Source organism: Galleria mellonella, unplaced genomic scaffold, assembly GCF_026898425.1.
Source record: "Galleria mellonella isolate WM207_F2 unplaced genomic scaffold, CSIRO_AGI_GalMel_v1 utg146, whole genome shotgun sequence".
NCBI lineage: Eukaryota > Metazoa > Arthropoda > Insecta > Lepidoptera > Pyralidae > Galleria > Galleria mellonella.
The window spans coordinates 2,707,066-3,741,051 of record NW_026441999.1 but is presented as its reverse complement, the minus strand read 5'-3'; the positions used below and the strand labels follow the sequence as shown (position 1 = coordinate 3,741,051).

The 1,033,986-nt window shown below is 34.6% G+C and overlaps 17 protein-coding genes across 77 annotated transcripts; 11 read left to right on the top strand and 6 right to left on the bottom strand.

Annotated features, from left to right (window-relative positions):
- The first annotated feature begins 25,143 nt into the window (after positions 1-25,143).
- Positions 25,144-40,696, top strand: LOC113511390 (proton-coupled amino acid transporter-like protein pathetic). Its single transcript, XM_052891813.1, has 16 exons — positions 25,144-25,194; positions 25,429-25,572; positions 25,917-25,973; positions 26,416-26,466; positions 27,070-27,108; positions 27,258-27,406; positions 28,025-28,169; positions 28,803-28,933; positions 29,327-29,416; positions 29,952-30,085; positions 31,574-31,771; positions 36,082-36,187; positions 36,931-37,044; positions 37,470-37,569; positions 38,345-38,439; positions 39,796-40,696. Exons 2-16 carry the CDS (start codon positions 25,555-25,557, stop codon positions 39,875-39,877), a joined length of 1,509 nt encoding a protein of 502 aa, XP_052747773.1. The 5' UTR covers positions 25,144-25,194; positions 25,429-25,554; the 3' UTR covers positions 39,878-40,696.
- Positions 40,697-53,553: 12,857 nt separating this feature from the next.
- On the top strand, positions 53,554-56,414 carry LOC128200046 (uncharacterized). The gene is made up of 2 exons (XM_052892029.1): positions 53,554-55,972; positions 56,170-56,414. The coding sequence occupies exons 1-2, from the start codon at positions 53,554-53,556 to the stop codon at positions 56,412-56,414; spliced, it is 2,664 nt and encodes an 887-aa protein (XP_052747989.1).
- A 2,226-nt stretch (positions 56,415-58,640) lies between these two features.
- Positions 58,641-77,347, top strand: LOC113514646 (proton-coupled amino acid transporter-like protein pathetic). Its single transcript, XM_052891807.1, has 9 exons — positions 58,641-58,743; positions 64,072-64,226; positions 64,774-64,918; positions 66,031-66,161; positions 72,529-72,764; positions 73,214-73,411; positions 74,095-74,200; positions 75,058-75,274; positions 77,077-77,347. The coding sequence occupies exons 1-9, from the start codon at positions 58,726-58,728 to the stop codon at positions 77,269-77,271; spliced, it is 1,401 nt and encodes a 466-aa protein (XP_052747767.1). The 5' UTR covers positions 58,641-58,725; the 3' UTR covers positions 77,272-77,347.
- A 1,806-nt stretch (positions 77,348-79,153) lies between these two features.
- Positions 79,154-89,953, bottom strand: LOC113523200 (proton-coupled amino acid transporter-like protein pathetic). Its single transcript, XM_031908348.2, has 10 exons — positions 89,835-89,953; positions 88,317-88,432; positions 87,357-87,501; positions 86,848-86,978; positions 86,168-86,295; positions 85,288-85,404; positions 83,808-84,005; positions 81,732-81,837; positions 80,698-80,914; positions 79,154-79,707 (listed from the first exon to the last, which is right to left on the bottom strand). The coding sequence occupies exons 1-10, from the start codon at positions 89,835-89,837 to the stop codon at positions 79,510-79,512; spliced, it is 1,359 nt and encodes a 452-aa protein (XP_031764208.1). The 5' UTR covers positions 89,838-89,953; the 3' UTR covers positions 79,154-79,509.
- A 972-nt stretch (positions 89,954-90,925) lies between these two features.
- Positions 90,926-94,582, top strand: LOC116412846 (clumping factor A-like). Of its 2 annotated transcripts, none has more exons than XM_052891809.1 (3): positions 90,926-91,074; positions 91,882-92,629; positions 94,043-94,582. In XM_052891809.1, exons 1-3 carry the CDS (start codon positions 91,012-91,014, stop codon positions 94,522-94,524), a joined length of 1,293 nt encoding a protein of 430 aa, XP_052747769.1. In that variant the 5' UTR covers positions 90,926-91,011; the 3' UTR covers positions 94,525-94,582. The 2 variants fall into 2 exon arrangements, with proteins under 2 accessions (XP_052747769.1, XP_052747770.1); XM_052891810.1 differs by having other exon boundaries at positions 94,047-94,177.
- A 1,079-nt stretch (positions 94,583-95,661) lies between these two features.
- On the top strand, positions 95,662-101,228 carry LOC113523251 (zinc finger matrin-type protein 5). Of its 2 annotated transcripts, XM_026909142.3 has the most exons (4): positions 95,663-95,907; positions 96,974-97,108; positions 98,019-98,297; positions 100,491-101,228. In XM_026909142.3, the coding sequence occupies exons 1-3, from the start codon at positions 95,781-95,783 to the stop codon at positions 98,276-98,278; spliced, it is 522 nt and encodes a 173-aa protein (XP_026764943.2). In that variant the 5' UTR covers positions 95,663-95,780; the 3' UTR covers positions 98,279-98,297; positions 100,491-101,228. The 2 variants fall into 2 exon arrangements, with proteins under 2 accessions (XP_052747772.1, XP_026764943.2); XM_052891812.1 differs by lacking the exon at positions 100,491-101,228 and having other exon boundaries at positions 95,662-95,907; positions 98,019-98,302.
- Positions 101,229-101,353: 125 nt separating this feature from the next.
- LOC116412835 (uncharacterized) lies at positions 101,354-105,205 on the bottom strand. Of its 4 annotated transcripts, none has more exons than XM_031908354.2 (8): positions 105,095-105,204; positions 104,322-104,537; positions 103,649-103,786; positions 103,041-103,091; positions 102,443-102,553; positions 102,261-102,341; positions 102,105-102,137; positions 101,354-101,707 (listed from the first exon to the last, which is right to left on the bottom strand). In XM_031908354.2, the coding sequence occupies exons 1-8, from the start codon at positions 105,185-105,187 to the stop codon at positions 101,606-101,608; spliced, it is 825 nt and encodes a 274-aa protein (XP_031764214.1). In that variant the 5' UTR covers positions 105,188-105,204; the 3' UTR covers positions 101,354-101,605. The 4 variants fall into 4 exon arrangements, with proteins under 4 accessions (XP_031764214.1, XP_052747771.1, XP_031764220.1 ...); XM_052891811.1 differs by lacking the exon at positions 105,095-105,204 and adding an exon at positions 104,864-105,062; XM_031908360.2 differs by lacking the exon at positions 103,649-103,786 and having other exon boundaries at positions 105,095-105,205.
- A 2,312-nt stretch (positions 105,206-107,517) lies between these two features.
- Positions 107,518-125,024, top strand: LOC113523249 (uncharacterized). Of its 2 annotated transcripts, XM_026909139.3 has the most exons (11): positions 107,518-107,805; positions 109,458-109,605; positions 112,978-114,116; positions 114,601-114,769; positions 115,666-115,838; positions 116,145-116,371; positions 116,573-116,641; positions 118,198-118,362; positions 119,205-119,331; positions 121,026-121,115; positions 121,512-125,024. In XM_026909139.3, exons 1-11 carry the CDS (start codon positions 107,731-107,733, stop codon positions 122,100-122,102), a joined length of 2,973 nt encoding a protein of 990 aa, XP_026764940.1. In that variant the 5' UTR covers positions 107,518-107,730; the 3' UTR covers positions 122,103-125,024. The 2 variants fall into 2 exon arrangements, with proteins under 2 accessions (XP_026764940.1, XP_026764941.1); XM_026909140.3 differs by lacking the exon at positions 116,573-116,641.
- Positions 125,025-126,513: 1,489 nt separating this feature from the next.
- Positions 126,514-274,593, top strand: LOC113523215 (ryanodine receptor). Of its 50 annotated transcripts, none has more exons than XM_052891770.1 (116): positions 126,514-126,770; positions 163,447-163,561; positions 172,441-172,590; positions 173,506-173,559; positions 173,854-173,868; positions 177,921-177,998; positions 178,237-178,355; positions 178,904-178,973; positions 179,669-179,868; positions 180,433-180,615; positions 181,515-181,686; positions 182,108-182,277; positions 183,402-183,526; positions 184,023-184,226; positions 184,610-184,779; positions 184,990-185,180; positions 185,368-185,508; positions 185,810-185,973; positions 186,358-186,499; positions 187,011-187,221; positions 187,547-187,624; positions 187,716-187,846; positions 188,227-188,317; positions 188,575-188,724; positions 189,721-189,874; positions 190,164-190,291; positions 190,695-190,775; positions 193,962-194,061; positions 195,783-195,900; positions 196,313-196,393; positions 196,967-197,079; positions 197,830-197,941; positions 198,579-198,715; positions 199,363-199,491; positions 200,150-200,261; positions 200,527-200,665; positions 200,981-201,055; positions 202,695-202,840; positions 203,271-203,414; positions 204,174-204,348; positions 205,080-205,277; positions 206,745-206,850; positions 207,273-207,384; positions 207,967-208,107; positions 208,748-208,885; positions 209,842-209,994; positions 210,722-210,837; positions 212,461-212,635; positions 213,504-213,607; positions 214,184-214,317; positions 214,880-214,969; positions 215,610-215,734; positions 216,046-216,228; positions 216,669-216,716; positions 217,990-218,107; positions 218,572-218,786; positions 218,909-219,056; positions 219,491-219,685; positions 220,345-220,476; positions 220,783-220,912; positions 221,308-221,456; positions 222,074-222,222; positions 222,586-222,748; positions 223,281-223,473; positions 223,675-223,752; positions 224,763-224,886; positions 225,483-225,576; positions 226,135-226,272; positions 227,128-227,145; positions 228,301-228,457; positions 229,001-229,326; positions 230,381-230,413; positions 232,276-232,430; positions 233,061-233,238; positions 233,765-233,900; positions 236,010-236,134; positions 236,651-236,771; positions 237,791-237,980; positions 238,580-238,829; positions 240,103-240,247; positions 241,243-241,355; positions 242,059-242,130; positions 243,779-243,937; positions 244,785-245,012; positions 245,325-245,437; positions 246,640-246,733; positions 247,072-247,200; positions 248,057-248,191; positions 248,341-248,361; positions 248,478-248,657; positions 249,540-249,660; positions 250,091-250,201; positions 250,648-250,775; positions 251,459-251,589; positions 252,156-252,316; positions 253,293-253,494; positions 253,927-254,088; positions 254,546-254,702; positions 255,776-255,978; positions 256,495-256,698; positions 259,314-259,432; positions 262,545-262,644; positions 263,446-263,577; positions 264,395-264,488; positions 265,484-265,504; positions 266,638-266,793; positions 267,315-267,411; positions 268,006-268,157; positions 268,697-268,827; positions 269,543-269,701; positions 270,032-270,239; positions 270,881-271,012; positions 271,634-271,790; positions 272,435-272,544; positions 273,179-273,281; positions 273,712-274,593. In XM_052891770.1, the coding sequence occupies exons 2-116, from the start codon at positions 163,505-163,507 to the stop codon at positions 273,813-273,815; spliced, it is 15,492 nt and encodes a 5,163-aa protein (XP_052747730.1). In that variant the 5' UTR covers positions 126,514-126,770; positions 163,447-163,504; the 3' UTR covers positions 273,816-274,593. The 50 variants fall into 50 exon arrangements, with proteins under 50 accessions (XP_052747730.1, XP_052747731.1, XP_052747738.1 ...); XM_052891771.1 differs by lacking the exons at positions 227,128-227,145; positions 245,325-245,437 and adding exons at positions 226,967-226,987; positions 246,211-246,320; XM_052891778.1 differs by lacking the exon at positions 227,128-227,145 and adding an exon at positions 226,967-226,987 and having other exon boundaries at positions 259,314-259,399.
- Positions 274,594-277,287: 2,694 nt separating this feature from the next.
- LOC113523241 (Golgi pH regulator) lies at positions 277,288-288,512 on the bottom strand. 2 transcript variants are annotated; one of them, XM_026909129.3, is made up of 9 exons: positions 288,359-288,512; positions 287,304-287,467; positions 286,683-286,789; positions 285,983-286,086; positions 284,219-284,340; positions 282,269-282,492; positions 281,579-281,760; positions 279,653-279,838; positions 277,288-278,950 (listed from the first exon to the last, which is right to left on the bottom strand). In XM_026909129.3, the coding sequence occupies exons 1-9, from the start codon at positions 288,398-288,400 to the stop codon at positions 278,690-278,692; spliced, it is 1,392 nt and encodes a 463-aa protein (XP_026764930.2). In that variant the 5' UTR covers positions 288,401-288,512; the 3' UTR covers positions 277,288-278,689. The 2 variants fall into 2 exon arrangements, with proteins under 2 accessions (XP_026764930.2, XP_052747768.1); XM_052891808.1 differs by lacking the exon at positions 288,359-288,512 and adding an exon at positions 288,017-288,102.
- A 1,083-nt stretch (positions 288,513-289,595) lies between these two features.
- On the bottom strand, positions 289,596-292,267 carry LOC113523234 (zinc finger protein 814-like). Of its 2 annotated transcripts, none has more exons than XM_026909117.3 (3): positions 291,954-292,267; positions 291,686-291,865; positions 289,596-291,066 (listed from the first exon to the last, which is right to left on the bottom strand). In XM_026909117.3, exons 2-3 carry the CDS (start codon positions 291,863-291,865, stop codon positions 289,660-289,662), a joined length of 1,587 nt encoding a protein of 528 aa, XP_026764918.2. In that variant the 5' UTR covers positions 291,954-292,267; the 3' UTR covers positions 289,596-289,659. The 2 variants fall into 2 exon arrangements, with proteins under 2 accessions (XP_026764918.2, XP_026764919.2); XM_026909118.3 differs by having other exon boundaries at positions 292,015-292,267.
- A 240-nt stretch (positions 292,268-292,507) lies between these two features.
- LOC113523217 (glycerol kinase) lies at positions 292,508-345,284 on the top strand. 3 transcript variants are annotated; one of them, XM_026909099.3, is made up of 14 exons: positions 307,656-307,815; positions 326,799-326,878; positions 327,570-327,726; positions 328,401-328,502; positions 329,668-329,885; positions 330,174-330,283; positions 333,237-333,342; positions 333,580-333,772; positions 334,691-334,868; positions 335,635-335,715; positions 336,312-336,436; positions 336,806-336,943; positions 338,137-338,223; positions 341,114-345,284. In XM_026909099.3, exons 1-14 carry the CDS (start codon positions 307,803-307,805, stop codon positions 341,209-341,211), a joined length of 1,686 nt encoding a protein of 561 aa, XP_026764900.1. In that variant the 5' UTR covers positions 307,656-307,802; the 3' UTR covers positions 341,212-345,284. The 3 variants fall into 3 exon arrangements, with proteins under 3 accessions (XP_026764899.1, XP_026764900.1, XP_026764898.1); XM_026909098.3 differs by lacking the exons at positions 307,656-307,815; positions 341,114-345,284 and adding an exon at positions 292,508-292,692 and having other exon boundaries at positions 338,137-340,286; XM_026909097.3 differs by lacking the exon at positions 341,114-345,284 and having other exon boundaries at positions 338,137-340,286.
- On the bottom strand, positions 309,120-313,325 carry LOC128200003 (uncharacterized). The gene is made up of 2 exons (XM_052891806.1): positions 311,780-313,325; positions 309,120-311,255 (listed from the first exon to the last, which is right to left on the bottom strand). The coding sequence occupies exon 2, from the start codon at positions 311,248-311,250 to the stop codon at positions 309,379-309,381; it is 1,872 nt and encodes a 623-aa protein (XP_052747766.1). The 5' UTR covers positions 311,251-311,255; positions 311,780-313,325; the 3' UTR covers positions 309,120-309,378.
- A 1,675-nt stretch (positions 345,285-346,959) lies between the features above and the next one.
- LOC113521123 (uncharacterized) lies at positions 346,960-349,174 on the top strand. The gene is made up of 2 exons (XM_026906556.3): positions 346,960-348,335; positions 348,817-349,174. The coding sequence occupies exons 1-2, from the start codon at positions 347,211-347,213 to the stop codon at positions 348,904-348,906; spliced, it is 1,215 nt and encodes a 404-aa protein (XP_026762357.2). The 5' UTR covers positions 346,960-347,210; the 3' UTR covers positions 348,907-349,174.
- Positions 349,175-512,008: 162,834 nt separating this feature from the next.
- Positions 512,009-1,029,634, top strand: LOC116412753 (B-cell receptor CD22-like). 2 transcript variants are annotated; one of them, XM_052891826.1, is made up of 24 exons: positions 512,009-512,337; positions 652,431-652,453; positions 690,974-691,006; positions 774,907-775,129; positions 934,093-934,225; positions 946,567-946,677; positions 956,393-956,478; positions 961,888-962,001; positions 970,775-970,896; positions 972,153-972,210; positions 993,125-993,276; positions 1,003,086-1,003,230; positions 1,004,979-1,005,109; positions 1,005,694-1,005,847; positions 1,007,504-1,007,598; positions 1,014,654-1,014,747; positions 1,015,799-1,015,912; positions 1,017,335-1,017,447; positions 1,017,894-1,018,077; positions 1,020,440-1,020,568; positions 1,021,418-1,021,507; positions 1,022,008-1,022,405; positions 1,023,211-1,023,493; positions 1,025,489-1,029,634. In XM_052891826.1, the coding sequence occupies exons 4-24, from the start codon at positions 775,030-775,032 to the stop codon at positions 1,025,587-1,025,589; spliced, it is 2,907 nt and encodes a 968-aa protein (XP_052747786.1). In that variant the 5' UTR covers positions 512,009-512,337; positions 652,431-652,453; positions 690,974-691,006; positions 774,907-775,029; the 3' UTR covers positions 1,025,590-1,029,634. The 2 variants fall into 2 exon arrangements, with proteins under 2 accessions (XP_052747786.1, XP_052747785.1); XM_052891825.1 differs by lacking the exon at positions 652,431-652,453.
- Positions 791,381-792,995, top strand: LOC128200006 (uncharacterized). The gene has a single exon (XM_052891828.1). The coding sequence runs from the start codon at positions 791,593-791,595 to the stop codon at positions 792,343-792,345; it is 753 nt and encodes a 250-aa protein (XP_052747788.1). The 5' UTR covers positions 791,381-791,592; the 3' UTR covers positions 792,346-792,995.
- Positions 947,665-951,869, bottom strand: LOC128200005 (uncharacterized). Its single transcript, XM_052891827.1, has 2 exons — positions 950,323-951,869; positions 947,665-949,798 (listed from the first exon to the last, which is right to left on the bottom strand). The coding sequence occupies exon 2, from the start codon at positions 949,791-949,793 to the stop codon at positions 947,922-947,924; it is 1,872 nt and encodes a 623-aa protein (XP_052747787.1). The 5' UTR covers positions 949,794-949,798; positions 950,323-951,869; the 3' UTR covers positions 947,665-947,921.
- Positions 1,029,635-1,033,986: the final 4,352 nt, after the last annotated feature.

Genomic DNA, 1,033,986 nt, shown 5'->3' with positions numbered 1-1,033,986 from the left:
AATATATTGATCACTGTGGAATTGTTAAGCTCTATTACTAATAATCTCTTTTTACCCTACCACGTTAGGTAATAAGGCAAGAAATAGATATATATATATATATATATATATATATATATATATATATATATATATATATATATATATATATATATATATATATATATATATATATATATATATATATATATATATATAAAATCCATAGTACATATCCATACAACCATACTCATTAATTTTTGTATTTATAATAGTTGTAGAATCAGTAAGGGTATTTTATTTACAACCGACATCAAAAAAGAAGAAGGTTCTAAAATCGGTGATATTTTTTTAAGTTTATTGACTTATATCTCCGTCAGTTTTAAACCAGTTAGGACTTTTTTTCACTAAACGACTTTCAGATTAGTGCTAATAGATATTATCAAAATCCATTAAGTACTTTAGTTTTTAAATCTAAATAATTGGTATTAACTGGTACTTTTTTATGAAACACAATCTTAAATTATAATAACATAGATAGATTAGATACATGAGAACTTCCGCCGCCATTTTCCATTAAGTGTAATGATAAGACGCAAAATGACAGCCTGATATGAATGAAAGTGTCAAAGTGCAGATGTTTGTTCTTAGTTACTGTCATCGTCTGAATTTAATTAATCTCAAAGTGATTACTGCCTTATATTACTCGTAATGTAATTTGCCGTGTGGTCCCGGCATAGAATCGGCCACCCCCTCCTTTCCCGTAAATATTGTAAGAGGCAAATAAGGGATTGGCAGCAGCGTGGTAAAAACATCACCAAAGTCTAATTGCGGTTGCCAATCCCCAAATAAGAGGTGACTTATGTTCAACAGTAATAGTTAACAGCTGATATGATGATGATGGTCACTTGTAATAATATATCAGTTCGGTAACTCCAGGTAAACTTTTCCTCACTGGAATAATCATAACAGCCGGCAATTTATTTGCTTAGTAAAATTTTAATGGTAGTTTAACGTGACACATAAATACAGACGAATAAATAAAAAAGATGTTGCACTTCTTTTATCCCATGAGATAAAAAGTAGTATAAATTGTTCTTTATTCTAATATCTATTATATATTTATTAAAGCTCAAGATGATTTAAATTTATTATACTAGTTACATTACGCAGCTTCATTCATGCCCTTCAATACATAAAGTATTCTACGTATTAAGTTAGGATATAACCTATTCGTGTAAACCAAATTTTATTTCAATCCATTCAATAGATTTTTGCGTGAAACAGTAAGTAAAGTAAGTAAATAAGTAAGTAAATATTTATACAAACATCCTAACAAACTTTAACATTTACAATAAATAAATAATTGATGCCTATTAATTCCTCTCTTGCCGTATCTAGGAAATGTAGATAAAGCTTTATTTGAGACTATGCGTTTTTGCGCAATATTTATACCAATAATATAAAAAGGAAAGTTTTATTTTATTTATTTATTTACTATCTATTGCATCACTTAAATAATAATACAAAGATATATTACACTTATGGAATACAAAAGGCAGTCTTATCTAAAGTAATCTCTTCCAGACAACCTTTAGGTAGAAAGAAAGAAATAAAATTATTATTTATTTGTAATTAAACTACTCAACTACTCAAGTAATTTTACAATTTTTATTTTACCTATATAAATCTATATAATCAGCAAATAACATAGGCTATTTACTTTATTATTACTGTACACACTAATAATATGAGTATATACAGAAATACGGCAGTAGAAAGCAAATGTAGAAATGTTAAGCGGAAAGACTATAATATTATTTTCGAATTATCTATCTAAATGTGCGAAACCGGAGTCCGGATTAATTAAATTAAATTAATTAATTAAATTCATCATTATCATCATTTCAGCCATTATCAGCCATTAATTTAATTATTCGTTATATATTACGAACATCGATAGATACACTGTCCCATCACTATCCTACACACTAATTCCGTACATGCCGCTCCTGCAGTGAAACTTCCATACAAAGATAGTTAATTTTTTAGCAAACGGCTTTTATTCGTTATAAGTGCTGAATAAAGCATAATAGAGTTCCATATTATACTCATTAATGTTAAAGCGAAGTTGTGTATTGTTTTTATTTTACTAGTATATCATTATCATCATCATCTCAGCCATTATCTGTCCACTGCTGGATACAGTGAATTTACAGGGTACAAAAGAATAACACCTGAGTTCTTAGGAATAACAACGCGTGTGGGGTATATTAATAATGTATACACATTAATTTAAACTGATGATTATAATATACATACATAAGTGTGAAGTAGAATATATACAACTAGATAAATAAAAGATGCTGACTAGCTACTACTGTTGTAATGAGTCCATAAGAACCAGGAACATGGACTTTACTGAACATCAATTTATTTGGAAGCTCTCGTATACCTTCAGACAGTGCATTCCAAGTCGTGAAGCTTAGATGGTGAAGGAATTTGACATCAAAACAGACTTGTAAATTAGTGTGAGAAGAGTAACAGAATTATTGGAACCATAGAGAGACTTTGTACAAAAGTCGATTGCTTGGGTACCTCTGTCCCATTCGTGTTTCTACCGTGAAGCAGTTGTGTTTGCATGGCTGTGTTTCGGTTTGAAGGATGGAATATGGCATGAATTTACAGGGTGTTCAGGAATGGCAACGCATGGGGGGTATTATGGGCGAAAGAGTATACTCTGTTATATCCATGGTACTGCTCAGGTCTATAGGCGACGATTACCACTTTCCATCAGGTGGGCCGTCAGCTTGTTTTCCATTCTAAGTAGTATAAAAAGAAAAGAAGATTGAGCTATACGAATATTCGTTATTCGGCTTCAAACGTCACAAAATTCTAATGAAAACCTAATTTTGTTATGGTGGCATTTCACTGTCTTAATGCCATTAAACTAATATGATCCAAAATCTTATTGAAGTCGGCCGATTATAAATAGAAAAAAACATATAGGAAAAAATATCCTAACAGGAAAATGTAAGAAAATAACGTGTTATCATAAAATCTCGGTTGGGGAAGTAAAAGATCCGAAACGAACGTAAAAGGTACGTGTAAGGTAATTTTTGTTCATATTGTAGCAAGTATTTTACTTATATTTATTTAGATATATCCATCTTTTAGAGAGAGTTATAAAAAAAAAACTATCTAGAAATTTAAAAGAGTAACTGTTAAGTTTCTTGCGGGCTCTTCTCAACGGATAATAACTTTCCAAACCCCGTAACAGATTTAAAAAAAATGACGATTTAAAAGTGCCTGTAACCAAAGGGAGACTGTACAAAAGTCGATTGCTTGGGTACCTCTGTCGCATTCCTGTTTCAACCGTAAAGCAGTTGTGTCTGCATGGCTGTGTTTCGGATTGAAGGGTGGGATATGACGTGAATTTACAGGGTACAGAGAAATAACACCTAAGTCCTCAAGAATGGCAACTCATGGGGAGTATCATGAGCGAAATAGTATACCGTTATATCCATGGTACTGCTCATATCTATAGGCGACGGTTACCACTTTCCATCAGGTGGGCCGTCAACTTGTTTGCCATTCTAAGTTGTATAAAAAAAACCAAGTCTGTTTGAATAAAGATGATTTGAATTACTGGCTCATATCAGCCGTTAACTGTCCACTGCTGAACCTACCTTTCCCTATTGGGGGATTTTGCCAGCAGTTGCCATGCTTGGTAGGCGAAATTAACAACCGCAGTTATACTTTGATAATATTTAAAGACGCTGCTGCCCATCTCGCAACCATCAAATTCCCTTAGTGGCCTTTTTACAGGAAAAGAAGAGTTAACCCATTCTAATCCGAAACTACATGACTGTTACTGATCAGTCAAGTAGAACATTTAAAGATTGAATACTATTATTATTAGTAGACGTTCTACTACTTTCCATATTAATCTATTTCCAACCGTTATTCAGTCCACGCACTAGTGCGACACGTGTTTCACTTCTAAACGAAGCATCTTTAGGCAAATTAATAGATCGCTGCTCGGAAGTAATATTGTCTTCCACAAAATAGTAACTAGTTTATTAAAATATTTATTTCTATTACATAATTGTAAACTGAAGGCGTGTTTCGTATCAAAGTCAACTTAAACTAATTGACATTTTGGAAATGAAATTTCAAGCACTCATTTCCGACGCCGTAGCGAAGAAAATAAAAATACTTATTAAACAAACTCTTTTGCAATAAATATAGATCAAGAATATCCAAAACTATGCCATATTTGGAAACCATAGAACAAGTAGTTGTTGACATATAATGACCGACAGACGGACAAAAAATTCGCACCAAAAGAAAACCCTAAAAAATCGATTAGAAATAGTTAATAATCATTCAAATATTGTCAAATTGGCCAATTACACTAAAATACAACTCAAATGATAATCTACTTCTTTTTTGAAGTTGGTAAATTCAAAGCAGTTCCAGTAAACAGAACCCCTAAAATGATCAAGTGTAGTAAAGTCCGTTCGCTCACCATACTTAGGCAATTTCCCCTACCGACAATATCCCCGACCGATCCACTCGGAAAGTAACATAAATCTAACTTAACCTGCTTTAACTTACCTCTAGTACAACTTGCGTCCAACTTAATTCTAACTTTAACTAGGTACACGGGTATAATACAATTTTAAGAGGTCCTGATGTATTTTTATTTGAGGATAAACGAATAAAACTACTTATTATTCAACTCACGTAAAAACAATAGCAATTGAGAAATGTAAAGAATATTGAGCTTTTACTTTTTTTTGTGGTTCATTTAAGTACTAAGAGGAAAAATCAAGAATTCCAAAATTGCCTGTAAAAATTTCTCAATCTATTAACATATTCAACTGGGAGGAAAGGGTTGTTAGTAATGGAGACTGAGAATCCCATTGCTAGCAGTATACCTAACCAGGTCGACCTCCTCGCGGTTTTCCCTGGAAACTATCATGGTTAATACCTGATGAATTCATCAGGATGGGCTAACTGGCCTGTTTTCATTCTCATCTATCACCCCTCACTGGTGCTCCGCCAGCATATCCCATTAGCGCAGGCGGGGTTACCATACCATTTTCACCCATAAAAAAAACCTATTTAACTTGACACAATTATTAATCAAATCAAACAATAACTAAACGTAAGTTAAAACTTTAGTTATATATTTATATTATATTTTGCCGTGTGGTCCCGGAATAGAATAAGCCACCCCTCCCTTTTCTGTCGGTATCGTAAGAGGTGACTAAGGAAACTTAATGCTCGAGGAATAGGTAGCAGTGTATCTCTTAAAAAACATCACCAAAGACTAATTGTGTTTGCCAACCCCTCTGCTAAGCGTTGCAAGTACTGGCCAAACCATCCTTTATGGGGAGGCCTATGTTCAATAATGGACAATTAATGGCTGATAATGGCTGATATTGGCTGATATGATATAAGACAATATTAAAAATAACAATTTAAAATTATCGACTTGGAAAAATATATATTTTTTTTAAACATTTTCTATTTTTATCATAACAGAAACATTCATTCTCTATACAATCTTTAGAATTTTACATTAGTAAATGTTAGACATATATTCTGAACAATATTTTCAAAGCCATAAGGACATCCCATTCATTGGAATGCCACAATTTTATTCACCCAACCTTCGGCCTCTTGCCAATATCTCAAATATTGCATCTCTTAAGAAATTATATCTTTAACAGAAAACGTATAGGCCTTCACTATGATAGGATGACCAATACTGAAATTTCATTTCAGGATATATATTCACGTATATCTGTGTATATGGCCTCCTTTTTCTTTCCCATGAGTGTCGTAAGAGGCAGCTAAGAGAAGGGAAGGCGAGAGATGGGCAGCATCTTCAAAATCTAACTGCGGTTGCCAAGCGTGGCAACTACTGGTACCCCTCTCCCTTTAAAGGGATTTTTTTTTATTTATTTATTTTATTCACCGTTATTATACAGCTATTCTTGAGATGATGTATTTAAAATACACACAGGTATAATAATATCAGCCATTAACTGTCCACTGCTGAACATAGGCCTTTTCTTTGAGAGGTTTTCTAGAAATTTCCACGCTTGGCAGGCGAATTTGCAATATTAGTTAATTTTGATGAGGGGCGCTGCTGTTCATCCCTCGTCCAGTCTTACGACACCCACAGGATAGAAAGGAGTGGCCTATTCCACGCCGGGATCACAAATATATCAATCGTAGTAAGAAATACCAAAATCGTTTATTACATATATTTTAACTTAATAGCCACAAAAAAACTGACTAATTGACAACCAACTTCTTTTGAAAGTTGTTTAATAATAAAGGTTTACTTCTCGTATACCAAACGTATGGCAACCCTACACTTACACGACGTAACAAGAGTGAAATTCAATTTAGGAGGCTTTGAGCAACCTCGCCTTTCAGCGCATTCACCAAGCTGGCCATTTATTTATTTCCGCACCGATAAATTATCGCATTATATTCGGAATGAATGAAAAGCTCTAATAAAAACGCTACGGCAGACCGTGAAATATTAATCTATCTTTATATTAAAGTATGCAGAATTGTTTTCTTGTTTGCGACTTGGGTTCGTTCGTTTAGACGATTTGCCTTCGTTATTATTTATTTATTCATTAGTACAAATGTGTGTACATGGCGGACTTAATGCTGAAAGCATTCTCTCCCAGTCAACCGTAGGGAAGTGTCAGAATACTCGAATGCGGTACTACTAATTATTGATATACATACATACTAAAATTACATATATAAACGAATAAATATATATGAATAACAAATATACTTACACATACATGACATATACTATATTATACACGAAATTGAAAATAATATAAAGTACTGCTCGGATAAAGTAAAAAAGTGAGCGTGAACGTTTTTTTTTTAAAGACGGTTTAGTCGGTATTCTCTTAATGGCATCAGGAAGCGCGTTCCAGAGTCGTGAAGAATGTAGGAGAAAAGAGTTTGAAGCGTAACCAGTACGGTGAGAGGGGAAAGATAATTGGAGAGTATTACTGGAACGAAGGTTACGATCGTGAGTTTCAAAAAGATACTGGAATTATTTATTATAACCTATCTATCGTTCACTATGGAATATTAAATAGAGGAGGGACTTAATAATCGTCACATATATCATTTTTAAGGAGAAAAATTGCAAATTCTACCATATTGGCTTAACTTTTTGTGGCAGGCATACATATATACTCGTGCTAGACGTCAAATGTTATTTGCCGTGCCTAAGGCCAAAACAAATTTGCTCCATCACACACCTTTCATTAGAGAACTTGTTTTATTAAACAATATTTCGAAGAGAGGTACTAGTCTCTTTATATGTTCTTTGACATAATTCACAAGGGCTGGATTGTTTACCATTTGTTATTGTAAAATCTAACCATTGTTGTTTGTGTGTACCATGTCGAATTGGGATGTGTCCTGTAAGAATATGGAGACAAGGAAATAAAATAAATAAATCATGTTTCCCTTATACTTCGTCACAAATTATGATCCTACATCACTTGTATCCAGCGATTCTCTGCAACCCTCTCGAGATAATCACGCCTCTCCTATTCTCTCGCGAGGAATCGCCACTACTCTTTTTCATACAGATATGTCAGCCACAAATATTTCTTCGGCAATAGGTTAATATGTTACTTGAACTATATTGTTCATTGCCACTTCGACTTGGAGACTTTACGGACTACCTTCAGATTTTATTACGCAATGAAATTCCTAGCATAGCCCTCTCCTTAGTTCACTGAGTGATTAGGAGTATCCCTATACAATTAATAAATAACGAAAGATGAATCTTTAAAGTTTAACTTTAATATTATAAATGTAAAAGTGAATTTACTCTGTTTGTTTTATTACCTCTTGATTTGCTAACGGGATAACCAATCACTATGTAATTTGGTATACACTTACTATTCATACATAGGCTGGAGAAAAACATAGGCTACTTTTTATGCCGATCTGTGAACATATCCCGGTCATACGAATGAAATCGCGCGTAAAAGTTAGTTATCTACTTTGTGGTCCCAGCATATAGAATGGGCCATCTCTTTGTTTATCCATGGCTGTCGTAAGAGCAATTAAAGGAATTTAATGGTAGAGGAATAGGCAGGTACTGCCCCTCTCAAAACATCACCAAAGTCCAACTGTGGTAGCCAAATCACATGCCAAGCGTTGCAACTACTGGAAAACCCCCCTTATGCTGTACTATCCTTATATAAGACTGTTGATAAGCAGTCGACAGATAACGGCTATTGTGTGTATGTATATAAATATTAAAATGTATAATAGTTTATAAATAGTTGTTTACATGTCTGTGTTTCGGTTTGAAGGGTGGGATATGGCAGTTAATTTACAGGGTACAGAGGAATTACACCTTAGTCCTCAGGAATGGCAACGCATGGGGGGTATCATGGACGAAACAGTATACTTTGTTATGCCCATGGTACTGCTAATATTTATAGGCAACAGTTACCACTTTCCATCAGGTGGGCCGTCAGCATGTTTGCCACTCTAAGTTTCATAAAAAAATTCCAAACCGCAGTGTAAAGGCGAGACGCTGCGAACGTATACGAACACTCATCGAATAAAACTTCCGGAAAAATCAAAACAATTATTAGAATCGACAAACATAGTTTATTAAATTGTCATTATCTAGTTATATCTCCTTACTAATATTGTAAATATGAAAGCGAATTTGTTTGTTACCTCTTAGCGCCTTACGGTTTGAACCGATTATCATGAAATTCATTTTGGGTTCCGATCGGTTAATACTACGCTCCGAACAGTAATCTATTAATTTGCTTGAAGACACCTCCTTTAAAGATGAAACACGTGTTGCAAAACGTCCGTGGCCGAAATGGTAATGGGAGATTGATGGCTACATAATAGGAGAGGTTGTAGAACTTATGGTAATAATAATACTAATTACTTTTCAAGTGTTGACAGTCGCACACATACTAGTGGTAGCGGAATTAAACAAAATAATTCTAATCAAATAAGTAATGATATCGTCACCTTTATGGTAAACTTACGAAACTGAAAAAGATACATTTTACAGAGGAACGTTTTGAAACATTAGAATGCAAATAACTTTTGACAGAAGACTAATGTAAAAGATTATGCTAACATTTTAGTTTTAAAATCTTGTTTTTTATTGAATGCGCTTAATTAATTATTATTATATTATAAATATCAGAAATAAATGAATACTCGTTACTTTGCACCTTCATACATGAGAGTTCCTAGGTATTGAGTTATACAACAGCAAATCTACGAAAGTGGCAGTTTCGTAAGTTGCCAAAGAAAATAATTTATTTTAATATCTGGCAAACTAACGAAAGTGCCACTTTCGTAAATATACCAAGGTATAAATCACGTATTTTGGAGAGAACTTCAGTTTAAATAACAACATTATAGCAATCATTCATGTAAAATAACTAAATTAGGATTGAAAAATTGATAAAATAATTATTGAAATTTTCAAATTAAAGTGTTTATTATAGAAAATACTATAAAAATATGCTAAGTAAGTTTACTTACTTTGCATAATCACAAATATATGGAGATTCGAGCTACTCGATTTCTTTAACCGTTAGAGATAAAAATTTGAAAATAAACCACAATAAGTAGGTATATGCAAAATGTAGATTTTTAAAGAAATGTCAAATTTGAAAAAACTACAGATTCGTAAATTTGCCATAGAGGTGACGACAAGTAATTCCGTAAAATCTCATCATACACTGACTATATGAGATGGGAAAGACGTTGACTAGTCTCGGTCAAGAGACATATCCCAGTCACCAAGCAAATAATTTATAAATAATATGTTTATCTGCTTATAAAGCAGATCGGACACTAAATCTCGGAAGTAGACAGCAATTACAGGAAGACCGCCTACGACATCAGTAACAAAACTTGAAAAGCAAACGGCCTGTTCCCACTGAATATTTTATGACGACTGTAAATCTAGTGGAATCGTAAATTTTGCAAGCGCCCTCCGCGACCCGGCGAAAAGGGTAGACCTTTCTCCCACGAAATGGATATTAGCGTTAACAGCCCATACTATGGTTAATCGGCGTTAAGTCGTAAAACCGGGTTTAACTGTAGATCGGCAATTCTTCTTTATTAATACCACTACAGTTTTCGTTCGTTCGTCTCCTTCCTGACACTTCTACGTGACTCCTAAATGTATAAATCTGTATTTTTTATAGCTATCGTCAATCGCTAATTCAGAATTAGTTTCGGTAATTCGCAACGCAATCTGTAGGGTTTATTTTTCCTGTTGGTTTCATATTAATTTTGTGGCTATCGAAGATGCCATTTGTCTTTTCTTGGAACAATTACTGCTATTTGTAGACAAGACCAGTATCATGGGTTTCTTAAAATTCACTAGCATTTTGATAATTATTATTGCAACTACTAGGGTTTAATCCCGTATTATTTTCACAAATTAATTTTACAGAATTGGATGTTATTTTACGAAAGTCCATATTAATAGTTAGTTGGTTAGAATGATTTTATTAAATTTAAAACAATTCCAATCAACTAACTATAAATTAATTGATACTATCAGTTTGACTGTTTTGTTTTTAAATGAAATCCTTAGATTAAATAAATTTCAAATAAAATAGTAGGGGCTTCATGAGCATGGCAAAGGAACGGTTAAGGTAGTGCGGTTTTGGGTCATTTAAAATTCCAATATTAGACATTTGATAGCTAAATGTGTATCACTGCCACATTATTCTTCTATAGAGAGTAAAAAAAAATTATAAATACACATTATACTACAATAATATGTATTTATACGACGTGTTACACATAATCCTTAATCATCAGTCAACAACTTAATGCAGTTCTTCCCTCGCCCTCTCTTAGTTGCATCTTACAACACCCACGAGAAAGGAAGGGGTGGCCTATATGCCGGCTGTTCTATGCCGGAACCACACGAGACCAGCCTACTAGCCATACAATAACTAAGCAATACACTGTTTACGGCTATAATCCTGGGTTATATCTAAAAAAAAATAGTCCAATTAAGTTTTTTTTTTTAAATTAATTGAAAAAATGTTTATCCATTATCAAACTCCAGCTCAGTAATGGTGGACGCACTAAGTGTTCCCCAAACATTGGAGTGAAGCGCGCAATAAACTTCCATCTAAATAAACTTTTCATTTATTTATACAAACGGAAAGTTTATTTTGAATTTTAAACGGATTCGTATCCAATCCGCTTTTATGAATAGGAAAATAAATGCGACTTCCTTTTTTGTTATTACCAATAGTAATGTTTCTATCTGTCAATTACATCGTTATCGTTATATCAACCTTTAAATGCCCACTGCAGAACATAAGTATCCCCCTTTGGGGATCAGTTGCCAGTAGTTGCCAACAATTTGACGAATCACTTAGCTTTGCCACTTTCGTGATATAAAAAGAAAATTTGTTTTCATGTATTAAAATATCTTTCTGTACGTACACTCAATACATAGGTACAATGAGGAACACGTCGTCTATTTTCTGTTCACGCTATGTTTGTTTTGTTGCAATTCTGTTTGCACAGTCCGGTCGTTCCAATGCCAGTGTACTAGTCATATTAGGGTTCCGCATAGCGATAAAATATTCCTTTTAACTTATAAAAGTCACATTATTTGACGTGAAAACTTAAAAAGAAATTAATACCAAGAAACCACAATATCTCTGTCCCACTCATGTTTCTACCGCTAAGTATCTGTACTTTCATGACTATCTGTTTCAATGATTTTTTTTTAAAACACAGGGGCCAAACAAGCATGCAGCTCACTTGGTGGTAAGTGACTACCGCCGCATATGATCACCCACAACACTAAAGGCATTGCAGGTGTGCTGCCGGCCTTTGATATGGCCAATATTTCAGGAATTAAAACACATATCGGTACCGTAGACATCTCCGGAATCAATTCTTAGGTACCATTCTCTTAATTTAATATTTAGGGGAAGAAGAGATTGTTAGTAACGGAAACTAGGAGTCCAACAGTACCCTAATATGTAATGCCCTAACATTACGCTATGTAATACCCTACCGGATCGACCTTCACGTGGTTGTCCCTGGAAACCATCGTAGTTAATTTTGATGAATTCGTCACGATGGGCAAACTGACCTGCTTTCATCCTCACCTAGCATCCCTCATAGGGCCCTGCCAGCGTATACCGATGGCGGATAGAGATTGTATGAAGATTGCCTCTTACGACACCCGCGGGAAAATGAAGGGATGGGAAATTAAATTTTAATTCATTGATTTTAATATATCTTTTTACGCATTGCATACTTTAAAATTTTGTTTAACAAAAAAAAAATAACAATATAACCGAATTGAGAACCTCTTCCTTTTTACAGTCGGTTGAAAATAGAAGTTTATGTTTTTTTATCATTAATTGATGAATTTCATAAAAGGGTAAACTCCGTCAACTGCAAAAATAATTATCAAAATAATTTCAATATTATGTGACAAATATAAAAAATTGTACGGAACTAATAATTTATAAGTCGACACACACTTGACTGTATTTTTTTGTTTTCACATTGAGTTCGTTAGTACAGAGTATGCTACTAGTATTGCCTTTTACATCTCAGGAGCATAAATTTAAAAGATAGCGATATATTGTATTCGACTTTCGAAATCACATAAACAATCTGACTGGGGGGTTACTATAACAGCCTAACATGGGGGGAAAAGAATTATTAATAATGAGATTTAACAACCTCATTGCTAGCAATTCATTCCATCACGTCAACCTCCACGCGGTACTCCCTGAAAACCATAGTGGTTAATTCTTGTTCAATTGGTCACTATGGGCCAACTGACCTGCCTTCATCCTCACCTGTCATCCTTCACTGGTGCCCCGCCAGTGTATACCGATAGAGCAGGCGGAGTTACCATTGTGTTTCTACCGTGAAGCTGTTGTGTTTGCATGGCTGTGTTTCGGTTTGAAGGGTGAGATATGGCGTGAATTTACTGGGTACAGAGGAATAACACCTGAGTCCTCAGGGATGGCAACGCATAGGGGGTATCATGGGCGAAACAATATACTCTGTTATGCCCATGGTACTGCTCATGTCTATAGGTGACGGTTACCACTTTCCATCAGGTGGGCCGTCAGCTTGTTTGCCATTCTAAGTTGTATATAAAAAAGAAATCTTCACCCATTAAAAAAAATTACAACGTGGTCACTTAATAACTTCACTTCCTTATCTTCACTTTATTTGCTCATCTAAGTTATCACCTCTGTGATTTTTGGTATACTTTGTTAAATAGCTTTTTATAATGAGAAATCCCATTACCTAGGACGTCATGTTTTCTGCTGAAAACAGCGCTACGAACGCTGCAGCAATATGAAAGAAAATAGGAAAGAAAGCCTTATTGATAACGGTGACGGAAGATTATTCCAGCAGAACGTAGCGAAGTAACGGAAAGCTATATTCTGCGAGACACACCCACACACTTGCACTTGTCTATCATTTGGGCAAAAATCCATGAATTCTTTTTATATTATTCTTTTGCCCTTTAATTTTGTATCCATATATTCGTTTTCATTTGTATATTTCAATTTTCACTTGTAATTTCTTTTTTTTTACAACGCAGTGGGCTAACGAGCATGCGGCTCACCTGATGGTAGGTGACTACCGCCGCCCATGATCATCCACAACACCAGCGGCATTGCAGGTGCGCTGCCGGCCTTTTAAAAAGGAATATACTCTTTTCTTAAAGGTTATGTTGTCGCATCGGTTCGGAAATACTGCTGCTGGAAATTGATTCCAAAGAATGGTTGTGCGTGGTAGAAAGTGCCTTGAAAAACGCACAGTGGAAGACCGCCACTCGTCCAGATAAAATTGCTACAATGACCGTGTAGTCGTCTCCACATAGAATAGGCCACCCCTTCCTTTTCCGTGGGTGTCGTAACGTCCCTCTTAAAACATCTCCAAAGCCTAACTTCGGTTGCCAATCCGTCTGCCAAGGGTGGCAACTACTGACAAACCCCGCCCCTCAAGGGAGAGGCTTATGTTCAATAGTAGACAGGTAAAGGCTGATACGATGACGATGATGATTGCTAGACTTAATTTTTTATTTATGTAACTGTAGTCGCATGATTCTATTCATATATCTATAAGAATGATTACTCTAAAAGCTATTGTTGATGTTGATCCTAATTGACAACTAAATGGATACTTACTTATATAGAAGTCAAATGTAAAGGCGTTCTCAAAACAAATTATCTCCGGTCTTGTTTGGAAACTTCCTGCCAGCTTTAAACTTGGGTGGAGTCCCACTGCCAGCGTAACTAGGTCAAAACACTCATGAGCGGGCGATCATTTTTAAACTTACAAGTATGTTTTGGAAAGTTATTAACCGCACGTGTTTCAGTTAACGAAAAATGTTGGTAGAAAAGAATCACAAGACTTTTGTTACAATGAAAGTTAAAACCATTATCTGTAAATTTTCTTAATTAAAACACAGTTCGTTGTTTACTATTTCTTGCGTCAATAAATATATCAAGTACTCTTTGTGGTAACTTAAAATATGGACTATTTATGTATTAAATTTATTTCAAATTTGTTAAGGTATTTAAGTGTGATTGAGTAACAAACTTACAAACTCATTTCATTCAATTTTTGGACAAATTTTCAAGTGGAACTTTTATGTGGGTATAATTTTAGGCTATATTTCTATCGAATTTAACAAAAGTACTTAGTTTTTATTGAAATTGTCACTGAAATACATTCTACACAAAATTAATAATAAATAAAAAAATTGAATCAATTGATTTTTTTATTTATACTGCTGTTTAATATCAACAGACTGTCTTCTAGTTGGGTCTACCTTTGGTTTGTTTACAGTTACATTAACTTCTATTAAAACAGAGCATAATTTGAGAATACCTATATTCTATAAGTATAAAAAATAAAAATAAATAAGATTCTATAAGTATGTTTACACTTGACTGACCCGACTTGACGTATACCGTTAGCGCAGACGGGGTTACCATTTTATTAAAAAAAATTGTTCTCTTAATAATGAAGATTGGCTACCAGCTCACGGAATCGATCCTTGTTTATTTATTATTATAAAAATAATAAGTACATTAAAAGTAATACATAAGACGGTCTTACCGGTAAAACTCTTCCAAACAACGTTTGGATTGAGGACATTGAGTAAAAATACAAATGGTAGATAACTAAAGACTATTAAATAAGTACTAAAATATACACATATAAATAAACATATACATAAACATACACATACTTAATAACATACATACAACAGGAAAAAATAAAGGAGGAAAATAATGAGGAAAATGACGTAGCTTATAACATGGATATAATAACACTTATTTAGTAAAACACAATTATACAAACTAAACATAAAAATAAACAAGTACAATAATAGCTAAATTTTCAATTCTCCGCTGTTATTCGGCCCGCACCCTTTTTGCCGCACACTCTGTCAACCATAATTACTGTTATAGTAATTACTACAGTTTGAAACTCCAGTATAGGATGGCTTCAACAACTTATAGCTTGAACAGCTGTGTTCACTATTATGTCAAAATACTTTATAGACGAGTAACAAACTTTGATAGTACAGTTATTAGTACTATTGCTCGTACGAGGATGGTGCCCTCTGGTGGTAATAGTTTTTAAACCGCTCGCGTTGTAATAGCCTGCTTAGTTTTATATACATATATAAATATAAATATTATATAAATAAAAATGAAGAGAATTACCAACTCCTACCCAACACTACATTTTTTTTTAATGGGTGTTAATGGAATGGTAACCCCACCCGCGCTATCGGTATACACCGGCGGGGCACCAGTGAAGGATGATAGGTAAGGATGAAAAGGCAGGACAGTCGGCCCATCGTGTCGAATTCAATAAGAATTGTTCACGATGGTTTCCAGGGGGAACCACGTGGAGGTCGACCTAATAGGGCATATTGCTAGCAATGGAACTATCAAACTCCTTTGCTAACAATCCCTTCCCCCCCCCCCAACACTACCATTAGGGGGAAAGAGATTGTATTAACAATCTGTATGGAGTTTAATAACCCCATTGCTAGCGATGTACCCTATCAGGTTGACGTGGTTAATTCTTGAATTCATCATGATGAGCTAACTGACCCAATTTCATCATCACCTATCATCTCTCACTGGTGCCACACCAGTGTATATCGATAGCGCAGGCGGTGTCACCATTTTATTTTCACCCATTAAAAAATAAAACACCGCCATGATGCTATCCACCTAAGCAATGATTTCAGAGATCCAGAGATAATCGAGCCTAACTAAAAAGAGCGAATTTAAAAACTGTTAAATTCCCATAGTTAGTAATATATATATTTTTGCAACTTAGAATGTCAAACATACTGACCGCCTACCTGATGGAAAATGGTAACCGTCGTCTATAGACATGAACAGTACTATGGATATAACAGAGTATACTGTTTCGCCCATGACACCCCCAAGCGTAGCCATTCCTGAAGACTCAGGAATGACTACGCATACGCATACGCAAATAATCCTCTGTACCCTGTAAGTTCGCTGCTTTATTCTACCCTTCAAACTGAAACACAGCCATACAAACACAACTGTTTCACAGTAGAAACACGAATAGGACAGAGGTGCCCAAGCAAACAACTTTTGTATAAAGTGTCCCTCTGGTAAATACATAAATTATCTGTGCTTTTTTAATAAGGTATACTATCTTGACACCCCTAATCCACAGTCAAGCAATGTCGACAAAAAGCCTGCATATTTCGTCGACGGAGAAAATTTCCTTTTATACAAACCGTATACCCGCTTGCAAAACAAGTGTGCGTTGTAGCATGCAATTTCAGGGGTTTTATTATGGCCGAAATAAAATTTATGGAGATGATTGTCTATGGAAGCGTAGGAAGATGAAATAAAAATATAAAGGAATTTAAATTTAGAATAAGTATTTAATTTTAGGGAAACGTAAGACAATGTAGGCAGAGGACCTACTAATTTCAATTTACAATATTTAATAAATCAGTTATTACGCAATATTATATTATTAATTTTTACCCATGACTTGACCCGTGATAGGAATATATTGATTGAGATAAAAACTAGCCTATGGCCTTTTCCATCCTAAATTGGTATATATCAAATTTTATTATGACTGGCTATTTATTATGAATCGCTGAATAGCGATGTAACAAATAAATAATCTTATTTTAACATTTTTAGTATCGATCTTATATTGCAATAAGTAATATAATATAATTATAATATATATATATATATATATATATATATATATATATAATTTAAAATTATATATTATAGTATAAGTTATTCTAATAAACATGGCCAAAGTCATAGGATACAGCTAGTTTGAATACAAGTAACTATACATATTGTCCCGCTATTCCGACTGTTGAAATATGGAGTGCACTAAAATATAGGAGTTATCTCGGCCGCAAACTGTGACGTATGGAAACAGCACTTCTCTTAAACATGCTCTTGGGAGTTCAGCCACGGATTATAGAAGCGTACCTATTCTTATTGTGTAATAAACAAACATACTCACTTTCACATTTATAATATTAGTAAGGATATTACATTACGTTACCTTACATTACATTATGTTGCATTACATTACGTTACTTCACATTACATTGTATTATATTATATTACATTATATTATATAATATATTAAATTGAATCTTACATATTGTCTTAATAAACAGCTTTATTTTAATATAACTCGCACTACATCTCTCTCTTCAGTCGTACACTCTTGACAGAGTAGTCGTGGTTTTTATGATGATAGTGGATTGTTGATGAAGCCCTCCTTCGCGATTGAGGTCCTCGCAAAACATCTCCATCTACTTCTGACCACCTCCGAGCAAGAGCATTCCACAATAGACTGCTCACTGTACATATTGTCCCGCTGTTGTTATTGTCCGACAAATATTATATTATTACCCGTAAAATATTCACTTGGAAATTTAACCACGGTTTATAGAAGCATACCTATCCTTATTATCTAATAAACAAACTCACTTTTACATTTAAAATATATTGCATTACAATAAATAAATTACATCACATTACGTTACATTACATTATATTCCATTATATTATAATACATTAGTCTACTCGTGACTATGGCTTATGTAACCTGGTCGAAACGTCGAGTTAACTCAGGTAAATAATCATGGTTTACCTAACAAATCGCGTTATTTTTCTTCTTTCACCTTCTTTAAAATGCAAAACGAAATTATAAAAGGTAATATAATACTATCATATTAACAGGACTGCCACAGCAAGCGTGGCAACTGGCAAAATTACTCTTGTAAGGGAGGCTATGTTCAGAGCGGACAGTTAACGGCCAATATGGATGGATATAGATTAACAGGGTTGACACCATCCATCATCACGGAGTAGCGGCCATTTTGAAAATATTAAAAGACTATTGCATATTGTATTGCATATTGTATGTAAAAAAAGTCCACATATCCATTCGAACCGTGTTGTGAACAGTGACCTTTAACTACCTCAGTGCAACAATCGCACAGCGACTGTATGTTTTTTTTTTATTGGATGAAAATGGTATGGTAACCCCGCCTGTGCTAACGGGATACGCTGGCGGAGCACCAGTGAAGGCTGATCGATGAGAATGAAAATTGGCCAGTTAGCCCATCATGATGAATTCATCTGGAATTAATCATGATAATTTCCAGGGGAAACCGCGAGGAGGTCGACCTGGTTGGGTATATTGCTAGCAATGGGATTCTTAGTCTCCATTACTATCAATCCCTTTCCCCCCAGCGACTGTATGTTTAGTTATATTATAAATTAAATAAAAACAAAAAGAACACATCCAATTGTTTTCTCTATTCGTAGATTTTAACCCGTTCATGGTTAATGTCATGAAGTTACGTTTCAGTAACAGCCACGTCGCCGGTGTATTCTGACCACAAATAATACATAATACGGACCATTCTGTTGTTAGTATGGGGGTTATTAGAACGGGGGACGCTAGTCCCCAGTATTAAAAATGGGATTATTGCTATAACATACACTTCATATATAATAAAAAAAAATCGACATACGCGGGCTAAACCGCGGGATACGACTAGTATTATAAATGTAAAAAATAATTTAAGATAATTTTTTTAAATTGGCGAGTAGTTTTATTTCTTTTTTATAGATATAGTAATAATTTATCATAATTTTTATCTTTATTCTCTTGTATTATACAACTTTAAAAAAAAAACACACACACACTAACAAAAATATTACCATTGTGTGGGTTATAATTCATCGAAGAAACTAGGAAAAGAAGAGACTGGAAGGATCGTGTATTGTCTGTTACTTCACATTCATATATAAACCAGTCGGATTTGAAAAATAGTTATTGCATTCGATAGCTCATTTTTTGTGGAATCAAGAAGATTATTTATTTGTAAAACATGCGTATAAATACATGTAGATGTTAACAATATAATTTAGTTTGACATGTTTAGCCTGTAAGGCATACATAAAGTTAATATAGTTAATAGAGGAAAGTTATAGAATGTTCAAGATCACGATACTACTACGAACGAAGCCGCGAGACACAGCTAGTGTTATGTTCGTTAATAATCTATACTCGAAAAGTAGTTCCTTCTTTTTTTAAAAAATAAATTACAATAATTTCCTTCCAGTTGTTTTAATTAAATTCTTTTATACATTTTATCTCAGTATTTTATCAAAGCAAAAATAACTCGTTTCCATCATCCGTTTTTATATCAAAGAAAATAAAATGAATCATTTCCTTTACAACATTTTAACGAGATTCTTGTACGATCTCAACCCGGACTGTATACATATCCACCCCTAAATATAAACCCCATGTGAATTAAACACCACCGAATCTGGGTAGATACGTTGCATCTCTATGCATCTTTCATTAAATATATCAAGGGAAATGCTTTGAGGAATTGTTAGGATTGATACCTGCTGCTAATTTTCACTATCATACAATCCGCCACAAACTAAAGTTCCATCCCAAATTTACTGGGTACAGGGGAATAACGCCTGAGTCCTCAGGAATGGCAACGCATGGGGGGTATCATGGGCAAAACAGTATACTCTGTTATGTCCATGGTACTGCTCATGTCTATTGGCGACGGTTACCACTTTCAATCAGGTGGGCCGTCAGCTTGTTTGCCATTCTAAGTTGTATAAAAAAAAATTCCAACTATCTGGATGAGTGGCGGTACTCCATCGTGCGTTTTCAAGGCATTTTCTTTCACGCGCAACCACGATTTGATATTACCAGCAGCCGTAATTTCGAACCGTTATGACATTGTAACTTTCAAGAGAAGAGCATATTCCTTTTTAAAAGGTCGCCAGCACACCTGCAATGGATTTGGTGTTGTGGATGCTCATGGGCGGCGATAGTCACTTACCATCATGTAAACCGCATGCTCATTTGCCCCCTGTGTTATATAAAAAGATCGTATTATGCATCTATATTGCTGATTACCGTATGGTCTCACCAAAGAATAGGCCACCGCATCCTTTCCCGTGGATGTCGTAAGAAGCGAGTCGCTTCAAGCGACTAAGGCCCTTCCTTAAGGCCGGGCGAGGGATGGACAGCAGCGTCCCTCTTAAAACATCTCCAAGGCCTAACTGCAGTTACCAATCCGCCTGCCAAGCGCCTGGCTATCACTGGCAAAACTCCCCAAGGGGGAAGCTTATGTCCAGCAGTGGACAGTTAAGGCTGATATGATGATTATAATGACTATGTATTTATGTTGTCAATCTTTATATTTTTGCTTCTTAGTTTATGTCAACTTCTAATCTGTCAATGTCACTTGTCATTCAATGTCATTTTGCCAATTGGTGGGCAGTCGTTGTGTCGTTCTTTCTAGAATCATGTAAAAGCTAAAAACAATGAATTAAATCTTTGTGTAGAAATCAAATAAATAGTATAGAAATTTTAATATACCAGACTTTTTATATACCAGAAGAGAACAGTTAACGACAGTTCACACTCGATTGTCCCTGCTTATCCCGCAAGGAACTTAGCATGAAGACAGATTGATAACAAATTAAATGCGGTTCATCCACGATATCATAGCGAAGAATTAAATACATCTCCATACAATTGCATAGGTACATTTTGCTCTTCTACTATATGGTAACGGTAAAATCAGACGATATCATATCGTGTTACGATAAATTTATAAGAGCGCTCATTGTGGAATAATTCATTCTGCTCGGACGATTTTAAATACGGCAATACCGCGGAGTTTATGTAGATTCCAATTATTTGCCTCGAATTTCGCATAAACGAGTACTCTGTTTACATTTCACCAACATCACGTGTATAGATATTTACATTAGCCGTTATTATTGTAGGGAATGAAAGTAAATATGATATATTTATTGCCTATTAAGATATATTTTTAACAAGCTCAAAAAAGAAATTGAATTTACTATGGGTGTGCTTTGGAGAGTTGTTGGAGTTGGAGAGTTCATCATCAACATATCAACAGTTAACTTTCTACTACTGAAATAAATGGTAAAGGCAGTGCCAGAGGAAGACTGTCTACAAAAGTCGATTGCTTGGGTATCTCTGTCCCATTCGTGTTTCAACCGTGAAGCAGTTATATTTGCATGGCTGTGTTTCAGTTTAAAGGGTGGGATATGGCGTGAATTTACTGGGTATAGAGGAATAACACCCGAGTCCTCAGGAATGGCAACGCCAGGGGGGGTGTCATCGGCGAAACAATATACTCTGTCATATCCATGGTACTGCTCATGTCTATAGGCGACGGTTACCACTTTCCATTAGGTGGGCCGTCAGCTTGTTTGCCATTCTACGTAGTGTAAAAAAAACCACATCGATTAAATAAAAATTGCCATAATAGTGGGTATGAATCTTAAAGGTTTCTCACTAAAAGAGAGAAAGCAGGGTAGCCTAATATTCCCACGTTGGCTAGTTAAATTACATACTAAATGAACATACTCTGTAATTTTACAGCCATATTCTTCAAACCGAAACAATGGCATGATTAGTACATAGAGATACCCATTCAAATTACTTTTATATAAAATCTTTGGCTTTTTTTATCAAACTTTAGCTTTATCACGAGGCTGTGCTCGTGTAATTCAATACATAAAATATCATCATAACCATACAGACATTCACATTTATTATACTAATGGCATGCTCGGTGACATATAAATATGTCCGGTATCGTTTAGCAGTTTTTACCATAATGTAACCTTTACAGTCGCCAAATGTTAGGAACCAAACTATACCATATCTACCATTCAATTGTCCATCCATTTAATTGTCCACTACTGAACATTGGTTTCCCTCTATTTGGGGGATAAACAAATGAACAGTACTATGTAAATCACAGAATACGTTGTGATACCGAAATAAGCCCTAATGGGTTGTCATACCTATCTGATAATTAAGAATTTACACATCCGTGCCCTTTAATTTTATTGCCATGTAACAAGCACTATTCAAACGAAATCATGCAAGTACAGTTTACTTCATGGAAGAAACTCGTGTGGAGCAAAGGTACCACAAACATGTAGACGACTTTTGTACAAAATCTTTTATTAAGTTTTCATTCATTTACAAATTTCTTTTTATTCCTTTTCTTTCTCCATTTTTATATACACACTGTCAAACTGCTAAACTTAGGTCTCTTCCATAGACTAACATAAGAAACGGTCCGAAGTCACTTATATCCACTAACTACCTTTGCACGGGCCTTCTGACATCTCGATCTGAGGGCCGATCGTAGAACTTGCTTCAATGGTTCCAGATTGGAGCCATGTTCATCTGATCGAGACTAGAAAATTACACAATAACATGCAAATAAAGAGGGGAAAGGGATTGTTAGTAATGGAGACTGAGAATCCCATTGCTAGCAATATACCCAACCTCCTCGCGGTTCCCCCTGGAAAATATCATGGTTGATTCCTAATGAATTCGGCATGATGGGCTAACTGGCCTGTTTTCATTCTCATCTTCACTGGTGCTCCGCCAGCGTATCTCGTTAGTGCAGGCGGGGTGACCATACCATTTTCCCCCATCCAAAAAAAAGGAGGTAACTAAGGGAGTGTGAGAGATGGGCAGCAGCGTCTCTCTTAAAACATCTCCAAAACAACGTCTAGCAAACTCAAAAACAAAAACAAAAGGCTTATATTCAGCAGTGGATAGTTGACGGCTGAAAAGAAAGAAGTAAGATCAATCTAGGTCCTAAACTTATTCATGCATTATCAAATATATTTTCAAATATTTCTTTAAAGGCATTATTTATAAATATTAAAACTATTCGCTTCAAAGTCTTATATAGGAAATCTAAAATGTCGCTAAGTTAAATCCGGAAATCGATGGCATTTTAAAGGTGCTTTCAAAGGCATTCCAACGATGAGTATTTCACGGAATTTTGCTACAGAAACTACCGGCGGAGTAACGATTTATACAATATTTTACATAAGCTCCATATCCAATATGGATATAACATTATATTTATCTAACAAAAAAATATACAACTTCATAAGCATGGTTCGTATATGTATTTATTTATTTATTAAACTTTATCACGCCTAGAAAGTGTAAATAGCAGATTTATCACCATATTTTTTAATACAACTTAGAATGGCAAACAAGCTGACGGTCCATCATAAGCAGTACCATGGACATAACAGAGTATACTGTTTCGTCCATAATACCCCCCATTCGTTGCAATTCCTGAGGACTCAGGTGTTATTCCACCGTACCCTATAAATTCACGCCATATCCCACCCTTTAAACCGAAACACAGCCATGCAAACACAACTGATTCACGGTTAAAACACGAATGGGACAGAGGTACCCAAGCAATCGACTTTTGTACAAAGTCTCCCTCTGGTACTTTCTCCGTTCAAAATACTATTATCATATCAGTTGGTAACTGTCCACTGCTGATCATAAACCTTATCCATAAGGGAAGTTTTTGTTGGTGATATTTGAAGAGGGACGTTGCTGCCCATCCCTCGACCATTCAGTTCTCTTGGTCGCTTCTTACAGCATCCGCAAGATATCGAAAAGTGACCCATTTTATGCCGAGACCACATGGCACAGTACAGTACATATAAATGTATGAAATTTAATTTTAGATTAACTTTCCACTAACATAATATCATTTTATAAACAAAACTCAATAAATTCCACAATTTTAATTAAATCTCACCCAAATTAAATTCATTGCAATAATGTACAGGATGTTTTTAAAAGCAATTAATAATTAATTGTTGGATTTGATTAAAATCAAGCATGCGGTGTTTACCTGTGATATATGGTATGGGTTGAGTAAAAAACATTTTTCGAGTAAACACAAACAAAGGGAAAAGTTCAAAATGGTGCCTACAATATCTCAGCTCAAGATTACTGTACATCTACTTATTTGGGTAGTAAGTAAACTATACATATAACTAGCTTTTACACGCGACTTCATCTACATGTCTGATATATATTCACTGACTGAGATATAAATAGGTTATGTCCTTTTCTAGTACTGTACCTGTGTACCAAGTTTCATAGTGATTGGGCACCAAGATTCATAGGCATGGGCACCAAGTTTCATAGTGATTGGGCACCAAGAAGGAAAAGAATTGTTAATAATGGAGCCTAATAGCCTCATTGCTAGCAATATACTCTATCAGGTATAATTAAAATATGTTTTCCTTAAAAAAATACTCCTTAAAATATTCATATTACATGTGATTTTATGATACCAGATTATACAATGGGAATATCCTTCACTATTGCAACGGCCATAGTTCCTATGTTTTTATTATTTTACGCTTTTACTTTTTACACTCAACTTTTTAAATATATTTTATTTCTTACTGTTATATTTCACTTATTTTACGGTCGTGAAGGCAAAATAGCCATAACCTGTGATTTTATTGTCTAGTATCATAAAACTACACATTAAAGGATTTTACCATGCAGATCTTTAATCTATGGATTTTACGAAACAATTCTATTATCTATTTTCTCTATAAAAAAACTAATGTTTGACAATGTCAGTTAATTATTACACAACTTAGAATCGCTTATTACATATTTCTGTAATATTATAATTAATATAAAATGGTATGTTAGAAGACATAATATGAAAATAGTAAACTTATTATAGATATAAACAATTACCAGTAATAATCACATTTAATTTATTATAATAAAGACTAGGCTAAAATATCAATTTTTTTTTTATAAATTTAAATAGCTAAAGATAAAAAATTTCCTTAAGATCACTGCCAGCTGGTAGGATACCTAGGAGACTTGCTGCATTTGAAAATAAATTTATTACGTATTTATACATTTCAGAACATAAATAAGAACTAATAGAAAACAAGAAGTTAAAATTTCTTTATTATATAATTTCCTTCGTCATATCATTTGAATATCTTATTTATATTTAACTAAACTTACTGAGTAAAAATTTATCTAACAATGTCAGCACCAGAAAAGGTAAATATTTACATTTATAATAACCATTTGGTAAATGTGATAATTTTTAAGTTTAAATAGGTATTTGTTATTATTTTTATTAACTCAGATATGGATTATTTCTCACTTAATTAGTTCATGATATTTTTGCTGGTCATTGACAAATATCATGGGCAAATGGACCTTGCCACGCCTGAATTGTCTTAGCTGTCTTGTGTCCACTCCAGGATGCAAAGCTTGGCCCCAATATGTCTGAGAGTGCGCTTTTTTTAAGGAGTCAGAGAGTCAGGCTCTCCCTGAATAATAATCTTAAATATACCAATGCCTTCTGAGCATTCCTATTAAATCTAATTTGTAATTTTTAGAATAATGAAGAGACGAATGAAAATAAAAACCAGAGCACTCTGGAACCAGCTCAAGAAGTGAGACAATAAGTTATCTTTACTAGTTTCATTAGAGGTTTTTTTCTGCAATTAAATTAATTCATTAATTCTGCATTTATTCATCCAACCTTAAACTGTCCATTGCTGTATAGAGGCCTCTCTAATAAGAAGATTTTGCCAATAGTAGCCACGCTTGGCAGGCGGGTTGACAACCGCAGTTAGGATTTTAGTGATATTTTAAGAGAAACAATACTACCCAGTCCATTGTTCCCTTAGTCGCCTCTTACGACAACCACGGAAAAGGAAGAGACAATTAAATTACCTGCTAATAATTTGTTCTGTATTTCTACTGAGACTTTCATAAGTTAAAAAAGGCTTCAAATATGTGCAGCAAAATTTTACTTTATCTTTCGATCTGAAATTATTAACAAACTTAATGAAAGTTTTTATTTCGATCCAAAATACAGATTATAATTTTCAGGATAATACAGAAGCTAATGAATACCGAAACAATCTTGATAAAGTTCAAAGAGTAAGTGAATATACTCGTATGGACTTAGATGTAATTAACTAATTATTACTTTAATCTACCGCCAATTTGAAACCACTTATCTTTGCATCCCTTTAATGTCCTACTGCTGGGAATACGTCTATTCCCTTTAGAAGAAAATAATTACAGCCCACTGTTTCAAAACTGGCCAGGCGACTTGTTACAGGGTTTTATTTCGGAAATTCCTTCTCTTTTATTTTTATATTATGCAATGTTTCCTTAGTCAACTCTTAAGTATTTTTAAAGCCTAAAAATGAATAAATAAAAGGTCAAGTAATGGAGTGGTAACTCTACCTGCACTATAGGTATACACTGGCGAAGCAAAAATGAAGGATAATGGGTGAGGTTAAAAGCAGGTCAATTGGTCATCAGGACGAATTTAACGAAGAACTAACCACGATGTTTTCCCGAGGCGGTGCTAAGGTACATGACTGTCAATGCGGTTATTTGTTCCCGTTATTAATAATCCCTTCTCAATAATAATAGAAAAAAAGATAAAAGAACGGTAACACATTGTATCCTTACACTGACACCATACGGAATAATGGTGGTTGCGTGGCACTTAATATAGTTTTTATGGTCCAGGATAATCCTGCGGATACAACAGTATACGACAACGACAATGTAAGTAAAATTGGTACCTGTGTTTCATTATGCTATAACTTTTATTGGTCTCAGAACTTACAAAGTTACAACCATTTGAAAACTTCCCGGAAAGTTTCTATGATTTCCTTGTTATAAATACAAACTTGTAATTGTTTGTTTGCTTTTAGTACGATGTTGCTTCTGTGTACACATTGAAAGGGGAATTATCACAATACATCGACAGAAGTGAAAGTTCACTGTACCATGAATATTACCCAGGAATTGAATCTGTACAATATAATTACATACTTGAAAGGCAAAATCCGTATTCGACTAAGTGAGTTCTGGATGGATAATAATAATCGCTAGCCCGAAAGATTTGAAGTGGTCTGGATCAGCTGCAAAAACTAAAGACTATCAACTAGTGGGGAAGAATTTTATTTGCATATTCCGGCCCATAGCGGTTTGCAACAGTTAATTTTAAACTTTCGCGTCATTTACACATATTTTAAATACTGTCGTGATCACGACGTGGTGCAATTCATGTCAAAATGTCGTCAACAAAGAAGTAAATATGTAGGTACTGTTTACCTGCAAAGGTTAAAAAGAAATTTTCCATCGCGTCAAGCCCTGATTGTGTATTTAAAATATGTTTAAACAACGAAAGCAGTAACTGTTGCCTATTGACATGAATTGTACGATCCCGTGTATTGCCATTTCTGAAAACTAAAATAAAACTCCGTAATCTGTAATTTCACTATGATATCCCGTCTTTCTAACCAAAACTCAATGATATATAAGAAACTTCTTAGTGCCTAAAATATGAGTGAATTAGAGATCCAAGATAACTCGAATACAAAGTCTCGCTCTTATATTACATATGACACTGAACTTTAATATTTCTTTTTTATTTAATTTTTGTAATATATTTACTAAAGCTTTAATAACATTGCAGTTTTCTAGAGTCTATGAGTCATCTAATCAAAAGCTGCTTAGGTGCTGGTATCCTGGGCATGCATGAAGGTTTTATGTATGCTGGAATTTGGACGTCCTTAGTCACAGTTTTCATTCTTGGATTATTTATACCTTATAGCATGCTAGTAAGTATCCATAATATTGATATCTAAAATAAAAAAAAGATTTTCATTACCATAATAATGTACTAAAATACCATTGCTGAACATAAATCTCTTCCATGAGAATGTCTTCAGGTGATTTTATCAAAAAGCACTCATTATTAGATAATGGCAGCCTTAATTAATCAGCAGCCAAAAGAAAAATTAACAAATAAAATTATTTTGCCTTCACTTCTTCCTCAAACTTCGTCATACGATTCACGTTAAATTACTCGCTTAATATATAACATGTGAATGATGTGGGTTGTATTGTAAAAAAGTTGCAGATAACTCAGGACTATTCCTTATAACTGTGGAGGAAGCCTATATTCAGGAATAAACTATAAACAGCTGAAATAATGATTATGAATATAAAGTATGTCCATCAGATGTATAGTCCATCAGGTGGACCGTCAGCTTGTTTACCATTCTAAGTTGCTGATTAATTGATTAGATTTGTTTAATTCCGCTACTATTAGTATGCGGTCGACTGCTAACACTCGAAGTCTGACTATTATTATTACCAGAAGTTCTACAACCTTCTATGTTAGCCATCAGTCTCCGACTGCTATTAAGTCCACGCAACGTCAACTAACCGATGATAAATATTTAAATCAGATGTTGGTGACTTGTGCTCAAAAGATGTACGTAAAAATTCGTGTACCAAAACTTACATATGCTGATTTAGCTGAGGCAGCTATAGCTACTGGACCACTTAAACCTTGCAGGCGACTTAGCAAAACGTTCAGGTCTTAATTCTTAACTAACTAAATAAGTTTAACTGTAACCTATATTTATAATATTTTAGAATAAATTTAAAATCCTTAGAAACATTTTTAGAAAGTATTCACTAGTGTAACAAATCATTTTTCCTTAATTTTTTTTTTTTTAGTCTTTTATTTTAAGCACATTTCATTTAAGTCAAGTTAGTATTTGAAACCTAAAAAACTACCAATATAGGTTACTATCTATAACTAAACTGAAAAACTACGAGTAATTTTAACCAGTCAAGGAATTTTCAACTGAGTTAACACTAATTTTATTTTATTCATAAATAAATTCGTAACATAAATTTTGAAATTTATATTTAAATCATAAAATATTTATTACCTAATTTATATTACAAAGTCTTACCTCCTCAGGTATATAGTGGATTTTTGCCTTTTCTTGCAATTATGTGGAACTTGTTGCATTTATGAAATCATGATAGCCGATACTCTTAAACAGGTAATGTTTCTGTCTGGTAATATTTTGTAACTAGCTCTTCGCCCGCTACTTCGTACACGTTAATTTCTGGAGTAGAATAAGCAATTACATATATCAATTCTAGATGGCGTATCAAAATAAACATAACTGTGAAAATCGCATTCAATTTGGTGCAATAGTTTTTGCATGATAGTAGAATAAATGTACAGATAGAAAGAAAAGCAAAATTTCTATAAATACTTGTTTTAGATTCTACTGCTCTTATACTTCTCAAATCGCATTTTCTTAAATATATTCCATGTACAAGCAACGTCTACTTACAACTTTATTATATTAGTAACATGTGTATACCAAATTTCATAGTGTTTAATTAATTCATTAAGACACCAAGAGGTAATAAACAACCATACTCACTTCCAAATCGGTAAGGATTTTTTTTATAAAAATGACAGTACAATTATCTCTGATATCATCTGACCTCTTGAACATCGACACGTAAAAGAGGATTACATAAATTTTATTGTAATATCTAAATTTGTTTTAGGTACTAGAAGCTACAAGTGAGACAGCATCGAAACAAAATTTTTCATTAAGAATTTACATCGTCATATCCATGATACCCCTACTGGTTTTAACTTTAATTAGGAGTTTGAAATATTTGGCACCGTTTGCTTTGGTCGCTGATTTGTTTGTTGGTAAAATATTATTGTTTATTATTAAAGGAATTCTAGCAGAACGCTTGCATACTTAGATTTTGAAATAATGTATTCAAATAAAATGGGTCGAAAACCAGTGGCTGGAAAGACCGAGGTCGTATGCCCGTGTGCCCTTACTCTAAAATTGGATCTAAGGACAGATAACTAGAAAACAACCCAAACACAATATGAGACAATACTTAGAATGGCCAACAAGGTGAGAGTCTAACTGATAGAAAATTATAATCACCTGTCAACCCTACATAGGTTTCATGAATAAAGCGTGTGGTAAGGCTGCGACCTACACCTAGAGAGTCTTTATAAATTATACCCGTGTGCTACAGACTAGCTTGTTTGAGTAACGCATCACGATTGCCCTTTTAATATTCATATTCGGGGGAAAGGGATTGTTAGTAATGGAGAGTGAGAATCCCATTTACCAGAGGGAGACTGTGTACAAAAGTCGATGGCTTGGATACCTCTGTCCCATTCGTGTTTCCCCCTGGAAACTATCATGATTAATTCCTGATGAATTACCTCCTCGCGGTTCCCCCTGGAAACTATCATGATTAATTCCTGATGAATTCATCATGATGGACTAACTGGCCTGTTTTCATTCTCATCTATCACCCTTCACTGGTGCTCCGCCAGCGTATCCCGTTAGCGCGGACGGGGCCCATTCGTGTTTCAACCGTGAAGCAGTTGTGTTTGCATGACTGTGTTTCGGTTTGAAGGGTGGGATATGGCGTGAATTTACTGGGTACAGAGGAATAACACCTGAGTCCTCAGGAATGGCAACGCATGGGGGGTATCATGGGCGAAACAGTATACTCTGTTATGTCCATGGTACTGCTCATGTCTATAGGCGACGGTTACCACTTTCCATCAGGTGGGCCGTCAGCTTGTTTGCCATTCTAAGTTTTATAAAAAAAAAAAAATTTTCACCCATAAAAAAAATTCGTATTCAACAATAGGTTTAGTTTTTGATCATGAACATCAGAGAATAAATTATGATGCCCATGGTATGTCTCATGTATTGCCATTCCTGAGGACTATGATGTTATACCTCCGTACTCTGTAATTTCACTACAAAAAGTTCTTTTTCTTCTTCAACTATACACTTCAACAATCATGCAAGCACAAATGCTTCATGACAACTACACGAATGGAACTGAAGTACCTAAGCGGATAACTTTTGTACAAAGTCTTCCTCGACATCATTCCTCGATATCAGCCCTTAACTTTCATTGCTGAATATAGGCCTCCCATAGAAGATTTTGCCAATAATTGCCATGCTTGACAAGTAGGTTAGCAACCGCAGTTAGACTTTAATGATGTTTTAAGAGGGGCACTGCTATCTATTTCTCGACCATTAAGTTCCCATAGTCGCCTCTTACAACGTCCACGTGAAAGGAAGAGGTGCTCCATTCTATGCCGGAACCATACGATGTTTACATTATTATTATCTGTTTATTATTATATTTTCAGCGGTATGCATAATAACGACTATGTACTACAGTATAGCAGTTGCAAGTGACATAAGAGATCGACCAGCTTGGAAAAATTTTCACGGTTTGATCGAATTTTGCGGAGTTTGTATTTACAGCATGGATGGAATACCAATAGTACTGGCGGTGGAAAATAATATGAACACACCTCAGTACATTAAGCATGTTATATTGTACGGTAAGTTATTCGTTTAATTCCACTAATAACTGATAATTTAATATAATAATAATAAAAACTACAAAACAATAATGGATTTCTACCGAGGCAAAATCAATATTGATAATCTTTCAGATAAAAAGGGAATTTTCCAAATCAGCTTACATATGACACAGTTTTGAGGTAACGAACATAATAAACTTTACCAGAGGGAGACTTTGTACAAAAGTCGATTGCTTGCGTACCTTTGTCCCATTCGTGTTTCAACCGTGAAGCAGTTGTGTTTGCATGGCTGTGTTTCGGTTTGAAGGGTGGGATATGGCGTGAATTTACAGGGTACAGATGAATAACACCTGAGTCCTCAGGAATGGCAACGCAGAGGGGGTATCATGGGCAAAACAGTATACTCTGTTATGTCAATGGTACTGCTCATGTCTATAGGCGACGGTTACCACTTTCCATCAGGTGGACCGTCAGCTTGTTTGACATTATAAGTTATATAAAAAAAAACTATACACAAACAAATTGACAACCTCTTTTTTTTAATCGGTTGAAAATCACGTCTATTAGTTATAAAAGGTATGTGATTCCGGCATAAAATGGTCCACCCTTTCCTCTCTCGTGGGTGTCGTAAGAAGCAACTAAAAGAGATTAATGGTAGAGGATTGGTCCTTCTTTAAACATTATCAAAGCCTAATTATGGTTACCAAATCGTCTGCCTAACTACTAGCAAACCCTCCCAAAAGGGGGAAGCCTATGTCCAGAAGTGGATAGTTAACAGCTGATATGGTATGGACTTAGATTATATAGATAGAGCATCGAATCTCAAGAATGGATCGACTTTTTGTCAAGTTAACTGACCCGTTTTTTATCAGTGTTCTATCTACTTACGCACATAATGTACCTTGACGTATCTATAATTAATTATTTAATAAATATAATGAGTTTTCACGCAAAAAGATGCAAAAAATATAAACCAAAATAAATATTGAAGTTATAAAAGAAACGCTCATAACTATTTGTCACACAAAATTGAACTAAAATTTTGCATTGCACTTCTATGGAGACACTCTATCTATATGGGGGGAGAAGGGATTGTTAATAATGCGGATTATCAGTTCCATTGCTAATAATATACCCTAACAGGTCGACCTCCCCGTGGTCTCCCCTGGAAACCATCGTGCTAAATTCCAAGTGTATTCATCACGATGGGCTAACTGACCTGCCTTTTTTTCCTCATCTATTACTGGTGCCCCGCCAGCGTGTACTATTAGCACAGGCGGGGTTACCATTCCATTATCATCCATTAAAAAAAACTATCTATATAATCTAGGGGTATAATATGGTTCTATTATTATGTACATGATTTATCGACCTTATTTTTAGAGATATAAGATCTCAAATATATATCTATATAACAATAGTGTCTAGCTTGTAAGGCGCAAATAATTTTTCGTCCGTCTAATTTAACATGAATGAAAAATCTGTCTAGACAGATTTTCTGTCAAAAGTCTGTCGTGGAATATTTTTATAAGGTTGTTATTTTTAAGCTAACATAAATGGATTCCGTCTTTAGGGTTCCGTAGATATCTGACTGCAATTTCGGTGTGTGAAAATAGATTCTATTTTTTACACTCAGTATTGTTTATTTTTAAAAGATTTCCTAAAAGTTCTTCATTCATTTACATTTATTACGTGTTATTTGAATCAATGCTAAAACGATTATAATAATGATTTTTGATTAAAAAAAAAATTTTTTAGTATAAGTTTTATTTATCATGACTAAAGTTCAATATTTTCAACCAACTTCAAAAAAATGAGGTTCTATTTTTTATGTTATTCGATGGTATTTTTTATGTTTATTACTTCATAACTCCGCCATTTCTAAACCGATTTGAAAAGTTATTTTTTTTTAACGGAATGGATATACATATTTATAGATTAGTCTTATAGATATTTTATCAAAATCGGTTCAGTAATTTAAGTTTTAGCTCTAACCAACAGATTTTGTTACAATTGATTGTTTTTTTTTGTATGATACAATCTTTAATCCATCATCATATCAGCCTTTTAACTGTCCTCTGCTGAACATAAGCCTCCCCCTTGGGGTGTTTTGCCAGTAGTTGCCATACTTGGCGGACGGATTAGCAACCGCAGTTAGACTTTGGAGATGTTTTAAGAGGGACGTGCCGCCCACTCCTCGCCTTCCCTTAATCGTCTCTAACGATACCCACGGGCAAGAACAGGGTGGCCTATTCTATGCCAGAACCAACGACCAATCATTAATTATTATGTATTAAAATATTAAATTATATAACGTACACTGTTATTTTGATAAAAATATAAAGAGAAAAATAAATTACAGATATTCATTGGAAGATAAATATTTACTTTAAATTTGTAATTTAGATGTATTAATAAAATTCGTTTATTCGCTGTCTGTGGCCCTGCATAGAATGGGCCACCCTTTCCTATCCCGTGGGAGTCGTAAGAGGTGACTAAAGGAGGGCGAGGGATAAGCAGCAGCGTCCTTTTTAATACATCTCCAAAGTCAAACTGCGGTTGCCAACTCGCTTGCCAAGTGTGGCCACTACTGTCAAAAGTATGGTTTATGTTCAGCAGTGGACAGTCAACGGCTGAAATATTAATAATTATAATAATTTACATTTATTAATAAACATTGCCACAGGGAGACTTTGTACAAAAGTCGATTGCTTGGGTACCACTGTCCCATTCGTGTTTCTACCGTGAAGCAGTTGTGTTTGCATGGCTGTGTTTCGGTTTGAAGGGTTGGATGTGGCGTGAATTTACAGGGTACGGAGGAATAACACCTGAGTCCTCAGGAATGGCAACGCATGGGGGGTATCATGGGCGAAACAGTGTACTCAGTTATGTCCATGGTACTGCTCATGTCTATAGGCGACGGTTACCACTTTCCATCAGGTGGGCCGTCAGCTTGTTTGCCATTCTAAGTTGTATAAAAAAAAACATTATATACAAATAAATCGCTTTGATATAAGTACGGAACTCTCATAATAAATGCTCTATACGCTCTTGGCCAGTTTTACTATTTAGATCAGTCAACCTCATTTTATTTTTCTATTTAAAGTATAACAGACGTACTTTCTGGTTTAAAATATTCATATTTATTTTAAACATCAAATAGCTTAAACCAAAACTAGACCAATGGGTCTAGTTTTGTTTAAGAATATGAGAAATATTGTATATTGTAAAAGGGGTTCTTAAGTAGAGACCACGTACATGCAAGTATGGTATAGGACGAACACCCACTACCTAGACAATTAATGATAGAGGGATGAATAGCAACATACCTCTTAAAACGTCACCAAAGTCTAACTGCGGTTTTCGACCCGCCTACCAGGGGGGAAAGAGATTGTTAGTAATGGAGACTGAGAATCCCATTGCTCATTTGCCATTGCAGCAATATACCCGACCAGGTCGACCTCCTCGCGGTTCTCCCTGGAAACTATCATGGTTAATTCCTGATGGATTCATCATGATAAACTAACTGGCCTGTTTTCATTCTCATCTATCACCCTTCACTGGTGCTCCGCCTGCGTATCCCGTTAGCGCAGGCGGGGTTACTATTTTCACCCTTCAAAAAAAAATCCGCCTACCAAGCGTGGTGACGATACGGTGGCACAAGTTCCCTTATAGGCAAGACCTATGTTCACTTGTGGACAGTTAACGGTGAATCCAAAAAACCACTGCTACAAAAACATCCAACTTTGATTGTGACAAAACCAGTTAAATTGATCTGAAAATTAAACTACTAAACCGATTATGATACAATTTCTATGAAACCAATTTAAAAGTATATCCTTCCTTTCAGATAAAAAAAAATAATTATCCAAATTGGTTCACACCTGACGGAGGTATACGGTAACAAACAAAAAAAAAATAAAAAAAACTATATATAGCCGAATTGAGAATCTCCTTCTTTTTGAAGAAGAAAGTGATCTGATGAGTATATTGCTAATACTGCTAGCAATGGGATGCCTGTCTCCAATATTTCTGAATCCTCCCTCTCTCTGAATTTTTTTTTTCATCAACGAAAACCAAATGGTAGCCCCGCTTGCATTATCGGTGTATGCTGGCAGGGTACCATTGAAGGACGATAGGTGAGGATAAAGCAGCTGGATAGTTGGCCCATCGTGATAAATTCAATAATAATTAACAATGATGGTTTCCAGGGAAAACCGCGTGGAGGTCGACCTGATAAGGTATATTGCTAGCAATGGGACACTAGTCCCCGTTACTAACAACCTCTCCTCTTTGTAAATAGTAAAATAATTATGTTTCACTTTCAGGCATGACAATTGTGGTTATCGCTGTAACAATTACAGGATTCTTTGGATACTGGGCGTGGGGGGAGTCATGTCGTACCCCCATAACTACCCACATGCCAATGGAAATGTACGTAAAGATCACCATCTTTACCCATCCATAAAAATACCTATAAAACTACTCACAGTACCTAGTTTAGTTAGTCAACATGATAGAACATTGACACTGATATAATGTAGATAGATGAGAATGAAAACAGGCCAGTTAGCCCATCATGATGAATTCATCAGGAATTAACCATGATAGTTTCCAGGGGGAACCGCGAGGAGGTCGACCTGGTTGGGTATATTGCTAGCAATAGGATTCTCAGTCTTCATTACTAACAATCCCTTTCCCCCCAATCAGTGTATTTGATACTTACATAATATATATTTAAATGCACAACTACGCCGTCATTATAGACTCTCTCCTTTTTTGTACGCCAATCTACAGGACAATTTGAAAATCTGCTATTTTTAAGGATATATCCCTCTATTTTTCATAGCATCTATGTAGTTCCAAAATTTGTTAATATTGAATACTGTTAATCATTATCATATCATATCATTCATTAACTGTCCACTGCTGAAAAGGGCCTCCCCTATAAAGAGAGTTTTGCCATTAGTTGCCACGATTGGCGAACGGATTGACAATCACGGTTATGTTTTGGTGATGTTTTAAGACGGATACTGCTGCTTATCCTTCGACCATTAAGTTCCCTTGGTCGCTTCTTACGAAAGTCACCGCAAAGACAAGGGTTCTGCCATTCTATGCTAGGATTACACAGCAGAGTATGTCCAAGTATTTACCGACACATATATAATTTATTGCAGGCTTCCAATCATACTTAGATTTTTACTGGTAGGAATGTTGGCTGTGACTTTTGCTGTGCAATTCTGGGTTCCATTTCGAACAGTATGGCATTACATTGGAAAGAACTGCCTAAGGTAATTAATGCTCTTTTCCACTTAGATTTTTCTAGAAGAGAACTCTTACAGAGTTAAGCTGTTGTACGTCTTTATTCAGAATTCATTATAGCATGTTCAAGGGTAAAAAATCGAATTATATATAACAAATAAATACTATATTAATATGTATCTTTATTTTATGAATGTTTATATGTACGTAATTTATTATATTATACTAAAATATAAATAATTTTACTTTAAAACCGCCATCAAATATCTCTGCACATTCTAAAGGTTGACTGGTAGAGAACTTCAGTAACATTAAGGTCGCCTTTTGTACTCCATTTTATTGATCATTAAAGTTGAAATAAATAAATAAATATCTAAATAACATATATTCACAGATAGTGCAGTGAAACATTGCTGTATTATTATAATGTAAATGTCATTCCTTCTTATTCTAGGAAACGTGCCTGTTGGGAGAGATTTTATAGATTGTTGCAAGTAGTTGCAATCACAGCTGTTGCTCTAATATTTCCAAATATGATTAAACTAATGATTTTTGTAAGTATCAGATCTTAGAAACAAATCAATCCTCGTAAGATATATATCTTCAGCTCTTATATATATATACTGACTGGAACTGGGTTAACTGGAACTGAAGCTCTCTTCAGAGATAAGTCCACCCTTGCTCACAACAATTATAAATACATTACTTTATATGTAACTTACAAGTGCAATAAAGATATATGTATATATTGTTTATTTCACTTGAAAAAAAGATACAGCGATTAGTTTAACAACTTGTTGGCAAGTGTAAAAAATAATAATAATAAGAGAAGAAGTTTTGTTATGTTAAAGTTTTTCAAGAAAGAATGTTCTTAAAAGTTATTTTTTTATACCACGAAGGTGGCAAACAAGCTGTATATAAGCGGTCACTATAGGTCATGAACCCCTGTAACACTAAAGATGATATCCCTGTAGAAACCCCAACACACCCTTTTTGAGGAATCCCATCTGTAGTCTTGAAGAAACTACGACAAGGAGCTCGTTCCACAACCTGAATGTTCGCGAGACAAAACTTTTCTAAAACCGCACCATACGCAAAATGTCTTTATATTTTTAATCCTTCCAAAAAAAATCTAGTTCTCAATTTATCTGATTTTTTTTATGTCTTTATTACGAAGTTACATCGTTATTTCTGAACCGATTTCCACGATTCTTTTTGCAATCGATAAAATGTACTTCCGTTGGTTCCATTTTAATTTTGATTTCTTCTTTCTAATTTTGATTTGATTCTAACTATCATGTTTACCTTAAAAAGTGCATATTGTTTCAGATGGGTGATTTCTTTCTGGCGTTCATCACTTTTATATTTCCAGCGCTTATAAACATAAATGTGACTTGGAACGAACACAAACCTAGGACTATTAGGTATAATAAACTTTTTTTTTATTGTTAAGAAGCCAAATTAGGCTACCGTCGTCCATGAACACCTGTAACACAACAGGAGTTACTTGTAAAATTATTTTAAAATTATTTATTATTTTGCACTTGTAAATTGCATATAATATAATGCATTTATAAATGTCGTGAGCAAGGGTGGACTTATCTCTGACAGAGATCTCTTCCAGTCAACCCAATACAGTGAGAAAGCATGTCGTTAGCGGGCAGCTGAAGTGCTACAACTATTAATATTTAAAAGTACGTAAACAAATATACAGTTAAATAAAACATTAAAATATATAATAAAACATTACATATATAAATATTCTATAAATACATATAATACCTACTTATATAATAAATGTTACATATCACAGAAGGAGGGAAATATTAGTAATAGAGATGAACAGGAATATACCCCATCAGGTCGATCTCCTCGCAGTCTCGCGACTGGTTTTTGTACACAACACAAAATAAGTGTTTTGCTCTTTTGAGGGCAAAGCAATAAACTGAGCTGTGACCATTTTGTGTTACTGTGGCACACGCACGAAATAAAAAATTATGTTACTTCTTTTATGTATTTTCCTTTTTTTTTGTATATATATTCTTTTATTTAATTTTTTTGTATCTATTTGTGTACTATAAGTAGTGCAAATTAGTTATTTATTTATTTTTATTAATTATTTATTTACTGTTTCGCTCATGATACCCCCTATGCGTTGCCATTCCTGAGGAACCCAGTAAATTCACGCCATATCCCACCCTTCAAACCGAAACATAGCCATGCAAACTGCTATATTTATATATATATATATATATATATATATATATATATATATATATATATATATATATATATATATATATATATATATATAGCTTATACAATGAAAATACTTTTTTAGCTCTTTATACTTATTAAGATTTATTATTATATAACTCGCTGTGGTCTCAGCATAGAATTTCCCTTCCTTTCCAATGGGTGTCATAAGAGGCGACTAAGGGAGGGCGAGGGAGGGCGAGGGATGTCGACCTCCACGTGGTTCCCCCTGGAAACCATCGTGAACAATTCTTGCTGAACTCGTCACGATAAGCTGACTGACCTACTTCATCCTCACCTACCATCCTTCACTGGTGCGCCGCCAGTGTTAACCGTTAGCGCGGGTGGGGTTACCATTTCATTATCATCCATTAAAAAAAAAATCTATTCTGCATCCTTAATTTTACGTACAGCTATTTAAATTTTACCCTGTTTTTTTCTTATCACATAGGGGGCAAACAAGCATGCGACTCACCTGATGGTACCTGTAAATTGACTAACTTCTTTATATTTTATTTTTCCAGATGGAGTTGCATAAAGGATGTGGCCATAATACTGTTTGGTGTTGTTTTGTGTGTCGGCTCATTATATTCATTATTTGATTAAATTGGACTCCATTAAATGATAACACTGCATGTTTTATGGTATGGTGTAGATGGCAGGTCTCTAAATCTATAAAAAAAAATGCAACATACGATTTTTTTATTATTATTACATCACTCTGAGAAAATGGGGGGAAAGGGATTGTTAGTAATGGAGACTAAGAATTTCATTGCTAGCAATATACCTAACCACCTCCACGTGGTTCCCCCTGGAAACTATCATGGTTAATTCCTGATGAATTCATCATGACAGGCTAACTGGCCTGTTTTCACTTTCATCGATCACCCTTCATTGGTGTTCCGCCAGTGTATCCCGTTAGCGCTGACGGGGTTGCCGTTGCATTTTCACCTATCAATAAAAAACTTTTTTTTTTATACAACTTAGAATGGTAAGCAAACTGACGGCCCACCTGACGAAAAGTGGTAACTGTCGCCTATAGACATGAGCAGTACCATGAACATAACTGAGTATACTGTTTCGCCCATGATATTTATTGGGTACCTCTGTCCCATTCTTGTTTCTACCGTGAAGCAGTTGTGTTTGTGGCTGGCTGTGTTTCGGTTTGAAGGATGGGATATGGCGTGAATTTACAGGGTACAGAGGAATAACATCTGAATCCTCAAGAATGGCAACGTATGGGGGATATCATGGGCGAAACAGTATACTCTGTAATGTCCATAGTACTGCTTATGTCTATAAGTGCCGGTTACCACTTTCCAACTGGTGGGCCGTCAGCTTGTTTTCCATTATAAGTTGCATAAAAATATACCTCCTCCTTTTTAAGTCGGTTAAAAAATAAAAAGAAATTAGAGTAGTCTGTCACTGTACCATCCTACTCGTATAATGCTCCGAGTGTAGAATCATGATTTATTTTTTTAATCTAAAATGTAAATATAAAATTATTTTAAATATAATAAACAAGTTCACTTATTTCAATTCTGTTTTACTTGTAATTCTACTACGTACTATTATTATAAATGAAATTTTATGGAAATGTATGTATGGATGTTTGTTACTCTTTCAAACAAAAACTACTTAACACAACTTAAAAAAATACCATACAGATAGGTTATATTTAATTTAACATATAGCATACTCTGTATACAGATTCACGTAGACAAAGCCGCAGAATACAGCTAGTTTAGTTTACGTGTGATTTTTTTCACAAAATGAGCAACTCTACAAAATACAATAATGGTATTTTGTTATTATATCAGTAATAGGTCTTACGAAGTACTAAAGTGTATAGATAGAGTAATGATTCCATATTATTTATAAGATATAGCATGTTCAATTTATATCTAATTTTTACACAGATATTGTTATTTAATAATAGTAACATAGTATCGTAGATATACATAATCATAGATGACGCAAGTGCTTTTTTTTTTTTTTTTTTTTCTTTTTTTGTGGCGTTCACCCCGATATTAGGGTATTTTGCCAAGAACAAAACGGGGAAACGATAATAGTAATAAAAATACCTAACACAAACGAATTTAGAAAGGATAAGGATTAGGTCTAGGATATTTATAGGATATGAAACATATACTTGTACATATGAGAATATACTTATAAATATATAGGAAAAGCAATTGATGCAACTATAAATGTATTCATGTAATATAACTAAATCTTAATATTGTTATCATATATATATGAAGATAGTATTTTATAGATAATAGGATCATTGGAAGAAAGTAGAGTAAGAATAGAAGTTGGGAATGGAACACGGATGGATCGGAGATGATTAAAAAGGGAGGTGTGGTCAAATTTAGAACATGAGAAGAATATATGATTCAAGTCCGCCACTTCAGCACCGCAATTACACGACGAACTTTGTACAATACCAAGCTTGTATAAATGAGAAGGTGTGCATACGTGACCTAGACGCATACGAGTTATAATAGTTGTTGCGGTCTTTCCAAGCTTTAATTTACAAAACCATGGTTTGAAAGGAATATCGGGTTGTATAAGGCGATAAAATCTTCCTTTTATTGTACTTGTTTTTTTCCCAATATTCCTTCCAGGCATACCTTAAATATATTTTTGGGAGACAAGCTAGGTCGCTACAGTAATTATGATACGGATACATATCACCACAAGTTACAGCCTCTCTTGCAATAAGGTCAGCTTTGTCATTGCCGCTAATACCACTGTGTCCTGGTAACCAGGCAAAAGAAACGGAATAACCTCTCAACATGCAAAGATAAAGACTTTGTCTTATGTCACAAATAATGGGATAAACTGGTTTTGATTTAAACGGATATTTGGCTAGAGCTTGCAAAGAGCTCATAGAGTCAGTGAAAACTATTGCCTTATGTAATTTCATTAAAAGTATATATTCTACAGCTTTTAAAATACCATAACATTCCCCGGTAAAAACTGAAGACTCCGGTGGAAGTTTAATTTTTTGAACGATATTAAATTGTGAATGAAACACACCCACACCTACACAACCGCTATTGTCTGGTTTTGATGCATCAGTAAAGATGTAGTGCCATTCATTCCATTCAATGTCAGTTATAAACATAAATTTGGCATTCAATTCTGAATCATTTTTTAATAACCCAAAATCATATTTAATATTAGGAGATAAAACTAAAGATTGATATGAGCATTTATAAATGGGAAAACAGGACGATGTAAAAGTGGGAGATTCTATGGATTTATATTTTTCATAACTTTGTATTAAACATGGAGGTTTTTTATGTTTCCAATAAGATGAAGACGAAATAAAGATATGTAGTTGAGATAACTTTTGAATAAGCGGATGATCAGATAATTGTAAACAACGAAAAAAGAAGCGATCAGATAGATATTGTCTTCTTAAAACCAAAGGTGGATCACCGACTTCGAGCTGTAAAGCATTGATTGGACTTGATTTCATTGCTCCAGAGATAATCCTCAAGGCCTTTGATTGAATTAAATCCAATTTCTTAAAAGCAAATGAACTTCCTGGAGCTAACAAAAAAGTTCCATAATCAATGACACTCCTTATAAGACCATTATAAGCAAGTTTTAGTGAAACGGGATGTGCTCCCCACCAAACTCCAGCAAGGCACCTAAGAATGTTGAGGTTACGCTCACATTTCGTAGAAATATAATTACAGTGGGACAGACCTGTTAATTTATTATCTAGCACGATACCTAAAAATTTAATTTCAGTCTTTATAGGAATGTATGAGTTATCATAAAGCACCTTAATTTGTTGCGGTGATCTCATTCTTGAAAACAAAACTACACTACTCTTGGTTACAGAAAGATTAAGACCATTTGCATCTAACCACGTTTTTAACAAATCTAATGAATCAGATAATTTGGCAGAAGCAGATTCTATGGACTTCGCAATAAAATATAATAAAAGATCATCAGCATATTGTAAAATTTTGACGGATTTATCAAGGAATAATTCTAGATCGTATGTGTATATGTTAAATAAGATTGGACTGAGAACAGATCCTTGTGGAAGGCCTTTCCATACTGTTCTAGATAATTTGGTATCTTCATCTAAATTCATATATATTGTTCTTTCTGATAAAATATTAAAAATGAAATTAGAAAGCATTACCGGTACATTTAGAGCTTGTAATTTAGTTTTTAAAATAGAAATTATTACATTATCATAGGCAGAATTTATATCTAAAAAGGCTGAGAGGATTGACAAATTTTGTGAGAAAGCTATATGAATATCTGAAATAAGAATGCTCACATTATCTAAGGTGCTCTTACCTTTCCTAAAACCAAACTGGTTCGGGGATAGTAAGTTATTACTTTCTAAAAACCATTCTAGACGGTTTTTCACTAAATGTTCAGCTAGCTTTAGTAAGACAGAGGAAAGTGCAACAGGACGGTATGAAGATGGTTCAGAAGGTGGTTTATGAGGCTTTAGAAATGGTATAATAATCTGAGACTTCCATGAAGTAGGTATATTTCCCGAAATAATTATGGAATTAATTATATTTAAAAAGTAAATTAATGTCGCATCGCTAGCATTTTTAAAAAAGGAATACGGTATACCGTCTTCTCCCGGTGCAGAGTCTTTAATAGAAGCTAGAACACCTTTAAGTTCTACTAGAGTAAAAGGAGAGTCAAGTTCGAATAATTCGTCAGAGACGGATAGAGAAATATTGTAAAGGCATTCCGGCACATAACTAGGAGCAAGACGATCTAAAAATTTATTCGCTAAAGTTAAATCGAGTGCAGAACGTGATGTATGATCACTAAAGGCAGATCTGAATCTTTTAATATTATTCCAAACGACTGATGAATTAACTTCTGGACAGATAGAAGAACAAAATCTTCTCCAGCCTTCTAATTTCTTTTTTTTCAGTAGTTTTCGAGTAGAACGTGAAACTGCGGTGTAAATTTCAAAATTTTCTGGTGTCATGTAATTATTATAATTTTTTTCAGCCTCTTTACGATTTTTAATTGCTTCCGTACAATCTTTGTCCCACCAAGGTGGCGAGGGAATTTTCCCTGAAGCACTATTTTTAACAGGAAATAATAAATCAGCAACCTCCTTCATATTTATCATCAAGTCATTACAACATTGATGTTCATTTCCATGGTAAACAATAGGTAACTCCGATATTTTATTATCTAAATATTGTTTGTAAATATTCCAGTCTACATTTGATAAATTATATTTAAGCCGAGGACCACTCTTTCGACTTGAGGGAATGGAAATTGGAAAAGAAAGAATGAGGGGAAAGTGATCGCTTCCGAAAGTAGAGGAATGAGGATACCACGACAGTGAAGAAGCTAAATCAGAAGAACATATTGAAATGTCAGGAGCACTAAACCCTTCATTCGGTGCAGTTCTACGTGTTGGTACATCTGAGTTAATAATACATAAGTTGTAAGTGTCAATTATCGTCAGGAGTTTTCCACCATAAAAATTAGAAGTAGAACTGCCCCACGATTGGTGTTGAGCATTAAAATCGCCCATTACGAGAAAAGGTTTAGGTAAAATTGAAAATAATTGTTCTAGTTGTGAATATATTTGGCATGTAGGATCAGGAATATATAAAGTAACAAAACAGATACCATTTATAATTATAGCAGCTGCATTAATGCCGCTATATACAGGAAGCGAAAAAGAAGAAAAAGGAAGGGAGTTTTTGACCAATATGGCAACACCGCCATATCCGTCAGCTCTATCATCACGGAGACTTGTAAAGCCTGAAATCCTAAAAGGATATCCTGGCTTTAACCAAGTCTCTTGGAGAGCTATTATAAAAGGATTATATTTATTAATCAAATAAAATAAGTCTGATTTCTTGTTTGTTATGCTACGACAGTTCCACTGAATTATTAGGACTTTGTAATCCATTGTGAGAAGTTAATAATTGAGAAAATACATTGTAAATGGCATCGTTGGACGGTGGTAAAGTTGTTTGTATCATTTTCGATTGCGATAACACTTTAATAAGCATGAGAATAATATCAAAGATGGATTGATTATTGTCAATATTATTTGATGATAATGCACAACCATTAGAGGGAGCAGGAATATTATATTCCTTAACTATGGCTTCATGGGCAGAACGATCATATCCTTGTTGTGCTTTTTGAGGAGAGCGTGGTTTAAGTGTAACTGTTTTTTTATGTGATGATTGAATATGTGGTAATGATGATTTCTCTTTGAGGAAAGAAGATTGAAAATGAGATTTATTGACGGAGATGATGATGTTAATACATCTGAATATAGTTTAGAAGTGGGAGGATGAAATTTTGATGCTTCAGCATAAGAAACACAACTGTGGGCCATTGTTTCTTTAATGGCTTTCTGACGTGCATATTCAGGACATTTCTTACTAATTGCTGAATGAGAACCATTACACAAGATACAAGAAACATTTTCCTCATCTACTTCACATTTATCACCTGTATGATTTTGCCTGCATTTATAACACCGAGGATTTGAACGACACTGCATCTTGACATGTCCGAACCTACAGCAGTTATAGCATTGGATAGTGGGGTAAATGTACAAATCTACAGTTAATGATGTGTAAAACATAAATACTCTTTTTGGTAATATTTGTCCATCAAAAGTAATAACAATGGTTTCAGTATTAATAAAACTTGGTTGTCCTTCATTAATGGTCTTTTTCTTAATTCTTCTGGTTTTTAGAATTCTCCCACAACCTATAGGTACTGATATATTTTGGATTACTTCCTCTTCTGTCCAATCTTTAGGAATACCCCTCACAATTCCCATACGGGTTACATGGAAAGAAGGTATAAATGCCTTAAAATTATGTGTTTCTAAGTGACTATTATTTAAAAATGCATTTGCATTTTCAAAATTTGAGAAAGAAAGCGATAAACGGTTTCTTCCTATTCTTTTGAGGCTACCATTCACTATATTATTTATCTTATTAGTGTGTAAAAAGCGACCAAATGCAATAGGATGTAATGTAGTGTTATCATTAGGATGTGTTTCATTTTTTTGTACATGAACGACATAAGGAGCTACATCCTCGGCATTGTACAAAGTTCTGCTTAAAGTACTGGGTGGAGAAGCAGGTTTAACAGACTCGGTATTATTTACAACTGGTATTGATACTAGAGTTTGATTCTCATCCTCAATACATTGACAATCACTATCTTTAATTTTAGATTCGAGACCTTTGGTGTGCCTCCTTCGTTTTTTATTGCAATGTTTGCAAATGCGACGTTCGCCACGTACTCGCTTACGTTTAGAACTTGCAACGCTAGAACCATCTGTGTCCATACTAGATTCACCCAATATATCAAAACTATTATTAAATGGGATAGTTATATTTGCAGACACCTGGGGGGTTGTCCCCCAGGGTCTATAGGTGGATCCATAATGTCTAATTAATATAGGTAATTTACTTACCAATATTTACAGCAACAAACACTATTACTACAAAATATACAATTATATATACAATCTAATACACAATATATAAATAAGACTAATCCTTATATAATTAAAAATAAAATTAATTTAAAGAAGATCAAAAAACACTCCCGCTTTTTTAAACGTTTCCCGCGCTTTTTTTTTTCGACGCAAGTGCTTCAACATTATCACGTTATTACATTGTATGATATTACAAAAGTTATTGATGTCAATTAAAAAAATCTGCACGGATGCACTTGGTAGGGTCGTGTTTTAACATACTGACTCACCTTAAATGATTACGAATACAATTCTCCATCAATATGATCTTTTATATTTAAGAACTAGATGGCGCTGTTTAAAATTTTATTCGTCTGTCATCAATTTAAAAGCGTTGATAACTTCAGCTGTCTATCAATTTTCTAAAATAATAATTTTCAATATTTCAGGTCGATTATTTAAAAAATGCACTGCCTACAAACTAAAACATTAACAATAGGATGCAGCGTGTACATAAATCTACCACTAAAAACTTTGCACCTACTTCATTGTTTACTTTAGAATTTTTCAGATACTTTTAATTTGCTATCAAAACTCAGATTCTCATCCGTATTTGATACCTATGTTTACAAACGATAGGATTTATTTTCATGTTAAGACCTTGTCTCATTTTCCATTTCTTTGTGTAGCATAATGTTGATAAGCAAATTCAAATAATTTTTATCTAATATTGAAATATTTCATCGTTCCTTTACATATTGTTTGTGCTTACTTTCTGTTTTTTTTTTTTACGTTAAAAAATATATTATCGCTTAATAATACGTAAACAGATATATATATTCTGCCTACCCTAATGGGAGACAGGCGTGACAGATATGTATGTATGTATGTAATACGTAAACAGATAAAAAAATTCCACGATCCAATTTACTATTCAAAGTAACAGCAATTATCATTATTGCTCGAACTTTCCTGGAAGGGATTTCGAAACTAAACATTATCTGGCTGAGAGCTAAGAAATTGAAGTATTTTATACAAATTAACTACAACAAATCTTGTTGTAATTTATCGTCATCATGTCAGCAGAAAACTGTCCACTGCTGGACATAAGCCTCCTCCATAAGGAGGGTTTAGCAATAGTTTCCATGCTTGGCAGGCAGGATTGTAACCGCAGTTATACTGTTGTAATGTTTTAGAAGGGGTAGTTGCTCATCCCTCGATCATTAACTTCCTTTAATCACCTCTAACGAGACTCATGGAAAAGGAAGGTGGCATATTATTGTAATTACTTTGTATAAAAGTCTTCTATATGTATATCTCTGTCCCACTCATATCTCTGTTACCATGCAGCTATGCTTGCATGACTGAAAGTTCAGATATGATAGTGAAATACAAGAAGATATGACAGAGGATGGAGACATAATGAAAGACAGAAATGGTAGTACGTGAAAAGAACCAAACATTTTAAGGAAACCACCTCTTAAAGATATTTAAAGATATATCAAGTATTTGTATGTCAAAGTTTAGTTTAGTAAGTCCAGTTCTCCCACTGCACAACTATCTCTAACCTATCACTGGCTCATACATTATTATCAAACGCAAATATGTAAATTATTATCAAAGTCACCACATCCAAAGTTATCCTTCCGAACGCCTGTGCTTCGCCGGTGTAACCACAGGCAAGGACGATTTGACAAGTCAATGACACCCCTTTAGTGCTAAACTTGTTTTGCTTTAACAGGCGTAAGTTTCGTTGTTTGCTCACAAGTAATTAAACAGTTATGAGGAACAGCACAGATCAGGAACAGCGGCCAAAGGTCTTAAACGGAGGAAATACCCTCATACCTTTAGTGCTATGATTTGCATCAAGGGTCTAAATAAATATCTAAATTTGTGCAGCCAATGTCTTTTTTTCATCAAGGAAAAGATTACAAAAAAATCACGTACATGGATACTGTTATGTCTATCATCGTCATCATATTTGCCTTTAACTGTCCACTGCTGAACATAAGCCTCCCCCTTGGGGGGTTTTGCCAGTAGTTGCCACGCTTGACAGGCGGATTGGCTACCGCAATTAGGTTTTAGAGATGTTTTAAGAGGGACGCTGCTGCCCATCCCTCGCCCTCCCTTAGTCGGCTCTTACGACACCCAAAGGAAAGGAAGGGGTGGCCTATTCTATGCCGGGACCACATGGCCAACTGCTAACTGCTATGTCTATAAAGACTATTAATTTTCAACGAATATAAAATTACCGTACAAAGCATGTACTTTTTTTAGTAAACGTGTATGTATGTACAATTTTACTACAGAAAGACTTTATACAATAATTGTATGTATGACTACATACATATTGCTTCACTTGTACTTCGGCTACCAAGCACCTGTGCTTATATAGTTGTGTTTCGATTTGAAGGGCAGTAAAATATGGCAGTAAATTACAGAGTACGGTGGCATAACACCATAGTCCTCATGAATAGTTAAAATGACTTTGTTTGTGTAAATTGTAGCCTGTATCACCCGAACTATAATAAGGAATCGATTGACATCATTTCATGAAAATTGTATGAAACGTACGTAAATACACACATACATAAGCAGCTAACAATTCCAAGGTCCTACTATTTCTCCCTTTAAGAACTTTTATCCTGTGCGCTATCTACCTTTCTCTTTCCTTCAATTACCTTTTGTCTTTTTTTTTCTCATTGTCTTCTTCTACTCAAAGGTTGGCTAGAAGAGATTGCTTAAGAATAAGGCCACTTTTTGTATCATTTCACATTTAATTTTTATGGTGGAGTAAAAACTGACAATCACTCATAGTACTGTTTATGTATATAGACAGGTGACGGTTACCACTTTCCATCAGGTACCTACCTGATGAAACTTTACCAGAGGAAGACTTTGGACAAAAGTCGATTGCTTGGGTACCTCTGTCCCATTCGTGTTTCAACCGTGAAGCAGTTGTGTTTGCATGGCTGTGTTTCGGTTTAAAGAGTGGAATATGGCGTGAATTTACAGGGTACAAAGGAATAACATCTGAGTCCTCAGGAATGGCAACGCATGGGGGGTATCATGGGCGAAACAGTATACTCTGTTATGTCCATGAAACCGCTCATATCTATAGGCGACAGTTACCACTTTCCATCAGGTGGGCCGACAGCTTGTTTGCCATTCTAAGTTGTATAAAAAAAAATAGGCAGGTGACGGTTACCAATTTCCATCAGGTACCCACCTGATCTATCAGGTGGATCGTCAGCTTGTTTGCTATTTTAAGTTGCATAAAAAAAACATTACGCTCCTTACGATATCTATTTAAATTAAAGTCTATGGTTCGATAGCATCAATTCTTCCAATTGCACCCACCAATTGTTTACGTGAGTCGTTCAACTCAACAACACCTACCAATTAAAATGAAGGTTACACTTGTTCTCTTATTTTTATTTATTAAAACTTGCTTAGTACTTGTAAACTTTTATTTCTAATACAATTTTTAACATTATATTTTATATTATATTATTGTATATTATTCATTTATATTCTTTCCAAAAAAAAAAAGAAACGGTCCTCAATTATAGGAGGGAAAGGGATTGTTAGTAATGGAGATTGAAAATCCCATTGCTAGCAATATACCCAACCAGGTCGACCTCCTCGCGGTTGCCCCAGGAAACTATCATGGTTCATTCCTGATGAATTCATCATGATGGGCTAACTGGCCTGTTTTCATTCTCATCTATCCCTCTTCACTGGTGCTCTGCCAGCGTATCCCGTTAGCGCAGGCGGGGTTACTAATGGTAATTAATGTAAATAATGTAATGTAATTAAAGTAATTGCCATTGTGGACCGATTTTAATAACTAATTTTCAGCAAAGCGACCACCTTAATTATAATTAGTAAAAGCAATTCACCACAACGATAGCAATCAACGACAACGCACACATAATAGCCCTGGTATTGCAGGCGTTCATAGGCTACGGTAACAGCTTACCATCAGGTGGGCCATATACTTGTTTGCCACCTCAGTGGTATAAAAAAAATCAACTAACGTCTCCGACCACCCCATCACGGATTACAATCGTGAATATACCTACTTAGAGTTATTTTTTTTATCAACTGCCGTGCGTACAATGTACCAGACACAAGTACATCGTAAATATTCAAATTAAACGCGTTTCGACGGTAGTTGTTTCCTTATTCGTACTCGACGAGGAAACATCTTGTACTTAATAACGTTACTTATTTTATCGTATATTATTATATTTTATGTTCTAAAGGAATTCCCAAAGAGGTCGATGTAATATGAGGAAAATTATTAAATAATACAAAATTGTTTGTATCATATATTTTTTTATATTATACAAATAGGTACACAAGATAACTTTTTATGCAATTTAGAATGGCAAACAAGCTGACGGCCCACCTGATGGAAAGTGGTAACCGTCGCCTATAGACATGAGCAGTACCATGGACATAACAGAGTATACTGTTTGGTCTACGATACCCCCATACATTACCATTCCAGGGACTCAGGTGTTATTCCTCTGTACCATGTAAATTCACTGCCATATTCCACCCTTCAAACCGAAACATAGCCATGCAAACACAACTGTTTCACAGTTGAAACAGAAATGGGACAGAGGTGGCCAAGCAAACGATTTTTGTACAGTCTCCCTTTGGTATTTAGCCTCCTATTGCTACCCACTGGGCCCATTTTTTCCTACCAGGTTAAAAACTGTCTTATCTTTCAAATTGGAGTTATCATCACCATATCTACTTTTTAAACATAAGCCTTCCCCGTAAGTGGAGTTTTGTTAGTAGTTGATATGCTTCGTAGACAGGTTTTTTTTTCATTGATGAAAATGGAATGGTAACCCCACCCGCGCCGTATGTATACCGATACACCGGAGGGGCTCCAGTGAAAGATGATAAATGAGGATGAAGTAGGTCAGTAAGCCCATCGTGACGAATTCAATAAGAATTTTTGACGATGGTTTCCAGGGGGAACCACGTGGAGGTGGACCTAATAGGGCATATTGCTAACAATGGGGCTGTCAAACTCCATTGCTAACAATCCCTTTCCCCTCTGGTAGACAGGTTGGCAATCGTAGTTAGGTGGGCCGTCAGCTTATTTGTACAACATTCTAAGTTGCATAAAGAAACAACGTTAGTCGTGTCATATAGTTTTGATGTAAATATCATCGAAACAGGCAATGCTTCAATTTGCCACCACAATCAGATTGGTTCTACGATAAATTGGTGCTATTGATAGGCTATAATTTATGGCAGGGTCGACGAGTACGATCTACAAGTTGAATGAAGGTCTACATTCAAAGTAGATAACGATACAGATCTATCTATCTATCTATCTATATATATATATATATATATATATATATATATATATATATATATATATATATATATATATATATATATACGATATGATTTTAGTTTCAATCACTCGACTCCCGAATAAAAATAGATAAAGTTTTTCAATTGTATGAAGGTATAGTTCCTATATTTGCGTAAAGATTTTTATATGCATTTATATATATATATATATATATATATATATATATATATATACCGCGGTCTTGCCGGTGTGAATAAGTGTATATTTTTACCTGTACTAAGTTTTTTTTTTTGCTGGGTGAAAATGGTATGGGAGGTCGACCTGGTTGGGTATATTGCTAGCAATAGGATTCTCAGTCTCCATTACTAACAATCCCTTTCTCCCCTCCTGTACTAAGCTAGGATGTACCTACCCATGTATCAAATTTCATTCAAATCTGCTCAGTGATTTTTACGTGAAGAAGTAACAAATATCTATATGGCCATCGATTCTTGCAAAATATCACTTTTATAATATCAATAGAGTTCATTTTAGATTACTGCAATGTTATTGCATGTCAGTGCATCTTTTGTCATGATTGAGGTCATTGCTTCGTACAGAGCAACAGCTCTTTATCTAAGGCTTTAGTAACTTGTCATCCTCGACATTCTATAATGCGTGCAGTCTAGGTATTTATCCAAGAGCAAAGAATTACATACCAGAGGGAGACTTTGTACAAAAGTCGATTGCTTGGGTACCTCTGTCCCATTCGTGTTTCTACCGTGAAGCAGTTGTGTTTGCATGGCTGTGTTTCAATTTAAAGGAGGGGATATGGCATGAATTTACTGGGTACAGAGGATTAATACCTGAGTCCTCAGGAATGGCAACGCACGGGTGAAACAGTATGAGTGTGTACTGTTATGTCCATGGTACTGCTCATGTCTATAGGCATACAGTTACCACTTTCCATCAGGTGGGCCGTCAGCTTGATTGCCATTCTAAGTCGTATAAAAAAATCTATAATGCGTGCAGTATAGGTATTTATCCAAGAGCAAAGAATTACATAGAAATAATGATAAAATAAAAACTGTAAATCATACGGTTGCCTCCTTTCTTCTTATGCAGTTATAATTAGTAAAAAGCGACGAAAGATACACCATCAGTTGGTATTTTTCTCAATTCATAGCAGGCTAGTGTATGTTTGATACGTCAATTATTTGTCAATAACAAATGTTACATTACTAGATTATACATTCGACACAGTTTATGTTGAGGTTTTATTTAAATTATTTTTAAAGATAGAATTTATTATTTTTTCTTGTTATGTCAATTGAGTATTTTGTTTATTAGAGAAACGTCATTACCTTTTAAAACATCTATTTTTGTACTAGGGAACAATATTATATATCTTTATTCAGTCTCTTATATTTTTATTGTTTTATCCAACGAACCCTTCACATACTGGCGACCGTGCAGATAAATATGGATAGAGCAAAGGCGGAGAGGATATTAGCTCGTCGCAAATTTACATTATGTGCTCAAAAACTGGAAAAGCTTTTGGATAGTTGCGACGAATTTATTCCAGCCGAGTTTGAAAAACTGAATAAGTTGTTTGAAGACCTCACTCTAGTACAAAATAAAGTTGTAAGTGTTTGGCTCGACGATGACAGTCGTGATGAAGAGACATTCGACAAAGATATTGTAGAAGCGGATGTCTACGAATCACGTTATTATATGTTGAAACAAAAGGCAAGTAAAACTTTTATTTCTTCTGCAAAATCTACTGTTAAAGAAATGGAGGCAGAGCAGTTGTCGTTGAGAACCAATGGTAACCGACACTTTAAACTACCCAGGTTGGAGTTACCCAGATATAATGGTGAGATAAAAACGTGGTTAAAATTCTGGTCTCAGTTCAAAAAGATACATATGGATGACCAGATTGATGATGATGACAAATTTCACTATCTGCTCCAATGCATGGAAGTAGGGTCGGTAGCTAGAGAATTTTTAGAAAGTTTCCCACCATCAGGTGAGAATTATAGTATTGCTATAGAGCAACTTAAATATCGATTTGCGAAAGACGAAATGATAATAGAATACTATGTGAGGGAATTACTCAATCTTGTTCTGGCGCAAGCTAAAGGTGTACAGAAGGGATCAATTCGTAGATTATATGATTCTCTGACGACACAAATATTAGCACTAGAATCTATGGGAGTAACCCAAGAAAAATATTCCGCATTTTTATTGCCGTTAGTAGAATCTGCTTTACCAGAAGAGACGTTGAAGGCGTGGATCAGATCTCAGGCAAATGATAGAGGTAATGAAAAATTTAGTCCATTATCTAGACTATTGAATTTTGTCAAGTCGGAAGTCGAGTCAGAAGAAAGAATACGTTTATCTCGCTTCAAAGGTTTAGATAACTATTGTAGACAAGATTTTAATATATCTTCTGCTGCATGTTTAAACACGACGTATAAAGATACTAAGAAAAGATTAGGTGAAGGTAACCAATACGATCGTAAGGAAAAAACTTGTATTTGGTGCGATAGACTGTCACATACTAGCTCAGAATGTGCTAGTGCAATTGGTAAAAATTTAGAAGAGCGAAAAGAATTTTTAAAATCGAAGAATGCTTGTTATATATGTCTTAACATTGGACATTCTGCCAAGCGATGTAGGAAGTATCCTAAATGCGTCATCTGCACCAAAAGACATTTTCCATTAATGTGCAGTGATATAAAAAAGTCGATTGCAGGCACTACCATTGCTAGTACGTCACAAGAATCTCAGTCGGTACTAAATCAGAGTGATATTTCAAATAATAAAACAGTTTTATTACAAACTCTGAGAGTAAAAATCTGCAATGGAGATGAGAATATCACAGTAAGAGTTCTTCTGGATAGTGGTGCCCAACAGACATTTGTTACTAAAGATGTTGCTTCTAGACTAAAATTAAAAGCATGTGGTATGAAAGAAATGAGTCAAAATTTGTTTGGTGGAGCTACGACACAGAAAAAAATGTACAGAATTTATAATTTAAATGTCAGAAGTTTAGATGACACATATGAATGTTATGTTAGAGCATACGAACAAAATATAATATGTGGTGATATACCCCATATTAAAAAGGGCAGTAATATTTTGTCTATATTAAATGATAAAGGTGTTGTTGTTACAGATTCTATAGATGATGTTTCTAAAATAGATTTACTAATTGGTTCTGATTTTCTAGGTACCCTGTTAACTGGACGATCAGTACGTGTAGATGACTATCTTTTTGCAACAGAAACTAAACTTGGTTGGACTGTACAAGGGCCCGCGGTTAGTGTGTATTGCTCTTCAGAATCTGTAAGTGTTCTGACTTGTTCATATACTATAGAGGACTTTTGGAATTTAGAAACGTTAGACATAAAAGATAATGCACAAGAGAAAAGTCTCATCAAACGCGAAGAAGAGATAGATAATTTTTTCAAGGATACTATACAAATTAATGAGGATTTTCTTCTAGCTTTAAGAAGGTTTTTAGCTAGAAGAGGTGCAGTTAAGTTAATTTATAGTGATAATGGGACAAACTTTAGAGGTGCTACCCATATTATAAATGAGATTAATTGGCAAGAGATTTCTTCTCAGACCCTTACTCAGAAAATCGAATGGCGTTTCATGCCACCTTCTGCACCGTGGTGGGGAGGGTTTTGGGAGAGAATGGTGAGGACTGTCAAAGACATTTTATGCAGAATACTTGGGAAAGCATCACAAAGTTATTGTGATCTCAATACAATCTTATGTGGGATAGAAAATATGATCAATTCGAGGACATTGACATATATAGCGGAAAGTTCAGGAAGTTTAATAACCTTGACACCCGCAACGTTCCTAAAAGTCGATGAAAATAACCTAAGTCAGTTGAATGGCAATATCTTAGCATCTCGGTGGCGATATATAAAAAAAATTAAGTGGCGATTTAAAACAGTATTTTCGAATGAATATTTATCACTCTGATTCAAAGGGGATGTAAAGATAAGAATTAGACATATAAAATTGGAGATGTTATTTTGGTCGGATATGATAATATTAAACGTTTATATTGGTCATTAGGAGTAATTTTAAATATATATCCGGATATTGATGGATGTCCAAAAGTTGCTAAATTAAAAACTCCTAAGAGCGAGTGTATAAGGCCTATACAGCGGTTGTATGCGTTAGAGGTTGAACCAGGCGAATTTGCAGAAATTAAGAGCAATACACACAGTGTCGATACTATAAGTAAAATTTCTGAGCAATTGCCTCGTGTCACACGCACTGGTCGTTTAGTCAAAATACCTAACCGTCTGGATTTGTGATGTTGTGAGACTTGTAATGTTATATGAAATGTAGTTTTTGTATGTTTGTCTGTCTTGCGATATCATCGCAAGGGGGGGAGTATGTTGAGGTTTTATTTAAATTATTTTTAAAGATAGAATTTATTATTTTTTCTTGTTATGTCAATTGAGTATTTTGTTTATTAGAGAAACGTCATTACCTTTTAAAACATCTATTTTTGTACTAGGGAACAATATTATATATCTTTATTCAGTCTCTTATATTTTTATTGTTTTATCCAACGAACCCTTCACAGTTTATGTAGAAAGTATGCGAGCAGGTTGTGCCTGAATTTGGTAGGGTTATATTGCCGTATAAGATTATCTATGTAAATTCTTGTTCTTAGACATTTATCATACAATACCATCCTGTAGGTATACCTTTTTTTTATACAACTTAGAATGACAAACAAGCTGAGGGCCCACCTGATGGAAAGTGGTAACCGTCGCCTATAGACATGAGCAGTACCATGGACATAACAGAGTATACTGTTTCGCCCATGATACCCCCCATGCGTTGCCATTCCTAAGGACTCAGATGTTATTCCTCTGTACCCAGTAAATTCACACCTATAGGTACAATGTTTTCTTGAAAAAGTAATATAGTTTTTATTGCTTTTTAAAGATAACAATATGACGTGGACACTAAAATACTGTTTAATTATACCGTTAATTTACTTTGTTTCACTTTTACTAAATCATCTAAACAGTTGTGTTTTATCAGCTTGATGAGATTCAGTATTATGATTTATTTGAACAACGATAAATATATTTATTTATACATTTCGGTACAGTCAGACCGAATTTTTCAGCTAATTTGACTAACATTATATACTAGTTTTGCACGAAATGTCGCTTGAACGGCGTATTTTTAATTTTTCCATAAAAATAAGAACTTTAACCAAGTAAATATATATATATATATATATATATATATATATATATATATATATATATATATATATATATATATATATATATATATATGTATACATGATTATGGTTTTTTTATTTATTTATTCATTAATAAATGTATGTATGTATGTATGTGTACAAAGCGAACTTAATTCTAAAGGTATTACCTACCTATATATCTACCAGTCAACCTTAGGGAAGTGTCAGAATACTCTAATATGGTACTAGTAATAATTGATATATAGACATACTAAAATTTATATATATAAATAATTAAATATATATAAATAACAAATATACTTATGTTTATTGTTTTATTGTTTATTAATCTAATTATTTGTTTGTCTCATAGACTTTCACCACAGTAAATATAAAAATTTTGAATTGCTAATAATGGGAATTAGTCTAATCCGTATTGCTTGCAATACATCCTGTCAGGTCGACCTCCACGCTGTCTCTCCTGGAAGCCATGGTTTTTAAATCATTCATCATAATAGGCTGATTGACCTGACTTCATAATCATCATACTATATTCCACTGATGCCCAGTCATTGTATAACATAAGCAAAAGTAGAAAAAGAATCATCAAAATCCATTCAGCAATATCTTTCAACCTAATTTTAGTTTCAAAAAGGAAAGATTTGATGTTTTTATTTGTAATGAATTAACTCAAGATAAGAGTATCTAATACAATTTTAAGAATTCTTTCATCTATTAAAACCTGTATTATTAACGAGTAATATTATTTATAAATTATTTTTTTTTTTGTAAATAAAATATAGTCCCAATATTTTATTTACAAAAAATAAATAAATTGTTAATCCCATTAATAATTGCGACTAGATATCCCTATGAAACTAGAACGGATTGCTAGTTATGTATACATACTATTACAATATGTAAAAATTATAATACATGTATATATGTATGTATGCAAACGTGCATATAAAAGATGCCCGTGTGGTCCCGGCATAGAATAAGCTATCCCTTCCTTTTCCGTGGACATCGTAAAAAGCGACTAAAGGATGAGAGATGGACAGCAGCGTCCCTTTACAACATCTCCAAAGCCTACTGCAGTTTCCAACCCGCCTGCCAAACATGGCAACTGTTAAAACCCCCCAAGAGGGAGGCTTATGTTCAGCAATGGACAGTTAAGAGCTGGTATGATGATGATGCAGGCAAAGTTCTTTGATGAAGACCGTAATAGTGAATTGAAATTGAAGTTATACATCCAATTGATATTTTTATGAATTTTGTCGCGAACTGTACACCAATTTTACAAGGGCATTGAGAACAGACACGTAAGATGCGAGTTAATTGATATTAAGTGAAACATCTGTGCAAAGTGGTTGTGTTTCATACAGGATTGCTTAGCAAAATGGAGATGAACAACCGTGTGAGTGCAATTTTTTTTAACTACCAACAACTACCTTCAGTCCGCGTGAATAATCGTAAAATATGTATAAACTCTGCGTAATTTTTTAGACTTTCGCAAATATAAACGTTTTTTTTTTTATATTACATATTGTTAGAATTATTTTGTATTGTATCAGCCATTAACTGCATACTATTAAACATAGCCTCTCCCAAAATGGGGGTTTTGCCAGTAGTCGCCACGCTTGGCAAGCGGGTTGGCAACCGCAGTTTGGCTTTTGATGATACTTTAAGAGGGATGATGTTGCCCATCCCTCGACTATAAGCTCTCTTAGTCACCTCTTACGACACCCACGGGAAAGGAAGGGATGGCCTATTCTATGCCGGAACCTAAACAGCGACAGGTTTTTTTATGCAACTTAGAATGGCAAACAAGCTGACGGCCCACTTGATACTGTTTCGCCCATGATACCCCCATGCGTTGCCATTCCTGAGGACTCAGGTGTTATTCCTCTTTACCCAGTAAATTCACGTCATATCCCACCGTTCAAACCGAAACACAGCCATGCAAACACAGCTGCTTCACGGTTGAAACACGAATGGGACAGAGGTACCCAAGCAATCGACTTTTGTCCAAAGTCTCCCTCTGATATATAAGGTTTTTCCTTGCATTATATATTTGATTTAGTACTTACATTTGTCACTTTGTTATATAACTTCTACTCGATAGAGATAGAGTTATTTATTTACTCGTCATAACGAAAAAAATGTTAGTGTTTACACGGCTGTGTTTCAGTTTGTAGGATAGGTAGCATATAGCAGTGAAATTACAGGCTACGGAGGCATAGTACTTTAATCCTCAGGATTGGAGAATCAATATATTATAGTATATTATCCCGTTACTTGCTTTTTTTATGCAACTTAAAATGACAAATAAGTTGACGACCTACCTGATCCTGATACCTGGGGGCCTACCATGAAATGAAATTCCGAATTTTCGCGCTCAATTTCGTGTTTTTGTTCGTACCTAAATCGACCCAGTAAATGGAGCTTAACGTTTCATTCATCATAAATCCTATCCTAATAGTCCAGAGGAACGATATTTTAATATTTTTAATAATTTTAAACAGCATGTATTATGTAATTTTAACATCAAATTTCTATTACGTTCGTCCCCGAAATTTCGGAAAATATTTCGTGGTAGGCCCTCTGATTACATTATAGTATTTTTCGTAGGGAAATTTAAGTTTTTAAAAATAATATGAAGGCTGTGTTACTCGCTAATAATGGAGCTTTCTATAGGTGAAAGAATTTTTTAAATTGGTCGATTTGTTTTTGAGTTTATCCACTACAAATAAACATGGACGAAACAGTATACTCTGTTATGTTCATGGTACTGCTTATGTCTATAGGCGACGGCTACCATCAGCTTATTTATAAATAAATATAAATATATACGGACAAATCACACAGATTGAGCTAGCCCCAAAGTTAGTTCGAGACTTGTGTTATGGGATACTATATTTATAATAGATACATATATAGATAAACATCCAAGACCCAGGCCAATCAGGAAAAGATCGTTTTCCATCATGACCTGGCCGGGGATCGAACCCGGGGCCTCCACGTCGCAGGCAGGCGTGTAGACTGCTGCGCCACGGAGGACGACATTTATCATTTTAAATTGCATATAAAAAAAAACATACAATCAAAACTTTTTATAATATTAGTTTTGTAACAATTTATTGTTGCAACCTTTTTTCGTATTCTTAATATGAATTATTTTAATAGATTTGGTTGAAATTTTAAATTGATATCTTATCGAAAGAATAGAATAAAACATATTCTGTTATGGGATCCATAATAAAAAAAAGGTCAAGGTCAATAACACTGTAGCTTTACATATACGATGAAAAGTATTGTATATGCTTTCACGTTTGTTTACATCGTCGCAGACATTGCTTAATTGAATTATCAAAATGTATACTTGTTTGTTGTTTGTATTATGCATTTTTAAGTGTATTTTTTTTCAGCAGTGCAAAATATTTACCGTATGTCATATTATGACATTTAAGATAAAGTGTAAATTATTATCTCTTATCTATTTATAATTGATTGTTAGTTACGTAAAAATTAACATAAACCGTTTCTTGTTATTCATTTATCAAATAAATAAAACTGCCATAATGCGGTCGATACTTGGGTGGCATTTTATTAAATTTGCCGCCAAAATTAAAATTTCTATTTGATATTACAGCGAAATCTTTATTATATGGACCTATATGAACTAATTTTCTAATAATTTAAGTAAAAATTATTATGATTTTGGTATATGATAGTACACGATGATGATGACTATTTCATTATCATCATGTCAGCTGACTGCTGCTGAGCATAGACCTCCCCATAGATTGCCATAAGGAACGGTCCTAAGCTACCTGCATCCACTAATCCTTGCAATGCGTTTGAGATCGTCACTCCAGTTAGTGAGGGCTTGTCGTACACTTCAATTTTTTTAAATGGATGATTATGAAATGGTAACCACACCTGCGCTATCGGTATACACTGGCGGGGCACCAGTGAGAGATGATAGGTGAGGGTGAAGCAGGTCAGTTAGCTCACCGTGACGAATCTAACAATAAATCAATCACGATGGTTTCCAGGTGGAACCACAAGGAATCGACCTGACAGGGTATATTGCTTGCAATGGGGCTACTAATCCCTATTACTAACAATTCCTTCTTCCCCCCGTACACTGCGTTTATCCATAAGGGGTCGCCACTCAAGACCTTTCTCAACAATAAAACAGTAATTTTACGAAATTCTCAAATTAAAATATTAGTTTAAATTGTTTCTTGTAAATATATATATTCATTAATTCAAATTTAGAGAAATGGCGCCCCATATTTGGCCCCAATGTCAACTGTCACTGGCACTATATTACAACGCATAGAGTACCTATAACAGCTGACATTCACGTTAAATATATTTCAATTGATACTCATAATTTATAACACACTCCAATAAAAACAATAATCAAAAGCGCCTCTTCGAATGTCTCTCTCATTTTATTTTCGTCGCTTTAGGTACGTATGTACCCACCATTGCGAAAATTACACTCAGTGCATCTTTTTAACTTATAAGAAATTAAAAAAATGCATTGAGTTCCATCGCCTGGCCACCAGTGAACATAGGCCTTTCCAATAAGTAGGATTTTGCCTGTAGTTGCCATGATTGGTGAGCGAGTTCTCAACCGCAGTTAGACTTTAGTGATGTTTTCAGAGGGACGCTGCTATCCATTTCTTGACCATTAAGTTCCCTTAGTTGCCTTTTTTTATGCAACTTATAATGACAAACAAGCTGACAGCCCACCTGATTGAAAGTGGTAACCGTCGCCTATAAACATGAGCAGTACCATTGACATAACAGAATATACTGTTTCGTCTATGATACCCCCGTGCGTTGCTATTTCTGAGAACTCAGATGTTATTCCTCTATACCCTGTAAATTCACTGCCATATCCCACCCTTCAAACCGAAACACAGCCATGCAAACAGAGGACCATGGACAGAGGTGCCCAAGCAAACGACTTTTGTACAAAGTCCGTCTTTTATGACACCCATGGGAAAGGAAGGGGTGGCCCATTCTATGCCAAAACTACCATTCATAGATGGAGCAAACCTTTTCTCTTCATCTTAATACTTAGGAATAAAATTTACATTAACATTTAGATTTTTTGATTACACACATTAAGTTTTTTTTTCATACAACTTAGAATGGCAAACAAGCTGATGGAAAGTGGTAAACGTCGCCTATAAACATAAGCAGTACCATTGACATAACAGAGTATACTGTTTCGCCCATGATACCTCCCATGCGTTGCCATTCCTTAGGACTCATTATACATTTTTTTTGTCTTTCTAATCTGATTTTGGAAATTTGGAAATATGTATTGCATTTATCAAAATAAGTTATTATTATCATGAAGTTAAACATCAATATAACGATGATTGGAACCATTCGTTGTCTATTTAACATAAAATAGGGTAATTTAAATTTACGTATAATTCACTAACTGATAGTAATTAAATGAATTGGGCCATGCCATGTTCACTATGATTAAATAACCGTACAGTTTAGGTAATTACTATATACTTATATGAATTAAAACGTCAGTTGAATGTAAAATAAAATATACTACACATTGAGAACTATGGCTAATTGGAATAATAACTATTCATTTAAGAAATTTAAATGAAACCCATCGGTTACTTTCTCGTGATGAAATTACAAATGTAACGTATTTATTAACTTTCGCATTGGCATGCGTTTAAAAAATTAAAAATTACTAACACTTGAGAAAATATCTAGTCATTTTTTTCTTTACAAATTCAATTCATTATAATATATGTATGTGTATATATCTGTATATATGATTGTATCTATATAATAGTGCGCCACCTATCCTTTGTCTTTTTCTCAATGTCCTCTACCCAAAGGTTGTCTGGAAGAGATTGCTTAGCGATAAGGCCGCCTTTTGTATCATTTCTCGTTAATATTTACTGTAATTGTTATTTCTCTTTTTACTTGGTGCAATAAAGTGTAAATAAATAAATTCAGTTCAATTTATTTATTATATTCTACAATATTATTTTGAATGATCTTAATAATTAATAAAGTATATAATTAATAAACTTACGAGTAGCAGGCAAACGAGCATGCGGCTCACCTGATGGCAAATGATTACTGCAACATCAGAGAAGGTGCAGCTATTTTGCTGGCCTTTAAGAAAAAAATATGATCCATACTTGAAGAATTCAATATCGTATTTATTAAGAAATACTGCTGCTGGGAATTCATCTTCTTTGGTACCTCAGTTCTACATGTACTTCTGCTGCGGCACCAATACTTGCACGGCTGTTCGATATAAAAAATGAGATATGACAGTTAAATGATCATGTACGGGGCACAACGTCTCAGGTTAGCAACATAGAAATGGTAACGTTTGAGGGAACCATAAGTTTCACAGTTTTTTTCGATACCATCATCAAGTATACCATCAGCTTGTAACCATTGCATGTTATATAAAGAAAGAAGGGTTTTGCCCGTAGCCGGCACACTTGGCAGGCGAGTTGGAAACCGCAGTTAGACTTTGGTGATGTTTTAAAAGGGACACTACTGTCCATCCCTCGAACTTAATGGTCGAGAAATGGCGGTTCTCCTAGTCGTTCCTTGCGACTCATACGAAAAAGGATGGGGTGGTTTATTTTTTACCAAGACCACACGGCAATCTTATATTATCTAAGAATAGTATCATTGTTCTCGTATCATTTTTTTTTATTATCAACAGAACTGTACACAAACTCAAGTGGAAACAGAAGGACAAAGCATAAAGCCTCCGCCACAACCACCGCCAGAAGGAAACATCCAGAAGAAGTTTGTTCATTACTCAGAGAAGGAACCGTACGATTTCGTAGCTGAACGATGCGTACCGAAGCCTACCAAGTGAATAAAATAATTCTATTATTTTTTAGTACGTAGCCTAATTGGACAATAAACAAAATTTAGGAAAGAACAATGTACAAAGAATTTACATAATGAAAAAATAAGTTATTGTTCTCAAGTCATCATCATCATCATCTCAGCCATTATCCGTCCACTGCTGGACATAAGCCTCCCCCATAGACTGCCATAAAGAACGGTTCTAAGACACTTGCATCCATTGAGTCCGTGCGATGCATTTGACTTTCTGTATTCATTTCATATATTTATTTGATTATAGAATTTTTTAAATGAATTACAAATGAAATAAATTATATTTAACTTACTTCAAAAAAGGAGAAGGTTCTATGTTCCACTGTATACTTTTTTTTTTGTATCTCCAACGATTTTCTCAACAACTGTGGACCGATTTTAACAATTATTTTTTTTTATTCGAAAAAGTATACTCTTGAGGTACTTCCATCATTATATGATAAGATCCTAGAGAAGTCGAGGGCAACCCTCAAATTTTATAGGCACATTTATGATATTTCATATATTTTACTTTCAGTGTTCTAGAATCCATTGGCCATCTCATAAAAGGTTGCCTTGGAGGTGGGATCCTGGGCATACACGAGGCGTACATGAAGGGCGGTTTGTGGACCTCTTTAATATTGACTATCGTCTTTGGATTCTACATCACATATTGTGTGTATGTAAGTATATGATGTGGTTCCCCTTTTTTACTACTAGTACTATTATTTTACTACTTATTACTCTATTACTCGGGTCAGGTCATCGTCATTATAATAAACATTTTATTTCACTAGCAGAGCCCTGAATGTTTCTAATTTTTAGTAATCAATTGGAAACATTCAAAAATATTCAATTGTTTTTCGTCACCCAAATTCCAAAACGTATAGGTTCACTAACACACTAACACTAGGTTTCGAGTGTTATCTATTAGTTTGCCTGAAGATGCCGCGTTTAGAGAAGAAACACGTGTCTTAAAAAATGGACAGAATAGCAATCGGAGATTGATTACTACTCGTAATATGGAAGGCTCTAGAACTTCTGCTAATAATAATAACAGTGAATCTTCGAGTGTTGGCAGTCACACACATACTAATGGTATTGGAATTTACAAAAATAATTCTATTAAAGTAATCAGTGATATGGAACACCTATATCAATAATATATCTAAAGTTACAAACGCTCTTAGTGTCCTACTAGCGAGCACAGATTTCTCTATGTAACCTGAGGATATCAACCAACTGTTAGCACTCTAGTCATTTCAGTTGGTGTTTAATTTCAGAAATCTTTTCTTCGATTAAAAAAACAAATCTGAACAAATTTGTCATATTAATTTACTTAATACAACGTCTTAAAAGAAAAAATAAACAGTACTTGTTCCCATACGGTTTATATTATTACTAACTCTCTATAAAGCAATCTATGATATCCTTTTCTATGGTGAAAACTGTGTTTATTGATTTATTTACTCTTTACTGCTCCACTTAACTTGCATAATACACAAATGCAGTACAAAAGGCGGTCTTATTGCTAAAGCAATCTTTTCCAGATAACCTATGAGTAGAGGAAAAAAGAAAAAGGCGGTAGCTATTTGACGCAATAAATATATAAAACTATTGAAACTAAAATTACTCGTGTAAAAAAAAAAGATATATGCAAAATTATTCATACAAATGAATACCATACATACATTATGCCAAATCTCATGAAGATTACTTAAGCCGTTAAAAGTACCAAAGTGCAGCAAACTCTCTTACACGTTTATAATATTAATAAGGATGTAAAAATTTCCAGATTCTAGTAAAGTCAGCACAAGTGCTATACAAAAGGCTACACTTAACAGAGATGTCGTATCCAGACGTCGCTGAAGCCTCGTTGGAAATTGGACCATTCCCTAGTTTAAAGAAATACAGCAAATTGTTTAGGTAAGGTATTGTAAAAAAAAAAAATATTAATGTTTTATATTATTGGTAATATGAATTACGTGGACCTATGTATTGTATAAATGGTAGCTAATAGAAAGTGATTACAGTCTCTGGATATAAATATGATTATTTAATAGCATTCATATTAGAGAATATATTCTAATAATAGTACGTATTATTATTTTTTTTTATTTATTTATTTATTTATTCATTCTGATTCGATACATACAGCACGATTCAAGTATACACATAGATCTCACACAACGTGATGGCTTAACAACTAGAACATATTAAATCTTAAGATCAGACCAGAAAAATAAAGAAAGTACACTAGTTATTCTGTGAAACAAATAAATGACAATCGCCACCCACCAATGTTAGTTTTTTACATCAAAATAGACAGTACAAAAATGAAATGAAATGTATCTACTTTGTAACATCAACGCCAAGTAACGTGAGGGTAGTTTAGGCAACGAAAATGTTTTATGATTATGAACATATTTTATGTTTATCGTACCTACTCATAAAGATTCTATTTTATATAATGCAAAGGTAATAATAATATTTTTTTATTATACGTATGTACGTACATATATTATGTAGGTACACTAATGCCTATTATTTAACCAAAGTATTAGAGACATCATTTTGTTTATTTCTCCGATCCTTTCCCATAGTTTAAATGAAACTTAAATTTAAATTCTTCGACACTAACTAATTTCAAGTTTATATGAATTTAGATTTATACAAAGTGCTGAGGATTTTCTTCTACCCGCCGTATTAGTAGAAATACTGTATCACGGTCAAGTATGAATCCATGTTTGTGACAAGAAATGTAAACAACCAAAGACAATTTCATCCGTAAAAGTTCAAAAGTGAGTTAATGCTTGATTGCAATAAGGTACAATATTGTATACACTGTAAACAAAGCGAGCTGCATTTTTAGAACATAGTAAATGCGCAACTTTAAGATAATTCATTGTTAGAATTGTGTACATAACTTTATACGGATATGTATATATAATCAAATGCGCATGTATACATAATCGTCACAGTATCCTTTTTATGAATTTGGACTATTTAATTGTTTTTAAGTATACATTATTTTATTTATGACTAATAACTTAACAAAACTATAATATATAACTATAACCAAATAACCAAAACAAAACTATAAGAGACAAACAATTAATAAAGATTAAATATAGACATGCATGATTGTGTTCAAGATTTATATGTACATATTATGTAAAAAATGCGTGTGTGCGCACGCACGTGCATGCGTGTTATGTATGTATGTGTGTGTGTGTGTGTGTGTGTGTGTGTGTGTGTGTGTGTGTGTGTGTGTGTGTGTGTGTGTGTGTGTGTGTGTGTGTGTGTGTGCGTGTATGTGTGTGAATGTGTGTGTGTGTATGTGTGTATGTATGTTTATTCATACTCTCATTAGATTTTCGGTAGCATTATTATCCGTTTCCAATAAATAATTATCAACTATTTTTTTACACAAATACGTAGAATACTTATATATTTCAACACATGCTGATACTCTGTTGTATACATATGGCCCCAAAAAACTTATGAAATTTTGAGCAAATCTAGTCTTAAAACCAGGAACATAGTATATTTTATCTTTTCTTCTCTTTAATGTTTTTACGTCAGTTGGTAATCTGTGTTGGAACACAATTAAATATTTTATGTACAATTTACGAACTGATAATATTTTTAGTTCTTCGTATAATTTATGTGTAGGATACATTATTGGCTTAAAAGTCATAGTCTTTAAAACAGCCCTATGAGCCCTCTCTAATGAAGTTATAAGGTATTTAAAACAGCCTCCCCATATACGAATACAGTATAAGATGATAGATTGGCACAATGAATTATATATAACTTTTAATAAGTTTAAGTCACAGACATTTCTAATGTTTTTGAAAATGTATATTTGCTTACGTACTCGTTTTGTCAATAAATAAATATGTTCCTTCCATGACAAATTTTGGTCAAGAATTAAACCAAGATATCGTATGGAATTTGCCTTATTAAGACGATAACAATTACATATATTAACGGTATCTCTACAATGGTGTACCTTAATAACTATGGAGTCATTAAGAGGTTGAGTGTTATTTTTTATACTAAATGTCATAAATTTGGTTTTTTCTTTGTTTAATGTTAGTAGGTTGTTATTTAACCACTTTATTATTATGTTAAAAATTTTATCAGCGTCTCTGCCTACTTTTATCCAATTTTCACCAGATATCATAACAGCAGTATCGTCTGCGAATGTAGTGATTTCAACATTCGGTGAAGTTAATCGACACAGGTCGTCAATGTATACAAGAAATAATGTAGGTCCTAAGACACTGCCCTGTGGTATGCCATAGGTGTTCTGTTCTTCTTTACTAATGTAATTATCTATTTTAACCGCTTGCTTTCTATCTTGTAAATAATTTTTAAAAAGTTGTAAAGGGATACCTCTTATACCTTTATTTTCAAGTTTTTGGAGAAGTATTGGTATCGAAACCGTATCAAATGCTTTCTTGATGTCTAGAAATATGCCTAAGCATTTTTTATTAGCGTCTAGGTTTGACGACACATATGTTGTAACACGCTGTACTGCATCAACTGTGGATCTCTCTGATCGAAATCCATATTGATTAGAAGAAAGTAAATTTTGTTTTTCTAAATAGTTTATAAGTCTGTTATTAATTATTTTTTCTATAATTTTAGACAAGCTTGGCAGTAATGAGATTGGACGAAAGTTAGAAATACAATCACTGTCTCCTGATTTATATATAGGAATAATAATCGACTTTTTTAATGCATTAGGGAAAACGCCGCTGGAAAAACATAAATTACAAATTATTGTAATAGGAGTTGTAAGTATCGAACAAGCACCTTTTAGAAAAGATGTGGGAATACCATCCCATCCCGTTGAAGAGTTGTTAATCGTCCTAATGTAATATTTTTTACTTCCGTCTCATCTGTTGGTAATAACATAAATGAATTACCAGCCGTGGGTGTGGTATTTTTTAATTTGGAAGCTAATTCATTCTCATTGCAGTTGGTTTCGTCAAGTACATTCTTAGCTAAATTAGCTCCAATATTCGCAAAATATGTATTAATAAAGTTTAACGAAATTTGGGGACTAGATTTTAGATTGATCAATTCAGATGAGTTATTTTTAATTTTATCCAGATAGCAGAGATTTTTAATTATGTGCCATTGCTTTTTGAGGTTATTATTATATTTATATAATTGTTGTCTATAATATAGTTGTTTTTGTTTTTTTAAGAGGTTATTGCATGTATTTCGATATCTACTATAAGTTATTTTGAGAATCATATTATCAGGGTCTTTTTTTAATTTTTGTTGTAAATTATTACGATTTCGTATGCATCGTATCAACCCTGGAGTTATCCAGGGTTTAATAATTCTTTTCTTCCTAGATATTTTGTAAACTGTAGTGTGCTTCTCGAAAGCCTTATTTATTTCTGAAATAAAAATATTTGTAGCCATATTTACATCGTCAGTCAAAATTTGTTGCCAATCAATGAATTGCAACTCTTTAATTGCTTCTTCATAGTTTACTTTAGTAATTGTAGGTATTTTATTCTTTCTTGAAATTTGTGTTTTTTGTAATGTTGTTAATATACTACAATGGTCAGTTATTGAGGTATTACAAACCATTGTGGTTACTGAGTTTATCGTTTTCACAAAACAGTGATCTAAGCAATTTTTATCACGAGTAGGTAGCACGTGTGATGGAAGCAAACCATGAGATGCAAGTAGGTCCAAATAATCAGCTGTTTTAGTGCTGTTATTTTCGGGTTTTATATCAATATTTATATCGCCTAAGAGTAATATATTTGCATGTTGTTTTAATTTTGTGAGGACTTTATCCAGTGACTTCAAGAAATTTTCAGTATTTTGATAGGATGGAGGTCTATATACACAAATAATAGCAAAATTATTTTGGAGTGTGAGTATTAGACAGTTTGCATCTACTATATCTGTAGATTCGCTTACTTTAACAATTAAGTCGTCTTTAACGAAAGCAACTACACCATCATTCTGATTTAAATGGTTTTGTGTAAAATATGAGCTATAGGTCGGAATTTTTGGTATAATAGAATCTTTGTTCAACCAACACTCAGTTAGAATAATTATATCTTGTTGAAAGTTAATACGATCTAGTAAAACAGTAAGATTATCAAAATTTTTATTGATGCTACGTATATTTTGTGTAAAAATATTAAGAGCGTTTTCAGAAATGGGCAAAGACGTACCATAGAGCTTCTCTTCATCAACAATCATTGCACTTCCGACATTGACACTGGAGTCAATGTCATCTAATACCTCTAGTGTATTATTCATTATATTTAAAGTCAATAATGCAGTATTTAATGAACATAAGGAAGTACAATATTGAATCTTCAGATAAGCATTGGATGAGAGCTTTACTTGTGTGTGGTATATAAATGTAAATAAAATGTGGATATAATATGTACGTATGTAAATGTAATGTAAGTGAACTAGTTTGTGTATGAGTATATGTTAAAATGTAAGCAACAACACATGCAGTATCCATAAAAAATAATCTGAAATTAACAAAGTAAAGTATAAAATAAAAATAAATGTAACAGTATATAGTATTATGATTAAGAATATCAGAGCATAGTCAATTTTGTAAGCCTGGTAAATCCATTTTTAATGCCTCAATTTGGGTTAACATTTTGACATGTATGGTAGGAGTATTATCAGATTTTTTGATAAATACCTTACCATGTTTTATCCAGCAAAAATTATGCTACAAATCATCTATTTTCTAAGCCTACACTGTGTAACATTTTTACCGTGTTGTCCCGGCATAGTATGAGCCATCTCTTATTTTCCTGTGGGTGTCGTAAGAGGCGACTAAAAGAATATTTTTTTTTTTTATTTTTATTTATTCATTAGTACAAATATGTCTACATGGCGGACTTAATGCTAAAAGCATTCTCTCCCAGTCAACCATAGGGAAGTGTCAGAATACTCGAATGCGGTACTAGTAATTATTGATATACATACATACTAAAATTACATATATAAACGAATAAATATATATGAATAACAAATATACTTACACATATATGACATATATAATACACGAATTTAGGAATAATATAAAGCACTTACAGCTCGGATAAAGATAAAAAGTGAGCGTGAACGCTTTTTTTGAAAGACGATTTCGTCGGTAGTCTCTTAATGGCATCAGAAAGCGCGTTCCAGAGTCGTGAAGAATGTAGGAGAAATGAGTTTGAAGCGTAACAAGTACGGTGAGAGGGGAAAGATAGTTGGAGAGTATTATATAGTATTATATAATATTATAGTCGGAGGATAAGCAGCAGCATTCCTTTTAAAACGTAAAGCCTAACTGCGCTTGCTGACCTGCCTGCCAAACGTGCAACTACTGGCAAAACCTCCCTAGAGGAGGCCTATATTCAGCAGTGGATAATTAACAGCTGATACTGTGATGATGATACTGCCTCACATTACTGGGCAAAGTCTCTTACGTCTCCAAATGTCTCTATTTAAAGCTTGGTCGGACCATGTTTTTCTTTTTTTTTTTTTATACAACTTAGAATGGCAAACAAGCTGACGGCCCACCTGATGGAAAGTGGTAACCGTCGCCTATAGACATGAGCAGTACCATGGACGTAACAGAGTATACTGTTTCGCCCATGATACCCCCCATGCGTTGTCATTCCTGAGGAATCAGATGTTATTCCTCTATACCCTGTAAATTCACTGCCCACCCTTCAAACCGAAACACAGCCATGCAAACACAACTGCTTCACGGTTGAAACACGAATGGGACAGAGGTATTCAAGCAATCGACTTTTATACAAAGTCTCCCTCTGGTGAAATCTTCCATCTTAAATCAATCGGTCATCAAAAATCTTCAGACTTCTACAACGCCAGTATAAATTGGTCAGTAAAGAAAGTTAAAAGTGTTTTTAAAACTGACTGACAAATTGAACTTGTAACATACTGTGTAATCTTTGAATCAAGAATTGTAAGCTACATTCCATTCTTGACTATGTTGCTATGACGATGGTGATGATGATGACTACTTTTTAATTTAAAATAATGAAATTTCTAAATAGTATAAAATAAAATCTAAATCTGTTTGGTTTCCCGTTACCTTTTCTAAACTACACAACAAATTTCGATATATAAATTTGAATACATTTAAATTTACAAATATATAAATAAATATAATAGAAAAATATTTAAATGATATTGTAAATCAAAATTCATTATATAGTTTATTATTTAATAATTTAGTAGTAATAAATTGCAATGAATTTTATGTTCTCTTCAGATATGCTGTTGATTTAATAATATGCATTGACCTATTCGGAGCCTGTTGCGTCTACCAAATCATTATAGCGAAAACCATCAAGCAGGTCATAGAAGATGCATATGGAATGACTCCTGGAGATTTGGATCAGTTAAGACTTTATATTTTAGCACTACTGGTTCCAGTCTTACTATTATGCATGATCACAACGTTGAAGTATTTGGCACCATTTACTTTGATAGCTGATGTATTTATTGGTAAATATTTCTTTTTAAATAATTTAGAAAAGGTAAAGCAAGATATTGAGTTATCTTATGTTACGGATAATTTTATAAAAGGTTTTAAAGAAAATATAGAAGAAGATAAATTAAAAGAGGATAAAATAATTAAATGAGTTTAATTTAAAAAATGGCTAAAGGGTAATATAGTGCAGTCTAGGATATATTCTAAGATTTTCAGATCTAATAAGTCAGTTTCCTATAACTGAGGCAACTTTAAAACAGGAAAGAAGATTTTTTAACAAGCAGATAGTCCAATTTATGAAAAGTGATAACCGTCGCCTAATGTAAAAAGAATTTTGTAAAATTAATTCAGATTCTATTTTCTAAAGTTTTATCCCAAAAAGAGCAGTATCCGTCAAGTTAAAAACTAATAGCATAATATATTTTTTATGGTGCAAATAATAAAATAAATGAATAATTTCCAGTGGCTTGCGTAGTTGCAACTGTAATATACTCTATGGAGGTTGCACCGCCCCTATCTGAAGTACCGTCTTGGAAGGATGGTTTCGGATTCTTCGAGTTTTGTGGTATAGCGATATTCAGTATGGAAGGTATAGGTGTTTCGCTCCCAATTGAAAACAACATGAAAGACCCCATGAAATTTCCACTTGTGCTTTGTATTGGTGAGTACGCCTTTTTAAAATGACAATTTCATCTAAAACACATTTTAACAGAGTGATACGAATAGTCATCAGCAAAAATTTTGCAGCCAAGCATTTTGCTTGTTGTCAGGCTTTTAATATTATGACAACGTAATTATTAGTTGTTTATAATCAAACAAATGTTAAACTTGAAGGAATTGTATAAAAAAAAGCTGCAATGGAAATTGCATCTACAACTTAGATACTACTAATATTTGTAAATAAAAAGTTAGGGTTTAAATCCTAGTATTTTTTATTGTATTTCAAAAAGAAGAAGTTTCTGAATTACTCTGTATCATTTTCTTATATGTTACATCACACTATATATCCAGATAATATTTTTTACATTATTATTTTCGCAACTTATGTTCATTTTTTTAACATTATCCGTATATTATAATATTGATAGTAATATTATGAACTTAGTATGTTTGTCGTTTCCGAGAAAACTTCTGAATGAAGTCGAAGCAATTGCCATTATATACATGTATATACACGTATATAATATATATAGACATTTACATTTTCTGCATCGAGTAACTGTGTTAAGCTATCGTTTATGACTATTTGCTTAAGAACTTCGATTATCTATCCTCCGGAAAATATTTGAGAGTAGGTATTGATAAGAGCGTTAGTTATAATATTATCACTATTTTTCATTTCAGGTATGACTATCGTAGTATCTTTTCTAATACTTGTAGGATTCTTTGGATATTGGGGTTTTGGAGAGAGCAGCATATCTCCTGTTACGTTGAATTTTCCCACAGAAACGTAAGTTACTTATAGGATTTACAATCAACTATTCCATAGTTGTCTACAATAGTACATAGTTGTGTGAGTATGGTAGTATAAAATGGGTGTGTGACAAAAAGAATAAAAATGAGAAAAATATAATCAAAATACAAAGCAATAAGCAGAATTTTAAGAAACATGTGGATACCAGCTTTGTAAATCAATATTGTAAAAGTGAGTTCATAATGTCGATGTACAAATAATATATACATAAACAAACAAATATGTGCTGAAGTTGATGACGTGGGTACGATCCTCACAAAATACAGACTTGTGACTATGTCTGTTTGTATTGATCTGGGTATTCTAGGGATTTTTGATTGGCAATTTTTAAATAATTTTGAGTGACGTAAAAAGTACTAAATATTTTTTAACAATAAATACTACAGTTCAGACATAATCTTACTCCGATATGAACAATAAATTTTACTAGTCGCTTTTCACGACATCTTAGAAATTAAGAATTATAGTCTGATTTATTCAAACTTCATGAAATAGGAACCAAGTTTTGTTGAAATTATCAAAAAATATCGAAAAATACTCTCTATTAATTAATCTATTTTTTATTTAAACTAACCACTTGCTTTTACCTGCGAGATCATCTTCATAACCGTTCACTGACAAGATTAAAAAGTAACCTATGCCCTTTTAATTTCAAAATGATTGATTAACCCGCTAAAACGCTAAGATCAAACAAAGAAACCCAATCAATTTTTCATTCTCATTTTCATTAAATTCTATTGAAACAAACTTGTACACACAGTAATACTTCTCCACTCAATTATTAATTGGAGAAGTTTATACTCACCTGATGTAATATTATTTCTTTTCTCCAGATTTCCTACTGTCTTGAAATGCCTAATGGCTGTAATGATCTTCGTGACATTCGCTCTCAATTTCTGGGCTCCATTCAACTTGGTTTGGCACTATATGTCCAAAAAACATAATCCTGCAAAATACTGGATATGGGAGAGGGTCTACCGAGCCACGTTCATCATTGTCATCACCAGTATCGCCATTGCATTCCCCAATATTGGCAATTTAATGGGACTGGTATGTATAATTAAATCCCTTAGTTTAATAATACTTGTCACGTTTAAAATGTATTTTTTTATACCACGAAGATGGCAAATAAATATACAGCCCGTCTAACTGTAAAAGGTCACTGTAGCCTGTAGATACCTGCAACACTAAGAGTGTCATGTGCACCGACCCTAAAGAGACCTTAATACACCCTTTTTGAGGAACCAGATACGGTAGTCTTTAACCAGATAAGGTTCAGCCCAGAAACTCTCGGTAGGGTGCTCATTCCGCAGCCTAAGCGTTTGCGGTAGGAAACTCCTTTGAAATCACATTGTACCCGACTATTTAGGTTCTAGCGTGTGAGAATAAATTCCTTATCGATGGTGAGCGATGCGATGATAAAAAGTGAAGGTGGGTATTTATTTCGAACTGTTGAAATCCGCAATCCCCTAAAGAAACTTGCCGAACTTACAGACGTTGAGTTGTCCAATTTACGCTTTCTTTTCCTAAATATCCTCAATACCGTCATTACGAATATTATGAACAAGTACAGTTTACTCTGCAATTAAATAATTAAATTTTGTGTACCACAAAAAACAGACTTCAGTTGTGACAAATCCAGTTATTTTGGTCTAAAAACTAAACCAAAGAACCAATTTTGATAAAATTTCTATGAGACCAATCTGTAAGTATATTCTTTTAGTTAAAAAAAATCCATGTCCGTTCAGAACTGACCATGTTATGAGGTAACAAACATACAAAAAAATTAAACCGATTTGAAAACCTTCTTTTTTTAAAGTTGATTTTGATTAATCGAAAAAGATTGTCCTGTCAAAATACGAATCGTTTTTAACAAAAATATAACCAGTATCAATTAGCATAATGCAATGATTGTAACGATATCCAAAAATCCAAATCTGTTCAAGAATTTAGGAGTTATGGTTGAATAAAGAAACTCACATACATGAACCCTAAAAATATGATCTTTCTTTATCAGGAATTGTGTAAAAATACGAGTAAAAATATATATGTTAGTCAAATGAAAAATTTTATCATGTTAATTTTAATTTGAGGTTAATTGCATGAATGAATTTTACGTACATTAATATCCACTTAAAATCATACTTTCATACGGTTTTTTTTTGTTTATTAATTAGATCGCCTATTATACTAATTACATTTTGATATTTTGTTTACAAAGGAAAAATTGCATGATACAAAAGTTACTTTAACTTCTTTTTTAATATTTTTTATACAACTGAGAATCCCTCAATTTGTAGCAAAAAAGTTAAGTGTAAATTATTTGTTAGATTTCTAATACATTTTAATATGTTCAGAGGAAGACTCTGTACAAAAGTCATTTGGTTGGGCACCTCTGTCCCATTCGTGTTTTTACCGTGAAGCAGTTGTGTTTGCATGGCTGTGTTTCGGTTGGAAGGGTGGGATATGGCAGTGAATTTACAGGGTACAGAGGAATAACACCTGAGTTTCCAGGAATGGCAACGCATGGGGGGTATCATGGGCGAAACAGTATACTCTGTTATGTCCATGGTACTGCTCATGTGTATAGGCGACGGTTACCACTTTCCATCAGGTGGTCTGTTAGCTTGTTTGCCATTCTAAGTTGTATAAAAAAATATAATTAGCCATACCAGTAGATACAAGTACTTTCAGATCAGTCTCAAAAAAATTCGTCAAAATATGTTTTTTAACCAAAATAACTGGTTTTGATGGGATTATTTTTTTTTTCTTCTGTAGCAACCTCTACTTGTTTCTCATAAACTATTTTTAGTCTTTCTCCTTTTTAATTTTCAATGATATATTTTTTACAGCTGGGTGCGTTCTGTCTATCCAATATGGGCTTCATATTTCCCGCCATCATCGAAGTCCTCGTTATATGGGAAAGTCCAGGATTGGGAAGGTTCAAATGGCGACTGTACAAGAATATTTTAGTCATGATAATAGGCGTTTTATTATTTATAGCTGGTACTTATTCTAATCTTAAAGGATTAGTGAGCAATATATAATAAATTAAAAAAAAAAGTTTTACCGTTTTTGTTATTAACACTTCCCTAAGATTGATTAAAATTTATTTAAAAAATTTTTACCTCTAGTTTTTTTCATAAAGTTTTTTTTTACAACACAGGAGGCAGACGAGCATGCGGCTCACCTGATGGTAAGTGACTACCGCCGCCCATAAGCACCCACAACACCAGCGGCATTGCAGGTGTGCTGCCGGCCTTTTAAAAAGGAATATACTCTTTTCTTGAAGGTTAGGTTGTCGTATCGGTTCGGAAATACTGCTGCTGAAAGTTGATTCCAAAGAATGGTTGTGCGTGGAAGAAAGTGCCTTGAAATAACCCATGCGAAGTAGTGGCAAGTACTCAGACCAGGCCAGTATTCAGATATCTAATGAGATCTAAATTGATCATTATCATCATACTGAAAATAGGCCTCCCCAAAAAGGGGGTTAAATTGATCACTCATGATAATTTTTCATCATAGAGAAGGAAGGGATTGTTAGTAATAAATGGTAATCCATTACTAAAAATATACCCTGTCAAATCGACTTCCTCGCGGTCCCCTCTAGAAACCCATCGTGGTTTTTTTAATGGGTGATAATGGAATGGTACCCCGCCTGCGCTATCAGTATACTCGTATACTAGCGGGTCACCAGTGATAAATGACGATGAAAGCAGGTCAGTTTTTTTTTATACAACTTAGAATGGCAAACAAGCATACGGCCCCACCTGTTGGTAAGCAGTTACCGTAGCTTATAAACGCCTGCAATACCAGGAGCATAAAGTACGCATTGCCGATCCTGAAGAAACCTCTTTACCTCTCATTAAATTAATAATTAAGAATTTATAACGCAAAATCCAATTTTTGGGTAAATAAATAAAATATTTTGCTAATATAAAACTATATTAATATAGAAATTTCATTTTGCTATGCTACTTTGTCACGCTATTTGAGTGTTATCGGTATTTATTTATAAATGCCACTAGCTTTTTCCCACTACTTCGAACGCGTGGATTTCGTATGTAGGAAAATCAATAAAATACACACTATAGTTCACATGACGTAACACGAAAACATTTTAAAAAATTGTTTAAAGTTTAAAAATTTATTGAGTGGAAATGTCATTCAAATTTCACAAAAAAAAATTTAAAAATAAAAACTTCATTCTTCTCGGAATAATTTTTGCGTGATGCCAGAACAAACATGCAGACAAACGAAAGTTATAAAAATTCTTGTTTTAACATCTATTGCTCTTCGTATACATATTTCTTTAACATTGCCCATACGCTGATATCGTCTAGTCATAATTTATTATATTAATAATATTGCCGTGTGGTCCCAGCATAGAATAGACCATGCTTTTCTTTCCCGTGGGTGTTATAAGAGGCGACTAAGGGAGGGCGAGAGATAGGCAGCAGCGTCCGTCTTAAAACATCACCAAAATCTAACTGCGGTTGCTATTCCGCCTACCAAGTGTAGCATTTGTTTTATACCACGAAGATGGAAAACAAGTATACAGCCCGTCTGATGGTAAACGGTTACTGTAGCCTATGGACGCCTGCAACACTAAGGACGTGCGCGTTGCCAATCTTTCGAATCGAAGAAACCTTTATGTATCCTCTTTGAAAATACTGTAGTCTGTACTAGCAAACCCCAAGGAAGAGACTTATGATAACACCCAAAACACCCAGGAAAGGAAGGGATGGCCCATTCTATGCTGAAACTTTTAAACAGTTAAAGAGAAAGATTCAAACAATTAATTTTTATTAAAAAGCCAATTTTATTATCAAAATATAAAAAAAAATCTAGATATTCACAGTAAGTAACTATTATGAAATATTTAATTTACATTCAAAACCATTTTCTTAGGACATAAAATAAAAAAAATATATATCAAAAACAGATTTATTTTATTCATTATTTTTATTTGAGAGAATTGCAAACAAGTTTACGGACCACTTGAAATTGATAACCATCGCCCCTTAGAAATGAACAGCACTGTAAATGTTACAGAAGATACTGTAAAACTAACAGCCTAACCCACACTTCTTTTAATTTTCCAATAGGATGTACTAGAGTACATAAAATCTTAAAAGATTTTATTCATACAATTGACACTCCTATAAAAATTATGTAGATTTCCCATGAAAATTCCCAATGAGAAGGAAGTGTACGCTGACAAAGCCGCGATATATAACTAGTATTGAAATACACGTTCATACATTTCATATACGTTCTCCTAGTTATACAAATACCAACATCAGCTCACTCATATTGACGATGGAACCACATATTAAAATAAAAATACCGATGAATATTAAAATCAGCGCTCTCCATAATCTCCATTTATATTTGCCTAATCCAGGCCTGTCCCAAATTACGAGTAAATTGATTAAATTTGGCCAAATGAATGCCATGTTCGATAAACAGAAGGCGCCGAGCTGTAAAAATTATGTTACATTTTACTAATATAATAAATCTTGGCGTCCCCGCAGGCAAACGCAGTGTAGGACGACCCTCCACTAGAAAGGGGAAGGGATTATTAATAATGCAGATTACGTAGGTACAGTTAGCTACAGGTAGTCCCCCTAGAAATAATCGTTCTGAATTCCAGGTGCATTCACACACACATTGTACAAAGTAAACTAACTGACAAGCAACAGCCCTTCTGATGGAAAACGGTCACTATAGCCTATGCTGATGCCTGCAACACTATGGGTGTCACATGCGCATTTCTGATCCTGGTCGCTAGTAATAATGAGGCTAGCAAATCCCCACCTGGTACTAATAATCCACATTATGGCGACTACAAAGTTTTTTTTTTATTCTTTTTCGCCGATTTTGATTATTACTTTTGAAATCCTTTTTTTATACAACTTAGAATGGCAACCAAGCTGACGACCCACCTGATGAAAAGTGGTAACCGTCGCCTATAGACATAAGCAGTACCATGAACATAACAGAGTATACTGTTTCGCCCATGATACCACCCCATGCGTTGCCATTCCTAAGGACTCAGGTGTTATTCCTCTACACCCTGTAAATTCACGCCATATCCCACCCTTCAAACCTAAACACAGCCATGCAAACATAACTGCTTTACGGTTGAAACACGAATGGGACAGAGGTACAAGCAAACGACTTTTGTACAAAGTCTCCCTCCCTCTATCATATCATCATATCAGCCTTTAATTGTCCACTATTGGACATAAGCCTCCCTCATGGGGAATTTTGCCAGTAGTCGCCATGCTTGCCAGGCGGATAAACAACCGTAGTTATGCTTTAGAGATGTTTTAAGAGAGACTGCCGCTATCCATCCCTCGCCCTCCCTTAATCGCCTCTTACGACACCCACGAGAATAAGAAGGGTGGCTTATTCTATGCTGGGATCACACAGCCAAGATTTACACATAAAAAACATAATTTACTTACGAATCCCATCAGCGCATTAATATTTGGGAATATTATAGCGACAACTGAAATCAAAATCACGAATAAAATCCTATAAAACAATTCCCATTGAATTATCTTAAGCTGGTTGTGCTTTGGTTTGATGTAGTGAAAACATAGGTTGAAGGGTACCCAAAAATTGATAGCATGGGTCACGTATATCATCAATGCTATAGCACCTTTAAGAATCATAGGCCAACTGTAACAAAAAAAAATAGATTTATCTATGTATTTGTTGCAGTTTGTAGGAACAATCTCTGGAAATATTAAATCTCCGAAATTCCCAAATTTCTTTAATTTGTAATATCATTATTCCAGCCGTTAATTGTCCATTGCTGAACGTAAATCTTTCCCATAAAGAGAGTTTTGCCTGGAATTGCCACGCTTGGCACGCGGGTTGAAAACCAGTTAAGCTTTGGTGATAATTCAAGATGGACGCTGCTGCATATCCCTCGACCATTAAGTTCTTTTTTTTTATGCAACTTAGAATGGCAAACAAGCTGACGGCCCACCTAATGGAAAGTGACGACAGTCGCTTATAGACATGAGCAGTACCATGAACATAACAGAATACACTGTTTCGCCCATGACCCCCCCCCCCCTCATGCGTTGCCATTCCTGAGGACTCAGGTGTTATTTCTCTGTACCCTGTAAATTCACTGCTATATTCAAACCGAAACACAGCCATGCAAACACAACTGTTTCAATGTAGAACCATGAATTAAACAGAGATGCTCAAGCAATCAACTATTGTACAAAGTCGCTCTCTGGTAAAATCTCTACTGCTGAACATAACTCTTCCTTATAAGGGGAGTTTTGCCCGTAGTTGGCATGCTTAGCTTACAAGTTGGCTACTGCAATTAGGCTTTTAGTGATGTTTTAAGAGAGACGCTGGTAAACATTTCTCTTTCATTAAGTTCCCTTAGTCATTTCTTATAATACCCACGGAAATACAAGAGGTGATCTATTTAATGCCTACACCACACAGCAGAGTGAGATAATATAATTATACTAACGTTGTCATAGGAAAGTTAACTGTTAAAGGTGCATCGCTCTTTTCCAAAAACGCAACATAACCAAAGAATGATACCAAAAATGTGCACGAAACAATGAAAATCATACCTAAAAAATATAAAAGTCTTGTTATTTGATTAAATTGATATTATTTACTTTGGCTACCATTACGTATTCTAACTTCGGATACCGTTAGTATGTGTGTACTGCAAGAGACTGCCATTTTTTTCACGCACATTTTGCGAAACGTGTTTCACCCATAAACGAGTCACCTTCTGTCAAATTATTAGAGTGCTAACCGTTCGGCACCCAAAGTAGCATAAAACTTTGGAAGATGCCTCGTTTAGAAATGAAACATGTCGCAAAACGTGCGTTGACAAAATGGTAGTCGGAGATTGATGGCTAATATGCAAGACTCTGTAACTTACGATAGTAATAGTGGTCAGTCTTCAAGTGTTGGCAGCCATGCACATACTAATGGTAGCGGAATTAAACAGAATAATTCTAATCAAATAACCAGTGATATGGACTTCCGCAAAATAACACCTAGTTCAGTAAAATATAAAGATCTTATTTCAAGAAAATTTTCTGCCATTTTGTACTTTATAGTTCACATTATACAGTTGACATTGCATTGTAGCATTATCTTTAAAATTTGAAAAATTGTAAGTGCATTCCAAGTGATAGAGAAGGTTATAGAGTGCAAAGTTGCAGAGAAATTTTATAGAACAGGTCATTGTTCTTTATACTCATAAAGAATAAGATATCATCTGCATCATGTCAAAGATTGCTACCATATTGCACACCTCTTTTATTTTTATTTTGTGGTCTATTTTTTTTTTTTCTTAAAGAAGCTAGTCAAAGTGATCACGCCCCACCTGATAGTATGCACGTAATGTAGTCCAAAGGTGAGGGTTACCGTCACAGCGATTTTTGGATAACGATCGTTATTTTGGAAGTCTACAAATACATCTCCTCACGCCCCGCTTAATTTCAGCAGCATGAGTCCATACTATACCACATCAGCCATTAGCTGTCCACTGCTGAACATAGGCCTCCCCATGAGGGGGAATTTTACCAAGTTGCGACGCTTGGGAAGCGACAGTGCTGTCGTGACCACGATATGATGCAATCCACGTCGGCAATAAAGAAGCAGGTATGTAAATACTATTTACCTGCAAAATTTTTCATCGCATTAAGTTTTTTTTTTATACAACTTAGAATGGCAAACAAACTGACGATCCACCTGATGGAAAGTGGTAACCGCCGCCTATAGACATGAGCAGTATTATGGACATAACAGAGTATACTGTTTCGCCCATGATACCCCCCATGTGTTGCCATTCCTGAGGACTCGGGTGTTATTTCTCTGTACCCAGTAAATTCACGCCATATCCCACCCTTCAAACCGAAACACAGCCATGCAAACACAACTGCATCACTGTTGAAACACGAATGGGACAGAGGTACCCAAGCAATTGATTTTTGTACAAAGTCTCCCTCTGGTAAGTCTCGATAGTGTGTTTAAAATATGTGTAAACAACGCAAAAGTTTAAAATAAACTATGTGATCAATACTGTCTTCTTGTGATAAGTTCTCCAGAGACAATTAACTACATTTCAATTACACTGATTGTAAGGACTAAATCATTCAATTGCAGTTTTTTTGCAAATAAAAAGTTGTTCACGTAACAACAGCTTCAATTTTTTCATCGCACTAATGACCAGTTGAACAATGCAAAGCATGACATCTATTTTACTAATAATAGCACATTTTTTGATACAACATTGTAATTTATTTTAAAGATACCCTATTTTAGTAATATAAAACATATTGTTTACTGAATCTTGTACTATTGTAATATAGCAAAACTACACGAAAACATGTATCTAATTGAAGGCATTGGTGTCTAAGATACAGGCTAGGCCTAGTTTAGACACTAATGTGCGAGGCATAATGTTACATTTTATACATACATATTTCTTTGAAATTTCTGTAAGCCCATGACTGAATATTTTTATGTGCAATAAATCTTTTATCTTATATTTTTGGTTGCTTAAAAAAAAAAAAGAACTTACCAATAATCAAAGCAAACGTGAATTTCTTTGGCTCCTTCATATTATTTTCTATTGGGATCACAATTCCTGCACAGGACATAGTGAACACACTCATGCCTATGAATTCAAAGAAACTCCACACTGTCGTTACGGGTACCAAATTTGAGAATGATGGATTGAAATGTAACGCGTAATGTACTGCCATTCCAATAGCGAACACTGTATAATTGTGAAAAAAAAAATTAAGAATAAAACCTTATAAAAGATACATCATCATCATCATCATATATCATCATCAACCATAAACTGTTCACTGCTGAACATAAGCCTTCCCCAGAAGGACAGTTTTGCCAATAGTTAGCACTTATTGAGATGATGTTTTAGTGATGTTTTAACATAAGAGGGACGCTGCTACCCTCTTCCATTAAGTTCCCTTAGTCGCTTTTTACGACACCCACGAGAAAAGAAGGAGTGGACTACACCGGGACTACACGGTGAAAGCACACTTTAAAAGAAAAGTCTGGAAACCTAGATTGGTTTCCAGACTTCCACGGTTGATATTTATGCTGTCATTCCCATGTTCACGAGAAGCAATAATACGCCAAAGCTGCTATCTCATCTCTAAGACAATGGAAATGTATCTATCAATAGATTGTTTGCCATTTGTCTAATAGCGTTAGGCTGTGTAAAGTAAACAGAAATAGCCAAATTATGGAAATAATTAGATTATAATAATATGGGAATCAATAGACATAGTAGCAGGGAAAGACTCCTCTCGCTTTATTTTCATAATTTTCTGATATCGTTCTTTACTAGTTTTTACGCACGACTTCATCGGCGTGACCGAGATATGTTAACTGACCTATGTATAAAGTAGCCTATCTCTTTCTCCATCTCATATACTACGTGTATATCATATTTCATAGTGATTTATTAAGCCGCTAAGGCGCTATAAGGTGACAAATACATTTCCACATTTGTTATATTGATAAAAATTATAAATGTAATAATAAAATTTTACATAATAGTGCATTAGGAGAGTATGAGCCTATTAATGACGGGCAGGCGGCTTGGTATATGGTTTTATTTCTAGATCTCCCATGCTTGTACTGGTAGATATATTATGCTTTGTTCTCTTAATCAGGTCTTTAGATGACTTGGAAAAAAGACATACTGTATTATCTCCATCACTGATGATGAATATGGATTAACTAGCTATTACCCGCGACCTCGTCGCTGTGACCAGGACATGTTAATTGGCTATCTCAAAGTACCTACCTGTATTCCAAATTTCATGACTTGACCTTAGCCGTCAAAGCACCAATAACAGACGAATGAACAAACTCACATCACGTTTATATTGTTAATAAGTATTGTCATTTAGTTTTCTATTGTTATGTTTTATGATTCCTATTGTTGATGCAACGAATTCTTTTTCTTATTTTCAATAATTTTAATAATAAAATTAGCTTTTTAACTAACAAATAGAAATTAAACTTACATATAACGACATTGGCTGCTGCAGAAACAGGCGCCAACCATTTCAAATGTGTAACTAAACAGATCAGTATAATTGGTACAATTATTGCTGCCAAATACACCCGAAGGCTTGGATAACCTTAAAGATGTTGTTACTTTTTTAGAGACATGAGCACTAATGACGTTATGGTAATTTATTGATATATTTTAATATACGTATATAAGAATCCCTTATCATGATGTTGGTTCACGCTAACCTCCGAAAGTGGTTAAAGGATTTTAGTTAATTTTTTAAACATTTGTTGTTTACTTCAGCTTAAGAGATAGAATAGTTTAATCGTTAAGTATCCTAGGGGACATAAGAGCATTTTTTTATACAACTTAGAATGGCAAACAAGCTGACGGCCCACCTGATGGAAAGTGGTAACCGTCGCCTATAGACATGAGCCAGATCAGGTAGCATTACATAAGAAATAAATGCTGTTTTTCACAAACGTACTTCACTTGAAAACTGTTTTTCATTTTTTTAAATATGTAGTTTATCTTTCATTCTTATATGCTAACCATTATGATCATATTTTAAATAGTTCCTTTCTAGGCAAAAAAATACTAATGGCCCACCTGAAGAAAAGTGGCAGCCGTCGCCTACAAAATGAACACACACCACCACGGGCGTTGTAGAATACACTATGATGCCACTGGAATTCCTAATGCGTTGCCATTTCTGAGAACTACGAAGTAATGCCTTCATCTCTTGCAATTTCACCGCCACTTACCATCCTTCAAACCATGAAAGCTGCTTCGAGTCAGAAACAGGAATAGGGAATCCATTTTTAAAGTCATACGCACCTTTTGTGTAAAGGTCTCTCTGATCTTTCTATAAAAAAGTAAATACAGCTTACCTGATAAACCTTCCAAAGATGTCTCTTGAGTATTTTCTACGAGTTGTTTAATTGATTTTGCAATAATCAGCTGGTAGCAGGCACATGACCCAAATAAATCGAGACATATAATCCCATCTATCGTATACCTGTTCAACAAATAAGATCATATTTTATATTTCCTAATAAAACCAGAAAAAAGTTTAAAAACTTGTATTATTATAACAGTGCATGTGTTAATACTATAATAACAAACTAAAATTGGACTCTAATACTAATGTCATCATCGTCATCGTCATCTCAGCCAATATCCGTCTACAGCTGAAAATAAGTCTCCCCCATAGATTGCCATAAAGAACGGTCCAGAGCCACCTGCATCCACTGACTCCCTGCAATGCATTTAAAGTCGTCAGCCCATCTAGTAGTGGAATAGGGGGGAAGGGATTGTTATTAATGGAGACTAAGGGCACCATTGCTAGCAATATGCCCAACTAGATAAAACTCTACGTGGTCTCCCCTGGAAACCATCGTGCTGAATTGGATCACGATGGGTTAATTATCTTTTTATCCTCACCTCTCATCCCTCACTAGTGCCCCACCAGTGTACACCGCAGGCGGGGTTATAATTCCATCATCACCTCTTAAAATAAGTGGTGGAACACTCTTATACTTTCGTAAATTAGTTAATGATAAATATTGACCTGAATACTTTCGAATACTTCGCAACTTTTGGGTTTGAAAAACAAGCCACAGCTGCTTCTCCTACATCAGGATATGACATAGAAGGTATTCTGGTTCGCCTATATAAAATTTGTGCAGAGTGAACTAAAATCTGAAAAATTGTTTATGTAATCCAGGTATTAATTAATTCAAATCTGGAAGGGTCTTATTATTTCCTGCCATTTGCTGTACAGGTCATGGATCCATGGGGCCCAGTTGTGTTTTTATCAGATGATCGCAACGCGCCTTATCGAGGTTACTAGTGACCCAAGAGCTGGTAAATATTTTGTGCAAAAGATAAGTTTGCAATCCGAAGAGGTAATGCTATCAGTATCTTGTGTATCTTAGGAGACTATTTATAATTAATTGTTAGTGTTAAAAAAATTGTATAAGTTTAAATTATTATATGATGGTAAAATTAAGGTCCGATATATTTAGTTTTTATAAGTGGTTAAGGAAACAAACTTGAAAAAAATATTAAAGTACTCACGTATAAGCAATACGTCATGTAAAAACCACATATTATGTTAAAAGGTATAGCGATGGCAATACCAGCTTTCATATAAGCAACATGACCACCAAGAATTCCACCTCCTAAAGCACCTTTGATCATATGGGCTACAGATCCAATGACTCTACAAAAAAAATCAAGAAGTGTAATATTACTGAAACTTAAAGTTATTGAAATCATATTTGTGTGATTCCGGGAAGATCATTTTACTTTGGCCGTGTGGTCCCGATATAGGATAGGTCGCCCCTTTTTTCCCGTAGGTATCGTAAAAGGCAACTGAGGTAACTAAATGTTCGAGGGATGGGCAGCAGCGTTCCTCTTAAATTATCACTAAATCCTAAACTGCGGTTGCAAACCCGCCTGCCAAGCATGACTACTACTGGCAAAACCCTCAAAGTGAAGGCTAATGTTTAGCATTGAATAGTTAACAACTTTATCGTCTTCTCCACATAGTCTGAAACAATGTCGCTTCCAGTCATTTGTAGGCTTAGATCTTTATACAACGGTGGCACTTTTTCAATAGGAAGAGCAGTTTTCATCAATAGACAAAGTGATTCGAGAAGAAGGTCTTTATGTAGGTGTCGTTTAATATTGTTTTGTTACCCGATATATTACCCGGAAGATTAAGACTGTCCCTGGTTAAATACGGATAGAGCAGAATAATGGTTAATATCGAAATATGAAGGTGACTTGGCCGTATGGTCCTGGCATAGAATAGGACATCCCTTCCTCTCACATGGGTGCCGAAAGAAGCAACATAGGAAGGGTGACGGAAGGACAGCAGCATCCCTCTTAAAACATCTCTAAAGCCTAACTGCGGTTGCCAATACGCCTGCCCAGCGTGGCAACTACTGGCAAAACCCTCCAAGGGAGAGGCTTATGTTCAGCAGAAGACTGATATGATGGTGATAATGTAACATGATGATGAAATACACTCACCCACTCGGCTTAGGAACATCTCTGAACTGTGCATAGTCAAATGCATCTTCTTCTTGCTGATTTTGTGCTAATGCTCTAAAATTGCCACTTCCTCCCTCTGCCGGTTTAAGACCAGCCTAAAAAATTACAGAAAATTTAAGCTCTCTCTGTACCAAAAATTTGTACCTAGCTAATTGTTAGATTGTTAATAAAAAAGTTTAGCGACTACTACAACTACTAACAATGGACCCCATCAGAACGACCTTTACGTGCCCCAGAAAACCATCATAGTGATTTTTTTAATTCCATGTGAATTCGTTATAACGACCTAACCATAAGCGTATGGAGGAAAGTGATTGTTAGTAATATGGACTACCAATCCCATTGCTAGCAATATATCTTTTTTTTTAAAGAGAAACTTTGGAATTCCTTGTGTATTCTTCACGATGGGCCTAGTTAACTTAAATAATTATCTTAACTCTTCTATTTTAACTTATCATTCCTCACTGATGCTCCGTCAGCTAGCGATACTGTTACCGCATGCGGGGTTACCATTCCATTATCATCCATTAACAAAAACAATATGTGTATTTAAGCGAAGACCGAGATGACCTATTAACCATAAAACAGGATTACTTAGTAATACTTCTTCGACCACCACGGTATGTTCTATATTTGCTTGTTAATCATCATAATATCAGTTTTTAACTATCCACTGCTAAAGATAGGTCTCCTCTTATTGGGAGGTTTTGCCAATAGTTGACACGCTTGGCAGGTGGGTTGGCAACCGCAGTTAAGCTTCGTGATGTTCCGTGACGTGACGCTCCTGCCCATCTCTTGACCATCATTCCCTTAGTCGTCTCTTATGACACCCACGGGAAATCAGGGGAAATGAAGGGGTGTCTTCTTCTATGCCAGGACCACACTGCAGATGGGTTTACTATTCGTTGTTATTAAAAAAAAATGTTGAGTATAAAACCATACCAGGTATTATCATTAATCCATGGAAATTAGGCTTTTCAACCGAATTAAAAAAGAGATGTTTCACAATTAGCCGAATTGTTACTTTTTGTAAATTAATAGAAAAACTAAATAAAATTTTCTTTTTCCTTATTACAAAAAGATTTTTTGTGTCTTACTAAGAATTTTTTATCTTAGGTTTCCATTTTTCAAACATAATACTAAACTACCAGAACAGTGGGGAGAGGGATAGTCAGTAAAAGGGATTAATGACTTCACAGCTGGCAATATGCCCTAACATATTAATTTTCACGTGCTCACCTTTGGAAACCGTCGTGATTAATCTCTGGCGAATTAGTCATGATAAGGTGTTTTCATTTTCATCTATCCATCTCCACAGGTGCTTTGCCAGTATATACCGACAGCATCGGCAGGGTTACCATCCCATTTCCAACCAAATAGAACTATGTAACTATATCAAAATATGTAAACTAAGAAAACGTGAAGAAAAAATCTACCCAAAACATAATGAAAGACACAGAATGACTTTGGAACAACATATTATTACATTCAACATACCATTTCAATTCATACAAGTACAGAAATATAACAAATAATTTTTAATATAGACATTATAATAAAATACATATATAAAAAAATAGAATATTTTCTTAAATCTAGAAGTCAAACATTCTAAATCTTTTCTGACATTTTCAACTGACAATAAAAGAAGACATCTTTCGCTCTATAATAGATAAGGAGAATTTCATTAAAAGGTTTTCTTTATATTATATATTAATTATTCCGTTAATGTATATTTGTTAACAACCAATTAAAGTTATCGTTGCCCTCTGTTGGACACTGGTCTTCCTTTATAAGAGAACTACATAACCTATTATACTACGATGGCCAGATAGCTTGTAGCTTTAATTTTAAATTCCCTTCTTACAATGACCAAGAATTTGAAAGAGAGTAGTAATATTATTGTATTTTTATTTGATCGCCACACTGGCATCTTTTAACTAAACCAAATTTTAATGCAGCCGTAGATTCCTTGCCGTATGATCCCGAAATAGAATGGAGCAATCCTTTCTTTTTCGTAAAAGGAGACAAAGGGAATTTAATGGTTGATAAATGGCAGCGTCGATCCCTCTTAAAATATCACCAAAGTCTAATTGCGGTTGCCAACCCGCCTGCCAAGCGTGGCAACTACTAGCAATACCCCCAAGGGAGATTCCTATGTTCAGCAGTGATCAGATAGCTGACATGATGATGATGATGATGATTAATAGATCCCTAATCCATTAACTTACCAAACTTTTCCCCATTTTTTAAAAGAGAAACTTCGACAGACTTTTATATGTTTAATAAATAATCAACATTATAAATAATACACCTGATCATATAAGCAAATCAGTTGCTTAAACAACCCTTCATTAGGCATGCTCCCAGTTCAAATAATGGACATAAGAAACAAAGGGTTATGATAGAATTAGATCGTTAACATCAGCGATAAGGCATTCCTATAGTCCACTGTCAAACACGGCAAACAAGCGTAAACATTAATCAGCATAAAAACAGTGTGAGTGAAATATGAATTCTTAACGCGTACCGTACGATACCTAAGTATTTTATAATCGATTTCACGGCAAACCAATCTAAACGAGACCTTTTAGTTGACGCATTTAGTTCTTTTGTTTAAACTATTGAAGTAACACTAATAATTCTGAACAATTATATTATAATACCTTTAACCATGAACAAGTTCATTTATCTTATTTTTGCTCTGCTATGTATTGTAAAATTGACTAAAAGTGATGTGAGTGTACATTTTCAATTAAAAATCAGTCATTGATAGATCATTATTAAAATAAATAAGCATTACTAGATAAATAGTAATGATAATAAATTTCAATAACAAGAATGTGGTCTATACTGTACCTAATTGCGTTAAAACAATAAGCTCGTTTGCTAATACAAAATAAATCACCCACTATTAAAAGATAATAATAATAATCACCAACTTGGTGATGATAATGCTTACGAAATAGACACAACAAATAATATGAAAAAAAAAAATAACAAAATAAGTACAGTAAATGGTTTTTTTATGGGTGATAATAGACTGGTAACCCCGCCTTCGCTATTGGTATACGCTGACGAGGTACTAATAAACTAAAGGTTATAACAGCCTGTAGTACTCTTTGCAAATCCTATTCAGTACAATGCTCTTTAGAAATGTAAAATTTTTACGTGTGGTCCTGGCATAGAATAGGCCACCCCTTCCTTTTCCGTGGGTGTCATATTGGGGCAACTAAGGGAAAGCGAGAGATGGGTATCAACGTCCCTCTTAAAACATCTCCAACGCCTAATTGCAGTTGCTAATCCGCCTACCAAGCGTGGCAACAACTGCCAAAATCCCCCCAAGGGTGAGGCTTATGTTCAGCAGTGGACAGTTAAAGGCTGATATCATGTCCGATGATGATGATGACTATATTTTCATACTGTTTTTATTATGAGGAAATAACACCACTCCATTATTTAAAAAAAAACTGCAGCGAGTAGCATGATATTGTTTAGTTTAAGTGTAAAATGTTATAAATAACGTGATCGAATTAATTCATAGGAAGAAGGAGAAGAACGAATTGCCAAAGAACAAACTGACGAATTTAGTAAAACAAGTTCAAATGTTGCTGCGTCTCTGGATTCCATTACGGATGTTTTAAGTGATAGTGAATTTTTGGCAAAATCAGATAATGACAGAGATGCATCACGCACAGAAAGATCGGCAGTGAATGATGATAATGTAAAAAAAGCAACCGAAAAATTTGCAGACGAGGAATTAAAAACAAGTGGTGCTGTTGATGATTTATATAACAAAGAAAGCAAAAATGATAATGAGATGGAATCGAAAAATGACAATGAACGATCAGGTGACGATTCATCTGTTTCCAAATTAGATGATAATTCCGAGTCTAGAAATGCCGTAAAAATGGATGAAAATCCTGATAATGAATCTAAAGCAGATGATAGTTTGGATAATGTGCAAAAATCTGATGAACCGATAGACGTTTTGAACAAAAGTGATAAACAAGAAGAATCCAGTCTTGATAACAATGATTCACCCATACTTCGTGAGGGAATTTCAGCTCCAGAAAACTTAGTAAGAGAATTTACTTCAGAAGATACTATACAATTAGACAAACCAGATACCAGTCTATTAAATTTTGAAGGTACAAGAAGAATGTTAAACCCTGTTGTAGACGAAGCTGCTAAATCAGCTGTAAAAACTGCAGTAAATGTGGAACAATATGTGAAATCCGTAGCAGAGCCCGATTATATCTCAAGAACTATTAGTAATGTTAATGATTTTGGTATGACTACATACTTTTGCTTAAATTTCATCAATAAGTTTTATTACCTTATCTTCTTAGCATCTTAGACAGAGGGAGACTTTGTACAAAAGTCAATTGCATGGGTACCTCTGTCCCATTCGTGTTTCAACCGTGAAGCAGTTGTGTTTGCATAGCTGTGTTTCGGTTTGAAGGGTGGGATATGGCGTGAATTTACTGGGTACAGAGGAATAACATCTGAGTCCTCAGGAATGGCAACGCAGGGGGGTATCATGGGCGAAACAGTATACTCTGTTATGTCCATGGTACTGCTCATGTCTATAGGCGACGGTTACCACTTTCCATCAGGTGGGCCGTCAGCTTGTTTGCCATTCTAAGTTGTATAAAAAAAAAAAAAAAAAAAAAAAAAAAAAATCTTAGATTTTTTATGACACTTAGAATGGCGAACAAGCTGAGAGCTCACCTAATATAAAGTGGTAACCATTGCCTATAGACTTTAACAGTACTATTATGCCCATAGTACCCATCATACGTTGCCACTCCTGAGTAAGATGTTATGCATCCATGCTCCATGCATGTCATATTTTATTGGCCTTGACCTTCAGCTGCTTTGTACTAGAAATACTAGTGGGATAGAGGAACCCATGCAAACGACGTTTATACCTAGTTATAAAAAATAACAATAGTCTTAGATAAAGTAATTCTTACCGCTAGGAATTAATTAAATTAATTTCACATTCATTACTTTTTAGTAATAAAAAAAAAGTTTAATGCTCTTCCTGCTTCTGTGTTTACATAGATATGAAATCTAGGACTTATAAAATCGATAAAGAATAAATGGTTTTTTTTTCATGTTTTTTTTTTCAATAGGTGATAATAGAATGGTAACCCCGCCTGCTTATCAGTATACGCTGGTGGGGCACTAGTAAAGTATGATGGGTAAAGAATGCAGGTCAGTTGGACCATCATGACGAATTTTTTAAAAAAATTACTAAGATGATTTCTAGTGAGAACTACGTGGAGGTCGATCTGATAGGATGTATTGCTAGCAATTGGCCTATTAGATTCTCATTACTAATAATCCCTTTACCCACCCATATCACCAAGTTAAGCAATATCAACGCATTATAGGTATCAAGCATAAATAATAATAATAATATAATTGCGCAGTAAGCGCACAAAAGAGAAATATACAAGGAGTATTTGTACAGAATGTGCAAATACAAAAGGCGGTCTTATCGCTAAAAGCAATGTCTTACAGACAGCTTGGGAGAAATAGTAAAAAAATACAAAAAGAAAGGTATAGGGCGCAAGTCAGGGAAAACAGTAAACTAATAAAAAACCGACTAGAAATAAAAAGAAAATATCTATAAAAGTATTTTCCAACTCTTTCCAACATCAGTAATTTCAATTATCTTTTAATTTTTGTTTCAGACAGTCGCCGCAACTATGCAGGTGAAGTAGATACCCCGCACATATACCATACACGACTACTACCTGAAACACTTAATTATCCTGTACAGCATTTTCCTAAAACTGTAACACCTGTTATTGTACAGAAAATTTCCGAGAAAGATATTTTTAGTGCTTTAGATGCAAATTCAAGAAAACTATTAGAAACACCAATGAATGGTCTAAGTAAAGATGTAAGTTCGACTGAGGAAATAATTGGAGCTGATGATCTGATGCATAATGCTTATCCTTATGCATCTATGTCGACAAGGAGTGGTCATTATCCTCAAGTTAATATAAAACCTCAGTTACCATATAGTAATCCAAATGCAAATATATTCAGACCTAGTAATCAACATCAAATTCCTTATTATTCGGATTTTTACAAACCGTTCAATTCAAATTATTTTAGTCTTGGTCTCGGACAGTCTAATACCAATAGATTTATTCACTCCGTAACATAATAAACCAAATAATAATTTAGTATTAAAAATATTTGTAAGTAATAAATATTTTAATAAATTAATTGTAATTATTACTTTCCTTTGATTTTCAAATGAATCGTCCTCAACAATCAATGGAGAGAGCTTTTTTTTAATAGGTGATAATGGTATGGTACACCCGCGCTGTCGGTATACACCGGCGGGGCACCAGTGAATGATGACAGCTCACCTGTCATCATTCACTGGTAGTATTCACATGAAGTAGGTCAGTTAACCTATCGTGACGAATTCAACAAGAATTATTCACGATGTTTTCCAGGGGGAATCACGTGGAGGTCGACCTAATAGGGTATATTGTTAGCAATGGGGCTATCAAGCTCCATTGCTAACAATCCCTTTCCCCCAATGGAGAGAGTTATGCTCGTAGGCTCTTTGCGTGATAGAATCCGAAACGAGGATATCTACAATAAAACCAAAGTAACCGACATAGGCCGCAGGATAAGCAAGCCAAATTGTCAATAGGTTGGTCACATAACTTGAAGTACCGACAACCGATGGGAAAATTCTTAGCGTGTTAACGATTTAACGGTATACACTAAAAACCAAAGATTTTAGCTAAAAACCGTTTAAAAAGAATATTACGAATAGTAGATCAGTTGTGAGACACCAATTCTATAGAAGTTATATTTAAAATTAAAACTTTAATTTGAAATCACAGCAAATTTTTTTTTATGGGTGAAAATGGAATGGTAACCCTGCCTGCGCTAACGGGATACGCTGGCGGAGCACCAGTGAAGGGTGATAGATGAGAATGAAAACAGGTCAGTTAGCCTATCATAATGAATTCATCAGGAATTAACCATGATAGTTTCCAGAGGGAACCGCGAGGAGGTCGACCTGGTTGGGTATATTGCTAGCAATGGGATTCTCAGTCTCCGTTACTAACAATCCCTTTCCCCCCCAAAATTTTTATTATAAGGACCAATATAAACTTATGATTCTCCAAAAAAAAAAAACAGAAATTACGCGAAATTATCAAAATAAAACAGGTTAAGACATATGTTTAAAAAATAGCTCTTCAGAATCTGTCTAATACCTCAATCTCAATCAAATGCATGAAACCTGCAGTTGTCAATGTCAAAACTGTCATTAATTTTTTTCACTTTGACATTCAGGCTTAGCACTTTATTTTATTTTTCTCTGTTTAGTCTGTAGTTTTTCATATTTATCTTTTATATTTTTTAAACATTAGTTTAAAAATATAAAATATATCAATAATGGGTAAAAGATATCATTGTAATTACTGCGACAAAACTATGGTAGCTGCTCCAGCTATCGTGAAAACACACAACAAAGGGGTTGTTCATCAAAAATTAGTCCAGGAACACTATCAACAATTCAAAGGTAGGTCGATAAGTTTATTATTGAAACCACAAAAGTGGAGACCAGGGCGAAATCTACTTTAATTATGGATACTGAAACACAATAATATTATGTACGTAATTAAGTATTATAGTTAAGTAACTTTTATCTCCAACTTTCTTCTGTGTGACTGCTAATATGTACATTAACCGGAATAAAAACTAGCGTATATCCTTCTTCCCATATATAGTTCATAAAATGGATTGTTGAGCTACTAAGAAATGAAATCTTGTGTAAGATGATTAATAATATATTATGCCAACTTCAAATAAAGGCAAGAAGAAGATGACTGTTCTTAAGCATTTATTATTCATTTTTCATTTAGAAGTTGTGTATTTTAATAAATAACAATTGGGTGTATATTTAGTAAATGTGGAGCTATATAAACCTGCACTGTAATAAGTATCTCTTTTTTCTGCTCATTTGAAATATCCAGATGCATAGTTTTAAGAATTTTAATATACTTATATCAATATATGATAAGACATACATATGGGAACAACTTAAATACCTCACATTTTTAGCATTGTCATTAAAAACAAATGCTTTTTGACTTTATATCATCATGAACAAGACATAATACTAATATTACCATTGTCTATAGATATGAATAACACTATGGATATCAAAATAAACTGTTATATCTATGGTACCTCTCCAGTGGTGAATGTACAGATTTGTCGCTAGTAGACTATTTTGCCATCCCTACGAACCTCTACAATTTATTACCCTAATTTACAATTATATTAATTACAATTATTTAGTCAATGAAACTGTAACTTTTAGCCTCAAATTTGCTTCCCCTAAAATCTGCCATCCTAGGTTCCTACACAGCCTGCTGGTATATCCACCATTGTACCTCTCATACATTACAATTCTTGATTATAAAGGTCTTCTATAACTTCTAATTATTTTCTTTAATGAAGAATTTTTTAATTTTTTTTTCATTAACATGGAATAAAACCTACATCATATTAAAATTGTCATCCAAATATATAAAATCAATAATCATACAAAATTAATAAGCATAATATTAAATCAATTTCAGATCCTGAAACTATATTAGCTGAAGAAAAGACAAAAAAGCCATGCCTTAGATTTACCAAAGGAGAGTGCAAATTTGGTGGTATATGTAGATACTCTCACTATACGAAGGAACAAATAGAATCATTAAAAGAATATGGTAAGTAACATTATCAGACCAAATGAATTATCATCACATCACACTTTCCACAATGTAACATATCGATACCATACCCTGAAATTTCACTATCATATACCATTCTTCAGTAAGAAACATAGCAATGCAAATACATTTACTTACTAGTAGAAACATGACTGGGATAGAGTTTTTTTTTTGGTGGATGAAAATGGAATGGCAACCCCGCCTTTACTAATGGGATACGCTGGCGGAGCACCAGTGAAGGGTGATAGATGAGAATGAAAACAGGCCAGTTAGCTCATCATGATGAATTCATCAGGAATTAACCATGATAGTTTCCAGGGGGAACCACGAGGAGGTCGACCTGGTTGGGTATATTGCTAGCAATGGGATTTTTAGTCTCCATTACTAACAATCCCTTTCATAACTGGGATAGAGTTACCTGAGCAGACAAATTAATACCTAGTGTCTCTCTCTTTTTGTACTAAATAAAGGAGATGGATTGAATTCAACAGGTATTTTGTGTGTAGGTTTTCATACATTTAAAATATTTTCTCTTTTAAAACTATTATAGCTATATGATTCATTTTGTTAATAAAAAAGAATGTTAAGTACCTTATTTTGATATTTAAAAGATGGAAATGAATGCAATTATTTAGGTAAACTAGGTATATAATTTACCTGAGTGACCTTGACATTTCGACCAGGTTACATAAGACATGGTCATGAGTAAACTCATGTAACTATTAATTCTTGTCTCTTATAAACAATGCAATGCCAAAGTTTAAATATTAATAATTTATTTCGTACAAAATTTTTAAAATAATATCCTATCATATATTCAATATGTAATATATTAATTGATTTGAGTAACTAATTTAAAAAAAATGTTACATTAATGTTTAAAATCTGAAACATAATTTCATTGTAGTTGCTGCCAAACAGAGGAACAAAACACAAATCCACCAACCATCATTTGAGGATCTATATCAAAAACTACAAGATGAGAAATCGAACAAACCTCTGTCTGATGAAGGTAACACCATACTCTACGACAACAATGGTGTTACACATATACTGCCTTGGACATACAATAATGACTTTGATACTTATGGTGATAATTTACCACCTAGTCTTCGAAGATTTAAGATTGAAGACTTTGTAAATGCCAATGTTACTGAATGGGGATAAATAAAATGGCCTTTAAAAGGTAAATATTTTATTTTTTATTTTAAAATAGTCTGGCTGATACTGCTTGATCATGTATGCAGCTCATTAATGTAATGAAAAAAAGTTTTTACAGTACAATTTAGAAGTAGTTTGTCTTAGTCTCCCTTAAAGTAGGTACTATGTACCTGCAGTCCCACACAGTAATATTCTTTATCTATGTCTACAATCTTCTTGTCCATTTAAACCAGGTAGGTTTATATGATGCAGATGTATATTTTGGAAGTTCATACTGTAATGATGGATAATTTATAAATCTGAACTGTGGAGACACCTCGTAGCGTATAGTTTCTATCTAAAAAAAAATTTATTCTTAATACGTAGTTTAAATTCAATTCAATTTGTTACTGAAATATTTATTTGCCATTTGAAATCAAACTCCTTTCCACAGCCTTAGTATTTTTTACATGATGGCATGATCTAATAATTGTTGTGTGGTCCCAGCATAGAATACCACCCCTTCCTTTCCCATGGGTATCATAAGAACCGACTAAACAAAACTTAATGGTAGTGGGAAGCAACATTCCTCTTAAAACATCACCAACAGCCTAACTGCAGTTGCCAGTCCCGCCAGCGTATACCGATAGCGCAGGCGGGGTTAACATTCCATTAACATCCATTAAAAACTGCAGTTGCCAACGCCAAGTCCGGCAACTACTGGCATAAACCCATTTATGAGGGAGGCCTATGTTTAGCAGTGGACAGTTAATGGTTGATATGATGATGAGGGGATGATAATGAAATGGTGCTGGCGAGACACCAGGAAGTGATAATAGGTAAGAATAAAGTCAGATCAGTTGAGCCAGCGAAACCAGGAATGAACCACTATGGTTTCCAGGGGAACGTGGGTTCAACCTTATAAGGTATATTGCTAGCAATGAGGCTTTAGACCCTCTTTTCCTCCACATTATTTGTGTCGAAGTATCATTTCAAATTAGTGTGTTATACAACAATGACAGTTATTGTTCAATGATTAAGTTCAACCTAATGCAGTGGGGGAAGGGATTGTTGGCAACGTAGCCTGTCGAACGACTCTAAAGTCACAAATGTTAACCTCGCCACCTTTGAATGATGATTGGCGATGATGAAGTGAGGTCGAATCTTGGTGACATATTTACCAAAAATTAATCACAAAGTTTACTAAAGTTACCTAATAGGTTATTATATAATCCTATAATAAATATTAATAAAATTAAATTACTAATAAAATAAAATTGCAAGTAGACGACGTCTGTACGAATACATGGGAGATATTTAACAAAATTTATTTTAAGAAAATTTGTCTGTCTGTCTGTCTGTATGTTTGTTTCGGCATCACTTTCATGTTTGTGTTGCTGAAGGTCCAACTTAAAACTGGTATATGTTTTATCTTGATACGACGCTTAAACGGTCGTCTATTTAATTAAATTTCTAACTTCTGATATCCACGCGTAAGAAGTAATGAGCAAAAAGTAATAAATTATAAAAGTAATAAATTACCTGATTTATACATAAGTTTGAAATTAACAATAGTACAATTGATAAAGGAGTGACATAAAATAGACAAATAATTGGCATTCTTTATTATACAGATCGCAAAATATATAAATAAATGTATTTAATAAATGGTGATGATAATTTTCTATGAGAATTACCAGTTTTTTTTTTATATTTTTTTTTTCTATAAACAGGAGTGTTTTTACGGCTTTTTTATGTGATTATAATGTGATATATTATTTTACCTATATTAAATGAAAATATTTCATTAAACCCGTGAAGTGTTTTCCGAAACGTTTACTGTTTACAATAATTCTACTCTTTTATCAGGCACATAAAATGGTTTATATACTTACCAATCTCGTTATTTTTAATGCGCTTGACGAATTTTTATTTTTACTTCCATACAACCATCAAATAAACATTTTATAATAAACTAAATAAGGTGCCTATTTTTTATTAAGAATATCCACATTAATTTTAAAATAACGCTATTGTATATAAATAACGTTTTAACTGTGACAGAGGGATGGACAACCCCTCGATTATTAAATTCTCTTAGTCACCTATTACGACACCCACGGGAAAGAAAGGGTTGGCCCATCCTATGCGGGACCGCTTGGCAAAAAACACGGGTTGTGAATACTTAATAGCCATGATTCGATGATTATAAAATTATTTGCCTATATTTTTTTTACAGATTATGTTATTGTCATCAGAAATACATGGAAAATATATCAATGGTATAAAAAGAGAAAATTCAGTCTATCAGTCTCCTAAGTATATTATTGTTTTATCTCAAAAACAAAATAATTATGATTTACATAATATAAACAAAGAAATGTATACTGAAATTAATCCAGATTCCAATATGGCTAATCTTAACGAATTAAACAATAAAGGAATTTTTAGATTTGATATTAAAAAGGACAGGGCGGAAAGAGAAAAAGCCAAACTGGTAAAATCACAGCATGAACGTAAAATGAAAGAGATAACAGAATTTATGAAAGATCATTTATTAACTACAAATTATTTTTATAATGAAATAAAGAGAATTAAAAGCTCACGACAATTAAAAGATGATTTAAGAGAAATGATTAGTTATCTTGAAATCCCTACGAATAAGGATGTCAAAGATGGAGTATTGAAATGCTTTAAAAATTTCAAAGCATGAAAAAGAAACCAATAGATGTTTGGAGACATAAAACTAATAATTTAATAATAAATGTAATCAAAGATCCGTAAAATTACGGCTTCATTAATTAACTATCTATTAATACAATTTATGGGAAATAGTCAAGAATAAGGCAAGCCAAACAAGCAAGTTTCTGGCGTAGTATGAACATTATTATAGTTCAAGAGCCTAATTCTCATTATTTACAAATAGGTATCAATGGAGTCCTATTAATGTAAATAAATACATTTGTTTTTTTTTTTATCTTTATTTTTATTTCCAATATCATTTCCAAATATTGCTTTCATTAATAAGTCTAATCCAAATAATCTTCTTTCAAATTTACTTCTCACTAAGGTTCAAATAAAGCATATTCTATCTTATCGTGAAATAGTGTTCAGATAATTTAACCGTAGTCTACTACTCTCTCTCTCTCTCTCTCTCTCTCTCTTCGAGTCTTCGCTCTCAGATTTGGATTCAATATCCTAATTTAGGGATAGGATAGAGATATGGGTATTGGATCTTTCATGAATATACCTAAACGTACTCCTATCCACCTTCTTAGAGTCAACATTCTCACCTCCGGAAATGAAAAAATTAAACCTTTCGTTTAAACAACATTAAAGTTTTTTTTTTTATCGTTACTCATTAATTACATAAAGAAGTTTCGGCGAGTACCGCTTGAGAACAGATACCAACTGATAAAGCTTCGATCCTGGCATTATCTTGGTTTTAACGGATTTCTGAAAATTGTGAAACAAAAATCAGAAAAAAATGATCTTACATCTGGAACCGAAATTCAATGCTACATATAGTAATCAACGTCGTAGCAATTTAGCGACTAGGTACAGATCTATAATGCTATGGAACTGCTGCATCGAGCTTCTAAATTAACTTGGACTAATTGATGAGTTCGTACACAGCTTTGAATTTCCGAAATATGTACAACTAAATCTCCAGTTGTCATAATTAAAAGCATCGTACCTTTCTTTTAGGAATACCTTCAACTACTACTCGTGTAAGATTGTCTTAAATAATGCTAAAAAATCTGCTAGTCCATGGAAATTGTTTTATAATAATTCTATACATTGTTGAAAAGGATAGACAAAACCATTTATAAATTATTTATTGAATACTTACCAACACAAGAGACGAATCAATCGTATCTTGTCCCTATAATTTACAAATGTAAAGTTAAAATACTTAAAATTTCGTACAGATTTTCTCTCAATTTCCCAAATTTCGTAAATGGTTAAATCGTATACGACTGGATATGTGGCAACTATTAAAACTCACCGAATTTCTATGTTTCCCTCTGTAGTTTCTCAGTACTTCTTTCGGATTAACGTCTTCAACCAAAACTGAGTTCCAGTATTTCTAAAATTAAACTATTTTCTTTAGATTTCTAGACTTATACTTATTGTAACATCTATACACCATATTTCTTGTAAATAAATAAATAAAATGTCAATTCTTACGCCGGTTCTCAGTAGATCTTTCTTGAACAATTCGTCTGTTGGGTTGACAGGTTTCTCTGCCTCTAGTTGAGCAGATTCCTTTGCTATCGCCATTACTACCTCAGGTGGTGCCTGTGCCAAACGTTTAATTAAGAACTTTAAGATTTACATTTTAAGACAAAGATACATTTATTTGCAAACATGTGTGTAAAGAGATACTAGTTATTCATTGATGAATTTGATATAAATCTAAAATGTTTTGTTAACACAAGCATACAAACTATTCTTCCAAAGATAAATTCGATTACTTTTTATTTATTCCTAGTGATTCCGCTGAATAAACTATATAGGAACTAAAAATTTCAAACTTCGATTCTATCCCGATAATAATTTAAAAAACAAACCGATATTTTATAACACAAAATTATCTAAACTCTATTTATTTATTATAATTTATTGTATACAGTAATAATACATAAAAAATATAGCAGTTTAAAGCAAATATACAAAGGCGAGTTTTACTCTAGAAGAGTTCAAGATAGGTACTTAGAATGGCAAACAAGCTGAAGACACGCACGATAGAAAGTGGCAATTAAACTAGAAGAAGAGTAGCACTTACTTTTTTGGGTAACAGTCTACTGTCTTCATGATTGTCACTCTTTTGGAATACCTAATAAAAGAATCATCGATTAAAATAACTAAGAATAAAACGTAGTTTTTACACAACTAGAAATAGTAAATTATCGGACGGCTCTTTATAATATAAGAGCGCAAACAATCATGCGGCTCACCTGATGGTAAGTAATAACTGCTGCCTATAAGCATCCGTAACACCGAATAAATTGGTTTTTAGGAAAGAATATGCTCTTCTCACTCTCTTATCTGTTCAGAACAGTCTCACTTTCTTATCTGTTCAGAATACCTGAATAATATGAAGGTCACCAAGCGTACGAAATCGCGAGCACGAGGTATGTTAGATAACAAACACTGCAGTTCCATTGTTGGCATTGTACCCTTTGGCATTGTCAGGTTGATCTCTATACGGTTCACTCCGCAAACCAGTAAATTTGAATAATCCAGCTGACCTGATATCTTCATGTCGGTCACTCCTCACTGATGGTAAATATCTAAAAGTTCCATTTCCACTTTCATCCAATAAGAAAATTAGTAGGTTGCTACCTATATACATAGACGATAGATATTAGAGAACTAATATGACTGACTTACTTCAGCGTACGGATATTGAGGGACAAATCGTCTTCCAAAATCTTTGTAATGTGTTGGGTGATAATAATGACGGTTGGTGTTCAATAAGACGGTTTGATCTGCTACCTCTTTTTCCATTCCATACTGAGGATCTTTTTTCTATTAAGAATAATCACGGAAAGAGTTAACGTCTAATTACTTAATTGTGTTCAACGAAGTATTTTTTTTTTATACAACTTAGAATGGCAAACAAGCTGACGGCCAACTGAGGACTCGGGTGTTATTCCTCTGTACCCAGTAAATTCACGCCATGTTCCACCCTTTAAACCGAAACACAGCCATGCAAACACAACTGCTTCACGATTGAACCTGAGTCCTCAGGAATGGCAACGCATGGGGCGTATCATGGGCGAAACAGTGTACTCTGTTATGTCCATGGTACTGCTCATGTCTATAGGCGACGGTTACCACTTTCCATCAGGTGGGCCGTTACCTTGTTTACCATTCTAAGTTGTATAAAAAAAATATGAATTTTAACATTTAAAGTCATTAAATTTAATGTCAAGCATTGTTCGACTGAGTAACTGTCACATTAAAAACTTTTTTAACAACCAGTTATGTTCACGTGAATTAGAAGAAAATGTAGGTGTCATGTTCTAATTTAGGATGCCTTCTACCTTCTGATCAAAAGTACCTTTTTCATACATTCTGATGATTTTTTACAGCTATACCCTTCTTTACTTTCAACGCCGTCATCTTCTTTATTATATATTATATCTTCTTCATTATTTTCTTTATCCTCTCCTTTCTCAGTATCCTCTTGCTCCGTTGTTAAGTCTTTAATATCCGCATTGTATTCACCTGAGTCTTTTCTTATTTCTCTTTCTATTGATGCTGAGGATGAACAACGCTACAAAGACGGTAAATAAGTAATGTTTACATTAGTTTTTCTTTTTTTTAATTAACAAGGATAGATCTAATTTTTTTGAGTGGCGATCCCGTGCAGGCCAACGTAGAGTAGGACGATTCTAAATGAAGTAACGACCTTGTTACCATTTCATTATCATCCATTATAAAACGAAACTTATAAATTACAAATGCACCCCTATTTCATGCCTATCATAGATTGTCTAGCATAAACTTGATTTTAAAAAATGAAACTAATACGGCTACATTATCGGTATGCCCTAGCGGGGTACAATAAGGGATGGTAGATAAGCAGTGGCGTAACTATACCATTTGGGGCCTGTGGCAAATTCTTTTGATGAGGCTACTTGTAAATTGCTAGCAACGGGGCCGTTAGACCCCGCTGTTGATAAATGCATCACTAGTGAATTGACTAGACTATTTCGCCGACTTTTATTTCGAAATATTTTTAAAGAATTTTTTTTAAGATTAAAAAAATAAATAACTCGTCTATCGACTTGTAGATATTAAGAAATAATAAAACTAATCTTACACACATACCGCGAATAAAATATGTTGTAAACAAAAAAGAAAAATGACAATATAAAACTTCATGTTGTCATGCTGAACTATAGAAGTAGTTCTCCGAAACATCAAAAATCAATAAAAAAGTAAATACTTACATACGTAATTATATTTGCAATTTTAATCAGAATTAGTGATGGGATTTGTAACTTTATGTTTTCTTCAATAACGAACGGTATTTACCTATTTATGTTTACATGTATCTACGTATATACGTACGTAATAAGACTGAAACTAGGAAGGAAAAGAGATTGTTAGTAATGGAGACTGAGAATCCCATTGCTAGCAATATACCCAACCAGGTCGACCTCCTCGCGGTTCCCCCTGAAAACTATCATGGTTAATTCCTGATGAATTCATCATGATAGGCTGACTGGCCTGTTTTCATTCTCATCTATCACCCTTCACTGGTGCTCCGCCAGCGTATACCGTTAGCGCAGGACATACCATTTTCAACCATAAAAAGACTGAAACTATGTAAATAGTTTTTAATGGGTGAAAATGAAATGGTAACCCCGCCTGCGCTAACGATATACGTTTATGGGGCACCAGGGTGGGATGATAGGTGGGGATTAATACAAGTCAATTGGCTTATCGTAACGAATTCGACAATAATTATCCACGATGGTTTTCAAGGGAAACCGTGTGGAGGTCGACCTGATAAAGTATATTGCTAGCAATGGAGCCCGATTACTAACAATCCCTTTCCCCGGAACTATGTAGATACCTTATACATATATTACAAATCAGCAAATTTATTCGATGGGAAAGAAAATGACCGATTGACATGGCGATACCATATAGGCACTGTATTAAGACTCTACTCTAATTGTAGTTTTGAAGCTGATACACTCATAAATAAATAGTCTAGAATCAATGTCCTATCGATTGCAAAAGGAATCATCGAAATCGGATATAAAAAATTAGCTACTTATTTTTAAAGTCGGTTAATATTTATTAGAAAACTTAGATGAAGCTTGGCTTCGCTTTATTTTAATGGATGACAAAGAAATCAAGAATTTATTATTAATGGATTGCAATCAGAATCATCGAAATCGGTGTAGCTGTGTGTCATAGACAATGTTCATCTCTTATATATATGATTTTTTTATATCTATCAGCAACTATTCAGTGTTGCCAGTATTATATTACCTAGTTACATTCCTTGTTTACACTGCAGTAGGTAATTACTTTTTAAATCTTTGTGCACCCGATACTTAGTCTATTTTGAAGTGCCATCTCTCTAAACCTCATAACCTATTATTTTAATTTCATAGACCTGATGGTATATGATAATGACCTGATGATTTATGACAAAACAAAATTTATAATAATTAGTCCTTACTACTTCAGAAATTTGGTCCATATTGATCTATTACTATAAAGATTTCACTGTACTTACGAAATAAAACTTTAATTTTAGAAATAGGTAATAAATGCTGTCTCAGAGTCAACTACAATGATTAAACAGATTAAACTTACGACTGAGTAGGTACCTGTCTAATAACTTATATTTGTAAATGATATGGTAATACCAAAGATAATGCCTACCCAAAGATTTTAGTACCTATCTAACTACTTAATGACAACTAAAAAATAATTGTCTGTAAAAAAAAAAAAGCAGTTGCTTAATAATCGAGTTTTAATCGATTCAAATAATTGAATTAATAGTAAATCGATTGTATGATTTAAACCGATTTATATTATAGTTTTACGTAATTTAAACGAATATAATCCTACAATTATTACAGTACTACGTCTTTTTATTATCAATAGCTAGTTTAAAACATTACAAGCGATTTATTTTATTAGGTATTACAATTAATATTATTCTATCACTTGTTAGCAATTAATTTCACGATGAAGTCTTAACACGACACAATTACAGATAAATAGCACTTACATATCATGTGGATTAATAAAATCATGTTTTTATTTGTGAAAACCTGTAATTGGCTTTTGTCTTTACACTTTTTTTTATAAAAATTTTTAGTTATTGGTTTTTCTTAAATAAAAAATAAAATAAATATCTAATTTTTATCATCGACGTTATGTTTACCTTTTAATCAATTTATAATCGATTAATACATTATTATTATTTTTTAAACAGATTACACAATATATACCGATTATGTAATGAATATTTTTATTAAAATAAAATGATATTGGTCAAATCACGGTATTGATTATATGGATTACATAATGAATTTAACTATTAAAAAGAAATAATATTAGTCAACTAAGACTGTTGATTATTAATATTCTTTTATTCTAGCGCATATTTTGACAATATTCTGAGTGAACACAAAGATGACATGGTCCTTGAATATGATCAACGGATACGATTAATAATCGATACAAAACGAGTTATACAACACTAATTTAATTTGACAGCTCGAACATTTTAGTCAGCTGAAAAATGCATTTATGACTTTGTATTAAAATTAATACAAACAAATAAATTCTTCGTCTATTATTTACAAGTATTCATATTAAATATTATCATTGCAAAGAACTAAACATATACCATTTGGATGTGAATACGTTTAGTTTCTCCCGCGTCTCATTGTGTTGTTGTTTTGTTTATTTAATTTGAATAAAACTATCAAATAATGTTTGGGAGGCCCCGATGCAGAGAGTGGACTCCTCTTGCGACTCAACAACTTCGTTTACGGAGTCTCATACAGGTACGGAATCATTAAAACTTAATATAAAATAAAAAGTATGCATTGGAAGATTTACCAACAAACGCCTACACATTCCAAATGAGTTTCACAATATTTAGCTTATTTATGTGACAACACTAATGAAAATATTCAAATAATAATAATTATAATGACTTTGGCATTTTTGGATAATTACATTTTGGTAATTTTAACATTTCAGTGTTCAACTATGTTAATCTGAAAAAACAAAATCTTACCCCACGTTTTACGTCGCCTCTGCCAGTTTTGTTATAGCTTTTGTAACAGCTTTTTAAGAGTTTACCCTTTTAATATTGATGTTAGACAATGTCATATTTATCTGTCGAGTTTCAAAAACAATTTAAAATATTTTCCAAAAAATCTTAATTTATTATTAAGGATATATGTTCCATCATTTTTGTCAACTTTTTTTTTTTTATTATGCATCGCTGCTTGTCAGCATATACATGAATGCAAAGGTTCTAGATCTTTTAACTCAACACACACTAAGGAAGGTTTGTTATTAAACAAAAAAATAACTAACAAAATATCTACATATTATAAAACAAAGTTGTGTCCTGCCATCTGTATACTTAGATCTTATAAACTACACAACAGATTTTAATGTGATTTTCATTAATTGATAGAGTGATTCAATAATAAGGTTTCTTACATATAGATAGATAGATACTCTTTAATGTTTCCTCCAAAAGATTACAATAGTAAACTTATTATAAATATAAACAATTACGAGAAATAATTACAATGAGAAAACAATGGGCGACCTTATCGCTAAGAGCGATCTCTTCCAGGCAACCTTTGGATGGAGAGGAGTAATTATAAACAATTTGGTGGGAGGCATAATGAAAACTTTTGTCAGTTCTAAATATGGGAGACGTAATACATATAATAGTATAAATATTATCCCTACTCATTATTATATTTATATACATACACACACATACACATTTACAATTAAATTAAATTACAATTCCTACCACAGAATAAGCCACCACTTTTTTTCCCCGTGGGTATTGTATGAGGTGACTAATAGAGCTTAATTATTGAAGAATGGACAGCAGTGTCCCTCTTCAACATCAACAAAATCTAACTGCGATTACCAATCCACCTGCCAAGCGTGGCAACTACTAGACAAAACCTGACATTTATTTATTTATTTTTTTTTTTTTTTTATTTAGGGGGAAGGCTTATGTTCAACAGTGAATGATTAAGGGCTGATATGATGATGAAGTAGAATTTGGAAAACTATTTAAGTACATATACTAAGGTTAAGTTTTATTAAGTACATATATATTACATACAAGTACATATATATTTAGTATTAAGTACATATACATAAACTACGTAAGGTTATTGATCACTCTGCACTTATAACACATTGTTTCTGCATTGTACCCGTGCAAAGCTGGGGCCGCTTGCTAGTATTATATAATGTAAAAAATATTAAACTTTTATTTTATTAATAGATTACACAAACTAAATTTTGATAAATTCTTATCTTAGTGCATTTTTTTTAGTATGTCTCAGGCAAGAGATCTCTTTCAGAAGTAAGCTTGCTAAGAGCTAGAACCATTCCACAGTCCCTTTCTTTTTTTATAAATGTAATGAAGTATATAACACTTAAACATTCTCAGATTGTCGGTTACAACATCAGACCACCTGAGTGGTCCTTGAACCAGTGCAGTTTCTACTTGACCCTGCATCACACCACCATGTCCGCACCATTCTACACGAGTGAGAAAATATCCTCGCCACATCCTAAATGGAAGGAGATTGATTCAGGTACTATTACTTTTCTTTAACTATATTATAAATGAAAAATTTTTTCAGTATATAAGAACATTCATATATGATATAATTCTTTCATGCAAAAATTATAAATAGATTTGCACAAAATTTGGTACATGACTAGGTTTTTTTTAATGGGTGATAATGGAATGGTAACCCCACCCGCGCTATTGGTATACACTGGTGGGGCACCAGTGAGGGATGACAGATGAGGATGAAGCAGATCAGTTAGCCCATCGTGATAAATTCAACAAGAATTGATCACAATGGTTTCCAGGGGGAACCACGTGGAGGTCGACCTGATAGGGCATATTGCTAGCAATGTCGAACTCCATTGCTAACAATCCCTTTCCCCCTACATAACTAGGTTATATTCTAACTTAGAACATAGTATACTTTATATAGTGATTAATGCAAGTGAAACAACAGGATACAGCTAGTTGCTTAGCAAGGATAAGCATTTATGTTAAAAAAAGTCGATACTCACCTTATGAACTCATTACAACAGTAGTAGCTAGTCATCATCTTTTATATATTTATCTAGTTGTATAAATTATTACCACCACCAATCCGTCCTGAACACTCCTGTCAAGTTCAGTCCAGGATTCTCGACCTACCTTTGTATAGAACACATTTTATGGGCAACTCTTTCTCGTATCGAGCTGCCCAATTATGGAACAAACTCCCTTCCCACATACAAGAGAGCCCTTCAATTACCTCTTTCAAGAAAAGGTTGAAGTTACATTTTCTTTCGTTTGAGTCATAATCTTAATTTATTTATTTTTATAATTGAACTGTCAAACCTTAAAATCATTTAACTAAATTTCTATTGTAGCACTACCTAATATACTAATATTCATTTATTTCTACATCCATTGTATAAGTAGGTAGGTATTATATTTATTTATAGTATATGTATTTATGTAATATTTTATTATGTATGTTAATATTTTATTTAACTATATTTATTTATGTACTCTAAATATTAATAGTTGTAGCACTTCAGCTACCCGCTAACAACATGTTTTCTAACTGCATTGGGTTGACTGGAAGAGATTTCTGTCAGAGATAAGTCCACCCTTGCTCACAATATTTATAAATGCATTAACTATGTAATTTACAAGTGCAATAAAGAATATATATATATATATATATTCCTATATACAGTGAGCGCTCCGCATATAAACAACTTTTCCCAAGAGATTGGTTCAAATTAAATGCTTATATAGAGTGTTCACTGTAGATATAACAGAGGAATAACACCTGAGTCCTCAGGAATGGCAACGCATGGCGGGTATCATGGGCGAAACAGTATACTCTATTATGTTCATGATACTGCTCATGTCTATAGGCGACGGTTATCGCTTTCTATCAGATGGGCTGTCAGCTTGTTTGCCATTCTAAGTAGTATAAAAAAAGAGATAAATAAATTCATTCAAATTCATTGATTCATATATATATATATATATATATATATATATATATATATATATATATATATATATATATATATATATATATATATATATACATACTTTTGTATATTTTATTATAGGATATGTATATATATTATAATCATTATTTTATGTTATTTATATATACATTATTTGTTATTATCTTTACTTATCCTCATAATGAAGTACCATGATTCACTGTTCATGCCAAAGGTTGACTGGTAGAGAATGCTACTAGCATTAAGTCCGCTTTTTGTACCGCATTTTATTTGGTCAATAAAGTTATTTAAATGAATAAAATAAATATTTGATGCATTATATCTGTCGGCAGTCTGCTCAAATAAATGGTATAAATGTATACAGTCAACATTGAAACTTAATGATTGATCTTGCATTTGTGGTTGGAAATGATAAATGCTGACAAGACTTTTAAAATTTAAGATTTTTTTTTTTATTTATTAATTTGTAGATTCTTAATATGAATGAACGTAGGTTTCCCACATATAGGGAGTTTTGCCAGTAGTTGCCTCGCTTGGCACTTAGGTTGTAACCACAGTTAGGCTTTGGTAATATTTTAAGAGAAACACTGCCCATCCTTCGACAATTAAGTTCGCTAAGTCTCCTCTTATGACACTTACTGGAATAGAAGGGGTGGCCCATTCCATGCCGGGACCACACGGAAATTTATAGTATTACTATGGATCCATTATTGTTTATTTCGATTCAGCATAAAGACTTAAATAAATAAAACGTATCAGTGGCCTCTGATGTTTAAATTTAAACATCAGAGGGCGCCATTCAACGAATATATGTAGCACAAACAAAACTTTGGCCTTACTCTATCTTAGAAAAGTATTTCATCATCATCATCATCATATCAGCCTTTAACTGTCCACTGCTAAACATGAGTATCTCTCTTGGGGGGTTTTGCCTGTAGTTGCCACGCTTGGCAGACGGATTGGCAACCGCAGCTAGGCTTTGGAGATGTTTTAAGAGGCATGCTGCTGCTTATTCCTCGCCCTTCCTTAATCGCCTCGTACGACACCCACGGGAAAGGAAAGGGTGGCCTATTCTATGCTGGAACCACACGGGATAGAAAAAGAAAAGTATTTAATCAATCAATAATATTGAAAATTGTTTGTCCCATAATCATCATTTTAGCCATTATATGTCCACTGCTGGACATAGGCCTTCCCCATAGACTGCAATAAGGAACGGTCCTGAGCCACCTGCTCCCACTGATTCCCTGCAATGCATTTGAAATCGTCACTCCGTCTCATAGTAATAACTTTTAATTCGCGTTTATTAATATTGTACCTAAACATTTTAATTAGGTACAATGTCTCAAATTCTCAATGTCTTGGTTGAATATGGGTGAATTATCAATCAATTCACGTGACCTGGTGCCGGGTAAATGAATCATTGATAATAAAGTTGACTTACGTTATATGTGTCAATCATTATCAAATGGCGGTGTGGCGCATCGAACTAATTAAGTTATCGCATCATTAGCGTATTTCTAAACTGGTTTCGTATCATTTCTTTGTGATGTTGTCACTTAGTAGTCGTGTTTGGTTGTGTTTCGGTTTGAAGGGTGGGATATGGCAGTGAATTTACTGGGTACAGATGAATAATACCTGAGTGCTCAGAAATGGCAACGTATGGGGGGTATTATGGGCGAAACAGTATATTCTGTTATGTCCGTGGTACTGCTCATGTCTATAGGCGACGATTACCACTTTCTAATTCTAGTGGAATTCGTCACAATGGGCTACCTGCTGACCTGCATTCATCGTCACCTATTATCTGTCACTGGTGCTCCGCCAACATATACCGATAACGCGGACGGGGTTTCCATTCCATTATCACCTATTAAAAAAAAACACGTTCCGATACCTATTATTTTTTGCAGAGATAACACATCGTATGGCGTCCACTAACATAGTTATTCGGATATGGTGTCATCAGTCTCACACATCCAAGGTTAATAGCGAAAAACCACAAGACACTATCATACAAACGTGGGGGGTATATTTCAGTGGCCTAAGATATTTAGGGGCCAACTTAACTTTAAATTTTACATCCGATTGTTTCAAAAGTAACACTTTAGTATTTCAAATGCACGGTGGATATTTCTGTTCATATAAAAGTCTCAAATTAGACGTTATACCGCCTGAGAACGAGTTAGAACAAGGGTCCCTATCTTCAGACTCTTCTGGCAGGACGAATCTGTCAAAGATAACGTTAGAACCGAAATTTATACAGAATCATAAGGTAGTAAAAGAGACAAGGTCTGTGTCTCCTAGTATATTTTCAAGGAAGCACGAAAAAGAATATTCTAAAAGTAACAGTCCAGTTGAGAAGGGTTTCAAGCAGAATTTTTTAAAATTAAAATCTTCTGCCAGTTTAAATATAAGTCAAAGAGAATCTTACACAGAGAGAGAGTGTGATTTTGATAGAGACAGTGATGAAAGGATAAAGGATGATCCTAATTATATATATGAACATTCACCGGACAGTATGGATGTAAAGGAGTTTACGACGAGCGGTTTAAACTGTTTTGGTATATCCAAAACGTCATCGCAAGAAGATTTATCAGGCAGCAAGATCGATTTGAGCGAGATTGCTGAAAACTATGATCTAAGGAATGAAACGGTCGGCGTACCAAAGTACAGGTATCTGGCGATAAATTTCTTAAAATCCGAAATAAGGCCGAGTTACAATGCTACGAAACTACAAAAGTTGCATTTACTTCAGTATTCTATAAAGAAGAGACAAGAGGCTGTGCAAGAAGTAAAAGAGAGGATATATAGTAAATCCGCTGTAACAAACGACAGTTGGCCGAAATTTGATGAGTTTGATGTGAAAACCAAGCTAAAAAGTAGATCTCTAAGAAATTTGTTCTCTCCCGATGAAGATGACGTAGAAAACGGACAGTATTCCTCACATAGTGATATAAGTTTAAAAAATGGTAGAATAAAAGAAGAGAAGCCGGTAAGGCCCAATGGGCCACGTCTCGCTTTAAAATTGAATGATCTCCTTTCATTTAAGGTATGTATAAATATCGTATTATTCTAAATAAGTTTTAATTTGTGAAGTTTTACAAGCGAGTTTCAAAAGAATTTATTGTACCTATGTAAAGTGATTATATTGTCAAATCGATAGACTTTACTCCCTTGTTGTTTCCATAAATTTGAGAGTTGCATTTTATTTTTCTTGTAAGACTTTGTATACAAACATGGTATTCCACGTTTGAAATTTAAATATTTTTAATGTGTCTACGAAATATCTAGTCATTCATTAGTGTTTTACCATGATCGATGCCATTTTTTGCGCAGCAAAATGTATTTGTTCAGAGTTTTATACAACAAGGGTCTACAAAAGTTATATGTATCCATAACATAAATTATGAAAGTGGATGAAGCAAAAGATGTGGGTAAATTTAGAGACTTAGCACGCAGTGCTCTGTACCTACTTCGGAACAGACTTGGCGTAAAGATATTTTTTTTAAACTAGAACTTACAACTTTTTTCAGGCAAAACCTTCACCCTTCCAAAGGGCGGAACACGTGAGACTCACAAAACAATTAGAAATATTAAGGTTCAAGCGGATTATACTCTCCGATGAAAGAGATAGCAAGCTAGCTAATATAAGAAGACTGAAAGAGAGACATGCTAAACTTTTAGAAGAAAATCAAGATATTGGTGAGTTACCATTTCAATATTAGCGTGAATTAAGTAATTATTTTACAGAGCTAGGTGTTATTTTATGGCAGTCAATATTACTGGTTAGTCGATTAAAATATTTTGTTTAGTTCGTGCTACTATCAACATTTAAGAATTTACTACTAGAACATTATTATTAGCAGAAATTCTACGACCTTATTAATTCTAATCGACTAGCTAATGAAATAATTGTACATTTAAACCACTATCATTATATTTTAAATGTATAAGTATAAATATTGTTGGTGATACTTAATAAAATCAATAACAAAGTTGAATGACATTTAGTGCATAAATAATAGATTATGTATATAGAATACATACATTGATGCTCGTTTCCACTTTGGGTGTTTCTGGAAGAGAACTCTTTTTGACTTAATCTCGTCTTTGTACATTAGCTTATCTCTGTCATATTTGTTATATATTATTAGTGTATACAATAGCTTTATGTACTAACTAGTATTTGCCCATGACTTCGTCTTCTTGACCTTTTTTTATGCAACTTAGAATAGCAAACAAGCTGACGACCCACCTGATGGGAAGTAGTAACCGTCGCCTATAAATATGAACAGAACCATGGACATAACAGAGTATACTGTTTCGCCCATAATACCCCCGATGCGTTGCCATTCCTAAGAACTCAGTTGTTATTCCTCTGTGCCTGGTAAATTCACTGCCATATCCAACCCTTCAAACCGAAATACAGGAATTGACTGGAATATATTCACTGACTATTATAAAAGTTGACTACTATGTGTATAACTCATGGCCATTGATCGAGTTCTTGAGGCATCGAGACAAAACTAAATACACTTTTATAGGATTCACGCGAATTAAATTAGTGTTGAAATAAAGAAAGTGGATCTTAATTCCAGGTTTGGAACTAATGCAGAATTATCACACGCTGTCTCGATGGAACGAGTCGATGAAAGAAACCCGTCAATCCTGCGCAGCCATGCGGGACCTGGCGGCTAGGTCGCATGCTGCATTACTCAGTCAGAGGCATCAGCTTTTACTCCAGTTGCATCAGATATTCTATATACAGCAAGTGAGTAGCAATGGTTTTTATGTGACAGTGTATTCTTTTGTTGTGATGGATACATCAGGAATTAAACATGATGGCTTCCAGTAGGAACCGTGTGGAGGTCGACTAAATGAACTTAATCATCGAGGGATGGGCAACAGCATCCCTATTAAATCATCACCCAAAACGGTTGCCAATCCGCCTGCCTAGAATGGCAACTACTTGCAAAATCCCCCTCTATGGGTTAAGCCTATGTTCAGTTAGACAGTTAATGGCTGATATTGATGATTATGATGTAATCAGTGAATTTATTATATTAACATTTCACAGAAAGACACCTCTGTCTGGACGATATGTGGCGTTCGACTTCCCATTTGCGGTGACGAAAACCCCAGTCGGGCATCGAACCCAGTAAGCGACTCAGTAGCAGCCGGATTCGTCGCTCAAGCAACGTGCCTCGCTGCATCCTTCCTGAATCAGCCTCTTCGGTACAAGATCACCTTGCTGGGATCTGCAAGCAAGATTTTAGACATTACCCCAGAATTACCTAACCCTAAGTAAGTTTCTCGTTTTAATAAATGAAGTTTTATATTTGTTTCTCAGCAACGTATCTAGCTGCCTCTTTTCTGAATCGGTTTCTTCAGTACAAGATCACCTTGCTGGGACTGCAAGCCAGATTTTAGACATTACCTGAGAATTAATTGATCCCAAATAAGATTTCTAATTTTAATAAATAAAGTTATGTATCTGTCTCTCAGCAACATGTATAGCTGCCTCCTTCCTGAATCAGCCTCTTCATTACAAGATCACCTTACTGGAATCTGCAAGTAAGATTTTAGACATTACCCCAGGGCGACCTCATTTTGTTTTCGGACGGAAATTCAGTTTGTCTCTTTGCGAGATGTCTTCTTCCTGTAGCAATCTCTTCGTTATTCGATTATCTTACTGTGATCTGCAAATAAGATTTTGAACCCCAGAGCTGAGTTATTCGAAATTTACTGACTTCAAAACAGAATTGCCTGATTAGGCAATTCTGTTTTGAAGTTATGATTATAAGTAAGTTTTCTAACTTCAAACGTCTTGCCTTGCCTAGTTGTTACCTTCCTAAAGGAGGTATAAGACTACTTGCTGGCATAAGCAAACAAGATTTTGGACATTACCTTGGTATTACTTAATTCTAAGTAATTATTCATATCTCTGCAATTACCTATCTGTATACAAAATTTTATTCGAATCGTGTCAGCTGTTTGAGCGTGATTGATCGACAAACATGTAAACATCTTTACATGATATCAATGACATGCATATTAGAGTAATTCTTTTTGTTGTAATTATCGCATTTGACTTTATTTACAACAAAGGCGCGTTCATTGCAAACAATTTACTGATAACAATATTTATCTTCATTTAATAATAACAATAGTACATTATTGCAGCGGCCAGCAACTGAGGCATTGATGGACAAACGTGTAAATGTGGGCCGAGGCGTAGTCGAGGCACACATACGTGAGTCCATCAATGCCTAGTTGTGGCCAAGGCTTGTATAGTACTTTTCTCAAACAATGCCCGGATATCAAAAACACAATTTTATTTTTTAAGTTCAATGACGAATAACGAACAGTAATAATTTTTCACGCGCCATAATGTTCCTTTGTTTTTTTTTTTATTGTATATATTATTTATATTTGCAAGCCTGTTCGAAATTTAAATAAAATCTTTTATTAGTTACCTTCTTGGTAGCCATGTTTCGAAGTAAAAGGTCATTCTATTTTTAAATTACAGGACAGATATGAGTTTACACAGTAATTTATCTGGCCGCAAAACACGACAGATACGGAATTTTCATACAACTTTTGCCGGACGCTGTCCGCATATATCTGGCCAGTACGGCAATTTTGATTTATCTCTAAGAAAATTGTCAAAATAATGCTCACATTTCCAAGCATGTTTGAGAAAAGTATTAAACTACAGTATGAGGTTCTTTAAAAAGGGTATATTAAGGTTTCTTCGGGGTCGGTAACGTGCACGAGACACCGCTAGTATTGGAGGTGTCCATAAGCTACAATGACCGTTTACCAAACGGGTTGTATGCTTGTTTTCCACTTTTGTGGTATATAAAAAAAGTATTAATAATTAAATTGCCATATGGTTCCGACATAGAATGGCCCACCTTCCTTTTCCGTGGATGTCGTAAGAGGCGACTTAGGGTACGTAATGGCCGAGAGATAGATATCAGCATCCCTCTGGAAACATCACCAAAGCTTAACTATAGTTTCCAACACGTCTGCCAATCACGCCAACTATTGGCAACGTCCACCTATTTATATAATAAATGTTAAATTCATATACTACCTACTATTATTACATTTCTTTTTTTTTTTAGTATACCCCTCTTCACTCGAGGTGGTGATACCACACTGTTCCCTTACGCGATGTTTCTTCTCAACAAATGTATTGCCCAACTGCTCTGGGGTCGAGGGCTACCCGTCCCCGACATGCGACCGACTCTCAAGAACCTGGAGAGATTGCTCACTACGCCTAACAATCTGTAAGTATTGTTGATACAGTATTTTGAACCATAAACTGTAGTGGTTAGAACACATATTGGAATAAAGTCATCTACCTATAATCCATATTTATTTATTTATTCTTACCACACTTAGCGATCATCAAGTAGGTGTAGTTATTAAATAGGTATTTTAAACTTTAAATTGTAGAGGTTAGAATGCATATTTATTTAATTATTCATTTTATACTGTATAAAATTCATACATAATTCATTTCACAAAACATATACCTATTTCATTACTTCAATTAGAATGCTTTATGTCCATTTGTCCGTGGTTTCTTTATTTTTATTATAAGGTATTGTGGTTGGAAATAAAAAAAAAATACCGTTTTCTTTTAATAGTTTAGGAACCAATACTTTATGTCAACATATTTTATACGTTTTTACGCATATTACAAAGCATAACTGCAGTTGCTAAACCGTCTACCAAACATGGCATCGCCTGCCAATAATCCTTATGAAGGGCGGCTTATGTTCAACAATGGACTAATATGATCATCGTCATGATGATATTAAACTTCAAAAATATATACAATCCATTGATATAAAATACTATTGTATTATTTTATTATATCAGCCGTTAACTGCCCACAGCTGAACATAGACCTTTCCCATAAAGGAAGGCAGCAGTTGCCACGCTTGGCAGGCAGATTGGCAACTGTCACTCTATGCGGAGACAACTAGACATTCGATTAGATATTAATCTATAGCTTGTTATTATTATATAGTAGAAAATAGTTGAAGCTATATTTATCTTAGACCATCTTTTCTCGCGGGCTAAAGCTAGTGAATAACAAGCAAAACTCGACCATTTGACGTAGGTCGGACACGTCAAAGTTGTTTGGCACGTACAAGTGGCGGGCGGACGGGCAGTGTCCGCGGACGCAATCTCTACGGAGCTTGGTAGCTTCGGATCGCGGGAAGTATCGGCAATTCAACAGGTTCAAGGTATGTTCTAGAAACATTAACTATATTATTACCCACTTATTCATAAAAACTAAAACGTTCTACAAACCTACCAGAGGATGTCTTTATACAAAAGCCGTTTGCTTGGGCACCTCTGGTCCCATTCGTGTTTCAATCGCGAAGCAGTTGTGTTTGCATGACTGTATTTCGGTTTGAAGGGTGGGATATGGCAGTGAATTTACAGGGTACAGAGGTATAACACCTGAGTCCTCAGGAATGGCAACGCATGGGGGGTATCATGGGCGAAACAGTATACTCTGTTATGTCCATGGTACTGCTCATGAGCAGTATACTGTCTAACTGTCGCCTATAGACATGTCTATAGGCGACAGTTACCACTTTCCATCAGGTGGACCATCACCTTGTTTGCCATTCTAAGTTGCCTAAAAGAAAAAACCTATTTTAACTATTAGTGCTTTGTTACTGTCTGTCAAATTGAGAAATTAGTGCAATAGAAAAGGACAAAACACTTCAATGACTAAAATACGTTTATTTTAGGTTTGATGTTTGTATGAATAAGGGGGTAGTTATATAAAATATTATTATTCAAAAGTGATAATTATTTTGAGGACCTCGATAGTGTAATCGTTTAGGATATAACTTCATCTTCCGTAGTTGCAAGTTTGATTACCGCACAATACATATACAAGGGTATACCAAGTGCAACCTTAATAGTAGTTCCTTGAGGAAAATCTTTCTAATTTATGAATATGGTATTCATAAATCTAAGCAGTGATTTACGCAATATTATATGCTACAACATGTCTTAGTCTTATTTTAATATTCAATTAACCATAATTTATTCTTATTGGCCAGGATCTCGGTTTCTTATAGTTTATGATCTAGTAAAAAATGTAACTAGGATTGTCTTTGATTCAATCTCTTTTCCGTACAGCGCTTGATCAAGCTATCTCTACGAATGTATTTCAGTTATTCAGTAAACTATAAAGATATCATTAATTTAATATAGTTCAATTTAGAATATTTGGCAGTGTGTTCACAAGAAGTAAATCAGAAAGCGAATTCAGTAATTTTCAGTTTCATCTACCAAGCCATCAAAACTAAGTGTGGATCAAATATTATTTAAGTGGACAGTAATTTTCTCAAGGAATTAAATCGATATTTAAAAAGAAATCTATACAAACGCGGTCATGTGATCGATTTAGAACGAGAGGTGGAAAAAGAATTTTTAGATTTTGACTATTATTTTTATGTCAAATTGTTAGTTTTATTAATACTATCTTTGAATGTTGACTTGCTACTATTCCAGCATTTGTGTTCATGTTTCTTTGTATTGGTGTAATCTGGGTGCTTTTTATACACAATAAATATTATATTAAAAACAAAGCATTTAGGCGTGCCAATCACTGCCCATTGTTGCATATCTACCTTGCTTCTTCTAATGCTGATTATGCTGTTGTGTACATATTTTATGCAATTAAATATTCCTTTGTGAGCATCAATATAGGAGTTTTCATTCACTCATTCGCTCAGTCAGGTGTCAGTCATCAATTTCACTGTCATTGTCGATGTCATACCCCATCCTTCAAACCAAAACTCGGCTATGTAAGCACAGTTGTCTATCAGCAGAAACATGATTCGTAGGTACCCGAGCAGACGTCTTTTGTACAAAGTCTCCATCTGGTGGTTGTTATAATATTTCATTTGATTAACAGGATGCAGTGGACGGACAGTCACCACACTCTGCTATGAACCTCAAAAGACACCGGCAATCTAGAAGTGTTGGCAGTTACAACGATGATCAAGTAAGTATCTAATAGCTATTACGCTACAAAATTCTGAGGGACATAAATCCCTCGACCATTTAGTTCCATTAGTCGCCCCCTTACAATGCCCACGGGAAGGGAAGGAGTAGTCTGCTCTGTGTCGGGACCATACGGCCGAAGGCACGGTCAATCTCCGACCGCTTTTCAGTCCACGCAGGTTTTGCGACACATGTTTCACAAAGCGTCGTCAGTTTAGAGGAATTCAACTTTCGCATAAAACACCTAATTCAGTAATATTTGCCTAATAGTAATGTTCAAAACTGCGAAATCAATATGAGTACTTAAGGCGGACTCATGCTGATGATTTTGTAATCTTTACTGTCTCAGTGATGTTGTTGTTTTCCAAATAATATATTTTGACTTTATTTTTTATAGGAAATGCCGGCTTTAGACGCATCGACAACTTCAATAATGGGCAGCGAATCCAATATATACAACTTGAAATTAATAGAAAGCAATTCTAGTGAAAATCTTCCACCTTTGAAAAGCCATAATTCCGACTCTGAAATACTGAGATTACTTACTGAAGATAGAAATGATGTGAACACTGAAAACAAAGTAATTTTCACTTTAGGTGATGACACATCACTAGTTAATATAGAAAGTGAAAAGCTACTGCGAATATCAACGAACAACGACGACGAAATAACCTGTTCGACGTGTTTAGACGAAAATGTAAAAAGGATATGTTCCGAAATAGAAAACTTTTGCTCCACAAACACAGAAGTGGAGAAACGGGAAACGAAAGATCTACATGAAGGTTTCGACGTTGTCAGACATATAGAAGCTATGAACGAAGACATTGCCAAGTATATAGAACAAAAGAGCAATGATGTAGAACCTATTGATGTGACATGTGAAACTTGTGCGGATAAAGACGTGTGTGATATAGCTTGTGCCAAAAATGTCACAGAAGTGATTGTGATACCGAGCGCTGAAGCTATTTTAGATACATTGATGAAGTAAATGAAACGAGTGAAAATAAAACAGACAGTTAATAATATTTGTATGGTTATGCTAATTTATCTAAATTCATACTTGAAGCTTAGCTGTTTGATTTGTATGCCAATTGTAAAATTTTAAAGTATGTTTTTCTATGTGTTATGATATCGAGATTGATCTTTTTGATTTTTAATCAATTTCGTCAAAGGACTTTTTGTTTGACTGTATATTATGCGGTATCTTAGCTAATTCTGAACTCATTGCAACGTTTATCCTGTATTGGTCATATACTAATTTTATCAATAAAAGTTTTTTTTTTTTTTTTAAACCAAATCTGCCCAATAAATTATGTTTAAATCTCATTTGTAATAAGATTTGCATTACATATAGGTGTATTCAAATTAAAAATTCTCAGCCATTAATCTGTTGATGTAATGATACAAAATTGTTTATATGTCTTTTAGGTCGTTTATTTGTTTTGTATTACATTACAGAAATAGGTGACTGCAGAATTATTTTATGTTTGAACCTAATAAAAATGTATTAGTTTTTATTGTTTTATATTAATTGTTTCTCTTGTAATTATTGTCTCGCAAAAAAGCGCCTTCTTCATATTATTTCTTATAAAAGTATTAATTGCCATCAATATTTTATTTAAATATAAAAAAAAAAAACAAAACTCATATTCGTGATATTAATATTTTTTTAACTGGTAATATTTTCTCTAAATAAAAGCAATAAAACCTACATTTACTGATACAACGATTATTATAAAAATATAGAAAATAGTAAACATATTTTAATGAAAAAATACATTTATTCGGTTTGATTTTTTAAATAATTAAACATAGCATTTGTAACTGGACTAAAAATAGAATTAGACGATGTAAATTTTAATCAAATAAATATAATTTATCGTGTTAATTTTTAAAACACATTTCGGGTGGCATATACAATAATACGCTTAAGCTAGTAAGTAATTTTATATGTAATATATACCTTACATTTATGAATTACTTGTAAATCTGCAAAAGAAATATTGAATCAAACTAAAATATCAGATTTGGTACAATCAGGCTAGTCCGTGACTTTAATCGTAAGTTACCCCACAAGGTATGCCTTACTGAGATAATTTCTATGCACTAATCCAGGATAACAGCCTATCTGTTCATCAAATTTCATACAAATATTTATATCTCTATATACATAAGATATAGATTAACATGCTCTTACTTTTTAATTCTTCATAAACATTTACAATTCTGTTACATATAAAATTAAACGTTTAATTTTTGGAAAGGGACAAAAAAATATAATCCATCTGTTAAGTGGTCGTAACATTAATAATGCTACTCTAAAAAATCTAACTCAAATTTCACTAGTATATTATACTAGAGTCCAATTTACATTTTACATTCATTAGTAAATTTGTAAATAAATATATAATAAAAACTTTAATCGTCCCTCTTAAAATATTACCAAAGGCTAATTGCATCTGCCAACCCGCCTGCTAAACGTTGCAACTACTGGTAAAACTCCCCTTTTGGGGAAGGCCTATGTTCAGCAGTGGACAGTTATTAGCTGATATGATATGAAGATGATCTGTAATAAGTATGATCGATGTAAACACTATTAGCATGCTTTTGATATTCAAAAGTCATTTTACTTGCAATTTCAAAAGGTTTGATGAAATGTGAATTTAAGTGAAGTAAAGTAGGTTGAAATAAACCCGAAATCATTACAGAATAGCATAGCAATGTCTCATATATACGTATTTCAGAACCTTAATTTTTCATATTCGTTTCTAATTGAACTATTATGATATTGGACAATATTAAAATGAGCATACATTCAATATTTACTTTACTGATTGCTGACCATCAAATATCATATAACATATAACATCAATCATTGTAAACCTATTGGTAAATTGATAAATTATAGCAATTAAATATGCAAAGTCTCTTCATTTAAGAGTTTCCTCTTGTCGGTGCAACTAATTAATGCATTCTCTCCCAGCCAATTCTATCCCAGGCCATATCTTTGACTTCCCTATACGACATGACACCTAGAATATGTAATATAAATTAAAAAATTGTCTAATTTGTTGGCTAGATTGTTTTTGTTCTAAGGATCACTACACCAACACATTTCGCATCTGTGATGGAATATAGTGGCCTTTTAAAGCTGCCACTCAGTTATTTTACTGTTAGTTTATAGAAAATATTATTTTAATTGCACCTATTGAGATTTTATCCACAACCCTTAGATTGTAATGGTATTTAATACAACAAATCAACATCATAGAAGGTATAAGATCACATTTTTTACGTTTCTGTTTTTTTTATTTATTCAATATGTTCTCTTTAATAATATTTTATGTATTATTATTGAGTATTTGAGTGAGATAATAATGTTTGTTTATTTACTTTACATATTGTTCTTGTTATTTTGTATTAAATTCATCTGTCTATACACATATGTTTTATAATTTATCACTGATTTGCCTTGTTACGTGTATTGATTAATATTTATTGAGTGCATTATTTAAAAAATGTATTAAAGATTTTACATAAGCATTTGACAATGTAGCAATTCCCTTGCATATGACTTTAGTATATAATAATTGTTTATAAAACAAACCGTAATCACTATGATGTTTAATCTCTAATTAAAATTTGATGAAAACGTATTTTTCACTCAGCTTTATTTTAATTGTTATTAATTACTAATGGAGTCCCTCAGGGCGCGATTATAAGACCACAAAATGTATTTGTAAATTCGATAAAAATTGTTAAATTAACATTTTGGCATATACCTGCCAATGTATTTAATGTAAATTGTTATTTGTAGTCGGAACATTTTATGTTGCATAAAACTCGTAATAATCCGTTGTTAAGTATATAAATAAATAAAATAAAATATTTATTTAATACCCTTGAAGAAGTTATTTAAATGAATTCATTCACATCCCTATGTGTTATGACCAACTAAGAGAATTATGAAATTATATATAATTATAACAATGCAAAGAACTTTTGGAGGAGGGTAGACGTCAGGCATGCGGCCGATCGTAAAGCTTAAAGCCAAATTCGTGTGAAATTTATAAAATCATATTACGTCAACCACGAATAATTGGAATATAAGATCTAAGCAAGATGATGATTATTATAAACCGTCTGGAGATGAAATAAATGTACAATATGGCATTTAAAATAAATAAATAAATTACTCCTTTTCATCTACTAGTTATCATAGAATTGCAGGAAATTTTAATATTTATTTTAGTTTCACATCTTTCTTTGAGGAAAATGTTTACTTTTACATTGGATCTATATTCACGCTATGTCCCGGTGCCAAGTGATATTATTTTAATATACTAAAACATTTAATTAATCTGCCATGTGGTCTCTGCATAGAATGGACCGACCACCTTCGTTTGCCGTGGATGTCGTAACAGGCAATTAATAGAATTGATTGGTCGAGGAATGCGCAACAGCGTTCCTCTTTATACATTAATAAAGACATACTGCAGTTGTCAACCCGCCTGCCAAGCGTGGCAATTACCTACTGGCAAAACCCGCCTTATAGGGGAGGCCTGTATTCAACAGTGGAAAGTTAACGGCCGATATGATGTTGATAAATGGAAACGTTTAATTATATACCTTTTTTTTCTATACCACTGAGGTGGCAAACAAGCATACGGCCCACCTGCCTATGAATGCCTGCAATACCAGGAATATTACACGCGCGTTGCCGACCCCTAAAAAACCTCTTTTTTACATTTGAAAACGTACTTTTTTACAACTACCCTCCCTTACGATTTAATTATAGGCAGTTTATTAATTTATGAATATACATGTATATACATGTAGCACCTGTATTTAAGTATAAATTGTTTGCTATTCATAATCAAATATCGTAGAACACCGCGTCACAACCGTTCTATTAATGGACTTCACTAGAATAAACGAAAAGATTTGTTCAAATAATCGAAACAATGCTACTCTACCGATGAAACGTTATTTTCAGTCGCAGCTAATATCTAAACTTGAATTAGATACATAACGTAATAATTAATTCAATGATCAATGATTAAAATAAAAATAAGTTTCTTTTTGTAATTCAAAATATTAACGATATATATAATTTGAGATTTTATTTATATGATACTTATTATATAAAAATATAGGGCGATGACTTTCAATTACGGAAGCAATTAGAACGATCAAGCATTTCGCCCGGGTACCGTAGTGTATTTATTTCACAGACAACATATAAACCGCTAACAACTATAAATTGAGCTCCAACTGGGTTGAAACGCAATATTTGCTATTCATTAAATTTTAAAATTGGAAGGTCTACTCATAATGGTTTGTGTTCTTGCCCAGCGAATGTATAAATAGCGAAAGGCCGGTACGCGTGCGCGAACGTTCCCAATTCTAAATTCAAGTCCGGCGCCCGAGCAGCCCGGACAGATTTGAAAATCGAACTCGGATTTTCAAATTCCGAATCCCCGATTCCGACTGGAAAGGCCGCCGATTAATTTAAAAAATTGTTAAAGAAAAAAAGTGTTTCGCTCGTTGTGAGTCTGGACGTTTAATTTTGTGATTCCCGAGTGTTATGTGAAAATGTGTGAACAGTGCGTTCAACGTTGATCGAAGGATGTTTATGCGATAGTAATCGCATGTGGTGAGTACATTTATTCTTATTTTATATTTTACACATTACTAAATTAAAGTTAATGTCAACGTGTTAAGAATCATTTTCGTCGAATACCTAAAATTGTTCTCGAATTTTCGAAATGAGCCTGCTTACATTGTTAATGCTAAAGTTATGTAACAAATCATTAATGCATAACTGCTATTTATCACAATAACAAGACAAATATTGGTCAAATGCCGGTATTTACAGTTTAAATAGGTATGCCCATATTTCTCTATAATTGGTAAGTAGGTGGGTAAATAACAATAGAGTACAGTAACCCTATTCTATTTAATTAACCTACGATGTCTCACTGCTGAGCAAAGGTTTCCATCACCTCCTTTAAAAAAAATTTATTATGCAGCACGTCAGTCCCTTTTAAATGCAGTGCCCTGTGCACTACAGTACAGATGAGGGAAAGGAATGCTAGTATTGCGGATTAACAGTCCCATTGTTAGCAATATACCCTGTTAGGTCGGCCTCCACATGGTTCCCCCTGAAAATCATCGTGCTGAATTCCAAGTGTATTCATCACGGTGTGCTAACAGAGTTGCCTTTTCATCCTCACCTATCACTCCTCGCTGGTTCCCCGCCAAACGTATCCCGTTAGCGCAGGCGGGGTCACCATTCCATTATCATCCATTAAAAAAAGGTTGCATCTAGGTGATCACATGATCCGGCCGGCCTCAGCGACGCGATCTTTACCAACCAATATATTACATAACCACATATCACAATAATCCTAACAAAATAAAACTTATTAAGTTAATTAACTAACTTACGTAAGGGTATTTAACTCCTTTGTTTGATCCTATGAATTATCACAAACATTTCGCAATGGGCCAAAATATCGCGTGGTATAAAAAATAGAGACAAAACGAGAATCTCCTCCCTACAGAAGTTTCTTAATTTTGCTAGCAAACAAATAATTATGGTGAAAGTCCTAGTCATCCTGCCCGTTAGACTAACTAGAACAAATGATCTATCGGTAAATGTCAGCACATGTACGAGAGAGAACACGACACTGGGTATTACTGTTTCCTTCTAATTCGTGCATGCGGTAGAGAAAACGTATTTATCGATGGATTCATTTGCTCCTTATCTATACGAGTTGTTACGATACTTAGAACAGCAAAAAAGCTAATGGTTAACCTGATGGGAAGTTTTTTTTTATACGACTTAGAATGGCAAACAAGCTGACGGCCCACTTGATGGAAAGTGGTAACCGTCGCCTATAGTCGTGAGTACCATGGACATAACAGAGTATACTGATTCGCCCATGATACCCCCCATGCGTTGCCATTCCTGAGGACTCAGGTATTATTCCTCTGTACCCTGTAAAGTCACGCTATATCCCACCCTTCAAACCGAAACACAGCCATGCAAACACAATTGCTTCATGGGTGAAACACGAATGGGACAGAGGTACCCAAGCAAACGATTTTTGTACAAACTGGTAACCGTCGTCTGTAGATATGAATAACATCTTATTTGTAACCACCATTCCTGAGAACTACAATCGTATCCTTCTTCACTTGCTGAACTGATGTGTTAAAATCCTTGATTCGCAGTCAAGAGTTGTCCAACTAATTTATCACTACCTTTTCTTTTTATCTACACATATTAAATAAAAAAAAATCTATTACACGACTAGCTTTTACAAGCAATTGCGTACTCGTCCATTTTGGAAGTTAAATAACCACTTTTAGATGGCGTACCAAGACAAAATATACAGCAGATTTTTAATTAGGGCTTCAGGATTACATCTGTGATTATTATGTCTAGCGTCATGGGTGCTCCGCATGCACACCTTACGTGGGAGCTAGAGGCCCCAAACATCCCACGGAGGGGGAAGGGATTGTTAGCAATATGAACTACCAGTCCCATTGCTAGCAATATACCCTGGCAGGTCGACCTCCATGTGATTCTCCCTGGAAACTATCGTGCTGAATTTCACGAATCATCACGATAGGTTAACTGACCTGCCTTTTCATTCTCACCTATCATCCTTCACTGGTGCCCTGCCAGCGTATACCGATAGCGCGGGCGGCATTACCATTCCATTATCACCCGTAAAAAAAAACTGGCCTGCTTTTTAATTTTCGGCTGTCATCCCATATTGGTGTCCCGCCAGCGTATACCATTAGCGCAGGCGGGTTTGCCATTTCATTATCATCTATTAAAAAAAACGTCCCGCGGAGTCGGCGCCACTGTGTATTCCCATCTTGAACAACCTTCAAACTAACTTTGACATTTCAATGATAATTTTACGAAATTATTTGCACGGTCGGTGTTCAGTTCGCAATTATTATTCTACTAGCTTTTACCCGCGAGTCTGTTCGCGTGACGGGAATTGTTCGGTCCTTGTCATTCTCTAAATGCTTTATATTTTGTGACAAGTGATTAAATCGTTAAAACGTTAAGAGGTAACAACAAATTCACTTACGAAATTTGTACAGATGAATGGATAGACATTAATTACTCTTTCATGCAAAAATTACATAAGAAATTCGAATGAATTTTGCCACACGGGAAGAGTGTCTATATATACAATATATTCAGCATATAGGAAACTTTATGAAAGGAATTGTTAGTAATGCAGACTACCGGTCTCATTGCTAGCAATATACCCTGTCGGATCGACCTCCATGTGGTCCCCCCTTGGTACCCTTGTGCTGAATCTCAGGTGTATTCACGATGGGCTAACTGACCTATTTTCATTCTCACCTATCATCCCTCACTGGTGCCCCGCCAGTGTATACTGTTAACACAGGCGGTGTTGCCATTCCATTATCCAATTCCATAAAAAAAAATTCCCGATCATGCGAATGAAGTCGCGTATTAGAAGCTAGTCTATCTGTAAATATAAAAAGACTGACTCATAGACTCTCTGAATTATCAACGTACACTTTAAACAGCTGGAGTTAGAATAGAAATATGTTGGGAATAGCTGATTTTATGTTATAACGGAACGCATCCGCTAACATTTCCTGAAATTTCCACACGCGAGGTAAATATTATGTAAGTACGTATATTGTTTTGTTTTGTAAAACAATAAGCAATCGTGCACACACACACACACACTGATGTGTAGAATCACGTGTTTTATATACATTTACTTCATAAAAAAGAAGCTTGAACCGTCACACTATAATTTAAGATAGTTATACAAAATAAAAATTGTAGTAAAACTAGGTCTTGTTTTTTATAATCTAAACTGACCCATTTTGATAAAATTTTTATGGGACCAATTTGAAATTGTATCCTGTCAGATAAAAAATAAATTTTCCATATCGGTTTATGAATGATGAAGTTTTGAGGTAACAAACATAAAAAAATACAACCGTTTAATTAAAAACTTTTTTTTTAATCGATTTAAAGATAGAAACAAAAAAGTTAGCTTTAACCGTAGCTAACATACAATACAAAATTGGGTAAAACTTCAAAAAGAAAATCAAACAAATTGAGAATTTGGAAATTGTTTAAAAAATATTTTGAAACCTATATGGAAGTAAACTCTATCAATAACAATATATCGTCATAGTCGTAGAATACTGACGGATCTATATATGTAATATTTTTCCGATCCGTCAGTATTTTACGACTATGACGATATGTATAAATATATATGTATATTAAATATATAAACTAAATAAGGCGTCTTTTAATTCATAATTCATTATTATAATATGTAGACATTAAATAAAGAAAGTAAACAGCCTGTTTAACATACCATTTGTGGTATAAAAAAAAGTCACTATAGCCAATGGACACCTGCAACACCAGGGGTATCACGTACGTCTTACCAGACCTGAAGAAACCTTAATACACCCTTCTCGTAGAACCCCATACTGTAGTCTCTAGGGAAATCTGCGACAGGGGAGTTACTCTGAAACCGCACAGTACGCGATCATTCAGTTTAAGGGGTAATATAAAAACGTGACGCCATGAAAAGTCAAAAGTTCGGTTTATAGCTACGTTTTTGTTACTGTTTCATTGTTCATTTGTTCGTGAGTGTAGTTATTGATCAGTCATATATAATTATATGCGTCACATTATTATACTTGACCCAGTAAGATGCAGTGCCAAATATGCAATATATTATTTTGATACATACACTATCCATTTAGATTGCTACTGATCGAGTACTTTATTTGAAACTTTATAACTATTTGAATATATATATATATATATATATATATATATATATATATATATATATATATATATATATATATCAGGGGGGAAAGGGATTATTAGTAATGGAGACTAAAAATACCATTGCTAGCAATATACCCAACCAGGTCTACCTCCTCGTGGTTCCCCCTGGAAACGATCATGGTTAATTCCTGATAAATTCATCATGATGGGCTAACTGGCCTGTTTTCATTCTCACCGATCACCCTTCACTGGTGCTCCGCCAGCATATCCCGTTAGCGCAGGCGGCGTTACCATACCATTTTCACCCATCAAAAAAAAATATATATATATATATATATATATATATATCAAGAACTATTAGAAACTTGATAAAAATTAGAATTTCTATTATATTATATAGATATAAATACAATTACATAGGTTATTTGATTACAATTATTTTTGTTTAATTCCGCTACCATTAGTATGCCAACACTCGAATATTTACCACCACTATTACTAGCAGAAGTTTCACAACATTAAATATTAGCCATCAATCTCCGACCGCTATTTCGTTCGCGCACGTTTTGCGACACGTGTTTCACCTCTAAACATGGCATCTTCAGGCAAATTATTAGATCGCTACTCGGAGCCTAATGTTAACGCGAGCGTATGAGCGTTCAGCATCCAAACGACGAAACTGAGTACAACATATTCAGCTTAAAATTCGATGTCTATATTTATTTATATCTCCAAAATGGTGAAAAAATCATACGACTCGCCTGATAGTAAGCGATTACCACAGTCGAGACTCAAAAGCATTCAATAATAATATCCGGATAATCAAAAATACGGATAATTGAATATACAAGGAAAAGAAACTTTTGTACACATTTTAGGTTATAGAAAGATAAGTGTTTATTCGAAACAACATAAACCAACTAAAACAAATGTTTATTAATAAATAAAATTAGACATACATTTTCATACTTACGATTGTACCTACATATTTTATACAGATTTATTTGATCGTTCGGTTGACAGTCCGGATAATCGCAAATCCGTGTAACTGACATCCGTAAATTCAGTCTCTATTCGCTATATTAGATTATATATCTATATTATATTAGACAAGACAAGACAAGATTATTTTTTTTATAAGTACCCGTAACCAAATAGGCGACGTGCTGAAGAAGCGCCAAATTTAAAGTACCCGTAACCGGCGAGCGTGTATGAAAAGATTGATGAATATGGAAGAAGCGAAAGAGGTTTGTTTGAATCGAAGCATTTGGCGTTCCATTGTTTCTGCCTACCCTAATGGGAGACAGGCATGACAGATATGTATGTATGTATGCATTATATTACTTAGTTATATTAGTGACTGTCACTATATTTTTTTTTAATGGGTCATAATGGAATAGTAACCCTACCTGCGCTATCGGTATACGGTGGCGGGGCACCAGTGAGGGTTGACAGGTGAATAGAATAGAATAGAATAGAATAGAAATCATTTATTCAAATAAACTTACATTGAAGCACTTTTGAAAAGTCATTACATTTTTTTTAATTTACCGCTCGTTCGGAAAGCTGTCTCATCACAAGAAGAACGAGCAAGAAACTTGCGTGATGCTCTTTTAAATAATTTTATTATTATTTTACATTTTTAAGTTTAATTGTGTGAATACAAACCACCAATTAGCACTAATTCAATTAAATACTCAAAAAGAAAAAAAAAATTGAATACATAACCAACTGGTTAAACAATTAATAAGAGGAAATCAGTCATAGTGATTAGAGCAGACCAGTCCCTACAAGCAGCACCCGTTCACGAGTATGACGGATGAGCCAGCCATCACTGCGCTCGACCATATTTTAGGGAGCCCAATGACCCGGCCCACCACGCCGCCACAAGTCTGGACATTTTAGTGAGCATGACTACTCAAAACACTAGACCACGTCAAAGCTACTCACAATTGCCATCTGATAGTTATAGTATTCACATTTTACATAAGAATGCATGCGGCAATTAATACAAAAAACCGCTACGCTTTCATATTTCTAAAATTAATCAATTAAATCAAGAAAGCAATGAGAAAATAAAATTATGAGGTCAGTTAACCCATCGTAACGAATTCCACTAGAATTAACCACGACGGTTTTCAGGGGGAACCGTTTGGAGGTCGACATGATATGGTGTATTGTTAGCAAAGATACCTAAAAGATACGTAATTTGTGCTAGGAATTTAATATACTTTTTTTTGTGCTAACGATTATTTTGCTAATTCTTTGCCGATTTTGATTATTCCTTTTGCATCGATATTTCTAGTAATAATAATTCCTTTTGTAAATATTGAATTGAAGCAGCTTTCTTTTTTTTACAGTAAAATCTTATTTGTTGCGAAATAAAATCTATTCGTTGACACAATTTCGCGTTTAAAATTCAAGTAGTTTAAATTAATGTGTCTACGGAACATTTAAACGTTACCCGCTGCATTTTATTTGTTTTAAAATATGAATATGAGGCAATAAAAATCAGACATGTGGGTACTGTTTATCTGTAATCGCATCATATACACGTATATGTTAAATACCGACCGAGAATATCATTTTTTTTATGCAACTTAGAATAGTAAACAAGCTGACGGCTCACCTGATGGATATGTGTACACAACGCGAAAGTTTAAAATTTACTACGAATAAGTATGAAATAAATTACTAGTCAATGTTATTTTTTTTTTACAATTATAATTAAATAATGAGCCCTAGAATCGCAATTGAACTTTTTTTTTTAACCATAATAACTATTTTGATTTAAACACTAAACTCTATAACCAATTTTAACTAAATTTCTATGAGACCAATTCGTAAGTATTTATTTATACTTTATTGTACATAAAAAGTTACAAACATATATTTTATATTAAATAAAGATGTACAACAGGCGAGCTTAACTCTGTAAGAGTTCTCTTCCAGCAAACCCTGAGTGGAAAGGACTATTCATTACGTTAGGCAGTTCTTTCCAATGTAATGCCATACTGTTCGAAATGGAACCCAGAATTGCACAGCAAAAGTTACAGCCAACATTCCTATCAGTAAAAATCTAAGTATGATTGGAGCCCTGCAATAAATTATATATTTATAGAAAAATATTTGATTTAATTACCAGTGGGCAAGGGGGGAAAGGGATCGTTAGTAATGGAGACTAAGAATCCCATTGCTAGCAATATACCCAACCAGGTCGATCTCCTCGCGGTTCTCCCTGAAAACCATCATGGTTAATACCTGATGAATTCATCATGATGGGCTAATTGACCTGTTTTCATTCTCATCCATCACCCTTCACTGGTGCTCCGCCAGTGTATCCTGTTAGCGCAGGCGGGGTTACTATACCATTTTCACCCATCAAAAAAAAATTACCAGCGGGCAGTGTGTTGTTCCTATTAAGAAATAATTACACATATCCTTTCAGATAAAAAATTAATTTTCCGTATCGGATTAGAACTGATTATTCTAAGTCGAATACCATAGTCATTATTTAACAAACACAAAAAAAATATATAACCGAATTGAAAATCTCCTTCTTTTTGAAGTCAGTTAAAAATAATTGTTTTTAGCGAAGTACTCATAAAAACAACAAATTTTCAAGAGATATTTTATATTTTTTATAAGCTAAGACATTTGTATAAGTAATAGAATATAATTAAACTAATTTAAACTGGATTAAGCTACCGTTGGTTTATTACAAAATAAACAGACACTGTTTAAAAATAAATCGATAACAATGAAAATTGCTGTATACAATATACTGACCCTTACTTAATTAAAGTGATTAAGCAAAACCCAATGAGATGATATGAAGTCGAAACACCGAACGAAAAACTGGCAATACCGCTTTTAATCTGAAAGCTTTGTTTTATTGCCTGCAGTTCAGCTTTCAGTTTTCAGTCGTCTGCGGTATTCGGCCGCAAATGGACGTACTGTGTGTTGTGAGGTGTTGAATATTTTTCAGTTTTATTTTTTATATACACTGCGCACGTGTGCCGACGTCGCTGCATTAGTGTGAGTGATATTTAGTGATGTGCGAGTGATTTGTTGCGTCTATTGAAGGCAGCGATGTATTCGAAGGTTTGTTTTGTTTATATACCATATTATTAAAAATTAAAAATATTTTTAATACTAAAGTCTTTGTTAAACGCTTGATTCCAGTAGCATTTTGTGGAACAACAAATCCTTTGTTTCCACAACACTAGATGCGTCCCGCGACTTTGCTCGCGTAAATATGATTCACTGTTCACCCCAAAGGTTGAATGGTAGAGAATGTTACTAATATTAAGCCCGCCTTCTGTGCCATATTTTCATTTGGTTAATAAAACTATTTAAATAAATAAATGTGATAATCCAAGACAAGATTAACCTATTTCAGTAACAGACATCTGAACATATAATTGTCCAAATTTTTTTATAAATTTACAGATTTATAATATTATTAAGATTTTATATAGATAAGTAATAAACCTATATTACAGTTGTAAGTATTTACTAATTAAATTAACAATAACATTTACTGTTCATTGCAAGAGAGAAAAAATAAAATAAAAAATAGCAAAATATGCGTGAGTAAATGGCAGTTGGAGATTGATGGCTAATATGGAAGGTTGTAGAGCTTCTGGTAGTAATAGTGGTAGCCAATCTTCGTGTGATGGCATTCACACATATATTATAAGTAATTTAAACAAAATAATTCTAATCAAATGTTCCAGAAAAAATAAGACTAGACCAAGCCACAACGAACGATTCTAAGCCATCTGTATCTACTGACTCTCTGTGACACATTCGAGGTCGTCGCTCCATTTATTGGGGGGGTTATCCTAACTGCCTTTACCTGTACAAGGCCGATACTCGATACTCTTTCTTCTCTGTTAATTATCGATTCTTCATACTGACTACCATTTAGCTTCTTCTTCGGATTATATCTATCGGTTACTTTGATTCAGCGTCACATTTCTCACACACAGTTCTCATATTTAGGCTTTGGAGATGTTTTAAGAGGGACGCTGCTGCCCATCCCTTGCCATCCCTTAGTCGGCTCTTACGACACCCACGGGAAAGAAAAGGGGTAGCCTATACTATGCCGGGATATCATGATATGATGACCGGGATCATGGTCAAAGTAATACAAAGCGTAAAATTGTATTTCTATGAATTAAATTTGAATTAATGAAATGACCATAAATATGATACTCGCTTAAATTGTGTAAGTATTACAAGTACATAGTGAGTATGTACATATATTAAAAACTAGCCGTATCCCGTGGCTTTACCCACGTGAATCTATATATAAATGATCCCATATGCTAAATTAAGATACGAACTATTCGTATAACAAATTTAATTTAAATCTGTTTAGTAGTTTTTGCGTGAAAGAGTAACAAACATCCATCCGTCCATTGTTACAAACTTTCACAATTATAATATTAATAGGATACTGCAAAGTGTATTAAAAATACTGCAAAGCATCATGCATAAATTAAACGAGTTCCAATATTACCTGGCTGCAGTAGTTACCTATATTTATTATTAGAGTACTTGCATTGTTGCATCGCTGCAAATAAATGGCGCGAAAATTAAATTCACTGAAAGAAACTTGAAATTTTTAATAATAACCAATTTTGTATTTAAGTTTTTAACCGTTTGGCTTTGTAACAATTGTCGTGCATCTAGCGTTTCATTCAAATGGGCAATCCTTACTAATATTATAAATCTGAAAGTGTGTTTGTTTGTTACTATATATGGTATACACGTACTCTATATGGGATGGAGAAAGATACAGCCTACCATTTATCCCGGTTAGTAAATATATCCCGAAATTTGGTAGCGTTTTTATTAGATATACTTATTGTACCAAATAGCTACCGCCTTTTTCTTTTCTCCTCTACCCAAGGTTGTGTGGAAAAGATTGCTTTAGCGATAAGACTGCCTTTTGAACTACATATGTGTAATATATATATATATATATATATATATATATATATATATATATATATATATATATATATATATATATATATGTTTGTATATTGTTTTTGTATTATTCTTTGAGTTGTGCTGTAAAGAGTAAATAAATAAAAGTTTAAAATTTTTCGATTACTGTTAATAATAAACTTGAAAACCTTTTTAATCAATGAAACCTAATAAATTATTGCTAGGCACATACTTGTAACAGTTACACCTAACAACACCTTGCCACAATAATTTATTAGTTTAACTAGTGTTTATAGACCGCCTTAGTCCATTATTGTGATAGAACATGGTAGAATGACATTACCTGTTATTATATAGCCGAGTACTAACATGTTGAATTAAACTAATTCGAATATTGACCCGAATAGTAGTAGTCACGTAATCGAGTATCTACTCTATACATAATTCGGATATACGACATTCGACATATTTCGAGTTTTTGCAATACTCGAAATATACAATAATAAATATTGAATTTATGATAAGTTTTTATGTATCTGTCTCATTATATTATTAATATTTTGTTTTTTTTTTTTATTTAATACTTAAGGAAAATTATATATATGTTTATAGTTTGCGACTATTGTTCAGTGCTTACGTCGACAATATACCCCGACCGGGGGGATAAAGAGATTGTTGGTAATAGGGATTAGCAACCCCATTATAAGCAATACCCTCACAGGTCGACCTCCTTGCGTTTCTCCCTGGAAACCATCATGATTGATTCATTAGCGAATTTGTCACGATGGGCTAACCTGCTTCATCTTCACTTATCATCCCTCACTGGTGCCCCGTCGATGTATACCGATAGCGCAGGCGGATAAAAAATACATTTTTTTTAATGAATGATAATTAAATGGGAACCCCATTTAATTATCATTCATTAAAAAAAATGTATACCCCGACTTCGGTGTACTGCCGCTTGTAAACCACAGTGATTAATTCCAGATAATTCCTCAAAATGGACCAACTGGTCGTTCTCACCAACCATCACTTACTGGTGCCTCACCAGCGTATTCTTATATTTCAGGCGAGGCTACTATTCCATCATCAAGCATAAAAACGTACAGAATACGGATACATGATATTCGAATAGCAGTTTCGAGTATTGACAGTACTCGAATACTAATCGCGTGATTACAATAAGTTTGATTGTTTCTGTTTTATTATTTTATTGTGATTTTCTTTAGTTATATATCGATAGAAAATTGTTATATTACTGAACATTTATTATTATCATTAAAATTAAGCTTCAGAAATTAATTGATAAAGTACCCGTAAAGTAATCGGATATATTGCTAGAATACTCATACAAGTACTCGAATACTAATGTAAAAGCATTATACCCTGCCAGGTCGACCTCCACGCGGTTCCCCCTGAAAACCATCGTGCTGAGTTCCAGCTGTATTCATCACGATGGGCTGACTGACCTGCTTTTTTCATTATTCACCTATCATCCCTCACTGGTGCTCCGTTAGCGTATACCGTTAGCGCAGGCGGGGTTACCATTCCATTAATCATGCATTAAAAAAAAATATTAATGTAAGTAATCGAATACTCGTACAAGTACCTATTCGATTATTTAATTCGATTCGATTATTCGATAGTCTGAGCTCTTAAACTGCAATAAGTACTAAATTACTCAAATATCAAAAACGCCGCCTCGGCACATCATTATATCTACAAGTCGACGCCCTTTAATCAGCCTATAATTAAGCCTGATTAGTCGACATTCTAATAAGATTTAAATGACGTTATTTCCTATTCATACACGAGTAGCATGAGGGTTCGCTGTTCATGAATACTTGTAATACAAGAGGGATAATTGCTAGTGCGTAGCTGGCCTTTTATAAAACTGCAATTCAATAAGCATTGTCTACATTGTTTTTAAATCAAATGTTCATTCTTATAATACTATATATATATATATATATATATACATATATATATATATATATATATATATATATATATATATATATATATATATATATATATATATATATATGATGCTAAAATTACATGATACATACCGTTTAAAACTAAGCTCTATTTACAGGATCGATTTCGGTACGAACAAAAACACGAAATTGAGGCCGAAAATTGGGATTTTAATTTCATGGTAGACCCCTAGATACTTACATTTGCTTGGTAGTGTATCGATTTAAAGGTGGAGTATGACAGTGAAATTACAGGATGCAAAGGCTTATTATTATCCTGATCCTCAAAGGAATACGTATAAGTATCACAGTGTATACCTGATACTTTTATTACACTGCAACTGATTTTCATTATTTATTGATTTAAACTTTTTGAATAAAGCAACAGCTGAGTTTCCTTCCTGTTCTTCTTGACTGAAATTGTTTCCAAATGGGCGGTTATAAAAAAATGACTATTCAAAAATGCTTAAATCTAATAGAATATATATAGAATAAAAATATTTTTTCTTTCTTTTAATGTTTCTAGGCGACTGTTATCATTTTCCATCAGATCGGTCATCAGTTTGTTTGATGTTCTAAGTATTCTAAAAAAACTGTCGTGATGCAGTATTTTTAAGCGACTTCAAAAAAGTTTTTCTATTTGGTTCTATTTTTTTATTTGTCGCCTCAGTCTCCTCCGTCCGTCCGTCTCTTATAATCCAACTTGAAAAATCTTTTTTTAACCCTTCTTTGCATACTGGTGGAAATTTCGATCATAACATTGAATGCCTAAAACTTATATAAAAGACCAAGTTCACTTTAAGTTATGTCTGGATAATTTCTTAATGTCCATTACAGAAAAAAAACATAGCTGTCAAATTTATTGTTTTAACCATTTTTCCTTCAATTTTAAACATGAATTATATCACTTTGATTATATGACTTTGATTTCACCAAAAAAAATCATGCATAAAAGGGTTAAGCTAAAATAAAATATACATTCAGACTGGTTCCATAGAAATTCTATCAAAAGAGGTTAAGTTTTTTTTGTTAAACAAAATCTAAATGTGACCTACAAGACTTGAGATAATAAATTCATTACATTCGATTGAAATTCCATAAATAGTATATTACGTTTGTGACACGACATAAACGAAGGTGTATTTAGACATACAATCGATGGAAATATCTTCTATAAGTAATTGAGTTCAAATATGTATTGATTTATTCATTTATATTTAAGAACTGCGCTCTTGTCAATATATCTCTTGCCACTTACAACGATTTTCAGCGAGTCTCTTAACTTCTTGATACGGCATGACGACATCTACTTTTTCCTTCATCTGCCTGATGTAACTGTGCCTTGTTTTTTAGAATGGCAAATAAGCTGACGGCCCACCTGATGGAAAGTGGTAACCGTCACCTATAGACATGAGCAGTACCATGGACATAACAGTACACACACATACTGTTTCGCCCATGATACCCCCCATGCGTTACCATTCCTGAGGACTCAGGTGTTATTCCTCTGTACCCCATAAATTCACGCCATATCCCACCCTTCAAACCGAAACACAACCATGCAAACACAACTGCTTCAAGGTAGAAACACGAATGAGACAGAGGTACCCAAGCAATCGACTTTTGTACAAAGTCTCCCTTTGTTCATGATTTTAAGCTGAGACAAATGTACCCGTAAATGAACGATATAACCTACTATTATCATACTGGTCAGACGGCTTGGTATACCTCTGAGTTTTTTCGCACTCGAATATATATTTTGTTTTTTTTTTTGAATGTGATAAAAATGCAATTGTAAACCTGCTTACGCTAGTATATATATATATATATATATATATATATATATATATATATATATATATATATATATATATATATATATATATATATATATATATATATGTATTTATCATTTTTATTGTCAGTTGTCTAATTATTATATTATATACACATTATACAAGCTCTGCTTTGTTTTGGACGCTAGATGACGCTTTATAGTACGTCAAGCGGTACAAGTACATATTTCTAGTTATTTATTAATTGAATTAATCCAACCGCTTAATATTTTTTCATGCTCTACATATTCATGTGCTAACAAACACCATAATATTATAGAATAAACTATGGTGAGGGCCAACGTACAAGGACACTCTATAATAGTGCCTAAGTCACTAGTAAAATGAATTATATAGTACAAGCACTTAATTAACTTTCCCATTTTCTAACAGAAGTACGTGCGAACGTTACATTTTATATTGAAAGCAGAATCTGCTGAAGTAACAAGTCGAAATTCCCACTGTTATCTAATATATAAAATTCTCGTGTCGCGGTGTTTGTTACCAAACTCCTCCGAAACGGCTTTACCGATATTTATGAAATTTTGTGTGCATATTGGGTAGGTCTGAGAATCGGCCAACATCTATTTTTCATACCCCTTAATGATAAGGGTGACCCACCTCTAAATATATATTTTTTTTATTATTTCGACAATTTTTTTTTTATTTTTACTTTACTATGATTTAGCATTGAAAAATATACACAACTTCAAATTTTCACGCTTTTACAATCAACCCCTGTTTTTTAATCGCGATTATATATAAAAAAACTTTGCCCGTAGTCTTATCATTATATTAAATAGCCTATAACCTTCAAGAATTAAGCGAATAAATAAGAAAAGAATGTTTCAATCGGACTGGTAGTTTCAAAGACATCATCATCATCATCATCATACCAGCCCTCAACTGTCCACTGCTAAACGTAAGCTCGCCCTTAGGGTATTTTGCCTGTTGTTTTTTTATGATGGGTGATAATGGAATAGTAACTCCACCCGCGCTATCGGTATACACCGGCGGGGCACCAGTGAAGGATGATAGGTGAGGATGAAGTAGGTCAGGATAAAGCAGGTCAGTTAGCCCATCGTGACGAATTCAACAAGAATTGTTCACGATGGTTTCCAGGGGGAACCTGACCCACTCGTGTTTGCTTCATAAAACTGAACTGTGTTTGCATGACACCATCTTGAGAAAAAAGGAAAGTGAAATTACAGGCTTCGGAAGCATAACATCTTACTCCTCCGAAAAAGCAATGCTGGTGTCACAGTGTAGTCTGTGACGGTCATGGTAATGTTTGTCTACTAGTATAGACGACAGTTATTATTTTCTATCAGAGTGGCCGTCAGTTTGTTTGTCATTCCAAGTTCTAAAAAAAGCTTACCGAGGTTTATAAGTCCTTCCTAAATTGTATACCTATATGTAAAATTATAGATTAATTTAACTACTTGTTAGCAAGGATGAGTTTATTAATAATCAGTCTAAATGAGACAGTTATAAATTCTATTGTTAAAAGTTTCGTAAGTACGCATTATATTTAACTGCAAGACTAGCTATTGTAACGGGGACAGACAACCCATTTCGCTGTTCGTTAAAAATAACCTTTTCTGAATGAGACGTAGTAACATTTATAGTTCTGCAGGTACCGGGGCTCGTGTAGTTACAGTGAGATATATTCGGTTAAAACTGATTCGTTACAGAATAGAATAGAAATAATCTTTATTCAAATAGACTTTGTTCACAAGCTCTTTAACTGTCTTTAACAATTTTGAAAATAAGCCCACGTCACTCTTTCTATGGGTAAAAGAATTTTTGAAAATGGAAAACTAGTTTTTTATTTTATCCATTACAAATAAACCTTAATATATATATATATATATATATATATATATATATATATATATATATATATATATATATATATATATATATATATATATATATATAGAGCATCGAGTCTCAAAAATCGAGTCTCAACTTTTTGTCAACTAATTATCAAATTAGCTAACTCTTTTTTTTTAATCAGTTTTCTATATACTTCTGCACACATTGTATCCTGACGTATTATTTAATAAATAAAATTAATATTTACACATGAAAAATGTTGACTCGCTTTTCTTGAAACATTTGTATGGAAAACGCTTTATCTATATAATCTAAGAAATAAACATACAAAATAATAAATATTTTCTCTTTATAATATTAGTTTAGATAATAAAATTTGTACTTGTCAATATTAATATTGTGTATTATTATTATTGTAAAAAGATATTATAAAAAGATACTTGTGACAGGGATTGAAAAGGTATGTGATGATTTAAAATTTATTAGGAGAAACTCTACAGTAGCAACGGAAGGTGCCGTAATAACATGACCTTAATTTATCAGTGACAATCAATGACAGTTCGGTGACTGATGTAAGTTGACAATTGACATTGACATTACAACCCTTTTCAATACTAAACTACTAAGAACAAGGAATTACATAGAAGGAATGATAAAATAAAAACTGTCAATCATATAGTTTTTTTTTTTAATGGGTGATAATGAAATGGTAACCCCACCCGCGCTATCGGTTTACACCGGCGGGGTACCAGTGAAGGATGATAGGTGAGGATAAAGCAGGTCAGTTAGCCCATCGTGACGAATTCAACAAGAATTGTTCACGATGATTTCCAGGGGGAACCACGTGGAGGTGGACCTAATAGGGCATATTGCTAGCAATGGGGCTGTCGAACTCCATTGCTAACAATCCCTTTCCCCCCTCAATCATATAGTTGGATCCTTTCTTTTTATGCAAATAAAATTAGTAAAAAAATAACGAATGATACACCCTCGGTTGCTATTTTTCTCAATTCATAGCAGGCTTGTGTATAGAAAATGTTTGATATATCAAATATTTGACAATAACAAATTTTACATTACTAGATTTTATATTCGACACCGTTTATGTTGAAAGTATGCAAGCAGGGTGTATCTAAATTTGGTAGGATTATACGGCCATATAACGTTTTCTATACACTATCCTGCTATGAATTGTCAATTTTATCACTTCTTCTATGTAATTCCTTGTTCTTATCTAAACTGTCATCAATTTAATTTGAACTATAGGAGAAAAGAAAGAACATAAATATATATTGAATCATTTTAAATAACTTTGTGATCTCCAAGAGTTCAATAAAACATATTGCTAAGCAATTTGTCTTGGTAAAAACATTACTAGTCATAAAAGCTTTCTCAGAGTGAGTAAGTACAGTGTTTTGCTGAAACGAATTGTTGTATAACAAATGCGAAGAGCTACACTTTTATCGCCTCTATTCGTGTACAGCGAGAATGCATTGCAAGCGACTTTATAAAATTTGCAAGACCATTAAATATTCAGATGAAATAAACCCTTTAAAAGTTAGCTATTGAGAAAATCAAGGGAATTATGATATGAAACATGAAACGTGTACAGAAATTTTATTAAAATCGATTCAGTAGTTTAGTTTTTAAATGAAAATAATTGGTTTAGCCACTGGTTTTTTTTTTTTGGAATAAAATCTTAAAGTTATTAGATTTAGATCACAGAAAAACCTATAAGTATAAAGCTATGGTATTTATAGTAATCTATATTCAATATTTATGCATATGAATTTCATTTGTAATTGTGCATACATACTTTTTTTTATTATTAATTGTTATCCGCAAAAGAACCAAAATAACCGACATAACCCGAAGGATAAACAAGCTGAAGTGACAATGGCCTGGTCACATAGCTCGAAGAACCGAAAACCGATGGGGAAGAAAGATTCTTGAGTGGCGACCGCGTACAGGCAAACGCAGTGTAGAACGACACCCCAACAGATAGAGTGACGAACTGAAATGCATTGCAGGGAGTCAGTGGATGTAGGTGGTAAGAACGGTCCTTCTTTATGGCAGTCTATGGGGGAATTTTAAGTCCAACAGCGGACGAATAATGGCTGAAATGATGGTGATAGCTTTTTGAGTTACCACAAACAAATTGGGGCTAGATTTAAAACAATTTATGGGACGTAGATAATCAGTGTACGGAACTCTCCGCGCGAGTTTAGCTCGCACTTGTCTGATTTCTTATTTTAGCAGTCGCTTGACAAAAGTTTTATGTCTAGTAATATTTCTACCAAGTCAAATGTTTGGTCATATATTTTGTCCAACTGTTGTAGCTCTCAAGGTTATCTACAAACAGAAATTATGTAACATATATTAATGTACTATTTCTTCTTCGATTTTTCAAACAGACTACTAGAATATTCTGTACCAAAAACTCCATATTTAAAATCAATTTATTTGTAAAAATTAATCACCGTAATAAAAAAAAAAACCATTACATTGTATTCTAAAATCTTTATTGTACATACTTCAAAGAGGATTTGATTTACAATACCTTCAAAATCAGTTGGCATTTGGATTAAACATACCTACATATTAAAGATGGTTAATATATGTATATCAAAATATTACCGGTAACATGTATTCATATGTTAACCCAATAACAGATATATTAACTATCGATTATCCAATATATAATATATTATTTTTATACAACTTATAATGGTAAACAAGCTGGCGGCTCATCTGATAGATAGTGGTAACCGTCACCTATAGATATGAGCAGTATCATGGACATAACAGAGTATACTGTTTCGCTCATGATACCCCCCATGCGTTGCCATTTTTGAGGACTCAGGTGTTGTTCCTTTGTACCCTGTAAATTCACTGCCATATCACATCTTTCAAACCGAAACACAGCCATGCGAACACAACTGTTTCACAGTAGAAACACGAATGGGACAGAGGTACCCAACCAATCGACTTTTGTACAAAGTCTCCCTCTGGTAAAAGTCTCTATTATCTCTAATGTTAATAATACTAACGTAATTTAAAGTTACAAAAAAACAAATTACAAAAATTGGAATGACAAACAAGTTGACAGCCCATGTAATGGAAAATGGTAAACGTCGCCTGTAGACATGAACTTTAGGTATTCACGTAGACCTGCTTTATATTGAACGCTGTTAACTTACAACATGACAGTAATATGCTGGATGAACTGTGTGGCTGTCAGTTCAGAGCTTTGGGGTACTCCAGCACTAAAGGGCGTAGTGATTTTTTGTAATGAGTGATAATGAAATGGTAATCCCACCCGCGCTATCGGTATACACTGGCGGGGCACCAGTGAAGGATGATAGGTGAAAATAAGGTAGGTCAATTAGCCCATCGTAACGAATTCAACAAGTTTTGTTCACGATGGTTTCCAGGGTGAACCACGTGCAGGTCGACCTGATAGGGCATATTGCTAGCAATGGGGCTGTCGAACTCCATTGCTAACAATCCCTTTCCCTCCTAACGGGCGTAGTATCGGAGTATACGCCATATATACTGATGCTGATGCTAAGTCCTAACGAATAACTAAATACCCACATGTATGAACACACGGGAGGACCACATGATAGAAGCTTCCATAGAAGTGGCCCATATAGTATATATATCCATTCGAAAAACTATATCTAAGCTAATTTCAAACCCTTAGTATGCGTGTGACTGTCAACACTCGAAGATTGTCCACCACCATTACTAACAGAGATTCTATGTTCTATATTAACCCTCAATCTTCGACTGTCATTTCGTCCATGCACGTTTTGTTACGCTTGTTTCACCTCTAAACGAGATACCTTCAGGCAAATTAATAGATCGCTATTCGGAGTCTAGTGCTAACCGTTCGGCACCTAAACTGTGAATGCTAATAATTTTCTTTTGAAATCGGTTAAAAACAACACAAACAGCACTAATTAAGGACACGAGGTATCTAGAAAATAAAATAAACATTTAAACAAATTAGAGCCATTTAATTTTCCGCCTTGAAATTAAGGGCGTAAGATTCCAAGTTCGCCGACAATAAGGATCGTGTCGTCGAATACGGGTCAAATTAATTATCTACCCAGCCCGTTTCGCCTTAATGGTGTGTCTATTGTTAACAGGGTATATAAACTATACCTGTATGATCATATGTCCTAATATCATAAATCATGACGGTTTCCGTATCTCAGTTTTGTTTTTTTTTTTTTGATTGACGTGGAATGGTGACCCATCCTGCGCTATCGTTATATGCTAGATACCCTGCTGGTACTCCACCAATGACAGATGGGTGGGGATGAAAAGACAGGTCAGTTAGCTACCATGAATTCGCTAGGAATTAAGCACAATGATTTCTAGGGAACCGCGAGAAAATCAACTTGCCAGAGTATATTGCTAGCAATGGGATTATTGACCTCCATTACTAACAATCCCTTTCCTCTCCGCATATCTTAGTTGTAAAAACGTTACTTTACGTCTTCGGATATGCTCACTTTCGAGCTAAAAGAAGGAGATTCTCAATTGGGTTATATATTTTTTATTTTTGTCAGTTTTAAACTAAATTGGGTTTTTTTTTTTTTGTTTATCCGAAAAAAATATTAGTTCCATAGAAATTTTATTATTAAAATCGGTTCAGTAGTAAACTACTTTTTAGTTTTTAATAATTGATTTTGTTACATTTAAAATCTGTTTTTTTTATGAGACACAACATACAATTTTAAGTAGATGATATCTGTGTAAGGAAGATATTAAAAATAAGAAATAATATGACGGGTCTTAATAACAATTAGAATAACAGAAGCGTAAACAATATTTTATTTTTATTTTATCGGTCTCTCTATCTGTATACTTGCTCCAGCAACCCCAAATCTACTGCACCGAATTGAATATAATTTTTACAGTTATATTTCTAAAGGTCTAATTTAAAATTAAGTATATATTTTATCTTGTTACAACATCTAGAAGTAGTTGGATTGCATTGCATTAGAGTACATTGGATTTTCTACTTCTGAAATCCACGCATACATAGTAGCGACCACAGAGCTAGTAACATACTATATGTAACTATGTAACACACTAAAGAAATAAAGTATATAAGTAAACGACTTGTAGTTCTAAAGACACAAGAAATAACCACAGCAGTACCTACATACCAGGGGTGGCCAACCGGTCGATCGCGACATTAGTCCTTTAGACTTTAGACTTTTAGACTATTAGTCCAGTCGATCGTGACAAGGCAACAAATATTTTGCTAATCTAACGGAAGATGCTCAGACGCAATACTCACACTAATATAAATAAGTAGTTACTAGAAATAAATTTCAGTTTCACATTTTCCCTCTTAATAAAAAGAAATACTACAATACTACATAATTATGTACTGTATTATATTGTTTCATTTGAGATTTCAAGATGTATATAATTGGTAGATCGCACAGGGTTTTGTCAGTACACAGTAGATCTTAGGTCTAGTCAAGTTGGCCACGCTTGCTATATACCTACTATATATTAGTTGTATAAATGAGTAAAATTCAAATACAAGTTGCATACAGCATAATAGTGCACCTGGTACCTGCCATAATACCGACCTGCAATCTCTATATGAACGTTTTTGTATGCAAATTGCTTCGCTACCGAGTGACTGCATTATGTTAGTGGGTGAAAGGTCAACCGAAAAATAATGTTTAAATACTTCTATATGTACAACCGCAATACTTAATTCTGATTATGTAAATACTAAATTGGATTTGCAGGAAAAATATTACTATACAATTTTTTACCCACAATTTGAACACCAGAGGGAGACTTTGTATACCAGAGGGAGACTTTGTACACCAGAGGGAGACTTTGTACAAAAGTCGATTGCTTGGGCACCTCTGTCCCATTCGTGTTTCAACCGTGAAGCAGTTGTGTTTGCATGGCTGCGTTTCGGTTTGAAGGGTGGGATATGGCGTGAATTTACAGGGTATAGAGGAATAACACCTGAGTCCTCAGGAATGGCAATGCACGGGGGCTATCATGGGTGAAACAGTATGTGTGTGTACTGTTATGTCCATGGTACTGCTCATGTCTATAGGTGACCGTTACCACTCTCCATCAGGTGGGCCGTCAGCTTGTTTGCCATTCTAAGTTGTATAAAAAAAAATATTTGTTTTGATCGGAATATATTGACTGAACGAGGTAAAAAATAGCTTTTGTATTTTTTTATGTAAAGTACTCCATACCATACCAAATTTCGTGACATATACTTACAGATAACAATCAGATAAATACAGCTGAACATTTATAACTAGCTTTTACCCACAACTTCGTACACATAAATTTTGGAAATATAATAGTTAACCATCCTTAAATGGTGTATGAAGATAAACAAATGTGGAATTTGCATTTAGTATTATTTTTTTATATTTGTTTATTTTTATATTAAGTGCAGTAGTTTTTGCGTGATACTGGCTGGATACAAATATCATCAACATTTCAGCCGTTATCTGTCCACTGCTAATCATGGGCCTTCTCTATAGACTGTCATAAGGAACGACCCTGAGCTATTTGCATCCACTGGCTGGATTTTGTACTCTGGTTCTATACTCAAATAGACATGGTAGCCTTATTGTTCACACATTTCAACCTTTCGATATACCTATAGTCAATTTGATACCGCTGAAGAAATTGCAGTACCGCCCATGTTTCGACCGAAGCAAGGCTTAATTATAATCAACAAACGCCAATGTTAGTAGCAGATAATACTCTTTGGTCTTCAGTATAATATTCCGTAGCATATATATGTGGTCTATGGTGATAAAACCCTTTCGGAAGCCAACTTGTTCGGGTAGCTAGAAGATTTCGATTTTCAAGACGATTGATCAGGACTGTCGAAAACAGAACAAACATACAAACAAATAAGAATAAATAACCAGGATAGTCACACGAGTTAACCGGGTGGAGGCCGATCTACTAGGCTATATTGTTAGCAATGGAACTGTTAAACTGCATTACTAACAACCCCTTTCTCCTCAATACAGACGTATCGAGAGCACCCATCTTTGTCTTCCTGAAAGGGGAATAAAAAATTCACTTATAAGTGTTATATCTTCTTAAATGTAAACAGCAAATCACCGCAATATATCCAGTTTTCTCACAAGAAACACCGACACAAACGCAGCAATCTCATATAAATTTAATACAATGGCGTATTCTGCCACATCGCGTATTCTGATCACGTTGAATCAACGAAAATGAACATTCCTAGGGATTTTATATCTATTTCATATATCAGATAAATAAATACATTCTAATAATAAAATTGTGGGCATTTTTATCTATTTACATGACTACAATAATTAATCTATTTATCTATACTCTGTTACTAACTATATATAACACATAGGATCTATGAAATGATGGTAGAAGGCAGAGGGAAACACAAAAAATCCTGATGGGTCGACGTGCCATTTACCAGAGGGAGACTTTGCACAAAAGTCATTAACTTACCTAGGGTAACTACTACTAACTAGGGTACCTCTGTCCAATTCGTGTTCCAACCGTAAATTTGTGTTTGCATGGCTGTGTTTCGGTTTGAAGGGTGGGATATGGCGTGAATTTACAGGGTACAGAGGAATAACACCTGAGTCCTCAGGAATGGTAACGCATGGAGGGTGTCATGGACGAAACAGTATACTCTGTTATTTCCATGGTACTGCTTATGTCTATAGGCGAATGTCACCACTTTCCATCAGTTTCTTTGTTGCAGTCGCATTTATTATTGGATCATGCTGTGTGCACATGTTGTGGCAAGTTTACCTGATCAATACATTATGTACTTGCATGTTATAATTTAAGTTTATATTTGTAAACTTCTGTTATGTGCGCCTAATAAATAAAATAAAATAAAGTTGGGCCGTCAGCTTGTTTGCCATTCTAAGTTGTATAAAAAAAAACGTGCAACGACTTAGCTGACCCCATATGCCAATATAAGATACTAACTATATAGCTACTAATTATTTATCATATTATTTTTGCACCATATATGTTATGCTTTATATATTTTTATATGCTTTCTCCTTTCAGCTTTTAAAGGTTGACTAGAAAAATCCCCTTTTTCCACCTATGTACATTTTTTTTATAATGTAATATCTATATTAAAAGTTAATATACAAAAGCGTATAAATAAATAAGATAGGAGAAAAATCATTTGTGATTGACTATCATACTATAATTTTTAATGGAAATGAAAAATGCTGTTATTAGTGTTTTATATTTGGCGTAATCAAAAAGGAAAATTTATTTTCTAATCGTTTAACGTACTCGTAAAAAAGTATAATAATTAAAGATTGTTTCCGCCAAAAAAAAAACTGACTTCATGTGTGTCAAAACTAAATATTTTGATTTAAAAACTGATTTTGATAAAAATTTCTATTGCTCCAATCTGTAAATACAACTTTTCAGGTAAAAGTATTTTCCATAAAAAAAATATCTGAATTGAGGACTTCTTTTCCTTAATTCGGTTGTTTTTTTAAAGTCAATTGAAAAGTATAATTCCGCAATTATTTCTTTTTTTCAATCTAATGTGTCTACAAAACATGTCATCATTCATCATTGTTTCATCATTGTATTAGCTCTTTTTGTACAGTAATATGGTTCAGTCCAGTCCAGTCCCCAACAGAGAAAGCCGTTGAGAAATTTAAACCCTTTGTTTGTCTGTGTTATCGCATCTTCCAAACAGTTGAATAACTTATAAGAATCTCGGATTTATTACTTTCCGAGCAATTTCAGTGAAGATTAACTTTTCAAGGATTGTAAAAAGTATTATTAGTAGGATTGTAAAAATAGGATTTAATAATCTACAATTGTATTTTAACCACTGTTTTAACAATTATAAACAAGGGAGTTAGAAGATAATATTTTTCTTCTTAATTACGCCGAATATAAATTTTAATAATGGTATATTTGTAATATATATTGATAGTAAATCACAAATGATTTTTCAAAATTTCCGATTTTGATAATACTTTTTTGTCATCGATATAGTTTACGGGGCGTGTTGATTTGATATTTTAAAATCGCTACTCTATTAAAAACATATTTAATTATTTTACCTGTAGGTACTACAAGTGTACACTTAGGGTCTTTTTTTGTTTTTTTTTTTGATGGGTGAAAATGGTATGGTAACCCCGCCAGTGCTAACGGGATACGCTGGCGGAACACCAGTGTAAATAGATGAGAATGAAAACAGGTCAGTTAGCCCATCATGATGAATTCATCAGGAATTAACCATGACAGTTTCCAGGGAGAACCGCGAGGAGGTCGACCTGGTTGGGTATATTGCTAGCAATAGGATTCTCAGTCCCCATTACTAACAATCTCTTTCCCCCCAACACTTAGGGTCTGTTTCGATAGTAATTAATGAAAATATAAACAAATGAATATAATATGGGTCGCTAGTTATCTGAAAAAAAAAAAACAATTTCCGAGATTAAATCTATTTATTTCCTTATATACAATATTGCTTCGGTAGGTCGCTATGAGTAGATAACATAGCTTTAGTGTGTACACAATTTTATCTCAAACCACAAGTCAATCACCCCTGTCGTGTTATAGGGGTGCTCTATCGGCTATATAACAGCCTATCTTCGTACCGAGGGTGGGGGTAAGCCGAGACCATTTTTTTCCAATACATCGTTCATCGTTTATGACTTTTTTATACCACAAAAGTGTCAAACAAAAATAAACCAGAGGGAGACTTTGTACAAAAGTCGATTGCTTGGGTATCTCTGTCCCATTCGTGTTTCAACCGTGAAGCAGCTGTGTTTGCATGGCTGTGTTTCGGTTTGAAGGGTGGGATATGGCGTGAATTTACTGGGTACAGAGGAATAACACCTGGGTCCTCAGGAATGGCAACGCATGGGGGGTATCATGGGCGAAACAGTATACTCTGTTATGTCCATGATACTGCACGTATCTATAGGCGACGGTTAACACTTTCCATCAGCTGGACGGTCAGCTTGTTTGCCATTCTAAGTTATATAAAAAAAAAACATAGTTTCAGAATTTCATTTAAAATATTTACTTGATAAAATTCAAATAGGTATCTATTATCGTTTTTAGTTAAACTTTTTTAAGAGATATGAAATAAAAAATAAGCAAACAGCCCACCTGATGGAAAGTGGTAACCGTCGTCTGTAGGTACATATGAAATAGTGTAATGCCATGGTATGGCCCATTCGTTACCATTCCTGAGTAGTAAGGTTTGATCTCTTGAAAGTGAAACATAGCCATATTGCTTCACGGCAGATACACAAGGGGAATAGCCGTACGCATTTTAAACTGACATCGTGTAAGGGGAGGAATTCATAGTAATGAGAACTAGCCCTCGTATTGTTTACAAAATACCCTATTTTTTTAATGAATGCTAATGAAATGGTAAACCCGCCTGCGCTAACTGTATACGCTGATGAAGCACCAGTGAGGGATGATAGGCGAGAATGAAAAGGCAAGTCAGTTAGCCCATCGTGATGAATACACCTAGAATTCAGCACGATGACTGCCAAGGGGACCACGTGGAGATCGACCTGATAGGGTATATTGCTAGTAATGTGACTGGTAGTTCGCATTACTTAATACCGCTCCCCCCCCCCCCTCAATAAACCCCATTAGATAGATAGATAGATAGATAAACACTTTATTTGAGCCATTTAACACACGTAAATTAATGAATAAAATGATACAATTTGATTATTTACATTTTTTCAAATATAAAACAACATATAAAACATAAAATGAATATTGGAGATATGTTTTCACCAAGTGTGTCGCAGTGACCCAAAAAGGCTACAGCTCAGTGATACTTTTGCTTAAAAGCAAAGCACTGATTTTCAGCTGCAACCTGAAGCAAGGCTACACGGACGCGTGCAACAAACCCAGAGTGTAACCTGTGTAACCAATTTAATAGCAAAAGGTAAAATTATATTATATAGATACATACTTATATAGATGATGCATAAATAATATAATATAATATATTTCATTAATTAATTAAACATAATATTTTTCATTACGTCAACATCCACGCGGTCTCCCTGGGTATTATCGCGATAACATCCTGGTGAATTTGTCACGTTTGCTATTTCACCCATAAAATCTCATTGGTTCCCCTCCAACGTATACAATAGTAAAAAAAAATTGATAGAATTGACACGTACTGTGTCAATTCTGTGTCAATTTCTGTGATAATTTTGACAAACTTTGTTATATTTTCATTAAATTTTATTGAAATAGACTTTAATAAGATGCCTTTTACCGTATGGTCCCGGCATAGAAAGACCATTTCATTCTACCAAGAAATTCTAAGTCGTATAAAATAAAAAAATAAAAAATCCTAAAAATGTTGTTTATGATTTTGATTTCATTACAAAATAAAAAATAGGTAGATATCTATATAAAAAAAAGTCGTAATGTCGTGATATTCTGTTGTAGAATACATGAACAGTATAATAAAGCTGGTTTATAGCTTATTAGAAATACTGCAGGGAATTCTATTGGCCATTGATTTTTTGCTGACGTAAACTTATATATGATATAAATTGGTATTTATTCATTGGGTTTATTTTCAACTATTAGCTAAAATGCTATTGGCCGTGTGGTCCCGGCATAGAATAGGCCACCCCTTCCTATCCTGTGGGTGTCGTAAGAACTGACTAAAAGCGAGGGATGGGCAACAGCGTCCCTCTTAAAACATCTCCAAAGCCTGACTGCGGTTGCCAATCCGCCTGCCAAGCGTGGCAACTACTGGCAAAATCCCTCAAGGGGATGCTTATGTTCAGCAGTGGACAGTTAAAGGCTGATATGATGATGATTAGCTAAAATATAATCAAAATCTTGAAAGTGTTATGCGAAGACCAAAAATGGGAAGTGATAATTCACTTTTGAATCTTAGGCGATTATTAGCCATTCCATATTTATTATCAATAAAATAAACAAATTACACGTAATGTATTTAAAATGTATTGAATATATATGAATGTGTATTCGCCGTAATCGGGTAAAGAACTAATTTATTCTTAATTTACTTAAGAAAAAACTATGTTAAGCAATAAAATTTCATTGACATTTAGTTCCAAACACCAAAGCCAACTCTAAATTAGTAAATTGATAAATTACTTGATATCAAATACTACCTTTCTTTGCAACCATAAATCTTTAGAAAAACACAGGTTTCTATGTAAGCAAGTGTCTTACTCTGAATAAATGAATACATTTATTTTGACCTCATCTATCTTAATCATTTTTAGATTAATGGAAAATCAACTCATTACGACCAATACCCAAAGGTGTATGTATATATATAGGCGACTAGGCGACGGTTACCACTTTCCATTAGGTGGGCCGTTAGCTTGTTTGCCGTTCTAAGTTGCATAAAAAAATAACTAATAACTCTATTTGAAAGTTTCAGAAAAAGATTTTAAATCCTTCCGCGGCACAATTTATTCCACGAGGTGTACTAAAATAAATAAAACAAATTTATGTACACTAGGTTAAGTATTGAGGAAAACACGGCAATGTCTTTTTCACGGGAAAAACTCGCTTTTCGTTTCATTTTATAGCGGAAACGTGATTTGGGACTCGGCTCTGGCTAAAACATCGACACGTACAGACATCTCGTTCCGGTTAGTATATTATATATATGTAATCAGATGCTACGGAATTTGTAGCTGAGGTTTGTTTATTGACTGTCTGTCTGTTGCAGATCTTGTGAAAGCCAACAAGTAAAGACTTTGCAAAGAAAATTAACATTGACTTAAATTAAAATCACTATTATATAAATCTAATAAAATAACTAGATGTTTTATAAACATTCTTACCAATCCTTACATAAATATGTGAAATTGTGTGTATTTATATGTGTATGTTTATGTATTTTGTATGTAAGTTATGAGTATATATATTACAGGTTTTTGTATTACTTGTTATTGTTATTGTACCTTTATGTGTATATTTCAATCTGTATTTATGTTACTGTATTTCGTTTTAATTATTCACTTGTCATTGTATATTTTTATTTATGGTGCAATAAACAGTTTAATAAATAAATCAATGTGTTTGTTTGTTACCTTATAGCACGGTAATGGCTTAACCAGTCGTTATGAAATTTGGTATACACATACTATATGAGACGGAGAAGAATATAAGCTACTTTTTATCCCTGTCAGTCGGACAAAATTTGTTGTTTTATAAGTTTTGCATCATTTTAATGCGTAAAAACTCATTTTATTTATTAAATAATTATATATAGATACGTCAAGATACATTATGTATATGTATGTATTATATACAAGATATGTTATATAGGACGCTGATAAAAAAATGAGTCAGCTAATTTGACAATTAGCTGACAAAAAGATTACCCATTTTTGAGACTGGATGCTCTATCTATTTAATCTAAGAATAGATGATATTGCCAGACAATTTGTGATATACTAATCTAATTCCTACGTTCTTAAAGAATCCTTTTAATATCAAGGACGCATCTTAGTAGATGTATTGGCATTTCTACACTTATATAAAAAGGAAATATTTTCTTCATGTATCTACATTTATATACTGTAGGTACGAGTATATGTATATGAAGTGCCTCATGGAGATAGGGTAAAGTGGACCTCTCGCGTACAATTCAATGTCAAGGCTCGACAAGGGTAAACAATATACTGTAGTGTCTTAGCATGTAGGTATATACCCAAGTTCCGTTAAGTTTGATAAATATGAATTTATAAAAATACTATATTTCGTTGTTATTTTATTGTTAACTAACAGTTATTGTAAAATATTAATCAAAAATCCTACTATTTTGTACATATGAATTTACAAAAAAGTAGAAAAATTAACGACATAGACCTTCTTCTACATGACACCTGTACTGCTCAGTTTACTTCCACTTATCAGGCTATTTCTCTGCTCAATTCTTTGATTGCTCAGCAGCCAGATATTGATATATTTAATGACAAAATAGATGTATTTTTAAAATGTTGTTCAAAATTTTTAAGTTTGTAAAATAAACCCATGGCTCACTACACGTTTTGGGATACTGTACGTGTGGTGAGTAATTTATAAATAAATAAATATCAAGATAAAGTATATACCAGTTTTTAAATTAGGTCTTCAGAAACACAATAATTTAAACCGCATCTAATTTAGAACTTTATTTTTGTGTGATGCCGAAACAAAGATACAGACAGACAAAAGAAAACTTGACTATTAATAAAAACTTGAAAATTTTTCTTTAATATCTTGTATAGATATCGTCTTGTTACAATTTCATTATATTCGTAAGATTTTTTTTTACAGTAAATCATTTTAAGGAGAGAAAACAGATAATACCATACTTCTAGCTAATCTAGGAAATGTCATGGAAAAAAGCGACGACCTCTCCGCGATTTGCCCTGGAAGCCATCGTGATTAATTCTTGTTGAATTCGTCACTATGTCCAACTGACTTACTTTCATCATCACCTATTATCTCTGGGGAGGAAAGTGATTGTTAGTAATAAGGAGGTTAGTTCCCGTATACCTTATTAGCTCGACCTCCACGCGGTTCCCATTGGAAACTATCGTGATTAATTTATCATTGTATTCGTCTCGATGGGTTAACTGACCTGTCTTTTTATCCTCACCTATCACCTCTCACTGGTACCCCGCCAGTGTATACGAATAGCGCAGGCGGAATTAGTATTCCATTTTCACCCAGTAGAAAAAGACCTATCGGTAAACCACTATATATATAAAGATTATAGTCGTGAATATAATAATTAAACCAAAATTCCATTTAAATAATTAACACCAACCTGTTAATTTAGATTAAACGCTTTTCCGGGGTTTATAATTACTAAACGCTGTACAACGGTGTAGTATGTGAATTATTCAGAGGATTTCGCCAGAAAACTAGGTCATGGTTACGCTTACGCTAAAGCGCTAACTTTAATATATTACTGTACTGCAACGTTGTCATAAACTTGAAACTTCATTGAGGGCCTCGAGCGCAATGAGTATATAATATAATAAGTATCTAAGATTCTCCTAACAAGTTCCCAAGATAAAGATTAATGACATATCAAGTAGATGCGCCGCAAATAAGAAAGCAACTACAATCTAGTTGTTTTATATTTACTTATTTATTTTATTCATTAGTACATATATGTGTACATATACAGATAAGTTCGCCTTTCCTAACATTGTTATTAACTTATTGTTGTTACTGTATGTTTTAGTGCAAGAAAGAATATTATATATATATATATATATATATATATATATATATATATATATATATATATATATATATATATATATATATGTATGTATGTATGTATACTTACACATATATAAGATATACTATATTGTACACGAAGATGAGAATAATAGATACTACTTACTGCTCGGATAAAGCGAAAAGTGATCATAAACGTTGTTTTTTTAAAGACAATTTAGTCGGGAGTCTCTTGATGGTTTTTTGTTCCCCTTTTTTTACAGGAGGGCCGTCAGCTTGTTTGCCCTTCTAAGTTATATAGTTATAAAAAATATATAAAAATCTGTATATACGCTAGAATCTTAAACTGTTTTTTTTTAAAAACAGCTATCTAAATAATCTTAATGCTAGATACAAATTTAAAATTTCTGTTCCAAAGTATCATTTAAAAAATGTTAATATGTCTTTTATGGGAATGGGTATTAAATGTTATAATAAGATACCGAAGGATATTTTGGATCTTCCTTTTAATAAGTTTAAAACTGTTATTAAAAGACACTTAATGAACAAAGCCTATTACAATCTAAACGATTACTTGAATGACAAATGTGCGTCGTGATAGTCGATCATGATAGTGGTCGTTAAAACCATGTAATTTTAGACAGTACATTTAAATAAATTCACATAATGTTAACAGAGATTTAAAAGAGTCATTTTCGAGTTTCTTGTGGTCTCTTCTTAACAAATTCAACAGAACAACCTTCCAAACTCTGCAATAGATTAAAAAAAAATGACGATTTAAAAGTGCTTGTAAACAAGTCTATTTAAATAAAGATGATTTGAATTTGAATTAAAGAAACAATCTTTACGAAAATTATCAGAGGGAATTTCCAGTCTCAAAATGAAATTAAAAAGATAACACAAAAGATGGCTAGATGGCATGAAAAGGACTACAGGTCCATTGTGGCACGAGTTGTCAAAAGACAGCGAAAAATGTATAAAGCTGGAACTCCTTTGTGTTAACGTTGACACTGAGCTTGATGTGCTAGAATATTAATAATTACTTTATGTTTTTGAAAATAATCTTATTTAGGGGCATTATAAAGTTATGTACTCTTCACTAATATTACAAATGTTAAAGTGGGTTTGTTTAGCGCCTTAACAATTTAACAAATCACTATGAAATTTGGTATACACGTACTTTTTTTTTACACAACTTAAAATGGCAAAGTGGTAACCGTCGCTATAGACATAGGTAGTACCATGGACATTAGAGAATATACTGTTTGGCCCATGATATCCCCCTTGCGTTGCCATTCCTAAGGACTCAGGTGTTATTCGTTTGTACCCAGTAAATTCACGCCATATCCCACCCTTCAAACAGAAACACAGCTATGCAAACATATATATATATATATATATATATATATATATATATATATATATATATATATATATATATATATATATATATATATAGGATCGAGAAGGACATAGACTACTTTTATCTCGGTCACGCGGACAAAGCCATTGGTAAAAGTTAGTCGCAATTATCTATCAATAATCAAAAATAGTTCAATAATTTTCATTCTTTCCGAATTATTATTTAAAAATGTCTAGCGAACTAAAAGGTTAATCGTGTAATCATATTATTATTAAGCTATCATTGAAGTTTTAATTCTGTTGACAAAAATGTATTTGAAAAATTCCGAAGCAAAATTATTATATCCGTATAGTTCTACGACTTAGTTCTATCACATTACAGGCAGTAGAACAAAACAGACTTTTTGTCCGTTTACTTCTACTATTTGCAGTATGATTTTAATGGAAATAAACGAAAGAAAAATTCCATTTTTTGTTTGTTTTTATATTTTACTTAATACATGATTTATGTTTAATTCTATTTTGCAATTATGTAATTGAATTTTGATCCCACTACTTGAATAGAACTATTTCGTCAAAAGAGTTTAAGACGTTAAGATAAAATTGTTTAGGCTTTTATTGCATTGTTTAGGTGTAAAGTTTTTAGTGGTAGATTTATATACAGTATTTTAATATAATAATTAATGGTTTAACTTACGTGTAATTAGGTCGAAAAAGCTTGACTAGTTTTAGAATCAATTCGTGATACTTAGTCATGAGCGACTGTGATGCGAGCACAGGCCTGACACAGTCGCATCCGAAACTTTTTCGATCTAATTACACGTAAGATAAACCGCTAGTTATTGTATTAAAATATATATGATTACGAAACTTTTAATATTAAAATATATACAGATATTCAATGATTAACGTTTCAGTTCGCCAGCAGAGTATTTCTTAAATAATCAATCGGGAACAATGAAAAATTGTTTTGATAAATTGACAGATATACGCGACGTTGCCACACTCCGGTAAGCTTAAGTTACCAACGCTCCTAAAATCTTGTCCAGTGTTATATACAACAGTCCATGAATATAATATAAATATTTTATATATCCTCCTTGAATATTAACATTAGAGAGTTTGATTTGGTTTCGCTGAATTTTAGGTAGCTTGTAAATAATATTTACATCACAAATTACTTTTTTACAAAAATTATTTGGAGAGGGAGGAAAGGGATTGTTAGCAATGGAGTTTAACAGCCCCATTGCTAGCAATATGCCTTATTAGGTCGACCTCCACGTGGTTCCCCCTCAAACCATCGTGAACAATTCTTGTTGAATTTGTCACGATGGGCTGACTATCCAACTTCATCCTCACCTATCATCCTTCACTGGTGCGCCGCCGGTGTATACCGATAGCGCGGGTGGGGCTACTATTCCATTATCATCCATTAAAAAAAATATTGGAGAGAACTAGGATTATTATACGGTACGGTTAGATACAATAGTTTTTAGTGATACCTGATCATAGATAAAATATTTGATAACTGAATTAAAACCGGGAAAATAGTTTTTAGTAATATTAAATCATAGATAAAGGATTTGATAATGGAATCAAAACATTTGGCATTCCATTATTTCTATCTATCCTAATGGGGGAAAGACGTGACAAAATATATGCATTTTTATATTTAAAAAAAATTGAACTATAAACATTAAAATAATTACCAAATCCATAGTAATAATCCAACCATTATCAACTCACTAACAAACAGTATTTAAATTTTATTTCTTTGCAAGTAAAAGCGTTCCCCTGGTTTTGGTGGTTAGAATAAATTTGTATCAACTCTTTACAACGTGTAAACGCGTGGACGCTCCATTGTTATGAATAATTTTCTCATTTCTATTACCCGTTGACTTTTACTGTTGAAAATGCTGAAAAGTACAATGAACTCTAGCTATATTGTAATATTTTGTTGTTTTATATTGTATTTATATATATATAAATATATATATATATATATATATATATATATATATATATACATACACACACACCACACACACACACATGTATGTGTGTGTATGGTATATTATCAGGTTAACCTTCACGCGGTTGCCTCTGGAAACCATTGTGATTAAATCTTAATGAATTCGTCACAATGGGCCAACTGATCTGGTTTTATCCTCAACTATCATCTCTCACTGATGCCCCGCCAGCGTATACCGATAGCGCAGACGAGATTAGGCCATTTTCATCCATAAAAAACCTAATCTCATCATTATTGCTAACTCGCCAGATGGAGTTACCATTCCATAGACATCCCATTAAAAAATTGCATGCATACTTTATTTGGAATGAAGAAGGGCATTGATCGATTTCGTACCTCGATTAATCACTCGTATTGTAAGCAGACAAAGTCACAGCTGAAAACTAGTTGTACGTATCTGAGGTATGACGGGTCGGTAGCAGATACGGAACCGGAGTTTCCGCAAAAGTTAAACATGAAAGGAATAAGGGTGAAATGGTTCCTACCTAAATTCCGTGGAGCAATGTTTTATTTGGGCGTGACCTTCATGGATATTAAGTCACGCAAGTTGTACAATCTGATTTGTTAATTAATATATGTATATGTTTGAATCGAAGCATTTGGCGTTCCATTGTTTCTGCCTACCCTAATGGGCAGGCGTGACAGATATGTATGTATGTATGTACGTATGTATGTATGTATATGTATATAATTATTGTTGCCTGTCAGTAATTCCAGTAGATTGTTTTCCTTTAAATAAGTAATAAACAAATGACACTAGACATATAATATTACACAGCGCTTTTTTACTCATAATTGAAACTGTTTTGTTTATTTATTTTATGTTATTTGTAAAAAAAGGCGGACTTAATGCTAGTAGTATTCCCTACCAACTTTTGCGATGAACAGTCACAAAACCATTAATTCCCTTCCTTTCCCGTGGGTCTCATATGCAGCGTTCCTCTTAAAATATTATCAAAGCCTAACTGCGGTTGCCAATCCGGTTACCAAGTGTGGCAACTACTGGCAAACCCGCCTTCACACCTTATGGAGGAGGTCCATGTTCAGCAGTGAACAGCCAATATGGAATATAGGGGGGAAAGGGATTGTTAGTAATGGAGACTAAAATTCCATTGCTAGCAATATACCCAACCAGGTCGACCTCCTCTTGGTTCCCCTCTGGAAACTATCATGGTTAATTCCTGATGAATTCATCATGATGGGCTGACTGGCCTGTTTTCATTCTCATCGATCACCCCTCACTGGTGCTCCGCCAGCGTATCCCGTTAGCGCAGGCGGGGTTACCATTCCATTTTTATCCACCAAAAAAAAATATGGAATATAAGGTATCAACAAACTAATAACACATTTCTGTAACCTAAAAATTTAGAGAGCTAGATATATTTTCACTAAATTCAGATGTTATTATTCATACCTGTAGCACGACGGGACGGGTCCAGATACTGGGAATTCCTGCAAAACTTTAATATGAAAGGAATACGGGTGAAAGGGCACCTACCTAAATTCCGTGGAACAAAGTTTTATTAGAGTGTGACCTTCAAAAGTATTGTATCACGCAACTCATACAATTTAGTTTGGTATGTCTAATTGCTACTGGCAGTCTTTAGTTTTTATTTCTATTAAAAAGCAAAGAATGGCAGAAAAACATCGTGATCTTGTGGTATATTATCCTGCCTTATAAACTCGGAAGGGTAGTGTTTGTGAGCAATGGGGATTGTAGTCCCATTGCTAATAATATACCTGGTCAGGTCCACCTCCACAGTTTTCCCGCTGGAAACCGTTGTTTAAATGTTAATGTGGATGATATTAATTATGGTTTTTTTTTATACAACTTAGAATGGCAAACAAGCTGACGGCCCACCTGATGGAAAGTGGTAACCGTCGCCTGTAGACATGAGCAGTACCATAGACATAACAGAGTATACTATTTCTCCCATGATACCCCCCATGCATTGCCATTCCTGAGAACTCAGGTGTTATTCCTCTGTACTCAGTAAATTCACGCCATATCCCACCATTCAAACCAAAACACAGCAATACAAACACAACTGCTTCACGGTTGAAAAACGTTAATTTTAATGTGGTAAATATATGTAAGATATTGTTGTTGTAACGGTTACCGTTTCCCATTAAATAAGCCATCAACTTATTTCCCACTGCAAATTTTAATTAATAACCGATGTACTGATCTACTCTCTGTATTGTTACAGTTATGCATTTCAAGAGGCGCAAATACAATTTGATAGACTGACGGTGTAACAATTCAAAATGGCTGAAGCTGAGGGAGGAGCGAGCGAGCAGGATGATGTTTCATTCTTACGAACGGTAAGTGCTTTTTTAATATAAACCATAAAATTTGTTAATACAGTATTATATATAATACTTAGTTTGGTCATTTGGAGAGGATGGATGAAAGAAGAATTACGAAAGATATTTATTTATGGAGCAAGAATGAATGGAGATGTCGGTAGGGGCCGCCCTAGATGGATGTATGTTGACCAAATAGGCGACGTGCTGAAGAAGGGCGAAATTAAAAGTACCCGTAACCGGCGAGCGTGTATGAAAAGATTGATAAATGTGGAGGAAGCGAAAGAGGTTTGTTTGAATCGAAGCATTTGGCGTTCCATTGTTTCTGCCTACCCTAATGGGAGACAGGCGTGACAGATATGTATGTACTATAAATAACAATAATACAAAATAAATAATTGACCATTTGCTAATTGAACCAGTAATCAGCTATTTTTAATATATCTTAACTTTTCATAAATTAATATACAAATTAAACACAGGGACCCTGAAAATGGTAAACATTGTACTACTTTTAAACAATCATAAAAAAGCAAAACTGTTTCGAACTCAAATCGTATCGAGTTTTTATTTGTAGAAATAACTAACTACAACATAATTTAATTTTAGGTTAAACTGATTACATTTTCACGGTATACTCGTATCTTTTTTACTATACCACAACTTTAATTTTACTAAAACTCTTTCAAAACTTGTCTGGATTAAATAATGAAATTAACATTTGAAAGAAATAACGAATTCTCACGAGAAAAAGTAACAAAGCGAGCTATTTTTCCACCTACTTCAAAAAGAAGGAGTTTCTTGATTCGATTATATTTATCTATGTTTGTTGTTTTTACGTTTATTGTTGTTTTATCAGTCGTTAACTACTCTCTGCTGCTAAACATAGCCTCCATAAGGGGGATTTTGCGTGTACTTGCCACGTTTAGCAAGCGGGTTGGCAACCGCAGTTTGGCTTTTGGCGATGTATTAATAGAGACGCTGCTGCCCATCCCTCCACCATAAGCTCCTTTAGTCCCCTACCAATGTCCTTAGTTTTTGTCGATTACCTTATAACTCCGGCAGTTCCAAACCGATTTGAAATTTTTTTTTTATTTGAAAGGGTATACTTACAGATTGGTTCCATGGAAATTTTATCAAAAAAGTTTTAGTAGTTTAATTATTTCTATCTGTTCTCCTTTAACCAAAGGTTGTCTGTAAGAGATTGCTCTAGCGATAAGACCGCCTTTTGTACCTTTATGTGTATATTTCAATCTGTATTTATGTTACTGTATTTCACTTGAATTATTCACTTGTCATTGTATATTTTTATTTATGGTGCAATAAAGAGTTAAATAAATAAATAAATATTAGATCAAAATAACCGGTTTTGCTACAAGTGATGTCGGTAATTTTTATTAATTATTGAGCTTAATAATAATTAGAACGTACTTCTATCATTCGTATTTTAAATTGTTAAATCTCATTATTAACGGTCCCATCTCTCCGCTGATTCCTTCAAAACTTTATCCACCTTCGTACCGACAGGCCGGTGACTCATTTCCGATTCCCGTGCCGGCACTTGGCAGACGGATAGTCTGCAGACCGGCCGTGTTATTTATATATTCCAACCATAAGCTATTCATATGTGAACACATCTATCTATACTTATTATAAATCTGTAGAGAGGTCAATTCTGTACATGAAATATATTTCCAAAATAACTATCAGGGGGTGATAAGTGATCGATACTGATACCAAAAATACAATCAGTAAAATTTTTGTCTGTCTGTCTGTATGTTCGTTATAGAAACAAAAACTACTCGATGGATTTTAACAAAACTTGGTACAATTATTCTTCATACTCCTGGGCAGGTTATAGTAAACTTTTTATCACGCTATGATCAATAGGAGCAGAGCAGTCAAGGGAAATGTTGGGAAAACGGGAGAAGTTACTCCATTTTTAAGCTTCCGTCGCGTGTGCAGCCATAATGGCCGCTTTTTAAAATGTAAAAATGTCCCGTGCGACGCCGGGACAGGCCGCTAGTCAAGTAATAAAAGTTTTGATATTCCGCCAACAGAACTTTCTCTACGAGCAATGAATATTTTACGTTATCTTAATTGAAACTGGCTATAACAATTATGAAAAAATAAGTGGTGTGAAGTACAGGCCATATATATTATTTATAGCTATATATTATTATTTACCAAATTCGAAATTGACACGCATATCTATTGTTTCCTTTTGGCTTGCCTTTACGGCCCTAGTCTTCTAAGTTCCTTTGACTATTATACATATATTTCCAATTTCCAGTCCTGGTTTCCTTTGTCGCCCACTAGTGGATAAGAATATCGAATAGCCCGACATAGAATGGGCCATCCCTTCCTTTTCAATAGGTGTCGTGAGAGACGACTAATAGAATTTAATGGTCGAGGGATGAGCAGCAGTGTCCTTCTTAAAACATTGCCAAAACCTAACTGCAGTTGCCAACTCGCTTACTAGCGTAACGACTACTGGCAAAACCCCTCTTCATGGGGGAGGCCTATGTTCAGCAATGGACAGTTCATGACTGATATGTTGACGATGATTTGATGAATTAGATTTTTTTTATGGGTGAAAATGGTATGGTAACCCCGCCTGCGCTAACGGGATACGCTGGCGGGACACCAGTGAAGGGTGATAGATGAGAATGAAAACAGGCCAGTTAGCCCATCATGATGAATTCATCAAGAATTAACCATGGTCGTTTCCAGGGGGATCCGCGAGGAGGTCGACCTGGTTGGGTATATTGCTAGCAATGAGATTCTCAGTCTCAATTACTAACAATCCCTTTCCCCCCTGATGAATTAGATTTGATCGATATGTTTTAATACAATGACAGCTATATTACTGTTGAAGACATACAATTTAAGAGCATATCTTTTGTCCAACTTTGCTAAACAGGATATTAATATCAGTACTTATTATTTGAGAACGAAATGTAAAGTGCCACACACAAGCCCAAGTGGTTTAATTGATACTAAAAATTCTTGGTTTTTTTTTGTATGTATTTGCATGATGATTAAATAAATAAATACATGAAATAGGATTAATCTTTATTCGCCTAAAGCACGGGGTAGCTGACTTGGCTAGACCCAAGATCTAGTGTTTACGAACGAAACCTTGTGCCAATTACATACTTCTTGAAATCTCAAATGAATCAACATAGTTCAGTACAGAATTATATAGTATTTTTTATTTTATTAAGAGTGAAAATATAAAACTGAAAATTATTCTTAGTAACTACTTATTTATATTTTTTTTATACAACTTAGAATGGCAAACAAGCTGACGGCCCACCTGATGGAAAGTGGTAACCGTCGCCTATAGACATGAGCAGTACCATGGACATAACAGAGTATACTGTTTCGCACACGATACCCCTCATGCGTTGCCATTCCTGAGGACTCAGATGTTATTCATACAGGGTACACCTGTAAATTCACGCCATATCCCACTTTCCGAACCGAAACACAGCCATACAAACACAACTGCTTCACGGTTGAAACACGAATGGGACAGAGGTACCCAAGCAAACGACTTTTGTACAAAGTCTCCCTCTGGAACTGAAAATTATTCTTAGTAACTACTTATTTATGTTAGTGTGAGCATTGCGTCCGAGCATCTTCCGCTAGATTTGCAAATAATTTTTTGCCTTGCCACGATCGACTGGACTAATAGTCGCGATCGACCGGTTGGCCACCCCTAGTCTAGATAGTGAATCAACATTGTGTAAAATCAGCAGTAATTTGTAATTTAACATTTGCATAAACGATTCATTAAACTCACTATTAGAACCATTATAACCCTATTAAATGAAATAGTCAGTTTTCTATAAAACTGCTGTAATGAAAAGCTTTTACCACCTGAATGCCGCCGGTAATTGGACGCTGGGCTCACTTGTTGGTGGTTAGGGTTGCTGCCAAATCTTTTTTTTTTATGGAACATGAAATAGTAAACAAGTTGACGTCCCAAAAATATTGACGGCACAAAATAAAATTCTAAACAATTATCCGGTGATACGGACGTCCACAAAATAATAGAGTTCAATTAAATATGTATAAATTATTGCCACTTTAAATTTATTATCATTTATTAAAAATGATAATTTTTAAAAGCAATAATTTTCTTTTCCAAATACCAGTAATATACTACACAGCGCCATCTAGTGTCAAACTAAGCAGAGCTTAATAGAACAATAGGGTTTTTTTTTAATGGGTGAAAATGGAATGGTAACCACGCTCGCGCTATCGGTATACACCGACGAGGCACCAGTGAAAGATGATAGGTGAGAATGAATGCAGGTCAGTTGGCCTACCATGATTCATTCGACACGAATTAAACATGATGGTTTCCAGGGAGAACCGCCGGCCGTCGGCCTGGTTGTGTATATTGCTAGCGATGGGATTCTTAGTCCCCATTATTAACAATGCCTTTCCCCGAACAATAGGGTTTATACGAGTATACATTTATTATTAGGATTACTATGACAAACGCACGAAAGGAAAAAAATATATTACTTCTTTCATGTATTTTGCTTTTCTTGTATATGTATTCTTTTATCTCTTTTTTTTTCTTGTGTATCTATGTTTGTTATTATTTGTGTGCGGTAAATAATGCAAAAAAATTATGTATCTACTTATCTAGCAAATATTGAAGTGTATGTAAATTTTTAGAAAATCCCTACAAATCAACGATATATACATAACTTGTCGTTATTGACAGCCCTATGTTATAAAAAAGGACATTAAAGATTGAATAGAGGAGGTGGCGTGAGAATGGAAAGCGAAAGGCTTTATGCATTAAGGGCCTGCCCACACCAAATACAATTCCGGATGTACTTTCTGCCCCTCAAAATAGAACAGAGGAACGTTTAATAGAATAGTCAAAACGAAACAAATCAATTCAAAAGTATTCATTCATACATCATCAACATCATGTCAGCCGCTACCTGTCCATTGCTATGTTCAGCCTCCCTAGTAAAGGGGCGTTTGCCAGTAGTTGCCATGTTTGGCGGGCGGGTTGGCTACCACAGTTAGGCTTTGTTGATGTTTTAAAAAGGACGCTACTGCCTAATCCTCGACCATTTAGTTGTCATGTATAATTGTATAATATAATAAAGAAAACTCTTTATAATTATATAACAGAAGTTTAACATCCTTCTTTTATATATATATATATGTGTGTGTGTTCAATATAATTTCTCTCCACAAGCATACCATTTACTCGTATCTATAATCTAACCATTTATTATTAGACGGGCTGTCTAATGATAAATGATTATTGTAGTCTATGAATGCTTGCACCTAGAACTATCCTATAAGTATCCTATCTTTTAAGTACATAATAGAAATTAAATAAAATTACATGATTTAATGTCTTCCAAAAAAGAATTAACTCCAATAGCGACATTATTTACACACAAACTTTCTTATTTTTCATTTTTTTTCATAGGATTTATATTTAAATAGGGTATAGGATAGAGATAAAATTTATATCTAGAGGATAGTCCAAGGGATAGCTGCACACGAAAATAAAAAATACTCGAATTGAGAATCTATATCTTTTTGAAGTCATTATGTAATACTTTAAGATTGTGTTTTACAAAAAAATCCAACTTCAATTGTGGTACAACTAGTTATTTTGTTTTTAAATCTAAACTACTGGACCGATTTTGATAAAATTTCAAAAGGAACTAATCTGTAAGGGACTAATCTCCTTTGAGATAAAAATAAATCCGAATCCATTTATAGCTGACCGAGTTAAGAGGTAACAAACATAATTGTGTTTCCATGGCTGTGTTTCGGTTTGGAGGGTGGGATATGGCAGTGAATTTACAGATTACGGATACAGAGGAATAACACCTGGGTCCTCAGGAATGGCAACGCATGGGGGGTATCATGGGCGAAATAAAATACTCTGTTATGTCAATGGTATTGCTCATGTCTATAGGCGACGGTTACCATTTTCCATCAGGTGGACTGTATGCTTGTTTGCCATTCTAAGTTAAACAAAAAAAAAATTAAGAACCTCATAATGAAATCTTTTTGAAAACGGTTGACAAAAATACCTATCGCCGTACCTGCTCAAGGTACCGTGACAAGCTGTTTTCAAACATCTGCTTGCTAATAGCTTCCTAATATTAGATTCCCACATAATATTTTACGTCACGCCTAAATTCGGATCGAGTAAATAACAAACTATATCTAAAGCACGTATACACTTTTTTAATAGATAAAAATGATGTGGTGACCACACCTGAGCTATAGATTTATGTTTCTTTATTAAATGGATAATAATGGAATGGTAACTCAGGCAGAGTTTATCATCATCATCATCATCATCATCATCATACCAGAGGTAGACTTTGTACAAAAGTCATTTGCTTGGGCATCTCTGTTCCATTCGTGTTTTTACTGTGAAGCAGTAGTGTTTGCATGGCTGTTTCGCTTTGAAGAATGGGATATGGTAGTAAATTTACAAGGTACAGAGGAATAACACCTGATTCCTTAGGAGTCACAACGTATGGGGAGTATCATGGGTGAAACAGTATACTCTGTTATGTCCATGATACTGCTCATGTCTATAGGCGACGATTACCACTTACCATCAGGTGGGCCGTCAGCTTGTTTGCCATTCTAAATTGCATAAACAAAATCAGCCTTTAACAGTCCACTGCTAAACATAAGCCTCTCCTTTAGCGGTTTTACCAATAGTTGCCATGCTTGGTAGACGGATTGCCAACCGCAGTAATATTTCTAGGGAAAACCGCGTGCAGGTCGACCTCAATAGAATAGGTTATATTACTAGCAATGACGGTGTTAGATCCCATTACTAACAATTCGTTTCCCCTCGATGAGGAATATTAATGATATCAATATGACACCATAGTCAATGATATCAGGTCAGTTAAGCCATCATGACGAATTAAACAGAAATTAACCACGACGGTTTTCAAATAGGGAAGGAGGCACGTGGAAGTTGATTTGACTGTAAGGGGTAGAGTAAGCGTCACAATGTATTCTGTGATGTTCATGTTGCAATAGGTGTCTGTAGGCGACGGTTATCATTTTACTTAATAATATTCGTACCTTGAACCTTGTACCTTGAATACCAGGGAACTCTTCAAGGTTTGGTACTATGAATAAGCAGATTTAGCAATAGATGTCACTTTTACAGTTTACAAAGTCCAAACAAATTATACGATATACACAAACGAACACACAATATCACTCACAGTTTAAATGACACAATATTTACAACTACTACCAATTTTTTATTTCGTATCTAACGACAGTAAACAACAGTTTGCTAGGCAACACTCACAATACGTATCTATCACACCGCATGATATTCTCAGCTAAGAACAAGGAATTACATAGAAAGAATAATAAAATAAAAACTGAAAATCATATGCTTGTCTCCTTTCTTCTTATGCAAATATAATTAGTACAAAGAGGACGGAAGATAGATATATCTTCCTCTGATGATAATCAGTTGCTATTTTTCTCAATTCATAGCAGGCTGGTGTATAAAAAATGTGTATGTACAATTTTTGTTCATTTACATTATTACATTATATATTCGACACAGTTTATGTAGAAAGTATGCAAGCAAGTTGTATTTGAATTTGGTAGGGTTATACGGCCGTATAACATTTTCTATACCTATGTATTTCCTTGTTCTTAGATTCTTAAAATAACCAAAAAGTTCTGACAATTTTTCGTCACGTTAGCTGTCAGTATGTTTGTCTTTAACGTTCATTTAAAAAATATTATGCATGTATGTGCGCATTTTTACTGTCAAAATTTCAATTTCGACTTGCATTTTCATAAATACAATGAGCAACCACGCAAACACATTAATAAATTATGGCTGTTTGGTCTCGGCTGAGAAGTGACCACCCCTTCCTTTCCCGTGGATGTCGTAAAAGGTGACTAAGGGAATGCGAGGAATGGGCAGCAGCGTTCCTCTTAAAACACCATCAAAGCCTAACTGTGGTTGCCAGTCCGCCTACCAAGCGTGGCAACTACTGATAACCTGTTTATTACTGTTCATGTCTATAGGCGACGGTTACCACTTTCTATCAGGTGGGCCGTCAGCTTGATTGCCATTCTAAGTTGTATAAAAAAATACTTTGAGTTACATTATTATAATTTTCATAGGGATCCCAATTTTTTTTTTTTTTGAAAATGATTGTACTGATATTATTATCTCTGATGATATAAGTTATCAATATATATCCAAAGACGAAAGAATTTTTAAAATTGGATCAGTAGTGGTTTAGAGATAAGTTCGCCTTTGCTAACTTTGTTATTAACTTGTTGTTATTACTGTATATTTTAGTGCATTAAAGTATATATACTAATAGTTTTTAACATTATCTATTATAAATAAATATTATAATATTTTCTCTCTTACTACACTGGGTTCGCTGGAAGAGATCTCTTTTAGAGATAAGTCCAACTTGCTAAAAAATTGTTAAACTAATCGCTGTATTCTTATTTCAAGTGCAATAAAGAATATATACTCGTATATGCACATACAAATAATCAAATCTTTAGGGGGGAAAGGGATTGTTAGTAATGGAGACTGTGAATCCCATTGCTAGCAATATACACAACCAGGTCGACCTCCTCGCGGTTTCCCCTGGAAACTATGATGGTTAATTCCTGATGAATTCATCATGATGGGCTACCTAGCCTGTTTTCATTCTCATCTATCACCCTTCACTGGTGCTCCGCCAGCGTATCCCGTTAGCGCAGGCGGGGCTACCATACCATTTTCACCCATCAAAAAAAAATCAAATCTTTATAATATTCGTATAGATAATGAAGTTTCCCTCCTCATCCCTGTTTTTTTTTTTACATTTTCGCAGGAAGACATGGTGTGTCTCTCGTGCACAGCGACGGGAGAGCGTGTCTGTCTGGCTGCTGAGGGTTTTGGTAACCGGCACTGTTTCCTAGAGAACATCGCGGACAAGAATATACCACCAGATCTATCGCAATGCGTGTTCGTTATTGAACAGGTTAGTACATGAGATTTTTTATACAATACCTACTTGTATAACAATTAGTTCGTTACCCTAAGGTTGTTTTAAAAAAACTGCTTTCAGAAATAGGACCGCCTTTCTTTACTTATACAATTGTATCGTTACATTTATTAATTGTCTTGCTTATTCCCTATATTGTATAATGCAAATAAAGTATATACAATTTTTTATTCAATTTAACATCTTGTTACTAATAGGGTGAGGGTTGTTTAATGAATGATAATGAAATGGTAACCCCGCCTGCGCTAAATATGTACGCTGGCGGGTCACTAATAAAAAATGATAGGTGAGGATAAAAGCAGGCGAGTTAGCCCATCGTGACGAATTGCACAAAAAATTTCTATCATACAAACCTTGTTTTGGCAATCAAAAATTTAACATAAAGTAGGTAAAAATAGCCAAATAGGTACAGCTGTTCTGTAGTGATGCGCTTACATACATTATATAAATTATACTTCATATAAATAATCCAGAGGGAGACTTTGTACAAAAGTCGATTGCTTGGGTACCTCTGTCCCATTCGTGTTTCAAGCGTAAAGCAGTTGTGTTTGCATGGCTGTGTTTCGGTTTGAAGGGTGGGATATGGCGAGAATTTACAGGGTACAGAGGAATAACACCAGAGTCCTCAGGAATGGCAACACAACGGGGGTGTCATGGGCGAAACAGTATACCCTGTTATGTCCATGGTACTGCTCATGTCTATAGGCGACGGTTACCACTTTCCATCAGGTTGGCCGTCAGCTTATTTGCCGTTCTAAGTTGTATAAAAAAAATAAGTAGTCTACATTAATTCTTAAAGAAATTAATAAAAAAAAAATTAATTCATAAACCATGAAAAAGTTTAATAGATCGATAATATTAAAATGCTTTAATTGTTTTATCATTTTACAGGCGCTGTCAGTGAGAGCCCTCCAGGAGTTGGTGACCGCAGCGGGCTCAGAAACTGTAAGTATACGTTGACGTCTACAAAATGTAAATCAATATTTCTTATACGTTATCTGTATAATTAACAGTCAATACCTTTCCTTGAATTATTAAGTATATCTTGTTCATCAATAATCTTCAAAAACAACTAAACATACACTATAAAATTTTATAATAATTTTGGTTTTAATTAAAAAAGATTTTAAAGATCAAATCTCAAAGTTGATTTAATGAATTGTGTTTAACAAACTTTTTTTCTCATATTTGTGAATAATTACCCATAATAAGTATTGCTGTCGTGTTTCAATTTTACAGGGCAAAGAAAACTTAGTAAGTATAATCATGGTTGAACGGTAATGCATGTACATTCATTGGGATTTATCGATTTGATCATCAACATTTTGTTTTCAAAATTTTATCAAAAATACAAATCCAGGCTGATGCCTTCACTTGGCAAAAATCCAAGGTTGACCCTATAATTACATATTGTATGGCAAACACGCGTAAATTATACGAAGTTGATAACCACTGGGACTAAATATTTGGGCTAGATGACAATTTAATTGTAGTGCTCTGCCAAATATGTATGAGGTTCATTGATTCTGTGACCTGAATTTCTAAAAGGTTTGCCTTGTATGACATGGATATCAACATAATGATAATTATGTTTTATATTACAATCTATACTTATAAATACTAAACTTATACAAGATCTTTATCAGACAAGTTTTAAAAATCAGATATTTCCTAATGTAACTTGGGCCCCCAAAAACGCCACCGTGTAACGGCAGCGAGTAATTCCCCTTTCCGGTCGTCCTCCCCGCGCGCGTCGCCCTCCCGTGCGCTACCGTTAGCTTTTTTTTTGGACAATAGTGGAATGGTTACCCCGCCTGCGCTATCGGTATACGCTGGCGGGGCACCATAGGTGAGGATGAAGCAGGTCAGTTAGCCCATCGTGACGAATTTCACAATTATTAACCACGATGGTTTCCAGGGGGAACCACGTGGAGGTCGACCTGATAGGGTATATTGTTAGATCCCATTAAAAACAAGCCCTTTCCCCTGCTACCGTTTAGTTTAGCAGCGCCGACGCCGCTAGGCAGTCATCGACTGGCACTCAGATTGTCTCTATGCGACGCACTAGCTCGCGCAAATGGAATTCAAAATGTAACTCCGTTTCGATAGTAAACGTATGTTGCATAAATTATGGTGTTTCCATTCGATGCTCACACACTATACTAACGTTGTTTATATAATCAAATTTTCATACCAAATCTAGAATAAAATTAAACTATTAATTTAAGATTTTACTGTACAATAAAAAGTTACAAATAAAGAAATATCGCTGTAGGTACATGCTTATGAGCGTAACTTAAGACCTAACATCTAGTTCGAAAATAAGCAGAGCTTGTACTATATGTGTTAGACAAATAATACTTAGGAACAGCCTTTGCATTTAAACTTTGTAGGCCCCTAGGCTATATAGGTTGTACGGGGCCCCATTTTACTTATAAAATAGATTATTATATATATCAAAATTTTACTTGAGAATTACATATTAAATTTCTATTATTAAATTTTTAGTCATTTTAGCAGTACTTATATAGCAATTGAAATGGAATTGATAACATGAAAATAGAAAGAATTATTGATATTTTCAATATTGTTTATTAAATTACACATACAATGGCTAAGGGGGATCCCCAGTCATGGCAACATTATAATAATAAGATTTTAGCACACATTGATTGATATAAAATTGAATTCCCACTTTTCCATTTACGTTATTTTATTTATTTAAATTTTAACGCACAATGTATATGTACATATATGGACAACAATTTTAACTAATTTTCTAACATAATCTGCCTATTTGTGGCAAGAGTGCATATGTGGTGGGGGATTCTTTGTGGTAGAGACTTCAAGAGCATGTAGCCTGTGCTTAAATGGAGCGCAGCTTGAACATAGGCCAATATAAATATTTTTATTGTACGTAGATCAAAACTGTTGTCAGTAGATGACAAATGACTATTATGTTACTTTAAGCTCCTGATATGGCTAATATATTAAAACCCTTAATAATATCCTTGACTAGCTGACCCGATAAACGTTACACTGCTATATTAACATTTTTTCCTGGATAGGGGCACCCTAATTACGTACCGGTATAAAATATACTTTACGACTTATTTTGCAAACCTATCGAATATACATAAAAAATTTCGTAAAAATCAGTCGATCCGTTTCGGAATAGTTCTACCATAAATATCGTAACACGAGTTCTTTTTATGTAAAAGATTTACAAAAATCTATGCAAACTATACCGTATCCATTGTAAGCATTAAGCTATAAGTGCTAATCTTTTATAATTCGCATACCTAATAATAATTAAAATGACTGTGCCATACCCAATGGCCATAAAATGGTCATCTTTGGATTTTTGTCAAAATAAACAAATATCTAACGAAATAACGAAACTTACCCACCAGTACCATTGTCTTTTTCTCTTACTAAATTCGCATTGAATGGTATTCTACGAAATTTTATTGTGTACGCTTGCCTATTATTAGTTTAGCGTTTATTTGGTACAAACTAACTATAAAATATATATTTATATAAATGTATACAGGTTGAAATTAAAATTGATTGCATCTTTTTAAGGTAGTGTTCTACCTTTATCCCCATATTCATAAAAACTAATATCTTCTACAAACATATTTTAAGTATTACACTGTATTATCGGTTTCTTTCAAATTATGAATATAGCACAAGAAAAAGAGATAAATAGTTCAATAGCTAAAATAGTTTTATGAAAGATATGACGTTTTTATGAATAAAAACTTTAAATGTAAGTTAATGTACGTAGATTGGCAATGTAAAAGAAAAAAAAAAACATAACACATATGTATATGAGACTTTAAAATTGCATATTTTTTACGTAATCACGAAGTAAACATTTGTCTTTAAAAGCAATATTATAGAATCATTAAAAATATTTTGTACAAGAATCTATAGAAAAAAAATAATCTAATCTAATCCCAATAAAGCTATGAATGTACACCAATTGAAAAATTAAAACAGATATGTGATTTTTTTGCTATTTTTGCAACATTAATTCTGTATGAATTCAAAACTGTAACACGCATATATTTACAAAACCTGCACACTAGTGTAAATATTTTCTTAGTGTATATATTTACGATTGCATTGCCAGACTGTCAATACGTGAATAAGTTAAAGTTTACATTAAAAAAAAAAACATGAGCCAAAAAGCAAATTATTTTTTGGTTTCCCATATCTACAAATTTCGGCGGCAAATTAAACTGTTAAATTAGTAGTTTTAGATGCCCGTTTTTTTTAAAAAGGTCAATTCCACTGGTAAAATACCCCTTAAAATATGCGCTTATGATTTTGAATTCAACCTGTATTATCGCATAAATAATTTGTCACCAAGTAATAAGTACCTGCAATTTAAATTGTCTAAACAAATTAGTCTTCATGCCTCTTGCCTTATTTGAGTAAGGGCATTTGTTAATTTATTTAGCTAAGATTAATTTGATTTTTAAAACCAAACGCGCCTATGATTTGTTAAAAGGCTGGCAACACTAGCAGTTAAAACTAATTGTGTTGCAAGTGTTCATGACGGCAACGGCAACCACTTTTCGTCAGATGGAGACCGTCAGTTCCTTTGCTTCCCTAACAATTAAAAAATTTAAATCAAAATAAAGAATATCTTAGATAGTAGTTAACTATTAGGAAAAATCTAGCTACAGTAACCGATTACTATCAGACGGGCTGTATGCTTGTTTACTACCTTTTCATCTTTTGCCAATAAATATTAGGCATAACCCTTCGTTTAATCAATTTATTCTTATAGGTAAGTGTAAGTTTTTTTTTATGGATGATAATGGAATAGTAATTCCGCCTGCGCTACCGGTATACGCTGGTGGAGCATCAGTGATAAATTATAGGTGAGGATGAAAGCAAGTTAGTTACCTCATCGTAACAAACTCCACAAGGATCAATCACGATAGTTTCTAGGAGTAACCGCATAGAAGTCGACCTGATAGGGTATATTGCTAGCATTAGGACTTTTAGACACCATTACTAAAAATCCCTTCTGAATATGTTAAATAAAAAATAATAAAATAGTAGTAAAATAAAAAAAAATATAGTTTTATATTTTTTATGGAAATTTATTTCTATATTTGTATATACTATACAATGAATATCTGTTGTTATTTTCTTGCCCAATGTCACTGTTTTAAAATAAACATTCACAGAACTAATAAATAAAAGGCGGGAAAGATTTTTTTTTTTATTATTTTAACCTAGATTGAGAATAAGACTTGCACATTTTGAGTTATAATTTTTTTTTTCAGGGTAAAGGAACGGGTTCCGGACATAGAACATTGCTTTACGGCAATGCTATACTTTTACGACATCTCAACAGTGATATGGTGAGAATATTTTTTTTTTTATAATTAAGTACCTTTGTGTCATAGTAAAAACAATATCTAATAAATAGATATCTGTCTATACATAAGTAAATCACTTTCCTTTTTCCCACCAACAAACTACAATACGAATTGTCATGTAATCGTTCGGGATATGCCAAAAGCGTTGGACAACTGGTTGTTCTTTAAACTGTAAGTATATTACACATTAATAAAATTAATAGAGTTCAAATGTCCACAGTATCTGGCATGTCTGTCAACGTCGTCGTCGCAGGACAAACTAGCCTTCGATGTCGGTCTGCAAGAGCATTCGCAGGGTGAAGCCTGTTGGTGGACCCTGCATCCAGCTAGCAAACAGAGGTAGGTCTTTCTCCCTTCCAATATTCTTTCTTTCTCCCTCGTGCCATTTCTTCCACTGTATTGTTATTCTTGTATGGTATTATTCCCCCATACTCTGTAATTTCACTACCATATACCCTTCAAACTGTTACCGACATAGCCTGAAGGATAAACAAGCTAAAGTGGCAATGGGCTGGGTACATAGCTCGAAGAACCGACAATCGATCGATGTAGAAGAAAAGTTCTTGAGTGGCGACCACGTATGGACTAACGCAGTGCAGGTCGACTCCCCTTTACTACATGGAGGGACAACCAAAAATGCATTGCAGAGAGTCAGTGGATGCAGGTGGCTCAGAACCGTTCTTGATGACAGTCTATGAGGGAGGCCTATGTTCAGCAATGGAAGAATAATGGCTGAGATGATGATACCCTTCAAACCTAAATCCACGCAAGAACAGCTGCTTCAGGACAGAAACATGAGCGGAACAGAGACATCCAGACAATTTTTATTGTTAGCCTCTTTTGGATAAAAATGTATATTATTTAATCCTTATTAATGTCTTATACAGATCCGAGGGTGAGAAAGTTCGTGTTGGTGATGACTTGATTCTGGTGTCCGTTGCAACTGAGCGTTATCTGGTAAGAACATGTTTTTTTTTCCCTATATGATAAAACTCTTTTTACAGGGCTTTGTCTAGGAAGGGATTTAGTCAAGCAAATACCCAAAACATGAAGACGACAAGGCTGACAATATTGTCAGATGTCATATATCATTTTTCCACAAACTCTCAGGCCATAGAAAAGAGCTGTTTGACAAGATATTCTGTATAGATTACAGTGTGAGATTCTTTGAAAATCGAGTATTCAAATTTCTTTAAGATCGATAATACCAAGCTGAGCATGATGTTACAGGTGATTACTGTATATCATCAAACAGGCTTTATCATTGTTTGCGTCACGTATATGGTATAAAAAACGGCAAAATCTTTAGACTAGACCATGTTCCTATTAAGATAATTTCATGAATTAAAAAAAACAGCTTCTTAGATATTACATAATAAAAAAAATCCCGTGACACTGTATACATAAACCAATACGTAAATTTTGTCGAATGTATATAATTGGTTCCAATTTGAAAGAACAAATAAGTGGCATTATAATTCAGATCTTGCACCCGGCCGAAAGCGGGGTACATCTCTAATTTTTTTTAATTTATTTAACGTACAATGAAATTCTTTGTATATTTGGCGTAGTCAATACCCAACGATCTTCTCTACCAGTCAGCCATTGGACAAAAGGAGAAATACATAAGTATTATATACATTTTTTTTCAGCACACAACAAAAGAAAACGAGGTATCAATCGTGAACGCATCGTTCCACGTCACACACTGGTCCGTACAACCGTACGGTACCGGTATATCGCGTATGAAATACGTGGGCTACGTGTTCGGCGGTGACGTGTTGAGATTCTTCCACGGCGGTGACGAGTGTCTCACTATACCGAGCACGTGGACGAAGGAAGGAGGCCAGAAGTGAGTATACGCATGATCATCACATCAATTCATTTATCAATTGTACTAGAATGGTCTCTCGCCATTTAAATCAGCAGAAATGATATAAATTTGCACAAAAAAGTGCGTTGTAGCATGCCACTTTAGAAATCTTATCACAAATAAGTTAAACTTGCGACAGACACGTGTTCAATACATGTTTAGATGTTGTACTACAAAAGTGTGTTCAACATCTATTTTTGACTAAACAAAAGAAAGTCTGTCTTATTAAACATATAAGGCATTTAAAGTGTAAAAACTCTGGTACATAAAATAACAAAAATACACTGACTAAATAATATTCAGACACTTAGACAGAATTTTGTTAAACTCTGTTTAGATAGACAAGGTTTTAAATAATCTTTGTTATAAGAGCGTAAGGATTATATTATGTATCGATAGATCTATTTTCATTACCGCACACATGAGAAAGAGCAAAACACAAAATGTTACTGTCTCGACTACGTATCTATCGCCAGATTCATTCTCCTTTTATGTAGAAGATCTTTGTTATTTCAAATGCTATTATTGATGATCATTCCGCAGCATCGTGGTCTATGAGGGAGGATCAGTGATGTCGCAGGCGCGGTCGCTGTGGCGTCTGGAGTTGGCACGCACTAAGTGGGCCGGTGGCTTCATTAACTGGTACCATCCCATGAGGATCAGGCACATCACTACCGGCAGATACTTGGGAGTGAATGACCAGAACGAACTATATTTAGTTAGCAGGTTAGTTAATGCTTTATGATATTCAATAGCAACTATCACATGATTATTATTTTTTACAACACAGGGGGCAAACGAGCATGTGGCTCACCTGATGGTAAGTGGCTACCGCCGCATATGATCACCCACAACACCAGCGGCATTACATGTGTGCTACTGGCCTTTTAAACAGGAATATGCTCTTTTCTTGAAGTTTATGTTGTCATATCGGTTCGGAAATACTGCTGCTGGAAGTTGATTCTAAATCGTGGTTGTACGTCAAAGAAATTGCCTAGAAAAACGCACGATGGAAGACCGCCACTCGTTATTTATCCCGCGTTAATTATGAACGTTAATAGTAACTATCTATGTAATATCTATGTACCAAATTTCAAATCCATTCAGCCATTTGGGCATAATTGAATAAGAAATACTCAACCATCCAAAAATCTTTGTTACATTTATAATTAAAATGTAGATAGATTCAGCCGTTAACTGTCCACTGTTGAACATAGCCATCCCCCTTGGGGGGGTTTGCCAGTACTTGGCAGGCAGATTGGTAACCGCGGTGAGACTTTGATGATATATTAAAAGGAACGCTGCTACTCATCTCTCAACCTTTAAATTCCCTTAGTTTCCTTTTACGATAGCTACGGGAAAGGAAAGGGTGGCCTATTCTATGTCGGGACTACACAGCTTGTAGAATGTATAATATGTTCCATTGCCATAAGTATCCTTTTAGTTCAATGTAGAATTATTATATCTGGAACAGAGAGCTAAGAATTTAAAATGTTTTTTACTGGTCCCATTCACACAAGAGCCATTCAAGGATTGATTGCTCATATTTAAATGTTTGAAGCTGATATTTAATATTGACACGGTATTTTATTTTAAGTATTTTAATTTGACATAAATTAAAACAGAGAAGAGGCCACTACAGCGTCCTGTGCCTTCTGTCTCCGCCAAGAAAAAGATGATCAGAAAGTGGTGCTCGAAGACAAAGATCTAGAAGTGATCGGTGCTCCGATCATCAAGTATGGTGACTCCACTGTCATCGTACAGCATTCTGAAACAGGCCTGTGGCTGTCTTACAAGGTAATTTATAACATGAAATCGTGAACAAAAAGAAATCATGACTCCCGTTTATACAGGGTGAAATCGAGGTCGTCAACCGTCTTAAGAATCTACACGTAGAATATCTTAAGACAGAAATTTTCAGAATAAAAAAAATTGTAAACGATAAAGAATAAAAATTCCTACACTAACTAAACAGCTAGATATGATGTGTTAGGATGGCAGGCACAACATTTTGGCGTTCTTCAGTCCACTGTTTCTTTGGTGAAAACGTACTGTTTCACTGATGGAACATCCCCATAAATATACAAATAATTTGTATGTCACCCAGTGCATCTGTAACTTATTTTAGAATTTACAAGGCTGCTTCTTAACCTTTGCGTTAACGTTTAACGTTCACAAACGTTAACATTCTCACAAAGGACTGTATTTTTTCTTCTAGTCGTACGAGACTAAGAAGAAAGGCGTAGGTAAAGTAGAAGAGAAACAAGCGATATTACACGAGGAAGGCAAAATGGACGACGGCCTAGATTTCTCCAGGTCTCAAGAAGAGGAATCTAGAACTGCTAGAGTTATTAGAAAATGTTCGTCGTTGTTTACTAAATTTATTAAGTAAGTACAGATTAAATTAATACTTATGTGTTTTAGATGATTTCCTCAAAAAGTGCTTAGACGTAAGTTTTTTCATGTCTTTATTGATCCATATATGTAATTAAAAGAAATTATTATCTATGACACATCGTTCAGTATCTTTTAAAGTTTAGCAGTATCTTTTTAGTTTATGATTGATTACGATGTGTAGGATCTCGTTAATGAAGATTTTTCGCTAAGGTATAATGGAATGGTAACCCCGTTTGCGGTAACAGTGTGTGCTGGCGGAAGGAGACCACCAGAAGGAGACTTTGTACAAAAGTCGATTGCTTGGGTACCTCTGTCCCACTCGTGTTTCAACCGTGAAGCAGTTGTGTTTGCATGGCTGTGTTTCGGTTTGAAGGGTGGGATATGGCGTGAATTTACTGGGTACAGAGGAATAACACCTGAGTCCTCAGGAATGGCAACGCATGGGGAGTATCATTGGCGAAACAGTATACTCTGTTATGTCCATGGTACTGCTCATGTCTATAGGCGACGGTTACCACTTTCCATCAGGTGGGCCGTCAGCTTGTTTGCCATTCTAAGTTGTATAAAAAAAAAAAACATCAGTGAGCGATGACAGATGAAAACGAAAAAAGTGGGTCAGTTAACTCATCGTGATGGATTATTCTAGAATTAATCATGATGGTTTTTAAAGAGAACCGTGAAGAAGTCGACCTGACAGGGTATATTGTTAGCAATATGGAAGCTAGTCTCCATTATTAATTATCCCTTTCTCCTTCACCGTTCAGTGAAATACATAAGCTTTTCACTACCTCAAAATATAATTATTTTTAAAGTTCGACAAGTAATGTTGTTCATTAAATTTCTTCCTGTTTCTAATTAATATGGTATTGCAATAGATTTTGAGATCTATTTCAATCTCTGGTCAATATTAAAAATTAATTCATAAAAAAAATATTCATAAAAACTAAAACCTCCAACAAATCTATTTTAACTATTACAGTGTCTTGTCACTTTCAAGCTGGGAATTTAGCGTAAAAGTAAAAATAAAACATTTCCATAACTAAAATAGTTTAAAAATTTTATGAATAAGGGGATTAGTGTACTATATTAGTATTAATTTTAATAATTACCAACAGTGGCCTTGAAACTCTCCAAGAGAACAGACGTCACTCGATGTTCTTCGCTTCAGTCAACCTCGGGGAAATGGTCATGTGCCTTGAAGATCTGATCAACTACTTCGCCCAACCTGATGAGGATATGGGTAAGTGTAAAAAATATCTCATAGAGAACTAATTCTTTATAATCGAAGGAAGAATTTATATAAGGAATAGGTACTCCTGTCACTATTTCTACCGTCTAGCAGCTCGTTTACATGTTGTTCCAGTTTTTAGGGTGATATAATTATAATAATAAACTACCTATACTGTAATTCAAGATCTTCATAAAAGGCCACCCTCAATTAGACCATATGGCTATGACTATGACTTTGGTATGACTTCTGTGACAAAAAAATTAAGTAGGAGTACTGAAAATTTTATCTAAATTTATGTATACGCATAAATAAATACACATAAATAGAATACACATTCTATTTTATTTTAAAAGCATGCATGTTCGTTTGTCATTCTTATGGATAGAAAAAAATATGTGTAACTTGTCCTATGATTGTCATTTTAGTGTAATAATACAGAAAATAGTTTAAGTACTGTAAAGAAAATGATATAATCATTTACATCTGTTATTTTATTCTTCAACAGAACACGAAGAGAAACAGAACAAATTTCGAGCGCTTCGCAATCGTCAAGATCTTTTCCAAGAAGAAGGCATCCTTAACCTAATTTTGGAGGCAATTGACAAAATCAACGTCATCACATCCCAAGGATTCCTCGCTGGATTCCTGGCTGGAGACGAATCTGGACAGAGTTGGGATATGATATCAGGATATTTGTATCAGTTGCTGGGTAAGGAAAATCACTCTGTAAAATGTTACCTGCTAAATTCGACATGGCGAGAACACATATAATCTTCCATAGATTTTATTTTGTTACATGAACTTTCACCATGCTTGCGCATTATCAGAAATATAAAATCGAATGTCTTAAATAATAATATTGAATTATCAGTCACGCTATTGTTAGGATACAAACAAAAACTCATGGTTTTGACCACATACCAGTTATGCGATATTAAATAAGAGTTTCATTCAATTCAATGCGTTACGTTTCTACAGAAATTTTCCCCTCTCCTTCTTTATTCTTTTCCTTTTATCATCTATAAAAGCATAGAATTTATTAAGAATATTAAAATTACAGAAGTCTTAACCATGTCTTAATCAACATTTCAGCTGCCATCATTAAAGGCAACCATACGAACTGTGCCCAATTTGCCAACTCTAATCGCTTGAACTGGCTATTTTCAAGACTCGGCTCGCAGGCATCAGGCGAGGGTACAGGCATGTTGGATGTGTTGCATTGCGTGCTCATCGACTCACCAGAAGCTCTGAACATGATGAGGGTATGTGATTTCATATTTCAATGAAACAAAATATAGTTATTCTGAGACAGTCAGAATTATTTCGTCTATTGCCATTGTGGTTAACATAGTATTCAAATTTGATTTGTGATCTCGCTGAGTTTATTAAAATCACTGCTATGTTTTATTGCCATTCTGGTGATATCATAAGAGATGATTAGAAATATAAGTTTCCTTTTTTACCTTTTACAGGACGAGCACATCAAAGTTATTATATCTTTACTCGAGAAACACGGTCGCGATCCTAAAGTTTTGGACGTGTTATGTTCATTGTGCGTCGGTAACGGCGTCGCCGTAAGATCCTCACAGAACAATATCTGCGACTACCTTCTGCCCGGGAAGAACTTGTTGTTGCAAACTCAACTTGTTGATCATGTGTCTAGGTAAAAATAAATTGTTTTATTCTATTAGGTTTATTTAATGAATGGTGTCCAATAAAAAAGACTGATAGATTTAACAAAAATTGGCATACATTTAACTACGATGGGTTTTATATGATATTTGTGTTTATTGAGAGAATTCATTATTATTCATTTAACAAATAACATATACTTATTACTTCTATTACAGCGTTCGTCCAAACATCTTTGTGGGTCGTGTGGAAGGATCAGCAGTTTATCAGAAATGGTACTTTGAGGTGACCATGGACCACATAGAGAAGACCACACATATGATGCCACATCTCAGAATTGGATGGGCTAACACTACTGGGTGAGTACATGCCAAATTCCATTTTTCTGCACTACTCGTGTTTCTGCTGTAAAGCAGCTGTATTTTTTGCATAGCTGTGTTTCAGGCAGAATGCCTGTTCAGATATAGCAGTGAAATTACAGGTTACGAAGATATAACACCTTAGATCTTAGAAATGGCGATGTATGTGGTGCTATTCATGTCGATAGGTGACGATTTCCATTCTCAATCAATTAATTTGTTATTTCAAGTTGTATAACAAATACCTCTCACTACCGTTCTTTTTTTTTATTTTTAAAAATTAATTCCGGTGATCCCCTAGGTACGTACCATATCCGGGTGGCGGTGAGAAGTGGGGCGGTAATGGTGTCGGCGACGACCTGTACTCGTTCGGTTTCGACGGCGCCTTCCTGTGGGCCGGCGGCCGCCGCACGCCCGTACGAGCTGCTGGTGCGCTGCACGAAGAGGAGCCCTATATACGGAAAGGTAACATAACCAAATAGGCAGGTTATAACATTGAAATTACAGGGCACGGAGCTTTAACACCTTGGTACTCATACTCGTACTTGGTAATAGTAGCGCTTGAAGAATAGGATATGCGTCACAGTGTATTTTGTAATATCCATGGTGATTTTAATGTTCATAGACAACAGTTGTCAATTTGCATCGAATGGGCTATTAGCATGTTGGTCATTCCAAATTATATAAAGAATTTCCTTCCACAAACACTGAAGTGTATTTTCCCTTATTCTGTTTTTCAATCCTTTATTTGACTAAATTTTTCTAGTTCAAGATCTACCGTATATTTAACTTTTTTTGTGGTAAGATTCTTTCTATTGTATTAAATCCCTAAACTAAAATTTTCTTCAGGTGACGTCATCGGCTGCGCCTTAGATTTGACTGTGCCAATTATCAACTTTATGTTCAACGGTGTAAGAGTCACCGGCTCATTCACAAATTTCAATTTGGAGGGAATGTTCTTCCCAGTCATCAGTTGTTCTAGTAAACTTAGGTAAGTAAAGTACTATGTTTTATAAATAAAATATTTCCAACTTAAAAAAAAAAACAATGTACTAAATGATTGATTATATATTTTTAAGCGCCTTCGAAAATAATGAGGTTGTAAATTCTATTATACTCTTATATGTATATCGCGTGATATTTTCGTTAACTTTAAACCGATTTTGTTGATTCTTATTAAATTACGCATGGGGGGTATAATGGGTGAATACTCTGTTATGTCCATGATACTGCTCATGTCTATAGGCGACGGTTACCACTTCTCATCAGGTGGGTCGTCAGCTTGTTTGCCATTCTAAAGATTATAAAACAAAAGGTTTACTCTCGTAAAATAGTGTGGGGTAACACTATTTTTTGTAGAACAAAATTTTAAGTAATTTTTTTTATAATGGAACAAAAATTGATAAAAAAAAACGATAAAAAGTAGTAACCATCGCCTATAGATATAAACAGTACCATAATACATTTTACGAAGAAATTAATCATTTTCTTTCCCACACTAGTTGCCGCTTTCTCCTGGGCGGTGAACATGGTCGTCTCAGATACGCAGCACCTGAAGGTTACTCCCCACTAGTGGAGAGTCTTCTTCCGCAGCAAATCCTTAATTTGGAGCCATGCTTCTATTTTGGTAATTTGGCCAAGCGAGCGTTGGCTGGCCCACCGCTAGTACAAGATGATACCGCGTTTGTACCTACGCCAGTGGATACTCTATCTGTAAGGATTTTTTTATTATAACATGAACTACAACTATAATACTGTTACCAATATATTAAAATTACATTGTTTTATATAGAAAATTAACAAATATTTTCCACTTTTTAGTAAATCGATTCTAAAGAGAAATTTTATCTAAAAACTATAAGCTATATATAATAATGATATAAAGTAGTTCATTACAGGGAGACTGTAGAAGTTCAATGTCCAACAGTATATTTAATGGCTGAAATTATGATAATAACAATAATTGAAATATTATTTTAAATTTTAAAAGAAAGAGCCTTTTTAAAAAATACATGTATAAAAATCTTGATAATTTCAGATAACATTACCCACCTACGTTGAACAAATCAGGGATAAATTAGCCGAAAATATCCATGAAATGTGGGCAATGAACAAGGTGAGCTATTATAACTATTATATATTCTATATTAATCAAAAACCAACTAAATATAGTAATTAGTACTCATTATATGGACTTCATTTATTAGATCGAAGCTGGTTGGATGTACGGTGATCAACGCGAAGACCTTCACAAGATACATCCATGTCTTGTACCGTTCGATCGTCTACCGCCAGCGGAAAAGAGATACGATATCCAACTGGCTGTTCAAACTCTCAAGTATGTAATTAAATATCTTATCAAAAACATAAAATGTAAAAAATGGCAAGTCTCGCAATATCATTCTTCCACTACAAAAAGTTGTGAGATCTCATGTAAAACCAAGTCATTAGTTTCTATGACAGCATTTATTCGTAATGTTATAAATTGTTATCTAAATAATTACCTATTAACATTTATGGTTACCGTATCAATATTAGATATCTTTATTTCTATAATAATTATAATTACTTGGCAATTGCATGTTAATATGTTCTACTAATAAAATACTGTAGTAATAGATTTTGTATCAGGTTACTCTTTTATAGTTATGACACCTACGTACATCTACACGTACCTATATATGTCTATAAATAACTATACAAAACATTTATTTCCAGAACCATTCTTGCACTTGGGTACTACATCAGTTTAGACAAGCCACCAGCACGTATCCGTAACGTGCGCCTTCCAAACGAACCATTTATGCAGGTTAGCAATAATGATTACAAAAAATATCATCGATTTATATTTGGCTATCATTTTAACACTCTATAATATACATGTTAATATAATTTTAACTAATATTATTTACTTTTAAATGTCGCATGGATATAATAAACTATAAATAATAACATAAATTATAAGTAATGTAAATATTTTCATAATATTATTACATAATTGGTAATTGATGATATCCTGTCTTGAGATCCATGTTGTCATATTTGATTCTTCTTCTAATTTTTCAGTCCAACGGTTATAAACCAGCACCATTAGATCTGAGTGCTGTCACCCTAACACCAAAAATGGATGAGCTTGTCGATCAGCTCGCTGAGAACACACACAATCTTTGGGCTCGAGAGCGTATACAACAAGGATGGACTTACGGTCTTAATGAGGTAGGCATATAAGAACAATAGTTAAATTATTTTACAATTTGATTATCGTAAAACAAGTTGTTATCTATATGCACGTCATATCCTGTCGGTATAATTATTATTATGCCTAAAATATCTCCAAAACCTATATATTTTCTTATTTATCAAAAATTCATGTATTGTATTTTTCTTTCTTGTTTTTTTAACCACTCTAGTTCTTATAATATACAATATCATAATTTCAGTTTATATATTTTTTGCATTACATAAATAGAGCTAACTATATTAGTATTTATGTATATATTAGTTCTGCTATGTATTTATAATTATTAATATTATTTTGTGTAGTAAGCAGAAAGATCTTATTGCAATATATCTCATTTTATTAATTTGTGCATTATTTGTGTAACATTCCTTTATATTTTTAGAATTCTTCCTCGAACTATCACAATAGCAGATCCAACTGCTGTGACTCTCACACTTAGTATCAAATTGGTATTATTAGGTGTGAGGGTCACAGCAAGTTGTGTCTGCAGAAATAATTCAACTACAAGAAAGAAGATGGTTTCATGGCTACTACAGTTATTTTTATTTTGTTTCTTGGTACTATGTTTTCTATTTTCTTTTGTTTTATCTGATTTTTATATTTGTTCAGTTGGTATTATATAATAGTGTGAACCAAAAGACTTATCTATAGTTTTAATATTGTAATACAACTTCAAAATTATTGACGGAATTTTGACACATAAATAATAATTATATACGTATTGTAAATAAAAAAAAATATTACAATATTAAACGAGCATACAATATACTTTATGAGACACGATACAGTAACGGTAAACGGTTATCGTAGCCTATAGACGTCCACAACACCAGCGTTTTTACATTTACATTGCTGAAATTGATATAACTTTTTTTACTGATCTGTGAATATAACAATAATTCTAATAGTATTCAGATAAAATAATTTCCCTGAATGTTCTCCTTATTGTTATAAATTTAATATAATTTTAGGATCCCGATATGCACCGCTCACCTCACTTAGTCCCATATGCCAAAGTAGACGAAGCAATCAAGAAAGCCAATCGCGATACCGCTTCAGAGACCGTACGAACTCTCCTCGTATATGGTTACAATCTAGACCCACCTACAGGGGAGCAGCATGAAGGTAGGTGGCGATATCTTGTAACAACCTAATTAAAGTTTAACGTATCCCCCTGATTTCGAAGCACAAAACAACTGACAACAATTTAAAATTATTCAAGTATATAAAAGTTATTAAGTTGTTTATTACTATAGAATTAACATTACTTAGTTCGACTAGATGACGATATCTAATATGTAAAGTGGTATTTTACTTTTATTTGCGAATTATAAGAATTATTAAATCTATGAATCTTCATACTTATATATCATATTAAATGAAAGTAACTTTCAATCTCGAATTCTTTTTACAGCTTTGCTGGCAGAAGCCTCGAAACAAAAGCAAGCCGATTTTAGAACTTACAGAGCTGAGAAAAATTATGCGGTCAGCTCTGGAAAATGGTACTTCGAGTTTGAGATTTTAACTGCTGGACCTATGAGAGTAAGTGTAAAGATGTTACACAAGACTTCAATTTATTGTAATAGATATATTATTTTCTGAAGATAATCTGTTGGATTATTTTTCTTTACACCTCTTTATTTTGAAGAAGTTCAGAATATTAACCATTCGTCACTATATTGGCTATTGCTGTTACAGATCGCTCCCATCAAAATTATTATTTTTATTTTTAAGTAACCCATTCCACTTAAATAGAATTATAAATCAGTGATTTCCGTTAATAATAGCTCAAAACCTCAAAATGAATGTTATACCTAATATTACAAAATTTAATGTTAATTCCTACAACTTACTCATGACAGAATTCAACATTATCGCAACAACAAAATTGTTAGAGCATACAGGTTTTTTGTTAGAAAAATCCGACTTTATTATTATTTTCTAGGTGGGTTGGGCACATGCTGATATGCCGCCTGGTATGATGCTGGGGCAAGACGAGAATTCCTGGGCATTCGACGGTTACAATGTAAGTATTGCTTCGTTAGAATAAATTTTAAAAATAAATACATTACTTGTAACAAAACTCTTAGTAACTTGTTTGCAATTGGTAAACATACTGTATTAATATAGTCTCTTATACATAAAAAAACATGAAGAACTATGAGCAACTTTAAAATATCAGTGAAGTTGTTCAGTTACGTAAACGACTATTATCACGGTTATTTCTGTCGAAGACCCAATTCTGCTGTCATTTTAATAATTATATTTACACATATCAAATGTGTAAAACTATCTTATAGATAATAACATCATTTTACACATTTGATATATTATGTTACACATTCGGTATATACAACTACTCTACTGACATTAAAATGGTATCAATCAATTTTTTCAATCAGTAGAATTGGGACCACAGATCAAGAATAGTACCTGCGGGGTTGGGCTCTTTTATTGACAAGTCGTCAGGCTTAATTACAAAATTATCCTAAAAATATTTACATTATATATTATATAATAAAATAATTATATTTATGTAAAATTTTAATAATATAAAGAAAAATATTGACTATATAAAATTAATTTTAATATCAATACAGTGCCTAAAAGTGCACGGTGGATCGAGCGACAATTTTGGACAACAATTCAAAGTGGGCGACATAGTGGGATGCTTCCTAGATGTTTGCGACATGACAATTAGTGAGTTACCACAACCAAGGACCACTGGGATGGTCACCTGATGTAATTTCTTATAAAAAAAAATATATACTGTAGCATTAATACTAAATGTATAAATGAAAGGTACCACTTTGCAAAAACTATAGATACCTATAAATATTAATAAATAATAGATATTGTTTAACTACTTGCTGACGTACGAGATTGAACCGAAATTTGTTAAACATTTTTATATATTTTTTTAAGTTTGGTGACATTACAATGTTATGGTACCATGGATCATTAAATTGATCCTATGAGGAAGACGGAAGTTCTTAATAACACATGACTCATGTGTTTGAGCTCGATTGATTTATCTTTATGGGTTCCCTTATTTTAGATGGTTTCCTGGGATAAATAATAATGATTCAATGAATGAGTATACTTTATTTGCAGTTGTTTACGTCTCAGTTTAGGTTTATTTTATAATATTTTTTTTTTTACTTTCATCTTATTTTACATAATCCTAATCAGGAAATTACATCAGTGAGACAACAACCCGGTCCATATGTGTACTTTAGTATTTGTGGTTTACACGTGGTAACATACTACCCAATTTGTAATAAAAATGTAATACATAACGCATCCTGTCCTATTTTGTAATACCCACTTGATATACGTGTATCTACTTTGTGTATAACTGTTCCAATCACTATATATGAATAGATAGTATCTGTATTTGACAAATGTATATGTGAGTACTGATTTATGTGTAACGTCACTACGTACTCGTACTCAAGATTATATACAGGGTGGAAGGCACAGGTTGAGCAAAACGAAAACAGCAGATACAGATTAATGGCCTGAATCAGATGGCAGATTATTTTCCCATTAAAAATGCACCACAACTATATAATTAACAATTCTTAGTTTTGACGTCGCGCAATGTATTTGAAATTTTACGATACACACGACGCGTGATATCTACAGCGCGTGGTCAATGGAGCTTCTTCGTTAGTAGTTTTCGTACGCTTGTGTTGTTGACCTTACACAGCTGATTCCGCTTGTCGCGGTAGGATTTTAATACGAATTTCACTATAAAATATTATTGTTTCTGTATATTATAACATAATTTCATAGATTACAGGATTTTAAATGAAAAAAAAATATATAGAGAAAATATTTAAAATTTTCCGGAAAGAATTTTTACTGGTTTTCAGTTCAAAATAATCGTGTGAATTCATTGTTTTAATTTTACCAACCTGTCCCTTACACTCTGTATATTAAATTAATATAAACAATGTAAACCTAACAAAGTACTTTTATATATTTTTATTACTATTATATTAAAAATAGTTATATTGTTAAACACCAAATACATAGTCAGTATTCACATTGCCATTAGTATTTGTGTAGTTTATTAGTAATTACATCTATTTTCTATGATATAAAAAGTTGAACATTACAAAAGTCGTTACTAGCAACTATTGGTACTTAGTGACACTTTAAATTAAGGATAAAACTTATTTCTTCTTTTCATTCTATAAATTTATTATTTCAATTATTGTTAATATTAATAATGTCTTAATTAACCTTTAGTGTGTACTTTCAAAATATTTTATAAAATAGTATGTAACGCTTAAATAACAAAATTGTCATGAACTTAGTTAATCACTTCTTTATTCGTATTAAATACGTGTCTTCAATAGCCTTACAAAAAAAAAGTTAAACCTGTGATAAATAGGTGTTCAAATAAATTTATACACGTTTTACTGCAAAAGCACGTGTATAATTTGTTTTCGTCTAAAACGAAACGAAAAAAGAAACACTTTGTTTTTAAAAATTAATAGCGTTAAAAATAAGAAATTTTATTATTATAAATATTTAAACAAACTTACAAATGTATTATATTAATTACATTAATTACAATGCCTAAACAATATTCAATCACTTAGACAGAATTATGTTTGTTAGTCACTGTTTATTTTAACCATAGGGTCGATTTTGTGACACTATATCTCTGATATATGTCATAGCTTCACGAAATTACTGTTACAAAATTGGTGTAAACATTTAATTTTCTTATTAATTTTCCAGTTAATATTGTTGATTATCAATCTCAGAAATAAGAGATTTAGTTTAGAGATATGCCCAACAAAATGCAAATCGAGTTAATATTTTCATTTTAATACTTGTTACAATCAACGAGGTATTATTATAATTTATAATGCTTTAAAAGTAAAACCGGATAGGTTAGTATGTATAATTGAAATAATTAATTTGTAGAAGAGTTGTTTTGTCCTTAATTATATTAAGAAAACCAATGTAAAACCTTTGTAAAGCAATAAGACACCTTAGTAACACCTTAGTCGTCGCAAATGGCAACACGTGAGGGGATATTGTCTGTATCACAGTATTCTATACTGTCCATGGTACTATTAATGCATATAGGCAACGGTTACCACTTTCCATCAGATGGGCTGTCAGCTTGTTTGCCATATTTAGTTGCATAAAAAAAGTTATATCTTGAAACGACTTTTACCGACTTTTCAAGGAGGAAAAAGTGTTCAGCGGTAGCACAGAGTCATTCGGCAAGCAATGGGCGGTCGGTGACGTTGTCGGAGTATTCCTTGATCTGATCGATAAGACGATAAGTAAATATCAATCGATTACTGATTGAAGCTTGTGCTGGTAATAGAAATTTGGCAGGAACATTATCTAAAAGAATACTAATACAATTTTTTTTTTTCAAAACTTGTATAAAATATGTATTGAAATTGTAATTTTATATTTTTTTGTTGTCCTCTTTTTTTATGAAATATAAAATTCTAAAAATTTATACGTAATATTTGACGAGAAATAACTAGAAAAAGTGTAACTAAAAGTTTATATTACTAATTATGTAACTTTTATTTATTACTTTTATATTACTATTTTTATACTATTTAATTTATAATTAAAATTATATATGTATACTTACTTAGATACTTAAAATTTTATTGTTTTAAATAATGCGGTATTAACTGAAATTTACTCTTAGTGAAAAGGAAGTTTTAAGGCAAGCGTACTCTAAGACTTGCCCAGTATGTAAATTATTGTGTAATTTTATAATTTATATATAACTGTATATAATATATCCATTAGGTTTCGATTTATTCTTGTACGGAAATGTTCCTGCCATACCGCTAAAAGCATATCAAAAATTAAAGACTAGCAAATTCATTACGAACATCTTTGCTTTTGAATCTAATACAGCCACCGCATCGCTTTGCTTGATTTCCGAAGTTTTGCACTAAATTCACATACGTATTTTGGACCTAATTTAGACATTATGGGGTTTCACATTTAATATAAACTGTTTCAGTCGCATTATTATTGAATGAGTTTGTATTCGCGCCAAAACATTCTTTTTTTTTTTATTCTATTTTAAATTGTGTTTAATTTTTTTTCATTTATATGGCATCTACAAAAAGTTATTTTGCCAGTTGCCCTGTTTAATTGATTATTCGTACAATCAGGTATCCTGAAACAATTTGTTCTTATTATATGATTTGATTTTTAATTTACTTTTTAATTTTAATTCGTTTATGGACTTTGTATAATTACATATATCAATTATAGAGAGATATTATTAAATAATGCGGTAATCTTTTAAAAATTGATCAGGATTCCTGAATTTAATGATTTATGTAATCATCGATCATAATCTTCATCAATTTTTTATATAAGTTAACACGCGATTGAAATAGTTTTGTTATATCACTTGATTAAATAAATAGTTATAAAATTATACTAGCATAGCATGAGTAGGTAAAGAAAGGTAGAAAAATCACAGAACTATAAAAAATATATACGATTACATATGAGTAATATGTTGCAGTTTTTAGTTAGTTATATAATAGATACATATACATGACGTCATTAAAGTACAGAACTAAAACACTGTATTTTCAATACCCGTTTCAACTAAAAGTATCGCTTCTTGCTTATGTTTGTTACTAACATACTAATTCAATACTAAAGTGTATGTTATAATATACTCATTAGCTTGTATGCTTTCAGAGAAATATTAATTATTTATTATTTATTTCATTACAATTGTAATTCGTTAAGACAATTTTTATATTTCACAGGTATTTACTCCACCTCCCAATTAATGGTAGATTAATTTTTATTGCAAATTTTTTAAATATTCATTTTATGTATTTTATGGAAAAATAAATAGATATTTACATTTAGAATTAGTAATACATTAATTTTTTATTGATATAATTATGTTCAAATTTTTAATCCAATGTACACTTTATGATTCCAATTTTTTTTTAATTTTCATATGCCATAACCTGCCAGAGTTTAATCTTTTTTCGCATACCAGGTTTTTCGTTGAATGGTGAATTGCTGATGGATGCTCTGGGTGGTGAGACCACATTCGCTGATGTACAAGGGGACAACTTTGTACCGGCTTGCACTCTTGGCGTAGGACAGAAAGCCAGGTAAGTCATACAACAAAGAATGGGGCAATTTTTACTTTAATTAATAAAGAGTCGCAGATGAGGTACAGTTTGATCGCAGACAGAATCACCTCCCACTATTTTTTTTTTTCAAATTAAACAGTAATTATTCTCTGGTAAAACATTTCAAAAACTATAAATATGAACGAATTTTATTTTATTTTATTGGCACATAAAACAGATCACAACCTTAAAAAACTTTAATAATTGTTACATTTGTGATTCGGCTAGGTTATAATCCAATCACATTATGTGCACAGCTTGAGTAATTCGTGAAAAGCAAACGCATGAATGAATGAATGAACAATACAAGGGGAACAACAAAAGAATAATTCTTTATTGTTCCCCTCAAAGAATGATACACAGAAAATAATATGTCTACTGTTATTTTCAGGCTCACTTATGGTCAAGATGTGAATACACTGAAATATTTCACTACATGTGGTCTTCAAGAGGGTTATGAGCCTTTCTGTGTGTAAGTATTATTATGTAATATAAATAAACTTATCCATATACTATTAAATATTGATTTATAAACCGTAATGATTGATGAATTTTATTTAACCGATACCAAAAAACTTAGTATATAAATTTTTGACCCATTCGAATTTTAGTATGCTCAACTAAATGAGTTTTAATTTATGTACACCACCACAGCCACAAATGCTTCCGATTAACTTATTAGTATTAGAGCGTATTATGGTAAGCTATTTATATATTTAAATTTTATTTATTAATTACACTGTGTAATTACACTATGTATTGTGCAGTTCGAGTATGACTGGAATTCCACAATAACAAATCGTTGAACTGTTATTGTGAAGTTCGAGTCATACTCGAACTTATTTTAAAGAAATATAAGAACAAATTTAGGAATATTATGAAATAAACAAATACTGATTTTTATGTAAGTATAATGATATAAAATTAATAAACATAGATATATACAGTAACAGCCATGAGCATAGATTAGTACTCAAGGATACATTTGTCAAATATATCTATTTAATGTATTATTCACTTGTAAAAAAGAAATATTTCTGAATAGAAACATGAAGAGAGATGTTACCCATTGGTATACCAAGGACCAGCCCATATTCGAGAATACAGATGAAATGGCTGACACCAGAATTGACGTTACTAGAATACCAGCTGGCTCAGGTCAGTCCTATTTTCTTATCATTATAATCATCTTCATAAGCGGTTCATCTTCATAATCTTTCATCAGCCGTTAACTGGCCATTGCTGAATATAAGCCTTCCTCATAAGAAGAGTGTTGCCAGTAGTTGTCACGCTTGACAGGTGGATTGGCAACCGCAGTCAGGCTTAAGAGATGTTTTAAGAAAGACGCTGTTGCCTATCCCTCGTCCTTCCTTAGTCGGTTCTTACAACACCCACAGGATAGAAAGAGGCAGCCTATTCTATCTATTTAATGCCGGGAACACACGACCAGTGGCTATTTTCTTATATTACAATCCAATTCGTCAAAAAGCAAGTGGCCAAAGTTACCAGGAACATACTTAGCATTAGAAGTTCATAGTGTTCCTGTAATATCCATAGTACTATTCTATATTTTCCATTTGTTACATGCCTTTAGATTGTTTGCCAATCAAAATTGCATTTTCATAATAAATTGATTATAATAAAGCTTTCCATGATATTTTTTCTTCATCCTATAACCAGGAAACGTAGTGTGAAAAACACTGATGAGCCGATATAATGCAACCAACTGTTCATGGGCCAACATGGTCCATGAATGCGATCAACTCTTTTCGATCGATCGCTTATTCACGAACTATGCTGTCTCTATGTTTGCTCAAGCCTGTTTCACATGTCATAATATTTTAAAAATATTAAAAGATATTAACAGTTTTTTTTATATACACAAAATGTACACAAAATTTGTTACAGATACTCCACCTTGTCTAAAAATCTCACACAATACATTTGAAACTATGGAGAAGGCTAATTGGGAGTTCCTAAGATTGTCCCTTCCAGTTATTTGCCATTCACAATTTATCGAGTAAGTATTGAGGTATTATTTAATATTTTTAGCTTTAAAACTCAACTTCTTTGTATTGCTGTGTCCACATAGAACAAATTTAATAAAACAAATAATAATTTAGTCAATTTTCGTTAGGAAATCTGTTGATTATGCTCCAATTTTTCGCGATGATTGATCATCGATGATTTGCTATTAGGTTTTCGTACTGTTGCATTTTGTTGTTGTAAATATTTCTAACTATTTAAATTTGTGATCATTAGTCATTTATTAAAAAAAAAAACAATGTACACTTTGTCTGAAATTGTGTGATTTTAGAAAAAAGCATTAAATTAAATATTAAAAATATTGTAATAATTATATTTTTAATGAGTCTGTAATGATTGGTTTATGATGCACGATGATTAGTTCATAGTTCACAATGATCGACTATTTAGTATTTGTTTGTCAAATATAGACATGATTTTAACGTTAATTTTTAGTCTGAAGAGCCTGCTTCCCAAAATGCAACTTTAAACTATTGCAATGAACTTTTTAAATTGTTTACGATCTAGGTGTTTTGGTTTGTCTCCAGTTAGTAAACTAGTTTTAAACAGCTTGAGTACCATGTAATTACTATTTTTGAGTGACAATTTCAAAATCTTTATTTCTGCAATAGTGAGACAGAGAAAGCTCGTCGCTGGGTAGAGATCAAAGAGAGGCAACAGATCCTAATGAAGGAAGCTACCGAAGCTCAGATGCCGGCACACATCGATCAGATCATGAGGAGTGGTTTTACCATGAATGATATCAAAGGTAAAAGTCCAATACGTTGCTATTTTATTACATTTTACACCACTTCACTAGTGGCAAATAACACTAGTGCGATAAAGTTATCAGTTTCATACAACTTGTTTTCTATAAGGCATAAGGCTTTATGCCTTATACAAGCCTTATTTTTATAATATTTATAAAAAGTTCCTATTAGGAGGTTATGATTTTCCATCATCATTATATCAGCGGCTATTCTATTTCTAAATACAATAGTTCACATCTGTAGTCGACCGGCACGAATATTTGGTTGGTATCTTCAACTTAAAAAAAAATGATTTATGATAACTTTTTTATGTAAAACTAAAAGGTTATTTTACAATTGTAACTCACTGATTCTTTTATACGAATGTATTGAATACACATGTTTTTTTTTTTTTTAAATCCCTATCTAACCTTTCCAAGCACAGTTTAAAAAACTTTTTCCAACCAGTCGTCAGACGGGCACGTCTAGACCGAGTGATACGTCCCGAATCGTCATATAATCATTCAGGACATGCTATAAGCTTTGGACGACTGGTTATTCCTTACACTGTGTTCCCAATTATTTGAAACCCTTTTTATTTTGCTACGCCAATACTGACGCCCGACCATATGCTTATTATTTATTTTTGATCCCCACAAAACCAAAGGCCTTCACTACGACGAGAACCAAGAAGAAGTAAGCAGTTCGAAGTTGAAGCGGCAACCGTCCAGGCCGCCTCGGAAGGGTTCCGTGACTAGAGGAGTTACAATACAGAATTACAATTTGCAACCAGCAGGTGTATTGATGCGTTTTTGGCTTAATATCATTGCCATTTCGTCTTCGCATTGTCGTTTTCGATTTTTATATTTGTACTCTTTGTAGACAGAGAGCTGACATTCAAATGAGGTAGGGCTATATGTACTTACATAGAAAGGAATAGATAAATGTATATATAACTAATTATATCATGTCATTTTATCGAACAACGTTTTTCCTAAACCGTAAAAAAAACTGTATCAAATATAATATATATTATTATTTATAATACATATTTGGAGACGTCAAATTGTAAAAATATTATCTATACATCATGCAATAACATTAGTTACTAAACTTAATACATATTCTAACTTATTTCAGTATAACTAACAAAAAAATAATATATACTTACATACACAACAGATTTATCATTAGTATAGGAAAAAAATAATCATGAAATAAGATTATTATGGCTATATATACTACAAATTGATCTAAAAAATTACCTCAGTCATTTAAAAAAAAAACATATTATCATGAAAAAAAAATTAAAGCCAATGTCAGTTTCACGTCTGTTAACTATATTATCTCAAATAATTGCCTACTCTACATTCTAACTTTCCTTTTCCGCGCTATCTAACTTTAAATTTAACCTATCTCTTTTGATTATAAGATACATATTTGTAAATTTCCAGGTCAAGTTAATGGTATGCACCGTTCTACTAGTGAAGCGGAGATGGCTAAGTACGAATTGGGTGTACAAAGCACTGAGGACAAAAAAGATAAACGAGGACGGTCACCATTCAAGTAAGTAAATTCAGATGTAACTACAATATATAGATAGTTCTATATATTAATCCACCTTTAATAAGCAGGGGTCTAATATGCAAAATGCTTGCATGTTGAAGTATTGCAAAAATATACGTTTTTTTTTTTATTAAATCTAAAAATAAAGCTTCATAAGTAAGCACATGCCGTTGATTGGTAAAGAACTTCTTTTGTTAAGTCCACGAAATATACATACAATTATACTGCGCATTCATGTTTAAGTACATAAATAAATATGATCCAGGTTCTTCAAGAGTAGACGCGGTGAAAGTGGTGACAGATCGAAATCACGAAAGTCCAAAACACCAGATCCGTTCAGTGATACTGAGGTCTCGCCAGAAAGAGGTCTCCGTAGACCTAACCCTCAAATTAGGGTCTCTCAAGTAAGTAATAACATTTTGTAAAGTTTTGTGAGAGAATCTACACTGACATGGTTTACTTAATCAAATCATGCAACACTCTATTTGATTTCCTTTGATTTTTATTATAAAGTGTTTTTTTTTTTTATCTGCTTCAGAAAAAAATAATTGGAAATATGTTTCCCTTTTACCGTATTTTTTTTTTGCATTCTTTGCCTATTCCTATATTAATAACTAAAAATACATGCATGAAATATTTTGAGATTTTTTTTTTGTTTCTATAATTTAATAATGAAACCCAATTTCCATTTAAGTTTTGTTTGATTTCTTCACCCAAAGGCGAATCAAAAGTATAACAACATGCTACCCAGGACTAGCAAGGCCAATCTGTATGGAAGCGATGGTGGTCTAAATGTAAGTTTGAAGAAAATACAGTCGAATATACTAAATAATTTAAATGTATGGAAAAAATATGTATGTAACGGCAAAGTTATCAATACTCTTTGATTTCTTTAATAAAAAAAAATTAACTATTTATGTTGTGAGATCTTAGACTATAAAAGTGTAGAAAGTATAAGTAAGTCGTAGTGTAAACGTAAGCTATAGATAGAAGTGTCTAAATTTTAAATAGCTTCTGCTGTATTAAAAATACTATATTTCTAATATAGCATATATATACATACTATATTTAATTATTTATTTAAAAAAGAAAAATATATATCTTATTAAAATATGTTTGTATAAAAACAGTATATATCTCTTCTTTCTCAATTTAATATATACTATAAATATATTTGGCCATAAATCTATATATAAACTTAAAATATATAGACAGATGTGAATCTTTTGACTTTACTAATTAGAATGCTTTTTTTATCCTTATTTTGTTTTAATTTCTTTACTAACCCATCTATTTATATTATAGTGTTATTCTTGTATATATAAAAATATGTGTCGTAGTTTAATGCTTTATAATTTTTAATGAACGTAAATAGATTAGTAACTTCGCTTCGCAATTGTTTGGTGAACAAAGAAATGGTGAGCGATGATAGATAAGAAACTAAATAAATAGATAGATAGATACCCTTTATTGTTTCCTCCAAAAAATTGGATTGAAAAACTTATTATAGATATAAACAATTACAAGTAACAATCACAGTGAAAAATGAACTAGACGGAGTATTTTTTTTTATTGGGTGATAATGCAATGGTAACCCCACCCGCGCTATTGGTATACACCGGCGGGGCACCAGTGAAGGATGGTAGGTGAGCATAAAGCAGGTCAGTTAACCCATCGTGACGAATTCAGCAAGAATTGTTCACGATGGTTTCCAGGGGTACCACGGGGAGGCCGACCTGGTAAGGTGTATTGCTAGCAATGGGTTCATTAGACCTCACTACTAACAATCCCTTTCTCCCCAAACGGAGTACTTGACAGGGTACCGGTGTGGAGAGAGTAAGAAGTCACGACAGTAGGTCATTTGTGATGAATTCACTAAAAATTAAGTGATCAGGTTTAATTTCTCTTCCATCAGGGTTATCAAGGACACCTGACTGGCTAACTCGTTCAAATCTGAACACAATATGCATGCATTGTTTCTTTATAACAATAAGTTCCGATTGGTATTTCTTTTAATGAGTGAAGATATAATGGTAACATTGCCTGCGCTACACTGGCGGGGCACCAGTGACAGATGAATGAAGATCAGTGACCAATTGAACAAGAATTAACGACTATGGTTTCCATAGGGAACCGCGTGGAGGTCGACTTGATAGCGTGTATTGCTAACAATGAGTTCCAATTGATATTAGTTATACAGCTACTACCATATTATTATTGGAACTAGATTTTATCCAAGCCAACCCAATTTGTAAGTAACCAAGCCTGGCAACTACTGATATTGGCAAACCCTCCCAAATAGGGGGAGGTCTATGTTCATTAATGATCAGTTAACGGATGATATGAATATTATCCAATGACTTAACTTCTAAAAACTTTACCATACAATAAAATATTTTAATACATAACGAGAAAAACATGTTTTTATTTCAGACTAACCTCACAATGGCGACTCCTACGCAAGATCGTAAGCAGATGACGACTAGCGCCCTCTCTGCTGCGACTACAGAAACAGTTGGCAATGAAATCTTTGATGCTGAATGTCTAAAATTAATCAATGAATACTTTTATGGTGTCAGGTAAGTTTAAGTCGTAAAAATGGCATAAGAGAGAGACAGAGAGAAGAATGGAGAAGGAGTTTAACTTATTTTATTTTTTTGTAACATCTCAACTGGATTGCATTTCGTTTTAAAAATTATGACTGTAAAATTATTTACGCAACTCAAAATTTTCATGTTTAGTTGAATAGTTATTCCCAGGGGAGGGAAACGCACTAATGATGCCTTAAAGGCATCATTAGTGCGTTTACTATCGTAACCGGTTACTATCAGATTGGTCTTAAGCTCTTTGCTAAATTGTTTAAAAATTATAATCATATCAGTCTTTAACTGTCCACTGATGAACATAATCCCCCCCCCCCCCTGCCCCCTTGGGAGGGTTTACTAGTAGTTGCCACGATTACGATATTACCGTATATTATGTAATCAATATCTTGGATTTGATTTCAAGAATATTCCCCGGTCAAGATCCAACTCACATTTACATCGGCTGGGTGACGACACAGTACCACCTCCATTCAAAGGACTTCAACCAAGGCAAGGTGATGAAGTCATCGGTCATCATCACTGATGATTACGACAGAGTTGTCGAGAGGTAACATTTAGATATCACTATTTTTTTCAACCTTAACTAATATTGGAAAGAAATAAGATTTAATTTTTTTGTACGTTCATTTCTTTATTTATAATGGATATATTAAGTATTCCATACTAATTGACTAACTTTAAACATGGGCTGATTTTATTTCCATAGAAAACTATGCGAAACTGGGGTGGGTCGAATTCACCTAAATTAATTTTCATTTTTAAATGATTGTTAGATAAACTATAAGAGTTATATTGAAATATTTATTAAATGTCTTTATAAATACGGGAAATTAATGAATTCATATTGTTTTTGTCGTTTCCGTCAATTGTTCCGACTTCATCTGGAAGCTTCCTCAGGGGGCGTTTAACGCTTTGCATCACAGCGTCTTGTCTCGCATTATTTATTAATTTAACAAAAATTAACATAAGCTTTTAAAATAATACTTATTGAAAACGAATCCAGGCCCTCTAGACAAGTGACTAGCGAATTCGTCGATGGAATCGACATTGCTAGCGAATCCGTAAGTTGGAATGAGTCATCCGGCGTTGCTATCTCATTCTATTTCATGGACTCGCTAGCGATATCAATTCCATCGACAAATTCATTTGCCATTTGTCTAGAGGCCCTGATCTAAATATGCTTAATGTTATTCTCGTCTAAGCTACCAAATTTTAACTCTCTATAAAATCTATACAAAAAATACGTAGTAAATTGGTAAATGAATACAGCGTTTATAAGCAATTACTTTTTTTTATTTTATTGTAGTGTAAACCGCCAATCCTGTTATATGGTGCGAGCTGACGAATTGTACAACGAAGTAATGGCTGAGGCGACAGGCAAGGGTGCTTCCCAGGGCATGTTCATAGGTTGCTCAGTTGACACCTCCACCGGCACCGTCTCGTTTACCTGCGAGGGAAAGGACACCAGCATCAGGTTCAAGGTGATTTGTATTCTATTTCAATGTAAAAAGGTCTAATATTATAGTTTTCCTAAACATTGCAACAGCCCAGTCATAGCTTTTTCATTTCGTGTTTGGTACATTTTAAAATTGTTAAGTGACTTCATGACAAGAGGGCAAAAGAGGAAGGGGAAGATCGAAGAATAACTACATGGGACAGATAAAAGAAACACTAGCTGTCATGTCGTATAGGGTGGTAAAAGATAATGATATGGCAACAAAGATATGGCATGGGATAGATATGGGATGGCATACGTCTCGGAGAATGTAAGAACATCATCCAATAGACTGCATCGAAGACTTTCATATTCATAACTTTGGTAATTCTTTTGTGCAGTTTACTAGGCTTATTAATAATATGGATGGTAATTAGATCTTCTCTAATTGTATAATTGTTACTTAGTATACATTGACGCTTATCTGTGAGAGCTGTATACACCTTTAATTGATGTGGTCATATGGCCTTAAGCTTGGTAGTGAGGAGTGAGATGTTTTTGTTCAAGTAAACTTAGATTTAAACATTTTTTAATAGTAGTTTTTAAATTTTTACTTACTTATATCATTGTACATTGTCTGCTTAATTGTTGTGAGCATACTGTTGGTGTGTCTTTTATAAATAAATAAATAACATAAACCATTGATATCAAAACCCACTACTTCACGGAATTAGTACTTAATTATTACCAAGTAATAAAATTCAGTAATTTTTACAGATGGAACCGGAAACAAAACTATTTCCGGCCATATTCGTGGAAGCAACATCCAAGGAGATCCTCCAAATTGAACTCGGAAGATCGAGCACTAGTTTACCTCTCAGTGCAGCCGTGTTGCCAACTAGTGACAAACACGTCATACCGCAGTTCCCGCCAAGGTTGAAGATTCAATGCCTCAAACCTCACCAATGGGCCAGAGTAAGTAACTTGCAGACACTATAAATAAATAAATAATTTTTATTCAAGTACATTTAATAATAAGCATTATGAACTTATTGGACAGACCAGTCCCTAGAAGCATCCGTTCACGAGTATGACGGATGAGCTAGCCATCGTTGTGTTCAACCATATTATAGGGAGCCCAATGACCCGGCCCACAAAGCCACCACCAATGTGGACACACTAAAATCGAATTAAACATATAATTTACTAAATGGTAATTAATTCATTTAGGTCAAATATAATTTGTAACATTATCTCGATGTGTCAACCAGGTTATACCAGCCTCGGTGACGAGCTGACTTTTTTAAAGGGAAACCCTAATGATGGCATTAACTCCCATCTTCTAAAAGCCAAATTATTTGTGTGTAACCCATAAGAAGCTAGATATTTTTATGTTACTCAAAATGTCTTATACTAGAGTCATTACGTCAGTGCTTTAAAGACTCAAATATCCTCACAGTTACTTCACAATACATTTATGAAAATATTATGTATACACGGAAGAACTTAGCGAGTTTTAAAAAACTCAAAGACTGTACAAGTAGAAACTTACGCAATATAAATAAGCTTATTTTACCTAAATGCCGTCTGCACAAAATCAGTAATTCATTCTATGGTAATTGCATAAGATTTTATAATAAACTGCCGGAATCTGCATTAAATCTGACAGAGAGGCAATTCAAATCTTATATTAAACAATTTTTATGTAAGAAAGCCTATTACAGGATAGACGAATTTATAGATGACAACATATCAAGTAAATAATTAGTTTATTAGCATACAACGTTATAATTTTTTTTTTTCATTGCTTTCTTGATTTAATTGATTAATTTTAGAAATATGAAAGCGTAGCGGTTTTTTGTATTAATTGCCGCATGCATTCTTATGTAAAATGTGAATACTATAACTATCAGATGGCAATTGTGAGTAGCTTTGACGTGGTCTAGTGTTTTGAGTAGTCATGCTCACTAAAATGTCCAGACTTGTGGCGGCGTGGTGGGCCGGGTCATTGGGCTCCCTAAAATATGGTCGAGCGCAGTGATGGCTGGCTCATCCGTCATACTCGTGAACGGGTGCTGCTTGTAGGGACTGGTCTGCTCTAATCACTATGACTGATTTCCTCTTATTAATTGTTTAACCAGTTGGTTATGTATTCAATTTTTTTTTCTTTTTGAGTATTTAATTGAATTAGTGCTAATTGGTGGTTTGTATTCACACAATTAAACTTAAAAATGTAAAATAATAATAAAATTATTTAAAAGAGCATCACGCAAGTTTCTTGCTCGTTCTTCTTGTGATGAGACAGCTTTCCGAACGAGCGGTAAATTAAAAAAAATGTAATGACTTTTCAAAAGTGCTTCAATGTAAGTTTATTTGAATAAATGATTTCTATTCTATTCTATTCTATTCTTAATTGTCAATTCAAATGTCTGTCTTTTTCAGGTACCAAATCAATCCCTCCAAGTGCATGCTCTGAAATTATCAGACATCCGCGGTTGGTCAATGCTATGTGAAGATGCTATATCTATGCTAGCCTTACATATACCAGGTATGAAAATGATAATATATATAATCCTTAAAACATTACCATAGGGAGACTTTGTACAAAAATCGTTTGCTTGGTTGCCTCTGTCCCATTCGGGTTTTAAACCGTGAAACAGTTGTTTGCATGGCTGTGTTTCGGTTTGAAGGGTGAGAAATGGGAGTAAATTCATAGAGTATAGAGGTATAATACTTCAATCCTCAGAAAAGGTAACGCATGGGGGTATCATGGGTGAAACAGTATATTCTATTATGTCCATGGGCGACGCCATGTCTATAGGCGACGATTACCAATTTCCATCAGGTGGGCCGTCAGCTTGATTGCCATTCTAAGTTGTATAAAAAAATCTGATAACTTTTTACTAGGTCTCCACCTGGTAGATCTCTTACTGGATCTTGTAGTTTTACGGCAATAACTAACGTTTCCAGAGGAGGACCGTTGCATAGATATCTTGGAACTGATCGAAATGGACAAGTTATTGAGTTTCCACTCGCATACACTCACGCTGTACGCTGCTCTCTGCTACCAGAGTAATTACAGGTAAAAAATATATATTTTTTAGTTATATATGTATAACAACCTCGTCCTAAAGCTTTTAGATGTAAGGGGTGATATGTTCTGTATGAAAAAAGCATGCTTAGCTATATTATAAATGGACTATTTATAGTTCACGTTAATGAATGGGAAAATCCTAAAGACTAAACCAAGATGGCCAACTTGACTAGACGCAAGATCTACTGTTTACTGACGAAATCCTATACCAGTCATATACTTCTTGAAATCTCAAATGAAACAACATATTTCACATATTTATGTAGTACAATACTACTACTACTACCAGTATTTTTTATTTTATTAAGAGGGAAAACATAAAACTGAAAATTATTTTTATATTATAAACATATTATATTTTTCGCCTTGCCACGATCGACTCGACTAATAGTCGCGATCGACCTGTTGGCCACTCCTGCTCTAAACCATATATTATATCATAATAAAAATATTTCTTGATACGCCATCAAAAAGAAATATACCACTATTTCATTGGTTGTCCTACGTCTGAGAATCATGCATACTTGCTCGAATTAGCGAACAAAATGTAATTGTTAATGTAATTTTTAGGGCTGCTCACGCATTATGCCAGCACGTGGATCAGAAACAACTACTGTACGCAATCCAGTCTCAGTATATGTCAGGTCCGTTACGACAGGGCTTCTATGATCTCCTCATCGCTCTACACTTGGAGTCTCACGCCACCACAATGTAAGTATTTTATCCTCGCTATCATCGTATTATTGGTATCATCTCTATAAAAGAAAAGGTGGCACCAGACTTTAAAAGAAGGTTATATTTTAATAATTTAAGAGTGTGAACCATTATCAAAATTTCAACCATTATCCATCCACTGTTAGACATAGGCGTTGCCTATAGACTATCATAAGGAACGGTTTTGAGCCACCTGCATTCACTGAATATTTGCAATGCATTTGAGGATGTCGCTCCCATTTAGAGGGGGTCCTACAACATTGCATTACGGCGCGCACGGGCGTACGGGGTCGTCATTCAAGAATCTTTCTTCCCCATGCATTGTCGGTTCTTTGACGAAGAGTGTGATTCTAATTTTGAAATAACAAAATGATAGCTTTATAGAATCACAGCAATCTATGCTACTTGGGGCAAAATTGTGTAGTCATCAGTAGTGTTAAATTATTCCAGAAAAAACCAGAGCAAAAATGTCACAAGTTGCCTTGAGACAACTTACCATCAGCCTTTCTTACCTCTCACATAGGTTAAAATGAAAAAAAATTTATTACTTGTAAAAAATAAAATGAAGTATTAAGATTCTCAAGTATAACTGTCAGTGATTTAGTAAAACAAATAGCACATGATCTACTTTTTACAGGGAAACATGCAAGAACGAGTTTGTAATCCCCCTGGGGCCAGAACTGAAGGCTCTATACGAAGATCCAGAGATGGGGCATTCTCTGCGCTCATTGCAGACTGAGAGTGTCCGTCCGCAGATGAAGATGACTGATATCACGTTAGTAAACTTTCATCACAATTTTTATAGTTTTCAAAGACTCGGCACATACATGCCTGATTATCTTCAAAAAAGGGATAAAGATGTTTCTTTAGGATTAGCATCGGGCGTAATAACCTCTGATATTGCAAGCGTTCATAGACTACGGTTACCGCTTACCATTAGGTGGACTATATGCTAGTTTGCCACCTCATTGGTATAAAAAAAAACATGCCTTGGCATTCGCAGAAGTACGTATATCTGCAATATTAGCTTGCTTTCCACAAACTGTGCTTCGGAATCACGAAAGAAATACTGTTAAAATTGTAAGGTCTCGTTCATTCGATCGCTTCATGATAGGTTTTATGATGAAAAAAACGTCACTCTGTCTATGAGCGTCACTTCAGTGTCTCTTGAACTGGCATACATGCATATGTGTAATGAAAGTAAATAAAGCATTATTATGTATTTTATGTCAGAGATCTTTGATGCTCATTAGTTATATTTAATGAACAATAATAGAATGGTAACACCGCCTGCTCTAACGGTATACGCTGGCGAAACACCAGTGAGGGATGACAGGTGAGAATGAAAAAGGCAGGTCAGTTAGTCCACCGTGATTAAGACACTTGGAATTCAGCACAATGATTTCCATGACCTGACAGGGTATATTGCTCGCAATAAACCTTAGTCTCTATTACTGCATTACAAGAGTAGTCATGATGATTGATGATGATGATATTGTAGAATCGAGCTAGTTATTTATGATTTTCGTAATAATTTGCAAGACAGCTAAATTAGGTCGCTTAAAATATTATAATAAACTTTTTAAACCATAGCTTCCGATATAAGAGACAGACTTAACCCACAAGAGGGATAACAAATCAGGTTTTTTATACTCTTATCATGTCTTAAATAAACTAAGTGAAAAGAAGATAGATGAAGATACATAAATGATTTTAAGTTTTTAATTACAGAGACAGCATAAATGACATTAGCAACCTCTACTCCCCCTACTTCCCGTTGGAGGTAGTGAGGGAGTTTGTAATGCAGGCATTGGCCGAAGCTGTGGAGACCAATCAAGTCCATAACAGAGATCCAGTGGGAGGCAGCAATGAGAACTTGTTCCTGTAAGCACCATTATAAGATCTATCTTATAATTGTCCATTCCCAATTATATTTAAGTATACTGGAGTATGGCCGTCTGGTCTCAGCATAGAATGGGCCCCCACTCTCTTTCTTGTGAGTATCGTAAGAGGCGATTTTATGATAGAGGGATGGACAGCAGCGTCCCTCTTAAAACAATTCTAAAAGTCTAACTGGGGTGCTAACCCGCCTGCCAAATTTGGCAACTACTGGCAAAACTCACCTTGTGAGAACGGCTTATGTTCAGCAGTGAACAGTTAAAGGCTGATATAATTATGATGATACTGGACAATACTGTGTTACATTTTATGTATGAACATACTACTACTACGTACTACATACTCCTTATTGTTCTCACCAAATGATTAGGTAGAATATTTATTATACTTGTTCTAGAATTATTGAAACTGCCCTACTTGTGTTTTTGTCGTGAAACAATGGTTTTTGCATAGCTATATTGGTTTTGAAGCTGGTATATATTCCAGGGTACGTAAATATCAATCAGTCACTCATCTCACTCACTCAGTCCTCAAATATAGCAACACAACGAAACTAAAAGCATCATCGTGTATTCTATGAAGTCCATGGTGCGGTTCTTGTTTATAGGCGACAGCTGCCACTTTTCATCAGGTGAACCGTCTGCTTATTTGCCATTCGGAATTGCATAAAGAATGTATAAGTACTTAGTATACAACACATGTATTGTTTCAGACCTCTTATAAAACTGGTGGATCGTTTACTACTAGTGGGCATGATGCGAGACGAAGACGTGGAGAAACTCCTCATTATGATTAATCCTGAGACCTGGGACCCTACCTTTGACAAAGGTTTTTACTATTTATTTACAACTAAATATAAATTCCCCAGAGATTACAGCATGCCATCAAAAAGGGCGTATTAAGGTTTCTTAAGAGTCTGAAATGTGCGCGTGACCATGACGTGATCTATGGTGTTACCAGCGTCCATAGACTACAGTAACCCTGTTCACCATCAGACGGGCCGTATGATTGTTTGCTACCATAGTAGTATAAAAAAAACTAGCTGAGAATGTCCTGGCTCAGTGGTGTACTATGCAGATATATAGAGAGGAATTGGAATTTTTACCTTTAGCTAGCAATATTCTCCACCATAAATTGATACACCACGCAATCTTTATGCATAAAAAATATCCCTATATAAAGACCTCAGGGTCTGTCGTATGATCCCGGCATAGAACAGGTTACCCCTTTATTTCCCGTGGGTGTCGTAATAGGCGACTAAGGGAACTCAAAGGTTAAGAGATAGACAGCAACTTCTCTCTTAAAACCAAAAACCAAACTGCAGTTTCCAATTTGACTACACTACTAGCAAAATCCCTCCAATGATAAATTACAATAAGGAATGCTCCCATTCCTTATGGCAGTCTATGGAGGCAGCATATGTTCAGCAGTGGACAGATAACGGCTGATATGATAATGACAATGGTAATGATATGGTAGATTTCAGAGTAGGACTTCATAATATACAGCAATATTTTGTAGTTACAATATCTATATATCGGCTCGTTAACGATTATATTCTCTTTTCATTTAAGAGTTTCCTCTTGTCAGTGCAACTAATTCATGCATCTTCTTCCAGCCAGTTCTATCTCAGGCCATATCCTTGACTTCCCTATACGACATGACACCTAGTGTTTCTTTTATCTCTCCCATTTCTCGGTCTTTCTCTTCCTCTTTTGCTCGGTTATATTAAATGTAGGTTTTTTAATGGGTGATACTAGAATGGTAACCTCGTCCGCGCTATCGGTATACGCTGGCAAGGCACCAATGAGAGATGATTGGTGACTATGAAAGCAAATCCGTTAGCCCATCATGACGAATTCCACCAGAATTAAACACGATGATTTCCTGGGGGAACCGCTTGGAGGTCGACCTGATAAGGTGTATTGCTAGCAATAGGTCAGTTAGGCCCAATTACTAATAATCCCTGTCTCACCTAAATGAATAATCCGATCAAAATGACTGGTATGTCGGTATTGAAATAGATGATGACCTTTTTCTTGACACATCAATATTTAAAGTAATTCAATATATAGATATCGAAGCGGTACCAGTTTGAAGGATGGGATATGGCAATGAAATTACAGTCTACAAAGGCATAACACCTTACTTCTCAGGAATGGCAACGCTTGAAGTGTATCGTGGACGATACAGTATGCTCTATTATGTCCATGGTGCTGTTAATGTCAATAGGCCACTTTCCATCAGGTGGAATTCATATCAAATAAATTTTCGTCAATTTATTTAATACATAAAATCCACTACATGAATGGAGATCAGCTTGAGATCTACCTGCCATATTTAGGCATTTATATTTCATACAAACTGTGCCTTCCTCCCTCCACCCCCTATCAGATGGGCCATAATTTTGTTTGTCATTCTATATTACATAAAAGAAATTAAAACTTACAGAAGGAAAAGATGAAAACAGGAAAGGTCTGCTCCACATGAAAATGGCCGAAGGGGCGAAGCTCCAGATGTGCTACTTACTTCAACACCTGAACGACATACAACTGCGGCACAGAGTGGAATCCATCATTGCATTTGCTCATGACTTCGTTGGTGACTTACAGACTGATCAGTTGAGGTATGTTTACTGAAGGCCATTGCCGTCATACCCGGGAACGGGTGATATATGTGGAATTATGTTTTTTTAATAGGTGGTAATGATACCCCGCCTGAGCTATCGGTATACACTGGCGGGTCACCAGTAGGACATGATAGGTGAGGATGCAAGTAGATCAGTTAGCCCATCCTGACGAATTCAAATAGAATTAACTACGACGGTTTTCAGGGGGAACCACGTGGAGGTCGACCTGAGAGGATATATTGCTAGTATTGGGGCAATTTCTAACAATCCTTTCCCCCTAGTGGTATTACGTTGAGGTTGTATGATTTGTATGAGTTGTATTTTTCATTTTCATTTTCATTTATATAATGATAATTATTCCATCATTAAATACTTTAAATACGTCACCAGAGGGAGATTTTGTACAAAAGTCGTTTATTGGGTACCTCTGTCCCATTCGTATTTCAACCGTAAAGCAGTTGTGTGTGCATGGCTGTGTTTCGGTTTGAAGGGTGGGAATGGCGTGAATTTACAGGGTACAGAGGAATAACACCTGAGTCCTCAGGAATGGCAACGCATGGTGGGTATCATGGGCGAAACAGTATACTCTGTCATGTCCAAGGTACTGCTCATATCTATAAGCGACGGTTACCACTTTCCATCAGTTGGGCCGTCAGCTTGTTTGCCATTCTAAGTTATATAAAAACAACTTTAAACAGAAGTAAATAAATGAAATTCAGCAGCGTTCCAAAATTTTGTAAAACCCCACAAGGGGGAGACCTATGTTCAACAGTGGACAGTTAACGACTGATATCATCATCATCAAATGAATTATTTAATGTGTTTGTCAAATTGTATGATGCCATTAAACCTCAATTCATTTCAGACGTTACACAGAGATCAAGCAATCCGACTTACCAAGTGCAGTCGCAGCCAAAAAGACGAGGGAGTTCCGTTGTCCGCCACGGGAGCAGATGAACGCTATACTCAGTAAGCGACTCTATTCTTTTATTTTCAACCGAGTTCAAAAAGAAATTTAATTATATGTGTGTAAGAAATCATAAACAAATCACAATTTGTTTTTGATTGATTAAAAATTTAAAATAAGAAAAAGAATAGTATAAGTACCGACTTCGCTCTAAAAGGTAATTATTGTCACTAATAAATATTATTTAATGGTTTAAGTAATCGGGAATTATATTCCACAAAAAAAACTACTTCAATCATGGCAAAATAATTTATTTTAATTTATCAGAACTAATTTTGATAGAATTTCTATGAGATAAGTTTGAAACTATTTTTTTTTTAGATAAAAAAAGAATTTTTCAAATTTGTTTAAACTAGCAGAGATATGAAGTATAGCGAACATAAAAAATATCACCGAATTAAGGAGCTACTCCTTTTTTTTAAGTTTATTGAAAATATTGCATACGGCATGATATTATACGATTTTATGGGAAGTGACAATTTGAAATGAAAAACAAATACCGACGTCATTGTAACATTCATAATTACTGGTATTACTTTAATTAAAAAAAAAACTATAAAACATATTATTTGCACCAGGTTTTAAGCATTTGGAAGAGGAGGACAAAGAGAACTGTCCATGCGGTGAAGAGCTGATCACACAGATGATGGAATTCCACGAGAGCCTCATGGCACATGTCTCTCTCAGCGCACTACAGGAGCCAGAACCTACGGTTAGTTGCCTAGGGTTGCCACACTGAATTAAAGATCAATTTCAATAAATCGGAATTAAAAGTTGACTAGAGAAAGAAGTATTTTTTATTTAGATGACATAAATAAACGCACGAATTATGCGTGAATGATGCACAAATAATTGATGCCCACAGCCACTTTCTACCATCGTACGGCTCGCTATCGACAGGGAGTTCATCCTCATGTCCTACAGCCTCAGTGGTTGCGTACTGCATGGTTTCAGAGATGTTTCCTCCTACGAACACTCAGATTGTGGAATGAGCTCCTTGCTGAGGTTTTCCCAAGAGACTACAGCATGGGGTTCTTCAAAAGGGAGGTAAAGAGGTTTCTTCAGGGTCGGCAACGCACGCGTAATACCTTTGATATTGCAGGTGTTCTTAGGCTACGGTAACCACTTACCATCAGGTGGGCCGTATGCTTGTTTGCCACCTCAGTGGTATAAAAAAAAAACGAAATACATATAGTTGCACTATCTGTTTAATTTTAATTCGTGATTGAATAGTTATCCCGGAATTATTCTTACAAAATATATTTTATGTACAGGAGTCCACAGAACCAGAAGCAAAACCGGGAGCGATTGGAAAATTGTACAATATCATAAATACTGTTAAAGAGCTAGAGGAAGAACCCAAAGTAAGTAACAACCTCCTTCCTTCCTTAATAAAATATGTTCCATTACTAAACAAAAGTCTTGCCCCTATCTATAATATTTTTGATGTCATAGATACCTCGTACAAATATTCTCTTATTTAATCAAGTCCAATACCAATAGCTAGGATATATATTTGAGTATAAGTTGATTGAGCTATCTGTACTCTATATCTTTTGAAGGTAAGCAAAGAGAATCGAATACTAATGTCATCTATCCTTACCTACGAGTATGTTTCTCGCTTTATTTACTTTTTTAAACTTATCTCATGGATGTATTCCGGATGCGAAGACATTCAAACAGACAAAAATTGGGACTTTCAACCACCCAATTTTGCTTTATGTATCTTTTTTTTTTACTACTTACAAAGGTAAACCTTCCTGATAGAATAAAACAACAATTGTCAGATTTACAGTATCACATGCTATCCACATTAAACGTCATATTAAAAAATTAAAAATTAAAATTGCTACTGTTAAATTTAAGATTGCTGTAGGTTTCTAGTTCTTAAAATCAAAACAAAATCGCAGCCATTATGTCTTTATTTCACTATTTGTACCAAACAACACATTTGAATTTTAAAAGTCTACTATCAGTAAATGCTCTTTAACCTTTAATCTTTAGGCTATAGAAGAACCACCTAAAAAAACACCAGAGGAGAAGTTCCGTAAAGTCCTGATCCAAACCATCGTGAATTGGGCGGAGGAATCGCAAATCGAAACGCCCAAATTGGTCAGAGAGATGTTCAGGTATGAATTAAATTAAATTTATTTAAACAACAACGTTATCGATAATAGTACATCACAAGTGGCCTTATGGGTTGCCCTTCATAAAGACTAGAGTATGCTTATTAAAATACAAACAAATTATTGATTGACATTGATGATGATGATTGATTGATTGATAGCCATATCACTCATACCACTTTTCAAACAAGAACACGGCCACGCAAAGACTTGTAATGCAACTACTTGGGGGCAAGAATTCTCAACTATAAAAATATTCCTCTATAACTGTTATTGAAAGCGCTAATGATATTATTATAAAAAAAATCTTCCAGTCTTCTTGTCCGGCAATACGATGCTGTTGGAGAACTAATCAGAGCTCTAGAGAAGACATATGTCATCAATGCGAAGACAAAACAAGACGTCGCCGAAATGTGGGTGGGGTTGAGCCAGATTCGAGCATTACTACCGGTGCAGATGAGTCAAGAGGAAGAGGAATTAATGAGAAAGAGGCTCTGGTAATTGTTTATTGTTTCTATGCTGATCCAAATGGTAAACAAGCTATCAGCCTGTTTAAAAATTATTGTTACTTGCTTTTTCCTTCGAAGGATACGTAAAGCTATCATCCGATAAGCTACGATAGATAGACAGATACTCTAAACACCAGAGTGCACCACTTTAACATAATGATAATCTGATACAAGAATGGCTTAGACCATAATGTGCCATCCATAGTATTCAATTCATATTATACTTCTTTTGACAACTTCACCGCAGAAAAGTGTAAGACGATAATATCTACATACATAAATCGTACATACTCGGTGACTGTCTGTGTAAATATCATTAGTATTTGTCTTTGGTTTCTAATATACGTGTACCTATCTTTTATTTGATTCGTAAGTTTCTCAATATTGGTAAATTTTATTGTCTCTAAAATTAATATCTTCTTCTCCAGGAAACTTGTGAACAACCATACCTTCTTCCAACATCCTGATTTGATACGGTAAGTGCGTTTGTAATATATCTTTAGTTTTAACTAGCGACTCGCCCCTGCTTCACACGACTGCGCATCACATCACATTAGAAACTTCTAAAATTATCAGTGTTTCTCTACTATACGAGGTCTGTCCGGAAAGTTCGTATAAAAGTGTTCTGGAATGCGAGAAAGAGGAGTGGGGAGGCCAGGTAAGCGCAGGACCCCTTCCTTATGTCCCTAACAATGCTTCAGTTCTGGTCTGACCGCCGTGCGGTGCGAACTGGCTTGTCACGCCATCTGTGAAGTTACCTCTTAACGAAACCCCGTCGGCATGGAGCCCGCTTCCGTTGAAGAGCAGCGCGTCGTAATCAAGTTTCTCTCGAAACTCGGCAAGAATGGCCGTGAAATTTTTGCCGATCTAATTCGATAAGACATCCGGGGAACCACGAACAAAAAAATCAAGAAAATCCCGCTCAAATGTCAAGACAATGTTGATTGTTTTTTTCGATGTTCGGGGGATTGTCCATCAAGAATTCGTCCCTCCAGGCCAGACAGTTGATGGAAAATTCTACGTCGATGTACTCAGACGCCTCAAAGCTCGTGTGGCACGAGTTCGTCCAGAATTGGCGCGAGAGGGGCGTTGGATTCTTCACCACGACAATGCCCCTGCCCACACCTCTCTTGTTGTCCGTGAGTTTTTGAGTAAAAATTCCATTACGGTGACCGAACACCCCCCTATTCGCCGGATTTGGCCCCGTGTGACTTCTTCTTGTTCCCAAAAACCAAATTGGTACTTCGGGGGCGGCATTTGGGGGACATAAATGAGATAAAAAAAGCTACGACGGGGCAGCTGAGAAACCTACAACCAGAGGACTTTCAAGGAGCCTTCTCACAGTGGAAACGGCGTTGGCACAAGTGCATTATGTCACAGGGGGAGTACTTTGAAGGGGATAAAATTGATTTACCTGAATAATTGTAAAATAAAATTTTTAAAAAACTTTTATACGTACTTTCCGGACAAACCTCGTATTATACATATAAACTTTCCTCTTGAACTACTCTATCTTTTAAAAATCCGCGTCAAAATCCGTTACGTAGATTTAAAGATGTAAGCATACATAGGGACATATATACGGGAAGTGACTTCGTTTTATACTATGTAGTTATAAATAAATATATAACATAAAAACCAGAAGTAACCAATACACCTACCTAATAAATAACAGTTGCTATTTTAAATATACCTAATCATTTGTATCAAAGATACCTAATTAACAATCTTTGAACATTTGATCTGCAGAGTTCTACGAGTCCACGAGAACGTAATGGCTGTGATGATGAACACACTGGGACGTCGCGCGCAGGCGCAGTCTGATGCTGCACCGGCCTCGCCTCCCACGCCTGAAGATAAGGAGAAGGTATACAGGACCCTTGATAGCCTTCCCCCATAGATATCCCTCATAGCTAACCAATCTACCAATAGGTACGTTTTCATTACCGCACGCATTTTTCATCAGATGTTCCGGTCTTTTTTCTCATACGAGTCTTAATATGTGAACAGAGAAATGACTTCTCATGTTTTCGAACTCTTGTTGTTGATGTGAAGCAGTTACGCTTGCATAACTCTTTTGATTTGAATGGTGGAATATGGTAATAAAATTACAAAGTATGAAGGGATAATACCATACTTCTTATAAATGAAGCATGACGAATTACATGCGCATCACGTATTTTTTGTGTTGTCCATGATATTGTTCATATCTAAAAGCGATGGTTTTATTGCCATCACGTGATGTCCAGCCACTTGTTTATTTTTTTAAATTGCATAAAAAACCCTCTTTTGCAGGTAGGTAACTAATTATGTATTTTCTCGCACCTACAGGATACATCTCATGAGATGGTGGTAGCTTGCTGTCGCTTCCTCTGTTACTTCTGCCGCACAGGCAGACAGAACCAGAAGGCTATGTTCGACCATTTCGACTTCCTTCTAGAAAACTCGAACATTCTTCTGTCCCGACCCTCGCTGCGAGGCTCCACGCCTCTAGACGTGGCTTACTCCAGTCTTATGGAGAACACTGAGCTGGCTTTAGCTTTAAGGTATGCTTTACAAAGATCCTCCAAGAAATTAATAACAATTCCTTGCTTAATTGTAAGAGTTGAAGTACAAAGGTAACAGGATTAACAAGTAATATTTGAAAACGATTTATTTGGATTTACAGAGAACATTATTTGGAAAAGATCGCGGTATACCTCTCTCGCTGTGGGCTGCAAAGTAATTCCGAACTGGTGGAGAAGGGTTATCCTGATCTTGGTTGGGACCCCGTGGAAGGAGAACGCTATCTTGACTTCTTGCGGTTCTGCGTATGGGTACGTGTTTTTCACTTCACTACATTTCATTGTCGTTTTTTATTGATGAAAATGGAGTGGTGACTCTACTAGTACTATTATTATTACACTTTTTTTTTATCGTGGGGAAATGCATCACGCAGATCCATATGCCCCAGGGGAGGTATATGGGTCCTGCCGGACTCCTACCGGCTAAAACCACCACGGCATCCCTCGCCGCGCCATAATGTTGAGGACCCGGATTCGCTTTCGAAGTCCACCGAGCCATTATTATATACATTGGCAGGAAAACATAAAAAGACGATAAGTTAGGAAAAAGGCTGGTTATTCGGGCCCACAAGGTGCATTCACTAAGAATTAACTACTATAATTTCCAGGGCGGATCGCAACTTGACCTGCAATGGTGGTCCATAATCTACATAATTAATATTCTTCCCCTAATTTCGCTATATTAGGTCAACGGTGAAAGTGTGGAAGAGAACGCCAACTTAGTGATCCGTCTGCTGATCCGGCGGCCGGAATGTCTCGGTCCAGCTCTGAGAGGCGAAGGCGAGGGCCTATTGAAGGCGATCGTAGATGCTAACAAGATGAGTGAGAGGATCGCCGATAGACGAAAACTGAGAGAGATGGAACAAGAAGGAGATGTTAATGTGAGTATTTTCTGAGAATACATAATAAAGTTGAGTACCTTTGAAGAAGTTTACATTATCAAAAATCATGAGCTTCAAAGGTATTAGACACTTTAAATTTGCTAGGCAGGCCATAAATATGCAATGCAATTTAGTCATTTTTATAATGATTATCCCCACTTTGTTACGTCAGTACAAGTAAATAGTTGAACGGATTTCAAGGAAATTTTAAAACCGATAAAAAACTTTTTGTATAATGTATGTTTTATTAGAATTAGATAAAAAATAAAAAGTTTATCAAATTTGTATATAGAAAGAGAATGAGAGAATAATAGTACCATATAACTTAAGTGAATCATAACATACAGCTTGAGCGCATACTTTTTATGAAGTTTCGTAGAATTAAGTGTAGGTTATCAGAAATTAAGGAGATCGGAGGCATAATTAGTGCATATAAATTGCATTGCAGTAAATAATAATGATTATTGATGTCTTTAAGCCTGGTTGGTGCCCTCCCTAGAATTATCTAGCGCGAGTAAAGTTTTAAACTATGCACAAAAATATATCTAAAAAAATACATGCGTCTTTTTTTAAGGAGTCCGGACGCTCCAAAAATACTCTTAAATACGCTAGAAATAAAGATCATAAAATACAAGTAATATTCCCTAATTTACTTTCAGTTCAGCCACCCACTGCCCGAATCAGATGACGATGAAGATTATATAGATACAGGTGCAGCAATACTCAATTTCTACTGTACCCTTGTAGATCTGCTTGGAAGATGTGCCCCTGATGCTGGTGTTATTGCTCTGGTAAGTATACAGAAAGTGGCTATCAAAGGAATATAAAATTGCTTATAAAGTAACGGGAGAAGCGAAACTATGAAACATATTCTATCGTAAATATTACACTGATTCCAGGACAGACAGATAACTCAACTTTTGAATATCTGCTACAAACAATTATAATATCTTCTATCACACAGGTCAATCATCTTTTTTATTCTCTATCCTTCTTCTTTTCCTCCTGTATCCATCTACTTTATTATTTATAATTTCAATGTACTCATGCCAAGTCTACCACTATTCATGTTCTTCATAATATTAATTTATCACCAGGGTAAAAATGAGTCGCTCAGAGCTCGAGCCATCCTGCGTTCTCTGGTACCTCTAGAAGATCTCCAAGGTGTACTCAGCTTGAGATTTACTCTCAATAATCCGGCTGCCGGAGAAGAAAGACCTAAATCAGGTAACAATAATAAATAGTAAGACTTATAAAATTATTCCTCTGTAGCATATCTGCTAATTTTAATAAATAGATTATATATGCAACTTAAAATGACAAACAAACTGACCAATTAATAAAAAGTCATGCAAGCAAAAAAGCCATGCAAGCGAGAACCCAGAATCTACATCTACTTCATGGCAGAAATACAAAACGACTTTAGTTCAAAGTCTTACTCTGCTAAACAAGTTGAAATCAATAAGAAATATTGAGTATACTAATACAACTCGTTCAGTTTTGGAATGCTTAAAATTTCATATCGTTTTTTGACTCACATTTCTTTGGAAAAAGTATTCTTCCTTTGAATATAGTCGTTATATCTACTTCACCTGTATAACTAAAGATATCGATATCCCCAGATATGCCATCTGGTCTCATTCCGGGTCACAAGCAAAGTGTGGGCTTATTTTTGGAGCGTGTATACGGCATCGAGACACAGGAGCTGTTCTACAGACTACTAGAAGAGGCTTTCTTGCCGGATTTAAGAGCTGCCACGATGTTAGATAGGGTGAGTATAACCTAGGTGCTATGTGAGGTCTAAAGCTATATGTGATCAAAAGAGAATGTTAGCGAGTACGATTTATAAAGTTATTGGTGCATTAGATTGGGAATTATTACACTGTAAGTAGGTATATAGATGGAAACATTGTCTATTACATTCATAAATACTCAAGTTCTGAAATACCCATGTCATATAAACTGAAAAATGATCGAGTCGATTGTTTGTAAACTACAAAATAATCCAATTCTTTATCCCAATGACCGCACTTTCAAACTGGAGGTAGCATTAGCACAAAGACTAATAGATTGATTGATCTACTTCATGGTCCTATTTATTCTTAACAACATATTGTCCATTCCAATGATTTTTGCTGTTTTAGTGTTCCTGATAGAAAGAAGTTATAGGCCCAGTTTTACTTAAATTGTTTCTTCTTCTGCACTGATATATTTCACCTTGTTCTCTTTGTCATCACTTACGACATTCTTAAAATTAAAAGGATTAGTATTGTACTCTTACTCCATCACGACACGGTCAGGCAGATCCATGATCTTTTAACATTCAAGTATTTCAAACGCTTGATCGTCAAAAGTCTCACAATCTTTAACTACAAGCTGCACTTCCAGAACGATGGCTGCGAGTCAGACATGGCTCTTTCAATGAACCGGTACATCGGCAACTCGATCTTGCCCCTTCTAATCAAGCACGCCAACTTCTACAACGAAGCGGAGAATTATGCTAGCTTGTTGGATGCCACCCTACACACCGTCTATAGGTAATTTAAATAATATTGTAATTCTATAACATAATAATATCTGGAACAACAAACCTCTTAATATAGTCTCAAAACCCAGAATTGTCATTTCTCGTCTTAGATCAAAAAATTACAGTCAACAGTTACATACTTTGATAGCATTTTATCTATTATTTCTAAAATTATAATTGTAAAAGTGAATTTGTTTGTTTGGTTCTTAATTACCTCTTGCTGGCGTTATAACTACTCAATCGTCTTGAATTTAAACATTCCAAATATTTTTTTATTCGTGACTTTTTGAGCTCATTGTTAACTCTCGACATCCCATTACATTATCTTATGCATAAGTCGAAATAATTACTAAATTAAAGAATTTACATTCAGGTTATCAAAGAACCGAATGCTAACCAAAGGTCAACGTGAAGCAGTCTCCGATTTCCTCGTAGCACTCACATCAGCAATGCAGCCGTCCATGTTGCTCAAACTCCTGAGAAAACTCACAGTGGATGTCTCCAGACTGTCTGAGTATACCACTGTCGCTTTGAGGGTGAGTTAGCCTTCGAAGTAGACAACTGCTTCGAACCAACCTAACGAAACTATGGAGAACCCTACTTTAAAAAAAATGGCTTCCGTAGGAGCCAGTAGAATTCGAATCCACATCTCTCTACTATCCGGGTCTAATACATTCCCAGTTACATCATGAAAAGAATACTATCAGTTGGTAAATTATCATTAATATTTTCCTTACATTTGATTTTAAAGTAGGATCGATCTAAACTAGCTTTTTTGTTTAGTTTGCTAGCTGATTCCTTATAACTTCTTTTATAAACTGATGATCCTAGCGACAAAAATTACTGCGCAGGACTAATCGAAGAACTATTTATTTTTCTTATTTAAAGGATTTTACTGCCATATTGGTCTGACATTAATTTTATGTTAATATTTTTCAAAAAAGTATTTGTAAAACAAAACCAATCTAGTATCAACTACACTACTACTAGTACAAACTATCTTGTTATACTTTGATATGTCAGCCACGAATGCAGTTACTTTTTTATGAAGCAAAATGTACTTCACAGTTGCTGACGTTACATTACGAGCGTTGCGCGAAGTACTACGGCAGCACAGGCGGCCAGGGTCTGTACGGTGCGTCATCAGACGAGGAGAAGCGTCTCACAATGATGCTGTTCTCGAACATCTTTGACTCCCTCAGCAAGATGGACTACGAGCCTGAACTTTTTGGAAAAGCACTGCCGTGTCTTATCGCCATAGGTACGTATACTATTTATCATCATTCTGCTGTAAACATAAAAATTTGTAAAGATGTACGATAGGTTTTTTTTTCCTTTTAAATAACTTAGAAAATATGGTATAAAAGGTGGACTTAATGCTAGTAGCATTTTCTACCAGTCAGCCTGATCTGAAAGAAGAAACAGATTTGAGTTTACTTGTGACATCAATTCTATTTTACAGGTTGCGCATTACCGCCTGATTACTCCCTCTCCAAGAACTATGACGACGAGTTCTACGGTAAAGAGACTCAATCCACTGGTAAGCATTAGCATTTTACTTTGTACAAAAGTCGATTGCTTTAGTACCTCTGTCCCATTCATGTTTCTACCGTGAATCAGTTGTGTTTGCAAGGCTGTGTTTCAGTTTAAAGGGTGGGATATGGCGTGAATTTACTGGGTACAGAGGAATAACACATGAGTTCTCAGGAATGGCAACGCATGGGAGGTATCATGGGCGAAACAGTATACTCTGTTATGTACATGGTACTGCTCATGTCTATAGGCGACGGTTACCACTTTCCATCAGGTGGACCATCGGTTTGTTTGCCATTCTAAGTTGTCTAAAAAAATTACATTTCTAATATATACCACAACATATAATAATACTTGTTAACAACGTTGTAATTTGTTATTGTTATGACAAATGTAATTATTAATTTTACTTGACTACATTGGACATGTACCTATATTCGTCTAAATTAATTGGTTTAATTTAAATTTATCTTTTCTTTAATCTTTATAATCGCCAATATTAGTGCTACTATATATCCTTATTTAATTAACACATTAATATTTGCATGTCTACAATTTCAAGGTAATAAAACAAATGCCAAAAAGTTCTGTTAATACGGCCTTTATTATGTCTGTTCAAAGCAAATAAATTTTTAAGTTAATTTAATTTCAATACTTAGTTCTCTGTGATAATAGATAATGGAATGGTAACGCTAACGGGGCGCCAGTAAGGTATTATAGGTAAGGATGAAGTCAGGCCAGTTGGCCAATGATAAAGTATTTAACAATTAACCACGTTAGTTTTCTCGCGAAACCGCATGGAGTTTAACTTGACAGGGTATATCCCGATAGTAAAAGGGCTGATAGATTCCATTATTAACGATTCCTTATTCCTTATTATAATAGGGTACTAGCTGTTAGATTAAATGAACTCGGATTACATGGTTCATCGTTACGAATTAAAAAAGAGTGATGATTATATATTTAACTGCATCATCACAAGTGACTGTATATTTAGTTTAAAATATCCAATAACAGGTGGCCCAGACAACCCACAATACGACCCGCAACCAATCAACACGTCATCGGTCGCCCTGAACAATGACCTCAATACCATCGTCCAAAAGTTCTCTGAACATTACCACGACGCGTGGGCGTCCAGGTAAGTAATGGTCTACTTTTTATATCCAATATTCTTGATAAATATGGTCAATAAGGAATAAATAATAAATCCCTACAATTGAAAGTCTTATATAAATTGAAAAATTAACATGCCAACAACTCGATGCAGTAGGATTCGAACCCACATCCGTCACGAAAAAATAGATTGCTAACAGACTGTTAGCAAATCTTTAAACCATCTTTTTAGAAATCATTGCGAAATTTTTTTTTACAAATAATCATCTTGTGATATCGTCATCTTATCAGCCGTTAACTTCCCACTGCTGAACATAGGCCTCCCCTAAAAAGGATTTTGCCAGTAGTTGCCACACTTGACAGACGGGTTAGCCACCACAATTAGGTTTTGGTGAAGTTTTAAGAGGGATGATGCTGCACATCCCTCGACCACTATGTTCTCTTAGACGCCTCCTACAACACTCACGGGAAAGGAAGGGATGGCCTATTCTATGCCGAAACCATACGGCAATGGCGACCTTATGGCATACTTTATTATTATTTAGAGAGAGGGAAAGTGAGAGTTCTTTTGAAAATAGGTGTATTATTGAGAACAACTCTTATAATTGCATTACGTTTCAGAAAAATCGAGAATGGCTGGGTATATGGCGAGTCTTGGTCGGACAGTCAAAAGTCCCATCCGCGTCTGAAGCCATACAACATGCTCAACGATTATGTAAGTGGTTTTTAGGAGGCAGAATAGCCTCTGCTCTTCCTAAGGAAGGTTGACGTCAGGCAGGCAGCCGGTTGTAACAACAAAAGCTAAATTCTTGTTTAATATCAATAAAATCATATTACGCAGATCACAAATAATTGGTATATAAAAGCTGGAAGGTGATGATAAAACGTTTGGAGATGGAAATATACAATGTATTATTTGTGGAAATATACAATAGTTGCCACGCTTTACAGGTTAATTGGCAACCGCAGTTAGGCTATTGGTGATGTTTTAAGAGGGGCGTTGCTTCCCATCCCTCGTTCATTAAGTTCCCTTTTTCGCCTTTTACGATTCCCATCAGAAAGGAAGAGTTACCCCATTCTATGCCAAGACCGCACTGCAATTGACACGACTGTAAATTACAGTTACCACTTTATATCTGTTGAGCTTGTTTGTTTACCAACTTGTGTAAATAAATCTCTTCCAATAGAAAGTAATAAATCTCTTCTCGTACATAAATATAGAATATATGCTCTTCTTCTATTCCTATTAAAGAATGTTTTCCCGTGTGAACAGGAGAAAGAGCGCTACAAGGAACCAGTTCGAGAGTCACTGAAAGCTCTGCTGGCCATTGGCTGGTCGGTGGAACATTCAGAGGTGGATATTCCCACCACTAATCGCAGCTCCATGCGAAGGCAGTCGAAATCTGGAGGCGTACGTATCTATTCTCCTTTACATCACATATACACACACACGTAGGTACACTCGCATACAAAGACTCACGCACACAAACTTCGTTTGGAATATTTCACAAGAAGCATTGGAAATATTTATGTAATATCTATATAATATCGTAGGTCAAACCTGCTATTTGTCATTCCACATAGACTGCTACAAAATAGCTTTAAATGACAAATAGCTGCATTCAAATTATTTGTGAGTCATCGCTGCGCTCGGTTAACCGACTTTACTGTACTAGTCATAAAAAAAAAATACATATTTCACATTCAATAATAAATAAGCAATGAAAGTGATATAGGTGTTGTTACGTATGAAAATCACAGCCTGTAATTTTGTCACAATGATAATACAAAATAAAGTGTTTTTTTTTTCTTAGTGAAATAAAAATGAACTGCCGTTCGGAATTAATTACATAAAAAATATCTTGAGATATACTTGATAGTTTTTTATGAATCTTATAATAGCAAAAAAGTTGACAGCCGAATTGGTTTTTTCAGTTTTTTCTGTGATCTCTATGATGCCGTATGGGACACCATAAAGATCAAAACTATGTTGTCCATGGTATCATGATATAATGATGTATTTATACCAAAAAAAAACCACAACTATCATTGTCTAAATTAGAACTGTTCCATTCACATACAGTTTATAAATTCCACGCAAACAGGACGCAGATTCCGAGAAACCGGTATCCCTTAGCTCATTGTATTACACTGCACTTTTTTGTATGCGCATGTGCACCTATTCATGCACTCTACCCCATACACCCACCGAGTATTGAATGTGTTAAATTGTAATGTTATTTTCATATCCCTGCACCCGTACCAGCGACCTCCCGATGTTGTGGTAAGTTTTTTAATAATGGCAACACTCATACCAATAATTTACTATATAACAATTCGATAGGGTTGCCAGATCGGGTATTTTTTTCTGCAACATGGAAAACAAGCAGACGAAAATTTTGAAAATTCGGATAAATGATTTTTTTTAAAAAGAAGAAGAAGTTACTTCTACTTCGTCGTTCACTTAGGCATGATAAAGCAAATTAAAATACGAAACAGATGTTGGTTATTGGATAAAAATGCTCTATATCGATTATGAGAACAAAAAATTTTGTTAAAAAATTGCATCTGGCAACCCTGCAAATTTAATTTAATATATTATACTACTAATAATAAAACCTTAATAATATGTGACGTCATTTTAATTAAAAAATTCCAATCTGCTACCTTGTATTCTCCTCCTTATGATATGTAGAGCATCCCCCGTTGTGACTCTTAGATTTATCTTGTATTATAATTTTTCCTTACATTTTTTTATAAATATTACTTGGTCTGTGTATAAAACTTTGTGTACTCATATTATCTTTACTACGTAACCACGTGTTTTATGTTGTCCTTGATTAATTAATGAATAAGTTTCCTTCTATCTATACTCAGACATTTGAGGAATGTTAATTTTTGATACACTTTTGTAGGAACAGTATGTTAATATACATATATATATATATATATATATATATATATATATATATATATATATATATATATGTATATTCAATTCGATTGTTTTTTTTATGTTTGTTACCTCATAACTCCGTCAGTTCTAGACCGATTTGGAAAATTCTTTTTTATCTGAAATAATATACTTACAGTTTAGTTCAATATAAATTTTATAAAAAATCAGTTCCGTAGTTTAGTTTTTAGATTATAATTACTGGTTTCGTCTAAAATTGAAGTCTGTCTCTTATTTGTGACACACGATATTTAATTATTCTGTAAATGTAAAAGAATATATTATAAACTAATTAAATCTAAACGCAACTAATATAACTAATGTAAATACGCTTACTTACCTTTTGTAAGAGGGAAGGAGTAATATTTAAATAAATTATAGTAGCTAATTGATCTCGTTGCATTTTTTTTATATCTTTTATGAAAACAAACTTGAAAAATTTTGTCAAACTTATTCCATATTTAATACGGAACCCTATACCCACAGACCGACTCTGCAACCCCGTTCAACTACAACCCACACCCCGTGGATATGACCAACTTGACGCTGTCAAGAGAAATGCAAAACATGGCAGAGAGGTTGGCGGAAAACGCCCATGATATTTGGGCGAAGAAGAAGAAGGAAGAACTTGTTACTAATGGAGGTAAGGACATTGACAATTATCAAATAAGTCATTTATTTCCTATTTCCTTCCTACACATTTTATATGTTTTTTTTTAAATATTGATATATATATTTTTAATGAAGAATATGCCTATATTTTACTTTTTAAACGACTTAAAAAAGGATGTTCTCGATTAGGTTGTATTTTTCTGTTTGTTACCTCATAACTTCGTCAGTTGTAAACCGATTTTGATAATTCTTTTTTTTATCTAAAAGAATATAGTTACTAGTTGGTCCCATAAAAATTTTATCAAAATCGGTTCAGTAGTTTAGTTTTTAAATTAGAATAACTGGTTTTGTCACAATTGAAGTCTGTTTTCTTGCGAAACACAATCTTAATTATATAGTAGTTCATTTAAACAGACTTTATCATCATCATATCTAACCTTAACCGTCCACTGGTGAACATAAGCCTCCCCCTTGCGGGGTTTTGCCAGTAGTTGCCACTCTTGGCAGGCGGATTGCCAACCGCAGTCAACACCATACATATTATTTATTTATATGTAATTACCGTTCTTTGTAGGTGGTATCCACCCACAACTAGTACCATACGACCTACTCACCGACAAAGAGAAGAAGAAGGACCGCGAACGATCTCAGGAGTTCCTCAAATATCTCCAATACCAAGGATACAAACTCCACAGGCCCAGTAAAGCTACACAGAGTGATACAGAGCAGACCACTACCGGTGTAGCAATAGAGCTCAGATTCGCTTACTCGTTACTGGAGAAATTGATACAGTACATAGACAGGGCAACTATCAACATGAAACTGTTGAAGCCATCGACGACATTCAGCAGACGTACTAGCTTCAAGACTAGTACGAGAGACATTAAGTTCTTCTCTAAGGTGAGTTTTAGAATTTTTCATTACTTAGTAATAGTAATAAATACTATTAGGTATCTTTCACAGTGCCATCTAGTCCAAAATTAAGTAGAACTTGTACTGTGGGTACTAGACAATTGATAGACATGAATATGTTTGTATTATACGGGAATCGATCCCGCCATCAACAAAAGGATAAACTACTATTCCACTACAGTCCTCATTAATAAAGTTAATATTCAGTTTTGTCTGTTAACTAATGAGATATGAATCAATATTGTTTAACTACATTTTTAACCCATTTATCTATAAAAACGTCAAACCCCTCATAAATCTATTTTAGCTATTGAACTGTTAATATTGAAAAATTAAAATTGGAAATAATTTTATTAATTAATTTAGTTTGTCTAAATTTCCAATTTCACTAAATTCCCAAGTTGAAAGATAGTGACAAAATATTTAAAATAGATTTATAAGGTTTTAGATTTTATGAATAAGGGGGTAAATGAGTAAACAGAATTTACTTATTTATACAGGTGAAATCGAAACTATTAGCAGACTTTTAAAAGATAGTTCTATCAATGAAACTGTACATTCTACCCAATAAAATTTTCTACTATGGCCCTAAGTTTTTTTAGTTTTTTATTACTTTTTTCCTCGTATTTCTTTGGGAGAAAAGTACTTCCATTGATAAGAATCTGTCCTTCAAAAATACAAAATTTAGAGATTTTGATTTCATACAGTATTATGTATTTCACTTATTATATAAAACCTAAAAACTACAGATAAAAAAATATAATACTTGCATTTTTAATATACTTATAAACTATATTAATATACTAAAAAGATTTGATTGTTTGTTTTTAATAGATAAACTCAAAAACTATAAAGCCGATTTTAAAAATTCTTTCACCTGTACAGATTACTAATTTATATATATTTAACGAATTATAATTAAAATAGATTATCAGCGAATTACATACACTACATAATATTTTTGAAAATTCTATCTGCCCATGCGAAGCCAGGCTGGATCGCTAGTTTTAAATATTTATGTGTTTTCTTATAATGTTGCAAGCAAAACAAGTCGGAACTAAAATATTTCAAGAAGGTACCTGCTCACTGGATAGCTTTACTGCCTGAAAGTCATAGTCAATGTCGTATACATTACATAAAAAATAAAAAAAAAAACTAAAAATGGATAAATACAAAATTGTTTTGTTTCATTATCTTGAGCATTTTTAAGGTTCAATAAACTTTTACAGTCTCATTATAAATAAGAAAATTATTTAAATAAATATTTAGAGTAATATAAACATACCTAGAAGAAATTATATCAGGAAATAAATTCCTATCTGCTGAGACGATATCGACGTAATTTGTGTAGACTATAGTAGACATAAAGATACTTAATAATTTTCCAAACTAGAATACCTTATACTCGTATCTTGATACTTAGACAAGTGGCAATCGATTCTATCAATAGATACGTAGTCGATACCACGTGTAGAATGAAAATCATGATGGAACAAGACAGCAACAATCAGCGTCTTATTCTTTTTCACGTGCTTGCGTTAACTGAAATATATGTATATCTCTGATCAATACTTCTGATTATTCTTCGAATTCCTTTGTACTAATTTTTTTTTTTTTAGTTTTAATTATCATTCAAATACATATAAAAAAAACTTAAGAATTTTATGTTCTTAAAAAATAAGTAGTGACATTAATATTCTGTTGTCTATGAAGGCTAGACAGAAAATATACCCTTAGTTTAAATTTTATGTTTTTAACAGTATTACTGTACTTTATTTTTTATTTATTTATTTATTCATTAGTACAAATATGTGTACTAATGAAAAATAATAAAATAATAATAATAATAAAAAAAATACTTTATTACTAGGATTGCAGATTTTGTAAAATTATTGATCTATTATTAAATAGATGTTCATATCTTTAAAATTCATTCTCATCGACTAATTTACGTATGCATTATTGAACCCTAAAATGTGCCTAGATATTAAATTTATGTTCTATAAAAAACTTAGCATCTAGCTAGATGTACAACCAAATCGACAAACACTGCTTGAATACCAAAAAATCTGTATGTTCATTTAGAATAAGAAATAAAGAAACTGAATGGAGGAGAACATTGCTTATGCATATGTGGCTTTTTGCTGTATAGATTCACACATAAATTATATACAAATATGAGTCTAAAATGAAACGCAGAAAATATAGGTTGAAAGTTGCTTACACCTTTACTTAATTATTAATTATTAAATTAAAATTTTTAATTTGTACAGTACAAATTGTACTCCACTATTTGTAATGCACCATTTATATGTACGGTCGTTCATATAATCGGTGCATTTACCTAATACATATAATCCACCTCGACAATAGATAGTATTCATCCATAAAAAAACTCTTTGAAAAAAATCATCCACGAATAACATTGACATAGTGTTGCCTCATAATCGAATTAACTATTATAGATAGTGCTCATTTACAAAAATTTAAATATCGAAATTATCTATCGATTTACTCTTAATTTAATCCAATTAACCTACAGTGTCGATATTATATTTTATAACCGATTACGTACAAGTATTAAATTTTTGGGGCACAATTCTAGTTATTGATTAATAGTCGAAATCTAACAATCATGAGGCAACACTATTTTACACAATATAGGAGGCAACGCATGTACATATGATACCATAAACTCGCAAAATACGTCTGCATGTACTTAGACATCGAAGTAATTGCCATCCGCTATTTGAAACGTCCTTTTAGTACCAAAACCAATATCAGTCTAAGAAACGCTATGCCCAGATCCACAGACACATTTAAAATAAATGTTCTTATTTCAAATTAGTGCCTAATTATGTACAGCATGCTATCATATTTGCATCGTCAACCTGAAATATACCATATACTGTCACCTTAACATTCATTTTGCTCCAGGTGGTCCTACCTCTAATGGAAAAGTATTTCTCAACGCATCGCAACTACTTCATAGCTGTTGCAACGGCAACTAATAATGTCGGTGCGGCCAGTTTGAAGGAAAAGGAAATGGTTGCAGCCCTGTTCTGCAAGTTGGCTAGCTTGCTACGGTCAAGGTATTTGCTAGCCATAGATCGTTAATAACTAGATTTAAAAACACTTTCATCATCATCATCATCATGATATCAGCCATTATCTGTCTACTGAACATAAGCCTCCCCCATAAACTACCATACGTAGCGTCTCTCTTAAAACATAATCAAACCTTAACTGCGACTCCTGCCAAGCGTGGCAAATACTGGCAAAACTCCTCTTATGAAGAAGGCCTATGTTCAGCAGTGGACAGTTAACGGCTGATAGAATAACTACATGTAATTTTAATTAGTATATTATAATAAAAAATAAAAATAATGGACCATAGCGTACCAAGATGTTACAAAGACTGATTCTAACAATAAATCTAAGGAAAGAACGTGATTATTAAAACAGCACTTACCTACATGAGCACTTGTTAAATATTTCATTGAAGTCTATTTTTTTGGATATAAATTATGAATTTGCTCGTCTTTTTTTGTACCACAATGGTGCCAAAAAAAAAACATAGATAGTAATTTAGCTACCATATTTGCATTCTTAAAATCGACCACCAAGCGAGTACACTGCTTGATGATATAAAATGTAAATAGTCTCTCACTTGTTTATTAAAATGACATATTATTCTAACAATAATATTATTATGTTCTTAGATTAGCTGCCTTCGGCCCTGATGTGCGGATTACCGTCCGCTGTCTCCAAGTACTGGTGAAGGGCATTGACGCCAAATCTCTGGTCAAGAACTGTCCCGAATTCATCAGGACCTCCATGCTAACTTTTTTCAATAACGTTGCTGATGATCTTGGTCATACCATCCTTAACTTACAAGAGGTAAGATACTTTTATATCTTTGTAGATTAAAAAAAAATGTCTTATAAAAAACGACCTTTACGATCGTGTAATATACACAAAAATTTAAATTTAAATTAGAACCTTCTTCTTGAGACATTTTTCTATTTTTTTCATTTCATTTCATGTGCAAAGCTTTGGAGTGGAATTCTCTCTTAGCCCCCAATTTTCCAGAACTTTACAGTTTAAACCTCTATAAATATGGCAGCTTCAACTTCAATTTTAATCACTTATTATCTAATTAGGTGGAGTTCTGTAGTAAATTACTTTAAAAGTAAAAATACTTCTTAATACCATGTCTATTTAGAACGTTTTATCTAAAATACAGACAAACAAACGCATCCTTCCTACGTCTGATGATAAACAGTTACTTAGTCTATGACTGCTCATAACACCACACTCATTACTGATCCTAAAAAAAACCTTAATACATTCTTTTTGAAGAACCTTATGCTGTAGTCTCTAGGGAAAATTTCTTCTTTAGTCCTAATTGTAATTTTTTGACCAGGGCAAATACGCGCATCTCAGAGGCACTCACTTGAAAACATCTACATCGCTCGGCTATATCAATGGAGTACTCCTACCCGTACTGACTGCTATGTTCGACCACTTAGCCAACTGCGAGTATGGAGCTGATCTACTATGTGAGTATATTTTTTGTTAGGTATACGTCTTTTCGTCAGTCTGCAATACCGGTATTGAGGGACCAAGGTAAACTTGATGGTCCAGGATAAACTTTTTCGTGCCAAATTTTATCAACCTATATGCTGGTGCAGAAGCCTCAGATGGTTTCTTTGCTTAATAAGGTCCCGAGTTCAATTTCTAATTATGGAATTGGAAAACGAAGTTTTCTAAATTAGCTCAGATTTGAACGTTTTGTATTATGGCCCCAAATATTCTTTACTTAGTTTCTCATAATACAGGTTGTCCTAAGCTTCAGGCAATTTATTGTTATTTTTTTACACTCCATTTCCATTGTCCATTTATTTGCTAACTGAATCAATACTTGATGTTATATTATGACGATTGTTTAAACCGCCAAAAGTTATTGAACTTACATACTATGTACTGCTTTGTCCTTTTCATTAAGATCCGTAACAATATTATTTTATCTATACAATAACATCACTGGCATTCTATCTAAAAGTCAATGACTTTACATTACAATCACAGCTAAAAAAACAAAAACTTCTTTGACTTTTTAAATAAAGTCTTTATGTTTATATTTATACGATCACGTTCTTCAAAAAACCAATCTACAAAATTATACTGTTTGTTTTAAAAATATTATGGGGCATTCAGAAACATTTGTCGAATGAGTACATATTTCATCGAGTAACATTCCAACACGACTAAATTCTTATTCTAACATTAATGAAATAATCCGTTATCCTGGTAAAGTGTTCAATTATTTGATAGGAAGACGCTGTCATCACTCTATCCACTATTGCTCGAACTGCTAGAGCTAGATTTGGAACTAGAACCAGATTTAGAACTGAAACTATGTTTTTTTCCATTCTTTGATTTATACGCTAGTTTACATTGCTTTTTACAATATTTCCGATAGTTCTTTTTCCTTTCTGAAAATAAAAACGATGATGGTTACTTATTTATTACTATTTAATTAATTATTTTGATTAATTACTATAATGACAGAAAATAAAATTAAATTAAACAGGGCAAAGCTTTTCTGGGTCAGCTAGTTTATATTTAAAATTCTTATTCTCTAATATCTACATCTACACAAACAATAGAACAAATATAAATTTAACCACGCCTTTATTGCAGTCATAAATGTTGCAGGTACTTTCATACGCAAATTTGCATGCGTTATTACATTTTATTGCTGATGCCTTTTGACAAGTACGTTCATAGCGATCTCTAAGTATGTTCACTTTGAAATCATCTTTATTATTTATTGTTTGATTTCTTAAAGAGTTCGGCTGCAAATAAACATACTATGACTAATATTTTAAAAAATATCATTATCTTCCTACCTTGATTACAATTATTATTTGGGATCGACGTAACTTGTTTTTCTCTTCCATTCTCCATTCTATTCCCAGTCATTTCCGCATTCACTCTTATTTCGGCCATATAAGTTTCACACAGTCTTTCACACAGTCTGTCCATGTCTTTTTAGGTCTTCCTTTGCCTTTGTAGCCATCCACATTAATAGTTTGATACCTTTCTTAAAACATGTTTCTCATTTCGTGTCTATATTTAATAAAAAAAGGCTTCATTAATAACCTAAATTACTCAAGTTTTAAAATTACAACCTACCCATTTATTTATTTATATATCCCGAAACAGGGTAACACATTTTAAAATTTGATGTTAGAGCTTGTTATATAAGTTAGTACATTTAGCAAATAATACTTACAAAACCTGAGATCTCAGGTTTGTTTTGTCTGAGGTTTGCTGGTGGGAACCGCGTGGAAATCGCCTTGATAGAGTATATTGCTAACAGTAGGGCTACTTTTTTTTTTTTTATAATGGATTGGTAACCCCGCCTGCGCTATCGATATACACTGACGGGGCACCAATGATAGCAATGGGGACTAACCTCCCCATTACTAACTATCCCTTCCCCTCAGTGGGGCTATTAGACCCTCTCAATCCCTTCCTGCTATCAATGACTTTGATCCTCCTACAAATATCTTCATTTCAGATCTTGTTTACAAAGTAATTCTAAGCACAAAATATAGCTTTACAAAAATATTGAAATCTTTGAAAATGTTCTGTTATTTCAGTGGACGAAATTCAAGTGGCATCATACAAAATGCTTGGCTCTTTGTACGCTCTCGGTACAGACGCGTCGCTCACACACGACAGGAAGTACCTTAAGACAGAAATAGAGAGGAACAAACCGGCGTTGGTAAGCTCTTGATTTATTTAAACTTATAATCTAATTATAAGTTAATATATAATAAATTTCACATAGATGTGTTTTATGGTTTATAAACAACAGGAATTAACACTATTATTTAGGTAAACTATAATTGTTTACCTGAATTAGTGTGGTCTCGGCATAGAATGGACCACCGCTTCCTTCCCCGTGGTTGTCGTAAAGGCAACTAAGGGAGCTTATGGTGATGGGATAAGCAGCAACGTCCTTAAAACATCTTTAAAGCCTAACTGCGATTGCCAACCCGCCTGTCGAGCATAACAACTACTGGCAAAAACCCCCCTTATTGGTAAAGCTAATGTTCAGCAGTAAACAGTTAACGGCTGAAATGAAAAAAAGAAAATGACAATATCCCTATTTCCAATATCCAGTTTTGGCACCAACCTTATTGAGCTACCTTTTTACGCAACAGTGTCTTCGGATTTTAGATATTTAATGTTCATTTTGATTCTAACTGTACAACTTGTATTATTTATTCATTACCAGGGTTCATGCTTGGGCGCATTCAGCTCGACGTTCCCAGTTGCGTTCCTGGAGCCGCACCTCAATAAACACAACCAGTTCTCACTGCTCAACCGCATCGCAGACCATTCCCTCGAGGCCCAAGGTGAGGAAACCAATCGTTTTAGCATTTATTGTATCCAGATCTCCTCAAAAATTCATATCACTAAAGACATGAATTTTGTCGATTTCTGCAGCTTATAACCTAAATTATAATTTATTATTTTATCCATATGTAGATATATATGTCCATTAATGACTTAAATGTGATCGAAATCGAAGGATTTCTTTTACTACTATGGTGGCAATTAAACATATATCCAATCGTTAGAATAGCCTATGGCCTCCTACAACATATTGATATTACAAACACATTATAAATGGTGTAATCAAAATTTACTTATTTCTCTCGTTATCCTGATTATTCTTTTAAGGGTAAGATTATTATAAGCTGCAGAAGTTGTTAACCCCACTGAAGACATGAACAGCATCATAGCATCACAGAATACACTGTATTCCCCAATACACCATTCATGTGTTGTGTTGTTCATGTAGAGAACGACGGTGTTACACCTCCGTACTTTATAATTTGACTACCACGTCTCATCCTTCAATTTCGGACACAGCTATGCAAGCATAACTGTTTCATAGCAGAAACACGAGTAGGACAGAATTATTAAAGCAGACGACTTTTGCACAAAGTCTCCCTCTAGTGATTCTTGACTAACCAAACGTCAATCGTTGGTTATTTGGTTAGAATGATTTTGTTTAATTCCGCTACCATTGGTGTGTATGTGAGCGCCGTAATCAAAGATTTATAACCACTATTACTACCAGAAGTTCCACAACCTTCCATATTACCGAAGATGATTCGTTTCGAAGTGAAACATGTGTCGCAAAACATGCATGATCAAAATCAGTCGAAAATTGGTAGCTAACATAGAATTTTGTTAAACTTCTAATAGTAATAATGATGATCAATCTTGGAATGTTGGCGGTCAGACATATACTAATGGTAGCGGAGTTAAACAAAATAATTCTAATGAAAAACTATTGATATGGAGTTCCGCAACATAACATCTAGTTCATTAAAACATTTATAAACGTCAATTCTTATACCCATAGACATAATGGCGAAAATGGAACAATCAATGCCGACACTAGAGACGATACTGAGCGAAGTGGATCAATTCGTGGAGTCAGATAAGACTTACAACGAAGCACCGCATATAATAGATGTGGTGCTTCCGTTACTATGTTCGTATCTTCCGTTCTGGTGGGCGCAGGGACCTGACAACGTTACGCCTACCGCTGGGTAATTTTTTATTAATTTATTTAAATTTTAATGCACAGTAAAATTCTATGTGTATACATTTGGCAGACTTAGCACCAGACGGTGTTTTCTATCAAATTTTTTTTATTTCTCATCAAACCGTTCACGAAACAAGTTAATTCTTTTTAAGCCCAATTAACCTTCATAGGTTTATACTTTCAGAGTGAACCTATAAAATACTTTCAATAGTTTCGAGTTTAAATAAAAGTAGCTAGTTTGGTCTTGATTAAAGTGTTTTTTTTTTTTTGTGGAATCTAAACAGTGTGGTCCCGGCATAGAATAGGCCACGTCTTCATTTCCTATGGGTGTCACAAGAGGTGACTAAGGAAACTTAATCGTAAAGGAATGGGCAGCAGCATCCTTCCCTTTAAAACATGTTCTCCTTAAAACATCTCTAAAAGCCTAACTGCGGTTGCCAACTCGCCTGCCAAACGTGCCAGCTACTGACAAAACTCCCTTTATGGGGAAGGCTTAGCAGTGAACAGTAACGGCTGAAATGATGATCTACAATTTCATTAACGACCCTATTTCCAATTATTAATTAGATAATGTGTTATATTCTGAACTATCTTCTAAACCAGGAACCACGTGACAATGGTGACAGCTGAGCACATGAACCAACTACTAAAGAACGTACTGAAACTGATCAAGAAGAACATAGGCAACGAGAGTGCACCATGGATGACTCGTATTGCCACTTACACTCAGCAAATCATCATCAATAGCTCAGAGGAACTGCTCAGGGACTCCTTCCTGCCATTGGCGGAGAGAGTCAGGAAAAGGACAGATAACATGTTCCACAAGGAGGAGAGCTTGAGGGGATTCATCAAAGTGAGTATTTTTTTTATAGAACACAGGGGGCAAACGAGCATGTGGCTCACCTGTTGGTCAGTGACTACCACCGCCCATGAGCACTCACTACTCGTACACCAGAGGCAAGGGTGCTGTTGATCTTTTAAAACAAAATATGCTGTTTTCTTGAAGGTTACCATCATATCGGTTCGGAAATACTTCTTTAGTATTTTATAGAACAAAAATTGTTGGATACGCTAGCATACTCGTAACACCATAGTCCTAAGGAATGATAACGCATGAAGGGTATCAAATATTGCATGAGCGTTAAAGTATATATCCTATAATGTCCACAATACCTCTTTTTCTATAAGATAGGCCATCAGCTTGTTTGTCATTCTCATTCATTGTTGCATAAAAAGTTGAGATTTTCAACAAATTAATAAATATTATTATTAAAAAGGTAGTATTTTTGCAATGAATGATAATATAAGGCCAAGGAATTGTTAGTAAATAGTAATGACTAGTAATAGTAGGGTTGTCATTCCATTTTCACTCATCAAAAAAATCTCCGTCTACGCTATCGGAATGCATTGGAATAGAGATGAGGTTGAATTCAAGTCATTTTTTTCTGGGTGAAAATGGAATGGTAACCCCGCCCGCGCTAACGGGATACGCTGGCGGAGCACCAGTGAAGGGTGATAGATGAGAATGAAAACAGGCCAGTTAGCCCATCATGATGAATTCATCAGGATAGATTCCTTGATAGTTTCCAGGGGAAACCACGAAGAGGTCGACCTGGTTGGGTATATTGCTAGCAATGGGATTCTCAGTCTCCATTACTAACAATCCCTTTCCCCCGAATTCAGGTCATTTGGTGACTATAACCATCATGATGAATTCGTTAAGAATTAACCACGATGGTTTCCGCGTAGAGATCGATCTGATATTACTGGCAATGGGATTTCTAGTCTCTGTTACTAACAAAAGTAGCGATAAAAGCTAGAGATTTACTACCAATAAATGAATAGTACTATACTATTCATTGTATTATGGTATTACTAAATTATATTTCAAGAAAGGTTCTTGAGTGATGGTCCCCATTATAGTGACGACCTCAAATGCATTGCAGAGAGTCAGTGGATACAGGTGGCTCAAGACAATTCCTTATGTAAGTCTATGGGAGAGACCTATGTCCAGAACTGGACAGACAATGGCTGAATTATATTTCATTCTATCTTATGGACTTATTATCGATTCCTTATTATTGTTTTAATGAAATATTTTCTAATCAATTCGTATTATTCTTTAGTCTTCAACTGACGACACTTCGCAAGTTGAATCGCAGATTCAGGAGGATTGGCAACTCTTAGTGAGAGACATTTACTCCTTCTATCCGCTCCTGATCAAATATGTGGACTTGCAGAGGAACCATTGGCTCAGGAATAATGTTCCAGGTTTGTATAGAATAGCAACAATATATATCATATTTATATGAATTAGCGACTTGCCCCGACTTTTCACAGGTAGGTATCTATCTATTTAAGAGCTGCGCTCTTGTCGGTGGCGCTCTTGCCACTCACTACGATTTTCAGCGAGTCTCTTCACCTCTTGATACGACACGACACCAACTACTTCCTTAATCTGCCTGATGTAACTATGTCTCGGTCTCCCTCTTCCCCTCCTTCCTTCAGGTAGGTAGGTAAAAATATAAGCTGACAAATTATATAAAAATAGAGCCCATGTTAGTCGCTGACAAGCTTTCTACAGGTTAAAAAATTTCTAAAATCGATCGAATAGTTTTTTAATCTATCTATTACAAACAAAATATCTAATCTATCCCCTTTATTAGTCTATTAAGAATGCTATACAGTATTAAGTCCATCTTTAATATCAACTTAATTCTTTAAAAACTTAAAAGCTTGTAACAATAGATGGATCGTTGTTTATTACTCTTTCACGCAAAATGAATTGAACGGATTTGAATGAAATGTGTTACATGGATAAGTTATATCCTAACTTTTATATATTGATTCATGCGCGACTCCAAATGTTTGAACGTAGGTATTTATTTTATATACCAATAAGCGTATCTACAAATAGATTTTGTGTCACAAAAAGCAGCTACCTTAGCAGCAGTTCAGTAAAAAAACTATAGTTACAGTAGTAACAAAATTAATATGAGCACTAACATTAAAATAATCTATTAAAAAAAAATCAAATAATGTTAATATTTAATTGGTATCATAATCTCATAGGTAACTTGATGCCGAATGCGAAATTATTAGTCGCACATGCAGTTAGGATCTACTACACAATATATAAGGACAAAAATAACATAAATAAAAATACAAAAATTAAAATAAAATTTAACTAACTTCTTCAACAGATTTTACCTGTGTATATCAACATATAATGTCTAATGTTTACAATATCAAAACTCTTTTTTCAGAGGCCGAAGAATTATATAACCACGTAGCAGAAATATTCAACATCTGGTCAAAGAGTCAATACTTCCTCAAAGAAGAGCAGAACTTCATATCGGCCAATGAAATCGACAACATGGTGAGATTTCTAACATTTTTAAAACGTAAACATTATTATTCACAAATAGCGCCATCTATTAGTAAATTATTAAAACAAATTTCAGTGATCGATAGAAGATAGAAAACCTGTAGACAAAATGAAATATGCATGACTATTTCATTCAGTTACTTCATACTAGTATAGTATATTATCTGTGATCATATATGTTATATGTTACATAAGGGCATTACAAATAACAGAAATGAATTTAACATGTATGATACCTTTATGATAGTAATAGTATTCTCAGCGGCTAAATTAACGATAAGTTAAATAAATGATTTTGCATACACTATAAAGATAGTATTATTATATAATTCTATATCTAATTATACATATATCTATACAGATTTTAAAACTAAATTAATCTTTTACTTTCTTTTTTTTTTGTTGTAAGCTTAATATAAAATTCATAGGTTATATTATAACCTATAAAACCTTAAGATAATAAAATTAATAATTTAAAATGTGCCTTTTTTAGTATAAAATTTATTTAGTGCTAATTAGGTCTTAACTGAACTAAATTCATTCTTGTTATTTGATTTCTGTATTACGAAATATAAAATGTGTTAAAACTGAATGAAACTTGTCGATAATAAACCCACACGCTCCGATATATTTTGTTTGCCTACCTTCATTTGTTATTTTGTGTCTCACTCTATCATATCCATGTCGAAACTAGGTGCTGATTATGCCAACAGCAACAAGAAGAGTGACTACAGTCACTGATGGGGCACCACAAGGAGGCGGCAAGGTATAGTAATATAGCATTCCATAGGTTTTTTCATAGATTATTAATAATATACAGGTTGAAATCAAAATCGTTAACAATACATAAAATTAACAATCTACCATACCATATCAGCCGTTAACTGTCCACTGCTGAACATAGGCCTCTCCCTATTAAAGGGTTTTGCTAGTAGTTTCCACGCTTGGCCGGTAGGTTAACAACTGCAGCTAAACCTTAGTGATGTTTAAAGAGAGACGCTGCTGCCCATCCCTAAACTATTCAGTTCCCTTAGTCGCCTCTTATGACACCCACGGGAAAAGAAGGTGTAGTCTATTCTATTCCGGAACCATGCAGCAACGGATATAGAACATATCAGGGTACAAATTTTTGTTAATCAAAAATTCGAAAACGATAAAAATTAGTTTAGTCTCCCATACAAGAGTTTCTTTGGTGGAAATGTTCAGTTTTGTTGGTAGAACACTTCCTTCAAAGGATCCTAAACATTTCGATTTCACCCTGTATACTGAGAGGCTTCACTCATTAAACTATAATTTTATTATGTAACTTCAACATATTATAACATATGTGGTAATGTTGTACCTAAAACAAGTCCAAAACAATACAATATCCAATCCGGCCTTCTAGATAAGTGGCAAGCGAATTCGTCGATACAATCGACATCGCTGGCGTATCCATGAGATAGAATGAGATAGCAACGTCGAGTGCCTCAATCCAATTCATGAACTTGCTTTCGATAACGAATCCATCGATGAATCCGATTGCCACTTGTCTAGGGAAACTGCAATAGTTACGCTAAATGCTTTTTGGTTTGCTTCCTATAATAGCTATCCTAAAGATCATATTGTCATATATTCAAATGATAGCATTCAACCGCCTGTTTTATATCTACCATCATGAAAGGAAAAAATAAACTCATGTATAACAGCAATTTTATACGTATTAATATAAAATTAACAGCTAATTACCCAGATGCAACGAAATTGGCAAATTCAACACAAACTAAAATAAAAATAAATGTATATAAAATAATAAATTTATATAATGTATGTAAACCGCATATTTACAAGAATACTAACATATCCCAGGTAGGAATTATTCGTCGTATTGACGTTAATATTGTGTAAAATGATTGTGTGAAAGACGATATGACCAGAATGGGAGTGAATGCGGAAATGACTGGGAATAGAAGAGAATGGAAGAGGAAAACATATTGCGCCGACCCCAAATAATAATTGGCATAAAGGTTGGAAGATGATGATTGACGTCAATATTCAGTCACCGACTCTAAAATGATTTAAAACTGACATCTTATTTAAGTCACAGACGTCACGTACCTGGGATTAGGTGTTTCATATACTGATAAAGTTTTTTTTTTTTTCTAATTTATATTTTTTTTTTGATATAAACTTATAAATATATGTTATATTTTAAACTATGATGAACGTAAAACTCAAGGCTGCCACTTTGAATACATTCGAATCACATATATTACTGAATATAAAATTATTAGATTCAAATATCTATAATGTCAATACAATTAGTATTGTTTTCTGTTATCCATAAAATTAAAACACACGAACGCAGTTCTCTTTTCGATGCTCTAAATAAACATAGCTACTCTCTTTATTAACATATACCTTGAACACAACAGAAAAAGAAGAAGCATCGCGATAAGAAACGTGACAAAGACAAGGAAGTCCAAGCATCCCTGATGGTAGCCTGTCTGAAGAGGTTGCTGCCAGTTGGTCTTAATCTATTTGCGGGCAGAGAACAGGAATTGGTGCAACATTGTAAAGACAGATTCCTCAAGGTAAGAAAGGTTACTTCTAGTCTATTCTCTATTATAGACGCGCCTGATGTCAAACAGCAATTACAGATCGGTTACAACACCAGAAGCATCATTAGCATTATGTTGTAGGCCATATTAGAAAAGAACTTGAACTGTAATACTCAGTAATTCAATTCCCATATATATTATCCTTAAAACTTAAACACAGCAAACAAGCAAATTGTTTCGTAGTAGAATTAGGAAGTACAGAAATAGAAGAAGAAGATTATTTTACTTAATCTATTGAAATAGATCTTAACGAAAATATAAATAAACCCATAATTATGTGCGACTATGATAATTTTCTGAAGACCAATAATAGTACAAATCAATTATTGATTCAATGTTTCAATTTGTTACTAATATCATTTAAACAGTGTTTTTATTATAATTTCAACAAAACTTTTCATTAAGTTCTGTCTGTTTATCAACCCTGATCCTGGGACTAGTTTAGTCGATTTGATACATAAACTACATTCGATAACTACAAAAATTTTTAACTTTTTCCTAAACTTTATAAATTAGTTTCAAATATTTATCAACCGACTTCAAAAAGATGAAGGTTCTCAATTTTCTTGTCTTTTTTTATATTTATTATCTCATACCTCAGTCAGTTATAAGCGGATTTAGAATTATTTTTATCTGAAAGAATATAAATACTTGCAAATTACTTCCATAGAAATTTTATCAAAATCATATCAAGTTTAGGTTCTAAATCATAATACCAGTGTTTGACACAACTGAAATCAGTTTTTTCTGAAACACCTTCTTAACACATATTTTATTACACTCACAAACCGAAGAAAAATCTTATATTTTGTTTTTGTAGAAAATGTCTGAGCAAGACGTATCGGAATTTGCCAAAACGCAACTAACACTCCCGGACAAAATAGACCCAGCGGATGAGATGTCCTGGCAACATTACTTATACAGCAAACTTGGCTCCAAAAGTAAAACAAACATTACCGTAGAAACTGCTGAGAACAAAGCCAAGATCATTGATGATACCGTGGAGAGGATTGTCGCAATGAGCAAAGTGCTGTTTGGACTACATATGGTAAGTTATATATTATATATATCAAATCTATGTTCGAATACCGATGAGTGAAACTTATATATGACTTATTAATTTGTTTAAAAATTTCCATTGTCCATAAAAAAAGATAATAGAAGGAACAGTCAATAGACTTTTTCACCAGTACGAAGCTAGGCTGGATCGCTAGTGTTCAAATATTAACTTCAATTTAAAGTCACAAGTTACACTAATGACGCAAGTCGTCAGAAACTATATCAGTGTTTGGACTTAGTATTAAAAGTTAATTAAAAAAAATTGCAACAAAATTATTTGTCTATTTATTTGTAACCATAGATCGACCATCCTCAACAAATGAGTAAAAACGTATACCGTTCCGTGGTGTCGATTCAACGAAAACGAGCTGTTATTGCCTGCTTTAGGCAGACCTCCATCCACTCTCTGCCAAGGTTCAAATGATTATGTGTTGTGTTCCGTTTGATATAAGAGTGATTTTGTTGTGTGGCACTAACATCGTATACTAAGTCCTTAATTTTTTTTACATTATTAAAGATGCGTTTTAGAATTTGCATATAACTTTGCTATTATAGAAACTTAACATGACAATAAATTCATTATATACTCATATTAACCTTATAACATAGACTGAAGTCAATATAAACAGTTTGGAATAGCATTACATAAGGATGCTATAGACCAGTATTTCCCAACCTTTTTTGTGCCATGCCCCACTTAAACATTTCTAAAATTTTTATTCCCCCATACATAATTTTTCCAGACAAAGTTTACTTGACGACTCTAGTCGCCCAGTTGATATTTTGATAACGTCAAATGAAATTATACCTAATAAATATTTACAGCATTTTTTTAATTCACTTTTTTTTGTTTTATTTGGTACTCGTAGCATTGCATTTAAATTGCCCGGAGCAAGAGAGTTAAAATCGCTTCGAGTCCATTTTTTAATTGCCCCCCTAAACTATCAAATTGCCCCCCCCCCCCCTGTGGGGCGTGAGACCCACGTTGGGAAACACCGCAATAGACTGTGTTATTTAGTAGACATAACTAAACCTAAATATAACAGAATGTAATCGATTTCTTTTATAATATCTTGATAGACATCATTTTGAGATTTACTCTGAGTAAATCATTCAACTAACTCGCGTTATTGTTGTACACTTAATATGAACATTGCAATACTCGCATGCTGCACTGGACTAATTAGGCAACTAAACCGAAACAACGCTCAACTAACTGGAAGCGAGTACTGTGCGCCGCTAGGAAACGTGCAGCCATAGCTTGCTTGAGAAGTACACATCTGTATAAAGTGAGCAGGTAATCCTATTACGTATCTCTACTATTCATAGGTTTAGGATATAAAATGTGTGCCCGAACTCTAGTAATAGTACTCTTCAACTAACATTGTATCAAAGTAAGTTAGAAGATAAGTCACTTACACTTAATAAATATCGAATTTTTCTTCCACTTTTCTCTATTTTAATCTGTTTTCTTCTGTTCTTTATACTCTATTCCTCTTCCTTTTTCTTCTCTTTCTTTTTTGCTTCCTTCCCTCATATTTCTTTGAAAGTATTTGAACAACAAGAGAGTAGAATATTCGGCTAAACATTGATAATAACTACATTGTTGCTTGCAGGCATCGTGCATGTAATATATTTGCACGAACATATTACGAGCTTTGGTTGGAAGAAGAAAACATCGGCCAAGAAGTCATGATAGAAGATTTAACGGTAAACACACATACATTTTTATGTGTTGTTATAATTATATATCAATTGCCAAACATAAGTTGTCACCAAAAAATTTATTGTTTTTTCTTTATTTTTAATAAGATTACAGATTTCGTCTAAGGATGTTCCAACTATAGCATCAAACTCGAATAACAAAAAGTTGAAATTAATTGGTTTAAAAAAAAATCTTGCAAATCTTATATAAGTTGAGCACCTTAAGAGCATCGTTAGAACGGAACAAGAGTAAATCTCTTCCTCCTCAAAATTTCCTCTGAATACCAGAGGAAATTTTTTTCATCAGTTATAACTAGTACTAATCCAATCAATTGTGATTTCAGCAATCATTCGAAGATGCAGAGTTGAAGAAGAGCGACGTGGTAGAAGAGGAAGGCAAGCCTGATCCCCTCACACAGCTCGTCACCACATTCTGCAGAGGCGCCATGACCGAACGTTCTGGTGCTTTACAGGTAACTGTACACCTATTGCTATATTCTAATATTAGGAACCATTTAAGAAAGTGAACTGTTTACTACTAAAAATGGCGGCGTGGTTGGCCGAGTCATTGAGTCCCCTAAAATATAGTAAAGCGCAATCATAGCTGGCCCATTCGTCGAGCTCGTGAATAGATGCTGTGTGTTGGAACTATTCTGCTCATGTTTGCTTGTTTATTTTCTATTTACACATATAAATAGAACTTAATGCTAATTATAGTTACAGTACATTTGTATGACAAATGTAAAATTATCTTGTGCATGGTAATTTGAAAAGAGTAACTGTTGAGATTCTTGCAGGTTATTCTCAGCAAATAACAACATTTAGAACCCTGCAGTAAAATCATAAAAAAAATTATGGTTTAGAGAGCTTGTAAACAAGTATATTTGAATAATGATTTCTATTCTATAATGCGACACCTGATATTAAATGTTTCTAACCCGCTTTTGGACAGAAACCCCGGACGATAGCTTTACATATCCTCCGAAACATGCAGCAAACGACAATCGTTTGTAAATAGTCCCAATATAAATTTGATAACTTCAGAAGTTGTTCAGAACTCCATTGTTTTTGCCTACCCTAATGGGAGACAGGCGTGACAGATATGTATGTATGTATGTATGTTTAGGACTCGATCTTTGGATTAATAAATCGTACTCCAGCGTATCCAATTGTACTGCCCCTGCCTATGTGAAAGGATACAGAGGATCTACCAAAACCTTCTTTAGCTTCTAATGTCAAATGAGTTTCTTTTGGTGTGCAAGCACTGTTTCTCCTGTTTTACTCGACTAACTTGTAGATTTTCTCATGTATTTTTTTTTTGTTTTTTAGGAAGATCCTCTTTACATGTCATATGCGCATATAATAGCTAAATCGTGTGGTGAAGAAGAGGAAGAAGGTGGTGACGAAGAAGAAGAAGGGGGTGGAGAAGCTGAAGGTGAAGAAGAAGGGCGTGCTAGTATACACGTAAGTTTCAATCCGTTTCAAGACAATTTTGATTGACATCTTATATACATAATTATTATTCTTTCTTTAAAAAAATAATTTTTAATAATTTTCTAATGAAATTTACATACCTTAATAATAAACCTCTTTCTGAAATATATTACAAGCAGAAAACAATGGAAACATTTATGGTGAGTATACTTACGCAAATAAATTTATAAAAGTAATAAAACACAATCATTAAGCGTCTTCCAATAGAGGGACCTCTTTTAAAAGAGTTCATAAATTTTCGTCATAAACTTTGCAGGAACAAGAAATGGAGAAACAGAAGCTTCTCTTCCATCAATCTCGGCTGGCCGATCGTGGCGTGGCTGAAATGGTGTTACTGCACATATCAGCGTCCAAGGGTGTGCCCAGTGATATGGTGATGAAGACATTACAGCTCGGCATCTCTATACTGAGGGGAGGCAATATCGAGATACAGATGGTATGTAAATGACTGTAAATGTAAACATTGATAAAGAGCAGTAGAGCATCATGAATGGTAAAAAAAAATAAGGTGTTGATCCACCTGATTTTATTATTTTAAAAAGTTGATGTATGGATGGAATGGTGAATGATGCCTCTATCTATCTATCTATCCTATTTAAGAGCTGCGCTCTTGTCGGTGGAGCTCTTGCCTCTCTCTGTGATCTCTAAATGGGTGATAATGGTATGGTAACCCCGTCTGTACTATCGGTATACAATGGCGGGGCACCAGTGATAGATGACTAATGAGGATGAAAGCAGGTCAATTAGCCCATCCTGACGAATTCAACTAGAATTAGCCACAATGGTTTCCAGGGGGAACCACGTGGAGGTCAACCTGACAGGGTATATTGCTATTTGGCCCCATTACTAACAATCCCTTTCAGCCCATTGAGATAGTTTGGCGGAGTACCAATGGAGGATAGATGAGGATGAACGCAGGTCAATTGCTCCATCGTAAAGAATTTATCAAAAATTGTTTCCAGTAATAATAACTTGTTCGTAATTGAGTATATTGTTTATAATAGAATCGCTACTCCCCGCTACTAATAATTCCTTTTCCCCTCTTCTCTTTGTCCAACCAAACTACGACCATACTACAATCAACTCTTCAAACCAAAATACAGCCATATATACATGATTACTTAATGAAAAAAAAGTATGTTTGCAGTAAGTTTTTAGTTTTATAATAATCCTACTATTATTATTAATGATTTTTTTTTTTTATATTTGAATGTTTGTTTCTCAACCACATGGAATTTGGTACACTTTAAACACTAATTCAGGAAGGCAAAATAGTACGTATTAATTTATTATATATTTTTCATCTATTCTTCATCAGGGCATGCTGAACCATCTAAAGGACAAGAAGGACGTGGGCTTCTTCACGTCGATTGCTGGTCTCATGAACTCTTGCTCTGTCCTCGACCTTGATGCTTTCGAAAGAAATACCAAGGCTGAAGGTAAGTACTGAAGAACGAAAGACTAAAACTTGAGATTATATATATATTGTCGTTTAAGTTGCAACTTCGCGAAAGTCAAAATTTGACAATCTATAGAAGAGCAAAAAACTGAACAAAATCTGAATTTCTAGTTCTATTGTATTTTTATTAATAAATTTCAATAAAGTTAATTATTTAAAATCAATATTACTGGTTAGTTCAGATGATCAGCGCTACTCTTACCATCGAATAAAATAAAAACATAAAAACTCCAAAGAAGTATGCAATATTGAAACTTCAAAACGATATTCCCAAATGATAAAGAAGCTTGATTTACGAGACTGAAGATTTTGAGTAATAATATCAATCGATTATTGATTTATAAATGAATATTTGTTTGTCCACTCGTGGGATATCGATATGCCGTTACTTTATTTATTATTTACTTCAGGTCTGGGCGTGGGACTGGAAGGCGCCGCCGGTGAAAAGAACATGCACGACGCGGAATTCACATGCGCATTATTCAGATTCATCCAACTCACTTGTGAAGGCCACAACTTGGGTAACATCACAATATGTGAACAGAATTTTGCTCTGCAAAGATGCACATTTTGCTCAGCTTGTACTATACTTATAAACGATATTACATTTCTTAGACACGTTACATTGACAATATATATTTTAATTTAAAACCACTAACAACCGTTTCGTTATTTCTATTTAAAATCCAAACTGCAGAACCGTTTTTTTTTTTAATCTGTAGAACTAATTTGTAAATATATCCTATCAGATAAAAAAAAATCTTCCAAATCGGTTTACAAATGACGAAGTTCTGAGGTAACAAACAAATTGGGAATGTCCTTTTTTTAAGTTGGTTAAAAAGTACAGGCGAATGGGACAGATTGTAACTCGTTGACTCGTCTACAATGGTACTCGTAGACGACTTTTGTAAAATATCGACCTTTTTATTTTATAGAAATATAATTCTGTTAAAATTTCTTTATACAGAATGGCAGAACTACCTTCGTACACAAGCTGGTAACACGACGACAGTCAACGTGGTCATCTGTACTGTCGACTACCTGCTGCGTCTCCAGGAGTCCATTATGGACTTCTACTGGCATTATTCCAGCAAGGTGAGTGTTATAAATGATAATGTAGTGCTAACCTTGCCTAAGCTATTGATAGAAACTAGCGGAAAACAATAAGCTATGATAAATAGAAATGAAGTCATGATATTTAAAGTCATGTCAATGAATTCACCAGAATTAACCTCGATGGCTTCCAAGATGGAGGTCGGGCTATCAGGATATATTGCTAATAAAGGGGCTGGTACTTTATAATGCACAAAATACTATTATTACTAATTTAAAAGACATACCAGTTTTAAAAACTAATTTAAATTTTAAATATTTTAAATTCATCATCGTCATCATCATATCATAGGCCTCCTTCTTGGGGAATTTTACCAATAGTTGGCACGCTTGGTAAGCGGTTTGGCAATCACAGTTAGGCCTTGATGATGATCCAAGATGGTCGCTGCTGCTTATCGTTTGACTATTAAATTCCCTTAGTCACCTCTTTCGTCACCAATGGGAAAAAAAAGGATGGTCCATTCTGACCAATAGTGATTCTATGAAATCACACAGCTAACAAATTTAATTATAATCCATTTATTATTATAAATTTGTAGAATATATTATTAGAAACTATCGATTAATAATCGATTAATAATCGATACATAAAGATTATTGCTACCACTGTCTCTCGCGTCCTCCTCATTCATCAATCCATAACAATTTTGTTTTTTTCATTTCAGGAGCTGATCGACCCGGCTGGCAAGGCGAATTTCTTCAAAGCTATCGGCGTGGCTTCACAGGTGTTCAACACCCTCACTGAGGTCATCCAGGGGCCCTGTACCCAGAACCAGCAAGCTCTCGCTCACTCCAGGTACATTTGCTCATTAAATCTTAATCCTATATAAAATTTCCATGTCATGATGTTCATCCACGCTAATCTTCAAAACTAATCAGTCGATTTTAACATTATTAATATTTTTTGCTCCAATTTGAGAAATAGTTTCAACTTAAACAACGTTAGTCGGGTCAACTAATATATCTTTTTTAGGATACTTAATATACAAAATAAGCTAGTGACCGACCTGATGAAGAGTGGTAACTTCTGCATATAGACATAAGCAACACCTTCAAGGTAACTGTAATCACAGAAAATATGTGATCTTCTGATACCCATGATACCCTCATATATTGCCATTCTTGAGGACTATGGTGTTACGCCTCTGTACACTATAAAATACGAGTATATAGCTAAATAGAAAAATCTATATGCAATCAAGGACGGAGAGTTTAAGTACAAATCAGCACCGTGGATATACAGAGTATTCTGTTATATCTACGGTGCTGTTCATATCTATAAATGACTGTTACCATTTCCCATCAGATGAGCCATCAGTTTATATGACATTCCAAGTTGCATAAAAAAATAAAACCTTCCAGATTGTGGGACGCAGTAGGCGGTTTTCTGTTCCTGTTCTCCCACATGCAGGACAAGCTATCGAAGCACTCCTCGCAAGTGGACTTGCTCAAAGAACTCCTCAACCTCCAGAAGGACATGATCACCATGATGCTGTCCATGCTTGAAGGAAACGTCGTGAATGGTATAATAGTTTTCAAACAACTTCATACTAACATCCTACTTCAAGTAGACGTATCTTCTTGGTAGATGAGGATATTAACCTACCTCATTAGACTAACAGCGCACTTTTATAACAAGTTTTCTTTTTCTTTTGCTGGTATATGGTGCTATGTCCTATGTCACCAGTTAGTATATCACTACTAATAAAGAAGAAAAGGGGAAAGGGATTATTAGTAATGCGGACTACCAGTTCCATTGCTAGCAAGACCTCCCCGTGGTCCCCCCTGGAAACCATCATGCTAAATTCCAGGTGTATTCATCACAGTGGGCTGACTGACCTGCCCTTTCATTCTCACCTATCATCCCTCACTGGTACTTTACCAGCGTATACCAATAGTGCAGGCAGTGTTACCATTCTATTATCATTCATAAAAAAAAAACCATTTCATTAAAATCTTTGTATGCAGTATTTTACCGAAATAAACTTCCCTCCTTAAATGGAGTCAATATGGAGCCTATATGGAGTAAAATCTCTGATTGTCACAGTAACCAATTAATTGTCTTACTCATAAGAGTACTAAGAGGGGAGGAGGAAGTGGCCTCTGGAGATTTGCGAGCGAAACTTTGAACTATCCGTAAAGACATGTCTAAGAAACCTTTATTTGAAACTATAAGAAACCTTTATTTGGGGGCTATAAAACAATCTTTTATATGCTAATGGGGGGCCATAAGTAGGAACTTATATATACGTAGGGTATGGGATTGTTAGAAATGGGAACTCTATTTCTCATTATTGACAATATACCTACCCAATCAAATCGACAGCTACATTACTAATTGTGGATGAAATTTCTGTAATAAGTAAACTAACCTGACTACACCCTCATATCATTTTCTACTGGTGACCTACATCTTTAGCATAGGAGGACAAACTGATGTTAATTCCTTCTGTATAAGAAGAACTTATGGCCTTATATCAAACATTAATTCCTTTACAGGCACAATCGGTAAACAGATGGTGGATACGCTGGTGGAATCTGCATCCAATGTGGAGCTGATCCTCAAATACTTCGACATGTTCCTCAAACTCAAGGACCTGACCTCCAGTGCCAGCTTCCAGGAGATAGACGCCAACAACGACGGTTGGGTGCTGCCCAAAGACTTCAAGGAGAAGATGGAACAGCAGAAGAGTTATACACCGTAAGTTTATATTAATTTATTATAACTTCAAGGTACCCGAAATCATTACCATACTTTCAAAATTGTACTCTACCAGGGAAGTGATTTTTTAATATGATATTTTTAAAATAATGTTAATAGAATATTACCGAAGAAAGATTTTGTACAAAAGTCGTCGGCATGGCTACCTCTTTTCCAACCGTGCTTCTATCATCAAGCAGCTATGTTTTCATGGTTGTATATCAATTTGATGGGTGGGAAAGTTAGCAAAATTTTAAGGTACAGAAATATAACTTATTCTTTAAAAATAGCAAAGGATGAGGAGTTCCACAGGTATTACAGTGTATTCTATGATTTTTGTGGTGCAGGCTATGATTACCACTTTATTATATAAATTATTGCGGAAATTATCATTGCGAAAAAAAACTAATTATAATAAATTGAACATTACAGCGAAGAGATAGAGTTCCTGTTGGCTTGTTGCGAGACAAACCACGACGGCAAACTGGACTACATCGGGTTCTGCGACCGTTTTCACGAGCCCGCCAAAGAGATCGGCTTCAATCTTGCCGTCCTACTTACCAACCTTTCAGAACATATGCCCAATGAACCTCGGTTAGTGGATTCACGCTAAACCATAAGCATAATCTTTGTCCTTTACTACTGATGAAATTAAAATGTTAGCCCCTCGCTGGATGAGGTGAGTTGGTTCCTTGAAACAAATTACCCAAAAAAATAATCGCAATACTTATAGTAGGACTTTGTGGAGGACACTGGCAGGGTATATAGTTACAAGGAGCTGCAAATTAGCTGGATAAACAATATTAAGCAAAATAACCCAAATTCAACCATTTTCCACATTAACGTCTATCTATTTATACAGCACCACGTGAAAATGACTTGTATGGATGAATGGATTGCAATTAAATTTTATTATCAAATAGACACTATTTTGATCACCACTCAGATTTAGTGTTACTCAGCTTCTAGTCAAATTGCCCATCAATTATAGTACCTATAAAGAAAAATATCACAGTGTATAAATAATAAAATCTGCATTCCACGTGGTCAGGTTGGCTCGTTTCCTCGAAACGGCCGGCTCCGTGCTCAATTACTTCGAACCATTCCTCGGCCGCATTGAGATCATGGGCGGCTCGAAACGCATCGAGCGGGTCTACTTCGAGATCAAGGAGTCCAACATTGAACAGTGGGAGAAGCCTCAAATCAAGGTACTGCTATCTTTTTTTGACTATCATTAACGCCCACTAATGCCTGAATGAAGACGGAGACGCACGCCCCGAAAAAAATAAAGAGAATATTAAGTTTCTATTACCATGGTGGCCAGTTATCTTGGAATACCTTCAATTTTCCTTCTTTAAGACTCTAGTGCTATTTACTGTACTAGGAGAACAAAGCATGATCCTATTATCTTAGTTTATTCTCCTAATCATTATATTATTACTTAATCACTACACTGAGTTATTAACCGACTGCATACCACGGAATGCGTGCTTAACCGACTGCGTTCCTCAGAATGCGCTTGCACAACCTGGTTGATTATGCAACGTTTCGCAGAGAATGCGCAAATACACAACTGCAATCCGTAGAATGCACATGTAACCGACGTCATTCCGCAAAAAATACGCACATAACCAATTGCATTCTATAGAACCGTTTAATAGATCAGATTAACAAAACACAAAGTTGCTATACAAATATATCATCATCATCAGAGGGAGACTTTGTACAAAAGTCGATTGCTTGGGTACCTCTGTCCCATTCGTGTTTCAACCGTGAAGCAGTTATGTTTGCATGGCTGTGTTTCGGTTTGAAGGGTGGAATATGGCGTGAATTTACTGGGTACAGAGGAATAACACCTGAGTCCTCAGGAATGGCAACACATGGGGGGTATCATGAGCGAAACAGTATACTCTGTTATGTCCATGGTACTGCTCATGTCTATAGGCGACGGTTACCACTTTCTATCAGGTGGGCCGTCAGCTTGAATGCCATTCTAAGTTGTATAAAAAAAAATATTTCGACCGTTAACTACCCACTGTTGAATATAAGTCTTTTCCATAAGGGGAGTTTTTTCAGTAGTTGCCACGCTGGCAGGCAGGTTGGCAACCGCAGTTAGGCTTTTACCATTAAATTTCCTTAATCACCTCTTACGACATCCACAAGAAAGGAAGCAGTGGTCTATTCTATGCCGGGACCACACGGGCATATTTGCAAACCAATACACACAATTTTATTTATATCATGCATTTAAAGTATTTAATAACCAGCATAACTATTTCAGGAATCGAAACGCGCATTCTTCTACAGTATCGTAACAGAAGGTGGCGATAAAGAGAAGTTGGAAGCGTTCGTGAACTTCTGCGAGGACGCCATCTTTGAAATGACCCATGCATCCAGCCTCATGGCCGCTTCCGAAGAGTCTGCTGGGGGACCCAAGAATAGAGAGGCCAGCTACATGTACATGGGAGATGATGATGATGAAAGGTGATGAAAACTTTAGACAGTAGTCTAGTAGCCATAATATAAGATCGACTTAGTAATACGTCCAGTAATATTAACAAGTCAAATAAAACAGTTTTATCTTTTTATCAAAGCTAACGGTTCACAGATAGTCATTCATTGTCATTCTTGATCCTGAGGACTGTACTGTTATGCCTCTATGCCCTGTATTTCCAGCCACATCCCACCTTTCAAACCGAAACGATCAAGCAAGTACAGCTCATACAGGGACAGGGGTACCCGAGTAAACGACTTTGTACCAAATATCTCCCTGTCATCATATCATTATCATACCAGCCTTTAACTGTCCATTGCTGAACATAAGCTTCCCCCTCAGGGGGTGTTGCCAATAGTTGCTACGCTTGGCAGGCGGTTTGGCAACCGCAATTAGGTCTTATTTAAGTAGGACGCTGCTGTCCCTCTCTCGCCCTCTATTAGTAGCCTTTTATGACCCCCACAGATAAGATTGATCACTATTCTATCAATACCGATTTCTTTCAGAGCTGGCAAAGACCCCTTCCGACGTGGCCTCCAATCGGTAAAGGATGGATTCGCCACAGCATTCTCGTCTTTATCGCCTTCAAACATAAAGGCTAAAATCGCCGATCTACACCAAATGCCTCCAGCGGAACTGGCCGTTGGTTTCTTTAAAATGTTCTTCTACATGTTCTACTATTTGGGATACGGTGCGTTGGTCGTCATTAGGTGAGTTTCAACTTTATTACGTGCGTGTAAAATGCTTTTTCGATTGGGATTATTTTTGTATTATTGTTGTTCTAGTTATTAGATATCGATATTTTGGAATTACTAATGGGTTCGAGACCCATGATATTATGTATATGTAAATAATTAGGTGTTCTTGCAGTATTTCTACCTGTTGAATAAGTGTATATTATTTTTTCAATGATGGTGTAACTTTCAAAGCACGAGTATGTAATTTCGAGTAAGTTTGAACTGTATTAACGCTATAAATGGCAACAAGTTTCAAATTAAAAATTAATGAACAATATAATAAAAAAAAAAATAGTACAATTCTAAATCTAAAAGTACCTAAACATTTACTCATAGAACTGTTTATATTAATTAATATCGTGAAACAAGTTTAATTAAATAAAAATAACTGAACTCTTTTTCTGAACCGCAGAACCATCAAAGCATGCCCACACATATTTATGCTTTATATCATAATTTAATAAACTTTTACTTCACCATAAAAAATACAGAAATAATCGTCAAATATAACATGAATAGAAATCTTATATTGCTTATCTGTACAATTGATAAGAAATACTTGTATCTTATTAAATGATTTTATTTATTTCACGCAACATAACGTTGGTGCACAGTCATTGGTAATGGCATCAATATACAATATATTTCATGTCATCGATGTATTTTAATTTTATTATAGAATTGTTATTGTGACGTCTTTTATTTTTGTTAGGTCTCTACTAATATTTGTTTATTTAATTTGTATCCACTTACGATGTTTACCGGTATTATATAACAATTCCGGGACTATCAGTATTAGGCTCGGATCCAATGGACAGAACCTCTAGACAAGTGGCAAGCGAATCCATCGATAGACTTGACATCACTAGCGAGTCCGTAAGTTGGAATAAGACATCCGACATTACTATCTCATTCTATCTCACTCTATCTCACGAATTCGCTAAGGATGTCGATTCCATTGATGAATTTGTTTGCCACTTGTCTAAATGATCAGGTTAGGCCGCGCTACAATAGTTGGCACGGATCTACTCGTATGAGTTGGTTGTTGTAAAAATAAATTATTCAAATATCCTTAAAAGTAAAAGAAGTCATTTGACAACTGACATATTGTTTGTTATATTTCTCTATATTGTGCTAAATATTAAACAAAAATAATTAAGATTGTGCTCCACAAGAAAACTGACATTTAATTGTATTAAATTTTTTTTTAAAGACAGTAATTTAACGAGTTTAGAATCGATAATGAAAAAAATATAGCCTCGATGCTTTCTTGTCGTAGCGCGGCCTTGCCTATTACAAATTGAGGTCGTAGGACTTGAGCTTTATATAATAGACTATCTTTAGCCAGTTGGCTTATAGTTAGCTAAAAGCTAAAGTCATTGCACCCCTTTTGTTTCTAAAAAGCTCTTATAGTATTTTTATTATTTATATTAATAATATAAAAAAAAAAAACAAAATGAAAAAAGTTACAAAAAAACTAAGTTTTACATTTATTTGGATTGATGACACGTGTTATTTCAATTAGAAATACTCATTATATTTGAATATAATTTTATATATAGTAATATCCTAATTGGTATTAGAAAAAAAGAATATTTTTTCTACTCTTTCACTTTTTCTATCTACTGGACACTTTTTCTTTATACTGTAAATAATTTGTGTAAGTAATAGATTTCTACTTGGCCCAATCAATAGGAAATCTAAACGAACTATAAAAAATAGGTTTAGATTCGGCGAATAAAAAATTTATGCGAGCACGTTATGTAATAATATTATATACACATGAAAAACAGATTAATTTACTATCTTCTCCCTTGTAAAGTTACTCAAAAATCTGATAAGGGTTAAAGATTAGGTGCCCACACATATATGTACTTCAAAAACAAATATTAATTTTCATATAAAATTGTACATCTTAAGCCCAAGTGGAATGCTATTGCATACACAATATTTTCTTCCTCCTTACTACTATAACTATTCTATCTTTAACATTTAAACAATTTTGCACTCTTATATTAGCTAGGAGCCACATAGAAAAGTAAATCGAATATTAAACTTAATAATATATAACTATTTATGTATAAATGGTATTGTCCAAAATTTCATAAGCATACTTTGTTTTTTAATTGCAAAAATAACCTGATTGACATTTTTTATAATAATCAAGCATTCTCAATAAAATACATATAAGTCTAAAGCTAAACGTAACACAATCTGGCTCTCTAGACAAGTGGCAAGCGAATCCATCGATGGAATCGACGTCGCTAACAAGTCCGTGAGATAGAATGAGATAGCAACGTCGGATGTATCATTCCGACTCATGGACTCGCTTCTGATACCGGTTCCATCGATGGATTCGCTTGCCACTTGTCTAGAGGGGCTGCGTCGTTACGAGCGTTTACCATACCATACCATACCATAACGGTAACAATATTAATGCCTCTATTTCATTAGTAATTACCACCATGACAATTTTTTTTTATTAATATTCTTTATTTTTTAATCTGGTCATTTTTACAATTAAAATGCAATGTAGGCTTACTTTTACAATACAATCAATAATATATTTACAAATATTTCTTGTAAAGGTACATATTTGGCGTGCTCCTTGGGTTGATGAGGGGTCCTCAGACGGAGGAGGTGCCTCCGGAACCAACTGAGGAAGAGAAAATCGGTCAGTTGAAGCACAAGTTGCTCGCAAGTCAAAGTAAGGCACAATACACGCACAGGTACCGACGTGTGAAGCTTCGGCTGTTGCGTTTGGTCACTGGACTTTAGTATTTATTTATTTGAAATTTAGTATTTGGAAAAAATACGTTTCATTTGGAAAATTACTTCTTTCATCAAGAATTGTTTACTTGATGATGTAAATAAATTAATGCTCCATATAAATAATATAACTTTTAATATCAAATATGACCATTTAATATTATAATGTTTTAGAAATTTTACCACAACACATTAACTCATTTTTGATTTTAAATATTTTCGAATTTCACCTAAAATAGTAGCAATAAAAACCCTTTTAAAAATCTATTTAATTAAAGCAAAAAAAAATATCTAGGTGCTTTACTGAAATTCTAAGAGCTTATAAAAAATAATATCCATCTAACCTAGTTATTTGTTTAGAATTATTTTGTTTAATTCCGCTACCATTAGTATGTGTGTGGCTGCCAACGCTTGCAGATTGATCACCACTGTAGTAATAGTGATTGTCAATCTTCTAGTGTTCCAGAAGTTCCACAACCTTCCATATTAGCCCTCAATCTCCGGCTATCTATCAAATAACCAGTGATATGTACTTTCTTAAGAGAACACCTATTTCAGTATAATACCTACCTAACCTATTGTTTACAAAAAAAATAGAATATCTTCAAATTATTTTTATACATATATCTGTCAATACCATGGAAAGCCTAGAATACTCCCACGAACGCTCAGGTTATGAAATGAGTTCTCTGTCGAGTTTTTTCCAAGAGACTACAGCATGGGGTTCTTAAAGAGATATCTTCAGGGTCGGTAACGCAAGCGTTCATAGGCTACGGTAACCGCTTACCATTAGGTGGGCTGTATGCTTGTTTGCCACCGCAGTAGTATAAAAAAATACACGACGCCATCCATAACACCACTAATGAATTACCAATTTTTCACATATAAAAGCTAAGTTTAGATATTGTAGGTATTGTAACAATTTACAACAAATATTTCTTGGAAATAATCATAATGTAAAAATATCGTACGAAAGAAAGTCCATAAAGTGATCAAACGCAAACACATCATCAACAAAAACTAAACCGCCAAACGCAGGTTTAACAATGTAACATTTAATGTTAATTTTCCAAATTACTGTAAGTGAAGTGTAACACATCGTGTAACATTCGTAACGCTGTCGTAACATAAATCTGCTTTTGGATGTTAATACTGCAGGTAACATTAAGAGGCTGGCCTTGCTCAAAATTTTAATATCGTGATATCTTATTAAATTCTGTGGTTCTTCGTTTATTTATTAATTTGGTGTAGAAATCTAAGTTAATGTTGACTAGTATTCTCTCCAGTACAAAAAAACAGAAAATTAAACATTTTTATTTTTATTAATTTTACTTAATTTGGACGGTATGATTTGAATCTGATATCATTATCGGAATTTGATATAATATTTATAAATTTAAGAGGAATTTTGGAATTACTAGCATAATATAATTTTAATTTAAATTTAATTTTAGAGAAAATCATAGTATACCTAATCGTAACATTTTTAAAATTTGTAAATTATATTTTAATATTCTTTTATGATTAAAAAAACATTGTAATCAGAGGAATTTAGCCTACATCTTCTACGTCGTATCGGCTCAATATCCATTACATGCATAAGTATTTTCATTTAAAGTTTATTATTTATGGCATATTATAGTTTTTAAAAATATTCTCTTATTGGTACATAAATATAGTATTAATTAAAACTTACGCATTGCTTAAATGATTCTAATAATTCAATTATTGAGCAGGCCAACTTATGAAACGGGTTTTTCTAAATTAATTTCAGACTGGATTATGCTCCAGATATTCACTATTTTGGTTCTTATTACACAGTGTTTAGAAGTTCTAAATCAAGTATGATTGTTTAGTTCATAAAAAAAACTACAAGATTTAATATGACGTAACGACGTTACTATTTTTAACAAGGGCGGCCTCTTAAGCTATTTACACATTCACACTTACTTGACAATTTCGATCAAGTAACTCAGTCATATGTGCAAACAGCTTTAATTTCCAATCGACTACACACTAAAATACATAAAAATCTGTGTTGTTATGTATGCATAACGATGTCAAAATAATTTTGTATGTACATAATTATAATATGTCCTGTCGATGTCATGTCTTAATGTTCTATGTGTAATAACAAATTATTTGATAAAATTGCCTTCCTCATATACAAATATTATATGTATTGCCCTTGTAAAAAAGATATACAGTAATTATTAGGTTAGAGTGGGCTTATAAAGAGATCTCTTGCAGCTAATCTAATGCAGTGCCTATAATATTACCTAAATAGAATCGTAATTTTCATCTCAAAATAATCTGCCTACTCAATATAGGACCTGCAGTGAATATATAGTTTCTATAACAATAACTATTAATGGGCCAAATAACTTTCTGCTCACTGGTCAACATCAACGATTTCAAAAGATTCAAATGATCATGAGTTTGGATATTTATCGGAATATCATATTCTTAATATGAATTTCCGATAAAATATGATTAAATTGTGTATTCTATGATTACCCTACTGATCTATGGTCAGAATCTATTCTTTACTAAAAAATGAATAATCGAAATTGTAGTACAGTACCAAGGGCAGATCCAGCTTTAGCGCCAGGAGGGGGTTACATAGTCGTGGTCAAGTCAAGAACTTATAATTTAATTTTGATAACAATATATATAAATAAAATCATTATGTTCAATTAGTGGTCCTGGAACCAGCTCAGCGGGGGAGGGGGGGGGGGGGATCCTGGATCCGCCATTGTACAGTACCTACCTAAGGATAGACATATTCTCTATCTGCTATTAATCGGATTATTATAGATATATTTATTTATATAGATGGAACTCATAAGAAACATTTTCCAAGTAACACCTGTATAGAGGATATATTTAAATGACTATATCAAAATTTTTATGAATGTCGCCATTATAAAAGGCACCTATTTTCAAAATTAAAAGTTTTTAAGACCAGTGGTTTAGATTTTATGTACCTCAATTAATCAGAATAAGTTTTATTACTGCACAAATTTTGAGTTGTTTTTTTATGAATATAGGTCCAACAAGACATCTGCCAGCATTACCACCGGCCGATGATACAGGACAAATGCAAGTTCAAGCGTTTGGTCTCGATATCACTAAAGAAGACAACGGCCAGTAAGTGTCATTTGGAAATATTGCTTCTTTTTATATATTGAAACTAGTAATCAATGTAATTAATCTAGTTGAAAGTAAATCGTGCTTCCAATTTCCATAACATAAGGAAGTTAAAATTTTACCTTTTCCGTTATGTGTCTGTTAAATAATTCGTTCGCTACCTATTAATTATTTTACAATCTTTTAAAAAATCAGTAAAGAATCTTTCCTTGTCGTTTTATGTCTGTTAAGTAAATCGATAGCTGTCTAATAATTTATCATTGTTAAAAAATCAATGACGAACCTATCTGTATTGAATTGTGTTTGTGACAAACTCAGTTTAACACAATCTAAGTTCGTAGCGAACTGAACAAATTAACTAACAAATTAAATAATAGGTTTTCTTTTAACGGATGATAATGAAACGGTAAACTCACCGGTATACACTGGTGGGGCACCAGTAAGCGATAATAGGTGAAGAAAAATAGGTTAGGTAGCCCATCGCGACAAATTTACCAATAAATCAATCACGGTGGTTTGCAGGGGGAACCGCGAGGAGGTCGAACTTATAGAGCAATATAACTGAGCAATATTGCTTAATATTGAGCAATATTGCTAGTAATAAAGTTGCCAATCCCTATTACTAACAATCCCTTTTGCCCTCTAAATAATAGGTTATGTGCTTACTTTAGAGAAATGGCGACTTGTAATCGGTTTTCTTGTTTAGATGATGTTGAGTCCTTACCTAATAAGAATTAAAAAAATATTAAAACTAATCAATCTCTCTTTGATGTACTTAACTGGAAACTCAATTCTGATCAGGATCCAAGTGAAACCGCACGAGTCTCCCAGTACGTCTACACCGTCATCGGGTGAAGAAGCGGATGTGTCGCTCGATGAAGGAGTCGAGCACACTGAGGAGCAACGACCGCCTTCGCTCATCGACTTACTGGGGTTTGTATCTTAAATACTCTTAGACGTCAATAAGACGTCACTTTTAGGTCACGACCTAAAAATGACTAAGAATAGTAACGTAATTTAAAGTTGCAAATATCTTACTGGAGTTTGTATATTAAATATTCCCAGACCATTTTAGAGTCGTTAAAACATTATTTTTAGTTATTTTCAATCGGTAGCTGAAAATGGCGTTTTTTTAGAGTTTTAGATATCGCTTTTTTTTTTTGTTATAAATTGTGATGGAATTGTAACCCCACCTATGTTATCGGCATACACTGACGAAGTACAAATGAAAGAAAATAGACGAGGATAAAGTGAGATCATTTAGCTCGTCTGACCTAACATCATCCTCACCTAAATCTCTGATTAGATCACCTAAATTCTCAACTAAATCTGTACCAGTACTCGGGTATACCTGATATTATACTTGAAGGGCTTCCGCTAAAAATCAATGCATTAAGTGCACATCGTCATGACTCTGCATTCTGCCAAATGGACTACACTTTCTTTATATCAATTCTAAATTGTAACGGCATTAGAATTATATTATATTAGAATCTTATGAATATATTATATATATCTTATAATATATATTAAATATACATAGTTTGGTATCTAAATTACATAAAAAAAATCATACTGCTACGTATTTCATGGCAAACAAGTATACAGCCCACCTGATGGTAAGCGGTTACCGTAACCTATGAATACATGCAATACTAAAGGCATTACGGGCGCATTGCCTACCCTAAAGAAACCTCTTTATTCCGTAAAATAATGTTTAAAATAATAATTTTTTTTCCTACTAATATAGTGGTGAACAAGCTAAGAAACAGGCGCAAGAAAGGATGGAAGCACAAGCAGCGCAACAGGCTGCCATGTCGGCCATAGAAGCGGAGAGCAAAAAGGTATTCTCATATACTTATATATATAGGTATAGGTACATATGTATAGGTAACTTTTGTTTAATTGGTGAAAATGAAATGGTAACCTCACCTGTGCTATTGGTATATGCTGGCGGGGCACCAGTGTGAGTTGATACATGAAAATCAAAGCATGTCAGTTAGTTCATCGTGACAAATTCCACAAGAATTAACTTCAACGATAAATATTTTACAGATGTTATCTTGCGGAAGTCCATATCACTGGTTATTTCATAAGAATTATTTTGTTTAATTCCGCTACCAATAGTATGTGTGTGTTGGCAGTCACACACATACCTACTAATGGTAGCGAAATTAAACAAAATAATTCTAATCAAATAACCAATCACAACGGTTTCCAGAGAAAACTGTGTAGAGGTCGATTTCATAGGATATATTGCTAGCAATGAAGATGTTAGGCTCCATTGTTAACTATCCCTTTTTCTCGTATTTAAGTTAGTGGACACCAAGAATTTAATGAACTGTTTGTTTGCCATTTCGGACTTGAATTCAGCCGGATTTTTTCTTCGATGTGAATGCAAGAAATGTATGTAAGAATACAGGCCTTTTGTCCTTCAGTTCTCTCTGCCTATCCTTTATTTTTACTGAGTACTATTTTCACGTAAGGCCATTGTTTTAGGTAAAAATAGATTTGTCAATCAAATTTTTATCACTTTATTTTTATCTCACATTAATATATACATGAATGTATTCAGCTTAAATATTATTTTTATGCCAATTTTCATTATTATGCCACCTAAAGTTTTATAATTTTATATGCAAATTTTATTTAAATTGTGAATAGTATATACGTTTATAACTATAAAAAAAATTATTCAAACAATTTGACAAGGTTTCATATATATATATATATATATATATATATATATTACTAGTTTAAGCTTAAAAATATTTATCAAACGAGCATAGAAATTTAATCACAATTTAGTAAGCTTCATTCATAATTCATGTTAACGCAGCGAGGATATTGTCGAAAGAAAGTAAGTCATTGTTGTTTTTCATATAAGCATTTGTGTTATATATATATATATATTTTTTTTCATTATAAAACTAATAATCAGGCATATGACTCAACTAATGATAAACAGGTTACCATAACTATAAAAACTTTGGATATTGACATAACATTAGATGGTATCTCTCAAAAATCTCGGTGCGGAATATTTTATTTACATGCCGTGAGGTCCCGACGTAGAATGGGCCAACCTTTCCTTTCTCGTGGTTGTCATAAGAGGGGACTAAGGGAACTTAATGACAGAGGCTAAGGAGACTTAATGGCTCTTGAAATATCATCATCATCAGCATATCAGCCGTTTACTATCCACTGTTGAACATAGGTCTCCACCTGTTGGGGGATTTTGCAAATAGTCGCCAAGCTTGGTAGGCGAGTGGTGGAGATCCTTTTGGGAAAAACCTATATTCAGCAGCAGACAGTTACTGGCTGATATGATAATGATAACACGATAATCTTTTACATAGTTACGATCTGATAGTCTACCTGATTGAAAGTAATAACTCGCCTACAAATATGGGCAGCACAATAAATATCTTAAAGTCTTAGATCATATAGATAGAGCATCGAACCTCAAAAACGGGTTAACTTTTGTCAGTTAATACTCAAATTAGCTAACTAGTTTTTTTTTTAGTATTCTATATATTTACGCATAAAATGTATAATATAATAAAATTAGATACAATTAGCTGACTTGTTTTATTTTTTATTAATGTTTTATATACTTACGCACACAATGTATCTTAATATATCTATATTTAATTACTTAATAAATAAAATTAATTTTTATGCATTAATAATTTGCAGAATTTATAAGACAAAATAAATACAGAAGTTATAAAGAAATCATTCATAACTATTGATCACGCAAAATTGTATGAAGTAGTTGATCCGTTTTTCTCGAAGCATTTCTATGAAGACACTATCTATATAATCTAAACTTGTACTACAACCGTTACTTACTTACTTACCGTTACCGTTTCACTCATTATACTCTTCATACATTGCCATTCCTAAGAACTAAGGTGTTATTATTCCTTACCCTGTAATGTTACTACCATATCCCATCCTTTAAGAGTACCTGACTATTTTTGTTTATAGGCGGTGCAAGGACCAGCCCCATCGGCCTTATCCCAGGTCGATTTCTCGCAGTACACTCGCCGCGCTGTTTCCTTCCTCGCACGCAACTTCTACAACCTGAAGTACGTCGCTCTTGTTCTGGCCTTCTGCATCAACTTCGTGCTGCTGTTCTATAAGGTAAGTCAGTATGTATACCTAATCATACTTTATTGCTGAGTTCATGTGTTTTTTTTTTTATTATTTATTAACATCAGCTAAAATATCCTAGAAAGTTTTTTTAGATGGTTTACGACTGTTCTTTAGGCCGCCTAAGAGCAAGGGTCTTATTCAGTAGAGAACAATTAATGGCTGAAATATGAATGATGATATAATTTTACCTACTGTTTTATATTGTATATTTCTAACACAATTTGTTATAAAGAATGTGCTCAAGTCAAACATAGTTACCAATTGCGTAAATTTTGTCTTAATACCAGTTAAAATGAAAATTTCTGCTTGAATTTAAAAAAATTAAAAGAAAATTAAACAAAAATCTTTATGTTTTAACTAGGATCTTGATGAAAAACGGTATTTCTATAATTACTACGCGTTTATATCTTAAAATACGAAATCCTAAAAATATCCATTATTGAATGAATGCAATTTTACGTCAACGTTATATATATTTGACCATACTCTACTGAAGCAATTTTTTGCAGGTATCGACCCTGGACGCCGAAGAAGGCGGTGAAGGATCCGGTCTGGCCGACATCATTGCTGGTTCAGGATCAGGACAAGGCTCTGGCAGTGGTGATGGTAAACATTTAACAAAAATAATTGTCTGTAGCTTATACAGGAAAATGGGCTACAACCCTCTAGAAGGGAAATGGACCTGTGATTATTGAAAGACACCTGAAAGATATAATCATTGGATGTAATTTTTATTTATGATAAATTGATTACTGTATTCTTTTGGAGGGAACAATAATGAGTCAATCTGCATTAGTTGAGCGATGTTGAGAAAAGTATATATCCTAAAATCCATAGGACATTTAGTAAAATGGATCTGTTTTCTAATCATTTCGATAAGAACGTTTTTACTATCTTTACCGTTAATATGTTTTCTGCGCTTATTGATGGATGTAAGAAAATTGTAGCAAAATAATGATGTTCGTTTAACTATGAAGCAACAATGCGCGCATTGTTGTTCGATTTAATCGGTAGTCCAAGTAAACAGGTAGATAAGTTGTTAGTGTAAACATTCACACAAGAGGTATGACCCCAAAAATATACATAACGCATTCACTGCTGCATGACACAAATATAGGAAAGACTACACAAAACATATTGGTGATTAAGACCAATTGCCCAATTTCAGATGTAGTTATAAAGAAACGAAATGTTTCCCAGGTGGTAGCGGTGAATCAGGAGAGGATGACGATGGTCTAGAAGTGGTACATATAGACGAAGACTTCTTCTACATGGAACACGTGATCAAAGCAGCCGCTGTACTCCACTCAATCGTTTCCCTCGCTATACTCATTGGATACTACCATCTGAAGGTTAGTCGTTTTTACACATTGGATGTAAACTTTGCTAATTCATCCTCAGAGGGTACTTGATTAACGGTAAAAGAATCCTGTGTAAAGTAAGGTACATAGATTATTCGACCGGTATATTCATTAACCATTTTTAATCCAAATTCCTTCAGCCCTTTAGTAACAGAGTAAGCAGTAAGAAGTATTAAATAACTTGCCGTATGATCCGGGAATAGAATAGGCCACACCTTCCTTTCCGTAAACGTTATAAAAGGCGTTTACGGGAACTTAATAGTCGAAGCACGGGCAGCAGAGTCCCTCTTTAAATATTACCAAAGCCAGTGACGTACCAAAGCCAAAAACAGTGGACAGTTAACGGCTGATATAATAATGATGAAACAACAAATATTAATTAATTAAAAAAAAAAATACTTTAAAGAAAATGTTTCATTTCATCTTTGAAGAACACTGTGTCGTGATCTCTAGATCTAGATCTCTAGGTTAAGGATTTAATAGTTATTTTATCACAAGTTTCCTCACAATAAAAACCAACACAATTACAGGTGCCACTAGCGATCTTCAAACGCGAAAAGGAAATTGCTCGCAAACTGGAATTTGATGGTCTGTACATCGCTGAACAACCAGAAGACGACGATCTAAAGAGTCACTGGGACAAACTCGTCATATCTGCTAAGTTAGTAAAGTTATATTTGGTGGATTAATTAGCAATGTGCACTGTAAACTCAAACATCCAAATATATTTACAAATTTCTTTCTTTCTTTCTTTATTCTTTATTGTACACAAAAGGTTATTAAAATGTAAAAACAAACATAATAGTGCACAAAGGCGAGCTTATCTCCAATAGAGATTTCTTCCAGAAAACCCAATATGAGAAAACTGACAGTTCATTAGTAGTTAGTCATACATGTGTACCAATCGACTTAAATGTTATAGTAAAAATAAATAAAATAAAATGTCTTTATAATTGAAAAGACCAATAGGTGTAAATAAATAAATAAAAATATATATAAGTAAATACATATAAATAGATAGATATATATTATATATAATACACAAACATAATAAGTACGTACATCAGCATTGTGAGAGGTAATAATTCTTCAGACGTGATTTGAATTTCCACATTTAAATAAACAAGATGTCGATACTAGATATTTTCACACTTGGCGGAATTTGAGAGTCATATGTAAAAGTGAGAAGAGAACATTTTTAGAGTTTAAATGTTCGATTATTTGTCATTTTCGTAAACCTGAATACATATATTCATATCGTGCGGGAATCGAACCCCTATCAGGAGATACGACAGTGTGTTGAACAGTTACAATGTCACCGTCATCACTCACCCATATTTGCTGTAATTATATTAATTGTAAAATTTTCATTTCAGATCTTTCCCCGTAAACTATTGGGACAAGTTCGTGAAGAAAAAGGTCCGTGCCAAATACTCAGAGACGTATGACTTTGACAGTATATCCAACATGTTGGGCATGGAGAAGACTTCATTCTCCGCGCAAGAGGAAGAAGGGAATAAAGGACTTTTTCACTAGTAAGTACTTTTTCGTACAGCTTGTATTTTTTTAATGGATTAATATGAAATGGTAACTCGCCTGCGCTGTCGATATACGGGATGGAAGCAAGTCAGTTAGCCCATTATGACAAATTCATCAATAATTAACCGCGAAGGTTTTCAGGGGAACCGCGTAGAAATCGACCTGTTGGGGTATATTGCTAGCAATGGGGCTGTTAGGTCGTATTACTAATAATAATAGGCGACTGTTACCACTTCCCATCAGGTGGACTCCATTTTGTTTGCTATTCAAAGCACCATGAAGAATACATAGTCTCGAGAGCCTAATCCTAAATCCATCTTCTCCAGCATCATCAACATCGACTGGCGGTACCAGGTGTGGAAGGCAGGTGTGACGATCACGGACAACTCGTTCCTGTACTCGCTGTGGTACTTTTCATTCTCGGTGATGGGCAACTTCAATAACTTCTTCTTCGCCGCGCACTTGCTCGACGTCGCCGTTGGCTTCAAGACGCTACGTACCATCCTGCAGTCTGTCACACACAACGGGAAGCAGGTATGCTTAATTTATAACAGAAATCTGTTTGTATTGCACACTAGGTGTATACCCCGGCTATGCCTGTCATATTATGGTATTGAATACCCGATAACCATCCTAAAGATATGAGCTCACAAATGCAAAAAGATTTTTTTAAATTCTTTATTAGAATACTAGCTCAAAAGAATGCTAACGTACAGGTAATTAATTCGAATAGAAACTATATATCAGGGGGGGGTGGCCAACCGGACGATCGCGACTATTAGTATCGAATCCAGTCGTGGCAAGGCAAAAAATGTAATAATTTGCGAATCTAGCGGAAGATGCTCGGACGCAATGCTTACACTAATATAAATAAGTAGTTACTAAGAATAATTTTCAGTTTTATGTTTTCCCTCTTAATAGAAAAAAAAAAAAATACTACAATATTACACAACTGTGTACTGAACTATGTAGTTTCATTTGAGATTTCAAGAAGAATCTAATTGATAGATCGCACAGGGTTTCGTCAGTAAACAGTAGATCTTGGGTCTAGTCAAGTTGGCCACCCCTGGTCTATACCAATCGACGAAGTTCGTAGTAGAAAACCCCCGAAATTTCAACCAAAATTTTAGATTCCTACCTTCAGAACACTATATGACCTTGCGTTTCATTTCCAGCTGGTTTTAACAGTGATGCTGCTGACTATCATCGTATATATCTACACGGTGATCGCGTTCAACTTCTTCCGCAAGTTCTACGTGCAAGAAGAAGATGACGAGGTCAACAGGAACTGCCACGATATGCTCACGGTAAGCAAGGCATATGAACACTAGAACAAGCGTAATGGCCCTACGTAGATAAGGGACATTTTGCCTGTTAACCACTTAATGCGAGGGTTTTGTCTGTGACGTCAACTGGTGCACTGGCGCACGCACTAAATTCGAACGAGCATACAATAAATATACACTAAGCTCTATGAAATACAAACGGGCGAGAAGGTATCGCTCCAGATGAAAATATAAACATAATATTTATAAGTGGCGAGAGGTACTCGGGATAGCGCAAATCGGAACACATTTGATCCGCGAGAAAATCTCGTTCGAAATACTTAAGTGGTTAATAAAATTTTCCTTTACTCGCTTTTACCAGTGACTTCGTTCACATAATTGGGATATGTTCACTGAATGGAATAAAAGATAACCTGTGCATTAAAAAGTTGCAGAATTTATAAGACAAAATAAATATAGAAGTTATGAAGAAATTATTCATAACCATGTATCACGCAAAATTGTATGAAAAAGTTGACCCGCTTTTTTGGAAGTATTTGTATAGGGACACTCTTATCTATATAATCAATACAATTTAAATTTTTTTTTTGTTCATTTTTGGTGTGTTTATGTAATAATAAAAAAATAACTGTTATTTCGTAGTGCTTCGTATTCAACCTGTACAAAGGGGTAAGAGCGGGTGGCGGTATCGGTGATGAGCTGGAACCACCGGACGGTGATGACTCCGAGGTGTACCGCATCATTTTCGACATCTCCTTCTTCTTCTTCATCATCGTCATCCTGCTTGCTATCCTGCAGGGTGAGTACTGATTGTGATGGAGTGTATGAACCAATAGTAATAAAAGACAAAATTACTGTAACTAGTGTATGATGATCCTTCACTAGAAAATTGCTAGTAATGGGGGCAACTAACCCCGTTGCTAGCAATATACCCTGTCAGATCAACCTCCACGCGGTTCCTTCTGGAAACCATCAGGATTAATATTTGGTGCAGTGATTTATATAATCGTTTCTTTAGTTGCAAATGTTGCAGTAAATATTCGATGCTTGTTCGAAGTAATATATTTATTTATGAGAGATAGAAATTGTCAAAAACAGTGGTAAATTGCACGTGCAGTGTAACAATCAGATAGTCCAAGTTCGTCCTTGAAGTGTACAAATAAACCTTTTTCTAAAATAATATAGCAAAGAAAATTTTTTTTCAAGACAAGTATCAATGTAAGGCCTATTGATTAAAAAAAATTAAACTTATTTCAGAATGAAGATTTTATACACAAAATGAAAACCTAAATTGAACCTTTTCCTATTTGAAATCGCTTAAAAAGACACCACCAGGAAAAACTCTTTCGGTTAAATATGATTCAGCAAAATTTTTAAAATTATTTAAATATAGGTACCTGTAAAAATCGGAATATCTTCAATAAATGGTGATGATTGCCACAGGTTTGATCATCGACGCGTTCGGTGAACTCCGTGATCAACTGGAGTCTGTGAAGGAGGACATGGAGTCCAACTGCTTTATATGTGGCATCAATAAAGACTACTTTGATAAGGTAATTATATTAATATTACTAGACATATTACACAACGCCATCTAGTCACAAAGTAGACCTTTTACTGTGGACACTAGACAACTGATAGATAAGTATAGTTTTTTTTTTTTTTAATATTTCATTTTAAGCAATACAATTCTTGAATAAAATTATTTGTATAGTGTTGGAAATCATATAGGTATATTTACAACCAATTGTAGTAGTGGTAGCTGCGCTCTACCGAAGCATTTTCAAGTTTCAATGCAAATTATAGTTTTAAATTATTTTTATACAGAAGACATCAGACCCATTAAACGGCCAAAGAAATAACGCGAGGATCGTTGTCCCCAAAGATTGTCAAATCCAATCTTGACCTTTTCTTTTCTTTACAGTGATAGACATAATTTTAGACGTGTTCAGTGTATGATGTTCGTGCTCATGGGCAGAAAGGTAGATTAGGTTAAGTTTGATGAAAGGCACAAAAATGATCCTATTTTTATAAAATCCTCACATTTACCAACTCTCATTGGTAAATCCTAAGATTTGCTGGTAAAACTTAAGATTTACCAATGTACTGGCTTTTACAGTAACATTATACATCTCACACTAGGCTCTTAGAAAACATTTCGATTTAATTTAAACATTCCATTTGCAGGTACCCCACGGGTTCGATACGCACGTGCAGAGAGAGCACAATTTAGCGAACTACATGTTCTTTTTGATGCATCTCATCAATAAACCGGACACGGAGTATACAGGTACGATGCAGAATCTTATATTTTGGGTCTTCGTTACTCAATCATGTCATAACAGATGTACGGATTAAATGTTTGACACCTACATTGATCATACTGTAAATTTGAACATTGAGTAATTTTTAACCTAACTTGCGTGGAAAAATTTATAGAGTAGAGCTAATATAAGCTAAATTGTTTAACGTATAATACGTAAAACAAGAGTCAACTAAAATATCTAATAAACCCATCTAGGATTACAATTATATAGTAACAACTTTCCAGTCAAGAAATCAAAACATTAACCCTATTTTTAGGGAATGTTTTTCCTTGTAAACACTGAATAAATTGTTGCAAATATTTAAATAAAATTAACCATATCGGTTCAGCCAATTTCATTATTCAATTATTACCTGGCAGATATTTTCCTATTCGATTTTTTTTTCTATTACAGGTCAAGAGACGTTCGTATGGAATATGTACACACAGAGGTGCTGGGACTTCTTCCCTGTTGGTGACTGCTTTAGAAAACAATACGAGGACGTGATGGGAGAATAAATGTACATTGCATACCTAAGAAAAAAGAGCCAAATTGTATTTTGAAATCTATTTGTATGTAAATAAGATCTCAAATGAAATATTATTTCAAATATATGAAAAATTTTTAGGCAAATATTTGATAACTTCTATTTATCTAATCAGAAAATGACCTTAACCAAGGACACATAAAAATTTCACTATTCGAAATGTTAATAGAATTTTTTGATATTACCACTCTGTATGAATAAAAATACAAGCAGTAGGTACAATTCAAATAACTAGAAATGTAAAGAGTTGAAAACACCGTGCAATATTTAACGTAATTACATTTCTGTATTCTATTGTATTTTGCCATATATTATTTAAAACATAGTACAATTGTTTCAAATTTCAAATAAAAAATATATGTATTGCTCAAAAGTATAATACCAAAATTAGTTTACACACTCGTATGTGACAAAAATAAAACAGAAATAGCCAATAATGTTTTATTATTAAAAACATATTAATTCAGACAGGTTTTAAACTGAAGTTAATTTTTTTTTTATTTTAGTACAATTTTTGCACGCGAGTGTAATATAGGCCAACTATGGAAAATTTATTACACGACTTTGATTATCTTTTTTTTTTTGTAAAAATCTATATTAGAAACTTAATCGGTTGGGTCACAGATGTAGTGTTTACATAGTTTTATAAAGTGTTTTATTTTTTACGCATAAAGGATATATTTACACATAGACATATGGATATCCTTACATTGTACCTTTTTTGTGTAATATTTTGTAAAAAAAAAAGGCTATAAAAGCGTTGACAATATAAACAAAAGAAATAAAAGAGATGTATCGATATAGTTTTAGTGGTATATCTTTATTATTTTATTTACAAAACATACTGAACTATATTTTGATTCATATTCATATCTATGTGTAAATAATGTTATGTGTAAAAAAATAGAACCAATATAATTATAAAACTATGTAAACGTGTCAAAATATTTTTAAATAATAAATATAAAAATAAATGTGAACTAAGTTCAGAATATTTTGAACACTGATTTTATATCATTGTTTGAAACTTCATGAACAGAACTACTTTTAAAATCTAATAACTAATAGCATTTAAGTTTCGTACTTAAATAATTATTAGTTTAATAAAAAAAAAAACAAATTTATTAAACATATAAATATATATAAACGACGACTATCAAATATTTTTCCTATAATTAAATAAATAATTATACATAATTAAAAATTAAGGTGGCCTTTCCAAGTAAACTTTTCTATTTTAATTATTACGATATAGTTTATGTAAGATAATATAAATTGTTAATTAAATCTATTTAATTTATTAAGCACCTTTTATTCATTAATATTCCCTTTGTTGTTTTTGGATTAAAACTAATGTATAGAGGCCGGAGTCTCTTAATAACAGGGACTAATGACCTTTATTCTAACAATATACCTTTCACACGATCCCCTGGAAGATTTTTATAGTAGATGATGATGGAATGGCAACCTCGCCTGCGCTATCGGTAAACACTGGCAGGGTTACCAGTTAGTAATAATAGGTGAGAATAAAAAGACAGGTCAGTTAGCCCATCGTAATTAATACATCTGTGCGGGAAAGGGATTGTTAGTAATGGAGACTGAGAATCCAATTGCTAGCAATATACCCAACCAGGTCGACCTCCTCGCGGTTTCCCCTGGAAACTATCATGGTTAATTCCTGATGAATTCATTATGATAAAAAACGTAAAAATAAAACGAATTAATATTTATTTACAATTTATTTGCCGTTATAAAAAAATATATACATAATTTTAAAGTTTTACCCAACTGTTGATTGCATGGAATGTACGCTGAACATGACAACTTTATAATAAAAATTGAAATTCGAAATGACAATTTCATACTCTTTTAAACATCATGGTAGAAAAGTTTAAACTTTAAAACCCTCCTAATAGATGGGCGTGATTCTACTGTTTAAGAGTTTCCTCTTGTTGGTGCAACTAATGCATCTTCTTCCAGCCACCTCTATCCCAGGCCATATCTTTGACCTCCCTATACGACATGACACCTAGTGTTTCCTGTTAAGAATCATCTACTGTTAAGTAACATCAATATAATTTTAACACTTAAATTTCCAATACTTAGCTAATGCTGAAAACTGTTAATAAATACAGTATATTTATGTACAGGGGGTATATAAATAAAAAAAAATAATGTAAGTTCATGTACCTCTTTAACGTAGCTTATCAGTAGATTTTACTAAGTGAAGGATCATAATATTAATAATTTATATTTCGTACATTTTGGTCCATTAATAGTCCAGTAATAACTTATGACAAGTGTGTTATAAACTATACTAACTATTGGTAGCCATCTTTTTTTAGACAAACAAGCATACAGCCCACCTGAAGTGCTCGAAACATTGTTTTGCCAGTAAAAACAAAATTTTCCAAAATATGTCAATAAAAATCTTATTGCGTAGTTAACATTTTAATTCGTTCTAGAGCATTTTTTAAACAAACATTAATAAATATTGAAAACCGTTTATTTTTAGAAATATATTTTGATATTACGATCTCTTAACTAGAACTGATCACTATAGCACTAGACAAAAAGCCAGTCACATGAACTTTAACAAAGTAACAATTGAATCAACTAAGAGTAAATACCATATTTTAGGGTTCATCACAAACAATCAACTTGTCAAAGAGACGAAGATGCCTTTTGGGTGACTAGTATGTGTTATTACATTATCATACATATATAATTGCATCCACCAATTTATTAAGTAGTCATACACTATGAAACTCAAAATATTTTTTCTACTTCTTTTTATGCAACTTTGAATGGCATACAAGCTGACGGCCCACCTGATGGAAAGTGGTAACCATCGCCTATAGACATGAGCAGTACCATAGACATAACAGAGTATACTGTTTCGCCAATGATGCCTATGACATGCGTTGCCATTCCTGAGGACTCAGTTATTTCTCTGTACCCTGTAAAGTCACTGTCATATCCCACCCTTCAAACCTAAACACAGCTATGCGTTTGCATGGCTGTGTTTAGGTTTGAAGGCTGTGTTTACAGCTGTTTCACGGTTGAAACACGAATGAAACAGAGGTGCCCAAGCAAACGACTTTTGTACGAAGTCTCCCTCTGGTAAAATTGTCAATGTTCTTGAGGACTTGAAAGAATTGTCGAAATATATCTATTTTTTTTAATCTATTACTGTTTTAGTATTCCTAAATGCAGAAATAGGCATTAAAATAAGTTCAAATATATATATATATATATATATATATATATATATATATATATATATATATATATATATATATATATATATATATGTATGTATGTATGTATATATATACGGTATGTATGTATGTATATATATATATATATATATATATATATATATATATATATATATATATATGTATGTATGTATGTATATATATATATATATATATATATATATATATATATATATATATATATAGTATCTCGTAATAAATACAAGTATAATTTTAATAATATTTTTTTTTTATTTCGGACTTTTTTGATCCATTAAATATTTATAATAACAATATTAATTTTGTTGATATTTATGTGCAACTCTATAGATATGATAATGTAATAATTCCCTTTAGTATATTTATAAAATTTACAACTAAATCAGTTTCCTCATTAATTAATACATAATGATCATCAGTCTTTTTAAAAGCTAACAATCCTTAGGCGCTCATTAGACAATCATTTTTAAATTATTACAAAAAGAGTTTTTTAATTTGCTTGTTTTTTTTTTTGTTTTTACATAATATCTATGACGAGAAGGTCAAAAATTGAAATAAAATATAACAAGCAAACCAAGCAATAATCAATACAATTTGTAAAAACATACAAAAAATATTTTGAAAGTATTCAGTATCAATTGTAGATTATGTATATACATACATATATAAGTGCCAACTGAGTATTACTCAGGTGGCACTTAAAATGACTAAAAAATTACGTTTCTATAAAGTCTGGGTATTGACAATATTTTTTTTTTTTTGTAATTGATAGAATCCTTCTTTCATATTGGTCACGATTCAGGTTTCTGTTCTTTACGAGTACACAACTGCCCAAAAAATTTGTGTATGTGATTTTCTATTTCACCATAACTTCTAAATGCCTGAACAGATTTGAATGTACGGAGTGTCGTTGGAATCCTTATATCATCCCGAATAACACTGCCTGTATTTCTATTGAAAATATTTTCTTTTTTGGCAAGACTGTCGTGCTTTCTAATTTGCGGAGCAAAATGTATCTACTTGTTTGCGGATCAAATTCTTGAATTATAACAGATTTGCCAACTGCTTGCAACATGAATATAATGACTCGTGACAGTCTAATGAACGCCTTATCGCTTACAAAACGTTAAAATAAAATTAACTTATGCAACATTATTTTTAATACAAGTTTTCAATATTTTAAAACTAAACTAACATAATTAGAGTCGCTTTTTCTAGTAATCCAAACTCCCCAACCAATTTTTTGCAAATACAGTAAATATAACTCGAACTTACGCGATATATAAGACTAATTGATAATCGCGTAAGTCCAATTCTCGTAAATCGGAGTATATTTGCTCACACACTTCTGTGATCTCCTAACTGTGCGTCGATTTCCATACAATATGCATATTAACTCGACTATTGTATGATCAGTAGATGCATAGATTATTATTAATAAATTTGAAAAATGCGTAATTACGAGTTCGCGTAAGTCAGGATAAGTTCGCGTAAGTCGATATATATATATAATGTACAGACAGACCAATCTTACATTTTTATTATATAATATATAAATAAATCAATACAGATCGCAGTCAAAACATCAACTGACCGACGGCTGTTTGTGCGCTAAGTACAATGTGAAGATACTGGTCAAGGCACTCACAAGGAATATCACGTCGAACCACCGGTGATAGAAGTTAAACTGCAGATCACCGAGCACCTGGGTGATGATGATGCGGTACTCCGGGGGCATGTTCATGCGCATCAGCAGCACAGACGAACAGAAGTACATACCCATGATCTGGGCGAGGATCAGCACGATGATGTTCGATGATTTCGATGATGATATCTTGTTGAAGAACTGTAAGTAAAATGTTTCTTTTCATTTTTTTAATTTTGTATTAATTTTGCATTTCATTTAAATTTGTACGGACTGCTCATGTCTATAGGCGACGGTTACCACTTTCCATCAGGTGGGCCGTCAGCTTGTTTGCTATTCTAAGTTGTATAAAAAAAAATGACATTAAATGTAATTCTAGAAAGAGGTTGGAGTTTAAATAAAAGTAACAACTTTTTCTTTTGTATTTCTAAGCAAAATTTTATTTGTCACTAGAATTAACAAAGAGAAACGTACGGAAGCCATAATGGAAGACACAGATAAAAAACACCGTGTTCATTACAGATTAAACTTATACATAGATAAATTACTTATTATTTTCTAACAATTACTTTTCTAAACAACATGGCAACAAGATATAATATACAAAACTGTATAACTGAATACATTAAAAAGCATCTTTCTCTCTCTCTCTCTCTCTCTCTCCCTTTCTTATTCTAAAAATGGTAAACTATGCATGCATGCTATAATTCAGTTTGAAGGCAGTAAAATTACAGGCTATGGAAGTATTGTTATGGTACCATACCCACCTTATTCCTCAAGTATGGCAACACTTGAGACGTAGCAATTGGAATCACAGATGGGGATCTTTTCAGACTAGATATTCAAAGACTCACCAATACTAGTTCAGCAACCAAACAAATTTAATAATATAAAAATTCTTGCCTTGGTAAGCGTGAGCAGCAATCCCCTAATACTGGTTAGTACAATGCAGCCGACCAGTATGAAGGAGACGTGCTGCGACCAGAAGCCCACGTCGATACGCCAGCCAAGCCAGTGCACCACCAGCTCTAGACCTCGGGTCACGGGGTCCTTCTTGCCCACGCGGTCAAACACTATGTTTATTGTTGACTGAAATATTATATATTTCAAATTAAAATAAATAAATAAATGAATGAATGAAAACTCTTATTCGTTCCCATCAAAAAATTATACATATTTGAAAGATTAACAATATGTACACAAAAAAATATAAAAAAAAAACTTAACTGCATTTAAGCAGAATTATAAGAAGCTATGTCGTGTGTTCCCGGCATAAAATAGGTCATCCCTTTCTTTTCCATGGGTATCCTAAAAGGGGACTAAGAGACTTTACTGGTTGAGGGTGGGCAGCAGCATCCATCTTAAAATATCCCCAAAGCCTAAACTGCGGTTGCTACCAAGCATGGTAACGACTGGGAAAGCCACCCAATGGAGAAGCTTATGTTCAACAGTGGACAGTTAACGCCTGATATCAACATCATCAAGAAAAAGAGACAACAATGACTTTTTTTTAATGGTTTGAAATTAGAATGGCAAACCCTATGACTCAGGTCCATTGTGACGAATTCGTCTCGTCAGAATTTTATCACGAACCATTTTATCTAGAACGACCGCGTGTAAATCGACATGATAGGGTATATTACTAATAATGTGGGTATTAGTCCCTATGGAGTCATTAGTATGCCACAGTTCCTAACTTAGAGGTTTTTCCCCCCTAAATATAGGAGGTAAATAAGTGGGATGGGATTTTTTTGGGATTTTATTTTTTAGAGGTATTTATCAGGGGTGTTCTTCTCTAGAAATCTGTCCGATTCTAGAATAAGGGCATACGGGTATGCAACCCTGGCCTCCCGAGCCGCTGCAGTGTCCCAGTCCTTTCCGCAACTGCAGTATCCCCCCCCCCCCCCCATTTCCTTTCCCACATAAATCTCTTATTCCTCTCATTCACCAATTTCCTTTACGCATTTCCAACGTTCTCTTCCTTTGTTCCTCAATCCTTTCCTCCATACCGTAGGTGGCGGAAACCACCAACAAATGTATTCCCAAAGAGGGTTGATGTCAGGCAGGTGGCCGATCATAAAACTAAAAACCCAAATCTTTTTGTAATATGGATAAAATCATATTACGCCGACCCCAAATGATTGGAATAAGGGTATGAAGATGATGATGATTAAGAAAAATAAATATGTAAAAGTATAAGTCCCGAGACGATTCCAAACTAGCCAATCATATTTATTTGTTAACCTAGACACTTAGTGACATCTAGTACAAATATATTACAACTACTCTGCGGTGACCTACTCTGTAGTTGTTTTTTTTAATTGTACCTACACTTATTGAAAATACATATGTACGTTGGTTATTTACCTGTTTTTTAAGATTATTTGGAGTCTGATGTGGGTATGAATATGATTACACATATACATAATAAGCATACTCTATTTTTTTTTAATTTATTGCTAAGTATAATTTCGAAGAAAATATATCAAAATTTTGAATTTAATAAAAATTTTATGGAACCAATCTTTAAATATGTCAGATAAAAGAAGAATTTTCCAAACTGGTTGTTAACAGACAGAGTTTTTTTATTGAATGCATGGTAACCCCACATGCGTAAGCGCACCTGGAATTCAGCACGATGGTTTCCAGGGGGGACCACGTGGAGGTCGACCTGACAGGGTATATTGCTAGCAATGGGACTGGATTTGCATCACTAACAATCTCTTCTCCCCATTAACTGACGGAGTTGTGAAGTAACAAACATAAAAAATATATCCCAAATGAGAATCTACTTTTTGAAATCGGTTAAAAAAAAAACAAAATACTTACAATAAATATCTTCCATATGCAATACAGGGAGAAAAAGTAGCCGAGGAAGTTGAAGTATTTCCCCTGGAAGGTTTTGGACCACTCTATCTTCTCCCTCATGGTCCGGGCGTCGTGAGCCTCCAAGAATAATTGGCGACTCAGCTCTTCTAAGCCGGATATTTCTTGCCGGAGTTGATTTATATCTGAAAGGGGATTACATGTAACAATATGAATGAACGAATGAATGAAAACTCTTTATCGTTCCCCTCGAAGAATATACAGTATAATATATTTCGTAAAATACTAGTTTTATGAAAGAAATTATGCTAGTTATTCCATTTTACACTAGTTTTGTTGTATTGTTGTGTTGTTCTAACTATCTACTGCTGGGGGAAAGTTAAGAGAAAAGGAAAGGGATTGTTAGTAATGGAGACTGAGAATCCTATTGCTAGCAATATACCCAACCAGGTCGATCACTTCGCGGTTCCCCCTGAAAATAAAAAAAAAAACTGTCTACTGCTGAACATGGTCTCCCACATAAGGGGAGTTTTGCCAGTAGTTGCCACGCTTGACAAGCGAATTGGCTTAAAATAATATATATATATATATATATATATATATATATATATATATATATATATATATATATATATATATATATATATATATATAAAGTATCTTAATTCAAATAAAAAACAATTAAACACTAACTCTCTGATCCACTTAACGGATTAGCGATACTGCCAACACTGGACAAAATATTCGTCCAAAAACCCCTATTCTTCACGTTCGATTGGTCCAGCATGCTGTATTGCTGTCTGCCTCCCACACTGTTGGCTTCTGCTAATGCTATCCTTTTCTTCTTCACCAATATCATGTCCATTGTTTGAAGCAATTTCTTCTCAATCGACAACACATCTGATTGTGTCACTGGTCTATAACAAACAAATTCTTATTACAATAATCATCATATCGGCACCGCCGGTTCGCACCTGTACTGCTCAGTTTGCTCCCACTTATCAGGCTATTTCTCTGCTCAATTCTCTGATTGCTCAGCAGCCAGATGTCGACATATTTAATGACAAAATAAATATATTTTTAAAATGTTGTGTACAAAATTTGTGAGTTTGTAAAATAAACCTATGGCTCACTACACATTTTGGGAGACTGTAAGTGTGGTGAGTAATTTTCAAATAAATAAATATTAACCGTTATCTATCCACTGGTGAATATAAGCCTCCCCCATAGACTGCCATTGCCATTGGGGAGGTTATTGCCAGTAGTTGCCACGCTTGGCAGGCGGTTTGGCAATCGCAGTTAGGCTTTTAGCAATGTTTGAAAAAGGAACACTGCTGCCCATCCCTCGACTGTTAACCTCCCTTAGTCGCCTGTTACAACACTCATGGGACAGGAAATGGTGACCCATTCTATGCCGGGACCTACACGACGAAATTATAATACTAATTTAACTGATATTTTAATGAAAGCGTCATCCAAATTGGTGCAGCCGTTTAAGTGTATTTAAATAATAAATATGGAAATACATTTTATAAACTTTACGTTTATAACATAAATAAAATATAAGTATGAAATATAAATAATAAATATAAGTGTACAATGAGCTCTCTGCCGAGATATTCCCTAGAGACTACAGTATGAGATTCATAAAAGTGTGTATGAACACTTTGCTGACCCGTGACGAGTAAACTCGTCATTGCACTAGCGTGTAGGTACGTCCTCCCACCACCACGCACGCACCCACGCACGCACACACGCACGCACGCACACAAACTATTGCAAATTATATATATTTCTATTAAAATTATATCTATCCAGTCACTGTAAAAGGAATATAAAATTTATAAAATTATAATAAATTATATGTGCTTAATAGGTTCCTTAGTTACAGGCTCGACCAATATGGGGACCATAGTCAAGCAATTCTATAACTTAATGTTTTGAATAAAGACAGATTATTATAGATTATAGAATTAAACGGCGAATGTTTCTATTCAAACAAGCCTTTAATATAAAATACTAATATATCTTTCTATCTATCTATCCGTGCGAAGCCGGGGCGGATAGCTGGTTCATAATAATATATAGTTATACTTAGAACATGAACCTAAATCTATCTTAATAGAATAAAATTATATCTGGCGTTATCTATGCATGAAAGATACTTTAAAAAAAATCGATGTAACAGTAAAACTCGTATAGGAGCGACTGAAGTCTATATCTTTTAGAAATTTTGTCTATCTATCTGTTTTTTTTTTTATTCTTTATTGTACACAAAACATACTGGTAATTACAATTCATTATAAACATAATGTACAAAGGCGAGCTTATCTCTAATAAGAGACTTCTTCCAACAAAACCTTTTCATGTTAATGTGTTATTTTATAAATAAAAATAGGCAGTCATACGATCTACATATACTGTACAAACGCATAAGTATCTGTTTGTATGTGTGCTTGTTTTGACATAACGCGAAAACCACTGCACCAAATTGAATGCGGTTTTTATTATTGTATTTTTGAAGGTTTAACATAAAAACTGATGTATATTTCATCTCGGCACGCCATCTAAAAGTGGACAGTTACATTTGTTTTTTTTGCTTCTGAAAAATTACGTACGAATTGTGGGCAAAAAGCTTGTTACCTTATAAATATAGCCATAGATGTGTACGGATAGTTGACAGCACCAAAACCAGAGAGTAAGGCCATCACGGTCACTCCTATAACGCCTATACGAGACACGCCCTGCTCTATTGAAAATATTCCCTGTGGAAAAAAATTGATTTGAAGGATGGAAAAGACAAAATTGTGTTCGCCACAGATCGAAACTTGATCAAGTGAAGTTTCAATTTCAGACACATATGGGATATGGCAATTAAATTACAGGGTACATGAGCATAATATCATACTCCTCAGAAATGGCAACACATTAGACATATCATGGGCGAAACAGTATACTCTGTTATGTCCATGGTACTGCTCATGTCTATAGGCAACGGTTGCCACTTTCCATCAGGTGGACCATCAGCTTGTTTGCTATTCTAAGCTGTAAAAAAATTGCATACATAAAAAAGAATGGACGTAAATTTACAACAAAACTAAAGTTATATAGAAAACATTAGAAATAGGCAACCTTACAAAGCAACATCTAAAGAAAGAAATTTTGTAATCAACTCTATTTTTATCAGATACTTTCATCATTTCATATCACCCGTTAACTGTCCACTGCTGAACATACGCCCCCTACCCCATTATTGGGGAGTTGTCATAAGCAACTTAGTAAACAAGCTGACGGCCCACCTGATGGAAAATGGTAACCGTTGCCTATAGACATGAGCAGTACCATGGCAACAACAGAGTATACTGTTTCTCCCATAATACATAATGCATTGCCATTTCTGAGGCTTCAGGTGTTATTCCTCTGTACCCTGTAAATTCACTTACTTATCCCACCTTTCACTCTTCTTTACTTCCACCCATGGTTGGTAGGCAGATTAGCAACCACAATTAGGCTTTAATGATGTTTTACGAAGGGCCCTGCTGCCTATTCCTCGATAATTTAGTTCCCTTAGTCACCTCTTACGACACGTACCGGAAAATAAGAGGTAGCCCAATCTATACCGGGACCATATTGCAATAATCAATCAAACAGATAATTTAATCAATAGTAAATCTAATTAGAGAAAAATTTTAATTGAAAATTAATTATTCTCTCCTGCATTTTTTTTTATACAACTTAGAATGGCAAACAAGCTGACGGTCCACCTGATGGAAAGTGGTAACCGTCGCCTATAGACATGAGCAGTACCATGGACATAACAGAGTATACTGTTTCGCCCATGACACCCCCCATGCGTTGCCATTCCTGAGGACTCAGGTGTTATTTCTCTGTACCCTGTAAATTCACGCCATATCCCACCCTTCAAACCGAAACACAGCCATGCAAAACACAACTGCTTCACGGTTGAAACACGAATGGGACAGAGGTACCCAAGCAATCGACTTTTGTACAAAGTCTCCCTCCATCAGACACATTATCCCATAATAGTTTTATGAAGACTCAATAGAATAAAATAAATATTTATTATGAGCTGTACATTATAATTATTCGTAAGATGTTATTAACGTCTTAAAGGAAACTGACACAGCCTACACATACATCGGGCATACAATACAATTAGTTACATAACATTAATTATTTTACAATCATACAATAAAATCGTCAATAAAGTTGAAAATAGACTAAAGCATGTCAATTAACAGTAAAAAAACTTAATCATGGTCTCCATTAATGATCATCAGAAGAACCAGAATATATTAATTAAATTATTTATAAAATTAATAACATTTTTTTTTTTTTGTAAAATATTCTATTTTTAAATTAAATTTTTACTCATAATTCACTCACCTGTTTAGGACTTAATATAGGAAATGGATCACCAATCTTCCAAAAGAAATATAAATATATAAACCAAACAAACATTGTTAACGGCCTTATTGCGTTCTGTGATACTGGAAAAATAATATTTTAAATATATAAGAATCCCTCTTCTATACTAATATTATAAAGAGAAAAGTTTTGACAGTTTGACTACTGAATGTTAAATTATTTTCATTTATAGAAAGCTGCATTTATCATTGAATAAAGTATTAAAATATGAAAATTTAACAACCATGTAATTTTATACATAGTACATTTAAGTAAATACACATAATATTAACAGAGAATTAAAAGAGTAACTGTTGAGTTTCTTGTGGGCAATTTTCAACAGATTTATATAACCTTCCGAACCCTGCAGTAGATAAAAAAGACGATTTAAAAGTGCTATTTGAATAAAAATTATTTAAATTTAAATAGGCTATATATTATTTTTGAAATTTCTATACATCCATGTGAAGTCGGATCAGATCACTAGTATATTATAAATGTGAAAGCAAGCTCAATTGTTTTATTGAATTAATATATAAATGTAGAAATAAGCATATAATTTGAGAGAGCATTACAAAACTGTTTGTTCCACCACTGTTTATTCCTTACACTGTGTAAATTACAATTTATAATTATAAAACAAATTACAAAAGTAAAAATTGCAACACTTATAACTTACCAAATCTTACATTACTGATGCAAAAGTATGCTATATAAAACGGTATGAGAGCTATCACCATGAAAAGAAGTGAGTACAGTCCCAGGTTCCAGTGGAAGTATCTAGAGCTGGAAATAAATAAATCATGTGCTATTAGGCAGCTTGTACACAGATATAACCTGTAATATTCAACTTTTGGTTTAAAAAAACAACAGCCGAATATCTTCCCCATTCTTCTCAGTAAATGTAAATTGTATTATTCTAAATTGGATGAATCATAAAAAAAAATACTATTTAAAAATACTTGAAATTAAGTTCTGTGAATAAAAAATATTTTTATACCATTTTTATTTTCCATAAAGGTTCATAGCCATATAGCCATATTCATAGTAATTTAAAAATATTTACAAACATTTAGATTTCAAAGCCTTAAAAAAAATAAAAAGAACTGAACTGAACTGAACCTACATGACTTCTCTCATCTTCTCTTAGCCAATAATTTTTATTTACTGATTCAAACAATACAATCCAAGGGAATTAAAATAACAATTATTATAACAATAATAATCTTAGCTAGAATTTAGAAAATTTAAGCAACTCGAAAAATATGTAGGTACTGCCTTATAATAAACAAAATTATACCTTGTATCCAAATAGCCGATGATCTCGAATATGATCAGTTCAAACATGGTACAGCTGAGGGCAAATGTCACGGAGAATATCAGCTGAACAAGAGTGTGGTGAACCTCATAATCACGGAACAGCTGTTTCACAAAGAATATCCAACCACCCACGAAGAAAAATATCTGGAATTTTATTATTTCTTTTACAAAACAACCATAGTTATGGCCCTAAATAAGGAATTCTTAATTTAAATAATAGTAATAATTTCATATAAGATAAATCAGCTTTTTTTACATCATATCAACACATTTTACAAGAAAATAACAAGCAATTAAGGGATTAATTTATCTATGGAAACCACAGGGTGTCAGTTCAACTTACATTTGTCAAATATTTAACAATGAATCATAAGATCTTATGATTTCTATTACCACATTTAAATACTTTAATATCAGAAACAAAACATATGTTTTTTTTTTAATATATGAAGCTATTGATAAAATATTGCCAAGTGCCCCTTTTTTACTATCTAGGTGTATTAAGTTCAAATAAAATATATTAATTTTAAAAAGAGTAGCAATAAAGGATAAAAATGAAGCTATCTCAATTGGCCCATAGTGATAAATTTATCAGTAATAAACCACAACAAATTCCATAAGAGATTCCACATGGATGTCCAACTCGGACAGCTAATAATTAGCTAGCTTTGTTACTAACAAAGAAGTACCAACTTTCATTACAAATAATTCCCCCGCACCTCCACTTTGTCAGTAATGAAAAATAAAATCCAATGTATCATCTTAGAACAACCCACTGATCATCCAACCCTGTTTTTATTCTTATACAGCAAAGGACAATCCAGCATACAGCCTGCCTTATGGAAAGGAATTATAGTGAATACATTATCAAAGAAATTATGTATGCATTCATTGCCTACATTAAACGCTCTAATACTAAATGCTCCGGTAACCATATCGCCAGAAAGCTAATTATCAGTATTAATTGGAAGTGATTTTAGCACAGTTGTCTTACCATTCGGTAATTTATAACCTGCACATATAATTTTTACTTACTTGGGATATAAGAATTATGGAAGTATCTTCCAGAAACGTCATATTGCATTTTTAATTTGATAGATTCATATAAATCAGATATTGTTTTATAATTTTATAAAAAGAAATTGTAAATATTATTTCAATTTTTTAAGTTACCTACATCTGTCACTGTATATACAGTGAAATGACAGTGACAATTGACAGCTATAGCCAGTGCAACACTCATCACTGTTAACATTACCAACGAAATGCCATACACGATCATACTATTCCTTATCGCATATGAATTAAATCCCAATATCTAGGTAGTAAACCGATTTGAAACATCAATAATGAAATAATTTAAGTAAGGTTTACACTCGTTTAACCTATATTAGCAAAAAAAATACAACTGTAATCATAACAAAATTAGCACGATCCATTTCACATTTTCAATATTTTTTTATACAACTTATAATGGCAGACAAGCTAATAGCCTGATGGAAAGAGGTACATTAAAAATAGCTTTTATTAGTTTTTGCCAAACAAAATATAAAAATATATTAAACTTCAATAAAATCTCATATATCAGATTTATTGCTGGCCTATACCTGTTCCAGAGCATATATATATAAATATATATTGTATTAAGACTCCTTTTTCTGCACTTAACTTCTCATTTGAACCGAAGAATAGAGATGAAATAATCTTTTGTAATGGTCACCAGTATGTCGCCCCTTTTAAAAAGACATATCCTATTATCGCGCGTAGTTGAAAGCTGTGTTTAGAGCCTGGAGTGAACCAAGCCCTTTTTTACACCTATGGCCTGTGATATCCAATGGATCTGCTAGATTTGAAATCATGATTTGAAGTTTCGATTCGGCAGAATTTAAGAGTAAATAGTAATTATATAACAACTACAAATAAAGGAACAAAGAATATTTTTATAGAACTTGAAACAAGAAGCTGAATGGTCTCCAACAACCGTATAAATGACAGAACACACGTAACACTTTGGAAACCTATGGTACTCCCCTCATGCAGTCGTCATTCCTGAGCATTAGTGTTATAGGTGCGCTTGGACAGGTAACCTCTAATTTTGCAGATAAAAGAAATAAATAAAATTTTAAAACTATATATACATAGCATATATTATTTACAAATCCATCATTATACATTAATATTCATAGTCTTAATATTATTTATTTGCATGATTGGTCTACAATATTGGGGTAGTAGTGAGTGATAATAGTTAAAAAATATTTAAGTCAGCTGGTGCATCATAATGATATCATATATTGTAATAAAGGACAAAACATCAACATTATTTACTTATATTCTTACTTTATGCCTGATATATGTATCATATAATCTTTCTTCTCATTTGATACAAGGTATATTTCTTCATCAGAGGGCATATGAGTGTCAAAGTCATTGTCAAAAACAGCTGGAAGCAGCTGGCGCGTCTGATAATCCTCTTGGTTTAAAAAAGATTTCACATCATTATCTCTTAATTGCTTTTCCTCCTGAAATTGATGAATATTTGTTGGTGCATTTTTCTCACCTTTGAAATGAGACTGCCTATGCTTCTGCAAGTAGTTTGTAGAGTTAAATTTACTCTGACATATGTCACATTGTATGGTGGCACCTCTGTGTTGTCGTTTTACATGCTCAGCTCGACGTGATGCAGACAGGAACCTAGCGTCACATTCTGGACATTCATATGGCTTCTCCCCTGTATGTATACGTGTATGATACAAGAGTGATTCCTTTGTAACAAAGTTTCTATTGCATATATTACAATTAAATTTCTTTTCTCGAGTATGTTTGACTATATGAGCCTTCAGTCTGCTCTGTGCCCAAAACTTCTTTTTACACCATTTACATTCATGCCCCTTATAATTACCATGCTCAAACTGTATATGAACACGTAATGAGACTTTCTGTGTGTATTTCTTGTTGCAATAATCACATGTAAACTTTGCTTCTGATGGAGAAGCCCTAGTTTTGCTACCACACACATTAAACTCTATGTGCTTTTTAAATGTATTTTTGCTTTTGTATATCCTGCCACAGTCCTGGCACACGAATCTCAAATGGTGACCCATTTCATGTATTCGTAATGTGTTCCGATTGTGAAATGTCTTACCACACTCACTGCAGACAATACTACAATGACTCTCCTCTTTGTGAGCATGTAAATATGATAATGACCCATATTTTCTTGGGCATTCTGTGCATTTGAATACTTTCGGAGCATGAACTCTTATATAATGGCTTCGTAATTTCCAAATTCCAGGATAAACTTTTAGACATTCCTTACATTTTATAGTTTCCTGGTCATTTTTATCATAAATCATATCTGAAGTTGGGATTGCAAATTGAGATTTTTCTTTTTTTGTTCTAACATCTTTTTTTATGCTTTGAGGACATAGTTCCAATTCTGACTTGTCTTCATTATTAAGCAATGACTGGTATCTTCGTAAAGCTGCACTTGTATTACATACTGGTCTTTTATTGTCATAATGTTGGTTATTAACAAATGTTTCTGTGTTTACAGACACAAAAAGTGTTTTACAATTTACTTGATCTTCAATTGTATCATCGATATTTTCTTTTAAACTACTTAGTACCTTACAGAGTAACTCTGAGTTTTTTTTGCTGAGTTTCATAAATGTATAGCTGTTGATTGCAGACTGTGTGCATTTAGTACACAGTGCTTCAAATGTGGAAATATAGCTAAGTACCTGAAACATATATAGAATACATTTTTTATTTATCCTCCACAAAATACTCAGTAATGACAATAACATTTTGGTATCTCAATTCATATATACAAAATTGGCCTATTTTTGGCAAAGATTTTATATTAGAAGACAATCTAGAGGTGTAATTAAAAGGTTTGTTATGTTCTTATTCTTTATACAACTTAGACACAGAAAAAATCTGATTGTGCCTATATTTCACATCCTTATGGCCAATAATGTAATCGGTCATAAGGATGTGATGGGAATAAGGACAGTGGATATCATTAGTGTAAAAGTGAGTTTGTATATTTGTATGTTATCTTATAGCACCTTAACAGCTTAAACAAATACTATCAAATTTGATATATACTATATGAGATGGAGATTTTTATGTGTGTTTGTGAATTTGTATACCTCGATAGATGAGGTTGATCATAGAGGACTTATCTTGTTTTATCATCCATTGTTATGTACCATCCATTGTTATGTACCTATGTATCACAAAATAAATGAAATGAAATGGAGAAGGGGCTAGTCTACTTTTTATACTGGACAGTAAGCATATCCTGGTCACGCGAACGATATTGCGGGTAAAAGGTAGACAATAAATATTACTTACTTCATTGCCTAAAACGGTTAAAAGTACATCAGACATTAATAGATTGTTCTGAGTCTGATTGACATTAATTATAACCTCGTTGTCAGGAGAAATTGCTTTATCATTTATAGTTTCAAAGCATAAGCAACAAAAATCACTGCTCCTTGATAATATTTTTCTTAGTACATGATTTAACGTCATCTGTAAAATAATAAAATATATTAACTAGTAAGCATATGAAAATGTAAGCTTTAGATTGTTTTAAGAAAACTTATCTATCAGTTATCACCTTAATTAGCCTTTTCACAAAATGAAGAAATAAAATGACCAAAATATATGTATACAAATACCTTAGATTATTTACACAGATTAGAGAGACTATGTTTAATAAAAAAATATATAAAAAAAGTTGGAACCACAGAACACTTTAGAAACTCGAGTGTAAAAAAAAGGTCAACTTTTAGTCAGCTAAACGTCAAATTTGCTGACACCACAGATTAGAGTGACCAGTGGCTGACACACTTAGGAATATGGAATTTTTGCTGACACAAATTTTTTTAATAATAACTTATATTCTGAAATCTTTGATGAAAACCTATAAAAACGCACGTTTTTCTGTGTTGCAAGTAATTATTTAAAAATATCCCAAATTTTTTAATTAGAATTGGGAAGAATTTTTTACGGCTTAGAAAAGTATCACGTAATATAACGTAGTTATTATTTCTTAATCTATGGTCGTAGCAATAACTTTATGTGTTATCTGTCTATATAATATTGACATTTTGTGTGTCATGCAAAACTGCAATAATTGACAGTGACATTTGACAATGCAGTGCATTCTGCATGCGTGCATGAGTGTAATTAAAATGAAACTAAATATATGACTGAAATTGAATATTAGTGTACTTTGACTGAACCTTAAGTTTTATTTTCATTTTTCGAACTGTATATAGATATCTACTTTACAAGTTTTTTTTTGTGAGTGCTTTGAGTTCTATACTTTAGTACCTTAAAAAAGAAACTATAAGGTAAGCCAATAATTCATCATTTTCTTATTTATTTAACATTAGAAATATAATGTTGTGAGAATTTCGACGTCTTTTCGATTATTAAATTAACTAATTATTGTTTCATTATAATGATTTACATAATTAAAAATTATCAGCGATTTCATCACGCAAATGCCTCATTATTCAGTAGGATAGCGGTGTTAATAAATTAATAAGTAGGTACCTACTTATATGTAAGAACACAGTTACTAAATTACTTCATTTGGTACCATAACCTAAAACAATAAATTGATAAACCACATCTAATATATTTTTTTTTTTTGCAAAGGGGTCTTGTGGCCCCATTATTAACAATCTATTTTGTCAATTCGACATTCACACGGTCACTCCTCGAAATCATAATGGTTAATTTGTAGTCATGATGTACCAAGTAATCTGGCTTTATTCTCATCTCACTGCTATCCTGCCAGCATATACCAATAAAAAAAAATAACAATAAATTTTAATTCAACGAGAATTATTAACTTTATTGCATTGTAGCTATGACCCTTTATTAGGCTAAGCTTGACTCATAAAAGGAAATACTTAATAAAAATATATAGATATATGTACTTTCTTAATAATATTCAACTGTACTTATTTCATATGTACATATACTGTCATAATTTTTTTCTTTTTTTAATTTAAATTTAGTAATAATAAATAGATTAAAATAAACCCCTTTTGGAATACCTTTAGTGAAGTACTTAACAATTTGAAACACTATTGTATATTCAGCATCATAATATTCTAAAAATAAATATTATGAAATTTTTTTAATGACCTATGAAGATTCTCGTTCATAATCCTATATTTAGTTTAGTTTATACATAATTTGACACATGGATTCTCGAAATTCTTGAACAGATATCAAGAGTATTGTTGGCTCTCATTTATTTCTTCTTACTTTGTATTTAAGGCAAAGGAAAAAACATCTTACTGATATAACAAAATCATAATTAAACAATATTAGTACATTAAATATATTTAAAAAAAAAAAGAGAGGGTCTTAATAAGCCTAATAGATATCAAAACAAATTACCAATATGGATGCAATTTTAAATTTGTGTTTCTGAAGGTGTAATTTAAATAATAAGAGTTTTCCAATTTCCAAAATTATTTTTTAGCCTTTTGTTTTTATATGCGACATAAGAAAAAGCTAAAAAAAATTAAAGGGCAGGAATTAATGTGATCATTTAGGTTAAATATCCGTAATAATATTATGAATGTGAAAGTATTGTTTGTTTGTTACTTCTTTAATGCCATGAAGATTTAACCAATCATTAATATAGTATGTGTTAATATACTATATGCAATGTAAAAGGGCATAGACTATTTATTCCTGTCCATTAACTGATCCCAATCATGTGGACAAAGTCACAGGTAGAAGCTAGTAAAATGATAAATCATGCAAAGGGAAGTTACTTAAGATAATATATGATCATAATATCTACTCAATTCAGATTGATCAATCAACATTATAATATGAAGATCAAAGGTCAATGTCCCTTTTATCTGCAGTGTCCATGAATTATTGTTTACATATATAGTCCAATGTATAATATGTCATTAGTACATACAATATCAGTTTAAAATAATGCTAATAATGAGTTAGTTAGCTGTATAACAATTTTTTATACAACTTAGAATGACAACAAGCTAATACATATATACGAATAGTATACTATTGTATTGCTTCTGCTTCATGACTATAACAAAAAATGTTAATATTACTATTCCTACACTACTATATTTAACAATTAAATAAACAAACAAATTGAGAGCCCATGGGATGGAAAGTGGTAACCGTTGTCTATAGACATGAACAGTATCATGTATGTACATGTTATGTAACAGAGTATACTGTATCATTCATGATACCCTTTGTGTGTTGCCATTCCTGAGTACAAAGGTGTAAATCCCCCGTATCCTTTAATTTCATTGCCATATTCCGTCCTTTAAACTGAAACACAGCTATGCAAACCCTGATTCATGACAGTAACACAAATGGGAATCAGGGCCCTGATGTTGCAGTTGTCCATAAATTACAGTAGTTAATCATTAAACATTAGGCAGTTTGTGTGCTTGTTTGCCACCTTCATGGTATAAAAATAGAGTATAGTAGAGTTGTAATAACAGGTCAAGATCACAGAAAAAAAAAGCAAAATTGAAAAGAGTAAATAATGAAATTTTTTGTTTATTTGTAATAGATAAACTTAAAGAACATGTAACTGTTTTTAAAAATTCTTTCATATGTATACATTAGCAGCGAGTAACATGAACTATATTTTATTTAAAAAAAAATATGCTTCACACTGTCAGAGTTGCTAGTCATATATATATATATATATATATATATATATAGATAGATAGATATGTGGGAGGAAGGGATTATTAGTAATGCGGACTACAAGTTCCATTGCTAGTAAAAAGCTTTCAGGTCGATCTCCACATAGTCCCCACTGAAAACCATTGTGCTTAATCCCAGATGTATTTATCACGATAGGCTTACTGACCTGTCTTTTCATTCTCACTTATCATCCCTCACTGGTGGCCAGCGTATACCATTAGCGCGGGTGGTTTGCCATTCCATTATCATCCATTAAAATATATATATATATATGTTTACATCAATATATACACCTTTGTAAATAATAACGTTTCTTATGTACTAACCCAGTTTAAGTTCGTAGTATTTTAATAACAATAACATGTTGTTGTGTTCATTAAATGGTAAATAATATTATGAATTGTCACAAGACTTGGCTATTGAATTGGCACTCATATATATATGTATGCATATATGTGTATTATTTAATAAATAAACCTGTAAATGTAAGTACAAAATCTGAGTATTCGACTGATTTATCAAACAACAAAAACCTTACTCTCCTATTCATGAAAAGGTCAAACTTCTCATAAACCTATTTTTAGCTACTGAACTGTTTTGTTTCTTTCTCTCTCTCTATTGTGTTTTTTTTTAATCGATGATAATGGAATAGCGAGCCCGCCTGCACAGGGGGGAAAGGGATTGTTAGTAGTGGAAACTGAGAATCCTATTGCTAGCAATATACCCAACCAGGTCGACCTCCTCGCGGTTCCCCCTGGAAACTATCATGGTTAATGATGAATTCACCATGATGAGCTAACTGGCCTGTTTTCATTCTCATCTGTCACCCTTCACTGGTGCTCCGCCAGCGTATCCCGTTAGCGCAGGCAGGGTTACCATTCCATTTTCACCCATCAATAAAAAAAAAGCCCGCCCGCACTAACAGTGTACACTGGCGGGGCACCAGTGAGGAATGATAAATGAAGATGACGCATGTCAGTTAGCCCATCGTAACGAATTCACTAATTAATCGATCACGACGGTTTCCAGAAGGAACCGCGAGGAGGTCGACCTGATAGGGTATATTGCTAGTAATAGGGTTGCTAATCCCCATTTCTAACAATCCCTTTCCTCTCTCTCTATTGTGCTAAATTCCTAGTTTGAAAATGGCAAAACAGTGTAATGTTAAAATGTGTTTGTAGAAAGGTTTTAGTTTATATAAATAAGGGATTTACTGTTTATAAGTTTAGAGTATTTAAATTTTGCATATAATTATGGTTTTATATTTCTTCAGTCATGTTTAATGAAAAAGAAAAACAAGACATGCTACGTCTTTTTTTAAACCAGTCAAGTTGTATGCATAATTATTTAGAATCCGAAACGGGTAATATTTAACGCAACTTGAATGGTAAACAAAATGATGGTATCTCTCTTATGGAGTGTTTATTTTTAATGGATTAAAATAGTACCTATACTCTAACTGCAAATGGTAATAATGTAGAATGGTGTCAATGTAGAGAATCAAATGGTCTATCGTGCAAATTCATTAGTAATTAACCACCCTGTCAGGTCGTCCTCCACGTGGTTCCCCCTGGAAACCATCTAATTCTAGTTGCATTCATCAGGATGGGCTAACTGACCTGCTTTCATCGTCATTAGTCATCTATCACTGATGCCCCACCAGTATATACCGATAGCGCAGAAGGGATTATATATATATATATATATATATATATATATATATATATATATATATATATATATATATATATATATATATATATATATATATATATATGTTTGTATTACTCTATTTATTTGTGTTTACATTATACATGTATGCATTTCCGAATCTTTTTAAATAACATACTTCTATCTTGTTATTTAGTACCTATGGTGTAAGCTCTTTCTAGTTTTAGACTAGATGGCGTTGTGTGACATGCCAAAGAATATTTATTTATTCGGTTTATGGGCGTAAAGGTACCACGCCCACATAAATAACTCATAAGATATATAAATCTTAGATATATTTATATGTTATGCACTGGTCGTTGTGCCAAAAGTTTTAATGACCGTCACTATTTGTATTTTAATATTATGACTGCAATTTATTATTGCAACGTGTGATCGGTGAATCAGATCATTTGACAAATTATGTTTAGGGATACCGACGTATATCATGCTGTATTTTGAGGACTTCCCGATTCGTTTCCTTTTTTTTTTGTATGTTACGCGATTACGTAGTCAAAATTGGTCTGACTTTTTGAAACTGTTACGCGATTGCGTCGTCAAAATTGGTCTGAATTTTTTGAAATTATGTTACGCGATTACGACGCTATAATTGGTCTGAATTTTTTGAAATTATGTTACGCGATTACGACGCTATAATTGGTCTGAATTTTTTGAAATTATGTTAAGCGATTACGACGCTAATAATTGTCCGATTTTTTTGAGACTGTTACGCGATTACGTCGCTAAAATTGGTCTGAAATTTTATGAGACTGTGTTACGCAATTACGTCGCTAAAATTGGCCTGACTTACGAATCATATAAAAAACGACGTAATCATATAAAACAATCCGTATTATGATTACGTCGTCAAAATTAGTCTGACTTTTTTAAAATGGGTTACGCGATTACGTTGCTAAAATTGGGTTAATTTTTTTGAGACTGTGTTACTCAATTGCGTCGTCAAAATGAGTCTAACTTTTTTTGGGACTATTTTACACGATTCGCCAAAATTGGTCTGAATTTTTTAAAATTGTGTTACGTGATTACGTTGACAAAATTGGTATGACTTTTATTTAAGACTGTGTCACTCAATTGCGTCGTCAAAATTGTCTGACTTTTTTGCGACTGTTATGCAATTGCGTCGCCAAGTTTGAACCTATTTTAACAATTATTTTTACAATAGTTAGAATTTGCTTCCGTGATAGTCTCATATTAATTTTGTGGCAATTGAAGTGGTGGTATATCATTGGAAAACAAAATTACTTGTTAATTGAAGCCTTTTGAAATTAATTCTGCAATTCAAATTCAAATATTTTTAAGCTAATGTTTCTACGAAACACGTGGGAACACCCAATTGTTTATTAATGTGTTATCATAGTGACATGGATATTGTGTCGCTGTTTTTTTTTTTCCTTTTTTTAATACAAAATGTATTTTTTTTTTGTTTAGTTATAATAAATTGCATTAATATTTTGTTTAGTTATAATAACTTGTATAAAAAAAATGTAGACAATGGCAACTCCGTTAATTTATGCTCCATAGAGCAAAAGTTTGTCCTTCATTTTGTCACCTCGAAAATTATATAGAAATTATTATCAAAATTATATAGAATTGGGGCTTTAGTTTGTATATTTATGAAGGGTATTGTTGTGATTAGGTATAGATTGCACTCCAGATATCCTTCATACAAGTCCGTAAACAATTGATAAATGTGTTTCAAGTGAATTCGTGAACATATTGATAAAATGGTAAGATTGGAGGTGTGGTTGCGGAGGTGTGTATCGATTACATTTTCCGAAAAAAATCTCAATTTTATATTGTTGTATTGGTTACAAAAATACAACAATGTTAGAAAAAAACACACCAACCTTCAAGAAAAGAGCATCATCATCATCATATCAGCCTTTAACTGACCATTGCTGATCATAAGAATAAGGGGAAACCCTTAGGAGGGGTTTCCCAGTATTTGTCACGATTGACAGGCGAATTGGCAACCGTAGTTAGGCTTTGAAGATATTTTAAGAGGGACGCTGCTGCCTATCCCTCGCTCTCCCTTAGTCGCCTCTTACGACACCCACGGGCAAGGAAGGGGTGGCCTATCCTATGCTGGGACCACACGGCAAGAAAAGAGCATATTTCTGCTTAAAAAGCCGGCAATATACCTACAATTTTGACTTATGTTGTGGGTGTTCATGAGCGGCGGTAGTCACTATCAGGTGAACCGTATCCTCGTCTGCCCCATAATACTATGGCACTTTCTTCCACGCCCAACCACTCTTTGGAATGAACTTCCAGCAGCAGTATTTCCGAACCGATACGACAACATAACCTTCAAGAAAAGAGCATATTCCTGTTTAAAAGGCCGGTAGCACACCTGCAATGCCGTTGGTGTTGTGGGCGATCATGGGCGGCGGTGTTCACTTACCATCAGGTCGCATGCTCGTTTGCCGTATGTGTTATAAAAAAAAATATATAAATAAATACGAATACTCAGAGCTCGTCTTTTTCTTTATTACGATAATTTGTTGTAGTAGCATAACATGATACCCACGATTCTAATTTCGCTTAGTCTTTCTGTAATTGGCGCAACGCATCATAAGGGATCATAACACAAATTTCGCAATGTCGATGTTTTGCAGTGACCACAACGTATTGTGAATTATTTTTTTTTTTATACGACTTAGAATGGCAAACAAGCTGACGGCTCACCTTATGGAAAGTAGTAACCGTCGCATATAGACATGAGCAGTATCATGTACATAACAGAGTATACTGTTTCGCCCATGATACCCCCCATGCGTTGCCATTCATTATTTTTCGCCCAATGAGCGTTTTTGATAATTTTTAGCGTAGCATAATTTAGTGTTAATATTACTTTGACTGTTATATAAAGAAACCGTTAAATATAAATATACCACTAAAACTTTACACTTCACATTTTGTTTTGGAATTTTTGAAATACATTTTGGCCATCATAATCAAAATTTTTAGTAACAATTTAATAATAATATTATTGTAGGGGTTACGTTTTAGATCGTTAGCTTAAGAACTTTTTTAATAATCAGTTATAATTATAGAAAATTGTTGAATTGTTTTTGAGAATTAACAAGTAATTGCGTCGTTGCCACACTTCAATAAGCTAATGTTACGATCAAGGGATGACTAATAAATAGGTATATGTATATATTTTAGTTACAATATATGGTATACTGGACCAACAACGTGGATTTACGTGAATTGACAGGGTACAGAGGAATAACATCTGAGTCCTTAGGAATGGCAACGCATGGGGGATATCGTAGGTGAAACAGTATACTCTGTTATGTCCATGGTACGGCTCATGTCTATAGGCGACGGTCACCTTTTTCCATCAGGTGGGCCGTCAGCTTGTTTGCCATTCCAAGTTGTATAAAAAAAAAGAATATGTTAAAAGACTGTTATCCAAAAAATAATAATGGATAATAGACTTTTAACATATTCGAAAATAGATATCCGACCGATATGGGTGATATCGAATGATGACCGTTTTTCCGCCGTCAATGTCCACAGGAACCCAATATATAGATATCGGATCGATATCCATATTACTCATGCCCGTTATGAACGTTCATAAAGCCTATCAGCGTGTCAATGTAGTTCTTATTATTTATTGAACGACGGGAGTGTAGCGTCTATCTTGATGTTTATTCTAATAGTAGGGATCGCAAAGTCTAGACAATAGGTAGTATTTCAAGCAGTCGTTTGATAAATTAGCTACTTATATGTATTATCGTTATCCGTGTATACATTTTACACAAGTCATTACACTTAGTCGCGATAATCATCGTAAATCAGTAGTTATGTTACATACTTTCATGCTTTAGTCAAGATTGATAAGTGTCACTATGTATCTTTGTACGATTTCCTATTAAGTATGTAAAAACTCCAGCTTTATAGTTCCGGCATAGAATGGGCCGCCTTGTTCCTTTCCCATGAGTCTTGTAAATGGCCGAGGGATGGGCAGCAGCGTTCCTCTTAAAACATCACACAAGCCTAACTGCGGTTGCCAATCCGTCTGCCAAGCGTGGCAACTACTAGCGAAACCCTCCTCATGGAAGAGGCCTATGTTCAGCAGTGGACAGTTCAGGTCGACCTCCATACATGAAATTTTTTCTAAGGGGCCCCTTAGTGCCCCGCCAGACTAGCTCAATAATTCAGGCAAGGTTACCAATCTATTTTAATGCATTAAATAAATATCAGTACTTAAAAAAGTATAAATAAATACAGTTTTAAATATACATAGGATAGTTGATTGCTCTAGATGGCATTTGCATATAATACTGGTTTGCTCCCTTTTAATTAAAGTTGCTCTCCCCGTCCGAAATTAATCTGATGTCAATTGCTAGGGCTTCTGACAAATTGGATATGTAGTTTAATGGAAAATTTATTTACTAGATACTGAACACGATAGACTTTGTGATATTTAAAAAGATAAGTCATAATTTATAAAAAAAAATCTTAATTTAAGAAAAATAATCATATATATTTTTCGTTTCTATGGCCAATTATTATCAATAATAACTTGTACGCACTCACACAAGTTATTGTTTTTGGCGTTGCGGGCAAATTTTCCAATGTTTTTGTCTCTAAAAATCTAAATCAGATTTATACGAATATTTATAAAAATCGGTCCATCGATTTTAGAGTGATTCACTTACTGACGAACTGTCCACTGTTAAACATAGGCTTTTCCCATAGGGTGGGGGGGGGGGGTTACCAGTAGTTGTCATGCTTGGCAGGCGGGTTGTCAACCGAAATTAAACTTTGGTGCTGTTTTAAGAGGGTCGCTGCTACCTATCCATCGACCATTAGGATTCCATAGTCACGACGTCCAAGGGAAGGGAACGGGTGGTCCATTCTATGAGGGGATTATACGGCTATAATATAATAGTAAATATGAAAATGATATTCCATTAATAAATTATCGAGTGAAGTAGTTTAACCGAGACACACTTTGTTTTTATGTAGGTATATCGACGTACTCGTGTAATTGATATCTCCATCTATATCTGTGATCTCTTTGGCACTGATGAATAGGCTTGTCAACCGTTCTTCATAATTCTATTCTATGTAACGTTTCCTACTTTATTTTTAGATAGAAGAAATTTTGTGTCTCTTGTACAACACACAAACGTGTTGGCAACTACAGCTTGAATTTGGTGATGCTTTAAGAGAGACGCAGCTGCCTATCCCTTAACTTTTAAGTTCCCTTTGGAATTCTATATCGGGATTACACGGCGAGTACAGTGAAAACCTTAGCGGATGTCACATTTTCATGGGCCACCTCTTCCTTTTTTGTGGGTGTCGTGAGAGGCGATTAAGGAAATTGAATGGTCGATGGATGGGCAGCAGTTGCCCTCTTAAAACATCACCAAAATCTAACTGTCAAGATTGGCAACTACTGGCAAATCCCCCTTATGGAGGAAGCCTATGTTCAGCATTCAGCTGATGTAATGAATATGTACTTGAAAAACGAACGAGGGAATTATTGTTTCGGTGGTTTTGAATTTTACCCGACTGTCAAAAATGAAGAATATTTTTTTCACTTCATTGCGATGCTTATCATTTATTATCTCTCTCTTTAACAAATAAATAATGAGTCAATTCATCGAGACACGTGCCATCTCATTCAAGACTAGCTCTATTTATATACAGTTTTAACCTTTTGTATGGTACTATGATTACTTTTAGCCGACTATTAGAGATTAGTATTGTTTAATTCGTCGCACATTGGTGTCAGTTTTAGTAGTGAATGAATTTTAATAGTAAATAACGAGTTTAATTTTAGTAATTTACCAAGTGAATTATGAAGAATTTAACCGTTCTCTGGAGGAAGCTGATTGACGCTGTCCATAAAATTGGTAAAGTGCTCTGATTGGTAGTTTCCAACTGGTGTATTTACTGCTACATAGTTGGATGTGGACCGAGCATCCTAATATTGATGCCAGCCCTAACTCACTGATGTTTTCGATTCCATATTTGAATAATTTCAAATGTGATCGTCACTTGTTTTGTGCTCCGGGAGGCACGTACAGTCGTCATCTGACAAGGCGCGTCAGTGACCTTCGTGTATAAATAATTAGTCTACGAAATTCGTGACATTAGAGGGCGCCATCCTCAAACGAATTGTAGTACTGTATAACCGTCCCGTGTTGGGGGGAAAGGGATTGTTAGTAATGGAGACTGAGAATCCCATTGCTAGCAATATACCCAACCGGGTCGACCTCCTCGCGGGTCTCCCTGGAAACTATCATGGTTAATTCCTGATGAATTCATCATGATGGGCTAACTGGCTTGTTTTCATTCTCATCTATCACCCTTCACTGGTGCTCCGCAAGCGTATACCGTTAGCGCAGACGGGGTTACCTTACCATTTTCACCCATAAAAAAACATGTCTGATTCCACAGCTTCGCCCTTGTAAATTATGATAAAAATCTTATAGTTATTTTGGAAATATATTTCATGTACAGAATTGACCTCTCTACAGATTTATTACAAGTATAGATAATAATAACAACTTAAACTTAACTTAAAACACTGCAATATGCTTGTAATAAGTAAATGTTTTTGTTTATCGCTTGACAAGTTAATTGGCAATTAAGTAATGCAAACACACACGAGTACAAACTTTGATAGGACTTTGATTTGACTTCGAGCGCCTTCTCGGCTTACGATATTTGAATGGTTTATTTTTAACTTGTTGACATTTCCGCATAGTGAATAAAATTGTCATCATCAGCCTTTAACTGTTCACTGTTGGGGGGGGGGGGGTTGTTAGTAATGCGAACTACCAGTCCCGTTGCTAGCAATACACTCCGTCAAGTCGACCTCCACGTGGTCCGCCCTGGAAATCATCATGCTGAATTCCACGTGTATTTATCACGATAGGCTAACTGACCTGCTCTTTCATTTCACTTATCATCCCTCACTGGTGTCCCGCCGGTGTATGCCGGCGGCGCGGGCGGGGTTGCCATTCCATTATCGTCCATTAAAAAAAAAATTCCTATTGCTGAATATAAACTTCCTCCTTGTGGGGTTTTGCCATTAGTTACCACGCTTGGCAGGCGGATTGGCAACCGTAGTAAGGCTTTGCAGATGTTTTAAGAGGGACGCTGCTGCCCATCCCTCGCCCTCTATTAGTCGATTCTTACGACACCCACAGGAAAGGAAAGGGTGGTCTATTCTATGCCGGGACCACACGGTCAAAATAATAAATAAATTTGTTTTAAAGCAATAAATTTGTTTTAAAGAAAAAAAGTATTATTTTTTTATCAAAAAGTAAAATAAAAACAAGAATAAAATTGAAAGAAAAGAAATAGTTGTTTATGAATTTTGCTTTTTTTTTCCTTTAATAATAAATATAGTAAATAATAGTTTTTGCTCAAGCATAAATACGGCGCAGACTTAAAGTAATTGCATACATTTACTAACTCGACCTTCGACCTTTATTAGGTCATCCGTACGTCTCTTGTGAGGAAGGTCCTCACGCTTAACGCTTTACTCTGTTCTTAACGTTAAATACTCATAGTTTATATAATTTATTTATTTATTTACACATACACATTACACATACATATATACATAGAGCATATGCCTTTTTAAAAGGCCGGCAGCACACCTGCAATGCCGTAGGTGTTGTGGGTGAGCATGGGCGGCGGTAGTCACTTACCATCAGGTGAGCCGCATGCTCGTTTGCCCCCTGTGTTGTAAAAAAAAATACACTAAAGAAACTTTTCATTTAAATAATCTCATTAATTAAATACAATCGCCCTTTAAGAAAAATAATATAAATTATACATATTACATATAAAAAAACAACATAATAATGAAGATTATACAATTATATAAAAACATTACTATTTTACATTTACATAAACTAGTTTAAGTCTAGATAATTCTACTAATCTCCTACTACTATTATAAATGTGAAAGTGTATGTGTGTGTCTGTGTATCCTTCCTTTCTTGTAAGTGTTGTAAGAGGCGACTAAGAGAACTTAAGTAGAAGAATAGGCAACAGCGTCCCTCTTAAAACATCCCTAACAGCTTTACCGTGATTTAAAACCTGCCTGCCAAGCGTGGCAATAGTAGTTGCAAAACTCCCCTTATAAGGATGGCTTTTGTTCGTCAGTGAACGGTTATCGGTTGAAATGAATGAATCAGGGATGTAGACAGCCATAAAAAATCCCATGGGAAACATAAGATAAGCATATCTCCTACATTTATATAATTTGCTATATTTAAAAAAAAATGTACCTATAAGCTTAATTAGTACTCATACATTTTCCTCCTATAAATTTGTCTATGCCCTTTGATCTTTATTATCTTAGAACAAACGTGATTGTGGGCAATTGGCTTATGTAAAGAGGTAATTAGATTATTTATATATAATATGTAACACTATATATGTATATATATATATATATATATATATATATATATATATATATATATATATATATATATATATATATATATATATATATTATTGCACTTGAACAAAAGATACAGCGTTTAGTTTAACAACTTGTTAGCAAGTATGACATTTGTATAATAATACTAGCTAACTCAGCAAACGTTGTTTTACCACATACATTATTTCGAGAACTATACATGAAAATTTATCGTACTACAATTATTATATTCGATTGCCATCTTGCAATCCTATTGCGGCATATAAAAATCGCGATTAAAAAACAGTTGATCGTAAAAGCGTGAAAATTGGAATTTGTATGTATTTTTCAATGCTAAATCATAATAAAATAAAAATAAAAAAAAATTACAAAAAATAAAAATATTTAAGAGTAGCTCGCCCTTATCATTGAGGGGTATGAAAAATAGATTTTGACCGATTCTCAGACCTACTTGATATTCACACAAAATTTCATAAAAATCGGTAAAGCCGTTTCGGAGGAGTTTGGTAACAAAAACCGCGACACAAGAATTTTATATATTAGATAAGGGGGATAGTATTTGGGATGGAGAAATCATAAAATCGCGCGTAGGATCTAGTTCTATATAAATTATCCCTAGTAAAATGTACCCCTAAAATTTAAAATCGATTCATAGATTGTAACTTTTTATTTTTTTCTATTTTTTATTGGAGCTGTATAAAACTGCTCCACTTTGCACAGTATGCATTCTTGTTTGCTTTATTTTTGTAAATTTCCGTCTGTGATTTTGTTTAGAATATATATATTCTAAACTGAAACTTATAATCATCGTGTGTATTATGTTTCAATTAATTTTTTCAATTTATTGCTATAAAAAATATATTTTTTTTATACAACTTAGAATGGCAAACAAGCTGACGGCCCACCTGATGGAAAGTGGTAACCGTCGCCTATAGACATGAGCAGTACCATGGACATAACAGAGTATACTGTTTTGCCCATGATACCCCCCATGCGTTGCCATTCCTGAGGACTCAGGTGTTATTCCTCTGTACTCTGTAAATTCACGCTATATCCCACCCTTCAAACCGAAACACAGCCATGCAAACACAACGGCTTCACGGTTGAAACACTAATGGGACAGAGGTACCCAAGCAAACGACTTTTGTACAAAGTCTCCCTCTGGTAAATAAACTTTAAAAATTAATAATGCTTTGGACGACAAAACTAGTCAAGTTTTCAATTGACTTCAAAAAGAAGATTCTTATTTGGGTTGTATTTTTTTTTTATGTTTGTTACTTCACAACTCCGTCAGTTATAAACCGATTTGGAAAATTGATTTTTTTTTTTATCTGAAAGGATATACTTACATATTAGTCTTATAGAAATTTTATTTAAATCGATACAGCAGGTGCATTTTTGGTTTTTAATGGATGAAAATGGAATGGTAACCCCGCCCGCGCTATCGGTATACACCGACGAGGTACCAGTGGAAGATGATAGGTGAGAATGAATGCAGGTCAGTTGGCCCACCATGATGAATTCGACAAGAATTAAACAAGATGGTTTCCAAGGGGAATCGCGTGGAGGTCGACCCGAGAGGGTATATTGCTAGTAATGGGGCTATTAGACCCCATTACTAACAATCCCTTTCTAGAGATTTTTAGTAATTTTCTTTGAACTAGGGTTGTCACGTGCGCGTTTTCGACTCTGAAGTAACCTTAATATATCATTTTTGAAATATATTAAAACAGCAATAATAACTATTTGACGAAACTATAAATACCATAATGTTAGTATTACTAGTCTTATAATGGGTTGGTACAATTTTACTATCAAAATATAATCAATGAATGATTATGGTAATGACGTAATGTACGATAGTGGCAATGCTAGTTGAAGCGAACAACATAATTAAGACATAACTCCATGGTGATAATAATGGTTATCATAATATGATGGGAACAGAACGCCTTGATTCACATTTTAAGATCTGTTATAATTTAAGATTGTGTTCCACAAAAAAAACCGACTTCATTTGTGGCACAATTATTTTGATTTCAAAACTTTCTCTGTAAGTTAAAAAAAAAGAATTTTATAAATTGATTTACAACTGACGGAGTTATGAAAAAAAATACAACAGAATTGAAAACCTCCTTCTTTTTTAACTAAGTTGAAAATCGTATATTTTCATGTTTTTTTTTTCCTTATTAAATTGGATTAGGAACTTCACCTATGCTATTGGTTCATGGTATTTTGAATGCTTATTTTTTTAATTATCTACTATTTGGGGTCCCTCAGTAAAAGTCATATCTTTTTTTATATACTTTCTTCTTTACACAGTTTTGAATGTTCGGTCAAACTTTCATTGCGCTAACTGTAGCGAGGTATGAACAATAATACCATTTCCACGTCACACAGTTTCAACACTGATAACGCGATCGACTCTGAACCGGCCAGTGCCGCGCCTCCGCCAGTACAACTGTTTGTTTACGCGCGTAAGCGCGCCTCGCGTAGTTTGAATTTCGAATTAGACTAACTTTATTTTAAGAAGCCAGTGTTTCGATTAATAAAAAAAGTTTTTAATCACCATTTACCATGGATAGTGACGGTAATTTTTTTTTATTAATATTTTTAATTTAATTTAATAAATTGATTTCCTTTATTTGATTGGTATGTGGCTTATAGATTTTTTATAGCGACTCGTCTTTGTAATTTAATGATCTATTAGTAAGATCAAGTTTTAATAATTTTTGAACCATTATTATTAATGAGTTTAGACTTGATTTGAGAAGTTATTTCGAAATAGTATGGAGTAGTTCCCGTTACTTATAATCCCTTCTCTCCCCTCCCCTAAATGGTTTAACGCGTTATGAAATTAACACCTACATAATCCACATTATCAATATAAAGAGATAATAACTAAAACCTTGGTTAGATTAAGGAAAATTTTTCTCAATAAATACAAAACTGGTTTTTTAAGTACCTGTGCAGTGAATCTTAAGAGTGCATCTTACATTTTAAGATTTTATTGTACACTAGGGATCCGGTGCGGCTTCGCACGAATAGATAGAATTTTTGAAAATAATATGTTAGCCTATGTTACTCGCTGATAATTTAGCTTTGTATAGATGAAAATATTTTTAAAATCACTTTTTTAAGTTTTAAAATGAGTGGTTTTTGAGTTTATCCATTACAAACAAACAAACAAATTTTTCTTCTTTATTACCCATAAATATTTATTCATAAAAACTAAAACCTACAAACCTGTTGGGTGATAATGCAATGGTAACCCTGCCTGTGCTAATAGTATGTGGTAGCGGGGTACACGTAAATTATGATAAGTGAGGATGAAAGCAGATCAGTTGGCCCATAGCGATGAATTCATAAAAAATAGTTAAGATAGTTCCCAGGGGGAACAGCGTGGAGGGTATATTGTTACCTGACAAAGTATAGTCTTGGCGTCATTACCAACAAACCCATTCTCCCCCTTGAGGAGGTTGGTCTGACATAGTATACTGCTATCGATGGCGTTACTAAACCCCATTACTGGACATTACCTTGCACACCAATTACAGGATATTGTTCCGCAAAGAAAAGCGACAGTTTCAATCGTCATATATTTTATAATCAACCTTTATATTTTTTTATACAACTTAGAATGGCAAACAAGCTGACGGCCCACCTGATGGAAAGTGGTAACTGTCGCCTATAGATATGAGCAGTACCATGGACTTAACAGAGTATACTGTTTCGCCCATGATACCCCCCATGCGTTGTCATTCCTAAGGACTCAGATGTTATTCCTTTGTACCCAGTAAATTCACGCCATATCCCACCCTTCAAATCGAAATACAGCCATGCAAATACAACTGCTTTACGGTTAAAACACGAATGGGACAGAGGCACCCAAGTAGAGATGGGCAATCCACCTGGGTGGGTTTAAAGTCTGGTGGGTAAAAACCGGGTGTTTTGGGTTTATTGGGTTTAAACCCCATAAACACCCAAATTTTTGGGTGTTTATGATTTTGTACTTCATCATCGTCATCTCAGCCGCAAGACGTCCACTATACTGGACATAGACAATATTATTATGCAGCCTACAGAATAAAAAACTTTTAATTTGATTTTGAGTTTATTAAGAAAGAGATGAAAGTAAAATGTAAAACTACAGTCAATCACTGTCAGATTCAGAGTTATTACAAGCGATGAATTGTATAGGTTCGATAGGCTCTATTTCGTCTAAACTGTTATGTTCATTTACTTGCTCAATGAAAGCTTCTAAGGTATTTTCTTCATTAAACTGAATGTCCTCGCATTCAGCTTTATGTTTAAGATTCCAGTTATAACAAATGAATGAAATTTTTTCAGTTCTTTCAGTTGTAAGTCGATTTCTTTTGTTATTATGTATGTAGCCTTGGATACTAAAGGAACGCTCAGTGGCTGCCGAAGTACAGGGAGCTGATAGAATACGAATCGCTACTTTGCTTAACTCAGTGGAACCACAAATACCTTTCCACCATATTAGGGGCTCAATGCTATCTAATGAGCTCCATACAAATCCTCTGGCCCAAAAGTTTTCTTTAGCTTTATAACACGCCAAATCTGCCATTACATTTGACAAACTTAAGTGTTGGCTTAAATTGTAGATAAACTCCATACCCTTAAGTTCTTCCTCTTGAGTAAGTTCGACTCCTAGAGTCCTGGGGTCTAGAATATATGCTGCAAAATGTATTGGCCTCATTGCCATATTGCATCTTGAAGATACTGATGTTAGAATCTGCTGTTTGCTTTCTTCGCTCAATGTCGAAATCTCATTTAATGCAAAACGTATCTTAGCTTGTACATCTCTAAATGTAATGTATGTGCGATGCAAACGATTCTGGTCGCTCTCTAAGTAAAATATGCTTTCAGTGACTGGTTCCAAAATACTTATACATTCCCCTGTCTTCGTCCAGAAATCATCACTTAGAATTAAATCTTTAATATCTCTTGAAATTACCACATCTTCTCTAACTGTTAATATTTGCAAAGCTATCTTATTTGCTTTCAAACTTTTTAACGAAGTAACATGACTTCCCCATCTTGTAGCACAAGGCAATTTTAGTGTTTGTGTAGAATCTTCACCCTGCCTTGATTTTATCAACAAGGAACTTAATCGTTGACTCCTTTTAACAGTTTTTATTATATTTATGGCTTGCATAATAAACACAGTTACTTCTTGTATCTTTACAATATCTTGGCACAACAAGTTAAGGATATGTGCACAGCAACCGAGAGGAACAACATGTGGATATTTGAGTTTTGTTAATTCGAATGCCTTTTGTATATTTCTAGCGTTATCGCCAATAAGTACAAGAAACTTATTTGCTCCATACACTTTCATTACTTTTTCAACTTCTTGGCTAAGGTATTCACTAGTGTGAGGATTACTTTCTGTATTCAAACTTTTAACGTATGCAGGTTGAGGTTTTGATATAAGAAAGTTTATTATTCCTTCATTTCTTAAATTAGACCAGCCATCGCACTGAAGGTGTAAGTAACTACAAGCATTTAGTTCCTCATTTAACTCAAAACGCATTTCTCTATATATTTTATCTAAGTATTTTGTCGCTAAAGCTTTACGTGAAGGTATTTTAAATTTTGGTTGCAATTTTTCGAAAAATTGTATCCATAAAGGATGTTGCACCATCGATAATGGCGTCCCTGTTACAAATATAGCTCTCGCTAATTCTGTTTTTATATGATCATCGGTGTCTTGAAACTCAGCATTTATTGTAGTGTTAGCAGACGACGAGGGGCTTATAAAAGAATCATTTGTCTCTATCTCTGACAGTCCAGACATTTTGGTTTTGGACGAGCTATCTTTTATAAGTTTCATAGAGTCTTTTAATGTTTCTGGAGATTTTGGACAAGTGATAAGATGTTGAAGCATTTTGGCAGCATTACTGAATTTGTAGACCTTATTACAAAGCTTGCAAGAAACAGACTTGTTTGGTAAAGTACGGTAGTGCTCCCATATGCGTAAATCTTTAGGTCTCCCCATTGAACCTAAAAAAATGAACGATGATTAGTTGGTCTGACGAAAATTCAACAATAGAGTGCCTATTTTTTTACAATGATTATTTCTTGTTATTTACAATAAATTTATTAAAAAAATAATAAAATAAATACAAAAAACCTTTGTAAAATTACATCTCCTCGGAGGATTAAACGCAGACGCTAGTTTATTATCGTATTGTTCTGTATTTTTCTCAGCAACTTCTTTAATTCGATTAGGTACTTACGCATATTATGTTAAAAATAAATATCTAGTACACATCTTAGGCTATCCACCATTATTATCCAATGACGACTCTCAGCTAACTATGCACTATCATCCAAAATAAACGTGTATGGAAAATTTTATCCCAGTCGGTTGAGGATTGAGGATAATTGCATCAACATACGAACATACCTACATACTTTTATTTACATAACGCAAGCTAAATAAAAGCTTGTAATAATACATCTAATTTTAAGTTAAAATTGTTAAGTGATCATGATATAATTGTATCATTCAAAAATCCACTTACCTTTAATTATTTCTTGTTAAGTATAAATATTATTTCAAATCTGCTCCCTTAATATGCACTTTTTTACTGCTTTTCCTACCTAACACGTTACCAGGAAGTCACGTTACCAGAGTCAGAGTAATAGTGAACACGTTTGACAGTGATTGTCGTCGCCTCATATTCAGCGTCGACGAATAGGGGAATCCCCAGTCATAATGTATTGCATGCGTGGCGGTCTTACTTCAAATCCATAAACAAAGAGATAATTACAGAACTCGATACTAGATGGCGCTGTTTTTGTTTGAAGAAAGTTTGCGGGCTAAAATACATAGAATTTCATCAATGACTTCCACAAAGAACAACATTTCTGTTTTTTCTAAGTCCGTATCTCTTCCGTATATTTCATAAGATATAAGCTTGGGCTACATTGTTATGCAACGTGATTTTGTCGCTGTCTTGCTAGCAGGGTTGACAGATATACGATTTAAATCGTACTCATACTATTATTTGTCTATTTTTTAATGTACGATCGTAAAGATTATGATCGTAATTCGCACAAAAACATACGACTTTTTGGTTACCTGGCAACATTTTTATTATGAAACGAACATGCTCACATCATCAGTCACATGCAACAATTTATTGGGGATTTCCCCTTCACATCTGGCAGTCCTGCTTGCTAGAATATAGGTAAGTCAGCCACAGTTACTGACGATCGATATTTAAAGGGTATTGTTTTTGTGCTAAATATTTCATAAAAACGTTATTTAATACTTTGTGGATTATTAATTTAGTTGATAATCACTGGAAGTAAAATGGATGCTAATTTGAGAGATCAAGATCTTCGTATAAAACAGTTAATAAAAGAAAATCTACGTAAGTACTCTTTTTATACCTAGGTAGGTAAGGTATAATAAACACAAAAGGTACTTAGATCGCGTGTGTTCGAAGCATTTATTCTAATAAATTTAATTTAAAATTGTAGAAAGAAAAAAATGTCTGCCAAGCCGTAGCCGAAGCCGATCTCCAAATATATTTGGCGATAGTGAGACCCAGTGTCCAGATGATTTACCCAGCGTCGTCGCAACAAAGAAAAAAACGAGGATAAAGTAAAAGAAAATTTACTGAAAGAAGAAACAAACTGTTCTAAATGCTTAATTTATGGAGAAGAGGATAAAAGAAATGAGTATTTCGGACTGTTAGTGGCTCAAGAATTTAAATATATACGGCCATGTGTGCGAACGAGGTGTTATGAAGAAATTTTAAAGTATCTACGGGAAGCAAAAGGCCAACATGTTGATCAACTGCAACATGAAAACACTGAAAATTAATTACTTTCATTTTATTATATATAGATTTTTAAAATTTCCTGAAATATTATTAGTTAACGTTTTATTTAATATTGTAGAATTGATCAATACAATTTATAAAAATAATTTATTGGTATTACTTACATATTTTCAAAAAAATACGTAAAAACCTATTTTTTTGGGTGATTATGGGAGTTTATGGGTGTTTATTGGGTTTTTACCAAAGCACCGGGTTTAAACCCGGTGCTTTGCCCATCTGTACACCCAAGCAATCGACTTTTGTACAAAGTCTACCTCTGGTAATATATAATATATATACGTTTTCTTCGGAATAAACCTTCAGAAACACTTCCTTATAAGGATCTAGTGATTTCAAGTTTACCCTGTATTCATAGATTATTAAACGTATAGCCGTATAGCATCACAACTTGGCTTATCTTTATTTTTTATAAATGTTTATACCTGCAGTAAATAGATAAAAACATAACTATGCTTTAATCTTTATAATAAGAATTAAAACAGTTAAATTTTCCACGTATACGACATGTAGTAAAACTTTATTATTTTACTTGGTACAATATAGATTAATCTCGATCAAATGTCACCAATGAGGATGTTTTAAGGAGAGACTTTTTTTTAATTCTTTTTTTTTTTATTTTAAATTCTTTTTTTAAATTTTGTAAATCCTGTATCCAGCAATGCACCTTTCCTCACTGTTCCTCCTAGAATTCATTGCGATGGATTTATTGGTGAATACGTCACGATGGGCCAACTGACCTGCTAATGACCCTCACCTATTGGGGGAAGGAATTGTTTGTAATACGGAGTCCCATTGTTAGCAATATACCCCGTCAGGTCGACCTTCACATGGTTCCCCTGGACACCATTGTGCTGAATTTCAGGTGTATTTATCACGATATGCTAACTGACCTGCCTTTTCATTTTCATCTATCATCCCTTACTGGAGCACAGCCAGCGTACATCGTTAACGCTGGCGGGGTTACTATTCCATTATCATTACTTTTTTTTATACAACTTAGAATGGCAAACAAGCTGACGGCCCACCTGATGGAATGTGGTGACCGTCGCCTATAGACATGAGCAGCGCCATGGACATAACAGAGTATACTGTTTCGCCCATGATACCCCCATGCGTTGCCATTCCTAAGGACTCCGGTGTTATTCCTCTGTACCCAGTAAATTCACTGCCATATCGCACCCTACAAACCGAAACACAGCCATGCTAACACAACTGCTTTACGGTTGAAACACGGATAGGACAGAGGTACCCAAACAACTTATGTACAAAGTCTCCGTCTGGTTACCTCTGGTTCCCTCACTTAAAATAAAAATTCTCATCTATAATCACTCACTGGTGCCCCACCAGTGTATATCGATAGCGCAGGCGGAGAGCGGAACAGAGGGGGGGGGGGAGACTTAATAGACCAATCTCGAAATGGATATGCCAAGATTCTTTAAATAATAAATTTTACTGTACTGGGCTGGTTTGAAGAGATCTCTTTCAGAGATAAGTCCACCGTTGGTCACAAAATATATAAATATAATACCTATGTATTTTATAAATGTAACAAGGAACAAGTATATTAAATAACTCAAGTATAAAAAACTAGATTGTAGGCACATTGTCTCGCAAATCAATGTCGTCTCAAGTACTCTAGTCAGCCCTATTTACGTACTCCCCCTTTTATGATTGCAAGTGATTTACCAGTTTGTGTCTATTGAGGACAATTTTCCTTAAAGGAACCAAGGTTTTTGTCATTATCTCAAGTTGATAATACGGTGTGCCGTGTCTACGACTTTGTATAATCTATAGATTATTCTTATTAATATTTTAAATGTGTGTTACATATGAATGAGTGTAATAATATATGTGTGTAGATATTATATATGGGTCGGCAGCACGCGCCTAACATCTCTGGTGTTACAGGCTACGGTAGGTCTGTACTAGGTACTGTCCATAGGCTACGGTAACCCCGTTTACCATCAGACTGGCCGTATGCTTGTTTGCTACCATAGTAGTATAGAATATATTTGTTTATTTATTTAAACTTGTGGTCGCCCCGTGGTCATAATTTGACCATAATATAATAATAATAATAAATGAATTATGGTTATGTTTGACATTCAGTAAGACTATAGACAAATAATATTAATCTATTTTCAATTTGACCACAGACTAACAATAAACAAAAGTGTATATATGCGTGTGTGTGTCAAATACAAGGTAGTGAGTGTAGTTTTTTTTATTGATTTAATTGATATGCATAAATAAAAAAAAAATGCAAAACTGTTCTCCTCTATATAAACTATAAGTATGCGAAATTTCATACTCCTCACACAAAGTACAAAGTTTTTGTTTCTGTTTTTGTTGTTGTGTTTTTGTTTGTGTATTAATAAAATATATAGATAACTTTATTGACCAAAAGAAGATATGGTACAAACGGCGGACTTAATGGCAGCAGCATTCTTTACCAGTCAACCTTTGAGTTGAACAGTGAATCACGAACGCGGTACTTCATTATTGGAATAGGTAAAGAAAATAACTAATAAACACCAGAGGGAGACTTTGTACAAACGTCGATTGCTTGGATACCTAGATAGATAGATAAACACTTTATTTGAGCCATTTAACACACGTAAATTAATGAATAAAATGATACAATTTGATTATTTACATTTTTTCAAATATAAAACAACATATAAAACATCCTCTGTCCCATTCGTGTTTCAACCGTGAAGCAGTTGTGTTTGCATGGCTGTGTTTCATTTTGAAGGGTGGGATATTGCGTGAATTTACAGGGTACAGAGGAATAACAGCTGAGTCCTCAGGAATGGCAACGCATGGGGGGTATCATGGGCGAAACAGTATACTCTGTTATGTCCATGGTACCGCTCATGTCTATAGGCGACGGTTACCACTTTCCATCAGGTGGGCCGTCAGCTTGTTTGCTATTCTAAGTTGTATATAAAATAGTATAATGATGTATATTTATATACAATTATTAATCTAATACATAGTATATATTTATTCCCATATATCGTCTTAACGGTTTAACCGATTACTATGAATTTTGGTATACACGTAGGTACTCTATGGCATGGAGAAAGAGATAAGCTACTTTTTATCCCGGTCAGTAAACGTAACCTAATCATTCAATTTGAAATGGTCACGTAAACGTGACCATTTCAAATTAAAAACTATAGAGATTTTTTTTTTTTTTTGGGGAAAATGGTGAGTTTTATAATTTCATAAGTAATTTATTAATGACAGAGTCAAAAAGTATATTCATATTACGATTAGGTATGCTCTTTGGGGTAAGTCATTCACGTTCACGATTAACCATCACTGAATTTCAGCACGTCACACCCTGACTGTCGCGCCTTGTAAAGATTTATTGTCTAGACGAGTTAGTTAGTAAATTACATAGTTAACATTATTTTCCACGAAAAAAAATAGACTCCAATTAAGACAAAACCAGTTATTTTTATTTAAAAATTACTAAACCTATTTTGATAAATAAGTATTTACATAAACATTATATCTCATAATGCTTATCGTTGTTTTAATTTATGTATATGTATGTATATATATGTATATATTTCATATGTATTAGTTTATCCATATATATTAAAAGTAATGTTTATGTATTATATGTGCATTTCTTATCTGTATATTATATTTATATTGTGTCTTACCTTAATGTGTTACTATAATTGTCACATATTTTTTCACCACATCTGCCCTTCATACGCTTTCTGTTTTTACCCAATGGTTAGCTGGTAGAGAATGCCATATGGCATTAAACTCGCCATTTGTACAAAATTTTATTGTGCAATAAAGAATAAATAAATAAATAAACCTTATTAACTCCCCACTAGATGGAGTGACGACCTGAAATGCATTGCATTGTCAGTGGATGCAAGTGGCTCAGGATCGTTTTTTATGGCAGTCTATGGGGGAGGCTTATGTCTAGTATTGGACGGATAATGGCTGAGATGATGTTGATGATGATGATGATACCTATTTTGATAAAATTTCTATCAGATTGTTCCAATATGTAAGTCATCTTTAATCTTTCAGTTAAATAAACTATTTTCTAAACTTTAAAAAAAAAATTACAACTGATTTAATTATGAGGTGACAAACATAAAAAAATACAAACGAATTGAGAACCTCTTATTTTTGAAGTTGGTTAAAAATATCCACATTATATTAACCGCTTTGTATTTACATTGTTATTTAACTACTTGGCAGTCGTGTAACCTTGTTGCAAATTATTTGTGCTGACACGTTCGTTTAGCATCAAATCGTCAAACAAAATGGCAGCCGGCGATACAATCGCTCAAGTCATCTTGTTGGCGTGCCATTAAAACATAATTTCAGATTATTCAGAATTCGACAAACACCTGACTGAAAGTGATGGCTATCGCCTATAAACATGGACAGTATTTTATTTTTTATTCAACTTAGAAGGGCAAACAAACTGACGGCCCACCTGATGGAAAGTGGTAACCGTCGCCTATAAACACGAGCAGTACCATGGACTTAACAGAGTATACTGTTCATGATACCCCCCGTGCCTCCAGTCAAACTGTTTATAATTACTCTTCTCCATCCAAAGGTTGCTTGAAAGAAATCGCTCTTAGCGAGAAGGCCGCCCATTGTTTTCTCAGTGTAATATTTTCTTGTAATTGTTTGTATTTATAATAAGTTTACTATTGTAACCTTAGGGAGGAAACAATAAAGAGTGGGGGAAAAGGGATTGTTAGTAATGGAGACTAAGAATCCCACTGCTAGCAATATATCCAACCAGGTCGACCTCCTCGCGGTTCCCCCTGGAAACTATCATGATTAATTCCTGATGAATTCATCATGATGGGCTAACTAGCCTGTTTTCATCCTCATCGATCACCCTTCACTGGTGCCCCGCCAGCGTATCCCATTAGCGCAGGCGGGGTTACCACTCCATTTTTATCCAATAAAAAAAAAAAAACAATAAAGAGTATCTATCTATCTATATTTTTAGTACTTTATGAAATTAGGTCATAATTAAAATAAATAGTGGAAGGAATTACTATGTATTGAGGATTGATTGATAACAAGTTGCTAATCACAGCTTATTCCACATGTATCTTATGACAGTTTACGTAACGTGCTATTAATAACTAGTAGATTATTGGTTCTGTGCAACTGACTCGTGTAGGGTTTACTTTCAAAGACTAGCAACATACTGTGGCTTTAATCGCGTTGTTAGGTTTTTTTTTTTTATACAACTTAGACATTTATACGAATCAGAGGATAGTATGAAACAACGATTAATTACAAGAAAGATGGTGTTACAAAAGGTTATTATACCCAAATTTAACATAATACAACATTGTCCACGAAACCAAGCGGTGGTGTTATTTAATAAGCTGCCTTGAGGAATTAAAGTCACTGAATGATTTAAATATCTTTAGGACAAAATTGAAGTCATTACTGTTAGAAAGGTGTCTGTGTATAGTTATAGAGTTTATGAGAAGTGACTGTAATATTTTTTTATGCTTAATTTAAAATTATTGTATCTACTATGACATTCAAATACAAAATTTTGTTTATGAATAAATAAAATAAATAAAAAAATATATATATCGATTATACAAAATGGAAATATTGCAAAGTAAAAACAACCCGTGACCCAAATGCGAATAAGTGGTTAGTAAAACCAGTTTTACGAATACGTAAAAACCCTATCTTTGTAAGTCACTGTTGCCCGCCCTTTCATTTTCCTGTTAGGTGTCCTGTATGAATGTGTGCGTTGACGTTATTGCATGCGATAGAGTGAGCAATAGTCTGAAATAACCTCCTTCTTTTTTAAGTCGGTTGAAAAGAATACAATTTTTTTTTATTTTATTTTCTATATATTTTCTATCTACAAAAAAAAGGGAAGATTTGTATTTTTGTGTATGTATGATGTATGTTTGTAATGAATAAACTCAAAAACTACTTTGCTGATTTCAAAAATTTCAAAGATGAATTTGACTACTACGAACTATTCAAAAGGCAGATGCGTTTTTATATGTCTATCTCTCTCTAACGCATTGGCAATGTCATAAATACAACGAGCAACACACTATGTGAATTATGCATTCCATCTATTCTGTTCCGAAATCTTTGTCCTTACCTATTCATTTTTCCGATCAAATCTGGAATCACATTGGGGGTAGATGGCTACAGAATGAGTCTGTAGTCCAACTATGCGTCGAGCAGATCGACTTCCGCTTAGATCACAAATAAATCTCCACCAGTCGCGTACTACTCAATCAGCCGTGATCTCCGCGTAACATCCAGTGAAGCATCAGCAAAATCAAAAAAGTTTTGGCTAATTTAGAGTAAAACAAGAACGCATATAAAAAGACCTACGCTCGGGGATGAAGTGAACCAGGTTTGTCCTTCGCCCTTCTTTTTACCCAACAAACTGTACTCGTTTCATCTGCCTTACAACTGGTAATCTTAATATACTTATTCGCCGTACAAAAATAATACATTTAATATAACCTACCCAGTCACAGGTCAAAGATTAGTGATAAAACAATATGGAACTTGTAAGGTCACTAGAGTAACTAAATCCACTGTATTGTTCTGGGTCAGAAATTATATTGACTTGTATTTAAGACACTGATAACGCCATGTGTAAATATGAATGTGAGTTTGTTTATTTGTTACACTATAACGCCTTAATAACTCGACCGTTAGGTATACCCGTTCTATATGGGATGGAGAAGGATATTAACTGCTTTTTACCCCGATCGGTAAACATATCTAGGTTACTCGGACGAAGTCGCGGGTAAAAGCTCGTATTCCATACATACTGTTTTTTTTAATGGGTGATAATGGAATGGTAACCCCGCCCGCGCTATCGGTATACCGATAGCGCGGTCGACCTGGTTGGGTATATTGCTAGCAATGGAATTCTCAGTCTCCATTACTAACAATCCCTCTCCCCCCGCGCGGGCGGGGTTACCATTCCGTTGTATACACCGCCGGGGCACCAGTGAAGGATGATAGATGAGGATGAAGCAGGTTAGTTAGCCTGTTGTGACGAATTCAACAAGAATTATTCACGACGGTTTCCAGAGGGAACCACGTGGAGGACGACCTGATAGAGTGTATTGCTAGCAATGGGTTCATTAGACCCCATTAACTATCCCTTTCCCCCCATACATACTGGTTGGAATTAATGTGAATATAGTCTGTTTTAAGAGAACTTAATACAAATATAAACAAACGAATAACATAAAAATAAGACAGTCTGCTGATAGCCGATAAGTAGTCAAAGTCAATTAATTGGTTGAATGTTTTGATTTGTTGCTAATTATCGTTTAAAGAGTGCTTCTGTGATAATTTCAATAACATTTGGTTACTTGTTTCAACCGACTTCATTAAAGTTGTATTATTTTTTATGATTGGAATTGGAACGATGACGATTTGGATTTTTTTATCTGAAAGGATGTACTTACATATTGGTCCCACAGAAATTTTATAATAATCGGTTCTATAATTTAGTTTTTAAATTAAAATAACTGGTTTAATCTACGGTTGAAGTCGGTCTTTTTTGTGTAATATTATAAGATATATATGTAATGGGAATTTTATGAACTTATTATGTTTGTCGTTTCCTATAGCTGTTTTGACTTCATTTGGAAATCTTCAGGATAAGCACAATGCTTACCTACATCACAGCGTGTCGCCTCGCGCTTATTACAGTAGAATCTCGATTATCCGAACATCGATTAACCGAATATTCGATTATCCGGACTTATTCTTCACGGCCCTAATTACTAATTTAAAAATGGTATTATGTAGTAATTGAGTAAATAGGTATTATGTAATCTATTACCTTTATAGTTCGTATTACATACAAAATATTAACATTTTATTAGATATTATGTGATTTGAAATCGAAGTCGTGTATCCAGATTTTCGATTATATGGAATACCGTATATGATGTCGTATCATCATAACCTTCAAGAAAAGAGCATATTTCTTTTTAAAAGGCCGATAGCACACCTGCAATGCCTCTGGTGCTGCGAGTGATCATGAGCGACGGTAGTCGCTTACCATCAGGTGAGCCATATGCTCGTTTTCCCTCTGTCTTATAAAAAAAAATAACCCTAGTTTTATTTGATTCGTATAATCGAGATGTAGAATTTAAACGATCGCAACGCGCCTCATCGAGGTCACTGGTGACCCAAGAGCTGGTAGCTACTTTGCCCAAAAGATAAGTTTGGCAATCCAAAGAGATAATGCTGCTAGTATCTTGGGTACGCTGCCTCGGTGTGGTGCGTTGGGAGATTACTTATAATTAGTATTTAAATTGTATAATAACTTTAATTTATTGATGTATTTATTGTACATATAATTAAATAACTGCAGTAATTGTATTCCAGTTGAACTATGAAGAGATTTACAATTATACAAATCAATGTATCTTAAATTATGTCAGTCAATGTTAACGTGTATGTTTGATTATTCAATGATAAATATTTACACAGTTCGTAACACTGTTTTGTTGTCACAGTATTTTTTATTACAATGTACCATAGCCGTAGCACGCAAAGATGAACTGAAATTTTTTTTTTTTTATTATCAATGAATGTTTATTGTCTTATTTTTAACAGCGTTATGTGTTTTATGGACGAGACATTAAATTTTGAGATAAAAATAATTAATGATTAAAAATTTTATTGGTGTATGACAAAAAACGATTACAATGTTATATAAAAGTTATCTGAACGTAGTAACTGTATGTTACTGTGAAGATATTGTTTTATAAGCATAAGCATCATCATCATCACATCAGCTTTTAACTGTCCATTGCTGAACATAAGCCTCCCCTTGGGGGATTTTACCAGTAGTTACCACGCTTAGCAGGCGGATTGGCAATCGCAGTTAGACTTTACAGATGTTTTAAGATACGCTGCTGCCCATCCCTCGCCCTCCCTTAGTCGATTCTTACGACACCCACGGGAAAGGAAGGGGTGGCCTATTCTATGCCGGGACCACACGGCAGACTCATAGGAATACAACTATAATATTAACAAAATTAATATAAGACCAATATGAAATAAACTAAGGTTGCAAAAAGTACCGCGTAGAATGCAAATAAATAGAAATAAATAAAATCAGACGGTCTGTATGCTTGTTTGCCATCTTAGTGGTATAACAAAATAAATAAAGAAATAAAATTAACTCGATCTAGATTCGATCCTGGGATCTCTTTTTAAACGACTTTCATAACAAGGTTTTATTCGTTTTGAAATAAGAATAGTAAAGTATTAATATCTACATACAATATCTAATACAATTTTCTGTCCACAACTTCGTACGCGTAGAGTTTAGAAGTAGATAGATTTTTCTAGATGACTTGATCGATACATTTCTAAATGGTGTAAAACATACACCAATTTTTCTGAAGATCTAATATTCAGGAATACAACTGTGGAAGCCGCATCCCGTTATGTAGTAATTGTTGTCCAGTATTCCAGAACAAACATATACACAGATACACAAAAATCCAAAAAATGATTGTATATATTGCTCTAATAAACTCTCTTAATCTCTTGTCTCCTATGTACAAATTACGTTAAGTAAATATTGTATTAAAGTAGGTGTTATTTTGCGGAAATCCATATCACTGGCTACTCGATTAGAGTTAATACTAATTGTAGCGGAATTAATCAAAATAATTCTTATTTTTGTTTAATTCCGCTACGATTAGTATTAAATGAGAATTATTTTGTTTAATTCCGCTAAATTGACTATCATTAAGTAAATAGTTACAGTTATTTTAATCCTAGCAAGATTATTTTTATCGTAGCTTGTATTCGTCGTTAGAATGAAAACAAAAAATTGTTCTAATATCTACGTCTTAATTATGATATGACAAAACTCAAGGTGTCCGCGGTTCTAGATTAGATTTACTATGTTTACGAATTACCTATTTCTCTCACGGATTTACGATAAACGGCCTCTGTTATCTTTTAACACAAGTATAATTATTCTAGTAATAACTATATGGAAAATTACTTTTTAAGTTTGTTGGTAATTAAAATACCGGCTAACATTTCTGTAATATAATATGTGGTATCTATCCTGATGCCAAGTCTATATCAGAATAGATAAATAAATAAATGGAGAGATTAAAATAATTGTTTTAATTTTGATTTATTCCCTATTGTGCACAAATATAATGATAAAAACATTTAATTTTAAACGTAATGTACAAAAGAGAGCTTATTTATAACTAGCGGCCTGTCCCGGCTACGCGCGGGTGGACATTTTTACATTAAAAAAAATAGCCATTAAGGCTGCACACGCGACGGAAGCTTAAAAATGGAGTAACTTTTCCCGTTTTCCCAACATTTCCCTTCACTGCTCTGCTCCTATTGATCGTAGCGTGATGAAAAGTAGACTGTAACCTGCCCAGGAGTATGAAGAATAATTGTTATTTCAAAATATTTTATCACAATTCCTTCACTATTTCTAGCATTAGATTATGGAATTCATTGCCTGTTGTCATTAGAAGTACAAAATCCATTGATGCTTTCAAACGACAAGTGAAAGATTACTTTCTCTCTATCTGATTGGTTCTTCATTTGATATATTGACATCCTTTATTTATGTATTATACAATTATTTACATTTGTTCTAGTAATAGGTACATATTTAATATATATGTATAGGATTATATATTATATTTAGTAAATAATTTATTTTTAAATTTAATGAAGGTATTATAATTATATTTCTTAATGTTTTACGCTGTTAACTTTCTTAATTATTCATTATCATACGTACCTGTACAACAATTAGTCCGTTACCCTAAGGTTGTCTTGAAAAGATTGCTCTCAGCAATAAGACCGCCTTACTGTACTTATACAACTGTATCGTTACATTTATTAATTGTCTTGCTTAATGCCTATAATACAAATAAAGTATATTTACTAGAGGGAGACCTTGTACAAAATTCGTTTGCTTGGTTACCTCTGTCCCATTCAGATGTCCCAGACATGAGCAATACCATGGACATAACAGAGTATACTGTTTCGCCCATGATACCCCCTTGGTAATGTGAATTACCAAACCCATTACTAGCAATATATTCAATCAGGTCGACTTCCACGTGGTCCCCCTGGAAACCATTATGCTGCATTTCAGATGTATTCATCACGATGGGCTAACTGACCTGCCTTTTCATTCTCACCCATCATTCCTCACTGGTGCCCTGCCAGCGTATACCGATAACGCAGGCGGGGTTTTTTTTATACAACTTAGAATGACAAACAAGCTGACGGCCCACCTGATGGAAAGTGGTAACCGTCGCCTATAGACATGAGCAGTGCCATGGACATAACAGAGTATACTGTTTCGCCCATGATACCCCCCATGCGTTGCCATTCCTAAGGACTCCGGTGTTATTCCTCTGTACCCTGTAAATCCACGCCATATCCCACCCTTTAAATCGAAACACAGCCATGCAAACACAACTGCTTTACGGTAGAAATACGAATGGGACAGAGGTACCCAAGGAAACGACTTTTGTACAAAGTCTTCCTCTGGTAAATGGGATGTATCGTTAGTAAAGTGTAAATGTAATATGATTCGTAAAGTAATCATTTTACCCTTCCCTGCTCTTACACTACCGCTCGAGTTCATATAGCAACAGAATACGGATTGTAAAAATTGACAGTATCATCCAATTATGTAATACAAAGTGTGGGCAAGGTTCAAACGCTGACATTTCCTGATAACATTGTATTGTTTTAATTATTTCCATAATTATTTACCTTTTTTATGTGTTTTAGGTAATATCGTTAACGGATATATTTTTTTTTATTTGAGATAAATGTCAAGAGTTTTCACAATTTGATATATTTAAGATTATTTTTCAAAGTCAGATGAAGGGTATTTCTCATGGTAGGTCCACCATGAAATGTTTTCCGTCCGAACGAAACACAAGTTTGATGTGAAAATTACATAATACATATTGTTTAAAAATGTTAATATATCTTTCCTTTGAACTATTGTGGTATGATTTATAACGAACGAAATAAAATAATATAAGCTCCATTTATTGAATCGATTTCGATATGAACAATAAAACACAAATCGGAATTTCACTTCATTGTAGACCCCCTTAAAAGGCCACACCGGTCTTAGCTTATAATTGGAAGCTCCCCCCCCCCCCCCCCCCCCCCCCCCCCCCCTAAATAGGCCTACATATAATCTTTATAACTACTAGTAGTGAGAGTAGTACTCTCTTGTTTTAAAGAGTTTCTAGACGAGTATAACGAAGATGGAAGCTGTAAGCTTTTGTCGTTACTCGACCCCATATTTCATTGGGGAAAAATTTATTTATTCTTTATTGTACACAAAAAATTACAACATATAATATATATAAAATAAAGATGTACAACAGGCGAGCTTAACTCTGTAAGAGTTCTCTTCCAGCAAACCCTGAGTGGAAAGGAGCATTAATTACTAGCGGGCAGTGTGCGTAAAGGAAACACTAGGCGTTATGTCGTATAGGGAGATAAAGGATATGGCCTGGGATAGAGCTGGCTGGAGGAAGATGCATGGATTAGTTGCACCGACAAGAGGAAACTCTTAAATGAAAAAAAAAAAAGTATGCGTATAATATACGTAAATATGTTAGTTCTGCTGTCAGAATACTGTCTTAACGAGATGTTAATGCTTTTAGTCTGATCCTGTGCATCTATTTCATATCAGCCGTTAATTGTCCATTGCTGAACATAGATCTCCCCCAAAAGGGGAGTGTTGCCAAGAGTTGCCATGTTTATGCGCTTACGCACGCTGCGGCCCTTTCCTTGACCATCAAGTCCCTTAGTTGCATCTGACGAAACCCACAGCAGATGAAGGGAACTTTTCCATATACTTTTGCGCAAAAGACAAAATATTTCGCAAATATCTCCCATGTACAGACATGGTCTTGTTAAATTTTATTATATTGATAACAATGTGGTGAAATATCTATGTGTGCTGTCGCTGTGTTCGAAATATAATATTTTTAATTGTTTTCTAAACATATAACGTATCTTTTTGTTTATACCACTGAAGTGGCAAACAAGTATACGGCCCACCTGATAGTAAGCGGTTACCATAGCCTATGAACGCCTGCAATACCAAGGGCATTAATAACGTATCGTCCACCAGAGGGAGACTTTGTACAAAAGTCGTTTGCTTGGGTACCTCTGTCCCATTCGTGTTTCAACCGTAAAGCAGTTGTGTTTGCATGGCTGTGTTTCCGTTTGAAGGGACTAACCCTTTTGAAAATATGTTTTAGTGAATATACCGTGAATTTACAGGGTACAGAGGATTAACACCTGAGTCCTCAGGAATGGCAACACATGGGGGGCGAAACAATATACTCTGTTATGTCCATGGTACTGTTCATGTCTATAGGCGACGGTTACCACTTTCCATCAGGTGGGGCGTCAACTTGTTTGCCATTCTAAGTTGTATAAAAAAAAATCTTTTAAAAAGATTTACTTTTATGTCATTAATTATTTATTTTGTTCCTGTACATATTATTAATCTTTATAATCTATATCTTTTTTATGGGAACAGTAGTTTTCATTCATTCACTCATTATCTGATAATTTATAATATATAGTAGATATAATAAACTGTTATGATTTGTTTCAGACGAGATGCCAGTCAAGGACGGCACCAAGAAGTCACTTGTTGGTGTCATAGACGACGGTACAAAGACTGTTAGATTTGTGGTGAGTACATGAGCTGCTAATTTTTGTTTTATGTAAAACTTAGAATGGCAAACACGCTGACGGCCCACCTGATGGGAAGTGGTAACCGTCGCCTATAGACATAAACAGTGCCATGGACATAACAGAATATACTGTTTATAAGTGAACTAATCAGAAAGTATTATAGTCTCTGTCCCTCCTATATTACTGTCAGAACAGCTGTATTTCTATGCATACGTATTTTGTTATCGTCATCATCAAATCAGCGATTAACTGTCCACTGCTGAATATAGGCCTTTTTTTTATACGACTTAGAATGGCAAACAAGCTGACGGCCCACCTGCTGGAAAGTTTTCTGTTACGTCTTGACCAGACAATTTTAATTATTCCTCTCCATCCTAAGGTTTTCTGGAAGAGATCGAAGAGAGAAAGGCCGCCCATTGTTGCCTCTTTATGTTACTTTTATCTAATTAAGTTTATGTAATTAATTATTCATTTTTTATGTACATATTACATACATATATATCTGTCACGACTGTCTCCCATTAGGGTAGGCAGAAACAATGGAACGCCAAATTCATTCACTCGTTCATAAGTTTGTCGCATGTTCCAACAATATTTGCCTTCTATTTACGATAGTTTTCTTTTTTATTGGACAGGAAAACTTGTTGGACAGTAATATAAAAAAGTATTAGTTGGATATTTGTTACAGATATACGAAGCGGAAAGGTCAGAAGAATTGGCCGCGTACCAGCTAGACAAGACAGAAGTACAACCCCAGGAGGGATGGTCAGAGCAGGATCCACAGGAAATCATTCACCACATCAGAATATGCGCCGAAAACGCCATAGGAAAATTACCAGAATTAGGTGAGATAGATTATAATGAACTAAAAAGTATAGGAAAGAGACAATCTCTTTTGTTTGTTAGAAAAAATATAGATTTTTGTCGAAGAACCCTCAGCCATTTCAGTCTATGGCGCTCACAAGTTTTTTTTTTTATACAGTGAGCTGCTTTCAAGGAATAATTAAAAAAAAGATCTATTAACATTGTCTTGACATGTAATAATAGTCTGTAAGTTTTGACCGACTTTAAAAAAGGGAGAGCTTCTCAATTAAATTTTCAGAACTACTACGTATAAACTAATTTGAAAATGTCTTTTTTATCCGAAAAGATATACTTTCAGTTTCGTACCATAGAAATTTTATCACAATCGATTCAATAGTTTAGTTTTTAAATCGAAATAATAATATAATATAAATAATAATAATTATTATTATTATTAATTAATTATTATAATAATTATTATTATTTTGTCACAATTGAAGTAATTGTTTACTGAACAAAATCTTTTTTATTGTAAATTATTTATTTATTAATACTTAATTGCGCACAAAGCTTACATTGTTACAATTTTTTGGATAATTAATGAATAATTACTTTATTACTCAATTGTCTCTTTTCATAAATAGTAATTCTCATATATAATAAATAGATCGTGAGAACTTTGGTTATTTAACAAATATATTCTTTTTTTTTTTAGGTTACACAAAAGATGACATTATCACTTTAGGAATAACAAATCAAAGAGAGACAACAATAGCATGGGACAAGATTACGGGCCAACCATTGCATCCTGCTATAGGTAAACTGTTTTCACCTTACTTCCTACACATCATCATCATCATCATCATCACATCAGCCGTTAACTGTTCATTGCTAAACATAGTCATAAGGAGGGTTTTGCCATTACTTGTCATAATTGACAGGCAGATTGGCAACGACAATTAGGGTTTTGGTGATGTTTCAAGAGAAACGCTGTTGTTCATCCCTCTACCTTTAAATTCTCTTAGTCGCCTCCTACGACACCCACGGGCAAGGAAGGGGTGGTCCATTCTATGCTTTTTTTTTAATTGATGATAATGGAATGGTAACCCCGCCATGCGCTCTCGGTATACGCTGACGGGGCACCAGTGATAGATGATAGGTGACGATGAAAGCAGGTTAGTTAGCCTATCGTGACGAATTCCACAACGATGGTTTCCAGGGGGACCGCTTGGAGGTCGACCTGACAGGGTGTGTTGCTAACAATGAATCAATTAGACCCCATTACTAATATATAATATTACATATATACTAATATATATATATATATATATATATATATATATATATATATATATATATATATATATATATATATATATATATATATATATATATATATTAGTATATATGTAATATTATATGGTTATAGGTTATAGCAGGTTATAGTATACTACTAGTACATACTTTTCATCACGCTACGATCAATAGGAGCAGAACAGTAAAGGGAAATGTTAAAAATGTCCACCCGTGCGACGCCGGGACGGGCCGCTAGTACTGTAATATATTTAATGTTTGGTGTTCCTATGGATAAATAAATAAATACAAATATTCATATTGTATGGGGATCGAACCCGCAACCTTCGGAAAGTAACACTGTTCCAATGAAACACTTTTTTATCAGTTTATTACACGCGTCCGTCTAGCAAACAGGATGCTAACTTCAAGCTGCAACTGAAAATCAGTGGTTTGCTTTTAAGCAAAACTCATTGAGCTAGGCTACAGCCTATTTGGGTCACTGTGACACACATGGCGAAAACATATTTTCGTATTTTATCTTTTGATTTATATTTAAAAATAGTGTAATTAATTTGATTGTATGAACTCATTTGTTAATTTACGTGTGTCATAAAAAGGCTCAAATAAAGTGTTTATCTATCTATCTTTCTTAAGTAAATTTAACGAAATAAATGATTTTTCTACAGCGTGGAACGATATACGAACAAGTACTACAGTGGACGCGATATTAGCAAAAGTGCCAGACAGGAATAAGAATTACTTGAAACACATTAGCGGTCTTCCAATCAGCCCGTACTTCAGTGCGCTAAAGATGAAATGGCTGAAGGACAACGTGAAGGCGGTGAAGAAGGCCAGCAAAGAGAGGAAGCTGCTGTTCGGAACCGTGGACTCTTGGATAGTTTGGGTAAGTGGGATATAGGACCAGCTTACCAGAGGGATAATGTACAAAAGTCGTCTTTTGTAAATAAATAAATAAATATTTATTTATTCATAGGAAAACCAGGGCTACACTAGAGCAAAAAGATACAGTTTAGGATCACAAAATAAGCCACTAATAGGTTTTCACAAGTAGCAACAATATAGATACAAGGCGCTGTACACAAAGCAACAAAAATAGGAGTTAACAAAAAATATGCTACGTATCGTTGGTATCATATAAACTTTACCAAATAAAAAAATCTGTTGTTTTTAGACGTTAACCGGCGGACCAAACGGCGGTCTTCACATAACGGACGTCACAAATGCATCTCGAACGTTGCTCATGAATTTAGATACATTAAATTGGGACCCCATGCTGTGCCGGTAAGCTTTGATTTTTGTTTATTTTATTTATTTATTTATTCATTAGTACAAATATCTGTACATGGCGGACTTAATGCTAAAAGCATTCTCTCCCAGTCAACCATAGGGAAGTGTCAGAATACTCGAATGCGGTACTATTAATTATTGATATACATACATACTAAAATTACATATATAAACGATGATATATATCATGTATACTACTATATTATACGAGGTCTGTCCGGAAAGTTCGTATAAAAGTGTTCTGGAATGTGAGAAAGAGGAGTGGGGAGGCCAGGTAAGCGCAGGACCCCTTCCTTATGTCCCTAACAATGCTTCAGTTCTGGTCTGACCGCCGTGCGGTGCGAACTGGCTTGTCACGCCATCTGTGAAGTTACCTCTTAACGAAACCCCGTCGGCATGGAGCCCGCTTCCGTTGAAGAGCAGCGCGTCGTAATCAAGTTTCTCTCGAAACTCGGCAAGAATGGCCGTGAAAGCAAAGAGTGGAAGACATCCGGGGAACCACGAACAAAAAAATCAAGAAAATCCCGCTCAAATGTCAAGACAATGTTGATTGTTTTTTTCGATGTTCGGGGGATTGTCCATCAAGAATTCGTCCCTCCAGGCCAGACAGTTGATGGAAAATTCTACGTCGATGTGCTCAGACGCCTCAAAGCTCGTGTGGCACGAGTTCGTCCAGAATTGGCGCGAGAGGGGCGTTGGATTCTTCACCACGACAATGCCCCTGCCCACACCTCTCTTGTTGTCCGTGAGTTTTTGAGTAAAAATTCCATTACGGTGACCGAACACCCCCTATTCGCCGGATTTGGCCCCGTGTGACTTCTTCTTGTTCCCAAAAACCAAATTGGTACTTCGGGGGCGGCATTTGGGGGACATAAATGAGATAAAAAAAGCTACGACGGGGCAGCTGAGAAACCTACAACCAGAGGACTTTCAAGGAGCCTTCTCACAGTGGAAACGGCGTTGGCACAAGTGCATTATGTCACAGGGGGAGTACTTTGAAGGGGATAAAATTGATTTACCTGAATAATTGTAAAATAAAATTTTTAAAAAACTTTTATACGTACTTTCCGGACAAACCTCGTACACGAATTTGGGAATAATATAAAGCACTGCTCGGATAAAGATAAAAAGTGAGCGTGAACGCTTTTTTTGAAAGACGGTTTAGTCGGTAGTCTCTTAATGGCATCAGGAAGCGCGTTCATCATTTCCGCCGTTAACTGTCCACCGCTGGACATAAACCTTCCCCTAAAAAGGAAGTTTTCCATAGTTGCCACGCTTTACAGGCGGATTAGCAATCGCAGTTAGGCCTTTGGGGATGTTTTAAGAAGGACGTCGCTGCCCTTCCTCGACATTAAGTTCCCTTAGTCGCCTCTTACGACACTCACGGGAAAGGAAGGGGTGTTTTTATTTATGCGTGAAAATGGCATGGTTACCCCGCCTGCGCTATCGATATACAATAGCGGGGTACCAGTGAGCGGTGATAGGTGAGGATGAAAAGGCAGGTCAGTTAGCCTATTGTGACGAATTCAATGATAAATTGGTCACGATAGTTTCCAGGGGAAACCGCGTGGAGGTCGACTTGATAGGGTATATTGATAGCAATGGGGACTAAACTCCCCATTACTAACAATCCCTTCCCCTCGGAAAGGAAGGTGTGGCCCCTTCCATGCCGGGACCGACACGGCGATAATTATATAGATTTTGGATAGTAAAATGGTCGTATGAATAATAAAATTAATTAAATGTATTTACGGAGACGTCACTGTTACAAATAGACAAACTATCTCTCTAATTTGCTTTGACGTTTACTATGTGTGATTTATCTAGATTTATTTAGTATATTTATGTTTATGTATTATTATTTATATTATATATGTATGCTTATGTATTGTAATGTTATTTTTATATTTAGAATATTTTGCATTTTGTTTGACTCCTTTTATGTATTTACTGTGTCTGACTTGCGCCATCTACCTTTCTCTCTATACTTATCCATTCTTTATGCCAGGTTGTCTGTAAGAGATTGCTTCTAGCGATAAGGCCGCCTTTTGTATATGCACATTCTGTATAAATACTCCTTGTATACATTTATATTGTGCGCAATAAAGAGTTTATTATTATTATTATTAATAAACAACCTGCACCCTGTCGTCTTAGACATATTATGGGTAGCTATACGTTTACGAACTTATTTTGGGGACCTCGTTTACTACAGTTCATTATATTATATATTAGTCAATAAAACAATCGTGGATTGAATTTATGTCATAAATATTGTTTGCACTTTGAACTGAAACATTAAATTACGTATCGAATTTGTATTTGTAAATAAATATTTAACAGACTGATCTAAAAAGAATTGCGAAGTTTCTCGAACTGATCGAATGATGACGCTTACTTTAAAACAAAAACCATTAACTGTTTAGATTGTCTTCTCTTATTAAGTGCCTCATATCAGCTTTTTTAAATATTCCTTATATACTTGTACAGACATAGTCTAGTTGCAATTAGTTGCTATCACTATTAAAAATGAGATGTATGGATTGATGGATATTCGTTACTCTTTCACGCAAAAACTACTAAACGAATTTTAGTGGTATTTGAACGAAGTTGTACGTACACGAATAGTATATATCCTAATTTAGAACATGGGATACTTTTTTTTGTGGATAATAATGAAATGGTAATTCCGCCTGCACTATCGGTATACACTGGCGGGGCACAAGTGAGGGATGATTGCTGAGGATGAAAAGTAGATCAATTAGCCCATCGTGACGAATTCAATGGTAAATTAGTCACGACAGTCGACCTGATAAGGTATATTGATATCGATGGGGAGTAACCTCCCCATTACTAACAATCCCTTCCCCCAACGTGAGATACTTTATACTAGTTTAATTATAATAGAAATATAATATTAATATAAAATTTTTAACTACATTTCCAGGTTATTCAGTATACATCCAGACTCGCTACCGAACATATACAGCAGTTCAGAAATATATGGGGTCGTCAAAGATGGTTCCGTGTTGGATGGTATACGAATATCAGGTGTAAGTATGTGTATCTTTTGGGTGAAATCTCCTCAGAGAGTAGTATTAGAACTGCCTGCAAGTGGAACATGTTTTGAAAGTGTAACACAATTACTTCTTCCTGTGCAATATAGGCTAAGACTTAAGCCACATGACCAGCATGTCACTCCATCCTCCGTTTATGAGGAAATTCCTCCCCAATAGTGGGACATTATAATCCGCAGTGAAAATGACAAATGTATGCGATCTCATTTACAGATACTAGGCAATCAGCAAGCGGCGCTGGTTGGTCAGAACTGCCTGCAAGCGGGGCAGGCCAAGAACACGTACCGCAGTGGTTGTTTTCTGCTGTGCAACACGGGCTCCCGTCGGGTACAGTCCACCCATGGTCTCCTTACCACCGTGGCTTACCAGCTAGGACCAGATACGCCCGCTGTATATGCGCTTGAAGGTATTTATTTACTACTTTTAACACCTAACTTCATCCGCGTAACCGAAATATGTTTACTGACCAAGATAAAAAGTTGCCTATGTCCTTCTCCATCCCATTTGTTTATTATATATTTATAAAACACTTACATGGTGATTCAGTCGACCTTGGGGGGGGGGGGGGGGGGGGGGGCAAGGGATTGTTAGTAATGTGAAAATGTTCTATTTATACGTATTGTTGAATAGAGAATAAATAAACGAATACGAGCAGACTAAGAAGCATCCGTTCATGAGTATGACGGATGAGCCAGTCATCGTTTAACTTAATCATATTTTAGAGAACTCAACGACCTACTTGATCATACATACATACATACATATCTGTCACACCTGTCTCCCATTAGGGTAGGCAGAAACAATGGAACGCCAAATGCTTCGATTCAAACAAACCTCTTTCGCTTCTTCCACATTCATCAATCTTGTCATACACGCTCGTCGGTTACGGGTACTTTTAATTTGGCCCTTCTTAAGCACGTCGCCTATTTGGTCGACATACGTCCGTCTAGGGCGGCCCCTACCGACATCTCCATTCATTCTTGTTCGATAAATCTCTTTCGTAATTCTTCTTTCATCCATCCTCTCCAAATGACCAAACCAACGCAACATTCCTTTTTCGATTTTTGTCACTACATCGTCTTTCAGTCCACACTTCTCTCTAATCACACTGTTTCTTACTCTATCTTTTAAAGTAATACCACACATACTTCTCAAAGCTCTCATTTGTACAGCATTTATCTTACTTTCATGCTTCTTCTGCCATACCCACGATTCGCTTCCATACATGAGTGTACTTGATCACGCTGCCACTAATCAGGCCCTTACCTATATATAACAATTTGCAAAGAAGTTCGTTTATCTAATCTATTTATCACTCTTCCAGGCTCGATAGCAGTCGCTGGTGGTGCCATGAAGTTCCTCAGGGACAATTTGAAGCTAATTAAGGATGTAGTAAAGGATACGGAGCAAATAGCGGGGCAAGTGTTCTCGACTGGTGATGTGTACTTCGTCCCGGCGTTCAGTGGCTTATACGCGCCGTATTGGAGGAAAGACGCGAGGGGGTAAGTTTATTTATTCACCCATTTTTTTTATGCAACTTAGAATGGCAAACAAGCTGACGGCTCATCTGATGGAAAGTGGTAACCGTCGTCTATAGACATGAGCAGTACCATGGACATAACAGAGTATACTGTTTCACCCATGATACCCCCCATGCGTTGCCATTCCTGAGGACTCTGGTGTTATTTCTCTGTGCCCTGTAAATTCTCGCCATATCCCACCCTTCAAACCGAAACACAGCCATGCAAACACAACTGCTTCACGGTAGAAACACGAATGGGACAGAGGTACCCAAGCAATCGACTTTTGTACAAAGTCTCCCTCTGGTAAACATGAGCAGTACCATGGACATAACAGAGTATACTGTTTCGCACCATGATACCCCCCATTCGTTGTCATTCCTGAGGACTCAGGTGTTATTCCTCTATATGTATAAATCAATATAACTGGTTTTGCCAAGATTGATATCGTTTCTTTTCTGTGGAACACAATCATATATACTAGTATATATATACTAGACATCTTTTATTTTGTTTAACCCACAGATAAAACTGAACTAATCTTTTCTTATATATAATTAATAATATGCCTTTATCGGTCAACGGTGGGTTATACAAAATGAATCCTATTACGATTCGCATAAAGCTGATTTTTAATCCACAAATCAAAGATATAAAAGAATTATTTTTAAGATCTCCTTCATAATATTATAAACAATCATGATATAAATTGAACGGTATTTATGTATAATTTTTCGTTTTTCCCCAGAATTATCTGCGGTTTGACAGCGTTCACAACGAAGAATCACATCATTAGAGCTGCTTTGGAGGCCGTATGTTTTCAGACGAGGTGAGTTTACGGTATTAAACCGATTAATTACGGTATTATCGTCATGAACCGCTTCATAATAAATACCGCACTTACCCGCTTATTCATAAGTACTTAAATCTCTTTACAAATCTATTGTAACTGTTACATTGTTTTGTCACTTTCAAATTTACCAGAGGGAGACTTTGTACAAAAGTCGATTGCTTAGGTACCTCTGTCCCATTCGTGTTTCTACCGTGAAGTAGTTGTGTTTGCATGGCTGTGTTTCGGTTTGAAGGGTGGGATATGGCGAGAATTTACAGGGTACAGAGGAATAACACCAGAGTCCTCAGGAATGGCAACACAACGGGGGTGTCATGGGCGAAACAGTATACTCTATTATGTCCATGGTACTGCTCATGTCTATAGGCGACGGTTACCACTTTCCATCAGGTTGGCCATCAGCTTGATTGCCATTCTAAGTTATATAAAAAAAAATTGTGATAACTAAAAATATAAGTCATTGTAGAATACAGTTATTATTATTATTACAATCGTGAACTGTCCACTGCTGGACATAAGTTATAATACAATAGACTGGAATATAGTTTGGTAATAAAAAAATATTTATTCCACAGAGATATATTAGAAGCGATGAACAAAGACTGCGGGATGCCACTATCGAAGCTCCACGTGGACGGCAAAATGACGTCCAACAATTTACTAATGCAGTTGCAGGCCGACCTCATCGGTATACCAGTCTGTGAGTAATTTTATTAATATTTGATAATTTTTTTTACAACACAGGGGGCATACGAGTATGCGGCCTACCTGATGGTAAGTGACTACCGCCGCCCATGGTCACCCACAACACCTACGGCATTACAGGTGTATTTATTATTTATTTATTTACTCATTTATATCTACGATGCTATATAACATTCGGATAAAGAAATAATGACCTCAGTGGAATCGTAACCCCGTCTACGCTACAAGTTTACGCTGAATGGCATAACCCAGAACACACATTCACGAGGCAATTAAGAAAGGTTCATTTCTTAAATTGATTTGACTACGAATTAAACCCGATTCGTAGTTTTCCAGTTGATCATTTTCCCCTTCTGCTATATAGTGCGCGCCCATTCGTGGGACATGTCGGCGCTGGGCGCCGCCGTGGCGGCAGGGGGCGCTGTGGGCGTGTGGGCCGTGCAGAGGTGGCGCCGCCACCACACGCCTGCCGACACGTTCCTGCCCACCACCACTGATGACGGTAAGTTGTCCCAACCTTCCTACCACCGTTTGCAATAGTTAATTTATAGCATAGTTTCTCAACCATACCATTATACTTTGCCAATATGTTTTTTCTAAAGTTTCCCATTCATTTTACTTGTCATTTATCGCGAATTTCCCACAATTATATTTAAACCTTAGATTATTAGATAGAGTAAGTAGTAGTAAGTTTTTTTTTTTTTGTACAACTTAGAATGGCAAACAAGCTGACGGTCCACCTAATGTAAAGTGGTAACCGTCGTCTATAGACATGAGCAGTACCATGGACATAACAGAGTATACTGTTTCACCCATGATACCCCCCATGCGTTGCCATTCCTGAGGACTCAGGTGTTATTCCTCTGTACTCAGTAAATTCACGCCATATCCCACCTTTCAAACCGTAACACAGCCATGCAAACACAACTACTTCACGGTTACAAAAGTGAAACAGTTGAAATGTCAAAATTTTGTCAGCTAGTAGCTGACGCCATTTTTTTTAATTACAACAACCACGCTTTTTCAGTGTTGCGAGTAGTTGGATTAAAAATTACCCAAAACAGATAGTTTTTTTTTATTTGATAGTTATATTTTTTTTTCTGATATAATATACATACATACGTATGTATTATTTATAAATTAATGTACATACATATATTAGTTAAAGTGACAGCATTTTTAATTATTTAAGAACGAAAACATATTTTATATTTATATTTATACAAAAATAAGTTAAAAGTCATTACAAATCATGCACCGTTTATCTTGTTCTTTCAAATATATTCCTAAGAATATTTTATCGTTTTTATTTTGCAATTTAATTTTACAATATAATTTCTCCCGTATACTAAATAATAAATGTACATTATGGCAACCCTACTCACGCACATAGATAAAACATCGACCTTTTTTTGGCGAAGCATTTATATAGAGATACTCTGTCTATATAATCTAAGATCAAATTTGTAATATTATATTAATATTTATTATTTTTTCGTGTAATATGTGTTACACGTAATACTTTATTAATTTTCTCTGGGTCTTCTATTGCCCCCCTGAAAGTCTCAAATATAGTGTAAAGGGTATTCATATCTGTAGATGGTAGTTTAAAGTTTCCAAATACTATTTTACTAAACTTATTAAGACTTATTGTCTCTTTTAAAACTTACCTCTTAATTTAAAATGACATTTCAGATCGCGACGCGCGGTACACGAAATGGAAAATGGCCGTGCAACGCTCCCTAGGATGGGCGACGACTAAAAAATCTATCACGATGACAGGTCAGAACAAAAGAAATAGCATTATACAGCTTCCGAATCATAGCTTTGATAATATAACAGATAGGAAAAACTCGATCAACGATGAACAGACCATAGAGCAAGATAGTAGAAAGAACTCCCTCATAACTCATGTCATAGACAATCCAGTAAGTGTAGACGGAGAGATAAATGCGTACGAAGAACTACTTAAATACGCAGCGAGGAAATTCTCAATCCTAATCCCCTTTAGAACGCCTAAACACGAACATACCATATTGGATGACATAGATTACTTTATGAATAAAAAGGAATGTGACTATGGTATGTGTCAATGTTGTCCTATAGAGAAAAAGTTGCAAACAAATTGGCAATCCATAGAGGATATTATAGAGAACGATCCAGAGATAATATTCGATAGTGACAATAATCCTATTGTCGTTGAACGGGTCAGAAGTCATCTGTGATATTTAATAGTAAAAATTTAATATTTAAGCAGGTTATAAATAAAAAAAAATTTATTGAATATCATTAATACCAATGTTTAAAAATTATAATAAGGACAGAATAATAAAAAAGGTAAAATTAGATAATAATAAGGTGGAGCAAACTAAATACAAAATAAAAATTTTGCAGTTAGTTACTTTTGCAATTAGGCAGTTAGTTATGAATTAACTATTCGGCCAATAACTTAATATATACCAAAATATATAAGGTAAAATTGAAACTATAGAAAGGGGAAAAATATAATATTAATTCAATTATAAATATAGAGAAATAGAACAGCTTTCCTCAAAGTTGGGTGTAAATGAAAATAAATTCCAAACTTTGTAATGGTTTCGGAACGTTTCAAAAATTATTTTCGTGAATTAACACACAGATATGGATGAAATGTTGCAATTGCAACGTCTTTTGTATAATTTTTATCTCTAAATTTGTGTCGAAAAAGTTTAAGGAATAGACAAAAACAGCGTCAGAGCAGGCGGTAAATTCTGGAGGGTTTCATTCGGGAGAGGGCTTGTATAACTTAAAAAATATGTAAACGGGAACACAAATTAATTAGTCCGTTTCTATGACTGTGTTTTAACCAAGGTTGCCAGATGCAAATTTAAATTTTTACCCAAACATCAAAAATATTAGTTCCTAATCAGAAAAAAGGCTATTCCTTCTGTTTCTACTTTTAGTTTACCTACCCGCTCCTTATTTCATTCTCTGTTGTGCTACCTTCATTTATAGTGTATTTATATACTATAAAATATAAATACAGTAAAAATTACTATACAATTTATAAGTACCAAGACTATCCAAAAAACTGCCAAAATGTCTCCAAACCCATTCCTCCAAGAATTTAATTTCTCCAAAATTTCGCAAAATGGAATTTTTTACCCAAAATTGTGAAAAAAAATACTCAAGCAACGTTGGTTTTGACCCATGTATAGGATTGTTGTACCCTTTTCGTTATACCTTATTTATAATAAAAATTTTACATACTTGTGTACTTAAACATTTTTTATGAGAAGGAATGCTAATTACTGGTGTTGCCTATTTCAAAAACTATTTCAACAAGAATTTAAAAAATATTCTTTCGACTACTTCGGTAATCGGTCCATTTAATTGTTATATGGGCATAAAAGAAAAAAAAAAATATTTCAAATAAAAAAAATAGTAGAAACAATGTTTATAAAATCAAATAGACTTAATTAATTTTATAAAATTTAAATACAAATAGATTTATTACTCGCATCCTAAACTATAATTTATTTCTTATTTCTAGGTAGGAAATATAAAAAAATATATTACATGAATATAACCTCAAGGAGGTTCAAAACTTAATAATAAAACCAATGGATTATCAAAATAAAACGTACATATATTAATTTAAATTATATGTAGTTTAGAGATTATGTTTTTATAGCTAGTATTGTTGATCTGAAAATTTAATTATATTTTGATATAAGATTAAAAATATTTATACATTATTCAATTATTTGTATAAGTAGGATATTATTACTGTATTCGGTTTTTACTAACAAATATCTTAAGTTCTTATTAACATCTATCAAATAAATGTATTATTTTTTCCTCTACTGGGTTTTTCATTTCCACTCCTTGCATGAGATTTTTTTAATTATTTTTTTACTGGGAACTCATTGGACCTTTTTATTAATATTTTTCTTAATACTTATATGGGTTTTGCATTTTAAATTTGAAACTAGAATATATGTTACTTTTTATTTTCCACTCGTTTCGAAATTTAAATTCGTCCTAGATTTAAGAAGAAAAAACTTAGTATGGTGCCAGTGTTTTCAGATGTTCATTTGTAAAAAAAAATTGTTCTGTTTTAAAGAAAAGACGAGAAAATATATTTTTAAATATATTAGTTCGTTTACACTACACATATCGACATACTCAATCTCATTTCACATTTCATAACTTACGATTCAGTCATTTTTACACAAGCTTAGCAATATAAACATATGCTGTTTATAAAATAAATTTAAGGGCTATAAATTTGTTAGTCACTTGTACTGGCTGCCAAAAATTACAGATATATAACAATGCAAGTAACACGCTTACAAGCTTGTATCTATTTTTTTAATATATTATCGTCCACATATATACATATTACACAGGTAACTAGAATTTTTTATTTTAATTTGTATTGAAATTAATGTGTGAAGAAATAATACCTAATAATAATTACTAAATAAATAACGTATTTCTAAAATTTTACAGTTGTGCTCTTTTCTATTTCAAACTTTGTATTTATTTTGCAGTACAGATAAGTTTTGATTCAATTTTTTATTATTTAATTAGAACTAAAAAAAGTAATAAATGTATGTCTTGTGCTTGTCTAGCTGATTTGATAACCTTTACTATTTTTTTTAACTATTTTTTTATTTATTTTTTTCAGAGGAAAGATACAGACTTCTTGCATCGATACCAGCGACGTTATACATCATAGGCAGCTTTACAATGCTAGTCGTATCAACTATGCTCAACAACAGGTGAAAAACGAAATGCAACTTAATTGTTTATTAGATAATGTTCATTTTTAAATAATTGCAATCAAATGTTTTTTTTTTTCGACATTTCAAATTAATAAGTTTGACATGACATCAATTTGTGTAGATAGACTTGTGTAGGTAGACTTTACGAAACCAATGATAAAAATCAAGTCGCTAGCAAACGAGCTGCATAAGCAATTTCTTTTTTATAGTTAAATTGCTTTTTAATTGCCATTTAAAAGTGATTAGCTGTATAAGAGAGTTATAAAAGTTGTATAATATAGTTGTTATGCTATTTGCGTACAAGAATATTCTAAAAAAATTTAAAACCAAATAAAAATACAATATTAAATTTAGACTGCTAATAGATCGAGCGCCAAAGTGTTTAGTAAATTTATTTAAATGATTAAAAGCATGAGTATTTATTTGGTCAATATACAATTACATTTTTTAAATCTATCTATTTATTAAAGATCATATTCTTAGCGCAGATTATATATTTTAGTACCATAAAGTACCAAAGTGACATATAGTCTCTGTTCTTAGCATTACACTGTAAGTAATTCAATCGTTAACAGCCAAAGAATAAATATAATGTAAGTAAAAATTAAATATTAAATGTTATAAGATTGACAAATAAATGTAACACATTAATCATCACAATTTGTATAATAATTGATGTTCATACAAACAATTTTAAAATATACACAAATCACTTCCCTTATCGACTTTAGAAAATTGCATTTTAGCTTCGAAAGAAAATTAGATATACTTTTTTAAGCTATTAGGCATGGGTAATATCTGTACAATATCTATATATTGGATATTCCACTGGATATTGACGGCGGAAAAATGGTAAACATTCATTTCGACATCGCTCTTAAAATCCATATTTATGTTCATTCCGACTGGGTGCCTCATTTTGATATATATTGGAGAACAGCTATTTATTTTAAATCCGTTGTTGAATCAATATATAGATATTATTACTACAATATATAATAATATATATAATATAGATACCGCTGTACCCATTTACCATTACCATTACCATTGTTACCCATTCCTATTAAGAATACTTATTTTGACAACTAATATGTCACAATATGGCGAGTGGTCATTCCTATTCTTATTTTGTTTGTGTTGTGCAATAAAGAATCGTATATATAAGGTCTTAAATCATGAAAATTTACAAAATATAGTGATTTTTTACAATTTTTTTTTTTAATGTGAATACACAATATTAGACCGTAATACGTTATCAATAAAAACAATAACAAATATTTGCTTATATTATTTCATAAAAGATGTGCCGAGTTTATTTTTTAAATATTTCAATTTTTTTTTTTTTTATGTATAAAAACAGTGTGTAGATTCTTAAACAAATATTGTATGATTGTAATTGAAGTCAAAAAGACTAGATAGTTAATAAATAATGGCATAGATTGGTTGGAAAATGGTTGAAAATGTTGACAGAGTTCAAAATGGATAACTGGAATTAAGGTTTTAAAAAATGGAATTGGTAAGATTTTGGAATACTGAGAAAAAAGATTTATGCATAAACACTGGTATTATTATAAGTACATTTAAATTAATTTGAAACCGTGACAATGATTGAAAAAATTAGTTTTGGAATTGGAAAATTGATAATTTAAAATGGAAGATTTGGAATTGGATTTTGACAAATTAAGGATGATCGAAAAAATTGAACGTTTGTGTAAGCCATTGCTGAAAGTAGAATAATTAAGGAGAAAATGTAATATTTTATGTATACCATTAGATTATATAGATAGAGCATCGAGTCTCAAAAACGGGTTTGTCAGATAATTGTCAAATTAGCCGACTCTTTTTTTCATCAGTATTCTATATACTTACGCATAAAATGTATCTTGACGTATTATTTAATAAATAAAATTAATGTTTACGCATTAAAAAGATATAGAATTTATAAGACAAAATAACAATATAAAAGTTGTAAAGGAATCACCCATAACTTTTTATCACGCAAATTTGTATGAAACAATTGACTGGTTTTTCTTGAAGTATGTTATATCTATGGAGACACTATATCTATATAATCTAAATGTGTACCTTATAAAAGATTCCCATGAAGTAATTCCACTGTCTGTCAACCTGTTATAATTAGTAAAACCTCAACTAGATGAGTGGCAAACAAACCTGTCGATAGAATCGTTATCGCTACCTAATCCGTGAGATAGAACGAGATGGTGACGTTTGGTGTCTCGTTTTTTGCCACACATACACTAACAGAAACTATTTTATCGATAGTTCGTTTGTCTACAGAAATTGGACTTTAATCGTGTACAAAACTCCCATGTTAGATTTATTACAATGAATTTATGTGTTCTATATTGAGAGACAAAAAGTACGCTGCATAGTTCATTAGTGAGTAAGGATCTTATTTGTAGTATATAAGTTAATGGTTTTATTATATATATATGTTATATATCCAATTATATTTGTTCTTTTATATATTGCTCGTCATTCCTATTAATATATAAAATAATGAGTATAATTTGAGTTCATTCAATTTAGAATACCAAAACACTTCCATTTTTTATTACGATTTGTTGTACTTACCAATTGTTGTTGTATTGTAATTGTTTTTATATAGGTTTTTTAATATTATAGGTTGTAATAAATTAGGCTCTGTGTAAACGATACATGAATTATTATTCGGATGATGTTGCAACATTTTTAGTCAATTTAATTCGTTAAATGTTTCAATATACTTGTTTTGAAAATATAATAAAATTTTATGGAAATTATCACAGAAACACTCTCTAAATGTTTATAATTAATAATTTTAAATAACAAATCGAAACATACAGTCGTTAAATCGATTTTAATTTGTACTACTATTGAACATCAGCATACCATATCCATCATTATCATCATCATCATCATCATCATCATCATATCAGCTTTTAACTGTCCACTGCTGAACATAAGCTCCTCCCCCCCCATGGGTGGTTTTGCCAGTAGTTGCACCGCTTGACTGGTGGTTTGGCAACCGCAGTTAGGCTTTAGAGATGTTCGAAGAGGATCGCTGCTGTCCATCCCTCGCCCTTCCTTAGTCGCCTCTTACGACACCTACGGAAAAGGAAGGGATGGTCTATTCTGTGCCGGGATCATACAGATACTGTCAAGTCGGATAATTGCAAAACTAATGTTAAGAAAGTTCTATTAAAACAAACTATGTACACGATATTCCGTGCATTGTAGCACGATGCGAATGACAGCTCATACTTTGACAGCTTTTAGAGTAATATTCTAAAAGAACTATGCGTATTGAGTGACATTTCATGAATCGATCTATGGCCGCATTTACACTTGTAAATAGGCATAGGTAACATGGATACCGATCCGATATCTATATATTGGGTTACTCTGGAAATAGATGGCGGAAAAAAGGTTCATATCAATCTGATATTTATTTCCGAATTTGTTAAAAGTCCGTTAAATATTGGATAATATTAGTCTTTTTGAATAACAGACTTTTAACATATTTATTACTGGACCAGTATATATATATATATTGTAACAAAAATATTTAGAAATTGCTGCACATTACCCATCCCTACTTGTAAATTTGTTTGCCTGCTAATAACTGAGAGGCTCTGGTCATATACGCCTATGCCTGTAAGTGAAAATGTGGCCTAATGACATATGTTTCACTTTGTATACTTACCTAAACTTTTTTTTTTAAGATACGTTATTAGCTCAAGCAACAACTAAAAAATTATTACCCACCGACGGCACACATAAGCATTTCACATTGTCACACTATCAAATAATTTAAAAAAAGAATGATTATAACAATAAAAATAAATAAGATGGCCAGTGTTTGTTATTTGCGAAGTTAATGTAAATTCAATTCCGTTAATGTAAATTCCTTATACAGAAATGTTCGTATAATAAATTTTTGTAATGTATTTTGTTGCATGGATTCCCTGAACACATTTAAATATATACATGCCATTCATCGCAGTAGCCAACGATATTATAAAATTGACGATTTGTTACGTAGATACTAAATATATTTGTTGGGTTTTTTTTTTATTGTTTTATTTTTATATCCATTTATTACTGTAATGAGGATATCCGCAAATATAACCAAATTCACCGACATAGTCCGAAGGATAAGCAGGCTAAAGTGACAGTGGCCTGGTATGTGACTAGGCCACAGCTCTAAGTACCGACAACCGACGGTGAAGAAATGTTCTTGAAGGGGGCCCCGTACGAGCAAACGCAGTGTAGGACGACCCCCTACTAGATGGAGTGACAAATTTAAATGCATTTAAGTCAATGGTTACAAGTGGCTCAGATCCGTCTTTTATGGCAGTCTATGGGGGAGGCCTATGTTTCCTACTTGAGCTATTTAGTCAACAACTTTTCTTTTTTTTATGGAAATAAATTGTTTAAAAACAAAAAAGAATAAAATAATATTAGATATAATTATGATTAGTCAGATTAAAGGAACAAAATTATTATCAAATTTAGCCCTGTATACCTTCAAAACTATGATTTTCTATATTACATTGTAGTAATACTACCTCCATTATATTGTTTCGAATATTTATTGCCCTTGTCATTTATCAACAGTTATTATTTCTGCTCCTTATTTAATCACTTCTCACTCGTTCTCTCATTTTATTATTAATTCCTTTTCCTATTTCCATTTTCCTTTACTTCTTTATTTAATATCCCGACTCATTTCCTTATTTTAATAGCATAATGAGCAACAACCTCTACCAATTTGAATAAAAATAACAAAAACATTAGGGGCTATGTTATAATATTGAAGAAAAAGCGATATTCTGGTAGGGTCTCGAGCCTGTGAACTGGAACGTAAGTAATAATAGATAAACTACGAGAAAATCAAATTTAAAAGAGTAACTGCCGAGTTTCTTGCCAGTTCTTCTTAGCAGGAAATTGATTTTTAGGTTTTTCATAAAGTGGAATAGTGGAATGGCCTATCGGAATTCGCTGGCGTAGTGAGAAATGTCAGATGCGGATGCATCTGACATTTCTCAATGGCAGGCTTTTTTTATGGTAACCCCGCTTGTGTTAACGGTATAAGCTGGCGGGGCACCAGTGAGGAATAATTGGAGAGAATGAAAAGACAGGTCAGTTAGCCCATCGTGATGAATATATCTGGAATTCAGAACGATAGTTTCCAGAGGGAATCACGAGGAGGTCGACCTGACAGGGTATATTGCTAGCAATTGGGCTGGTAGCTCCCATTATTAACAATCCCTTCCCCCCATGAAAACGGGCTAGTTAGCTTACCTTGATGAATTCAACTAGAATTAATCACGATGATTTCCAAGGAACCGTGGGGAGGTCGATCTGATGGGGTATATTCTCTCTGAGTTTAAGATTTTATTAATTAACACACATAAGTTGCAAAAAATGAATATGATATTAATTTTGAAATCTAGAGTAAAAGGATTAATATCAAATATAGTGACAAAATCATGTTGATAAAGTAATAGAATCCAGAACTATTTTATTCACAGAATTTTGGTCTGTTTATCTATATGTTTGTTTCGAAATTACGCAAGAACTATTGCAGCAAAATGATATGGTTTTTATAGTTGTGTACCTGAAGGTTTAACTTAAAATCTGGTGTATATTTTATTACATATTTTAAAAGATTCCATATGAAGTTTGTTTTCGTCTGCTGAGATTAAAAGTATTTATCCAAAGCCGTAAAAGTTGCCTATTCAAAAAAGTTTGCAGCTACTGTCAAAGTCACGAGATGTTATTTTATCTGAATATAAACAAAATTTAAAATTAAAAAAATTATAAGTTCTTTCCAATATCTACAAAGTGATTATCGTCTGATAAAAAGTATAAACTAAATTTAAAACCGGTCAGTGGATAGGCTTATAGGTGACTCTAGAATTATGTTTCCGCTGATTATTATATAAAAATTAATTCTTATATTATTTATTTATTTTTTCTATTGAAACTAAAATGAGTGATATAAAAAGTTTACCTGTAGAGACATTCATAGAAATACTTATAAATACGGATGGTATCACAGTTGGTAAGTGTCGGAGAGTTTGTAAGGAATGGAAAGAAGTTATTGACGAGAACGACTTGATTTGGCAAGAAATCTGTCGAAAGGAATGTAAATATTCCTCCAGAATTGCTAAAAAGAAAGCAGGCAACGATTGCAACTGGTATCATGTGTATAAAAATCTCAGAATGTGGTCTCACGTTACATCTTATCAAAGAAATGTGAGGGAGTTTTATAATTTTTCTTTGCATGACAAGACTCATGCATTGCCAGTTGATTACAATATATTACCATTGAAAGATACTAGAGGTGTCGTTCTATATGATATGAGTACTTTAAAGTATATACCGGTATCAGTTCCTGAGAGAAGTTGTCTGAAAATTGAAAATAACAATTTTGTGACCATCATACTATTAAAGTCAGGCTTATTTTTGCAAAGGACTGTGCAAAATGACGAACAGATGAGCGAGGCATTTTTTAAAGCCGACAATTTCGTCCTAGCATATGACATTTTGTATTTTTTTAATAATAGAGATGTGTATAGATGTGATTTGAGAATAAATAATTTGTCCTCACATTTAATATTACATTGTGACTATGATATCAAAGCTATGCAATATGATAATGGTACATTGCATTTGTTTACTGACTGCGGAAGGATTGTTAATTTTGGAAAAGATAAGAAAGTGACTGTAAAGTCTATAGACTGTCCACCTGAGTGGGTGAAACAAATAAAACATGTATCTGTGATAAATGACAAGAACTTTGTTTGCTATTCACGAAATCTGTTTAAAATCGAGACAAATAAATACCAACATTTATATTTGGATTTCCCTCTGATTACGGCATTGTTTTTTTATGCTGATATAGTTTTAATAGGCACAAGGGCTGGGGAAATACTGCTATATCGTTTGGCAAGTCAAAAAAGAGCAATCAAACCTATTTTTGAAGAGATAGCTGTGTTGCCAGATGGGAAATTTGCTGTTCAGTTAGATGTGTGTGAGAGAAAGACAGGACCAGTTATAGTGGTGGCAACATTCTTTGAAATAATGCTTATAGAAATTGATTTCTTTTCACATGTAAGTTTTTACATTATATATTTACTTATGATTTTGAAATGAACCAACGCTGGCACTATTAATAGTTTTGTTTTGTTTTAATACCATTATTAAGAATCCCACTTCTTGAAATTCACTAATGTATGTTTTATTTGTAACTAAGTTTTATAAGCAACTTTTCTTGCTGTCTAGTATACATGATAAACAGTGGCTACTTTGCATGCATATGTGGGATGTAGAAGGAGCCTCTTTTGTATGCCCAATACTATGTGATGCCGAATTTAATAATGATTAATAATGATAGTAAGGGATGTAAATGTAAATGATGGGGTAAAAATATTTGGAATACAACAATAAAGGCTTCATATTATCTTGGTAACTCAAACAAAGTTGAGGATAAAGAGTCAATATTGGATTTATATATATAATCTAGTTGCCCAATTGCAATTAACTTTCATGTGTATCTGTGTTTGTTATTAATCTATATCTTTTTTTTTTTCAGGAGAAACAAGGGAAAATATCTTTTGGCTCAGATAAATTATGTATGTATAAAAGATTATCAAGATTAAAAGACAGACTGAATGTGAATTAAGTCATAGATGAAATATTTTTATTATTTTGAAGCCAAAAATTTTATTCTCATTTAAAAAAAAAATATTTTAACAATTATTTATTTATTGTTTAAGTAGATTAACATGAAATATTATTATTGTTTTTTTTTTTTGTAGTTTAACATAATATTTGTACATAAATTAATTGTAAAATATTAATTTATTTAAAAATTAAGTATAATTTAAAATGGTTATGTAATAGTATGTTGATGTTGTAAATGTTGATAAAAAATAAATAAAATGATAAATTGTTTTTAGTTTTTATATGAAATTGTAACTTAGTATCAATTTAAATCAAAATTTGAATACTAATGTGAACAACATAACATGATGTCTTGCAAATTACTTCTTTTATGAATGAAATATAGGAAATATTTTTTCAATTGCAATGAAAATTGAGAAATTAATATAAAACCAACACGGGACTGAATTCTGCTGATTTCATGATGAAATTTGATTCAGAATTCGTGAAGACAACACGTAATATAGGCGTAAAAAGAAACAAGTAAAATTAATAAGTAAAATTGACAAGGCGTCAAAGTAATTTAATTATTGCTTCATGCAACCAAAAAGTTTTTTGCCCTACCATAAACTTGAATTTACCAGACGAAGTAATTAACAAATTTATTTTCAATACAGTTTTAGTGTATTAAACTAGTATCACTAGATGGCGTTATATAAAATTTGAAACTCGATATGTTTATGTAAAGGTTAAAAATAATAGTTTATTAAGCTACTATTATGACATTGCATAACACCCCATTAGTCCGAAGGACGTGGCAATCAATATTTTTGACTCCCGACAGCTCTACGCATTTTATGCTAGTGCCTAGGGATGTGACATCGTTCCGAAAACATCGATGTTAAAAAATATCCTTAATAAAAACGATGTATTAATATTTTAATTTTTTTTTTTCACCATTACTCGTCTTAAAACATGGTTAGAGAAATTTTAATGAACATAAAGTAGGTAACTAGATTCACATATTCAATCAAGTGTTTTAGCTATAACTACGTCTTAAAATACGTATAGTAAACAGTTTAGAATTATACATGCATGTGTGTTACTTTTGTATCCCTAGTAGCGCCAGGAATTGCAATAATATGAAATTAAATGGATATAATAACAACATCTTATAATAAATAACAAATATATATTATTTCGCGGATTACAATTTATAAAATTACGATTACGTTTATAAAAAGTATTAAATTAATAATAATGTAACTATCCGCCGTCTACATATAATTCAATGTGACGGTTATGCACATGGTACCCCTTATGAGGTTACCATGCCTGAAGAGGAACCAGAGGGAGACTTTGTACAAAAGTCGATTGCTTGCGATTGCTGTCCCATTCGTGTTTCAACCGTGAAGCAGTTGTGTTTGCATGCTGTGTTTCGGTTTGAAGGGTGGGATATGGCGTGAATTTACTGGGTACAGAGGAATAACACCTGAGTCCTCAGGAATGGCAACGCATGGGAGGTATCATGGGCGAAACAGTATACTCTGTTATGTCCATGGTACTGCTCATGTCTATAGGCGACGGTTACCACTTTCCATCAGGTGGGCCGTCAGCTTGTTTGCCATTCTAAGTTGTATAAAAAAAAAAGACTAAGGTCCTGTAATTACACTACTTTCCTATTAGCCACTTATGCAAGTAATCCTTTAGACTAAAGCAAAGCTAAAATGAAGAATTATTTTTAGCAGTCCATGTATGTTTCTATTTATATATTTAAACTATTATACTTACCATTCAAATCTCAGTCCTATAGCTAGCAATATATCTTGTCAGGTCGACCTCCACATGGTTCTCCCTGGAAACTATCGTGCCTTTTCATTCTCACCTGTCAACCCTCACTGGTAGCGTATATCCTTAGCGCAGGTGGGATTGCCATTCCATTATCATCCATTAAAAAACCCATTCAGCTTTGGGAGAAAAGGGAATGGAAATTAGCCGCCTTATTGCTAGCAATAGCTATCAGGTTAACATTCATGCGGTTACCCCTAGAAACCATCTTGGTTAATTATTTATGAATTCGTTGCTAAATGCCAACTGACCTGCTTTCATCCTCACCTATCATCATTTACTGGTGCCCCGCAAACTTATAGCAAAAGCGCAATATATAATTCCATTATCACCCATTAAAAAAAGTCATTTAACTTGCAATTTCAGCTAAGAAAAATCTGGCAAGAAACACAGCTGATGTTCTTTTTTTGAATTACTTCGAATATCGAATACGGGATCCGAGATTCTGAAAGGTATTAAATTAAATGAAGCACGCGAAGCTTTGAACTTTCTAGACTAGTTTGAAGTAAGTATCTACTTATTCCTACATAGCCCCAAGCACAATCCTTTAAGGAACCAGAGATTTTCCTGTTTGCTAGTACAGACATCGAGTGTCTTTTTTTATTTCATGCTATTACCGACAGAAAATAAATCCGACTTTTTTATTATGTTTAATAATATTATTAATAATATAAAAGTACTCACGAATGTAATCCTAAACAGGATAGTCAGAGCCATTTGTCGACTGTTACCGTTGTAGTGCACGTAACAATAGGTCCATCCCAGAATTGTATGGTGTAGACATGAGTAATATGGTAACCAATCCAATATTTATACATTGGGCTTCTCTGGACATCGATTTGCGGAAAAAAAGGCCATCACCCATTTCGTTATCGTCCATGTCGATCGGATATCTACTTTAAAATACGTTAAAAGTTTGTTATCTATTATTTTTGGATAACAAACTTTTAACATATTCGTTATTGGGCTAATATATATGAGTAGATATTCGCGACAACGTTCGGCATTCTCTCCGACTCTATGGCCGCAATACAGACAGTAATAAATCCTGGAACTTTCCACCCATTAGCAGTAGAATTTCGAAAAAAGCATAAAATTGTAACAAAAGAACAAAATAAAATAATAAAATTGTATTGAATTGATCACATGCTGGGTGGGAAGGAAATGAGAGAGCCCCGTCTCATTTGTCAAGCGTTTGATTAGAGATCAAACGATTGAGGAGTGGGACGAGAGGTATCGGTCGGGGGGGGACGGCTTCTGGAACCAAAATGTTTTTACCAGATGTAATGAGCGCGTACAGGATTGTCGGTAAAACTCAAGCAAACATATACACAGCACAATTACTCACGGGACACGGTGGGTTCGCTGCGTATTTACACCGTTTTCGGTGTCGGGAGGACCCGTCGTGCCCTTGTGATCATACACAACCAGAGAGCAATTAAACATATAATATCAGAATGTCCTCGTTTCGGGGAAATGCGAAGGAAATTGGAAGTAGAAATTGAAATAAAACCAGACGAGGAAGAGTATATAGGAATAATGGCTAATAATAAGAAGCGTAAGCTATTCCTAGAATATAGTATAAAAATAGTAAATAGAAATTATGTTAGTAAATAAGTTATATTAAATAAGTATACTGAGTATACTCAGGCAATATAAATGTTAATGTTATCAACTAGAAATAAGGAAATAGCAATAAATAAAATGTAATAAGTCAGTCGAATATCAACAAAATAATAGAAAATAAATAGTACCCAAAAATCCTGAAATCCTACCTAAATCTGAAAGGTACATGTAAGAAAAAGTATGTATGAATGTCAAAATCCTGGAAATCAATATCAGGGTATATATGTATTTAAATATATATATATATATATATAAATATTATAACTAAAATACGTATGTATATATTGCTATATATTATATTACTCACTCCTTGTACGGTGCTCAGTCCCGGATGTGACCGAAGCATCGCAAAGATATCTCTGATAATACATATAATATGTGCATTTTTAAGAGACCAGATTACCTTTGGAAGTTAATATTAGATACATTGACGTATGTCAATGTATCTAATACTGTCGTTGTTGGATTTCGTTCTTGAGGACTATGGGGCTACATCTCCATATCCTGTAATTTTGCTGCTTTAACTCCCACTCTATGAACCGAAATACTCTCATAAAAACAGCCGTGTAGCAACAAAAATACGAGTAAGACAGACGTACCTGAATAGATAGGGAAGTTTTGTAGATACATAGTTTTTTTTTAACACAGGGGGCAAACGAGCATGCGGCTCACCTGATGGTAAGTATATGATAGATTATTTATTCACCATTGTTGTACCAGCTGTTAACTGTCCAATGCTGAACATAGCTTCCTCATAAGGGGGGTTCTGTCAGTATTTGCCACGCTTTGCAAGCGGGTTGGCAACCGCCATTAGGTTTTGGAGATGTTTTAAGAGGGACGCTGTTGCATATACCGCGCCCATTTATTTACTATTATAAGCAAATTCATGAATTATCATGAATTTTTAAGCAAAACAAAGTTTGTAGATGGTTTTATGTTACTCTATTGGTGAAAAGGCAACCACCTCATTAAGCTGCGGAGTACCCGTAGCGCTGATTTTCTGCTGGTAATTGGTGCAATTTCCCATTTGGTAAAATACGTAGATAGTAACTGAATATTGGTGTGCATTCGATTAAAATAACTAATGCAGCAACGTCAGTAACTGTCGCCCAGTAGCATTTATCAAACTGAAGTAAAATCCATTCGTTTTGTTAGAAAGATATTGTATTGAATTTTCGAATCCAAATTCCAACATTGGCTAGGTTTGGGGATTTTCTATTTTCTAAGGTGATCGAGATTGAAAATATTCATGACAAGGTTGGATAAGGCAATCCAGAAATGTATTTAATAGGATTTCAACTGTATTAAAAAATATGGACAGTCTTAATTCATTTGTAGGTATTTTTTTTATGTTATCTCATAACTTGTAAACTTATAAACATTTAGATTTTTTTTCAACCGACATCAAAAAAAAGGTGATTCTCAATTCACTTATTTTTTTTTTTGATGGATGATAATGGTATGGTAACCCCGCCTGCGCTAACGGTATACGCTTGCGGAGCACCAGTGAAGGGTGATAGATGAGAATGAAAACAGGCCAGTTAACCCATCATGAAGAATTCATCAGGAATTAACCATGATAGTTTCCAGGGAGAACCGCGAAGATGTCGACCTGGTTACGTATATTGCTAGCAGTGGGATTCTCAGTCTTTATTACTAACAATCCCTTTCCCCCAATTCACTTATAGTTTTTTTATGTTTGTTAACTCATAACTCCGTCAGTTCTAAACCGTTTTGGATTTTTTTTAGCCAAAAAGATATATACTATGCGCCGCAGTGGACAATTAACGGATGCTATGAATGTATGCATGAAAATACCCAAGCAAGTTACACAAAATGCTTTCAAACAAAATTCTGATACAACACCACAAAAAAACCATGTCAGCCGCGACAAAATTAATTGTTTTGAATTATAAATTACTGAGACAATTTTGATTGAATCCTTTCAGATAATAATTAAAGTTTTTTCAATTTCAAGTTTCCAGTCATTTTGAATTGAAAACTATACTACCTATTTATATTGCCATTAATATTTACATATTTAAAAATGAAACGTTTACAATGGAATATATTGAAATAGTTAAAGGTAAATTGAAATAGGGCAGGGTACCTAGGAGACTTGCTGCATTTCCACGCTGAATAGCAACGGAAATGCGTTGACCAAAGTATAGGCCAGCCTTCTGGTCGCCAAAGGTTTCTACCAGTCGGCGTGAAATCTCTTTGAAAAGATTCATGGCCTCGGGGCCCCACGGACCCAGAGTTTCAACTCCAAACGCCACAAATATATATGCATTTCCAACGGATGAATATTTACTAAACTACTGAATCGATTTCAATAAAATTTCTATGGCACCAATTTGTAAGTACCTACATATTTTCATTCAGAGTGCAAAAAGCTAGTAGTATTTAAAAACGAAACTTTTAAGTAATTACTAGCTACTCACTGACTCATTAGTGTTGCAATTTGTAGCTCGCGCAATATTCTCTTCAGGTACATATCTATGGGACCGGGAGACAAACGGACATACACATAAATACGTAAAGAAATACATTAGCTGCATGTCAAGAGTGCTGAATAGTTCATGCACACCACTCTTATAGTCTGGCCGTGTTTCAGTGTTTGGCACAGTTTATAAGCGCTAGCGGGTAACCTCATCAAAACAGCAAGCTATTACTGCTCGTGTGACGGTGTCGCCCTCTAGTGTCATGAGTTACTACGAAACGTTCGCGAGCTACGGAGACCACTTACCATCAGGCTGAACCTACACATCATATAAAACTCGTTAGATAAAAATCTAGGAAATGTTTCCAGAAAATTGAACGAAGATGGGGTACGGCAGTAGTTAGTCTCAGGGAAGGAAGGAAATGCAAGGATTTAGCGGTCTCGTAACTAGTAATAGGTATATTTTGTCAGATTGAACTCTTCATGGCCCCCTCTAGAAAGCTTCATGGTTAATTCTTAGTAATTTTTTTACTAATAGCTAACTAACCAGAATTCATCAACACTTAACACTTGTCATGGGTATTTTGTCAACATATACGCAAATTCAAATAAAAAAATACCTGTCCCATCAAAATGATCACACACACTTTATGAAAATAGATCTAGTAATAACTAGAGATGATGCAAGAATTATAATGATACCTGACACACCCAAATCGTGAGAAAGGGATTGTTAGTAATAGGGATATAATAACTCTATTCCTAGTTATCTACCCTATCAGGTCGACCTTCACGCGGTGCCCCCTGGAAACCATCGTGATTAATTTATTATTGAATTCGTTACAATGGGCCAACTGACCTGCATCACCCTCATCTATCATCTTTCACTGGTGTCCCGCCAGCGTATATCAATAGCACAAACGAGGTTTACATTCAATTACAACTTAATAAATAAATAAAGCTTATCTCTTATAAATTGCGCCATATCGTTGTGGCTATGTGCCGCCACGTACCGTCGCTTCTCCGACACGCGTGTTTACATCATGAGCCGAGTAAAGAAAGCTCAAACACTCCGACGCGTTTTGAGTGTGTTTTTACGTGTTTTTCACTGCTGTTCCTGCGCTGTTGTCCATTACCCATAGAATGTCGACACTACACTTAAATTCTTATTTGAAGTTAAGCTTAATTTGTAATTCATATTTTTATCTAATAACCATGGATTTTAGTATAATAAAGTAAAATTTAATATTCTCATAAAATAGATATAACATTGGATAGGATTAGGTGAAAGTTTAGCACAAATAACCTTGAATATAACGTTGACTTATAAGGAATAGCTCGACAGGTTCCAGTGAGCCAGCAAGATGATCCGATGATAATATTTGTTGAGCTGTTGAATAGTAAAAATAGTATACATAATAAGGTTTGTATATAAATGAACAAAAACATACTTAACTTTGATTGACTAGGCAAGGACCAAATAAAAATGTGTCAGCCCACTGAATGAACAAACTGCATTCATCATTTAGGATTTATAGAATTTTTCACATAAGATTTTATAGATTACTAGCTTTTTACCTGCAACTCCGTTTGCGTAAAGTTTTTTTTTTACACAACTTAGAATGGCAAACAACCTGACGGCCCACCTGATGGAAAGTGGTAACCGTCGCCTGTTGACATGAGCAGTAACATGGACATAACAGAGTATACTGTTTCGCCCATGACACCCCCCATGCGTTGCCATTCCTGAGGACTCAGGTGTTATTCCTCTGTACCCTGTAAATTCACTACCATATCCCACCCTTCAAACCGAAACACAACCATGCAAACACAACTGCTTCACGGTAGAAACACGAATGTGATGTTTTTACTGACCGCAATAAAAGTAGCTTATAACATTTTTGATTCCATATAGTACATGTATGTAATATTTCATAATAATTGGTTAAATCGCACTATCAAACTCACTTTTACATTTATAATATTAGTAAGGATGATATGTTTTTTTTTAATTCCCCAAACTTGGCACTGAAACTTGTTTGCTATATTATTACTAGACTAATTTATTTGAGAAGATACTGTTAAAAAATTATAATTTGTATTTATGAAGAATAATAAATTATCTAGCCCAATGTCATATAAGACAGTTTATATTTTATATTTGCCTATATAACATTAAAAAATACAAACACAAAGTACAAAGATACATTCTGGAGAGCAATTTGAATACTCATGTTCACATACAACTTCGTCAACGGGCAAGTGTGACTTTTGACAACATAAATTCTAAGACGAGACATTAAGTTTGTATTTAAAGTTTAAATTAATTTGTTGGCTTGAAAACAACGTGTCGACAATTGTGGAAAACATAACATCTGCAATTAGAGATCGCGCGTCGTTATGGCCGCGAGTGTACCTGTTTCACAAAGGTGCTCACACTATTGTATTGCAATCTATATATAAACACTGCGTATCCATAGCCACAATTTTTTTATAGTGTCTCTCTAATTGTTAAACTGCTCATGTTTGCTTATTTATTTTCTATTTAATAATACGTATAAATTTAATTACAATCACAGTATCCATGCAAATGTAGAATTATCTTATACATAATAATAAAAAGAGTAGCTGTTGAGTTTCTTACGGGGTTTTCTTAGCAGATAATAATATCCTGAACCTAGTTGTACAATCATAAAAATTGACGATTTAAAAGAGCCTGTAAACAAGTCTATATGGATAGAGATTATTTCTATTCTATTATATTGACTAGTAGTGGTTGGCTGTCATTTCGCTCACTTCTTGTATCTATGAGAAGTAATAGTTCTTTCCTTTTAAAAACGAAACTAGAATATATTTTAGATACTAAAAGATTTATTTTTCAACAAATAAAACTATTTAGGTACAAGTATTCGCCCTTATAAATATGAATTCCAAATTTTACTAATCTCTAGCATCGACTGCTAACAAATTTCATTCATGTCTTATCAGTTTCAGCCTTAGCCGGCGTTTCAGGCTCAAGTCACACTAAATTGGTTAAGACCAACGCCCATTCAGATGAAACTATTTATTTTTATATTTAGATAAAATTTAAAATGTTATGCAATAATAATTACTAGCCGCTGCTATGCCGGCCGTTGTCATTTTACTGTGTTTTGAGTGTACATTGTGTCGACAGATGTGGAAAACACAACATCTGCAATTAGGGACCGCGCGTCGTTATGGCCGCAAGTGTACCTGCTTCACTTAGGTGCTCACACTATTGTATTGTTAACTAAACATAAGCGGTGTACACATCTAAGCCACGTCTACGAGATGAGATTTTTCTTATAGTGGCCTTTAAGCTAGTGAAGGTTGACTACCAGCTTACAGAATATACGTGACGTTTTCAACTTTTTTATGATAATGTAAAAATAAAAGTATTTTAAATATTACAATTTCTTTTACGACATATTTATTTATTTTAACTTTAATGTACAGTTTAACTATGTACATATGGCGGACTTAACACCGGACGGTGTTTTCTACCAGTCAACTATTGGGCAAATAGACAAATTTGTGCATTATTGAATAGAGGGAACATAAAATCATACTTAATATATTCATATATTATAAACATACAATTAGGCTAATATAAACATATACATAATACATAAAATAAATAAATATATTATATAATAAGTACATACATAAATAAATACAATAATTTTATTGTTCTTAATTTCAAGAAGAAAATAAAATCTATTACAAAGTAATGTAACTGGGAGAAAGGGGTTTTTAGTACCATTACTAATAACCCCTGTCTTCTAAGATCTCAGTAGTGGTCTAATAGCCTCATTGCTAGTAAGTAATATACCCTATCAGATCGACCTTCATGCGGTTCTCCCTGGAAACCATTGTGGTTTAATACTTATAGAATTCGTCACGATGGACCAACTAACCTAACTTTATCCTCACCTGTCATCCCTCACTGGTGTTCACTGGATATCACTCCATTTCCATTCATTAAAAAAAAGGCAATTTAACAATGTAACGTGCTATGGAAGTGCGCGCGGGATTAGTGGAGTATCTACACTTTATTACACATCAGCTGCTTTCAAGTTCTCAGCAAATGAAAAAAGATTTTAGCTTAAGAAAAATCAACTTCAATCGTGACAAAATCAGTTGTTTTGATCTAAAAACTAAACCACTAAACCGATTTGATGACTGAAACAGCTTTTTTTAGTATAACAATAATTGTGTTCCATAAAAAACAACTATTTGATTTGTGGTAAAACCTGGTATTAAAAATTAAACTACTGAACAATTTTTGATAGAATTTCTATGGGATCAATCTGTAAGTATATCCTTTCAGATAAAAAAAGAATTTTCCAAATCGGTTTACAACTGACGGAATTGAGGGAAAGTGAATCGTGAATAATTCTTGTTGAATTCGTCATGTACCTCTCTCACTGGTGCCCCGCCGGCGTATACCAATAGCGCAGACGGGGTTACCATTCCATTATCACCTATTTAAAAAAAAAATTGACGGAGTTATAAAGTAACAAACATTGAAAAAAAATACGACCGACTTGAGAATCGCCTTCTTTTTGAAGTCAGTTGTAAAGTATTTCTCTTACATCTACAGTCTCAAAATTCTAAGCGCCTGAACTTCGTAGTCAAACAACACCGTGACTAGAAAAATAGCTGGAGAAAGATGGGAATTGACAAAAAGCAAAAACAATAGTTCAAACTAGACGTAGGCTGAGGGCTGTGTTTATAACTTGACAGATGACATAAAATCATCTGGAAGTGTCATTTCAAGACCGCAACTTGATTTTTAAAAGCAGTCTTGTTATAAGAACGAAAAGAAATAATAAAAAATTATGTCCCACAAAAAAACCAACTTCAATTGTGAAAAAACCGGTTCTTTTGATTTAAAGACTATACAACTACATACAACGGATTTTAATAAAAATAACATGGAACCAAACTGCAAATATATCCTTTTAGAAAAAAAAAAATTCAAATCGGTTTAAAACTGACGGAGTTATGAGCTAACAAACATAAAAAAATACAACCGGCTTAAAAACATCCTTCTTTCTAAAGTCGATTGAAAATGTTCCGAAAATACCTACAATATATTTGTATTGGGGGGAAAGGGTTTGTTAGTAATGGAGACTGAGAATCCCATTGCTAGCAATATACACAACCAGGTCGACATCCTCCCGGTTCCCTCTGGAAACTATCATGGTTAATTCCTGATAAATTCAACATGATGGGCTAACTGGCCTGTTTTCATTCTCATCTATTTACACTGGTGTTCCGCCAGCGTATCCCGTTAGCGCAGGCGGGGTTACCGTACCATTTTCACGCATCAAAAAAAAGTATTTGTAAAAAAATGTTGTTTATATAAGTATATGTGAAGATATCCCGCATTGCATCCTATTCTGAGACTTATCTAACCTATCTACTTATTTTTATTTACTTATTTAAGGCAAACATACAATTTTAAAAACACATAAAAAAAAAATAACACAACACTATTATTGAAAATTAAAGCATTAAAGCAAACACACCGATTCCGAAAAAACAAGTCGTAATGAAATTAATTAACCTTTTTGAATATCGAAGTACCAAGATTATAATTAAATAACTATAAAATAGGTATATTTATAGTTATTTAATAAAATAGGTATATTTCAATTTGATAATTTCACCAAATTTATTTATTTACTCTTTCATGGATCGTTATAAAATTTTATAATATTTTTTACTTAAATCTACTACCTACTAGAAATTTTATTTATATTGGTCCCTAATTAAAAGTATAATTTTAGAGATATGAGTAGGTATTGAACTTTAGTGGAATGGAGTTGCCATTGTCAAAGAATTGTAAAGGAATGGAGATGTAATAATGGATCGGATTAGTATCATCTCCAGATTTTATATTAGATGCGTTTGGAATATTTTTTTTATTTTATATGATATATCTTGCGCCAAATAGCTACCGTATTTTTTCTTTTCTCCTCTTTATATTAAATATTATTATTGATTAATAAAATTAATAATATTTATTATAATTAATAAAATATTATTAATAATTATTTGTATAGAAAAATTATCTACACCTCCAGAGGGAGACTTTGTACAAAAGTCCTATTCTTGTTTCAACCGTAAAGCAGTTGTGTTTGCATGGCTGTGTTTCGGTTTGAAGGGTGGGAAATGGCGTGAATTTACTGGGTACGGAGGAATAACACCTGAGTCCTCAGGAATGGCAACGCATGTGGGGTATCATGGGCGAAACAGTATACTCTGTTATGTCCATGGTACTGCTCATGTCTATAGGCGACGGTTACCACTTTCGATCAAGTGGGCCGTCAGCTTGTTTGCTATTCTAAGTTGTATAAAAAAAATGCTATCTGAAACATCAGTTTGTATGTTGTTTAAATATATCCAAAGAAATGAATGATATCGTTGCATAATTTTTTATTATTGTTACAAAATATTTACAAAATCTTATTAAACTATAAAAATTAACAAAAGATCGTCATTGTCGTTTCCATCAAACAATGTATCTGTGTTCTTAGAAAGGTACCAAATATACGTAACTAGGGTTGCCAATTCAAAACTGGTATAAAAAGTGCGGCCATTTTAAAAAGAAAGATTATAAAAATAAAAATAAGTCGAAAACCTTGCTGCAAATTGCTATGTCTTAATGGATACATATAACATTATATACATTATACATTTTCAAAATTATCTCAACGATAAATTGAAATGAATAAGTAATTATTTTGGTTTGTAAAATGAACGATAGATATACAATTGACATGCAAAAAGGACTATTATGCGTAAAGGACTTAGTTCACCATCTGGCAACCCTATCTGTGAGCCACTCAGTTGCACACGTACAGTTACTTCGCTTTGGAACTACCATAAACAAGACACTCGCGTCTGTGAGATGTCTGCTCTGCTTAATTACTCTATGAATGGGTCTAGTAAGTTCGAAAGAAAAGATACTCAGTACATAGAGCTTATGTTAAGATTCATTATGGAATATGACAAAGTTGCAATTATCTGTCAATTTTCAAAGGGAATTGATCATTTATCAATGTATATATTACTATATACATATATATTACTACCTTTTTATTCTCACCTATCATCATTCACGGGTGCCCCACCAGCGTATACAGTTTTTTTTTGATGGGTGAAAATGGTAACCGAACCGAACGTAGCGATGGTAACGTAACCGAAATAACTCGTTTTTTTTTTAATAAATGATAATGAAATGGTAACCCCGCCTGCGCTATCGGGATACACTGGCGGGGTGCCAGTGAAGGTTGATAGATGAGAATGAAAACAGGCCAGTTAGCCCATCACGATGAATTCATCAGGAATTAACCATGATAGTTTCCAGGGAGAACCGCGAGGAGGTCGACCTGGTTGGGTATATTGCTAGCAATGGGATTCTCAGTCTCCATTACTAACAATCCCTTTCCCCCCAAACACGATCGGGACTTAACGCGATGAAAAAAACTTTGCATGTATTATATTTAAATTAATATCATATTTAGTGTTATATATAATATATTGTATTTATTTAGCATTACATTTTTTTTATTTTATTTTAAGACCCGATTGTGTATTTAAAATAAGTGTAAACAATGCAAAAGTATAAAATTAACTAATATTTCAATGTAATTCAATAGGGCTACTAAAGTTTTAAAAGCAGCAATTAGATGGCGTTGCACAAAAATAAAACACGATATCGTTGTAAGATATATAAAATTGACATTAAATCATTGTTTTTTTTGTTCTAAGTGAAGAAAAGAAGAATTACCGTACGTGTTTTCCGGTTATAATTTTATGAACTAAACAAATTTTTGTATTCCCGCCAAGATAATAGAATGCCATCTTGTCGGGAAATAAATTGTTTAACTTTCAAATATTCATTCAACTATAATATTTAAAGTGTAGCTAATAACTCATTAGCGAATTAACTAAAATCACAAAACATCTCTGTGTGATGTTTGCAGATGATGCGACCATTTTTATTACAGATAATAGCAGTAACAATGACGTGTTTGAAAATGAAATAAATGAAACATTACAAACAATGGTTAAGTGGCTCAGAACAATTAACCTTAAAATAAATTTTAAGAAAACAAAATTTATTCGGTTAATAAAAAATAATTTGTAATATCGGTTTCTAACTGTAGGAGTTAAGAGGTGACGAAAATTAAAAAAAAAAATAGCTGAATTGAGAATCTCCTTTGATGTCGGTTAAAAATAACTAGAGAGCATTATAACTTAGTGGTATATTAATACAGACTTATAGATTACAAAGGCCGTGAGTTCGATACCGAAAACTGCGTGAGAAAACAGCATTATGAAACCAAATTATTGTTTTCTGTCCGTGTCTCTCAAATATTACGTTCGTGAGCATGGTTTGCTTATTTTATTTTTAACTGACTCAAAAAAAGGAGGGTATTCAATTGGGTTGCACTTTTTTATGTTTGTTATTGTTTCAGAACTCTGTCATTTATAAAAGGATTTAGATTTGAATGGTTATTTTCATAGAAATTTCATCAAAATCGATATAGTACTTTGGGTTATTAATCTAAATAACTAGTTCATGTTGTAATTATGCCTTGCTCTGTTTAGCCGTGACTGAAGTCGAGGTATTTTTTTTGGAAGCAAAATCTACATTGTTTTAAACAAAGATTTTCAATTCTATTATTTATATATACGTACATACTGCTGTGTAGGTCCCGTCTTAGAATAAGCCACCGCTTTCTTTCCCGTGGATGTCATAAGAAGCAACTAAGGGACCTTATGGTGGTACCAGAGGGAGACTTTGTACAAGCGTCGATTGCTTGGGTACCTCTGTCCCATTCGTGTTTCAACCGTGAAGCAGTTGTGTTTGCATGGCTGTGTTTCGATTTGAAGGGTGGGATATGGCGTGAATTTACTGGGTACAGAGGGATAACACCTCAGTCCTCAGGAATGGCAACGCATGGGGGGTATCATGGGCGAAACAGTATACTCTGTTATGTCCATGGCACTGCTCATGTCTATAGGCGACGGTTACCACTTTCCATCAGATGGGTTGTCAACTTGTTTGCCATTCTAAGTTGTATAATAAAAAAAATACCCAGCAGCGTCCCTCTTAAAACATCACCAAATGCCAAACTGCATTTGTCAATTTGCCTGCCAAGTGTAGTATCTACTGGCATAACACACATCTTACGGCCATGAGGCTATGTTAAACAGTGGACAGCTGATATAATATGTCACGTGACGGGTGAAAGGGATTGTGAGTAATGTGGACTAATGTAGCTCCATTGCTCGTAAGCCCTGTCAGGTCGACCTCCACGCGTCGTATGTTCCCTGGAACTATTGTGATTAATACTTCTTGAATTCGACACAATGGGCTAACTGACCTGCTTTTATCCTTATCTATCATCTCCCACTGGTGTCCCGCCGGTGTATACCGATAGCGCAGGCGGGGTTACCATGCCATTTTCACCCATAAAAAAACATATCACGTGATATCTTCTCCAGTTCTTCATTTGATTATATTTTGATTATTGTTTTTTTTTTGTAATCTGTAGAGTTCAATAAAGTTTTTTTTTTTATAAATTAATTTTTTGCGTAAATGATGCGGAATAGCACACAAATAATAAAAGAAAAAAAAAACATTACGAATTGGTAACTTGTTTTGAAAGTTGTTTAAAACAATACAACAGATTTCCTTGTTAAATCGCTCAACCCCTTCAAAGAAGTTCTTTATGAAGATTCAAAATTGGATTACAGCGATTTTTAATTAGTTGTAAATTTGTTTAAAACTTGCCGCTGCCATTCTTTCCCTACAGAAGTAGGTATATTACCTATCTATCTTTTATGATGGTCAAATGTTAATCTTAAATAAAGTTTGTTTAATTTCAAATGTTTCTATTTTAGTTTATAATATCGGGTGGGCAATTATGGTCCGATGCAATAGAATGTCGCCGTGTGGTCCCGGCATTGAATTTTTTTTATACAACTTAGAATGGCAAACAAGCTGACGGCCCACCTGATGGAAAGTGGTAACCGTCGCCTATAGATATGCGCATAACAGAGTATACTGTTTCGCCCATGACACCCCCCATGCGTTGCCATTCCTGAGGACTCAGGTGTTTATTCCTCTGTACCCTGTAAATTCACGCCATACTCCGAATACGCCAGCTTTTCTTTTCCCATGGGTGTAGTATATTAATATGTCATCATTTAACAATCATACATTTTTTCTAAATATGCGTTACAGTAAATCTACCTGTCTTTATGCCAGAGCTTCTTAAATTTTTTACAGTCACGAATTCAACTTTCACAATTTAAACAATTTCACAGAGCCCTCTCAAAAACATTTTAGTTAGTCCCTAAAATTTATAAAAATAAAAAAGGACCGAGGACGATGCATCTCGTCGAGTTTACTACACAATTTCCTAATAAATATTAATACAGTTAACTGATGTATTGCGGACCCCTGACACACATACTGCGGACCTCTAAGGGGTCCGCGGACCCCACTTTAAGAAACCCTGCTTTAAGTGATATTCAATAACACGTAATACTGTGTATAGGGATATATATATATATATATATATATATATATATATATATATAGTAACTATGTGCGAGCACGTAGACGGCACTTATTCGATGTTCCATTAAGAAGAACAGAATTGGTTAAGCAAGCTCCCCTATCTCTTGCATTGAAACTACTCAATGATATTTTGAGTCAGTATCCGCAATTGGATGTATTTTCCTCCAACTTGCTGCTGAGTTTCGTCGAGTGACCACAGAGTATTTGTGTTCAGACGTTTTTTGTTTGAGTTAAATCTTTATATATAGGGATTCATTTTTATTTATAAGTATAGACAGATTACATTATTAATAAAAACATATATTTCTTAGCCGCTTCTACTATTTATTGGGAATTAAAGTAATGGGTAGCATAATTATTTATTACGAAGAATGTATCAAATCGGTTTGATGTATAGTTTATTTAAAAACAAACGTTTGATATTTAACTAATGCTTTATATAGGTTTATATAGGCTTTATATAGGTTTATATAGGCTTTATATAGGTTTATATAGGCTTTATATAGCAACGATGTCATAATTTCATCCATAATTCTTTCACTGCTGGACATAAGCCTCCCCCATAGACTGCCATAAAGAACGGTCCTGAGCACTAACTCCACTAACTCCCTCCAATGCATTTCAGGTCATCACTCCATCTAGTGGATGGTCGTCCTAGACTACGTTTGCCCGTACGCAGTCGCCACTCAAGAAGCTTTCTTCCCCATCGGTTGACTCTGCGAGCTATGTGACCGGTCCATTAACACTTCAGCTTGCTTACCCTTCTTATAGGAACGATATGCAGTTTGTTAAAATAAAATATAATAGTGCCAGGCGTTAACAATAGCTTTGGTAGTAATCTACTAAAATATCATAATGGGAATTTTATGGAAAAACCTATGATATCCAGCGGTTGGCCGTAATATGTTTTGGAAGAAAAATAAACGTTATTGGCACTAGATTCAAATATTTGTAAATTAGTCTTTTTTGTATCTATTTATTTTTTATGGACTTGTAATGTTTTTTTTTTATGGGTGATAATGGAATGGTAACCTCTCCTGGGCGATAGCGCCGGTGTAAACTGATAAGTTTACACCGGCGGGGCACCAGTGAGAGATGATAGATGAAAATGAAAGTAGGTCAGTTAGCCCATGTTGGTTAATTCCACAAGAATTAATTACGACGGTTTCCAGGAGGAACCGCCTGGAGATCGACCTCGTATTGCTAGCAATGGACTTTTACACCCTGTTATTAACAATCCCTTTCCCCTCTGACAGACAGACGAGGTTGCCATTCCGTTTCTTTTATTAATTATCTATTTAGTGAGTCAAAATGTTTATAATTACTCTTCTGCATCCAAAGGTTGTTTGGAAAAGATCGCTCTTAGAGATAAGGCTGACCATTGTTTTCTCAATGTAATCTTTTCTTGTAATTGTTTGTATTTTTTTTTTTTATAATTTTACTAATATAATTTATTGTAGAAAATAATAAATAGTATCTATCTATCTGATATTAAGACCATTATTCCTATTATTTAATAAATATTAAGCTTTTAAGTTATTAATTTTCAATATGGTACTTTATCAAGATTTAACTCTAGCGCTCCGGTGCTTGAGCTGGGACTCCTAAAACCCTATGACCTGTTGTCATGCCCTTGCCCTCGGGTTAAGACGGATCCGTTTAGATATTAATTCATTAGACAGCCCGATCCTTTATTAGACAGAAGTCGCACCATGGACAATCGGATTTTTCCCTCGGAAGGGAAACGTGTCAAATAAAACACATCTTAGAATGCCACGGAGATAAGAAGACATTGTTTTCAATGGAGTTCCACGATACGAATACATTTATTTATTTATTTACACTGAACAAACTTTTCACTTAAATAATATCATTCATTAGATACAATCTCTTTTTAAGAAAATAATATAAAATATATATATTACCAGAGGGAGACTTTGTACAAAAGTCGATTGCTTGGCTACCTCTGTCCCATTCGTGTTTCAACCGTGAAGCAGTTGTGTTTGCATGGCTGTGTTTCGGTTTGAAGGGTGGGATATGGCGTGAATTTACTGGGTACGGAGGAATAACACCTGAGTCCTCAGGAATGGCAACGCATGGGGGGTATCATGAGCGAAACAGTATAATCTGTTATGTCCATGGTACCGCTCATGTCTATAGGCGACGGTTATCACTTTCCATCAGGTGGGCCGTCAGCTTGTTTGCCATTCTAAGTTATATAAAAAAAAATTACATATAACAAAATAACATAGACATTAATATTACACAATTATATAATAATTATATTATTTTATTTTGAAATTAGAATAAAAAAAGATAAATATATAAAAAAAAATGCATGATGAACTCATAATAATGTGTATAAATTTACACTATCGAGACTTTACGCGATGACAAAAATTTGCAGGCAAATAGTACCTATAAATCTAGCTTTTTTTATTGCCAATATTAATTTTTAGCAATTGTTTTTATCGCATCGAGTCCCAATAGCGTATTTAAAAATATATGTTGACAACTAACTAATATTAATGCCGTTTAGAAACTATAGAATCTGTATATTCCTATTATTTACTTTAATTATTATGTAATGGTAAACATTGACCATCTAATGTAAAGTGGAACTGTACCATAGACATGCGATATTCATGGTATCACAAAAATTGGTTCAAAAATGTCTAATTTTGAGACTGCCCGTTAAATTACATAGACTATTGTTACTAACATAGTTTTATTTCTGTTACTAAACAAAATAGATCGTGTTATCTGAAAACAAAAAAAAAAAACATTTGAATTTGGAATTTGTTAAGCTGCCAAGTTACGATGGCTCTTTAGAATTTTTTGTCGCTATTCGAAATGGACAGTATTTTAAAAGGAAAAAAATAGTTTTATATCGGAACTTTTTTGAAATTCTGTGTGGCATAAAAAACACAGTACAGTACAGGTAGTGTACACACAAACAAAGTTGCAGGAATAAATATTTTTATAAATAAAAATCATATGTCACCATTTTCAAAAAAGCTTTGAAGAGAGCGTGAACTATATTTGTACAGTAAAAATACTGATTATACAAAATTTATGTATTTGCATATATGTATTAAATAGTCATAGACCTTTTACCAGAGGGAGGCTTGGTACAAATCTAATTTGCTTGGGCACCTCTGTTCCATTCGTGTTTCTACCGTGAAGCAGTTGTGTTTGTATGGCTGTGTTTCGGTTTGTAGGGTGCGATATGGCAGTGAATTTACTGGGTACAGAGGAATAACACCTGAGTAAAGACTCAAGAGGAATGAATTCCTAAAGAAATTTCCTAAAGAGGAATGGCAACGCATGGCGGGTATCATGGGCGAAAGAGTATACTCTGTTATGTCCCTGGTACTGCTCATGTCTATAGACGACGGTAAAAAAAGCTAATATGTACATAGAGCGATCGACTATTTTAGAGTATGGACACCATTCTATCAATCAATCACTGGACTTCTGGCTTTCCTGGTGTCCCTTTAGTGTTTCAATCGTAAAGCAGTTGTGTTTGTATGGCTGTGTATTGGCTTGTATGTTTGGTTTGAAGAGTGAGATATGGCGTGAATTTACTGGGTTTTTTTTTTATACCACTGAGGTGGCAAACAAGCATACGGCCCACCTGATGGTAAGCGGTTACCGTAGCCTATAAACGCCTGCAATACCAGAGGTATTACGCGCGCGTTGCCGACCCTGAAGAAACCTCTTTACCCCCCTTTTGAAGAGCCCCATGCTGTAGTCTCTCGGAAAAACCTCGGCAGGGAGCTCATTCCATAACCTGAGTGTTCGTGGGAGAAAGCATCTCTGAAACCGCGTTGTACGCGACCATTTAGGCTGTAAGGTATGAGGGTGAACTCCCTGTCGATGGCGAGCCGTACGATGATAGAAAGTGGCCGTAGGCATCATATTGAATAATTCCTCTGAGCACAATCCGTTGTATAAGCGGTAGAACACGCAGAGTGAGGCAAAATCTCTCCTAAGACTTAAGGGTTCGATACCGCTTGCAAGCATGGGATCATCGACAATTCTCATAGCTCGTCGTTGCACTGAGTCGAAGGGTTCAAGCTGGTATCTACGTGCTCCCGCCCATAAGTGACAGCAATACTCCATATGGGGCCGGATTTGCGATTTGTAAAGCATTAATCGCTGATCCGGCGTGAAGTAATGCTTCGCTCTATTGAGCACACCGAGTTTTTTGGATGCCAGCTTCACCTTATCTTCGAGGTCGCCACGGAACTGTACGTCACTAGAGATGTCGACACCAAGGATTTAGAAATGTTAAGAGACGTGCCTTGGAACTGTGGGGCCACAGCAAATGGGGTTTTCTTAGCGGTGAACGCGCAAGCTTGTGTCTTAGAGAGGTTAAATTGGACCAAGTTTTGGGCACGGAGGAATAAAACCTGAGTCCTCAGGAATGGCAACGTCTGGGGGCGTTGCCATTCCTGAGGCGTTTCCTGGGCGTTGCCATTCATGGGCGAAACAGTATACTCTGTTATGTCCATGGTACTGCTCATGTCTATAGGCGACGGTTAGCCATCAGGTGGGCCGTCAGCTTGTTTGCCATTCTAAGTTGTATAAAAAAAATAAAAAAAAAAGGTGGCGCCTTTAGTTGAAAATAAATATATATTTTTAAAAATACATTCTGTTGCTAGCAACCAACTTTGTAGAAATTCTTTTATATAAATATATTGTTAATTAATATATATTTTAATGTACTGTGTTCTTCTCCAACTTGAGAAATAAGATAGTCCCCAGCAGAAAATGTGGACCCGGTAGGTGGCGGTAGGGGGCAAAATTTACCGGTTGAGCCTAGTTAAATAAATATAATATTATACGCTCCATTTATTCCGAGATCGTTGTACTCGTATTAGATAGCGGGTGGTACGGGTTGAAAAGGGTGCTAGAAATGGCTGATTAGAGAAAGAATCTTTTTCCAACGATATATTGCCTTTATTTTTCTTTTTTTATTATACCCTCTTAACGTATATTTGACTTTTATTGTACGCATATTTAAGTGAAATAAATACAGTTGGTATGCGAATTGTCGCGATGGTTGGAACTTGGTGGAACTATGTACACACTCTACTATAATTGTTTATATACACTTGACCAATTTCGCCGTTTGCCCAGATAGCGAAGTGACATCTCCGATTCAAATAAGACCTCAGTTTTAAGTCATTTTAGAGTCGGTGAATGAAAATCGAGGTCAATATGACGGATAGTTGGTACCTAGGTAAGGAATTGTCAACACCGTAATAAATATAAACTGTTCTTTGAAAATACCTTAAATAGTAAAAGCCCTTCGATGTCTAATGATGGTGGTGTAAATGGAATTATCACCGTTTATTAATCATCATCATATCAGCCGTTGACTGTCCACTGCTGAATTGGCCTTCCTCTTAAGGGGGGGGGGGGGAGAGGAATAATGGGTGATAATAGAATGGTAACCCCGCCTGCGCTAACGGTATACGCTGGCGGGGCACCAATGATAGATGATAGGCGACGATGAAAGCAGGTCAGTTAGCCCATCGTGACGAATTCCACAAGAATTAACCACGATGATTTCCAAGGGGAACCGCGTGGGGGTCGACCTGACAGGGTGTATTGCTAGAAATGGGTTAATTAGAGCCCATTACTAACAATCCCTTTCCAACAACAGAGAGGGTTTGCTAACATAACTAAAACCTAACTGCGGTTGCCAATCCGCCTGCCAAGCGCGGCAACTACTGAAAAAACACCCCAATAGGGGTAGGCCTATATTCAACAATGAACAAATAACGATAGATATGAATAAATAAAAATATAGCTTTCGCAGTTCCCTAGCTGAGAATTTTTTAAATAATCATTAATCAAAAAAAACAAATGAACAATTTTCAATGTTGGTAAACATTGAAAATTGTTCATTTGTTTTTCGGAAAATTGACAGATAATTTTTATGTTGGCACACTTTGATAAGCGAAAGTTATGAACGCTCTCAATTATCCATTGTAGAGTGTGTCTGATTTGAACCTGAATTAATTAATACACAAGCTGAACTTGTAAAGTCAAAAGTTTGCGGACACTGTTACAATTCTGAAGTTGCTTGCTCTTAACTCGGTAGACTGTTATATTTATCCAGTCACCATATATACTTGAAAGATTTTAAGTAGACGCCATTTTGTTGTTCGTTGTATCTTAATTGTAAAGTTCTAAAGTACTAGAGTATGATTTCGTACAAAATTAGTCTGTATGAATACTTTTGTCCCACTTCTGTTGTTGCTGTGAGGTAGCTGTGTATTTTTTTATTTTTTTTATACCATTGAGGTTGCAAACAAGCATACGGCCCTCCTGATGGTAAGCGGTTACCGTAATTTATTAACACCTGCAATCCCTATAATACGTTGCTGACCCTGAAGAAACTTCCTTACTCCCCTTTTAATGGGGGGAAAGGGATTGTTAGTAATGGAGATTGAGAATCTCATTACTAGCAATATACCCAACCAGGTCGACCTCCTCGCGGTTCCCCCTGGAAACTATCATGATTAATTTCTGATGAATTCATCATGATAGGCTAACTGGCCTGTTTTCATCCTCACCGATCACCCTTCACTGGTGATTTGTAGCACTATTTCTGAAATGATATAGTTAGAATGTTTTGGCTCAGCATATGAAATTTCACTTGTGAATTGTGAAATATTCCAAGTCTAGCCACAAAGCAGCTATTTACAAGACTGTCACACAAATATATGTTTTAAAAAGTTGACTCTCATTAAATAAACTTCTGTGTTAAACTGTCGCGACTGTAGGTACGTATCACGAGAACAAAATTGAGAAATGTAATCATAAAATGTCAGAAAAGTATAGACTATAGAGTACATTATAATAATAACTGGGACGAAATACATCGTATTTATTCTAAGTACTTTTCTTTGTACAGTTTCTATATTAGGTTCTCAAAGTAGCTTTTTTAATGGATGACAATGGAATGGTAACCCCGCATGTGCTATAACACTGGCACTAGAGCACTAGTGAGGGATGAGAGGTGAGGATAAAAGCAGGTCGGTCGGTCTTTCTAAGAATTAACCACGATGGTTTCCAGGGGGAGTGGAGTTTCCGCGTGGAGTTTGGTTTACTAGGGTATATTTATAGCAATGGGGCTGTTGAAACCCATTGTTAAGAGTAACTTCCTTTCCGATGATGGAATGGTAACATTGTGTGCATTATTGATATACGTTGGCGAAGCACTAGTGAGGTTTAATGGGTGAGGACGAAAGCAGGTCAGTTGGCCCATCGTGATGAATTTGCTGGGAATTATCTGCGATGATATTCGAGGCATTGCATCGAGGTATACCTGTCAGAGTATATTGCTTTGAAGATTGACGGCGACGCTAACATCCATTACTAACAATTCTTTTTTTCCCTAAAGCGGAATAAAATTCTTTTGGACTTCCACGATTTATGTGGTTTTTTTTTATGGATGATAATGGAATGGTAAATCCCGCCTGCGCTAACGGTATACGCTGGCGGGGCATCAGTGAGGAATGATAGGTGAGAATGAAAAAGCAGGTCTGTTAGGCCTCCGTAACGAAAACACATGGAATTCAGCACAATGGTTTCCAGGGGGAACCACGTGGAAAGCGATATGAGAAGGTATATTGCTAGTAATTGACTAGTTATCAGAATTACTAATAATGCCTTCCCCCCACGACTTATATGTTAACCCCCAATCTAACCTTGAAAACGATAGGTGATAAGAGTCGGGAAATACGAACATCAAGAAAAAAAATACTTTCCTTGGCTGTTATTTATTACCATTTGTAAGTTTTTTTTTTTTTTTTTATATACAACTTAGAATGGCAAACAAGCAGGCGGCAAAAAAAAAAAACAAAAAGACAAGCAAAAGTGTTAACCGTCATCTATAGACATGAGCAGTACCATGCACATAACAGAATATACTGTTTCGCCCATGATACCCCCCATGCGTTGCCACTCCTGAGGACTCAGGTGTTATTCCTCTGTACCCAGTAAATTCACGCCATATCCCGCCCTTCAAACCGAAACACAGCCATGCAAACTGCTTCACGGTTGAAACACGAATGGCGCAGAGGTACCCAAGCAATCGACTTTTGTACAAAGTCTCCCTCTGGTGTGTTTTTTGTTGTTTTTATAGTATTTTAAAAAAGTAAAAACAGTGATGCACCTATAATGGTCTACCATTTATTATCATAGATATTACAGAATGTGTCTATTCGCTGTGAAATTTTATTAAATCAAACTAGCTTTATAAATTAGTTGATATAAAATATTAAGCCTAAAAGTTTGGGAAGCCCTGACTACATACTTAGATTATTGTTAATGGAAATTGAAAGAAAACATTTTTTATATTAGAAAAATATGTGAATTGTAAATGAGAGACAAATTACATTCTTTTTATCCGACTACACAAAAAGGAGGGTTATGTTTTTTAACGGTATGTATGTATGTATGTTTTTGAATTTGCTTTTAAATATCATTATCATATTAGCCATTAATTGTCAATAGGCTTCTCCTTATTGGGAGGTTTTATGAGTAGATGCTACGTTTGGCAAGCGGATTGACAAACGCAGTTAGGCTTTGATGATGTTTTAAAGGGACGCTGCTACCTATCCCTCAACTATTAAACTTCATTAGTCGCCTCTTACGCCACCCACGGGAAAGGAAGGGGTGGCTTATTCTACGCCGGGACCACACGGCATATATTTATTTTACTCATTGCTACAATTAAGTATGAAATCCCTAACTCCCGAGGTAGTTATGATAAACCTATATTTCAGGAGTCAGTGCCCTCTTCTATATGTTGTTGTATTATATATACAGTACGGTATAGATATACCGTGTGGTCCCGGCGTAGAATACACCACCCCTTCCTATCCTGTGGGTGTTTTAAAAGGCGACTAAGGAAGGCGAAGGATGGGCTGCAGCGTACCGCTTAAAACATTTCCAAAGCGATTGTCAATCCGTCTGTTCAGCATGGCAACATGGCAAAAACCCCCAAGGGGGAGGCTTATGTTCAGCAGTGGACAGTTAAAGGCTGATATCATGACGACAGATATAGATAGAATCAACTATAGAATTCATGAAAACATGTACATTTACCAGTGGAAGACTTTGTACAAAAGTCGATTGCCTGGGTACCTCTGTCCCATTCGTGTTTCTACCGTGAAACGCGGTGTTTTTTTTTGATGGGTGAAAATGGTATGGTAACCCCGCCTGCGCTAACGGGATACACTGGCGGAGCACCAGTGAAGGGTGATAGATGAGAATGAAAACAGGCCAGTTAGCCTATCATGATGAATTCCTCATTAATTAACCATGATAGTTTCCAGGGGGAACCGCGAGGAGGTCGACCTGGTTGGGTATATTGCTAGCAATGGGATTCTGTCTCCATCACTAACAATCCCCCCGAAACAGTGGTGTTTGCATGGCTGTGTTTCGGTTTAAAGGGTGGGATATGGCGTGAATTTACTGGGTACAGAGGAATAACATCTGAGTCCTCAGGAATGGCAACGTATGGAGGGTATCATAAGCGCAACAGTATTCTCTGTTATGTCCATGGTATTGCTCATGTCTATAGGCGACGGTTACCACTTTCCATCAGGTGGGCCATCAGCTTGTTTGCCATTCTAAGTAGTATAAAAAAATTTAGTAATAAAAATAATTTAAAACTTTTTATATGGAATTAAAACCAAACTACGAAGCTTTTACATTTCTACACTGAATAGCATAAAATGTAAGTACCCGCAGAAAAAAAAAAGTAAGTACATCCTTTGAACCGCTAATTAGCTGCTCCTGAATATCACAGCTATAGTTGTTCGTTCACAGTTCAAGAGAGCTGAAGGGAGTCCTAGTATTTTTGGGTCCGGGTCAGCTTAAAGAGTGTGGTACAAGTAATAAACGCACAGATACTAGTATTTTATTTCTTTTAGCGATTCTCAAAAAGAGGCGGTTCATAATTCGTTTGTATTTTTAAGTGATTTATAAAAGTACGAAGTCGCGGGAAATAACTAGTACTGTGTCATTAAAGTCGTTCACTCTATACATATCTATAGCGACTGTAATGAAATTTTGTAAATATGTATTGCTTCAATTAAACTCAATTTCTTACTTCAAATAACACACAGTGGAACCAGTAGGGGGCGGTTGGATGTAAAATAATGTTTGTCAAGTTTGATATATAGTAAAGTCATTGTCAAGATAAGTTCATCATACCAACATTATATCAACCGATAACTGTCCACTGCTGAACATTGGCTACCCTTACCCTCATAAAGAGGAGTATTACCAGAAGTTGCCACCTCGGGCAGGCAGGTTAGCAACTGCAGTTAGGATTTGATACTATTTTCAAAACGACACTGTTGTCCATCCCTCGATTATTAAGTTTCTTTAGTTGCCTTTTACGACAACCACTGGAAAGGAAGGGATAGCCAATTCTATGCCGGGACCATATGACACCAATATATCATAAGTATATAATAGTATCAATATATGTATATTTTTTATAATTATTACAATGTCATGTTGCATGTTACAATGCTATGTTGCATGTTACAACACGTCAAGGATTTAAAATATTTTTTCTACAAACAAATTGTACATTTTAAAAGATTTTGGCATCGAAAATATCGTTAAGTTTTACGCACGCCCATAACCGGTCATAAATTAACAATGCACGAGAAATAAAAGCATAGTACCTACGCGTTAAGATACTAATTGGCTCAACTCCTTTGGCACGTACCACGGAAAATTTTATGAAAATATAAAAACGAAACTTATTAGAGTGCTTGTACATTGGGAGAGAAACGTAGCTCTATCTGTGACTTTATGTCATGGATATAAAATAAATATTCATACTTTAGATTCCCTTACAATTTTTCTCGATATTCGATTATACCATACCATATCAGTCATTAACTGTCCACTGCTGAATATATGCCTTCCCTTATTGGGGAGGTTTTGCCAGTAGTTGCCACGATTAGCAGGCAAGTTGGCAACCGCAGTTAGGGGTTGGTGATGTTTCAAAAGGATCGCTGCTGCCTATTCCTCAAACATTAAGTTCCTTTAGTCGTCTCTTACGACACCAACTAGAAGGGGGGAAAGTGACTGTTAGTAATGGAGACTGAGAATCCCATTGCTAGCAATATACCCAACCAGGTCGACCTCCTCGCGGTTCTCCCTGGAAACTATCATGGTTAATTCCTGATGAATTCATCATGATGGACTAACTGGCCTGTTTTCATTCTCATCTATCACCCTTCACTGGTGCTCCGCCAGCATATCCCGTTAGCGCAGGCGGGGCTACCATACCATTTTCACTCATAAAAAAACAACAACGAGAAAGGAAGGAAACAATTTGATAATACTTGAATTTAAATAAATAAAGTTAAAAACTGTGTAATTTATACATCAAGTAATATTAGTAATTTCGTCCGCATAACCGCATTTGTTATATATTGATTGTCTAACATAAAAAATAGATATGTCCGTTTCCGTCCCAAATAAAATGTATATATTAAATTTGAACCATTTAAAATGCCTAAAAGCTATTAGTAAATAAACAAACAAACTTACTATCACTTTTATAACAATAAGTATAAGTATATTATTAATTAATTATTTTCGTTGCGGCATTTTAGTTTCTGAATATGCATCTTGGATATTTTGTACATCGATGTTTTTATATAATTAATTTTGTTTCCAACACTTCAAAGTACTTAAATAGTGGAATTAAATTCTTTATAAATATTTAACTACGCCATTTTTTAATCTTAGCCTCTGTGCGGTGACAGAGCATATCATAACTTCTTTTATCTCACTCTCATAAAATGCAAATATCAACCGCGTAAAAACATTATTCTTTTAAAGAAAAATTTATTTAAAAATATAAATGATGAAAATAGGAAATTGTAAAATATTTTTTAGAAAAATATATTTGATTTGATTTAGATTGAATTTGCAATTTTTATTTACAGAGCAAAAATTGCTTATTGTGAACTTAGATTACATATATAAAGTGTCTCCATACGATTTGTTTCCAAAAAACAGATCAAGTTTTTATCTACGTGTGCGTAAATCGGGTTACCAGTATACATATGTATGTAATGTAGCTGAGTAATAGAAAATATGTTTACGTTTTTAACTCTTTATAATATAAATTTAAATAATATATGTAATATATCAATGAATTTAAAGGCAATATCGATGTGATCTGGGAAATTCTTTATCCAATAACTTGCTACACTGAAAAGAAGCGGGTTTTGTTATGATTTAAAAGAAAAAAAAAAACTTATCAGCCAGATGTCAATTTAGCTTAGCTTTTGATACTTAATGGTCTATATATATATATATATATATATATATATATATATATATATATATATATATATATATATATATATATATATATATATATATATATCTTATATATAAAATTCTCGTGTCACGGTGTTTGTTACCAAACTCCTCCGAAACGACTTTACCGATATTTATGAAATTTTGTGTGCATATTGGGTAGGTCTGAGAATAGACCAACATCTATTTTTCATACCCGTCAATGATGAGGGTGACCCACCCCAAAATTATTTTTTTTATTTTTTTTGTCAATTTTTTTATTTTTATTTTATTATAATTTAGCATTAAAACATACATACAACTTTAAATTTTCATCGTTTTACGATCAACCCCTGTATTTTAATTGTGATTTTTATATTTCGCAATAAGTGGTAAAACAACGTTTACGGGGTCAGCTAGTATACATATTATATATATATATATATATATATATATATATATATATATATATATATATATATATATATATATATATATATATATATATATTGTAAACTAAAAATCTATTTCTAGATAGGAATCCATGATTCTAATTTCATATATTTTGCAAAACATATAACTGTTCTTTGTTACGTTACTCTTATTTTTACTAATATTTTAAACATTCAAGTTTGTTTCATACCTTATAGCGTTTTAATAGTTTTACCAATCAATATGAAATTTGGAATACACATACTATACGGGATGGAAAAAGATATGCTACTATTTATTGTCTCGATTAGTGAACATATCCTGGTAACGCAGACGAAGTCGCGGGTAAAAGCTAGTATAGTGGATAATTTAATTGGAAATTCAATACAAATATGTAACACGATTATAATTATAACGTGTTAATTGCCCCACATTGTAGTTCTACTGTCTAATGACGTCACACGTGTCTGTATTCCTGCGTCGAGAGTGGTGCATTCAGGGAACCTTTTGCGGATTAAGCAAATGAAATTTAAAGAGGCCATCTCAAGTTATTTCAACACATATGGCGTTTGACATTGTAGCAGCTTCATTCAGCGCTCTTTTATAATTTAAATTTTTGAGAACGTTCATACCTTAGACAGAGTGTATCCATACAAATGCATCGAGAAAAGCGGGTCAACTTTTTCTTACAATTTTGCGTGATAAATAGTTATGAATGATTCCTTTATAACTTCTATATTTATTTTCTCTTATAAATTCTGCACTTTTTTTAATACGCTAAAACTCATTTTATTTATTAACTAATTAAATATGGATATGTCAAGATATATTGTGGCTTCAGTGTATAAAATATTAATAAAAAAAAACGAGTCAGCTAATTTCACTAGCTGACAAAAAGTTAACCTGTTTTTGAAGCTCGATGCTTTATCTATATAGTCTAAGGTTTATACCAGATTCATATAAAAGTTTACTGATTGAAGTATGGAAACGTAAGAATTATGTGTTAATTTTTTTTTTAATTGTTGATTACTTTTTAAACTGGTTTAAATCGGTTCATGCAGAGAACAATTAATTCATGGATTTAATCAATTTATAACCTCATGATGTATTAATAAACATTTAAACAATCATACAAATTTTTGTGTATATTATTTCGTGATATTATGGTTATTTTTTTTTTATAAAGCAATTTTTTTAATTTTTTTATCAACTTCAAACAAGTAGACGCAGTAAATCAACAAAAATCCAACTGCTGTTGAACAAATAATACAGCGGTTTTTTTTTTTCTGTATAAAGTAAAAATTCTGTTCGTTGCGAACCGAAAACTATTTGCGGACACGAGTCCGCGTTCTAAATTCGAATTGCGTTTATCGGTGCAGTTTAAAATAAGAATAGTGAGATAGTAAATACTAGCTGTATCTCGCGGCATTGCCTGCGTGCATCAGTATATAAAATACTCAATATTCTTAAGTTAGGGTATAACCAATCATCATCATCATCTCAGCCATTATCTGTTCACTGCTGAATATAAGCTTCCTCCATAGGCTGCCATAAGGAACGGTCCTGAGAGATAGATAGATAGAAAAATAATTTATTTGCATTACTTACAGCACACAAACAGCAACAGACACAAATGCAAAGTGAAAAAGACAAAAAAAAAGATACATGTACAAAAAATTAAAAAAAAAAACAAAAACAAAATCAGAATGCATAAAATTAGTAACAATTTTTTTTCTTCATGCGTGTGCCACAGTAATACAAAATGGCCACAACTCAGCTTTTTGCTTTGCCCTAGAAAGAGCAAAACACTGATATTCTATTGTGGCCAAAAGTGAGCCGCCGAATACCAAATGAGACACCTGCATCCACTGACTTCTTGCAATGCATTTGAGGTCGTCACTTCAATTAGTGAGGGGTCGTGCTACACTGCCTTTGCTCGTACTAGGTCGCCACTCAAAATCCTTTCTTCCATATAGGAATATAGGAGGACATAGGTTATAACCAATTTGTGTAATAAATTTCATTTCATCAAACATCCATCTATCCATCCATCCTTAAAACTTTCGTATTTTTTTTATGCAACTTAGAATGGCTAACAAGCTGACGGCCCACCTGATGGAAAGTGGTGGAAACCGTCGCCTATAGACATGAGCAGTACCTTGGACATAACATATAGTCGAATTGATCCTGACATTTTCAAGTTTTGAGCTTAGCAACATATTCAGTGAAATATTTTTTATCATCATCGTATCATATCAGTCGCTTACTGTCCACTGCTGAACATAGGCCACCACCATAAGTGAGGGGGGGGGGTGCCAGTAGCTGTTTAGCAGGCGAGTGGGCAACCGCAGTAAGGATTTTAGTGATATATTAAGAGGAACGCTGCTGCTCATGCCTCGACCATTAAGTTCCCTTAGTCGCCTCTTACAGCCACGGGAAAAGAAGGGGTGGCCCCGTTCTATGCAGGGGCTTAAAAATAAGGAATTACATAGAAGGAATGATACAATAAAAACTGTAAATCATATGGTTGCCTCCTTTCTTCTTATGCAAATATAATTAGTAAAAAGAGGACGAAAGATACACCATTAGTTGCTATTCTTCTCAATTCATAGCAGGCTGGTGTAGAAAAAATGTGTATGTAAAATTTTTGTTTATATTGATATGTCAATTATTTGTCAATAACAAATTTTACATTACTAAAATATATATTCAGCACAGTTTATGTAGAAAGTATGTAAGCAGGTTGTATCTGAATTTGGTAGGATTATACGGCCAATAAAACTAAGTGGCATATCTTGATGAATTTTACTTCTACGGACTAGTCAAAAGGCAGATGTGTTTTTATATATCTATCTCTCTCTAACGCATTGGCAATGTCATAAATAAAAAGAGCAACACACTATGTGAATTATGCATTTCATCTATTCTATTCCGAAATATCTTTATTTATATAGAATTATTAGATATTAACGTTGGTAAACAAAAATACATAACCTAAAATTTCCTTTTCAGGTAAAACCGTTTAAAAAATATTCTATGTATGCAGGCAACATTATAATACTATACAATATTTGGAATTCTCGAGGAGTCAGGCCTCTAGTGTGTGAGTAGGTCTACCCATACATAACTACACATATTTATTTATGTTTGGGCAGTTTCGGCAAGCTTTTACCCTAATTACAGTAGCAAATATGTGTAACGAAGCAACCTTACCGCGTCTCCCGATGTATTATGTGATTAACCATTTGCTTTCATGTTTTGTGGCTCGGTAAGAGTTGCTAGATTAATTTCGGTGTTGCCTGTTACCATACGGATAGTGTTATATCGCACATCCTTTATTCTTGTTGTATTAATTTATTTTTGCAATTAATATGTTAATATTTAGTTGGTAGCGTTTGAATGCTATTAATCTTTACTAAATGTTAAAGTGTGTTTATCTACTTTTAGTTTACATAAACTATATGAGATGGAGAAGGAAATAGGCTTCTTATTCCGGTCAGTATTTATAATCCGGTTAGGCGGATGAATTCGCGGATAAAAGCTTAATGTAATAATTGCGAATTTTGTAAACATATTTGTATGTTTGTTACTCAACAACGTTTTAATGTTTTAATAGTTTAATTAATTTTAATAAAATTTTGTGCACTGGTAAGTCATATTCTGACTTAATACATTGATTAATGCGAGCAATATCATGGTAAATAGTTAATAATTTATAAAATATATTTATTAAATTTTGATATTTTTATCGGTCGTCGTATCGCAGGTTTAATCGTTGCACAATACAAGTATTTGTATTCAAAAGTACTCGTATGTCTATATAAATCAGTATGGGCGTTATCTATTGTAATCTAAATGTACCTATTTAAAAAACACACACATACACACACACACACACACACACACACACACACACACACACACACACGCACGCACGCACGCACACGCACACACACACACACACACACACACACACACACACACACACACACACACACACGCACGCACGCACGCACACACGCACGCACTCGCACACACACACACACACACATACACACACACACACACACACACACACACACACACACACACACACACACACACACACACACACACACACACACACACACACACACACACACACACACGCATACACGCACGCACATGCAAGCACTCACGCACAATACTTATATATATATAGATATAGATGTCTAGTGAAACCACAGTACAAACTTTGCATAGTTTAGAACTAGATGGTCCTATGTAACTTGACCAGAGGTGTTAACATTATTACATAGAGAGTGAATTTTTTTTTATGCAACTTAGAATCAAACTATATACGGTATACAAATAGTCAAACAAGCTGACGGCCCACATGATGGAAAGCGGTAACCATCGCCTATAGATATGAGCAGTATGAAAGCTAAGTAACTGGTATCTTTTATAAGACAACGTTCTATTAAAGATATTGAACCTTGTTACGAAATTGGGTCGAAAAATGAATAATTTTTGAGCCTCCTATATCTACTAAAACGGCCAGCTGTCAAGTTAGAATACGGAACGCTCAAGTTGTCAAGTTAGAATACGGAAGGCCGAAAATTATTTGTCATTTTGCGACCCATGTTTCTATGGTAAAATTTCATTAATAGAATAATATTTTGAAAGATACTGATCGTTTCTATTTTGTAATGTACTTACCTTCTTTATTTGTCATTCTGAGTTGTTTTTGATAAAAAAAAAAACTCGTGTAATGAGAGACACAAAATTGTTTAAAAAACCTCTATATTTTTAAGTGACATTGAAACTCCCCCTTAAGGGAAAGATTTATGTTCAGTAGTGAACAGTTAACGGTTGGTATGATGATGATGATGATGATGAAAGTGCCTTGTGTGTGCTATGTATGTATTTATATGTGTATGTTTATGTATTTTGTATGTATGATATATATATATATATATATATATATATATATATATATATATATATATATATATATATATATAGTAAGTATTTTAATAAATTATATGTATTTGATATTATTGTGCATTACAGGTTTTTGTATTTTATGCACGAAAAAATATTAATTCACTCTTGCGCCACCTGCCCACTTCTATCTGTTCTTCTTTAACCAAAGGTTGTCTGTAAGAGATAGTCCTAGCGCTAAGACCGCCCTTTGTACCTTTATGTATATATTTAAATCTGTATTTATATTACTGTATTTCACTTGAATTATTCACTTGTCATTGTATATTTTTATTTATGGTGCAATAAAGAGTTAAATAAATAAATTCAGTTTTTTTAAATAGATGATGTGGTAACTTCGCCTTCGATATCGATATAGGCTGGCGGAACACCAGTGAGGGATGATAGGTAAGAATGAAAGCACAGTCAGTTCATAGTGATGAATTCATCAGGAATTCTAGGGAAAACTGCATGGAGGTCAGATATATTGCTGCAATGGGGCCACGAGTCTCCATTACTGAGAATGAGCTCCCTGCTGAGGTTTTCCCAAAAGACTACAGCATGGGATTCTTCAAAAGGGGGGTGAAGAGGTTTCTTCAGGGTCGGCAACGCACGCGTAATACCTCTGGTATTGCAGACGTTCATAGGCTACGGTAACCGCTTACCATCAGGTGGGCCGTATGCTTGTTTGCCACCTCAGTGGTATAAAAAAATTACTAAAATTTATTCAAATTACATGGTATTTCAGTTTCTTTTAATTGCAAATTGTATAATTTTTTCTATGGTTAATTAAGCTGTTATGAACAGCTGTTAGGCCTGTGTCGTTTTGCACTATCCAAAGTTATCTTTATGTTTATTTTTATTTTATTATTGTTGTATCAGCTATTAACTGTCCACTGCTGAACATAGGCCATCCCCATAAAGGAGTATTTTGGTAAAAGTTGCCACGCTTGGTAGGAGAATTGGCAATCGCAGTTAGACTTTTGGTCATTTTTTAAGAGGGATGCTTCTGGCCATTCCTTGATCATTAAGTTTGCTTAGTCGCCTCTTAAACAAAGGTTTTCTCAAACATGTTGTTGCAATGCTTTGCTTGCGTCAAGGGGTGATCCTCTTCTAAATACGTCTATGGGTACGATAGGTCTGATATCCTATAATACGTATAATAAATGAGAAATTTTGTAAGGATGGATATATGCACGGATATGAATGAAATTTAGTACATACATAGGCCATATCCTAATTTAGCACATAGGATATGTACTGATTTAGGCTGCCGTGGATTTACTCGTAATATCCTTAAATTAAAAGTCTCTGTCCCACTCGCACCTGATATAATTTGTTTAGAGGGCAAATGTCAAAATAAATTTCAACTTTTTAATTACAGAGTAATAAACTTGAAAACTGTCCGAGTACAGATAAACTTTTCTTTTGGAATCACGATGAATCTCAGATATAATTAGCTGCGGTTGAGGAGTGACTTTTTTTTTTATAAGTTAATATAACGAGCTTCAACTTTTAATTATTTTTGTTCGTGTTTCTCGGTCCATATTGCGAAATGGTTGCAGTGAAGTACTTGGAGACTTCTTAGTTCTGGATCGTTCGAATTTATTAGATTGTACGGACACTTTGAGCTTATGTATTGGGCCAACATAGGCCATAATGTAATGTATATTACAATATTTAGAATAGAATAGAAGAAATAATACATAGTTACAACAGAAAATACAGAAATATTTAAATTAAAATCATCTTTATTTAAATAAACTTGTTTACAAGCACTTTTAAATCGTAAATTTTTTAATCTACTGCAGGGTTCAAAAGGTTGTTATCTGAAAGAGCTCGCAAGAAACTCAACAGATACCCTTTTAAATCTCTGTTAATATTATGCGTATGTAATTAATCGTTTCGTATTAGGTAGGTATACCAGAGGGAGACTGTACAAAAGTCGATTGCTTGGGTACCTCTGTCCCGTTCGTGTTTCAACCGTGAAGCAATTGTGTTTGCATGGCTGTGTTTCAGTTTGAAGGGTGGGATATAGCGTGAATTTACTAGGTACAGAGGAATAACACCTGAGTCCTCAGGAATGGCAACGCATGGGGGGTATCATGGGCGAAACAGTATACTCTGTTATGTCCATGATACTGTTCATGTCTATAGACGACGGTTACCACTTTCCATCAGGTGGGCCGTCAGCTTGTTTGCCATTCTAAGTTGTATAAAAAAAATGTAAAAGGAACTGGCTCAGTTAATGCAGTGAGTGCCCCAGTGCAATGTGTACAGCTGCACAATACTAGTTTTCAGCCAGTCCCTCTCTTAACAAAATATTTGTATAATTGTTCTCAATTACGCTGTAACGATTGAATGAAATTTGGTACATTCTTTGTATATTAATCATATACTAGATTAACAAAATGGAATGAATTTTTTTATCATAAATCACGCGGAAAAAGCTACGAGATTTATGGTAAAAAGCGAGCGGCTATAGAAAATTTTATGTATGGCGGTAGTCTATAAACTATAGACGTAGTATAACGTATTCACATACTGACATACTGGCAATGCAATCATAAAAACGAGACAAGAAAAATATTACACAAGTGTGCGGGTTTTATAAATGTATGTGTTATAGGTATAAATTTGTATGGAATTTAAGTTGCAAAAATGGCAAAAGATTATCACGTATTTTTGTTTTAATTTGTGTACATTCAGAACTTTATTTGGGTTAAATTAGACATATTTTTCTATCAATTAATTATTTATTAATTGTATTTTTTTTATACAACTTAGAATAGCAAACAAGCTGACGGCCCATCTGATGGAAAGTGGTAACCGTTGCCTATAGACATGAGCAGTACCATGAACATAACAAAGTATACTGTTTCGCCCATGATACCCCCCATGCGTTGCCATTCCTGAGGACTCAGGTGTTATTCCTCTGTACCCTGTAAATTCACGCCATATCCCACCCTTCAAACAGAAACACAGCCATGCAGACATGAAATATTAAAAGAGTAATTACGTAAAACATGTGCACGTTTGTAGTCTTTTTAATTTACCTTATAAAGCATACTCAATTCTAACTAACTACATTCATTTAAAATCAATTCCCTTTCAAAACATAAAAATAATTAAAACTTTGTTCATACTCCCGCCAAATCAGCTTCGAGCTTATATTATGTAGGTATACAACCTCCTTATCTATCCTGCTCTAACATACCTATATTTTAATATGCTTTTTCTATTTTACATTGCCAATCTGTACTTTATAATCTAAGATATAAACATTGTTATTTATTTTGACAAGAAACATTGGGCTAACGTCTACTGGGGCCTTTATGAAAAAAGGTCCATGCCCAACAGTGGGATATCAATGTGGTTGTTATAATGATGGTCATTAATACGTCCTAACCTCAATGACAATTTAAGTTAACGTAAAACAATGTTAGCAAGTAACGAGATCTCTTCAGTGGAACATTTCCCTAACGTGACAATAAATAAGTATTGTTATCATTATTTCTGGCACTAAGGCGCCCATTCACGGGGCTTATCTCGTTCTAACAAAATCTTATACGACTATTAGCGTAAAGTGTATTGGGGTCGGTAGAAATGAGGTTGGATGTGGCATTCGGGGTGAATAGGCACTCCCTTCGTTTGTATTGCGCGGATGAAATTTACGCAATGTTGTTAGGGATTTTTTTTTTTAATTTCTTTCAATGCAGAAATAATAAAAGAAGAATAGGATGCGTAATTATGTCTTTTTTGCAGTAAATATAAGCAAATATTTTTTTATATATTTTACATATTGGGTTCTGGTTAAACGATTACAATTATTTTAAGTACACTGTCGGGACTTAACGGGTCATGATCATAACATGGTGCAATCCACGTCGAAACGTCGACAATAAAAAGACTGATATGTAGATGCTATTTACCTGCAAAAAAATCTCATTACGTTAAATACCGATAGTATATGTAACATAGATGTAAACAACACAAAAAATTTAAAGATTGACTACTATTATTATTAGTAAATAAAATATATATATATATATATATATATATATATATATATATATACCGACTTCAATTATGACAAAGCAAGTTATTATGACTTCACAATTAAACTACAAAATCGATTAAGTTAAAAAAAATCCGACCAAATAAACAACCGAATAGAGAAACTCCTCCTTTTTTAAATTGGTTGAAAAATTTCATTGTCCAGTGTCGACAACTATGTATATATAGGTTTTCTCTGGACATTGATGACGGGAAAAGGTTTTTTTTTATACAATTTAGAATGGCAAACAAACTAACGGCCCACCTAATGGAAAGTGGTAATCGTCACCTATAGACATGAGCAGTACCATGCACATAACAGAGTATACTGTTTCACCTATGATACCCCCCTATGCGTTGCCATTCCTGAGGACTCAGGTGTTATTCCTCTGTACCCAGTAAATTCACGCTATATCCCACCCTTCAAACCGAAACACAGCCATGCAAACACAACTGCTTCACGGTAGAAACACGAATGGGACAGAGGTACCCAAGTAATCGACTTTTGTACAAAGTCCCCTTCGGGTTAGAATTGTAATAATCCTAAACAAAAACAAAAAAATAAAATAGAAAACCTCCTTTTTTTTACAACACGGGGGGCATGAGACGAGCATGCGGCTCACCTGATGGTAAGTGACTACCGCCGCCTATAATCACTCACAACACCAGCGGCATTGCAGGTGTGCTACCGGCCTTTTAAAAAGTAATATACTCTTTTCTTGAAGGTTATGTTATCGTATCGGTTCGGAAATACTGCTGCTGGAAGTTGATTCCAAAGAGTGGTTGTGCATGGAAGAAAGTGCCTTGAAAAACGCACTGTGGAAGACCGCCACTCGTCCAGATGATTGGGTTGAAACTTTATTCTTCGTGGCGGGTTGTACGGTGGTGAAAATCAGTAGTAGGTATCAATCCGAACAATTCCTCAGAACACTCCCCATGATAAATTCGGTAGAAGATGCACAGACATGCACGTTATATTACTAAATGACGTTTAGGGGTGATTAAAAAATTCGTGCGTTTTTCAAGTGCCTTGCATTTTTGAAACCGGTTGAAAACGTTTCTCTATCTAGTGTCGATAACGATTGTAACAATCCTATTGATCAATTGATATTATTACTCTTATTGGAAACAATTTTAAATGTCTACATAAAGTTTGTCTTTTGAAGCAAATTAAAAATGAATCGAGACCTTTCGAACATATACACTTTTACAAAAGTTTTATTTTATTCTAAATTATTATTATCAACTGAAACTAAGGCGGCTCCTACATAAATAATAGACAATACTTCTATAATAGAAACTGTCCCACGCAACTCGCAAAGTATGTGTTTATTGAACTTTGAATACTAGAATGTCATACTTTAATACAGCTAAAAGTGTGCATTTTTTTTTTGATGGGTGAAAATGGTATGGTAACCCCGCCTGCGCTAACGGGATACGCTGGCGGAGCACCAGTGAAGGGTGATAGATTAAAATGAAAACAGGCCAGTTAGCCCGTCATGATGAATTCATCAGGAATTAATCATGATAGTTTCCAGGGAGAACCGCGAGGAGGTCGACATGGTTGGGTATATTGCTAGCAATAGGATTCTCAGTCTCCATTACTAACAATCCCTTTCCCCCCAAAAGTGTGCATTTGAGTGGAATGTATTTATTGAAGCAATTAGTCCTTGAATATATTACAAGTATACAATATATTTCAAGTAGATTTTGTTGCTCAAAATAATAATACCAACATCAATCGTGGCAAACATCTGTGATTTTGTGTTTTAAAACTCAACTACTAGTGCTAAAGTTTTTATAGGAAAGTAATTCCCTAAAAATAAAAGTTTTAAAGCAAATCGGTTTATGAATGACGTAGTTCTGTAGTAAAAATAATAAAAAAAAAATACAAATAAATTGAGAATCTTCTCCTTTTTCGAAGTCAGTTGAAAAGGTGTAGAGATGTTATCTACATAGTAAAGAGGTCATGACCCTGATATTGACCTTTAAAGCCCTTTGAACTTCACTTTGAATTGGTAATACCTGCCTTATCTGAACCGCGTGTGATACTCTATACACCCTTCACCATAGACTTACAGATAGATAGATGACGCAATCACCTCTGATTTTATGAGAATTAAACTAGATTATTTATTATTCCTTTCAAAATGTCATAGTAATAATCATAGCAAAATAAAAAGTAATAAAGAAACAAGAAAACATCACACAGAGAAAACAATAGACGGCTTTATTGCTAACAGCGATCTTTTCCATCTAACCTTTTGATGGAGAGGAGTAAATATGAACACCTAAACTTTTATAGCAAAATACAAATTCCTTCTATAGAAAAAAAAAAAACAAAAACATCATTTCAAACACATTTTTTATGCAAGCGAGCTAACGACCCTGATAGAAAGTGGCAATTAGCAACCGGTGCCAATATACATTAGCAGCACCATGAGTGTCACAAAATAGACTAAAATGTTCATGGCGACGTGCTGAAGAAGGGCCAAATTAAAAGTACCCGTAACCGGCGAGCGTGTATGAAAAGATTGATGAATGTGGAAGAAGCGAAAGAGGTTTGTTTGAATCAAAGCATTTGGCGTTCCATTGTTTCTGCCCACACTAATGGGAGGCAGGCGTGACAGATATGTATGTATGTTCATAGCAGCTCTCATACGTTGCTACTACTGGAGATTGAGGTTTTATGCCTTCATACTCTATAATTTCACTGCCATATCCCAACTTTTAAATTGAAACATCCCAACGCAAACAAAGTATAAACAAAACTTGGTAATAAAAACACCAATAAGTGTTTTTTTTTTATTTGATGAGTGAAAATGGTAAGGTAACTCCGCCTATCCGCTAACGGGATACGCTGGCGGAGCACCGGTGGAGGGTAATCGATGAGAATGAAAACAGGCCAGGCCAGTTTGCCCATCATGATGAATTCATAAGGAATTGACCATGATAGTTTCCATGGAGAATCAAGAGGAGGTCGACCTCGCTGGGTATATTGTTAGCATTGGGATACTTAGTCTCCATTACTAAAAATCCCTTTCCCCTTAATAGTCAACACCAATAAGTGTTTGAAGTGTAGTAAATGAATATTTTTGTATATTATATAGTTTTTTTTTTTATATAAACTTAATTTAGAAACTTAGAATCGTTAGCCACAAGTCGTTTACTTACAGTGAAATAATTCCGTGGGAACATATTTTAGGGCCAAAAACTGACATCCTCATATGATATCAACCTTTAACTGGCCACTGCTGAACATCAACGGACGCTGAGGGACCCCTTGAGGGGTTTTGCCAGTAGTTGTCACGCGTGGCAGGGGAATTGGCAACCCCAGATAAGCTTTGAAGATGTTTTAAGAGGGACGCTACTGCCCATCCTTTGCCTTCTCTTAGTCGTCTCTTACGACACCCACGGGAAAGGAAGGGGTGGCTTATTCTATGCTGGGACCACACGGCCATTAAACTGATTTGCAAAGTACATATACTTGCGATATCTAGTTAAATTCACATCTGTGATTTCTGTTCAGTGAGAGATAGCTGCATATAATTTACATAGATAAGGCATTATGTATATCGTGGAATAGACTTCAATAAGTAGGTATATTTTACCAAACTTTTATATAGACGAAGTTGCTAAACTAGTCGTTTGTATGTTATAATATTGAAAACAAAAACTTTAGAATGAACCTTTTGAAAACTTTAGAATTTTTAAGTGAAAATCACAGTGTGTGATATCTGTGATTCAATTTCACTTATGAAATAACAGTGATAATACAAAAATAATATCACCATCTGATAATTAAATAAACCAGCAATTATTTCTAAGCCTACTCTGGTGTATGTATGTTTCCTGAAATTATTATTACACGGCGCTTTTAACACCTTTTGTCATTAATAATTTATATTCCTCGAAGGGATATAGTTGGAGAAAATTTGCCTATATCTATTTCCGTATCGTTATTTACCATATTGTTCATGCCCCAAACTTGTACAACTTTAGACAGAGCCGAAACTTTTCTATAGTGATGGACCCTTTCTATAACAGTTCTTGCACGCGGTTGCTACTTTGATAAATTATTCGTATCTTTCTAAACATATATACAGATAGGTATGTGTTTACGTGGTGTTATGCCTCTATATTCCATAATTTAATTGCCATGTCCCGTTCTCTAAAGCGAAATATAGCCATACAAACATAGTGCTTCGCGGTAGAAATTCGTTTTGATAGAAACAATATTACGTAAAATTTTCAGTACACGCACAAAATATAGTTTGTTTTGATTGAATCTCGTAAAAAATAATGGAATACCTACCCGGTGGATACTATCTTGAAAAATGTGCACATTTGTTTATCATTAACGTCCGCATTGACACTCGTTGGTGTACGCCACCATTTTGTTTTGGCGGGAAGCCACGCCATCGCCAATCGTCATTTTACTTTTTTTTACTTTTTAAAAGGCAGCGACCGCGCGGTAATTGACAGAAGCGAGTTCGATTTGCGAGCAAACTTTTTGCTCATATTTTTCGTAATTCATACTGGATTAAATTTAAAATGGCAACCGGAAAGTGAGTTTATTTATGATCAGATTAAAGATACCGGGATGGCGCTCGTTAGTAGTTGCCTGTATGAGATGTGACAGTTATTATTTTTTAATTGGGAATTCGAGGATATTTTGAGTCAATGTTGCATCTTGATACACAAAGCTTATCGTACAAATGAAATGACTTCATTAGTAAAAGCACTTAGTAGGTCGTTAAAAATTATTATAAACTGCACAGAGTAATTTATTTTTTAAAATATCACAAGAAACAGAGACTTCAGTGGTCACAAAATTAATACTGACTAATCATATTAATTATTCTTTTTAAAATAAATTGTTCTTATTTTGAAATAAGCAATACCAATAATCAGAGAGTTGTTTCGTAGATACATTAGATTTAAAATATAATTATTACGTGCATTATTGAAAACATTTCAATTTCCATAAAGTTTATATTAGACTAATATATGAGAGTAAACCCAATTGATTTAAAAAAGAATTATCGAATATATGGCGTCACATAAACATAAAAAAGAGATAGTGGATGCCACAAAAAGCCATAAAAATACTTCAACGAGGTTAACATCTAAAGATACTGATGAAGAGAGTCTCAGTAAAATTCATACATCTTGTCACTTTTAGGGGTTCATACCCATCTTAAGAACAGAACCCGTATAATTTTTATTAAGTGCTATACACATTTCTATGCAAATAAATAGCTTCAGAAACAGTGTATAAATCAACTTACACCTTACTCTTATATCCTCAAACCCTTATTATATGGAGAAAACAAGTGTTCTCTGCCCTGGGAAGGGTCTCGAACTCTCGACCCGAAGTGGGCCGGGGCGTTTGACAATGTTGAAAATATTTCGTTGTTGTTGTCCCTTTTTGTAGGGCCGTCTTAAGAACGTTTGTAACTTTAGCTTCACAAGGTGAGACAATGTCACAATTACTTGTCAATTTTTGTAAACAATTGAAGAATTTACAATATTTCAAATAAAATTAAATTCTCTATTTGCATTAAATACGGGTTATTATATTAGTTATATAACAGGTTATTATAATACATGTTTTTACTAACATTAACATAATTGTATATGTATATACATATATATATATATATACACACACACATATATATATATATATATATATATATATATATATATATATATATATATATATATATATATATATATATATATATATATACACTTAAAAAAGTCACTTATACAAAATATCTACAGTTTATCATCCAGAAATTGTATATACGAGTATAATACTATAATCGACCTAGTCAATGAGTAGTAGTAATATTTCTGACCGATTACTTAAAAAGTGATATAGCTATAAAATAGAACGTTTTATTGGAAAATTAGTTTAATATTATACCTTTCAAAAAAGAATTCGTAGTTATATCAAACTGACTCGTCTGTAACTGTTTATATACAACAATTTTCAATTTTTTCACCGCATAATTACATTTATGTTTTGCCAAAGGTTGACTGGGAGACAATGCTATAGTATCAAGTCCACCTTTTGTACCAGACTTTTTTATAATGTGGCCAATAAAGAGTGAATAAATAATAGTTTTTTTTTTTATTTACAGAATGTGCTGAAGTTGCCATTTTTCTTTGAAGAGCAAAATTTTAATTGTTGCGAAGCAAAATCTTATCATTTATCGGTATTGTTTTATTGGTGTTGAAATAAGAATAAGGACTATTGTTCTTTGTCACGATTAGAGTGTTTGTGTGTATTTTTGTGAAACAAAATCTATTAAACGTTTGTTGACACAAACGTTCTAGATAATATTCTAATTCAAATAGACTTGTTTACAAGCATTTTTAAATCGTCATTTTTGAAAATGTATTGCAGGCTTTGGAAGGTTGTTATCTGGTGAAAAGAGCCCGCAAGAAACGTGGATTTTGAAAATAGTTGCCACGCTTGGTTCGATTTGGATTCGGGCGGGTTGGATCGATTTTGACAGAAATTCAGATAAAAAAAGAATTTTCCAAATCGGTTTACAACTGACAGAGTTATGAGGTAACAAACATACAAAATACAGCCGAATTGGAAATCACTTTCTCTTTGAAGTCAATTGAAAATATAAAATAACTAAAAAAACGAATGCGACAAGTTCGCGTATTGCGATTTCATTAAGAGAATAATTAATTCGGAGCACAATAGACAAGCTGAGAGGTTACATCGGTAACCGAAGGTACTAATTGTATTAAATCCGGGGCATTGCACGAGTAATTTTAAACTTGTTAGACATCTCGATTGTTCATAAAGTTAGAGCAATTTGAATTTAACAGAGCAATTTGCGGTTGCGCACAGAGCATCTCTAAAAACATAATGTAATATAATTCCTTTCCCGTGGGTGTTATAAGAGGCGACTAAGGGAAGTTAATCGTCGAAGGATGGACAGCAAAATCGTCCCCCTAAAAACAACACCAAAGCCTAACTTATTGTGGCACACGCGATTTTAATCAGATTGGTTTTATTAAATAATGTCAGGGACTTCCACGCGGAGGTCGACCTTATTATATTGGTAGATATATTGCTAGCAATGGGGTCATTAGTCCTTATCGTTAATTATCCCTTTCCCTGGAAGACCTGTTGAACATAGGTCTTCCGGAGACGATGGATGGGTTGTAATGATGATGGTGATGATTGCGATGAAGAAAATCATGATGATGATGAAGACGGGACGAAAACTCCTCTAACTAGGTCTAACTCCACTTTTATTTAAGTAAAAAAATATTTATGATAATTGTGATAGAATAATAAATAGTAATTTTACCAGAAGGAGACTTTGTACAAAAGTCGATTGCTTAGGTACCTCTGTCCCATTCGTGTTTCAACCGTGAAGCAGTTGTGTTTGCATGGCTGTGTTTCGGTTTGAAAGGTGGGATATGGCGTGAATTTACTGGGTACAGAGGAATAACACCTGAGTCTTCAGAAATGGCAACGCATGGGAGGTATCATGGGCGAAATTATACTCTGTTATGTCCATGGTACTGCTCATGTTTATAGGCGACGGTTACCACTTTCCATTAGGTGGGCCGTCAGCTTGTTTGCCATTTTAAGTTGTATAAAAAAATAATAATAAGAAATAACCTATTCTTTTTAAACGACTACCCAAAAAAATAGGGTAACGTTTTCAGGGTCCATATATGCATGTGAGTTCCTTTATTCAACCATAACTTCTGAATGCCTGAACAGATTTTGATGTGTAGGGTATCATTAGAACCCTTAAATCATCCCGAATCTTACTGGACATAAATTGAATTGAAAAAATTCAATATGGCGGCTGTATCGCGCCATTTTTTAGCAGGATAGTCCTAGGGTTTCTTTTTTAATTATAAAAGTCTATGTTTAGACCAAACAGGGTTAAATATCGACCACCCATCCTATCTTTAATGTTTCCTATACAACCAGCATATCTTATTATACGTGGCACGTTATAGCCTGATGAGTTAACCAGAGATAATAAGATGCCGTTCATATCTGTAGATTCGATCTTAATATTAAAATTTCTGAACGCACACTGAATATTAAATACTAACCCTCGAGTTTGTTATGTGTTTTGAAGTGTTTACGAATAATTAGCAATTGCTGTTGTTGACTCGGCGATCGTAAATGTATATATACATATACACCAGAACACAAAGTGTACTGTGTCGTCCATTATACACTTCATGTGTTGCCATTCCTATGGATTAAGGTATTACGTTGTTATATGTAATTTAAAATGGCAAACAAGCTGACTGACCACTTGATGGTTATAACCGTCGTCTATAGACATGAATGGCGTCATGATCATAATAAAATACTGTGTCGTCCATTGTACTGCTCATACGTTTTCTCTCCCGAGGGTAAAGACTTTATATTTCCATACTCTCAGCTTTTGGTTGCAAATACAGCCATGCACGTACAACAAATACGGGTGGGACAAATGTACCCATACACACGACTTTAATATAGATTTCCTATATTTATTCAGTACTCAGCCCACACATTATGGAACCCAATTAATTTGATAAATTACCGAGAACATAAAATTATTTGTGGTAAATAGGAGTCAATAAATGGGCATACAACGAATTACAAATAACATTTAATGTAAACAATACAATTCACAGTAGTAAAATATCATTATTCAACGATATAAAAAAGCACTTCAATTTTGAACTTTATGCCGAAAAAGATAAGGACTTATTGCTATTTAAGTATATTTAATAATTCACACTAGTAAAATATCATTAAAATATTCAACAATATCAAAATACACTTCGATTTTGAACTTTATACCGAAAGAGATAAGGACTTATTGTTATTTAAATATAACTAATTTTAAAAGCACACAAATAACATCGTTTATTAAACATTAGTTTTAGTACCAATTTAAAATGTAAATATGAACATGCGGAATTATTGTACACTGGCGAGGGAGGTACATAAAAACAGTGGGCGCTTTTATGCAAATAATTGAGCCCGCGGTGTATACTTTTGCTTGGTATTCAGTGTAAGGGGCACTGAATGTGTACACAGATTAAAATATCGATGCAGTAGTTCGATTGTGACTTTTTGGGTATAAATTAATGATTAGGTGCATACACCATTACACAGATTTCTCTTAGCAGTAATAGGTAAGAAGAGAAGGGTCCTAAGAAAGACCAGCATGTTAGGGGTACCATGGGAGACGTAGTTTATTTTATTACGTTCCTGGTGCATGTCTACAAGTGACGGTTGCTACTTTCTATCAGGTGGACCGGACCGTTTATTTGTTTTTCAACCCAAGTTATATAAAAAACAATCTTTCGGAAAATTAAAATTCTAAACAAAAAAAAAATAGTTTAAATAATTAAGAAATAAAATTAAATCAATGGTTTGACGATATGTTATTTCTGTTGTGTCAAATTTTAATTATAAACTAACTTGCAAGTGTTTAGTAAGATGTTGATAAACTAAATCGAAAAAAGGTTTAGATTGCCATAGAGCAAAAGATTAAAGTAAAAACTAATTGTACTACTGATTTAGTTGGTTAATTCTCACTCTGTGTCGTTAAAATTTGCAGTGAATATTTTGATCAAAAAAAAAAGAAACAAAATCGGCAGTGATCATTTTCTTATTAGTGGAGCGAGAAAATAAGGGGTTTATTCCGATATCAATCATTCATCGAGAGTGAGATGTCATTTTTATGACTTTTTAATACAATAAAGTTCAATGAGCAAGAATAATATAATATTTTATATTTTAGATAGATAGATAGATACTCTTTATTGTTTGCTCCATAAGATTACAATAGTAAATTTATTATAAATACAAACAATTACAAGAAAATATTACACTGAGAAAACAACGAGCGGCCTTATCGCTAAGGGCGATCTCTTCCAGGCAACTTTTGGATGGAGAGGAGTAATTTAAACAGTTTGACTGGAGGCACAAAGCTCTGTTCGTTTTTTAAATACATATAGAGAGAGATATGCATACGTACAATAATGTGAATATATAAATTATGAAATAGTAGATTACACATACAAACAGGAATGGCAACGCATGAAGGGATTCATAGGTGTCATAGTATACTCTATGGCACTATTAATGGGTATAGGTGACGGTTACCATTTGCCATCAAGTAGGCTTCAGTAGGACGCCAGATTTATTGTTGTTCAACAATTTATTCACTAATGTTTTTTTAATTGATGAAAACTTGACTTTTTTCTAATAATAATAATATACATATATTACAATATATATACATATATATATATATATATATATATATATATATATATATATATATATATATATATATATATATATATATATATATATATATATATTCTCATATTGTTAATTGTCTTCGTATTCGTGTAACATACATTTAAAAATACATACGCCTTAAGAACTTCCTCCCTTTTGAAATACGTCCAAAAATATCTAATGAAATAAATAAATATATGTAGTTGCCAATGACAAAAAAATCGTTCCTTTAAAAAAAATAACAATGTAATAAATTTATGTAACTTATCCTTATTGTATACACTGGTCCACAGCTTAAAAAAGTCAGTATGCAAAGAGCGCAACCCAAGTAAATCGCTTATCATAAATCCAAGCTTTATTACTAAACGCGTGTAATTTTATTTATATTCTCATTTTTATTGGACGATCATTTGACGATTTATGTTATTTTTTTTTTTACAACTCAATTTCTTGTTATTTGCATATATTATTTATTCCGCCGAAATGCTCTTTTGTTATATTTATAGCTATGTTTAAGTTGAGAGATATTTTAGTTTTAAATGGAATAAGGCTGTCGTCACATTGCAATAGTTAACCTCCATTTACTAAGTAATATTTATATAATATGTAGTTGTAAACATTTTTTTATATATTAGAATACATTAGAAAAAATATTAAAAATTAAAATAAGTATTTAAGTAAGCATCTTTTATTAAAAATATTTAAGTATTTAAACAAGCTTTTACCCGCGACATCGTCCGCGTGTTTGTGCATATGTTTACTGACCGGGATAATAAAATAGCTTACTTCCTTATAGGCAAAATAGTCAACATGCACGTACTATATGAGATGGATAAGCTCCATTGTATGTAGCACTTGTAAATGTATACTAAATTTCATTGTAATTGGTTAAGCATTAAGGAGTTATAAGGTAACAGATAACCAAGTAAACTTACTTTTACATTTGTAATATTAGTATGAGTTTCTATTTGATGTATATATATATATATATATATATATATATATATATATATATATATATATATATATATATATATATATATATATATATATATATATATATCACCACCATCATCATATCATATATGGCCTATTATGTTTTTTAACTCTTGGTTGGTCCATAGTGATCAATTGATCAAGAATTTACCACTATGATATCCAGGAGGAACCGCGTTTAGGTCGATCTGATACCCTATCAGGGCGACCTCCATTGCTATTCTATCAATAGGGCTGTTAAAACTCATTACTAACAATCCCTTTCACCCCTCGCCCATATATATATATGTCTAAGAGTATTTATTATTTATTTCAATATAATATCCTTAAAACCTACTTAGTATCCACTTTAATCATTACTTAATGGTTAGAATTAATTAATGTTTAAGACTTCAGTAAATACGAGTAATTAGAAAATATTATGAAAGTTTAAATGGTGAATATTGCGTATTAACATGTCAAAAGGACGCAGTTGGAGGTTACATCAAAGGCGACAGGCGTATGTAATTTGTTTCTACATCAAATTACGAAATATAAATATAAATTGTAACCTAATTTTTATTTTAATTATAAGTATATACAGTTTAATAAGTAGATTAACGAAAATTGTACACTACTGTATTTATTTAAATCTTTATTGCACCAAAATCATAAAAATAAATATGAATGAATGAGTAAATTATAGGTAACAATAATAACATAATAATTTAGCCACTTTAGCATAATACGAATAAATTAAACTCCTATGCTATTCATATAAAAACAAAATGTAAAATCACAAAGTAAAGGGAAATGTAATAAAGTAATAACGCCGCCATTTTACATTCGTAACGTCAAATTTGCCGCCAACGTTAATTCATTTTTAATTGTCTATGGTGGCTTGGCGCCATTACAGGAACGAGGGCGAAATTGTACTATTGCTTTTATAACAATTAAATTATCGTTGACTTTAATTTGTGGTTAGGTTTCCGTAACTGAAAGATAATAAAATAATAAATTATGTATCTTCAAATAATTTTATAATCAATTTTTTTTTTTTATATTACTGTTAAATATTATTATTACCAGAATAATTTTTATCGTTGTCTCATTATTATTAGGTGTTACGAATTAGGTGTTAATCTGCGGAAATCCATATCTTTAGTTTCTTTTTGTAAGTTGATAATGGAATGGTAAGCTTACTCTCAGCTGAAACTTACTTTACTGCTGTAATATATATCATAATTTGTAACATACTTAATGTTTTGTTAATATTGTATGTAGATAGTAAGATAGATACCCTTTATTGTTTCCTCCATGATATTACAATAGTAAACTTTTTATAAATACAAACAATTACAATAAAATATTACACTAAGGAAACAATGAGCGGCCTTATCGCTAAGAGCGATTTCTTCCAGGCGACCTTTGGAAGGAGAAGAGTAATTATAAACAATATGACTGGAGGCACGAAACTCTGTTCGTTTTTTTAAATACATATAGAGATATGTATACGTACAATAAATAATGTGAATATATAAACTATTAAACAGTAGATTACATACAAGACCCCGTGTGATGGAGTACCGAATAAAATCTCTTTATATAACTGTTATGAAGAATTTTTCGGTTTAATATATGCCATTGGATTTCACCATCGTACAAATTATTACAAACTAAAGTTCGGTTCCAATTACTTGGATGAGTGGCGGTCTTCTACCATACGTTTTTCAAGGCACTTTCTTCCACGCACAACCACGATTTGAAATCAACTTTAAGCAAGAGCATTTCCGAACCGATACGACATCGTAACCTTCAAGAAAAAGGCATACTCCTTTTTAAAAGCCACACGTGTAATACCTTGGTGTTGTGGGTGATCATGGGCGGCGGTAGTCACTTACCAACAGCTCATTTGCCCCTTGTTTTATAAAAATAAATAAATAAATACATCCTAATTTAGTAGTTAGTAAGTAATGAAATAAAAATGTATATCTATATTAAGGATATATTATGGCTTCTTCAGAGTCGGCACCGCGCACGTGACACCACTAGTGTTGCAGGCGTCCAAAGGTTCCAGTGACAGTTTATCATCAGATGGGCTGTATACTTGTTTGTCACTTTCGTGGCAGAAAAAAAGTAGTAAAAAATATTTTTCTCAAACATGCTCGGAAATGTGAGCATTATTTTGACAATCTTCTTCGAAATAAATCAAATTTACCATACTGACCATCTGGTCATGTATCTACATGCGGGCAGCGGCCGGCAAAAGTTGTATGAAAATCTATATCTGTCGTGTTTTGCGGCCAGATAAATTACTATGTAAACTCATATCTATTCTGTAATTTAAAAATGAATGACCTTTTATTTCGAAACATGGCTGCCAAGGAGGTAACTAATACAAGGTTTTATTTAAATATCGAACTGGCTTGCAAATAGAAAGCTGTTTATTGAAAAAAAAGCAAAGGAACATTATGGCGCGTAAAAAATTATTATTGTTAGTTATTCGTCATTGAGTTTAAAAAATAAAATTGTGTTTTTGATTTCCGCGCATTGTTTGAGAAAAGTACTATACAAGCCTTGGCCACAACTAGGCATTGATGGACGAACGTGCAAATGTGGGCCGAGGCGTAGCCGAGGCACACACGTGATGCTTCAGTTGCTGGCCGCTGCAGTAATGTACTAATTCTAACGAATTATTTGACCATAGAAGCCACCATATTACAAAATTAATACATTTTTTAAAGTGCGTCGTTTATTTATTTTTTAATCGAAATCAAAAAGAAGGTTGTTCTAAAGTCCGTTGTATATTTTTTATATTTGCTACCTCATAACTCCGTCAGTTTTAAACCTATTTGGATTTTTTTTATTTGAAAGGATATCTATCTATCTACCTACAGACCGCCATGGAAATTTTATCAAAATCGGTTCAGTAGTTCAGTTTTTAGATGAAAATAACAGAATTTATCATAATTGAAGTCGGTTTTTTTACGAGACACAATCTTTAATTATTAGTTTACATACAAACAGAGATTTGTGTCTTATCTATTCTCATTTATGTCTGTGGGCATAACCATAAACCCTCTGATTTCGTATTTTCATTACACTTTCCGATCTGATATGTTCTTAAGGCGGAAGTGTAATAAAAATTACTTTTTATCGATTGTAGATACGAATCTAAACTGAAGTGCAGACCGGAACCCAGCAAATGGTCGTATAATACAGCTCCAGATGTGTTATCGCACCGATGGGCTGTAAAAATAATAATCATAAACTAACAGGCGCATGAGAATCTTATTTTTATACCGAATTCAAAAAAGGAAGCTTTTTTTTATTATTTAAAAGGATCATGCAGCTCACCTGATGGTAAGTGACTACCGCCGCCCATGATCACCCACAACACCAGCGGCATTGCAAGTGTGCTGCCGACCTTTTAAAAAGGAATATACTCTTTTCTTGAAGCTTATGTTGTCGTATCGGTTCGGAAATACTGCTGCTGGAAGTTGATTCCAAAGAATGGTTGTGCGTGGAAGAAAGTGCCTTGAAAAACGCACGATGGAAGACCGCCACTCGTCCAGATGATTGGGATGAAACTTTAGTTTGTAGCGGGTTGTACGGTGGTGAAAATCAGCAGCAGATATCAATCCGAACAATTATTTAGAACACTCCCCATGATAAATTCGGTAGAAGATGCACAGAGATGCAACATCTCTGCGTAGTTTCAGTGGGTCAAGTCGGACAGTAAGGCGGTGACTATCAATAATTCGAGCCACCCGACTTTGAATGCGGTCTAACGGAAGGAGTTGGTACTGTGGCCCTCCTGCCCATAAGTGAGAACAGTATGATGATTGATCCCGATCTCACGGATAGATTATTCAAATTTGCCTTAAAGTGGTGCAGATTATATTTGAATGGAAAACAAAAGTAGGGAGAGAATTCCAGTCCTTAGCTGTGGGGGGAAAGGGATTGTTAGTAATGGAGATCGAGAATCCCATTGCTAACAATATACCCAACCAGGTCGACCTCCTCGCTGTTTCCCCCTGGAAACAATCATGGTTAATTCCTGATGAATTCGTCATGATGGGCTAACTGGCCTGTTTTCATTCTCATCTATCACCCTTCACTGGTGCTCCGCCAGTGTATCCTGTTAGCGCAGGCGGGGTTACCATTCCATTTTTACCCATAAAAAAAACTCCCTGGCCGTACGTATGATGAAAGAAGGTGCTTCGCAAAATGCTTCTTGTGTATAAGTCGAGGCTCGAATTTTATATCATTTTCAATGGAATTCAAAAAGCAGAAACTTCCCAATTTGGTTGTATTTTTTTTTTATGTTTATTACCTCATAACTCCATCAGTTCTAAACCAATTTAGAATTTTTTTTTTATCCGAATGGATACTCTTACAGAATGATTCTATTTAGAAATTTTATCAAAGTCGGTTTAGTAATTTAATTTTTAGAACAAAATAACACATGGTGATGTCACAATTGAAGTCGTATTTTGGTGACACGATCTTTAATTATTTAATTTTTGATTCGCGAAATCTCTGTTCTAGTATATTCTATAGCCTCTATATAGTATATATAAATCTCATCTCGTAGACATGGCTATATGTGCACCGCTTATGTTTAGTGCAGGGATTCCCAAACTTATTTTGTTTACTGCCCACTTTGAGAATAAATTATTTTTTAGAGCCCCCATTTTTTCACCTACTTAAAAACCACTGTTACTTCAAATTAAATTAATCAATTATTGTGAGCTATATTAGCGGAGATTAAACATTAATTCTAAACGTACCTCTATACAACGCCCTCATTTTTTTCTGGGTCTCTTACCGCCCCTCTTTTTTTATACAACTTAGAATGACAAACAAGCTGATGGCCCACCTGATGGAAAGTGGTAACGGTCGCCTATAGACATGAGCAGTACTATGGACATAACAGAGTATACTGTTTCGCCCATGATACCTCCCATGCGTTGCCATTCCTGAGGACTCAGGTGTTATTCCTCTGTACCCTGTAAATTCACGCCATATCCCACCCTTCAAACCGAAACACAGCCATGCAAACACAACTGCTTCACGGTAGAAACACGAATAGGACAGAGGTGCTCAAGCAATCGACTTTTGTACAAAGTCTCCCTCTGGTAGAGATCCCTCTTTAGGCATGTAGCGCCCACAAGGGGGCGTTATCGCCTACTTTGGGAAAGGCTGGTTTAGTGGTAGGAAACGACGTTCGGTGTAATATATATCTAGGAATATCATTACTATAATATATGACGGTTTTAAAATCTCGTTACGGCATACAGATGATTCCCATGTGTATATGGCACAATATCGGCCGCTAGGTCAAACGTTTATACACAGTTTATAATTTATGGCTGTATTTTGTCAACGATCGCCAGTAAAATTGTAATTATTACAGTTTTAATGGCTGCGTCATTAACGATCTCAGTCGTAAAATGGCCGTAAAATAATGGTATTCGGTTCGGGCCATTGATTGCGTTTTGGACGTGGTTAGATTGTATTGTTTTTGTATTTTTCATTTTTTTTTATTTATTAATTTACACTTAATAGTTTCAATTAAAAATATAATAATAGATACTGTAAATTTTATTGAAAAGTGATACAAAAGGCGGGCTTTAAGCAATCTCTTCCAGACAAGAGGACGTTGAGAAAAAAGACAAAGGATAGATGGCGTACTATTATATGAATACTAATATATACAAATACATTTGTTTGGGCGTCACTATCCCATTCGTGTTTCAACCGTAAAGCAGTTGTGTTTGCATGGCTGTGTTTCGGTTTGAAGGGTGGAATATGGCGTGAATTTACTGGGTACAGAGAAATATATAACACCTGAGTCCTCAGGAATCGACAACAACGCATGGGGGGTATCATGGGCGAAACAGTATACTCTATTATGTCCATGGTACTGCTCATGTCTATAGGCGACGGTTACCACTTTCCATCAGGTGGGTTGTCAGCTTGTTTGCATTCTAAGTTGTATAAAAAAAAAAAATTGCGAGGCAAAAAATGTTTGGTTGATTTTGAGGCATAAAAAATACTCAGTTTTTGGACAGCAGAAAAGTAGAAGGAAATTGCAAGCACAAATATTACTTATTGATATAAATGAACATAGGATCATGAAGAAATGTAAGAAAGAAAATCATTGATATATGAATGAACATATATTTCTGTTTAGCCATGAAAAGGTTTATGCCTGCATTGCAAGCATTCGTTTTGATTCACCAGTTTGTGCTAATGAAATTCGTTCTTTTTTGGGGTTCCGTAGCAAAAGGTATAAAAGAACCCTTATGGTTCGACTTTGTCCGTCCGTTTGTTCGTCTGTCACAGCGTCAATTCTCAGTAACTACTTTGTTCGATTTGAATTTTTTTTTATAATTTTATATATCATAAGCATACATATTGCTCCCTGTCGAGGTTTTTCAAGAGATGGGGTTTCCATGGGGTTCTTCAAAAAAGGGGTAAAGAGGTTTCTTCAGCGTCGGCTACGCGTGCGTAATAATGTCTCTGATATTGCAGGCGCTCATAGACTACAGTAACCGCTTACCATCAGGTGGGCCGTATGCTTGTTAGCTACCTCAGTGATATAAAAAAATACACATATAGCAATGAATATAGTTGAAAAATAAATTTTTATTTTCTTCGCTGGGGGGGGGGTCCAAAACGGATATTCAAAAGTTCAAAATAAAAAATTTGCTTTGTAACAGCCTTTTATTCTTACTAATATCATAAATATGAAAATGTATTTGTTTGTTTGTCATCACTTAGTACGTAAACGGCTTAACTATTCGCCAAGAAATTTGGTAGACATGGTCTATAAGGTAAACCTAGGCTTTTTTTTAAAGCGATCAACTAATATATTCTGATTACACGGACGAAGTCACGGCTAAACATTAGTAAATATATAATTATTAAGCCCAGCTATATGTGAGCATACAGAGTATTACGGTCACTACAATGACAACGGCCGTTTAATGCCTCTGACTATCCCGTCAGGGGTTGCAGTCGTGAGCATATTATTATGAAAAAACATAAGGAAAGAATCCTATAATATATCAACCGGCATATATTTGGTAAACGCGTGAAAAGGTTTAAGGTCCGCCCACACGATGGACATTTTATCCATTGAAAAAATCTTTTTTTACTATACTTTGAATAACAAAAACGCTGACGGTCCATCGATGGAAAGTGGTAAGTGGTAGTCATCGTACTAGCCATTTGTCCACTGCTGAACATAGGCCATCCTCTCCAAACCTCCCGTTTTGGTAGTTGTCACGCTTGGTGTGCAGGTTGACAACCGCAGTTGGATTTTAGTTATGTTTTAAGAGGGGCACTGCTTACCATGTATATAAGATTCTAGTGTCTGAGACAACACAAGCATAGCTGCGTCGCAGCAGTAGCACGCATGGGGAAACGGTATTCAAGCAATCGACTTTTGTACTAATTTTCCCTTTAGAATATTCTCCCTTTAAACGCAAACCGCGTAACTATACCAATACGTGAGCATTATACTTAATAGTCGAGGAAAGGTCAGCAGCGTCCGCCTGCCAGGCGTGGCAACTATTGTTAAAATCTCCCTATTGAACTATATTTTTTAAATATACTTTTCAAGGTACAGAGGAATAACACTTGAGTCCTCAGGAATGGCAACGCATGGGAGGTATCATGGGCGAAACAGTATACTCTGTTATGTCCATGGTACTGCTTATGTACTATAGGCGACGGTTACCACTTTCGATCAGGTGGGCCGTCAGCTTGTTTGCCATTCTAAGTTGTATAAAAAAAAGTCAGCTGTAGATAGTTAACGGCTGATATGATGAAGATAATGGTGTGAGCTTTGTAGCATACAAAATTTAATGGGTTTTATTATAATCAGACAAAAATTTACGTACAGAAATTTGTGTCAATAATTTATATGAATCTGTATTTATTTGTTCGCACGTTTCACAAATAATAATCTTGATTCTTTAGCCTGTACTGTATTCAGCAATACATGTGCTGTGTACGTGAATTTACCTATCTTTAATATACATATTACTATGTTTTGTATTATATTTTTAATGTAAGTCTATTGGAGTAAAAGACTAGGAAGAGAAGGCAAACATAAAAGGAAATTTTGCCCGCTATAAAAACGTCCCACGTGTGAGCAGGGCATTATGCCAACATCGTCAGATTTATCTTGATTCACTGGTTTACGCTAATATTTTGTTCTTACAATTCAGAGATCCATATGTAAATATTATTTTTGGCCGGAACTCAACTTTTGACCGGCTTCAAAAAGGGTGAATTCACTTAAATCAATTGTATTATTTATATATTTACTCGTATTTATTGCATTTTATCTAAATATTTATCTTTGTCATCCTTTATATACGTTTTTTTTATATTTTATAAGCTTTTTTTTTATACAACTTAGAATGGCAAACAAGCTGACGGCCCACCTGATGGAAAGTGGTAACCGTCGCCTATAGACATGAACAGTACACACATGCAAACACAACTACTTTACAGTTGAAACACGAATGGGACAGAGGTATCCAAACAATCGACTTTTGTATAAAGTCTTTGACTTTGACCGTGTGGTCCTATTAAAACATTTCCAAAGCCTAACTGTGGTTGCCAATCCACCTGCCAAGTGTGGCAACTACTGGCAAAACCCCTCCAAAGGGCAGGCTTGTGTTCAGCAGTGGACAGTTGAAGGTTGAAATGATGATGATACTTTATTTGAGTTTTAATGATTTTTTTTAATTATGTAATTATAGAATGGTATTGATTATTTCTTTGAAATGTTTGAAATGTTATTTTTGGAGCTATGCATAGAACATGTATTTTTTTATTGGGATATGCCTATGTCCTTCTCCATCTTATATTGTACGTGTGTAATAAATTTTATGACAATTGGTTGAGCCGTTAAGGTGTTAAGAGGTAACAAATAAACATACTCACTTTAACCGCTTACCATCAATTAGACCGTATGCTTATTTGCCATCTCAGTGGTATAGGGAGAAAAGGGATTGTTAGTAATGGAGACTAGAAATCCCATTGCTAGCAATATACCCAACCAGGTCGATCTCCTCGTGGTTCCCCCTGGAAACTATCATGGTTAATTCCTGATGAATTCACCATGATGGGCTAACTGGCCTGTTTTCATTCTCATCTATCACCCTTCACTGGTGCTCCGCCAGCGTATCCCGTTAGCGCAGGCGGGGTTACCATTCCATTTTCATCCACCAAAAAAAAATCTCAGTGGTATAAAAAAATAAAAATAAAAAAGCCTCACTTTTGCATTTAATACATTTGAAAGGATGTTGGCAAACAAGCATATGGCTCTTCTGACAGTAAACGGTTACCTATGGACATGCACGTGACACCCCTACACCAACCAATACTAGGGTTGTCACGTGCGCATTGCCGACCCTTAAGAAACCTTATTACGACCTTTTTGAAAATATGTTTTAGTGAATATAGCGTGAATTTACAGAGTACAGAGGAATAACACCTGAGTCCTCAGGAATGGCAACGCATCGGGGGTATCATGGGCGAAACAGTATACTCTGTTATGTCCATGGTACTGCTCGTGTCTATAGGCGACGGTTACCACTTTCCATCAGGTGGGCCGTCAGCTTGTTTGCCATTCTAAGTTGTATAAAAAAAATAGTTTCCTAGAAAAACCTCGACTGGAAATTTATTGTGAATACATTGAATTTTGATGATCCTTTTTTTTATGACCAACTTACTTTGATCTTAAAATCTGCCATTAATTATATTAAAAAGTAAAAACCTTCTTTTTTTAAATGTTGGACTTAGGTTTTTTTTTTGTACGACTTAGAATGGCAAACAAGCTGACGGCCCGCTTGATGGAAAGTGGTAACCTTTGCCTATAGATATGAGCAGTACCATGGACATAACAGTACACACACATACTGTTTTGCCCATGATACCCCCCATGCGTTGCCATTCCTGAGGACTCAGGTGTTATTCCTTTGTACCCTGTAAATTCATGCCATATCCCTCCCTTCAAACCGAAACACAGCCATGCAAACACAACTGCTTCACAGTAAAAACACGAATGGGACAGAGGTACCCAAGCAATCGACTTTTGTACAAAGTCTTCCTCTTTATTTAAACTCCCAATTTTAAAGTCTATTTTAAAACTTCCACGCGGATTTAAATAGAAATTATTTGCAACATTTTTTTTTCATTTATTTCGTACTTGTTTTTTTATTTGTGTATAACTTGATAAGTTAAAAAAAAAATAGTTTCATAAATTACAGAGGAAAAAATGCGCGGTCAGAATTTATTAACTCGATTTGGCTTGAATTCAACTTTTGCTAAGTATATGAAATTCTATTTGATAATTCTTTATGTAGTGAAAATGAAGAAATTTTTTTTAATACCACAAATGTGATAAACAATCATATAGCTTGTCTGATAAAAAACGACCATTGTTACAAATGTTTTTTTTTTAAAACACAAACTTTATTAAAGTTTCCTAAAAAAAAAAGGCCCCAACAAATTGGATGCAATTTACACGATTACGATTCTCAAGGTAAAACTTCTGGTGTGTTTTGTTGTATATTAGTTACCTAAAATATACATTTATATATTCACATTATTGTACATACGTACAATAATGTAAATACTTCTATATGTATTTAAAGAACGAACAAAGTTTCGTGCCTCCAGTCAAACTGTTTATAATTACTCCTCTCCATCCAAAGGTTGCCTGGAAGAGATCGCTCTTAGCGATAAGGCCGCCCATTGTTTTCTCAGTGTAATATTTTCTTGTAATTGTTTGTATTTATAATAAGTTTACTATTGTAATCCTATAGATATCTTATCGTAATCAACTTATTGTCACGGGTTCGAACTTCACGTAATACAAAAATTTGTTGATGACTGAGACAGTTTTTAATAGTCCAAATGTTTTCTATGTTTTATATGTAGGTACATATGTATTTACAAAAATAAAAAAACAATATTCAGGTTTTCTTATCAGTTGTCTAGTACCCATAGTACAAGGTCTGCTTAGTTTAGAACTAGATGGCGCTGTGTAATATCAGCATCATCATCATCATCATATCAGCCGTTAACTGTCCGCTGCTAAACAGGTCTTCCCTTATTGGGAGGTTTGCTAGTAGTTTCCACGCTTGGCAGGCGGACTGACAGCTATAGTTCGGCTTTGATAATGTTTAAAGTGAGATTCTGCTGCCTATTCCTCATCCTTGAAGATCCCTTAGTTACCTCTTATGACACCCACGGGAAAGGAAGGGATAAGACCTGTTCCATGCCGGGATCACACGTCGATGTCAGTATTATTTATACTATTATTATAAAAGGAAAAATTTGATTGTTTGTTTGTAATAAAAAAACTCAAAAACTATTCAACCTATTTTAAAATTCTTTCACCTATAGAAGGTTACAGTATCAGTGAGTGACATAGAATATATATTTTCGAAAATACTATCTACCCGTGCGAAACCGGGCTGAATAGCTAGTTTATAATAGAATCAATTATGTTAAATTTCAAAAGAGCATTAATAAAATCGACACGGAATTTACGAAGATATAGCGTAACATACAAACAAAAATGTGAGCGGATTGAAAAAAATACGGGTACCTTTTTATACGGAACCATAAAGCTTTATCTTTGTTTACGTACAGATAATGCGGAAATGGATTTCAGTACAGGTAGAGCTATGATCAGAGTTAATGGTAAGGAAAAAGGGCTTAAGGAGGAACATATATATATTCTGTTATATATAAATATATATATAATATATATTTGGTAGATTCGTGAATTCATTCGTTTTTATCGTAGTAGCTAGTAACTGGATGGTTTTTCGCGCCTTTACGGCTTTTAACTCGTTGTCTTTGGGTTTTGTAGTGCAGCAGTTTGTGAAAATCTTTTTTTTTTGTTTTGACCTCTTACTATTATGAGTGTTATCAATATATAAGATCTTTTTGGATGATATATATATATATATATATATATATATATATATATATATATATTCCCGTGTGGTCCCGGCATAAATCAGGCCACCCCTTCCTCTCCCGTGAATGTCGTAAGAGTCGATAAAGGGAGGCCGAGGGATGGGCAGCAGCGTCCCTCTTGAAACATTTCCAAAGCCTGGTTGTTAATCCACCTGCCAAGTGTGGCTACTATTGGCAAAATTCCCTTTATAGGGAAAGCCGTGGACAGTTAACGTCCAATATAATAATAAAAATATAAAAACACACCAATTGCCTGGTCTTCAGAATAGGATACTCTGAGTTGTGAGGTACCAGGCGACGAATATCTGTAGGCACAGACCCGAGACTATTAAGAAAAGTTTCTTTTCTAAATTTACCTGATCGAGAATCGAACACGGACCTCATTTTACGCAAAGCAGCGTACCCACCACTGTGCTACAGGAGTCGTCAAGATCAATTGGGAATCTTCGTTTTTCGGAAGTCACTTAAGAAACACGATAAGATTTTCAATACCCAACAAAAGCAATCGATATTTACCGTATCCACAGTGTGTATGTATCTGGTGAGTTTAAGTTCGGAACAGTGGTGTTCGGAGCCAGGGTAATTCGAGTGCTAACTCGAATACCAAACAGGTACTTAATAATTCGAGTACTCAATATACAGAAGTCGGATACAACAATATTCGGATACAGGTTTCGAGTTTATGATACGCAAATACTGCTCGTGTATTAGTTCGTCTTTTTCTGTTCATTTCATTAATCATCATCATATCAGCCACTTCGTGTTCATGGCTGAACATACGCTCCCCCCCCCCATAGACTGTCAAGAGGAACGGGTTTTATTAATGGTATTAATATTTTCCTTAAGTATAATAACCAAAGGAAAATTCTTACATTAACGAACACTTATTATCTTCATAAATATAAACTTCAAAAATCAATTGATAAAGTATTCGAGTCTGATAAACTCGTATTAGTAGTAGAGTACTATATTATTCGAGTACAAGTATATTCGATTACTTGTCAGAATTTTTCTATAAGGTAAAAATGGTATGGTATCCTAAATTACGTTATGGGATGGCGGAGTACCAGTAAGGAATAATAGATATGGAAGTGCCATATCTATTCTGTCCATCGTGATGAGTTTGACAAGAAATAATTACAATGTTTTTTAAAGGGAAACCGCGTGGAGATCCACCTGACATAATAAATTGCCTGCAATGTGGCTATTAGATCTCATTACTAACAATCCCTTTTCTTCACTCGTTCGAGTCCACAAACTGGAGTCACATTTCGATTCTTTTTTTAACGAATACCAAAATACTCGAACACTAATAAAGATCGACTCGGCACGTCACTAGTTCGAAAACGCCATACGTCTTGTCTAATTGACGTTATCTGCTCAGACAGCGGTCGAATTTTCTTTATATTTTCTTTGTGGTGCCGCGGGAAGTTGGGATCTTAGTTTTGGACAAAAAATAGTCTTTTTACAGTAGTCTGTATTTTACCGTTCATTCACAAAACGTGTCTGGTGTTACGTAACTTAGGTTATTCTTGAGAAAAATTAAATAAATAAATAAATATTTTCTCTTTCTTTCTTTCATTATAGGACTATAAAGTATAACTAGCTTTTACTCGCGTCTCCGTCCACGTAACTGGGATATGTTCGTTGTTTAGAATCAATAGGACCATATAATCTTTTCCATCCCACATAGTACGTGTACACCAAATTTTTAAAGTGATTGGTTTTTTATTTTCTTTTTATTATAAATACGAAGATTGTGATATAGTCATTTTATTCATTCATAATTCTTTTGTTGTAAACTTAACTTATATTTGAAAAAGCAACAGCTGTGTTTCTTGTCCTTTCTTCTCTGCTAAAATTACATTCCGAATTGGGCGGTAGTTTATAAAAAAATGACTATTCAAAAATGCTTACTTTTTAAGTTTACTTAAATAAAAAATATTTATTATTATTGATTGGCTAAGATGTTAAGGTGTTAAGAGATAACAAACAAACTCAATTTCACATTTCACACAGGAATATCTAATTTGTAAAAGTGTATATAATGTAATTGATTTCCCATATACAGGCTCGACATATATGGGGACCATAGTTAAGCAATTCTGTAACTGTTTTAAATAAAGATTATTATTATTATTTATTTTTACATTTATAGAAAATTATTCTTTTGATGATATATGTGAGTTATTGAGGAAAGAGGTCAGTCGCCTATTTGAAGTTATCTCAGTTTTAAACTTATTATTTTGCATCCAGTAATGTTTTTATTTACTGGAAGACTATTTTACATGTAACTATTTTTATATACAACTTAGAATGGCTAACAAGCTGACGGTCCACGTGATGGAAAATGGTAACCGCCGCCTATAGACATGAGCAGTACCATGGACATAACAGGTGGTCTACCATGAAATGAAATTCCGAATTTTCGGGCTCAATTTCGTGTTTTTGTCCGTACCGATATCGACCCAGTAAATGAAGCTTAACATTTCGTTCATAATAAATCCTTTGCTAATAGTCCAGAGGAACAATAATTTAACATTTCTAATAATTATAAGCGATATGTATTATGTAATTTTAACATCAAATTTCTGTTTCGTTCGTTCCCGAAATTTCGGAAAATATTTCATGGTAGGCCCTCTGAGTATACTGTTTCGCCCATGATACCACCCATGCGTTGCCATTCCTGAGGACTCAGGTGTTATTCCTCTGTACCCAGTAAATTCACGCCATATCCCACCCTTCAAACCGAAACACAGCCATGCAAACACAACTGCTTCACGGTTGAAACACGAATGGGACAGAGGTTTGGGTACCTCACCCGCAATCGACTTTTATACAAAGTCTCTCTCTGGTGTAACATTTTAAGAACAAGTTCCAAATTAAATATTTGCACATCACATAGTTAAATGCAGAGATTCTGTTTTCAATATTAAATATTTCTAATATAATAACCTGTATTCAAGCAAATATATTTATCATTCATTCATTAATTTAATGAAATTTAGCAAATTAATCCCACTATTTAAATCAGGAGATAAATTTGAGCCAGGGAACTATAGACCTATATCTATTTTGCCAGTTCTAAGTAAGGTGTTTGAAAAGATAATGTTAAATCAAATGTTACATCACTTCAGGGTTAACGGACTGCTTCACAGTCAGCAATATGGTTTCACCGCCGGCAAGTCTACCACTGACGCAGGTGTTGCGCTAATGACACATATTTTCGAATCTTGGGAGAGGTCACAGGATGCACTCGGAGTTTTTTGTGACCTATCAAAGGCATTTGATTGTGTGGATCATAAAACGCTTTTGTACAAGCTCGAACATTATGGTATAAGAGATAATGATCTAAAATTAATGAGAACTTATTTAGAGGATAGGGTTCAAACTGTAGATATTGACGGTGTAAAATCTAAGGGAGCTAATATTAAGATGGGCGTTCCACAAGGGTCAATCTTAGGCCCCTTTCTCTTTTTAATCTACATAAATGACCTTCCCTTTATGGTAGAGAAAATTGCAGATATAGTGCTGTTTGCGGATGATACTTCGTTAGTGTTTAAAATTGGACGTCAAAGTAATCAATTAGACGATGTAAATTGTGCTATGTCTGCAATATTAAATTGGTTTACATGTAATAACCTATTATTAAATTCCAGCAAAACAAAGTGTATAAAATTTACACTTCCTAATGTAAGACTAATAAATACACAGTTATTGCTTAATGACGAAATAGTAAATTTTGTTAATGATACAGTTTTTTTAGGTATAACAGTGGACTCGAAATTACAATGGGGGCCCCATATTTCAAAATTGGCCAGTAGACTCAGTTCTGCTGCATATGCAATTAGAAGAATTAGGCAATTAACAGACGTGGCGACGGCTAAACTTGTATATTTTAGTTATTTCCATAGCATAATGTCTTATGGCATACTGCTGTGGGGTAAAGCAGCCGATATAAATACTATATTTGTTTTACAAAAGAGAGCCATACGTTCTATTTATGGTATGGGTTCAAGAGAGTCATTACGTCAGTGCTTTAAAGACTCAAATATCCTCACAGTTACTTCACAATACATTTATGAAAATATTATGTATACACGGAAGAACTTAGCGAGTTTTAAAAAACTCAAAGACTGTACAAGTAGAAACTTACGCAATATAAATAAGCTTATTTTACCTAAATGCCGTCTGCACAAAATCAGTAATTCATTCTATGGTAATTGCATAAGATTTTATAATAAACTGCCGGAATCTGCATTAAATCTGACAGAGAGGCAATTCAAATCTTATATTAAACAATTTTTATGTAAGAAAGCCTATTACAGGATAGACGAATTCATAGATGACAACATATCAAGTAAATAATTAGTTTATTAGCATACAACGTTATAATTTTTTTTTCTCATTGCTTTCTTGATTTAATTGATTAATTTTAGAAATATGAAAGCGTAGCGGTTTTTTGTATTAATTGCCGCATGCATTCTTATGTAAAATGTGAATACTATAACTATCAGATGGCAATTGTGAGTAGCTTTGACGTGGTCTAGTGTTTTGAGTAGTCATGCTCACTAAAATGTCCAGACTTGTGGCGGCGTGGTGGGCCGGGTCATTGGGCTCCCTAAAATATGGTCGAGCGCAGTGATGGCTGGCTCATCCGTCATACTCGTGAACGGGTGCTGCTTGTAGGGACTGGTCTGCTCTAATCACTATGACTGATTTCCTCTTATTAATTGTTTAACCAGTTGGTTATGTATTCAATTTTTTTTTTTTTTTGAGTATTTAATTGAATTAGTGCTAATTGGTGGTTTGTATTCACACAATTAAACTTAAAAATGTAAAATAATAATAAAATTATTTAAAAGAGCATCACGCAAGTTTCTTGCTCGTTCTTCTTGTGATGAGACAGCTTTCCGAACGAGCGGTAAATTAAAAAAAAATGTAATGACTTTTCAAAAGTGCTTCAATGTAAGTTTATTTGAATAAATGATTTCTATTCTATTCTATTCTATTCTAATTAACTCAGTAATTTTACTGATATAACTCAGTATTCAAATTGAAAGATATACTAGCACTGCTATTAAATGCATGAAGATGGAATGGTGCGCCTGCCTGCGTTAATGGCACGTAATAGCGGGTCAGTAGTGGATGTGAGTTATTGAGGAAAGAGGTCAGTCGACTATTTGAAGTTAGTTCAGTTTTTAACTTAGAACGGCAAACAAGCTGACGGCCCACCTGATGAAAAGTGGTAACTGGTGCCTATAGACATGGAAAGTACTATGGACGTAACAAAGTATACTGCGTCGCCCATGTCGTTGCTAATGTGTTACCATTTCTGAGGAATAAGATGTTATAACTCTGTATCCATTACCATGTTATATTATTACCACCGCTAGGAATTAATTACTATATTTTCATAATAGTAATATTTATATATATTTGTATAGTAATAATAATTTCCATAGGAGACCACGTGGAGATCGTCCTGGATGTATTGCTGGCAATAGGACTAGGTACTGTCACACCATTATGAACAGTGATTAATTTCTGACAAATTGCTCACGATGAGTCAACTGGTCTGCTTCATCTTCACTCATCATCGTACTGGTGTCTCGCCAGCTTATACTGATAGCACAGGCGGAGTTACCATTCCATTTTCTCACATCAAAATAAATCCAAAAATTAGGGCACAATAATCATCAACCGTCATCTGACTGCTGCTGAACATAGACTTCCCACTATTGGGGGAGGGGCAACCGCACTTAGGCTTTAGTCGTATATTTAAGAGGGACACCACTTACAACACCCCATTCCTATATTATGCAGAACAATTTATATTATCAATTAGATATCAGTAACAGCTTTTATGTATTAAGAGTCCTCATGTACCTTTTGCAGAAAAAAGTCGAAGCGCCAAAAATAAAATGAAGAAAAACATATTTTTAATCAAGTAAACTTAGATTTAGGCATTTTGGAATAGAGGTTTATTTTATTACCGTTCATTCAGAACGCAATTTCAGCCAAGAAGAACAAGCAAGAAACTCAGCTATTGCTTTTTTTTAAAAGGTTTAACTATATAAATAATGAATTTGTGTAAATACAAACTACTAAGTAGTATCAGATTATAAAATTTAAAATATATAGTATATAATTAAAAGAAAGTAATAAAATAAATCAATTGCAGTGACCAGAGCAGACCAGTTCCTCCAGGCAGTATCCGTTCACGGGTATGACGGATGAGCCGGCCACCATTGCGTTCAACCATATTTTTTTTTGATGTCCTAAAAGTGATTAAGGCACGATGGGACTGACGTGCCTAAAAGGACAAAAGTCCGTAAATAAATAAAGATAAAAAAAAAAACATATTTTAGAGAACTCAATAACCCGGCCCACCGCGTCATCAAGAAAGAACAAAAAAAAAAAAGACAAAGTACACCGAGAATAAAATAATTTCTCACATTCTCGCGAAATGAAATTGCCGAAATAAATTCTCACTTGCACAGCAAGTTCCTGTGTATCTTTATTTATTACATATTATTTCAGTTTCGACATGTTACGATAAAAAATAACGCACGAGGCATTTTTATTGAGTTGTGTTCCTCCCGAGGTTATCCCCATATATCAATTATATTGAGAAATACCGTCGAAATAAGCGAACAAGGGGCGCGGAAACACGTGTTGTTGTCTATAGGTGAAGGAAAAGTCTGCGGTCAACTTTAGTTTTGTTAGAGATAAGCTAAAATTAAACCATGTTTACACCAAACAAAAGTTTAGTGTGTTATGTAGTATCCTGTGGGGGTGTTTTTTTTTTTGATGGGTGAAAATGGTATGGTAACCCCGCCTGCGCTAACGGGATACGCTGGCGGAGCACCAGTAAAGGGTGATAGATGAGAATGAAAACAGGCTAGTTAGCCCATCATGATGAATTCATCAGGAATTAACCATGATAGTTTCCAGGAAGAACCGCGAGGAGGTCGACCTGGTTGGGTATATTGCTAGCAATGGGCTTTTTAGTCTCCATTACTAACAATCCCTTTCCCCCCTAATCCTGTGGGGGTCATAAGAGGCTAAGGATAAGAAAGAGGATAAGCAGCAGCGTCTCTCTTAAAACATCACCAAAGCCTAACTGCAGTTGCTAGGGGAAGGAGGGATTGCTAGTAATGCGGACTACCAGTCCCATTGTTAGCAATATACTCCGTCAGGTCGACCTCCACGTGGTCCCCCCTGGAAACTATCGTACTGAATTCCTGGTGTATTTATCACGATGGGCTAACTGACTCGTTCTTTCATTTTCGCTTATCATCCCTCACTGGTGCCCCGCCGGTGTATACTGATAGCGCAGGCGGGGTTTTCATTCCATTATCATTATGGAAAAAGGGATTGTTAGCAATGGAGATTGGCAGCCCCATTGCTAGCAATATGCCCTATTGGGTCGACCTCCACGTGGTTTCCCCTGAAAACCATCGTGAACAATTCTTGTTGAATTCGTCACGATGGGCTAACTGACCTGCTTTATCCTCACCTATCATCCGTTACTGGTGGGGCATCAGTAACGGATGATAGGTGTATACCGTTATGTATGCCGTACGTATGCCGGTGTATACCGCGCGGGTGGGGTTACCATTCCATTATCATACATTAAAAAATACTATAGTTGCCAATCCGGCTGCCAAGCATATCAACTATTAGCAAAACCCTCCAAGGGAGAGGCTTATGTTCAGCAGTGGACAGAAAAAGGCTGTTATGATGTTGTAATGTAGTATGAGTTGGCAACGCGCATGATACCCCTAATGTTGCAGGCGTCCATAGACTACACTGACCGTTTACCATCAGAGGGGTTAATGCTTGGTTGCCACTTAAATCGTGGCACTATTATTTAGAAAAAAAAAAATTTTCTTTACCAATATTCCAAACTAGCGGCCCGTCCTAGCTTCGCACGGGTGGAAATTTTTACCTTTTAAAAAGCGGCCATTAAGGCTGCTCACGCGATGGAAACTTAAAAATAGAGTAACTTCTCCCGTTTTCCCAACACTTCCCTTTACTGCTCTGTTCTTATTAATCGTAGCGTAATGAAAAGTATACTATAACCTGCCCAGGAGTATGAAGAATAATTGTACCAAGTTTCGTTAAAATCCGTCTAGTAGTTTTTGTTTCTATAACGAACATACAGACAGACAGACAGACAGACAAAAATTTTACTAATTGCATTTTTGGCATCAGTATCGATCACTAATCACCCCCTGATAGTTATTTTGGAAATATATCTCATGTACAGAATTGACCTCTCTACAGATTTATTATAAGTATAGATGTGAAGTGAGTTTGTATGTTACCTTTTAGTTGATATGAACATGAAATTCAACATCGGTTGACTGTCCTATAGTCGAACTAGTTTTTTTTTAATACTTTTATTAAAATAGATACCAGAATATTCTCGAAAGTGACAATCGATGTGAAGAAAGGTTCTCTAATATGTTTCCCTAAGTATAAAATCTGTGAAGTCACTTTACTACAATCGGAAATGCAACTAGGTCAATTCGAATCGACCTGTGTTTATGACGTAGATTAATTGCTCGCAGCTTGCGCGCTCTAGAGTCAAGACTGTTATCTATTGTCTTAAGACTGAATATACAGTGGTACTCAAACTTCGTGTGTTCCGTAGGGTCATGATGTTCTATACGACCCCTACGAGTCTCAAAGAACAAAATACATAGTATTTCTCTAACATACAATTAAAAAATGTATAAATTGTCTATATATGTACATATGTAGCGGGAAGTTAATGAACTCGCTGTGTTTTTGTCGTTTCAGACATTGTTTCGTACATACGAGTAAGTGTATCGAATAAAAAATAAATATAAGTATTATAAATAAAATAATAATATACGGACAAATCACACAGATTGAGCTAGCCCCAAAGTAAGTTCGAGACTTGTGTTATGAGATATTAACTCAACGATACTATATTTATAATAGATACATATATAGATAAACATCCAAGACCCAGGCCAATCAGGAAAAGATCATTTTCCATCATGACCTGGCCGGGGATCGAACCCGGAGCCTCCACGTCACAGGCAGGAGTGTTGACCGCTGCGCTACGGAGGACGACATTTATTATTATTATTATACTATTAAAAATAATAATGTATTAAATTGTCGTTGTTTAGACAAACTGAGGCTTTATAAGGCCTCTGCAAGCGTTTCGCTGCAATAAATCCCAGAAAATAAAAGGTAAGGCATGTAATGTTGATGTCTTCAAAATGTGCATTTTCGTGAAAATACCATAAATCATTATCATAACGATGAAACGTAAACAATTTCATCAATTCACTGCGGAATCAGTGACAGCACAGTCGAAATATTGTAACGGAGATTCAAAATTCGAATCCCTGCATAAATCTTTGAATTATTCAAATTCATGTTTGAATCGCTTAAAAGTTATTTGTGATTTCCTAGTTTGTTGAATGATAATGGAATGGTATCTCCGCCTGCGCTATTGGTATGCTGGTGGGACAACAGTAAGAGATGAGGATTTTTTTATCATCATTACCATATCAGCCTTTAACTGTCCACTGCTGAACATAAGCTTTCCGTTTGGGAGGGTTTGCCAGTAGTTGCCACGCTTGACAGGCGGATTGCCAACCGCAGTTAGGCTTTGAAGATGTTTTAAGATGGTTTAAGAAGGATGCTGCTGCCCATTCCTCGCTCTCCCTTAGTCGCCTCTTACGACACCTACAGGAAAGGAAAGGGTGGCGTATTCTATGCTGGAACCATACGACAAATTGTTTTTTTTATCTACGTTTAATTTGGAATTTTTGTTTTTTTTTAAACATCAGCAAATTTTTAGGAATTAACCACGATGATCTTCAAGGGGACCGTGTCGAGGTCGATTTGGTAGTGCTCGCAATAACGCTGCTAGACCTGTTAATAATTTCTTTTCTCGCCCGTATTTCGGTGGGTTATCGCCAAAAGTTTGAGAACCCGTTGATCTAATAAAACCGTGCGCGGATTGTGCGAACGCAGCTTTATAAATGTTCATTACATATACCGTGTTAAAGACAATGATATTATAGCATAGTAGATTATACAGGGTGATGCAGGCGTCACCTGTATAATTATTAGCACCTTTCAAAAGATTGTTCTACTAGTGAAAATAAACCTATTTCGGGACAGCATGGCACACTATATACATAATAATCAGTAAAACTGTATACATAAAAATAAGTATGTCCATATCTTGTACTATGTATTGCTTATGCCGTTGGTACTTACCAACGGCATAAGGATAGTTTATTTATTTATTTATTTATACTTTTGCACACATTAGTATATGTCTACAGGGCGGACTTAATGCCTGATGGCATTCTCTACCAGTCAACCATTACGATAAACAGAGAGAGTAAATGGCGGTGCATAGATTAAAAAAAATGTAAATCAAATAAATATTTTGAAAGATAAGAATTTATGATAAATAAACAAACAAATATATACAATAATATACTTACAAAAAATATACACGCATCAATCACATAGAATACATTTTTTTATATAATTTAGAATGGCAAATAAGCTGACGGCCCACTTGATGGAAAGTGGTAACGGTCGCCTATAGACATGAGCAGTACCATGGACATAACAGAGTATACTGTTTCGCCCATGATATCCCCCATGCGTTGCCATTCCTGAGGACTCAGGTGTTATTCCTCTGTACCCAGTAAATTCACGCCATATCCCACCCTTCAAACCGAAACACAGCCATGCAAACACATATATAAATAACTAACTATACATAGTATGACTTTTTTTTGTTTTTTTTTTATGTTTAATTTTTATTACTAATAGTTGCGACCGAATGACTTTATTGCAGTCGCATTTATTATTGGATCATGCTGTATGCACATGTTGTGGCAAGTTTACCTGATCAATACATTAATGTACTTGCATGTTATAGTTTAAGTTTGTATATGTAAACTTCTGTTATGTGCGCCTAATAAATAAAATAAAATAAAAATACATACATATATACGAACTAGCGTACAAAAGTGAGTATAAACTAAATATCCAATGTTCCATATGTGGAAACACCTAGAATTTACCTCAATTAAAACGCTTCCTGTGTTAGTCACTGCAAATGACTAAAGGCTGGTAGTATTTGGTAGTAACAACATCAACTAACATCTCCTAATAGGCACAATTTAATTGGCGACTGCAAGGGGTACAATTTCTAGAGAACACGTGTGTTCCTTTTGTTTAAAATAGAGGTAAACGGTAACTTGCAACCGATTGACAATTAGACCGTTACGATTGCAACGGACTTGTTTCGTAATCTAAATTGTTAAGATTATGTACGGGCTTTTTAATGACCATGCAATTTTAGATGTAGTACATTTAAATAATTTGTTATGAATGTAATCTATGTTTGTGTTTCGGAACGCAACTTACAAGCTGTCAGTTTAGAATCGTTAGAAAATGTGAAAAAGAGATCCATTTCTTTAAACCTCAACATAATTATATGTAAACTTTGCTTGGCAGTCGAATTAGCAACCGCAGTTAGGCGGGAGACTTTGTACAAAAGTCGATTGCTTGGGTACCTCTGTCCCATTCGTATTCCTACCGTGAAGCAGTTTGCATGGCTGTGTTTCGGTTTGAAGGGTGGGATATGGCGTGAATTTACAGGGTACAGAGGAATAACACCTGAGTCCTCAGGACACTGAGTACACTCTGCTATGCCGGGACCACACGGCCAGATAATATATATGTATATGTTAACAGAAATTTTAAAAAGTACTTTTGATTTTCTTGCGGGCTTACCTCCACGCGGTTCCCCTTGGAAACCATCATGACTAATTTATCGTTGAATTCATCACGACTAGCTAACTGACCTGCCTTTTCATCCTCACCAATCATCCCTCACTGGTGCCCCGCCATTGTATACCGATAGCATAGGTGGGGTCATCATTCCATTATCATCCAATAAAAAAAAAACAGATAACCTTCTGAACCCTGCAGTAGATTAAAAAAATGACGATTTAAAAGCGGTCTGCTTCTATTTTCCCCTTTTTGTTAAACTTAACAAGCTATGTAAATTGTTAGCAATGCAGCTTTCGATAAAAGAATGATTAAAATCGGTAAAGAATTCCTTGCGTTTATATATAACAATACAATCACAAACAAACAAAGGTCGGCAACGTACAAGCAACTCCTCTCGTGTTGCAAGTGTTCATGGGAGATGGTAGCCGATCATATGTATCATCAGATGTACCGTCTGCTCGTTTGCCTCTTTAACAATAAAAAAAAAAACAAAAAAATAATAGTTTATAATATTAATTTAGCTGGACAGACATCGTCTAGTTGCAGATTTATTATATATGTATGTAGATTAAAAAACCTTACCTACCGACTTGATTTGATCCTTGTCTATGCACGGTAAAATTTCCAATTAAGTACCATCAGTTGGCCAATTATTAAATCTCCTTTGAACGTCATTGAGCTTGCATAAACAGCATTTACTTATTATAAGATCGTTGGACTTGGACAGAGATACACATAGAGACAGATGACGCAAGTATTTCAATATAAAGGGCGAGAACTTTCTAGCAGCTCCATAAATAGTAATGTACACTCTCAGAATGAGCTCGACAAAGCCTCGCTTAAAAACTAACATAGTTAATTCCTGGAAAATTATCATGTGGCTTATTATGATAATTTTTCATCATATTTACTTTGACAGTATAAACCTATGGCGCTGGGGGAAAGGGATTGTTAGTAATGGAGACTGAGAATCCCATTGCTAGCAATATACCCAACCAGGTCGACCTCCTCGCGGTTCCCCCTGGAAGCTATCATGGTTTTCATTCTCATCTATCACCCTTCACTGGTGCTCCGCCAGCGTATCCCATTAGCGGCGGCGGAGTTACAGTTACCATACCGTTTTCACCCATTAAAAAAACCTATGGCGCCCGTATGATTTTCAATCGCAAACAAGTACCCACTACAATGCATATACACGTATAAATCCATCACGTTGAACTTAAAAAAAAATCTCTAATCTTTGGTCATAAATTTTATATAATATATAAATTTCTTATCATTTATTTAATTTATAACAACAATGAAAATCTTCATCTGTTCTATTATACATATAATTAGTTATAATTTACATATTCACATATTTAATATGTGATTTATGTATGTATATATTTTGTTAGTATATTATTCTACATGTTTGTATGTTCATATATCTTAAATTGCAGTTATCTCTCAAAATATTTAATTTACAATTTTTTTTTTAAATCTATGCACTGCCATTTACTCTCTCTATTTAGCGTAACGGTTGACTGGTAGAGAATGCCATCAGGCATCAAGCCCGACCTGTAGACATTTTTTAATGTGTGCAAAAGTATAAATAAACAAAATTCGGACCAAAATTTAAATGATTTCGTGTTTGGTTTTACAAAAAGATATCTTTTTGAGCCTTCTTAGGACCAACAATCTGTACTTAAATTCCTTACATACAATTGCGACATCTACTTAATCGAAGTCCACGAAGAAATTTCGAAATTTAAACGAGTTAATTTGATCATGGGCGGCGGTAGTCATTTACCATCAGGTAAGCCGCGGACTCGTTTGCCCCCTGTGTTGTAAAAAAAAAAGAGTTACACTTTTACAAAAAAAATCTTTTGAGCCTACTTAGGACCAACAATTGATACTTAAAGTCCTTACCTACAATTGCGACATCTGTTTAATCCAAGTCTACGATGTAAAATCGTCCGTTAATCGAGACGCTGCTATTTACAGATAATTAATTATTACCATGCAATTTGCCACCGACATGGCCGCCATATTGAGCGTGTTAATCAATTTTCTAGTCTCATTATATTTATATAACTTTATGGGCTCGTCTAACCGGTATAAGATCAGGTTCAATGGCTGACAGTAAATAAAATATATATATATATATATTATTTACTTACTTATATAAGTATAATGTAATACGATTTCTATATTACTAGCTTTTGCCCATAAATTAGTGTGCATGGATTTTGAAATTAGGAAAACCAATTAAATAGACTACTTCTAGATATTGATTATTATTATTATTTCAGCCGTTCCTGTCCACTGCTGGACATAAATCTTCCTCATAAGGGGAGTTTTTCCAGTAGTTGCCACATTTGGCAGGCGGGTTGGCAACCGCAGTTAGGCTTTTAGAGATGTTTTAAGAGTGACGCTGTTGCCAATCCCTCGTCCTCCCTTAGTCGCCTCTTACGAAACCCACGGTAAAGGAAGTGGTGACCCATTCTACGCCTGGGCACACACTTCTAGATAGCATGTCAAAAATTGCATATAGATTTGTAAATATGGCTACAAAATTAGCAATCGCTTAACACTATCATAAATTACATGTAATAAGTACAATGGAGTCGGCAACGCACACGTGACAATCCTAGTGTTGCAGGCGTTTATAGGCTACAGTGATCGTTTACCATCAAACGGGCTGTGTGCTTGTATGCCACGTTTGTAGTATATATAATTAGCGACCTGCTCCGGCTTTGTACGGATGCACATTGCATCACATCACATTAGAAACCTATAAAACTTATAAAATTAACATATAAATCTTCCTCTTGAATCACTCTATCTACTGAAAAAGACCGCATCAAAATCCGTTTTGTAGTTTAGAAGATCTAAGCATACATAGGGACAAACGGGAAGCGAATATATTTTATACTATGTACTGATGACGATAAGCATAAATTTCACTAATTTAATTAAAAAAAAAATCCTACTACAGTTGTGACAAAATCGGTTATTTTGATTTAAAAACGAAATTCCTTAATTGATTTTAATAATATTTCTATGGAAAAAAAGAAAGAATTTTCCAAATCGGTTTAAAAATTATAGAGTTGTGAGGCAAAAAACATAAAGAAAAACAACTGATTTTACAGAGTACAGAGGAATAACACCTGAGTCCTTAGGAATGGCAACGCATGGGGGGCATCATCGGCGAAACACTATACTCTGTTATGTCCATGGTACTGCTCATGTCTATAGGCGACGGTTACCACTTTCCATCAGGTGGGCCATCAGCTTGTTTGCCATTCTAAGTTGTATAAAAAGAAAAAGAAAAAAAATAACTACTTCCTTTTCTTATGTCGTCTGGAAATCGGACAAATTAAGAAACTGCTTCTTTTGGAAATGGCTTATAAATTACTTTTGATACTATCACCATCATCATCATCTCAGGCATTATCTGTCCACTGCTGAACATAGGTCTTCCTCATAGACTCCGCCATAAAGAACGGTCCTAAGCCATCTGCGTCCAAAGAGTCCGTGCGATGCATTTGAGATCGTCGCGTCATCTAGTTTTCAACCCGCCTATCAAGCGTGACATCTATTGGGATCCCCCTCCCCCAATTGGTGGATGCCTTTGTTTAGCGGTGGACAATTAATGGCTAACATGATGGTGATGTAAACGGGTACCACTAGATGGAATGATGATCTGAAATGCGTTTTTTTGATGGGTGAAAATGGAATGGCAACCCCGCCTGTGCTAACGGGATACACTGGCGGAGCACCAGTGAAGGGTGATAGATGAGAATGAAAACAGGCCAGTTAGCCCATCATGATTAATTTATCAGGAATTAACCATGATAGTTTTCAGGGGGAACCGCGAGGAGGTCGATGGTTGGGTATATTGCTAGCAATGGGATTCTCAGTCTCCATTACTAACAATCTCTTTCCACCCACCTGAAATACGTTGCAGGGAGTCAGTGGATGCAGGTGGTTCAGGACCGTTCTTTATGGCAGTCTATGGGGGAGGCTTATGTCCAGCAGTGGACGGATAATGGCTGAAACGGTAATGATGATGTACTTATAATTTTATTAAATTATTAATATAACATTATAAAATCTGTAATTCCTAATGGCGTCCAATACGTGTGGTCGGTCTTATCCAATTAAAACTTTTTCTCATATCAGCTCATTATAAATAATGAAAACCCCAAGATTTCAATACGAACACGTCGAATTTGATTTACTTGTTAATTAGTGTTGTAATTTATTTTAGAATACTTGATAACTTCCTTTGCTTTGATGTAATTTCGGCCATTAGTGAACATGATGAAACTATGTTTTGTACATACATATAGGAAATTAAAGTTCTTTAAATTGATTAGTTGAAATTAGTACTAATTGGATTGGCTAACAAGTTTATGTCCCAACTGGTGGGATGTGGTAGCTGTCGCCTTTAGACGTGAACAGCACCTTGAATATTACAGAATATATCTACTCACCACCCAGAGTACTATGAATTCAAACAATGTTTAATCGTGGGCACACGTGGTTCTGATGGCTTGGTAAATGAAATTGAAAATTACTGAATTCACCTTCTGATTTATTTCTTGTAAACACACTGATAAGTATTCCTATTGAACAGTATTAAATAAATTATGTCTTTATAATTTACTGAATAATTAAAATATAATGGCAGAAACACGTTTGCTTCTCTAAGCGTCGACCGGAAGAGAGAGAAAATCGACGACAATTTTAGTTACATTTTTTAGGAGATCAATAACTGTAAGAAACTGAATTCCTGCCCGTTAGGAATAAATTATGATTAATTATAAACTCAATATAAAAATGAGATTTAGACATACACGTATTGAAGTATATAGTATTGTGTAAACGCATAGTATTTAATGTAATGTCATTACTAAAAACTATGGATTTTTTAATTTATGAAGATAGAATGGTGACATTTACGGTGGCAGGGCACCAACGAGAGATGACAGGTGTGGATGAAAGCGGAACAGTTGGCTCAGCTTGGCGAATTTGACAACAAACGATTACGATAGTTTCTAGGATGTACCAGGTAGAGGTCGACCTGATTGGGTATATTTATTATTATTAATAAAACCAAGATGTTATGCCTCCATGTAACTTCACAGTCATCTTCCACTTTTGATGCCGAAAAACTGGTAAACAAGCATAACTAATTGACGACAGAAACATGAATGGGACAGAGATACCTAAATACACCATTTTTATACAATACAGAGTCCTCTATCTCTTAAATATTTCATTATCATCATGTTAGCCGTTAACTGTCAACTACTGTACATAGACCTCCTCATAAGGAAAGATATTGCCAGTAGTTGTCCCGCTTGGCAAGTACGTTGGCAACCGCAGTTAGGCTTTAGTGATATTTAAAGAGGAACGCTGCTGCCAATATCTGGACCACTTGTTAACAAGTTTTAGTTTTTTTTTTATACAACTTAGAAAGGCAAACAAGCTGACGGCCCACCTGATGAAAAGTGGTAACCGTCGCCTATCTACATGAGCAGTACCATGAACATAACAGAGTATACTGTTTCACCCACGATACACCCCATGCGTTGCCATTCCTAAGGACTCAGGTGTTACTCCTCTGTACCTTGTAAATTCACGCCATATCCCACCCTTCAAACCGAAACACAGCCATGCAAACACAACTGCTTTATGATTGAAACACGAATAGGACAAAGATATTCAAGCAAACGACTTTTATACAAAGTCTCTCTCTGGTTTATTCTCTAGCACTTTTTTTCTGGTATAGTTATGAAGATAACAACAGTTGTGCCTACTTGATTGTTTTTTTTTTTAATAGGTGATAATGGCATAGTAACCCCACCTGCGCTATCGGTATCGTCTCTTACGACATCTACAGGAAAAGAAGCCGAGGCCCATTCTATGCCGGTTATAAATATCATGTTAATATTGTAAACTTTTCTTAAATAACTTATAAAGTCCCGTAACATTATCTAAGTAGTACTTTAAGCATAATGTGTTTGGTTATGTTGTTGAAATTACTTCGTTTTACGCCTGCATGCCCTTTTAGGGTTTTATCGACACTCGAGCATTTTATGTATATTATGCTTGCTTCCCCTCATTTTGGCCTGCCTCATTTTTCAACAATGTGTGTTTTATGACCCGTGGATAAATGTATTTCTTTCATGCATTTATTGGATGGAACGTACAACATATGGGGATATGTAACTTGTTTCTCAAATATATTTTTATACAATTAACGAACAGACTGGCCCTTTTTTTGACAATGGTTATCTGATCAGCTGTTATCGGTCTAAATTTAAAATATTCAACTTTTTGCAAATATTTCAAAATTCAATTCAATTCTTACACTTAACAGCATATTTGTATATGTATAAAAAACGACTAAGGAAGGGCGAGGGATGGGCAGCAGCGTCCCTCTTAAAAGAGCTCTAAAGCCTAAATGCGGTTGCCTACCAGCCTGCCAACTATTGGCAATTATTGGCAAACTCCCCCCTCCTCAAGGGGGAGGCTTATGTTCAACAGTGGACCCTTAAAATTTGATATGATGATGGATTTATTTAAGCATGTATCAGTAAGATAAAATATACATTTATATATTCACATTTCCGTACGTATTATACCTCTATATTTATAATATTTAAAATAACGAACAGAGATTCTTGCCTCCAGTCAAACTGTTTAAATTACTCTCCATCCAAAGGTTGCCTGCAAGAGATCGCTCTTAGCGATAAGGCCGCTCATTGTTTTCACAGTGCAATATTTTCTTGTAATTGTAGGTACTTATAATAATAAGCGATAAGACCGCCTTTTGTACCTTTATGTGTATATTTCAATCTGTATTTATGTTACTATATTTCACTTGAATTATTCACTTGTCATTGTATATTTTTATTTGTGGTGCAATAAAGAGTTAAATAAATAATGTTATGTCCATGGTACTGCTCATGTCTATAGGCGACGGTTATCACTTTCCATCAGGTGGGCCGTCAGCTTGTTTGCCATTCTAAGTTGTATACAAAAAAAAAATAGGAGTATCTGTCTTTTTTTTAAATAAATATACAGCAGCTTAATTTCTAGCCTCTCTGCTGAAATTGTGTTTCATAAAGGCGGTGGAATCAATTAAAGATGAGACGAATTAAAGAATTGTAGGTAGAACAAGTAAATTGTATTGAAAAAAAGTTAATATCTTAATTAGTTTGAGATGGCGAAGTTTGTAAGGAGATGGGGGAGACCTTTGCACAGCAGTGGGACATCGTGGGTTGATAATTGAATAGAATAGAACACCTTTACAAATATATATAACTTGTTTAATTATAAAGATTCACTTACACGTGGCTGTCAGAATTGGTTAAAATCGCGTAAACAAGTAAGTTATTAGTGAAAGTATCAAATAACCATACTCTTTGATGTAATCAAATTTCAATTGATATCAAATATAACTTATAATTCTATCAAGAACTATAAGTTACATATACTAGAGGGAGACTTTGTACAAAAGTCGTTTGCTTGGGCACCTCTGTCTCATTTGTGTGTCTACCGTAAGCAGTTGTGTTTGCATTGCTGAGTTTTGGTTTGAAGGGTGAGATATGGCAGTGAATTTATAGGGTACAGAGGAATAACACCTGAGTCCTCAGGAATGGCAGCGTATGGAAGGTTTCATGGGCGAAACAGAATACTCCATTATGTCCTAGGTACTGTTCATGTCGATAGGCGACTGTTGCTGCTTTCCATCAGGCTTGTTTGCTATTCTAAGTTGTGTAAAAATTAAAAATAATCTTTTATAGTATTTTAAAATCATGAATGGGATTTAACGCGATGTAAATACAGGTGAACAGTACCTCATCATCATATCAGCTATTATCTGACCACCAGTAGTTGCCACGCTTGGCAGGCAGATTGGCAACCGCAGTTAGGCTTTGGTCATGTTTAAAGACAAATGCTGCTGCCTATCCCTCGACCATTAAGTTTCCTTAATGGTGAAATATAAAGAAATAGTATCTACCTGATTTTTGACAATAATTATAAAGTGAGGGTAACCGAAGAATCTGCGCGAGTTGCCAAAAAGCGCCGTTCACTTCAGCTTTGTCGTGACTATGTTACATCGTGATATTTTTGCCCAAAGTCGGAGACCATACATCAAGGTCATCAAACTAGATAATAAGTTATTATATTAAAAGTAATGCAACCATACTAAGAGCTGTACTTATTATTGTGGCGTTTCCGTGGCAACGTCTAATGAATTATGAAACGCCACTCCGACTTTCTTTCCATTTGTAGTCCAGGAGACAGGCACCCTTGTAAAATTTATTTTGTTTCACTATAAGAGGAGCTCGCGCTTGATTATGGTCACCACCAAAGCGAGAATGGGTCTGCGTAAACAGTCAATATTAAAACATTACTTAAGTACTCATTACAATAAACTTAAAAAAAAGTCCTTATTCCATTTTGATGTCATTGGGTCTCATGTTTTTCATCATTCATCATTCATGTTATTTTACACTAGCTGTATCCCTCGATTTCACCCACATGAATTAGTATATAAAGTATCCTATGTGCTGAGTTACAATATAATCTACCCATTCATATCTATATATTCAGTAGTTTTTGCGTGAAAGATAAACAAACATCCTTCTATTATATATCTATTCATCCTTCTATCGTTTATATCCTACAAAACTTTGTAATTTTGCATTTATTATATTAATATGATAGGATTATGAAGTAAAAGTATGATTAATATAAATCTGTTATTGTAGGTTCCACTCTACACTCATATACCTTTAATTATATAAATTCGTACATAAATGTCACGTGTACTATTGTATTTTTATAAGCCCTTTGTTCCGGATTCATATTTTGGATCTACGACTATGTGTTCAAGCTGATAACTCTTTAATAATTAGTTGGTGAAATAATTAAATACTTTCACTTTCAAGATATCGTCATCTTCTTGCTCTTATCTCAATTATTTGCGGTCGGCGTAATATGATTTTATTAATACAACACAAGGTATTGGCTTTTGATTTTACGACCAGTCGCCTGTCTTATGTCAGCCCTCCTTCCATCTTGTACTTTCAAAATAATCAAAATTTTTGTTTGTTTGTTGTAATTAATAACTGGAATACATTTTTATAAAATTAAATTATTAAAATAACTTTAATAATGAATAACAATATAATAATAAATCGTGATTATCTTGAAACTACAAAAATTACATCTTTAATTTTAGGTGGTAAATTTAAAGATTACATTATAACCATATATTAATTTATTTTTTATATATATAAAATTATCCATAAAAATATTTATTTTTTTATTAAATTGGATTTATTTTATTAATCGACGAAATTGTAATATATTAAATATAAAATATGATAATGTACCATGTCCCCTAGTCAATTACAATGTACGCGAGTCAATGAGCGTTTTTGTATGAATGTATTCGAGAATAAATTCAAGAAATGAATTATTCACAACGTCTCAGTTATAAAGAAAAATAGCAAGATACCCTTAGGCTTCTTTGGCTCTTAATTTGACGAGTTTTAAGCACAGAACCGTGACAATATGTTCAAGGAATTTAAATGGAATATAAATAGACATTTTTCACTTGTAAAGTTGAAATCCTTTATATTAGAGCCATAGATCAATAATATTTAGATAGAGTTCAGTTAATATTTAGAAGAGATCTCCATACAAACGTTTCTGCAAAAACGGCCTAACAGAAAATGGCAAATTTGTGGTGAGCCGGGTCATTGGGCTTACTATTAATATGGTTAAACACAACGATCGCTTTTCCATCCATCATACTCGTGAACAGGTGCTTCTAGTAGGTACTGGCCTGTTCAAGAATAATCTGATATATTGTAATTTTTTTTATACCAATATTATGTTTGTGATGATCATTTCATCTATTCATATATTTTTTTGTTATAATCTAAATTTTTATTTGAAAAAAAGAAACAGCTGAGCTTCTAGCCCGTTCTTCTCAGCTGAAATTGCATCCCGAACTGGGCGGTAAATTCATAAAATTTAACTTTTCAAAAATGATTATAATTAAGTTTACTTGAATAGAAAAATATTTTTATTTTATTTGTTTTATTTTTAAATTAAACTAAGCTTTTTTTATACAACTTGGAATGGCAAACAAGCTGACGGCCCACCTGATGGAAAGTGGTAACCGTCACCTATAGACATGAGCAGTACCATGGACATTACAGAGTATACTGTTTCGCCCATGATACCCCCCATGCGTTGCCATTCCTGAGAACTCAGGTGTTATTCCTCTGTACCCAGTAAATTCACGCCATATCCCACCCTTCAAACCGAAACACGGCCTTGCAAACACAACTGTTTCACGGTAGAAACACGAATGGGACAGAGGTACCCAAGCAATTGAATTTTGTACAAAGTCTCCCACTGGTTTTTTCTCAACACTTTTTTTCTGGTATAGTTATGAAAATAAAAACAGTTGTGTCTACTTGATTGTTTTTTTAATGGGTGATAATGGTATAGTAACCCCATCTGCGCTATCGGTATATACTGGCGGGCCACCAGTGAGAGGTGACTGATAAGAATTAAGTCCATCTTGACGAGTTCAACTAGAATAACCACGATGGTTACCAGGGGGAATCACGTGGAGGTCGACCTGACAGGGTATATTGCTAGTAATGGGGCTATTTGACCCCATTACTAACAATCCCTTTCCCTCACCTTAGTTGTTTAAGTAGATGCACCAGCCGGCTCTATCAGCGCGTTTAAGCTGATCAGTATCGAATAATACATGTTACTTAGCATGGAGAGTTGGAAATCCAACTGTAAAAGCTTTTGTAATTCAAATGTATCTTGTAACTAATTTATATTGTTTCGCTGACAGAATAGAATTTATTCTAATAATATAAATTTAATTAGTGACTTTTATCATACGAACCGTTATTTATTTCATTTATATTTATCAATACATACTTTTAGAGTTTCATACAGTATAAAGAAACAACACGTCGGCCAACACTTGTCGTAGTTTGGGACGTTTTTCGATACACTTGCTACATCTAGATGCAAATAATCAATGGTTAAACTTACAAGTGAAAGACCAAATGATAAATTTGATAACTGAAGAGTGAATCTGATAGAAATCGATAAAACAATTATATTAATACAAATTATATACATAATATATATTACTTGGGTACATATTTCTCACATTTTAACCGATTTTAAAAAGAAGAAGATTGTATTTTTTATGTTTGTTGCCTCATAACTCCGTCAGTTGTAAATTGATTTGAAAAATCCTTTTTTTTATCTGAAAGGATGTACTTACAGATTGGTCCTATAGAAATTGTATTAAAATCGGTTTAGTGGTTTAGTTATTATATCAAAATAACTGGTTTTGGCACAGTTAAAAGTCTATGTTTTCGTTGAACACAATTTAATTATTACTGGATCCGTATTCGAAGGACATATTTACATTTATGAAAAAAAAAAACGTCATTTCCATTCACACACGGCTTCAAGAGGCAATTTGAGTTGATGAATTATAAAAACAAAATCAATTAATATTGTTTGGCTCGGGACGGATGTGACGTCACGGCGGAAATACGTGTCAATTAAGACCCTAATGGAGTCGTGTCCCGGCGGTAATTAACATGTAGATTAAATTAACATTTAATCCTATTGGACCAACGCGTTCATTTTCACTCCTTTGATGTCCAAATTTTGGTGATTGTCAACAAACTTGCGGAGGAAAATCCTAATAATAAATGACTTTTATATCGTACTATAATCATCATAAACGTATCAGCCATTAACTGCCCACCGCTGAACATAGGACTCTCCCATAAGAGGGATTTGACCAGTAGTTGCCACGCTTGGCAAACGGGTTGGCAACCGCAGTTAGACTGGTGATGTTTTAAGAGCTGTCCATTTCAACTTATACCAATAACGTAGGCTGGGTCACAATTCCAGTTTTCTCCCTTGACATGCAGCTAGCATCCTTGGCACACTGCCGCGTAGACTTCCATTATTGGGTTATTAAATGTACAACATACAAATATACAACGGGAATTTTACGGAATACTTTGTCGTTTCCGACAATTATTTCGACTTCATTCGGAAGTCTTCTTCAGGGAGTATTTTTTTAATTAATGAAAATGGAATGGTCATCCCGCCTGCGCTATCAGGATTCGGTAGCGGAGCACCAGTGAGGGATCATAGGTGAGAATGAAGCAGGTCAGTTGGCCCATCGTGACGAATTCAACAAGAATTGTTCACGATGGTTTCCAGGGGGAACCACGTGGAGGTCGACCTAATAGGGCATATTGCTAGCAATGGGGCTGTCAAACTCCATTGCTAACAATCCCGTTCCCCCCATCTTCACCCATTAAAAAAATAAAACTACATTTGGGAATTATGGTCGTAAGAATATTTTGTTTAATAAGTTCGCAGATTATGATTAATTCGTATAATTTTAGTTGGAAAAATTTTCCTATAGGTAACGGGCCGGTGAACATTATGTTATGGACTTATGGCGTCGTCGAATATGGTCGCGGCGGGCGGCGCCCCTCTCCCCTCCTCGCTTATCCACACCTCCTCCACCCACTCACAGTAACCGCCTCATCGTCAATCATGTCAATGGTGGATGTCTTCAAAGTCCAGAAGGAAATAGATAGGTATAACTGAAGGCATAATAAATATTCTTTTCAACCGACTTTTAAAAGAAAGAGGTTCTTAATTTGATTGTATATTTTTTTATGTCTGTTATCATATAACTGTATAAGTCGATTTGAAAAATTATTTTTTTATCTAAAAGGATATATTTACTGATTGATCCTATAAAATATTTATCAAAATCGGTTTAGTTGTTTAGTTTTAAGTAAGGTTATATGTCCAAAAATATTGCCATATATTGGCTGTTTTGTTTTAATAAAAAAATTTAAATTTGGCTCAAAAATAAATTGCATTTTTACGTGTTATGTAAATAACCTATACGAACCCATCAAAGTAACGAACGAAAAAAATATATATGTAAGCGGATTATTTCACGGAAAGTGAGGAGAAATAGTAGAACCTTAAACAATCTTCGATCAAAATATATCGGATTACTGAGGCCGAGATATCGAGTCGCCGATATGTGTACGCTGAATCGATATCTCAAACCCTCAAAGTTATCAGGCTTACTGCCGAATTATGCGGTCTCGAGCATCGACGAGCGCCCATTTTGTTCTCCCATCCCTATTCTCTGCCACAGAATATATGTTGTACGTACTAAATTTTATCAACGGAAGTACTCTTGTTTGCCAAGTTGTTAGTCTGGGGCGGCTCATAAAATTAGGGTTTCCAAACTTCGTGCGTATCTTTGATTGTCAATAGCGAGTTACTGTTCGTGTTTTACAACGGATATAAATTAAACGTTCGATCACTGATATCGTTTTATGTCGACAAATTTAAATTGAACCCTCGCTCGTGCTATACTGTTACATTTTGAAGGGTAACATCGACGAGGGAGAGACCTTTGTTAATTGGTTATGTTTACATTATCAAATAAGTACCATGTTCTGATTTAAATCCTTCGAGAGGTACACATATTCAAACATAAACAGACTGCCGCACCATAGCGCATTTTATCATTCATTTGAGCGTTTATTGCCTAACAATACTTGAACCGGTTTAAACCGGAAAATACTGGTTCCTCAAACCAGTATTTTCTGGTTTAAACCGGTTCAAGCGGATCATTTTATGAGTAGCAAGCGAGTAGAATTATTGCATTTGGAGAAAAATAAAACATTAACTCATTCTAGTTGCAAAGGGGAGGTGGTTTAAAATTGAAAATGTGTCATAATATTTTTAAAGACTAGATTTACGGCTTCCTCCCGACGGGTTATGTTTTCAGCATGTGGTTTAATATAGTGGTAGTATTTGCTACCTATTTAAATTCACATAATCCAAATACTGGAATGGATTTAAAAAAAATATTTATCGTTATTATTTGAGTCATCGTGATAGTTCAAATGACATATATATGTATATTTTTTGCCCATGAAATTGTGATGAAAGTTATCTTGTGTTTTATATTATATAGTCTATACATGCACCGAATTTAATTGAAATCCGTCCAGCCGTTCAAGCGTTATTGAGTAACAAACACTGAACAAATATTCATTAAAAGATCTTTATAAACTTTCATTTCATAATATTAATACAATAATAAGAAAAATAGTTACTTGTGAGCATAAATTCTTGTATCATTAGGTGTTAAGTCCGCCATACGTACACTTTCTTATATAATTGTGCATTAAAGTATAAATAAATAAAGAAATAAAATTTTAAAATCCTTGTAAATAAATAATAATAATAAAAAAAAACGATAGAGATTCATGAATTTCCATCGCGTTAGACGAATTTTTTATTAAACAAAAATACTATATACATATGTGTATGTACTAGTAACATGACTTCATTCTTTGTTGCGTACATTTCGCACTTGATCCGGGGCCTCGTTTTGCCCCACTCGTTCATTTCTCTCGACTGTTTTCGACCTCATTCGATCCCTACGATAGTTCCCTATACCTTTTCTTATCTACTTGTTTGTGACAACCTTCTTATTAAATGTATTAAACAACCAACCACCGAGTTACTTTTTTTTTCTAGCAATTTCATTCTTTATTTAAATAAAGTTCTTTATTTAATTTTTTTTCCACAACCTTGATATTATATGATATATATATATATATATATATATATATATATATATATATATATATATATATATATATATATATATATATATATCTAATATATAAAATTCTCGTGTCACGGTGTTTGTTACCAAACTCTTCCGAAACGGCTTTACCAATTTTCATGAAATTTTGTGTGCATATTTGGTAGGTCTGAGAATCGGCCAACATCTATTTTTTATACCCCTCAATGATAAGGGTGACCCACCCCTAAAATTTATTTTTTATTTTTTTGACGATTTTTTTTTATACAACTTAGAATGGCAAACAAGCTGACGGCCCACCTGATGGAGAGTGGTAACCGTCGCCTATAGACATGAGCAGTACCATGGACATAACAGAGTATACTGTTTCGCCCATGATACCCCCCATGCGTTGCCATTCCTGAGGACTCAGGTGTTATTCCTCTGTTTTTTTTTTGACGAATTTTTTTATTTTTATTTTATTATAATTTAGCATTGAAAAATACATACACCTTTAAATTTTCATCGTTTTACGATCAACCCATGTATTTTAATCGCTATTTTTATATTTCGCAATAAGTGGTAAAACAACGTTTACGGGGTCAGCTAGTATATAATATAATATAGTTATAAGGTAACAAACATAAAAGCCGAATTGTGAACATATTCAACTGAACTAGATGTTATCTTGCAGAAGTCCATATAACCGGTTATTTGATTAGAAATAACCAGTGAATATTTTGTTTAATTCCGCTACCATTAGTATGTGTGTGACTGCCAACACTCGAAGATTGATCTCCACTATTACTACCAGAAGTTCCACAACCTTCTATATCAGTCCTTAATCTCCGACTGCCATTTTGTCCACGCACATTCAGCTACACGTGTTTCTTCTCTAAACGAGACATCTTCAGGCAAGTTATTAGATCACTACTAGGAGTCTAGTGTTATCCTTTCAATTAAATAAATTGACTTCCAGGGCAAGCCACGTAGAAGTCTACCTGTTTTTTTTTTAAAGAATGATAATGAAATGGTAACCCCGCCTGCGCTAATGGTATACGCTGGCGGGGCACCAGTGAGGAACGATAAGTGACATAGAATGAAATAGCAGGTCAGTTAGCCCATCGTGATGAATCCACCCGGAATTCAGCATGATGGTTTCCAGGGGGACCACGTGGAGGTCGACCCTACGAGGTGCATTGCTAGCAATGGGACTAGTAGTCCGCACCACTAACAATCCCTTCCCCCCAGGTCTACCTGTTAGAATATATCCCAAGCAATGGGATTGTTAAAACCCATGACTAATAATCTCTTTCCTCTCTTATGTGCTTCTAAAGTGTTAATAATATAAATATAATAAATATTTACCATTGTAAGAGCGCAAATCTTACCACGAAGCAGGAATAGATCCCCGACCCTTTTTACACGACATCAAAGACAATACCTCAGAGGAGCTAAAAGCCTACCGGAAGTGGAGGGTGGCTTTCATAGCACTTCCGGTCGCATGCCGGATACGAGTGTCCGCACGTAAGGACCGGAAGTGTGGGTTTGTCGCCGTTCGGATATTTGCAGTCGGCAAATGTGTGAATTATTGCAATTTCGAAATTCTTGTATTAAATGAGTTAAATATAAAAATATTTGGATCTCAAAAAAACTAATTTAGTCTTTAATATACATACACACACACACACACACACACACACACACACACACACACACACACACACACACACACACACACACACACACACATCTATAAATGACGAAATGTTTTGTAAATAACTTATGTTACATGCTTACTAATTTTGCAAATATGTGAGTTTATTTGTTTGTTAGCACTTAGCACTTAACGGCTCAACCAATAATCATGAAATTTGGGGAAGAAAGGTTCTTGAGTGGCGACCGCGTACGGTTAAACGCAGTGTAGGACGACCCCCCACTGATGAAGTGATGACCCCAAATGCATTGAAGGAAGTTAGTGGATTCAGGTGGTACAGGGTTGTTTGTTATTCTAGTTTATAGGGTGCGCCTATGTTCAACAGTGGAGAGATGATGATGATGATATGATGAACAAGTGACATGAGTCAAAAAATAAAAAATAAAACTTAGTTTTTTAATATTAATCAACAGATAAACGTGCTGTATTAGTATGATTCCAAATTTCTTGTCGTTTTTTTTTTATATTTCTTTATTAACCAATCTAACAGTTTTCGTCACACAATGGCAAGTCAATATTTACATTATAATTTTGGAATTAATAAATTTTTACTATATATTTCAGTTTCGCTAGTAGAACATATCTTTTCAAAGGATTTTAACAGTTTCCATTTCTATCTATATTATTTACTATTTTATAAATTAGTATCGAAAACTCGTAAGCAAAATTTTAAGCATTATAACTACAATACATGAGAAATTCAGAATACAGACCTGTAAATTTTAGCCCCTTTGACTCGTTGTAGATCGTGTAGGTTGCCATAATTCAAGAACATCGCCCGAGACGCACTTGTAATGCGAATTTCTAGTGATAGCCCCTACCAGTTGTTCACAAGTCACAGTTGTTGAAACGTGACATTTATACAGGGTGAGGTGTTTTTTTAATGGGAGATAATGTAATAGTAACCCCGCCTGCGCTATCGGTATACGCTGGCGGGGCACCAGCGAGGAATGATAGATGACCATAAAAGCAGGTCAGTTAGTCCATCATGACGAATTACATTAGAATTAATCATGATGGTTTCTAAGGGAAACCACGTGGACGTCGACCTGATAGGTTAGCAGTGGGTCAATTAGACTCCATTACTAACAATCCCTTTACCCCCACAGGGTGTGATCGTCATCTTTTGAAGGGAATGTTTTTTTTCTATGGGTGATTAGGATAGTACTTATCTACGCTATGTATATATGTACATAATTGGGGCACCAGTGAGGGATGATAGATGAGAATGAAACCAGAAGGTCTACAATTAAATATTTTCCGAAATTTCAAGGTCAAACGAAACACAAATTTGATATTGTTAAAATTATATAACACATACGTTTTAAAATATCAAAAATATCCTCCGCCTTTTGTACCTTTGTCTATATTTTTATCTACACTTTATGTTACTATTAATTAAGATGTTTTAATTGAATTTTCTGACATTTTTTATGTTTTTTATGCAATAAAGAGATAAATAAATAAATAAAGTAGTAAGGGCTATCGAATTATTTGCGAGTTCGACCAGTCTATAAACTTATGTCAAGGGTCATATAAGAGTCTCGACCATCTTGTGTGACGAGTATGTGATATTTGAGATGAGATGTACTTGATGACAAAGAGATTGTTGCCACATAATCTGATGCTAAGATGCGGTCTCTCGAAACATACAACTGTACAGTCAGCGTCAAATATAATAACACGAAAGTGTGAGATAGATTGATAGATGATTTATTTGAATTACTTATAGCACAACAATCATAAAAGATATAGATAGACATACACAGAAAGCGAGATAGAAAAAATATATATACAAAAAAATACATTTTCAGGATGAACATTTATATCAATAAGGCGTTGATTCATATCTGGCTCGAAGGACCAAAATAACCTTTAGCGATTCGGTATTAAGTATCTATGTGTCAATTACATGTAGGTTATTATATATATATATATATATATATATATATATATATATATATATATATATATATATATATATATATATATATATATATATATATATATATATATATTATATATATATATATATATATATATAATATATCTTGCGACGTCCAGTTTTGCGGTCATCTGGAGGAGAAGGCTAAGATAGCTTCCAAAAAGTTAGGAGTGCTCAATAGGATGAGACGATATTTCATGCCAGAACACCGCCTGAAATTATATAAAGCCCAAGTCAGGCCGCATATGGAATACTGTTCTCACCCGTGGGCAGGAGCGCCACAGTACCAACTCCTTCCGTTAGACCGCATTCAAAGTCGGGCGGCTCGAATTATCGATAGTCAACGCCTTACTGTCCGACTTGATCCACTGAAACTGCGCAGAGATGTTGCATCTCTGTGCATCTTCTACCGAATTTATCATGGGGAGTGTTCTGAGGAATTGTTCGGATTGATACCTGCTGCTGATTTTCACCACCGTACAACCCGCCACAAACTAAAGTTTCATCCCAATCATCTGGACGAGTGGCGGTCTTCCACCGTGCGTTTTTCAAGGCACTTTCTTCCACGCACAACCACTCTTTGGAATCAACTTCCAGCAGCAGTATTTCCGAACTGATACGACAACATAACCTTCAAGAAAAGAGTATATTCCTTTTTAAAAGGCCGGCAGCACACCTGCAATGCCGCTGGTGTTGTGGGTGATCATGGGCGGCGGTAGTCACTTACCATCAGGTGAGCCGCATGCTCGTTTGCCCCCTGTGTTGTAAAAATATATATATATATATATATATATATATATATATATATATATATATATATATATATATATATATATATATTTCTAATTGTTTTCTCCCCTCATTTAAAAAGTTATCCTTCTGCTTCAAATATTAATAATTCTGAATTCGTCCATCTTTAATATCCTTTTAAACGAGTCAATTATCAATGAATCCGTATATGTCAACCAAGAAAGATCATGCTCATCATATCAGCTTTTAACCGTCCACTGCTGAACATAAGCGTCCCTCTTGGGAGGTTTTTCCAGTAGTCGCCACACTTGGCAAGCGGACTGGCAACCGCAGTTAAGCTTTGCAGATGTTTTAAGAGGGGCGCTGCTGCCAATCCATCGCCTTCCCTTAGTCGCCTCTTACGATACCCACGGGAAAGAAAGTGGTGGCCTATTCTACACCGGGACCATACTGCCCGCGTGATCCATATATCAAGTATCTTATATACATATATAACAAACATACAAACATCTTTACAAACCTTCACATTTCTAATATCATATCTTCGTTATCAAGGCGTTTGAATGCACTGAAGAGGTTTTGAACGTAGTACAATAACATTCCTCTAATTAGTGTATCACGACACTCAAAGATATCATATAGCGAGCTATATCTGATGTCGACTGTACATAGATTAACACTCGTCACACTGAGTGTATAACTCAGTAGCAGTTTGGTTTAAGTTGTTATTGACAGCTGAGTACAGTTGGACGACGTTAACGAACTTAAGCAATTCTGCTCTCTCTATGTCTAGTTACATTTAGCATGCTATATTGATTCTTGTCATCTATAATTATTGTCTGTATAAATCCATTAACGTTCCTGTACTAAATATAGTTCCAATTCTCTAGAGAGGAAGATTCTAGCCTACTATTGTTGACATGTTTGCGTTGCTTTTTTTAGTAACAAAAAGTGTTATAAAATCAATTCAATCGCATGATCTCTTAAATGACATAATAAATATTAGACATGAGTAATGTGGATATCGATCCGATATCTATATATTGGGTTTCTTTAGACATTGATAAGTGAAAAATGTATCACTCATTTCGATAACACCCATATCGATCGGATAACTATTTTCGAACATGTCACCAGAGGGAGACTTTGTACAAAAGTCGATTGCTTGGGTACCTCTGTCCTATTCGTGTTTCAACCGTGAAGCAGTTGTGTTTGCACGGCTGTGTTTCGGTTTGAAGGGTGGGATATGGGATATAACAGCTATATAATTTCTAGCTTTAATTATTTTTAAGCGCGCCTAATCTCACAAAAATAATCATTTTCATACATACTTGTACAACAATTAGTCCGTTATCTTAAAGTTGTCTTGAAAAGATTGCTCTCAGCAATAAGACCGCCTTACTGTACTTATACAATTGTATCGTTGTGTTTGTAAATTGTCTTGCTTATTCCCTATATTGTATAATGCAAATAAAATATATTCTCATTCATTCGTTCATTAATAAGTCTGTGTAATTGAGTAAAATTAATTAAAATAGAAATCTACAAACCTTTTTTTAACTACTAGAGTGTTTCGTTAATTTATTTTTAATTATAAAATGTAGTTAAATAAAACAAAGACAAAACAGTTTTACGGTTAAAATACACAAAGAAGTTATTATTAAATGACAAATGTTAAATAAACAATCATTTCTTTTTTAACAATAAAGGGTTGATTTTTAAATATTTAAATATGAGTAATCATCATCATCATCATATCAGCCTTTAACTGTCCACTGCTGGACATAAAACTCCCTTTGGGGGGATTTGCCAGTAGTGGCCATGCCTGGTAGACGGATTGGCAACCGCAGTCAGGCTTTGGAGATGATTTAAGAGAGACGCTGCCGTCTCTTACCGTCCCTTAGTTCTCTCTTACGACACCTTACGACACTGGAAAGGAAGGGGTGGCCTATTCTATGCCGGGACCACACGGGAAAATCATTAAATATGAATTATAGCGTAATCTTTTTTGTGCACATCATAAAAAAAAAATACACGGCTACATTCGAAGCAATATCAAACATGTTTTAGACAAACAACGATCGAATACAGATTAGGAATGTTTTAAGTAAACTTATTGTTAACATGGCAACGTTAAACACCAAGTTTTTCGCGTACATATATGCACAATAAATCACAATTCTTATTACCGTGAAGCAGTTGTGTTTGCATGGCTGTATTTCGGTTTGAAGGATGGGATATAGCGTGAATTTACAGGGTACAGAGGAATAACACCTGAGTCCTCAGGAATGGCAACGCATGGGGGGTGTCATGTGCGAAACAGTATACTCTGTTATGTCCATGGTACTGCTCGTGTCTATAGGCGACGGTTACCACTTTCCATCAGGTGGGCCGTCAGCTTGTTTGTCATTCTAAGTTTCATAAAAATAATCTGTGAAGACGTGATACGTAGGCACAGATAAATAAACACATTATTCGATTAATGTTTTCTTGTGTTTCTTAGTTAGAGTTTTAAAAATTCGCGCGACATGTAAAGATTATTGTACGGCATAGAATGGGCTACCCCAACCTTTCTCGCGGGCGTCGTAAGAGGCTTAATTGTACAGAGAAGACCAGCAGCGTCTCTCTTAAAACATCATCAAAGCCTAACTGCGAGTGCCAACCCGCTTACCTATCGTGGAAAAAAACTCTTCATGAGGGATTATTAGTAATGCAGACTACCAGTTCCATGCTAGCAAAACACCCTGTCAGATCGACCTCTACGTGGCCCCTCTGGGAACCATCATGCTGAATTCTAGGCTGGAATGGTCTAACTGACCTGCCTTTTCATCCTCACCTATCATCCCTAACTAGTGCCCTGCCAGTGTATACCGTTAGCGCGGGCGGGGTTATCATTTCATTATTATACTATCATCTAAGGCTTGACAGATCATTGATCTAGTTAGAGCCAGAAGAAAATAAATCTTATCTATTTAAAAAAAATTGGATAAGGAAAAACAAAGCCGGTAGATGGCGCTACGGGTGCAAAACAACGTTTGTCGGCCCAGCTAATGTAATACAATAAACCCGGCGTGTAGATACTTTCTCGGGTTTATTGCGTAATCCAATAAACTATTACTATAATCCAACCAGAAGTACCCAATAAGGGTTACTTAATTGCTACAACAATGGATTCAAACTGCCTACAAATTAACCACTTTATGTACACCGTTAATTAACAAATAGATACAAGTATAAATATTGCGTATACATTACATATGCTTCGATTGTAACATCGAAAATTATAAATTAGATAATAAAACTACTAGTTGATTGGAAGAAATACCTTTAAGGGATCCTTTAAGTCTGCTTGTGCTTGCTATGACTTAATACCTATACTATAAGTGAATGTACATATAAATAAATAAATTAATAAAATGAAAATAGTATTATTTGTTAATTTCCCAAATAAACTATCTCATTTGATAAATATTATTGATATAAAAAAAAAATTATTACACAAATCCATGCGTACGAAGAAGGGGGAAAAAGCTAGTCTATGACATTTATATTAAATTCTTATCTGAATTATTATAAAAAGCAAAGATTTTATTGTCTGTTTGTAATTAATAAAATTAAAAAATACTGTTAACCGATTTAAAAAGATACCTACATTAGTAGCGAGTGACGTGGTAATATATATATATATATATATATATATATATATATATATATATATATATATATATATATATATATATATATATATATATATATAATTGTAAAGCAAATGGTGGATTAAATTGCATACTTCCGATACATTAAAATTAGGATTCCATACATGAAAAGACGAAACCATCTTACCTCGTATTTTTTTATCATAAACTTATTTAAACAACTTAACATGCCAACAAGCTGACGGTCCACCTGATGGAAAATGGTAACCGTCGTTTGAAGATTTGAACACCATAATGGGCATCGTATTAAGATTGTGTTTCACAAAAAAAAAAAACTTTAATTCTAACAAAACTAGTTATTTTAATTTAAAAACTCAATTGCTAAACGGATTTTGATAATTTTTTTATAAAACCTAACTGTATGCATATCTTTTCAAATAAAAAAAGTATTTTCCATCGGTTTACAACTGACGACGTCACGAGGTAACAAACATATAAAAAATACAATTGAGTTACGAATTTTCATCTTTATTGAAGTCAGTTAAAAAACGTATTAAATAAAATTCTTAATCTTGTCAATGTTGAAATTTCAGTTTGTAATTGACCGAGTATTTAACTAGAGGGGGATTTTGTACAAAAGTCATTTGCTTGGGTACCTCTTTCCCATTCGTGTTTCAACCGTAAAGCAGTTGTGTTTGCATGGCTGTGTTTCGGTTTGAAGGGTTGGATATGGCGTGAATTTACAGGATACAGAGGTATAACACCTGAGTCCTTAAGAATGACAACGTATGGGCGGTATCATAGATGAAGCAGTATACTCTGTTATGTCCATCGTACTGCTCATGTCTATAGACGACGGTTACCACTTTCTATCAGGTGGGCCGTCAGCTTGTTTGCCATTCTAAGTTGTATAAAAAAAATTGACCCAGTTAAGAAGTAACAAGTGTAGAATAAAACTGGTGCCAGAGTTGAGAACCTCTTTCTTTTAACTCGGTTGAAAATACAAAGTAATACCCATGGTTGGTATCTTTCATGCGTTACAATTCCTGAAGACTATGATGTCCTTAGTACTCTCTATAATCATGATCATTATTTGCATATTCTGCATGTACAAATACAAAATATTAGTTCTTGTGTGTCGGAAGGAACTGGCTTACAAGGCCAAGGTTACCCTAATTTGTAAGCTAGGGCAAAAAATATGTAACAGTGCAACCCTGTATTTGTTAATAAAATTCTATTATTATTATTATTATTATTTCAGCCTTTATCCGTCCAATCCATCCGTCTTAGTACTCTTATAACTTTACTTAACTAACCTTTATACCATGTGGTACCGGCATAGAATAGGCCACCCCTTCCTTTCCCGTGGATGTCTTAAAAGGCGACTAAGAGATGGCGAGGGATAGGTAGCAGCGTTCCTATTAAAACAGCTACAAAGCCTAACTGCGGTTGCCAATCCGCCCGCCGAACGTGGCAACTACTGGCAAAACCTTAGGGAGGCTTATGTTCAAAAGTGGACAGTTAAAGGCAGATATGATGATGATGAAGTTAACTTGGAAACTCTTTTCTCCAAAACGACTAAACCAAATAATTAAAATACTATAAGTTCATTGACACTGCAAAGTAGTCAAGTTTTTGACTTAATTAAGAAAGTTATGAGTCGTTAAATGCGCATTTTTATATTAACTGGCGAGTTATCAAGATCTAATATGTGCATTTATTTCTCGAGTCTTCAAATTTAATATTTTATAGTAGCCTTCCTCTCTTGGGTGGAATTTGTGAATGGAATGAATGCCTCCTGCAAACAATTGTGGTAAAGTTCTGATGAACTCCTCATAGGATAGCTAACCTGCCTTCATCCTCACTTATCATCACTCACTGGTGCCCTGCCAGCGTATACCAATAGCACTGACGGAGTTACATTTTTATCCATAAAAAAAAATAGTCAAGCAGGTTCGACTCGCACTTGGCCGCTTTTAAAGCCCACTCTTCACAGTCCAGTGGAGTGATAATGGAAAAGTACTAATGCTTTCCGGAATAATGTTGAGAGCGTTGCTGCGCTTGATTCGTACCCGAGTTTAATTTCCTGCTCATTGCTTTCACCATTTCTTTTATTTTGCAAGACTCTTGGTGCTTTAGCAGCTGTTTGGTCGGATAACGCTTGTCTCGGGAGATTCCCAGAATTTTTCTACCCTACAATCACACCTCGGTCCTCGAACTACAATATACTGTTTTTTTTAATGGATGATAATGGAATAGCAACCCTGCCCGCGCTGACGGTATACACTGGCGGAGCTCCAGTGAGGGATGACAGGCGAGAATGAAAAGGCAGGTCAGTTAGCCCATCGTGATGAATGCACCTGGGTTTTAGCTCGGTGGTTTTAAGTGGGAACCACGTGGAGGTCGACCTAATAGGGTATATTACCCGCATTGGTCTTGGTCCACATTTTAAAAACCCCTCCCCCTCCCTATCCTGTGTTTTTAAGAATCAAGTAAAAAACATCTCGGTGTACAATCCAAAATACAGCTCGAACCAATTAAAAAAAAATTGTTTCCTATTGCCCCGACCGGGAGTCAAATACATTCATTTATGCAATGTGACCGTAGTGGCCACGGAACTCGTCATAAATAAACAGCCAATACGAATACAGCAACAGTAAGAGTGGTACTACTACTAATGTGAAAGTGGCGCCATCTGGTGGTAACAAAGTTTTCTAGAGTGGCCCACCCATTCCTTTTCCGTGGGTGTCGTAAGAGGCGAGTAAAAGAATTTAATGGTCGAGGGACAAGCAGTAGCGTCCCTCTTAAAACATCACCTAAGCCTAACTGCGGTTGCCAATCCGCTTACCAAACATGGAAACTTCTACTTCTACCTTCTGGTATGGAGACTTTATACAAAAGACGATTGCTTCGGCACCTCTGTCCCATTCGTGTTTCTATCGTGAATCAGTTGTGTTTGCATGGCTGTGGTTTGATTTGAAGGGTGGGATATGGCAATGAATTTACAGGGTACAGAGGAATAACACCTGAGTCCTCAGGAATGGCAACGCATGGGGGGTATCATGGGCGAAACACTATACTCTGTTATGTCCATGCTACTGCTCATGTCTATAGGCGACGATTACCACTATCCATCAGGTGGGCTGTCAGCTTGTTTGCCATTCTAAGTTGTATAAAAAAAATACTGATAAAATTCCCCATTGTGGGGAAGACTTATGTTCAGCAGTGGACAGAGTTAAAAGCTTATATAATCTTATATAATAAAACAATACATGGGTACAAGATCGCACTTTTTTTTGAATAATGTGTTTTTTGCCCATTATTATTTTTGGTTTGTTAATGTTTTTTTGTTTGTTTAGTTCTTGTTTTGTATGCTACTGTGTGAGTTGCATGATGCTTCAAATAATTTCTTTTTTTTTCTCTCTTTATTCTTATTTTATTGGAATAACGATAGAAATTCTATACCTTAATGTACCTATACAGTATTGTCATATAACAAGAACGTATTTTTCTTAGATAAAATGCCAATTAGCAATATAATCCAACAAGCAAGTTGGCCCATAAATTGTACCTTCACATAAAACTCATAATAAGCAACAAATATTATCAGAGCTCGTAAATCCAATAGTTACCGTTTTAGTAGCCCTATCCACTATATGGTTCGATGTAACATTCCTTATGGAGGCCTAGTATAATATACAAGGTGAAATATAAATAGAGTTTAATCAGAATGGAGCATCTCCGATAGAGAGAGGGGTATTGATAGTACTACGTATACATACTACCAGTCTCATTGCTAGTAAAATACCAATCAGTTTGTCAGGTCGACCTCCCCGCGGCCCACTTTGGTAACCATCATGCTGAATTCCAGGTGTATTCATCACGATGGGCTAAATGACCTGCCTTTTCATTCTCACCTATTATCTCTCACTGGTGCCAGCGTTGTATACGCTGGAGGGGCACCGACTGGTTAGCGCAGTCGGGGTTAAAATTCCATTTAAAAAAAGAAGCATAAGAAAGAGCTGTACTAGTGTAGGTAGCTCAAAACCTTCCCTTATGGCAATCTATGGGGCAGGCATATGGTCAGCAGTGAACCGTAAATGGCTGAAGATAATGATGAATTAGTGGAACTGAACATTTTGCTCCACATGAAAAATGAAATGAAAAGAAATGAAATTTATTTGCTATGAAATGAAATGAAATTTATTTGCTAGAAACATTGTAGAAAAGGTGTTGCATTTGTGAAGTTTATAAGATGTCCATTATGTTTCGCCACATCAAATGGCAGGCAAATATTAATTATTGAATCTAGCTACAGATAGGCCATTTTATACAGATAAATTATATATTTAATTTACAATTACATACATACATACATACATATCTGTCACGCCTGTCTCCCATTAGGGTAGGCAGAAACAATGGAACGCCAAATACTTCGATTCAAACAAACCTCTTTCGCTTCTTCCACATTCATCAATCTTTTCATACATGCTCGCCGGTTACGGGTACTTTTAATTTGGCCCTTCTTCAGCACGTCGCCTATTTGGTCAACATACGTCCGTCTAGAGCGGCCCCTAACGACATCTCCATTCATTCTTGCTCCATAAATCTCTTTCGTAATACTTCTTACAATTGTTTACTACATTATACAATAAATCACTACTAGTACCAAGTGCGCACTTTGGTCATGCATTATAAGCAGTCAATAAAGCTATTATAAATAAGGCTGTGGCCCATCAACGTTTAGAAATCCTCGGAACGGTGAGGTCGCTCCGTGAGGCCTGTGAAGAACCCAGGAAGCTTCTGCACTTCTGGGCGGAGCTAGGTTGGCTGTACTAGCCACGACTCATACGCACAATGGCCCAAGTGAGAGGCTAAACGCGGAAAATGGAGTCTTTTTCACATTCACATTCACATTCAGCTATTATAAATAATAAAAATTATAGAAATGACAAATAAAATTATTTGTATAGAGATGTTTTAATAGGTAGCGTAATTATTTAATAATAACGCTGCTGCCCATTCCTCGCTCTCCCTCAGTCGCCTCTTACGACATCTACGGGAAAGGAAAGTGTGGCCTATTCTATGCCGTTATCACACGGTAATATATTATACATATAAAATAGGAAAATTGAAAACCTCATCCATTTTGGAGAATTTTGGTGAATCTCAATACATATGGATAAAAATTGGTATGGATATAACTCAGTCCCTGGTTAAACATACGAGTGTAGCATAGTTTTTACTGAGGAAAAATATTTGACTCCCATGGGAGAAACATAAAAATTCACCGCGCGAATACCATAGCATGTCCGACTTCTGTTTACTGAAATATACGTATATTTGTAGATATAGTACGTTTTAATCTAATAACTGTGCCAAATTTCATGTATCTAGGTTAAATAGATTTCGAGTTGTGAGGGGTCAAAAGTAGCTTGAAATGGTTCGTGTAATATTACATACGGTTTTTGCGTCGCCAATTTCTTTTTCTTTGAACTTGGCTGAACACACTGCTGCTTGTCTAACAAATAAACAAAAAATTTACTGTCAATAAGACACTTTCCTGGTGTCCAAAAATAGTACAAATAAAAAATTACTATAATTTTTTTACTTATGTTAGCCGTTGATTTTCCATTGCTAAACATAGGCCTTTCCCATAAGGGGAGTTTTGCCAGTAGTTGCCACGCTTGCTAGGCAGATTGGCAACCGAAGGCTTTTAGAGATGTTTTAAGAGGGACGCTGCTGCCCATTCTTCTACCATTAAGTTACTTTAGTTGCTACTTACGATACCCACAGAAAATTGAGGAGTGGTCTATTCCATACGGCTACAATTTTTTACTTATTTCTACTAATTTCATTTGGAGGAAAAATTTATAATAATTTAAACTTGGTAACCTTTTTCATTGGTTAGTTTTTTAAAAAAAAAAATATAGTGTAATTTTATACATTTAACACTTGAAATAATGTTAGTCGAATTGTTTTTACTGTTTAAATGAAATTTCAAGGATTCCTTGTTCACGCAGATTGTTCAAGACTAGTTCAATTTGTGTTATCTAACCAAACCCCTGGATTCTGATTTAAGTTGATGCAAGACTCATGTTAGAGGTATAGGCGAATTAAACTAGAACTGCCACTGTAACTATGGTTTAAGTATCATGGTATAAATAATAGTGTCTAAGTATCATGTCGTAAAGAGAAGTCAAAGATATGGGTCTACCTTTCAAAACATCACCGAAGCTTAACTGCAGTTGCTAATCCACGCCAAGAAAGCATGATTAAAGTTTCATTAATGTAATGCATTTTAAACAAATTATTTAGGTACTAATATCTAATAGTTTTTTACAAAAAAAAAAATGTATTAAAAATTACTATTTGACAACTTAGTACTGCCAGAATAAGCAATTTTTAATCAGTCTTTCATATTTTAATAATTATTTACAAAGTTAAAGAAGTAAACAGAGTAATCCTAAAACGCGGAGCGTATTAATCCCCAGATTAATGAATTTCCATCGAAATCAGGCTGGCGCAACTCCGGTACTTTTCGACAACGCACTTCCTTCGGTTCGACGTACTTCGATAGATGTTCAAGTATTATCTGGAATTAATAAAGCTAAGTATTGTCTACCCTTATCTGAGTACCAAATCAAGGAGGGTAATGTGTTGCATGTGTACATATCAGAGACTTCACCACAGAAAGACTGTATAAAAGTTTCTGTCGTTAAGTAGCTAAACTTGCATGGCTATGTTTTGACATAAAGGATGGGATATGGCAGTGACTTTCAGGATATGGAGGCATAACGTCATGGTCCTCAGAAATGAGAACGCATGAAAGATACCATGAATGCCTATTGAGATATTACATTACAATGGAAATACTTAATGATCTCTTAAAATGTCTCCAAAGCCTAACTGCGGTTGCCAACCAGCCTGCCAAACGGGGCAACTAGTGGCAAAACACCCCATTTTGGGGAAGGCATATGTTTAGCAGTGGACAGTTAACTCCTGATGTGCTGATGATTATAATGGAAATACATTAGTCCAAATTGTGCAAAATTAATTCCCAATTCGTGTTTCTACTGTGAAGCAGTTATGACTGTATTTCAGTTTGAAGAGTTGGATATGGCAGTGAATTTACAGTGTACAATGACACCTTAGTCCACGGAAAAGGTAACGCATAAGAGGTGACATAATTGATACAGTATACTCTATTGGCTATGGTACCGTTCATGTTTATAGGCGACTGTTACCACTTTCCATTAGGTCGTCAGCTTTTACCATTCTAAATTGCAGAAAAGTTATGTAATAAACAAACAAAAGTCTGAATCACTTATTTCTTTAAATGAGTGTTCTAAATGCGAAATTAAACTTATTTCTCTAATAAGTAAGAGTTGAAAACTACAAAAAATTTTTCGAACATACTAAATAATGGACGTGTAGTTATCAAGTTAGTAACTTGAAAGGTTGTCTTGGGAGCTTTTGTCTTATGTCATTTTTCATACGAATGCCCAAACTCTATTAGGATTATAGTCGTGAGCATATATATATATATATATATATATATATATATATATATATATATATATATACTTTTCGCTAACTTTTCGCCCGCTATTTCGTTTTTTTTTTACAACACAGGGGGCAAACGAGCATGCGTCTCACCTGGATCGTACACGTGGATTTAAAACGTAGGCAAAGCCACTTGTAGATGGCGTATCGAGACAAAACGTACACCAGTTTTTAAGTTAGAAATAAGAAATACAACTAAGAAAACCATATCCAATTTCATGCAGTAGTCTTTACGTGATGGCAGAATAAATATACAGATAGACAGATTTTTTTATAAATTATTGATTTTAAGAATTGATATATTTTTTTTACAACATAGGGGGCAAACGAGCATGCGGCTCATCGGATGGTAAATGACTACCGCCGCCTATGATCACCCACAACACCAGCGGCATTGCAGGTGTGCTGCCGGCCTTTTAAAAAGGAATATGCTCTTTTCTTGAAGGTTATGTTGTCGTATCGGTTCGAAAATATTGCCGCTGGAAGTTGACTCCAAAAAATGGTTGTGCGTGGAAGAAAGTGCCTCGAAAAACTCACGGTGGAAGATTGGCACTCGTCTAGATGATTGTGATGAAACTTTAATGAAATGAAAGATATTTATCAATACTCCTCATTTTTATTTATTTATTTATTCTTTATTAACCAAATTACAAAAAAAAAACTTCTGATACAAAAGGCGAAGTTAATGCTATATAGCATTGTCTCCCAGTCAACCTTTGGCAAAACAGAAATGTAATTATGTCGTGAAAAAATTGAAAATTGTATATAAACAGTTACAGATGTATCCATATTGACTTACAAATTATATAACACATACGATGGAGAACTGCTGCATATTATGTTAATATAAATATACTTACATGAATAAAATAAACTAACATTACTTACATGTAAAACATATACAAATATAATTAACATTTTCTTTATTAATATTTCAACCGGTAACTATCCACGGCTGGACATAAGCCTTCCCCATATAGGGGAGTTTTATTTGATGGGTGAAAATGGTATGGTAACCCCGCCTGCGCTAACGGGATACGCTGGCGGAGCACCAGTAAAGGGTAATAGATGAGAATGAAAACAGGTCAGTTAGCCCATCATGATTAATTTAACAGGAATTAACCATGATAGTTTCCAGGGGGAACCGCGAGGAGGTCGATTCTCAGTCTCCATTATATGGGGGGGAAGGGACTGTTAGTAAATACATACATACACGATTATATACCATAATACCAATAAAGCAATAAATAGAGATCAAAGGTGATGATGATGAAGACGATGAACTACTTTCACAGTTTCTTCAAAAGATATTCATATAGACTTTGTTTCTTAAAAGTTTTCTTAGATACTTGTCTCCTAACATTTTTTTTTTAAATATCTCCCATGTTACATTGTGTATTGTGTGGTTATAATTTTAGTTCGTTTTTTTTATACAACTTAAAATGACAAACAAGCTGACGGCCCACCTGATGGAAAGTGGTAACCATCACCTATAGACATGAGCAGTACCATGGACATAACAGAGTATGCTGTTTCGCCCATGATACCCCCCCATGCGTTGCCATTCCTGAGGACTCAGATGTTATACCTCTGTACCCTGTAAATTCACGCCTTTATTACGTTGGCAAGATATTGTTAATTCGATATACGATCTACCTTAACGCACCCTCGTTATTAGACCAACACTGTGGAACATAACAGTAAATAAGAGAACAAATTGCTAGCAACGCCAGATGTTCGTTTTCCTTACCAATATATCAGATTTGGAGCAAATCTCATTTTATCCAGTTGTTGACAGTTTTTACCCGACTTCCAAAGAGGGAGGTAAAGCTTATTTATTTTAATGCATTCATGTATATAATATAGAGTTGTTACAATGTTCTTATCAGGAATAAATGTATGAACCCTGTTTGGGTATAGCAAAATTTGATCGATAGGTAATTATCCAGAGGGAGACTTTGTACAAAAGTCGATTGCTTGAGTACCTCTGTCCCATTCGTGTTTCTACCGTGAAGCAGTTGTGTTTGCATGGCTGTGTTTGAGGGGTTGGGATATGGCGTGAATTTACAGGGTACAGAGGAAAAACACCTGAGTCCTCAGGAATGGCAACGCGTGGGGGGTATCATAAGCGAAACAGTATGTGTGTGTACTGTTATATCCATGGTACTGTTCATGTCTATAGGCGACGGTTACCACTTTCCATCAGGTGGGCCGTCAGCTTGTTTGCCATTCTAAGTTGTATAAAGAAATAGGACTACAGATATCTTAAACCGCGGGACATCGTTATGTTAACACATAGGATCTATAAAATGATGGTATAAGGCAGGAAGTCCAAAAGATCCCTATGGGTCGACGTGCAACGGTTTAGCTGACCCCATATGCAAAAAAAAAAGATAAGATAATAAGAAGTTATACCGCCATACCCTGTTGCACTGCCATATCTCACTCTTTAAAACCAAACGCAGCCAAGTAAGTACAGCCGTTGTATGGCAAAACACGAGTGGGACAGAAGTACCCAAGCAGACGACTTTGAGATATATCAACAGCTGATGATATGTTAAATTAAAAAAGTGCATTATAACGAAAAAGTACGACGAAGAGAATATATCTTTCACTTATTTTGGAATCTTTTGAGATTAGCTTCAACAAATTCTGTAGTTAGAAAATGCACTTTAATTGTAATGTCTTTTGAATCTAATTTCGTTAATAGCATTTACAAGAAAAAGGTCAATCTGGGACGCATCGAGACGGATGTCGAGACAAACGACTCCAGAGATTCACTGCTCAGTCACCCATCCAATAGAGAGAAAAATCGTGTTTATTATACAATACTAGCTTTTACACGCGACTACGTCCACGTGACCGGGATATATTGATCGACCGTGACAAAATGCTGTATGAACAAAATAGAATCCAAAACAATTATTTTTAGAATTATTGTATGTTTGTTTCTAAGTTTGTTCACGCTAATCTCAGAAACCACTTAACCGATTTGAATGTGATTATCATTTGTACGTGATGGTTCGCTTCATTTAAAATTTAGTGTTTGTTTTATTTTATTATGTTCATAAAAAATTATATCAATTTAAAGAATACTTACCCGTGCGAAACCGGGACGGGTTGCTAGTATTTTTTTATACAACTTAGAATGGCAATCAAGCTGACGGCCCACCTGATGGAAAGTGGTAACCGTCGCCTATAGACATGAGCATAACAGAGTATACTGTTTCGCCCATGATACTCCCATTTGTTGCCATTCCTAAGGCTTCAGGTGTTATTCCTCTGTACCCTGTAAATTCACGCCATATCCCACTTATTAGTATATATTTAAGTAATAATTTAAGATTTAGATCCACAAAAATCCAAATTCAAAAATCCAAATACATAAAAAGAGGAATTTAGGAGACCAAAACGTGTCTCCAACTATTTTGTTTAAAAATATTGTCATCGTCAATCCACAAAGATTCTCGTCAAAGATATTGCATGACATATCGATGCAAATGACGCGGAATTGTAATTTATGGAGAAATGTGAGGAAAAACCTATGAATAAACCAGAGGAGGGTTGTGGTAATGATGACGATCGTCTGAGAAATATAAAAAAGTTCTGAACCTATTCGATGGAATATATTGTCCGTAGTTTATAAACACTATAGATATCATAGTACCAATGAGATTTCTATGACACCCTTCACTGACTTTTTTTTATTCAACTTAGAATGGCAAACAAGCTGACGGCCCACCTGATGGAAAATGGTAACCGTCGCCTATAGACATGAGCAGTATCATGGACATAACAGAGTATACTGTTTCGCCCATGATACCTCCCATGCGTTGCCATTCCTGAGGACTCAGGTGTTATTCCTCTGTACCCTGTAAATTCACTGCCATATCCCACCCTTCAAACCGAAACACAACCATGGAAATACCAGTTGTCTTTACGGTAGAAGTACGAATAGGACAGAAGTGCCCAAGCAAATGACTTTTGTACAAAGTCTCCCTTTGGTGACTTACAAAAAACAATACATTTTAAAATTAGAATAAAATTGTAACTGGACTATGTCTGTACATGGAAGATATTTAAGAAAAAAATATGTGAAGGGGATTTAATGAGAGCAATAGAAGCAAATTTTATCTGTCTGTTGGTCTGTATGCTTGTTTCGGTATCACGCCAAAGCTACTACACCAAATTTAATGCGGTTTCTACCGTTGTATTGCTGAAACTCTAACTTAAAATCTGGTATATATTTTATTGCTATCTAGAAGCGGTACATTTCGTAGGCTTTCCTTTTTTAAAACTCCATGCGTCCTGTTAGTGTGGGACACTTGTTTAATATAAAAAAAAATAAACTAACTAACTAGCTAACTGACCTGCTTCATCTTCACTTATCGTCCCTCACAGGTGTCCCGCCAGTGTATACCGATAGCGCAGGCGAGGTCACCATTCCATTATTACCCATTAAAAAAAGACCTATCTCGACTTTAGTGTTAACTTTAATGTATTTTTAATTGTAAAAGTTATACGAAATTATTGTTTAACAAACAATCTAATAATTCGTAGTGGTAAAGTTAGTTTTGAAATTTCACTCAATCTGTTGGCGCGTGAGAGAGAATCATCGTCCAACGGTTTTGGGACTAGAGTGCCCTTCAATTATGAACTTCAGTAGTTTATGCCGACTAATAAAATGGGATTATTTAATACTATTTGTGCTCGCGACTTCGATCGCGTCACCAGATCATATCGTCGTTGTGCAGCGAAAAATAACTAATTAACATTTTTAGCGAAACCTATTTATTGCCCCATTTGGTTTGAAATACAATAATGTACCCTATTTTAAACGATATAAGCATTTTTGGTAATATTTTTGAAATTACAGAATATCAATAAATATCTAAGTACCAATTTTACCGGACTTTTCTCCGCGAAACCTAATTTTGATTTTTTTATTTTAGTTTAAACAAATAAACAGCTGTTGGATTTCATTCATTATACGTAGTTTTATTAAACTCTAAGCTATATTTTCTTCCTACAAATGTTTTTGATAGCATTTAGAAGCTATATCGATTTTTACCTAAAAAAAATATTCAAACGCGATTATTCTCAGAATCTGTTCCTTATAGTTGATGAATTTTCGTTGTACAATAACGATATTGATTAATTCTGATAAAAAGTAGCCTGGAAACTACATTGTTTACTAAATTTCGTGATGATGTCAAATCATTAAGGTTTTAAGAGTTAACAAACAAAGTCACTTTTACATTTGTAATATTAGAAAATATTTTTTTTTTGAATTGTGACATTAATGAGAAATACAATAATGTGGCCAAGCATTAATTATTTTAGGTGCATTTTCTTTATTAATTTTTCCTTAAAAGTTAAAATAATTACTTTTTTTTTATTTTTTATTGGAAGTGGTATATTTGGTTATTTCTCTTCGCTTGTTAGCAAAATCAAGTTAGTGTGCCCGTTATATTTACAATCTGTTGCGTATATAAAATTAAGTAAATAAATGTGTATAACTTAATTTCTTTGTATATGTTAAATATACTTTTAAAATTTTATCTAAAACTAAGCTAATGGCTGATTTTAATAAAAATTCTATAGGATTATTCTGTATATATATCTTTTCAGATAAAAAAAATCAGTTTATAACTGACAGCGTTAAGAGGTAATAAAAATAAAACGCACTGGCAAGCGCAGTGTAGGACGACCCCCCACTAGATTTGTTTTTAATGAGTAATAATGATATGATAACCATGCCTGCGCTACCAGTTTACGCTGGCGGGGCACCAGTGAGGGTTGATAAGTGACGATGAAATCATTATTTGCTTGCTTTTTGCGTGATTAAGCTTCCTCAATCTAATTACACGTAAGTTAAACCGGTAGTTATTACATTAAAATACAATGTGTACTTACGAAATTTTAAATAATTAAAATTGTTAATATTATTTATTATATTTTATCTCCTACTATTAATTATTGCTTTTTATTTTTATTTTTGGATTATGTCATTTCAGTGGAATGTATTTTGTTTAATTATTATTTAAACACATATTGGTTGGGGGCCTGGTAATCTGTATTACCTATTACAGACACCAGCTCCTCACAGCAGAGTTCCATATTATTTTAATTTTCTTTGCTTCTATCCTAAATACCTATGTGTAAATTTAAGTTGTTTGTGAGGAGACATAAATAAAAATTTTATTATTATTATATATTAGTGGATGGGAGACTAGTCCAATTCAGCCGGCGCGTGGTTCTCAAACTTTTTGCTTGTTAAAATACTTGCGCGCTGTGAATGAACGTGGCACGAATGGGAGAACGGACTCATTTCACCGACGGACCCGTCAATTACGTCCACCGTGTACCGGAATGAAGAAGGTCGTAAGCGACAATAATTTTCTTTGCATTTGGCTCTTTGAAGTCGTCCATTTTTTTTAATGGGTAAAAATGGAATGGAATCCCCGCCCGCGCTATCTGACGAAGCACCTGTGGAAGATGATAGGTGAGAATGAATGCAGGTCAGTTGGCCCACCATGATGAATTTGATAAGAATTAAACATGATGGTTTCTATGGGGAACAGCGTGGAGGTCGACCTGCGACGGTGTATTGCTAGTAATAGGGCTATTAGGCCTCATTACTAACAATCCCTCCCCCCCCCCGAAATCGTCCATTAGATATTTAAAAAAGATTACGATTCCCACAGGTATCGTAATAGGCGACTAAGGGAACTCAATGTGCAAAGAATGGGCAGCAGCGTCCCTATTAAAACATCATGAAAAGCCTAACGGCGATTGTCAACCAGCTTGCCAAACGTGGCAATTAGTGGTAAACCCCTCTAATAGAGGAAGGCTTATGTTTAGCACTAGACAGTCAAAGGTTGATATGGTAATGATAATTATACTCGAATTTCATAATAAAATCATATTGTACTATAATTTATTTTAATAGTACTTAATAAAATTGTAAACTGATAAATAATTGAGTCAAACACAAAACAATCTAATGATTTATAATATTTTTTTTTATGCAACTTAGAATGGCAAACAAGCTGACGGCTCACCTAATGGAAAGTGGTAACCGTCGCCTATAGACATGAGCAGTACCACGGACATAACAGAGTATACTGTTTCACCCGTGATACCCGGAATAGCAACTCAGGAATAGCAACGCATGGGGCGTTGCTATTTCTGAGGACTCAGGTGTTATTCCTCTGTACCCAGTAAATTCACGCCATATCCCACCCTTCAAACCGAAACACAGCCATGCAAACACAACTGCTTCACGGTTGAAACACGAATAGGACAGAGGCACCCAAGCAATCGACTTTTGTACAAAGTCTCCCTCTGGTAAATACGTCATCTAGATGTGGCATTATTCATTAATAATTCTACTTCTGAAATTCATGCAGCCAAAGTAACGGTCAAAGAACAGATATGAATAAAAATCTTTAAAAGTAAAGTCGCTTACGCCATTATCTAAGAGGCGAGGTGCAGTATCAAACGACTGCGTCGAGTATTTCCTCGCGACCGAAGTCGGGCTAAGCGACTTTTTTGTCGCGGCCCATTGTTCTTACTGCAAGATCAATCAGTCCTCTTAATTTGCTTGCTGACATTTATATTGCTTTAAGAAACTGGAGTCTTTGGTTTTACGGACGAGAAATTGATTACATTTGTAAAGGAAATTTTACTTTCAAAAGAATGTATCAATTCAATTTGCTACTTTCTTTTAAATAGTAATTCTTAAGTCTATAAGAGAAATTTAAAGATAATAGTCTTGAACAAAACAAATGTATGCACTTGACAACTTATACTAGAGATGCAATTGGTGCTTTTGCTCTTGGTAGACTATGACGATAAACTTCAGAGCAAATCTATGGGATTTTATTCACCTGCCTAGAAAACATATTAGGAATCCTTAGAATCGAGCTCATCCCTCTTTTTACGAGATGAAATGAAAAAAAAAATGTAAATCTTTGTGGAACACAATCTTAAGTCATTGCGTTTTCACAATTTTCTATTCAAAGTAGTATAATCTATTTTAGTAAAATATATTTCCAAAGTGCAATATCAACTATTTGATTTCCAAGAAATCGGGGATACACAAAGATTTCCCGTCGGAATGGAATAGCTAATAAAAGGCCGAATAAGGTTCAAAAGACACTAATGTGATTCTTGGATTTACGCCATCTTTCACTTTGCATCTTATTAGAGTGGTCATATATTTAAAAAAAAAAAAACTTGCAACTTGGAATATTAAACAAAATTATGACCTATCTAATGGAAAGTGGTAATGGTAGTCTATAAACCTGAATAACATCACAGAGATTGCAGAATACACTTTTACCTTCATGGTATTCCTATATCCTACCCTTTACATTATTTAATATTCATGGGAGAGTGGCGCCCTCTGATGTCAGGATGTTTAGGCCGATTTCGTTGTAAATAAATATCGTTGTCTTTCTATCATCTTACTCTATTGTTTCCTCCATAAGATTACAATAGTAAACTTATTATAAATACAAACAATTACAAGAAAATATTACACTGAGAAAACAATGGGCGGTCTTATCATTTACAGAGATCTTTTCAATCTTTTAGATAGAGAAGAGGAATATAATGGCGAGGTACGTCAACTTTTTTAATTTAGACATGAACATAGAGTGACTATCAAAGCGAATATCAAGTTAAGGCTTGGTTTTTACAATACCATTATACAGGCACGTTATGCGGACAATAGGTGATTCGCGGCCCAAGTTTGTTCTGCAAGTTGCACTTTTAAATAAATTGCAAATATACCGCGGCACTCTACTAGGTGCATTGTATTCGAATTATTATATATTTATTGTTAAAAGTTTCGTAAGCAAACATTATATTTTAATGTAATAACTACTAGTTGAACTTACGTGTTTTTTTTTATACAACTTGGAATGGCAAACAAGCTGACGGCCCACCTGATGGAAAGTGGTAACCGTCGACTATAAGCATGAGCAGTACCATGGACATAACAAAGTATACTGTTTCGCCCATGATACCCCCATGCGTTGCCATTCCTGAGGACTCAGATGTTATTCCTATGTACCCTGTAAATTCACGCCATATCCCACCCTTCAAACCGAAACACAGCTATGCAAACACAACTGCTTCACGGTTGAAACACGAATGGGACAGAGGTACCCAAACAATCGAATTTTGTACAAAGTCTCATTCTGGTAAATAAACGTGTAATTAGATCGAGAAAGATCAACTAGTTTGAGTTCAATTCATGATCCTTATTCATCATATATAAATCTGGCTTCCGCTTGCGTCGTAGCCGCACATGATTAAGGGTTTGGCATTGATCCCGAAACCAGTGGAGCTTTTTCGATCTAATTAAACATAAGTTAAACCTGTAGTTATTATATTAATAATATTTAAGTACATATATACGAGATATATTTACAAGATTCACGTATAGTATGTTTTTTTAATGCCATAGTTGAGGGAGGGGAAGGAATTGCTAGTAATGGGGGTTACTCCTCACTGCTGTTCATATATCCTATTAGGTCGACCTCCACGCGATTCCCCTTGGAAATTATCGTGACCAATTTATCGTTGAATTCATCACGATAGGGTAACTGATCTGTTTTTTCATCCTCACCTATCATCTCTTACTGGTACACCGCCAGTGTATACCGATAGCGCAAGCGGAGTTACCACGCCATTTTCTCCCATTAAAAAAAATACCACAGTTGATTCTCGATTGTTCAACGCGTTGGTTCACCCACCTATTTTCCGAGATGCTCATTTAAACTTAATTTTCACTTTAAGTAAAACGTCGGTAACTTCTGACAGACGTTAGTTAAGCTAACTTGTTGTTGAAGACTATTAATTATGGAAACGTTTTACTTAACCAAATCGCCTGGTTGGGCAAAAACAATATTTTACTTACCTAAGTATTTAGTGTAAAATTATTTATCTTGTTAAATTCTGTAGACATTGATTGTTATTACTAGGCTGAAGTGTTCCCTGCCTATATTGTGTTACTATAAATATTATATTTCTAAAACATTTAAATAGCTGACTAGATATTTAGATACAAAGCTAATAAACACAAACCAACAAATATTCTTTTGAATATTTTAAATGTGAAATTTCTTTTTTTTTTATATTTGTTCATTAAACATTCATAATATATTTATTTATTTACTTATACTTTATTGTACACAAAACATTACATTCATATAATTTATATTACATAAAGATGTACAACAGGAGAGCTTAACTCTGTAAGAGTTCTCTTCCAACAAACCCTGAGTGGAGAGGAGCCCTGGTTGCCTTTATTAAAGAATAATAATAATTATTTTTTAAACTTCTAGAAAATTCACCCCCAGGGAGAGAAACCGGCGTACAATGCGGGCAGAATCTAAGAGCACCGCTTTCTGCATCTTTCCCGGGAGTGAGCCGCCTCGGAATCTTAACCGTCTGAGATGTTGTTCCAGACTGGTTGGGATAAGACCGTTCACCGACATAACGATTGGAATGATTTCGGTGCATGTCCCAACATTTCGGTCACCTCGTGAGCCAGGTCGAGATATTTTCTCTTTTTCTCGGTTTTATTTATTATTAATAATTGCCTATGATCATCATCACTATACAGCCGTTAGCTGTCCACTGCTGAATATAAGCCTTTCCCATGGGAAGAGTTTTGCCAGTAGTTGCCACGTTTGGCTGGTGGATTGATAACCGCAGTTAAGCTTTTAGTGATGTTTTAAAAGGGACGCTGCTGCCTATCCCTCGACCATTCCCTCTTTCCCTCAGTTGCCTCTTACGTCACCCAGGGGGAAGGAAGGGGTGGCCAAGTCTATGCAGAGATCAGACATACATTGAGTTATATATCCTTACTAATTCTGTTTTTTTTTTATACAACTTAGAATGGCAAACAAGCTGACTGCCCACTTGTTGGAAGGTGGTAACCGTCGCCTATAATATTCTATGTACAGTATTATATTATCTGTAAGTTTGTAAGAATGTATGGATTGAAGTTTGTTACTATTTCAGGAGGAGACTAAAGGAACCTTAGTCTCCTCTTACGACGCTCACGGGAAAGGAAGGAGAGCGCACGACACCACATTCGTAATACATGGTTTGTATTTAAATTTCATATGCTTCAGATATTATGAGGTGTCGTAAAAAACTTTGCAGGTTTAGGTACTAAAGTACGCTTTTTAATTAGCCTCCCAGGCAGGTGACTGGACGATTTAATAAAAAAGACAGTAATGAATACGTATTTACCATATATAGGGTTGTCAACTGGTCAGAGTTGCCAGATTTATTTTTAGTTTCGCTCGCAGTTTTATGTAAAAATTTAAGTCACGGAGAATTTTTCGAGAGGATTTTTTGGGGAAATATGAAGATGCAATGGAGAATTTTGAATAATATATTTGAGAGTTTTGATATTTATAACCTTTAGGTATATACAGTAAACCGTTTAAAAGAAATTTCCTACTATTTGCATAAAATTTTGTGGATTCGTATAATTTTTTAAGCGGTATTTATAATCAATTATTTTTAAAGGAGAAAAAATACGAATGGGTACTATCTATTATTCTCATCTTCCTGTACAATATAGTATATTTTATATATGTATAAGTATATTTGTTATTAAAATACATTTGTTTATATATATATATAAATTTTAGTATGTATATATATCAATAATTACTGGTACCGCATTCATGTATTCTGGTACATCCCTAAGGTTAACTGAGAGAGAATGCTTCTAGTATTAAGCCCGCCATGTACACATACATATATGTACTAATGAATAAATAATAAAAAAAAAATGCGAGGCAACCCTAACCAAACTGGTTATTGTTATAAATCAAAGGGCAGGTGCTCACAGCTCGGTCGGGAGTTATCTTGACACAGATATAATTATCGAAACGGATTGTCCGTCTGTGAATTTGGGGATAAATTGCTTTTAGATAATTTTTTTAAGTGGAGTGGCAAGTATTCGTGCTACCGTGGGCGTCACAGTATAATCTGTGAAGCTAACGATGCTGTTAATGTCTATTGATATTATTAAATGTCTTTTTTTATTTATTTAGTGATTTCTTCAATATTATTTTTTAGAAAAATATATTTTTTTTAATTCTTATAGCATCATCGTTATCATATCAGCCGTTATATGTCCACTGCTGGACATAAGCCTCTCCATAGATTACCATAAAGAACGGTCCTAAGCCACCTGCATCCACCGACTGCAATACATTTGAGGTCGCCACTCCATCTAGTGGAGGGTCGTCCTACACTGCGTTTGTCTGTACGCGGTCGCCACTCAAGAACTTTTCTTCCCCATCGGTTGTCGGTTCTTCGAGTTTTGTGAGCGGCCCATTTCCACTTCAACTTATTCTTTCTGTCTTAATATATTCCATTGCATCTTAATTTTACTTATTCTGTTTTGTTACCCCCCATGCGTTGCCATTCCTGAGGACTCAGGTGTTATTCCTCTGTACCCAGTGAATTCACGCCATATCCCACCCTTCAAACCGAAACAGCCATGCAAACACAACTGCTTTACGGTAGAAACACGAATAGGACAGAGGTGCCCAAGCAAACGACTTCTGTACAGTCTCTCTCTGATTAAATTACTAGTGGTACATTTATGTGAAATCTACTTATATTTCATTTTAGTTTACAATTAAAAAAAAAATCAAATTATCAAACAAGAATATAATACTAATAATTGTTGAGTGAAGGATAGGGATTGTTAGTAATGGGATTTAACAGCCACATTGCTAGCAATAACTCAGATAGCTCAAAATCCACGCAGTTCCTCCTGGAAACCATTTTATTAAATTCGTCACAAGTGTCTAACTGACCTGCTTACCTATTATTCCTCATTGGTGCCTCGTCAGCGTATACCGATATCGCAGGCGGAGTTACCATTCCATTATCAGCAATTTCATAAAAAAAAAATATAAAAAAAAAGCTTTGATAGGAATCCGAAAAGGACACTCAGGGCCGTGAACTCCATGTGTGCTCGGAAGCTTCAGCATCCACGGGAGGCAAATAGACGAAAATAGGGTGCAGAACATCCATGACGCTAGACATCATAAAACTAATGTAATCCTTATCTCATAATCTGTTGTTTAGTTTTAGCTTGCTTGTTCAGTAAGCAGTATACCTGTTTCGGCCGAAATAATGATGATGTACCAGTTATAAAAAAAACATGATCACCCTCGAAGTTTTCTAGAAGCTAGCGCCTAAATGCACTTAAAATATTTCACAACTACATATTTGAAATAGTTTTCAATAAAACAATGGAAAGGTGAAAATAAAACAATATAGTCGTCGTGTGATGTAGAACGAACATCGTTATTCATTAAACCATTTCAAATTCATTTCAAACGTACACGAATTTATTATTCGGAATAGTTTTGATTTTAAAGTAACAAATGGTGCACGAAATAATTGTATTTGTTGGGGTCTATAATGGCAGTGTTAGTCAAGCCTGTAAGCCAATGGGGCCGCAAGTCAAATGCGGCGCACAAAGCCGGCAATCGAACTCTTCCTTGTAAACGATTTGGGTGAGGTGACTTGCGAATTTGGTAAATTTTTGTTGGAAATATTCGGTTTTATTGCCAAACAATAAAATCGAAAATGATTTAAAATATTTTATTCAAATACGAGTATGCCTATTTATTTAAGAACATTTTTATACAGCTTGAAGTATTGACAATTAATTGTGAAGAAAGGTTCTTGAGTGAGACCACAGCTGTCACTATCGTATCTCACATCCTACCGCATAGTGAAATTCTATTCCTTCTCCTAAACTACTAGATCTAACTCCAAGATCCACTCAAAAGTCCTTCCAAAAATTCCAGTCACTAACCTACTTGCTCAGCGTGGTGAATTATGAGCATAAACTCTCTAATGAAAAGGACCAATAATGTGTAACTCTCAGTGCGAAAAGCGAAGGATCACACATGTTGGACATTATTAGGAAAAGAAAAGAGGTCGTGTTGGCTAATTTGCAGAGCCAATAAAAAACACAGTATCTTTTAACTTTTATTAATACGACAGTTTTAGAACAACCGACCAGTACGGGAGATATCACATTATTGGCAAAGGCTACAAACAATTGTTTACTCTGTAACTGTATAGTTTGATTACTTTGGCTACTTTGCTTTATATTGCTCTTTTTTCAGACATTCTTCAACTATCGTCACTAGATTGTTTACTTGTCTTTACTTATCCCAATAATGAAGTACCAGGTTTGTAATTCACTGATTAGTCCAAAAGTTGACTGGTAGAGATTGCTACTAACATTAAGTCCGCACATTGTACCATATTTTATTTTGATAATTAAAGTTATATAAATTAAAAATTAAATTGTCTAATAAAAATCGTAACACACTCGATATCGCTACGCTTATTGACTTGACTGATATTGCCAAATACTATTAAGATTATAGACATAATACTCGTACGTACTGGCAAATTGGCAATACAATCATAAAAACGAGACAAGAAAATAATTACACTAAAGGGCGTAAAATGTAAAAACGTTACAGTTTAAAAATTATATGGAACTGAGTTTTTTTTTTTTTTCAATTTTAATTATTCCTTTATAATAATAATAATAATTTATTTATTTGCTAGAAATGTGGTAATAATAATGGTCTTAAATATAATAGATCTACACATTTCGCCTTATCTAAAGGCATGCAAATTTAGTATTATAATTTAGTGGCTTACGTATATTAATAGCCTAGTAGGATCAATCCATAAATATTGGCAGCCGCACACATACTAGTGGTAGCAGACTAAACAAATACAAATACAAACTAAACAAAAACAAATACATAACAAGTCAATAATATAACAAATGTCATACAATACAAATGAATTACACATTTACATACATTCATTTAATTTTTTAAAAAGTCATTTATTAAATAAAAATTGCATTCCAGTAACCATTTTTTTAACCGTAATTTAAAGTGACTTACTGGTAGTTCTCTTATTGATTTTGGTATTTTATTATATATTTTAATAGTCATTATATCACAGTTTTGTTGATACAGTGTGGTTCTGCAGATGGGCAGTTTCAACATTGTGGGATCTCTTGATGTGACTTCATTCATATTTGAAAGTTTTGTAAAAAGTTGTGGGTTTTGTTTAACAAATATTCCTACTTCATAAATATACATGGACGTAAGTGTTAATATTTTTAATTTTTTAAATAATGGTCTACATGTATCTGTTGGTTTTACACCACAGATAGCTCTTACGCATTTCTTCTGTGCTATAAAGACCTTTTTCGACATTATAGAATTTCCCCAAAGCAGAAGCCCATATCTTAAAATTGAACCCACATAACCATGATACGCTATCAGTGCGGTTTGTTCATTGGCCTCTTTTTTTAATCGCCTAAGAGCATATACAAAACTATTTAAACGTTTCCTTACGTAGTTAGTATGAGCTTTCCAGTTACAATTTTTATCCAAGGTAAATCCTAAAAATTTAATTTCATTACATTCAGTCACTTTTTCATTTTTACATTTTATAACAATATTTTTTGGTGGCATGGAATAATTAGAAAATTGCAAAAATTTGGTCTTAGATATGTTAACATTTAAGTCATTATCCTGAAGCCAAGATACTATATTTTTCACTGTGTTATTGATTACAATTTCATAGTCACTTAATGTTTTTTCATCGTCTGGAATAAGAACAGATAAATCGTCAGCAAACAAAGTACATCGATATTTTGTTATATCAGGCAAATCATTTATATACAAAAGGAACAGCAATGGACCTAAAATGCTGCCTTGAGGAACTCCTGATAAAGTACAACGATAATTTGATGTAAATGATCTAGTCACACATATATTATTAATGCGATTTATCTGGACGCACTGTCTTCTATCTGTAATATAACTTGCTATCCAGTCTAAAGCACGACCCCTAATACCATATCGTTCACATTTGTTTAACAATACTCTATGATTTACATTGTCAAAAGCCTTTGTCATATCAAAGAAAATTCCAGTTATTCGTTTTTTACTGTCAATAAATTTTGTTACGTTACGGATGACAGAAAAGGCAGCCAAAGTAGTTGATTTATTTCTTTGGAATCTAATATGTTCTTCTTTAATTATATTAAATTTATTAATAAAGTCGATTAATCTTTTATACATTAATTTTTCAAATACTTTAGAAAATATTGAGTTCAGTGTTATTGGCCTATAATTTTTTAATTTATTTTTGTCATCTTTTTTATGTAATGGTTTTATAATAGAATGTTTTAGACGTTTCGGGAATTTTCCTTGTGTAAAAGAAGAATTTATAAGATAAGTCAACACCGGTGCAATTTTTTGAGCAACCAATTTTAATATAAGTGTTGAAATATCATCAAATCCCACCGAGCGAGTATTTTTCAAGGACTTTATTACTTTTATTATTTCATCTTCACTGCAAGGTATTATAAATATGGATGAACATAAATTTTTTATACTTTTATGTTGATTATAACTTTTTGATGTATTTATACCAGTGATAGAGATAAAGTAGTCGTTGAACGCATTAACAATTTCTTGAGGGTTGTTTATTTTTTTATTTTCGACCTCAATGCATCTTATGTCTTGTCTGTTTATAATATTACATTCCTTTCTACTTATTACATCCCAAGTAGCCTTGCATTTATTCCTTGAATATTTAATAAATCTACTGTTATTTATTCTTTTTGAACAATTAATACATTTGTTTAACATTTTTGCATATTTTAAATATTGTTTTTTATTGTAGCCTTTATTTTTTTATAAATATTAAATCTGAGTTTTCTTTTATATATACATGATAGTTTTATTCCCTTTGTGATCCATTTTACTTTATTACTTCTTTCCTTTATTTTGACTCTTTGTATTGGAAAGCAAAGATTATACATTAAACAGAACATGTCATGAAATTAATCAAATGCATTATTTATGTTTGTTTCACTTAACACTTCTATCCAAGATAAACTACTTAAGACACCTATGAATTTTCGTATATTGTCTTCATTAAAGTCTTTTTTAATTATATAATGATAACGTAGTATAGGTTTTTGAATATGTAATTTAAATGTCAAAGTTTGACCCGTATTATGATCTGACAAGAAAAGTTCATGAACCCTACCTTCAGCTGATGAAATATTGCTAAAAATGTGATCTATGCACGTGTTATGTCTTGTAGGGTTATTTATATGCATTTGTAAATTATAATTAAGAAGAACTTCCTTTAAATAGCAAGAATTTTTGTCATTTATAAGAGTATTAATATTAATATCCCCTGCAATAATAATTTTTTTGTTTCTTCTAAAAGATATTTTGTGTAATATATTTTCAAAATTTTCGAAAAATACATTATTATTAGTACCAGGTATTTTGTATATACAGATAACAATGCAAAAATAGTAAAAATTGACATAATTGCTATAACTTTTATTTCATTACAAACTTGCATTTTAAACTTGATTTGGATAGTTTTTTTATTACTTATAAAGTATTCATTTTAATACATATATAGAGTATTCACGTGAAAAATGTTCGATTTTGTAGTATTTTCCCTAATTTATTTTATGTACTACACTTTAAACTACTACGTTCACTTAAAACTAATTAATTATACGCAAAAAAATTAAAATAATATGATTTTTTTAATCATTCCCGCCACATCAACTTCGACTTTATATTGTATAGGTGAATGTCCTTCTTTCCATCTCGCTGTAACATATATTATATGTTACTATATTTTTGTTACGTTAACATTGCCAATCTATATATGTACTTTATAATCTAAGTTTTGAATTTATCAGCGAATTTCACATTTATGTATTTTCAAACAGGAAATTGATTTAACATTTCCCTGATTGAAATAAGGTTTTTAATTCCTATAACCTTCTGTAACTTAAGTAAATATTAGTGGTATTTACTGAAAATTACATTTTAATAAATACCACTAATATTTCAATGACAATTCAGCCTTTTACGATATCCAAAAGTAGCTCAATAATCGCCGTTATTCTTCATGTTAGATACATTTTTGTATTACATGAAAGCGATTATTGAACGAATGTATTAATGACGCCATTTTTGCTGTTTGTTAGGAAAAAATGCATCTAGCTCTTTGACTTTAACGAAGTAATATAGATCAATGTTTGTTATTTACTAATTAATTCGTAATAGACTGTAAGTTTGTTTACTTTTCACAGTCATGAAAATGGCGCTAAGTTGAGAAGCACTGAAGTTTAATTTACTGTTGCGACCCAACGGATGTGAGGTTGAGAAGAACTGTACTGAGTTTGAAATTTTAATAATACGTGATTTCAATAGACATCATAGTTAAATATTCATTTTGTTAATTCTACCGTTCGTTTCCATTCGATGTTTGCTTTAGTTACGGCTCCGTCGACCGTATGAATTGAAATTAATTTGTTTCAACAAATTATGTTTTATTTTAAGCTAACTCTAAAATAAAGGTTTAAAAAATAAATTCGTTTATTTTTGTCTTTATCCGACTGTAACGAAAGGAGGATAATACTTATAGGATATGTATGCACTATTTATACCCGTAACTTTGTCTGCATCATCGGTTAATATACGTTGACCGGGGGGAAAGGGATTGTTAGTAATGGAGACTGAGAATCCCATTGCTAGCAATATACCCAACAAGGTCGACCTCCTCGCGGTTCCCCCTGGAAACTATCATGGTTAATTCCTGATGAATTCGTCATAATGGGCTAACTGGCCTGTTTTCGTTCTCATCTATCACCCTTCACTGGTGTTTAGCCAGCGTATCCCGTTAGCGCAGCCGGGGTTACCATACCATTTTCACCCATAAAAAAAAAAACTCCTCTACGCTCATTTTTCTTCATAAATTTCTCCAAAATTACGAAAAACTTTTTTTTAACAAAATTGTGAAAAATGCACACAATATAGCAACGTCATACTAACGCAGTATTGTCATAGCAAATATGTTCGTTTCCATCACAGTTGGATGGATTAACGAATTTTACTAAAATTTTGTAGATTATAGATAGATAAATAATTTATTTGCATTACATACAGCACACAAACAACAGTAAACATAAATGCACAGTGAAAAAAGATAAAATATATATACAAAAAATAAATTTAAACAAAGTGTATAAAATAAATAAAAAATTTTCCCGTTCATGCGTGTGCCACACTTTTTACTCTCTGATAGATTTATATCTCGTCTAAAATTACTAACAATATTTAAAAAAAAAAAGAAAATTATTTAAAAAAAAAAAGAAAATAATATGCGTGTTGTATTTATAACAGATTGAAAGTGCTGTTTCCTGCAATTTATTGTCCAACGATAAATATAGATACAAATAAATTACGCCCCTCGTTAGTAAGTAATTAATATTCGTTCATTAAACGGTCTCTCAGTCCGATTAAGAGGCTTTGCTTAACTCTTGAAATGAGCCGACTCGATCGAAACAAAACATGGGTAAAGGAGATATAAATAAGTAAAAACAAGTATGGAACAGGTCCGTGGCGCCTCTTCATTGACGCGTGAGAGGTGAAAAAAAAATATTCAATGGACTCCCTGTTGCTATTGTAATATGTATTTTACGATGACGTGATAAGAATTAAAATCGTTCGATGCAAATATGTGACTTGGAACGATCAAAAATTGTATATCTTCAGAATCGCCGCCGTGTCGGATACGAAATGTCAGGAATTTCCGAACACGGTTTGATGCAATCATTTAATTGTCAACACATTTTTTACCGACCGCCAAACAATTAAGGTGCATTTTCGTGTGCTTTTCGTTAAGTGTTTTGAGACCGTTTAAAGATTATTAGGGGTGGTACCGTTTTAACAAGGATGCTGTATCGACAGTTAAATGCTATTGGCTTCTGTTGTAATAAAAAAAAAAGTAAACCTTAAAAGCGATAAATGTTCGCCTTGAATGGTAAACGAAAGTAAAACTGAACGGCGTAAAGTTAAAATTTATGTTACGTTAACTTAATTGAGTTACAATGAAAGATATCCGTGTATTAATTGAGATTTTTTAAACGACTTTCAAAAGAGGAAACGTCTCAATTCTTTTTTATCTGTAAGCTATATACAGTATCAGCTGTTTGCTGTCCACTGCTGAACATGTTGTCACGCTTGGCAAGCGGGTTGGCAACCGCAGTTAGGCTATGGTGGTGTTTTAAGAGAAACGCTGCTGCCCATTTCTTTTTTTTATACAACTTAGAATGGCAAACAAGGCTAGTAATGTGCGCTTTTTTTAATAGGTAAAAATGGCATAGTAACCCCGCCCGCGCTATCGGTATGCACCGGTGGGACACCAGTGAAGGATGATAGGTAAGGATGAAGGAGGTCAGTGAGCCCATTGTGACGAATTCAACAAGAATTGTTCACGTTGTTTTCCAAGGGGACCCACGTGGAAGTCGACCTAATAGGGCATACTGCTAGCAATGGGGCTATCAAACTCCATTACTAACAATCCCTTTCCCCCTTATAGGTGACGATTTTTTTTATGGATGAAAATGGAATAGTAACCCCGCCCGCGCTAACGAGATAAACTGGCGGAGCACCAGTGAAGGGTGAGAGATGAGAATGAAAACAGGCCAGTTAGCCCATCATGATGAATTCATCAGGAATTAACCATGATAGTTTCCAGGGGGAACCGCGAGGAGGTCGACCTGGTTGGGTATATTGCTAGCAATGGGATTCTCAGTCTCCATTACTAACAATCCCTTTCCCCCTTATAGGTGACGATTACCACTTCCCATCAAGTTTGCCGTCAGCTTGTTTACTTTTCTAAGTTGCATAAAAAAAACCAGTGATATGAACTTTCGCAGGATAACGTCTAGATCAGTAAAATAATTGCAGATTTATCAAATGCCCCACAGACAACATTACTCTAGTAATTTGACAGTACAAAAAAAAATTTAATTGAATACTAAAAGCCATAACCAACGATATTTCATGTTTATTGCTCGCTTTGACATGCAAATAATTAGTTTCGGAGCTGTAAAGTGACATCGGTGTAAACACGCGACCGACAGTCATTTGTCCGTTTTAGGGTTCCGTAGCAAATGAGCTTGAAAGGAAACCTTCATCATTATCATCAATTCAGCCGTTATCCGTCCACTGCTGGATATAGGCCTCCACCGTAGACTACCATAAAGAACGGTCCTGAGCTACTTGCATCCACTGACTCCCTGCAATGAAAGGAAATCTTACCGTTATAAATTTTAAATTGAGCTTTATTGCTTGTTACCTTTGAGAACTTTTTTTTTATACAACTTAGAATGGCAAACAAGCTGACGGCCCACCTGATGATAAGTGGTTACTGTACCCAAATGTTATATATAGTCCAAGATTGGACTGTAACATTCTGATGTGGCACGTATAAAAAATGTACCTTATTCTAGCAAATAACTTAATTTTTATAACAAAAAAAATATATATAATATAAGTTTAGACTATATTGCCGGCTCTATTTGGTTACAAGTTGGCTTAAAACCAACAGAAATATGTATATCGTGACCTTATTTCAAAACAGTAGACATACGAAGCCACAGTCGGCAACTAGTATCAAAACAAAAGCCCATGGCAATTGAATTATACCATTAATCAAATCCACTCATAAACAGTACATATGCAATCAAAATGTAATGAATATGCCACTATTAATTTAAAAGATGACACCTTAATTGAGATTGAAGGAATGAGTGAAATATTTATTGTAGTCTAAGATCCCATCACAAGGAATAGGTAACAACATCTAAACCGACTTCCAAAAAAAACGTTCTCTATTCGGTTGTATTTTTTTTTATTATCATCACCTCATAACTGCGTCATAAATCTTTTTTATCTGAAAGGAATCATAATTTTACAAAATTCAGTTTAGTTTTAGTCAGTTTAGTTTTTAGAGTACGATAACTGATTTTAAATGAATGATTGAGTATACTTTATTTGCATTATACTCGTATATCTCGGTTTGCCCAATGGTTAACTGGTAAAAAACACCGTCCGGTGTTAAGTTCGCCATGTGTATTTACTTTTACTGTGCATTAAAGTTTAATTAAATAAAAAAATATAAAAACTACATAAAATATATATAAATATAAAAATATAATAACTCATATATGTATAATATTGTATTATATTTTAGTTCACTGTCATTTAAACGAACCTTCGTGATAATTCTTATACCTGCACATATCGGTGGCGGGATCTCAAGCTATAACAAAAATATAATTTCCTGTTAGCCTCCGGTAGTAGCTTGAAATCGCCTAGCGAGTTTTGAGGAAGGCTATTTTCGTTGAAATTAAATCCTAAATCTACTGAAAAACCGGTGTCCGACACCATTCATAGAGGGATTTCTCGTTTCAAAATCTTAAATGAATAAATAAATATCATTTTATTTGCATTTCACAAAGTAAGTAATGAAGAATACACGCAATGTTTTTTCTATGTAACTTAGAATGGAAAACAGTCTGATGACTCACATGAGAAATCACTGATGGAAAATCGTAACCGTCGCATATACTCATGATACTGTCCATGGACATAACAGAGTACATTGTGTAGCCCACCATATCCTTCATGCAATGCCACTCGTGAGGACTAAGATATCATTTCTACTTACACTGTAATTTCACTGTCATAATTCACTCTTCGAACCGAAACACAGTCATGCAAACACAACTACTTCACGACAGAAACAGGAATGGGACAGAGGTAGCCAAGCAGACGACTTTTTTACAAAGTCTCCTTATGGTAAAATATATTAAGTACACTTGTATAAAGTACAATATGGAGGTCTTACTGCTAAAAGCAATCTTTTTAAGATACTAACAAGAATAGTTAAACAAGTTCTTTTGAAAATGAAATGGTAACCCCGCCTGCATTATTAGTGTACAGTCATAAAGATTATTAAGCGACTTAAAAAAAAGGAGGTTCTATGTTGCACTGTATATTTTTTTTTAAGTATTAAAAATTACATTCTGACGGGACTTGACTCCTTAAAAAAAACACATGTGTTTCCTGTCATGCCTGTACCCATAAGTAAAAGCTCCTATTGTGGACACTAGACAATTCTGTAAATACATATAAATAAATATAAATAATATTCTTTATGCCACTTAATTATATTAATTATTAGAAATAATCTGAGCAAGGATGAACTTATCTGTAAAAGAGATTTCTTCCAATTAAGCCTAGTTAATAAAGGAGATCAGAAAGAATAATGTAGTACAATAAAAAAAAAAAAAAACTAAAGTTCTATTGATTAAAATGAATGCAGAATATAAAATATAGAATACAAGGCATTTTTGTCCCATTTGTGTTTCAACCGTGAAGCAGTTATGCTTGCATGGCTGTGTTTCGGTTTGAAGCGTGGTATATAGCAGTGAATTTCAGGGTACAGAGGAATAACACCTGAGTCCTCAGGAATAGCAACGCATGGGGGGTATCATGGGCGAAACAGTATACTTTGTTAAGTCCATGGTACTGTTCATGTCTATAGGCGACGGTTACCACTATCCATCAGGTGGACCATCAGCTTATTTGCCATTCTAAGTCGTATAAAAAAATATTATTCGGTAAACTTTATTTTAATTATAATTAATAATTAATCATCGATATTGTATATTTATTATACCTACCTCCTTTGATAAATATAAATCTTTAAGCCGGCCTTTAATTAAGATATTCAATTAAAATGACCAACTGAAGGCGCTTGTAAATTACCATTGAAATATAGATTTTAATAAACATTTTTATTGCCTCAAACCAAAGGGCTTTTATTGCTTAACCTTTAAAAATAATTTATCATCTCTTTTTTTAAGCTCCGAGAAGCGATCTAATAACTTGCCTCGTGTAAAGGTGAAACACGTGTCGCAAAACATGCTTGGACGAAATGGCAATCGGAGATTGAGGACTAATATAGAGAGTTGTAGAACTTTTGGTAGTAATGATTGTGGTCAATCTTCGTGTGTTAGCAGTTACACACATACTAATAGTAACGGAATGAAACAAAATAATTCTAATCAAATAACCAATAATTTACTAGTATCAATGAAGAAATTATTAATTACCTAATACATTTAAATTTAACCCATTAATAAAGTTAATTCGCGAGTTTTTCCGCTTTTATTGCTATTAAAAATATATTAGTTTTCATATCTTTTCGATTGATCATATTCATTGACCTCTCTCTTTCTCTATCTCTATGTTCGCTCAGGATGGTGTGGTCAAATGTCGTACTGTATTAAAAAAATCTATAGGCGATGGTTACAACATACCATCAAGTGGATCGCCAGATTTTCTCCTACTCTGAATGTCATAAAAAATCAAAAGTCGAGTGGGCTTTGTAGAAAAGTCATCTGTCCGAATTACCTCTGGCCCACTCGTGCTTCAGCTGCGAATCAGTTGCTCTTGCAAGGCTGTGTTTCGGTTTGGTGGGATGTGAGTGTATTTATAGGATACTCCATATCCTATATATTTTTTTAGTACATTTGTTCCGTTGTGGAACAGGCTAAGGTCGGAGACCATGCTGCATAGTCTTCAATATTTTAATTTGTCTGGAATCCCATATTCTATAATTATACTGTCACATGCATAGTAAGGGACAACGTTTAGGCCAGAGTTGCCACTTTTTTATACAACTTAGAATGGCAAACAAACTGACGGCCCACCTGATGTAAAATAGTAACCGTCGCCTATAGACATTAGAGAGCAGTACCATGGACATAACAGAGTATACTGATTCGCCCATGATACCCCCCATGCGTTGCCATTCCTAAGGACTCAGGTGTTATTCCTCTGTACCCAGTAAATTCACGTCACGCCAGGGTGGGAACCCTTCGAACCGAAACATAGCCATGCAAACACAACTGCTTCACGGTTGAAACACAAATGGGACAGAGGCACCCAAGCAATCGACTTTTGTACAAAGTCTCCCTCTGGTAATCTCTTGAGATGTATCGAAATATCCATATTATTACATACTACTCAGTGTTAAGTGTTTTTACTAAATTTAAAATAAATTTTAATAAAGTCAAACTATAACCTTAAAAAAGTGTAATTTGCAATAAACCGGTAGTCAATACATGTACACAAAATTTAGTTAAAGTTTGGCATATAAAATTAAAAATAGACTTAATTAGACTGACTAAATAGTTTTTAGCTTATTTTACTAAACAGTCTTTAGATAAATAGCGTTTTAATATTTTGTTTTATAGTAAAACTGCAAAATATTAACTGATCCAACATTACTTTAGTTCTTTTAACTAATGTAAATAAAGTGTAAATGATTTCACTTTGTTGAAAAAGAGCTAGTTTAGTGGCAATTAGCGCATTGTAATGGGGGGAAAGGGATTGTTAGTAATGGATACTAAAAATCCCTATTGCTAGCAGCAATATACCCAACCAGGTCGACCTCCTTGTGGTTCCCTCTGGAAACTATCATGGTTAATTCCTGATAAATACATCATGATGGGCTAACTGGCCTGTTTTCATTCTCATTAATCACCCTTCACTGGTGCTCCGCCAGCGTATCCCGTTTGCGCAGGCGGGGTTACCATACCATTTTCATCCACAAAAAAAAAACACCTTTAAATTTAAAGCGACTTTAAAATGGAGGTTTTCAATTCGCCTTTATTAATTTAGTTTATCATCACAGATGTCGCTGTTTCTTCTACGGAACGAAATTGAACTGATTGGAAAGATTTTACAGACGCCACACTTCGGTTACGTAACATTGCGTACTACGGGTGGTTAATATATAGCAATACCTATATATTTTAGTTGCAATATCTATATACTGCTTCAATAACATATACATATATTAAAAGTCTGTTATCCAATATTATTTTTTGGGTAATAGGCTTTTAACATATTCGAAAATAAATTTACGGCCGATATAAGCGATATCAAAACTTTTTTTTTTACCACCAAAGTTTAGAAGAACCCAATATATACTCGTAGATATCTGATCGGTATCCATATTACCAATGCCTATTCCGTACATATTAGAATACTATTTCACTCCAGTGAAAAAATATTGTCATTGAATTCATAGACATTCAATTCTAGATCTTTTTCCTCTTCTCATGATGATTACTTGACTATCAGGGGAAGTCGCAAAAAGTGGGATTTTCGTTCTTTTTTTAAATATTAAAAATAATTTTATTATAAGTAAAATTGGCTTTATGAGGTCGTTAATAGTTAATTATAGAATATACTTCAATATCGGAATTTAAATATTATTTCAAAGCGCGATAAAGCTTAGTTGCACAATGCCTTGAAAAAATTATAAACAAATCTATCGATAGGTACGTTATCGACACCTCGTGTATAAGAAAGAACAAGACAACATCTGGTGTCTTGTTCTTTCTAATCCGTGTGCGCTAATAAAAACATATTTTACCGTTCGTTTATTACTTGTCTAGAGAGGCTTTATTGAAGATATGTTAAATAAAACAAACGAGCATCTATACTTAAGAAGAAACATAGCAACTATATAAGTAAATCTTTTGATTTATATTGTCTTTGTACCAAATAGTAGCGTTGCTAGATGCAATTTTCTATTTTTCCCCAACATTTCAATTTTTTTTTCAAAATAATACAGGTTTCTCCACATTCACCCAATTATAAATGGTTGTCCGTTCTGACTGCGGTTTACAAGGTAACTACTCTAGGAACGATGAAAAAAAAACATAATAAACAAGATAAAAAGACTCATAGCAATTTCATTTTTCTCCAAATATATTTAATTGCTCCAAAATTTTGAAGAAATTGGAAGATGTAAATTTTTACCCAAATTTGTGGAAAAAATATCCAATATGGCAACGCTGTATCTCTGTAGTACTTCACCTCATGAGGGCCTGACAACTGGAATCCTTATGACGTAATAATGTCAAAGTCTCCAGAGATGAACGACTTGTCACACCAATAAAAATCGCATGAGCGCTGAATAAGTAAAATTATTTTAAGTAAAAACGACCTATATCTTTAAATTTACCATAGAGAAACTTTGTACAAAAGTCTTTTGCTTGGGCACCTCTTTCTCATTCGTGTTTCTACCGTGAAGCAGTTGTGTTTGGATAGCTGTATTTCGGTTTGAAGGGTGGGATATGGTAGTAAATGTACAGGGTACAAAGGAATAACACCTGAGTCTTCAGGAATGGCAACGAATAGCGGGTGTCATGGGCGAAACAGTACACTCTGTTATGTCCATGATACTGCTCATGTCTATAGGCGACGGTTACCACTTTCCATCAGGTGGGTCGTCAGCTTGTTTGCCATTCTAAGTTGCATAAAAAAATCCAAATGCAAAGTTAGCATTTAAAAACTTATTTTTGAATAAGGTATTATATGTTTATTTGATTATATATTTATTATTATAAATTATATATTTGATCAGCCTTCAGCAGCATTCAGGACACACACACACACACACACACACGCTCGCACACACGCACACACACACATACACACACATATTTTTATAACAAATAATGGTCTTAGGTAACAACGATACTAAACTGAAATCATTTTTAAACTAGACCTCTCAAGGTCTATTTTTTTTTTATACCACAGGTGGCAAACAAGCATACAGCCCACTTGATGGTAAGCGGTTACCTTAGCCTATGAACGCCTGCAATACCAGAGGTATTACGCGCGCGATGCCGACCCTGAAGAAACCTCTTTACTCCCCTTTTGAAGAACCCCATGCAGTAGTCTCTTGGGATAACCTTGGCAGGGATTTCATTCCATAACCTGAGTGTTCGTGAGAGAAAACATCGCTGAAACCGCGTTGTACGCGATCATTTAGGCTGTAGGGTATGAGGGAGAACTCCCTGTCGATGGCGAGCCGTACGATGATAGAAAGTGGCCGTAGGCATCATATTGAATAATTCCTCTGAGCACAATCCGTTGTACAAGCGGTAGAAAACGCAGAGTGAGGCAAAAATTTAATAAATATAATTATATATGTATATTTGTGCAAACTTTTGTGACTGTTCAATTATTATTTTAGTATGTATGACGCCTATAACGTATTGTTATAGGCGTCAGTTTGCATTAAATAAATAAATAAGTTGTCATGAAGACACTGTTTTGTGAAGGTACTTTGTTTCTCTCATAGAGTTGCGTTCTGTGTAAATCCTCCTTAGATCTTTTTACATACAATCCATCTTTGTAACAAATAATATCCTTGTGTGACGTCAACACGAAATTCAACTTTGAGAGGTCTAGTTTGACACGACATTTCAAGTCTCGAAATAACTTTTTCCATCCAATGTAGGTCGTAACATTACTGACTTGATGGAAAATCTCTTCGAATCTCAGAAGTCGTTCAGTCCATTTTTAGCCATTTTAAACCAGAATTAAGTTCTCAATTCGATTGTATTTTTTTGTAGCTGCCTTTTTTGTGGGATTTGATAATTCTTTTCACAGTTTAATAGTATTTACTCCCGTGTTAAATTTGTGCTATTGAAACTGCCGTTTTCCCTTTGCAGAATCTACGTTCTAAATTTAAATATTTTTAATCTAATGTGTCTACGAAACGTCTTGCTGTTCAACGATGTTTTGTAACAACCGAACTGAATTGAATTTATGGCAAAGTAAATTACATTATTAAAACTATTATTGTAATCTATTTCAATAGAATTCTATTTCAATGAAGAGAGACTTTGTACAAAAGTCGATTGTTTAGGTACCTCCGTCCCATTTGTGTTTCTACCGTGAAGCAGTTGTGTTTGCATGGCTGTGTTTCAGTTTGAAGGGTGGGACATGGCGTGAATTTACAGGGTACAGAGGAATAACATCTGAGTCCTCAGAAATAGCAACGCGTGGTAGGTATCATGGGCCTAACAGTATACTCTGTTATGTCTATGGTACTGCTCATGTCTATAGGCGACGGTTAGCTTGTTTGCCATTCTAAGTTGTATAAAAAATAAATATAAAGACAAACAAATAACTGATTCGATCACACTACTTGAACTAGTATCAAGTGTTTTATTATTTTGATTCGTTACTAATTTCATTTTGAGAGTATCTCTGTGATTAACAATGTTTGGTTAGATCTATTAAAACAGTCGCTGTGTTGGCCCCGGCATCCACAGGAAAGGAAGGAATGGCCTATTCTAGGTCATTCCTTCCTTTCCTGTGGGTGTTGTAAGAGGCGACTAAGGGAACTTATGTACTCCTAAAATATCACCAAAAGCCCAACTGCGGTTGCCAACCCAACTTCCAAGCATGATAACTACTAGCAAAACCTCACCAATTATTGCAGAGACGTATGTTCAACAGTGGGCAATTAATAACTGAATTATTTAGCAATTTGTTGTTTCTGAAAATGAAAATGTTTTTACAGCAAAATAATAACCACTCAAGTAACTATCGGACCAATTGGGGTCAATTATTTAATTGAGCAACTTTAAACGCACTCGCATCAGTTAACTGTTAAATTAAAACTGAGAATTTAATAGAGTAGCAATTATGAAAATTTAGCCAAGCAGCATAATGAGTCACTTAATACAATTGGAAGTGACGATTCCTTTTTTCTTTTCAATTGCTCAATGCTCAGGAAGATTCAGGAAGTAAATCGCACGTTTGTTTAAATTATTTTCACAAAGCTTTATTTGATGGAAAAAAAATCTTTTATCATTTATGAAATTTTGCTAGAATTTCATCCAGTTACGGGAAATGTAGGGTGGAAAAAAATTGCAAATCTTATAATGAAATTGATTTTTCTTGTTCAAGGCATTGGTTTGAAGTCATAGAATTTTGACGACTTAACTAAGGTGGCAATCGAGCAAACGGCTCGTCTGATACTAAATCTGAGGTTCACGCCCTTTTTGAAGAACCCAACGCTGTAGTCTCTAAGGATAGTATTAAGTAACAGACGTACATTGCAATTTTACGGAAAAAAAATATTGCTAATACGACTGCCGTGGAAGGGATGCTTTCTAATGTTAAGAATTTCTAAGATTTGTTGTATAGAATGACCTCGGACGATCTTTCAAAAATTATTATCACGAAGCATGTGACAACGATATTCAAAGATGAAAGCTAAATTAACATATAATATTAATAATACGATTAAATACGAATCCCAATCTCAAACTCCCTACTCCAGCAGTGTCCCTCTTAAAACGCCAAAAAGCCAAACTGCGATTGTTAACCCGCCTACCAAGCATGGCAACTACTGGCAAAACTCCCTTTATGGCTATGACTATGTTCAGCAGTGGACAGTTAACGGTTGATATAATAACAAACAAAGGAAACTGAGTTAGAAACTGTTGGGGTGACACATTAACCCAGTACGTGCAGTGTTAAATCGACAATTATGGAATCTCCTAATAAATAACCTACTTTCTTACTACACTGCACGCACTAATTTATATATATATTTATTTATTTATTCATAGGAAAACCAGGGCTACACTAGAGCAAAAAGCTACAGTTTAGAATCACAAAATAAACTACTAATAGGTTTTCACAAGTAGCAACAATATAGATACAAGGCGCTATACACAAAGATATATCACTAATATAGATATGTCTCCATAGTGCCAGTTAGTAACAATCCCTCCCCCCCCCCCCCCGCCCCTGTGAAAGGAGGTAACAATGCCTAAGCGTTGTAAATAATAATTGCTTCTTTCATTTTCATAATTCATTCTCAAACGTGTACCTACATCAGGCCTGAAGTCTGTATTGGACATTTTTAATTTATACACAATACCTCTTTGTCATAACGAATTATGGTAAACTTAAGTGATTTCTTTTCTATATTATTTAATAAATAAATTACTATATAAAAATAGTTTTGATACTATGAATTTTGTTATTATTTTTATAAAAAATAAAAAGAACATTCTGCTTATGGAGTGAGCCTGTCGAGGATCTTCAAGAGACTACAGCACCGAGAGGTCAACCAACGAATCCAACTCAGCTGGGCAGCGTTCGAAAAACTACGCCACATCCTTTCATCCAAAATACCTCAAAGTTTGGAGACGAAGCTATTTAACCAGTGCGTGTTGCTAGCGATGATTTGTGAAACAGAAACATGGTCCTACACAATTGCCCATATGTAAAAGCTTCAAATTATGATGTGGGCTATAGAGAGGGCTATGCTCGGATTTTATTTGCGTGAGTCCGAAACAAGGATATCCGCAAAAGAACCAAAGTAACCAACGTAGCCCGAAGGATAAGCAAGCTGAAGTGGCAATGGGCTGGTCATATATCTCTAAGAACCGATAATCGATGGGGAATAAAGGTTATTAAGTATCGACCCCATACGGGCAAAGGCAGTGTAGCACAAACCCCCATTAGATGCAGTGACGACCTGAAATACATTGCAGGGAGTCAGTGGATGTAGGTGTCTCAGGACCGTTCTTTATGGCAATCTATGGGGGAGGCTTATGTCCAGCAGTGGACGAATAATAACTGAAATGATGATAAGATCCTATAGTAGTATCCTATAACTTTACACAATAAACATTATTACACCGACTAAATAGATAGAATTTTATTAAACTCTGTTTAGATAGACGGCGTTTTATATTATTCTTTCGGTAAGACCTGAGTAAGTTCATAAAAATCTCGTTATCCAGTTATATATAAATTTAAGTATAACATGTTATTTTTATTGAAATATCTTCCGGCAAAGTTGAAAGAAAAATAAACTTAGATACATATCGTAGTTGCCGAACTTTGTTAGCGTCGTAACAAATATTTTTCAATAAACCGTTATCTTATACTTCGCCGAAACTACAATACTCCAAACCCATAATGGTAAATAGTGGGGTTAGATTATGAAACTTACTCCCTAAATGGGCCATTAAAGGCCATATCTCGACCAATAAAATCTAAATTCTATCAGGAAATAGGATTCAGGCCAACTGCGACACTTCAGTTTTAGGTAGTGTTTTCGATGGGAACACGCAGCGATGGATAGATTTGTTGTGTTGATTTTATTGCCTGAGTTCAACTCGAAATCAGTTCACTGGTGTTTGATTAGTTACTAAAGTCGTAAATAATCATAAAGTTACTCCAATCAGATGGGACTATCAAAACTATTTGAACCGCAGAATTAACTGATGTAAACAAATAAACTTACTATAGTTATACCAGAGGGAGACTTTGTATAATAGTCGTTTGTTTTGAGTATCTCTGTCCCATTCATGTTTTTGCTGTGAAACAGTTGTGTTTGCATGGCTGTTTCGATTTGATGGGTTGGATATGGCAATAAAATTATAAGGTGCAAAGATATAACACCTTATTCCTTAGGAATGGCAATACATGAGGGATATCATGAGCGACATAGAATACTCTGTTACGTCCGTGTTACTGTTTATGTCTATAGGTATCAGTTATCACTTTCTATCACTTGGGCCGTCAGCTTGTATGTCATTCTAAGTTGGATAAAAAAGAGAAAAATAGTTAAACTGGTTGATTCATTAATACAAAATAATTGTTTAATTTATTTATAGGTATATTATCGGTTTAAAAAAGAATTAAAGATCCTTAATTGCTATATTGCAATGGATACTCCAGACATTTCATACGTAGGGGTCTACAATGAAATGAAATTCCGAATTTTCGGTCATAAATTCGTGTTTTTGTTTGTACCAAAATCGACTCAATACCTAAATGGAGCTTAAACGTTCGTCATTTTTCGTTTTTTTTTTTTCGTTCGAAAAAACGCATGGTAAGCCTTCTGATTTGTAATAACATTCTCTAGCTTGAAAAGTAGGCAACTGGTATAATTGAGTGGCACCTTTTTATCCGTGCCAAGCCAGATGGATCGTTAGTTGAGGATAAAGTCCTAACCGTCTTATTCATAAGAACTAAAATGGCCTACAGATCTATTTAATTATTACACTGGTTTGTCACTTTCATTCAAATTAGGAATATAGTATCAAAGAAAGAGACAAAACAGTTCAGTGGCTAAAATAGGTTTGACATTTTTATGAATAGAGAACTAAATATTCCGCTTCGCTTGTAACTCTGCCAGCTGTCTTATGTGACAGTGTATGAATATCTAAGCCGTGATATGGCTTTCCATTAATTCTAGGGTACTAATAGCTTTAAGTTTCCAGAACTGCAAATGGTGGAATCATTCAGTTGAATGTTGTATGTGACACCTGCGACTTTGGCGAGATTCACGAGATTACGTACGAGTTATAGGATTTTGGGTACGTTCTTATTAATGGAGGAAAAGGGTGTGGTAACCCGACTTGTATTATTTACTTTGAGAATAAAGAAAGGTCAGTTACCTTATTGTTACAAATTCTCCAGGAATTCAGTTCCAGGGTTTCCAGAAGGAACCGCACGTAGGTCGCCCCTATACAGTATATTTCTATCCGTGACGTCGTTCCGTTTACATACTGGGTTAAAAAATAGGTCTCCCCCATAGACTGCAATAATGAACAAGACTGTTTCTCATGGTTCCTTACTAATCTATATATTAACATTGTCGTAATCGCAGTAATGCCTTGTGGTCGCGGATAAAAATAGGCTACCTCTTCCTTTCCCATGAGTGTCGAAAGTGGTAACTAAAGGAACCCAATGGTCAAGTGATGGGCAGCAGCGTCCCTCTTTAAATATCACTAAAGCCTAGCTGCAGTTACCAATCCGCCTACCAAGCATGACAACTACTGCTAAGCCCCCCTATTGAGAGAGGCCAATGTTCAACAATGAACAATGTACGACGGACCTGATGATGATAATAGTAAATTGAAGTACATGTTTTTTATGGGGCAAATCTCGTAGGCGTATCTAACATGTCCGCCATAGAATTAGCTGACGCTAACCCCATTGAGAGTACATATTCCCCTATTTTAAGGAGCCAAGCCCTCCTAGAAAACTTTTCTATTAAATACGCCATTTCAAAATCTCCTTAAAACAAATTTATACTTATTCAGGTTAGATTCCCTTATTAAATATTCTTAGTTCAATTCCTTTCTTTTGCGAGACGTGAGTCCTTTGACTTGAATGGAACAATTGCTGCATTTTTGAACGGTTTGCATTGATTGCATCTGAGTCCACCTGAGATCAGGTCGTATTGAATATCATTGTCCAGGACAAAGGCTTCGCAAGGGTAGATAGAATTTTCGAAAATAGCTTTGTATACGTGAAAAAAATTTTAAAAATAGTTGAATAGTTTTTGGGTTTATCCATTATAAATCTATAAACAAACAAATATTTCCTCTACAATATTAAGTACAGAAAACTGACAATCTTATAACTAACGTCTTCCATTTATGATACTAAATACCAGAATAGCAAACTAGCTGACGACGCTCCTGATAGAAAGTGGTAACCATCTTCAATAGACATGATCAGTACCTCGGATATCGCATAATTCAAATTCATCTTTATTCAAATTCGACTTGTTTACAAGCACTTTTTAATCGCCATTTTTTTAACTTAATTCGCTGTCGTATTCCATCGTTTGTCTTCAATGGAGTTCAATAACCCCATTTCTAGAAACGTACTCTATCAAGTTGGCTTCCACGCGTTCCCCCTGGAAACCATCGTGGTTAATTCATAATGGAAATCTAGCTTACCAGCTTCCACCCGCTTCTGTCATCTCTCGTTGATGTTCCGGCAGGATATACTAATAGTGCAACCACCATTAAATAAATAAATATACCTGTCATTCCTCATTGGTTTCTTTTAATGGATGATAATAGAATGGTTACCCGGCTTTCGCTAAAGGTATACGCCAGCGGAGTACAAGTGAGAGATGAATGGCGTTGAAAAGGCAAGCCAGTTAGCTCATTGTAATGAATTCACTTGGAATATAACATGATGACTTCCAGGGGGAACCTCATGGGGGACGACCTAATAAGATATATTGCTAGCAATGGGACTATTAAACCGCATTATTAACAATTTCTTTCCTCCAATACATTGTTTTTTTAAAGGATAATAATAGAATGGTAAGTCCGCCTGTGCTATCAGAATACGATGATGGGGCACCAGTGAGAGATTGGTGAAAATGGAAGCAGATCAGTTGACCTATCGTGACGAATACATCAATAATAAATCACGATAATTTTCATGGGGACCCTGAATACATCAATAATAAACCACGATGATTTTCATTACTAATAATCCCCCCTCCCAATACACTGTTACATTAAATACATTTCCAACCTAAATGTCCTTATTTATTGTCCAAATATCAAATTTGGTACGATTTGTATTGCACAGAGCAAGTTAATACTTTCTGAGGTCGAAACCTTTTCACCTCAACATCTTAAAGGTTACAGGGTAATTAAATTTTCAACATTTAATCAGAACTAGTAATGGATGTATAAACCAGGATTATTTTTTATTAATAGCCAACTGGGCAAACTTTGTCTGACTACCAGTATTGGGTGTAGCCCGTGGCAAAATATTTTAATTATTTTTTTTTTTATAATATTTTAACTATTCTGTAGGGCCAAATTTAAAGTACCCGTAACCGGCGAGCTTGTATGAATTGATTGATGAATGTGGAGAAAGCGAAAGAGGTCTGTTTGAATCAAAGCATTTAGCGTTCCATGGTTTTTGCCTACCGTACAATGGGCGTGACGATTTTAATAAAATGCAAAAAAAACTATAAATTTGTAAAAAATTATAACAAAAACTTTATTTAAGTATTTTTTAACCGACTTCAAAAAGAAGGAAGTATTTAATTCGGTTTTTTTTTTATTAACTCATAACTCCGTCAATTGTAAACAGATTTGGACAATTCTCTTTTTATCTTACATTTCTCTATTTATTTTACGTTCTATAGAAATTTAATCAAAATCGGTTTATTTGTTAAGTTTTCAAAGCAACATAACTTATTTTGCTATAATTGAAGTCCTTTTTATTTGTGAAACACACGTCTTAATTAAGCTCAACTGATTTTAGTGAAATTTTACAATCTTTTACATCATTTGTTGCAAATTCAGAAATAGCATTGTTTTTATCCTGATAAGAAAAAATTGTGTGATAAGGGGTAACACAAGGTATGCCGAGTCTGCTAGTGATATTATAATTCCATTAAAAACATAAAATGTAAAAAATTGCCAAGTCACGCAACGCCAGTTCTTCCACTATGAAAATTGTGTATTTAAAAATACCTATGTGTAAACAACGCGAAAGTTTAAAATTAATTACGGCTTATGTACAGCAGTGGACAGTTAACGGCTGAAATAATAATTGGGATATTTAGATAAATTAAATATTTAATAAGCAATAATATTAAAGGTCAATATTTAACAATGTCTAAAAAAACATTAATAATGGATGCAATAGATAGACAGCCATAAATAATACAACATTACTTTAACGGTGACGTAAATTCATCAATTGAATAGTATATTGAAGGAGTGCTTCCTTCAATATTGATTTAATACAAAAAATACCAGAGGGAGACTTTGTACAAAAGTGGATTGCTTGGGTACCTCTGTCCCATTCGTGTTTCTACTGTGAAGCAGTTGTGTTTGCATAGCTGCGGTGGGATATGGCGTGAATTTACTGGGTACGGAGGAATAACACTTGAGTCCTCAGTACTGGCAACGCATGGGGGGTATCATGGGCGAAACAGTATACTCTGTTATATCCATGGTACTGCTCATATCTATAGGCGACGGTTACCACTTTCCATCAGAGGGACCATCAGCTTGTTTGCCATTCTAAGTTGTATAAAAAAAAATGACATTTTGTTAAGACGACTCTATTCGGTACCGTTCGAGAATGAAATACGAATGGATTTAACTAAATCGCTATGAGGTTTCTTTATGGGAAACGGGCTACAGCAATTTTACTGCCATAATTGTACCTCACCCTTCAAACCGGAAACAAGTATTACACCGCATTTCCGCTACACATACATCGTGTATTCCTTGTATAAGGTAGTGATGTGCCGTGTCGATTTAAACAGGTTTTCGAGTTTTGGTACTTAATACAAAAAGATTCGAGTTCTGACTCGAATTGAATGATTTGGACAAAATGCTCGAATACTCATGAAGGTGTTCTAATGCTTTAATAATAGACTCCTTATTATCACCAATAATAGTTAATAAAAAACTATTACTTCGTTAAAGTACATTTATTAACATATTTTTATATATTTTTCAATTGATTAATTATCAACCTGTAATTACCACAGTATGCATAATAAAGAATTCATAAAAACATACAATAAATATACGACGAGAACGAACACCGTTAGTACTCGAAATCTGTTTTCGAATAGTGCGAACCCGAATTCTGTACAGAATACTCAAGTACTCGAATAACGTATCTATGTGATTTGATATCCATGTTACCTTGATACGGCACATAACTAGTATATATATATATATATAGTGCCTTAATATTAATTTCTATGGAAATTGCGATAATATTACATAACGTGATTTTTTATAGCGTAGATGTCACGAAATTCATTTTTATTAATTACAATACCTTGTTGTTCCGTGTGGTCCCACCATAGAATTGGCTGCCCCTTTCTTTCCTGTGGGTGTTGTAAGAACCGACTAAAGGAACTGGAATGGTCGAGGGATGGGCAACAGCGTCCTTCTTAAAACATCACCAAACCCTAACTGCAGTTGCCAACCCGCCTGCCAAACGTGGTAACTACTGGTAAAATCCTCCAATAACAATGTCTATGTTCATCAGTACAAATAAAGGTTGATACAAAGATGACAATGATGATGATATAATGTTGTTTTATAAATATTTATTTAACTATACTTTAGTGTGTATGACACAAAAAAAAAAGTATAAATAAATAAATAGAGTAATACGACAGTGGAAAGCAAATACAAAGGCGAGCTTGACTCTGGGTTAAACAAGAGTTCTCTTCCAGCAAACCCAAAGTGGAAAGGAGCATTCATGTAAAAAATATTATAATATAAAATAGTAAAATAAAAAAAGACACCGACATCAATCGGGTAAAAACCACGGGTAAAAACCAGTTATTTTGATTTATAAACTACTGAATTTAATTTTTAATTTGTCTTTAAGCTTTAAGCGTTTTATAAATGGCGGAATTTTGAGATAATTAACATAAAAAAATACAATTGAATTGAAAAATTTCCCCTTTTTTGGAATTGGTTGATTGAAAAAGCGATTTCATACATATGTAAACACACACGCACACAAACCAATTAACAACAAGATGTCTTCTCTCTCTTCACCCTCTGTCATAGATTAAGCATACCATACTCGCTTATGTCTTATACACATTTGAAGTTAGGATAAGGCTTCGCGTATTTACTCGTACACGCAAGGTTAGCTTCAAAACAAGTAGTGATTTGTTCCTATAAAAACATTTGCTTCTTCAATTGTCACATAATTAAAACAGTATCAATACAAACACAACAATAAACCCTGTAAAGTGCAAAAAGAACTATTACAATCGGTTCAAAATTTGGAATGGTTGTTGCGTAACACAAAAATAATTTAAAAAATACTGTAATTGTGACAAAACCAGTTATTACTAAACTAAACGTTTTGAAATTAGGATACTGAACTGATTTTGATAAAACTTCTATAGGACAAATCTTTTTAAATAATAATTTTAATATATATAATAAAAAATAATATTTTTTTGAAATCGGTTTAAAACTAACACAATTATGTGGTGAGAAACATAAAAAAAAAACAACCGAACTGAGAACCTTGTTTTTAAAGTCAGTCAAAAAATAAATTGAGAAATCCCTTCCTTCGAAATGTCGCTATTCGTGTTCAATTGTTTTTCCTTTTATTTATATACTTCCAAACTACATGGTGGTTTCTATGTACCTTTACTAACTAAAGTTTTATGTAATTTTTTTATAACATAGAGGGCAAACGAGCTTACGACTCACCTGATGGTAAGCGATTATCGCGTTCATGGGCACCTGCAACATAAAAGAAATTACAGGTGTATTTGCTGGCATTTTAAGAACGGCTATGTGCTATTTATTTATATACTTTTGTACATACTTATAATATATCTATAGATTATAACAAAAATGTACAAAAGCGGACTTATCCCATGTTCTTTTGAAGGATTCATTCTCATATCGAATGGGAAATGCTGTTGCTAGGTGTTGGTTCCACACTTTGATTGTGTGTGAAAGAAAGGACTGTCCCATACATATAAAATTCAATATATTACAGGCACGTCCGCAAAATACCTATTTTCATGGCTTACGCTAGTTAAACCTTAAAAGATACGTCTATATAATCTACCGCGCGGAACCGGGGCAAGTCGCTAGTATATTATCTATATTACATGATTTTTGGCTATACAGTCGTCACGAAAAGGTTTACATCAAAATACATGTCGCAAAACATGTGTTGTTTTGGTGGAAACATGCGTTTTCTGTCGGCAAACAGCATGCAAACGACAGAGACGGTAAGACAAATGTGGGTTACACACGCAGACGCGTTTGTATAGAGACTCTTTGGTAAAACCATAAGAATTCCATTCTTATGGTGGAATTATATAATTTAAGATTGTATTCTGCACAAAAAAAAATTTTTTTGTGTGGAATAAATTATTTCATAAATAAATAAAAAAAATATTTATTAATTTATTTTTATTTGATTATTTTGTTGGTCTTATTCAATTTATTTTAGCTGAACTTAAACCAGAAATTTGTGAACATCTCTGTAAATTATTGATGTCCATTAATTCTTCTCTGTCCGCATCAGTTCAGGATACGATAGGACTAATATACCTGAAGAAGGTAAAAGCCCTTAAAATAATAAAAAAAATTCATTCTTTCTTTCTTTCTTTTCGATTTCAATTCTGGCAAAACCATATTATATTTTGATTTAAAATCCAACCTACGGAACCGATCTTGATAAAGTTTCTATGAAAATAATCTGTAAGTATATCCTTTTTGAAAAAAAAAAACACATGAAAAACTGTAAGTATATCCTTTGGTACTAAATATTACAAATATACCATCGAATTGAGAACCTCTTTGTAGTCGGTTGATTATTAAATTTAAAATAAATATCGTTACGGTTGCAATCCTTAAGGATTGCAAATTGGGACAAATGTCCTTGCTTATTTCATTAATGAAATAAGCAAGGACATTTGTCCCCTGTTACTTGATATACGAACATTTCGCGAAGCATATACACGTAACTCAACGCAACAGGAGGAGAGCCTACTGCCATCTCTTGATTATAATTGTAATTATTCTCTTATTTTGAGTTTTTCATTTGTGTCACATGATTCTATAAATAAATTCTTTCTTTCTTGAATTTATTTGATTTGTTACAACTGTTTCCCGTTACCAGAAGGTTAGTCGGTCACTAAATCAAACCAATTTTTTATAGTTAATATCACATAGTAACTACACATAATAATTATTTAGTCAATTGTAGTGTTTAATTACTGGAAAATTGTATCTGGTTGACGGAGTGGAAAGGGATTAGTTGTTATCCAACATATCGCGTTGCCATGGCAACCATTCAATATGGCCGTTGGCTTCACACTAATAGACGAATTAGACACGTAAACTGTCTCCCTGCCTATATCATCACTACTCGTAATTTTTTTTATGGGTGAAAATAGTATGGTAACCCCGCCTGCGCTAACAGGATACGCTGGCGGAGCACCAGTGAAGGGTGATAGATGAGAATGAAAATAGGTGAGTTAGCCCATCATGATGAATTCATCAGGAATTAACCATGATAGTTTCCAGGGAGAACCGCGAGGAGGTCAACCTGGTTGGGTACATTGCTAGCAATGGGATCCTCAGTTTCCATTACTAACAATCCCTTGTCCCTTACTCGTAATAATATAAATGTGAAAGTGAGTTTGGTTGTTTCCTCTTAGCCTTATAACGACTTAACCATTCAATATGGGTTCTAGTAGCTAGCAATATATCCTATCAGGTAGACCTCTACGTATTCCTTCCTGGAAACCATCGTGCTTAATTCTTATTGTTTTTTTCACGATGGGCCAACTGCCCTGTCTTCATCTTAACTTAAGATCTATTACGGGTGTCTCACCAACATATACCGATAGCGCAGGCGGGGTTACCATTAAATTTCCATCCATTAAAAAAACAATCACTGTGAATGGTATACATATAAATAGCTAATAATACGTGAAGCTCTTTAGTACATGTTAGTTTGCATGGCTGTGTTTCGGTTTGAAGGGTGGGATATGGCGTGAATTTACAGGGTACAGAGGAATAACACCTGAGTCCGCAGGAATGGCAACGCATGGGGGGTATCATGGGCGAAACAGTATACTCTGTTATGTCCACGATACTGCTCATGTCTATAGGCGACGGCTACCACTTTCCATCAGGTGGGCCGTCAGCTTGTTTGCCATTATAAGTTGTATAAAAAAAACTCCATTACTAAGTTTTCCAACTACTCGTATATAAACAAAAATGAATCTAATAATGTATTGCTAAGAGTAAAACTCGAGACCGACTGAACCAATTCGGTTAATTTTTTATTCAAATGTACATTGAAAAATACAATAAATAATAAAGAGTAAATAGCGACTTTAATTGTAGAAAAGCAAGTTATTTACCTTGAAAAACTAAATTACTAGATCAATTTTGATAAAATATCTATAGATCTAATCTATAAGTGTAAAGAAAAAAAAGAATTTTCCAAATCGGTTTACAACTGAAAGAATTACGAACTAATATAATAAAACTTAAAAAAAATACAACTAAATTGAGACTCCTTCTTTTTGAAGTCGGTTGACTACGCTATTACTTAAATATTATTTAGGTATATACTTAGTAAATATATCATCAACTCCGTTAATATAATATTCTGTATAAATGCATTTTTGTACCAACATACGTAAGAGCTCCCGGTACAAGTATATCAAGCCAACTCCCCCGGGAGCCTAGCAGAATGGAACACGCTCAATTATTCAATAGCATTCAATATTTAAAACGTTGGATCTGTTTATTTCTTGTAATATGAGTTATGTGTGCCTTTATCTTGTATTGTTGTCTTTACTGATTCAATATTCAATTAGGGGTCACGTTTAGTTTTAGATTTTTGAAAAGGGAAAAAACGGAGGTCCTCATTTCTTTTATTCATCTTTTGTCATTCCATTTAATTCGTCTCATTTTTTTTTGCTATAATTTTAAGCGATTTTTTTGTACCACTACAGTGACAAACAAGCATACAGCCTGTCTGATAGTAAACGATCAAACGCCTGAAGAGCAGAGCAGTGAAGGGAAATGTTAAAAATGTCCACACGTGCGACGCCGAAACGGGCCGCTAGTATAAAACAAAATTTTATTGCTAACTGTAAACATACTACATATCTGTAAACATTGCTTTGGGCTTGACATCAGAATCAACAATTATACCCTGAATCGGTGACGCAACTATTTAAAAATAGGATATAACAACTTATATATATATTCCTTTATTCTTTATTGTACACAAAATATAATGTTAACCACAATTCATTTGAAACATAATGTACTAAGGCGAGCTTATCTCTAATAAGAGATTTCTTCCAGCAAGACCTTTTCATGTAAATTGTATGTTATTTTAAAAATAAAAATAGGCAGTCATACGATCTGCGTACATTGTATAAACACATAAGATATGTATACACAAAGAATAATACAAACTACACATTATAAATTACATAAAATATTATGTATTTTAAACCCTGTAAACATACACATATATACTGTATACATATACGTATATGCATATAGGAACATCCAAAAAGCAACGAGTATACTACTGCGCTACTTGTTGAAAATGTATTGAAATATTTTTAAATAAAAAGCATTGTTTGAAAGCGTTTTCAATTTATATTAACCCATTTTACTATCACGGTAGCCACGGATACGGACGCAACTTCAAAGAAACCCGTTTATATTGATCTGGTCAATAAATTTCGTTCCAATTGTTTGTTTAGCGGTGATTTGTTTCCTTTGTAAGTGTCCGTTCGCACAGACCGGCTTAAAACGAAGTACGTATTTTGATCGAGATTAAAATGAGTTTTAAATTAGTTACAATAAGGTTATTTTTTTTTTGCCGTATGAACCTGGCATAGAAAAGGCCGCTCTACTTTTCCCGTAGGTGTCGTAAGAAGCGATTAAGGGAACTTAATAGTCGAGGGATGGTCAGCGTCCCTTTTAAAATATCTCCAAAACCAATCTGCGGTTGCCAACCCGCGTGTCAAGCGTAGCAACTACTGGCAAAACCCCCTAATAGAAGGAGACCTATGTTTAATAGTGGACAATTAACTATAGTATATTTAAAATTCACTTCTTTTGTTATGTAAGAATGATTGAGAGCCGACAAAAAAGTTTAATATAAAAATAACCCTTAATCTAGTGATCTAAAATTCTGTTTTAAACGCAATCAAAATCAGTTCTCCTTTTCGGGACGGTCTGTGTGAATGGACACTAAAAATTTGCTAGAATATGTTTTTTTCAATGGATGATAATGGAATGATAACCCTGCTTATGTTATACACTAGCGGGGCACCAGTATGAGATGTTAGATGAGAATGACAGAAGGTCAGTTGGCCCATCGTTAAAAATTAACCGCTATGGTCTCCAGGGACAAACGCGTGGAAGTTGACCTGGTAGGGTTACAATTATCTCTGGGTCTGTTAATTCCCGTTACTAACAATACGACTTGTAATGATCCCCTTCTTTAATTTAAAGAATTTTCAGGGGGAGGCGAGGATTATATATATATATATATATATATATATATATATATATATATATATATATATATATATATATATATATATATATATATATATATATATATCACTATTACTCCTATCATATACCAATAAAAGCATATATTATTATATATGCGGTTATTACATACATAACAGGTCCATTTGTACTAGACGATCACATATGTATTCATTTAATGTAATTTAATATAATAAATTAAAATTTAATTTAATGATCTAATTATATTTACATGATCAGGGTTTGAAAGGTCGATGACCTTTATTTACCTTACAAAAAATTCTTATTTTTAGTAGATGATAAAGGAATGGTAACCCCGCCTGCGCTAACAGTATACACTGCCGAGGCACCAGTGAGGGATGATACATAATGAAAAATCAGGGCAGCTGTCCCATTGTGATGAATACATCTGGAATTTAGCACGATGGTTTCCAGGGGAACCGCGGGGGAGGTCGACCTGACAGGGTATATTGCTAGCAATGAAACTGGCAGCCCGCATTACTAACCATCCCTTTCCCCCCTATCGAAAGAGTATCTAAATCATCCTGTTTCAAACATTTACAAATAGTTATACTATTTGTGTAGTATACATCTCAGCAATTTATAACGAGAGGGAAAGCTCAGATCTTGTGGCTCACCTTTGTATAGTCACGGGATGACAGGTCACTGAATAATTTATCGATACTAGACGCGGCGTTATTTTATCGACATTTCATAACTTACGGTTTACTAGAGATGGGAATCAACGTGCTCATAAACAACCTGTTTCTACAGAATTTTATGACAAGGTAATCAAGTTTTGTTGAAATTATCACATACTCTGTATTTTTTTTTATACAACTTAGAATGGCAAACAATCTGACGGCCCACCTGATGGAAAGTGGTAACCGTCGCCTATAGACATGAGCAGTACCATGGACATAACAGAGTGTACTGTTTCGCCCATGATACCCACATGCGTTACCATTCCTGAGGACTCAGATGTTATTCCTCTGTACAGAGGGAGACTTTGTACAAAAGTCGTTTGCTTGGGTACCTCTGCCCCATTCGTCTTTCTACCGTGAAGTAGTTGTGTTTGCATGACTGTGTTTCGGTTTGAAGGATGGGATATGGCGTGAATTTACAGGGTACAGAGAATTAACACCTGAGTCCTCAGGAATGGCAACGCATGAGAGGTTACTGAAAATTCTAAAAAGAACTTATTTTATGTAATTACTCTTCTCCATCCAAAGGTTGCCTGGAAGAGATCGCTTTTAGCGATAAGGTTGCCCATTGTTTTCACATTGTGATCATTTCTTGTAATTGTTTATTTTTTTTATACAACATAGAATGGCAAACAAGCTGACGGAAAATAGTAACCGTCGCCTATAGACATGAGCAGTACCATGGACATAACAGAGTATACTGTTTCGCCCATGATACATCCCATGTGTTGCCATTCCTGAGGACTCAGATGTTATTCCTCCGTACCCAGTAAATTCACGCCATATCCCACCCTTCAAACCGAAACACAGCCATGCAAACACAACTGATTTACGGTTTATATTTATAATAAATTTACTATTGTAATCTTTTGAAACAAACAATAAAGAGTACCTATCTATTTTTCTATCTAATCCCTCGTCGTGAACTAAATTGCCTATGTAACTTCTAATGTGTCGATATGACAATGCTGGTATTAGTTTGTATGCCACGTTATTGGATTAAAAGGTCATACAACAATTTTCGTGAATAGTCTCACATTAGTTACTGCTCCTAGCAGCACAATTAAGAGACCTTGAGCCCGCACAATGAGTTGTTCGCGCTCCGCTGGAATCGAATAGGCCACCACGCTCTAATAATATGTACTACGTATATTATAATATAAAATAGTAATACCTAATTACATTAGTATTTGAAGTGTGTTATTTAAGTATTTATTTTATTTATATCAATTTTTAGAAATCCTAACCAGCAAAGAAAAATAAGGGAACACTTACGAGTATAAGATCACTTCGTTGTCCGTCTATCCGTTCATTCGTTTGCCAAAATCTTTTTTTTTTTAAGAACGCATGGAGGTATTTAGTTGAAATTAATATTATATACCTAGGTCTGTAATCTCTTAAAGCAGTGAAAAAACTAAGCTTCTAAATCGACGCAATCAAAAGATACGGCCGTTTATGTTCCATTTATATCGCATATTTTGACATTCGCAAAAGGAATCAAAACTTCTCGTTAACTTCCCGTTAACCTAGAATCATGAAATTTGATAAGAAGTAATGTCATGTAGCATAAGTAAAAGAAAAATTCAGAGAACCGTAAATTTGTAGTTATTTCACAAAAACAAATTAAACTTGATGATTTTGTTCGGAACCCTCGTTTCGCGAGTCCAACTCGCACTTGACTGGTAAACGGTTACTGTAGCCAATGGACGCCTGCAACACCAGGGCTGTTTGCGCGTTGCCCTTTTAGAAAAACTCCATACTGTAGTCTCTAGGGAAAACTGAACTTTGTGGATTTGGCTAAAGAAAAAGATGGAAGGTGTACCATAGCCGTGACGCATAATACGCTAATTATCAAAGTAATTAAACAATTTTTTTACTAATTTACGCAAGAAATAATTAGATTCTTCCTGTGCTCGCGACCTCATGAACCGCGGGTCCCTCAGGCCGGGAACCCGTGGCATTTTGTCCGCTCTGCCACCCTATTGTAATGCCGCTGATGTCATTAAGATTCACGATGCTATAGAAATCAGTTACCATATCCTCTTAAGTGGACTGTTAGCTAATTTGCTATTTTAAGTATCACAAGAAATCATCTTGATTGTCGCATCATCTGTTCACTGCAGTGACTTAATGGATGCCTCAAAAATAAAGTTATCATTCATTCATTCATTCAAAATGCAGTTCAAATTCTGAACTATAGAAATTTAATTGTGATGCCAATGACTTGCAAATGTAATTTAGTACCCTAAGCTGTTAATAGATGGCTGTAGCTGTCATAATTTAGTCGGCGCTATGGTTTTATTTGCTGCGTGGGCTAATTTTAATGTAAAATTTATAAAACTTTTTTTTTTTAAAGAATCAGTGAATAATGGAAATTGTTTATGGGTCCTTTTAAAGAAAGATATAGTTATATAAAAAAATATTTACATGAAAAAAAAAGCTGAGAGACAACAATGGGCAGGCCTATCGCTAAATAATTACTATTTATCGATAGGGTTCCTCCAAACAACCTTAGAATGGAAAGGAATTATTAAACTTGCGTCTAACCAAGGCGTAACAATAAAATTGATAAGTTTATAAAAATTAAAGACACATTTAAACGTATAAACTAGTCTTTGCCCGTGACTTTGCTCGCGTGTGGTGTTCGATTATTCGCGTATTTTGTTTTAAATCGTGAGTAAAAAATTCACTTCTAAACTGACGAAATTATAAACAAATTTTCTATCCATATTTTATGCTCTTAAGAGTTGAAATTTGCAATTTCTTTTCTTATTATTCACCTACACTATGTAAAGAATCTATGTCCAAAATTTCAAGATTCAAATTATATATATATATAGATAGATAAGAATAATATACTGGTTGTTTCATTTATTTAACACCAGAGGGCGCTCGTTCATAGTTCAGTACTTGATTATACAAAATATAATTACACATTTTTAAGGGTAACTCAAACTAGTACCAAAAACAATCCGTAACCCTCTCATACGTTGAGTTAATTAATTCAAATTACCCAAAGTCCATCCGAAATTGAAATGTTTAGTAAATGTACAAAGCTACCCGTGGCGAATTAAGGTTGTTCTGTTACGCTCAATACAGAAATCCAATCAGGTAAATCTGGTGCCCAATTCGTGAGTCTGGAGTCGGTTATAAATTATTTAATGACTTCACCCAAATTAATAGGCTTAGTAGTGGTATTTTAGAAGTATATTTACCTAATTTAATTTAGTCCACTGTAGATAGCTTTATGTATTTTTTAATCATTTATGTTATCTCGCTTTTTATGTTTTTTTTTTCTTTATACAACTTAGAATGACTGACAAGCTGACGGCCCACCTGATGGAAAGTGGTAACCGTCGCCTATAGACATGAGCGGTACCATGGACATAACAGAGTATACTGTTTCGCCCATGATACATCATGCATGGTAAGTCATGCAAGATGGAAGAAGGAAGATGCATGAATTAGTTGCACCGACAAGAGGAAACTCTTAAATGAAAAGAGAAGTCATGCAAATAAATTATCTATCTATATTTGATAGTGTCTATACTGCGTAAAAAGCCGTGTAATGTCTTTGTTCCAACGTCATCATCATATCAGCCGTCTACTGTCCACTGCTGAACATAGTACTTTTTTTTTATACAACTTGGAATGGCAAACAAGCTGACGGCCCACCTGATGTAAAGTGGTAACCTTCGCCTATAGACGTAAACAGTACCATGGACATATCAGAGTATACTGTTTCGCCCATGATACCCCATATGCGTTGCCATTCCTGAGGACTCAGGTGTTATTCCTCTGTACCCCGTAAATTCACGAATTAATGTAAGTACTCTCCTAAAATGGGAGCTTTGCCAGTAGTTGCCATACTTGGCAGGCGGATTGGCAACCGCAGTTAGGATTTGGTGATATTTTAAAAGAGATGCTCCTGTCCATTCCTGTATCTTAAAGTTCTCTTAATCACCTCTTACGATACCCACCGGAATAGAACCACCACAACATCTTAACGGAAGGAAAGGGATTGTTAGTAATGGAGACAGAACCCCATTGCTGGCAATATACCCAACCAGTTTGACCTCCTCGCGGTTCACCCTGGAAACTATCATGGTTTATTCCTGATGAATTCATCATGATGGGCTAACTGGCCTGTTTTCATTCTCATCGATCACCCTTCACTGGTGCTCCGCCAGCGTATCCCGTTAGCTCAAGCGGGGTTACCATACCATTTTCACCAATCAAGAAAAAAAATCTGAAAGTATATCTTTTCGAATAAAAAAAAGCCTTTTTTTATTTGAAAAGATATAAAAAAGCGAAAAAATACTACTGAACCCTATTATAAGAAATGTCTGTGGAACTAATCTAAAGATAAAAAGTAATGTTTCAAATCGGTTTATAAATGAGGTAACAAATATATAAAAAACAAATACAATCGCATTGAGATACTCCTCCGTTTTTTGAAGTCGACTAAAGAGAGATTCTAAATTCGCCAGTGTTTGTGAATGCGTGCGTGCATGTGTGCATACGTGCTTGCATGCGTGGGTGCGTGCGTGAGTGCCTGCATGCGTGCATGCGTACATACGTGCGTGGGTGCATGGGTGCATGGGTGCGTAGGTAAGTTCGTGCGTGTGTGTGTAAATAAATTTTTATGCTAAAGAAATATTAGTCGAAAATTAAGATTAAAAACATACCCAGCACTCATGTTAGTAAAGCAAGTTAATAATAAGTATTTGACATTCGTGTTGCACGTTTTATAGTTTATAAGAGACATGATTTAACGCGATTATTTAGGTAAATAATGATAATTTACCTGAATTATCAGTCTGCTGGTGACCACTGCCGGTGTAACCTGATCGAAACATCGAGATAACTCGGGTAAATTATCATGGTTTAATTAACAGATCGCGTTAATCCCTGTTTCTTATAAACCATAAATCAAGTGAACAGTTAGTTAAGCTTAGTATAACAGAACGCTGACGTACTATGACGGTGACATTATTGTTTTACAAGGGGGAAAGGGATTCTAAGTAATGGGGTCTAACTGACCCATTGCTAGCAATACACCCTATCAGATCATCCTCTGCCTGATGAATTCATCAAGAATTAACCATGATAGTTTCCAGGGAGAACCGCGAGGAGGTCGACATGGTTGAGTGTATTGCTAGCAATGGGATTCTTAGTCTCCATTACTAACACTCCCTTTCCCCCTATACTTTCAGATTGATACCATAGAAATTTTATCAAAATCGGTTCAGTAGTTTAGTTATTAAATTAAAATAACTTTTTTTGCCTTGATTAAGGTAGATGATTTATTTGTGAAAAAAAATCAATTTAAATATAGTTTCACATAGTGGTCTCTAATACAACGTACTGGGGGGAAAGGGATTGTTAGTAATGCAGAATACTAGTCCCTAGCAATATACCCCCCACTTGGATCCTCCTCGAAATTATTGTGCTGAATTCCAAGTGTATGCATCACGCGCCCCGCCAGCATATACCATTAACACATTTACATTAACGCGGGTTTTTTAATGGGTGATAATGGAATGGTACCCCGCCTGCGCTATCAGTGTACGTTGGCGGGGCACCAGTGATAGATGATAACGAATCCCACTACGATTAACCACGATGGTTTCCAGGAGGAACCGCGTGGAGGTCGACCTGACAGGATGTATTGCTAGAAATGGATCAATTAGACCCCATTACTAACAATCCCTTTCCCCCTGCACAGGCGGGGATACCATTTCATTATCAAGCATTAAAAATGACAGCGTACTGTAAATAATGAAACGTAATGTATGCACAAACACAATATGCACTTTTATCAAATTAATTGCACTATTAGGACAAGGTTTCTGTCTGTATTATTCACGTTCAGTGCATTGGTGGTAACAATCGATTATCACGCTATTCTAGTCCGCAATTATTGGAGCATAGTGTCTATTATTCTATGTATAGCTGTAGAATAAGTTGACATAACTTTAGAATCTGTTTTCCACAACACTATCACAAAAGCTAGTGATTAAAATTTGATGGGATTTTAATTAGCTGATAGCAATACATCTGGTATTGCAGGTGTTCATAGGCTACGGTAACTACTTACCATCAGGTGGACCGTATGCTTGTTTGCCACCTCAGTGGTATAGAAAAAAAAGCATGTGGAGTGTAATCTGTATGAAGGAATGTATTCAGATTTTGGTAAGCAATAAAGTAATTAAAATGTGTCTTATTTTATTATACCAACCGTTAATTGTCCACTGCTGGACATAGGTTTCCCCATAAGGAGGTTTTTGCAAGGCACCATGCTTGACAGTCTTGTTCGAATAATGAGCAGCAACGTCCTTCTTAAAAAATAACTGCGGATGCCAATCCGCCTGCTAAGTTTGGCAACTACTGGCAAAACCTTCCAAGAATGAGGCCTATGTTCAGCAGTGGACAGTGAATGATTAATGTGATGATAACCATCGTGGATGGATGGGATTACATTTAGGTCAACTTAATTGGGTAACGGAGGGGGCAAAGGGATTGTTAACAATGGAGTTCGACATTGCTAGCAATATGCCCTATCAGGTCGACCTCCACGTTGTTTCCCCCTGGAAACCATCGTTAACAATTCTTGTTGAATTCGTCACGATGAGCTAACTGACCTGCTTCATCCTCATCTATAATCCCTCACTGGTGCCCCGCCGGTGTTTACCGATAGCACGGGTGGGGGTTACCAGTCCATTATCAACCATTAAAAAAAATTGGGTAACGGATGAATTGCTAGCAATTGCTAGCCACATAAAGGGATTCTTGAAATGGACATAAAGACATATAAATGGTTTCATAGATTTAGAATTTATATAATATTCTCTGTATATTATTACTTATGACTACACAAAGTGACGAAAGGAAAAAGCTCCTTTTTGTTACGGACACCTAAAAATGTTTTCACAAGTGTCGATCCACGATCACTCCGCAACTCGGCCGCCGGGAAGACGCCAAAAGACGTATAGCCGGCCCGGATGATCCGGATTACCCGGAATTTATTGTTTACCCACAACTCGGAGTCAGCACCGCGGATGGAAATGCAACGGTTTAGGAACTAGCTGCTTGGAAAATGTTGAATGAAATCGTCCCTGAATTTGTTTTAAGTATTTAATCTTTACTAACATTATTAATGTGATAGTGAGTTTGTTTTTCACCTCTTAACGCCTTAATGACTCTCTTATCATGGCTACTGTATGCAATAAAGGTGACCAAAGTAAGATAAAGTACTGCTTATGTCTATAGGCGACATATCTGATAGCCCCATTGCTAGTAATATGCCCTATTAGATCGACCTCCACGCGGCTCCCCCTGGAAACCATCATGATTAATTCCTGTCGAATTCATCATGGCGGGACAACTGACCTGCATTCATTCTCACCTATCATCTTCCACTGGTGCCTCGTCGGTGTATACCGATAGCGCGGACAAGTTTACCATTCCAGTTTCATCTGTTAAAAAAAATAACACATAACTAAAATAAAATATAATAGTATTAATTACATTTAAATCACATAACAATAATAGAAATAACATCTATATCTTTGAACACAAACAGTCTGTGGTCATCCGACGAAACTCCAGCAAGTTGGAGGCAAACACGTCTAATTGCGGATACCGTCTACATGTTTAATTGTACATACTACGCAGCGCCATCTAGTATTAGACTAAGCAGAGCTTGTTTAATGGAGTACTTGACAAGTGATAGATATACTTAAATACAACTTTTTTGGTAAATCGATGCACATTACATATAATATAATACTGACATCAATATAAAAAAACGTATTTATTAATATTGTATTGTCCAAGAACCGAACCCGTGACCATTGTAACTAGTAGAATCGTCAAAAAGAACCGCGGATAGCTCGTGACGTGAACAGAACATTCATTTACAGGCGAAGACAAAGTCAGCGAAATATTTTCCGTGTGATGGATTCCGATCAATAAATTCACTGGAAGAGATATCGCGTGTGATTCGTTATAATTTGTTTTGTAGATAGTGACCGATGCTTAGATCTGGGGATTAGGCCGGCCATGTTTATTTATTTAAATAACTTTATTGACCAAAAGAAGATATGGTACAAAAGGCGGACTTAATGCCAAGTAGCATTCTTCAGTCAACCTTTGAGTTGAACAGTGAATCACGAACGCGATACTTCATTATTGAGATTTTTTTTGATGGGTGAAAATGTTATGGTAAGCCCGCCTGCGCTATCGGGATACGTTGGCGGAGCACCAGTGAAGGGTGATAGATGAGAATGAAAACAGGCCAGTTAGCCTATCATGATGAATTCATCAGGAATTAACCATGATAGTTTCCAAGTAGAACCGCGAGGAGGCCGACCTGGTTGGATATATTGCTAGCAATGGGATTCTGTCTCCATCACTAACAATCCCTTTCTCCCCATCATTATTGAGATAGGTAAAGAAAATAACAATTTATAATGTATACATATACACAATTAATAATATATACATAAATAACATAAAATGATGATTATTACATATACATGAATTTACTGGGTACAGAGGAATATCACCTGAGTCTGCAGGAATGGCAACGCATGAGGGGTATCATGGGCGAAACAGTATACTCTGTTATGTCCATGGTACTGCTCATGTCTATAGGCGACAATTATCACTTTCCATTAGGTGGGTCGTCAGCTTGTTTGCCATTCTAAGTTATATATATTATAATGAAACCAAAACCTTAATGTTCAAGAAAAGAGCATATTCCATTCTGAAAGGCTGCCAGCACATTTGCAATTCCTCCGGTGTTTTGAGTGCAAATGGGAGGCGGTAGTGTTATAAAAAAAACCCCTAAAATCGACCAGGTATTTATTATAACACCTCTTTTGTAAAAGTACAAGTGTTTCTTCTAATAATATCAATAATAAACGACTAATAATGGATTTATCAGTTAACTGTGAAAGAGCGAGCACAGTAGATCTCAGAGGTCGCACAGTATTACAGGTTTTTTGTATGATAAAGCCCAACATTCAATAATAATAAATAACTTATATAGATTAGTACAGACTAGGCATGGAATATGCTACACTTAATTCGTTATCATTTAGTGAAATAGTTATTTTTATTCACTGTGAATGAAACTTAATGTCGCACTCTCTACTATTTGCTATTGTAAGTGAAATGTGTAATAGAGACGAAGAAATACAGACTTTAACGCAGTATGATAAAGGTGTTATTCATTCGCTATGTATTATCCAGTCGGCCGTCTGATATGAATTCACTTCACTGCTACTGCTAATCGAGAACGGTTATGACTATCTGCGATTTCATGTATTGTGATTTGTAGCTTTTTTTTTTTATACAACTTAGAATGACAAACAAGCTGACGGCCCACCTGATGGAAAGTGGTAACCGTCGCCTATAGACATGAGCAGTACCATGGACATAACAGAGTATACCGTTTCGCCCATGATACCCCCCATGCGTTGCCATTCCTGAGGACTCAGGTGTTATTCCTCCGTACCCAGTAAATTCACGCCATATCCCACCCTTGAAACCGAAACACAGCCATGCAAACACAACTGCTTCACGGTTGAAACACGAATGGGACAGAGGTACCCAAGCAATCGACTTTCGTACAAAGTCTCCCTCTGGTGTCTATACGAAGCGAAATAGCTAATGTAAAGTATGATTTTGCGTATCATATGATATTTCACATAACATGTGAAATGTTTCAAACCCAGTTCACACCTATTTAGGCACTTCTATTGACAGGTAATCTGTGTCGGTATCTCTCCCTCGTTGAAGCCCTGGATCCCATTTGTCTTGGAGTTTATTGAACTCGGCTTTCAGTGCGTTTGTTTCCATATCTGACGGTGTTACGCGTCTATATTGTGATAGATGAATACACTGGCTTTATGGATATGCTGGGTAGCTTCCGCAAACGAATGACTAGTGAAATAGAATGACACAGATACATTCATTAAAATATACTATCATACTAACACTGGGCCCATAACTTGATAACGAATCTTACTAATACCAATAATTGGCGGGAAATTATATTAATTATACTTATTAATGTTATAAATGTTAAAATGAGTTTGTGGTTTGGTATTTTAACGGCTCAATCAGTAAATATAAATCTGAATAGGCCGTAAGAAAGGGGAGAAGGGATTGTTAGTAATAAGGAGATTAATCTCTATTGATAGTAGTATATTTTATCAGGTCGACCCCCACACGGAACCTTGGAACCTTGGAATACATAATCTTTAATTCCTAGTGAATTCCTCACGATGTACCAATTGACCTGACTTCATTCTCATCGCTTCACCCCTCATTGGGTCTGATTTCATTTTCAATTTAAAAAATATAGGCTCTAAGATACGAGTTTTTTTTTTTATATTAAAATTAAATTCATCACCGAAAAGTGAATAGTGATCTTGCTTGCGCTATGGATTGGTTACCAGTAAATACTGTTGATACTAGGTGAGGATGAATCAAATCACGATAATCTCTAGGAAGGACAGCGTAGAGGTCGATCTGATAGGATACAGTATTAGCAATGAGGCCACTAGACTTTATTACAAGTAATCTGCCCTGCCCAGGATACGAATACGTATGTAACATATGTGTAGTGTCAAACAATTTGTTCTAAAAACTGTGTGGTGAAAATTGGCAGTAATGTTTTATTAATGAATACTTAACGTATCTATAATTTTATATGGCAGGTCCAACCACCACCAACCACCAACCTAATTCGAAATAAATTCGACAATTCGAATTTGCCAATCACAAAATAACGGTCAAAATTTAAATTGATGTTTAAAAAGTAATTCGGCTAATAGAGCTTACGCAGTGTATCGTAAATAACAATATCGATAAAAACAAGTCGATAATTTATTTATTTATTTGTAATTAACATATACTTACTTGTAATTATTTATTTGCCTCTATGTGTCTACTTTAATTAACGCACTAGGCAATGCGGTTGTGTAATTTAGTTCATCCTGGCAATGCTATACGCCGTTTGACTGATACCTATCGATAAACAATGTATTTGCATAGTAATCTCAACTATGAATTGGATTAATTTTATCTTATTTGCAATCATTAAAATACAGGGTTTAATTTTATTGGTGCTATGCCCATTTATATTAGTACTGTCAGTGCAAATATTTAATTAATTTGTTCAAGGACAACTTGATATTTTGTTAGCTTTGTGTTTAACCAATATTTTGAGAATTGGTGTTTCCAAGAAGGGAAGTGAAGAGAAGTTTGTATTTTTATTTACAGTTGCAAATGAGTAATCATTGTTTGTTTACGTTTTTATGAATTCAGAGAATTTATCTCATTAGAAATGTTGATTGAGTTAGATTTATTTGCTGCATACAGAAAATACATTTACTTCAAGATTTACTGTTTTATAATCTATATCAGTATTGTATAATTTTCAGTAAAATTCTAATGTTACTAACACAGGCCGTCAAAGGTACAAAACAATTGTACCTTATTATCACATACATACATATCTGTCATGCCTGTCTCCCATTAGGGTAGGCAGAAACAATAGAACGCCAAAAGCTTTGATTCAAATAAACCTCTTTCGCTTCTTCTACGTTTATCAATCTTTTCATACACGCTCGCCGGTTACGGGTACCTTTAATTTGGCCCCTCTTCAGTACGTTGCCTATTTGGTCGACATACGTCGTCTTATTATCAAGTACAGGGTATTTATATTTTAAGGTAATAATAAGTTTCTTAGCTCTCAAATTGGAAAAAAGAATACACATTTACTAACTGTCATTATTATAATATTACCGATTACCGTAAACAAACAGTGTGTTTGATTATTTCATAATTGTATGAAGATATCTTTATATTGAAGAAGGTATTTTACATTGCGTCTTCTAATAATAAAAAAATTAAAATAATGATTTTAATGTAAGGCCAATGGGATTGACTTACGTATATTTTAGTCATAAATGCTCGACTAGTTTTCAAACCATCCGGGACCATTAGTCATGTGATACATTCTCATAAGAGAATCCGGTTATTCTTACATTAATATATAATGTGTAGTTACCAAACTTTTAACAGTAAAATAAAGATTTTCAGTACGTTTTGGTAAGTTTTACAATATATGTCGCTGGTTTGCTATACTTGAACTTGCCTATCTCGCTGGTTATATCGACAACTCTCGTTCTAAAAATATCTTCATTTCAAATTCCATTACGTAGCGAAACTCTGAGCATATAACTAACTTTCGATGCTTATATCTCGAAAAATCTCCCTGATACCAAAACTTATTATGCAAATTTGTGTGTGACTCTTGGACTCTTTTGATGGATATAATAACCTGTGACAGATAGGGAAACTTATAAATAAAACTCTTATTAATTTTGGACAGTCCTTAGCATCAAAAATTGCCAGTAGCACGTATACTAATAGTAGCAGAAGTAAACAAAATCCAAAACTAATCCAGTAACCAAGAATATAATAATGACATTATTAATAGTAGAGATGGCATGGGTGCGCTCCTTGTCACGTTGGTTTCCAATATGCTCGGCAAAGTGTATCCATGTCAAGCATCTAGTAGAGTAACTGAATGTGACAGTTTATGTTTTGTTTTATGTGTGTCGTTGTCATCGCAATATCTTGAAATTGTTTTTACATAACATAAAAAACAACAAGTTGTTGCACAATGAAATAGATTAAATAAAAATATTAAATATTTTTCTTAGATCTGAAATCTTACAGAGATTCGAATAGATGGTTACCTAGAGTATCTATCGCCATATATTCAAATACTTTTGCAAAATCCAACGACTACTACTTATCCTTACAAATGTTATAAATGTAATAATTTTTTTACTTATTGGCGCCTTAACGACTCAACCAAATGTTTTAATAATTTGGTACGCATATAGTTTTTGAGATGGAAAAGAGCATACACGTAGTCTATGAAACTGGAAGTCAACTATAAAATGAAATTCCGAATTTTTGGACACAATTTTGTGTTTTTGTTCGTACCGAAATCGGACTATAGAATGGAGCTTAACATTTCGTTCATCATAAATCCTACCATAATACTCAAAAGGAATATTTTAACATTTTTATTATTTTTAAACAGTATTATGTAATTATATCATAAAATTTGTGTTCCGTTCAGCCGTGAAATTTCGGAAAATATTTCATGATAGGTCCTCTACTAATATAATCGCGATGATTACACAGACAAAGTTAGGGGTAAACACTACTTTCGAATAAATTAAACAAACCCAAAATCGTCTAAGACAATAATCTAACAGCCCATTTATAATGGAAATAACATGGAACAGTTCGCTTTGCCTAAGTTAAAATCCATTACAAGCTGACGCTAATAAAAACATAACGAGATGAGAACACAACAGAGTCGACGCTTACATCTGAAGCCAGTACAATCAAACGGCGCAATACTGAGAATCCAGCCTCTAATTACAAAAATATAGAATACCCGCTTTCCGATTCGTTAAATTGACTCGAGCATTGCCGACGGGGAGGAAATTAAACCGGCAGCAATCCAAATAGTTGCCGACACCTTGCCACGGTTATCGCTGTAAGTGGAGTTTGATTTTATGTTAGGTAATTAAACTTGAATAATATATATATATATATATATATACAGTAGGTATTTAACGACTAATATGATGATAACGATGACGTCAAAATATAAATAATAAATAATATAGCGTATCAGAAATTTACTATACTATCTACTTTCCTTCATTTTGTGGCAACAAAACAAAGTGACAGCAAACAGGTAAAATCTACATACTGAATGGTACTTAATATGTTTTGCTATTACAACGTCGACATATTTTCAATATTGCTAAATCTTTATTACAATGAATTACCGGTTTACTCGAGTTTCATACACGCAATATATATGCACGTGTATTGGTATATTAATATGAGAATTTAAGGAAATTCTTCCTTATTGAACAACACAAATAAGCATTGTAAAATACACCAATATACAAATAATTTGTTTGTTGTTAAATCCTTCGTTTTTAACCCTATTTTTATGATACAATCAAGGTAATCAAAATGTATAATGTATGTGTTTATATATTTGCACGTAGTAGGTATATGATGATGTAGCGGTTTACCCTGCATAGCATCATTGCTAGCAATATATCCTCTCAAGTTGACCTCCACGCGGTTCCCCCTGAAAAACGTCATGGTTAATTCTTATCGAATTTATCTTGGTGGGCTAACTGACCTGCTTTCGTCATCCCCTATTATTCCTCACTAGTACCCCGTCAACATATACTGTAGCGCATTCAATTATCATTCTTTAAAAAAGAACCTATGACCATGTGTTCCATTCCCGGAAATATGTCCATTTATATTAATTTTTAATTATTCTGGATGTTTTCTATTCTTTGCGATTATTTGTATAAATTAGGGGGTTTTTTTTATTAGGTAGATCTAATTTATATGGCATATCCATTCATGTATCCATGGTACGAGCTCCAATTAATTTTAAATTTAATAATGTCAGCAGTTATTTTTTTTTTAATAATTAGCTGATTTTTGATAAAGCCGTAGGCTTTGCTTGCGTGAACCTATTATGGGAATTTTAAAAACTTTCCTGAATATTTAATTTTTTGTTTTTAATGAATTCCTGTAAATAGTCATGTCTAGATTGAGTTATTTCGGCAATGTGTTGATCTCTCCTTGGTTTTTTTCTTTTAAATACATAAAAAGCGTATAGTAAAAAATAAATAGATAGAAAACATTTTGTTATAATATTTAAAAAAATAACAGTTATAAAAAATATCGATAATAAATCGAAAGCTCTAGTTTGGTTTGAGTTTGGTACTTCGACGTTGCGCCGCGCGTCGACCGTCGACTGTTCTAGCCGCCAGTCCGCCAGTCGAGCTTTATCGCTCGTGTTGTATGCATGTAATGAGAATGTATCCGCGTTTTATTCAAACCGAATCACGTTGAATCGTAAAGCTAGTGATGTTATCCAGACTTTAACATCTAAAACACTGATTCGGTGATCGAAAATACAAAACGTTGGGTTTTATTGTGTGCTTACTGATTTTATTGTGACAGTGTACGGTGTTAGAATTCAGTGTAATGTGTTTGTGTTGAAACTGGAATTATAGTGCATCTGGAATTGGATTTATACAGATTAATGCTAGCAGGTTTGTACTTAATCTATCGAATACCTAATCTATGTAACATTAAATATATTTCTCTTTTTCCAATGGTAGATAGGTATAACATTAATTTGACCGTTTGCAACTATTTTTTTTCTATAAAATTTAGGTATAAACATAGCGGTTTTATATTTAATGTTTATCATAACTGTCAAGTTATGTAGTAACTATATCCAAACGGTTTTAAATAATACATTTTTGTAACTTTTTGAATTGGGAAATACCCGATTGGTAGGGTTTTGCGTAAATTGTTCAGTCTGTTTTTAATGGATGATAATGAAATAGTAACCCGCCTGATGACAGTATACGCCGACGAGTCAGGTCAGGTCGAGGTCACTAGTGAGGGATGATAGGTGAAGATGGAAAGGCAGGTCAGTTAGCCCACTGTGATGAAACCACTAGGAATGAATTATGATGGTCTCCAGGTGGAACCGTGGGCGTAGGTCGAATCTATACGGTGTATTGCTAACAATAGGGTTGCTAGTCCCCATTACTAACAATCCCTTCTCCCCCTGTTTAGTAATGTTGTAATAAATTAATAGGAATTGTACCTAACCTAGTCTGCTACCCAGGGCTGGTGTATACCTACCAGCTGGAGGGGGGATTGTTAGTAATGCAGACTACCACTCCCATTGCTAGCAATGTACCCTGTCAGGTTGACCTCCACGTGCCCCCCACCCTGGAAACATTGCACTAAGTATCGTGTGCCAATCGTGAAGAATACACCTGGAGCTATATTTTTCACGATTGGCTAACTGACCTGCTTTTTTATTCTCACCTATCATCTCTCACTGGTGCTCTGCCACAATATACCGTCAATTATTAACTGTCCACTGCTGAACATATGCCTTCTCCATAAAGAAGGTTTTACCAGTACTTGCCACGTTTGGTAGGTGGATTGACAACTGTTGTTAGGTTTTTGATAGCCCATCCCATGACCATTAACCGCCCTTAGTCGCCTCTTACGACGCACATGAGAAAGAAAGGGTTAGCTCATTCTATGCCGAGACCACACAGCTTCCATCAGGAGGGGGGGGGGGGCATTGCTAGCAATATACTCAGTCAGGTCGACCTCCACGTGGTCCCCCCTGGAAACCATCGTGCTGAATTCCAAGCGTATTCATCGCGATGGGCTAACTGGTGACCCGCCAGTGTATACCAATACCGCAGGCGGGGTTACCATTCCATTATCATCCCATATAAAAAACCTTCCACCATTCTACCATTTTATTGTTATTCCTTAAAGTATGGTAATAAATTAATGGGATGCATCCTTTGTAAAGTTTGTTAAACATGGGATGCGGTTACTTCCATTAGTTATTTTCAATTAAAGTCGTAGTAGGTAAGTAACCTTGCTATTAATAAATAAAGGGTACTAGTAATGGTGAAAACCGCATCAAAATTCGCTTAAGCGTGCTTCGAGATTATATATCGGATATGGGAAATAAATAGGGATAGTTATGTAGGTACTTGATAGTGCTTGCATTGATTTTTTCTCCTGTTTTTACTAATATATATATATATATACCAAATGGAGGCTTTATATAAAAGTCGTTTGCTTGGGCATCTCTGTCCCATTCGTGTTTCTACCGTGAAGCAGTTGTGTTTGCATGGCTGTGTTTCGGTTTGAAGTCTGGGATATGGCATGAATTTACTGGGTACAGAGGAATAACACCTCAGGAATGGCAACGCATGGGGGGTATCATGGGCGAAACAGTATACTCTCGTTATATCCACGGTACTGCTCATGTCTATAGGCGACGGTTACCACTTTCCATCAGGTGGGCCGTCACTTTGTTTGCCTAAGTTGTATAAAAAAAAAATTGGGATAAATAAAATTTTACGCAGTTAATACAGTAAACAAAATTCCAACATTGCGCGTCGATGAAGCCGGTATGCTTTGAAGTTATTTCACTTTAGTTTTGTAAACGTTCCTAACTATATTGTGAAATATTATAAACTGCTTACAAATATTTCAACAACTTTAGTTTAAAAATTCTATTATTTTTAATACAATCAGAATATGTACCAAACAAGTACGGAATGTTTTTGAACTGTACGCTTAGTTTGTAATATTTTAGCTTTATTCTAATATTAAATCAAATTTATTTTTACTCCACGCAACTACCTTTTACTTTGAATTGTCACAACTTTATTGGAGGGGACCTGGTGTCTAAGATACAAGTTAAGACTTAGTTTAGTCTACAGATCTCCCACAAATTACGACACTTTTATTTTGTATTTTGTATAAAGTAAATTATATAGGGTCGGCAACGCACGCGTAATACCTCTGATATTGCAGGTGTTCATAGGCTACGGTAACCACTTACCATCAGGTTGGCCGTATGCTTGTTTGCCACTTCAGTGGTATAAAAAAGACACTGTAATTTGTGGAGATGAATAAACTAATTATTTCTTTTTCTAATTTTACTAAAATTCTCATCTCCCCTCTTAAGGAGAGGAGATGGCATACTAACCCCCGGCAGAAGCACAGTCGACCGGGATTCAGGGCCCCAGGGAGAGAAACCGGCGTACAATGCGGGCAGAATCTAAGAGCACCGCTTTCTGCATCTTTCCCGGGAGTGAGTCGCCTCGGAATCCCAACCGTCTGAGATGTTGTTCCAGACTGGTTGGGATAAGACCGTTCACCGACATAACGATTGGGATGATTTCGGTAGATGCCACCCCCCACATTTCGGTCACCTCGTGAGCCAGGTCGAGATATTTTCTCTTCTTCTCGGTTTCGGCTTTCACGAGGTTCTCGTCATGCGGTATGGTGAAATCCACCAAAAACACCCTCTACAGTGCCCGAGTTTTATTACAATAATAATAATTATTATTATTGTAATAAAACAATGTTTATAACTCAACAGGTACAAAAATAAAACTAATTGGAACTAGTTGAATCATTATTATCATATCAGTCTTTGCTAAACATGAGGCTTTGCCAGTAGTTGCCACGCTTGGCAGGCGGATTGGCAACCACAGTCATGGGCGACGGTAATCACTATATTACCTAATTGAGAAAAAATTGCACGTGTATTTGTTGGTCTTTCAAGAAAGAGTATGATGCTCTTTTCTTGAAAGTGTCAATGTTCGGGAACACTCTTTGTTCTTAGGAAATACTGGTACTGGGAATTGGTTTCGTATTTCGCTTAACTAACTAAAAAGTTAATAATGCAGTAAAATGTTTACCAGAGGGAGACTTTGTACAAAAGTCGATTGCTTGGATACCTCTGTCCCATTCGTGTTTCAACCGTGAAGCAGTTGTGTTTGCATGGCTGTGTTTCGGTTTGAAGGGTGGGATATGGCGTGAATTTACAGAGTACAGAGAAAGAACACCCGAGTCCTTAGGAATGGCAACGCATGTCTACAGGCGATGGGTACCACTTTCCATTAGGTAGGCCGTCAGCTTGTTTGCCATTCTAATTTTGTATTAAAAAAAAAATATATGTGATGATAAAAAATTTGGATAGCTACTTTGTTGATCTCGTATTAATTCTATTATGATTGATTCGAGCTCTACAAAAGACTGCCTTTTGCGAAGCAAAATCTGTTGGGTAACACGAATTGGCGTTGTAAATTCAAATATTTTTAAACCTATACAGGTTAATATGTAGTATACGAGTATATATGCCTACAATATTATCTTGCTGTTCATATTGTATGTATGTTTACAATTGAAGTAGTTTTTTTTTTTTTTAATTTGATCATTTGAAGACCTCGGGTGCTTATCTACAATACGCCCAAACAATAAGTCACAGTGACTAGTATTTTTTTTTGTATGCAACTTAGAATGGCAAAGAAGCTGACAGCCCACCTGATAGAAAGTGGTAACCGTCGCCTATATACATGAATACTCCGTGGACATAACCGAGTATACTGTTTCGCCCACGGTTCCCATCATGCGTTGCCATTCCTAAGGACTAAGGTTTTATAACTCTACCCTGTAAATTCATTGCCATATCACACCCTTCAAACCGAAACACAGCCATTAAACACAACTGCTTCATGGTAGAAACACGAATGGGACAAAGGTAGCAGCGGTAGTCCCTCCCAAGCAAACGACTTTTGTACAAAGTCTAAATAAAATCACAATTTAACATTTGTGTTGTTCTTATAAAAAAAATATATATATATATAAAGGGAACAGTCGATTACGTCTCAAGTGTATAAATCTTGCTACCTAACCTTTTCTAATCGGTGGAAACCCATAAAATCAATCCGCGCATTCGAACCCGAAAGGGACGGGAAGTCCCAAAAAATTTTATCACTACTAGGCACACGAGTTCGTATGAAAAATGGGTTAGCTAAGGCGCAACCGACGTTTTTATGGGGTTATGTCTTGTCGACACCTTTTGTTTTTGGGTTCATTTCGCTGATAAAAAGGTTTCAGGACTGTGCGCCACGTAAATGAGGAATTGTTTAGTTGGGATGGGTCCGTTGGATCTCAATTAGGCGGGGTTAGAGTTAACTTGGTATATAACTTTCAATTTTGGTACATTTTCTGTGATTTAGTAATAGAACAATGTAGAATAGAGTATATATATAGTAATAATAAAATAGAGAAAATAATTATACTAGGTATATATAATATATATATAGTACTAAGTATATTTAATATATAATAAACCGAATCGTGCCACGTCACGATTTTCGTTTTCGCTAATCTCCGAAGTCGATCGATTTTAATAAAATTTGAGTAAAATATTATAGTTTTCATCGCAATAAGAAAATGGACCGATAGATGGCGGTATATTTTTAATTGGTGAAAATGGAATGGTAACCCGGTCTGCGCTATCAGTATACACTGACGAGGCACCAGTGAAGATGAAAGCAAGTCATTTAGCCAATTGTGATGAATTTAACAAGAATTAATTACGATAAATTCCAGGGGGAACCGCACGGAGGTCGACCTGATAGAGTATACTGCTAGTAATGGGATTGTTAGATCCTGTTACTAACAATCCCTTTCCCCCCAATAAATGGCGGTAGGAGGTAGAACAACGTTTGCACAGTCAACTAGTTGACTATATAAATAAAAAAATTGTATGTAAACTTGTTGGCCGTGTGATCCCGGTATAGAATAGGCCTCCCTTTTCTATTCCGTAGGTGTCGTAAGAGATGACTAAGGGAACTTATGATCGAGAGATGGGCAGCAGCCTCCCTATTAGAACATCACCAAAAGGCAAACTGCGATTGCCCCCTGCTTGCCAAGCGTGACAACTACCAGCAAAACCTCCCTTATAGTGGAGGCTATGTGCAGCAGTAAACAAGTAAAGGATATATATATATATATTTTTTAAATGGATAATAATGGAATGGTAACCCCACCCGCGCTATCGGTATACACCGGCGGGGCACCAGTGAAGGATGATAGGTGAGGATAAAGCAGGTCAGTCAGCCCATCGTGACGAATTCAACAAGAATTGTTCATGATGGTTTCCAGGGGGAACCACGTGGAGGTCGACCTAATAAGGTATATTGCTAGCAATGGGGCTGTCAAACTCCATTGCTAACAATCCTTTTCCCCCCAAAGGTAGATATTATAATGGTGATTGTATATAGATACATACACATTCACACGGACAAACCCACACACAATTTTATTATATTTCTTTACCAATAATTACTATTCCTTTTTCATGTACATTACTAGTAATTAGTGATGTATGCCTCCAGGCCTCATATTAGGCTGCAAAGGATTATTTCACAAAATAATTTATTATGAATAAATTTGTACTAGCTTTTGGCAAGAATAAAGGCACGTATTATTAGTTTCTTTTATATTCTTGGCACAATTAGTAAATTATCTTGGCTTGTATTTTCATCTAAATACCATATAACAAAAGGAGGTATTATTATTATTATATATATATTCTTTATTGCACTAAAACATACAGTAACAACAATAAGTTAATAACAATGTTAGCAAATATATATATATATATATATATATATATATATATATATATATATATATATATATTGAAAGACACAATATTAATACATTATACAATATATTTTAAGTCGTTTACTGTCTACTGTTGAGCATAACTCGTCTTCGGTCGACCGGTAGATAACGCCATACGGACGTTTACGCCACCAGGCGACTGTTGGAATAACATCCGCTCCAATGAGACTAACTGCATCTGCATTACCAGAGGAAGACTTTGTACAAAAGTCGATTGCTTGGGTACCTCTGTCCCATTCGTGTTTCAACCGTAAAGCAGTTGAGTTTGCATGGCTATGTTTCGGTTTAAAGGGTGGGATATAGCGTGAATTTACAGGGTACAGAGGAATATCATCTAAGTCCTAAGGAATTGCAATGCATTGCAACGCGTATCATGGGCGAAACAGTATACTCTATTATGTCCATGGTACTGCTCATGTCTATAAGCGACGGTTACCACTTTCCATCAGGTGGGCCGTCAGCTTGTTTGCCATTCTAAGTTGTATAAAAAAAAAAAAAATAATTTTTAAAAAGTTATTAAAACAGCATTTATTAACTAAACAAAAACTTGGGTTGGTCGCCTGGTAGCGACTGCTTTCAACATAATAATTATTGTAGTGAATTATTTATATTGTATGTTTAATTAATTAATGAAATATATTAATTATGCATCATTTATATAAGTATGTATCTATATAATACAATTTTATCTTTGGCTGTTAAATTGGTCACACAGGGTTACACTCTGGGTTTGTTGCACGCGTCCGTGTAACCTACCTTCAGGCTGCAGCTGAAAATCAGTGCTTTGCTTTTAAGCAAAACCATCACTGAGCTGCAGCCTATTTGGGTCACTGTGACACACATGGCGAAACCATATTTTATCTTTTGTTGTATATTTTAAAAAGTGTAAATAATTTGATTGTATAAACTCATTTGTAAATTTACGTGTGTCATAAATGGTTCAAATATTTGGGGGGAAAGGGATTATTAGCAATGGAGTTCGACATTGGAATGAACCTTATCGATTGCAAAAACGACGATTTAAATCGGATCATGATCTTGACACACAAACACACATACACACACACACGCACACGCACACGCACATATGCACACACGCACACATGCACATATGCACACATGCACATATGCACACACGCACTCACGCAAACATGTACACACACACACGCGCACACGCATATACGCCCACACGCACACATGCACATATTCACACACGCACAAATGCACTCACGCACACGCACACACATGCGCGCACATACATTCAGAAAGAGAGAGAGAGAGAGAAAGAGAATCACAGAGAGATATGCGTACAAGGTATATAGACAAACTAGCTTGTACCTGCGAATTTGTCAGCCTATATCCTACTCCATTCCATATGGTAAGTGTACCAAATTTCATAGTGGTTGTTTAAGCCGTTAAAGCGCTATAAGGTAATAAACAAACAAACTCACTTTCACATTTATAATGTTAGTAAGCATTGACAACCTTTTCAAAGTCGCTTAAATATAAATAACAAACATGAAAAATACACAAAAGAAAAAGTTGTAATGCTAAAAATATTTGATGTGAACACGAGAAAAAAAAAAGGAATATGCCGCAAGGAATAAAGGAAATGTTTAAGAATTAAAATATAATAAAGATAAAACAGAGAGAGGTAGCTAATGCAACGCTGAAGCCGGGAAAAGTCGAGGTCCGAGTTAATGCTTCTGTATGACATGCGCGATTAGGGTTGTCACTTATCTGGATAATTTTATATATTTGTATTTCTTTCACTTTTCTTTTAAAAAGCCATATATTCTACTGTAGAATATTTTTCTATTTCTATTGTACAGTAGAATAGAATATTGTAACTTAATTAACTAACCGGAGGGAGACTGTACAAAAGTCGATTGCTTGGGTACCTGTGTCCCATTCGCGTTTCTACCCTGAAGTAGTTGTGTTTACATGGCTGTGTTTCAGTTTGAAGGGTGGGATATGGCGTGAATTTACTGGGTACAGAGGAATAACACCTGAGTCTCAGGAATGGCAACGCATGGGGGGTATCATGGGCGAAACAGTATACTCTGTTATGTCCATGGCAATGCTCATGTCTATAGGCGACGGTTACTACTTTCCATCAGGTGGGCCGTTAGTTTGTTTGCCATTCTAAGTTGTATAAAAAAAAACTGGTTTGTAACAAATTTGAGCTAGCTGTAGTAATCTTTATTAGTTTTTTTTTTTAGTATTGAAGGGTCCCGCGATTAATCACAATCCCACCTAATGGAAAGCGATAATGTGGTCTAATGTGGAGCTCGCGAGTTCACGAATAGACTATTCACATTTAATAATAATTAATCAGTTTACTAAATCATTGGCATACAATCATTGGCGTATTAAGAATATTCTCCAGAGGATGATGGGGGGGGAGGGTTGGTTCCTTACAAAGACGCGTATATGTACTTTTAGGCACCTCTTTACTCAGCTGTAAGCTCTGTCCCTGATCGGGCATTACTCCTGGGTTGGACATGATTTACCCGCTCCCCTCTTAAATATGCCCATACATATAATAGTCAAGATCATTTAAGATTAATTATTATATAAAAAAAATTACCTAAATACTAGTCTGCTATAATTCCAGATTATTCTCTGAACAGATCAGAGAACTACTGTTCACAATTGACATATATATATCGCGTAACATAGACAAAAAAAAAATAGATCCAGAAACTCATTTTTGAAACGGTTTAAAAATCGAACGCTCGTGGATTTTATTTTTGGTATTTATTCGTCACACACACATTGCCCGCTTCCGGAGTACAACGTGAATCGTTCAAATGCTGTCATTTATCAGTCTTTTTTATTTATTTTTTCTGTATTTTTTTTTACAACACTAACAGGGCCTTTGAATTTTATTTATTTTACACTTTATTGTAGACACTAATAATACATAAAAAATAGATAGATAGATACTCTTTATTGTTTCCTCCAAAAGATTACAATAGTAAACTTATTATAAATATAAATAATTACAAGAAATAATCACAATGAGAAAACAATGGGCGACCTTATCGCTAAGAGCGATCTCTTCCAGGCAACCTTTGGATGGAGAGGAGTAATTATAAACAATTTGGTAGGAGGCACGATGAAAAATTTTGTTAGTTCTAGATATGGGAGATGTAATACATATAATATACATAAAATATGACAGAGATAAGCAAATGTACAAAGGCGAGCATTTTCAATGCAACCAGACACCCTGTATACGTTTTTACTATATATGGTATTGATGATGTTTATTGAAAATTCTTGCTTATTGATAGTCCACTACAAAGAAAAAATAAACAACTTTTATAGCTTCGGTACTAAGTGTGAGGTTAGTCTTGAAATAAATTCCAATAAATCTATATTAAAATTGAGACGTTTCGCACTCTCGAATTGCGACACTAGCGACGTAATGGTTCCATATTGTTCTGATAGATGCATATTAGTGCAACTTTCCAATGCGAACTATTGTAAACCGATCCCAATTATGACCTTATTCCTGTTGTTTCATGAGTGTAGTATAAAATTGACATTGACAATAGATTGGATTTACATCGATCTTGGATTCAAGAGTAGACCTGAAGATCGGTATTTAATCAGTCAGGGCTTATCTCTGTGGCTTTAATATCAGTATGTATATATAAACTGCACAACAGTTATTTATATTTATATATTATATTTTATAGTTATTGATATTTGTATTTATGTAGTAGTTGTATATTTAATTGTATGTATTTATTTATGTAAAATTTAAAGTCATGATATAATTTTGCGGTTTTATGCACATGTCTTCACGATGCACTTTTATATCAGTTAACGATGTCATTCTAACATGTTTGTTTCCGTAAAATTGGTAATCTATATTTGTAAATCAACGTGTCTTGGTAATCCCTTATGGACTCCAGCGATTCAGGTTCGCCTAGTGCGGGCTTCAACGTACTCATGTTATAAAATTCTTGTGTTTAATAAATAAATAAATAAATAAACAGAGAGCAAATTGAATTTGTACAGAGCTTCCTTATGCAGTGCAACAATGAATTAGTTATAAATAGGTACTAAGAAATTTTGTTTATGTACATTCCCACGGAAATAGAAGATAATCGATTCCAGTAAGTGGTAATATAAAATTTATGCATTTTTTTTATCTCGATGTTATGCTAAAAATATATTTTTTTCACAACTGGGTATAGCAAACAAGAAGTTTCGTCTTAATTTTTTTATTTTTTATTTTATTTTATACAAAAATCCACAGCTCTTAAAAAATAACTTACATGCTAAGTCTCTTATGAATACAGCCAATAACGGATTTTATTTATACAAACAAAAATTATGATTCCAAAGCGAAGTAGGCAAGTTAGAGTGGGTGTATGCAAGTAATATAAGTACATGTATGACAGAAACCATGTATAATAATGAGTGTCCATAAAGTTAGGTTAATTGATATATAAAATAATTAAAATCCACGTTGCTAAAGTTCAGATATTGACAGCAATGATTAAATAATACAAATGTAATGTAAAAAATACAAAGTAGTTATTACGCTTGGCACACAGCTTGGCAACTGCAGTTATGTTTTAAGAGGGACGCTGCTGCCCATCCCTCGCCCTCCCTTAATTACCTCTTACGACACCTACGGAAAAGGAATGGATGGCTCATTCTATCTCGGAATCACACAGCAAACTATATTTGTTTATATTTTCTAAGTAGGTACTTTTGTTTGACAACATTACCATACGTAATGTAAGTTAATTAACCTGTAGAGGCCTCATAGGGGGGGGGGGGTTGCTAGTACTTATTACGTTTGGCAGGCAAGTTGGTAAACGCAGTGTTAGACTTTGGTGAGGCCATTAAGTTCCCTTAGTCGCCTCTTACGACACTCACGAAAAAGGAGGGGGTGGCCTATTCTATGCCGGGACCATATGGCGATAACTTAGCCATTTCGTACTTATTGCCTCTAAAATTCTATAACTTTGATGTTTCTGATCTACTGTATCTAATATTTTTAAATGCCGGCCGGTAAACTAGCTGACGGACCACCTGGTGGAAAGTGGTAATCGTCGTACAAGTGCTAACAGTGGTACTTGAACGAGGAAATTCTCAATTCAATTACCAGAGAGAGACTTTGTACAAAAGTCGATTGCTTGGGTACCTCTGTCCCATTCGTGTTTCAACCGTGAAGCAGTTGTGTTTGCATGGCTGTGTTTCGGTTTGAAGGGTGGGATATGGCGTGAATTTACTGGGTACAGAGGAATAACACCTGAGTCCTCAGGAATGGCAACGCATGGGGGGTATCATGGGCGAAACAGTACACTCTATTATGTCATGTCTATAGGCGACGGTTACCACTTTTCATCAGGTGGGCCGTCAGCTTGTTTGCCATTCTAAGTTGTATAAAAAAAAAAGATTTTTTTTGCGTGTATGCTACTCTATTACTTCGCCAATTCTATTTTGATTTTGATGATTATTTTTATAAGCAATAGTATCGTGTTCCTTTCATACAAATTTAGTTGATTTTTTTTTGTTTTTTTTTTTTTTGGAATCTAAATCCTTAATATTTGCGCTTTTAATCTAACTCTATTTGAGAAACTTGTGATAAAACAACGAGTCGTATTATCTTTTGCAAAGGGCTTGACGTATTTTGATGTATGAGCTACCCTCATTTATCAAAATCCGTCAAATTGTTTGGTCGTTGCGTCCGAGTAAATAAACTTATATATAAGTACTTAAATATATAAACATAAAAATATAAATTACATAGAATTATGTAAAAACAAAAAAAAAAAAGATTTAAATTTACAAATTTTTAATGGAATTTTATGTTGAACTGTACGAATATTATTATTTATGCACAAAAAATAAATAATTCACTCTTGCGCCACCTACCCATTTCTATCTGTTCTCCTTTAACCAAAAGTGGTCTGTAAGAGATTGTCCTAGCGACAAGATCGCCTTTTGTACCTTTATGTGTATATTTCAATCTGTATTTATGTTGCTGTATTTCACTTGAATTATTCATTTGTCATTGTATATTTTTATTAATAGTGCAATAAAGAGTTAAATAAATAAATTAATAAATATATGTAATAAATATTTTTTTATACAACTTAGAATGGCAAACAATTTTGTGGCAGCCCTATTCGAATCAATGTTTCGTGTTGAATTATGTTCTCGTACAGCCAAATACAATGACTGTTACATTTAAATTTGGAATCCACTCTTTGCACGGTGCTGTAGGTAAATGGGGGAAAATAAAGCCTTAAACTTTGTTTTATTCCTCATGTGACATACTGTCTGTTCTTATCCTTATCTCGCATTATATATATATATGTATGTGTATATTTAATATTTTATTATATATTTTAATATTTTATTTAACTGTATATTTGTTTATGTATTGATAGTTGTAGCACTTCAGCGGCCCGCTAACGAAATGCTTTCTTACTGTACTGGGTTGACTGGAAGAGATCTCTGTCAGGGATAAGTCCACCCTTGCTCACAACATTTATAAATACATAATTTTATATGTAACTTACAAGTGCAATAAAGAATATATATATATATATATATATATATATATATATATATATATATATATATATATATATATATATATATATATATATATTCAAGTATATTCTACATGTATCCTACAGCTCTGCCTGTGTCGTTCCAATGGGTAACTCTGTTCCATTCGTGTTTCTACCGTGAAGCAGTTGTGTTTACATGGCTGTGTTTCGGTTTGATGAGTGGGATATGGCAGTGAATTTACAGGATACAGAGGAATAACACCTGAGTCCTCAGGAATGGCAATGCATTAGGGGTAGGTATCATGGGCGAGACAGTTATGTTATGTCCATGGTACTGCTCATGTCTATAGGCGACGGTCGGACGGACCACTTTCCATCAGGTGTGCCGTCAGCTTGCTTGCCATTCTAAGTTGCATAAAAAATAAATACAAAGGTTATATATCAGTATGTATTATTCGAAAAAACCTCTCTAAGTTCCCACAGGAATATATTCCTTGAAAGGAAACGTCAAGGATATTTTTAAACATTATCAATTACTTACACCGCCTTATCCCTTCCGCGTGTTTATGCCTTGTTAGCTTAACGTGATTAGAACTGTCAACATAAATAGATAAACTTTTTAAGTCTACATACAGGTTATACGTGTCTGTCTGTCTGTCACGCTAGACCCCATAAGATAAGTGGTAAACTAATGATAGATACGTTTTCGATACCGCTCTTATCTTGTATGATAACTTTTAATTGGTAAATGTCTATTAGTATATTTCTTACATATATAAGAGATATATTTAAAGATATATATATGTTGCAGTCAAAACTCTTAACTAGTCAAAAGTACTTTTGACTAGTTAAGAGTTTTTTTTCACAATATATATATATATATATATATATATATATATATATATATATTAAAATTACCTCATTTTTTACAAAATATTTATTATTTATATTTCAATATCAAATTTAAACTAATGAAAAATTTAATTTAATAAATTTCTTCGGGATCAATTTGTAAGTCATTTCAAATAAAAAAAAAAATCAAATCGGTTCACAACTGACGGAGTTATGAGGTAACAAATATATATAAAAAAAACTGAATTAAGAACCACTTTTTAATAATTTAAGAACTTTATTTTGAAGTCTGTTCAAAAATTGTAAAAATTTTTTTTACTAGGTAAACAACCTACAACAATTTTTAATTTTTCACCACATATTTACATTTCTGTTTTGCCAAAGGTTGATTGGGAGAAAATACTATATAGCATTAATCCTTCCATTTGTATAAGACATTTTTTGTTATGTGGTCAATAGGGGGGAAAGGGATTGTTAGTAATGGAGACTAGGAATCCCATTACTGGCAATACCCAACCAGGTCGACCTCCTCGCGGTTCCCCCTGGAAACTATCATGATTAATTCCTGATGAATTCATCATGATGGGCTAACTGGCCTGTTTTCATCCTCATCGATCACCCTTCACTGGTGCCCCGCCAGCGTATCCCGTTAGCGCAGGCGGGGTTACCATTCCATTTTCATCCAATAAAAAAAAGATGTGGTCAGTAAAAAATAAATAAATAAAGCTCTTTTTTTTTGTTATTCTGCAACCATTGTTATTTTCGGAAAAATATTTAATTCACAGGTAGATTCCTTCGGAAGATTTCGACGCCACCTGCATTATCTGTGACCCCATATTTATTTTCCTTGTCACAATGGTTCCCTTATATTTCGCGATACGAAATCCCCATCAAGCTCCTCTCTCTACCCATATGCTAATGTTTGTTACCAAACATTCAAGTACAAAATAAACAGACAAGTCTTCGAAACATCTGCCTTTTAACTTTTCCGTTAAATGATAAGTATTTCGTAGTGTTTTATTGTAGATTAACAAAACAAAAACGTCTAAATTAATGTCTAAAAATCACTATTTTTGAAAGTTCTATTTGAATTGACGTAGCCGAATCGAGGTTAGTATAAGCTGAAAGATATTTAAGTCTTCTTACCTGCGTCTTTGGCCACATGCTGGATATGTTTACTAACCGGCTTTAAAAATAGTCTATAAAATAGTCTAATATATAAAATTCTCGTGTCACGGTGTTTGTTACCAAACTCCTCCGAAACGGCTTTACCGATTTTCATGAAATTTTGTGTACATATTCGGTAGGTCTGAGAATTGGCCAACGTCTATTTTTTATACCCCTCAATGATGAGGGTGAAACACTAAAAAATTTTTTTTATTTTTTTGTCATTTTTTTATTTTTATTTAAATTTGATTTAGCATTAAAAAATACATACATCTTCAAATTTTCACCCTTTTACGATCAACCTCTGTTTTTTAAGCGCGATTTTTATATTTCGCAATAAGTGGTAAAACAACGTTTACGGGGTCAGCTAGTATATATACCTATACATATACCGTTTTTTTTCTTCTCTACCCAAAGGAGAGACAAAAAGAGATTGCTTTAGTAATAAGACTGCCTTTTGTACTTCATAAGTGTAATGTATTTTTATCTATCTATTTTTCTTAAGGTGGTGCAATAAAGAGTAAATAAATAAATAGATATTTATTTTCTATGTTTAAGTATAACAGGTTTCTTTTTAATATTTATTTCTCTAGTAAATTATTAAAATTCGAAATAAATTAGAGAAATTCGGCGGCGGTAGTCACTTACCATCAGGTGAGCCGCATGCTCATTTATCCCTTGTAATTAGGGCTGCCATCACCTAAATTGCCGACACCGGATAAACACGGTCAAAATCCCGGACATTTGGCCGATATATGGTTTTTTCCCCGGACCTTCTGAAAAAATATTTTTTGTAATAAAAATAAAAACTGTTATACAAAAACAGGGTTATTATGGATGATTTTGTAACTTAGATTTACTTCAGTTGATCGCCTACCTATAAATGTAATTGGATTTCCCCTAATAACAAAAGTGTCCAGGTTATACTAGGACACTTTTCCAAAACCCTTCAAACTAGGACAAATCCGGGGACTTCCGGACGGATGGAAGTACTACCTATATATATATATATATATATATATATATATATATATATATATATATATATATATATATATATATATATATATATATATATATATATATTCTTCCCTTATATTTCGCGATACAAAATTCAAGCGCCTCTATCAACATGCTGTGTTTGGTATCAAACACACAAGTACCAAATAAACAGACAGGTCTTATCCGAAACATCTGCCCGAGTTTCCTGCGTTATCTTTCCTTTCCCTTCAAATAATAGGTATCAAGGCAATTTATTCCTTAATCGTATCAATTTAATGTTTCTTATCCGTCGCCGATATCTTCTAGACACGTTTGTTTAGATTAGAGATTCTCAAAGTTGACATTTTTTTTTGATCACTTCTGTGGTGTAGTGGTGTAATACATCGCTTCACATTCCGGTGATTACAGGTTCGTTTCCCGCTCAGTACAAATATTTGTATACATGAGTATTTCTGTTAGTCTGGGTATTTTATTTTTTTATTTGGAAAATAATCAGTACAATTAACAGAAGAAATATAATTTCGTTAAAAAAGTAAGTTATATATAAGTTCGTAAAAAAATTAAACAAAGTTCGATATACAGCAATCATCATCATCATCATCATCTCAGCCATTATCTGTCTACTGCTGAATATAAGCCTTCGCCTTGGGGGGGGGGGCGGGTTACCAGCAGTTGCCACGCAGGCGGATTGGCAATCGCAACCAGGCATTAGAGGTGTTCAAAGAAGGACTGCTTCACAAAGGAAAGGGTGGCCTATTCTATGCCGGGACCACACGGCCAATATTTCCCATGCCTAATTAGTAGTCCTCAGGAACGGCAAATGTTACGTAGATGTCACAGCGACATCTGTTTATTGTTATAATGCCACTTGTATGTTTTTCGAAATTGTATAAAAAGGTCGTGGCAAAATCAATTATTTTGATCTAAAAACTAAACTAAAAACTGAACCGATTTCGATAAAATTTCTATGGCATAAATCTGATAGCGTAGCCTTTCAGATGAAAAAAGAATTTTCCAAATCGGTTTGGAACTGAAAGTGTTGAGGGGAAAGGGATTATTAGTATTGGGGTCTTACTGACCCATCGCCAGCAATACAACCTATCAAGTCGATCTCCACGTGGTTCCCCCTGGAAATCATCGTGGTTAATTCTAGTGGAATTCGTCACGATGGGCTAACTGACCTGCTTTCATCCTCACCTATCATCTATCACTGGTGCCCCGCCAGCATATACCGATTGCGCAAGCGGGGTTACCATTCCGTTATCACCCATTAAAAAAAAATTACAGAATTATGAGGTAACAAACAGAAAAAATACAACCGAAATAAAAAACTTCTTTTTGAAGTCGATTGAAAATTAAACGAAACAAAACAAATAAACGAAAATCAAAATTATAGTAATAAACCGCAAAACTGTCACACCACTTTGACTACCACTGTTATGAGCTAATAAAAATCAACGAAAACATTTAGTCTTTATTGTCATAACAATAAAAGTCTTAATAGCATGTTTCTTATTTCGTCCAATTGTAACTTTACCGTCAATAAACTCGAAACTGTTGGTGGTCCAATTTATGTGTTAAATTTGAGATAAGCGTTGATGGATAGATAGGTTAGTATTTTTAAAAGGTACATTTATAACTTCGGATTTTAACATAATATATTAAAACAGCGGGTTTACCTTGAAATGAAATTCCGAAATTTCGGACTCAATTTCGTGTTTTTGTTTATACCAAAATCGGATCAATAAAATGGAGTTTAACATTTCGTTCGTCATACATCCTATCATGAAAGTCCAAAGGAACAATATTTTAACATTTTTAATATTTCCAAACGGCATGTATTATGTAATTTTAACATCATATTTTTGTTTCGTTTGGTTCTGAAATTTCGGAAAACATTTCATGGTAAGCCCTAAAGTTAAAATAAGATATGTACAGTATTTTACTGAACTAGTTGTTATCTTGTGGAAGTGGGATATCACTAGTTATATAATTAGAATTATTCTGTTTAATTCCACTACCATTAGTATGTGAACACGTGTCGCAAAACATGCATGAACAAAATGGCAGTCGGAGATTGTTGACTAATATGGAAGGTTATGGAACTTCTTGTAGTAATAGTGGCAGTCAATCTTCGAGTGTTGGCAGTCGCACATATACTAATGGTAGTGGAATTAAACAAAATAATTCTAATTGTTACTGCATCTAATCTATGGTTGCTGCAAGGATCGTGAAGTGTGAAGCAAATTGCGACGACCTACCAATCAGCAGCTACATTCAAGTCATTCGTCATTTTTTACTGGATGCACTACTTTCTTTTTTCTTTTCTTTTCATATATACAAACATATTTATAATTCATATTCTCATATATATATATATATATATATATATATATATATAATTGTTTCCGTATTAAAATCATACTTGTATCAAGAACAACTTACGTTATTACTGCAAACCCAGTAAACTTGGGAGTAAAGGGATTGTTAGTAATGGAGACTGAGAATCCTATTGCTAGCAATATACCCAACCAGGTCGACCTCCTCGCGGTTCCCCCTGGGAACTGTCATGGTTAATTCCTGATGAATTCATTATGATGGGCTAACTGACCTGTTTTCATTCTCATCTATCACCCTTCACTGGTGCTCCGCCAGCGTATCCCGTTAGCGCAGGCGGAGTTACCATATCATTTGCACCCATAAAAAAACCCAGTAAACTTGGAATAACCCATTTTGCAAGGGCAAGTCAACACACATGCCCAGATACTAATCAAATAACCAATGTACTTTATTGATATACTAGTTTTTATCCGCGATTCCGTTCGTGTGACCATTAATTAACCAGGATAGCACATTTATGCCCATGCCCCTTTCTACCCAAAATACTGTACGTATTTTAAAATTTCACGACAATTTGTTTTAATTGGACGATTCACTGAGTCGTTAATTAAACAAGAGGTAACAAACCAACTCACTTATACATTTATAATACTAGCTGCGTCCCCGGCTTTGTCCGCGTAATTAAATTATTTTATTATTTAAACCGCCATCGAGTATCTGTGTACATCTTAAAGATTGACTGGTAGAGAGAGTTTATGACATTAAAAACACATTTTATCGATTAATAAAGTTTAAAAAAATATAAATCAGTACATTAAATATCCTATGTTTTAAGTTAGAATATAATCTAACCGTGTACCAAATTTTATTCAAATCCGTTCAGTAGTTTTTGCGTAACAGAGTAACAAACATCCTTACAAACTTCCGCATTTCTAATAGGAGTAGAATTGCTAAGAATTTAGAATTACAGTTATTCTGTTGGAGTCATAGATTGTTTCATTTGCTCTTCTAATACAGATAATTGTTTATTGTAGGAACATTTATGTATTTCTACCCGAGGGAGACCGTACAAAAGTCAATTGCTTGGGTACCTCTGTCCCATTCGTGTTTCAACCGTGAAGCAGTTGTGTTTGCATGGCTGTGTTTCGGTTTGAAGGGTGGGATATGGCGTGAGTTTACTGGGTACAGAGGAATAACACCTGAGTCCTCAGGAATGGCAACGCATGGGGGCTATCATGGGCGAAACAGTATACTCTGTTATATCCATGGTACTGTTCATGTCTATAGGCGACGGTTACCACTTTCCATCAGGTGGGCCGTCAGCTTGTTTGCCATTCTAAATTGTATAAAAAAAAATTATTTATGTATATATATGTTTATTTATTGAACATATCATGTGTATATTTATATTAATCTAATTATATGTTTATAATATATGAATATATTTTTATTACTTTTTATATTTCCTCTATTCAATAATGCACCGCCTACTTAGTTCTCGGTTTGCCCAATGCTTGATTGGTAGAGAATACCGTCCGGTGTTAAGTCCGCCATATGTACATAGTTACACTGTGCATTAAAGTTTAAATAAATAAAAGTCAATAAATTACAGGATAAATCACATCAGCAATGATCACTATTTCAATTTTGTATTTCTTTTTTTATATTAATACCCGCCCACTATGTACTTTTTATTATAAACACATTGTGATTTGTTAATCTTTGTCGGGTGCCCACGATACAGGTTCGCCCAGTGTGGGGCCATATGTGGGGGTATATATATATATATATATATATATATATATTAGAATTAAAAAGTATTAAATTAGAAAGTTTTTTTGAATTTTTATTACTTTATATATCTGTATGTTACCGTTTTTCATGTGAAAACGGCCGGATTGATTATAAGGAAATGTTCACAATATTTAAGGCTGAATGTGGGTCAACAAGGCATTGTGGGGAGGGCGACAGCGTCCCTCCTCAGCTATGATATTACTTGGGAGCGTATATTTTTTCTTTTTTCCATTTAAATTGTAAATACCCACTCGTATTTTTACCGCGAAGCAGCTGTTCTTGCATTTTGAAAAGTGGGTGCGTTTCGGCTTTTTTTTTTACGACCGATCTCAAAAAGAAACAGGTTGTCAATTCAATTGTGATTATGTACTTATTTTTATGCCTTTGTACATTTATTTATAGATATTAGGTTTTTTTTTAATGGATGATAATGGAGTGGTAACCCCACCCGCGCTATCGGTATACACCGGCGGGGCTTCAGTGAAGAATGATAGGTGAGAATGAAGTAGGTCAGTTAGCCCATCGTGACGAATTCAACAAGAATTGTTCTCGATGGTTTCCAGGGAGAACCACGTGAAGGTCGACCTAATAAGGCATTATGCTAGCAATGGGGCTATCAAACTCCATTGCTAACAATCCCTTTCCCCCCATAGATATTAGGTTGTAGCAAAAATGTACACAGACGGACTAATCCGTTAAAGGGATGTCTTCCAGTCATTCTTGAGAAATCTTTTTGTTTGAGCTTTGAAGGCATGGACGGTCTGCGACATTCTGGCATCATTTAGGAGGGGGAATTCCAGAGTCTAGCAGCTTACACTATAAAGAATTTTAGTGCAGGAGTGGGGGTTATAGATAGATAAGTCGAATTTTAGACAATGCACGCGGGGATCAGGGATTCTGAGTGAAACTCGCTTAGGTAATTCTAATGTATGATGTTTTAGACAACGCACGCGGGGATTAGCCATTCTGAAGGAAACTCTCTCGTAGGTAATCTGGGGCCGAAGGATCAAACAAAATCTTGTACAGCAAGGATAGGACGTGTAAGTCGCCGTGCAGGTCCCGGCATAGAACGGACCATCTCTTCCTTTCCCGCGGGTGTCTTAAGAGGCGACTAAGGAAGCGTATGGTGGAGGAATAGGCAGCAGCGTCCCTCTTAAAATAACTGTAAAAGCTTAACTGCCGTTGCCAATCCGCCTGCCAAACGTGGGAACTACTAGCAAAACGGAAGGCTAATGTTCAGCAGTAGACAATTAACGGCTGAAATAAAAAGGATAGGATGTGTATGTTACGTCGGTACCTTATAGGGAACCAGTTGAGTTGCTTGCGATAGCTGGAGACGTATATATTTTATATTTGTTACTTCATAACTATACCGTAATTTGTAAACCGATTTGGAATATTCTTTTTCCTATTTAAAGGGTATACTTACAGATTTCTTCCGTAAAAATTTTATCAAATTTTATCAAAATTGAGTGCTTTAGTTTTTAAGTCGAAATAACTTTGCTTGGGTACCTCTGTCCCATTCGTGTTTCAACCGTGAAGCAGTTGTGTTTGCATAACTGTGTTTCGGTTTGAAGGATGGGATATGGCGTGAATTTACTGGGTACAGAGGAATAACACCTGAGTCCTCAGGAATGGCAACGCATGGGGGGTATCATGGGCGAAACAGTATACTCTATTATGTCCATGGTACTGCTCATGTCTATAGGCGACGGTTACTACTTTCCATCAGGTGGGCCGTCAGCTTGTTTGCCATTCTAAGTAGTATAAAAAAAAAAAAAAAAAAAAAAAAAAAAAACTGGTTTTCCACAAATGAAGTCGGTTGTTTTATCACAATCTTAATTATTATTTATAAATTTTTAAGGGTTTTTACCTTTTTAAGGTATATCAGCTCTATTGTACCGTGAACTGATTTCTCACAAAGGATTTTATTTACTTTGTCTATTCTTGGAAAGAGAGGAATTAATGGGCATCATTAATTTACAGAGATGATCAAAAATTTCTGTTTTAGAGTCAGCTATTATAGATTGCTGTGTGGTACCGCCATGGACTGGGCCACCCCTTTCTTTCCCGTGGGTGTCTAAATGGCGACTAAGTGCACATTTTAGACGAGAAATGGACAGCAGCGTCTTTCTTAAAACATAATCAACACCTACGGCAAAGGAAGGAGTGACTCAATCTACGCTGGGACCAAACAGTATGTTCAGAGTCATGATGAGTTCACCATGAAATAATTACGATGATTTTTAAGATAGACCGCGTGGAGGTCGGCCTGAGAGCGCACGTTACTTGGCATTCCCTTTGTCCCTATTACTAACAATATCTTGCTTTCAAGACACAAATATTACTTATACATTTAATCGACGTTTGTTCAATCGATCACAAACTTATTAAATTACCATACAAAGTTACTAAATTACCAGTAATTTAATTAAATACCTTCAGGCTACTAAATCACTCGAACCGAGTGTCAGGTTTAGATATATTATTAACTGCGGCCAATCTTACAAGACAAATTGACCTCTTTTCGATTAAATTCAGAGCTCAGTGTGAATAATTTATTTCTCTTGCCCACCTAACGTAGTTTATCAAAATCGGTTTAGTGATTTTAAGATTGCTTGGATATAGGAAGTGGTAGTGTTTTTGATATAAAATGAAAAAGGTAACATCGCCTGCGCTATCGGTATACGCTGGCGGAATACCAGTGAGGGATGATAGGTGAGGATGAAAGCAGTTCAGTTAGTAAGGAACACCGGGGGGTTTTAGCCGGTAGGAGTCCGGCAGTATCCATATATCTCCCCCGAGGTATATGGGTCTGCATAAAGCATTTCCCCTCGTCAAAAAAAAAAAAAGAAAAAAAAATAACCACGATAGTTTCCAGTGCAAACCACGTGTAGATCAACCTTATAGTGAAATTGATAGTAATTGGTCTATTCAAACTTATTACTAACAAATCTTTCCCCCCAAATCCTGGCAGGTTGACCCTCCACGCGGTTCACTTTGGAAACCTTGGGACCATCTTGGTTAATTCCTGAATGTTTCAATTACTCCATCGTGTCGTTCCACCACAACCTATAAATTCCTGAACAGATTTCAATGTATGGGGTAACGTTAGAATCCTTACATCATTCCGGGGTGACACTGCATATCAACCATATCGTGTTACTGGAAATTGTTCATGACAGGACATTTGTGTGTTTAATTTGCGCAGTAAAATATACTTGTCTTGATAATATTCATGAAATTACTATTATAATATCTTCTAAAATATACGACAAAACGTAAGAGGATCGATTTGTACTTTGTATTCTTGAACTTAAGTCTTAAACCAACAAAAGAGCATTGATTTCCTTCAAAAAAGGTCACGAACCAAAGCCGTGTCTGTGACACGAACGGATCCGAAACGTGTTATCAGAAATTGCCATTCTGTCCTCGCGCCCTAACAGTAAATTTAATTATAGCTAATTAATTTTTGGTGTGTGGTCCCGACAAAGAATGGGCCACCCCTTCCTTTCCCGTAGGGAGCTTAATAGCCGAGGGATAGGCACCAGTGTTCCTCTTAAAACATCACCAAAAGTCTAACTGTTTGCCAACTCGCCTGCCAAGCATGGCAACTATTGGCAATTCTCCTCCCTTATGGGGGAGGCCTATTCAGCAGTGGACAGTCAACGGCTGATATGATGATAATTAATTTTGCAAAGTTTTAAACGGGCTTCCAATCGAAAAGTTGCCGCGCAGTGGATTTTTGCGGACCTGTCAGTGATTGATGCGGTCCGGTCGGGTCTATTGGTTCAGGCTACACGAGCGGTTCTACCGCTGCAGGAAACCGCTTGTAAAACGTCACATTCCGGTTTTATTCTCAACTAGCTGTATTCCGTGACTTCATCCTAATAAAATAGTATATTAAGTGCTAATTTGGGATACAACCTACCCGTGTACCAAATTTCATTCAAATCCGTCAGTTTTTTACATGAAAGACACAAACATGTATCCATCCGTCGTTATAAACTTGCGCATTTATAAAATTAGGACTAGTTTTTACCAGTGACTTCATTTACATGTTTGGGCTATATTGATTACCTGGAACTGGGTTAAGTAGGGTTTGTCCTTATTATTGTCAAATACAACAAATTAAAGTAGTAACTAATAAATAAACGAACTTACTTTCTAATTTGAAATATTAATAAGGATTAGTAAGTTTTACTTCGCAAAAGAACACCAGCTACTGTCATAATGTATTATATTGTTGTTGTGAACGATAAAATGTTTTGTAGACGCATTAGATTCTTTCCATAGGACTTTATGTTTTACAAGAGGAAAGTTAACGATTAAAATATAGTTTCAGACATGTCTTTATGAATGTGAATTAGCTCTCGTACTGGGATGGCCTCCTAGGGATTCTAGGTTAGGCACGGCTCAAATCCTTAAATATCACAAATCTATGTGCTGTTTTCATTCTGTGCTGAGTAAATTCGACGTAACCGGACTCCGCACCGCTCCATGTTAATCTCCTCTGTTTTTGGGACGGTCAAACCGTTCGTGTACAATCAATTAGTTTTGGTTACATCCACTAGTTCCGAATTGTGGTTAGTTTGCTTGATTGATGAGGTCTTCAATTATTGTCTTGGACTTTCTGTTTGTAACGTATAGTTACTCGACCCTCACGTGCTGTTTACTCGTCTGTGACCATTAATAAAATCGTAAGGAGTTAAATTAGAATTCTAATGTGTGTTTGTTTTGTACTGTTTTAGAGACATTAATCTTTTATAAATATGCTACTGGGAAGCTTGTAGGAAGTACACGATATTGTAAATCTGAAGAAGAAGATTCTTAGAAATGGGAATAACCAGTCTCATTATTCGCAATAAACCCTGTCACAAATAAAATACCACAATTGTGGCAAAGAAGACCGCCTTACTGTACTTATACAAGTGTATCGTTACATTTATTAATTGTCTTGCTTATTCCTTATATTGTATTCTGCAAATAAAGTATACTCATTCATTCATTCAAAACCACGTTATCGTACTTTAAAAATTAAACTACTAAATCGTATTTTGTAAAATTTTGTTTCCTTTCAGATAAAAAAAGAATTTTCCAAATCAGTTTATAACTAACATTTATATTTTATTATGAATTTATCAAATATTGCTTTATTTATTTCTCTATTAAAAAATGCACCGCATATAGTAATATTTTATATATTTATTGTATGTATATATTTATTTAATATATTATGTGTATGTTTATATTATATGAATTTATCAAGTATTGCTTTATTTTTCCTCTATACAAAAATGCACCGCCTACGTATTTTTCGGTTTGCCTAATGGTTGACTGGTAGAGAACACCGTCCGGTGTTAAGTCCGTCAAATGAAAATAGAATTTTACTGTGCGTTAAAGTTTAAATAAATAAATAACGGAGTTATGAGATATTAAACATAAAAAAATTCAACCGAATTGAGAACGTTCTTTGGGAAGTCGGTTTAGATGTTATTTCCTATTATCTGCCAGTCTGTAAATGTTACACCCGAGAGCTAGGCGTATTAAACTCAGCGGGTTTATACGTAGTATTTTTTATTATAATTCATGTAAAATGGGATTTTATACCCCTCTGACTTCATCCTCGTTTGTCATTCCTCATTGCTGCCCTTAATATTAACATTACCCAAGTTGATTGTTTTACTCATTTGAATCCTATTAATATTATTAACCGACCTCAAAAAAGGAGATTGACTATTCGGTTGTACTTCTGTTTATGTTTGCTACGTCATAACTTCGTCATTTATATGGTAAATCCATGTGAAAAATTATTTTCTTTACTGAAATTGTGTACTTTCAGATTGATCTCATTGAAATTTTATCAAAACCGGTTCAGTGGTCATCAATCACCGAATCAACATAACTGGTATTGTCAAATTCGAAATAGTTTTTTTTTTATTGTGGTTATAAAATATTAATTAGTAATAAATGGATATTAATTAGTTTTCTATTCTTTTTGTATTTGCGTTTCCGAAGTTTTTTTATTATTTTCTGTTCTTGTTTTGAAACATTATTTCTTGTTTTTCTGTTAGCTGATTTAAATTACGAAATTGTGTAAGTTAGCATAAATGTTTAGATATTTTTATTTCTGTTAATTAATCACGCTCAAACAACCAGTTCAGAATACATCCTTAAATTTCTTGTTTTTATATATTTTGCTTTTTGTTTTTTTTTTTTTTGTTGATTCTTTTTTTATTTTCATTCTTTTATCCCTTTTACCGTGTATTATGTGTATGTTTGTATTGTAATTTGTGTGCTGTAAGTAATGTAAATAAATTATCTATCTATCTAAATACATACATAGGATACTTTGTATACAGATTCACGCGGGCAGAACCGCGGGAAACGGCTAGTAAAAATTATTCTATATCCATACTTTTATCTGCCAAATTGAATAAATGCTTGTTTGACCAAATAACAAGGTTTGAAGCTACTCAATTGTAAATGTAACAATAGGTTATGTCCTGACCTGATTACTCAGCAGGTATACTTCCGCTCGCGTGCACAGAATTCATTGTTCTCCATCCAACTCGATTATGGGCAGATTGAGATTGTGGGATTCGTGTTTTTTTATCGTTACCTGTGCGGCCAATTTTAGGGTTTCATAACCGGAGTGATGCTAGTCTTTTTGACCGATTTAAAAAAAGTAGGAGTAACTCAATTCGTTTTTATTTAATGGGTGATAATGGAATGGCAACCCCAACCGCGCTGTCGGTATATACCGGCGGGACACCAGTGAAGGATGATAGGTGAGGATGAAGCAGGTCAGTTAGCCCATGGTGACGAATTCAACAAGAATAGTTTTCACGATGGTTTCCAGAGGGAGCCACGTGGAGGTCGACTTAATAGGGCATATTGCTAGCAATAGGGCTGTTAAACTCCATTGCTAACAATCCTTTTTCCCCCTACTCAATTCGGTTGGATTTCTTTTAATGTTTGTTACCTCATAACTCAGTCATTTGTAAATCGATTTGGAAAATTCTTAAGGCTTATTTTTAGCAGTGGTTACCAGTAGTTACCACGCTTGACAGGCGGATTAGCAACCACAGCTAGGCTTTGAAGATGTTTTAAGAGGGACGCTGCTCGCCATCTTTCTTCTTCCCTTAGTCGCCTCTTACGACATCCATGGGAAAGAAAGGGGTGGCCTATTCTATACCGGGACTATCGGGACTACTGACAGGTTGCTACCATAGAAATTCTATCAAAATCAGTTCATCAGTTTAACGTTTAAGTGGTTCTGTTACAATTGAGGTTAGTTTTTTTGTGGGACTTAATTTTTAATTATTTGTCTACCCGCACAAAGTCAGGGTATATCGTTTGTTACGTATATATTTACAGAAAAATATTGCTAAAAATATAATGCTTTTTGTGCTTATTCAGAAACATTTTTTTTGGATAAATAGACATATCTATTCACAGTAGAAGCTCTTCTTAGTTTGAAACTACATGATGCTGCATACTATATCATCACCATCGATCTCATAGAAACTTAGACCTCCCCCTGTTGAGGGAGTTTTGTTAGTAGTTGCCACGTTTGGCAGGCGGGTTGACAAACACAATTAGGGGGACGCTGCTGCTTATCCCTACGACCATTAAGTATCCTTAGTCGCCTCGTATTACACCTAGAGGAAAGAAAGGGATTGCCGATTCTATGCCGGGATCACATGGCACTATATGTTCATATACTATATATATATATATATATATATATATATATATATATATATATATATATATATATATATATATATATATATATATATATATATATATATATATATATATATATATATATATTACTAAGTATATTTAATATATAATAACCGAATCGTGTCACGTCACGATTTTCGTTTTCGATCGATTTTAATAAAATTTGAGAGAAATAGAATAGTTTTTATTGCAATAAGAAAATTGACCGATAGATGGTGGTATATTTTTAATTGGTGAAAATGGAATGGTAACCCGGTCTGCGCCATCAGTATGTATACACTGACGAGGCACCAGTGAGAAATGACAGGTGAAGATGCATATATATATATTTAGGAGCCCCGTTCTAAAGCCACTACTGTACCCTTTTAAATTTATAATATTAATATTGTAAACTTAAAAAATTACAAAAAATTATATTTAGTCGTAAAAAATGTCTAGCTACATTATATAAAATAAAATATGCCCTATATTTCATCCTGTGTCTACGTATTAAAGGACATTAATGGCTAATTCGCCCAAAACCGGTGCATTAGCTATGTCGAACGTTTGATTTGCGTGTATGAGCCTCATTTCTAAGCTCGTGCTATCGGGCAATGAATTGTGGACCGCATTATGCAGTGTGATTTGAGTATAAGCAGTTATTAATTAAAAAAAAAGTTAAGGAGTAATAAAATTCACTTTTTCTTGCCGAAGTATGGCAACGTCATAATTGTCTGTTAATTGAAAAAGAAGTATTAAAAAAAAGATAATAAAAATACTTACTGATTTAAATATTTGAATATTGAATAGACTAGAAATATTTTTTATTCAAATAGACTAGTTTACACGCTTTTGTTTTTATACAACTTAGAATAGCAAACAAGCTGACGGCCCAGCTGATGGAAAGTGGTAACCGTCGCCTATAGACATGAGCAGTATCATGGATATAACAGAGTATACTGTTTCGCCCATGATACCCCCATGCGTTGCCATTCCTGAGGACTCGGGTGTTATTCCTCTGTACCCAGTAAATTCACGCCATATCTCACGCTTCAAATCGAAACACAGCCATGCAAACACAACTGCTTCATGATAGAAACACGAATGGGACAGAGGTACCCAAGCAATCGACTTTTGTACAAAGTATCCCTCTGGAAGACGCTCTTTTAAATACTAAATTTGTTATAATTGTACTCCTGGGTTCGGGATGTTGTTAACTGCTGGGAAGAACCCTCAAGAAACTCAACAGTTACTCTTTTGAAATTTTTATGTACAAGACAATTTTACATTTGTATCGGTTCTATGACTATAAATGGCATTAAATTCTATTTATATGTATTATTAAATAGGAAATAAACAAGCAAACATGAGCAGATCAGCCCTACAAGCAGCAGCCGTTCACGAGTATGACGTATGAGACAGCTATCATGGCGCTCAACCATATTTGTTTTTTTTATTCCAAGACATTCCTTTCATTCATTTTATTTGATTTGGTGGTGTTTTTGATTGTTAAAAATTTGTAAAATTGTGAACTTTTAATTGTTAAAATATATACAATGATGTCCTAAAAGTGATTAAGGTACGATGGGACCGACGTGCCTAAAAGGACAAAAGTCCCTAAATAAATAAAGATAAGAAAAAAAACCATATTTGTAACCATATTGAACGCAAAATCGTCTCTAGATTTTGATTTATAACATGTATGTTTTTTTAAGCACAATATCAATCGAAAAGAAAATTTACCAATTGCAGCTTGGCTCTATCACACCTAATTAGAAGTAATTTGGCACTCAAATTGCATGTATAATGTACATTTCGCTTTAAAATATTCCGAAAGTACTATTTGCTATTTCTGTAATTTTTATAGAAGTACTTGTATTTGCTTTGATATATTTTTATAGGTACACCAGCGTCCAAAGAATTACACGGCGAAGTTTGTAGGTGTTCCGAATACCGGAGTGGATCTCAAGTGCCTGTGCGTACACGTGACACTTTGATAAATACCAGCGGAATTGGTTTAACAGGACCCGAATACCTGAACATTCCGTTCGGAAAAATGAAAAAAAAAGCGATTTATTTGGAAAAAAAATATAGAGAATACAGTATACAGTTTCAGGATTTATGTATTTTTTCTTTAAAAAAAAAGTTTTTGAGATTTATGTTAAAAAAAAACACTGCACTCAGTGTTTGTTGTTACAGCACACTATTCGATACGTAAAATCCGTAGAGATACAAAGACTAAAGATTTGACAGAAAATAGTGATATTTACTTAAATTTTTAAAAATTTCAATTAATCTTAATAATCGTTAATTTTGTAAAAAACAAAATACAAGACTTAGTTTCCTATTTGCCATAAATATCATACTTCATGAGGGACTTCGAGGGATGGGCAGCAGTGTCGCTCTTAAAACATCACCGAAGTTTAACTACAGTTGACAACCCGCTTGCCAAGCGTGGTAACTTATGGCAAAACCCTCCAATTGAGAGGCATATGTTTAGTAGTGGACAGATAACGGCTGATGTGATGATGATTCGATTCCACACAATTTTAATATTTATATGTGATTATTATTTTTTTTTCATTTATATAACGCATCTAGGTTGAAGAAAGGCTTAAAATTTTAATTCATATTTTTTATACGATGTCTATATGCATGCATAGTGGGAATTTCACGAACTTACTTTACCAGAGGGAGATTTTGTACAAAAGTCGATTGCTTGGGTACCTCTGTCATCATGGCTGTTTCGGTTTGAAGGATGGGATATGGCGTGAATTTACTGGGTACGGAGGAATAACACCTGAGTCCTCAGGAATGGCAACGCAATGGGGGGTATCATGGGCGAAACAGTATACTCTGTTATGTCCATGGTACTGCTCATGTCTATAGGCGACGGTTACCACTTTCCATCAGGTGGGCCGTCAGCTCGTTTGCCATTCTAAGTTGTATAAAAAAAAATGTGAACTTACTTCGCAGAACCCTTACGCCCCCTGAAGAAGACTTTCGGATGAAGTCGAAATAATTGTCAGAAACGATAAACACAGTAAGTTTGTTAAATTCCCGTTTTGCATGTATTATATATAGATAGGCAAGATGATTATTGTTTGATGCGAGAGCTGTATGAGTGCATGAGACAATATAGGCAACGCAGTATATTCTGTGACGTTCATATCTATAAGCATTCGTTACTACTTAACTAATACTTAGTAGTAGTAAAAACATGGGTACAATATTGACAGAAAGAGATAACTAAGTTAGTTCACGATAAACCCTTGGTTATCTATTACATAAACTAATCCAGTCTTTACGCCCTAACTGGTACACTAGACGAGCTTGTTGTCTAATCGGTGAATACATTAAATACCGTTACTAATTTATTTCCTATGAAAATAGAAAAAAAAACTACTAAATAATAGTACAGGGTGAAATCGGATTCGTTAAGGGAGTATTCTACACACAAAATTTAACATTTATATATATATATATATATATATATATATATATATATATATATATATATATATATATATATATATATATATATATATATATATATATATACTGAGTGAGCTTGACAGTTTCCCAATACGCTCACTCAGAAAAGTATCAGTACAGTAACACATATATAATATTAATTAACAGTATACTCTGTTATGCTCATGCTACTGCTCATGTCTATAGGCGACGGTTACCACTTTCCATCAGGTGGGCCGTCAGTTTGTTTGCCATTCTAAGTTGTATAAAAAAAAAAACAAAATAATTACATTTAAATCACATAACAATAATAATATTTATATCTTAAATCTTAGATCACAAACACTTTGTGGTCATCCGACGAAACTCGATACGAGGATATCGATGAACAAAACGAGCAGTTTCAATGCAAGAGAGAGGGAAGCTTGCTTAGCCAGCTCTGTTCTTCTTAATGGAATACCAAATAAGTGTCTTCTACGTGCTCGCAAGTAGTTAGCGGGCTCTCCTATTGATACCTGTACAGTTTGGTTACATTTTTCCCCTCTTACTAATTTTAATTAATTAAATTTCATTTTCGTCTCTCTTCAGGTAACAGAGTATACTGTTTCGGTCATGATACCTACCATGCATTGCCATTCCTGAGGATTCAGGTGTTATTCCTCTGTACCCTGTTAATTCACTGCCATATCCCATCCTTCAAACCGAAACACAGCTATTAAAACTCAACTGCTTCGCAGCTGAAACACAAATGTGATAGAGGTACCCAAGCAAATGACTTTTGTACAAAATAACTAAGTTTACTTGAAAAAAATTCTTTATTTCTTATAGGATATTTATTATCCCGGTCAGTTAATATACCCCGGTCATGTGTATGAGGTCGCGCATAAAAGCATTCACCATCTTCCACCCTATAAAATAATATCCATTTTATTTTTACGGAACCCTAAAGTTATCTTACACCTCCGTTGACGTATTTCTTGGAGCTTTTCCTTTTTTACTTGACCTGCGGGAACTTTTAAGCAATAAAGAGCAAATGCACTAAGCTGGCTACGACGCTGCAGAAATTGAATGACGTCAAGCTGAAGCATCCTTGTATTTTTAGATAAAAGCTGTTGAGTGAACATTTGGCTTACAATTTTTTTTTTATTTTCTACTATCTCCCGCCCCGGTTTCGCACGGATATAAGGATAGATCATACAGCCTACGTTAATCGCTGATAATGTAGTTTTCAATAGATGAAAAAAGTTTTGTAATCGATTTTTATCGTATTTTTTGGATTTATCCATTACAAATAATAATAATTGCGCGATAGAATCCGAAACGAGGGTATCCGCAAAAGAACCAAAGTAAACGACATAGTCCGAAGTATAAGTAAGCTGAAGTAGCAATAATTAGTCACATAAATCGATGAACCGACAACCGATGGGGAAGATAGGTTCTTGAGTGGCGACTCCATACGGGCGAACGCAGTGTAGGAAGACCCCTCACTAAATGGAGTGACGACCTGAAATGTATTACAGGGAGTCAATGGATGCAAGTGGCTCAGGACCGTTCCTTATAGCAGTTTATGGGGGAGGCTTGTGTCCAGCAGCGGACGGATAATGGCTGAAAGGATGATGATGATGATGAAAATGAAAAAAAAAACAATGATATTGATAATGTCCTCCTATTTTAAAATTGGCAAAAAAAAACTACCGTCCTTCAATTAAGAAACCCTAAAATTCGCCGAACAAATAACAATAAAAATGCACAAGTCGCACACAAGCATGCACACGCACATGCACACGCACACAAACACACATTCACACACACACATACACACACAAACATACATATGTAAATTAATAATGACAACATAATACTTATATTTCCTAAAATAATGCCTTTATAAAAATTGATGACTTGACAAAATCAATGTTAATTATAGTTAAATAAAAACTTTTAAGTAGTACCGTTGTTCACACTCATAAACTTTACGCTGATAACATGAAAAGTACATTAATATTTTTTTATGTAACTTAGAATGGCAAAGGTAACGGCCTACCTTAGATTCTATATAGTGTCTTCATACAAATGCTTCGAGAAAAGCGGGTCAACTTTTTCATACAATTTTGCGTGATAAATAGTTATGAGGGATTCCTTTATAACTTCTATATTGTCTTATAAATTTTGTACCCTTTTTAATTTGTAAAAACTCATTTATTATATAACTATTTATAGAGACGTCAAGTTACGTTGTGTGCGTAAGTATAAAGAACAGTAATAAAAAAAAAAAAAACTAGTCAGTTAATTTGACAATTAGCTGACAAAAAGTTGACCCGTTTTTGAAGCTCGATACTCTATGTTGACAGCGCCACTATCTTTAAATTGATTGCTTATATACTTTTATAATATTTTGTATTTGTACCTTACAAAGGGTTTAGTTAGGTTTACTTAACGATTTGTGCGGAGTTATAATTATTATTTTGTTTTAATTCTACGTTGACACTAGATGGCGCTGTGTTCTAAAACACGCTATATTTTAATTCCCTGGAAGTCAAGTTTTAGCATTGCTAAATTTGGAATATTTTGTATTGTAATTTTTTTTTTTTAATTGTTCTCGTTCTTTCGTATGTGGTTTTTCGTTTCGGCGATTTTTTGAGCTGCCTGATACCGCGGCATGTACCCCATCAATCTATATAGTCTAAGCGGCCTACCTGATGGAAGGTGGTAACTCTCGCCTATAGACAGGAACAGGATATAGACAGAGTATAATGGGGGAAAAGAGACTGTTAATAACTGGATCTAACAGACCAATTACTAGCAATATACCCTAACAGGTCGACCTTCACGCGATTCCCTCTGGAGACCATAGTGGTTATTGTTGAATTCATTACGATGAGCCAACTGAACCGACTTCATTTTTCCCTATCATCCTTTATAGGTGGCTCGCCAGCGTGTATTGATAGCGCGGGGTAGCCATTCCATTATCATCCATTATAAAATAAGAGTATACTGTTTCGCCCATGATACCCCCCATGCGTTGCCATTCCTGAGAACTAAGGTGTTATGTCTCTGTAGCCTGTAACATTATTGCCATTATTATACCATAAGGGTGAATTTTTTAATGATTAATAATTTTTTGATGATATTTAGTGAAAAAAAATGTATATAAGGTCTTAATATGAGCAAGAGAAATCAAAAGTACACTTGTTAAAATTTTTCTGTGTTTGCATGTTTGTGTGTGTCGACTGCTTGCCTGAGTACCGAGTGTTTAATGTACATTCGACAAAGTAAAAAATAAATAAATTGGCAAATAAAACATACCTCTTCGCCTGTCGTATGGAGGTTGTGATTAGAATAAAAAAAAAAATATGCAAATCATTCGGCAGTTTAATTTGGCGGTAAATCGTGCGGATTCGAATGGGCGGCAATTTTTAACACGTGTTTGACGTAAATCGCCATATTGGGGACGGAATGGCCCGGGGGCATTACGTCGGATGTCGTTTTTGTCCCGGCGTTTCCTCATTTTCCGTGACGCGTGTGTCTTTTATCTTTATAAAGTTAAGGTCATTATAATACGATGGAGTTGGGAAAATGTTTTTCGTGTCTATTCAGCGATGGAGTTTTGTCTAGTGATGCGCTGAACTCGGCTGATTCGAGTATGCACTTAAATAGTATTCGAATATTCTTGCTGGTTACTTGTCGGTATCTACTCGAATAATAATCCCTTGTTTATTTGTGTCAGCCGTTAATTGTCTACTTATGAACATAGCCTCCCCCACAAGGAGGGTTTTACCAGTAGTTACTACGCTTAGCAGGCGGTTTGGCAACTGTAGTTTGGCTTTGGTGATGTTTAAAAAAGGACGCTGCTGCTCATCCCTCGATCATTAGGTTCCCTTACTCGCCTCTTACGATACCCACGGGAAAGGAACGGGTGGCTGTAAATTATAAATTTTTATTTCTGTTTTATGGATTATTACAACGGCAAAATTATTTAAAGACGACATTTGTTATCTATACTAATATGATCAAGTTTTTTTTGTTATGGTTGTTTGTTTATTTATAATGAATAATCAAAAACCGCTCCACAAATTTGAAAAATTCTCTCTTCTATATAAGAATAAACGTATTCTTATTATCAGCGAGTAACATGGGTTATATATTTATTTTACAAAAATTTTAGATCCCTTATAAAATTTTAGTAAGATAACCCTCAAATGTATGAATAATGTATTTACCTATTAAAGCTATATGATATAACTTTGTACAAAAGTCGATTGCTTGGGTACCTCTGTCCCATTCGTATTTCAACCGTGAAGCAGTTTTGTTTGCATGGCTGTATTTCGGTTTGAAGGGTGGGATATGGCGTGAATTTACTGGGTACAGAGGAATAACATCTGAGTCCTTAGGAATGGCAACGCATGGGGAATATCATGAGCGAAACAGTATACTCTGTTATGTCCATGGTACTGCTCATGTCTATAGGCGACGGTTACCACTTTCCGTCAGGTGGGCCGTCAGCTTGTTTGCCATTCTAAGTTGTATAAAAAAATCAATATAATAATTTATCCTATCGTTCTAATCCGGCCAGATTTGGCTGACTTGGCTAACTTATCTAAAAGATTCGAATCATGATTCGAATTACTTTAATTCATACTCAAATACTCGAAGAATCGTCGAATATTCGAAGGTCGTCTCGGTCACGTCACTAGTTTCGACGTAATTTTCCTATTTGCCGAGAATAGGCGCGCCCAAAAATTTACCGTTGGAAGCGTGGGCAACTTTATGAATGGCAGGAGTTTTCCTACAAATAAGTATAAACTTTCACCTCAAGTCCTTCCGGATATTGTGAAATAGTTTCGTCATTCGAGTAGATTACCTTTTACAATATACTTCAAATAACCTTTCAAAACAGACTCTCATTTTAGCTGTATTTTTTTATGCATATATCACGCGATATCTTCGTCAATTCAGAGATCTTGGTGTTTATTTTTGTGATTATTAGAGTTTCTTTCCGAATTTGTCCCATATTTATTTTGTTACTGTTAAGTTACTGTTTTTTATTTTTGTTAAAATCAATTTTTTTTTATATGTATCCTATGCGTGCATTTTCCATTTATGAATCGGCTTTCATAAATATAATTGTAATTCATAAGGTTTATTCCTGTATTTCCCTTTCTTTCCCATGGATGTAGTAAGAGGTGACTGAGGTAACTTAATGGTCAAGGGATAGTCTGCAGCATTCTTACAACAACTACTGGCAAAACCCCCTTATGGGCGAGGCCTATCATCAGCAGTGGACAGTCAACGGCTGATACGATGATGACGATTCCAGTATTTGTTCCATATTAATTTTCTCTGTATTGAAGTTATTGATTTAGTGAAGTCTCAAATTGTTTTTTAAGTGAATTTTCAATTTTTGCTTTTTTTCACACACTTAAATTCACGATCAGGGCTTTGTAAGTATTATTTATTTGTAACTGCGTCAAATTAAGTTAAAAACGTGAAAATATGTTTTTTTTTTGGGTTTTAATATTTTTCCTAATTTTCAATAGACTTTTACCTATATCCTATTTTTTTTAATGGAAAACGATTAGATTTATCAGTCCTTATTGGTTTCATAGTAATTTTGTCGTTTTAAATAAACTCCAGTTTTTTTTGTTTTAATAAAACACTTTTTTAATAAATTATTATTTTTATATTATCCCGTAAGACGTACGAATGAAGTCAGGATTAAAAGTAAGTACAATCACCATCGTATCAGTCATTAACTATCTAAATTCCATTTTGGAGGTTTCTTTTCCAGTAGTTTTAAATTTAAAAAAATTAGCCTTTGATGATGGTTAAGAGGGACGCTGCTGTCTATTCCTCGCCCTCCTTAATCGCCTCTTACGATACCCACGGGAAGGGATGGGATGGCCCATTCTACAATACAATAAATATACCACATAACATTCATCTACCTATCATCTTTATAGTACCATTTCTAACTTCAATTTATCTTGGAAATAGTAGTTGAATAAAAGCTTTATTCGACTTAGTAGACAAAAGGCAGACAATGAAATATTTGAAGCAATTATATGTGTTCATATATCACATAAATTGGCTATACAGTCTAAAAGCAAGTGATAGTCTGCCATTTGTAACCGATGTCAAAAAAGAAGGTTATCTCTTGTCTACATTCTGGTTGCTAGACTTGTAATATAGGGGTGGGTAAAATATGACAATATTTGTATATTTTAGTTACAATATCTATGTACTAGTCCAATAACGAATAATTTAAGTCTGTTATTTGGGAAATAATATCAGATAATAGACTTTTAACATATTCGAATGGGAGATACTTAAGATAAATTAACGCCAGAGACCTTAAACAATATTTTTTTGAAATTTTGTCTCTGTCTGTATATCGTCATAGTCGTAGAATACTGACGGATCTTTATATGTAATCTTTGTCAGATCCGTCAGTATTCTATGACTATGACGATATCTGTTTTGTAATTTCTGAAAAATTTATTATCATTGCCGTCAGATCAGCGGCTGATTGTCCTCTGTTGACCATAGACCTTGTAAGTCTTTGATATTTTTTTTCTCTTTGCTGAACATAGGCTTTCCCATAAGGGGAGTTTTGTCAGTACTTGCCATGCTTAGCTGACAAGTTGGCAACCGCAGTTAGACTTTAACCAATCACTATGAAATTTGGTATACTGTATGTGCTAGAGAAGGAATATAGGCTACTTTTTTTGCAACACAGGGGGCAAACGAGCATGCGACTCACCTGATGGTAAGTGACTATCGCCGCCCATGATCACCCACAACACCAAAGGCATTGCTGCCGGCCTTTTAAAAATATGTTCTTTTCTTGAAAATTATGATGTCGTATCGGTTCGGAAATACTGCTGCTGGAAGTTGATTCTAAAGAGTTGTTCTGATGGTTGGGATAAAACTTTAATTTATGACGGGTTGGACGGTGGTAAGAATCAGCAGCAGGTATCTATCCGAACAATTGTGCCGACCACTAAGCACATCGCGGTCATGCAGTAAAAGTCATATGTAGAAGCTAGTATTTATGTAAATTTGGATTTAGAACATATTATTTTATATGCGTTTGAATTTAGAACACTTTATTTTGCTATATGTTTATCTATATTATACAAATTTTGCATAGCAACAAACATTTTTTTCTCTAGCCAAGACAATTCCACGGGAACTAAAGAAAAGAAACCTAATTTACCATGGACATAAACCGAATAGCGCTCACTTCGTACATAATAGATCGTAAAGGCTCTCTGTTCACGCCCCCGTTGAAACGGGCATTGTTCCTCGCTGTTCAGACCAATTACAGTTCGAGTGTTAATTGTTCTGTGAATTGGTATTAAGCAAACATTACATTCACTAGATGTTTGTGTGTCATCACACTGCGTGGATAATGCAACGGGTGCGGTGTTTTCATTCCCGAAAATGGGCTGAATGTTCGCAACGAAATCGCATGAATTTTGCCCTCTGTACCGTGCAACTTAAAATGGCAAACAAGCTGACGGCACACCTGATGAGAAGTTGCAACCGTCGCCTATAGACATGTGCAGTATCATGGACATAACGGAGTATACTGTTTCGCCCATGTTACTTCCCATGCGCTCCCGTTCCTGAGGACTCAAGTGTTTTTTTGTTGAATGAAAATGGATTAGCAACTCCGCCTGCGCTAACGGGATACGCTGGCGGAGCAACAGTGAAGGGTGATCGATGAGAATGAAAGCAGACCAGTTTGCCCATCATGATGAATTCATCAGGAATTAACCATGATAGTTTCCAGGGGGAACCACGTGGAGGTCGACCTGGTTAGGTATATTGCTAGCAATGAGATTTTTAGTTTCCATTACAAACAATCTCTTTCCCCCCTAAGACTCAGGTGTTATTACTCTGTACCCTGTAAATTCACTGTCATATCCCACTTTTTAAACCGAAACACAGCCATGCAAACACAACTGCTTCAGGGTTGAATCACGAATGGGACAGAGGTGTCCAAGCAAACGACTTTTCTACGTAGTCTCCCTCTAGTTAAATCTTTACAAGCATTTGTGTCCTTTTAATGGATTGTTTAAACAGTGAATTTAAATATTTACCCATGCAAATCAAATTTCACATTTATAATTTTAGTAACGATGTATTTTTAATGGATGATAATGGAATGGTAACTCCGCCTGCACTATCGACTGAAGAAGAGCATAGGCTGCTTTATAGGGCTCAATGAATATTAGAATCGATCACGGACGAAGTCGCGCGTAAGAGCTAGTATAGCATATTTGTATATATCTATAAAATACTATTTATAATCATAGTTATATAGAAATAATTCAAGACTGTATTCCACAAAGAAATCGACTTCAATTTATGCCAAAACTAGTTATTTTGATTTAAAAACTAAACTGCTGAACCGATTTTGATAAAATTTCCTTACAACCACTCTGTAAATAAAAACATTCTTTAGAAAAAGAATTTTTCAAATCGGTTTCATAACTGACGAAGTTATGAGGTAACAAACATAAAGAAATACAATAAAAATGTAAACCTCTTTTTGAAAGTCGGTTGAAAATGTATTTGATGGACAACAAAGAGGTCCTGTAAGCGTTCCCGGTGTACCTTTCGAGGCTAGGAAAAAATAATACTGGGAAGCTCGACAGTTAATAGAATTCCAGTTGTGATATGGCTTCGACGTTCTCTCAACTAGATGTTAGTATTCGAATAATAATTTGCAGAAATGTTATTCTATTTTATCCTTATTTGTACCTGAATTTTTATTTATTTATTTCCACACTTATCACTATCTTTTTTTACGCAGCTTAGAATGGTTGACAGCTCACCTAATGGAAAGTGATTGAGATTTGAATGAATGGGACAAAGGTGCCCAATCATACGACTTTTGTACAGTCTTTCTCTGGTCAAAGATCTCTTTTTATCGATAACACCACTCGTTGTTGCCGTGGAAGAGGAATCTGACAGAATATATACTGTCAGGTCGACCACCACATGGTCTCCCCTGAAAACTACCGTGATTAATTCCTATCGTACTCACCTCCAAGAATTAACTGTCCTGATTTCATTCTCATCATTTCATTCTGCACTGGTGTTCCGACTTGCATATAGTTAACATACGCGGGTGTACCATTCGATTTTTATCCGTCAAAAAATTGCCTCTTTACTTTTCTCTTTTATACCATTGAGTTGGCAAACAAGCATACGGCCAGCCTGATGGTAAGCACTTCCCGTAGCCTATGAATGTCTGCAATACTAGGGGTATTACGCGCGCGATGCAGATCCTGAAGAAACCTCTTTATCCCCTTTTTTGAAGAACCTCATGCTGTAGTTTCATTTATAATATTTACTAGTAATTTTTTGTGTATATATTTTTATACAACCTCTCATTGAGTGGAATAAAAGTTTACACAAGATATAGCTTATTTTAGTATAAAAACTAGTAGAGGTTGCAAAATTGTCCCAAGTCTAGACAAATTACACATTCAAACCATAAATCTAGCACATACAGAGTTTTGAACAAAACTGAAAACTTTCAAACCACCATTACTGAACGGTAGGTCTTAGAGCGCGACAGCCCTGAACGACATATTAATATAATGGGTAACCTAAATAAAACCCTACCTCGCCACAAACTAAGTCGGAAATAGCTCGCCATAGTTTTACATGAAAACAAGTTCGACTTAACATGGCCTTTAGAAAATCTCTCCCTATTGAAAGTGCCCTATAAATCGCAGCTACATTAGTGAAGCGAAGGGCCAGCACCATGAATTGCTCAATTTGAATAAGAGTCGTTTTTCTTTTCTCTTAGTGTTCCGCGAGCATTTATTCTATTTCGCCCCGTAAACATTAACACACACGGCACGGGAAAGTAACGCAATGTACGTTGATTTCGTAACAGAAAAAATTTGACAGGTAAATATTTCAAGCATTGTGGAAATAAGGAAAATACGTAAGAGTACCTTTTCCCCATTTCAGGTAACTGTCCACTGCTGAAGTCTTTCCCATAAGGGGAGTTTTGTCAGTAGTTGCCAGGCTTGGCAGGCGGGTTGGTAACCGCAGTTTCCCATGGGTGACGTTTGAAGCAACTAAGAGAACTTAACCCTTAAAAGCCTGATTTTTTAAATCAAATTAAAAAATATATGTGTACCCTTTACTGTGTTTACTAATGAAGAAAAATAGTAAAAAAAAATCAAAAGGATATTTTTATAATTATATATTTTAAATAAATATATATTCTGAAAAAAAAAAGCATTTGGTAACATGTAAACAGCCAAATATTAAAATAAAATTGATTGTAGGCGCCCTATGCGATTTATAACCCCGGTATCAAATTTGAAACTTCAGATATTTAAGGGTTAAAGTTCCAGGGATGGACAGCGGTGTCCCTCTTAAAACATCACTAACGGCTAACTGCGGTCGCCAATTTGCCTGCAAAGCGTGATAACTATTGGTAAAATCCTCCTTGTGGGGGAGGTATATGTTCAGCAGTGGACAGTTAACGGCTCATAAGATATGGTATCTAGTATTTTTTTTATACAACTTAGAATGGCAAACAAGTTGACGGCCCACCTGATGGAAAGTAGTAACCGTCGCATATAGACATGAGTAGTACCATGGATATAACAGAGTATACTGTTTCGCCCATGATACCCCCATGCGTTGCCAGAGCGAGACCAAAGTTTTCAAAAATGGTTACTATGTTGCCATAACAAAATTTGTAACTATGTATATATATATATATATATATATATATATATATATATATATATATATATATATATATATATATATATATATATATATATATATATATATATATATATATATATATAACGATAAAATATTAAATTACACATTACATTTACAATATTTGAATTTAGAACGTTTAGGAATTTCATGTACAGAAGTTGAACTTTTTGACAAAAACAAACAAAAACAACAAAAAGATAGTTTCAGTCGACGTAAAATTAAAATTGTTGCAAACTTATTTAATATATTTAATAATAGTTTACCATTAATTATAATGTTGTATCTGTGTTGTAAAGCACGCTTGTATGCCTGTGTTACAGAAGGGTGATATCTATATTTCTTTTTTTATTTATACATCTCTCTGACTATTCGCAGAATGTGATATATCACATTCTTCAAAGTATACTTTGATTACGTGTAGAGCATCGAGTCTAAAAACAGATCAAAGTACTTTTATTTGGATGAGCTGTCAGCTTGTTAGCCATTTTGAGTTTTATAAAATAATAAATAAAATAAAAACTGTATATTTGTTTATGAACTCTAAATATTAATAGTTGTAGCGCTTCAGCTACCCGCAAACAACATGTTTTCTAACTGCATTGGGTTGACTGGAAGAGATCTCTGTCAGAGATAAGTCAACCCTTGCTCACAATATTTATAAATGCATTAACAATATAATTTACAAGTGCAATAAAGAATATAATAATAAAAAATTGTAAATGAATAATCGTCATCATCTTCCTACCCTTATCCCATTATTATTTGGGGTCTGTATAATATGGTTTTATCCATATTACAAAAAGATTTGGCTTATAGTTTTACGATAGGCCGCCTGCCTGACATCAACCCTCTTTTGGAATATAAATAAATAATAATAATAAATAAAATATGTTTTTCTCTATTTTTTAACTTACGTGTCTCTTTACGACATTTTAATGGTTGTTTTGCTATAGATCAAATCGAAGATCAAACAAATTATAGATCATCAAAATTTGTCCAGCCGATTTGGAGTTATAAATAATGTAACTAATTTGACTTTATTTTATTTATATGGATTACTATTTTAGATAGAAAACAAAACCTTTGTTTCGATCCATTATAATTTGCTAGGCAGTCCGTTTTAATATAATTTCTATTGGTTTAACTTGCGTGTAATTTGGTCAAGAGAACTTGACTAGTTTCAGAACCATTAGGGACCCTTAATCTTAAGCGGCTTTAGTGCGAGCTCGAGATCGACCAGTAATCAGGGTAGTCAGTTTGCAAGGTCGTCCTTTAATACGTATAATGTAACCAGTGTCGTAGCAGTGTTGCCAACCATCGCTTCGTGCTGCACGTGACGAATACAGATTAAAAATCTCAGATCAATACGAATTTTCAAACGTCACACGTCACCTTTGCTGCAGTGGACACGAGTCGGAAATCAATAAACATTTTTTTTTCTCTCGCTCCAAGAAAATTTCCCTGCAAAGTATTCGAGATACTTAACTAAATGAATTGACTAAATCGAGAAAAAAACAGTTCGCACGATTGGACTTGTTGGCTAACCAGTTTCTTGTGAACGTAATAGAATTTCGCGGGCCAAGTTGCCTTCTAAAAAGTACAGAATTCATAATTGTGCAAGTTCTTTTTTCCCCCCTTATTTTCTCCTACATTTAAATCGTGTAAGGTTCATACCAGTGTTTTTAGAGATCTGCGCAAACAGAATGAATGAATGAATGAAAATTGTATTGTTCCCTTCAAAGAATGATGCAGATTACAAAATGCACATAAAAAATAGGTCAAGTGCGAGTCGGATTCGCGCAACAAGGATTCCGTACAAAATTATCCAAATTGTTTTATTTATTTTTTTATTTACGGATTTCAAATTTTTTCTTTAACTTGTGCTACATGACATTGCTACATGTCTAATTTCATTATTCTAGGTCAGCGGGAAGTACACTATAGGTTTTGATAACCTTTGCGAATGTCAAAATATGCGATATAAATGGGATGTAAACGGCCATTTCCTTTGATTGCATCGATTTAGAAGCTTGTTTTTTTTTCCTGCTTTAAGAGATTGCAGACCTGAGTGTAGTATATTAATTTCAACTTGATACCTCCACGCGTTTCTAAGAAAAAGGGTCTTGACAGACGGATGGACGGACAACAAAGTAATCCCATAAGGGTTCAGTTTTTTCCTTTAGAGGTATGGAACCCTAAAATTGAATAATTAATTACATCAAATCAAGATAAAGGGGCAACAATGGGCGGCTTTAACGCTGTATAGTGGTCTCTTCCAGGATATTTTTTTCTTTACTAGTTTTATGCTCGCGTGGATTTTAGAAGTAGGAAAATTAATGAAATAAACCACTTATTTCGCCCGCGACTTTGTCTACGTGACCGGGATATGTTTACTGATCATAATAAAAGTTACCTATAACCTTCTCCATCCCATATGCTACATGTATACCAAATTTCATAGTGTTAAGGAGCCAAACATTACTATTATAAAGTGGTAAACAAACAAACTCACTCACACATTTATAATATTTGTAAGTGAGCCGTTAAGGCGCCATAAGGTGGCAAACAAACAAATTCACTTTCACATTTATAATAATTGTAAGTAAGCCGTTAAGGCGCTATAAGGTGACAAACAAACAAACTCACACATAATAATTGGAAGTAAGGTATTAAGGTGCTGTAAGGTGACAAACAAACAAATTCACTTATACATTTATAATATTTGTAAGTGAGCCGTTAAGGTAAGGCATTAAGGTGCTGTAAGGTGGCAAACAAACAAATTCACTTACACATTTCTAATATTTGTAAGTGAGCCGTTAAGGTAAGGCATTAAGGTGCTGTAAGGTGACAAACAAACAAATTCACTTACACATTTCTAATATTTGTAAGTGAGCCGTTAAGGTAAGGCATTAAGGCGCTATAAGGTGACAAACAAACAAACTCACACATTTATAATAATTGGAAGTAAGGCATTAAGGTGCTGTAAGGTGACAAACAAACAAACTCACACATTTATAATAATTGGAAGTAAGGCATTAAGGTGCTGTAAGGTGACAAACAAACAAACTTTCACATTTATATTATACGTAAGAATTTTAATGTAATTGCAGAAACCTCCAAAATATTACTCCCAAAATTTGGCTGTTAAAAACAAAATTAAAAGTGAAAATAACAATTGGGGTCCTGGTGATGGCACACAATGTTTATGGAATCGAGTAGAATCAATTAGTAACTATTGCATGATAGGATGGGCTCTCTGAACCAGAGTCATCCTTTATTTTCTGTTGTGTAAGAAGACAAGGGAACTTCAAAGACAAGTGGTACTCTATTATCTATCTCTATTAATTAGTGACAAGTATATATTATTTGGTAAAAAAAGCGAGTCTAATTATGGATTAAAAATTAAAATAAATATTTACATAAATTATAAATCATTATATATATATATATATATATATATATATATATATATATATATATATATTATACTTATTCCCCTTTATTTATTATTTATTCGTTTATTTATTATTAAAAAGGACCTCGATCTCCAGGAGCATAAATGTGAAAAGTATTAAATTTGGTGCAGTAGTTTTTGCGTGATGCCGAAACAAACATTTTTAAAAATATTGTTTACATTTCTATTGCTTTTATTAAGACACTTTTTATCAATTTTTTTCGTAAATACCCTCTCATATACAGACATAGTCTTGTTAAAATTTTTATTACATTCGTAAGATACTGTGTTTTTTCATAAAAGTTTGCTTAAAAATTTCTCATTCTTGAATGAGATTTTATGCAGAGTTTTATGATATTACTACTTATATATTTATACATTATTTATACTTTATATTATATTACATGCGACGGTTTTGCTGCACGTGTTCTCTCCAAACAATATCCATAAGTGGTAACTAACAGTCATTCTGTATGGTTCCAGCTTAATCATATTAGCGGTTAACTGTCCACTGCTAAACAGGACTTCCCCATAAGTGTTGCCAGTAGTTGCCACGCTTGGCAAGCTGGTTGGCAACTGCAGTTAGCCATTGCTGATGTTTTAAAAGGGACGCTACTGCTCAACCCTTGTCCATTAATTTCCCTTAGTCGCTTCTTACGACACTTAGAGTAAAGAAGTTATGGTCTATTCTATGGGAAGACCATACAGCTACATACACAAACATGGTGCATTTTTTTTATTTATTCAACACTTTATTGTACCAACATTACAGGATTTGTTGAACAATTTTCGATAAGTATAGTGTAGTACAAATTGTTGCTATTTATCTTGCTTTTTGTAATTATTATTTGCTTTGTGTACATTTGTGTTAATTTGTTATCATTCTTTGAAGGAAACAAGGAAGATTTTTCATTAATTCATTCGTTCTTCCATTCATTTTTACATTCATTCATTCTTATTTACCAGTCAACAGTAGACAAGAGTTTTTCACAAGTTCATCTCTCAAGTAGATGTTAACGTAAAAAATACAATTTTGCAAAATTTTATCGCAATCGGTTGAGCAGTATAGCATATTATATTAACTTGGACGAACATAATGACATGTGCTTTTTATATATAATAAAGACTATCTTTTACCCACAACCTCGTCCGCATGAACGGAATATGTTTACTGACCGGAATAAAAAATTGCCTTCTCTATGCTCATCACGATATACGAGTATATGCTGTGTATAGAAAGTGTAAACCAAATTTTATGGTGTTTGGTTAAGTCACTAGGGCGCTAAGAGGCAAAAAATAGACAAAAAAAAACTCACTTTCATATATATATTATAAGTGGGATAGGGGAAAGGTATTGTTAGTAATGGAGTTTGACAGCCCTATTGCTGCAATATGCCCTATTAGGTCCGCCTTCACGTGGTTCCCCCTGGAAACCATCGTGAACAGTTCTTATTGAATTCGTCACGATGGGCTAACTGACCTGCTACGTAATCACCTATCATCCTTCACTGGTGCCCCGCCGGTGTATACCGGAAACTGATAAAAAATTTACAAGTACAATATATATCTATGTCGTTTTCCTTTAGATTATACGCAAATGATGTTTGAAAAATCTATATTACTAGCGATCCAGCATGCTTTCTCATGGGTAGATAGACTTTGAATGTAACATGGGTATAAACTCACTTATTCCCTGGTAATGTAAGTAATTAGTAATGTAGCTTTATATAAGTGAATTTTTAATAATAATTTTTTAATTTTACCTATGGACAAAAGGACTGTAAGCTGGTATTGAAACACGGTGTCTTTAGAAAGATAATATAATTATAAAAAAAAAGAATTATTTTTATTCAAGTTAACTTAGATTTAAGCATTTTTGAATAGTCATATTTTCATTTACCGGCCATTCGGAACGCAATTTCAGCCAAGAAAAACGGGCAAGAAACTCAGCATTTGTTTTTGTCAAAAAGTTCAACTGCATAAATAATGAATTTGTGTGAGTACAAACAACTGAGCAGTATCAGATTATAAAATTTAAAATATATATAATTAAAACAAATAAAGAAATAAATCAGTTGCAGTGAACAGAGCAAATCAGTCCCAATAGGCAACACTCGTTCACGAGTATGACGGGTGAGCTAGTCATCTTTGCGCTCAACTATATTTTAGGGAATACAATAATTCGAACTTAATTAAAATAAAAATATATACAAAGCAAATAAAAGGAGAGAAAAGCGAACCAACAAAATCATCCGAGAGTAAATTCAAGTCACAAACAAAAACTTTTTTTTTAATAAAATTTAAATGAAAACTACAAAGATGCATCGCGTACATTACCAGAGGGAGACTTTGTACAAAAGTCGATTGCTTGGGTACCTCTGTCCCATTCGTGTTTTTACCGTGAAGCAGTTGTGTTTGCATGGCTGTGTTTCGGTCTGAAGGGTGGGATATGGCGTGAATTTACAGGGTACAGAGGAATAACATCTGAGTCCTCAGTAATGGCAATGCATGAGAGGTATCATGGGCAAAACAGTATGTGTGTGTACTGTTATGTCCATGGTACTGCTCATGTCTATAGGCGACGGTTACCACTTTCCATCAGGTGGGCCGTCAGCTTGTTAGCCATTCTAAGTTGTATAAAAAAAAACCATTACAAATAAACAAATCTTTCCTCTTTATAATATTAATATAGATAAATTGGATGACCCATTAAACAATCATTACCAACTCTATAACCGCTCTTGTATATTTTTCTTAGTGTATTAAATTTTAACGTATCCAATGAAATAGGAGTCCCGACTCGTTCCCTGCGACCTTACATTTAACTAAATGATCTGGCGGCAACGTTGGCAGTTTGCATGATTAGACTTGTTCCGAGACGGTTGTCTACGATACGTAATGGAATTTCGCCGGGGGAGATGTTAAGATGCGAAAAAGTGTAGCCAGTTTTTGTGACAACCGTAGAACGGTGGCTGGCATTACTTCGGTGATGAGCGCATAGAATTTGAGACGTTAATTGACTACCAATGTATTGGGGCATTTAACATTTGATCAAGGGGGCGGGTTAAAATGGAGGTTGGGGGGGGAGGTTGAATTCAGTGAGTGAAGAATGATTAAATACATCAACGTATATAACATGCAAAACTTGTTATTTTGCCGATGTAATATAAGATTGTATAACAAACAAAAAAAAATACTTCAGTAATTAAAAAAACTGAACCGATTTTGATAAAATTTCTTTTTGACCAACTGGTTATTTCTTTTTGACCATATGCTTACACGTGAAAAAAAGAATTTTCCAAATCGATGTAACTGACGGAGCGATGAGGTAACATACATAAAAGAAATACAAATCGAATGGATAAACTCGAGATGGATGAAACGAGAGAAGCCGCGGCAAAAAGCTTGTGAAAGAATGAATATTATACAAGTGTACAGACGTCTATCTATTCAATTGCATTTCATTTCTTCTTTCATTTCCCTTCATAATAAAACCAGCGACCCTCATGGGAAAGAATAGACGGGAGTAAGCCCTGCCGATTGCAAAGGTATTATCGATTTTGACTCAGATCAGAATTGGAAAAGATATAGGGTAGATATAAAAAATTCATGAATTGAAAAGTTCCGCTTTTTTTTTAATCCTACTAATAATATAAATAATAATATATTTATGGATATATATGTATGTATCTATTTATTTATTAATTTATTATCTCCAACAAATTGTTACAAAAGCTACAAAAGGTAGTACAAAATTTATGCGAAACATCCTTAGGATGGATAGATGTTTAGCGAAGAAACTACTGAACAGATTTGAATGAACTTTGCTACATGAGTAGATTATTTCGTGAGATACAGATAGTTACAAATACAAACTTTGATATTTTAAAACATTTCCTAGTGATTGGATAAAACAATAAAACACTATTATGCAACAAACTCACTTTCATATTTATAATATTAGTAAGGATGTTTATTTTATATATTTATATATAGATTATGAATATATATTACATATATATTCATAAAACTTCAACCAGTGCGTGTTGCCAGTGACGACTTATGGCACCGAAACATGGGCCTACACGACTGCCCGTATGCAAAAGCTTCAGTTACTCAGCGGGCTATGGAGAGGGCTATGCTCGGAGTTTCTTTGCGTAACAGAATCCGAAACAAGGATATCCGAAAAGGAAACAAAGTAACCGACATAGTCCGAATTGAAAATGAGGGTATCCGCAAAAGAACCAAAGTAATCGACATAGCCTAAAAGATAAGCAAGCTGAAGTGGCAATGGACTCGTCACATAGCTCGAAGAATCGACAGTTTGAGTGACGACCCACGAGAACGGGCAAACGTAGTATAAGATGACCACCCACTAGATGGAGTGACGACCTGAAATACATTGCAGAGAGTCAGTGGATGCAGGTGGCTTAGGACCGTTCCTTATGGCAGTCTATGGGGAAGGCCTATATCCACCAGTGTACAGATAATAGCTGAAATGCCTAACTTCGGGCTGTAGCTGGAAATCAGTGCTTTGCTTTTAAGCAAAACCATCATCGAGCTGTAGCCTATTTGGGTCATTGCGACACACATGGCGAAAACATATTTTCGTATTTTATATGGTTTTATTTTGAAAAATTGTAATTAATTTGATTGTATACGAACTCATTTGTTAATTTACGTCATAAATGAATAAAATAAAGTGTTTATCTATCTATCTAAATGACGATAATAATGACTGTGTCTAAAATTATATGACCATTAAAAGCGTATGCATGATCGACCAACATGATGCACGTTCGTCATTCAAGTATTTTGTTTGTTTAGTGCGTAAGCTTTGTTCAATAAGATTTCCTTAATAACATTTTTAAATTTATTAAAAGTTGGCCTTAAAATAGTCTTCGGTATCTTATTATAACATTTAATTCCAATTACCGGGGGGAAAGGGATTGTTAGTAATGGAAACTGAGAATCCCATTGCTAGCAATATACCTAACCAGGTCGACCTCCTCGCGGTTCTCCCTGGAAACTATCATGGTTAATTCCTGATGAATTCATCATGATGGGCTAACTGGCCTGTTTTCATTCTCATCTATCACCCTTCACTGGTGCTCCGCCAGCGTATCCCGTTAGCGCAGGCGGGGTTACCATACCATTTTCACCCATAAAAAAAATTCCAATTACCATAAAACACCTATTAAGTTTTCAACCCACTTTAAAAAGGAGAGTCTCAACTCGGTGGTATTTTTGATGTTTGTTACCTCATAACCTGCGTCTGCTCAGTGAAGTAGTAGCAAGTTCCGAACTGGACTTTTTTCACTGTACTGCCACAGAGTTTCGTAAAGCGGTAACAAATTACGCAGAAATCCATTTTTAATATTTATTTTTCATAGCATAATTAGTTTTTTTTTTTTTATTATTATTATATTTTTTTTATTATTTTTCCATTCTTGTATCATTATAATGTTAATTTTTTTTTGTTTTAAGTGAGTGTATTGATAAACCTTTAAAGTTCGCCAAAAATATGTATATATAAATAAATAAATAAATAACTCCGTCAGTTATAAGCCAATTTGGGAAATTCTTTTTTTATCTAAAAGTATATATTTATGTATTGGTACTGTAGGAGTTTTATCAAAATCGATTTAGTGGTTTAGTTTTTAAATAAAAATCTGGTTATGCCACATTGTTATCGGTTTTTTGTGGAACACCTGAGGGAGATTTTGTACAAAAGTCGTTTGCTTGAGCACCACTGTCCCATTCGTGTTTCTACCGTGAAGCAGTTGTTTGCATAACTGTGTTTCGGTTTGAAGGGTGTGATAGGTAGTGAATTTACAGGGTACAGACTCAGTCAGAATAGCTGAGTCATCAGGAATGGTAACGCATGGGGTGGTATCATGGGCGAAACAGTATACTCTGTTATGTCCATGTTACTGCTCTTGTCTATAGGCGACGGTTACCACTTTCCATCAGGTGGGCCGTCAGCTTGGTTGCCATTCTAAGTTGTATAAAAAAATATGTATATATTGCAACACTACGGCCTATATATTGGCACTGTCAAACTTTTTCAATCCATCGTTGAGTACAAGTATGGGTACTTTGTCAAGTTTTAATTGGCACGGAAACTTGAGGCCGGCAATCGAAAAACTGCTGATTCAAAGCATCTTTTTTCAGATGAAAACTCATCATGCCCAAAACGTGTAATCATTAGGGAGGGGAGAATTTAATTAAAATTTTTGTTATGAATTCATTATGCTTAGTACCAGCGTGGGGAGAGGTCGTTTTTTTTATACGAATTATTAAATAAAGGTTTCATATGAATTGTTTAAACTCGTGAGAGCTGAGAATGTTTTGTTGGACTTAACAGATTGCGTTTTCATTTGTACATTACAATTTGTTTTTCGTATTCACTATTTTTTTTTAGTCTTAGTTCTTTTTACAGTTTTTTTTTTTGTATTTATAAAAATTAAGTTCAACTATAACAGGATAGAGAATAGGAGGATAGGAGATAAAAAAGAACGAATGTTCTTTCTTCTTTTGTTTTCAGTTTGGATCATGGTTTTTTTCGTTTTTCTGCTAACTGATAGTTAAGGATGTAATGAAAATGTTTTCAGTGAAAATAATAACTCGATTCAACAAAAAACTTATTTATATTATAAACTGCCCGCCCCGACTTTGCACTGGTGTACCTTCGAGTTTTCAAACACTTTCAACCGACTTTAAAAAAAGAGGTTTTCAATTTAGTTAAACTTTTTATTTTTGTTAACTTATAATTCCGTCAGTAATCAACTGATTTGGAAAATTCTTTTTTTATTCGAAAGGATATTTTTACAGATTTCTCTCATACACATTTTATCAAAATCGGTTCTGTATATTAGTTCTGAATTCAATATAACTGTTATTGTCATTCAACGTGGCGGGGGGGGGGGGGGAGCCTACCGCTGATAAAGTTTCCAAAAATGCCTACTTTGCTGAATTCAAGATTTGACTGTAATAGTAGCTTTTACCTTTGACTTCGTTCGCGTAGCCAGGATATGCTCACATACCTGAATAAAAAAATAGCTTATGTTATTTTCCATTCAATACTTGTATATTAAATATGATAGCGTTTGATTAAACCATTCAGACGCTATAAGATAACAAACAAACAACCTCACTTTCACATTTATAATATTAGTAATAGTAGATTCATGACTTAGCTCTGGAGCTAAATACCTCAAAATATTTTGCCCCACCTAAATTTTATCCTTATTTATTTATTTAAACTTTAATGCACAGTAAAATTCTATGTACATTTGGCGGACTTAACACCGGACGGTGGGGTGGGAAAGGGATTGTTAGTTATGGAGACTGAGAATCCCATTGCTAGCAATGTACCCAACCAGGTCGACCTCCTCGCGGTTCTCCCTGGAAACAATCATGGTTAATTCCTGATGAATTCATCATGATGGGCTAACTGGCCTGTTTTCATTCTCATCTATCACCCTTCACTGGTGCTCCGCCAGCGTATCCCGTTAGCGCAGGCGGAGTTACCACACCATTTCCATCCATAAAAAAAAACACCGGACGGTGTTATCTACCAGTCAATGGGTAAACTGAGAAATACGTAGGCGGTGCAATTTTGTATAGAGGAAAAATAAAGCAATACTTGATAAATTCATATAATATAAACATACATATAATATATAAAATAATTAAATAAAGCTTGTGTAATAGAAGAGCAAATAGTAATCTATGACTCAAACAGAGTAACCAGCAGTCAAAGTTTAAAGGGAAAATGATTTATTTATATATTTACAATTTAACAAATACAGCCTAAAGGCTCGTTATGAACTACTTAGAGCCCGCGTCGAGGTCTACGTTTCCAGAATATTAAGCGAGTCGAAAGACAAACGACACGCCGTTATTAGACCCCTGAACTTAATGATGAGGGCGGAAGAGATAATTGTTATTAGTTAGGGGGAGAAAAAATGGGAGTAATACATTTTTAACATTCGAGTTTTAATACCGGTTTGACAGGACTGCGACACTGCGAAGTTAACAGCTGTGGGGTCACTCTTGTAATAAATTCAAATAGATCGACATTGAAATTGGAACGTTTCGCACATTCGAACAGCAATCATCGTCTGAACCATTATCTGTCCACTGCTGGACATAGTTCTCCTCCATAGACTGCCATAAGGAACGGTCCTGAGCCACTTGCATCCATTGACTCCCTACATAGCATTTGAGGTCGTCGCTCTATCTAGTAGGGGGTCGTCCTGCACTGCGTTTGTTCGTACAAGGTCGCCACTCAAGAACCTTTCTTCCCCATTCCTCCAATTGCAATACTAGCGACATAATGCAACTTGCCAATGCAAACTGATGCTAATTTTAATTTAATTCCTATTTGTTATTTCATGAAAGCAGTACAAAATTGTCGTTGACATAAAATTGGCTTGATACCGATATTAAATTGAGGAGTAAGCCTGCAGGTCATGTATCCTTGTATATACGTATATAAATCTGCTTTTATATAAAAGTACACGACCTTTAGATAAGTCTTTCTAATCCTCTTTAGGAAGAAATATTATCAACATAATTAAAAACTAACTTTCGCCCACGTCTTCGTACGTATGTATATTGCTCAGAGGAATTGTTCAATATGATGCCCACAGGGACAGGGAGTTCACCCTCATACCTTACAGTCTAGATGGTCGCTTACAACGCGCTTTCAGAGATGGTTTCTCCCTCGAACACTCAGGTTATGGAAGGAGCTCTCTGCCGAGGTTTTTCCGAGAGACTACACCATGGGGTTTTTCAAAATGGGGGGTAAAGGGGTTTCTTCAGGGTCGGCAATGCGCACGTAGTACACCTGATATTGCAGGCATTTATAGGATATGATGACCGCTTACCATCAGGTGGGCCGTATACTTCTTTGCCACCTCAGTAGTATTAAAAAAAACTATATTTTAATATTGAACCCTCAAGAGTATAAAGTAAAGAGTCTATCCAATTCGGTCCCAGTTATTTGCATGATAGCGAAGAAATTTATAGACAGAAAATTTTGTTAGTGGGTACGGCAGTGCCTCCGACGAGTCGAATATTGACAGTACTTTTTACCTCTGTGATTTCATTGTGGATAAAGCGAGAAGTTTAAATTTTTAGTGATCAAGAGTATATTCTATAGAAACAGCTAGTTTATGAGACTAGTAAAAATATTCATCGATTTATGATCGTAGTGGTCATTATTCGACGCAGCAGAACGTAAAAAGATTTTATCAATTATAAAGAGTTAAAATTGAACGGATTAATTTTTATATTTTGGGAATAAACAAATTCAAAGTCACTTTCGTTAACCAATTTTAAGAGAGGACGTCGTTTTCAGTCCATTTGTATTATTAACCGACTTCTAAAAGTAGAGATTATGTCCTCGTTGCCTATCTTTCGTATATGTAAGCATGTACACTTATTTCTCCTAGATTTCTCTGTCTATTTAACCATATTTTAAATGATTGAATTGACAAACTTCCCGTTTTTTAATCCGATTTAAAAACAATTCAAAATTACGCTTGTAGCTGACGAACAAGACATTTTATTCGAGAGAGAAAATGAGAACAAAACTATAAAAAGAAATAAGAACCTATCGAATAATATAAAATGTAAAAAATGACAAGTCTCGCCACACAGTTCTTCCGCAACAAAAACTTGTAACATCTCATGTAAAACCAAGTCAGTTATTTTAGTTAGTGTCTATGGAAGCATCTATTCAACAACTTTGCAACATCTAACATATTACTTATCAACTTTTATAGTGACCGTATCAATATTAGACAACTTTATTTCTATAATAATTATAAAGACTTGGCAATTGCACTGCACCATAGTTATAAAAGAATAATCTAGTACAAAATCTGTACAATACAAAAACAGTGCACTTGAAAATAAAGTATTTTATTTGTAGAATACATTGTTTATATTGAATAATGCTTGGTTATTTGTAATTCTACCAGAGCAGGGCCTTTACATAAATAATAGCCATCCCCTTATTGGGCTTCTATTGTTGGTGCAAAACTTTTCTTCCTTCTTTCTCTTCTAATTATAGCTGCGAATTGATTTTGCAACATTGGAATACGAATATTAATACATTGTTACTTTACAAGTTCTCGACAAAACACTGTGTGTCCCACCAACTTAACGCAGGGGGGGAAACTCGAAGTAACTTTACCGGTCCCTGAATAAAATATTTGCCCGCAAAAGTTTACTTGCAAAGCCGAGTTTTGAGTAAAGCCACTTCTTTTAAAGTTAAACGAATTTAATTACGCTTGGTTTAATTTTGTGTGATTAGCTATGAATTCGGTTTGTTCTTGACCACGGATAGTCGAACGAGATAGAGTGAAATGTGGTATACTAGCTTTTACCCGCGACTACGTCTGCGTGTCCGGGATAAAATAATAATCTATATTATTCTTCGTTCACTATGCTAAGTATACTTGTATAAACGGGAAAGGATTGTTAATAATGCCGACTACCAGCCCCGTTGCTAACAATATACCCTATTAGGTCGACCTCCACTCGGTTCCCCCTAGAAACCATCGTGTTAAATTCCAGATGTATTCATCACGATGGGCTAACTGGCCTACCGTTTTATTTTCACCTGTCATCTCTCATTGAAAGCACAGCCAGCGTATACCGTTAGCGCAAGCGGGGTTACCATTCCATTATCATCCATTAAAAAATAATATACTTGCATATATGTTTATACGTCCCATGAAAAAACCTTATAAATATACATATATAGAAACTATGGTCTCGCCCTGACCTCGCATGCCTTTTTTTAATGTGTTTCACAAAAGCAAATACTTTAATTGTAGCAAAACCAGTTATTTAGAGTTAAAAACTAAACTACTAAATCTATTTTAATAAAATTTATATGGGACCAATCTGTAAGAATATTCTTTCAGAAAAAAAAATTTCGAAAACAGTTTACAACTGATAGAGGTATGAATTAATAAACATAAAAAAAAATTAAACCAAACTAAAAACATCCATTTTGAAGTTGGTTCAAAATACAGGCCAAGTTATTAAATACTATAATAGTGCAGCTTCGAACAAAAAATTTTCTTTTTAGTTTATTCATGACAAACAAAAACCCAAATCTTTATTTTTCTTTATAATAATAATCATCATCATCATCATCATCATTTCAATCATTATTCGTCCACTGTTGGACATAAGCCTCCCCCATAGACTGCCACAAAGAACGGTCCTGAGCCAACTGCATCCACTGACTCCCTGCAATACATTTGAGGTCGTCACTCCATTTAGAGGGGGGAGGTCGTCCTACACTACGTTTGCTCGTACAGGGTCGCTACTCAAACTGTCGGTTCTTTGAGCTATGTGAACAGCCCATTACCACTTAAGCTTGCTTATCCTTCGGGCTATGTCGGCTATTTTGGTTCTTTTGCTTTTATCTTCGTTTCGGATTACGAGTATATCACGCAAAGAGACTTCTAGCATAGTCCTCTCCATAGCTTGCTGAGTAACTTGAAACTTTTGCATACGGGAAATCGTGTAGGACCATGTTTCGGTTCCATAACTCATCACTGGCAACACGCTCTGGTTAAAGAAAGACCTTCGTCTTCATACTCTGAATACTGTCCTCATTGTAATAATACGGTAAATAAATAATATACTAAACGGAAAGAGCTAAAAATAACTATCCGATATGTTTGTTTATATATGTACAGCTACAGAGACTCCAAATCCCCAGCCGTGATCCGACATGGGTGGAAATAATTGCATCCTTGTCAATATCTAATTAAGATAAATTGCTCAAGCTCGCACAGATAAATGGCAGGAGTGTATTTTCCGATATTCCATCTATAGGCGTCAAATATAAGTAGACGTCTTGATGCCTATTTGTAATTATTAATACAAAGCCTGGCAACTACTGGCAAAACCTAATGGGGGGAAGGAGTTGTTTTTTTTTTGATGGGTGAAAATGGTATGTTAATCCCGCTTGCGCTAACGGGATACGCTGGCGGAGCACCAGTGAAGGGTGATAGATGAGAATGAAAACAGGCTAGTTAGCCCATCATGATGAATTCATCAGGAATTAACCATGATAGTTTCCAGGGAGAACCGCGAGGAGGTCGACCTGGTTGGGTATATTGCTAGCAATGGGCTTTTTAGTCTCCATTACTAACAATCCCTTTCCCCCCGAGAAGGGATTGTTAGTAATGGGAGTTAATAGGTGATAAGGGAATGGTAACCCCGCCTGCGCTAACGGAATACGCTGACGGGGCACCAGTGTGAGACGATAGAGTAGATGAAGATGAAACGGCATTTCAACTACCCATCGTGATGAATACACCTATTTCAGTACAATGGTTTCCAAGGGAGACCACGTGGAGGTCGACCTGACAGAGTATATTGCTAGTAATAGGTATGATATATAGACTGGTAGTCCACATTATTAACAATCCCTTCCCTCCCCCCCCAACTTCAGAACAATTCAAGATTATTGATATCGCTGTTTTCAAGAAACAGTTGAGATATATATATTGTTATGCTACGGATCATTTTTATTTGGTTGTCCACCACTATTGTTACCAGAAGTTCCACAACCTTCCATTCCACCGCATCAATTTCTGACTGCCATTTTGTTCACGCACATTTTGCTAGACGTGTTTCACTACTAAGTCGAGGCATCTTCAGACATTATTAGATCGCGGCTCGGAGCCCAGTGTTAACCGTTCTACTAGCAATCATATTATTTTTTTTTTTCTGGTTTATATACCTAATCTGCATAGTCACTGTTTTGTACTACTATGGTAACAAAAAAGCCCTGATCAGAAAATTACTAAAATATTATGTGTACTCTCATTGGACATGGGCAAACTAAACAAGCATATGGCATATAGGCGATTGCAGATTTTGTCACAATGAGGAAGGAACTCCGCAGCACTTAATTTGTGGATGTTGTTGGCCCCACTCATACATAAACGATAAATCTCCTTGGGAAAACATACATTATATCCTTACTTTATATACATATAGTAATAAATGGCAAAAATACATACGGCCCATCTGATGGTAAACGGGGTTATTGTAGCCTAATGACGTCTGTAACAACAGAGATGTGACGCGTGCGTTCCTTGATTCGAGACTTTTTTAATCTAGGGGGTTTTATTTCAATATTGTAAATAATTAGAATAATAAAACATTATTTTATTCCACGTACAAAAATAGCATATATATATATATATATATATATATATATATATATATATATATATATATATATATATATATAAACATATCTCTATGGGTCCAATTTGTAAGTATATCCATTCAGATAAAAAAGAATTATCCAAATCGGTTTATAACTAAGTTATGGTGTTACAAACATAAAAAAAATATAACCGAATTGAGAAACTCCTTCTTTTTAAACTCGGTTGAAAATGAAGGGCTTGAATCCCATTGTTGGACAGCTAAACTGCGAAGCTTCAATCATTGTATTAAAAGAAAAGAGAACATTTAAATAATTATATGTTGGGTTAGTGGAATCGATTTGTTTTAACAACGATACTTGTCGGTCTTTATCTGACTACGTAAAGTAGGATAGTTATGTTTTTCAAAATGTGTAGAATACTTTAAGTTGTATCGATGTATGTTTTTTGAGTCTATGAACGCTACATGACGGAGAAGAAAAGCGTAAGTCAAGAAATTGGTTAATTCATAATTTATTTATTTATTTATTCTTTATTGCACAATAAAACTTTGTACAAATGGCGAGCTTAATGCCATATGGTATTCTCTACCAGCTAACCATTGGGTAAAAACAGAAAGCGTATGAAGGGCAGATGTGGTGAAAAATATGTGACAATTATAGTAACACATTAAGGCAATACACAATATAAATATAATATACAGATAAGAAATGCACATATAATACATAAACATTACTTTTAATATATATGGATAAACTAATACATATGAAATATATACATATATATATATACATACATATACATAAATTAAAACAACGATAAGCATTATGAGATATAATAACTATTAAGTAACCCGTAACTAGAGCTGGTTTTATTGATTCAATAAATAACTAAAAATTCTTATTTTAAAAATATCCTTATTTGATGCTCTGCGTAGTTTTTTGTTAGTATGCTTTGAAGAAAAATGTGTGCTTATAACCGACTTCAAAAAAGGAGGAGACATTCGATTATCTACTTACACAGTTGAAAATTGGCTCATTTTACAACGCTGGCATGCGTTGAGGAAAAATTTTTTGGAAATTTCAGTTTAAAGGGGAAACACCACCCCACGCGTGCACAGCCGTGGTTTTTTTTCTTGGGTCGTATTTTTAATGTTAATTTATTAATGATGTATCGGTATACACCAGCGGGGCACCAGTGAAGGATGATAGGTGAGGATGAAGCAGGTCAGTTAGCCTATAGTGACGAATTCAACAAGAATTATTCACGATGGTTTCCAGGGGGAACCACGTGGAGGTCGACCTAATAGGGCATATTGCTAGAAATGGGGCTGTCAAACTCCATTGCTAACAATACCTTTCCCCTCTATTTATAACGTATTTAAAAAATTTTGCTAATTCCTAAATTTTCGTGCTTAATCCATATTGTTGAAGAAAAGGTCACACTGAATATAAATCTTTGAAAAAATTAAATGGTTCAGTAACCAACGCTACAATTAAAAAAATACCTTAAACAAAGCAGTTATGTGTGACATTATAATGAATTTCGGAACAAGTTGTAAATTAAAATTTAGCTATAGATTAACTTAAGTTTGTTTAGTTTTTGTTTAAAAATTGTCACAATATTGTACACCGCTCTACCCGTTGACATTGATGCTCCTTTCCACTATGGGTGTTGCTGGAAGAGAACTCTTTAAGAGTTAAGCTCGTCTTTATACATTTACTTATCTCTGTCATATTTTTTATGTATTATTGACGTGTATTATGGTACCAGTTCTTAAACTCTTACTGCTGAACATAAGCCTCAGATATGCTAGTGGTTGCCATGCTTGGCAGGCGGATTGGCAACCGCAGTAAGGCTTTGTGGATGTTTTAAGAGACACGCTGTTGCCCATCACTCGCCATCCCTTAGTCGCCTCTTACGACACCCACGAGAAAGGAAATTGTGGCTTATTCTATGCCGGGACCACACGGGACCGGATTATGACGGGATTGGAGCGTATAATAAAATAATAAATCTACAGTAAAATTATAAAGAGGAAAAATTCATATTTTTGTGTGTATGTATGTTTGTAATGAATGAACTCAAAAACTAATTTTGCCCATTTCAAAAATTCTTTCACCATTAGAAAGCTACATCCACCCTGAGTAACATAGACGAATTTTATTGCTAGAAAAGATTAGGGATCCTTACTAAAACTTTACTAACGTAGTTCAAGGTGTAAAAAAAATGCTATAAAATACCTTTCGTCGCGTGCGCTGCGAAACTATTGGTGATAGAACAAAAGTATGTTATTACAATATTGAAAAAAATATCGATAACTACAAAAAAACTTCGCGATACTACATGTCCAAATATTATAGTTATGTCACAATAATAACTTTTTAAAATGTTGTAAAAATTTCCACCCGTGCGAATCCGGGACGGGCCGTAAATAAATAAAAATATGGTAACAGCGGAACCCTCCGTTCACAAGCGCGACTCGTGTTTGCTCCTTCTTTTTATTGTCTCAGCGGAATGTGATAGTGGAGTCGTAATATGACGCTACTTCCTTATTCGCAAAATGTTTTGTGAGTTTTCCTAAATTTGTATGTGAAATTCAATGCCTGTTGTTAAATGAAATTTCATTTATTGGATATTGAAGATTTTAAAGTTATGCCAGTTTGTTATGTTGTGTAGAACGGTTCCGAAACAGCTTTTGCTCGAGACTTCAACCTTGTCACCGGTATACATTATAGAATAAGGTATAGGACAAGAGTAGTCTATATATCTGTGAGTGTGCGTGTCCGTGCGCGTGTGCGTATGCATGGTCGTGTGCTTGAGCGTATGTGTGTGCGTGTGCGTTCTTTATATTTCTTACAACGCATAAATTGGAAAATAGAGAAATTTTGAGTATTTCTAAAAGTAATTTACATGTAAATATATTAATATATAATATATTAATATATTTATAAATTTTTATGAGAAGTGACAACATAAAAGCGGCTATTTGCTTTTTATCAAAAAGATAACTTACCTGAACTATTTGCAGGTTGGGGGGAATGGGTTTGTAATGGGGAGGTTAGTCCCTATTGTTATCAATATATCCTATCGGGTCGACCTCCACGCGGTTCCCCCTGGAAGCCATCGTGAACAATTCTTGTTGAATTCATCACGATGGGTTAACTGACCTGCTTCATCCTCACCTATCATCATTCACTGGTGCCCCGCCGGTGTGTACCGATAGCGCGGGTGGGGTTGCTATTCCATTATAGTGATAATGGAATAGCAAATGAATTAGTGAATTAAAAAAAATCTATTTACAGGTACAGTAGGTTACCGTACCTGCAAATCTTATAAAAAAAAATACTTTTTTTCCTTATTTTTAAAGTATCAAGTGTACAGATTTTATTGTTTTTGTAATGGCAAAAAAGGAGATTGGCTTGATACCATATAATTACTTACAGTTTTATTATTGGGAGTTCGCAGTTTTCGTGTCCGTACATGCGGTGTAGACCCCTAATTTGTTTGATTACAGCCATTCGGGTTCCGTAGAATGCTAGCGGCTACTTTCCACACATTGTTCAGGCTTCGTGGCATTATCACCTTAAGTTTTTGTTGTGATGTATAATTACGTACAAAATTGTTCGAACGATAACAAAAAATAGTAATTTGATTCATTTGTTTGTATATTGTTTGTAGAAACTAATGTTGAATGAATGAATTAAAACTTTATTGTTCCATTCAAAGAATTACACAGAGATTATAAAGATAAACAATATGTAATTTGTAATACTTAATTACATAAACTTTATTACATAAAAGTAAAACAATGAGGCAACAATAGGCGACCTTATCGCTAAATAGTGATCTATGTTATTCCAAGCAACCTTAGGAATGTTATTTATTTTTTTACATGCGTTTTCTTAAATTTCAATAGAAATGTTATCAGAAATATGTTATTAAAAATAATTATTTATTAAAAACAAATTTCTCTCACTGTGTTAACTTTCATAATAATTTGCTAATAAAATGATTTTAAATTTATTTCCCCAATAAATCCAGTATTTTGTTTCTCCACAAAAAATTACACTTTCAAACACCATGAAATTTATATGGGACTAATATGAGAGTAAATCCTGATAGGGTTTTTCAAAATTCAAAAGAATTGTGGAAATCAATTCATAATTAATTATTTAAAAAAATATATGTTAATTTTTTAATGATGTCTATATAAATTCACAACGGGAACACTGTATTTGTCGTTTCCGACAGTTGTTTCGGCTTCATCTGGAAATCTTCCCTTGAAAATATATAAATATATATGTATGTATGCCGTCTGGTCCCACCATTGAAAGAGCCACGCTTTCTTTCCTGCAGATGTTGTAAGAGTCGACTAAGGGAACTTAATGCTCGAGGGATGAGCAGCACTGTCCCTCTCAACGTATCGCCAAACCCTAACTGCTGTTGCCAATCCGCCTACTAAGTGTTACGATCTACTAGAAAAGCCCCCCTTATAATAGAAGGCTTACGTTCAGTAGTGGAAAATTAACACCTGACGTGATGATGGTGATGAGATATCGATTCAGAATTGAGCGACGAGATCGCGTAATATAGTTATAATTCTTTAACCAGCAATATACTGTATTTGTCATTGTTTTTTTACATATTTTATAGAAAGGGATTAAAAAATGTCACGAGATAATAACATTTATCTCCACGACTGTACCTTAACTAGATGTAATTTAGTAAACTATAGTTAAATATGTGTTTTCGAACGTCAAATTATCCTGCCTGTCAAACCCATTTTGGAATTTAAATTGGATAAATTAAATGTATAGGCATTAAAACAACTTGTACATATATATATATCTTACTGCTTTTATTTCGCTGTTGGCAATTTTATATTCGCAACATGTTTTTTTTTACGTTTTGTGATTAGTTTTTTTTTTCTTTTTCGCATTCAAATTTTTAGTGCAGCAATGGACGAGTGCATAACTCATGCATATTTCATTTCATAATAGTTTTTTTTAGACATGTATACATATTAATTTACTAATCCATTGCAGTTTTTAACCAGTACCCTCTATCGGATATTACCAACAAATGCGTTCCCAAAAAGCATCGACGTCAGGAAGGTAGCCGGTTGCAAAACTAAAAGTCAAAATCTTGGGTATTTCAGCCAAGTTTTAATAATATCATATTACAACGACCGCAAATAATCGGAACAAATATTGGAAGATAATGGAAGATGTAGACATATTTAGTGTAATGCAATTATTTGTGTCGGTATTTATCACGTTTTAAATTCGTGTATTTTACTTTATAACTCAATGTAAGCCCTTATTCATGAGCGCGGTTTACGGCTGTGTCACGAGCAGCAATGTACGACCACCACTGTAATATAATTACAGTACAATATCACTCACGATAATTATTATATTTAGTCAATATATAATAAGAAGAAATTGTTAGTTGTTAGTTATCACCCTTCACTGGTGCCCCGCCAGCGTATCCCGTTAGCGCAGGTGGGGCACCAGTGAATGGTGGTCAATGAGGATGAAAACAGGCCAGTTAGCCCATCATGAATTCATCTGGAATTACCATTCCATTTTCATTCAATAAAAAAAACACGAATGAAACGGAGGTACCCAAGTAAACGACTTTTGTGTAGTCTCTCTCTGTTAAGCTTTCCATAAGGTATGCCATCAGCTTGTTTACCATTGCAACTTGCTTAAAAAAAAAGAAGAGAAAAAATATATTAATATTTGAATATTGTGAATTGTGTTACGTAATCTAAATTCATTTATTGGAGATTGAAGTATCAATATATAATATCAAATGGCATCACAATTGCTTATGACGACAACAATTCTAATATGATTTTATTTTGCGGATATGAATTTAGCCATGAATCGGATATTGCAATGTGAATACAGAATTGACGGCAATAAATTTGACTTTGACGTCATATTATCTTATACTGTGTGTGAGTGGGATGGATAACTCACTATTCTATGTCGTCGACGTAGGCGGGGAAATCGAGAAATAAACAACTTAGTTTTCAACCGCTTTCTAAAAGAAAAAGGTTCAGAATTCGATTTTTTTTTATTTATTTTCCGTTACCTCATAAATAACTCCATCAGTTGTTAATCGATTTGGAAGATTCTTTTTTTTTTTATCTATCTATAAGGACATACTTACAATTTTTGTTTATGGTATGGTAACCCCGCCTGCGCTAACGGTATACGCTTGCGGAGCACCAGTGAAGGGTGATAGATGAGAATGAAAACAGGCCAGTTAGCCCATCATGATGAATTCATTAGGAATTAACCATGATAGTTTCCAGGGAGAACCACGAGGTTATCGACCTGGTTGGGTATATTGCCAGCAATGGGATTCTCAGTCTCCATTACTAACAATCCCTTTCCCTCCCATACTTATAGATTGGGTCCATTGAAATTTTATCAAAGTGGATTTTTTAAATCAAAGTAACTGGTATTGACATAATTGAAAATGAGGGTATCCGCAAAAGAACCAAAGTAATCGACATAGCCTAAAAGATAAGCAAGCTGAAGTGGAAATGGGCTGGTCATATAGCCCGAAGAACCGACAACCGATGAGGAAGAAAGGTTCTTGAGTGATGACTCCGTACAGGCAAATTCAATTTAGGACTTCCCACTAGATGGAGTGACGACCTCAAATGTATTGCAGGGAGTCCGTGAATGCAAGTGGCTCAGGACCGTTCATTGTGGCAGTTTATTGGGGACGCTTATGTTAGCAGAGAACAGATAATGACTAGATGATGATGATGATGTTGAAGTCGGTTTTTTTTTGGGAACAAAATCTTAATTTTTGTAGTTTTCAGATGATTGATGATCGCGGGTGGGGTTACCATTCCATTATCACGAAATAAAAAAAACGAATACGGAACAGTGCTACTCTCACATCTCTAATCCCGACGACTGTCCTTAATTAGGGTACCGTGGCAAATTATGTGGAACCCTTGTAATTTTTGCTAACGACAGCGTCTGTCTTTGTAGGGAAATTGTTGTAATAATATGTATGTATGTAATATATCATTTCGTTCAGTTTCCTTGGTTCGCTAATTCCTCACAATAAAGAGCAAACTTCAGAGATTAATAATTCAAGATTCTCATTGTAGATATGTAAATGTTAAACTCGTTCACGTAAGAACGGCAACGTCGCTATCTTCTATCGAAATTTAACGTTCATAACCGACTTTGAAGAAGATAATAATTTAAAAATATTTCCATAAAAAAATTACGACTTCATTCGTTGCCATTTTTTTTAATGAGTGAAGACGAAATGTTAACCCCGCCTGCGCTATCGGTATACGCTGGCGGAGCACCACTGACAGATGATAAGTGAGGATAAAGACAAGTCAGCTGGCCCATAGTGACCAATTGAACAAGAATTAAACTATGCAACTAGACTATGGTTTCTAAGCAGAACTGCGTGGAGATCGACCTGATAGGGTATATTGCTAGCCATGGGCCTGTTACAACAATCCCTTCCCCACCAGGTGTATTCATTACGATGAGCTAACTGACCTGCCTTTTCATCTTCACCAATCAACCCTCACTGGTGCCCCGCCAGTGCATACCAATACCACAGGCGAGGTACCATTATTATCCATTAAAAAAGTAATGCTCTTATAAAAATCGCTCGTAATCATTTTCCTCAAATATATGTATCCCATATACAGATATCGTTTCATTATTTTGGTAAAATTAGCAATAAATATATAATAATTATATAATAGGTTGAGATATAATACGTGTAATAGGGAACGACCCGGAATAACAGAGACATCGTTATTAATTATTCCGGCCCGTTTTAAAGATAACTCAGTTGAGGTTTTGAATTCTTTATGATTATAATAATCGTTCTACGCCCACGTGGGCCCTTTGCCCCACCTAAATTATAATATAGCTTAGTAACATATAAAACATGTATGAAACATTTTACGTAGAGTCATGTTTAAGAGCATAGGCCTTTCCATATAGACTATTGTAAGGTTCGGCTTTGAGCCATCTGCCTCGACTTATTCCCTGCAAAGCATTTCAGATCGACACTCCATCTATTGGGGGTCGTCCTACACTGCATTTGCCTGTACGAGGACGCCACTCAAGAACTTCTTTTCAAGAAGTTATTCTTTACTTATATTGTATCATAACAATTTTAGTATTTTATCTAATTAAGCATAGTGTAAGAAAAACTCTACAAAATGTCTTAAGGTCAAATTATTCAAAACGTATATTATATACTGGCTACTCGCCCCGGTTTTGCACGAAATTCTAATGAAGAAAATGAGACCAAATCATCTGTTAATGTTTTTGAAGATCTGTCTTCTGAATGTTTGTTACTCTTTTAAGCAGAAACTATTGAAGGAATATTTTTTAATGGATTAAAATTGGAATTGCAACCTCGCCTGTGGTATAGGTATACACTGACAGGGCACCGGTGATGATAGATGAGGATGAAAATAGGTCAGTTGGCCCATTGTGACATTTTCTGCAAGAATTAACCACAATTGTTTTCAGAAAAAACCGCGTGGCAACACTAACAAAACTGACTCTGACTTTGTACAAAAGTCGATTGCTTGGTTACCTCTGTCCTATTCGTGTTTCTACCGTGAAGCAGTTGTATTTGCATGGCTGTGTTTCGGTTTGCAAGATGGGATATGGTGTGAATTTATAGGGTACAGAGAAATAACACCTGAGTCGTCAGGAATGGCAACGCATGAGGGGTATCATGGGCGAAACAGTATACTCTGTTATGTCCATGGTACAGTTCATGTTTATAGGTGACGGTTACCACTTTCCATCAGGTGGGCTGTTAGCTTGTTTGCCGTTCTAAGTTGTATAAATATATATATATATATATATATATATATATATATATATATATATATATATATATATATATATATATATATATATATATATATATATATATATAAATGGAATGGCAACTCCGCCCGCGCCAACGGTATACGCTAGCGGGGAACCAGTCAGTTAGCCTGTCGTGATGAATACACCTAGAATTCAGCATGATGGTTTCCAGGAGGAAGGTCGCCCTGATAGGATATATTGCTAGCAATGGTATTGATACTTCACATTACTAACAATCCCTTCCCCCCAGCAATGGGGCTGTAAAACCCCTTTACAAATGTCCCCTTTTCCTTCTACACGAATAGGTTATATTACAACTTAGAACATTGTGATTTACGTAGATGAAAACGCGGGATGTATGTTATAAACCCATAATTTAAGGACAGATTCATTTCGACACAATATACCTATAAAAATGTTATTTTGTTTCAGGTAAGCAATCTTCTTATTTTTACGACACCCTCGAGACGGCGGCCGCAGACGAAAACTATAAATCCAATGTTATTGCACAAAATTTTAATGTGGGCCGTTAAAATATAAATGACACCATAAATACTTAATTTACGTTAACCGGAATTCATTAAAAAATAAACCGGTTATGGTGAAAAAAAAAAACTACACATTCGACGACCAAGCTAATAGAAGGTTTATTTTCATGGAATTAACGTAGTAAAACTTTTTAACACCTCAACTGTTAACTGCGAGATAACTCGCAGATTGCTATCTTTTCTAGGATGCCAACTACGAGTTACCTCGTCCTGCCATTTTTGTGTAGTTACGATTAAACTCTGAGGGCCTACCATGAAATGTTTTCCGAAATTTCGGAACTAAACGAAACAGAAATTTGATGTTAAAATTACATAATACATGCCGTTTGGAAATATTAAAAATGTTAAAATATTGTTCCTTTGCACTTTTACGATAGGATGTATGATGAACGAAATGTTAAACTCCATTTATTGGTCCGATTTTGGTATAAACAAAAACACGAAATTGAGTCCGAAATTTCGGAATTTCATTTCATGGTAGACCCGCTGAATATATCAGTGCTGATATCGATAGAAGGCTTCTGGGAAAAGAAAATAAATAAATAAAAATAAATAAAAAATATATTTTGAAATACAGTGACAGGTCACTTGCTTATTTCGAATGACTTCTGACTGTATCATCTATCACAATCATCCGTCTCAATGACAATTACATTCATTAACTGGAGGAAACGGTCGGCGTGCGATTATAAATAATATTCTTACGTCATTTAGTTCTCACGGACACGAGTCATTCTCAACTTTACCACTTTATGAATAAGTTTAAATTCAATTGGAAAAGTTGTGTCGCGCGCAATCGTTTTTTTTTTTCTGAGTAAACAATTTCGCCTGAAGCCATTCCTTGGACTTGACACTTCCGTATTTTGCGGAGTCTCATAATAAGAGTCCGTCCTTGTTTTTGAAGAGTCGCAGCATGCCGATTTTAATGTTTTTTTTAAATATAACAGTTCTTTATATTATGCGAGTCTATAAGGGATAACTACATGGGACATAAAGGAAACATTAGGTGTCATGTCATATAGGGAGGTCAAAGACATGGCCTGGGATAGAACTGGCTGGAAGAAGATGCATAAATTAGTTGCACCGACAAGAGGAAACTCTTAAATGAAGAGAGAGAGAGATAAGGGATATAAAGAAATGATTGTTGAAGTTGTCTGCTTGGGGTTTTTTTATATAACTGTTTTGCTTATATTTCTATGAAAATATGGCTTCTTACGGCATGGTGTTTTTTTTGATGGATGAACATGGAATGGAACATCCCGCCTATGCTAACAGTACACAGTGGCGGGGTGTCAGAGGAACACGCAACAATGAGGATGAAATCAGGTCAGTTGGCCCTTCGTGACATATTTAGTACAAGTTAACCACGATGATTTTCAGGGATACCGCGTAGAGGTCGACCTGATAGGATTGTTAATGATTGAGACTAGCATACTCTTGCTATTATTACCAATGCTTCCCCCAACGTTATGGTGTATATGTAATATCTACTTATCCAATATCTTATTTCTGTAACAAATCTTACGTTATACATAAAATAGGATTAACCTTTTTCCGCTTCCATCAGTTGGAAACGCTTTATTTCCAATATCAGGCATCACGCGTCTTCAAAGGTGAGTTAATAAAGCGTTCGAGGAGACCTTCATTCAGAAATTCAGTAAGGGTAAGCCGAAAAGCTACATAAAGATTCAACTGTGCGCTAACCCGTTTGCAACTTCGTTTGAAAATGCCCGTTTTGGGGGATGTTTGTACAGTTCAGTAAATATGCGTGGATTGACATGACTCGATTATGGTGGATGAAGGGGGCGTATTGTTTTCAATGTACATAGCGCGGATGTGACCGGCCACCGAAAATTAAAGTTCGATTCGCGTTTAATTGGCCGCTGATCGAAACTGAATACCGTACTAAGTAATTTATATTTAGTTTTGTTGGCACTAGAAACTGGCTAAATATAGATTTTTTTTTCATATTAACTCTACTTGTAATTTATTGGCATTAGTACATTTTTTATTGGCAGTATCCATGGATTAAGAATAGTTTATAATCTGTTAAGAATTATCAAAGTATAAAGTAAAATCTCTAAGCTCTTTTTCCGAGAAAAACCCTTAACATAAATTTTTCTTTTTTTATTTAAGAGTTTCCTCTTGTCGGTGCAACTAATTCATGCATCTTCTTCCAGCCAGTTCTATCCCAGGCCATATCCTTGACCTCCCTATATGACATGACACCTAGTGTTTCTTTTATCTGTCCCATGTAGTTATTCCTCGGTCTTCCTCTTCCTCTTTTGCCCTCTATTTTTCATTCTACTATGCTCTTAAAAAAATTGTCCAATAATAAATACTAATAAATATAAATTGTAACTAGACGGTGTCTGTACATGGGAGATATTTAAGAAAATTTGATTAGAGTAGTTTTAATAATACCAATAGACACCCTTAGTGTTGCAGGCATTCAAAAGCTACAGTAACCGTTTATTATCAGACGGGTTTTTTTTAATGAATGATAGTGGTATGGTAACCCCGCCTGGGCTATCGGTATACACTGGCGCGGCATCAGTGATAGATGACTGACGAGGATGAAAGCAGGTCAGTTCGCCCATCCTGCCGAATTCAACTAGAATTAGCCACGATGGTTTCCAGGGGGAAACAACTGGAGATCGACCTGACAGGGTTTATTGCTAGTAATTAGGCTATTTGACCCCCATTACTAACAATCCCTTTCCCCCCTATCAGACGGGTTGTATGCTTGTTTGGCACCTTCGCGGTATAATAAAAAAGATGCTAGAACAATAATATTTAGAAATTTTGTGTCTATCTGTCTGTCGGTTTGTTCCGGCTTCACGCTAAAATCACTGCATCAAAATTGAATTCGATTTTCACACTTGTATACCTGAAGGTCTATCCTAAAATCTGGTATATGTTTTATCATGATACTCCATTCAGAAATAGTATATTTAATTGATTTTCCTACTTCTGAAATCCACGCTTATTAAACAGGGGGCAAAAAAGGTAATTAAAAAATAAGTCTAGACTTGACTTAACTGAGATCTCACAAAATGCGATGAAACAGTGGCGGTAATTGGCGTTGAATTTTAACATGAAATAGTTTTTAAAGGTACCTTTTTAGTAGTAGACACCTTGTTATTTGAGGTCAGATGGAATTAATTTTAATATTTAAAAAAATTCATCCTGCTAAGAGTATAACTTATACAACGTATAGATATTTCCATTTCCAAATTAAGCTCCTTTAACATCTTTAATCTTTATACTAAGAATAGTAGGTATTTTTAACAATTATGATTTAAAAAAAATGTTTTTTAAAAAAGTAAAAATATACGACCCTAATTGGATAGTTAATCTCTATTAATGTTATAGACGTGAGAGTTAGTTTATTCGTTGCCTTTTACCATTATAAAGGTTCAACTAATTATTATGAAATTTACTTTTTTTTTTAATTTATATTTTTTTTTCAAAATTTACTTATATGTAGTATATAGGAAAATCCATTTATCAAGGTCATTAGGACGATATCATAGATTTTTTTTTATACAACTTAGAATGGCAAGCTAAGTTGCATAAAAAAGTCCAGCAGTGAACAGTAAAAGCTTATATGATGAATACTCACTACACGTTTTGGGAGACTGTGTGGTGAGGAGTTTTCAAATAAATAAATAAATAAATACCAACCCTTATATTTCTGGTTAACAGACACAAAAATTTTCATTATTCATATCATAATGTAAATAATCTAATAAACCTTTCATCAAATAAGGGCTAATATTATACTTTGGATTTTTACGGTGCGGTTTTTTCACGGCGGATTTTAATCCATTTGTACGTAACAAATGGACGAATATGTTGAAGTTTTTGTGCGTATCTCGTATACAGTTTCCATACTTTAGTGTATGAAATGTATGAATCAATCATTTGTTTACAAAAACATTGTTTTTTACAGATCTTGATTTTTATTGTGAATTACAAATGATTGTGTATAGTTTAAGGCATGTCTAAGGCATAATGTATAAAAGTGGTTCGTTTGGATAACTTTATCACAAGATTGTTTCTGTTATGAAACATCTTTATTAAATCTGTTAGACTTGGTTCAGGCAATGTTGAAATAGATGTTGACCTTTTTTAGAAACCCATCATATAGATAACGGATTCGGTGGGAAATGGATTTAGTTTTTTTTGTCGTCTTTGAGGCAAGCTTGTCTTAGAGTGCTTACTACGCTGAGATCGGTCTTGGCTATATAATCGCTTCTGTAACAGACAGGTTACGCTTTCCAGGAGATGATTACCAAACGTAATGGTCAGACAAACATCAGGTGGACCGTTTCATAAAACAATTGGTTCGAAAGTAAAAATACTATATTTTATCCACGGACTCAGTAAATAACTCAAAACTTGACTGCCAAACCATGCGACTTAAAAGTGCACCAATAAAAACTTTAATGCAGCGAAGTTTTTCGACGGAGTTTCTTCAAATTTGAAATTCTCCAACGTTCAGTTACTTCGCGAGTAGTCCTGCCAAATGACTTAAGAGACCTGGCTTTGTTTCACTTTAAAGTCCTTGAGCACATTCAACTTACAAATAGTTTGTTTTTATGTGGATAATATTGGGGTGGTTAACTTTGCTACTGGTTAACTGCGCTACCGGAATACAAGATGAAGGCAGGTCACTTAGCTCATCGTGAAGAATTTAACAAGAATTAACCAGGATGGTTTTCAGGGAGAACCGTGTAGAGGTCGACCTGACAGGGTGTATTGCTAGTAATGGAACTGTTAGAACCTATATATTTTATACAACTTACAATGGCAAACAAGCTGACGGCCCACCTGATGGAAAGTGGTAACCGTCGACTATAGACATGAGCAGTACCATGGAAATAACAGAGTATACTGTTTCGCCCATGATACCCCCCATGCGTTGCCATTCCTGAGGACTCGGGTGTTATTCCTTTGTACCCTATAAATTCACTACCATATCCCACCCTTCAAACCGAAACACAGCCATACAAACACATCTGGTTCACGGTAGAAACACGAATGGGACAGAGGTAATTACGAATTGCTAATGCGCCAACAATATACTACTACTATTCGAAGTTAATCCTATGATCCTATTAATATAAATGCGAAAGTTTATAACCATGGATGGATGTTTGGTACTCTTTTACGCAAAAACTACTAAACCGATTTAACTGAAATTTGGACCACCGGTAGGTTTTTTTTTACAACACAGAGGGCAAACGAGCATGCGGCTTACATGATGATAAGTGACTACCGCCGCTCATGATCACCAACAACACTAAAGGCATTGCAGGTGTGCTGCCGGACTTTTAAAAAGGAATATACTTTTTTCTTGAAGGTTATGTTGTCGTATCGGTTCGAAAATACTACTGCTGAAAGTTGATTCCAAAGAGTGGAAATACCACGCACAAGTATAAATAAAAAAACATAAATAAAACTAGATACAAATTGGGAATTTCCTCTAATATAAAATCCGCGTATAAATTTGTATTATACTTTTCCATTAAAAAAATCTAATAAGACAATTTGTTCAGAATTACCCAGGATATCATGTTACGTACAAAAAATAAAATAAAATCTAATTGAGAATTCCTTTCATTTCACCGTCAATTGAAAATATCCTTAAACGCCAAGTTGTAAAGTCGTAAATTGATATAGGGGCATATGAAACACGGAAGGCACTTAACATTTTTACTGCTTCTTAAACATCGACGTTCAACATGCTTGATGGTGTTCATGTAAATCACGTGTGATCGAAAATAAATGGCTCCACCATCAATCATTCACGACCAAACGAATTCCCATCATTGCTATCGGCATTACAATGAAAAATGCTATTTTTCCAATGGCCTCTCGAACTATGTCACGTGAAAAATAGTGTTAGGGGTTCGGATGGTAGTTTGTTGGGGGAGTAATAATTTGCAGGTTTTGCTTTAGTTCTCTTCTATTTTTAACAGATTTGTGCAAATGTGTTTTTTTTTACTGAATGATAATGGAATGGTAAATCCGCCTCCGCTAATGGTATACGCTGGCGAGGTACCAGTGAGAGATGATAGGTGAGAATGAAAAGGCAGGTTAGCTCATCGTAATGAAAGCACCTGGAATTCAGCAAGACGGTTTCCAGGGGGGACCACGTGGAGATCGACCGGACAGAGAGTACATTGCAAGCAATAGGACTATTAGTCCACATTCTAACAATCTCTTCCCCCCCACAAATGTATTATGGGCGAAACAGTATACTCTATTATGTTCATGGTATTGTTCATGTCTATAGGCGACGGTTACCGCTTTCCATTAGGTGTGCCGTCAGTTGTTTGCCATTATAAGTTGTATAAAAAAAATCTATATACATATCTCATTAAAATGGACAGATAGATAGATACTCTTTATTGTTTTCCCCATAAGACTACAATTGTAAACTTATTATAAATATAAACAATTACAAGAAAATATTGCACTAAGAAAACAATGGGCGGCCTTATCGCTAAAAGCGATCTCTTGCAGGCAACCTTTGGATGGAAAAGAGTAATTTAAACAGTTTGACCGGAGGCATGAAACTGTTTTTAAAACATATACCAGTATTGATTATTAAGACTATTTTTTAACAAAAAAAAAATCGACTTCAGTTGTAACTAATCCAGTTATTTTTATTTAAAAACTAAACTGCTAGACCGATTTTGATAAAATTTTTGAGCAACCAATTTGTATGTCCTTTTGAATAAAAAAATCAACAAGGTTTATAGTTGACAGAGTTATGAAGCGACAAACAAAAAAAGTCAACCGAATTGAGAACTTCCTTGTTTTTAAAATCTATATATTATAAAGAGGAAAGATTTGTTTGTTCGCTTGTTTGTAATAGTTAAACTCAGAAACTACTCAACTAATTTTTTAAATTCTTTCACCTATAGAAGTATGGATGTCTATTACTGTTTCATGAATTCAAACACTACTACACACATATATATATGTGTGTATTTATAATTTAACATATATGATACTTTGTATACTGATCCATGCGAACGAATTCGCAGGAAACAGCTAGTAATGAATGTGGAAGTGTACCTGTTACCCAATCATGATGAAATTTGGTATACTCGTACACTTACTACATCATATACCACAATATAAAAGTAATAAATTTATGTATATGGACATCAAACTAATAACGGTAGAACAGGAAATCGAGATATTCAGCAAAAAATACATAGGCATAGGAATGAATTGGCCGCTCATTTACAAGGATCGGGAAGCGTTAGTTACTCTCGATTAAAAAGACACAGCATCCAAGGACAGGTAGAAAGATTTGCAGAGACTGAAAGCTGATTAATGGATTGGCCTCATCATATAATATGAAAATTTAAACCTGACATCCAGACAGCATTTTAGATTATTGCTCTTTAAGGATCAGATAGCCAACGAGCAGATTAGAAAAAAAAAACAACAAAAAAAAAATACGTACTACATGCGACAATGAAGGACATAGGCTACTTTCCATCCTAGCCAGTGAGCATATCTCGCTCACACAAAGTCACGCGTGAAAGCTAGTTCAAAATATTGCCACTCAGTTACACAAACCTTACAGTGTTAATATTTTCATTAAACTGAGCAAATGCTTTATCACTAAACGTTTGTGCCGTTCCGAAATTACATACAAAATATATATATTATTTCACTTTGAAAAAGAAACAAATCACAAACGATTTGGAATTCATAAATAAGAAATACGAAATTGTATATTTGATATAACTCTTGAATTTTATTGACACGGGAAGAATAAAGTTTCGCCCGTCTCGACAAATTTGTTTGAATTATAAATCAACTTCCTGTTAACGTGGAACTTCTTGCTTTATTTCGTGGTGGTGGAGAGTTTTTTTTTAATTCATCATTACATGCCACACTTGGTACATTAAGTTTTAGTGTTTAATGTTTTAAGGTTTCTTTTTATTGACTAAATGCAAATGTGGTGCAAAAGGTAGACCTAATGCTTGTAGCATTCTCCACCAGTCGACATTTGAGTTCATCTCTGTGAATTACGAATGCTCATTATTAGGATAGGTCATTATCTCTCCTAATAATAATTATTAAACTAAAAACTTCTTTACATATCCTCCGTTTACTACACGAAATCCTTCGCCATCACTGTGCGGCTATGGAACTTGCTGCCACCTATATGGAGTGCCCAGTCCTTATCTTTGTTTAAAGGACAAGTCAAATCGCATTTTCTTTCACTGTAGTTACTGTTTTCCTTTCTTCTGTAATATTTTACTGGATTCGACATATGTCATGTTATGTTATGTAAGGTTTATTTTTTATTGACCAAGTTAAAATGTGGTACAAAAAGTAGACTAAATGCTAGTAGCTTCCTCCAGAAAACTAACAGTAGCATTTAGGCTTTGGAAATGTTTTAAGAGGGACGCTTCTGCCCATCTCTTGACCTTAAGTAATCTTAGTCGCCTCTTACGACACTTACGGGAAAAAAAGAAGTGGCTTATTCTATGCCGGGACCACACGGCATATATGGTTTAGAGCAAGTATGCGTCCCAACTCCACATTCTTTAAGTTGTATCTGCTATTAACAGATCTGAAATTCATGTTAATCAGATTGCAGTGGACGTTTCAAAATTTTACTTAAACTGGGTACAGGCGAGCTGTCCGTAATACTGTTTTTTTTTTCTTCAACGGAAGACATAAATTTTTTTATGCGACTTAGAATGGCAAACAAGCTGACGGCCCACCTAATGAAAAGTGGTAACAGTCGCCTATAGACGTGAGCAGTATCATGGACTTACCAGAGTATACTGTTTCGCCCATAATACCCCTATGCGTTGCCATTCCTGAGAACTCAGGTGTTATTCCTTTATACCCTGTAAATTCACTGCCATATCCTACCCTTCAGACCGAAACACAACCATGCCAAGACAATTACTTCAAGGTAGAAACACGAATGGGACAGAGGTGCTCAAGCAAACGACTTTTGTACAAAGTCTCCCACTGGTGAATAAATATAAAAAGAGTTGTTTGTTTTCAAGGTATTCTAGAGGGAACTCGGAAGTTAAAATAAATTTTACTCATTTGACTAATTATAGATATTATGCAGACCCATCAGAGAAAACTTTTTTTTTTTAATTTAAATGTTTCATTTTGACGGAGCACATAACTCATGCGTCTTCCAACCAGATTTTTTTTATAGATGATAATGGAATGGTAACCCCATCTGTGCTAACTGTATACGCTAGTGGGGCACCAGTGACGGATGATAAATAAAAATGAAAGGGCAGGTCAGTTTTCCCATCGTGATGAATTCACCTGGAATTCAGCACGGTGGTTTCCAGGGGCACCACGGGGAGTTCAACATAAGAGGGTATATTTGCTATCAATGAAACTTGTAGTTCGCATTACTAACAATCCCTCCACCCCCCACCAACCAGTTGGAGGAGGCAAATGTTCAGCAGTGGACACTTGACGGCTGATATGATGGTGATAATGTGGTCACACAAAATGAAAAATTATCTTACTTCTATTATGTATTTTCATTTTTATTTTTTACTAGCGGCCCATCCCTGCGTCGCACAGGTGGACATTTTTAACATTTCCCTTCACTGCTCTACTCCTATTGATCATAGCGTTATGAAAAGTATACTGTAACCTGCCCAGGAGTATGAAGAATAATTGTACTAATTTTCGTTAAAATCCGTCAAGTAGTTTTTGTTTCTATAACGAACATACAGACAGACAGACAGACAAAATTTTACTGATTGCATTTTTGGCATCAGTATCGATCACTAATCACCCCCTGATAGTTATTTTGGAAATATATTTCATGTACAGAATTTACCTTTCTGCAGATTTATTATAAGTATAGATAGATGACTGCCATTTTACAATACCTTATTCATTAAACTTTATCTACCTTACCTTATCCCTTCAAACCGAAACACAGACGACATGTACATACGACGAATGTACAGACATTCGACCTCTGCAGTTTTATTATATGTATAGATACAGTAAAGTTCTATTCCACTTTTCATTTCGAAGATAACAGTTCAGATGATCTTGAAATTACTCGTGTATTTTACATTAAAATTCATACTAAACGAAAGGAGGAGACGGCGAAATGACATCTGAAACTAAGATCTATTTGTACAAACATAAAGTTGATTATCAAAGCCCCACTATATTGGTTATTACGTCTGTTTGTACATAGATTTACGACTATATTTCTGCTATGTTCAACAATTACTGAACAATCGCGAAATACATTTAAACAGGGCCTCCGAGCGATAAATTAGCAAATTCATTCCAAAATGAAGTATAAATAAAACTCACAAAATGGTTGCCTCTAAAGATATCGTTCGGTATCCACGTTCGAGACTCATTCTCGCAATTCCCCTCAATTTTCGGGGCAATCCTGGGTACTGTTGGGTAATCCTGGGTTTTGGGTTTGGGTTAAGTAATAAGAGACAGGATTTGTTAGTAGTGACAGATTTGAACTGCTCGATGATTTGGGCCGGTGTTTGTAGTAGGGGATTAGTGCTCCTATTGCTAGCAGTGTATTCTGTCAGGTTGGCCTCCACGCGTTCCCCTCTGGAAATTACAAAGTGACCTGTCTTCATTGTAACCTACTTAATCTCACCAGCGTAAATCATTGCAGTCAGCGATCATTATAATTTCAGTTCCTCACTTCTCAGATTTGTTGCGTTGTTGAAAACGTCGAAACATCTAGAAGTTGCAACAGAAACCATCTTCACCATAGAAGATAAAAGAATAGCTATGATAATGGCATTAACACAAAGAGTGTGAAGTAGTGTGATACGAGAGAAGTGTGGACTGAAAGATAATTATAGTGACAAAGGTGGATTAAGAGACATTGAATTGTATTTAATAGCTTTTATCTTGAAGTTAATGACCACGGGCGAAGTTATGGGATACAGCTAGTTTTTATATTTAAAATTTTCCCAATATTAATTTGGTATACACGTACTATTGAGAAGCCTTCTTCGTCCTTACATAGGTCTACCTTTTATCCCGGATATATCTCTGTCAAGCGGACGAAGTCACGGTAAATGCTAGTTTTATATATTCCTGCTATTCCCCGAAACCGTTAAACCGATTTTAATGAAATTTGGTAAATATGTATTGTTTGCTCCAACTTGAGATATAGTATAGTTTTTATTCCAATAACTGTTTCTCGACCCGGTAGATGGCGCTAGGGGCAAACAATTTTCGGGTCAACTGGCTATCCTTACTAATTTTTCAGATTAGCGCTTTAATAGCTTGACCAATGGGATGAAGAAGGACTTAGTCTACCTATTATCCCGGACATATCTCCGTCAAGCGAACGAAATCGCGGTTTAAAGCTAATTTATATATTTCTTCCACCATAAAGGTACGCGTAGGACTATCATTCTCGATGATTTCTCGGAAACTTCACACGAGATGTTCTTAACGTTACGTAAAAATCTCATTCATTAATTATAAACATGATCGATAGTCAATGTACGTTAATGTCAACAATTCTGCTGACATCATGGTATTAATGGGAAATAAATGGACGTATTTGCCGACAGCACTGAATCTTGAAATTTATACGCCTGGTCGGATCTCGAGTACCTACAAGTTATATATATATAGACACAATAATGTAAATATCATAAATCTTTGGGTGGTATAAATAATAAAGAGAAATGTTTTTTTTTTTTATTAAAATATCAACTTTTGCACGCGACTTGGTTTGAAGGGTGGGATATGGCGTGAATTTACTGGGTACGGAGGAATAACACCTGAGTCCTCGGGAATGGCAACGCATGGGAGGTATCATGGGCGAAACAGTATACTCTGTTATGTCCATAGTACTGCTCACGTCTATAGGCGACGGTTACCACTTTCCATCAGGTGGACTGTCAGCCTGTTTGCCATTCTAAATTGTACAAAAAAAAAATCACTCCGTATGCGTAGATTATGAAATGAAGCAATGCACTAGACCTCTTAGAGATTAACCATCTTATTCATAAAAACGTAAAATTTCTTATAAGCCCTATTTTAGCTACTGTAGTGTTTGATCCTTTTCTTTTGCGTTAAATTCTAAGTTTGAAAGAAACAGACAGAATAGTTCTATAGCTAAAATAGGTTTGTAGGATGTAAAACTTAACATACACATATTTGTCACGCCTGTCTCCCATTAGGGTAGGCAGAAATAATAAAACACCCAATGCTTCGATTCAAACAAGCCTCTTTCGCCTCCTCCACATATTTTTTTATGGTTAATTGAGTTTACCACTACAGTGTTACAAATAAAACTGAAACCTAACGTTATTTGTTTGTTCGTGGTAATTGAGGTACGTTAGAAGTATCTATCTCTTCTTGCTTTCCTTATTTTAGTCCGCTATCGCTTTCAACTTGCGCCACACTCGAAGACTAAGCACGTAGCTTCATAAATCCGCAAATTCTTAGGAAAACGCGCAAAGAATAATTTATATTAAAGAGTTAGAGGCGTAAGTGCGATTTGAGGATCTGCGAACACGGATTAAAGATTTGTAAATGTAGTAAGTACTTCTCTTGAGATCAATATTTTTTCTCTTACTCATTTGAAAAGCATAGACAAAGGAAACGAACTTCATACGGCCTAGTATTTTTTTTAAAAGATGACAATGGAATGATAACCCCGCCTGCGCTGACAGTATACGCTGGCAGAGCACCAGTAAAGGACGATAGGTGTGGACGAAGAAGCAGGTCAGTTAGCCTATCGTGATGAATACATCTGGAATTCAGTACGATGGTTTCCAGGAAGGATTCACTGGGAGATCGACCTGACGAGGTACCTACATTGCTAGCAATGGCATTGGTAGACCGCATTGCTAACAATATACCAATACCACTGTTGAACTTAGGCCTCACTTATAAGGGGAGTTTTGTCAGTTGCTACACTTGGCAGGGTGTTGGCAACTGTAGTTAGGCTTTGGTAGTGTTTTAAGAGGAACATTGTTGCCCATCCCTTCACCATTAAGTTCCCTTAGTCGCCTTTTATCTTAACACCCATGAGGAAAGATAAGGGTATATATATATATGTAGTAACTACCTATGGTATGCATCGCTTTTATTATATTTTATTGTAACAGATACCATTTTTGTTATTCTATGTTGCATAAACAAACTCCGCAAAGGAAAAGGGCGCCTTCAATCAGAATATTTGGCCGTGTTATTTCCGCGGCCCAATGAGCTTTGTTATTATTCTACATAATGTTTCTACCGTGAAGCAGTTGTGTTTGCATGGCTGTGTTTCGGTTTGAAGGATGGGATATGGTGTGAATTTACAGGGTACAGGGGAATAACATGCGAGTCCTCAGGAATGGCAACGCATGACGGGTATCATGGGCGAAACAGTATACTCTGTTATGTTCATGGTACTGTTTATGTATATAGGCGACGGTTACCACTTTCCATCAGGTGGGCCGTCAGCTTGTTTGCCATTCTAAGTTGTATAAAAAAATAAAAAAAAATTTGAAACTGTATTCCAAAAAAACAAACCGACTTCAATTGTGACAAAAGCGGTTATTTTAATTTTAAAACTAAACTGCTGAACCGATTTTGATAAAATTTCTACAAGACCAATTTGTAAATATATCCTTTCAGATGAATAGAGAATTTTCCAAATCGATGTGGAACTGACGGAGTTATGAGGTAGCAAATACAGCCGAATTGAATTGAAGCTCTTTTTTTTAAATCGGTTGAAAACTTGGTAGCATTTTAGCAAGCTAGGTATCTGTATGTAGATAAGTTTGTTAGGTACATAAATAATAACTATGTTTACCGAACTAGTACCTATCTCATATTGTCAACATTGATATACATATATGCAGAATGTTGTATTTGATTTCAACTAGGTAACTATCGAATTGCGTGTGATATGTTTTTTACTATCCGTATCCCACGGCTTTGTTTGCGTGAACTAATTTATGTACATATCCCATTTTCCTAATAAAGACTATGGTTCATCTATGTACCAGATTTTCTTTAAATCTATCCAGCAATTTGAACACGATGGACTAATAAACTACATACATAATATTGGCATTCAAGCGTAAACCACTCGTACGTTTTTTTTTTTTTATTAGATTCCATAAAATTGTAATTATTTTGCTTTGTCTAATACTGGATTTCCTGTATCTATAACATATGTGTATAATATAAGATTAACTCTAAGCAAACTAGCTTTTAAACATAAATTGCGCACCTATTTCTTAGAAAAATCACTTTCCCTTTAAACGTAATTTTGCTGGTTACTCTGTTTGCGTCATAGATTGCTATTTTCTCTTCTATTACAATTAATTGTTTAATATAGTAATATGTTATGTATTTATTTATGCATTTATTATATGTATATATGTTCATTTATTTAATATGTGTATGTGTATATTAGTCTAATTATATGTTTATAATATATAAATATATCAAGTATTATTTTATTCTTCCTCAATTTGATAATCCACCGCATGCTCGTTTGCCCCTGTGTTTTTTTTTATGGGAGAAAATGGTATGGTAACCCCGCCTACGCTAACGGGATACGCTGGCGGAGCACCAGTGAAGGGTGATAGATGAGAATGAAAACAGGCCAGAACAAAGAACAAAAAAAAAATAGTAATGGGATTCTCAGTCTCCATTACTAACAATCCCTTTATAATAATACTTATTCTCTGTTGGCCCAATGATTGACTGGCCGAGAACACCGTCCGGTGTGAAGTCCGTCAAATGTACATAGAATTTTTCTGCGCATTAAAGTTTAAAATATTAAATATAAATAAATATGTATATTTGTATAATATAATATAATATATATTAAATTATACATATACATATATAATGAAGGTAATATGAGTATTATCTGTATGTTATTTTTTAATTACGGTTTTAATTTTATAACGTTCATTACGTTGCATCGTCAATTATGTTTTCTGTTATTCCTGTCTACAATCGACTGGTAGATAACGCCATATGGCGTTAAGTCCGCCATTTACACTTTCTAGGTGTATTAAAGTTTATATAACTTTTCTAAAGTATTATATAACTTTTCCAAACCTTTTCATGCTAATATTGTTAGTAAAATTGTAAATTTCAAAGTGAATTTGTATGTTTTTTTATTTCTTTGTTACGTCAAATTTGGTTTACACGTAGTAATCAGTATGCATTACGCCGGTCAGTAGGACGAAGCAGCAGAATAAATCTAGTTTATAACATTGGTAAGGTAACCACATTTTGCTACAGTACGTATCAATTCCACCCTCGTCCACTCCGAACCAGATACAGCCGTGGAATTATCACATCAAAGGAATTATCTCCTGTTTTCATACCTCAAGGCTACCTACTCACCTTTCCAAGTAAATTCTATGTAACATGATATCCATAAAACATATCCTTCCTCCCATAACTTTATAAGAGCCATAATCACTACTAATTAGAATTATGATTGCCACTTCGGGTTGAGGATTTATAGAACAAATTATGGACTTTAACGACTTGACATAGAGATGCTAAATCTTGGGCAGATTTATCTTCATTTCATACTAAGTGTGATCTGCGGTTTTGCCTTTAAATTTGGATAAAATGTAACCTGCATACGTTCTATAGCCGCGCCGTGTGGTCCCGGCATAGAATGAGACCAATCCTTTTCCGTGTCTGTAAGATGCGTCTAACGGAAGGTCGAGAGATAGCCAGCAGCGTCCCTCTTAAAATATTACGAAAGCCTAACTGCTGTTGCCAACCCGCTTGTTAAGCGTGGCAATTACTGGCAAAACTGTTGATATGGGCAGCAGCGTCCTTCTTAAAACATCGCCAAAGCCTAACTGCGATTGCGGACTCGCCTGCGAAGAGAGGCGACTACTGGTGAAACCCTCTAAGGGGGAACTGTCCGCTACTGAATATAGGCCATGCTCAGCAGTGGACAGCAAGCAGTTGATAGCATCGTTATAAAACTATCAAATTTAATTTTTAGATTAAGATAATAGGGTTAAGGTTTGCTGTGCCCAACAGGCTCCATAATTGAAACCTTATGTACTAATTATGTATTATGTATTAATTAATTATTATGGAATGCAATAATAAATAAATAAATAAAGAAATGGCCCCTCACAATTGACCTCAGTATAACTAAAGGACACATTGCTAACCATTACACTTATGGCATGTCACTTTAACTGTTTATAGGGCAAATTGTAAATATTAACGAATTTTACATAGCCGTGTTAAATCTTGAGTAAGGCATGTCTTTATGTGATATAAGCGAAATGCTGGGAAGACGTTATTTGCATAATTAAATAGAATCCGATGCTCAAGTATTTCGCATATTGCCTTTGACATTTTGTCTGACAGTGTATGTTGTAACATATTAGATGAATTAATCAGTGATAAATTATATTACTGAAAGGTGCAAATGAGTCGCAAATCAAATATTTCACGTGGAAATTGTGTCAGTGTTCAGTGTTTATTTTCGCGTGTTTGGATCTTTACTTATAAATGTGGAAGTGAGTTTGTTTTCAATGAATGAATAAATAATTATTTATAATAAGAAATACGGTAAGTATATTAATATTAGGTATTTTAGAGTGATCGACATAAAATGCTTGTCTTGATAGTATTATATTTTACAATTCTATTCGTTTACACATTTCGGACACGATTGCTTTTTTCAAAAGGGTATCGCCATTTTTATTTTAATTGATTACTACCACTGAGTCGTTGAATGACTAGTACTTATTTTGTAAATAATTGTTATGTAAATAAATTGATAATATTAAAATAAAATGTATATATAACATTATGAAATACGAAAATATAAAACGAAAACAACTTGATTTAGATTTATTAATTGTTATTTTTTTAACATATTTAAAATAAACAGTGATTTGATTTAGGTAGGCAAAAGAATAACAGACAAAATGGCAGTTCATATTAGACACTAAATTAACGCAATCTTACAGGTATAAGTTCACATATTTTGCCATAATTAGGCATGAAAAATTTGTAAACCTAAATATTATAAATAAGGCGCTAAGAGGCGCCCTCTTACCGCCTTAACCACTTATACATTCTCTATGAAATTAGTATACACATAATATATGGGATGAAGAAGGAGCTAAACATATCCTAGTCAAGCAGACGAAGTTGCAGGTAAAAGCTAGTGAGTATAAGGGAATATCGTAACATTTGTTTTTAATGAAATGTAGGTAGAAGCTGCAGATCCAGAGGGAGACTTTGTACAAAAGTCGTTTGCTTGGGCACCTCTGTCCCCAATGGGTAATTTTGCCACTAGTTACTACACTTAGCATTCGTGTTGGCCACCGCAGTTTGGCTTTTGATGATGTTTTAAGAGGGACGCTGCTGCTTATCCTTCAACCATTCACCAACCAGATCTTTTATTGTCTCTTACGACACCCACGGAAAAAGAAGTGACAGTCTATTCTGTGACTGGATCTACACGGCTAATAATTACAATAATAATTGAGATTCTAAAGAAGTTCACTCCCGGGAAAGATGCAGAAGAGCACCTGAGATACTGTCCGAAATATTCGCCGGTTTCTCTCTCTGGGATCCAGAACTGCCAACTGTACTTCTGTTTTTTAAAAAATCTTAATAATAATAAATACACCTAGACATATTGCGCAGTGCCATCTAGTTCCAAATTTAGTAGAGCTTGTACTGTTACAATCAATAAATGTTTATTCTTGGTCATTTACTCGCATTTGAGCTAAAGCATTATGTTAACTTACATGCCAACAGGTACATGTTTTTCTTTCATGACAATACATGTTTTAATTTATAACTTTAGCGTCACGTAACTTTCGTGAGAACGCATGTTTCTCAGTCCATTTCAGCATAACGTGAACTTTGTTGTGTAAGAAACGAATACAATTCCCAAGGCATGAATTACCTCCCTCCTTTGGCTAACTTTATTTCTGTGAAGAATTGTTTTATCGCTTGCCAGATGTACTCGTAAATGTTGCTATGGGAGAACGTTTTAAATCGTTTTTACTTAAATTTCATGTGCTACTGTCCATGTATCCCGTACATTTCTAATTCGAACATCTAGATTATGGAATGAGCTCTCGTATTCAGTTTTTCTTTTACAATATAATATAGGAAATTTCAGAAAACGTGCTTACAAACATTTAACAGCCTGGCAACGCACGAGCAACTCCTCTCGTGTTGCAGATGTCATGGGCGACGTTAGCCGATTTCCGTCAGATGAACCGTTTGTTTGTTTGCCCCCTCCAATAAAAAAGATTTGAGTTAAAAATGAATTATCAATATCAGTTGTTGATTGATGAAGATATCGCGTACCAGAACTTCGCTCTCTTGAAGTCACTTAAAAATATGGAAATATGGATTCAAAATGTTGCGTGTTCATAGATAATGGTAATTTATAATGTGTAGTTTGTATTATTATTTGTGTATTATAAGTTTCAACCATTTAATTATAAGTTTCCCTAAACTTTAATAATTTATTTTAACAGTCAGCAAATGTTGCTCAACTTTAGTAATCATCATCATCATCTAAGTAATTACCCGTCCATTGCTGAAAATAGGGCTCCCATCCATCAACTTTAAGTAATGCTTACTTTTTTTTTATACAGTTGTTCTTAATTTAGAATGGCAAACAAGCTGACGGCCCACCTGATGGAAAGTGATAATTGTCGCCTATAGACATAAGCAGTACTATCGACATAACAGAATATATTATTTCGCTCATGATACCTCCATGCGTTGCTATTCCTGAGGACTCCGGTGTACTGCTCATGTCTATAGGCGACAATTATCACTTTCCATCAGGTGGGCCGTCAGCTTGTTTGCCATTCTAAATTAAGAACAACTGTATAAAAAAAAAGTAAGCATTACTTAAAGTTGATGGATGGGAGCCCTATTTTCAGCAATGGACGGGTAATTACTTAGATGATGATGATGATTACTAAAGTTGAGCAACATTTGCTGACTGTTAAAATAAATTATTAAAGTTTAGGGAAACTTATAATTAAATGGTTGTCCCCACAGGACCTATTATGGGTCCTTTGCTTTTTTAAATCACCTACTTACCCTTTTTAAGAATAAAGAGGACAGCATTCGGGAAAAAAAAACTTTGGTAATAGTTTTTTGAATTCTTAATTTATTAAAAAAAAATCCTTTAGCAGTATTACATATGTGAAAGTTTGTTAGCTCTTACTGGCGTAATTGGCATGAAACGTAAAATAATTGTCTCTATACTTCGATTTAGGTTATGACTTCTTTTTCTCTAGCGAATGGATTTAAAATTTTAGATCTACCACTGTTCTGCATAATTAAACGTTTCTGCTGTTCAAACTGAGTGTTTTCTACTTTTGATCGGCAAATGGGCTCTATTAAACAAAAGAATATTCAAATGGAAGTAAATTTACACATGTTTCAATTGATACGAACAAAAACAACTCTTTATTCTTTATTGTTCACAAAATATAATATTAACCACAATTCATTTTAGATGTACAAAGGCGAGCTTATCTCTAATAAGAGATTTCTTCCAGCAAACCTTTTCATGTAAATTGGATGTTATTTAAAAAAAAATAAAAATAGGCAGTCATACGATCTGCGTACATTGTATATTTCTGTGGTATATATCCAAATTATTTGAAAATGAACGTTTTTAAACACTCCATTATTTTTATTTTATAAAACTTGAAATGAGAAAAATGCCGACGGTCTACTTGATGGTAAGTGGTAACCGTCGCCTTCTATGGATTTGTAGAGTATACGGTCGTACCCACTTAGACGTATATTTAACAATCGTCATGTAAATTTAAGTCATTAAAGATTGTATCCCTTAAAAAACCTACAATTGTGACGAAATCAGTAATTTTGATTTAAAAATTAACTACTTAACGATTTTTGAAAAAAATTCTATGGGACCAATCTGTAAGTATATATTTTCAGATAAAAAAAATTCCTTATCGGTATTCAACTAACAAAGTAATAATAATGAATATAGTTAGAATAAACAACCTCCTTCTTTTTGAAGTCAATTGAAAAGGTAGTAAAGTAAGACAGTATTGGCCGATATCTATATACTGTAGTTACGATATCTATTTATTAACTAAAAAGTATATTATTTACATAGTACTTAACTTCACCCCCTCCCCCTTCTTCCCATATCACCCATGTCCAAAATGAAATAGTTTTTGCTCTACACGGCACTGTGATTGTTTGTAATCCCTACGAATCCTGTCTAGATGAGATTTAATCCCGAGTCGCTCCACCAGATTCAGATTGTACCGTTTTGGTAAAACTAATTGTGCTGGTACAGATAAGGCTGGCATCGTTATGTACTTAATGTATGTACGTTGATATGTTTTCAACTAAAATAGTCGAGATGCTCAATTCGATTATGTTTTTATGCATATCTCACAAGATATTTTTGCTTTTGATATTTTTTTGCAATTCATATATGTAGTTTATTCTTATGTTAATTTATATATTGCATTAATTTTATCGCGTTTCAAATACTATTTTTACCGACTTCGAATAAGGAAGAGGCTATCAAATTGACTAGTTTTTTTTCATGTTTTGTTACTTTATAGATAGATAGATAGATACTCTTTATTGTTTCCTCCAACAAACAAAAGGCTAACTCCGTCAGTTAGCCTTTTGTTTGTTGTATTTTTACGTAATATCGTCATTAATTTTGTACTGATTTTGATAATTATTTTTGCATTTAATACGGTTTAATCCAGTATTTCGTTCATACTCATTAGTTGTTGATTTCTTTGTAGAAAACTTGTAAGCCATTTCAAATTCGTGTCCAATATCTTTGGTAATTCTGCATGGATTTTCAGTGCTGCAATTTAGTACAAAATCTTGTATAATGTTTCTTTTTCTTACTGCTTTAATTTTATAAAAGAAATGAGGGTACATAGTAAACTCTTTAAATGGTTTACATTTCTGAATTTTGCTTTTATAAAAAAATACGATATAAGAAAAATACAGTGAAAGTATGTAGTAAACCCCGGTAATTGTAAATTGTTTTACATTTTAAACAGTCTGTGTAAAATATCAGAAAAAAAAAAACAAATAAAAGAACTAAATAAACAATACGATAAATTGTACAATTAATTTAACGCTTAACCGCAGATATGAAATTATAGTTCATTGTTGTTACTAGTTAACTAGCTCGCTCCATTCTGGAAGCATTGTATTCAATGTTTATAGGTGTAACAACTGTTTAACTAAGCCTTTGCCAGCTTGGTAAAGTAATAGACGTCGTTTGTAGTGGGAATAGAAGACATTTTATGCGAAATGTGGAGTTAATTACATTCTTTATAAGAGCGATGGGGATATTAGAAAGATTTATCTTTAGACTGGTATAAAGTATTCATTCAATCATGTAATCGAGCACGCACGCACACACGGACGAACACACACACACACGCACGCACGCACGCACGCACGCACACATGCATGCACGCACGCATCAATAGATTACGAGTTATTTCGTAAATATTTAAATTTGGAAATGAATAAATAGTGTTCCACAATAAGACTCGATTTCAGTTGTGGCAACAGAAATTGTTTTATAGGTTTATAGGTGATGGAGTTATGAGCTAACAAACGTAATAATTACAACCGAATTGAGTATTTCCTTCTTCTTGAAGCACGTTGAAAACTAAAATAGGATTAACACAAGAGTAAACCATATACATTTCAAAATAAATTGCGTAAATCATTCAGAATTTGAGATATAATCGTATTACACCGATGGTTCCAAAAATAATTTTTATATTGAAAAGTTTTTATCTTTTGGAAATTGATTTAAAATAATCAGTTTTTTTAGGTATCAGTTTTCTTTGCAAAAATACAGCTCGAATATCACAAAACGAAAATGATAACAGCACAAGAGTACTCGTAACCACTAACTCTTGCAAAAAGAACAATCAAAATTGTTGTAGAATTAACCTCCAAGATACACACAAAAAAAATATGTTCATTGTTTTTAAATTCGCTTAAAAGCCAATTTGCTCTCGCACTATTTTACGAAGGAACAAGGCTTGTTACCCTTACATTCAACATTTTAAACTCCAGAAAAAAGTCAAACAAACAACATCTTCTGTTTATTGATCCTTAAATTATACTTACCACATATAACTCGCCCTTTTTAAATCTGGAACCGCAAGACTGAATAAACTGCTTACCCTTTCAACAATTTAAACCGTAAAAAAGTTAAACATACGACATTGTGTGTTTATCAATCCTTAAATTAGCCCTGCCACATGTAGTTCGCGTTTTAGTTTCATTTTATCTGGAGCCACAAGACTGGAAAAATCGATTACAATCTAAGATCTCGCGTGTCTGATCACAACAAACCTTATACAGCCCTTGGAACATCCAGTCTCGTTAATTTATCTAGACAGTGTAATAAATAAGGACGACCATAAATAGGTCTTTTATTGTTAACAAAGCTAGATGCTTATAGGTTACTGCTATTACACGGGATCGAATTTGTTGGCATCCTTTTAAGAATGTTGCACTAGTGCAACTGTAGAGATTTTTATTAGAGAAACGTAAGTTGCAATACTGTAGTATTAGTGGTTATTTGATTAGAATTATTTTGTTTAATTCCGCTACCATTAGTATGTGTACTGTTTATTATTACTGGTTGTTTAGAATTATTTTGTTTAATTCCGCTACCATTAGTATGTGTGTGATTGCCAACACTCAAAGATTGCCCACCACTACCAGTCAATCTTGATTGATTATCAAAGTTTAAGTCTGGTGAAAGCTCCAAAAATTATCTTTATTTTTAATAAAATTCTTACATTTATCAACTAATGTTGATAAATTTCTAGGTTATACTAATGCCCCCGTAAAACCCCGTTTACAGTAACATATATATACTAGTAATATAATGTCCAAAAGTATTTATTTAAATCTTTAGTTTCGTCTATTTACATAATACGTCCAATACATATACGCCAGTTCGTTGACCTCTCAGACTCAGTATTATGATTTAAAAACGTTTATCTATATTTTATATATAAATACTAAAACTCTTTAACTGTTTACTTTAAAATTGAATAGATCTAATATATAAGACTACTATTATTTTAAAGAGAATTGTGAAACTATTCACTTTAGAGTATTTTCTTTTTATAGGTTTCGAAGTGAATTTAATGTAGCATGCTCCTTAGTAAATGGAAACTTAGTCCACGCTGTTTCACAATGAAATTACGGGAACGTAGTGTGGTCAATATACTATTATTTGTTTTATCGAAGAAAATTTGCAATTTGTTTGATTTTTCTTTATTATTATACGATTACGTTGCCAGTTTTGAACAATTTGCCGTATTCTAAATTCAAATATTTTGCATCTAATGCATTTTTAACTGTATTCCAAAAGAAGATTCTAAATTCAAGGTTCTTTTTGTGTTTGTGTTTATCTCACAACTACGTCAGTTTTGAAGCGATTTGGAAAATTTATTTTGTATCTGTAAGGATATATTTACAGTTCTTTTTAGGTCATAATAACTGATTTTGTCACAATTGAAGTCGGTTTTTTTTTGGGGACACAATCTTTAACGTTATTAAACAATTATTCAGAAGCATAGAAAATTGTTTATTTTTGTTTATTTATTTTTACACTATTGTTCACACTAATAATACATATAGAAGTAATGCAGTCAAAAGCAAATATACCAAGGCGAGCTTAACACTACAAGAGTTCTCTTTCAGCATACCCATAGTGGAGCATTAACATAAAGCAATTCTATTTGATAGATAATGTTGAGGTCATCAGGATTCAGTGGCAGAATGCTGTGAAAATGCCTAAGCGTAGCAACAGTCATACTAGGTCTTACTCCTACTGGATATATTATACATACTTATTTAAAAATATGCAAATAGAAATATTAAATAAAATAACTTCTGCAAAGAAATTCTGATTATTCAGCAAATAATCTGCCTCTTAAAGACGTTTCTACAAATTGTTGAATTTCATTATCCATCTTGGGTCCACAATTTTCCTAGAATATCAAAGTTAAGAAATACAACTTAAACGAGACAAGGTAGGTATATAATGAAACAATCTCGTCGAATATTCTTCTACGTCTGCCTTTATTGATAAACGGGATACTTTTAGATTGGACTTGTTTAACCCGTATCGTCCCTCTCGTTCTCGCGTCCAGGACCACCAATCGTCCATCCCGCTCCCGTCTCATCAGAATTCTTGTTGTCACTTCATCCCAGTTCCCTTATTTTATAAAGGGAACGAACATTTTTCGCCTTTTAGAATTAGGCAGCTTGATATTTACTGAGAAGTGACAAAGGCCCCGCTCATTGGAAAATCGTGTTTTGTAGACAAAAGATAAAATTAACAAAGCGTTAAGTAAAAGGAACGGATTATGTTTTAGTTGCGTGGTAGCTGCCAAATTGGTACTTTGGTATTCAATTGCAAACGCTGGATTCAGACGTGGCATTTTGAGTTACGGTTCGTCTTTGAAGAACTTAACAACGTAAGCTGAGTCAGCGATATTCCAAAATCGAATATAGAACACGTTGAGCTGTATTCATAATCGGTTTTCATAAGGCAACGCTCTCACGTCTCGTATTCGATGTTTCAATCGATTGTTGTATTTCGTATTCTCATTCAATATTATGAAAAGTGTAACGCGGGAATGGTAATAAAGGTGCTGTTTACATTTATCAAGCGTGTACTTATCTCAATCACACGATCTTGAGTTTCAGGCGATTGATATGAACGTTTGGCTCTTATTATTATTTATATGTATAAAAAACATGTTTGGACCTAAAGAGCAATGTGAATAACCAAAAACATAAACACCATACTGCAATGTCTATGGCAAGATTTCCTATCATCAGCCAATCAACTCATCAACATTCATACCCGGACGAATGACCCCATCTGTACCTAAAATCCTATACTGGCTGAATAGTCGGGCGGTTGTGGTCCGCCGGTTGTAGCTAGTCGATCGTTCTCTTCTTCATCCTAGAGTCATTTCCTAAAAATGCCGCGACTCCTGGTGTGCCGGTTTGGCCGGAACAGGCCTGTCCTGGTTGGGAATGATGCATCAAGTTCAAGTACAGATATAAAAAGAAAATGTTTGGAATATAGTCTGTTATGACACGTCAAAGTATTTAACTCGCATGAAAGCATCAGAATTTATAATTGTTATTATATTTAATGATGAAAATCTGGAAAGATGGTCCATCATGATTTCTCATACAATCACTCAAGTTTACATAATAGATCTAATGTTATGGAATGAAAGATAAACTCTTTTCATGAGTATTTCACTTCACTATTCAATGATCCACGAATGTAACTTTATTTTATACAACTTAAAATGGTAAACAAGCTGACGGTCCACCTGATGGAAAATGGTAACCTTCGCTTTCGCTCATAGACCTAACAGAGTATGCTGTGTTGCCCATAATATCCTTCATACGAAGCTAATCCTGAGGACTAAGATGTTATGCCTCTGTACTCTGTAATTCCATTACCATATCCCACCTTTCAAACCAAAACACACACAGCCATGTAAACACAACTGCTTCACAGCAGAAACACGAATAGGACAGACGTACCCAAGCAGACATTTGTACAATCTGCCTCTGGTAAAAAATGATCAATCGACAAATATACTTTAATTAGAAATCTTATAGCAAATGTTTATTATTATTTCAGCTATTAACTGCCCATTACTGGACCTAAGCCTTCCGTATAAGGGGAGTTTTGCTAGTAGTTGCTACACTTGGCAGACGGGTTGACAATCGCAGTTAGGCTTTTAGGGATGTTTTAAAATTTAATGTATGATGTATTATATTATAATTAGAAACGAGTTCGTTTAAAAACATTTTCAAAAACAATTTTTAACAGCCTTTAGGCTTCACAGACTTTGGACATCACATATGATTATAGTTTTCAATCGATTTTAAAAAGAAGAAAGTTCGATTGTATTTTTTTTAATATTTGTTACTTCACTACTCCGTCAGTTGTAAACTGGATTGGAAGATTCTTTTTTATATGAAAGGATATACTTACGAATTGGTTTCATACAATTTTTATCAAAATCGGTACATTACTTTAATTTTTAAATCAAAGTAACTGGTTTTGCCACAATTAAACTTGTATTTTTTATGGAAAACAATCTTAATTATTGTCAAGACAAACCAAACGAGCCCAAACGACGGATTTATCATGCGGAATTTACGAGTTCCCTTGGCCATCTTTCGCCTTCATTACCAGACCAGCTCGATGGTACCATAATATTGGATTGCTACTTTGCATAAGTATGCAAATTTTAATACGATTGGATGCCAGAATATAGTTAATAATTAAAGATTGTGTCCCACTAAAAAACCGAATGCAATTGAAAGAAAGAAAGAAAAGTTTTATTGGCAACTAATTGCATTTACAAAATAAAACAAAATAAAGGCAATAATATTAATTTGCTACAATTAGTTGAAAACGTGACCTCAGCATTATGATATGACAGCTTATTTACTGCCACAGCGTTGTTATTCTGAGCAAGCCAATTGTGACAAAACCAGCGATTTAGATTAAAAAAAACTTCATAAAACCCATAGAAATTTATCAAAATCGGTCCAGTAGTTAATTTTTAAATTGAAGTAACTGGTTTTGCCAGAATATTGAATTATTTGAAAGTTTCTTAAACAGGATTAACATATACATATGTATGTAGATGTTTGTATGTTTTGTAGGCGTTAAAACTCGGCCCTTAAATGTGAAAGGTATATTTTGATTGGACATATTCGATGTCATTATCGATGGACAAGACACACCTACCAATAATTGCAATCCAAAAATGGTCTGCAGAGTAAAAGAGCCGCTTTTTCATCTGATCACAAAGAGAAGGTGTTTCTTCATTCTTGCTTGTAATTTTTTTTTATGTTTTAACTTCGTCAGTTGTACAGGGATTTGGAAGATTTTTTATCTCAAAAGATAAGATTATCTTAAGATTGGTCCTATAGTAATTTTATCAAAATCGATTCAAAATTTTAATTATAATTATTAATCGGTGTTTAAATCCACATAACTGGTTTTGTCATGATTAAAATCAAGCCAAATTTTAAGTTAAACCTTCAGGAACACGACTGCGAAAACAGTATCCAGTTTAATGCATTAGTTTTTAGGTGAAATATAAACTCTTAAAAATGATTATTCTGCTATCTGTTATTATAATTAAGACCCGTCATTAATTTTTCTTTTTCTCCCATGTACAGATATTGTCTAGTTACATTTTTGTAATATTGATATAAGATGACCCATGGAAATTGTACATAAAAATTATGCGTTCAAAAATATCTAAATGGCATTGAATTCCGCATCAAACTCGAGCATGGTTAAAAAAATGGAACGTAGTCTTGTTTATACTCATATTTCTATATATATATGCACATCTGTCATACAAATACTTCGATTCGAACAGATCTCTTTCGCTTGCTTATCAATATCTTTTCATACACGCTCGCCGGTTGCGGGTACTTTTAATTTGGCCCTTTTTCAACACGTCGCCTATTTGATCGACATACGTCCGTCTCGGCCCCTTCGAAATTTCCATTCATTCGTGCCCAAAAAAGTTCTTTCGTTATTCTTCTTTCATTTATCCTCTCCAAATGGCTAAACCAATACAAAATTCTCTTTTCGGTCTTTGTCATTACATCCTCTTTCAGTCCGTATTTCTCTCAAATCACACTATTTCGGTTTATCCTCACTAATATAATAAATGTGAAAGTGTGTTTGTTTGTTACCTTATCGCGCATTAACGATTTAACCAATTACGGTGAAGTTTGGTATATACGTAGTATATGGGATGGAGAGGAGGGTTATAGGTTTTTATCCCGATTAATGAATATATCTCGGTCACGCGGACGATGTCGCGGGTAAAAGCCATATATAAATTTATATTGATGTTCATAAATATATTTAATTGCATGTACTCTCGTAGTATTTATAATTGAGCCATGGATTCATATTCACCGACCGTTTAACAATTACATTTAGAAACAAAAAGTAAAAAAACTACACTTCGAGCCCTATTGTGCTATTACAGTGAACTCGTTTAAAGGAACTGTACTTTAACAATGTATTTAAGAGTCTTTAAATAATGTATTCCCCGACTTCACCTGCATGCATCACTATATACAGTATTATATTATACCAGAGGAAGACTTTGTACAAAAGCCGTTCGCTTGGGCACCTCTGTCCCATTCGTGTATCTACCGTGAAGCAGTGGTATTTGCGTGGCTATATTTCAGTTTAAAGTGTGGGATATGGCAGTGAATTTACAGGGTACAGAGGAATAACACCTGAGTCCTCAGGAATGGCAACGCATGGAGGGTATCATGGGCGAAACAGTGTACTCTGTTATGTCCATAGTATTGCTCATGTCTATAGGCGACGGTTACCACTTACCATCAGGTGGGCCGTTAGCTTGTTTACCATTCTAAGTTGCATAAAAAAAATTGTGCTAAGCTAGGACTATAACCTACCCGTTTTCCAAATTTCATTCAAATTCGTTCAATAGTTTTTGCGTAAATAAGTAATAAACATTCTTTTATTCATCATAAATTTTCGCATTTATTATAATAAAAAGGCCGGCAGCACACCTGCAATGCCGTAGGTGTTGTGGGTGACCATGGGCAGCGGTAGTCACTCACCATCAGGTGAGCCGCATGATCGTTTGCCCCCATGTGTTGTAAAAAAAAAAATTAGGATATTCGAAGAAACCAAAACAAAGCAGTTGATTTCAAAATAAACTATGAATATACTGAGAGAATTAAACGTCGTCTACTTTTGACGATCGAACCGACAACGAACCGTGATCGGCGTTATGGTGTGAATTTAGCCTAATCCCCTTATTTTTTATACCCCTTCATTTATTTTTTAATATTTGATAAAAACTAAAACCTACAGATCTAATTTAACTATTACTCTATTTTATTACATTTTTTTTTAAATTAGGAATTTAACATGAATGAGACAAAATAGTTCAATAGCTAAAATAACTTTTTGGGAGATTCGTTGTTTTTATAAATGGGAGGTTAAATATAAAGTTATACAGACAACTACAGCCTGTATATGATAGAAGAAGTTAACATTTGAATGCTGAATAAACCATAAGGATTCCTTATGATTTCATAAGCAGTCATTAGTATGCAACCCTAAAAAATAATTAAGGATTTTGTTCCACTATATCGTAGCAAAATTAGTTATTTTGTTTTAAAAACTGAATAATTGAACCGTTTTTTGATAAAATTGCTATGATCCCTTCAAATAAGAAAGACTTTCCCAAATATGCATTATAAATGTGAAAATGAATTTGTTTGTTTGTTACCACTTAGCGCCTTAACGACTCACCTAATTAATATAAAATTTGATATTCACATATTATGCCAGATGGAGAATGGTTTACCAAATTTGTTTACAAATGACAGAGTTATGATATAACAAACAGAAATAAAAAAATCAAACAAATTAAGAGTTTCCTCCTTTTTTTTAAGTCTGTTGAAACCCAGTATAAACATATCTAGTGAGAATCGGTGAATTTTTTTTTCTATACCACTGAGGTGGCAAACAAGCATACGGCCCACCTGATGGTAAGTGGTTACCGTAGCCTATGAACACCTGCAATACCAGAGGTATTAAAAGGTATTATTTCCTCTACAAGACCTTCAAATCACTTGAAAGTTTGTGATGCCTCCATTAGGTGCGGTCGGAAGTGCTCCAGTGAAGTGGTTTTCTTAGGATGCCTGTTTGCAGTCAGCCGTTTGCTCTTTCAGATGTCAGTAACATTTTATAATCCCAAATATAAGTGTGTATTTTATAACTGCAACATGGAATGTAGGTGAGATGACATTTTTTTTTCTTTTCTGACTGGTCGTTTGATTAGAATTTGTGTTTCAACCGTGAAGCAGTTGTGTTTGTTTCGGTGTGAAGGGTGGGATATGGCGTGAATTTACTGGGTACAGGGGAATAACACCTGAGTCCTCAGGAATAGCAACGCATGGGGCGTATCGTGAGCGAAACAGTATACTCTGTTATGTCCATGGTGCTGCTCATGTCTATAGGCGACGGTTATTACTTTCCATCAGATGGGTCGTCAGCTTGTTTGCCATTCTAAGTTGTATAAAAAAAAAAAAGATTAGAATTATTTTGTTTAATTCCGCTACCATTAGTATGTGTGTGACGGCCAACACTCGCAGTCTGACCACCACTATTACGACCAGAAGATCTACAATCTTCCTTATTAGCTACCACCTTTAATATTAGACATCCAAACTACCAGTTTGGGCGTCAAACAGTTGGGGCGAAACAGTATATTCTGTTATGTCCGTGGTACTGCTCATGTCTATAGGCGGTGGTTACCACTTTTGATTAGGTGGGCCGACAGCTCGTTTGCCATTCTAAATTGCATAAAAAAAAATAACACTAGGCTCCGAGCAGCGATTTAATAATTTGTCTGAAGATGACTCGTTGAGTGCTGTAAAACGTGCGTGGACGAAATGACAGTCGAAGATTGAGGGCTAATATTGAAAATTGTACAACTTCTGGTAATAGTGATGGTAATCAGTCTTCTAATGTTGGCAGTTACACACATACTAATGGAAACAGAATTACAGAAAATAAATTTAATCAAATAACCAGTGGTATGGACTTCCATAAGATATATATACTCATATTCTATAACACAGGGGTAAACGAGCATGCGGCTCACCTAATAGTATGTAACTACCGCTGCCCATGGTCACCCACAACACCAGAGACATTGCAGATGTGCTGACGGCCATTTAAAAAGGAATATGCTCTTTAAGGTTATTTATGTAACACCTATATCAGTAATATAGATGAGCTAAGACAAATAATCTCTATAATGAATCTTTGCATAATCGATTATCATTGAATCGATGAATATTTCATTCGGAATAATCTTATTAATTGACTTGCAGAAGGTATCAAATTATACCTACTGATTTATAGTTGATGCAATTAATCATTTCCTATCTAATAACATCGATTAATGAATGAAATGTTATCTATAATATTATAAATAGCAAATTCGAAACAATACCATCGATGAAGTGCGTACTTGCTTACCGAAGTGAGACAACTTTGTATATTTAATATTTAATTCAATTGGTACACATGTATGACTATAACTACTAATAAACTGTCAGTTTTCTCATATTGGGTTTGCTGGAAGAAATCTCTTTTGGAGATAAGCTCGCCTTTGTACACTATTATGTTTGTTTTTTCCATTTCAACAACCTTTTGTGTACAATAAAGAATAAAGAATGAACTTTGTAATTTCGAAAATCATTTAGCAGAACATTAAATGTTTCTTTTTTTTTTTAAATGCTCTGCTAGCCAACTAAAGCATTTATCGTACAATGCTGTAATTATTGCGCTGTCACAGAACATTTGCTCTTTGACGGCAAAAAGGTATTTAAAAAATTCAAAAGCAAAATAAGAGATAGATCTAAAATTTTTAGTAGTATATTTATATAAACAATCTATTCTATGATTTATGTTTTAATCTTCTAGCAAAATACTTTTAAATAATCAATTAGAAACATTGAAAATTGTTCTTTAGCTTTTTAAAAATTTCCAAACTATAATATTTTATATTCTTTAATCTATGGTAAGTACCACAGACAATAAAGTTACAGAGATACCGCAACTTACGCTGTATTGTTCTAATGTAACGACTGTGAACTAAATTATTTGTGGTAGGCAATAGATTATCATTGTTATTATGGAACCAACTTTAAGTTTTCACTTAGAAACTTTCACACTGACATTAAGGTATGCGGTTTTGAAGGAATGGAATAGAACCGCACGAATTGTCGGTGTGATTGCGTGGATAATTGCCGGTAATTTATATATGCCTTCAACACCAGTGTCTCGACTAACTACGAGCTGCAGTAGAATAGTTAATTGTACTATTTGTCTTACTATTACTAGGGAGACTTTGTAAAAAAGTCATCTACAAGGGACTCCTTAATAACTTCTTTTTTTTTACAACACAGGGGGCAAACGAGCATGCGGCTCACCTGATGGTATGTAACTCCCGCCGCCCATGGTCACCCACAACACCTACGGCATTGCAGGTGTGCTGCCGGCCTTTTAAAAAGGAATATACTCTTTTCTTGAAGGTTATGTTGTCGTATCGGTTCGGAAATACTGCTGCTGGAAGTTGATTCCTCTATGGCACTCCTGAGCATGTTACTGACGTCCCCGTAAAAAAAGAAAAAGGCGTACGAATTTGATGCTATCCTTTTATCTTTAATTATTGGTTTTAATTAATTAATAATTTCCTTGACCTGCTTTCCTTCTAAGGCCAATACTGGTGCCTCGCACGATTGATTAAAGTAATGTTTCTTTTTTTTTCTATCCCACGCGTATTTCTGCTGCCAACCTTTTTTTTTATACAACTTAGAATGGCAAAGAAGCTGACGGTCCACCTGATGGAAAGTGGTAACCGTCGCCTATAGACATGAGGAGTACCATGGACATAACAGAGTATACTATTTCGCCCATGATACCCCCCATGCGTTGCCATTCCTGAGGACTCAGGTCTTATTCCTCTGTACCCAGTAAATCCACGCCATATCCCTTCAAACCGAAACACAGCCATGCAAACACAGCTGCTTCACGGTTGAAACACGAATGGGACAGAGGTACCCAGGCAATTAACTTTTGTACAAAGTCTCCCTGTGGTAAAAGCTGCACCATATCTCGTGTACTATAGTCACGTAGTGAGTGGTTTGGTAGTTAATCGTAAAGGATCCTCTTTGCTATTGTTGTCCTCTAAACTGCAACGTAAGCTCAACTAAATGACCACGTACAGTGCTGTTTTAAAGAAATTTTCAAATTTAACAATGAAATTATTTATTATTGTTACGCCACACATTCATCTCATTCACCAAACGGAGACTTTGGAGGAACGGAGGAATGGCAACGCATGGGGGGTATCATGGGCGAAACAGTATACTCTGTTATGTCTACGGTACTGCTCATATCTATAGGAAATCTCAACATTCGCATTCGTAATTTTAAAATCAATTTCCCATACATTTTCAATTAACTGTACAAATTAACTCTTCATGAGACACTTTCATAACAAATTACCGGCTCGATCAACAGAACGCCCAATAAATTCCTCAATCAATCAGCTTTTTATTCCAAAAAATGTCGAGGTCCATTTCCCTTCTTATTATAAAAACAATTATTTCAACAAACATAGCTGGAATTTTTCGATTAACCTTATTTTCGTTTCTGCCACGGAACCTGATATTATTTTTGCGAAATAGAAATATATTTTTTTTTTAATAATTCCATGGTAATTTTGGTAACTGGCCCTTCAATTAAATCAAGTGATCTTTTGGCCTCCTTATAAAATATTTATGTTCAAACAAGTGATTCGTTTATCTATAGACATTTTGATTTTTCTCCGGCTACTCAATAAGTTAGTCCAAAATGAAGAATTCTTGATTCGCATCTTACGTAATATCTTTGACAATTCTGAGCTGATTTTGTCAGTTATTTTTGTAATCGTCATGTTTACTCCCATGTTGGATCCATATTTATATGACGATTGCAGTTGTTATTTTTTTTTTGTGGAGAAAAATTGTTTTTTTTTTTCCTAAGCGACTTGCGACGTTGCTATTTGTGGACACGATACCGCGTTTATTTGAATTTGGAAAACAACATTTGGAACATTTCATAATATTTATCAATGGGCTTATGTCCAGCAGTGGACAGATAACGGATGACATGATGATGATGATGATGATCATAATGATGATGATATTAATCAATTCTTAATTCATTATTATACTTATTCATTCAATCACAATCAAATTTGCTGCTTTTTTAAGCCATAAAATATTTTGTTAATATCCTATACATAGTATAAAACAAAGTCGCTTGTCGTCGTCTTTACGTTTAGATCTTTTAAACTACGCAACGTATTTTATTGAGGTTTTCATCAATAGATAGAATCATTCAAGAGGAATGTTTATACGTACAGTTTAATATTGTTTTATATGAAATTTGTTGAAATATGACAATATAATAATTCAAGATGTCAGAAGAAATCAAGTCGATTGTAAGCTTTCACCGAAAAGGCTGCCTAATCCTTTTGAAATATAACAAAACAATGTATAGTGAGATCGTTTCTCTTTTATAGTTCTACAAAAAAGTCTGCGATGGTATATGTCTATCTTTTAAGGATAGTTTGCTATATCTAATTCATACTCGACGCAATAAGCTGATGCAATCTGCTGCGCATTCCTCGCCCTCTCTTAGTCGCCACATACGACACCCACGGGAAAGGTAGGAGTGGCCCAAAAAACCAATTAGTACAAATTAATTAATTGATTTGTAGTATTAAATTTATTAGTGTCTATAAATACATACATACATACATACATATCTGTCACGCCTGTCTCCCATTAGGGTAGGCAGAAACAATGGAACTCCAAATGCTTCGATTCAAAGAAACCTCTTTCGCTTCCTCCACATTCATCAATCTTTTCATACACGCTCGCCGGTTACGGGTACTTTTAATTTGGCCCTTCTTCAGCACATCGCCTATATGGTCAACATACGTCCGTCTAGGGCGGCCCCTACCGACATCTCCATTCATTCTTGCTCGATAAATCAATGTATTGCTAAACGCAACATTCAAAAATGACTGGACCAATTTGGTATTTTATTTCGTTCTTTCAAACATTCGCTAGAAAATTTCCTGTGAAATAAAATAAATTGGAAATAGATCCCTCCCCCCCCCCCCCAAATAAAAAGGAAAAGTACTTTTCTTTTTTCCGCATATAAACAGTTCTTACCTGTTACTGCCAATGTAGGTTTAATATTATTATAAATTAGAACTCTCACTGAAATAATCGAACGGTAATAAGTTGTTATGGTGTTTGATGGTATTTTATAGAGGTAGATAGATGAAGCATAACATAAATAATTTACAATTAAACAATCAAGTACAATGTTTGCACAAAATTCCAAGCACAAGACACTCAATCTATTTGGGTTAAGATGCTTTTGTAAATCCGGAAATTAATAACAATGGGACCCTTCACTCGCAGTGGTTTTATTAATTTTCCATGGGCGGCGGTTATCATTGCTATTTTCGATCATTTCAGCTATTTCTCTCTGCCCATTTGCATATTTTAGAAGAAAAGAAATCGTTAAATTTGTAATGGATTTCGTACTAGCGCTTGATTCCTATTTTTTTTTAAATAAAATACAGATCAAATTACTAGCTGATAATGTAGTTTTCTGTTTATTATACATACTAGCTTTTGTCCGCTACTTCGTACGCGTGGATTCCAGAAATAGGAATCCCGAAACACCCATGTAAGCATAACTGCTTCACGACAGAGACATGAGATTTCTTAATAGTCAACAACGCGCGCTTGACTCCCCTGGTGTTTTTTTTAATGGATGACAACGGAATAGCAACCCCTCCTGCGCTAACGGTATACGCTGGCGAGACACCAGTGACGGCTGATAGGTGAGAATAAAAGGGCAGGTCAATTAACCCATCGTGATGAATACATCTAAAATTCAGCACGATGGTTTCCAGAGGGGACCACGTAAAAGTCGACCTGAGATGGTATATTGCTAGCAATGGGATTGGTAGTCCGCATTACTAACACTTTCTTCCAACCAGGGGTTGGTTTAAATGTGCCTATATATATATCATTCATAAATATGAGAGGGGTGTTGTCAATTCTCAATAGCTAGTTGCCAATAATAGCCACGTTTGGCAGGCAGGTTGACGATGTTTTGGTGGTTAACCTTTTGGTGATGTTTTAAGAGGCACGCTGCTGCCCATTCCTCGACCTTTAAGTTTTCTTAATCGCCTCTTACGATACCCACGAGAAAAAAGCAGCCTTTTATTATGCAACTTAGAATGGTAAGCAAGCTGACGGCCTACCTGATGGAAAGTGGTAACCGTCGCCTTTAAATATAAGCAGTACCATGGACATAACAGAGTATATTGTTTTTCCCATGATACCCCCGTGCGTTGCCATTCCTAAGGACTGCCATATCCCATCCTTCAAACCGAAACACAGCCATGCAAATACAACTGCTGCATGGTAGAAACCGCTTCACGGTAAACGAAACGAATGGGACAGAAGTGCCCAAGCAAACGACTTTGTACAAAGCCTATTCTATGCCGGGACCACCCGTCATCTCTCACCGGTGTTCCACCAGCATATATCGATAGCATAGTCGAGATTATAATTCCATTTTCACCCATCAAAAAAGCACACGAGTTGGAAAGAGGTATCCACGCTAAATTCTACGCAATTTTTTTTTGTAATGCTCCCCTAATGTATTTGTCCCGTATTAATATTATCACGATTCTGTCTTGTATCTTGATGGTCCAAGTCGCCATTTTCTTTTTTGTTAAGCGTAATCTTAAATTATAAATAGGCTACGTGAGGCAGCTGGGTTATAAATTAATAAATAATGTGACAAGACTTGCAGTTTAAAAACAATATATGTATGATAAAAAAAACAAAAACAAAATAATTGTTTTATTAATCTTTATCATCACTCTTAGCATATCAGCTGTTAAATGCTCATTGCTGCCTGTTGCAGTAACTTAACAGTCGAAAGATGGACAGCAGCGTCCCTCATAATACATCAACAAAGCCTTAGGATGCCAATCTGCCTACCAGGCATGGCAAATTCTGGCAAAACCCCTTTAGAGAGAGGCCTACTGATCTCCAGATGAAGTAGAAATTAAAAGAGAAAAAAGTAAACAAAATAGTAATAGAAAATTAAAAGGGTTCCAGACTTAAACATTTTTATACTAGTCACTCGACCCGACTTCTCACGTTTTTTTTTTTAAATATAGCCTGTGTTACTCGCTTATAATGTAGCTTTCTATGGGTGATTTTTTTTATCGGTTGTGTCGTTTTTAAATTTGTTCATTATAAACATAATATCAAATCTTTTTTCGTTTAAGTTTAGACTTTTTTTTTTACTTTTTTAAGTATTTATTACTTTTATTAAATTTATTTTTTAATAACAACTGTCCATTCACTTTAAATGATTAATTCAAACGTAACAAATAATTAAAATATGGTCCCTCAATTGAATTATTTAAAGTATTCACTGAAAGTTGTTCATTATCGAAATTGTCAGCGGCATCCTTTGTTCGTGAGCAAAATTCACTGGAGCGGAACCTCAATAACTGAAATGTTGTATCCGTTGTTAGATCAAAAAATATTTCATATTTCTGTTAATATTTTCTTAAGTTTTATTTTTAATTCTAGGGATACACACATACAAATACAATTCCACAAATGCACACACACATAACTACATACACAAGGGCGCGCGCTCCCAAACGCACGCAGGTTCGCACGCACGTTTGCACACACGCCCACAAACAAACACACATACACACACACACACACACACACACACACACACACACACACACACACACACACACACACACACACAAAGGCGAGCGCGCGCGCGCACACACGCACACTCGCACGCACGCACGCACGCACGAACGCACGCACGCACGCACGCACGCAAGCATACACACTCACATACAAACAGAGAGAGAGAAAGAGAGAAGCACTGACACGCACACGCTCACATACATGTGTATACACAATTCGTATACACACACATTTGTTTTTATCGTGTTCTTCACACATACATCGCCGTTTGGTCCCAAATTAACAGAGCTTGTACAATTAGCTTTAAATAAACAAGAGACGTACTTAATTTGTTTTTTTATTGTATTTACAAACATAGCAAACTCCACATCAGAATGAGAAGGAAATGTTAGTAATGCAGACTACCAGTTCCATTGGTAGAAACAGACCCTGTCGGATCGACCATCCTGTGGTCATCTTTGTACACTATCGTGCTAAATTCCAAACATATTCATCACAATAGGCTAACTGACCTGCCCTTTTATTTTCACCTATCATCCGATAGCACAGGCGGAGTTATAATTCCATTATCATGCCTTAGAGAAAATGCTTTAATCACTACAAACAATAACACTCATCATCATCTATCCAACCTTATCCCAATTATTATTTGGGGTCAACGTAATATGTTTTTCTCTTCCATTCTTCTCTGTTCTATATTCATATGTAATACTTTTTTTACCATATTATCTTTTTGTCTGCTCATCATATGCCTATACAATTCAATTCAATTTATTCGCAAAATTACTATATTATGTTGAATATTTATTATACATAACAAGAAGATATCATAAAACAACTTTACAATAAAACCAAAAAGAGTGTGAAGTAACAAAATAACCAATAATAATTGTTCAAAAATACAAAATTAAACGAGTGTCATTAGTAAGACATAGTACATATTAAAATTGCGTAATTAAACAAATGTCATTAGTAAGGCATAATACATATTAAAATTGCGTAATTAAACAAATGTCATTAGTAAGGCATAGTATATATTAAAATTGTGTAATTAAACAAATGTCATTAGTAAGGCATAGTACATATTAAAATTGCGTTATTAAACAAATGTCATTAGTAAGGCAAAGTACATATTAAAATTGTGTAATTAAACAAATGTCATTAGTAAGGCATAGTACATATTAAAATTGTGTAATTAAACAAATGTCATTAGTAAGGCATAGTACATATTAAAATTGTGTAATTAATCAAATGTCATTAGTAAGGCATAGTACATATTAAAATTGTGTAATTAAACAAATGTCATTAGTAAGGCAAAGTACATATTAAAATTGTGTAATTATTCAAATGTCATTAGTAAGGCATAGTACATATTAAAATTGCGTTTTGAAGGATTCTAGATCCAATATTTTATTTGATTAATTTATACCGAGACAAAAGATAACATTTCTACTTTTACTGGTACTACTTCTACTTTAAACAATTACACTCGTGAAATATTTTTATTTTTATCATATACAGTGTTCGAACCTGCACTTATTGGAAAGGCCATATTTTAAACCGCTAAAGCACTAAGGTAGTCGCAAAATAATTTACAATATTATCGTTTTGTGATTTGTTAGACTGAAATCTTTTTTAATTGTTCCCATCGCTCGACTTTTACTCAGAGGGCCAATTTTCAATTCCTTCAATATAATTTCGGAATTCAGATTCTAAATATTTCTCCACTATATAATGACGAAACTTCGAAGTATTTATTTGTCGATTAAATCATTTTCAGCAGTAATCTATGTACCTGCTTAAAAGTGTATAAATTTTACTGTTATTTAAAACCTGAAAATTTGTAAGGATGGTTCGATGTTTGTTACTCTTTCACTCAACAACTACTGAACAGATGAGAATGAAATTTGTTACATGGATAAGTTACATTTTAATTGTACATATATTTATTTGTTGAATCAACAAAACCAGCTCTAGTTACAAGTTACTCAATAGTTACTATATCTCATAATGCTTATCGTTGTTTTGATTTAAATATGTTTCATATATATTAATATATCCATAAACGTAATGTTTATGTATTATATGTGCATTTTTTATGTATTGTCTGTGACTATTTCAGTATATTACTATAATTATGTCACATATTTTTCCCTAAATCTGCCCTTCATACAATTTTTGTTTTTACCTAATGGTTAGCTGGTAGAGAATGCCATATGGCATTAAAAATAAATAAATGTCCTATATGTTTATTTAAAAAAATCGCAGGAAACAATATTATAATAGTAGCTAGTAATAAATACAAACTAAAACTAAATAAGTCAAGTGTGAGTTAAACTAACATACCGAGGAATCCGTACATAGATATAATAGATATAAAATTACCTTTTTTGCATTTTTATACAATACAGACACTTAATAGTAATTATTGATACTACAATTTGTATTTTTTTTATACCACTGAGGTGGTCAACAAGCATACGGTCCACCTGATGATAATCGGTTACAGTATCTTATGAACATCGCTTCTCGGTCTTTTGGCTAAGATCAAAGTGTAGTATCTTATAAACGCCTGCAATACCAGACGCATTACGTGCGCGTTCCCGACCCTGAAGAAACCTCTTTATCCCCTTTTTTAAGAACCTCATGCTGTAATCTCTTGGAAAAACCTCAATAGACAGCTCATTCCTTAATCTGAGCATTCGTGAGAGGAGAAACATCTCTATAACATCCTGTGCCCAACAGGGTCCATAATTGAAATGTTATATACTAATTATATTATGGAATGCAATAAGAAATAAATAAATAACTGCGCTGTACGTAAGTTTCTTATTTTAAACTATAATTTTTATTGAAAACTGAACCGTACAACTATGTTTGTTTATTTTTGATAATTTCTAAAAAGGTACGTTTTTGTAACACGCAATAACAGTTGTATCCGTTCTTATTTTTGCTGTATTTTATTAGGAGAGGGACTGGCTGAAAACCAGCGCTGTGCAGCTGTACATATTGCACTGGGACACTCACAGCATCAGCTGAGCCAGTTCCTTTTGCCTAATATGAGATTTATTTATTATATATTATAGAAATATATTATATATTTCTTATATATTATATTACTAATTTTCTATTATAACTATGTTTTTTTTTTTCTGACAAATATGTATTTTCTATTCTATTATATATTGACCTAGTAATGGACATCGGTTGTTCGGTTTACTATATTTTCTGTTGTAACTAAGTATGTGTTTTTCTTGCAATAAATATTTTCTATTTTATATTATTCTATTATTTTCTCAAAAATTGTATTAGAAATTGTATTGTTAAAAGTTTTGTAAGCACACATTATATTTTAATGTAATAACTACCTGTTAGAAAAATTATTTTTCCTATAATATTTACATATACCTTTATAAAATGTAATCATTTCAGATTTTTTGTTTCACTGACTTCAGAGATAAGGGGGTGAATATTTAGTCGAGAATGAAACACATTTTCGAGAACAAATAAAAATCAGTTTCCGAAATGTTTATTTGAAACTCATTTAGAGGTTCATTTTGAAATTTTGATTACCCTTTTTGGACCCCCTAGCAAAGAAAATAAAAATAGTTTCTTTCTTTTTATACAACTTAGAATGGCAAACAAGTTGACGGCCCACCTGATGAAAAGTGGTAACCGCTGCCTATAGACATGAACAGTACCTTGGACATAACATAGTATGTTTGACTGTTTCCCCCATGATACCCCCCATGCGTTGCCATTTCTGAGGACTCAGGTGTTATTCCTCTGTACCCTGTAAATTCACTGCCATATCCCACAGCTTTTCAATTATTTCTTATGCAACATGTGTACCCAGTAATATGTAAAACCACTAAAGTAAAAGCACTGAGATAAAGATATCGCTGTGACAGACGGACGGACGGACGAACAGCGTTACGTCACAAGGGTTCTTTCGTATCTTTTCCGTAAGGTACCCTAATTATCAGAACTTATCTAAATTGCACATAGCTCTATCGCTATTCAGAATTTCAAAGCGGATTAACTGAGTGATGAATCGATTCAGTCAATCAGTCAGTGGACTATTTGTTACTGTGAACTAAGTAGGGAATCCAATTGCTCGATGGATTCCGGGAATTCTCGTTCAATCTCATTTAGATTTATGTACATTATTGGGACAGTTTGGCCTAATTGGTCGTTTATGTAATGTATATTATGTATATGTCGATAAATTTTGCATCTATTTCGATGTTCATACTGTTAGCATCTTTACATTTAATATACCAATATTTTCTTTTATTTGTATAATACATAACATAACGTAATTATTGGTCAAGTACCACTGTTGCTGATTTGATTTAACTTCAAAATAGTGATTTGTCACTTCCGTTATAATAATTTACCCGCCAAAAGTAGTTAATAAATAGTTAATAAAAGAAGTAACGACCAATAGTTGACAGTTGTTGATCGAACATCGACCAGTAAAGACGTATAATCCCCTACAATGACACGAGATTTATTCCGTAACCACGACCTCTTAAAATACTAGTTTTGTCACTATACAAGTAGTTTGGAGTTGTAAAAAAATACCCATAATATTTAGCGTGAAATCAAAACATTTTACTGAACTATTTATATTGTATTTATATTTAATTAAATTCTATGCAAAGTGTACAAAAATATGATTAATTTGTTATATTTTCAAAGCGATCTATTGTTAAGTGGAGAATTGGCTCTACTGATTGTCTATGGCAACCATGCTGGCGCAGATTCTAAGAACAAGGAATGACATAGAAGTAATGATAAAATAAAAACTATAAATCATATAGTTGCCTCCCTTCTTCTTATGCAAATGTTATTAGTAAAAAGAGTATGAAATATACACCATCAATTGCTATTTTCCTCAATTCATAGCAGGCTAATGTATAAAAAATTTTTGATATGTCAATTATTTGTTAATGACAAATTTTACATTACTAGATTATATATTCGATACAGTTTACGTAGAAAGTATGCAAGCAGGTTGTATCTGAATTTGGTAGGGTTATACGGCTGTATAACATTTTCTGTGCACTAGCCTGTTATGAATTGTCAATTTTATCACTCCTATGTAATTCTTGTTCTTAGCGCGGACCTCGTTTTGACAATGGAGGCGCACACACGCATGCGTGTAACATGACATGCTGCGTTGACACAACACTAAAACAATTTATCAATTTTATAAAACAATACCTTGGTTTTTCTCGGTGCCATTTGATGATATCGGAGTGTGGATGATGTGCTGTATAATATGTAGTGTGTGTAATACAGTGATATATTTCGCTTACTATCGAATCCACGCCAGTCCAATGACGCCGGTTGCAACTTTCGAACGAGAGCACGCACTATTCGTCGTTTACACTCACAAAGAGAGGTATCTTGCAGAAAGTATATCAATAACCAAAATATTTATGATAACCAATGCACTTATGTACCTTCTTTTTTTAAATCTAACAAAATTAACAAACAAAATTCCTTTTGGCGGTAAACGTTCCACGGACGTATAGTAAACAATCTGTCAGGCCCTATCATATAAAAGTCAAAAGACATGACAGATATAATTGACGTAAGATATGACAATTGGAATGATAACAGCAGTTTCCTAAGATAATGAACGTTTAAATACTAAACAGTGGTAATAATAATATTTTCTTCTATTGTTACAGGTATGATGACATAATAATATTTTCTACTATTTATACTATTTATAATAATATTTTCTTCTATTGTTACAGGTATGATGACATCACACGTACATAAAAGAGGCATGAGTAGGGGTGAGAAATATTTATTTATTTAAACTTTAATATGCAGTAAAATTCTATGTAGGCGGATTTAATACCGGACGGTGTTCTCTACTAGTCAAACACATATATATATATATATATATATATATATATATATATATATATATATATATATATATATATATATATATATATGTAAGTCATATTTTTTCAAAACTACAAAACTAGATATTCAATTTAGATATTTTATAACATTAGTAAATATTTATGTACTGCTACCAAAAAAAAGTTAAAAGAAATATTTAAAAACCATTCAGAGCCTTTTTTACCCAATAAAAACCGTTTTTAAAGAGCCGCAAACCGGCCCCGAACCCCATATAATCGTAAAAAAAGATCTCATAATACCTCCTTCGCGCAATAATAGTACATTTCTTTAACTGCGTGTTTAAGGACTCTGTCCCTCGGTATCGTGGTCTCGGAGTCCGTATACTTTTCGATATTATTTAACATCTTTAGGAACAATCAGATATAACACAAGCTATTTGTTTTAACAGGTTTCACTTATATACTTTTATATTTTTTTTATATAACTTAGAATGCCAAATAAGCCTACGGCACACCTGATGTAAAGTGGTAACTGTCGCCTATAAACATGAGCAGTACCATGGACATAACAGAGTATACTGTTTCGCCCATGATACCTGCCATGCGTTGCCATTCCTGAGGACTCGGGTGTTATTCCTCTGTACCCTGTAAATTCATAGTCTATTAGAAAGGGCATCCTGTCACCTGTATAACCCTGCTAAATGAGGATGGGATGCCTAAACAAAGCAACTTTAACACCCAAAAGAAACCTATGTAGGTTTGAAATAGTTTGATAGCAAAACAAGTATACGAATATGGGGGGAAAGGGATGATTAGTAATGGAGACTGAGAATCCTATTGCTAGCAATATACCCAACCAGAGCGACCTCCTCGCGGTTCTCCCTGAAAACTATCATGGTTAATTCCTGATGAATTCATCATGATGGGCTAACTGGTCTGTTTTCATTCTCATCTATCACCCTTCACTGGTGCTCCGCCAGCGAATCCCGTTAGCACAGGCAGGGTTACCATACCATTTTCACCCATCAAAAAAAAAGTATACGAATATAAATATAGCTTTATGGGTTTTATGACCCGATGTTAATGACAGATAACATTGAAATATTATATTACCTTTATCGCTACAAACACAACATTTGTTTTTAATACTTCTCCAATTACTTATTGCCAATTGGTTTGTGTACCTTAATTATACCGGTGTTTGTATACCGGTATAATAGAATAACCCTTGTAGCTACCGTTAACGACGTCCGTTATGTAGTTAAGATATTTTTGTTTTAAATATGCTAATGACTTTCCGCGTTCGATTCTTGCTTTTTTACCGACTTCAAAAAAGGAGATGCTCCATTCCGTTGTTTTTCTTTTTTGTTTGTCCTTTATTGTCCGTGTTGATTTTTTTTTTATCTGAAAGCACATATGGTATGATTGGTTCCATAGAAATTTCATCAAAATCGGTACAACAGTTTGGTTTTTGACCATGGACATAAGAGAGTATACTGTTTCGCCCATGATACCCCCCCATGGGTTGTCATTCCTAAGGACTCAGGTGTTATTTCTCTGTACCCAGTAAATTCACGCCATATCCCACCCTTCAAACCGAAACACAGCCATGCAAATACAACTGCTTCACGGTTAAAACACGAATGGGACAGAGGTACCCAAGCAATCGACTTTTCAACAACAAGTCTCCCTCTGGTATATACTCATATTATATTATATTACATTATATTATATTATACTATTATATTTTATATATATATATATATATATATATATATATATATATATATATATATATATATATATATATATATATTCATATTAGACTAGTCTTTACCCGTGACTTCGTTCCCGTGACCGAGTTAAGCTGATTGACACGTCAAAAGGTAACAGGATTTATAATTAACAAAACTTTGTATGTTTATAAGTCTGGTTGTTGAAACGTATGGAAGTTTGTATCGGCTTAATGAAATTTGCTTAATATATTTTAATTAATTAAATATATTAAACAAATCTCTGTTTCCGCCTACCCTAATGGGAGACGGGCGTGATAGATATGTACGTATGTATATATATATTAAGCAATGGTATATCATGCGTAATGGTATTTTATTTAGTACTTTTTTTTAATAGGTTTGTATTTTCAAATTAATATCATCATTATTTAAATAGACTTGTTTACGAACATTTTTAACCAACTTCAAAAAAGAGGTTCTCAATTTGGTCGTATTTTTTTCTTTTTGTTACCTCATAACTCCGTCAGGTGTAAACTGGTCTGAGAAATTCTTTTGTTTTATCTAAAAGGATATACTTAAATATTGGTCTTCAAAATTTATCAAAAACGATTAAGTAGTTTATTATTTTTAATTAAACAACTAATTATTTTTATAATTAATGTCAGTTTTTTTTTTGTATTTCTTAAAAGCAGTTTTATATTTATTAAAAGGTATATCCAAAATATTCTTCGATATCTTATTATAACATTTATTGCCCATTCCCATAAAAGACCTATTAACATTTTGGAACGATAATGGAATGGGAACCCCTGTTAATGTAAGCTGTTAGTAAATAAATGCTAACGGAGTACCAGTGAGGAAAGATAGGTGAGGGTGAATTCATGTTAATTAGCTCACAATGACGATTTTACTAAGAATTAGCCACGATAATTTCCTGGGAGGACCGCGTGGAAATCGCTGTGACGCAGGAATACTGCTAGCAATGGGGCCACTCGTCCCCGTTACTAATAGTCCATTCCCTTAGCTGAATGGAATTCTTAATAGATGACAATTGAATGGTGAACCCGCCTGAGCTATTGATATTAGCCTGCCCTAGTGTCCCATCAGTGAGTGGTAATCGGTAAGGATGAAACTATGTTGTTAGCCCATTTTTGACGAATCCAACAAGGAATAAACATGATGGTTTTCAAGGAGAACCGCGTAGAGGTCGACCTAACAGAATATATTGCTGGAAATGGGGATTAACGTCTCCATTACAATCCCTCCTATCCTGGTATTAAGAAATTAATCGTCACTATTGTATATGTTAGTTAAATTTCCAACGAACTCTCTGGTTTTTTTTTTTTATTTTTTTTTAATGGATGATAATGGAATGGTAACCCCGCTTGCGCTATCAGTATACGCTGGCGGGGCACCAGTGAGGGATGATAGATGACAGTGAAAGCAGATCAGTTAGCCCATCATGACAAATTCACACACACACACCAAATATATATATATATATATATATATACGTTCCGTTACTTCTGTCTACCCCAATGGGAGGCAGGCGAGATAAGTATGAATATTTGTCATTTTATGTACAACTAGCGACCCGCCCCGGCTTCGCACGCGTGCTATATTAAATATACTACGGAATACAATTTCGAATATATATATATATATATATATATATATATATATATATATATATATATATATATATATATATATATATATATATATATATATATATATATATATTTTAATTTATCGTAGCGTACTTATAAATACGATAAAATTATTAGTGTTCCTCTACTATATTATGCATGTATTAAACATATAAACCTTCCTCTTGAATCACTCTATCTATTAAAAAAAATCGCATCAAAATCCGTTGCTTAATTTTAAAGATCTAAGCGTACATAGGGACAGACAGACGGGAAGCGTTTATATCTTTTACTTTGTGGCGATTTACTAAATGATAAACACATCACCCACCTTGGTGTTCGTGATCGGGTAAATAGTAATTGTCACGAATGTCTACAACGTTAGATAGTTATTTATTGGATATTCTCGTGACCGAATTAAAGCTTCATTCGGTCCACGTAGACGGACCATTTGCATGTGAAGACATTGTTTGTCTTAAATCCGAAGGTCTAGACTCCTTCATCTAATCTCTGTAATATGCTTTCTCACTTTTAGGGGGTTTTTCACTTGTTTTTTTTTTTTTTGATTGGCTTTTTCAACGAATTTCAAAATAAAGCTGGTAGAGTTTCTCAATTCGGTTGTATTTTTTTTTATGTTTGTTACCTCATAACTCGGTCGGCTATAAAGCGATTTGGATTTTTTTTTTATATATATGTAAGGATATGTACAGACTGATCCCGTAAAAATTTTATCAAAAACGCTTCAGTAGTTTAGTTTTGGATCAAAATAAATTATTTTGCCACAAATGAAGTCAGTTTTTTTGTGTAACACAATTTTAAATTGTGTTAATAAATAAAATATATAAATATATAGCCGTGTGGTCCTGGCATAGAATAGGCTTAATCCTTTTCCGTTGCTGTCGTAAGTGGCGACTAAGAGAGGGCGAGGGATGGGCAGCAGCATCCCTTTTAAAACATCTCCAAAGCCCAACTGCGGTTGACAATCCGCCTTCCAAGCATACCAGGTACAGGTACCCCCCAAGGTGGAGACTTATGTTCAGCAGTGGACAGTTAAAGGCTGATATGAAATAAAATTAAAAAAAAAAGCATTTAGAAATTGAGCATTCCACTGCCGAATATTACAAACGCTCTCCTGGGGCAATCTGAAACGAATCCTGGTGATTACATAAGTCTTTACACAAATTGCTGCCAGGGGACTTGTTTTACGATTCTATTTTTCGATATCACAATTCCGGGATTCTTAGGAATTATGTTCTGCATTTCTTATACTTACCTTATTTCTGGCAATTTTGCTCCGATATCGTTGATTTAAAATGTCATTTTTATTGGTCGATACTTTTTTAATTATATTCAATAATTGTAATGTTACATTTTATATTTCTATTTTTAAATCACCACAGGAAGACTGTTCAAAAGACGTTTGCTTGTCTCATTCGTATTTCTACCGTGGAGCAGTTGTTTACATGGCTGTGTTTCGGTTTGAAGGGTGGGATGTAGCTGTGAATTTACTGGGTACAGAGGAATAACACCTGAATCCTCAGAAATGGCAACGCATGGGCGAATCAGTATATTCTGTTATGTCCATGGTACTGCTCATGTCTATAGGCGATGGTTACCACTTTCCATCAAGTGTGCCGTCAGCTTGTTTGCCATTCTAAGTTGCATAAAAAAATCTTTGTAATTAACATTATTACGATACTACGAGTAATATTTGCCTGTGACTTCGTTCGCCTGAATGAATATATTGTTTAACCGCGATAAAAAGTAGCCATATCCTTCTCAAGATGGTAAGGTGGACAGTTTGTTGTGTTGTTGTGATGATAAATATTGTTTGAAAGATAACTAGTTGCTGATTATATACACACACACACACACACATACAGAGAGAGAGAGAGAGAGAGAGAGAGAGAAAGCAACCGCAAAACAGATCGTCATGAGATTGGATATACGGAACGTGACCAGACGTCCTATTTAGAACGGGATTGTCCCTTTTTATAATTATGAGTCTCGGTGCCCCGAAATGAACTCTGAGACGCGAAATTGTCCCATTTTTGGAAACCACAAGAAAATTTGAGTAGTAAAGGCAATGCTGATAATTAAGGTGAATATAAAAAAATGGCAACGAGTTTTAGGTTCTCAATTCCACTGATTATTTTTCGAAAATTTATTTATTTATTTCAGACAACTTTCAGATCATTTTTGTTAGTATGTGTACTTAAAAACTATGTTAATACATAATTACTAGTAATAATCTAGTCCTCTGATCGAGCATCCACATTAGAGGACTATCTGGATTATTTACAAACATGTTCAGGATACTTTTTTTTTATACAACTTAGAATGGCAAACAAGCTGACGGCCCACCTGATGGAAAGTGGTAACCGTCGTCTATAGACATGAGCATGCCAGTAGTTGCCACGCCTGGCAAACGGATTGGCAACCGCAGTTAGACTTTAGTGATGTTTTGAGAGGAACACTGCTGCCAATCCCTCGATCGTTAAGGTACAGGGGACCCACGGTAAAGAAAGGGGTGGCCCATTCTATGCTAGGACTACATGGCAGGTGTATATTGGATAATTGATATTTCTTATATCTAATATTGGTCCAATATGGCCATGTGGTCCTGATATAGAATAGGTCACCCCTTCCTATCCCGTGGATGTCGTAAGAGCCAACTAAGGGAGGCGAGAGATGGGCAGCAGCATCCCTCTTAAAACATCTCTAAAGCCTGACGGCGGTTGCCAATCCGCCTGCTAAGCGTGGCACCTACTGGCAAAACCCCCTCAAGGGAGAGGCTTATGTTCAGCAGTGGATAGTTAGAAGCTGATATGATTAGGGCCAATATGTAGATATTGTAACCACAATATATATATTACGCGCTTCTAATGTTCATGACTTTCATACCTTTGAATCCCTGAAGAGTTCTTCGTATCCATATATTTTTGTTATAATCCCAAAGGCGTTATAATTTAACCGAATACATTCGCTACAAGGTTACACTAATTAGTTACCTGTACTGTACTATATTATATGTATGTAGTGACTAAAATTAATTAATCTTTGATATATCTTTGTACAGAATCCTTACTTATTAATTCTATAATATAAAGTACGGACTGTGCTCAGAGGAATTGTTCAATAGTAACCCATGACGACTTTCTACCATAGTACTGCTCGCCATCGACAGGGAGTTCACCACCATACCTTAGAGCCTAGATGGTCGCGTACAGCGCGGTTTCAGACATACTTTCCCACGAATACTCAGATTATAGAGTGACTTTCTGTCGAGGTCTTTCCAAGTGATTACGAAATAACGTTCTTCAAAAAAGGAATAAAGAGGCTTCTGTAGGGTCGGCTATGTGCACGTAATACCCATGGTATTGCAAGCGTTCATAGGCTACGGTAATCGCTTATCATCAGGTGGGCCATATACTTGTTTGCCACCGTTTTGTTTGTATTCGTCGATTTAAAAAGCAGGAAAAACAAAAAAATAGACTGCTTCTAATTGGCTTATCAAGATGGTACATATACCAGATTTTAAGTTAGACCTTCCAATAAGTGTAGAGTTGTGAAAACCGCATTCCATTTGGATCGGTAGGTTTTGCGAGATGCCGGAAACTAGTTTCTCTGTCTAGATTGGGGCTAGATGGTACTGTGTGTCTTCTTCTTTTTCGTCCTAGCTTTTATTTCGGCTATAGCCAGAGTCAGTTTTTCTGCTATTTCTAGTCCTTTTCTTGCCGATCTAGTGCACTTCCCTCAGACAAAGCATTGGCTTGCATGATTTAGTCATGACGTCAAGCCAGCGTTTCTTGGGCTGACCAATATTTCTCATACCAATATTTATAATTGGCATTTTATGTACTTATAAAAAATGTTGTTCAGACTGTTCAAATACAATATACAAATTCAATAGAGACAAACTCCAAGACCTTACTACTTTACTAGCAAAATTTTGCATTCTTGTCAGTTTGTACTAAACCTTTTGTGGTCGAACCCTCTTCTGTGTGATAACCCTAATTTATAGCTTCACAAAATTAATTGCCTGTGACATTTTTGTTTTGTTTTCATTACGTTTATCCTTTTGTTGGATTTACGAGTAAAGGGATTAAAATTGTGCGTTAATATGTTCTTATATTTTCGGTTTATAAACACCGAATTGTTATATTTAATGTATTAATTACATTTGTTGTATTTAATGTATTATTTTCTAATCCTTAGCTAATATTTTAAATTAGCTCTTTGCCCGCTACTACGTACTCGTAGTTTTCAGAAGTAAAAAATCAATACCAATTTTAGATATCATCATATCAGACATCATACAGAGCGAGACTTTGTACAAAAGTCGATTGCTTGGGCGTCTCTGTTCCATTCTGTTGAAGGGTGGGATATAGTAGTGAATTTACAGAGTACAGAGGAATAATACCTGAGTCTTCAGGCAACGTATGGGGGTATCATGGGCGAAACAGTATACTCTGTTATGTCCATGGTACTGCTCATGTCTATAGGCGACGGTTACCACTTTCCATCAAATGGACCGTCAGGTTGTTTGCCATTCTAAGTTGTATAAAAAAATAAATAAAGAAAATGTAAAAAATCAGTGCACCAAATTATATGCGGTGTTCAAAATTGTATTCTTGAAGGTCTAAGTTAAAAACTAGTGTTGTTTTTATAACACTTTATTTGTGCTTTTAAATTACAGGATACAGAGTATTATTATATTTATTTTTTTATACAACTTAGAATGACAAACAAGCTAACGGCCCACCTGATGGAAAGTGGTAACCGTTGTCTATAGATATGAGCAGTACCATGGACATAACAGAGTATACTGTTTCGCCCATGATACCCCTATGCGTTGCCAATTCTGAGGACTCAGGTGTTATTCCTCCGTACCCTGTAAATTCACGCCATATCTCATCCTTCAAACCGAAACACAGCCATGCAAACACAACTGCTTCACGGTATAAACACGAATGGGACAGAGGTACCCAAGCAATCGAATTTTGTACAAAGTCTCCCTCTGGTTGCTCCCTCTGGTGCACTGATACTGGACATACAGATAGACAGACAAGATTTCTAAAAAATATAGTTTTGACATCTATTGATCTTACTTAGATTGTTCATATTATTTTTTCTTGAATATCTCCCATGTACACCGTCTATCTACAATTTTATTATATTATTTTTTATTTTAACAACGCATTATCGAAATGTAAGTTACTGTTTTCCATGAAATAACGCAATTTTAAGGCAATTTAAATTTTTATACGTGCACGGTAAAAAGTTAAAATTGGAAGGCACCCCGAGGCCAAAAACTCCAAAATGTCGAGTAAGGAGTCTTCAAATATTAAAAGATAATTACCCATTTGACATTTTTTAATGCACATAAAAACCTTTCTCAAGAAAAATAATTTGTGAAATGATTTTTTAATGACTTCCTGATGAAAATTTTGCTCATTATTTTTCAGACGCGATATATTCATTACATTATTTTGGGTCAAAAGATTTTAATGATGTTCGTTTATTAATGTATTTTCATGTCTGTGACATAAGCTTAAACAGCCAGACAGACAGATCGAATTTAATACTTTTTTTTATATAAAATTAATCATAAGAAACAAAATTAATAATAATATGTATACTTTATTGTACGCAATAATTACATTGTTATAATTAATTTTATATAAAGATGTACAACAGGCGAGCTTAACTCTGTAAGAGTTCTCTTCCAGCAAACCCTGAGTGGAAAGGAGCATTAATTACCAGCGGGCAGTGTACGTACAATAAGAAGTGAAAACAGTATGGTTGTTTGTGCTAAGAAATAATAAATATTTATTTATTTACCACTTTATTGCACCAAGTAAAAAGAAAGATAACAAATACAGTAAATATTAATGAGAAGTGACACAAACGGCGGCCTTATATATATTCTTATATAAATTTATTTATTACTAGCGGCCCGTCCCAGCGTCGCACGGGTGGACATTTTTACATTTTAAAAAGTGGCCAAAGGCTGCATACGCGACGGAAGCTTAAAAATGGAGTAACTTCTCCCGTTTTCCCAACATTTCCCTTCACTGCTCTGCTTCTATTGATCGTAGCGTGATAAAAAGTATACTATAACTTGCTCAGGAGTATGAAGAATAATTGTACCAAATTTCGTTAAAATCCGTCGAGTAGTTTTTGTTTCTATAACGAACATACAGATAGACAAAAATTTTACTGATTGTGCATTTTTGGCACCAGTATCGATTACTAATCACCACCTGATAGTTATTTTGGAAATATATTTTCATGCACAGAATTGACCTCTCTACAGATTTTTTTTAAGTATAGATAATTACTTTTCTAAAGCTGATTATATTATGTATGTATTAAATATCAAACAAGTGAAATCTAGTTTCTTCTAATTTAGTATAATTTTAATGGGTAAATATGGAATGATAATCACACCTACACTATTGGTTTGACGACAGGTGAAAATGTAGTCAGGTCTATTGGTCTATCATGATCAAGCCGGCAGCAATTAACCACGATAGTTTCCAGTGAGCACCACGTGGGAGTTGATTGACATATTACATGATTACTGGGTCCCATTAGTATTTTTTATTATCGAAGGATGGACAGCAGTGACCCTTTTAAAACATCACCAAAGTCTAACTGCAGTTGCCAAACAACCTGCCAATCGTAGCAACTACTGGCAAAACCCGCCTTATGAAAGTCTGTGTTCGACAGTGAACAGTTAATGGTTAATATGATGATGATGATGATTAGTACTTTGTATGAATATAGGGTAAAATATGATGTTCAACTTCCATTGAAGTTGAAACAGGTAAATTAAGTCAGGTAAATTAGCTCACTAGTATCCAATGCTGATAATTCACGCTGCCCACGCTCCCCACCTCCTTGATAACAGATATTAGGACTATCACTTTCTTTCCGTTACTGGAAGATTTATATTCTTAATCTAAGATGGTATTTCAAGATGGCGCTTAAAATTGTTAATCGATTGTTCACGACATTCAAACATTAGTAGTCATTAGTACTAGATTAGTGATAGCTCTCACGCGAGCACGTTGTTGACCGATACAAACAATAATATTATTTGCAACTACTAAACTAAATTCCTTTTTATAAAAGAAAATTATACCGTATGGATTTTCTCAAAAGGGAAATTGTGGGGTAATTTCTCACACAAGAAAATTCACATTGCAATTTGTTTTCAAGAAATTTATACTTCAACAATTTCCTACTGTAGATATTTCATACCGTAACTATTTCTCTCTCAACTTACTTCATACTGCAACAATTTCCTTCTGTAGATATTTCATACCGTAACTATTTCTCACTCAACTTACTTCATACTGCAACAATTTCTTTCTGTAGATATTTCATACCGTAACTATTTCTCACTCGACTTACTTCATACTGCAACAATTTCCTTCTGTAGATATTTCATACCGTAACTATTTCTCACTCAACTTACTTCATACTGCAACAATTTCTTTCTGTAGATATTTCATACCGTAACTATTTCTCACTCAACTTATTTCATACTGCAACTATTTTCTTCTTTAGATATTTCATACTGTAATAATTTCCTTCTCATCTTATTTCATACTGCAATAATTTCCTTCTGTACATATTTCATACCGTAAGAGTTTTTTTCTTAAGTTATTTCATACTACAACAATTTCTTTCTGTAGATATTTCTTCGGTAACAATTTCCCTTTCAAATTATTTCATACTCCAATAATTTCCCTCTTAAGAAATTTCGAAAGCCGGCACTTTCCGTGTAATTTAAAAATCGTCTGTCAAATTCTGACCAACATTAAAAAATGTAAAATTTGATTATTGTAATATAAAATATTACCCTATAATTTTACTACCATTACCAACCAAACTGAAACACAGCTATGAAACCACGGGTGTTAAAAGCGTATTTATTCACATAAATATTATAAATACAATCTATAAAACGCATCGTCCATCGGCGTGTTTTTATCGTTATAAAATAAGGATAGTGAGATTATTCCAAATAAATATAACTGATTTATTGACACTAGTAAACGTTAATTTTTATCATCATCACCATCTATCCACTGCTGAATATAGGGCTCCACCATAGACTGCCATAAGGAACAGTCCTGAGCCACCTGCATCCACTGACTCTATGCAATGCATTTGAGGTCGTCACTCCATCTAGTGGGGGGTCGTCCTACACTGCGTTTGGCCATACGGGGTCGTCACTCAAGATGCTTTCAACATTGATTTTATTACGATGCAAATCTGCTTTTTTTGCACAGGGATATCTATCTCTTTGTATACATATATATCTTATTTATTGACTGCTCTTTAATTTTAATTATATTTAACTTTGACCGCGTAATCGGGTAAATTGATTAAAGGATATAAAAAGTAGTCTATGTTTTTCTCCATTCTACAGTAGTGTAAGCAATTGCGATTGTGTAAATTTCTTTGCGATTGGTTAAGCGGTTAAATAGCTGAGAGTTAACAAACATACAAACAAATACGCTTTCACATTGAAAGTAGTTCAATATAATAAAATTGTAACTAAAAGATGTCTGTATATGGGTAATCATCATCATCTCAGCCATTATCTGTCCACTGATGAACATGGGAGGTATTTAAGAAAAATTAATAAATATATTTTTTTAAATCTTGTCTGTTTGTACGTTCCGGTATTAAGCAAAATCTACTGCAGTAAATTATAAGCCATTGGCGCAGTTGTATTCCGGATTGTACCTTAAAAAACTGGTGTATGGTTAATCTTGATACGCAAGGTTGACTGGTAGAGAATGCTACATATAAGGCATTAAGTCCGGCCTGTAGACATTTTTCAATGTGTGCAACAGTATAAATAAATAAACAAGCAGTCTTCCTACTTCTAAAATCCACGTGTACGCACAAAAAGTACTGTACATATATAAATTAGAATAATTTCTAAGGTATAAGAAACCTTATTTATATATAAACGACGTTAAGAAGGCCCATTATTTTCTCAATGTGATCTTTTTTCTTATATCTTTTTATTTTTAACAATTTTATTACTGTAATCTCTTGGAGAGTACATATCTGTCTAATTTGTCTACATATGTTTTTGCTAAATACAATTTACTTGATATATTTCTTCGCATAAAAATGGCAACTTCATTTGTGATAAAATACTTGATAAACTACGAATAATTTCTATGTACATTAGATTGAACATGTTTTAATTAAGAACGCAGAATCGCGTGTCTAAAAGTAAATTTTGCTTCGCAATAAGTTTTTTTTTTTTCTACAATTAAAAAAGGCAGCTTCAGTCGTTTAGTAAGGGATTAACAAGAAAATTAACTCTATTATGTTAGTAGTAAAAAGAAATAACAGAATCGATTCAAAATTAGCTACATAATCATTACAAATAGAACCGAATCGAGACACTTAACGTAACTTAGTAACCTATTTTTTAAATAAAAAAAACTACCTTTTACCCGCGACTTCATCCGCGCGACAAAGATATGTTTACTAACCGAGATATAAAAGTAGCCTATATCTATCTACGTGCATATCAAATTTCATAGTGATTCGTTATACCGTTAAGGCTCTATCAAACAAACTCACCAGAGGGAGGCTTTGTACAAAAGTCGTTTGTTTAGGTACCTCTGTCCCATTTGTGTTTCTGCCGTGAAACCGTTGTGACTGCACAGCTGTGCAGTCACAACGGTTTCACGGTTTCGGTTTGAAGGGTGGGATATGGCAGTGAGTTAACAGGGTACAGAAGAATAACACCTGAGTCCTCAGGAATGGCAACCCATGGGGTGTGGGAGGAAAGGGATTGTTAGTAATGGGGTCAAATAGCCCCATTACTAGCAATATACCCAATCAGGTCGATCTCCACGTGGTCCCCCCTGGAAACCATCGTGGCTAATTCTAGTTGAATTCAGGATTCGTCAGGATGGGCTCATTGACCTGCTTTCATCCTTATTAGTCATCTATCACTGGTGCCCCGCCATTGTATACCGATAGCACAGACGGGGTTACCATACCATTATCACCCATTAAAAAAACCAATGGTACTCCTCATTTCTATAGGTGACGGTTACCACTTTTCATGAGGTGGGCCGTCAGCTTGTTTATCATTCTAAATTGTACAAAAAAAAAACTTACGTTCACATTTATAATATTAGTAAGGTTATGTTAATTCGACCTCATTGTTATAATCTACAAGTCTATGCAAATTCCAGAATGTTCCGTGTTAGATAAGCCTAAAAAATATTTTTCTTTCGACGACAACCCTTTCAAAGAATCCGAAGCATGTTACAATATTAAATCGTTCAACATAAAATTCCACGAGTAGCTTGTCTGCTCGTCAAATTGACAAATCAAAGGGAAAATGCGAATAATAATATAACAAGGCATAACACATCGCAACACTATCCCGGCTAATTTGCTTCCCTTTGAACAATATATCCTTTTGAAGTTCTTTCTTATATTCTTTTATCCCTCTACAAGTTAGCTCTTAATATCTATAACTGTAATATAAGTAGATTTACTTCTCAAAAAAGCATTCAGTCGTGAACACACATACACATACACGGAGACACGCATACACGCACGTTTGCGAATATGCAACACGCACGATCGCACACACACAAGAACGCGTGCCCGCACGCACGCACGCACGCACACACGCACGCAAGCACACACGCACGCACGCATGCACACTGATGAATGACGTGATATTTCCTAGATATGGATATCTAGGAAATATCACGTCATTTATCAGTCGATGGATTGGTAAGGATGTTGAAACATTCTTACCAATATTATAAATTAAGAAATGAGTGTATTTGCTTGTATATTTTAACGCCTTATCGATTCATCCAATCGTTGCAAAATTTTGGGATGCACGTACTATTTGAGATGATTTTTGAATGTATTGAAGTCGCGAATGAAGAGAAGTTAAATTATTTTTTTTTTATTTCGAACGCGATGTCGCGTGTATATAAGTTAGCAGTTAGTAAGCAGTTTTTTGCTCTGCAATTAACAAGGCAAGTGCCATCTACCTAATAGGTATAATTCATTTTAATGACAAAAAAGTTTATTTTTTATTTTTGTTACTGTTAAAGAATTGTGAATATCGACTCAGAAATGGCAACGTGATCCGGTAACATACTAACACAAGTGAAAGAAACTTAGATGAGAATTTGAAAATTACCTCAAATAATAAAAATACTTTGCGGAAACTCAAATAAATCTCTAACTTTAATAAGTATTTTGGAAATAAATGTACTTTACTCAACAGCCTTAAGATATTTCTGTAGAAGGTAAATTAAAAATTTGACCTTGTTTCTGTGATCATCACCACTATTGCTTTTTAACCCATGATGTAAAAAGTCATGTTGTATTTTTTTCTGTATGTCTATCTCTGGCTTCATAGCTCCTAAACGAATGGACATTAGTCCATTCGTGCGATTTTTTGTTTGAAAGCCTACGTGATCGAGACGGTTCTTAGAAAGATCTTCAGGCATTTCAAGGTTTGTTATGCCTCTCCTAAATCAATAATCTAAATTAATGATTTTAATGAATAAGTTCAATTGAAAAAATTAAGAGGTTTGTTTGTTTGAACGCGCTAATCTCTAGAACTACCAATTGGATTTAAAATATTCATTTACATTTGGTAGCTCATTTCTTAAATAGGATATTTAACATCATGATGGTACTACGGGCGATGATGGAGAGGGATTGCTAATAATGTGGTCTAACTGACCTAGTACTAGCGATATCAGATCGACCTCCACACGGTTTCCCCTGGAAACCTTCGTGGTTAATTCTTGTTGAATTCGTCACGATGGGCCAACTGACCTGCTTTCGTCCTCACCTGTCATCACTCACTGGTGCCCCGCCAGTGTACCGCCAGCGTAGGCGAAGTTACCATTTAATTATCATCCATATAATAATAACTACGAGAGAAGCCGTAGGATAGAGATAGTTTGTTAAAATAAGAAGACAAATAAAACAGTCCTACCCGTGTCTCAGCAATTCGTCTAATAGTGCCCTTTTTTATGGTTTCGCGAAAAGGAAAAAACCGCAGGAATCGTTTTCCCCAATCAGTAAAGGTGGGGAAGTGGAACGTCTTATCAGGTGAGGTGTTAACGTTTGTTCAGGTGCCAGCATAGTGTTAAGCGGTAGCGGATAAAACAAAAACCAACTAGAGTTTGTTTCAATGAAATAGTTTTTTTATTTGTGGATCCAAAATAGTTTTTTACAGTGTGAAGCCTGGTTGATAAAGACAATTCTGTAACTCCATTCATTCATGTCACGATTCGTCATCATAATATCAGCTTTTAATTGTCCACTGCTGAGCACATGCCTTTCCTATAGGACGGGTTTTGCCAATAGTAATCACGCTTGGCAGACGGTTTTAAGAAGGACGCTGCTACCCATCTGTCGTCCACTAGAGTCTCTTTGGCGCTTCTCAAGACACCCAAGGGAAAAGAAAGGGTGGCCTATTCTATGTCTGGATCATACGTCTAATACAATTGCGCATTCTAAATTCAAATATTTCCAATTTTTATGTCGCTGATCGATGCGTTTTTATTCCTGATTATGTACATGGTTATGTACATTCTAATATTCTTGAGGTTATTTATTTCCAATGCTCTCATACATACAATCACATCACATTCATACACGCATACATCTTTCATAGCAATTTAAAATTAACATGTAAAAAAACATGACAACACAAAACACAAAATATTACACACATGTATAATCATATAATCCAATATATTTCCAAAAACCTGTTGAGACACACAATCAGCATTATTAATTACTACAACCTCCCCTGCCTAACTTATCTATATATTATATATGTGCCGTTTATACTTCGAAAAGTGGGGCCTGGTATCTGAGATACAGGCTTCATAACCTAGTTCAGGCTCCAACTCCCACAACCCCTCTAAAGAAATAAACTATTTAGTACAAATTTTCGTGGAAGAAATAAGCCATTTATTATTATTTCAGTGCATCATTAGAAAGTAGATTTAGCTAGTAACAAGAAGAGTAGTTAAAATATATATCTTTCTTAGAATCAGAAAACCACTAAAATAACTCCTAATCACCCGCTAAAGTGCCACTATTAAGCGATCACCCCAGCATTCTGTGACAAATCAAGGTATTGCAATACAAACTTGGCAACGACATATTGAATTTGTAGGGCTGTAAATAAAACGTGACTTCATACACCGTTATCTATATCGCGTTATTGTTATGACCAAATTCTTTGTTATCAAAAGGTATCTATTCTCCTAACTCTCCTCGTGTAACCCAAGTTTTATATGAAAAATACAATTGTTAATAGACTTCAAGGACGATAAGGAAAAAGGCATATTTATTATTTAGAATTATACAAAACAGATGAGGGGTAATTTTTGGTCTTTCCCTTGATATGACATGACGAATTCATGAATATTATAATAGAAGGTATGCCGTAAACTATCTATTGCTAAACATAGGCTTTTCAATAAGGAGAGTTTTGCCAGTAATTGGCACGCTTGGCTGACAGGTTTTTTTTTATGTGTGATAATGGAATGGTACCCCACCCGCGCTATCGGTATACACCGGCGGGGCACCAGTGAAGGATGATAGGTGAGGATGAAGTAGGTCAGTTAGCCCATCGTGACGAATTCAACAAGAATTGTTCACGAGGGTTTCCAGGGGGAACCACGTGGAGGTCGACCTAATAGGGCATATTGTTAGCAATGGGAATGTAAAACTCCATTGCTAACAATCCCTTTCCCCCTTGGCTGACAAGTTGGCAACCGTAGTTAGGCTTTGATGATGTTTTAAAAGAAACGCTGCTGCTAGTGTTGCCAGGTGTCCAGATTTGCGCGGGACGTCCCGATTTTCAGGGGTCTGGGGACGCGTCCCGATTTGTACCTGATCGGGACGCTAAATGTCCCGATTAATCAAAAATGAAAAAGCTTGTTTATAAAACAAAAATGTATATTTACGCTACGTATTATGTATATTTACACTTAAAGTACGTTTTTATTTTATAATTTCTATTAGTCCAACAAGACTGATTACTTGTTATGTAAGATTAAATACATATTTAATTTAGCTAATTAATATAATACTATACTTGCACTAGTAATTTAAAACGCAATAATTTGAACCTAGAATTAAAAACCCCTTTTTTTTGTTTACTGTCCCAATCTGAAACCCTAAATCCCGATTTTTTTACCTCATGTACTGATTTAGAACAAATCGGATCTGGCAACACTAGCTACTGCTTATCTCTCAATAATTAAGCTCCTTTGGTTGCCTCTTACGACACCCACGGGAAAGGAACGGGTGGTCCACTCTATGCCGGGACCACACGGCAAAATTAAATTTTACATAAATTAATTTTTCAATATATAATTATTTATAGCTTGTATAATAGATTAATTGTGTTCTAAGGAATTAATTAATATAATGCCCACACCCAGGTTTCATTAATACTGCTCGCCGTCGACAGGTAATTCATCCTTTACTCTAGAACCTAAACTGAACACGCACAGTGTGGTTTCTGAACAGTTACCTTCCGCGAATAATCAAATAGAATGATTTACCTGCAAAGGTTCTCCCTAGAGAGTAGCGTGGAGTCCTTCAAAAAGAGCGTAATAAAGTTTTTAAGGGCCAGCGAAGTCCCTGGCGTTGCAGGCTACGGTACCCGTTTAGTATTAGACGGATTGTATCGATACTTATTTGACACCATCTATATTTTTAGAATTTTAGTTTGTCTGTCTGTATATTTATTTCAGTTATTATTATTATTATCGTCCTTGAAGTATATTTGTATTACTTAAGGACAATAATTAAAAAAAGACTGGCCGTATGGTCCCGGCATAGAATAGGCCACCCCTTCCTATCCCGTAGGTGTCGTAAAAGCCGACTAAGGGATAGCGAGGGATGGCAACAGCGCCCCCTTAATACATCTCTAAAACCTGACTGCGGTTGCCAATCCGCCTGCCAAAAGTGGCAACTACTGGCAAAAACCTCAAGGCTTGTGTTCAGCAGTGGATAGTTAATAGCTGATATGGTGATGATGATTGAAAAAGATTATTTATTTATTTATTTATTAATTTAAAAAGTGTTATTTATTTATTTATTTACAAGAAACATGGTAAGTGTATAGATGTTACAATAAGTATAAGTCCTCACATTTCGCCATAATTAGGCATGCAAATATTAAAACTTAAAAAGAATAAATGTTAAATAAGTCATTAAAATTCGAAATGTTATATAAAAAAAAATACATCAAAAATGTCAGACACTTGTCAACAATAAAAAGAAAGAAATGTCACTGTCAAATCATGGACTATTGATAACAGCTGCATTGTACCACGATAGGTAATTCACGTAGGTTGTTTACCTTTTTGTATCAAAAACTCTTGCATACTGTAAAAGGACTCCTCAACAAGCCAATGCTTTAATGAATCTTTAAATTTTCTAAATGGGAGTTTTCGTATACTTTTTCAGAACAGAAAACAAAACTCTGTTCAGAACAGAAAAGAGGTAATGTTTAGTCCAACACTTAATATGACGTGACGAATTCATGAACATTATAATAGAAGGTCATTCTGTGCCGTGTGGTCCCGGCATAGAGTAATCCACCTTTTCCTATCCTGTAAGTGTCGTAGGCCACTAAAGGAACTCAGTGGTCGTGAAATGGGCGGCATTGTGGTTGTATGGGCGAAAAACTAAAAGTCGACAGAGAGGGCGGTTAACAATGACTTTCCTAGACCGGTATGCCGTTCGCAACAACTTAAATTAATCGTACCTCTTTGATGTGCTGGTTCACCTGCCTCCTAGGTTTGCTGTCTTTCTCCACGGCGCAGCTAAGGATCCTCACTGGCTCCGGAGCACGCACAAATGTTGTATTTGAATAGGGTGGCGTAATGTCGGGTACTTCACATGTCCATGACACACATATCAATTTTTACATTAATAGAAATTTAGTCTTATTATGAAATATAACAAGTTGCACACAAAACCACGTCGTAGCGAACTATGAATTTCACTTTATATCTCTTTTATTATAAAATAAATACAGAAAATAGAGCGTATGCTGCTAACAACCCGTCATCACTTTTCGCGCCAACGCCATATTGCTTTTTTTTTTCTTTTTATCAATCTGAACATAGTTGCGCTCAGGTGCGATGCGACAGCACTCTCTTATGTGGTGAAACGACCTTCAAGCCGTGCGATGCAACCGGTATCGGATTATCATCATTAAACTAGCCCAAACAGTGGTTGTTAAATCGCTTGCTGAGTGTAGCAATTACTGGCGAAACCCCCGCAAAATTAAAAACGTCCATACCAAATTGGATGTGCTTCACACAGTTGTTTCATAAGTTCTAACTTAAAGTTTGGTGTATCATACGACATCTGTAAGTATAAACATATAAATAGAACTTAATTCTAATTATAAGTACTCACGCAAATATAAAATTATCTTGTACATAATAATTTGAAACGATTAACTGTTGAGTTTCTTGCGAGTTCTTCTCAGCAGAAAACAACGTTCCGAACCCAGCAGTGCAATCGTTAAAAAAATATGATTTAAAAGAGCTTGTAAACAAGTCTATTCGAATAAAGATTTAGATTATTATTCTATTCTAATGTATTTGATTTATTTTCTTATTTCTAAAATCCACACGTACAAGGTTACAAGGAAATGTTAACTGTAGATTAAAAAAAAAAAAAACAAAACACGAAATACGTAAAAATATGTAATTTGTTGACTAGATATGACATTAGTAATTTTTTCTTTAATGAATGACAATGGAATGGTAACCCCGCCTGCGCTATTGGTATACACTGGTGGGGCACCAGTGAGAGATGATTGGTAAAGATGAAGCAGGTCAGTTAGCTCATCGTGACGAATTCAACAATAAATTAGTCACGATAGTTTCCAGAGGAAACCGCGTGGAGGTCGACCTGATATGGTATATTGATATCAAGTTCTAACCTTCTAATTACTATGTCTTTTCCCCCATCAATCATATTGGAACATGGTATCTTATATGTTATATTAGAATATGTTATGGTATTTATTTGAAATAAACCAGTTTCAGGTGTAAAAAAGTGTTTAAATTGACAAAAGTTGATAAAATTTAAACCCATTAGAATTCAGACAAGAACTTTGCACGTAGTTTGCACAAACTGAATTCTAGCTCAGTTAGAGTGGATAACCGTTGCAAACCATATCATGTGGGTCCTAATAAGAGTTTTCAACTTTGAGGTTAGAGGCAAATTTCCTAGATATTAAATTTGTAACAAAATCAGATGGTGATTTTGTACAAAAGTCGTCAACTTTGTGTACCTCTGTCTCATTAGTGTTTCTGCCATGAAACAATTGTTTGCATGCCTTTGTTTCGATTTGAAGTGTGGGAAATAGCAGTACAATTATAGGGTACAATTACACTTAAAGTTTCAATACACCTTAGTCCTCAGAAATGGCAACGCATGAGGATTAACGTGGGTGACACAGTATACTCTGTTGTGTTCATAGTATTGCTCATGCTTATAGGTGACACTCACCACCTACCAAGCGTGGCAATTATTTTTTTAAACAACTTAGAATGGCAAACAAGCTGACGGTCCACCTGATGGAAAGTGGTGACCGTCGTCTACAGACATGAGCAGTACCATGGACATAACACAGTATACTGTTTCGCCCATGATACCCCCGTGCGTTGCCATTCCTGAGGACACAGGTGTTATTCCTCTGTATCCCGGCAAACTACTGGTAAAACCTTTCTTATGGTGGAGGACTATCTTCAGCAGTATACAGTTAATGGCTATTATAATGATGGCGATGAATTATATATTAAACACTTAGGTAAACAAGTTTGCATATTTGGATTGCGTAAGAATCAAACCCACGTCCGTTGAACAGTAAGGCGGTGTGCATACCGCTATACCAGTAAGGTCTTCCTTAATTATATTGAATAAAATATGAATGTATCTAACAAAAAGAATCATCTATTGAATTCGAGATTCACAGACATTTCTGACGCAGTGCAACTCAATAAAGAGTCCCTTTCAATGCAAGATATTCTCTGGGAAATATGATTTTCGGAAAAGACGTTCTTGTTAAGCTGATAGGAAATTTGACGCCTCTGAAGGTCCAGCGAAGTCACGTTCTAAATCCTTCGACATTTTCCAAATGGACTGTTTTATTTATTGGCACGTTATTAATTCATTTATCTATTTATTTTGAATTTATTGTAACATGTGACAGCTAGTTTTTTTTTCTATGGAACATAAAATGACATGCTGACAGCTCACCTGATGGAAAGTGGTAACCGTCATGACATGAATAGTACCATGGACAAAACGGAGTATACTGCGTCGCTCATAATGCTTCATGCGTTGCCATTCCTGTGGACTAAGTTATGCAGAAAGCAACGATTTCTTATAGATATCCTAGGCAATGTGGCTTATATATATGATGCAGCTGAATAACTAGTGAAAAAAGACTAGTTCTTATTACTATTTTATTATTTCAGCCATTAACGTCCATTTGCTGAACATAAGCCTTCCTCTTTGGAGGGTTTTGCCAGCAATTGTCAAAGTACTGGCGAAACCTTCCAAGGGAGAAGCTTATATTCAGCAGTGGACAGTAAAAGGCTGATATGATGACTCAATGATGCAATGATTTTTATTTATATCGGCTTCTTCCGGCAACTTCTTACGCCCATATATTAGAAATGGGTAATTCTTTTAATAACACGTTGCCAATCGAGCATTTAGTCTGTCTGTTTTTAAATGAACCCTGTAGCTTATGGACACCTGCAATACTAGGGATGATGATGATGATGGATGGAATAAATCAAGTTCAAATCCGTTTACAACTAACGAAGTTATGAGGTAACAAAATAAAAAAATCTTTCCTTTTTTTGAAGTCAGTTGATGAAGTGATAATTTAAATAAACTTGTAAATAAGTCTATTTGAATAAACATCATTTCCATTTTATTTCTGAAATCAGGTCATTGAAGCAATGCCCTTAAAACGTCCTTTAACTGTTTTAAAAGTCATGTTGACGCGTGTAATTCCAAGTTTATTACGAGTTCAGTCGCTCGGTCGCGCCACTCATCAAAACTTTAACACACACGGTTAAGTTCCAAATTAAATAACAAGTTTATTCCATTTTGTTCACTAACGTTTGCTCTGTAAAATTTCAACAAAATAAATATATATTTTGTTCAAACGACATCAAACAAGAATAATTTAAATATTCCACAAAAAAATATCTATTTTTCAGTTATGGCACCACCAAATAGCTGGTGGTGGTAATTAAAAATAATACTTCACCAATAATAATAACGGAGATAAAAGGATTTTCCAAATCGGTCTATAAATGATGGAGTTCATGGCGTAATAAACACAAAAAAAAACATTGGGATTGTAAATTTCCTTCTTTTTAAAGGCAATACAATATTGGTTAAAAATTGGCGTAACATAATCACATAAATATCCAGACGAATTGAGAACTTCCGTCATTTGTAAGTAGCGTCAAAATTACCAGACTGACAAACAATTTTAATAATTTGTATTGAAAACGAAACTTCATGTTTAGTTCATAGACAAGTATCTTCATTATTAATACTAGACACCGATTTCTGAATTCATAGACAGTTCATTGTCAGAAACAGTATCTAACTTGTAACTAATTATGCTACAATTAATATGTATAAAGTTACAAAAGCTTGTCGTACTGTAATACCTGTACAGCAATATAAGTGTGTTTCAATGAAACTTAATGAAGATGTAAATAAATGAATAATTGATCTGACTATAATACAGTCTACTAATGTCCAGTAGTAGAATAGTACAAATGAAAAATAGATTAATTGGTTGAAAAATTCGATTTGTAACTAATTTCATTTGTTCCGAACATTTCTGTGATAATATTATCAAAAGCAATTTACCCAAGTTTATTAATTCCTATTAAAACAGAATATAGACTACACTATACTATCCACACTACACTACACTACATTACATTACACTACACTACACTACACTACACTACACTACACTACACTACACTACATTACACTACACTGCATTACACTACGCAGCATTACTCTATACTACACTATACTATACTAGACTATACTATACTATACTATACTACACTACACTCTTTGATTATATAGATAGTTTCTCCTTACATAAATGCTTCGCTAAAAACAGGTCAAATTTATTATCCATACTTCGTGTAGAGGGTTATCATAATTTATATTTTTTTACTAATTATATGGGGAAAATATATTAATGGGTTAAATTGAAAAATAAAAACGATACAAAATTCTTATAATATATTAGAAAGAACCAAATAAATAAGGGGGAAAAAGGATTGTTAGCAATGAGTCTGACAGCCCCATTGCTAGTAATATACCTTATTAGGTCGACCTCCACGTGGTTCCCCCTGGAAACCATCGTGAACAATTCTTGTTGAATTCGTCACGATGGGCTAACTAACCTACTTCATCCTCACCTATCATCCTTCACTGGTGCCCCGCCGGTGTATACCGACAGCGCGGGTTACCATTCCATTATCATTCATTTAAAAAAAAAAAAAAACAAATAAATAGTCCATAACGATTTGTTATGATTATCTTATTTTTACTGAATACTTTGATTTATATAATACTATATTTTGATTTATATATTATAAAATATACTGAATAAAGAACATAAAATATGTTTTGGTTTTTAAACAATTGAGAACGGCCGCTATTTTATTTATATGCACGTATTCTAATTTGTAAACAATACTTAATGTCGGCGCACAACACTAGCGATCGGCTCGCTGTCCAATTGAGGTTGGCTCGCCTGTACCTCTTTCGACGTCCACTACATAGGACATGCGCATAAAATTTATTTGTAACTTTTAAAATATAATCATTTAAAATTGGAGTCAGATTATTATTCATATCCACCTCGAAACACTTAAATTTGTAGATTTATATTATAGAAAAAAAAATAGTTTCTAATTCTAGTCTGGAAAGTAAAATCTGGGAAATTTTTAATCTTAGTACTTGCAACACTAAAAATAAAGTGCGTTTATTTTAGTATAAATAAAAGTGTTTTTTATACAATTTAGAATGGCAATCAAGCTGACAGCCCACCTGATTGATAGTGGTAATCGTCGCCTATAGACATGAGCAGTACCATGGATATAACAGAGTATACTGTTTCATCCATGATACCCCCCATGCGTTGCTATTCCTGAGGACTCAGGTGGTATTCCTCTATACAATGTAAATTCACCACCCTATCACACCCTTCAAACCGAAACACAGTCATGCAATACAACTGCTTCACGGTTGAAACACGAATGAGACAGAGGTACCTAAGCAAACGACTTTTGTACAAAGTCTCCCTCTGGTAAATAAAGTGTAAACTAATTTACCTTTAGCTAAGTAAAAGTTGACGCGTTTTTTTACACTCGATACTCTATCTATATAATCTAAGACATTACTATTCTGTCATCCAGCATTATCCTTATTGCTATTTATTAAGAGACGGCCAATATTAACTTAGGTATTGTATTTCCTCTTCTATTCCAATATCTGGGAATCTTCTGCACTTAAGCATTGGTCTGAGTTTTAATAACACCTTTCTTGAACATTTAATTGTATCACATCTAGTATAGAAATATATCCTATACCAGCGATACGCCCCGGCTTTATACAACTTTTTGAAAATAAGATACAACCCATGTTATTCGCTCATAATGTAGTTTCCTGTGTGTAAAGGAGTTTAAAAATCGATTTAGTATAATCAAATCCTTCCACTTTTTTAATATACTAGTATTAATATATTTTCTTGAGGGGAAAGGGATTGTTAGTAATGAAATTTAATAGCCCCATTGCAGTACATCCTATTTATTTATTTTTAATCATTAGTACAAATATGGCGTACATGGCGGACTTATCAGGTCAATGTCCAAGCGATTTCCCCTAGAAATCGTAGTGGTTAAGTAATTCTTGTTCAGTTGATCACTATGGACCAACTGACCTACATTTATCCTCACCTGTCACCCTTTACTGGTACTCCAGCGTATACCAATAGCGCAGGCGGGATTACCATTCCATCTTCGCCCATTCAAAACATATTCAGTCATATATATATATATATATATATATATATATATATATATATATATATATATATATATATATATATATATATATATATATAGTATAGTATAGTATAAAGTAGATAGGAACTGGTTTTAGTTAGTAAGTTATTAAATTTATAGTATATTTCTAGTAGTTATTAAATTTATCTATTACAAACAAACAGTCAAATCTTTCCTTTTTATAATATTGATATTATACAGATCAGATTATATTTATTATTGTACAGATTACATTTTAGATAATATTTAAACTGTTTCAGTAAAGAAAATAAAATACCATGAATCATGATGGGACGCACATGATATGACCCCATAACTTTGATAACCGGATTGGCGCGATGGTAAAAGTGCTCGTTACCTCGTATTCCCCTCACTGTCACCGTAATAAACCCAAAACTGTAATTTATCCGGCTTAGGTAATTAAAGAAGTGATGCGACGCAGATGGGACCGCTTGGTTTAGTTTCATTTAATAGTCTCTCCAAAGGACCTTCGCGACCTACATTCCTGTCTCCCTAATATTGTATAGGAATTGTAATAAAGCAAATGGAATGCTCCAGATGGATAGTTCGCTTGCAAATATAATATAAGCGTGGTGCGACCTTTTGTCCGATTGATGTTTTGATAAAGGCTCTTTATAAGGAAAAATTGTTTTATTTTAATACAAAAAGTGCTTGCTGTTAAAAGTTTTGCTTCATTTATTTCAGTTATGTATAATTAGCCGTGTAGGTCCCGGCTTAGAATGGACTACCCCTTCCTTTCCCGTGGGTGTCGTAAGAGGCGACAAAGGAAGTTTATGGTGTAGGGAAGGGCAGCAGCGTCCCACTTAAAACATCTCTATAACATTGTAATCTTTTGGAGGAAACAAAGAGTATCTATCTATTTCTAAAAACCTAACTGCGGTTGCCAATTCGCACGCCAAGCGTGGCAACTACTTGCAAAACTAGCTTTATGAGGAAGGCTTATGTTCCGCAGTGGACTGTTATCGGGTGAAATAATAATAATAACAAAAAAAAAATTAACTAACTTAAATAATTATCTACTGCTAAACATTTCTTTTTAAGAACGATAAATGTATGGTAATTCTGGTGCCCATGTTTGAAATATTGGTATACGTTGGCAGGATATTAGTGAAGAGTGATCAGTGAGAAAGCATCACATTTCTTGTAGAATTCGTCACGATGAGCTAATTGCCTTACACTTTTATGGTTGCCTCACCAATGTAAAGTGATAGCGCTGGCGAAATTACCATTCCATTTCCACTCATAAAAAAACATTCCATTATCATCTATTTAAAAAAAAACCATAGATTATAAAAATTATTGTGTAAATCAGTACAAAATTGTCGATGCACTCGCATATCGGAATAAGAATTTTCCTATTCTAGAAGCCACATAAAAAAGTTTTGACCACTAACAAAAACAGCATTAAAGAAGGCATTTTCGAATGGGTTTAGTGTGGATGAGGGTTGCCAACAATAAATAACTTTTGTAACATGACAGTAAGTGGAAAGAATATGGTACGTTTATGGCATATGAATAAGGTATTATTCTTATGTTTATAGTCTGTACACAGAAGGCTCAATTCGCAGACAAATTTTCTTTTTCGGTTCTGTAAATCTTCATGTAGTTAGACTGAGGTACATTCTTTATCAATGTCCTTTTTTATGGTTGAAAATGAAATGGTTAACGCCTGCGCTAACGGTGAAGAAGCACCAAAAAGAGATAATAGGTTAGACTGAGAACAACTAACTTAGACAAGTGGAATCCATCGATGGAATCATTATTGCAAGCGAGCCAGTCACTTGGAATGAGACATCGGACGTTGCAGTCTCATTCTACCTTTTCTTTAAAGTCTATTAAAACAGAATATGGACTGTACTATACTCTTATGTACTACACTCTACTATAATATATTACACTGTACTACACTACACTATATCTATATGGAGAATGAAAGAAAGTGAACAGCCCACTTGGACAAATGGCGAACAAATTCATTGACGGAATCCTTATAACGAGCGAATCCAATGAGTTGGAATGAGATATTGGACGTCGTTGTATCTTTCTACCTTATGGTTTCATTACCTACACTATACTACACTGTACTTAACTACACTATACTATACTACACTACACTACACTACACTATACTATACTATACTACACTACACTACAGTACACTATACTATTATGCATCGTCGTCCTTATTACTTTATGATATCGTTAGCCATTACGATTCCATCGATGGATTCGTTTGCCACTCATTATTTACAATTATATTTATGATGATACCTTTATATTTATTTTATATATCTCGTTTTAAAAACAAATTTTCTTTTTGTCTTCACTTTGAAAATAAAAGGAAATATATGACAAGTATCATAATTTTAATGTAAGTATTGGGGGTAAAATAAAATTAACTCGATTCGTGTTTTATAAAGTAATGTTTATTCAAATTTAAGTCTGCAATTAAAGTTGATTAATTATATATATTTTTTTATATCGTCACCCCAATTAAAACCTGTCATGCAATCCTCATCTTTAATATCAAAGATTTTGAGTCTATTTCTAATTTAAACTTTTTAATTGCCTCGCCGTAGATCCGCCGTAGTGTCAGATGGTAACTAGTTGTATAAATTGAGATCAAAAGAAAGTTTTAAATTCTGTTTACATGACAGTTCTAAAGTTAATTTAACTTCGTGTTTTAAACGGAAACATCCTGGGACGAGTATTAGTATTGCTCGTTGATGGAATGTATAATGGCCACTGTAATCCCCATCATCATTTCGTTCTACATCATTTTAGTCAATAATTGTTACAGCACTGATGATTATTGTGTAAAGATGTTTGACATTAAAAAATAATAATTTATTTAATTATCTACACAACTTTTACCTTCTGCCAATTTTAAAAAAGGAGAAAGTTCTCAATTTAATTGTATTTTTTATATTTGTTATTAACTTCGTCATTTGTTAGAAAATTTGTTTATCTGAAAGGATATATGTACTTTCAGATTATTCAGCAGTTTATTATTTATTTATTACATTTATTATTATAAATTCCCTTAATAAATGAACTATCAAATACAAAAATATTTTTTGAAATCTGACGGATATATCCAAATTTTAGCACGTTCAAAAAAACTCTACTAGACGCTAGATGGCGTAAAAAAGAAAAGTGTGAATAGATCCTACAAAAATAATGTGACGGAATTTTTATAGTATATGTGAACGAAGTCGGAAGCACAAGTAGTTGATACAATGAAGTGGTAATAATAATATTGTCTTCTATTGTTACAGGTATGACAACATTACACAAAGAGGTATGAGTAAGGTTGAGTACCGCAATATCTATATCATCATCATCATCATCATCATCATCATCATCATCATCATCATATCAGCCGTTATCTGTCCACTGCTGAACGCAGGCCTCCCCTATAAACCACCAGAAGGAACGTTCCTGAGCCACCTGCATCCACTGACTCCTTGCAACGCATTTAAGTTCAACGTTCCATCTTGTGAGGGATCGTCCTACACTATCTATCTGTACAGGGTCGCCACCCCAAAACCTTTCTTTTCCATCAGTTGTCTATTCTTAGAGCTATGTGACCAGCTCTTCACTTCAGCTTGCTTATCCTTCAAGCTATGTTGATCACTTTGTTTCTTTTGCGGATATGCTCATTTCGGATTCTGTCACATAAAGAAACTCTGAGCGTATCCCTCTTCTTAGATAGCTGAGTAACTTAGAGCTTTTGCATACGGGCAGCCTGGACCATGTTTTGGTTCCATAGGTCATTTTTGGTAACACACATTGGTTAAAGATCTTCGTCTTCAAACTTTCAGGTATTTTGAATGAAAAGATATGGCATAGTTTTCCATACAACTACCCAGCCGAGCCAATATCTGTATATTTGCCCAGTAATGGATATATTGAATTCCTATATATAATATAGACGCGTGGTTCCAGTACAGAATAGTCCACCCGTTCCTTTTCCGTGGGATAAGAGGCGACTAATGGAGGGCAAAGGATGGGAAGAACGTCTCTCTTAAACCTTTTCTAAAGCCTAACTGCGGTTGCCAATCCACCTGCCGAGTATAGCAACCACTGGTAAAACTCCCCAAGGAAGGAGCTTATATTCAGTATTGGACAGTTAAAAAAAACTTATCATGATGATATAATATTCGTGTTTCAACCGTGAAGCAGTTTTGTTTGCATGGCTGTGTTTTGGTTTGAAGGGTGGGATATGGCGTCAATTTACTGGGTACAGAGGAATAACACCTGAGTCCTCAGGAATGGCAACGCATGGGGGGTATCATGGGCGAAACAGTATACTCTGTTATGTCCATGGTACTGCTCATGTCTATAGGCGACGGTTACCACTTTCCATCAGGTGGGCCGTTGTTTGCCATTCTAAGTTGTATAAAAAAATTTTTTTCCCTATTAAAGTAAAATAAAAGAAATACTTCAGAAAGGTCCCTAAAAAATATCACGTGAGATTCTCGAAGGTTCTCTGAAACGTAGGCGAACTTGAGAGCGGTTGTTACTTCAAAAACAAGTTTCTCCAATAACAATCCCTGTTCATCCAATGATAACAAATGAATTATAAAACTTTACAAGATTTCATTTGTAATTAAAATTCTATCGTTCGGACAGCGCTTGTTTTGTATTACATTTAATTTCATTCCAATGGAGAATAACATTTCTGTGGATATTAGAAGATTCCTCTCGGATCTAATTCGCTTTGTTAATTAGAATCTTTAACCGATTTAAAAAAAAGACGGTCTACTCAATTCAATTGTATTTTTTACGTTTGTCAACTCAGAACTGTGTCATTTAGAAATTGATTTTAAGAATTCTGAAACGATCTGACGACTTTTGTACAAAGTTTCTCTTCTGGTCTGCTTTCACATTTATTATATTAATAAGATATTATGTTACAGATATAACTTGTAGATATTTTCTAACAGCTATATATTAAGTGATTAAATACAGTTATATGTACTCAAGTACGTATGTATTGAGAGCAACTAAACCGCAAATATAATTCGAGGTAATCTATCAAGAAACTCTTCACTACTCGCTTAATAAATACTCGGCTTAGGACCATGAGCCTTCAGGAATTAAGCGGAATACCATATATCAATATTTGGGGTGAACTAACTGCTTATACACGTATCTACATAATCACTACGTAGTATAAACAGAATATATAAACAATATATATTATACACATACATACATGCATAATATTGTAGAGAAACACTGATAAATTTAGAGGTTTCTTCTAATGTGATGTCGTAATGTAATGGGGGTCCGGCGGTGCTATTTAGTATTAGCATTGCACCCGTGCGAAGCCGGGACGAGTCGCTAATTATTCTAAAGAGAATGTCAAGTCTCAGTTGACTATCCAGATTTATAACTGTAATCTAAATATTGCCAACTGGGAAGCTTAATAATCAGTTTTCATAGAACTTAAATGAGACTTAAATTAACCACTATACACTAGTGGGAAAAATTAAAGTATCAAAAAAACAGTCCAATTTTTTGGCAAAAAAGGGTCGTATTGAAATAAAAAAACAGCAATTTAAAGCTTGAAGTTTCTAATTTTGGAATCTTAAAAGAAAAGTTTTAAAATATTTGAAAAAAACATTCTTTGAACCGATTTTCAGAATGCGGAACTGCGACACGTGCGAAATAATGATCCATAAGTCATAAGTTGGAAAAAATAATACCAATCCATAAGGTAGAAAAATTTTCAAGTCCCCTACACCAAATAAAGGATCGAAAAAAATTTTGACAATTGTATTTTCATGATTAAGATAAGTGCGATATGCGTGTTACTTGATTTTTTTTTTTGTACTAAATTCCAAAATTAGAAACTTTAAGCTTTAAATCAATGTTTTTTTACTCCAATTTCTTCAAACTTTTGTCAAAAATACAGTTATTTGATAACTGGCTAAAAATTTTGACTCTTTTTCTATTCTTTAATTTTTTCCACTACTGTATATGTCATATATGTGACATGTAATAAATAAATAAATAAAATTGTGAGCATTTCATCCGAATAAAAATATTAAAGGTAAACAAAACGGTTTATTTGTATATAAATTATATCTGTATACTCGAATATTTGTTACAAAACTGTTTAATATTCATACCGGCGCGTATTGGTACAAATGACGTCATTAATGTTTGTTTGTATGACACGAAACGTGGCTCATATATAATTCCCCCATACAGTGAGTTCAGGGTTTTTATACCAACGATTTCAGGTCTAACGTAATTGAACTCTAAATCTATTCTAATAAGATCCAAAATCGAGACTGTCTCTCCATATATTCCTCTATAACTCCTGCAAACCAGGATCTACAGTAACTAGGATATTATAAAACACATTGTCCCGTTTTACCCTTTGGGTACGGAACCCTAAAACATAGGCAATATAGTGCTATGAACAACACAATGTATTTGAGGACTATGGTGCTTCATGTCTATGGGCGACGTCAAACATTTTCCATCAGGTGGACCTAGCAGTTTTGTTACCATTTTTAGCTCCAAAAAAAAACTTTAATTATCTACAACTGACTTAAAAATGATTTTTCGAATTCTTAATTTGACTGAATTTTTTATACTTAATACATTCATGCTACTAAGAATGGTGGTGAATTCCTGATAAAAAGTGATACCGTCATCTATAGACCATATTATGTCTATGTTTAGCAATGAACAGTTAACGCTGATATGATGATAATACACCAAAATGGGGAAAGGGATTATTGGTAATGGGGAGGTTAATCCCCATTGCTGTCAATATACCCTATCAGGTCGACCTCCACGCGGTTCCGCCTGGAAACTATCGTGACTAATTTATCGTTGAATTCGTCATACTGACCTGCCTTTTCTTTCTCACCTATCATTCCTCACTGGTGCCCCGCCAGCTTATACCCTTAGCGCAGGCGGGATTACCATTCCATTATCATCCATTAAAAAAAACCTTTGAGAATAAACATTTTCTTTTCGGTTGATCGCATTCATGGACAATACTCTTATTTTATTTGTGTTTCTTCAGGATGGTGTGCTTTTTTTATACAACTTACAATATAACCTTCAAGAAAAGAACATATTCCTTTTTAAAAGGCCGGTAGCACACTTGCAATGCCGTTGGTGTTGTGGGTGACCATGGGCGGCGGTAGTCACTTACCATCAGGTGAGCAGCATGCTCGTTGGCCCCCTGTGTTGTAAAAAAAAAACTTAAATTAACAAACAAGCTGACGACCTACTTGACGGAAAGTGATAACCATCGCCTATAGACATGAACAGTACCATAGACAACATAGTATATTGTGTTGCCCATGACACCTTTCATGCGTTGCTATTCCTAAGTACTAAGGTGTTATGTCTGTGTACTCTATAATTTAATAATAATAATAATTAAAAAAAAACTAATTTTGTTAAAGTTAAAACCCTTTTTACAAATATTATTCTGTGAAACGGAACGCAATAAGCGTATTATTTTTTTGCATTCCACTCCCTCAGTTCAGTTTGTTCCAAACGTCAAACAGATGAGCGAAATTCCGGTATTCCGGAGTCGTACACAGAATAATACATTAAATAAAGGATTGCTCAAAAGCAGACAAAGAATTGGAGTGACTCAGTTTTTCCTTTTCCATAAATATCAAATTCTTGACTGGATATTGGCGTAAGTGATGGACGTAAGGCGAGTTCTAATCTAGCAGAAAACGTAATCTAAATGTATATAGTATTTTCTAAAAATAATATGGCCTTAATGTATAATTTTTGAGAGAAATATGTAGTTGATGGATATGAGATAGTATGAGGATGAATATTTTTTTTTTGATGGGTGAAAATGGTATGGTAACCCCGCCTGCGCTAACGGTATACGCTTGCGGAGCACCAGTGAAGGGTGATAGATGAGAATGAAAACAGGCCAGTTGGCCAATCATGATGAAATCATCAGGAATTAACCATGATAGTTTCCAGGGAGAACCGCGAGGAGGTCGACGTGGTTGGGTATATTGCTAGCAATGGGATTCTCAGTCTTCATTACTAACAATCCCTTTCCCCCTAGGATGAATAGTTAGCTTAGTCTACTTTGTTGTGAAGGTAATTCCATCTTTGATTCATGAAAAATACTTCTTAATATTAGTATTACATAATTAAGAATTGTGATCCACAAAATAAATCGATTTCAATTGTGATAAAACCAGTTATTTTGATTTAAAAACATAACTACTGAACAGATTTTGATAAAATTTCTATAGGTAGCGCCATCTATAAGTATGTCCTTTTAGATAAAAAATAATTTTTAATTCGGTTTAGAACTAACGGAGTTATGAGGTAGCAAACATAAAAAAATACAACAAAATGAGAATCTCCTTCTTTTTCAAGTCGGTTGAGAATGATATTGCTCAACTTTAGGATACGCGCATTAGGAGTCGTGCAATAAATTTAAACAAATAACATATTACTACTGCTTATTTTATTTTTATACTCGTACTAGTTTGTAGAAGGCCGGCAGCACACCTGCAATGCCGTTAGTGTTGTGGGTGATCATGGGCGGCGGTAGTCACTTACCACCAGGTGAGCCGCATGCCCGTTTACCCCCTGTGTTGTAAAAGAAAAAAATGTATAACTTTATTATTATGTATTTTTATCCCTTTCAGACCTGAACGATACGGGCGTGAGTTGTAACTTTATAAAATTCTAAAACCGCGCGCACGAATTTTTACGCACGAAGCTGAAATAACATGATAGTGAGATTCTAAACCAGCCAATAAGAAATCATTTTAGCGGTTAGGTGGTGCAGTAGTCTCGTGCGTGCCGGCATGATGGCTTGGCTCCAAAACACGAGAATATATTTAATCTGAAAGAAAAAAAATCTTGGGTCTGAAAGGGTTATGCAAGTATAAAAAATGTCAATTTTATTTATATTTAGATAATTTTAATTTGTACTTATTTTTTTATCTAATTTTTTTTAACTGAAAAATTGTTGCAAAAGTTAATCAAGTGTATTTAAACATTTTTATTTCTCCTTATTTAAACTCTTTCCGCTTATAACTTGGACACCTAAGTACTATACATTCACCCGGCGTATCTTCCCCCAAGGGGTCAGTTAGACAAATGACGTCATCAATACTGACGGATCGCCCCTCCGAGAAATATTGGAAAAGCTGCCTATCTTTTTGACGTATGTTAGCCCTAAGAAAGAAATGTTTGAATGAATGGTCACGAACAATGCTTTATTTTCTTTTAACCTTAATCAAATACGTGGGCGTAAAACCTAAGCGTTAAGTTCTTCAACTCAATCGGCAATGAATTCGGGATATGCAGAAGTAAACGAGGAATAACTACTTGGGACAGATAAAAGAAACACTAGGTGTCATGTCGTATGCCGTTGGTGCTGCGGCGGCGTACGGAAGAGGTCCCGCAGCACTGACAGATGGCAGCAGAGGAACACCGGGGGGTTTTAGCCGGTAGGAGTCCGGCAGTACCCACATATCTCCCCCGAGGTATGTGGGTCTGCATGAAGCATTTCCTCTCGTTAAAAAAAAAGGTGTCATGTCGTATAGAGAGGTCAAGGATATGGCCTGGGATAGAACTGGCTGGAGGAAGATGCATGTTGTTGCACCGACAAGAGGAAACTCTTAAATGAAAAGAGAAGAGAAGTAAAAAAGCAGCATCATCATCATTACAACCTATCCATTGTTCATTGCTGAACATAAGTCTCTATCATTTTTTTTAATAGATGTTAATGAAATTTTAACCTCGCTTGCGCTATCGGTGTACACTGGCGGGGCACCAGTGAGGCATGATGAGTGAGGATAAAAAAGGTCAGTTGGTACATCCTGACAATTCAATAATAAATCAATCTCAATGTTTTCCAGCGGGACAACTATTGGCAAAAAGTAAAAAAATAGGCACTGGTACCACCCGTTTGGTATACGAGATATCAATATCGCAAACGAGCTCATTTTTACCATTACATTAATTTTTATTAGAAAGAAAGAAAACATTTATTGCCAACAACAAAAAAAAGTTACATAAATTATCAATAGAAAAAAAAAAATTAATAGTCTTTGTTCTATGCGATTTAATACAATTCTATTCTGTAATCTCACATTAATAAATGTAATATTTTATAAAAGCTATTGAAAAGAAAAAACCAAACGCAAACTCACTTCGCGTACTATTCTATTGTTATCATGGCGGCTCGCAAAAGGGCAGTGTTGCCATTAATTAAAAATTAGCGTTGTAATGGAAAGTAAATAACCCATTAACCTCTTGTGAAAATCCATTCGCTTTTATACTTTATCTAGTAATGTACTCGTGTAAATGCATTTCAGATGAATTTTTTTCCCCGGTAAAACGAATTTTATAAAGTTTACTTTAAAATTTGTTTTAAACAATAGAATGAAATGTTTTTATCGGAAATACGGAGAATTATTTACACAGTGCATATTATATTAGGTGAACTTTTTTTTGTAATTTGAAATGTTGTCTGGGTGTAATTATTGGTACAGAATAACATAAAATAATTTGTTTACACTGATGTGTCGAAAAAGTGTATAAAAGTTGTATCCATTTTGGTGTAATTTTTTTTTAAGATTGACGATGGAATGGTAACCCCGCCTGCGCTATCGGTATACACTATACGGGCACCAGTGAGAGATGAAAAGGCAGGTCAGTTAGCCCATTATGAATTCAACGATAAATTAATCACGATAGTTTCCAGGAGGAACCGCGTGGAGGTCGACCTGATAGGGTATATTGACAGCAATGGGGATTAACCTCCCCATTACCAATAATCCCTTACCCCCATTGGCTTTGGTGATGTTTGTGTGGAACGCTGCTTCTCATCCCTCATATATATATATATATATATATATATATATATATATATATATATATATATATATATATATATATATATATATATATATCTATGTGTAACATGTTTCTATGTATATTTAAATTTCAGTATGTACCGCATTCGAGTATTCTGATTTGCTTAAAATTAACTTATATACTTTTAACATAAAATCCGCCTTATATACATACATGTACTAATGAATAAAGTTTTGAGGTAACAAACAAAAAAACAATCGAATCTAGACCACCTTCTTTTTTAAAGTCTATTGAAAAACAACAAAACCCTCTGTCGTTGTACGCTTTATGTATAGATGTAGAATTACTTGCAATATTTATGTAAGTAGCAATACATTATTCAGAGGTTCGTAGCAAGCACCAAAACCTATAGCTGTATTATCTACACTGTATTATGTATTATGGTGACTCACCACAAATGTTCTCGTAAATTTATGGTTGAAATTATTTCGGGAACGTTCTAGTAAAAATACAAAAAATATATTGAAAAAACAATTTAATAACGTACCGTACGTTGAACCATAAGTACGAGTAGTTAGAATTCTTTCTGGAACATTCTATTTTATCTACTGTTAACCCACAAAGAGGGAGAAAGAGAGAGATTTTCTGCTTGCCCAGCAGTAGGCATCCCACTAGAAACTAAGGAAATCATGAGGCTAAAATTACTCCATCAAATTAGATGCGATTTTCACAGTTGTATTCTTGAAGGTCTAACTTAAAATCTGGTGTATGTTCTTTTTACTTTTATCTTAATACGATGGTCTATGGAGGAGATCCATGTTTAGCAATAGCCAAATAATAGCTGATATGATAATGATGATGGCGACCCCGTGGATTGCGTACATTTCACCATACAATTCTAGAATAGGCATTGCTTACACGGTCCTCCCTTACAAAGGTCTACGTTCATCGTAATGAAATCACCAAGAATTAACCACGATACTTTCCAAGAAAGACCGTGTGGAGGGCGATCTGATAGGCTGATAGGATTAGTATTAAGACCGGTGGTCCTCATTACTAACGATGCTTGCTCAAAATCGGGATAGTATAGTTTAGGTTTGACAGTCTTTGGCGCTGTAGTGAACACGTTGCTTTGTGTAGACGAGGTTGCTATTTCGATCGTGGTTGGGCTAATTGAGAAAAACTGACTGCTCTGAATTGGCTCAGGTCTTTTCGTCAGGTTTTCAGAATGTTTTGGGTTATGCAGACCAATCCGTTGTTTAGTTCCTGATAACGTACTGTATCTTAGCTCGAAGACGAGGAGATCGCTCTAACTGTGTTGCTCCTATTATTTCGAGTCCACAACACTCCTACATTCTGTAGTCAGTTGAAAATGGATTAAATTTATACTGCCATAACGTTCATTACTAAATAACTGCAGCGATAAAATTTGATTCAGTACAGTAATTGTGCTTATCTGTATGCTTTCCAAATAAGTATCCTGGATAAAAGCCAAGTTTGCTTATATATAAGATGCAACCGGAAAACTGGTGAATTTTGGTGAATTCCCCTAATGAAATGGTCGGATAGGTTTTAATATAAACTCTTTGAACTTAGACTGTCCACTGCTGAACATAAGCTTTTCCCATAAGACGAGTTTGGCCAGTAGTTGTCACGCTGGTCAGACGGATTGGCAACCGCAGTTAGGCTTTAAGATGTTTCAAGAGAGACGCGGCTGCCCATCCCTCGCCCTCCCTTAGTCGATTTTTACGACACCCACGGGAAAGTAAGGGGGTGATCTATTCTTTGTCGAGACCACACAACGATAAACTAGTTAATTCATTAATAATTTAGGACTTTGTCATTGTCATGAATATTTTTGGAAAACTATACAAAAGTGTGGGTTCGTCTGTCGTATTCGTATTTCATCCCTGATATCATCGTCATCATCATATCGGCCGTCAACTGTTCACTAATGAACATAGGTCTATCCATATTAATAAGCTTTGCCAGTAATTGCCTAGCTTGGCAAAAGGTTTGGCAACCGTAGCTATGTTTATCTTTGTGGAGCAAAAACTAATCATTACAAAACGCTGTCTATTTATAGACGCATATATCCCCGTTTTCTCTTAAAACAACTCCAAATCCTAACTGCGGTTGCCAACCCGCTTGCCAAGCTAGGCAACTACTCAAAACAACCCCCATATGTTCAGCAGTGGACAGTTGAAGGCTGTTATGATAATATCTGCGTTTAAAAGTACAGTAAGAAACAAAAAATGTGCAACCCAATTGAAAATCTCATTTTTTTTTTAAGTTAGTTAAGAAACCCTTAATTTTTTGGTTTGGAAAAAATTTTGAGGTTTAATATTATTATAATAATTATAAATGTAATGATAACGGAATAAAGTTTTCATCTCGTCGTCGCAAAACAAAGTTCAAACTTGTTGAAAAGTTGATGCGATTCCATTGTGTTTCTTATCGCAATGATTTAAATATCATTCTCCTTTGAGAAGTTTCGGCTTAAAGGCTCGTTTCATTGTGGACCTATTTTATCCAGAGTGCATTGACATAGAATTACTAGATATGTCTTAGTCGCGATCTCTCCATCTTTTATCTTCACTTGCCATCAAATGAGATCAAGACATTAAAGGAATCTTGTGATAATAACAAGTTTAATTTAACCAGAAGGAGAATTTGTAAAAAAGTCGTTAGCTTGGGTACCTCCATCCCAATCGTGTTTCTACCGTGAAGCAGTTGTGTTTGCATGGCTGTGTTTCGGTTTGAAGGGTGGGATATAGCAGTGAATTTACAGGGTACAGAGAAATAATACCTAAGTCCTCAGGAATGGCAACGCATGGAAGTTATGTCCATGGTATTGCTCATGTTTATAGGCAACGGTTACCACTTTCCATCTGGTGGGCCGTTAGCTTGTTTGCCACTTTAAGTTGAATAAAAAAAAGAATTATTAGTATTATCTAATAAGTTACCACATTATGGGATCAGGCAACACACCGTGCCCATAAAAATTTACAAACAAACAAATACCAAAATATATTAAAAAAAAAAAAGAAAAAGAATCAATTTTCATCACTAAATTGAAAGCTGTTAATAATTTAAAAGTTTTTTATACATTGTAAAAGTTATTCCGTTCTAAAAACGAAACGAAGAGTGGATATTAATTAAAAGATAAATTTTAATTTATATTTTCTAGATTGTGTTTATCTTTCACTAAATTTTATCATATATATATCATTGGTTATGATGATTATATGGGTAATCTACAGCACCCTAATGGAGTTCATGTAATAGGTAATTAATTAATGTACTTAACAATTTTATAACTTCATGATGCATTAATAAACAATTATAGTGGTCCGCAAAAAGTAGCTTTAAGGCGGTTGGCCGCTAATAAAATTTACGATACCAGATACTAGATGGCGCGGAATCGAGTCTTTTATGATCCTTTAGAAGAATCCCATGCTTGTAGTCTCTATGGAAATCTAGTCGTTAAAAATCTGTTTTACAACTAATACTAGTTGCAAATCAAAAATAAATAATATTTTCGATGTATGTGTGTATATATGTATGTAATATTTAACGGAACTTGTCTTTACTATTTGATGGAGTTCAGTAAATGAAGTGCCACATTTGTCTTGTTTTTAGGGTTCTGGCCCACAAAGGGAAAAACGGAACGCTTATAAGACACTTTCTTGTCCATCTGTCTGTCCGTCTGTCAAGACCCTTTTTCTCAGGAATACGTGGAGTTATCAAGCTGAAATAAATATTAAATAGAAATCTGTAGTATTGTAAACTGTACTCAAATTTAGTAGCTAAATCACAAAAAAGTTTTTATGCTTTTTTTTTAAATATATAATAACTTGCTCTGGTAAACTCTAGATGCACAAGTTCGACTCGCACTTGGCCACATTTTATTTGAGAATACTATAGGTTTTATTTTCCGTGTGGTCCCGGCATAGATTGGGCCACCCCTTCCTTTACCATGGGTGTCGTAAAAGAAGACTAAGGAAACTTTACAATCGAGGAATAATAGGGTTCCTCAAAAAACATCACCGAAATCTAATTGCGGTTAGCAACTCGCCTCGGCCAACTTGCCAAGCATAGCAACTACTGGCAAAACTCTCCTTGTGAGGAAGACCTATGTTCACCAGTGGACTTAACGGTTGATATAATAATAATAACGGTCTTATCCCAACTAGTCTGGAACAACATCTCAGACGGTTGGGATTCCGAGGCGGCTCACTCCCGGGAAAGATGCAGAAAGCGGTGCTCTTAGATACTGCCCGCATTGTAAACCGGTTTCCCTCTTTCTGGGGCTCTGAACCCCGGCCGACTGTGCTTCTACCGGGGGCTAGTTGCCATCTCTCCTTAAGAGGGGAGATGTGAATTTTTGGAAAAATTAAACAAAAAAAGGTTATATGATGATATCCTTATTAAACTGCAAACCAGCTGTTTACAAACACTCCAATTTTTAGATAAAATTTGGAGTACTTGTAAACGGCTGGCCGGATGAATGTAATCTAATACACAGAAGAAATACTTACCTTAAATTGACTTATAATCCAACTATTCTTTATACTAATTTATGTATAATTTAAGCTAAAATTAGGTAATTAAAAATCCTGTACACTAGCCATGGGTAATATGGATACCGATTCGATATCTATATATCGGACTCTATCTATAATCTAGACATTGATGGCGGAAAAAAGTCACGACCTATTTCAATATCGCCCATATCGGTCGGATATCTTTATTCGAATATGTTAAAAGTTATTGTACAATATAGATATTTTAACGAAAATATATAGAGATTGCTATATATTATCCACTCCTACTGTACACTAACTTCAGTTTTAGTACGGTTACTCCACCGTTTATTATTCTTTGTTTTTTTTTTTATGGATATGCTTTAGGTAGGGACAACTCCACTCGATCGCACCTGCTATGTACTAGCAATTTGTATCACCCGTCCAGATGTTTGCAAGTAACCCGTGTTTGGCGTTTTATTTTTACCCGAAACTGAAAACGCTAAGATAGGGTTATATTTAGTAGTATCGATATGGTACCGGTAACTCTATACACAATGGGGTTTTTTTTTTAAACCACTGAAGTGACAAGCATACGGCCCATCTAATACCGTAGTAAATACTTACCAACGCTTGTAATACCAGAGGCATTACTCGCAGGTTTGCTGACCCTGAAGACCTCTTTGTCCCTTTTCAGAAGAATCCCAGCTGAAATTTCTTGGAAAAACCTCGATGGAGAGAGAGTTAATTCCATAGCCTGAGCGGTCGTGGGAAGAAACATCTCCAAAACTGCGCTATACGCCACCATTCAGGTTTTAAGATATGGGAATGAACTTCCTATCGATGGCTAGCTTTATGATGGTAGAAAGTGGACATGAGCATCATATTGAGATTGTTTGTATTTTTTTATACAACTTAGAATGGCAAACAAGCTGACGGTCACGGTGACGGATAACAGAGTATACTGTTTCGCTCATGATACCCCCCATTGGCGTTGCCATTCCTGAGGACTCAGGTGTTATTCCTCTGTACCCAGCAAATTCACGCCATATCCCACCCTTCAAACTGAAACACAGCCATGCAAACACAACTGCTTCACGGTTGAAACACGAATGGGACAGAGGTACCCATGCAATCGACTTTTGTACAAAGTCTCCCTCTGGCGAGTTTAATGACCCTACTGTTATTAATATGCGATCTCCACGCAGTCCCCGTTGGAAAGTTGTAAATTTCTCGTGAATTCATCACGATGGGCCAAAAAACTTGCTTCCATTCTCACCTATCACCTCTTACTAGTTCCTCGCCAGTTTACACTAATAGCGCAAGCGTGGTCAACATTCCATTTTCATTCATTATTCATCCAAGGACGTCTTAGCCCACTAATGAGCTATCTTGAATTATATGCTACAAAAGTCACGTGTTCGAGTCAAACCCAAACACAGTCTAGCATACTTGCTAACACAGATTGGGCAAAGGTTTCCATGCAGTCGATATTTTTACAAATTCTCCATCTAGTAAATTGGGCCGATAGAAGTCAATTACTCTCGAAAAAAAAAATGTATTTCGATTCACCCCATTTTTCCGCAGCGAGATAAAACTGCCCTCTCATTTTAACACGAAAGTAATGGCTGTATGCGACAGAGCTCTTAGCTAAACAAACTTTTTAAATGACACTTTATTAGCGGCATCGTATTTTAATTACTCTGTGACATTACCCACCATAATTAAAACTTGCCACACCGGATTTATGTTTAATTAAGGGATAGATTAATAAGAGATAGATAGAGTATGTCAATATATAAACGCTTCGTCAAAAAGAGCTCAACATTTTTATTTTTGAAGTATTAGTGAATTTGTTCTGAAAGTTTTAAAAGATAGACTAATTAAATCCACACATATTTAGGTGTTTGATTAGACAATACCCTCTATGATGTCAAAAATAGACATATGTGGAAAACGTCACTGGAAAAAGGTGATTCTACATGGGAGTCGGAACCCTCAAAAATTAAGGAATGCGGAAAGGAGGAATGAATTTGTATCTTACCAAAAATTATAGTTACTATTTGCAAGACTTTGATCTCTTTTAAAAGAAATTATGTGAGCATATTTTTCTCATAAAATATTTCTTAATAAAATAATTTATTCTTACGTTCACTCTTTAGTAATCAAAATAGTGAGGATTTTTGATGTCGTGTCGTTGGAAAATCGTTATAATTATTATAGAAATAAAGATGTATAAATATTGTAATAAAGTTGTTATAAGTGCTTATATGCGATGCGAGATTTAGCAATTTTTTTTTTATATTTTATGTTTCTAATGGGATTATATTTTATGTAAAAATTATTACTTTATCTGTAGGTATCTGTCCACGCCAATAATGTTTGATCGTGGGCACACTTGGTTTTGATCGCTTGTTAAATGAAACTGAAATTTACTGAATTCACTTTTTGATTTATAATTTGTAATACACTGACAAGTATTCTGATTAAACAAGAACTTAATGCATTATATCTTTAAATTTTATTGAATAACTGAATAAATAAAATGGCAGAACCACGCTTGCATGGCCGAGCGTCGAATGGAAGAAAGAGATTCATAGACAATCCTAGTTGCATTTTTTACTTGATCATAGACTATAAGAAACTGAGATCTGGCCCTAAAATTATGATTAATTAAAGTGAATAATAGAATGAGATTTAGACATGTTGAAGCATATAACATTGTGTATCTATAATTAATTTTATAATCTTGAACTAAAAAAAGTTTATTCGCAAACCAAATCAACTTTAAAATACACGATTCCGCATACTAAATTCAAATATAATGAAATCTTTAGACGCTCTATCTGTAAAATCTAAGAATGAAACATCTCGATGTTCATCAGTATGTTTTTCCATGATTGGAATAGCTTTTTTTAAACGATGCGAATTAGAAGTGTTCAGAAATTACTGGACACTCGATGTTCTATCTAAAAGCATTTGATCATTGTTTTAGATAGAGCGTCGGGCGTTTGAGACTTATAATGAACTAAACTTTCAAATTTAAATTTCGAACACTAATATTTGCCGTGCAGTTGCAACATGTTTAATTACTCTGCAATTTCAAAGCGATTAAAAGTTTCATGCAGCGAAACAAGCATTAATTAAAATAGACAACATACGAAGATATACAGCCAAATGCAATATGCGGTTACAGTGCAGCGTTACAGGAATGGATCTGTTTTATAAAGCGATTCATTGATATTCAAACGGAATGTGTTTGCTCTGTGGACCGTACTGAACATATCTGGAAGTAGGTTAGACAAAGAACATTTTAACGTAAGATATATTGCTATATATAGCATGTAGAAAGTGTGCTTAATCTATGGCATGTTTAGTATCTGTATCTAACCGCTTCTCTGTAGTACTTTTAGGATACATCTACTATTCCAGCAGACGACTTTTCAACCGACTACAAAAATGAGGTTTTCTATTCGGTTGTATTTTTTTATGTTTGTTACCACATAACTCCGAAAGTTTTAAACGGATTTGGAAAATTTGTTTTATTCATTTTTTATCTGAAAAGATTATACGTACAAACTGGTCCCATATAAATGTTATCGAAATCGGTTCAGTAGTTTATTTTTGACCAAAGTAAGTAGATTTGTCACAATTGAAGTCGGTCTTTTTATGGGGCACAATCTTAAATTATGTGCAATCTCCTTTTGATGTGAGTTTCTTCAACTTCATATTTTCAACTTCATATTTTCAACTTATTATTTTATATGTATATAAAAGTCTCGTATCATGGTGTTTGTGATCGAACTCCTCCGAAACGGCTCGACCGATTTTTATGATATTTTTACATACATTTAGTAGGTATGAGAATAGGTCAATAATATATTTCATACCGTTGGGTTATTAGGGAGTCCCTGTCCAGAAAATTTTCAAAGAAAACTGTTATGTAATGTATTTTTTTTTTAAGGATGATAAATGGTGATGAAGCAGGTTAGTTAGCCAATTGTGATAAATTCAACAACAAATCAATCATAATGGTTTCCACGGGGAACCGCGAAGAGGTCGACTTGATAGGGTTTATTGCTAGCAATGGGTTGCTCATCCCTATAACTAGCAATCCCCACATATGTATCTAATGTATTACAATGTACTGGAAAAAAATTCATTTATTCATATTAAAATGTATTTTACTGACTGTTTCTCTGTAGTGTGACAACTTTAATTTGTCTATTACTATTGTATTTTACAATAGACAAGCTTAAACTGTTAGACGTTAATAAATATCAATGAATTAATATTAACGTGACAGCCCTAAGGTATCACGCTATGGAGCTCTCGTAAACACTTCTAAGAGTTTGCCGTAAGCTGATAATATTATCGTTGTAAACAGGTCGCTTATATAATATTTATTATTTAAGGGATAGTTTATAGTTTCCATTTCCATATATTTTTCATTGAATTAAAGTGTCAAATGAATATATGCTGTAATGCTATAACCATAAAAACAAATATCCAAATAGAATCGAGACTCCTGTTAAATCAATAATAGTAACTAAACTGTACGTTAATGCGCTAACGGGTCCGCGTCCTTAACGATCTAAATCATGGGTTCCCAAACTTATTTTGTCTACTGCCCACTTTGAGAATGAATTATTTTTTGGCGTCCACTATTACTTCAAAATCAACAAATCACACACCAAGCTTCAACACAACGCTCCCATTTTTTTCTGGGTCTCTTACCGCCTCCTTTTACGCCTGCAACGCCCACAAGGGGGCGTTATCGCCCACTTTGGGAAAAGCTGATCTAAATCAATCAAAGCTTGCAGGCAACAGTGCGTCTCACTAACGTATGTACAATAAAGGTAGGTAATATATAGTAATATCTATATATTAAAGTTACAATATCTATACATAGGGGGGAAAGGGATTGTTAGTAATGAAGACTGAGAATCCCATTGCTAGCAATATACCCAACCAGGTCGACCTCCTCGCGGTTCCCCCTGGAAACTATCATGGTTAATTCCTCATGAATTCATCATAATGGACCAACTGGCCTGTTTTCATTCTCATCAATCACCCTTCACTGGTGCTCCGCCAGCGTATCCCGTTAGCGCAGGCGGGGTTACCATTCCATTTTCAGCCTTTAAAACATATATTAACCCAATAACAGCCTTTGAAATGTGGTGTTGGAAAATGATGGTGAAAATTAGCTGGAAAGATTGAATTAGTAATGAGGAGGTCCTTAGTAGTAGTACTTAGGGTTAAAGGAAAGAGGCGAATTATAAAAACTATTTAAGATCAGACGTGAAAAAAAATTAGGGCACTTGATATGACACGATGAAGTTATGAACATTTTATTATAATAAAAAGTAAGATAGAAGGAAGGAGAGGAAAGAGGAGACCAAAGTATAATTACATCAAGCAGATCAAGGAAAAAGTTGGTGTCGTGTCGTATCAAGAGGTGAAGAGACTCGCTGAAAATCCTAGTGAGTGGCAAGAGCTCCACCGACAAGAGCGCAGCTCTTAAATTGGATAGTAATGAAAACATTTGTTAACTATCTGTCATTCAATATATACTATAGAATAGAAGAACCCGCTCGTAATGGATATATCCGATTGGTATGGGCGATATCACAATGGGTGATCATCAGTGTCCAGGAAAACTCAATATATAGATATCAGATATTATCCGTCTCCAGTGTACACGTTGTAAGTGTGTCGTGTGGGTTGCATCGGGCGTGAAATTGTTTTTTAAAAGCGAATCAATTTGTGGCAACTCTCTTTGCGTATGCGAGCTCTGAAAGAATGAATACCTAATGGCAGCATTGTCGTATACACAAATTGTACTGACTCGAATACATATCACGTTAATTTACCAGACTTTGTACAAAAGGCGATTGCTTGAGTACCTCTGTTCCATTCGTGTTTCAACCGTAAAGCAGTTGTGTTTGCATGGCTGTGTTTCGGTTTGAAGGGTTGGATATGGCGTGAACTTACTGAGTACAGAGGAATATCACCTGAGTCCTCAGGAATGGCAACAGTTTCCATCAAGTGGGCCGTCAGCTTGTTTGCCATTCTAAAAAATAGGATTTTTTTTTTATACCACTTAGAAACAAGCATGCGGTTCACTTTATGGTAAGTGACTTCCTCCGCCCATGATCGCCCACAACACCAAAGGCATTGCAGATGTGCTGCCGGCCTTTTAAAAAGAAATATACTCTTTTCTTGAAGGTTAAATTCATTTATAACTTATACTAACCTATATTTACTTACTAAAGACATTACGAGTTAAATATGATATCATTTTGAACTATTTAACAGTAGGTAATGTTTTGTATTTGTAGTTAATGTATCGTGGAGTTTGTTTGTTGATTCTTCACTAAAATTATTCAGCGTCATATGAATTTTTTAGTAATCGCCGTCCGTATGTCCTTACATTACCAAAACCAAATGATATTTCAATAGCCTCCTTGCTATAATTATGGTGTACTTAATACTCCATTTTATCTCCTTAATTCTGGTTATATTTTACTTGCTTTAATCTATAACTTCGTTTGCGTGACTCGGGTATGTTTAATGACTATAAAATAGCTTATGCCCATTTCCTTCCCATGCAATACTTAGGTACCAAATTTCATAACAAAGGGTTAAGATAATAAGAGGTAACAAACTCGCTTTTACATTTATAGTCAATATCTAATATATAAAATTCTCGTGTCGCGGTGTTTGTTACCAAACGCCTCCGAAACGGCATTATCGATTTTTATGAAATTTTGTGTGCATATCTGAAAGGTCTGAGAATCAGCCAACATCTATTTTTCATATCCCTCACTGATAAGGGTGATCCACCCCTAAATATTTTTTTTTTTATTTTTCTGACATTTTTTTATTTTTATTATATCATGATTTAGGATTGAAAAATACATACAAATTCAAATTACCACGCTTTTACGATCAACACTATTGTTTAATCGCAATTTTTATATGCCGCAATAGGGCTGCAAGATGACAATCGAATATAATAATTGTAGTACGATATATTTTCATGTATAGTTTTAAAAATAATATATATGGTAAAACAACGTTTACCGAGTCAGCTAGTATATAATAAAATAGTAACTTATCGCTAACTTTATATTGAAGATATACAAGAAAAACTATTACAGGGGGGCTTTATGAACGCAATAGAAGCAATAACAATGATTTTTAGAATTTTTGTCTGTCTGTACGTTTGTGCACGCTAATCTCAGAAACTGCTTAACCGATTTGAATGTGGTTTTCACTAATACGTTGCGGTTTGCTCCACTTAACGTTTAGTGTTTGTTTTATTTCAATCGGTTTTTAAATGAAAAAGTTATACCAATCTAAAGAATCACATATAAAATTCTATAAAATAACCGATCATTTGAATTGGCTGAAACTTTTTTTTTATTTTTATTACTATTTCAGTCGTTAACTGTCCGCTGCTGAACATAAGACTTTCCCATAAAGGGAGTTTTGCCAGTAATTGCCACGCTTGGCAGGCGGGTTGGCAACCGCAGTTAGGCTTTTAGAGATGTTTTAAGAGGGACGCTGCTGCCCATCCCTCACCCTTCCTTAGACGTCTTTTACGACAGCCACGGGAAAGGATGGGGTGGCCTATTCTATGCCGGGACCACATGGCGAAACTTTTTGTATTATATTTATATTATTATAGTATTGATTTTCGAAAATTCTTTCTACTCGTGCGAAGCCGGGTCGGTTCGCTAGTATTGAATAAGAATACTGATTAAAATGACAAACAAGGGGGAAAAAGAAAATAAAAATTTGTAGCTAACGGACTTACCATTCTGAATGTTGCGCGGTAAATTAGATTTGAAACAGCACCAGTGTAATTGTGAACTAAATTAAATAAAAATCATAGTACAGAATTTAATAAATGAAAGCTTGTGAAAATAACATAAATATTTGACGTAAATAACTGTGGTTTAATGTCCAATTCTCGATCATTATGTCAGCTATTATTAGTATGTACATAAATTATCAAGTCGACCTCCATACAGTCCTCCCTGTTTTTTTTAATTAATGATAATGTAATGTTACCGAATGATGACGTTAGTGGTTACCGAATGGTAAAAGGCATATTGAACCTGGATGTTAGGCTTGAAAGATTTCGTCTTATGAAATCTACGCTCCGATCTTCATATGCCCTTATCGAAAATCCTGAGAGTTTGTAACTCGAATTGTCGAATCGCTTTCAGTGCCTGATGAACTGTAAAGCAGCGGACCGGTATCAACAATAAGCAAGTGGAAACTTTTGATTGATAATTTACATTGAAACAAATTCATTGATATATTTTTTTTATACAACTTAGAATGGCAAACATGGCTGATGGCCCACCTGATGGAAAGTGATAACCGTCGCCTATAGACATGAGCAGTACCATGGACATAACAGAGTATACTGTTTCGCCCGTGATACCCCCTATGCGTTGCCATTCCTGAGGACTCAGGTGTTGTTCCTCTGTAAATTCCCAGTAAATTCACGCCATATCCCACCCTTCAAACCGAAACACAGCCATGCAAACACAACTGCTTCACGGTTGAAACACGAATGGGACAGAGGTACTCAAGCAATCGACTTTTGTACAAAGTCTCCCTCTGTTATATTCACTCATTGATATATTCAATATGAAACTGTCATCATTCGGGGGTGCGTGAGCCGTTTGGCATGAATTTGTACTTTTTACTGGTATTTACTAATGTACTTCATGTTTAGGATGGCTGGTCTTTTTTTACTTGTGTAGTGATAGTTTTATGGTATAAATTTCATTTAATGTAAATTATATATAATGTTTACTAAATATATATGTCTACCTATACAAACATACATTTTCCACCTGTCGAAATTTAAATGTTATGTCTAAATGTTAATCATGTTGTGTACACATGTTTTTGAATTGTAATCTAGTATAAAAACCATAATTACCTATAATATATATATAAAACTGTCATGGTTATAATTTGTTATTAAAGTTAACTAAAGTAAAAAAAATAATATAAAAATAAATAAACTGTCCAAGCAACTAAATTTTGCAAGCCCCAACGCTCAAAAAGAACCCAAAAGCTCTTTGATCGCACTCTGGATCTTATGAGGTGGCGTGAATTATGGTCCCAGTTTTCAACGGCTACGTTAGTGTGCAGCTTAATAGGCAATTCTCAAAATGCATATGGCATGACATACCCCAGTTCAACATTATATGCATTGAACAGGCAATAAAGCAGAACCAAGGCTCCAGAGAACCTGGCGAACATGCCAGACATTTGGCTATTGGGCGAAGTCAAATGACAAAGTTGAAGACTCACACCGGTGATATTATTTCTGTCACATCTGAATACCATATATTACGTATTATATAGCATGGAGAAGGACATTGGATACTTTTTATCTCGGTTGGTGAACTTATTGCGGTTACGTGGACGAAGTCGTGGGCAAAAACTACCACATATCATATCAGCTATTAATTGTCCACTACTGAACATATGATTTTTGACATTATATCCCCTACAATTGGGGAGGGGGTTGACAGTAGTTGCCACGCCTGGCAGGTGGATTGGCAATCGCAGTTCGGCCTTTGGTGATGTTTTAAGAGGAACGCTTCTGCCCATCCCTCGACCATAAGATCCCTTAGTCGCCTCATACGATACTCACGGGATAAAAAAGATTGGCCTATACTATGCCAGAACGGATAAAAACTAGTGTATTCATAATTAGCTCCACATGGAATCAAACCGCCAAATCATCTACGCAAAACAAAACCCATATTGCATTAATTATTGCAATCATTAAAACAAGCCGCTCGCCAAGAGCAACATGATCGCACAATTTGAATTTTGCCATCAAATTTTCAGGGCTCTTTGATACAATAGTGAATAATAATGGGTGGCGGACTCAAAATGGGACAATGCCATTACCGCTATATTAGCCTGATTAGTCGAACGTGAGTCGATTGGTTTCTGTGGTTTATCATTTGCTACTAGTGTTTACATTGCGAACGTTCAATTTTCCACTTTAATCATTTGTAGATAAAATGGCTTTTTTTCGCGACTTTCCGCGTGACCGGGATATGTTTTTTGGCCATGATAAGAAGGAACTTATATCCTTCTTCATCTCATGCAGAACGTGTATTCCAAATTTCATAGTGATGAAGTCAATTAAATCTTTTCTCCATCGTCATCGTATCAGCTTTTAAATGTCCACTGCTGCCTCCCCATAGCGGGTTTTTGCCATTAATTGTCACGCTTGGCAGGCGGATTGGTAACCGCAGTTAAGCTTTAGAGATGATTTAAGAGGGACACTGCTGCCCATCTCTCCCTTCCTTAGACGACTCTTAAGACACCCACGGGAAAGAAACGGCTGGCCTACTCTATGCCGAGGTCACACGGCATTTATTAAACCTTTTACTCCATACAAAACTGGCTTCAATGGCTGATGCACGACGAGACATTGAATTTGATTATAATTTTTGTATGTTATTGATATCATCATATTGGGAGGGGCGGGGGGGGGGGTGTTACTGGATGGCAGTGGAATGGGAACTCCGCTTGCGCACCAATACCAGTAACATCAGCGAGGGATGATAGGTGAGCATGAAAAGTCAAATCAGTTAGCCTATAAACTTTGAATTCAGCACGGTGGTTCCCAGGGGGGACCACGTGAAGGTTGACCTGACAATCACTTTTCGGGCGGGGGGGGTTCGGGTTACCATTAATTAGTCACCTTTTAATTTTTTTTTTATTTTTAGATAATTTTTAGTAACAACTACACTAACTGTTACAACCCTAGCATGTAGGCATATTATTTCTGAATAGCAATATCATTTACTTCTATTTAAATCAGCAGTATTATGCCTATATAAACTTATACAAACCTTAAATCAGGTAGTCGTATTTTAGCTAGCCAAATTAATGCTCAGCTACGAATCTGGTTTCTGCCCGCCGGTCTGGCCAATACAATTAACTAGTAGGATTTGTCATCCGAGCTCGATAAAACCCTTTTTTTTATACCACTGAGGTGGCAAACAAGCATACGGCCCACCTGATGATAAGTGGTTACCGTAGCCTATGAACACTTGCAATACCAGAGGTATTACGCGTGCGTTGCCGACCCTGAAGAAACCTCTTTACCCCCCTTTTGAAGAACCCCATGCTGTAGTCTCTTGGGAAAACCTCGGCAGGGAGCTCATTCCACAACCTGAATGTTCGTGGAAATCTGAGTGTGGTGGTTCATCTCTGAAACTGCGCAGTACGCGACCATTGAGGCTGTAGGACATGAGGATGAACTCCCTGTCGATGGCGAGTCGTACGATGCTAGAAAGTGACTGTGGGCATCATATTGAACAATTCCTCTGAGCACAATCCATTGTACCCTGAACCACGGGTCGCAATAAAGGTCTTCAATTAAGTTAAAAATGCAGTGTAAACTAAATAAGTTAATATTAGAACACCGTGTAAAAATATTAAATAAATAACTTTGGTATGTAGCAATTTTTTTTTATATCAAACAAGCCATCCACCCTAATGGAACGACAAAAAAGAACACCCTTCTCTACACGTAACTTCATCACCTCATTAATGAGTAATATTCTATGAATTTTTGTACTAGTTTAAGGTTTCCAAAATCTAAAAACTGTATAAAACAATTACTCGAATCTCTCCAAATTTCATTTCTCCAAAATTTCGCGGACGCAAAAATTTTTACCTAAAATTTCGAAAAAGAATGCCCAATCTGGCAACACTTAGCAATGGATATCCTTGTATCGCGATAATTCAACTGGGCTACATGCGGTTTTATAATAGATTACTTAGCATTAATTTGATATGTAGAATTGCGATTCTATGTTTCCGGTCGTTCATTACTACTTAAACGGATTAAGCAATTAAGTTAGAATTTATTTGACCACATTTAACTGGGTACTTAATATATTATATTTGCACATATGAGACTTCCTGATTTTTAATGAACCCCATTGCAGTGTATGGAATACTTTTGTATGTACTAATCCTCCGAGAAACAATCGGTTTTCAAGTGTATTTCTTTTATATTACACAATGTCTTTGACATGTTATGAGGAACCAGACTTCGAACATCTTGAAGTACAATCCAGAAAAGTCAGACCTGGGCGCCGATTTGAAAAAGTTTCTTCACTAGATTGGCGTAATTGAAAACTGAACCTGGGACCTTATTACGCAAAGCAACGTGCCTCCTACTGCGCTACGGAGATTGTCAAAATGGATGAAGATGGCCCTGCTGGAATTTCATTTACTACTAACCGAGCGAAACCGATGACTCACGAATAAATCTAATCAACAGTGATTTCATTTAGTGCTATTTGTAGCAACCTATTTGGAGTGGCATAGCTAGTGTGATGTATGATATTTCACTTGCTACGTATGAAATATTCCAAGCCTTTTTTTATACAACTTAGAATGGCAAACAAGCTGACGACCCACCTCAAAGTGGTAACCATCGCCTATAGACATGAGCCGTACCATGGACATAACAGAGTATACTGTTTCGCCCATGAACGCCCCATGCGTTGCCATTCCTGAGGACTCAGATGTTATTCCTCTGTACCCTTTAAATTCACGCCATATCCCATCCTTCAAACCGAAACACAGCCATGCAAACACAACTGCTTCACAGTTGAAACACGAATGGGTCAGAGATACCCAAGCAATCGACTTTTGTACAAAGTCTCCCTCTGGTGAAAAGCCTAAGCAGTATACATTGTTAATAATCGAATCACTAGTTATTTGTTTAGAATTATTTTGTTTAATTCCGCTACCATTAGTGTATCTATGATTGCCAATACTCGATGATTGGCCACCATTGTTACTACCAGAAATTCCACAATTCCATAAATATTAGTATTTACTCTCCGACTGCCATTTTGTTCTATGGCTAATATGGAAGGTTGTGAAACTTCTGGTAGTAATACTCTTGGTGGTCAATCTTCGAGTGTTGGTAATCACACTAATGATAGCGGAATTAAACAAAATAATTCTAATCAATTAACCAGTGATATGGATTTCTGGAATTTAACACCAAATATAACACCTAAATAAAAAAAAATAAAAAAAACAGATAATCGAATCTGTCTCACTGGAACAAATTAATTGTCTTCTCTTATCATGAGGGTAATTGAAAAACAAGATGTTACACGGGCTGTGATGCGGAAAACTAATCGAACTTATCCAATAAATGTTTATTAGACCATGACGTATGAGCCGGGACATAAGTCATCTTTATGTTTATGGGTTTATTTATCCAGCTTTGGCTTGACCTATATAAAGTTCTCCAAGGGGTGGCTTCCGCCAAGTTGTAAAGATTTTGGCAGTCTATTTATATAAGTGCTTAACTCTTCGTTGATACTTCCAAGTACTTTCCGGTTTGGAGAGCGACGCCGAGTACCAGAAAATTGGTAATACGAGTACAGTTACACTTGTGCGACGAGTTGAGCTTTTTAAGCCGCTTCCAAAGAGGAGATTTTTGATTGATCTCTATTATTTTTCTGGTCATGATTCTGTTTGTTTACTTAAAATTCTTTGTCATAATAGCTCTCTATTAGAGATTAATACATAAATGAAATACACAGTAGGTACATAGGTAGACTTTTTTATTTATTTATTACTCTGTATCCATATTCTTACAGAATACTTCGACATGGTAAACAACACACAACAATGGTTAGATTTTACAGTAACAAATAGTAAACGTTCCAGCCCTTGTGAATTCCTTCGTAGGACGTATAAAGAGATCAATACCTTAAAACAAGCAAACAAGCATACAGCTCACCTGATGGTAAGTGGTTATTGTAGCCTATGAACGTCTGTAATACCAGGAGTATTACGTGCTGTTATACCCTAGCACTGTACTGGTTAGTGCTGCGTTGGCGCTCTAACCCACCTTGGTCAGCATTTCTGCTTCCCTTGACGAACAATGTTCATTTTTAAGTCAGTCTGTCTCGAGCCTTCAAAGCGAACGTTTGCCTAAGGACATACAAAACTATTTTGTCCTAAGTCCTTTATTTTAATATATCGTGAGTGTGAACAATTCCTTTTTTTAAAAAACTCAATTGAGGTAATCCGCATAACAGTGCGCGTTGTCGATCCTGAAATTTCTCTATCCTCCTTTTGAAGAACCCTATTATTACTAGTACCTCTATTAGAAATATTATTTAATAAAACAAGTCTTCTAATAAAAGCTATTTATCTCTTATATGTCCTCTAATTTCGAATATTAGTGATATGTTCAGACATATACCTTCTTTAAATGCCAGGAACATATTAGCCACTCTTCTAGTGTCGTTAGAGTCTATGGACTGTGGTAATCACTTACAATCAGGTGAAGCGCATGCTCGTTTACCTCCCTTTCACATAAAAAAATAAAACCGGTCGGGTGCGAGTTATATGAGGGTTCCGTACACAAATATGTGTTAAAATGACCTTTGTCAAGTTCTTGTTTTATGAAATAGACATCTAGTATAAATGATAATGCAATTCGTAAATTTTTGGGGACAATTTTAAATTCTTGTCTTATGTATATTCTATATACATAGCATAGCTGTGTGGTCCCGGCATAGAATAGGCCACCACTTCCTTTCTCGTTGGTGTCGTAAGAGTCGACTAAGAAAGGGCGAGAGACGGGCAGCAGCGTCCCTCTTAAAACAACTCTAAAGACGGTTGTGGTTGCCAATCCTCCTGCCAAGCGTGGCAACTACTGGTAACCCCCAAGGGGGAGGCTTATGTTCAGCAGTGGACATTTAAAGGCTGATATGATGATGATGATGATATTGTATAACATGAATAGATTTTTAGTTTTTATATATTGCATCGCTCGCCATCGATAGAGAATTCATCCTCACACACTTGAATCTAAATGATCACGTACAGTGCGGTTTCAAAAGAGTTTTCTCTCGCGAATACTCAGGCTGTGGAATGAGCTTCCTGCCGAGGTTTTTTTAGAGACTACAGTATGGGGTTCTTCAAAAAGGTATTTTAAGGTCTTTTTTTATGGGTGATAGTGGAATGGTAACCCCACCCGTGCTATCTGTATACACTGGCGGGGCACCAGTGAAGGATGATAAGTGAGGATAAAGCAGGTCAGTTAGCTCATTCTGACGAATTAAACAAGAATCTTTCATAATGATTTCCACGAACCACGTAGAGGTCGACCTAATAGGACTAATTACTAGCAATGGAGCTGTCAAACTCCATTGCTAATAATCTCTTTCCCCCGTATATTATTGTCTCTCCAGAGTCGGCAACGTGTATACCCCTAGTGTTGCAGGTGTCCACAGGCTACAGTGACCTTTTATCATCAGACGGGCTGTATGCTTGACACCTTAGTGATATAAAAAAATATTGCTAACGACTTCATCTTAATATAATATTTGTATAGAATGTTGATGAACATTTATTTACTGTGTGTTATACAATCATCAGACAATCGCCCAATTTCACGTGCAATTAAACATATCTCCATGGCAACGTGATAAATTAATCTCCATGCAGGATAAAGGAGAAAGCGGCAAACTAATAAAGTTACTGCCGACATAGTTAACTCGTATACCATTTTGAATGACACTTCGCTAAGTCCTTTAACTGAGTAATGATAACGAATTTCGTAACTACATAGAGAGATATTCCTTAACAAGATTCTCATAATTCATCACCAGTAAAGACCTAGGTACCTTTGTGGCGCAGAGGGGAAAGAATGTTAGTAATGGGGACTAGCAGCCCCATTGCTAGCAACGTACCATATCAAGTCGACCGTCACGCGGTTCACCTTGGAAGCTTTCGTGGTTATTTCTTATTGAATTCTTCAGGGTCAGCTAACTAACCTGCTCTCGTCATCATAGACTGGTGCCCCGTCAGAGTACACTATTACATTAATAATTTGAGATTGTTTTCCAAAAACAAAACCTACTTCCATTGTGGTAAAACAAATTATTTTGATTTAAAATCTAAACTACTGAACTGATTTTAACAAAATTCTTATTTTTTTTTTATTTGGATCTTTTATTATTATAATAACATATATATTTTTAAATAGAATAAATTTTGAAAAGCTAAACTGTTAATAATAAAAATTGTGTTCTACATAAACCAGTAATTTTGATTAAAAAACTAAACTACTAAATCGATTTCGGTAAAATTTCCCTGGGACGGATATTCTTTCATATAGAAAAATAATTTTCCAAATACGTTCATATTTGATGGCGTAATGAGTATTACAAGTATAAAAAAAAACAATTGAATTGAGAACCTTTTTCTTTTAAAGTCGGATTAAAAGGGATTTTCCAACTCCCAAAAATGCACACTATCTACCAGAGACTTCGTACAAAAGTCGATTGCTTGGGTACCTCTATCCCATTCGTGTTTCTACCGTGAAGCAGTAGTGGTTTCATGGCTGTGTTTCGGTTTGAAGGGTGGGATATGACAGTGAATTTATAGGGTACAGAGGAATAACACCTGAGTCCTCGAGATTGGCGACGCATGGAAGTTATCATAGGCGAAACAGTATATCCTGTTATGTCCATGGTACTGCTCATGTCTATAGGCGACGGTTACCACTTTCCATCAGGTGGGTCGTCAGGTTTTGCCATTTTAAGTTGCATAAAAAATAAAACTAAATAACGTCGAGTGTGTTAAATTCTATAAAATACGGATATAAGTTGAAGTAGTTAAGTATGTACACAAGACACAGTTCGTTAAGCAAGCTCGCACTCAGATAACATTGTCTCCTGAACCGTAGTACGTTAATTGAAGAGATGCAAGCAGTCGGCGAGAGACACAGTATACAAACGTTGTAGGTACCTTCTAAACACCTATTTTTACCGACTCCAAAAAAAGAGGTCCAGAATTCGGTTATATTTTTTTTTTATTTCATCATATCAGCCTTTAACATAAGCATCCCCTTTGGGGGGTTTTGCCAGTAGTTGCCACGTTTGGCAGGCGGATTGGCAACCGCAGTTAGGCTTTAGAGACGTTTTAAGAGGGACGCTGCTGCCCATCCCTCGCCCTCCCTTAGTCGTCTCTTACAATACGGGCTAGGATGGGGTGGCTACTAGTACTACTACTAGTTACTAGCTTTTACCCGTAACTTCATTTGCGTGACCGGGACATGTTTACTGACTGAGATAAAAATAGCCTATAGTTTATCCTTCTTCATCTCATGTAGTACGTGTATACCAAATTTAATAGTGATTGGTTAAGCTGGCATGGCGCTATAAACAAATAGACAAACTCACTTTCACATCTATACTTATAATAAATCTGTAGAGAGGTCAATTCTGTACATGAAATATATTTCCAAAATAACTATCAGGCGGTGATTAGTGATCGATACTGATGCCAAAAATGCAATCAGTAAATTTTTTGTCTGTCTGTCTGTATGTTCGTTATAGAAACAAAATTTACTAGACGGATTTTAACGAAACTTGGTACAATTATTCTACATACTCCTGGGCAGGTTAAAGTATACTTTTCATCACGCTGCGATATATATATATTTATATATATATATATATATATATATATATATATATATATATATATATATATATATATATATATATATATATATATATATATATATATATAGTTTGTATATGTATATTATATATATTTAAGAGGTATCGTCGATAAATTACTGGGATTCACGAATTAAACGTGAAAGCAGTAAGTAGTCTTTGAAACTTTATTTTCTTTCAAATCACATACTCAACTTCACCAGCGTAGCGCACATTTCAGCTTAAAATTCAATCGTTTTCTATTTCTACTAGCGAAAAATACGGTTTGAACTATGAATTTTGGCACAAACTCATAACTATAACAGTTAATAGACCGTTTATAGTCCATTAGTGGCCGATAATGGAAATACCATAAATTCATAGTGCTTCGCTCTCCATTCCCATTTTGAATATGATGGCAAAAGTGCATTTTATTGTTTTGTGAATATATGGGCATATAGCCCGAAGATACTACAACCGATAGGGAAAATGAAGCTCTCAAATGGTACGTACAAACGTAGTGTAGACGAAACGACGACTTCAATATGGTCACTCAGAATTTACATGGTAGTCTGTAATATATATTTTTTATATAATCACGAGAATAGCCATGGCCAAACAAGCCTTCAATAATAAAAAACATATTTTACAGGCTAAGATAACAAAAGATATTAGAAAGCAGCTTATCAAAACCTATATCTGGAGTATAGCTTTCTATGGATGTGAGACGTAGACATTAAATCAAAAGGAAATGGATAAACTTTGAGCCTTTGAAATGTGGTGCTGGAGAAGGATTGAGAAAATTAGCTGGAGGGATCGAATTAGCAATGAGGAGGTCCTGCTTAGGGTTAAGGAAAAAAGACAAATTATTGTTGAGAACAGAAGGGGAAAAATGCTAGGACACTTGATACGACACGACGAACTTATGAACATTATAATAGAAGGTAAGATAAAAGGAAGGAGGGGAAGAGGGAGACCGAGACATAGTTACATCAGGCAGATCAAGGAAGGAGTTGGTGTCGTGTCGTGTCTTCAAAAGGTGAAGAGACTCGCTGAAAATCGTAGTGAGTGGCAAGAGCTCCACCGACAAGAGCGCAGCTTTTAGGTAGGTTAGATAGATATAATCTATACTATATTTAAAAAAACAAAGAATTACAAACGGTGGAGTAACCGAATAAAAATTAATATTAGTGTACAGTATACTATATGGCGTAAAAATGCCAACGGTATATAATGGCGAAGCACCCAGTAAAACCCGAAACGGTGATGAAGTCAGGCCAGTTGGTATGATATATAGCAATATCTGTATATCTTAGCTACAATATCTATATACCAATTTAATACGGAATATGTTAAATATCTATTATACAAATAATAATATTGGATAACAAATTTTTAACATATTCGAAAATAGATATCCGACCGATGTGGGTAATATCAAAATACCTCTTTTTCGCCATCAATCTCCGGAGAAACCTAATATATAGATATCGGATCGGTATCCATATTTTTTTTTAATGGATAAAAATGGAACGGTCACTTCACCTGCGCTATCGGGATACGCTAGTGGGGCATCAGTGAAGGATCATTGGTGAGGATAAAAAGGCAGGTCAGTTAGTCCATCGTGATGAATTCATTAAAAATTAACCACGATGGTTTCCAGGGGCAACCACGTGGAGGTCGACCTGTTAGGGTATATTGCTAGTAATGGATAGATCCAACAGACGGATCTCACTACTAACAATCCCTGTCCATCCCCTCCGTCCCCCGGTATCCATATTACCCATGCCTAGTCTGTAAAGAAGACACAAAGGAAACACTAGGTGTCATATCGTATAAGGAGGTCAAAGATGACATGGGATAGAGCTGTCTGGAAGAGTATGCATGAATTAATTGCACCGATAAGAGGAAACTCTCAAATGAAACAAGAGTCTGTAAAGATCTATAAATATAAGTTTATGAATATGGAATTTCAGCCATAAATTGCTGAATAGCAAGTGTTTTTTTATTCGCCGTTAAAACACGTACGTAGATGCAGGTAGAAGCTAGTATGTTGTAAAAGTAATCAGGTGCTTCAGTATTAACATATTCCAAGTTGCCAGATGTGCGTCGTCAAGTTCATAAATTGAATGCGGGTTTTTGGTAAACTTTTATCAAAATTTCAAACTTGTTTGAGGCGTTATTTGGATTTTGATTTACTGTTGTATTAACGGATAGCCCCGATTTCTCTCTAGTAGGTAGTTTTTTTTAATGGTTGAAAATGGAATGGTAACCCCGCCTGCGCTAACGGGATACGCTGGCGGAGCACCAGTGAAGGGTGATAGATGAGAATGAAAACAGGCCAGTTAGCCCATCATGATGAATTCATCAGGAATTAACCATGATAGTTTCGAGAGGGAACAGCGAGGAGGTCGAACTGGTTGGGTATATTGCTAGCAATCCCTTTCCCTCCCAGATCTAGGTAGTTTAAGATCCCAGTGATTTCTGCAGATATAAGACTTTTTAATGAATCTTTGTTTAAAGAAAAGATGATATGAACTCCAAAGCTTTCAGTTAGTCATAACAGGATTACCAGTTAACGATTTCCCCACACCATACTGTTTTGATTCATATCAAACGGAAGGCTATTCTTATTTAGATTTCAATAAGCAAAATGCCGCTGTTTCACTCTAAGATTTACGTATTTTAAAACCCCAGTGAATTTCGCAAATATGACTTTTTAATGAAACTTGGTTTAAATGAAAGGGAAACTAAAATTAACCAGTTTACAGTTATAATAGAAAGTCCCGAAAAAATATTATGTAAAAACAAAAAGAATCACACAAATCGACTGAGAGATCTAGGAGAAATAACTGTACATGCATACATTTACATGAAAGGTAGGCATCGAACACATAATCTGTAGTTTTAGAAGTCGAATAAAAACACAGACGGTCTGAGAACGTCGTCCTCTAGTATACGGTCAGCTAAAGTGACTTTGACTTTGTTTTTACTCAAAATATAAAAATTAATCCGTTAAATTTTAACTCTTTATAATTGATAAAATCTTTTTACGCTCTGCTGCATCGAATAATGATTAGTACGATCACAAATCGATGAATAATTTTTTTACTAGTCTCATAAACTAGCTGTTTCTCGCAGATTCGCCCGCGTGTTTGAAGGAATAAAACCTGAGTCCTCAGTAATTGCAACGCATTTGGGGGTATCATGGGCGAAACAGTATACTCTGTTATGTCTATGGTACTGCTCATGTCTATAGGCGACGGTTACCACTTTCCATCAGGTGGGCCGTCAGCTTGATTGCCATTCTAAGTTGTGTTGTTGTAAAGATTGCTGAACGGATTTTGTTCAGCAATCTAAGCGTGATTGATTAACAAACATGTACAAACTCGCATTTATAATATTAATAAGATGTAAAAGTAAGGTTGACTGTTTATTGTTTACTAGTCGTATCCTGTGGCTTTGCTCCTGTGGAACAGTATATAATGTATTCTATGTGCCAAGTAAGGATACAATCTACCTGTGTACCAAATTCATTGAGATCTGTTTAGTAGGTTTTGCGTGGAAGAATAATAAACAAACGTCCATCCATCATCACAAACTCGTACATTTATGGTAGATAGATAGATAGATACTCTTTATTGTTTCCTCCAAAAGATTACAGTAGTAGACTTATTATAGATACAAACAATTACAAGAAATGTTCACACTGAGATAACAATGGGCTGCCTTATCGCTAAGAGCGATCTCTTCCAGGCAACATTTGGTTATAAACAATTTGGTGGGAGAGGAGTAATTATAAACAATTTGGTGGGAGGCACGATGAAAAATTTTATTAGTTCTAAATATGGGAGATGTGATATATATAATAATATAAATATTATCCCTACTCATTATATATATATATATATATATATATATATATATATATATATATATATATATATATCACACATATACAAATACATAAAAATATATAAATACTATTCACAAAAAGTATGCAAGAAATAAGTATGCTAACCAGACATATAAACATATTAAGAAGACGACAACTTGCTTAAATAAAAGTTTTTAAATTTTAATTTAAAACTAGCCATACATTGGTATTATAATAGGATTACCTTTTGCTGCTTCTGACAGTATCCCCCCCCCCCCTCCCGGCTTTGCTACTATCCTTAGGGTCACATAAATTAAGAGAAGTTTCCCCGCGTCACGACATTCTAAGAACTCCATTGCAATTTACAGCGGTCAAATGGGCTTATTTAATTCATAACAAATCTACCAAGAGCTTCGCCGAAGACGAACGGCGTAGATCGAATAAGGATTTGTTAACTGTATTCCGAGACTTTGTCCGCGTAAATCGGTACCTATGTGCTAAATTTAGATACATCCTACACGTGGACCGAATTTCACTCATTTAATAGTTGCTGCATGATAGAGCAACAAACATCTTTACAAATTTTCGCATTTACGATATTAACTGAATAACCACAGAGTAAATATTCACTGTGTTACACAAGAGTCAGCACTGCCTTTATATTGACGAAACTGAAAAATGAATCTATGTTACCACTATATTTGTATAAGTAAATTTGATAAATTTTATTCCATGAAAAAATAAAAATAATTACTTCTGTCGAGCCAAACTCATATATTTTGATTTAAAAACCAGACTACATAACCGATTTTAATAAAATTTCTATGTCATTAATCTGTAAGTAAAGAAAACAAAAAAAAAAAAAATTTCCAAATTAGTTTACAGTTGGTATGAGATAACAGACGTCGGTAGAAAATACATTTAAGTTAAACCAGTGGTTATTACATTAAAACCCCATAAAGATCCATATAGACATTTGTTACGGAGATCAAACATGTAAAACCCTTAACCTAAAATAAAACCTTTTGATTCTGTGAATACCCGACCAATATACAATATGTCTCCATCTTGAAGGCGGTAAAAGTACCATTTGTTATCATATCTCAGGCTCGCGCCGGGTCGATTGATGACGTCATTTGTCCTTAGGGTTGGGAGGCGGCCCAGCACGTACTCAATTGTAGATATTACGTCTAGACATTAGTATGAATTCGTACAGTAAGTGTGCTTTTAAACCGACTTCAAAAAGAAGTAGATTCTTAATTCAGTTGTATTTTTTATGTTTGTCACCTCTTAACTCGGTCAGTTATAAACCGATTTGGAAAATTAATTTTTTATCTAAAAGGATACACTTACAGATTGGTTTTGAAGAAATTTTATCAAAATCGGTTCAGTAATTTAGTTTTGAAATCAAATTAATTGATATAGCCACCTTACTTTTATTTGTGGAATCTGTGAAAAATCCCTAAATTGATACATATCAATAAGGAAGAAAGGGATTGTTAGTAATGGCGACTACCGGTTCTATTGCTATAGAGTATATTCAGGTTAATCTTCCCGCGGTCGACCCTGGAAACCATCGTTCATTTCACCTATCTCTTCATTCTCACCTATCATCCCTCACTGGCGCCTCGCCATCCTATATATCCTACACTAACGGTATACTGTTAGTGTAGACGAGCTTAGTATTCTATTAACATCAATTTAAAAAAACAATCTCTTTTCGTTTAACTGTATTTATGGAATTATGGACCATGTTGTCTTTGTATTCGCTCATAATGATGTGGTATCTATTATCTATCTGTCACATGTCGTGATATATTAAAAAACACACACACATGTGCACGCACGCACACACGCTCACACGCACACCACGCACATGCAAACACACACACACACATTTACGCACACGCACGCACGCACACACACACGCATGCACGCACGCACGCATACACACACGCATCAATACGATATACTCATGAGTTATAGTCATAAAACTCCAAATGATTAATAGCAAAAACTTACACAACTTTTGGCACAAATAGATCATTATTTCACGCCTAATGCTTAGAAGTTGGTATTCATTATTCTTATGTTGTCACATCTAATTAAGAAGAGTGCTCTTCTTTTTGTATATTTGCTTTCATTTACTTCGAAATGTCACCAACTGAAAATAAATAATGATAATCCATTAAATGTATCTAGACGAGAGATGAGCAATAGCGTCTCTTTAAAAACATCACCAAATTCTAACTGCGGTTGCCAATCCGCCTATCAAGCATGGCAACTACCAGCACCTCCCCTCCCCCCCCTTCCCTTATGGAGGAGGCATACATTTACAAATGGATGGTTAACGGCTGGTATGATGATGATGTTGAATCCATTAAATGTGTAATAGAGATACTTCGGAGTTGACTGGATCTGATTCAGTTATTTTTTTAGGCAATTTTTTTTACACCTTTTTTATGCAAGAAGGGAGGGGCAAACGAGCATACGGCTCACCTGAAAGTAAGTAAATACCGCCTCCCGTAGGCAAGATCAGAGTAGTTCCAGATGTACTGTAGGGTGTAGGCTTTTAGCAAGGAATATGCTCATTTCTTGAAGGTTTCATATCTGTTCACAAATACTTCTGCTGGGAAGTAGCAGAAGTATTTGTGAGCAGTCTGGGGTTCCGTATTTTAGCTGTGCGTAGGTTAAAATATATGTACAGAAATGTACGACAGAGGACTGCCACTCATCCAGATGGACTGGATGGAACTTTACCTCGTGTCGGATTGTACGGTGATGAAATTCAGGAGCTGGTATTAATCCGAAGAATATATTTTTAAAAAAAGTAACAGCTGTGATTCTTACCGTTCTTCTCAGATAAAATTTTATTCAGAACAATCTGGGCGGTAGTTTCATAAATTAATGACTTTAAAAAAATCTTATAATTAAGTTTACCTGAATAAAAAATATTTTTAAATAAAAAACCATTGAACTCGGAACACTGTTACTGTGACCGTAACCGACACCTCTGTATATAAGTATGTACATATATTGTTAATGTAAGTACATAGATACACATGCGAGTATATATGTATATATTTGGCATTTTTTGAGATAGAAAAAAACCATTGCACTCGCGACATTGTTACCGTAACCGAAACCTCTGACGATTCAAAAATTAAACTTAATTGTTTAAATTTCCACTTCGGTACTCCCGGAGTGCTACTGTTATTTTTTTATTTCTTATTTATGTCATCGTTTACTGGTGCATTCAGAATTGAAGTCGCTTCATTTTAATTCTTAAAAATACTTCTTATTTATCTATTTATAAAATAAATAAAGATAAATATTAAATAAACAATCCCCTGCAATCAATCAAAGCGAGTTTGAAGAGATAGGTTTTAATTGATTAACAAAAACCAGCATCCATTCGCCCGTCCCCTGACAATTTGATGTCGGCGAGAACAGGGGAATGTTGGCTGAAATTTATTTATATTAAAACCACTGTACCTCAACCTACTTTTAAAATTTAACTTTATTGATTTAAATAAACTTTTGTAACCATATATATAACATAATAGAATAATGGTTTAATTTTTTTATATTTATTATAAATTCTTTAGGTAGGTATAGAAAGCTACATTGTCTTTATTTGTCGTATTTTGTTAAGAATAAAAGAAAAATAACTATCAGAAGTCGAGGCGCGTTGCACGTTGGAAGCGTGTAGACACGACTTCAGCACAAGGGTATTTTATATCTTGGAGTGTTTTGTCACTGTCTGACATATAAAGAAATCAGTAAAAAAGAAAAAGACAAAACATGAAAGGAGGTAGATAATATAAATCGCGTCCCTCTTAAACCATGACCAAAGCCTAACTGCGATTTTATAGTGGATGATAATGGAATGGTTATTGGTAAACACTAGCAGAGAGGGATAATAGATGATGATAAAGCAGGACAGTTGACCCATCATGACGAATTCAACAATCATTTAATCATAATGGTTTCCAGGGAAATCGCGTGGAAGTCCACCTGTTCGAGGGTATATTGTTAGCAATGGGATTACTAATCTCCATTACTAACGAGCCCTTCCCCCCTCCCCCTAACTGCGGTTACCAACTCGCCTGCCAAGCGTGGCAACTACTGGCAAAACTCTCCTTATGGGGAAGGCCTATGTTCAGCAGTGGACAGTCTACGACTGATATAATAATACTTTGTATTCCGGTCAATAAACGTCAGAACGTCATGAAATTTTAGGTACAGATTTAGAAAAGTGGCGACTCAAACAATCGACCCCAATGTCTATTCACTCTAGCCTTGAAAGTCGACAGCTTGTAAGATCCAGGAAATTATTACTACAAGTATTAACTAGCTTTTATCCGGGCTTCTTTTCTTTATGCAAATATAATTAGTAAAATCAGGACGAAAAATATACTATCAGTTGCTATTTTTCTCAATTTATGGCAGGCTAGTGTATAGAAAATGTTTGACATGTCAATTATTTGTACGGTCGACCTCCACGTGGTCTCCCCCCTGGAAAACATCGTGCTGAATTCCAGGTGTATTTATCACGATGGGCTAACTGACCTGTCTTTTCATTCTCACTTATCATCCTTCACTGGTTCTTCGCCAGTGTATACCATTAGCGCAAGCGCGGCTACCATTCTATTATCATCATTACTAAAAAAAAAAATACTGAAATAGAGGGGAGAAAGGGATTGTTAGTAATGGGCTCTAACTGCCCCATTGCTAATAATATGCCAGGTCGACGCGATCCCCCCTAGAAACCATCGTGGTTAATTATTGTTAAATTCGTCACAATGGCTCAACTGACCTACCATCCCTCACTTGACACCTATCATCCCTCACTGGTGCCCCATCAGCGTATACCGATAGCGCAAGCCGGGTCACTATATTATTTTCGACCATAAAAAGTACTGAAATTGTAAGTATGCGGTGTCTTATTAAATACTTAAAACCGCAAGCGTAGGCCTGCGCTATTTAAAATTTAATGTAATTTTCTTTTCTTACAGGTCCAAGAGTACCGCCAAGCAGCGAGGATTAAGGTAATTTTACGATTATTTTATATTTAGTAAAAAAAAATACAGGGTTGCTAATTATTCTTTTTAATAACTACCTGCATTATAATATAATTTTTTTTTTCTTATATAATTGTAAATTTGTATACCTCAATAGATGGGGTTGATCATAGAGGACTTATATTGTTTTACCATCCATTGTTAGCTATGTATCACAAAATAAATAAATAAATTATAAAAACTTGTAAAAAAGTTATTCAAATAGATAAATGTTCAAGCGAGTATGATGAAAGTTAAATAAAAATAGAACACATTTTACAAGAATCTTTTGTAAAAAATTTTTTTTGTTTTGTGACAAATTTTAAATTTTGATTTTTATATTACTACCTAGCCTTGATCACTCAGGTATCTTTAATTAATTTAATTATATATATTCGTATACGACACAAGATACTTAATAGAGGGAGCCTTTGTACAAAAGTCGATTGCTAGGGTACCTCTGTCCCATTCGTGTATCAACCGTAAAGCAGTTGTGTTTGCATGGCTGTGTTTCGGTTTGAAGGGTGGGATATGGCGTGAATTTACTGAGTACAGAGGAATAACACCTGAATCCTTATGTTTACTGACCTGAATAAAAAGTAGCCTATCCCCTCTTTATTTATTTAATTTTAATATAGTATATTTAATTCCCTTATACATAAAAACGTCAAACCTCTCATAAAAGTATTTTAGCTATTAATCTATTTCGTGTCATTCTTTTACACTAAATTCTCAATTTGAAAGAAAGTGACAAAAAAGTGTAGTAAAGATTTCAGTTTTTATAAATCATCATCATCGTCTCAGCCATTATCCGTCCACTGCTGGACATAAGCCTTCCCCATAGACTGCCATAAGGAACGGTCCTGAGCCACCTGCACTGACTTCCTGAATGCATTTGAGGTCCTGTCTCCATCTAGTCGGGGATCGTACTACATTGGTTTTCTCGTACGAGATTGCCACTCAAGACACTTTCTTCTCCTTTGATTGTTGGTTCTTCGAGCTATGTAACCAACTCATTACCACTTCAGCTTATCTTATCTCTTTGCTTATCTCTTTTTTATGAATAAGGGGGTAAAAATTAATAAAAGTTAGTCTTAATTTTTTTTTATACCACTGAGGTGGCAAACAAGCATACGGCCCACCTGTTGGTAAGTGGTTACCGTAGCCTATGAATACCTGCAATACCGGAGGTATTACGCGCGCGTTGCCGACCCTGAAGAAGCCTCTTTACCCCCCTAATTTAGGAATCAGTTTAAACTATCCATCAATTTTCATTATTTGTCGTGTCTGTGTGTAATTACTGGTATGTTATTTCGTTGGTGATCAAAGAGAGACAAAATGCTTATTTTTAGGATTCCATACCTTAAAAGAGAAATCGAAACGAATCTCTTTATTGTTCATCCATCAAGATCTGTTTCTTTGGAACTTGTGAAAGTATCGAGCTGAAATTAATATCAGATACTCAAATCGCCGTGCGTAGAATTGGCCATCCTGTCCTTTGACGACCCCAAATTGCTGCCCATCCCTCGACAATTACGACTTAGCATGTCTTTTAATATAGTTTTTTTTTTTATTACTTTATTTGTCTTTGGCATAATGTAGCATTAGTAAACATTATATAACACCTACTGGAAAGGAAGGGGTGGCCCCATTCTATGCCTGGACCACACGGCGAATTATATAATAAAAAAAATTATTTGTACGGAACTCTCAGTGCGCGATTTCGACTCGCACTTAACCAGTTTATAATAAAGCAATTACTGAACAAGTGAAAGATAAAAAACATTTCAGACACCCTTCAAAAAGTTATGCACGATATACGCGACCATCGTACGCAATTAAGTGCTGTTTCTCAGAATCTGCGACTAATTGTTATTCAATTTTAAACCTTAACGTAATGTTTATAAGATTGTAAACTCTGGAGTAGTAAGTAGAGCAGATGTCCGCAATTTGTTGGTATCGCTCCCTGTAACAGTTTCAATTGCTATCGAGTGGTTTACAAGACATTATATATTTTTGTTTTACAACGTTCATACGCTGGTAGCCATCTTTATTGCTACATGCAACACGAAAGTACGTTAATGTGGGTAAAGTCTACTAATATTTCAAATGCTTTTTTCTCAATCACTTTTAAACGACTGTACGGATTTTAATGAAATTTGTTGGTTATACTATGTACATATGAATATATGGGCAAAGTCGCAGGTAAATATTGCATGTTTACATTTAAATATTTTTTTTTAACAATAAATAGTTTTTTTAAAGTTATCTTCAACTGATACTAATTTTTTACGCAACAAACACAAACACTATTGATTGCAAGAAGAATCATGAAAATCAGTTTGGAATTGACGACATGATCGCATAACGTAATCGCAAAAAAGAATCTGATGAATCGAGAGTTTTTTGGAGGTGACTTAAAAAAAGGTAAACAATCAAGAAAATGAAAGGTCTTTAAATTTGAAAGAGTAAATACTGGTGTAATAAGAACAGTGACATAACAGAAAATGTTCATAAGCCTAAAGCGATTAGTGTCGTTCCGAGTCAAGCTGATTCGAGTACTGAATCGATACGAGTCGGGATTTTTTAATGGTTGAAAATTAATGGTAACTCTACCTGCGCTATCGGTTTACGCTGGCGGGATACTAGTGAAAGATGATACATGAAGAGAATAAGCCAAGTCAGTTAATCCATAGTAAAAACAATCACGTTCAATTCACCTGGAATTGAACGTGATTGTTTTTATAGGGGACCGCGAGGAGTTCGATCTGACAAGGTTTATTGTTAGTAATGGGGGTTTTAGACCCCATTATTGACAATCGCCTGACAAGCGTGGCAACTTTTGACAAAATCCTCTAAGGGGAGGCCTATGTTCAACAGTGGACAGTTAACGGCTGATTTAATGCTATTTTTTTAATTTTTTTCTATTCATTGTCAATATACATAGTTTTCGTTACAAGCCTTGGGTTTTGTTGTTCTCCCATCACATTCTTCATTAAAAGTAACTTTTGAAAACAGATTGAGAAAATAATCGAGTTCCATGAATTATGCAAATACTTATACAAGTTCTCGAGTACTTGTCCAAGTTCATGTTTTATCGGATTCGAGTTCGGATACGATTATTTTTTCATCGAGTACCAATAAAGGCCGACTCGGTACGTCACTCAGCGATTCCCAACTCGAGAACTTACTTGTCCAAGTTCGTGTCTTATCAGACTCGAGTTCGGATTTGATTATTTTTCATCGAGTGCTAATAAAGTCCGACTCGGTACGTCAATAAAGCGATCCCCCGCCTAATAGAATCTTCGAGAACACTCTGACCTCGAGAAATGCTTTACGTTACACAAAGCGGGGGTCTGTCATATATTTTATTCAATTTACTGCTACTTTAAAGTTGGTATTGCAACTGTTAGCCTCTTTACTACGGTCAGACTCAGATAGACATGTTGAATAATAAATCGAGTTTTCGTTTTAATGGCCGCCGTCATCTTTGTACCTTTTGTTACCATCTTGGCTTAAATTTTCAGAGAATTAGAAATACAGTGAATTCGGGGAAACCGGTGTATATAGCATTATAAATATCATTGAATATATTACGAGTACACAACGCCATCTAGTCTCAGACAACAGAACTTCTACTGAGGAAACGTATTAAAATACATATATATCCAAATACATCGGCCACGTAGTCCTGGCACAGAATAGTCCACCTATTCCTTCCCAATAAGTGTCGTAAGAGGCGACTAAGAAAGGGCGAGGGATGGGCAGCAGCGTCCCTCTTAAAACATGTCTAAAGCCTAACTGCAGTTGCTAATTCGCCTGCCGAGCGTGGCAACAACTAACAACCCAAAAGGGGGAGGGTTATTTTCAACAGTGGACAGTTAATAAGGGCTGATATGATGATGATGATCCACATATATTAAACTTATTAGTTGAATGCTTATCAAGTTTCTTGTCTTTTTTCAACGTATAATTTCTATTAATGGTAAAATACTCCCTTTAGACTGAAGTTATACTGTAGTCTCTTCATGAAATTTCTACAGGGAGCTCATAACCTGAGCGTTCGTAGAAAGAAACACTTCTGAAACCGCGCTGCAAAAAGTATATATTTAACCGACTTTAAAAAGAATAGATGGTTCTCAATCCTGTCACTTTTTTCTTTGTTTATTACCTCATAACTGTCAGTCGTAAACCGATATTTTTTTTATCTGAAAGTTACATTCAGATTGGTCCTATAAATTTTTTATCAAGATCAATTCATTAATTTAGTTTTTAAATGTAAATACATGAAGTCTTTAAATTTTTTTATGTTACCGACAAATTACAATCTTATAGAAAAGAAGGTAAACTACATTAGAAAATGCCAATTTTCAATCGAAAACTCGAAGACCGATTTCGATTAAATCGAATCGAGTGCGGAAACGCTGGTTTAAAAGAAATCGAATCGCTTCAAACCCTGGTTTAAAAGCAATTCTAAAGTTCAAACGGTGTTCTTCAATATCAGCCAATAAGTACGCGGATAACGTGAGTACTGTATTGCTACTTGCAATCTTTCGTTGGAAAGTGACGGTAGTTGAAGTACCAAACTAAATAGCTACCAACAGTGAAGGCTGCATTCCAGTGACCCCGTTTGGTCCTAACGTTTGAACTAGGTTCCAAACTGTCTCATTCGTGTTTTAACCGTGAAGCAGTTGTGTTTGCATGGCTGTGTTTCGGTTTGAAGGGTGGGATATGGCGTGAATTTACTGGGTACAGAGGAATAATAACACCTGAGTCCTCTGAGGAATGGCAACGCATGAGGGCTATCATGGGCGAAACAGTATACTCTGTTATGTCCATGGTACTGCTCATGTCTATAGGCAACGGTTACCATTTTCCATCAGGTGGGCCGTCAGCTTGTTTGCCATTCAAAGTTGTATAAAAAAAAAATGTTAAGACCCATCACACACCGTATTAATATTTCGTACAAACTTTATGGAAACACAAACTCCTGAGTTTACTTTCATAACTCCTATAACCTGCAAACGCTTTCATTGGCGAAGGTACCCCGAAAGCTCGATGATTAATGACGTCACGGTTTGCCGCCATTTCCGTATCCGAACGCTATCGTGCCAATAAACGCTGAATTCACAAAATCGAACGCCATTATTCGGTAAATATCCATTGATGTACTTAAGGTAAATCCATTATGCTTCATATTCTATTGGTACCTACAGAATTATATATTGTATGCAACCCTATTGAATATTAATACTGGGTTATACGGCTTTGATCTGTTTCACATCAAACCACTAGATGGATATGAATCAGGGTTGCCACGTAGGAAACATAATACTCATAAATATATAGAGTACATATACACCAATTGGCAGATTCTCAAATTACGATATCACCTTACATGAGAAAACAGTCACGGATACTTTAAAACGTATAAAAACAATTCCGTGTTGCAAGTATTTATGTGTGATATCGGTAACAAACGAACATTAACTAAAACAATAGAGAATAGGAGAGGCAAAATGCTGAGCCATATTATACGACATGACGATTTTTTAAAGAATATAGTAGAAGGAAAAATAGAGGGCAAAAGAGGAAGAGGAAGATCGAGAAATAACTAGATGGGACAGATAAATACTAGGTGTCATATCGTACAGGGAGATCAAAGAATGGCCTGGAATAGAGCTGGCTGGAAGAAGATGCATGAATTAGTTGCACCGACAAGAGGAAACTCTTAAATTAAAAGAAGAAAATCGGCTTCTCACTTGTCATTATGTGAACTATTTAGTCGTTGGTATTTCTACTAATAAAAAAAGCAAGAAAAATTTGAGGACACTTCTCAAACCATTCAAACCCGAATCAATTTAACTAAGTTCTTTATGGAAATTAATCTAATATATTCATCATCATGATCATATCAGCATTGAACGGCCCACTGCTGAACATAAGTCTCCCCCTTGGGGGAGGGGGCAATAGTTACCACGCTTGGCAGGCGGATTGGCACCGCAGTTAGGCTTTGGAGATGTTTTAAGAGGTAAGCTGCTACTCATCTCTCGCCTTCCCTTAGTCGCTTCTTACGGCACCCACGGGAAAGGAAGGGGTGGCCTATTCTATCCTGGGATCACTCAGCAATCTGTATCAATCTAATGAATTAATGTGAAATAAATTTTACAATGCACTTGAATAAAATATACCCCACCATATACACCACCATTCTTACTACTCATTTTCAAAGTAAGGAACGAATATAAGCAACAGTATAGTACAGGAAAAGGGGTTAAGATAAAATTCTTTATCAATAAAGTGTCTATTTGGGCATGTGTGCGTTGGTTTGCCCTTGCCGATTGGGTAGTTCCAAGTTTATTTTACTGGATTTGCAGTAATAACGAATTCGTTGTTCTTTAAGATATGATTTTAATATGTGAGCAACTAAAATATATAAATTTACAATAATTTGAATACATATGAAACGAAGAGGTGACGGTATATATGCAATTAAATTATAACGAATGACGTGAATGTGGCTGCTGATTAGTGGGTCGTCGCAATTTGCTTCACACTTCACGCTCCTTTCAGCAACCATAGATTATGCAGTAACAGTGTCTATCTGTCTAAAAATCCGCTTATCCATCATAATAATGTAAACTCATATCCTACCACTATTTAAACATGGTGTATGAATTGATGTTGGTTACTCTCACAAAAAATATTGAACAAATTTTAATGAAATTTACTACACCGATAGGTTATGTTCTAACTTAGAACATCTTTATATATTTTATTACTTCTACTTCACATTAGTGAAGTAGCAGAAACATTTTAATATATTATAATAGAGAGACTTATGTATAAATGGAAAGAATAACATACATATTTGAAAATAAAAATACTTCAAAAAACACTAGACATTGATAAAGATCTCCTACAATAGCAGTTATGGTAATTTTGGCTCGCACTATTCCCACTCCCAGTATGCATGATTGGTCTGTTTAGTATTTACGGAATTGTAAGCTGGCTTAAACTCTAAATAGGACAGCTGTCAAATTAATTTCGCATATCTCTGAACTCGATTTAGATAAGTAACATAAAAAGCTCGCAAGACAAATTTACAACATCGTAAAATATTGAAATTGGGTGTAGCGTTTGTAAAAGATTAATAAAAAAAAAGCTACTGAATTATACTGAGCTTCAAAGAAATTGAACTAAATGATAAATAAGTAGATAATTTATTTCTGCTATTTCTAGCACACAAACAGCAACAATCATAGCATTGGCATGCACAAGAGAGAGAGAGAAAGAGAAGGAAAAATTACAAATAAAAGGAAAGTATACATAAAAAAAAAGTATGTTTTTTGTGTCTATGCCGCAGTAACACAAAATGGCCAAAATTCGGTTTATTGCAAGTCTGGATTATAGCATGGTATACCTATATAAACAGAAATATAACTTTATATGTATTGCTAATGTAAACCCAAAAATGGCTCGATCAATTTGGCCGAATAATATTTTTTTTTTAAATTCGTTGAAGCCCAATATAGATTTTTATAAAACGTCGTAAAATATGCTCGGAATAACATGAAAACTTATTAAATATGTAACTAAGTTTTTTAGAAATTATCAGAGAAAGACTCTTTTAATTAAATTAATAAGAACTCAATTAATTGTTTTATTTTATTTTATTAAACTAAGTTTTATCTTGCGGAAACCCACATCACTGGTTAATTGGATACAATTATTTTGTTTAATTCCACTACGTACATATAACCACACACATACTAATGTTAGCGGAATTAAACAAAATAATTCTTATCAAATAACTAGTTATTTTTTTATTTGTACTACTATTGGAGATTAGCTGACTCTCACGGTCGGGTCGATTATTCGTTTATTTATATTTTCATTAAATTTTATTTAGACAGAGCAAAGCTCCTATCTCCTATAACTTCTTATACGTTGAGATCTGCAATCACAAAGACCAATTACAACCACAGCTTGGCCTTAATTCCCCTCTCATTTCTCATAACACACCACGTCTGTAAACCGATTGCGGTGTTTAACTCAATGTTTGCGGATTTGGAATGAAGGTTTAGCAGATATTTCGTTATTTATAGTAGTTTTGGACCACAGATCACGGTTTTAATTAGGAATCATAAATTCATGTACTTTGCGTGTGAATTTACCCTAATTTTCTGTGATAATTTTATATTACTGGTTTATTTGATTAGAATTATTTTGTTTAATTCCGCTACTATTAGTATGTGTGTGACTGCTAACACTCGCCACCACCATTACTTCCAGAGGTTCCACAACCTTACATGTTAGCTATTAATCTCCGACTACCATTTTGTTTTGTGACACGTGTTTTACCTCTAAATAAGGCATTTTCAAGTAAATTAACTTCCGCAAGATAACAGTAAAATATTTAGTCTTATTTTGATTTTGCCGTTGTTCAAGCTTCTAGTTGTCCTTTATGGATCAAAATTCTATTTGTAACAGAACAAAATCTGTCCGTAACGACACGATCGAGTGTTCCAAATTCAAAATTTTAAATATTATACCTACGAAGTACCGTGTCATTCGTTGGTGCAATTTTTCGTTTTAAAATAAGGACATGGTGATTATTATTCTTTTTTTTTGCATCGAATTTAGGTTTTGGTGATGTTTTAAGAGGGACGCTGCTGCCCATCCCTCGACTATTAGGTTCCCTTAGTCGCCTTTTATGACACCAACGGGTATGGAACGGGCGGCCCATTCTATGCTGGGACCACACTGCTACGTTTTGTGTGATGCAGGTACAAATATACAAACACAAAATTTCTTAAAATTATTGTTTTGACATCTATTAGTCTTATTGAGACTCCTTGTGTTAGTTTTTCTTAAATAACTTCCATGTCCAGATGTCGTCTATTTTTATTAACCTTATTAAGACAACCTGTTATAAAATTTTCTTAAATATCTCCCATGTCCAAATATCGTCTAATTTTACTAATCTTATTGACACCTGTTATTGATTTATCTTAAATATCTCCCATGTCCAGATATGGTTTAATTTTATTAAAATAAGACACTGTAGTTTACATATAACATCCTAATCTCCCTTTCACTAAGCCTTGCCTCAGTGTGTCACATAATTTTTCGACCTTATTAATATCCCACACAGAAAATGTACTGTGGCAGATGTTTTCATCGGGGAATAATTTATGTGTGCCATGTAAATATTTTTTGTTATGAATAATATTTTCATATTCCGTACTCGGAATATCTCTTTGTACCATTTTTGAAGTTACAACGGGGGAGGCGTTTCCAAGAATTATCTTGTGGATACAATATTTTTTTTAAGGTTTACGTATTATGGGAACTTATAGTTTTTCAAAGAGATGGAAATATACACGATCGTATGATCTTACTAATTCAAAAAAAATTGTAACTAGACGATGTTTGTACATGGGAGATATTTAAGTTAAATTTGTATGAGGGGTCTTAAATAGGGCAATAGAAGCTAAAAAATTATTTTTACTCTATGACATTGCTTTTTTTTCAAATTTCATAATTCTAGGTTAATGAAATCAAAATGTTCAAATTTATATATTATATCTAAATAGACGATTCTTTTGATTACGTTGACTTAGAAGTTTGATTTTTCACAACTTCAAAGAATTGCAGACTCGAATATAACATTAATTTCAACTTGATATCTCCACTCGTTTCTGAAAATAAGCGTCGGATTAGACGGAAAAGAAAGTAATCGTATAAGGGTTTTTCCTTTCAAGGTACGAAACCTTAAAAAATAATTTTTCAAATCGATTTAAAAACGCTAGAATTCTGACGTAACAAACATAAAGAAATACAACCAAATTGAGAACATTCGTCTCTTTTTTAAGTCCGTTAAAAAAAACTAAAATGGGACGGAAATTTTAATAATGGTGCTTAACTCCAATACGTTTTCGATACCAATCGTCTCACAATAAAGATCGACGCTGGATTCCCGAGGGATTGACAGGAGATCTCGTTGAAAACACATGCCCAGAAGTTCCAGCTGAGCGTAACTCGAAAACTAAAGGCTGCAAATTGATCGGACCCATGGGTACATTTCATAAAACAACGCTATCCGTATACAATTTATGTTTATTTCTCGTATTGTTTTTATAAAATAGTTTCTTACGATAAAATAAACAAAGTGCGTGACTTCAACTGTGTTTTAAAATTTCATATTCGCATCTGGCAACCCTGTACTAATACGAAGCGTTCAGATGTTACATTAGTATTTATTTATGTAACTTAGAATGGTAAACAAGTTAATGGCCCACCTGATGGAAAGTGGTAACCGTCGCCTATAGACATGAGCAGTACCATGGACATAACAGAGTATACTGTTTTGCCCATGATTCGCCCACGTTTGGCAGGCGGGTTGGCATCTATATTTGGTGATGTTTTAAGAGGGACGCTGCTGCTGTGTGGTCCTTGCATAGAATGGGTCACCCCTTCCTTTCCTGTGGGTGTTGTAAAAGTCAACTAAACATCATCTAAAATCCTCTTTAAACATCACCAAAGTCTAACTGCGCTTGCCAACCAGCCTGTCTAGCGTAGCAACTACTGGCAAAACCTGTCAATAGGGGACGCCTGTGTTTGATAATGGATAATTAATGGCTAATATTATGGTGTTACTATATCAGAAGGAAAACATTCTAGACTACTTTTTATTGGATCAGTGAACATATCTGGATCACGCAGATAAAGTCATAAGTAAAAGCTAATATATATATATATATATATATATATATATATATATATATATACACATGTTCGGTTTCAGTGATAGTAAGTGATCATCTTTTAGAATCCCTGCCGAGACTTTCCCAAGAGAATACAGCATGGGGTTCTTCAAAAGGGGGGTAAAGAGGTGTGTTCATAGGCTACGTTAACCACTTACCATCAGGTGGGCCGTATGCTTGTTTGCCACCTCAGTGGTATAAAAAAAAAAAGAATAGAATAGAAATGTTTATTGCCATACAATTACAATATAAAATATAAATAACATATACAAAAAGTGCCCCATATTTGGCAAAAGGAACCGACTCAACTGATGCTGTGAGTGTCCCAGCGCAATATGAACAGCTGCACAGCGCTGGTTTTCAGCCAGTCCCTCTCTTAACAAAACAACCAAAGTGCAGGGTACCACTGTAAATTGCTTCTTACAAGAATTATTTCTTAAATATACTAATTACTAAAAAATACGATTACTTTTATCTCTTAAACTGGGGGTCTACCATGAAATGAAATTCCGAATTTTCGGGCTCAATTTCGTGTTTTTGTTCGTACCTAAATCGACCCAGTAAATGGAGCTTAACGTTTCATTCATCATAAATCCTATTCTAATAGTCCAGAGGAACGATATTTTAATATTTTTAATAATTTTAAACGGCATGTATTATGTAATTTTAACATCAAATTTCTATTTCGTTCGTGCTCGAAATTTCGGAAAATATTTCATGGTAGGCCCTCTGATTCTGATTTCACTCTTCATAATGTTGTTAAGGAACAGCCTTATCGAGATTTGTATAAAACAGAATTCTCTGAAATTCCCCGAGACCTACACTTATCAACACAGATAATTCATAAGATAAATGTCTAAATTAAATTATTCTCTTTAGATTTTGTTAAACGCTTAAAGACGTAAATACGAAATGTCTGTTATTTAAAATGAATTTATGTAATCAATATACACTTGACTACTGCATCGTCAGTTCCTTTGTTTTAGAACTTGGCAAGACACGCTGCCACATCTAGATTTATTGTTCTTTTTAATATTGTGTAGGGAGGGGTAAACGAGCATGCGTCTCTCCTGATGGGTAGGTGATTACCGCAGTGCATGGGTACCCGCAACATGTGAGAAATTGCAGGCGTAATGCCGGCCTTTTAGGAAGGAATATTTATTTATTTTTTATTTAAACAGAAAAATTCTATGTACACTTGGTGGACTTAACACCGGACGGTGTTTTCTACCAATCAACCATTGAGTAAACCCAGAAATAAGTAGGCGGTGCATTATTGAATCGAGGAAGAATAAAACAATACTTGATATAAACATATAATTAGACTAACATATTAAATAAATATATATACATGTAATAAATACATACATACATAAATAAGGACATAAAATATTACTATATAAAACAATTAGATAAAACAAGTGTAATAGTAGAGCGAATATCAATCTATGACTCAAACAGAGTAACCAGCAGGAGAAGTTTAAAGGGAAAGTGATTTTTCTAAGAAATGGGTGCACAATTTCTGTATCAATATGCTCTTTTCTTGAAGGTTTCATCGTATCATATCAGTATGTCGTATCAGTTCGAAAATGCTGCTTCCGGGAGTTGATTCCATACTTTGGTTGTGCTTGAAACAGTCTACCGAAACACATGGTCGAGGATTGCCATTATTGTTTTGTTTTTTGATGGGTGAAAATGGTATGGTGACCACGCCTGTGCTAACGGGATACGCTGCTGGAGCACCAGTGAAGGGTGATAGATGAGAATGAAAACAGGCCAGTTAGCCCATCATGATGAATTCATCAGGAATTAACCATTATAGTTTCCAGGGAGAATCGCGAGGAGGTTGACCTGTTTGGGTATATTGCTAGCAATGGGATTCTCAGTCTCCATTACTAACAATCCCTTTCCCCCCGAATTGCCATTATTTGTTCTTTAATTAAAAGTTGTATCTCACAAAAAAAAACCAACTTCGATAATGATAAAATCAATTATTTTGATTTTTTTAGGCTACAATAACCCTCACCATCAGGTGGGCCGTATGCTAGTTTTCCATCTCAGTGGTGTAAAAAAAGAAAGTAAACTTCTTAACCGATTTTTATGTTTATTTATTTATGAGATAACAAATATATATAAAAAAATACAACCGAATTGAAAGCCTACTCCTTTATGAACTAGGTTGAAAAGAGATTGTTTACAGATAATTATTTCATTGCAAATTTACTTTCAAAGTCGAAGCAAATAATCTCAACCCCTCGATATTTGATTTTCTGCTTTTAAGCAACTGATAAAGACCCCGAGCCCATATTTGAAACTTTCGGCCGATCCAAGGGAACTTGTGAGTCCGCGAAAGAAGTTCCCTAACTGGTTTTGTGTTAAAGGACGCCTTTGTTCTTATTCTTTTACGCATAAAACTTAAATTCGAATGGAAAAGTAACTCGACCCTAACGGCTTGTACTACTTACTATTTGAAAGAGGTCCGCGGAGGGCACTCGCCAATTCTTTTGTTGGCTCTTTCTATAACTTTTTTTTTTACTTTTCTGTCTTTTTTTTTTTATTAACTTTCAAAAGAAAGAGCTAGTCATTTTGTCGGTTTTTTTTGATGTGGTTGTCTTACGTGGTTATTAATTACTCGCCTTTGTCCGCGACTTCGTCCGCGTGACCGGGATTTGTTTACTGACCGGTAAATAGTACCCTATTCTCCATCCCATATCCCGTGCCTTTTTCAAGGCACTTTCTTCCACGCACAACCACTCTTTGGAATCAACTTCCAACAGCAGTATTTCCGAACCGATACGACAACATAACCTTCAAGAAAAGAACATATTCCTTTTTAAAAGGCCGGCAGCACACCTGCAATGCCGTTAGTGTTGTGGGTGACCATGGGCGTCGGTAGTCACTTACCACCAGGTGAGCCGCATGTTCGTTTGCCCTCAGTGTTGTAAAAAAAAATATAGTACATGTATACCAAATTTCATAGTGACAATAACCATGACTTACATATATATATATATATATATATATATATATATATATATATACATATAATAATATAGTGGGTTATATATATAATATACAGTAAAAGCTCTTTATTCGCGGGCTATAACTTTCGTAAATATACCGCGAATATAGAAACCGTGAATATGGAAAACCGAACCACTTATACAGCGGCTATAGTCACCAGAGGGAGACTTTGTACAAAAAACGATTGCGTGGGTACCTCTGTCCCATTCGTGTTTCCGTGAAGCAGTTGTGTTTGCATGGCTGTGTTTCGGTTTGAAGGGTGTGATATGGCGTGAATTTACAGGGTACAGAGGAATAACACCTGAGTCCTCAGGAATGGCAACGCATGAGGGGTATCATGGGCGAAACAGTATACTCTGTTATGTCCATGGTACTGCTCATGTCTATAGGCGACGGTTACCACTTCCCATCAGGTGGGCCGTCAGCTTGTTTGCCATTCTAAGTTGTATTAAAAAAAAATAGCATTAGACAACATACTTTAGGTATAGTTGTAATAAGATCTGTTTCACTTTTTTATTAGTCCATTTGCCAACACGTTTACAAAGGATACTGAATCCTTTTTATTAATATGCAATGATTAGATTCGCAAATACAGAAATCTTTATTCACGAATATAGGAATTGGGTCGCAATTTTTTAAACTGCGAATAAAGGAAGCACGAATAAAGAGCTTTAACTGTGTAATAGTAGTTAGTCATATGTCATATGTTAGTCATAGTATATGACACACAACTGTTACTATAACCAAATTTCATAGTGAATATAAACCATTAAACGCTATAAGGCAACAAACAAACAAAATTCACCTTCAAATTTATATTAGTAAGGTTTACATTCAGAAGGTTACAACAGAATGGCAAACAAGCTGAAGGCCCACCTGATGGAAAGTGGTAACCGTCGCCTATAGACATGAGTAGTACCATGGACATAACATACTATACTGTTTCGCCTATGATACCCCCCATGCGTTGCCATTCCTGAGGACTCGGTGTTATTCCTCTGTACCCAGTAAATTCACGCTATATCCCACCCTTCAAACCGAAACACAGCCATGCAAACACAACTGCTTGACGGTAGAAACACGAATGGGACAGAGGTACCCAAGCAATCGACTTTTGTACAAAGTCTCCCTCTGGTACACGATTCACGTCCAATTTATTTTATAAATGCAAAATTTTATGATGATTCTACGTAAAATCTACTGAACGAATTTTAGTGAAATTTGATACACGTGTAGATTTTTAAATGCACTATCAGGACTTAACAGGTATCTGATTTTTATGTCGACATTTCGTTTAACTATTGCAAAACCATAACGGATAGGTTATTTATTAACCTAGCACGTAGTGTATTTCATCTACTAAGTTAAGCAAACAAAGCCGTTGGATATAGTTATAATCCAACTACAAAATATATAAAATATATAGTATAAAATATATACAAAATATGGTTTTAAATTAATTTTTTTTTTAAACATTAATTTTCAATTTCTGTACAAACTAGCATCGAAATTATTTCATCCTTAACTATTTTACAAAAAAATATAAATAATTTTTTAAATTACTATGGTGGCAAAACATACGGCGCGTCTGATGGTAAACAGGCTTACCGTAACCTATGGACGCCTGTAACATTAGGAATGTCACGCGCATTTTGCCAACCTTAAAGAATTATTAATACATCCTTTTTGAAGAACCTGAAAAAGAAAGTAAAATATGAAATGATATATTCAAATATGTTAGAAATACATTTTAAAAGAAAAATTAAATCTTCTATTAACTAACTAGCTGTTCCGGCTTTGCCTGCATAAGTCCATATATAAAGTATACTACATGTTTAGTTAGCATACAACCTACTCGTGTACTAAATTTCATTCAAATCCGTTAAGCCTTTTGATACAATGACAAACTTCTGAATATTCAAACATTTTTATTAAATTTATAATAGGTCGACGAGACTTCTCATGGATGGTTTAAAATTTTCAACTATTTTTCTACCCAAGTGTCTTTAGGAAAAATATTTAATAATTTGATTTACACCCTGTATATACATATACATTATTTATATAAATTTATGTTCCTCTATTCTCAATTTATACTAGACATTCAATATATAAGTAACATATATATATTATACATGGATTCCCAATTGAAATTCGGTGGCGGTATCACGCGGTGACGAATTGCGGGTAGAATATCGATAAATGAGATTAATATGGGCCGTGGTTTGTAGGGATCCCCGCATACAGACGTGTACGGCGTCCATGTATACATATACCTTAGAGAGTGCCTTAAATTCTATAGATAGGACATCGATCTTTACAGTAGTGTGAGAAACAAGCGCCCATTGCGACGAATTTGAAAATGGTTAACCACGATTTTATTTAGGGGAAACCGCGAGGAGGTCGACCTGACAGATATTTATATTTCTAGTAATGGGAATTAAGGTTTCCATTGCTACAATCCTTCTCCACCCAAACGACGTGTTTTTTTTTATGGAAGATAATGGAATGGTAACCCCGCCTGCGCTATCGGTATACACTAGCGGGGCACCAGCGAGAAATGTTTGGTGAGAGTGAAAAGGCAGGTCAGTTAGCCCATCGTGACGAATTCAACGATAAATTAGTCACAATGGTTTCCAGGGGGAACCGCATGGAGGTCGACCTGATAAGGTATATTGATAGCGATGGGAACTAACCCCCCCATTACTAACAATCCCTTCCCCCCAAACGACATGTTTACCACTGCATTGTGTAGGTTGTCAAATAAAAGTATAGAACTGTATCTACACAAAGGAACATCACCAATGATCCGTGAAGGGTGTCAAATAAAATAACCGGATTCTTGATATACTCCGCTCTTAAGGGACTTTAGAACCGCAGGAGCATTGACCCAATTCCCAATTCAGCAACATAACTCAAAGGTATGAAAACAGACATCGGATCCGCCACCGTCAGCGCCGCAAATCTTATGAAATATGTGATATATCCAAGCTCGGGTTACTTCTGAATTTATTTGCGTATATTCCCAAAAATATACGCTCAAAGATACTTCGTTTTTAAGCAATTTCCAAAAGTTTTATCTACACTAATATTATAAGAAGGAAAGATTTGTATTTTTGTGTGTATTTATGTTTGTAATGAATAAACTCAAAAACTAATTTGCCGATTTCAAAAATTCTTTCACCATTAGAAAGCTATATTCACCCTGAGTAACATAGGCTATATTTATTGCTAGAAAAGATTAGGGATCCTTACTAAAACTTCAGTAATGTAACTCAAGGTGTAAAAAAAAGCTATAAAATACGAGTATCTTTCGTCGCGTGCGCTGCGGAAACTATTGATGATAGAACAAAAGTATGTTCTGCAATATTGAAGAAAATATCAATAACTAATTAATCTTAGGGGCCATCCCTTAGACTAATTAGTTATTGATATTTATTTTTTTAGTAGATAAGTAGACTCACCCTTAGCCATATTTTATTCTAATATGCTCGACTAAATTTGGATATATCGAATGTTAAATTTATAACAACGACAACCTGCTGACATACGGGATAGTCCTTCCATTACTTCCTTCAAGAGAAGACTGAAATCACACCTTTTAACCAATAGTACATGATAATTCTAAACATTTATACATATGTATATATATTTATCTATTTACTTATTTACGTTTTTATTTATATATTTATTCACAGTTTGTGTTTGTTGTGTTTACATTATTTTTACCGGTACCTTTCCTGCACTGGATTACCCAAATTAAATTATTTCTTCTATTTCGCTATAACTACACTGGGTTGGTTGGAAGAGATCTCTTTCAGAGATAAGTCCTCCCTTGCTAACAAGTTGTTAAACTAATAGTCGCATGTATTGTTTAAGATAAATAAATAACAATAAAGAATATATACATACATATATATATATATATATATATATATATATATAACAGTCTCACCAACTGTGGCTCTTAAGATATCCTATATTATGAGGTAAACGCAGCGAATATCTAGAAAATGTCTCTGATCACCACATTTGGAATTATAGTCGTGAACATAATATTTTTATTACGTATAATAAAAATCACCAATACTAAATGTAACCGAATCGAATCAAGTTAACGAAATGTCGCTGAAATCTACGAAAAATCGTGCCATTCTCCGGCTGCGGTGTCAGCACACCGTCGAAACATTGTTTTTACCACCAAATGACGATAAAAATATCCTTTATTCGCACTCCAAATTTTAGAACCTATTGGACATTCCGTTTTAGCATCAAAGCTGTGGAAATAATTGCGATTGTTCGCTTTCTATTCTGATTTGGCATAAAAGAATATGTTTTAGAATAAAATTTGCAAAGTACGTATCTCTTCACAAAAGAGCATCTTTAATTGTGAACACTTTTGCACTCAGACACGCATACATGTGTCCACGCATACATACACGAACGCACGACACGCACGCCAGGAAACCAGGAATTGTTTGTAGGTACTTTACATTGAAGTTTATTTGAATATAAACCTCGTGTTTTAAGATAAAAAAGAATAAAAAATATGTTTTTAGTAAATAAATTATTTATTTATTTTTTAGTCAATAAATAAATTTAAGTATTAAGTACCGCAATCAACAGTTATTTGCTCCGCAAAGTTAATACGGGAAAAGCCAGGAAGTAATCCAGGTAGATTGAAAAAGGAATTATAAAAATCGATTTAGAATAATTGCGTATCAAAATTACATAAAACTTACTAGAATCGAGAATTTCGTCTCTTTAAAAAGGTCGGTTAATAAATTACATATTTCAAACCTACCGCCAAAGTGTTAAAGAGTGAACCCGGTGATATGTGTTTTAATTTAAATTCCTCGTTGCCGCGAATAAATCACCCGGGTCATGCCCCGGATAACCGGGAACGGAGGAAATAAAACCGTGGATGGAGGGGATGAAGAAAGTTCAGCTTAATGAGCCGTGTGACAAATAAACAGACATATTTTCTTTATGTCTAGTGTTACGCGTTTTATTCTTTCTGTAATCTCATCTCAGAATATTGTTATTTTATATAATAAAACAATATCTTTTTATTGTAATATTGTGGCAATAAAACGAACAGGGCATCACAAAACATCGTCGTCAATTCTGCTCCAATTTCAATGATTCTTTATATAGTCGATACAATGTACTCCCGTGTTAGTACGTACCTAAATTTTGATTGATTTTGATTGTGAGACAATTATTATGCTATTTTTGTTCACAATAATGACTATTGTCTAGGTGTAAAAACAGTGATACATAGTTTTTTTTTTTTAATTAAACTTCTCGATATTTCGATACAAAATTTCAGGTGTTCTATATATTTTAATAAAATTATTTATATATGGAAGATATTTAAAATATATATATTAGGGGTCTTAGTAAGATCCAAAACAATATTTTTTTTTTATTTTCTTCAGTCTGAATATATGGTACATGGTCACGCAAAATATATATATATATATTCTTTATTGCACTAAAACATACAGTAACAACAATAAGTTAATAACAATGTTAGCAAAGGCGAACTTATCTCTTACTACATCAAATTGGATACAGTTTTGTTCCTGAAGATTGAACTTAAAAGCTAGTGTTTTTTTCATTACTAAAGTACACGTACAAATTCGGAGCGAAAAACTAGTCTATAATAATATTACATTACGGCTACCCATTCACCAAATAAGTAATTCCATCCCAATTTCTTTAACCGTTCACCCGGCCACCGCATATCTCAACTCGGCCTCGCCTAATGGAGCTTCACAAATGTAGTTTGGAACAGAACCAGTGCCTCGATTCCATAAACAACCATTACGCTGTAAGAGCTTGCGGACTGATGTGCCGCGAAATTGCTAAAGCCAATGGTGAGTGAGGTTATTCATGGTGTATCGCAGTATCACATACATACCGCATAAATACGTGCCATCTTTAATACAATATTATGAGTGTGAAAGTGAGTTTATTTTTTACCTCGTAACACCTTAACTCCTCAAATTATAGTTACGAAATTTAGTATACAGGTGCCATATGGGATGGAGACAAATGTTATCTACTTTTGAACTTGATTAGGTATATAGTTACGACTCTAAACCCTAACGGGGTGAGAGGGAAGTTATTGTTAATAATGGGAGCTAAAAGTTCCATTATCTATACTTATAATTATTTACATAATTATTTATATCTATAATAAGTTTACTATTGTAATCTTTTGGAGGAAACAATAAAGAGTATCTATCTATCTATCTATAATAAATCTGTAGAGAGGTCAATTCTGTACATGGCCGTCAGCACACCTGCAATGCCGCTGGTGTTGTGGGTGATCATGGGCGGCGGTAGTCACTTACCATCAGGTGAGCCGCATGCTCGTTTGCCCCCTGTGTTGTAAAAAAAAAACATGAAATATATTTCCAAAATAACTATCAGGGTGTGATTGGTGCCAAAAATGCAATCAGTAAAATTTTTGTCTGTCTGTCTGTATGTTCGCTACAGAAACAAAAACTACTCGACGGATTTTAACGAAACTTGGTACAATTATTCTTCATACTCCTGGGCAGGTTATAGTATACTTTTCATCACGCTACGACCAATAGGAGCAGAGCAGTGAAGGAAAATGTTGGGAAAACGGGAGAAGTTACTCGATTTTTAAGCTTCCGTCGCGTGTGCAGCCTTAATGGCCACTTTTTTAAATGTAAAAATGTCCACCCGTGCAAAACCGGGACGGGCCGCTAGTTAGAAATAATATGTTAAGGTCATGATAACGTTACACAGACTGTTTTCAATTTGCCGCCAAACCGTAAAACAAATGACAAACGAATAAATTATATACTCAGTATTATTCGTAAAGAGTTCCATTTTCAAAATTTTTACAATTTTTTTTTATTATATTGCTTTCAAGTAGCTAGTTCTAAAAATTTTCAGTGTAGCCCTCGTATACTCGTAAAATAGTGCGTGTGTGACTGTGTGCGTGCGTGCAAGCGAGAGGACGTGCATGCGTGACGTGTGTGCATTGTGAGCGTGTTTGCGTGCGTCCATACGAATGTGTGTGCGTCTTTACGAGCGTACGTGCGTGCGTGGTTGCGTATGTGTGTGTGTGTGTGTACAATTCAAATAGATTTAATTACGGAACAAAGTGGGCTTTTTACATTTGCTACAAAACTTTATACATTGCTATTATAACAATCCATAAGCCTGAAATAATAGCTTGTAGTTAGTTTATTTTTAGATGGTTAACAACGCAGTTAAATTAGTAACTCTGTGACCGTTAGAACGATCTCGCCAATTAATCTTTAATCACCGACTCGATGGAAGCGACCCTTGTCTCGAATTACAATAATTAACTATTATATTAATTAACGGCGTCTTGGGAATTTGTGATCAGATTTTTGTTGGAATTCCACTTGAGTTTCTTGACTTGTACGAATTACAAGCTCCTTTAATTACTTTTTCCTTGTTTTTCTATTTTGGAATTTTATTTTTCTTTGTTTTTTTTTTACGACAACAAACTCATAAATTATAATAAATTTTCTAATTTTATATGTTATTTTTGTAAATGTTGTTGTTTTATATTTTGCTTGTGAGAAATTTTCCTTGAAAAAGCATTAACAAATATAGTAACTTTAGAAATATTGTAGAAAATGTTTGAAAATAATATACGAATATAACGTAAAAAGAAAAAGTATATACCGCTCGGATAAAAGTTGCAATACATACTAACATTTAGATATAACAACATATACTAAAAATAAACATATTTTATAAGCAGAAAATAAATATTAAGGCAAACAAAGGACTTTTATTATCACATTTTGAGGGGAAAAAATGTCATCAAAACTCAGGGAAAGTAGCGTTTGTCGGCTTAGTATATGCTTCACCACTAACCCTGTGTAAATATTTGTCGTTGGATTTACATTATACTCGGAGTCGAATGTTACGAGTACATTCACCATAACGCCAACAGCCAACAGATGTCTCTGAGTGTCTCATCAAGGATTATAGGCGTGAGCATATGTTCTCTTATGTTCCGTTTCTTTTAGTAATTCAGTTACAGAAGAATGCATGTTTAATGCGTTACATATTTGTGTCGTTTCTAAGTCTGTTTTTTTTATATATATTTATTGCAAAGATGAAATAGAGTGAAGTAAATTTATATGTTTATAATAATGAATAAGGATATATATGTACATTTTTGTATGTATTACATTACCATATGTATTTTAAAATAATAGAATTTTCATCGTGCTTCCGATCAAACTGTTTATAATTACTCTTCTCCATCCAATGATTGCCTGGAAGAGATCGTTTTTAGAGATTAGGTCATACATTGTTTCACTGTGATCCTTTCTTGTAATTGTGTGTATATATAATCATTCTTTAGATCTTGTTCCGTTAATACAGTCAATAATATAAATACAGACAATAAATTTAATAAAATACTTTCGAAACATTCAACCAAATATATTCCGTTATTTCTACAATCCCAACGGAAGGAAACATTCTTAATTACATTAACACAAACATTATTTTATTGTGGAAAACATACATTAAGGGACAGTTAATACGTCCTCCATTAAAGCGATTTATCTTTAAAATCTTTTAACATAGGTATAATTCAGTTATACCTTTTTACCGTAGTCTCCCAAATTCCGCCAAAATTACATCCGCATACACGTTTAGTAGAGATAACATCATAATTATAAGGGCATTACGCTCAGAAATCCCATTTTCGGCTTCGGGGAGTGAAAGTAAAGGGCAATAGATCCCTAATAAAGATAATCCTAATTAGATTAGCCTAGCCGTAAAACAAGCACTTTGAATGGGTCGGTGCTGAGGTTCAGAGTTGTAATATAATATGAAGCCTATATAAATCTTATATAAGTAATTTTTAATGCTGTAAAATCCATACCAATTGCCTGGTTCTAACGCGAAGAGAATATTTGTTACGAGAAACCAGGTAATAGCCATCTGGGCGCATATGGGCATAATCCAGAACATCCGTCCCCGAGCTAAATTAGAAGAGTTTGTTGTCTACATCAGTCCGACTTCGAATCGAATCCAGGAACTAATTTACCCAGAACAACATGAATTAAAACATAACGGTGAAATATAGGATGGTAAATTTAGTTTTGGCTTAACATGGTTACCTGTATCCCAGTCGTGTGCTCCCATCTAGTAATTGTGTTTCAATCGCTGTGTTTCTGTGTTAATATAATACGTGATGTCTATATATATGACGGAAATTTTAAGTACTATGTTCTGAATTAAGTCTTCTTCAAGGGGTATATGACGCTTTCCGTCACAATATATAGTCAATATTGATTTACTATTTACCTATATTTATATTAAACCTATAAAACCATGGCGGGTGTTCGACAAGGTTGCATTCTTTCGCCGCTATTGTTCAACGCATATACAGAATGTATTATGAGACTGGTGTTGGACGGGTGGAATGAAGGCGTCTCGGTTGGAGGTCGACGGGTGTGTAACTTGAGATACGCTGATGATACTACTCTTCTTGCGCAATCTGAGAAAGACATGGAGTTGCTTTTAAGGCGCTTGGAGACTGTAAGCCTCTCCTTCGGACTCGAAATTAATAGAACCAAAACCAAAATGATGATCGTGGACAGAGCTGAACACAATAAACCAAATATAATGACAATCGGCAACTGTGAAGTTGTTACGAGTTACGTATACCTTGGTTCCACGATCACAAATACTGGAGGATGCGAGGACGAAATAAAAAGGAGATGTGCTATCACAAAAACAGCTGTGAGTAAACTGCATAAAATCTGGAAGAACCGCAATATTACAAAGAACACCAAAATGCATATAATGAGGAGTTTGGTTTTTCCAATTTTTCTGTATAGTGCAGAAACTTGGACGATCAGGCAACAAGAACGCCGAAAAATTGATGCTCTAGAGATGTGGTGCTGGCGACGACTGCTGCAAATGCCTTGGACTGCCTTTCGAACTAACGTTTGCATTCTGAACGAACTGAAAATCAGAGAGAGATTGTCGTCAACTGTTCGTATACGAATTCTCAAATACTTCGGCCATATCATCCGGAATGAAGATTGTATGGAACGTTTAATTGTCCAAGGAGCGGTACAAGGCAAACGTTCTCGGGGTAGATCGCCAACGCGATGGACTGACCTCATCAAAACGACCACACAGAAATCTATTGTGGAGTGCTCTCGCTCGGCGGCGAACAGAAGTAGATGGAGACATATTGCGAGGACCTCAATCGCGAAGGAGAGCCTCACCGACGATCCACCGTCATTGTGAAAACCACGACCACTCTGCCAAGAGTGTACGACTGAAGAGAGAGATATTAAACCTCAGAAACGGCGACGCATGGAGTCTATAATATCACAAGTCTGTAGACAATGTATTACCATTTGGTATAAAACGGCCCATCAGCTTAATTCTTTTTTATTTATGTAACTTAAAAAACTGCCTATCTAAAAGATTAACTTAAGATAAAACGCTCTGAAATATCATTTATTTAACGTATGTCCTAAAATTTGTTACCCTTTGCTAGAGTACTATTATATTATATATTAGAAATATATATATATATATATATATATATATATATATATATATATTGTTTTTAAAATAAAAATTTTATTTTGCTCCAATTATAGTCGGTGTTCTTTTTTTTTAAAACATAATATTAAATTATCTTCTGCCTCAATATTTTCTCATTCATCAAATTATGACTATATACATATATATATATATATATATATATATATATATATATATATATATATACATTTATATATACATTTTTTTAACTTGTGTTTATGAACGCCCTTGAAAAGGACTTCTGGATAAAGTCGAAACAATTGTCGGAAATAACAAAAACGGTAAGTTCATAAAATTCTCGTGTAACTAGATTTTTTTGAACTTACCACGATACTACTTATACAAATATATATGTAGTAAATATATATAGCATAGAAAACATTGTCTCGGGCCTTTTCTGCTAGTTTAAAATGAATTTAAATATCGTTCTATTTTTCTAAATTTAAACATTTCAACAAAATATATCATAGTGTCGCCACGTCGTCGCAACGTGAGAAAATTTTTAATTTGTTTTCACTACGCTTGCTGGTAACACAAACTGCTATACTATCTTACATTCTCGTTTATCTTGATTGTTATCCTTCATAGATACATTGTTTTGTTGTGATCTGAAGGGAAGATAACCACTAGAATGTTTTATATAAGCGAAATACTACACTTTATTTTCTAGTCTACAAACCTCTAGCGTCTAGACAAGTGGCAAAGGAATCTATTTGGTTTGTTAATATGTTTACGCTACCGCACACAATGGGATTGAAATACAAGATGCAGACAGCGATCGTCTTTGTCTTTCCAATGTTTTTGTGTAGCATCGTACTGAGTTTTTGAATTTGCATTAAATTTGAGTACTATCTGCGACGCTGTGATCCAAGTGGTATGTGTCTGTAATCAAGTATTAGTCCATAGAATACAGTGACAGTTTACCATCTGACAGGCTGTATGCTTTTTTACCGCTAAATTAAAAAAGTCTTCCAAAAAGAGTAGTTCTCAATTTATCCTTATTTTTTTAGCTATCTTAAACAATATCATTCTAAACCCATTTTAATAATAATTTTTACAATCGATAGGATTATCCCCAAGTTAGTGTCATATTAATTTTATATTTAATCTGTTGCCTTTCGTGAGATAAAAGTCTGTAGAATACGATTCCGGGTCTTAAATATAGCAGTTCCATTACTAGCAATATACCCTGTCAGGTCGACCTCCACGTGTTCCCTTCAGGAAACCATCGTGCTGAATCCCAGGTGTATTCATCACGATGGGCTAACTCATCTGCATTTTCATTCTCACCTATATGCCCTCGCTGGTGCCCCGCCAGCGTATACCGTTAGCGCAGGCAGAATTACTATTCTATCACCAATCATTTAAACCAAGACAACTATCTATAGTTTAAAGAATTAAAAAAATCGGCTATTATTTTTAGTACTAACCAAAAATCAAATCCTTCCTCTTTATGAAATTAGTACATATAAAAACTAAAGGTCTAAACTGTGCCATCCGGCCGCAGTTATTTCAGCAATCCCCCGTGTCCAATAAAAAATGTGAAGCCAATATATGTATTCATTACACGAATAGTTTTATTTTGTTCCCAGTATCCAGTCCACATTCTAATAAAACAAGAGCTTCACACTCCGTGGAATTTAATTTAAGCTTGATATCACATTGCAACGATATAAGGAAAGGATTCGTGTTTCCTTGCAGTAAACAGGAAGATCTTATATTGAATTCAATATGGTGTTTAAGCGACTTCCGAAAGATTAAAGCCGCAATTTTACTTTGTGGGACATAATCTTGGTTGTTGCGAGGCGAAATTGAAGACACAGGCTTCCGCATTCTAAATTCAAATACGTATCTACAATAACTAGCTTTTACCGGCGACTTCGACCGTGTGACTGTCATATGTTTACTAACCTGGACAAAAGTAGTCTATGTTCTTCTTAGACATAGTCCTGTTTTTTGCAAGACGAAATTGAAGACACAACATTTCGCGTTCTAAATTCAAACACATATATAAAACAACTACCCTTTTCCCACCACTTTGTCCGCGTGAATATTGCTTGTTCACTATCCGGGGCAAAAGTAATTTATGACCTTTTGGGAATCTTGAACGAGCATGCAGCTCACCTGATGCTAAGTGATTATCGCCACCCATAATCACCCGCAATATCAGAGATATTGTGGATGTACTGCCGGAAAGGAGTATTCTTTTCTTGAAGCTTACGATCTCGTATCGGTTTAGAAATACTGCTGCTGGAATTTAATTTACGGCGGGCTTACCATTGCATTAGCTTGGCGTGAATTTACTGGTTACAGAGGAATAACACCTGAGTCCTCAGGAATGGCAACGCATGGGGGGTATCATGGGCGAAACAGTATACTCTGTTATGTCCATGGTACTGCTGATGTCTATAGGCGACGGTTACCACTTTCCATCAGGTGGGCCGTCAGCTTTTTTGCCATTCTAAGTTGTATAAAAAAAAATCTATGACATCTGTGGTGCTAGTCATATCTATAGGAGACGATTATATCTAGGGTCCGATATGCAGTCAGCGTCTTTACCGTTCTAAATATAAAAAAAAAAACTCCACAATTAAGTACCACGTTAATTGAAACGAGTCGAATAATACCCCTATTTATGAAAACCCATCAATTTTGCATCCAATATCTCTGATATATATACACTCGAAAATACATTATCCTCATTTTTTCTGTATTCATATAAAAAGACCTCTTAAAATTTATAACGGGGTTCTTTTATCCAATGTTAATAAAATTCTCTTTTTTCATTCATATTTTTTATTCTCCTTCACATTTTTAATAGGTACTTGTTTGTTATTAAACCAACGAACATTATTGTAATATTACATTTATTCTGATATTTACAACAGATCATTAAATATAGCAATTTCGTTGTTCAATTAATAGGTATTAAAATATATAACGCAGCTTAAATAAAATCAGTCAAGTGCGATTTGGACTCGCACACCTAGGGTTCAGTACATAATGTGCAAGAGACGAAAAGTACGGGGCATGAGGAGATAGAAGTTTATCGTGGCTTTCAAAATGTTCTCAACTCGTTAAATTTAACAAGTCCAATTTATATTATATTACATTAATAAAACTAAATTATTTTTTTCGTGGCTAATTTAATATAATGTAAATGGGACTCTCTTTTTCCGCGCTTACCCTCTAATTTGATCCGTTGTGCGTATGAATGAGTCTTGGCTAGTAACGCTAGCCGGGAAAACGGGATTTTTAACAATGGAGTTTAACAGCCCCATTACTAGCAATATACTCTATCAGGTCGACCTCCACGTTGTACCCCTGGAAATCATTGTGAATAATTCTTGTTGAATTCATCACGTTAGGCTAACTTATCTGCTTCATCCTCACATATTATCTCTCACTGGTGCCACGCCAATGTATATCGATATACCGATAGCACTGGTGGGGTTACCATTTTATTATCACTCATTAAAAAAAAGTCAGCTAGTTTAGCTCCGCCCAGAAACACAGAAGCTTCCTGGGACCTTCACAGACCTCACGGAGCGACTTCAGTGTTACGCAATTATATTGCTTATCCTGATCCGATTAACATAATTCCTTTTGTGGTCGATAGGGTTTACTCCCCTATTTGTTTTTGCTAGCAAAAAACTGTTTGTTGCGATTTCGCATTCTAAATTGAATAAATATAATTATTATATATTTCATTAAATATCTATTTTATCGTAGCCAACTGTACCCATTATCACTTTGTTACATGTCAATCGTCCACTAGTGGACTCAATTATAATAATAATGTGGAAATTCAGCAAGTTTATTTTTCTCACATAAAAATGTAAAAAACAAAAAGAATTTTTTTTTTTATAATTTTTAAGAAACTTTTGTTCACTGTTAGTGAACGCCATTAGATGTTAAGTTCCCCATATGTACACTTACTTATATAATTGTGCATTAAAGTTTACATAAATAAATAAGTAACATTAATCCAAAAATGTAAATTAATTACATTTAATTTTGGTTTGTTGTCAATAGTACGGAACCCTAAAAGATACAATATTCCAGGTCAAAGAAAGAGCAAACGGCCAACAATCGTTCACTCGACATTCGCGGCAAGATGTTTTCTTTCAAAGCCTTGAAAAAAATATCCACTAAGTAACTCGTATTTATTCGTTCTGAATACATAATGGCGGCCTAAATACAGCGTCCTATTGTTGTTACATTTTATAAAAAGAAAAAACAACAATCAATCAACGAAGCGAGGAAATTTCATTTTTTTTCGACCAACTGTTATACAATCGCGCTATTTGAATATGTTAATACATTGCATTGTATCTGCTTACGCTATATGCCTATTTTAATGAGATCCGCAATCAAGTATACGGTTCGCCTGATGGTGAATAAGTACTACACTTCACATAAACTTTTGATCATGTATCGTCTGTAATTTGTTATAATTGCAGCTCGTTATATATATACGTAAGTTTTTATCATCATGATGATACCGCTAATTATTCACTGCTGAACATAGGCCTTCCTCAATTGTTTTGCCAATATTTGTCACGCTTGGCAGGCGGATTCGCAACTGCAGATAGACTTTGATGATGTTTCAAGAGATACGCTACTGCCCATCCTTGAACTATTAAGTTTCCATTATCACCTCTTACGACACCCACGGGAAAGTAAGGGGCAGCTCATTCTAGGTCGAGACCATATTATTATGGTAAGTTGTCATAGTACTTGCTTATCACATACGAAGTTTGTCAGAAACCCAGCTTGTCATATACAAAGTTTGTCATAAAATCAGCTTGTCATATACAAAAATAATTATAACTCCAATTTCTCATATACAAAGGTTGTTACAACCCCAGCATATCATATACAAAATTTGTCACAATACCAACTTGTCATATACAAAGATTGTCATAACCCCAGATTGTCATATACAAAGTTTGTCATAAGCCGAGTTTGTCATATTGCAATATGTCATAATTGCATAATTGCAGTACACACATTACACTGTAAAATTCTATAATTTTTTTTTTATGAAAAGCATTTGCTTTGTCTATTAGATTAGTTTTTTTATTAGAAGTACTTTTACGCACCTATTTTTTTATAGTAAATCTTAATATAGATAACCCGTGAACCCTTGCAGTATTAAAATCTAGAATGAAAACCATTGCACCGCCATCGCCCACTCGTTTCCGACCCTTGGAACATAAAGATTGAATCACGACAATTTCATGGCCAAATATTACCGGTTTATAAAGACTTATTTATTACTACTTACCATTATTTCCCCGGCGCTTTATCTCCTGTTTATCGTAGATTTTTTTTGCTTATAAATATAATCTACTTTCAAAATCAGTTTTATATTATCGAATATATATAGACAAACTAATGCTTGCCAAAATGATTTCTTTTTAAGTACTTTATATTATTCTCAATTTCGTGTATAATATAGTATATGTCATATATGTGTAAGTATATTTGTTATTTATATATATTTATTCGTTTATATATGTAATTTTAGTATGTATGTATATCAATAATTACTAGTACCACATTCCAGTGTTCTGACACTTCCCTATGGTTGACTGGGAGAGAATGCTTTCAGCATTAAGTCCGCCATGTACACATATTTGTAATAATGAATAAATAAATAAAATAAAATAAAATTAATATACAATTTACTAGTTTTTAACCGGGACTTCATGTGACCAGGATATGTTTATTGACCTAGATGTAAAGTAGCCTATACCCTTGTCCATCGCATATATTACATGTATACTAAATTTCGTAGTGATTGGTTAAACTGTTAAGGCGTTATAAGGTAACAAACCAATAAACAAACTCACTTTCACGTTTATAATATTAGTAAGGATAATCCAGGACATATACGAATACAACGCCATCTAGACCCAAACTAAGCAGATCTTTTTTTTTCGAGGTTTTCCCGAGAGACTACAGAATGGGGATCTTCAAAAGGGGGGTAAAAAGGTTTCTTTAGGGTCGACAATACGCGCGTAATACCCCTGGTATTGCAGACGTCCATAAGCTACGGTAACCGCTTACCATCAGGTGGGCCGTATGCTTGTTTGCTACCTCAGTGGTATAAAAAAAGATTTTTTTATTACGAACATGCTAAATTGACAATACAGGAGTATCAAGATTCCCAGTTCGGTATAGGCACTTTCTTCTCTCACTACACCCAATTGTGGAACAAATGTTTAATCAGGGAAGTCATAGATATCACTATCCTTCTTTTACATATAATGGTTCCAGATATCATTCATTATATTATATTAAAAAATTAATATATTAATAAATTCTTCCGTTTTATTTATTATTCCAATTTGGATATTTCATACCTCAATAAGGCATGAATTCCTCATCTCGCTTGTGGCAACTCCTATCGCGACGTCCGCCATTTTTCGCACCACTAGCGCCAGATTAATACACATCGCCTCCAGGGACGCCATAATTCGCCACACAGTACGTTCTCAAGCCAGATTGCGGTCAATTAACTGACAGGGACCAGGAAAGGCCTACTGTGGTACTGACTACCTGAAACAAGGCTACCTCCACAAATATCTAAACCGTCTCAAATGTCAATTCGATTAAAATTATTTTATTCACAATCTACTAAATATGACAAACTAAAATGGCTGCGGCTTAACCTGTGTCTACTAATGACTGTCAAGGAATTCCCTATTGAATTAAACAATTCGCAATTAACCATTTTGAAGGCGAATGTAACATCAGCTGAATAATTAATTTATTTGAGAAGCGTTATTTAGATTCCATTGATGCTAAATATTGTTGGTACTTGACGGAATTTGGTATTAATTTTATGGAGATAAGATGCATTTAATTAAATATGTAGATGCAATCTAATCTTTCGCTTTTTGATTAGAATGGACCATTCCTTCCTTTCCCGTGGGCGTTTTTTTATACCACTGAAAACTGGCAAACAAGCATATGACCCACCTGATTGCAGGAGGTTACCACGACCTATGAAAGCAGGAGGGGGGGGGGGAAGGGATTGTTAGTAATGGAGACTGAAAAGAAAAAAAGTCGTCGAGTGTCGTTAAAGGCGACTAAGGGAACTGAATGGTAGAGGAATGGGTAGCAGCGTCCCTATTAATACATTACCAAAGCCTAACTACGGTTGCTAACCCATCTGCCAAGCATAGCAACTACTGGCAAAACCTCCCCTAATGAGAGAACCACCCATTCTAGCCTTACGTGATTAATATACGCCGGTCCTCCACCGTGCGTTTTTCAAGTCACTTTCTTCCACGCACAACCACTCTTTGGAATCAACTTCCAGCAGCAGTGTTTCCGAACCGATACGACAACAAAAACTTCAAGAATAGAGCATATTCCTTTTTAAAAGGCCGGCAACACACCTGGAATGCCGTTGGTGTTACCATGGGCGGCGGTAGTCACTTGCCATCAGTTGAGCCGCATGCTCGTTTTGCACCTTGTGTTGTAAAAAGATGTGATTAATAACCGACTTCTAAGTGGGCGTTCGTATTGTCGCAGTATAAAGATAGGTAATCATGTTTTTTCTGAAGATATAGGTTTTTCCAAGCAAACGATTTCGCCCTCGGCGCTTACCTGTGGGACTAATGAATCTGTATTTCTTATAATCCCGTGTATTCGCTTCGTGATGATTAATCGCTGGTTATATGTTGCGTTCGTCTATTAGTTATTTTCGGGGACTTTACCTGCGCGAACCTGTTCCCTTCCCGTGGGATTTTCAAGAAATCCCCTTTTGCACATATAAAATCGTTCGTTCATATCAACGTTAAGCCAAAACTACTAAGTCCAGAAAGCTTGAATTTGGAACATAGATTTATTTTTATTAATTAAATAATTTATTTTATTTTTCCATGTCCTTACACGATATATCCCAATTGGATACACAAGATTAATTTATTTTAAATACACAATCGGAACTTAACGCGATGTAAAAGTCTTTACAGATAAATCATTGTGTTCTCTTGTATGTGATATTTATATGTTGTATTTAACGTATATATATATATATATATATATATATATATATATATATATATATATATATATATATATATATATATATATATAGTTATTCAGTTAACTAATGATTTATAATTCATGTAAATTTATTTTAATTTCTGTCTTGCACTACTACTTCCTATGCCACTGCGTTAAGTTGACTGGAAGAAATCTCTTCCACGACACGACACGACAGTACTGATGTGAGCAGCGTCTACGTCGTAGCATGTATGTAGGTATTATTTATCCGCAAAGGTTTTTCATCGCGTTAAGTCCGATTGTGTATTTTAAATACATATATTAGGGGGGGGGGGATATTAGTACGTACAACTAGCGGTCCCATTGCAAGCAATATGCTCTTATTGGGTTGACCTCCACGCGATTCCCTCTGGAAACCAATGTAGTTAACTCTTTATGTATTCATAATAGGAGCCAATATATCTGCTCTCGTCTTCACCTTTCATCCCTCACTGGTGCCTGTGTATACCGATAACGTAGGTGGGGTATCATTCCATTATCATCATCATCATCTTCCTGCCCTAGTCCCATTTATTATTTGTGGTCGGCCTAATATATTTTTCTCTTTTATTCTTCACTCTTTTGCAGTCATATCAGCATTCACTCCCATTCTGACCATATCATCTTTCACACAGTATATCAATAAAATAACGGTATAATTTATTTATTTAATAATATTTTTGTTTATTTACTTTATTTCTCGTAATCGTAATCATGTTACATTACGAGAAATAAAATAAATAAATCTCAAATCGTAATTCGTAAAACATAAATCTGCTACATCCATATTCAAAAGATCATGAAAGGTCGCAGTATCCCAGGCTTTTCTGTCTGAAAAAGTCCGTCTTTTAATAATAACTAGCAGCCCTTCCCGACGTCGAACGGGTGGACATTTTTACATTTGAAAAAGTGGCCATTAAGGCTGCACACGCGACGGATGCTTGATTGAAATGGAGTAACTTCTCCCGTTTTCCCAACATTTCCCTTCGCTGCTCTGCTCCTATTGATCGTAGCGTGATGAAAAGTATACTATAACCTGCCCAGGAGTATGAAGAATAATTGTACCAAGTTTCGTTAAAATCCGTCGAGTAGTTTTTGTTTCTACAACGAACAAACGGGCAGCTGGACAAAAATTTTACTGATTGCATTTTTGGCATCAGTAACGATCACTAATCACCCCCTGATAGTTATTTTGGAAATATATTTCATGTACAGAATTGATCTCTCTACAGATTTATTATAATAAGTAATAATAATACATCCATATTTGTTTGGATAGCTTCGTAAATATAAAAAGCGACGCTCGTTGTTGTTATTCGCAAACACTTCGCACGGGTCATATAGTTTTACGGTACAGTACTATAATATAAGTACCCCTAATCCCACATACGGTCGCTGTATTCATCTTGTTATTTGTAATCAATAGTAAAAAGGCAAAAAATATACCATAAAAACAAATTATTCCATGTAAAATTATATTATATTTATCAGACTTTGTACAAAAGTCGATTGCTTGGGTGCCTCTGTACCATTCGTGTTTCAACCGTAAAGCAGTTGTGTTTGCATGGCTGTGTTTCGGTTTGAAGGGTGGGATATAGCGTGAATTTACTGGGTACAGAGGAATAACACCGAGTCCTCAGGAATGGCAACGCATGGGGGGTATCATGGGCGAAACAGTATAGTATGTTATGTCCATGGTACTGCTCATGTCTATAGGCGACGGTTACCACTTTCCATCAGGTGGGCCGTCAGCTTGTTTGCCATTCTAAGTTGTATAAATCTACTAAGTCATAACTCACTACTAGTACTAGATAACTCAAACAGGGTTACTACATAAAAAAAGGCGCTGTAAGATCAGTAAAGGACCGCATCGGATTAAATGTCAAAGTAAACATTGCAGATGTCCAAAAAACATGGGAGGCGCTGGGCGACATAAAAAAACTTGTTCAGGTGCACCTCAGTACTTTTTTTTAATACCACTTAGGTGGTAAACAAACATACGGCAACATTAGGAGCATTACACGCGTTGCCGACCCTGAATTAAAATCTTTACCCCATATTTAAAAAACCACATATTTAGTAAAAACCTCGACAGGAAACATCTCTAAAACCGCGCTGTACGCGACCATCTAGCCTCTAAGCTATGGTAAATGTAATGTTTTTTTTTATTTACCCAAGTGCGCCAAGTAGGCTAAAGCCTGCCCTATTCCCATTTTACTCCTACACCACCAACAAGGACCGTAAATACATACAAAGTGTCATAACAAATTTGTTTATAACACACACATCAGTAAATGTGACTATCTCATAATATATTTTTATAGTCGCTCCAAACTTTGTTACACTTACGACCAAAATAATGTATCACTTATCGACATTTTGTATACAAAATATTTTTGTATTATCAAATCTTTTAAAATATGTATGAATTTTATTTATGAATACATTGTGTCACAGAATACAAAATGAGAATTATTTATCAAAATAAGAACTAAAGTGATGAAATGTCAATGGACTTGCTAACTATATGAGTTTGAAGAAACAAAGAAAGGTTTCAATTGGTTTCGCTGTACTTGATAAATATTTTTTTTTTCATACAACTTAGAATGGCAAACAAGCTGACGGCCCACCTGATGGAAAGTGGTAACCGTCGCCTATAGACATGAGCAGTGCCATGGACATAACAGAGTATACTGTTTCGCTCATGATACCCCCCATGCGTTGCCATTCCTGAGAACTCAGGTCTTATTCCTCTATACCCAGTAAATTCACGCCATATCCCACTCTTCAAACCGAAACACAGCCATGCAAACACAACTGCTTCACGGTTAAAACGCGAATGGGACAGAGGTACCCAAGCAATTGACTTTTGTACAAAGTTTAAAATGTTCCCCGCTAGATGGAGCAATGTATTCAAATGTGTTGTATAAATTAGTAAATCCAGGCTTAGACTGTTCCTCATGGCTGTCTATGGGCGAGGCCCATTAGCTATTTTATTACTAGCAACTCACTCCGGCTTCACACTGATAGATAGAAAAAAGGCTAAATTAACATTGTATATTAGGTATAGGCAAATTTTTGATAAGTTACTTTACATTATTTTAATTTTCGTAGGAAACTAATGTGCCTGTGTATATACTCACTAATAATCTAACTTTCTATAGGTGAAAGAATTTTTAAAATCATTTGAGTAGTTTTGTGTTTTTTCATTACAAACAAACATTTTTTTCTTAATATACATATATATATATATATATATATATATATATATATATATATATATATATATATAAAATGATTTATTAGATAATACATACATAATATATACAAAATAGTACATAAATAATTGACATTGTTTTCTTTACCTATCCCAATAATGAAGTACCGCGTTCATGATTCACTGTTCATCCCAAAAGGTTGACTGGTAGAGAATGCTACTAGCATTAAGTCTGCTTTCTGTATCATATTTCCTTTTGGTCAATAAAAATTATATTTTATATTTATTTAAATAAATCAATACATAGATGAATATCAAATAACGCAAGTATTTCAAAGAAAACAATTTAGAAATTTGACACCAAAGGGCGGCCGTTCTCTTACGAATAGTAGTAATTTCTAGTAAGTATTAGTAATGGTAGTTATAGTGGTATTACTACCTATTTTTTTAATGGATGATTATGGAATGGTAACCTCGCCTGCGCTAACGGTATACGCTGGCGGGCTACCAGTGGAGAATGATAGGTGAAAATGAAAAGCGGGTCAGTTAGCCCATCGTGATGAACACCTGGCATTCAGCACGATGGTTTCCAGGGGGGACCACGGTGAGGTCGACCTGACAGGGTATGTTGCTAGCAACAGGACTGGAAGTCCACATAATTAACAGTTCCTTCCCCCCAGTACTACCTATTTTTTTTTAATGGATGATAATGGAATGGTAACCCCACCCGCGCTATCGGTATACACCGGCAGGACACCAGTGAAGGATGATAGGTGAGGATGAAGTAGGATAGTTAGCCCATCGTGACGAATTCAACAAGAATTGTTCACGATGGTTTCCAGGGAGAACCACGTGGAGGTCGACCTAATAAGGCATATTGCTAGCAATGAGGCTGTCAAACTCCATTGCTAACAATCCCTTTCCCCCCTAGTACTACCTATTTATAATCTGTGATTACCACTAATATTAATGAAGTACAAACTATAAATAAATAATAAATAAGTGAAACTAGAAGAATCGATTAGCTTAATTAGTTTACATGATATAGCAGTCCCAACAGAATCTGCTAATTACAGTGACTGGCAAAAACATCTGTGATGTTTGCGTCTATGTTAATGACAATGTGTTATATAATTGATATTGTTTCTTCACTAGTTATTTCCCGCAACTTCGTATGCGTACATTTTGCAAGTAAGTGATTATTTTTAGATGGCATATCAAGATAATACACATCAGATTTTATGCTTTACCTTTAAGAACTCAACTGTTAAAATTGCATTCAATTTGGTGCAGTAGCTTTTTGTGATTTTTTATATTGCTACAGTGGCAAACAATCATACAGCCAGTCTTTTAGTTAGGAGGGATGGGGTAGTTAGTAATGGAGTTTAATTTCCTCATTAGTAGCAGTACACTCTGTAAGGTCGACCCCCACACGGTTCCCCCTGGAAACCACTGTGATTGATTTATTGTTGAATTAGTCACGATGAGCCAACTGACCTGCTTCATACTCACCTATCGTCTCTCACTGAGGCTCCGCCAGCGTATACCAACAGCGTAGCGTAGGAGTTACTATTCCATTATTACCCATAAGAAAAAATCTTATAGTAAACGACTACCGTAGCCTATCTATATAGCGATATGGCGCACGCGTTGCCGACTGTAATTCTGGTACTAGCGTACAGACAGACAGACAAATATTCTAAAAATTATTGATATGTCTTTTACTGTCATTAAGACTCCAGTCAGTTTTTCTTAAATACCTCTGGATATTTAGACAAAAATAAGGACTAGCAAAATAATTTCTATATCATAAAATATCACAAATTGTGATGACAGGATCATTATTATAATGCAGTAATTATTTAAAAAAAAAATTGTGTCATCTAGTGCATATTATTATATTTTATAGATTTTCAAAAAATCATTATGGAATAGAATAACAAAATTGATTCGAAACTTTTTTAATATTAGTTTGAAAATCTTGACACCAGGAGGCGCTGGTCTCGCACATGTGTCATTGTTATTTCTGTTACTATAAGTTCAATGAGAGTGTATCAATATATACCAACGAGTCGGGTAACACGACACAATGCAGATATTCTGAAGTACTTATACGGCCCGTATAGTTTTATGAGATGGCAGCCCCGGCACACTTCATGTTACAGTGGCGAGCATGAAAATGGTGCTCGTGTAATTTAGTTCTTAATCAAATACAAGATTACGGTTCATGCATGCGTAAATAAATTGCTTGTGATGTCTTTACATTTTCCTGGCGCGTGTATATTTAAAATGGGTTATATTTTTACTGTAAAATGTAAAATATTTTCATTTAAAAGCAGCGTGGTTGTAAAAAGATTTCATTTTAATATTATAAATGTGAAAGTTTGTAATAGTGTTTGAATTCCAAAAAAACAGCAATATTCATAATATTAATACTAGATTTAAAGACAAACTTGCTGTCCCCAAGTATCGTTTAGAAAAAGTTAATAGGTCTTTTATGGGAATAGGTATAAAAATTTACAATAAGATACCAAAGGATATGTTGGAATTACCCTTAAATAAATTCAAAACATCTGTTAAATCATATTTACTGAGCAAAGCCTATTACTCACTAAACGATTACTTGAATGACGAGTGTGCATGGCAATAGTTGTTCATGCACTGAATTTTCATTTAATGTTAGACATAGACACCTATATAAATATACATTGTAAATAAACTGGCTTTAAAAAAAAAAGTAATTCAATTGAGTTTCTTGCCAGTTCTTCTCAATTGGATCTATATACCGAACTGGACGGTAGGGAAAATATAAAATTATAATGTAAAAATTTGACGTTCATAAGCGGCTAAAATGTCCTACATGAATAAATGATTTTTGAATTTTGAATTTTGAATGTTTGTTACTCACGCTTAAAATGACTAGACAATTTTAAATTAATTATTATATTATATATATTTATTTTGGATATTTTGTTATGATTCAATTTTTAATTAAAAAGTTGTTCTATATTTTGGTTCAAAAAATTAAAAATGCGAATTTATAAGGGCATAACTCTCATACAAGAACGCAACTAATTTTAAATTCAGAGGATCTGATAAAACCTATTGTCTGTAATATGTATTGAAATGCAAACATAATATAGTTTCATATCACATAAATACACACGCACGCACGCACGCACGCCCACACGCACGCGCGTTCGCCATATAGTATCATAAACTGAATTATAAATATCCAGACACAGTAACAGGTATATCAAATTTGAAAAAGTGTATATAATTTAATAGGTTCCCCAGATACAGACTCGACCCATATGGGGACCATAGTTAAGCAATTCTATAACTTACTCTTTTGAATAAGGATTTTTATTATTATAATTACATGTTATTTTATTATTTTATGTATTATTACATTACTATACGTATTGTACTATACATAAGTAATATTTATTTAGTTAAGTACAAATTATATAATTAGTATACATCTAAATATTTGTACTTGCAGTTAAATTCTTATTTTTCATTTTCAGTCTCTACTGAATTTTTTGTTCACCGCTGACGTTGCAGTGTCCGAATGCTTGTGAAACGTATTTAAATATTTTATTACAATTACCTTATGAAAACAGCGAGCTACTATGAAAATAATAATTTTTTATAGAACAAAAAAATATAACCAGTTTTCCTGGCCGAAATTGTAAACATACACACATAGGTATAATAAACATAACAGCTCGAGTTTGCTCGTTTCCCTCTATGTGAGAAGTTTAACTTGTGTCCTTTAGTGTACTGTGACAATAGTTTCAGTACACTGTATTTTTCTTGTGGTGTAATAAAATGCGTGTTAATGTACCTCGTGTTACCCTAATACACGCTCACTGATCATCATCACCGTCACTTTAGTAACTCATTAACTACCTACTGCCGGACAGAAGTTTTTCCTTATATAGGGAACATATTATTTTTTTTTTTTTACAACACAGTGGGCAAACGAGCTTGCAGCTCATCTGATGGTAAGTGACTACTGTCGTCCTTGATCACCGACAACACCAACGGCACTGTAGGTGTGCTGTTGACCTTTTAAAAAGGAGTATGCTCTTTTCTTGAAGGTTATGTGCCAATAATTTTACATTTTCTCACTTGACACAGGATTTTATTTCGAACTAGCAATATACCGCGGCTTCGCTCATGTGAGTCAGTGTATAAGGTATACTATATGTTAAGTTGGGAAAAAGTGTATTGTGTGCGTATTATTTTGTATAAAGGAAGGAGTGTTTAAAAGAGTGTTTGTCTCTCTGCTAAGTTTTCTCTTATAAATTTTTACAATTTTTTATAAATATAATAATAATAATAATTTATTTATTTGTTAGAAACACCTAAAATTTAATGTAAGATATAATTTGAATACAGCGAAAAAGAACATACGCTAGGTTTAAAAAAAAAACACGAAAGGGTAAAATGAAACGAATGAAGTCGCAGGTGAAAGGTAGTATGTTTATAATTAAATATTCTGACTTTAATAAATAAATATAAATGTACATATAGTCTTTATGTATAATACGCATAATAACTAATAGGATATGGAACTCTATTTATTAGAATTTATGCGGACAAAGCTGCTGAATACAACTTGTACAAATGTACACACAGACATGCTAAAACAACTCTTAAACCGACCACAGAATATTCAGTATCGAACACAAAATTACTCATCAAAAAACAAAATAAATAATAATATTTATTCTATTTTTTGTGCCGAAAGTGTACAAAGAACTTGGAGCCCTCTCTTTTTGCTTCTGTTTACTGAAGTTTAGGAAAACTATTGTCATTCAGCTTACTATAGTTCGCTGTACTTTAGTTTTTCCCTGTATATTACTCTAATGATGTGGCTGTTTGAGGAAACTAACTAAGGAACTACTCAGTTAGTCAAATATATTAAGTATGTATTTGTTTTGACTAATTCCAATGAAGCAGAAGTGAATTGGATACAAATTAGTTGGGACTTCTTGATGTGATTACCTTACAAATATATATATATATATATATATATATATTGTTAGAGAGTCAAAAGGACAGACGGTCCACCTGATGGAAAGCGGCTTGTTTGTTGCCAGTCTTTTAAATGTTTGTAGACACATTTTTTCAAGGAGAAAAGGATTTTAGAAAGAAAGGTAGGAGAAAAGAATTGTAAGTAATGTGGACTGACGGTCCTATTATTAGTAAGCCCTGTCAGGTCGACCTCCACGCAGTTGCCCCTGGAAACCATTGTGAAGTAATATTTATTGCATTCATCACGATGGGCTAACTGATCTGCTTTCATGCTTATCTATCAGCTCTCACTGGTTCCCCGCCAGCGTATACCGATAGCGCGGGCAGGGTTACTATTCCATTATCGTCCATTGAAACAAAAGTATCAAATGTATGAAGTAATAAATGTTGGATGTTGCTAGAAGAGAAATGTTTTAGACTTGAGCTCGCCTTTGTACATTTACTTATTTCTGTCATATTTTCATGTATTATCAATGTGTACAATAAAATATAAATAAAATAAATAAAATTTAATTAATGTACCAACTTCTAGAGTTTGTGGGCATTAACGTAAAGATCATTTCATGGAACCCTGGTATTTTGTTTTTTAGAACCCCTAAGTTCCGCTGAATACACTTTAGAAATCGCTGCATTAACTATTCAAATTTGAACACAGACCCCCATAGACTGCCATAATGCCATAAAGTTGGACCACCTAACTTGACTTTATTCTCACCTATCATCCCTCATTGGTACCCCGTTAGGGTAAACAAACAAATAAACTCACATTTGTAATATTAGTAAGGAAATAAGGGTAAACAAAAGTGGTGTGTCACAGGCGTGAAGGATGAAGATTGAAATTTCGTATTACAATTACATTGCTCTTTCTGTTTGCAGGTAAATAACACCTTTTCATCAAAGAGTCGTTGGAATTTAGTAAGTATACACAGTCGTGTCGTCATAACTGCCCACAGCTGAGCATAAGCCTTCCCCATAAATGGAGTTTTTCAATAGTTGCCACGCTTTGACAAGCGAGTTGACAACATGGCTAATCTGCAGTTAGCAGTTTGACAACTGCTAACTGCAGATTAGGTACACACTTTGGTTACACTTTGGTAATTTTTTTTATGCAACTTAGAATGGCAAACAAGCTGACGGCCCACCTGATGGAAAGTGGTAACCGTCGCCTATAGACATGAGCAGTACCATGGACATAACAGAGTATACTGTTTCGCCCATGATACCCTTCTTGCGTTGTAGTGGGTCTTAATTTGTTATGGATCTTAAGATTTTTGGCGATATAGGTCTATTAAAATCGTAAGACTAAATTTAACTAAACTAAATAAAACTAAACTAAACGAACCAAAAATGATTTTTTTGTCCATTTACTTCTATTAAAATTATACTGCAAATAGTAGAACTAAACGGATAAAAAAGTCCTTTTTATTCTACTGCCTATAGTGTCTATCTATCTATCCTATTTAAGAGCTGCGCTCTTGTCGGTGGAGTTCTTGCCACTCAACGATTTTCAGCCAGTCTTTTCACCTCTTGCCTAAAATGTGGTAGAACTAAATCGATACGGATATAATCAGAATTTAATTAATATAATCGTAGTAGACTTGATGGACAGTTTTATTAGTAGAAGTAAATAGTTTTATCATAAATTTATAATTTACCAAAATTACTACATCCTATATATAGGGTTCCTACAATTGATTAAATAAATGAATATTTTTCCCAAAGAAAAATGAATCGAAGAATTACCAAGAAAATTAGGCTCTCCTAATGCTAATTTAACAAGCCGCATATGTATTCGAGGCTCAAAATGTATCTAATATATTTATAAAAGCTAATTTTCCTAAGTGACTATTAAACGGCCACCGAATTTTTACTGAAATAAATATTTACAGACTTCTGCACATCCCTGGTATTAAAATATTTCCCGGATGTGTAATTTATGAGGGGCAAAAGATTTAAAAAAAAAAGCTGAAAATACGGATTACGCACTAAGCCGTTTCGGTGTACCCATGATATTGTTAGGGTTGTCGACGCGCCGCCACTTTGATTAACATGTTAATAACATAGAGGAAATTACGGATATATTAGGGTCTAATGTTATAATAGAACCAGAACAAAAATAATGTGGTTTTGCGTGGAAATTAAAAGAAAAACGGGTACGCAGACTTTTCTAAAATTTTGTATATAAAACGTATAGAAAGAGAAGTATTTTTTTTATTAAAATTGATATGGTAATTTTGGACACATTTTTTGCTGGCAATAATCTCGAAAAAGGACAGGACCTTTTTTGTGATTAATATAATTTCAAAATTATATGAAACTTTTTGAATTAAATGCAAACGCTTCAAATTACTAAGCGGGCTATGGAGAAGTCTATGCTCGTTGTTTCTTTGCCTGATAAAACCAAACTAACCGACATAGCCCGAAGGATAAGCAAGCTGAAATGGCAATGGGCTGATTACATAGTTCGAAAACCGGCAACCGATGGGGAAGAAAGATTCTTGAGTGGCGACCCCGTACGAGCAATCGGATGCAGGTGTTTCAGGACCGTTCCTTACAACAGTCTATGAAGAGAGCTACGTGTATGACCAGTAGTAGACGGATAATAGATAAACTTATGATCATGACAATTTGGATTAAAAGAAAAACCAAATAATTTGGTAATTTTGAAAAAAAGGATACTTTTTTTGGAAAAAACTAATAGATAATTATTCTAGTTATAATTTATCTCACCTTTTTCCTTTCGTTGGTAACCCTGTCGTGATTAAAGCCCCTGTAGGGTGCAAAAGATTAAATATCAGTACAAAAGAAGATTCGAATGCAAATCGTATCTGCGCTATATTTCAACGCTACTCCGTCTCGGAAATGAAATCATTCGGGCCTGAACACTCTTTGTATAATTTTTGGCTCTTCATTAGGCTGGACTCATGATGAATGGGCTCGTAGTACGTCTTGTCCTGCACAGGCAGTGATGCGATATTTAATTTATTTTCCAAATTTACTTTTCTCCCCCAATTCCTTACCTTTTTACTAAATGTGTACTTTTATCCGATTTTAGTACGTTTTACTAAGTACGTAACCAGGCGCCATGTTTAGTAAAGACGTAATATATTAAATGGAGAACAAAGACTGCTTTTATCTCGGTCGATTAAAATATTCTTATCATGTGTATAGTTATTTTTTTATGTAACTTAGAATTACAAACAAACTGACAGCCCACCTGATGAAAAGTGGTTACCGTCGTCTATAGGCATGAGCAGTACCATGGACATAACAGAGTATACCTACTGTTTCGCCCGTGATACCCCCCATGCGTTGCCATTCCTGAGGACCCAGATCTTATTCCTCTGTATCCTGTAAATTCACGCCCTATCCCACCTTTCAAACCAAAACACAGGCTTGCAAACACAACTGTTTTACGGTTGAATCACGAATGGGACAGAGGTACGCAAGCAAAGGACTTTTGTACAGTCTCCCTCTGGTACTTTAAATATCGTAACAGATTTATTTATAAATCTTTATACAATCGAAGTTTAAAACATATAAATTCTAAAGTACTAAAAAAAATCTATCTAACTAACAAAAAGGCATAACCGAAAACACATTCAAGCATTTATGACTAGGAACAGTAGAATTTTACAAGTGGCCATAGCTATTCTCATCAAGTCCGAGTGGTCACAGGTTCAATAAAATACGCCTTCCCAAGCAGAGATTTTATCTTTTAGTGGAATATACAGTCGGAAATTGCGAACAGATACGCGCTGAGTGGGTAATATAAATTATATTGCGCTGATAATAAAAAAAATATACTAGATATTGAAAATAATGTATGTAATTCAAAGTTGAACACATCACATTGAAAATGTATTTCGGTATAAGGAATGCGCTGTTTTGATTCGCAGTTCATTTTGGACGTTGGTTTAAAACCCTATTAGATATTTGAAAATGCATAGGATTTCATATTTTTTTAATGCAGTGTTTACAATGCAGTATTTGCCAAAGTATGTTTAAATCAATCGAATTAAAAAAATAACCAACCAATCCAACGCCTTTGATAAAAAATTGTTTCAGAATTCGCATAACATACACATCAATCAATACAGCAGTATTGATGCAACCGCTTTGAAATCGATTAAAAATAAAAATTTTATCCAACAATTTTTATACAATACCAAGTATTTTGAAAAATTGAAGCTGACATTTTCTTTTGTCTAAATATGTATTTATATTCTCATTTATCACTTTCTTTTCAGACATAAGTTAACCTAATACAGTAGATTTTGCATGAATTTATAAATCAACAAGTAATTGGATCATGGTACTGTTTTTTGCCGATGAACTCTATTATTATACAGTTTGACGAACTCTATACATATATTACGTGTAACAATTATAACTTGTCTCGAATAGAGCTGTCTTTGTGAATGCATTTAGTGAGCAAGCAAATAAACCGCAGACCTCTTGTACGTGAAATTTATTAAAACCCTGCGGTCCCGTTCGCAATATTCAACCGTGTATTTTCAGAATAGATTTATCGAATGAGTCAGCGGCTTCTGAATAGGTAACTCAATGCTTGGCATTGTTACTAGACTTACAGCTTTCTTTACTGATGGTCAGAGGATGTGAAAAATTGATGAATATATTAATATATAATTCGACCTTGGTCGTAGGCGGTTGAACTCACTGCATTGGAGGCTGGATGCAGTTTCGATCCTGAATAAATATATAGGTATATATATATATATATATATATATATATATATATATATATATATATATATATATATATATATATATATGGATATTTTTATACTAACCTCCCCTTATTAACAATCTCTGCTCCCCCCCCCCCCCCCCCCCTCGCCCATTACACTGTGTATTAATACATGCGTTTTAATATAGTTTCCCTTTAATGATTTGCCTTTAAACATCTTTATTTATCCAATGGTAAACTGGTATAGAATGTCTTTAGGTGTTAAATAAATATACCATAGCAAAGTTCATCATGTACTAGACAAATGAAGTGCAGTATATCAAGTGACCACTTGACATGTTTAGCCCAGCTTAGTGCACTGACGCTTCGGCGTTTTATCGCGAACGTATTATTAGTAACAAAACTGGATCAATATTATCTAGATAGAGTATCTCGCTACAAAAATAATTTATTTGCACAAATATGGTTGAAATATATCCTTAATTAACATTTGTTATAGAATCACATATTTAGCCACATTGTTTTAATAACAAATATATGATTAATAGGTATATTTCGTACTAACTGTATATCTAATGTGACCATTTATTCTTTGACTCAAAACGGGACATTGGATAATTTAGGTCAATTAACAGCTTGTCAGTTAAAACAAAACACTATTTTAAAGTTATTTATTCGGAATAAGTTAGCTTAAAAGTTACGAATTAAGAAATATTATATTTATCGGAGGAACAAATTTGCTTTATAAAGCTAGCTGGTAAAGATTTTAAGGAAAAATTAAACTCTTGGTACTTTTTTTTTTTATACAACTTAGAATGGCAAACAAGCTGACGGTCCACCTGATGGAAAGTGGTAACCGTCGCCTATAGACATGAGCAGTACCATGGACATAACAGAGTATACTGTTTTGCCCATGATACTCCCCATGCATTGCCACTCCTGAGGACTCAGATGTTATTCCTCTGTACCCAGTAAATTCACGCCATATCCCACCCTTCAAACCGAAACACAGCCATGCAAACACAACTGCTTCACGGTAGAAACACGAATGGGACAGAGGTACCCAAGCAATCGACTTTTGTACAAAGTCTTCCTCTGTTTTTTTATATTTATCTTAATTATCAATATCTATTATAATTATATTATAATAGTTTTTAGACTATTCAAATTTTCGCACGATTTTTTTTAATGGTTAACAGTGTTACCGATATTTAGTAAAAATTAACAACTTTAGTAAATCATTAGCTAATGTGTATGGAGTAAATAGCTAATTAAAATAATTATTGTTTATATTTTCCAAAAGTTTTTTTTTTATAGTCTAAAGGACATGTTTTTTTTATTATTAGTAGTTTAAATCGAATTACTAATTAGTAAAATTATTCGAATACTAATATCAGTGTTTTATTAATTTCATACTCGAATTATAAAATTAGTAATTACTACTGAATAATAAAATCATTCGGATTTGCACACCACTAGATGTTGGGTATCATCTACACATCTCATCGTTTATCGATATATTACTAATAGTCGTGATATAAAATTAGTAATTACTAATTATCGAATAACAAAATCATTCGTTTACGCGCACCGCTAGATTTTGGGTATCAACTACACATCTCGTTATTTATCGGCTCGTTCACTATTGAAGTCGTTTATTGCGATACAATATATACTCGTTGTATGAAGTGTCCGGGATGTGGTATCACTGTTTCCATGTAAAAACATACGTATTACCCATTCAGACGGAACTGTATACGGCCGTAACATAACTCGGAGTCGGTTCCACTCGGTCTGCCCATCACGAAGCTGAGGGCCCGTATTTTATGACAACCTTTTTTATGGGTACGTTTGGCGGAGATCCACGCCTGGCTTTTCGTTGTGTAATTCGGTTGTCATTCGGTAGTGATGCGACGATAGTGTCGTTGGAAATATCGATAAATTTAAAGTTTATAAAAATATTTGATACCAGTGATTTGGTCTGACTTCGCACTGGCAGAAAAAGTCTTCGATAATTAAGGATTCTCTCCCATAAATAAAAACTGACTATATTTGTGACGAAACCTGTTATTTTGATTTCAAAACTAAGTTATTAAACTGATTTTCATAAAATTTCTATGGGACCAATCTGTAAGTATATCCTTTCAGATAAAAAAGAATTTTCCAATTCGATTTAGAACTGACGGAGTTATGAGGTAATAAACATGTAAAAAAACACAACCAATTCGGCAAACGCTTTTTTTTTGAAGTGAGTTAAAAATATAGTATATGTATGTCGTTGTTAAATTAGCTTTCTATGGGTGAAAGAGTTTTTAAAATAGGTTTTTTTAATTTATTCATTACAAACAAACAATAAAAACTTGCCTCTTTTTTTTTAAAATGAAATAAAATGTATTTTCTAGAAACATTGTAGAAAAGGTGTTGCATTTGTGAAGTTTATAAGATGTCCATTATGTTTCGTCACATCAAATAGCATGCAAATATTTCTTTGTAATATAGGTATATTTTTTTATGCAACTTAGAATGGCAAACAAGCTGACGGCCCACCTGATGGAAAGTGGTAATTAACCATCGCCTATAGACATGAGCGTCGCATGGTATACACATGGTATACCATGGACATAACAGTGTATACTATATCGCCCATGATATGCGTGATTTTAAACCATTAATACTTTCGTAGTGAAGTGTAGTCGATATCGACAGTTGATTCGACAATTATATATATCGATATCGACAATTGATTTAAAATGTTCATACTTATTTTTATTATACATTTTTTATATTAAAAACAATATAAATAAATTTATTACTTTAAAAAAAATAGACTGACCTATAAATTAACATACAGCCAAAACCGCTTGAATCTAGAATCTTGAAATTTTACAGATAGGGCCTTTATATAACATAGGTAAGCAATAAAGAATAAAGTTAGAAAATTCAACCCCAAAGGGGCTGGAACTTCCATAAATTCATAAGGTAGTATAAATTGTATTATGCGGGGATCAAACCTGCAATCGCATATAGGCACCACTCTTTTAATCTATCTTTATCGTAAAGCACCAATGTATGTGTTGTTGTTTGATTAACACATGTGGACTATCCATCATACGCGTCACAGTATATTCTGTGCTACCCATGTCTATAATTACGAGCACCTCTAGCATTCCGATACCAGCAAGTGTCACCTCTAAAGAAAGCAAATTTGTATTCTTGACTTTTAATTTCCAATTAATGTCTCAATAAATATTTATTAAACAAATTGCATTGAACCTTCTAATTGAAAATATCCAATCCAATTTAATAGAACAAAAGATCGAATTCGTTTGAAATCAACGAATTCATGAGTTTCCATACTATTTTAATTAATATAATTTTAAATGAAATTAGGTTATGTATATTGCTTACATGTTGAATTTTATTTTACATTATTTTAATTAAAACACTCCTATATTTTTTTTTTTTGTTACTTTAATCGGAAAAATGATACGACTTTGTTCAAAGTGATGAGAATATATTCGTCTAATATACAATTATCGGGGGGAAGGGATTGTTAGCAATGGATTTTGACAGCCCCATTGCTAGCAATATACCCATCAAGTCAACCTCCCCGTGGTCCTCCCCCTCCAACGTGGTTCCCCCTGGAAACCATCGTGAACAATTCTCGTTGAATTCGTCACGATGGGCTAACTGACCTGTTTCATCCTCATCTATCATCCGTCACTGGTACCCCGCCGGTGTATATCGATAGCGCGGGTGGAGTTATTATTTCATTATCAACCATAAAGAAAATACACATTTTCTCAAACATGCTTGGAAATGTGAGCATTATCTTGACAATCTTCTTCGAGATAAATCGAAATTGCCATACTGGCCAGATGAATTTTTTCAAAAAATTTGTATGAAAATCTATATCTGTCGTGTTTTGCGGCCAGATAAATTAATATGTAAACTCATATCTGTCCTGTAATTTAAAAATGGAATGACCTTTTACTTCGAAACATGGCTACCAAGGAGGTAACTAATAAAAGGTTCTATTTAAATTTCAAACAGGTTTGCAATTAGAAAGTTGTTTATTGAAAAAAAAAAAAAACAAAGGAACATTATGGCGCGTGAAAAATTATTATTGTTCGTTATTCGTCATTGAACTTAAAATGTAAAATTGTGTTTTTGATTTTCGCGCATTGTTTGAGAAAAGTACTATACAAGCCTTGCCCACAACTAGGCATTGATGTACTCACGTGTGTGCCTCGGCTACGCCTCGGCCCACATTTGCATATTCGTCTATCAATGCCTCAGTTGCTGACCGCTGCAGTAATGTATGCTGCAGTATTATCATCCGACAATATGAAATATTAAAAAAATATCTAGTCTATTAAATATGTTCTCCATTGTATGTGTTGTGATTTGTAAGTATATCGATACGTACGTGTAATTGTTTATCTACAACAATTTTAAATTTTTTTTCACCGCATATTTAAATTTCTGTATTGCCTAAGGTTGACTCGGAGAGAATGCTATATAGTATTAAGTCCACCTTTTACCAGACTATTTTTTAAATTTTTTATAAATCTTTATTTTTCAAAAATAATATATAGCCTATAATATTTGCTGATAATATAGCTTTCTAGAGGTGAAAGAATTTTTAAAATCTGTTTAATAGTTTTTAAGTTTATTTATTTTTTTTTAATTATTATTTTTATAATTATATATTTTTTCTTTTTTATTATTATTAATGTAAACAACAAACATAATAATAATAATGATGGGATAACAAATTTAACGAATACCTGTCTTAGAAATAATATATGATAAATTGACTCCTATCCTAGTTGGTTTCTTGGTTTCTATAAAAGGTACTTCATAATACAATAACATTCATCATCATTACAGCTTTTAAGTGTCTATTGCTAAACATAAGTTTCCCCTTTGGGGTTTGCTGGTAGTTACCACGCTTGGCAAGCAGATTGGCAATCGCAGTTAGACTTAACAGATGTTTTAAAAGGGACGCTAATGCTCATCCCTCGTCCTCCCTTATTCGCCTTTGACGACACCCACGCGAAAGGAAGGGGTGACCTATTTTTTGCCGAGACCATACGGTGAATAACATTCATACAAAAGCAAAAAGATACTATAAATGAATATACTTTACGCATTTTGGCTCGTGAAGGCATTTACGAAAAATTATACGAATTGAGAATCGTAAATCGCTTAAACATCAAAATATCGATATCGACAATTACCGCCCTGTGCTAAATTTACGCAGGACTATCTAAGCGTCGCATAGACTTACATTTGCATGTAAACGGGCCATGAGGGAGTAAGTGGAAAAGAGACCATTCATTTAATATTTAATTAATTGCGTCATTCTAATGTAGTGTTTTACGCTGCTCTCTTAAAGCCGAGACGATGAGATTACTCATAGAATTAGACTGAAATATTTGAATTTAACAAGTCAAAATCGTATGTCAAATGTATAAGTATAACAAGAATAATTTTGTTACACAAGACAGATATCGTGTTCAATCATTACAAAATTAATACGTGATTACGAAAATATCATTCACCCTTTCGATTACAAAATTAGCGAATCAAGTAGTTTTCGAATCACACATTGTTTAAGAAATGTATTTTTTATGTCAAAAATTTTGTTTGAAAACAGATACTGGATGGCGTTGTTGACAATGTAAAAGTCGCTATTAAGGTTTGCCTGTATTTTGATGACCTGCCCTTAGAGAGAATTATTAAAAAAATCTTAGCATTCCTACTGTATTGTGTTGTTTCATTCGACACCATCGGTAGCAGATTTTAGACTGACGGTAGTTGTTCACACATACTAGTTGTTCACACATAAACAAAAAAATATACATTATTTTTTCCTTTTGCAACTTGCAAGTTTCAAATTAAAATATCGATATCGACAACTACCGCCCTGTGCTAAGTTTACGCAAGAATATCTACGCGTCGCATAGATTTACATTTGCATGCAAACGGGCCATGACTGCGAATAACGTAACACTAGAGGGAACAAGTGGAAAAGAGACCATTAACTGAATGTTTGACTTATTGTGCCGTTCGGATGTACTGCTTTATACGTCATTCGGTTTAGAGCCGCGTAAAATTTGTATCTGTTCGGTGGGAAATATCGCGTAATTTAATATAGATTGCGTAATATTTTGTTTCGGATTTGTTTATTGCTTTAGTACTAACGGGCTTACTAGATAGTGATTTTTATGTACTTGTGTATTTAGGTTTCTATTTGCATAAATCGGTTTTTTTTGCTATTGTATGCTCTTCTATCACTTTTTTTATACAACTTAGAATGGCGAACAAGCTGATGATCTACCTGATGGAAAGAAACAACTGTCGCCTATAGACATGAACAGTACCATGGACATAACAGAGTACAACCGGGGGGAAAGGGATTGTTAGTAATGGAGACTAAGAATCCCATTGCTAGCAATATACCCAGCCAGGTCGACTCATCTATCACCCTTCACTGGTGCTTCGCCAACGTATCCCGTTAGCGCAGGCGGTTACCATTCCATTTTCACTCAGCAAAAGAAAACAGAGTATAACCTGTCGCTCATGATACCCATCTTGCGTTGCCATTCCTGAAGACTAAGGCTTATTTTTTATTTATTATTATTCTTTATTATTTAAGGTTCATTGCCCTATTTCACCGTTCAAGCCAAAACACAATCTTGTAAACACAACTGCTTTACGGTAGATACACGAATGGGACAGAGATACCCAAGCAATCGACTTTTGTACAAAGTCTCCCTCTATAAATTCGTCAGTTGTTAACCGATTTGGAAATTTCTTTTTTTTTTTTCTAAAACAGGTCCAGGTATGTAAGTATAACCTTTTAGATACAAACACAAAAAAATACATCCGAATTGAGGAGCTCCTTTTTGTGAAGTCGGTATAAAATATAATAACACGCCGAAAACTGACTCGGCATTTAATTACCAAACTCCGTCTCGTTGATTTAAGTTCAGCTTGAAACTGCGTTTACTTCGCCGTAGATCTTAGTAGTCTGCACCCGACAGACGCAGTTTTGATTTAATGCACTAGCATATAGTTAGTTGAAAATTACAAGACAATCGCAAACTGTTTTAAACACACGGACCGTAATTGCGCACGGCCACGCTCGAAGAAATACAACGAGCGCTTAAGGCTATTGTCCGACTGGCGGCAATTGACGGATTGGACATTAAAAGTGGAATTAATTAAGGCTACTGTCCGACTGGCGGCGAATAACGGATTATACCTGAAAAGTAGAATCAAAATACTACTATTTATAATTGTATTTGATGATGATGATTTAGGTTAACCAAATCAGTTTTTTTTTTGTTAGGGAATACCGTTTCTCTAAATATCGAGAGCGGAATACATTTCGCTATCGGGATACCAAGTGTAATGGTGAATTTACATTTTATTTATTTGGTTTAATTTAAAGTTTTAGAGTTTCTATTTTCATACGTATGAATGTTATAATTTTAATCAGGCTAAATTATCATACGTCAAGATATAATGGATGGAGTATTCTTAAGACAAACTAGACATGTGCTTGAGAACGTGAGGTTTCAAAGAGGCGTGTGGACGGGATTTTTAAGTTAAGAAAAATAATAACATAAAATCAATTTTATCACTAAATAGTCCATACAAATAACATTACATACATACCCCCTTCAGAACAGTGAGACAAGTTCCTTATACCAGATATGTTTTTCCATTCGATAGAATGAGTCGATTTTATATAGTATTAGGAGGTTAAATACCTGTCGATTATTTACATATTTATATTGTTAGTACCAGTCACCCTCTCGGTACTAGCTAATCCCTTAAGTTCAGATATACGATTTTCGATTCTATTGCAGTATACATAGAGTAAAATTTAAATTATTATAGTCATAATATATATATATATATATATATATAAATTATTATAGTCATAGTATATATACATATAGATGGAACATTGGGTGTTAGAAAACGCCCAAAAAACGAACGACTGGCTCAACTGTCTTTACCGCTTTTTCATTATATACGAAAATATAAAGGTACAGTTTTATATTATTTATATTAGTATAGTAGCAAACAAGCATACGGCCCGTCTACTGATAAACTAGATTGTCATCGCCTATAGATGCCTGTAACACTATGTATGTCACGCGCACGTTGCCAGCAAATAAGAAACCTTAATATACTCTTTATAGTGTTGATAATACAACAAAAGAAAATAAATAAAATGGCACTTTATGAGATACAAGTTACCAATCACAAGATTAAAACAATTTCATACGATAATCATAATTACTACATGAAGTTTTGTGCAAGTATCTGTAGGGAGCTTCTATCTAGATGATAATGATATCTAGATTGATTTACAGTATATAATTTAAATATATAATTATGGCCATGTGGTTCCGGTATAGACTAGGCCACCCCACCCCTTTCCCGTGAGTGTTGTAAAAGGCGTCTAAGGGACGTCAAGGGATGGGCAGTAGCGTCCCTCTTAAAACATCCTTAAAGCCTAATTACGGTTGCCAATTCGCCTGCCAAGTATGGCAACTACTAGCAAAACCCCCAAGGGGAGACTTATGTTCAACAGTGGGCAATTTAGGGCTGATTTGATGATGATGATGATATAAATTATCATTATTACCACTGCGCTTACTTGACTGAAAGAGATCTCTCTCAAAGATAAGTCCACCCTTGCTCACAATATTTATAACTGCCTTATCTTTGTAATTTACAAGTGCAATAAAGAATATACAAATTGGTTAATCATCTGAATGTACCCAATCTCACGGCGTATCTTTTCACAGAATACGCCAGTGTTTCTCAAACTTAGTGAGAAATGCGCAAATTGAGAATGAATAAATTCACATTAATATCAATAGAAGCAAAAGGAGTGTTATTGTAATCTTAAGTTGGCCTCCTTTTGCCAAAAGCACGCTCGGTCTGAGTGAGATTTTGTTGTTTTAAAGCTCTGAACTCGCATGAATATCACACATACTTATTCATTATTTTTCATGTAAAACAGCGCAATAAATATAAATTTTATTACTATATTATTTTTTTTATTATTTCTTATTACTTGAGCCGTTAACCGTCCACTGCTGAATATAAGCCTCCCTCTTGGGGGGTTTTGCCAGTAATTGCCACGCTTGGCAGACGAATTGGCAACCGCAGTCAGACTTTAGAGATGTTTTAAGAGCGACGCTGCTGCCCATCCCTCGCCCTCCCTTAATCGACTCTTACGACGCCCACGGAAAAGGAAGGGGTGGCCCATTCTATGCCGGGACCACACGGCGACATACACTATATTAATACATTGACAAAATTGATTTCTGTTAAGAAATACTAGCTAAAAAAATATTAACAGCCCAAAAATAATGTTTACAAGATTTCAAAGCCAAGAAGTTTTCCCTCCTGGCATGCAGTCCTATGACTGATTCTGTTTTTTTTTTCTAACTAGATCCCACCATCCACTTTGTTTATGATGATGTGTTATTATATAATTTGGTTTACCTATTTACATATCATTTACCAAAGCTAACTTTAATAGCTGTGATTCGGCTTGAAAGGTGCAGAGCAATATTTTTTAAACGATACGACATCGTAAACTTCAAGAAAAGAGCATATACCTTTTTAAATAGCCTACAGTACCTGTAATGCCTCTGGTGTTGCTGGTGCTTATGGACAATGGTAGTGTCTTACCATCAGGTGAACCGCACGCTCGTTTGCTTTCTGTGTTTTGAAAAAAAGTTGGTAAAATTACAGGTTACGGAGGAGACAACTTGATCTTCAGGTATGCCAACGCATGATAAGAACCCTAAGCATTGGAGTGTACTAATTCCGTGATGTTCATGGCTATGGAAGACAGTTATCATTTACTATTAGATAAGTCGTTCAGCTGCGACCTGTAGACGTAAACAGTACCAAAAATATCGTATTAAACCGAGAAATCTATAGCATTTCTTGCACTGACTTTTTAAGAGCTAAGACATCCTGTCTCTATATTCAGTAACTTAACTGCCACATCTCACCTTACTCTTCAAACACAAATACAGAAATGCCAGCACAATTACTTGGCAGCCGAAACATAACTGAGGCAAAGATATCTCTGCAAACTTCGTGCTAAGCTTCCCTCTGTTATTACAATACAGTATACTCTGTGACAAAGTACGTTACTATTTCACCAACTTAATTAAATGCAATGAATAAATCAACAGATGCAGTAGACGACTTCAGTTAAACTGATATGAATAATTTATCAATGTTTCGCGGGCCAAAGTTTTTTGTTTAACAAATACAATATTTCATAGACTACCATTGCTATCAGAGGGAGACTTTTAACAAAAACCGTCTACTTGAGCACCTCTGATCTAGTTGAAATTCTCTCGTCAAGAACTGCTTTAACTCGTGCCTGCATTCGAGTGTTTCGGTTTACATGGTGGGATATATGGGGTACAGAGGCATAAAATCTTCGCCCTCAAGAATAGTAACGTGTGAGAGGTATTATGGAGGGTCGCAGTGTATTCTGTAATATTCGGGTTGACAAGCGACGGTTGCCACTTTTCATTAGGTGAATCGTCAACATGTAGACTATTCCATTTTCCATAAAACAAATTTATTTTGTAGCATCTAAACAGTATCTCCCTACAAATACTTCGATAATGACTTTAAATGATGCGTTTTTACAATTATGTTAATCTTGTAATTAGTGATTTTTATCACACAAATCATCATTCCTTTATATCTTAATAAAAATCCCTTGTTACTATATTCGTACCCGCTAATCTCCAAAACTACTCAACCGATTTCAATAAAAGCAAATTAATATTATTTGCTACAACTCGAGAGATAGTATAAAATGTCCTGGTAAAAAAAATGGATCTGTTAGATGGCGATATAGGGCAAAACAACGTTCGCCCGATTTGCGAGTTTACAACAAGAAATTGAGCATTAAAACAATGCATCAACAAACTTTGTTCATGCAACAACAAACAAATTGCCCGACTGTTGTTTGAGACATTTTTTTAACAGTCAACTCCATCTAAATGTATATGGTCCAGACCCCGATTAGTTTTTCTTACCTTTCAGTTTTTTCTTTTTTCATTTAAGAGTTTCCTCTTGTCGGTGCAACTAATTGATGCATCTTCTTCCAGCCAGCTCTATCCCAGGCCATATCCTTGATCTCCCTATACGACATGACACCAGGTGTTTTAGTGTTTCACCTTTCAGTATACAAAATTAAATTGTACCTCTGTTTATTACAGTTCATATTATACTATATATAATTTGGCCTATATATGGGGTTAAAGAAGCCGCGCTATGAAATATGATCATAATATATATTTCCAAGGCGCTCAGAGAAAATCTCAATACTCCAGTTTCCTTTGTGAGGGCAACTAGCTTTATTCTACTATTGCTTATATCTTTATAGATGAAACATGATTTTTCGATTCAATTTCACATTGGGTTTATCTGGTTTATAGTCGGGATTGAATTATTCCTTTGCCCTCGTTTTATGTTTTACTAGTCTTTATTCGCAACTTTGTCTACATAACCCGGATGTTTACGCAATATTATATGCTTCAACATGTCTAAATCTCTTTTTTATATTTAGTTCAATACATTCATTCATTTCAGGCATTATCCGTCCACTGCTGGACATAAGACTCATTCATAAACTGCCATAAAGAACGGTCCTGAGCCACCTGCATACACTGACTCTCTGCAACGCATTTCAGGTCTCCATCTAGTGGGGGCGTCGTCCTGTACTGCGTTTACCCGTACGTGGTCGTCACTCAAGAACCTTTCTTCCCCATCGGTTGACGGTTCTTCGAGCTATGTGACCAGCTCATTGCCACTTCAGTTCAATTAATCATAATTTATTTCTAACATGCAAGATCTCAGTTTTTTATAGTCTATGATCTAGTAAAAAATGTAACTAAATTTGTCTATGATTCAACTCTCTTCACGCTTGAGAAAGCAAGCGAGACTCTGCGATTGTATTTCAGTTGTTCAATAAATTGTAAAGATAAGATGCACTTTAATATTGTAATTGTGTTAGAAGAAATAATTCAGAAGATGAATTCAGTAATTTTCAGTTTCATTTACCAACCCATCAACACGTCGTGCGCCCACGTCCAGACACTATGCACTGTGCACACTGGATATGTTGATTGACCGGAATAAATAGTTGTCTATGTCCTAGGGAAAGGTAATACATAGCAATAACTATATATTTTAGTTACAATATCTATATACTGGTCCGATAATGAATATGTTAAAAGGCTGTTATCAAAAAAAAAATTGGTTAACAAACTTTTAGCATATTCGAAAATACTCGAGGATATCCGACCTATAATGGCAATATTGAATAAATGAATGAGTATACTTTATTTGCATTACACAATATAGGAAATAAGCAAGAAAAATTTACAATCACAACGATACAATTCTATAAGTACAGTAAGACGGTCTTATTGCTGAGAGCAATCTTTTTGAAACACAGCCATGCAAACACAACTGCTTCACAGTTGAAACACGAATGGGACAGAGGTACCCAAGCAATCGACTTTTGTACAAAGTCTCCCACTTAATAAACAAACTGTTTATTAAAGAGGTTAATTATTTGCCAATTTAGCACTGTACGTACTGGGTTAATGTGTCGAGCCATCGTTTCAAGCTTAATTTCCTTTGTTTGTATTTAGTATATATGTTAACATTTATCTTGGATTAATTGCTGTGTGGTCCCGGCATAGAATAGGCCACCCCTTTCTATACCGTGGGTGTTATAAGAGGCAACTAAGGGAACTTAATAGACGAGGGATGGGCAGCAGCGTCTCTCTAAAAACAACATCAAAACCTGTCTGCGGTTACCAACCCGTCTGCCAAACGTGGCATTTACTGGCAAATCCCCCCACCCCCTATGTTCAGCAGTGGACAGTGGTATTCTCTATTAAAACTAAATATTTCCACATTATTATTATATTAAAAAATAAAAATAGATTGGATTGATATTGGATTCAAGAGTAGACCTGCCGTGCAGTTTATAAGTCGGAGTAGTGCTACCACTGTGCCACTACGAATCATTGTGATCTTTTGACTAAATACACGGTAAGTCTTATTGCTAGTGTAGTCTAGTAGTGTGTCTAGGTACTAGCTTTTGCCCACTTCTTCGTACGCGTAAATTTTAGATGTAGTAAAACTATTGAAAAAATCACTCCTAGATGACGCTCAAGATGCAACATACACCAGATTTTAAGTTACACAACTAGAAAAACCGCATCCTATGTGATGCAGTAGTAATTTCTTGATGCACGAGCAAACATACAGACAAAGAAACAAAATTTCTAAAAAATATTATTTTGACATCTATTGGTCTTATTAAGATCTTCCATATTAGTTTTTCTTAAATGTCTCATATGTAGTATAGGCCACATGTATTATTTACCAAATTCTAAATTGACACGCAAATCTATTGTTACCTTTTAGCTTCCATTCACGGCCCTAATCTTCAAAGTTCCTTTGGCCAATATACATATATTGGGGGAAGGGATTGTTAGTAATGGGGACTGAACTCCCCATTACTAACAATCCCTTCAATATACCCTATCAGGTCGACCTCCACGCGGTTCCCCCTGGAAACTATCGTGATCAATTTATCATTGAATTCGTCACAATGGGCTAACTGACCTGCCTTTTCATCCTCACCTATCACCACTCACTGGTACCTCGCTAGTGTATACCGATGACGCGGTCGGGGTAACCATGCCATTTTCACGCATAAAAAAATATACATATATTTCCACTTTCCATTTCTGGTTTTCTTTGTCGCCTACATATTTTGGTCAATATATGGCGTATAGGCCACATATATTATTTACCAAATTTGAAACTGACACGCAAATCTATTGTTATCTTTTGGCTTCCTTCACGGCTCTAGTCTTCTAAGTTCCTTTGACCAATATACATATATTTCCACTTTCCATTTCTGGTTTTCTTTGTTGTCTACAGTCTTCCATATACAGACATCGTCCAGTTATAATTTTATTATGTAATATAATTGAGATATCGAACTCCATGCTTTGAAAGTAATCCATTTAAAAAGAGATCGTTTTACGTCCGTCCGTTCTCTATAAATGCAAATTTATCTTTTAATGCGTTAGCGCGGCGTTTTATAAAGAATGAGACAGACGTAGTTACAGAGTAGGCGTGATAGAGATAAAATTGTAGATTACTTACTCTATTTGGATCAAATAAGCGTATGTGTAGATGTAAATACTCAAATAGTAATGAGTATGCGGTTGAAGCCCTTAACATCAAAGATTTTTATATATTTCGTAGTAAACTTTGTCGACGATGACAGGTTTTCTTTACCTCTATCAGAGAGTTGGGTGGGGGGTCTCGGGGCGAACTCCTTTGCCCCAGCATCAACTCCAGGAGGGACTTTTTTTTAGTGGCTGATAATGTAATAGTAAGGCGCTATCGGTTTACACCGGCGGGGCACCAGTGAAGGATGATAGGTGGAGATGAAGCAGGTCAGTTAGCACATCGTGACGAATTCAACAAGAATTGTTCACGATGGTTTCCAGAGGGAACCACGTGGAGGTCGACCTAATAGGGTATACTGCTAGCAATGGGGCTGTCAAACTCCATTGCTAACAATCCCTTTCCCCCCTCCAGGAGAGACTATCCCCGGTTCACTGGGTCTAAACTCACAACATAAAGTGAGTTGTCTTCTTCCACCTTCTTATGAACACCTCCTGAGGGTCAACCATAAAATGAAATTACTAATTTTCGAGCTCAGTTTCGTATTTGTATTCGTACTGAAATCGGCCCAATAAATGAAGCCTGATGATTGACATAGTAAAATGTGTATGTTACTGTAATATAATAAATTCTCAATTTAGTAAAAAAATACAAGACATATTTTATAAAAGACTGTCACAGAACAAATTTAAATAACAATACATGTTCTAAATAAATCAATGTTAACAGCCAGTATTAAAACTCCGACAGGTGTACCTGCAAACGTCTTCTTGGCCTGAAAACATGGACAACGTTTCTATTATTTTAAAGCAATTTAGCAGAGTAATTATTGTTTATAGTTAAACACACTATTCATAATTATATATTTATTATTATTTTATATGTTATAAAATGTATTACAGACTCCATATTTCTTTTACTTTCAATTACCAGACCCTAGGCATCACCCTATATACATCAAAACATAGGATAATAAAGTTGTCATTATTAAGAAATGTGTGGATTGCTTTCTAAAAAGTTTCTTTTTCGTAGTAGGTATTTACCAACTCATTAAAATAACTGATGTCAAACTGTTTATAATTAGGTACTCCTCTCCATCCAAAGGTTGCCTAGAAGAGATCGCTTTTAGCGATAAATCCGGTTGTTTTGTCACTGCGATTATTTCTTGTAATTGTTTGTATCTGTCATAAATTTAAATCTGTAATCTTTTAGAGTAAACAATAAATTGTATCTATTTTATTTATGTATTTATTTATTCATTAGTACAAATATGTGTAAATGGCGGACTTAATGCTAAAAACATTCTCTCCCAGTCAAGGGAAGTGTCAGAATACTCGAATGCGGTACTAGTAATTATTGATATACATACATACTAAAATTACATATATAAACGAATAAATATATCTAATAATAAATCTATTTAATGTCCTAATGAAAAAATGGTATTATAATTAATTTTATTATAAAGAATTATTTTGTCATAACTTTTGTACTGACTGTTGCACGTCAGTTATGACAAAATGTGGGAAACCATTGTAATATTACCATATGACCTTAATGTACGACATTTTTAGCAATAAATTTTCTTCATTCTTATATTCATACTAATGCTAGTAGCATTCTCTACCAGTCAGCATTCACGCAGAGTACGGTTTCAAAGGAATTTTCTCACGCGAACGCTCAGGCTATGGGATGAACTCCCAACCGAGGTCTTTCCTAAACACCACAGTGTAAGGTTCTTTAAAAAGGGTATATTAAGATGTCTATAGGGTCAGCAACGCGCACGTGACACTTCTAGTACTGCAAGTGCAAGTTTCATTCCGACCATCTGGACGAGAGGCGGACTTCCACCGTACGTTATTCAAGGCACTTTCTTAAACGCACAACCACTCTTTGGAATCGACTTCCAGCAGCGGTATTTCCGAACCGATACGACATCATAACCTTCAAGAAAAGAGAATATTTCTTTTTAAAAGGCCGGCAGCACACCTGCAATGCCGTTGGTGTCGCAGGATGATCATGGGCGGCGGTAGTCACTTACCATCAGGTGAGCCGCGTGCTCGTTTGTCCCCTGTGTTGTAAAAAAAAGCGTCCATAGGCTACAGTGACCATTTACCATCAGTCGGGCTGTATGCTTGTTTATCACGTTCTTGGTATAAAAAAAAACTATCTATGTATAGGTATCTATCTCTTTTTATTATGTTATCTTTAAAGTAGTACAACATTTACTGTCAACATCAGTCAACAAAGCGCCCACCCGTGCAACGAAATAATAAAATAAAATTTACAATATCGCTAGTAAAAGTCCAAGAGGTCAGATTAAATTTATTGTTATTAGGAATTCTTTTTAAATTCGATCATTCCATACAGTTGTGGTATTGAGACGTTGGGAAACGATTTATTGTATGTGTGGGATGGTATTTAGATATTGTTCAATGGAAACACCATACATAAATGTGGCTTATCACTGTGACTTAGGTATTACACAGTCTCAATGCATTTTGAATTGTGAACGGGGAATAAATAATTCTATTTGTGTATGTATAAAGTTGGTTTTAGTGTGGCATATAAATGTACTAAATCTATCTTAACGTTTTTCTATTATTGTTGATACTCTCACTGTTGTTATGAGCTAGCTATTCGCCCCGGCTTCTTTCCGGTTTTTTCTAACAATTTCATCCATACGAAATGTGTTCTGACAGTTGCGAACACTACAAAAAAGAATTAGCCAATTGGATTTCACTTACCGTCAGGTGAGCCGCATACTTGTTTGCCCCCCCCCCCTCTATGTTTTAAAAAATTACTGTTATGAAGTGATGCGCTTAAATACATTTGGCATATGATTTTCATTGGGGCAAAGGGATTGTTAGTAATAGGAACTGTCAATCCCATTTTTTATTTGTTTTATTTAATGGGTGATAATGGAATGGTAATTTCACTTGCGCTATCGGTATACACCGGCGGGGCACCAGTGAAGGATGATAGGTAAGGATGAAGCAGGTCAGTTAGCCCATCGTGACGAATTCAACAAGAATTGTTCACGATGGTTTCCAGGGAAAACCACGCGGAAGTCGACCTAATATATATTGCTAGCAATGGGCTGTCAAACTCCATTGCTAATAATTCTTTTCCCCCCTGCCTGTCCTATTGTCAGAAACTATCAAATCGACCTCTCCACCACGTGGCTTGTAATAATTTTAAACTGTTTTCAGTGCAAATAAACTCATTTCATTTCATTTCATTTCACCTCTGCTGAAAATCACCGTGCTGAACTCCAGGTGTATTTATCACGATGGGCTAATTGACCTGCCTTTTCATTCTTACCTTTCATAGGGATGATAGGGCGCCATTAAGGGTACTTAATGCCCCGGCAACAACATATTGCAGTTGGCGCACCCGGGATTACCATTTCTTTATCATTCATTCAAATAATTATTTTCATTTGCATAGATATTAAGTGACCTTTTTTCTTCGTTACCTCTTGGCGTTAACGGCTCAACCGACCGTCATGAAATTTAGCTTAAATTATAGATCTACAATTTAGATCGAAGAAAGGCACAGAGCTACTTTCTATCCTGGTCACGCGGACGAAATCTTGGATAAAGACTAGAGCAAATATATAAATATATTGCCTAAATTTTCAATGACAGTTTTATAAGAATCATCATCGTCATCTCAACCATTATCTGTCCACTGCTGAACATAGGCTATATAGCCTGAATGTAGCCTCCATAAACTGTCATCAGTAACGATCCTGAGCCACCTGCATCCACTAACTTCTTGTAATGCATTTAAGATCGTCACTCCATCTAGTGGGGATCGCCCTACACTATGTTATAAAAATATCATTACATAATTAACATTTTAGAAGGGGGGAAAGGGATTGTTAGTAATGGCGACTGAGAATCCTATTGCTAGCAATATACCTAACCAGGTCGACCTCCTCGCGGTTCTCCCTGGAAACTTTCATGGTTAATTCTTGATGAATTCATCATGATGGGCTAACTGGCCTGTTTTCATTCTCATCTATTACCCTTCACTGGTGCTCCGCCAGCGTATCCAGTTAGCACAGGCGGGGTTATCGTACCATTTTCACCCATCAAAAAAAAACCGAAACATAGGTATACAAACATAACTGCTTCATTGTAGAAACACAAATGGAACAAAGATGCCCAAGTAAAGTATCTGGTGTCTCATTATGATATGTTTTTCTCTGCATTACTAAATTGAAAAGTACTAAGTTGAAGATCAGTCAGAAGCATTAAACATACAACTAAGGAGTTACTGCATATAATGAAGGCAAAATGATTTTTTTTATCATGTCTATATGAGGCCGCGAACATTTCAATTCTACCCTCATAATTCAATCGGTTTTGAAAATTGACAGGTAATTGCGACGTTGCCACGCTTCGGTAAGCAAAATTATGAACGCTTTCAAAACCATTACCTCATTTTTTAGGACAGTTGTAGAAAATCCCCAGTCTGTCCTATTAAGGCCTTCACAAAAATACCTTGTTGATACAGCTTTAATAAAGTTTGCTTGCGTGAAATTCGGCGTATACAGAGCGACCATTTTCGATGTAGAAAGCTTCATATTTCCAAATTTTACAGGCAGTATTTTAGATATACTATTTTCTTTGCTGGCCACGCTAAAACTGGTTAGTATTTTTTGGCTACTGGAAAATATATGCTCCAACCAACGCGAGAATTTTGAGTTTGCAGCCGTGTTCCAACCTCTTTTGTATTTCTATGCAAATTTTCAAGGAGACAAAGTTACTTTGTTATTCACACGACTATGTCATTTTAAATGTGGTAGACAAGCGACTGTAGACTTTCGTCAACATCCAGGGTTTTGATAAACACGAGTTTAGATAGATACTTTTGTTTTTTTTTTATTTATAATAATGTAATTGTAATCCTAGCGTAGCTATCAGTTTACGTTGACGGGGCACTAGAGGGGATGATATGTGAGGATGAAATCAGATCAGTTGATTACGACGAATTTATCAAAAATTTGCCAAGGTGGTTTCCAGGGCCAACGGTCGTAGATCGATCTGATGGGGTATATAGCTAGCAACGGAGCTGTTAGACATGGGGCCTCATAGTTCCCTTGTTGTTTAAACACTTTAGACAGATAGATAGAAAAAAATGTCAGAAGAGGGAATTCACAACAAATACGAACATGGAATGGATGTACGTTAGACTTATCATAAGGCCAGAACATTTTGGATTCTCCCAGAATTCCAGTCCCGGATTCTGAACATTAACTAGTTTTTTTTTTTCACAAAGATATGAGTATAATTGAAGTTAGCAATATGACACGCATGGTGTCCTTGACTTTTAGTATCCGCACCAGATAGTAAAAGCTAAGGACACCGTGATCTATCCTACCTCTACCCCTTTAGAATTGTCTTTAACCTAAACTAACCTGTCAAGTAGCGGAGGGATTGTTAGTAATGGAGATTAGCAATCCCATTGCTAGCAATAAACCATATCAGATCGACCTCTACGCGGTTACCCCTGGAAACCATCGTGATTGATTTATTGTTAAATTCGTCACGATGGGCCAACTGGCCTGCTTCATTATTATCTATCACCCTCACTGGTAACCCACTAGTGTATACCGATAGCGCGAACAGGTTGCCATTCCATTATCATGCATTAAAAAAAACTAACCTGTTATGATGAGATAGACCGTGTTATGTCTGAAGAAGAAGCAAAATATCCGGAACCGACGTGCATGCATGCATGAGACGAAGTAAGAAATCACTTTCAAGAGAAAGTATTTCAAGAGATGTGTATAAAGACATTTGACACTCGATTTTTTCTGCTTACCCTGCACAATAAGTAAATAGTGTTTATTTTGTAATAAAACTGAGTAAGTCTAAGTTCGCTTACCTATACAGAACAGAATTTCAACTCCCGGTGACGCCCTCTGGAGCGTTAAGCGATAACCAATACAACAATATCTCTCGCGGTAACCTTTGTATCGGACCAAAGAAACCTGCATCCAACTTTGTAGTTTACTGTTTACAAAACACAGTTCATATTTCTATAACCGTGCTCCAATTTTCTCAAGGTAAGTTTTCGCCGGCGCCACAAAACGAGCCAAGTACAGAAATCTGGTAATGACACATCCTCGAAATCAATACTTCAAGAGAAATTTATTGAAATGTCTAACGGGTAATGGCGGTGTCTCCCACTTATGTGAAACTAGCTTTTGCCCACGACTTCGTTCTCGTAACTGGAATAAAAAGTAGCTTATGTTCTTCTCAGTCTCGTATAGTAATTATACGTCAAATTTCATCATTGATTTTGATGTGGAAGAGCTAACAAACAAACAAACAAAGTGAATTTGTACACTTATACTATTATTAAAGGCTATTTATTTATTTATTTATTCATTAGTACAAATATGTGTACATGGCGGACTTAATGCTAAAAGCATTCTCTCCCAGTCAACCATAGGGAAGTGTCAATATACTCGAATGCGGTACTACTAATTTTGATATACTATTGTGATAAATATTTTTTTATGCAACTTAGAATGCCAAATCATGATTAATTATCATCATATCAGCCTTTAACTGTTCATTGCTGAACATAAGCTTCCCCCTAGCGGGATTTTGCCAGTAGTTGCCACGCTTGGCAGGCGGATTAGCAACCGCAGTTAGACTTTGAAGATGTTTCAAGAGTGACGCTACTGCCCATAACTCGCCCTCACTTATTCGCCTCTTACGACACCCAAGGAAAAGAAAGGGGTGACCTATTCTATGCCGGGAGCATACGGAAAAGCAATGATTAAGAATCACGAATTGTACCCAAAACTAGTTTAGATTTTTCAATTTAATTGCATGAAAGTTAAACTGGTATGTATGCTCACGAAACTTTGAACATTTTAATTCTTTGCAAGTCCTTTTTAACGTCAAGGTATTAAACAATGAATATAAAGTTTCATTGCTGCATGACCGCATAAACTTTTCAAAATAACGAATTTCACTAATTTGTAATTCAAATCGGCAATCATTCTGGAAATTAAGCGAATGCAATAATAATAAAATATTTATTGCATAATCCCTTTTTACTGCGGCGACCAGAGGCGGCAGTAAAACAATTATGTTTGATACCCAACGGGCACCGTTGTCGCCGTTGCAACTAGTGATGTGCCGAGTCGCGCTAACTCGAGTATTAACTCGAATACCTAATTAGTACTCAGATATTCAAGTAGTCAATATTCGAGATGCACATTATTCGAATACAGGTTCCGAATATAATTCGTGGGTTTATCATAACTGTTTCTGTTTCAGGATGTAATTATATGAATGTATTTTTTTTTACAACACAGGGGGCAAACGAGCATGCGGCTCACCTGATGGTAAGTGACTACCGCCGCCCATGATCACCCACAACACCAGCGGCATTGCAGGTGTGCTGCCGGCCTTTTAAAAAGGAATATACTCTTTTCTTGAAGGTTATGTTGTCGTATCGGTTCGGAAATACTGCTGCTGGAAGTTGATTCCAAAAAGTGCGTGGAAGAAAGTGCCTTGAAAAACGCACGGTGGAAGACCGCCACTCGTCCAGATGATTGGGATGAAACTACTGTATGTAATTATGAAAAATGCTCATCTACCCCAGCGTACCGGACTCTATTACTTGTCTTTGATAAAAAACTCGAATACTCAGATACTTATCGGAATCGTCAATTTCGAGTTAAGATCTGCAGATCTACAATTGAATCTAATATCGATATCAATCCAATCTATTGCCAATGACAATTTTATACTGCACTCATGGTACAACAGTTAGTAATTAGGTTATAATTGGAATCTGTTTACAATAGTTTGCATTGGTAAGTTACACTAATGTACATCTATCAAAATAATATAGAACTATTATGTCGCTAGTACCGCAATTCGAGAATGTGAAACGTCTCAAATCCAGTACCGATCTATAGGAAATTATTTCAAGAGTAACCTTATTTAATGTGAACCGAAATACTCGAATACTCGAATACAAAAAAAGCCGATTTGGGGCATTACTAGCTGAAACCAATTACAAACATTGCTGGGTCAAACAACGTTTACCAGGTCAAAAAACAGGGAAATATTATTTAGTTCCCTACCTCAATTTCGTTTTCTCTTATTAGAATATGAACTAAATTATTCGTAGTGTTTCTTAAGTTCGTTCACGCTGATCTCCGAAACTGCTCGAACGATTTTAATGAAATTTTCTACATGTGTATTGTTTACTCACACATAAGATAAAGGATATTTTTTAGTCTTATTAAAAATTTGTCATGTGGTCCTAGTATAGAATGGACAACTCCTTCCTTTCCCCTTCCGACTACTGATATCTCCTGCCACCCTCCTCCCTTATGGGGGCGGCCTATGTTCAGCAGTTGATAGTTATCGGCCGATATCGTCATCATTATTATATTAAAATAAGAGGCGGTGACTAGTTGACTGAGTAACCCATATACTTTCTTACTGTACTGGGTTGACTGGAAGAGATCTCTGTCAGAGATAAGTCCACCCTTGCTTACAACATTTATAAATACATTATTTTATATGTAACTTACAAGTGCAATAAAGAATATATATATAATATATATATATATATATATATATATATATATATATATATATATATATATATATATATATATATATATATATATATCAACGCAATTGCTGAATCTGAATCTTTAAATTTTGTAGACAGGTTTTTTTTATTCACGTTTATTATATCAGTAGACATATATTAGTAGTATATATGTATATATATCAAAAATAATGTTTATGTATTCGATGTGTATTTTTATGTATTGTGTATAATTGTGTTACTATAATTATGTCACATATTTTTCACCACATCTGCCCTTCATACGCTTTCTGTTTTTACCTAATAGTTAACTGGTAGAGAATGCTACATTAACGGCATTAAACTTGTCACTTGTACAAAGTTTTATTGTGCAATAAAGAATAAATAAATAAATAAATCTAATTTCTAATATCACCAACAAACCTTACACCTTGAATGTTATTTTGAATTACTACATTCATAACGATCAAATCTCGACACCTCATTTCTATCTTAGAGCGACCACTCTAACGGTACCCAGTTTGAATACTAACAAGTTACGTAATAACTTGTAGAGGGTGACACAATTTGCGTAAATTCCCAACTATAGTCTGTTGGAGAGAAGGGTTTATTACTAATACCGACTACCAGTCCTATTGCTAGCAATATGCCCTGTCAGGGAGACCTCCACGTGGTCACCTCTGGAAATTTAGGTGTATTCATACACTATGTTGATAAGTGCGAAAGCGAATCCATGTTTCCGACATATGGCACATCGAGGGTATATCGTCTGGTTTTTGGTGGGTACACCCCGCCTTACTAGGGGATTCCCACAGTACCCATTCACCTCCCACAAGCTGTAAGGGTCTGCATAAAATATTTTACAGACGTTGTGTTTGCATGGCTGTGTTTCGGTTTGAAGGGTGGGATATGGCGTGAATTTACAGGGTACAGAGGAATAACACCTGAGTCCTCAGGAATGGCAACGCATGAGGGGGTATCATGGGCGAAACAGACACTGTTATATCCATAGTACTGCTGAAGTATATAATCGACGCTTACCACTTTCCATCAGATGGGCCGTCAGCTTGTTTGGCATTCTAAGTTGCATAAAAAAATATTTCCCGTCTCTTATAAAACGTATAATATGTAGCATGAAAGTTTAAAAGTTAACATATTTCAATTGAACTTTTTTTTATAACAGGGTGTAAACGAATATGTGGCTCGTCTGATGTTAAATGACTACCACTACCCTGAACTTAATTCTAATTAATAATTGTGAGAGTTTGTTTATTTGTTACTTTATAACGCCTTAACAGCTTAACCAATCACTATAAACTTTGGTATTGTACTATATGGAATGGTAAAGGATATAGACTCCTTTTTATTCCGACTACTAAACAGGTTTCAGTCACACAGACGAAGTCGCGGGTAAAAGCTAGTAATGAAATAAAGAAACTTACGTACTCGTATATGTACTTGAACATGAACCCTAATGAAAACGTTACTCGAAGGGGAGGGGATTGTTAATAATGGGGACGTTAATCTCCATTGCTAGAAATGTACCCTCTCAGGTCGACCCCCACGCGGTTCCCCCTGGAAACCATCGTGATTAATCCTAGTTGGATCCGTCACAATAAGCTAACTGACCCAGTTTTATTCTCATTTATCACCACTCACTGGTGCCCCGTCAGTGTATAACGGTATCGCAGGCGGGATTACCATTCCATTCTCACCCACAAAAAAAATACATCACTCTCCTTTTTTGTGTAATTGAGTAAAAATGTATCCTGCTTCGTGACTTTGTGAATTTAGGTCGTATAATTCATTGCTGTATCGCCTTTAGTAAAACATCGTTAAAAGTATAATATCTTCCGTCGCCGCAGTTTGGCACGTCGTGATTTGTATTAACAGCTTTTCGAATTTATAATCTGTTGGTACTGCGACATTAAAAGCTATGCCGCATTTTTAACCGACTTCAAAAGTAGGAGATTCTCAATTCGGTTATTTTTTTTAATGTTTGTCACCTCATAACCTCTGGCAGTTGTGAACCAAATTTGAAAAATTCTTTTTTTTTTTTATCTTAAAGGGTAAATCTGATATCAATACGATCTGGATAATCCTAATATACAAAATTTATATGTTATTCAGGTCTATAGTGTTTGGATTATAGTGAGTAGGTATTTTGAAAGATATCTTTTAAAATGAAACAACGATTTTTTTTAATTATATTTACAAAAAAAATGACTAACTAATTAAGTATTTTTGTTGTAAATTTAATTAATTTATTTGTTATTAAATTCAGTTGTGTTTGCATGGCTGTGTTTCGGTTTGAAGGATGGGATATGGCGTGAATTTACTGGGTACAGAGGAACAACACCTGAGTCCTCAGGAATGGTAACGCATGCTAATAGTTTAATAGTAGTTAGTAAACTAGGATTTGGATGTTTAAATCGTTCATATAAATTTATATGTAAATAAATATAATTTATAAATAAAGTTCCTTTTTTTTATTGAACTTAATTTTCCAAATCGATTTATAATTAACAGAGTTCTGATATAACAAACAAGAATACGAACCAATTCAGAATTCCTTCCTTTTCTGAAGTGATTTAGATATGTTAACTGACTAGAATAAGAGGAAAAGGGATTGTTAGCAATGCAATTTGACAGCCCCATTGCTAGCAATATTAGCCTATTAGGTCGACCTCCACGCAGTTCCCCCTGGAAACCATCGTGATCAATTCTTTTTGAATTCGTCACGATGGGCTAACTGCCCTGCTTCGTCCTCACCTATCATCCTTCACTGGTGCCCCGCCGGTGTATACCGATACCGCGGTTACCATACCATTATCACACATTAAATAAAATAAAAAACTGACCAGAATAAAAATTAGCCTATGCCCTTCTCAATATTTCTCAACATTTCATAATAATTTGTTAAGCCGTTAAGGCGCTAAGAAGTAACAAACAAACAGACTTTCACAATCACAATAATGGTAAGGATTGAATTACATACAAACTTAAATTTCTTAATATATGTATCTACGCCCACTAAAATATTTATATAATAAATGTACAATTAAGTTTATCTCGTGGTAGACGCGGACGGAGACATAGATTTCACATTTCCAAATAATTAAAAGTTCCACTAATTAAAACGAAAACTTATAATGCCACGGGCGTTATTAATTCGTTATCATGTTTAATTGTTAAAACAAACATGTAGACATGTGTTAGATAATGTTTACTTTTCGCTTGGTACAAGTGTATAAGAGATAGCGGTGTGATTTATTACATCTTAATAAAAATCACATGTTATCATGTTCGTTCGATTCAGTCTCCGAATTTGCTTGTATGATTTTAATAAAGTTTTATAAATATGTATAGTTAAGTTTAACTTGAGTAATAGTATAGTTTTTATTCGGATAAGTAAAAATAATAGGTAGGTAGGCGGTAGATGGCGGTAGTGGGTAAAACGTTTGCTAAATCAGTTAGTAGTTTGTAATTTTAAATTTGTTCAACAAAAAATCCACCTTCAATCTTGAAAAACTTAGTATGGGTGACACAGACACAATAAAATCATAATTTGAAAAGATATGGCATAATGGCTTACAGGTAGATAACTAACCGTTGCCCGTGACTGCGCCGCAACCGGAGTAAGTTGATTAACCGGAATAAATAATAACTTATGTGCTTTTATATAATATGTGTATATTAAATTTCATAATGATTGGTTATTATACCGTTAAGGCCCCAAAAAGTAACAAACAAACTCACTTTCACATTTGTAATATTAGTAAAGTTATCAACTCGAATCGTAGATATTAGAATTTTGTTTAATCATCAGTTCCCTCATCACCATAATTTCATTTATAGCGCCCTGAGCTCCCTCTAGCGTAAAACCTTTGTTTAATTGTCAAACTGCGCGAACCAGGATCCAACTCCATTTATCCTAACACGTGCAATGTACTGTCTAGAGCAATAAGCCATTGAAACGAATGCTAATGACCTCAGAAATGGTGCAGTGAATTTACATTTGCATACGCTTCCGTATATGCCTTGCGTCGTGTGATATATGGGCAAGAATAAGAGCCATGGTCATTAGTAGTGTATGAATAAATCAGAATGATTGCTTTGGTAATAGTAAAGCGTTTCTTGAAAAATGGTGAACGAGGGCGATATAATGTTTATTATGAGTTCACGAATTAACATAAAAAATTACCGTGTGTTTTTTTTAACATGGAAATTGGTTCACGAATGAATGACCGTGTGTTTACAATAATATACGGAGTATTATTTTTATTGTACATTTGTTTAATGGGTGAAAATGGCATGGTAACCCCGCCTATGCTATCGGTATACACTGGCAGGGTACCACTAAGAAGTGATAGGTGAGGATGAAAAGGCAGGTCAGTTAGCCCATCGTGACAGACTCAACGATAAATTAGTCACGATAGTTTCCGAGGAAACCGCGTCAAGGCGACCTGATAATATCCCTTCTTTGCATAATGGTGGAAATTTCCATCATAACATTAAATGCCTAAAAATTATATAAAAGACTAAGTTCACTTTAAATTGATCGTATATGGATACCTTTTTATGTCCATTACTAAAAACAAAACATAGTTGTCTGTTGTATTTTTTTAACATTTTTTCCTTTAATTTTGAACATGGGGTTACCATACCAATTTCATCCATAAAATAAAAATACAAAAAACCATGATAGTTTCCAGGGAGAACCGCGAAGAGGTCGACCTGGTTGGGTATATTGCTAGCAATGGGATTCTCAGTCTCCATTACTAACAATCCCCCAAACTATCATGGTTAATTCCTAATGAATTCATCATGATGGGCTAACTGGCCTGTTTGCATTCTCATCTATCACCCTTCACTGGTGCTCCGCCAACGTATCCCGTTAGCGCAGGCGGGGTTACCATACCATTTTCACCCATCAAAAAAAAAATTCCTAGAGGAGTGCCAGCACTAAGTTAATTATTTCTTTTATTTTATTTAATTCTTTATTGTACACACCAGTTATTTATAAGAATATAACAGAGGTAATTAAATGTACAAAAGCGAGCTTAACTCTAATAGCCTGTTCTTCCAGCAACACCCAAAATGGAAAGGAGCATCAATGTCAGCGAGTAGAGCGGTGTACATTCTTTTGTTAGAATCATAAAAAAAAACTATTAAAAAATCTTTGTAATTAACTTTACTTGATTAAAAATTATTATTATTATTATTCTGAGCAACGTGCAATTAGCTACCAGCTCTCGGGTCATCCGTTACCCTGATAGGGCGCGCTGTAATCGTCTTAAAAAATCTTTTGCATCTGAGCCCCATGAGCCCATGGTGAATGAATAATGTGTATTTACAACATCGAATCTCTTACAATATCTTATGAATGAATGAATGAGTATACTTTATTTGCATTATACAATATAGGGAATAAGCAAGACAATTAACAAATATAACGATACAGTTGTATAAATACAGTAAGGCGGTCTTATTGCTCAGAGCAATCTTTTCAAGAAAACCTTAAGGTAATGGACTAATTGTTGTACAAGTACGTATGATAATATTGTATAATTAAGAAAGTTAACAGCGTAAAACATTAATTTATTAACTTATATTATAAAAAGGATAAATTTGATTATTTTTTTGTTTGATTGTGAAGGATAAACTCAAAAACGTCATTATCAGCAAGTAACATATGCTATATTATCTTTCTATGCATCTACCTGTGCAAAGCCGATGTAGATCACTAGTTCTATTCTAAAATTAGAATTTTCTATTAATTTTTATTATAGCTAAAAAGTCCACTCTAACTACCTCATTATTAATTATGGTCGTGAGCATACTAACTAAAATTTTATTATTAAATTGTTTTCATTAAAAATAGATTACTATCGCTGTACATATTCGAAATGCGCAAATTTATTCGAAAACTTTGTGAAAGATGAAAAGATAGATAGATAATTTAGTTACATTACTTACAGCACACAAATTACAATACAAACATACACATAATACACAGTAAAAGAGATAAAAAAAAGTGAAAATAAAAGAATTGAACAAAAAAAACAAAAAGCAAAATATATAAAACAACAATTTAAAGTGTATATTAAGAAGAAAGGTTACACAGAAACCATTTATAGACATAGATTGGCATTGTAGATAGATAGATAGATACTCTTTATTTATTTATTTATTACATCCACTGGGTGAGCCTTAAAGTCTTCCAATACGTTCACCCAGGAAAGTAGAGTACAATAACATATAAAAAGGAATATTACATAAAAATATTAAACAAAAAATGATATAAAAAGATTTAACTGAAACAAAAAAGTCTGAACATAAATACTCTGTGGTCACTCGACGAAACTCCAGCAAGTTAGAGACCAATACATCCAATTGCGGATACTGGCTCAAAATATCATTGAGTAGTTTCAATGCAAGAGATAGGGGAGCCTGCTTAGCGAACTCTGTTCTTCGTAATGGAACATCGAATAAGTGCCGTCGACGTGCTCGCACGTAGTTACTGGGTGCTCCTATTGATATTGATTCCTTATTGTTTCCTCCAAAGGATTACAATAGTAAACGTATTATAAATATAAACAATTACAAGATACTACTACAGAAATCGTTACTACATAGCAATTAAAATAACAAATTACTGACAGAATACAGAGATATGGCCAACAAAAAATTAATGGGAAACTTTACAATTGACTTACTGAGAAATTTTCTTATTCACGTGAAGACAATTTTAATGTAATATTTTTAGAACAAGTTCCAAATTTCAAAAAACAGTTGAATCCAGAGATTCTATTTTCAATATTAAATGTTTCTAATATAAATATAAGGCAAATATAAATATATCGTCATAGTCGTAGAATACTGACGGATACATATATATGTAATATTTGTCAGATACGTCAGTATTCTACGACTATGACGATATCATTCTTTCTTTCATTATGTCTTTTTTTTTATACAACTTAGAATGGCAAACAAGCTGACGGCCCACCTGATGGAAAGTGGTAACCGTCGCCTATAGACATAAGCAGTACCAAGGACATAACAGAGTATACTGTTTCGCCCATGATACCCCCCATGCGTTGCCATTCCCAAGGACTCAGGTGTTATTCCTCTGTACCCTGTAAATTCACGCCATATCCCACCCTTCAAACCGAAACACAGCCATGCAAACACAATTGCTTCACGGTTGAAACACGAATGGGACAAAGGTACCCAAACAAACGACTTTTGTACAAAGTCTCCCTCTAAAAGTCTTACTACCTAATTAGGAATTGTGATTGTGAGTGTACTAACTAAAAGAAACTTAAAATTAAAGTACCATATCTAAAAGTCAAAATCGAGTATAACCGCTATTTAAAATGCCAAATTTCGCTGGTACCAATAATTTTCATATTTATCTCCGTCATCATTATCCAAGTATGGGCTTCCCCAAATTTCATTCACAAAAGGCGTTCATCTTTATACGCTGACTTAATTCTGGGCTCCTTTCAAGTTTGACACATCGATACCTATCAATGAACACAAAGAAATCCCATCGTACTGACATATACGGACTTGAGATTTCACAATAGGGGCTTTGTCACTTTTTTTTGCAAGTTCACGATGATTTGTTACTCACGCCATTTCTGGCGGGCCGTATTCGGCTGGGAGGATGTGATATAACCATTTGCTGCAGTGAACAGGTAAATTAGGTCGCGCCGAGTAATTTATCTGTTGAATCTCTCAACTTTTACAGTTAAAACTCTGAGCCAACTTCCAAAAGGAAGGTCTCGATTCGTGTGATTTTTGTGACGATATTACGTCGTTACGTATTTACGTCAACAATTCCGAATTTAATTTCACATTTTATTCTATTGAAATGTTTTTTTTATAACACAGTGGGCAAACGAACATGCGGCTCACCTGCCTGTAAGTGACTACCGCCTTGACTGTAGTGTAGTTTGGGTTTATTGTCGTGATGGTCACATTTTAATTTATAAATAAGTCCTGGCGCTCTAGAGTCTAGATAAATAGCAAGCGAATTCATCGATAGAATCGACATCGCTAGCGAATCCATAAGTTGGAATGAGACATCCCACGTTGCTACATCATTCTGTCTCACGGACTCGTTTTCGTTTTCTTTTGCCCTCTATTTAATTGTGTTCTTATACTTTCGACATCAGAGGACGCCCCCTTAATTTTTTTTATTTTATGCAACCTAGAATGGCAAACGTGACACCTGATGGAATGTGGGAACCGTCCGCTAAAGACATGAGCAGTACTATGGACGTGACAGTGTATACTGTTTCGCCCATGATACTTCCCATGTGTTGCCATTCTTGAGGTCTAAGATGATATGCCTTTGTACCCTGTAAATTCACTGCCGTATCCCAATCGTATTAATATTATCACCATAGATTATACCACAGCTAATGTTTTACATATACGTTATAAAGACACCGAACAATTGACCTCTTCATTCCAGTGACAATAAATAGTCCAATTGGAGAGCAATCGATTCGAGCCGCTATTGTGTGTTGACAGCCGACTCTACGGATTTGTTGTTCCTGTTAAGGACATTGATTTTGATACTATAAATAAAATATTACTTTTCAATTCTTATTAAAATTACAGAGGGCGCCACCTTCACTTATACTTGTATTATCAGCCGTACAGGCTTAAGGCTATCATATACATTATTACTAGAGAGACCGAATAATTGACCACTACATTCGAATAACAATAAGTAGTTCAATTGGAGAGTAATCGATACGAGCCGCAATTGTGCGGCGACAGCCGACACTACGGATTTGTTATTCCTATAAGGGACGTTGATTTTAATGTTATTTTAAAAGAATAATTTTTACTTTAACATCAAAGCGTAATATACGATTAGTAATAGATCACTTCCCATCAAGTCAGACTGAGGTTAGATGCATTTCTATTAATATATAAAATAATAAATTGTAAGTAACCTCCGAGCTAACGACCTTGAAACGCCAGAATATATCTTAATAAATTGTAGCTAAGACCTATCTCAATCACTTTATAATCGGTCCATTCGTTTAAGAGCTACAATGCTACAAACAGAAACACAGATATGTTAAATTTATAAGAACCACCTTTTGCGTCGGGCATTAATAAATATGATAGTACAATGACTCGTTGAGGGATATTTGTTATGGGATGAAAATGGAATGGTAACTCCACCTGCGCTATTGGTATACTCTGTCGGTGTACCAGAGAATGGTAGTGAACGAGAACAATTTTTTTTATGCAATTTAGAATGGCAAACAAGCTGACGGCCCATTTGACGGAAAGTGGTAGGTGACTGTCACCCATAGACATGAGAAGTACCATGAACATAACATACTATACTGTTTCGTCCATGATACTCCCCATGCGTTGCCATTCCTAATAGGTTACTTAGGTGTTATTCCTCTGTACCCTGTAAATTCACTGCCATTTCCCTTTAAATTGTAACACAGCCATGCGAACATAACTGCTTCATGGTAGAAACACGAATGGGACAGAAGTGCTCAAGCAAACGACTTTTCTACAAAGTCTCCCTCTGGTACTTTTTTTTTTGATGGGTTAAAATAGTATGGTAACCCCGCCTGCGCTAACGGGATACGCTGGCGGAGCACCAGTGAAGGGTGATAGATGAGAATGAAAACAGGCCAGTAAGTCCATCATGATGAGTGCATCAGTAATTAACCATGATAGTTTCCAGGGGGAACCGCGAGGAGGTCGACCTGGTTGGGTATATTGCTAGCAATGGGATTCTCAGTCTCCATTACTAACAACCCCTTTCCCCCCTCCCTCTGGTATTAGATCAGCTGACGTATCCTGACTCGGGAATTTACCACGTTGATTTCCAACACAGATCGCGTCGCAATCAACCTGATAAGGTATATTCAAATTCAAATATACTTTGATTCGATTTCAAAAAGAAGAAGATTTTTTATTCGGGTGTATTTTTTATGTTTATTACCTCATAACTCCGTCAGTTGTTAACGGACTTGGGAATTCTTCTTTGTTTTTAAATATATGCAACCGTGGAGCAGTTGTTTGCATGGCTAAAGCGTGAATTTATAGGGTACAGAGGAATAACATCTGAGTCCTCAGAAATGGCAATACATGGGGGGTATCATGAGCGAAACAGTAAACTCTGTTATGTCCATGGTACTGCTCATGTCTATAGGCGACGGTTACCACTTTCCATCAGGTGGGCCGTCAGCTTGTTTGTCATTCTAAGTTGTATAAAAAACATGCTTACAGATTAGTCCACAGAAATTTTATCAAAACCGATTTAGTAATTCAGTTTTTAAATTGAAATAACTGGGTTTGCCACAGCAGAAGCGTGTTTTTAACACCATTTTATTTTTTATTTTTATCTTTTATAACAAGCCCCATTTTATTGATAAATACTTATTATAATAATATATTAAGTACGTCATGTGGTGGTACGTCTTTCCCGTGGGTGTCGTAAAAGCCGACTATGGAAGAGCGAAGAATGGGCAGAGCAGCGTCCCTATTAAAACATCTAAAGCCTGACTGCGATTGCCAAATTCCCTTGCCAAGCTTTCAACTATTGGCAAAACCCCCCAAAGGGGAGGCCCATGTTCAGCAGTGGACAGTTAAAGGCTGATATGATGATTATGATAATAATATATGTATATCCGAAGGTTATCAATACACTATGTACTTGAGAGGTATCCCGTCAGGATGGCAACCAATAAGGTAATGATGAAAATTATTGAATGAAATATTGCTAGATATGGGGCCACTAGTCCCATTATTAATCCTGCCCCTCCACTCCATTCCCGAAGGGACATATTAAAGTAAATGACGTCACAAAGTGTGATAAGTCCTCGTAGCAGATCAATTGACGATCGTTTCAAGTTCCTATTGTGTTTAGACAGGCCACTATTTGGAGTAGAATGTGTTATTACCGTTAAGTACATTAGTTTTGATACTGTAACGTTAGTGGGATTAACAATAATACAGTAACAACTATTTATTTATATATATATATATATATATATATATATATATATATATATATATATATATATATATATAATTAAAAAATTTATAGTATGTCATCGTCTTAGATATGAAATTAAACAACTCATTGTTGTAATTATGATTTACTTTTTTAACCGACTTCAAAAAGAAGGAGTCAATTCTCAATTCGGTTGTAATTTTTTTTTATCTTATAATGACATCAATTGTAAATCGATTTGGCAGGTATAATTATATATAAATTGTTTAAATATACAGACAGACAACAGATAAATTTGTAAAAATTATTATTTTAGAATCTATCGCTCTTATTAAGACCAGTCGTAATTTTTTTCTTAAATATCTCTCTTGTACAGACATTATTTAGTTCCATTTTTTTATATTAGTAAGACGAGTCTTCTTTCAAACGAATCGTACATATTTGTCTTAAATATATTATATTATATACTTAGATTATGTAAATAGAGCATCGAACCTCAAAAACGGGTCAACTTTTTGTCAGCTAATTGTCAAATTAGCTGATTCGTTTTTTTATCAGTATTCCATATACTTACGTATAAAATGTATATTGATGTATTATTTAATAAATAAAACAAGTGTTTACGCATTAAAAATACGCAGAAATATAAGACGAAATAAATATAGAAGTTATAAAGGAATCATTAATAACTTTTATCATATAAAATTGTACGAAAAGTTGACCCGTTTTTCTCGATGCATTTCTATGGAGACACCTATCTACATAAATCTAAGAGTATATACCTATTGATTTATAGGTATCTACAAGGCTTATAATTAAAATCAATTTCCAATTATGTAGCCTTCTGAAAGAATTACCATGTCAATCGAAAATGTCAAGATTTGTCAATGGATTCAAGAACATTCATACCAAAGTTTGGTAACATCTGCATTATCAAATAATTTTCAATATTCAGATTTTTTTTTATATAATTCTGTTTTCATTGGACTGATTTACTTCAAATTTTATACATGTTTCGAATTTCGAACAATATTTAAGTCGGATTTTTTTTTCTGGAACTTATCAATCGAAAATGTCATCAATTGACAATTGATTGATTGAAAAGCATTCATATTGAATTTACACAACGTCTGCATCTTATGTCTGAATTATCACTTTTAAAAAAAAAATGTGCAGAGTTTTTTAATTGTAATCCTTCAACATATCAGCCGGTAACTGACAACTGCTGAACATAAACTTTTCACCTATTATGCGGTTATTTCAGTAGTTGCCATGATTGGTAGGCGAATTAGCAACCACAGTTAGGCTTTAGTGATATTTTAAGAGGAAGGCAACTGCCCATCTCAGGACCATTAAGTTCTGTTAGTTGGTTTTTACGACTCTCACAGGAAAGGAAGGACTGGCCCTTTCTATGCTGGAATCGCACGGCAATCCTACTCGTTATTAGCATTATAAATGTGAAAGTGAGTTTGTTTGTTTATTTATTACATCACCAATCACTATTAAATTTAATATACACGTACTATGGGATGGAGAAGACTATTCTTTATCCCAGTTATGCAGACGAAGTTGCGGGTAAACGCTAGTCTCTGTTGTTTTTTTTAATAAATTTGACTCGTATTAAGTATAGTTATGCTCGGTTTTTAATTAGTACAAAATCTTATTAAGTATAATTAAAAAATATTACATAAAATTAATAAATATGGTTTTTGAATAAGTATGCGTATTGTATTGAATGTCAAATGGTATTCAAATAAGTTATTTATGTTGAGATTGTATCCAATTATATTTATATAAATTATCACGTATGTAATAGTTGTACAAGTATTAATTAAGGGGGAGAAGGGATTGTTAGTAATGCGGATTATCAGTTTCATTGCTAATAATATACCCTAACAGGTCGACCTCCCCGTGGTCTCCCCTGGAAACCATCGTGCTGAATTCCAAGTGTATTCATCATGATGGGCTAACTGACCTGCCTTTTCATCCTCACCTATCATCTATCACTGGTGCCTCGCTAGCGTATACCGATAGCGTAGGGCTACCATTCCATTATCATCCATTAAAAAAAAAAGTATTAATTAATTTATTACCTACTCCTATTAAAAAGTCCCTATCCGTAACAAGATCGGCAACAGCCAATCAGGGACGAGCGCTAGCCGGGAATGTGTGCTGACGTAACGTGGTATTCGAAATTTGAAATTTCAAAACAGTCCGCCGCGTTGTTCCGGCCACTGCGCATGATTTGTGTTACCATTAATCCCGTATAGAGCATCGATTGTGATCGATCGATGTAAATACCGCGAAAAATAATGTTGAGTTACACAATTTGTTTAATATAAACTTTTAATTTAATGTATATGGTAAAAAAATATATATTTATCGAAACTTTGTGATTTTATGATGAATGGATTACAATTATTGTGATTTGTGATTGATTGATGTAACCGCATAAAATAGTGTTGTAGTAAGACAATGTTTTAAATACCGATTTTCAATTAATTGTATAACAATAAAAATCTTTTTTATCGATACTTTGTGAATTTGTGATGAATGAATTTGGATTATTGTGATTTATTAACGCAAATGCAAAGAAAAAATATCGACGGAATATTGGCCTTTTTGGATAAAAGTATGCCTTTATTATGCCTAATTTTAAATATCATAATAGTAGATTTTTTTATTTAAGTTATTAATAAACTTGCATATGTTTTAATACAATTTTGTTGTTGTGTTGTAAACGTATTTATTTATATATTATAATGCATTCATGTACATATTATAGAGTTGTTACGATGTTTTTATAAAAAATACATGAAATCCTGTTTGGGTGTAGCAAAATTATATTTATAGGTAGCTAATATACATGCATTTATGTCAATTTAGATGTTCGATTACATTTAATTATTTTACATGTAATTGTTCGTTTTAAAATAGATTTGTCATGCAATAATTTCGATTTACATTGAATAAATAAACAAGAATTTTACACTATATTGTTTTACATTTATTATATTTATTACATTTATTAAACGTATTGTGCTGTTTGATATCGTAATATTAAAATTTTATTAACTAATATTTATTTTTCCTTATTTCCAACATTTTAATTAGTGACACAGTATATATTTTTTTAATTTAAAATATAATAAAATATTGTAATAAAGAACTTGGTTTACATCGCTAAATTTTATGTTTATATTTATATATTCAATAGTAATTTATTTGATACTGGCAATTACCGGCGGCTTCGCTCGCATATATATTAATATTTTCTGTTGTTATTTTTTTGGATGAGATTTATTAATAATAAGCCTTTCTTTTGTATTTATTACTTTTCTAACTGGTAATTTATTTATTTTACAATTTATTACATAAATTGTAAAATAAATAAATATTTTTATAGGACTGTTCAAAAAAAGAGTAAATATGTTTTCAGAATTTATGTGGCTGTATTTAGTCCACCATAACTTCTAAATGCTATAATAGATTTTGATATATGTGGTATCGATAGGATCCTTATATAATCACGAATGATAATCGTAGCAATTATCTCTCTCTTATTTTATTTTTTTTAATACAGAACCAAATGAACATATGAATGAAAACTCTTTATTGTTCCTTTAAAAAAATAATACGGATTGTAAAAATTAATAATATGTACAAAATCAAAATTCATACTTAATTATACATATATACTTAATTATATAAAAGCAACATAAAGTGACAACAATGGGCGGCCTTGTCGCTAAATATCGATCGCTTCCAAGCAACCTTATGTGGTTACTGTTTTATAAGACATAAATTATTATTCCTAAATTATTATTATTACGCCTCCCTCTTATGGGGAGTTTGCTCATAATTGCCACGCTTGGCAGGCAGGTTGGCAATCGCAGTCACGCTTTTGGAGATGTTTTAAGAGAAACGCTGCTACCCATCCTTCAACCATAAGTTCCCTTAGTTGCCTCTTACGACACCAATGGGAAAGGAAGGGGTGGTCTATTCTATGTTGTGACCTATACGTCTTTTTTTATACCACTGAGGTGTCAAACAAAAGTTTGCTCATAATTGCCACGCTTGGCAGGCAGGTTGGCAATCGCAGTCAGGCTTTTAGAGATGTTTTAAGAGAAACGCTGCTACCCATCCTTCAACCATAAGTTCCCTTAGTTGCCTCTTACGACACCAATGGGAAAGGAAGGGGTGGTCTATTCTATGTTGTGACCTATACGTCTTTTTTTATACCACTGAGGTGTCAAACAAGCATACGGCCCACCTGATGGTAAGCGGTTACCGTAGCCTGTAATACCAGGGGTATTACGCGCGCGTTGCCGACCCTGAAGAAATCACTTTACCCCATTTTTTAAGAACTCCATGCTGTAGTCTCTTGGGAAAACCTCGGCAGGGAGTTTATTCCATAACCTGAGTGTTCGTGGGAGAAAGCATCTCTGAGAACATATCTAAGAACAGATTGAATTTAGTTCACGTCTAATAAAAAAAAAATAGTTACATATATATATTGTTATAATAAAGTTAATTGTCTTGTTACAGGAACTGATCGCCGGTGGAATGGTGTTGACTGCAATCGAGTGAAACCGTAAAGTGCTAGTGATGTGCAAGTGCCATTTTAGTGCGGTGCATTATATCGATAAATACCGATAGTGTTGTGCCACGATGCTGCTCTCCCGGGCACAGTTCGTACCTTGTGTGTTTATGTGTCTGTTGCTACAATACTGCGTGGAAAGTCAACAGGAGATCCTTATAGAGGAGTCATGTGAGTATTGTTTTTATTATAAATAAATGTAAACATATTTTAATTAGATTAAGATTAATTAAAAATGTATTTATTCGACAAACATAACACAAGAAGAATTACAAAAGAGATTTATCGAACAAGAATGAGTAGAGATGTCAGTAGGAGCCGCCCTAGATGGACATATGTCGACCAAATAGTCGACGTCAATGGGATTCTCAGTCTCCATTACTAAAAATCCCTTTCCCCCCATATTTTCCGATTACATAGTTATTTACTATTTAATTTAGCTATTTAATTAAATATTGATTTAAAACAATTACCAATCTATGTTCATTGGTCGGGTTAATATAACAAAAGCTAACAGACAAACTCACTTAAATATATATAAATACTTATATTTAACTCTTTGCACTCGAGTTAACTATAAACTATAAATTCCTGGGGAGAAGAGATTAGTAATGGGCATTAGCAACTTATTTTCTAGTATCTAATCTAACCCTATAAGGTCGACCGCCACGCGGATACCATTGTGATTAATTTGTTGTTGAATTCGCCACGATCAGCTGACTGTTTTGTTTCATCCTCACCTATCATCCCTCACTGGTGCCCTGTGTATACCGTTCGCGCAGGCGGTGTTACTATTCCATTACCATCCATTACAATAAAAGTATCAAATGCAATAAATAAAACTATAAGTATCATAGGTTTGCCAGAAGGAGATTTTGTACAAAAGTTTTTTGCTTGGGTACCTCTGTCCCATTCGTGTTTCTACTTTGAAACAGTTGTGTTTGTATGGCTGTGTTTCGGTTTGAAAGATGGCATATGGCAGTGAATTTTCAGGGTATAGAGGAATTACATCTTAGTCCTCAGAAATGGCAACGCATGGAGGGTATCATGGGCGAAATAGTACACTCTCTTATGTCCATGGTACTGTTCATGTTTATAGGCGATTGTTATCACTTTCCATCAGGTGGCCCGTTAGCTTGTTTGCCATTCTAAGTTGCATAAAAAAACCTATTGTTTATATTTTATGGTTAAATATAATATCTATCTAAATTCAATCATACCATACGCTCCAAGATGGCGGATAACCTTTTCTCTTAACGGCCTTTGTCCAATACCTTATTTGTTCGTAATTTAAAAATATACCGCCATTGTTTTCGTACAATTGAATAAAGTGCGTTATCATGAATAATACCTGCGAGGTTAATTAAGAAAACAAAGGAACATCATAAGAGCTAATCACATCGACTCGTTCAAGCACACACCACATGGTGAGCTAAGCTAAGCGAATTTAATTTCGATTAGTTTAAAAAAAAAAAGAACAAAAAGAAAAAAGTAACCTATGTCTTCCAGGAGTAGAAAATGTTGTAGATAGTGGATTGTACATTTTGAGTTGTATTTATGTATTTATGACAAACATACAGCTTTAAAAAACTCATAAGACAATTACGCAATTAAATATTACATCAGTCTCCAATAAAATTTGCATAGATGAAGGCATACAGACATAAAGAAATACTATTATTGAAAATTAAAGCTTAATGCTTTATTTTTTAAACGCATTTTAATTTATTAATCCTTTTAATGCCATTGATTTTTACTCATATCTACTTAAAAATGCCAAAGAAATCTTTGTCGTATTGATGTCATTTACCCTTGTCTCTAAAAAAACTGTATCTCCTCCAAAAGTTATCCAAATTTAGTATTTTTTGCAATGCTCACGAGCGCGATGGCGCTCGTCGGCATTCAAAGGGTTAATATTAATAAAAATACCAAATTATGACAGAGAAACTAAATTCGTTGCTTACAACTTATGACAAGAGAGTAAAAAAAGGTCATGGCGCAGCGTTGCCACACATAGGAGAAAAATATAAAAAAAAATATTAATAAACTATTAGGGTTGCCAATACCGTATATGTAATTAAATAATAATTGGTTAAGCGCTTAAAGTACCAAGGGGTGACATACAAACCCACATTCATATTTAGAATATTTTTCTGGGTGAGCATAATGGGAGACTATAAAGCTCACCTAGTTAGATCAAATAAATGTTACAAAGGATTTCTAAAGTGAGATTTTTTTTTCATCTATTTTTATAACTATTTCATGTAATTACATCCCTAATTCTGATCAGATTTATATAATTAATTTTGTAATCGAGAGATTTTTTTTTTTATGCAACTTAGAATAGCAAACAATCTGCCGGCCCACCTGATGAAAAGTGGTACCCGTCACCTATAGACATGAACTGTACCATGGGCATAACAGAGTAAACTGTTTCGCCCATGATAACCCCCATGCGTTGCCATTCCTGAGGACTCAGGTGTTATTCCTCTGTACCCTGTAAATTCACTGCCATATCCCACCCTTCAAACCGAAACACAGCCATGCAAACACAACTGCTTCACGATATAAACACGAATGGAACAGAGGAACCAAAGCAAACGACTTTTGTACAAAGCCTGCCTCTGGTTACTTTTCTATTAATGCCATAACAATTAGTTGACGTTTGAAGCTGCCGTTTTCCTTTGTGCAGCAAAACGTACTTGTCATAGGTTAGTTAGTTTATTGCAAACTGCAGAGCTAACACAATGCCAGTTAAACTAACTGTCGCTCTTTGTGCGGGAGTTAAGAGAGGTTTCCGTTCGCAACACTCCGTTAAAAAGCACTTATTGATCCGACATAGTGGCCAACCGTTGATACTAGAACATTCTCTATTCGATTGATCGCATTCAAGGAGATAACATGATCTCTGTGTTCACTCGGAATGATGTGGTCACATGTCGTGCTGTAATAAAGGATTTTCTCCCTCAAATGCTCAGACTGTGGAATGAGCTCCCTGCCGAGGGTTTCCCTAAAGACTACAATATGGGTTTCTTCTAAAAGTATATATTAAGGATTTTCAGGGTCGGCAACGCACACTTGACACCCCTAATGTTGCAGGCATCCGTAGGTTTACCATCAGATGGGTTGTATACATGTTTGCTACTATTGTGGTATTAAAAAAAAACATCGTCTAGTGTCTCTTTTTTTTATACAACTTAGAATGGCAAACAAGCTGACGGCCCACCTGATTGAAAGTGGTAACCGTCGCCTATAGACATGAGCAGTCAGTACCGTGGACATAACAGAGTATACTGTTTCGCCCATGATACCCCCAATGCGTTGCCATTCCCGAGGACTCAGGTGTTATTCCTCTGTACCAAGTAATTTCACCCCATATCCCACCTTTCAAACCGAAACACAACCATGCAAACACAACTGTTTCACGGTTGAAACACGAGTGGGACAAAGGTACCCAACTCCCTACTGGTAAAATTCAGTCTCATTATTACAATTTTCATTTACACTGAATTTTCAATGTAAGACCAGATAATTTAATTTGCATATCTGTACTTAGTTCGCAAAGTTATCTAAGCTAAACTCTTTTAGGTTTGCTTAGCGTAGCTCTCAGTGTGGTCAATGTTTTATATCACGGGGTTCTTATAACGCGACGCAGCAAATTAAAACACTCCCCCATGGCGTCGTAATTAGAGTTACTGACACGTGCCATGGTGGTCACGTGACTCCTTGTGCAGCGTTCAGTAATGGTTAGCGACTTGCTCCAGTACCGGATCGAGTACTCGATCACGACTAAATAAATGTCAGTTTGAGTCGAAATTCACACGGTCCCTAGAGAAATCGTCGTGGTTAATTTCTGGAAAACTTGTCACAATCATCTAACTGATCTGACACATATCTTCACCTGTCGTCTCTCGCTGACACCTCGCCAACATAAATTACGCATATATACCTACTTTCAAATTGCTCGCATAGAAATGTTATCAAAATCAGTTGAGTAAATTTAGTTTTTAAACCAAAATAATTGATTTTTCCAAGATTGAAGGCGGTTTTTTTTTGTGATGCAAATTACTGAATCAACATAACCGATTTTGAAAAATCTACTTGTATTATTTTTAACGCGATGAAATTTATTATTGTATTATTAAGTCTCAGTGTGTATTTAATATATATATAGTTAGTGTATTTAGTATATTATAGTTAGTAATGCAATGGCAATAGACTGGTCACATAGCTCGAAGAACCAACAACCGATGAGGAAGAAAGGTTCTTGAGTGACGACCCAGTACGGGCAGACGCAGTGTAGGACGACACCCCAAATTAGATGGAGTGACAACCTCGAGTGGTTGATGGGTGATAATGGTATGATAACCCCGCCAGCGCTAACGGGATACGCTGGCGGAGCACCAGTGAAGGGTGATAGATGAGAATGAAAACAGGCCAGTTAGCCCATCATGATGAATTAATCAGGAATTAACCATGATAGTTTCCAGGAAGAACCGCGAGGAGGTCGACCTGGTTGGGTATATTGCTAGCAATGGGATTCTCAGTAATTTCTAACAATCCCTTTCCCCCCTGTTATTAAGTATTGTGCAATAATATACGACATCGCTTTCAAATGTTGTGACACTATTGCCCTCCAACACTCAGCCACTGCCTACGTCTTGACCAGGTCAGCGGTTCACCCACGTATTTCCCCAAACGAAGTCACACCTTCATATTTTATATTAGAATCAGTGAATTTATTATTTCGATTCTCTGATTAAGTTGAAATCGCATCGAGCTGGATTTATTACTGCCTTCATTGTAATATCCATTGATTCTTGATTTGATTTATTGTACTTAACTGTATACTTAATATAGGTTTAAATACAAAAAAAATGTTTGTGAATAAAACCCCGTTTACACGAATCAATTTCTATTTTTATATTTATATATATGTATGTATATAACTATGTAACTGTGAATTTATCGCGTAACTAAGATATGTATACTCTGTTATGTCCATGGTACTACTCATGTGTATAGGCGACGGTTACCACTTTCCATCAGGTGGGCCATCAGCTTGTTTGCCATTCTAAGTTGTATAAAAAAAATGTATTCTTTTTTATTTTATATAAGTGACACCCCAAAAATAACAAACAAATTCACTTTCACTTTTATAGTATTAGTAAAGTTTCTTATGGCAGTAAAATTACAAGCAACATAAAAGAGCATGGTACATAATTCCATCCTCATGAGGGTCATAGCGCTGTTCATGTCTATGGACGATTCTTTAAAATTGGAGTAAAGAGGATTCTTCAGGGCCGGCAACGCGCGCGTAATACCCCTGGTATTGCAGGCGTTCATAGGCTACGGTAACCGCTTACCATCAGGTAGGCTGTATGCTTGTTTGCCACCTCAGTGGTATAAAAAAACGGTTTTTGCTTTCGGTCAGTTTATTTTCCATTAAAATTTACTTTAAAACAATTACTAATTCCTTGTAAAAACGCCTTCGACGTTATAACGGTGTAATAGTGTTAGTGAGCACGCATACGATTTCCTTATTTTAAAGTTACAAGTTGATTAGATTAACTTAATTGTTTTAATTAATATCTTATGTCGTGATTAAAGGAAATGTAATTTACCAGAGGGAGACTTTGTACAAAAGTCGATTGCTTGGGTACCTCTGTCCCATTCGTGTTTCAACCGTGAAGCAGTTGTTTGCATGGCTGTGTTTCGGTTTGAAGGGTGGGATATAGCGTGAATTTACTGGGTACAGAGTACTCCCTCTGGTAGTAGTAGTAAATATACTTTTATACACACGAAAAACATTATTTCCTTCCTTCTCTATAGTCGGCTACAAATATAACGCGTGCCAAGCTCATGGCGCTAGTTAATCATTATTTAAAGGCATTAAGATGCAATTAACAGCCCCTCCACCATCAATTCTAAGTACGAAACGGTGTCTTATTATCATTAAATCATACTTTAATAACTTTACAACATCGTTGGGCCACTTAATGTGGAATTATTAAAAGTTTTCTTACGATAAACAATAACAAGATGGTGGATAAAGGGTTGGGCGTTGAAATAGCTTAATTAGCCGTTTTAAAATAGCCGTTAAAAATAGCTATGCATTATCGTATCTGCATATTGTTATTAGGGTTTTTTTTAATGGGTGATAATGGAATGGTAACCCCACCCGCGCTATCGGTATACACAGTCGGGGCACCAGTAAAGGATGATAGGTGAGGATGAAGCAGGTCAGTTAGCCCATCGTGACGAATTCAAAAAGAATTGTTCACATTGGTTTTCAGGGGAAACCACGTGGAGGTCGATCTAATAGGGCATATTGCTAGCAATGGGACTATCAAACTCCATTGCTAACAATCCTTTTCCCCCTGTTATTAGGGTTGGAAACGCGCGCGTGACATCTTTAATGTTACTTGTGTTATAGGCTACGGTAACCTCGTTTACTATCAGACGAGCCGTATGCTTGTTTGCCGCCATATTTGTATAAAAAAATTAATGACTGAAGCAGGTTCTCAACTCGGTTGTACTATTTTTGTTATTTGTCACCTCATAACTCCGCCAGTTATAAACCGATTTGGATAATTCTTTTTTTATCCGAATAGATATACTTATAGATTACTGTGAGAGAAATTTTACCAGAATCGGTTCAGTAGTTTAGACTGAAGCAAAAAGTACAATTAAAAAACAAATAAAAGGAATGGCCCGTCCCGGCGTCGCACAGTTGGACATTTTTAACATTTCCATTCACTGCTCTGCTCCTATTGATCGTAGCGTGATGAAAAGTATACTATAACCTGCCCAGGAGTATGAAGAATAATTGTACCAAGTTTCGTTAAAATCCGTCGAGTAGTTTTTGTTTCTATAACGAACGTACAGGCAGACAGACACAAATTTTACTGATTGCATTTTTGGCATCAGTATCGATCACTAATCACCCGCTGATAGTTATTTTGGAAATATATTTCATGTACAGAATTGACCTCTCTACAGATTTATTTTAAGTATAGATAATTACTTTTCTGAAGCTAAGTATTAAATATCAAACGAGTGAAATCTAGTTTCTTCTAATTTAGTATATTTTTAATGGGTAAATATGGAATGATAACCTCAAACACACAATTGGTTTATTCTAATAAGGTACTAGTGAATGAAATATATTGACCTCTCTACAGATGTATTATAAGTATAGATTTTTTTAGGAAGCGATATAGAAATATCGTCTTATAATTTCGCTTTGTTTTCTCTCGTACAATGAATATTATCGTTCAATATTTCAACGAAGTCACACATGTCGAAACGACAACGTCATTTTGATTGACATTAGTCGGGGTAATGACTTATGAAAATCATTGACGCGTGGGTTATCATGATGGTGTTATTTTCATATAGAAATTCATGTTTGTGCCTTTTGCTACTTATTAAATTGAAATGTCCAAATTTACCAGAGGGAGACTTTGTACAAAAGTCGATTGCTTGGGTACCTCTGTCCCATTCGTGATTCAACCGTGAAGCAGTTGTGTTTTTGCATGGCTGTGTTTCGGTTTGAAGAGTGGGATATAGCGTGAATTTACTGGGTACAGAGGAATAACACCTGAGTCCTCGGGAATGGCAACGCATGGGGGGTATCATAGGCGAAACAGTATAGTTTATATTTAATTATTTTAATAAATAAAATTATTTTTGCGCATAAAAAAAGGTGCAGAATTTATAACACAAAATAAATATAGAAGTTATAAAAAAACTACTCATGAGAAAATTAAATTGTAGTAAAAACAAAAAGAGAAAATAAATTTTGATTATTAAGTATACGTGTCGTTATAATAATAAAAGAGAAAATAAACCAAAACTATTTTTGTGTTAGTAAATTATTATTTAAACGTGCCGTGTGGTCCCGCCGTAGAATGGGGCACCCCGTCCTTTCCCATGAAATCTTAAGACGCGACTAAAGAAATTTTTAGTGGTCGTGGGTTGGGCAGTAGCGTCCCTCTTAAAATATCACCAAAGCCTAATTGCATACCAACTCGCCAAGCATGGCAACTACTGGCAAAACCCCTTTATGGGGGAGGCATACTGCAATAGACAGTTAACGCCTAAAAAATTAAGTAATTACTTCATCATCATATCGATGATGAAGAAATTACTTCTATGTGTATTACTTCTATATAAATGATTCTTTTCTCTTTTTTCTGTAATCCTCCCAAGAACACTCAGGTTGTGGAATGAGCTCCCTGCCGAGGTTTTCCCAAGAGACTACAGCATGGGGTTCTTCAAAAGGGGGGTAAAGAGGTCGGCAACGCGCGCGTAAGACCTCTGGTATTGCAGATGTTCATAGGCTACGGTAACCACTTACCATCAGGTGCGCCGTATGCTTGTTTCCCACCTCAGTGGTAAAAAAAAAATATTCTTCGTATTAAACCCAAAAGAAATTATTTAGGTTACGGCCAGAACATTTTGTCTTTGTTACGTAAAATATCCTGGTTAGGCGAACAAGATACAGTCGGTTTTTGGTTACTCGCTGGCCTCTTTATTCAAGTTCACTCTAATTTGACACCTACACAATTAGTAAATAAGTGTTTTATTCGATCAACGTGTTTTTCTATACTATTTTTAGGTAGTACCCTACCCATGTGTGGGTAACTTCGCAGTACCGATTAACCGGTATTAACCGGTATTACGTACAAAATTGATTTCGTTTCCGCGTTATAATTAAGTTTAGACGCTCTCACATTTCTCTCTCTCGTTTTTTGATCCCTCTAACATTTTTGGGTACCAAATAGAATTTGTTAAATTAATCCTCCTGTATCTACAAAGGCTATTCAGATTTTAATTTATTGACAGAGATTTGCGTTAAATATGGCGATTTCCTTTGCCATTTCAAATCGCGATTTGAAATCGCCGACGACATTTACAATTGTGGGTTTTTTGGAGTTATCTAGATGAAAAAGGAAGAAAGGGTCTCGGTATGGGCATTTTGGAATTTAATTCCACTGTGATTTGAATTTGTCTGCAAAATTAAGGGTCGAAAATATAATCGTGATTTTGGATCGTTTTTATCTGCGAAACTTATTAAAGGATAAATTTTATCCCTTAATCCGTTTGTTTGTAAAATATATAAGTACAATTTATATTTTATTTATTCATTAGTACATGTATGTGTACAAGGCGGAGTTAATGCTATAAAAGCATTCTCTCCCAGTCAACCGTTCAATCATACATTCTTTGTTTAGTTCTTCTCGAACTGAATATGTGCTTTATAATCGTCTATTTTTAACCTACTTCAAAAAGAATGGGGTTTTTGATTGAGTTGTATTTTTTTTATGTCACTCGGTAATCAATTTACAACTTATGAGGTGTTACCTCATAACTCCGTCAAACAAAAACCAATTTACAAAATTCTTTTCTTGTTTGAAAGGATATGCTTACAGATTGATGCCATAGAAATTTTATCAAAATAGATTTAATAGGTTTTATATTAATAATAATAAATTCTTTAATAAAGGTAACCATGATCCACAAAATTTTAACAATATATATATTCTTTATTGCACTTAAACAATACATGCGACGATTAGTTTAACAACTTGTTAGCCAAGGAGGACTTATCTCTGAAAGAGATCTATTCCAGCCAACCCAGTGTAGTTATGTAAGTGTTATGCTTTATTGAAATAAATTTTCATTCATTCATTTATTCATTTATCTCCTTAATAAGTACTTAATCACTAAAAGTCTAGATAATTTCATCGTAAACTACAAATATCTACTAATCTTGAAGAGAGCTTAGTCTGAATTCGTCTAATATTTCATGGGATTCCCAGCAAACGTTACTGCAAATCGACTCTATACTTTTGGGTCGCCATTATAAAATTATGCACAGAAAAATGATCTCTATTACTATTAGTGTAGGGTCTACCAAATACGAAAACTAGTCCGTTATTATTTAATCTCCTGGACTACCGCCAGAGCGCGCTTTAGAAATGGCAAAGCGTTTATTATTCATAAGGTTTTCTGAATTGTATAAACCGGTTTATTTAGGTTTAGGTTTTGTGTTTAGTTACTATTCGATTTTTTTTGTGATATTTTTTTTTAAACGACTTCTAAAAGAAGGTTCTCAAGTCGTTTCTTTTATTTTTGTTACTTCATAATTTCGTCAGTTGTAAATTTATTTGTAAATTCTTGATTATGTAAAAACATATATGTACTTACAGATTAGTCCCGTAGAAATTTTATCAAAATCGGTTCAGTAATTTAGATTTTAAAACAAAATAGTTAAGTGTATTTTTGTGAATCACAGTCTTAATTTGATTAATCACTAGTTATACATACCCTCGTTTTCTTTAGTTTTTTCTTTAATGGGTAAAGATTGAATGGTCACTCCACCTGTGCGGATGATGGGTGATCATGGAAGCAGGCCAATTATTAACACGATGATTTCCCAAAAAATACGCGTGGAGGTCGATCTGATAGAGTACATTGTTAGCAATTACTTATAGACCCAAATACTAACACTCTCCCCCCTCCCATTTTCTATAGTTAAAATTTCTTTCTTAACAAAAAAATATCCTGAAAGAAGCAGCAATAAGAACAGTGATAAGTAGCAAGGCTTTTACAACAAGGGGGAAATATAATTTTTAATAGAAGGGACAAAAGTATTTTCGGGGCTGCGCCAACTTTGATTAAACTTACACGATCTCGGCCACAGTTGGGCGAAGTTTTAATTAAATTAGTGATCTTGAAGTTTATACGGACATATTTTTGTTAAGAATTTTTATTTATAGCGAAAGGAGTTCACCGTTTTGTTCGTTCATTCATGGCTTTTTAAGACATGGAAATCCCATAGAATAGATTATGCGATGCCATCTAGTGTTAAACTAAGCAGAGCTCACTTTATGAATACTAGATAACTGTTATTTAAATAAACTTAAACCGTCCAGCTATCTGAACGAGTGGCGGACTTCCACCGTGCGTTTGTCAACGAACTTGAATGGTTGTGCGTTTGTCCACGCACAACCACTCTTTGGAATCAACTTCCAGCAGCAGTATTTCCGAACCGATACGACAGCATAACCTTCAAGAAAAGAGCACATTCCTTTTTAAAAGGCCGGCAGCACACCTGCAATGCCGTTGGTGTTGTGGGTGATCATGGACGGCGGTAGTCACTTACCATCAAGGGAACCGCATGCTCGTTTGCCCCCTGTGTGTTGTAAAAAACATTTTTTTTAATGCATGTAAAACAAAGAAAAAAGTATAGAAAAAGAAAAGATATGCATGTATACATAGAAAATACCATCAATCTATTAGCAGTTTACTCTGAACATAGTCCATAAGGGGAGTTTCGCCAATAGTTGCCACGCTTGGCAGGCGGACTTTTGGTGATGTTTTAAGAGGGACGCTGCTGCCCATCCCTCCCCCTTTAAGTTCCCTTAATTGCCTTCATTGTCGTGTAGATCCTGGCATAGAATAGGTCACCCCTTCCTTTCCCATGGATATCGTAAGAGGCGACTAAGAGATCTCATGGTGGAGGGATGGGCGGTAGAGTCCCTTTTAAAACATCGCCAAAAGCTAAACTGCGGTTTGGCAACCGCAGAGTATGGATAATTGCAAGTTACCACATTACGATAAACGTAAGTTACGCGAGTTCGTAAACTCGCGTAAAAGATATTAATGTTTTTTATTTCGACATATTTAAATACATATATATTTAATTATACTGTACAATAATAAACATGTTCAGACAGACACATCAAGCAAAGTTTTAAGTGTTAAAGTTTGTAATGAACTTGAGTATTTGAATTTATTTTGATCTTTAAACAAAATTAAACTAATTAAGTGAGTAGTTTTTGTGTTTGAACAAAGTTACGAGTTTTATATTGGACATAAATGTTTTTATTGCAACATTACTGCTTTCAATAGAGTTTTAACAAATTAATATTGAAATAAAATTTGAATAATTAATTTTATTAACGTCTGCAAACATTTTTATTAATGAGTACGTACCAATTAATACGTTTTATTACTTACCAACTTTTACAAATATATGTTCACTAACTGAGATAAAAAATACTAGCCTATGTCCTTCTCCATCCCTTATAGTACTTGTGTACTAAATTTCACCATGATTGGTTTACCCGTTTAGCCGCAAAAAGGTAACAAACAAATAAACTTAATTTCACCTTTATGATAGTAATTGGCTAAGACGTTACACGAGGTTACAACGTGACAAACAAGCTTGGTTTCCTATACTATTGTTATTAATACAATAAATGCAAAAATTTTAAACAATGAATGAATAGATGGCTGCGTAGATAAATGTTTGTTACTGTTTCGTGGAAAAACTACTGAACGGATTTGAATGAAATTTAATATATGGATAGGTTATATCCTAACTTAGCAAATAGGATACTTTATATAATTGAATATAATTTTATCAGAGGGAGACTTTGTACAAAAGTCGTTTGCTTGGGTACTTCTGTCCTGTTCGTGTTTCTACCGTGAAGCAGTTGTGTTTGCATAGCTGTGTTTCGGTTTGAAGGGTGGGATATGGCAGTGAATTTACAGGGTACAGAGAAATAACACCCGAGTCCTCAGGAATGGCAACGCATGGGGGTATCGTGGGCGATACAGTATACTCTGTTATGTCCATGGTACTGCTCATGTCTATAGACGACGGTTACCACTTTCCATCAGGTGTGCCGTCAGCTTGTTTGCCATTCTAAGTTGTATAACAAAAATACATATTTCTTCTTGGATTATTATATAGATTTTGTATCTAAAATACATACATAGATATTGGTATATATTACCCCTTCCTAAAAGTATGTTTGTACGATGTTTAGTTTTTATAAATAAAAGGGTCAGTTTTCGAAATCCGAAACTAAAACGCAGTATAATTAAATATATATAATATCTATAGGTAGGTGTTTTAACCTACGTTATAAATTAACTAGCTCGTATAGACGTCTTTCTGTCAAAAAATATTGAAGTGTTCGAATTGACAGCTAGGATCATTTTGTACGAGATGTAGAAAAATGGGGTTTTTATCTTTTTCCACCGGCAATATTTCTTATATTTTTGCTTTATAGGAACTTTCTCGGAACTCGAAAAAAAAAAACATTGACGTATTGATCAAACCGTATTAGAGTTTTGCGCATAGCAACATTAACAGCGATTTTTTTATTTGTATTTATATGAAACTGAGTTTGTTTTCCTATTGGTATGTGTCTTTTCCTATATTCATCATGTAATTTGGCATACATAATGGAAAAGCAAATGGAGTGCGTTTTATTTCGATTATGCCGACTAAGTTATGGACACAGCATTTATTAATAAATAGCATCTTCCAATGAATTTGAAATAACAGTTACGAAATTCAAATTTCAAAAAAGTAAACGTACTATGATTTGGTAGGTTTTTGTCGTATAATATGCCAGCTGACGTGATTTCAGTTATTAGAAATACAGATGATATAAGAAACATTACAAAAATCTCTTCGAATCTATGTCACAGCGTAAGAAAGGAGTTCAGACTATTATTGTTTTTTTTTTTTATACCACTGAGGTGGCAAACAAGCATACGGCCCACCTGATGGTAAGCGGTTACCGTAGCCTATGAACGCCTGCAATACCAGAGGTATTACGCGCGCGTTGTATTAATGGAAGAAATGTTTAAAAAAAGAAGTGCATATATTTTTCCCGCCAATTCTCACAAATATGGCGGCGGCACAGAACAAGCGACACATTCAATTTTAATAATTCTCACACGTGTGATTTACGTCGTACGCTTCCTACTAAAATAAATTATGATGTTGCGTTTTACGCACATATTTAGTGGCTGTAAATTAGAAATACGACTTTCCGGTCGCTAAGTTGTGGTTATTGCTTTTTGGCATAATTTTCTTTATTTCATACTATGCAACAATTTATGTCATACTTACTATTTGTACAGTATAAATATAACTAACTTTCTTCCGAAACATCGTACAGTAGAATCTCCATTATCCGATCATCGATTATCCGTATATTCGATTATCCGGACTTATTCTGCACGGCTCTAATTACTAATTTAGAAATGGGTTTATGTATGAATTGGTTAAAAATAGGTATTATGTAGGTTTATAGCTCCTAATGTTTTTCATATCATCTAAATAACATATATAAAATCCTTTACATAATAAAAAAAAAATCGTGATTCACTGTTCCCAAAGGTTGACTGGTAGAGAATGCTACTAGCATTAAGTCCGCCTTTTGTACCTTATTTTATTTTGGTCAATAAAGTTATTTAAATAAAATAAAAAAAATATAAATTTAATTATGGTTTGATTTCACTTTAAAATTGATTATCCGGATTTTCTATTATACGGAATCCTCCTGGTTTTGTATGATTCGGATAATCGATATTATATTATATATGAATTTTGAAAGGAGGTAGCCACTTTTAAAAATTGTGTATCGAGATAAAACATCCATAAGATTCGGAATTAAACATCCAATTTTATGCAACAGTTTATGCTTGATGCCGGAACAAACATACAGACAGATAGACAGACAAAAATAGCATGTGCGTTGTCAAAAGCATACGGCTCATCTGATGATGAGTACTCAAAACATTGGAAGAATTGCAGGTATGGTGCCGACCTTAAGTTTATATTTTGTTTTGTTTTATTAAGAAAGTAACTGGCTGCAAACCAGTTACTTTCTTAATAAAACAAAACAAAGTCTGTGCGTGCAGTTGTACACATTAGACTGTGACATTCGCAGCATCAGCTGAGCCAGCCTCTTTTGCCTAGTACAAGAAATGATAAGATTGTATATATAGATTGTCTACGTTAACATGGCACGTCGCTCCAACTTTCACTTCAATGTGTGTGATACAAACACAGACGCGGTGCTCTGTTTGTGTTTGTAAGGAAATGTCTTCAGTAGCGGTTCGGCCAGAGGAGTATTATACTCCTTGATCCAAGCATTGTAAATGTTTTTTCTTACACATTTTTAATTCTTTGGATTTTGGAGGGGCGTGTCAAGTAATCATAGACAGTTTATACTTGTAGCACTTTAACATTTTTTTTTCTATTAAGCAGTAATACCAGCCCCATTACTATCATTACTATCAATATGTCAGGTCGACCTCCCCATGGTCCCCCCAGGAAACCATCGTGCTGAATTCCAGGTGTATTCATCGCGATGGGCTACCTGTCTTTTTATTCTCACCTATTAACCCTCACTGGTGCTCCGCCAGCATACACTATTAGCGCAAGTGGATATACCATTTCATTATCATCTATTAAAAGAAAGACTGCAAAAAATATTATCAATATAGGTTCAAAGTTAGTGACAAGACCGTGTAAAGAAAAATATGAAACAATTGAAATTCCCATTACCTATGGTAAGTCGCTAAAAACCGTAAAAAACCGTAAAACAGAAAAATGTTCATATTAAAGAAGTGGCAAGGAGAGGATAAAACATTTTTAATGCAAGCATATAATGCTGGGGGCGAAGGAGGCTCGTTACAATGTAATGTGCCATTTCCACTGGCCCATACTCCAAATATGTCTTTGTTTTGCCCAAGCCAATATCAGCCGTAACGCTCAGTGTGTACAGTTCAAATTGGAATGGGGAATATGACAGTGAATTTGAATTCCGGATAGAAATTGGAGCTATCTGTGCCGGTGTAGCAAATTAATTTCATTGTTCGGGACGAAAGTGTCTTTTATTCAGTTACGCCGCTTTTCCTCCATTAAAAATACATAAAATGTTGGCCAAGGTTCAGTTACCTAGTGTTCCTTATTACAATGTGTCACTTTTCCTTTTAAAAGTTTAATGATGTCGAATTTTATTCGGGAGTGGGTGTCACAGTATATACTGTGACACCCATGACATGTATTATTCTTTGCTTCCTGATAATTTTGTTGACACTAAGAGTAAGCAATCATCAAGATTAAACCCAAAAGTTTGTGAGTTTTTAATTTTTTATTTACTCGCCAGTGATATGGCACACCGTTATCAAAACAAATTCGAGTGACGGTGATAGGCTCGTCCCTTACTAGGTAGTAGTAAAATGCCTCTGACAACTCTATTAAGTAATATATATATATATATATATATATATATATATATATATATATATATTACTTAATAGAGTATATATATAGTATATAGTTATAATCTTGAATATTAATCATCAATCAATCTATACGGCATTGAATATGGCAGTGAATTTACTGGGTACAGAGGAATAACATCTGAGTCCTCAGGAATGGCAACGCATGCTAATAGTTTAATAGTAGTTAGTAAACTAGGATTTGGATGTTTAAATCGTTTATATAAATTTATATGTAAATAAATATAATTTATAAATAAAGTTCCTTTTTTTTTATTGAACTTAATTTTCCAAATCGATTTATAATTTCTTTTTTTGGCGGTAGATCTAAATAAAAGTAACATAGTGCTCCCATTTGAATTTATTATTAAAATTAAAAAAAGTGTGATTTTTTTAATTTTTTATTTAAATTATATAAGTTTATTATTCCAATAACCTTCACAAGTGTTTGTGTAGCTTTACATGCACTAGTTACAATATATTCTGCATTGTCCTGTTGGTTTCACACTCAATCACACTGACATAAGAAAATGGCAAACTATACAGATATTCTTGAGACACAACATGCTCTTGAGGCCACTGTGCTTGACAAGATATCACGCTTCGAAGCACAATTGAAGGCTGAAGTTCCACAAACCAGCAATTCTATGACGAAGCTTGATGAGGAGTTCCAGGAGTTCAAGTCTCATGTGCATTCTGTACTTGGTTTGCTACAGCAACAGATTGCAGCAGTCGCTGGAGTGCTTGATAATATTGAGATGAGACATCGTAGGAAGTACCTTCTGTTCAATGGGATTCCTGAAGATATTAATCCTACATTAGAAGACTTCATAGTTCAAATCCTGAGAGACAGGTTCGAATTCAAAGAATTGAGCAAGAAGATGATTGCAGTCTGTCACCGGCTTGGTAAACCAGTTGAAGGCAAATGTAGGCCGGTATTACTACGATTCACTGAGCCGACTCTAAAGTCTGATGTCTGGAGAAAGAAGACAGCTCTCAAAGGTACCTCTTATTCTATGGCAGAGTTTCTCACACGCCACAGGCAGAGTCTGTTTATGCTCGCACGTAAGCGCCTTGGCACCAGGAGATGCTGGACTACTGACGGCAATGTCATAGTCAAGTTATCGGATGGCACTATTCAGAGGGTTTTCACAAATAAGGACTTGGATCATTTCGTCCCTGGTAACGCCGAGACCCCAGCCATTGTGAGTCAGGCGTCACCTACATCAGGCACCTCGGAGGCTCGTACAAAATCCAAACGTAGCGGCAGAACAAAGAAATAATTTAACGAAGTACTTTTATTTTAATCACTTCATTCTGTTTGTAACTAGGAACATTTTACTCTATATTTTTTGTCTTTCAGTTTTGTTATCTTGTTTGCCCAGCACCTAGGTTAAAATCCTGTTATTGTGTTGTCCATAAGTACTCATAACTAATATTATGATTACACCTCCCACTAAATTATCAAAATAGAAATTACTAATTATTAAAAAACCTCTTTATTTACAAATATATTGGAATGCCACTTTACGTTGACATATTATTGTAGCTGACATTTATTTGGTAATTGTCAACTGTCATATAGACAGCATGTGTACCATAGATAAGTTCTGAAAGTTAGAGATCTTAGCATTACCTAATGTAGTTGTATACAGTTGGCATATTAATTTTGCTAAATTTCTTGGCACTTTTAGAAAATGACAACTGTTATGGAGTTGTTTTTGGGGAGGGGGTTATAATCTATTAATCTGCATATGCAGTGATTGTTTGTTGTAACACAATATTTATTGAAGTATTTTTATTTATATCTTTATGCCTAGTTAGTATTTCTTATGTGTGATTATTGTTATCAATACTTTTTTATTTCTTTTTAGCCTGTAATATCTAGTTTAATTTATTCTCAAACCACACAACCGGCAGGACGTGCAGTTAATACTATAAACTTTAATTTTTATTATATTTATTTATTTATTTATTTATTTATTTATAGCAAGGCAACAGATTACAAATTAATACATTTATAAAATAAATATTACATGAAACGGCATTAAATTTGCACTCCAATAACTGCTCTGCATAACATTCGATATTATATACATTAAAAGAATGACGGCTATAAATTTAAAGTAACAAATTGGCAGCCTTAATGTAACATTGCAAGGATTGTTGGAAGATATCAAGGTCCTTGCATACATTGTTATATTTTCTGCACATGCGGATAATTGGATTGTGATACGATACATTATTATTACAAATCGGTATATAAAATAATTTTTGTATTCTTTTATTACCTGTACGAAATGAAACAAGGCTCAACAATGTGCTACTGTCCCATTTATAATTTATTATTTTATAAAGAGTAATGAAATCAGACATAGATCTTCTATTTATAAGAGAATTAATGTTAAAATGATTAAGTCTTAATTCATACGTATGAAGTTTCCTTCTCAGACCATACTTAGTGCTCAAAAATCTAACAAAGCGTTTTTGAATTGCTTCTATTCTGTCAATGTGGTTCTGATAAAAAGGAGACCAAATAACAGAACAGTACTCAAGTGAACTTCTAACTAGTGATGTATAGAGTGACAAGATAGCATGCGAGTTTTTAAAAGGTCTAGTTGTTCTAAAGATAAACCCTAGAGTTCTATTTGCTTTTGCAACTAAATAATCATAGTGTTGTATAAATGATAATTTTGAGTCAAGTATAATACCTAAGTCACGAATGGATTCCTTTTTTTCCAAACGCACATTATTAACACAGTATGGATAACTTATAAGAATTCTATTTTTAGTAAAAGATATGACGTGGCATTTAAATATATTCAAGTTCATATTATTATCAATGCACCACTGATGCAAACGATTGATATCTCGCTGCAGTATTTCACAATCTAGATCACAACTTATCGTACGATATATCTTTATGTCGTCAGCAAAGGCTAAATGCTCACATGTTAAAGTTTGGAGAAGATCATTGACAAATAAAATAAATAATAGAGGGCCTAAATTAGAGCCCTGGGGTATACCAGATTTTAATTCAAACGGGACTGAATCATAGCCGTAAATAGTTACGATTTGCGGACGATTCATTAAATAAGATTTAAGCCAAAGCAAAAGTGAGCCATGAATACCCAAATGATGTGCTTTAATGCAAAGTATCTCATGGTCAACCCTATCAAAAGCCTTCGCAAAATCCACATAAATTGAATCAACTTGTACTTTGTTATTAAAGGCTACGTTTATATAATGGATATATTCAAGAAGATTTGTCAATGTGGAACGATTATTTATAAAGCCATGTTGGCTGGAATCAATAATATGCCTAAGATGAGAATAGATATGTTTATACACTAGCCCTTCCAGGATCTTAGCAAAACAAGAAAGAATGCTTATTGGTCTATAGCTACTTATATCTGCTTTGCAGCCTGTTTTATGTATTGGCACAATTTTAGCAATTTTGAACAAATCAGGGAAACTTCCCGATGACAACGACTTGTTAAATAATATAGTTAGAGGCTCAACCAATGCTATTGCACAATTTTTAACAAATATTGGCGGTATTCCGTCGGGCCCTGCACCCTTAGTAGCATCGATAGATTTCAATGACTTGGTAACATCGTCTTTTGAAATATAAATATGAGACAGACATTGCGTTGCCTGAGAAAACTTTGGGGTATATGACTTGGCGGTAGACTGGTTGTAAACGGAAGAAAAATAACTTGCAAACAAATTAGCAACACTATAACCATCGTTTGCACGTTGCTCTTTGTAAAACATTTGGTTTGGAAGATCGTTTGTTAATTTTTTAGCCTTAGTATATCTCCAGAATGCTTTGATATTAGTCTTTATATTCTCTTCCATTTGTGATATGTAAATTTTAAAGTTTTTATCAAATAACTCTTTAGATCTGGATCTTAGTAACGAATACGTGTCAAAATCACGCGGGTTGCTAAACTTTTTATATTTGCGATGATATTTATCCTTTTCCTTTAATAGTTTTATCAGGGATTGAGAGAACCAGGACGGATATTTGGATTTTTTAGATTTGGCCACGGGAGTATATTTTTCTATAATTTCCCATAGGACATTATAAAATAACTGTAAGAAATTATTACAATCAAGATTCAAGTATTTATGCCATTCGACTTTCGAGAGATCCGCTGTACAACCTAAAAAATTGCATTTATGAAAGTTAAATCTTTTAATGATATTTTCCTTTAATGATGAAGTATTGTCTGCGGTAATATTAATCTCTAAAGGGGGGTGGTAAATATCGACACGACTAAGTGGCTGTGCGTCCATCACTTTACATACCAAGTCAGTACTCGCCAATACCAAGTCAAGAAGCTTCCCATTGCTGTTAAAAGTAAAGTTACGTTGAGCGAGTGAAGTTCGAGATACAAAGTCTCTCATAAGCAAATATTTCTCATTAATAGTTTTAAAATTTTTTGTGTTATCCCACTCATAATCTGGTAGATTGAAATCACCTATAATAAGAAAATGTTCACCAAACGACGATAACATTCTTTCTTCACAAATTTCTAGATAGTCAAAGAATTGCTCACTCGCAATATATGAAGGCATATAAGCTGTGCAAATATTTAAAGAAATATGTTTTAGCTTAATTTTAACCCATACATCTTCAAGTGACGAATTCCAATCATATCTACACTCCGATAAAATACTTTTATTTACTGCTATTAACACTCCTCCACCATGGGTTTTACTATATTTTGTTAAAAATTCAATAGGTCTATCTTTACGATAAACTTTATACCGTTCGTCAAATATTTCTGCTGAATATACCGTATCATCGAGCCAAGTTTCACATAGACATATTATATCATAGTTATTACAGATAATAGTTTTATAAATATCATTCGTTTTAGATTTCATACCTCTGATATTCTGATAATAAATCGTTACATCCATCTTATTCATTTTAAAAAGATAATTACAAAAAAAATAAAATAAAAAACAAAACAAAAAGTACACTACGAAGTTAAAAACTACAAATTCACTGCAGATTCTCTAACACCTGCAAATTTTTAACATGTATAAATTGTGAGGTTTCGTTTTTTCTCATAAATATGTGTCCATTTCGTACCCACACGAATCTATAAGCTAATTCCTTCGCTTTGAGTCTGGCTGCAGCATGCACAGATTTATTAAAAGGAGAAAGATGCTCCGATACATATATTGGCACAATATTACCACTGATACCGAGATTTGATGAGTTAAGTTTATTGTGGGGATGAGACTTATTATATCTAGCAATGGCAGAGTACAGTTCGTCACGACATCGTGTACTTCGTAATTTCGCGATTATAGCTCTTGGCCGCTTGCTATTCCTATTCATACTGGCAACTCTTGTACAATTCAAAACATCAGTGTCAGAAAGGTTGTAAGACACAGTTTCAGCAATTTTCTTAATAATACTAAGCGGGTTTTCTGTTTTACTTTCGGGGACTCCATGTATCTCAATATTAGAATCTCTTAGATTTTGGTCTATAGTATTAATGCGTTCCGTTAAAGATAGTACTGTGGATTCCAAATTATCACATTGACATTTCATCTTATTGTAGTCCGATGACAATGTTGATATTGTCTTGTTTAAATCTTCATACTGATTACTTATATACTGAACTGTGTTTTGAAGATCTTGTAGTCTCTCTTTAAGGGGGTATAGTTCTTTTTCTAACATTGGGCGAATCAGATCAGGAAGCTCCTCACGCAGCGAAGCTCGCATTTCCGATTTGATGAGTCTTCTCAATTCATCTTCAGAATGCGAATACAAAGATGTTGATTGCTTTTTTCGTTGAGTGACATAGCTGCTCTGAGAATCCTCGCTATCAGAAGACTTGTTTAGGTTTCCTAAGTTCCCTTGACGTATGGGTGTATTGGTATTATCTCCCTTAGGTTGTTTATTTCGGCATGCAGGGCATACCCAAGCCTGTTTATGTTCCTTGGTCATATTGTTGTTAAACCGTTTTTCAGAAACATTAGCACATGATAAGTCGTAAATATCTCTACACGTATGGCATTTAAGATACAGTTTGCCCATTATGATATTAAGACATCCAGCACAAGATATTTTCTTTGATGCCATTTTAATAGATTTGCACGTGTACTGAAGTTATAACGTAGTATAATTAAACTACAAATACTCAATATGTAGGTAGTTATAAATAATGAACAAATTATATTTCCCGAACGGCCGCTCAACATCAACAGGTAGGTAGAAATGCGTGACTGCGCTGCTGCAGCGATGACTCACCGTTACACTAAAATCACTGCATGAACGCAACGGAATTCATAAGTTGTTAATGTATTTTTATTCTCTGTTACACTTCTACAATATTAAGTTGTAATTTTGCAATGGAATGTAAGTTTGATAATTAATAAATGTTTTTGTATAAGTTGCACTACCGAAAATCAACTTTTTAATAGTATTTTAAATTAATTTACACGGACCGTATGTTTACACGTCTTACTTCCACAATATTTTTATTTATTCAAATAATATATTACATTTTTTATTATATTATATTTATATATTATATTATATTTAACTTATTATTTATTTATATAACTTATATTAATATCTATTTATATGTCAAATGATGATTCGTTCTATTCTGCTCGTGGTAATAGTTCTATCTCATTCTCATCTTGTGATTCTTTCGATGAACCTGAAACGCTGCGAAATAAACTAAATTGTTTAGTGCCTCACTCTCCTCATGGTTTTAACGTGTGCCATCTGAACGCTCAAAGTATACCTTCTCACTACTCTGAACTTCTTGACACATTTTCCTCTTCTACTCTACATTCTATTCTTATTTCTGAAAGCTGGCTCAAACCTTCCTTGCCCTCCACATCCTATTGTCTCCCGGGGTATGTTCTAATCCGCAACGACAGAATTGGTAAGGGCGGCGGGGGTGTGGCTATTTATCTACGCAGTGATATTCCCTACACAATTCTTTCTTCCTCTCCTTCTAACTATTCTGCAAGCGCTGAATTCCTCTTTATTGAAATTAAAATTAAAAACGCTAAAGCCGTTCTTGGAGTCGTTTATTGTCCACCTTCTATTGACTACTTCAATCAACTTGAATCAACTTTAGAAACAATTTGTTCGGATTATACACATCACATAATTTTAGGTGATTTTAATACTGACCTTATAACAGATTCCCTGCGTTCCCGAAAACTTCAAAATCTTATCAAGTCTGTTCATCTTAATATTCTCCCACTAGGGCCCACTCATGTTAATCCTTCTTCTTCAGATACATGGCTTGATTTAATAATCACTTCCTCTCCTAATCTCTGCATCAAGTACGGCCAACTACCTGCTCCTGGCTTTTCAAAACATGATGCTTTATACGTCACCTATAAACTTAAATCGCCTAAAGTTAAACCTACCTTAATTTGGATGCGTAACTATTCCCGTGTAGATACAATTAAGTTTGAAGAGGATGCCTCCAAGCTAGACTTTGCCAAGGTGCATGTGGCATCAACAATGAATGACAAAGTATCTAACTTTAATAATATAGTCTTAAAATTGTTTGATGACCATGCGCCTTTGCGTATGGTACGTGTCAAGCGGCCTCCAGCACCGTGGATTACCAGGGGGGTACGTATGGCCATGACCCGACGTGATAGAGCTTTTAGGGCCTTTAAACGTGATAGGTGTGATGATAAATGGGTACTCTACAAACTTGCACGGAATAGATGCAACCAAATGGTAAGGGCAGCTAAGAGACAACATTTTCACAATAATGTTTCGAATGCTTCTTCAACCAGCATTTGGAAGTTTTTACGTTCTCTTGGTCTTGGGAAAAGTAAATCTGATTCTACTTCCTACCCATTCACATCAAATGAACTTAACCGTCACTTTTCATCCACCAATTGTATCAATTCATCGACTAAATTAGCTACTATCTCCAATATAGTTCAATCGATTTCATCTGAAGATAATTTCGCTTTTTCTCCAATAACTCACGACGAAACCCGGAAAACTATATTGTCTATAAAATCTAAGGCTATGGGATATGATGGTGTAAGTCGAGATATGATCACAGCTCTATTGGATCACATTACTCCAGTAATTACTCACATTATAAACTTCTCCTTTTCGTCTGGTAACTTCCCCTCTCTGTGGCGTAATGCAATTGTTCTCCCTCTTCCAAAGGTCTCAGTACCTCAATCCCTAAATGATTTTCGCCCCATTTCTCTTCTTCCCTTTTTGTCCAAAATCCTGGAGAGTGTAGCAAATAAGCAGGTGTCCAGCTTTATTCATAAAAATAAAATTTTAACTCCTTTTCAATCCGGTTTTCGCCCTGGACACAGTACCACCACTGCTCTTCTAAAAGTCACTGAAGACATTCGATTTGGCATGGATGATAGTTTGGTCACTATTCTCGTTCTTATTGACTTCTCCAACGCTTTTAATATGGTAGACCACAAAATTCTCCTTGCCATTTTGCAAAGTAATGGGTTCTCATCTTCTGCATTAAACTGGTTCTCCTCCTATCTGAGTGGTCGACAACAGGCAGTTCGCATTGACCATAAACTCTCAGACTGGCAGGAATTGATTGCCGGAGTGCCTCAGGGTGGGATCCTTTCTCCTTTATTGTTCTCTATTTTTATTAATCTTCTTTCTCTTGTCCTTGGCTGTCATTACCACTTTTACGCAGACGATCTTCAGATATACACTCAGAGCACTGTAGATGATATCAATCAATCTGTAGCGAATATTAATAATGATCTGAACAGCATTCTGGCATGGTCGTCTAACTATGAATTAGCTGTTAACCCCTCTAAGTGTCAAGCTATTGTAATTGGCAGTTCTAGACAATTAGCTAAACTTAATGTTAACACAGTGGCACCAATTACATTTAACAATTTAGTTATAAAATTAAAAACTTGTGTTAAAGATCTTGGCCTTTACATAGACTCATCACTCAGTTGGTCACATCAAGTTGCGGAGGTAAGTCGCTCAGTTGTTGCTACGCTACGCCCCTTATATCGCTTTAAAAACTTTTTGCCTATCGCTACAAAAATTAATCTTGTTCACGCACTTATTATTCCGATTATTGATTATGCTGATGTGTGTTATCCAGATCTTAATGAAGATCTTCTCGATAAGCTGGACCGTCTCCTCAACCAAGCTATACGCTTTATCTTCAACCTCCGCAAATTCGATCACATTTCTTTATATCGGTCTCAGCTCAAGTGGCTTTCCATTCGTCAACGCAGAAACGTTAGAACTCTTTGTACCCTCTACACTCTTCTTCGAAACCCCCAGTCTCCTAACTACTTAAGGAGTAAATTCCATTATCTTTTTGAAACTCACGAACGTAACCTTCGTTCCAATAATACTCTCCAATTATCCTTCCCCTCTCACCGTACTGGTTACGCTTCAAACTCTTTTCTCCTACATTCTTCACGACTCTGGAACGCGCTTCCTGATGCCATTAAGAGACTACCGACTAAACCGTCTTTCAAAAAAAGCGTTAACGCACACTTTTTATTTTTATCCGAGCAGTAAGTACTTTATATTATTCTCAATTTCGTGTATAATATAGTATATGTCATATATGTGTAAGTATATTTGTTATTTATATATACGAGTATTTATTCGTTTATATATGTAATTTTAGTACGTATGTATATCAATAATTAGTAGTACCGCATTCGAGTATTCTGACACTTCCCTATGGTTGACTGGGAGAGAATGCTTTTAGCATTAAGTTCGCCATGTACACATATTTGTACTAATGAATAAATAAATAATTAACAGAGCTCTGATATAACAAACAAAAATACGAACCAATTCAGAATTCCTTCCTTTTCTGAAGTGATTTAGATATGTTAACTGACTAGAATAAGAGGAAAAGGGAGTTGTTAGCAATGGAGTTTGATAGCCCCATTGCTAGCAATATGTCTTATTAGTTCGACCTCCACGTGGTTCCCCCTGGAAACCATCGTGAACAATTCTTGTTGAATTCGTCACGATGGGCTAACTGACCCACTTCATCCTCACCTATCATCCTTCATTGGTGTCCTGCCGGTGTATACCGATAGCACAGGCGAGGTTCCATACCATTCCATTATCATCCATTAAAAAAAAGTCAATCAATACATATAATAAAATCGTCAGGTCGCTGTCTGTACATGGAAGATATATAAGAAAAACTATTATAGGGAAGTACAAAACTTACCGCAATAGCACCCAAAATAATGATTTTTAGAATTTTGCCTTCTTATCTGTACGTTTCAACGTCTGTAAACACTCCCGGAGTGCCACTGTTTTTTTTTTAAATAATCGTATAGCAGTAGTATTAAAAAAAAAACATTATTATTAAGCGATTGAATTTCCCCAGTACAGGCGAAGTTTAAATTAACCCCCAACGTTCCGGGCCCACAGAGCCTTTACCAAATGAGTACCTACGGCTCTCTTTTAAACTTTTCCAATCACAATAATTTATTATTTATTTAATTTAAACTTTATTGACCAATAAAACGCTGTAGTAATGTAATGCGAACTTTAGAAGATATTCTGGATGTTTTTTTTTATTGGATGAAAATAGAGTGGTAACCCCGCCTGCGCTAATAGGATACGCTGGCGAGGCACCAGTGAAGCGTGATTGATGAGGATGAAAACAGCCCAGTTAGCCCATCATGATGAATTCATCAGGAATTAATCATGATAGATTCCAGGTGAAACCGCGAGAAGGTCGACTTGGTTGGATATATTGCTAGCAATGGGATTCTTAGTCTCCATTACTAACAAATCCCGGGTGGGGTTACTATTTCATTATCAGCTATAAAAAAAAATCTAAAGGGATATAGTTACAGATTGATCCCATAGAAATGTTATCAAAATAAGTTTAGTAGCTTAATTTTTAGTTTAAAATAACTTTTTTTTTATACAACTTAGAATGGCAAACAAGCTGACGGCCCACCTGATGGAAAGTGGTAACCGTCGCCTATAGACATGAGCAGTACCATGGACATAACAGAGTATACTGTTTCGCCCATGATACCCCCCATGCGTTTCCATTCCTGAGGACTCAGGTGTTATTCCTCTGTACCCAGTAAATTCACGCCATATCTCACCTTTCAAACCGAAACACAGCCATGCAAACACAACTGCTTCACGGTTGAAACACGAATAGCACAGAGGTACCCAAGCAATCGACTTTTGTACAAAGCCTCGCTCTGGTAACTGAAGTTACAACTGGATTCAATACTTTTGTGGAACGCAATCTTTAATTGTTATACCGCAATAACTGTACACTATTCATAAAATAACCATTTTAATATTTGGTTATCTTAATTGCCTCTATTGGCTCTGATCAGGCTTGCAACAATTAAATTGGCAAGATAATCCCAATAACGATCCAGTCCTTAATTTTAACAGTCTCGTATCGCGTATCGTTACTGTATAGTTGTGAAACTATTCAGAACATGACAAAACATTCCAATGTTTTGTTGAGTCTCTAAATAACGAAATCTATACATATGTATTGAGCTGTACGTATGTATAACACCATAATTCAATTCTTCGTTTTCCTTCGTCATTTTTTCTGTTGTATGTGTGCTGTTAAGTATGTGTATGTTATGTATATATTTTATTTATTTATTTATACTTTTGCACACATTGAAAAATGTCTACAGGGCGCACTTGATGCCTAACGGCATTCTCTACCAGTCAACCGCCACGCCAAACAGAGAGAGCGAATGGCGGTGCACAGATTAAAAAAAAAACAGTAAATTAAATAAATATTTTAAGAGATAACAATTTATAATAAATAAACATATAAACATATAGAATAATATACTCACAAAAAATATACACACATTAATCACATAGAATACATATATATCGTACATAGTATATACTAAATTAATAAATATATAAATAATAACTTATTATATAACAGATTAAGGCTTTTCATCGTTGTGATAAATTGAAGTAATGTTTACAAAGGGACAAGATATTATATAATGTATGTGTATAAATGTATGTATGTATCTATATATGTTTGTATATGATAATATTTATATAATAGTGCGCTACCTACCCTTTGTCTTTATCTCAACGTCCTCTACCCAAAGGTTGTCTGGAAGAGATTGCTTAGCGATAAGGCCGCCTTTTGTATCACTTCTCATTAATATTTACTGTATTTGTTATTTCTCTTTTTACTTAATGCAATAAAGTGTAAATAAACAAATAAATAATTCAGGGAGGAAAACACTACAGCCCCATTACTAACAATATCCTATCAAGTCGACCTCCTCGCCGTTCCTCCTGGAACTACCGTACTTCTTGTTGAATTAGTCACGATGGGCTAACTGACCTGCTTCATCCTTATCTGTCATCACTCACTAGTACCTGTCAGTGTATACCGATAGCGCAGGCTGGTTTTTTTTATGGGTGAAGATGGAACCCCGCCTGCGCTATCGGTATACGCTGACAGGGCAACAGTGAAGGGTGACAGGTGAGGATGATGGCAGGTTAGTTGGCCCATAGTGATCAATTGAACAAGAATTATAGATAGATAGATACTCTTAATTGTTTCCTCCAAAAGATTACAATAGTAAACTTATTATAGATACAAACTATTACAAGAAATAATCACAATGAGAAAACAATGGGCAGCCTATTTGCTAAAAGCGATCTTTTCCACGCAACCTTTGGATGGAGAGGAGTAGTTATAAACAGTTTGATCGAAGAGATGAAATATATATATATATATATATATATATATATATATATATATATATATATATATATATATATATATATATATATATATATATATATATAATTTAATTAGCATGCATAAGTACATAAAAAAACTGCATTTTTAGTACTACTTAAGCCTCTTGGGCTTGTGTGTGATACTTTACATTTCGTTCTCAAATGTCAATAATTACATTAATATTCTGCTGTTTTAGCAAGGTTGGACAGTAAATAAGCTTTCAGTGTAAACTTTATGCAATAATATAAATGTATATATATAGTGATACTATTGAAATTGATCTATATACTTTATTGATGAAAATCTTAGTCTCGAGTATACATAATAGTTACATTGTATGCCACATACAATTATGATACGACGATAAAGCATAATATATCTTAACTCATAAACGTAAGGTAGAAATTCGTTCGTACTAAATTTTAGATGCACGCAATACTAGTAATATGTTATGCATAGAAACATAATATCCATTCGCATGTGATAAAGCCACTGCCACACATGTCCGATATATCGATAGACATTAACACATTGCGTTATTTATTGCTACTCGTATATAAGTTCTTAGTACATTTTGACCCTACTTTTATTATAAATATGAAAACGTGTTTGATACCACTTAACGGCTTGCATCTTAAATTAGTATGTATGGGATACATTATGTGATGGTATACACGTATTATATGGGAGGGAGATAGTGTATGAGTGACTTTTTATCTTTGTCACGCGAACAAATTGATTACTCAACATAAAAATAAATGAAAATTTGTTTTAAAATGTACAAATAGAGTAGTGTCATGTAAATGCCACTTAGACTCAATGACTCAAAGGTGAATGGACAAAGAAAAAAAAAATTTGTTTTTATTATTTCCATTGCTATGTTCCCAAAAATATGATGAATTTTTAAAGTTGGTAAATAGGTTTTATCTTGGTACGCCGTCTAGAACTATCTTTTTTATTGGTTTTTGTACTTCTAAAATTCACACTTATGAAGAAACGATAAAAAATCTAATTTAACTATATTATTATATTTATTACTATTAATTACTATATGAAAGAAGTAAAAATAGTAGTTATAGAATTATTTCTTTTTAAATCTACACGTAAAAATAGCGGACAAAAAGCTATGTATTATATGTATTATTATATTTATTATTATTAATTATTTTAGGAAAGAAAGAAAAATTATACATACAATATTTTTTTTTTAATCTACACGTATAAAGTGGCAAAAAGATAGTTTAGATATTATATTATATTTATTATTATTAATTGCTGTGTCGAAAAAAACAAAAAATAATATATTGATTTAATTATATCTTTTTAAAGCTACACGTAAAATGTAACGTGCAGGAGCTAGTATTGTTCAAATAATATATGTATTAGTTTGCCATATGCAATTGTATATTAAGTTATTTAACCATAATATCGGCCATGTGTGACAAGGCCTTTAGGCTTCATCACTATTTCATCATTTAATTCCTATATAGTACGGTCCTGTTGAATAGGCCATTGCACAATAGGTGGCAACTTTAATACGATTATCAGTACCGTACGAATCGTTTTGAGACAATGAAATACCATATTACGGTATATGAGGCGATGTCAAACAAGCTATCCTAAGTCAACACCGCTATGTGTTTAGTAGGGACCATCCGAACATTTGGGCCTTTGCCCTTTATTATAAGAGTTACATTCAAGAAATTCAGACAAATCCCTGAGCATTTGTTATAAATTAGATCCGAGTTGGCCGGGTAATTCTTGTGTAACATTCGTTGGAATTATATCTGCTCGGCGTATTTATAATGGATGTACGTAGATATATTTGTGCCTTCTAATTTTGTACACGCTCAAACTGTTTTAGTCAAATTAAGGTTATCAATTTGCCTGTGTTTATTTCTCGACCAACTTTGAAAAGGATGTTCTCTTTTCGGTTGTATTTTTTCCTTATGTTTGTTAGATCATAACTTCGTCAGATCTAAACCTAAGTCTAAATATATGAACATAGGATTTTAATATTTTTTTCTTTTTTTCCCAAATTTCCTTCAAAAAGTCTCATCGTGAACATTACCTACTTCAATTTATCACAACAAGGAAAAGCCTCAATCTGTTATATAATTCTTTATGATTTACATATATTTTAATTTATGTATACTATGTATAGTTATTTATATACGTATTATATGTGATTTATATGTGTATATTTTTTGTAAGAATATAAATTCTATATATTCGTATGTTTATTTATCATAAATTGTTATCTTACAAAATATTTATTTAATTTTAATTTTTTTTTCTAATCTGTGTACCGCCATTTATTACTCTCTCTGTTTAGCGTAACGGTTGACTGGTAGAGAATGCCATCAGGCATTAAGTCCGCCCTGTAGACATATACTAATGTGTGCAAAAGTATAAATAAATAAATAAAAAAATTCATTTGTACCACATGTTGACATGTAATACAAATGTAAATAATTTACATGATGTTCCTGTCGCAACATGTATTTTTACTTCACAAAGAAAAACAGCGTCATCAATCGTCATAACATTAAAATGGGACTAACACAGTAGTATATTACATAAATTTGTAAAAAAAATTAAAATCTATTTGAAAATAGCGATACGAAAAAATGATACGAATCAGTAACTTCCTTTTATTGAAAGTCGTTTTGTCATAAAAGTTTTATACATGTAATGAGAAACCTGTGTATAATATATGTATATTAAGGAGCAAGTAATCACTACGTTATATATGTATATAAATAAGTTATTTAACATTTACAGTACAAAACACATTCATACGATCAATAGCAAGTTCCTTCCTCCTCGTTTATTGGTAATTTCTAATTTACCAAAATAGTCTTTGTTAACATGTAACAAAGTTCAAAATTAGGCAATTTTCTTAGTATTATATTCTCGGTTGTCACTCGTTAGGGAGTTCGTCTGAATGGCGAACGGAAACCGATTATTGTTCTCCATTGGACTTCGAAACAATGGTATTTCGGAGCAGAGTTGCCAGATGCTCGTTTTGATTTTTACCTAAATATCAAATATTTTTTTCTCTAAATCGATACGTTTTCTTTTTTGTTTTACCCAATCACAAACTTGTATTGATTTTTGCCACGTTTTGCCATATAACCACAAAGTCAACGACGATAAGCAGCTTTCCTCTATGCTATGACTTTTGTTTTACTGTCTTTATTGATATATTATAATTAATTTATAATATAAAATAACAGTAATAATAAATATATAGCTGTACAGTTTATAACGAATTTATTACGAAAACTATAAAAAAAAACCCCAAATTGCCCCAAGCATATTTCATTTTTCTCTACATTTTTTTTTATACAACTTAGAATGGCAAATAAGCTGGCGGTCCACCTGATGGAAAGTGGTAACCATCGCCTATAGACATGAGCAGTACCATGAACATAACAGAGTATACTGTTACGCCCATGATACCCCCCATGCGTTGCCATTTTTAAGAACTCAGGTGTTATTCCTCTGTACCCAGTAAATTCACGCCATATCCCACCCTTCAAACCGAAACACAGCCATGCAAACACAACTGTTTCACGGTTGAAACACGAATAGGACAGAGGTACCCAAGCAATCGACTTTTGTACAGTCTCCCTCTGGTACATAATTTTCTAAGAATTTAATGTTCTCCAAAATTTCGGGAACAGAAAAATTTTTACCCAAAAGTTGCAAAAATATTTCCAACCTGGCAACACAGTTTCGAAGTTCGGAATAGCATGTCAGTATATACAACTGCCAACACATTTGTTAACGTCATTACAAAAGTTTCAACGGACCATTGACATATTTGCTGCTTCCATTTTCTTCGGATAACGATTTTTAAGTTTTCAATTCGATTGTACATTTATTATGTGTACATATATGAGTGATCGTATCTTGTTAACTATTTTGTTTATAACTATTATATAGAGCTGTTTTGATCCCATGTCAATTTTGGCACCATTATAGTCGTTTCAAACTGCATTAATATCAAAAGTTTACGAAATTTGTCATAATCGCAGCTTGTTATATACGTATTTTGTCATAACTACCAGAGGGAGACTTTGTACAAAAGTCGTTTGCTTAGGTACCTCTGTCCCATTCATGTTTCAACCGTAAAGCAGTTGTGTTTGCATGGCTGTGTTGTGGTTTGAAAGGTGGGATATGGCGTGAATTTACAGTGTACAGAAGAATAACACACGAGTTCTCAGGAATGGCAACGCATTGGGGGTATCATGGGCGAAACAGTATACTCTGTTATGTCAATGGTACTGCTCATGTCTATAGGTGACGGTTACTACTTTCCATCAGGTGTGCCGTCAGCTTGATTGCCATTCTAAATTGTATAAAAAAAACTATCGTAATAGTTATTATATATTCACTTTCTCATATAAATAATTTGTTATAATAGAAGCTCGTCATATACCTAGTTTTGTCATGATAGTAGCTCGTCATATACGCGGTTTGTCATGATCGTAGTTCTTCATATATGCATTTTGTCTAAATGACAAAATAATTAAACCAATCATAAAGATAAAATGTAACAATTTACCTAATTTTTTCTTAAAATTTCGACTAGCTTTTAACCGATTACAAAGGTTTTCAATTCGGTTATATATATATATATATATATATATATATATATATATATATATATAATAATAATATAAAATCAATGTCCTCAATAAAAAAAAAATTCCTTGATATAGAGTAATAAATTCCCCCGATCTTGAGTCGGTATAAAAATGGTCAGACGTTGAATTATTTATGATTCAATCGACTAAACTAACAGACCGGCTGACGTAGGAAAATTGACACTTCTCTTTAAGTGACGTAGGTAACAGACAAAGAAGGATAATATTGTACTAAGGGATAGTTTTGTTGCAAATTTCAAATGTCAATTATGTATAATTAAGCCCCGTGCATTTGGACCAATCAGTCAAATTAAAGTAGTAATAAAAATAAAATCATTTATTCAGCTAAAGAACAACAATATTATAAACAACTTTATAGGGGGAAAAGGGATTGTTAGTAATGGGGGTCAAATAGCCCTATTACTAGCAATAGCCCTGTCAGGTCGACCTCCACGTGGTTCCTCCTGGAAACCATCGTGACTAATTCTAATTTAATTCGTCAGGATAGGCTAACTGACCTACTTTCATCTTCATCTGTCATCCCTCACTGGTGCCCCGCCAGTGTATACCAATTACCGCCGGGATTACCATACCATTATCACCCATTAAAAAAAATAACTTTGTATATTAAAATAATAATTATGTGGTAACAGCTGAAATGGTCTCCATATAGCGTAAGCTGCAGCGTGGTGCTGCAGCGCTTATTTTCAGTGGGGTCACCACTCGATAGGTAGCACTAGAGAAACAGGATTAAATTTATTAACTATTAACTGGACCTTATAAAAGTATGTGTATGTTTATATATGTATATATATATATATATATATATATATATATATATATATATATATATATATTTGATTGTGTATATATAATATATGATGATTTATATAATAGTGCGCCACCTACCTTGTATCGCTTCTCATTAATATTTAGTGTATTTGTTATTTCTCTTTTTACTTCGTGCAATAAAGTGTAAATAAATAAATAAATCAATATTATATGTGATTATAATAATATATTATTTATTGTATAACATATATAAGGTATAATGAAGTGTTTACGATTTTCAATCGACATCAGAAAAGAAAGAAATTTTTCTCTGTTATAATTTTTTATGTTTGTTATCTCATAACTCCGTTATAATAAACCGACTTGGCATGTTCTTATTTAGTTTTAAACTTTCGCATTGTTTACATATATTTTAAATACACAATCGGGACTTAAAGCAATGTAAAAGACTTTACAGGTAAATATTATCCACATACCTACGTCTTTATTGCTGAAGTTTCGACGTGGATTGCACCACGTCGTGGTCACGACAAGACTGAAGTGTAAAAGCTTTTACATCGCTTTAAGGCCCGATTGTGTATTAATAAAAGTTCTTATTTGTCTGAAAGACTGTACTTTCAATTTGGGCACTTGGAAATTTAATCAAAATCTATTTAGGTGTTTTATTTTTAAATAAAAAAAAAAAAAACTAGTTTTGACACGAATTAAGTCGGTGTTTTTTGTGGACCATAATCTTAATTTGTAAAAATCTGGATAACATTTTTTTTAATAGATGATAATGATAGTTAGCTCATCGTGACGAATTCAACAAGAATTGTTCACGATGGTTTCCAGGAGGAACCACGTGGAGGTCGACCTAATAAGGCATATTGCTAGCAATGGGGCTGTCAAACTCCATTGTTAACAATCCCTTTCCCCCAGTCACGTATGGTTTTGAGTAGCATGTGTTATTTCACTTATTACATATGAAATAATCACCTATCAGTGAAGGATGATAGGTGAAGATGAGGCAGCTCAGTTGACCATGACGAATTCAACAATAATAACCACTATATTATCTAAGGGGAACCGCGTGTAGGTCGACCAGATGCCGTACATTTCTAACAATATATCATTAATAACAGTCTCTTTCCCTGTCAAGTGTTTGTAGTATAATTATTGGAAAAGAGATCTTAAATCATGTAGAAGATGGTTATAATTGCAATAAACTCTTCAAACAAAACACGCAACATTCATCATTATCATCTTAGCCGTTATATGTCCACTGCTGGACATAGGCCTCCCCCATAGACTGCCATAAGGAACGGTCCTGAGACACCTGCATCCAACACAGGATTAAAGTCTATTAATTGCAAAAAGAATCATCATAAACGGCGATGATATTGCGTAGCTTACACAAAACAAGCAGGCGAACTCGAAAAAACTTTTCGGAAGTCGCTTTCAAACTTATTTGTTGACAGAAACATCAGTAAATCAGAAATACTGACAGAACAAATGTTTACACAAACAGCGGCCCTATGTATATTATGGGAGGCGACATATTTGCATATTACATGCGCCGGATTTCAGAAATATGTACCCCGAACCTATGGTTCCCACCATAGAACTGGGAATATAAAAATAATTTGCATATTCCCCTGATATAAATACAATGATGCATAATAATTGAACCCTGTTTCCTTTATTGCTTGGATTTACCAAAAGAATGTAACTGTGAATAATCAATTAATTCATTTTATTTCATTTTGAGATAGGCACAAAAAAAACTAAAAAATATATTTGGTTTTTTTATGCAACTTAGCATGGCAAACAAGCTGACGGCCCACCTGATGGAAAGTGGTAACTGTCGCCTATAGACATGAGAAGTACCATGGACATAACTGAGTATGCTGTTTCGCCTATGATACCCCCCATGTGTTGCCATTCCTGAGGACTCAGTGTGTTATTCCTCTGTACCCTGTAAATTCACTTCCATATCCCACCCTTCAAACCGAAACACAGCCATGCAAACAACTGCTTCACGATAGAAATATGAATGGGATAGAGCAAACAACCTTAGTACAAAGTCTGGTAATTTTTTTTTCTGGTATTTTTTTAACAGAGATTTAATTTCTCTACAATGATTTGTTTTAACCACTTTGTAATTGGGTATTTCTAATTTTATTGTATTTTCGATATCTTTGTTGTATGATGTTGTATGTCTTTGCTATTAATATTATAAATGTGAAAGTGTATATGTTATCACTTGACTCCTTAACGGCTGAATCAATTTTTTTTTTACAACACAGGGGACAAACGAACATGTATGTGGCTCACCTGGTGGTAAGTGACTACCGCCGCCCATGATCAACCACAACACTAACGGCATTGCAGGTGTGCTGCCGGCCTTTTAAAAAGGAATATGCTTTTTTTTTAAGGTTATGTTGTCGTGCGGTTCGGAAATACTGCTGATGGAAGTTGATTCCAAAAAGTGGTTGTGCGTGGAAGAAAGTGCCTTGAAAAACGCATGGTGGAGGACCGCCACTCGTCCAATTTTAGTTTATGGCGGGCTGTACGATTAGGTCCCGGCATAGAATGAGTCACGCCTTCCTTTCCCGTGGATATCGTAAAAGACAACTAAGAGAAATTAATTGTCGAGGTATGGCCAGCAGCATCTCTTTTAAAGCACCACCAAAGCCTAACTACAATTGCCAATCTGCTTGCCAAGCGTGGCAACTACTGACTAAATCCTCCAATAAGGGAAGGCCTGTGTTCAACAGTGGACTGTAAATGGCTGATATGGTATGGTATCGTATGCCGTAGAGAAGGACACAGGGAAATTTTATTCCGATCAGTAAACGTATCCTGGTAACAGATGTAAAGGGATTTTTAGGAACGGAGATTCACTGGCACATTGCTAGCAATATAGGGTATAATCAGGTCAACATCATACAGTTTCTAGAGGAAATCATAGTGGTTAATACCTAGTGAAGTCATCACGATGGGCCAAGTGACTTGATTTCATTCTCACCTATCATCACTCACTGGTGCCCGGCCAGTATACTGATAGTACAGGTAAGGTTACCATTTCATTATCATATATAAAAAATATATCCTGATCACGCGGACAAAGTCGCATAAAAAGCTAGTATGGTATATAAATACACCGATTGAATACACATGTATGGAAGTATATCTAAACAGCACACACATCACGTTGTTGTCAATTGAGACGTCACAAAGTGAGAATTAACGGAATAGTTAGTGATGGACGACAAATTGTAATGTATCGATAAAAATCAATCGATAACTGACATGAATAATTCGATACAATTTAAAAAGAATTAATTTGTTTAATTCCTTTACCATTACTGTGTGTGTGACTGCCAACACTTGAAGATATTGTTGAAGAGATTGATGCCTAAAATAGAGTTTGTCAAACTTCTGGTAGTAATAGTGTTGATCAGTCTTCGAGTGTTGACAGTCACATATATACTAATAGTAGCGAAGTTAAACAAAATATTTCTATTCAAATAACCATATTAAAAGTAGACTTAAAGACCATCTTCTTAAACTTGTACATATATATTTTTATATGTGTATATTTATATTTATATATACGTAAACACAAATATATAGTTACACATACATACAGTATAAGTATATATTTATGTCTGTATATGTATGTATGTATATTATATATATAGGATTACTATCACTACTACTATAGGTTACTATCACAACTAGCTATATGTAAACTGGTCTAATTCTCTTTTGTTTGAAAATTGTCACATTGGTGTACACCGCTCTGCCCGCCGACATTGATGTTCCTTTTCACTTTGGGTGTTGCTGGAAAAGAACTCTTTTAGACTTAAGCTCGCCTTTGTGCATTTACATACCTCTGTCGTATTTTTATGTACTATCGGTATGTACAATAAAGTATAAATAATTAATTAAATGAAATCTCTTTCCTAGATTGACATAATAAGTACTCTGTTACTAATTAACGCAGGTTTTTTATATATTTATTGCATATATTACGTTATAATTAAAAAATGTTATGAATTACACAGCCCATTAATATTTCTAAGATTTTAAAGTCACATTACAACGATATGGGTTATGTTTATTTTAATTCTGCCACACCGTATTCCCAGAAGGGACTTGGAAATCGTATCTTTAGCCCACCGTATAATATCCCGAATGGCGAATTCCATATTTCGCCATAACAAAATGTTGGAGTCTCGAGATGTTCAACTTAATGGAAAAAAGTCTATGAAATGTTTGTACGATGAGTTTTCCATCTGAGATTACATTTGCGTTCTTTTATAAATAAATAAATAATTTATATAAATAAAAATCAATTATCGAATGTATGTTGGCGCATCACTCAAGAACGGTTGCACCTGCTTTGCTAATACACTAGTATCATATTATCTGTGCTAATACTTTGTTTTTTTTTTTCTGACATCAAGATTTTTATAAAAAAAAATATGTTTGAAAAATCATATAAAATAGTGTGAAATTTGTGTAAAATAAATCTTCCTGCAAAAAGTGAGCGAGTGAGACAAAATACAGAAGGGAAATTGTCTAAAATATTGACAGAACCGACAAATTGTTCGGTTTCATTTTCTACAACGGGTAGCTAATTTATGATATAATATTAAAACAATAAAAATCAAAAGGGAATCGAGGAATCAATTAGTGAAACCGTCGAATGGATCTTTTATTTAATACGCCATTTTAGGAAAATGAAGCGGAGATTTTGTAATACAGAACGCCTGTTATGCTGTTGCGACGTTAAGAAATATAATTCAATAAAGATATTTTAAAGTACCGCCCTTGAAAGGGAAACAAGAATTTGATGGTACATTTTGAAGGAAATTTATTAACATTATTATTAGTATTTATGTTGAAAATTTTGAATATCCTCTTAATATTCAGAAATGGATTGTTGTTACTATAAATAGGACCAAAACGTTGTATATATATATATATATATATATATATATATATATATATATATATATATATATATATATATATATATATATATATATATATATATATACACATATTTTATTCTTATAAAAACTGAGTTTGTTCCTATTGCCAGGCATACGGGTACTTAACAATGTATTTATTAATATACTCGTATGTATAACTAACATTATAATATTGGCCATTCTAAGTTGCATAAAAAAAATACTAATATTGTAATTATTGTACCATATTTATAAAAAATGGCAATAAATATTATGATTATTCTCGATTTTCTCAATGTGTTGCTGGTTTTGTAAAAATAAGGACAAGATTATCTTCCAAAATCTCTTGTTGTTATTATTGTAAGTTTTTATAATAATTATAGATAGATACTCTATTGTTTCCTCCAAAAGATTACAATAGTAAACTCATTATAGATACAAACAATTACATTATAATTAATTAGTTTTTATTTATAATATCGTCCAACACAAATTAATATTCCATCCCAACCATTTTAATGAGTGGCAGTTCTCTATTGTGTTTTTCAAGACACTTTCTTCCACGCACAACCATTCTTTGGAATCAACTTCCAGCAGCAGTATTTCCGAACCGATACGACATTATAACATTCAAGAAAAGTGCATATTCCTTTTTAAAAACCGGCCGGCAACACACTCGCAATGACTGTGGTGTTACGGGTGATCATTGGTGGCGGTAGCCATTCATCATCAGGTTACCATCAGCTGTGCCGCATACTCGTGTTAAAAAAAACAATTAAATCGTTCTCAGTTGATTTTTTTTTTGTTTATTTTTATAAGTTTTTATTTAATTCTCAACTCATTCACTCATCATGTGATCTTGTTCATTCATTCACTCAGTTCATAGAATTCATGCACCCATGTATGTTCGTAACAAGAACATATTTATATTTAATACATACTTTACCGGTAACGACCATCCCCTGATATTAAAATACGATTTATGATACAATTTAGAACATAATGGCGGCTTATAAAATTTACAATCAATTCGACGTGTCTGTGTAATACTTATTTAAAATATATATATAATGGGTATTGAGGTATGGCGGGTTATTTTTTATTTTATTTTTTAATGGATGATAATGAAATAGTAACTCCACCCGCGCTATCGGTACACACTGGCGGAGCACCAGTGAAGGATGATAGGTGAGAATGAAGTAGGACAGTTGGCCCATCGTGACGAATTCAACAAGAATTGTTCACGATGGTTTCCAGGGGAACCACGTAGAGGTCGACCTAATAAGGCATATTGCTAGCAATGGGGCTGTCAAACTCCATTACTAACAATCCCTTTCCCCCCGAGGTATGGCGGTTGAGGTGCCCTAGTCTGTATTTGCCGGATAGGCCCCAGATTCAGAGAATTTGGGATGATATTTTATCAAGGATCACTGTTGAAGAGTCGTTACAGCGTTATTCTGGAGCTAATTCGGCGAGATTTAGGGCAGCTTCTTCACCTGAGTCTGGCTTGTGGCTCCATGCATTACCATCGCCTCAATTGGGAACTCTTCTCGATGACAACTCTTTGCGGATTGCAGTGGGACACAGATTGGGATGTACTATTTGTGACCAGCATCGGTGCATTTGTGGGGCACTTGTGGATTGCATGGGTCATCACAGACTGAGCTGCTTAAGGTGTGCTGGAAGGTTTCCTAGACACCATGCTATCAACGATATCATCCAAAAGTCAATGCGTAGTAGTGATATCCCTTGTGTACTGGAGCCACCTGGTCTGAATCGGTCGGATGGGAAACGGCCTGATGGTCTGACTTTGGTGCTTTGGAAGAGGGGGCGCTGTTTGATATGGGATGCGACTTGCGTGAACACGTTTGCTGTGTCTCATCTGCGGGATACGATTCGTGTAGTTGGTTCGGCCGCGGAAACTGCGGCTGGAATCACACATTCCAAATATAAGATTCTCGTTCCCGTTGCTTTTGAGACTACGGGCGTGTGGGAGCAGAAGCAAAATCCTCCATAACACGGTTGAGTCTGCGCATTGCGGATAGGGGCCATAATCGCCGTTCTGGTTCGTATCTGCCTCAAAGGATATCTCTGGCAATCCAACGCGGAAATGCCGCAAGTGTCATGGGGACTTTTGGGTATATATATATATATATATATATATATATATATATATATATATATATATATATATAGATTGTGTAAGTAAATAAGTTCATAATTAATTTCACTATGTATTAATTTTAATTCTATATAGGTAAAATGCTTTCTATTTTTTGTGTCCATTATTCTGTTAGGCTTTATATTTTTTTTTATTAATATCGAAAACGATGGTACAACACTATATATTATCTGACACCCGTTGGCTCACACACGGATATCGAATTACAAAGTATAAGCACCGCATCTTCGCCCACGCTAATACCATTACAGATATCGGTGTCTCCCTTCCACCTATTACATATGCGTTTGGAGCAAAAGTGCTGGACGAGTAAGGATATATCGAAAACTGTCAAGTGTGTGCCCTGATTTACGGGAAGTAAAAAAAAAAGTTTGTAATCTTGGTCATTGACGTGTGTACATAGAGGAAGATGTTTTGGATCTAAAATTTATTGTACACTAGCTTTCACGCGCGAATTCGTTCGTGTGGCTGGGATACGTTGCCCAATATTCTTTTCCATTCAAAATACTACATGCTACGGGTGGGTAATAATTTATACAGCAATATCTATATTTTTAGTTACAACATCTATATACTAGTCCAGTCACGAGGGGGAAAGGGATTGTTAGTAATGGAGACTGGGAATCCCATTGCTAGCAATATACCTAACCAGGTCGACCTCCTCGCGGTTCTCCCTGGAAACTATCATGGTTAATTCCTGACGAATTCATCATGATGGGCTAACTGGCCTGTTTTCATTCTCATCTATGACCCTTCACTGGTGGTCCGCCAGCGTATCCCGTTAGCGCAGGCGGGGTTTCATGGCATGGCATGGCTGTGTTTCGGTTTGAAGGGTGGGATATGGCGTGAATTTACAGGGTACAGAGTAATAACATCTGAGTCCTCAGGAATGGCAACGCATGGGGGGGATTATGGGCGAAACAGTAGGTATACTCTGTTATGTCCATGGTACTGCTCATGTCTATAGGCGAAGGTTACCACTTTCCATCAGGTGGGCCGTCAGCTTGTTTGCTATATTAAGTTGTTCAAACCGAATTCCCTTCAAACCGAAACACAGCCATGCAAATACAATTGCTTCACGGTTGAAACATGAATGGGACAGAGGTACCCAAGCAATCGACTTTTGTACAAAGTCTCCCTCTGGTAATATAATCATAATAATATATCATCATAATCTTTATAATCATTCCTTGAATGGAATAATAAATACTTTTCATTAATTCATTCATTTATTAAAATAAACCCGCTATTCTATTTGGAGAAATTTAAAAAGAAAAATTCTATTTTTCTCTCAAATATTTTATACTAATTTAAATAGGTCGTTTCAACCTTGACTGAAGGTCATTTTAAGGTTATCTTAAGAATTTGAAGGGTAATTGAAGAGAATTCCCAAAAGTAGGGTAATATCCAAAGGAACGCGGCGAAAGTAAAGCAAAACTCGATTTCCGTATTGATTCTAGTGACGTACCGAGTCGGGCTGACTCGAGTACAGATTCGAATCTAGCATCATCATATCAGCTGTTAGTTGTCCACTGTTGAATGTTGGACTCCCCTATAAGGGGGGGGGGGGGATATATTCGTCACGATGAGCTGACTAACCTGTCTTCATCTTCACCTACCATCGCACATTTATACCCCGCCTGCGTTATACCATTCCATTTTCATTATTTGAAAAAATGTATAGAACTTGGATACATAACAGGTACTCGAATAGATGTTTCGAGTATTTACGGTACTCGAATGCTACTCCTGTTTATTTTTTAGTTTATTTTCTGTATATTTTACATATTTTACTTTTGTTTTATATCTATCAAAATCAGAATTATTGAATTATTTAGCATTTAATCCTTACTAATATTATAAATATAAAGTTACTTTGTTTGTTTATTAGTTACCTCTCAGAGCTTCCTCTTTATATTTACCCTTTATACTTCTTACTTTTTATCCTGGTCAGTGAACATATCCCAGTCACTCGGACGGAGCCACGGTTAAAAGCTATATAGAATATACATTCATAAAAATCAATTCAAAATCAGAAATCAATTGAAAAAGTATCCTAGTAAATAATAAGGTACTCGATTATCCGTTTAAATATTCGACTACTAGTCCCGAGTTTTCAAATTCGAGTCAGGACTCGATTCTTTTTTTAACAATTACCGAAATACTCGAATACCGGAAAAAGTCGTCTTCAGTCGGTCGGCACACCACTTTTAATTCTCCTAACTGAATATCTCGGGCTTCGTGACAATAATTAATTAGGGGGCGAACTGCTACCCCTCTAGTTGGGGCGAATCAATCTTCAAACGAGATCCTTCGATTGGACTTGTTTTGAAACTTGTGACTGTGAACACCTAAAGCTGATATCTATCAAATTAGAGCAAAAAATCAGTACTAGTTTTCACACGCGACTTTGTCTGCGTGACCGGAATATGTTTATTAACCGGGATAAAAAATATCCTACGTCCTTCTCCATCTCATGAAGTATGTGTATACTAAATATCACGATTATTGGTCCAGTTGTCAAGATACCAAGTGATAAACAAACAAACAAACGCACTATCGCACTTATTTTCATTCTGTAGCTTAATTTTTAAATCAAAACTACTGGATTTTTTTAAATTAAAATAATCGATTTTGCCAGGATTAAAGTCAGATTTTTTTTTTTCATTTTAAAATATTGTACAATATACTGTAAAAAGTCATATTTTTAAGCGAATTCATCACTTAATTCCTCAGAAATATTAATTAAAAAAAATTCCAACGAATGTGAATTTTCCATTTGGCAACAGAAATTCGTGGAAACGCAATAGCGCAAACGATCAAAGCGATCGTGTATTTCTCTATACGTTCCAGTGTCGACATGAAAAATGGGGGTAACCCATAAATGTTCAGTTTTCGAATCGAAACTCAGTGTACCGTAGTACAAACAGAGTGTGGCAACGCGACCGGACGGGAGACGACGGGAATGAAACAGACAGACAGTTCACGTAACGCAATTTTTATTATTTTCAACCGACTTCAAAAAGGGGGTTCTCAATTCGGTTGTATAACTTTTTTTTTAATATGTTTGTTACCTCATAACTCCGTCAGTTTTTTTTAATGGGTGATAATGGAATGGTAACCCTGCCCGCGAGCGCGTGAGCCACCTGCATCCACTGACTCCCTGCAATATTATATATTACTAAGGAGTATTTACAACAACGAAAAATATTTCAATAAATTTAAAAAAAAAACAAGACACTTCTTACAAGAGCAAACTCTTAACACGTATGTAAAAATCTTCCAAAGAAATAATATCTTAATGACAGTGAAAATTCATTACGTGGTTTAGAAGAAGTAAACAACGAAACAAACCGACGCGGACTGACTTTCTTTTATGCTATGTATTTAAAGATGCGTCAGCCAACAGATCGGTTGACAGTTTCTTGTGATGTGATTTGACACTTGACGTGCCATCTACACGTATAAGATCATTGTATTTTTTGTATATGTTTTCTCAGTGTGATCATTTCTTGTAATTTAAGTTTATTACTGTAATTTTTTGAAGGAAACAATAAAGAGTATCTATCTATCTATGTAGATACAACCGACCTACCAAAATGGACAACTGTGACTGCCAAAAAGAGGAAATTATCAATTCGTATTTGTTTATATTTATTTTTATTTTATCTCCTCCCCGTGGTTGCCCCTAGAAATGATCCTGCTGAGTTCCATGTGTATTCATCACGATGGGCTAACTGACCTACCTTTTCATTCTCACTTATCGTCCCTCACTGGTGCCCCGCCAGCGTATACCGTTAGCGCAGGCGAGGTTACTATTTCATTATCATCTGTTATACCTGCTTTTATCCTCACTTACCATATCTTACTGGTATCTGCCAGGGTACACCGGTAACACACTTATTTGGTTACATTTCTGCCCAGTCGCCATCTTCAGAATTCGACAAGGCCATGAAATTTTTCATCAGAGTCTCTCTTACAAGTGACACTGTATATAAGATGTTTAGAAGAAGGAATTCATTGCTGTTTAGTGCCAAAAATATTTAGGCAATAAGCCAGCCGTAAACAGTCCTATTTGTGATCCATTATCCTGATGAAACAAAATGGAGGCCCTTTATTTCGTCTCCACAGGCCTGACTTACGACTAATATATTTCTTTACGTATTAAATGTAAGTAGGCATACATAGTCTATACTATACAAGTGCATTTACTTGTAACATTTCAAGAATGATTACAAATTAACAGAGACCTTTTTAAATAAACAAAAAATATGAAAGTTGTTATTTTTTTCTAAATCATAACACAAACGCACTTTTTTCAATATTGCCAGTAATTAGATTAAAACATTCCCAAATCAATGGGGTAACTCTTGAAATAAATTCCAATAAATTAATATCGAATTTGAGACGTTTCGCATTTTTTAATTGCGATATTAGCGATATAATGATTCTATAATATATTGTCCTGATAGATTTTTTCATGCCACTTAGAATGGGAAACATGCTGACGGCCCACCTAATGGAAAGTAGTAACCGTCACCTATAGATATGAGCAGTACCATGGACTTAACATGGCGTATACTGTTTCGCCCATGATACCCCCCATGCGTTGCCATTCCTGAGGACTCAGGTGTTATTCCTCTGTACCCTGTAAATTCATTGCCATATCCCACCCTTCAAACCGAAACATTGCCCTGCAAACACAACTGCTTCACGGTAGAAACACGAATGGGACAGAGGTGCCTAAGCAAACGACTTTTGTACAGTCTCCTTCTGGTAAGATGCATATTAGTAATCCATGGTACTGCTCATGTCTATAGGCGACGGTTACCACTTTCCATCAGGTGGGCCGTCAGCTTGTATGCCATTCTAAGTTGTATAAAAAAAAAATTAAAAATTTGTACTGTTTATCCAATTCTTTTAACAGTACTCGTCTTATAAGAATTTTTTATTGTTTTTATTTTTAAAGTTTACCTTACAATATATTTCCCTTTCCCCATATTATTATTTCAGCCGTTAACTGTCCGTTGCTGAACATAAGCCTTCCGCATAAGAGGGTTTTTGCCAGTACTCGTCACGCTTGGCAGGTGGGTTGGCATTCGCAGTTAGGTTTTTAGAGATGTTTTAAGAGGTACGCTGATCGTCGACGCCCATCACTCGCCTTCCCTTAGTCGACTCTGAGGACACCCACGAGAAAGGAAGGGATGGCCCATTCTATGCCGAGACCGCACGGCCACATGCTCCCCATATACTTAGTAATAAATATATATTATGGCAACCTTATTCACACAGCACACATAAAGTCGTTCTGTTTTTAACGAATCATTTTTATGACACTCCGTCTTTATACTCTAAGACTCTATGTTTCAACATGTCTCGCTCACGGCTCGAAACATTTTTTACCACTCCGCAAACCCCAGTTGGTACAAGGAAAGCCACTTGTGCGTTCGTGTGTGGATACACTTGTGGAAGGACTGACAGCCCACTGTCAGGTCGGCCTCTACGCGGTTCTCCTTGGGAACCAACGTGGTTAATTCCAGATAAATTTTTCGTGGAACTGTTGATCTTGGGTTGACAGATGTCAGTGTTATTTAGTGAAGCAGGTATCTTACAGCACTTTAACAGGAAATACGCGAAGGTTTTTTTTAGCTTAAAATGGTCAGATGGAAGGTGCTAACCGCCGCATATCATGGACATCACTGAATATACTGTGATGCCCGTGCTACCCCTCATGCGTTAACGTTACTGAGAATTATGATTTTACTAGCTTTTACCCGCGACTTTGTCCGCGTGACCGGAATATGTTTATTAACTGGAATAAAAAGTAGCCTATGTCCTTCGCCATCTTATATAGTACGTATATATCAAATTTCACAATGATGGGGGGAAAGGGATTGTTAGTAATGAAGACTAAGAATCCCATTGCTAGCAATATAACCAACCCGTTCGACCTCTTCGCGGTTCTCTCTAGAAACTATCATGGTTAATTTCTGATGAATTCATCATGATGTGCTAACTGGCCTGTATTTATTCTCATCTATCACTCTTCACTGGTGCTCGCCAGCGTATCTCGTTAGCGCAGGTGGGATTACTGTACCATTTTCACCCATCAAAAAAATTTCACAATGACTGGTTAAGTCGTTAAGTTACAAAGAGGTAACAGACAAACAAAGAAATTTTATTAAACCTTTAACGTTTTGTTTTGGAAAGGACTCCATCACACACTTTTAATACACGTATAAAAAATTGCTCGTATATTTCTGAGATTGATGATTTTAATTTTTTTTTATGGGTGAATATGTATGAAGAAGGACATAGGCTATACCAGTGAATCGGCATATCTAAAGGTAAAACATAATAACACAATTTTATAAATCTTATGTTGTTTTATGTATTGTCTATTCTTATGAACATGTTGTGTGTGATTAGTAACAAACAAATAAACGATATATCTATCTATCTATCTAAAAGTAAGGAATGAAAATCAGTCGCATAGCAAAATGCATGAGATAATACGTAATATGAATCTAGAAGACCTCCCATCGTATTCTTTTCCAAATATATAATAAAAAAAACATATTAATTAATTAAGTACATTTTAATAACATGAAAATATTTGACCGAATATTTTTAATGAGATTTCAGAAAACGATATGAAGGAAAATAATTAAACTGAAAAAGATCCGAAGATGCTAGCAAGATAGGTTGCCAAGAAAATTCCAAGAATATATAGTAATTATCCAATTTTCTTGTTCAAGGCTTAGCCAAGGAACATGTTAGTTAATTAAGCGATGTAGTCGTATTTAACATGCAATTAGCAATAAGGAAGTGTAAAGGGATATTTTTTTTTATTCAGTAAAGTAAAATCTAAAATTTTACAAGAGACTACAGCATGTTCTTCAAAAAAAAGGGGTAAAGAGTTCTCTTGAGGGTTGACAACAAGTGCATAATATCGCTAATATTGCAGGTATTCTTAGGCTACGGTAACAGCTTACCATTAGGTAGGTTGTATGCTTGTTTAACACTTCAGTGTTATAACAAAAACAAAAAGTACACTCATTCATTTATTCATTCACTTATCAATGCATCTCCCCTCTTGAGGAGGGAAGATTGCAAACTAACCTCCAATAGAAGCACAGTCGGCCAGTTGGGTTCAGAGCTCCAAGGAGAAACTGGCTTATTATGCGGGTAATATCCAAGAACACCGCTTTCTGCATCATTCCCGGAAGAGACCTGCCCCGGAGTTCCGACCGTCTGAAGTGTTATCCCAGACTAGGTAGGATAGGACCGTTCAACGTCAAAAGAATTGGGATGATTTCGATGGATGTCATCCCCACGTTTCGGTCACCTCGTGAGCCAAGTCAAGATACTTATATTTTTGCATGGTTTAATTGGACTGAGGTATTAAACCTGAAAAAAAGCATATTTATTTTTAAAAGGCCGGCACCCAAAACCAAAAAACCCAAATTAAAATCGGCTCATCCATCTAAAAGTTAAAATGTCACAGATCCATACATAAATGCACAAGTTAAACTTAAAACAGGCCGTCTGTTTGCGTCGGGGTTCGAAAATAAATACAATAAGGAACCCAATCCCTTTGCCACTTGAAAGAAATCGCATTCATCTCGGGGAAAAAGCGGGAAGGAACATGGCAACCACTCCGTAGGCTCTTCATAAGATTATTCGCCAAGATATCTCAACTGAAGAAAGGAATAGGGCTTCTATTTAAAATTTGGAAGTGAAGATAATGCAGCGACAAAGAGTAAATAATATGCAGACGCGATAAATGATATTGTTAAAATTTTGATTGAAAAAAAAGTCAAATAGTAATGCATCTGTGTTAGTGTTCTAGCTGTATTTTGCTTTTTTATATTTTAAATCTTTTAAATTTTATAAAATATAAGATATGTTGACAGCTAGAAAAAGAATGAGTTTTTATTTTTTATTAAATTTAAATTATAATAACAAAAAAGTTTTCATGTGTTAACAATCTGGGATATGACAGTTATCACTGCGTATTCTATTACGTCCATTATGCTGTTCACGTCTATAGCGACGGTTATCGCTTGCCATCAGATAGGCCGTCAGCTTGTCCTTCTGAGTACCTTAATTAAATCACATACAATACTTTCCATCTCGAAATTAAACCTCCTGGGTGCGCTACCAGTCGACGGTGACCATAAGGAAATTTTCTTGATGATCAAGATTGTTGGCACTTAGTGAAATTTAATTTGAAATTTATATTTTTGTCATTCATTTCATCCATTCATAGTTTCGCTTATTTTGCAAAACTCTTCAAAAGTTGCAGTTTTAAAATTACATGAATTCGTAACCTTTAATTTTACTGTCATATTCCACCATTCAAATTAAAACACAATCATAATCATAAGCACAGATACACGAAAAAAATACATATTATTTGCCACTATTTTAGCTAACACGAAAATTTAATACGTTTGGTTTTAGGCGCCAAAGGAAAACCAATAACTACCTTAATTAGTTTGTCCTCTCTGTATTTTTATTCATTGGCAAAAAAGGACCAATTTCATTCGAGAGCGTTCACGGTGGAGTGAAGAAAATTCCCGCTACGGAAAAGACAATTTTATACGTCGCAGTTGCTTACAACGAAGCTTTTGAGTTTTGAAGCGATTATTTCTCTCATCGCTCATAACTAGTAGAATTTACTTTATCAAAAATTACGACTTTCATTGTGACAATTCATATTGACAAGTAATCTTACCTTTTTTTAGAGTCAAGTAATATCCAGTATCTATATATTGAGTTTTTCTGAACATTCGAATACGTATATAATCATTACGAGCGGATTCTGCTTTTCGATATAACGTATTGGATAACCTATAAATATATAATATAGTTGTTGTTGGGTCAATATATACGTATATGTATAGATATTGTATCTACAATATATAGGTATTGCTGTATATTGTCCATTCTTATTACGTATTTTAAAACAATTAATACGCATCAACGAACGACGAGACGTTTTATGAACATTCTAAATTCAAATGTATATCAAATTGATAAGAGATTTTAAAAATTGGTTTGAATTTAGAACGCGAGCATCTGTAAATGCGTTTCTCTACAAGCAAACTGTTGTTACGTAAAAAAAAAAACAGAGAAATCTATCGTAAATCACATAGAATAAAAAAATAATAAAATCGACCTTTGTACGATTAAAGTGTAGAAGAATTTCTATACTGTCGCCCACAGATACGAATATTCAATATTAATGCGTCGAATTAATTCTAATGCTTGTAATTAACAAAATTGATCAAAACTTCTGCTTGTTCCGAAAAGTTGTGAAATATTTTAAGCTTGTATTTGCAGAAGTTATTTTGAACTCCATTTAGAATGGTATTAACCGGGTTGGCTAGGTAAAATTTCTCGAAACAAGACCATGGTACGGATAGCATATTATTTATGTAGGATTTGTTTGCAACTAAACTACAAAAAGGTCTTCAATTCAGCGGTTTTTTTTTGTATTGTGACTAATTGTGATTCGACTTTTTTTTTTCAATTGAAAATGTTTACTCTCGCCCATGTGTTAATTTACTATTAGGTATTATGTATTGTCGTGTTTGTCTCATGATAATGACTTGATTATTAATAAATTTGTCAAGATGAAAGCCAATTTATTAATTCTACAGATATCGTAATTTTCAATAAAAGAATGTATTCCTTTTTAAAAGGCTCGCAGTACACCTACATACAATATTTGAATTTAGAACGAATTTCTGTCCACAACTAAATATTGTTTCGCAATAAGCACTGCTTCTGAACTGCGTAAGATTTAAAAAAAAAAAAATTGAAAAAAAATTAATAAACCACCTCAGTTGTTTTTGTTAAGTGTTAGTCGGAGCTGAGAGAAACTGTTCGACACCAACGTCCACCCCGCATGTGGGGGTCGTGTGCAGCGATGTAGTATGCGATTCCTCGTATCTCAAATCTTGCTCTCATCTCAAAGCAAAATATCGCTCGCTTGACGGCTTGTATCTCAAAACACACCTTTATTAGGGCACTCGTATATCGATGTACCATTGTATGTATTAAAATCGGCTCAAAATTGGCGCAACAAACAAAAACAATCAGACGAATTGAGACTATTCTCCTTTGTGAAGTAGGTTAAATTATTACCAAAATTTGTTGTGACCACTGAAACTGAAATTAATGCCAAGTTTTTTTTACTAATAACACAAAAGCCAATTATAATTCCGTCACGCAAACTTAATTAAAAAGGGATAAAGTATCCATAAACAATGTCAGTACTCGATAAATTGGATACGTATTTCGATCACAATCAGTCGTAGTGTTAATTGGACACGAAATTTAACAAATGAACATGGAATCAACATTATGTGGACATATACATTTTTCTCATTTCCCTTTCTGTGAAAACAACTATTTTAATCGTGACTTTATTAAAATTTAATATTAAATTCGCTATTTTCTTTTTAAAATTAATAAAACTCACCAGCGAACACGAGATGTTTCGTTTGAATTTACAAATTTGAATTTAGAATATGAAATTGAATGTCTATACCACACAAAGCGACGACTTCAATCAATCGTAACACTATTCACTATTAAATATATACTCAATATTCACTAGTAATTTTATTGTCCTTATTCTAAAACGAATAAAACACACTACTGTTACTATTATTTAGTTAAAATTCTGAATTTAGAACACGAAATTCAATTTCTACACCACACAAAGCAGCGACTTCAATCAATCGTAACAATCATATTCACTAGTAATTTTTATGGTTCTTATTTTAAAACGAGTAATACACACTACTGTTACTATTACTAAATTAAAAATTCTGAATTTAGAACACGAAATTGAATATCTACACCACACAAAGCAGCGACTTCAATCAATCGTAACAATCATATTCACTAGTAATTTTATTATTCTTATTTTAAAAAGAGTAAAACGCACTATTACTATTACTAAATTAAAAATGTTCAATTAAGATCACGAAATCGTGTATCTAGAAGTACATTCTTCATCACAACAAATATCTATACACGAAATTTAACTAATGAACATCCAAATAACTAAACAAGTACTTACATTTTGCTTCACAAAAGTGGTGAGTCATGAACTCACACACACACACAAACACACACATACATGCACACACATGCACACCTTTTCCGATTCGTATTTATTACCACAGCATAAAGAAGTATTCTCTGACTCTTTACTGATATTACTAGTGCATTATAAATATTTGAATTCGGAACGTCCGAATCGCTTGTTTATATGCAAATTTCGCTTCGCTACATTCAGTTTATTTGTATAAGCTTTATTGTACATTCATACTTAAAACAGATAACGGTTAAAAAATGACAAAGTATACATTTGGATTTATCCATTGAAAGGTTTTCTTCAGAGCGTTTTTTTTTTTAAATAACTTCATTGATCAAAACAAAATATGGTACAAAAGGCGAACTTAATGCTGGTAGCATTCTCTACTAGTTAACCATTTGTACGTAAGACGTAACATACATAGTGCAGAAATAATAAATAATAAACTATTATTATAATTATACAATAATACTATACATGTAATATACTGTGTAACCATGTGCCACCCCTTCTTTTTTAGTAGATGTCGTAAGAGGACTCTAGTCAAGAGATAAATGTGAAGCAGTTATGTTTGCATGCCTGTGTTTTGGTTTGAAGGGTAGGATATGGCGTGAATTTACAGTGTACAGAGGAATAACACCTGAGTCCTCAGGAATGGCAACGCATGGGGGGTATCATGGGCGAAACAGTATACTCTGTTATGTCCATGGTACTTTTCATGTCTATAGGCGACGGTTGCCACTTTCCATCAGGTGGGCAGTCAGCTTGTTTGCCATTCTAAGTTGCATAAAAAATAATTAAACAAAATAAATTTAATCAAATAATCAATGACATGGACTTCCCCAAGAGACAAGAACACCTAGTTCAATAAAATAAAACTATAATTTCATTGCAAACTTGTGCTTAATGTTATTGTTGTATTCTGTAAGTAAAAGTTTTGTTTTTAATTTGTTGATGTGAGAGGGGAAAGGGATTGTTAGTAATGGAGACTAAGAATCCCATTGCTAGCAATATACCCAACCAGGTCCACCTCCTCGTGGTTCCCCCTGGAAACTATCATGTTTAATTTCTGATGAATTTATCATGATGGGCTAACTGGCCTGTTTTCATTCACATCTATCACCCTTCACTAGTGCTCCGCCAGCGTATCCCGTTAGCGCAGGCGGGGTTACCATTCCATTTTTACCCATAAAAAAAATCTATTGATGTGCGAAATACATAAGTAAAAAAATAAAAATAGTGCAGTTTTCTGTTCCACAAAGAAAGACGACAGCTTCATTCGTCACGCTTGTTTTCCACGACTTCTTCACGTCCGCATCGCAATTCACAAGTAAATATAATATCATAATTGCCACTAAGACTCCCTTTGACTCCCGAACCTTGACCAAGAATGGGAGTACAAAAAAAACTCATAAATCAACACCTACGCTCGCGCACAAAGAAGTGCCCAAAACGGGCGGGTTCCCACAAAATACGTGCATTGTTCTATGCTGTTCATTTTTTTAAGATAACTCCGTACATTTTAGTCGAGCCACACGTTATAGCAGGGACCCCCCGGAGAGCAGACCTTATTGTGAGATACAAAGGTATATTATGAGTTTATGAGGTCCACGTAAAAGAATAAATATTCTGGTAGAAGCGTCACTATTGTGAATTCAATATTAAAGACTACGTCAACGCGCTGATGGCTCGCGTCATCTTAAGAGCTAAAGCAGACAGGGTTGGCAAGTAACAGAGATCGCAGTGGTAGTGTGCGTTTTTTTCACTTACACTTGTATAACTTGAATGAAAATATATTTTATATTTTAATATAACGTAATGAAAATGTATATAAAATGTTGTTGAAATTATCACAGATTATAGAGGCAGTCTCTAAATATGATAAAAAACAAATCGAAACATTGAATCAGTTAATAATTTTTTATTTGTACTATTGAGCTTTTTGCCCGTGTGGTTCCGGCATAGAATAGGCCATACCTTTCACGTGGATGTCGTAAGTGGCGACTAAGGGAAGGTAACGAAAGGGCAGCTGCGTCCCTCTTAAAACATCTCCAAAGCCTAACTGCAGTTGCCAATCCGCCTGCCAAGCAAGGCGACTACTGGCAAACTCCCCAAGAGGGCTTATGTTCAGCAGTGGACAGTTAAAGACTGATATGATGATAATAATGATGATGTCTATTGATGATGCGGGCTGTCCTATAGTCGGTTCAGTTATTAATTTAGTTTGTTTACATTTCAAGTTGTATTGAAACGAAATTATAAAATAATTAATTTGTGACAACCCTTCCGACTTATTTAGTCTGACAGAAAAGGGCTACATATTGGCGGCGTCGTTGCACTCACAGAGGAAAATGCGGGTAACACTTCTACCCGATTTATTTAATCTTACGATCCATGTCAGAAATTAAAATAAGAACATGCTATTCCACACTTTCGTGTTTATTAAATTTTTAACTTACATTATTAGTGTCGTAACGGGCGGATTTGATTTTTATTGAGTCATTATTAATATTATTTATGGACTAGTTTTTTTTTTCTTTTTTGTTTTGGCTTACATTATACGGATTGAAATTGAATTCATAGCATCTTTTCAACCAAGTCGGTTAATAAAAAAAAATAGAGAGAAGTTCTCAATTCGGTGATATTTTTTTTATGTTGTTTACCGCATAACTTTGTCGGTTATAAATCGATTTGGATTTTTTTTTTATCTGAAAGTATATACATATAAAGATTAGTTCCATAGAAATTTTGTCAAAATCGGTTCTATTTAGTTTTGTAAAAAAATTACTGATTTTGTTACAGTTAAAGTCGGTTTTTTTTCTGGAACACAATTTAATTAACAATATTCTGTTAGTGATAATGACCAATTATAGGAATTGCGAGTCAAAATTACAATATTATGGACTCATACATTGCATTTCATGTTTTGATACTTTAATTTTTTATATTCCAAGGATAAATCGATTTAACGATCTTTAAAAAATAAACAAGTAGATTGATTTGCATGAAATCTATTATTTGAATATCGATTTTTTCTTGTATCGATCTGAAACTTTTCTATTTAATTGTGATTAAATGAATATGATTTTTTAATTTATCCATCATCGAAAACCCTATTCTATTATTTTACCTCCAAATACCGTTTCTGTAACAAAAACAACCACGCGAGTACAGCTGTTTGGAGTCTAAACACGAGTGGGACAGAGGTACCCATTCAGACGACCTTTGTACTACTCGTATCCCCCTCTGGCGAAAAGGATGAACGATGTACGTGTGTACACAAATGTCTCGGGGACTCACTAACGCACTTACAGAATATTGAACAATTCCCTGATGCAACATTAAATGAGGTTATTTTTGTTCTTTTGATGGAATCGTATGGCTGTGTACGAAATAAGAGATAAATAAACGTCCCGCCTCAGGATACCGTATGTGCTGTAATTTTGAATTCTTTTGTAGAGTAATTTATGATTGGGTTCCACAAATAAAAAGCCGATTTCAGTTTTTAATGACATTTGATATAACATTTGAATTTCGATAGGTGAAAAAAAAATGTAATAAATAGTACTCATACTCGTAGAAGATATTTTTTACAATATATCTTATACTTATATAAAATTCTCGTGTCACGGTGTTTGTTACCAAACTCCTCCGAAACGGCTTTACTGATTTTTATGAAATTTTGTGTGCATATTGGATAGGTCTGAGAATCGGCCAACATCTATTTTTCATACCCCTCAATGATAAGGGTGACCCACCCAAAAAAAATATTTTTATTTTTTTGACAATTTTTTCTATTTTTATTATATTATGATTTAGCATTGAAAAATACATACAACCTTAAACTTTCACCGTTTTACGATCAACTACTGTTTTTTAATCGCGATTTTTATATGCCGCAGTAGGGTTGCAAGATGGCAATCGAATATAATAATTGTAGTACGATAAATTTTCATGTATAGTTCTCAAAATAATGTATATGGTAAAACAACGTTTGCCGAGTCAGCTAGTAAAAATAAATTATATAAAAAATACAAAAAGCAAACCAAGTTATTTTGATTCAAAAACTAAACTATTGAAGCGATTTTGTTTAAATTTTTATGGGACCATTCTGTAAATATATCTTTTTAAATAAAAAAAAAATTGTAAACGGTTTATAACTGACGGAGTTATGAGGTAGGTCGCAGATGACACAAATGCCCTAGTTTCCGCTGTTGACATACCAGAACTAACGATAAAAATCAACAAATGAGTGGTGCTTCTTGATGATTGGTTTTCTGCTAATGGATTAAAACTAAACGTGGAAAAGGCGTGCGCCATACTATTTAAGTCTACTGCAAAAAATAAGGATACCTTAGATCAGTGATTCTCAACCATTTTTTTTTGTTGCGGCACATATTTAACGATTTCAAAATTTGGCACACAAAGAAAAAGGTAAAAATTATTTACTTACTACAACACACTGCATAAATAGTTTATGACAAAAATTTTAAATATAGGCAAAATTTGGCGGCACACTTTTAAAGTTTAGCGGCACACAAAAGTGCCGCGGCACAGTGGTTGAGATTCACTGCCTTAGACGTACTCCTAAATGACGAAAGAATTGCAATAGTATATTAAGTAAAATTTCTAGGGGTACAGATTGACTCAGCATTGAACTGGAAAAGCGAATTGCACTCCATCGGTAATAGTGTTAATTCATCGTGCTTTGCTTTAAGGAGTTTAAGGGACGTGCTAACTACAGATCAACTGAAATCAGTATATTACTCGTTAGTGGAATCAAAATTTAGATATAGTATTCAATTATGGGGAAACAGTTATAATTATAATATAGAAAGAGCTTTTAGACTACAAAAAAAAAGGTAACAAACGTAATAAAAATATAACCAAATTGACAATCTCCTTTTTTTTTATTTAAAAAAAAAGTTTATTGTCCCTACAATCCGGAAAAAAATAGGAAATTTAAAAACATAACTCGAACTATTAAATTTTATTCGAGTTATGTTTTTCGATATTTAAATCATGTGGAACAAAGTCTTATGTACAAACAACTGTAAGAACAATTCGCAAACGAAGCTTTTTCAGTTAACGTAACAAATAGAGATGTGGTAATTGTATTTGTCATTGTGAAGGCCGAATTCGTCGTCGAATTAACGATTCGATTATTTAAACGATCGAATGGTGAACGAATGAGTGATTATTACGCGCCACAACAATAATAAAACTTCGTTCAATTTTTGTTTGAGTTTGATTTACTTTAAAGTGACTATTTTTCGACTATATGTAATTAAATTAATTAATTCTGTATTATTTAAATAAAAATACACACATTTTTTTTATGAAAAAATATATAATATTTTTTTTATACAAGTTGACGGGCTATCTAATGGAAAATGGTAACCGTCGCCTATAGACATGAACAGTACCATAGACATAAGAGAGTGTACTATTTCGTCCATGATACCCCCCATGCTTTTCCAGTCCTTAGGACTCAGGTGTTATTTCTCTGTACCCTGTAAATTCACTGCCATATCCCATCCTTCAAAACGAAACACAGCCCCACACACACACACAGAAAGGTTCTAAATTATAATAATATTATAAAGAGACTCTTTTTAAAATAGATTTTGTAATGAATAAATTAAAAAAACAATCGATATTCTTTAACCAAAAATTCATTTACCTACTCGTATAATAACTTGCATTATCAACCAGTAAAATGCCGCATTATTTTATTTTCAATAAAACCGTGCAAATCCGAGCCGGGTCGCTAGTTAAAAATAAACGCGCTTGACTCGAGCGAAACATTAATCCTACAACGTCTAAAGTTGTAACTTGTAATGAATGACTGCCCAGATCTCGGATTCCATTATTCACCCGTTTACCTTATTTGGACTCCTTTGTACTCGGTTATTAATTTTTACCTCTTTGCGTGTCGTATATCATCCATACATAGATAGGTGTACAAAAACAAGATATTATATATACATACAGAGTGAAATTTTAAACATTAGCATATTTACTAAAATTATAAATGTGTTTGTTTCTTTGTTATTTTTTTATACCGCTGAAGTAAGCAAGCAAGCATACCGTAGCCTATGAATGGCGTAGCCTATAGGCGTACAATGTAAATAGCAGGCGTATTATATATATATATATATATATATATATATATATATATATATATATTATATAGGCAAATTTTTGTCTCGGTCAGTAAACATAACCCGATCACGCAGACGAAGTCGCGGGTAAAAGCTAGTTTTTTTTTTGTTTTTATAGACAAAAATACTTTAACATCATTCGAGAGTATTCCAACAGTGAATGTGCTTGTTTTAATCAAATGTTTCATTCCATCCGCTTGATTGTCATTTGATGTGTCTAAAAATAAATTCAAATCGAACTTTATATGACTGTTGACATCTATTATTATTTGGCATCTATTCAGTATTTTTTACTTCGATTTTATCCCAATTCGGTTGTTTGAATTATATAAAAATTTTGTTTTTGTTTTTGGTTTCGTGCTGTGGAGGGCATGTGAAGTTATTGTCCAGTAAAAAATTTCTTGTCCCAGAAGGTCACACCCTCACAAGTGTATTATGTACTGACTGCGTACCAATTTCAAAAATTGTTTAATCTATACAACTTGAAAATAGTCTGTTCTCTACCAATAAGTCTAGAAGGAATCTAATATTTTCTACATGAATTAATGAGTTATTTCAGGCCAAAAATTTTACTCCTATCTTTAATGGATGACAATGAAATGGTAACTCCGCCTGCGCTATCGGTATGCACTGGCAGCCCTGCCAGTGAGTAATGTAATGAGTGAGGATGAAGCAGATCAGTTAGCCCATCATGACGAATTTTTCAATAATTAACCATGATGGTTTCAAGGGGGAACCGCGTGGAGGTCGACCTGATAGGGTATATTGCTAGCAATGAGGTAGTCAGACTCCATTACTAACAATCCCTTTCACCCCATTTTACTCCTATCGTATCAGCCGTTAACTGTCCACTGCTGAATATAGGCGTCCCCTTTGGGATGTTTTTCCATAACTTGGCAACTACGCTTAGCAAGGTTTAGGCTTTGATGATGTTTGAAGAGGAACGCTACTGTCCATTTCTCGACCATTAAACATCTACCTCTACCTCTTAATACACAGCTCCAATCGCAACTACAAACCTCCGGGAAAAACAGCGAAGCAAGGAAATAGCGCTATAACTCTCTTATAATTGATTTATCGCAGCTCTTAGCAGTTGTCGTGTTCCATTATTGGTATAAAAGAACGTAACATTCCCATTTAACTTCAGATGGCGATTCTAAATTGATTTAGACTCCGTGGTCAGGTACTTGGAAAGCTATTTTAGGAGATCGCTTTAAAACAGCACACTATTTTTCAAGAAGGAATCCAAGTTGAAAATTTTAGCTCAGCACCTTAAGAGCTGCTCGCTACTTGTTTATTTTATAAATGTTTTCTGAATCATTTTTAAACGAATTGCTTTAAGAAGTGCTCTGTCTTTGTAGCTATGTTAGGCGACTACGTCACGAACTTTGAACGAATTTGGATATTTTTTTTGCAAATAATAACTATTTGTCCAATATAAATTGTGGGACTATTGATACTATTATTTGTGTTTGTTGAGCAAAAAACCGCTTGTTGCGAAATAAAATCGACTTTATTTCGAATTTTAAACTTAAATATTTTCAATATATCCACATATACATAATACATGGATTTATTATGTTATGTATTTATTGTACATATTTATATGAGGGGTATCGATTTTTCGTAAATATTTCGTACGTACAGACATCGTTTGATTTACAATTTTATTTATAAGTTTACTGTTGTAATCTTTTGGAGGAAACAATAAAGAGTATCTATCTATCTATCTATCTATATTAGTAACATAAGATTATCATCAGCTTCTTTAATTTCTCATTCACAAGATGTCAATATACCAGACACATCACAGGCAGATCCTGTTTTACGAGCCACAATTCCACAATAAATTATCCTCACAGCGCTTCAGTCTTCCACAGAATATTAAATGCCTTCCACATCATTTGGTGCGACCTCATTAGATTCACTCAGCAATAATCCACACTGAATCACGTTATTAACATCTTATTTATATAAGTATGTAATAGCCGGCATTAAAACCAGTTTTCCAACAAAGAGCAGGTTCCAATTAGCAGAATGTGGTTAGATGAGCACCCATATAATGAAAATACGGGATACACCTATGCTAGTTTTGGCGAGCTAGGTGGGGCTTCAGTTTAAGCGGATGAAATCGACTATCATAATATTTAATAATCGCCATGTGGGTCCTGGTATAGAATGGACCACCCCTTCCTTTCCCGTGGTGTCGTAAGATGAATTTAATGGTAGAGGGATGGGAAGCCTAATTGTGGTTGCCAATCTGATTGCCAAGTGTGGCAACTACTGGAAACACTTACTGGACCCTTTTTGAACCCTTTCTAGAGAAAGATTATGTTCAGTAACTGACAGTTAAAGGCTGATATGATGATGACGAAAATCTACACTATCTAGTGTTACACGATCATACAAATTGCCTAGTCCTCAAACTAGGATGCCTTGTGTTATGACGAATCAGGCAACGAACATCTAGAGGCACAACCCGGAACACCCCGAATTGAGCCAATTCAAAAAAGGTCGTTTTCGAAATTGGTCCGACCTGGAATTGAATCAAGGGCCTCATTACGCAAAGCAATGTATCCGCCATTGCGCCAATGACCTTTTTAATGTTATTTCTCTTATTCTCTGATCTTATAATTAGCCTCATTAGTCAAGTAGAAAACAAATCTATTGATCAATAGAATATGGTATGAGATCAAATAAGACAGCCAAGCCCGGTGTCTTGTTTATTCTCGTGCGATCGTTAGTGAAACGATCTTTTTATAGCGCCTTGTCAACTATTAAAGGTGTAGGTATTAAAGGCTCACAGAATCTCCTTCCAGCAACTTATAACAATTCCGTTTAAATTTTATATTTGTCGGGTTTAAAATTACATAGCTAAAATACGAAGTTCCTCCAGTTTTGGATTAAGCGAAATCGTCGTAACTTTACCAGTTACACTCAAGAGATTTATATTGTGTGTTCTTCTCACTTGGACGTTGGTAAAGTAAGTACTAAAGAAAAAAGATACGAAGATACGAATGTAACTATATATGTCGTTAGATTCGTTCATCACTTGTCTCGGTGGGTTGATTTCAGCGAAGGTGTCTGGCCAAGTGATTTGTCATATTGCGAATCACTTATACAAACTCAAATTAGGAAAGACGAAGAGAAAGACGTCGGTGACTAGCCGATCATATCCGAAGACCTCCGAACGATATCTTACTTATTTATGCTGATATCACATGCTTTTATAGCTCGCACTCAACTGGCCAGGGTTAGTAAGTCAGGCTCGTGCTCGCATCACGGCTGCTTATGACTAAGGTTTCCAGAAAGTAGTCGAACATTTTCGACTAAAATACAAATATAAATTCATGCTTTGAGAGATGTCGTGATCACATTCGGGTTATTAGTTTTATTTCATTGTATTCAATTCAAGCTCCTGCAAAGAATAAAAGAAACTGCAGGGCCTCAAGTATTCATAAAGGATTATTTTTGAGACAACTAAAATTTGAAATACAAAGTAAACATATTCGCTTTCACTGTACCCCCACAAGACTATACATTTCATAGGAAGATCTATTCTGAAGTTAGTAAGCCTCTATCTAACTTTTACCTTTACATCTGTTAAATCTGCCGTTTATATCAACGCCGGCTGTTTCAATGTATACTTCATTATGATTAAGTAGAAATGTGAATACCCAATATTATCCTATTTTGTAGATGCTGAATAAAGGCCTCTCCCATAATTAGGGGCTTTACAAGTTGTTACCGTGTTTGGCAGGCGGGTTAGCAACCGCGATTAGGCTTTGGTGATGTTTTAAGAAGGACGCTGCTGTTTATCGTTTGAGCATTATATTATTTTAGCTGCCTAACAAAACCCACTACGAAGGGAGTCCTAAATTCTACAGTGGACAGCTAACGGCTGTGATGATGAAATGACGACGATGATATTATCGATGATTTATCAAAAATATCATACAACACTATACTCAACGACTCGCATACTAAGGCACCAACAAATAACATGCTTATTGTGGTACAATGTTATGTCTCTCAACATATTTTAGTTTGTTAATTAAAACTACTGTTGTTTAGACGCAAACTTAGTTGAAGCTTTGTACTACCTTTGAGATACTTGTATTCTACAATTGCGAAATGTAAATGGACTACAGAGCATTATGCCGACTGTTCAGGGTTATGCCCCAGTTGTTTATTGTTTGGTTTCTTGTAACTAGTGATGGGAACAGCTATAAATGTATTAACGTTTAAACATTTAGAAGGCCGGCAGCACACCTGCACTGCCGCTGGTGTTGTGGGTGATCATGGGCGGCGGTAGTCACTTACCATCAGGTGAGCCGCATGCTCGTTTGCCCCCTGCGTTGTAAAAAAAAATTAACTTTTATTTAAAGCATGCTTAAAAAAACTATTCTAATAACTGACAGATGCTGTGTGTGCTCTGGTATAAAATGGGCCACCTCTTCCGTGGGTGTCGTAAGAGGCAACCAAGGGAGGGCGAGGGATGGACAGCAGCGTCCTTCTTAAAACATCTGCAAAAGCCTAACTGCGGTTGCCAAGCGTGGTAACTACTGGTAAAACTCCTTTTATGAGGAAGGCTTACACCAACCAGCAATAGACAGTTGATATAATAAAAAAAAAAAAAAACTAATTAACGCAATCATTTAGGTATACTATGGTAATTTTTTATACAACATAGAATTTCAAATATTCTGACGGTCCATCTAATGGAAAGTGGTAACAGTCGACTATAGAGTATACTGTGTCATCCATGATACACTTTATACGTTACCATTCCTGAAGACTAAGATGTTATATCTTTGTACCCTGTAATTTACCTGATTTACCTCGTTTCGACCAAGTTACACCTGCCGTGGTTACGAGTAGATTGCTTTGGTGCTGTCATGATTCCGTTTTCGAGGCAGAAATCCATGTCCCCATTGTCCCACATCATTCAAATTTTCTCACTATATTGCGACTTAATGCACACAATACTGACCGTGTCTTTAATCGATATATTAAATCCTATCTCTTACAAACCATAAATCATGCAAAGTGAACATCTGTAAGTTGATATTGTTAAAATAACTGTTATTTTTTTTAAGTTGTAATTTTAAGTACAAAGTGGAAAAAATATTTTTTATTAAATTAATTTTTTGGTGGTCAATCTTCGAGTGTTGGCAGTCACACGCACCCTAATGATAGCGGAATTAAACAAAATAATCCTAAACAAATAACCAGTGATATGGATTTCGGCAAGATAACTTCAGAAACTGAAAGACTTCTAGAAGGCTTCTATAGTATTGCAGAATTCTTAAAATATAAATAATTTCTAATGCTGAATTATATTAATGTAATTACAATTTGAAGTGACGTGATTATTATTGGTCTAAATTAATTATTACTTTTAAATAGTTTTTATTGTTATATAGAAAACAATATATTCTCGAAAGTAGAATAAAATATAACTAATTTGTAAGGGAAATATCATAATTAACTAAAACTAAACTTGTAATTTTGTAAATTATGAATAAATGGTATGTATCTGTAACATCCAGTTCAGTAAAATATAACATACGTTATATAACGTTTGTTATCAACTTCGCACGCAAGTTATATCTATCCATAGTAATATACGTAGAATCTGGGTTGTGAACTCATCCTCGCCCGAGGCGCAACTTCTACGTACAGACAAAACTTACAACCTGCAGGATCACTTTCATATAGTTACCGCTTCTCAAGGTGGAAAATATCGAACTACATTGTTCAAAGGTTTTCAAAGTTTCTATTCTCAAGAAGTTAACGGATAGTTAGGTTGATATGGGCATATTCAGAAGTATTGTTGAGTTTGCAACGCACAAGATTGGGCACGTGTTTTTATATACAATATCGACTATACGTATATTGAAGTACTTTGTTATAAAATTTATTTACAAAAACATATATTTTTTTTTTATTCTACTTAGAATGGCAAATAAGCTGACGGCCAACCTTTTGGAAAGTGATAACCATCGCCTATAGACATGAGCAGTACTATGGACATAACAGAGTATACTGTTTCGCCCCCCTCTTATTCCTCTGTACCTCTATATATAAGTATGTCATCTAAAAACAATATGAAAGCACGTTTAATTAAATTTCATGCTCATTACTAATCATTAACGTATTCTTAAAAAAATAATTTTCTAAAAATTTATGCAATATCTGATAAAAATTATATAAATATAATACTTGCTTACTTATACTTTCCAATCCGCTTGCCAAGCGTGGCAACTATTGACAAAACCCCCTAAGGGGAAGGATTATGTTCAGCAATGGACAGTTAAAGGCTGATATGATTATGATAATAAATACGATACTGAAACCTACAAGAAAAGGAAAAGGAAAAGGCCCCTTCTTGAAAGATCAGCAACACAAGTGCAATTCCTCTGATGTTGCGGATGCTCATGGGCGGCGGTAATCACTTACCATCAGGTGAGCCGCATACTCATTTGATTCCTGTGTTATAAAAAAAATAGAGTTATATTTTTATGTAGAACGCAATTAATTGAATTTTATTTATTTTCTAACCATATCAATAATTCTTACATATTTTATAATAATACGTTACTTGAATAAAAAAAAAAGAAAATATAGTAGAACGAATGCAATAAAAATTTCTAACCACTTAAATATTTAATAAATATAAAAATAAAACTTGTAGATTTATTTCTTTTATTTACAGAAAGTAAATTCCATTCCATTCAAATTTTGTCTATCGTAACTGTATTTTCTTTTTATTTGTATTTAGTGTAACTTTTATTCTATTGGATATTTGATTAGAATTATTTTGTTTAATTCCGCTACCATTAGTATGTGCGTTACTGCCAACGCTTAAAGATTGACCATCACTATTGCTACCAGAAGTTAACTTGTGCGAACAAAATTATATTCACACATATTACGAAGATGGCAGATGAAAGTGGTAGTCGGAAATTGACAGCTTATATGGAAGGTTATTGAACTTCTATTAATAATAGTGGTGGACAATCTTCGAGTGTTGGCAGTCACACACATACGCTACGGTTAAATTCAAATTATTTTTATTCAAATAGACTTATTTACAAGTACTTTTAAATCGTAATTTTTTTATCAATTCGGAAAGTTGTCATCTGTTGAGAAGAGCTTGCAAGAAACTCGAACAATTAATATTTTAATTAGTTTTAATTAGTATGTGTGTGACTGCCAACTCTCGGAGTTCCGCTGAATTAAACAAAATAATTCTAATCATATAACCAATGATATGGATTTCCGCAAGATAACACCTAGTTCAGTAAAATATTATGTTCCTTTTTTTTATTAATGTGTTAGGAATTTCATTTAGAACGATTCGCAAAGGAAAAAATCTCGAATGTTCCATCTAGTTATATTTAGTTACAAATATACTCTTTGAATTCAACAAATGTCAGTTACAACAGAGCATTCAAGCTAGTAATATATTATTGAAATGTCACAAAATAAAGACATTTCTAAATGTGTTGTGACTTTTGATCGGAATTGAATCCTACAGGATTCGTAAACTTTCTTATTACCTACGCTTTGCTCCATACATTTGTTTGCCTTTATTGACATACCAGTTATAAAGACTTTGTAGGAGAGGGGAGATTTTTTTTTAATGGACACATGTGTGCCTATGCTAACAGTATACAATGGCGGGGCATCAGTGCAGGATGAAAGAATAAGGGTGAAGTTAGGTCAATTGGTATATCGTGGCAAATTCCGTACTGAATTACCACGACGGTTTCTAGAAGAAGCTGCAGGGAATTTAACTTGATGGGTTTATTACTAGCAATGGAACGAGAAGGGGATTTGTTGGTAGGCAGTACTTTATAGGAAGGGGAACTTGTTAGTAGCGGAAACTAGATGCCCCAGTGCCAGCAAGCCCTGTCAGATCGACTTCCGCGCAGTCCTTTGTACCATCGTGATCAAACTCTTAATAACAACTGACTGGATTTCGTCACTTACTGACACTCAATGATAACTATTATATAAAATATGGTATATAATAATTGATTGGACGATTATGTTACGCAAAAAAAATAGTCTATTGCAAACCTTTTAGAAGTCGGTTAAAAATAACAAACAGAAATTCCAACTTCATTTATATGTATATCCAGATAAATTGCCAACGTCGAGTTTATATCGAAACTTTAAGCCCTCATCTAAACTAAAACAGACTGAGACCAAGCACAAAATTAGGGTCTCATCCCTTATGATATATTGATCAACCAGTTGATAATATTATTCATAATTAATTTATGAGGATTTATTCTGCTGCGTATGTGTTCTTAATCGTCCCGGATTTTCCCATGTTGAAGTTTGGCCTAGTTTGGGCGCAGGATTAATATTTCGTTTGAAAACTATTGTGAAAGGGATTTCCTTCTTAACTTTGAGGGTTGGCTACGCAAATACTTTAAGTCAGTGACTAGTCGCTTATCATAATCAATAGGGATGAAATCTCCCACTCACACTACTCACACAATAAATAAATACCACTGAACATATGTACATCACTATGTAAAATATCTTACATATTAAGTTGGGATTAACCTATTAATGTACTAAATTTCATTCAAATCTGTTCAGTAGTTTTTGCGTGAAAGAGTAACAAACATCTATCTGTATATCCTCACAAATTTTTGCGTTTATAATAGTAGTAGGATATTATATGACGGACAAAAATGTCCGCCGAGGATTATCCCTCATCTCACCGGCTTTGGTAGACCACACGTTCGCTGTTTAACCTTGAAATCGCTTTGACCAGAAAGCATCTCTACAGACCCCCTATTGTCACAAAAGAGTTTAATATAAATGATAACATCGAATCTCGAATATTCGATCCTTGTAACTGGTTAAAACGGTTTTTTTTTCTACGTAAATCGATGGCATAAAGTTAATAAATCTATAAGTCGATGGGTGGTTAAGTTTACAATCAAAACAAATTAAGTTTTTGATTGATGATAGCTTTAGTTCGAAGGTTTGTGTATTGAGTGGACCAGTTAAGTTGGACTAACTAATAGTAATTAGAATTAATTCAGAGTTAATTTGATTAGAAACGCAGTTAAAATTGTTATAGTTAGGTGAATATATTAAAATTTTTTACGTAAATTTGAATTAATCAGATAGACCTTGTTCTTTCTGAAGTAGGAGTCAAGAGTTTTTGGAACTGGTGTGCATTCGAGAAATGAGTTGTGAAAATTTAGGAAGTAAGATATGTATGTACATGTACATATTATCCTTAATAAAGGACTTTGGCGCTCGGTTATATCTGCCTTCCCCGAAAGGTACTTAGCGTGAAGATATTTATTTAGAAATATAACTATATCCTATATAAGCAATATGTCACTGAACCTTTGACAGAGTTCGTCGACAGTATAAAAATAATGTATAGTGAAATATTTTTTAATTTTTCGTAAAAAATTAATGAGAAATTGTATCATGCTGCTGTTTACCGATAAAGTTTAGTTATCTGACAATAATAAGTCCTTTGTTGAAGTATCAATGTAGAAAATTCAATCGTTAGAGGTTAATCATCATATCGTGTAAACCGTTAACTGTCCACTCCTAAACATAAGTTTGCCCCATAAGAGTTTTGCTAGTAGTTGCCACCCATGGCAGGCGAATTGGCAACCGCAGTTGGGCATCGATGATGATTTAAAAGGGACTCTGCTGCGCCTTCAGCTATTAAGTTCCCTTGATCGCCTCTTATGATATCCACGAAAAGGAACGATTGGATGCAGTATTATTTGCGTGATACCGAAACAAACATAAAGACACATAACATAAATATATATATATTTTTTATACTTTTCTAAAAATTTTCTCTTAGTCTTATAAAGATCCCTTATAGGTATTATTTTTTCTTAAACATCTCCCATGTACAGACACCGTCTACTTTATTAATAAGATATAAGTAAATATATCTATGTACATAACATCTTTAAATATCTCAACGTAATCTTATTAAGATATATTCCAACTTTAATTTAAGCCTCTTTTTTCTTCCTTTTTCTTACAATTATCCATAATTAACAGAAGTTTTACACAACTAAGACCTTTTCCGGGGTTAATTAGGGAGGGCAGGTGACAGTTCTAATTCCTTCTCGAGTTTATTAGAAATTTACTTTTAATTGCCCCACTTAGATAGGAAAACATTTTTTGTTTAAGCTCCTTTCTTTCGTTTTATTTTAATCAAGTTGTACCTCGACGTTTATTCTAAATAAGATTTCTTTAATTATATTGTTTAATACTTAAAAATAAATTGTGACTTTTTGATGAAAAATAACTGTGAATAAAGAGAAAAATATCCACTATTCACTATAATTCTCAACAAGGTAGTCAGAGGTGGCGAAATGTTTATTAAGTCACCAAGCATATTAGATGGTTAGCTGATAAGAATTATTTTGTTTAATTCCGCTACCGTTAGTATGTGTGCAACTGCTAACACTCGTTTTAATTCACTACTATTATTATTACTAACGGTAGCGGAATTAAACAAAATAATTCTAATCAACTAACCATTGATATGGACTTTCGCAATATTACCCATATTTCAATAAATTATGAGCATATTAGAATCCATCTTGTCAAGGGACGTGTCTATAGGCATTATCGTCACTTAGATTGATTTAATTTGTTGTCGGTGTTTTCCATCACGGGAAAATTCCAGTGTTAATATACAAAGTTTTGCCTACCACCTAGATGAAGCGACAAACTAAAATAAATGGGGGAAAAGAGGTTGTTAATGAAATGAAATGAATTTATTTTGTTAGAATGCAGGTAATTTTAGATGATAGAGGTTTATATTTCCCATGTACATTCTGCCTCTATGTCGGCGTGCAAATTTTTAACAATATAAAAAATTTATATATATATTCTACATTATATTTCCTTTTCTTAGTCATACAATACATTATTATTATTTATTTATTTATTTATTCATTAGTACAAATATGTGTACATGGCGGACTTAATGCTAAAAGCATTCTCTCCCAGTCAACCATAGGGAAGTGTCAGAATACTCAAATGCGGTACTACTAATTATTGATATACATACATACTAAATATACATACATATTAATTACAGTAAACGGAAAATAAAAGCCTGTACAATAGTTGACCAAATTAATAAAATATTTTAACAAACTGTGATATTAATTAGTAATGGAAATCAAACAATGTAACCTATCAGGTCGACCTTCACCCGGTTCCCCATAGAAACCATTGTAATTAATTCTTGGGCAATTGTTCACGATGGGCCAACTGACCTGCTGTCATCCTCATCTATCATCTGTCACTGGTGCCCCGCCATCGTGTACCGATAGCGGAGACATTACCATTCCAGTATCATCTCATAAAAAGACCTCAAAAACTTATTTTTTTTTAACCTACAATAATATTTTTCCTCGTGGAGTAATAATGATGAAAGGGTTTCAATAAATAGAGATTAAATTGTATGGATTCTCCTTGTACAGTGATATTACATATATTACAAGAGTTTCTCGTCCATGTAATGGGCCAAATGAAATTATAAGGGCGGTCAACGACTGTTTGACGGTCGAATACAAAGTGAAAATGTTACATTTTAACAGTACGTGATCGTTTCTTTTACTGTGCCGTAAATGTAAGCGATTAGCGGACGGATAAATATTTTTTTTAATGATTAAAAGTGAAATGGTAACCACGCCTGCCTTATTGGTAAACGCTGGCGGGGCACCAATGAGAGATGATAGGTGCGGATGAAAGCAGGTCAGTTGGCTCATCGTGAAGAATTCACCACGAAAGTTTCCAGAGAAAACCGCGTAGAGGTCGACTTGATGGAGTATATTGCTAGAAATTGGGCTGTTAGATCTTATTACTAACAATTGCCTATAGGCTACAGTAGCTGTTTACTATCAGACGGGCTGTGTGCTTGTTTACCACCTTTATGGTATAAAAAAAATCCTTTTTCTCCGACGAATAAGTATTATGCACCTCTAGATATGTAAGAAACGAATGCACGAGTATTGATGAATCGTCACTAGCCTAAGCTAATCAAAATGATCTATCGGCAAACTCATTTGCTACTTGTCTAAAGTCTAGTCTTTCTAACACTGCAATTAAATGAGTTAATTCTGTCTTTTTTTGTTTCGTGTAATAAGAGTCTTTATCTACATTTTGGCTCTAGTAAACGTAAATATGTATCTTTCTGCTTCGATAATAAATTAAGGATAGCACCTGCGGGTTTGCTTCAATTTTCTTTATTTATTTAAACTTTAATGCACAATGAAACTATGTACATATGTAGAGGATTTAACACCGGACGGTGTTTTCTATCAGTCAGCCATTGAGCGAACCGAGAAATAAGTATGTAGGCGAAGCATTATTGAATTGCGTTTTGGTGCTGTTAGACATTAATTTATAAAATCTAAAATGTCCTACATACCTATTTTAAGTATTGAAGTGTTTTGTCACTTTGAATTTAGCGCAAAAGAAAAGAACAAAAGACTTCAAAAGCTAATATTTTAGGTTTTGTGAAAGGTTTGACGTTTTTATGAATAAGGGGTTAATAAAATGAGATCTCAACTGACAGAGATCAGATGGCAATGTCCTCAGATGTGTTACTACGAATGTATGCAGTGACACACCGATGTCCACTTACAACTATAAATGAATAATATCATCGTCTTCCTGCTCTTAACCCAATTAAGTCGGCGTAAAATGGTTTAATTCATATTACACAAAGTTTTGACTTTTGGTTTTACGACCGGCCGCCTGCCTGACGTAAACCGTCCTTGGAAATACATAGATAGATGATGTATTAAATGATATTTGTTTATTATTACTAGTTTTCTAAATAGATCAAAATACAAGAATAAACACACCTGCTCGTTGAAAACTAATAAATCGCTTAAGACGTCGTATGCGATGGAGATACGATCTTGATCGCTTCCACAAAAACTGGTACAGCTTGGCCAGCGATCACGCGAATTGAAAGCGGTTGAAAGAAACTTTTTCCCAGCAGTGGAACACCATAGGCTATGACTGATTTATCAATTGATTGATCTGTTGATTATCACCATCCCATTTTAATCCATTAAAAACTTCTCAACGCTCATCACTTGCACCAAACAACGTGTAATATTAAATTTGCGCACATTCGAGTAGGCTTTTAAACTGGGCTTGTACTACGAAATTACTTAGTATAATTTAGTTCTGCCAATTATCAAGTTAATTCTATGAAGAAAATCTACCTAGATAGGGGGTGAATGTACCTATCCATAGCTAATGAGGGAATAATATAATTACTAGCACCGGTTCCCGCTTGAAAATCATTGGAAAATCTTTACTTAATATTATTCTAATTGGATATTAAGATTTCAAAGGATTTCGTAGCGCGGAAACATATTTATCTTGATATTGCGTACTTTTCCCCTAATCAATCAATATATTTCAGTCACGCAAACAAAGCCGCGGGTAAAAGCTAGTAAGTAATAAATCAAATATAATTATTATTATTGGCCACTTTATTCAAGCCACCTAGTGGAACTAGTCTAGTTCTAGTTCCACTAGGTGGCCCTGGATAATCTGTAGTATATAACTAAGCAAATATGTACTTTAAGTACTAGACAACTGATAAAAAATAATTCAATACTTCTTTTTTTCATAAGTACAAAAGAATATAAATGTTCGCATTGTCTAGGAGTCGAACCCGCGACCTTCAAGTGATTAGATAGTGAGCTAAATCGTTCGTAAGAAAATATAACAATTTTTTTTACGCGACTTAGAATGGCAAACAAACTATCCGCCCACCTGACGGAAAATTCAAACTGTTAAATGCAACTCACTATAGTTGTCCCACACTTAGGGGATTTACACACGAGCGACGCACAAGTCATTGGGACACGGGACATCGATATCAACTTTATGGGTGTTTAAATAATGAATTTATTTACAATTGTAACATTTTATGCTCGTTTTATGGCAGTGATATTCCGTATTGCTAAGTAACCTCGCCCACGAGTTAGTAGCGGTATGCTTGAAATAAACTTACTAGAGGCATAGGTACGAGTATATATTATCAAATATATATATATTTATAATGATCAAATTTATTTATTTAAAAAAATACATAAAAATGTATAAAAAGCTGTCTTTAAATATTTATAATTGATTTAACATTTTAATATTTAAAAAAGCTACTTTAACGGTGACAAAATTAATATGGGATTAATACGTGAGATAAAAAAAAATCGAATGAATATATTTCTGTTCACTTCGAAAGTTTTCAATAACTTGATAATTATTGGAATATGATTTTCATGTTTTAATAATTCTTATTTTCATTATAAATGTAAAAATAAGGTTGTTTGTTTATTTGTTACTTAGTAGCGCGGCTAAACCAATAACTCTTTTAGAGTTTAGCTCGCGTTTGTACATTTCCTTGTCTGTAATATTTTTTACGCATTATTAATGTGTACAATAAAGTATAAAATAAAAATATGAATATGAAATTTAATATACGCATTACGTATAGGAAGGAGAAGGATGTATGCTATTTTTATCTCCATTAGTAAACATATTCCGGTCACGTGGACAAAGCCGCGGGTAAAAGCTAGTGATATTTGTTAGCGTTAATTTGTGCGAGCAACTTTCAATTTCTCTTGAATATCTTTAAAATATACATTATTATGGTCATATAATATTTGACAGTGTAATTCAATACAAATTGAGAATAATTTGTTTGTTGTAATGGTAACTATAAATACATTTATTGACAAGATCTCTATCATGGCCGCCTTAAATTGGGGTGGGCGTAGTATGTTTTCATCTAAAATTGACGAGGTAATTAATCTTCATCTACATATATAAATAAAATTGAAGTATTTGATAAATTGGAAAATTTTCATTGCTATGATAACGACTATACTATTATATATAGTGATAACTATCTGTCTATTAATATTAATCTGTCTTAGCAATGGCTGAGTTTCTTGTCTGTTCTTCTTGACTGAAATTGCGTTCCAAATGGGCGGTAATAGAAAAGAATGACTATTCGAAAATGCTTAAATCTAAATTTACTTAAAAAATATTTCTTTCTTCCTTTCTATTAAATAAATGAATGAAATTTTATTATTATTATGGATTCAGATTCTGACAGCTTTTTATCTTTGCAAAATCCTAAAAAAATAATTAAATTAATAAAAATATTTTGATGTCTTTCTAATACTGTTCGTACATTATTTCTATTCAATATTTTTTATTACTATTTGCTGTGCTTAAATAATGTCAGTTATGAACGCAAATAAATTACAGCCCATTATGTACCATTATCTGTTATTTATATGAGGTGATAAAAAGTGGTAATCCTCTTTTACAAACGTTAACAACTCCGTGATTATCATAGATCATATGATTTACTTAATAACTTAATAAGCATTATAAAATTGATACTCTCCGTGGATTAAGAACGGATACTGAACTTTGTCCCACACTATACCAGGTCAACTAGGTGTTTGTGTAAACTAATATAAATACAACAAATAAACATAAAATGAACAGTTTATGGCAACCGATTGTTATAAAAACTGTTCATTACATCTAAATAGAAGCATTATTTAGCATAAAACTCACCGCACGATACTATTCTTATAACAATTGTGAATATAATTTACAATTTAAATTCCAATTTACATAAAGTACAGGAACAACGGCATAATTGTCATAAAATTTATCGATTCGAACAAAATTATGCGAGTTTTACGATAGTCGTTAGTTTGTGGATGGCCTAATGATATGATTAGACTGACGGGACAAGAGTAGCGGGACACAATTGCCCTCTAACAATGTAAACGCAAATTCTATCCCAAAGTGCGGTCGCAAATAAATATTATGAATTATGACCTAATGAATGAATTCTTGTCAACCCATTGTGAAATCTAGTAAAGTGCTTTTAACTACAAACAGTGACATGTACAGATTTTGATTGGATTGGATGAAAATATAATGAAAATAAGTGATACTGGAGTCATGTAGCCCATCGTGACAAATTCACCAACAATTGGCCATGGGAGTCTCTAGGTAAATAGTTGATGTGACAAAAATTTTTATTAATAATAGAGTCATTATTTCGTCATCACCCAAAATAAATTCCCGTTCCTAAAAAAAATTATTACAAAAATTAAAATTACAAAAAAAAATGGTTCTATGTATACAAATAAATATCTTTTTATAGAAATATATTTAATGTTTGAATTTATTTAAGAGTACTTTTAAGGACAGAAAATGTTATACAGGTAAATTTAAATACATGTGTCAGTTGTCCCAATTAATGGGACAAACTACATGGGGTCGTTAGACCAAGTGGGACACATGTGAGGCTCGCAACCGTTCACAATTTTGAATTTCGTGTAAAATAATCTGACGTAATTTTCTCTACGTGTTCTAGCAATCAAGCGTATTGGATGAAAATGTTTCATACACTCACACACCTCATGCCACACTCATACCGTTACCGTGATCCCAGAGGGGACGACCGCTGCCACTTGCTCGTTGTAACTGCGGCATATATCTCGTAAATTTATTATTCACTACTTTTAATCATGATATTGCAAAATGGAAGGTTCCGTAAATATTGAAGAAATATAACTGACTTTCTGTGATATCATGGGCGACACAATATATTCACTAAGTTGTTCATATTTTTTTTTTTATGAGTGAAAATGGTATGGTAACCCCGCCTGCGCTAACGGGATACGCTGGCGGAGCACCAGTGAAGGGTGACAGATGAGAATGAAAACAGGCCAGTTAGCCCATCATGATGAATTCATCAGGAATTAACCATGATAGTTTCCAGGTGGAACCGCGGGGAGGTCGACCTGGTCGGGTATATTGCTAGCAATGGGATTCTTAGTCTCCATTACTAACAATCCCTTTCCCCCCTGTTCATATAAGTTAATAAATATATTGTGTACATCGTTCCGTCATTTTTTTTCACACAATTAAGCTAGGTTACCCTGTGTTATGAAGAACTTTTCTTTTAATGGATGATAATTGTTTCCAGGGGGAACCGGGTGGAAGTCGACCTGATAGAGTATATAACATATTAGTATATTACTAGCAATAGGATTGCTTATTACTATTACTACCAATACCCCCACCCCCCCCCCCACCCCATTACGAATATCTAGCCAACAACTGAGGTTACAACCCTGAATCCCAGACACTAGCTAATTTAGAAAATGTATTTAAAGATCAAGAGATGAGCCAATTTTGTTTGCCTCATTTGCCAATCCACCAACCAAGCGTGGCAACTACTGGCATAACTTCCCAATAGAGAGAAGTCTATTTCCAGCAGTGGACAATTAAAGGCTGGTATGATGAGTACTTTAAAGTATCGTGCGACACCCTGATTGTACTCTAATGTTAGAAGTGCTGATTGTTGAGGAGATTTACCAAAGGGAGATTTTGTACAAAAGTCGATTGCTTGGGTACCTTTGTCCCATTCGTGTTTCTACCGTGAAGCAGTTGTGTTTGCATGGCTGTGTTTCGGTTTGAAGGGTGGGATATGGCGTGAATTTACAGGGTACAGCGGAATAACATCTGAGTCCTCAGGAATGGCAACGCATGGGGGGTATCATGGGGGAAACAGTATACTCTGTTATGTCTATGGTACTGCTCATGTCTATAGGCGACGGTTACCACTTTCTATCAGGTGGACCGTCAGTTTGTTTGCCATTCCAAGTTGCATAAAAAAAAGATGACAGTAAATCCCGGTAGTAAAATTAGGATTAGAAGTATGATATCGTTTCACGATAGGTATTAATGATGTTAATATTTGAAGTTTACATATAAAACGGCAAATAATTTGACGGTCCACTTAATAGAAAATGTTGATCGTCGATTGTAAATATCAACAGCTATTTTGTGCGTAGTAAAATTTGTTATTTACACGAGCAAAAAGTCCGTAGTTGATTTATTGAAACGAATGCCAACAAAGCCAGAGATAACCTAGTTTACAAAGCGAATTTAGCATTTCTAGGCAAAAGCTAGCGGGGTATATTATTTTAATCCTATTTCGTGTATAGACAGCTTTACCGGCTTTGTTTCGTGTAATACGGTTTGCAAGTTAGACATTTGAGCTCAGTGTTACAATATTGTTCGTAATATCTTGAAATTAATATTTGATAATAAACTAAACTATACAAATCTCTAGTACACGTCAATAACTATGAGCGATAGGAATTGCACAATTTCAATTCCTATCGCTCATAGTTATTGATTTCAGTGGCTTAATTTATTAATAATACTATTTTTTTTATATACAACTTATAATGGCAAACAAGCTGACGGCGCACCTGATGGAAAGTGGTAACCGTCTTACATCTACCAGATATTCTGTCTGTCTATACGTTCCGCTAAAAATCCCCGTATTTTTTCCTATGTGAACTTTTATGGTATACCATACATGGACTTTTTTTTCTGATGGGTGAAAATGGTATGGTAACCCCGCCTGCGCTAACGGGATACACTGGCGGAGCACCAGTGAAGGATGATAGATGAGAATGAAAACAGGCCAGTTAGCCCATCATGATGAATTCATCAGGGATTAACCATGATAGTTTCCAGGGGGAACCGCGAGGAGGTCGATCTGGTTGGGTATATTGAAACCATACATGGACTATCACCATTCATCAGTGTATGTATAAAAAGAGACCACAATGATATGGTTATTATTGGCGACAAAGTGTTGTGCATTGGTTTGTTAAAAAAGTAAACTTACTGTGAGTCAACAAAGGCTGACGATTATTTGAACTCTTTCGAGATTTGTCGATCTATCTAAATATATTATTTTTAACATTTTCTATCAGGGGGGAGGGGTCGTTAGTAATGCGGACTACCAGTCTCATTGCTAGCAATATACCCTATAAAGTCGACCTTAACGAGGCTCCCTTTGGAATCTCAAGTGTATTCATCACGATGGACCAACTGGTCTGTCTTTTCATTCTCACCTGTTATCCCTCTCTGGTACCCCTCCAATGTATACCGATAACCCAGGCAGCGTTACCATTCCAATATTATTCATTAAAAAAAAATCTTCTTTCTAAATAAATAATAATGAATCGCCAAACATGTTGCTAAGCGCAAAGCTCGAACTGGCTGGACCAATTCGGTTAACTTTTTTTCGATTGTTCATTAAACTTTAAATAAGTTTCTTACGTTAAATTAGAAAGATTGCCAGGTAAAATATAAAAAGGCCATTATACTTTTTTTTTTTCATACAAACTGTTTCTAGCCGCCTATTCAAACACTTCAATCAAATATTGACATCTTAGCTTTTGAGAGAAAAAACGTCTCTCGAGCCAGCGAGCATTGTTATTTATTTATTGTAACACTGTTGCTATTTGTAAAATAAAGCAACTGTACCAACTTCAGAAAAAGAGGGTGTCCTCAATTAGATTTTTTATGTTCGTTACCTCATAACGCCATAATTGTAAACCGATTTCGAAGATTATTTTCTTATCTGAAAGGATTATACTTTGGTTTCGGAATCTCGACTCCGGATTTTATTTCATATTTTTCTAAAATAAAAATATAATTATATAAAAGTACTTAGTACAAGATAATTTTACATTTGTATATGATGTACTATGATTATATTTGAGATTGAGTTCTACTCATATGTATTACTGTAGCTATATCTTGCGGCTTCACCTGTGTATTTCAGTATTTAAAGTATCCTCTACTAAGTCAAGACATAATCTGCCTATGTACCAAATTTCATTCGAATACTTTCAGTGGTTTTTGCAGGAAAGACTAACAAACATGCCTCCATTGTTACAAACTCTCGCATTTATAATGTTAATAGAATTCTCAATTTCTCTCAAGCTTAGCCTCTCATTTGGGTCATTGTGCGTATGAGTCGTGGCTAATAGAACCAGTCGAGCTCCGCCCAGAAGCACAGAAGCTTCCTGGGATTTTCACAGGCCTCACGGAGCGACCTCACTGTTCCGAGGATTTCTAAACGTTGAGGGGCATATTTTATCAGAGGGAGACTTTGTACAAAATTCGATTGCTTGGGTACCTCTGTCCCATTCGTGTTTCTACCGTGAAGTAGTTGTGTTTGCATGGCTGTGTTTCGGTTTGGAGGGTGGGATATGGCGTGAATTTACAGGGTACAGAGGAATAACATTTGAGTCCTCAGGAATGGCAACGCATGGGGGGTATCATGGGCGAAACAGTATACTCTGTTATGTCCATGGTACTGCTCATGTCTATAGGCGACGGTTACCACTTTCGATCAGGTGGGCCGTCAGCTTGTTTGCCATTCTAAGTTGTATAAAAAAAGGGGCCACAGCTTCACATTCCAGGATTAAATGAAAGCCATTTTTCTCAAGCTTATTGTAACATTGTTGCTGTATTTAATAAAGCAACATATAATATCGCTTCTCAGGCAGATTTTATGATTTTTTTGTAGAATATAACGATCCATCTCGTAGTAAAATCCTTTCAATTATAAAAATAAAGAATAAGATTACTTACCATCGTAAAACAAAGAATCCCGTGTAATTTGAACTATAATCCCGTGTAATTAAAATATAAAATTCACCGGCGCCGACGGTCGGTCGTCACTATAACGAGCCTGTTTTACAAGTAATGCGAAATGGCAGCGTAAACGGGCCTTATTATTGTCCCACGATTCTGTCCCAGGATATTAACCTGGTATTCAACGTTGCAAATAGTTGGGACAAGATGGATGAACTGTTTTTGTGTAGGATTTACCGTCATTAATTTAAACAAATTAAATGAATAAACTTATAATATGGTATTCGTGACCGTGTGGTCCTTGCATAGAATAGGCCATCCCTTTCCCTTGGGTGTCGTAAAAGTCGACTAAGGGAGAGCGAGGGATGGACAGCAGCGTTCCTCTTCAAAAACATCTCTAAAGAACAGTCTTAAGAGATGTTTTAAGTCATCCCAGTCAGCTAGGATTGCCAATTCGCCTTCCATGCGTGGCAACTTCTGCCAAAACCCCCCAACGGAGAGGATTATGTAGGCAGATATGATGTTATTTTCGTTTCAAGTATATGTTTGCACAACACCATCTTTTTTTTTTCAGAGAAATAATTGTAATAGACGTAAAATGATACCGTTCACCATAATTAGACCATATTTACTTACAACAAGCGACGAATGTATATACATATAATTCAGTTTTCCATAGGGATGGGACAAGTATATGTTTGCAAAATATTATAATTTTTTTTGTTTCCGAGATATTTACAATAAACGTAAAATGATACCATAATTAGACCGCATTTCCTTACCACAAGTGACAAATATACATATAATTCAGTTTCCCGTAGGGATGGGGTATGATCATATGTTTTAATGTAAAAAACATAAAATATCTGCTTACATATTAAATAGGCTCCCATAGGATACGACATATTATCAATTATGAATGATAAAGGTGATGTGAATGACAACATAAAGAAACAACACGTTTATATATATATATATATACATTATTTTATGATTAGCTTTTACCCGCGACTTTTTTCGCGTGATTGGGATATGTTGATTGACTGGCGTAAATTGATTGGCGTTTCCAATTTCATAACGATTGGTTAAACCGCTAAGGCGTCAAGGGGCAACAAACAAACTTACTTTCGCATTTATACTATTACTAGCTTTTACTCGCGACTTCGTTCGTGTAACCGAGATATATTTACTTGCCAGAAAAAAAGGAAAAGAACATAGGCTATGTTCTTCGTCCTCTATAGTACATAATAATAAATTTAAAATAGCGTTTGCTTAAGCTAATAACGCGATAAGAGGAAACAAATAAACATTTATTTATGAGGAAGAAAGTTTTTTGAAGGCGACCCTGTATGGGCAAACGCAGTGTAGGACGCCCCCATTGTATCGAGTGACGACCTCAAATGCATTGCAGGGAGTTAGTGGATGCAGGTGGTTCAGGGCGTTCTTTATGGCAGTCTGTGGAGGAGATATATGTTCACCAGTGAACAAATAGTTGATAATGAAATGATAATTCATATTTATAAGTATAGTAAGTATATAATAAAAAAAAAATAAAAAAAAACTAATACTAAAAATTCTAGCTAGATCTTGCTCAGGTAAACGATTGTAAACAAAAAGCATTAAATTGTATGAATTAGCTAAACAAGCGTTTACGAATAACTGGTTTTAAGCTTAAGGGCAAGCATACATCGACCTTATTTGGTACTTACATATTATAATTGAATCTCGACTAAAGATTAAATTTTACTCCCGGTGCAAACTACTTAAAATAATCCCATCCGATGAGTAGTGAAGTATTAAAATCCTTTGCTCTTTACTTAAATTATTTTTAAGAGATTCGAATTAATATTGTCTGTCTAGTATCTATATACAACTAAGTTGTATGTGAGATTTGAAAACGGTTCACTGAAGTGATTAATTATATAATTATGCTATATAAAGTAACTGAAAATAAGTTTTGTATTATTTAACTAGGTTTGTAAAGATGTTTTTGATGTTTGTTACTCGTTTACGTAAATCTCTTTTAGAGATAAGTTCGCCTTTGCTAACATTGTTATTAACTTATTGCTGTTACTGTGTGTTTTAGTGCAATAAAGAATGTATATATGAAATTTGGTATACAGGTAAACTAATTTCTTAAAATGGGGGCGTTTTAATATTACAAAACCCAAGTTTTTTTTAATAGTTGATAATGGAATGGTATCCCCGCCCGCGCTATCGGTGTACACTGGCGGGGCACCAGTGAGGGATGATAGGTGACGATGAAAGCTGGTCCAGTTAGCCCATCGTGACGAATTCTATTAAAATTAACCACGACGGTTTCCAGGGGGAACCGCGTGGAGGCCGACCTGATAGGGTGTATAGTTTGCAATGGGTCAGTTAGACCCCATTACTAACAATCCCTTTCCCTCACATAACGCAAGTTGGGGGGAAGAGGGGTCTTGTAAAACGTTACGATGCGTTACATTGGCGGGAAGGGAAACATCGTTTAAGTAACATTGTTTTTTTTTTTTTATTTAAATAATAAACAAATGAATTAAAATTATCTAAGTTGACAACCCTTTTTGTTTATGTTTTATGGGAAATCCCTTGAGTGCATTGTATGCCATTTTTATTTTGTTTTTTGTTGTCAATATTCATTAGTATTGGGACTTTTAGGTAAAAATGGTCACTTGGATGTTACATAATCATGTATATAATATATATCTGTGTGATCCTGGCATAGAATACGCCATCCCTTCCTATCCTGTAAACTGCGGTTGCCAATCCGCCTGCCAAGCGTGTTAACTACAGACAAAACTTTCCTTAACTAGGGCTTATGTTTAGTAGTGGATAATTAGTTACCATTCAAAATTGTAAAAAAAGGTTAAAAGTAAGCACAAACTTTTTTTTGTTACTTAATAAGTATTTAACTATTCGACCGTTTTGTTAGCAGATACGAGTATGTAGCCATACGTCCCTTGTTCGCAAGTGTGTTAATTGCAAGCTTTATTTAGATTAACTGCGGCTAACGACCTCTACTTTGTCTATTTGGAACGTAATCGCCTTAAATAACGAGGGAACCGTCAATTCATTCGCTGTTATTTTAACACTGGAAAAACTAGTTGCAATTAAGCCGTTCCATCACTACTGTGATTAGCTACATATTTAAGCCACTTTAAAAAAGGAAGATGTTTTAAATTCTATTGTAGTTCTTTGTCTTTATAATCTCATAACTTCGTAATTAGTTAATCGATTTGAATAATTCTTTTTTTTTTGTCTGAAAACATACTTTCAGATTAGCCCCTTAGAAATTTTATCACAATCAGTTCAGCAGTTTGGTTTTTAAATCAAAATAACTGGTTTTGTCACAACTGAAGTCGTTTTTTTTTTTTTTTTGTGGGACTAAATTTTACATAATCCAGCGTCTTTTTTTTTTTAATTTTCCTCCTAATGCTTATGTAACATACGAGCCATTCCTGAGGACTAAGGTATTATACCACTGTGCCTTATAATTTCAGTGCCATATCCCACCCTTCAAACACAGCCATTCAAACACAACTGCTTCACGGTAGAAACACGAATAGGACCGATGTACCCAAGCTATTATATGCGTGATTCACTCGTAACGCCGTTCATAGACTATGGCAATTGCTTGCCATCAGGTGGGCCGTATGCTTGTTTCCCACCTCAGTGGTGTAAAAAAATATACAACGTATTTTATGATTAACGTTTTAGTTCTCTAATAGATCACTTTTCAAAATAATCTATACTTATAATAAATCTGTAGAGAGGTCAATTCTGTACATGAAATGTATTGCCAAAATAACTATCAGGGGGTGATTAGTCGGTACTGATGCAAAAAATGCAATCAATGAATTTTTTGTCTGTCTGTATGTTTGTTACAGAAATAAAAACTACTCGACGGATTTTAAAGAAACTTGTTACAATTATTCTTTATACTCCTGGGCAGGTTATTGTATACTTTTCATCACGCTACGATCAATAGGAGCAGAGCAGTGAAGGGAAATGTTAAAAATGTCCACCCGTGCGACGCCGGGACGGGCCGCTAGTCTATCATAAAACTACAAATGTTCAGTTGTTTTTAAAAATTGACAATCGATTACGACATTGTTACATTTCAGTAAGCAATGGTCATGAACGCTCATAGTAAACGTGGGTAATATGAATACCGATCCGATATCTATATATTGGGTACCTCTGTACACTGATGGACTGGAAAAATGTCATCACCTATTTCGATATCGCCCATATCGGTCGGATATCTATTTTAGAATATGTTAAAAGTTTGTTATCCAATATATTTTTTTAAATAACAGACTTTTAACATATTTGTTATTTGGACCATTATATAGATATTTTAACTGAAATATAATATAAAATATATAAAACTATATAAAAAATATAGAATATATTGTTCATATAAAAGTTCATCACCCATTTCGATATCGTTCAATATCGCTCGGATATCTATTTTCGAATATGCTGTAAGTTGTTTAATATTTTTTTGAATAACAGTCTTTTAACATATTCGTTTATGAACAAATATATATATATTGTAACTAAAGTATATAGATATTACTATATATTACGCACCATTAGTTCTTAATTCTATTATAACTCACTTTTTCGAGTCAATCCATCATTTTGACCTGTCGACGGTTTAACCATAACCATAACGAATGATATAACGTGTTATAATACATCGGTTCGCAACCCACTAACTCCGTAACCTTAATAGGGCAACTTTATAATTTGTTACCTACGATATTAACTTCGGAACGGACCCGAGTTGGGGGTTAAAATAAATATGGGCCGCGCTTTCCCTTTACAAATTGATGGCCGAATACATGTGTCCCTTGTCTAATTAAATAGTCCACATTCTAAAGGTTCTGATATGCGATGTTTTTGACCATAATGGAGTCTGTTATATAATAATAATAATTAATAATAATAATAATAACCCGAACTTCCTTACAACCGGGATCACTCATTTAGCTCCTAAGACGGACGATACCGCGGATCCATCTAAATATCGCCCCATCACTTGTCTTACGACAATATATAAGACGTTAACATCCGTTCTGAGCGCTAAGATCTCTCGTCATGTGTACGAGAATAAGATCCTATCTAGCGCTCAGAACGGATGCAGGGGCGGTAGCCGCGGATCGAAGGAGCTGCTCCTCATTGATGCTGTCGCTGGGCACGTGGTCAAGCGGAACCGTCGGAATTTCTCCGCCGCCTGGATAGATTATAAAAAGGCGTTCGATTCCGTGCCCCATTCATGGCTCCGGAGGATACTCGAGCTGTACAAGATCGACGGTACAGTTCGAGTGTTCTTGGAGGCATGCATGAGGCAGTGGACGACGATCCTGACTATCCAGGGCGAGCGATTGACGGATACCGCTGACCGGATAGAGATAAAGAGAGGAATATTCTAGGGCGATTGTTTGAGTCCACTTTGGTTTTGCCTGTCCCTGAATCCACTCAGTACTTTACTGGAGAATTCGGGGACTGGATTTCAGTATCGGAGAGGAGGTACACGAGTGTCTCACCTTCTGTACATGGATGACTTGAAACTGCTAGCTCCGAGCGTCGAACGCCTGACGGAGCTGCTAAATATCGTAAACGATTATAGCAGCTCTATTAGGATGGCGCTCGGAATAGACAAGTGCGCGGTCCTCCATGTGCAGAGGGGACGGGTCACTCAAACTGAAGGGATCGCCACAGATCCCTCTAATATTAAAACCCTCTCCGAGGCTGAAACATACCGGTATCTGGGCATGTCACAAAACATCGGTGTGAAGGAGACGGATATGAAACAGTCAGTCCGCGAGGAATTTTTTGCGCGCCTTACAAGAGTACTGAAAAGTTCTTTGTCGGGCGCCAATAAAATCCGAGCTTATGACGGCTGGGCCATGCCCGTACTCCTTTACACTTTTGGCGTGCTCAGATGGTCTCAAACCGAACTCGAAGCCCTGGATCGGAAAGTCCGCACAACTATGACCCTCCATAGAATGCATCACCCGAAATCGTCAGTCATGAGGCTGTATATCCCGCGGAAAGCTGGTGGTCGAGGCTTGTTAAGCGTTAAGACCATGCACAACCGCGAGATTGACAGCCTCAGGACATATTTTCTGGAGAAAAGAGACGAGGGCTTGCATAGAGAGGTCATAGAATGTGACAAAGGATTCACCCCTCTTTCTCTGGCTAAAGAGGACTGGCGAAAACCCGAAGTTTTGGGTACCTCTCAGCGGGAGGCCGTATGGAAAGAGAAGGAGTTGCACGGAAGGTTCTTCAAAGCCCTTCACGGGCCGTACGTAAACACGAAGACCTCCGTGCACTGGCTACAGTTCGGTGATCTCTTCGGAGAGACCGAGGGTTTTGTCTGTGCAATACAGGATCAGGTGGTTAAGACGAACAATTACCGAAAGCACATTCTGAAGGATGGCACTGAGGACATCTGTCGAGCATGTCGCCATCCTGGAGAGTCACTCAGACATGTGCTTTCGGGTTGTTCAGCTCTTGCCAACACAGAGTACTTGCACAGGCACAACCAGGTAGCCAAAATACTCCATCAAGAGCTAGCTCTGAAGTACGGCCTCGCGAATGAGAGGTTGCCGTACTATAAGTACGAGCCACAGCCGGTCCTCGAAAGCGACAGCGTCAGGCTCTACTGGGACCGATCCATCATCACGGACAGGACTGTTCTTGCGAACAAACCTGATATCGTGGTGATGGACCGGGCACTTTCGAGGGTGTTTTTGGTGGATGTCACCATACCGCATGACGAGAACCTCGTGAAAGCCGAAACCGAGAAGAAGAGAAAATATCTCGACCTGGCTCACGAGGTGACCGAAATGTGGGGGGTGACATCTACCGAAATCATCCCAATCGTTATGTCGGTGAACGGTCTTATCCCAACCAGTCTGGAACAACATCTCAGACGGTTGGGATTCCGAGGCGGCTCACTCCCGGGAAAGATGCAGAAAGCGGTGCTCTTAGATTCTGCCCGCATTGTACGCCGGTTTCTCTCCCTGGGGCCCTGAACCCCGGCCGACTGTGCTTCTGCCGGGGGTTAGTTGCCATCTCCTCTCCTTAAGAGGGGAGATGAGAATTTTGGTAAAATTTAAAAATAATAATAATAATCATCATCATCATCATCCTTTAGCTATCCATTGCTGAACATAAGCCTCCCTCTTGGGGTTTTGCCAGTAGTTGCTACAGTTAACAACTGTAGTTAGACTTCGGAGTTTTTTAAGAAGGACGCTGCTGCCCATCTCACGCTCTCACTTAGTCGCCTCTTACTACACCCACAAGAAAGGAAGGGGTGGCCTATTCTATGCCGGGACCACACGGCCATACTGTTATATAATATATATATATATATATATATATATATATTTATATGACATGTGTGAATTAGAATTAATTGTCCGTTTTTATTTCTAATAATTGTAATGTTTCTGTTTCAGGTAAGTTCCAGTGATTACACTTTACGCTTTTGACATTCTTTCGGTAAGTTTTATCTGGTCATTATAGCAACCAAGTTATGTGTTTTAGGTTCATCATCATTTCAGCCGTTAACTGTCCACTGCTGGACATAGGCCTCCCCCATACGCTGCTCTGGTATTTACTATTGAGAGAGGGGTTGCTTTATCTATGATTTTAGAAGAGTACGAAATTATTAGGAAATTAGGTTTTTTATCAGAAAATTGCATCTAGTAGCCCCTTTGCTTGCAGTACCCTGTCAAGTCACCAACCACGCAGCTTCCCTGGAAACCAATTTGTTTAATTCCTAATGAATTTGTCATAATGGGCCAACTGACCTGGTTTTATCCTCATTTATTACATTTATCATCCGTTACTGGTGCCCCATCAGCATATACCGAGAGCACAGGCCATTTCATTTTCTTATTATAAAAATCTGTCTTCCTATGTCACATTTCAGGTTTATAGCTATAGTAGTTATTTGATTAGAATTATTATGTTTAATTCCACTACTATTAGTATGTGCGTGACTGCCAACACATACTAATGGTAGCGGAATTAAACAAAATAATTCTAATCAAATAACCAATGATATTGACTTCCCCAAATTTTTTTTTATACAACTTAGAATGGCAAACAAGCTGACGGCCCACCTGATGGAAAGTGGTAACCGTCACCTATAGACATGAGCAGTACCATGGACATAACAGAGTATACTGTTTCGCCCATGATACCCCCATGCGTTGCCATTCCTGAGGACTCGGGTGTTATTCCTCTGTACCCAGTAAATTCACGCTATATCCCACCCTTCAAACCGAAACACAGCCATGCAAACACAACTGCTTCACGGTTGAAACACGAATGGCACAGAGGTACCCAAGCAATCGACTTTTGTACAAAGTCTTCCTCTAGTAACAGATAACACCTAGTTCTGTAAAATGCTTACAGCTACAGCTTACAAGTTATCTAAATTCAGTTCAGTTGTCGAGTAGTTTAAAAAAAGTTATAAATCGCAGTTTAACTAAACTGAATGGCGGCTAGTTGGGGAAAAACTCATGAAATTCAAATCGTAAAATGAATGCCTCATCATTCAAAGAGGAAGCTTATTGCAAATCCTTCCTTTAATAAAATATAAGACAAATTATTTGAAAGGATATTATTTTCACGGAGGCTCGTGAAAAGCGATAATCTTTCAGTATCTAAACCTCAAGAATATCAGGATGATATTTTTTTTAAGTAGTAAATGGGGAAAAATGACATTTTTTATTAAATAAGTAGGTATTGTTAATATTCACTGGCAGACAGCTGAGTGGGATGTTTAACTTGGTCGAAAATAGGTATCGAGTTCAAATCCCAGCCTGAACCTTTGAATATTTACATTCATATTTGGCTTATTTTAAAAGTCGTTGCCAATTGAGATATTTGCTTCGAGTGCGTTCTAACTACCGGTTTAATTTACGCGTATATTGGTCGAGAAAGCGCTTGGGCTCGTGTTACAGTTGCTCAAGACTAAAGATCCCGGATGGTCCCGGAACTATTCTAGCTTTATCGACCAAATTGCACGTAAATTAAACTGCTAGTTATTACATTAAAATATTATGTGTATGTGTGAAAATGATTACTTTTTTGAAAAGTTTTTGAATTTATCACGTCATAACGGTTAACTTTTATGTACTAGTCAAGTTTGGACATCTTTTTTAGGCTGGATAGTTGTAGGCAGTGATATATTTAATCTTTGTAAAGGTTGTTTTCCATTAATATTGCGATACAATAGCAATTTCGCATAACGTCAACTATAGTTTGCAATTTTGTTCCACAAAGAAAATTTTTTTTTATACAACTTAGAATGGCAAACAAGCTGACGGTCCACCTGATGATAAGTGGTTACGGTAGCCTATGAACACCTGCAACACCAGAGGTATTACGCGTGCGTTGCCGACCCTGAAGAGACGTTTCCCCCACTCTCAACGGTTTTTTTATGGGTGAATATGGAATGGTAACCCCACCTACGCTATCGGTATACGCTGACGGGGCAACAGTGAAGGGTGACAGGTGAGGATGATGGCAGGTCAGTTGGCCCATAGTGACCAATTGAACAAGAATTAACCACTATGGCTTCCAGGGGGAACCGCGTGGAAGTTGACCTGATAAGATGTCTTCCTAGCAATGAGATTGTTAAATCTCATTACTAACAATCCCTTTCCCTCCACTCTCAATGGTTGATAGTATCGCTTGTGAGATGGACAACGATCTTTATATACTTTGTCTCACGAACATCTGTTTTCTGTGTTCGAGTTGGCCTGAGTGGGTAGTAAGATAACATTATCACTTTCTCCATCTATAGAACCTTGTGAGTCCATGTATATTGCCTATTATTTATTAGCTACAAGTTTGAAACCGCCTCCGGAATTTCTTTTTATGGAACTTCCTAAAGTTCACAATTTGTCTAAATTTTTTTATGACAGTATTACGCGATTACCCTGATGACAATTTTGGACTTATTTTTACGATTATTTTTGAAATCGGTATTGTTGGCTCCATGTTTATGTGATGATTGATACTGATTTATGATTTTTTATATCTTTACAAACTTACGTTTTTGTATTAGTTAATAATAGATTTAATAGAAGGTCAAAGAGGAATGGAAAAACCGAGAAATAACTACATGGGACAGATAAAGGAAACGCTAGATGTCATGTCGAATAGAGAGGTCAAAGATATGGCATAGGATAGAACTGGCTGAAGAGAATTCATGAATTAGTTGCAACAACGAGAGGAAAATGATAAATAAAAAAAAAAAGGAAAATCTATATATTTTTTTATCTATTTTTTATTTATAGGATTTTTTATACTACTCGATATAAAAACATCACTAACTAACATTACTTACAATCCCTTTCCCCCCTCTAATAACATGGTTAGATTCTTAATTTTACGTTCCGCTGACAATGCCGTTCTCACCCTGTATAAGACTCCTTTTTATTATCAAAGATATCGTGGTATTTTTTTTTTTTAGTGGGTAATAATGGAAAGGTAACTTCACCCGCGCTATCGGCATACACCATTGGCATACACCGGCGGGGTACCAGTGAAGGATGATAGGTGAGGATGAATGCAGGTCAGTTAGTCCATCGTGACGAATTCCACAAGAATTGTTCACGATGGTTTAATAATAAGAAATAGGGCGTTTGCTAGCAATGGGGCTGTCAAACTACATTGCTAACAATCTCTTTCCCCCCGATATCGTGGTACTGGAAGCGCGCTGGGCCCATAACCTGTTAATTCAAGGCACAAACAATAAAACCACTATTTCCATACTAGTAAATATCACTCAGCTCAACAAAATAAACAGTACAAGATAAGAGAGATAGTATAAAACTATGGGATTAAGGTATAGACCATACTAAGTCACCTGGTTAGCATGCTATTGATTTGTTAATGTTTATTTATGCTGTTGTTAGTAATGGGATCTTAATGTCCCATTAATAGTAATATGCCTATAATATGTAATAGCCCTATCAGATCGACCTCCACGCAGTTCTCCCTGGAAATCGTTGTAGTTGTTGTAATTCTTGTTGACTTCATCCCAATGAGATAACTAACTTGTTCTTATAGCAGTTAGGAGGGTTTGTTAGTAATGACAATATCGTTGCTTGCAATCCTATCAGGTCGACTTCCACGTGGTTCCTACTTTAAACCATCGTGACTGATTTTTGTCGAACTCTTCACGACGTGCCAACTATACTGCTTCATTATCATTATCATCTATCGCCCTGCACTGGTACCCCGCCAGTGAATACCGATAGCGCAGGTGGGGTTACCATTCCATTATCATCCATTAAAAAATATGCTAATGTCTTATGGGAGGAAGGGATTGTTAGTAATGGGGAGTTGAATCTCTATCGCTATCAATATACTTTATCAGGTCGACCTCCACGCGTTTCCTCCTGGAAACCATCGTGACTAATTTATTGTTGAATTCGTCACGGTGGGCTAACTGTCCTGCCTATTCATCCTCACCTATCATCTCTCACTGGTGCCCCGCTAGTGTATACTAATAGCGCAGGCGGGGTCACCATTCCATTATCATCTATAAAAACAAAATGTCTTATGGGGAGTAATCCATACCCAATGTTTTGACCAACATTTTTTGTAGTAGTCTTACCCTAATTAGAAATGCAGACCACATGGTGTATCAGACCAGCATTTTATAAACGCTTCTTAGTGACGTTTTTTAATAATTTTCAAAACTGCGTTTTCCATTCTCCTGTATATTTTTTTATTCGTTTATGATTTAAATCGCTTGGACTATCGGGCATGTCCTCTTCAAACTTAATAGAGCAATACAAGTTCCCATAAAAATACCATAGGACATTAAAAATTAAAGAGCCATAACTCAATAAGACAATAACGGCTGCCGTCAAACAGTGGACTCCATAGAAACGTTCTCCCATAAAATATTGAAGTTTATCAAACCATCATCTATTGTACGGCTATAAAACTCCATAACGGTACCGCATGGGTTTGTAGGCTCCTTTTTACCTTGATTGTCCTGTCTTCGCTAGTTTATGGTCAAATTATAACATAAAATCGGGAGGTGGTCAGTACCATTTGTCCACGAATTTAACTCGAATTTATTTTCATATTCAAAATCATTGATTAAGTTTATATTTCTTTGTTTATCGATTGTTTTATTTTAGACACGGTTAACCTGAATTTATAATATAAACTTTTTTTTGTAATAAATTTAGTTATTTATTTTAATACTTTATTGTACACATTAGTTTATTTTTTTTATTAATTAACACATTTATCTTATTTATTAATGTAACATTAGTAGAAACAGTCATATTGTTTCCATTTTTATTGTACGCACACTGCCCGCTGGTAATTAATGCTCCTTTCCACTCAAGGTTTGTTGGAAGAGAACTCTTATAGAGTTAAGCACGCCTGTTGTACATCTTCATTTAATATAAATTATAACAATGTAATTTTTGTGTACAATAAAATATAAATAAATAAATAATTACAATATTGGAAGGGTATTTATTTATATTTGTATTTTGTAAGTAATCAATGTTTTTCGATAAAAGATAAGGTCATAACCTTGATGTTATGAATTGTTTTTTTTACAACACAGGGGCAAACGAGCACGTGGCTCACCTGGTGGTAAGTGACTACCGCCACCCATGATCACCCACAACACTAACGGCATTGCAGGTGTGCTGCCGGCCTTTTAAAAAGGAATATGCTCTTTTATTGAAGGTTATGTTGTCGTATCGATTCGGAAATACTGCTGCTGGAAGTTGATTCCAAAGAATGGCTGTGCGCGGAAGAAAGTGCCTTGAAAAACGCACGGTAGAGGACCGCCACTCGTCCAGATGGTTGGGATGAAATTTTAGTTTATAGCGGGTTGGTACGATGGTGAAAATCAGCAGCAGGTAGCAATCCGAACAATTCCTCAGAACACTCCCCATAGTAAATTCAATAGAAGATGCACAGAGATGCAACATCTCTACGTAATTTCAGTGGTCGAGCCGGACAGTAAGGCGCTAATCGTCAACAATTCGAGCTGCCCGACTTTGAATGCGGTTTAATTTAATATTATTAAGGTGTCTACGTTAACGTGGCACGCCCTACCAAGTTTTTACATCAATGTGTGTGACCATATACAGAGTGATGTTGTGTTTGTGTTTGTGAAAACACGTTTTTAGTAGCGATCCGTTCAGAGGAGGATTATACTGCTTGGTCGAAACCTTGTAAATAATTTATTATTCATACATTTTTCTCTTATGCTCGTACGGGATACGCTGACGGAGCACCAGTGACGGATGACAGGTGATAATGAGAAGGCAGGTCAGTCAGCTCATTGTGAATTCACTTGGAATTAAGCACGATGGTTTCCTGGAGGAACCGCGAGCAGGTTTATCTGACAGAATGTGTATTGCAATGGAGATGTAAGACCCCTTCAGGTGACTAAGTCTTCCTAATTTACATTACAAAAGAATACTCAAAATAAATTCGAACCAATATTTTCCTCTTAACCCTTCTTTGCATAATTTTTTTTTTATTGGTGAAATAAATCAAGATGATATGATTCATATTAAAAATTAAAGGTAAAATGGTTAAAAAAATAAATTTGTCAGCTATGTTTTTTTTCTGTAATGGACATTAAAAAGACACGATCCAGACACGATCAACTTTAAGTGAACTTGTTCTTTTATATAATTTTTGGGCATTCAATGTTATGATGGAAATTTCCACCATTATGCAAAGCATGGTTAAGAAAGAAAACCTCTGCCCAGCAGTGGGACGTTAATGGATACTAATTATTGTGACTACTCATGTAAAGGAGGCGTTCTCTATCGTCAAAACTTTCTAGGTAGCCTTAGTTGTATAAGGCCTCTGACGTGGCTTACCATTTGCTTACGAAATGACCGTTTTATGTGCCTTCCGAAGCAGGAAGCAAGTAATAATGGCAAATAAGTCCTTATTATTATGTAATACTAATGATCCTGTCCAGCTTTGCATGAGTAGATTGAAAGAATTTTTTAAATCGGTTAATTAGTTTTTGAGTTTATCTATTACAAACAATCAAAGAAACAATCAAATCTTTTCTTTTTATTAATATTACAATAGTAATAAAAAAAGTTTGTTTGAGAGTGCTGATCTCTGGAACTACTAGTCAGATAAGCAAAATTATTTTTGCATTTGATAGTTCATTCTTAAAGAATGTTATAGGTTTAGCTATTTTACATCACTAAGGTTGTCTTGAAAAGATCTCTCTCACCAATAAGACCGCCTTACTGTATTTATACAACTGTATCGTTATATTTATTAATTGTCTTATTTATTCTCTATATTGTATAATGCAAATAAAGTATACTCATTCATTCATTCATCACTATACGGCCGCGGATAATGCCGCGGGATACAACTAGTGACATAATAAATATACCTATTTGCTACATTAAAATCTCTACCCTGTTACTCGTAGTGTGAGCTGTAGCAACCAGTTCAATATATAGCCACAAATTACACCTTTGATACGTCACAGGTGTTAATTGACAAATGCTTAAATTGACTCCTTATTGGAGGTGACGCAATATACTCGATTCGCAATCGAGAATCATTGGTAACCATCGATTGGATATAGTAACGATTGCCTATTAAATCGGGCATAAATTTACGACCGCACACCCAACCCTTATTTATTTAAATGCTACATTTAAGAGACCGCGGTAATCCGAAACGCGTTGGGCGTTAGTAATCGATTTGTAATCGAGATCGGGTTGGTATCGTGTGAAAAATTATAGGCTTAGCCTACGTTAACAGTTTAACCTGTGATATACTATGTGATACGAACGTTTCGAGAAATTTCGAAGTGGTCTTAATTTGATGTAATTTTATTGATAAATTTGTATGCATTATCATATATTGGAGACTTTGTACAAAAGTTGATTGCTCGGGTACCTCTGTTCCATTCGTGTTTCAACCATGAAGCAGTTGTGTTTGCATGGCTGTGTTTCGGTTTGAAGGGTGGGATATGGCGTGAATTTACTGGGTGCAGAGGAATAACACCTGAGTGCTCAGGAATGACAACGCATGGGGGGTATCATGGGCGAAACAGTATACTCTGTTATGTCCATGGTGCTGCTCATGTCTATAGGCGACGGTTATCACTTTCCATCAGGTCCGTCAGCTTGTTTGCCATTCTAAGTTGTATAAAAAAAATATGTTGCCGTGTGGTTCTGGCATAGAATGAGCCATTCTTTTCCCGCGGGTGTCGTAAGCGACGACTAAGGGAACTTCATGGTCGAGGTGTGGGTAGTACTGTCTCTCTTAAAATACCATCATTATTATCATTCGTTCGGCCGTTCAGCCGTTAACTATCCACTGCTGAGCATAGATCTCCCTCATAAGGATTTGCCAGTAGTTGCTACGCTTGGCAGGTGGTGAAGCAAGATCAACAAGTAAACCCATTTTATAATAAGAAAAAAGAACTCAAAATATTCTGAAATAATTTGACATGGTACGGTCTTTTGGTTTGAAGGGTGGGATATGGCGTGAATTTACTGGGTACAGAGGAATAACACCTGAGCCCTCAGGTATCACTTATGTTATAATTGTGTATGAAATAGAGATGTCAAATGTTTCGTTTACCATTACAACAATAACAAACACCTCTGACTAGTCCATTAGGATTATAGTCGTGAATGTATGTGTTTTTTTCTTTCATAGAAATGTTGTTGAGTCGTGAAATTAAAAAGAAATAGACTGTTGACGCGTGTCAATTCCCCGTAAGACGTAATTCCGGTCGAAGTTTGTTCACGATCTCATCGTCTCCGGATCAAAGAGCTTGTTGGTCGAGTCTTATCGATGCCTCACAATGTGTTTATATACCTACGTGTGTGTATAAATGTACTTTAATTAACTTAGCAAACAAAGCAACATTATTTACCCGATGTGTTATAGAAAAGTGTGAAGGACTTCGCTTCTTGTCCATTTTCCTCGCCTTGAATTTGTTGTATAGTATCCGTAATTTTTTTATACAACTTAGAATGGCAAACAAGCTGACGGCCCACCTGATGGAAAGTGGTAACCGTCACCTATAGACATGAGCAGTACCATGGACTTAACAGAGTTATACCGTTTCGCCCATGATACCTCTCATGCGTTGCCATTCCTGAGGACTCGGATGTTATTTCTCTGTACCCTGTAAATTCACTGCCCTTCAAACCGAAACACAGCCGGGGGAAAGGGATTGTTAGTAATGGAGACTGAGAATCCCAGCGAAGCGGACCAGGAGAAGCGGTTCTCCCTGGAAACTATCGTGGTTAATTCCTGATGAATTCATCATGATGGGCTAACTGGCCTGTTTTCATTCTCATCTATCACCCTTCACTGGTGCTCCGCCAGCGTATCCCGTTAGCGCAGGCGGGGTTACCATACCATTTTCACCCATCAAAAAAAAAAAAACCGAAACACAGCTATACAAACATAACTGCTTCATAGTAGAAACACAAATGGAACAAAGGAGCCCAAGAAAACGACTTTTATACAAAGTATCTGGTGTCTCATCATCATCTCTGATATGTTTTTCTCTGCATTACTAATATGTAAAGTATTTTAAAGTAGGCAAGAATAATTTGGATACCGATCTGATATCTATATATTGGGTTCCTCTACGCATTGATAGCGGCAAAAAGGTCACCCATTCCGATATCGCCCATATCGGTCGGGTATCTGTTTTCGAATATGTTAAAAGTCTGTTATCTAATATTATTTTTCTGATAACAGACTTTTACCATATTCGTTATTGGAACAGTAAATAGATATTGTAACTAAAATATATAGATATTACTATATATTACCCACCTCAACTCTAAAGACGTCTTCATACCCAATATTACTCGTATATCTTTCATTATGTAATCTTTACTAATATTATAAATGTGAAAGTGAGTTTGTTTGTTTGTTATCTTAGCGCCTTAACGGCTTGACTAATCACTATAAAGTTTGGTATACACATGCTATACGGGATGGAAAAAGACATAGGTTACTTTTACATCATTCTCTGTTCCATTCGTGTTTCAACCGTGAAGCAGTTGTGTTTGCATGACTGTGTTTCGGTTTGAAGGATGGGATATGGCGTGAATTTACTGGGTACAGAGGAATAACACCTGAGTCCTCAGGAATGGCAACGCATGGTGGGTATCATGGGCGAAACAGTATACTCTGTTATGTCCATGGTACTGCTCATGTCTATAGGCGACGGTTACCACTTTCCATCAGGTGAGTCGTCAGCTTGTTTGCCATTCTAAGTAGTATAAAAAAAAAAATCAGTCAGTGAACACGTTTCGGGTAAAAGCTAGTATGTAATTAAAAAAAAAACAAATTCACATTAACATTGTATAATACAAATATTAGAAAAACCTCTATTTATGTTTGCTCGGCTGCCTAAGTAAAGAGAGTAACAGTTTTCAAGTATATGTCTTGTTTAAAAAAGAATGTTCTGGAATATATGTAGCATAGAAATTCTCTTATCTAGAAAATCGCACGTTCCGTTCCACGTGAATACACAAAGTTCAATCACTGTATACAGTTTACTTTTACCTGTGAAATTTAATATTTTTCCTAACAAACACCGCTCGAAAAGCGATTAAATATATTTTGAGCCTTTTGTACTAATACGTTGTGTCTAGTTATTAAGTTATAAGAGCACTATCTGTTGCCCGTGTCTTTGCACGCTTGATATCGTGCTTTCCTTTTAAGTTAAAATTTTTATAAAGCCTTCTTGAACATCGTCATCATTAAATCAGCTTTTAACTGTCCACTGTTGATTGTGTCAGTAGTTGGTAGAGCGCGTTTGGCAAGCGAATTGGCAACCGTAATTAGGCTTTCGAAATGTTTTAAGGGGGACGCTGTTGCCCATTCGTTGCCCTCCTTTAGTTGCCTCTTACGACACACTCGGGAAAGAATGACTTATTCTATGATGGGTCTGCACAGATACCTTTCTTAGTGGATGATTACGTTATTAATTTTTTTTTATACAACTTAGAATGGCAAACAAGCTGACGGCCCACCTAATGGAAAGCGGTAACCGTCGTCTATAGACACGAGCAGTACCATGGACATAACAGAGTATACTGTTTCGCCCATGATAGCCCCCATGCGTTGCCATTCCTGAGGACTCAAATGTTATTCCTCTGTACCCTGTAAATTCACTGCCGTATCCCACCCTTCAAACCGAAACACAGCCATGCAAACACAACTGCTTCACGGTTGAAACACGAATGGGACAGAGATGCCCAAGCAAATGACTTTTGTACAATCTCCTTCTGGTAAAAATAAACCTGTATTCTAAATGTTTGATGCCTATAGCCACCTTTTATCATTGTACTGCTCGCCATCGATAGAGAATTCATCCTAATACGCTAAAACCTAAATGATTACCTATAGTGCGGTTTCAAAGAAATTTTCTTCTGCGTATGCACAGACTGTGGAGCTCCCTGCCGAGGTTTTTCTTAGAGACTGCTACAGTATGAAGTTCTTCAAAAACGCTGTATTAAAGTTTCCTCAGGGTCAGCGATGCGCACGTGACACCTCTAGTGTTGCAGTGTGAATAAAGAACAGTGCTTTCGCTCTGCCCTATATTTTGGGATGATAGCTAAAAAAACTATGGGATAAGGTCGTCTGGTCATGGCATATACACCTTTTTTAGAGGTCGGCCTCTTTTAGGAACATAATCTTCTATACGGTAACTGAATGTTCTGATAACTGATAAGACACTACCTTTTAGGGATGCTAATTACTTTTATATCACCCTGTATATTACACATTAGATCGATTCCTTCACGAGGAGCTGTTTAACTATTGTTTTCCTTGAATCTCCAGCCATGTCTATATCGGGAACGCAACGGCGCAACGTATACATTGTTCGAATGCCGTACACAACATTGCGTTGTTTATTTTGTTGTGCGTTCCGTTACAGAAACCAACGGAAGTGAATTATGTTTGTTTACGCGCAAGTCAAAATCATCGTTTGTGATGCTAATTAGAATATTTTAAAGAGAACGCACCCAAATTGGAACGGGCCGCGTTTAAATATATTTTCAAAAATGGAACGCGTTTGTGATTACACATGAAATGAGACGTATTAGGGTCGATTCCGAAGCTAAGAACAAGGAATTACATAGAAGGAATGACAAAATAAAAACTGTAAATCATATGGTTGCTTCGTTTCTTCTTATGCAAATATAATTAGTAAAACGAGGACGAAAGAGATATACCATCGGCTACTATTTTTCTCTAGACTAGTATATAGAAAATGTGTATGTAAAATTTTTGTTCATTTAGATTGCTAGATTGTATCGTAGTATCATAGTCGTAGAATGCTGACGGATCTGACAAATATTACATATATAAATCCGTCAGTATTCTACGACTATGACGATATATTCGATACAGTTTATGTAAAAAGTATGCAAGCAGGTTGTATCTGAATTTGGTAGTGTTATACGACCGTATAACATGTCCATACACTAGCCTGCCATAAATTGAGAAAAATAGCAACTGATGGTGTATCTTTCGTCCTCTTTTTACTAATTATATTTGCATAAAAAGAAAGGAGGCAATCATATGATTCACACTTTTTAACATTCCTTCTATGTCATTTTTTGTCTTTTGTAAAAGGACAGACTCTCTCTCATAATTCTTTCAAATATTAATAAGTTATTAGAGAGAATCTCTCTATTTACAGTATTAAGTAAGGATATACATATATCTAGTAATATAGGATATATAGCTAGTAATGCGTAACTCGCAACGCTCATAACAACTTTTAGTCGCCACTGTACCAATTTCGGTGCGGTTGTAAATTGAACAACGCGTAAACCTTTGATATATTGCTGGGTACCCGGGTTACGGCGTGTCATAAAAACATACAATTACAAATGGTGGATACGGGACCGATTTGTTGCGTATCTTTGTCGTGTTAAAATATGACATATTTAGGATTGTTTTTATTGGTCTTTATGGCAACATTTCTTGTTACTGTCCGTTTGGAGATTATTACCTATTTTATTTTTTGGATGAATTTGATTTGATACTAGCTATATCCCGCTGCTTCGATCGAGTGAATAATTATATAAAGTATCCTATGTGTGCTATTGTGTGATTCGCATGATTCTTTGAATAAACTATTTATTTCTTTGTTTGTTTCTTTCTTCTATCTTATCTCCTCTCTTTCTATGTGCTAGGTTAGGATATAACCTACTCGTTTACAAAATTTCATTCAAACTCATTTAGTAGTTTTTGTACGATAAAGTAATTAAACTTCCATCCATTCATACATTAATCCATCGTTATAAACTTTCCCATTTATTAATAGTTTTCGAATTTAATATTAGTTTATAAATATCACATTTAATGCTCTTCATACATTTTAACTAACAACAATTTTACCTAATAATGATGTTAATAACATAAAATATTGAAAATAAATACGGAGAAGAAACGTTCTTGAGCGACCTCGTATACGCAAACAGTGTAGTACGACCCCCTTCCCTATAAACAGAGCCACACCACCAGAGGGAGACTTTGTACAAAAGTCGATTGCTTGAGTACCTCTGTCCCATTCGTGTTTCTACCGTGAAGCAGCTGTGTTTGCATGGCTGTGTTTCGGTTTGAAGGGTGGGATATGGCGTGAATTTACTGGGTACAGAGAAATAACACCTGAGTCCTCAGGAATGGCAACGCATGGGGGTATCATGGGCGAAACAGTATACTCTGTTTTGTCCATGGTACTGCTCATGTCTATAGGCGACGGTTACCACTTTCCATCAGGTGGGCCGTCAGCTTGTTTGCCATTCTAAGTTGTATAAAAAAAAACTGTCCACTGTTGGACATAGGCCTCCCCTCATTAGAGAGCTTTTGCCAGGAATTGTCGTGCTTAGCAGACATTTTGGCAGACGCAGTTAGGCTTTGGTGATGTCTCAAGAGGGACGCTGCTACCTATCCCTTGACTATTACTTTCCCTTGATCGCCTCTTTCGGCCCCCTCAGGAAAGGAAAGAGTGGTCCATTCTATGCCATCTAGCATGTCAGTAATTGAAAACGAATATGGGACTTTTATGTACTCATATTTGTCAAAGAGTTACTGTATGTAAATAAATAGCTATGAAATATCACGAGGTTTCATTTGCTAGAGTATCGTGTTGCGATTGTCAGTTCATATGATATGATGGAAAGAACAAGTTGCGGCCACTAAATCTATATAAATGATTTTTTTTTTAATAGGTGATATATGATAACCCCAGAGCTATCGAAATATGCTGGCAGAGCACCAGTGAGCCATATGTAAGGATATGTAAGGATGAAAATAGCTCTGTTAATCTATTGTGACGGATTCGATAATTAACTCCGATGGCTTCCAGGGAAACCGTATGGAGGTTTTTTTTTTTATACAACTTAAAATGGCAAATAAGCTGACGGCCCACCTGATGGAAAGTGGTAACCGTCGCCTATAGACATGAGACATAACAGAGTATGCTGTTTCGCTCATGATATCCCCCATACGTTGTCATTCCTGAGGATTCAGGTGTCATTCCTCTGTATCCAGTAAATTCACGCTATATCCCACCCTTCAAACCGAAACACAGCTATGCAAACACAACTGCTTCACGGTAGAAACACGAATGGGACAGAGGTGCCCAAGCAATCGACTTTTGTACAGTCTCCCTCTGGTATCCTATTATAAATAATAAAATATAGCAATAAGGCTGTTAGACCTCATTACTATTCCCAATGAGAGTAAGTAACTGAGAATGAAACAGGTCAGTTGGCCTCCGGAAAGAAAAACGACTAATATTCTCATTACTAACAATCCCCCTCCCCCCTAAATACCTCTTAGACACTTACGAATCTATCACTATGAAATTTGGTATATACATAGGTACTATACCGGATGGAGAAGGATATAAGTAAATTTTTTATACCGGTCAGTGGACGACCATTCACGCGGTCGAGTTTACAGGTAAAAGCCAATATACTATTTAAGCAACTGTCCCATTGCTAGCAATTCACCCTATCAGATCGATCTCCACGCGGTTCACCCTGGAAACCATCATGGTCAATTCTAGTGGAATTCGTCACTATGGGCTAACTTACCTGGGGGTCTACCATGAAATGAAATTCCGAATGTTCGCATTCAATTTCGTGTGTATGTTCATATTGAAATCTGCCCAATAAATAGAACTTATCATTTCGTTTGTCATAAATCCTATCATAAAAGTCCAAAGGAACGAAATTTTATCATTTTTAATATTCTTAAACGATATGTATTACGTAATTTTAACATCAAATTTGTATTTTGTTCGGCCACGAAATTTCGAAAAACATTTCGTGGTAGACTCTCTGATTACATCGTCACTTTTCATCACTCACTAGTGCTCCGCCAGCGTATACCGATAGCGCAGGCGGGGTTACCATTCCATGATTATCCATTAAAAAAATATCCTAGACTAGACGCTATTTCTGTGGCCACACGTTGAAACCGATAACCAATTAGTTCCACGTTGTATATTGAATCTATGTTCGCATTGTTTGTTTGTTTTCGTATAGTTAAGCCCTTTTATTATCCGTTGGATGGTTGATGTCGATCAATGAGGTCATACGATGTTGAGTGTGGTATTTTTATCTTACAATGTAAAGTAAAAAATTGTTTTCGGATGTTTTCTATACTAGGGCAAGCGCTCCAGCCCGACTCCACACATATATTTGTTTGTTTGTTACGATTATACTGAAAAACTACTGAAACTTTAAAACTGAAAAAAAAAATCTTTCCCACCAGAGGAAAACTTTGTATAAACTCGTTTGCTTGGGCATCTCGGTCACATTCGTGTTTCAACTGTGAAGCAATTGTGTTTTCATGGCTGTGTTTCGGTTTGAAGGGTAGGATATGGCAGTGAATTTACAGTGTACAGAGGAATAACACCTGAGTCCTAAGGAATGGCAACGCATGGAAGGCGGGGGGAAAGGGATTGTTAGCAATGGAGTTTGATAGCCTCATTGTTAGCAATATGCCCTATTAGGTCGACCTCCACGTGGTTCCCCCTGGAAACCATCTTGAACAATTTTTGTTGAATTCGTCACAATGGGTTAACTGACCTGCTTCATCCTCACCTATCATCCTTCACTGGTGCCCCGCCGGTGTATGCCGATAACGCAGGTGGTTACCATTCCATTATCACCCATTAAAACAAACGCATGGGGGGCGAAACAGTATACTCTGTTATGTCTATGGTACTGTTCATGTCTATAGGCAACGGTTACCATTTTCCATTAGGTGGGCCGTCAGCTTGTTTGCCATTCTAAGTTGTATAAAAAAATTGTGGCCTAATATCATCTTTTAGAAGCCTCTTCTGCTCACAAATGTTGTAATAGTAATAGTAAAATATTTTTTTATTCAAATAAACTTAATAATAAGCATTTTTGAATAGTCTTTTTTCTTATAAACTACCGCCCATTCGGAATGTAATTTCAGCTGAGAAGAACGGGCAAGAAACATAGCTGCTGTTTTTTTTTTCAAATATAAATTAAGTTTACAACAAAAGAATTATGAATGGATAAGATGATTATTACAAATTTCATATTTATAATGAGAAAAAAAAATAAAAATCTATTTTTTTTTACGTTACGTTCTATTTTTAAGTCAATAGTTTTGTATAATAACGATAAATACAAAATGTAACTTAATATTAAATGTTTACGTATTAATACGTAAATAAAGCCATCAATTCAAATTAGTCACGTCAAATGTAATATTCAAGTATTAATTATACACAAATTTGGGTCAAATTGCGTCATGGTGGTTGTTTGTTATGGGATCTCTTGTTGCTTCATTATGTCTATATTTGGAAACACCGATATTCCATCAAATTCACCTATATTATATCTTCTTAGATTATATAGACAGAGCGTTGTGTGTCAAACATGTGGCAACATTCAGCGAAATTGACATTTGGGTTACTCGATTTTTCAGATTTTTTTTTTATCTAAACAAATTATGCCATTTTTTCAGTGTTGGTAGAAAAAATTTGATTAAAAATTTATTATCGAATTACTTACCATGTTTTTTTTTTTATTTTGAATCGTGAATTATTTTTTAATATATATGTTTATATATGTGTGTGTGTGTGTGTTCGTATTAATTGGTCGCCATGTAGGTCCCGGCATAGAATGGGCCACCCCGTCCTTTCCCATGGGTATATATGAGGCAACTAAGGAAACTTATGGTCAAGGGATGGGCAGCAGTATCCTTCTTAAAACATCACCAAAGTTGCCATCGCTCTTGCTAAGAGTAGTAACTACTGGCAAATCGTCAACAGTGGACGGATAATAACTGAAATGATGATGATAATGATTGGTTATAAATTAATATCCATGTATTAAAGTGGTTATTCACTAAACAACATTGGACACGAAATACTAGATGGCGCTAGAATCGAGATTTGTGGTTTCGTTGATTATTTTGTAATTAGAGATAATTAGAGGCAAAATTTCAAAATTGAGGAATATTACGTTATTATTTATTTTTAGTTATGAAAGTACACATAATGTTAATACAATTTTAAATGAGTAACTGTTGAGTTTCTTACGGGGCCTTCTCAACAGATAACAACGTTCAGAGCCCTGCAGTAGCTTCATAAAGAGATAACGATTTAATAGTGCTTGTAAGCAGGTCTATTTCATTAAAAATTATTACAATTTAATTTTAATATTTCCTCTATTTCTTCTGTTTTTAATGTTGGTATATCTTGTCTTCACAGAAATTTAATTATTATTCCGTATCGTTTAAATAATAATCGAGTGCCGTCTCCCGCTAAAATTGGGTGTTGAAATTAACATTGACAGCTTAGGCGGCTTAGATATCTCAAATTGTAGCAATACCTGTCACCTCCACTCCGGGGATTATGGCTGTGTACGGTTAATTCGACGCCGGAGATTAGAATAATTATCGCAATTAATATCAAATATACTTTGTACACATGATACCTGTTTTTGTACCTAATTGTGACATTGGAATGTCGATAGATCAAAATAAAAAAGTATTTTGTTAAGTAAGAAGAAAGTAAATAAAAAAAAAATAGTTTGTATAGTACAAGTACATTTAAAAACTAGCTTTCATTCGCGACTTCGTCCGCGTGACCGGGATATATTTAACAACCAGGATAAAAGTAGCTTATGTCCTACTAGTTTTTTTTAAATAGATTATTATGGAATGGTAGCCCCGCCTGCGCTAACGGTATATGCTGGTGGCATCAGTGAAGGATGGTAGATGAGGATGAAAAGACAGATCAGTTAGTTAGTCGTGTTTCAACCGTGAAGCAGTTGTGTTTGCATGGCTGTGTTTCGGTTTGAAGGGTGGCATATGGCGTGAATTTACTGGGTATAGAGAAATAACACCTGAGTCCTCAGGAATGGCAACGCATGGGGGGTATCATGGGCGAAACAGTACACTCTCTTATGTCCATGGTGCTGCTCATATCTATAGGCGACGGTTACCACTTTCCATTAGATGGGCTGTCAGCTTGTTTGCCATTCTAAGTTGCATAAAAATATATATAAGCAAGGATTAATTTATTGAACGACTCTTGTTGTTCCCCCTCGACAAATACACAGACAGTAATGCAATAAACAATTAATAATACGTAACAACAACAAACGCCATTCTGTTGTATTTCAGTTTAACTGCTCTTATAATTTACAACAGTTTATTTTTGACTTCGTTTTCCTTTATTTACGATTGGCCCCTTATACAATGTTATTTCAAACGTTCTGTTATAATAAACATTGGATTAATGCGAAATGACAGCGTAATTTCGTTGCTAACTGTTGTTCCACGGTTTTGTCTGTCGTCTAAATTATTAAAGATTGTGTCGCATAAAAAAACACTAATTGTAACAGTTATTTTGGTTTAGAAACTAAACTACTAAACCGATTTTGATAAAATTTCTATAGGACAAATTCGTATGTACTCATTTACGTAAATCTTTTACAAACTTTTAACTACTATACTGTTTTGAATCTTTTTTAAATTTGGAATTTAGATACAAAAAAAAAAAAGAAAACAGTTTAATAGCTAAAATAGTATTATGAGGGTTTGACGTCTTTATGAATAAAATATATATATATAGATTATATCTTATATATAAATAATATAAACTATGCCAAATAGTAACATTGTTCGAAATGCTTCCGAAAATGACTATTAAATCGTCAGCTGTCGAGCTCGAATGTTTCTGCTGAATATAGTTCAGTCATTCCAGTCATTGAGAATGATGAATACGCAGGCAATACACAGGGATTAAATGAACACTGTGTGCCTCTGGTATTTTGATCATTGTTCGTGGTAACGAGTGTCTGGCTATCAGTATTTCGTTTTGACAAGTACATTTATTTGTCATTGGACCGAAAAAATAAACGAATACACACGTTAACACACTAACACACACTTGAACGAATGACGAAATGCTACGTAAGACAAATACATTTAAGAAGTATATTTTGTTTAGCAAAAACAAGGCATCACTTGTCACTCACACACACACACACACGCGCGCGCACACGCACACGCATATATGCACGCACGCACACTTACACACGCCCACAACCGCACACCCACACGCACGCACACATACATGCACGCATGCACATGCACGTACACGCAGACACAATAAAATAAAATTGTATATTTGTTAATTTAAAATGGTTTAGTTTTTAACCTAGAATCAATACAAAATAACGATTTTACTTTGTAGCAAACAGCTTTTTTTCCCGCAAAAAAATAGCAGCTTCAGTTGTCATAAAACTGATATAGCTATAAAACGAGATTGAACCCAGTGGATTGTAAAAGGAGAAATAAATGTGCTCACGGTTATAATTAACTGTTACAGTTACAGCAATAATATAATTTATTCATTGATCCATAATAACATATTCATTGTCCAATGCTATTTCGGTGACTTTAGTTCTATTGCGGATTTCCACGTTCCGGATTCTATTTCGCAATGAAACTCCGAACATAGTCCTCTCCATAGCTCATTGAACGATTTGGAGCGTCCTTATACGACTAGCAGTATTTGACCACGTTTCATTACATTCGTTCATTCATTCAGTACGTGTCGCCAATAATGGCGACACGTACTGTTTAAAGAAAAAGCAAGCTGAAGAGGCAACGGGCTGGTCACATAGCTTGAAGAACCGACAACTGATAGGGAAGGAAAGTTCTTGAGTGCCGACCCCATACGAGCAAATGCAATGTAAGATAATCCCCCACTAAAGTGACGATCTCAAATACATTGCACGGAGTCAGTGGATGCAGGTGGCTCAGAATCGTTCCTTGTGGCTATATATGGAGAGACCTGTGTTCAACAGTGGACAGATAATGGCTGAGATGATGATGATGGTGATTGTTTAAAAGTTTCGTTATCATACATACGTCACGCTTGTCTCCTATTGGTGTAGACAAGAATAACGGAACGCCAAATGCTCCGATTTAATACAGACCTCTTTCGCTTCCTGCACATTCATCAATCTATTCATACACATTTAAAATAAGAAATAAATAAAATACACGCTCGCCGGTAACGAGTATTTCACTACTTCTATAATAAATTAATACAAAGGGTCGTTTCATCACAGAACAAATTCAAAACTCAATTTCCTGCCATAGTATTGGTTATCATTCATTTCCCTGTCCTGTATACACAGACCCCTGGCCTCCCGGGGTCGCTCGCCCTAAACTGTGGTTACCACACTACCCGCATACTAATTTTACAACGCTCAGCGCAAATGTTTAGTAATTATGTATCACCATAATATACAGGGTTGTGAATACCAATTATTGAAATGCCCGTTTTCGTGGGTAGAATTAAAACGGGGTTACATTTTAAGCAACTTTAGACAAGAAAAAAATTTAGAATGAAGAGAAAAGAATAAAGTTCTCGTATTACCTGTATTTTTGTAAGTATAAATTAATGTGATTATCGTGCGGTCCCGGCGTAGAATGGGCTTCTTTTTCTTTTTCCATGGGTGTCGTAAAAGGTGACTAAGGAATCTTAATCATCGAAAGATGGGCAGTAATGTCTTTCTTAAGACATCACCAACATGTTTGCCAAGCGTGGCATGGCAACTACAGGCAAACGCGAAAGTTTCCAAGGATGGATAGATGTTAGTTACTCTTTGACGCAAACTACTGAATGAACTTAAATAGAATTTCATACATGGGTAAGTTATATTCTAACTTAGTAGATTGGGTACTTTATAAACTTCACACGAGAGAAGCCGCGGTATACAACTATTAAACTTTCACATTTATGATTAGTAGGTGTCACGTAACATGCACACGAAAAAATAAAAGGGCGCACACCCGAATTGTGACCTTTTTTTTTTAAGTCGGTTAAACTAAAATGTTACAATACACGTATTGCTTCACGGAATATACTCGTACAGGTAATAACGATAGTTCCTGTTTTATATTTATTACTTTTTCCTGTGTAGGTGGTTCATATAAGATGACCAGCATACATTTGAATAATTTGTATTGTGTTATGCGGATGAAATAATGTACAAAACTACTGCCCTGCAACGACAATAGTTAATAAAAACTGTAATGTACGTTTGTTTGTGCATTGTAAAATTACTTAATCTATCGTTGAGAAACAATGGTCGCAAAATAATAATTTTACCTCGCCTCCGCAGACATACATAACGATAGATGACGCAATTAATTGTATTTAAAAAATAAGCGCACCCTATTTCTTCTTTTATGCGATTTGGAATGACTATATGTCTGCTTACAATCATGAATAGCATCATGGAGATCACCTACTCACGATACTCCTAATGCGTTGCCATTCCTGAGTACTAAGGTATTTTTTTTTCCAAAATGATTTGGTTCGCGATTGGCAGATGAGTATTAAGCTTAAGCGTCTTAGTTGACTTAAGCTGCAATTTGTTACAGCATAAAAATAAGTACTAAGATATTACGTCACTATACTCATGTATTTCATTGCCATATTCCAAGCAATCATGCAAGTACAGTTGCTGAGTGATATAAAAATAAATAGGACAGAGATGCCACACAAATGGCTTTTGTATGGTTTGCCTCTGAAACCCTTTTTACTACAATATTAGAAAAGCTATCTGTCTATTGTCAGCGAAACTTCTACCGCAACTTTCCAAAGTACTATCAGCAATGTTGTTTTCTTTTTTTCTAAGGGTTTTGACAAATTAACGTATAAGTTCTTAATCGAAATTTAAATGTAATCCAAATATCTTGGGGGAGGGGGAAGGGAAGAGATTGTTAGAAATGGGGTTTAGTAACCCATACTAGCAATATACCTTATCACGTGGACCTCCTTGCGGTTCTGGCAGTGATAGATTTATTAGTGAATTTGTCACGATGGGCTCACTGACCTGCGTCATCCTCACCAATCATCCCTCACTGGTGCCCCGCCGGTGTATACCGAGCGCAGGCGGGGTCACTATTCCATTATCATTTATTAAAAAATCTAAATATCTCTTAAGCCCACTTATCACAAAAAAAAAAAAGTACATAAAGTGCACGCACAGCGCGACATCTATTTATAATAATGTCTGTGATCAATGCAGACAAAACTAATGAAAAAAAAATACAAATATTCATCTGGCCGTAATTTTTTTTTTTCCATTTTTTTTGCTTTCTTAATATGTAAACTAGTATTAACATGTCATCGAAGCTGTTCCTTTTAACTACTGACATGTTTCAAAACTCATTTAATTAAACAGTAACCGCGTTGCTGTACCGAAAGGAAACAAATTTTCTACTTATAAAGTCTTCAGTGGCAAGTATCAATTATTTTTAAAATAATAACGCCGCTCGGCCGGCAGCTATGCAGAGATGGTTTATAACTCACTATAAATGCCTCCGCGTCCGACAGACGCCTCGGTTATTAATTCTACTGCACTTAACACAGTGTATAAGTACTCAGTAGTGCAACAACGAGGTAAACTGTGTGATTACCGCCTAATGTACTGGCCTTTTTTTTAACTTCTGGAAAATGCTTTATGTAGACCCATACACCTTGTGGGAGGTGACTGGGTATTGTGAGAATTCCCCCGTTAGGCACGAGTGTACCCACCAAAAACCAGACGATATACCCTCGAAGTGCCATATGTCGGAGAAATGGGTTCAGTTTCGCACTCACCACATCTCCGACGTACTTTAATGTACTTTTTTTTTTCAATAGGTGAAGATGGAATAGTAACCCCGCCTACGCTATCGGTATACGCTGGCGGGGTACCAGTGAAGAGTGACAAATGGGGATGAAGACAGGTCAGTTGGCCCATAGTGACCAATTGAACAAGAATTAAACACTATAGTTTCCAGGAGGAACCGCGTAGAGGTCGACCTGTTAAAATGTATTGCTAGCAATGGGGCTGTTAAATTCCATTACTAACAATCCATTCCCCCTGGCCTAATGTCCTAGCCTAATGCTCCTATTGTGGAGGGAAGGAATTGTTAGTAATTAGGTCTAACAGCCCGAATGCTAGCAGTACCTTGTCAGGTCGATCTTCACTCGGTTTCCCTTGGAAACCGTCGTGGTCAATTGTTGTGAATTCGTCACGATTGGCTCACTGACCTGCTTTCTTCCTCACCTATCATCTATCACTGATACCTCGGCAGTGTATACCGATAGCCCAATCAGGATCATTGTTTTTTTTCCATTAAAAAAATGCCCCTATTGCTAGCAATATATCCTATCAAATCAACCTCCGCGTGGTTCCCCGTGGAAACCCTCAGTTCCAGAAATTAGCACATTCAAACAAACAAACTCTTCTGCTTTATTATATTAGGCGTAATAGATATACCAATCAGTCCGTGTGGTTCCGACATAAAATAGGCCATCCCTTCCTTTCCTGTGGCTGTCGTAAGAGGCGACTAAAGAAACTTAATAGTAAGAGGAATGGGCAGAAGCAGTCTTTCTTAAAACATCTCTAAAAGTACAACTACGGTTGCTAACCCGCTTGCCAAGCGTGGCAACTAGTGGCGAAACTCCCTGTATGGGGAAGGGTTATGTTCAGCAGTGGACAGTTAATGGCTCAAATGATGAATGATAAATAGACATACAAAACCGAAACCATAATAATAAATAATCCGGGTCCCTATTCTTACCCCGATAGATAACTTGCCCCAAGAAGCTTAGTCGAAATTTCAAAACAATTTGCTTCTTATACAAATCGCGGTTACGTGATAGATTTACCATGAAAGGTTCGACAATTATTTTCACATTTCGATTGGGGAAGGAAATGGGGGAAGATTATTTAGTATGTAACGGGGACTAACCGATTTATCGTCATTCAATCAAAATCACAAATTTGAAAAAACAATTTACCAATTAGTCCAAACGTTATCAAGTTTTACGCTTAGTAATTTATTTATAATTATAATAGCCGTGTGGTCCCGGCACAGAATGGGCCTTCCTTTCCCGTAAAGGTCGTAAGAGGCGACTAAGGGAACTTAATTGTCGAGGAACGGGCAGCAACGCCACTCACCTGCCAAGCTTGATTACTACTGGAAAGACCCCCCAAAAGGGAAGCTTTTGGGGGGTTTTTATTTATGTTTTTTTTTTGTTCATTTTATTTATGTTCATAGTATCTCGTGACTCATGTAAATCATTACATAATGTATTCCGTATTTTTGGCTATTCGTATCCCAAATTCCATTAAAATCCTTACAATACTTTTTGCATTTATTACATTAGTAAGATAAGTCTTTGACTTGGCCAGTCGATTACTAATTGATATACTGCATAAATAATTTAAGCTGTGGTATTAAAAATAATTAATACGCAGTGCTTTCCACATGCACTGTCTGTCCATGTATTTACTCACTTTGCCCGACGTCGTTCGGTCAGTTCGTGTTGACGTTGCGGTTTTGTGTGTATCCGAGCCACCGGGAGAATCGAGTGAATGATTAATTTCCTTTTTACTCGACTACAGCTGTAATGCCTAATAAACGATTAGCGATTAATTGATAGTCGATTTAGAATAATGTAAAGAATCGATAGTATCGATACAAAATTTACCCCTGTTTTAGTTTAGCAAAACGTTCATCATCGTCATTAACTTCAGTACGTAACTACCTTTTTGATTAATTGCTAATGAATTGTATTGTGATTATGACGATTAATCGATATTATCTTATGTTAATTGCTAATAATCGATTATATTAGTTAATTGATTTAACCGATTAATCTGCTCTATCTTAGTTAATTATAATTAGATATTTGCTAGTAATCGATTACATGGATTAATCTATATTGCTTTAATCAACTATAATCGATTATTAGCAATCGTTATGAGGCAATACTGACATGCACCTCTGCCCATAAATTCACTTAGTTTGCCCATCGTTCAGTCACTTTGTGTTGACGTTGCGGTTTTGTGAATATCCGAGCCACCGGGCAGAATAGGCGAGTGAATGATTAATTTACTTTTTGTTCGACTACAGACAGCTAAGCCTTAAATCTTGTGTTAGTGTTGTCTAACCATCGATTAGTTTATCGATTATCGATTGACCTATCGATATGAAGTATTCCACAATCGATTGCACCGATAGCTAATTAAAACAATACTACCCACTGTTAGTGTTATTATACCAATTAAACGTCAGTGCCTTTAGTCAATTATAAAGGATTAATGGATGGATTATTAATTATTTTGTAGCAATTATATCAATTCATCGATAGTATTTTAGTCGATTATAGTCAGCTAATAGCTCATGATTTATAGTTTATTAAGCTTATGCATGTTTAAGCATGTAGTGTATAAAGGCAGTGTCCCCAAACAATATTTCTTTTCATTTCCATTCCTTATCAATGTATGGATGAGTAAAAGGTCGAAGCACAGGGATCACAAATGTATCACAATTATATATATTTTGTTATTATTTATTTGCGGTCCTCCACGTCTATTGGCCGGATTCACATTCGGCTCACGAACTGAGTACACCCAAATCATAATATCGTAATATCAAAGCCGTATGTCCCTACAGGCTCGCTATTTCTCTGCCCGGGACGTTTTTTGGACAAATATAAGATTCCAGTTTTGTGGTGAATATGAATTAGATATTTTTTTTATAAAGACTATAACAGTCTAGCATACGATCCGCCTGATGGTAAAAGTATAGACTAATAACATCTAGATAGAGAACTTCTCTACAAATGATTCTCCAACAAGTTTTTTTAATTTTTTAATTAGACTTGTTTGATTTCAAACATCATTTGCATCATTTGATGCCCACAGCCACCTTTTATCATCGCACCGCTCACCATCGACGGGAATTCATCATCACAATTCATCTTAATACGCTTAAACCTAAATGATCACGTACAGTGCGATTTCAAAGGAAGTTTTTTCCGCAAACGTTCAGGCTGTGGGATGAGTTCTCTGCCGAAGTTTACCCTAGAGATTGCAGTAATGGGGTTTTTCATTTTCAAAAAGGATTTATTATGATTTCTTCAGGGTCGGCAACACGCACGTGACATCCTTAGTGTTGCTGGCATCCATAGGCCACAGTGACCGTTTACCATCAGACAAGTGATATGCTGGTTTGTCACCTTCGTAGGATAAAAATAAAACAAAAATACATTACATTTTTATTCTGATAAAACCCGAACCCGGAAAAAGAAACTGGTGGCTGTAGTGGCAAAACGTTCGCCGAGTCAACATTTATATTAGTCTGAAACGATAACGCATGGAAAGACAGAGAAATAATTATATTCAACGCTTACTTTGTTCACCCTTTCTTTATTATGTTGATAAAGTTATCCGCAACTTTGGAATAAGAGAGGAAATTGACTTTTAAAAGAAAGACAAGCAAAATAAAGTGCAGTTAAGTTCGACGTTTCTTCTCAGTGTCTAAGCATAAACTTTGGACTTTGTAAGTTAGTTTCATTATCGAGTTGATCGACGAAGTAATATATATTACCATGGTAATTAAATGGTAATTGTAAAATTAAATAAATATGTTTAAATGGCTAATTGAAATTTGCACACGTGTTTGATTCGAATTCACGATCTTTGCACGATCTTTCTTTATATATATACTATTAATGGGGCTAGGATCCACGATGGCACGAAGTTATCTAATAGTTATGTTAACTATTATGCAGGGTTAAATATAGATAGACTGCCATAAGGAACAGGAGCGTTGGCAGTTGACCATTGGGAGATTTTTCCAGTAGTTACCATGCTTGGCAGGCGGATCGGCAACCGCAGTCAGGCTTTGGTTATGTTTTGAGAAGGTTATGTTTTAAGTTCCCACGGGAAAGGAACGGGTGACCCATATTATGCCGAAATCACAAGACATGTACCGATTTTTTTACCATTAACATTCCTGTTTTTAACTGTATTTATATATATATATATATATATATATATATATATATATATATATATATATATATATATATATATATATATTGCCGTATGGTCCCGGCGTACTCGCCTCGCCTTTCCCGTGGGTGTCGTAAGAAACGATTAAGGGAGGGCGACTGATGGGCAACAGCGTCCCTCTAAAAATATCTCTAAAGCTTAACTACAGTTGCCAATCCGCCTGCCAAGCGTGGCAACTAGTGGCAAAATCCCCCAAATATATATATATATATATATATATATATATATATATATATCTATATATATATATATATATATATTTTTGGGGTGTCGAATGTGTAGGAAGGCATACTGAATATGCTACAGTGAATTAGAATAATTCTCTCAAAAGAGAATTCCGTGACATTAATTTATCTTTGCTGCTTACAAAGGGCCTCTGATAAGAACTAGGTCCGATACTTCGCTCGTCACGGTCCTTATCCGCCTCATTGTTGTTTGCTAATGGATTCTTTTTTTAGTTACGCACTTTTTTAAGCGTCTTTTAAAACGAACAGGTTCTCGATTCGCTTATTTTTTTTTTTGTATATATACAATATGCTATTTAATGTAAGCCATTCCTTAAAAGTCTTGCCGTGTGATCCTGGCATAGAATTTTCTTTTTTTTATACAACTTAGAATGGCAAACAAGCTAACGGCCCACCTGATGGAAAGTGGTAACCGTCGCCTATAGACATGAGCAGTACCATGGACATAACAGAGTATACTGTTTCATCCCTGATAGCCCCCATGCGTTGCCATTCCTGAGGACTCAGGTGTTATTCCTCTGTACCCAGTAAATTCACGCCATATCCCACCCTTCAAACCGAAACACAGCCATGCAAACACAACTGCTTCACGGTTGAAACACAAATGGGACAGAGGCACCCAAGCAATCGACTTTTGTACAAAGTCTCCCTCTGGTGAGTGAGAATGGGCCACACTTCCTTTCTCGTAGGTAATACTACTGCTGAAAGTTGATTCCAAAGAGTGGTTATGCATAGAAGAAAGTGCCTTGTAAAATGCACGGTGAAGGACCGCCACTCATCCAGATGGTTGGGATGGAACATTAGTTTGTGGCGTGTTGTACGGTAGTGAAAATCAGAAGCAGTTATCAATCCAAACAATTCCTCAGAACATTCCCTATAATATATTCGATAAAACATGCAAAGAGATGCAACGTTTCTACGCAGTCTCAATTTATGTCGCAAGTAATTTAAACTGAAATGCTTATGAGGGAACATTTAACGTTTAATTTCCAATCGTATTTTTTAAAACCCTAATCAAATAGGCAGCGACCATTTCGCTGGTAGATACCAGAAAATCGTTTCACTTTGCACGGGCGACGTTCGAATCAATTTACCATTGACCTCGTGACAAGGGTTGCCGCTATTTGGAATTCTGGTATTTAAAATTGAATGAAGCGGTCGATACTGATTCGGGCCTTTTGAATTAGAAATCTGTTCATTCGGACTCCTAAGTAGAAACTCTACTAAAATAATTTCTAAGTAATGTTAACATTGCCGTGTGTGTCCCAGTATAGAATAGGCCACCCCTTCCTTTCCCATATGTGTCGTAAGAGGCGACTATAGGAGGGCGAGGGATGGGCAGCAGTGTCCCTCTTAAAACATCTCTAAAACTCTAACTGCGGTTGCCAACCCAACTGCCAAGCGTGGCAACTACTGGCAAATCTCTCCTTATGGGGAAGGCTTATGTTCAGCAATGTTAATGGGTGAAATAATAATGTCTATATACATATGTGACGGGAATTTCATGAAGTTCTTGTGTTTTTGTCGTTTCCGACAATTGTTTCCACTTTATCCGGAAGTCTTCTTCAGGGAGCGTTTGGCGCTTTGCGTCATAGCGTCTCACCTCGCACTGTGGGCGACAGCTCGTGATGACATAGTGCAGGCGGTGGTGAGGGCGAAGATAACGGTGATCGGACACGATGCTGATTGTCTAATTGAGACAAAAATGATCATAAGTTTTAAAAGAAATAGTGGTAACTATAATATATAGATATTTAAATAGAAACAATAATAAAACATTGATACTGTCCGCATTTGTCTCTTTACTTACTTTTTTAGGGTTCCGTATCTCCAAAGGAAAAACAGGACTCTTATATGGTCACTTTGTTGTCCTTCTGCCTGTTGGTCCGTCTGTTAAGACCTTTTTTCTCAAATACGCGTAGAAGTATCAAGCTGAGATTGATATAAAATACACAAGTTTGCAATACATTGAAACTGTGAAAAAATCATACGTCAATGCAATCAAAAGATATGGCTGTTTATAGCGTATATTTGTGTAGACAAGTAAGGGAATCAAAACCTGTAGGGTACTTGCTGAAATCTGGCAAAAAAATAATATAGAACAGCTAAATTTAAAAGAAAAATCCGACAACCGTAAATTTGTAATTACATCACAAAAATAATATTATTATCTAAATATTTTTTGACACCAGATGACGCCACTCACACGAATATCAAATATGTAATTGTATCAAATATGGTTAACCATCTAAATAAACTAGCAAGTGGTAACCCTATAAGGAACTGTCATAATGAAGTATTGCCGCCGGCCATATTTGGCAAAAAGAATTCCTTTATTATTGGTTATTGCTAATTCGGGGGCACAAAGACTATGGATTTTACTTGTCAGTTGGCAACATTGAGCAAATGAATATAGTGTAATTTATCTGTTTTCACACGAGGTCACTTCTGTATAGATATGACGAATAGATAAAGCTGGTATGTTTAGGCGATTACTTTTTTTTCTATGCCTTAGTTCAGAATGCTTTTATCGTTAAGTCCGCCTTATACACATATAAGTACTAATGAATAAATAAATGTCGAACAAGCTGAAAGCCCACCTGATGGAAAATGGTCACAGTCGCCTAAAGACATAAGCAGTATCATAGATATAACAGAGTATATTGAGATGCTCATGATATCATAGGGTACGGAAGGTGTTTTACTTCCGTACCCCGTGATTTTATTGCCATATTCCATTCTTCAAAACGAAACACAGCCATATGCAAACATAACTGCTTCATGGCAGAAACACGATTGAGACAGAATTATCTAAGCAAACGACTTTTGATGACTACAAAACAGATGGTAAGATTTCCTATATGCTTATTTATTTATTCTTTAGTACCGGATATGTTTACAAAATGGACTTAATGTTGAAAGCATTTTCTCCCATTCAACCTTAGGGAAATGTCAGAATGCTCGAATGTTTATTTGCATCTTTATTTCTCTATATTATGATCTTGACTATGTAAACTTAAAGTGAGTATCCTACAAGTAAAACTAAACACTGGTTTGTCGATTAAAATTATTTTGTTTAATTCCACTACCATTTCGTTTAATTCCGCTATCATTAGTATGCATGCGACTGCTAATAACGCTGCAACATAAGTTGGGTGGACACCATTTCAGCTGCTACCACAGAATTATTATTTTAATGTATAAAGTTTAATTATATATATATATATATATATATATATATATATATATATATATATATATATATATATATATATATATATATATATATATATATATATATATATATATATATATATATATATATATATATATATATATATATATATATATATATATATATATATATATATATATATATATATATATATATATATATATATATATATATATATATGTTTTGTAATTGAATAAATTATTTTATCATTATTAATTACCTATTTTTATTAGTGACGAATTGAAATGCATTGCAGGGATGGTCAGTGGATGCAAGTGGCTCAGGTCGTTCCTTATGGCAGTTTATGCGGGTGGCCTATGTCCAGCAGTTTACGGATAATGGCTGAAATAAACATGATAATTCTACGACCTTCCATAGTAGTCATCAGTCTCCTGTTGTTATGCATAAAATATATAATTTTAATATATAATTATATATAATATAAGGTTATGGAACTTCTACTAATCATAATAATAGTCAATCTTTAAATGTTACTAGTCGCACGCAAACTAATGATAGCGGAATTAAACAAAAATGTAGTGAAATTAAACAAAATCATTCCTATTGACTAACCAGTGATATGAACATTGAAAAATAAAACCTAGTGTTTTTTTACTGTTTAAGGTTCTAGGGATTGACCATTATCTCACCCGATGGAACGTGATGATGATGATCTAAGATGGAGCTCGAGGGACCATAAATAGCTAGTAAAATATTTAAAATTTATAATTTTTTATAAAGTAAAATTAATGCTCCTTTCCACTCATGGTTTGCTGAAAGAGAACTCTTACAGAGTTAAGCTCGCCTATTGTAAATCATTGATAAAACAATTTATATCAATATAATTGTTGTGTGCAATTAAATATAAATATATAAAAAAAAAGTTAAAAACAATAATGGAAATTTCCCACATTAGAGAAGACAATCCCTCTATCTGTCTCCCATATGGTCATATTAGTATGTAAGAATCAATATTTACTACAGACGATATTTTCAAAGCAAAATATATCGCACTACGGCTTAGAAATTTTAACATGCCATTCGCTCGGACCCCTGAACACTTGGCTTAATTACACCATAGAGGTAATAAATTATAAAATCTCTTTTGTCAGGATGACAAATTTTACGCTATGCAGTGTTATTGGCAAGCTCATAGGCAGTTGATTTTATCGCCCTATTTCCTTTGTATGCGGGCGGTGACAGGAAATTATGAGCGTTTTTAATTAACCGAATACCAAAGAAGACGTTGTAATGTGTTTAGGATGTGTGTGGGTATATATGGTATTAGACAATTGATAGATATGCGTAATCTAAAGGTTGCTTAGAAGAGATCGCTCTTAGCGATAAGAACGTCCATTGTTTTCTCAGTGTAATATTTTTTCGTAATTATTTGTATTTATAATATAATTTTACTATTGTAATTTTATGGAGTAAACAATAAAGACTATCTATCTATTTTAATTTTACAACCGACTTCAGAAAAGGAGTTTCTCAATTAGGTTGTATTTTTTTATGCTTTACTGAAATAATATAGGTACTTATTGATTGGTTCTATAGAAATTTTATGACAATGTGTTCAATAGTTTAGTTTTTAAATCAAAATAACGGATTTTTCCAGAAATGAATTCGGCTTTTTTTTTTTGCGAAACACAATCTTAAATTATGTATTTAAAACTGCTTGTTTTGGAGCAAAATCTGTTTTTAAATACGCAGTATTTACATTTTGGGGTATAGTTTATATGTATATATATATATATATATATATATATATATATACTACGAAGATGGTAAACAAGCATACAACCCGTCTGATGGTAAACGGTCACTGTAGCTTATGGACATCTGCAACGCTAAGCGTGTCAGGTCCGTGTTGTTAACCCTGAAGAAACTTTAATATACCCTTTTTGAAGAATTCTGTACTATAATCTCTAAGTATAACCTCAGCAGGAAGCTCATTTCACATCGTGAGTGCTCGGAGTTGATACTCTTTAAATTCTGTGTTGCGACTTAACAAAACGCGAGTGCAGCTAAATAGAATCTGCATTATTATAATCCGTTAACAATCTATTACCGAACATACGCCTCCCCCATATAGGGAGATTTTGCTAATAGTTGCCACGCTTGGCAGGCGGGTTGCCAACCGTAGATAACCTTTGGTGGTGCTTTAAAAGGGACACTGTTGCCTATCCCTCGCCCTCCCTTAGTCGACTCTTACGACACTTACGGGAAAAGAAGGGGTGGCCTATTCTATGCCGGGACCACACGGCGAACTATTTTATTATATGCTGGTAATTTAAAGGTCTAATCTTTAACCAAAGGTTGTCTGTAAGAGATTGCCCCAGCAATAAGATTGCCTTCTTTATCTTTATGTATATATATTTTAATCTGTAAGTTTTTTTATACAACTTAGAATGGCAAACAAGCTAACAGCCCACCTGATGTAAAGTGGTAACCGTCACCTATAGACATGAGCAGTACCATGGACATAACAAAGTATACTGTTTCGCCCATGATACCCTCCATGCGTCGCCATTTCTGTGGACTCAGCTGTTATTTCTCAATAAATACCCAATAAATTCACGCCATATCCCACCCTTGAAACCGAAACACAGCCATGCAAACACAACTGCTACACGGTAGAAACACGAATAAGACAGAGGTGCCCAAGCAAACGACTTTTGTACAGTCTCTCTGTGATGCTTATGTATTTCACTTGAATTGTTTAATTGTCATTGTACATTTTTATGTTTCTGGTGCAATAACGAGTTGAATAAATAAATAAATTTGTTATTGTGATTTGTTACATAGAATTGATACCAACACAAACACTACGCCATAGATACCACTTATTTATCTTCATTTTTATCCAAATAATGTATTTGTTTTCTGCAGGTATTATGGTGACATTGAGTTGTTATGACGCAAAGCCAATAGTAACATGGAAAAGTTGTGATTTGTGGAAGCGAGCCATTAGAGTACAAAGTAGCGAAAATAATAAATACGTCTGAACATTATTACAGAGCGCCATCTAGGTCTAAACTAAGCAGACTTACAGAACTATTACATCTAGTTCTAAAACTGGATAAGTGGCTAAAGAATTTGCTAGATTATCAGATACAGACAGACGCGTGTTCGCTGTGTCGTTCTATCTTATACACGCGGTAGCGATAACGTGCCTATCGTTAAATTTTTGGGCGCTTATCTACAAATGCAAGTCGTAAAGCGCGACAACGCAATGAAAGGTACATTATCAGCGAATAACGTGACCTTTAATTTTAACTGACTCCAAAAATAGAGAAGGTTCTTAATATGATTGTATTTTTTATATGTCTGTTACCCCATAAATTCGTCATTTATTAAATATCTAAAGTTGATTAGATTTTTCTTAATTTGAAAGGTTTCTTATTGTCCTTTATAAATTTTATCAAAATCGGCTTAGCCATTTCGTTTTTAATTCGAAATGACTGGTTTTGACACGACTGAAGCCGGTATTTTTCTTTTTTTGGAATAAAATCCTAAATTATATCTAATTTCTCTCTTCACGTATCAACCCGTGCGAAGGCGGAGTGGGTGGCGTACTCTATAGCGTGGGTTAATTATTAGTTTTACGTAGAGCTTCGACATCACCCTGTATAAAATGTGTGCAAATTGAGTTAATCAGTTTAACTCAATGATCACAAATGTAAATTCCAATCATTCGTCAGCATTACAGCGACCTACGCGCATCGAGCCTATTCATGCGAAGCAACCGCTATTTTGGTCTAGTACGTAGTAAACTATTATAACAACAACTAGCTGTTACCCGCGGCTTTGCACGCGTAGTATCGTGTTTTTAAAGTTGAAATTACCGAAAGTCCTCTCTTAACCTTTCATCAATTTTAACTTTTTCAGTTTTTTTATACAACTTAGAATGCCAAACAAGCTGACGGTCCACTTGATGGAAAGTGGTAACCGTCGCCTATAGACGTGAGCAGTACCATGGACATAACAGAGTATACTGTTTCACCCATGATACCCCCCATGCGTTGCCATTCCTGAAGACTCAAGTGTTATTTAGCTGTACCCTATAAATTTACTGCCATATCTCACCGTCCAAACCGAAACACAGCCATGCAAACACAACTGTTTCACGGTAGAAACACGAATAGGACAGAGGTGCTCAAGCAATCGACTTTATATCACGTTAAATTCCGATAGTGTATTTAAAATGTAAGTCAAAATGTAATCAATTTACCATATTAACATACCTTTCTTTTAAATTTCAGCTTTCTAGTAATTAGTAATTTAGTTAGACTTTGTATTTTTGGCTGTATGTTGGTAATCAGTCAGGACAAACAATTTATATTTATGTAAATAGATAAAAAAATATTTAATTATTTTTTATTGTAGCCCACGACTTTGTTCATTTGAATTAGGCTAAAAATATTTAAACCAATAATCCTAATTAGGAGAACTTTTACATAAATAGTATTTTTTATAATTCTGCGCACCAGTTCATGAAACTCACCAGTCGTTTTTTTTTTCGAACTAAAGGTGATCTTTGTAATTTATATTTTAATTTTTAATATTTTTTTTGCCGTGTGGTTTCGGCATAGAATAGACACTTCTTCCTTTCCCATGGGTGTTGTAAGAATCGACTAAGAGAGGACGAGGGATAGGCAACAGCGTCCCTCGCAAAACATCTCTAAAAGCCTAACTGAGTTTGCCAACCTACCTGCCAAGCGTGGCAACTACTGGCATAACTCCTCTTATGGGGAAGGCTTATATTCAGCAGTGGAAAGTTAATGGCTAAAATAATAACCGAAATATTTTATTCATTACATACAGTAGTTATAGTTCTAGATATAATAAATAAAACGAAGTAATGTCATCAGTATTTACCGATAACAGTAATAGGATCCTGTTGATCATATTTCTGCACAGAGAAAAGGATAACGTTGACTCGCTGTGACAGGAAACCGATAACTTGAACAACTTGTAATTTGTCGTGGAGACCGCAAATACTCGCGGTCGGAACGACATATAAATAAACCTAACACAAATAACACTCATATTTACCATGGTGGTGAGTTGTGAATTACTATAGATATCTAAATAAAATTAACAACTACTTTTAGGTCCACTAAGTTAGTTTAGTCGTGAACACACACGTATACACGCACGCGTCCACGCACACGTACGAACATCCACGCGCACAATCACAATTAAGCACTCACACACGCTCACATTCACACACACTCGCATGCACGCACGCACACACTCACGCATTTATGTTTCTGTACACGCACGCATACACAGAAAATACAAACGTATCTGGAACTTTTGGATGTTATTTAAATATTTAATAGTTCTCAAAATTGATTCAGAATTAGTGAAAATAACATACGTACTGTATGTACGTACGGTGGACTACTTTATAGTCATTTCCTTTACATATCATACGATTTCAGTTACATACATTCAAATACATAATATATTTGTATAATCCGTATTCAGTAAAATTTAATTACTATGAAAATAACATAAATGTAGCTCCTCAATTTGACCACAAGATGAAGTTATTATTTTTATATATTATATGTATATACTACAGGGCCATGTTAACATTTTCTAACAGGTGTATATAAGCTTATATACCACAGGGTGACTTTGTACAAAAGTCGATTGCTTGGGTACCTCTGTCCCATTCGTGTTTCTACCGTGAAGCAGTTGTGTTTGCATAGCTGTGTTTCTGTTTGAAGGGTGGGATATGGCGTGAATTTACAAGGTACAGAGGAATAACACCTGCGTCCTCAGGAATGGCAACGCATGGGGGTATTGTGGGCGAAACAGTACGCTCTGTTATGTCCATGGTACTGCTCATGTCTATAGGCGACGGTTACCACTTTCCATCAGGTGGGCCGTCAGCTTGTTTGCCATTCTAAGTTGTATAAAAAAAAATAATAAGCTGAGTAATACATATGTATTGAACAAGAAAATCTCATTTGGTACAGTTCAAAGGTATATTTATGAATTGAAACGTTCTAGACTAAAACGTACTTAACGAGGATGTAAGTAAGGATGTGTTCAGATTACTACGATAATTCCTCTCGAAATACTGTCATAATCTTAAGGAAACTATTAGGAAAGGGTCTAACAGCTGTATTACTAGCGACACATTGCTAGCAATAAGTTTTTTAATGGCTGAAGATGGAATGGTAACTCCGCTTGCACTATCGATATACGCTGGCCAGGCACCAGTGGAGGATGATAGGTGAAGATGATAGCAGGTCAGTTGGTGTTCAGTCCCATAGTGTTCAGTGGTCAGTGGCCTAATTTAACAAAAATTAACCACTAAGGTTTCCAGGGGGAACCGCGTGTATTGGCTAACAATGGGCCTGTTAAACCTCATTACTAACAATCCCTTCCCCCGCCAGCAATAGGTAGTATAGGGTTACACCCTATCAGATCGACTTCCACGTAGTTTCCTATTCTTTTTTTTTATACAACTTAGAATGGCAAACAAGCTGACGGCCCACCTGATGGAAAGTGATAATCGTCGCTTATAGATTTGAGCAGTACCATGGACAAAACAGAGTATACTATTTCGCCCATGATACCCCCCATGCGTTCTTATTTCTGTGGACTCAGGTGTTATTCCTCTGTACCCTGTAAATTCACGCCATATCCCACCCATCAAACCGAAACACAGCTATGCAAACACAACTGCTGTACGGTAGAAACACGAATGGGACAGAGTTACCCAAGCAATCGACTTTTGTACAAAGTCTTCCTCTGGTTACCCCTTGATAGCATTATGGTTAATTCTCGTGGAATTCTTCACGATAGCTTTACTGAGCTGCTTTCGTCCTCACTTATCAGAGACCTGTGAGAGATCACAGGTGCCCCATCAGCCTATACCGATAGCGCAGGCGGAGCTACCATTCAATTCTCACTTATTAAAAAAAAACATATTAAAGTCTTAAGTTTTATATTAAAGGGAATGACTAGTGAGATGATTGCAAATAGAGATATGTGGAAAAAACGTGTGTAGTTCGTCCACCCCAAATATTTAGATATGAGTAAAGGGCAGGAAGAAAAAGTCTTACAGGATGATTCTTGCGTTTTTGCAAAAAATAAGCACTTCAACTGCCCTCTAACGACATGCTTTCTAACTGTATTGGGCCGACTGGAAGAGTTCTCTGTCAGAGATAAGTCCACCCTTGCTCACAATATTTATAAATGCATTAACAATGTAATTTACAAGTGCAATAAAGAATATATAAATAAATATATATTCATTCATTGAATTAATTCCAGAACGAACGGAAACGCATATAGAGTACTGTCTGTCTGTATGTGTACATTATAATTTACGAGCGTCAAGATCTCGTGCAAGTTATGAGCGCAAGGAAGCATATAAATTAACACGTACCGCGTCCTAGTTAAATGTTGCTATTAAAAAAAAAATCTAATAATAGTATTCACACACGTAAACTTATAATAATTTGTAATGTAAATTCATTACTTTTATGTACTGTTTTATCTACTGTCACGAAGGTTTTTTATGCAATACACAGTATATCTGACATAATAGTTAATGACAGATATGTTAAGGTGTGATTTTAAAGTGACATCTAAAAAAGAAGGAAGTTTTGATTCGTTTTTACTTATAACATTGTTATGCAATCGAGTGTTTACAACCTTGTTGATTGAATTGAGAATTAATATTAATAAATTAATTTTCCGACAATTTAAGTTGGCGATTTTATTTGTGAAGGTAACGAACTGCTTGTTGCGAAACGATGTCTACTTCGTGTCTACTTTTAGACATCTCCTAGACATGTCTAACTCTAATTATGTCTACATCTAGTCTTGTTACTTCTAGACATGTCTTCTTCTATATATGTCTATATTGAGACATGTCTACTTATAGATATTCTAGATACTTCCTCACAGCATACCTGACGACAAAAGATTTTATAATGAAATAATTTAAATCAGTATTTTATAATTAATGTATATTTTAAAAATAATAATAATAGTTTGTTTAATTAATAATGTAATAATGTAAACTATGGGTATATACCTGAAAATAAAAAGATTTATTATTATTATATATCAATTTCTAGACATGTTTCCTTCTAGTCTCATGATTTCGTGTGTCGTAAATTCAAATATTTTCAATGTAACGTGTCTACGAAATATTTCGTCGATAAACGTTGTATGTTTACATTCGAAATGTTCGAAGTAAAATATTAATTGTTTATCAATATACAAGTAATCGTTATTTAACCGTGAGCTTTAGATTGCTACTATTTTAATTATACACAAATAGAGTGTCGCAAATTAACCCTATCTCAATTTATCTTTGCTCCGTTGGCTGTCGCATCGCGTTACAAGCAACAATTGTTAAGATTTATTGCTCCGTATTCAGCGACCGGTCGCCTCAATGATTTAGCGTTAGATGGAAGCAATTTGTATAGACTTTGAAACGAATATTGCTCGATCAAAGTTGATTGCGTTGAATTGATTCCACTTCAAATATTTGCTTGTCGATTTATCGTAAGATTTACATCCAACGGACTAAGTTAGAGAATGGCAAGCGCATATTTTTTTATAATATCTACAAATTAAAGTATTGGTTGTATTATTTCTAGTTCTATGAAAAACAGATTTCATTGTTGAGTAAATTAGTACAGAATCAAAATAGCAATGAACGGGAGCAAAACTAAGCAGTGTCGGCAAAATCATCGGTTATGTATGCTGTACAGAAAAAAATACTCTGTGATTGAGATTTGCTTCTCATGGCAATCGGTTGAAAATCCATGTCTAAAGTCAACCTACATAAAAGAAGTAACCTAATTTATAATTAATTAATTCTTGTTCGGGTTTATTATCGACATTTTACGCATTTATCATTGCCGTTTAAAAATAATTAAGTTTTGAGTAATATGGACTTGTAAGTTCACATTGGCTTGAAACTTATATCTTGCACCTACAGGTTTAATAATGTGAGCAGTCTTCTAAACGAATAACAATGAAACTTTATTGTAGATATAAAAAAAAAACAAATACACATATGTGTACATTACACTTACAAACACATAACTACCAAACTTGAACTAAATACCTGCAAGAACTATATTTTACGTTCTGTAAAGCGCCGAGTCTCATCTTTTGATGTAAATCGTGCAATAGGCATTGAACTATACTGATTGTGGATCAATAAGGTTAAACGACCTTGTATGGCAACCCGTCTATTAATAATATGTATTAATAGATTGTTTTACAATATTATATTATAGGTATAATTTCGCGGGTTTTCCTGCATGATTTAGAGTACCTTTACCTTCTTCAAGTTTTATATAGAATTGTTTGTACATAGAAGTTGGGAAAAGTCAATGTGAAGGGTCTTAATAAGAACGGCAGAATGCAATATAAATATTTTTTTAAAATTTTGTCTTTCTTTATGTTTAATCCGGCATCACGCAAAAACTATTGTAGTAAATTTGGAGCAATTTTTACTATTTTATACTTGAAGGTTCTAGTATATAGTATAGTATCTAGTATACATTTTTTTTATTTATAAAAAAATTTACACATAATATTAGTACGTATATATTAATATATTACTATGTATGCTGTATCATATTTCATTATCCTCTAGATTTGTTGTTGTGTATAGATTATTGAATCCCGCTTCACTGGCGGAAGTTTGATTAAATTAATTAACCATAATCCTATCATCCCATCACGCTATATATAGAAGTGTTAATTAAAGTAATAGATTCAAATTATATTAGCTATCTCCCCCGGTTTCGTCTGCGCAATGTCAGTAACACATGGTCGCAGGGAATTTAACATATAGATTTTACTTCACGAAAAATAGTATACAATATTTTTTTTGTTTATACAACTTAGAATATACGGCCCACCTGATGGAAAGTGGTAACCGTCGCCTACAGACATGAGCAGTACCAGGGACATAACAGAGTATACTGTTTCGCCCATGATACCCCCATGCGTTGCCATTTCTGAGGACTCAGGTATTATTCCTCTGTACCCTGTAAATTCACGCCATATCCCACCGTTCAAACCGAAACACAGCCATGCAAACACAACTGCTCCACGGTAGAAACACGAATAGAACAGAGGTACCCAAGCAATTGACTTTTGTACAAAGTCTTCCTCTGATAATTAATTAGTGGGGAGGGATCTGCGTTTGCCTATACGGGGTTGCCATTAAAGAGTCCTCAGGAATGGTAACGCATAGGGGTTATCATAGTCAAAACAGTATATTCTGTAATATCCATGGCAGTGCATAGGCGATGGTTACCACTTTCCATCAGGTGGGCCGTCAGCTTGTTTGCCATTCTGAGTTGCATAAAAAAAAGCAAAGTAAACCAATTTTTATGCGCTTTACGCATGTTGTCTAAGATTATAAATCAGACAGCGGTATTGACAACATATCATACGTCATATTTTGGGGCAATTCGACATATAGAGAGAAAGTCTTCGAAACTCAGAAAAGATGTGTTAGATCTATGTGTAATTTGAAAATAGCTGACCTTGAATGAGGATTCAAAATACTGAATATTCAGACTTTTCCAAGCCTTTATATTCTTGTAACCGTATTGTTTGTAAGAATGAACAAAATTCTTTTTGAAAAGTTCTATTTTAAATGTAAGGCAGAAAAGAAGTTTTTATATGTAACAATGTGTTGTAATTTTTTTTCACCGCATATTATAATTTCTCTTTTGCCAAAGGTTGACTGGGAGAGAATGCTATATAGTATTAAGACCGCCTTTTGTACCAGACATTTTTTTTTGTAATGTGGTCAATAAAGCATAAATAAATAAAATACTTAATACTAACAATTTTATGTAATATAATAATATATATGATAAAGTATTGAAATAAGTAAAAATTTGTGTTCTATTTTTAAAAGTCGATTAAAAATTTTGTTTTTTAAATAATAATGACGATAAATATTTATAAACAGGTTGAAATGAAATTATTTATTTGCAAGGCTATATTTGGTACATATTAGTGGTCATTTTGCATCATTTTTCAAGTGCTTACATGTCCCGCCAAAACTATGATTGGCATGCAGAATAAAATGTATCCAATAATTTATGTTAATTCTATTTAATTTTGTGATAGTAATATATTCATAATTATTTATTGTAGTGAATTTTATTTAAGTAATATTATATAGTTAATTGATTTTCAGTCAAAATAACATAAAATTTAAGAATTTATTAATACTATAGTGTAAAAACATTTTTCTAACAGCCTTTTAAATAAGTCTATATTTATAAATTTTAAAATTTTACATTTTAATCTCAACTAGCAAATTATTTTCAACTTTGATCCTCGTATTATAACTGTTTTCTCAAAGAATATATTGTACTTTTGTATAATGGTTTAAATAATTGTGTTGGATGTCTAGCTCTAAGTAAAGGATTAGTATTTTACAGTTTAGAAAAATTTGTATGTATTTTTATAAAACAATCATATTGAAGAACAAAAAATTTTGTTACTATATATATACATGGAATGTTTTAAACTTAAAATTAATACTAAAAATTATTTCTCTATCATCACTACATATAATAAGTGTTCAAAATTAACCTTTTTATATACTTTAACAATTGTAGTTTTTTATAAAAAAAGAATATTTATAAACAATTGAAATAGAACAAAAAAAATACATAATTTACTTCAAGTCAACAGACGGTAATTTTATTTACAATATAATATAATAATAATATAATTAAATACTAAGAACCAGCACATATTACAAACAATAAGAATAATCGTAATTTATTTTAAATAATAATAATGATATAGTAATTTATTTCAGACTATAATTTGGTCAATTTTGTTAGCCATCACCATCATCTTCATCCTTCTTCATCATCATATCAGCCGTTAAATGTCCACTGCTGAACACAGGCCTCCTCCATTGGCAGGCGATTTGGCAACTGCAGTTAGCCTTTGTTGATGTTGTGAGGAACTCTGCTGATCACATCTCAACCATTAAGAACCCTTAGTCGCCTCTTACGACGCCCACGGGAAAGGAACGGGTGGCCCATTCTATGCCGGGACCACACGGCTAGTTTTTCAACTACCTAATTTTGTTAGTACGATGTATTTTCTTGTATTGTTTGTCATGTCGTATAGGGAGATCAAGGATATGGCCTGGGATAGAGCTGGCTGGAAGAAGATGCATGAATTAGTTGCACCGACAAGAGGAAACTCTTAAATGAAAAGAAGAAGATGTATTTTCTAGAATATATAATATCTCACGAAAAAACTGTACTAGGCGAACGAAGCCGCGGCTGCCCCTAGTCACTGATAATGACGGCATTGCTTTATAATATAACAATATTTGTTGAAACATCGCATTTCTAATACAATTAAACAAGAAATAATTGATTAACTTCTCAAAACTTCAGCATTACTTAATAACAAAGTAGCTAATATTAATTAAGAGTTGGAGACAGGTGTGTTTGTCAATACAGAGGTGGGAAGTTGTTTCTTTTGTACCGCTCCACTTCGCCGTCGCATGTTTGACTCGTTATTCTAAATTCTTGACGTGTAATATGGCCTAATGATATAATTTTGTTAGTGGGATAGAATGGAAATGTAAGTAAAACAAAAATAGGCCTGCATTGTTATTGAGTATTTTGTAACGAGATATGCAAATAACGAGAAATGCACAGGAATTCCCTGTGACATGTTATAAGTAAAGGAAAATATCAAATAATATTAAAGGGCGCAGGGACCGATTCGATTGCCGCCTTAAATGCTTTATTGCTCAAGAAAAGGGAATATTCACGGGCAAAATGTATAGGATTTTTTTATTACACGAAGGGACAGTATTGGGGAACGGAAGAAATCAAATCAACGGCCTAGAAGAGGTTGGTGCAAGTGAAAAGATTATGGCGGTATTTAATTTTTAAATGGCTAAAAGAGTTTTTATACATCTGTATTCTTTGTCGTCTTATGTCGTCAAACTGTGAAATAAACCTGCTTCGTCGCAGTCGGGTAATAAATCGTGTTATCGATACTTACGTGTAGATTTAATATTCATGTTGTATCGATTAAAGTTACCGTTTTCCTTATACTACAAATAACAGTATAATAATCATCCTATGGTCCCGGCATAGAATGGGCCACCTCTTCTTTTCCCGTGGGCGTCGTAAGAGGTGTCTCAAGGGACTTAATGGTCGAGGGATGGGTAATGAATAGTGTCTCTCTGTGTATGTATATATAAATATATAATAAATAATAAATAGGGATAATATTTATATTATTATATGTATCACATCTCCCATATTTAGAACTAACAAAATTATTCATCGTGCCTCCCACCAAATTGTTTATAATTACTCCTCTCCATCCAAAGGTTGCCTGGAAGAGATCGCTCTTAGCGATAAGGTCGCCCATTGGTTTCTCATTGTGATTATTTTTTGTAATTATTTATATTTATAATAAGTTTACTATTGTAATCTTTTGGAGGAAACAATAAAGAGTATCTATCTATCTATCTATCTCTGTTAAAATATCACCAAAGCTGGCAAAATCCCCCAGTAGGAGAAGGCCTATGTTTAGCAGTGGACAGTTAACGGCTTTTATATTTTACAGTGATGATGATAATGAACAATGTAATAAACAATTTAAGTTTGATAATGCTAATCAATTGTTACTAAAGACCTTGCATGTATTGATCCCACAACACTTACTTACAACAATATATAAACAAACATAAAGAGTAACAATATTTATTATAAGAATAAAAATTTGTTGAGCTAAAATAATAATAATAAATAAGTGTTTTATATTATTCTCAATTTCGTGTATAATATAGTATATGTCATATATGTGTAAGTATATTTGTTATTTATATATATTTATTCGTTTATATATGTACATTTTAATATGTATATATATCAATAATTACTAGTACCGCATTCGAGTATTCTGACACTTCCCTATGGTTGACTGGGACAGAATACTTTTAGTTTTAAGTCCGCCATGTACACATATTTGTACGAATAAATAAATAAATAAAGATAAAAAGTATTCTATGTGTTTATTTTAAGTAATATCAAAATCGGCATAGCATAAACACCTCTTAAATCGCTAACGCCCCTGACTTGAATACTATCTACGGTCACGTAAGCAAATCTTAGCACATAAAGCGGTAATACCCAATTTTCTTCATACAACCTTTATTAAAGAAAACACGTACATAATAAGAGAAATTTCAATTTGGGTTATGATTTCTGAGTATTTCTAATAAGGCACAATTCTTCTATTTCCTCTCATTGCGGCTTCTTTCGTTACGTTTCTTATAATATTTTGGCTTTTTAAATCTTCTATAATGTAGAAATAGCTTCCGTGTGAGACCAATATAGAATGGAGCACCATTTTGTTTCCTGTGGGTATCGTAAGATGTAACTAAAGTCCTTTTTAAAACATGTCTAAGAACCCAACTGCAGTTGCCAACCCGCCTGCCAAGAATAGCAAGCACTGGCAAAACCTCGCCATACTGGGAGGTCAGCAGGATTTAGTAAAGATTTACCAGAGGGAGACTTTGTACAAAAGTCGATTGCTTGGGTACCTCTGTCCCATTCGTGTTTCAACCGTGAAGCAGTTGTGTTTGCATGGCTGTGTTTCGGTTTGAAGGGTGGGATATGGCGTGAATTTACTGGGTACAGAGGAATAACACCTGAGTCCTCAGGAATGGCAACGCATGGGGGGTATCATGGGCGAAACAGTATACTCTGTTATGTCCATGGTACTGCTCATGTCTATAGGCGACGGTCACCACTTTCCATCAGGTGGGCCGTCAGCTTGTTTGCCATTCTAAGTTCTATAAAAAAAAAAAAAAAAAAAAAGCCTTTCCACTTTGGGTTTGCTGGAAGAAAACTCTATTAGAGTTAAGCTCGCTTTGGTACATTTGATTACCTCTGTGATATTTTTATAACTGGTGTGTACAATAAAGAATTAAATTAAATTAAAAATATGGTATGTCGCTAGAATGAACGCGAATATTATTTTTATACTAATTTGAATTAATTATATTTTTTATATATTATAAAAGTAAGTCTGTTTGTTTGTTACCGCTTCGTGTATTAATGATACAAAATTCTTTTGCAATAGCTTTTGACTATCAAACCCTAAATACTGTAAGAAGACTTTCAATAATTTAAAATTGCGTTACCTAAATAAAAACAGGTTTTTCAATTGTGGTAAAATATACTTTAATTTAAAAACTAAACTACAGAATCGATTTTGATAAAATTTATATGGGACCTATCTGTATTTACGAATATAATTATATTTACACTTATATTTATATATATATACTTATATCCTTTCAAATAAAAAAAAAGAACTTTCCAAATCAATTTATAACTGACGGAGTTTTAAGGTAACAAATATAAAAAAGTACCACCAAATTGAGACAGTTCTCCTTTTTTGAAGTCAATTGAAAATAACTTCAGATTCAGCGACATGATAGTCAGTGTACAGAATTTGTAAAAAAAAAAAGCACCAATTAAGAGTGTAGCTTTGTTTTTTTTAATTCGTTTTAAAAAATATATTAATGGTTATTTGAACTATTAGTATTCAAGTCTAATACTGTAACAATATTCGTAGTTTATTATTATGAATGTTGCCAACTATAGTTGATCGCTCAGGCGTTTATCTAGACTCGTACTAAATTCAACTATTCATGAAAATGTATGTTAATTATAATTGTTCAGTTAAAATCTATTAAACATTATTTCTCTATTATCATCTGTACAAGACTAAATTATGCATAATAACGGCTTAGAAGCGGATTAGGTTATCGACGTAGTTAAATATTTAAGGCTCTATCAAGGACCCCGACTACATTAATATCTGAGTAACACGAAGTATCTATTATTTTACGTTTAATTCATATTGAATTTATATATTATATATTACGACAACTACGGGAAATGAAGGGGTGGACCATTCTATGCCGGGGCAGGCACGGGGCACTCATATATTGTATATATATATATATATATATATATATATATATATATATATATATATATATATATATATATATATATATATATATATATATATATATATATATATATATATATATATATATATATATATATGCGTCCCTCTTAAAACATCTCTAAAAGTCTAACTGCAGTTTCCAACCTGCCTGCCAAGCGTGAAAAGTACTGGCAAATCTCCCCTTATAGGGAAGGCTTATGTCCAGCAGTGGAGAGAAATAATAATATATATTTATATTTAAAATAAATTTACTATAAATTTATTAACAATAAAGAGTATCTATCTATCTATCTATATATATTCGTATATAATACGGGTCTTTCATATATTAGGACAAATCATCATCATCATCATCTCAGTAATTATCTATCCACTCCTAAACAAAGGCCTCCGGTAAGCTACGTCATTAGTATACACTTTCTTTCGTATACAACGAAACCGGCCTAGGAACACTTGGCACTAGAGGGCAACAGCCACGAATAGTATCAATACTACTAAAGATTAGCTTTTATATCTGTCACATCAGTTTCCCACGATCCACCCGTTTCAAAGCCGAGATAATGTTTTATGAGATCCATTATAAAGGCGCGTCGTGTGTACCCAAAGAATTTCATTAGTGCGAAGTTTGTAAGAAAATTCCTAATGTATTTCAGTACAACCATTCCATACAATATGCAAATATAACGAGCTTTATGGCGTATTATATGATCAATAAAGCTTGTATTGCGAAAGGTACGTGTGAATTTTATTAAAGAGTCGACTCAGTTTTTATGTATTCAATTTCTGGTACAGCTTTATGTAACTCGGTTGCATCTAGACGTGGATATTGACTGATACTTTTAATCCGTTATCAAAGAGTGATATTATTTTTTTATTATCGCTGTGAAATCACCTGTTACAAAATGTTATTTGTGATTTTCGCTCGCAATGTTCAAATTTCAACTCTATATAATTTATTTTAAAAGTGATATATGAATCATGACTGTCATGATCAGTGTGCTAAAGTCTATACACTAGCTCTTAACAGGATAGTCAGTTGACTGCTGTAATTTCACTTAACTGTTATATTATAACCGAGCACAGCCGATAAATTCATAACCGATTTCAAAACTTGCTATTTGATAGCTGCTTTTATGAAGGGATGTAGCATGAGTGCTATGTGATTTTACATATCGTATGCTTGTTCACTAGCTTTTTATGAAATATTCCAAGCCTACTTGCACCCATTTAGAGTATATGATGGAAATTTGAGCATATTGTCTCGCAACCTGTCGTAGGCACACACTGGATAATCAATAACTTCGCTCTAATAATACCAGAGGGAGTTTTGACAAAGTCATCTGCAGCTTGTTTACATGTTGTTCCGGTATGAAGGGTGAGATATTGCAATTAATTTACTGAATACCCTTTTTAATACGAAATTCTATCGCTTTTGTCTGCTTTAAATTGATCTAAGACATTACATTTACAATTACAGTTAGTAATGGTTTCAGAGAAATATTTTGCTATGAACGCTCAGGCCGTTGAATGAGCTCCCTGCCAAGGTTTTCTCTGGAGACTACGGTATGGGGTTCTTCAAAAAGGGTAAGGTTTCGTCAGGGTCGGCAACACGCACGTAGCACCCCTGGCGTTGCCGGCGTCCATTGGCTTTTTTTATACAACTTAAAATGGCAGATAGGCTGACGGTACACCCGATGGAAAGTGATAACCGATACCCCCTATGCGTTGCCATTCCTGAGGACTCAGGTGTTATTCCTCTGTACCCAGTAAATTCACGCCACAGTTATCTTTTACCATCAGACAGTCTGTATGCTTTTTTGCCATCGTTGTGGTATAAAATATGTGGTATAAGGTGTAATAGCTCCATAATTAGCAATATACCTTATCAGGTACGTCCCTGGAAACCATCGTGGTTTCCAGTTGAATTCGTTACAGTGAACCGACTAACCTGACTTCATCCTCACCTATCAACCTTCATTGCTAATCTACTAATCATTACATCGACTACCGATAGCGCAGACGAGATTCGAGATCACTATTCCATTTTCATCCTCTAAAAATAAAGTCAACTCATGTTATAAGAGTCGTCAAAACTCCATAGATGATTGGCCAGACAAAATCGCATCTTTACCGTGGGACTAAGGAAATTTAATGTTCGAGAAATAGGCAGCAGCGGTCCTCTTAAACCATCACCAAAGCTTAGGTAACTGTGGTTACCAAACCATTTGCCAAGCGCGACAACTACTGGCTAACCCCCTTTTATGGGGGAGGCCGATAACAACCAATGTTCAACAGTGGGCAGTTCAAAGCCTGTATCATTATTATTATCACTCGATTCTTGAAGATTAAAGGAAATATAACATATCTTCATACACTATCGTAATTTGGCTGCTTGGTATTAATAATATACTCAAATTACAGGTATCATCATGATCATCTCAGCCAATATTCGTCCAGCACTGTACATAGGCCTCCCACATAGACTGCCATAAGGAACGATCCTAAGCCACCTGCATCCAGTTATACTCTGCAATGCATTTGAAGTCGTCACTCCATCTAGTGAGGGATCGTCTTACACTGTATTTGCCCGTATGGGGTCGAAAGTCAGGAAGCAGTTCAGTGCTACCACAGTATTAAATTGTCACCAAATTAATTTGAGTATGCCAAATTTCAACACAATTTCAAGCCGGCAATTGAATAAAAAATAGATTGTAAAATGTAAAGTTTTATTTATTAAAGGAAGTTAAATAAGAGCTTTAAAAAAAACATTCGAAAATTTCCGCATGACAGTAACCCTGTCAATAAAATAGATATTTAAATAGATTTTGCTAGCTATTTTTTTTAATATTACAGCAGAATTTGTTGTTGTTATTTTTTAGGAATTGTCCTTACTTGAGATTCTGTGTGTAACTTGAAAATCTGTGGCCAATAATCAAACTCCTCTTGAGACACTTTTCGTCCACAACAAAACGAGTTTGCCAAACTGTTTACTGACTTGTCGGTGGACTAATCGCGCTTCTGCTCGTCTTTTGGCTTATTAGGGTTCCGTGCTAAAAAAGAAACCCTTATAGCCCGACTTTGTCCGTCCATCTGTTACATTGCTACATCTTAGCTAGGTGCTAAGATGAAAGATGATGCCAATATTGAAATTGTGTCGCTAAGGAAAATGAATCTCTTATAATAAATTATATTAAATACGACAGATGTACTACTGATATTTTGAAGAAAATAAACTACTTCATTGTAATTATTTAAAATAATTTTAGATATTGTTGGAATTCAAAGCAAATTAAGTATTCAATGAATGAATGTGGAAGAAGCGAAAGAGGTTTGTTTGAATCGAAGCATTTGGCATTCCTTTGTTTCTGCCTACCCTAATGGGAGACAGGCGTGACAGATATGTATGTATGTATTAAGTATTCAAAAAATAATTATCTTTTCTAGTCTGATGAGTCCAAAATGGATATTCAAAATTTCAACATGATTTTACTACGCTATGTAAGGTATCTTATGAAAGAATTTAATTTGGACATTCCAAAACAGTTTTTAATCATATACGCTGTACTGTTATTTTGTACTTGTGATCAAAAATGATAAATTTTATCAAAATCGATTCAGTAGTTTAGTTTTTAAATCAAAATATTTGGATTTTTCAAATAAAAATATTTGATTTTGTCACGATTTAAGTCTTTTTTTTCTATGGAACACAATTTTAAATTAAATCTCATATATGTATGAACCCTCGGCATGTGAGCTCAACTCACACTTGACCCGCTTTATTTGTCATCATATTGCTCATCACGTTCGCAGCGGAAAAACGCGGTGAAAATACGTTATGAATGTCTATGTCATTAACTCGGCGTTATGTAAATAGGCAAACACGCATACGTCTCTTATGTGTTGGGTTGGTTTACATAAATTAAACATGGTGTTCTCCCGTGGAGTCCCAGTATAGGATAGGCCATCCCTTTCTTTCCCGTGGGTGTCGTAAGAGGCAACTAAGGGAACTTAATCCTAGAGAGATGGGCAGCAGCGTCCCTGTTAAAACATAACTGAAAGCCTAACTGCAGTTGCCAATCCCAACCCAAGTGTGGCAACTACTGGCAAAACCACAGTTATGAGAAAGGATTAGGATCAGCAGTGGACAGTTAACGGCTAATTTTATAATGAAGTAGGTGTTTGTTTTGCTGTATAATAAATACAGACAGACAGAAGATTAGTCCTTGAAGTGTTTAAAAAACAAAGTCTATATCAGCAAATAAGTAGATTAACGTCAATCCTTAAAGACTTCAGTCTTCTTGTTACAGGAATAATGATCCATACTTTGTAAATAACGTTGGCAGCTTTGTTTATTAGCTACAAGGATTTTCGCTTTTAAGACTTTCGAATGGAGGACATTCTTAATACGTCCCATTCTTTACGCGATTATGACGCCAATAGGCTATTTGACAGTATAAAAGTTATGTACCTTTTTTTTATTTTAACAGTATGTATGATAATAAATGGCATTATTAATTACGCATAAAACCTCCAAATAACGTATTATATTTTTATCTAGTACCACGTGATCGAAAACGATTTGGGATGTGTGATGACGTAATAAGGAAGTATACAACATGTCTTATTGATGCTCCTTTGCTTTCTTGGTGTGCGATTCCGAATGATTTCGATATTCGAATTGTTTTTTTTTAAATACTTATGTGACTTAAATATAACCACTTTTTAGGGACTCTGTAATCAAATAATTTGAGATGGTTTCTAGAAAACAATCAAATAACCTATTCTGAACTGATATTAACAATTCAATGGGGCTTATTCCAGTGATATTTTTTTTTAATTTTGTGGTAATAGGAGCTAATGTTGATAAAGCAAAACTGCTCCCAGCTATTGCTCTACAGGGGAGGAAACGGATTATTAATAATGGGGATGTAATAGCCCCATTGCTAGCAATATACCCTATTAGGTTGACCTCCACACGGTTCCCCCTGGAAACCTTCGTTAGTTAGTGGTTAGTTTTACTGGAATTCACCACGATAAACCAATTGGCTTGCTTTCAGCTTCATCTGTCATCCCTCACTGGTGTCCCGCCAGCGTATACCATTAGTGCAGGCGGGGTTACCATTCCATTATCATCCATAACAAAAACAATGGGGACGATAGTCCCCTTAATGCTTTCCTCCAGCAAAATGTACTTGTTGACTATAGATAATGACAAACAAACTGACGGTAGTACTGTTGTTAAAATTGATCACCGGCGCCCATAAACCCATTTGTCTATAGAAAACGATGATGAATTTCTCTTTTAGCTGCTTTGTTTACCTTTATTACATGATTTGTCGCTTTAGAGTGCCTACTGGGAACAACAAACAAACTGACGGTTCAACATAGATATAGATACATATAGACGGCGCATCTCAATTTATATTATAAAAAAACTGTGTCATCTACATCTACCAATCAGTAAGATTAATCATGTTATTTACGAGTGAAAGTTATTTATTTATTTATTTCGAACTAGCGGCCCGTCCCAGCGTCGCACAGGTGGACATTTTTAACATTTCCCGTCACTGCTCTGCTCCTATTGATCGTAGCGTGATGAAAAGTATACTATAACCTGCCCGGGAGTATGAAGAATAACTGTACCAAGTTTTGTTAAAATCTGTCGAGTAGTTTTTGTTTCTATAACGAACATAGAGACAGACAGACAAAATATGGTGGGATATGGCAGTGAATTTACAGGGTACAGAGGCATATCACCTTTCTCAAGAATAACAACGCATGGGGGGTATCATGAGCGAAACAGTAGACTTTGTTTTGTACATAGTACTGCTCATGTCTGTACGCGACGGTTCACACTTTCCATGAGGTGGGCCGTCAGCTTCTTTGCCATTCTAAGTTGTATAAAAAAAAGACCTCGCGAACTTATGCCGCCTAACAGTCGATTATTTATTTTTTATATTTATATATTTATATTTTGCATAAAAATTATAATTTGAAACTTACATATACGAATATTTTAATCACTGTGTGCCCCAGCATAGAATGGATCATACCTTCCTTTCCCGTGGGTGTCGTAAGAGGCGACTAAGGGAGGGCGAGGGATGGGTAGCAGCGTCTCTCTTAAAACATCTCTAAACGCCCAACTGCGGTTGCCAACCCGCCTGCCAACCGTGGCAACTACTGGCAAAACTCCCCTTTTGAGAAAGGCTTAACGTTAATGGCTAAAATAAAAAAAAAATTAATAATGCTTTAAAATTAAGCAAAAAAATAATAAATCGGACTTACCCAACGCTACTAGGATGGCCAAAAATTTTGCCAAAAAACCGGACAACTAGCAACAAATTATAAAGTACCAAGCTCTTGTAATCCTGTCGAAATTATAAAGTTTCTAACTCAATTTAGTAAAAGTTATGGCCCATCAAACACGCTACTATGTTAGCTATATGTTACTATGTACTCAAACACATAGTCGGTAACTAGGGTGTGTTCGCAGCCATTTTGCAAGGAAGATCTAATTATTATTGCTTAAGTCAACAATGTAATTTCTACATCGTATTATTAACCAACTTAAAAAAAAGAAAGTACTCATAAAAAGCAGTGTGTATATGAATTTTTTTATTCGTACTACTGTGATAAATTTGAAAGTGAGTTTGTTTATTTGTTTGTTACCTTATAACGCTTTAACGGCTTAACCTATCACTGTGAAATTTGGTATAAATGTACAATATGGGATGGAGAAGAATATAGGGTACTTTAAATTCTGGTCAGTAAACAAACCTCAATCACTTGGACTAAATTGCGGATAAAAACTGGTATTAAATAATGGTAATAATAGATAACCTTGAATATATGACACTAGCGCCATCTAGTAATAAATTTAACAATATTTATATGATATGAATGCTAAATAACTGATAGATATACTTAAATACTTTTTGTATATATATGCGTACATATAGAGACAACCGTGTTATGGTAAAACTACACCTCGAAAATACAACTTTCTTTTATATATTTACCAGAGGGAGATTTTGTACAAAAGAAGTTGCTTGGGTACCTCTGTCCCATTCGTGTTTCAACCGTAAAGCAGTTGTGTTTGCATGGCTGTGTTTCGGTTTGAAGGGTGGAATATGGCGTGAATTTACAGAATACAGAGGTACCTGAGTCCTCAGGAATGGCAACGCATGAGGGGTATCATGGGCGAAACAGTATACTCTGTTATGTCCATTGTACTGCTCATGTCTATAAGCGACGGTTACCACTTTCCATCAGGTGGGCCGTCAGCTTGTTTGCCATTCTAAGTTGTATAAAAAATATATATATACCCAAAAAATTAAATCAAAATGGTCACCCTACTCATTTTGACACGTTGTATAAATATAACCGCGAAAAGTTTTATTTTTAACAAAAAAAAAAACCAGCGCAGCACTGGATATAATACATTCATAGATCACATTAAACCGAAATGGAGGAAAAAGCCGCTTTTATAGGTCTTTGAATACGCTTTATTAGGTCCCCAAGGAAACCTCGGGTCGGGTAGTGTCGTAAATAAAAACGCTACGGCCTTATTTAGGAGAAAGGGGGGATAATCATTAGTATAACAACGTGTGTGCAGCGCAATATGTATTTTAAGACACATCGCAATAAGGTTCTAATTACCATTGACAAGTCTTGTATCTTTCTTATTATGCATACAATTTTATATTTTTATTAAAATATATAAAATAAATTACGGTGATATAATTTAAAAATGGAACTGAAGGCCAAGACGTTTATATCAGGACGCTGAGGCCTGATGAATGATCGAGAAATTTAAATAAATGGCCTATAAGCTTTCTGTAAGGGGATGCCACAATGTTCAGTATTGCAAATTGAGCCTTCCGCACAAGAAATTAAGATTAATATTTGGTTATATTACACTTAAAGTGGGCTGTAAAATTTCCGTGTTGAATTTTGAAATGTTTAACACAGTTGTAGCCATCTTGTGGTTTAAGATTAGTTACGTGTCGCGGTTTCGCTCGCGTGACTGCGAAAATGTGCTCTATATTCTGAAAACATCTGTTTTAATACATTCCGTAGAATGTTCAAGTTTATACCCTGATGCGAAATTAATAATAATTAAGGTAATTAATATTTCTTAAAAAAAAGTTTTCAATAGTGATAAAACCAGTTATTTTGATCTGAAAATCAAACTGCTGAACCGCTTTCGATTAAATTAATATGTGACCAATCTGCATGTATATCCTTTTAGATAAAAAATCTTAATCGGTTTAGAACTGATGGAGTTATGAGGTAACAAACATAAAGAATACAACCGAATTGAGAAACTCCTTTTTTTAAGTCGGTTAAAAACTTAAGGTCAACAACCTACATCAAAAGTGTAATACAACGATTTAATATAAACCTCTGTCCGCTTGTCGGCGATTTATGGTCGTGAACATAACGCATCCCTTTTCACTATTTGTTACGTCCAATGTGAATGAAAAAAGAAATACAGTATTTATTTTGTACGCTTTTTTTTGTTTTCTTGTCAAAGTCAAAATTATTAGCTACCCGCCCCGCCGGGGCGGGTAGCCCCGGCTTCGCACGGGTACAGATATATAGGAAGATAAACAAGTATATATATATATATATATATATATATATATATATATATATATATATATATATATATATATATATATATATATATATATATAAAACTCAATTTTGGCCGTGTGGTCCCGGCATAGAATAGGCTACCCCTTTCATTCCCGTGGATGTTGTAAAAGTAGTCGAAGAAGGATTACGAGAGATGGACAGCAGCATCCCTCTTAAAACATCTCTAAAGCCTGACAGCGGTTGCTAGTCTGCCTGCCAAGTGTGGCAACTACTGGCAAAACCCCCAATTAAACTTAATTATGTATAAGGATTATTGAATAGTCATTATTTATGAGTCTACCGCTCAGTTCAAAAAGTAATTTAAAATGAGAAGAAGGGGCAAGAAACTCAGCTGTTGCTTCCTTCAAACAAAGTTGAGTTTACATAATTTGTAAACTCAATTTTGTTATACCTAGATAAATTATAATTATATTACCAGAGGGAGACTTTGTACAAAAGTCGATTGCTTTGGTACCTCTGTCCCATTCGTGTTTCAACCGTAAAGCAGTTATGTTTACATGGCTGTGTTTCGGTTTTGTACCCTGTAAATTCACCCCATATCCCACTATGGCGTGAATTTACAGGGTACAGAGGAATAACACCTGAGTCCTCAGGAATGACAACGCATGGGGGGTATCATGGGCGAAACAGTATACTCTGTTATGTCCATGGTACTACTCATGTCTGTAGGCAACGGTTACCACTTTCCATCAGGCGGGCCGTCAGCTTGCTTGTCATTCTAAGTTGTATAAAAAAATCTAAAAAAAGAATTAGCGAAATCGGTTCATCTGTTCTCAATTGATTTGCGTTAAGCCACACATATTATAGAAATAATGAATTTACAAAATGGAAGTTGTAAACGTGTTATTAAAAAATAAAAATAAAAAATGTATCCTTGTATTTATTAGGTAATAATAAATGTTATAGTAATAAAGACATCCATTTTTAAATAGAAAAGTTAAAAATGTACTTCTAATAATGACTGTGTTATTCAGGTACTCATTAGTATATTTTTTTTTTCATAAAATCCATCTTGTAGATGTTCAAGTAACAAAGAGAATAAAGTACATATTTTTGTCTATAATCCTTAAAATGAGTAATTGGGAACAAAGCAAATTTTCAATTCAGAATGTAATGAATTGAAATACATTATTATGTTTTCTCGAAAAATCTATTTGGATCTGGAGTATTGAATTACCTACTGTTTGTTAATTATTTAATTTACAACACAATATCGTCTCAATAGAAATAGAAAAAATAAATAAACCATTCTAAAATTGTATTTTTTATACCACTGAGGTGGCAAACAAGCATACGGCTCTCCTGATGGTAAGCGATTACTTGATTGATAATGGAATGGTAACCCCACCCACGCTATCGGTATACACCGGCGGGGCACCAGTGAAGGATGATAGGTGAGGATGAAAGCAGGTCAGTTAGACGGTTTCCAGGGGGAACCGCGTAGAGGTCGACCTGACAGGATGTGTTGCTAGTAATGGGAATATTTGACCCCATTACTAACAATTGCTTTTCCCACGCAATTGCCTATAACTACTATAATACCTAAGTATTCCTTTTTATATTTCCTTAATTCAGTAATCCGAGGGGAAAGGGATTGTTAGTAATAAAGACTGAGAATCCCATTGCTAGCAATATACTCAACCAGGTCGACCTCCTTGCGGTTCCCCCTGGAAACTATCATGGTTGATTCCTGATGAATTCATCATGATGGGCTAACTGGCCTGTTTTCATTCTCATCTATCACCCTTCACTGGTGCTCCGCCAGCGTATCCCGTTAGCGCAGGCGGGGTTACCATACCATTTTCACCCATAAAAAAAAAACTCAATAATGAACTGTCTACTTATTTCTCGGTTTACTCTATGGTTGATTGGTAGAAAACACCGTCCGGTGTTAAGTCTACCAAATGTACATAGAATTTTACTGTGCATTAAAGTTTAAATAAATAAATAACAATATTAAATTCTAGTATAAAACTTGCTCGTTACTGTAATCAGTACTTAACAAATGCCTACCTATTCAGAATATCATTGCCAAAACTTTTTTTTTCAATATTTTACCTCAAAACCTGTCTTTTTGCAATTACGATTTTATACAACTACCCACATTGGAATCTGATAAACGGATTGCTCGTGACGGTCGCCGGAACTTGACAGGTGCACAATCGTACGAGATTATCCAGTCATGTTCCTTTGCTTAGAAAAAAAAAACCCAACAAATTAAATGGTTTATTTTGTGTTCCTTCTCGTTTTTTCGACTATTGCGCGGCCATTTTTCTTTGTCACTGTTCCAAGTGCCGACAGATGGTGACCCGAGTGATTTATTCTAGTCGACTAGGATATGAATCTGGTTATACTTGTTTATTAAGTTAACGTAATTCATTCGGCGTTTTTTTTTTTCTTTTCAAAAAAAGAATGCCGAATGAAATATTGTGTTTTGTTGTAACTTTAAAGTACGGTGTTTTGGATTGAGGAGAGTGTAGTGTAAAATGAGACAGAGATAAGTCAATAATGTTTTTTTTTTTTATACAGAACGCGTATGTATTTGAAATCTTTAACAGGATGTCCTATAAAGGACACTCCTTTATAGGACATTCTACCAATTGCTACCAATGAAAACTACCAATGATCATTTTTTATATAAGTTGTAATAAAAAAAAATCTTTTTTATCCTATTTCATTTCGACCTGTATACGTTATTTTTATACCACTGAGATGGTAAACAAGCATATGATCTACCTGATGGTAAGTGGATACCGTAGCCTATGAACGCCTGCAATATCGAGGGTATTACGCGTGCGTTGCCGACCCTGAAGAATCCTCTTTATCCCTTTTTTTAAAGAACTCTATACTGAAGTCTCTTTGAGAAACCTCGACACGGAGCTCATTCTATAAACTGAGCGTTTGTGAGAGATAACATCTCTAAAGCCATAAGAGCTATACGCGACCATCTAGGCTCTAAGTTACGGGGTAGAACTTCCTGTCGATTGCGAGCTGTACGATGGTAGAAGGTGGCCGTAGGCATCATATTGAACAATACAAGCGGTAGAACACGCAGAGTGAGGTAAAGTCTCTCTTAAAAGTTAATGGTATTACCTAATTGATTAATAAACACGTTGATCGACTATCTGATGAAAGATAGTGACAGCCACCTATAAATACAAGCAACATCAAGGACATAATACACTGTGACACCCATTCTTTGCCACTCTCTAGCATTGAATATATGCCATCATAATTATTTGTTTATTTGTGTTTACGCCAAGTTTTTTCGTTTGTTTTCTCCGCACGAAAATTCCGAACCATCCTTTCATCAATGAACGATAGTGAAATTTAGAAAAAAGTGTACAAGATAAACAATCTTACCTTCTGAACTCGACTATAAAGATAGCGTGACAGATAAACATACACTTTGACTAGTGTAAACTGTTCTAAAAGCTTTGAAATTAAGCTTTGAACAACCGCGGCGTCTAAATATCGTTTTAATAGACACATTTATATAATAATATGGTCTTCAAAGACCTTTAATGAAGTGTGAAAGGGTCAACGTTTGTTTTTTTTTATCATATAAAAAAGTTTTTATTCAACTTTGGCATCTCTTTTTCCAAATAACTTTATTTTTTCTTTTTCTTAAGTGGAAACATTTGTTTTTATTTAAATGTAGTATTTGAATCGTTGGCGTTTATTCTATTTCACGTGTGGTCTCTTGATATCTTTTTTTAATTCAAATCAAATTGTTTAAATAAAAATTATTGTTTTCAAACATTTTAATTACTAATTCACGAAAAAATAAACACGAATTGTGCCTAATATTATTAGTATTAATAACTAATTTATAAACAAAATCATCCAAATATGTGAATACAAATATTCTAATGAACTTATTAATGGAAATAAATTTCCAAATTCGAAAAAAGATTAACACGTAAAATGTTTTAACATTCCAACAAAGACTACCTACCGAAACTAGTTCTGTTTAAATATAAGTAAATTCAAAAATTCCAAACAATTCATATGAACACGGACAACACTAGCTCGATACTTTATTTTTTCATCTTTTTTTCTTGACAGCCGCCGACCGTCAATGGCACCTCATTATTATTCCACAAAGTGATTGGACCGATCCTGGACTCTCGATTATCTCGATTCGGGGAACGATCGATAGATTACACGAGAAATGAACGGTCGCTTTGTTGGCTGAGAGATTTAGAACACCTGGCGGGAACTGCTTGGGTTTTAGTGTTGTAAGAAATCTGTAGAGTGACTTTAGTATCGATTTTTACTCGTTATATCCTGCCTAATATTATAAATGCGAAAGTGAGTTTGTTTGTTTGTCATATCAACAGGAAGTTTATCCCTATACCTTAGAGCCTAAATGGTTGCATATAGCGCGGTTTCAGAGATGTTTCCTCGCACCAATGCTCAGGTTAAGGGACGAGCTCCCTTTCGAGGTTTTTCCAAGAGACTACAGCTTGGAGTTCTTAAAAAAAGGGAAAAAAAAGATGCCTTTAGGGTGGACAACCCGCGCGTAATGCCCCTAGTATTGCAGGCGTTTATAAATTACAGTAACTGCTTGCCATCAGATGGGCCGTATGCTTATTTGCCACCACAGTGGTATAAAAAATCATAATAGTCCAACTAATTATTATGAAATTTGGTATACACATACAATATAGGATGGAGAAGGACATACGCTTATTTTTATCTCAGTCAGTGACAGTCAACATATTATGGTAACACGACTGATGTCGCGGGTCAAAGCTAGTATATCTGTATTAATTGATTTTTAACTTACAATACGAAGGTTCGCTAGTACTGTTTGTTTTTGGTGTATTTTTTACGTGATATGTTTTCCAATTCGTTCCCTTTTTTTCATTATTTTTTTAATCTCTAAAGTATCCTCGTATTGGTATCAATTATTATTTTTGATTGAAACTGCTTTATCTTTGCAAAAATTGTGCTTATGAAATCTACACTCCATTATATGTTCTAAATCGAAATATGGTATATTAAACGTAAAATTTCTCTAAGTCACCTTGTCATTTATCCATGCATTAATATTAACATACAATTCTACACAATACATAATTAATTCAGTACAATAAAGATTTTACAATAACACCTAAACATATTATTAATAAATGTGAATTATGAGCTTATTTACTTACATAATCTATATATAAAACTAACATATTTCACAGAATCACAAAAAAAAAATTATGATTTAATTCAATCTAAACATTTAATCCTTTTTTTAAAAATTTACATGTTTTGCGTCTTCCTTTTAAATAAAAAATTGAGGTCAACAGAAAAAGTTTATTTTTTATTTTTAACTAAACCAATTTTGAACTTAACTTTTTTAATTAACCATAAGTTAATTAAGAGATAATAGGTTAAAACTGTATAGAGATGTCGTAAGAAACTCCATAAATTAAAAAAAATATATATATAAATGCACTTGAAATAAATGACAAGAATATTCATTACTAGTATAGAAAAATAATTATTTTAAAGAAATTTAAGGAAAAACTCGCTATTAAAATATTTTAAAAATTTTAAGAAATAATATTTTATCGATAATAATGGGGCACGTCACTATCCAATAGACCGTCGCGTCATAAAAGCTCACACGTCACAATAGCATTCCATGGCCGGACTAAATTTGTGAATATTGCTGCATATGCACAAAGTAATCAGTTATTAGGCCTTAAAATAGCAACATGGAACTGGCTAATGGTAGTAGTGGCAAGCCGAACTCGTAAAATTATATATATATATATATATATATATATATATATATATATATATGCTAGTTTTATAAGATGTTGATTTTTTACTAATTAACATTTACTAACAATCCTTTCCTAATATCTTAATTTGTAATCAAGTTTAAATTGTAAAAGTCTCGATTGAAACGTACTTTTATTTTACATTCAAATGATTTTAAAATAGAAATTCTCAATGTTTAATATATATATATATATTAAACATTGAGATATATATATATATATATATATATATATATATATATATATATATATATATATATATAATATGTTACATGATATCTTCATGATCGTTACATGATCAGGTGAACAAAATAAAATATAAAATATTTTTTCCGTTATATGTATTTCGGATTCAATAGCTATAAAAGCCTTTGTTATCTACTGATTATGGGCATAGGCTGTATATTAGATTTTTTGAACATCGATGGTAGAAAAAGGTCATTACTCATTTGGTTATAGTTCACACTGGTTGGGCATATATATATATTAATTTTGATTGGCTGCTAAATATCGATATTATGTATTGAATAACCGATATTTTATATTTAGGTTATTAGCCCAATATATAGTTATTGTAGCTATAATATATAGTAATTGCTATATATTATCTAGAGGGACCCTTTGTATAAAAGTTGATTGCTTGGGTACCTCTGTTCCATTCGTGTTTCAACCGTAAATCAGTTATGTTTACATGGCTGTGATTCGGTTTGAAGGGTGGGATATGTCGTGAATTTACAGGGTACAGAGGTATAACACCAGGGGGGTATCATGGGCGAAACAATGTGCTCTGTTGTGTCCATGGTACTGCTCATGTCTATAGGCGACAGTTACCGCTTTCCATTAGATGGGCCGTCGACTTGTTTGCCATTCTAAGTTGTATAAAAAAAAATTACCCACCCCTATTATGTAGTCAGTTGGTGTTTCCACCAGGAAAAATATTCTTTTATCATTACCATAAGTATTGGACAATTAATGTTGCTTGCTCTATAAACCCATTACTCTATGGTACAACATAACGAGAATCCAACTACAGTTTGCTTTTAAAACTAGCAATTCACATACTAAGTTGAACGTAGTTTATAAGTAGTGTTAAAGAGTTGCTTAACAACTTCAACTGAAGTAGTTGTAAAATGTAGCAACACTAATGAGACGTTTTGGTCGTTTTTGTATAATTTTACGATTCGATTAATCGAATGGATGTCGTTAATATCGATAGTTTATATCGATTTAAATATCTATTTAAATTTTACCCGCTATGACCTTTAAGTAATTATTATAACTGTATCGACAGCTAACTATTATCACGCGGGGGGAAAGGGATTGTTAGTAATGAGATTTAACCCTTCTTTGCATGATTTTTTTATTGGTGAAATAAAACAAGGTGATATAATTCATGTTCAAAATTAAAGGAAAAATGGTTATAAAAATAAATGTGACAGCTATGTTTTTTTTCTGCAATGGACGTTAAAAAGGTATCCAGACACGATCAACTTAAAGTGAACTTGTTCTTTTATATAATTTTTGGGCATTCATTGTTGTGATGGAAATTTCCACCATTATGCAAAGAAGGGTTAACGACCTCATTTCTAGCAATACACCCCTATCAAGTCGATCTCCACGCGTTTCCCCCCTAGAAACCATAGTGGTTAATCCTTGTTTAATTGGTCACTATGAGCCAAATGACCTGCCATCATCCTCACCTGTCACCCTTCACTGGTGCCCCGCCAGCGTATACCGATAGCGCAGGCGGGGTTACCATTCCATCTTCACTTTAAAAAAAAAAACTATTATCAAATCTTTTTCTTTTAATTTAATTATCATGTGTATGATAAATTGTTGAGTACATTTTATCGTTTTCCAAATATCATCACCATCATTATATCAGCCGTTATTTGTCTTTTGAAATATTTTGAATATTAATTTTAGTTGTCTGTGTTTCATTACATCTAGATAGAAAAATCCTCAAAATAATGATAGAGACAATAACGCCATTGCCCATTAAACAAACATTTATACACAATAGAAGCCACAGACAGCCCTCTATGTCGAGGCTGTTTCGACGCCGAAGAAACGGCTGCTCACGTAATCCTGGAATGTGAAGTTGTGGCCCATCAACGTTTAGAAATCCTCGGAACGGTGAGGTCGCTCCGTGAGGCCTGTGAAGATTCCAGGAAGCTTCTGCGCTTCTGAGCTAGGTTGGCTGTACTAGCCACGACTCATACGCACAACGGCCCAAATGAGAGGCTAAGCGCGTAAAATAGAGTCCTATGTTATTCACATTTCACATTTAGTGTTTCTGCCAGGGGTTAGTTTGCCGTCTCTATTAAAAGGGAAATTGTGTTTTCATGCCGGTATTTCGATTTGAAGGCTGGAAAATGGCAATGAAATCACCAAGATACAGAAGCATGATACTTTTGTTCTCAGGAATAGAAAGAGGGGTATTACGGGCGACACAGTATACTTTATGAAGTCCATTGTACTGTTCATGTTTATAGACGACGGTTACCTCTTTCTATCAGGTGGGCCGTCAGCTCCTTTGCCACTCAAAGATGCTTAAAAAAAAGGAAACTGTTAATAATATATACTACTAAATATAATCATACTACGCTCTAAAGTCGTCTCTATTTTTTAAACATCTGTGGACTTTACATTCAAAATATTTGAAAAAAATATCGTCTTGGTGGGTCAAAAAAAGAAATTAAAAGAACAATTTTTTGCCGCGCGAATTCCTTTATTATGTACGGGCGTTGAAAATCACGTTAAGCTTTGAAGCCATTGTCCTTTACAATGTAAATTTTTAAAGCTCAAAATATCGACATGGTGAGTTAGTATCGATGCCAACAAGTTCAAAACACACGTACGAGTAGCAAAATAATTGTGGGTCGAAGTGATTTTTTACGATTATTTTACGGTTTTGTTACTGGGAGAAATGTGCTGGACGTTTAACGTGTTCGGATTTGAAACGGTCAAAAAAAAGCAGCCATTTTGCGCAACTACCGTAGAATGGATGTTAATATATTTCAGGCGAATGCTTTCCGCATAACATAAATATAAAACTTTATAAAAATTTTTGGATGTTTGTATGTTTTAATAGTCAATCACTCTTAAACGGCTGAACAGATTTGAATGAAATTTGGTACACGGGTGGGCTATATCCTAAGAGATAGGATACTTTATTCACTGATTTATACAAATATAGTCATAGAAATTCTACCTCGGCACCTCTATCCCATTCTTGTTTCTACCGTGAAGCAGTTGTGTTTGCTTGGTTGTGTTTCGGTTTGAAGGGTGAGATATGGCAGTGAATTTACAGGGTACAGAGGAATAACATCCGAGTTCTCAGGAATGGCAACGCATGGGGGTTATCATGGGCGAAACAGTATACTCTGTTATGTCCATGGTACTGCTCATGTCTGTAGGCGACGATTACCACTTTTTATCACGTGGGTCGTTAGCTTGTTTGCTATTATAGATTGCATAAAAAAATTACTGTAGCTCAGAATTTTATATATTTTTGTGCAATAAATCTTTATTATTATTATTATTTAATTACTTATTCTAAGAAATCGTTAAAGTATGATGCCCTTATTTTCGTCTTTATTAAAATATCTGACAAATCTCGTATCTTTCAGTACTTCAATTTATTCCCTAATTTCTCCGAAATACCCGTTTCGCAATATTTTCCTTTCATTTGCTGCTTAATTTAATTTTTTATTAATATTTTCCTATTATATTATTATGTTCGTATTCGATTTTAAATACTCCGCCATTAAGGTATTTACCTTTAGGACATTCTAGAATTTTCCTTTAATGGTCCTTAACGGAATTATCCGTTGTTTTCATCCCTTTATAATTCATACTAGTTTTTACCCGCGACTGCGTCCTCATGGTACCGGAATATGTTTTCTATTCGTGATAAAATGTAGCTTACATCCTTCTATGTCTCATATATTACTTATATTCTCATATAGTATACCAAATTACATAGTGACTGATTAAACCGTTAAGTCATGATAAGGTAACAAACAAACTAACTCACTTTCACATTTATAATATTAGTGACGATTAATCCTTAAATACCTGAAATTTCAAATTTGATACCGAGGTTATAAATAGCATTGGGCGTCTACAATCGATTTTATTTTAATATTTGGCTGTTTACATGTTACGAAATGTTTTTTTTTTCAAAATAAATGTATAAAAATATAGTTTTGATTTTTTTTTACTATTTTTCCCCATTAGTAAACACTGTAAAGGGTACACTTATATATTTTTTAATTTTATTAAAGAAATCAGGCTTTTAAGGGTTAAAAATATATACTAGTTTTTTGTTTGCTGCGAGAATTACAGAAATAAGGAACTCAGTGATATAGAGCACTTTTATATGGTGTTGATACACCATGTAAAAGTGAAACAAATCTTTTTTATTTTTACAACTTAGAATGGCAAACAAGCTAACGGCCCACCTGATGGAAAGTGGTAACCGTCGCCTACAGACATGAGCAGTACCATGGACATAACAGAGTATACTGTTTCGCCCATGATACCTCCCAAGCGTTGCCATTCCCGAGGACTCAGGTGTTATTCCTCTGTACCCTGTAAAGTCACGCTATATCTCATCCTTCAAACTGAAACAGCCATGCAAACACAACTGCATCACGGTTAAAACACGAATGGGACAGAGGTACCCAAGCAATCGACTTTTGTACAAAGTCTCCCTCTGGTAATAGTTAGGTTAGGTTAGGTAAGTTAGGCCTTCATGAACGCAATTGTAAAAACAGCAACTAATTCTGTATAGTAAGATTTTTTTATTGGATGATAATGGAATGGTAGCCCCGCCTGCGCTAACGGTATACGCTGTTGGGGCACCAGTGAGGGATGATAGGTGAAAATGAAAAGGCATGTCAGTTAGCCCATCGTGATGAATGCACCTGGAATTCAGCATGATCATTTCCAAGGGGGCACGTGGAGGTCGACCTAATAGGATACAATGCTAGCAATGTGACTGATATTCCGCATTACTAAAAATGATTCCTCCCCTCCGCCCCCCCAGTCTCGTCAGATTAGAATAATGTAAATCGAGCATAATTACTATAATTTCCAGAATAAATGGGGCTTCTCGTCCCCGTATTATCCCCCTTCCCCATGTTATTTTTTACTGGATGAAGATGGATTGATGTACCTGCCTATACTATCAATAATGATGAGACATTAGTAAAGGACGGAACGGCCAACCAAGTCTATTGACCCAACATAGGAAATTCAACAGCAATTAGCCATGAAGGTTTCTAGAAGGGACCGCGTGGAGGTCCATCTGACAAGGTTTTTACTTGTTTATATTTGTGAACTTGGTAACTAACTTCCCCATTACTCACACTCCTCTCCCCCATACTATTAAGCTATTTAAACCACATAACAGTTTATTCATACATACACTGAAAAAAAACATTACCCTCCTTTCCTGAACAGTTGGATAGAAGTTAATTCCAATGCGAAATGCTCATTGTGCATTTATGTAAACCGCATCCATTTAAAATTCCCACAAGAGTCATAAAATCCGATACAATCTGCATCGTTATTGACAAGACCGATATTTAAAAAGAGGGTAGGCAGCAATTAAATGTATTCTTTTATTGGCTCCACGCGCGAAATGGCTGCCGTGATACCAATCTGTAATTGCTCGAGTGCTTTCAAATTGTATGGGTGTCCATCTTAGGTCGGATCTATTTGTTTATAACCGACTTAAAAAAAGGAAATTAATTTTTATTTATTTAACTCTTTATTGCACCTAAAATATAAAAATAAACAATGACATGTAAACAATTCAACTGAAATACAGTAGAATGGAGCACAGATTAAAGTATACTTATAAAGTTAAAAAAGGCGGTCTTATCTCTAGAGCGATCTCTTACAGACAACCTTATCTTAGTATTTTTTACAAGCAGCACCCGTTCCCGATTATGACGAATAAACTGCCTTTTTTATACAACTTAGAATGGCAAACAAGCTGATGGTCCACCTGATGGAAAGTGATAACAGTCGCCTATAAACATGAGCAGTACTATGGACATAACAGAGTATACTGTTTCGCCCATGATACCCCCCATGCGTTGCTATTCCTGAGGACTCGGGTGTTATTCCTCTGTACCCTGTAAATTCACGCCATACCCCACCCTTCAAACCGAAACACAGCCATGCAAACACAGCTGCTTCACGGTTGAAGCACTAATGGGATAGAGGTACCCAAGCAATCGACTTTTGTACAAAGTCTCCCTCTGGTAAAGTAAGTATCTATCTATCTATCTTTGGTTAAAGGAGAATATTTTTATTATAAGTAACATTATCAGAGCGATCGTATCTTTTTGTAAATTGTTAACAGGTTATGTAGGTACCAAAGCAGTGATTATTGCCATATGGAAAATAATTTTAATTTTTACCCATGGCGAGAATATGAATAAGTTACCTATATGTAGGTACGACAGGGTTTAGAAATAAATTCGACACGAAAATGCTATGACGATAAACTGTTAGAAACTATCTAGATCATGGGTTCCCAAACTTATTTTGTCTACTGTCCACTTTGAGAATAAATAATATTTTAGCGCCCCCATTTTTTCACCTACTTAAAAACCACTATTACTTCAAGAACAACAAATCACCCTAGACCCTCTACACAACGCCCCCATTTTTTTTAATCTCTTACCCTTTAGGCCTACAGCGCCCACAAGGGGGCGTTATCGCCCACTTTGGGAAAGGCTGTTCTAGATTTAAACTCCACTTACCCTTTCTCAGTTTCCTAGACAATGCTAACGTTACTTGAGATTGTTTTTTTAAGAGATGATAATGGAATGGTTACCCCGCGTGCGATATCGGTATACACTGGCGGGGCACTAGTGAGGGATGATAGGTGAGCATGACGACAGGTCAGTTGGGCCATCGTGACGAATTTGACAATAACTAATTGCGATGGTTTCCAAGGAGAACCGCGTGGATGTCGAAAGTAGAAAGAAGAAAGTAGAAAGAAATTCGTTTTAAAGAACGGATACCAAATTTTTTTCTGTCTACCTCCAATGATTAATTTACGAAAATACAATTTTCCTTTTAGCTATTGAGAGTGTTGCCATGCAATTATTAGGTATAAAGTGAACACCCCCGAAAAAAAAATTTAGATTGTGCATGTTAATTTTTCCCGCGTGCGTAGCCGCGCGCTACAACCAGTCAATAATATAGCAAGTTATCATTTTAATAACAGTGACAAAAATATGATTTATTATAGAAACCGATCACAAACATGAAAATGTATTTTATCCGAAAAATTAATTAAAAGATGGCGGCGTATCGAAGGCGCAGCTGTCGTTTCATTACGTCATTATAGCACAAATTGTTTTGCCGACCGTACCCCATTGCATAGGGTTGCCACCAGTGAAATTATTGAATTATGACAGAAGTAAACATACGCAACTAAAAAAATTACAATCAGTGGGAACAAAATTATCTAAAATGGCAACCACAAGCTTCAAATGTATTTTTTTTAATGGATGATAATGAAATGGTAATCCCGTCTGCGCTATCGGTTTACGTTGACGGAATACCAGTGAGTGATGATAAATCTAACAAAATTTTGTATATAGCGTCTATTGGTTGAAAACATATGTGGCTTCATTGTTTTTTTGTAATTTTTATGTAAATATGCCTTGATTTTCCTTTTACAAACAAATAAATAAACAATCGTGACAGATATGTATGTATGTATGTATGTAAATAAACAAATGAACAAACATGAGCCCATTTAGTTCGTATTCGTTTCCTAAATTCCTAAATTTTCTTAATTTAAATACGTAAATGGTATAGACACGTGACGCATAAGGATGAGGAGTATGTTTTAAGAAAGGTATGAAGTATGAATGTGGATGGCTATAAGAGCAGAGGAAGACTTAGGAAGGCATTGATAGCCAGAGTAGAAGTGAATGCTGAAATGACTGCGAATAAAAAAGTTGGAGTTAAGAAGATAATTGGAATGAGGGTAGAAAAATAATGATAATTATGACGAAATACTTAAGTATTTAAAGCTAAAATAAACAATTATATGTCCAGGTATTCCATATAAACTATATCATATTTATTTGCATTCAATGGTACACTAAAAGTACGTGCATTTACAAAATATACCGACATATGAATATATTAAAAACTCACGAGTGGCAACCCTGATCTATATGCACATTTGGAATACATTAATTTAGCTTTTTACTGCCTACTATTTATGTAAATGTGTAATGTGTTTTCGTGCCGGCTTTATGGTGGAAATTAATGTGTATACGGATGATGACCTGCGCCATCTAGCGGTGAGGATTTCTTACGAGTTTCACGGATCGATTCACGCTTCTTGACAAACATTTTGATATTTTCAACCGACTTTAAAGAGAAGGACGTTCTCAAATCGGATGTATTTTTCTATGTCTGTTACCTCATTACTCCGTCAGTTGTGAACCAATTTGGGAAATACTTTTTTTATCTGAAAAGATATACTTACAGATTAGTTTCATAAAAATCATATCAAAATCGATTCAACAGTTTAGTTTTTAAATTAAAATAACTGATTTTGCCGCAACTGAAGTCGGATTTTTGTGGACTACAAACTTAAATTATTTTATGTGTATGATATTTATTATTCCAAATACCATAACAAAAATTAGATACATAATTATAACTCGAATAATCTATTCCTCACAAGCAGCACCCGTTCCCGATTATGACGAATAAACTGCCTTTTTTATACAACTTAGAATGGCAAACAAGCTAACGGCCCACCTGATGGAAAGTGTTAACCGTCGCCTATAGACATGAGTAGTATCATGGACATAACAGAGTATACTGTTTCGCCCATGATACCTCCCCATGCGTTGCCATTCCTGAGGACTCAGGTGTTATACCTCTGTACCCAGTAAATTGGCGCCATATCCCACCCTTCAAACTGAAACACAGCCATGCAAACACAACTGCTTCACGGTTGAAACACGAATGGAACAGAGGTATCCAAGCAATCGACTTTTGTACAAAGTCTCCCTCTGGTATCACTGCCTAACACTATCAAGCCAAAATAGCCTCGATATCACATAATGGGTATAAAACAATAGAATCCTACGTTCCTTAACCATAGATCGTTATCAACGTACCCGCGTACCGACTACCTTAATTCCGTTGACACGTAAAGTACTCTAATCAGAATCGATTCACCATAATGCGATCCCGACTCGTAACCATTGCTTACTAATCGTAAATCAATGTGAACCCGCCATAAAAACACCGGCGGCGAGCGGCAGCATCGATGATATCTCGCGATTGTGATGCAAATCGGTTCTGGAATCGATTATTATCGATTTATCAGTTGAGCGGCCGCGCTCGGGGGTATTGTTAGGATGTGTGCACGTAATGAACCTAATAAGTACTCTTCGGGTTTACAGAGCGAGAGAGGGTTTCACGCATTCTAATACATATTCTGTATGGAGATGCTAAGTTTTGTAAATGTACTTCGAAACATTTGTAAAAAAAAAATATTACAGTCAAGTCTTTAATTGGCAATTTTGAAATATATGTAAAAGGTATTAAAAAATTTTAAGATCAGAATAGTTTGATTGAACGGGAATCAAAACCACATCCCTATGCTATTTGAGGCAAAGGCACTGTACATTAGTGGGTCTACCGTGAAATAAAATTGTAAATCGATTTTAAAAAGAAATCTTAATTAGATTTTTTAAATACGAGTATTTGTTACCTCATAACTCCGACAGTTCTAAACCAATTTGGAAAATCTTTTTTATAAGGATATACTTACAGATTGGTCTAACAGCAATTGTATCAAAATCGATTCAGTGGTTCAGTTTTTAGATCAAAATAACTCATTTTGTCACAATCGAAGTCGGTTTTCTTTTGTGGGACACGATTTTTAATTATAAAATTTTTAATAAACATACAAAGTGAAATCGATATCATAGATAGATAGATAGATACTCTTTATTGTTTCCTACAAAAGATTACAATAGTAAACTTTTATAGATACAAACAATTACAACTCATTAGCAACCTTTTACAGAAACAGGTCAAAAAACGTCAGTCAGGAAGCCAAAAAAATATTAAACATAATAATTGAATTATACAATACAAGCGTTGTAGTAACTTTATTAGATTCTAATCAAGTAAGTAAAGAAATAAATTATACTTAGTCGTATTCAGCGTATTCTGCGCTAGAATGAAAAATATTGCAATGTCGACAAATAAATATTTGCCTCCTTACTATTTCATATACGATTTTCCGAAATTACCAAGCCTAATATTGCAAGAATTTTATGTTGAAATTACGAATGGTATCCTGTCGAAATGGCACAATTCCAATCGTTCGGACACTTTATGGTTAGGTTTATGACGCATAAAGCGTCACCCTCCGTCTATGAGCTGAACGTTGCGAACGTGTTTCATACGTACGAATTTCGTGTTCGAAACTTCGCAATTAGATTTCATGGTTGACCCACACAAGTTGTTATAAAACGCCACAGCACTCGAATACAAGTGGCAGAAATTATAAGCTTAGTGCAAAATTGGTTATAACAGAAAGACCATTGAAAAGGGTCATTATGATAACAACTGCCTTGTTCCTATATAATTTTAACGCAATAATTCTTAGCTCTATATTAAAAGCGTCATGCTTGAGACGTTGTTTACTGCACTGACTGGATTACGACGCTAAGGAGTTATAATGGGCGTTTATGGGTCCAAGTACTAAAACGGCTAAGGTTCTATTTTAAACTTTTTTTTTTTTTATTAGATGCCATGTTAGTTTAGAAACTGTTTGTTTTTAGGGTTCCTCGCCAAAGTGTTACAAAGGAACTCTTATGAGACGACTTCGTCCGTCTGTCAAAGTACTTTATCTCAGCAACTACAGACAGTTTTGATTTAAAATTTGAAATAGTTTTAATAATAATCATAATAATATAATTTATTTGCTGATGAAATAATAAAGGAATATGAAATAGTAACCCCACCCGCGTTATCGGTATACACCGGCGGGGCACCAGTGAAGGATGATAGACGAGGATGAAACAGGTCAGTTAGCCCATCGTGACGAATTCAACGAGAATTGTTCACGATGGTATCCAGGGGGAACCATGCGGAGGTTGACCTGATATATAGCATATTGCTAGCAATGGGGCTGTCAAACTCCATTGCTAACAATTCCTTCCTCCCATTCCTGAGGACTTAAGGTTTTTTTTTTAATGAAAAGATGACTAGAAAAAGAAAATAAGTTATAATGTATTTTTGTATAATAGTTCAATATATACTTACAATTTAATTTCCTTTCAGCTACGATCGAGTCGTTCCATGCGCCGACAGGGGGCGCTGTCGAGCTGCCGTGTGACGTCACGCCCGCCCTGCCAGATGACAAGATGGGCCTCGTGATATGGTACAAGCAAGGCCACGAAACACCCATATACTCGTAAGTTGTTTTCACATAAATATATTTTATTCCAAAATATAACAAATCTCTAATTCAATAGAACCACAGATAATATAATATTATATATTATGTAATAACTTAATGAAAATTTATATAAAAGAATAATTAACCCAACCATAAGATGGTCTACTATTGGCTAATAGTAGCATAAATCAAAAATGTATTAATTGAGTAAAAGATTTGACTTGATAAGAAAGACACACATACACACACTCATACCCACGCGTGCACACACGCACTCGCACACGTCCTCACACGCACACGCGCCCACGAACACGCACACGCCCACGCACACGAATAACATATGTAGCAAGACGTAGAGATATTGTTTAACTGATCTAATACTTTAATCTGACCTGTATAATAAAAAAATTTGCATTCGTATTCTGCGACTGTGCCTGCATGGTTTTAGTTAAAAAAAAACTTTATCATACTAATCTGGGATACGGTCTATCTGTTTGTCAAATATTTTGCAGATCTCGCTCTGCATCTATATGTATGTATATATTGGAATGTTGCGTTGGTTTGGTCATTTGGAGAGGATGGATGAAAGAAGAATTACAAAAGAGATTTATCGAGCAAGAATGAATGGAGATGTCGGTAGGGGCCGCCCTAGACGGACGTATGTCGACCAAATAGGCGACGTGCTGAAGAAGGGCCAAATTAAAAGTACCCGTAACCGACGAGCGTGTATGACAAGATTGATGAATGTGGAAGAAGCGAAAGAGGTTTGTTTGAATCGAAGCATTTGGCGTTCCATTGTTTCTGCCTACCCTAATGGCAGACAGGCGTGACAGATATGTATGTATATATACATATATATATATACATACATATATATATATATATATATATATATATATATATATATATATATATATATATATATATATATATATATATGCAACATGTAGATATTGTTATATATTAAGCTTTAATATTAAACCCTCTTAAAAGATGAACAAAATTACCCACGCCAATGACCGTTTCAGTCGACAGGTGATCCGTAATGGAATCCATTCACTCTTTGATACGGAGCCGATCTCAATCCACTCTCAGGCTTGTTTGATCCGCGTCAATGATCAATTGAAAACACACTCGAGATACTGAGTTGAGCATAATGTAATTTCAAACTGGGGATTGACCGTGCTAATTATGTTACTTCAATATGAATTCCGTATTGCACTCGAATCGAAATTTCTAAACTTAATTATTATTGTGCAATATATTTTTTTCAGTCTCGACGAAAAGTGATTATTTTATATATAGATTTTGAAAATTTAATTTGTATATTTTAGCGGAATGGTATCTCGTACCTCTCAGACAAACAGAGAGACTCCAAAATTCACTTTAGTTGAACGCTGGTTAAATTGTAGCAATATTTAGTTGAAATTTACTTTTATACCATAAAAATCGTGAAAATATATACGCTCTGATGGTTACCTAAAGTAATCTATAGTAATATTAACGCCAAAAGTATCTTTCGTGCAAAGAACTAAAGTTTCTTTTTCTGTTTCTTTCAAACATAAAGTCCAAAACTTAAACACAATCCTCGAAATATTTGGGATTAGATCAAATATCTATGTTATACAATAATTTAAGATCTTGTTCCACAAGATAACCGACTTCGATTGTGCCAGAATTAATTAGATTTAAAACCTATTGTTTATAATAAGTTTATTGTAGTAGTTTAAGTTTATTGTAATCTTTTGGAGGAAACAATAAAGAGTATTTATCTATCTATCTATTGCGCCATCATCACCATCATCATCTCAGCCGTTATCCGTCCACTGCTGGACATAGGCCTTTCCCATAGACTGCCATAAGAAACTGTCCTGAGCCACCTGCATCCACAGACTCTGTACTATGCGTTTGAGGTCGTCACTCCATCTAGTGAGGGGTCGTCCTACACCGCGTTAAACTAGTTTTGTCTCTTTCATTTGTGCTGAATTCCCTATTTGAAATAAAGTGACAACACAACGTAATAGTTTTTTTTTTGAAATTGTATGGTAACCCCAAAATGACGGAGCACCAGTGAAGGGTGATAGATGAGAATGAAAACAGGCCATTTAGCCCATCATGATGAATTCATCAGGAATTAACCGTGATAGTTTCCAGGGAGAACAGCGAGGAGGTCGATCTGGTTGAGTTATTGCTAGCAATGGGATTCTCAGTTTACATTACTAACAATCCATTTCCCCCCAACGTAATAGTTTGTAGTAGTATTTATCCGTCCAGTTAAAATAGAATTTTCTATATAGGTTTATAAATGACGGAGTTATAAGGTAACAAATAAAGAAAAAAAATACAACCAAATTCAAAACTTCCTCCTTTTTTTAAGTCTATTGAAAATAAAGTTAAATTGAGAACTGTACCCCTTTTTGAAGTCGGTTGAAAATATCATTTTGTCCTCATAACATACCGTCAAAGAGGACCTACTAATTTCCAATACAAGTGATTTACATAACAACTAACGCGGTGCGGATATCAGAGATCACCTGTTTAAACTACTTCGTACTAAATCATACGAGTGCGAGCGAGACACACGATGTGCGGCTCTGTACCACTCAATCCCGGATTGACCTAATTTGACGTAACAAACGTGCCGCTTATGAATTTAAGCTTCTTAAATCCTTAGCTAGCACATTTCTATTGCCAACAACACGCTAAGTAGTTAGATGTAATATGTACCAGACGAACATACAGACTTTTTTTAATATGCACTCTAACGGGACACCACGGAGGGATAATGGGATAGAGTTACACCTTTTGTGAGATTTTAATGGACGTGAATGGTATGGTAGCCCCGCCTGCGCTAACGGGATACGCTAGCGGCGCACCAGTGAAGGGTGATAGATGAGAATGAAAACAGGCCAGTTAGCCCATCATGATGAATTCATCAGAAATTAACCATGATAGTTTCCAGGGGGAACCGCGAGGAGGTCGACCTGGTTGGGTGTATTGCTAGCAATGGGATTCTCAGTCTCCATTATTAACAATCCCTTTCCCCCCAACGAATATAAATGATTTATTTCAATATCGCTCATACATCGGATATCTGTATTTATTTCGATCGGGCTCTTCATTTTGATATTATATAGATAGATAGATAGATAGATACTCTTTATTGTTTCCTCCAAAAGATTACAATAGTAAACTTATTATAAATAATTACAAGAAATAATCACCATGAGAAAACAATGGGCGACCTTATCACATCACTAAGAGCGATCTCTTCCAGGCAACCTTTGGATGGAGAGGAGTAATTATAAACAATTTGGTAGGAGGCACGATGAAAAATTTTGTTAGTTCTAGATATGGGGCTATATAATGCATATGTATTGGATGACCGGCATTTAAAATATCCGTTTTTGCGCTAAAATATTTAGATATTATACCTACGATTTATACATATTGCTATAAATAAGCCGCGAATTGTCCACTGTTGAACATAGCATATAAGGAGAGATTTGCCAGCAGTTCCCATGCTTGGCAGGCTGGTTGGCAGTCGTCGTTAGCCTTTTTTTTTATACAACTTAGAATGTGGCAAACAAGCTGATGGCCCACCTGATGGAAAGTGGTAACCGTCGCCTATAGACATGAGCAGTACCATGGACATAACAGAGTATACTGTTTCGCCCACGATACCCCCCATGCGTTGCTATTCCTGAGGACTCACAGAAATTCACGCCATATCCCACCCTTCAAACCGAAACACAGCCATGCAAACACAACTGCTTCACGGTTGAAATACGAGTGGGACAGAGGTACCCAAGCAAACGACTTTTGTATAAAGCCTTCTACTACAGCGCTACATCTTTTTCTTGTAAAACGGATAAGTCAGCAAAACACTGGTTTCTTAAAACAATTTCAGCAAATACAATACAAGAATGAAATAGAAAAGTTTTTTAATGTCCATAAAACGCAAAGCGGAACGCGTGCAAACATTATGGGACTCCACTATAACAAACTTCCCCCATAAAACCATTGTAGTTTTTTTTCAAAGTTGCAATAACATAAAAGAGATTGTAAGTTAAAAGAATATAGGTAAGTGATTATTTTAACTAACTTCACAACGAGGGAGACACTCAATTCGGTTGTGTTTTTGTTTGTTACCTCACAACTCATCTTACCTTAAGGTTGTCTTGAAAAGACCGCCTTACTGTACTTATACAATTGTATCGTTGAGTTTGTAAATTGCCTTGCTTATTTCCTATATTGTATAATGCAAATAAAGTATACTCATTCATTCATTCATTCATTCGTTCAATTCATTCAATTGTACACCAATTTGGAAAAGTCTTTTTTATTTCAATTTAAATATACTTACAGGTTGGTCTCGCATAAATTGTGGTCAAAATCGAAACAGTAGTTTAGTTTTTAAACAGAAAAAAAAACTGGTTTTGTCAAAATTGAAGTAGATTTTTTTGTTGAACACAATCTTGAATTATGTGTTTAAAAAATTTACTGTGATAGCGACAAGATATAGCCAAGATTATCACCAGAGACTGCAGTATGAGATTTTTCAAAATAGGTGTAATGAGCTTTGGTAAGGGTCAACAACGCGCGTCCTTTTATGTAGAAAAATAACTTATAATTTAGTATTTATTCCACAAAAAAAATCTAACTTCCAATGACAAAACCAGTTATTTTGATTTAGAACTAAATGACTAAACCTATTTTGATCAAATTTCTATGGGATGAACATCCAAGTCGAGGGGGAGGGATTGTTAGCAATGCAGAGTTCCATTGCTAGCTAGTAGCTAAACAATCGTGCTAAATTCATTACAATGCGCTGATTTCTGCCTGATCTGCCTTTTCTACCTTACCTATCATCATTCACTGGTGTCCCATCAGCGTATACCGTTAGCCCAGGAGGGGCTATCATTTCATTATTATCTATTAAAAAAAACCTACATATCGGTTTATAAATAACAAAGTTATGAGATAGTAAACAGGTCCTTTTTTGTAGTCGGTTTAAAAATACAATAAAATTCTAACTAATTAACCCCATACAGTAGACTTATTCTTGGAATAAATTCCAATAAATCTATATGGAAATTGAGACGTTTCGCACTCTGGAATTGCAACACTAGCGACATAATGGTTCCATATTGTTCTGATAGATGCATATTAGTGTAACTTGCCAATGCGAACTATTGTAAACCGATCCCAATTATGACCTAATTCCTGTTAACTGTTTTTACATGAGTGCAGTATAAAATTGTCATTGGCAATAGATTGGATTTATATTGATATTAGATTCAAGAGTAGACCTGCTGTTCTGTTACATAAATTTAATACTCATCATCATCGTCATTTCAGACATTATCCGTCCACTGCTGGACATAAGCCTCCCCCATAGACTGCCATAAAGAACGGTCCTGAGCCACCTGCATCCACTGCAACGCATTTCAGGTCGTCACTCCATTTAGTGGTGGGTAGTCCTACACTGCGTTTACCCGTACGTGGTCGCCACTCAAGAACCTTTCTTCCCCATCGGTTGTCGGTTCTTCGAGCTATGTGACCAGCCCATTGCCACTTCAGCTTGCTTATCCTTCAGGCTATGTCGGCTATTTTGGTTCTTTTGCGGATTTAATACTCATATCCCTTATTAATATAAAAGCCAAACGTCTCTTAAACTTATTTTTAAATATCAAAGTGTTTCATCTTTGTTCTTTATATTGAATTCTCCATTTGAAAGAGAGTGACAACACAGTTCCAACAATTAAAATAGTTTACAGGTGGTTTTAATTTATAAATAAAGGGTTAGTTACTTTGTACTTTGTACGAAAGTCGATTGCTTGGATACCTCTGTCCCATTTGTGTTTCAACCGTGAAGCAGTTGTGTTTGCATGGCTGTGTTTCGGTTTGAAGGGTGGAATATGGCGTGAATTTACTGGATACAGAGGAATAACATCTGAGTCCTCAGGAATGACAACGCATGATACCCTCATGAGCGAAACAGTATACTTTGTTATGTCCATGATACTGCTCATGTCTATAGGCGACGGTTACCACTTTACATCAGGTGGGCCGTCAGCTTGTTTGCCGTTCTAAGTTGTATAAAAAAAATTGGTTAGTTGGGAAACGCATTCCTAAAGAGGATTGACGTCAGGCAAACGGCCGGTCGTAAAACTAAAAGCCGAAACCTTGAGTAATATGGAAAAAAAAACATAGTACGTCGACCCCAAATTTTATATAATTGGGATAAGGGTAGGTAGAAGATGAAAGAGGAAAGCTTCTAGTTACAAAGCTTTTTAAACAACACACGAGTAAAATGGTATATTTATTTTTTATACTACTTAGAATGGCAAACAAGCTGACGGCCCATCTGATGGAAAGTGGTAACCGTCGCCTTTAGACATGAGCAGTACCATGGAAATAACAGAGTATTCTGTTTTGCCCATGATACCGCCCATGCGTTGCCATTCCTGAGGTCTCAGGTGTTATTCCTCTGTACCCTGTAAATTCACGCCATATATAATGGTATAATAGTATTTGACATCTCTGATGTTACCATTTTTGAAGACTAAGATAATGTACTTGTTTATAATTACTCCTCTCCATCCAAAGGTTGCCTGGAAGAGATCGCTTTTAGCGATAAGGCCGCCCATTGTTTTCTCATTGTGATTATTTCTTGTAATTATTTATATTTATAATAAGTTTGCTATTGTAATCTTTTGGAGGAAACAATAAAGAGTATCTGTCTATCTATTTACCTCACAGTCATGCAGTCATAGCTTCTGTGTAGAAACACAAGTGGGGGGGGGGGGAAGGGATTGTTAGTAATAGAGAATCCCATTGCTAGCAATATACCCAACCAGGTCGACCTCCTCGCGGTTCTCCCTGGAAACTATCATGGTTAATTCCCGATGAATTCATCATGATGGGCTAACTGGCCTGTTTTCATTCTCATCTATCACCCTTCACTGGTGCTCCGTCAGCGTATCCCGTTAGCGCAGGCGGGGTTACCATACCATTTTCATCCATTGAAAAAAAAAACACAAGTGGGACACAGGTACCCAAGCAGACATGTACAATGTCCCCCTCTGTAAATTGAGTAGTTTAATATCACTCGCCGCCATCAACTGCACTTAAGTTTTCAACATCTAAGTACAACTCCCTAGTAGTCCAAACTTTGAAACTTGAAACTTTACAATTAAACACTTAACAATTGTGATGAGTCAAGATTATTTCTTAGTATCGAACTTCTCCAGTGACGAAGTTGGACTTCTGTTTCTCTACTTTTTATTCCCAGGGGTTTTTTTATACAACTTAGAATGGCAAACAAGCTGACGGCCCACCTAATGGAAAGTGGTAACCGTCGCCTATAGTCATGAGCAGTACCATGGACATTACAGAGTATGATGTTTCGCCCATGTTATAGTCCATGCGTTGCCATTCCTGAGGATCCAGGTGTTATTCCCCTGTACTCTGTAAATTCACTGCCATATCCCACCCTTCAAACCGAAACACAGCCATGCAAACACAACTGCTTCACGGTTGAAACACGAATAAGACACAGATATCCAAGCAAACGACTTGTACAAAGTCTCCCTCTGGTGTGTAAAACACGATTAAAGAAACAAAGTTGTAATGTGCCAAGACCACGTTTTTGGTGGTTTTGATATTCCAGTATCATGGTCCTAATTATTAACTAGTAGATTTTGTTGCCGTTTGGTCCCGGCATAGAATGGGCCACCCTTTCCTTTCCCGTGGGTTTCGTAAGAGGCGATTATGGGCACTTAATGATCGAGTCATGGGCAGCACTGTCCCTCTTAAAACATCACCAAAGTCTAACTGCGGTTGTCAACCTGCCTGCCAAACGGGGCAACACCCCCCAACCAACCAACACAATACAGGGGGCAAACGTGCATGGGCCTCACATGATGGTAAGCGACTACTGCCGCCCATGAGCATTCGCAATACCAGAGGCATTGCAGGTGTGCTGCCGACCTTTTAAAAAGGAATATGGTCTTTTCTTGAAGGCTGTGATGTCATATCGGTTCGGAAATACTGCTGCTGGAAGTTGATTATAATTTATAAATGATAAATAATTTAGATAAATAGATAATTTACTTGCGTTACTTACAGCACACAAATAACAATGGACATAAATAAAAAAATACATATACAAACAATAAAGAAACAAAATGCATAAAAGAAGTAACAATTTTTCCCTTCATGCGTGTGCTACAGTAACACAAAATGGTCACAACTCAACAACAAATTTCATGGAACCCTGGTGTTTTTTTTACCACTAGGTTCCGCGGAATACACTTTAGGAATCCTTGTATTTTTTTTTATGGTTGATTATGGAATGGTTATCCCGCCTGCGCTATCGGTATATGCTGGCAGGGTACCAGGAAGGGATGATAGGTGAGGATTAAGCAGGTCAGTTAGCCCACCGTGACGAATCTAACAATAAATCAATTATGATGGTTTCCGGGGGGAACCACGACGAGGTCGACCTGACAGGGTATATTGCTAGCAATGGGACTACTAGTCGCCATTACTAACAATCCCTTCTCCCCCCGGAATCGCTGTCTTAGGCTAGTATATACAAGTATACCTCACTTTGAGAATAGATGGCGCTTTGTGTATTTTATGAACGACCTTTTATTTATACCACAGCCCGATATCGACCAGATGTTAATTATAATAATTATTATGTAAAACAACATTATACTGTTTCTAACATATAATATAAAATACGATACAAAGAAGAGATTTTGCCTTCGGGTTCCTTTTGTTAAACATGTTACTTTGAAAACAGCTGGTGGTCTATAATCTTTATTTAATAATATATAAATGTGAAAATGAGTTTGTTTGTTCCCTCTTAACGTCTTAACAACTTTTTTTTTAAACGGATTATAATGGAATGGTTACCCCACCCGCGCTATCGGTATACAGCGGCGGGGCACCAGTGAAGGATGATAGATGAGGATGAAGTAGGTCAGTTAGCCCAGCGTGACGAATTCAATAAGAATTATTCACGATGGTTTCCAGGGGGAATCACGTGGAGGTCGACCTAATAAGGTATATTGCTAGCAATGGGGCTGTCAAACTCCATTGCTAATAATCCTTTTCCCCCACGTCTTAACAACTGAACTCATTATTAGGAAATTTGGTACACATCTTATATTACATAAATAAAATGTCTCCATACAAATTCCTCAAGAAAAGCGGGTCAACATTTTCATACAATTTTGCGTGATAAATAGTTATGAGTGATTCCTTTATAACTTCTATATTTAGTTTGTCTTATAATTTTTGCATCTTCATCATCATCACGGACGATACAGTATACTCTGTTATATCCATGGTACTGCTCATGTCTGTAGGCGACGGTTACCACTTTCCATCAGGTGGACCGTCAGCTTGTTTGCTAGTCTAAGTAGCATAATAAAGAATAATCTAGCGCAGAAAAACTACAAAAAAAAAGAACTTAAATAGTTTTTTATGTAACTTTAAAAAGCTTTACGCACCTGATGGAAAGTAGTAAACCATATACATACATTCATACATACTCATCAGTTTTCGCTTTTATAAATTGTAATAATTAAATAAATATATATATCCGTGTGGTCCCGGCATAGAATAGACCACCCCGCTTCTTTTCCGTAAGTCTCATAAGAAACGACTAAAGTAAATAGTAGAGGGATGGGCAGCAGCGTCCTTCTTAAAGCCTAACTGTGGTTGCCAATCAGTTTGCCAAGCATGGCAACCACTCCCACAAGGAAGAGGACTATGTTCAGCAGTGGACAGTACGGCTGATATCATCATACGATACATAGATAAATGGAAGCATTATCAGTTAATTTTGATGTCACATACACGTCAGAATCGGACATGATCCTTGTACTCGATACGATCAGAACGCACCGACCGCTCGGCTGTCAGATATTGTACGTATTATTTTTTATAGACGCCAGGGTCCGTCGTGATGAAGAGATTCCGGTACGGACGTCGGCTGTATTGATGTGTAGGGGCAACGTATAGTGAGATACGTAGTTGTCCATTATATTTTTTTTTTATATTACTAAATTTTGTCACGATGGATTCTAATATGGCCGGCGAAATATAAACGTTTATAAATATTAGCTTTACACCCGTTACTTCGTACTGTTATAATGTCATTAGGGCTTTGCTTTTTTTTTTAAATTAATAATTTATAATAAAAAGTATTGAATTATTATTAAGTATTGAAGTAATTGATTATTTGAAGTGGCCATCCAAGATGGAGTCTGAACCCGAACTGCTTTGCGCTCCAATTGGGTGCCTCGCACCCAGCTACAACTAAGTATTGCAGCCCTCGGCATTTTTTATTACATTTTAGAGATGTAAGAATTTTTATGCCACTGAGATGGCAAACAAGCATACGGGCTTCCTGATGGTGCAATTCGGTAGCCTTTGAACGCCTGCAATACCAGGAGCGTTACGCTGAAAAAAGAAACCGTTTTACCTTATTTTTGAAGAACCCCATACTGTAGTCTCTTGATAAAACCTTTACGAAGAGCTCATTCCATAGTACATTTCAGAATAAGGAAAACCAAACGAAATGTACCATGTTTACTTGATGTGTTAAGATAAAATCTACATCTTTTATTAAGTAAGGCCTCCAGGTACGTACCTGTGACTACCACGTCCATTTTGAAGCGGTAGTTTTTGCGTAATGCTGAATAAACATACAAACAAAGAGACAGAGTATAAAACAATCGTAAAAAAATTTGAAAAATATTGTTTTGGCATCTCTATCTTCATGATTTCGCTTTCTAACTCTAATATTTTCAGTCTAATGTGTATACGAGACAAGTAGTCGTGTATCGGACATATTTTGACTTAGTTCATGTCTATATTTCTTTTTAGAATGAGCAAAATGTCTCCGTGTTACGAAGCTTTTTTTGTTTAGAGTTCAATATGCGTTACGGCTTAACGTAATAAAAAAATAACACTCTGTAACATAGAAATGTAATCAAAATTTGTACTCGTTGATAGTGTGACGGTTTTATAACTATATTATGATATACTTATATGTTTTTTTATTATGAAATTGGAGCACTTGTAACCATAATTTCACCATTTTATTCACAAATCTTGATGGGCTTTGTCCTATTCTACTAAACTATTTTTTTTATACAACTTAGAATGGCAAACAAGCTGACGGCCCACCTGATGGAAAGTGGTAACCGTCGCCTATAGACATGAGTAGTATCATGGACATAACAGAGTATACTGTTTCGCCCATGATACCCCCCATGCGTTGCCATTCCTGAGAACTCAGGTGTTATTCCCCTGTACATTACAGATTTACAGGGTAAATTCACGGCATATTCCTTCAAACCGAAACACAGCCATGCAAACACAACTGCTTTACGGTTGAAACACGAATGGGACAGAGGTACCCAAGCAATCGACTTTTGTACAGTCTCCCTCTGATAAACTAGCTGTTATCTTGCTGAAGTCCATATATATCACTGGTTATTTGATTAGAATTATTTTGTTTAATTCCGCTATCATTAGTATTTGTGTGACTGCCAACGCTCAAAGATTGATCACCACTATTACTACCAGAAGTTCCACAATCTCCTACTGCCATTTTGTTCACGCAGGTTTTGGCGATACGTGTTTTACCTCTAAATGAGACATATTCGGGTAAATTATTAGATTGCTACTCGGAGTTTTGTGTTAACCGCAATAACCCACTTGCTAAGTGTGGCAACTACTGGTAAAACCTCCCAATAGGGGGAAATCTATGTACACCAGTGGACAATTTACAGCTGGTATGGTGATGATGAACCAGCCATTGTTCTTTTTATGTTTATATCTATTTACCTGTTTTTCTGATTGTTAAGTATACGTTTTCCAATGGATAATATGCTTATAATTATAAACTTAATGGTCAAGAGATAGCCAGCAGCTTCCGCCTTAAAACAAAGTTTAACTTTTATATAAAATATATATAAAAGGCAATATCTACAGCTTTTTTATCCAAGTGTAATACAAATGTAAATAGTTTTTCAGTCATTTTTTGTATATGTGTTTAAATTCTTATTAGAATTATTATTATTATTTTACTTTTTCCGTACTTGGAAAATATTTTCCACAAAAAAATATGCATGAGGGACCAATCTATAAGTATATCTTTTCGAATAAAAAAAGAATTTTCCAAATCAATTTTTAACCTTTTTAGTTTTTAGTTATAAGGTAACAAACATAAAAAAATGCAACCCAATTGAGATCCTCTTTTTTTCGAATTCGGTTGGTATAAAATTTTTATTACTATTTTGTTCTATTTCTATTTATTTTGTCCACAGATTTGATACGCGGGAGGAAATGTCGCACTACTCAGACCCATCTATCTTGGGTAGCAGAGCGAGCTTCAGAAGCGAAACCAGGCCGGCTGTGCTGATTCTCACCAAATTAAGGTATTTGTAACATCTCATTTTCACAATTTTTTTTTTGTACAACTTAGAATGGCAAACAAGCTGACGATCCACCTGATGGAAAGTGGTAACCGTCGCCTATAGACATAAGCACTACCATGGACATAACAGAGTATACTGTTTTGCCCATGATACACCCCATGCGTTGCCATTCCTGAGGACTCAGGTGTTATTCCTCTGTACCCTGTAAATTCAAGTCATATCCCACCCTTCAAACCGAAACGCATCCATGCAAACACAACTAACTGCTTCACGGTAGAAACACAAATGGGACAGAGGTACTCAAGCAATCGACTTTTGTACAAAATCTCCCTCTGGTACCCTGTAAATACACGCCATATCCCATATCATTGATATTTATTTAAATCTCACCAAGTTAATATTATCTGATTCTCACTAAATTAAGTTAGATGGCTATTTTAGATGTCTGTCTAATGCAAACCAAATTATTTACGTTTATTGTTTTGGTGAGAGTATTAAAAATAAATGTCTATGCTTCCAATCCAGCATATGACAGTGTCATAGGTGAAACAGTATACTGTGTTATGTCCACGGTACTGCTCATGTCTATAGGCGACGGTTACCACTTCTATCAGGTGGGCCGTCAGCTTATTTGCCATTCTAAGTTGCATAAAAAAAAATATTGATAAGGAGGTGAGTAGTCCTCATTGCTAGCAATATACATTTACCAGGTCCATCTCTACACGGTCTCTGTTAGAAGACGTCGTAATTAATTCGCTAAAAGAAAAAAAAAGGAGATTCAATTGGTACATTTACCTAAGATATTACGTTTACATAACATAAAGTAAATAATTTACAATCGAGCTGCTTAGTATAGATTCAAATTCAAATCATCTTTACTCAAATAAACTCGTTAACAAGCACTTTTAAATCGTCATTTTTAGTACCCGAGAAACTCAACAGTTACTCTTTTAAATCTCTGTTAACATATACATGTATTATAAGTAGAGATGGGCAATCCACCTGGGTGGGTTTAAAGTCTGGTGGGTAAAAACCGGGTGTTTTGGGTTTATTGGGTTTAAACCCCATAAACACCCAAATTTTTGGGTGTTTATGATTTTGTACTTCATCATCGTCATCTCAGCCGCAAGACGTCCACTATACTGGACATAGACAATATTATTATGCAGCCTACAGAATAAAAAACTTTTAATTTGATTTTGAGTTTATTAAGAAAGAGATGAAAGTAAAATGTAAAACTACAGTCAATCACTGTCAGATTCAGAGTTATTACAAGCGATGAATTGTATAGGTTCGATAGGCTCTATTTCGTCTAAACTGTTATGTTCATTTACTTGCTCAATGAAAGCTTCTAAGGTATTTTCTTCATTAAACTGAATGTCCTCGCATTCAGCTTTATGTTTAAGATTCCAGTTATAACAAATGAATGAAATTTTTTCAGTTCTTTCAGTTGTAAGTCGATTTCTTTTGTTATTATGTATGTAGCCTTGGATACTAAAGGAACGCTCAGTGGCTGCCGAAGTACAGGGAGCTGATAGAATACGAATCGCTACTTTGCTTAACTCAGTGGAACCACAAATACCTTTCCACCATATTAGGGGCTCAATGCTATCTAATGAGCTCCATACAAATCCTCTGGCCCAAAAGTTTTCTTTAGCTTTATAACACGCCAAATCTGCCATTACATTTGACAAACTTAAGTGTTGGCTTAAATTGTAGATAAACTCCATACCCTTAAGTTCTTCCTCTTGAGTAAGTTCGACTCCTAGAGTCCTGGGGTCTAGAATATATGCTGCAAAATGTATTGGCCTCATTGCCATATTGCATCTTGAAGATACTGATGTTAGAATCTGCTGTTTGCTTTCTTCGCTCAATGTCGAAATCTCATTTAATGCAAAACGTATCTTAGCTTGTACATCTCTAAATGTAATGTATGTGCGATGCAAACGATTCTGGTCGCTCTCTAAGTAAAATATGCTTTCAGTGACTGGTTCCAAAATACTTATACATTCCCCTGTCTTCGTCCAGAAATCATCACTTAGAATTAAATCTTTAATATCTCTTGAAATTACCACATCTTCTCTAACTGTTAATATTTGCAAAGCTATCTTATTTGCTTTCAAACTTTTTAACGAAGTAACATGACTTCCCCATCTTGTAGCACAAGGCAATTTTAGTGTTTGTGTAGAATCTTCACCCTGCCTTGATTTTATCAACAAGGAACTTAATCGTTGACTCCTTTTAACAGTTTTTATTATATTTATGGCTTGCATAATAAACACAGTTACTTCTTGTATCTTTACAATATCTTGGCACAACAAGTTAAGGATATGTGCACAGCAACCGAGAGGAACAACATGTGGATATTTGAGTTTTGTTAATTCGAATGCCTTTTGTATATTTCTAGCGTTATCGCCAATAAGTACAAGAAACTTATTTGCTCCATACACTTTCATTACTTTTTCAACTTCTTGGCTAAGGTATTCACTAGTGTGAGGATTACTTTCTGTATTCAAACTTTTAACGTATGCAGGTTGAGGTTTTGATATAAGAAAGTTTATTATTCCTTCATTTCTTAAATTATACCAGCCATCGCACTGAAGGTGTAAGTAACTACAAGCATTTAGTTCCTCATTTAACTCAAAACGCATTTCTCTATATATTTTATCTAAGTATTTTGTCGCTAAAGCTTTACGTGAAGGTATTTTAAATTTTGGTTGCAATTTTTCGAAAAATTGTATCCATAAAGGATGTTGCACCATCGATAATGGCGTCCCTGTTACAAATATAGCTCTCGCTAATTCTGTTTTTATATGATCATCGGTGTCTTGAAACTCAGCATTTATTGTAGTGTTAGCAGACGACGAGGGGCTTATAAAAGAATCATTTGTCTCTATCTCTGACAGTCCAGACATTTTGGTTTTGGACGAGCTATCTTTTATAAGTTTCATAGAGTCTTTTAATGTTTCTGGAGATTTTGGACAAGTGATAAGATGTTGAAGCATTTTGGCAGCATTACTGAATTTGTAGACCTTATTACAAAGCTTGCAAGAAACAGACTTGTTTGGTAAAGTACGGTAGTGCTCCCATATGCGTAAATCTTTAGGTCTCCCCATTGAACCTAAAAAAATGAACGATGATTAGTTGGTCTGACGAAAATTCAACAATAGAGTGCCTATTTTTTTACAATGATTATTTCTTGTTATTTACAATAAATTTATTAAAAAAATAATAAAATAAATACAAAAAACCTTTGTAAAATTACATCTCCTCGGAGGATTAAACGCAGACGCTAGTTTATTATCGTATTGTTCTGTATTTTTCTCAGCAACTTCTTTAATTCGATTAGGTACTTACGCATATTATGTTAAAAATAAATATCTAGTACACATCTTAGGCTATCCACCATTATTATCCAATGACGACTCTCAGCTAACTATGCACTATCATCCAAAATAAACGTGTATGGAAAATTTTATCCCAGTCGGTTGAGGATTGAGGATAATTGCATCAACATACGAACATACCTACATACTTTTATTTACATAACGCAAGCTAAATAAAAGCTTGTAATAATACATCTAATTTTAAGTTAAAATTGTTAAGTGATCATGATATAATTGTATCATTCAAAAATCCACTTACCTTTAATTATTTCTTGTTAAGTATAAATATTATTTCAAATCTGCTCCCTTAATATGCACTTTTTTACTGCTTTTCCTACCTAACACGTTACCAGGAAGTCACGTTACCAGAGTCAGAGTAATAGTGAACACGTTTGACAGTGATTGTCGTCGCCTCATATTCAGCGTCGACGAATAGGGGAATCCCCAGTCATAATGTATTGCATGCGTGGCGGTCTTACTTCAAATCCATAAACAAAGAGATAATTACAGAACTCGATACTAGATGGCGCTGTTTTTGTTTGAAGAAAGTTTGCGGGCTAAAATACATAGAATTTCATCAATGACTTCCACAAAGAACAACATTTCTGTTTTTTCTAAGTCCGTATCTCTTCCGTATATTTCATAAGATATAAGCTTGGGCTACATTGTTATGCAACGTGATTTTGTCGCTGTCTTGCTAGCAGGGTTGACAGATATACGATTTAAATCGTACTCATACTATTATTTGTCTATTTTTTAATGTACGATCGTAAAGATTATGATCGTAATTCGCACAAAAACATACGACTTTTTGGTTACCTGGCAACATTTTTATTATGAAACGAACATGCTCACATCATCAGTCACATGCAACAATTTATTGGGGATTTCCCCTTCACATCTGGCAGTCCTGCTTGCTAGAATATAGGTAAGTCAGCCACAGTTACTGACGATCGATATTTAAAGGGTATTGTTTTTGTGCTAAATATTTCATAAAAACGTTATTTAATACTTTGTGGATTATTAATTTAGTTGATAATCACTGGAAGTAAAATGGATGCTAATTTGAGAGATCAAGATCTTCGTATAAAACAGTTAATAAAAGAAAATCTACGTAAGTACTCTTTTTATACCTAGGTAGGTAAGGTATAATAAACACAAAAGGTACTTAGATCGCGTGTGTTCGAAGCATTTATTCTAATAAATTTAATTTAAAATTGTAGAAAGAAAAAAATGTCTGCCAAGCCGTAGCCGAAGCCGATCTCCAAATATATTTGGCGATAGTGAGACCCAGTGTCCAGATGATTTACCCAGCGTCGTCGCAACAAAGAAAAAAACGAGGATAAAGTAAAAGAAAATTTACTGAAAGAAGAAACAAACTGTTCTAAATGCTTAATTTATGGAGAAGAGGATAAAAGAAATGAGTATTTCGGACTGTTAGTGGCTCAAGAATTTAAATATATACGGCCATGTGTGCGAACGAGGTGTTATGAAGAAATTTTAAAGTATCTACGGGAAGCAAAAGGCCAACATGTTGATCAACTGCAACATGAAAACACTGAAAATTAATTACTTTCATTTTATTATATATAGATTTTTAAAATTTCCTGAAATATTATTAGTTAACGTTTTATTTAATATTGTAGAATTGATCAATACAATTTATAAAAATAATTTATTGGTATTACTTACATATTTTCAAAAAAATACGTAAAAACCTATTTTTTTGGGTGATTATGGGAGTTTATGGGTGTTTATTGGGTTTTTACCAAAGCACCGGGTTTAAACCCGGTGCTTTGCCCATCTGTAATTATAAGTACACATATATTTATTTAAGTAATGATAAATAAGTAAAAATCACAATAAAAAAATTACTAATGTAAATTTTAAATCACTGTGCAGGCATTAATCCTTCGACCCTTGTGTGAGAATTGACAACCCTAACCATTGTCAACCCGTCCAAGGATATCGTATATAGACAGTACTATGTTCATTTGCTTTTACCTCAACACTGTCTTAACATCCGACATTGTTATCTTTGAAGGATCTAATGTACATAATTAATGAACTAGGATACTATTACGCTTTAATTGTGTAACAGTATCTTATAGGGTTGCCACCCGATTGGGACAAGTGCTTAAATGGGACATTGGGACAATATCAACACACTTTCCCACTATCAAATTAACAATTTACTTTTCAATACATTTAGAATAACAAACGATCAGACATTTAATTTATTACTTGCCAATATTAGGGATTGAGGTTTTGCCATATTACCCAATAATTTAACTAACTTAAACAATCCTGGAAATAGAAATACAAATAACCAAGCACCACAGATTAATAGTTAAAATACGAATGGGACACAGGTATTTATGTACGATTTTTGTGTAAAGATATATCCCCTCTTTAAATTTTTGATGGTTTAATTGAGTAACAAACATCTAAACATCTTTACAAATATTAATAATATACTCACAGACATGGTCAAGGTCAGTCAATGATTGAAAGGCTACGGAGAATTCGGTGACAGGATTCTAGGAGGTAATCCGAACGATTTTAATTTAAACCACGTAATTTTCAATACTGTAATTTACGTGGTTCAAAGTTAATCTCAAAACGTTATAGACATAATAATGTGCGTAAAACTTCGTCGTAAAAAAGTTATCCGTTGACATTTATTGATGTTGAAGGGAACAGGGAATATTTTGTTTTTCGCAGAATATACTCAAGATGTTACTACAAAAGAATATTTTATAGAATTCTGAGTAGTCATTACTGGTTCGGCTAATCGCTGACTTTGTCATTCTAAATAATATGCATTACGGAGATATATTTTTATTATAATATTAATTTATTCATGTAACCATAAACGTTAAGCGTTATATTGACCTTTTTGGTCATTCCTTAATGTAATTTATTAAGCTTATTTATATAGATTAAAAATAAGTCTTTATTAATTGCTTAATCATTACCATAGTATAAATAAACACTTGTGAGAGCTGTATACATCTCTAAATGATATATCTAGCCATAATCTTACGTATAGCCATGTATCTATTATGTATAAATGTTGTGAACATTTATCGTCCGTGTGGTCCCGGCATAGAATAGGCCAGCCCTTCCTTTTCTGTGGATTTTGTAAAAGCCGATTAAAGGAACTTAATAGTACAGAGATGGACAACAGCGCCCCTTTTAAAACATCTCAAAAACCGTGGCAGTTCCTGGCAAAACTTCCCTTAGAAATGATAATGATTGTGAACATTTTGTTAATGTATCTTATATAAATAAATAAATACAACCGAAAATTATGTCCTTAATCGCTATTGCTAGCAATATTCTGTCAGTATGATCTCTACGCAGTCGCTCCTAAAAAGTATTAGGGTTAATTTCTAGTAATTTTGTAACTTACCTAACTTTTGACTAGGTATTATCTGATTTATATTGAGCATATTTGTTTTATATTATATTGTTCACTATATTATGTAGTACGTACGCTTGACTCACGTATGTGGGTGCCTGAAATAAATAATCCTATACTCTTTAGGTTATTTGTCTGAGGCAAGCACTGTCAAGTTTTGTATATTGCGTCTATTGGTGAAAACCTATAAGTGGCTTTATTGTTGTTATCTTATAGTTATTTTTTATGTAAATAAATCGTAGGCTTCCTTTTACAAATAAATAAATTTCATTCTGATCGTTTCACCCTTTGCTGGTGTCCTCACCGTTGTCATAATTATACTTTTTTCCAATAACCATATTTCTCCTTCATTTTATTTTCATCCATCAAAAAGAAACCGAAAATATATTTTAGTACCTCAAAAGTGTCGCCTGCTTTTGTGCAAAGATTAAATTAATTTAATGCTTTGTCCCATTAACACTAACGTGTCCCAAATTTAACCTTGTCCCGCAACGTAATACAAAAAGCGACACTAATCTCATGCATTATTATGGGATTAGGCAGTATAAGCCTTTACAAATAATTCTATATACAATATTTCCCTCGTTACACCAATGGTTCACCGATTCATTATTAATTTGCGTTTTATAAGGATATTGTGTGATGGGATATATAAAACCGATTTACAGATAAATTGTGATTTATTTCTTCAAACCCATTATATGAAACAACGCCGTGTACCGTTTATTGTGTGGTCCACGCCTTGAGCTGACGATGAATTTAAATGTTTTAATCCAATTCCAAAAGAAGGCAGTTCTCAATTTGTGATTTTCGTGTTTCGTACATTTAAAAGAAAAATCTGAACTTTTTTTTCTTTTTTATGCAACTTAAAATGGCAAACAAGCTGATGGCCCATCTGATGGAAAGTGGTCGCCTATAGACATGAGCAGTGCCATGGACATAACAAAGTATGCTATTTCGCCCATGACACCCCCCGTGCGTTGCCATTCCTAAGGACTCAGGTGTTATTCCTCTGTACCCTGCAAATTCACTGCCATATATGCCATGCAACTGCAAATACAACTGCTTCACGGTAGAAACACGAATGGGACAGAGGTGTTTTTTGTAAGTGCAACAATGTTAATTGAATAAACTACTCTTTATTTAAATATTTATTTAAAAAAATTACAAGCGAATTAAGAACCCCCTTTTCGAAGTCGATTAAAAAGCTGACAACCCTAAATGCAGTCACAAAAAGTCACTTTTATCAGTTTCATACTTGCTAGCCTTTCTAGCAGCTTATTACCATAATCTCTGTCAACTCTTTACTTACACATCAGACTTGGTAAACAATTTTAAAAAGCAATCGATGCCAACATTCGCGCGTGACGCTCATCAAAACGATATTTCCTTTTGTTGCGAGAAAAAGGGTTTTACGGTGCGTCTAGGATTTTTAACGGCAGCCCCACTGAAGTAATTCAATATATATGAAAAAGACAAAGCGAAAGGACCTTATTGAACGAGCGCCAGGCAATATTTGATTTCACGTGTAAGAATCTCTTATTATTTAAGATGAAAGGCAGATATTTAACGGTCTAAACGTTGTGCTCCCTTACTGAAATTATAAATGTGACAATGATTTCGTTTGTGGCCTTACTAGCGATTCACCCCGGCTTCGTACTGTTGCAATGCTGATACTAAATGGCGTCATCGGTCCCAGATTTTATTACAACATTAGAAACTTCTAAATTTATCAGTGTTTCTCTACAATATTATGCATGTATTATACATATAAACCTTTCTTTTGAATCACTCTATCTATTTAAAAAAAACCACTTCAAAATCCTAGTATTTTACTTATTATATTGCGTAGTTTTAAAGATATTAGCATGGGGCTAGTTAGCCCCGCCTGCACTAACAGGATACGCTGGCGGAGCACCAGTGAAGGGTGATAGATGAGAATGAAAACAGGCCAGTTAGCCCATCATGATGAATTCATCAGGAATTAATCATGATAGTTTCCAGGGAGAACCGCGAGGAGGTCGACCTGGTCGGGTATATTGCTAGCAATGGGATTCTCAGTCTCCATTACTAACAATCCTTTTTCCCCCAGAATCGACTGTTAGGCGGTACGAAGTTCGCGGGGTCAGCTAGTATTATATAAAAATAAATAATGTCTGACAAAAATCTACTCAGACACAGGGGAAATATAAGTATCAAACAAAGCAAAACGTCTAAAACATCTAACGATTCTAGGGATTCCAAAAATAACGTAGTTTATGCTATATATTTATTTATGTGTATATATATATATATATATATATATATATATATATATATATATATATATATATATATATATATATATATATATATATATATATTGTACATTGACTTATATGTAAACATAGAATAACTATTGAATATAGAGGGGTGGGATATGGCGTGAATTTACAGAGTATAGAGGAATAACACCTGAGTCCTCAGGAATGGCGACGCATGGGGGGTATCATGGGCGAAACAGTATAGTACTCTCTTATGTCCATAGTACTGCTCATGTCTATAGGCGACGGTTACCACTTTCCATCAGGTGTTTGGGCTTTGAAGGCATGGACGGTCTGCACCATTCTGGTATCATGGAAGGGTATTCCAAAGTCTAGCAGGTGGCACTGTAAAGGATTTGGTGTAGGAATGGGAGTTGTAGATAGGTAATTCCAATGTATGATGTTTTAGACAACGCACGGATCAGGGATTCTGAAGGTAACTCTTCCGGAGGTAATCACCTCCGAGAGGGATTTACCTTAGTCCTCAAATTTAGGGACGAGGGGTAAAACAAATTCTTGTACAGTAAGGATAGTAATATTTCTTATATAACAAATCTTGTTTATATTATATTTTGCTAATGAAATTTTGCATTTCATTTCAGACCAGAAGACAGTGGCCAGTACCGGTGCAGGGTGGACTTCCTAAAATCCCCCACCAAGAACACAAGGCTGAACCTCACTGTACTCAGTAAGTATTTTATACCTAACAATTATATAATTGTATGTTTTATGTATATATATATATATATATATATATATATATATACATACATACATACATATCTGTCACGCCTGTCTCCCATTAGGGTAGGCAGAAACAATGGAACGCCAAATGCTTCGATTCAAACAAACCTCTTTCGCTTCTTCCACATTCATCAATCTTGTCATACACGCTCGCCGGTTACGGGTACTTTTAATTTGGCCCTTCTTCAGCACGTCGCCTATTTGGTCGACATACGTCCGTCTAGGGCGGCCCCTACCGACATCTCCATTCATTCTTGCTCGATAAATCTCTTTCGTAATTCTTCTTTCATCCATCCTCTCCAAATGACCAAACCAACGCAACATTCCTTTTTCTGTATATATATATATATATATATATATATATATATATATATATATATATATATATATATATATATATAAAACATACAATTCACACTGAGAAAACAATGGGCGGTTTTATCGCTAAAACGATCTCTTCCAGGCAACCTTTGGATGGAGAGTAGTTATGAACAGTTTTATCGGAGGTACGATGAAAGTTTTGTTATTATAAATATATACGAAATATAGTAATAATATAAATGCATATCCGTACTTTCTATTAAATATACATACATATATCTACTTAAATACATGTATAAATATATACCCACTGGAGGGAAAGGTATTGTTAGTAATGAAGACTACGTATCCCATTGCTAGCAATATTCCCAACCAGGTCGACCTCCTCGCGGTTCCCCCTGGAAACTATCATGGTTAAGTCCTGATGAATTCATCATGATGGGCTAACTGGCCTGTTTTCATTCTCATCATCGATCACATTTCACTGGTGCTCCGCCAGCGTATCCCGTTAGCGCAGGCACGGTTATTATTCCATTTGCACCCATCAAAAAAAACATTTTCCCTTATGTCTTACAAGAAGAAAACAACGTCTGCAAAGACGAAACCGCGGGAAATCTCTCGTTAAACAATATGGCTGATAAAATTGCCTATAACAACTAATATTTATATGGTTTGCGAGCCCAATTGTACTTGTTCAGCTGTGTTTAATTTACAATTGCTAATTAATCGTTGTTGACTTTAAAACGTGTGTGTTCAGAAAATATGAGTTATATTCGGTATATTGTACACAAAGGGCTATAAATTATGGTTATATTATTATATGTGAAGCTGGGTAAATAATGCAAAGGGCAATTTAAATGTACCGGTCGTAAAACTCCAAAATCTGGGAATGGTATTTAAGAAACAGGGCATAGGGTACAGTGACCTTTTACTATCAGAAGGACTGTATGTTTGGTTGCTTCGTGGCAAAAAAAAGCAGTCAGACACGAGTTGTACTCACACGCCAAGGGTTCCGTCCATAAATATAAAGGTTGTCTTGAAAAGATTGCCCTCAGCTATAAGACCGCCTTACTGTATTTATACAACTGTAGCATTATATTTATTGATTTACTTATTTCCTATATTGTATAATGCAAATATATATGTAATATAAATATACATTGTACATATTGCTTTCAAATTAATATTGTATAAATATTAATACAGTAATCAATTATTTTAAAACGTAAATGTTAATTTTAAAACATGTTTTATGCCTGTACTCAGATATAAATATAAATGATACTTTCATTTATATCTAAGTATATATATATATATATATATATATATATATATGAGTTCTTTCATCAGTAAAGATGATAATCATTGTGAATCATTACTCACTATTTAATTCTATTATTTCAAAATTTTTGTATTGTTTTTATTTTTCAATTTAATCTTACAATACAATATCCCCCATATTCTGTGTAATAAATTAACATTATGGTAACCCTATTGAGTCACACATGGATCAAAAAATAAGGTAACCTGTTTTTATCGAAGCATTTGAATTCATTTGAAGCATTCTTCAAACTGAAACACAGCCATGCAAGTACAACTACTTCAAGGTGGGGGGAAAGGGATTGTTAGTAAATGGAGTTTAATAGCCCCATTGCTAGCAATATGCCCTATTAGGTCGACCTCCATACGGTTCCCCCTGGAAATTATCGTGGTTAATTCTAGTGGAATGCGTCACGATGGGCTAACTGACCTGCTTTCATCGCCACCTATCGTCCCTCACTGGTGTCCCGCCAGCGTATACCGATAGCGCCGGCGGGGTTACTATTCCCTTATCACCCATTAAAAAAAATTACTTCAAGGTCGAAACACAAGTGACACAGATACAAACATTGGCACTACCAATACAAATATCTATGTATAATAATGTATAATGTATTGTTATAACAATGTATAATGTAAAATAATGTATTCCGTATGAATTATGTACAATAAAGATTTTACAATTACAAAATATCTCATCATCATCATCATCTTATCACTCGTTAACTGTCCACTGCTGAACATAGGCCTCCCCCGAGGGTATTACCAGCATTTGCCACGCTTGGCAGGCGAGTTGGACTCTAGTTTTTTATAAGGGACGTTGCTTCCCATCCTTCGACCATCAAATTCTCTTAGTCGCCTTTTACGACATCCACGGGAAAGGGTGTGGCCAATTCTATGCCGGGACCACACGGCTATTACACTATACAAAAGTTTCTATTTGCTAAAGATAATATTTTACTTACGATGCCGTCTGTACATGCATATTGGCTTAGAAATTGTGAAATGTGAAACGAGAAATATGAATGCAATATGTCTGAAGCATAACACGTCCGTGTGTCGCCGACGTCTCGCCTGCGGGGTGTCACGGATACCTCCCGTAGTTAGAGTCCGCTTGTTGCTAAATTGTCTACATTTTATTCAATTCGTAGGAAAATATTACGTTTTAGTGTTACCCGGGAATAATTTTGTCCGGGATTGCACTTGAGGTTGTATTCAGTCGCTGAATATAAACGGTCTCACTAGAAATCATATTTAAAATACAGTTTAAATAAAGCAGTGTTTAAAAAACGCTAAGTGATTAAATATTGTTTAGTCAGGTACATACTTTCAATACAACTCATCTATTATCCACTGTTGATTTTTTTTAATACAACTTAGAATGGTATACAAGCTAATGGCCCACCTGATGGAAAGTGGTAACCGTCGTCTATAGACATGAGCAGTACCATGGACATTAAAGAGCTGTTTCGCCCAACGTTTCGGTTGTGTTTTGTTTTCGTATGAATGTAGATCTTCCCTATATTATGCCATAAATATGACTCTGCGCTATTCTCATCTAGCAATTTTTTTTTTTTCTTGCAACTATTAACAAAAAATTTAAGGTTTTATTCCAAAGATAAAAAAACACCGACGTCAAACGTGGCAAAACATGTCTTTTTATTTTAAAAATTAATTTTGATAAAATTTCTATAGGACCAGTCTAAAAGTAATATCCCTTCAGATAAAAAAAATAATTTTCCAAATCGGTTTATAAATGACAGAATAATGAGGTAACAAATACAATAAAATACAGCCGAATTGAAAATTCGCACCTTTTTTTAAGTCGCTTGAAAAAACATATCGATCATAATCTTTACTAATATATATTTATTTGTTTGTTTGCTTGAACGCACTAATCTCTGGAATCATCGAATTTGAAAGAAATATACGCTCTTATCCCAATACAAATAAGGCCGAAGGCGCGGGATATAGTTAGTGGTTTATATGGTATGAATCATTTTTATGAATCGGCAAGAGTCAGCTTTTTTACATCTTTCCCCAATTCCTTAGCTTCAGTTTCTATACGGAACTGATAAAACAACAAAAGAACTAAGGAAAAAAAAAACCTCTAATCCAATAACTTTAGCAAGAAATAAGGAAGAGACAAACTGTATAGGGCTTAGTGGGTTCCTATTGATTTATGGTGACGTGCGATCACTATCTGTTACAGTGGTCGTGGCTTCACATTGCTAAGTTTACGACTGCGGCGTGTACAGAAATGAGAACATATAGAAAAATATTTATATACTCCCTTTTACCCGCGTATTCGTTTGCATAATGCTTTTTTTTATGTTACTTAGAATGGCAAACAACTGACGGCCCACCTGATGGAAAGTGATAACCGTCGCCTATAGACATGAGCAGTACCATAGACATAACAGAGTGTACTGTTTCACCCATGATACCCTCCATGCGTTGCCATTCCTGAGGACTCGGGTGTTATTTCTCTGTACCCTGTAAATTCATTGTCATATCCCACCCTTCAAACCGAAACACAGCCATGCAAACACAACTGTTTCACGGTAGAAACACGAATGGGACAGAGGTACCCAAGCAAACGACTTTTGTACAAAGTCATTTGCTTGGGTACCTCCCTCTGGTAGTTTGAGTAATAGTCTATGTTCTTATCTATTCTGTGTAATAAGTTTATACTAAATTAAACTACTAAACTAAAGAAAAATTAAGAAAATGGATTCAACAAACCTAAACACCGACTTAATCTTTCCATCTGGGAGGAATTGATTGTTAGTAATATAGACTACTAATCCCATTACTAGCAAAAATCCCTTTAAGGTCGATTTCCACGCAATATCCCCTGGAAACCACCGTGCTGAATTCCACGTGTATTCATCACGATGAGCTAACTGACCTGCTTTTCATTCTCACCTATCATTCGTTACTGGACCCTCACCAGCGTCTACCACCAACGTCTTAACGCAGGCGGGGTTATCATTATCATCCATTAAGTTAAAACGAATCAGTTAATTTGACAATTGGCTGACAAAAAGTTGATCCATTTTTGAGGCTTGATGCTCTATCTTTATAATCTAAGACCAAACCAAAGTGACTAATATAGCCCGAATTAGCATCATCCTATAGAGATCATTATGTACAAAAGTCATCATCATGGGACCTCCACCTTCTTTCCTCTGTACCACTCTTGACTTTGTCATGAGACAGCTATTTTTGCATGGATATATTTCATTTTGAAGCATAAAAATATGGTAATGTAATTATACATGGGACAGATAAAGGAAACACTAGGCGTCATGTCGTATAGGGAGATAAAGGATATGGCCTGGGATAGAGCTGGCTGGAGGAAGATGCATGAGTTAGTTGCACCGACAAGAGGAAACTCTTAAATGAAAAGAAAAATGTAATTAAAGGGTACAGTGACATTACATCTTAGTAATCAGGAATAGTAATACATAAATATTTTCATAAGAGTCACAGTATACTCTGCGATGACCACGGTACAGCTTGTTTGCCATTATAAATTACATAAAAAAAACCACAAATTTGAAAAATGACAAATAATATAACTACTGGCAAAACCCCCCATGGGGAGGCTTATGTTCAGCAGTAAACGGTTCAAGGCCTGATATGAAGACAGGAGGATGGTTCTTATTCTACCAGATGTTCGTGTCTAAAAGATTATTTTTTTCAACAGTTCCACCAGAACGCCTGATCATCCTGGACCAAACCGGCATGGAGATCAGGAATGGAGTCCTGGGACCGTATGATGAAGGCACAGAGGTCAACTTGACTTGCATTGCAGTGGGAGGTATGTAGAATGGTTATGTTACTTAAACATGGAAGTTAGTGAAGTGGTTTAAATATTTATAACGCTTAAATGGCTTAGCAAATTTGAATGGAGTTTTAAAATATAGATATAATCATACCTAAATTAGAATAATAAAAATTATATTATGTTTAGTAATATTATCATACCTACTTGTACAATAACTAGTCCATTACCCTAAGGTTGTCTTGAAAAGATTGCTCTCAGCTATAAGACCGCCTTACTGCACTTATACAATTGTATCGTTAAATTTATTAATTTGTCTTGTTTTTCCCCTATATTGTATAATGAAAATAAACTATACTCATTCATTCATTTATTCATTCTTTTAAATCCTAATAAGAGCAATAGAAATCAAAACAGTTTTTTGAACATTTATCTGTCGATTTATTCCGTTATCACTTAATCATTACTGTCTTTTTTTTATACAACTTAGAATGGCAAACAAGCTGACGGCCCACCTGATGGAAAGTGGTAACCGTCGCCTACAGACATGAGCAGTACCATGGATATAACAGAGTATACTGTTTCGCCCATGATACTCCCCATGCGTTGCCATTCCTGAGGATTCAGGTGCTATTCCTCTGTACTCTGTAAATTCACGCCATATCCCACCCTTCAAACCGAAACGCAGCCATGCAAACAACTGCTTCACGGTAGAAACACGAATGGGGCAGAGGTACCCAAGCAATCGACTTTTGTACAAAGTCTCCCCCTGGTGTCTTCACATTTGTGTTCCTGAAGGTGTAACTTAAAAACAGGGGGCCTACTATGAAATGTTTTCTGAAATTTTGGGACTGAACGAAATACAAATTTGATGTTAAAATGATATAATACATACCGTTGAAAAATATTTAAAATGTTAAAATATCTTTTCTTTAGACTTTTATGTTAGAATTTATGACGAACGAAATGTTAATCTCCATTTACTGAGCCGATTTCGGTATGAACAAAAATACGAAATTAGGTCCGAAAATTCGGAATTTAAATTAATAGTATACCTCTAGTGTATGTTTTACCTTGATAACCTATTTAGAAGTAGTTACCTACATTCAAAATCCACACATAAGAAGTTGCAGGCAAAAACTGTTTAAATAATAATTAAAATCGGTTTAAGTCAACAATCATATCACGTGACATGCACAAAAAATACATTTTAACTAAATACTTTTACCATTTTTTTATATAACGGTTAAAAATGTACTTGTATAAACAGAAAGAGCAGCGAAATATATTTTTTATGCTTACATGTCAAAAATAAAGTTATTTGTGGTCACGCGAAGCAGTAAATTGTGGAGAAAATTAACTTATCTCCAAGTTAAAGTATTACGTTTCAACAAAATAATGAGTCTAGAGTCTAGACTGGTTAATAGTTAATTATTTAGTTATTATTTAGTTTAGAGAGTTTGAGAGGTAATTAAGAGCACATTGCAATTTACGGTGCATCCATCTATTCATACAGATACCTAAAGATCGAATTTAAATTGATGAAGGGAAACACATAATATGTTTGTTTGTAATACATACACTAAAAAGGACTGGTAGAGAATGACATCAGGCATTAAATCCGCCCTGTAGACATATTTTAATGTGGGCAAAAGTGTAAATCAATAAAAATTCCTTACCATACTTACCATTTTAAAAATTCTCTCACCTATAGAAAGCTGCATTATCAGCAAGTAACATAGGGTATATATTATTTAAAAAATAAAAGATTTCTAAGAAAATATTAATTAATTAAATGTAACGTAAGATATAAAAATTTGATAATTAAAGCTAATAAAACCAGAGGGAGACTTTGTACAAATGTCGATTGGTTAGGTACCTCTGTCCTATTTGTGTTTCTACCGTGAAGCAGTTGTGTTTGCATGCCTGTGTTTTGTTTGAAGGGTGGGATATGGCGTGAATTTATTGGGTACAGAGGAATAACACCTGAGTCCTCAGGAATGGCAACGCATGGGTGGTATCATGGGCGAAACAGTATACTCTGTTATGTCCATGGTACTGCTCATGTCTATAGGCGACGGTTACCACTTTCCATCAGGTGCGCCGTCAGCTTGTTTGCCATTATAAGTTGTATAAAAAAAAATTAATTTATCTTTCTATCTATCTACCTGTACGAAGCCGGGGCAAATCATTTGTATAATTAATTAATGATATTTTACAAAATACAGCAAGCACAGATTAGCTTTGGTACAGCGACTACAAATAAGAAAAGACCAAATTAGAGAGACTGTCTAGGAGACAATAATATATTTATGGTAAAATTTAACAAAAATTCATATGGAGAATGAAATTTAAATTATTAGCATATTTTAAATTTCAACCTCTGTTCTACTAATAAAACTAATTCCCCCGAAACAAATATGAATCGAAAAACGTGAAAGAATTATAAACCTTTATATTAAATTGACAGCTGGACACTGCATTTTACTATGAGAGGGAAGGATAGCTCAGAATTGTATATAGTCTTAATAACATGTAATAAATGTTAATATTTGTGAAGATGTTTGTATGTTCGTTAGTCAAACATGTAACAGGTACATAATACATTCCTTATAAGAAATCAGTTCAACAAAGACCAAGGTTTACAGCTAATTGTTCATACAAACATTGCGCGTATTTTTCACTAAAATAAATTACTACACCATATAGAAACCAGAATCAGCAAACATTGCATGTTTACGGCACACAAAAGAACAGTAGTTCCATAAAGAAACCATAAAAATCGGTGGAGATAAACGGTAGCAGTTTCCGCAACCCTGTTTAGTGCTATGCAGCTTACATTGTCTAAGCTAACAAAGCTCTAAAATTGTTGCGAAACCACGAAAATACCTAAGGAAATAATAGAGCATCGAATGAGAACTGGGCATAAAAAACGTGTAAAACAAAAGGGTCTCGGCGGGAAGACCCTTGTCAAGCAGCATAGATAGTATGTGCCAATAGATGGACTGATAGCGTACGAAAAACATAGCCATCTATATTAGGAACCGCAGAAATTGGGAAATTAAAATTACAACGTTATATAAATTTTGTAAATTGTATTTTTCAAGAGAATAATTGTTTTGGCTTGATTTTTACATTTTTTGTTTTTTCTTGCTTGTTATTATTAATGCATGCGTTGCCATTCCTGAGGACTCATGTGTTATTCCTCTGTACCCTGTAAATTCACTGTCATATCCCACCCTTTAAACTGAAACATAGTCATGCAAACAGAACTACTTCACGGTAGAAACACGAATAGGACAGATGTGCCCAAGAAAACGATTTTTGTACAAAGTCTCCCTCTGGTAAATTAATTAATTAACGATCTATATTATTTGTGTAGCATGAATAATTGTGAAAATCGCTATCGCTCCCGCTTCCTCCTATTACTTGAGTCAAATCTCACCAGTATGCGTGAATTGGACATTTTTCGCTAAACACCCCACGGGAGTCCCCGACGAAACTGCATGACGTTTGATAGGGGTTAAACTTCTACTGTTATGGGCTTAGATTTGGACACGACCCATTCGGGTGGGGGGTGGGGGAAAGGAAAATAAACTGACCCGCGTTATCTCTAATTAGATATGTCCAGTTAATAAATGAAGAACTAATTAAGTAATGGCTGGTCTGATCTAAGAGGTTTTAATAGCGATGGATTGGGGGGAAGAGATTGTTAGTAATGGAAACTAAGAATCCCATTGCTATCAATATACCCAGCCAAGTCAACCTCCTCGCGTTTCTCCCTGGAAACTGTTAACGGTTAATTCTTTATGAATTCATCATGACGGGCTAACTGGCCTGTTTTCATTCTCATCGATCACCGTTCACTGGTGTTCCATCAGCGTATCCCGTTAGCGCAGGCGAGGTTACCATTCCATTTTCACCCATAAAAAATAGCGATGGATTGAGGGAAAGGGATTGTTAGCAATGGAGTTTGATATTGCTAGCAATATGCCCTATTAAGTCAACCTCCACGTGGTTCCCCCCGGAAACCATCGTGAACAATTCTTGTTGAATTCGTCATGATAGAGTAACTGACCTGCTTCATCCTCACCTATCATACCTTACTGGTCCCCCGCCGGTGTATATCAATAGCGCAGGCGGGGTTACCATTCCATTTTCACCTTCATTTTTATAGATGAAGGTCTTCCTTGGTAGTATACCGGTTCAACGTACTATTTCACTTTGCAGTTTTGTCTTCAATCTTTGCAATAAATAATTATCATGTAACTGTTCTGAGTTACTATCTTGGGTTGGTTGGATGGGTTGATTGTGTGGTCCTGGCATAGAATTGGCCATTTCTTCCTTTCCCATGGGTGTCTAAGAGGCGACCAAGGGAGTTTATGGTCGAGAGTTGGGCAGCAGTGTCCCTTTTAAAACATCTCTAAAGCCTGACTGCGGTTGCTAATCCGCCTGCCAAGCGTGGCAACTACTGACAAAACCTCTCTATAGAGGGAAATTCATATTCAGCAATGGACAGTTAACGGGTGATACGATACCATACGATATTCAGAAGTATTTATAAACAAAATATACAGAAAATAAATTAGAAAAACAGAAATAAGGAGTGCGAGAGGCGAACGATCGAGATAGAGAGGATAACAGCGAAAATGTATGTAAGAAGAAACGTCGCTGTCATGTCTGTGCGGATGTAAGTGGATGGGATTTTCGGTTGTATTCCTGAAGTTCTAGCTTAAAAATTGATGTATTAAACATATACCTTATAGTTTATATATCTTGATACGCCATCCAGAAGATATTTATTTAATTGGTTTTCCTACTTCGGTATTCTATGAATTCGAAGTAACAGCCAAAAAACTATTTTTCAATACAATGTGTCTACGAAACATCCCGTAGAATTTCAATGTGTGTGTATTTACATGTGTGTGTATTTGCTATTGTACGTTTACTTATAATATAGATATTAGGTTGCCGTGTTGTCCCGGTATAGAATAGGCCACTCCTACCTTTCTCGTGGGTGTCGTAAGAGTCGACTAAGGAAGGGCGAGAGATAGGCAACAGCGTCTCTCTTAAAACATTTCTAAAGCCTAACTGCGGTTGCCGATCCGTGGCAATTACTAGCAAAACCCCCTAAGGGGGAGGCTTATGTTCAGCAGTGAACAGTTCAAGGCTGATATGACGATAATAGTAGATATTAGGTTAAAACAAAAATGTACACAGACGGACTTATCCCTTAAAGGGATTTCTTCCAGTCAACTTTGAGAACCCGAAAGGAGAAAGTGTCCATAAAGTTTATTTATTTATTTATTTTTAAAAGGTACGTCAACAGTGTAAATATAGACATTAATAATTGATATACAGGGCTTGCATCTTGCATTTACACCAATTACAGATGTACACAACATTTTCTTAAGTCATCGATTACATATTAACAAAACTAACACCAAGAAAACAATAAAAAAACATACAGGTGATAACATAAGAATACTTAAAATATAAAGCACTCCATACATGGTGCAAAAATAATAATAATAAATTATTAGTAACTATATTATATATTTAGTAACAGTGTATAGATATTTTAATATAAAAACTACCGGTTTTACTTATCTGTAATTAAATTGAAAAAGCGACGACGAAGCCTGACATACAGTCAGGCTCGTGCTCACGTCCCAATCACTCATGACTAAGGATCACGAATTGATCCCGAAACTAGTCGGTCTTGCTCGATCTAATTACACGTAAGTTGAACCGGTAGTTATTACGTTAAAATATAATGTGTGCTTACGAAGTCTTTAACAATAAAGAGTATAGATTAATAAAATTATTTATAAGTATTTTTGTTTTTTGAAACGTAAAGAACAACTGTGTTTTTCCTTTTATTTTCTTAAAATAAATACAGACGAAATCTCTGTTCGATTAAAAGATTTAAAATCCAGTGAGTGCATTGTAAAACTCGCTCCACAACAATATATTTGCAGTAGAACAATAAATACTGTTGCATACTACACGGTGCTACCACAGTCTAAAAGATTTTCTGGCCAGTCACCCAACACGCACGTCCGGACAGAGCAATCTTGCGGATTGAGGAAAGGGCGGCGAATTACCATAGAATTGTTTGGGACATGTCAAAAAGGTAGCATAGCGCATCACCATTTCGGCCGTTAACTGTCCACTGCTGAACATAGTCCTTCCCCGTAAGGGGGGTTTTGATAATAGTTGCCACGCTTAGCATGCGGGTTAGCAACCGTAGTTAGTCTTTTAGAGGTATTTTAAGAGGGACCCTGCTGCCTTTCTCTCTAATATTTTCTTAGTCGCCTCTTACGACACCCACAGGAAAGAAAGGGGTAGCTTATTATATGCTGAAGCCACACAGAAAACATAGCGCATACATTAATATAAATTTCTAGAAATTTTTATTTTTTATGAATTAGAAGGTTAAAAATGTGACAACCCTATAAAAAACGCGGCATAATTACGAGTCTTCAAAGGCTGGACCACTGACTGTTCATTCATTACACTGTGGTTCCACAATACTACTTTTGATTACTTAAGCCAGTTTTGGCTTAATAAAATGCAAGTACGAGTATCAACAGACATTCTAGGTAGATCTACGAGGTCTGTCCGGAAAGTTCGTATAAAAGTGTTCTGGAATGCGAGAAAGAGGAGTGGGGAGGCCAGGTAAGCGCAGGACCCCTTCCTTATGTCCCTAACAATGCTTCAGTTCTGGTCTGACCGCCGTGCGGTGCGAACTGGCTTGTCACGCCATCTGTGAAGTTACCTCTTAACGAAACCCCGTCGGCATGGAGCCCGCTTCCGTTGAAGAGCAGCGCGTCGTAATCAAGTTTCTCTCGAAACTCGGCAAGAATGGCCGTGAAATTTTTGCCGATCTCAGAACAGTTTATGGGGATGATGCTGTGAAGGAACCAACCGTCCACAAGTGGCTAAAAAGATTCAGAGAGGGCCGAGAAAGCGTTCAAGATGACCCACGTTCAGGACGTCCTTCCACTTCACATTCCGACGAATTCGTCCCTCCAGGCCAGACAGTTGATGGAAAATTCTACGTCGATGTGCTCAGACGCCTCAAAGCTCGTGTGGCACGAGTTCGTCCAGAATTGGCGCGAGAGGGGCGTTGGATTCTTCACCACGACAATGCCCCTGCCCACACCTCTCTTGTTGTCCGTGAGTTTTTGAGTAAAAATTCCATTACGGTGACCGAACACCCCCCCTATTCGCCGGATTTGGCCCCGTGTGACTTCTTCTTGTTCCCAAAAACCAAATTGGTACTTCGGGGGCGGCATTTGGGGGACATAAATGAGATAAAAAAGCTACGACGGGGCAGCTGAGAAACCTACAACCAGAGGACTTTCAAGGAGCCTTCTCACAGTGGAAACGGCGTTGGCACAAGTGCATTATGTCACAGGGGGAGTACTTTGAAGGGGATAAAATTGATTTACCTGAATAATTGTAAAATAAAATTTTTAAAAAACTTTTATACGTACTTTCCGGACAAACCTCGTATAAATCAACTGAAATGATATAAAATATTCTCCCCGACGTCTCAGTAACGAATCGGATGTACTGAACAAATTGAATTGATTTCTAAACTAGCTATTGCCCGCCACTTTGTACGTGTGGATTTTAATAGTAGGAGATTTTTTTTTATACAACTTAGAATGGCAAACAAGCTAACGACCCACCTGATGGAAAGTGGTAACCGTTGCCTATAGACATGAGCAGTACCATGGACATAACAGAGTGTACTGTTTCGCCCATGATACCCCTCACGCGTTACCATTCCTTACGACTCAGGTGTTATTCCTCTGTACCCAGTAAATTTACGCCATATCCCATCCTTCAAACCGAAACACAGCCATGCAAACACAACTGCTTCATGGAAGAAACACGAATGGGACAGAGGTGAAAAAACATATCCAAATTTTTAATTATACCTTCAGGAATACAGTTATGAAAACTACATCAAATTTGGTACAGTAGGTTTTGCATGAAGTCAAAATAAAAATTCTGACTTCTATTGTTCTGATTAAGATCCCTCGTATTATTTTTTCTCAAATAACATGGGAGATATTTGGGATAAAAATATACGAGAAGTATGTTGTAAGTAAAACGGTTACTATTATTATTAGTAATATTATGTAAAAAAGAGAAAATTGATGTAAATACTCATATAATCCTACTAGAATGGCCGTGTGGTCACCGGCATAGAATAGACCATCCCTTCCTTTCCCGTAGGTGTCATAAGAGTCGACTAAGGGAGGCTGAGGGATGGGCATCAACGTCCCTTTTAAAACACCTCTAAAGCCTAACTGCGGTTGCCAATCCTGCTAAGCTTAGCACCTACTGGCAAAATCCCCCAAGACAAGGGAGGTTTGTGTTCAGCTGTGGACAGTTAGAGGCTGATGTGATGACGATGCTAGGATGTAACTGACCTTACTCGGTAGTTTTACAAACGGGAACCCGGGATCCTACATAAGCGCCTCGAGGTACGTCGTGTGGTTTTTAGTGGGTACGAATCCCACACACCCCAGCTGCCCTCCCTCCAGCAGATGGGACGGTATTGCTGTAGATTTTCCACACGTTAAAAAAAAAAGATGTAACTGACCTGCCTCCATCCTCATCGGTCCATCCACTACTGATGCTCCGCAATGGTATACCGTGAGAATACACCACGAGTACACCATTCCATAATTTCCCGCTACTTTTGATCCTAATTAACGAACATGTCTCGGCCATGCAGACGAATTCGCATGTATACGCTAGTATTTTAATGTTTCTTCCATATTTTTAGGTCGCCCAACAGCGAGGATATCCTGGTGGAAGTCTCACGCACTCCTCGCCAACTCCGAAGCGAGAGCCACCGTCTCCTTCAGGCTTCGGAGGTCAGACTTCGGCACCCACGTCACATGTCAGGTATGAAGTCACTATGTAATCTTTAGAGTGGCCAACAATTTGGTGGAAACTAACCATCACCTATAAACATAATCACCATTATTTCACCCATTACCTGTCCACTGCTGAACATAGGCTTCCCCCATACACTGCCATAAGGAACCTGTCTTGAGCCACCTGCATTCATTGACTTCCTGCAATGCATTTGATGTAATCGCTCCATCTTCTATAGACATGTACATTACAAAATGTACAGAGACCTCATGCGTTGCCATTCCTTAGGACTAAGGTGTTTTTATGGGTTAAAATGGAATGACAACCCTGCTTGCACTATCGGTGTACACTGGCGGGGCACCAGTGAGAGATGATAGGTGAGGATGAAAGCAGGTCAGTTTGCCCATCGTGGCGAATTTCGTGACAACCGCGATGGTTTCCAGGGGGTACCACGTGGAGATCTAATAGGGTATATTATTAGCAATGGAACCACTAGACTCCATTACTAACTATCCCTTTCCCCCCAGGATTAAGCTGTTATACCTCCGGACCAAGTAATTTCACTGTCATAACTCATCTTTCAAATGGGAACACAACTACGCAAGCACAACTGTTTTATATCATAAATACGAGTGGGACAGAGGTACCCAAGAAATAGTGACACATTGTATTCGTCTCCGTCACACATACAAATGCATTTGTTTGTAATTAAACACTTGATTGGTTATCCCGTAAATATTATAAATGCGAAAGTTTGTAACGTCGGAGGGATGGATATATGTTTATTATTCTTTTACGCAAAACCAGAGGGAGACTTTGTACAAAAGTCGATTGTTTGGGTACCTCTGTCCAATTCGTGTTTCAACCGTGAAGCAGTCGTGTTTGCATGGCTGTGTTTCGGTTTGAAGGGTGGGATATGGCGTCTGACGGCCCACCTGATGGAAAGTGGTCACCGTCGCCTATAGACATGAGCAGTACCATGGACATAACAGAGTATACTGTTTCGCCCATGATGTTTGTACCCCCTATGCGTTGCCATTCCTGAGGACTCAGATGTTATTCCTCTGTACCCAGTAAATTCACGCCGTATCCCACCCTTCAAACCGAAACTCGCTGTTTCAGTTTCGGCCAACCTGACCCTTACACCCTGTATATTAATTGACGCGAGTGACGTCGTGGGATACAGCTAGTTGTGTATAATTGTTATATAAATATTGTTTAAACATAATCGCCTAATACATTGCCAATCAGAATTTTTCTTAATAAATGTATTTCTTTTACAGGCCGTTACGGACCCTTCAATAACGCCAGTGTCCGAGAACATATCCATAGACATCAATTGTAAGTACTTATGATTTTCATTAATAAATTAACTTCTCATGAATGCAATTTATTAAGTAAATATTAGTTTTAAGAATATTGTTACTAATAAATATTTAATGGACCAAATAAATCCAAAATAAAAATTATTATTATTATTATTAAAAATTAGATTGTTCCACATAAAAAAACCCATCTTTAATTGTTTTAAAAAATAAACCAATGAGCCGGTTTTAATGATTTTTTTATGGTACCACTTTGTAATATCCTTGCGGACATAAAAATAATTATACAACTGACGGAGTCACGAGGTAACAAACATGAAAAAAATACAACCGAATCGAGAACATCCTTCTTTTTGAAGTTGGTTGAAAAATAATACCAATTGGGGGAGAGGGGATTGTTAGTAACGGAGCTTAGCAGTCCCATTGCTAGCAATATGATCTATCCGCTCGACCTGTCGCAGTTCCCCCTGGAAACCATCATGATTGATTTATGGCTGAATTCGTCACGGTGCGCCAACTGACTTGCTTCATCATCATCTGTTATCCTTCACTGGTACACATCCATTGTATACCTAAACAACAAACATGTCCAAAGCTTAACTGCGGTTGCCAATGTCAAGCGTGGCAACTACTAGCAAAACCCTCCAAGGGGGAGACCTATTCTATGCCGGGACTACACGGAACAATAAACTAATTTACTCACTAACTTTTAACCGCAACAAGCTAACGGCCCCCCTGATGGAAAGTGGTAACCGTCGTCTAAAGACATTTGCAGTACCATGGACATAACATAGTACGTCGCCCATGATACCCCCCATGCGTTACCATTCCTGCGGATTCAGGTGTTATTCCTCTGTACCCTGTAAATTCACTGTTATATCCCACCCTTTAAACACAGCCATGCAAACACAACTGCTTCACGGCAGAAACACGAACGGAACAGAGGTGCCCAAGCAAACGACTTTTGTACAAAGTCTCCCTCTGGTAATGTGGTATTCGTAACAATATTACTTCATGATGAATATTTTTTATAAGTTATAGTTTTGTCTATGGGTGTAAGTATTATAGGCCATAAATATTATAGGCCATAGGTCCATTAACTACAGTAATCGTTTATGATCAAGCCATATGCTATCGCCACCTTTGTTGTACAAAAACAACCGAGCCACAACGCTTTTATCTAGAACATTGTGTGCTTTTGTTTTACAATTATTTATTAATCTCGCCTTGTCAAGTCGCACTGTGAACACTTGGCATTACTACGCCGGGATTTATTAATTAAAGCAACTTTTGCCCCGGCTCCATTGTTCTAGGTTTTCCTTTTCTAGATCCATTTTATTATTCCTAGAATCTGTTTGTGATGCGAGAGAAAAATATTATATTCATCCGATTTAGTAAATAATGAAGATTTTATAAATTGGTTTTTACGAAAATATTTTGTTATCTGTCTAAAATAATGTTATAAAGAGAAAAAGTTAGATTTTTTTTGTTTGTAAAGACTAAACTCAAAAGATATTTAATCCATTTTATTTGATTCCATTTTTTTCTTAGAATGGCAAATATGTGTTTTGTTATTATATCTGCGTAATTCAAATTTTTTTATACAGCTTAGAATGGCAAACAAACTGACGGCCCACCTGATGGAAAGTGGTAACCGTCGCCTATAGACATGAGCAGTACCATGGACATGACACTCTGTACCTTGTAAATTCACTGCCATATCCCCCACCCTTCAAACCGAAGCAATAGAAAGAAATATAGATAGAAAGCTATTTTAACAATCTAAAAGATTTTTCTATTTTATTTTTACAAACACCGCAAAACGCCGGGGCAAATTCTTAGTATAACCGCTAAATATGTTGCTAAACGCAAAACTTGAAAAAGTCTAGACCAATTTGGCTCACTTTTTTTTCAAATATTCTTTGAAGACCGAGAAACGTTCTTATGAACAGAAAATAGGAAAAAACTGGACGAAAAAGCGTAATAGCTACATTTTTCTTTTTTCCTATACAAACTATTCGTAGACACTTCAATCAAATATTGACGTCAAAGCTAACTTTTGACAGAACGATGGCTGTTCGCATGGGCGTATCCAGGGGAGTAAGGCAGGGACCGGAAGCTGCCACTGAAAATTGTACGCCAAATAATATACTCGTATTATGCGTTAATTAAAAAAAAATCACGCAAACGCCACTGTCGTCACAAATCTGACGTGCCCATTCCTGGGTCAGAAGCTGTGTACTCCTTGTCTGGTCCTAGTCCAGTCATCGTCGTTATATCAGCCGTTATCTGTCCACTGCTGGACACAAGGCTCCTCCATAGACTGACATAAGAAACGTTCCTGAGCCACCTGCATCAACCAACTCCCTACTATGTATCGTCGTCCTACACTGCGTTTGCCCGTACGCAGTCACCACTCAAGAACCTTTGTTCCCCATCGGTTTTCGGTTTTCCAACTTAAGTGACCGGTCCATTGCCACTTCAGCTTTCTTATCCTTCGAGCTATGTCGGTTACTTAAGATTACGTCGTCTATCCGGTCAGTTATTATAAAATAAAAAATATATAAAAATACCTTATACATTTCCCTCCCATACATTATCAAACTCATCTGTGTGCCCTGATTGACGCGTCATTACCGCCAGAGAATATCTGTGCGTGACTTGCGTGTCTTCGCATCCGTCTCTTTCACTCATCACCTAATTACAATCCATCTCTTTCAAGCCGGGATGGGATTATTATGTCGATATTAAAGGCATGTTATGATATTGTGCTGATTTGTAATGTCAGCAATAAAAGTGTTATGTTTAATTATTTAAATACCCATCTATAAATATTTTATATGTCCATGTGGTCCCGGCATCGAATACGCCACCCCTCCCCATTCCCGTGGGTGTCCTAAGAGGCATGATGCAGATATATTTGTACAAAAGTCGTTTGCTTGGGTACATCTGTCTCATTCGTGTTTCTACTGTGAAGCAGTTGTAGTTGTGTTTGCATGGCTATGTTTCGGTTAACGGTAACCACTTTCCATCAGGTGGGCTGTCAGGTTGTTTGCTATTCTAATTAGCATACAATTTTGTTTTTTTTTATACAACTTAGAATGGCAAACAAGCTGACGGCCCACCTGATGTAGTGTAACCGTCGCCTATAGACATGAGCGGTACCATGGACATAACAGAGTATACTGTTTCCCCTATGATACCCTCCATGCGTTGACATTCCTGAGGACTCAGGTGTTATTCCTCCGTACCCAGTAAATTCACGCCATATCCCACCCTTCAAACCGAAACACAGCCATGCAAACACAGCTACTTCACGAAAGAAACACGAATCGAAAGTCGGTTGAAAATATTAAATCAAAACAAAGGTAACATTAAGTTATCACGAATACGAAACGTTTATTAAAATAAAAACCAAACTTTACCGCGTTAAAAAACACAAAGCAATCTCCGCATCTCACCTCGCCACAAACAAAGCCCGACCGGCTACCGCAAAAATTAAGCTAACATAAATCTTGCGGCGTTTAAAAACAAACAAAAAAAATGCGGAATCAAATCGTAGGTACATAACCAAAAGATTTCCATCTCTAAACTCGTTAATTGACAGTTTGATATACTTTTGTGGCCGACTGTACTGACACAGTTCGCGGAAGAGGTCGGCTTAATGTTGTATGCTGTGTTAGGTCTGTTTATTTTCCCATAATATCCATTTACAAATATATTTTCTTTCCATTTTTACATATCTCTCTTAAATATTATACCGGGAAATGTTATTTTTTATTAATATTTAAAAATCGAATTTTGTCGTAAAATTTAATGTCAAATGCCACGGTTTTTTTAATGGATGAAAATGGAATGGCAACCCCGCCTGTGCTATCGGTGTACACTAGGGGCCACTAGTGAGGGATGACAGATGAGGATGAAGCAAATCAGTTGGCCCATCGTGATAAATTCATCAAAAAATTTACCACGATGGTTTCCTGAGGGAACCGCGTGGAAAATTATAATGACGGAAAATAAATAAAGATATATATATATATATATATATATATATATATATATATATATATATATATATATATATATATCCTCCAACCTCTAACTGCTCACTGCTGAACACAGGCCTCCGCTCTTTTTCCATATTTCTTCAATAATATCCATTAACTAATATACAATTTCCATTTACGTACTTCTAATATCGGAATAGTTATTTTTTTCTATAGAAAAATATATGATTTATTTCCCTATATTGATTTATAACATGCTCGAATAAAGTTTAAAAGAAACTTTGAAGTATTTATCGTGAAAAGTCTTGCAAAGTTCAGCATGACACCGACAAAACATTATAAAGGAACGAAGCCCCTATTCCGTATGTTGAAAGATGCATCTCAGAGTATTGTATGAGAGAGGACAAATTTATTCCCAACTTTTTTAATATTAAGTTTCACATAAACGATAGTACCCGCCTTTGTTTTATTATAAAAATATTCCTTCATAGAAATGAAATACGTAAGTAATCATTCATATTTTAAGTAAAACGATACTGGCATTATTGTTCGCGTGAATTTGTTAAGCATTTTTTGTGACATTATTGCCAAAAAAAAAAAACAAGAAAATAATTTTTAAAAAATCTTAATGACTAGAATATGCTATTACAGTGGTTATAAATTAGTTAGATAAAAATAATTATTACAAAGAAATACAATAATAAATTATATAAATAAAAGAGTTATATAAATAAATAGAAAAATTATAAAATATATTTTTATATTATTTACATGTATTTATTGATCTATATATGTAAATTTTAGTATGTATGTATATTAATAATTACTAGTACAGCATTCGAGTATTCTGACACTTCCCTATGGTTGACTGGGAGAGAATGCTTTTAGCATCAAGTCTGCTTTACACACATACTATTAATGAATCTATTTTCAATTAAGAATTTCCTCTTGTCGGTGCAACTAATTCATGCATTTTCTTCCAGTCAGCTCTATTCCAGGCCATATCTTTGACCTCCCTATACGACATGACGCCTAGTATTTATCTGTCGCATGTAGTTATTTCCCAGTCTTCCCCTTTCTCTTTTGCTCTATATTTTTCCTACTACTATGCTCTTAAAAAATCGTCATGTCTTATAAGGTGGCCTAGCATTTTGCCTCTTCTATTCTTTATTATTTATAATATAGTTATCAGATAAATAAATATATTTTTTAAAATATTTATGATATTTTAAAGCCCTGAATACATATATTTATTTTTATTTTATTCTTTTAAGAAGAACAACTTTATTTTTACAAAATTTTAAATTTTAAATTAACAACTCATTTAATTTTAAAGTTGTACTTGACACGTCGAGAGGAAATGTTACATGTTTCCGCATGTAAATTTAGTGTACTATAGGAAATTGGATTGCACCACTGGTGCTTGGCATAGCATAATTTTTCGACTGTGGCGAAGTGAAACGGAGGATTATATATAAAAAATAACTATATAAAAAACAGTTATTTTTTGGCCGTTTAGTCCCGGCATAAAATAGGCCACCCCTTCCTTTCCCGTGGGTGTCGTAAAAACCGACTAGTAGGGGTGAGGGATGAGCAGCAGCGTCCCCCTTAAACATCTGTAAAACCTGACTGTAGTTGCCAATCCGCCTGCCAAGCGTGGCAACTACTGGCAAACCCTCCCAAGGGGGAGGCTTATGTTCAGCAGTGGATAATTAAATCGATATATTTTTCTGTTATTGGGAAAACACCACAAATGCAACGGTCAATAAATACCCCTAATTATTCTGTTAAGGATTCTATTTATGACTATATATTTCCGGTGATAGATAACACCTAAAACAAGGGAAGAGAAGGGATTGTTAATAATGGGGATTAGTAGACCCGTTACTAGCAAAACGCCCTGTCAGGTCGACCTCCTTGCGGTTTCCCCGCAAACCATCGTGTTCAATTCCAAGTGAATTCATCACGACGGGCTAACTGACCTGTCTTTTCATCTTCACCTATCATCTTTTACTGATGCCGTATATGTTATCATTCCATTATCGTCCATTTGAAAAATGCACCTAAGAAATGAAATTAAAAACACTACTTCCTCGCTCATATATAAAAAAATATATAGCCAGTGTCCCCCTCAGGATTATATGAGGATGCTAACGGTACCCCACACATACAAATCCGCTCAAACATTTATAAGTTATTATGAAATATAGAAATCCACATACATAAACACCCAAAGCATTACACACCTTTTTTGCGCAGTCGGGTAAAAATTTAAGACGGCCCGTTCTTCGAAAGAGCTTTAAAAAATTATGAGCAAGATATAACAAAAAAAAATGTTTTTAAACCGTCGAAACTTTCACTGTAAGAATTCAACGACCTAAATTAGATAACTTGAGCTAGCTTGCGACTAAAAATACTTAACACACAAAGCCGGCGGGCGGCACTAGTTTGAATAAATGAAATATGGATCAAGTTAGTAAACTTTGGGCCCTCGCCTGTTCAGAAAATAGAACGGATCATAATTCATGCTGTTGTTAAGTTCGCCATCACAAAATATCATAAATAATCACAATACACATTGCGTTCAAGATGGCCGCCTTCAAAACTGTTGGTAATCACTTACACTATCCAATTGGCTACTTTTAACCTAATAATAGCTAGCTTTAGCTAGCTATACATAGAACTAGTTTTTATACGCGACTTTATTCTCGTGATTATACACTAAACTGATTGTTATCTGTATGTAATTTGTTTTATTGAAATATCAAAATTAAGGATATTAAGTATACGAAATGCCGTGTGGTCCCGTCATAAAATGGACTACTCCTTTCTTTCCCATAAGTGTCGTATGAGGCGACTAAGGGAATTTAAAGGTCGAGGGATGGACAGCAGCGTTCCTTTTAAAACATAACCAAAAGCTAATTGCGGTTGCTAGCCCGTTTGCCAAGCGGGGTAACTACTGGCAAATCCTCCCCAATTGTAAACTGCTATAAAGAACGATTGCATTCCTTATAAACTATGCCAATAGTTGCCACACTTGGCAGGCCGTATGGCAGCCGTAGTTAAGTACTGCTGATGTTTTAAGACGGACGTACACCTATACTAGAAGTATTTTTTTTTATTCAACTTAGAATGGCAAACAAGCGACGACCCACCTGATGGAAAGTGGTAACCGTCGCCTATAAACATGAGCAGTACTATGGACATAATAGAGTATACTGTTTCGCCCTTGATACCCCCCATGCGTTGCCATTCCTGAGGACTCAGGTGTTATTCCTCTGTACCCTGTAAATTTACGCCATATCCCTACCCTTCAAACCGAAACATGTAAACGCAAACTGCTTTACGGTTGAAACACGAATGGTACAGAGGTACCCAAGCAAACGACTTTTGTACAAAGTCTCCCTTTGGAAACTAATTCTATGAAATGAAATGAAATGAAATGAAATGAAATGAAATGAAATGAAATTTATTTGCTAGAAACATTGTAGAAAAGGTGTTGCTATGTAACTATATTGAGACTAGAATAAATAAATATTTTACGGTCAGTCCTTTTCCCTGTTTATTTATTTATTTCTTCTTATTTGTCTTTTTATTTCACAATTTTTACAAATCACTTAATTTGCGAATTAAAATATATAAATATATTTATTTAACTCTTTATTGCACCAAACCCAATAAAAAAAGAAAACTCATTTAGTATGTATACCATCAGTTCCACTTTCGGAAAGTTTTGTAAACCTATTTTCATTATTGCATTCTAAGGTCCTATTCACACCGGTGATTAGATACGACATCCAGTAATAATTGACTTCAACCTTGACAAAGTAAGTATGAAATCAACATGAGAATACAACCTTTCAATTGAAAAAGTAAAATCAAAACTTGCTTTTATTTATTTACTAGCTTTTATCCGCAACCTCATCGGTATGCCTGGGATATATACTCTGATCGAGATAAAATGTACCTCTTTCTCAGTTCATACTAAAGTAATTAATTAAGCCGTTAAAGTGCTACATACTTTATATTTATTTAATACAAAAATCTTTTTTTTATTTGTTTAAGAGTTTCCTCTTGTCGGTGCATCTAATTTATGCATCTTTTTTCCAGGCACCTCTATCCCAGGCCATATCCTTGACCTCCCTATACATGTGTTTCTTTTACCTTTCTTTATGTAGTTATTACTCGGTCTTCCCCTTCCTCTTTTGTCTTCTATTTCTATTCCTTCTACTGTATTCTTTAAAAAATCGTCATGTCATATAAGATGTCCCAGCATTTTGCCTCTTCTATTCTCTAATGTTTTTATTAATGTTCGTTTCTCCTTCACCCTTTCAAGACTTCCTCTTTCGTTACTTTTTCTGTCCAGCTTATCCTTTCCATTCTCCTCCATGTGTACAAAAATCTACAGCTCTCTTAAAAAATAACTTACATGCTAAACCTCTTATAAATACAGTCAATGTCACATTTTAATTATATAAACAAAAATTATAAGTCTAAAACAAGTAAGGCAAGTAAAAGTGGGTGTATTTTAAAGGAACTATAACAATGAGTCCATAAGAACTATAACAATAATCCATTAAGTCGGTTGATTATTAAATAAATAAAATAAGACCTGTGTTGCCGCAGTCAACTATTAATAACAATTTCAACCCATTTTCTCTAAGAAAGTTTACAGACATAGCAACAATTAAATAATTGTAAAGAGGTATAGAGGTAATAAGGTAACAAACAAACTAACAAACTCGCATTCATATTTATAATGTTATTAAGGATTTATTAAACTTTAATACACTTAGATAGTATAAAAGACGGACTTAATACTTTTACCCGCGACTTCGTTCACATTATCGGGATTAATTAGTAAAATCGTTAAGATGCTGAAAAGTTCCCATTCGTGTTTCAACCGTAAAGCGGTTGTGTTTGCATGGCTGAGTTTTGGTTTGAAGGGTGGGATATGGCGTGAATTTACTGGGTACAGAGGAATAACACCTGAGTTCTTAGGAATGGCAACGCATGGGGGGTATCATGGGCGAAACAGTATACTCTGTTATGTCCATGATACTGCTCATGTCTATAGGCGACGGTTACCACTTTCCATCAGGTGGGCCGTTAACTTGTTTGCCATTCTAAGTTGTATAAAAAAAAGTAGCAAAAGAAAACATAACAGACTCAAGTTTCTGCCATTATATTATTAATAAGGAATAGCTACATACATATTATATGATGACTATCATATAACATGAATACAAATAAAATTTAATCATCTTACATTTAGTGAACGTGTCACATAATATGCATAAAAATTTAAAAATAAATTAGTTAAACTCAATAACTTCATTACTGGTGATTCGTACTATTAATATGAAAGTGAGTTTGTTACCTTTTAACACCTTAATGGCTTAAATAAATATAAAAATAATATTTTCAAGTAATCTTAATTATGGGCATTATAAATAGTCCTTTTGTATGAATTTAGCAAGCGGTTAATTCATACAAAAGTTTAAATTGGGATGAAAATGGATATAGGTTACTTTTTATCCTGATCAGTGAATTATGTTCACTCATGGTGTTATGTTCACTCCGGTCATGCAGATGAAGTCGCAGGTAAAAGCTAGTATATATAAATACACAAAACTTCCCTTTTTTAAGTCGGTTAAAAAGTAATCATTCTAATAATACTCGCCCCAAAGTAAACGTGTATATTTTTATATATATTTTATACGTTTTATTTTTCATTTTGTTTTTACGATTATTACATGCCTCTCAATTTGCAAATTTCTCTAAGTACCCGAATATAATGAAAAAGCTCCATCACCCCTCCTTAAATAATAAAGATAATGAATCTCTCATTTAGTAACCATCGCTTTCTCATTGTTTCGTAAACCTATTTTCATTATTGCAATCACATTTACAAGTACCATTCACACTCGTGGTGAGATACGAAATCTGGTACAATTTAAAAGAACATTAGTCTTCATTTACATTAAAATTCCACAATTTTAATGTAAATGAAGACAGTAGATTTGTGTTTATAAGAGTAATTACTTGGCTTAATTATGGCAGTAAAAGATTTGTCAGATGATTAATTTTTTTTCGATATCTTGCTTGGTACTGATATTGTTAGTGTTTCTTTTTTTTATATACAACTTAGAATGGCAAACAAGCGACGGCCCACCTGATGGAAAGTGGTAACCGTCGCCTATAGACATGAGCAGTACTATGGACATAACAGAGTATACTGTTTCGCCCATGATACCCCCATGCGTTGCCATTCCTGAGGACTCAGGTGTTATTCCTCTGTACTCAGTAAATTCACGCCATATCCCACCCTTCAAACCGAAACACAGCCATGCAAACACAACTGCTTCACGGTTGTGTTTGCATGGCTGTGTTTCATTACAAGTTTGTCTTTTCTTATACTGGTTCCTTTTTCTTCCTCTAGTAACCTTTTATTACATCCTAATAACAACCTTTTCGTTACGAAAACACTAAGAGTTTTTGTAGACTGTAATATAAATACAACTAAAATACTACTGTTATTTTAACAATACTTACTAATATTATAAATGTGAAAGTGAGTTTGTTTGTTAACTCTTAACGCTCTAACAGCTCCACTAATCACCATTTATTTTGATATACGTATAGTATTGGGAATGGAGAGTGTTTTTTATCCTAGACACTCATTATATTCTTGATCATGTACGTCTACGTAGCGCTCGCCCATTTATATTCGCTTGTAGCATTCTATGTAAACGGTACTTTAAACACAAAACGTTAACTTTATCAGAAACGTTGAATCCTAACTGGATTCTTATCGACCCTATAAATCTGCACCGGATTGGAACGCTCGCTAGATGCGGAATTGCTTCTTTTTATGTATTACGTAAATTAGGAGGAGTTTAAACATTAAGACCGGAGATTGTTTTAAATTTTTAAACGACTTTTGGCTTGTTTAATCATTAGTAAGTATCCATTAATTAGAATAACCATTCGTTAAACTGAGCTTTAGACCGATCGACTGTTATATTTTTTTTTTATACAACTTAAAATAGCAATCAAGCTGACGGCCCACCTGATGGAAAGTGGTAATCGTCGCCTATAGACATGAGCAGTACCATGGACATAACAGAGTATATTGTTATACTATGTTTTAATCAATTATGAATCAACTTTGACGATTCTTTTTTTTTACCAAAAAGATCTCCCATCTTGATCACAAATAGATTCTGTCATGATTAAATTGATTATTTTTTTTGTAAAATAAAATTGTAAACTGTCTAACTACTTACGAGTAATTTAATAATTCATCATCATCATCTCAGCCATTACATAATGTCCACTGCTGGACATAGGTTTCAAATTCTAAATTCAAAATATTTATTCATTCTACACAGTATTATATGAACAATTTACTTAAGAATTCCCCCATAAACTGTCATAATGTCATTGAGAGTTCTTCAAAAGTTAACCATGAGTGAAGACAATACTATTGTATTAAGATAATACTTTGTACAAAAGTCGATTGCTTGGGTACCTCTGTCCCATTCGTGTTGCAACCGTGAAACAGTTGTGTTTGCATAGCTGTGTTTCGGTTTGAAGGTTGGGATATGGCGTGAATGTACTAGGTACAGAGGAATAATACCTGAGTACTCAGGAATGGCAACGCATGGGGGGTATCATGGGCGAAACAGTGTAACTCTGTTATGTCCATGGTACTGCTCGTGTCTATAGGCGACGGTTACCACTTTCCATCAGGTGGACCGTCAGCTTGTGTGCCATTCTAAGTTGTATAAAAAAAAAGTGTATTATTTGATTCACTTATATAAAACTCTTTGGTGGATGCAAATAAACAGAAATGCAAGTAGGGAGCACAATTTATATTTTACATCGTACTAGTACAAAAGGCGATGTTATCGGATAGCTATTTCTTTGAAACTATTGTTGAATGAAAGAAATAAAGAAAAACAATTGTTATAATAAATACCATCTTACTAATTTAATAAGACTATACCTCAATAAGAGCAAGAGAAGTCGGAGCATTAATTTTTATAAATTCTCCACCTGTGTATCTGTTTGTCAGGGTTATAATTATAGTTTCATAATTATTACACACACACAAACGCACGCACGCACGCACGCACGCACGCATGCATGCACGCACACGCACACGCACACGCACACGCACACGCACACGCACACGCACACGCACACACACACACACACACACGCAGGCTCTCACGCACGCACGCACGCACATACATACACATATATATGTGTGTATGTGTCTGTGTGTATATATAAGTCAGCGATATAGCGAAGCGAGTCAGGTGGCTCAGGACCATTCCTTATGGCAGTCTATGGGGGAGGCCTATGTCCAATAGAGGACAGATAATGACTTAGATGATGATATATGTTTGAAAGGTGCTAATAAAACTCTTTCTTTTGATACCTGAGGGAGACTTTGTACAAAAGTCGATTGCTTGAGTACCTCTGTCGCATACACTCCGTATGTGTTTCTACCATAAAGCGGTTGTTTGCATGGCTGTGTTTCGGTTTGAAGGGTGGGATATGGCGTGAATTTACAGGGTACAGAGGAATAACATACGAGTCCTCAAGAATGGCAACGCATGGGGGGTATCATGTGCGAAACAGTATAACTCTGTTATGTCCATGGTACTACTGCTCATGTCTATAGGCGACGATTACCACTTTCCATCAGACGGGCCTTCAGCTTGTTTGCCATTGTAAGTTGTATAAAAATCGTTAAAAATTTAACTACTGGCTTTATATACTTTGGACTGTAGAGGGCGTCATACTAAATTTAATAAGCTTTTTTTTTTTAATTTTTTACATTTTTCAATATTTTTTCCCGGGGGGAAAGGGATTGTTAGTAATGGGGTCAAATAGCCCTATTACTAGCAATATACCCTGTCAGGTCGACCTCCACGTGATTGACCTTGGAAACCATCGTGACTAATTCTAGTTTAATTCGTCAGGATAGGCTAACTGACCTACTTTCATCTTCATCTGTCATCCCTCACTGGTGCCCCGCCAGTGTATACCAATAGCGCAGACGGGGTTACCATACCATTATCACCCATTAAAAAAATCATTTTTTTCCCTTCTGATCTCATACATTTGTACCAGTCAATTCATAACCGCTTTTTGCTTTAAAATATATACAGTGTCTTTTTAATTTAATTACGCGGTGCCAATTCTATGATGCTTATAAACACTTGAATCAGCATTCAGAATTACCCTTATCAATTATTAAAATCACAGCTCGTTCATAAGCGAAAAATTCACACTTATAGTTAGAAATTCTCACACTTACCGTACACAATACTACAATCTATATTTATATATATATATATTATTATAAAAATAAACTCTAAATCAGAATCGTAGAGAGTCTAGATTTGAACACGCTAGATTTAAAAGCTGCGATCTAAAAGGGGGTTAACAAAAAAAGCCGGTTAATTGTCTTAAGTGATATGAAAAGGGTTAGAAAAAAGGCTTTTGAATTGGTAGGCTGAGTCCTTTGTGGGATCAGTGGGCCAGACAAAGACCCGGCACAATGGGTTATTAACCGGGGGCACAACTTTTTTGTTTTAAAAATGTACCTAGCGTTCAACACAACGTTGATATGTGATATGAAATAAGCCGTTATTAGATTTGTAAGATAACGGTTTCTTTGAAGCGGAGAGTTATCAGAATTGTTTTTTTTTTTCTTTATTTTTTTTTTTATTGTAATAGTCTTTACCTGGTACTTCGTATATAAATATATGTATGTAATATGTATTGTGTTTCTAGCGAAAGCTTAATTTCTTATTGTCGACTAACGCCATCTGTCGTGGAATAGCAAGAATAAATTTTACTATTTAGGAAACAAAAAATAAAATACTCGTTAATAATAAGATATAAAAATGTTTTTCATATATGTATGTATATATTCTGTATTGTCACAGGCGTTTATTTAGTTTAGTACCTAACCAGTGTGTTTGTTTTGCTCTTTTGAAGGCAAAGCAATAAACTAAGTTGTGACCATTTGGTCTTACTGTGGCACTGAGTGGCACACGCATGAAAAATTTTGTTAACTATTTTATGTACTTTCTTTTTGTTTATGTATTGTTTTTTTTTTCTTTTTTTTTAAGTATGTACCAATATCTAAATACCTAGTATTGCACGCGTTCATAGGCTAAACTTACCACCAGGCGGGTCGTATGCATGTTTGCCAACTCAGTGGTAAAAAAAAACTAATGTTATTTGTGTGCTATAAGTTTTTTTTTTTATACAACTTAGAATGGCAAACAAGCTGACGGCCCACCTGATGGAAAGTGGTAACCATCGCCTATAGACATGAGCAGTACCATGGACATAACAGAGTATACTGTTTCGCCAATGATACCCCCCATGCGTTGCCATTCCTGAGGACTCAGGTGTTATTCCTCTGTACCCAGTAAATTCACGCCATATCCCACCCTTCAAACCGAAACACAGCCATGCAAACACAACTGCTTCACGGTTGAAACACGAACAGGACAGAGGTAGCCAAGCAATCGACTTTTGCACAGTCTCCCTCTGGTAAAGTAAGTGATTCAAATAAATTATATATCTATCTACCTATGTAATCTTTGACGCAGAAAAGCCCAATATTTTTATTATAAGAAATTCCCGTCCAGTAATACAATTTGCTAGATAAATACTTGGACGGACGTCAATATACGGTGAAGATCTAAATGAAGCCAGCTAAAGGCTACTCAGACCGTGAAGTTTGTTACGATTTCAGAATAAAGGATAATACAGTTTGAGCGAGTGTTCTTAGGTTGTTGCTTTGATGAGAGGAGCTGGAGGAAGCGATTTTCATTTCTAAATTTTACAATTTTTTTTTTATTTTAGTAACATTAATTATTTATTTATTTATAAAATATACACCAGCAATATGTTCACAATAATTAAACAGACTATGTACAATGTTGTAAGTAACTAAGTAATGAAAAAATGGTTATTCAAAAATGCTTAAATCTAAGTTTACTTGAACAGAAACATTTCTTTCTTTCTTTCTAAGCTTAAGGCTAGTGAACATATCAATTAGAGACGTAATACAACACTTACAGATAAGTGTTAATGTATATTAAAGTAACAATCATACAGTTAGTGAAGATTTAATTAATTAACGTATGTTATCGAAAAATACATAAGTATTTTAATAATATTGTAATGGGTTAAAACGAAATTCTAATGAAGTAACCGTTGCACGTTGTTTTGTGTAAATGAGGTCACGGGTTCTATTCCCAATCGGACAGACTTAAAAAACAAACTTCTCTGAAATGTCTCGAGTGTATTCTGGGTTATGATTTCAGATTATTTATTTTATTTATTTATATGCTTTTGTAAATTCGCTTTTAATATAGATATTTAGGTTGTAACAAAAATGTACACAGGTGTACTTATCCCTTAAAGGGATTTCTTCCAGTCAACCTTAAGGATCCGAAAGGAGATATATATATAATATATATATATACAATAAATTATATTCTTAATAACTATATAGTTAGTAAGGAAGTATAGATAAATAATTTTTTTAAGGCACTTTCTTCCACGCACAACCACTCTTTGGAATCAACTTCCAGCAGCAGTATTTCCGAACCGATACGACATCATAACCTACAAGAAAAGAGTATATTCCTTTTTAAAAGGCCGGCAGCACACCTGCAAATCCGTTGTTGTTGTGGGTGATCATGGGCGACGGTAGTCACTTACCACCAGGTGAGCCGCATGCTCGTTTGCCCCGTCTTAAAAAAAACAATAACATTTTTTTTTGTTGGAGCTTTGAAGACATAAACGATCTGCGGCATTCTAATATCATGTGAGAGAGTCCAAAGCAAAGTACCTAGTACCTAGATAGAGGATGGGCACCAGCATTCCTCTTAAAATATTACCAAAATCTAACTACGGTTGCCAACCCGCTTGCCAAGCATGGTTACTACTGGCAAACTCCTCTTTTAAGGGGGAGGGGGGCTATGTTCAGCAGTGGACAGCTAACGGCTGATAAGATGATGATGATGTATGTGAATCCTAAACGGATTGACGGATTTTTATATACGGAGTGTCGTTCAATCGTCTTACTTGCTTGGAATTACTTTAGGCGACATGAAGACACCATAAAATAAATATGGTGGTCATAAACCGTCAAAAACTAATTTAACAGTAGGATTTTTTTTACGACTTTGTCCGACTACTCGACGTTCCCTATTAACAATATCGGATCTGAAATTCAGCTATATTATGTTTATATGTGACTTTGTTAATAAAAGTGGACTTGTTTCTTGTGAATTTGAAGTATATTTTTTAATAAAAAAATAAATACAATCTCGTTAAAATAACCCATATAAAGACGTAACGAAAATAATTTGTCGGTTATCCATAGATTAAAAAAAAAATTGTATTAAAAAATTAATGAATTTGAATCCACGACCCCGAAGACATATCTTTCCAAATAGTAACATCCTATCCTTATAATAGAAACTTATTATAGATACAAACAATTACAAGAAATAATCACAGTGAGAAAACAATGGGCGACCTTATCGCTTTTAGCGATAAGGTCGCCCATTGTTTAATATATATATATATATATATATATATATATATATATATATATATATATATATATATATATATATATATATATATATATATATATATATATATATATATATATATATATATATTACATGTATATATATAAACATAGACATAAAACACAAAATATTTAGATATCTGAAGATATAAATATGCTAACCAAACAAATATACAACAAAACACATTTAACAAGGATATTAACAAGGATATAGTGTTACAAAAGTTAATGAACATAATAAAAAAAAAAACTTATCGCTTATAACCTTAAATGTAGAACGCCTTTGCCTCTACGTGATGTAACAAAAAAAAAAAGAGCCGACAGTTAACAAGACAAAAGGGACGTCTTCATTATCCACGAAATTTAACAATATTTTATCTGTCTAATGTTATATTGGAGCGTATTTTTCCCGCGCTCGCCTTGCTACGGAACCATGCGTTCAATCTTTATTTATATGGTGAAGCCCATTTATAATAAAGAAACAAACGCTAGAATGTAATATGTATACTAGCGTACCAGCCCGACTTCGCACGGATAGACAGAGTTTTGGAAAATAACATAAGCTAAATGGACGAAAGATTCTGGACTTTTTCACAGCTATATCTTAAGCAATTAATATGGGAAGTTCTTATTTTATTCAAATATTTTGGGATTTAGCAGTTTCTAATATTAATGGCGTAGAAAAGGACACCCCTTCCTTTCTCGTTGGTGTCGTAAAAATCGACTAAGGGAGGGCGAGGGATGAGCAGCAGCGTCCCTTTTAAAACATCTCTAAAGCCTAACTGCGCTTGCCAATCCGCGTACCAAACGTGGCAACTCCTGGGAAAACCTCTCAAGGGGGAGGCTTATGTTCAGCAGTGGACAGTTCACCCAGAAGGGTGCAAAGAATTGCATAATGGTGGAAATTTCCATCATAACATTGAATGCCCAAAAATTATATAAAAGAACAAGTTCACTTTAAGTTGATCGTGTCTGGATACCTTTTTAATGTCCATTGTAGAAAAAAAACATAGCTGTCAAATTTATTTTTTAACCATTTAACCTTTAATTTTAAACATGAATTATATCACCTTGATTTATTTTATTTATTTATCGAAGCATTTGGCGTTCCATTGTTTCTGCCTACCCTAATGGGAGACAGGCGTGACAGATATGTATGTATGTATGTATGTATGATTTATTTCATGAATAAAAAAATCGTATAAAGAAGGGATAAAGGCTCAGATGATGATGATGATGATCCTTACTAATATTATAAATGTGAAAGTATGTTTGTTGGTTTTTAAACTCTTCACGATTTACAGTTGAAAGAATCGTCACTATTCTCATCCGACTTTAAAAAGAAAGTTTTTTTTATACAACTTAGAATGGCAAACAAGCTGACGGCCCACCTGTTGGAAAGTGACCGTCGCCTATAGACATGAGCAGTACCATGGACATAATAGAGTATACTGTTTCGCCCATGATACCCCCCATGCGTTGCCCTTCCTGAGGACTCAGGTGTTATTCCTCTGTACCCTGTAAATTCACGCCATATCCCACCCTTCTAACTGAAGCACAGCCATGCAAACACACCTGCTTCACGGTAGAAACACGAATGGAACAGAGGTACCCAAGCAATCGACTTTTGTACAAAGTCTCCCTCTGGTAAAGTTGTTCTCAATTCGTCATAAACTCATAACTCCATCAGTTAATAGAAAACCTATTTGGAAAATTATTTTTTGTCCGAAAAGGATATACTTACAAACTAGTTTCATAATAATTAAATAAAAAAATTATTAAAGATTCAATAGTTCAGTTTTTAAATTGAAATAAATAGTTTTGCCACATTTAAGTCGGTTGTTTTTTGTGGAACACAATTTAATTTTTGTCATCAGTTACTAACACTATAAGGTACATTACTAATAATATCAGGTCGACCTCCACACGGTCTCTCTGGAAACTATCTAAGTTAATTACTAATACTCAATTAAAAAATTATTAAAACACTACTGTGGAGTATGGGAAAGTTGGGCGTTCGTTCGTTTCCTATAACCATAAGAATAAATAAAGGGATCCGATTTTTAATACGATATAACCCTACCACCCCGGTTTCCCTTTTTTTTTAGTACCCACTAATGAACAAACCCTGTTCGTTGATGGATGAACTTTTGATATGCATATGTAAATTCTTTCAATTAACTTAACAAGAGCTACTGCCCCTTAGGAAATTGTATATTACCTCTTTTTATTCAACAAGCTTATTAATATTCAATTTATTTTAAACGGGACACACGGACATAGAGATCGGTCAACAAAGCACGTGTCAAACACAGTGTGGAACATAACAATATGTTTGATAATTTGGGTGTGAATAAAACAGGTTGTTGAGTTAATTATGGTCATCTAAATTTTAAATTTTTGAAAAAAGCAACAGCTAAGGTTTTAGGCCGTTCTTCTTAACTGAAATTGCATTTAAAATGGGCGGTAGAATCATAAAAAAACTAATTCAAAATTCATAAACGTGACGTGAACTTAAATTCACTTGTATAAAAATATTTTTTTGTTTTAGAAAAGAAATAAAGTTGAAAATCCGACTTCAGTTAAAAGAAGTACATTTTACTCCTCAAAAAAAAAAAGCAAATTTAATCATAACAATTTTAAAACACACCAACAACATTTACAGTTTATTATATAAACGTAAACAGCCTTTATTTTCACGCAGATAAAGCTGCGATATGCAACCAGTTGTTATATTTATTTGTTGCTTTATCTTATTAGTTTTAGAGTCGATATGAGCTCTTTTTTCATGAGAGCAGTACCCGGCTGTCACTGTAAAATATACTGAGTTGAAATATATAAACATACTAGCTTTTGCCCGCGACTTCGTACACATAACCGGGATATTTTCACTGACCAGTACAAAATGTAATTAATGTCCTTCTTCATCCCATATCGTACCCGTATAACAAATTTCATAATGATTTGTTAAGCAATTAATGCACTAACAGGAAAGAAATAAACACCTTTTTACATTTATCTATACTAATATTATAAAGAGAATACATTTGGTTGTTTGTTTGTGATGGATAAACTTAAGTACTCAACGGATTTTAAAAATTCTTTCACCATAGAAAGCTACATAATCAGCGATTAACATATTCTAAATATGAAAGTGAGTATGTTTGTTTATTTATTACCTCTTAGCGCCTTAATCTTAGCGGCTTAACCAATCGCTATGATACTTGGCTGTAGGTATATTATTTTCGAAAGTTATTTTTGGTATTGGCGTGATTGTATGACAGTATTTGTTATATCATTAATGTAATTATTTATGTCGGCTTTACTCACATTTTAAATTCGGAGATGCCTAACTAGTTTCAAACTTAATAGAAGCCCTTATTTATGAACATGTTTTACGACTGTCTCGAACAGCACAGCGCGACCAGCACGCTGTTGCTGATCGCGTACGGTCATTATAATTTACCATGTCGTATTCTATTAGATGCTCTAGGTGGCTCAGGACCGTTCCTTATGGCGGTCTATGGGGAAGATCTATGTACAGCAGTGGACGGATAATGGCTAAAATGACGACGGGGATATAATTCAATTAGAATTTTATTAGGGTACAATGATTGCATGATCTTTGTGGCTGTGTGTCATACTAATGACACGACAAACGCTGCGGTGTCAGGAATTTTTAAATTAACTCCGGCGCAATTATTTATTTTGTTTGCTCTTTATTGTATTAAATTAAATGGTAACTTAGAAAATAGAAAATAGAGTATTTATGCTTTCTGCTCCCAACATGGAATGGGCCACCCCTTCCTTTCCCGTGGGTGTCGTAAGAGGCGACTGAGGGAACTTAGTGGTCGAGGCAGCAGCGTTCCTCTTAAAATATCACCAAAAGCCAAATCGTGGTTGCCAACCCGCCTGCTAAGCGTACCAATAACTATTGACCTTCACACGGTTTCCCCTGGAATTTTTTGAATTTTGAATATTTTGGCCTTTGAATCTGCCACTATGATCTAACTAACTTGCTTTTATCCTCACCTATCATCTTCCACTGATGCCCCGCCAGTTTATACCGATAGCGTATAAATTGCCTGGGTAAAAAAATAACCCTGCCTGGGTTACCGTTCCATTATTATTTACTAAGAATTACTTGTCCCGGTCAATCAGTATATCACGGTCATACGGACGAAGTCACAGGTCAAAGCTAGTAAAACAAGTAGATTTCAAACCGAAAAAAGTCGATTTAAAACATAAAAATAAATAAATGTCTTACATTTTGTTCTCAGTGCATCCGCTTTGGGTGAAACTGCAAGGCGGCAAGCGCCCTCTGGTGGCCGGACAGAGCACCGAACTGATCTGCCAGTCAGTTGGAGCCAGGCCTAAGCCTACGATTTCCTGGTGGAAAGATGGTAGCAGGCTGAAGACTGTTAAAGAATCGGTAAGTACCTACCATTTCATTGATAGTTTATTTATAACTTAGCAAACCTAGTGAATACCTACTTATTGCTGTGTAGTCCCGGCATTGAAGGGGCCACCCCTTCCTTTCCCTTAAGTGTCGTAATAGGCAACTAAGGGAATTTTTATGGTCGAAGGATGGGCAGTAACGCCCCACTTAAAACATCACCAAAGCCTAACTGCGATTGCCATGCCGCGTGCCAAATGTGGCAACTACTGTCGAAACCTCTCCTAAGGCGAGTGGCGGTCCTTCACCATGCGTTTTTCAAGGCACTTTCTTCTACGCACAACCACTCTTTGGAATCAACTTCCGGCAGTAGTATTTCCGAACCGATACGACAACATAACCTTCAAGAAAAGAGCATATTCCTTTTTAAAAGGCTGGCAGCACGCCTGCAATGCCTTTAGTGTTGTGGGTGATCATGGGCGGCGGTAGTTACTTGCCACCAGGTGAGCCGCATGCTCGTTTGCCCCCTGTGTTGTAAAAAAAAAAGGGGAGACCTATGTTCAGCAGTGGACAGACAGCTGACATGATGGTACTTAATGAGTTACTTTCTTTATTGATGAATATAGAAAGGGTAACTTGAATACAATGTACCTACTAGAGTGCCGCGGCATCCTTGCAATCTATTTAAAAATGCAGCTTGCAGAACAAACTTGGGCCGCGAATCACCTATCGTCCGCATAACGCGTCTGTATAACGATATTGTAAAAACCAAGCCTGAACTTGATATTCACAACGATTGTCACTTTGTTCTTTGTTCATGGCTAAATTAAAATGTTGATGTACCTCGCCATTGCATTATATTTATTTATAATTTAAAATAATTTAATTACAATTTTCATTATTTATATTATTATTGTATTATTGTATTTCATTATTGTTATTATTCATATTGTTAATATCTTTACTCATTTATTGACATTTAATAATTTAATTCTATTTTAATGTTTATCAAACACAAGGCATGCTGTGGTTGCCTATAAATGTAAGAACAGTTAGATCTAATCTACCAGTGTATTGTATTGAAATGTTTAGCTGTATCTTATGTTGGTGATCCTATAAATAAATAAATAACTCTAACTGCATTGTGTGACGATATTATGGACTGTATGTTGATATTTTTTTTATACAACTTAGAATGGCAAACAAGCTGACGGCCCACCTGATAAAAAGTGGTAACCGTCGCCTATAGACATGAGCAGTACCATGGACATAACAGAGTATACTGTTTCGCCCATGATACCCCCCATACGTTGCCATTCCTGAGGACTCAAATGTTATTCCTCTGTACCCAGTAAATTTACGCCATATTCCACCCTTAAAACCGAAACACAGCCATGCAAACACAACTGCTTCACGGTTGAAACACGAATGGGACAGAGGTACCCAAGCAATCGACTTTTGTACAAACTCTCCCTCTGGTAAAAGAACTATAAAAGAACTAAGAAGTTTGCAACATGCATTATAATTTTTTAGTAACGCAATACAAGTGAATGACAGTACATTGGGACAAATTCAACAACATTTAATCATGACAGTTTCCAGGGATAGCCACGCGGATGTTGACTTTGTAGGATCTATCAGCAATAGAATCTTTAGACCTCATTACAAATAATATAAGAATAAAATAGAATAGAAACATTTATTGCCAGTAAACTTACAATATAAAGTATAAATAACATATACAAAAAGTGTCCCACACCCGGCAAAAGGAACCGGCTCAGTTGATGCTAGGAGTGTCCCAGCGCAATGTGAACAGCTGCACAGCGCTGGTTTTCAGCCAGTCCCTCTCTTAACAAAACAACCAAAGTGCAGGGTACCACTGTACATTACTTCTTACAAGAATTATTTCTCGATACTAATTAAAAAAATACTAATAAAAAAAGGAAAGAAGTTTTAATTTGTGCCTATATTTAATATATAATATATATAAATAGTAAATATGGCATATAAATAGTAAAACTCACTAAAAAGAATCAGTTGCGATCCAAAATTTTAATAATAATTCTCAATTGTGCGATACTTTTAAACGTACTTGAGCCATAGACGATTTTCATGTGTGTATTTTTGTTTTATACGTCATAATGTTAATATTAAAAAAAAAGTATTCACATGAAAGAAAATATTTATTTTACAACTAGTATTACGGTACTAGTAGTTCTGCCATTACAAATACGGAGAAGTAAAACCTGGGTTTATCTATAAAGCTAGATTTACGACGTCTCCTACGTACAGGTAAAGCACCGCTACTATTACTATCTGCAGTGTGGTTTGTCCACGGACAGCGGTTACAGTCCTATCTTATTTTAACTTAACTGAACACCAGTTAAAATAACCGCTTTACATACATTTTTCGTAACATAATAAAATTTTAACCAAATCTGTACATGGGAGATATTTAAGAAAAATTTGCATGTCTTAATAGAAGCCAAAAGCATTAATATTTTGAATTTTTGTCTATTTGTCTATCAGTGTATCTGTCTGTATGTTTGTTCTGGTATCACGCAAAAATTATTACATCTAATTCGTGTTGTTGTACAAAAATTTGAAAATTTAATCATTTTGTCTTAAAAATTTATAGTGAAAGCAATTTAATTTCCCCATAATATCCATTGATATCCATTAAATCATGTAGTTTTCATTTTATTGTAAAAAAATTTGAAATATTATTTTTTAAAAATATGATAACTCGAAACTTTTCTAAAAAATTTATATTGCCACTTTAAAACTCTTTATTTTTTCCGTCATCGTCATCATCAACATCATTGAATTTTTCATCGTGCCTCCCACCAAATTGTTTATAATTACTCCTCTCCATCCAAAGGTTGCCAGGAAGAGATCGCTTTTAGCTATAAGGTCGTCCGTTGTTTTCGCACTGTGATTATTTCTTGTAATTGTTTGTATCTATAATAAGTTTACTATTGTAATCTTTTGGAGGAAACAATAAAGAGTATCTATCTATCTATCATATCACACGCCAACTGCCCACTGCCCACTGCTGGACACAAGCCTCCGCCTTCTTTCCGCATTTATTCCGTAATATCCATTAACTCATAAATTCAAATTTAAAATCATCTTTATTTGTTTGTTTTGTTTTGTTTTCAAGAGTTCTTTATTTATCATATGTGATTACAAATATATTAAATTCCAGTGTACGTAAGCCTAAAATCTACAATCAGCTATAAATCGTTTGGCCAGTATTATACACTCCTTCAAACATTTAAAATAGAGATACAAGTATCTATAATTCTACACAACATAAAAACTTACAAATACATGATGTAACTTATTAATTATAATCATTAAAATAAACACAAAATGCACATATTTGTAAATTATGCATAATAACGAAAATCATACAATTTTTATTACAAAATACATCTTTATTACAATTATACACAGTCTTGTTTACAATCAATTTTAAATCGTCATCTTTTAACGAATGCAGGGTTCGAAAAGTTGTTATCTGTTGAGAAGAGTCCGCTAGAGACTCAACATTTACTCTTTTAAATCTCTGTTAACATTATGTATATTTATTTAAATGTATAGTCTAAAATTACATGGTCCTTAAAAAGCCTGTGCATAATCGACTAGAATCAATGAACTTAACAATAAACTGGCAAAACTCCTTCTAAGGAGATGGCCTATGTTCTAACGACACTATGAATGGTCTATTCTATGTCAGGACCACTCTGCAAACCCTAATGGATACTTATCTATTACCATAAATACCGACCGACATAAAACTACATTATTGGCCGTAAAAAACCTTAATTATTCACCTTTAAAAAACTATACAAGAATTATCTATGTACTATTTAACCTATAAATCTTACGGCAAAGTAGTTGTATATATATGTTTAATGTTTATATTTATTAATGTTATTTTATTCTATTTTGTTCTTTCTAGTATATGTAATTGGTTTGTATTTATTAGTTGTAATTTTGTTTTAATTATTATCATGAATATTATAAATAGTGCCCTCTCTCTCCCCCCTTTTATATATATATTTTTGGTGCCACTGAAAACCAGCTGTATGTTCACCTAGGACATACATTAAAGCTGAGTGGAGCCATTTCAGTGCATTTTTGGATGTAAAAATGATTATTTTATGTTAATTTTTAATTATGGTAAATTAAGTTTAATTATATGTACATTTTATTTGCTCATTTTTTTCTCGTTTGTTGTTTATATTGTATTTTTTACATTGCACTGAATAAAATATTTTTCTTTCTTTCTTTCTTTCTTAATAATAATCTATTACCCATCGAAAAGCAGGAAACGGAACTAATAATAATGGTATATGAATTAACGTGAAACGGAACGTCATTTGTTACTCATTAACTCTACTTCATTCGGTTTATTAACTACACTACGTTCCGCCTGTGACTTTACTCGTGTTTTATATTATCCAGTCGTGAAGCAAAGCCCCCCCCCCCCCCACAAGGCTGTGAAATTATAGGGTACAGATTCATAACATCTTAGACCACAGGAATAACAACATATGAAGGGTATCATGGGCGACACAGTATACTCTGTTATGTCTATGATAACACGTACATGTCTATAGGCGACAGTTATCACTTTCCATCAGGTGGTCACGAGCCGTCAGCTTGTTTGCCTTTTTAAGTTGCATTTTACGAGTATATTGTCACGAAAGGTAAAGGTGCAAGCAAAAAAAACTACAACAAAATCAGAAGTAACTGGTTCTAACCTTGCAAGCTTTTTATATCCGCCTTTAACTGTCCACTGTAAATATTAATCTCCCCATTGACAGGGTTTGCCGGTAGTTGCCACGCTTGGCAGGCGGATTGGCAACCGCACTTAGGTTTTGGAGATGTTTTTTAACGCTGCTGCCTATCACATGATACAATACTATAATGCTACCCAATAGTACTACTAACCAGTAATGGAGAAAATACTACCCAGGGATAAGGATGGGGTGGCCTATTCTATGCTGGGACCATCCATACGATCTCTGGATATTGTATTACAAATTCTTAAATAATATGAAACAAATTCGCTGTCTACGTGTCTTTCCGCTTACTTCTAAACCACGCATCGAATTTGGTTGCGGGTTTAATTTTTTTTTAATACTACAACCGTAACAAACAAGCGTACGGCCCGTCTGATGGTTACCGTAACCTATGTACGTCTGTAACACCAGGGATGTCATGCGCGCGTTGGCGACCCTTAAGAAACCTTAATATGCCCTTTTTTGAAGAACCCCATGCTATATTCTCTAAGGAAAGCCTCGGCAGCAAAATCATTTTACAAGGTTTTTTTATACAACTTAGAATGGCAAACAAGCTGACGGCCCACCTGATGGAAAGTGGTAACCGTCGCCTATAGACATGAGCAGTACCATAGACATAACAGAGTATACTGTTTCGCCCATGATACCCCCTATGCATTGCCATTCCTGTGGACTCAGGTGTTATTCCTCTGTACCCTGTAAATTCACCGAATCCATCAAACCGAAACACAGCCATGTAAACACAACTGCATCACGATAGAAACACGAATGGAACAGAGGTACCCAAGCAATCGACTTTTTGAAGAACCCCATGCTATATTCTCTGAGGAAAGCCTCGGCAGCAAAATCATTTTACAACGTATTCGCGGGAAGAAGCTCCTCTGGATATTTTTTACGGAAGATCTGTAGAATTTGTACTAGATGGAGCGCGCCGTTTGCAAGTCATCGAAATCTCGACGGACAGATATTACAATTGCATTCGTATATACGGACCCGGACGTCCAATTAGCTATAGGTACGTAACGGAACAGTCATTGTTGTGGCTATAATACGCTCCAGCGGCCGCCCGTGTCAATTCTATTCCCAATAACTGATAAATTATCTATATATACATACATATATACATATATATATATATATATATATATATATATATATATATATATATATATATATATATATATATATATATATATATATATATATGACTGTTACGTTATTATACAGAGAGTATCCCTGTATATTCATTTTAGGTGGTTAATTTTTAATTAACATAATATAATAAGTAAAACATGCCATGGCGGTGTAGTGCGTCTGGCATGTTTGCAGAGAACAGGGTTAATGATTTTTTTTGCTATTTGACGTATTTATAAGGAAAAATTTCATAAAATATTAATGACAATAAGTAATCATATTGTAAAGACTGTATTCCTCACTGCATACCTGACGACAAAAGATTTTATAATGAAATAATTTATATTATAATAGTATTTTATAATTAATGTATATTTTAAAAATAATAATAATAGTTTGTTTAATTAATAATGTAATTGTAAACTATGGGTATATACCTGAAAATAAAGAGATTTATTTATTAAAATTATTATTATAAATTTTATCAAAAATATAATTAATATTCTTCGAAACCCCCAGTCTCCTAACTACTTAAGCAGCAAATTCCAGCACCTTTTTGAAACTCACGATCGTAACCTTCGTTCCAGTAATACTCTCCAATTATCTTTCCCCTCTCACCGTACTGGTTTCGCTTCAAATTCTTTTCTCTTACATTCTTCACGGCTCTGGAACGAGGTTCCTGATACCATTATGAGACTACCGACTAAACCGTCTTCCAAAAAAAAAACGTTCATGCTCACTTTTTTACTTTATCCGAGCAGTAAGTACTTTATATTATTCTCAATTTCGTGTATAATATAGTATATGTCATATATGTGTAAGTATATTTGTTATTTATATATATTTATTCGTTTATATATGTAATTTTAGTATGTATGTATATCAATAATTACTAATACCGCATTCGAGTATTCTGACACTTCCCTAAGGTTGACTGGGAGAGAATGCTTTTAGCATTAAGTCCGCCATGTACACATATATCGTCATAGTCGTAGAATACTGACGGATCTGACAAAGATTAAATATACATATCCGTCAGTATTCTACGACTATGACGATATGTACTAATGAATAAATAAATACATATATGGTTTATTCTTATACATATGTATTACTGTTAGATTATTATACAGAGAGCGTCTCTGTGTGCTCCTCTTAAGTGATTAATTTGGAATTGACAATTATAATAAGTAGTAATAAATTTTATCAAAAATATAATTAGGCCGTGTGGTCCCAGCATAGAATAGGCCATCCCTTCCTTTCCCGTGGATGTCGTAAGAGCCGACTAACGGAGGGCGAGGGATGGGTAACAGCATACATATCAGGTGGAATGCCGTGTGGTCCCGACATAGAATGAGCCACTCCTTCCTTTCCTCTATCGTAAAGGGCGACTAAGGAAATTTAATGGTCGAGGAAAGGGCAGCAGCGTCTCAGAACATAGTCAATGCCTTTTTTTTTATACAACATAGAATGGCAAACAAGCTTACGGCCCACCTGATGTAAAGTGGTAACTGTCACCTATAGACATGAGCAGTACCATGGACATAACAGAGTATACTGTTTCGCCCATGATACCCCCCATGCGTTGCCATTCCTGAGGACTCAGGTGTTATTCCTCTGTACCCTGTAAATTCACGCCATATCCTAATCCTTCTGGGAAAGGCTTATATTCATCAGTGGATAGTTAACAGCTGAAATAATAGGAGATATTTAAAAAAAAAAATATGTATGAAGCAACTACCGACAGAAACCCTTGCAGGGAAGGCCTACGTTTAGCAGTGGACAGTTATCGTCTAATACGACGATTAAAACAGACTACTCTTGTGTCAGCCATTTACTGTTCTTTGCTGAACACATCCTCCCACATAAGGGCGGTTTTGATATACCAAAGCAGACCATACTTATGACTAATGGCCATACTAATGATTTCGGATTCACCCTGTATATCCTTAGGAGTTTCTTTTTTAACCGTGAATTTTTCGACCTTATATATTGGCGACTGTTTCATATCAGTTGTCGTACCGCGACCGTTCCTGTAATATATCTCCGTATGTATGTAAATGTACAGCGATTCCCTCCAGATATTTCAGGTTAAGGCATTCTGTTTCCGATATTGCGCAATTTATGAGTTATGACGCATTATGTGGGGTCTCACTGTGAGCGGAGTCTGATTTTATTCATACCTACTATCTAGTTTAAACATGTATATGCCTTTAAGAGCATTAATAACTTTAGCCTATTGAGATGTAATTATAATCTAAAAGTAATATTCTAAAAGCTAATTGTCAATCATTCATTTAGTTAATTGATGCACTTGGTCAAAAAATAATAAGAAATAAAAATGATAAGCCGGTAAAATTGTTATCGCTGCCGCTGGCCGTGCGAGAACAGTAAGCGGGGCGCCGGAGGTGAGGTTCGCAGGAAAAACTATATAAACGTGCGCTAAGAAATTGCTAAATAGGCCGTCCTTTTTAAAATTAGTGCAGTACTTTCACACACGTCAAAATACCATATTGTATAAAAAAAGTTGTTATAAATAATATACATACCAAGTTGTATAAAAAAAAAATATAAAAAAATAACTTTACTAAAATGTGTTGGACATTTTAAAAGTTACACAAAGAAATATTGCACCCGTGCGAAGCCAAGGCGGGTCTCTAGTTTTTTTTTAACGGATGATAATGAAACGGTAACCCTACCTGCGCTAACGGTATACGCTGGCGGGGCACCAGTGAGAGATGATAGGTGAGAATGAAAAAGCAGGTCAATTAGCCCATCGTAATTAATACACCTGGAATTTCCAGAGGAACCACGGGGATATCGACTTGGTTGGGTATATTGCTAGCAATAGGGCCATTACTAACAATCCCTTCCCCAAGTTTATAATATTAATAAGGATGGCCCACCGTATCACTAAGCGCTCTCGTCGCGACCATACCCCACACGCCACGCCGTCACGTAGGCCATAGGCGGCGCGGATGCGTTTTATCGGCTAAGTGAAATTATCGCTGATCGCGACGCGGCACGGAGTCGATACATCACAGTTATCGTCCCTTTGTCGTTGGCACACGATTTTCTTATCTATCTTCATACCAGGTCCCTTATGGGGTAGACAGAGAGAAGCGAGTTCCAAAAGTCTTTATTCCTACACAATTTCTTTGCCTCATCTTCTTTTATCTCTTTGTTATCTTATTGAGGGTATCTAGCAGTCTCGATCTTTGGAAGTCACATTGAATAACGCAGCAAGCATTGTCTAGTAGAAATCTTATTAAATGCAAATAGATGGTTTTTTTTCAGTATTGAAGGGTCCCGTGATTGATCATGATCTCAGCTGATTTCACATTTTCACATTTCACATTTGCCTTAAATTAGGGCAGATTATATTTGAATAGAAAACCATAAGTATATGGATAACGTGTCGACAGTAAACCGCCTTCGATATTGTTGGAGGGGTAAGAGATGATAGATGAAGATGAACTCAGAGCAGTCGGCCCATCGTGACGAATTTACCAGGAATTAGCCACGATAGTTTTCAGCGAAAGCAGCGTGGAGGTCGACCTAATTATATTTCTTGCAATGTAGCCGGTTGTCCCCTTTACTAACCCTCTTCCATTGGGGGGAAGGGGTTATTAGTAATGCCAACTACTAGTCCCATTGCTAGCAATATACCCTATCAGGTCGACCTTCACGTGGTCCTCCCTGGAAACCATCGTGTTGAATTCTAAGTGTATTCATCACGATGGGCTAACTGACCTGCCTTTTCATTCTTACCTGTCTTCTCTTATAGATACCCCGCCAGCGTATACCGTAAGCGCAGGCGGGGTTACCATTCCATTATCACCCATTAAAACAAAAACCCCCTCCCGACGCTATAATCTTTATTGTTTATTCCACCAGACATCACAAGACGGGAATGTGACCAGTAGCATCCTGACCTTCGTGCCAGCCATTGCTGATGCTGGCAAGGAGCTGACCTGCCGAGCGGTCCAGCCCTCACTCTCCCGATTGCCTCAAGAAGATGGATGGAAGATGGAGATACAACGTAAGCAGTTTTTTGTCTAACTCCAAAAAAGAGTTTTATTCTTTTCAGGTATGTATATCTGTCACATTCATAACTTTTAAATAAAAAAGAAGTCTTGTCTTTTTAAACCTAAATAAAAGATATGTATTTTTTTTTATTCTAACCGGTTTGTTTAGTGTTTTGGGTCTAGCTTTTCTAAAATACTATATATAAATATGGTCCGACTATTTTGGAGGGCAAGGGATTGTTAGTAATGGAGACTGAGAATCCCATTGCTAACAATATACCCAACCAGGTCGACCTCCGCGCGGTTCTCCCTGGAAACTATCATGGTTAATTCCTGATGAATTCATCATGATGGGCTAACTGGCCTGTTTTCATTCTCATCTATCACCCTTCACTGGTGCTCCGCCAGCGTATCCCGTTAGCGCAGGCGGGGTTACCATACCATTTTCACCCATAAAAAAAAAAAAAATAGTCCGACTATATATACTCGTAGATAAAGTTTTACTATATCTGTCAGTTTTTAAATTTTATTAGCGGAAAGAAAAATTAGAATTTTCTACACTATTGTTCCGTGCGAAACCGGGGTAGGTCACTAGTAACGAAATAAAACGAAACATCAAAAGTATGATTAGGTACAAAACAATTGCACAGTCATTAGCTCTTTCAAAACGTACTTTTTTAGTTTTTTTGCATAATTTCACACTTCTTCTCACATCATAACAATCCTGGTAAGCCGTTAGTTTATGGGGACACTAATGCCCAGTTTACACTATTCAAGTTGTTACGTTTATTTTAGTTTGTTATTGTTGTTAGCGAACTTTGTTTTCTGCGTGTAAACAACTATTTAAGAGGCAAGTTTGCCGTTAAGATATTAAGTATATAATATGTAGTCTATTTCTTAATTAACTAAACCAAATATTATACTTACTCGTGTAAAGAGTGCTCCAAGCAAATGATAAATTCATCTATCGATAGATACGTTATCACTATTGCATATATATAAGAGAGAACAAAACTGTTACGTCTTTCTTTTTTTACTACTATCCCGTACCGTACCGTACCGTGCCGTGCCGAACCGTACCGTACCGTACCGTACTCTCTATTACATTAACATAGTAACAAAATAAAGACAGAATACAGATATTTTCTGTTCCTTATGGCAGTCTATCGAAGAGACCTATGTTCAGCAATGGACAGATAACGGCTGCGATGATGATGATGATGATGATGATGATAAGAGAAATTTTGAAATTTTAAATCATAATTTTTCTTATTCAAATTCTTCACTTCTTGTTTTCCAACCAAAATACTGGACCGATTTTAATAAAATTTCTACGAGACCAATCTGAACGTATATCCTTTCAAATAAAAATAAGGAATAATACAAATCAGTTCATAAATGACGGAGTTATATTACACACATAAAAAAAGTGTACAATAGAATTGAGAACTTCCTTCTTTTTTGAAGTCGGTAAAAAATCATTGTAATTCTATATAAGTCTATTGAACTCTTCTTTGCATAATGGTGGAAATTTCCATCATAACATTGAATGCCCAAAAATTATATAAAGGAACTATTTCACTTTAAGTTGATCGTGTCTGGATACCTTTTTAATGTCTATTGCAGAAAAAAAACCACAGCTGTCAAATTTATTTTTTAACCATTTTTCCTTTAATTTTGAACATGAATTATATCACCTTGATTTATTTCACCAATAAAAAAAATCATGCAAATTATAGTAACGATTATAATTCTTTGCCAGATCTGCCAGTAGTAAAATTGGAGCTTGGAGCGAACCTGGACGCAACCAAGGTGGTGGAAGGATCCGATGTATACCTGGACTGCAGGGTGAAGGCGAACCCGTGGCATAATCATGTCTACTTCATGCACAATGTTAGTATTCTTTTTTAATAATTGATATGGTAAACTCGCTTGCGCTATCGGTATATGCTATCAGGGCACCAGTGAGGCACCTATGATAGTAGGTGACCCCCTCCTACTCCTTCCTTTCCCATGGGTATCGTAAGAAGCGACTAAGGAAGAGCAAGGGATGGGTAGTAGCATCCCTTTTAAAACATCTCTAAAGCCTAACCGCGGTTGTCAGTGCGCCTGCCAAGCGTGGCAACTACTGGCCAATCCCCCCAAGTGGAGTGCTTATGTTCAGCAGTAAACAGGATAGAAAGGTTGATATGATGATGATGATGAGTAGATAATAAAAAAATAAAAAAAAAGTATTTTAAAATAAAAAAATATTTTAAAAAAGTAAGTTCATAAAAGTATTTTACAGTAAACAGAAAAAGTATGAAGGAATGAAATAATAAATGATAATTGTCCAAAAATTATAAAAGTAATAAATATAATTGGTAATTGGGCGTCAAATAACAAAAAAATGTGATCAATTAACAAAAAAAAAAAATGGTCAATTGGTAATATTAGTAAGATCAACTACTTTACTAAATTGTACTCTATCTTTGCAGGGTGTAGTAGTGAAACCAGGACCTGGTGTCTTGCTCGCGAATCAGAGTCTAGTCTTGCAACGCGTCTCCCGAAGAGCAGCTGGCGCTTATGTCTGCTCAGCCAGGAACAGTTTAGGGGAAGGCTCCAGCGACAGTCTCGTTTTGGATGTTAAATGTAAGTAAAACAGCGTCATATTTATTTTTTTATTTGTTTTTAATTTATTTTAATATTACATCTGAAATCAACAGCTTATATCTTTAATAATTAAAAATATTACATCTACACCGTACATTAGCCAATTGCAGATTCCCAATTTGTATACCAGACAATGTTATGCTTATTTTTGAAGGGTAGGTTAAATTAAAATCTATGGAGATATTTATTTGAAACGTCGCATCACTGGCAATTCAGCAATAATTAGTGTAAGAATAAAAGTGTGTGTTAGTTGTGTGTGTAATATTTTTTTAATGGATGAAAATGGAATGGTAAACCCGCCTGCGCTATCGGTACACGCTGGCGGGGCACCAGTGAGAGATGATAGGTGAGGGTGAAAGCAGGTCAATTAGCCCCTCGTGAAGAAATTCATGAAAATTAACCACGACGGTTTCCAGGGGGAACCGCGTGGAGGTCGACCTGATAGAGACCATTGCTAGCAATGGAACTGTTAGATCCCATTACTAACAATCCCTTTTCCCCCTGTGTGTAGTGTTGCGTGAATGTTATTTACAAAGAAACAAAATGTCGTGTGGCGTAAAAATTGGCAGGCGTTCCACAAGGAACGATTCTTGGTCCAATTGTCTATATTCAACTTACATACTAGCTCCTTATATCGCCTACCCTGAATATTTTTCTCAAAAAACGTTGATGGTAAACCTACAAGATTTTGAGCATCTCCTAGCAACTTGAAAGTTGAATACACAGTGTATCTTACTAGTACTAGTATAATAAAATTGATGATGTACATTGGACATCGCCGTGTAGGTCCCGATATAGAATGGATCACCCCTTTCTTTCCCGTGGGTGTCGAAGAGGCGACTAAGGAAGGGCGAGGGATGGGCAGCAACGTCCCTCTTAAAACATCTTTAACTGCTAACTACTAACTGCGGTTGCCAGCCCGCCTGCCAAGCGTGACAACTATTGGCAAAACTCCCCGTATAGGGTAGACTTACGTTCATCAGTAAACAGTAAACGGCTGAAATAATAGGAGATATTAAAAAAAATTATGTATGTAGCCTAATAAGACTTTAAAACTAAGACAATATTTTTTTAAAATTTTGTCTCTCTGACTGTATGTTTGTTCCGATATCACGCAAAAATTATTGCACCAAATTGAAGCCGAAATCAACAGTTGTGTTCCTGTAGGTGTAACGTAAAATATAGTGCATTTTTTATTTTTATATGCCATCCAAAAAATAGCCCATTTTATTGGTTTCCTATTCCTAAAATCCACACGTACGACGTAGCGGACAAAAAGGTAGAAAATTAATAAAAAAAATATGCAGATATAATTGAAATGCGCAGATTTAATAAAAAAAGACAAAATATATTTTTATAAAAGCATAACAATATTACACAGTTTATCCATTAAAAATAGTTAGAGAAAGAAAGGAACAGCACTAACAATATTCATAAACAGTGCAGCCAATATATGAGTTTAAACAATTGCCACAGATAATGTTAATTATTGTGTTACACTGCATAGATAAGTAAAAAAAAAATAATAACATGTAAATTGTCAACGATAGAGGACTAATAATGAATGAATAATGCTTTTATTATTTAGAATTCTTTCTGTATTTTTATAGCAAATTTTGATATAATTTATTTCAGACTCGCCTACCTGCAAGTCCACACAGCCGTTGGTGTTAAGGGCAGCCAGAGGAGAAGTGGTCGAGATTGAGTGCGAGGTGGACGCCAACCCTAAGGTAATTTAATAATAATAATTATTATTATTATAGATTTTTATCCACTTCAGTGGTCCCCAAGGGTAAAAGCCTCCTCCATCTTTTTCCACTTCTCCTTATCTGTAGCAATATTTGTCCAGTTTTTTTCCTGCTGGACCACGCCATTTTGTTGTTTGGAGAGTCCACCTTTTATCTTTGTACCTCACTATATGACCTGCCCATCTCCACTTCTGTTTCATACTATACTGAAGAGCATCTTTTATTTTGGTTTTCTTCCTAATATCAGTGTTTCTTATTTTCTGTATTTTTCTTAATTTAATAATTAAATTTAATAATTAAGTACATCTAAATATTACACTTTTTATATAGTTTTCAGTGTTTTAATTGAGCAAAGAATATAAAGTTAATATTTCAGTTGGTCAGGAGTACTTTTAAATGAATTACTAAAAGGTCAAAAAATAAAAATATACGTTTTGTTAAATGTAAATTAAAGTATTTTTTGAAGTAAGTAGAACAATGCTTGCTGAATAAACTGTTATTTATTTGTTTTGTATTTTAAACGAGTCTTATGGAAGAGATCAATCCAATGTCAGTCAGATTCATGTTATGAGCTTTCCGATCTATAAATAAGGGTAATAACCACGAGCCTACGTCGAAATTTAAATACAATATTAATAAAAATGTAAAAAGACTGTATCTGTACATGGAATATATTATGAAAACAACGGATGTGAAGAGTCTTAGTAAGAGCATACATACATACATATCTGTGACACCTGTCTCCCATTAGGGAGACTTACTAAAAGCGATAGAACATAAAACAATATTTAAAAAAAAAATGTTTGTCTATCCATCTGTATCCGATATCTCGTAAAAACCACTGCACCAACCATCTATTTCAGTGGATTTCCTATTTTTTAAATCCACGCTTACGAAGTAACCCACTTCATAGTAATAACATATAATAATATATGTTTATCTCTCTCTCTGTCTCTCTCTCTCTTTAGTCGTACACTCTTGACAGAGTGGTCATGGTTTTTATGATGACAGTGCATTGTCGATGAGGCCCTCCTTCGCGACTGAGGTCCTCGCAATGCGTCTCCATCTACTTCTGCTCACAGCTGAGCGAGAGCATTCCACAAGATTCCACAATTTTTACCAGAGGAAGACTTTGTACAAAAGTCGATTGCTTGGGTACCTCTGTCCCATTCGTGTTTCAACCGAGAAGCAGCTGTGTTTACATGGCTGTGTTTCGGTTTCAAGGGTGGGATATGGCGTGAATTTACTGGGTACAGAGGAGTAACACCTGAGTCCTCAGGAATGGCAACGCATGTGGGGTATCATGGGCGAAACAGTATACTCTGTTATATCCATGGTACTGCTTATGTCTATAGACGACGGTTAACACTTTCCATCAGGTAGGCCGTCAGCTTGTTTACCATTCTAAGTTGTATAAAAAAAAGTGCATACGGGTAAACGTTTATATACACAATACATAAACCTGTTATCGGACATTGACTTCTGTCTACTGTTTTATTCTCCATACATTTTCCTATCTTTAATTTCGATATTCTAGTAAAACAAATTACGTATAGAGGTACCTTATCGACTCTTGATACGTGATTATCATCCTTATTCCATTTATTATACGGTTCTAATTTAAATATTCTACCGTGAGTTGGATATTAAATTTATTACTTAGTTACAAACTCATATTTTACGAATAGTTCTCTACAGTATTACGATTAATCGGTAAATCGAATTCATTTATCGGTAATATTTCAAACTATCGATGCTTTATTAAACATATTTCAGGATTATCTCCGGTTAGATTTGGTTGGGTTTAAATGGATTATAGTTGACAAATCTGGGAACTTTTCGCATGGATTGAGGTCGTGTCAGTCTCGATTACAACCGACTTCAAAGAAGAAGTTCTCAACTAGATTATACATACTGTCGACGACATATTATACATACTGACGGCCCACCTGATGGAAAGCGGCAACCGTCGCCTATAGACATGAGCAGTACCATGGACATAACAGAGTATACTGTTTCGCCCATGATACCCCACATTCGTTGCCATTCCTGAGGACTCAGGTGTTATTCCTCTGTATCCTGTAAATTTACTGCAATATCCCATCCATCAAACCGAAACACAACCATGCAAACACAGCTGCTTCACGGTAGAAATACGAATGGGACAGAGATGCCAACGACTTTTGTTTGTCTTCCTCTGGTACAAAATTATTATGAACTAGCGACCTGCCCCGGCTTCGCACGGGTGCAATACTGATACTAAATAGCGCCGCATTATTTGCCTCCCACATTATTTTAACCTATCTCATAGGATTCAGTCAGCGTTTGCAATGTAAGCGCAAAAAAATGTGTTTGTGTACGACATTACATTAGAAACCTCTAAATTTATCAGTGTTTCTCTACAATATTATGCATGTATTATACATATAAACCTTCCTCTCGAATCACTCTATCTATTAACAAAACCGCTTCAAAATCCATTGCGTAGTTTTAAAGATGTAAGCATATATAGGGACGGACAGACAGCAACAGCGACTTTGTTTTATACTATTTTATTAAACGGTTTTATTATTATGAATGAATACAATATGAAATCTGAATATTTTAATTGCACGCAATCAAAATTTGAGTATACTTATATTACGGGACAATTAGCTCGTTCTGCTCGTATTTAATGAGTAGAGAGTGACACAAAGAGCTTCGTCAAGACGTTCGCTTGCTATCTAAATTTAGTATATTATTCCAAGAGTTTTATTAATATTATATTAGATTTATATTTAACCAACTTAGAATGGCAAACAAGCTGACGGTCCACCTGATGGAAAGTGGTAAACGTCGCCTATAGACATGAGCAGTACCATGGACATAACAGAGTGTACTGTTTCACCCATGATACCCTCTATGCGTGGACCTTTGGTTCCCTAACTATGGTTCCCCCCCCCCCTCAAGGTGTGATATATCATGATTTATCACACACTTATTAACTATATGTGTTAACTAAACTATTATGGAGAGGAAGGATTTGGTTTTTTGTTTGTAATGGATAAACTAAAAAAGATAGGTAAGTACTTAAACGATTTAAAAAATTCTTTCACCTATAGAATGAATGAATGAGTATACCTTATTTGCATTTTTTTTTTTGATGGGTGAAAATAGTATGGTAACCCCGCTGCGCTAACCCTGCGCTAACGGAATACATTGGCGGAGCACCAGTGAAGGGTGATAGATGAGAATGAAAACAGGCCAGTTAGCCCATCATGATGAATTCATCAGGAATTAACCATGATAGTTTCCAGGGAGAACCGCGAGGAGGTCGACCTGGTTGGATATATTGCCAGCAATGGGATTCTCAGTCTCCACTACTAACAATCCCTTTCCCCCTACTTTATTTGCATTATACATTTGTATAGGAAATAAGCAAGGCAATTTACAAACACAACGATACAATTGTATAAGTACAGAAGGCGGTCTTATTGCCGAGAGCAATCTTTTCAAGACAACCTTAAAGACAACCTATAGAAGTTAAACAACACAAAAAACCGACAAATTTATTATTTATATAGTTAAACTTTTTGAAAAAAACAGCTGAATTCTTGCCCGTTCTTCGTGGCTGAAATTACGTTCCGAATGGGCGATAATGAAAAAAATTACTATTAAAAAATGTTTAAATCTAAGTTTAGTACTTGAATAAAATTATTTCTATTTTTTTTTCCGTACAAAGCCAGTGCGGGTCGCTGTTAAATAATTTTGTTTCGAATTAAACGTGAATACAACATTGTCACAAGCATTTTCAACTTGAAATTGTTTTGTTCGTACAAACAGCACGTGAAGCGTGGGTACAGTGTTTAAGTGACGTACACAGGAGAGCTGGCTGCCAGCCAAATCCCTACCTGCAATGTGTCTGGCTAAATCAGAGGACTTTCCACACACAGTTAGGGCCGCTCCTGAACGACATCATGCGCGTAATTTAAGCAAACAAGCGCACAGATTTAGTATGTCTATTTATTTATTTTGTGATACATAGCTAACAATGGATGGTAAAACAAGATATGTTCTCCATGATCAACCCCATCTATCGAGATATACAAATTCGCATTTATATAAGAGTAATATATGGTATATTTAAAAAAATTATAAATTTATGGAAATTTATTGCATTTATCTCTAACAAAATCGTCAATTGAATAGTACGTTCTGTTTACTAGGTATTCATACAGTTTAGTTTTGTGTTTTTTTATTTATATGTCATAGCATAAAATAGCAAAAAGTCTGATTTTGACTGAAGTAATGCGCGCAATTTTTGAAATAGACACATAAATATATTTGAATCATACTATTAATATATTAAAGGCAAAAGTTTACAGTTACATAGGATTTTTTAAATATTAATTTACGTGGGTTTTCACCCACTAGCTACAGCTAGTTTAAAAATAATTGTCACTTGCTTTCATGCTTTAGGAGACATGTAAAGCTGTCGTTCGGTAAATCACGTTAGAGACTTTCGTATATAATGGAAGCGACCTTTTATAAATAATTGATAGTAGAAGGTACTTCTCTCATATGAATAGTAGAGCAAAGAAAAATCAGTAGTTCATCATTTTTGAAGTCAAGGAAAGTTTTTTTACACTTATGTTTGTGTTGTTTTCTTAAATTTAATAATGAAATATAAATAAATTTATTAAAATTAAACAACTACTTTCACTAGCTGATATTCGATTTTTTTTAATGTGTAATAATGGAATGAGAACACCGTCTACGCTATCAATGTACGCTGGTATGGCACTAGTGACAGATGATATATGAGGATGAAATCAAACCAGTTGACCTAGCGTATAAAAATACTATATATGTCGCAATGTATTCTCTAATGTTAGTAGTGCTATTGATCTGTATAAGTGACAGTTATCACTTTCCATTAAGTAGGTGGAATATATTACAAATTGTTGGATAAAAAATATAATAATAATATTTTAAAGTATATAATAATCATGTACTTACCTTTTCAATTCATCAATCTATAATTAGCACAGTCTAGAATTAGTTGAATTAAAGTTGCAATATATTTGCACTAACTCTCAGTCTGAAATGGCCCTAACGATTGATTGTTCACGTAACAAAAACTGTCACGTAGAAAAAGTAAACAAACGGTTGACCTGCCCGTTTATATATAGATAAAAGGAACGTTTGTTTTTAAAGAAATAAAACCAATTTCAAAAGACCTTTGAGAGAGACTAGCGAATTACTTCTCAAATACAAAAATAAAAGCCTCTTTTGTTTTCATAAAATTTCTTCTTGATAATATTTTATAAAGATATTACTTTAAAGGTCCAATTAGCACCTTGTACAGTTGTACCTCTGAACATAACAAGGGGTACCAACATCAATTTTAAAATTTTCAACTCTAATTACCTCCCCTTCAGAACCATACATACACCCGTGTTTAATGTAGGGCGAAAGAAATTTTTGGTAGGACAGAAGCCATAATTGACTTCGAAAAAGCGAATCTGTCTAATTTTCTTGGGATCTTTCATTTTGAGGTAGGGCATTGGACCTTTTAAGGTAGGGCATTGCCCTTCAATGCCCCCTCCCCTTAGCTACAGTCATGCTCCTCTTTGTTAGTCAGTTTAAATAATTAAATTTGTTAAATATGCTAGCTAGCTTCAAAACCTCTGTTAAAGCCCATTATCTCTCCTTTTAAGTAACTATTTTTTGCCATGTTCTATCTTCATCTTCCAGTGTCACTCTCTCCTGTTGTATGTGTACTTTTAAGTTTTGTGTATGTTTATGTATGTATTTGTTTATGTATATATATGTATATACATATATATGTATATATCTTTGTATATATTTGTTTATATATAATAGTGCGCCACCTACCCTTTGTTTTTCTTTCTTTTCTCAATGTTCTCTACCCAAAGGTTGTCTGGAAGAGATTGCTTAGCGATAAGGCCGCCTTTTGTATCATTTCTTATTACAGTTAAATGTGTTTACTATTTTATAAATGGTGCAATAAAGTGTACATAAATAAATATGCCAATCTATTTTAAAATTAACGTGGTGAATTCCACAAGAATTAACCACGATGGTTTCCTAGGGGAACCAACTGGAGGTCGACCTAATAGGGTATATTGCTAGCAATGGGGTTGCTAGACTCCTATTACCAACAATTTCCCCAAACCATCATGGTCAGTTCTAGTTAAATTTGTCAAGATGTGCTAACTGACCTGCTTTCACCTGTCACTGATGCCTCGTCAGCGTATGCCGGTAGCACAGGTAGCAGCAGCAGGGTTCATCCGCAGCCCTTTACGGGGCTGCAGGTGCGGGCCTCGAGCTAGAGCTCTTTGCCCAGGCAACACAGGCAGGGTTACCATTCCATTATCATCAATAAAAAATAGACGTTTTGAAGTTCCATTAAAATAATTTGAATTGCCTAATAAGTTTATTCAGCAAATGTTGGTATATTTACAAAGAAGGTTCATACAGAGTAACATAACATGTATAGGAGGTAATGTTTGGCGAAATGGTCCCCTCTCAACGCTATGCTGCAGCCGAAGAGCTACAGCGCTGATTTTCAGCGGAAGCCTTTCTAGTAGAGCTTCATTTAAATTGATATACTCACATAATAATAATTCAAAGATTAACTTAAACAAAAACACGGGGTTTTTATACATTAAGATAATATAGTAAGTATATTTTGAAGGAGACATTGTACAAAAGTCGATTGCTTGGGTACCTCTGTCCCATTTGTGTTTCAACCGTGAAGCAGTTGTGTTTGCATGGCTGTGTTTCGGTTTGAAGGGTGGGATATGGTGTGAATTTACAGGGTACAGAGGAATAACACCTGAGTCCTCAGGAATAGCAACGCATGGGGGGTATCATGGGCGAAACAGTATACTCTGTTATGTCCATGGTACTGCTCATGTCTATAGGCGACAGTTACCATTTTCCATCAGGTGGGCCGTCAGCTTGTTTGCCATTCTAAGTTGTATAAAAAAATATGTATTTTTTACTATCATTTTGATTTTTTTTTCCAACAGGAGTCAATGGCATATCACTGGTGGTTCAACAGCTCTGCTCATATCAAACACGAGTTGACTAATTCGCCAATCACGTCATCACAGAATGCGCCCAGTAAGTATATGAATCCTATGGTCCCGGCATAGTAAGGGCTACTACTTCTTTACCAGTGGGTGTCGTAAGAGACAAGTAAGGGATAGGATATAGAATAGTCGAGGAATGGTAAGTAATGGAGTAGTATTCCTCTTAAAATATCACCAAAACCTAACTGCAGTTATCACCAACCAAGTGGGGCAATTGCTTTCAAACCCCTTTTATGGGGAAATTGTGACTGATACAATAAAATAAAATGTATATATTCCAAAATAACCGTGTAGGACCCGGTATAAAACAAGCCACCCCTTAATTTCTCGTGGGTGTCGTAGGAGGTAACTAAGTGAATGGTCGAGGGATGGGCAGCAGCGTCCCTCTTAAAACATAACCAATGCCTAACTGCTAAGTACTAACAATGCTTCTCTTATCTATATCTCTTATATATATATATATATATATATATATATATATATATATATATATATATATATATATATATATATATATATATATATATAACACTGTACAAGCAAAATTTAATGATGAATAGCTAAGCTGGCTAACGCCAAGAAGTAACAAAAACAGTTTCTCATCCTTACTAATACCAGATTACTATTACCAGAGGGAGACTTTGTACAAAAGTCGATTGCTTGGGTACCTCTGTTCCATTCGTGTTTCTACCGTGAAGCAGTTATATTTACATGGCTGTGTTTCAGTTTGAAGGGTGGGATATGGCAGTGAATTTACAGGGTACAGAGGAATAACACCTAAGTCCTCAGGAATGGCAACGCATGGGGGGTATCATGGGCGAAACAGTACACTCTGTTAGTACTCTGTCCATGGTACTGCTCATGTCTATAGGCGACGGTTATCACTTTCCATCAGGTGGGCCGTTAGCTTGTTTGCCATTTTAAGTTGTATAAAAAAAAAAATTAAAAAACTTTGTTTGTCTTAGCCTTCTTAACGACTCAACCAATCTTTATAAAATTATGTATACAGGTAGCATGCAGTCAGTTGGAAAAGAGCAATTGAAGCCTCAAACATTGCTGTTAACATATTGTTATTTCAACAGGTACATTTATGTATATGGTGAACACATCATCGGACTATGGGTGGGTCCAGTGCACCAGTATCAACACAGTCGGACCACAGAGCAAGCCGTGTCTCTTCCATATATTGCCCGCTGGTATGTTTTTTTTTTTTTTTAATGGATGATAGTGGAATGGTAATCCCGCTTTCGCTATCGGTATACAATGGCGGAGCATCAGTGAGCGATGATAGGTGAGGACGAAGCAGGCCAGTTAGCCCACTGTGACTAATCTAACAATAAATCAATCATGATGGTTTCCAGGGGAAACCACGAGGAGGTCGACCTGACAGGGTATATTGCTAGCAATAGGGCTACTAATCTCCATTACTAAGGACGTTTCATATAATAAAATCGAATATGCCAAAAGCATATACTGAACCGATTTTAATTATTGCTTTTTTTAAGTTTAGTTTTTACATCGATTCGCTTTCGCACTAATTTTGTTTCAATTTTAAGTCAATTGTAAAAAAAATATTAAATTATTTAGGCAATTTATTACCAGAGGGAGACTTTGTATAAAATTCGCTTGTATGGGTACGTCTTTCCCGTTCGTGTCTCTACCGTGAAGCAGTAGTATTTACATGGCTATGTTTTAAAAACGTAGAATATGGCAGTGAATTTACAGGGTACAGAGGTATAACACCTTAGTCCTCAGGAATGGAAACACATGAAGGATATCATGGGCGACACAGTATACTCTTATATCCATATTACTGTTCATCATGTCTACAAACAAACGGTTACCACTTTCAATCAGGTGGACCGTTAGCTTGTTTGCCATTTTAAATTGCATCAAAAAAAAAAAAACTGCATTACACATACATTAACGTCTTGTATGTAAGAGTACATAATTTCATAAATATTCAAAACATGCATTAATTAGTTGTCGAGACCTAATAAAAATACAAACCTTGCCTAGTTAATCGTTGATCTAGACGAAGCTTGCATTTTTTATTGCGCGTACATACTTTGTTGAAAGTTTTTTTTTTACTTTGTAAGAATAAATAAAATATGTATATAGAAAGCACAAGCGTTGTTCTATTACATTAGCATAGAAAAACATGCAAATAAGTACTTATGCCTTTAGTAAGATTTTCCATAAAAAATACTTCCTTGAATTGTGACTAAATCAGTTATTTTGTACTGTATGTCATTTTAGAAGAAAAATAATAATCTAAATAGGTTTATTAATAATATATGAGGTAACAAACATAAGTAAATAAAATTGTGTTGTGTAAAAAAAAATATATTATAGAAAATAGTTCTCTATTCACATAAAAAAAAAGTTGTTAATCAAATTTACTTGCAACACTGAATAAATGGCGCGCTTTGTTTTGCATTAAAAAAAAAAACTTGTTTTGGCTGATCGTTTTTAGCCCCTTTTTTGATATTCTTGAGGATTTAAACGTAAGACGTATTACTAATACTGAAAGTGCGAAATAATCTAAATCTTTCCTATAAAAAACCGCTATTGTAGCTAGATAGTTTTCGCGCCATTATTCTTCTTTTTTTTTCCAGACAAGCCATCAACGGTAAAGGCGTGCGAGATAACCAACGTGACGTATGACTCGCTAACCCTGAACTGCACGCCTGGACACGACGGCGGAATTCGACAGTCGTTTTTGCTACAAGTGAGTTTTTTTTTTTACAAAGGAACTCGCAAAGAAGCTTCGGTAACAATAAGATAATGCTTTATTTTATATATATAATGAAAATCTTAGATTATTAAACCTCAAAAACGGGTCAACTTTTTGTCAGCTAATTGTCGTATTAGCTGTCAAATTATTTACATTATTAAAATTTTATTGAATCTGAGTGTTTTATTTTCTGGGCCGTGTGGTCCCAGCACATAATTAGAGGTCGTAAGATGCGACTAAGGGAACTTAATGATCGAGGGATAGGCAGCAGCGTCCCTCTTAAAACATCACCAAAGTCTAACTGCAGTTGCCAATCTGCCTGCCAAGCGTGGCAAAACCATCCAAGGTTAAATACATACCTCCCATTTGTGTTCAACAATGGACAGTTAGTGGCTGATATAGTGTAGATATTTATTTTACATTTTTTTTAATACGTATAGGTGTTCGATATGACAACCGGCCTGCTACTGAGGAATATCAGCAACGATGAACCAGAGTTCGAAGTGTCCGGTCTCGCGGCTAGCAACGCTCTAGCGGTGTCCGTCAGAGCGTACAACAAGAAGGGGTCAAGTGAGCCCCTGACATTAACGTCGAGCTTACTGAAATACCCCCAGCGGCACACAGGTTAGTGTTACCATATATTTTATGTATGTTTTTTTTTAAGTTTCTTACTTCATAACTCCGTCAGTTCTAAACCGTTCTAATTCTTTATTTAAAAGTATAAACTTATATGATTTTATCAAAATCGATTCCGCAGTTTAGTTTTTAATTCAAAGTAACTGGTTATGTCGTAGTTAAAGTCGGTTTTTTACAGTACACAATCTTTGTTTTGACTTAAATCTATTAGAAATGTAGTTTTTATTGCTTCTTAGAATAAGGATTTGTATGTAATATCAAATAGGAATTTTTATTTTAGAAATATCTACCTTTAAAATAAATATTTCAATTTAATTAAATATAATTTAATCGGCGTAACAATGTTTATTTGTAATGTTATCCATTGTACTACGTTTCACTGTACGAGGTCGCCACTCGAGAACCTCTCTTTCCCGTTCTGTATGATCACTTAATTATTTAATTTGAACGTCTCTCTTCACTTGTAATTATTATTAACAACAAAATAGCTCAGTAACATCGACGTTTAAAACTTAAAAAACAAGAGTTTTGCCCCGTCCGGAACTCTGTGAAACAGATACAAATCATATTATACGTCAAAATAAAGTTGTAATTTGTTTGTCGCGCAAAAACAAAGTACTTCCTGATTTACTGTACTTTTGAAAGGAAAGTATTATAACTTTTGGAAAAGTTCTCGGAATGTTTTTAACACTTTCAATCATAGAAAGTTGTTAATACTGAAATGAGCTCGCACGGCTGTGTTCCAGTTTGTAGAGTAACGTATAGCAGTGAATTTACTGCATACTATTTGTGTAGCAAATTTAATTTAAATCTATCCAACCGTATAAACGTGTTTGCGTAATAAATATTAAATTAATTATGAGAAAGATAAAGAAATAGTTTTATTTAAGTCAACTTAGATTTAAGCATTTTTGAATGGTCATTTCTTTTCATTATCGAAAATAAAATTTAATAAATAAAAAAATAAAATAAATAATGGATTTTTGTGAATACAAACTAAAATATAATATATATATATATTTTTTTTTTGGCATTTCCTATTTAAGAGCTCTTGTCGGTGGAGCTCTTGCCGCTCACTACGATCTTCAGCGAGTCTCTTAACCTCTTGATACGACACGACACTAACTCCTTCCTTGATCTGCTTGATGTAACTATGTCTCGGTCTCCCTCTTCCCCTCCTTCCTTCTATCTTACCTTCTATTATAATGTATGAACATTATATTAACATTAGTTCGTCGTGTCGTATCAAGTGTCCCAACATTTTCTCCGTTCTAACTTCATACATCTAAATATATATGTATTTAAAAAACGAACAGAGTTCATGCCTCCGGTTAAACTGTTTTTAATTGCTCTTCTCCATCCAAAGGTTGCCTGGAAGAGATCGTTCTTAGCGATAAGGCCGCCCATTGTTTTCTCATTGTGATTATTTCTTGTAATTGTTTATATTTATAATAAGTTTACTATTGTAATCTTTTGGAGGAAACAATAAAGAGTATCTATTTATATACAGAAGTCTAGCTATAGAACGTCTGAATGTCCAAGCGCTTTTCTAATATTTCCCGTTCATTAGTAAAATGTGAAATTTTGTATTAATGTTTATTAGGCTAGAGTAATATGAATACTGATCCGATATCTATATATTGGGTTCCCCTGTACATTGATGGCGGAAAAAAGGTCGCCACCCATGTCTATATCGCCCATATCGGTCGGATATCTATTTTCGAATGTGTTAAAAGTCTGTTAATTAAATTATTTTATTGGATAACAGACTTAAAATATTCGTTATTGGACCAGTATATAGATATTGTAACTGAAATAAATAGATATTACTATATATTACTCATCCCAAATGTTTATTACCTATATTGTAAAAAAGCAACATACAATTTCCAATTATAAACAATTAAAATTTGTGTACCACAAAAACCGCACTCAATTGTGACAATACCAGTTATTTAGATCTTTAAACTAAACTGCTGAACCGATTTTGATAAAATTTCTATGACACCAATCTGTAAATATATCCCTTCACATAAAAAAAAAGAATTTTGCAAATCGGTTTAGAACTAACGGAGTTATGTTACCTCATAAACCAATAACCGAATTGAGAACGTTATTTTTGAATTCGATTGAAAATACAGCCAATTTCAGTCGCTTAGCTTGGTAAAGGAAAAAGAATTTTTAAAATCCCCTATATTTTTTTTTAAATTTATTCATTACAAAGAAACATTCAAATCTTTCCTCTTGATATTATTAGTTTTATACTAGCTATTTCCCTAAGGGAGCCTCCCTTAGGGAGGAGAGGAGAGGAGGAGGAGGCTGGTGTCTGATAATGTTACCTCGGTTCCAGCCCAAGTGCCTGTGAAAGTGGAGCTGACGACAGTTCTGATAGTGGTGCTGGCTGCAGTGGGAGTTATAGCCACTATGACGGCTATATCGGCCGCGGTGTTTTGCTGTAGATACTGCAGTAAAAAAGACAGTGAGTAACCCTTTCCTTACGCCGTGTGGTCCAGCCATAGAATGGACCACCCATTCCTTTCTCGTGGGTGTCGTAAGAGACGACTAAGGAAACATGATTGTTGAGGGATGGACAGCAGCGTCCCTCTTTAAACATCACCAAAGTCTACGTTTGTTAAATATAGTAACTACTGGCAGAACCCCCCTTAAGGGGGAAGCCTAAGTTCAACAGATAACGGTCAATATAATAATAATAAACCTTTCCTTTGTCCAGTGAGTAATTTTTCTTTTCTTTTACTTTGTTGGCATATATGTGTCTATTTATTGGTTTAATTTAATACACAATAACATTGTACGTACATTTGGTAGATTTTTTTTTATATATACAATTTAGAATGGCAAACAAGCTGACGGTACACCTGATGGAAAGTGGTAACCGTCGCCTATACACATGAGCAGTACCATGGACATAACAGAGTATACTGTTTCGCCCATGATACCCCCCATGCGTTACCATTCCTGAGGACTCAGGTGTCATTCCTCTGTACCCAGTAAATTCACGCCATATCCTACAAACCGAAACACAGCCATGCAAACACAGCTACTTCACGGTTGAAACACGAATGGGACAGAGGTACTCAAGCAATCGACTTTTGTACAAAGTCTCCCTCTGGCATACTTAACACCGGATTATGTTCTCTACCAGTCAATCACTGGGAAAACAGGGAAATAGATCCTGCATTGAAGAATTAAGGAAATGTAAACTAATATTTAGCATATTTATACATCATCATCATCATCAACATCTACATTACTGTTTTTATTTGCCCTTTAAATATTAGGAATACAAATTAATATTAATTTCTCACAGATAAGAACGAAAAAGTCAAACGGCGTCAAGACGAGACTTCCAATATACCACTTACGGGTACGAAGGAGTCGGAAAGCGTGGATAGTCTTGGTAAGTTTTGTTTTTTTTCTCCAATCATCCCACAGCTGGGTATAGATCTTCTTTTTGTCTCGCTTCTTAGAACGGTCCCGTGAATATTTTACAAAATTTTATCAGTCACGCCTGAATGATTTTTTAATGGATTATTGTTAAATAGTAGCCCCGCGTGCGCTGTCAGTGTACATTGGCGAGGCACCAGTGAGAGATGGTAGGTGAGGATGAAGGCAGATTTGTTAACCCATCGTAACGAATTAAAGAATCAACCACGATAGTTTCCAGGGAGAACCACGTGAAGGTCGACATATTTCAGGTAATGGGGACTAACATCCTCAATACTAACAAACCCTCCCCCTCCTAATATGATAGGACGACACAATGATAGGTGAGGATGAAATCAGGTCAACTTATAATATTCTTTATTAATATTCTTAACTCTTCTATCAGAACACAATCTATTTGATCATTATTACAAGATCATTCAAATTGTCTATAGCATTTTCGTTTATTTACAGACAAAAATCCAGACATCATCCCTCTAGATGGCAAAATAAGTGACAGTTGCTCAAATAAATCGTCCACGACAGACTACAGCTCGATCAGACCCCTCATATCGAAAAATCCATCAGAGAAATACGAAGTAACCAACTGCGACAGGTTTTACGACCACAACATAGATCCTTGCAGCCAATATATACAAGTACGACCAATGGACTATCGGATCCGACCAACGTATCAGACCAACCTAGCACCGATGCCCAACCTTGGACCAAGTATACAAAGTTTGGGACCAATGAGCAGTTTGCACATGCCAAATGTTGGTGCAAATGATTGCCACAGACAACCATATGATAAAGTGTACGAGGATTGGTTGAAATATAAGAATGCTTTGCCATTAAACACAACTGGTTTGGTAAGTTTTTATTGGTAATTTTATTGTTTACGGGCGATGGAGTAATAAAATAAGTCGCCATACTTTTTCACTTACTTTCACCTACTACTTGGGACTGTATCCTAAATGTCTTAAGAGTTCTTTATAGGGCTAATTATAATACATCAATACCCGTGAACTATTATAATTTACCAAAACATCTGGCGCAGTTCTAGTGAGCTAATATTCCCAGTCCAACAATGTATGTCAGTATATTGTATAAATGAGAAAAAGAGTTCATCAAGAAAGGATATTTATTTAGGTGCAATATGCAACTAACTGAAACATAAATCAAGAATTTTAATTACCCAATTTTGTAATCCATTTTTGAGCTACTTCAAAAAGAAAGAGCTTCTAGATTCCCTTGTCTCTACTTTTACTTTAGGATTTAAATATTGGTCACGTATTCGTTTTTGTGATAGATCTAAAATGAAAATGTTGAGAGACCTTTAAATATTATTTACAATTTATTATTAATGACACAAATGATAGGAAAAAAAGCTATTGTAATAAAAACTTTTTGGATGGAAATACCAACGATGTTGCCACAACTGTAGGTGATTTTTTAAAAAGCAAAATTTTTAATTCGGTTTATCTATACGCTTACAATACAAGTCTTAGGTTACAATACCCAGTGACTTCTCTCTCTACTTTATCTCACACTTCAAACTGGAACACAATATCACACACAAATCTGGCATGAGAAAGACAACAACAACTACTACTTACTATACAAACTCTCACAATAATAACTCTCTGTGAAATTAATAAAAACTTGTCTTTTCAGCTACCAGCAGAACAACTGATGCCACCAGAATTATACTCCACCCCTCCACCACCAGCACTCTACAGCAATCCGAACAGAAATCCACTCAATCTAACCCAAATGCCGGAGTTAGAGCCCAGATTTTCTCTAGATCCGAGGCTACAGAAACAACAAGACTCAAGAAGTTGTTCCAACTCCCCACCAGTTAGATTTAACACTGAAAATAACAGTGCATACTTCAGTAAAAGTATGCTGGACAGACCAACCAACACTCTACCCCATTTGAAACCATCCAGGTTGAATGGTATGTACTGTTTTAATTAATGAAAATGGAATAGTGCACCCGCCCGTTTTTTTAATAGGTGATAATGGAATGGTAACCCCGTCTACGCTATCGGGATGTACTGGCGGGGCACTAGAGAGTGATGATAGATAAAGATCAAAAGGCAGGTCAGGCAGCCCATCGTGCTAAATTCCACTAGAATTAACCACGATAGTTTCAAGGAGGAACCGCGTGCAGGTCGACCTGATAGGGTGTACTGCTAGCAATGGGTCAACTAGACTCCATTACTAACAATCCCTTTCCCCCACACCCGCCCGTTATGAAATGGCCGAGACTTATGAATCGTGACCAATTCGCCGGGAATTAAACACGTTTTTTCTGGGAAAACACATGGAGGTCAATGCGTGAAGAACATTGCAGGATTCTTATTAAAAAAAAATTTATAATCTGACAGATTGTATGCAGGTCAAAAGCAGGATAGAAAACGAAAATCCTTTCATTCGTATAATGAAGCTTCTTGCGCTGACGTGCTTGTGAAACTCGATTTAAAACTCAATCCGATTTATGTCTCGATTGATTTTTGAAAACTTTTTTAATCTTTTTTTTTTACAAATCTAAATCTAAATAAAATCGTTCAAAATAAACAAATCGAAGAGCTAGATCCGAGTAGATAGACAAGATATTTATCTCGAACGAATTTATTTAACACGAGAAGTGAAAAAATACTTATAAAATGTCTAGTTCTGATGGATGATTTGTTCATACGTCACTGCTTCTGCCTGGTTTAGGTTCTCGTCTATTGTTGCCAATTTGCAAAGCAGCGCAATTTATTCTGTAAAACTGTCTAGTTTTAAGCGCTCATAATAAGACCCCTGATAATCTCACTGCCATATTTCGCCCTTCAAACCGGATCACAGCAATCAAGGAAGTTTCTTTGAATACTGTTTCTCGGTTTCAGTTTTGAGGACAGAAGTAGGTGAAACAAAAGTACTGTGTAAGTGTGACGACTTTATGCCAAATATGTTTCGGATTTTCAAGATTTCCATGGAAATTTCGGGAATCTTTCCGTTGCCTAGTAAATGCTTTAATGAAAGTAGCTCGATTCAAAAGTTAGATAGATAGATAGATAAACACTTTATTTGAGCCACTTATGACACACGTAAATTAATGAATAAAATTATACAATCTGATTATTTACATTTTTTTCAAATATAAAACAACATATAAAACAAAAAATGAATATTGGAGATATGTTTTCACCAAGTGTGTCGCAGTGAACCATAAAGGTTACAGCTCAGTGATACTTTTGCTTAAAAGCAAAGCACTGATTTTCAGCTGCAAGTTCAAGTTTCTAACATTGACCATTTAGAATGTATTATCAGTAAATCAATCAAACTAAATAATTAGCATACTTTAAGAATTTAGTTATTGAAAATGAATTTTTTTATCTCGAAATAGAAATTTATTTCCAAAGCACGTGTGGTCGGAAAAAGCTTTCTATACTAATTTGGCAGCTGGACATTCCGTTTTTGTTGCGTTTCGTTTTCAAAATTTATTTATCATTTGTTGATCTGTTTTCTTGCAGAAAAATGTTCTCTATCATTATTAAGACAGATTAAATAATTGAAAGACCTTAAAAAGGATGACTGTTTAATTTTTAATGATATATTATACATTTATTTTTCTAAAATTATAACAAAACCTTATCAAGACCTTGCAATAATAAATTTTTATTGATGTGGACATAATTTTAATATTCAATCAAATTATAAATATTAAGCAAATTATACTGCTTAATAATGATAATGATTTCAGTTTTAAAATACAGCACGATAGATACTAAAAATAAAATCGATTGTTACAGAACAGAAAATTAAAAAAAAAAACCGATCAATTAGAATGTAAAAGTTACTCCGGCGCAATTGTTTTTTTAAAACTATTTTCTATTCCGCCTTAAAGCCACTAACAAATGTCAATTAGTTGTTGCAAAAGAACTAAAAAGTATTTCTATTTCAGGGAACTCGACGAATCCACACAGTGAACAGAAAACTAGTGCAACGAAATCGACCGAGACCAATTTAGAACATGTCAAAATTGCCAATCAAGAGTGCGGCTGAGCGATGTTGAAATAAACAAATGTTAACACGTTACGACATGAACAAAGTGATAGTGTAAATTCAAATTATTGTGACTACAATTGTGTACAGATTGACAGTCCCGTCCGTCATTTTCGATTGTGAAGTATGGCTGAATGTTGCTTTGTCTTTGCCGCCTTTGAGTGATACTTTTTTATTCTGTGTCCTCATCTTTACGTGTTTTATATTCTGTATCGGAAACAATACATCTGTATCAATGGGTTACAATTTTTCCCTTGGATTGACCAATAAAAAAAAATATCTCTCAAACTTATGTTGCCATATTGAAAAATTTCATTTTGTGTTATTTCAAATTATTATACACGAGAAAAAGAAATCCTAATGGTTGTAATTATTTAGAGATTTCTGTTCTATTTTTTTTTTTAATAATTGATTGACGATTGCCATAAATAATCTATTTTAACTGTTTTACCAAAAAAAAAAACAAAATGTCATAGAACTGAACTCGATTAGGTCAAACAAAAATTATTTTGGATGTTTTAAAAATAGCAATTAGCTGTTAAGGGCGTATTTGTCAATTTATGATTAGTAAATCGTTAGCTCTGCCGTTGCATCTTCCAGAAGATGTTTAAGACTGAATTTGTAACATATGTAATATGAAAAAATAGATAAAAAAAATATTGTTGGTGTCTGCTGTTACTAGATGGGAGCTTAGGGCTTCAACACCGATGACGAAAGCAAGCATGTGACGCGTCAAATTTTCATCTGATAATCTATCTTAAATATGTTATTAAGTGTTTAATTATAATAAAAAAAAAATCGAATTTTAGTAAAAAAATTACGCCATATTGGTCAAAAATCCCAATTATATTGGTAAAAGAATCGTGTCATTTTAAAAAAATGGACTGTTTTTCTTTTGTAGTGTTTAAAATTAAAACTAATATTCTAAGCATTTATAGATATACACTTTATTTGGACGTTATTTATATTAAAAAAATTAAAAGAGTCTCTTGAAAACCAAGACTTCAATTTTAGATGTACCTTTTAGAGTTTTCACATACTTTTTTTTTTATTAAAGTTTCATTAATTACGTAATTGTGATTGATGTATTTTTTTTTAGTTCACTAATATCTAAACAGCACGTTATATTTTTTTTTATTACGAGTTTTAGCTTGAATACTAGTCCTTAAGCCGTTTAGATGGCTAAGGACTTACTAAATACAAATGTTGCCAGTCTTATGGACTTTATTTGTAAATACTTTTGGATTTTTCCTATACGGGGAAAATAAAAAAAGGTCTATTGTTAATGGAGACATGGTTGATTAATTGCTAACAAATTATATTAAAAGATTGATCGATTCTATTTCAATCTCTTTACTTTCGTCATCATCATCGCGATGATAAATATCATCCTCTTGGGTCATGAGTCTTCTTTATCTAATAAGTTGGTAGATAGGAATGTCTATGGTCGTCTACTGTGTTGAAAGCTTTAAGTGTGCATGCGTTACTAATATTTTTTTTTATGAGTAATGCTTTAAAAATGTGTGTCTATGATTAAACGAAAACAAAAAAATATAAGTGTTCTTTTTTCAAAAGTTCAATAATTTTAACATGTTTGTGAAAACTGCGTGGGAATTATGCATACGGTCTAGGATATGTAGTTGTATTATAAATACATATGTTTTTAAATATTGTGTGTAAATATTGTATATACATAGTTTAAGTATAATATACAAAGAGTTGCCATACTAGTTCAACTTAATATAAGTATACATATAAATATATGTAACCTAAAATACCTATAATGTTACGAACAAACGAGCTTTTATGTTATTAAAAATTGGATATAAATAGTTTAAATTATTCTTAATTTTAATCATTGTGACATGACAGAGGATCATAATTATGTAAATCGTTTCTGTTGTAAACGATAGTCCTTTTAAAATTTGGATACAAGTATGTAGTAAAAAAAAATGTTGCCAACAAAGCAAATTGAGTCACATGTTAGAATTTTTTTCTTTTTAAAACGAAACGTTTGACCTTTTTACTGTTACCAGAAAATAATACAATGAAAAAAATACAATTTTACTAAAACTGACTTTAATTTGTTTTTATAATTATTTCTTTCAATTGGAATATTTTTTTATAATACATAACGGGTTAAAATACACTTAAAAAGTGAATATTTCATATGTGTATAGGTACGTATTAAAATAAATATACTTCTAAGTATATTTGAATTATTGAATCCGTTATATATATATTGAAAAAGTTTATTCAAAAAGCTTACTCGAAAAGGTTCGAAACAATGTTAAAGGGAATGTTTAAGTCTATGATATTTTATGTAGGTATGTGATAAATTGTGACATCGTGTTGATAATGAGATATAAATAACATGACAAGCATGTGAAATTGGATCAAAGTTCATATTTAATTAATTTTCAATGCCATAAAATACAATTAATTTTTATTTATTTATTTTTTTGCTTGTGTAATATCGGAAAATTATTATAAAATTCTTTCTACTCCACGTGATTGGTTGAATCAAAGTCAGAATTCTTTCTATGCTATAAAAAACTTTGTTTTTTTTTTAATTTTCCATTTTTTTTTTCTCTTATAATAATAGAAAATTATTTATTATAAACTACTTACTACATGACGTTAATAAGACATTACAATAGTAACGGCCTAAATTACACTTACAAATCAATTTCTTTATATCTCCTTTTATTTTTTATTTCTTTTATTTCTTTGTACCAAACAAAATTATGTATAAAAAATTATTTTTAATATAATTTTATGAACAAAACATAACACGTAGCTGCCTACACACCTACGTATGTTTACTATGAAGATGGTAAAAACATTTTGAAGTCATATTATTTTTATTATTAAAATAATCAGGTATTGTGATGTGTTCCCTATTTTTATTTCAAACGCGTGGACGTTAATTCATTAAAAAATAAATAACTTCACTCTTCACTACTAATTATAAATAAATAGCCGATTGATAACTTCACTTTAATTTTTTTTTTATCCAATTTTTTATAATACTAATATTCCGTTCAATAAATACAACGACGAGAGAAGTTTTGTCATCCAAATTATATTTGATATAAAAATTGTTAATTTGCAAAACAATAAAATAAAACAAATATATTAATAGCCCTCACCACTACCGACCGCACGCACAAGGCGACAAACAGCATGCTGGTCGCACAGTGCTGTTCGCGACAGCCGTAAACCGCGCTCATGAATAAGGAATTCTGTTAAGCTCGAAACTAGTCGGTATATTATATTGTAATTATTTATCTCTGATTGGGGTAAATTCAGGGATGTCCGATTAGTTTCAAGCTCAACAGGAGTCCTTATTCATGAGCGCGGTTCTTGGCTGCGTCGCAAGCAGCACTGTGCGACCAGCGCGCTGCCTGTTGCTGCTCGCGTGCAATCAGCGGCGGTGATTGTGATAGTGGGGCTGATTTTTATTATATATATATATATATATATATTCAATAATAAAATAAACATTATATTTTCTTCTTAACATTTTTCTGTATTTTTTTTATATTTTTTTTTTTTTTACTTATTGAGTCTAAAATTAAAGGCACTAAAACTACCATAAACTTAATTGATTATAATTAAGTGTCAATTAATTTGTAATAGAAAAAGTTTACGTTGTTAATAGGTATATATAATTTTCAAAGTGCTTAGTTTAACCATTATCAATTAAAAATAATGTTTTATGTTTGACAACATCTCTTAAACTGTATAAACAAATGATATTTTGATAACAATCAGATTGTGAACAGCTTGCTGGCCATTATTTTTATCTGTCAAAAATTGTTTCAATTCTTACCACGATTTATAAATGGCTGTTTCAGTTTTGTCTTTTGCCTGCAGATTATAACGATTAAATGTCAAAGTGACGTGCGTTACCGTTGTTTGGTGACTCTAGATTTCTCCATAGAGCCTTGTAATTTTTTATATTGTAATAACAAAGAAAGCATAATAAATTAAGTGAGAATTTTGTTTCTTGTGATGTAAAATTCCTTTGGAAATAATAAATGTGACTTTTTAACTTAAAAGTGTTTTAATGTCTGTTATTTTACATAGTTAACTGAGGGTAAACGAACTGTTAACTAAAATAATATAATAAAATTATTATTATACAATATTACATATATTGTCCATGAGAGATACAATACTATATATATATATATATATATATATATATATATATATTTATATTTATATACAACTTAGAATGGCAAACGGGCTGACGGTCCACCTGATAGAAAGTGGTAACCGTCACCTATAGACGTGAGCAGTACAGTAAAATAAACCAGAGGGAGACTTTGTACAAAAGTCGTTTGCTTGGGCACCTCTGTCCCATTCGTGTTTCTACCATGAAGCAGTTGTTCATGGCTGTGTTTCGGTTTGAAGGGTGCGATATGGCAATAAATTTACAGTGTACAGAGGAATAACACCTGAATCCTCAGGAATGGTAACACATGGGGGTATCATGGGCGAAAAATATACTCTTTACGGCGACGGTTACCACTTTCAATCAGGTGGGCCGTCAGTTTGTTTGCCATTCTAAGTATAATAATAAAAAAAAAAACAAACTAAGCCGTTAAAGAGTCAACAGGGAATAAACAAACAAACAGACTACTATCACATTTATAATATGTATAACTAAGGATGCTAGAAGTAAAACATGCAAATAATGATAGACTACCTAAAGCTAGTCAGACGTTAATGTAACCCAAACATCTTAATTCAACAACGTACAGGATCTATCCAATCAATATTGACCTTGTCGACGACGCCGCCCACGCCAAGTTTACGTTCGGTTCCATTCCTGTCACGTACCAATGAATTATATTATGGGAAACTCAAATAATAATTTGTACCATTCCCAACCGGGACCACAAATCTTACAGTTTCTTAAAGATATAATTCAAGATTGTAATGTAGCTAGCTGCCAGAGGGAGACTTTGTACAAAAGTCGATTGCTTGGGTACCTCTTTCCCATTCGTGTTTCTACCGTGAAGCAGTTGTGTTTGCATGGCTGTGTTTCGGTTTGAAGGGTGAGATATGGCGTGAATTTACTGGGTACAGAGGAATAACACCTGAGTCCTCAGAAATGGCAACGCATGGGAGGTATCATGGGCGAAACAGTATACTCTGTTATGTCCATGGTACTGCTCATGTCTATAGGCGACGGTTACCACTTTCCATCAGGTGGACCGTAAGCTTGTTTGCCATTCTAAGTTGTATAAAAAAAAGCACAGGATTCCTGGAAGACATTGCTATTTAAAAATATGATCGCCCATTGTTGCCTCTTTATCTTGTTTATATGTCATAATCATCACCATATCAGCCTTTAACTGTCCACTGCTGAACATAAGCAAGAAGAAGAACCACAAGAACCCTTGGTAAGTTTTGCCAGTAGTTGCCACACTTTGGCAGGCGGATTGGCAACCGCAGTTGGGCTTTAGAGATGTTTTAAGAGGGACGCTGCTGCCCATCCCTCGCCGTCCCTTAGTCGCCTCTTACGACACCTACAGAAGAGGAAGCGGTGGCCTATTCTATGCTGGGACCACACGGCAAGTTAATTGTAATAATATAATCAATCAAACATTAAAAATTATATATATATATATATATATATATATATATATATATATATATATTTCTGATTTATATAAATATTTAATTTTATTATAAAGATATGTCATAACTTTGTTGACTGTGGCATGCCAATAATGACAAAATGTGTTTTAAAAAAAACCAACTTTTGTAATATTACCATATCACCTTATTGTACTACATTTTTAACAATAAATTTTATTCATTCATTCAATCTCATACATATCACAAGATGCACTCACATGACATACGAACCCACAGTAACACCTTTATTTGCGCTCCAACCACTTCAGGACCCATAAGTCGACATAACTGTCGCAATACATAAAGTTACCCTAACTCATACCCATTAGGGGACAAGAAAATACTGTGCGAGCAATTTGTTTACTTCCAATTTTATCGTGTACGCCGTAGAGGTCATTTTACAGTGAGCTGTGACGGTCATCGACAGGGTTACTAAGTTGTATGCGTGAAATTACAGGACAGAAACATGTGTAAGCTATAAAGATAATATTCATAAAGATGTTAGCACAGTAAAGAATTAAATCAAAAACATTTTTTTTAATTTGATAAGCAATAAATAACAAATAATAAATAAATAACTTAAAAACATATTGATTCCAGTCAAAATATAAAAATATTTAAAATGTTTAACATAAAAATAGTGATACTATAAAACGATATAATTTATTTTTAAACTAAATACTTTAATACATTGAAATTTCATATTCACGTCGCTTGCTGACCTCTGAGGTCTACCATAAAACCAAATGACGATGTTTCTGACCGAATCTAAACCGAGTGTTTTAATTTTTTGCGACAGCTTTTCCTATATGCTTTTAACATCCAAAGCCTTGTTTTTTTTCAGCTTCAAAATTTCTTACAGATCCTACAAGACTTTGTACAAAAGTCGTTTGCTTAAGCACCTCTGTCCCATTCGTATTTCTACCGTGAAGCAATTGTGTTTGCATGGCTGTATTTCGGTTTAAAGGGATATGGCAGTGAATTTACAAGGTACAGAGGAATAACACTTGAGTCCTCAGGAATGGCAACGCATGGGAGGTATCATGGGCGAAACAGTATGTTATGTCCATGGTACTGCTCATGTCTATAGGCGACAGTTGCCGCTTTCCATCAAGTGGTCCGTCAGCTTGTTTGCCAATCTATGTTGAAAAAAAAAGTTTCTGACAGTTTTTATGGTAATAGACCGACATGATGCTGCAGATCTATTGCCATTATGAAACAATTCCAATGAAATGATATTTATTTCTTGTACAAGTAGGAATATATTGCACTTCAACAAAAAAGCAATTTCCATCGTGAACACACTGATATATAGCAAGATACCCTACAACGACTTGTTTCACAGAATACGGACATATATATTTTTTTGATGGTTGAAATTGGTATGGTAACCCCGCCTGCGCTAACGGGATACGCTGGCGGAGCACCAGTGAAGGGTGATAGATGAGAATGAAAACAGGCCAGTTAGTCCATCATGACGAATTCATCAGGAATTAACCATGATAGTTTCCAGGGGAAACAGCGTGGAGGTCGACTTGGTTGGGTATATTGCTAGCAATGGGATTCTCAGTCTCCATTACTAACAATCCCTTTCCCCCCAATACGGATATATTGTATGTGTTTACATATAGATTTTACTTCGCAACAAGCTGTTTTTGCTCCGTAATGAAAAACGGCACCTTCAAGCCTCGTAATATTAAACAAATATTAAAATGGTATCAACACAGGAGAAAATCCTATCGATTGCAAAAATAATCATAGCAATCGGTTCAATATTGGCAACTTAATTGTGCAACATAGTCACAAAAAATTAGACAAATTGAGAGCATTATTATTGATAATTGGATTAATTATATGTGTAATAGTTTTTTTTTTTAGGTGATAAAGAAATAGTAACCCCACTCGCGCTATCGGTATACGCTGATAGGGCACCAGTGAAGGTTGATAGACGAGGATGAAACAGGTCAGTTAGCCCATCGTGACGAATTCAACGAGAATTGTTCACGATGGTTTCCAGGGGGAACCACGCGGAGGTTGACCTGATAGGGATATTGCTAGCAATAGGACTGTCAAACTCCATTGCTAACAATCCCTTCCCCCCAATGTATAATAGTTTTTCTATTTTTTTATATATATAAATGTTTCTATATGTATATTTATTATTTTATTTATATTTTGTTATTTATACTCTGTTACTAATAATAAATCAGCTACTAATAATATATTTTGTTTTTTTTTTTTGTTTAAAGTATTATTTTTGAACCAAATATGTTATGTTTCATGTACCTATACTACTTAGAAACTTTGTTTCGGGCTCTCAATGTAGACTGGAAGAAACCTCTTTAAGGAATAAATCCGCCTTACTTTTCTGTACAATTTTGTTATAACCTAATATCTGTATTATAAATGAATAAAGTTCTTTTGATAGCCGCTTATAAATGGGAATATCCTATAAAAAGGGAACGCGTGGACGCACTAGCGGCCGCGTAAAGAGACCGAAGTGACAACATTAATCCCCAATTCCGTGGCGGGTTTTATAAATAACGAAGATACCGTTATCTTATCCCACGCAGTATTTCTGAATTACTTGAGTGAGGGTGGCCTCGCGCTGGATGCGGATCTTTCGGGGAAGCTAATAGCAACAGAACTTATTTATTGACACTAATACAGAATGCCAGGGGGTGATGACACCATAAGTGTATTTATAGGGTCGGGTGGACTATGCCCACCCCACAATTGTCT

Excerpts from the sequence above, each read along its gene's own strand:
- LOC113523200 (XM_031908348.2), bottom strand. Across the intron at positions 84,006-85,287 it reads AGCAGCCAATGTCGTTATAT|TGTTCGCTATTGGAATGGCA; the intron begins GTAAGTTTAATT and ends ACAATTATACAG. Across the intron at positions 80,915-81,731 it reads GTTAACTTTCCTATGACAAC|TTGGCCTATGATTCTTAAAG; the intron begins GTTAGTATAATT and ends TTTTTGTTACAG.
- LOC113523241 (XM_026909129.3), bottom strand. The coding sequence starts at position 288,400 with ATGACGTTTCTGGAAGATACTTCCATAATTCTTATATCCCAA. Across the intron at positions 286,790-287,303 it reads ATCGGCTATTTGGATACAAG|CTCTAGATACTTCCACTGGA; the intron begins GTATAATTTTGT and ends ATTTATTTCCAG. Across the intron at positions 278,951-279,652 it reads TGCTGCTCACGCTTACCAAG|TTCTTCAACAAGATATCATC; the intron begins GCAAGAATTTTT and ends TTTTACTTACAG.
- LOC128200003 (XM_052891806.1), bottom strand. The coding sequence starts at position 311,250 with ATGGGGAGACCTAAAGATTTACGCATATGGGAGCACTACCGTACTTTA.
- LOC113523217 (XM_026909097.3), top strand. Across the intron at positions 327,727-328,400 it reads AGGAAAATTACCAGAATTAG|GTTACACAAAAGATGACATT; the intron begins GTGAGATAGATT and ends TTTTTTTTTTAG. Across the intron at positions 330,284-333,236 it reads TGGGACCCCATGCTGTGCCG|GTTATTCAGTATACATCCAG; the intron begins GTAAGCTTTGAT and ends CTACATTTCCAG.
- LOC113523234 (XM_026909117.3), bottom strand. The coding sequence starts at position 291,865 with ATGACGTTAAATCATGTACTAAGAAAAATATTATCAAGGAGCAGTGAT. Across the intron at positions 291,067-291,685 it reads TAACCGTTTTAGGCAATGAA|GTACTTAGCTATATTTCCAC; the intron begins GTAAGTAATATT and ends TATATGTTTCAG.
- LOC116412846 (XM_052891809.1), top strand. The coding sequence starts at position 91,012 with ATGAACAAGTTCATTTATCTTATTTTTGCTCTGCTATGTATTGTAAAA. Across the intron at positions 91,075-91,881 it reads TAAAATTGACTAAAAGTGAT|GAAGAAGGAGAAGAACGAAT; the intron begins GTGAGTGTACAT and ends ATTAATTCATAG. Across the intron at positions 92,630-94,042 it reads TAGTAATGTTAATGATTTTG|ACAGTCGCCGCAACTATGCA; the intron begins GTATGACTACAT and ends TTTTTGTTTCAG.
- LOC113511390 (XM_052891813.1), top strand. Across the intron at positions 28,934-29,326 it reads CGACTTAGCAAAACGTTCAG|GTATATAGTGGATTTTTGCC; the intron begins GTCTTAATTCTT and ends TTACCTCCTCAG. Across the intron at positions 37,570-38,344 it reads TGATTAAACTAATGATTTTT|ATGGGTGATTTCTTTCTGGC; the intron begins GTAAGTATCAGA and ends ATATTGTTTCAG.
- LOC128200046 (XM_052892029.1), top strand. The coding sequence starts at position 53,554 with ATGGATAGAGCAAAGGCGGAGAGGATATTAGCTCGTCGCAAATTTACA. Across the intron at positions 55,973-56,169 it reads AGTCGATGAAAATAACCTAA|GAGTAATTTTAAATATATAT; the intron begins GTCAGTTGAATG and ends ATTGGTCATTAG.
- LOC113523249 (XM_026909139.3), top strand. The coding sequence starts at position 107,731 with ATGTTTGGGAGGCCCCGATGCAGAGAGTGGACTCCTCTTGCGACTCAA. Across the intron at positions 114,770-115,665 it reads AGAAGAAAATCAAGATATTG|GTTTGGAACTAATGCAGAAT; the intron begins GTGAGTTACCAT and ends TCTTAATTCCAG. Across the intron at positions 119,332-121,025 it reads GGCAATTCAACAGGTTCAAG|GATGCAGTGGACGGACAGTC; the intron begins GTATGTTCTAGA and ends TTTGATTAACAG.
- LOC116412753 (XM_052891825.1), top strand. The coding sequence starts at position 775,030 with ATGCTGCTCTCCCGGGCACAGTTCGTACCTTGTGTGTTTATGTGTCTG. Across the intron at positions 962,002-970,774 it reads GACTTGCATTGCAGTGGGAG|GTCGCCCAACAGCGAGGATA; the intron begins GTATGTAGAATG and ends CCATATTTTTAG. Across the intron at positions 1,005,110-1,005,693 it reads ATGTCTACTTCATGCACAAT|GGTGTAGTAGTGAAACCAGG; the intron begins GTTAGTATTCTT and ends CTATCTTTGCAG.
- LOC113514646 (XM_052891807.1), top strand. Across the intron at positions 66,162-72,528 it reads AAATACAGCAAATTGTTTAG|ATATGCTGTTGATTTAATAA; the intron begins GTAAGGTATTGT and ends TGTTCTCTTCAG. Across the intron at positions 73,412-74,094 it reads TCCACTTGTGCTTTGTATTG|GTATGACTATCGTAGTATCT; the intron begins GTGAGTACGCCT and ends TTTTCATTTCAG.
- LOC113523215 (XM_052891767.1), top strand. The coding sequence starts at position 163,505 with ATGGCTGAAGCTGAGGGAGGAGCGAGCGAGCAGGATGATGTTTCATTC. Across the intron at positions 201,056-202,694 it reads GAAGCGATGGTGGTCTAAAT|ACTAACCTCACAATGGCGAC; the intron begins GTAAGTTTGAAG and ends TTTTTATTTCAG. Across the intron at positions 271,013-271,633 it reads ACTGCCACGATATGCTCACG|TGCTTCGTATTCAACCTGTA; the intron begins GTAAGCAAGGCA and ends GTTATTTCGTAG.
- LOC128200005 (XM_052891827.1), bottom strand. The coding sequence starts at position 949,793 with ATGGGGAGACCTAAAGATTTACGCATATGGGAGCACTACCGTACTTTA.
- LOC113523251 (XM_026909142.3), top strand. The coding sequence starts at position 95,781 with ATGGGTAAAAGATATCATTGTAATTACTGCGACAAAACTATGGTAGCT. Across the intron at positions 95,908-96,973 it reads ACACTATCAACAATTCAAAG|ATCCTGAAACTATATTAGCT; the intron begins GTAGGTCGATAA and ends AATCAATTTCAG. Across the intron at positions 97,109-98,018 it reads AGAATCATTAAAAGAATATG|TTGCTGCCAAACAGAGGAAC; the intron begins GTAAGTAACATT and ends ATTTCATTGTAG.
- LOC113521123 (XM_026906556.3), top strand. The coding sequence starts at position 347,211 with ATGAGTGATATAAAAAGTTTACCTGTAGAGACATTCATAGAAATACTT. Across the intron at positions 348,336-348,816 it reads AAATTGATTTCTTTTCACAT|GAGAAACAAGGGAAAATATC; the intron begins GTAAGTTTTTAC and ends TTTTTTTTTCAG.
- LOC116412835 (XM_031908354.2), bottom strand. The coding sequence starts at position 105,187 with ATGTTTCGGAGAACTACTTCTATAGTTCAGCATGACAACATGAAGTTT. Across the intron at positions 102,554-103,040 it reads GTAGACTGTTACCCAAAAAA|GCACCACCTGAGGTAGTAAT; the intron begins GTAAGTGCTACT and ends CGTTTGGCACAG. Across the intron at positions 102,138-102,260 it reads GAGGGAAACATAGAAATTCG|GGACAAGATACGATTGATTC; the intron begins GTGAGTTTTAAT and ends TGTAAATTATAG.
- LOC128200006 (XM_052891828.1), top strand. The coding sequence starts at position 791,593 with ATGGCAAACTATACAGATATTCTTGAGACACAACATGCTCTTGAGGCC.